Source organism: Lissotriton helveticus, chromosome 1_1 (genome assembly GCF_964261635.1).
Source record: "Lissotriton helveticus chromosome 1_1, aLisHel1.1, whole genome shotgun sequence".
In the NCBI taxonomy this organism is placed as follows: domain Eukaryota; kingdom Metazoa; phylum Chordata; class Amphibia; order Caudata; family Salamandridae; genus Lissotriton; species Lissotriton helveticus.
This window is the reverse complement of record NC_136057.1, coordinates 116,094,134-117,184,985: the sequence shown is the minus strand read 5'-3', so window position 1 is coordinate 117,184,985 and position 1,090,852 is coordinate 116,094,134. Positions and strand designations below refer to the sequence as shown.

At 47.2% G+C, this 1,090,852-nt stretch overlaps 5 protein-coding genes and 1 pseudogene across 5 annotated transcripts; 2 read left to right on the top strand and 4 right to left on the bottom strand.

Annotated features, from left to right (window-relative positions):
* Positions 1 to 92,536: 92,536 nt before the first annotated feature.
* Positions 92,537 to 163,432, bottom strand: LOC144763709 (uncharacterized). The gene is made up of 2 exons (XM_078649610.1): positions 162,474 to 163,432; positions 92,537 to 94,958 (listed from the first exon to the last, which is right to left on the bottom strand). Exons 1-2 carry the CDS (start codon positions 163,414 to 163,416, stop codon positions 93,769 to 93,771), a joined length of 2,133 nt encoding a protein of 710 aa, XP_078505736.1. The 5' UTR covers positions 163,417 to 163,432; the 3' UTR covers positions 92,537 to 93,768.
* Positions 163,433 to 186,249: 22,817 nt separating this feature from the next.
* Positions 186,250 to 225,890, top strand: LOC144768070 (uncharacterized). Its single transcript, XM_078651456.1, has 3 exons — positions 186,250 to 186,345; positions 192,737 to 194,050; positions 224,884 to 225,890. Exons 2-3 carry the CDS (start codon positions 192,769 to 192,771, stop codon positions 225,801 to 225,803), a joined length of 2,202 nt encoding a protein of 733 aa, XP_078507582.1. The 5' UTR covers positions 186,250 to 186,345; positions 192,737 to 192,768; the 3' UTR covers positions 225,804 to 225,890.
* A 136,247-nt stretch (positions 225,891 to 362,137) lies between these two features.
* Positions 362,138 to 426,211, bottom strand: LOC144759422 (uncharacterized). The gene is made up of 3 exons (XM_078646484.1): positions 426,090 to 426,211; positions 410,433 to 411,964; positions 362,138 to 363,558 (listed from the first exon to the last, which is right to left on the bottom strand). Exons 2-3 carry the CDS (start codon positions 411,931 to 411,933, stop codon positions 362,378 to 362,380), a joined length of 2,682 nt encoding a protein of 893 aa, XP_078502610.1. The 5' UTR covers positions 411,934 to 411,964; positions 426,090 to 426,211; the 3' UTR covers positions 362,138 to 362,377.
* Positions 426,212 to 455,841: 29,630 nt separating this feature from the next.
* On the top strand, positions 455,842 to 960,414 carry LOC144763651 (uncharacterized). Its single transcript, XM_078649485.1, is given in 6 exon segments — positions 455,842 to 456,148; positions 456,150 to 456,556; positions 456,559 to 457,083; positions 479,513 to 480,038; positions 835,218 to 835,301; positions 956,263 to 960,414. Coding segments are annotated over 6 exon segments (2,658 nt in total). The 5' UTR covers positions 455,842 to 455,861; the 3' UTR covers positions 957,092 to 960,414.
* On the bottom strand, positions 730,348 to 732,639 carry LOC144808758 (uncharacterized). The gene has a single exon (XM_078673698.1). The coding sequence runs from the start codon at positions 732,637 to 732,639 to the stop codon at positions 730,348 to 730,350; it is 2,292 nt and encodes a 763-aa protein (XP_078529824.1).
* Positions 814,551 to 815,240, bottom strand: LOC144806277 (homeobox protein Hox-B1-like; annotated as a pseudogene).
* Positions 960,415 to 1,090,852: the final 130,438 nt, after the last annotated feature.

Here is a 1,090,852-nt window from a genome sequence, read left to right as displayed (position 1 = left end):
AGAAAAAGTCATAAAGAAAGATTTATTCAGTATTAATAAAAAGAGCATAAATCAAGAATTATTATTCATTAGCAGGAATAAGTAAAATTAAGCATTTCCAAAATCCTAACTATATCTCTGTCTCTACCCTCATCACCTAGTAATAAAGTAATTAATAAAAACTCCTGTCCTCACGTGTAAAGTCCATCAGCATAACATCGTCCTCCAGAATTTCTCGAGCGTAAGCCAACTATGTGTTCTCTGAACCTATTCTTATACCCTAAATTAAGCTGAGCTAACTATTTTTCACATTCCAGCAGACAAATTCTAGTTCTCCATTGGCTGAGCCACCTCGTACCACAGTAAACTGTGACACCTCCTTCTTACATGCCCGGGCAAATTCACTAGTCCATTGTTCATGTAGAAGTCTTGGCAGCTTTTCCTTAGGCTGCTACATTTTGTAGCGACAGCTTCCTTTTAACCTTGAGCCAGTCAGCTCTGAACTCCCGTGGCACGTTAGCAAACGTTAGCAAATTTCTCCAAAAAGTCATCTTTTTAGCAGTTCAATCCAAAACCTTTCAAAATAAAAGCTCAGAGGCCTTTTCCATCCTTCTCGGAATTATTTTCACTTGAGCCATTTTCATCATTAGGCCTCTTTTCAAAGAGCGTCAATTTTCTGCGCCACCTTCCCTGCGCCACTTTTAAAAGGGTACTATTTTTCTGCAGCCATCTCTAAGCTTCACTTGTAAAACTATTATATAAACAAACACAAAGAATAATTAATGAAAGAAATACAGTTTGTTCTGTTGCCTCCCATCATTGCTAATAATTAACCCATTAGTCTAAATTACCTAGCAGTAAAGCACAAATAAAGCAGCATTTTATATCTACCAGTCTTCATGAATCCATAAAACCTTATGTGCACCTAGAATAGTAGAAATGACATCACATAGACAAGGAAAGCAAAATAAGCACATGCCATTATTTAAAAACAGCTGCTATTAGTTATGACATGACAATAGACAAGATTAATTTATTATTTTCTACATACATGAGAATGCAACATAATGCACATTTATGAGCACACATGTTAGTTTCCCGCGTGTTCTGTGAAAATGCAACTTTAAACTAGGTTGAATTATTATACACACAGCACAAATTGTTAGCATTATTAATTTATTTATGGAAGTGTGACTTCACGGGTTTAAACAGATTTCTGTTTTCTATCCCGCTCCATCAACTCCCTCATCTGGTGATTAACAAATCACCACACCACCACCCAAAATTTATCAAAGATTTTATCTAAGATGAACATGATTCAATTTCACGTGTATTAGTATTTCTAAAGACTTATCTCATCAGTTTATCTATAATTCTCATACTGAGTTTTAAGAAACCCCTCTAGTTCTATTTCTTTCTCTTGTGTAACATACAACTAAGCTTCAATAAATGTGTTGCAAAAACTATAACTAATAAAATGTCAGTATCTTGCTTGTCATATTAACCTTAAACTGCTCCTTGTTAATTTCTAAAAGAACAATAACCTAAATTAACCAAAGCAGAATTATATTTTCATTAAGCTTGCAAAGAAAAAGAAAACAAAAATTTTAAAAATTTTACCTAAATTTTCTAAAAATTTCTAACACCCCCCTTTTTTCAATTTTTTTTTTTTTTTTTTATTATATACTCTTTAAACCTTCTAACAGTTTTTCTTCGACCTAATGTCACAAATTAATTTTTCAGCTAACAGAATTTCTTCGACCTTGTGTCATCTAACACATTTTCTTCAGCCTTATGCCAAAAACAGAAACCTAAATTTTAACAGGTATGTACTTCAATCATTGTCACTATTCTTTTCAATCACTTTTTGACTGTGACTATTTACCTCCATTACAGGTATCACTTCTATTTTCTTTCCTGCCTCACTTTTCTTTTCAGAATCTTTTTGACTTGATATCTCATTAATCTTTTCTTTTGATCTGTATCTCAATTTGAATTTTAGGCCTTCGTTTTCTTCTGGCCAGTTATCACTTTTTCTTAGTAATTTCTTCTTTTGCTTGGTCACTTTACATTTTGTTCTCCAAGCTCCTTTTCTGAATTTTCTTAATTGAGAATCTTCATCACTCTCATCATTTTCAGTGTCAGAAATTTCAACTTCAGACTCAGGTACTTCTTTACTCGGCAGCTTCACTCCGTTAGGAACGTCATCTTTGTAGCTGGTACTTGGCAATTCATTTTCTTCTTCGATTACCTTCAACTTCCCAGTTTCAGAATTCCTGTTCCTGCTTTCAGAGCTACTTTCCTGCTTTTCAATACTCTCCTGGTCTTGAATCACAATCTGATCCCATTCTTCTTCTGCTTCTTTTTCTAGCAGATCTCCATCATTTTCTGAGTCTTCAGTCACAATGTTCAAGTCTTCTTCAATCAAGGCTTGTTTTCTATTCATGTTCTCCAGATGTCGACCAACTTGTCGATCTTCAAGATCTGGATTCTCTTCAGGCTCTTCTTCAGAATCTGAATCAGCAGTTGTGACACTATCTTCATCAGGATTTTCAGGTGTAGATACACGAAAAGTATGGCCAGTGTCAATCCACCTCTTCAGTCTTTTGCACTTCTCTGCATTTGTTGTGACAAGACTGACTGACCTCCTTTTCTGCCACCTTGGCACTAGAGTATTTCTTTTTAGACGAACCTTTTTCCTGATCCTTTTACCTGGTAACAGATCAAGTACTTGCTCTTTTTCTCTTGTTTGTACTTCAGTTTCATCTTCATCAAACACAGAAATCATTTCATCTGATAAATTCCTGCAGTTCTCCAAATTGATGCTATCATTGATAGGCATCATTCTTTTCTCTGGTATGAATGTCTGTCTCATGACCTTGTCCATCATAATATCACGTGAACTTAAATCTGTCTTTTTATCAGTAGTACTTCTCAGAAACATCAAAACAAGTGGAAGAATATCTGTCCACTTTGTACCTGCAGCTAGGCACATTTTTGCATCTCTGTCTTTTATAATAACATTCTCATGCTCCTCAACATCTGAAATTTCTAGTCTATCTGTACAATGGAGCAATCTGTTTTCAATATGTTTTCTTTTGCCATCTGATAATTTTTCAACAGTAATTTTATCATGTCGCATCTGAAATGTTTCAACCCATTTTGTAATCAAACAGAAAATCACAAAAATGTAGCACAGTTTGTCATTCAGTGCCATCTCACAGAAATCCATTTGTATTCTGGTCAATGAACCACTCTCCTGTAATTCTGTTCCCAATCTCACAATTGTTCTCTTAATTGAGTTCACTTGCTGACAAGCCAGACACCTCTGGTAAAGAAATCCTGCAATTTTATGGTACATTCTGTCCATATCAGTAATTATGCTATTTGGTAAAACTACTCTACCATCTTTGTGTGACAAAATCTCATCCTCATCTCGCTGTCTAAAATCTGTACTCAACCATGTGTTTCTCTCCTCATGAGTTGCTTCATCTTGTAAGCCTTTGACTACCTGCCATGTTTCAACTACTGTTAGTATTAGTGAACTCAAAGCATGTTCATCATTCATTTTGTATGCTGCACATATCACGACAGCAAACCTTTCTGCCAATTGAATATCATCAATCAATCTTTTAATTAAATTTGCATTTCTGAAAAGTGAACCTGCAGAAGTCAATGTTTTAATCTGTTGATCAATTGTATCTTTTACTTTGATGTCTTCACTCAAAAGACCATCATTTTCATTCCAATATTCTGGAAGTGCATTTAATCCTTTCGGACTGTTTTCTTGTTCTTTAATTAATCCTGTATCTGTTTTGTCTGTCTGTTCATTAACAAAAATTTGCAATGGCAGTGAAGCCATCTCAATCTCTTGAATCATTACCTGTCGCTGTACTTTTAGCTGTTCATTCAGCTCAATTATCTCAATCTCCTTTTCCTTTGAACATAATTTTGACTCATCAGGCTGTATCAATTTAATCAGGTCAATGTCAGACTTCTCACTTACCAGAACTGAAGTCATCTCTGTTCCTTGCTCGGTTGCAATCCCTACTAATTCAATCTCAAGTACAATAGAATAAACTTTTTCAGTTAATGGGACCTTTAAAACTGCGGAACTAATTTCATCTTTTCTAAGCACAGGGACTGTCACTGTTTCCATAATTTTCACGGACTCCTTTAAATCATTTGATGAAATTATATGATCAGGAATATTAATTCCAGAAGTACCAAGCATTTCATCATGCTTTTCTATCGCATCAATTTTAGTAAAATTCTGAACTGGCACTTTATCAATCTGATCTGACACTTTTGGCGTTGTATTAACCTGTTCTGGGGATCTTCTTGAATTTCTGTTCTGATCCATATTTACAACATCAATTGTACACTGATCAATATTTTCTACTTTGACACCTTTATTATTTATTTTCGCTAATTTGGGAATCTTTAATTTACCCTCACATTTAGCAACAACCTTTTTCATTTTCTTGTACAAGGAAGACATTTTATTTAATTAATTTGATAAATATACTCTTTAAATTTGCCTTGCAGCGCTTGCTGATCAATTAATTAATTAATTTAACACTATCAGGTGAAGTAAAACTTTATAACCTCAACAATTTAATATAACTCCTAATTTACCTGTATCACTAATTATAATTAACCTGTAAAGAAAAACATCAATTTGCAAAAACAGTAGCAACGCAAAATTTTTATTTATAACAATAATACCAACATATAATCACATTTGTTTTAAATGTACTTATTTTTCACTTACACACCTTCTGCAACGTATACCTGTGGAAAAAGAAAACCTAATCTGTTTGCCTTTAATTTAAAGAAAAAATTTCTTTCCTCACGTGTAAAGTCCATCAGCATAACATCGTCCTCCAGAATTTCTCGAGCGTAAGCCAACTATGTGTTCTCTGAACCTATTCTTATACCCTAAATTAAGCTGAGCTAACTATTTTTCACATTCCAGCAGACTAATTCTAGTTCTCCATTGGCTGAGCCACCTCGTACCACAGTAAACTGTGACACCTCCTTCTTACATGCCCGGGCAAATTCACTAGTCCATTGTTCATGTAGAAGTCTTGGCAGCTTTTCCTTAGGCTGCTACATTTTGTAGCGACAGCTTCCTTTTAACCTTGAGCCAGTCAGCTCTGAACTCCCGTGGCACGTTAGCAAACGTTAGCAAATTTCTCCAAAAAGTCATCTTTTTAGCAGTTCAATCCAAAACCTTTCAAAATAAAAGCTCAGAGGCCTTTTCCATCCTTCTCGGAATTATTTTCACTTGAGCCATTTTCATCATTAGGCCTCTTTTCAAAGAGCGTCAATTTTCTGCGCCACCTTCCCTGCGCCACTTTTAAAAGGGTACTATTTTTCTGCAGCCATCTCTAAGCTTCACTTGTAAAACTATTATATAAACAAACACAAAGAATAATTAATGAAAGAAATACAGTTTGTTCTGTTGCCTCCCATCATTGCTAATAATTAACCCATTAGTCTAAATTACCTAGCAGTAAAGCACAAATAAAGCAGCATTTTATATCTACCAGTCTTCATGAATCCATAAAACCTTATGTGCACCTAGAATAGTAGAAATGACATCACATAGACAAGGAAAGCAAAATAAGCACATGCCATTATTTAAAAACAGCTGCTATTAGTTATGACATGACAATAGACAAGATTAATTTATTATTTTCTACATACATGAGAATGCAACATAATGCACATTTATGAGCACACATGTTAGTTTCCCGCGTGTTCTGTGAAAATGCAACTTTAAACTAGGTTGAATTATTATACACACAGCACAAATTGTTAGCATTATTAATTTATTTATGGAAGTGTGACTTCACGGGTTTAAACAGATTTCTGTTTTCTATCCCGCTCCATCACTGTGCAATGACTCCTAGAGGCCGGTTGAGGCCGGGGAATGCCCGTGTCCTGTCCCCAAGCTCAGGAACCTCGGAGTCATCTTCGATGACCAGTTTAATTTTTCTGCCCAGGTAAACAGTCTCAGTTACGCCTGCTTCTTTTTACAAAAAACCTTGAGAAAATCTTCCCTTTTCTCTCACAAGAATTGCAAAAGACTGTGGTGGTGGCGCTCTTCCTGTCTAAACTGGACTATTGCAATGCCCTTTTTTGTGCATTGATAAGACCCAGCTGAGAAAACTGCAGTCTCTACAGAACACTGCAGCAAGATTACTTCTAAACATTCCTAAAGGACAATCAACCTCGGCAGGAATTAAGTCACTGCACTGGCTTCCCATCCAGCAGCGGGTGGAATTTAAGGCCTTATGCCTGGTGCACAAAGCACTTTATGGTGGAGGTGCTGAGGATATCCCCAAAAAATTCCTACGTTATACCCCCCCAAGTGCCCTTAGATCTGCTAATTTGGGCCTTATCCAGATTGCTAAAATCAGACGGGCAAGATGGGATGGCAGGACTTTATCAAGTTTTGCATCAAAGTTATGGAACAAAATGCCTATGGCCATGACATTTCAATCTAATCAGCAGGTCTTTAGGAAGGACTTGAAAACATGGCTGTTCACTTCCACATAGTCCCCCGGTAACACAGGCCATACTTCCTTTCTACATACACTAGCGCCAAGACGCCACGGCAATCGAGCGCTCTATAAACATATGTCCTATCCTATCCTATTTTGGCAAGTGCTGGAGCTTGCTGTGGCTGGTAGCAAGCCCTGGATCTGCAGTGACGTGCGGATCTCTAGGAATGAACTAAGTAGCAATGGTGCCATGTATGTGTGTTCCATGATGAGACGCCCTGGGGGCTAAGTGAATGATGAGACTAGGAATCGGGGGCCTCAGCTGAAGCTGTGCTACTGGATTACTGTCAAGAGCAAGCCAGCGGGTCACAAGATTGTTACAGCTGCGTTGGCACATGTACAGCATATCAGCCAGACATAAAACTTTATTCGGTTTACATAGGCTCTAAAAGTACAAGTTACTAGCATATTAGACTCAAAATTAATTTACTAAAACACAGTGATTTGTTGGCGCCAGATGTTTGTCCCGTGCAGTAAAATCAGTGCGAACAGCACCACGCACAGTGCAAGAGGGCGCTGCATCTTTCCGCCGCTTGAGTAGAAGTTCTACTAGAGCGGCAGCTTCCTCAACGTGAATGGAAGGTTTCTCGACATGAGTGCGAGTGCCCATCCCCGGGCAGCCGCATTGAGAAATCTGGCTGGGAGATGGTCTAGTGCTGGATTTTCCTTGCTCACGCTCTTCAATTTAACGTTGGTGAGCACAAGCAAAGAAATGTTTTTCTGAATTCCGAGTGCTCTGCGGAGTGCGAAAAACTCCACAAAGTCTACAAACGGACCGGAGTTCACCGCCCAGACCTAATGTTTATGTATCTGTATGTACGTGTTGAGAGAAATTTTATTTGAGCTATCACGTCAAGAATTAAAATTTTTATTAAGTACATATTGGTGGGAATAATGCTTCTTTTTCTATTACTGAATTTGCACAGCAACCAATCAACAGTACACTTAAAAACTACATTTCCCATGATGTCAGTAACCACAGTCCACAAATCACTGCCCATTATGCTCAGGTATGGCCAGCACCATCTTACTGCCTCGTCTTTGAGTATGCTCAGTTTCAAACAGTTCAAGCACAATATCCCGGTCCTAGATGGGATTACCTTCTTTGTCTAACCTGGAACACTGCAATAGTTGTATAAACGTCACTCAGCTGAAGAGCTGTAAAGCTCCAACTTAAAGTCTGTTACCTTGTCTAGTATCCAGGTGTCTTGAGACAACATGTCCCAGTTGTTAAAGAACTATCTCACTTTTCCCCCCACCCAAATGTTATTTGGCATGGAATGATCTATACCCTGAAAAATAAGCATGGAGGGATGTCTCGCTCTGGGTGGTCCCGCCTTGAATTAATTACTGTAGTCCTTCTCAGTGCTAAGGGCATCCGGGCCTTAGTACCCTAGTACTTGTCAGCTACTCTCTGTAGACAAAGTTTTAACTTGTTGGTGCAAACTCTGGCCTCATTTACAAGAGGCCTGCCCGGCTGGAGCATCACTTTTTTTTTAAAGCTCGTGTGGTGCAGGCCTCTGAATCATATCTACAAGGCGACACAAAACGCTTTATAGATATGGAGTAAGGCTAGGCAGCGCAAAGCGCTGCGTTGGGTTACTCTGCATCAAGGAGGCATTCCATGGATGTTGCTGTGGGTTTTCCCACGAAACACCCATTTATTTTGACACTGCCCCAGATTTAGACACTCAAGCAAACCTGGGGCAATGCCAAAACCTTACACCTCCCCAAAGCAGGCATAACGAGGAGAAATGTTTTCATTTCTCCTCTTTTACTCCTCTTTCCATGGGTGCCACGTTCTTCAGCAGACATAGACCCCAGTGCACCATGGTGCAAGGGTGTCTGTGTTGGCGCTCAGCTGCAAAATGTACGCCTGAAAGGCCAGTAATGCACTGTGTCCTGTACGGTGCATTCCTGCCCTTTCGATTGACGCAAAGCAGTGTACCAAAAAAGACTTGCAATGCTGCTGTATGCCAATTCTTGGTAAATGAAGCCCTCAGTGTTCCTCGATCAGTGTATGAGGTGGTATTGAACATGTCTTGTTGGTCTAATTATCACAGCTCGGCCATGGGCTTATCGCTTGTGCAAAGCGGAGTGGGCACACTGGGGCGCGTGCATCAAAGCAGGCAGTAGAGGGCTGAGCTCCTCCGATCAGAGAGGGTGCAGTCTGACCCAAATCAACTACTCCACAGATGAAAACGCTGTGGCAATTACCCACCGATTACATCGCTCGGCTGACATGTGTAGCAGCTTCTCTTTCAATTACATTAACAATCAAATAAAAGAATCAATCAAGAAGCAAATACACCGTACATAAGCGTATATAAGAAGATATGACCACAACCATATATATGAATGATAACTGTAGGAAACTGTCTCTTTATATAGTATACCAAAAAGAGGTCTACTGTGCATGGAGCCCAGGGGTTCCCTGATGAGTGGACGGGGTTTGCTTTAGCAATCTCAAGGTGCTCTTCTAGGGAGTAGTGAGGTCGAGCAGCTTTAGGCTTATCAGAGAGGAGTGTCAGACATCTGCGATACACGCACAGAGTCAATTAATGGTACACACGACTCGATAAGGAGAGCCACACCAATTTATAAAAATAACACATATATTGATATATATTTAGGCACCAGAATCAATACGATCAGGTAACAGTGCAGTTTTCATAAGCGTCAATGCTATCCTAGGGAGGATAAACAAATGATGCATACAAGTTCTTTACAGCGACTCACCTGACCACTCTCTTGGACTTAAGGTGACTATGGGGAAAGTTCCAAGGCAGCATCAACAGGTCACCCCCAGGGGTTCTAGGGCGGCCGAGTGCAGTGGTGCAATACAGCATCTGGTGCCCAATGTTCATCTACGGGGATCGGTCCGGAGTCCTCTCAGTCTTGTTTGGGTTCCTGCAGGATGCAGGGAAGGAGCTCTGCTGCTCCATGGGCGATCCTGGTTCATGGCTGAAGTGCTGACACTTCTCTCAGGCTTCTGGAGACACGGAGCTGCAGGAAAAGTGGTCTTTGTCGCAGTTGTCAAGGACAGCAATCCGGTTGGCAGCAAGTCAGTTAGTGTCTTCTGTTCCTTCTTGCGAATCTTCAGAACCGTCTTCTTGTTTCAGGTCATCAGGATCTCATTTCATGGAGCCAGGGGCTCCCCTAAATACTAGATTTAGGGCTTTAGGGGAGTGAAGGGTCCTGAGGGAAGTGGGCATACCTCTGTCCCAGAGTTCCTAATTCTTTCATCACTAAGATTCCTCTGAGATTTTACGTTCACTCAGGTAGCCCATCTTAGGGACGGAACTATCCTGACGGTGAACACACCTGTCTGACTACAAATGTTCCCACCTTATACAGGAGCCAAAAAGACCCTGGCCAATGGGGATCAGCATCCTCTCCTTTGAGCGAAGCCAGGTTCCCAAAGGCGGTGGGCTCTTTGAAGCTCCCTGCCTTGGAATGCTAATTCAGAGGTCATCCTGTGGGAGGGGTTGTAAACACCCTCTGCCTGAGCAGGCTTTGTTTCAGACCTCCTGAGAGAAAGGCCGTCACTCTTGGGTGCCAGAACCTTGTCTGCGGTGGCAGGCTGGCTAGGACCAGGCAGCGTAGCACACTCGTAGTTGGTAGATTTCTTAGGTGCCCTCTGGGTGCATGTATTAATAAATCACCACTGGAATCAGCGTGGGCGTATTAATACGAGATGTTTGATACCATCATGTAGTTGGGGAACTCGTTTTCTCCAGTGTTCTGCACATGCACTTAAAACGGCTTCCCTGTTCGCTTTTACAGGCAGTAATGGAACTGACCAACACAGCACCATATCTGCTCATGCAGATATGTCCACACATGTAGCATAGTGCTCCCTGTCTTAGGGCTGTAAGTCCTGCTGTAGGGGTGACTTACCTACACTGCATGCAGTGTATGCTGTCATGGCAGACAGGGAGGTAAGCGATGTGGTGTTTCCACTTTTGTCTGCACCAAGACATGCAGCCTGCAGTGGCAGTGCGTATGTTTTTGCTGAGGGGTCCCTTAGGGTGCACAATATATGCTGCAGCCCTTAGGTACCCTCTTTAGCCTCCTTGCCCTAGGTACCCGGGGTACCATTTACTAAGGACTTACAGAAGGTGCTAAAGATATTGCTATTTATGGAAACAATAGAACAGTTTTGGGAAAGAGATCTGGCAATGGGAACCTGGTTAGCAGGAACCCAATGCACTTCCATTCAAAATTGCATCAAATACTAGATAAAGTAGGGGTGACCATGTCAAAAAGGGGCGCATTCCTACAATACCATCTGCACTCACATACTTCCGCATTCATTTTGGCTGCTGAGCAGCAAAAAAAGAGGCAGTCAAGATGGTGCTGGTCATATTTGAGGAGAATAAAGGGCAGTGATTGATAGGCTGTGGTTACTAATATATAGTATATACATCTGGCTTTTGAGATTACTGCATTATGATTAGGGCTCCTGGTTTTATGGTATTTATATTTTTGCCATTTCCTTCTGTATTTATCCATATCTATTTTTTGGGCATTTTTTCTGTATTTATCCACATTTATTGTTGCCACAAGCAAAAGATGACGTTACAGCTAGTATTTTTCCACATTTATTTAAATTGACAATTCCCACATACGCTCGGTTGTTATTGGTCAACACTATACATTCATCTGAAGACTTGGCATTTTTAAGCATATTTGGGACATTCTGCAAATGGCAATGACAAGCCATTTGTCTCAGAGCCTTGCAGTTTCTGTCATCTGCAGGGTGCCACATCCTCTTCCCCACTGAACACCATACTGCCTTTTGGACTTGGCCCTTCTGGCAGGTTCACCCCTGAACTTTTTGCTTTTAATTGTGACCTGGTGTTAGTGATTTTTGGTTTCTGTGCACTTTACCACTGTGTCCCAGGGTAAAGTGCACGCGTGTGGTAAGGTTGGCCTGCCCTCCCATAGGAATGCATGGGGAATGTATATGTCCCTGGTAGTTCCTGATGCGTGGGGAATGCAGGGGCGAGTTTGGTATGTGCGAACTCGTGAGAGTGAATGCTGCATGATGATGTGAGTGGCGTTATTGTGTCTAGTGTGGAAGTGCCACTTCTAGAAGTTGGCATGTCTGTGTAATTTATGTGAATTGGCTGTCTGACTTGTGATTGGCTGGAGCTGGCTGGTGAGCCTGGCTCCAGGAGTCAGGATGGGTCTGCCCCGGTGGTGAATAGAGAGATTGACAGCCAGATGGGTGGGAGGAGTGCACCTGGGACCAGAATAGGGCTGGAATTTCCCCACACAATGCTGGCTCCGCCCCCTGTTGTGCGACTGATGTCCCTAGCCTGACTAGTGAACGGTGAGAGGGGCTGAGCATAACAGAGTGCTCCAAAACCAGCTGCGACTGGTTTTCCCCCCACCCTGCAGACACAGACAAAGGATTTGTGTGGATAAAAAGGGGCTGTGTCCCCATGCAAAATGTTCTCTTCCTAATCCTATCTTAAGGGGGGGCATGCTGCTGGGCACCAGGAGGACCGCCACTGGGTACTGCCTCCCTGCCTGGAGGGCCCTGTGAGCTAGCCCCTGGGCCCAGCCTTTTCCCCCGTTGCCTACCTTCCTAAAGGACTTTGCCTGGACTTGTAACCTTTGGTGTCCAAAGCGCCTGGGGAGCTCTTCATTTCTACTTTCCAGGAGGAGCGCTTTATCTTTCAACCCTGCAGCGCGGGCTGCAGCATGTGGAGGGATTCCCCCTCTGGTGCTGAGTTACGGTGCTCATCTGCCATTTTTGGCCCCCAAGCGAGAGCCCACCTCGCATCAGTGCCGCTCGTTGGCATATTAATAGAAAACGGGTGCCTACCCCGTGTTTTTCCCCCGAGAAAGAAGTCACCGCCGCGGCCAGGGAAACCGGAAGTCAGGCAAAGCATTGCCTGACGTGTGGCGGGACTTCCGCTGTTCCGAGGGAAGCACCGCGGCCACGAATTCCCCCGAGAACAGGAGCCGAGAGCTGACGGGTGCCCACCCCGCGCTCCAGTGCTCGAGAGAGAAATGAGGGGAAGCGCCTACGTACAGAGGAGGACGGGAGCCCACCCTGCCTCCACAAGCAACTGCCAGCGGCTCCCGACCGGCGAGGAGAGCGGACCGGAGCCCAGCGGAGCCGGCTGTAAGGAGTCCCCCGACTGGCGAGGAGAGTAGACCGGTGAGTGGGGGGCAGTCCTTCTGGTATAGAGCGGCCCCGGTTGGCAGTTGGCCGCTCCTACGGAAGTTGGGGGCATTTGCTATTTCACGTCCCCCGAGCGGGACTTCAATGACGGGGCCCACTTTTCCAGAGCCCACGAGAGGCTCCACCTGTGCAGGGCATTTGTTTTAGAGCCCACGAGGTCCCAGAGCTAAAGGGGCATTTCGGGAGGTAGAGCCGCCCCGGCTGGCAGTGGGCCGCTCCCCCCACAGTTGGCAGCATTTGATCAGAGCTCACGAGGCTCCAAGGGGGCACAGTTGTTTGTGCATAGAGCCCACGAGGCTCCCACGTTGTTCTTGGGCCCCATTGTTTATTCAGTGCCCCGAAGAGAGCCAGGAGGCCCGCTGGTGCCAGGCTCCCTGCTGCAGCTGCCCATCACTTAGTGGGCAGCTGCTCCGTTTAGGCCTGAACCTTTTGTGCAATCTCCTTTGGCTGCCCGCGCAGCCTGCCCTAACATTTTGGACACAGAGCGTTTCAGCCCCTGAGAGGCCAGTTGGCCTGGGGACAGTTCCATGTGTTGTGCCCTTGCGTGGGGTACGTGCTTATGCCCTATGTGATCTTTTGCGCAAATGTCATAACCTGCCTAATGTGATTTCTGCATCATGTATAATGCTGTATGCTTATACCTCTGAATGTATGTTTATGCTTAGGAGGTTGTTTTTCCTAGTATAGGTTATGCTAGTGAGTTCAGGGTTCCCTGAGTGATATTTGCCGAAGGTGTTTAGGATTGCGTAGGTGGTACTTACCTTTAACCAGAAGTGTTGTGTTCCCCAAGTGTTATTTGGTACTACAGTTATTATATGTTCTATGTGCTAATGGTTATTTCTACAAAGTGCTAGTTCTAAAAGGGCTTATTCCTGACAGTGGCCCACGTGGCCCTGTTCCATGTACAAAATCCCCTGTAAATTCTGCCCGTGCCTGTTGGCACATTGTAAAGTGGGTGTTTATTATCTAATGTGTTTGGTATAATACAAAGGCTATTTTTATATATAACCTTGTGTGGAGTTTCCTTTGTGGTGGGCCTTGGGTGTTGTTGCTGGGTGTGCGCGCAAACGCTTTACACATTGCCTCTAGGATAAGCCTGACTGCTCGTGCCAAGCTACCAAGGGGGTGAGCAGGGGTTATCTTGGCGGGTGAATTTCTTGCCCTGACTAGAGTGGTGGTTTCTGCCTGGCTTTGGCGCAAGCCTCCGCCAACCGGAACTCTGTCTTGTTTATTTAGTTATGTATTTATTGGTTGTATTTTCAGGGTGGGGGGCAAATACAAATTTCTGGGGGGGCGAATTCTTCAGTAAACTGGCATGTTTCTCCCCTGTCAGCTCGGGGCACTTTTCTCTTAGTTCGGCTCAGCATACCAGACTCGTTATTGCACACAGGAGAGTTTTGGGAGGGCGTGTATCTTAAAGTTCTTGAAAGTTTGCAGTCCTTATGGAAATTCGATCTCTCACTGGAACTGAATTGTTAATCCTGTTCCCGATCTCTTTGCTTCGACTTCTTGCCACCAGTGTCTGGCGGAGATGGTTCACGTGTTCCTGCTTTGCAATGATGCTCTGCTAAGACATACATAACGACTGTCTCAGTCTCTGTTTTGCATTAGGTTGTGTACCTGCCCTGGATGAATAACTAATACCAGAAAAGCGTGGTAGCAATTAGCTACATCACCAAAGCAATCCAAACACTTGAGGATGTCCCATATATTCTGGTGTGCTGCTAAATGGAAAGCTAACTACGAGTTCCAAAATGCTAAATAAAAAAAGAACTACTCAAGCCAGCCACGGCACAGCTCGACTTGTTAAACTGTCTTTTAATAGATTGGAAAAGAAAGGCATTTATTGGATAGCAGAAAAAGGCAGTTCATCTGGTGACCTCTGAACCCTTTTCTCATCTACTATAAATCAAATTGTGCAGGTACGCCATCGAGGTGTTGTCACCTCATCTCATGCATTTTGTTAGAAAGGCAGCCCCGGGCGGCAGAAGATGTCTGACTGACCACCCCTAGGTCCACCTCTCCTTCGAGGAGTAGCCGAGCAATGCAGAGAGGCCTCCGGAATGAGGGCCCTCTCTGAGGATCGTACAGCAGAGTAATCACAACACTACAAACGGACACCACGCAAGAGGTCAAGTTCTTAAGCTTTTATAGGTAATAACGGTTGCTGGTTCTTGGCAGTATATACAGATGGATCGAGGGATCCGTAAAGTCTCGACAAAGGGGGGTAGGTAGCGGGACAGTCTAGTTTCTGGGCGGAGGAAGGGATACCCTACGCACAGCTCTCAATCCTCGAGCTGGGGGGTTCTGCGAGGTTCGAGCCGCGGCAGCGCCAGCAGGCTTACAGAATGGTTCGGCAAGGTAGGCCGCGGCAGCGCCAGCTGGCTCTCGGAAGGTTCAGCAAGGTAGGCCGCGGCAGCGCCAGCAAGCTCTCGGAAGGTTCAGCAAGGTAGGCCGCGGCAGCGCCAGCAGGCTCTCAGATGGTTTCAGGTTACCGGGAGGGTGAGTTCGTCTGGTGTCGGCCGTGACAGCGTCAGCGGGGCTTCCAGTCCAGGATACAACTGGCGTCCTACTCCGGGGCTGGCCCAGATATAGGACGGAGGTCCTTTGATGTCCGGACCCTCGCGCCTGGGGGCCAGAGGGGCCGGGTTGACGTTGTCCAGACACCCAGCAGGGGGGTGGAGCCAGCACCCAGGGAGGCCGGAGGGCGATCGATACCAGGCGTCCGGGGACGACTGGAGGGCCATCGAAACTCCTCTTCCTCCGGGGTCTGTCGAGTGGCCACTCGACCACCTGGGTGGATCTTGGTGCCTCGATGTCGGGGCTTTGCTGGGGCCGAGGCCACGTGGGTGTGACGTGGTGGGCCCAAGATGGTGTCGGGCACGGCCTCGTGCTTGGGTCGTGATGGGCCTACGCTGGAGCCAGGCCGGTGATGGGGGACCGGGATGGTAGCCGGACCGGTGGTGTTGGGGCGTGCAGGATCGGGCCGAGGGGGCCGTCCGAGGTCCGGTGGCGGGCCGATGTCGACCTGGGCCCGCCATGCGGGAGCGGTAGGACCACGCCAGGAGGCCGGGTCCAACACGCGTCCCCCCCAGCTGAAGGCAGGGGAGAGTCACCCATCTTCTTGGGGATTCTCCTCGCCGAGGCGGAAGAATCGGGACAGGCCGTCAGCATTGGCGTGGTCATTGCCAGGGCGATGTTCTACCGTGAAATCCATCCCCTGCAGGGAAATGGACCAGCGCAGCAGTTTCGGGTTTTCTCCCCGCATTTGCATTAACCACCGCAGGGGCTGGTGGTCGGTCTGGACTCGGAAGTGGGTGCCGAAGAGGTAGGGTCGGAGCTTCTTGAGGGCCTACACCACGGCGAAGGCTTCCCTCTCGATGGTGCTCCATCGCTGTTCTCTTGCCAGTAGGCGTCGGCGGATGAAGGCCACAGGCCGGTCGATTCCTTCGGAGTTAACTTGGGACAGGACCGCCCCGATGCCGTGCTCTGAGGCGTCGGTTTGGACCACAAACTCTCTGCTGTAGTCGGGGGCCTGGAGCACAGGGGCGGTGCACATGGCAGTCTTCAGAGTCTCAAAGGCTGTCTGACACTCGGGGGTCCAGTGGACTTTTGGTGGTAGTTTCTTTGAGGTCAGTTCTGTGAGGGGTCCCACAATGCTCCCGTAGTTCTTTATAAATCGCCGATAATATCCCGTGAGCCCCAGGAAGGCTCGGACGGCGGTCTGGGTGACCGGGGGCTCCCAGGCCCGGATGGCGTCTATCTTTGGTTGGAGGGGAGCCACTTGGCCGCTCCCCACTTGGTGTCCCAGATAGGTCACGGACCCTTGGCCTATCTGGCACTTACTGGCTTTGATGGTGAGTCCGGCCCGCCGAAGGGCCGTCAGGACTGTCCAGAGGTGGGTCAGGTGCTCATCCCAGTGGAGGCTGTACACGGCAATGTCATCGAGATAGGCGGCGCTGTACTCCTCTAGACCGGCCAGCACCTGGTTCACTAGTCTCTGGAAGGTTGCTGGTGCGTTCTTCATGCCGAAGGGCATCACTTTGAAGTGATAGTGGCCATCTGGTGTCGAGAAGGCCGATCGCTCTTGTGCACCCCTAGGCGATCGATCAATTCATCCGCCCTGGGGATGGGATGGGCGTCGGTCCTGGTGACGGCATTCAGTCCCCTGTAGTCAACACAGAACCGGAGCTCCGGAGCTGCTCCGGGGGTGGCGGCTTTGGGGACCAGGACAACGGGACTGGCCCAGGGACTGTTGGAGGGTTTGACTACCCCCAGAGCTAGCATCTTGCCCACTTCTGATTGGATGCAGGCCCGAACCCGGTCGGGCACTCGAAAAGCTCGGTGTTTTACAGGCGGGCTGTCTCCTGTGTCCACATCGTGGACACACCACCGGGTGACCCCCGGAGTGAGGGAAAACAGATCCGCAAACTGCCCCAGCAGCCTCCGGCAGTCCTGTTGCTGCTCTGGGGTCAGGGTAGAGGAGAGCCGGACCCCTTCGAAGGAGCCGTCTTTCTCGGTGGTGCTGAGGAGATCTGGTAGTGGTTCGGAGTCGTCTTCAGCTCCGTCATCGGTCGCTAGCAGCAGACTCAGTTCAGTGCGTGCAAAGTGTGGCTTGAGTCGGTTAGGGTGCAGAACCCGGAGGGGGTTCCTGGGGGACTCCATGTCCACCAGATAGGTGACGGGGCTCTTGCGCTCCACCACCTTGAAGGGCCCCATCCATTTGTCCTGGAGGGCGCAGGGTTCGACCGAGGACATGACCCAGACCTGCTGGCCCGGCTCGAATTCGATGGACGAGGCGTTCTGGTCATACCAGCGTTTCATTTCCTCCTGACTGGCCTCAAGGTTGGCCTCGGCAAGTTCCCTGAACTTTCGAGTCTGATTGCGGAGTGTCAGGAGGTACCGGTAGACATCAGGTGGGGCATCTCGAACTGCTGTCTCCCAGCCTTCCTTGACCAGGCTGAGGGGGCCTCGGACAGGGTGTCCGTACAAGAGTTCGAAAGGACTGAACCCCAGGGACTTCTGGGGTACTTCTCGGTAGGCGAACAGGAGGCAGGGTAGCAGGACATCCCATTTGCTCCGGAGTGGTTCCTCTAGGCCCTTGATCATCCCCTTCAGGGTTCTGTTAAATCGTTCCACTAGTCCATTTCCTTGGGGATGATACGGGGTGGTGAATTTATAGGCGACCCCGCACTGTTGCCATAGGGACCGCATATGCTTCGAGATAAAGTTGGAGCCCCGATCACTCACGACTTCTCGGGGGAAGCCGACTCGGGAGAAGATGCTCATGAGGGCTCGGCCCACCACGGGGGCCGTGATGGTTCGGAGGGGGATGGCTTCGGGATAGCGGGTAGCATGGTCCACCAGGACGAGGATGAAGCGGTGCCCCTGCGTGGTTCGAGGGTCCAGGGGCCCCACGATGTCTATTCCCACTCGCTCGAAGGGGGTAGTCACCACGGGAAACAGCTGGAGCGGGGCTTTGACTTTCCCCCCGCTCTTCCCGCTGGCTTGACAGGTCGGGCAGGTCCTGCAGTGGTTATGCACATCGGTGCGCATTTTTGGCCAGAAGAAATGGGTCACCAGGCGGCTGTAAGTTTTGTCCTGCCCCAGGTGCCCGGCGAGGGGCACATCATGTGCTAAGTTCAGGAGGAAGTCTCTGAATCGGCGGGGTACGACCAAGACCCGGCCGGCCCCAAGTTCAGCAATTTTCTGCTCACTGTAGAGAAGGTCGTTGTCCCAATAAATCCAGTGGGACCCCGCGGAGTCTCCAGCTGCTTGAGTAGCGGCTTGCTGTCGAATCCCCTCGAGGGAGGGGCAGGTTTTCTGTTCCTGCCGGAACTGTTCGCGGGTGGGGCCACCTTCTTGGCGCCATTGAGCGAGTTCTGGGAGGTGGCCGAGCTCGGTGAGATCTTCTTGGTCGGGCCCTTGGGGGCCGTGTTCGGGGTCGGCGTCCTCGGGGACGACGGGCGGCGCAGGCGCGGGCCACTCTGGCTCCTCGGTCGGAGCTTCCCCCGCTGGGGTGGAGGCCCGGGCGGTCATGGAGCGGGTGGTCGCACAGACCCACTCGGGAAGGCCTAGCATCCCCAGGTGCTCCCTTTGTTCAACGCTAGCCCAGGGGGAACTTTCTAGGTCATTCCCAAGGAGGCAGTCCACGGGGGCATCGCCGCGGACAGTCACTTTCAGCACGCCCGACACTCCCCCCCCACTCGAAGGGGATGCGGGCCATCTGGCACAAAGTCTCTGAGTTATCCGCGGACCGGACTGGGCAGAGGACGTTAGGAAGGATCTGTTCCGGGGTCACCAGATGGCAGCGGACCGCTGTCACGCTGGCCCCAGTGTCACGGAGGGCTTCGGTCCGGCGACCATTGATGGTGACCCACTGGCGGTATTTCTGGGTGTTGCCGGGGATCGGGCCTCGGGGGATCAGGTCGTGAGTACCCAGGCATGCTAAGGTCATGGCGGCGGGCTCCCACTCGGCCTGCTCGGGGTTGTCGTCCTCCTCTTCACTCCTTTCTTCACCCAGGGCAGCGGCCGCGATCTGGCGGATTGGGGGACCGGTAGTGCCGGGTCGCTGATTCATCGGGCAGAGGGGGTCATTCGCATAATGACCCTGTCGCTGGCATCTGTGGCACGTAACGTTCGGGCGGGGCTGGGGGGCCCCCTCTCCGGCCCAGGGTTGGTGACGTGGGGGTAGGGGAGGACCCCTGGGGGGCGTCTCGACCCTGACTCTGGCCTACTCCGCCGCCTCGTGGTCGGTGGTTCCCCGGGGATCCCCGGCCGTAGTCTCCCATCGGATTCCGGGGGACTCGGGTGCTCACCCATCTATCCGCCTCGACAGCGAGTTTTCGTGGCTCAGTCAGTTTGCTGTCGAGGAGGTGTTGCCGGAGTTCGATGAAGCAGTTATTGGAAAGATGTTCCCATAGAATGAGGTCGATCAACTGCTGGTAGGTGGTGACCTGGCAGCCCCGAATCCACCCCTCGAAGGCTCTACTGTAATAGTTCACGTACTCCACCCACGTGGTACCGGGGATTTTTTTGCAGTCTCGGAATCGCTGCCGGTACATCTCGGGGGTGAGTCCGTAGCGAGTGAGGAGGGCGGTCTTCATGTGCTCGTACGAGGTCATCTCGGTATCAGGGAGCTCCAGAAGGGCGTCTTTCCCTTCGTTGATAAACTTCCCCCACAGGCCGGCGCCCCAGTCCTTGAGGGGTACTCGATGGGCGGTCATGGCGACCTCGTAGGCTTTGAACCACTGTTGGATGTCGTCGTTCTTATAGTACTCCTTGACGACATCCTTGGGTATGTGCACTTTTGTGTCCACCGGGGGGCGTGAGGTCTTACCCCCGGAGAGGACAGTCTCGTTTGCCTTGGCTTTAAGTTCCATTTCTTTGAGGACGCGCTCGTGCTCGAGCATGAGTTTTTTCTCTTCGAGGGCTAACTTCCTTTCTGCCAGTTGGATTTCTCCTTCTTGTCTGAGTCGAGCCAGATCCAACTCGTGGAGCCGGTTCCTCTCTCGTTCTCGGGCGTCTTCGTGGGAGAGGCCCGTGTCTGGGTTTGTGGGTCTCCCTCCCGCTGGGTTCGTCTCGGCCTCCGGGCCTCCGTTCGGGCCTGGGTTATCTTCACTCGGAGGTGGCGCCTCGCCGGCGTCCACCCAGGCCTGCAGGGCCGATTTAAAGTCTTCTTTGGTGCTTAAGCCAGTGGTAGCGATGCCTAGGTCTTTGCAGAATTGCTTTAGCTCCTTGTGACTGTAGTCTTCCATTTTCTCTTTCTGGAATTCTGTGCTCATGGTCGCAGTGGATTTCTCTGGGTAGCGAGTGAATCACTCGCTGTACGATCTGCGTGGGCTCGGATCCCGGCGCTTGCCACCAATGTTAGAAAGGCAGCCCCGGGGGGGCAGAAGATGTCTGACTGACCACCCCTAGGTCCACCTCTCCTTCGAGGAGTAGCCGAGCAATGCAGAGAGGCCTCCGGAATGAGGGCCCTCTCTGAGGATCGTACAGCAGAGTAATCACAACACTACAAACGGACACCACGCAAGAGGTCAAGTTCTTAAGCTTTTATAGGTAATAACGGTTGCTGGTTCTTGGCAGTATATACAGATGGATCGAGGGATCCGTAAAGTCTCGACAAAGGGGGGTAGGTAGCGGGACAGTCTAGTTTCTGGGCGGAGGAAGGGATACCCTACGCACAGCTCTCAATCCTCGAGCTGGGGGGTTCTGCGAGGTTCGAGCCGCGGCAGCGCCAGCAGGCTTACAGAATGGTTCGGCAAAGTAGGCCGCGGCAGCGCCAGCAGGCTCTCGGAAGGTTCAGCAAGGTAGGCCGCGGCAGCGCCAGCAGGCTCTCGGAAGGTTCAGCAAGGTAGGCCGCGGCAGCGCCAGCAGGCTCTCAGATGGTTTCAGGTTACCGGGAGGATGAGTTCGTCTGGTGTCGGCTGTGACAGCGTCAGCGGGGCTTCCAGTCCAGGATACAACTGGCGTCCTACTCCGGGGCTGGCCCAGATATAGGACGGAGGTCCTTTGATGTCCGGACCCTCGCGCCTGGGGGCCAGAGGGGCCGGGTTGACGTTGTCCAGACACCCAGCAGGGGGGTGGAGCCAGCGCCCAGGGAGGCCGGAGGGCGATCGATACCAGGCGTCCGGGGACGGCTGGAGGGCCATCGAAACTCCTCTTCCTCCGGGGTCTGTCGAGTGGCCACTCGACCACCTGGGTGGATCTTGGTGCCTCGATGTCGGGGCTTCGCTGGGGCCGAGGCTGGGGCCGAGGCCACGTGGGTGTGACGTGGTGGGCCCAAGATGGAGTCGGGCACGGCCTCGTGCTTGGGTGGTGATGGGCCTACGCTGGAGCCAGGCCGGTGATGGGGGACCGGGATGGTAGCCGGACCGGTGGTGTTGGGGCGTTCAGGATCGGGCCGAGGGGGCCATCCGAGGTCCGGTGGCGGGCCGATGTCGACCTGGGCCCGCCATGCGGGAGCGGTAGGACCACGCCAGGAGGCCGGGTCCAACACATTTAAACACTTTTTTTGGTTTAATATTTATCCATTTTTGTTCTCGTAATCAAATGAAAATTGAAGTGGTTGGACAAGAAAAATCAATTACTCAGAAATATATGACAGCAGCGTGGCTGGCCTTAGTAATGAAAGAGGCACTAAGTCTCCTACTTATTTTCTTTCTTGCTCTTTTACAGGTAATCTTTTGGTGTCTTCCTGTCTCTTAATTGCCTTTCGATCATTGTGCTCCCAGGCATTCGGCAGAGTGAAGAGGCAGGGGCTCTAAGAAGGGGCGTAAGAACAACACAGGCTTATTAACAAGTAATTGGTCCTTCAAAGACCTGTGAAGTACTCGGTGTGGCTGTGTTTGTGCCCGGGAAGCTGTCTCAGCCCGGGCTGACACCTCTTAACCCTCTAAGGAGGGGGAGACACCAGATGGTTGGGGGTGTGATTTTACTGACGTCAATGAAGACCTCACTCGAGGGTCGAAGCGGAGCATCAACAAAAGCATTGTTACTGTTGGCTGGTATGCTGGAGCATGGCAGCGCCGCAAAATGTACTAGTATTTTCCCGTTTTTATATATAGATACTGATAAAGGAAAACTTGTTTTCCGTCTGTATTTATATGTAAAAATCAGTTTAAACGGAAAACCGGGAGCCCTAATTATGATTGGCAGCTGTGAAAATTCAGTAAAAAAAAAAAAAGAGAAGCATAATCTGAGCCTCCGGTCCTCACATACAATATTGCTCTCAGGTTCCAAATGATCATTTTAGAACATTTCAAACATTTCTTACACTAACTATATAACCCTAACTCTTACACTATATAACGCTAACTTACACTAACTCTCTAACCCTAACTCTTACACTAACTGCGCTCCATACACAGACACGCCATAGAGATCTGGGACCTACTCAACACCCTCTCGCCAGATATCGCCTTCTTCACAGAAACATTAACCAATGCCTCATCTGCCCCTGGCATCGCCACTGCCATCCCCGACGGATAAAAATCCAGAGTAAGGACCTCCCCCACCGCCCGGGAGGAGGACTCGCCATCGCGCACAAGAGCTCCCTCTGACTCTCCATCTCCAGCAAGACCACCCCCCTCTCCAACACAGAGAACCTCCACTTCCAGACCAGCCCCAGAACTGCGCTCACGCTGCGCGGGACCTTCGTCTACAGACCGCCCGGGCCTCGTGCCTCTTCCGCCACCACCATTGCCGAACTCGTTGCACCCCACGCCATCGCCTACAAGGACTACATGCTCATCGGAAACCTGAACTTCCACCTCGACAACCACAGCGACTTTGATTTCACCACCCTCCTTGACAACCGTGCCAACCTCGGACTGAAACAGGTCGTCACCACCCCCACCCACAGAGCCAGACACATCCTCGACCCCATCTTCGCAGAAGGGACAAACATCCACTTCAGCCACACCACACAGCCCCTCTGGGCAGACCACCACTGTGTGTACCTAAACTTCAACACCACCACCCCACCCAAACCCTGCCCGTGCCTGCCACAAAGGAACTGGAGTAAGATCACAGAGGAACACCTCAGCACCACCCTCTTCCATGACCCCTCTCTATGCTCTTCAATATCTACATGGCCCCCCTCGCCGCCATCATCAGACAGCACGGACTGAACATAGTATCCTATGCCAACGACACCCAGCTCATTCTCTCCCTCACGAAGAACCCCTAAGAAACCAGACTCTGCTTCCAGGAAGGAATGAAGGAAGTCGCAGCCTGGATGAACAACAACTGCCTGAAGCTCAGCTCGGAGAAGACAGAGGTCCTTGTCCTTGGACCCTCCTCCACTGCCTGGGACAACACCTGGTGGCCTCCCGCCTTCGGAAACCCACCCACTCAATCAGACAATGCCCGTAACCTCTGCATCATCAGAAACTCCTCCATCTCCATGACCCGCCAGATCAATGCCGTCACCTCCACCTGCTTCAACTCCCTCCGCATACTCCACAAGACCTTCAAGTGGATCCCCCCGAAAGTAGAAAGACCGTCACCCATGCACTTGTAACCAGCAGACTGAACTACGGCAATGCCCTCTACGCTGCAATAAACAGAACCCTACTACAAAAGCTCCAAACTATCCAAAACACCGCAGCCAGACTCATCCTCTGAACCCCTCCACACAAATACTTGACCCAGCACCCACAAGACCTTCACAGGCTCCCCGTTGAGAAGTGAGTAACCTTCAAACTACTCACCCACGCTTACAAATCCCTCCACATTATTACTGATTTCACAGGTTCTGCTATCCCAGCAGTGACTCCAGTTTGTGATTTTGGTGCATCCACTCCCCAGCGTCCAGCACCCAGCAGGAGCAGGAGCTGAGCTGAGCCGAGGAAAGAACACCGTATCTCCACGCACAGGACCTCACTCTGTGCTGGCAGCCTAAGGTATCGCCAGCGTTTGGCCCACAAGAAGGAAGACGCTTTTCTGCCACATCCCAAGCTCCCGCATGCATTGTCCCGCGCCCGACTCGAAGTCCCACTCTAGCGGAGCAGGAGCCGGAGGGTGGAGAGCAGAGAGCGGGAAGCAAGTTCAGAGCAGAGCAGAGAAGAGGTTGAGCACGGAAAACTCCGCAGAGAATGCCATCACGGCTGTCATCAGTTGCCCAGGTCATCCAAGTTCAGGGGCTGGGGGACACATAAAAGCGACTGGGCCCTCCACCTCTTCCTTTACTCAGCCCTCCTTCACCTGACCACCTGAGGACTACCTACATACGGCTCAGTCCGCGACAGGAGCCTGCTGGTCCACTGCCTGCAAAAATCGCAAGCATCGCAGAGAATAAAAAAACATTACCAGAAAAATGCGGCTGCCTGCCTGCAAAAATCGCCAGCATCGCAGAGAATAAAAAAACATTACCAGGAAAAACGCGGCAGAGTGCGGATCCACACTAAGAACAGAAAGACAAAAGACAAGGACGCAAGTGAACAAGAGCTACCCCCAAAAAGCTCACACCAAAAACTACATTGTAGCATGTAGCTGAGGAACAGAGATAGCGCAGAGGTGGCGCTGGTTGCCCTCGACCCACAGAGAGCATTGGAGCCAGCACTGGAGTCCGCATTGGAGACAGGCCCACATCGAGGCGGTAAATTGGAGGCAAGAGGTAAAAAGGGCAGGTAGCCTCTCTCTACCTCCATCAGTCCATACTTTAGTGCAGAGAGGGACAGACAAGTCTCCTGCAAGACTGTATGGTATCAGCAGTACCTCCATGAGCGATGCTTTTGCAAGCAGAAACACGCACAGAAAGTTTCCAAAGTCCCAAAGGCAACCCCTGAGTTTTGCGCCCTCGCAAACAAATGCCTGCAATGGTGTTTCTGGATGAGCAGGGTAACTCATCACAAGTAGGTTGAACCAATGGGCTATATGAGCAAGGGACCTTCATCTTTTCACCGCTGACAGCGACCATGTAAAGTCACCACTAGGGGCACAGTGCAGGCCAGACTCTGCCCCTTTCAAACCCACTGCACAGGGCAGGCCTGGTGCATTTGCAAAATCCAGGTATGCATGTCAAGAGCACACCTCTGCAGCACTCGGGGTACCTGCATTTCCACGAAGGCCCCCAAAGTAGATGTGGATCAAGGGATAAGGAAGGTGCCTACTGTTACAACTAAAATAACCCGCCACCAAGGCGCTCAAAGCAGAGGAACGCATAGTACGTGAATCTACTCAGGTTTGTGCTGTAAAGAAAGGCTAGGAACGGACAATTGTACACGGTAGGCCCAGGAGGCGAACACTTGTACAAAGGCAGCTCCACCTTTACGCCACATTGTCTGAACCAACTAAACCCCTCCTGAGGAGCCAGAATGCAGGGAAAGCCCAGGCAGAAAGGTGCCTACATTCTACAGTTGAGACTATATCAAGACCAACCTCCCACTTGCAAGTAACTCTTGAATGGTAAGGATCTCAGAGCTTGAAAGGGAAGGCAGTCACTGAGCGCACACAGGATCACGCGTGCCCTGCCGCGTGCCAGTGTTGGAGCACATGGGCAAGTTGTAATAATAAGTAGCTTCCAACAGCAGTCTGATCTTTAAATAATACCACTGCCTCCCCTTTAGCAGAGCTCCAAGAATGTCTTTATTCTGTCTGGATGGCCAAAGTCACACGTCCAGTTTTTTTTATGGGTAAAACTAAAAGTAAATTAGGCATGGATGAACTTGAAGCACCCGGAAACAAAAGCCAGATCGTCACAACGTCTGGCTACTTCAAGTCCAACAAGCATTGGCATAGCCAATAGGTCTCGCTTTTGGGACCTAATAAGTATTTAGTTATGCAGCACAATATCCTTGGTGCAACAACATCAACTATTTTATGGCTAAACAATTATAAGGTCCCAAAGGTGAGAGCTATTGGCTATGTCAATGCTTGTTTCGGTAGGCAGGGGGAGATTAAGTGAGGTGCCCAGAATTACAGGATGTTCAGCCGAGGCCGAGACTCGAATCCGGTTCCCCAGCTCCAAAGTCGGCAGCTCTGGGTGTTGGGAAAACGTCAAAAGTCCATGCTTTGTTGCTCATGTGTATGCCAGTACAGAAAAGCCCTCCAGACTAAAGTGTCAGCACTGTCTACATATGAGACAGGAACAAGAAGGCTGGTTGGCTTAAAAGGGAAAAAATGCATTATGTGTACTTTTAAAATCTATCCACAATGTATACCAAACACCGGTAGCATTCGGGACGAGTGAGGCGAGTCTCTTCAACTCCCTCTAATATATTAGGTTTTCATACTGGCTGGAAAGGTGGGGGGCGGGGGTTGTCTTATGACGTTTGCAATTGTGGTCATGTTGTAAAATCTAATTCTGTTACCCTGTCTGATAAGTCCATGGACGGCCACCATTGTAGGGATTGAAGTTCCTTCTGACGGGCTGCTTGTGCCTATCGGATCAGTGCTGGTCGGTCTCTCCAATCTTCATTTCAATGGCGGTGAGACTGCCACAGATGGGCTGTCCATGGTGGTCCCACCATCATCAGGCCCATGGCCCATGGACTGCCACCGTTGTAGGGATTGAAGTTCCTTCTGACGGGCTGCTTGTGCCTATCGGATCAGTGCTGGTCGGTCTCTCCAATCTTCATTTCAATGCCGGTGAGACCGCCACAGACGGCTGTCCGTGGTGGTCCCACCAACCTCAGGCCCTAAATTACTAACAAATTAACGATTACTGTTTTACTCCTCAAATTGGAAGATCTCAGATCCACTATTTATACTAGAAATAGCTGCTGGACTACTGCAAAAAAGGCCATCCCCTCACAAACTAAAAATGAAATTAATAAATTGATGCAGCTTCTTGGGCAATAATTAGTGAAAAAGAATCAAGGATTAACAGGTTATTGGACAGCAACATCTACTCTTGCAGGGAAAGAAACCCCGATTCATATACTGATCTTATACAATTTACAGCTCATTTCAACTCTGCCTACACAGGAGGAGCTGTACACGCGCACAATACGACTCTGTGCACGGCAGGGCAGGGACCTTCTAGACCTCCTATTGACCGCAGCAGTTAAATTGGTCCTATCCAACTGGAAGGATACTGCTAGGACATCATACAAATGCTGGTTTCACTGGGAGAGATACCTCAGAGGCGCAGATGAAATGAAATGAAATTAAATGATTACGCATTTGTATAGCGCACGACTACCCGTAGGCATCTCGGCGCTTGTACGAATACCGCCGAGGAACCCTTCCTGGACTTTCCCTGTGAGGAGTCCACTCCTGGGCACCCCCAAGGTGAAGTCAGGCATCCTCAGCGTTGTTGGGGCCGTTGTAGAGATTAAGCAAGCTATTGCCCGGAGGTGCAAAGTGGGAATCATGATTAGAATAGGCACCGAGGCGAGAATTATCAGGTCTGAGGAAATTGAGCCCGAGACCCGCCGAGGCGGGAATTGAACCCTGGTCCCGGCCAGACTACTGCATCAGGGTCTGCCGCTCTAACCATTGAGCCACACTTCTCTACAAGTGCACAAGCACTGCCCTGCAAAACTCACCCTGGATACTAGATACCAGATACTAGAGGGATGTGGAAGTCGCTGGACATTCTCCTGGACTCCTACGAACCCCCGTGAGTCCACTTGGGACTCCCCGGGAGGAGATCGGCCCCCACACAGTGATACAACCCCAGACTAGGCTCATAGCGAGTGAACACTTCTTGAACCCTACCTCTACTCTTTCGCTCCTTTCTTCTCTCTTCTTGCTATCCGGTTTCTAATTTTTCTAGCTAGTCAACACAGGGGGGACCAGCTGGACGTGTACAGAACAGAGTCATGTAATTTCTGTAATACCAACTATGTTTATCTGGTAACCCTTAACAAAAACGCGAATGTACTTGTTTTGTAAAAAAAATAAAATACCTTGAAATCAAACTGACATTTTTTTAAATTGGTAATTTGAGTTACAGGAGCAGCGAACAGTTTGCACCTAAGAAGCTGTCTAAGTCCTATAGAAAACCAGAGTCAACCTCATTTAAAGTAAGAAGCAGTTCAGTTTAAAAGAACGTTAAAGTCAAGTATTGGGAAAGGCAATAGTACTGGTGTGTACTTGTGAGGGGGAGATTCACGTCGCGGACAGTGAAGTTAGCCAATGGCTGAAGTGGGCTGACCCACCGCCCCAATACTATGGTGTCTGGAAGTAACATGTGAAGGGTTGACTAAATGAACAGGGGGACTGGCTGAAAACCTCTAAGTAAATATGTCATACATATTTCAGTATAATTGTACTGGTTAACGTCATACTCAAAAAAAGCAATGTTCAAACGCAGCATTGGAAATATTCCAAAATGGGAGGAGAGAACAGATTGAACAGAATGTTGTCAGCTTATGTAGGATTTAAAATGCTATTTTCACTGAGAATCAGAAGCTTCCGGCACTATTCCAGCAATGCATAACACCATTGTGCAGGGCACCGGTCATACACCAGCTTTAGAAAATAAGCTATAGCATGTAATTGAGTCTCAAAATGTAGCGCAATTCAAACCATAAAAATACATACCTTGCGGCTGTCGTTTTCCATTTCACCCAGTCATATTTAAAGAAAACGAACAACTCCAGTGAAGTCTGACCAGATTAATAACTCCAGCAATCAAGGGTAAGAATGAAAGAGACTCATACTATCCTTGCCTCAGTACTTACTTTACCAAGGTGGGAAAAATTGCGACTGGAGGGACCGAGCTGGTCACAACCAGTGGGCTGGCACAACCCAGGGCATAGGGGCTCAGAGGTACCCAGGGTTGGGGGCTGTTTGTGAGACCACACTTAATATGCACCAGGCCACGCTAGTGCTCAGTGTCAGCAGCAGGGAGGGTTCATGCACGCCATCAGACGCACCTCAAGAGCTGAGCTTCGGGTCGAGGGTCTGTGATGCCCCAGGGGTTCTAGAGGGGGCCGCCTCCCAGCCCAGTCCCTCTGCGAGCACAGAAGATTGCTCACTCCTGCCAGTTCCTGGGATGTAGGGGCACCAGGCCACACTAGAGCTCAGTGTCAGCAGCAGGGAGGGTTCATGCTCGCCATCAGACGCACCTAAAGAGCTAAGCCTGGGGCGAGGGTCTGAGCCGCCCCAGGGGTTCTAGAGGGGGCTGCTCCCAGCCCAGCCCCTCTGCGAGCACCAAAGCTTGCTCGCTCCTGCCAGTCCCTGGGATGTAGGGACACCAGGCCACGCTAGAGCTCAGTGTCAGCAGCAGGGAGGGTTCATGCGCGCCATCAGACGCACCTAAGAGCTGAGCTTGGGGCGAGGGTCAGCGCCGTCCCATGGGTTCTAGAGGGGGCCACCTCTCAGCCCAACCCCTCTGCGGGCATGGGAGCTTGCTCACTCTTGCCAGTCCCTAGGATGTGGGGGGACCAGGCCACGCTAGAGCTCAGTGTCAGCAGCAGATAGGGTTCATGCGCGCCATCAGACGCACCTCAAGAGCTGAGCTTGGGGCGAGGGTCAGCGCCGTCCCAGGGGTTCTAGAGGGCGCCGCCTCTCAGCCCAGCCCCTCTGCGGGCACGGGAGCTTGCTCGCTCCTGCCAGTCCCTGGGATGTGGGGGCACCAGGCCACGCTGGAGCTCAGTGTCAGCATCAGGGAGGGTTCATGCACACCATCAGACGCACCTAAGATCTGAGCTTGGGGCGAGGGTCAGCGCCGTCCCATGGGTTCTAGAGGGGCCACCTCCCAGCCCAGCCCCTCTGCGGGCATGAGAGCTTGCTCACTCTTGCCAGTCCCTGGGATGTGGGGGCACCAGGCCACGCTAGTGCTCAGTGTCAGCAGCAGGGAGGGTTCATGCGCACCATCGGACGCACCTAAGATCTGAGCTTGGGGCGAGGGTCAGCGCCGTCCCATGGGTTCTACAGGGGGCCACCTCTCAGCCCAACCCCTCTGCGGGCATGGGAGCTTGCTCACTCTTGCCAGTCCCTGGGATGTGGGGGCACCAGGCCACGCTAGAGCTCAGTGTCAGCTGCAGGGAGGGTTCATGCGCGCCATCAGACGCACCTCAAGAGCTGAGCTTGGGGCAAGGGTCAGCGTCGTCCCAGGGGTTCTAGAGGGGCCACCTCCCAGCCCGGCCCCTCTGCGGGCATGGGAGCATGCTCACTCCTGCCAGTCCCTGGGATGTGGGGGCACCAGGCCACGCTAGTGCTCAGCGTCAGCAGCAGGGAGGTTTCATGCGCGCCATCAGACACACCTCAAGAGCTGAGCTTGGGGTGAGGGTCTGCGCTGCCCCAGGGGTTCTAGAGGGCGCCGCCTCTCAGCCTAGCCCCTCTGGGGGCACGGAGCTTGCTCGCTCCTGCCAGTCCCTGGGATGTGGGGGCACCATGCCACGTTAGAGCTCAGTGTCAGCAGCAGGGAGGGTTCATACTCGCCATCAGAGGCACCTCAAGAGCTGAGCTTGGGGCGAGGGTCAGCACCGTCCCATGGGTTCTAGAGGGGGCCGCCTCCCAGCCCAGCCCCTCTGCGGGCATGAGAGCTTGCTCACTCTTGCCAGTCCCTGGGATGTGGGGGCACCAGGCCACGCTAATGCTCAGTGTCAGCAGCAGGGAGGGTTCATACACACCATCAGACGCACCTAAGAGCTGAGTTTGGGGCGAGGGTCTGCGCCGCCCCCGGGGTTCTAGAGGGGGCCGCCTCCCAGCCCAGCCCCTCTGCGAGCACCGAAGCTTGCACACTCCTGCCAGTCCCTGGGATGTAGGGGCACCAGGCCACGCTAGTGCTCAGTGTCAGCAACAGGGAGGGTTCATACACGCCATCAGACGCACCTAAGAGCTGAGCTTGGGGCGAGGGTCTGCGCCGCCCCCGGGGTTCTAGAGGGGGCCGCCTCCCAGCACAGCCCCACTGCGAGCACCGTAGCTTGCTCACTCTTGCCAGTCCCTGGGATGTGGGGGCACCAGGCCACGTTAGTGCTCAGTGTCAGCAGCAGGCAGGGTTCATGAGTGCCATCAGACGCACCTAAGAGCTGAGCTTGGGGCGAGGGTCTGCGCCGCCCCAGGGGTTCTAGAGGGGCCACCTCCCAGCCCAGCCCCTCTGCGGGCATGGGAGCCTGCTCACTCTTGCCAGTCCCTGGGATGTGGGGGCACCAGGCCACGCTAGTGCTCAGTGTCAGCAGCAGGGAGGGTTCATACACGCCATCAGAAGCACCTAAGAGCTGAACTTGGGGCAAGGGTCTGCGCCGCCACAGGGGTTCTAGAGGGGGCTGCCTCCCAGCCCAGCCCCTCTGCGAGCACCGAAGCTTGCTCACTCTTGCCAGTCCATGGGATGTAGGGGCACCAGGCCACGCTAGTGCTCAGTGTCAGCAACAGGAATGGTTCATAGACGCCATCAGACGCACCGAAGAGCTGAGCTTGTGGCGAGGGTCTGCGCCGCCACAGGGGTTCTAGAGGGGCTGCATCCCAGCCCAGCCCCTCTGGGAGCACCGAAGCTTGCTCACTCCTGCCAGTCCCTGGGATGTGGGGGCACCAGGCCACACTAGTGCTCAGTGTCAGCAGCAGGGAGGGTTCAGGCGCGCCATCAGACGCACCTAAGAGCTGAGCTTGGGGCGAGGGTCTGCGCCGCACCAGGGGTTCTAGAGGGGGCCACCTCCCAGCCCAGCCCCTCTGCGGGCATGGGAGCGTGCTCACTCTTGCCGGTCCCTGGGATGTGGAGGCACCAGGCCACGCTACTGCTCAGTGTCAGCAGCAGGGAGGGTTCATGCGAGCCATCAGAAGCACATTAAGAGCTGAGCTTGGGGCGAGGGTCTGTGCCGCCCCAAGGGTTCTAGAGGGGGCTGCCTCCCAGCCCCGCTGCGAGCACCGAAGCTTGCTCACTCCTGACAGTCTGTGGGATGTAGGGGCACCAGGCCACGCTAGATCTCAGTGTCAGAAGCAGGGAGGGTTAATGCTCATCATCAGACGCACCTCAAGAGCTGATCCTGGGGCGAGGGTCTGCACCACCCCATGGGTTCTAGAGGGGGCCGCCTCCCAGCCCAGCCCCTCTGTGGGCATAGGAGCTTGATCGTTCATGCCAGTCCCTGAGATGTGGGCGCAGCAGGTAGGGTGCCAGGAGCCGGGCACTGCCCCTGCCTGCCCAGTGGCTCAGCAGACCCTGTCCCATCTAATATAGAGATGCCCCCACATGCACTAGGCCTCGCAGTCATCAGCGCTTTGGACTCATGCAGCCTCAGTCTCCCCAGGACAGACTGACATTTCGCGGGGAAGGCCTTGGGTAGAAATAAGGGCGTGAGAAGCAAACCCTGCCAGCCCAGACAGACCATGGCATCAGACAGGACTGCGGTGGACATCACGGAAAGAGGCAACCCCCAGCTCCCGGTTCCACCAGCTCCACCATGCCATCTGGACTGCCAGGCAGAGCAGGCCTCGCTCTCGGGGGCGGGAGGGACACAAGACACCACTGCTCACCTTCTCTCCGGCGACAACATCGAATTCCACCATCTCGCCATCTCCTACGCTGCGAAGGTACTTACGGGGATTCTTCTTCTGTGGAAAAGTAAATTTTGTCATGTTCTGTGTCCCTACGTGTCATCCATCATATGTTATGTGTGCATGACCAATATGCATATGTTATTCCCCATGTCTGATTAATGACGCAATTACAGTTGTGTCCACCTCTAGTATGCCAGTTTCCAGGCCCCGTGAATACTACGGATACCAGGCCTATGTAAAGCTACGTTGCCACGTTTCTCAGTGTGCACGTTATTTCATTATAAAGTCTCCGTTTCCAGGCCTCAACAGGGCCCGGACATCAGATTCAGCTCCTGTCTCCTGAAGCCTCGCTAAGGAGCGATCCAGCCCCCACCTGTATCCTCGACCTTTCACTTACTTCCTGCCTCGCAGTGCCCGGTGCAGCTTGGCTCTGCCTCTGAGTCTGCCAAGACTATGTTATGATTCCAGCTATCAGTTTAGTCCTCCTTCTCTGCATTCCTAAACTACTGAACTGCATCAATAGTTTCCGTCATTGTCTAGCCTTCTCGTCTCCATATTAAGAGAAATACTGTATTTAATGGTCATTTAATATTCTTCATCACGCACTACATATATATATAAAATCTTTATTCGGCTTGTTCACAGTGGAAAAACCATAAAAGTACACGAAATAGCAAACACAGTAAAAATACACTTGTTACATATATTTCTAATAAAATTCATTTCATGGTTAAAAAAAGAAAAGTTAATCAAAAATGTGCAAAGTACCGCTTATTCTCACACTGACAAGATTTTTAAAGATTCGTTCTGTGTTTCATAATACACTTTAAGAAACTACTAATAAAATAACAGACATTTGGTGTTTCCAACATTTGCAGTCTTAAAAGAGCAGGTCTGCATTGTCGCAATCCCCAAGATTTTAGTATCGGTAAAAGCCAGATCTTTCTGTGGGCTTGGTGGTATTTACAAAGCAAGATCACGTGCAAATTCGACTGCATTGATATACCGTCACACGGACAAGGCGGGAGTATGGCCTCCCAACAGTTTTGTGACGGGAAGGTGACCATTCTAAAGAATATATTTAGCCTAAATCTTGTAATAAGCATTCTCTCGTAGGTTGGCATTTGGAGTTCTAAGTACGGATGAATGACAAAGGCTACTTGGATCATATTTGAATGGATCACTGCCGTTTTTGTCGAGTTGGAAGCGAGTCTTAACGACTCCAAATGGCATAATGCTTGTCGTTTAAGAACTTTTTTTGGAATGTCCGTTATAGATGTCGGGTCTGAATAGTACTTCTCAAGGCCTAAATCAGTAAAAAAGTTCCTAACATATAGGAGCCATTTTATTTTTACAGAATTGTCCATATTCATTGAATCTGTGATGATGGCTTGAGTCAGAGCATTTTTGTTTGATTTCCAAATGCGGCGCCACAGCATCAGAGGTTCAATTTTAATTAAATCCTCTAGATATGGTATGGCTAATTCTAGGTGCATTGCGTAAATTGAGGTGCCTTTGGGGGTGGCTAGCAAGAATCTTAAGAAGGTGTTTTCCGCCCTCTGAATAGGGCTAACATCAGTATACCCCCAGACTCCTGCACCATATGTTGCTATTGCCTGGCATTTGGCGTTGTAAATCTTGAGGAGCTCTACTGGAGGCCTCTTGCCTAATTTCTGGGAGAAAGTTATTAATGCTGCAATTGATCTCCTAAATAAAAGTGCCCTTGTGCTCACTGCTTGCTTCCAACAGAGTTGGTCATCTATCATAACCCCCAAGTAAGGATAGTGTGGGGTAGGTTCAAGCTTTTGCTTATTGAGGATTATTGGATAGGTTCTTTTTCGGTGTCTGCCAACAGTCATTACGAACGTTTTTTTTACGTTCACTTTTAGATCTAAGTTGCCCATAAAGGACGTATATCTGTTCACTGCGTTCTGAAGTTCTTTGGGTGTTCGCGCTAAGATGACGGCGTCATCCGCGTAGAGCAGGGCTGGGATCAGGCGGCGGTTTATGCGTGGGAGGTCCTGGGCCCCCCTCAACATCTCCCCCTCCAAACCGTTGGTGTAGAGTGAGAAGAGGAAGGGGGCCAGGACACATCCCTGCCTGACCCCACGCCCTACGCTAAACGGGGACGTCAACTCACCATTGACGCCGAAACGTACTCTGGCTGTGGCCCCAGTGTAAAGCTCTTTGAGAAAATCTAAAAGGGGTGGATCTACTCCCAATTGAGCCAAGACCCTCCACAACTTTCTATGCGAAACGCAGTCGAAAGCTGCGGAGAGGTCAACAAAGACCATATATATCTTGGTAGGGATGGCCTGTGTATATTTCCCCATTATTAGGGTAAGGTTGAGGACCTGCTCTAGGGTACCAAAACCTTCTCGGAAACCGAATTGGATATCCGAAATTATGCCCCGGTCCTCAGTCCACTGCTGGAGACGCTCAAGAATCACTCTCCCCACTACTTTCCCGAGAGAATCCAGCAGTGAAATGGGCCGGTAGCATTTTGCATCTTGTCGGTCCCCCTTTTTGAAAATGGGAACCATTATTGATTTTGTCCAGGATGTTAGGATTCCCTCACTTGCTGCTGCTGTACATACTCTAGTTAAGATGGGGGCCCAGAGATCTTGATTACTTTTAAAAAGGTCCACCGGGACCCCGTCGGGTCCTGGTGCCTTGCCTGTTTTACTACTCTGCAGAGCGTCTATAAGGTCTGATATATCAAAAGGGACCAGGATAGGGTAATTTACCTTGGGGAGAGGGGATTCTGTTGGATGGGTATTCTTAAAAATTTCCTCAAAGTGGGAGACCCAGGTGGTTTCGTCGATAGCGACTTCTATTTTTGGGGTCTCTCTGTCTGTGAGGTATGGGGTTCTGACCGTGCGCCAGAAAAGCTCACTGTTTTGTGAGACTGCACCATGGTGGAGATCATCCCATAGCTTTTGCTTTAGTTGTGCAGTTCGCAGCTTTCTTTCCCTTGTGTATTGGCGCCTGAACAGCTGAATCTGAGCCGCATCACGTGGATTATTTTTGAGAACGGATTTCAGCTTTGATAAGGCCGCTGTGCAGTTATGATTAAACCACTTTGGTTTTGAGGGGCGGTTTATTTTAGGTTTTGTAGTGAGCAGGTCTTTTATAGCTTCTAATATTAAATTAAAATTTCTCAAGACTTCTTTATGACTAGTTGTGAGATCCAGGCATTTCATTATGTTTGAGTAGGACTGCGTTACTAATTTTTTCGTTATGTCAGATGGGTTAATTTTAGCCCATCTGATTGTTAGTCCATTACGTTTACCGACCTCTATCTTGTTCTGCCTGAGAGTGGTCGCCATCTCTGATTTACGTGAAAGGTTGGCAGGCATGGGCATAGTTAGTATTAAGGCTGCGTGATCGCTAAGGGGGGTGACAATGACTTCAAAATCTTTGAATGTCGACATTAGAGTTTGGGAGAGAAATATGAAGTCTACTGTTGTCTTATGTCCTCTACCCACATAGGTCGGTATGAATTCGTTTGGATCTGCTTTTACATGATTTGCGATCTGGAGATCCAGATCTGATAGGGCGATGTTAATTATGTTTCCCAGTTTAGAGTGGGCGAGGTGTGCTAGTGGAACATTAAAGTCGTCCACGATCCCACAACACAGTAAATTGGGAGCTGTGCAAGGATGAAGATTGAAATCGCCTCCCCAAATTAAATGGGTTACTTTATTTGCAGGGCTCTGATGGAGTACTTGTTTTAGTTTATCGGTTATGGTAGTAAGAAGAATTATAAAGTTTTCTTCCGATAGATTATTATATATGTTGGTCAGGATAATAGTATCTTTGTTAGGAAAAGTAAGTGATAAGATTTGATGATTGGTGTCCTGAGAAAGTGTGGCCACTTTATTAAGAGGTAGGGAATTTGAGATATAGATGGCTAACCCACCTTTTGGTCTGCCCATTGTACTGGTTAGGGCTGGAACATTATAAGTTTTATAGCCTTGTAGATGGAGTTCTTCTACGGACCATGTCTCCTGGAGACAAATTATATGGCATGGGGCTAAAAACTTCTGCGCAGAGCCATCCTCGATTTTATTTCGGAGGCCCGCGATGTTCCAATAAGAAGCTATGAGAAATGAAGGGTCATCGATAAATTCTGCTTCTGGGGTTATTATGTTATTGTTACTGGTAAGCGAAACGGCAATGTTGGGCTGCAAAGGGGAAGATAATTGGGTATCAATGGGAGGAATTTCTATTAGTGGTCAGTCGACCATTTCAAGGCCGCTGAACCTATTACTTAGTGGGATGTTTTGCCATGGGTCCCATCGTGTTTGCTCTCTATGTGGGGGCCAATGTGTATAAGGTCTTCTGTCGTCCCACCTTCCTCCCTGGCGGCGCTGTCTCACTGGGTGCCAGGAGTAGTCTGGCTCGTATTGGTTATGGGGGCCATTATAAGTAGTATTTGAAAAGTCATCCTGCCTGGAAAATGGGACGGACCAAGGGGGCTCCTGCTCCTGTGTATAACTGTCTATATGCCTGAAGGGATAGAAAAAGGGGAGGGACTTGATCTTGATTCCTCCATTTGGGGTGATGTCTTCCCAGGCACAGACATAATCCACTATTCGAGGGTCCTCGAAAGTGATTGTGATGCAGTCACCGGGAATGGTTTTTCGGGTATTACCCACCCATGGTACCCTGGCTACGGATCTGATTTTACCGCGCCAGGAAGATGGAATTGGGCGGTTGGTCTGGAGCCAGTGCTGAACTTTATTTTTCAAGGACCAGACCGGTTCTGGGGTAAGATCTATTAGTTCTGGCACTCCAGCCATGACTGCCACATAAGGTGAGGCCTCTGGAGGGAAATCTGCTGAGAATCTTGGTGGGCCAGGATTCCCCGCAGTGTTTCTCTTGGGCCTGCCCGCAGGTGTTTTTGGTGGTGCAGACGGGGGGGGTATGGTTTTTGTTATTGCATTATGCGTGGTTTTCCCTGAGGTTTTGTTGGCTATACTGCTCGGTACCGTTGGAATTGCGGCAGTAGTAGCAGGCACAGTTGTCGCAGGCACAGCTGGGGAAATCAAAACGGTGGTCTGCTGTGGGTTGCTGATAGAGCTTTGTGCTGCTACAGTTTTTGTTGTTTTGGTTGAATTTGAGGTGTTATTATTAGACAACAAATTTGGAGTAGTTATCCTGAGGGTCTTATGTTGTAGGTTGGGTAAAGGTGGATTGGTGATTGATGCATTGGGGCTTATTGGTTTTTTGCTATTGTTTTGTGGTGATTTTTGGGGACATGGTGGTAGAAATGACTGCTTATTTTTTAAGAGCTTGGAAATTTGCAGTTCTAGGGATGCTAACCGATGTTCTAAGGGTTGTAGCGCATGTTTGACTACGTTGGCTATGCTGGAGAGTGTTAGTTCCTGAGCCTCAACAGCGTTCAGATCCGCTGGGATTTGTTTTGTGGAGTAAGGGTCCAAAGCTATCAGGGAGGATGGGTCCTTCTCTACCTGATGGACTGACGCTAGGATCTCGACATGTGTCGCCCTATCGTCCTGAATTTGTGGGATACTTGATGTTGTTACCAGATTTTCTGGGGTAGTTGGGTTTCTTGGTGCCCTTTTCTTGCTAATTGCTCCCTCCCTCCTACCCCTTTCTAATCTTTTTTCTGACGAAGAGATTTCTGCAGGAGTTGTTGGAAGCAGTTCGGGGGTTTTTTCTAGGTCAAAGCTAAGTTGGGAGTCCGCTAGCTGAGATATCGACAGATCTACTATGTTTGGTAGACTGCGTCTCTCTCTAGTTGGAACCAACACTGCGTTTGGGACTCCTAGCGCTGGAGATCTGGCTTCTGCCAGAGTTCCTAATGAGGATCTTTTAGCAAATGCTAGATCTAGAGAGACCCTTTCTTCAATGAATGTTATGCTTTCGTCTATGAGCGTGTTTGCCTTCGCTAGGAAGTCATCCATGGGACCAAGCAATTTACCTGCAGCGCTAGGGACTTTAGCTTTAGTTTTATTCCCTCTCGTAAGAACCATTGCTATTATTTTTAGGTTGTGGGGATGAGGTGGGTCGTGAGAATATTACTATTAAAAACAGTAAATCGAAGAATAATATTGGTGTCAAGGGGGATGGCCCAGTCCAGTCTCTACCAGCCTCTAACGGCCTAAAACGGCCCGGTCTTTGCCAGGGTCTTCGCCCCGGGCTGCGACCCGCGGCGCGACCCGCGGCGCGTTAGAGACTGGCTAGATATGGAAGATGGAAGGTGGGCGTGGCCGCCGGGGGAAGAGGCGCCGGCTGCAAGGAGCGGTGGTTTCTGGGCCTCGCAGTCCCCCGGTGACCTGTTCATGGACACAACCAATGCACTGCTACCTGGGCGGGTCGCGCTGAGAGCGAGATGGTGAACTGCCGATTGCAGTGACGCTCCCACCAGCCGACCTCAGCTCCAGGGAGTGCGGTTCAAGATTTGGGCAGATAAGCAGTTCCTCGTTTTTGGCACAGAGAGCAGGTTAATGAGCGGCACCCGCGCAGCGGGTGTCGCGAAAGGTTATAAGGCAGCAATCCAATCAGTGGGCGTGGCCGCCGGGGGAAGAGGCGCCGGCTGCAAGGAGCGGTGGTTTCTGGGCCTCGCAGTCCCCCGGTGAGCTGTTCATGGACACGACCAATGCACTGCTACCTGGGCGGGTCGCGCTGAGAGCGAGATGGTGAACTGCCGATTGCAGTGACGCTCCCACCAGCCGACCTCAGCTCCAGGGAGTGCGGTTCAAGATTTGGGCAGATAAGCAGTTCCTCGTTTTTGGCACAGAGAGCAGGTTAATGAGCGGCACCCGCGCAGCGGGTGTCGCGAAAGGTTATAAGGCAGCGATCCAATCAGTGGGCGTGGCCGCCGGGGGAAGAGGCGCCGGCTGCAAGGAGCGGTGGTTTCTGGGCCTCGCAGTCCCCCGGTGAGCTGTTCATGGACACAACCAATGCACTGCTACCTGGGCGGGTCGCGCTGAGAGCGAGATGGTGAACTGCCGATTGCAGTAACGCTCCCACCAGCCGACCTCAGCTCCAGGGAGTGCGGTTCAAGATTTGGGCAGATAAGCAGTTCCTCGTTTTTGGCACAGAGAGCAGGTTAATGAGCGGCACCCGCGCAGCGGGTGTCGCGAAAGGTTATAAGGCAGCGATCCAATCAGTGGGCGTGGCCGCCGGGGGAAGAGGCGCCGGCTGCAAGGAGCGGTGGTTTCTGGGCCTCGCAGTCCCCCGGTGAGCTGTTCATGGACACAACCAATGCACTGCTACCTGGGCGGGTCGCGCTGAGAGCGAGATGGTGAACTGCCGATTGCAGTGACGCTCCCACCAGCCGACCTCAGCTCCAGGGAGTGCGGTTCAAGATTTGGGCAGATAAGCAGTTCCTCGTTTTTGGCACAGAGAGCAGGTTAATGAGCGGCACCCGCGCAGCGGGTGTCGCGAAAGGTCATAAGGCAGCGATCCAATCAGTGGGCGTGGCCGCCGGGGGAAGAGGCGCCGGCTGCAAGGAGCGGTGGTTTCTGGGCCTCGCAGTCCCCCGGTGAGCTGTTCATGGACACAACCAATGCACTGCTACCTGGGCGGGTCGCGCTGAGAGCGAGATGGTGAACTGCCGATTGCAGTGACGCTCCCACCAGCCGACCTCAGCTCCAGGGAGTGCGGTTCAAGATTTGGGCAGATAAGCAGTTCCTCATTTTTGGCACAGAGAGCAGGTTAATGAGCGGCACCCCACGCACTACATGTAGAATAATGCATGGTCCAGTCTTAGAATCAAGTTAGCCTTTCCCCTCCTGACTTCTAGTTTATATCAACATGTTCCCTAAACATCAGATACTAGATAGGGTTTAGGTACATGTCGCTCCGACCCTCCAGACTTTAGTCTCTGCTCCTAGCACAGAGTTCATAGCCCCCAGCTTCTCCTCGTAACACGTCATTGCCAGTTTGCGCGCACCATCAGGTTAGAGGTCCCGGCTCCTTAGGTAGCCCCCTCCAATGTTTCCGCCCATTTCATGACATATTCTGTTACGTTTACACCACATGTCTATGTATACGCCCAGTTACACCTACTTTTACTCTTATCTTTCGCGACTGCTACGCGTCACGCCTTCTGCTCCACCCACTGCTACGCCTACTGCAATGTAATGCTATGTGTTTGCGCTATGTATATATGCTCGTGTATTGTTATCAAAAGTTAGCGCGCTCATCCCAGACCCAGCCCCAGCAGCTGCTGGGCCCCTGTTCCTATGCAGGTTGTCCTGTTCCTGTCCTTATGCTGTATTAAACCTGCAAAACTCCTACTACCTCGAATCTTGACTCTTATTTATTGAGCTATCTGTTATGATATATGTCTAGTCAAAAATAGGGTATTATTTATTTATTTACCACATAATGGCGCCCGAATAGGGACTTGCCCTTTCCCCACGCGTCGGTGAAGCCACTCTGACCCCCTGACCCTCTGCAGTCGTGACGGAACTCTTCTGCGCAGCGGCAGATATTTCTGCTCAAGTATCCCTCAGGCCCACGGAGGAGACGGAGGAGGCGGTCCAGCATCCAGACGAGACGGTGGAGGAACGCGGCGAGTCCCGACCAGAGCCCAAGCCAAGAGTCCAAGGTCCGAGGTATCCGGAGGCCCACCCGTAACTGAAGTCCGAAGTTCGTCGTCCGTCGTCGTAGCAGTCCAGTCCAGTCCAAGGCCTTTCCGTTCTTGCTGCCCGGTGAGTACCATTGCTGGGGTAGTATCTAGACAGGGTCAATCTAAATTGACTCTGGTCCGTGGGTTGGTGGTACCCAGGCCCACTAACGAAGTGTTCACCTAGGTGGATACGGGTCTTGATGCGTCCCTTTATGGGACCGGTATGTTCCGTACTGTTTCAGCAGTGCATCCAGTAACTCTAGTCTGTTCCGTTCTCGAGAAATTCTTGTGTTTCTGTTCTTAGTATTCCAGGTATTATTCTGTCCGAACTGTAATGTTATGATGTTGTTCAATGTATTTCCAATATCGTGGTATGCCTGAATTGTTTTCCCAATTGTTATTGTTCCTCGTCTATTGTATTGTGTTCCGATTCAAGTTTACAATGTCTCTCTTTTCGAGACTACGTCAGTTAAAAACTAGAAAGGGTTTGTTAGAAGAAGCAGTTCCTGTCCCGCCCAGGGACAGTCCAGGTCATTTTATGTATCAGAAACATGGCATAAGCGCCATATTGTATCTAGATTTATGGGTAGATTATACCAAACAGTTAGAAGAAAAGTATAGATGGCCCGTATCGGGTACATGGGATGCCGAATGCATCATGCGAGTAGAAGAAGCATTATGGAAAAAGAAAGCCAGACAGTCACAGAAAGATGCCATCGAGTTATGGCGCAAAGAAGCTCATAAAAGAACCGAAAAAGAAATCAGAAAGACAGAACTAAGTAGAGAATCCCAAGAACGAGCCCAAGAAAGAGAATTAATCGAGATAGGTGAACGAGTCAAAGCCGAACAGTCAGACAGACAGAGGCATGCCCTCATTAAGGGTATGTATCCTCTTCTTGCTGAGGGCTTGCCAAAAGCGACCCCAGAGGCATCCAGTAATTTCCCGCCACCATTAGTTCCGACCAAGCTACGTCACAAACCGACCGCAGCTGATATTTTTATTTCGTCCTATCTGGACGACACAGTCCCAGAATATGCAAATCCTGTTCACGCTCCGCCAGTCCCTGTAAATCAGGTAATTCCTGCTCCTCCAGACACCGGGGTGCCCTTAACAGCCCCCCCGGGTCAGCCCGCCATACAAGTCCAGCCCACGTTACAATTACCGACCCTGCCAGGACGGAAAGCATCAGTCGATGATTCTAGTTTAGTGGCCGCAGGGGGAGGTCTTCCTCAAACCCCGCCGCCATACAAGCGTTTATCAGCACTCGAATTACATGCTCAAGCATCACAGCGTACTCCTAAGAGTAATAAGTCTGTTGCAGAAATCAGGCAAACCCTTGGCGAATGTGTCTATGACCCAGTTCCAGGCGAGTTTAATATGGTTTTATATTCCGTACGCGTAAGGAGGGTGACCGAGTATCTAGTCACCTTGCCGAATATGAAAGAAGATCTAGACAGAATATATCGTTTCATCCGTACAGGGGATGATCCAGAAAGTATTAGTGATGCCATGTCTCAAAGGAAAGCCGAGATTCAGCGTATGATATTAAAGTTCTTAATTAATTGTCTAATAAGAGAACAAGATTACCCGTCTAAAGATCCAGCCGAAATGAAAACTCTAACAAAGTGGAGTGATAATATAGCCGAAGGAAAGCACAATACCATTAGTGCCATGGAAAGTATGTACAAGAAAATTCGTAGAGAGATAATAAAGATACACGAACAGCGTAAAGCAGCACAAGTAAGCGAGAAAGAAAGTACCTCTGATCCTGAAGAGGAAGATGACGAGAATACTGCCAGAATAGCGTATGTAGGGAAACCTAGATTTCCAGATCGCCATTTACGTCTAGAACCCAAGTCTACTTTCCATCATCCAGCACCAGAACAAGGTTCCCTAGAACAAGTATTTCAAGCTACCGATCACATTCTGAAATCACGAATCGGTTATAGTGAGTTAAGTACCATGCATGAACAAGAACTAGCCCGATCAGCAGTCCGATGGATTACTGATTCTACCACTTTTCCAGACGAAATAGTGGCACAAATGTTTCTGAAATTGCCCCCAGCCGAGCAGCGACTGGTGGGTATGTATATGATTCAGTACCTCATTACTCAGTATGAGGGTCAGCACTCTGATCCAGGTCCGTTACATGATATCCTGAACGAGTTACTCCAGTATAAATGGAGAGGTCTAGGTACCGATTTAATTAGTGTCATTCTAGAACAGCGTCACAAATATAGAACATTCTTGAACCCGCATTTTGTTCATGTCTCACCCCCAGAAAGTAAATCATTCTACATAGACAGACAGAATCCGTTACGAGAAGTCCACCCAGTCAGAGGAACGGGTGGCGAAATGCAGCGAGTGTTTGTATACACTCCAATCACAAAGATGGAACTCCTTGAAATGAAGAAATTAATTCCCTGTCATGACAAAGATCCAGCAGGGTTCCATAGAGAATTAAAAGACATGCTCCGTATGGGGGAATACACTTACCCAGATATCATTAAAATGTTAAAAGTTCTGCTACCCGCAGGGGTGTATGAAAAACTAAAGGAAAAAGAATGGGAGGTGGGAGAGAAAAAGATCGATTGGGCAGTCCTAGAAGCAGAAGATAAGATACGTGTACCAGGTACCGGTCTTGGAGATAAATGTAAAGAATTACCAGAATTATTAATTCAAGTTTTACCCAGATTATTAACAACGAGAAAAGAAGACTGGGATGCAATCTCAGCCTGTAAACAGAAACAAGATGAAGATATTAGTGATTTTTATTCTAGATTTGAAAAATGTTTCAGTATCAACAGTGGTCTCAAGACAAGTAGTGAGTCATATCCTCACCTTTTTGTTACTAAATTAGTCGAGAATTCAAGTCCACCAATTAAAAACCGAGTTTTGAAAGTCGAAAGCACCTGGCAAGCTAATACTCCGTCCCAGATGCTCCAGATGCTCCAGTACCACCAGAATAGAATCAGGGAAGAGCAAGAACACGAAAGAAAACGTATGAAAGACACGAAAATGAAAGTACTAGTTGCACAATCTGTTCCTCAAGACAGTCAGAAGAGGGGTCCGAATCAAGCCAGTCATCCTGCAGCTCCCGGTAAAGGGAACTGCAATTATTGTAAACAGCCAGGTCATTTTATAAATGAGTGTGCAGTTCTGAAACATAACATAGCTACTGGTAAGACTAAAGAAAGACCACGTCCGCCTAGACAAGAGCAAGTTTCACAGATTCCTCAGCCACAGAATGCACAACAGACAGTTACAGCACCGCAGCCTATCGCTGCAACACAGCATGTTACATCGCAGATGTACCAGTATGCACAGTCCGAGTATCCAGAGTACCAGCAATATTCATGAAACAGCCTAGAGAGGGAGGTAGGCTTGCCTCTCATCGAGATACCTGTAGATCAAGAGGGTCCCTATGTTCACAGTCAAGTATTAGGGAAAGACAGAAAGTTTTTGATTGATACAGGGGCAAGTAGAACCACAATTAGTCACGCCGAAGTTCCAGGGGCTCCGCTCTCAGGCTCTAGAAATGTTTCCCTTGGATTTTCCGGAAAGCCTATCGTAAATGAGATTTCAAAGCCAGTCACTCTAGAAGTAGGTCCATTGTCCCGTACTACTGACCTGTTACTTACTAAGTCATGTCCAGAAAATCTATTAGGCATTAAAACACTGAAAGAATTAGGTGCAGTAATATGCTGTTCCCCGGAGGGAATACGTCTGTTCCTACGTGACTTTAAGGGTCACTATGTATTACGTGATTTTGATCCAAGATTATTGAATGTACCACAGCATTTATGGGCGCAAGGTCCAACTGATGTAGGTTACATGCAAATCACACCCTATCGTGTGACTCTCAAACCAGGTGTAGTGTTACCACGAATCAGACAGTACAGATTGCCACCCGAGGCTATAACAGCCTTATCCAAAATTATAGACGAGCTCATGGCTCAAGGAGTAGTTGTAGAAACTGACTCCAATGTATGTAACTCTCCGATCATTCCAGTCATGAAACGTACTGACCCAAATGCACCCCCAGTATATCGATTAGTGATTGACTTACGAGAACTTAACAAATGTATTATTCCGCAGTACCCAGTTGTCCCAGACATCTCCTCCCTGTTAACAGCCATTGATTCTGAAGCTACGTTCTTTACAGTAATAGACCTCAAGAACGCATTTTTTAGTGTTCCAATTCATCCAGACAGCCAGTTTCTTTTCGGATTTTGTTTAAATGGAAGGAGCTATATGTTCACACGCGCTCCTCAAGGTTTCACAGAAAGCCCTAGTATTTACAGTCAAGCACTTAAGAGACAACTAGACAACATTCATATGCCAACTGACACTGCCCTGCTCCAATATGTCGATGATCTACTGATCACAGCCCGTTCTGAACGTGACTGCGAGCGAGCGTCACTCACGGTTTTGTATTTCCTAGCCGAGATGGGGCACAAGGTGTCCCCTTCGAAGCTTCAATTCTGTGTCCAGCAAGTGGTCTACTTAGGACACTTACTGTCCAAGTGGGGTAGGCAGTTGACACCAGACCGTATCCAGTTGATAGCGAGTCTTCCCCAGCCCAGGACTCAGAAGGAGGTACGTGCCTTTATCGGCCTTACTTCTTATTGTAGACAATGGATTCCCCAGTATGCATTTCTAGCCAAGCCACTGATACAGTTAACAACACAGGAGGCAGCCGTATCGACTGTTCTCCCTTGGACATCTGAACATACACTTAGTTTCAACGAGTTAAAGAAAGCTTTATGCCAAGCTCCAGTTCTAGCTACACCGAACTACAGTAAGCCTTTTACACTTTTCGTTACTGAACGTGAAGGTACAGCATTATCTGTTCTCACACAAGATCAAGCAGGACAATACAAGCCCTGTGCTTATTTTTCAAGCACACTAGATCCAGTCGCCCAGGCGTTGCCTGCGTGCCTCAAGTCAGTTGCAGCCACAGCACTAGCTATTAGACAAAGTGATTCCATAGTCTTAGGACATACCTTGACAGTACAAGTCCCACATTCAGTAGAAGTTCTTTTAAACCGAACACAAACTCAGCACTTGACAATTGCACGTTTAACAGGTTATGAATTGACACTGTTCCAGCCACACATAGAAATTAGACGCTGCAGCATCCTGAATCCTGCTACACTGTTACCACCAGTTAATTCAAATCCTGACCCACATGACTGTGTGGAAGTAGTCAACATTACGACAAAGCCAAGACAAGACCTGACAGACATTCCGTTACCAGATCCTGACCTGACACTTTATGTGGATGGTTCATGTATGAGGACTAGTACAGGAGAACTAGTAGCCGCGTATGCAGTGACTACTGACACCGAAGTTATTGAAACACACCGTATTGACACCCTGTCCGCTCAAGCAGCAGAGCTAGTTGCTCTGACACAAGCCTGTATACACGCCAAGAACCTGAAAGTTAATGTTTACACAGATTCCCGTTACGCATTTGGAGTTGTACACGACTTCGGAGTGCTCTGGCAGGAGAGAGGTTTCATGACTTCTCATGGAACCAAGATTCAGCATGGTTTCCTTATTCAAGCTCTGTTAGATGCCATACATTTACCGACATCCATTGCTATCATGAAATGCAAAGCACATACGAAAGTTACTGACATTATTTCTCAAGGTAATGATCTAGCAGATCGCACAGCCAAGCTTACAGCACAGACTCCAGACATTCAAGTTAATCCGACACAGACACATACTCCAGATCCGACTACATGTATGACAGTTAAGGACCCTACTCAAGATGTCATAGATATCCAGTTACATGCTACTCCCGATGAAATCAAGAAATGGTCTGAACAAGGAGGGGTCCAGACAGATCAAGGATGGTTAACGAAGGGTAGAGCCACATGGTTTCTCCCCGACTCTATGGTTCAAGTCATCATTAATACCGCACATAGTCCAGCACATTTAGGAGAAAAAGCTATGTTAGACAGTATCCAGAACATTTGGTTCAACAAGCATTTACGAGCTGCAGCCAAGCAGAAAGTCCGTACCTGTATGATATGTTGTCAGTTTAATCCAGGTAAAAGTGTCCCGGTGGAACAAGGGGGTTTCCAGCCTCCTGACCACCCTTTTGAAGTCCTCCAGATGGATTATATTCAGATGGAGCGATGTCGAGGTTTCAAGTATGTCCTTGTAGTTGTATGCGCTTTGTCCAGATGGACAGAAGCATATCCAGTCCCAGATTATACAGCCGCGACCACTGCCAAGCAGTTGGTTCGTGAATTCTTCCCTCGATATGGACTCCCTAGAGTCGTATATTCTGATAACGGTCAGCCATTCTCATCTGAACTCATGAAGCACGTTTCCCTGTTGTTAGGGTACCAGTGGAAGTTCCATTGTGTACGCCATCCTGAAGCAGCCGGTCTAGTCGAGAGACATAATCAGACTCTGAAAATCCGAATCGCCAAAGTATGTAAAGATAAGGGTGTGGACTGGCTAGTAGCTCTGCCAGTCGCTTTGTTTTATATGCGCATGGTCGCACATTCCAGATCAGGTCTGTCCCCGTATGAGGTCGTATTCGGCCGCCCCCCTAACATGTGGGGTACTCCTAGACCCCGAAGTATTACTGATGTTTCATGTAATATGCTGACAGATTACCTAGCTTCCTTGATGTCTGCCCTCAACTCATGTCGTTCACAGGTTGCTGCCGCATTTCCAGACAATACCGAGGTGGCACCGCATGAAATCGTTCCAGGTTCCATGGTGATGGTCCGTAACTTTGACAGATCAAGTCCGCTGGAGCCTCGATGGAAAGAGCCCCGTCAGGTCCTCCTCACCACCCGTACAGCCGTGAAGTTGGAAGGCCGAAAAGGATGGATACACCTTTCTCACGTTAAACCTTTTAAAGGACTGAAACCCGTCTTTAAGAACATTTCCCCGGATTTTAAGGACTGCCAAAATATTGCTCTTAAGGACTGTCCCGCAAATGACATTGATACAACCCCTTCCTTGGTAGAGAAAACTCCGCAGCAGGAGTATAAGCAAAAACTCCGGTCTAGTAAAATAAGTCAGTCAGTTTGATTGTCTAAGTCCTCCCCTAGGTGAAACGGTTAGACTGTTTCTGACATGTATAAAATAGACCCCCATAGTGAGAGAGTTAGTAAAAACTCAATCAAATGTATCGTTTTTCTAAGTTTCATATTATTCATCAGCATTATGATTTCCTGCACCAGTTATGCCTTTTTCCTATATTTCCCAGTTCTTCATGTAAATAAGCCTGCTAATGTTACAGTAGAACACACGTTTAGTGATCTGCCTCCTCACGAATATTCATACCGCCTCGCTATGCGTAATAACTCATTTATCCGTATGTTACATTATTCACACCAGACCAGCAATGCCACTAATTGTTGGGTGTGTGGTCGACTCCCCCCTTTCCAGACACCGAAGGGAGTTCTGCCACTTTTTCCTTATCCGTTTTCACATAATGGTTCGTGTGGAGCATGGTCCACGTTAACGTCATCCTCAACAGATATGTCTTTTCTTAACAGTACATGTTTCCCAGACAAGCAAGGTCTCCCCCACAGAACAGGTTTAGATCTAGAAAATGAAGTATATAATTTAGGTCATTATTCGTCGAATTTTATGGTCCTGAATGTTCAGTCTGATACTACTCCAGACTCACCTGCTATTTCAGTACTACCAGTCAAAGGCGAATTATGTGTCCGAAATAAGGGTTCCGTACACGTAGGACATAGTGATTGTACTACTATTGTCAAGTATAGTGACAGTAGGAAATCTATTTTCAAAGCTTCACGTCATTCTTATTTTGTTTGTGGTCAGACCGCATATGTTCGTCTGCCCCTCGATTGGGAGGGAACCTGTTACATTGCTTTCCTACTGCCACCAGTTTTTCTAGCCCCACCTGACTACCATAGGAATTCCTTCCTAGTACATACTAGACACAAGAGAAATCTCCCGATTGTCGATTATACTGAAACTGCTGCAGAACAATTCATTGATATTGATAAAGGTGTGTTCCCTTATTTAGGTACAGTTGTAAATAGTAAGCTAATTCGTAGATTAACAAGAACCCTTGAAGCTGTAGTAGATGAGACTGCCTCTGCTCTAGGTAACTTAACCGAAGAGCAATCCTTTATGAGAATTGTCGTTTTACAGAATCGTCTCGTCCTTGACGTCATACTGGCCGATAGGGGCGGGGCCTGTAGACTCATCGGATCCAGTTGTTGCATTTTCATTCCAAATAACGCGCCGTCTGTTTATTCAGCTATAACCAGACTCCATAAAATTGCCCATCTGTTACACCAGAATCCAGGCACCTGGACATGGTCCGGTTGGTTCTGGAATATAATTACCGCATGGGGATGGAAAGTCCTGTCCTTCCTAGGTATTGCAGTAGCGATCATATTCAGCTGCTGCCTCTGTATACAATGTGGCCCTGCGATTTGCGGCATTTGTGCTACCTCTTGTATTCCTAGTCCCAAGCCCCGTTCTAAATCTCGTTCCAAGACAATTCGAGACGAGCAAATGATACTATATGAAATGATAGATGGTATCATGAATATTGATGTTTCCTGATGGAAACGTAGTGACAAGGAGGGAATGTGGAAAAGTAAATTTTGTCATGTTCTGTGTCCCTACGTGTCATCCATCATATGTTATGTGTGCATGACCAATATGCATATGTTATTCCCCATGTCTGATTAATGACGCAATTACAGTTGTGTCCACCTCTAGTATGCCAGTTTCCAGGCCCCGTGAATACTACGGATACCAGGCCTATGTAAAGCTACGTTGCCACGTTTCTCAGTGTGCACGTTATTTCATTATAAAGTCTCCGTTTCCAGGCCTCAACAGGGCCCGGACATCAGATTCAGCTCCTGTCTCCTGAAGCCTCGCTAAGGAGCGATCCAGCCCCCACCTGTATCCTCGACCTTTCACTTACTTCCTGCCTCGCAGTGCCCGGTGCAGCTTGGCTCTGCCTCTGAGTCTGCCAAGACTATGTTATGATTCCAGCTATCAGTTTAGTCCTCCTTCTCTGCATTCCTAAACTACTGAACTGCATCAATAGTTTCCGTCATTGTCTAGCCTTCTCGTCTCCATATTAAGAGAAATACTGTATTTAATGGTCATTTAATATTCTTCATCACGCACTACATGTAGAATAATGCATGGTCCAGTCTTAGAATCAAGTTAGCCTTTCCCCTCCTGACTTCTAGTTTATATCAACATGTTCCCTAAACATCAGATACTAGATAGGGTTTAGGTACATGTCGCTCCGACCCTCCAGACTTTAGTCTCTGCTCCTAGCACAGAGTTCATAGCCCCCAGCTTCTCCTCGTAACACGTCATTGCCAGTTTGCGCGCACCATCAGGTTAGAGGTCCCGGCTCCTTAGGTAGCCCCCTCCAATGTTTCCGCCCATTTCATGACATATTCTGTTACGTTTACACCACATGTCTATGTATACGCCCAGTTACACCTACTTTTACTCCTATCTTTCGCGACTGCTACGCGTCACGCCTTCTGCTCCACCCACTGCTACGCCTACTGCAATGTAATGCTATGTGTTTGCGCTATGTATATATGCTCGTGTATTGTTATCAAAAGTTAGCGCGCTCATCCCAGACCCAGCCCCAGCAGCTGCTGGGCCCCTGTTCCTATGCAGGTTGTCCTGTTCCTGTCCTTATGCTGTATTAAACCTGCAAAACTCCTACTACCTCGAATCTTGACTCTTATTTATTGAGCTATCTGTTATGATATATGTCTAGTCAAAAATAGGGTATTATTTATTTATTTACCACACTTCTTAATTGCTGTCTAGTTAATCAAGCATTGGCATAGCCAGTAGGTCTCGCTTTTGGGACCTTATAAGTGTTTAGCCATGCAACACTTGATGTTGTCTAATCTAGGATATTGTGCTGCATAATAAACACTTATAATGTCCCAAAGGCGAGACCTTAGAGCTATTGACTTTGCCAATGTTCCTAAGCTGTGCTGTAGAGAAGTGTGGCTGCTGTGCAGCATGCGGAGAAGTTGTAATTAAAAAGTGTAAGAAGCAATGAGTGATGCTTTGCTGGCCTTGAGTTATGCAGTGGTGGCTTTGAGTGTTGCTGTGCTGGCCCTGAGGGATGCTGTGGTGGTTCTGACTGAAGCTGTGATGATGCTGATTGATGCTGTGGTGTCATTGAGTGATCCTGTGCTGGCCCTGAGTGATGCTGTGGTGGCCCTGAGTGATGTGGTCCTGAGTGATGCTGTATTGATGCTGAGTGATTTTGCGGCCCTGAGTGATGCTGTGGTGGCCCTGAGTGATGCTGTGGTGGTGCTGATTGATGCTGTGGTGAAGGTGATGCTGTGGTGGCGCTGAGTGATGCTGTGGTGATGCTGAGTGAGGCTGTGGTGGTACTGAGTGATGCTGTGGTGTTCCTGAGTGATGCTGTGGTGGTGCTGAGTGATGCTGTGGTGTTCTTGAGTGATGCTGTGGCGATGCTGATTGATGCTGTGGTGCTGCAGAGTGATGCTGTGGTAGCATATAGTGATGTTGTGGTCATACTGAGTGATGCTGTGGTGGTGCAGAGTGATGCTGTGGTGATGGTGAGTGATGCTGTGTTGGTGCAGAGTGATGCTGTGGTAGCATATAGTGATGTTGTGGTCATACTGAGTGATGCTGTGGTGGTGCAGAGTGATGCTGTGGTGAAGGTGAATGATGCTGTGTTGGTGCTGAGTGATGCTGTGGTGGCGCTGTGTGATGCTGTGGTAGCGCATAGTGATGCTGTGGTGGTACTGAGTGATGCTGTGGTAGCCCAGAGTGATATTGTGGTAGTGTTGTAGGATGATGTGGTGGTGCTGAGTGATGCTGTGATGGTGCTGAGTGATGCTGTGGTGGTGCTGATTTCTGCTGTGGTGGTGCAGAGTGATGCTGTGGTGGGCCTGAGTGATATTGTGGTGGTGTTGAGTGATGCTGTGGTGGCGCTGAGAGATGCTGTGGTGAAGGTGAGTGATGCTGTGGTGTTCCTGAGTGATGCTTTGATGGCGCTGAGTGATGCTGTGGTGGTACTGAGTGATGCTGTGGTGGTACTGAGTGATGCTTTGGTGATGCGGAGTGATGCTGAGTGATGCTGTGGTAGCGCTGTGGGATGCTGTGGTAGCGCATAGTGATGCTGTGGTGGTACTGAGTGATGCTGTGGTAGCGCATAGTGATGCTGTGGTGGGATTGAGTGATGCAGTGGTGTTCCTGAGTGATGCTGTGGTGGTACTGAGTGATGCTGTGGTGGCGATGATTGTTGCTGTGTTGGTGCGGAGTGATGTTGTGGTGGCCCTGAGTGATATTGTGGTGATGTTGGGTGATGTAGTGGTGCTGAGTGATGCTTTGGTGGCGCTGAGTGATGCTGTGTTGATGCTGATTGATGCTGTGGCGCTTTAGTGTGATGATGTGGTGGTACTGAGTGATGCTGTGAGGTTCCTGAGTGATGCTGTGGTAGTGCTGAGTGATGTTGTGGTGAAGGTGAGTGATGCTGTGCTGGCGCTGAGTGATGCTGTGGTGGTGCAAAGTGATATTGTGGTGGTGTTAAGTAATGATGTGGTGGTGCAGAGTGATGCTGTGGTGCTGCTGAGTGATGCTGTGGTGTTCTTGAGTGATGCTGTCGTGGCGCTGAGTGATGCTGTGGTGGTACTGAGTGATGCTGTGGTGATGCTGAGTGATGCTGTGGTGGCGCTGAGTGATGTTGTGGTGGTGCTGAGTGATGCTGTGGTGCTGCTGAGTGATACTGTGGTGTTCCTGAGTGTTGCTGTGGTAGCGCATAGTGATGCTGTGGTGTTCCTGAGTGATGTTGTGGTGGTGCTAAGTGATGCTGTGGTGCTGCTGAGTGATGCTGTGGTGTTCCTGAGTGATGTTGTGGTGGTGCGGAGTGATGGTGTGGTGGCCCTGAGTGATATTGTGGTGGTGTTGAGTGATGATGTGGTGGTGCTGAGTGATGCTGTGGTGGTGCTGAGTGATGCTTTGGTGAAGGTGAGTGATGCTGTGGTGATGCTGAGTGATGCTGTGGTGGCGCTGAGTGATGCTGTGGTGGTGCGGAGTGATGTTGTGGTGGCCCTGAGTGATGATGTGGTGGTGCTTAGTGATGCTGTGGTGGTGCTGAGTGATGCTGTGGTAGTACTGAGTGATGCTGTGGTAGTGCATAGTGATGCTGTGGTGGGATTGAGTGATGCTGTGGTGTTCCTGAGTGATGCTGTGGGGGTACTGAGTGATGCTGTGGTGGCGATGATTGTTGCTGTGTTGGTGCGGAGTGATGCTGTGGTGGCCCTGAGTGATATTGTGGTGATGTTGGGTGATGTGGTGGTGCTGAGTGATGCTGTGGTGCTGCTGAGTGATACTGTGGTGTTCCTGAGTGTTGCTGTGGTAGCGCATAGTGATGCTGTGGTGTTCCTGAGTGATGCTGTGGTGGTGCTGAGTGATGTTGTAGTGAAGGTGAGTGATGCTGTGTTGTCTCTGTGTGATGCTTTGGTGGCACTGAGTGATGCTGTGTTGATGCTGATTGATGCTGTGGCGCTTTAGTGTGATGATGTGGTGGTACTGAGTGATGCTGTGAGGTTCCTGAGTGATGCTGTGGTAGTGCTGAGTGATGTAGTGAAGGTGAGTGATGCTGTGTTGTCCCTGTGTGATGCTGTGGTGATGCTGAGTGATGCTGTGGTGTTCCTGAGTGATGCTGTGGTGGCGCTGAGTGATGCTTTGGTGTTCCTGAGTGATGCTGTGCTGGCGCTGAGTGATGCTGTGGTGGTGCAAAGTGATATTGTGGTGGTGTTAAGTGATGATGTGGTGGTGCAGAGTGATGCTGTGGTGCTGCTGAGTGATGCTGTGGTGTTCCTGAGTGATGCTGTGGTGGCGCTGAGTGATGCTGTGGTGGTACTGAGTGATGCTGTGGTGCTGCTGAGTGATGCTGTGGTGTTCCTGAGTGATGCTGTGGTGGCGCTGAGTGATGCTGTGGTGGTACTGAGTGATGCTGTGGTGGTACTGAGTGATGCTGTGGTGATGCTGAGTGATGCTGTGGTGGCGCTGAGTGATGTTGTGGTGGTGCTGAGTGATGCTGTAGTACTGCTGAGTGATACTGTGGTGGCGCTGAGTGATGCTGTGGTGGCGCTGAGTGATGTTGTGGTGGTGCTGAGTGATGCTGTAGTGCTGCTGAGTGATACTGTGGTGATGTTGGGTGATGTGGTGGTGCTGAGTGATGCTGTGGTGCTGCTGAGTGATACTGTGGTGGTGCTGAGTGATGTTGTAGTGAAGGTGAGTGATGCTGTGTTGTCCCTGTGTGATGCTTTGGTGGCACTGAGTGATGCTGTGTTGATGCTGATTGATGCTGTGGCGCTTTAGTGTGATGATGTGGTGGTACTGAGTGATGCTGTGAGGTTCCTGAGTGATGCTGTGGTAGTGCTGAGTGATGTTGTAGTGAAGGTGAGTGATGCTGTGTTGTCCCTGTGTGATGCTGTGGTGGTGCTGAGTGATGCTGTGGTGTTCCTGAGTGATGCTGTGGTGGTGCTGAGTGATGTTGTAGTGAAGGTGAGTGATGCTGTGTTGTCCCTGTGTGATGCTTTGGTGGCACTGAGTGATGCTGTGTTGATGCTGATTGATGCTGTGGCGCTTTAGTGTGATGATGTGGTGGTACTGAGTGATGCTGTGAGGTTCCTGAGTGATGCTGTGGTAGTGCTGAGTGATGTTGTAGTGAAGGTGAGTGATGCTGTGTTGTCCCTGTGTGATGCTGTGGTGGTGCTGAGTGATGCTGTGGTGTTCCTGAGTGATGCTGTGGTGGCGCTGAGTGATGCTTTGGTGTTCCTGAGTGATGCTGTGCTGGCGCTGAGTGATGCTGTGGTGGTGCAAAGTGATATTGTGGTGGTGTTAAGTGATGATGTGGTGGTGCAGAGTGATGCTGTGGTGCTGCTGAGTGATGCTGTGGTGTTCCTGAGTGATGCTGTGGTGGCGCTGAGTGATGCTGTGGTGGCGCTGAGTGATGCTGTGGTGGTACTGACTGATGCTGTGGTGATGCTGAGTGATGCTGTGGTGATGCTGAGTGATGCTGTGGTGGCGCTGAGTGATGTTGTGGTGGTGCTGAGTGATGCTGTAGTACTGCTGAGTGATACTGTGGTGGCGCTGAGTGATGCTGTGGTGGCGCTGAGTGATGTTGTGGTGGTGCTGAGTGATGCTGTAGTGCTGCTGAGTGATACTGTGGTGTTCCTGAGTGTTGCTGTAGTAGCGCATAGTGATGCTGTGGTGTTCCTGGGTGATGTTGTGGTGGTGCTAAGTGATGCTGTGGTGGTGCTGAGTAATGCTGTGGTGGTGCTGAGTGATGCTTTGGTGAAGGTGAGTGATGCTGTGGTGATGCTGAGTGATGCTGTGGTGATGCTGAGTGATGCTGTGGTGGCGCTGAGTGATGCTGTGGTGGTGCGGAGTGATGCTGTGGTGGCCCTGAGTGATATTGTGGTGGTGTTGAGTGATGATGTGGTGGTGCTGAGTGATGCTGTGGTGGTGCTGAGTGATGCTGTGGTGGTGCTGAGTGATGCTGTGGTGGTGCTGAGTGATGCTTTGGTGAAGGTGAGTGATGCTGTGGTGATGCTAAGTGATGCTGTTGTGGTAAATAAATAATTAATTACCGGTTCTATTTTTCAGGATACTCATATAAACAGATAGCTCAATAAATAAGAGACAGGATTCGAGGTATCTTGAGTCTACAGGCTTTAATCAGGCATAAAGGACAGGAACAGGACAGCCTGCATGGGAATGGGATGGCAGCTGCCGGGGGCAGGAATGGGATGAGCGCTCACATCACATTAACAGTACATGATATATATATCAAAGCAATTGCATTACATTCAATACAGTAGGCGTAGCAGTAGGCGTGACTATTAGCAGTCGCGAAAGATAAGGCATAAAGTAGGTGTAACAAGAGGCGTGTACATAGACATGTGATGTAAACGTAACAGAAGTGTCATAAATGGGGCGGAAACATGGAGGGGGCTACCTGAGCAGCCGGGACCTTTAACCTAGTGGTGCGCGCAAACAGGAAATGACGTGTTACCAGGGAGAACTGGGGGCTATGACTTCTGTGCTAGAAGAGGAGACTAAAGTCTGGAGTGTCAGAGCGACATGTACCTAAGGCATATCTGGTATCTGGTGTTTGGAGAACATGTTGATAGAATCCAAAAGTTATCAGGGCAAAGGCTACTTGACACTAAGGCTGGTGCATGCATTATTCTACATGTATTTCGTGTGCGAGGAATATTCTATGAATATCAGTACAGTATTTCTCTTACATGGAGACAGGAAGGCTAGACTATGGCTGAAACTATTGATGCGATTCAGTAGCTTAGGAATGCAGAGAAGGAGGGCTGGACTGATAACTAGAAGCATAACATACTCTTGGCAGACAGGCAGGCAGAGCCAGGCCGGGCCGGGCACTGTGCGGCAGGAAGTAAGTGAAGGGTCAGGGATGCAGGTGGGGGCTGTATCGCTCCTCGGAGAGGGTTCAGGAGACTGGAGCTGAATCTGGTGTCCGGGCCCTTTTGAGGCCTAGAAACGGGGACATTTACTGAATTAACGTGCACACTGTAAAATGTGGCAACATAGGTTTACATAGGCCTAATATTCGTTGTTTTCACGAAGACTGGAAACTGGCTTACTAGAGTTGGACACAACTATGATTGCGTCTTTAATCGATCATAGGGGGATACATGCATATCGATCATGCACATATAACATAAGATGGGGAACACGTAGGCACATACAACATGGCAAAATTTACTTTTCCACATTCCCTCCTTGTGCCCTACGTTTCCATCAGGAAACATCAATATTCATGATACCATCTATTATTTCATATAGCATCATTTGCTCGTCTCGAATTGTCTTGGAACGGGACTTAGGACTAGGAATACAAGAGGTAGCACACATGCCGCAAATCGCAGGGCCACATTGTAAACAGAGGCCGCAACTGAATATGATCATTACTGCAATACCTAGGAATGACAATACTTTCCATCCCCAGGCAGAAATTATACTCCAGAGCCAACCGGACCATGTCCAGGTGCCTGGATTCTGGTGTAACTGATGGGCAATTTTATGAAGTCTGGTTATAGCTGAATAAACAGACGGTGCGTTATTAGGAATGAAAATGCAGCAACTAGATCCGATGACTCTACATGCTCCTCCTCTATCGGCCAGTATGACGTCAAGAACGAGACGATTTTGGAGCACGACAAATCTCATAGCAGATTGCTCTTCGGTTAAGTTACCTAGAGCAGAAGTAGTCTCATTCACTACTGCTTCAAGGGTTCTGGTTAACCTACGTATTAACTTACTATTCTGGATAGGTCCTATAAAGAAGAAGAAACCTCTATTGAAGTCTGTATACTGTTCTAAAGCAGTTTCAGTTTGATCGACAATTGGGGAATCGATCTCCCTTCTATGTCTAATGTGTACTAGATGTGTGTTTCTATGATAATCGGATGGGGCTAGGAAAACTGGTGGCAGTAGGAAGGCAATGTAACATGTTCCATCCCAATCGAGGGGGAGACGAACATATGCGGTCTGACCACAAACAAAATAAGAATGACGTGAGGCTTTGAAAATAGATTTCCCACTGTCACTATACTCGACCATAGTAGTACAATCACTATGTCCTACATGTGCGGAACCATTCTTTCTGACACATAATTCGCCTTTGACTGGTAGTACTGAAATAGCAGGTAGATCTGGAGTAGTATCGGACTGAACATTCAGAACCATAAAATTCGAGGAATAATTACCGAAATCATACACTTCATTTTCTAGATCTAACCCTGTTCTATGGGTGAGACCTTGCTTGTCTGGGAAACATGTTCTATTCAGGAAGGACATATCAGTTGAGGATGACGTTAACGTGGACCACGCTCCACATGAACCATTATGTGAAAATGGATAAGGAAAAAGTGGCAGAACTCCCTTTGGTGTCTGAAAAGGGGGGAGTCGACCACACACCCAACAATTAGTAGCATTGCTGGTCTGGTGTGAATAGTGTAACATTCGGATGAATGTATTATTTCGCATGGCAAGACGATAGGATAACTCGTGAGGAGGCAGATCACTAAATGTGTGCTCTACTGTAGCATTAGAAAACATATGTACATGTGAAATTGGAAAACATAAATGTAAAGCATAACTTGTGCAGGTAACCATAAGACTCAAAAATAATAGGAAACATAGAATAATGATACATCTTTTAGAGTTTTGACTAACTCTCTCACTGTGGGGGTCTATCTCATACATGTCAGGAACCTGTCTAACCGTTTCACCCGAGAGGGACTTAGACAATTAAACTGGCTGACTTATTTTACTAGACCTGAGTTTCTGTTTATACTCCTGCTGTGGAGTTTTCTCTAACAGGGGAGGCTTGAATTCAGAGTCTGTATCTGGGCAGTCCTTGAGAATAGGGCAGTCTTTAAGTCCGTGAAATTTCTTTATATGGCTCAGATGGACCCATCCTTTTCTTCCCTCTAGCTTGACTGCGGTCCTTGTTGTTAGTAAGATCATGCGGGGCTCCTTCCAGCGGGGCTCCAGCGGACTTGAACGATCAAAATTCCGGACAAATACGAGGTCACCGGGAACGACTTCATGCGGTTTCACCTCGGTGTTGTCTGGAAATGCGGCGGCAACCTGTGAACGACAAGAGTGTAGGGCAGACATCAAGGAAGCTAGGTAATCTGTCAGCATATTACTGGAAACATCTGTAATACTACGGGGTCTAGGTGTACCCCACATGTTTGGGGGGCGGCCGAATACGACCTCATACGGGGACAGACCTGATCTGGAATGTGCAACCATTCGCATGTAAAATAGAGCAACTGGCAAAGCTACTAGCCAGTCTACACCTTTTTCTTTACAAACTTTTGCAATGCGGATTTTCAGAGTCTGGTTATGTCTCTCTACGAGACCGGCTGCTTCAGGATGGCGTACACAATGGAACTTCCACTGGTACCCTAACAGAAGGGAAATTTGTTTCATGAGTTCAGATGAGAATGGCTGGCCGTTATCTGAATACACGACCCTAGGTAATCCATAGCGGGGAAAGAATTCACGAACCAACTGCCTGGCAGTGGTCGCAGCTGTGTAATCTGGGACTGGATATGCTTCTGTCCACCTGGACAGAGCGCATACAACTACGAGGACATACTTGAAACCTCGACATCGCTCCATCTGAATATAATCCATCTGGAGGACTTCAAAAGGGTGGTCAGGAGGTTGGAATCCACCTTGTTCCACCGGGACACTTTTACCTGGATTGAACTGACAACATATCATACAGATACGGACTTTCTGTTTGGCTGCAGCTCGTAAGTGCTTGTTGAACCAGAGGTTCTGGATACTGTCTAGCATAGCTTTTTCTCCTAGATGTGCTGGACTATGTGCGGTATTAATAATGACTTGAACCATAGAGTCGGGGAGAAACCATGTGGCTTTTCCCTTCGTCAACCATCCCTGATCTGTCTGGACCCCTCCTTGTTCGGACCATTTCATGATTTCCTCGGGAGTAGCATGTAACTGTATGTCGATGACATCTTGTGTAGGGTCCTTAACAGTCATACAAGTAGTCTGATCTGGAGTGTGTGTCAGTGTTGTGTTAACTGGAACGTCTGGAGTCTGAGCTGTAAGCTTGGCTGTTCGATCGGCTAGATCGTTACCTTGGGAAATGATGTCAGTGACTTTCGTATGTGCTTTGCACTTCATGATAGCGATAGCTGTCGGTAAATGTATTGCATCTAACAAAGCTTGAATGAGGAGACCATGCTGAATCTTGGTTCCATGAGAAGTCATGAAACCTCTCTCTTGCCAGAGCACTCCAAAGTCGTGTACGACTCCGAATGCATAACGTGAATCTGTGTATATGTTTACTTTCAGGTTCTTGGCACGTATGCAGGCTTGGGTCAGAGCGACTAGCTCTGCTGCTTGAGCAGACAGGGTGTCAATACGATGTGTTTCTATAACTTCAGTTTCAGTAGTCACTGCATACGCGGCTACTATTTCTCCTGTACTTGTTCTCATACATGAACCATCCACATAAAGTGTCAGGTCAGGATCAGGTAATGCAATATCTGTCAGGTCTTGTCTTGGCTTAGTCATGGTGTTAACAACTTCCACACAGTCATGTGTGGCAGGATTTGAAGTAACTGACGGTAACAGTGTAGCAGGATTCAGAATGTTGCAGCGTCTGATTTCTATGTGTGGCTGGAACAGTGTCAGTTCATAACCTGTTAAACGTGCAATTGTCAAGTGCTGAGTCTGTGTTCGGTTCAAAAGAACTTCCACGGAGTGTGGGACTTGTACTGTCAGGGAATGTCCTAACACTATGGAATCACTTTGTCTGATAGCTAGTGCTGTGGCTGCAACTGACTTGAGGCACGCAGGTAGAGCCTGGGCCACTGGATCTAATGTGCTCGAAAAATAAGCACAGGGCTTGTATTGTCCTGCTTGATCTTGTGTGAGAACAGATAATGCAGTACCTTCGCGTTCAGTAACAAAAAGTGTAAAAGGCTTACTGTAGTTCGGTGTTGCTAGAACAGGTGCTTGACATAAGGCTTTCTTTAACTCATTAAAGACAAGTGTATGTTCCTGGGTCCAAGGGAGGACAGTCGATACGGCTGCCTCCTGTGTCGTTAACTGTATCAGTGGCTTGGCTAGAAATGCATACTGAGGAATCCATTGTCTGCAGTAAGAAGTGAGGCCAATAAAAGCTCGTACCTCCTTCTGGGTCTTGGGCTGTGGAAGACTCGCTATTAACTGGATACGGTCAGGTGTCAACTGCCTACCCCTCTTGGACAGTAAGTGTCCTAAGTAGACCACTTGCTGGACACAGAATTGTAAATTGGAAGGGGACACCTGTGCCCCATCTCGGCCAGAAAATACAGGACTTTAAGTGACGCACGTTCGCAGTCACGTTCAGAACGGGCTGTGATCAGTAGATCATCGACATACTGGAGCAGGGCAGTGTCAGTTGGCATGTGAATATTGTCTAGTTGTCTCTTAAGTGCTTGACTGTAAATGCTAGGACTTTCTGTGAAACCTTGAGGAGCTCGTGTAAATTTATAGCTCCTCCCATTTAAACAAAAACCGAAAAGGTACTGGCTGTCTGGATGAATGGGAACACTGAAAAATGCGTTCTTGAGTTCGATGACTGTAAAGAACGTAGCTTCAGAATCAATAGCTGTCAATAGGGATGAAATATCTGGGACTACTGGGTACTGAGGAATAATACATTTATTAAGTTCTCGAAGGTCAATCACTAATCGATATACTGGAGGTGCATTTGGATCAGTACGTTTCATGACTGGAATGATAGGAGAATTACATACATTGGAGTCAGTTTCTACAACCACTCCTTGAGCAATAAGTTCGTCAATAATTTTGGATAAGGCTGCTACAGCCTCAGGTGGCAATCTGTACTGTCTGATTCGTGGCAAAACTATACCTTGCTTCAGAGTCACACGATGGGGTGTGATCTGCATACAACCAACATCAGTTGGACCTTGCGCCCATAAATGCTGTGGTACATTCAATAATCTTGGATCAAAATCGCGTAATACATAATGACCTTTAAAGTCTCTAAGGAACAATCGCACTCCTTCTGGGGAGCAGCATATAACTGCTCCTAACTCTTTCAATGTCTTAATGCCTAACAAATTTTCTGGACATGACTTCGTAAGTAACAAATCAGTAGTTCGGGACAATGGACCAACTTCTAGAGAAACTGGTTTCGAAATTTCATTAACAATAGGCTTTCCTGAAAATCCAAGGGAAACATTTCTAGAGCCTGAGAGCGGAGCCCCTGGAACCTCGTCATGACTGATGGTAGTCCTACTTGCCCCTGTATCAATCAAAAACTTTCTGTCTTTCCCTAATACTTGACTGTGTACATAGGGACCCTCTTGATCTACAGGTATCTCGATGAGAGGCAAGCCTACCTCCCTCTCTAGGCTGTTTCATGAATACTGCTGATAATCTGGATACTCAGACTGTGCATACTGGTACATCTGCTGTGTAACGTGTTGTGTTGCAGCTATAGGCTGCGGTACTGTAACTGTCTGTTGTGCATTCTGTGGTGGCTGAGAAGTCTGTGAAACTTGTTCTTGTCTAGGCGGACGTGGTCTTTCTTTAGTCTTACCAGTAGCTATGTTGTGTTTCAGAACTGCACACTCGTTTATAAAATGACCTGGCTGTTTACAGTAATTGCATGTCCCTTTAACGGGAACTGCAGGATGACTGGCTTGATTCGGACCCCTCTTCTGACTGTCTTGGGGAACAGATTGTGCAACTAATACTTTCATTTTCGTGTCTTTCTTACGTCTCCTTTCGTGTTCTTGCTCTTCCCTGATTCTGTTCTGGTGGTACTGGAGCATTTGTAACATCTGTGACGTAGTATTAGCTTGCCAGGTACTTTCGACTTTCAGTACTCGATTTTTAACTTGTGGACTTGAATTCTCTACTAGTTTGGTAACAAAAAGATGAGGGTATGATTCACTACTCGTTCTCAGACCACTGTTAATAATAAAACATTTCTCAAATCTAGAATAAAAATCACTGGTATCTTCGTCTTGTTTCTGTTTACAGGCTGAGATGGCATCCCAGTCTTCCTTTTTCGTGGCTAGTAATCTTGGCAAAACTTGTATCAATAACTCGGGCAATTCTTTAGCTTTATCCCCAAGACCGGTACCTGGTACTCGTGTATTATCTTCAGCTTCTAGAGCTGTCCAATCTATCTTTTTCTCTCCCACCTCCCATTCTTTTTCTTTGAGTTTTTCATATATGCCCGCAGGCAACAGGACCTTTAACATTTTAATGATATCAGGATACGTGTATTCTCCCATACGGAGCATGTCTTTTAATTCTCGATGGAACCCTGCTGGATCTTTGTCGTGACAGGGAATTAATTTCTTCATCTCTAAGAGTTCCATCTTTGTGATAGGGGTGTAAACAAATACTCGTTCTAGATCACCACCCGCTGTCCTAACTGGGTGTACTTCTCGTAACGGATGCTGTCTATCTATGTAGAATGATTTACTTTCTGGGGGTGAGACGTGAACAAAATGCGGATTCAGAAACGTTCGGTATTTGTGGCGCTGTTCTAGAATGATACTAATCAAATCGGTACCTAGACCTCTCCATCTATACTGGAGTAACTCGTTCAAAACATCATGTAACGGACCTGGATCAGAATGCTGTCCCTCATACAGTGTAATGAGGTGCTGGATCATATACATACCCACCAGTCGCTGCTCGGCTGGGGGAAATTTCAGAAACATTTGTGCCACTATTTCGTCTGGAAAAGTGGTAGAATCAGTAGTCCATCGGACTGCTGATCGGGCTAGTTCTTGTTCATGCATTGTACTAAGCTCACTATAGCCTATTCGTGATTTCAGGATTTTATTTGTAGCCTGGAATACTTGTTCTAGAGAACACTGTTCTGCTGCTGGAGAGGGAAAAACTTTCTTGTGTTCTAGGCGTGAATGTCGGTCGGAAAGTCTAGTTCTACCTACATACGCTATTCTGGAGGGATTCTCGTCGTCTACCTCTTCACTAGAAGAGTCATTCTCTTTCTCGGTTGCTCTACTTACTCTTTCTTTCTCGTGTATACTTACAATTTCTTTTCTTATTTTCTTGTACATACTCTCTATACTGTTCTGTGTCTTGTGTTTTCCCTCGGCTATGTGGTCACTCCACCTGGTCAGGACTTTCATTTCTTCCGGATCTTTATCTGGATAGTCTTGTTCCCTTATTAAACAATTAATTAGGAATTTTAAAAGCATGAGCTGAATCTCGACTTTTCTTGGACCATGGCGTCGCCAATACTTTCTGGATCTACTCCTGTACGGATAAAACGATATATTCTGTCTAGATAACCTTTCATATCGGGCAGGGTGTCCAAATAATCGGTCACCCGTCTTAAACGTAATCAATATATGACCATGTGGCCATCGCCTGGAACTGGATCATAACGACATTCCGTAAGTGCACGCTTGATATCTGCAAATGTCTGAATTTTTGGCGAACGCTGTAACGCTCGTTCATGTAACTCAAGTATCGTCATACGTCTGTGTTGAGGCGGGGTTCCAGGAGGACTTCCCCCCGTGGCCCCTAGACTAGAATCGTTGACGGGTATTGTACGTGCTGGCAGAGTGACTGATGTAGCGGGTACATGTACTGTAGGCTGGACCGGGGGTACCGTGACAGGTACTGCAACAGTTGCCCCGGTGGCTGGAGGAACAGGAATTACATTATTTACAGGAGCTGGCGGAACAGGATTTGCATATTCTGGGACTGTGTCGTCCAAATAGGACGAGAGAAAAATATCAGCTGCGGTCGGTTTATGACGTAGCTTAATCGGAACTAATGGTGGCGGTAAATTACATGGTGCTTCCGGGGTTGCTTTTGGCAAGCCCTCGGCAAGAAGAGGATACATACCCTTAATAAGGGCATTTCTCTGTCTGTCTGACTGTTCTGCTTTAACTCGTTCACCTACTTCGATTAATTCCCTTTCTTGGGCTTTTTCTGAAGATTCCCTACTTAATTCTGTTTTTCTGATTTCTTTTTCTGTTCTTCTATGAGATTCTTTGCGCCATAACTCGATGGCATCTTTCTGGGACTGTCTGGCTTTCTTTTTCCATAATGCTTCTTCTACTCGCATGATGCACTCGGCATCCCATGTGCCTGATACAGGCCATCTATATTTTTCTTCGAGATGTCTGGTATAATCAGACCATAAGTCTAGATATATTATGGCACTTAAGCCATGCTTGTGATACATAAAATGTCCTGGACTGTCCCTAGGAGGGACAGGGACTGCTTCCTCGAGCAGCCCTTTTCTGGTTTTTAACTGACGTAATTTGGAGAATAGAGGCATTCTGTAAACCTTGAATCTGGACACAATACAATACACGATAAACACAATGATAACTGGAAGAACAAATCACTCATACCACAACATTGAAAACACATTGAAATAACATTTAAAATAACAGTTCGGACAGAATATTACCTGGAATACTGAGAACAGAAACACATGAATTTCTCGAGAACGGAACTAGATGCACTGCTGAAACAGTACGAAACATACCGGTCCCATAAAGAGACACGTCAGGACCCGCATCCACCTAGATGGACACTTCGTGTTGGATCTGTGTACCCAAACCCACGGACCAGAGACAAATTAATTGACCCTGTCTAGATACTACCCCAGCAACGGTACTCACCGGGCAGCAAGAACGGAAGGCCTCGGACTGGACTGGACTGCTACGACGACGGACTACGAACTTCGGACTTCAGTTACAGGTGGGCCTCCGGATACCTCGGACCTTGTACTCTCGGCTTGGGCTCTGGTCGGGACTCGCCGCATTCCACACCGCCTCGTCTGGATGCTGGACCGCAACCTCCGTCTCCTCCGTGGGCCTGAGGGATACTTGAAGCAGAAATATCTGCACGTGCACGGTATGGTTCCGTCACGGCTGCAGAGGGTCAGGGGGCCTGCGTGGCTTCGCCGGCGCGTGGGGAAAGGGCAAGTCCCTGTTCGGGCGCCATTATGTGGTAAATAAATAATTAATTACCGGTTCTATTTTTCAGGATACTCATATAAACAGATAGCTCAATAAATAAGAGACAGGATTCGAGGTATCTTGAGTCTACAGGCTTTAATCAGGCATAAAGGACAGGAACAGGACAGCCTGCATGGGAATGGGATGGCAGCTGCCGGGGGCAGGAATGGGATGAGCGCTCACATCACATTAACAGTACATGATATATATATCAAAGCAATTGCATTACATTCAATACAGTAGGCGTAGCAGTAGGCGTGACTATTAGCAGTCGCGAAAGATAAGGCATAAAGTAGGTGTAACAAGAGGCGTGTACATAGACATGTGATGTAAACGTAACAGAAGTGTCATAAATGGGGCGGAAACATGGAGGGGGCTACCTGAGCAGCCGGGACCTTTAACCTAGTGGTGCGCGCAAACGGGAAATGACGTGTTACCAGGGAGAACTGGGGGCTATGACTTCTGTGCTAGAAGAGGAGACTAAAGTCTGGAGTGTCAGAGCGACATGTACCTAAGGCATATCTGGTATCTGGTGTTTGGAGAACATGTTGATAGAATCCAAAAGTTATCAGGGCAAAGGCTACTTGACACTAAGGCTGGTGCATGCATTATTCTACATGTATTTCGTGTGCGAGGAATATTCTATGAATATTAGTACAGTATTTCTCTTACATGGAGACAGGAAGGCTAGACTATGGCTGAAACTATTGATGCGATTCAGTAGCTTAGGAATGCAGAGAAGGAGGGCTGGACTGATAACTAGAAGCATAACATACTCTTGGCAGACAGGCAGGCAGAGCCAGGCCGGGCCGGGCACTGTGCGGCAGGAAGTAAGTGAAGGGTCAGGGATGCAGGTGGGGGCTGTATCGCTCCTCGGAGAGGGTTCAGGAGACTGGAGCTGAATCTGGTGTCCGGGCCCTTTTGAGGCCTAGAAACGGGGACATTTACTGAATTAACGTGCACACTGTAAAATGTGGCAACATAGGTTTACATAGGCCTAATATTCGTTGTTTTCACGAAGACTGGAAACTGGCTTACTAGAGTTGGACACAACTATGATTGCGTCTTTAATCGATCATAGGGGGATACATGCATATCGATCATGCACATATAACATAAGATGGGGAACACGTAGGCACATACAACATGGCAAAATTTACTTTTCCACACTGTGGTGAAGGTGAGTGATGCTGTGGTGGACCTGAGTAATTGCGGCTGGTGAGTGGCAGGCTACTTTTAATACACTATGGAGTTTTGTGCAACGTGTGAGTTTGAGCTGCGGCGGACTGTGAGTATGCAGCAAAAATGCGTGTTAGTTTGGAGTGCTAAAAGGTAATATGTGAGAAAGTTATTTAAAAAGTATTGTGTGGGTGAAGGAAGATTGTATGGGTGAATGGCAGAGTAGGGATAAGGAAGAGTGGTGGTGCAAAAGAGGTAAGAGCGGCAACTTGTTGATAGTAAAATTATGGAAGACTAAAGAAATCTGAGTATATTTGTAGAGGGGAAATGACGAATTGTTTTGTGGGTGGTAATGTTTTGATTTGTTCTGCATTCCTTCCATCATTTGTGTGTCTTTTGCTATTTCGGAATAGAAAGCTTGAAGCATAGCATGGAACCTGCTAAGAAAATTATAAACCTCAAATAATTACAACTAAATTAGGTGAGGCTCTCATGCTACCACCTCCATCATAATTGTATCCACCGCACTACAAGACAAGATAAAAGCATCTCTGCGGTCATTCAGTTAAGACACCAAGGATACAACACTCTGCACCAACCGTGGACACCTCAATGGTGTAGGTCCGCAGCTGAGAAAATAGGCCCCAAAACGACATACGAAAAACCATATAAAGGCTACACACTACAATACTAATGTGTCCAGTTTCAAATGTGGCAAAGACTATACCCTTTTTTCAGATAGATGCACAGCAGAGTTTTTAATCAAAATTGAGCTCGAGTTCAACGTAATTTTCTAAGTGTTTTGTGGTGCTCTGCCAGGAGGCGTCGAGGGCCCACCGACGTCAAACAAATTATTAAAGAACGTGAGGCTAGAGGATCTCTAGTCTCATCCCTTCGCAGGCACACACGTGTTTGTCATTCCTCAGGTCAAGAAAAACGACTTTCATTCAATGATCCTTGTAGTTCATTTCATTTATTTCATAATTCAATGTTTTTGTTTTTAGCGGATTGAGTCAGATTTCATCAAAATCATTTTCAACAATCAGTTCAGGCACTGTCTATTGAACGTGTCCAATGCATTTCGGGCATTAGGGATATGCCCTTCATCAGGGAATTGACACTAGAAACAATAATATAAACAATCATTAGTGTAATTATGTACAAAGGTGGACATAACTAGTATCACAATATTATAACATATTAAACTCATGATTCAAAGGAGAAGGCCATCAACATTGTGTGTGTGGAAAATCGTTCCATCTATTTACATGCAAGGGAAAAGGTAAAACGGGTCGGTGTGTCACTTACATGCATGTTGTCAGAGTGCGGTAAGAAATCTAAAAAAAGAGGAGATTGAAAAAACTGCAGTTAGGACCTGTGGGCTGAGGTGCTTGGTGGTGCGCTCAAGATATTCTGGGTTGAGGGGGTGATGTGGACTAACCTGATTATAATCGGCAAGTTGAATCGGTCCGGTACTCGTCTCCGCAGAACGCCGGCAAAAGGTTAAGATTGCCGCGTTCTTTTTATTCAAAATTGGGATGTCATGTGATCGGTCACGTGAGTGTAGACCTGGTAAAAAGACTATGAATATCGGCGAACATGTCCACAACTGGTGGTAGTTTTACGAGTGCGTTAAAGAAGTACGGTGAAGTACAGAGTGAATGTCTAAATGCTGTAAAGTATATGTCAAGACGTAAAAAAGTGAACAAAAGGGAAGGGGGTTGGCATGGTAAAAAAATTTGAAAAATTCAAGTGAAGGATCGAACTCAGATCCAGGGGGTTGGAATGATCAGTGAGCTACCCAGGTAGCTAAAGGGAGAAGTGGTTGAAACGTGCTAAAAAGGTGGTGTCAATCTGAGTGGAAGTAGGAACACACACAATGGCTACAAGATAGGTATTCCGAGCAATTATGTTACAGGTAACATGAAAATTCAATTCTATCATTGAGTCCCATTGGTTTCTGGGTCGATAATTTATGAATCCAGTAGTTCTCTCTTCTTAGAAGGAATTTGTTGTTATCTCTTCCTTCTATTTTCAACACAGTCTCGAGGATAATGAACTTGATTTGGGAAACATTGTGCTGAGTCTCAACAAAGTGTGCAGATAAGGCTGACTTTAAATTTTTGAGTCGAATGTTGGACTTGTGTTCCGTAAGGCGCACCTTAATACGTCGTTCAGTTTTGCCGACATACAGCTTTCCACAGGGACACTTTATGCCATATATCAGATTGCTGGTGTCGCAAGTGGCGTTGACTTTAAGTTTGATGGGATAGCCTTGTCTAGGGTGATGGATGATGTTGCCTCTGATTATGTTATTGCAATTACCGCAATTTAAGCAAGGTCTGGTTCCGATGTATGTTGCGGTTTCTTTGGGTTTGTATTGCACGATTTCTCCCAAGTTTTTGGCCCTAGTGAAGGCAAATATCGGTGGTTGGCTAAATGAATTTCTGAAGTCTGGTTCAATATTGAGGATTGCCCAATGCTTCATGATGATTTGTTTGAATCTTTTGCTGCTTGTTGAATATTTAGAGACCACTACTGTCCGTGATTGTTCGCTCTTAGTGGTGGGTGTTAAAAGTTTGGCTCTGTCCATATTCTCAATCCTCCTTTTAGTGTCTTCTACTAGGGTTTTAGGGTAGCCTCTGTTTGTGAACTTGGTAGTCATTTCCGTGAGTCTTTGTTTGAGGGTAGTTGTGTCTGAAGTGATCCTTTTGACTCTTGCCATCTGTGAATATGGTAAATTTCGTATCAGATTGGGTTCATGGAAGCTGGAGTGCAATAACATGTTGTTCCTGTCAGTAGGTTTAACGTACAGGTCGGTGATGAATCCGTGTGGGGTCAGGGTGATTTTCACATCAAGGAAATTAACCGAGGTGTCTGAAATATCCCAGGTTAGCTGGATCCGTTGGTCGATAGCGTTGAATTTGTTAAGTTCCATTCTCAATGTCTCTTCCGTGTCAGTCCAAATGATGAAAAAATCCTCAATATATCGTGTTATCATTTTAAGATGTTTGGTCCAGTTTGTATTCTTGAGGATGTGTTGATTTTCGTACCATTCCATAAAGATGTTAGCATACACGGGTGCAGCTGAATTGCCCATAGCCATCCCGGTGAGTTGTTGGTACCATTCCTCCTTGACTCTGAAATAACTATGGTACAACGTGTAGTACATGAGCTCCATAAGGAACTTGAATTATGAAATAAATTAAATGAACTACAAGGATCATTGAATGAAAGTCGTTTTTCTTGACCTGAGGAATGACAAACACGTGTGTGCCTGCGAAGGGATGAGACTAGAGATCCTCTAGCCTCACGTTCTTTAATAAAGACTATACCCTCACACAAACATCCTTCGCGCTGACCTTTAGTCCCCAAGTGCCTGCGTGCTTGCAGGCCTGTGTGCATTCATTCCTGCATGCTTGCGGGCCTGTGTGCACTCATGCCTACGTACTTGTGGGCCTGCGTGCACTCATGCCTGCATGCTTGAGGGCCTGTGTGCACTGGATGCCTGCGTGCTTGCTGGCCTGTGTGCGCTCATGCCTGCATGCTTGCGGGCCTGTGTGCACTTATGCCTGCGTGCTAGCGGGCCTCTGTGCACTCATGCCTGCATGCTTGCGGGCCTGTGTGTGCTCATGCCTGTATGCTTGCGGGCCTGTGTGCGCTCATGCTTGCGGGCCTGTGTGCGTTCATGTCTGCGTGCTTGTGGGCCTGTGTGCGCTCATGCCTGCGTGCTTGCGGGCCTGTGTGCACTTGATGCCTGCTTGCTTGCGGGCCTGTGTGCACTGGATGCCTGCGTGCTTGCTGGCCTGTGTGCACTCATGCCTGCGTTGTTGCTGGCCTGTGTGCACTCATACCTGCGTGCTTGCGGGCCTGTGTGTGCTCATGCCTGCGTGCTAGCGGGCCTCTGTGCGCTCATGCCTGCATGCTTGCGGGTCTGTGTGCGCTCATGCCTGTATGCTTGCAGGCCTGTGTGCGCTCATGCCTGCATGCTTGCGGGCCTTTGTGCGCTCATGCCTGCATGCTTGCGGGCCTGTGTGCGCTCATGCCTGCGTGCTTGCGGGCCTGTGTGCGCTCATGCCTGCATGCTTGCGGGCCTGTGTGCGCTCATGCCTGTGTGCTTGCGGGCCTGTGTGCGCTCATGCCTGCGTGCTAGCGGGCCTCTGTGCGCTCATGCCTGCATGCTTGCGGGTCTGTGTGCGCTCATGCCTGTATGCTTGCAGGCCTGTATGCGCTCATGCCTGCGTGCTTGCGGCCCTGTGTGCGCTCATGCCTGCATGCTTGCGGGCCAGTGTGCGCTCATGCCTGCATGCTTGCGGGCCTGTGTGCACTGGATGCCTGTGTGCTTGCTGGCCTGTGTGCGCTCATGCCTGCGTGCTTGCGGGCCTGTGTGCACTCATGCCTGCGTGCTTGGGCGTTTGTCTGATAGACTTCTTGAAATCGGGTGCGCTTGTCCGTGTGCATGCTCAGTGCGTCCATGTGTCTGTCCTCTGGACCTGGTATGGGGGATCTGGTACTCAGGGAGGAGTCCGCCAGCCAGCCAGCCAGCCAGCCAGCCAGCCAGCCCCTGTTGCCGACGGTCCTGCCAGGCTCCATAAAGTCCCCTTGTGTGCCAGCGGCCTTGCCTTGCACACAGGGCCGCTTGTGCCCAGGTACACAGGCCCCACCTGAAGACAGTGCACAGGCCTGGCATGGGGGCCTCGACTCAAAGGGGTCTTGTGTGGGAGCTCACAGAGGAAGGCAGGCCGAGGAGCGAGGGTGAGCAGGACGAGGAGAGAGGGTGAGCAGGACGAGGAGAGAGGGTGAGCAGGCCGAGGAGAGAGGGTGAGCAGGCCGAGGAAAGAGGGTGAGCAGGCTAAGGAGAGAGGGTAGGCCGTGGAGAGAGGGTGAGCAGGCCGAGGAGAGAGGGTAGGTTGTGGAGAGAGGGTGAGCAGGTCGAGGAGAGAGGGTGAGCAGGACAAGGAGTGAGGGTAGGCCGTGGAGAGAGGGTGGGCAGGCCGAGGAGAGAGGGTGAGCAGGACAAGGAGAGAGGGTAGGCCGAGGAGAGAGGGTGTGCAGGCCGAGGAGCGAGGGTGAGCAGGACAAGGAGAGAGGGTGAGAAGGACGAGGAGAGAAGGTAGGCCGTGGAGAGAGGGTGAGCAGGCCGAGGAGAGAAGGAGAGCAGGCCGAGGAGAGAGGGTGGGCAGGCCGTGGAGAGAGGGTGAGCAGGCTGAGGAGAGGTGGAGGGTGAGCAGGCTGTGGAGAGAGGGTGAGCAGGCCGAGGAGAGAGCGTGAGCAGGCCGAGGAGAGAGCGTGAGCAGGCCAAGGAGAGAGGGTGTGCAGGACGAGGAGAGAGGGTGAGCAGGACGAGGAGAGAGGGTGAGAAGGACGAGGAGAGAAGGTGAGAAGGCTGAGGAGAGAGGGTGGGCAGGCCGAGGAGAGAGCATGAGCAGGCCAAGGAGAGAGGGTGTGCAGGCCGAGGAGAGAGGGTGAGCAGGACGAGGAGAGAGGGTGAGCAGGACGAGGAGAGAGGGTGGGCAGGACAAGGAGAGAGGGTGAGCAGGCCGAGGAGCGAGGGTGAGCAGGCCGCCATGGAGAGAGGGTGAGCGGGCCGAGGAGAGAGGGTGAGCAGGACAAGGAGAGAGGGTGTGCAGGCCGAGGAGAGAGGGTGAGCAGGACAAGGAGAGAGGGTGAGCAGGACAAGGAGAGAGGGTGTGCAGGCCGAGGAGCGAGGGTGAGCAGGACAAGGAGAGAGGGTGTGCAGGCCGAGGAGCGAGGGTGAGCAGGACGAGGAGAGAAGGTAGGCCGTGGAGAGAGGGTGAGCAGGCCGAGGAGAGAGGGTGAGAAGGCCGAGGAGAGAGGGTGTGCAGGCCGAGGAGAGAGGGTGTGCAGGCCAAGGAGAGAGGGTGTGCAGGCCGAGGAGAGAGGGTGAGCAGGACAAGGAGAGAGGGTGTGCAGGCCGAGAAGAGAAGGTAGGCCATGGAGAGAGGGTGAGCAGGCTGAGGAGAGAGGGTGAGCAGGCCAAGGAGAGAGGGTGTGCAGGCCAAGGAGAGAGGGTGTGCAGGCCGAGGAGAGAGGGTGAGCAGGACAAGGAGAGAGGGTGAGCAGGACGAGAAGAGAAGGTAGGCCATGGAGAGAGGGTGAGCAGGCTGAGGAGAGAGGGTGAGCAGGCGATGGCGAGAGGGTGGGCAGGCCGAGGAGAGAGGGTGAACAGGCCATGGAGAGAGGCTAGGCAGGCCGTGGAGAGAGGGTGAACAGGCCGTGGAGAGAGGGTGAGAAAGCCGTGGAGAGAGGGTGAGCAGGCCGCCAAGGAGAGAGGGTGGGCATGCCGTGGAGAGAGGGTGAACAGGCTGTGGAGAGAGGGTGAGTAGGCCATGGAGAGAGGGTGAGCAGGCCGTGGAGAGAGGGTGAGCAGGCCGTGGAGAGAGGGTGAACAGGCCGAGGAGAGAGGGTGGGCAGGCTGTGGAGAGAGGGTGAGCAGGCCGTGGAGAGGGTGGGCAGGCCGAGGAAGAGAGGGTGAGCAGGCCGCCGTGGAGAGAGGGTGGGCAGGCCGTGGCGAGAGGGTGAGCAGGCTGAGGAGAGGTGGAGGGTGAGCAGGCCATGGAGAGAAGGTGAGCAGGCCGAGGAGAGAGTGTGAGCAGGCCGAGGAGAGCGGGTGAGCAGGACAAGGAGAGAGGGTGAGCAGGCGGTGGCGAGAGGGTGGGCAGGTCGAGGAGAGAGAGTGAGCAGGCAAAAGAGAGAGTGTGAGCAGGCCAAGGAGAGAGGGAAGGCCATGGAGAGAGGGTGAGCAGGCTGTGGAGAGAGGGTGAACAGGCCGTGGAGAGAGGGTGAGCAAGCCATGGAGAGAGGGTGAGCAGGCCACCGAGGAGAAAGGGTGGGCATGCCGTGGAGAGAGGGTGAGCAGGTCGTGAAGAGAGGGTTGGCAGGCCGTGGAGAGAGGGTGAGCAGGCAGTGGAGAGAGGTTGAGCAGGCCGCCGAGGAGAGAGGGTGGGCAGGCCGTGGAGAGAGGGTGAGCAGGCCACCTAGGAGAGAGGGTGGGCAGGCCGTGGAGAGAGGGTGAGCAGGCCGAGGAGAGAGGGTGGGCAGGCCGAGGAGAGAGGGTGAGCAGGCCGAGGAGAGAGGGTGTGCAGGCCGAGGAGCGAGGGTGAGCAGGACAAGGAGAGATGGTGAGCAGGACAAGGAGAGAGGGTGAGCAGGCCGAGGAGAGAGGGTGAGCAGGACAAGGAGAGAGGGTGTGCAGGCCGAGGAGCGAGGGTGAGCAGGACGAGGAGAGAAGGTAGGCCATGGAGAGAGGGTGAGCAGGCCGAGGAGAGAGGGTGAGAAGGACGAGGAGAGAAGGTAGGCCGAGGAGAGAGGGTGAGCAGGCCGAGGAGAGAGGGTGGGCAGGCCGAAGAAAGAGGGTGAGCAGGACGAGGAGAGAGGGTGAGCAGGCTGAGGAGAGACGGAGGGCAGGCCGTGGCGAGAGGGTGAGCAGGCCGAGGAGAGAGGGTAGGCCGAGGAGAGAGGGTGAGCAGGACAAGGAGAGAGGGTGAGCATGCCGCCGAGGAGAGAGGGTGGGCAGGCCGCCATGGAGAGAGGGTGAGCAGGCCGTGGAGAGAGGGTGAGCAGGCCGCCATGGAGAGAGGGTGAGCAGGACGAGGAGAGAGGGTGAGCAGGCCAAGGAGCGAGGGTGAGCAGGACGAGGAGAGAGGGTGAGCAGGACGAGGAGAGATGGTGAGCAGGCCGTGGAGAGACGGTGAGCAGGCTGTGGAGAGAGGGTGAGCAGGCTGAGGAGAGACGGAGGGCAGGCCGTGGAGAGAGGGGGAGCAGGCCGCCATGGAGAAAGGGTGAGCAGGACGAGGAGAGAGGGTGAGCAGGCCGCCATGGAGAGAGGGTGAAGGCCGTGGAGAGAGGGTGAGCAGGCCGCTGAGGAGAGAGGGTGGGCAGGCCACCATGGAGAGACGTGAGCAGGACGTGGAGAGAGGGTGAGCAGGCAGCCATGGAGAGAGGGTGAACAGGACGAGGAGAGAGGGTGAGCAGGCCGAGGAGCGAGGGTGAGCAGGACGATGAGAGAGGGTGAGCAGGACGAGAAGAGAGGGTGAGCAGGACAAGGAGAGAGGGTGAGCAGGATGAGGAGAGAGGGTGTGCAGGCCGAGGAGAGAGGGTGAGTAGGACAAGGAGAGAGGGTGTGCAGGCCGAGGAGCGAGGGTGAGCAGGACGAGGAGAGAAGGTAGGCCATGGAGAGAGGGTGAGCAGGCCGAGGAGAGAGGGTGAGAAGGACGAGGAGAGAAGGTAGGCCGAGGAGAGAGGGTGAGCGGGCCGAGGAGAGAGGGTGAGCAGGACAAGGAGAGAGGGTGTGCAGGCCGAGGAGAGAGGGTGAGCAGGACAAGGAGAGAGGGTGTGCAGGCCGAGGAGAGAGGGTGAGCAGGACAAGGAGAGAGGGTGAGCAGGCTGAGGAGCGAGGGTGAGAAGGCCGAGGAGAGAAGGTAGGCCATGGAGAGAGGGTGAGCAGGCCGAGGAGAGAGGGTGAGAAGGCCGAGGAGAGAGGGTGTGCAGGCCGAGGAGAGAGGGTGTGCAGGCCAAGGAGAGAGGGTGAGCAGGACAAGGAGAGAGGGTGTGCAGGCCGAGGAGCGAGGGTGAGCAGGACGAGGAGAGAAGGTAGGCCATGGAGAGAGGGTGAGCAGGCTGAGGAGAGAGGGTGAGCAGGCGATGGCGAGAGGGTGGGCAGGCCGAGGAGAGAGGGTTAACAGGCCATGGAGAGAGGGTGAGAAAGCCGTGGAGAGAGGGTGAGCAGGCCGCCAAGGAGAGAGGGTGGGCATGCCGTGGAGAGAGGGTGAACAGGCTGTGGAGAGAGGGTGAGTAGGCCATGGAGAGAGGGTGAGCAGGCCGTGGAGAGAGGGTGAGCAGGCAGTGGAGAGAGGGTGAACAGGCCGAGGAGAGAGGGTGGGCAGGCTGTGGAGAGAGGGTGAGCAGGCCGTGGAGAGGGTGGGCAGGCCGAGGAAGAGAGGGTGAGCAGGCCGCCGTGGAGAGAGGGTGGGCTGGCCGTGGCGAGAGGGTGAGCAGGCTGAGGAGAGGTGGAGGGTGAGCAGGCCATGGAGAGAAGGTGAGCAGGCCGAGGAGAGAGTGTGAGCAGGCCGAGGAGAGCAGGTGAGCAGGACAAGGAGAGAGGGTGAGCAGGCGGTGGCGAGAGGGTGAGAAGGCCGAAGAGAGAGTGTGAGCAGGCCAAGGAGAGAGGGAAGGCCATGGAGAGAGGGTGAGCAGGCTGTGGAGAGAGGGTGAACAGGCCGTGGAGAGAGGGTGAGCAAGCCATGGAGAGAGGGTGAGCAGGCCACCGAGGAGAAAGGGTGGGCATGCCGTGGAGAGAGGGTGAGCAGGTCGTGAAGAGAGGGTTGGCAGGCCGTGGAGAGAGGGTGAGCAGGCAGTGGAGAGAGGTTGAGCAGGCCGCCGAGGAGAGAGGGTGGGCAGGCCGTGGAGAGAGGGTGAGCAGGCCACCTAGGAGAGAGGGTGGGCAGGCCGTGGAGAGAGGGTGAGCAGGCCGAGGAGAGAGGGTGGGCAGGCCGAGGAGCGAGGGTGAGCAGGACAAGGAGAGATGGTGAGCAGGACAAGGAGAGAGGGTGAGCAGGCCGAGGAGAGAGGGTGAGCAGGACAAGGAGAGAGGGTGTGCAGGCCGAGGAGCGAGGGTGAGCAGGACGAGGAGAGAGGGTGAGAAGTACGAGGAGAGAAGGTAGGCCGTGGAGAGAGGGTGAGCAGGCCGAGGAGAGAGGGTGAGCAGGACAAGGAGAGAGGGTGTGCAGGCCGAGGAGCGAGGGTGAGCAGGACGAGGAGAGAAGGTAGGCCATGGAGAGAGGGTGAGCAGGCCGAGGAGAGAGGGTGAGAAGGACGAGGAGAGAAGGTAGGCCGAGGAGAGAGGGTGAGCAGGCCGAGGAGAGAGGGTGGGCAGGCCGAAGAAAGAGGGTGAGCAGGACGAGGAGAGAGGGTGAGCAGGCTGAGGAGAGACGGAGGGCAGGCCGTGGCGAGAGGGTGAGCAGGCCGAGGAGAGAGGGTAGGCCGAGGAGAGAGGGTGAGCAGGACAAGGAGAGAGGGTGAGCATGCCGCCGAGGAGAGAGGGTGGGCAGGCCGCCATGGAGAGAGGGTGAGCAGGCCGTGGAGAGAGGGTGAGCAGGCCGCCATGGAGAGAGGGTGAGCAGGACGAGGAGAGAGGGTGAGCAGGCCAAGGAGTGAGGGTGAGCAGGACGAGGAGAGAGGGTGAGCAGGACGAGGAGAGATGGTGAGCAGGCCGTGGAGAGAGGGTGAGCAGGCTGTGGAGAGAGGGTGAGCAGGCTGAGGAGAGACGGAGGGCAGGCCGTGGAGAGAGGGGGAGCAGGCCGCCATGGAGAAAGGGTGAGCAGGACGAGGAGAGAGGGTGAGCAGGCCGCCATGGAGAGAGGGTGAAGGCCGTGGAGAGAGGGTGAGCAGGCCGCTGAGGAGAGAGGGTGGGCAGGCCACCATGGAGAGACGTGAGCAGGACGTGGAGAGAGGGTGAGCAGGCAGCCATGGAGAGAGGGTGAACAGGACGAGGAGAGAGGGTGAGCAGGCCGAGGAGCGAGGGTGAGCAGGACGATGAGAGAGGGTGAGCAGGACGAGAAGAGAGGGTGAGCAGGACAAGGAGAGAGGGTGAGCAGGATGAGGAGAGAGGGTGAGCAGGCCGAGGAGCGATGGTTAGCAGGACGAGGAGAGAGGGTGAGCAGGCTGAGGAGAGACGGAGGGCAGGCCGTGGAGAGAGGGTGAGCAGGCCGAGGAGCGAGGGTGAGCAGGCCGAGGAGAGAGGGTGTGCAGGCCGAGGAGAGAGGGTGAGCAGGATGAGGAGAGAGGGTGAGCAGGCCGAGGAGCGAGGGTTAGCAGGACGAGGAGAGAGGGTGAGCAGGCTGTGGAGAGAGGGTGAGCAGGCCGTGGAGAGAGGGTGAGCAGGCCGTGGAGAGAGGGTGAGCAGGACGAGGAGAGAGGGTGAGCAGGCCATAGAGAGAGGGTGAGCAGGCCGCCGAGGAGGGAGGGTGGGCAGGCCGCCATGGAGAGAGGGTGAGCAGGCCGTGGAGAGAGGGTGAGCAGGCCGCCATGGAGAGAGGGTGGGCAGGCCGAGGAGAGAGGGTGAGCAGGCCATGGAGAGAGGGTGGGCAGGCCGAGGAGAGAGGGTGAGCAGGCCGAGGAGAGAGGGTGAGCAGGCCGAGGAGAGAGGGTAAGCAGGCCATGGAGAGAGGGTAAGCAGGCCATGGAGAGAGGGTAAGCAGGCCGCCATGGAGAGAGGGTGATCAGGCTGTGGAGAGAGGGTGAGCAGGTCGTGGAGAGAGGGTGAGCAGGCTCCAGAGAGAGGGTGAGTAGGCCATGGAGAGAGGGTGAGCAGGCCGTGGAGAGAGGTTGAGCAGGCCGTGGAGAGAGGGTGAGCAGGCCGTGGAGAGAGGGTGAGCAGGCTGCCGAGGAGAGAGGGTGAGCAGGCCATAGAGAGAGGGAGAGCAGGCTGCCTTGGAGAGAGGGTGAGCAGGCCGAGGAGAGAGGGTGAGCAGGCCATGGAGAGAGGGTGGGCAGGCCATGGAAAGAGGGTGGGCAGGCCGAGGAGAGAGGGTGAGCAGGCCATGGAGAGACGGTGAGCAGGCCATGGAGAGAGGGTGGGCAGGAAGAGGAGAGAGGGTGAGCAGACTGAGGAGAGACGGAGGGCAGGCCGTGGAGAGAGGGTGAGCAGGCCGAGGAGCGAGGGTGAGCAGGACGAGGAGAGAGGGTGAGCAGGCAGAGGAGAGAGGGTGAGCAGGCCGAGGAGAGAGGGTGAGCAGGCCATGGAGAGAGGGTGGGCAAGCCATGGAGAGAGGGTGAGCAGGCCGCCGAGGAGGGAGGGTGGGCAGGCCGTGGAGAGAGGGTGAGCATGCCGTGGAGAGAGGGTGCGCAGGCCGCGGAGAGAGGGTGAGCAGGCCATGGAGAGAGGGTGAGCAGGCCGAGGAGAGAGGGTGAGCAGGCCATGGAGAGAGGGTGGGCAGGCCATGGAGAGAGGGTGAGCAGGCCGAGGAGAGAGGGTGAGCAGGCCATGGAGAGAGGGTGGGCAGGCCGAGGAGAGACGGTGAGCAGGCCATGGAGAGAGGGTGAGCAGGCCGCCATGGAGAGAGGGTGAGCAGGCCGAGGAGAGAGGGTGAGCAGGCTGTGGAGAGAGGGTGAGCAGGCCACTATGGAGAGAGGGTGAGCAGGCCGTAGAGAGAGGGTGAGCAGGCCGCCATGGAAAGAGGGTGAGCAGGCCGAGGAGAGAGGGTGAGCAGGCCATGGAGAGAGGGTGAGCAGGCTGCGGAGAGAGGGTGAGCAGGCCATGGAGAGAGGGTGAGCAGGCCGCCATGGAAAGAGGGTGAGCAGGCCGAGGAGAGAGGGTGAGCAGGCTGTGGAGAGAGGGTGAGCAGGCTGTGGAGAGAGGGTGAGCAGGCTGCGGAGAGAGGGTGAGCAGGCCATGGAGAGAGGGTGAGCAGGCTGCCGAGGAGAGAGGGTGAGCAGGCCGCCATAGAGAGAGGGTGAGCTCGCCGAGGAGAGAGGGTGAGCAGGCCATGGAGAGAGGGTGAGCAGGCCATGGAGAGAGGGTGGGCAGGCCGAGGAGAGAGGGTGAGCAGACCATGGAGAGAGGGTGAGCAGACCATGGAGAGAGGGTGAGCAGGCCGCCATGGAGAGAGGGTAAGCCGGCCGAGGAGAGAGGGTGAGCAGGCCGAGGAGAGAGGGTGAGCAGGCCGCCATGGAGAGAGGGTGAGCCGGCCATGGAGAGAGGGTAAGCCGGCCGAGGAGAGAGGGTAAGCCGGCCGAGGAGAGAGGGTGAGCAGGCCGAGGAGAGAGGGTGAGCAGGCCGTGGAGAGAGGGTGAGCAGGCAGTGGAGAGAGGGTGAGCAGGCAGTGGAGAGAGGGTGAGCAGGCTGTGGAGAGAGGGTGAGCAGGCCGTGGAGAGAGGGTGAGCAGGCTGTGGAGAGAGGGTGAGCAGGCCGATCAGAAACAGAGAGGAAATGAAAGACACGAGAAAACAACGGTGTAAACAATGCGGCCTATTTACAAAGTGACGCATCTAAGGAGATGAGTAACGTTTTAAAACCCGGCATCACATTATACCTGCGTTAGGTATAATGTATGCAGGGTGGGAGTTCCCACGCAGGAAAGCCTCATAGAAGCAACGCAGTAAAATCTACAAGATTTCACTGCGCCACTTTTAGGATGCCACTTTTAGGTCAAAACCCTAGTGACGCAGTGTGTGGGAATCGGCCTCAACACACATTGCTGAAGTTGTGTCGTACTTGTGACATGACTCCAGCAATGCTTGACTTTTCCGCCAACAGATGCGTCAGAATTCCTGACGCATCTGTCAATCTTTGTGCCATGGTGTGCCATATTGTAAATACGGCACATCCATGGTGGCACAAGCATTTCTACTGTGGCGCAAGGAAAGTGACGCATCTCTATAGATGCGTCACTTTCTTGTAAATCTGCCCCTCAGTTTGTGCGGATTACGTCCACTGCACGCTGTGTAAAGACACTAGAGTTGCAACAGGGCGGTACCTTGGCGCCACAGTAAATTATAGGTCTCGCCTTTCATTAAGTTAAAGCCATTTGCTTTCAAATACAGTATCATTAGCAAAGCAAATGGCTTTATCTTAATCAAAGGCGAGACCTATTGCATTTTTAATGAGTGTATAAGAAGGATGCACCAGCTACGTCAGGGTGTACGGATCCTATCCTCCAGAAAGGTATGCGCCGTTCTCGCACCCTGTAGCAGACCGCCTGCACCAGCATGAATCAGAAGGGAAGGCAGAGGGAAAGCCTTGCGGGTCGTGATCAGTCCGAGATCTCTGCCAGAAAATAAACACGCACATACATAAATCTATTTTGAAATAACTTTCCAGACCCCAGACTGGTGCTGCAGCAGGGTGGTCAGAGGAATGGGTCCTTGGTGGCTGTCAACAGGCGTCAGGAAGGTGCCCCTGGGATGGCTAAGGACAGAGCTGGCTCTGCAACGACAGTATGTCAGTCCGAGCTCTGGCTCTCCAGGCAGCAGCAGTGCGGTGAGCCGGTGCACTATGGGCAGAGGTCTGTGAAGGCGTGCTGCCTCCTCCTCCAGCAGAGAGAGAACCCGGCTCACCTTCTGCACTCTGCGGCAAGGCGGGTCACCAGTCACCTCAGAAGAGGAGGGGATGTGAGCCGCGGAGGATGGAAACAAGCTCAGCAAAGCAACAGAATGCTTTTGGTGGCGCGTGAAGGGGTATGCAGACCATTAAAAAGTATGTGTTATCGTGTCTAGAACTTCGTAAGTTAGATATTCACCAGAATTAATATGCCGGCAAAACGGATAGCAATATGTACAATTATCAATTTTGAATTCCGCTTGAAGTTATCAGCAAAGAACGTGCAGCCTATTAAATCACAGCAAACCAATATAAAACATATACTCATGCCGGACTGATAAAAACGGAACCAACGGAAGGCGTGGACTCATCATGGTGGCGCCTGGGCCGTGGACCCGGGTCAGGTGTGGACTGCGGGGGTGTATTCGGAGCGGGAGAGGACACCGAACCCGGCCAAATGGAGCACTCTTAGGCACGGCCACGAGTGGGGCCCTATGTGGTGTGTGCGTATAGTGGGAGTTGCGAAAACAGCCAATATAACGAATATACAGCAATTTGTGGAAAGCACACTGGTGAGCATAATGGGCAGAGACACTTTTTCAGAGATCTTTGTGGTGGAGCGGGCTCACCGTGCCTTGGCCCCGAAGCCGGTCCTGGGGGCCACCCCGAAGCCGATCCTGGGGGCTGCCCCGAACCTGGTCCTGGAGGCCGCCCCTCACCCAATAATTGCCAAATTTTGAAACTATAGGGACCGGGATACTGCACTGCATAAGGCCAGAGAGATTCGGACTCTGCGCCACGAGGACATGAAGTAATTCATTTATCCCGACTTCACGCAGCAAGTGCAGGACCTTGCTGCCAGTTTGTGACAGTGAAGAGAAAGCTGCGAGAGAAAAAAGCTTGAATATAGCATGATGTATCCCACTAAGCTCAGATTTGTAAATGAGGGGAAGACTCTCTTCTTTACAGATCCCAAGACAGCACTCCAGTTCCTTAAGCAAATATGAAAAGTTAAAGACAAAAGGGACCTCCCCAAAGGTAATTTGAATGAAGATGAGGACGCTCCGGACCTAGAGGAGCAATGAGGTGATGGTAACATCAGAGCTGCCCCCAACTCCCCGGCTAAGTTGGGGATATGAGATCAGGGTGTGGAGCTGCGCTAAGCGCACTGCAAACAATGTAAGCACTCCATGGTTTTATCCTTTGCTGAGAGACGGCTGTGAAAGTGTTTACCTGGTGGGGGAGGAGAAGATTGGACCTTCTCATTGGATTATTGGTAAAATGGTATGGAACCATGGACATACTTGCGTGCAATGGAGACGAGGAGGCGGGGATAGAACTCCTCTAAAGGGAGAGGACTCGATTATCCAAACTGGCCCTTGAAGTTCTTAACGCCTAGGTAACAAGTGGAACCAAGCAACGTTGTTTGTGCACATTAAGTTTTTATGTATTTATTTATTTAGAAGCTTATAAAGCGCACGGCTACCCCCAACAGGGGTGTCCCGGCCCTGCAGACAGAGACCTAAGAGTAAAGATGGCAGCAGCTAGACAGCAAACTATTAATACAGAAGGCAGCGACTAGGGACAGGAGAACAGGCAAGTTTTCAATTTATTACGAAACTGTGATTCCGATGAAGCCAGCCTAAGCTCTAGTGGGAGGCTGTTCGAGTTTAGCGGTCCCTACCGTAAAGGACCTGCCTCCCATTCTGGACCGATGAAACCGAGGGGTGGCAAGCAGACGGAGATTGTTAGCTCTGAGATTTCTAATTGAATGAACAAGTTTCAGCCTATTTTGCAGATAAACAGGGCCACGGCCATTAAGGGCCCGAAAAGCAAAGACCATTGCTTTAAATTGAATACGTCGGGTCACTGGCAGCCAATGCAGCTTCCTTAAGTATGGGGAAATAGAGTGGCGGTAGGGGATGTTACCAATTAGCCTAGCAGCCGCATTCTGCACGATTTGCAGCTGATGGATCCGGTATGCTGGAGCCCCAACATACAAGCTATTTGAATAATCCAAAATCCAAAATCTTTCTGATCATGCGAAGTTTACCAAAACAGGCTGAAGTCACTTAATTAATATTGGTTTTACATGATAGGACGTTGTCAAATTGAAAGCCCAGATTACGAGCTGTTTGAGCTGGAGCAGGAGGGGGATTAAGCTCCGCCTGCCACCAAAGCGGAGGGGGGAGAGGGGATTTCTGATTATAAAACAAGACTTCCGTCTTATCCGTATTAAGTTTAAGATTGTTAGATGTCATCCAGGAGGAGATGTTAATAAGGCAGCGACGAAAATTGGCCAAGCTGCCGTCAGAATGATGTCTAAAGGAAAACACAAGCTGACTGTCATCAGCGTAAGAGATCACTCTGACCCCCCAGTCTTCAGCCAACTTTGCCAGCGGGGTAAGGTAGATATTAAAGAATACAGGGTAAGTGCAGAGCCTGTGGAACACCGCAAAGCAGGGGCCTGGCTTCCGATACAAAAGGCCGAAGGAAGACTTGTTGAGATCTACCCTCAAGGAACGACCTTACCCAGGCCAGGGGGGTACCCCCAATCCCAATATTGCGCAAGCGATCCAGTAATATATCATGAAACACAGTATCGAAAGCCGCGGATAGGTCGAGGAGAACTAACATAGCCTCCTTGCCCCCATCCACGCACTCTCTAATGGACTCAGCCACCTCAAGCAGCGCAGTCTCAGTGCTGAAGCCCGGTCTAAATCCAGACAGGGAATCATGCAAGAGATGATTAGATTCCAAATAATTAAGACCCCAGAGAGATAGCGTCTAAATGGAGGCTGGGATTAGGGAAGAGTGGAGATGGAGCAACATTCACTCTCATGTGTGCACCACCTTGTATAGTTTACAGCACTTTTAAGTTACCGGGAGGGACATTGGGGGATGGAGGGGGGTCGCAGAGATGCTATGCAAAGTTTGGGAATGTATAGCGTGGGTGGGATCCATAACGGGGATGGTATTGTCTATTTAGTTTTGTTAGGTAGAAGTGTGTATGTTGACAATGTGGCTACTCGTAACAACAACAACATACCGATCAGGTTGGGGACACAAGGGAATATTTAAAGACCTCAGCTCTGGGAACATTCCCAAACTATACTCAACAACAAAAGGGTTCCAGAGGGTCTAAAGGAATAGTGAATCAACAGTGCAAATCACCAAAAAGCATATCAACCAGCTAACTGACAAAAGATGGTAAACAAAGACACCCTAACAGATGGTCTAAAGTACCCATCAGTCACCACTCGGAACCGCCCTTCATCATCTGGGATTCCTTATTTAGGCCATATATGTAGACATACTATTCTCATGAACAAAGAAAACCAAGATTTTACAATGGTTCCTTTGACTGGAATAGAAAGTAGTATGGTCCTATACTTCCTTAAAAAGGTAAGTGGCAAGTCATATGGTAACTGATAGTGTGCAGTGCAAGAAAAAGGAAATTAAATACAAAAAAGGGGGGAAAAGTGCAATTACAATTGGATTGGGGAGTAATGAACAACTTTATTCGGGTGATACTCGCCCTATCAATGTTTAAAAATTTGCCAAGACAGGTTAGAAAATAGCTGTCTAGATGTGGTACCAGGTCGACATGTTTCAGCAATAGTGGATACAGTTATCCTTGCTTTCTTCAGGACCTAACAACAAATATATTGCAACTGCAAAGTTTAAAGTAAGTAAAAAACAGTGAAAAAACAAAAGTGAAGACAAATACAGAGATCACCTGTGGTTCCTAAGTGTCACTTCATGTCTTGCTCTTACAAATCGTGTGTGTTTTTCACAGGTTTGCAAGAAGTGAAGACCTCACCCCACCTGGCAGCGACTCAGGAATGATGTGAAGCGCCGCTCTGTCCGTCGGTACTCCAACGCCGGCTTCTGAACCGACTGGGGAGGTAACTACACAGCACACAAAGCACTCAGATCATGGAAAGATACAAGACAAGGAATGATTGATCCACACACAAAGCCCCAGATTAGACACCTTACATGGAATGTTAGAGGGTTGAATGACCGTAGGAGAATACGGAAGGTGATAGACTATCTCAAATGCTACAGTGTAGATGAAGACGCACCAGGAGACGCACCTGGCCCCCAATATAGATGAATTGACGTAACGTGGATTGCAAGGTCAATCAATCAATCAAAGTACTTTATTCAGCTTTTGCATAAAAAACATAAAAGTCAAGGTAACATTGTAGCGGACGGATCCCGTCCATGAATATCACTGATCAATGGTTTTAATTCATTATAAAGTACATTAAAAAAGGACATAATAAATTATCTACATAATATATAAAAATCAAGAATGATCACACTTTCAGGACTACTTCATATATGAAATTTAGTCGCAGCTAGATCTAAGCTGAACTGCAACCTTTAAAAGACTAAAAACATGACATAAAGTGGAACCTGAAAGCATGGCTAAAAAGGTAAAAGCAGGGCGCACTTGCGTAAAATTTGCTTGTTTTAAAACGGGGATTAATAACATTTTCATCAGCACCTCATAACAACTACAAAACATTAAAAAATTAGTCAGATCCTGAGGGGATTTGCCATCGCAACCACATGGCAACAGAGTCTCGCCTTTTCTACTCCCCCGCAGGTGGGTGAGGAGAAAACGTAATCTTGTTAACCCCTTCGCTGCTGGGGTCGACCAACGGCCGGCGAGTGCACTACCTTCGTAGTGCTACGCACGTCCGTTGGGCGACGCGGCCCCGGCTACTGCGCTAAACCACCGCACCGCGGCGGAATTGCCAACACAGTTAAACGGTTAATAGAATACGGTCATGCGTTTTGGGAAGCCCTAGGAGATGCGGTTCAATTGTAGGTCCGTCTTAAGAATAATATATTTACGTACACTGGGCTTCATTAACTCACGCTCTTCCCTGTTCACCAGCTGCGGTCTAAAAAAAGACTCCTTGTCCCAAAAAATATCTTTTCTTTCTTTGAATTCGGATTACTATAGAGATCCGCCCTACCAAGAGTCCTATATTCATCCCGGATGTATTTTAACCAAGGAATGTAGTGGGCATGGTCCGGAGCCATACAATCCCTTAGGATCTCTCTATTTAGGGCGGTACGCTTGTTCAACCAGAGTTTGAGCCAATGAGAAAGGGGGCGAACCGACAACATGTCAATTTATTGCATCTGGATTTACCTCACGTGCTAGGGGGGTCCTTATCTGGGCTGACAATAAGGCAGGTGTGACGATGAAAAATGTACGCATTGACCTAAGCGGTAGATTTCTGGTGACCCGTTGTTATAAGGAATACGTAGCAGTGCTGTTGGTCAGTCCTAACTATGATGACCCGCAGGTTTACCACACACTCGGCACCTACCTGCACCAGGACGATGGCCTGCCTCAGATTTGGGGGGGGCTACTTTAATTGCCTCCTGGAACCTGCTAAGGATAGATCAATGGACCCGACCCCCAGACCGGCAGCGGCTGCAAAAACCATCACAGATATAATGGACTGTTTGGGAATGGTGGATATAAGGAGACATTGCTTAAATACGTGTCAGGTATATGCACTATTCCACTGTACAGGACATACACACTAGGATAGATTATTGGTCAATCTTTAAGAGCCTAGTGCCTAGGGTTACCCAACGTGAACCTCTCCCCCGTACATATTCGGATCACTCGCCAGTGATACTGACCATGGAGCTCTGACCATGCCAGACCTCTGCCTTTACTTGGCGATACCCACCGTACTCTCTCCTAGACTCCGCCTTTAAAGTGGAAATGAGACAGCTAATAAGTGAGATTTTCTCAGACAATGTAGGCTCGTGGATACATTTGCTACGGTCTAGGAAACATTCAAAGTTTATATCGGGGAGATGGTTATATCAAAGCACTCAGGGGTACTGAAATCCCTCCGGAGTAGGTGAACACTCCTAGAAAAAGAAGCATCAGAGCTAGAAACGAAACATCCACGGTTGGGAGGTAAACAAACGTTAAGGTACATCCAGGTTAGACTAGAAGAGTACATTGAAATAGCAGCCCAGGAGTTTAAGCATATGGGACAGTATGCGGTAGCCAGAGTATACGGTGAAGGGGAACACCCAGGGGCAACGCTAGGAGCATTGGTGCACCCTAGGAGAGAGGTAGAGACTCTGTTGGAAGAGTTAGATGAAGATGACAAACCCCTACATGTGCCTCAACATATAGCAGAGAGATTTTGCAAATACTTTGCTGAGTTACATAGGTCTTGAATAACCCCAGATGAGGCAGCCATGAATGACCATTTGGAGCACATTAAAATGACGTGGGAGCATCTGATGGCTCCGCTGGACCCGGAGGAGATCCGTGCAGCACTGGCAGGTATGCAACCTGGGAAAGCGCTGAGGATGGATGGCCTAACTGTAGCTTTTTATAAAGCATATCAAGATGTCCTGATACCACACTTAGCCACGCTCTATGAAGAAATGCTACAGACCGGAATAAGGCCACCTTTGATGTGCGAGGCCCTTATAGTTGCAATACCTAAACCTGGCAAACCTCCCAATGCCTGCTCCTCCTGTGGGCCTTTATCGTTATTAAATGTTGACGTGAAAATATACGCTAAAGTACTTGCCAATAGGCTGGAGTTGATATTACCAAGAGTGGTGGGGCCAGAGCAGTCGGGATTTGTCCCGGGTCGGAGTCTGAATACTAATCTTAGGACGCTGCTGGATGCACTACAGCACTTAGACCAAGAAACAGAAGCGCCCGCAGTCTTTTTGGACGCCGAAAAGGCGTTTGACTCAGTCGAGTGGGTATTCATGAGAGCAACCTTGAGACGGATTGGAGTGGGAGAAGTATTTCAACAATTGGTTAGGACACTGCACAACAAACTGGTTGCACATATTCGTATTGGTGCAATAACCACGTCCCAAAGTCCGATTACAAGAGGCACCCATTAGGGCTGCCCACTATCGCCCCAGCTAATGCTCTCATAGTAGAGCTGCTGGCGTGCGCGCTCCGAGAATATCATGGTCACAGAGGGTCGTGATCCCCCGAGCTACAGACTAGTCATATCAGCATACGCTGACAACATGTTGCTGAATGTTCGGGAACCAGGGAAGAATCTTACGCCTATATTAAGAAAAGTGGTATGATTTGGGGGTCTTTCAGGGCTAAAGGTTAACTGTGATAAGTCCATCAATTTTCCACATACCCCATTCATGACCCACCAGTATTGGAATTCCCCTTACGATAGACCACAGAAGCAGAACGATATTTGGGAATATAGATTCATAAAGACCCAGCAATAGTCATACTTGAGAACTACGGTAAGGCAATACAAATGTTAGAAGATGTGAACCTCTGGGTCAAACTACCATTCTGTCTCATTGGGCGCATAGCTCTTATGAAAATGGTAGTCCTCCCTAGATTTCTGTTTCTGAACATACCTATTCTCCTGTCTAAAGCAATTTTTGCGACATTATGCAGTTTTCTGACAAAATTAGCATGGATGGGAAAGCAGCCAAAGGTTCGGTGGGGGGTCTCACCTTATGACATGGGGGGTCTTAATGCGCCAGACCTAGAATTGTACTATAAAGTGGTGCAAAGCTCCTTCACCTACTACTGGATTCATGGCCCACACGATCTGCCTAATCAGTGCTTGGAGAGAGACGACGCACACCCCCCCACACTCCCACAGTAACCTTCAAGGCTCCAACCCGCCAAATTGGAGTCTTTGATCTACTGAACGCTACATCACATGCACGGTGGAGCTTGTGAGATAAACAAGGGGCACACTATTGTATTCCCGCATGTTAAACTGGAGCGGTGCACCTGGCTCTCGTTAGTACTGGTAACAAATATGAGAACTGCCCTGCAAACGCAAGGGGTAACAAAGATGGGAGATCTTTTTGACAAAGTAAAGGTTGGGAATTGGAGGAATATCCCTGAGCAAATCACCCCCCATCAGCTCTGACTCGATATCACTGCCATGAATTGAGAGAACTATTAGGATAAGACTTGCAAAAGCCACCAGACATGCCGGCACGTTCTGCCCTGAAACAGAAGAAGCCCCAGACAAGTTAGTAAGAGTGCTCTATGCTTACGCACAGGCAGGCGCAGACCCAGGGAGATTGAAGCAAGATCGGACTAGCCGAGAGACTTGGGTCGGCCCATAGAAGATAAGGTATGGCACTCCTGCTGCGCTAGAACGAAGGAGGGATCTGTAAATGGGGACACCAGTTGATACACTTTAAGTACATAAACCGTGTGTATTATACGCTGGAAAGATTGTACCGATATTGCCTAAGGGAATCTGCAAACTGCCTGCGATGCAGTGAGCAGGAAGAAGGGTTTATACATGCTGCTTGGTACTCTCCGGCGATACTTCAATTCTGGGAGGGAGTTTTCCAGGCATGGACGGCTAGAACAGCCTCACTATACAGATGGAACCAATGCTTTAATGGGATACGATAAGGACCTAGAAAAATCGGTCAGAAAGCTAGTAGCTATTGGACTACTATTAGCTAAGCACAGAGTAGCGATGCCCTGGGCAAGGGTCCCAGCTCCAAAATTGGGGGTTCGGCACTCGGACATGGCATACTGTAATGAGTAGTTGGACACTTCTAATGAGCTTCAGTCTGCGCACAACCGCCCTAGGGACTACTGGGCCCTTTATAAGGCATACTTAGTGGACAAGGGCGAAAATGCCGAGGAGGAAGGGCACGCAGAGGGGCGATGCTGGACACAGGATACTAAAAGAGGATTGCAGGGTGCAGCGTGGTGGGCTATGGAATGAGACTGCGTTAACACCAGACCCCTGCAAAGGACGAACGAATGTATGCAGTTGAAGAATGTACGGACGACAGGTCCTCTGGGGCAGATGTGTGGGGAGAGGTCTATCGAATGAATGTCAGCAGCAGAAAGGTATACTGAAGAGCGCCACTTTCCACTGAATGCTTTGTACTACTTTCTGTATCATACAAGAACTATGTTGTGCAGTGGGACTACGAGGTGGTCAAATGTGCATGTGTGATCTTTACAATGTTAATAAAAAAAGAATAAAGAAAAAAAAACTGCAGAGAGGAGTTGGACAAGAAAAGAAAGGAATCCCCTGAGAGTGTAAAACATTTTTCTGGACTATACAGCTATTTCTGATATTTCAGGAATTGCCTTAAATAAATGGAAGATCCAAACTACCTGCTTGTGGAACGGTGGAGGATGAGTGGAGCCTGAAACCTGCAACCTGCAACCAATTCTCAATTGCATTTTGTATTTGTTGGACTGGTAATGGTGAGCCGCAGCACAGTGAACATGAAATGCAAAGTGCCACAGAAAGAAAGTGCTTGTGTTACTAAACAAAAAGGTTTAGGCGATCCTCTAAACCAAAACATTTGTTGATCCTCAGTTACAATAGACACACATACAGCATTGTTCCTGTGTCTTAGTAAGCATGTAAGGTAGCGCAGATGGTTAAGGCATCCACTGCGGACATCTGCAGCATGCAGAGCACAGACTTGAAGCCTTTTAAGATGCAACACGTCCTCGACCCTTCTTTTGTGAAGGGGTCCCCTCCTTATCATGGGAATGCTATACAACCCGTGGAGTGGAGTATAATGGACATAAGGTGTGGATATTCTTAAAAGGATTGATGCGTGTGTGTGTCTGTTTGTATTTCCAAAACGCTTGGAGGTATAATCCTATGTGCTGTTCATCCCACTAAAATCTAACTTTGCCGCTGCATTTAGGAAGCAAACTGTGTTGTTAAATTAAACATATGGGAACCTTATTTTAGGCAGAATGAAGCCCCGCATGAACCAGGCAGAGGTAGATGAAGGGTTCCTGCCACTCAGGCGTCGGCACCGCAGTCACTCGTAATAATGATCATTTTATCTGAGCATGGTTCTGAGAGATCGACTCTCCTTCCAAAGCGTACAGCCCCCCTCTCCATCAGTGCTAGCAGGAACGTCCTGCATATTTATGGAAAGACCAGGATGCCATGAGCTCAGGTGCAAGCAAAGGAAATCACCAATTTGGCTGTTGTTGGGCTGCAAATATACAGTAATTTTCAGGGTCAACGGGCCCTCACAGTCCTGGGCCCCGTGCCACTGCACCTGTTGCGCCATTGATAAAGTGCACAGAAGCATGAAGAGTCAGCAAGCACCAGCAGGAGTGTGTGATGAATGGACCAAGAATAGCAGGAGCATCTGCCGTCCGCTGGGAAAACACGAACATGGACTTCAAACAAAATATTATCTCCAAGCCTAAGACTGAAAGAGACATCTTCAATCATGAGGAGCACAAATAAATGAATGCTTGCAGTGATTAATTTGTTTTTTTTAAAAACCTAAGTGCCGCTGCTCATGCCACCGCTGTTGCTGCACACGTGCAAAGCTGGCGCTGCACCATTAGTTTAGTGCCCTATTGGCTAGTTCTCCTGCTGGGGGAGTAAATCATTAGGGGCCCCTTGTACAAAGCATTTTTGCAGTCGGAAACGTCCAACCGCAAAAATGCTTTCACAAATGTACCAAATACAAATTGTTATTCGGTAACATGCTACCTACTCGCAATTAGTGTTTGCGATTTGGTATTTAAAAGGGGCGTGTTTACGGCATTTCTTCCAATTACTGAATCTGAATGGGCTGTATGAAAGTTTTGCGACCGAATTAAGGTCAAGTTTTACTGACTCCCTGAAGGAGGTGGTAACCCATTTGCAAATAGGTACGGGACCTTTGAAGAATGGAAAACAAATATTTTTAAGGGCAGGCGGCTGTCCCTCGGACCCCACTGTCTACTCTTAAAAAAATAAACGAAAAAGCTTATTTTTTTTCTTTTTAAATGCATCCCATTATCCTTTAAGGAAAACGGGCTGCATTAAAAAACATAAACAGACTGCTTTATTAAAAACCAATCATAGACATTGTGGTCTGCTGACCTCAGCAAGCTGCCATCTCTGTGATGGTTGTGATTCCTAATGGGTCTCAAATTGCGACCTACCTCACTAATATGCATGAGGTAGGTCTATTTGTCAATTGCTAGCAATCACTAATGAAACTCAAAAGAGTTTCATACATTAGGAATTCCGATTTCAAAAATTGCGACTCATAGAGAATGGCAAATAGGAAATCGGTATTCCTGATGCTAGTACATCCTGCCCTAAGTCTTTTTGTATTTTGCATTCTTCGAATGAGGAAAGCAAAAAAGGTCTGGGATGAAAAAAGGAAATTAAAAAATCAGTCTGGACACAGTACTTACTCCTTACAAGAGGTAAATCAAGTTATACCTGGCGGCACTCATAGATAAGGGGCTGCTCAGTGGGTTAGCTGCTTTGCAGTTGGTTGTGGCAGCACTCTTCACTACCGAAGCCTGAGCGCTGTAGAGCTTACAGAGTGACCAATAAATAAATGTGAGCCCTATAGGAGGGGATCTTAAATGTACAGAATGCGGACTCGAACCCATTCTAATGAAAGATACAGCAGGATTTATTTAGGAAAAGAGGTCTACATACATCTGCAATAAACAAAGTTCAACTACTAACTCTTAAACATATGTGGTAAAAGGTATGATGGGAAGGTAAAAGACCCCCGTTTCTTTCTGCAGCTCCAACGGTAATCACACACCACAAAGAGCGAGCAACACCTGGGCTGAAGATGGACGCAAGTCCGTTCTGAGAGGCGAGTAGGGACTTTGGCATCTGTGAATAGGGGTCTGTGATGAGAGCCCTAGCTGTGAGCTAAAAGTGGTTGTGACGTGTAAGTAGTAGTTTAGTGTGTGTTTTCTAGGCGGTGTGATAGCATTGCGGCTGTGCCCTCATGTAATGGCGTGAGCGAGGTGGTAAAGGAATCCTATATTCGGTTGGTACAATAGAATCAACTAGCAGTGAGAAAGACTCAGAACATTTATAAAGAAATAACACAAGGATATGATTGGTTACCGATCATATCTCCTTACATTCTTGTACGGCTGCTCGCAATCACGCTTCACAGGTGACCAGAGCTGCAATTACAGAGCCCAGGTCTAGGCCGGGAAAATTACTCATCTTAATGATGCTGCCTCACTGGGGGCACATATGACTTGGCATGCTTGCGGCAGGGTCAGAAATGACTTCTCTAAATAAATGTAGCATAGGCATACCATTATGCTTGCCTTTTGAACACTTTCAGCTGGGACTTAAACATAGAGTATGCCGTACATCGTGCCCTTAAATACCGAACAATGCTAATTAGTGCATGGAATTTTAAAATAAATTAATCTGCAAGGCGCGGATCATGCCCGGACAGCCACAGCTGCCTGTAAAGCCCTGCAGCCTCTCTCAGACACTAATGCAGCAAACGGCATGCGAAGAGGAAACATGCTGCACAACTTGTGACCCCCGGCAATCCGATACACTGCAGTTTAAGAGGCACGCTGCAACGTTCTCCCCTCTTCCGCGGTGGTATGTTGCTAGGCCCAAGATCTGCTCTCTGTGCTTCTTCACGCAAGAGATCTTTTTTTCCACGCTGCTCGCTTTTTAAAAGCAAGAGCTGCAAATGGTGCCTCAGTGATTTGTGAAGTGTATGCGCTTCGCAATGGAGTTTGTGCGCTCAGGGTTACTACACTAAATGCACACTCCCTACAGGGAACACTGGCCATTAGGAATTTATGACTATAAGCCCTCGCTAAGTTGCAATATTCCAGTAAAACTTACTTTGGGGTAAGCAGGACATAAGATTGTTACAGTGAAAATGGATCTATCTTGTTTGTATTAATTGGTGTTGTAGAAGCGTTCATTTTGAGTGAAGTTCCTGGCATAAACTGTGCAGTGATAGGGTTCAGTTTAGTGTGTATTATTTGGTGCTCTCCTGTGTGAGTTCTTTGATGCCGTACAAGTTTCCCCTTCTGAGAAAAGGTTTTGGAACACACTGTGCAGTGATGAGGCCACTCTCCTGTGTGTACGCTTTGATGCCGTACAAGGGATCCCTTATCAGCAAAGCGCTTGGAACACACAGTGCAGTGATAAGGCCGCTCTCCTGTGTGAGTTCTTTGATGCAGTACAAGGTGTGCCTTCTGAGAAAAGGTTTTGGAACACACTGTGCAGTGATAAGGCTTCTCTCCTGTGTGTGTTCTTTGATGCAGTACAAGGTTCCCCTTCTGAGAAAAGGTTTTGGAACACACGGTGCAGTGATGAGGCCACTCTCCTGTGTGTACGCTTTGATGCCGTACAAGGGATCTCTTATCAGCAAAGCGCTTGGAACACACAGTGCAGTGATAAGGTTTCTCCCCTGTGTGTTTTCTTCGGTGCTTTAGTAGATTTCCCTTTTGATTGAAGCTCTTCTCACACATGGTGCAGTCATAAGGCTTTTCTCCTGTGTGTATGCGTTGATGCCGAAGAAGAATTTTCTTTTGAGTGAAGCTCTTGGCACATACAGTACAGTGATACGGCCTCTCTCCTGTGTGTACGCTTTGATTGAAGCTCTTCTCACACATGGTGCAGTCATAAGGCTTTTCTCCTGTGTGTATGCGTTGATGCCGAAGAAGAATTTTCTTTTGAGTGAAGCTCTTGGCACATACAGTACAGTGATACAGCCTCTCTCCTGTGTGTACGCTTTGATAAGGCCTCTCTCCTGTGTGTACGCTTTGATGAGGCCTCTCTCCTGTGTGTGTTCTTTGATGCTGTAAAAAAGTTGCCTTTTGAGTGAAACACTTTTTACACGTTTCGCAGAGATATGGCCTGAGGCTGGTGTGTCCTTTTTTGTGCCTCACAAGAAGTGTCTCATTGATAAATCCTTCCTCACACACATTACAAGCAAAGCGTATCTCCTTCATGTGCATTCTGCACCGTTTCCTTAAGTAGATATTTTGAGTTATATTCATCTTGCCTCCGGAACCTTTCCCATTCATACTTTCTAGCTGTGATTGTTGTTCTGCAAAATAGAAAAAACATTGAAAATTACATGAAGAAAATATTTCTTGAAAAAGCTGCATTAATATAATATGGAGAGAAGTGAAAAGTTACAACTCAGAAAAAAAGTGTATGTTCTAAGAAAAAGAGTCACACTTCCCTTTGAGACACAAATGGAGGCTAGTCCTCCTACATAAAGTGCATTGACCAGGTCCTGCAGCAGGAGCATCCTGGGAAATCAAGTGATTCACAAGAACCACTGTTGGACATGGGGTTTCTGGTTGGCTAGGGTAGGCACCTAAGCCAGGCAGAATCCACCACTCTAGTCAGGTAAGCCAGATACACACCTGAGATAACCTGCGCTCACCCTCTGGTAGCTTGGCGCAGCGCAGTCAGGCTAGTTTAAAGAGGCAATGTGCAGAGCATTTGTGCAACACACTCGTGCAGCAACACAGTGAGTAAACCACAAAAGGGAATCCATGCAGGATTATGTAAAAATAAATTCTATATTGTACATCAAACAAGACCAAAATGACTTAAATCACACCGTTCGCGCAAATAATGCAGGTTTGACAGAGAAAAACACAAATTACTATGAAAACATAGGTCACAGCGCACCTGAGCTCCTATTACATTTCATACGGTAACTGTAGTGAACGTGGTTGACGTGATTGCATTTAGAAACCAAACGTACGGCGCAGGAGCACCTACTAAATGCTAAACAGTAATTGAGCTTGAGTCTTCCAGCAGTACTCCTCTATCGACGGCCCTGCGCCATTCTTGCGGTCATCTCCAGAGCAGAGACAATGCTGAACAAGAAATGCCCCTCACGCTCTTGCGAATTTGGAGCCCGCCGAGGCCACTTGAATCGCGTCTCTTTGCCCAAGGGAAACCAAGCCACCCGTGAAGGGGAGCAGGGTGGCTTTAACCCTCTTCTAGACCCAACCCGCCTCACAGTACCTTTGTGGGTGCAGGGTCACTGTCCTCAGGGCATCTGTAACTTGCTAGTAAACACAACAGAGAAAGAAGGGTCAGAGGGAGAATATTTAAAGACCTACCCAGGGTGGAGTCCCCCTACCAAGAATGTAAGAAACAGAAAGCACACACTTGGGGTCTACAGCTGGACCTAGTACGCTCCAGACAAACTGACAAGAAAACCGCTACCTAAGTCGGTGAGTGTTTGCCAAAACTATGTAGCTGAGATTTTTGCAGAGTATTTAAAACCATGACCTGTGCAGTGGGATTCACTTCAAAAATAGAATAGACCCATACAGAGGAGTAGGATGTCCATCAACGTCAGATGTAGATCATGTATTCTCATTTGGTCATCCAAATAGGAATGGTGTATCCCATGATCATTGGGAATAATCCATAACCTAGATTTGTCTGGGTCTTATCTCCAAATGCAGTGAAGACCAATTAAGCAGAAAGATCGTGTGTGCATTCTGTTTCTTACATCTGTAACTTGCTAACAATGTTGTCATGCCTCAGGAGTGGGGCCCAACGTGGAGAGCTTCGTGCAGTATATGCGTTAAAACCAGAGGGCGAGGCTGGCTGGAATGAGCCTTAGAATGCTGGCCCGCCGCATGTTACAGAACAATGTGTCGTCGAAAGGCCTGCCTTGAAGGCTTTATGCAGCTCCTGTAGCTCTGCAGCCTTAAACGCTGGACTGTACCATCTTAGAGCAGTACAAGTCTTCAGGGGGCTGTTCCTCGAGTCTCCAGAGGGGCCACACTAGTTTATTCTTGGTGGCATCAGATGGTGGCAATATCTTGCCAGACAACGGGGGTGAGGGTCACAATACAATTCAACTGCAGTGAGCACGACGCTCAAGGACGTGTTTGTTTCTCTGGTAATGCCTCCAGGCGAAACAACGCTGTTCACGCTAGAGAAAAAACGCTCACCACATGCTGGTTTGTAAAACATGGAACACTTCCCTAGTATGCACAAAGTCACTCCCCTGGTCAGAGCGCTGCACTGTAGTCCCATGGTGCACTGTCCTGTAATGCACAAAGTTTTACCTTGGTGCAGAAGGGAGTACTGGGGACATGATAACCCTTGTAAAATGGGCTCACCCAGCAGAAGTCTTGGAGAAAAGAGGCAACAAGGTCTTTGATGGCCCTGAGATCTCGAGAGAACAGGGGGCAAGCAAACAAGCCCTTGGAGAGCACTTCGGGGCACAAAAGGAGGTGGCAGGCAGCAGACAGCACATACAGTTAGGTTGCAAATTGGTAGTCCTTCCTGCAGCCCAGCTGCAGCAGGTCAACACAACAAGGCAGTTAGTTGAAATGGTTGTTGCTCTTGGCAGCACAGCAGTCCTCATGGCAATGAGCAGTTTGTAGAGCCAACAATGTCTGGCTACAAGTCCAAAGCAGCGTCTAAAAACATGGGATCAGAGCTCCAGTACATATACTCAAAAATGTCTTTCATGAACGGGTGACTTCAAATGAACCCTCAGAAGTGTGCAACAGTCCCTTGCAGCCCAATCCTGGCTCCAGACGATCAGTAGGGGGTAAATCAGCCCTTTGAGGGAGGGCAGGACACAACCTATTCAAATGTAAGTGTGAATCACCTCTCTCCCAGCCCAAGAAGACTATCAGCATGCAGATGAATGCAGATGTATCCCCTGTCACACCCAGCCCCTTCCACTGTGTTATGTTTCTCTTTTTACGAGTTGCCAATAAAAGCGCCGGGACACTCCAACGGAGTAGCCGTGCGCTATAGACATCAAAATTAACATAACATAACATAACATTGGGAAAGCTTGGTTGTCATGACTCTTCCAAACATGATAGTTGCAGGGGTTTCCTCTGTGGTTGAGTGAGGGGGTCAAACAGTAACCTCAAAGAATAGTGTTCAAAACACCTTCGAGGTCGAGCTTCCCCAATGTAGAATGCTGAACAGCTTTCTTTAGAGCACTCATGAGGCGTTCTACCAGACCATTGGCCTGGGGTCAAAGGGGAGTGCTTTTTTTTATGCTTTATATTGCGGTGATTTAGAAAGTTTTTGAATTCTCGACTATTAAAAGGTGGGTCGTTGTCAGATTTTAAGATTGCAGGTACAAGTCATGACGCAAAGATGCCATCTAGGTTTTGAATAACCCTGCTCATGTGTAGTGGATGAAAGGTCTTCTACCAATGAAAAATGTGAGTATTGATCAACAATAACTAGAAGATGATGTCCAGTCTCTGGAGGGTCATATAAAATCAATAGCAATTCTCTCCCAAGCATGATGGGGCAATTCTGACATAATCAAAGGTTGCTGACTAACTTGAGATGAAAGACAGTTGCATATGTGACAAGTCTTCAATTCTTTTTTGACCCTTTTGTCAAGATACGGAAACCAGACTCGATCACGGACAGCTCTCTTAGTGGCAACTATTCCTCGATCTCCTTCTTGGGCAAATTCAACTACTTGTTGTCAGAGACTTTGGTGAATAACAATCTGTGTACCTTGCAGAATGAGGCCTTCCTGCGTTACTGAAAGTTCATCTCTTACATTTCTGAACTTCATATACTCGCTGTCATTAGTGAGAGGTCTAGAATACTGGTTCCACAACTTTTAATCTTGACATGCCACTACCTTGGCTCGTGGTAGTGGCAATTTGCTCTAAAGACATGGCAGTTGGTGTACTCGATTTCACAATAAATTGGATGTAATCCTCCACTGTCTTACATGGGGTACCAGGGCATAATCAGCCAGTTTCTGATCTTTCCCTGGATGATGAAGAATCGTTTAGTTGTAATTCTGGTGACCTCAAACCCCAATGCTCAATTCGAGGAGGCATTTTTGCTGTGGGATTGTCAAATACCATCAACAATGCTTGGGGATCAGCCACTAATGTGAAGGGCTTTCCATACACAAACACATGGAAATTATTCACAAGCCCAAACCAGTGCCACACTTTCTTTCTCAGGGTGTGAGTAAGCACGTTCAGTTTGTGACTGGCTCTTATTGGCATGTACCACGATATGTCTCCAGGCATTTGGCGGTCCCTTGTGCTGTGCAAGGATTGCGCCTAACCCTACAGGGCTAGCATCACCTACAACCTCTGTATGGAGTTTGGGATCAAAATCGAGCATTTCAAAGGCGCTCTCAATGGCTTGTTTGATTTTTTGGATGCTCTTCTCTTGTATGTATCTAGAACAGTAATTGACCATTCCAAGAAATGACTGTATCATAGAAATGCCTTGTGGGGGATTTGCAGTAGACAATGCTTGCACTCTAGCTGGATCAGGTTTCATACCCCCATCACAAAAGACATGGCTGAAGAATTTCAAGCTTTTCGTGTGGAATTCACATTTGTCAGCATTCAGAGTTAAGGCTGCACCATTCAGCAAACAACATACTTGCATGAGAGTTTTGTAATGCTCTTTCTGTGCAGCCCCACAATACCAATATATCACTACAGTTAAATGCATTTACTACATGCTATATGATAAGTCAAATGACGACTTGGAAAAGTTCTGCAGCAGAGGATCTACCAAAACTCAATCGCTTGTAGTAAAACAAACAAATATGCGTAGAAAAGGTTGCAACGTATCAGGATTTTTCTTCAAGCTCTGTTGTAAACGAATCTAGGACCCTATCCTTATATAGGCATAGAAATCCTTACCATATTTAGACTGAGCCTTGCAGCCAAAATACGGCATGGCTACTTCCACTAAGTTCCGAGAATCCACAACGATTTCTTGGAAAACCCAGCCTTCAGCAGCTAAGATCTTCCCCCTGCTTGAATATTAAGTTATCCAAGAAATCTTGGAGTTTTCTAGGAATTGAGTCTTGAGTGACGTTATTAAGTCCAATCATACGTCAAACTCGGCACTTTCAACATATAAATATGCCTTCATTTGCTCAGTAAAACACACAGTGGTTTTGGAGCAGATCGACTAACTACTTGCCCGACGCCCTGCAGCAGCAAGTGCCGAAGGAAGCCGACCCTCCAGCTGACGCACTGAGAGACTCTGCCTTTTCTCCTGCCGAGAAATCAAGCTCCAGTGTTTCCGGCTTACCCTTGCGGGTATCTGGTAAATCGAGTCCTGAGAGAGAGATACAAGACTTCCTTCATTCTAAACCAAGGTACGGAGCTGATTAGACCCTTAGAGAATTCTTGATTAGACTCTTGGCAGATTCTCGGCAAAGAGATTACTAAACTTAAACTACTCCTCACTTACTTCTTCCCTTGTGCTAGGCTTAGGTCAGGTACACCGGGGTAGGCTTATTTTAGAAGCACCAGTTGAGTACCTTTTAGCCATTCATTTATCACTGTATGTATTTTATGCATTTTATATATTTTAAGCAACTTATGGCTTAGAAACTATATCATGCTTTTACAGTACTACTTTATAATACTGTTCGTATTATATGCCTTGTACTTTATAACCAGCATTACTATTGTAGCAGCACATTTCTCATGCTTGAGATAGAGACTGTTCAATAAATACCTTTTATTGAAAACGCCCGTCTCTCTACTTTCTCAGCAACTCTGGTGAAACTAAGCATGCACGATTGACTGAGTAAAATAGTTATCTATTGTTTCCGCGACTCTAGAGATACGTTTCATTCTGAGGAAACAAAGTTGTCATGTTATATGGTTGTTAGAAACGAATCCCTTCTTGTACATTCAAGAAAGTTTCTAGTGACCTCTGAGCCAGCTGGCACACACAATTACGTTTAATATATTTGGCAGAGACCTAGTTGACCGCAGTCCTACGTCTAAGCTGCAGTATATATTATTCTAATGCGCAGAGCCTATTGGAAATATAGGAACTACACTACATGGCGCCCAACGTTTGGTAAGGCGATAATTTAACGCTAGATACTAGAGTAACTCAGTCGTGCTTTTCACACAGACCCCTTTTTCCCGTAAATACTCCAAAAGACGTCTGGGGTGGGTAAAGGTTAATATCCGCCAGAACTGAGTAGGATGAAAAATCCTATGCATTCGTTTTTGATTTATTCAACGTTGAAGGATACAGTGTTCCAAAATATTGTGCACCTAATCTTTGTTTCCTTGAAACTTGCTCTGCAAACTTTTGGACAAAATGTCAGGAAGTGAAGAGGATAGAGAAAGAGAAAGAGCTGCAGCAGCAGCCCAAGCAGTTCTAGATGATCTGCTAGAAAATGACCGGGATATGTAAGAAAAAGTGTAACTTTCAGACTCATAAATAATGGGGTATCACCTAGAGGTGGTAAAGTAATCTTTGTCGTAGAGGCACATGAATATCGGCAGACAGAGGTATTCTATTCATGGATTCAATTTCCTGCAGCAGAGGCAGGAACACATGAGTTCCAATACTATAAAGTAGAGGAATCTCCAGAGGAATACGTTCCTTTCGAGGACGTTGAACTTCCACTAACTTACCAAGAGCATCCGCTCTGGTTTAAAGGCGCCCTACAACATCAAAATCACATTATCAGGCTTGGTCCACTAGGTAGACCAGGAGCAACATGGCCGGTACTAGCCAGCTATACACCACATCCAAACATTGAAAGGATGTCGGATGCAGAATTGTTAGCTCAGCTAAAACAGTTAATTAAAATACATTGAAAATTGGTTCAATATGGCATGCGGACATTAACAGTCCAACCAGGTGTAAGGATTCCACAGCAGACCCCTCACCAGGGGAACACAAATAAAATTACACCACAGACCATACAATTAGTCATTGGTAAACTACCAGCAAAACGAGAACAAATTCCATTCTGGTTAGCACATGTGGAGGATTGTGACACTTGGGGTACAGTCTTTGCTTCAATCTACACTAAAACACATGGTGTTCCGTCTATGGCGGTAATACCAGACGTCCTAAGACAGATTCAAAATTAATATGGACCAGAACCTGCTTTAAATCTTGGTATGAAATTGCTAAAAGATTTCAAACAGGTCGCGGCTATATTACTAGCAAACATTAAAGGAGAAGCAGCATCAGTGGCAATCCGCCAAAAGTTAAAAGAAACAGACATAGCAGACCAACCATATGAGCTTGCAAGAATTATTGAAAAATCATATGAAGAACTAGGTAGAGATAGTTTGGGTGGGAAACCATTATAACCCCAAGTAACTGAGAGTCCTGAAAAATCATTTATCAAAAATAACCTCACTACTCCTAAGAAGAAGTGGGAAAATACTAAACAGACACTTCCTAGAGAGAAGCGTTCTCAGTCCAGAGGAAGGTCTCCCCAAAGGAGAGTTAGGTCTCCTGAACGGGGGATAGATCTCCCCAACTGGAACCCTCTGAAAAAAGGTATAACCTTAGAAAAAGGGATACTTTAAGAAAACCTGATAGATATCAAGATAATGACACACGTCCCTCTCAATCTTTTCAGACTTCCTCGCAGAAATCGGAAAGAAGAGGACGGACAGAACATAAAGAAGAACGCGTCAAGTCCAAAGACAAAGAACGCGTTCACCAGAGCAAGAAAGCTCAATTTACCAAAAAGAAGGTAGCAAGCATAAAAATCAAACATGCCGAGGATCTTGAGGACACAACTCAAGAACGGGGAATGGGCTCAGACAATGCTAGACAGCGCAGCAGAAGTGACCATAGTTCGCAAGATCCTGATGGATCATCTGGAGACAGTGGACTAGAATGAATTCATTCAAGTTGAAACTGCCGACACCAGAGTTAGTGTACCCCACAAATTATATGAAGTAACACTCAGGATGGAGGGGGACATAACTAGGAAAATAAAAGCTCTCTTTTGGGACAAGCTTTCCAAGGGTTATGACATACTTCTAGCTGAACAAGACAGGCCATCTGCAGTTGTTAGGGAGTGCCCACACGGCGAAGAGATAATTATGCCAGCCTTCTCAAATCACATTTCAATTAATAAAAAACATACATATGCCAGGAAATGGGCAGTAGCTCAAGCTCCAGCATTATATAAAAATCACGTAGGATGGGATGAGGATTCTCCTCACCACAAAATCCAGTTAACAAATCAACCTACTGCTCAGAGGCAGTATCCAGTCAAGCAAGAAGCTAAGAAACAAGTCAGGGAGATCTTAGATCAACTTGAATATCAAGGGGTGATTGAAACATGCACCTCATCTATGAACAATCCTTTGTTTCCTGTCTCCAAGCCAGAAAATTCATATCGTCTAGTTTTGGACTAGAGACACCTAAACTCTTGTTGCAAAACATTTGCAGTACAAAATACACACAGTGCAGCACTGATGAATAACATTATGCGCAAAAAATATAAAACCACATTAGATATTTCAAATGGGTTTTTCTGTCAAAACATTGCACCAGAAAACAGGCATTTGACCGCTTTCTCAATCTTGGGGACACAGCGACAATTTTGCCGTCTCCCCCAGGGATTCAAGAATAGTCCAGGGTTATTTTCAGCCAGAGTAACAGAGTTACTACAAATGTATGACAATGAGGCATTAGCTTATGTTGATGACATCTATCTTACAGACGACGACTTGGACGTACACTTGAAAAGAGTGAACACCATCATACTTGGGTTTGCTTCTGAAGGGTATAAATTCAATTTTAAGAAATCACGAATTGCCCACCTCAATGTCCTATTCTTGGGATACGAGTTATCAAGTGAGGGCAAAAGCCTGGCGGCAAACTTTCTAGAGAAATGTGCGCTGCTCCAATCTCCAAAGACAGTGAAAAACTTACAGTCAATTCTAGGTTTCCTGAATTTTGGAAGAACTTACGTTCTGAAATACGCAGAAAGGGTTAAACCTCTCTACAAACTAATCAATCCGGATTTTAAACCAACTAATTGGACTCAAAATCACACTTAAATTTTACGATCAGTACAAACAGACATGTTAGCGAAAACACATTTAGATACACGAAAAAATGTGCGCAATCTGGTGATCCGGGTCATCCCAGGGAAATGCGGATTCACATACCTGACCTTCATGAAGGTGAAAAGGTACCAATTGCATACAAATCACACATGTACACACAAGTTGAAATGAAATTCTCTTCAACAGAAAAAATTCTGACAGCTGTTCAAACTGCAGTAGCAAAAGAGAGAGCTCTTGCGCAGGGTAAAGGTATAATGATCGTTACACCTGTACCTGCCTTAGAGGCAGTGACAAAAGCAAGCATTCCCAATGCTAAAGCTTTACATCCGAGATGGATACAATGGGTTAACTCTCTTGCTGCAACAGACGTTGAATACGTGTTTGAACCCTACTTAAAGACACAATAATTCCTACAATACGAATACGAATGTCCTCTGCCGACCGAGATTCTACCTCTAGAACATTACGGCTGCATAATTTATACAGACGGATCAGCACAATCCGCAATTGGGGGTAAACAAGCCTATAGTGCTGCGTGCGCGATTGTTAAAGGTCGCTGGCGCGAAGGCAAATTCAGACCTATGGTCACAAAAACTCAATCACTCGAAGACTGTACAGCGTAGCGAGCTGAAATACAGGCTTTCAATATGGCGCTTGAAAATACCGATCGCGAATTCCCCACACTAATAGAGTGCGATTCGTATTGCTGCATCAGGAATTACAATGAATGTTTGCAGACATGGGTTCAAAACGGTTTCAAAAATAAAAAAGGTAACACAATCAAGCATAAAATGCTTTGGGAACAAGTAGTTCTTTTGCAGAAAGAACTACCAAAGGCTCACGTGATTCATTCATACGATGAGTCATCAACGTGATGGCGTTCACGTTGGTGGGAATTCATTGGCTGATAAGGCCGCGAAGGCAGCTGTACAACCTGCTTCCATAACTACAATAAAACGTTCTATAACAACGATAGATGGTGAAACGTTGCTAGCAGTAAAAGCCTCAATGACAGGCAGCAATGCAGCGCTACCTATGAACTATCCATACTCTTTTACATACATCATTGATGTGAACTCCGTTCCTTTTGCTCGAATCCCTGGAGTGGGGGACAGAGTAATTCCAAACAGGAAGCGGAGAGGTGCTTTGGTTCAAGAAGCACATATGGGAGAGGGTCTGAGACATCAAGGGATCTTGGAATCTCTAGTAGAACTAGAGGAGATGTACTGGTGGCAAGGAATTAGCGTAGATGTTTACAAGTTTGGAATAAACTGTGATACCTGTTACAGAGATCATAGTTTTGAAGACCACCAGATACCTGACTACAGTGTAGCCAGCCCAGTCCAGATACCATTGTTAGACAGCATTATACTATCTACACGCAAACGTCACAATGGATGAATACGTTCCCACAACTACTAGGACAAGATTCATTTGGATTTGGCCCCAGCGCTCGGCTGACGCCAGAACTGTTATAAATATGATTTGTGAGTCTTTATCGGCACATACACAATTGGCACGCTACATTCTGACCTGGGTCCTGCGTTTAGCTCTCGAGCTTACAAGGAGGCCATGGTCTGCTTGGGCGTTGCATTGCGGTATTCTAGTCCCTTCCATCCTGAGGGTAATGCGGTAGTGGAAAGAAAAAACCGTGACATAAAGCAATCCATAACAGCTAAGGTATTAGGTTCGGGTGATGGGTGAGTCAAACATCTAATAAGTGTCCAACATAGTCGTAATAATCTGCCAAGAAATTCTCTGGGGGGAATCACTCCTTATGAATTACTATTTGGTGCTAGAATGATAATCGAAGACCTCGATTGTCAAACTTCAGTGGTAGAACAAAAACCCTTTGATGTCAAAAATCGTTTGGCTGTTTTACAGGACTTAAATGAAACAAGAAGAAGTCTGAGTAACACAACACAAAAGCCAAAAGCCAAAAGCCAAAAGCCACTGAAGAAAAACCACCTGTCCCAGCAAGGCCTGTCTGGATTCCAAAGATTGGGGATCTGGTCAGAGAGAAAATAGCGGTGAAAAAGGAATTTGGGCCTTCTTACAGAAAAGACGTACCTGTCTTGGCAATCCACGGAACAAGATCAGTGTTACTACCGCCCCTTGCTGGTAAAAGGGAGAACAGAGTTGTGTCCATCGACCTGGTCAAACCACAATCATGTGGCCAATAATAAGTAGTAGGCCCAGTGGACTCCAGAGAAGTAGCAGACGACCTAATCTTGCTACAATCCAAGAGGTTCAAACTGAAAGACTTATCACCTTTGATAAACCTCCAGTAAGAAAAGAAGGACTATGCAACAAAGCCATGGAACTTGTGCCTCTGGATACCCAAATAACAGTTTGTCACGATACGACTGTCTACAATGATGTAACATCTGACTATACAGACATGGTGAAAAGAGTAACAGCTCAAGTGGTTTCAAATAATCCTTAGGCCATCCCAACGATTGACAGAACTGCTTCTGGCTATTTTATCAATTTCGATAACTTTTCTGAGGATCCCAGTGAACCTGAAGAAACGCCAGCAAACAAAACTTTAAAACAAAAAGTAACAGAACTCCTTCATCTACTTGAAAAAACAGATCTGGTTTCACCATGGATTGAATTTTGAATTGGGTTAGGTTTGTTTTAACTCCTGCTCTGGCTCATACTAGTGTTAAGCTTGGGAAGGATGATTGATGGAAAATATAGTACTATGGACACAGCAAGTAAGAAAATCAACTTGGTCCTGAAACCTCACAAATCATCTCATCGTGAAAAAAGAGACCTGTCATCAGTGAACATCACAGCCGTTCCTATACCTGGTGGTATAGCATGGGACAGAACTGATTATGACATCTATGGTCCAGTGGAACTGCTGAAGATTCCTCACCAATTTAAGGTTTCTTTAAGTGAATTTGTATCACCCAGTACGTTTAGTGATGATTGGGACTTTGAAGCTGTAAACAACATGATGAAAGATTTAGAAATGTCAGCAAAATTTACAGAACATGAATACTTACAAGGTTCATCAGATTATGAACAAATGTATTGTTTTAATCACTATGATCACCATTACTTGTATAAATCTGCACACCATAGGAATGTTTTTAATTACAATCAATGGGAACATTGTCCAACGCCGCCAAAAAGCACCTCAAAAACATTTAATGAAAGGTTTCCATACTTCTCAGGGTTTAATGTTACAAATCCAGAAACGTTTTATTTAAAAAATGTGAATAAGACAGGTATGAAAACAATGTTGACCAAAACTAAACAAATTTATTCTGCAAACTTTTATCCTCAGCTGTCTACATTAGGTTTTGACTTTTGGAAAGACAACATTGAGACAAAAACTGTCTGGGGCACAGAAAATTGGCAGGTACAGGTTTAGAAGCCTTGTTCAGAGCCTGCATTATACCAGAACAAATAATGTTTTTAAATGACACTGTTCAACAAACATTTTGTCTTGGCTTAGCTAAGATAAAAGACTTAAACAAACCGTCCATACCAAAGGCCACACCTGACAGTAATACCACTGCAGATGAGGAGGTAGACATATACCAAATTTTGAAACAAAACAGAACTTATTCTGAATGGAAAAAATGGTTGATCTGGCCCACAGACACTAATAACTGTCAAGATAGATTCCTGAACAAAACACAGGGGTTCAAAATGAGCAGGCCAGGCCCAAGATACTCCCAGAGACAACATCCAGGGATAGTAACCACTTACAGTGTAGGAAAGCTATGCCTTGACTCGCTACAGAAATCCACACTTCCAGAAATAAAACAACACTTATCTTTACTTACAACTAACGTAAGGGTAGCCAAAGGAAGAGATAAAGTCAATGCTATATCAATAGCACCCACTAGGTCATGAGTCAAATCTGCAAGTTGGCGCCCCTTTATAAAACCTTTCTGATCTTGGTGTATGATAGAGCCAATGACATCCCCCAATCTGTTTGACAGAATGGCAGAAAAAATCTTGTAATCTGTATTAAGGAGTGATATCGGGCGGTAAGACCCGCACTCTGTCCGATCTTTCCCGGGTTTGGGTATCACTACTATTGTCGCGTCACTCCATGACTTTGGGGGGTTCCTACCTTCCATCAGAATGCTGTTAAAGATGGTTACTAAGAATGGAGTAATGACTCCACAGAGGTCTCGATAAAGCTCCCCTGGTAAACCATCAGGACCCACAGCCTTCCCCCGCTTTAAATGACTGATGGCATTACTAACCTCAACCTCCAAAATCTCTGTTTCCAATTGCCAACTATGATCCGATGAGAGTTTGGGCAGGGACACTGTATTAAGCCAGGCTTTTGTCCCTTCATGGTCTTCCCTAATATCTTCCTTGCCTATCTTATGAAAGAAGTCCTGAAATGCCTCCTCAATACCTGAATTAGAAACCCTGGAGGTAACTTTACCCTCTTCCTTTATCTCTCTGATGTACTTGCGTGTTTGGTCAGTTTTAGTCTTCCTTGCTAGGACCTTACCAGCTGCCTCTCAAAACTCAAAGTGGGAAAGTTTACTTGCCTCCCATCTCTTAGCTGCTCTGTTTTGTAGAATAGTCTCAAGCTGATTTTTCAGTGAGGTTAGCTTTTCTTGTTCCTAACTTCCACCTACATGATTACCTAAATTTTGAGTGATGGTCATCATTTTGGCCTTCAGTTTATTGATACTATCTCTATACATCTTCTTCTGAAGGAGGCTCTGCTGGTAATGCAACCCCTCCAGAAGGCCTTCAAGGCATCCCACATAAAGTTACTGCTCGAGGAGTCTATGTTGGAATCGAGAAAACATTGGGTCTCAACTTGGAGGGACGTGATTTCATCCTCGTCTAATAATATTGTCCGGTCAAAGGACCAGGAAGAATGACCAGGCTGCTGTCCTACTTTAAGGCTAAAAGCAATAGCCGAATGATCGGATAGATGGGAAGGAAGGTATGTTGAAAGATGCTTATATTTAAGATTCCGAAAAGAGACCCCTAATTTGTTCCCTGCCCTCTCTCTCCAAAAATCAGCAACCCCCAAATGAGCCATTATTGTCCCCAAAACTTGTCTAGATTTCGAGAGAACACAAGCTCTTGAATTAGGCGATTTGTCAAGCTTGGGGTTTAGTACGATGTTAAAATCCCCTACCCAGATTACGGGGTCTTACAAAACTAGTAGGTGGCCATAAATGGTTTCCAGAAATGTAGGATCATCATGGTTCGGGCCATAATATCCAACCAGAGCATGCATTGAATCTCCCATCAGGACCCTCAAAAGGAGCCATCTCCCACTATGGTCTTCCTTAACTTCCACAATTTGGGCCTTTACTTGTTTTTTAATTTCAAATGTTTTTATTGAGTTTTTAAGAGCACAAGGAATGGGCAACACAATGCAGTATACGTACATCAGGCATATATGGCGATCGAGACAGACAGACATGTCTTCTCTACGAGTCAGCAAATAAGCATGTAAATCATGCCCAAGCGGAGGTGCAGTGCCCATAGCCCGAGAAAGTAGGCTTTCAAGAGTAAAGAACAAACAGAACAATAAGAAATACCCCACCTCCCTCCCAAATTCCACTTCCCCTTCCCTCCCTCCTCCCCGACCAGTATGCATGTAGTCTAAAGCTGCTGTAGTGGCACTTACAGAAGTGCGTGCCTCAAGACGTGCAAGATCACGTTGGGTCTCGAGATTGGTGCGTGAGTCGCATGATGCGAAGATATTTCGGGCAAGTAATTTCGTGAAATTCCCTGGACAAGAGTGACAGGAGTGGTTGCCAGGTTTTCTGGAATGTGTCAGCAGTGTGAGTAAGCGTGGCCTGGATGCGTTCCATTCCCAGCGTGAACCACAATTTGTGTAGCCAGCCAGTGTGGGTAGGTAGTGTGGTGGAGCCCCACAGCGACAGGATGTGTTGTGACGCTGCTTGCATGGCAATGCCCATCTGTTTGCCACGAGGTGAGCGCAAGGGAAACGTGAGTGCGTTGGGCAGATCTAGGAGAGTGTATGCAGGGAAGCGTGGGATTTCGGTTGCAAATGTGGAGTCTATGTCGTCTAAAACTGCTTTCCAGTACCCCTGCAACATGCTACAGTCCCACAGGAGATGGGTCAAAGTCCCCCTCTCACCACAGCCCCTCCAACACAGCGCGCTTCGGAGAGGGTTGCCCTGATGGAGTCGTGCCGGAGTAAGATGCCAGTAGATGGCTAGTTTTACCGCAGATTCCCTGGCAGTAGTGTTGCGAGTGGTGTGTGCTGCTCTATAGTATATCAGTCCCCATTCTTTGGGTGCGAGTACCCTCGAGAAATTCCGACTCCCAGCGTCTCTGCCCTGCCGTTGTAGCCAAGCTTGCTTCGGGGGAGAGCATCTTGTAGAGCTCTGATATGAGGTGTTTGTCCGAGTCCTTTGATATGAGCCAGCGTTCGAATGGTGTCATCTGCCGGCCGACCAGGGGGACACGTTCCGGGTCTAGGAGCCAATGGCGGAGTTGGAAATATTGGTACATGTGAGGTTTGGTTATGCCATAACCCTGTGCAATGTCGGCGAGAGGGAGAAACCCCTCCACGTCAAAGAGATGGCCGGCCGAGCGACAGTCTGTGGATCGCCATTGCGGAAAGGCACGGGGGTCATTTCCCGGCGGGAACTCAGGGTTATCAAAGAGTGGAGTAAGTGGGGAAGGGAAGGTTGTTAGTCCCCTCCGGACAGCCACCGAATCCCAGACCTTCATGACAGTGCGCGTGATAGGGGAGCGGAGGAGATATCGCGGTCTATGTTGGCGAGGAAGGAATGGGATCTTCCACAGTGAGGTCTGAGCCATTGCCCTGTCCTGGAACAACCATCTCTTTTCGGACTCGGATCTGTACCATTCCACTAAGTATCGAAGCTGTGAGGCCCAGAAATATTGTAGGAGGTTAGGGATTCCGAGATCCCCCTCGTCGACATTTCTATGCGCCACTTGTTTGTTCAGCCGTGCGCGTTTCTGTTTCCAGATGAACTGGTGAATAGCATGTTGTAGGTCGGCGAGCACCCCAGGCGGCGGCATTACCGGAAGAGTCTGAAAAACATACAGAATTTTAGGTAGAGCGGACATTTTCACTGCCGCTACGCGGCTTAGTAGAGAGAGAGGTTGTTTCGACCAGCGTGCGAGGTCGGCTCGGATCTGGGAGGACAGCGTGGTGTAATTAAGGGTGACCGTCGAATCCGTGGAAGGAGTAAGGGTGATTCCCAAGTACGGGAGCTGCGCGGAGGTCTGCAGATCGCAGCCAAAATCAGGCTCCGGGGTGTTAGGATGGGCATAGCTACCTAAGGGCAATATCAGGGATTTCCCCCGGTTGATCTTGAAGCCGGATACCGCTCCAAAGTTTTCCAGTTGCTCCAGGAAAGCTGGCACGGAGGTGGACGGTCGGTCCAGTGCGGCTATAATGTCGTCAGCATAGAGTCCCACCACATGGGGTTCGTGGCCGAAGGAGACGCCACTGATGCGGGGGTTGTCTCGAATTTTCTGTGCCAGGGGTTCCACATAAAGCGCGAATAAGAGGGGCGAGAGAGGGCACCCCTGGCGGGTGCCTCTTTGTATCTCGAAGGGATCTGATTTGAGACAGCCCAGCCTGACCCGAGCCGCAGGGCGGTGGTAACAGCTGGCGATCCAAGCCCGGAATTGGTCGCCCAGACGATATCGCTGCAGGACTGCCTGCAGGTAGGTCCAGTCGACGCGGTCAAATGCCTTCTCCGCGTCAATGGCCAGCAACACCGATTCCGAGTCTTGGAAGTGGGCCTTGTCCACGAGGTGCAGCAGACGTTTGGTGTTATCGCTACACTGGCGATTCGGGACAAAGCCCGATTGGTCTGGCTCCAGGATTCCCGGAAGGCAGGGGCCCAGGCGGGCCGCCAGCACCCCCGTGAACAGTTTCAAATCTAGATTGAGTAAAGAGATGGGGCGGAACGCGGAACAGTGTGTCGGGGGTTTACCCGGCTTGGGTAGTACCACTATATCAGCCACCAGCATGTCCGGTGGTATGGAGCTTGGGCCTTCAAAGGAATTAAACAACCTCGCAAGTATAGGAGCTAGAGTATGGCCAAAAGTTTTATAAAAGCCGGACGAGAACCCATCAGGGCCCGGCGATTTAAGCGGGCGGAGGCGCGAGATGGCGGCCTTTACTTGTTTTTTAAAGATAAATAAGACGCCTCTGATGTTAGCCGATTGGTCCGTACAGGTGTAGGTGTCCACCAATTTCTGTTTCTTTAGTATTGATGTCGTCTCAGCTTTGAGAAGATGTGTTTCCTGGATGGCAATGACCTGCGCTGGGGAGTCTCTTAAATATTGAAGTATGTTTTCCCCTCTACTCTTCACGCGCAGGCCATTGACATTCCAGGATAAGTATCGAATCAACGAACTCTTACTTTCTTACCCCCTCACCTAGTTCCATTCTTTTCTGAACAGGGAACCTAGGGATCTGGTAATAGTCCCAATCTGGCTTGGGAGAAAAAATTAGAACAACCTGTATTGGCACTAGCATTTGAGGAAAATTTTTATTTTCACACCCACCACCCCGCGTGACACCCCCTCGCCCCCACCCCCTGGAAAACCCATCCCTCCTTATACTGGCCTGATGTATGGCCAGTTTTACGCCCTCTGACCACCCCCTCTCCTCCCCCCAAAACGTGGCTTTGTCGGTGCGGGCAAATCATGTATGTCTATACATATAAATCAATTAAAGTGTCTAACTTTTGTTCACCCCCCCTTTTTTTTCTTTTCTTTTCGCTTTTTCTTCCCTCTTTAAATAAAAAAAGTAAAAAAAATGATATACAATTTCTTTTTTTTTTCCTTTTTCTTTCCTAATTCAAATCCCCTTTTTTTCTCCCTTTCTTCAAAGTTTTTCCCTTCCGTGTTTTTTTTTCTCAAGTTGATGTATTTCAATATTTTTTCCATCTCTTAATTCATTGTTTTAAAAATATTCCGATACGGGTGTTAAATTAGGTAGACCTCACACAAGCGTCATGGGGAGAGTGTAAGCTGCCTTCTTAGTAGGATACCTTCTCAATCTCAATCTCAGGTTGTTTCCCTGTTTCAGCTTCCTGCCCCCACCCCGAGAAAAATCCTTCATGGACTCCAACATTTCATCAGCCTCAAAGGGGGTTCTGAGGTTATGCATCTTATTGTTGAACATAACTCGTAAAAAAGCAGGGAATCTCATTTGTACCGTGGCCCCCAATGCCCTACATTTCTCCATCCTCTGGCCTATTTCCCATTGCCTATCTAGTGTAGTCTTAGATAGGTCCGAACGGATCTCAAACTGAAAGTCCGAGTCCAAGGCTTTCAGAGTTTTAGCTTTCAGGGCCAAATGTAAGATTTTTTCTTTGATTGAGTAAGTTAAAAAATTGACAAGTATCTTTCTTGGCTTTACCCTCCCAGAGTTCAAACGGAAAGGATCCCTATGAATCCTTTGTTTATCTTTCTCAAAGGAGTCTGTGGTTTAGGGTGCCCTTTAATAATGCCACCACAAAAGTCTTGATATCATTCCCTTCTTTCCCTTCCGGGATCTTCAAGAGCCGGAGGTTATTCCTCCTAGAATAATTTTCTAGGGACTCCACTCTCTCGCGAACTGCATCCCCTTCCCTTCATAGTGTTTGGATTTGTAACTCAGCTGATCCCAAGCTTGCCTTGAGTGCATATACAGACCCTTCCAATAGCTCCGTTCTATCATACAGCCGATCCACCTTCTTCTCAAGGACATCGCATTCGGCCCTTATCTCCGATTGATTTTCTGCCGAGACCAAGAACCCTTTTCTGATCTCCTCCTTCATTGATGTAAGAAGGCACTCTATAGTAAGTCCTGCATGGTTGTCCCCCCAGTCGTGGCGGTGCCTGCAGAAGCGGCAAGGACCTGTACGGGAGGCTCAGAAGTTAGAACAGGGGTTTGTATGATAGTCCCCCCCTGTTGCACAGTTCCCTCATCCAGTTGGGCTGTGTTGGCCGACATAGGAGAAGAGCTAACCGGCGGACCAACCACCTGGCCTCCATTAGTGCTAGAACCCAGCAAATCTACGGGTAGATCCGACATTGCGCCTGTATCCAGCTGGCCCAAGGGGGTATTACTATGAATGCTCAAAACCTGTGGCAGCACCTTAAAAAATGAACGTAGAGATGGAGTAATACGTGTAGCACTGTTCTCCTTGTGCCCTTTCTTTGCTGCTACTCTTAATGCTCTTTTAGGGAGTTTCGGTGCTACTTCCACCCTCCTCTCTCTTCCTTGAGTTAATTGAGTTGATTGACTTAGCTTGTGCTTCTTAATCTACTCTGGATCCCCCTCCAGGTCAACCTCCACCTCTGTACTAGCAGTAGAATTAGAAATGGACTGCCGGCTGTTTTTACCTTTCCCCTGCTTGGTTTTAGTCATATGCCTCCTCCCTTGCTTTCTGTTCTCAACCTGGGAATCACACTCATAGGCACCCCCCTGCTGCTCAGGGATTGCTGCTCTCTCCTTATCAGCCCACCCACTCTCACCGCATTTGTTGACTGACTTTCCCTCCGGTCCGCTTGGTTCAAATCACCACCTTCAACCACCGACGGAGCCAACAAGACCTCAGTGAGCCCTGAAGAAAGTAGCGAGCAGGGAGCTCCACCTACCCTGCCACCGCTTGTGCTGCTTTTACTGCCACCGCCAACTACGCCCCGGAGGAGGCCGTGGGCCGCCGCTCTGCGGCTGCGCCTCAACTCCACTGCTGCTAATTTCCTACGCAGCATGTGGGAGAGGAGACAATGCTGTCCAACGTCGCCGAGGCACATTCCGTGCGAGGGTAGGAAAGACGCCGTTTTACACTTATCGTTTTTTAAAAAATATTTATATTTCAGTTCGACACCGTCCGACATCGAAACTTCATTAACTTCTCTGCATAGGGGTGAAGGAGAAGGAGCGCCTACGAGGACGAGCGCTGCCGCCCAACTCGCGGGCGCCATGTTTTCCTCTGGCCGAACAGAAGCTTCTCCCGTGCAACTAAAGCCTTCAATAGGGTTAATTGGGCCCTTTTTGGCAGTGGTTATGGATAAATTCAACTTAGGGGAGAGATTCCGTCGAACGATAGCTCCTATACAAAGCACCTACGGCAAGACTACTTGTTAATAACTCTTTGACAGTGGCCTTTAATATAACAAGAGGCACAAGGCAGGGTTGCCCGCTTTCCTCCCTCCTATTTAATCTTTATATTGAGCCTTTTGCTCAAACCTTAAGAGAGGCGAATAACATTCCGCCGTTCAGATTTGGTGAGTGGGAAAGGCGGGTAGCGCTTTATGCAGATGATATCCTTATTATGACATCTGACCATGACCTTGCATTACCCACGGTCATAAAAAAAGCGGAGGAGTTTGGTAAAATCTCGGGGTATGAAGTAAATGCCAATAAAACTGACATCATGGCCTGGAACACCACTACTTCACATCTTGCCGTGACTACCTCCATGAGATATCTTGGGGTTAGAATTATTCAAGGAGGTGGGGAAAATAGCAGAATTCAATTTAGATCAGGTTTCAAAGGAATGCCAAAAACAACTAAAGTCTTGGGCTCAGCTCCCCTTATCTATTCTGGGGAGGACAAAATTAATAAAAATGTCCATCCTCCCGAAATACACATTTCTTTTTAACTCCATCCCCTTGTCATTTGACACTAAATTGTTGGACAAATGTCAGCGCGAGATAAACTCATTTATATGGAATTACAAGGCTACAAGAGTGGCATGGAAGAAGTTGAGGCGAAGAAGGGAGAAGGGAGGGCTGGCTTTACCTGACCTGCAGTACTACGCATGGGCCTTCCAACTCTCATTCTCTAGAATGCTCCTAAAAACACCTACAGACTCATCTCAAGGGGTTATGTTCCGGGCTATGCTAGAGGGTGTCGATCTACCAGCGGACGGCTTTCTCTTCAAGTTTGGGGACCAAAAATTCTTCAAGAAGGTGAAATTAAAATGCCTACAATCCTTGGCCAAGAGTTGGTCAATAATTCGAAAAAAAATAGGGATAAGCTAGTTTTCAAATCAGGCACCTATGTGGGACTCACCAGGCACTCCACCATGTCTTAAGGATAGCTTGGCGAAACCCCTTAGGGATGCCGGGATAGTGATCTGGGGAGATTTGTTGTCAGGGGGTCCTATGCTAACTTGGGATGATTATTTGGAGAAAGTTGGGCTGAGCCTCTCAAGGTTTAAATATATGCAGCTGAATAGCTGGGCCCAAGCACAATGTAGGAAGGGGCCCCCCCTGGGTAAAACCAGTAACTTTGAACAGCAGCTGGTGACAAAACCATGGGGTGGCAAGGAGATTTCAAGTTGGTATTGGATGCTTCTGGAGGAGATAGATGGGGATTTTAAACTTCCGGACGAGCTATGGGGTGGAGAGATTGAGATTCAACGTGAGCAGCTGTGGGTCGACTCGTTTAATCTCCTCTATAAAACAGTGAAACCAGCTTTGCTGAGGCGAAATCATTTCTTCACGCTGCATCGGGCTTATCTGTCTCCTCTAAAGTTATCCAAGTACCAGATGGAAAAAAAATGTAACAAATGCGGCCTGCCAGAGGCATCTGACATTCATATGTTTAAAGACTGTCCAGCTATAGCGAGCTTCTGGGAGGAAGTGTAATTCTCCCTGGATTCTATTCTTAAAACCTCGTTGAATATTACCCTCCCTTTAATTATTTTTGGCATTGACGACAAAATCCCAGGTCACGCAAGATCTTTCCTCTTTTACGCTATCCTTCTGGCAAGGAGACAAATTTGTATGTTTTGGGTCGATTCAGCTGCCCCAACACATGCCGGTTGGCTGACGTCCCTTTACCAAGTCTCCAGGGTGGACATGGCCAGATCATGTAGCAAACAAAAAGTAGCCTTCTGGGAACTGTTGGTACAGTGGAGTTAGGATTTCCATTTTTTTTTTCCAGGTCCTATGAGTATGCCTTATTGCTCCACGGACCTCAGGGTTTGGGTTCCCTTTGGGGAAATAGTGCGGTCTAATAGGTGGTAAAACACCTCTATGGAGTCATCTAGCCCTCAAAAAGCCGGTAACTTCTTCCGCCACTATGATACATTTGTCTTGCAGCAATTGGGACGAGCTCAAGGGTCCACGGGCGTATGCCCAAGCAGGCAAGAAAAGGTGGTTGGGGTTTTCCACACTTATGGGCTAAGGCAAATGAGGACTAAAAAAAAACAAAAAAAAAATCAAAACAAAAAAACCCACTTATCTTTACTTAAAGAGGGCAATGATTTGCGAGATTTCTTAATGGGGCCTCGCAAACCACGTCAAAAACATTTCATATACGCCGGTATATACGCTGCGTACAACGAAATTTGGAAAGTGACGCAAATGGAAACAGCAGAAAGAATACGAGAAATTGATCGTATTAATTTAGAGAAAAGTCTCTCTGCAGTGGACAATGGGTTAACGACTCTGTCCTCCAGAATATATTCTTTGGACAGCATTGTGTCCTCTGCCATTGACATGATAGAGCAGGACTTGCTAATGTTACAACATGGCCAGTCCCAAACACGTTCTATAATGCAACTAGGCTGGACGTTGCAAAATCTGCGTTCAGGCTATGTGCCATGGCGTCTAATCAATACAACGTCATTGTTTTCTGTATTTAACCTTACAGATAAACAAATCTCTTTGGCACAAAAAGGAGCAGACTACACGGTGCTGAGCATTGAAAAACTGGAAAGATTGCCATTGACAGTTTCTGAGAAGCCTGTCATTGAGTGGATAATCCATGGCACCATAATAATACCAGTGATGGTTTTCCAATTTCAGTATTGCCTACAGCATATAACAGCAGGCCTGTATGAAAGGTTGGGTGAAGAATACATTAAGTCAACCTGGACTTTACCTTACACACACAAATGTTGGAATGGGGGAACAGAGGTATTCCTTAGTGGAAAAAATTGTAAGAACTCACTAAGTGGTACACTTTTGTGCCAAGGTATTAATTTACATGGAGCTTGCGAAGGTTCTGCAAATAACCTCTCATGCCACCTGCACGGAACTCCCTCCACAGTGATAGAACCAATTTTCAGACAGCTATCCAATGGCAGCTACGTTATGCTGAACGATCACAGTTGCTGTGGCATGTTGCCGGGAAAAACTTTTCCCGTTAGTGTGTCATCCAGGGTTACTTGTTGTATGTAAGTATTGTATCCAAGGAGCAAGACAGACAGAGGGACGGCGTTATGGCCTTCACTGAATATGTCTTCTATACGAATTGATACTTTAAGCAGAATGAAAGCCATTCTTTTGCAAAAAACTGTGCCACTGACCTCGTCTAGAAAAATGTTTACCCTGCAAGTCGCAAGGACTTCGGTAGAGATGCCCTATTATCAACAAATTGTCCTACGCATTTTGCAGAAATGTTAAGCCAAATCTTAAACATGTCTGATACCAGCGGAATCGCACATGTATTTAAGACGGTCTTTTCGGGACTGTTAGCACCATTTGAAGCAGTCCTCGGCATTTTTCCAAATTTCGTGCACTCTGTGTTCGGCGGACTACCTCTCATCTTGGGACTCGTAGCAGGAATTCTATTTTTATTCCTTCTGCTCCGATATGGCAAGTCCAGCCAACAGTGATACCCAGACAACCATGGAAGAAGCCCTCCGTGCAATGAGGTATCGTGAGCACATAACACAGATTCTTGGCTTGGCTCGTTTAAGAGATCTGAACACCACCTGGTTTCTTTCCTTCAGACCAATCTGGCAAGATTGCATCTTACCTGTTCTGCGATGCCTGCTTTGCAGAGAGGAATGCGTGTTAGACATCTGTCCATCAGTACTGCCATCGGATGTTGACGCATTGCTAGGTCCTGTAACGGCTCATGCATCATGTTGCCCCCCAACGGCTGCCCATTTTAATGACGGCATTCATTGAGGTCTCACCGGCAAGTCTAACTGAGGGTGAGGTACGAGAAACTACAAGCGCACAGGTACCATCAACTACAGACATTGCTAATGCATCCACCGCTGACGCAATGATCCACACCTATGCACATTTGATCTGCTTGATCAAGTGGTTCCACTTTCGCCTACTGCGGTAGACCGCTTCTTTGCCAGCCTCGATGATCTGATGTTTTCTCCTGACTCTGAGAATAACTTTTGATAAATTCACACAGCGTTCCCTGAACTCTGAAATTCGGCCTTCACTTTTCAAAACAAATCATCCGGCTTGTACACTTTTCTGCAATGCGATTTTGAACTTTTTCCGAATTAGAATTTTTTTGGCACAGAGTAATCTGCTTGAAGTAGAACTATTCATAGAGAACAAGATTTCTTTATAGACTTCCTACTGACAATATTTGGCCTAGCCATAATAACAAAACGGTTTCAAATATTAAGCTATGGAATGGTCTTGAAAAATTATTTCCTTTCTGTAAAGCTTAAGAAACATTTCATGAATGTATATTTTCATATTGCTATGAGAATGTTAGAAGGTATGCTTCATTCTTAGCTCATACAGTGTACATTATTTTTTTTGTAAACAAGCCTTTTCAAATGCAAATTTGTATTTTGGGTGGGATTGTAGACACTTACTTTAGATATGTTCAGTGCCTATAGGTTTAGTCTTATTGAACTTAAGATCGTGGAGTGGGTGTTGTAAATGAATCTAGGACCCTGGTGTAATTTTCCCGATTCATGCCCTTATATAGGTATACTTTACCCTATCCTTATATAGGCATAGAAATTATTACCATATTTAGACTGAGCCTTGCAGCCCAAATACGGCATGGCTACTTCCACTAAGTTCCGAGAATCCACAACGATTTTTTGGAAAAACCCGCCTTCAGCAGCTAGGATCTTCCCCCTGCTTGAATATTAAGTTATCCAAGAAATCCTGGAGTTTTCTAGGAATTGAGTCTTGAGTGACGTTATTAAGTCCAATCATACGTCAAACTCGGCACCTTCAAGGTATAAATATGCCTTCATTTGCTCAGTAAAACACACTGTGGTTTTGGAGCAGATCGACTAACTACTTGCCCGATGCCCTGCAGCAGCAAGTGCCGAAGGAAGCCGACCATCCAGCTGACGCACTGAGAGACTCTGTCTTTTCTCCTGCTGAGAAATCCAGCTCCAGTGTTTCCGTCTTACCCTTGCGGGTGTCTGGGAAATCGAGTCCTGAGAGAGAGATACAAGACTCCTTCATTCTAAACCAAGGTACGGAGCTGATTAGACCCTTAGAGAATTCTTGATTAGACTCTCGGCAGATTCTCGGCAAAGAGATTACTCAACTTTAACTACTCCTCACTTACTTCTTCCCTTGTGCTAGGCTTAGGTCAGGTACACCGGGGTAGGCGTATTTTAGAAGCACCAGTTGAGTACCTTTTAGCCATTCTTTTATCACTGTATGTCTTTTATGCATTTTATATATTTTAAGCAACTTATGGCTGAGAAACCAGATCATGCTTTTACAGTACTACTTTATAATACTGTTCGTATTATATGCCTTGTACTTTATAACCAGCATTACTATTGTAGCAGTAAATTTCTCCTGCTTGAGATAGAAGACTGTTCAATAAATACCTTTTATTGAAAACACCCTTCTCTCTACTTTCTCAGCAACTCTGGTGAAACTCAGCATGCACAATTGACTGAGTAAAATAGTTAGCTATTGTTTCCATGACTCTAGAGATACGTTTCATTCTGGGGAAACAAAGTTGTCATATTATATGGTTGTCAGAAACCAATCCCTTCTTGTACTTTCGAGAAAGTTTCTAGTGACCTCTGAGCTAGCTGGCACACACAATTAAGTTTAATATATTCGGCAGAGACCTAGTTGATCGCAGTCCTACGTCTAAGCTGCAGTATATATTATTCCAATGCACAGAGCCTATTGGGAATATAGGAACTACACTACAGTTCCAATTGGTAAGATCCTTTATTTAGGTTGAGTCGAGAGAACAACTCTGCGCCATTCAATTTAGTTATTATATCAGCAATGTGCGGACTGTGAGGTTTCTCTCGCTCAGTTGTCTTGTTGGCCTGACGCATGTCAACACTTATGCGTACAGCTCCTTCCCTGTCTCTTTTAGGCACTGTTACAATGGGAGAAAGCCATGGTGTCATAAGTAAAAAATGAAGTTCCTTTTCAACAGATTCTTGTAAGTGAAACGCAACTCGTCTATGTTTTTGATGAAAATTCTCATTTATGTGCAACCTTACTTTCAATGTTTGAGTTTTCTCGACCCATGAAATAATGAAGGAAATTGACTTACAATTTCATGAGGAGCATTCATAGTGTAGTTCACTGATATCAGTCCCAGATCAGCAGCACTATGGAAACTCAGAAAACACTTGAAGCTGTTCCTTGAAGTACATTCAACACAGTTTTCTTAAGCTTCATCGTGGCTACAAATTTTTTATTTGACTTTTGAAGGGCGTTGAAGCAGCCCATGAGTATACTTTAGTCTTTGAATTCGTAAGTTGTGGTACCGGAGATAATTCGCGATAAATCTCCAGCGGCATAATATTTATCGACGCACAGCTGTCTTAATGTTGAATTGTCTTCATTTTGATTTTTTACTCACATTCGACTAGCTCCATATGTGCATGCCTTTTTGAAGTAAACATCAATATTGCACAATTGTCATGGTCCCTTTCATTGTAAACAGACAGCAGGAATTCTTTCTCGGTGATTTAGACACGATTATCAACTTAATTTTGCGTCGATTTGCCTCAATTGGTGTGACCGCTTACCCTTGTGGGAGTACGTCGAATGACACTGTACATCAGCGTTTGGTCGGCCATTTTGTCTTCACGCTGCAACACTTATTTTTATCTTCGCGTTGCACAGTCTATGTATATCTGTCCAATGGCGGGACATTTACCTTCGTGTGGAAATGACAGTCCGTATCTGTAACATGTTTTGTTTTTCTGTGGAGACAGGACCTTGTGTCCCTCGGCCTTGTACCTTGGCTTACTTTTCGTGCTCATGACTGACGCACTTTGGGCACCTACGGCCTCCATGTCAGTCACTTGCCGATAAGTACGCTTGTCAGCGCAAGCAGCCTTGAGGACTTGATACAAGCTCAGTTTCCATCAGCATTCGTCGTTGAAATGCTTACGACAGACATCCATTGATCACTCTGAGGAGGGTAGCCACCTCATCATAAATTAATTTAATTTACAGTGATTTACCAAACATCCAGTCTTTCAACAAACTCATCAATGGTCTTACCTGGTCTCTCGATGAATATATATCTTTTATAATTCACATTTGGAACTGGCTTAAACTTGACATTAAAGGCTTTTTCGATTTGATCATATGTCTTTTCACCTTCTTGTAAATTCTTTTTCATGGTTTCCTCCTTCATCGGCCATGTTTCTTAAGATACTCTTCAAAAGTCTCTTTCCATCCACCTATCGCCTATATTCAGTTTTTTTGCAATATCAAACACAGTTGGCGGTTTTAAGAATGCAGTAGCCGTATATACATTGCAGGACAGTAGTGGTCTCTCAGGTGCTGCCTGTGGAACTTGATCAGACAGAGCTTCTCTAGCGCCTCATGATGTGCTGGCTTTGGGGTCAGCCTTAATGACTTTTGAAGCTTGGATTTCGTCCTGGCTTTCCATCGGAGCTCTGTGTGTCATGGCTGTCTAAGGAGTGGTTCTGGGCCCCTTATGCAGCAGCTTTGGTGGTGGGCCACTTCGTCTGGGGAAACTCAGCAAACCCAACGCAACCCTCTTTCTGGGACTGCTCTCCGGCATGTTGTGAGACAATGATTTGTTGATGGTTTAGAGAAGTAGATAAATATTTGTACACTACAAGTACATGAAAGCAGATAACACTGGTCGATTTTGTGCTTAAATGTTTCTTCACAAACACCTGGTTAATCTCTGCTCATTAGCATGTGAATTTCAGTGTAATGTGTACTGAACTATTTCTGTGTGCTTTCCTTGTCCACCTTTAGTTTTCTTACTCCACATAGCGTAATCGTATTAATTTGCGTAATGGCGCCATATATTCTATTAGAATCTGTTTCGTTCAGTTCCTGTCCAGCGACATGTAGACTTTCAGTGTCGCTGTCTTTATCTTTAAGCATTTTATGCAGGCTGGCACTGCGCTGAGACTCCACCTGTGCCAGCATCGATTCTGCACTTCAACTGAGGCACATGTGGCACGCACGAGCAGTGTGCTTGACCACGGCAAACTCTCTGGAAGAGCGCTTTTAGTGTACGGGCTTCGTATCCCCTATCTTGTCACCAGTTATAGCTTCCTTACAGCCCAGGTACTCACCAATAACCAAGCCACACATGGAGAGTAGTTGAACACATCTTGATTACACTGCGTGTACGTCAGAACTCAACGTTCTACGCCGGCCTTTAACTCATCTCTCCAGCGCTTACGTCCTTACCAATGATATACCTTGGAAGTCACTCATGAAGGATCGATGCTACTACTGCAAGAATAAGCTTGTTAGTTGCACTGAAGAAAACAGCTATTGAATTTGGTAGACATTGCCCTCTCTACAGGGTCACCCCCAAACTGGTGCCTTCACCCTTCCTATTATTGCTGAATTTGTTTCTGTTGGCCTTAGGACACCCTCTTGTTCTACGCCACTGTGAACCCATGTTGTACCCTTTGTAAAAGCTCTCAGGACCAACTAGGCTACCCCACTGGTACTTCCTAGCTGCCCGCGGCCAGGACCAGGCCCTAGGCCACCCAGATGCCACTGGTCCTTGCCCATCCAAGAAGGGGGGGGGGGTAGTTACCCATTGCATATAGTACCCATTCTCCACTCTTCCCCTCATAAGGGCAGTTCTAGACTGCCACTATTCCTCCAGCCTAGGGTCCGCACCCTCAGGCTGACCAGAAGTCACGGGCGAGGGTCTCCTCCGCCTACCTCTCCTCTATGGGCTCCGTACTCTCCTCCTTTGAGAGGCCCCCCAGAACACAACTCTCCCACCAGTTCAGGACCTCTCTCCAGCAACTGGTCTCCAAACCTAGGGTCTAAACCCTCAGGTTGCACCGGGGTCAGAGGCAAGGTCTCCCTTCCTCTGCACCCCCTTCCAGAGTTCTGCACCCTCCCAACTGGAGCGGTACTCCTGAAAGACACTGGTTACAGATGTCCCTCTCTCCAGGTCAGGCAGATCCTGAACCTGTCCTCCCAACCCAGGGACCAACCCCTGCGGTTGAACACTTGCCTGGTATGCCAGGACTTCTGGGAAACAAGATGCCAGCCCTACAATTCGTTTTTTTATAGCTCTTAAATTCAAACAACAAATCAGTCCTATTTCTAGATTTGTTCGGTATAATTTATTTGTACCCTTTACTTTTTTGTTTGTTCAAGTAGAAATTATTTTGCATGAGAAAGACATTACATTGAACATTACACAGGTGCATAAATCATAACATTACATATAGAAGCAACATTTCATTCAATGAACATTACATATACATTGCACAACTATTGTCCAGCAAATATTCGATTTTTGCATGGTATTTCTTTATCTATATCATTTAAAGGATAAAGTCACGTTCAAAAGGAGATAGAAAAAGATTTGACTAAGCGTATTAATCAATATTGTAGTCAGTTCAACAGTTAATTTTCTCCTTTCTGCCGACGCGTTTCGAACTCGTTATCTCAGTTTACAAGTTCTCATCAGGGCTTTATCACTTTTATCTAAAAATTGGGTGCAAGAGAAAAAAATATGACACTAAGTTGGTATATATATCATTACCATCCCTTTCATATTACGCTATGCTGTTTTGTCATAAATAGTGTACCTTTGACCTATTTTGTAGCAGGTTTCCAGGGTTCACTCTGTGTATCTGTCTTGATTCGAATTTCTGAAAGATAGCAATAATCTAGTTTCAGTCATTGCTCAAATGAGTAGCCAGTGGCGTGACTCTCTAAACACTCATTCATCCTACCTGTTATGGGGTGTATGGGACTTGTCTGTGCCTCAGTGTCTCGTTTTTTATTTGTACAAACACACCGTGGATGCACTTTCCCGCATCTACCTCAGGTTCGTGAATGCCCATAAGGGTCCTGAAATCTGCCGAAAAAGGAATAATGTATGTCACTGGGCGTGCCTCTTAAATAATGAGACACCTTGCTCACAGTAGTGAACATGTACCTGGGTTTTTTGGCGCGGTGTACTCTCTCAAACTCTTCAATCCAGTTTGCCTGTGAGACATAAGCAATCCGTATCACTAGTCATGATTTTAAAATGTTGCCACACTTCGCCCGCCGGGATCAACACATACCTGTGTTCTCTATTTCCAGCTCGGCGTGTTCTACACTGAATCCCTCTCGTTCACGGTAGCACCATTCGTGGTCTACTCGCGATCCTGTCAAGATTTTAAACATGCGGTTAGCGGCCATTTGTTTATCATTCTCTGCATTTTTAGCCATTATCGCATTCTTTTTCACCTACCAGGTCACGTCTCAATCCGCGCTGCTACATTCAGTCCACTTGACTCTCTGTTAGTGCGCCATGTTTGAAACTCGTGATATTTCCCTGTATCACGTGATTGCTGGAATGCTGGGATATGTGGTCCCTGGAATTCAAACTATGTTGGTTTGGGATTATGGGCAGTGGGATCGGCTGAATATCTCGTGTGGAGCATCATACGCCTTTGGCGATGCCTTATGTCATTACAATCTGGAAATTTCAGCCAGACATGCAATTCACATCAGGCAGGCAGACATAGAGCAATGCCAACTTCTAAAAGTGGCATTGCTCCATCACTCACCATAAATCTATGCACACCATTGCGCAGTATTTATTTTCACGAGTTCATACATACTAAACTCGACCCTGCCTGCACTCCTCTCATACCAGGAATTACCATGGACACACATATCCCCCATGCATTCCTATGGGAGGGCAGGCCAATCTCACGACACGCATTCAGAGAGCGCACGTACCCTACACTGGGCCACAGTGCTAAAGTGCCCAGAGGTCTAAAATCACTACCAGCATGTCAGAGCTTAAGGCTAAAAGTTCAGAGGAGAATCTGCCAAAAGGCGCCAAGTCCAACACAGATGAAAAGTGGGTGGAGTCTAGAGAAGAGCGAGCGCCACACTCAGCTTTAAAGTTACAAAATAAACCTTAAACTGCATGGCTGAAGCGGCGAAAGGAGAGGGGGTTGTTTGTAGTGTAGCTTCTGGTGTATGCAGCAGAAGGGGGGTAGGGTTGATGAAGCAATAAGAAAAAAATTTGAGTAGACTGACAGCAACATACTGGTTACCTTGGACTTCTGCGCATTATATACTAGTATCCCCAAATCTGGGGGGGATTGCCGCCTTACAGCATTTTTTGGAAATCGGAGACGCCACTCTGCTTGTGCATTCTGAAATGCTAATAGATTTGATGACTGTTGTTTTGGCTAACAATGACTCCATCCGGGGAGTAGTATGATTTTACAGCAAGTTGCAATAACTTAGCATGGCCAGATTATCAGGCACAATCTGTTTTAGGATTTCACCTGATGCACTTGGCTCTTCAAAGGGTATTCTTCAGGATCACAACTGTGTTCTTCTTGTTCTATCTGGTGGTGGTGACTTAACAGCTGCATTTCTTATCCCTATGTCATTGTTACAATTGTGGAAGATACTTTCTATATCCTCTTGCAGCCTTGAAAAAGTCTCTATGACAAAACAGGTGACGGCTGCCTGTCTGTAATGGATTTTTTTTTTTTTTTTTTATTAAAGTGCAAAACATTTATTTAGCATTGCCAGGAGTACACAGCGTCTCACCAACAACCCGGAGGCCGGCCGCCATCAATGCATACAGAAATATAAATCATAGCAGATGTACATGAGTATGATAACAATCACGGCACCAGTACAATCAGAGCGGCAAATGCAGCGTCAGTACAGCGAGATCTAAGAGTCTTGCAATTTTTCAAATTTTACCTTAACCTAAATATGAACAGTAACATGTGCAATGACCATGCGAACCCAAGTAGGAGGGGGGGGGAGGGGGGGGGGGACAGGCACATCGGGCGTATCCAATCTTGAGGGGTACGTGGTCAGCAGAGCTACACCACCACAAGCCAATTGCGAGGCGGGTCATATTATCAGAGGCAGTAGGCCGTTCGAGACTTGCGGGAGGATGCCCCGGAGGCCGGGGGCCTTACATAAAGAAAACGTTGGAACGGGGAGACCGGGGGACACAAAGAGGGAGGATGCGGGGGGGGGCAGGGGCAAGGAGCAGCTCACCCAGCATGCCAGACACATCAGACCAGGAGTGTCAAGGTGAGATCAAGAAACAACAACCTCTCAATACTTCAATATCACAACCTCAATTGCTATCACCCTCGAGCGGGTCAGTCACCAAATAACATTGTAACGGGGCCCAGATGTCAGTAGGCCTAGAAGTGGCCGGCAGCAGCTCGGAATAGGTATGTAATTGCTCCTGGCAGTACACCATGTCACTCATCCAGTCCTTAAATTTTGGCGCCCTTCCCCTCCCCCATCTACAGGCCACCCTGCGTTTAGCCAGAAGCATAGCCAGCGCCACATATTTGCGGTGAGCCGCCTGGAGAGGTGCAACATACCCCAGAAGCGCTACCAACGGGGATGGATCAATCGTCATGTGTAACATTTTGGAGAGTGCCGTAAAAACCTGAGTCCAGTACAAGTTCACTGCGGCACACTCCCAGGCAAGGTGAAGGAAATCCGCCCCCGGGGCCCCACATCTGTCACATGTATCAGTAGGCCTAAGCTGGAACCTGTGGAGGCGCGCTGGAGTGTGATATAGCCTGTGCAGGAATTTATAATGAAGTATCCGATAACGGCTGTTAGAGGATATGCGCTCGGTTTGTTGCAGGCAAAAATCCCATTGAGTGTCTGTGAGGGTGAAGGCCAGATCATGTTCCCATTTACTCCTAGCGGGCAGATCAGTATAGGTCATGTTAGCCCTGACAGATTTATATAGTGTGGACACCAGTTTAATAGGGTTGTCAAGAAGCAACATATTTTGCAGGGGAGGAAGTACCGAGGGCTCACAAGGGAAGTCAGGCGTGATGGCTTGTAGCCCGTGCCGGAGTCTGACATAGTAAAACACGTCAAGAGGTGTGGGTTGTGTGCTCCCGTAAAACTGATCTCTAGTCCGGAAGACGCCATCCAGATACAGGTCTCCCCATGTATGGACGTTTAGTTTCCTAGTCTGTAATGGATTTTACATCTCAGACGCAAGAAAGATGAATAATTGTGGAAAAAATAAATCACAACAAACATCTCTGATCCTGCAGTACTTCTTTACTGGCCACAAGGCATGGCCATTGGACTTCGCTGTGTGCTTCAGTATTCCTCTGCTCATTTGGAAGCGAGGTGTTGGCAGGATAGGCCTCTTTGACTTAACAAGGGGGAGCAGATGTCACTTATCACAGTTGCACATCACAAATGCTCTGCATGAGCATTCTCACAAAGGAGTTATCACTGGTCTTTTGTGACTCCAGACTAGCTGGACCCAGGGCAAGGAGGAAGCAGATGCCTGACACGTCCTGGCAGTGGAAGCCTCTAGAAACTCCTAATAGTGGGCGCCAGGTATAAATATTGGACTCCAGACCACAAAAGAATAAATCAGGTACCAGTGCCACCTACTGTCCCTTCTGATACTTCATGCCAGTAAAAACAACTCTCAACAAAGTCCCACAAAATTATAGTGTCAGAGACAATTTGCATCACTGACACCTAGTGACCCCTCCTAACATATCAATAGTTTATCATGGATGTGCACTGCTAGGGATTAGTTCGAATTTGTGCTCTGATTACGTGCTCCTGGGTATCACTCCCTACTCTGGAGTGTGTTTATAACAACAAGGTAAGCAGATCATGAGTTTTTGGTCTGTCTCCCTGGGCACAGTGTATGCTGTTTCTCCAGCTAATGCATTTCGGCGCCTTGCGCCTTTGTCAAGGGAATGTTCTGTCAAAGAAATAATAAAAATAATAACATATTCAATGTTACGCTTACTAATGCCACCAAAGATACGTTATAAACATAACCATATTTCCATCTATTTTACATACGTTTCAATCCTCTGGTTTATCATAGAAACAATAGCGTATAAATACCCAACGCTTAATAGTCTGTATTTCATGTAACTCCTGTACGCGGCAATGCGGTTTATCAGACGGGTTGTGATATGACACCTTCACTCTCATATTACCATCAAAGAGTCTTACTACGCTCTAGTGAATGTATACATTCAAGGTTAACTCTCTAGTGTGTTCTACGCTTGCCGTGTCTGTATCTTGCCTAGTGCCGTTGTTTTAAGTGAGCGTGTTCGCTCGATCTAAATTGTGGTTGGGCTTACCGAGTCGGCGTTCTGCAGCCGTTACAGTGGGAATTCAATTGACGTGTCATGAGGCGCGGGTCCTTGCCTGTGTTTTTAAATGCTAATCAGTGCGAGCGCGCAAATTTAAAGAGACAGTTCCTAATTGTTCTACGCCTACTTGCGAATGTATGAGCAGACAATTTATGTTATTATAACAACAAGGGGGACAGAAGTGGGACAATGTTTACCGGGGTCCAGTGTACGTGTCCTATTACTGGAAATCAAAAAGGTGTACAGAGTTCCCCACAGAGGGTTGGGTTGATTAAGGGAATGTCTCTCTCTCTAGAGTGTGCTATGTGATCGGGATTGAGGTAATCCCTTGACGGAATTGAGGACTCCTCACACAATTCAAAGGTTGGACGACTTTTGCCATCCCACCCGATGATTGTTTTGTGTCATCATTGGCTTCCTGCTCCAACGGCAGGCTGGCGGTGCAATGCCTGTCGGGTAGCACTGGGTGCTACTCTTTTAGTGGAGATCTTTTATTCCTTAGCCAATAGATGCATGTGTGTGAGGGGCCAGTGCAAGGTGCAATTGTGAGCGTGAATAAAGTTAAAAAAGGTCAGTGGAGTCCATTAAGAACCTTTAATGATATGGCTCACTGCCTTATTTAAAATTGGTGAAGGGAGGGGTACCGAGGCACAAAGAATAAGGTAATATGGCTTCGTTCGACCCTCGCCTATGGTGCGGTCAACATGTTTCATGCCACTAGGGCAATTCTTCAGGACCTAAATGCTCATCAACTTGCAGGGATTGCACTCCCTTTGGTTTAACCATGTCTAACCGTCTTGCTCCGCCATCCACAATCCTAACTGGAATATTTATTCTATTCAGGTAACTACCTTTCAGCTCAGGCCCCACAAGGACAGCCAGTGGGGTCCGTCTACCAGGGACTAAGGGTAAGGACCTTTTGTTAATAATTGACCCTGACGTTCCCGCTTGTTCTTCACCAATCGAAGTGCCTCGGTTCTGATTTTAGAGTTCAAATTTCATTTCAATTCCCAGTTTAACGGATACACTACCCCTTGGCTGTAAACCACAACCGAGTGACTAAGCACGGAGTGTATAGCCCTATGTACTTTATCTTTTTACACCCCTACTATTTAAGACATTAGGCACTTCAAACGCAAACCCTCTCCCTGTTTACTTTACTTTGTAAGTTAACTTTGTCTCTCTCTAGTACACTCACTTTGTGCTGGTAGGGTTCCTTGTACCATAGTTTGAGTGCATGTTAACCATACCTGTATAATCTTTTAGTGGATTGGCACAACATCGACTGTGCCCTTCTCTTCTCCTTTTTTTCCCTACTCCTAGGGCGGGAAATCACGCAGGATTCCATCCTGCGACACTTTGCAGGTTGTATATTTAACTTTTATGCTAACGGTTACACAATCCCTGCAAGTTGATGAGCATTTAGGTCCTGAAGAATTGCCCTAGTGGCATGAAACATGTTGACCGCACCATAGGCGAGGGTCGAACGAAGCCATATTACCTTACTCTTTGTGCCTCGGTACCTCTCCCTTCACCAATTTTAAATAAGGCAGTGAGCCATATCATTAAAGGTTCTTAATGGACTCCACTGACCTTTTTTAACTTTATTCACGCTCACAATTGCACCTTGCACTGGCCCCTCACACACATGCATCTATTGGCTAAGGAATAAAAGATCTCCACTAAAAGAGTAGCACCCAGTGCTACCCGACAGGCATTGCACCGCCAGCCTGCCGTTGGAGCAGGAAGCCAATGATGACACAAAACAATCATCGGGTGGGATGGCAAAAGTCGTCCAACCTTTGAATTGTGTGAGGCGTCCTCAATTCCGTCAAAGGATTACCTCAATCCCGATCACATAGCACACTCTAGAGAGAGAGACATTCCCTTAATCAACCCAACCCTCTGTGGGGAACTCTGTACACCTTTTTGATTTCCAGTAATAGGACACGTACACTGGACCCCGGTAAACATTGTCCCACTTCTGTCCCCCCTGTTGTTATAATTCTTAGCGTGGGTTCCCCCCATGGGAATTTTAGGGTTACCAACGGTGAAAAATTCTCACTAGCTTGGTCCATCCCCGATCAGTACTACTGATCACCCCTATAATCAGAACCCGTACTTCTCTGGCTGGCATATTCTATCGCGCCTTGATTATCTCCCGTTGACATGGAGGATGTCCCAGGCCTTAGTTTCGACGAGGATACCATAGCCGAGGCGCTAAGATCAGCGCCAGCACTATTGACTAACCCCCCTGCCTCTACATCTGGCGCGTCCTCTGACGAGTGGGCAACTTTAACGGAGATGAAAAAAGAACTAATAAGAATCACGATCCACGGTATTATGATGACCGAATACCTGAGGAGTAACTTAGCCCCACAGGGCTTAATTGTCAACATAGTTCCGCGACTATTCTTGGAGGACAAGCAGTTCAAAGTCGACTGGTGCCAGGTCTCCTGGAAATGTACCAAAGACCTACTATTCCTGATTACGCAAACAGCGAAGCGCCTCTCTGACGCCTTGTTAGAAAGAATTTCAACCTTAGAGGCCACAATGAAGAGCGCTATTCACAAAAATAACAAAGCGTCTTTTACTACAAAACTAGCCGAGATTAACCATGAAATGGCTGACCATCATGAGTTCCTCTTAAACCAAAAAACAACTAAACTCCAGAAAGATATTACCAAATTTGAAAAAGAGAAAGTCTACCCCTATCTTAAGGATGGTTTTAAAGGGAAAAAGACTAGTTATTCTTCTGATGAGAACTCAGACCGTAACAACAGACGTGGCAATAACAGACGTGGCTCAACAAGCAGCGACTCCAGTGGTGACTACCCTGCAGGAAATCCTCAAGCCCCACCACGTACCAACTGGCATTACGGCTACCAACAGGGCCCAGCCTTCCATGGCCCGCCTCATATGACACCACCTTGGCAATACCCATTCTTCCCACAAGGCCCTCCGCAGTTTTACCCTCTTAATCCGCCACCTTTTCAAGGCAGAGGTTGGGGCAGAGGAAGAGGGCGCAAGCGAGGTGGGCAAAAAGGAGTCCAGTGGCAAGATCAACCGACACCGTCCACATCAATGGAAACCAGGAGCATAACCTCCAGGGGGAGAAAAGCCTGATTGTTAATCTCTCTAAGAAAGTCCTCTCACCAACAGAGACAAGCGTATTGGAGAAAGGCCTCGGCTTTGTCCCGACACCGACCCCAGATAGCTTCCAAGAAATGATTGAGGTGAAACAATTATTCAGGAAAGTACGGCTTCGTGCTTTCTTTGATAACAGACCTGAGCCCACCTCCCAAGACAGTGGATTGAGAAAACCCTCTACTTTCACCCCCACTGATGGGATGGTCCCCCCGGAGGTCCTTACTTTCGAACGAGCTGTTCTGACCAGTCTGCAGAATAAACCGCACACCAAACAGTTTCAGAACTTGACCTCTGCGGAAAGAGAAGCTTCCATCAACTTGGGTAAGGATGAATCAATCGTCATCAAACAGGCAGACAAGGGGGGAGCAACAGTCATACAAGACTATGTGGACTACGACCGCGAATGTAGACGACAATTGTCAAATACCACTCACTATAGACCACTCACCGAGGATCCTACTAAACGGCTGACGACGACCATCATGAGCCTCATAATCGAAGCAGAGACTAACGAATGGATTAGTAAGAAAGAGGCTGATTTCCTGACCATCACGGAACCTGTCACGCCTTACTTCTACACCCTCCCCAAGATCCACAAAGGGACCACCCCAGTCCCAGGGAGACCTATCGTCTCAGGAATTGGATCACTTTTGGAGCCCCTATCCCAATTCTGCGATGCCTTCCTCCAACCACTGGTGAAGCAGATTCCTTCATACCTACAGGACACCAGAGACGTCCTCCGGCTGATTGATGAAGTGGACGGCAGAGAAGATGTTGATTTCCTTCTTACTCTAGACGTTGAAGCGTTGTATACAAACATCCCGCAACTAGCTACCCTGGAGGCTGTGGATGTCGTCCTGCGACAGGAAGAGTGGTCCTGTGCCACCCCGATAGCTTTCATCATGGAACTGGCTCATCTAGCCCTTACTGAAAACTTTTTCAGGTATGAGGCCCAACTTTACCACCAGATCCGCGGGACCTCGATGGGTTCGACGTTTGCACCGAGCCTGGCCTGCATCTATATGGCACGCTTTGAAGAAAATCACATCTACCCACCCGAGCAGAACCCGTTCCGAGAACATCTGACACTCTGGCGTCGATACATCGACGATATTTTAGTCTTTTGGAAGGGTGATCGGACTAGCTGCGAAGCATTTTGTATGTGGATTAACCAGCAAGACCCCTTTTTGAAATTTACAGGCACGATCTCTGATGAATCAGTACCCTTTCTAGACCTGACGATTAAACTGGAACCCACAGCAATCACGACAACGCTGTTTAAGAAAGGGACAGACAGGACTAGTCTGCTGTTGTATGACAGTCATCATACCAGAGCCCTGAAGGACAATCTGCCCTTTGGGCAATTTCTGCGGATTCGCAGAAACTGCACATCAGTCTCAGACTATAAACATGAAGCTAATATTCTCCAACATAAGCTCCAGGACAGGGGGTACCCGACCCGACTTCTTAAGTCATCATCGAAAAGGGCCCTCAACAATAACAGAGACTCACTGCTGGAAATCAATACTAAGGAGCAAGACGACATAATCACATGTGTAACATCTTACACAAGAAATTCCAACTTCATCAAAAAGACTGTGAACTCACATTGGGGAATTCTGAATACGGCGGGCCTTGAAATACCTCGGCCGCGCTTTGCGTTTAAGGGGACACCCAACCTCAAGGATACTCTGATCCATACCCGCCCCAAGATAACGAGCACGCGGCCAATTAATACACTCTGGGACCTGCCACCAGTGACAGGTCACTATCGTTGTGGCTCCTGTGTTGTTTGCCCCCAGACCGTCCAAGGCAAAACCATAGAACTTCCAAATGGTTTCAACTGGCATATCAACAAGCATACAAACTGTAACAGCGTGAGGTGCATCTATATGCTGACATGCCCATGCAAGATGCTCTACATCGGAATGACGATGCGCGTCGTGAAACTACGCATCATGGAACATAATAGCAACATCCGCTGCAAAAAGACACATACCAGGTTGTACGAACACTGTAGACAACACAACCACCTGGCGGACAGCATCAAATGGACTATCCTTGAATGCCACCCTTCCATCAATCAACAGGCATTATTCAAAATAGAACAACGATGGGTGCATCGTCTCCAAACAGATGAACATGGTTTAAATGATTCGGTGCCCTGGAATATGCTAGCCAGATAACCTCACCTTGGTCTGTGCTCAGCCAAGGCTAATTACCACTGTGCCGCATCCATTGATTGAACCCCCAGTAATGTCCTAATTGGGTTTTCACCATTCCAAGATGGCGCTCTACTGAGAACGTTGAGCCGGACTGTGGCCGCCCTCCCTTTCCACACTACGCGTGCCTGCGTTACCTAGCAACGCCCTGTACACACGCCCACTCACGGCGCCCGCGGCATTCTGCTTCTTTAGCAGCCGAGCCAGACGCCGATTCAGCGGCTGTCCTGCGATTCCGCCGTGTGGCAGGGGTAGGTGCTTACAAGCCCAGTGCCTCGAGCATACAAGGTAAGATGTGGTTCACGGACACAACGGTTTATGTGCCATCACTGGGCACTCCCTTTGGTTTAACCATGTCTAACCGTCTTGCTCCGCCATCCACAATCCTAACTGGAATATTTATTCTATTCAGGTAACTACCTTTCAGCTCAGGCCCCACAAGGACAGCCAGTGGGGTCCGTCTACCAGGGACTAAGGGTAAGGACCTTTTGTTAATAATTGACCCTGACGTTCCCGCTTGTTCTTCACCAATCGAAGTGCCTCGGTTCTGATTTTAGAGTTCAAATTTCATTTCAATTCCCAGTTTAACGGATACACTACCCCTTGGCTGTAAACCACAACCGAGTGACTAAGCACGGAGTGTATAGCCCTATGTACTTTATCTTTTTACACCCCTACTATTTAAGACATTAGGCACTTCAAACGCAAACCCTCTCCCCGTTTACTTTACTTTGTAAGTTAACTTTGTCTCTCTCTAGTACACTCACTTTGTGCTGGTAGGGTTCCTTGTACCATAGTTTGAGTGCATGTTAACCATACCTGTATAATATTTTAGTGGATTGGCACAACATTGACTGTGCCCTTCTCTTCTCCTTTTTTTCCCTACTCCTAGGGCGGGAAATCACGCAGGATTCCATCCTGCGACACTTTGCAGGTTGTATATTTAACTTTTATGCTAACGGTTAAACAATCCCTGCAAGTTGATGAGCATTTAGGTCCTGAAGAATTGCCCTAGTGGCATGAAACATGTTGACCGCACCATAGGCGAGGGTCGAACGAAGCCATATTACCTTACTCTTTGTGCCTCGGTACCCCTCCCTTCACCAATTTTAAATAAGGCAGTGAGCCATATCATTAAAGGTTCTTAATGGACTCCACTGACCTTTTTTAACTTTATTCACGCTCACAATTGCACCTTGCACTGGCCCCTCACACACATGCATCTATTGGCTAAGGAATAAAAGATCTCCACTAAAAGAGTAGCACCCAGTGCTACCCGACAGGCATTGCACCGCCAGCCTGCCGTTGGAGCAGGAAGCCAATGATGACACAAAACAATCATCGGGTGGGATGGCAAAAGTCGTCCAACCTTTGAATTGTGTGAGGCGTCCTCAATTCCGTCAAGGGATTACCTCAATCCCGATCACATAGCACACTCTAGAGAGAGAGACATTCCCTTAATCAACCCAACCCTCTGTGGGGAACTCTGTACACCTTTTTGATTTCCAGACAATTTATGTGTATAAAACATGGATCATAAGACATTCATAGATAACAGGCAAATTCGATCCTATCATTCATACCCTTCGGTTTCATCGTTTGCAAAAAATAAATCCAATGATTCTCTCTTTTAAGCAACATCTTTCTATTGTCTCTTCCGGGCTGTTTTTGCACTTGTTCTAAGATGCATGCTTTTAGTTCATCCACCTGGTGGAGTGCTTCTATAAAATGTGTCGCTATGGTAGACTTCAACATTTTAGTGCGTATGTTGCTCTTATGTTCATTGAGCCTAACTTTGAGTTTTCTCTCAGTTTGCCCCATGTAGTGTTTACCACATGGGCAGCTTAAAAGGTAAATGATGTTGGTTGAATCACAGGTTCCATTCACTCTTAATTTTATCGTTTTTCCATTCTCAGGATGGCAAATACTGTCTCCTTTCAAAATGTTCATGCAATTATGACAGTTTAGGCATGGTATAGTTCCCTTATATCTGGATGTTATCGCTTTGTTGCTGCTCGATTTTAACAATTGTCCAATGTTTCTAGACCTCGTGTATGCGAACAGTGGTTCTTTAGAAAATGTTCCTTTAAAATCCGGTTCAGTAGATAATAATAGCCAGTGTCTTTTTATGATCTTTTTGAAATTATGGCTCATGGTGGAAAACGTACTCACACAGGTGATTCTTTGATCTTCTTGCTTATTTCATGGTGTAAATAACTCTTTCTGGGTTTGTGTAAAATTCTCTGTTGGGCTTGTTGTAATATGGTGTCCGGATATCCTCAGCTCTTGAACCTGTTAATCATGATATTTGATTGGATCTCCAAATGCTCTGGTTCCGAGACTACTCTCTTGACCCTCATCAGTTGCGAGTACGGAAGGTGTCTTTTTAAGGATGGAGGATGGAAACTATCATATTTGAGTGTGTTATTTCTGTCTGTATCTTTTCTATATAGGTTGGTTTTGAAACCCATAGGTATGTTGCTCACTACAACATCTAGGAAATGTATGACTTCTTTGTTAGTTCCCCACGTAAATTGAATCCTCTCGTCTATTAAATTCAGTTCTTCGATCTGGTTAATCAATTTATCCTGTGGACCATCCCAAGCTAAAAAAATATCATCGATGTACTTTACATATAGGCGAATATGATCTTTCCATGTGGGCTTTTGTAAGATGTGGGCTTCTTCATAATTCCTCATGAAGATGTTCGCATATGTGGGCGCTGCTGTATTTCCCATGGATGTTCCACTTTTCTGTAAAACCCATTTTCCCTGGTAGTTGAAGTAGCTGTGCATAAGGATAAACAGTAGAAGTTCCATTAGAAATATTTGCATTTCTTGATCATAATCACTCTCCAATAGTACTTTTTCTACTGCTTCTAAACCCAAGTTGTGGGGTATCGAAGTATATAAAGACTTCACATCAATGGTTGCTAGTGTTAGTTGTTGTTGATCTTTAATGCTGGTGTTAAACAATCTATTCAAAAAGTCTGTGGTGTCTTTTATATATGATTGTGCCACCATCGCGCTGGGTTGTAGATATTTATCCAAAAACTTTCCGATGGGCTCTTGTAGGCTATTTCTAGTAGAAATGATTGGTCGGCATGGTGGTACTTTTTGGTCCATTCTTGAATTATTCCTTTGTCTGTTGCTTTTTGTATAATCTGGTACAATGTTTTTTGTATTTCTTGAGTAGGGTCTTTTTCCAATGGCATATATAGATTTACATCCTCCAAGTGTTCCTTTACCTTTGTTTCGTAGTATGACCTGTCCATTATAACGAGGGATCCCCCTTTGTCTGCTTTTTGACATATGATTTTGTCATTGTTGCTAATGGCTTTAATTATTCCATGTTGTTTAGCTGTCAAGTTACTGAATTTTTTCGCTCTCTTGGTGTTGAGAAGGTGCATGTCCTGTTTGCATAATTGCTCAAATTGCTTTATTATTTCTTTGACAGAACATTCCCTTGACAAAGGCGCAAGGCGCCGAAATGCATTAGCTGGAGAAACAGCATACACTGTGCCCAGGGAGACAGACCAAAAACTCATGATCTGCTTACCCTCCTAACATATCTGTTAGGACTTCTCTCTCTCCACGCATTCCATATAGAATGTTCCCTGCGCGGAACACATGGTTAATTCTTTCCTTGGCAGTTGCTCCCGGGGAGTTGCTGTAGCTGGACGTACAATAAAGCTGGGTTCAACTTATCCGTCGTGTGGATCCTACTTCCTTTCAGTGGCGACGATCGGGTCCAGTTTCCAGCCTCCCCAACCCTGATGAGGATCTCTGCACCCTTGTTCTTCGTCGAAGATTGAAACCGTCACACCCTGGTTGAGGTTGAGATCGACGTCTTCTTGTAAGAGCCTTCTTCTATGCTTCCAGCAGTGTCCAATTTTCCCGTAGAACCCTCGATTCTCCCCGACTTTAAAAACCAGGTACTTTTTGTCTATTTCCCTACGCGACTGAACCTTGCACTACACTCGCGTTAATACGCGAACGTGCCTGACCTGCCTGAGGATGCAATAAAGACAATCCACGTTGCGTGCGGCGGCCATTTTGACTTGCATCCTAGCAACCAAACGCTAGCCACGCAACGGAATCTCCGCTGATGCGCACAGCACATCTTTGCCAATTACGAGCGCACAGCTTATAATGCCTAAATTTTATCGCTGATGCGCACAGCTCATCATCCAAACACTTTAAATCCTCGATTTAACACCAAAGTATACAACAGTGCACTCCCTTACCTTGTGAGCGATATTAAAAGAGCACATTCCTTTTCATTAGCACAATGTTTTCCTTTGGGCACACTGAGCAGAGTTTCTCCTTGATTGTTGTTGAACACAACGACTGTATGAATACATGATCTGATCATCGTTAAATATAACATGATTATATGAAATGTTTAGATTTCTTTTTTTTGTCTTTTTTTTTTTAAAAAGAAAAAAGAAAATTTTCGAATAAGTTTCTATTGTGCGTACTGTGGCAGCAACTCACCCACGCAATGGATCATATTTTGGCTCCTCCTCCTTTCCTACAAACTGCTGGCACTCCCCCTATTCCGTGGGAGCAGGGGAAAGACACTTTTGAGGCGTATTTAGAAGCTATCGATGGCGATACCTTCACTGGCAAAAAGAAAAAAGCCCTACTTATTTATAACCTTGGAAATGAAGGCAGAAACATTTTAAAAACCTTAATTCTTGAAGTGGTCAACATTACAGTTAGTGGTGGTGATGCTGGAGAATCACTTCTAATTGGCGAGTATGCCACTTTGATCAAAACTCTTGACAAGAGATTCTCTCCCAAGAGAAACGTAGTACTCGAACGCCATAGATTTCTTCAACGTGCCCAAACCCCAGGCGAATCAATTGATGATTTTGTAGCAGCACTTCGCATTTTAGCTATCAACTGCAACTACAGAGAATTCAAAGATGAAATCATACGTGATCAACTTATTGAAAGGACTTCCAACAAGAAAATTCAAGAGAAGCTACTTGCTTCTGGTGATCCTGATTTAGAAACTGCTCTTACTTTAGCCAAAAGTATTGAACATTCTCAATTTTGCGTCAAGGAAATGAGTTCTTCCACCTCATCAACAACCCCTTCTTCTACAGAAGTCAAACTGTTGAATCCTAAGCCAACATTCAAATCTAAAACCTCTGTATTGCCTAGTGTTACTCGTTACGTTCCTTCTAACAATTATTCCAGAAACAGATCTGTGCAGAATGAATTGATATGTTTTCGTTGTGGCAGTAGGTCACATCTGGGTTCTGCCAAATTTTGCTTTGCTCCGTCCTGACGCTCTCAGCATCGGTCACTCCCCAGGCTCCCTGTTCTGATCCTGGCATCTTTTTGGCTCCCTGATTCACTCCTGAGATCGCTAAGCTGCGCACATTGCCCTCATTTGATAAGTATTGCTTGGCTGACTGCCGTGTACAATCGCGCTATTGTGCGTCTAGCCCTGCCAATTTGCATTGTTAGTCATATTATCTGCGCTCGCTGTGTTGCTCATAGCTATAAGTGTGTGATTTTAATATTTGTAGCGCTTAACTGAATTGTGCTTTGGAGATTTGCAGCGCTTTATCGAATTATCGCAGAAGCTGCTTGATTGTAGCCCAGCCTCTCTGTAGTTTCGTTTCTGTGGCTGCTACGGCCATTTTGTTGTTGTTTTGCCTTGCAGACCCTCCCCTTCACCTCGCACCCGCCTCCCAGCTGACCCTCCCTCGCCCCTCCCCCTCCACTATCCGCTTATGACAGATGCATTTTCGCGCAGCGTTCACGCGCAGCGGTCGCGCCCCATGCGCGCCGAAGGTGCGCCAAAGGTAAGCCCGTCTACGCCCGTCCACGCCTGGACCGCGCCCAGCGCCATACCCCCTGGCCCTCGCAAACCGCTCTCCTCCCGCATAACGTATGACGCAGCCACCCTCCTAGCCCTTAACCCTGGACGCTCCCCCCTATGCTGCGTAGCTTCCCCAGGCCACACCCACGGACCCTTCGCCTGCCACTCCTGCAAATTTACCAGCATCAAGACCCATACCACTTCCACTAACCCCAAACACAGCTCCGACTCCAACCACCTGAAGTGCATCCTGCTGAACACCCGCTCAATCCACAGACACACCACCGAACTCTGGGATCTACTCGATACTACATCACCGGACGTCGCCTTCCTTACTGAAACATGGATGAACGCATCATCAACACCCGACATCGCCATAGCCATTCCGGACAATTACAAGATCATCCGAAAAGACCGCACCATCCAAACAGGAGGAGGCATCGCCATCGTCCATAAGAACACCATCAAAATCACGACCAGCTCCGACGACAACCTTACAACCGCCGAACACCTCCACTTCCAGATCCACACCGACCCTAGGACCACACTCAGAGGCACCCTCATCTACAGGCCTCCAGGAACGCGTAAACAATTCAGCGAAGACATCACTGAATTCATCAGTCCACATGCCCTCGCCTCTGAGAATTACATTCTACTAGGAGACCTCAACTTCCACCTGGAAAAGAAAAACGACAGCAACACCACCACCCTTCTTGACAACCTGGCCAATCTCGGCCTCAAACAACTTGTTGACACCCCCACCCATGTAGCCGGACATACGCTCGACCCAATCTTCACCTCCAGCAAACACATCTCCTTCGATTGCACCACAGCTCTCCATTGGACGAACCACAGCTGTGTTCACTTCAGCTACAAAACCACCTCGACCCACAACCCCTCACAAACTATTCCCCGAAGAAAATGGAACAAAATCACCACCGACCAACTCCTCACATCGCTCAACCAAAACCCACCCGCCCTCTCATCGGACCCAGACGAAGCTGCCATTAAATTCAAACAATGGATCACTCTCTGCGCTGACGAATTAGCACCCTTGAAAAACCATCACACCAAACAAGACAACAAAAAGGCCCCCTGGTTCAACAAAGACCTTAAGAAATCCAAGAAGCTATGCCGTACTCTCGAGAAAACATGGAGAAAAAACCCAACAACCGACAACATGTCCACCTTCAAGGCAGCCATCCGCAAACACCACCAGCTGATTCGATCCACCAAGAAATCAGCATTCAAGAATCGACTCGACAACAACGCCCATAACAGCAAGGAACTATTCAACATCGTCAAAGAATTCACCAACCCCACCGCAGCCTCAAACGACATCACTCCCTCCCAAGACCTCTGCGACTCGTTATCCTCCTTCTTCTACAACAAAATTGCCGACATACATAACAGCTTCGAAAACAGTTCCAACGAACAATCTTCTCCACCCCCCTCAGAACCTAAACCGCCCTCTAACAACCTCAGCGCTTGGAACCCAATCACCACTGAAGACACCATCCGCCTAATGAATTCCATCCACTCTGGCTCGCCAACAGACCCATGTCCCCACCACATCTTCAACAAAGCAGACTCCATCATCGCACCCCATCTCCGTGATGTCATCAACTGCTCCTTCAACTCTGCTACCTTCCCAGAAAGCTGGAAACACGCCGAAGTCAGCGCCCACCTGAAGAAACCCACAGCAGACCCCTCTGAACTTAAAAACTACCGCCCCATTTCCCTCCTCCCATTCCCGGCCAAAGTCATTGAGAAAGCTGTCAATAGCCAACTCGCCGCCTTCCTCGAATCCAACAACTCCCTCGATCCCTCACAGTCGGCTTTCAAGCCAAACACAGCACCGAAACCGCCCTCAGCGCAGCAACAGACGACATCCGAACACTACTGGACAACGGAGAAACAGTGGCCCTCATTCTACTCGACCTCTCCGCCGCCTTCGACACGGTATGCCACAGCACCCTCATACAACGTCTCAGCAACATCGGCATAAAAGGAAAAGCCCTGGACTGGATCATTTCGTTCCTAGCTGGGAGAACTCAGAGAGTCCGACTTCCCCCATTCAAATCAGAGGCCACTGAAGTCATCTGCGGTGTACAACAAGGATCATCACTCAGTCCCACCCTCTTCAACGTTTACATGAGTCCACTTGCATCCATCGCGCGTCAACACAACCTTAACATCATCTCCTACGCTGACGACACCCAGCTGATCCTCTCCCTCACCAAAGACCCCAACACCGCCAAAACCAATCTTCACGAAGGCATGAAAGAAGTAGCCGTATGGATGAAAGACAGCCGCCTGAAACTTAACTCAGACAAAACGGAAGTGCTCATCCTAGGATCATCCCCCTCTGCCTGGGACGACTCATGGTGGCCTTCGGATCTGGGCTCAGCCCCCATACCCACAGACCACGCACGTAACCTTGGCTTCATCCTGGACTCCTCACTCTCGATGACCAAGCAAGTCAACGCCGTCTCATCCTCCTGCTTCAACGTACTTCATATGCTCAAAAAAATCTTCCATTGGATCCCCGCCGAGACAAGAAAGACTGTCACCCACGCACTGGTTACGAGCCGACTAGACTACGGAAACACCCTCTACGCCGGAATTACAGCCAAATTACAGAAAAAACTCCAACGTATCCAAAACGCATCAGCGAGACTCATTTTGAACATCCCTCGCCAAGATCACATCACCGGCCACCTGAAAGACCTCCATTGGCTCCCCGTCAACAAGAGAATAACGTTCCGTCTCCTCACCCACGCACACAAGGCCCTCTACAAACTAGGGCCCGAATGCCTCAACACTCGACTATCCTTCTACACACCCACCCGCCAACTAAGATCCTCCAATCAAGGCCTCGCCGCAGTTCCGCGTATCCAAAAATCCACCATGGGAGGTAGATCCTTTTCCTACTTGGCGGCCAAGACCTGGAACTCACTCCCTACTCACCTCCGCCTTACACAGAACCACATCTCCTTCAGAAAAGAACTTAAAACCTCGCTATTCGATAAATAATGAATCCCCTCCCCAAGCGCCTTGAGACCCTCTGGGTGAGTAGTGCGCTATATAAATTCTTGAACTTGAACTTGCTCTCAATCAAACATGCTATAAATGTGGAAACAAAGGTCACTATTCCCGGATGGGCAAAGCTACTTCCACGAATAAGCCAGTTCCCTCTGTAAAATATATTTCAGAAGAATCTGATGAAGAATGTTATGAACTGTTGATGCTGTCTTCGACATTACACGAGGCCGGAGTAGTTGAACTGTCTGCTTTGTCTGGCCTTCGGAAAAGGAAATCTCCTTCTTGTTTAACAGTTGTGGAAGGGGTTGTCTGCAAATTCCTTGCAGATTCTGGTTCTCCGTTTACTTTGTTGAATTATACTGATTTTAGCAAACTTTCAAATGTACTTTTAGAACCTTCTAGTATCAAGATCTTTGCTTATAATAGCAAGAGAGTTGAAGTTTTAGGGAAATGTTCTGCTAAACTTGAATTTCATGGGGATCACATTACTTGTGTTATGTTCATAGTTAAAGATGGTACCAATTTGTTGGGGTGGGATGAACAAGGAGATTTAAACATTATTTTAGATCCCAACCATCCAAACATGGTAATATCTCGCAATGAATTATGCGAGTTCTACTCTACAATGTTGGGATCGTCAAAGACTCTTGCTGTATCTCATGTGTCTAACAACAAGTGGGCTCTCATGTTCCCTGAAGTTTTTAATGGAGAATTAGGCAAGCTCTAAGGTTTCCAACACAAGATAATTTTAAAAGAGGGTGCCATTCCTGTTGCTCATAAAGTACGAAAGGTACCTTTGAGCTTACGTGCGGAATTAAAGAAAGAATTAGAGCTGTTATGCGCAGCTGGTGTAATTGAACCGATAGAAGGTTCTGAGTGGCTTGCTCCCATAGTTTTGGCGAGGAAATCTGACAAGTGCTTTAGGATGTGTGTTGACCTGGGTGATCTCAATGCCAACATTTGGATTGACCGGCAACCACTCCCAAACATCAATGAAATGTTAGCAACCCTCGAAGGTGCAAAATTTTTCACCTCCCTCGATATTTCATCTGCATATCATCAGATTGAGCTATGTCCTAATTCCAAGCACCTCACCTCCTTTGTAACTCCGGAGGGTGCCTATCGTTACATCCGCATGCCGTTTGGTTTAGCTTCAGCCTCGGCTGTTTTTAAGAGGCTAATGAACAACCTGTTTAAAAACATTTCTGGTGTTGTCTTTTTCCAGGACGACATTCTGGTTCATGGCAAAACTGAACTTGAACATGATGAGCGTGTCAAACTTGTACTCAGCATACTAAGGTCTAGTGGGTTAACTTTGAGGGAAGATAAATGCAAATTTCTTCAAGATGGAGTAGACTATCTTGGTCACCACATTTCCCAGAATGGGGTTGAACCAAAAGTCAAAATCATTGATGCCATTCAGAATGCTCCTGTTCCTACGAACAAGGATCAATTACGTTCATATCTCGGTTTGGTAGAGTATTACTCCAAATTTGTTAGGAATTTCTCTACCAAAACCGCTGCTATGCGTGGCCTGCTCAAAAAGAATGTCAAATTTGTTTGGGATAATGATTGTGATAGCAACTTCAATGTCATCAAACAAGAGATTATTGAAGCTCGCCCTCTGAAGTTGTTCAACATCAATGACTTATGCATTCTTTCCACCGATGCTAGCAATGTGGGTTTGGGGGCTGTCCTCATGCAGAAAAGAGGTGATGGTCGCGAAGAAACTATTGCTTTTGCCTCCAGAACTTTGAGAGGTGCTGAAGGAACTTACTCTACTATTGAAAAGGAAGCACTAGCGATGTGGTGGGGAGTTTTGCATTTCAAGAATTTCTTGTGGGGGAACAGATTCATCCTGAGGACTGACCATAAGCCCTTGATTGACTTATTCACGACCAAGGGTGGTGGCAGGGCGACTCCAAGAATCTCTAAATGGCAATTCAGATTGCAAGAATTCCAATATCAGCTTGAATATGTGGCTGGGGCGAAGAACTTGGTTGCTGATTACCTATCCAGACTACCTTTTTCCAATGGTGACGACAGCGTTGTAAGTGATTATTTAGAAGTGGTTTGTGCTGTTAGTTCCTTAAGTGACTCTGTTGGGTATGCCCTTTCAGAATGCGAGTGGTTGGAGGGAGTTGCTGACATGCAGGTAGTTATTGATCTTCTCTCCAAACCTTGGCCGTGTGAAAAAGCTTGTCCTGCCGCTATTATTCCTTATTTACGTGTCAAGGATGAGTTGTCTCTTGTTGATGGAATTTTGAGAAGAGGTGGACTACTAGTTGTACCTGTTTCTATCCGTGGGAAGATTCTTGGTTTAGCTCACAAAGGTCATCCAGGCATTCGGTCCATGAAACGCAGAGTAAGGCAAGATTTTTGGTGGCCAAATGTCTTGACCGAGTTTTTCGTCTCATTTTATGAGTGATGGTGACTTTAGCCTACTATTATCTTAGTATAGTGGTTAGGACTGGAGAATAGGCCTATTTATAAGGCGAACTCCTTCATATATATATAATTCAGCACTTTTATCCTTATTTTTAGGACCCATAAGCTTAGGGTAGGGGATAGTCCCGTTAATGCAGGTATTATGTTGTCCTTTTAAATAGTTATTATGGAGTTATTCCCCTTTTCTGCTTAATTCGGGCCCTGTAGGCCCGAAACGGGAGAGACTCCATCTTTCCTTTCTGCCTCGGCTGAAAAGCTCGGGGCACTTGTAGGTGAGAGGTATTATTTAGCTTTAAGCTGTTTTTCTGCAGGGAGAGAACCGGCTCAGGCTGGCCCTTATCGAAAGAATGTATTTTTCTCTATGTTGAAGACGCAACACCAGGCTGGCCAGCTGGGAGCGCGTCCTTGGCACGGAGTGGTACAGGAATTTGGTGGGCGGCAGGTTACTGGCTGGAAATTTCCATGCTGAAAGAGGGTTCTATATTAGCGAAGGTACAGAGAGGAGAGGTAGCCATTTTCTATTGTCCTGTCAGCTAGTCGCAGGCATCTCATAATCTGGAGCGGACAATCGCCATTTTGAAGTCTGGATATATTGAAAGCTGACGATCTCTCGAATCGATTGATGATAGAGAGAGAGAGAGAGAGACGAGGAGTAATATCGATAGCCGAGAGTGAACCAGACAGTACGAATAATAAGAAGGAGAGGTTCCGGTGACCTGGAGGAGATCAGAGAGGAGACAGAGCATAGCGGTGCAGACGTGTATCCGTGACTGCAGGGGTGATCCCAGAGATGGTCCAGGGCACAGACAAGCAGGGACCCGAGATGACGACTGAGTCCAGACCCCGTGATCATAAGGTGAAGTCTGCCCTTTCTCAGTAGTGTGCACATATCTATTCTAATTCTCTTATTTGCTTTCTAGGTTATATGTTTATTAGTGTTATTATTGATATTGTGTAATAAAAGGGACCCCAGGTTCGTAGTGGACCAGTGTGTGTGTAATTTGTTTTATTTGCCAGGGCTAACCTTTTCTTCTAGCTGGATGCTGCTTTGTGAACGGAGGTTTATCCCGTCCGGGTAAGTAGTGTGCGGACAAATAGGAAGAGGGGAGAGTTTGGGTTGTTTAACAATTCTTATACACTATGATTTCGGCCATCTTTGTGTGAGAGGATTGGATCACCGATTCACTGCATACAGAACTCCAAATATATATATATATATATATATACCACATAGTAGATATATGTAGTGATATGTCCCATATAGAGATAAGGAGGTTTGCATAGGAAGTAATCGCCGCGGCGTTATGTGGCCAACGCCGGATTGTGTTGGTCGTGTGAGGTGCCGGGAGGATACGGTACGTGTTTGTGCGTGATACGCTGGGGGGATACAGCGTTTATACCCGACGGAAGACTGCGGCTTGCGTGAGCACCAACCAGGGTTGGTGTGTAATGGTAATCTCATAAGAACTGCTCCTTCATGGGTGGAGGCCGGTAGTATAGTCTGGGTATGACTTACCGCGAGGCTACTGAGTACGAATGAGTGTGGTTTAGAATAATAATATGGTAAGTATTATTATTAGCAATCCCTATAGGTTTAGAGATATTGTAAATATATATATATTATATGTATGTATATAGCTAATTCTCCTTCCCAGGAGAGGATCCAGTGTTTATCTAATGAGGTGAGTAAGTCCTGAAGAGGGAGGTGGTTACATTTCGGCTGGGTGAGTGGTATCTTGGTGAGCTGATTCTATCTAGTCCGAAAATCCAGTCGTTACACCATCTGTGGACAAAGATGTTGAACATTTTGTTCGTGAGTGTTGTGAATGTATTGTCAGTGATAAGTCACAAGTCACCCATCCTCTACCTATTGAACCTATAATTGTGAAAAGTGTTCCCTGGTCCAAATTGGCTTTGGATATTGCTGGACCTTATGGTCTCGTTGGTTCGACTCCCAAATTTATTTTAGTGTTGATTGACTATATGACTAAGTGGCCTGAAGTAAGATTTGTTGACTCCATCAGTTCTTCTGTGGTAATATCATTTTTACGTGATGTTTTCTCTAGGGAGGGTTTTCCTGAGGAAATAGTTTCGGATAATGGTACGCAGTTGGTTTCAGCTGAAATGTCTTCGTTTTTCAAGGAAGTTGGCATTAAACACGTTTGCACGTCACTCTATCATCCTCGCAGCAACGGTTTGGTTGAACGTTTCAACCGTGTTGTCAAGGAACATCTTCAACTAGCTTTAGTGAATGGTTTGCAGTGGCGTCAAGCGGTTGCCGACATGTTGTGGGCTGTAAGAACTACTCCGCATGCTTCAACTGGGGTTGCTCCTTTTACTTTGCTGCGTGGTAGGATTGCCGGTACCAAGTTAAACAAGGAGTGGATGTCCAGAAAGATTGTGAGTGCTACTGAGTTAGCTAGAGTGGCTGATGTCAGAGTTTCAGTTCAGAGCAAGTATGGTACCAAATCAGATGTGATGTCTTCTTGCAAGGTGAAGGTGGGCGATTGGGTGAGGATAAAAAAACCTGGGTTTTTCCGTAAAGGGGAGTCACGTTTTTATTCTCCCAAGAAAGTGGCTGCTGTGAGAGATTATGTGGTGGTGTTGGAAGATGGAAGGGTTTGGAGCAAGAGTATGGTTTCTATCGTTCCCGGGCCCATGGTTGAGCAGGTTGGGAAGCGGTTGGGGGTCAGTATTTCTTCTTCTGTTTCCAAGGCGGGTGGTGTGATAAATTCTGGGGGAAACCTTCCTCAGAGAGAAAGGTCCTCCAGAGTCAGATCTGTTCCTGCCAAGTTTCAAGACTATGTAATGATGTAATTCCTATACCACATGGTGAGTGTGATGTATGTTGTGATGTTTTTACATAACATTTGTTTTTTTTTGTAAATGATACAATCTATTTACTTTATGCTCTTCTTCCTTTAGCATCTATTCTTTTCTATTGCTTTCTCATTTCTCTTTCTATCCTTTTCTTTTCTTTTGTTTTCTTTGTGAAGAAAGGGAGGTGTGTTAGGACTTCTCTCTATCCACGCATTCCATATAGAATGTTCCCTGCGTGGAACACATGGTTAATTCTTTCCTTGGCAGTTGCTGCCGGGGAGTTACTGTAGCTGGACGTACAATAAAGCTGGGTTCAACTTACCCGTCGTGTGGATCGTACTTCCTTTCAATATCTCACCATTAAAATGAACTCTCAACGAAGTTCCACAATGCTAAAGTGCAAGATGCTATCTTGCAAGTATACTGTGTCTTTATATCTACACTGTAATTCTAAGCGTACATGGAGATTGTTTTGCCCATCTTATTCCAATATTATCTCGTGCATATACTGTTATCTCAAGTTGATGCTGCTTCCTATCCTACCATGTGCCTATAGCAGTGACCCATCCTTTGTGATGTCTACTAGTCTATGCTGATATTGATATACTACCTATGATGTGGGTGTATAGCTTGTATATATGCCCTCGAATATAGAGGATGTTTCTGCACTGACCAATAAACTCCATCACAACCACCAGCTCCTAGATACCATGGCCACTAAGAACCCAGGGACATCAACAGGCCCACTGGCGCTTTTCGGCATTCAAGGCCCACTTTTCCTCAAAGGGATCCTACCAGATCACCTTGGTGACCTTCTTCACAAGCCTCTGACACTCGCATCCCACTCTTCCAAAGAAGTGCCCACCAACCGTCCACTGAAAGACCCAATATTACAATCAGGCGGCCATCTCAGCTGTTGGAGGCTGCCTCTTGACCACTATGCACACCTCGGAATGCTTCTCCTGAAGCCTAACTTTGGTTATCCCCAGAAACAACTTCTGAGTATCACTTCAACTTCAGGAGCGTGGAAAGATACACCCCCAACTCATTTCTGCAAAACCTCTCCAAACATGCTGCTAAAAAGTACAAACACAACATCCTTAAAGAACACCCAGAGACTCTAATAACAGACATCTACAATCCAACACACGGAAGTCTTAAAATGGACTTCATCTTCTACACTACGAAACCCACCAAAAGGAGAGAAAACGTCATTAAACACCTTCATGTAACTAATGCCACCAATGTCCTTTATGGATCTAAACAAACTATATCCCTATCCCAGAACTTTAGCGGGGATCTGTCCATCGCTATATACAGAAATGGAAACATCCTAATCCAAGCCACTGAACAAAATTATCTATTTTCCACTCTCTGCGCCGCCATGCCATTCGCTCCCACCACCACCCTTCCACCCTCTCCCATGCAGGCCCTCATCTACTAGCTGAACCTTCTACTCCCAAACCCCCTCACACTGCCCCCACCTCTATCCCCCCTACAGCCTCTCTGATCCCCAGACGCACTGAAGCTTCTGTTTCGATATCAAAACGACTTGCCCCCTCTGCATGGCATACTTCCACTGCCCAGCTTGACTTATCTATCCCACCGGAATCCTCTCAGTCCTCCAACCAGTCAGGCTGGATACTACATTAGCCCAGGAGCGGCCTTTGCAGGTAAGATCGGTGGGGGGCCAGGGGGAATGCGACAGACGACGACCAGGGAAAATCAAATAAATCATTTCCTCCCTCATTGTCATCTATTGAACATGCCCCCCCCACCCGGCCTCACCGCTCTTATCTGCACGGGCCGCTCCTGCATTAGCCTCCGCCCCAAACTCTGCCGAGCTCCATCACACTCCACTTCCTACCACTGACCCAACCGCCACTCAACTGATCCCTACAACAGCCCAGCTTGAACTCACAATCAACACTATTCTGGATGAAATCTCGTCACTACGTAAGAACGGAAAGATTACCTACTTCCTGCCCCAGCTTCACGCATTTATAGCGAACACTGATCCTGCCACAAACATACACTCTAATCCTCTATCCTTTACACCTAGACAAACTATCCCCTATATCCATCACCAACTCAATCATAGATGCACCACGACTGAAATCACGCAACGGGAAGCTGAAATGCTGAGCAACACGTATGATAATGCCCCGAGCAAGCCATGCCGCCGCAAGATCCCGGTCATCCTTGGCACGAGTAGAACCCTGAACACCACTCGCCCTCCCAGGCGGCCTACCCAAATAACAACCGTCCAACCCTGTCAGCCTGGTCCACGATCACTACCTACGCGTTGCTGCATGCTACTAAACTGTCAGTCAGCAGTCAAGCATGCCATTCAAATAGCCAAAACCATCCTCGGACACAAAATTGACTTCAGCTTTCCAACTGAAACCTGGCTGAATGACCACTCATCCTCTTTTATAAATTTCCTCCCACAGGGCTTCTCAATCATCCGTACGACCGCTAGGATCGTATTGGCGGTGGATTAACCATTATACACAAAAACTATCTGTGCTTAACTCCATTCCTCAACACAAAATACCTTACCTTTGAATGTGTAGGAGTTCAACTCTTGTCAAAAGGCCCCAACTCGATCAAAATTCATGTCATCTATCACCCTCCTGGTGAAAAATGACAAATATATGAGGACTAAACAAACCTATTAACGCAAAACTCCCTTAAAGGCAACGCAGATGTTCTACTAGGAGACCTGAACCTGCACTTGAACAATGCCGATGATCCAACAGTACAAGCCCTATCCACCCTCCTGGAAGCGAACGATCTCACCTAACACTGCAATAAACAAACTCATACCAAGGGCTCTACCCTTGATGCAATCATCTCTAAGCAGAACACCTTATCCCTCCATTCTATCCTACCTACCGACTGGACTCACCACCACCTAATTCTTTTCAATCTCAATGCCATCCAACCAAAGGCCCACCCCCAAAGTACCCGGCACAAGCACTGGCCGAGGAACATACATTGAATCTCCCAGGCAGAGTTAGAAGCAGTCAGTTCCCAAATTCCAAGGTGAGGATCTCACCGCCCACTACAACAGAAAAATGGGAGAATTTCTTGACATAGTCGCCCCTTTGAAACTCAAGAAATCAAGAAGTATCCCTTCCAGATCTTGGTTTAATAACGACCTTAACAAAGAGGCAACAACGCCGATTAGCTGAAAGAAACTGGAGACAACAACCCTTGTTAACACATCTTGCGATACTGGGAGCTAAACGCATAAAATACAAAAACACACATCTTCAGAGAAGAATCCCCCTTCTTTTGAGCCCAACTTGACCCTTCTAGGAACAGACCTAAAGACCTTCTCAACATCATCAAACAGCAAACCTCCTCTTTCCCTCAATACTCAATAAATGACTCTACCATGCACTGCGAAGAGTTTGCAACATTCTTCTCTGAAAAAATATCTAACATTGAAATCTCTCTGGACTCACCCATCTCTCCGTCCTCCACCAAAGATGTCCCCCTTAGCAAAGAGTGTCTACCCACGGCCCTACCACCAACTAATGGTCATCTCACCAAACTCACCCTATGCCAGTTGGACTGAATTTGACAATGTCCTTTAAGAAGAAGTGCTCAAATTACTCGCTTGCATGAAACCAACTTCGCACATTTCCGATCCACTCCCTCCTGAGCGTGTCAAGAATCTCAGTCCCATCATATCTCGCCTGCATGAACCAAAATCATCAACTCCTCCTTTTCGAGCAGCTCCATGCCAACCTCCCTCAAACTCGGCCAAGTCACCCCCTCATCAAACAACACAGACGCCGACTAGAACAACCGTAACAATTACAGACCTATATTTATAAACATTTACCTTCGGAAGCAAGTCTCATCAAAGCATAAGAGTGCCTGACGAACTTAGTAGTCCATACGCTGGTACTTTTCAGACTTGATTATTGGAACTCTTTCCTGTCTGGCCTTCCCTGAGAAAATTAACATCACTGGGAGAAATGCTTCATACAGTTATCCACTTTGTGACAGGTCACAAAGTTTTTAAATCACATTTCTTCTATACTTCGCATCCTACAATGGCTTCCAATTGCAGCAACAGACCAATGTAACACTGAATGCATCACCCACAAAGCCCTCCACAACTCCACACCCTCCTACTTGGTAGAAAAACTCAAAATCTCTGGATTTGAACAAGGATCGAGAATTCGTAAAGTCCTCCTGCTGGAACAAGCGACATTCAGGCAAGAACGCTTTATAAAGCTCGACTTCACTGCCAGCGCTACAAGGATCTGGAACTACCTCCCACAACCACCTTGAACAACCACAAGTCTTGCCACAATTAAAAATTAACTCAAAATCCTCCTATTTGAGAGATGCTCTGAATAATAAATCTGTGGTCACTTTTCTGCATCTACTTTTCCAATGTATTCAGATATTAACTGTTTGAACTTTCTCCCCTGACGTGATCTGTGGGATTAGTCTATTGCTTATCTGTTATTTTATGGCACATCTAATCTGCATTTTGGTCTTTCTTCTTTAGAAAAGTGCTTCAATGCCCTTCAGTCAAGATTGTACTATATAAAACCACAAAAATAAACGCATTTGGTATAATAAAGAGAAACCAGAAAAAAAAATTTTTTTTTAAGTTTGTGCAGATTTGTCAAAAGATTTCAAAGTTATCAGCAAAGAAATAATTGCTTTTCAATAGAAACTCTTATAACCACAAACGACGTGGGAGGGAAGGAAGGAAGAGCAGAAGAGAGATAGAGAGAGTGAAAGAGTAGGAAATAGAAAGAGAGAAAGAGTAAGAGAAGGAGAGAGAAAGAGAGACATAGAAAGAAAGATAGAGAAAGAGAGAGAGAGAGAGAGAGAGAGAGAGAGAGAGAGAGAGACAGAGACAGAGAGACAGAGAGACAGAGAGACAGAGAGACAGAGACAGAGACAGAGAGAGAGAGAGAGAGAGAGAGAGAGAGAGACTATGGTTTAAGTGAGTTTCAAATACTTTTTAAACATAAATTAAGATGTTAAAAACAATCCCAATAATAACTTCATTGTAACCTTTGTATTTTAGATCCAAGACTGCCAGACAGCACTAAAGACATCGTGGGGATATTCAGGAAGCATCAGTGGGAATACATTCCACCCATTCGTTACCATTGGATTTGTGGTTTGTAACTCACATCCGTCCCTCCCGCTGCCCAAACCTTGTTTACTGTATTCTTCCACAAACACGCTTTCTGTAAAAAGGCCTTTAAATCTTGTTTTTACATTTGCTGTGCATTCAAAGACAGAGGTCAAATGTCAAGCTCTCTCTTTGAGGGAGCTTGGTGTTTACTTTTCTTCCTATGACTTTCAAAATGAGAGAATTTATGTGACAATTCTGCTGAGTATCCATACAAGAGGAGAAGGTGAAAGATTGTTTTCCTAGCACACAACAAAAAAATAAGCACAGGCAAAGCCAATTGGTCTTGCCTTGCAAACCTACTGACTTTGCAAATGACTTTTAGCAGTGTCCCACACCATCATTCAAAGAAGAAAATATCCTATTGCATTTTCCGGGGTTACAAAGATTGACACGTAGTTACTGAGGCCTACCCTTTGAATTTCAATCAAATGTGGTGGATATGATTAATGAAAATAGAATGCCGGGAACAGAGAGTTATTACTGTGCCATCAATAAGCTCCTTAGGTGCTGCACCTAAAAATGCTGATATTACATTTTATTTCTGAATGCAGGGAAAGGGGACTATTAGTCTGATAAGAAACTAGATATGGTTGCTCTCTGTTGCAGGGAATCCCAGCCCACAATCAGAGCCTGAGACGTCTCTCCCCAGTGTGAGGATGTTATTTTTGTAAAGTAGTTTGGCCATGCCGTCATACTTTATTTGACTATTTTCCTCAAGATACCACTAGCAAAGCGCCCAATAATTTCCAAATCCGCCCACGGGCTTGCCGTCTTTCAAGGTATTAGGTGTAAATGCCTGAGATGTCCTGATGGTTTTCTGCTTCAATATGGCCACCACGCAGGCAGCATCGAGGGCGCTGGCCTTGCAGGGCGTGAAGGTAATTTTTCAGCCCTCACACACCTTCTTCTCAGCAGGCACCAGGTGTGTGTGTATGGGGGTCTCCCCGCACTCAGGTGTGTTATCCATTTATTAATTCAGTGTTTTATATAGATCGAACATGGCCAAAATGGGTATCAGAGTGCTTCTCAATTTATAGCATTGTACTTCTGACATTTGGTTTGATCAGTCCTTTAAACAAACTACCAAGTACATATATTCAATTTTAAGTGGAAAGCATTTCTACTTTACAAAGAATACATGTCCTAAAGATTATTAGAGATCAACTTGCATTGGGAAACACCCGTTACAGCGGAAGCACTGCATCACTTTGCTATCGCAACGCGAGTATTACATCGCGGATGGCTGCACAACGCATGCTACCGCGCCGCATGCTAAGACGTCGCAATGACTTCTACATTGCTAGTCATTACATCGCCAGCGATGATATGGGCCATTATATCGAAATCGCATCATGATGGGGACCAGTGATGACATCGCATCCACGATAAACAATGTAATATAAAGTAAACAAAAATTCCTCTCAACCCTGCGAGGGCCAGAAACTGCAAAAGTGATGTAATATCGCCAGTGCAAAAGTGATGTTTCACCACACGGAAAAATGCACGATACAATATTCAACAAAATGAAATGTAAACAAAAACACTCACAAAATATCTTAATTGAGCTGCGTGCGAGGCCCCCAAATATATATACACTTACACATTTTAATGTGTAAAAATGCACGATATAATATTCAACAAAATGAAATGTAAACAAAAACGCTCACAAAATATCTTAATTGAGCTATATATACACTTACAAATTTTAATGTGCTTTGTTGGCACTACGAACAATCACAAACTCTACAATGCGTGCGAGGCCCCCAAATACTACAAATGATTCACGAGCACATAACGGGAAACGATGTGGTCTGAGGCCAACGCTGCCAACTTTGGTGCTGGGAACTAAGGTTCGAGCCTCCTGTCACGTCTCCCAAAACAAACGCTCACCATATATATTTTGTTTGTGGGGGAATAATCATACAATATATAAATTTTTGGTAAACTGCGTGCGAGAATCCCAAATATACACTTACTAAATTTTAAGTGTTTTTGTAACACTTACTGTGGATGGGTGGGTGGATGGAGGCGTGGATGGGTGGGTGGATGTCACGTCTCCCAAAACAAACGCTCACCATATATATTTTGTTTTTGGGGGAAACAATCATACAATATATAAATTTTTGGTAAACTTCGTGTGAGAATCCCAAATATACACTTACTAAATTTTACGTGTTTCTGTAACACTTACTGTGGATGGGTCGGTGGATGGAGGCGTGGATGGGTGGGTGGATGGGTGGATGGGTGCGTGGGTGGGTGGATGCATGGGTGGATGGATGCGGGGATGTATGAGTGGATGGGTGGGTGGATGGATGCGTGGATGGGTGGGTTCGTGGGCGGATGGGTGGGTGGATGGGTGGGTGGGTGCGTGGGTGTATGGGTTATTGGTGGATGGGTCGGTGGGTGGGTGGATGGATGCGTGGATGGGTGGGTGGATGTGTGGGTGGGTGGGTGGATGGGTGGGTGGATGGATGGGTGGATGGTGGATGGATGGGTGGATGGATGGATGCGTGGATGGGTGGGTGTATGGGTTATTGGTGGATGGATGGGTGGGTGGGTGGGTGGATGGATGCATGGATGGGTTGGTGGATGGGTGGGTGGATGGGCGTATGGATGCATGATGGATGAGTGGAAAGACGTTAAAGCATCGGGAGCTGCTCTTTCAAAGGTACATTTCATGCTGTGGCACAGTTTTGACAGTGCGGTAGCAATGCCAGCCCTTTGTGAAAACAAGTGCAAGCACGGAGGTTTGCACTTCCTTGCAGGCCTCCACCTCTGCATTAACAATCAGTTCACAAAACGGTTCACGGCTGGACTGGGGGGGGGGAAAGCAGCCCTGACAAAATGCTCACACCAGCCCTGTTCCCTCATTTCCTCTGTATATCTCTTTTCATCCATCCGTTCTCTCTCCCTTTCGCTCTCTCTTCTTCCTCTCTGTTCTCTGACTCTCCATGCCTCTCCCACTCTTTCCCTCTTGCTTGAAGTCCCCTGTACCTGCTGCAATTATTCTGGGTGATTTGGGGAGAGTGACAGCTACCAGTCGCCACCCTGGGCTCTTCAACCTAGCCTCCAGTAGTTACAGCCAACTGAGGAAATGCCTGGCCAGTCTGGAATCACGCCCCATAAATATTAATTAGGCAGTACTCTTTGCACTGTCCTGGATGAATCCAGTGCACTGCAACGACGTGCCTATTGACATTATAGATGCACTGCAATGCGACCCAGCCATTGACATCATCTGGGCCCTTGGTGGGACCCTCTTTGCAAAGTTCAGCGTCTTGGAAATGCCACACTAGCAACTCCACCGAAGGCGCAGAGATGCCGTCCTTCCTGGAAGTGCTACAGAATTTACTTATAGGTAACACTAAGGCTGAATGAGCATCAAACCATAAAATATTGGACCTTAGGACACGATTTAAAAGATGGATTTCCAAGCGCATCCAAAACGTTGTACTCTTTTTATGCCAACTGAACATGTTGCCATCCTTTGCGCTTGCAATGTTTTCATTCATCAAATCCCCAAATTTAATCTTGATAAATTGTAGAAAATAATATACACGATAGCTTCCTTTCATTGAACGGGTGAAGTAGGGCTATATGCCATGGGCATGAAATTGAAACTGACTTTCAAAACGATAAAACAAATTGTGAATTTGTGACTGTCATGCAGGTTTTAACACATCATATATTGTGCACCTGTCTCTGTTTGTTTAAAACATGGCAATGTAAGCATTCGAAAAATACAGGCAGTTCTATTATTACATTTACAGAATGAATTTACACACACACAAAAAACATTACACATAATAAAAATAGAAGCATTTACGTCGGGGTACGGGGTGGGGTGGGCAGTGGGGGCCAGGGGTTCAAGCAACAGATAGCAAACACTGTTGTAGGACACCAACAAAACTCGTTGTTATGGCGTGCGAGGTCATGTTCTGCGGCGTGATGTTCTACCCAATAGAAAGCAACGCATTCGCGTTGCAACAGCCATCGATGTAAAGGTAGACGAAGTAATGTTCTGTGCGAGGTAAAAGACGCGTGGTAAAGGCACGCGATGAAAATGTGCACGATGTATTGTCATACATCCACTTGCATTACAATAGTATGTGTCCTAAATATTACAACATGTGACATTTTAGAAATACATGTACCAAGAATGCATCATATCATTTAGTACAGTGGATTGTACATAGCAAACTGACTGGTTACAGAATATATAGCTATTATCCAATACTGCTTTTGGCCCCGAAACGTCATACAGATGTGGCAGGGTCGCGTCATGATGCTGCTGGTGAGAGCTGCCAGAAGATGCTTCAATGGCATGGCCGTCTGTACATGCCAATGTCCCCTCCACCCCAAGCCGTCCTTCCATTACCTTAGGGGCCAACTTTACAGTCGACAGTGAAGTTTCTGGTCGGCAGCAGTAGACATGAGCACTTTAGTTGAAACAGCTGCTACCATTATGCAAAGGGGAGGCGGTGAAGGCAAGAAAATGAAGTAATTCACTTTTATAAATAACAAGCAAGGAGAGACAAGCAGCGATGAGTGAGACGGTGAGGAACTGGCTCTCTTTGAAGTCAGAGAAAGAACAGGCTTTTTAGGGGAAACAGCATTTGACATTTGATCTCGGTCTGTGAATGAACAGCAAATGTGTCGAGATAAGAACAAGAATTACAGTTGTTTACAAAAAAGCTTGGAGTGAGTGAAAAAAGTGCTCATATGAAGGGCTCTTAGACGAAGAAAAGAGAAAAAGTGCCTAAAGCAGTTGATAATATGGGATCATTACAAGGATACAAGTAACGGGGCGGTGCTCCGTGGGAGGGAACAATCTACGAAAAGGAGGGACAAGTAGGAAAGATTAGCCATTGGGAAGCAAGGCTGTTTAAAGGAGATTCGAAGAAACAAATAAAAAGCAATGGATGGGCAATAAGCCCACAAAGTTAAGCGCTGTTGCGGCAAGACCTAAAAAAAAGAACTGTGCTGATGTTTCAGAATATATCAGAATTAGTAAAAATGAAGCACATTTGTTTTGTATTACTGAAGTGTGGAGAAAAATATTTGAATAAGATTGAAACACATTAATACACTAGGGGATGACATTTTCAAACATTATCATTTATGCGCAGTAAAACCATATTTCGATGTAAATGTAATGATCATTTCAATTGAAAATGTGTTGTCTGTAATGGCAGTGGGCTACCACACCAAGTATACTCCACACTACGCCACTCAACTCCACACCACTCCACTCCAATCTATGCCACTCACCCCATGAAACAACACTCCACTCCACGCTCCTCTACTCCACACCACTTACCCCACTCCAATCCACCCCACTCCACTCCAATCCACCCCACTCCACTCAAAAGTACCCCAATCCATCCCACTCCAATTCACCCTGTTCCAATCTATCCATTCCCAATTTACCCACCGCAATCTACCCCACTCTAACTCACTCTACCCTATCCCGCTCCAAACTACCCCACTCCAATCTACCCTACTACACTCAATCTAACCCAATCAACCCCACCACACTCCAATCTACCCCACTCCACCCCAATCTACTGCACTCCACTCAGATTTACCCCACCCTGCTCCAATATACCCCAGTCTAGCCCACTCCGCTTCAATTTACCCCAACTCTAATCTACTCCAATCTAACTGACTTCACCCCAATCTACCTCACTCTACTTCAGTCCAATTTACCCAACTCCATTTCAATTTACCCCACTGCGATCTATCCAACTCATCTACACTCATACCACAATCTACCCACTCCAAACTACCACAATCTACCCAACTCCAATCTACTATAATCTACTCCACTCCACTGTAATCTACCCCACTCCACCCAATCTATCCCTCTCCACTTCATCCAATCTACCCCACTCCAAACTACCACAATCTACCCACTCCAAACTACCACAATCTACCCCACTACAATCTACCATAATCTACTGCACTCCACTGTAATCTACCCCACTCCACCTAATCTATCCCTCCCCACTTCATCCAATCTACCCCACTCCATCCAATCTACCCCACTCCATCCAATCCACCCCACTACAATCCACCCAATCTACCCCATTCCACTCCACCCTAATCTACCCCACAACACTCCACTCCAATCTATCCAATTCCACTCCACCCCACTCTACCCAAACCTACCTCATTCCAGTCGAATCGAATCCACTCCACGCTACTCCAATCTACCCTACCCCACTCCACGCCAAACTTACCTATCCCAATCTACCCCACTCAAATCTACTCCAATCAATTCCACCACACTCTACCCCACCCCAACCCAATCTACCCTACACCACTCTATATAACTCCACTCTATTCTACTTCAGTCCAATGTACCGCAATCCAAACTACCCCAATATACTGCACTCTAATCTACTCCACTCCAGTCTTCCCCACTCTACTCCAATCTACCTCATTCCACCCCACTCTTTCCCAATCTATCCCACTCCAATCCACTCCACTCCACCACAATCTACTCCACTTCACCCAAATCTACCTCAATTCAATCTATCCCATTTTACTACAATCTACCCTATTGCACTCTACCTCAACTTATCCCCCTTCTATCTACCCCACCCAACGTCGTGCCACTAACTTTTAGCCATGCCGAACAGCAGTCACACTGAGGTACATAATGGCTAAAACACGTTGCCAAAGCCAATAGCTTTCAGATAGGAGACACCTATTTGTTTTGCCAATGCTTGTTTTCAGTGTTTTGTTTTTTTCTTAATCATATACACACGCAACAGTTCCCTGCAGCCAACTCCAAGCAGGCACAGGTGTTCAACGGTACCTGGGCACAGCAGGGAATTCCATGAAGGGCCTGGCTTATGTTTTTTTCTTTATTCTTTTTAAGGGTTCCCGGATACTTTCTTGGGGTTCTCGGACCCTTGCAAACTTGTGTATCCTTATTGGACATCAATAGGGTTTCAGACCGAGCAGCAGGTCTCCGAACATCACAAATGTCCACCATGGTACAAGGCCAATTACTGTGCCTGCGCAGACACCTGCCTAAGGTTTGCGGACCTCAAGGGTCATGATGTGGAATCCTACCTCTCAAAATCAGCAATTTCTTTCTACATTTTATCATTAGGCAGCACCTGTGCCAGGGAGAGACAGGATGGCACCACGGCTCTTTATGGCTTTTTTAGTATTTTTACAGGATGTGGGGAACAAGTCTCTTCATCATGTAATGGTTCAAGATGTAGCCAGCCAATCAGGGAGCTTCAGGTCTGCAGACCCAACTTTGGGTTTACGTATCCGAAATGGATGACGGGAGAAAAAGCTCTCTCATCCAATCGGATCCAATAGATTTTTACATTTGGGTCCACGAGTCCAGATGCACAGACCATTCATGGGCTAAAGGTCCAGCTAGCTCTATCTTAAAGGACTAGTGGCTTAATTTGAGGACCACAAAAAACACTGCATGAAACTAGCCATGCCAATCCCAAATAGTTTTGTGCGGATTCATTGATCGGTGCCTAAGTTATTATATGTATATATATATAATTATATAACATGGGATTCTGTAATCCCTGTATAAATGGCAGTCTCTAATTTCTTTATAATCAGGAATTTGTGACGTACCAAGTCAGTGATTATGAAGAAAAGACGTCAGAACTCGGCTTTTATAAGTTATTACAGTCGAGTCCTGAGGGCACAATGCCTGCTGCCAGCGCCAGCAGCTGATGTGAAAAGAAGGTCAAGTCACAAAGCCTAATTGAAGCAGCTGTTTACAGCAACAAACAGAACTTTGCTTTTATTACTTCTGCTGTATGTTACTAGCTTACTATGAGAAGCAGAGGTAATATCTTTATTAGTTTCCTTAGATAAAGGAAGGGTGGAATATTTCTGCATGTTTCTACACGTTTCGAGCTACTGCAGCTTTTTTTTTCAGTGGACTTTTATTGAACAGTTTCTAACATCTTTTTGGAAGAAATATCTAACAGTTTTGATGTTTACTTTTGCACAAGATGTTTTAAGTTCATTCTTCATGTTTGCAAACATGTTAGCTGCTGCATATGTAGGAGCTACGCACCAAGATTTTTTTATGAACGGTGATGGTGTGACCATGTATTATATGGGATAAAGTACCACCTGGTGCATATAATAAGATTATTGCAAGTCACCTCAGAGTTCCAAAACCTTTGTGTATCTGTCTATCATGAGGTGGTGTGCACTCCTGGAGAACCCTGCAGTGACAACAACATCCCTGGTCAGCCCTGCTGTTGAGGCCAAATACAGACTAGGATTTTTATATCAGGAACTGGAGACGGCTGCGTCTTACCCAATGCAACTGTGAAACTGGAAACACAGTTCCCTCTCTAGACTGAGCATGTCTGCTATTCTCAATGAACACCACATCACTTGCATCCGACTATTACGTGCGATTCTGGCCAGTAATTCCTCCCATGAATAACACTATTTCCAGTTCCTCAGCCTGGAATGGGGACGATCATGGAACGTCAAGAGCTACTGGCCTATTTGTCTCATGTACAGGCCCATTACCAGGCTTGTTTCTGCACAGGAAGGATGCAGTCCTGTGTGGAAACAGAGGAGGAGATTGCAGGGAAACATCTACACCCTGTGTACTCGTACTCTGGAGGTCAGTATCGCTCAGTGGGTTCCATCCAAACCATAATTCTCCCCTCAGAGACTTTCTAAAATCTGCCCATACGCATTTTGAAGAGGTTACATGTGTTAGTATGCACTCCGAGAGTCCATTTATAGTGAAAAACATACCTGGGGTTGCTTCGAACAGCAATAATGGTGCATTAGGGAATTCCTGCTTCAAGCATAGGTGTTGCTGTAGGCACTGGGTTTGTTGTGACCTCAACTCATCAAAGGACAATAGCCAAGACTCTAAGTGCTCATCTGATGACTTCCCATCAGGTGACACGGGTTGTAGGCACTGGTTCTCCTGGGGATCTTGGAAATGAAAACACATCAGTTCTTCTTCCAAGTGATCATCAGGTCCATTCCCATCTGGTAGCGGGGGTTGTATACAGTGGTTTTGCTGTGGTTCGTGTCCTTCAGGAAATAGTGGGTGTGGGCAGAGGTTCTGTTGCTGGTCCCAGCTATTATCAGACAATGGGGATGGTTCTTGCTTCAGGGGCTCGTCTGGCTCCCACTCTTCTGGGAACGCCGTCTGGACACTCTGGTCTTGCTGTGGTGTCTGCCCATCAACAAATTCTGAGTGAAGACACAGGTTTGCCTCCAGTGACCTGCCTGGAGGATCTGTCTGAGGGCATCTGGATAGAGTACAATCCTGCTGTACTCCATTTCTATCTGGAAACCCAGGTTGCAAGCACTGGTCTTGCTGTGGGTGACGTAGATCAGGAAACATTGGCTGTAGACAAAGGTTTGGCTCCTCTGGACGCCCTTGAACATCAGTTGGCGTGGAGAGCGTACAGTCCTGCTTTGGTGCATGCCCATTAGAAAACACTGTCTGGAGACACAAGCTCGGTCCACCTGGCCTAACAGGTTGAGGTGTCGCAGGAGACCGGCTAACAGCACAATCTCTAATACTCGCCGGACAGACCACCTCCAAAGACACTGTGCCATTATCTAGGGAACCTTGATCCTTTTCTATCCAGATTTTCTTAATCAACCCAGCGACTCTAGAAGGTACGTCCTCCACAGTATTCATCAAGTTATCCAGTTTGGCTTCCAACTCCTCCAGCATGGATAGAAGGATAATGTGGGGCAGGTCCTCCGAAAGCCGTTCTAGCTCATTGTCCCTCTGAGCATCATTTCGGGATCTTGAAGTTGAGACGTCATGAAGAGGTAAAGATGGGACTGTGGCTCTTACGGATTCATGTGAACACTGCGCTGTCACTTTCTTTTCTGGAGCCCGTCTTCTGCCCATTCTGGTAAATTGATGTTCAAGTCTCAAGTGTCTGCAGAGGAGAGGAAAAGAGAAAAGACAACACGTTATCACAGGACAGTTAGGTCAAAATACTCCTGATCAGAGAAAATTGTGAATTTCTAAAACCTGAAAAAAATGGAATCATTAAAATTTCACAATACCCGCAACATAGTTCATATATTATGAAAGGCACGGATTTAAAATGTGTTTTCAACATTACGTCTGTTCCTGCTCAAATTGTACACTGTGCAACCACAAAAAGAGAATACAGTAACTGCCTTGCAGCAATGAAAGGTTTATAATACCCTGGCAGACAAGACTGGGCTATCATCCTCACTTGCACTGTACACCTCTCTTTTGCTGTATTCAGGTCAGTGACTGAAGCACGCGCCATCATACCAAACCTCTACATGATCTACAAAACGCTTGTTATGTCATTGCATATATAGAGAGCATGTTCAACTCGGGGTTTCTTGGAACTGAATCAGAAATACATAAAAGAGGAGAAAACGAACCATAACGGGGAAGAATCTAGTCTGAATAGGCTTGTGGGCTGTCAGATTTCTGGATGAAAGGAACTTTTACCAAAGCTGCGTCCACCTGATCTGATCCTCTGTAATTTTGCAATAGCAAGTAACTTCAAGTGAGGCGATCTCTGCTTTTGTACGGGTGTATGCATTTCCACCTGGTTTGGACTGAAGTGAGGGGTTAGACCTCTCGACCCTTTAGGGCTGAGGCAGTGGGTCTGATAGTGGATTTGTTATTTCAATATAGGTGTGGCGCGTGCCCACATCTGAAGATGATGTAGTACACAAGCTGCGTCGCTGTGAATTACTTGTAGTCTATGAATGGTGATATTGGGTATTCTTACATATACTCTGTTGGCATAATGCGATCTAGATAGGACTGCGGCCACTACTATTGCTTTTCTTGTCTAAAGTGGGAGGAGTGGGGTTAGTTTCTCAAGTAGTTTCAGCATAAATCTGCATTTAGATCCTACTGTTCCAGCAGCTGGATCTTGCTAAGATTACTATTGATCATCACTCAGAGGCTTTTAGCTGTGGGTTTAGGCTCCGGTAACAATCTCATTTTTGTTGGAGAGTAAAGTTGGTTCCAAACGTTGGTCTTATTCTTTCAAATTACAATCTCAGTTTGGTCAATATTCAGTTTTAGCTGATTGAACCTCACCAAGTAATCATCAAATTGCTTCATATTTTGAGACTGGAATGGTGAGGCTGACATTCCATTGATAAGAATTATCTGAGAGCTGGTGTATTTATAAAGCCTGGAACCTCTTGAAGATAGTTCTCTGACCAATGGTTTTTGCAGGTTAACCGCATGCGTGCGGGCGGAATTCCGCTCGTACGCTGACTTTTGCGAAACCGCATGTTACGTGACGAGCTGGGCTCGTCATCAGCGTAGCAGGAGGCTACCTCATGACGAGCTCAGCTCGTCATCAGCGTGCAAGGGGTTAAGGGAGCAGAGATATTGGCCTATAATTCTTGGTTATATCCGGGACTTCTCCCTGGTTTTTCAGTAACAAGAGCTCTACAGCATTATGAAACATGCTTGGAGCGACAGCTTGAGCTGCTGAATTGATGAAAACCCTCTGCAGGGGACTGCTCAAGACCTCGCTTTTCGACGGAGACGCAGCACCCTCAGCGCCCAGATACCCGTGGGGTACGCTTTATAAATGCTGATTGATTGATTGATTGATTGATTGTTGAGGTCAGAGATTCTATGACTGCTGGAGGGCAAGTGTCAGTTGGTGATCCGAATTTGACCTTGATCATAAATTCATGAAGCCTGTTTATTTCTTCAAACAAGGATAACTAGAGTAGAGCTATTTTCAGACTCAACTTCAGAATTATTGCTGCTGTATTTGTTTATACTATCTTTAAAGAATGTTTTTGTTAAGTATTTAGATTGTCACAGAATGCCTCGATAGGAGTCAGGGAAGTTCTCATTTCATCTGGGGGCGTCTAATCATTAAGGATATCAAAAAACAATTTTCATTTGCTTCTAAGATTTTTTTTGCCTATTAAGAGGACTTTGCATGGAACGGGTTTGCCTTTATATTCCTCAAGCTCAATTTAAAATGTGATTTTGCTCTCTTCATCATCCCTTTCCCACCAGTGCCGATGCAATGCATGTTTCGCCTCCTTTAACTCTTTATTTATTTATTTATTTATTTTATTTATGGTTTTTGTAAAGCGCGACACTCGTCCCAAGGGACATCACGGCGCTGTAAATCAAAGGAAACTGCTGAGGACTGAATTGGGGAGTTAGTTTTTGGGGAAAAGGTGAGTTTTAAGTTTTTGGCGGAATTGAAGGTAGTTTGTGGTGAGTCTGAGGTCTACAGGTAGCTCATTCCATCTTTTGGCAGCCAGGTATGAGAAGGCGCGACCGCCAGTTCGCGCTTTGTAGATGCGTTTGGATTTAGCCAGCGCCAGGTGGTTTGATCTTAGGTTCCTGCTGGGGATGTAAAACTCAATTTTCTCTTGAAGAATGAGGGGGCCCGTTTTATGAAGAGCTCTGTGTGCATGACAGAGTAGTTTGAAGGTGGCCCTCTGACGCATTGGTAGCCAATGGAGTCTTTTGAGACATGCGGATGCCGAGTCTCGCCTGCCTTTGTTACATACCAGTTTGGCCGCCTGGTTTTGGAGGATCTGTAGGCGGGAGAACAGGTGTTCGTTCATCCCTTCGAACAGGGCATTTCCGTAGTCCAGGCGGCTAACTAGAAGGGCTTGAGTGACAGTGCGTCGACAGTCCAGGGGTATCCAGGAAAAGATTTTTGCCAGGAGTTTAAGTATTGCGAATCCCTTGCCCCATAATGAACGGATGTGGTCCTTCATGGACACGACATCGTCCATAATGATGCCGAGATTCCTGGCATGCTGTTTTGGAGTGGGAGCCGATCCCAGTGAGGATGGCCACCATGTGGCATTCCATGTGAGTTTAGCTCCTCCAAACAGAAGTATCTCTGATTTGCCGGCATTTAGCTTTAAGCAATGGGTGCGCATCCAGCTAGCCATTTCAGAGAGACAGCCGTGTAGCTTTTCTTTTGCTGTCTCTGGTCCCTCATCCATTTTCACCATCAGCTGTGTGTCGTCGGCATATGAACATATGCCGATGCCCCACTTTCTTGCAATGTCCGCCAGAGATGATACGTAGACATTGAAGAGAGTGGGGCTCAGTGAAGCCCCTTGTGGGACTCCACAGCTGATGTGGTAGGGTTTTGAGTGGAATTGGCCCATATGGACTGATTGGCTGCGATTGCTGAGAAACGATTTAATCCAGCCCAAAGCTGTGGCTTGCACTCCTTTGCTTAGGAGGATGTTTAGAAGGCGGTCGTGTGACACCGTGTCAAACGCCGCTGACAGGTCGAGCAGTATCAGAGCCACAGATCCCCCTTGATCTGTGATGCATCTCACACTGTCCGACACTGCCAGCAGCGTTGCCTCGGTACTATTGTTGGCTCTAAAGCCGGTCTGGGTGGGGTCCAGGAGTGAATTCTCCTCCAGATATCTGGACAATTGGGTATTAACCAGTTTTTCCAAAGCCTTGGAGAGGTAGGGGAGCTGGGAGATGGGCCTGTAGTTTTCAGGATTAGTGATGTCGGATCCGGCTTTTTTCAGAAGGGGGATCACGGATGCGTGCTTCCAAGTTTCAGGAAAGGATGCAGAGGTGAGTGACTGGTTAAAAAGTTTGGTAATAAGTGGGCAGAGCGTTGGTGCGATTGCGGAGAACACAAAGTGGGGGCATGGGTCTGCAGGAGAGCCAGATTTGATTGTTTGTAGTACAGATAGTACCTCGGTTTCAGAGACTGGTTGAAAACTTGTTAGGCTTGTTAGATTGCCTGTGTCTTGTTGGGAGTTGCTGTTGTCTGATGCTGGTGAGTTCTTGTCAGGGTTGTCGTGCGAATGAAGGGAGTGTGGGGGGGTGAAGGTGGAATATATTTTGTTAATTTTGTCCATGAAAAAGGTGCTAATGCGGTCGCAGGCCTCAGTTGACGGAGTGAGGGTTTGTGAGGTACTAGAGGGATTGCTGAGTTCCTTTACAATTTTAAACAGTTCTTTTGTGGAGTTTTGGTTATCAAGGATTCGTTGACTAAGGTATGCTTTTTTTGCGGCTCGGATGGCTGAGATGTATTGTTTCCGTTTGGTGACATAGTTAACTCTGGTTTCCGAATCCTTTATTTGTCTCCATCGATGTTCGGTTTTTTGACATTCCCTTTTGAGACTTTTGAGGAGAGGAGTGTACCATTTTTCCCTGGTGGCAGTTTTTTCCCTTATCGCTCGTAGGGGCGCCAGTGTGTCTAGTGTTTGGCGAATTCCCGTTTCAAGGAGAGTGACGTTGGTACCGATGGAGGCGTCATCCTTAAGGATGATGTTTGTGTCAGGGAAATGTTTGTGAAAGTTGGAGTCGTTAATGAGTCTCCAGGCTCTGTTGGTGGTTGGTGGAATAAGTTTGGGATTCATGGGTTTACCGGGAAGTTTGAATGAGAAGGATATCATGGAGTGATCAGACCAGGACAGGGGGAGGATATCATTCATAATGGTAGACTCAATATTCGTGAAGAGGAGGTCCAGGGTGTGCCCTGCTGAATGCGTAGGGCCCTCGACCCACTGTTTAAGCTGTAGGAGTTCCATGTCGTATTTCAGCTGAGCGGATCCGGGGGCAATCATGCTTTCATAATGGACGTTGAAATCTCCTATGACCATGTAGTTGTTACGTTTTAGGCAGGATGGTAGTAGTTGGTTTAGTAATTTGGCACTAACACAAGTTGGTTGTCCTGGGGGGTTATAGACAACAGCACCCGCTAGTATAATAAGGCCCTCTAGAGAAATATTGAATGGTAATGTTTCAAGTTCGGGGTATGTGGTTATTGTTTCCGTGAGACAAGTTAGGTGATCTCTGAAAATCACGGCAACTCCGCCTCCTTTTTTTTTCCCTGGTCTGTTTTGTGTGATTATTTTGTATTTGGAGGGGAGGGCATTAGCTAGATCTGGGGCGCTGGAATCGGTTAGCCAGGTTTCCGTAATAAAAACTAGGTCGGGGGTCATGGATATCAGCATGTCCCAGATGTCCAGTGCATGTTTAGGTAAAGACCTGGCATTAAAATATAAACATTTTAATTCCAGCAGATTGCTAGTGGGGGAAGAGTGATGTAAAATAGCAAGCTGTTCCATGCCGGACCATCGACATGAGCGGCACGAGATAGGGCCATAGGCATGACCAGGGCCTGTTTGGACACATGGGAGAGATCTGGCACCCATGGTGGCGTTGTGAAGAGCTAATAAATCGCTACGTGTGTAGCGAGTAGGTTTGGCCCTGGAAGGGCTTGGTCCTGTAGGGGGTATGGCCCCTGGTCCCGGTCGGTCGCGGACGGGCGCAGACGGGCTTGCCTTAGGCGCGCCTTCGGCGCGCATCCGTCGCGCCCGCTGCGCTCGCCCGCTGCGCGACCGAGCATTACACATATTTTATGGTGTTATGGGTTGTGGACCAGGGGGCGTGGCCTAATAAGGGGCGTGGCCTCCGCTCGTGGCGGGAGGGCGCGAGGGGGTGAACGCGTGTGACGTCAGCGCTGGCTCCGCTGACTACACGGCAGGTCTAACCGGTGAGTAGCTTTAGCAGCACAAGTATTCTGTGACAGTGTAGATTTAAAAGCACAAGTATTCTGTGACAATTTAGTTAAAAATACAAGTTATTTAGTGACACAAGTTATTTACAGTTTAGTAGCCTTACTCCCGGCTTTCCGCCTCAGGAGTCGATCCTTGATCTTTGCTGGGAGCCCTAACGCGGCGCTTTTTATGCGCGAGTGTTTGTTGGGGGCGTGGCCTAATAAGGGGCGTGGCCTCCGCTCGTGGCGGGAGGGCGCGAGGGGGTGAACGCGTGAGACGTCAGCGCTGGCTCCGCTGACTACACGGCAGGTCTAACCGGTGAGTAGCTTTAGCAGCACAAGTATTCTGTGACAGTGTAGATTTAAAAGCACAAGTATTCTGTGACAATTTAGTTAAAAATACAAGTTATTTAGTGACACAAGTTATTTACAGTTTAGTAGCCTTACTCCCGGCTTTCCGCCTCAGGAGTCGATCCTTGATCTTTGCTGGGAGCCCTAACGCGGCGCTTTTTATGCGCGAGTGTTTGTTGGGGGCGTGGCCTAATAAGGGGCGTGGCCTCCGCTCGTGGCGGGAGGGCGCGAGGGGGTGAACGCGTGTGACGTCAGCGCTGGCTCCGCTGACTACACGGCAGGTCTAACCGGTGAGTAGCTTTAGCAGCACAAGTATTCTGTGACAGTGTAGATTTAAAAGCACAAGTATTCTGTGACAATTTAGTTAAAAATACAAGTTATTTAGTGACACAAGTTATTTACAGTTTAGTAGCCTTACTCCCGGCTTTCCGCCTCAGGAGATCGATCCTTGAACTCTGGCTTGTACCAGGGCACTGATCTGGTGTGGTTTATACCACGCTGTTGGATTTGAGGGGTGTGGGTCACTAGCACGTCAAAGCCACAGAGTGGATTATTTTTCTTTAGAGAGAATGTCTTCAATTGATGGGAAGAGGGGGTAAGGGTTGGAAAGTGTTGTTAACACTGGCTCTGTATTTATGTATCGCCATGTGTGTATGGTTTCACTTCCTGCTTGTGGATAAAGTTAGAAAAATCTACCGGAATACAACGCTGATCAAATACTGATTGGACCGTATGCAAGGCGAGATGATTATATTCAGTCAATTCAAATTATACACCCAGATCAGATCTAAGGGATTTCGTTGCTTGTGATCGAGCATGTAATGTGTTGGTGTAAATTCAACATCATTAAATCAGCAAATTAATTATCTTTAGAGACCGAGTTGCCGTCATCAATTCGAAACTTGAAAAAGGAAAGCAGATCTACCCCTTCAGTTTGAGTAATTTGTAAAAGAGATGTGTGAATCCACTGGTGAATAATTGCTGCTATCTCACTCCTTCCTCTGAGCTTGTTCTCTTTTGGTTATCTTCAGGTATGGCTTCTGAAGATCTGGAGAAGATTCCTCTGACAAACAGGTTTCAGTTAAGAACAGGATTACCAGCAAAGAAGAAATTTGAGTATTTCCACCTTATCTTTGCCTAGGGAGGATGGGTTTAGTAAAGCCGCTTTTATTGACTCCTCAATCTAAGGATGTAGAAGAGTTTTATTGTTTGTTAGTCCGCAGTGAGGGCTGTTGAGTACCAGTATGTGTGGCTGGCATACACGCCATTTGCTTCTAAAGTTGAGACAAGCATGGGGGGATACTAAAATCTGGGTACCTGAAAGACTTTAGATCTTATGAAGAATATGAGAAATATTGAGAATACTACGTCATTCCTGGTCCCAGCGGATGCAGCCAGGTGTGCCTGGCAGCAGACAGGCTTGTCTTTGGAAAAATGCTTGCAGCACACACGCAAATTGTACTGCAACAAACACGCACACAAAAGAAATTGCTCTTTAAAAAGTCCATTCAATTGTGTAGTCACAGATGTGACACAAACTCCAACTCTCACTCGTACAGCCTCACACCTCATTTATAAATGGATTAATGTAACAAACCAGATATCTCTTAACCACATCTTCAATGCTGCACAATTACACTGGCATTGTGCTCTGCTGTGCACACACACACATTTGAAACACAATTGATCTCCAGGCACAAAGACCTACACACTGGAAAGAAGTAATCAGATGGATCAGTCGCTTACACGCTCATATATAATGTATCCACCCAAGACGACCAATCACAAACAAACACATACACACTGTCTCGTACACACAAATCACTTCCATACATTTTGTAGTGAAAGGTTAGACTTCGTCCAAGCCATTCACGGGCATCACCTACTCCCAGAGACCTACACACAGCGTGGGAACAGTATCTGAGGAGGAAGCAGATCTGTGGATGGAGCATTCTGTAAGAAATAAACACCTCCTTTCTATCACCACCATGGACACGCGATACTTCATATATTAGCGACGCGTGGAAATATGGAAAAATGTAGAGGGCTTCAATATCGCATTGTGAGAGCACTGAGGGTCTGTGAATTTTATGTTAAAAAAACCTTGAATAAGGTGATAACACGGAGAAACTTTGTCCCTTCTTCAAACACTCCACACATTGCATGTGCGCTGCACTTTACAGCACAAACACAACCTGCCCTGCACTTCAGAGCACAAACACAACCTGCCCTGCACTTTACAGCACAAACACAACCTGCCATGCACTTTCCAGCACAAACACAACCTGCCCTGCACTTTACAGCACAAACCCAACCTGCCCCGCACTTTACAGCACAAACCCAACCTGCCCTGCAATTTACAGCACAAACCCAACCTGCCCTGCACTTTACAGCACAAACACAACCTGTGCAGCACTTTACAGCACAAACACAACCTGCCCTGCACTTTACAACACAAACACAACCTGTGCTGCACTTTACAGCACAAGCACAACCTGTGCAGCACTTAACAGCACAAACACAAACTCTGGAGTGTTTAAGGATTACTCTATGTATAGGATTTTATACTGTAATGGTGTGTTTCCAGTACGAATCCTATGCTTGACAGCACACACAACTTTGGTGTAAAGGTTTTGTGTGGCCCTAGGTAGATTGTGTACTAGTGCAGGGGTAGTGAGCAGCAGCATGCTGTATTTCATAAATTTGGCTCAGCGCGGCTCTCTCCCCCTAGCACATCACATCGCTGCACCTAACTGCTGAACTATGTTGCACTAAAAAATAATAAATCTGCTCCGTAGTGCCCATGCGTGGTCTGCCCAGCCTCAACCCTCACATTCTCTTGTGCATGCATGGTCTGCCCAGCCTCAACCCTCACATTCTCTTGTGCACAGGTGGTGTGCCCAGATTTAACCCTCACATTCTCTTGTGCATGCGTGGTCTGCCCAGCCTCAACCCTCACATTCTCTTGTGCACGTGTGGTGTGCCCAGATGTAACCCTCACATTCTCTTGTGCATGCGTGGTCTGCCCAACCTCAACCCTCACATTCTCTTGTGCACGCGTGGTGTGCCCATATTTAACCCTCACATTCTCCTGTGCATGCTTGGTTCGCCCAGCCTCAACCCTCACATTCTCTTGCGTATGCTTGGTCTGCCAGCCTCAACCCTCACACTGTCTTGTGGATGCTTGGTCTGCCCAGTCTCAACCCTCACATTCTCTTGTGCATGCTTAGTCTGCCCATCCTCAACCCTCACATTCTCTTGTACATGCTTGGTGTGCCCAGCCTTAACCCTCACAGTCTCTTGTGCATGCTTGGTCTGCCCGTCCTTAACCCTCATATTCTATGGTGCATGCTTGGTCTGCTCAGCCTCAACCCTCACATTCAACTGTGTATGCGTGGTCTACCCAGCCTCACCTCAGAGTTGAGTTCTGTGTGATTATAAGATAAACCACGTCATCTGTAATTCTATGCGCTTGGTCACCAGCACTAATGATTGAATGTGTTTTACACCAAGCGCGTAGAATTACAGATCACATGGTTTATCTTATAATCACAGTGAACTTTCTCCAGCACTTATTTGGTTGGAAATGACAAGGTGCCGCACATGACGATGCAGAATTAATGCTTTTTGCAATAGCACGTAAAAAAATCAAGAAAAAGTTTAGGTTAACAACAATGACCTAATGTTTAATTTACATACTGCATGAAGATTTTAATGCAATGTCTCACGATGTATCTGCCAACATTGACTACACAAGTCTGTTTTCCCAGCTCCGAGGACGCTCAAACACCTTGAATCTGTTGTCACTGTCTATTACCTAGAGGTGTGTCACATGATATTGTATAAACACTGTGATTTGCATTGCACTCGTACTCGTGAACAAGGAGGTTGCCTCCGAAACGCACCGAGTGACTTGGCTTAAAATAAAAACACGCTGAAAAGGAATACTTGTGGCCCTGGCATCGTTTGTGGGAAACCGGCAAAAATATTGTTGTTGAGATTTGGGGTTCGCGACACCGCCAAGGCCCGCCACTGAAAGCAGCTCGGGTTTCTGCACGAACATTTAGCTGTAGGTTTACACATATACAGAAGTTGAGATGTACAAGGCAGGGGAAGAGAAATAAAGAGAAAGTTATTCGATTTTCACAAATGTGATAGCGAAAATCCGGAGATCCACTCGATCCTGCACCGCACTAGCCAGAACAACCTCCAGCAACAACCACCTCAAATGCATCCTGCTCAACACCTGCTCCGTCCACAAACACGCCGTCGAACTCTGGGACCTCCTGGACAAAACAGCACCGGACGTCGCCTTCCTCACGGAAACCTGGATGAACGCCACCATCCGCATCACGACCAACACCAACGACACCCTCACCGCTGCAGAGCATCTTCACTTCCAGATACACACCGACCCCAAGACCACCCTCAGAGGGACCCTCATCTACAGACCCCCGGGACCACGCCCACATTTCAGTGAAGCCATCGCAGACTTCATCAGCCCGCTCGCCCTCGCCTCCCCCGACTACATCCTCCTAGGAAACCTCAACTTCCACCTGGAGAACGACAAGGACAACAACACCACCACCCCACTAGACAACCTCGCCAACCTCGGACTCAAGCAACTGGTGAACACTCCCACCCACTACGCCGGCCACACACTCAACCCTGTCTTCTCCTCCAGCAACCACATCTCCTTCAGCCACACCACCGAGCTCCACTAGACCGATCACAGCTGCGTACATTTCAACTTCAGAAAAACAACGACCCACCACCGCCCGCAACAAACCCCCCGAAGATACTGGAGCAAGATCACCACCGACCAACTCACCACCTCCTTGAACCAAAACCCGCCCTCCAACTCCACGGACCCCAACGAAGCAGCCCGCAACCTCACAGAATGGATCACCGACTGCTCCACTGAAGAACCCTCCAAGCAATTCCGACAGCAAGAAAGTCGCATGGTTCACCAACGATCTCAAAGACTCCAAGAAATCCTGCCGTGCCCTCGAGAAAGCCTGGTGCCACAACCAGTCATCGGAAAACATGAAAGCCCTCAAGATCGCCACCCGCAAACACCACCATCTGATCCGCACCACCAAAAGGACCGCATTCAGAGAACGACTGGACAACAACACCCACAACAGCAAGGAACTCTTCAACATCGTGAACAAGCTCTCCAACCCCAATGCCAGCAACGGCATCACGCCATCGCAAGACCTCTGCAACTTTCTCGCCACGTTTTTCCACCGTAAGATCATCGACATACATGACAGCTTCGGCGCCCAGAACCCTCACCCTGCCACCGACCTACGCCCCCCACCACTACCCTTTGCGCCTGGACCCAGGTCAGCACGGAAGACACCACCCACGCGATGAACTCCATCCACTCGGGCTCCCCTACAGACCCCTGCCCACACCACATCTTCAACAAGGCCAACTCCATCATCGCACCCAAACTCCGGGACATCATCAACAACTCCTTCGCATCCGCCACCTTCCTGGAGAGCTGGAAGCATGCAGTGATCAGCGCCCTCCTGAAGAAACCCACCTCAGACCCCACAGACCTCAAGAACTGTGCCACATCTCGCTTCTCCCCTTCCCCGCTAAAGTCATCGAGAAAACCGTCAACACACAGCTGACAGCCTTCCTCAAGATGACCGGCTCCCTCGACCCTTTGGAATCCGGATTCCGAGCGAACCACAGCACCGAGACCGCCCTCATCGCAGCCACCGACGACATCAGGGCCCTGCTTGACAACGGAGAAACTGCCGCCCTCAACCTCCTCGACCTCTCGGTTGCTTTCGACACGGTCTGCCACCGCACCCTAGCAACCCGCCTCCACCACGCCGGGATCCAAGGAAAGGCCCTGGAATGGATCACCTCCTTCCTCGCCGACAGAACCCAAAGAGTCCGTCTCCCGCCCTACCTCGCAGAAGCCACCAAGATCATCTGCGGCGTACCGCAAGGCTCCTCGCTTAGCCCCACCCTCTTCAATGTCTACATGAGCCCCCTTGCAGCTATCGCACGCAAGCACAACCTCAACATCATCTCCTACGCCGATGATACCCAGCTGATCCTCTCCCTCACCAACGACCCACCTCCGCCAAAGCCAGCTTTCAGGACGGCATGAAAGACATCGTGGACTGGATGAAGCTCAACCGTCTGAAACTGTACTCAGACAAGACGGAAGTCCTCATTCTCGGCCCGTCCACCTCCGCCTGGGACGACTCCTGGGGTCCCCCTGCCCTGGGCTCCCCACCCAAGCCCACGAACCACGCACGCAACCTCGGCTACATCCTTGACTCCTCCCTCACGATGGCCAGACAAGTCAACGCTGTTACCTCCTCCTGCTTCAACACCCTCCGCATGCTCCGTAAGATCTTCCGCTGGATCCCCACTGGAACCAGGAAAACGGTCAACCAGGCCCTCGTCACCAGCCATCTGGACTACGGGAACGCCCTCTACGCGGGAACCACGGCCAAACTTCAGAAAAGACTCCAGCGCATCCAGAACGCTTCAGCTCGACTCGTCCTGGACATCCCCCGACACAGCCACATCTCCGCCCACCTGAGGGACCGGCACTGGCTCCGAGTCTGCAAGAGGATCACATTCAGACTCCTCACCCACGCACACAAGGCTCTCCGCGACTTAGGCCCCGAGTACCTCAACAAACGCCTCACCTTCAACACGCCAACACGCCAGCTCCGCTCCGCGAGCCTCGCACTCGCCACCGTCCCACGGATCCGCAGAGCCACCACCGGAGGAAGATCCTTCTCCTACCTGGCGGCAAAGACTTGGAATACCCTCCCCACCCACCTGCGACTCACCCAGGACCATCTCTCCTTCAGGAAGCTCCTCAAGACCTGGCTTTTCGAGCAGTAGCCCCCCTCCCCTTCCCAGCTCCTTGAGACCCTAGCGGGTGAGTAGCGCGCTTTATAACTGTGATTGATTGATTGATTGATTGATTGAGATCAGTGCTTGGAATTAAGCTGCTGCAGCAGGAATGCCCATGGTGAAAGGGGATTTATTTGTAATTGCAAATATTCAATAACTAAAGGTACACTTTCAAGTGGTTTATGTATAAGTCTTTTTATTGTAATGTTATGCACTAGTCCACTAAACTTAGAACACATAACCCATAACAGGATTTCCTGCAATGGGAGTAACAAGCTGACTGGACAGCCACATAAAACCTTTTTGCAAGAAAAAATATAGACTGAAAGGCAAAAAGAAATATCTTTATCAATGTCTGTTCAAGCTTCTTTTGATAGTAGTTGGCTGGTGGACTGTAGTCAGCTTGGGCTTTTAGATGCTTTTGCCAGCCCCGGGTTCTGAAGGTTTAACACGATTAAATATTTTTGGGGTATCACACGGACTTCAATGACCCTAAAAGCTGTAATAAATTCAAATGTATTCCAAATAGGGAGCCCCAAATATGTGTTGCCCGGGCCCCACAAATTATTAGTATATCAATGAACTGGAAGTCAGCTTCATATGCTAGTTATGAATAAAACAACCACCTTACTTTATGGAACAAAGTCCGGATATCAAAGGGTTCAATGTACAGAACTGTGGACAAAGGTGCTTAATAAAGACATGCATTCTGAGAGAAGAAACTAATACTGTTCTGTAAAAATATGCTTTTGTTTCCTCCTAGCATACCTCTTAATCCATTGCAGAGACAACCTCCCACTGAATACAAACATTAAAAAACAAGGTCTGAGCAGGTATTCATGAAAATGACTAACAACTCCACACGGACCCATTCTGGACGAATGTATGACGTTACAATGAATACATTTACAACGCATGCACTTACAACGCAGTTTTTACATCACAACATCCACTACAACGCATTCCATTAGATTGCATTTTAAAAATCTACCTTTACAATGCATTCCATTACATCGCATTCTACCTTTACAACGCAAAACATTACAACGCATACAATTACATTGCATTTAAGGTAAGTATTGGATAGTATGGGGATACAAATTACTATTCTAACTCCAGGGGGTGCAACAATAGGGTAAGTCAAAGTCAAAAGTCAAAAGAAACTTTATTTCGATTGATTTTACAATCATAAAAGTACATTATAGAAAATATTTGCAACAGTTTTATAAAAAATTTCATAAGTACAATATTAACTAATACATAAGGAAAACATTAAATTAATCTTTAAAAACAATCGTCTATACAATGATGCCTTAATTGGCAGTTGGATAAAGGCTATATACATAGAAATTATGCACATAAAATTTACAATGCAGAAACCGCTAATTGAGATCGAATTTTCAGACATGCCTTTAAGAAGCAAGCTATACATTTTGCGACAAATTGGGTGTCTAAAAACTGTAGTGCCAAAAGAGCAGGTCTGCATCTTCTCAGTCCTGTTTCTCGGAGAAGTGGGACCAACCAGCGTTTACGCGGGGTCTCATAGAAACTACAGAATAAAATTACGTGCAATGTGGACTGAGGGGTACAGTCATCACAGGGACATCTAATTAATTCACGTTGCCAGTCTAAGGGCTCAGGAAACAAGACAAGACGATAAAAAGAATCAAAACGAAATCTTGTTAAAATATATCTGTCATAATTTGACAAATAAAAAGTCAGATAAGGTTGTATGCCAGGGAAGGATTGAATCGCCATTAATTGGGTATTTGTTTGTTTACCAATTTCTGAGCACATGCGAAGGTCTCTTAAATGGGTGACACATAGATTCTTCAAGGTCTTTCTGGGTATGTCCATTAGTGAGGGAGGATTGGTGAAAAAAGCTAGACAGTTCAAATCATTCAGAAAATTAAAAACATAAAATAGCCATGGAATCTTTTTCCAGTGGGTCAATGACAGACAGTCGGTTATTAGCGACCGGGAAAGATGACATTGCTCTTTGGTCCACATACGGTGCCAAAGGAGGATCGGTTGGTATCTAATGGTGTCAGATAGATAATCCAAACCGAGCTCGATATGACTGCCGTAGTTAGGAGCACTTCGAGGGAGAGCTAATACATATTTCAAGAAGTCGTTTTCGGTTACTTGGAGCTCTCCAGCAGGAGCATAGCCCCATACTCCTGCTCCATAAGTAGCCACACTTAAGCATTTGGCTTGGTAAATTTTAAGTATCTCAGCAGGAGCGGGCTTACCCAACTTCCTGGAAAAAGAAGTCAACGCTGCTGTTGTGCGCTGAAACTGCATTTTTTTACTGGTGATGGCAGGTTTCCAGGAGATCTGATCATCGATAAGGATTCCCAAGTAAGGGTATTTCCTGGCGTTTTCTAATCTAGTATTGTCAATATAGAGAGGTTTGCATTTCTGAGCTTTCTTGCCAATATGCATAACGAAAGTCTTGGATTTATTTACTTTTAAGCCAAGAGAAAGCATATATTGACAATACTTGTCCAGTTGGAATTGGAGCTGATTTGGTGTTCTCGCTAGAATGACGGAATCGTCAGCATATAGTAGTGCTGGGATTGGTCGGGTGTTTATACAGGGGAGATCCTTGTTGCCTACCAGCATAGCTTGCTCCAGCCCATTAGTATAGATGTTAAATAAGAATGGAGCAAGGACACACCCCTGTCTGACGCCTTTTGCAATGCTGAATGTATCCGATAGCTCTCCATTAATGCCATATCTCACACATGCTTTGGCATCCGTGTAGAGCTCTCGAAGAAATTTCAAAAGTGGGGGATCAACTCCCAGATTGCTCAAAATCTCCCATAACTTGGAATGGATTACGCAGTCAAATGCGGAACTTAGGTCCACATAGACCAGATAAAGATTTCCGCCTTTAGCCCTAGCATATTTGCCCATAAGTAGTGTCAAATTAAGGGCCTGTTCTACAGTACCCAATCCCTCCTGGAACCCAAACTGGAGGTCGGTTATGATCTTCTTCTCTTTGGCCCAATCCTGGAGACGCTCCAGGATTAGCCTCCCAGCGACCTTACCCAGCGAGTCCAAGAGGGAGATGGGTCTGTAGCAGGCTGGGTTGTCGCGTTCTCCCTTTTTAAAAATGGGTAGAAGCACAGATGTAGACCAAGAGTCAATTAAGCCGGCCTGTGAAGCTGCGGACATAACTTTCGTAACAATTGGGGACCATAGGTCTAGGTTACTCACGAAGATGTCAAGTGGAACTCCGTCTGGGCCGGGAGCTTTTCCGGTCTTCGAGGAAGTCAGTGCAGCAATGACCTCTGAGTGGTCGAAGTGGAGGTCAATAGGATAGATATTATCCGTGGTTAGGACCTCCTCACCGGTTCGAGAGGCCGAAGTTGCAGAGGAGAAATCCCCGAAGATCTGTGAGTAGTGAGCGACCCATTTTTCAGCAGGTACAGCCACATCAAGGTGTCGAACAGCTGTAGCGTCCGTTAGAAAGGGGGACTTGACTGTTCGCCAAAATAGCGAGCTATCCTTACTTCTTGTGATCTCATGGAGTTGGGCCCAGAGATTGTTTTTTATTTCCCTTTTACGGGTTTTTTGGGCCAGTTTATAATTCCTTCTTAATGAGGCTATTAAGGCCGTGTCCCTATCTTGACTATGGAGTGCTCTTTTTAGCGCACTAAGGGCTTTGCGGCAGCGGGAGTTGAACCATCCCCGGGAGTCCTTATCATGTGCCTTATGTTGGCGAGTGAGCTCCTGCCGGATAGCTTCTAAGATATTACCAAAAGTAGAAAGGATCATATGAGGAGGTGAGGTCTCCTCTAAACAGATGTATATTAGGGGAAGGATTTTTTGGATAATCTTATTGGTGACCTCCTTGGGGTTGATCTTTGACCATTTTACTGTATAGCCATTGATTTTATCCATCGCCAGAGATTGCTGGGTTGAAAGACTGGACTTACTATTAGTTGAGGAAACTTTGTTAAATGTGATGGTAATACTATTAGAGTAGTGATCACTTGAAGGATCAGTACCTGTTATGAAGTGTTTTAAACGATTCTTTAGGGTTTGCGAACACAGAATGTAGTCAATGGTGGTGGAGAGGCCTCTACCATGGAAGGTCGGCTTGAACTCGACAACAGGACACACTGATTCGTTCGCAAACTCAAGTTCTAATGAAAAAAGACAGTCGTTTAAAAGACTCCCAGTGCTAGAGTGAATAAAGTGGGTGATAGGGGAATCATGTTCATTTTGGAGCCCGCAGATACCTTTTTTATAGTTGCTGCACAGATAGACATTAAAATCCCCACCCCACACAACATAGCATTGCAACTGCGGATTCTTAGCTCTCTGTTCATGCAGATATAAAGTGATTTCTGTCAAAGACTTTGCACAATCGGCAGGTGAGAAATTGTTATACATATTAATAAAATAATAAATAGAACTTTTATCGGAGGCTAGCTTTAAGATTTGGATGGATGGAGACACTAAAGGTACCTCTATAGTCATGAACGAAATTTGATTAGAAAAATAAATAGCTAAGCCACCCTTTGGTCTACCATGGATGGACGGACTGGCGGGGATATGGAAAGTTTTGTATCCCTGAATGTGGATGGGGTCAATAGCCCAGGTTTCCTGGAGGCAAACTATATTATGTTTGTTTATCACATCAATCCATGACTGAAGATGTATCTTAGATCTGAGGCCCGCCACATTCCAATAAATGACTGGAAGATCCCAGGTTGATGGTAAAATGGAATTAGAGTTCTGTGGGTGCGCAAGAATTATTGAATCGTGGGTCTGTGTGATTGGGAAGGGGGTAGAAGAGGAAAGTTGTAAATCACAAGAGATTGAGGAGTTATGTTGTTGCCTCATGTGTGGCTCTTCAGAGAGGGATAGGTGAACGTGACTAGGATCTTGAACCAGAGGAGTTGTCGGATAGAGAGATAAATCCGATAAAAAGGGGTATTAAGCTTGGTATGAGAGCCGGACGGGGATGACGGAATTTGGATGTTATTACTGACTTTGTCGTTAGTGAAGGGGACGAATGGTCAGTCAACCATATCCAGGCATTCGTATCTGTTGGTTAGAGGTGGGCCTCTCCAATTAGTAAAGTGACCAGGGGCTGGATTGCTAAGTCCATAGCCTACCCAGTGGCCTCGGTCTCTATTCCCACCCCAGTTCCCCACTTTTGTCCAGCTCCAAGGGGGGCCGGCATTATGTCGTGGGGCCGGGGGGTAGAAATATGACAGACCATGAGTGGCTATCCCTTCAGTAGATGTATGGTCTCCCCAGGAGCAAATGTGCTCTACTGTATTAGGATCGGCGAAGTTCACTATAACGCAATCACCCTGAATACTTTTAGGCTCAGTACCTAGCCAGGGGACTCTTCGCACAGTGGTGACTCTGTTGTCCAAATAAGTGGGTAGAGGTCTGTTGTTGGATAACCAGTATATTATTTTGTTTTTTAACAACCAGACCGGTTCGTCCTGGTTAGGTGAAAGTTCCGGGACACCTGTCATGATTACTACATAGGGGGATGCCTCAGGCGGAAGATGGATAGGATGGGCCCTCCTCTTTCTGTTTCTCGGAATGGTGTTAAATCCAACAGAGTGATTAGGGAGGGTAGGGGCCGGGGTGGGTAAGGCAGGAGGAGGTTTTGATTGGGTGGACATCTGTTTCTTGGAGTTGGATAACAGTTGGTTCGATAAAGGATTGGGTGGTTTAGGTGGTGCTTGGGCCTTGGTTACGGTTGATAGTGGCTGTTTTTGTAATGATTCCTGTGGGACCTTCTGGTTCGTTTTAGAGGGATTCGGTGCGATCGGGTCTAACTTAGATGTTTTTGGATTCTGATTAAGAAGCCTCCCTTGAGCTGAATTGGAGTCTATGGTGGGAGCTTTACTTGGATTCAGGGCTAGGGACAGTTGGGTTAGTTGGGATTCAACCTGTTGGAGTGACTTTTCTATAGGTCTTAGATGAAACCTAATTAAGTCTCCGATTTTGCTAAGCAGTAAGCTATCGTTGCTACAGGTGTTAGTAGTTAGATTGCCGTCATCAACCATACCACCTTCACTGTCGTCGCTACTAGAACTACTAGAGCTGATATTTAAATTTAAATTATCTGTGGTAAAGTTAGTTATATGTACAAGTGAGGAAGGGGGTAGATGGTGGGGAGTTTGAGCAAGGTCAATGGACTGCGTGGGGGGATGGGAAGTAAGAGGGGTAATGGGGATAGTTGTAGGAAGGGAGTTGGCGGAATGGTGAGGCTTATAAGTTTTCCTCCTATTCTTTTTTTTGGGAATTGCACCTTCCCGTAAGCCCCTGTCTGCAGTTGGAGGGGGGGCAGCATCAGTTTGGGTTGCGAAAATGGCTGGAGATTTTTCTAGTGACTGTAACAGATGTGATTGAGAAAGATCTAGGGATGCGGACAGATCCACTGTGCAAGGGACTGTGTGAATCTCCGCATGCTCTAGCAGTGGAGGGGGTAACTCTACAGGACGCTGGGGAGTTTTTGCAGTAGCCAGTAAGCCCAGTGAAGAGCGTCTGGCGATGGCCAGGTCCTGAGAAACTCTCCGATCCAACAGGATGATACCCTGCTCAATGGCCTTGTTGGCTTTAGTTATAAATTGGTCTATCGGCCCGATAACTTGAGCAGCAGCCTGGGCCTGTTTTTTAACAATATTCCTGGTGGTTCTGGGGGACATCGTACAGTGTACTCCGTAACAATGATGACAATATTGGGGGTACTAACTGCAAACTAGTTTCAGCTAGGTTGGAAATACATACAATAACAACAGTGATGAAAGGGGGGAAGCAGAAGTAAATAGGGTGGCCCAGTCCAGTCTTTACCGGCCTTGAACGGGCTTAAACGGGCCCGCCCTTGGCCCGGGCTTCGCCCCGCGCTTTGTCCCGCGCGCGTCCCGCGTTGCGGGAAGGACTGTTCGTTTTATGGTGTTTCGTGCAGGGGGGCGTGGCCGCCGGGGGAAGAGGCACCAGCTAACAGGAGTGAAGGCTGCTGGCCCTCGCAGTCCCCCGGTGAAGGCAGCAGGTAGTTTGTGGTCAAGCGCACACTGGGAGCGTGCAGGCAGTCCGCCGAGTGCGGAAATGCTCCCACCGGCGGCGCGACCTCCAAGGTGAGCTTTTACAAATAATTATCGCTCCGTGGGCAACAGGAATCCTCCTTCCAATCTAATGGCGAGTCTAAGAACAAATGAGCGGCACCCGCGCAGCGGGTGTCGCGAAAGGTAAATAGCGGCCGGTGGGGGGCGTGGCCGCCGGGGGAAGAGGCACCAGCTGACAGGAGTGAAGGCTGCTGGTCCTCGCAGTCCCCCGGTGAAGGCAGCAGGTAGTTTGTGGTCAAGCGCACACTGGGAGCGTGCAGGCAGTCCGCCGAGTGCGGAAATGCTCCCACCAGCGGTGCGACCTCCAAGGTGAGCTTTTACAAATAATTATCGCTCCGTGGGCAACAGGAATCCTCCTTCCAATCTAATGGCGAGTCTAAGAACAAATGAGCGGCACCCGCGCAGCCGGTGTCGCGAAAGGTAAATAGCGGCCGGTGGGGGGCGTGGCCGCCGGGGGAAGAGGCACCAGCTGACAGGAGTGAAGGCTGCTGGTCCTCGCAGTCCCCCGGTGAAGGCAGCAGGTAGTTTGTGGTCAAGCGCACACTGGAAGCGTGCAGGCAGTCCGCCGAGTGCGGAAATGCTCCCACCAGCGGCGCGACCTCCAAGGTGAGCTTTTACAAATAATTATCGCTCCGTGGGCAACAGGAATCCTCCTTCCAATCTAATGGCGAGTCTAAGAACAAATGAGCGGCAATAGGGTAAGTCTTGGATAGTGTAGGGGTAAAAATTACTATTCTAACTCCAGGGGGTGCAACAGTAGAGTAAGTGTTGGATAGTGTAGTGGTAAAAAATATTATTCTAACTCCAATGGCATGCGTTGTAATGGTATGCGTTGTAATGCCTGCGTAGTAGTGAATTGCGATGTAGTATCATGTGTTGTAATGCCTACGTAGTAGTGAATTGTGATGTAGTATCATGCGTTGTAATGCCTGCGTTGTAGGTGTAGTGCGATGTAATGGTTGCGTTGTAAAGGTTGTTTCCCATTGTGGATATAAAGGAGTTAATACCACACACTGAGGCCACACTAAATCTTTGATGTATTATAACAAGGTCACAAAGTGACCCCCTTGTACAGTACACCTCAAGTCCTGAATTTCAGCAAGGATACATAGCATTCTGGGACATGTAGCTTGGATCTAAACACTGTTAATATGGGTGTTTAAATATCATAATGCAATGTTCTTTAAAAAGCCATGGCTAAATGAAGGGATTCATATATAACAGTGGGTCATGTCGTCTCACAATTAAACATTACACATACACCTGCAGGCTGCATCCCCTGATGATGGTGTGAGGTCAGTACACCTGCCCCCTGCGCCCCTTGATGATGGTGTGAGGTCAGTACACCTGCCCCCTGCACTCCTGATGATGGTGTGAGGTCAGTACACCTACCCCCTGATGATGGTGTGAGGCCAGTACACCTGCCCCCTGCACTCCTGATGATGGTGTGAGGTCAGTACACCTACCCCCTGATGATGGTGTGAGGTCAGTACACCTGCCCCCTGCACTCCTGATGATGGTGTGAGGTCAGTACACCTACCCCCTGATGATGGTGTGAGGTCAGTACACCTGCCCCCTCCCCCCTGATGATGGTGTGAGGTCAGTACACCTGCCCCCTGCACTCCTGATGATGGTGTGAGGTCAGTACACCTTCCCCCTGCACTCCTGATGATGGTGTGAGGTCAGTACACCTGCACCCCTCCCCCTGATGATGGTGTGAGGTCTGTACACCTGCCCTCTCCCCCTGATGATGGCGTGAGGTCAGTACAACTGCCCCCTCCCCCCTGAGGATGGTGTGAGGTCAGTACACCTTCCCCCTGCACCCTCCAATGATGGTGTGAGGTCAGTACACCTGCCCCCTGCACTCCCTGATGATGGTGTGAGGTCAGTACACCTGCCCACCTCCTCTGATGATGGTGTGAGGTCAGTACGCCTTCCCCCTGCACCCCCCAATGATGGTGTGAGGTCAGTACACCTGCCCACCTCCTCTGATGATGGTGTGAGGTCAGTACACCTTCCCCCTGCACCCCCTGATGATGGTGTGAGGTCAGTACACCTGCCCCATGCATCCCCTGATGATGGTGTGAGGTCAGTACACCCCCAGGCTGTATTCACACCTCTTAGGTTGCCGATGGTTGTGAGAGGCTCACTTACCCCTGCTGTGTCTATGATTGAAACTGAAGGTATCTGCAGCCAGGCCCTCCTCTCCACTGGAATGACAGACAGACCCTGGGCTCCTCCTTCCACTGGACAGACAGACAGACCCTCAGGGCTCCTCCTTCCCCTGGACAGACAGACAGACAGACCCTCAGGGCTCCTCCTTCCCCTGGACAGACAGACAGACCCTCAGGGCTCCTCCTTCCCCTGGACAGACAGACAGACAGACCCTCAGGGTTCCTCCTTCCTCTGGAGGAGGCTGGGGCTCGCTGCTGGTGCTGACTCTGCCTCCCGTGACCCGGACACTATCACACTCACTGGCCTGAGGAGAGCTCGGCAACATCCGGTACTGACGCTGATTCTGCCGACGCTGACCCGGAAGCAGACATTACAGAGAGGGAGGAGGCGGGGCTTATGGTATCCTGAGAGGAGGCTTCATTCCGCCTTCGCTGCTGGTGCTGACGCTGCTGCCGGTGACCCGGATACTATTCACCTCACAGGCCTGAGGAGAGCTCCATCGGCTCCGCTGCTTCTGCCGACTCTGCCCCGGGTGACCCGGAAAAGAAACTGTTCATTAGTTTCCAACAGTGAAGGAGAAGAGACCCACGAGAGAGGGTGAGACTGAGGGGGAGAGGGAGAGGGGGAGGAGAGGAGGAGGGAGAGGGGGGGGAGTAGGGTGCGGGGGGGGAGAGTAGGGATGGGGGGTAGAGGAGGGGGCAAGGGGGGGAGAGGAGGGAGGAGGAGGGAGGATGGAGGAGGGAGGAGGAGGAGGAGGGAGGAGGAGGGGGGAGAAGGAGGGGAGGGGGTCAGAGGATGAGTAGGAGGAGGAGGAGGGAAGGGGAGAAGGAGGACGAGGGAGAGATGAGGGGTGAGGGGCAGAGTGAGAGAGGGAGGGGGCGAGGGGCAGAGAGGGGGTCGAGGGGCAAAGAGGGGGTAGAGGGGCTGAGGGAGGGGGGTGAGGGGCAGAGAGGGGGTAGAGGGGCAGAGGGGCAGCAAGGGGGAGAGGAGGGGTGAGGGGCAGAGGAGGGGGAGGAGGAGGGGGGTGAGGGGCAGAGGGAGGGGGGCGAGGGGAGGAGGAGGGGGGCGAGGGGCAGAGAGGAGGGCGAGGGGGTGAGAGGGGGGCGAGGGGCAGAGAGGGGGTGAGGGGCAGAGGGAGGGGGATGAGGGGCAGAGAGGGAGGCGAGGGGGGAGAGATGGGCAAGGGGCAGAGGGGCAGAGAGGAGGGGTGAGGGGCAAAGGAGGGGGAGGAGGAGGGGGGTGAGGGGCAGAGGGAGGGGGGCGAGGGGAGGAGGAGGGGGAGGGGCAGAGGGGCAGCCAGGGGGAAAGGAGGGGTGAGGGGCAGAGAGGGGGTAGAGGGGCAGAGGGGCAGCAAGGGGGAGAGGAGGGGTGAGGGGCAGAGAGGAGGGGCGAGGGGCAAAGGAGGGGGAGGAGGAGGGGGGTGAGGGGCAGAGGGAGGGGGGCGAGGGGAGGAGGAGGGGGGCGAGGGGCAGAGAGGAGGGCGAGGGGGTGAGAGGGGGGCGAGGGGCAGAGAGGGGGTGAGGGGCAGAGGGAGGGGGATGAGGGGCAGAGAGGGAGGCGAGGGGGGAGAGATGGGCAAGGGGCAGAGAGGAGGGGTGAGGGGCAAAGGAGGGGAGGAGGGGGGGCGAGGGGCAGAGAGGGGGGTGAGTGGGTGAGAGGGGGGCGAGGGGCAGAGGGGCAGCCAGGGGGAAAGGAGGGGTGAGGGGCAGAGGAGGGGGGTGAGGGGCAGAGGGAGGGGTCGAGGGGCAGAGATGGGTTTGTGGGAAAGGTGATGGGGTGACCATGTATTATACGGGATAAAGTACCACCTGGTGCATAATATAAGATTATTGCATGTCACCTCAGAGTTCCCTAACCTTATAAAGGAACTCTGCCTTCCTCGTTCCTCTATACATGGTTATGGAACACCTTGTTGACTTGCAATATACTTAGAAGGTGCAGCAGGGGGTACTTTATCCCTAATATATTTCCATTGAATATGGTTAAAGTGAAGTTATAGTTGGCTCTGTTAAAACACCTGAATGGGTCTTTAAAAAAAACAGAAATTCACCTAAAAACAAGGGTAAAATGCATATATGGTTAAGACTTTAAGCCGAACAAACATCTGAAATTTGCAAGTTATGGTTAGAACCACAATCCGTCAGTCACACTACGGGTGTGCAAACCCCAACTCAGTATGTTACGTGTGATGATGCGATGACATTTTACACAGTTAGTGAATTTGCTAAAGGCAGGATGCTGCTGTAGGGAGATCATGGCTACTTTGTCTGCACATAAAACAATTAACTCTCTTTACTGAGCTAGAGGTTGGGAGGGTGAACTCACAAGTGACACATAACCAATCACTTTGTGTATCTGTCTTCCATGAGGTGGTGTGCACTCCTGGAGAACCCTGCAGTGGCAACAACATCCCTGGTCGGCCCTACTGTTGAGGCAGAATTCAGACTTGAGTTTTTCTATCAGGAACTGGAGATGACTGCATCTTACCCAATGTAACTGTGCAACTGGAAACACAGTTCCCTCTCTGGACTGCGCATGGCTGCTATTCTCAATGAACACCACATCTTTTGCATCTGACTATTAAGTGTGATTCCGGCCAGTAATTCCTCCCATGAATAGCGCTATTTCCAGTTCCTCAGCCTGGAATGGCGACCAACAGGGAAGGACGGGAGCTACTGGCCTACTTGTCTCATGCAGAGTCCCATAACCAGGCCTGTTCCTGCACAGGAAGGATGCAATCCTGTGTGGAAACAGAGAAGAGTGCAGGGATACATCTAAAAACTATTTTTATTATTTGCCTATTAAAAGAGCTTTGCATGTGCAGTTTTGCCTTTATATTCTGCAAGTTCAGTAAACCTGCCCCCTGCACCCCCTGATGATGGTGTGAGGTCAGTACACCTGCACCCCCTGATGATGGTGTGAGGTCAGTACACCTGCATCCCCTGATGATGGTGTGGGGTCAGTACACCTTCCCCCTGCACCTCCTGATGATGGTGTGAGGTCAGTACACCCCAGGCTGCATTCATACTCCTTAGGTTGCAGATAGTTGTGAGAGGCTCACTTACCTCGGCTGAAAGTGAAGGTGCCTGCAGCTAGGGCTCACAGGAAGAGAGGGGGCGAGACTGGGCTCCACTGCTGGTGATGACTCTACCCCCGCTGACCCGGACACTGTTCTACCTGCAGGCCTGAGGAGCTCAGCAGGATCCGGTACTAGAGGAGACTCTGCCACCGCTGACCCGGAAGTAGACATTGTGAGACTGAGGGGGCGGGGTAATGTTGTCCTGAGATGAATGCTCCCTCCGGCTTCCGTTGCTGGTGCTGACTCTGCCGCGATTGACCCGCAAGAAGGAATGTGTCGGTGTAATGTTACTTTCAGAAAACAAACGAGGCTTTAAACATCCTCCGCGCGGAGCTGCCTCCGGTCACCCGGAAGTGAATCTGTTCAAGAGTTACAGATAGTGTTGCCAGATTTGGCGACATTTTTTCCATTTGTGCGGGAAAAACCCATGCCTGGCGGGGGGCACATTTTTGGGCTGCTATTAAGCATGTGTGCGCTTTTTTTCTGGCTTGGGCGTGCGCCGACCACGATGAGGACGTGGCGTGCGCCTATCACAGTGGCCAAACAGTCCGGTGACAAATGAGTGCGCTGATATCAGAGCAGCACAATGCTAATCATTGGCGGAGGACCCAAGACCATACCCACACTCGCGTGAATTGTGAAGTGCTGTACAGCCAAGACACACCTTGTCTAGTATCAATGCGAGTCCCCAGGTACACAGTTAAAAGTTCAGTTATGGTTCTGGCTCCAATGCGTTAAACCCATCAGGGGTAACAAGTGCTATATGAATGCAAACCTTTCTTCCCCTCACTCCAGATAACTGACTAATATCCACCACTCAGATTACTTTCACATTTCACCATATTAATTCACCACTAGTCCTTTATGGGCTTCCGGAGTAGCGTGCTTCAACACCCCATCAGGGGTAACAAGCACTTTATAAACACAAACATTTTTTCCTCCTCTATCCTTCTACTATCCTTCCGAATCCAAATAACTGACTAACATATCCACCACTTAAAAAATTTACTTGCATGTTTAACTATAGAGGGGACGTGAGTCCAGGGGTGTAGAGGGGAGGTGAGTCCAGGAGTGTAGAGGGGAGGTGAGTCCAGGGGTGTAGAGAGGAGGTGAGTCCAGGGGTGTAGAGAGGAGGTGAGTCCAGGGGTGTAGAGGGGAGGTGAGTCCAGGGGTGTAGAGGGGAGGTGAGTCCAGGGGTGTAGAGGGGAAGTGAGTCCAGGGGTGTAAAGAGGAGGTAAGTCCAGTGGGAGGGGGGAGGTGAGTCCAGGAGTGTAGAGGGGAGGTGAGTCCAGGGGGTGGAGAGAGGAGGTGAGTCCAGGGGTGTAGAGAGGAGGTGAGTCTAGGGGGGGTGGGGAGGTGATAAGCAGCTGTCTCCAAACGTTCATAGTGTCATAGCCTCATCATTCCCAGGCCTTTTCATCTCTAGTCGAGGATTGTATGCAACATTTCTCTAACATGTTTACTTGTCTTCCCCTTCTTCGCGCATATATACTCCTCGATCCTGATGTTATTCCTTCAGGACCTCTGCTCTAAGTCCTCCTCCTTTACTGAAATATTATATTTATTTTCCCCAACTAAGTTATGTGGCGGGGTTATTGCTCTTGCTCAGAGAATCTGTTTGTTTGTCGCCTCCTACAATGACTTCATCTAGTTATCCAACTCATCTGTGTCCCTTTGTATGTCAGCTTCACAAAAACTTTCAATTTATAATTCACTCTCACACTGTTGTACCAACTGTGCGACACAACAAAATTAAAACCTTAATGGGGAGATTGATTCACGTACCTTTCCCCAGTAGAGACCACTTTAGCACCTAGTATTATTTGACACAGGGAGCTCTCCACTTTATACCCTGAGACTTCTGCAACTTCCTTTTGAGGTGGCTAGATCTGGTTAGCTGAACAACGTCAATCCTGTAACAAATTTCAAACATCTGAACCTCTAAGTTGGTCCAGTACCTCTGCCATTACTCCCCACTTAGTTGTTAATGTTATGGATCCTGCCCCTCTTAAAGACACCACAGCGAATCCCTTGTTCTGGAAGCCAGGAGCAGATTCCTTGGTTTAAAAAAAGTTATTACCAATATCGTTACTTTCTTTTGCTCTTAGCTGGTGTAAAGGCTTGTAGCAAAACCACTTTCTCAAGGACACTAGGGTAGGATTGAAGGCCATCACACAATACAAAGACAGTGCCTCTACCGATTTTGGACGAGCTGAAATGGGAGCCAATGCTTTGTTCTCATTAGATCTCTCTGCTGTCGTCCCACAGTTGAGTACTCAAACTTGGTGAACCATGTTGAGGCTTTGGGCATCGGGTGCTAGGCGCTAAAGAGGTTCATATCATTCTTTACAGGCTGAACATGTATCACCGGATTGGGCAACTTTTCGTTCAACACATTGCATGCAATTCCAGAGTGACTCGTGGGTCCTCAATCTCGCCCCATTTGTTCACTAGCTATGTAATCCCGCTTGCTGAAGCTTTACTTGAGAAAGGTGTTAGAGCACTTATCTGTTCTGACGACACCCATATCTTGCTGTGTTTAGACAGTTAACTCTCCCCTCGCCTCACATTCCACCAAACAATGCCTGTCCTATAGCAGTGGCTGAGTTGCAATAAACTAAAGTGAAACGCTGAGAAGACAGAAGTTCTGCTTGCTAATTGTCATAATGACTTATGGCTTGATGCCTACTAGCCTTCGGAGATGGGCACTCTTCCACTCTTTGCTCAAAATATGTAGAGCTTGAAAGTAAAGATCAACAGTGCTTTCTCGGTCTGGCAAGGTCTGTGAGTCATGTCATTGTGCATGTATCATATTAAACGCCAGAAAGAGATTGCCCCTTATTTGACACTAGAAAGCAGGAACCTTGTAGGAGCAGCATAGGTTGGGTCCAGTTTGGACTAGTCGAACATCCTCTACTTACAGTTTCCTACACTTCACAAGAATGTTTATTTTCTTATCCCAAAGCATGGCCAAGGCCTCCTTCTCAGTAGTGGAATGTCTACATTCAGCCTCCGGCAAAGCCCTATATGCAAAGGCAATTATGACTTGCTTTCCGATCATGCCGCTGTTTCAGTTCCACTCCTGGGCCCTTGTCTCTGGCGTCCGTAACAACACAATGGGACAAAACTATGCAGACTGTGAGCATTCACAAGACTCTCCTTAACATCTGTAAATTCTTCTTGCATTCCCTACTCCACACGTAGTCTGCACCCTTCCTCAGCAGGGCTCACATGGCACAAGAAAATTAGGTACAAACGGAGAATAGAATGTTTCTCACCAAAAACGTGAGTGTCTCTTCTTTCTTTATGGATCTAGGTATTTCCTGTGTGGCTTTAATTGATCCATCTTAGGGGCAGACCCCATCAGCAGAGATTATGTGGCCTAGGTAGCTTCTGACAAGCAAATTTGTATTTTTATCTGGGACTTTAAATCTATTATTCCTCAATGCTCAATTTCATTGATAATATCTATTATGGTAATGCTTACCAAATTTTAATTAAAAAAAAATAAAGAATTACAAAAACATAATAAGTCCGTTAAATTATAGGGTTAGGTTTGATGAGGTCATACTGATACATTTTGAAGCTTAACAGATCAGCTCTGGATAGGGAGTCCTCTCTGGCAGGGCAGAGCGGACCTGCATGAAATCTCACCATATCACGCGAGGGCAGCACTGAGCGGGGTTTAGATGTGTAGCAGGGTAACTCCTGATGTCCTCGAGGACAGCCTGACCGTGAGCAGGGTAGATCCTCTTCAGCTCTTGAGACAATTTAGTTCTTTCGAGCCATTAGCTGGACTGAAGAATTTTTTTTTAAAGCTTAAATAACGTGTGGTGAGACAGGAATGAGTATTTTGACCTAATTGTCCTGTGATAATGTGTTGTATTTTCTATTTTCTTCCCGTCACAGACACTTGAGGACGTAAACATCAGAACTCCAGAATGGAGAAAAGGCAGGTGCCAAGACAAAAAGGAGAAGTGCAGTGTTCACCCGAACCAGTAAGAGTTGCACTCCCTTCTTCTCCTATCCATAATGTGTCATCTTCAGGCTCCCAGAATGATGCTCAGAGGGACTGTGAGATGGAACCGCTATCAGGGAACCTGCCTAACATGATCCTTTTATCTATGTTGGAGCAGTTGGAAGCCAAACTTGACAACTTGCAGAATATCTTAGAGGACGTGCCATCAAGAGTCACTGGGCTTATGGAGCAAACCTGGATAGCAAAGGGTCTAGATCACCTTGTAAATGGGGGCGTGTCTTTGGAGAGGGTCAGTCCGGTGGTGGTCAGAGATTGTCCTCTCAGCAGGTCCCCTCTGATCAATCTTTCAGTCGGGGCCAAGGAGGTGAACCCATGCCTTCAATCCACATCTTCACCTGGTCGTGATCCACAGCCGAATCAATGTCTTCAACCTCTGTCTCCTCGTGGGCATGAACCACAGCAGAGCCAGTGCCTCCAAACTCTGTCTCCAGCTGGCCCTGGACCACGGCAGGACGATACTGTCTCCAGGTGCCTTCCTCCAGATGTTCAAGTCATCCCAGGTGAGCCAAGCCTTCGTCTTCCACCAGTGTTTGATGATGGGCAGGAACCACAGCTGGACCAGTGCATACAGCTAGTTTTCCCAGTTGAACAGGAACAAGAGGAGCACGTGAAGAAAGAACCATTATATGCAGATACTTGGGATCCACAACAGAACGTCTGCCTGCAGCCACTGTTTCACAAGGGACATGAGCCACAGCGAAACCACTGCAGACAACCAGTGCTCCCAGATGGGGAGGGACCAATTGAGCACCTGAAGCAAGAGTTGTTGTCGTTTGATGGTGACGGTCAACGGCAAAACGTCTGCAGACACCCAGCATTTCAAGAAGACCAGAGTCTGCAGCCCCACACATGCCGGCAGCAGATGCTCTCTGATGCACATGAACCACTTCAGAACTGCAAGAACGAACCCATGCACCTTGAGACACTCAGTCCAGATCGCGGCCATAAGTTAGAACCACTGAGTCCTGAGGACTACGATCAGAACTACAAGCAAAAACCACTGGGCCCTGAGAACCAAGATGAGAACTCTGACCTACAACCCACATGTGCTGATGTGCAGGGCCCATCTGGAGCCTCATCATTCCTGCCACAGAATGCTCCTGATACTGATGGAGCTATCGCTAGAGACCCACTGGAGAGAGGAAATACAGACGCAGATGGATTGCTGCTCAAAGCCATCCCAGGTATTTGGTTCGTACTGAATTAACATGCAGAATGGCAAGTAACTTGTACAGTTCTGAGGGAATGTAGCATAAAATGTCTCCAAAGTGTATCTTTCCAGATTTTTAGTAAGATCTGTAGGGGGCCAAATCTGAGTTGTGTGGACTGGTATCTTTGAGGAGGGCCTTGAGTACACCAGAAGTGGTCATGTACCTGGTATCGCCTTTATTTTTGCAAAGGAGTTTCTCCTTCCCGTTATGTGATAGGCTAAGAAATGGAACTCTGCACATGAAACATGACCTGAAATCTGGTCAGTGCATGAGACGCCCCATTCCAGGATCAGGACCTCTGAGGAATTATGTGGCAGAATCTGTGATTTCACTCCAAGCTCCGCGATACTCACCATCCATTAAGTGTGAGATGTAAGTGAGGTGTTATTCACCGAGAGTAACATTGGCCTTTTTTGTTGCTAGTGCAAACTAAAGCACTTTAGAGATCGAGCTGGATCTATGTGATGTTTGAGTGCACAGAATATAAGAGGATTTCTGGGGCAGTCAGGGTCTGCCGCTTAGGAGGAGAGGAAAGCAGTGTGAAGAAGACAAGTGATCTGTAAGTCAGGTCTGTAGTGGTGGGATGGGTGGGGTAAGGTCCGCAGCACCCCAGAGCATGTAATAAGAAGTGGTCTTTTTTCTGAAGTGTGTAGGTACATGTACATAGAACTGGGGGGCCTGCAGGTCAGAGAGGGTGGGCTGTATTATATCATACTACATCGTGTAGAACAACGTACAAGATCAAGGGAGTTTCAAGATTAAGTGTTGTCTGTAGGGTTAGGTGCACAGTACAAGGTGGTCTGAATATCAAGCTGGGTTAGTTGTATTACAGTATACAGGATTGGGTGATATATTATCTTATGTTTATTTTATCTAATATGGGCCCCATTATAAGGCCTAAGCTGTGTCTCCATAATGTCTCCTATTACATTACCCTCACTTTTTCCTCCCTCTAAGTCGGCAATATCAGCATTTAAAGAAACTCTTCTGGAGGGTGGGTGAAGTAAATGGTGATTGCTCTGAAATATGTGGAATTACTGTGGAGATTTGGCATCTGATTCCCTCAGTAATTCCAGAGTACTATGATTGCATAAGATTATTGGCTCTGTGATCATGTCTGTGCGAACAATAGCTTTACAACATCATATGTATCTTTTGAAGCCCAATTAATCTTTCTTCCTTCTTTATATAGCTATTGTGTCTCAGCCCCTCTTTAGACATTTCAGTGCACATTACTAGGACCAAATCATGCAAATTTCCGCCTCTTGGCACAAAATGGACCCATGCAGTGTGTTGCGATAAGCTGAAAGCATAGCCCTTGAAGCATCTTCCACTTTGATACCGGCCATGAAAAACCCTGATTGACCAATCTGTTCATCCTCTCTGCTTGGCCATTACTCTGTGGGTGATGACGACTAGCACATTTATCTTGAATCAAGTTCCATCCAAATACTGCTTCATCTCCCTCAAGACAAATTGTACACCATTATCCGAAACCAATTCACACAGAAAACCCTCACTTCCATGTCCAAATCATACTTTCAACCAATTTGACATGTACTCCACAAGCACAATGTCAAATTTCTGATGCACAGGAAGCCTCTGAAACAGACCTAAAAAATCATTACATTCATTCCCCACAGGAAAACCCACTTCTGTCATAAGCAGAACTCTGTATATCATCCTTTTATCATTTTGCAAACAACTGGTAACTCTCTCTGAGTTTTTCCACATCCCTGTCCATGGCAGACTACCAGTATTGCATTGTCAGTCGTTTGTTGCTAGATATCACACCTGCATGTCCTTCATGGCTCCCCTCTGACAGAATGAACTTGGCCATCGGTCTGCAGTTCACACAACAAATCGTTTTTTATTTGGCCATTCTTTCCTCATGAAATGAATCACTTTCAGTAAAATAAAATCTTCAGCCAATGTCTTTCTATACTTTTTCCCCCACGCACAGTCTTTACCCGGCCAACAAATACTTGCTGCAATACATTCCACAAACTCACAGTCATTCTTTTTGTTCTTATGTTCCACATCTTCCTGCCCTCAGGGCAGTCGGGGCAAGCAATAAGTATTTTTGTTCCTATCTCCTGCAGTGTGTTCGACCTCAAAATTATGTTTCAAAAGTTTTGAACGTAACCTCACCAAGCTGGCAGTAGCCTGCTGGTGTTCACATTATTACCATTCAAAAGAGGTTGATTATCAGTTCATATTCTGAACTTGTTCCCACACAAGGATGACTTAAATTTTTCAGTTGCCCACGCGCAGTCCGACATCCCACGCTCAATGGTCGAGTGTTTACGTTCATGTGGTCGCAGTGTGTGTGATGCCATTGCACATTCCTCATTTCCTTTGCCTTGAGTCACTACAGCGCCATTGCCAATGCTACCAGTATCATCAGTGATAGAGCACTCATTGCCTGGTAGATATGGACTCAGAAGTGCTGCATTGAGCAGTTTTCCCCTAATCTCTGCAAATGCAACCTCCTGTCCCCAACCCCAGATAAATCAAACCTTCTTATTGAAAAGGTTGTGAAGTGGTTCAGCAATCACCGCAACATTTTAAGTAAATTTTGAATCAAATTCATACATTCCTGTGAGGAGGACCCCGAGAGTAGGGCCCTGAACCCCCGTTACCCGTCATGGAAACCGGAGATGCCACCGAAAACCAGGGGGCGGCAAGGGTTAACCTGTTGCACCAGACCTCACCTTGCAGGAAGAAGGAGGTGGCTTTACGGAGAAGGACCAATCAGGAAGGCCGACAAGAAAAGAAAATGGTGGAGACGGAAGACGCGGAGTGACCCAATGAGGAGGTGGCTTTACGGAGAAGGACCAATCAGGAAGGCCGACAAGAAAAGAAAAGGCGGAGATGGAAGACGCGGAGAGACCCCATGAGGAGGTGGCTTTATGGAGAAGGAGGTGGCTTTACAGAGAAGGACCAATCAGGAAGGCCGACAAGAAAAGAAAAGGCAGAGACTGAAGACGCGGAGAGACCCGATGAGGAGGAGGCCGGAGTGTGCATCAAGTTGTAGCAGCAGGATGCCGGAGGAGAGAAGAGGGAAGAGACGTTGAGAAAACGGGACGACGACGGCAATGATAACCCGGACGAAGTAGAGGAGTGGAGTGAGGATTGGTGGATCCCCACCAACCCCAGGAGGTGCGAAAACGTAGGACAGTGAGCGAACCGGGCGAAGTGAGGGCACCAAGCTAGAAGGGGAGGGCATATTGAGGTACAGGGAGGAAATCAAGGGGTGGTTGTACTGCACCAAGCTAAAAGGGGAGAGCATATTGGGGTACAGGGAGGAAGTCAAAGGGTGGTTGTACTGCACCAAGCTAGAAGGGGAGAGCATATTGAGGTACAGGGAGGAAGTCAAAGGGTGGTTGTACTGCACCAAGCTAGAAAGGGAGAGCATATTGAGGTACAGGAAGGAAGTTTAGGGGTGGTTGTACTGCACCAAAGTAAGCCACATATTGTCTTTTCTTTCATGAGGATATTTCCTTGGTGTCTGCCTTTATTTTTCTTTCACCGTTTACCGATGTCTTGGGCTATTACTCGTCTCTGCTGATTCTCTTCCTATAACTACTGAGTGACTCGGTTTGAATTACCTACACGGGGGGCCATTAAGCCCAGGGCCGTATTAAATAGGCGTTAACCCCCACTTCATGCACAACGTGGTGTGGTGACGGGCACTTTCCCATCTCCTGACCTAGTAATTTTCCGTGAACCTGAGTCTCGTTGTCCTTTTTTTCTTCTTTTACTTTCAAGCCATCTGGGGGACGGACAGTCAAAGGGGATATCAGGAATCACCAGGATACAGGAACACACACCAGAAGAGACTTTCTGATCACCTGCCAGGACAGCACCTCAAGAAGAACTTATGATTTTCTCTACAAACTACAAATAAACCAGAACAATTGATAAACTCCTTAAGCCTCCTAGCTTCTATTTCCGCCCATCCCCCCACAATTTCCTTAAACTCTAGTTGTTGGTTACAGTGTTTTGAACAGGTATTTTAGTGACTGTCAACAGGCCAGGCCGTAGTGAAATCTCTTTAGCTGAAACCACATGCCCAAATTATTCATCCAATCATACATTTATCTTTTTTTTTTTTATCTCAAACCTCTTTTCAGGAAGGCTCTCAAGATATTCTAAGTGTACGCATATGCTTATCTAAATCTTTGCCGAAAATCAAAGCATTGTTTAGGAAAACCTAAACTTCAGAGAGACCATTCACCTCCTCTGCCATCCTTCTTTGGAACATGGCTGCTGGAGGGGCCAGACCAAATGGCATTGTGTAATACTGATTTATTCCATCAGGAACTACAAATGTCATCATCTGTCTTCATATCCAATTTTGAGAAGCTGTTTGCTCCAACAAGTGTTGTCATTTCATCTATTATCAATCAATCAATCATTTTTAAAGCGCACTACATACCCGCGAGGGTCTCAAGGTGCTGGGGGGGCGGGAGAGGGGGGGGCGCTACTAATCGAACAGCCAGGTCTTGAGTATCCTCCTGAAGGTCAGCAGGTCTTGGGTCTGTCGTAGGCTCAGTGGGAGGGTGTTCCATGTCTTGGCGGCGAGGTGGGAGAAGGATCTCCCACCGGTGGTTGTTCTTCAGATGCGCGGGACGGTGGCGAGTGAGAGGTCGTTGGAGGTAAGCTGGCGGTGGGGGATGTAGAAGGAGAGCCTTCTGTTGAGGTAGGCTTGGCCAGTCATGTGGAGTGCCTTGTGTGCGTGGGTGAGGAGCTTGAAGGATATCCTCTTGTTGACGGGGAGCCAGTGCAGGTTTCTCAGGTGGGGGGTGATGTGGCCGTGGCGTGTTACATCGAGGATTAGTCGTGCTGAGGCGTTTTGGATGCGTTGTAGTCGTTTGATTGAGCTTGGTCGGGGCTCCCGCGTAGAGGGCGTTTCGGTAGTTGAGTCTGTCGGGATTCATCTGTAGATCTTGTGGAGCATGCGGAGGGTGTTGAGGCAGGAGGAGGAGATGGCGTTGACTTGCTTGGTCATTGAGAGCGTTGAGTCGAGGATGATTCCCAATTTTGCGTGCATGGTCGGTGGGTGTCAGGGCTGCCCCCAGTGCCGTTGGCCACCAGGAGTCGTCCCAGGCTGAAGGGTTGGAGCTGAGGATGAGGACCTCCGTCGTGTCTGAGTTCAGCTTCAGACGGCTGGCCTTCATCCAGTCGGCAATGGCCTTCATTCCTTTGTAGGGGTTGGCTTTGGCGGTGATGGGGTCCTTGGTGAGGGAGAGGATCAGCTGAGTGTCATCGGCATAGGATATTATGTTGTGGTCGTGCTGTCGGGCTACGTGTGCGAGCGGGGCCATGTAAATGTTGAACAGCGTCGGGCTAAGGGAGGATCCCTGGTGTATGCCACAGATGATCTCGGAGGCTTTGGAATGGAATGGGGGGAGGCGGACGCTCTGGGTTCTGCTGGAGAGGAAGGAGTTGGTCCAATCCAGAGCCTTGTCTAGAATCCCTGCGGCGTGGAGGCGTGCGCGTTGTGTGCGTTGTCAGACGGTGTCGAAGGTGGCAGAGAGGTCTAGGAGGATGAGTGCTGCGGTCTCGCCACTGTCCAGCAGGGTCCTGATGTCATCGGTGGCGGCGATGCGGGCAGTCTCAGTGCTGTGTTTGCTGCGGAACCCTGACTGGGAAGGGTCCAGGATTCTGTTTTCTTCAAGGAATCGGGTTAGCTGTCTGTTGACGGTTTTCTTGATGACCTTGGCCGGGAAGGGAAGCAGAGAGATGGGCCGGAAGTTCTTGAGGTCTCTTGGCTCTGCCTTAGGTTTTTTGAGTAGGGCGTTGATCTCGGCGTGTTTCCAGATCTCTGGGAAGGTCGTGGTCTCGAGGGGGAGATTGATGACGTTGTGCAGGTGGGGTGTGATGGAGCTGCTTGCTCTGTTGAAGACGTGGTGCGGGAATGGGTCTGACGGAGAGCCGGAGTAGATTGAGCGCATGGTCTTGATGGTGTCATCAATGCTCATGCTGGCCCAGGCTAGCAGGGGGTCGTGGAAAATGGTGTACGGAGGGTCTGTTGTGTTGCTGTCTGTTGGGGCTGTCTAGGTGTTGAAGCTGTTGTGGATGTCTACTATCTTGCGGTGGAAGAAGGTGGCGAGGGAGTCGCACAGGGCTTGCGACGATGGGATGTCGTAGGTGTTGGTGCTGGGGTTTGAGAGTTCCTTCACGATGTTGAAGAGCTCCTTGCTATTGTGTGCATTGTTGTTGAGGCGGTCTTTGAAGGAGGTCCTCTTGGCCGCCCTGATGAGGTGGTGGTGGTTGCGGATGGCGTCCTTGTGTGCTGCGTGGCTGTCCGGAGTTTGTTCACTGTGCCATTTCTTCTCTAGTTTCCGGCCGGCTTGCTTGGAGGCTAGGAGTTCTGGGGTGAACCAGCTGGCCCTCTTGCTGGTGTGTCTGTGGGGGGGGGTTCTTCAGCGGGGCTAGGGTGTTGGCGCAGTCCTCGATCCAGCATCTGAGGCTGTGGGCAGCGTCGTCTGTGTTCGAGGGTTCGGTGGGTGGGCTGAGAGCGAGGTTTGCGTGTAGTTGGTCTTCGGTGATTTTGCTCTAGCAGCCGCGGGGGATCTGTTGGGTGCGGTGGTGTGTGGCGGGTTTCAGGAAGGCGAAGTGGATGCAGTGGTGGTCGGTCCAGAGGAGTTCGGTGGTGTGGCTGATGGAGACGTACGGGCTTGAGGAGAAGACGGGGTCGAGCGTGTGGCCGGCGGAGTGGGTGGGCATTGTGACAAGTTGCTTCAGTCCGAGGTTGGCGAGGTTATCGATCAGATCTATTATGGTTAAAGGATGATGTAGGACAGTGCCCTTTTTGTAAGGTCACCCCTGCAACCCCACACTTTTTTCCCAATGCTGATGGCTTTGACCTGCTAACCAGACCCCTAAGCCTGTGCTCTCTCCCAAAAACTTACATGTGAATTGGTAACCCCAGTTGGCAAGGACTTTAACCCGCTTGTAAGTCACTGGAATGTGGTACCTGTGGTACCCAGGGCAGGGCCATTAAAGGGATCATTAGAGCCTAAAGCTCTGTTTGTGCCACCCTGAGTGACCCAACTAATCCGATGTTAGCAGGTCTGCCATTACAGACTGCGGAAGCAGTGCAAACCTCTCAGACTCGACTTTGTTTTCCATGGCATCTTTCTTTCTCTGTCTCTGTTGGTCTATTCTACTGTCTGCCTCTATCATTTCCAGGAACTTTTCATCTCTATCTTTCCATACCTTGTCTCTGCCTCTCTCTTTGCCCCAGAATCTCTGTCTTTTTCACTGCGCCTGTGTCTGCCTCTTTTCTGCTTTTCCGCTCTCTCTCTTCCACTCTTCAATGCCCCAGTCTCTGCCTCTCTCTTTATCTTTCATTTATGGCCGTGGAGCGGCCTGCCAGAACCAAAAACAAGCCACAGGAATATTTCCTTGCAGTTAAACAGCACTCCCCTGCAACAACTTCACGTCGCACAAATGGAAACACGCTGGGGTTAGTTCCAGCAAACAAGAAGAATATCCTCTTGTCAAAATCAGGGCCTATTTATAATTCTTGGTCTGTGGATTTAGCACTTTATTTTGAAAATAATTAGGAAAGTAGCAATTTAGTGAAAATGCAATAAAAGCAGGGGGTGCAAAATCAGATTTGCTTGTCTGAAAAATAATTATTTTTAATACCCAAAACAGCTGTGTCAAAGCTTTTCCTGTTGAGCGAAGAGAAAATAAAATGTGAATATAAATTTAGCTTTTTTTAGTCTATGCTGCCCAGCATTAGTAAAGCCTATTGGTCCAAACAGCAAGGCCTATTGTCTGTGCCAATGCTTGTTTTAATTGGGCTCTGGATCCGCGAATCTCCACCGATTCACACGGTGGGTGCGCGCTAACCGGCGTGGTGGATCCTCCTGCGGCAAAAATACAATGTTTTTGGGCAATTTCCTTCCCAAGAGGGGTCCCCCACAGACTCCTACATAAGTCCCATGGGGTCAGGATACACCTATCCTGATCCCTCATATCCTATTTACACTTTATTGCTCCACCCCGAAACCCATGTCCCAATTCACAAAATGGCGGCTGCAACTTTTTGTTAAGGTTCCAGCCAGACAATCACAGCATTGCTGTTGGCGCGTGGATCCGCTCTCAATATATACATAAATCTTTTTTCTTAAAGAACTCCAAAACTACTCTACAGATTTACACCGAAAAACAAAGAGCACTTTCTGACCAAGATCTAGATTTCTGCCAAATGTGGTGTAATTCCGTTCAGCGGTTTGGGCTGTAGTCCTGTCGAAAATCCTGTGGGAATTTGCATGGGGAAATCGTGTTTTGGGAACCCCCACTCCCCTTTTTCTTGGCCCCTGCTTGACAAATCACCCCAAACCTATCTCTCTCTTTCTCTCTCTCTTACTCAGGTGTTGAAATAAGGTAAAAAGGAACAAAAAACAAACCTGAAGTTCACCAGGTATAATTTACTGATCTAACCATTACATATGCCCCCATCATACTCTGCTTATGCCCCCACATATTACTTCAATCGTGATATGTTAAATTACATTTGTATTTGTATTTGTATTTTAATGTATTTCTAAAGCGCAAACAATCGCTCTGAAAGGAGCATCCTGGCGCTAAATAAACAGTGTGAAAAAATTAGAAAAGTTAGAAGACTATATGAAGGTCATTACATGATCGTCAGGGAGAGAATACATCCATGTTTTGAGCTGCTTTCTGAATTGGTTTTCCTGAGTTAGGGATCTGAGATTGTTGAGAATTGAATTCCAAGCTTTGGAAGATAAAAAGGATAAAGACTTGCCTCCTTTAGTTTTGTATTTGAATTGTGGCAGCTTAATCAGGTTTTGACCTGAGGATCTTAAGGTCCTTGCAGGATTGTAGTGGGGGAATCGATTAATAAGGTAGGTCGGGTCGGTGCGATTGAATGCGATTCATCATTGATGAGATCACTTTTGGTATATTTGAAAGTAGGCTGTGGCTTTAAGCCCATTCAAAAGAAAATCTGTGAAAAAGGCCAAAGTAGCTGTTGCCAATTCATTAAAAATCTGGATTTCTGGCCCAAGTTAAGTAGTTGTGACACAGTGTTCTAGAGACATTTTATAAGCTGTGCATATTTATTTGTAGAACTTAACTGACGATTTTCAGGCATTACAGATTATTGAATAATATAAAATGTAGGGGTGTCCCACTTAGAGGTGTTTTATCTCATTCTAGTGCTGTAGGCATGACTCTAAGGTTGCAGCTGTGATGCCGATCTCCAGAACGTGTGCAGTGTATTTGACTAATCTTCTTAGCATTGAGCCCATGGAGCCCTACAGAAGCAAACGTATACTTGTCAACCTCTGGACTTAAAATCTGGATCAATCCGAAGTCTTTAAGTTGATAACTCAATAGGACAGTGTCAGAATGTCTGTATGGTGTCATCAATATTGTCAGTTGTGATGTAATATATGAGGTCATAAGCAGTTCATGGCGGGGGCTCAAGTTCTAGTTTGGGTTATAGTTGGTAAATATTAGTGTTTTGGTTATTTAACATTAGTTTATGTAGCATTTCAACACCTAACTATAATGTTACTTTTAACCTTAAGTCAAACGGGACTTAAGTTATTAGTGATACGAAAACACTCTTCCTATGAACTCTGACGTAACTATAACTACTGCCACTGCGCTGTGTGTGTGCAGACTCGTAACTCGTATTTACTCAACTCCCCACAGAAGAGGTCCAAGCCAGTACTCCTGGATTCCTAATTAGGTCGAGACCTGCCAATGCGCAAGCATTGCAGCTCGACATATAGAGGTGGATCAGGAAAGCTGACCAAGGGTCTTTGGCAGGCGGATTACGCAGAGTGCATGTGCCCATGCACAAGCTTGCCATTTGCTCCCCGAGCCGCCTCGCATCATCGCATCAGACCTGCCACAGCAATGCCGAGAGCTTCAGATCTCAAAGGAATGCTCTCCCCTACCCCCCTTTGCGCAATGCCACTCCGAAGACTTTTTTTTTTTACACCCCATATGCTCGAGCCTTGGCATCAGCCCCCTGCTCCAGACTTCAAAGGGATCCGCTCCCCCGCCCCCTGCTTCACACTTCAAAGGAATACGCCCCCAGCCCCCGCAATGGCGAGAGCATTTCCCGGCCGCTTTTAATTTCATTTCGCGGCCGCTTTTAATTTCATTTTGCGGACGCTTTTTTCACTAAGAGAGTTTACGAGTGCCATAGTTGTTTCTTTAAAACTCTCTTATGTGAGCACTCAGTACCAGCGGATGGGAGGTAAGCATGCCGTCCCACCACCCATTGCCAAATACCCTTAGTAACTACCCGCGTCCGACACTAAATGCCTCACCTGGTTTTTTTACTGCAGAGTGGTCAAAGTGGAGCCACACTTTGGTTTTATTGGTGTTGTAGGTGAATTTCTTTGTGAATGCTGCTGTGATAATAAAGAAAGACGAGCCTAATCCTCAATGTGTCCTTCATAGAACTTAAAAGTGTCCTGGAAAGCTAGGACATCCCCTACAATAATACAGCGACTCATTGAGAGTCATGGAGCAGGGCTCGGTAATAGAGGTACAGGCATGCTTGGAGAAATAGGTTCCGAAATACAGAGGTCAGCTCGTGGAGACTGCTTGCTTGCTGCAGTTCTGACCCAAGAGTGTCTGTTTTGCATAAAGAATCGCTAGTTTTGCAAAAACTCTCATGGTGACCGGTTTCCTCGGTTTGGTTTTGTCATGCCTACAGGGATCTCGATTAATCGGACTGCTTGTTTGTCTGTGTTCCGCACTGTTGTCGAATCCTGTCATGCGCCGGGTTTATCGTTTCTCTTAGGCATGGCTACAAATTTCAAATTGCGTACCCTATCCTGATTTGTTCTTAAATTCTATAATTTCCAGGTGTAAAGGTTTTGAAACGGGCCGTGTTTTGCACTGCGTATTTGAGGTGCTGTTGTTGCGCCCACCCCGCACAGGCCACTGACATGTCATGTTATGGTCCTGAAAACGCACATTTGTGTGGACAAAGGCCACGGCAGGCAACAAGCACGGCTGTAATAACAGCGGTGGCCTCGTTTGCCTGACCCTGCTACGGCCATCTCCCTTACCGATGAAAGGTATGTTATACATCACTTTTAAATTGTAGGGCCTAAAACGACTTTCTTTTTCAGCTTTTGACAGATGCTGTCATTGATATTTTCCATTTGTAAGAGACGAAAAACAAGACCGCTAAATCATTTCAGCAGAGAAAAACCAGATACTGTGACAACTTTAGGAACGGATTATGAACGTATTTTCTGTGCAAAGTGAAGAACATGCCCTTCCATCCCAGCGAAGCCCTTCCATCCCCTCTCTCACCACTCTCCACTCTGTCCCCTCCCACCACTCTCACCACTCTCCCCTCTCACCACTCTCCTCTCACCACTATCCCCTCTCACCACTCTCCCCTCTCTCCCCTCCTCTCTCCCCTCTACCCTCTCTCCTCCTCACTCCCTTCCCTCTCCCCTCTCTTCTCCTCTCTAGCTCGCCCCTCTCCTCACTCTCCCCTCTTCTCACTATCCCCCTCTCCTCACTATCCTCACTCCCCCCACTCTCTCCTCTCTCACCACTCTATCCTCTCTCATCACTCCCCCCTCTCACCACTCTCCCCTCCCTCTCTCACCTCCCTCTCACTTCAATCTCCCCTCTCCTCACTATCCTCACTCTCCCCACTCTCTCCTCTCTCACCACTCTCTCCTCTCTTACCACTCTTCCCTCTCCTCACTCTCCACTCCCTCTCTCACCTCCCTCTCTCCACACTCTCCCCTCTCACAACTCTCCCCTCTAACCACTCTCCCCTCCCTCCACTCTCCCCTCTCCCCACTATCCTCACTCCCCCTCTCTCTCCTCTCTCACCACTCTATCCTCTCTCATCACTCTCCTCCCTCACCCCTCTCACCACTCCCCCCTTTCACCACTCTCCTCTCTCTCCTCAGTATTCTCCTCTCTACCTCCCCCCTCTCTCCTCACTCTCCCCTCTTTCTCCTCTACCCTCCCTCTCTACCCTCCCCTCTCTCCCCTCCCCTATTCCCTCTCTCCTCACTCTCCCCTCCTCACTCCCCCTCTCCCCTCGCTCTCTCCAGTCCCTCTATCCTCACTCTCCCCTCACTCTTCCCTCTCCCCTCTTTTCACTCTCCCCTCTCCTCACTCTCCCCTCTCCTCACTCTCCCCTCTCCTCACTATCCCTTCTCCTCACCCTCCCCTCTCCTCACTCTCCAATCCCTCTCTCCCCTCCCTCTCTTTCCCATCTCTCCTCACTCCCCTCTCTCCTCACTCCCCTCTCTCCTCACTCCCATCTCTCACCACTCTACCCTCCCTCTCTCACCTCCCTCTCACTTCAATCTCCCCTCTCCTCACTATCCTCACTCTCCCCACTCTCTCCTCTCACACCACTCTCTCCTCTCTCACCACTCTCTCCTCTCTTACCACTCTTCCCTCTCCTCACTCTCCACTCGCTCGCTCACCTCCCTCTCTCCTCACTCTCCCCTCTCACAACTCTCCCCTCTAACCACTCTCCCCTCCCTCTCTCCCCTCTCCTCACTCTCCTCTCTTCTCCCTCTCCCCTCTTCTCTACCTCTCCCCTCTCCTCACTATCCTCCCTACCCCTCTCTCTCCTCTCCCACCACTCTATCCTCTCTCATCACTCTCCTCCCTCACCACTCACCCCTCTCACAACTCTCCCTTTCACCACTCTCCTCTCTCTCCTCAGTATTCTCCTCTCTACCTCCCCCCCTCTCTCCTCCCTCTCCCCTCTTTCTCCTCTACCCTCCCCTCTCTCCCCTCCCCTCTCTCCCCTCCCCTCTTCCCTCTCTCCTCACTCCCCCTCTCCCCTCCCTCTCGCCAGTCCCTCTATCCTCACTCTCCCCTCTCTCCTCACTCTTCCCTCTCCCCTCTTTTCACTCTCCCCTCTTTTCACTCTCCCCTCTCCTCACTCGCCCTTCTCCTCACTCTCCCCTCTCCTCACTCTCCAATCCCTCTCTCCCCTCCCTCTCTTTCCCATCTCTCCTCACTCCCCTCTCTCCCCTCCATCTCCCCTCTCCCCACTTTATCTATCTATTGCTCTCACTCTATCCATCGCCCTCACTCTATCGCATCACCACAGCATCACTCAGGGCCACCACAGCATCACTATGCGCAACCACAGCATCACTGAACGCCACAGCATCACTAGTCGCCACCACAACATCAATCAGCGCCACCACAGTATCAATCTGTGCAACCATTCAACAACTGGTTCAAATATGTCCTCTAAATGTTTCAAGCTTTATTACAAATGTCACAAAAAGATGTTAATATTTCACTTCTGTTCTTGGATTTTCGTCACAATAAAATACACTGAACATAATCTTCATAGGTTATTTACAAAAGTTTAAGCTATTTCCATTATAAATTACAATAACTTTTATTTAAGTATTAATTAATAAAAAAAATTAAAAGCCATTGTTATTTGTAATATCAATCCATGTAAGTCACGTAGATACAACACATATTGCATTACAAATGCTATAGGTGTCACATTTGCAAAAATTATAACTATTGGCATTGTAAATGACAAAGCTATTATTTTCGCTATTTTTAAAACCAACACATAAATAAAAAAAATTGTCATTTACAATACCAATAGCTCAAACTTTCCTAATGCGAGACCTATTGCATTGCAAATGCTTGTTTTTGTTAAGCAAGTGTCGTAGTGATGCGTTGTGGCTTAACAACAAGCCTTTGTCTACCTCAAGTGAAGTGCCCTAATCTCCATAGATCTGCATCTATTGGTCCGCGATAGACAATCAATACTCATTGCCTGCTCCTTTTCACATCCTCAATCACAATCATTTTTAGGATGCATTTGTTTTGTGCACCAATGCACCGTACTAAAAACAGGTTCATTATAATCCTCTTTGTTCATTCCTACAGTGTTTAGAGCTTTACAATCATTTTCATGGTATTCGGCATCAGCTTTGGTTCTGTCATTAGTTAACATAGAAATGGGACTTAAACTCGACCCGTCACAAATGTAGAATTAAATTATCGTTTCTATAGCATGCAGCAATTTGTTACTACTATGTAAATGCATGTGGGTTCATCAGATTATGTCATTCTTTTGTGGTGGATCATAATGAGTCCAAGGAATAGAGCCTGGCCCTTAGCAGCTTAGCAAACTAGAGGGGAGGGGGTGAAATGAGAACTATGGCAGGCAAGTATCACAATTTATTATTCGATGCTCTGTTCCATTGCAGAAGAGTAGAACCCTATCTATGAATATATCGCTTGGGACTCGACAGTGAGGGTATAATTATACAATGCAAGTCATTGCGGTAATACCAGAGGGAGAACCCCAGTGCGCATATGATTTCCTACAATCACATATTGGCCCACGTGTACACAGCATTCATACTGGATCAGATCCTCTGATATATTCAGTTTCACAGACCCAGTGGGCTCTATTCCCAAAAGCAGGCATTGCTCAATTAATTAGGAGTTTGTATAGTGCAGCTCTTCACCCCTGAGGGTCTTAAGGCGCTGAGCGGAGGGGGGGGGGCTTCTGATCCTCAGGGCGTGGAGGTTCCGTTGAAAAGCCGGATCCTGAAGTCCTTCCTGAATTGGAGCAGCGACAGGGATTGCCTGAGGTAGGAGAAGGTGGGTACATGTAATGTGAGGCTGTGTTTCAGGTATACTGGTCCTATGACGTGGAGAGCTTTGTAGGCATGTGTGAGGAGTTTGAAGGGGATACTCTTGATGATTGGTAGCTAGTGGCGTTGTCTGAGGTGCTGATATGTGGCTGCAGCAGGGGATGTCTAGGACCAGTCTGGCTGTGGCGTTTTGGACGTTCTGTAGTTTCGTGAGCTGTTTCTAAGTGACGCCTACGTACAGTGCGTTGCCGTAGTCAAATCTGATGGTGATGAGTGCATGTGTGACCGTCTTTTTAGGTTCTGTGGGGATCCATCTGAATTTCTTTTGAAGCAGGATTAGGATACAACGTTGTTTTGGTGGTTCTTTGTGAGCGAGGAATCAAGTATGATGCCGAGGTTGTGTGCATAGTCTGTAGGGGTGGGAGGGGTTCCTAGGGCGACGGACCACCAGGAGTCTTCCCAGGCTGAGGGGGCGGGTCACAGGATGAGTACTTCGGTCTTGTCTGAGTTGAGCTTGAGGCAGCTGTCTTTCATCCAGGTAGCAACGACCTTCGTTCCGCTATGAAAGTTGAATCAGGCGGCTGTAGATTCGTTGGTGAGGGAGAGGATCAGCTGGATTGGTTGTTGGCTTAGGAGACGATGTTGAGTCTGTGGTTTCTGACGATGGCCGTGAAGGGGGGCCATGTAGACGTTGAAGAGGGTGGGGCTCAGGGAGGAGCCCTGGGGCATTCCACGGCTGATATTTGTAGGTTCTGAGAGGAACAGGATAGTCTGACACTCTGTGTTCGGCCGGTCAGGAAGGAGTGGATCCAGTCCAGTGCCTTGTCGTTGATACCGGACTGTTCCCATTGGGCGCAGGGTCAAGACTAATTTGCATATGGCTGGGTCCAAACTGAAATGGCATGGTGAGCAAAAAACTATGGATTTAGGCCCAGATCTCTGAACTGGGGTGAATGTATGACATTGTTCTGCATTCTGTCCATCAATTGTTCTTTCTGCATTTGTCGTGGATACCAGCGTCCTGGAATCTTGTGATTAGGTGCGGTAGTAAATGTTGTCGAAGGTGGCCGAGAGGTCCAGTAGGATGAGGGTGGCGGTTTCGCCCCTGTCGAGGAGGGAGCGGATGTCGTCGATGGCGGCGAGGAGTCCAGTCTTGGTGCTATAATTGCTTTGGAAGCCGGATTGGGAGTTGTTCAAGACATAGTTCGCTTCAATGAACTTGGAGAGTTGGGCATTGATGGACTTTTCAATGACCTTGGCAAGGTGGGGACTAGGGAGATAGGTCTGAGGTACTTGAGGTCTGTCTGGTCGGCAGACGGCTTCTTCAGCAGGGGTTGATCTTGGCGTGTTTTCAGGCGGCAGGGAAGGTGGCAGTTTTGATGGAGCAGCTGATGATGCTGCGGCTGCTCAATGTAAGATGTGGTACGGGAAAAGATCCGGTGGGGCTCTGAAGTGGATGCTCTTTATGGTCTTGAGTGTGTCATCTGTGGTGAGTGGAGTCCAGTTGAGCATGAATATGTTGGGGTAAGGCCTTGTTGTGTGCGGTGGTGGCAGGCGTTGTAGCAGGGTCTTGAGTGTCAAAGCTGTCGTAGATCTGCCTGATCTCGTGGTCGAAGAATGTGTTGAGTTTGTTGCAGTGGTCTTAGGGAGGGTGAGACGTCTGTGGTCTCGCTGTTGGGCCTAGCGAACTCCTTGACGATGGCAAAGACTTCTGTGCTGTTGTGTGCATAGGCGTTGATTCTGTCTTTGATGGCCGTTTTTTGGTGGTTTTAAGGAGAACGTGGTGTGCTTTCACAGCGGTTTTGAAGGTTGCTTGGGTTTCTGGGATTTTGTTGTTCCTCTATCTCTTCTTGAGTTGTCTGCTGGTACGTTTGGACTTGTGGAGGGCTGAAGTGAACCAGATGGCTTTCTTGAAGTTTTGCCTGCCTGGTGTCTTCTTGAGGGGTGCTGGTGTGTCGGCTCAGTTGGAGATCAATTGGTGACGGTTGTGTGCTGCAGTGTTGGCGTCTGCTGGTGGTGTGGTCATGCTGAGAAAGTTGACGAGAAGTTCTTCGGTGGCCTTGTTCCAGCTACATCAGATGGGGCAGAGTGGGGGGAGGGTGGTGGTGAACGGTGCGAATGGCTACGTGCACACAGTGCAGGTTGGTCCAGAGGAGTTCGGTGGTGTGGCTGTATGTGATGATCCCGCTGACGGAGAAGACGAGGACTAGAGTGTGTCTGGTTGTATGTGTCGATGTGGTGACTAGCTGCTTGAGTCCGATATTGGCGAGGTTCTCCAGTCAGGAGTCGGTGTTTTGGTCACTGGGGTTGTCCAAATGGAAGTTGAGGTCTCCGAATAGGATGTAATCGGTGAATGCTAGAGCCTGGGGTGCGATGAGGTCTACGATGGCGTCATTGAAGGGTGGGGGTCCTGTAAATTAGGGAGCCACGGAGGGTGGTGTTGGGGTTGCTCTGGATCTGGAATGGGAAGTGTTCCATGGTAGTCGTTGAGTCATTTGAGTAAGTGGTCAGTTGGTGGGTGTTCTTGAGGATGATGGCTTTGCCTTCTCCTGGTCGGTCGACGCTGTATTTGCTGGTGCTTTTGTAGCCGCAGGGGATCGCGGTGGTATCACTGATTGTAAGTCCAACTTCTTGCGCCTTCTTGGTGGGCATTATCCATCTAGTATGATTGTGAGGTATACCCCCCTTACCCTAAATAGAGTACTGAGAAATGTAAAGAAATTCTTTATTTTTAATCTTGCAAGGAAATGGTGGCTTTTTTTAACATGTGTTCCAGAGAGTGTCAGTAGTGGGAAAGTGTGCAGATTCGACATCAGTAAGCATCCTATGTGCCCGTGTAATTCCTCATCTTTATTCAGGCCCTTTACTTCCTCGATACCCAGCTCTGTATTATATCTTAAATCGATTCTTTTCAATTACTTCTCTTGATCACCTCCTCTGATATAAGGCCAAAGAAACCAAGCGCGTCTACAATGCTATCATGGCATTTTACAAAATCTCCAGACACTGGTGAATTTAAGTCCGCCTGTTTGATGCCTCTCATGTGCTCCATCACTTGCTAATGGGGAAAATCAAGTTGGCCACATATTGTTTTCTGTGTGTGCATTCTTTCACGTATATATACACAGAAATCTGTGCTACAGGTTATGAATTGATTGCTTTTCCTTCCTGTTATGTAGAATAACCTCCTTTATTTTGACACCAGATTTGCAAGCCATACATTTCCCTCATTTTCTGAAACCTTTTAGGTTAGATGGCCCCTTTCTTTCATTGGACTATCTATATAGCTATGGGCTTGTTTGTCCTTTAAGGATAGGGCTTTACGATACGTGAAGGAGGGATGTGAGGTAATATCGTGTCCAATCACCTGATCAGCTTTTGATATTTTCCTATGTTTAGAATTTGTCTTGCTGCTGTGTACCTCGTATTGTTTGTAGTGATGAACCTTACGGTAATATCAGGTCTCTCCTTTGGTGTCTCTGATTTAAAAGTAGTTTATTCATGTTCTGGGTTCTCGCTTGGTTGCCGGCCGTGTACTTTTTTCTTCCTTCTCATACACTTCTTGGCTATCACAGTTTCTACGGGTCCGTAGCATTTCACCATAGGGGATACTTTCTATGTAGGCTTGTGACCATATATGCTTCTCTAGCTCAGTATGGATAGCCAGGTCATTTATAGATTTATTTCTGATCTAATGAGTGAATTTTAGGTTGAGATCAGTTTTTGTCTGTCTCTGGATTAATCTTTTAGAAATGTCTCTACTTCCGTCCCATAGCAGGGAAAGGTCATCTATATCCCCGATCCAAATCAGCGTATGGTTTGTCATGTTTTCATTTTGTGATGTCCAGACCACCTGTTATGTGCCCAGGCTAGGCCCATGTAGCGAAGTGGCTCATTTCATACATTGTCCTATTATTTACAGTAACATTTCTGCTGTGACCTTTTGCACATATTTGCATGCACGACAATGTTGGATTCGTTTCTCTGAAACTACTTTCTTTACACATCTAGCTTCGCACAGCATTATCACGATGCCTCGAACACCATGTACAAGGCCTCTTGACGCACTATGTACAAATGTCATCTCTATCTTCATTCACGGGGTGACAGGGCTATCTACATATCTATAACATTGTCTAATCTATACGTACATCACAAAGATGCTTTCTATTATAAATAATGAGCATCCCAATAGATTAGTAGAGGAGGCGCTACAGCTGACACCGAGGGTATGTGCAGGCTGAGACTTCACTATGCAGCGGGCTGGCATCTCTGTGAGGGGAGTTCAGTTTGTAACCAATTCGTGGCCTGCATTCTCTCTTGTCATGTCCCTTAGTGGGGATTCTTGGCTTCACACCCACACACTCTAGGTACACGCAGAGTAGGGAGTGCATAGTGGGAGTCCGCCTGATTACTGCCTTGTTTATATGCCTGCATATATACACTGTTTTAGCATCATGATAGAACTATATCTACTATTTACGTGCTTGTAATCACTGTCAGCTGCTTCGATCTACTGATTATTGCAGCTTATGTATTCTATACAAGAATAACGTTGGTTCAATAAATATACTGAAAACGTCCCTCTGTGTATTCTCTGTATATTTCTATGAGAGCAAGTAAGCTTGAGTGACTGAGCAAAGGGTTCAGTTCTGTTTCTAAGATGCCAGAAACCATTCGCATCCTGGTAAGGTTAGGGAGTCTTATGGTGGCACTGTGAGCTCGCTGGTCTCTAGGCCAACTCATCCTGCGGAGGTGCCCGGAGCCAGTCTAGGCACCTCATCCAAAGTTTATGTTGTCCAACAAACGCGCAGGTCCTACGGATTAGTGGGAACTACATGACACACCTGTTCCTTCCACCAGACCACAAATATATTTGCATAGCTGGAAAAACAGGCTTATTATATCAGCAGAGGCCCGAAATAGCGAGACCGCAGTTAACACCAATTATTTCTGCCCTGAGGAAGCCCGCAACGGGCGAAACGCGTTGGCTGTTCTTGGCTGTTTCGTTGGTCATCTTATATTGAGAATACTGGCTGTTTACTTTTATCATCGTGTCAAAAAGACTCATTAAAACAGGACTTTTTTTCACATCATTGAAGGACATTTGTTGTATTTTGTTGCTTTGTTACATTCCATTCATTATTCTCTTTATTGCCTCTCCATTTGCTTGTTCTGTATTTAATTGTCAAATATGATTGTCTCCTGTGTATATCTTTTGTGGAAAATTCTCTCTATCTATACAATATGATGGGAGTCTCTCCACAAGAATCAGCATTAAATGGTTTTAGTTTATTGCTGTGCTTTCCAGTGAGCTATTATTGGAGGGCACTATACGCCCCCCTTGTTCTTGCATACATTTGTTAGAAGGTAAAACCATGGTACAGTAGAGGGTAGTGTTTTACACAAATGAAAATTTTGCCATTCCCATTTCACAACAATCTGTATTTAATAATTATTGAAAAGCCTTTTGTTCATAATTGCAAACAATCATTTAAACCACATTCTTGCCCCTTATCGTATGACATTGGTACTTATGTTGTCATTACGTAATGTGTTAATGGCCTCCCTTTGTCCGTTACTCAAGTTGGATCTGATTCTTCCCTTCTTGCCTTGACTGGTGAACAATTTATTTGAACAAGTCTTTGGCGACCGAGTCACTAAAGCCATCCAGATTATCATGAGGCAAGGAGGAGTTATATGTAGCTTGCTTTTTGAAATGCGTTAGGCTTCCCTGATCTATCTGTGCCCTCTTTCCAAGCAACGCTTCCCGCTCTTTCGTTGCACATATATTTCCATCATCCAGACCAGCCAATGTCATGAAGTATCAGCGTCTCTTGAACACAAGTCATGTTTTCTGTATTGGGCCCCCTATTCTCATGTTCATTGGCTTGGGTCTGATTTTATGTTGATATCTTAGAAATGGAAATATGTCAATTCCACATGAACTGTAATCTAAGTCCCTACTGGGGCAAAAATATAAGCCAAGGTTCTGGATATTTACTTCATCCATTGTCAGTTAATGTTGTGATGAGTTAATAATCATATCTCGCCTTGCTCTATCACCATTCTCTTCCTATGGGGTGAGTTATCTTTTTGTCTTCCATTTGCTCTTTCCTGTCTTTCTCTTCCTCTGTTTGTGGCTCTTGCTTTTGATTTTCCTTTTTTATAATATTCCATTGTCCGTCCTTGTCTCAGTCACCCGTACTCAGCGAAACAAGTGGCAAGTAGTTTTTTTTTCTAGGTAGTTGCTAACAGTCGTCTGAGTCACCTTCTCAGCTTGATTCCCCCGTCAGAAGTTCATGTCGTCTGTGTGTCAATGGAATTTTGACTGCTCTCCTTACTTATTCGTATCATCTTACAAAGTTTAAGACTCTTCCAGTACAGTAGTCTTGCTTTTTCCTTTAGAATTTCCTCTTTTGTAGCTATTACCTCTTTTTAGGTTTCGACCTGGCGAGGGGCAAAGCCCCTCCCAGATCGAAAACTATTGTCTGCAGTAGGGATGTTCGGACCGCCTCTGTTTCCAATTGGCTAGCTCCATAAATGGAGACTAGCCATTGGGAGACAGGCTGTCAATCGCGCTTTCTCTTGAAAACGCGATTCGGGGGCGTTTCTGGTGCTTTTTTTAAGCCCCGCCCCTTTGTCCCGGGCCGCGCTGCGATTGGCTGCCGGCCCGGGAGACCCCCGTGACGTCATTCCCGGGCCGCGCTGTGATTGGCTGACGTCACGGGGGTGTCCCGGGGCGGCAGCCAATCACAGCGCGGCCCGGGACCTGACTTGTTTACAATTGGGTTAAAAAGTACTAGAAATGTCGGAAAGCAAAGGACGAAGCTGCATTGGTCAATCCTAGATCTGGGACCCTCGACTTTTTTCTTTATAAAACAATAAATAATTAAATAATCTACCCTCCGCCCTTTGATGCCCCAGCTCTAAGCACAGTGACGCGTTCAGTTCCGCCCCGGGCTGGAGCAGGTGTGTGTTTTGCACGGCACAACCCTCTCGCGCCAGCACTGCGCACGCCCACCCCACCTTGCGATGCTACATCTCTGGGCTCTGTGATATGTGCCCAGGGCGCCACCCCTCAAAGGCTGGAAGCTGCTGGTGAGAGGGAGCGGTCTCCGCTCTCTGACCTACACACCCAGGAGCTGTTCATTGAGCCCCCGCGCGCCCGTCTGCACAAAGGTCTTGACCTCTGGCCACCTAATCCCGTTTAACCTTGCTTGTCAATTAACAAATGACGGTCAATTGATGCATGTGACGTTGGTAAATGCAGGTCTCCGTGTAGGTCAACGTCAGTAAATTATAGGGGAGTTGGGAGCGCTGAAAAATGATTAGGGGATGTTCATTGAAATTTGATTCCCCGGTTCTCCCCCGTGTGCCCTGTTACAAGACAGGATCCAGATGAGGCTTCACGTGACCCCTGACCCCTTCGTGCTTAAGTTAATCTTCAGAAGTAGGCTCGGGATCTGCGGCATGTGTCCATCTGCGTCTATGAGGGGTGGGGGAGGGGCGCAGCATGCCTCGGTATCTGGGAGATGTGATGTAAGCAGTCCGGGCACCTATCAACCTCTCCCAGTACCCAGCATGCACTTCTCCGTCTGTACTTTGTATACACTGCTCTGTGTTTTCAGTAGAGTCTCGGCCAATTCTGTTATGGGCGATGGACCGTTTTTTTTTTTAGAATTTATGCTTATTTCTAAGAAATAAATATTTTGTCCTAAGAGATAAAGGAGGTAAAGAGAGTAAAAGAAAACTGCCCAGGATCAAGGTGTTTGGTCGAGTGTGGGATCTGCGGCATGTGTCCATCTGCGTCTATGAGGGGTGGAGGAGGGGCGCAGCATGCCTCGGAATCTGGGAGATGTGATGTAAGCAGTCCGGGCACCTATCAACCTCTCCCAGTACCCAGCATGCACTTCTCCGTCTGTACTTTGTATACACTGCTCTGTGTTTTCAGTAGAGTCTCGGCCACTTTACTTCTGTTATGGGCGATGGACCGTTTTTTTTTTTTTTTTAGAATTTATGCTTATTTCTAAGAAATAAATATTTTGTCCTAAGAGATAAAGGAGGTAAAGAGAGTAAAAGAAAACTGCCCAGGATCAAGGTGTTTGGTCGAGTGTGGCACTGAGGATTGTTTTTTCCATTTCCAGGTTGCACTGTTGAGAAAATTGTCACTGGATAATATCACATGCAGTGGAACTAGGTAGGGTTACCAGGTGAATACCTGTCACTGTCTGAGGACACACAACATTCCAGGTCTGAGATATGTATGTATGCAGATGGTTTATCTATAGTGTGAACCTGGCAAAAAGGCAACTGAGCGCTGCACATGGTCAAAGGCAAGTAATAGGAGATGGAGCTGAGCTGTGAACAGTAATTGCATTGTTATGTAGTTTTCTTTAAAAGGTGTGCCTTCAACTCTTTCCTAAATTGGAGCAGTGCTGGGGCGGTCCTGATGGATGAGGGGATGTTGTTCCAGATTCTGCTTTCAAAGATGGAAAAGACCTGTTGTTATACTGATGTCGCTTCCTCATATATCACTGGTCCCAGCCCGATATATGGGGATGGGACAGTATAATACGTGTCTTTCTCACTGCTATCCCATAGGCAGGACAATAGAAAGGACAGATAAAGTGAGGGCAGATGTAAGCGTCAGCAGTGATCATAGCTCGTCAAGTACCTTGTTTTCTTTCTTTTCACCCAACTAGGTCACTTTGGAACAGAGTTCAACCTGCCTTCTAGGTCCTGAAGAAAGCCAACTCGCACCTTTTTGAGGCACTATTGGGTTAAAACATGTTGACCATATAGGGTTAATTATTCCCCTTGTTTTTTATATACTTTTTAGGGTACAATAATAAAGGACAGTTGGCCAACCTATCAGATATTTTTAACAGTACTCTGCACCTCGGTACCCACTCATCAGGCATCAGCCTGTCCCCTTTATTTTATATTTACACCACACCCACTTGGCCCCTTTTCTGTAGTCAAGTCAAGTCAGGATATTTGTATTGTGCACATATCACGTCCAAAGAGTCTCATGGCGCATGCAGACGGTTCTGACAGAAAGGTAAGCAGCTGAGATTAGCAGAAAAGCCATTTCTTAAGTTTTTCGGAAACTAGTGTGTTCATGCCTCAGTGCGCAGACTGAGAGGCATTTTATTCCAAAGGGATGGTGCCAAAAAGGCAAAAGCGCGACCTCCATTCCTGGCAGTTTGAATTCTCAATGGAGTGAGTAGTGACTCAGTGCTTGATCTCAGCTGCCTCCTTGGCATGTGCCATGTGAGTTTCTGGGTCCAATATTTTGGACCCCTTCCATACATATGTTGATGTACCATACATAATGTTTTAAACGTGATCCGTTTTTTAGGTTTCGCCTGGCCGAAGGCTGCGCTCTGTGCCGCTTTTCGGCGCAGGCGAAATCTTATGTTACAACAGAGTGGGCTTGGGATTACGCCCTCTGTTCCATTGGCTAGCTCCATAAATGGAGGCTAGCCATTGGAACAGAGATCTGTCTGTCATGGCCGGACCAGATTCGTAGGCGTTCCCGAGATTTTTTCACTCCTCCGCCTCTGCGATGTCGTCATCGCCGCGGTGGGCGGAGTTTTTTTTTTTTTTTATGGGTTTGTTTTTGTCATTCCATGCCGACCACGGCCGCCGGAGGAAGTACAGGTGAGTGCTTTGTTTTTCTTGCCTACCCGCCCCCCCCCCACCCCCTGTCCTTGAGCTCGTTCCCGCCCCCCTCCCGCTGTCCGTGTCCCACTTGTAAATGCTTGTTATTTTATTTTAACTATTTTTAGTTGGTTCGGCCGCTGCAGGATTCAGTCCTCTTTCTTTGTCCCTGCTTTTGCAGGGCGTTCTGATTTGATGTGAGTAGAGAGCCGCCCCACGTATTTATCCACGTGCGTGCGCTCAGTAACTGTTGGACACGATCGGACGGCATGACGTGGAGCCAGTGAGGAATTGCTGGCTGATTTGTTTCAGCGCGCACAGAGTAAGTGTTCGTTAGCTCAGTGTGTACTCAGGGTGGTCAACAGTACTTTGGGGGGTGTGTAAGCGAGGTGATTGTTTTTACCCCCGTGATTGGGCACGTTTTTCAAGGACTGTTCTGTATTCACAGGCTTCCGTTGACTTCTTGGATCACTGCCATAGACGTAAACTATTGCCCGAGGCTACTTTGATTAGTGGAAGTACCGACCTAGAGAGAGGGAGGTAGGCGTAGATGTATCATTTATTTATTATTACTTTTCGAAGCAAGGTCTATATGGAATGAGATATCTAAAGGACAAAAGTAAAACTTTAACTTGGGGAGGAAGAGATGTCACTAAACGGAGAAAAGTTGTATGTCACTGGATGCAGTCAAGATGTGTCCACATTTTAGACACTGCAAGAAATCGAGCGCTATGTTGATGTTTTTCTTTCCGTCGTTGTGCTGCTCATTGTCAGTGTTGCTCCCTCCTGTTGTCTGTACTGCTGCTTCCCTCCCACCCTCCCGTGGTCCATGCTGCTGCTTCCCTCATTCCTTCTTTCCCTCCCACCCTCCCGTTGTCCATGCTGCAGCTTCCCACCTCCCACCCTTCCGTTGGCCATGTTGCAGCTTCCCCCTCCCACCCTCCCGTTGTCCATGCTGCAGCTTCCCCCTCCCACCACCCTGTTGTCCATGCTGCAGCTTCCCACCTCCCACCCTTCCGTTGGCCATGTTGCAGCTTCCCCCTCCCACCACCCTGTTGTCCATGCTGCAGCTTCCCTCCTCCCACCCTCCCGTTGTCCATGCTACTGCTTAGCGTCCCTCCCACCCTTCCGTTGTCCATGCTGATGCTTCCCTCCCTTACACCCTACTGTAGTCCATGCTGCTGCTTAAATCTCTCCACCCTCCTGTTGTCTATACTGCTGCTTCCCTCCCTCCAACCTGCCTGTTGTCCATGCTGCTGCTTTCCTCCCACCCTCCTGTTGTCCATGCTGCTTCTGTCCCTCGAGTTTTCCTTGCTGCTGCTTCCCTCCCTTCAGTTGTCTATGCTGCTTTCCTCCCTCACACCCTCCAGTTGTTCATGCTGCTGCTTCCCTCCCTCATACACTCAAGTTGTCCATGCTGCTGAAAGCATACTTCCCCGCCCCCATCCCGCTGTCCGTGTGCCCGTTCCCGCCCCCCCTCCCGCTGTCCGTGTGCCTGTTCCCGCCCCCCCTCCTGCTGTCTGTGTCTCCTGGATGTGCAGTGGATTGCAGTTCACAGCACTTGCCTGGCTCAGTGTACTGTAGTGATGACTGTGTATGGTGGGTGACAGCTGGCTGTGTAATTGGACTATAGGTGACAGCTGAACTGTGGACGGCGGGTAAGTGTGCTGCTTATGACGATTGATTGTGCACTGTTGGAAACTGGTTGGGAACAGTTACTGTAGGCAACTCCTAGTCGTACATTTTACAGGTGACAGCTGGCTGTGCAGTGTTCTAGGAGTGACAGCTGATTGTGCACCATTAGTGACATCTGTCTGCACAGTGGCTGTCATCCAGCTGTGCATACTATGATATGGGTGACACATGGATGTACACAAAGTAAAGTAACAACTGCTTGCATTGTACAGTGCATAGCAGGTTCCTGTGCAAAAATAGTAACAACTGGTTGTGCACTGCGTAGAAAAGTTAGCAAGAGCCGGCTGTAGTTTGCTGTAAGTCACACCTGGATTTGCGTGTATCATGTATGACAATTGGATTTGGACAGTTTGCGACAGATAGCGAGCAGTTTACTGTATGTGATTGCATTCTGTTTTGTACTCTAGGTTGATGTGCGTAATGGCCCGTGGCTGTAAGCTGAGTGCTCAGTATGACACAGATGTCAGCGTGATCAGAAAAGTATTGTGGTCGGCAGCTAGGTTTTTGTTTTCCAGCTGGTGGAGCTGATTTTCCACTGTGTATCGTGGGTGACGGGCCTGGGCATGCAGTGTGTTTTGGTATAAAGCTTCATGCGTAGGGTATGGTCGTTGAACCGCACATCATAGGCTACATAGGTGGGTGCTTGCAGTGTATTTTGGTGACATAGGTCTGCTCAGTATAGGTCACATAGCAGAGTGCTTACAATATGTGAACGAGCTAGGTTGAATATATATGTACAAAATAAGCATGCATTCTTTACAGTGTGCAGCTGCCTGCAAATGTGTACTCATTACAGAGCGTTGGTGCACAGTCCTCAACCTATTTTCTGTACTGTGTGTGTTGGGGCTCTGTGTGTGGCTAGCTTTTTTTGTAGGTGGCTCTGTGTGTGGGTGGCTCTGTGTGTGAGTGGCTCTGTGTGTGTGTGTGGGTGGCTCTCTGTGTGTGTGTGCGTGTGGGTGCAAATGCAATAGGTCTCGCATTTGCAAGAGATTAAGCTATTGGCATTGTAAATGACAATTCCATTTATTTATCTGTTTTCAAAACCAACACATAAATAAAAAAATTGTCATTTACAATGCCAATAGCTCTAACTTTTACAAAGGCGAAACCGTTGCATTGTAAATGCTTGTTTATCACTTGTTCATCATTCTTGTTGTCCTTAAGTTCACCTCTTATTTTCAAGTGCAACAAATGCGAGGTTGGAGAACTCCATCGGACTGCAGACTTAAAACTGTAACAAAAAAAACAAGTTAGCAGGCCTTTTCCATCTATGTACTCATCATGATCTGGAACAACATCCCTGTATCCATCAGGACCGCCCGACATTGCTCCCGTTTAAGAAAGAGTTGAGGACTCCCTTCTTTAAAAATAATGTATGCTCATCTTTGGCCCTAGCTTTAGGCTAGGTATGCAGTATAGAAATACCATATAGATACATACATAAAGAAGCTGGCCTAGCCTACACTAACGTTTGAATACTTTTGAAAAACTCTTGGGAAAATGTTCATGGGAGAGTTGAGAATGGTTATCCCACCAGAGCACCCCTGGCATCCAGTTAAGATTTTAATGTTGTCAAGAGTAACAAGTCCACCTTTTAAGCCACTACATCACTGCAAGCCTTAATTTAGATAGTTGTCTACCTAGTAGCAGTCACTTCCTCAAAAAGTTAGCAAACGACACGCCCCATAAGTAGATGAACAGTTCCTGCAAGTTTACAAAGACAAAGTTAAATATGCATCCAGTGTTAAACATGCACTCATGCTCTACATTATCAGAATTGAAAATGTATGAAAAATAAGACCGTTTTTTGCACCGGCACAATTTGGCATATGGTTTTCTACTTGTGCGGAGACTAGGGGTGGGCGGAATTTGCGTAGTCGTGTTACACAAAGCTAAGCGAAAAAATCTTCGCGAGCACGCAGAATTCTGCGAACACGCGGAATTGCTTCTTCCGCCCGTTCACAATGCCTTTTTCCTGTTCGTGAACGCTGTTTGCGTGCTCGGGCTCGGGGGGGAAATATCTCGCGAACTGTGGAAAAGTAAATTTTGCCATGTTATATGTGCCTACGTGTTCCTCATCTTATGTTATATGTGCATGATCGATATGCATATGTATCCCCCATGATCGATTAAAGACGCAATTATAGTTGTGCCCAACTCTAGTATGCCAGTTTCCAGTTCTCGTGAAAACAACGAGTATTAGGCCTATGTAAATCTATGTTGCCACGTTTTACAGTGTGCACGTTAATTCAGTAAATGTCAAAAGGGCCCGGACACCAGATTCAAGCTCATGTCTCCTGAACCCTCTCCGAGGAGCGATACAGCCCCCACCTGTATCCCTGACCCTTCACTTACTTCCTGCCTCACAGTGCCCGGCCCGGCCTGGCTCTGCCTGCCTGTCTGCCAAGAGTATGTTATGCTTCTAGTTATCAGTCCAGCCCTCTTTCTCTGCATTCCTAAGCTACTGAATCGCATCAACAGTTTCAGCCATAGTCTAGCCTTTCTGTCTCCATGTAAGAGAAATACTGTATTAATATTCATAGAATATTCCTCGCACACGCAATACATGTAGAATTATGCATGCACCAGTCTTAGTGTCAAGTAGCCTTTACCCTGATAACTTTTGGATTCTATCAACATGTACTTCAAACACCAGATACCAGATATGCCTTAGGTACATGTCGCCCTGACTCCGCAGACTTTAGTCTCCTCTTCTAGCGCAGAAGTCATAGCCCCCAGTTCTCCCTAGTAACACGTCATTGCCCGTTTGCGCGCACCACTTGGTTAGAGGTCCCAGCTGCTCAAGTAGCCCCCTCCATGTTTCTACCCCATTCATGACACTTCTGTGACGTTCATATCACATGTCTATGTATACGCCCTGTACACGCCTCTTGTTACACCTACTTTATGCCTTATCTTTCGCGTCTGTTACGAGAAACGCCTACTGCTACGCCTACTGTATTGAATGCTATTGTAAATGAAATGTATATATATCATGTACTGTTAATGTGATGTTAGCGCTTTTTGCCCATTCCTGCCCCCGGCAGCTGCCATCCGTCATCCATGCAGGCTGTCCTGTTCCTGTCCCTTATGCCTTATTAAAGCCTGTAAAGACTCTCGATACCTCGAATCCTGACTCTTATTTATTGAGCTATCTGTTTATATGAGTATCCTGAAAAATAGAACCGGTAATTAATTATTTATTTACCACAGAACACACATTTTGAAAGCGTGAACAAGCAAAAATTCAGAGAACCCGCGGATCGTGGAAGTTTTGGCAATTCCATGTTCTCCGCGGAACGCGAAATTACCCAAATTCCACAAATTCTGCAAGCGGAACTGAATTTACCGCCCAGGCCTAGCGGAGACACCACATAGAAATACCACAGGCTGAGTCCACGTGTGAAAAGATGCAACCATGGCTTTTCTACCCAACATACCTCTAGTAGATATTAGTAAAGCAGAAAGATGTGGTTCTGTGCATCCTTTCGAGGAAGAGGTGTGGCGCCGCGGCCAGGGCGACTGACGCTGGAATCTGGGGACCACGGTTCGATCCCCGGCTCCGGCGGCAGGTTAGCCCAGCACTATGTGACTCTGGGCAATAGCTCGCTTAATCTTCCCGACGGCCCCCAGTGCCTAGAGACCCTTACGGGTGATTGTGCGCTTTACAAATGTGGATTTTACTTTACTTTACTTTCATAAAATATTTCTCTGGTGAAATCAATGCAAGGAAGAAGCCCAGAAGTGCTTAATTGTTCTAAGCATATTAGTAACTCAATTAGCAATTCTTTCCTTTCAATCAATCAATCAATCAGCGGTTTATAGAGCGCGCTACTCACCCGCGAGGGTCTTAAGGCGCAGGGGGGGGGGTGGGGGTGGGTGGGGGGGGGGGGGCGCTCCAGGTCAGTCGAAAAGCCAGGTCTTGAGGTCCTTCCTGAGCATGTGGAGGGTTGGGGAGCGTCTGATGTTGACCGGGAGCTCGTTCCAGAATTTGACTGCGATGTAGGAGAAGGTTCTCCCACCAGTTCTGTTTCTGCGGATGCGGGGGACCTCTGCCAGGGCGAGGTCAGTGGAGCAGAGGTTCCTCTTGGGTACGTGGAAACATACTCGGTCGTTGAGGTATGTGGGTCCGATGTTGTTGAGGGGTTTGTAGGCATGGGTGAGGAGTTTGAAGGTGATCCTCTTCTCGACGGGGAGCCAGTGGAGGCTTCATAGGTGTTGGGTCATAGGTTTGTGGCGTGGTGTCCCTAGAATGAGCCTGGCTGCGGCGCTCTGGACCTTACTGATTTTTTTAAGTTATTGCACAACCTGTGATGTGCCACAGCTTGCTGCAAATGGAAAATGTTACTCACTTAAAATACTATCAGTTTGTCATGTTGCAGGCTCACATGCATCACTCACTTGCTGTATGGTTGGAAAGTGTATAGGTTGCTCAGATTAAGCAGTTTATTTTTTTGATTTTACACATATAAGCAGTTGTACTCCGATGGAGAAAAGAACACAATGATTTTATTTGGAGTCTGCGCGCTGATGCATTATGCCTTTCTGGTATGGGATTACGAGTCGTTCTCCAGATCAAAACTCAATCTTTAAATTATTTTTTTTTTAGTAGTCAGAACCCTACCCATGAGAGATCACCACATGTGAACTGTAGAACTACAAGCAGCAAATGATTGTTTACAGGTAGTAACATTTTCCTTCCTTCCTTCCTAGATATTACTGTCCACCTTTCTCATATTATAACTGTGCTTTTCTTTCAAGAAATATTTTCCATGTATAATTTTCAGTGTTCATTTCATTCTGCAGCACAGCAGTCGCAGACAGAAAGTATGAATGGGAAAGAGAAACGTAAAGCTTCTGGAGGAACGAAGATCTTTGCTTATAAAATGAATGAACGAAAACACCAAGGAATACAGAGGAGGGAGAATTTTAACAATAAAACACTACTTGCAAGGCAGAAAAGAATACGCACCGGCCTAAGAGCTTATGCCTGTGCTGAGTGTAAGACGACATTTACTGGAAAGACGCGTCTTTTACTGCACAAACAAACACACACAGATCGGTATCCCTACACTGAGCATGAAATGAGATTTGCTGATAAGGCAACACATGAAAAAACTCACAAAAGAGAGCGGCCCTTTCACTGCAATATCTGTCAGAAAAGTTTTACTCAGAAGGGAAATCTTCTACAACATCAAAGCGTACACACAGGAGAGAAGCCTTATCACTGCACTGTGTGTTCCAAACCCTTTTCTCGGAAGGCAACCCTTGTACTACATCAAAGAACTCACACAGGAGAGAAGCCTTATCACTGCACTGTGTGTTCCAAACCCTTTTCTCGGAAGGCACACCTTGTACTGCATCGGAGAACACACACCGGAGAGAGGCCTTATCACTGCACTGTGTGTTCCAAGAGGTTTTCTCAGAAGGCAAACCTTGTACTCCATCAAAGAACTCACACAGGAGAGAGGCCTTATCACTGCACTGTGTGTTCCAAGAGGTTTTCTCGAAAGGCGACCCTTGTACGCCATCAAAACATACACACAGGAGAGCGGCCTTATCACTGCACTGTGTGTTCCAAGGGGTTTACTCTTAAGGCAGCCCTTGTACGCCATCAAAGCATACACTCAGGCCAGAAGCTTTATCACTGCACTGTGTGTAGCAAGAGCTTTGATCTTAAGGCAAGCCTTGTACACCATCAAAGAACACACAGGCGACGGCCATGACGCTGCACTGGGTATGGAAACTGCTGTAAACAAAAGGTGGTGCTCCGCAACATCAAGTAACACATATAAGATGGAAGCCTCCTCGAAGCACTGCCAAAAAACCTTCATTTAAAAAAAGAAATCTGATCTTTCACATCATCTAAGAATCTACAGCTGAAGTTAGATCTCCTATGACATCTAACAATCCGTCTGAGCTGAGATCCTCCCTTTCCTCTGAATGTCAGAAGAGCTTTGAGTTAAAGGACAAACTCTAACGTTTGAAGCGTCTCCAAACAGAATGTAGGTTCTTCAACGTCACTAACGTCACTTCACCAAGCAACGAACTTCACAGAGGCTGCTTCACTGCGAATTAAACCTGTCAGACTCTCATGAAATGTGTGCAGTGTTGAGGACATGTTACCAAGTGTGGATCATAAACTATCCTGATAGACATAACTTCTGGAATTCAACAAAAAATTATTGAAAGACCTGAGCACATGGGAAAAAGAAACTAGGAGAAGAAATAGGAATCAAAAACCACTTGAGGACAAAAAATATAAACTCCTTTCATCACTAAAGCAGGAACATCTACTCCCTATCAGTATCTTCCGACCGGCTGTGTAAATATTCTGTACAACCCATCCAGGCTGAGAGATCAAAAGAGGATTCATGGCAGACCAGATTCTAACAACTTACAAAGGTGGCACCAACCATATCATTCTGCAGTTTCAACTGCCGAGACCGTGACACATTTCACAATGTTTTGAGATGGTTTATTCTGGTGAGAATTTTCTTTTTTTTTGATAATCAATTTTATTATCATTTTGAAAAGAAAAAAAAAAGACCGCATACATCTTACACAGTAAAGCCAATTCCATCTCCAACAGACAGTAAAAAAAACACTGTGTGGGTAGGAGTATTTATGCAAGCCACCCAAGCTGCAAAGCATCACCCCGTTACATGGGGCAGCCAAAGCTGGCAATTTAAAACAGTAGGTTCAGCCATTTGGCACCTCGTGGGACAACCATGTTCCTCCTGGGTCACGCACCAATCCACTCCCTGGTGCCACTTTCGCAGGGTAGGGGGGTTGGGCTGGGCCCAGGCCGCTGCAATATCTCATTTAGCCACAGCGACCGCAGTTCCCAGAAAATGTTTGTCCGCTCTAGCGCCGTCCAAACCTTCAAATACACCCAGGAGAAGACGTAAGGGATCGTGTGGAACCTGGCGACCCAAGGTCTGTGTGAGCTCAGATTCCACCTCGGACCAAAAGGGGTAAAGGCCTGGGCAAAGCCAGACCATATGGTAGAAGTCGGCTGGAGTTTGGTCGCTATTTTGGTGAGAATTAAATACCCAAAAACTAACGTTCACATACATTACAAAACAAAGCAGATTGGCTGGTGAAGATACTGTAAGGAGTATTTCATCGCATGCTGTGATGTGTTTTGTGAGGTCAGTTGTGTCCTGTTCTAGTGTGAGGGGTGAGATGATTAACAACTAGACAAAGGACACTGCTGCAGTGAGCTGTTTGCCAAGAATGTCTTATTTTACGTAATAAAACTTTGCTAATAAACCAATCTGCCTGCCTGTTCCATGTGGTGATGAGACAGGAGATACTTCAAACTCATCAGGGCGTTCAGAGTGTCTGTTTTCTATCTTGGTGATTAGTTTGTCCCCGAAGAGGGTGGGGAGGAACTTATGCCCCCCTGCAGCCTTCCCACCACCAGCCCTTCAGATGTGAGGCATTCCAGGGTGTAGTTCGCGCCGTCACTGTGTTTATTAGAGTTGTGCAAGCGTTACAAGTACAATTTGCACTGTTGATGTTTCAGAAGACAATTTTTGATGTTTAATAGTGTAATTGCTTTGGGAACACCTTTGTCTCTTGGACCTTTTCCTTCACTGAGCGTATTGATTGGCTTAAAATAGTCCGATTACTCTGGACCCTGTGCCATCTGTGAGCGCACAAGGCGTGCCTCTAAACTATTATCCATCAAACTATACCATAGCAACATCTTGTCAGAGAAGAAAGCTTACTTTGCTAAAAGAATTGAGGCTGCCGTAGATACCAGCAAATAAATGTTCCTCATTGTCAAGGAATTTACCTCACCGAGCGCAGTTCTGCCTACACATTCTCAGTCTGAACCTTGGGTCTTTCAACTCGCAAATTTTTTTGCTACCAAAATTAAGTCTATTCAAGACTCTTTGCCCCCTATTAGCTCGATGACTCGGTCAGACACTAGTGTCCGTCTGTCCATGTCCCAGCCCCATGATGGTCCTATTTTTCCTACTTTTCCTCCTCTCTCTTCTTTTACCTCACTTGACCTTCTTATTAAATTAAAATCTGGCTCCGCCCAGCGAAATGTCTTGGAAGAATGGCCCCAGTGATCAATTCCTTGGTTAACCCGGTGCTCAATCTCTCTCTCAGTACGGGAGTAGTCCCCTGGGCCTGGAAGCACGCCCTGATCCTGCTGCTTTTGAAGAAGCCGAATCTGGACCCTCTGGTTCATGCCAACTACAGGCCCATCTCCCTCCTTCCGGCACTGGCTAAGGTGGTGGAGAAGCATGTCCACATCTCTCTCTCCACTTTCCTCGAAAATAATAACATCTTATTACACAACTCTCAGTCAGGTTTCCGTGCCAATATGAGCACGGAGACCGCGCTGTTAGAAATCATCGATGCCATAAGAGAGGTGCTAGATGCGGGTGGTAAGGCTATGCTGGTAATGTTGGACCTGTCGGCGGCCTTTGACACCGTTCCCCATGGCGATCTCCAAGTAAGACTTAGAGAGATCGGGCTACGGGGAGCGGTGTTCGGATGGTTTGAGTCCTTCCTGTCGGGCCGTCATCAAACGATCTGGGCCCCTCCGTTCTCTGCCGAAGTGCCGCCTTTGGAGGTAGGGGTGCCTCAGGGCTCTATTTTGAGCCCTACTCTCTTTAACATCTATATGGCACCTCTGGTGGTACTGGCGGAGTCTTTTGGCGCCCAGGTCGTTTCTTACGCTGATGACACCCAGCTCCTCTTCACCTGCAAGAAGGGCTCTGACTTCGATGGAGTGCAGATAAGAGGCTGTCTGGGGGCGGTGTTCGAGTGGTTTGAACTTAACAGCCTCAAATGCAACTCCGACAAATCGGAGCTGCTGTTTTTCGGCTGTCCACCCGATCCTAGGTGGCGGTCGTGGTGGCCCCCAGCCATGTTTCCTCCTGCGGCCGCGTCCTCCAAGGCCAAGAATCTGGGAGTGCAGATCGACGATGGTCTCACCTTGAAGCCACAGATTCTTGGCCTTGTTGGGAAGTGTTTTGGCATCCTGAAAATGCTTAGAAAATTCCTTCCGTTGCTATCTCATGACCACAGGAAAGTTACCGTACAGGCCCTGATAGGCTCCCGTTTGGATTACGCAAACGTGCTCTACCTGGGCGTGCCGGAATATCTCCTATCTCGCCTGCAGGTAGTGCAGAATTCTGCTGCCCGAGCCATTTATGGCCTCCACCGGAGATCCAGTGCCACGGATCTATTAAAAAAATTGCATTGGCTCCCTATTAAAAACGGATTGCTTGTAAGGCGCTTACACTTGCTTTTAAAGCACTCCTTGACTCAGGTGCGAAATATATCAGGAAACGACTGACTTTCTACTTGCCATCAAGGGCGCTGAGGTCTGCCTCCCTGGCCTTGGCATCTGTTCCGCCAATCCCTCTGAGAAAAAACTTTAATCTGCTAGCTTTCAGGAAGGAGCTGAAGTCCTGGCTGTTTGTTCAATAGTTGTTCTGCTCTGTTTCATTTGCTCCTGACATCTGCATCGGGTTTCTTGAAGCGCCGGGACACTCCTCGGAGTAGCTGAGCGCTATATAAAACCGATTTTAACATAGCATAGCATAACATTATATCGAAGCAACAGCACTAGTGTATGAAGTCTTGAATCATCCTGGTGAATGTTGTGTGTCCCCCACAAGATCCACCCGTAGTAATCAGTGACCATGAAGCATGGGACAGACAGATGCCTGGTGCGAGGCTGCTCTGGGGTCACTCAGACGCCAGTGCCCATGCTGCTACCCCTATCCCCGACAATGTTTAACATCTATGTCTCTGCTTGGGCCAGACTTATCAGGAGGCATGGATTTGCCCTGGTCTCATATGCTGATGATTCTCAGCTTGTTATCTTTATCTTCTATCAGCCTGAGGCCACAGCCACTAGGTTTTATGCTTGTCGCACTGAGATCATGACCTGCATGAACCATAGCTTCCTGAAAATGAACACTGACAAAATGGAGGTGATAGAGTTTGGCCCTGGCCGGTGCCTGTGGAATGACTCCTAGTGGCCAGTTGAGGCCGGGAAATGCCTGTGTCCTGTCCCCAAGGTCAGGAACCTCCTAGTCCTCTTCGATGACCAGTTTAATTTTTCTGCCCAGGTAAACAGTCTCACTTCCTCCTGCTTCTTTTTACTCTCACAAGAATTGCAAAAGACGCTGATGGTGGCGCTCTTCCTGTTAAACTGGACTATTGCAATGCCCTTTTTTTGGGCATTGATAAGACCCAGCTGAGAAAACTGCAGTCTCTACAGAACACTGCAGCAAGATTACTTCTAAACATTCCTAAAGGACAATCAATCTCGGCAGGAATTAAGTCACTGCACTGGCTTCCCATCCAGCAGCGGGTGGAATTTAAGGCCTTATGCCTGGTGCACAAAGCACTTTATGGTGGAGCTGCTGAGGATCTCCAAAACATTTTCCTACCTTATACCCCCCAAGTGCCCTTAGATCTGCTAATTTGGGCCTTATCCAGATTGCTAAAATCAGACGGGCAAGATGGGATGGCAGGACTGTATCTAGTTGTGCATCAAAGTTATGGAACAAAATGCCAATGGCCATGAAATTTCAATCTAATCAGCAGGTCTTTAGGAAGGACTTGAAAACATTCCACATAGTCCCCCGGTAACACAGGCCATACTTTCTTTCTACATACACTAGCGCCAAGACGCCACGGACGCCACGGCAATCGCGCGCTCTATAAACATATATCCTATCCTATCCTATTTGGGCAAGTGCTGGAGCTTGCTGTGGCTGGTAGCAAGCCCTGGATCTGCAGTGACGTGTGGATCTCTAGGAATGAACTAAGTAGCAATGGTGGCATGTATGTGTGTGCAATGATGAGACGCCCTGGGGGCTAAGTGAATGATTAGACTAGGAATTGGGGGCCTCAGCTGAAGCTGTGATACTGGATTATTGTCAAGAGCAAGCCAGCGGGTCACAAGATTGTTACAGCTGCGTTGGCACATTTACGGCATATCAGCCAGACATAAAACTTTATTCGGCTCACACAGGCTCTAAAAGTACAAGTTACTAGCATATTAGACTCAAAATTCATTTACTAAAACACAGTGATTTTTTGGCGCCAGATGTTTGTCCCGCGCAGTAAAATCAGTGCGAATAGCACCACGCACAGTGCAAGAGGGCGCTGCATCTTTCCGCCGCTTGAGTAGAAGTTCTACTAGAGCGGCAGCTTCCTCAACGTGAATGGAAGGTTTCTCGACATGAGTACGAGTGCCAATCCCCGGGCAGACACGTTCAGAAATCTCGTTGGGAGATGGTCTAGTCCTGGATTTTCCTTGCTCACGCTCTTCAAATTAACGTTGGTGAGCACAAGCAAGGAAATGTTTTTCTGAACTCCGAGTGCTCTGCGGAGTGTGAAAAACTCCACAAAGTCTACAAACGGAGTGGAGTTCACCGCCCAGACCTAATGTTTATGCATCTATATGTACATGTTGAGAGAAATTTTATTTGAGCTATCACGTCAAGAATTAAACATTTTATTAAGCACATATTGGTGGGAATAATGCTTCTTTTTCTATTACTGAATTTGCACAGCAACCAATCAACAGTACACTTATTTCCCATGATGCCAGTAACCACAATCCACAAATCACTGCCCATTATGCTCAGGTATGGCCAGCACCATCTTACTGCCTCGTATTTGAGTATGCTCAGTTTCAAACAGTTCAACCACAATATCCCGGTCCTAGAAGGGATTACCTTCTTTGTCTAACCTGGAACACTGCAATAGTTGTATAAACGTCACTCAGCTGAAGAGCTGTAAAGCTCCAACTTGAAGTCTGTTACCTTGTCTAGTATCCAGGTGTCTTGAGACAACATGTCCCAGTTGTTAAAGAAATATGGCACGTTTCCCTCCACCCAAATGTTATTTGACATTGAATGATCTTTACCCTGAAAAATAAGCATGGAGGGATGTCTCACTCTGGGCGGTCCCCCCTTAATTGAATTATTGTAGTCCTTCTCAGTGGTAAGGGCATCAGGGGCTGAGTACACTAGTACTTGACAGCTACTCTCTGTAGACAAATAGTTTTGATCTTGCTGGTGCAAACTCTGGCCTCATTTACAAGAGGCCTGCCCAGCTGGAGCGTCACTTTAAAAAAAAATTCTCGTGTGGTGCAGGCCTCTGAATCATATCTACAAGGCGACGCAAAACGCTTCATAGGTATGGAGTAAGGCTAGGCAGCGCAAAGCGCTGCGTTGGGTTACTCTGCATCAAGGAGGTGTTCAATGGGTGTTGCTGTGGGGTTTCCCACGAAACACCCATTTATTTTGACACTGCCCCAGATTTAGACACTCAAGCAAACCTGGGGCAATGCCAAAACCTTACACTTACCCAAAGCAGGCATAACGAGGAGAAATGTTTTCATTTCTCCTCTTTTATTCCTCTTTCCATGTATGCCACGTTGTTCAGCAAACATAGACCCCAGTGCACCATGGTGCAAGAGTGTCTGTGTTGGTGCTCGGCTGCAAAATGTGCGCCTAAAAGGCCAGTAATGCACTGTGTCCTGTACGGTGCATTCCTGCCCTTTCGATTGGCGCAGAGCAGGGGATCAAAAAGACTTGCAATGCTGCTGTATGCCAATTCTTGGTAAATGAGGCCCTCAGTGTTCCCCGATCAGTGTATGAGGTGGTATTGAACGTGTCTTGTTGGTCTAATTATCACAGCTCGACCATGGGCTTATCGCTCGTGCAAAGCGGAGTGGGCACACTAGGGCACGTGCATCAAAGCAGGCTGTAGGGGGCTGAGCTCCTCCGATCAGAGAGGGTGCAGTCTGTGTCAGAATGCACTCCGCAGGGTCCAATTGTAGCAATATAGGCTCCACCTCCTGACCTCACCAACACCCTGATATATAAATACACAGGGTGTTCGAGTGATCGGGCGAGGGAAATAAAGAAAAAAGGGAGGGACGGAAGGGAACAGCTGGGAAGGGATAGCTGAAAGAGAAAACACACCAATGTTATACTACACGTAGGAAATACTACTCTCATTTCATTCTCGCTAATGTCTCTCTATTCACCTGGCTCAAGTCATCCAAATTGCCCTCCAGCTGCATTATGTATATCTATAGAACTGAACACGTTCCTGATCCCTAAAGATAGAAGAGACAAGTTATTCCTCAGACCCATACACATTTGTGAAATACTTCATTAGTAACATATCATTTGGAAAACGCACCCCCTAGTATTAAAGTTCATACTGGAATGATGCTCCTTTGAAACTGTTCCCAGCTTAAAGAGAAATCCTTCTCCTTATCTCTTCCAAAACAACATAAATCCAAAGTCATCAGAAAAGGGTTCCAATCACCCGATCCGAAGATAACAGAGAAACAGTTAAATCAAACGGTAAGATGTAGCCTCCTACTACTATCTTCCGTTGTTTAGTTAAGTACATATATCCTTTTGTATTCGAAAACAAATGTACCTAACACAAGTCTCCAAATACGGCAAAGTGTATAACAACCCACTACTTTCCGCTCTGGCACTTGCAAATGAAACCTCCTACTTCCCCCAGATTGTGTGTGACTTCGTAACGGTAGCGCATAGCAATGCCCCAGCGCTCCGCTCACGATGCGAAAAAATGAAGACTTGCCGTGGCCGGAGTAAGACCCACGACTGTGTACTTTAAGTTCAAAACAAGGCAGAAAGCGTTCTACTCACGCTTAGGACATCGGGAAAATCCTCCGCACACTCCGTTATGCAGCAAGCACTCGGCCAACTCACCAGCCGACCATAGAGACGAAGAGAACTGACCCGGAAGCAAAGAGCCCAGAGGAAAGGCACTAGGCAAGCACCGCGCTCGGGAACCCGAGCTGAAATCAGCACGTGACCAAGGAATCTCCGAATGACAGCAACTCAACAAGGAGACCTCCACCACGCAGGAACTCAGGAAATGAACAAATGCTGGAGAAAGACAAAACAGGCAACGAACCAAAATCACGCACAAAGTCTCCTGGTCCCGCCCTTAATTATATACCAGGAACACACACCGGGCTGATGGGACTCGTAGTTCAACATATTAGGTAGGCGCGGCTAAGTGATCCTGACAGTCTGACCCAAATCTACTGCTCCTCAGATGGAAACGCTGTGGCAATTACCCACCGATTGCATCGCTCGGCAGACAAGTGTAGCAGCTTCTCTTTCAATTACATTAGCAATCAAATAAAAGAATTAATCAAGAAGCAAATACACCGTACATAAGCGTATATAAGAAGATCTGACCACAACCAGATATATGAATGATAACTGTAGGAAACTGGCTCTTTATTTAGTATACCAAAAAGAGGTCTACTGTGCATGGAGCCCAGGGGTTCCCTTATGAGTGGACGGGGTTTGCTTTAGCAATCTTCAAGGTGCTCTTCTCTGGAGTAGTGAGGTCGAGCAGCTTTAGGCTTATCAGAGAGGAGTGTCAGACATCTGCGATACACACAGAGTCAATAAATGGTACACACAACTCAATAAGGAGAGCCACACCAATTTATAAAAATAACACATATCCTGATATTTATTTAGGCACCAGAATCAATACAATCAGGTAACAGTGCAGTTTTCATAAGCTTCAATGCTATCCTATGGAGGATAAACAAATGCTGCATACAAGTTCTTTACAGCGACTCACCTGATCACTCTCTTGGTCTTAAGGTGAGTATGCGGCAAGGTCCAAGGCAGCATCAACAGGTCACCCCCAGGGGTTCTACGGCGGCCGGGTGCAGTGGTGCATTACAGCATCTGGTGCCCAATGTTCATCTACGGGGATCGGTTTGGAGTCCTCTCAGTCCTGTTTGGGTGCCTGTAGGATGCAGGGAAAGAGCTCTGCTGCTCCTTGGGCGATCCTGGTTCGTGGGTAAAGTGCTGGCACTTCTCTCAGGCTTCTGGAGACACGGAGCTGCAGGAAAAGTGGTCTTTGTCGCAGTTGTCAAGGACAGCACGTCAGTTAGTGTCTTCTGTTCCTTCTCGCGAATCTTCAGAACTCTCTTCTTGTTTCAGGTCATCAGGATCTCATTTCATGGTGCCAGGAGCTCCCCTAAATACTAGATTTAGGGCTTTAGGGGAGTGAAGGGTAGTAGCCAAAGAGTCTTGAGGGAAGTGGGCATTACTCTGACCCAGAGTTCCTAATTCTTTCATCACAAAGATGACTCTGAGATTTCACGTTCACTCAGGTAGCCCATCTTAGGGGGGGAGCTATCCTGAAGGTGAACACACCTGTCTGACTACTAATTTTCCCACCTTGTCCAGGCGCCAAACAGACCCTGGCCAAGAGGGATCAGCATCCTCTCCTGTGAGCGGAGCCAGGTTCCCAAAGGTGGTGGGCTCTTTGAAGCTCCCTGCCTTGGAATGCTAATTCACAGGTCATCCTGTGGGAGGGGTTGTAAACACCCTCTGCCTGAGCAGGCTTTGTGCTGGACCTCCTGAGAGAAAACCCCTCACCCTTGGGTGCCAGAACCTTGTCTGTGGTGGCAGGCTGGCTAGGACCAGTCAGCGTAGCACACTAGTAGTTGGTAGGTTTTCTAAGGTGCCCTCTGGGTGCATGTATTAATAAATCACCACTGGAATCAGCGTGGGCGTATTAATATGAGATGTTTGATACCATCATGTAGTTGGGGAACTCGTTTTCTCCAGTGTTCTGCACAAGTACTTAAAACGGCTTCCCTGTTCACTTTTACAGGCAGTAATTGAACTGACCAACACAGCGCCATATCTGCTCATGCAGAAATGTCCACACATGTAGCATAGTGCTCCCTGCCTTAGGGCTGAGCTGTAAGTCCTGTTGTAGGGGTGACCTACTGTTCTGCTTGGGTTCTCAGATTAGATAGAACCGGCTCATCAGAGCCTTACTAACCCAGCCAGAACGTTACCCTCTGCCCCTCCCTAGGACCTATCCACAACAGGTATCTACCCCCTAAGGACAGGGAATTCCTAAGATGCATACCATGTACCTCCTATAATATTAGCAATCAGTGGCCTCGCGGTCCCATTCGAACCCAGACCTCTCTACCCAGACGGCAGTATCAGAATCGGCGATCTCGCGGTCCCATACGAACCCAGATCTCTCTACCCAGACGGCAGTATCAGAATCGGCAGCCTCGCGGTCCCATTCGAACCCAGACCTCTCTACCCAGACAGCAGTATCAGAATCGGCGATCTCGCGGTCCCATACGAACCCAGATCTCTCTACCCAGACTGCAGTATCAGAATCGGCGGCCTCGCGGTCCCATTCGAACCCAGACCTCTCTACCCAGACGGCAGTATCAGAATCAGCGATCTCGCGGTCCCATACGAACCCAGATCTCTCTACCCAGACGGCAGTATCAGAATCGGCGATCTCGCGGTCTCATACAGACCCAGACAACCTACCCAGAAGGCAGCTTATCCTATGATTACCATTATATAGAGGGATCGATCTCACTATTCATCAGGGTTATAGAACTACAATGTCCCGGATCACACAACGGTTGCCAATTTAAGTAATGTGCAGCGGGGTCGTTAATTCAAGGGGCTCCTCTCTCCCTTATTCAGTTACCACTTACCTGATCATGGTTAGCATCTGTTCACATAGCAGCATCTGACTAGAAGAATAGGTTACCCTCTCATACAAGAACACACGGCACATGTCGGTTCACTAAGAACTGGGGTACTTTATTTCCCATTATGCAAGACAAACATATAACACCATACTACAACACATAGCCTGCAAAGAAAAGTAAAAGATTAGGTTGTACGCTCTACTAAGAAAGGGTCGACATCACCTTATTAATATGCAGTCCACACTCAGCAGTCATCTAGGTTCCCCTCTCGTCTGGGCCTTGGCTCGTCTTGAAGTCACACCTCCGCAATCACGGGTACACGGCTGCACCGCTATGCGCTGTTCCCTTCACCCTTCTCCAAGCCCCTGGGACCTTCCTCTCATCGGCTACTCTCCTTCCCTGGCTGTTCTGCTAGGAGAGTATCTGTCTCTCGATTCTTCTCCGCTTTTAGAATGGTGTCTGTCTTCCCTGGAATAAGTAATAGGTTTGCTACTAACGGCTAGATGCCGCCTACGAACTGACTGCACAAATATCTCGGGCTTTCACTAATATAGAAGCGTGTTTCTTCATGGAAAATTCCAGCCAGTAACCTGCCGCCCACCAAATTCTTGTACCTCCCCGTACCAAGGACACGTTCCCAGCCGGCCGGCCTGATGTTGTGTCTTCGGCATGAAGAAAAATACAATCCTTCGACAAGGGCTGGCCTAAACCGGTTCTCTCCAAGCGAACAACACCTCGTAACTAAAACATTACACTTGACCTAGAAGCATCCCAAGCTGCCGGGGCAGAAAGAAAGATGGAGTCTCTCCCGTTTGAGGCCTACCAGGCCCGAATTCAGCATAACTCCATGGAAAGTATAATAATACCCTAACTAAAGGACGGATTATCCCTGATACTAGCGAATCTATCCCCCAGCCTATAGGTATAAGCTCTAATCTAGGGAGGAGGATGCAGAATTACATCAAAGTGCCTCGTAAATAGGCTCTATCCACTACTCTGACCCTTGCACTGGAATGATAAGAGACTGAAGTCACCATCAATCACCTTTCCTCAAAAGAGGGCCGGGAAAATCGAGCAGAACATTTCACCCTTGACTTCAGTCTATTATACATTCATCAAACAGAACTAACATCTGTGGAAGAATAATAGGAAACAAAACTAACTGATCTATGTCTAGTACCAGGTTTGCAGTATTGAAGTAGAGAAGGAATACACTGAATAAAGCAACAGATAGCAATCAGAATGCTAATAGTAATTAAGATCCCCCCTAATATTTGACGCAACATATGTAAATCAGGTAGCCAATTAAAGAGCCAGTCGAACCAGCCCTGGTCAATGTGTTTTCTAACCTCTTCCGTCAAGTCATGAAGTTTGTCAATATGAGCCTGAATGGATTTTGTATGGTCAGACAAGTTAAAACAACAAAGACCCTCAAAATCAGAACAATCATGTCCATGTTTAAGCAAAAGATAATCAATAGCCGCCCGGTTCTGCAAGATAGCTCTACGTTCACCCTGGGCGTCTAATAGTATGTCAGACAAAATCGTAGAAGTATGATTAATGGATTTTACCATCCAGCAGGCCATTTTCCCAATAGACTTGGCATTATAGACCGCCAAGGCAGGAACACCAACAATTGAGAAAGCTAAGCTAAGGTATTCAGATTTGGAATATAAATGCATAGACGAATCACAGTCCTCCTGTAACATTACAGCATCTCGGATCACACGGGAATTAGCATGAGGATGTGAGGAGAACATCAACAAACTCAGTCTGGTAATGGCACAAGGGCCTCCGGAAATGTTCGCGGGAATATATGGCCAGGATGTATTACCACAAGAGAAGAGCCAACCAGATGGTAGCAGCATTGTACGGTAATGACTGGGGGTCACCACTAAACTCTTACAAGTCATATTATTTTGAACAGAGGTACATAATTTCGGTGATCTTCGGAAGCACAAAGTCCTTTCATGAGCTGTGAATGATGTAGCACCTTTCAATTTTAAACGCACACACTCAGAAATAGCATTAGGATCACAAGTAAGAAAGAAGCATAAATCACCCTGCGTGATATTATAAGTTATTATCTGGGACTGGATCAAGGGTGTTGAATCGGACAACTCAGTACATAAAGGGCAGTATTCATGTGTAGCAACGTCTCCCAAAAGGACATTAGGACGGGCATTCGATACATTGAAAATATGGGCCAAAGTCTCCAATGAAGCAGGGACAGCAACTAAACAAGTCGCTAGAATGTCAGTCACCGACCGCATCGGCGTTAAACAAAAATGAGGGGCATTAGTCACCCGCTTGGCCAAAGTAGTCCAAAAGTTCGATGATGAATCCCACGCAGCAAAGGAACGCGGCTTCCGGGTTCTCAAATCAGCCCGGGTTGATGGGTTCCCTCCTCTCCCGTCGTAGCAGTCCAAAAGGAGTCCAACGCCGACACATCCTGCAGCAACAGTCCAGAGAATGATCTGAAAGAAAATCAAAGACAGGCATTATTCATTCTCGTAGGTAACATTTGTCAGCTGGGACAGCTTCCCAGCTATCTTTCCCTGGTCTCATGACTAGAACAGTATTATCATGACCGGTTGCAATAATCTCAGCTTGTTCAGGGGGATTCTTAGGCGATTGCACCCAAACTCTAGCTCCAGGATTATCCGTGGAACCAAATCCTTTTTGTCCTCGTACAGTTAGCAACGTTGGGGCAGTGCCTTTTGTGATCTCACCACTGAAAACAGGCATTATCAACAATTGAGCAATTCGGTCAGTTTTATAAATCGGTAAATCAACCTCACTGCTATTCAGCAGGAGCACCTTAATCTCTCCCTGATAGTCACTGTCAATGACTCCTCCGAGTACTTGAACACCTTTCACAGCCAGCCCCGATCTAGGGGCGATTAATCCAAAATTTCCAGTGGGTATACAGACACCAACACCGGTTTCAATGATGACTCGATCTTTACTTTTTATAATAGTATCATTCATGGCATGCAGGTCTAGACCTGCCGACCCTGGGGTCGCTCTGCATGGAGCCAGTGCTCCGGGGGTAATTTCCCAGTATATCACAGGGTCACCAATCTGATTGGGCTTTGCATCGACATTTGGAGGAAACAAACGCATCAATGGAGATTCAGCACTTAGAAAGGGACGATTATTCAAAATTAACAAGGCTTGAAATAAATAGTCCCTCCAATTCCTATAGCGGTCGCCGGTTAGCTTACACAGTTGATTTTTCAGCAAACCGTTCATCCTCTCAATGAGGCCAGAGGCCTGAGGATAATATGGTATATGAAACACCCATTCAATATTATTCTCCACACAAAATTCCTGTACCAATCTTCCACGAAAATGGGATGCATTATCAGATTGAATTTGGAAGGGTACACCATAATACAGCATAATCAATTCCAATGTCTTAATTGTATTCACTTGGGTAGCTTGTTTACAGGGGAGGGCCACTATCAGGCCACTGTATGTATCCACAATGGTGCAAATGTATTGACAGTTTTTACTCATAGGAAGTGGACCAATATAGTCAATTTGCCAAATTTGAGCGGGCAGTTTCCCGCGATGTAAATGACCTTTAACAATTTGAGGCACTTTCCGCTGTCTAGCATGCTGACAAATGGGACAATGCAAAATAATGTCTTTGATTAAATCTAAAGGAATATAAATTCCTCGATCAGCGGCCCACCTGCTAGTGGCTTTCTCTCCATAATGTCCTGCTTTCTGGTGGGCCCATTTCGCCAATCCTTCCATATCAGAATCTTGCATGTCCACCATTGCCATTTGTCAAGGGAGTCTATTGGGGTATGAGCATCCACGTGAAAGATTGTAACAGTACTTTGCGGGAGCATGTCCCAAATCTCTTGCCATAATTCTTTCCCCCACAGTTCTTTTGAATGCAATTCCCAATTATGGGAATGCCAAGTCGGTAACCAAACTGCCAATCCATTGGCAGTGGACCAGGAATCAGTAAAAATATGACATGTGCCAGGTAACTCTTGCTTCAGAACTTGATAAACAGCAAAAAGCTCAGCAAATTGGCTGCTCTTTCCCTCACCAGTTGTACTCAGCAACTTTTGTGTGATCGGATTATAGGACACTGCCTTCCAATGTCGTTTTGTCCCTATGAACCTTGCCGAACCATCAGTAAACCAAACGTGGTTTCTGTCCTCCAGGGACAAATCATCAAATGGCTTACCCCACTTGACAGGGGATTCCTGTACTAAAGGTACGGAGCATTCACTCTCTGTCTCAACCGATGGCGCCCGCGCCACCTGCTCATGCAAGGATGCAACTCCCTTTGGTCCCACACGTGCCCTGTCCTGTATGTACCATTTCCATTTAATCACACTCGCCTCCTGAGCATGTCCAATTCTGTGAGTTTTCGGCGAACTCAAAACCCACTGCATGATAGGAATTTCAGGTCGCAGGACCACATCATGTCCCAAAGTTAATTGCTCGGTATCCACCAGAGCCCAATAACATGCAAGCAACTGTTTCTCAAAAGGTGTATAACGCTCACCAGCATCAGGTAACTTTTTGGTCCAAAAACCTAATGGTACTTTACTTCTGCCTTGTTTTTGCCACAAACTCCAATTTGCATAAAGGCCTTGCACAGACACATTCAAATCCACATCACCATCGCACACAGGCCATAAATCCAAGGCATACTGAATCGCTTCTTTTGCCAAACTAAACGCATCTTACTGTGGTTTACCCCATTCAAACGCATTCTTTTTACGAGTGACTCGATACAAGGGGGCCAATATTTGACTCAAATGAGGAATATGCTGGCGCCAAAAACCAAATAAGCCGATGAAGCTTTGGGCTTCTTTCCTATTACTCGGAACTGCAAAATCAAGAATCTTTTGTTTTACATGTGGAATCACCTCTCTGTGACCTTCATGCCAATTAATACCCAAAAATTTTACAGTCTGGGATGGACCTTGTAATTTATCCGGGTTGATTTCCCAACCTTTCTCACGCAAACACTCAAGGATTTTATCTAATTGGGTCTGAACTTCATCTTGTGTTTCACCTTGAATCAGAACATCATCAATATAATGACATATCTGAATTTTCGAATATACAGGTACCTCAGCCAAATGCTCTGACACCAGCCGGTGACATATCGTAGGACTATGCACATAGCCCTGGGGAAGACTTCTAAACGTCATTTGACGTCCGTTCCATGTAAAACTGAATTGTTCCTGGCATTCAGGGGCAATCGGGATTGAAAAGAAAGCATTAGCAATATCAATGGACGCATACCATGTACCTGGATGCTTTTGAATTCTTTCAATTAAAGTAATGATATCCGGTACTGCGACCGTCAAAGGGGGCGTATACTTATTCAATTCTCGATAATCAACAGTCATGCGCCAGGAGTTATCACTCTTACGCACGGGCCAAACAGGATTATTCCAGGCAGAAGTAACCGGAGTTATAACTCCTGCATCCACCAAATCCTGAATAGTGGTACTAATTTCTTCATGACCACCTGGAATACGATACTGCTTCTGGCAAACCACTTTTGTCGCCTGGGGAATCTTTATGGGGGGCATTCTTAAACGACCAACCCGTACGGGTCTGGACGATATATAATGTTTAGTTCCAAATTGATAACATCCATCATCCAAATGTAAAGTCATTCCTTTCAAAATGTCAATTCCAATGATATACTCTACGAGGGGCACGACTAATACAGAATATTCTTTTCTAGGAATTCTGCCTATTCTCATTTCAATTGTAGTTTGTACAGCGGGAGTTTCCTTCCCACCTAAACCAGTAATTATAAAAAATTGGCCTTTAAATTTCTTTGATTTTCCATGAATAAGAGTGGCCTCCGCTCCTGTATCTACCAATGCTCGGGCCCTTTGAATATTACGATGTCTCCAAAAAATTTCAATATCTACATAGGGTCTATTATCTCGGTGAGCCCATCTGTGTACAGGAGCTTGACCTACTTCCTAGTCATTTTTACTGCGCTCTATCATCCAGGACAAATCAGGATAAAGGTTCTCACGTTTCTCAGGTATCAATATATCATGTTCATATCCATCTCCCTTACGAAATGGATTCCTGTCCTCCACATTATACTGTGAATTTCGATCAGAAAATCTGTGTCGATCCTCCCTCCTCCTCAACTCAGGGGACTGATCTCTTTCATCTCTACGTCGGCTGTTACCATAATCATCTCTCCCCCTTTCTCTCTCCCCCCCTCTCTCTCTCTCTTCCATGACGAGGGGACGCATCACGTACATATCGTCGATCATCACGACGATCAGAACGCACACGTCGGTTGTCATCACCGCTGTCATCAGAATACTCACGATCACACTCATTCGTCCGCACACGCCGGGCACCCTCCTTTCGATCCAAACCGCGCTTGCGAAACAAGTCCCACAAACGAGAAGTAGTTTCACCATCAATATCCTCCTTCCTCACACCATCAGCCAAAAGTGCCATAAACATGTCACGTCTAGTAAGCTTATTGTCTCCAGGAGTACGAGTGTCAGGCCGAGACTGACGGTCAGGTTTAAACCAATCACCCAGCTCACCGAGCTGGCGCACAGATTCCAGTACCATAGACAACGCATTACCAGTCTGATTGATCAATAAGGTCATCATAACCTGCTTATAAGCAACCGGGGAGGAACGAATAATACGATTCCGCACAGAAGACGTCAACAAACCATCAAGCAATCTGTCAGCAGTATTCAGAAAAATCGCAGTTTTCATCACCTCCTCTTTGAGACGTTGTGCAGCATCGCACAATGTATACCACGGCTTGTCATTCACAGGCCAGTCAGATTCAGTAGGGTACTTTTGATTACACCCCTCAGTCGCCAACTGAAACAAACTGATTTGACCACCACCATTATAATTACGAAAATGATCTTGTACAGTAGAATCCGAACTCAAGGAACATAATTTCAAAGAATCGCCAGCATCCAACATAATGCCAGCAGCGCCCAGTTCATAAAGGCGCACCATCCACGTAAGCAAGGTCTCACCAGCGCGCTGTCGAAATCGCTGCAAAATATCACTAATTTCCTGTTGAGTAAAATCCTCCAAAGAATCCAAAGGAATACCGTTCGGATTACCGGGAGCCTGCTGCAACTTTCTACGAAAAACAGGATGTGCAGAGACCGCAGTAAGAGCACCAGAAGGAGCTTGAGCAGTAAACCCAGGGGAACAATCCATGTGAGAAGTATCAACAGAATGCAAAGAGCGAACGCAGTCGCGGGACTCAACATCTGTAGCACAAGAAGCAGATTTAAAAGCCTGTCCGGAGCGAGAAGACTCGCGATTGGTAGACTCCTCATCCGAGGAACGAGAATCACTAGAATTCCAGATATTACCATCCCATTCATCAGGATTCCAATCCAGTCCGGCTTTCGCCACGACCAATCGCACTTTCCGTTTAGAAACGTGACCCCGACGAGTCTTGTATTTATAACGTGCAATCCGCACAGCCGCCCTTTCGGCGATAGTCTGATATGTCTCAAGCTTGTCGGCAAGCAATTTATTTTGACACCGCAACAAAGTACGATCATTCTGAATTTCAACAAACGTCCGTTCCATGTCTACATGCTCCCTCTGCAATGTCAACAACCTCTCATGTACAAGTCTGTACGCAGACAAGACAATCCAACCCCTGCGTCCCAAAATAGGAAGCTCATCACCCTTCGCAACTGGCGCCTTCTGCAAACAGGAAATCACATCATCCGGCTCCGCCAGCCCCAGACAAGAATTCCAATTTTCACTCAACCCAGTAGAATCAGCCCACTCGCGGGCCAAGGCCTCATAAGGCGTTGAATCCCAGCCGGGAATATCAACAGGCAACTTAAAAACAGATTTCGACTTTCTCAAAAACATTTCGACAAAACAAACCACACACACAAAATAGAAAAAGAATACACAAACGAAAGCACGTACGCGCCGAGGACAAATAGAAAGACAACAACAACGCACACAGGTTACGTAAACGGTTCGTGACGCCAAATGTTCTGCTTGGGTTCTCAGATTAGATAGAACCGGCTCATCAGAGCCTTACTAACCCAGCCAGAACGTTACCCTCTGCCCCTCCCTAGGACCTATCCACAACAGGTATCTACCCCCTAAGGACAGGGAATTCCTAAGATGCATACCATGTACCTCCTATAATATTAGCAATCAGTGGCCTCGCGGTCCCATTCGAACCCAGACCTCTCTACCCAGACGGCAGTATCAGAATCGGCGATCTCGCGGTCCCATACGAACCCAGATCTCTCTACCCAGACGGCAGTATCAGAATCGGCGGCCTCGCGGTCCCATTCGAACCCAGACCTCTCTACCCAGACGGCAGTATCAGAATCGGCGATCTCGCGGTCCCATACGAACCCAGATCTCTCTACCCAGACGGCAGTATCAGCATCGGCGGCCTCGCGGTCCCATTCGAACCCAGACCTCTCTACCCAGACGGCAGTATCAGAATCGGCGATCTCGCGGTCCCATACGAACCCAGATCTCTCTACCCAGACGGCAGTATCAGAATCGGCGGCCTCGCGGTCCCATTCGAACCCAGACCTCTCTACCCAGACGGCAGTATCAGAATCGGCGATCTCGCGGTCCCATACGAACCCAGATCTCTCTACCCAGACGGCAGTATCAGAATCGGCGATCTCGCGGTCTCATACAGACCCAGACAACCTACCCAGACGGCAGCTTATCCTATGACTACCATTATATAGAGGGATCGATCTCACTATTCATCAGGGTTATAGAACTACAATGTCCCGGATCACACAACGGTTGCCAATTTAAGTAATGTGCAGCGGGGTCGTTAATTCAAGGGGCTCCTCTCTCCCTTATTCAGTTACCACTTACCTGATCAGGGTTAGCATCTGTTCACATAGCAGCATCTGACTAGAAGAATAGGTTACCCTCTCATACAAGAACACACGGCACATGTCGGTTCACTAAGAACTGGGGTACTTTATTTCCCATTATGCAAGACCAACATATAACACCATACTACAACACATAGCCTGCAAAGAAAAGTAAAAGATTAGGTTGTACGCTCTACTAAGAAAGGGTCGACATCACCTTATTAATATGCAGTCCACACTCAGCAGTCATCTAGGTTCCCCTCTCGTCTGGGCCTTGGCTCGTCTTGAAGTCACACCTCCGCAATCACGGGTACACGGCTGCACCGCTACGCGCTGTTCCCTTCACCCTTCTCCAAGCCCCTGGGACCTTCCTCTCATCGGCTACTCTCCTTCCCTGGCTGTTCTGCTAGGAGAGTATCTGTCTCTCGATTCTTCTCCGCTTTTAGAATGGTGTCTGTCTTCCCTGGAATAAGTAATAGGTTTGCTACTAACGGCTAGATGCCGCCTACGAACTGACTGCACAACTATCTCGGGCTTTCACTAATATAGAAGCGTGTTTCTTCATGGAAAATTCCAGCCAGTAACCTGCCGCCCACCAAATTCTTGTACCTCCCCGTACCAAGGACACGTTCCCAGCCGGCCGGCCTGATGTTGTGTCTTCGGCATGAAGAAAAATACAATCCTTCGACAAGGGCCGGCCTAAACCGGTTCTCTCCAAGCGAACAACACCTCGTAACTAAAACATTACACTTGACCTAGAAGCATCCCAAGCTGCCGGGGCAGAAAGAAAGATGGAGTCTCTCCCGTTTGAGGCCTACCAGGCCCGAATTCAGCATAACTCCATGGAAAGTATAATAATACCCTAACTAAAGGACGGATTATCCCTGATACTAGCGAATCTATCCCCCAGCCTATAGGTATAAGCTCTAATCTAGGGAGGAGGATGCAGAATTACATCAAAGTGCCTCGTAAATAGGCTCTATCCACTACTCTGACCCTTGCACTGGAATGATAAGAGACTGAAGTCACCATCAATCACCTTTCCTCAAAAGAGGGCCGGGAAAATCGAGCAGAACACCTACCTACACTGCATGCAGTGTATTCTGGCATGGCAGACAGGGAGGTGAGCGATGTGGTGTTTTCACTTTTGTCTGCACCAAGACATGCAGCCTGCAGTGGCAGTGCGTATGTTTTTGCTGAGGGGTCCCTTAGGGTGGCACAATATATGCTGCAGCCCTTAGGTACCCTCTTTAGCCTCCTTGCCCTAGGTACCTGGGGTACCATTTACTAAGGACTTACAGAGGGTGCTAAAGGTGTTGCCATTTGTGGAAACAATTGAAAAGTTTTGGGAAAGAGATCTGGCAATGGGAACTTGGTTAGCAGGAACCCAATGCAAGTCCGGCAAAAATCGCATCAAATACTTTTTTTTTCTTTTGTCCTCATTTGCCACCTAGTTTCTGATTGTGCAAACTGCCGGTAAGTGCTACATACTGCCTCAGTGCTGTCGACTGGTGGGGATAGAAGAAAGGGACGGGGTGCTCATCCCTCAGCAGTAGCGCCTAGACCCGCAGCTATCGCCAAACAGAAACCTATAAAGGTCTCAGAGGTGCAGCCAAAATGCTAGGATAGCATGTAAATGCGGCTCTACCCAAGAATGGGAATGATGGCTTAATCATTGGACCTGGGGGGGGAAAAAAAAAACAGACTCTCAATGATCCCAACTCAGGAGATGCCAAAAAGATCTTTTCACAGGGTTCCTGGCTCTGGCCAGGTCCAACTTGGAAACCTGTAAGGTCGAAGTGTACCAGTCATTAATTGAGGGATTTAAAGGGTCTTTCCATTTCTTACAAATCTCCCTCCTAGCGAGTAGGATAGAATAAAAAATCAGCTTCCTTGTCACAGTGGGAACCCCATCTACAAGACCAAACATTACGGAAGTAAGGTCAAGAACAATATTAGTTCCAACTGAAATTGAGAGAGTCTTACTTATAGATTCCCAAAATGTAGCTAAATGGGGGCACTCAAAGAACATGTGGGTATCAGCTGCGGCTATAAGGCCACATCTTGCACATGACACCCTATTCCCCTGGTCGAATTTAGAAAGTCTCAGGGGCGAGTAGTAAGCTCGGTGTATAGTAAAAATATGGTTTCTACGTAACCATGCCGGCTTAACGATATCCCACAACATATCACATGAAGTAGTCCAAAGATCTTGCAGGTTGGAGTTGCTCAGATGCGATGCCCCAAGCTGATCTGGTAACAGAAATTCGCCATCCAGTTCTTCCAGAATTAAGTTGTACCAAGATGAAATTTCTTTTTTAAAGGGGGGCTTATCCAGTAGAAGGGTGATAAGGTAACTGTGTGAGCCCAAGTGAAATTTAGTTCCTCGAGATGGTAAAACACTGTATGATCTACACCAGCTGGATATTTGTAAGTATTTAAGTCTCGCAAAATTTGGACCTATTGTGTTTCGTAAGGCCTCCCAGGGTAAAAGAACACCATCAGCAAATAAATCTCCCCACACCAGAAGGCCAGCATCTCTAATGGGTTGAGCAAGAATATCGCCCAACCAGGTCGGACTGTTGGGAAGACCCCACAAAGGCGTTCTGCTACCATAGTACCCTATTTTGATAGCTTTTGTCAGCTGAGCCCAAATTCTTGCCATACCCCGTAAAATCTTCAGTTTGATTTTTTTTTTTTTATTTGGGATCTCCAAATTTAAAAAGGAAGCATGACTGGCTCACCACCTCTGCCATCAGCAATGTAGAGTATATATAACCTACTCGTAGGTCAGTTGGATTCTTTAATAACATCCTAGCATGTGATAGCTGGAAAGCCCAGGCGTAGATCTGCAAGTCTGGTGCAGCAATCCCACCCTTATCCCTTCGTCTCCTGATTTTTTTCCACGAAATTCTTGGAAGATGTTTATTCCAGATAAAGGAGTTAATTTCGGCCTGTAATTTTTTAATCAAGGAAGGTTCAAAATATAAAGGGATAATGTTAAATAAAAAAGTTATCTTGGGTAAAATGGACATCTTGATAAGATTCACCCTACCCAATAAAGATAATGGAAGATGAGCCCAATTTTGAAGCAACCTGCGACATTCCTTAGCCACCCTTGAGAAGTTATTAGAAGCAATCTGATCAATATCCCCAACAACATCAAGTCCTAGATACCTCACCCCCTTGCTCGGTCGTACGTCAGGACTAAGGGGATTCTGGTCGATATTCCAAGTCATCATCTCAGTCTTTAGTGTGTTGATTTCATAGCCCGACACCTCCCCAAATTCTGAGGCCAACTTAAAAATTGCCGGAAGGGCCAAATGAGGTGCAGACGTGAAAATGAGGATATCATCCGCGTACAGGGCCACCTTTCTCTCCCAACCCCTACATACAAAACCCTTGATGTTGACATTATCCCTCAAACCCTGGGCAAAGGGTTCGGCATATAGATCAAAAAGTAGTGGGGAGAGAGGGCAGCCCTGCCGGGTACCCCTCGAGATATTAAAAGGGTCAGATAAAATCCCATTGACCAGAACGCAGGCAGTAGGGTGCTGGTACAGAAGACTAATCGCCTGATGAAAACGGCTCCCCACATTGAACTTAGCCAAGGCCTCCGACAGGTACAACCAATTGACCCTGTCGAAGGCCTTGGTGGCGTCCAACATAAGAGTGGCCAAAGGAAGGGATTCCAAAACAGCTAAATCTATTGCTCCCAATAAATCATAAGTTAATTCAAAAAGCTGTCGCCCCCTAACGAACCCCCTCTGATCTGGATGTAAAATTGTGGGAGCAACTGAGGCTAGTCTATTCGCAAGAATAGAGGAGAATAATTTATAATCTCCAGTTAAAATCGAGATTGGTCTGTATGAACCATATGCTGATGATGGCTTTCCAGGTTTTAATATTACAGTAATTGAAGCGTTATTCCATGACCCTGGAGGAGGCACACCATTCAAATGTATCTGATTAAACAGACTTGCCAAAAAAGGGACAAGTTCTTGTTCCAGGGTTTTATAGATTTCAGCAGGCAGGCCATCTGGCCTGGATGCCTTCCCCTTCTTGGCCTTCCGAATGGCTGTCATCACTTCTCCTTCGTAGATTTCTCTATCCAGCATCTCTCTCTGATTAACAGAAAGGAGTGGGAGAGAAATTTTATCAAGCCAATCTTTAATTATATCAGGATCCAATAACTTGTTCTCATAATAGATGTCCTGAAAGTAATTTCTAAAGGCTTCTCTAATATCACTATCTGCAGATAGAGGGACATTGTTTACTTTAATCATGTCGATGTTATTACGGACCTGATTCGTTTTGGCTTTCCATGCCAGTAGTTTCCCAGCACCTTCCCCATACTGGAAATGTGCAATCTTACTGGCCTCCCATCTTTCCTGTATCCTCTGATTCAGAATCGAGGCTAATTGACCCCTTAAGGAAAGTATTTGTTCACGCAATGAGGACTGAACACGATCGGTACAGATGGTATTAGAGTCAATGTCTAATTGGACCTTAGCTATATTCGCCTCAACAGAGGCCACTGCCTCTCTATACTCTCTTCTTCTATAGGCAACTTTGGTTGTAATTAAGCCTCCTAAAAATGCCTTAAGAGAGTCCCAGACGAGTCCTACCCCGGCCAAACCTACATTTATTTCCATAAAGGACGCTATCTCGATTTTTAAAAAAAGGACATCTTCAGGGTGGGAGAGTAACGAACGATCAAAGGACCAGATCCTTGCTGGCACTGTTAAAGATGTTATAAGTTCCAACATCACTGCCGAATGATCTGATAAGTGTAGGGGAAGGTATTTAATGGTCTTAAAAGCGTCTACCAATCTCTGATTAATCAGTATAAAGTCTATTCTCGATTGGTGATGGTACTTATAATTTCTGAAAGAAATGCCCTGTTGCTGGCCGGACCTTCACCTCCAGATATCCACGTATCCATATTACTTCATTGCATTCAGCAAAAAGGATCTTGATTTTGACGGGACTTTGGATCGATTGTTAGGAGATTTGTCTAAAATGGGGTCTAAAACTATATTAAAGTCCCCAGCAAATAGTACCGGCTCAGGGAAGGACAAAAGATGGGAGAAGATGGATTTCAAAATAGATGGATCATCTTGGTTAGGACCATAGTATCCAACTATGGTCAGTTGAAAACTCAAGATCGCCAAGGAAGCAATAACCCATCTACCCTCCTGATCGACCTTCGAGTCCAAAAGCCTACTCTTAAGACTTTTCTTAAAAATAAGCGATATCCCTCTAGATGTCAGGGACTGAGAAGTAGAGATCGCGAAATCAATCCATTTATTAACCTTAACCAATGCTTTGATTTCCACCTGAACCAAATGTGTCTCCTGAAGGATGATAACCTGGGCATCAGAGTCTCTAAGGTACTGCAACAAGGTTCTGGCTCTGGCCTTAGTTCGCAAACCATTAATATTCCATGATAATATCTTTAGATTAGCCATCATCAATGTTCAAACCCCCCCCAACCTCAATTCGAGACCAGAAAGGAACAAAAAAATGCTGCTAAGCAGGCCACCCCCTTTAAAGTTTAGCAGCACAGCTCAAAAAGACCTATAACTGACAAAATGACAAATGAGGAATTTTCAGTATATTCTAACCCCCCCTCTATCCCTGTGCCCCCTCCCCCCTCCCCCCCTCCCATGGAGAACCCGTGCTATATCTAACCGGATTAGTTCCAGTAGATAGCTCCCCTCCCTCAGGTTGCCGTTACCCCTCTCCCGCCCCATACCTAACTTAAGTAGACTAGTGATTAGTGATTAATGATTAGCGCATCAAGAGTGAAAACAGGAGAAAATACCAGTAAATATAATAAAACACCCTCTTTTTTTCCCTTTTTTTTTTCTCACCCTTTCCCCTTTTTTTTTCTCATATACTCCCCTTATCCTCTTCCTCTCCTGTTTTTTTTCTCTCTATTTTTTTTCCTTACCTTAGCACCTATCCATTTCCTTTCAATGCATTTCATTTCTTTCCTATCATTAATTTGATATTTTTAAGATGCACGCTAACTTCAAGATAGTGAGATTCTCCTAGTTTAATCTAAGTCTATGAAGGGGACCAAATCCTATTTACCCGATCACTTATTGCCCAGATCTAAAAGGAGCTCATCAGCGGCTTGAACTGATCTAATATTCATCATCTTGTTATTGTACATTACTCTTAATGAGGCTGGAAAGATAAGCTGAACTGTAGCGCCCAACGTCTTAAAGGCGTACATCCACCTGCCAAACTGCCATTGCTTTTCCAGCATGATCCTCGATAGGTCAGACCTTATAAGAAAAGTAAAACCCTTGCCAGGGAGCGATTTATGTTTTAAGGCTAGATTTAAGATCTGTTCTTTAAGGGCATAAGTAAGAAAATTTACCAGGATTTTACGAGGTTTTGACCTTTGTGGGTTTTGTTTAAAGGGATCCCTATGGACCCGCTGGACGTCTGTGGCGAGCACCTCCAGGGATTGATCTAGAGAAAGAGCATCTTTCAGTAGTTGTGTAATGAACTTCTTGATATCAGACCCCTCTGAACCTTTTGGAATATTAAGAATTCGAATATTGCTCCTTCTAGCATTGTTCTCTAACACTTCCATCCTGTCCAGGAGGGCTTGGTCCTCCTTCTTTAACTTGCCAATGTCCTCCACCGCTTTATCCAGGTGCAAAGACATTGCACCCACAGTCTCTTCCAACACTCCTGTCCTGGATGTTAGCCCATCTATTTTATTATCGAGAGACTCACAATAGTTTCGAATCTCTCGCTGAATGGATGCAGATTCCTCAAAACCCCTTTTTATGTCAGTCGACAAGGTTGAAAACATTGTAAGCAGGGAAGCAGCCGTGATGCCTCCTCGCTCCAATGATAAGGACGTTTCTGAATTTGGAAGTTGCTGGGCCAGATCTAAAGATACTCCTGGTAAAACTAACAGGTCTGCGCCATCTGCAACTTCCTTGACAGTATTCACTGGTTGCATTAGTTGCTCAGTGTAGGAGAGTAGGGTCTGCTATCCTATGGTCACCCCAAATTTTTGCTTTTTGCTTCACTGGTTTTCGACTACTGAGGCTGTGGGCCTGCTGATCAGACCCCCAGCCTGCTGGTCTCTCACTAAATTAATGACACATGTGCTATAGGCACATACCAATTGGAAATGGACTCCTTGTCAGCCCCTGTAGAATGCACTATAGGTGCACAGGGCATAGGGGCCACCAAGGCCTACCAGGGGCTGCAGCATATCTTTTGCAACCCCTGGCTGGTTCTTAAATTGACACAACTGGCTGATCACTCAGCTGGGGTAAGGTGGTGTAAACACCCCTTGCTTAGGTATAGTATATCTATATCTAAACCTATATCTGGACACATGTAAACCTGTGAGCCACTCCTATAGTAGGCCTCATCAATCCTGGAGGCTGAGTGCGTGGTTTTATGTGAGATGGAGCTCTAGCATGAGCTGAGCCTGTCTGCAGCTGTCAGGAACAAATCCCTAAGCTGTTTCAGGATAATGCCATACCATATACTATTAAGTGCCTTATAATCCTCGCGGTTATTTAGCAACTTTGGTTTGGCTTTATCAAAACATGTCGTGTAAGGTGTCATACGATTTGGAATACCATCCCCTCGCCAGTTCTGGCGACGGGGATGGCATTCCACCCCTCTAGAGGGGTAAGACATGTTCCTTTACTAAATGCGGTTAATTTCTCCAAAGACCTTAAGATCCACAAAATGGATGCCTCTGCCACAGACAAATGTCTGGACCCCTGCAGTTGACCGAAACTCGACCAAATGGGTCCTGGACAAAGGGTTTCCTGTCACAGGAGGGTGTCACCGCCCTCCAGACAGGAGATAGTGTATTGTAGCAGGGAGGTTTGAAAGAAACCAGACACTGCCTGGGGCGCACAAGGCTGCCCCTTGCATAATCCGGCCAAACCGGTTCTGGGGCACTCCAGCCCTCGTGCCAGGGCGGCCTGGATCAAAGGAAGGGGGTGTATCCACCCACTTCCTGGGTCCCACCCATAGGAGGGGACCTAGCAGGTAATCACGCCCCCCAGATTGGAATAAGAGTGGGAGCAGTGCCAATGCACATCAGATTTCCTGGAAGAAACATTAGAAACGAAACTCTGGACCCTTGGACCTCCATCTCAACGTGGAAGCCCGAAGAATCTCCCTTGTGGTCAAGGAGTGACCACCCTGCAGCAGCAGGCACCATCCAGCCCTCGACGTCTACTTAGTTGCAGTTCCCGCCGGAACTCGAGCGACTGAGATCGACGAGATCAAGCTTGCCTGCCTTCCAACAGCCCGATCCACAGTCCCTGCAGAGCTGAGACCCGTGGAGGCGACCGGAAGCGTGGGGCACGCCATCTTGAATTGACCACGAGACGCTGACCGTGCAGCCCACGAGTGACCCTCGAAGCTGTGCACCGGGGTTTGAGAAGCCCCCACCCTGAGCCGCTCCTGAGCCGAAGTTCAGCCCTCCACACTCGACGAGTGCTGCGTGGGGCCCTTTGGCTCTATTTGGCTCAACGCGTTGGCCCGGTCACTTGCCAGCTGGCTAGTGGTCCCTGTGCCGACGAACTACCTAAGAAGACTCGTGAATCTGGTTGCTCCAGATCCACACCAGCTCCCCTGAAAAGGAGCCCCGACTCTGACCTTCCTGGTCCGAGTGAGAAGCAATCTTCCGATCCCGCGTGGATTGCTCTTACCAAGGCTTGTTTGCTCCAAACTTGAAGCCGACTGCACCGACGGTGAGAGCCTGCGTGGGACAGATCGTGACCTGCTCCTGGACGTCGCAGATGCCCCGGAGCCCACGTGACAGCGGAGAGAAGCTCCTCGACGACCACCTGATTGCGCCCGACATTGCCTGGTTCCGTCCTGGTTCCACCCTGGTCACTGCTGAGTGACCCAGACTCTGTCCCCTCTGCTTTCAGGTACTCTACAACTTGAGTCCACCCTTGGACTCCACCGGACACTTCATCTTCAACCTGCCTGCAGCCCTTTCAGCTTCAAGCACCAAGAGCCTGCGTGTCAAAACCCGACGCCACTTCGACCCTGTGCACCCACTTCCTGTGGGTGAGGTAACTTTGCTCCGCCGGTGTTCCCACACTGGTGCACACCTCTAGGGTCTGTGTGTTAAGTTTTGTTCCTCTAGGTTCAGCGGAAGTGTCCTTAAACTTTAACTCTATGACTTTTACGCACCATTGGTTAACATTGGTGCATGCGTGCGCTTTCCGCACATCTCCCGAATCCCGAGGGCCATTCCCGACTTCAGCATTGCTTGTCCTGACTGCTCCCAGCGATTCCCTAGGCACTAGGCCTAACCACTGTTCGAGTGGCCTCTCTTATACCACTTTTTTAGTATATGGTTTGAGTGGCCACCCGCCCTCATCCATAATTGTGCAACTTGTATGTTTAAACAGTGCTTTTGATTTAACGCTTGTGCCCCTTTATTCATAAAGAATACTGGGGATTGTTTTTAGTAATAAACACATATATTTTTATAATATATACTTGTGTGGTGTCCTTTCATTTGGTATTACAGGATTGTATGTGGTAAAACAGCTCGCTTAACACGACCTCTTAAGTTAAGCCTTTAGGCTGCTTAGTCCATGCTACCCCTAGGATAGCTTGTCTAATAAGGTTGACTTACAACCAGACACCATAAGGGATTGTTTGGTCAGGTAGTAGGTGGTTCCAGAATTGGAAACATCCCCTACCAGGCCAACTTCTCACACTCAGGCTCAACTAGGAGAGGAGGAAGGAGGGAGACTGAGTTGTCTAAAGAGCTCCCTGCCGCCTTTGCCCGTCGCATTCATTTTCATTTCCAAACACATCGTTTTTAGTGATTTCTATACTAGAAGAAAGTTGGTTTGACGATGGTCCTATAAAAACAGGGGACAGTACTATATCAGCTGTCGTAGTTGGAGTAAGGACCTGGTTAGTACCAGGAGGAGAATGATCAGTAGGGGATGAAACTGATACTTGTTTGTCGAGAACCTCCATTCCTGGTCCCATGAGATTCACCATGTTTTGAGGCTCAGTAAGGCGCAAGACCTGTGGTAATGCTTTGAAGTACGAGCGTAAAGAAGGGGTAATCCTAGAACCAACCGTAGGCGCTGCAGCAGGATTGCGTTTAGGGAAGGCTTTCCCCCTAACTTTCCCTCTGTCACCCTTGGCTTTAACTTCAGTTGAGAGATAAGAAGAAAATCGCATCAAATACTAGATAAAGTATGGGTGATCATGTCAAAAAGGGGCGCATTCCTACAATAACTTCTGCACTCAAATACTTCCGCATTTATTTTGGCTGCCGAGCAGAAAAAAAAGAGGTAGTCAAGATGATGTCGGCCATATTTGAGAAGAATAAATGGCAGTGATTGGTAGGCAGTGGTTACTGATATATAGTATATAAATCTTGTTTTTGAGATTACTCCTTTATGATTGGCAGCTGTGAAAATTCAGTTAAAAAAAAGAAGCATAATCTGAGCCCCGGGCCTCACATTATTTCTCTCAGGAACCAAATGCTCATTTTAGAACATTTCAAACACTAACTCTTACACTAACTATCTGACCCTAACTCTTACACTATCTAACACTAACTTACACTAACTATCTAACCCTAACTCTTACACTAACTGTGCTCTATACACAGACACACCATAGAGATCTGGGACCTGCTCACCACCCTCTCGCCAGAAGTCGCCTTCTTCACAGAAACACTGACCAATGCCTCCTCTGCCCCTGACATCGCCACCGGCATCCCTGACGGATTCAAGAATCAGAGAAAGGACCTCACCCACCGCCCAGACGGAGGACTCGCCATCGCACACAAGAGATCCAGAACAGCCCAAGAACCACGCTGCACGGGACCCTCGTCTACAGACCGCCCGGACCCCTTGCCTCTTCTGCCACCACCATTGCTGACCTCATCGCACCCCACACCATCGCCTACATTGACTACATGCTCATCGGAGACCTGAACTTCCACGTCGACAACCACAGCGACCCCGATTCCACCACCCTCCTTGACAACCTTGACAACCTCGGACTGGAACAGCTGGTCAACACGCCCACCCACAGAGCCGGACACATCCTCAACCCCATCTTCGCAGGAGGGACAAACATCCACTTCCGCCACACCACACAGCCCCTCCGTGCAGACCACCACTGTATACACTTAACCTTCAACACCACCACCGCACCCAAACCCGCCCTGTGCCTGCCACGCAGGAACTGGAATAAAATCACAGAGGAACACTTCAGCACCAACCTCCTCCACTACCCCCCTCGCCACAACCGACGCCAACTCCACAGTCAAATAACTACACCGCTGGATCTCCAGCTGCGCAGACAAGCTTGCACCCCACCGCCACCCTGTCAAAGAATGCCCCCTGAAGGCCACCTGGTTCACCTCTGACCACCAAGAAGCCAGGCACTCCTGCAGATGCCTCGAGAAACTCTGGAGGAACAGGAAAACCACCAAATATCAGAACACCTACAGGAATGCCATGACTGAATACCACCAGCGTATAAAGCCACCAAGTGGACCTTTATCAAGAACAAAATCCACACCAACATAACTCTTCAACGTTATATAGCAGTTTACCAAACCCCCCTGCGAAGCCACGGACGTCTCACAATCCCAGGACCTCTGCAACAAGCTCAGCTCCTAATTCCACCTTAAAATCAAGGCCCTCTATGACAACATCAGCGAACAGACTCCAGACACCACCCCGCTCCCCACGACCAACAACCAGCCCACCATCACCACCTGGAAACCTGTCACCACAAAGACACCGCCATGACCATGAAGAACACTCACTCAGGAGCCCCACAGACCCCTACCCACCGTATATCTACCACAGAGCAGCCGCCACCATGGCACTCAAGCTAGGCCGGACCATTAATGCCTCCTTCAAATCCGGCATCTTACTCAACATCTGGAAGCGGGCAAAGGACAAGCCCCTCCTCAAGAAACCCTTGGATGACCCGACGGACCTAAAGAACTACTGGCTTATCTCTCTACTTCCCTTCGCAGGCAAAATCACAAAGAGATCCATCAATGCCCAGCTGACCACCTTCATCGAAGAGAACGCCATCCTCGACCCCTCCCAGTCTGGAATCTGCAGCAAACACAACACGAGACCGCCCTCTTTGGCACCACCGGCAACATCTGCATGCTACTCGACCAAGGCCACACTGCGCCCCTCATCCTACTAGACCTCTCTGCAGCCTTCGACACGTCTCTCACCGCACTCTCGCAACGAGACTCCACGACGCCGGTATACAAAGAACCTCCCTCGACTGGATCCGCTCCTTTCTCTCTGGCAAAACCCAAAGGATCAAACTCCCACTCTTCCTCTCCGAACCCACAGAGGTCAGCTGCAGAGTACCCCAAGGATCCTCTCTCAGCCCTACACTCTTCAACATCTACATGGCCCCCCACGCCACCGTTGTCAGACAGCATGGACTCAGCGTAGTATCTTACGCCGACGACACCCAGCTCATCCTCTCCCTCATGAAGAACCCCTAAGACATCAGACTCTGCTTCCAGGAAGGAATGAAGGACGTCGCAGCCTGGATGAACAACAGCTGCTTGAAGCTCAACTCGGAGAAGACAGAGGTCCTCGTCCTTGGACCCGCTATCAGGAAATCCTGTCACACTATCCTTGGCTCGCTATGTGTTATTTTCCAACATACATGTGGTCAAAATATTAATCATGTCGCAGTAATCCAACAATGAATTAACTGTGACCATTGGTTTCTTTCATTATTCCTTTATTGCTGTTTTCTGTGACCAATGCTTATTTGTATATTGGTTTCCGTTTTAACATTTGTTTTTACCAATGCTTGTTGAAAGTAAGGAGATAGGGGAGCATGTGCATTTAAATGTGACAGCAGCTCTGTGCAGCTTAAACATGTGCTTGGTAACTGAATTGACACGTTGCCAGAACACGCCCAGACAAATCACTGGTTGCTCGGCTCTTTTGATCCCTGCACGTCGTTCAAGGATTCCACAGAGCCCTGCTTCATTCAAGCCTTCAAGGAAGAATTCCCCAGAGCCTTCTTCACTTCAGCAAGCACTGTGACTCAGCCTGCAGGCATTTCTCCCAACTTCAAGTTCAGACAGAGTTCAAGGACATTGCAGAGCCCGTGAATCAAAAATTAGCTAGCATTCGCGCCAATAATTTTCAATTCTATTAAGGACACGGAGGCGAGGATTATGCTTCTCTTTCTTATATTTGCTACTCACAGCAGCCAATGAAAAACGTTTTGTATGCAAATAAAACTACATTTCCCATGATGCTTGTACATACATCACATCCTGTAAAGCCCCATAAGAGCTGCTGTACCCTGTGTCTCCTCCTCTTTCTTTGCTCGAACATATACAGTCCACACATTAAAAATCCAGTCCATTCCACGGAAAATGAGTCTCAATAAACATCCTTCCAACATGGAGAACCATCGTCAAACTGGAAGATTACGTCTCCTAAGCCAGAAGAACACCTGCTCCTTCTTCTTTGTACTCGAAGCTGAAAGAATGAGACAGGAAAACCCGTAACTTCTGCTGATACAGAATATCAATTACATGCGGGTGGGTAATTATTACCAATACTGTAATAAACCGGGTGGGATACTCCTCGCCTCCGTGTCCTTAATAGAATTGAAAATTCTTGGCGCGAATGCTAGCTAATTTTTGATTCTATTACAGGACCGGAGGCTTCGGATTATGTTAGTTTAACGCTTATCGACACAACTACAGTCTTAAATCTCCCACCGGTACATAATACACTGTTTAAATAGAGTCTAAGAAACTCCATCAGAAGAATTAAAACTTGCACAACAATGGGAATTATCAAAACAAGAATGATAAGTATTGTACTTGAGCAAACTGCGTCTCACAATTGGTTCTAACACCCATTCCGGCAAAAGGCCCTCAACCATCGGCTGTAATAGCCTCGTACTCACATATAAAATGTCAATAATCATCAACAGTCATATGAACATATACTCGAAAAACCTCAGATAGTACATCCGAGAATCATCGTTGTAAGCCATGAGGCATGTGAAGAAACACCCATAAAGTGCATTATCTCGAATTCGTGTGACCAGGCCCTGACCACATGAAGTTCAGACTTCGCTGACAGAGCAACTTCCTAGAGCATATACTGTACCTGTAAAACGCGGGCCTTGCCTCGCCATAGGAACACCTGAAGGTGGAATGCTTCGTAACACAGCCTGACAATAGTTACTGTCCAGTCGACATACAATTATATGTCTAGTAATAAAAAGGAAAAACCCGAGAATCAGCCACCAAAAGAATACGAAAGAAAAACCCAGACGCAAGTTCAGCAACTTGCCCTGAACCGAGAATGAGCCGCAGAAAAACAGCCAAAATGGACGCTATAAGGTGAACGGTACTGAAGTCCCCGTACAATATTTGGTAAATAATTCACAAGTAGAGAAATCAGTCCTCACAAAGCCGCCAAAAAGGCGTACATATCAACAAAGCGATCCTCTATCGCTGAAATGTATGTCGGGAAGGAAGGACCCAGAAATACGAAATGAACGCCCTCAGCGCGTTCGAAAACCAGGAAAGTATTGTATATACCAGAAACTTGATCGTAAATAAAGTAAAGTCAGAATACATACCCCCTAGGGAAAACTGTACTTACCACATCGCCATGTGTCAAACCCAGACCCGTGCTTACTAAACGGCAACGATGAATCTGCGGGCCGTAGCTCCCCGGTGAACCATAAAGGCATCTGCCTTGATCTACATGAGTGCTACTTCATGAGAAAAGGAAAATTGTAAGGTAAGGCAGGAAACCGATCCTGCTTCCGCCAACCCAAGGGGCATTGGAATGTCAAAAATGGAGTCCACCCTGCACGAAAGATGCGACCCAGTCGCCAGAAATACAAGGAAACCGGATGGAACAATCCTTTACTGTCATGTAGGCTAAGGAGGTATACCGCAACAACCTAAATATGAAAGTTCGGCAGAATGGCCGGAGTCCTGGAACAAGTCCACTTAAGAAGATGATCTACATGCCCATATCCGCTGATCGATCTCGCAGTCCAGATATTGCGATGCTGAACAGTAAGCCTCCAGGGGCGTGCACAATAAAGAGCCCGAATAACTGAAGGATCGGAAAAAAAATTTGGGGAATGACGGTGCCCAACACACCGCTACCGTGGCACCCCTATGAAGGTAACGCTTGCACTGATACCATCGGAAAGTCATCCTCGCAATGTAGATTGGGTCGTACAACCACTGAGTCGCGTAGGATTGAGATAAGCCTGGAAACCTAAACTAAGAGCCACAAATGTATGAAGGTAATAACCGGTCTATTCCAGCACATCAATCCGATGTCTGGAAATGTGAGGCCAAGGTCTGTTAAGATAGATCTATCTATACATATATGTATCCAGTTAACTTGAAAGGTAAAATAACTCGGTACTCAGAGGGTACTAGAGAGCTGAGAGCTTGGGATAACCTATACCTTGCATCAACAATTAGAACCGCCACCGGAACAACTGCCATTGTAGGGAAGGAGGAGATCACCAGACTCTCTCCTGAACGCTATATGCCAGAAGCTGCGGAAAATGATGGAAAAAGAACTGACCAACTAGTATAAATGTGACTGTAGGAAGGTAGATCCCTGACTATGGTTGCCCCCAACTTTTTGCCTGGTGTTTTGCTGGTTTTCTGACTTAGTTGACCTGGGGCCCTGCTATTCAGGACCCCAGGCATACTGCTCTCTCTGTAAAATGGATTCCATGTACCCTAGGTACATATCCAATTGGATACTGAGTCACCTTATCAGTCCCTGTACAGTGTACCTTAGGTACCCAGGGCATAGGTGTACCCAGGGCCTACCAGGGGCTGGAGCATGTATTATGCCACCCCTGGCTGGCCATCCAAATCTGACACAACTGGCTGCACGACAGCTGGGGCAAGGTGGTGTAATCACCCCTTGCTTTAGATATAGTATACCTATATCTAACCCCAAAATGGACACACAGATCTCCTATCAGTCACTCCTATGGCAGGCCTTAACAATCCTGAAGGCAGAGTGCTTGGAATCGTGTGAGATGGTGCTCTGGCATGAGCTGAGCCTGTCTGCGGCTTTCGGGATCTATCCCTTAGCCGTTTCCATGATATCGCATACCATATACTCTTAAGTGCATTATAATCCTCGCGGTTATATGCCAACTCTGGTATCGCTTTATCCAAACATGTCGAGTAAGGTGTCATACGAATTGGAATACTAACCCCTCGCCATTTCTGGTGACGGGGTTAGCATTCCACCCTTCTAGAGGGACACGACATGTGAGTAACCTGTAACCCCGGTTAAAGTCCAACAGAGCCGTAGCTCCACAAAATGGATGCTGCCACCGAGACACAAGTCTGCCCTCCTGCTGCTGGGAGTCCTCCCAGAGCAGGAGGCAAGGACAAAGGGTTTCCTGCCAGGGGCGGTGCTAGCACCGTCCCAGACAGGATTTTGTGTATACTAGGTAGGCAGGGCTTCAGAGGAAGGTGACTGCAAGTGGCACCCCGGTGCTCACTGTGCATAGGCCGGCTGAAACCAGTTCCAGGGGCACTCCAGCTCCTGGCCTGGGGAAAGCCCGCCAAAGGAGAGGGGTGTAACCACCCCCCTCCTGGTCCCACCCATAGGGCAGGACTTAGTCGCGTGCCAGCCCCCTTTTCCCAGATAAAGGTAGGAGCAGGCCCCCTTCCAAATTAGATCATCTTTGGAATCAAGACACGACTTTCTGCGAAAGGACTTCAAGATTTCTTCTTCAAGATTCTCCCTTGTGACTAAGGAGTAGTCACCCTGCATCCGCAGGCACCATCTTAAGAACACTGCGGTCTGCTGCAAGTCCTTCCTCCGGAATCCGACTGCCCAGCTCGACAAGACCCGGCTTCCCTGGCACCTCCGACCTCTACTCACCTCTACAGCCAAGCTGAGAATCGTGAGTGCGACGAGACCTCAAGGGACCGACTATTGCCAAGACTGCACGACTTCTTCACAGCAAGCCTGCCGAGTAATCTACTGGCGAGTGCTTTGGGGTCCGAGAAGCCCCGGCCCTGAGCAGCTCCAGCACCGAAGATCAGCCCCCCAGCATCTCCACGATCGGCGTGGGGCCCTTCTGCTTTTTGCTGCTCACCGCGTTGTTTGGCTACTAGCCCGCTGGCTTGTGGCCTTCTGAACGACGCCCGACGACATCACTGCTGCTGGTCTGGTTGCTCCAGACTGGCTCTTGCTCCCTTCCAGAAGAGTAGCACCCCGGACCCTCCTGGTCCACTCAAGACGCCATTTTGAGTCCACCGCGTGGGCTTGAATTAGCCAAGGCTTTGTTGCCCAATCCTGGGTCCTTCGACGCCGACAGCTTCATCCATCGTGGGACAGCTCGCCCCTCCATCCTGGTCGCCGACAACGCCTCCTGGTCCGTGAGATCTGCAGAGCACAGCGTCGCCCACTCACCTAGTCGAGGTGACTACCATCCGGTGCCCTCCTGGTGCCCCCTGACTACTGGCTAGTAGTCACGAACTTGGTCCCCTCTGCTTTCAGGTATCATCCATCTTCAAGATCCAGGCTTGGATCACGTCGAACTCTCTTCACTGGTCGCATGCCAGCATCTTTCTTCCTGGCTCCTGGTTCGTCTACGAGGATTCCCGACGTCTTTTGAGACATATGCAGCTGCAGCCCCTGGGCTAGGTAACTTCGGCATTTCGGTGCCCCAGCATAGCCTCACTATCCAAGGGTCAGGATCCACTTTCGTTTTCTCCCTACCAGGTCGGGTTCGCCCGTGAACACTAACTTTACCTTTACTAGCTATCATAGACTTTGTCCCGCATCCCGCGTGAGAGTGCACACTCTGCACCCGAGTCCCCTGGGCCTCCTAGAAGTAATCTAACGATTCTATAGTCAAGTCCTAGCGATTCCAAAGCCTATTAGTACTGTACTTACCTGCTAGTAATTTCGCATTCCACTTTTAGAGTATATGGTTTTTCGTGCCCCTCGGGCATTTGTGTATACTGTGCTAACTTAAGTATTTTTATAAGAGTTTTGTTGTGTGCTTAGCTCCCTGTCTCATAAAGAGCCAGGGTAGTCTTGTTATAAATAAATACACTGTTTATTTTCATAACAACTTGTGTGGTGTCCTTTCACTGGGTGTTCAAGGGGTAATGTGATGGTAAAACAGCTGGCTTAACACGCCCTCTAGAGTCTTAGCCTTAGACTGCTCGTATCCATGCTACTAGGATAGCTGGTCTATAAGGTTGACTTACAACCAATCATCAATAAGGGTTGTTTGGACTGATATATAGTGATCACTAGAATAGTGAACACTGCACATCAGGCCAACTTCTCACATTGGTGGCAGCGGTGGGATTACATCTACAGAGCAAACCACATCAGGGCCCCAAAAATCCTCTGAGGGGGGTGGGTCCCAGAATCCTTCCAATAACCAGAAGAAACCTTATTGTTACCCCTGTAAACAGGTGGGTCATTTAAAAACTGACAGCAGTTGCCCAAAGAATAACAATAAGGAGAACATACCCCCAAGTAACATTCCCAAACCTCCTGTTACTACTAGTAGTAATCCCCCAGGTGGTGGGAGTGCCCCAAGAATTTGGGTGCATTTACTTTGGGAGTTCCTGGGGACCCTGGCCTAACCAGGTCCCCAAACTTAGATACTCTTGTCTGTGAGACTGGCATGGGGTTTGCCAACTTCACAACTTGTCCCAACACTTTGGGCAAGTACAGACAGGAGCCCCTCATCAATGGTATAAAAGTTTAGGCCTATAGAGATACCGGGGCTAGCATCACTATGGTGACTGAGAGTCTAGTCCCCTCAAGGCAACTTTTACCTGGTGCCACATACCAGGTGACCAATATTGATGGAGTACAGAGAGATCATCCCATGGCAGTGGTCAATCTCAGCTGGGGAGGTGTCACTGGCCACAAGAGAGTGGCAGTGTCACCAAACTTGCCTGTAGATTGCCTACTGGGGAATGATTTAGAGCTCTCAGCCTGGGCTGAAGTAGAGCAAGAAACCCATTCTAAAATGGTAAACTTCCATGGTAAGGTTAGTGGGGCAGTGATAGCCACAGCCCCAGTCCAAGATGTCCTCCCTGAACAGGTCAGGAGGGTTGTGCCAGTCACAACCCAATCTCAGACAACTTCCTTCCCAGAACAGGTTGTCAAGGCTGTGATGGTCACCGCCCACACCCAAACTGAGCCCCCTCCTGAAAAGGTTGGGAGAGTTGTGATGGCCACAGCTCAAACTCAGACAGATGATAGTGTTGTGAAGCCTGAAACTATGGATCACTCCACTCAGACAGAGAGTATTGAGGAGGAAGAGAAATCTCCCTCCCACCAGACTTTAGGAAAGGATCAGCCTCCTCAGGGAACTGATCTGACCCCTTGTGAAGAAACTGCCACAGAGGTAGTCAGGCCTAGCCTGGCAGAACCCCTGATGTCAGTGGACCCTTCCAAGTTGGGACCCAGTCTGGAGCAGGTAACCTGCCCCTCTCTCCCCTGCCTCAGTCAGCCCAGGGCTGTAGAGGTCAGGGAGGCCAGTGTTGGACCCCAAAGGGCCCCCTGTCCAAAAGAACTTCCCAATCAACAAATTAAGGGCACTGAAGCTAGTAATCCTAGCCAAGTGAAAATAAAACAGACTCCTGAGGGATCCCCCTTAAATTTAGTTAGGGACCTCCCACAGATGGACACTGTTGGGCACAGCCAAACCTGGGACCTGAGGGCCCCAAACCTGACCTGTCCCTCCAGTAAGCCAAACAGAGGGACCCAACCTCCAGCTGTAGGTAGCCAGAGGTTGACCCTGAGAGCCCAAAACAACTCAGTCTTTGAAAGAAAGGCCTCTATGGTGGAAAATGATTGGAGGAAGCTGAGCCCAAAATTAGTGGAGCCTCACTTCAGTACTCCATTTCAGCACCAGCCTTTTACTTTGCCAAAGCACACCACAGGTAGAGATTCCCTATGGTGGAGACCCTCAGACACCCTTAGGGTGAGGGATTGTTTAGTGGACCATGAGATAGGGGGTAACCATGCCAGTGCTGGTACTTCCTTATATGGCCACTCAGGCAATATAGGCTTACCTGGCAAGGATAGCCTTATCTCCTTTCGTTTGGGGGGGGGTTATGTAGGAAGGTAGATCCCTGACTATGGTTGCCCCCAACTTTTTGCCTGGTGTTTTGCTGGTTTTCTGACTTAGTTGACCTGGGGCCCTGCTATTCAGGACCCCAGGCCTACTGCTCTCTCTGTAAAATGGATTCCATGTACCCTAGGTACATATCCAATTGGATACTGAGTACCTTATCAGTCCCTGTACAGTGTACCTTAGGTACCCAGGGCATACGTGTACCCAGGGCCTACCAGGGGCTGCAGCATGTATTATGCCACCCCTGGCTGGCCATCCAAATCTGACACAACTGGCTGCACGACAGCTGGGGCAAGGTGGTGTAATCACCCCTTGCTTTAGATATAGTATACCTATATCTAACCCCAAAATGGACACACAGATCTCCTATTTAATTGTGGGTTTATATAGCGCTAGAATCAACTCCCGGAGGAGTATCTCCGCGCTTCGACCGCTGGGGAACCCGTCCTGGCTCACCCTGAGAGATGGTCCCTAATGGGTATCTCTAAGATGCGACCAAGCATCCCCGGTGGTCTGGGGGGCCGTTGTGAAGATGAGGCAAGCTAATGCCCAGAGTTGCCGAGTGTGGTCCCTGACTGGAGTAGGCACCGAGGCGAGAATTATCGAGCCCGCTGACCCTGGTCCACGACCCTGCCGCGTCGGGAATCGAACCCTGGTCCCGGGCCGTCCTCTGCTTACGGGTCTGCCGCCTCTAACCAGTGAGCCACACCACTCCACACAGTCACTCCTATGGCAGGCCTTAACAATCCTGAAGGCAGAGTGCTTGGAATCGTGTGATATGGTGCTCTGGCATGAGCTGAGCCTGTCTGCGGCTTTCGGGATCTATCCCTTAGCCGTTTCCATGATATCGCATACCATATACTCTTAAGTGCATTATAACCCTCGCGGTTATATGCCAACTCTGGTATCGCTTTATCCAAACATGTCGAGGAAGGTGTCATACGAATTGGAATACTAACCCCTCGCCAATTCTGGCGACGGGGTTAGCATTCCACCCTTCTAGAGGGACACGACATGTGAGTAACCTGTAACCCCGGTTAAAGTCCAACAGAGCCTTAGCTCCACAAAATGGATGCTGCCACCGAGACACAAGGCTGCCCTCCTGCTGCTGGGAGTCCTCCCAGAGCAGGGGGCAAGGACAAAGGGTTTCCTGCCAGGGGCGGTGCTAGCACCGTCCCAGACAGGATTTTGTGTATCCTAGGTAGGCAGGGCTTCAGAGGAAGGTGACTGCAAGTGGCACCCCGGTGCTCACTGTGCATAGGCCGGCTGAAACCAGTTCCAGGGGCACTCCAGCCCCTGGCCTGGGGAAAGCCCGCCAAAGGAGAGGGGTGTAACCACCCCCCTCCTGGTCCCACCCATAGGGCAGGACTTAGTCGCGTGCCAGCCCCCTTTTCCCAGATAAAGGTAGGAGCAGGCCCCCTTCCAAATTAGATCATCTTTGGAATCAAGACACGACTTTCTGCGAAAGGACTTCAAGATTTCTTCTTCAAGATTCTCCCTTGTGACTAAGGAGTAGTCACCCTGCATCCGCAGGCACCATCTTAAGAACACTGCGGTCTGCTGCAAGTCCTTCCTCCAGAATCCGACTGCCCAGCTCGACAAGACCCGGCTTCCCTGGCACCTCCGACCTCTACTCACCTCTACAGCCAAGCTGAGAATCGTGAGTGCGACGAGACCTCAGGGACCGACTATTGCCAAGACTGCACGACTTCTTCACAGCAAGCCCGCCGAGTAATCTACTGGCGAGTGCTTTGGGGTCCGAGAAGCCCCGACCCTGAGCAGCTCCAGCACCGAAGATCAGCCCCCCAGCATCTCCACGATCGGCGTGGGGCCCTTCTGCTTTTTGCTGCTCACCACGTTGTTTGGCTACTAGCCCGCTGGCTTGTGGCCTTCTGAACGACGCCCGACGACATCACTGCTGCTGGTCTGGTTGCTCCAGACAGGCTCTTGCTCCCTTCCAGAAGAGGAGCACCCCGGACCCTCCTGGTCCACTCAAGACGCCATTTTGAGTTCACCGCGTGGGCTTGAATTAGCCAAGGCTTTGTTGCCCAATCCTGGGTCCTTCGACGCCGACAGCTTCATCCATCGTGGGACAGCTCGCCCCTCCATCCTGGTCGCCGACAACGCCTCCTGGTCCGTGAGATCTGCAGAGCACAGCGTCGCCCACTCACCTAGTCGAGGTGACTACCATCCGGTGCCCTCCTGGTGCCCCCTGACTACTGGCTAGTAGTCACGAACTTGGTCCCCTCTGCTTTCAGGTATCATCCATCTTCAAGATCCAGGCTTGGATCACGTCGAACTCTCTTCACTGGTCGCCTGCCAGCATCTTTCTTCCTGGCTCCTGGTTCGTCTACGAGGATTCCCGACGTCTTTTGAGACATATGCAGCTGCAGCCCCTGGGCTAGGTAACTTCGGCATTTCGGTGCCCCAGCATAGCCTCACTATCCAAGGGTCAGGATCCACTTTCGTTTTCTCCCTACCAGGTCGGGTTCGCCCATGAACACTAACTTTACCTTTACTAGCTATCATAGACTTTGTCCCGCATCCCGCGTGAGAGTGCACACTGAGGAAGAGGTGTGGCTCCGCGGCCAGGGCGACTGACGCTGGAATCTGGGGACCACGGTTCGATCCCCGGCTCCGGCGACAGGTTAGCCCAGCACCATGTGACTCTGGGCAATAGCTCGCTTAATCTTCCCGACGGCCCCCAGCGCCTAGAGACCCTTACAGGTGATTGTGCGCTTTACAAATGTGGACTTTACTCTGCACCCGAGTCCCCTGGGCCTCCTAGAAGTAATCTAACGATTCTATAGTCAAGTCCTAGCGATTCCAAAGCCTATTAGTACTGTACTTACCTGCTAGTAATTTCGCATTCCACTTTTAGAGTATATGGTTTTTCGTGCCCCTCGGGCATTTGTGTATACTGTGCTAACTTAAGTATTTTTATAAGAGTTTTGTTGTGTGCTTAGCTCCCTGTCTCATAAAGAGCCAGGGTAGTCTTGTTATAAATAAATACACTGTTTATTTTCATAACAACTTGTGTGGTGTCCTTTCACTGGGTGTTCAAGGGGTAATGTGATGGTAAAACAGCTGGCTTAACACGCCCTCTAGAGTCTTAGCCTTAGACTGCTCGTATCCATGCTACTAGGATAGCTGGTCTATAAGGTTGACTTACAACCAATCATCAATAAGGGTTGTTTGGACTGATATATAGTGATCACTAGAATAGTGAACACTGCACATCAGGCCAACTTCTCACATTGGTGGCAGCGGTGGGATTACATCTACAGAGCAAACCACATCAGGGCCCCAAAAATCCTCTGAGGGGGGTGGGTCCCAGAATCCTTCCAATAACCAGAAGAAACCTTATTGTTACCCCTGTAAACAGGTGGGTCATTTAAAAACTGACAGCAGTTGCCCAAAGAATAACAATAAGGAGAACATACCCCCAAGTAACATTCCCAAACCTCCTGTTACTACTAGTAGTAATCCCCCAGGTGGTGGGAGTGCCCCAAGAATTTGGGTGCATTTACTTTGGGAGTTCCTGGGGACCCTGGCCTAACCAGGTCCCCAAACTTAGATACTCTTGTCTGTGAGACTGGCATGGGGTTTGCCAACTTCACAACTTGTCCCAACACTTTGGGCAAGTACAGACAGGAGCCCCTCATCAATGGTATAAAAGTTTAGGCCTATAGAGATACCGGGGCTAGCATCACTATGGTGACTGAGAGTCTAGTCCCCTCAAGGCAACTTTTACCTGGTGCCACATACCAGGTGACCAATATTGATGGAGTACAGAGAGATCATCCCATGGCAGTGGTCAATCTCAGCTGGGGAGGTGTCACTGGCCACAAGAGAGTGGCAGTGTCACCAAACTTGCCTGTAGATTGCCTACTGGGGAATGATTTAGAGCTCTCAGCCTGGGCTGAAGTAGAGCAAGAAACCCATTCTAAAATGGTAAACTTCCATGGTAAGGTTAGTGGGGCAGTGATAGCCACAGCCCCAGTCCAAGATGTCCTCCCTGAACAGGTCAGGAGGGTTGTGCCAGTCACAACCCAATCTCAGACAACTTCCTTCCCAGAACAGGTTGTCAAGGCTGTGATGGTCACCGCCCACACCCAAACTGAGCCCCCTCCTGAAAAGGTTGGGAGAGTTGTGATGGCCACAGCTCAAACTCAGACAGATGATAGTGTTGTGAAGCCTGAAACTATGGATCACTCCACTCAGACAGAGAGTATTGAGGAGGAAGAGAAATCTCCCTCCCACCAGACTTTAGGAAAGGATCAGCCTCCTCAGGGAACTGATCTGACCCCTTGTGAAGAAACTGCCACAGAGGTAGTCAGGCCTAGCCTGGCAGAACCCCTGATGTCAGTGGACCCTTCCAAGTTGGGACCCAGTCTGGAGCAGGTAACCTGCCCCTCTCTCCCCTGCCTCAGTCAGCCCAGGGCTGTAGAGGTCAGGGAGGCCAGTGTTGGACCCCAAAGGGCCCCCTGTCCAAAAGAACTTCCCAATCAACAAATTAAGGGCACTGAAGCTAGTAATCCTAGCCAAGTGAAAATAAAACAGACTCCTGAGGGATCCCCCTTAAATTTAGTTAGGGACCTCCCACAGATGGACACTGTTGGGCACAGCCAAACCTGGGACCTGAGGGCCCCAAACCTGACCTGTCCCTCCAGTAAGCCAAACAGAGGGACCCAACCTCCAGCTGTAGGTAGCCAGAGGTTGACCCTGAGAGCCCAAAACAACTCAGTCTTTGAAAGAAAGGCCTCTATGGTGGAAAATGATTGGAGGAAGCTGAGCCCAAAATTAGTGGAGCCTCACTTCAGTACTCCATTTCAGCACCAGCCTTTTACTTTGCCAAAGCACACCACAGGTAGAGATTCCCTATGGTGGAGACCCTCAGACACCCTTAGGGTGAGGGATTGTTTAGTGGACCATGAGATAGGGGGTAACCATGCCAGTGCTGGTACTTCCTTATATGGCCACTCAGGCAATATAGGCTTACCTGGCAAGGATAGCCTTATCTCCTTTCGTTTGGGGGGGGGGTTATGTAGGAAGGTAGATCCCTGACTATGGTTGCCCCCAACTTTTTGCCTGGTGTTTTGCTGGTTTTCTGACTTAGTTGACCTGGGGCCCTGCTATTCAGGACCCCAGGCCTACTGCTCTCTCTGTAAAATGGATTCCATGTACCCTAGGTACATATCCAATTGGATACTGAGTACCTTATCAGTCCCTGTACAGTGTACCTTAGGTACCCAGGGCATACGTGTACCCAGGGCCTACCAGGGGCTGCAGCATGTATTATGCCACCCCTGGCTGGCCATCCAAATCTGACACAACTGGCTGCACGACAGCTGGGGCAAGGTGGTGTAATCACCCCTTGCTTTAGATATAGTATACCTATATCTAACCCCAAAATGGACACACAGATCTCCTATTTAATTGTGGGTTTATATAGCGCTAGAATCAACTCCCGGAGGAGTATCTCCGCGCTTCGACCGCTGGGGAACCCGTCCTGGCTCACCCTGAGAGATGGTCCCTAATGGGTATCTCTAAGATGCGACCAAGCATCCCCGGTGGTCTGGGGGGCCGTTGTGAAGATGAGGCAAGCTAATGCCCAGAGTTGCCGAGTGTGGTCCCTGACTGGAGTAGGCACCGAGGCGAGAATTATCGAGCCCGCTGACCCTGGTCCACGACCCTGCCGCGTCGGGAATCGAACCCTGGTCCCGGGCCGTCCTCTGCTTACGGGTCTGCCGCCTCTAACCAGTGAGCCACACCACTCCACACAGTCACTCCTATGGCAGGCCTTAACAATCCTGAAGGCAGAGTGCTTGGAATCGTGTGATATGGTGCTCTGGCATGAGCTGAGCCTGTCTGCGGCTTTCGGGATCTATCCCTTAGCCGTTTCCATGATATCGCATACCATATACTCTTAAGTGCATTATAACCCTCGCGGTTATATGCCAACTCTGGTATCGCTTTATCCAAACATGTCGAGTAAGGTGTCATACGAATTGGAATACTAACCCCTCGCCAATTCTGGCGACGGGGTTAGCATTCCACCCTTCTAGAGGGACACGACATGTGAGTAACCTGTAACCCCGGTTAAAGTCCAACAGAGCCTTAGCTCCACAAAATGGATGCTGCCACCGAGACACAAGGCTGCCCTCCTGCTGCTGGGAGTCCTCCCAGAGCAGGGGGCAAGGACAAAGGGTTTCCTGCCAGGGGCGGTGCTAGCACCGTCCCAGACAGGATTTTGTGTATCCTAGGTAGGCAGGGCTTCAGAGGAAGGTGACTGCAAGTGGCACCCCGGTGCTCACTGTGCATAGGCCGGCTGAAACCAGTTCCAGGGGCACTCCAGCCCCTGGCCTGGGGAAAGCCCGCCAAAGGAGAGGGGTGTAACCACCCCCCTCCTGGTCCCACCCATAGGGCAGGACTTAGTCGCGTGCCAGCCCCCTTTTCCCAGATAAAGGTAGGAGCAGGCCCCCTTCCAAATTAGATCATCTTTGGAATCAAGACACGACTTTCTGCGAAAGGACTTCAAGATTTCTTCTTCAAGATTCTCCCTTGTGACTAAGGAGTAGTCACCCTGCATCCGCAGGCACCATCTTAAGAACACTGCGGTCTGCTGCAAGTCCTTCCTCCAGAATCCGACTGCCCAGCTCGACAAGACCCGGCTTCCCTGGCACCTCCGACCTCTACTCACCTCTACAGCCAAGCTGAGAATCGTGAGTGCGACGAGACCTCAGGGACCGACTATTGCCAAGACTGCACGACTTCTTCACAGCAAGCCCGCCGAGTAATCTACTGGCGAGTGCTTTGGGGTCCGAGAAGCCCCGACCCTGAGCAGCTCCAGCACCGAAGATCAGCCCCCCAGCATCTCCACGATCGGCGTGGGGCCCTTCTGCTTTTTGCTGCTCACCGCGTTGTTTGGCTACTAGCCCGCTGGCTTGTGGCCTTCTGAACGACGCCCGACGACATCACTGCTGCTGGTCTGGTTGCTCCAGACAGGCTCTTGCTCCCTTCCAGAAGAGGAGCACCCCGGACCCTCCTGGTCCACTCAAGACGCCATTTTGAGTTCACCGCATGGGCTTGAATTAGCCAAGGCTTTGTTGCCCAATCCTGGGTCCTTCGACGCCGACAGCTTCATCCATCGTGGGACAGCTCGCCCCTCCATCCTGGTCGCCGACAACGCCTCCTGGTCCGTGAGATCTGCAGAGCACAGCGTCGCCCACTCACCTAGTCGAGGTGACTACCATCCGGTGCCCTCCTGGTGCCCCCTGACTACTGGCTAGTAGTCACGAACTTGGTCCCCTCTGCTTTCAGGTATCATCCATCTTCAAGATCCAGGCTTGGATCACGTCGAACTCTCTTCACTGGTCGCCTGCCAGCATCTTTCTTCCTGGCTCCTGGTTCGTCTACGAGGATTCCCGACGTCTTTTGAGACATATGCAGCTGCAGCCCCTGGGCTAGGTAACTTCGGCATTTCGGTGCCCCAGCATAGCCTCACTATCCAAGGGTCAGGATCCACTTTCGTTTTCTCCCTACCAGGTCGGGTTCGCCCATGAACACTAACTTTACCTTTACTAGCTATCATAGACTTTGTCCCGCATCCCGCGTGAGAGTGCACACTGAGGAAGAGGTGTGGCTCCGCGGCCAGGGCGACTGACGCTGGAATCTGGGGACCACGGTTCGATCCCCGGCTCCGGCGACAGGTTAGCCCAGCACCATGTGACTCTGGGCAATAGCTCGCTTAATCTTCCCGACGGCCCCCAGCGCCTAGAGACCCTTACAGGTGATTGTGCGCTTTACAAATGTGGACTTTACTCTGCACCCGAGTCCCCTGGGCCTCCTAGAAGTAATCTAACGATTCTATAGTCAAGTCCTAGCGATTCCAAAGCCTATTAGTACTGTACTTACCTGCTAGTAATTTCGCATTCCACTTTTAGAGTATATGGTTTTTCGTGCCCCTCGGGCATTTGTGTATACTGTGCTAACTTAAGTATTTTTATAAGAGTTTTGTTGTGTGCTTAGCTCCCTGTCTCATAAAGAGCCAGGGTAGTCTTGTTATAAATAAATACACTGTTTATTTTCATAACAACTTGTGTGGTGTCCTTTCACTGGGTGTTCAAGGGGTAATGTGATGGTAAAACAGCTGGCTTAACACGCCCTCTAGAGTCTTAGCCTTAGACTGCTCGTATCCATGCTACTAGGATAGCTGGTCTATAAGGTTGACTTACAACCAATCATCAATAAGGGTTGTTTGGACTGATATATAGTGATCACTAGAATAGTGAACACTGCACATCAGGCCAACTTCTCACATTGGTGGCAGCGGTGGGATTAAATCTACAGAGCAAACCACATCGGGGCCCCAAAAATCCTCTGAGGGGGGTGGGTCCCAGAATCCTTCCAATAACCAGAAGAAACCTTATTGTTACCCCTGTAAATAGGTGGGTCATTTAAAAACTGACAGCAGTTGCCCAAAGAATAACAATAAGGAGAACATACCCCCAAGTAACATTCCCAAACCTCCTGTTACTACTAGTAGTAATCCCCCAGGTGGTGGGAGTGCCCCCAAGAATTTGGGTGCATTTACTTTGGGAGTTCCTGGGGACCCTGGCCTAACCAGGTCCCCAAACTTAGATACTCTTGTCTGTGAGACTGGCATGGGGTTTGCCAACTTCACAACTTGTCCCAACACTTTGGGCAAGTACAAACAGGAGCCCCTCATCAATGGTATAAAAGTTGAGGCCTATAGAGATACCGGGGCTAGCATCACTATGGTGACTGAGAGTCTAGTCCCCTCAAGGCAACTTTTACCTGGTGCCACATACCAGGTGACCAATATTGATGGAGTACAGAGAGATCATCCCATGGCAGTGGTCAATCTCAGCTGGGGAGGTGTCACTGGCCACAAGAGAGTGGCAGTGTCACCAAACTTGCCTGTAGATTGCCTACTGGGGAATGATTTAGAGCTCTCAGTCTGGGCTGAAGTAGAGCAAGAAACCCATTCTAAAATGGTAAACTTCCATGGTAAGGTTAGTGGGGCAGTGATAGCCACAGCCCCAGTCCAAGATGTCCTCCCTGAACAGGTCAGGAGGGTTGTGCCAGTCACAACCCAATCTCAGACAACTTCCTTCCCAGAACAGGTTGTCAAGGCTGTGATGGTCACCGCCCACACCCAAACTGAGCCCCCTCCTGAAAAGGTTGGGAGAGTTGTGATGGCCACAGCTCAAACTCAGACAGATGATAGTGTTGTGAAGCCTGAAACTATGGATCACTCCACTCAGACAGAGAGTATTGAGGAGGAAGAGAAATCTCCCTCCCACCAGACTTTAGGAAAGGATCAGCCTCCTCAGGGAACTGATCTGACCCCTTGTGAAGAAACTGCCACAGAGGTAGTCAGGCCTAGCCTGGCAGAACCCCTGATGTCAGTGGACCCTTCCAAGGTGGGACCCAGTCTGGAGCAGGTAACCTGCCCCTCTCTCCCCTGCCTCAGTCAGCCCAGGGCTGTAGAGGTCAGGGAGGCCAGTGTTGGACCCCAAAGGGCCCCCTGTCCAAAAGAACTTCCCAATCAACAAATTAAGGGCACTGAAGCTAGTAATCCTAGCCAAGTGAAAATAAAACAGACTCCTGAGGGATCCCCCTTAAATTTAGTTAGGGACCTCCCACAGATGGACACTGTTGGGCACAGCCAAACCTGGGACCTGAGGGCCCCAAACCTGACCTGTCCCTCCAGTAAGCCAAACAGAGGGACCCAACCTCCAGCTGTAGGTAGCCAGAGGTTGACCCTGAGAGCCCAAAACAACTCAGTCTTTGAAAGAAAGGCCTCTATGGTGGAAAATGATTGGAGGAAGCTGAGCCCAAAATTAGTGGAGCCTCACTTCAGTACTCCATTTCAGCACCGGCCTTTTACTTTGCCAAAGCACACCACAGGTAGAGATTCCCTATGGTGGAGACCCTCAGACACCCTTAGGGTGAGGGATTGCTTAGTGGACCATGAGATAGGGGGTAACCATGCCAGTGCTGGTACTTCCTTATATGGCCACTCAGGCAATATAAGCTTACCTGGCAAGGATAGCCTTATCTCCTTTCGTTTGGGGGGGGTTATGTAGGAAGGTAGATCCCTGACTATGGTTGCCACCAACTTTTTGCCTGGTGTTTTGCTGGTTTTCTGACTTAGTTGACCTGGGGCCCTGCTATTCAGGACCCCAGGCCTACTGCTCTCTCTGTAAAATGGATTCCATGTACCCTAGGTACATATCCAATTGGATACTGAGTACCTTATCAGTCCCTGTACAGTGTACCTTAGGTACCCAGGGCATACGTGTACCCAGGGCCTACCAGGGGCTGCAGCATGTATTATGCCACCCCTGGCTGGCCATCCAAATCTGACACAACTGGCTGCACGACAGCTGGGGCAAGGTGGTGTAATCACCCCTTGCTTTAGATATAGTATACCTATATCTAACCCCAAAATGGACACACAGATCTCCTATCAGTCACTCCTATGGCAGGCCTTAACAATCCTGAAGGCAGAGTGCTTGGAATCGTGTGATATGGTGCTCTGGCATGAGCTGAGCCTGTCTGCGGCTTTCGGGATCTATCCCTTAGCCGTTTCCATGATATCGCATACCATATACTCTTAAGTGCATTATAACCCTCGCGGTTATATGCCAACTCTGGTATCGCTTTATCCAAACATGTCGAGTAAGGTGTCATACGAATTGGAATACTAACCCCTCGCCAATTCTGGCGACGGGGTTAGCATTCCACCCTTCTAGAGGGACACGACATGTGAGTAACCTGTAACCCCGGTTAAAGTCCAACAGAGCCTTAGCTCCACAAAATGGATGCTGCCACCGAGACACAAGGCTGCCCTCCTGCTGCTGGGAGTCCTCCCAGAGCAGGAGGCAAGGACAAAGGGTTTCCTGCCAGGGGCGGTGCTAGCACCGTCCCAGACAGGATTTTGTGTATCCTAGGTAGGCAGGGCTTCAGAGGAAGGTGACTGCAAGTGGCACCCCGGTGCTCACTGTGCATAGGCCGGCTGAAACCAGTTCCAGGGGCACTCCAGCCCCTGGCCTGGGGAAAGCCCGCCAAAGGAGAGGGGTGTAACCACCCCCCTCCTGGTCCCACCCATAGGGCAGGACTTAGTCGCGTGCCAGCCCCCTTTTCCCAGATAAAGGTAGGAGCAGGCCCCCTTCCAAATTAGATCATCTTTGGAATCAAGACACGACTTTCTGCGAAAGGACTTCAAGATTTCTTCTTCAAGATTCTCCCTTGTGACTAAGGAGTAGTCACCCTGCATCCGCAGGCACCATCTTAAGAACACTGCGGTCTGCTGCAAGTCCTTCCTCCAGAATCCGACTGCCCAGCTCGACAAGACCCAGCTTCCCTGGCACCTCCGACCTCTACTCACCTCTACAGCCAAGCTGAGAATCGTGAGTGCCACGAGACCTCAGGGACCGACTATTGCCAAGACTGCACGACTTCTTCACAGCAAGCCCGCCGAGTAATCTACTGGCGAGTGCTTTGGGGTCCGAGAAGCCCCGACCCTGAGCAGCTCCAGCACCGAAGATCAGCCCCCCAGCATCTCCACGATCGGCGTGGGGCCCTTCTGCTTTTTGCTGCTCACCGCGTTGTTTGGCTACTAGCCCGCTGGCTTGTGGCCTTCTGAACGACGCCCGACGACATCACTGCTGCTGGTCTGGTTGCTCCAGACAGGCTCTTGCTCCCTTCCAGAAGAGGAGCACCCCGGACCCTCCTGGTCCACTCAAGACGCCATTTTGAGTTCACCGCGTGGGCTTGAATTAGCCAAGGCTTTGTTGCCCAATCCTGGGTCCTTCGACGCCGACAGCTTCATCCATCGTGGGACAGCTCGCCCCTCCATCCTGGTCGCCGACAACGCCTCCTGGTCCGTGAGATCTGCAGAGCACAGCGTCGCCCACTCACCTAGTCGAGGTGACTACCATCCGGTGCCCTCCTGGTGCCCCCTGACTACTGGCTAGTAGTCACGAACTTGGTCCCCTCTGCTTTCAGGTATCATCCATCTTCAAGATCCAGGCTTGGATCACGTCGAACTCTCTTCACTGGTCGCCTGCCAGCATCTTTCTTCCTGGCTCCTGGTTCGTCTACGAGGATTCCCGACGTCTTTTGAGACATATGCAGCTGCAGCCCCTGGGCTAGGTAACTTCGGCATTTCGGTGCCCCAGCATAGCCTCACTATCCAAGGGTCAGGATCCACTTTCGTTTTCTCCCTACCAGGTCGGGTTCGCCCATGAACACTAACTTTACCTTTACTAGCTATCATAGACTTTGTCCCGCATCCCGCGTGAGAGTGCACACTGAGGAAGAGGTGTGGCTCCGCGGCCAGGGCGACTGACGCTGGAATCTGGGGACCACGGTTCGATCCCCGGCTCCGGCGACAGGTTAGCCCAGCACCATGTGACTCTGGGCAATAGCTCGCTTAATCTTCCCGACGGCCCCCAGCGCCTAGAGACCCTTACGGGTGATTGTGCGCTTTACAAATGTGGACTTTACTCTGCACCCGAGTCCCCTGGGCCTCCTAGAAGTAATCTAACGATTCTATAGTCAAGTCCTAGCGATTCCAAAGCCTATTAGTACTGTACTTACCTGCTAGTAATTTCGCATTCCACTTTTAGAGTATATGGTTTTTCGTGCCCCTCGGGCATTTGTGTATACTGTGCTAACTTAAGTATTTTTATAAGAGTTTTGTTGTGTGCTTAGCTCCCTGTCTCATAAAGAGCCAGGGTAGTCTTGTTATAAATAAATACACTGTTTATTTTCATAACAACTTGTGTGGTGTCCTTTCACTGGGTGTTCAAGGGGTAATGTGATGGTAAAACAGCTGGCTTAACACGCCCTCTAGAGTCTTAGCCTTAGACTGCTCGTATCCATGCTACTAGGATAGCTGGTCTATAAGGTTGACTTACAACCAATCATCAATAAGGGTTGTTTGGACTGATATATAGTGATCACTAGAATAGTGAACACTGCACATCAGGCCAACTTCTCACATTGGTGGCAGCGGTGGGATTAAATCTACAGAGCAAACCACATCAGGGCCCCAAAAATCCTCTGAGGGGGGTGGGTCCCAGAATCCTTCCAATAACCAGAAGAAACCTTATTGTTACCCCTGTAAATAGGTGGGTCATTTAAAAACTGACAGCAGTTGCCCAAAGAATAACAATAAGGAGAACATACCCCCAAGTAACATTCCCAAACCTCCTGTTACTACTAGTAGTAATCCCCCAGGTGGTGGGAGTGCCCCCAAGAATTTGGGTGCATTTACTTTGGGAGTTCCTGGGGACCCTGGCCTAACCAGGTCCCCAAACTTAGATATTCTTGTCTGTGAGACTGGCATGGGGTTTGCCAACTTCACAACTTGTCCCAACACTTTGGGCAAGTACAAACAGGAGCCCCTCATCAATGGTATAAAAGTTGAGGCCTATAGAGATACCGGGGCTAGCATCACTATGGTGACTGAGAGTCTAGTCCCCTCAAGGCAACTTTTACCTGGTGCCACATACCAGGTGACCAATATTGATGGAGTACAGAGAGATCATCCCATGGCAGTGGTCAATCTCAGCTGGGGAGGTGTCACTGGCCACAAGAGAGTGGCAGTGTCACCAAACTTGCCTGTAGATTGCCTACTGGGGAATGATTTAGAGCTCTCAGTCTGGGCTGAAGTAGAGCAAGAAACCCATTCTAAAATGGTAAACTTCCATGGTAAGGTTAGTGGGGCAGTGATAGCCACAGCCCCAGTCCAAGATGTCCTCCCTGAACAGGTCAGGAGGGTTGTGCCAGTCACAACCCAATCTCAGACAACTTCCTTCCCAGAACAGGTTGTCAAGGCTGTGATGGTCACCGCCCACACCCAAACTGAGCCCCCTCCTGAAAATGTTGGGAGAGTTGTGATGGCCACATCTCAAACTCAGACAGATGATAGTGTTGTGAAGCCTGAAACTATGGATCACTCCACTCAGACAGAGAGTATTGAGGAGGAAGAGAAATCTCCCTCCCACCAGACTTTAGGAAAGGATCAGCCTCCTCAGGGAACTGATCTGACCCCTTGTGAAGAAACTGCCACAGAGGTAGTCAGGCCTAGCCTGGCAGAACCCCTGATGTCAGTGGATCCTTCCAAGGTGGGACCCAGTCTGGAGCAGGTAACCTGCCTCTCTCTCCCCTGCCTCAGTCAGCCCAGGGCTGTAGAGGTCAGGGAGGCCAGTGTTGGACCCCAAAGGGCCCCCTGTCCAAAAGAACTTCCCAATCAACAAATTAAGGGCACTGAAGCTAGTAATCCTAGCCAAGTGAAAATAAAACAGACTCCTGAGGGATCCCCCTTAAATTTAGTTAGGGACCTCCCACAGATGGACACTGTTGGGCACAGCCAAACCTGGGACCCGAGGGCCCCAAACCTGACCTGTCCCTCCAGTAAGCCAAACAGAGGGACCCAACCTCCAGCTGTAGGTAGCCAGAGGTTGACCCTGAGAGCCCAAAACAACTCAGTCTTTGAAAGAAAGGCCTCTATGGTGGAAAATGATTGGAGGAAGCTGAGCCCAAAATTAGTGGAGCCTCACTTCAGTACTCCATTTCAGCACCAGCCTTTTACTTTGCCAAAGCACACCACAGGTAGAGATTCCCTATGGTGGAGACCCTCAGACACCCTTAGGGTGAGGGATTGCTTAGTGGACCATGAGATAGGGGGTAACCATGCCAGTGCTGGTACTTCCTTATATGGCCACTCAGGCAATATAGGCTTACCTGGCAAGGATAGCCTTATCTCCTTTCGTTTGGGGGGGGGGGGGGGGGGGTTATGTAGGAAGGTAGATCCCTGACTATGGTTGCCCCCAACTTTTTGCCTGGTGTTTTGCTGGTTTTCTGACTTAGTTGACCTGGGGCCCTGCTATTCAGGACCCCAGGCCTACTGCTCTCTCTGTAAAATGGATTCCATGTACCCTAGTTACATATCCAATTGGATACTGAGTACCTTATCAGTCCCTGTACAGTGTACCTTAGGTACCCAGGGCATAGGTGTACCCAGGGCCTACCAGGGGCTGCAGCATGTATTATGCCACCCCTGGCTGGCCATCCAAATCTGACACAACTGGCTGCACGACAGCTGGGGCAAGGTGGTGTAATCACCCCTTGCTTTAGATATAGTATACCTATATCTAACCCCAAAATGGACACACAGATCTCCTATCAGTCACTCCTATGGCAGGCCTTAACAATCCTGAAGGCAGAGTGCTTGGAATCGTGTGAGATGGTGCTCTGGCATGAGCTGAGCCTGTCTGCGGCTTTTGGGATCTATCCCTTAGCCGTTTCCATGATATCGCATACCATATACTCTTAAGTGCATTATAATCCTCGCGGTTATATGCCAACTCTGGTATCGCTTTATCCAAACATGTCGAGTAAGGTGTCATACGAATTGGAATACTAACCCCTCGCCAATTCTGGCGATGGGGTTAGCATTCCACCCTTCTAGAGGGACACGACATGTGAGTAACCTGTAACCCCGGTTAAAGTCCAACAGAGCCTTAGCTCCACAAAATGGATGCTGCCACCGAGACACAAGGCTGCCCTCCTGCTGCTGGGAGTCCTCCCAGAGCAGGAGGCAAGGACAAAGGGTTTCCTGCCAGGGGCGGTGCTAGCACCGTCCCAGACAGGATTTTGTGTATCCTAGGTAGGCAGGGCTTCAGAGGAAGGTGACTACAAGTGGCACCCCGGTGCTCACTGTGCATAGGCCGGCTGAAACCAGTTCCAGGGGCACTCCAGCCCCTGGCCTGGGGAAAGCCCGCCAAAGGAGAGGGGTGTAACCACCCCCCTCCTGGTCCCACCCATAGGGCAGGACTTAGTCGCGTGCCAGCCCCCTTTTCCCAGATAAAGGTAGGAGCAGGCCCCCTTCCAAATTAGATCATCTTTGGAATCAAGACACGACTTTCTGCGAAAGGACTTCAAGATTTCTTCTTCAAGATTCTCCCTTGTGATTAAGGAGTAGTCACCCTGCATCCGCAGGCACCATCTTAAGAACACTGCGGTCTGCTGCAAGTCCTTCCTCCGGAATCCGACTGCCCAGCTCGACAAGACCCGGCTTCCCTGGCACCTCCGACCTCTACTCACCTCTACAGCCAAGCTGAGAATCGTGAGTGCGACGAGACCTCAAGGGACCGACTATTGCCAAGACTGCACGACTTCTTCACAGCAAGCCCGCCGAGTAATCTACTGGCGAGTGCTTTGGGGTCCGAGAAGCCCCGACCCTGAGCAGCTCCAGCAGCGAAGATCAGCCCCCCAGCATCTCCACGATCGGCGTGGGGCCCTTCTGCTTTTTGCTGCTCACCGCGTTGTTTGGCTACTAGCCCGCTGGCTTGTGGCCTTCTGAACGACGCCCGACGACATCACTGCTGCTGGTCTGGTTGCTCCAGACTGGCTCTTGCTCCCTTCCAGAAGAGGAGCACCCCGGACCCTCCTGGTCCACTCAAGACGCCATTTTGAGTCCACCGCGTGGGCTTGAATTAGCCAAGGCTTTGTTGCCCAATCCTGGGTCCTTCGACGCCGACAGCTTCATCCATCGTGGGACAGCTCGCCCCTCCATCCTGGTCGCCGACAACGCCTCCTGGTCCGTGAGATCTGCAGAGCACAGGGTCGCCCACTCACCTAGTCGAGGTGACTACCATCCGGTGCCCTCCTGGTGCCCCCTGACTACTGGCTAGTAGTCACGAACTTGGTCCCCCCTGCTTTCAGGTATCATCCATCTTCAAGATCCAGGCTTGGATCACGTCGAACTCTCTTCACTGGTCGCCTGCCAGCATCTTTCTTCCTGGCTCCTGGTTCGTCTACGAGGATTCCCGACGTCTTTTGAGACATATGCAGCTGCAGCCCCTGGGCTAGGTAACTTCGGCATTTCGGTGCCCCAGCATAGCCTCACTATCCAAGGGTCAGGATCCACTTTCGTTTTCTCCCTACCAGGTCGGGTTCGCCCGTGAACACTAACTTTACCTTTACTAGCTATCATAGACTTTGTCCCGCATCCCACGTGAGAGTGCACACTCTGCACCCGAGTCCCCTGGGCCTCCTAGAAGTAATCTAACGATTCTATAGTCAAGTCCTAGCGATTCCAAAGCCTATTAGTACTGTACTTACCTGCTAGTAATTTCGCATTCCACTTTTAGAGTATATGGTTTTTCGTGCCCCTCGGGCATTTGTGTATACTGTGCTAACTTAAGTATTTTTATAAGAGTTTTGTTGTGTGCTTAGCTCCCTGTCTCATAAAGAGCCAGGGTAGTCTTGTTATAAATAAATACACTGTTTATTTTCATAACAACTTGTGTGGTGTCCTTTCACTGGGTGTTCAAGGGGTAATGTGATGGTAAAACAGCTGGCTTAACACGCCCTCTAGAGTCTTAGCCTTAGACTGCTCGTATCCATGCTACTAGGATAGCTGGTCTATAAGGTTGACTTACAACCAATCATCAATAAGGGTTGTTTGGACTGATATATAGTGATCACTAGAATAGTGAACACTGCACATCAGGCCAACTTCTCACATTGGTGGCAGCGGTGGGATTACATCTACAGAGCAAACCACATCAGGGCCCCAAAAATCCTCTGAGGGGGGTGGGTCCCAGAATCCTTCCAATAACCAGAAGAAACCTTATTGTTACCCCTGTAAATAGGTGGGTCATTTAAAAACTGACAGCAGTTGCCCAAAGAATAACAATAAGGAGAACATACCCCCAAGTAACATTCCCAAACCTCCTGTTACTACTAGTAGTAATCCCCCAGGTGGTGGGAGTGCCCCCAAGAATTTGGGTGCATTTACTTTGGGAGTTCCTGGGGACCCTGGCCTAACCAGGTCCCCAAACTTAGATATTCTTGTCTGTGAGACTGGCATGGGGTTTGCCAACTTCACAACTTGTCCCAACACTTTGGGCAAGTACAAACAGGAGCCCCTCATCAATGGTATAAAAGTTGAGGCCTATAGAGATACCGGGGCTAGCATCACTATGGTGACTGAGAGTCTAGTCCCCTCAAGGCAACTTTTACCTGGTGCCACATACCAGGTGACCAATATTGATGGAGTACAGAGAGATCATCCCATGGCAGTGGTCAATCTCAGCTGGGGAGGTGTCACTGGCCACAAGAGAGTGGCAGTGTCACCAAACTTGCCTGTAGATTGCCTACTGGGGAATGATTTAGAGCTCTCAGTCTGGGCTGAAGTAGAGCAAGAAACCCATTCTAAAATGGTAAACTTCCATGGTAAGGTTAGTGGGGCAGTGATAGCCACAGCCCCAGTCCAAGATGTCCTCCCTGAACAGGTCAGGAGGGTTGTGCCAGTCACAACCCAATCTCAGACAACTTCCTTCCCAGAACAGGTTGTCAAGGCTGTGATGGTCACCGCCCACACCCAAACTGAGCCCCCTCCTGAAAATGTTGGGAGAGTTGTGATGGCCACATCTCAAACTCAGACAGATGATAGTGTTGTGAAGCCTGAAACTATGGATCACTCCACTCAGACAGAGAGTATTGAGGAGGAAGAGAAATCTCCCTCCCACCAGACTTTAGGAAAGGATCAGCCTCCTCAGGGAACTGATCTGACCCCTTGTGAAGAAACTGCCACAGAGGTAGTCAGGCCTAGCCTGGCAGAACCCCTGATGTCAGTGGATCCTTCCAAGGTGGGACCCAGTCTGGAGCAGGTAACCTGCCTCTCTCTCCCCTGCCTCAGTCAGCCCAGGGCTGTAGAGGTCAGGGAGGCCAGTGTTGGACCCCAAAGGGCCCCCTGTCCAAAAGAACTTCCCAATCAACAAATTAAGGGCACTGAAGCTAGTAATCCTAGCCAAGTGAAAATAAAACAGACTCCTGAGGGATCCCCCTTAAATTTAGTTAGGGACCTCCCACAGATGGACACTGTTGGGCACAGCCAAACCTGGGACCCGAGGGCCCCAAACCTGACCTGTCCCTCCAGTAAGCCAAACAGAGGGACCCAACCTCCAGCTGTAGGTAGCCAGAGGTTGACCCTGAGAGCCCAAAACAACTCAGTCTTTGAAAGAAAGGCCTCTATGGTGGAAAATGATTGGAGGAAGCTGAGCCCAAAATTAGTGGAGCCTCACTTCAGTACTCCATTTCAGCACCAGCCTTTTACTTTGCCAAAGCACACCACAGGTAGAGATTCCCTATGGTGGAGACCCTCAGACACCCTTAGGGTGAGGGATTGCTTAGTGGACCATGAGATAGGGGGTAACCATGCCAGTGCTGGTACTTCCTTATATGGCCACTCAGGCAATATAGGCTTACCTGGCAAGGATAGCCTTATCTCCTTTCGTTTGGGGGGGGGGGGGGGGTTATGTAGGAAGGTAGATCCCTGACTATGGTTGCCCCCAACTTTTTGCCTGGTGTTTTGCTGGTTTTCTGACTTAGTTGACCTGGGGCCCTGCTATTCAGGACCCCAGGCCTACTGCTCTCTCTGTAAAATGGATTCCATGTACCCTAGTTACATATCCAATTGGATACTGAGTACCTTATCAGTCCCTGTACAGTGTACCTTAGGTACCCAGGGCATAGGTGTACCCAGGGCCTACCAGGGGCTGCAGCATGTATTATGCCACCCCTGGCTGGCCATCCAAATCTGACACAACTGGCTGCACGACAGCTGGGGCAAGGTGGTGTAATCACCCCTTGCTTTAGATATAGTATACCTATATCTAACCCCAAAATGGACACACAGATCTCCTATCAGTCACTCCTATGGCAGGCCTTAACAATCCTGAAGGCAGAGTGCTTGGAATCGTGTGAGATGGTGCTCTGGCATGAGCTGAGCCTGTCTGCGGCTTTTGGGATCTATCCCTTAGCCGTTTCCATGATATCGCATACCATATACTCTTAAGTGCATTATAATCCTCGCGGTTATATGCCAACTCTGGTATCGCTTTATCCAAACATGTCGAGTAAGGTGTCATACGAATTGGAATACTAACCCCTCGCCAATTCTGGCGATGGGGTTAGCATTCCACCCTTCTAGAGGGACACGACATGTGAGTAACCTGTAACCCCGGTTAAAGTCCAACAGAGCCTTAGCTCCACAAAATGGATGCTGCCACCGAGACACAAGGCTGCCCTCCTGCTGCTGGGAGTCCTCCCAGAGCAGGAGGCAAGGACAAAGGGTTTCCTGCCAGGGGCGGTGCTAGCACCGTCCCAGACAGGATTTTGTGTATCCTAGGTAGGCAGGGCTTCAGAGGAAGGTGACTACAAGTGGCACCCCGGTGCTCACTGTGCATAGGCCGGCTGAAACCAGTTCCAGGGGCACTCCAGCCCCTGGCCTGGGGAAAGCCCGCCAAAGGAGAGGGGTGTAACCACCCCCCTCCTGGTCCCACCCATAGGGCAGGACTTAGTCGCGTGCCAGCCCCCTTTTCCCAGATAAAGGTAGGAGCAGGCCCCCTTCCAAATTAGATCATCTTTGGAATCAAGACACGACTTTCTGCGAAAGGACTTCAAGATTTCTTCTTCAAGATTCTCCCTTGTGATTAAGGAGTAGTCACCCTGCATCCGCAGGCACCATCTTAAGAACACTGCGGTCTGCTGCAAGTCCTTCCTCCGGAATCCGACTGCCCAGCTCGACAAGACCCGGCTTCCCTGGCACCTCCGACCTCTACTCACCTCTACAGCCAAGCTGAGAATCGTGAGTGCGACGAGACCTCAAGGGACCGACTATTGCCAAGACTGCACGACTTCTTCACAGCAAGCCCGCCGAGTAATCTACTGGCGAGTGCTTTGGGGTCCGAGAAGCCCCGACCCTGAGCAGCTCCAGCAGCGAAGATCAGCCCCCCAGCATCTCCACGATCGGCGTGGGGCCCTTCTGCTTTTTGCTGCTCACCGCGTTGTTTGGCTACTAGCCCGCTGGCTTGTGGCCTTCTGAACGACGCCCGACGACATCACTGCTGCTGGTCTGGTTGCTCCAGACTGGCTCTTGCTCCCTTCCAGAAGAGGAGCACCCCGGACCCTCCTGGTCCACTCAAGACGCCATTTTGAGTCCACCGCGTGGGCTTGAATTAGCCAAGGCTTTGTTGCCCAATCCTGGGTCCTTCGACGCCGACAGCTTCATCCATCGTGGGACAGCTCGCCCCTCCATCCTGGTCGCCGACAACGCCTCCTGGTCCGTGAGATCTGCAGAGCACAGGGTCGCCCACTCACCTAGTCGAGGTGACTACCATCCGGTGCCCTCCTGGTGCCCCCTGACTACTGGCTAGTAGTCACGAACTTGGTCCCCCCTGCTTTCAGGTATCATCCATCTTCAAGATCCAGGCTTGGATCACGTCGAACTCTCTTCACTGGTCGCCTGCCAGCATCTTTCTTCCTGGCTCCTGGTTCGTCTACGAGGATTCCCGACGTCTTTTGAGACATATGCAGCTGCAGCCCCTGGGCTAGGTAACTTCGGCATTTCGGTGCCCCAGCATAGCCTCACTATCCAAGGGTCAGGATCCACTTTCGTTTTCTCCCTACCAGGTCGGGTTCGCCCGTGAACACTAACTTTACCTTTACTAGCTATCATAGACTTTGTCCCGCATCCCACGTGAGAGTGCACACTCTGCACCCGAGTCCCCTGGGCCTCCTAGAAGTAATCTAACGATTCTATAGTCAAGTCCTAGCGATTCCAAAGCCTATTAGTACTGTACTTACCTGCTAGTAATTTCGCATTCCACTTTTAGAGTATATGGTTTTTCGTGCCCCTCGGGCATTTGTGTATACTGTGCTAACTTAAGTATTTTTATAAGAGTTTTGTTGTGTGCTTAGCTCCCTGTCTCATAAAGAGCCAGGGTAGTCTTGTTATAAATAAATACACTGTTTATTTTCATAACAACTTGTGTGGTGTCCTTTCACTGGGTGTTCAAGGGGTAATGTGATGGTAAAACAGCTGGCTTAACACGCCCTCTAGAGTCTTAGCCTTAGACTGCTCGTATCCATGCTACTAGGATAGCTGGTCTATAAGGTTGACTTACAACCAATCATCAATAAGGGTTGTTTGGACTGATATATAGTGATCACTAGAATAGTGAACACTGCACATCAGGCCAACTTCTCACATTGGTGGCAGCGGTGGGATTACATCTACAGAGCAAACCACATCAGGGCCCCAAAAATCCTCTGAGGGGGGTGGGTCCCAGAATCCTTCCAATAACCAGAAGAAACCTTATTGTTACCCCTGTAAACAGGTGGGTCATTTAAAAACTGACAGCAGTTGCCCAAAGAATAACAAGGAGAACATACCCCCAAGTAACATTCCCAAACCTCCTGTTACTACTAGTAGTAATCCCCCAGGTGGTGGGAGTGCCCCCAAGAATTTGGGTGCATTTACTTTGGGAGTTCCTGGGGACCCTGGCCTAACCAGGTCCCCAAACTTAGATACTCTTGTCTGTGAGACTGGCATGGGGTTTGCCAACTTCACAACTTGTCCCAACACTTTGGGCAATTACAGACAGGAGCCCCTCATCAATGGTATAAAATTTGAGGCCTATAGAGATACCGGGGCTAGCATCACTATGGTGACTGAGAGTCTAGTCCCCTCAAGGCAACTTTTACCTGGTGCCACATACCAGGTGACCAATATTGATGGAGTACAGAGAGATCATCCCATGGCAGTGGTCAATCTCAGCTGGGGAGGTGTCACTGGCCACAAGAGAGTGGCAGTGTCACCAAACTTGCCTGTAGATTGCCTACTGGGGAATGATTTAGAGCTCTCAGCCTGGGCTGAAGTAGAGCAAGAAACCCATTCTAAAATGGTAAACTTCCATGGTAAGGTTAGTGGGGCAGTGATAGCCACAGCCCCAGTCCAAGATGTCCTCCCTGAACAGGTCAGGAGGGTTGTGCCAGTCACAACCCAATCTCAGACAACTTCCTTCCCAGAACAGGTTGTCAAGGCTGTGATGGTCACCGCCCACACCCAAACTGAGCCCCCTCCTGAAAAGGTTGGGAGAGTTGTGATGGCCACAGCTCAAACTCAGACAGATGATAGTGTTGTGAAGCCTGAAACTATGGATCACTCCACTCAGACAGAGAGTATTGAGGAGGAAGAGAAATCTCCCTCCCACCAGACTTTAGGAAAGGATCAGCCTCCTCAGGGAACTGATCTGACCCCTTGTGAAGAAACTGCCACAGAGGTAGTCAGGCCTAGCCTGGCAGAACCCCTGATGTCAGTGGACCCTTCCAAGGTGGGACCCAGTCTGGAGCAGGTAACCTGCCCCTCTCTCCCCTGCCTCAGTCAGCCCAGGGCTGTAGAGGTCAGGGAGGCCAGTGTTGGACCCCAAAGGGCCCCCTGTCCAAAAGAACTTCCCAATCAACAAATTAAGGGCACTGAAGCTAGTAATCCTAGCCAAGTGAAAATAAAACAGACTCCTGAGGGATCCCCCTTAAATTTAGTTAGGGACCTCCCACAGATGGACACTGTTGGGCACAGCCAAACCTGGGACCTGAGGGCCCCAAACCTGACCTGTCCCTCCAGTAAGCCAAACAGAGGGACCCAACCTCCAGCTGTAGGTAGCCAGAGGTTGACCCTGAGAGCCCAAAACAACTCAGTCTTTGAAAGAAAGGCCTCTATGGTGGAAAATGATTGGAGGAAGCTGAGCCCAAAATTAGTGGAGCCTCACTTCAGTACTCCATTTCAGCACCAGCCTTTTACTTTGCCAAAGCACACCACAGGTAGAGATTCCCTATGGTGGAGACCCTCAGACACCCTTAGGGTGAGGGATTGCTTAGTGGACCATGAGATAGGGGGTAACCATGCCAGTGCTGGTACTTCCTTATATGGCCACTCAGGCAATATAGGCTTACCTGGCAAGGATAGCCTTATCTCCTTTCGTTTGGGGGGGGGTTATGTAGGAAGGTAGATCCCTGACTATGGTTGCCCCCAACTTTTTGCCTGGTATTTTGCTGGTTTTCTGACTTAGTTGACCTGGGGCCCTGCTATTCAGGACCCCAGGCCTACTGCTCTCTCTGTAAAATGGATTCCATGTACCCTAGGTACATATCCAATTGGATACTGAGTACCTTATCAGTCCCTGTACAGTGTACCATCAGTCCCTGTACAGTGTACCTTAGGTACCCAGGGCATAGGTGTACCCAGGGCCTACCAGGGGCTGCAGCATGTATTATGCCACCCCTGGCTGGCCATCCAAATCTGACACAACTGGCTGCACGACAGCTGGGGCAAGGTGGTGTAATCACCCCTTGCTTTAGATATAGTATACCTATATCTAACCACAAAATGGACACACAGATCTCCTATCAGTCACTCCTATGGCAGGCCTTAACAATCCTGAAGGCAGAGTGCTTGGAATCGTGTGAGATGGTGCTCTGGCATGAGCTGAGCCTGTCTGCGGCTTTCGGGATCTATCCCTTAGCCGTTTCCATGATATCGCATACCATATACTCTTAAGTGCATTATAATCCTCGCGGTTATATGCCAACTCTGGTATCGCTTTATCCAAACATGTCGAGTAAGGTGTCATACGAATTGGAATACTAACCCCTCGCCAATTCTGGCGACGGGGTTAGCATTCCACCCTTCTAGAGGGACACGACATGTGAGTAACCTGTAACCCCGGTTAAAGTCCAACAGAGCCTTAGCTCCACAAAATGGATGCTGCCACCGAGACACAAGGCTGCCCTCCTGCTGCTGGGAGTCCTCCCAGAGCAGGAGGCAAGGACAAAGGGTTTCCTGCCAGGGGCGGTGCTAGCACCGTCCCAGACAGGATTTTGTGTATCCTAGGTAGGCAGGGCTTCAGAGGAAGGTGACTGCAAGTGGCACCCCGGTGCTCACTGTGCATAGGCCGGCTGAAACCAGTTCCAGGGGCACTCCAGCCCCTGGCCTGGGGAAAGCCCGCCAAAGGAGAGGGGTGTAACCACCCCCCTCCTGGTCCCACCCATAGGGCAGGACTTAGTCGCGTGCCAGCCCCCTTTTCCCAGATAAAGGTAGGAGCAGGCCCCCTTCCAAATTAGATCATCTTTGGAATCAAGACACGACTTTCTGTGAAAGGACTTCAAGATTTCTTCTTCAAGATTCTCCCTTGTGACTAAGGAGTAGTCACCCTGCATCCGCAGGCACCATCTTAAGAACACTGCGGTCTTCTGCAAGTCCTTCCTCCGGAATCCGACTGCCCAGCTCGACAAGACCCGGCTTCCCTGGCACCTCCGACCTCTACTCACCTCTACAGCCAAGCTGAGAATCGTGAGTGCGACGAGACCTCAAGGGACCGACTATTGCCAAGACTGCACGACTTCTTCACAGCAAGCCCGCCGAGTAATCTACTGGCGAGTGCTTTGGGGTCCGAGAAGCCCCGACCCTGAGCAGCTCCAGCACCGAAGATCAGCCCCCCAGCATCTCCACGATCGGCGTGGGGCCCTTCTGCTTTTTGCTGCTCACCGCGTTGTTTGGCTACTAGCCCGCTGGCTTGTGGCCTTCTGAACGACGCCCGACAACATCACTGCTGCTGGTCTGGTTGCTCCAGACTGGCTCTTGCTCCCTTCCAGAAGAGGAGCACCCCGGACCCTCCTGGTCCACTCAAGACGCCATTTTGAGTCCGCCGCGTGGGCTTGAATTAGCCAAGGCTTTGTTGCCCAATCCTGGGTCCTTCGACGCCGACAGCTTCATCCATCGTGGGACAGCTCGCCCCTCCATCCTGGTCGCCGACAACGCCTCCTGGTCCGTGAGATCTGCAGAGCACAGCGTCGCCCACTCACCTAGTCGAGGTGACTACCATCCGGTGCCCTCCTGGTGCCCCCTGACTACTGGCTAGTAGTCACGAACTTGGTCCCCTCTGCTTTCAGGTATCATCCATCTTCAAGATCCAGGCTTGGATCACGTCGAACTCTCTTCACTGGTCGCCTGCCAGCATCTTTCTTCCTGGCTCCTGGTTCGTCTACGAGGATTCCCGACGTCTTTTGAGACATATGCAGCTGCAGCCCCTGGGCTAGGTAACTTCGGCATTTCGGTGCCCCAGCATAGCCTCACTATCCAAGGGTCAGGATCTACTTTCGTTTTCTCCCTACCAGGTCGGGTTCGCCCGTGAACACTAACTTTACCTTTACTAGCTATCATAGACTTTGTCCCGCATCCCGCGTGAGAGTGCACACTCTGCACCCGAGTCCCCTGGGCCTCCTAGAAGTAATCTAACGATTCTATAGTCAAGTCCTAGCGATTCCAAAGCCTATTAGTACTGTACTTACCTGCTAGTAATTTCGCATTCCACTTTTAGAGTATATGGTTTTTCGTGCCCCTCGGGCATTTGTGTATACTGTGCTAACTTAAGTATTTTTATAAGAGTTTTGTTGTGTGCTTAGCTCCCTGTCTCATAAAGAGCCAGGGTAGTCTTGTTATAAATAAATACACTGTTTATTTTCATAACAACTTGTGTGGTGTCCTTTCACTGGGTGTTCAAGGGGTAATGTGATGGTAAAACAGCTGGCTTAACACGCCCTTAGCCTTAGACTGCTCGTATCCATGCTACTAGGATAGCTGGTCTATAAGGTTGACTTACAACCAATCATCAATAAGGGTTGTTTGGACTGATATATAGTGATCACTAGAATAGTGAACACTGCACATCAGGCCAACTTCTCACAGTGACCACAAGCAAAAACGTCTACCCTTTATACACTCAACGATAATAAATCTGTCCCATAGGGGCCTGTCGCAAAAGGCCTACCTGGATCTGGTGTGCTGGCGTCCAACCTTATGAAAGGCTATGCGCCTCTCGGACGATCTGGCGCAAATGGCGTCATACCGACGCCTATCGCAGATCGTGGCTGACGACGACATAGATTTGCAGCCTGTCGAGTCTGGGAATCCCTTTCTGAGACGACTAGAAAAAAAGAAGTCTGGCGACGCCGTCGGGCAATTCCTCAGCTATACCCAAAAAAGGGGGGGTCGCAACGCCCTAGGCTAAATCCGGTCACACGCGCGCTGCTGCCTTACGTGTTGGCGAAAAGGAAATACGAAATAAAAATAATAAATGATATAAAGAAAAAGAAAAAAAAAATCTTGCTCAAGGATTTGTGGTAGTAGAACGAAAATGGGCGTCAATCAAGCCCTCTCACCCTGAGTTAGGTAACGTCATACTCGAGGTCCTGTTGACCACACAAGAACGGGAAGAACCTGGGTGTCAACATAATTAGTTCAGGAGGCTCTTGCGCTCCTATCGGTAGTTGTCATCCTCCAACAAAAAAAAAAAAAAATATATATATATATATATATATATATATACACATATCCCACCATCACCCTCAAGGGATATCCGTATTCAATATATATGGTAGTGCAAAGCACAGCGCAATGGAGGAGTACTAGGGAAAGCCTTGGCGGAGAAAGCGCGAGACCGCGCAATAATTCAACCAACCCTATGGAAGTGACAGGAAAATCTATTGCAATGTGGAAACAGCATCGTTGGAACCTAATCTAGGAGCAAAAATTCTAGACACAAACCATCGTTACCCATTTCATCATGGCGCCATGCTAGCGCCGCATTTCAGCTCCAGAGGGAGCGTTTGATTCAGTTTGTGGCCGAGTCCAGGCCTCCCATGAGGTTTAATGTCGCCGGCAAGAGCAGAGCGACCTCACCACTCCTGCAGGAGCGATCTGAAACTTGTATCGGTGGGTGAAACAAAAAACGCTACCAAGCGCACTACTGCCTTCCAGTATAAATAATGAAAACATGCACCAGGAGAATATTGAACCTAAATTGTAATAAAAGGACGAAAAATAGAAATTATAAACATTTAACATCATTTGACAAACGGAAAAACATGACTCGTGGCACCTGGGATCGAACCCTGCACCATGGAGATAAGAGGCAACAGCCTTGCCTCGAGGCCACGTGTAAACCAATCATGGCGAAGCTGATGAGGCCTGAAGACCCCTGCAGGGAAGCGCGGCATTTGAGAATCAGCGGGAGTACAGGACGCCTGATAAGGCCACCCGTGTAGCGGCTACACCGCCGCACCCACAGTCCCAGGCTGTGCCCACGAGGCGACGCGCGCCTGCCTTTTATTAAAGAGCCATGAAGCTGCGCGGTGTTCAGCGGCCAACAGGGACAGAAGCCGCGCCCAAACGGGCCAACAGAGGAATCCACCGACTCGCTGCGGGAGGAGGACCAACACCCGTACGCCGCTCCCCTCGATAAACACTGCCATGCCCGCAGGCCATCGGGGGACGGAAAACTCGGCCGGAGAGGCCGAACCGTCAAGTAATCAAAAGCGTCCACGGAGTACGCCGCTCCCAGCGGGAGCCGCTCCGCCTTAACCATAAAACCAATGGCGCCCGCGAGCGTTGGTTCAAGACAAAGTTATGGCAATTCTGATTTAATTCGTCAAAAACATGCGTGTGGTATCAAAAACACCTTCGTGCCACAAGCAGTAAATACAGCGCGATAAAAGCGCAGAGCATTTTACATAGCGCGATAGAAGCGCAAAGCATTCAACATAGCGCGATATGAGTGCAAACATACGGGTAATAACATCAAAGGTAATCCAACAGTCAATTAAGACATTAATCATGGCACAATGTTGTGAGCACTTAACTGTCTGCGTGAGCAGCAAAGAAAGAGGAGGAGACACAGGGTACAGCAGCTCTTATGGGGCTATACAGGATGTGATGTATGTACAAGCATCATGGGAAATGTAGTTTTATTTGCATACAAAACGTTTTTCATTGGCTGCTGTGAGTAGCAAATATAAGAAAGAGAAGCATAATCGAAGCCTCCGGTCCTGTAATAGAATCACTCGGAAGAGCTGCGTTTTCAATCATTGTTTATTTTAACTTCATCTCCTTTCCGCTTCAGTTATCTCTGTGTTAATTGCTTGGGACTTTACATGCATTTTTGATGAGTGGACATTTTGGGACAATATTGATCTTGTTAATACTATCCTTTATGAGGACAATAATTTTGTTTTTATGACTATTGCCTAATGTAAAAGCACATGTTACTGGGCTGAGAATAGGCAATCATTATTCTTTTTCTTGTAAAGTGTGTAACCCTGTTTGTACACGTATTTGGCAGCTTGTGTGCAGAGAAAAGATATTGTACAGGTCGCCTGATTTAGGCATACATGTTTTTTGTTTTAAAAGTGACTTTATTTAAAGGTGCAAGTAACTCCTTCTAAAGGTGCACCATCCCCAAGTTGTTGGAGAATCCAGGCAGCGCATTAAGGACACTTTGGCCAAAGCATTATATGATTGACATTAGGAAACTTCTTGCATACATTAAGGTGAGATCATAGGGTGAAATAAATCAATTGCATACAATCTCATGTAATGATCTAGATTACTCAGCCTAATACAATGCCTGTTTATGTTATAGAAGCAAACTGTATATACCATAGTCTTTACTGAGAGACGAACTAGTTGACAAGGCATCACACAAAGAAAGGTAATGTGAACATTAACCCATGTTTAGTCCAACGAAATTGGGGAGTGCAATGCTTATGCGCTTTGTGTATTTTTTAGGATATATCTCAAGTGAATATATGACGTAATCCCGCATACCATCAGTCCGCATACCATCAGTCCGCAAAAAAAATCCCGCAGGTACTATAAGGCCGCAAAATAAAAGAACGAAATTTTTTAGAACGAATATGCCTTTAGCACGCATGCCTTTATAACGAAAAGGCATGCATGTTAAAGGTATACTCGTTGTAAAAGTTGTAAAGGTAAGTAAAAGTACACTACCCTACCCTACACTACCCTACACTCTAATGTAATACCCAGCACGACCCCCCCATCACTACCATAAAGCAATTTACTTCCCTACACAAACACTACCCCCAGCATGACCCTACACAAACACTACACTAAACCACTACACCCCCTAAACCCTAAAACACTACCCCCAGCATGACCACACACTACAACACTACCCAAACCCTAAACCACTACACCCCAGCATGACCCTACACTACACAAACACTACAACACTACCCTAAACCCTAAACCACTACACCTCTGCATGACCCTACACTGCACAAACACTACAACACTACCCTAAACCCTAAAATACTACCCCTGCATGACCCTACACTACAACACTACCCAAAACCCTAAAACACTACACCCCAGCATGACCCTACACTACGCAAACACTACAACACTACCCTAAAACACTACCCCCAGCATGACCCTACACTACGCAAACACTACAACACTACCCTAAACCCTAAAACACTACCCCCAGCATGACCCTACACTACGCAAACACTACAACACTACCCTAAACCCTAAAACACTACCACCAGCATAACCCTACACTACGCAAACACTACAACACTACCCTAAACCCTAAAACACTACCCCCAGCATGACCCTACACTACACAAACACTACAACACTACCCTAAACCCTAAAACACTACCCCCAGCATGACCCTACACTACGCAAACACTACAACACAACCCTAAACCCTATAACACATCCCCCAGCACGACCCTACACTAAACAACCACCACAACTCTACACTACACTAACACAACACTACTACACAACACTACACTACACAGTCACTAACCCACGAAAAAATAAACCCAAACTCACTTACCTCTCTCGTCATCGTGGTTTTCACAACGCAAATGCATTTACCATACATGCCTTTAAAACGTAATACGTTGTAAGACATGCGTGATAAATGCACTTGCATTTTGAAAAAATGCGGGATAATGGTATGCAAGGTCAATGACCTCGCATACCATTGCGGATGGTATGCGGACTGAAAGTCAGCGGGATAAAAAATGCGGGATAATGGCTGCAAACCATCTCAAGTAGCTTGCCGAGTAACCTTCCAGAACCTGGCTGGCCCAGGCAGCACATCCTCCTTTTGGTGAAGCACGAAGTGTAGCAGTTCTCTCTCTTTGTCTCTCATCCCAAATCCCCTTCCCTCTTTGGGCACCTGCCAGGGATTCTGTTTTTATCAGCAGCACTGAGAGGTGCTCAGGGTGGGTTGAGGAATAGTCATTGCCCTTGCAGAAGGACCTGGTTTCCAGGTGAGTTGCTGGACTCACATCTTACACCCTCCTTCACTGCCTGAGACAATACCTGGTGGCCCCCCACCCTCGGAAACCCACCCACTCCATCAGACCATGCCCGTAACCTATGCATCATCCTAGACTCCTCCCTCTCCATGACCCATCAGATCAATGCCGTCACCTCCACCTGCTTCAACTCCCTCCGCATACTCCGCAAGACCTTCAAGTGAATCCCCCCGAATGCATAAAGACCATCACCAATACACTTGTAACCAGCAGGCTGAACTACAGCAATGCCCTCTACGCTGGAATAAACGGAAACCTGTTTCACAAACTCCAAACCATCTAAAACACCGCAGCCAGACTCGTCCTCAGAACCCCTCGACATGAGCACATGACCCAGCACCAACGAGACCTCTACTGGCTCTGTGGGAATAAGAGAGTAACCTTTAGTTTAAACTACTCACCCACGCTTACAAATCCCTCCACAACATCGGACCAAATACCTCAATGAGAGAGCCACCTTCCACGTACCCAAAAGGAACCTCCACTCCGATGACCTTGCCCTAACAATGACCCCATGCATCCGCACAACTCGAAATGGTAGAAGAGCCTTCTCCTACGTCGCTGCAATGACCTGGAACGAGCTCCCAGTCAACATCAGATGGTCCCCTACTCTGCACACTTTCAGGAAGAGCCTCAAGACCTGGCATTTCGACTGATCCGGAGCTGCACCCCTCCATCCCAGCGCCTTGAGTCCTTCGCAGGTGAGTAACACGCTTTACAAAACCCTGATTGATTGATTAACGCTAACTTACACTAACTATCTAACCCTAACCCTTACACTAAGTATCTAATATTATCTCTTACACTAACTATCTAACCCTAACTCTTACACTAAGTATCTAACATTATCTCTTACACTAACTATCTAACCCTAACTCTTACACTAACTATCTAACACAAACTTACACTAATTATGTAATGTTAACACTTACAGTTACTATCTAACGTAAACTCTTACACTAACTAACCCTAAATCTTACACTAACTATCTAACCCTTACTCTTACACCATATAACCCTAACTCTTACTCTAACTATCTAACCCTAACTCTTACACTAACTATCTAACACTAACTAACTCTTACACTAACTATCTAACACTAACTTACGCTAATTAGGTATGATAGCGTTGCGCTAAAAAGTATACTCCCCCCCCCCAATAATGCTATAACCACGTGGAGTTCGGCTGGGACAACCGAATCATGCATTGCAGCATGTGTAATTGGACTAGTTCCCGTTACCCAGCAAAGCCACTTAGGCCCTTGTCTAGCGCATTGGAACGTAATAAGAGGAGCTAGGAGAAACTTTATGTCTGCTAGCTCAATGTGAGATCTTTAAACAAAAATGCTCAGCATATCTCTGACTTGATCTCTGAGCTAAGACCCGATATATTTTTCTTAACGGAAACCTCCAACCCCACCTTGGCAATAGCAGTACCCTTAGGCTATTCCATTTTTAGGAAGGACCGCACCACTGGGAAGGGTGGGGGCGTTGCCATGTTTTTAAAAAATGACATTTCGGCCAAAATTCTCCCCATCGATGAAATCACGGGTGCAGAGAGCCTTTATTTTTACTGCACACTATCCGCCCAGCCCACCAATCCCTGGCGGGTGTCCTCTTATATAGACCTCCAGGCCACGCAGGACCTTTCTTAAAAGCAATTACCAACGCCATAGCACCGCTTGCCCTAAAATATAACCAATTTCTGGTCCTAGGAGACTTTAATGTCCATATGGACAAATTAGAGAGTGCTGAGAACATTACACTAGGCGAGACCCTTAACTCCCTGAACCTGCTTCCCCTCATAAATAGGCCCACCCATGAGAAGGGACATATATTAGACCAAATTTTCTCAAACACCCCGTGGCAAGCCAAAGAAACCACTCCTCTTGTTTGGACCGATCACTTCCTGCTAAGAATTACGTTGGCTAAAATCAGAAAAACAGCATACACCATCACTAAACCCCCATTCTCAAATCTAGAGCTCTCCATAAACTAACTCCGGAGGCCCTCAGCTCCGCACTGCAGACACACCCTTTGTCAGCAGTAACAAATTAGCGCTGGATGCCCCCGGCTTGGAAAACTGGATAAAACAGGGTGTGGATATCGTAGCACCCGAGACCCTTAGGTCCCAACGGACCACACATCGCTCTGCACCATGGTTTAATGAAACCTTACGCAAGTGTAAAAGTGTCTGTAAGCAGTTGGAAAGGACATGGAGGAAAAACTTTAGTGACAATAGTAAATCTCTTTACAAAAAAGAACTAAAAATTTACCACCAGAAAATTCTCAAAGAAAAGAAAAGGTTCTTTGAAACCAAGATTGAGACTTCAGCCAATAAAAGTAAGGACATTTTCAAAATCGTAAAACACTTCACCTCACCTCCAGCAGTTGCCTCCAATAGCGAAGCTTCGGAAGCCTGGACCCATCAAAAGGCAGACTTCTTCCACAGGAAGATAGTCGATATACAGACTTCTCTCAACCCTTCCTTTATGATACCGACCAACACACTACCTCCACACATCAAACCATTACCTACGGGCGCCTTCCTCCAATTTCCTTCTATTACGCTAGCCCAATCTCTGAAAATCATGAAGAGTTTAAAATCTGGCTCACCATCAGACCCCTGCCCAGCTAAAACACTGGCATTGGTGGCCGAGGTGATTAATACTGAGGTCAATACGGTACTGAACCTATCTCTAAGCAGTGGCCAGGTCCCAGTCATTTGGAAGCACGCCAAAGTCCTGCCACTGCTAAAAAAGCCTACAGCAGATCCTTTAATAGTGTCTAACTATCGACCCATCTCACTCCTGCCTTCCATTGCTAAGGTCATTGAGAACTATGTGAACTCGGTTACTACCGAATTTATGGAGTCGAACAACTGTCTCCACGCAAGCCAATCTGGATTCCGCACTGGCTTTAGTACCGAATCAGCTCTCCTTGAAATATCGGAATCCATTAAAATGACTCTCGACTCAGGCGGGAGTGCGGCTTTAATACTGCTTGATTTATCTGCCGCTTTTGACACCGTGCCCCATGTGAGACTCCTACAGAGATTGAGAGACTGTGGGGTTGGGGGCACGGTGTTGAAGTGGTTTTCTTGGTTTTTAGAAGACCGAAGGCAGGAAGTTTGGAACCCACCTTTCTCCTCCCTTATGCCTCCTTCGGAGGTGGGTGTACCTCAGGGCTCTATCCTGAGCCCATTATTATTTAATCTTTACATGGCTCCCCTCGCCCTTCTGGCTGAAGCGGTTGGAGCCATGATTATATCTTACGCTGATGACACCCAGCTTCTGTTTACCTGTAAAAAGGGAGAGGCTCTGGATGGCGACAAAATAAGGAACTGTTTAAGACAGGTCTTCTCCTGGTTTAGCCACAATCAGCTTCAGTGCAACTCCGCTAAATCAGAAGTAATTCTTTTCGGAGTTTCGGACCAGGATGCCTGGAGACAGTGGTGGCCGTCTGATATGGCCCCCCCCGCAGACCTCTGTGGGAGTGGCCAAAAACTTAGGGGTCAAACTCGACAACTCATTGAACATGACGATCCAAGTTCAATCGGCGGTCGGCACCTGTTACGGAATTCTGATAATGCTCCGGAGATTTCTTCCACTCCTGTCCCTCTCCCACAGAAGCACCGTGGTCCAGGCCCTTATCACCTCCAGGCTGGACTACGCTAATGCCCTTTATCTGGGTCTCCCGGAATGCCTTCTCAGGAAACTCCAGGTCATGCAGAATACGGCCGCAAGAGCCATACTTATGCTGGGACCCAGAGTCCATATATCGCCCCACCTCAAGAAACTGCACTGGCTTCCCATCCGCCACAGAATCAGGTTCAAGGCCCTGTCCATCGCCTTTAAGGGCCTACATGGTTTTGGGGCCACCTATATTCGGAAAAGAGTGAGTTACTACATTCCCGGTAGAGACCTCCGATCATCTCACCAACAACTGATGAGTGTGCCTAAATTCAATCGTGCCCACATGGGAGCTCGATCCTTCCAAGTCCAGGTCGCTCACCTCTGGAACGAACTCCCTATAACACTCAGACAAGCGCCAAATATTCTGCACTTCAGAAAACTACTGAAGATATGGCTGTTTCAGCAGTAACTCTGGCTACACCCCATGCTCTCGCCCCCTCCTATTGTTCTGCTTTCGCTAGCGCCGGGACACTCATCTGAGTAGCTGTGCGCTCTATAAATATGTTAAAATAAATAAATATCTAACCCTAACTCTTACACTAACTATCTAATCCTAACTCTTCACTAACTATCTAACGCTAACACTTAGACTATCTAACAACTTACAATAACTGTCTAACCCTAACTCTTACACTAACTATCTAACCCTAACTCTTTCACTATCTAACCCTAACTCTTCCACTAACTATCTAATGTTAAATCTTCCACTAGCTATCTAACGCTAACTCTTACACTAACTATCTAACGCTAACTCTTTTGGAATGCTGATATGGGATGCAATACAATTACCTCTTAATTCCATTGGAATACCTCAATACAGTATTATCTTGCCAAACTAATCATGAACAGAACATAGGGCAGGGCGCAGTGTATTTAAATAGTTGGAGATGTACTTTAAAGTTTTACATTTCCTGGTAGTAAAAAACCCACAAATTCATTTTTTCACCACAGTGAGGCCTACCTCTCACAAAGGATAAGATTGGATTACCTTTTTTTACCTTTAATAAGAGATAAGGTTTGTTTGGGAGCGGGTAGTAATGGCATGTTTGGTGTGTGAATAATTGTATTTTAAAACTCTCTGTAGTGGTAAAGTCAGAGTATAAGACATAATTCTAGAAATGCCCCTTTTAAAAAGTTGCTATGCAACAACAACTGGTTGTTTAGGGAAGAGTACAATTTATTTCAAGCTAGAGGATTTGGGTCCTGATTAACTAGGACGTGCCAAATAATGGTGTGACAGAAAAATGATTTTTGAACACAGCAAATGAAATTAATAAGCACCACAGACTTAGAAAAACGCATTGTCTCAATAAATCTAACCTCATTTGATTTCTTCTTCAATGGTTCCTTTTTAGGACCCTTACAGAACTCGGATACACTTGATCCTTTGTCCACCTCTTCACTACGTGGAGGGATACTTCCCAGTTCATACTTTGATGAGAACCTCAAGCAACATGATGTTCGTACTTTGACCGGGCTGTATTCATGTTTTCTAGTCCTGAGGATGACCAGTTGTGATGTTTATGAACAAACCTATTTCAGGTGGTCGAAACGTCAATGATACAAATAGATGTTCCATACCAAAACCTTACATATGTACTGCCAAGAAATTAGGATGTTTCAACAGACTAAAGAGTTCTAAATGGACACCGCATTAAGTGATTTTTGTTCTTGCATATTGTCAATTGTTTGTTATGTGGTATTACTTTTTATGTGACCACATTTTTCGTATGGTACTGATTTATGTTTATTATTATTATTTTTGCTGAAAAACAGTCCTGTGTCTGTGATGTGTAGCACTTTGCATTTCTGCATTATGTGAATGTTAGGCAGAAAGAATAATTTTTCCTTTGTCTATGGTGCTTATTAACTTAATTTATGTTTTCAATTCCTGCATATGCCATGCCATTCATTGGCACATCCTAGTTAATCAGGACCCAAATACTCTAGCTTAAAAGAAATTGTTCTCTTCACTACAGAACCAGTTGCTGTTGTATAGCACTATTCTCCCAGGTTAAGCAGGATACAGGGTTTACCCATTAGAATTCATGGACTTTCAGAAAGTTGCCATTTTGTTGTCTCTTCTGGATCACTAGACTAGGTGTTTTTGGCAGTTAGCCTTTGTGTATTCCTCTCAGACAGCGACACAACAGAGGGCCTGGGTGTTGGCAGGTTGGGCCACCCAAGGCAGGATGGGGAGGCGGAGCTGTGAACAGCCCTAATTAAACTTCAAAGGACACTGCTTCAGCTCAAAACCAAGGAACTTTGCACAAGCCTATGTTGCCTGCAGACAGACTGGGGCCAGGGCAAGGAGGCAATAACTTCCAGCCACCTTCCAGTTGTTGTGCAGGCCTCAGCTAAGCACGGTAGTACAAGGGGTTCGCCCTTCTGTGTACACAAGTCCTCAGACTCGAAAGGAAGAAGTTGGCACGAAACTGGAAATACAAAACATAAACGTTTATTACACCTCATGAGGTGGTGTTACAATTCGAACAGCACCCTTCGGCACTGTAAGAAGTAGCACACGGAACAAAGGCCGCTTGCTTTATTTATACCCACACAGGGGTGAGAAAGAAGGCGGTACAAAACACAAGAGCACAAGTTATGTACATATAATTCAATATCGAGAAGCACGATCGATCAGTGGGAGGAGTTAACAGACTTGGGGTCTCGGCTAACACATTCCAATCTAAGGCTAACCTTTAACAGATGTGGACCCTAACGGTCAGCGGCAGAATACGAGGAAGCTAATAATAGCCTGTTGCTCGGCAGATTGAAGTGTCGTGGGCAGAAACATAGGACAAAGCACATGGTCGACACGAGGCAGCACAGGGCAGACAAAATGGCCGCCACGAATACTAAAATGGAGGCTCAATTTATGTCAACTTAACAATCGGCACAGTTATATGTAGAATGTCTTTTGCTAACGCTCAACTTAACCGCTGTTAGATTACTTCAGACGACCCTTTTAGCGTTAGCTAAAGACATATGCTCTCTTAGGATAATCTGAATTCACATCTCGTATATCTATGTTCATCATATCAACAACTTCTTTGTCCAATGTTTGTTGTACCTTTGCAGCATTTCTTTTGGAGGGTATACAAGCAGTTATACACATTGTACATAGCATTGGACCGCAGTGAATACATACACAACAGGAAAAAATTAATGCAATAGCAATACATAATACAGTCAATAATTTCCAACCCCAAGCAGAAACTAAAGACCAGAACCAACCAGCAAAAGTCCAGCTTCCATTGTCAGTATGAATATTTGTGGCTATTTTATGCAATTTTAGGATGGCATCATATACAGAAGGCGAGTTGTCGGGTATAAACACACAACAACTACTACCAATAACTTTACATGCTCCTCCTCTATCTGCTAACATAACGTCTAATACCATCCTATTTTGGAGAGTTACAATTCTAGTAATTTGCAACTCTTCAGTGATATTACCAAGGGCTGCAGTAGTTTCATTGGTGACAGCTTCCACAACTCTAGTTAATCGTCGAATTTTCCTACTATTTAATGCAGCACCCACAAAAGAGAACAGGCCCAGATTGAAATCAACATATTTCTGCAAACTAGTATCGGTCTGATCTACCTCATCAATCTTTACAGTTCTCTTGTAACGATTTATTGATATATTTCTAAACAATTTAAAATCTCGATGATATGAAGCAGGTGCCAAGAAAACAGGAGGCAATAGAAAAGATACATAGCATACACCGGACCACCCTACTGGCAGTTTAAGATAACCATGACTTCCACATACTAGATATGTGTTATGTGAAGCCAAAAAGGAACTATCATTTATTCCATCTAAATTTAATACAGTAATACAGTCACTGATCCCAACTGGAATTCGTCCAGTGCTTTGTACACAAAGGTCTGCTTTAGTCCGTGTAACAGTAATTAAAGATTCATTACTCGTGGTAGAGTCTCTCGTATGGGTGAAAACATATGGTGTAGAAGCATTGTCCGGTCAGTATTCTTCCCACTCCCATATAGTTCCATTCGCTTGAGGATACCCGTGTTCGTCTTGATAACACACTTTATTCAACCGGAAAAGAAGTCCACCTACTGCATGTTTCCTAGTTGCAAAAAGAAGAGTGTACCAGGCTCGACAAGAGCCATTATGTGAACAAGCATTTACAATGCAATGGTTTCGCCTTTGAAAAAGTTAGAGCTATTGGCATTGTAAATTACAACATTTTTATTTATGTGTTGGTTTTGAAAACAGATAAATAAATTGCATTGTCATTTACATTGCCATTAGCTTAATCTCTCGCAAATGTGAGACCTATTCTACCCTACGGACGAGCTCAGCAGACAGCAATTACTACCACACACACACACCCAGAGCCACACACACACACCCAGAGCCACACACACACACACCCAGAGCCAGTCACACACACACACCCAGAGCCACACACACACACCCAGAGCCACACACATACACACCCAGAGCCACACACACACACACACACACACACACACACACACCCAGAGCCACACCCACCCACCCAGAGCCACACACACACACCCAGAGACACACACACACACACACCCAGAGCCACACACACACACCCAGAGCCACACACACACACACACACCCAGAGCCACACACACACCCAGAGCCACACACACCCACCCAGAGCCACACACACCCACCCAGAGCCACACACACACTCAGGAGAGCAAGCACAGCGAGGGGGCAGGGAAGCAAGCACAGTGAGGGGGCAGGGAAGCAAGCACAGCGAGGGGGCAGGAAAGCAAGCACAGCGAGGGGGCAGGGACGCAAGCACAGCGAGGGGGCAGGGAAGCAAGCACAGCGAGGGGGCAGGGAAGCAAGCACAGCCAGGTGGCAGGGAAGCAAACACAGCCGGGTGGCAGGGAAGCAAGCACAGCCATGTTGCAGGGGAGCAAGCACAACCAGAGGAAGGGGAACCAGGGGGGCGGGGAACCAGGGGGCGGGGAACCAGGGGGCGGGGAACCAGGGGAAGGGGGAGCAAGCACAGCCAGGGGGCGAGGAAGCAAGCACAGCCAGGGGGCAGGAAAGCAAGCACGGCCAGGGAAGCAAGCACAGCCAGGGGGCAGGAAGCAAGCACAGCCAGGGGGCAGGGAAGAAAGCACAGCCAGGGGGCAGGGAAGAAATCACAGCCAGGGGGCAGGAAAGCAAGCACGGCCAGGGAAGCAAGCACAGCCAGGGGGCAGGAAGCAAGCACAGCCAGGGGGCAGGGAAGAAAGCACAGCCAGGGGGCAGGGAAGAAAGCACAGCCAGGGGGCAGGGAAGAAAGCACAGCCAGGGGGCAGGGAAGCAAGCACAGCCATGTTTCCAGTGCTTGGCTATTCTGAACAAACCACACATGAGGGTGTTACCATCATAAATTGATTACTGCAAATATTCCTCTCATAAATGTATAGCTGCTAGCTCCAGTAATGTGGATGCATCTAAATGTTGATATCTTTTAAAAAGAAAAATGTATACAATTAATTTTTAACTGTTTTGAATTATTCCTTGATCAATTCGTACTGTGATAACTACTTGTACTTTTATGCATTTATTAAATGCGAATAAAGTTATTTGACTGATTGATTGACTCAGTTTGTCATCCCACCTTTGTACCAGCGTCAGAGAAACACTCGACATTACCTTTAATACGTAGCTCACACCTGTGACACACCTGGCACATTTCCTCCTTGTCTAGTTAAAATGCCCCCTAAACGCCCATAATGCGTCACATGATGTCATGACGTGAAACTCAGGGCAACATGTTGCACACCCAAGTCTGTTCCATGCCAAACACAGTGATGTCAGCATCAGAACCATAACATTTGGTGACATTTTGTTCTAATGCCATGCTAGGTACCATGTACGCATTTTAATGCGCACTGTTCCATGGAGCTGCCAACCACAATGACACGCTCAGCCCATTCCAACTCCTTAAGGATCCTCAGCAGAGGCCTGGCTTCCCTTATGCCAACTCCAAAAGTTCACTTCATCCTGTTTTGATGCCAAGTCACGCTCAACAAATGCCACGGTGTCATGATGCCAGCACCAGAGTCACCTTCATCACATACCAGCCGCCTTTGCAAAAGTTAGAGCTATTGGCATTGTAAATGACAACATTTTTATTTGTGTGTTTGTTTTGAAAACAGATAAATAAATGGCATTGTCATTTACAATGCCAATATCTTAATCTCTTGCAAATGCGAGATCTATTGCATTTGCACCCATACACACACAGAGCCCCCCACACACACACACACACACACACACACACACACACTGAGTAGTTAATACCTTTTCACAGATACATACTGTGGTACTGTAAACCGGGAGCATTGACATAGCCAATAGGTCTCGCCTTTGGGACCTTATAAGTGTTTAGCCATGCAACAGTTTATGTTGTTGCAGGAAGGATATTGTGCTGCATAACTAAATACTTATAAGGCCCCAAAGGCAAGACCTATTGGCTATGCCAATGCTTTTTTTTAAAGTCACAACTGCAACCTAACAAAACCTAATCCCCTCTAGTAATCCCCACTAACTACCTATGTGAACACACACACCAGTCCCCACTAATGATCACACCTAACTCCTATTCATTTAATCCATCACAAGGAAATTGGAGTAAATGAAGGGGCCAGTTTTCTCACGAACACAGATTCATCCCAAAAGGAAAATTCCACTGAATTAGCTACTACTCATGGGTTCTGGAGCTGCTTGCCGCATGGCCTAGGGTGCTTCAATGCCTAATCAGGGGTAGTAAGCGGCACATAAGTGTAATTACAATGCATCAATTTCTTAAATGCATTTATTTATGTACAGATAACATTACTTGATTAAATTGCAATAAAATATCCTTTGAAATGTCACACACATGCACAATGAAAATGCAAATGACATTAGCAACCATAAACGTCTGTAGCTATGCTAACTGGCTGACCATTAGTTGTTGGAGGCTCACGCGGACAGAGCAGGTCTCCCTGCATCACATCTATTACATTAGACCACACATTGGCCCTGGTGGCTGACCTGTGTATGGGGCTGTGTTCTGGTGCCACAGGTTTGCATGCTGCCATCGCCAGGTGTGACAAGACTGTGCTGACACCCACTTAGTTGCAGGTGGGTTGCCCCACCCACCTGCAGCTAAGAGGGTAATTGCATATTCCTCGCATCCACGGTTCATCCGCTGGTGCTTTTGGTACCGCCTGTTGTATTTTGGACAGCTCACTGGTCTGTGATGGTCCAGAGCTGTGCCAGACTGTAGCGACTTTCCTCTTTGAGAGGGCGGTAGAGATGGGTAACATGGGTGGGTCAATGGCACAGAGGAAGTTAACCATGAGTTGTCTAGGAGGCAGAGAAAAGTGTACATGCAAAGGCATGACCCATCTGAGACAGATCAATAAATATTTCATCCAATTGGAGGTGGGTTAAGTGGGTGTGGGCGGGCCAGCACTGCAGCTCTGTCTCACCCCCTCAGGAGTGGAAAATGTAATGATCATGTGATATGAAAGTGACGTGACAAGCTGGACTCAGAAAAAGGATATTAAAATGATGACTGCTTCAGTGTCCTATTGGACTAAAGTCTGTTAGTGCCCAAGAAAGAATGCAGTGCTCCTTACTCAAGCAGGGCCACAAATTATGTATTGCTTCTACTGTAATCTTTCCTGTGTCAAGTGTCTGGTAAATTACGGGGTCAAACCACGGCCATCCCTCAGTGACTATGGAAAAATAATTTGATAGCATTCCATGGTTTGTCCATGAAGAAAAATACAGGGCTAATCATTTTATTAGGTTTTAAAGCCAAATCATTGGCATTGAGGGGTGCACGCTAGTGATTAAGCTGCAGACAGTGACACCTGCGGGCTTGAACTTTGCAACCACCTTCCCCAACTGACCAATTGTTCGGCACTAGCCTATTCTTTATCTCCCTAAGCCTCAGTCCCCATATATACCAACGGTGGTGGCACAAAGAACTAGAGCAACCCCCAGTAGTAAGCTCATAGAAAATGGACAGCTGGAACCTTCATTGGCGACCGAGCTAGTAAAAATATACATAACTGTATCTTGGACTTAGCCACAAGGCAGCAGAGGACTGTGCAGTGTCAAAGTTGGTACTAAATATATTAAGATATACATATAGACCTGCAGGTTTTTTATTTCAGACCTATTCTCCCCGGAAGGTACTACTTTCAGTCTAAACTGCAGTTATAAATTCATCCTGGTGAGCAATTGTGATTTCTGAGAAGAACCTGAAAGCTCCTATCAGTTCATGCTCTAAGATCGGCTTGTAATGCATCTGTTCAGAAGACCGGGACAAACCCTAAAGCAATTAGCCTTTTTCATTACACAGTCCTATTAACTTACTATGATTGTGGTGCCTCACACTTTTCAAATTTACCCTGGTCCCATCCTCCCCTTTGTTTGTGCAGTTGCAAGTTTGAGTTCAGTAAAATCATACCAAATCAAACATGCTGTGTGAGGAGAAGATGTGGTATAACGCCCAAGGTTGCCGACTTTGGAACAGAGGGGCAGGTTCGAATCTCGGCGTTGTAACAACCACCCTGTGGTTCTGAGCAAATCACTTAATCTCCCCGTGCCTACAAAAAACGAAAATGAATGTGTCCTTCCGTGATGTAACTGGTGCTCGTGTAAAGCGCTCCAATACCTTCGGGTCAAATTCGTGCTCTGTTAAAATGCAACAAAAAAACGTAATCACTTTACCACTAGAAAACAAAGTGTGGAAAAGAAAAACCACTTCCGAAGTCTGCCCATCGGCGCTCCATACACAAATGCACATGCTACTAGTTATGGCTGGGTCGAGACATTATGCTCTTAAACCATCAGCTTTTCATAATAGTCTTTGAAATATTATAGGTGCCAAATCTCTAAATGTTCTAAACGTTAAATATAAATAATCCGAAACACTGTTTTAGACAAAAAATGTATTGGCAAAGCCAGACTGTGTTGCTTGTGCTCCCATCTGAAGCAAACCTGGTCTGACATATGAGGCTGGAGTGTTCCTACTTTATGAGAGCCAGGCCTGGGTTGCATATGGGTTGTTTCTGCCTGGAGTGGCATACCGAGGAAAAAGATGGAATGGAATGCAGTCCCCAAATACACCAGTGGCTGGCATGAATTCAATAAAAGACATTTCTAATACCAGAGCAATATTATTAATTCCTATCTGCCTACAATTCTCATAAGTCTCAGTGGCTCCCATCTCTTCATCCATTCCATCCTACTGCTGAGTCCTCCCAGGTTTTCCAACATCAGTACTCGTCACCTACTGTCCACAGAGCTTCCGTGGAGGCATTGCATGATGTCGATGCAACGTCTAGAAAAGTACAGACAATTCAACCCTCTGGGCATGCGCACCACTATTCTAAGCAGTTTGTTTACGATACAAACAATGCCCTATTCTGATTTTAGCAAATAAACGGAACCCTTCACTTTAAGCAGAAACGTGTCACTTTTTAAAACTGTTCACAAAAAATACTACGTTTTATTCCCCTGCTAAACTACCTAAAACGCACAGCCTTGCAGAGTTTGTAAAGTGTGGCTAGCGATTTATATATAAAATCCTATTTCGACGAGTGGATGAATCCAGCATTAGACGTCCTTCGATGGCTCGACCTTGCCATGGGTGACCCCGGTAGCGGAGAGTCTCGCATGGCCTATTTCAGCAGCTGCGACAATTAATTCAACGCTTTTTTATGCAGTCACGCAGTGTCGTGATCTGTTACCAGGGAAATGGCAGCAGTAAATGACAACCATGGCTTGCTTTGTCAAGACACACAATGGGAGCATACAAAACATTCTCCCTAAAATGAAACAACATTTTGGAGTGGAAACTCTGCTTATCCGAATGTACAAGCAGGGCACCCGCTGCAGCGGACACATCCTGCCGAGCAGTCTCTAAAACGGGCAGGCCAGCGAGGCTCGAGGCGCGTTCATTCACATGGAAGGTGGCGAATAAATCCAGCTCTTGTTTACAGATGAGAATATTTTTTTTAAAGGATTAGGCGTTTTTACCTTGAAATGCTGCAAGTGTGTTTTCCATTTAAGGAAAGTGCGATTTCCGTCCCCCTGGACCGCGCCGCTTGCCTCGTGCACTCTTATTTACAGACTGTGTAAGACATGAGCCCTAACACCTATGGGCAAATGGACAGCGGGAGGGGGGGGCGGGAACGGACAGCGGGAGGGGGGGCGGGAACGGGCACACGGAGAGCGGGAGGGGGGGGCAGGGACGGGAGTAAAATATGCCGCTTACCTGCTAGCCGATGCCAGGCAGATGTCCCCCCCAAAAAAAAGCACCGCCCACAGCCGCATGACGTAGGCAAAAGCCTAAAAGTCTCTGGAACGCCCACGAATCTGCTCCGGCTTTGACGGACAGATCTCTGTTCCAATGGCTAGCCTCCATTTATGGAGCTAACCAATGGAACAGAGGGCGGATTCCCAAGCCACATACTGTAAACATTGGATTTCGCCTGCTCCGAAAAGCTGCGCGGCAGCTTTCGACGAGGCGAAACCTAAAAAGGAAGTGGAATAAACGGCGTTCCACCTTTCTTCTGATGTGCTGGAATCATACCACATATCCAGCAATTTGTGGTATTGGTTGCATTGTGAGTGTGGTGGACATTTGAACAAACATATTATTAAGGTAAGACTCCCTATGTTTTTTCTCATGATACGGAAGAGTGAAATGCTGTTGCTCCTCTGGGATGGGAGTAGTAGACACTACAAAGAACTCACGAGCAGGAATCATCATCCCAATAGACCAAGTAATTACTGCTATAATGGTCAAACCAACAAAAACACCTATCACACCTAAAATCTTTTTCCTAGTAGATATCATAGTAGCAAAGTCAATTGTCTCTGAAAACACTACAAAAACAAAAATGAAAAATAGTCAATGAGCTCTTCACCCAAGGGTAGACGTTGTTTTCTTCACCACAGATCAAGACAGGTGTCGCTACACTACGCAGGGCTGATCCCCCTCCCTTGTCATATTGGCATTCCGTTTCCACTACCCAAGGCGGTTGCTCAACCAGTCTCGTTCCAAAAACAAAAACTGCAAATCACTTTCTTGGCCTCAGATTGTATCGCGTTGCTCCAGAAGTCATCTGGTCCGGGAAGAACTCCTCATATTCATCAGGTGATACAGCAGGGCCCTTCTCCGCTGTCAAGATTTCCTGGTGATCGGTCAGCGCAGCAGGTTCCACCAAGGTCGACAATACCTTGCGACAATGGGTGCCATGCACCCAGTTTTTCTTGTTGGTGACTCGAACTGCCGTCCTCGTTGCAAGGAGGACTTGCTCTGGTCCACGCCACCTCGGTTCCAAACTGCTGGACCTCTCAAAGACCTTCACCATAACATGGTCGCCAGGACGGAGCTCATGGCCTTCACCTTCAGATTTATCAGGGAGCGCTTCTCGAACCTGTTGATGAATAGAAACCAAACTGTCAGTTAATTGTGCCAAATAGTCACTCATTAAGACACAAGGTACATCATACACAGAGCTTGGCTTCGAAACTCCCCAAATGTTCATTGGACTCCCAAATACCACCTCATACGGGGTAAGACCTGTTCTGGAATGAGGCACTGATCTAATGGACATCAAAGCCAATGGCAACGCATCTGGCCAGGTCAGGCGTGTAGATGCTTGAATTTTCGCGATCTTTAGCTTCAGAGTAGCATTGTACCTCTCCACCAATCCTGCCGATTGTGAATGGAACACCGCATGGAACTTTTGCTTGATTCCTAGTCCTTTCAAAACGTACTTGATAACTTCCCCAACGAAATGAGGTCCGTTATCATTCCATAGGAGTCTGCAAACACCGAATCTCGGGAAGAATTCCTTCAATAGCACCTTAGCAGTAGTAATAGCAGTATTATCCTTCGTGGGGTATGCTTCAATCCATTTACTGAAAGCACAAACCACCACCAGAACGTACTTCAGGCTATTACAACGCTCAAGCTGAATATAGTCCATTTGCAGGACTTCAAATGGTGCAGTCGGTGTAGCAAAACCTCCAGACGGAACTCGCGTTCCCTTTCCAGGATTGTTTTGCAGACAAATCAAGCAAGATTGTACTACTCTCTTAGCTGTACTAGCAATCTCAGGATGCTCCCAAACTTGCGTAAGCATTTTCGTTATTGCGGAAGCTCCAACATGTGCTAGTCCATGTACCATCTGAACCATAGGCTGTACGAAAGCTATAGGCAGCCTCCATCTATCCATCTTTTTATTTCTCCAACAACCTTCGTCGTCCAACTCTCCCTCTTCAGACCATTTCTCGCGTTCTTTGTCAGAGGCTGTCCTCTGTATCTCTCGTACTTCCTGAGTAACATCATGCCATCACTCAGCCTGTGATTTCACTACATACATAGCAGTAGTGTTTCTTTGCATTGCAGTTTCTCGTGCCACGTGGTCTGCAAAGGCATTTCCTTGTCCAACCTTGTCTGTCACCTTCTTGTGCGCACTACACTTCACTATGGCTACTTTCTTAGGGCATGTTAATGCAATCAAAAGCTTATGCACTAATTCTCCGTGCATTATCTGCATTCCATGAGACGTCAGAAAGCCTCTTTCCTTCCAGAGCAAGCCAAAATCGTGCGCTACTCCGAAAGCATAGCGGCTATCTGTATAAATATTTACACATAAACCAGCACTAAGCTCACACGCTCGTGTCAAAGCTATCAATTCAGCTGCTTGGGCCGATTTCTGTGGTATGCGAGCTGTCTCCACTATTGTCTCAAGCGTAGTGATTACGTACGCAGCTGACGTCGTACCATCAGATAATTTCAAGCAGGACCCGTCAACCCACAATTCGCCATCCACGTCTGGAAAAGGCGTATCTTGTAGATCAATGCGACCCTTTGTCTGTTCCTCAGTCAAGAAAATACAATCATGCGTCTCTTGTGACTGAGGTTGAGTCGGCAGATACGGCAACAAAGTAGCTTGGTTCAAAGTTGCACATCTCTTCAATATAATGTGAGGAGCTAGCAGTGTCAGCTCATATCCTGTCAGACGTGCACTAGTTAAGTGCTGCGTCTTTGTCTGATTCAAAAGGGCATCAACAGCATGGGGTACTAACACTAATAGTTTGTGTGACAACACTATTCCCTCACTCTGCCTTATTGACACAGCTGTCGCTGCAACTGAGCGAAAACACCCGGGTAATGCTCTAGCAACAGGATCAAGTACTGCTGAAAAATAAGCACAAGGACGTTGCTTATCACCGTGTAACTGAACTAAAACTGATAAAGCGCAGCCATCTTTCTCATGGACATACAATGTAAAGAGCTTTGTATAATCTGGTGTACCTAACACTGGTGGTGAACAAAGAGCTTGTCGCAACTGTCGAAAAGCATTTTCACACTCTTCTGTCCATGGAAGGGGTACTGGAGTGTCTTTCGTCAAAAGCGCTAACAAGGGCTCAACAATGTGTGAAAATCCCAGAATCCACTGTCTACAGAAGGATGTAAGACCCAAAAATGCACGTACTCCCTTCTGTGTAGTAGGGACTGGTGTGTCTAAAATGGCTTGTATACGATCTGATGTCAGTGCACGCCCCTCCTTAGACTAAAGGTGACCTAAGTAGGTTACCTTTGGTCTACAATATTGCAACTTCTTTCGAGAAACTTTATGGTGATGCAGAGCAAGAAAGGAAAGCAAAGACAATGTACATTCTTCACACTGTTCGGGGGTGTCGGCTGCCAGCAAGATGTCATCGACATATTGTATGAGAGCCACACCCTCCGGCAAGACAAAGGAATCAAGTTCTCTTTTCAATGCTTGGCTGTAAATGCTTGGACTTTCAGTATAACCTTGAGGAACTCGACAGAATCTACACGATCAATTATTCAAAGTGAAACCGAACAGATATCGGCTATCAGGATGAATAGGGATTGAAAAGAAGGCATTCTTCAAATCTACCACAGAAAATGTAGTGGAAGTCGGAGGGACCAAGGTAAGGAGAGTGGTAATGTCAGAAACCACAGGGTATTGTGGTATGACGATCTTATTGATTTCCCTCAAATGGATAATAAACCGATAGACACGTGTATCAGTATCTCTCTTCAGGATCGGAAGAATCGGGCTGTTACAAACATTAAATGGGACTTCCTAAACAACACCAACTCTGATAAGATCATGTACAATTCGTATGAGTGCCTTTTCACCCTCCTGTGAAATTCTGTATTGTGACAAGCGAGGCATCACCGCTCCCTCCTTGACACGTATCTGAACCGGTGGGATAACCATTTGGCCCACATCAGTATCGGAAGTGGCCCACAAAGTTTTAGGAAGAGAGGCTAAAGCAACATCCTCTTGAACAACACACATTCTATCGGGTTCAGGGTGATTATCATTTAATATGACACGTACTCCTTCAGGAGAACAGCGTATTGTAGCTCTGAAATATTTTAACATATCCAAACCCACAATATTGTCGGGTGTATTAGGGGAAAGCAAACACGGGCATGGAGCACTACATTTTTCAATGTGCAATGGAAGTGGCTGTGATAATGGGCTAAGGGAAGATGTTCCATCGAATCCTATCGAAGTAATAGTTGTGCCAGACAGGGGAGCCCTCCGAACCAATTGTTGAGACAAAGCGCTACGAGTAGCTCCTGTATCAACCAGAAACCGATCAGTAGTACCCAAAACATGTGCTGTAACATAGGGACCCGTCTGATCTACTGGAACTTCAACTGATTCCTTACCCCATCCTACGCAATCCTATGCATGAGCAGAATCATAAAATTCAGACTGGTCAGAATCAGACATTCGACATTGATTTCTTCTATCAAAAGCATTCTGACCATTCTGCGCACGTGCATTCACATCAAACCAGGCACGATCATTCATCCCTCTAGATTCCGAAAACCCCGAACGATTTCTCATGTGTCCCCGCCCTCTCGTCATGTGCTGAGCACGCAACGGACACTCACTCATCCAATTACCAAACTGCTTACAATACGCACACTGATTTATTTGCAAATCCATACAGGCATAAGGGGTGTTTGAAAACCCTCGTCAGCCTTTATCATAACCCTTATCATACGTTCTATCAGGGCCTCTAGAGGGTGGTCCATAAACCTGAGCCAGCATGACTTTTGTCTTTAATTCTTTATTTTTCTTGTCTTCGCTACCTTTTGCTTCTAACTCCTGTCGCTCATAATACTGAGCCATTGTCGAAACAGGTGCTGGGGAAGATGTAGTCCAAGAACTCTCACTAGCTTTTAAACGGCTGGCTATCTTGGGTAACAGATTGGTAACATATTTATCGACAAACAAATGTCTACCCGTATCATCCGTTAAAGACTGTCCACTAAAGTCATGAAAGGCTTCCTCGAAACGTGTAAAAAAGTCAGAAACCGAATCACCTGTTTTCTGTTTACAGGAAGCTAAAACAGTCCAGTCAATCTTTTTAGGGGGTATAACCGTCTTAAGTTTAGTTAGAATCGCTGCAGGAAGATCTAATATCAACCGATGTGGCTTTTGGGCGGGCTCTCTGCCTGCGTCTACATTCTCTAAATCTTTCCATTCGGCGCCCAGAATAGCGCGATCATCAATTTTCCGAACAGTCCGCCACATATGTGGAGGCAGAATTAACCCAAAGAACAGATCTATGTCAGCTAAAGTCATAATACAAGAATTTAAGGCACCCTCAACTTCCTCATAAAAGGCTGCTGGATTTTTACGTGGATCGGGCAACGCTGCTTTAAGCGCCATCACATCTGCTCTATTCCAGGGATTATACACCCAGTTATAAATGAAATATCCCTTAGGATCCCCAGAAGATTTATCATTGCCATCACCCGCTCCTTTAGGAGGAACGTACAAAGGCGCGGCTTCCCGCATAGGTCTTATTTCAACTGGTATAATCTTATCTGTCACGAAGATAGGAGACTGCTTCTCTTCAGTTGGTTTGGGCTGTTTCTCTTTTTCCGCAATCTTTTTCTGCTCCTTCAAATGGGCTGCTTCGTCTCGTACCTTAACCAGTCGTCTAATTGTGTCTTCGACCTGAGAATAAACAAAAGTACTATCACGAAGCTGTTTACAGTCATTTGCTACATCATTAGGTTCAAATGTCGGGGAATATTTATGAAACACGTCAATAACTTCATCAGCAAATGTCGAAGTGAAATATATCTGTTCCTTCTCTGACCAATCTTTCAACATAGCAAAGAGATCAGAAGCAGAATCAACACTACGCAATGCTTTACGAGCAGCTTGTCGAAGGTCGGCTGCACGTCCAGCAGTCAACATAGACCGAGTGTCCCGTGATTTTCGTGTTCCGTATCAGAATCCTCACCACCATCGGCTGGAACGGATGGGACGGCATACGGAGGCGGAGATTGATCTAATAACAAAAAATCATCTTGCGGTTTATTAAGAACAGGATAGAGAGGCTGTTAGACAGGGTACTGGCCAGCTACCTGTAACCAACGATCTTTCTCCTGTCGCTCCTTTTTCTTCTTCTCTTCTTTCTTTTTCAATTCTCGCGCTTTCTCATACTCATCCTTTCGCTGCTCTTCCTCAATCAACGCTTGCTCACGCTTCTCTTGCTGTCGCACCTCTTTCTCCCACATACGCAAACATTCAAACATATCACGTCTAGATTTTCGCTCAAACATACATCGCTGCACACACTCAATCTTTCGCGCATCAAACGACCCATGCAGTGGCCACCGTAACTCAGGATCCTTTTTGGTATATTTATGCCACAATTTGCTGTACATTATGGCAGAAAGACCAAATTTTAAATACATAACTCTATTAGGCGTCCCTTCCGGGGGAGCCGGCTGTGATTCCTCAAGTCGCAAATTGGTACCATTACAGAAGCAGCACAACCTTCGAAGTGCGCTAAAAGGTAAACAGTCAAAATATCGAGTCCAAAATATCGATTGGACATAATATCGAGTTTTAAATATAGATTGGACAAAATATCGAATGGACAGAATATAGACATCAAAAATATCGTTTTTAAGGTAAGTAATGTAATATCGATTGTTAAAAATATAGAAAGTTAAAATATCGAAGTATATAATAAAGGTTATTAAAATTATCAAATTTTTAATAATGTATTTTTTATAGTGTTTTTTATGTTATTATATGTGTGAAAAGTGTGTATTTATGTTATAATTAATTTTAAAATAATGAATTTTGTGTTTTTTAATTTTTGCATAATTTAATTCTGTAGCGGGTTGTGGGTTTATAGGGGAATAGGGTGGGAAGTAATTTAATTATAAATAATTAAATATGTAAATATATTTATTGGTATTAATTTTTCATTAATTGTTATTTAATGTATATTTGGTAATTAATTAAATTTTATTTGGCAATTAATTTAATTAATTGATTAATTGCTAATTATGTTAATTTTACTAATTTATTTTCTGTAGTGGGTTGTGGGTTTATAGGAGAATTGGGTGGGAAGTAATTTAATTATGATTAATTAAATATGTAAAAATAATTATTGGTATTTATTTAGAATTAATTGTTAATTACGTTTTTATGTGTAATTAATAAAATTTTAATTGCCAATTAATTTAATTTAATTGAATAATTGCTAATTATGTTAATTTTACTAATTTATTTTCTGTAGCGGGTTGTGGGTTTATAGGGGAATAGAGTGGGAAGTAATTTATTAATAATTAATTAAATAATTAAATTTATTTAATTGTATTTAATTTGAATTATTTGTTAATTCATTTTTAATTGTTAAATAATTATTTGTTAATTTGTAAATAATTTGTATTAATAGGTAACTAATTGTAATATTAATGTTAACTAGTCATTTTAATAGGTTAATTATTATATTATATTAAATTGGTAATTACTTGTAACTAATTGTTTATAGATATTAATTTATATTTTTTTAAATAATATATGAAGTATTTACTTTCCCTACTGTTGCACTCTCGGGAGTGGGAATAGTAATTTTAACCCCTACGCTATCCAATGCTTTCCCTACTGTTGCACTCTTTGGAGTGGGAATAGTAATTTTTACCCCTACGCTGTCCAACGCTTTCCCTACCTTTGCACTCTTTGGAGTGGGAATAGTAATTTTTACCGCTTCGCTATCCAACGCTTTCCCTACTGTTGCACTCACTGGAGTGGGAATAGTAATTTTTACACCTACGCTATCTAACGCTTTCTCTACAGTTGCACTCACTGGCGTGGGAATAGTAATTTTTACCCCTACGCTATCCAACGCTTTCCCTACTGTTGCACTCACTTGAGTGGGAATAGTAATTTTTACCCCTACGCTATCCAACACTTTCCCTATTGTTGCACCCACTGGAGTGGGAATAGTAATTTTTACCTCTATGCTATCCAACGCTTTCCCTACTGTTGCACTCACTGGAGTTGGAATAGTAATTTTTACACCTACGCTATCCAACGCTTTCCCTACTGTTGCACCCACTGAAGTGGGAATAGTAATTCTTACCCCTACGCTATCCAACGCTTTCCCTACTGTTGCACTCTTTGGTTTGTAAATAGTAATTGTAACCACTACGCTATCCAACGCTTTCCCTACTGTTGCACTATTTGGAGTGGGAATAGTAATTTTTACCCCTACGCTATCCAACGCTTTCTCTACTGTTGCACTCTTTGGAGTTGGAATAGTAATTTTTACCCCTATGCTATCCAACGTTTTCCCTACTGTTGCACCCACTGGAGTCTAGTCTAGTGTCTGAGACAGATTTGAACACAAACAGACCGTCAGCTCAAACTCAAATTTTGGAAGTTTTATCTACAACTGAACCAACCTCCACAGAAGCACCAAGAGCAGCAGGAACGAGCTAGTCCTTTTTAGCCCAGGGAGGTGATTCAATTCAACCGCCAGGGAAACAACAACCACTAAAAAAATCCGCAGAGGACACCGAAGGAGCTCGCACAAGAAGCAAGAGACAAACATAGTTTTAAACATTTCCAAAACTCAGTTAACTAAAGATGAGGTCAAAGTATTGAATAAAGGACTTGGATTTGTCCCTACATATGATACCAACAAATTGGAGAATGAAATCGCTTTTTTCAGATTCATGCGAGTCTTAAAATTGAAACATTTTTTCACGAATGTAGTTCCACGTCAGCCTGATAAAGAGGAACCAGAATTTCTGGAATTCAAACCTAAATCTAAATTTCAAGCACCTGTGTCACACAAAATTTTGGATGCCTTTGAAAATGCGGTGAAGAATGACCTAGATCGCTTGAATTTGTGCAAATCTAAAAGGAAGAATTTATCAGTATATGACAGGAACACACTAAAAGGACTTCAAGAAAACACAGAAATATTGATACAAAAGGCTGATAAAGGAGGGGCTATTATAGTAATGGACAGGATCATGCACAATCAAAAAGTTGATGAACATGTGTCAGACAGACTAACTTATTTTGAATTAGAGAAGGATCCGACTGAGGATTGAAAAATTACCCTGCAAGACATCTTGACACATGCATTTGAATCCGGCCAAATTTCAACAATGACCAAATCTTTTTTAACCGTTCAGTTCCCCAGGAGACCACGTCTCTATATGCTCCCCAAGGTGCATAAGAATCTACAAGACCCCCCTATGCGTCCAATTGTGACCGGATGTGGTACTATTTTTGAACCACTCGGTCAGTACATTGACACATTTCTCCAGCCATTCGTCCAACAATGGACCTCATACATTAAAGACACCAATGATTTTTTAAGGAAATTACAAGAAATTAAGACTACCGAACACAAGTTCTTGTGCACAATTGACGTCAAGTTATTGTACACATCTATTCCCCACCAAGCCGGTATGGAAGCAGTGGAATGGGCTTTGTTACAACAACCATCAATGAAGGCAGACAAAGTTTTCATACTAGAACTTCTACATTTTTGCTTGTACCATAGTTAATTCCAATGGTCCACCAAGTTTTTTCTCCAACAGAATGGTACCTCAATGGGATTTGCGGGAGCTCCCGCGTACGCTAATACTTTCATGGCGAAATTTGAGGCAGATTTTGTGTTCAACAACAAATCTTTGAAAGAGCAAGCGATCATATATCGTCGCTTTATCGACGACATCTTTGTACTATGGTGTGGTTCCAAGGAGAGCCTAGAGACTGAAATTGGAAAACTCAACCAGTGCATAGATCAAATTGAATTTACATATACTATCAGTGACAAAGAATTACCATTTCTGGATGTAATGATCAATATTCAAGATCCAACAGTTAAGACCACAATCTACAGAAAAGAGACTGATGTAAACAATTCTTTATCCTTCAATAGTTTTCATCCTCAAAATCTCTAGAATAATTTACTTGTCTCTCAATATATGAGAATAAAAAGAATTTGTTCGACAAAAGAAGCCTTAGAAGTAAATTTCATTGTACAAAAACAGAGGTACAAAGAAAGAGGATATCCTGATGATGTTTTGGATAAAGCAAAGATGAGGTTACAGACGAGCAGTAGAGATAACCTCTTGAAGCAAAAACCAAAAGAATCGAGCGAAAGACATGTTTTTGTCTCCAAATTTTCTACCTCATCCCAGAAAATCAAGAACATTGTTAAAAGACATTGGGAATTATTACAGAACGAGACTGACTTCAATGGTATTTTTGTAAATATGCCAATCTTCGCCTTTACAAGATCTAAAAATATAAAGGAGTTATTACTTACACCTATAAGACAAGCAGAAGCTAACCAAAAGGGAATAAAAAATGCCATAATTGTGTGCATTGTTCCAATGTAATTGAAGGCAATGTGTTACACCATCCACAAACAGGACGAGAAATGAGTTTACATTATGATGGAGATTGTAACTCTAAAAATCTGATTTATTACATAAAATGCCCCTGTGGGAAATTATACACAGGTAAAACAGAAAGGAAACTTAAAACTAAAATTTCTGAACATAAAAGCACGATCAGGAACTAAAACTTCAAAAGCACTCTGGCAAAACATTGGTCAGATAACAATCATAACATTTCCCAATTCAGGTTTTCCATACTGGAAACAGTTAAACTTCACGAGGGGGTCGATCTCACCAGATCCCTCCTCCAGAGAGAGATATATTGGATAAGAATCCTTACAACACAAGAGCCATTAGGACTCAATGAAAAAATAGATCTTACGTGTTTTCTGTGACCTTTTCACTGTGGATCTGCTAATATGGTTGCCGTTTGTATTTTGTAAATAATCTGTAAATATGATCCAGTTTAGTCATCATAACTTTTTGTATTGTTGTATAACTTTCTAGGTGTATTCAATTGTAATTACCTTAGTTTTCTGTTCTTTTTCACCTTTCCCTGTCTTCTACACATTGTTTTCTTGGTGATTGAGGAGTTTTGGTATACACCTTTCCAAGATGGCGCCCGCACTTTCATCGGACCCCTTCCTCGAGTTGTTCATTGTTTTTGCTTCAGAGGTTTGACATTCGCGAGCTATTGAGTATATGATGCCTCGGTTTGAGTTAGTTGGAATAACTTCAGATAGAGTATTGTTTTGAGTTGGTGTTTCTTACGTGGTCTGGTGAGTCCGTTTTTTGTTTTGGAACTCCGATGTAACTATGAGACATCGCGGTACCTGTGCTTGAGGCGGTTACCGTTTGGTGAAGTGGTTGAGCAGCGCGAGGGTGACATCGAGAAGAGAAGTGATTACTTTTTGAAAGGTAAGGGTTGAGAGAAGTTTTGATCGATTGACTCATGAGTGTTTTCGAAGTTCTGTGGTAGTAAGTCTAGTTTTTTACTTTGTTGCCAGTTATCTGAACAGCGGTTTTTGTGAGCGTGTTAAAGACGTGGTAGAAGGTTTTTGCTTTACAAGACAACCCACATTTGGCACCAAGGTAAGCTGGTGGTCAGGTTTCCTCTGTCGTTTTTGTGTTTATTGTGAACTGATTTTTATAAGACCCTGTCTTTGATGCAGGACACTGAACGGTTTTGTTCCACCCATTAGTGAGTATGAGAGGCATTTTTATACACGAAGTGGTGGGGGATAAGGTTATTTTCTTTGCCTTGAGTTTCACCATTTTCCTATGCTTCTTAATTTTCAGTCTGCTAAGTACATTGAGAATTCTCGACATCTCTGTAATCAGAGAGCTAAAATAATGTTTGATTTTAATCTCAGTTTTCAGGCCCCAGACGAAGAGCTCTATGAGCTCGAAATGCATTGGGCACAGAGAAGATCATTCGCCATAGATGTTTAAAATTTGTGACAGTGTCATAAATGTATCGGTTATTTGTGATTTCAACAAATTCATGTTGATGTTAAAATGTATATGAATGTTTATTTTTGTGATTCTTTGAAGAAAAAATTCAAACAGTTCTAAATGAAAAAGATTGATTACTATTTTCATATAAAGTGTGTTTAAACAAAGTGGTGTCCTTTTGAACCACAACAGTAACAGTGCATTGAGGTTAAGTGTTTTCCACACTTAAGATAGGTTTTTCAGAGTAGGCACGGTCAGGACAAACGTGCCACCTCAGTTGCACGCTTTAGTTAAAAAGCTAATCAACTAAATTATCCTTTTCAAAATATAAAAAAATAGGTGTGCTTCTCTTAATCATTAATACAATAGTAATTTTTACCCCTTCGCTATCCAAAGCTTTCCCTACTATTGCACCCACTGGAGTGGGAATAGTAATTTTAACCCCTACGCTATCCAACGCTTTCCCTACTGTTGTACTCTTTGGAGTGGGAATAGTAATTTTTATCCCTACGCTATCCAACGCTTTCCCTACTGTTGCACTCTCTGGAGTGGGAATAGTTATTTTTACACTTACGCTATTGTACGGTAATAATATTGGATATTATTTAATTATATTATGTTACTATATATATATGTTTCAACAAATATGATGTAATTTATTTTTTATAACTTTCATTAAATATTTAATTATTATAAGTTAATTTAAGTATTTTTAAGTATATTTTAGTAAATAATTTTTAATATTAATTTAATTTAACATTGTTTTTAATAAAGTCAATATTTTTATAAACTATATTTTAGTAAACAATATTTTTAACTTGATATTTTTGTACTTACCTGTTTGTAGATACAAACTCGATATTCTGTCTGTAGATATTTTGTCAACGATATTTTTGATAGTCGATATTATGTCCCTCGATATTATGTCAGTGATCCGCGCTAAAAACAGGCATGTCAGGAATAATGCAAGATATGTAGTATTATACGTTACGCCGTTCAGATCAGATAAATGAAGAAATATCTTCACATGCCCGCCTATATGAGTTGCAACACATATATACATTCAGATTCAGATTCAGATTCAGAGACTAGTCTAATTCAGATACAAATATGCCACCGTAAGTGTTACCTTACCATACAAGGGCATCCAGAACCTACAATAGGCGCTGCAAAACGGCTCTTACCAATCATAGGCTGTCCAGAATCCAACTGCCAAGTTCTAAATTCGACCAAACGGTCACTGTACGGCAAACCCACAGAAGAGATCTCAGTCGAGGACCGGCGCCACCTGGATGGTCAGATCGGAAAGAAGGGAAGAAACGCCTCAGATGCCAAGACTCGGGTCTCCTCTGGCAGCGTACGTTTCCTCGGCGAGATTCCCAACCTTCGTCACGACCAATCCTTCGGGCATCCGAGTCGCCGATGAGCCCCACGTGACGGGCGCCAATTTGTTGTGCAGGCCTCAGCTAAGCCCGCTAGTACAAGGGGTTCGCCCTTCTGTGTACACAAGTCCTCAGACTCGAAAGGAAGAAGTTGGCACCGAAACTGGAAATACAAAACATAAACGTTTATTACACCTCATGAGGTGGTGTTACAATTCGAACAGCACACTTCGGCACTGTAAGAAGTAGCACACGGAACAAAGGCTGCGCGCTTTATTTATACCCACACAGGGGTAAGAAAGAAGGCGGTACAAAACACAAGAGCACAAGTTATGTACATATAAGGCAATATCGAGAAGCACGATCGATCAGTGGTTGAAGTTAACAGACTTGGGGTCTCGGCTAACACATTCCAATCTAAGGCTAACCGTTAACAGATGTGGACCCTAACGGTCAGCGGCAGAATACGAGGAAGCTAATAATAGCCTGTTGCTGGGCAGATTCAAGTGTCGTGGGCAGAAACATAGGACAAAGCACATGGTCGACACGAGGCAGCACAGGGCAGACAAAATGGCCGCCACAAATACTAAAATGGAGGCTCAATTTATGTCAACTTAACAATCGGGACAGTTATATGTAGAATGTCTTTTGCTAACGCTCAACTTAACCGCTGTTAGATTACTTCAGAGTGGGGAAGGCTCCAGAAGTTTCTCCCACTTTTAAGTGGATACCAGGTATAAACAGGGACCCTCAAACCCACTCTTCAGTACTCTCCTGGACCTGTGGATACTACAGAAGAAGGACTGCTTGAGGCCTGCTCTGCTCTCTGGGAAGGAAGACTGGCCCAGCATCCTTCATCCCAGGCCACCTGAGTGACTCTAAGGGCTAGTTAGTTGGCCACCTGTTCTGAGCTACAGGAACACAACAAGCTCCAGTGGTCTCCCTGCAACTACCCATCTGTCCTGTTGCACTGAACCTGCGTACCCTGCTGGCCTCTGTTCGAGTGAGTTCCTTATCCCAAGAGGTGCCTCCCAGGTCCTGGCCCCTTGGCTTGGCATCGGTTGAGGTCTGAAATACTGAAGTTTTGGGCTCTTTGAGACCAAGATCTTGCTAACCACCAACATGAAGCTCCGGTGAACCAGACTCTTCACGCTACAGTGACCGCCATTGATGACTGGGTACGTGAGAGCTGCACTTCGGCTATAGCATCGACAGCGCACAGTGACCACCAAGATACAACGACGACCATCTGTGGCGTCCAACAGCTACAGTGTCACCCGGACTGCTTGTTTTTGCCTACAGTGACGACTGTGCGGAATGCTGTCCCTTGTCCCTGTGGCCTTTACCATGATGAACAGGTCTCTTAATGCTTAACTTTAGAAGATAACCTTTCCAGTAGGTCTAATCTGGTCCCTCTATCCTGCCTGTGCTCCAACATGGTTGGCCTGAATTTGTGACTTTCCCTCGGTCTCGCACGACCAGATACCCACGAGTGGCACTTTGTGCTTTGAGGCGTTGTACCTACCTTAAATCTTTGAAATTGCATATCTCCAGTTCTTCCTGTTGGATTATTATCATTTTGGTATTAAATCAATAGAAACATATTACTCCATTTTTTTCTAAATTCAGGTGGGAGTTTTCTTGTGTTTGTGTTTTTACTTTATTACTGTGTGAGTGCTGTGTTGGACATGGCCCTGTTTGCAGGGTCATCCCAGAACATTTTGCCTTCCTCCTGTATGTTTTTTCTGACCTGTTGCTGGTGGTTTTATGATTCTGGGCACTTTATGTCTGCTGATCAGTGCTAAAGTGCATGTGCTCTTTCTGTAAACTTGGTAAAATTGGTCTACACCTGTATGGCATATTTAATTTACCTGTAAGTCACTTGCACAGTGGTATCCCATATACCCAGGGACTGTAAATTAAATGCTATTGGTGGGCTTGCAGCGCTGCTTGCGCCACTTACCGAAGTAGTCTTTCAAACCTGTCTCAGGCCTCTGTGACTGCGGGGCTTGCGTGCACAGTTTACTGCCTCCGTGACGTGTCACGTAAAAGGGTTGCCACGTCTGCAACTTCCCTTTTACTACTTGTAAGTCCCCCCTAAGGTAGGCCCTAGCTAGCCCTAAGGAATGGTGCTGTGTAGGTAAAAGGAAGGATATTGGCTTTAACTGTGAGGCATGTCCTGGTAGTGACAAACAGTCTATTTGTTTTCTCACTACTGTGGAGTTGCCCTCTCATAGGGATGCATTGGGGATTCCCTGATATGTGCTTCAGTGGTAATTTCTGATCTGAGAGGGGTAGCATGGCCATGTCTGGTATGTTTGGAACAGTAGAGATAAATCCTGCTTATTGCCGAAAGCAAATGTATTATTACTATTTTAGAAATGGCACTTTTAGAAGTAGGATGTTCTGTGTGCTATGTGTGTTTGTGCCCTGTGTTCCGATGCCGACCGGCCCAAAGCCGCAGGAGTGAAGAACGTCCCAATCCTCTACCCTCACCGTGACCCCCAACACCCGCAATCAAAACGGATGGTGGAGAACACGACACCGGGAGAAGGTGGGTAACAAAACAAGGGAACCCAAGGTCTTGGGGAACACAACTCGTCTCCTCTGGCTTCCTGGCAGCTGACAGCTTGACACAGACGAGACCGCTAAAATGAAAGAAGGAGACAAGATTAAACACACCCCTTCTACTATTACCAGTGCCAAGTACACACACGAACCACCGACCTCCCTGCTTACCCCAGATAACAAACGGGAATGGCTTGATACGAAACAGGAATTCTTCCACTGCAAATCGTATAGTTTGTTTCTTGCGTAACCCCAGACCAACCACGCCCCCTCGGGAAACACCGAGAATGACTAAGGGGGTGGAATTCACAATTCTTAGGACAAAAAAGGACAGGGGAAAAATGGTATCCAAGGGAATACGAAAGACACCCAAAAAAACCCTGGAATCTAAAAAAGAACACGAAGGTAGCACAAAAACGGCCGTTATTCAGCTCCTCCGTGAAACCACCCAAACACAGCGTATAACAAGATGGTTTAGATACAAAAAAGGGATAATAACGGTACGTTTGAACTCAAAGGAAACGCAGCCGCGAATCCCAAAAACATCACCGAAGATCAAAAACAGGTCCCCAATAAAGGGTTCTGAAATGCCCAAGGGAATAGGAAAACAAGGGAGCAGGGGAAAAAAAGGGGATCAAAACCCAGCACTAGAAAAGACAGCTGGAAAGGAGCTCGAAGGAAGCGAAACAAGGTAGAACCACAGGAACAGGAAACACACGGCAAGGGACCAATAAAGAAACCAAGCACCTGTTTCCTGTTGGCAACCCCCTTTTAAAGCGAGCTCTAGGGAGCGTCCATAAATCCGCATATGCACTTGGCACTTTTAAGAAAAACCGCTAACGGGGAACTAGACAGAAGGAACCAGGCCCCCTTGAACCCCAACACCCTGTTTGGGTGTATTGACCGTCTTGTTCTGAGTGACATGAGACAGGGGATGTGCATTCACTCTCGCTAGTCCATGGTGGGTTGTGGTGTGTCCTGCCTGGGTGACGCAGCTGTAGGCTGAATAGATGTTGGCTGAATTCAGAGTAGCAGGAGGAGTTTTCCCTTGCACCCTGAATTTGCCTGGTCTGCATTTGGAGTGGTGGGAGGAGTTGTAGCTGCACCTGAATAGGGCTGTGCCTGTCTTCCATAATGCTGGATCAACCTTCTGTGGTGGGTCTGGGTCTGGGGCTGCAAATGTGAAAGGGGGTGTTGTGCACTTTAACAGTGTTTGAGGTGCCCCCCAGAACAAACACATTGCACTATAAGTACAGGGGCTGTGATGCCATGATGAGAGAGAAGACACTGCGTGGACTTCTGCGCACCAGAAGGAACCGCTGTTTGAGACTAAGCTCCTGCCCTCTGGGAGGCTGAAGGGACTGCCCTCTGCTAAGGGGCCCCAATGTGCCGGCCTGCCTGTGCCCTGTCCTCTGTGCCGCACCCGAAGGAAGTTCCCTTCAAGCACTGAAACCCAGAAGGAGCCTGCATGACTCGAGGCAGGCTTGTGGGTGACGCCCCACATTTCTTGTCCGGACCTGAGGAGGCTGCTACGGGGGCATCCATCATTGCTGCATTGGGTTCCTGTTTTGTTTTTGTAGCAGCTTAGTGTGTTGGAGGCAGCTGCTCCTGGGCATTTTCCATGAGTGGGGGATGAGTGACATCTCCCCGCAGCGGTGGAAAGTGGGTGTGCCCCCTCCGGCCTCTTGGTGACATATCGCTTGAGGGCAGCACTTGTCCTGGCGTTAACCTTACGGTGAGAGCCCTGGACGAAGGCCCCAGTTCACCGGCGAAGGAAGGCCCCGAGTATGACATTACCACATTCCCTGTGGTAGGTGGGTAGGTAGCCCAAGAGCCAATGTAGGGAAAGGCAATGCTGCAGTACAGGTAGCAGGAGCGCAGGTGCCGCTCTTAGTTGTGGTAACCCTTGTCAGGGTTGCACCCTACGTACAGTACAAGGATGGCGATTTGCAGGAATGGTGGTATGCCGAAGGTGGGCATGATGTGGTTATGATAAGTGCACTGTACAAGTGGCTACTATGGTGCACTGCTGATGATGTTTATACCTAAAGCGCAATCCTGCCAGTAGTTACTGGGTATCCTAACTGTAATGTTTATGATGGTGCCTGACTGGCCAAGTGGTTGATGTAATCCCTGTGAAGTCATGACAAGTGCCTGGTGGCACAGTAATATATGTGATTGTGATCTAATGTGTTTTTATGGATAATACAAAGAACATTTTTATATAACCTTGTGTGGAGTTTCTTTTGTGGTGTGCCTAGTGTGTTGCTGCTGTGTGTGTGTTGCACAAACACCTTACACATTGCCAATGGGATAAGCCTGACTGCTCTGCCAAGCTACCAAGGGGGTGAGCCGGGGTTATCTTCAGTGTGTAACTCCCTTGCCCTGACTACAGTGATGGAGTCTGCCTGGCCAACCAGAAACACCCTTTATAACATGCTGCACAAATACTTTTCACTTTCCCTCTACCTAAAGCCTGACTGCTTTTGTGCGAAGCTCCCTGAAGTCTAAGCACAGGTTCATTTAGGGACTTTTTATGGGTCACCCTGAGAAGGATTGTGGCTGTTGATCGAATAGAGTTTCACCCCCTCAACCAACAACCCAATTTGTTACACAAGATATACCATGGAATCCACCTTAAGAACCTCAAGAAACAGGCTTGCTGGTTAATGCGTTAGCCAAAATTTAGCACAGTTTAGATACATCTTTAGGGTCTTAAATGTTAGAAACTTGCTAATCATGTCAGAAAGTTCCTTTTGTTCTCTCTGACCATTACATGCCTTGGTGCATTTATTTTTTTCATTGTTTATGGTTACTATTTGCATTTTAAACACTGGAATACGATTTTAAAATATACATTTTGAGTTATACATCCCATTTCGTAATGCTATTTTTTTAAGTGTGTTATTCATGTATGAAAAGAGTTTTGGGAGTTGTACCGTGTTTCTCATCTCATCTAGTGGGACTGGTAGTTACCAAGAAACACTCCCTACGCAGTGCTGCTCCGCTAGCAGTGTTTGAGTCAAAGAACAGTTGGATTTTGACTCATTTTTTGGTGCATTAAACTGAGTCCTTGTTCTAGGGAGTAATAAATCCGGGCCCAACACCTCTGGGGGGGGGGGGGGGGCAGGGGGTGCTCCCTAGACTGTATCAAGAGTCCAGTTCACTTTCACTTTTCTGTCTGATATACTTGTCCTCTTGCAGAACACTGATCATGATCCACCCTTAATGGACTCCTGCAGTGGAAGAGAGTCAGTCTTTCTTTTGTGTTTAGCCTGCTGCTTCTTAGTTTCCAGGGCAGCCTTTTCTTTACCTGAAGCCTCCTATTTGTTTTTTGCTTTGAGTTGCAGTTTTGCGGCTTAAGAACCTAAAACATTCCGGCCACAAAGGAGCAGATTTCTGATTGATTCATTCTAGGATGCTCCTATTCACAATCGTAGACAGGAACTGCAGCCAAGCGCTAGCTCACTCCCAGAGCAGACCCTTCTCCTTGAATACTGCGATAAACGACCAGGTAAAATGATTCAATATTCCATATTGACTTTGTGAGAAGTTGACCTTGTTTATGATGTTCACTATTCTAGTGAGCACCTTGCACCAGTCCAAACAACCCTTATGGTGATGGTTGTAAAGTCAACCTTATAGACCAGCCATCCTAGGGGTAGCATGGACAAAAGCAGTCTTAGGCTAAACTCAAGAGGGCATGTGAAGCCAGCTGTTTTACCATATGCAAACCTTTTAATACCAAATGAAAGGACACCACACAGGTTATATATTCAAAATATATATGTATTTATTTCTAAATAGATCCCCTTAACTCTTTATGAGCACAGGAGCACAAGCGTATAACAAGTAAGTTAATATAACATACAAAAGTTGCACAAATATGGATAGGCCATGGTGGACCGTTAAACCATATACTAAAATAGTGGTTTAAGTACCACGTCACGAACAATGGTAAGGCCTAGGGCCTTGGGAATCGCTGGGGCTACACTGGACTAACAGCAGTTAGGAAGCAGGAGGCCCACAGGATGCGGGTGCAGTGTCTAAATGCACACGCCTGCACCAATAGAAGTCAATGGGTGCGTAAAGTTAGAAAGTTGCAGATTTGGAAGTCTTCCGACTGGACTAGAACTTAACCACTTAAAACTAGGACACTAGGGATGTAAATATCTACAAGAGCACCGCAGTACTCGCGTTACCTCACCCACAGGAAGCGGGTGCATAGGTGTCAAAGTGTGTCGGTGTAGAGTGCTGCTCAGCCTGTGCGCGTGTGTATGAATGTTGATTGCATGAATGTTCGAATGGTGTGTTGAATGTCAGTTGATGTTCGGGCTGAGCAGAGGTCATACTGCTCCTGGTGGGGTTCTCTAATTGATATCATAAACTAAAATAAAGATCTACTTTCAACTTCTTACCTCGGCTACATGATTACTTCAATTACTTTACATCTGGCGACGCTTCGGAAACGGACCTCCGTGCAAATTTCAAAGACACTTTTAAAAAACAAACCGAAATGGAACGAAAAGAGAAACTTTAAGAAAAAGGACCTAACTGAAAAGAAAACCTTCTACATAGCACCTCATGCATACTGGCACAAGAACCCCACCAGTGACGACCATCGATCGCCTTATAATTTTATATGCCAGTTGCTGTTTGTTTTCTTTCCACTTTTACTTCTGCTAACCGGTGAGTGTTACACGTTCCTGAGACAGAGCAGATTACTCATCGCTCGACTTTCATATCGGACTGTGGTGTTTATTTAACCTTGCTAGTCTCTCAGCTGCATCGTGTGACAGCCGCTTTTCCTGCTTTTTAAGATACTCGACCTTTGATTTTTAAAGTGCTGGCAGCTTGCGAACATGTTTTTCTCTAGAGACAGCCTGGAGTCCGCCGCTCTTATATCGGACTTAGAGGTACAGCACAGTTTTTGATTTAAACTGCACCGCAGGTGAGCCCATTTAACCCTCATTATTTTCTAACTATTGTGTGTGTCTTCGCACCAACGTTACCACGGCTAATTGCGGTGACATTTCCGATTAATTCTATTTGGACAGGCTTTCCAAATGGCCTAGCATTTAATTTATTTACTGACTTGCCACATTAAAATCGTTAACTGACTTGCCTCATTCAAATTCCGCTCGAGCTCCTCACTCAGCGCATGCTTTCTTACCTGCTTCCTATGTCACCGTCATCTTCTTCTATGACGTGAGCCAGCCTTCTGCCACCGCCGTAATCCCTTGAGGCACGCTGACACCGAGAGCCACCCAGCATTTCTCACGTCGACGTGCTGCCATCTTGATTGACACTCTTCATCAGTTTCATCAACTTATCGTCTCATGGGCGGTCTCCTGCATTTCAGATGCCATTTCCAATATAATTTCCACAGCGATAGGCACGCTTTGTTATTAATCTGCCTTTTGCATGTCAGTATTCTCAGCAGCGATAGGCACGCTTTGTTTTATCTTTTCAAAAAGCATTTCAGCATTTTCATCAGAGCAATAGGCACGCTTTGTTTTTGTTTTAAAATGGACTTCAGCAATTTCATCAAAGCGATAGGCATGCTTTATATTTCAGCTGTTTATTTCATTACAGTTCTTCAACAGCGATGGACACGCTTTTCTTTATATTTGCCTATCACAGTTCAGTGTTTTCTTTTTACAATGATAGGCACATTTTCCACTGTTTTCCGTTGTACCTACTTTTTGATTCTGACCCAAGGACCTTGCTGTTCTTCGCTGTGCCTATATTTTCATTTTGCTCAAGAACCTCGCATTGATTTATTGGATCTTTCGCAGGTACTGATTTACTTATTTCCTTTGCGTTTCGAATTTGGATGACTCCTCACTTAATGCTCATCTTAATCTGTCTCCTTGGAACTTTTGACAATTTTGACAACTGTGCTACATCATCCAATAGTCATTTTAATCGGTTGCACTTCAACAATCAGCATGTTTTCTATTATGCAGATGCAGTAAAAGTTTCAATTTAAATATGCAACAATAGTCATTTTAGAATAAGCGCTTCATGGTACACATACAGGCATATCTAAAGTTAAGAATGTGATGTATTGACAGTTATTTTTATATAAGCGTTTCATGATATGTATAAAGGCATATCAATTGTTTTAAATTTCATATGTGCCGTGTGGGTACCTCCCACACCTTTCTCTCCAACGTGCTTTGAGGGAGAATGTTTAGAATTTCATAGGTAAAAATTTCTAATGTTTTGAAAGGAAGAATGCAAATGCATTCCGCCACACCAAGTTTTTAAGTTATTTGTATATGGGTCTTATTTTAAGACGTGTGGTTCCTTCTACTGTACACTGTAAACCACACTAAGCTTTTAAGCTATATGTATATGGGTCTTATTTTAAGACGTGTGGTCTCTTTAAAAATGCAAATGCATTCTTCGTTACTATTATCCACACTAAGCTTTTTAGCTATATATTTTTTGGGTCTTATTATAAGACGTGTGGGTCTCTTTTAAAAAAAAAAAAAAAGGCAAATTCATTCTTCAGTGCGTTCTTATCCACACTAAGCTTTTTAGCTATATATATATATGGGTCTTATTTAAAGACGTGTGGTCTCTTTTTCTCCAATATGTTTTTAGGGAGATTTGATGCCTTTCCCTCCAACTTGTTTGTTTTAATTCTTTTATGTGGTATGTCCACATCTTGCATGCATATCTTTTTCCTTTTGTGTGGTACGTCCACATCTTGCGTGCATGTTTTTATTGTTTTTATGTGATACGTCTACACCTTGTGTACATGTCTTACATATTTTTATGTGGTATGTCCACAATTTTTTCATGTGTGTTTCTTCTCTGTGCAACTTTAACCACTCTACTAAGTCTAGTTTCCTCTATCCTGCACTTGTTTTTCTTTTTCAACATTCATGCTACCTTCGCTCTGGTCTGGCCAATCAGTGTGTCATGGTGGTTCTTGCTGTGTTAACTGTTAATTTTTTTTTTCACTCTTTTTCTCATTTATTTCTCTTCAAGTGATCTTTGCACCGCTTGCTTCCATTTTTCTTCTCATTTCTTTGTATCTCTTCCTTCTGTGTACTTCTCTTTTAACTCACCTATTGTCTCCGTAAAGGGGGAAGAGGGGTTGTGTTGTTTCAACGTCCTTTTTGCGTGTTCAGAAAATGGTTTTACTGTATTTTCGAGTTTAAGGATTTCACTCCACCTCATCACCACTTGATTTTAAATCTATTGAATATATAAATGTTCTTAATTATAATTTTATATTTGCTTAGTACTTTGTATAGTTACATCTTATAATTATATTGTGAAGTCATCTTTTCTTTGTTAAGAAGGGAGAAGATGTAGAGTGCTGCTCAGCCTGTGCGCGTGTGTATGAATGTTGATTGCATGAATGTTCAAATGGTGTGTTGAATGTCAGTTGATGTTCGGGCTGAGCAGAGGTCATACTGCTCCTGGTGGGGTTCTCTAATTGATATCATAAACTAAAATAAAGATCTACTTTCAACTTCTTACCTCGGCTACATGATTACTTCAATTACTTTACAGTCGGGTTTCGTCGTGGAGTTCTATGGAGCCTTGGAGAAAAGATGCTGCAGGCCACCAGGAGAGAGAGTCCGGTTGGATCCAAGGGTGGATCGAAGATGTAGAGTACCTGAAAGCAGAGGGGACAGAGTCTGGGTCACTAGCCATTGACCAGGTAGGAACCAGGAAGGAACCAGGCGATGTCGGGTTGCAATCAGGTGATGTCGTGAAGCTTGTCTCTGCTGCCATGTGGACCAGGAGGTGTCGACGACGACCAGGAGCTGGGCACGGACTGTCCCACGAAGGTTATCGCTGATGGCGGTGTCGGTTCTCGATTCGGAATCAACAGGCCTTGGCAATTGCAACCCACGCAGGAATCGAAGATGGCTTCTGGATCAGACCAGCAAGGTCTGATGGGCTGCTCCTTTTCAGGGGAGCAAGGGCCAGTCTGGAGCAACCTGACCAGCATTGGAAAATCAAAGGTTCCTCGTCACAGAGGCCACTAGCCAACGGGCAAGTGACCGGACAGACGCGTCGAGCAGGAAAATGCAAAAGGGCCCCACGCAGCACTCGGTTAGTGTGGAGAGGTAATCTTCGGTGCAAAGGATGCTCGGTGCTGGGGCTTCTCAATCCCCAATGCACAGCTTCGAGGGTGCCTCAGGAGCTGCACAGAAAGCACTTTGCTGGCTTTCCAAGATGGCCGGTCCCACGTCTCTCGTCGCCTCCACGGGTCTCAGCTTTGCTGTGGATCGGGCAGTTGGATGTCTGGAAGTCTGGTTCTTGTCGGTCTCTGTCGTTCAAGCTCCGGCGGGAGTAACAACAAAGCAAACCGTTGAGCGCTTGATGGTGCCTGCTTGCACAGGGTGGTCACTCCTTGACCACAAGGGAGATTCTTCAGTCTTCTACGTCGAGTAGGATGTCAAAGGGTACAGAGTTTCGTATCAAAGTTTCAGTCAGGATGATCTAAAGTCTAAGGGCACAGTTCCTACCTTTATTCCAAATCAAGGGGCTGGATCACCTGCTAGGTCCCTCCTATGGGTGGGACCCAGGAAGGGGGTGGTTACACCCATTTCCCTTTGTCCAGTTTAACGCCAGAGCTGGGGCTGGAGTGCCCCAGCACCGGTTTGAACTGGACTATGCATGGGGCACCTTGTGTGCCCCAGGCAGTGTCTCGTTTCATTCAGCCCTCCCTGCCCCAATCCACTATCTCCTCTCTGGGGTGGTGCTAGCACCTCCCTGTGACAGGAAACCTATTGTCCAAGCCTCTCTCGCTGGAAGGGCTCTCAGCAGCAGGAGGTCAGACTTGTGTCTGTGGCAGCAGCATCCATTTTGTGATGCTGAGGCTCTGGTGAACTTTAACCGGGATTAATGGAACTAACATGTCTTCTCCCTCTAGAAGGGTGGAATGCTACCCACGTCACCAGAACTGGCGAGTGGGTAGTATTCCAAAGCATATGACACCTTACACAACATGTTTTGATAAGGCCAAACCAAAGTTTGCAATAACCGCGAGAATTATAATGCACTTAAGAGTATATGGTATGGCAATATCCTAGAACAGCTATAAGGACATGGTTCCGAAAGCTGCAGATAGGCTCAGCTCATGCTAGAGCACCATCTCACATAAAACCAAGCACTCTGCCTCCAGGATTGTTAAGGCCGGCCACAGGAGTGACTTATAGGTGCATACGTGTCTAGATTATAAGGTTAGATATAGGAATACTATACCTAAGCAAGGGGTGATTACACGACCTTGCCCCAGCTGAGTGATCAGCCAGTTGTGTCAGTTTGGATGGCCAGCCAAGGGTGGCAAAAGATATGCTGCAGCCCCTGGTAGGCCTTGAGTGCATCTATGCCCTGGGTACCTATGGTACACTGTACAGGGGCTCATAAGAGTGACCCAAATCCCAATTGGTGATGTACCTAAAGTACATGGTGTGAATTTAGAGAGAGAACAACAGGACTGTGGGTCTGATTAGCAGGCCCACAGCCACATTAAGTCGAAAACCAGTGAAGCAAAAAGCAAAAAAAATGGGGTGACCATAGGATAGCAGACCCTACTCTCCTACAGACCTCATAGCTAAATCAACAGGTGGTGCGGCTTGATAGGATAGGATATTATTTAAAGAGCGCACTTATACCCAGAGGTGTCAAGGCGCTAGAGCAGACAAACGAGGAGAAATGAAAGAAGTACACCTGTAACAACCTAAGATGAGAAAAGCCAGCTTTTCAGATGTTTTTTAAAAACTGGAAAAGAGTCCACGCTGGAGGTAATGGTGGGTAGGGAATTCAATAGCTTGGCGGCCGCTACCGAAAAGAAGCGACCACCCCATCTGGTCCTGCAAAATCTGAGAGTCACATGTTTTTTCTGTGAGGGGGATCTCAGGAGCCTCCTTGGGGTGTCCCATTGAAAAAGAGTTTTTGTAGATGTGGCGTACCGTTACTCCTCATGGCATTGAATACCATGCTCAGAGCCTTAAGGCAGATACGCTGCTTCCTGATGGGGGCCAATGCAGGGAACGAATACCATTTGTGGCTGACTGGAACTTGGTAATTTTACGACTCGGCCACGCCGCTGCGTTCTGTGCCACCTGGACCTTTTTAAGAGAGACCGCATTGATGTTCAGGTACAGAGCATTGCAATAGTCCAGCCGAGAGGTGATTGGAGTGATGATGATTAACTGGTGCAGTTCGGACAGAATAAAAGGCAAAATCTTTCTAAGAATCCTCAGAATATAAGAGCAAGTGCTAACTGTGCTGCTGACCTGTGCGTCAAAGCTGAGACCATCGTCAAAGATGACCCCCACATTTTATCCTGTCCTAACCCGGGACAAGGAGGGACCACAAACTGCCGGCCACCAAGAGTTTCACCAGATGGAATTCTGCGAGCCAAATACCAGTGTGAGAAGTTAGCCTGGCATAAGATGTCCACTATTCTAGTGGCATCTTGCACCAGTCTAAACTACCCTTATTGATGGTGGTTGTAAAGTCAACCTTATTGATCAGCTATCCTAGTGGTAGCATGGACCAGCAGTCTTAGGCTAAAACTTCAGAGAGCATTTGAAGCCAGCTGTTTTACCATATATAATCCCTTGAATACCAAATGAAAGGACACCACACAAGGTATATATCAAATATCTATGTATTTATTTCTAACACAACCCCTCTGAACTCTTTATGAGGTCAGACATCGAAATACATCACAAGTTACTCATTAGGCATACTATAAGTTGCACAAATACAGTTCTGCCCTAGGGGCCTCACACACCATATACTAAGTAAGTGGTATCAGGACCACTTCAGGAATAGTGAATAGGCCTAGGGCCAAGGGAATCACTGGGGCTACACTGAGCAACCAAAGGTTAGGAAGTAGAGGCCCACGGGAGACGCGTGCAGTGTCTAAACACTGTCGCGAGTTACCATAGAGTTATAATGGAGAACGAAGAAGTTACAAAGTTACTGATTAAGGACACTTCCGGATGGACTACGGTAAAACCCCTTTAAACTAGGACACTTCGAGAGTCAACACCCACGCGAACACCGGAGTACTCGAGTTACCTTACCCAGGGAAGCCGGGTGCATAGGTGCCTTTTGGTGTCGGGTTTCGTCGTCGTTTTCAATGGAGATCTGTAAAGGAGTGCTGCAGGCGACCAGAGGAAAAGTGTCCGGGTGGATCCAAGGGTGGATCGTAGATGAGAAGAACTTGAAAGCAGAGGGGACAGAGTCTGGGTCACTAGCCAGTGACCAGGAAGGAACCAGGAAGGAACCAAGCGATGTCGAGTTGATTCAGGTGAAGAGGTGAAGCTTGTCTCTGCAGCCACGAGGACCAGGAGGTGTCGATGATGACCAGGAGTTGGATTCGAGCTGTCCCACGATAGATCTAGTTGACTGCGGTGTCGGTTTCCGGACTGGACCCAACAAGCCTTGTTAACTGCAATCCACGCAGGAAGTGAAGATTGGCTTCAGGTCAGACCAACAAGGTCTGGGGAGCTTCTCCTTTGTAGGGAAGCTGGAGCAAGCTTGGAGCAACCAGGCCAGCGGTGTAAATTCAAAGGTTTGTCTTCAGAGGGCTCACTAGCCAACGGGCTAGCAACCGGGAAGACACGTCGAGCTGAAATGCAGGAGCAGGCCCCACGCGGCACTCGTGGAGGGCTGAGCTTTGGTGCAAATGGCGCTCGGGTCTGGGGCTTCTCGTACCCCAATGCACAACTGCGAGGGTACCTCGGGAGTCGTGAAGTTAGCAAAATTCAGGAAGTCCAGGGTGTCTGGTCCCACGTCTCTCGTGTCCGCCACAGGACTCAGCTTTGGCTGTGGATGTGGGTCGGAGTCGGAGAAGTTTGAAAGTCCAGTTCCTGAGCCGCTGAGTCTTCAGGTTCTGGCAGGAGCGTCGACAAAGCAAACCGGCAAGTTACTGGTGGTGCCTGTTTGCACAGGGTGGTCACTCCTTGACCACAAGGGAGATGTCTTCGGTCTTCTAGTCGATGTTGAACGTCGAAGGTCCAAGAGTTTTGTTTCAGAGTTTCGGTGCAGGAGGTCAGACTCGTGTCTGTGGCAGCAGCATCCATTTTGTAATGCTGAGGCTCTGATTAACTTTAACCGGGTAAAACAGTAACTACATGTCTTCTCCGTCTAGAAGGGGGGAATGCTACCCCCGCCGCCAGGACTGGCGGGGGGGGGGTGTAGTATTCCAAAGTGAAGTGTTTGACACCTTACACAACATGTTTTGATAAAGCCAAACCAAAGTTAGCATTAACCGCGAGGATTATAATGCACTTAAGAGTATATGGTATACAACTATAAGGAGATGGTTCCGAAAGCTGCAGAAGGGCTCAACTCATGCTAGGGTACCCTCTCACATAAAACCAAGCACTCTGCCTTCAGGATTGTCAAGGCCTGCCATAGGAGTGACTTACAGGTATATATGTGTCTATATATAAGGGTAGATATAGGTATACTATATCTAAGTACGGGGTGATTACATCACCTTACCCAAGCTGAGTGATCAGCCTGTGGTGTCAGTTTGGATGGCCAGCCAGGGGTGGCATAATACATGCTGCAGCCCCTGGTAGGCCTTGGATGCACCTATGCCCTGGGTACCTATGTTACACTATACAGGGGCTCACAAAGGTGACACAATACCCAATCTGGTATGTACCTAGAGTACATGGTATCCATTTAGAGAGAGAACAGCTGGGCCGTGGGTCTGATTAGCAGGCCCACAGCCACACTAAAGTTGAAAAAACAGAAAATCACAGCAAAAAGTGGGAGTGACCATAGAAAGCAGACCCTACTCTCCTACAACCAGCACTTCAGTCTTGTCTGCATTTGTCCTCAGTGAATTGTCCTTCATCCAGCAGATAATGCTGGACATCCACTGATTGAACCTCTGCAAAACGGATTGCAGGTCATTCTAGATGGAGATGATAATCTGCGTATCATCGACATAGGATAGCACCTGGAAGCCAAAGGACCGCACCAGGTCATCTAAAGGAGTCACATAAAGATTAAAAAGGGTGGGGCTCAAAGGCAAGCCTATGGGCACCCCACAAGCAAGACTAAAGGCCTCTGCTCTAAAGCCTCCACAGCTGACGAGAAGGGCCTTATTTTGACGTAAAAGAATGGAGAAGCTGCAAGACATTCCCAGCATTTTTCCCGCTTGCCACATGCACTGAACTATAGGCACCAGGGAAACGGTGTTGAATGCCGCAGAAAGGTCGAGCATTATCAAAACCACCGCCCCTCCCTGATCAACCTTAGCGTGGATACAGCCAATAGCCACAATGAGGGCAGACTCAGTGCTGTGACCAGCGTGGAACCCGTTCTAAGACAGATCCAAGATCTCCTGGGATTCAACATATTTCTTCAGTTCTTTATTGATGAATTTCTCCAGGATTTTAGCAGGGGTGGAGAGAAGAGAAATTGGGCAAAAGATTTTCACATCCAGGGGGGTCAGCATTCGTTTATTTTATTTTTTTAAACACATTTTTATTTGGTTATTTTGCAATATAATGGGCGGAGGCCTTACTATGACCTGTGTCAGCATAAGGACCTTGTGATGGTAATGAACAATTGCTGCCGAACATGCAGGTAAAACAATAATACAACACATATGCAGACAGTTGTCAATCTCCGTAATACAGTACATGATTCATCAGATACGAAATATACATCATGGCAGAGTAGTACTATGACCAAATGATATACCATAGGGTGATACACGTCAGGGATCAGAGGGTGCCACTCATGGATCCTCCTCGGGCAGGGGGACAGGTTGATTCCACAATATGACGCCCACAGTGTCCAGATCTTGCGATGTTTTCTGGAACAACCCCGGGCCTCAAAGACGGAAATCTCAGCCCCCAAACATTTATCCAATTCGTTCCTCCATTTGCCTATAGTCGGGGGAGATGATGCCTTCCACCTCTGTGCAATATCTATTTTGGGCATAGTAAGGGCAAGAAATGACAGATGTTGTTTATAGCAGTTCCCCCCGATGTCATCTGTGAAGTATAATAAAAACATTCGGGAGTCCAGTGGGAGCACCCACCCCAGCACCTCATTAAGACATGACCGAACCCTGTTCCGGAAGGGCTGTAAGACCATGCAGCTCCAAACCGTATGTAGGAAGGGTCCATCTTCCCAGCCACACCTCAAACACACTGGGGACTGAATAATCTCCACGCGCCACAGTCGTACCCTCGTGTAACATACTATATGTAAGTATTTGAACTGGATGAGCCGGTAGCGTCTGGAGACTGGCAATCGCTTCAGCCTAGTCATCGCCTGTTAATTCAGGAATGTCTGCTTGCCAGGCCAGTCGGGTTTTGTCGAGGGTGGTAGAAGTGTGTGTTGTCAATGTTTGATATATTTGTCTGAATTTGTGCAGACCCAGGTCCCCCATAAGCAGATGGCCCTCCAAGGGCTGGAACTCAGGGAGAGTCTCTATATTATGCATCTGAGGGGAGAGTACGTGGCGGAGCTGTAGAAATTTATAAAATTGTGATTTGTGGAGGCCAAACTCTGTCTGCAGTTGTTGGAATGATTTTAGGGTAGTGCCCCATAAAATATCCCCAAGGGTCGAGATCCCCACCAGGTCCCAACCCCGAAACCCGCATAGTGTGGTTGCTGTTTGGAAGTATGTGCCGTGCCACATGGGAGTTTGTTTAGTGAGTTTCCCTTTCCACCCAATTTGTCTGGTCTTGGCCCTCCACAACTGTAAGACCACCCTAACAGCCGGCGGTAAATGGTCTAACCCTGTGGAGCTATACAATAAGTGAAGAAGGGGGGGCTTGTTCCATTGCTGTATGCTCAATAGCATATGCCGGATCTGTAGGGGAATTACACCACCATTTGTTGATTACGAGGATGTGAGACGCGACATAGTAGGAGTAAATATCGGCTGCCGCTATCCCCCCACAGTAGGTGGACTGTGCACAAGTGCGGAGTGCCACACGAACTGCTCCACCTCCCCAGAGAAAATTGTTTTGTATACCGTTTACCTGCACAAACCACGCGTGAGGGAGAGGGTAAGGAACATTTTGGAGGAGGTATAGGATGTGAGGCAAAGAAACCATCTTAAAGATGGCTGAACGCCCGTGGAGGGAGAGGGGGAGAGCGGACCATAGCATTGTTTCATTTTTAAGGCTAGTTAACAATGTGGTAACATTATGTGCCCAGGAAATCTTAGGGCATGGGGAAATCTAGATCCCTAAATATTTGAACCCATCTGTAGCCCCTGAGAGCTGTGTGGTCCATGAGTCGCGACCCTGACGTCCACACACAGGGAATAAGATGGACTTAGCAGGATTGGCATGGAGGCCCTTGGTGCCACCAAATACCCTATGAATTTCCAGTTTACTTGGTCCAGAATACCAAGGGTCCATCATAAAAAAGAGAACATCATCGGCATATAATGCTATACGATCTGATCGCAACCGGGACCAGTCAAACTCCCTGAGTACTGGGTTGCTTCTAACCCAGGTCGTTAGAGGCTCGACTACGAGGGCGAACAGCAATGGAGAGAGTGGGCAGCCCTGACGGGTACCCCTCTGGATCTGGAAAGAGTGTGAGCGGTGCCCTGCAATCCGTACTGATGCAGTTCAATCTGTGTATAACAGGCGTATATATGTCAGGAAGCGAGGCACAAAATTGATTGCCTCGAGTAGTTGGAAGAGGTATACCCAGCTCAACGAATCAAAAGCTTTGTCAATATCAGCTTACAACAGAGCAGCGGGTCGGCCCAAGTTAGGGGCTCGCCTGATATTGTGCCTAGTGGCTCTCTGAGGCATAAAGCCGGACTGGTCAGAGTAGATCAGGTCCGTAATACATCCCCAAAGGCGATCAGCCAGGAATTTCACTAGCAGGTTAGGTTCAAAATGAAGTGGAGTTGGCCTAACGGCTAGGGCGCTCGACCTCGGACCTGGGGATCTGGGTTCGAGTCTCGGTAACGACGCCAAAACCTCCTGTGATTCTGGGAAAATCACTTAATCTCCCCGTGCCTAAAATGAATGTGTATCCTCATGTAACGTAACTGGTGCTATGTAAAGCGCTCTGATACCTGATTCGGTTCGGGTCTAGTTTGCGCTATATAAAACTCTGCAAAAAAAAAATAAATAAGGGAGATGGGGCGATACGAAGAGGGGTCCTCTGGGGGTCGACCAGGTTTGAGAAAGAGTACAATCTCCGCGTGTCGCCAGTCCCTTGGCAAACTTGCCAGGTCTGCGGCTTCCGCAATGGTCGCCAGTAAAGGAGGCCCCAGAAGAGACATGTGCGATCGGAGGAACTCCATGGGGAACCCATTTGGACCCGGGGCTCAACCAGGGTGTTGTGCATCAATGGCGCAAGTCAATTCCTCCAATGTGATTGGGGTCTCTAGTCGTTCCCGGACGGAGTGGGGGAGCCGTCGAGGCGGAATGTCCACTAGAAATTCCGCAAGGATTTCCGCAGAGATCTGCTCCTTCCGGGCGTATAGGGATGTGAAGTGCCTCGCAAACTCCCCCGCAACACCTTCTGGGGTCGTATATATGGACCCATCTGGACCTCGAATAGTGGGCGTAACGGCCGGGGTACCATCTGCTTGGCACAGAGCGTTAGGTTTTTTTGAGAAGCGGTGAAACAATGGCTTCCTTACTGATGGCCAGATAACTACCAAATTAAAGTGTGTTGTTAAACACGTTGCACAGGAAATTGGTCACTGGGTCTGGAGTCAATTTGAGAATGGAGGGCATACAAGGGTCCGATGGAGTGCCCGATTTTAGGCTCTGCCAATGTTCCTTCGTTTGCTGAACCATGATCTGTGGAAAGGTGGTGAAGAGATTCTTCCTAGAACCCTGAGTTAAGTCCACAACGGCCGGTTCCTTCTCTCCAGAGGGGACGAGGTCTTGAACAATCTTAAGGAACTTGTCCTGAAAATAGACCGCAATCTTATCACCGAATTCTTGGGAGGGGTTCAGCAACTGTGTACTCGGTGTCTCAGATATCTCCTTCATGACTTAAAACAGCATACTAATGGAATTGTCAGCCGACTCGATCTCTGCTTTCTTTTTTCACCGGGCAGAGGTTAGTACGCCATTTCTGTTCTTGTCTTTGGCATTCTCGCCTAAAGGATATGGGGCCAGATGTACGATGTTTTTTAGCGTGTGCAAACAGGTTTTAGACCCGTTTGCGCACACTTAAAACCTTGCGCGTACTTATAAAACCTATTTTGCGAGTCGCAAAATAGGTTTTCTGACTTGCTATTATGAAAGGGCGTTCCCTTCCTAATAGCGACTCATGAGGCATGTATGAATATTTTGCAACTGCACAAAACACTCGCAAATTACAATGTAATCGCAAATGGAAAGGTTGTAAATGCATGCAAATATATTGCATGCCCTCAAAAAACAAGCATTGGCAATGCCAATCGGTCTCGCCATTAGGATCGTATATGTATTTAACTACGCAGCATAGTGACAGGGCTGGGTTTTAATTCTCACCCACTAATTTGATCCAATTTTTGTGCTTGAAATGTCCGGCTTTGCTTCCCTTTGACCATTCTTACCTTGATTGAGCTAAGAATCTGGGGCGCATCTACGAACAGTGCAGCAGGTGCAGTGGCACCGGAGACCAGGAATGTTGGCTATCGACGCCAACTAGGGCTGTGTTAATACAAACTGTGCGGAGCGGATGGGTGGAGGGAGTATTTTCACTGTTTGCAGGAGGGCCTATCGACCCTTTGCTATGCCATTGCTGAAAATTCAACATTAGGTTTTTAGACTGACGTCCACAGTGCTGACATAACCTCACACGTAGCTATGTGCTTAAGACCATTGAAAGCCTTAAACAAACAAAATGGTGCTATGAAAGAACAGTCGGTCATCAGTCACGTTATAAGACTAAAGCTGTGATGACTTACTACCATATAGCAAACAGGTTTGCATTCCTAATTGCAAAGCTGTCCGTTCACAGGTGAGTCGGTGCAGTATAATCACCTGTCTCTCCCATGCCTTTCTTGTTCTGCTCGGTCAAGCTTCTTAGGCCATGCGCCTAGATTTACTAGGATTGCGCAAGCACTTGTGCGCTAATACACAACTAACGCTGCATTTTTAGGCCTTTTTAATGGTCAGTAAATCGACTAAATGCTTTTTGTCGCTTTGCGCCATGAGAGCACGCATGCAGCCACTGTAAATACTTCCGTTGGGATGTCGGTGTGCCACTGTGTAGCTGGGCTGGCATGTAGTGGTAATGAGCTGCATAGGGCGAACGCTGCTCCAGGCGGGACCTCCTACTTTTGCCTTCATTATGAGCATCAAAGCATGCGTCAGGGTTGAATGAATGAAGGGAAGAAAATATATAGAGCGCGAACTAAGCACAAGGGCATCAAGGCGCTAAAGGAGCTAGGTTGACTAAATTACGCTGCAAGAAAAGCCAAAAACAAGTAAGTTACAACCAGCGCCATTTGAATTATATCATTTTGTAAATGTAGCATTTTCCGTATAATTATGGATAATGGATTTACCACATTGACACATAACCCTCCATTTACTAATTTGAAGATGTCAACAAAAAGGAATTTTAGCTCGCACAGATGAAAAGTTTCCAAATAAACGAGAACACTTAGACCCTCGTTTTTAATCATATTTATAGCCAGAGTGGTTCTACTGCTGTGAAACCTTTACTTTGAAAATAATAATGTGCATTAAAATGATAAAATAGATAAATGATGCTACTATGGAATATGCCACATTATTCCTCATATTTGCCTCTTCTTGCTGTGTAACCAACCTGCTGCATAATTTGGTCGACCTTTGCCACATAACTCCAGTGGTCCTGCTTGTAAATTCGCTTCTACAATAAACCTACGACCTGTGTATCTACATGATGTGGCTGCCGGACTCCTCCTTTTCAAGGTAATATCTCCAATTTGAACAATATGCTTTCACAAGCGCTCAGAAGTGCATTCACAAGCACTCAGAAGTGCATTCACAATCACAAACAAGTGCATTCACAAGTGCTCAGAAGTGCATTCACAAGCGCTCAGTAGTGCATTCACAAGCGCTCAGAAGTGCATTCACAAGCGCAAACAAGTGCATTCACAAGCGCAAACAAGCGCAAACAAGTGCATTCACAAGCGCTCAGAAGTGCATTCACAAGTGCAAACAAGTGCATTCACAAGCGCTCAGAAGTGCATTCACAAGCGCTCAGAAGTGCATTCACAAGTGCTCAGAAGTGCATTCACAAGCGCTCAGAAGTGCATTCGCAAGCGCTCAGAAGTGCATTCACAACGCAAACAAGTACATTCACAAGCGCAAACAAGTGCATTCACAAGCGCTCAGAAGTGCATTCACAATCGCAAACAAGTGCATTCACAAACGCTCAGAAGTGCATTCACAAGCGCTCAGAAGTGCATTTACAAGCGCTCAGAAGTGCATTCACAATCGCTCAGAAGTGCATTCACAAGCACTCAGAAGTGCATTCACAAGTGCTCAGAAGTGCATTTACAAGCGCTCAGAAGTGCATTTACAAGCGCTCAGAAGCAGCCCTCGAGGATCCCTGCTTTCTTTATCCTTTATTTCCAACGGATCACATGGATTGATCGATCCCGGCTGAGGTTTTCAAAGACATTTGTTGCAAGCAGACTGTTCTCACAAGAGTTCCCACAGGGCGAGAGATGCTGTGTCTGGATGGAGATTGATGCTGTTAGCCTAACCACGGAGTGACCTCTGAGAGTGGTGCCCGGAGAGGCGGTCAATGAATGCACCTTTCTGCGGACTGCACGGTATGTGAAAGACAACTGTGGCTTCTGCAAAGCTCCCCTAGAGATGTGTGCACGAGACCCCTTCTATCCGTGCATCGTCATATGCACCAGTACTCGGGGTAAGATGGGGGATGTGTGCAGCCCCGCCCCCTCCAGGGTCAAATAAACCGGACCTTTTCAATTGAGAGAGTTGACAGAAACTGACTGGGATACAGCTTGTTTGAAAAAGAGTTTTTTTCCAGAGTGTTGATTCAATTATTAGTTTCATCTTTCAGACTGACAGTCTTTTGCCTGCCGTCCAAAACAAAAAAAGGTGCACCTGAAGGTTCCCCCTAAATCGAACAAATTGCTTGACTTACTTTAACCAGTGGCTCAATAAGAGTCGGGCCGTCGATGAAAGAGGTCCACAAGTGCGACCAGTGCAGCTGCGCCGGCGGAAGCATCACCATTCACCGGACTTTAAATAGAGCAGGTGACCTAGGAAGTTTGATAGACAGGGTATACTGTCACGTCTGCCCACCCAATCCTAAATAAGGCTCTCCATAAACTGGCTATACATTTTATCCCAATAAACATGGAACAATATAAATCTGGGCCGCCACTGCTGCTGTTAATAAGGAGATGGAGGTCAGGGCATTGCAAGCTGTGGCCAGCCTGACCCTTGACTGATGTGATCCGGCATATTGGCTATTAAACATAAAACCGCATCAATCACCCACAGCGCCCACTCTGGCATAGCAGGGAGTGAGCGTGGGAGTGGGGAGAGACAAATAAAACAAGCATTGGCAATGCAATAGTATGGGGGTGTGAGGAGGCATCTGAAGAAAGTAATCTGTGCAATAAAGGGGCCAATAGCTGTGGAAGGACACAAATGAAGACATGTTCATCATAAGGAGGGACTAACAAGCCTACAACCAATCGGAAGGCACCATTTAAGAGACCAACCATGTCTCCCCTCTTTTTACTGCACGCTTATTTGTTTTTGCATATAGTGTACTGTCTTTATCACCAACCTCCACGTGTCACTTTTTCACCACAGTCACGTATTCCATATTGCAATTGAAATTGTAAATTACAACAGCCATCATTATTTGATATTTTTTCTGAATAGACTATTGAATTCTAATTTTGGTGGGTGTTTTATTATTTTCTCTTCTTTCGCAAATCATGGATATGTGTTGTAAGTAAGCTGTAGCTACTTGCTCAAAGCAATTAGAAACCATGACAGAACCATAAGCATGTCGCAATAGCTAAGGAATTAAGTACTATATATTCTTATTGCTCTTTGATCTACCTGACTTTTTAAATCTATTCAAATTATTGATCGTTACCTAGAATATTCAGATCAATTGTATATATACTTTTCAAATAATCTGGAGATTTGGATGGACGGCACTGCCCTATCCTGGTTTGCTTCATTCCTTGATGGTCTTACTTTTCAAGTCTTTTCTGCTAAGGCATCATCTAAGATCTGCGTATCAGCATATGGAGTCCCACAGGGATCCTTTTTAAGCCCCCGGCTCTTCAACATCTATGTCAGACCTCTGGCAGAGATTGTGGAAGAGGCGGGTCTTTCCCTATATCTGTATGCGGATGATACGCAGATTGTATTTTCGCTTTCCACCACTAAAGGCGCTACGACATCTGCCCTTCAGTGCGGCCTCCGGCAAGTGACAGAGTGGATGCGCCTTAACTTTTTGAAGTTAAATGGGGATAAGACTCAGGTCCTTATCCTGGGCAAGCACAAGGACCTATGGGGCCCTCACCACTGGCCTCAGGAAATGGGTTCCTTTCCCCTACCTGTCACCCATGTCCGTAATCTGGCCATCATTATTGATCATAGTCTCTCTATGAGACAACAGGTGGTGAGTGTTGCTGCCATCTGTTTCACAATCTTGAGGTGTCTTCGTAAGATCGTTTGGATGCTTCCTGCCTCAACCCAACGCACGGTAGTCTAGGCACTCATCACCTCTCGCCTCGATTATGGCAATGTTCTCTATCTCGGTAGCTGCCAAACGGTATAGAGAAAGCTACAGGTACACCAGAACTCTGCAGTACGCCTTCTTTGTCAAGTTCCTAGGCAGGCTTCCATCTCGCCATATTTACGTGACCTTCACTGGCTTTGAATTAATCAAAGAATTAAATTTAAAACCCTGTGTTACATCTTTAAAATCAAACAACGTGTGGCACCAGCGTGTCTGCAAGAGCTCATCCATCCTTACATTCCTTCTCGTCCCCTGCGCTCTACAGCCCACGGAGACTTTGTGATTCCCAGATTTAAACTTGCAAGAATGGGAGGTCGTTCCTTTTCTTGTCTTGGCCCCAAAATCTGGAATTCTCTTCCGGAGTCCCTGATGAATGACCCGTCCTATCTCAGCATTTGAAGAAATCTTAAAACTTGGCTTTTTCGGTAGCAAATGGTTCTTGACTGCTCTTTCGCTAGCAATTTGTGTACTGGGCGCCGGGAAACCCTTTTTGGGTAGCTGCGCGCGTTACAAAACTAATTTAATAATAATAATAATAAAGATGGATAGTGGATTTTTGTTGTTTGTGTGTGTTTTTAACTATGCACTTTTATGGTTGTACTTTCCTTTTCACCGAATAAAGTTTATTATCTGAACTGAGTTCTCCAACGAATGTGTTGTTCAGAGATAGTATCTGTTCTTCTGCAGTATAGTCTTCTGTTTGCTGGAAAACCCATTTTAAGATTAGGTGGATGGTAGATTATGTGGAGGTAATGAGAGGGTGCGGATGCAACTTTGAAGTATTTGAAGGTGAATGAGGCAGGTCTTGGCACCGGAGTACAATCGAAGGGCTTTTTGTGTAGGTTTCCCCCATGTTTGAAGAGTCTATCTTTGTAAATGATCTCACAATTCGGTGGCACTAAGGAATCCATAATGGGATTTAATAACTCATTCAACCACAGTTCAGTGATATAGAGGAGAACAAGGTGACGTGTAATGAAGGGATCTGCTGTATCCCCACGGTGCGCGTTAGGAGATCTGATGTTGGATCGTATATGGGATTGTTTGAAGTGAGATGGTATGGTAGAATGCGGTGCTTGGCTTGGAGAGGTCTTTGAATGTGGGTGACTTGTCGTCAGGGGGCTTTGTTGTTGTAAAATGGTTAAGACCTTGAAGCCGATGATTGATGCTTGTAGCAGGATAAGGAGGGTATCTGAGGAGGGGCCTGGAGTCTCCCCTTGGATGTAAACACAAGATGTTTAGAGTTCTTGATGCAGAGCCTGGGAATCTAGACGTTGTTGTGTTGCTGACTGGTTCTAGTGGTTATTAGGCCTCTGGCGGCTAATGATGGCTGTCGAAACAATGTCAGCTAATAAGGAGGAATTAACCAGAGTGGATGAGGGCTAGGTAAACCTATGATGTGACAGAGCAAAAGGGATACTTTAGAGCCGTGTACCGTCTACAATTAGCCAGCAGCAGTCTGTACTTAATCATAATGCTGATTCTGGTATTAGATTAGAAGCAGACTGTGTTCAATTCTGGGGCAAGTATTTTATTTATGTTTCTGAATACAGATTCGGCACTCCTACTTCACTTTTGATGACTAGACAGTTTAGGAGTGTCACTATCTTATTATTGTGATGACGAAGCAGCTTTATTTAGTCCTTTCCTTATTTATTTATTTATTTTTTGCTTGGCTAACTCCTATCGTTCAGTCGGGATTGAATCCCCCTCCCCAAGCGTCATCCATATCCCCATTCCTCCTGCACCTCCTTTCATGCCAGGTAGACATACTCCCACCCAGGGTGGATTGGGATCACAATTCGGCCCGGGCACCCCTTAAAAAAGTGGCCCACATTCGCGTATTTCACCCTTTTATAAAACAGCATTTGGCTAGTCTCGTTGTGCTCTTTTTTAGGAATTGTTTGATAAATGACATATTTTAAAGCTCATAGAACCATACACATTGGTGAAAGCTGGAAGCGCTACCTTTCGGCTGGTAGATTGAGGTGAAATAAAGTGGCAGAAACGCCAGAACTCCTGATGCAGACTCTTAAAACTTGGCAAACGGAAGATTACTTCTTATTGTAATTTTAGAGTAAACTCAGCCCGAGGGCAGTGATTATGTGAGCACCAGTCACATTAAAATAGATCAAATTAATGTTTATTTTAGACCTTAAGCAATTAGGTTATTTGCCCAGAATCACAGCATGTTGCGTTGAGGCTCGGACTGGAACCTATTTCCAAATTCAGCAGCGCTGACCCTAACATTACATCCTCTTAATTTTTCTCGTTGAAGATGCCTCACAGTGAGGCCTATCCAAACATAGACCCGTCCATCTACCAAGACCTGTAACACTCTGGCACTAAGGTGCCAACAATAGGCCCCCAGTGGTGCCCTTCACTTACCCTTCAAACTCCCCAGCCAAGTATAGCCTCAGGGCGATGACATAGCAGGGAGGGGTGAAGTAAAGTACAAAGCTGCTGCTGCTCCAGGGAGCTGAGGTGATAATGGCCCACCATCCGCATAACCTGCTCCCAGCCAGGCGCCTCACTTTAACAGAACAGCAGGGAAGGGAGACACTGCTTCTGAGCATCAGCCTCAGCCCCAGAGGGGCCAAGCTAAAGTGTGCAGGGGCAAGTAAAAAGACCAAACACCCCTGGTTTAAGGACAGTTGTCGGATGGCCAAGTTAGCATTAATAGAGGCAATCAAAACCAGAGAAAGACCCCTAATCAGAGAAAAGACGGTGCTGTACAGAGCTAGCATCACCGAAGCAGAAAAACTGTGGGAGCTGGACAAGTGGGATACTTTGAAACAGGCCCTATCCACCCATGACATGAAGGCTTTCTGGTGCATAGTTAATACAGGTAGAAGGTAAAGGGAAGCAGGCCATCGAACCAAACATTGCAGCCGATGTCTGGAAACAACATTTTGAGACCCTGTATCTTAGGTTGGAGGATGAGGGCACTAGTAAAGATTTTTCTCCCCCACAGGACATCTGCACCGAGGCCCCCTTCGATAACGCTTACAGAAGATATCAATGCCATAAGCAAAATTGCCTTCTCCAAAGCCCCAGGTATTGACAAGATCCCAGGAGAACTTTTTCACACCGAGCCGACTATCTGGGACCCCTATTTGTGGACCTTGTTTAACGCCGTACTGCAGGGAATGGCAATCCCAGCAACGTGGACTGGTGTGGTAATTTTGCCAGTTCACAAGAAGGGTTCTCCACTTTTCCCCTTCAACTACAGACTCATTTGTTCAATTGATGTTAGCCAGAAAATCTTTTCCCGGGTACTGTTGGATCGTCCCCAGACCTGGATGGACGGATTTAAAAGATGGAGCCCATTCCAAGCTGGCTTTAGGAAAAACACGTGCACTATAGACCAAATATTCAGGCTCTAACTCTTGTCCTGGAAAACAATGACCATAGGGGCCTCTATCTGATCTTTGTGGATCTAAAATCCGCATTCGATCTGGTACCAAGACTGTGGGCTGTCTATGGGGATCTGGGAGTACCGTCCTATTTTGTTATATGTTTAGGTGTTTGCACGAAGGCAATTATGACCGAGTCAGGTTCAGCAAACATGGTGAACTTACCACTCCAATAGCTATAGATGGAGGCGTAAGACAGGGATGTGTGCTAGCGCCCGCTGTTTATTTATTTATTTAGAAAGTTTTATATAGCGCTAGGTAGACCCGGGGGTATCAGAGCGCTTTACATGCACAAAGGAAAAGAAACAGTTGCACTACATCGTAGGACATGAGGATGCATACAATATACAAGCAAAGACATCACACTTAAATATATATTGAAGGAGTGAAAAATGCAGGAGGTTGAAACAGTCAGATAACCCCCCTCCTTGAAAGTCTGAGTGAGAGGGGAGACCATTAGTCTGTTAATGCCTAGGTTGGTTAAATTGGTCAGAGAAGTATTGGTTGAGGAGCAGTAGTTTCAGGTCCTTTTTGAAGCGAGGGAAGGAGGGGTTGCATTTTTGTCCATTTATAAATAGACTTGGAGATCCATTGAATGCGGGGAAGGATAATAATGCACCCAAGATAGCGAACTACAACGTACCTTCCATGATGTTTGCCGACGCCACTCTCCTGCTCTCAAAGTCACCGAGGGGTACACAGATTCCTTGACAACCTCAAGGCTTTCTGTGACAGTAGAGGTCTTGTGATTAACAGCCAAAAGACCAAATATATGGTCTTTAATCCGCTAGCTCAACTTGCCCTAATCCCAGCTTGCTCGGTATCCCACTGGATAGGGTCTCTGTATTTGAGTACCTTGGGGTCACTTTAACGGAAAAAATGGACTGGGGGGCCGTAATCGATAAAAGAAGTCTGAAGCTAGCGCAGAACACAGGAGGGTTGATGTAGATATTCAGGAACTCCTTCCATAAAACTATAGGACCACTTTTGGAAATCTATGAAGTAAAAACAAGAGGCGCTGCAATGTATGGGCTGAACTCTGGAGATACAGGGGCATATTAGGAAGAACCTCGTTAAAATTACCGCCCCATAGTTCTCTCAGAAATATCACCAAGTCCGAGAACACTTTTACCAGGCACTTCTTTGGTCCACCCCTCAGCTCTCCCATTACACCGCTTCGTTTGGACTTGGGGGTTAAGCCAATTGCAGACGGAATTGGCCTAAGTGCCCTGATTTATTGGCGTCACATATGGGTAACACCGCAACTAGCTGTGCATAGGGACAAGTTAAAGGAGATAATGGGCCTGCAGGGCGCAGGGAAACTACCGTGGCTAGCGTATGTCAGGAACTCATTTTTGAAGCTGGGCAGAGCTAGTTTATGGCATAACTCTGAGGAAGCTTGTTCTGCAATCTCTAGAAAGGAACTGGTTTGGCGCTACAGGAAGGGAAAACTTGCCCGTTTACAGGGCTGCGCAGCAACAGGTTCACTAACAGTTGCGTTTCTGAGAATCAAAGACCAGTACATCTTAGAGTCTGCCCTGGATGAGATACAACCTGCGCTAGAGAGGAAACTGTGTATTCAGTTTAGACATGAGGTTCTCCCGCTGCGCGCTTTCTCTACAAATGGGCATGTACACTCTCTCCAGGTTGTCCGGCCTGTAACAATGCAGTGGAGTCAGAGCTACATGTATTCTTTTTCTGCCAAGGCTAAAGGAATCCAGAAGTCGTTGGCTGATCCAAATAATATAGAAACCTCGGGACCAAACACTGTGTAGAGGCTTTTAGATTGCTGAAATACAGCACTCTACCCCCTATTGTATTTGCGGCGTCACGCTTCCTACTCTCTATGTGGTGTATGTGCACGTCGCTTCTGAAAATTAATGCACAGGATTAAGCTGACAAGACTCTCTTTTTCTATTTTTAATCGGGCTCCCTCTATCTTTCTTAAAGTAATTTTTATATGCGATTTTAATGAGTGCTTTTAATGTTTTATTATTCTGAGATGTATCACATCTATTTTTGTGTATTAACTGTATATTTTATTAATACGGCACTATGTATGTGTTGGTATGTACCTTGCTTATTTATTGGGGTGTGGGATAATAACTTGCAATAGTAATATAGGACCCTGGGGCCTTGAGTTTAGGCCCTGGTGGATGCTTGTATTATCATTTTTATGCACTTGCATTTTTATGGTCTAATGACCGCAATAAAGTATTTGGATTGAATTGAATATCAAGTCTTTCTACAAGTTCACTGATCATTTCACCAATGTTCTCTTTTTCTTGCCTGAAAATATATTGCTCATAATACAAATTTGGCATTGGATTGAATTTTATATTGAGCCCCTTTGTGATTTGCTGGTAAGAAGCCTCATTCGCTTGTAGAATTTTCTTTATCAGTTTCTTCACTCCTTCACCTGCAAGGTTCTGAAGTATTTGATTATCCTTTTGTTATCTACTTCTTCCAGTGCATTAATGAAATCATCAAACGTTTCATTGCAGGCAGTCCACAATGAGTCAATATTTTGTTTCTTGGCTGTATGAAATGGAAGCGGTGGTTTTAGGAATGCATATGCTGTTCAGTGTAACCTGGAACTGCCGGGTAAACTAATAATAAACATTGAGGATGGAGGTAGACGGATATGGAACCAAGATGATGAAAATCACACAAGTACCAGTCAAAATGACAATGTATGGTTGTGGTTACCAAACAACTTAAATGGAAACAAACATGAAAAGACGGCCAAGCTTCCTTTTTGGCAACAGCTTCACTATCGTCTCGTGGAACATAGAGGGTTTAAACCTTGATAAAATATCTCGGTTGCTAGGTAACCAACCTTCAATAGTATACCTACAGGAAACTTGGTTAATCGATAATTTTGACCAAAAAAATCACTTTGTCTTCAAAACTCCAGCCACAAGGACCAGACGAGGACATGCAAAGGGAGGCCTGGCTATCCTGTTATCAGAAGAATTAAGATGGGACCTTGAAATAATTCACCTAACTAGCCCACAATGTCTTAACCTAAAGCGCTTAGATAAAAATGCTTGTACTAAGTCAATATTTCTGTTTCACATGTATGTTCCTCCTGGGTTTGAACACGATACAATACTCTTAAACATATTCTCCAAATAAATATCACCCTAAGTTCAAAAGAGAATGCACAGATAATGGGTGATTTTAATGCAAACATTTCTAATTCTCTACTGCATGCATTTTGGAATTCCGTCCTGCTCTATCCCAGCGGCTTTCCCAGACCACATCAAAACTAATAAAAGAGGGAAAATCATATTGGAACGAATCAATGAAATCAAAAGGATAATTTTAAACGGGAAAACGAGAGGAGATGTGCCAGGTTCATATATGCGGAAGGGTCCATCAGGGCTATCTAGATTGGACTATATTATCAGCAGTTACGACTTATTCAATACATTTAGCAGTTTATCTACACAATTTTTCCAAAGCAGTGACGACGCAATACTTCGTCTGGAAACAGACCTCCGTCTTCAGCCAGTTTCTATATGGTCTCTATCACATGGTAGGGGAGAGGTATTAGTCAAACAAAAGCCAGACCGAATATTTAGGAGCGGTGAGAATCAGAAGCAAATTAACAAAAAAATGAATAGGATAATTGAGTTCCTGTCACTTCAGCAAACCAACGAGAGAGACAATCCAACCTCCTAGTTTGAAAGTACTAAAATCTTGATATCGAGTACTATGCGGAGGAAGTCTCTTCCCATTAAAAACAGTCCCTTAAAATAGTAAACCTCCTTTCTAGGAAATTAAATAATCTAATCAGGCTGCAATTGACAAACTTCTCTCCCGCTTGGAAGGCCGACATTTCCACCCTGAAGAAAAGACGAAAAAGGCTCTGCATGAAAGAAAATAGAAGAAAAATGAACAGATACTGGGTAGGCCTGCCAGAACCAGTGCGACAAAAAAACACCAAGGCCTTCTGGGGCATAATTGCAGAAGCCAGTGTAAATAAAATATCCAACAGCAACTCCAGTCACACAAAAAGAATGGGTTGCTTACTTATCCAAACTGCATGGAAAAAACATATCAACTATCGACATTGGGAAATCTCTACTTAATGGAACCTGCAGCAAGATCGATCAGCAGATAAAGTTGCCACTGAAGACCAAATTGCCGTATATATGCGGAAAGCGAGAGATACAGCAGCAATGGGACCAGGCAGGATCACGGTGAAGGTCCTAAAGAAAAACACCGAAGGATGGAGTCAATTCTTGGCCCCTCGATTTATGTACTGCTACTAGTAGTCCAAGCAGGCTTCCATCGAAATCACTCTGAGATCGATAATGTAGCTAGCCTGAAAACTTTTATTGATAAATATGTAGTTAGTAAAGCTCAGGTAGTCTACAGTTTATTTGTGGATTTCTCTACAGCTTTTGACAAGGTGGATAGGCCTTCCATATGGAGAAAAATATTGAAGTTAGGTGTTCCTTATTTCGAATAATAGTAGCGTTTCATATATCCACATGGTGTAAGGTACAAATGGGAGGAGATACGGGTTTAACTCAAGAGATTTCCATGCAAAACATCCTTAAACAGGGATGTTTACTTGCTCCCATCTTCTTTTCACTATTTCTTAGCGGCTTATCGGATTGTTTCCAGGAGGTAAATCATTTTCCACCTCAATTAGAATCACAATAAATCCATCTTTTAATGTACGCTGATGATGTGGTTATATCTGATTTAACCCCAATTTTGGCTGCAGCACAATATGGAGGCTCTTTTTAACTACACAGAGAAAATTTAAATTTTTTAATAATCAATTTAATTGATTTTACGAAAAGACAATAAAAGAACATAAACATAAACAGCATAGCACGATCAGCAGTGTAATAACAGACAATAAAAGGCAAGTAAAACAATATTATGGTAGTTTACATTACCATATCTCCGCCCTCCGACTGATACATAAGGTTAGACCCAGAAGAGACGGGTAGTCTGATTATCCAACCATTCCCACCATTTGCACCAAATGTTGCGATGTTTGGCCAGGCATCTCCTGCCCTCATAACGTGGTTGTTTTTGAGTGGCGCACCAGTCTACTCCTTTGCGCCATTTGGCTATGTATAGAAGGGAGGGGATTCTTCCATGCCATTGCAATATCTCAATTGGTCACCACAAGGGCGGGGCCTAAAAATAATTTGTCTGCTCTAGAACCGCCCAGTCCATCTGCGACTCCCAGTAGTATGTTCAAGGGGTTGTGAGGGTCCTCCCATCACCTCTGTAAGTTCCACTACCAGTGACTCCCAAAAGGAAGCTATGAGGGGGCAAGACCATACCATATGGATAAAATCAGCGGGTTCTGCCCCACAGCGTTTACAGGATGGGTGTGGCATTAGGCCTGCCCTATATAGGCAGTCAGGGGTAAGATAGGAGGTATGAAGGTAGTATAGCTGGACCAAGCGGAGTCTGGCTGAGACGGTGATGGTTTTAGGAGCCATCAAGGTGTCTCTAGCCAGGACTCCCAACTATGTGTTGACAGGAAGGTTGGTGCTGCGTCTCCCTGGCAGACTTTTAAATGGTTGGTTTTGTTTCACAGTAAGAGGCCCCTGCCAGGGGCGGACTGGAAACCCAAGGCAGTCCTGGCAAATGTTTTCAGAGCAGTCCACATACGGTGCACAGCAAGTGCAGTGAGTGAGCCTGGCCACAACAAAGGGGGCTTTGGGAGGCTCTCCCGCAAGAAAATGTTGGGAACAATAGTGCATTCTAAAACACATTTATCATTATATATTGAATTGTCTTAGCTTTTAAAGAATCGTAAATGATGGGCTTACGGTGCACCAGGATACGACAATCTTTGTTGGGGTTCTTCAATGGTTCCCTCACTATCACCCTCCAAGAGTGCCTCTCATCTCTCCTTAGCCCCTCTCTCACATGTATTTCATTTGTTGTATAGCACCTCTTATACCAGTGTGGGATGCCAGAGCACTTTACATATCAGACATATAGAGACAATGAATCAGCGTACAGAAAATGTGTAGGATCCACACGTCATCCATACTGATCGGCATTTTGAAAGAGTGCTTGTTCTGGAGAACCAAAACCCCAGGATTCAGAACATAAAGTGGTTAGCATAGACTTTAATAAAAAAATGTATTTTTACACAAATAAACCTTTTTAGCAGCATGAAGATAATGAAAGACTGGGAAAAAACATAAGTTATTAACTTGTACCATGCAGTTTCCAAGCAGCTCTTTAACAGTTTACAGGTCACTGTGTTAGATTACGATAGTAACTTATGAACTGTGCAGTAACAAAAGAATCTCAGTGAGAAAAGCAGTAACTCACTGAGCTATGCAAATAAAATAGTGTTCTAAACTGCATGGTAGGCATATTAACCCTCTGTGCTACCTTAGATAACTCAAAGCTGCTACTAGACAAAACTCTAATCTCTCTCCAGCAGGTACATTAATCACTGGCGTTCTCTTGACACTTTTATTGTTGCCCAAAAACTGCTAATTATACAAGGAACTTGGCAGAGCTTTTAAAACTGCTACCGGTGGACCCCCTGGGAATGTGTCACAGACCCCTGGGGGTCCGAGGACCCCATTTTGGGAAACACTGGCCTACGGGAATCTACAAACTGCCTGCGATGCAGTGAGCAGGAAGCAGGGGTTATACATGCTGCTTGGTACTGTCCAGCGATACTTCAATTCTGGGAGGGAGTTTTCCAGGAATTGACGGCTATAACAGCCTCACTATACAGATGGAACCAATGCTCTCATCTTATTTCCTCCAATTTCTTCCTTTTTATCTTTGGTTAATTTCCCTGTATAATTTTCTATACTATACATTCTATTCTTTTATAATTTTCTGCATTGATACCTTTCCTTTATTATTCTTCATTTTCTTTCTACCCACATTTGCTTAAAAATTCCTTTTTATCTCACCATAAGTCATTAGAGTTTTTCAATCAAATATCTTATGGTTTTATTCACAACTCAATTCTTTTATCCTCCTTATATCTTATTATTGTATTACTTGTATTAAAATAAGATAGTCTTCATCCTCATGAATTCATATATATTTACCTTTATCCATTACTTCCAATGTAATTTATGTTATCATATTGCACATTTCTGTATTGTATTGCTTTTATTGTCTTATATTTAATAAATGCTAATAAACCATTTCAACACAAAAAAAAAGAAAGCTACTCGCTATTGGACTACTATTAGCTAAGCGCAGAGTAGCGATGCGCTGGGCAAGGGGCCCTGCCCCAAAATTGGGGGATCGGCACTCGGACATGGCATACTGTAATGAGTAGTTGGACACTTTTAATGAGCTTCAGTCTGTGCAGAACCGCCCTAGGGAGTACTGGGCCCTTTATAAGCCATACTTAGTGGACAAAGGCGAAAATGCAGATGAGGAGGGGCACGCAGAGGGGCGATGCTGGACACAGGATACTAAAAGAGGATTGCAGGCTGCAGCGTGGTGGGGCTATGGAATGGGGCTGCGGTAACACCGACCCCTGCAAAGGACGAACGAATGTATGCAGTTGAAGAATGTACGGACGACAGGTCCTGTGGGGCAGATGTGTGGGAAGAGGTCTATCGAATGACTGTCATTAACAGAAAGGTATACTGAAGAGCGCCACTTACCACTGAATGCTTTGTACTACTTTCTGTATCATACAAGAACTATGTTGTGCAGTGAGACTACAAGGTGGTCAAATGTGCATGTGTGATCTTTAAAATGTTAATAAAAAATAATTTTAAAAAAAACAGCAGCAAGGGAGTTGGGCAAGAAAAGAAAGGAAGCCCCTGAGAGTGTGAAAGATGTTTCTGGACTATACAGCCATTTCTGATATTTCAGGAATTGCCTTAAATAAATGGAAGCTCTAAACTACCTGCTTGTGGAACGGTGGTGGATGAGTGGAGCCTGCAACCTGCAACCAATTCTCGATTGCATTTTGTTTTTGGTGGACTGGTAATGGTGAGCCGCAGAACAGTGAACATGAAATGAAAAGTGCTAAAGAAAGTGCTTGTAGCTACTAAACAAAAAGGTTTAGACGATCCTCTAAACCAAAACATTTGTTGATCCTCAGTTACAATTTCCACACATACACCGTTGTTCCTGTGTCGTAGTAAGCATGTAAGGTAGCGCAGATGGTTAACGCATCCACTGCAGACATCTACAGCATGCAGAGCACAGGCTTGAAGCCTTTTAACATGCAACACGTCCTCGGCCCTTCTTTTGTGAAGGCGTCCCCTCCCTATGATGGGGAATCCTATAAAACACATGCAGTGGAGTATAATGGACATAAGGTGTGGATATTCTTAAAAAGGTTGATGTGTGTGTGTGTCTGTTTTGTATTTCCAAAACACTTCCAGGTATAATCCTATGTGTTGTTCATCCCACTAAAATCTAACTTTGCCGTTGCATTTAGGAAGCAAACTGTGTTGATAAATGAAACATACAGGAAAATTATTTTAGGTAGAATGAAGTCCCGCATGAACCAGGAAGAGGTAGACGAAGGGTTCCTGCTGTTCAGGCGTCGGCAGTGCAGTGACTCGTAATAATGATCATTTTATCTGAGCATGGTCCTGAGAGATCGACTTTCCTTCCAAAACGTAAAGCCCTCCATTAGTGCTAGCAGGAACGTCCTGCTCGGGTTTATGCGTATTTGTGGAAAGACCAGGATGCCATGAGCTCAGGTGCAAGCAAAGGAAATCACCTATTTGACTGTTGTTGGGCTGCTAATATACAGTAATTTACAGGGTCAACGGGCCCCTCACAGCCCTGGGCCCGGTGCCACTGCACCTGCTGCACCATTGATAAAGTGAACTGAAGCATGAGGAGTCAGCAAGCACCAGCAGGAGTGTGTGATGAATGGACCAAGAACAGCAGGAGCATCTGCCGTCCGCTGGGAAAACACGAACATGGACTTCAAACTAAATATTATCTCCAAGACTAAGGCTGAAAGAGACATCTGCAATCACGAGGAGCACAAATAAATGATTAATTTGTATTTTTAAAACCCTGTGCCGGTGCTCATGCCACCGCTGTTGCTGCACACGTGCAAAGCTGGCGCTGCACCATTAGTTTAGTCCCCTATTGGATAGTTCTCCAGCTGGGGGCGTAAATCATTAGGGGTCACTTGTACAAAGCATTTTTGCAGTCGGAAACGCCCAACCACAAAAATGCTTTTACAAATGTACCAAATACAAATTGTGATTCAGTAAAACGCTACCTACTTGCAATTAGTGTTTGCGATTTGGTATTTTAAAAGGGGCTTGTTTACGGGATTTCTTCCAATTTCTTAATCTGAATGCGACTGAATCAAGGTCAAAATTTACTGACTCCCTGAAGTAGGTGGTAACCAATTTGCAAATAGGTAGGGGTTCTTTGAAGAATGGATAACAAATATTTTTAAGAGCAGACAGTTGTCCCACAGACCCTACTTTCTACTCTTAAAAAAATTAAACGAAAAAGCTTATTTTTTTTCTTTTTAAATGCATCCCATTATCCTTTAATTAAAAAAAAAAGACTGCTTTATTAAAAACCAATCATAGACATGGTGGTCTGCTGACCTCAGCAGGCTGCCATCTCTGTGATGGTTGTGATTCCTAATGGGTCTCAAATTGCGACCTACCTCACTAATATGCACGAGGTAGGTCTATTTGTCACTCACTAGCAATCGCTAATGAAACTCAAAAGAGTTTCATACATTAGGAATCCCGATTTCCTAATTGCGACTCGTAGAGAATCGCAAATAGGAAATCGGTATTCCTGATGCTAGTACATCCTGCCCTAAGTCTTGTTGTATTTGCATTCTTCGAATGAGGAAAGCAAAAAAGGGCTGGGATTAAAAAAAGAAATTAAAAAATCAGTCTGGACACAGTACTTACTCCTTACAAGAGGTAAATCAAGTTATACCTGGCGGCACTCATAGATAAGGGGCTGCTCAGTGGGTTAGCTGATTTGCAGTTGGTTGCGGCAGCACTCTTCACTACCGAAGCCTGAGCGCTGTAGAGCTTACAGAACGCCAAAGAAATAAATCTGAGCCCTATAGGAGGGGATCTTAAATGCACAGAATGCTGACTCGAACCCATTGCAATGCAAGATAAAGCAGGATTTATTTAGGAAAAGAGGTCTACATACATCTGCAATAACTACAGTTCAACTACTAACTCTCAAACATATGTGATAAAAGGTATGATGGGAAGGTAAAAGAGCCCACGTTTCTTTCTGCAGCTCCAACGGTAATGACGCACCACAAAGAGCGAGCAGCACCTAGGCTGAAGTTGGAAGCAAGTCTGTTCCGCGAGTCGAGTACCTCTGTGCGCTGCAGAGGGGCATCGGGCTTCGATTTGTTAGGACTTTGGCATCTGCAAATAGGGGGCTGTGCTGAGAGCCCTAGCTGTGAGCTCAAAGTTGGTGTGACGTGTAAGTAGTAGTTTAGTGTGTGATTTGTAAGATGGCGTGAGAGCGTTGCGGCTGTGCCCTCATGTAACGGCGTGAGCGAGGTGGTAAATAAATCCTATATTCGGTTGGTACAATAGAATCAACTAGCAGTGAGAAACGCTCAGCACATTTATAAAGAAATTAGATTAGTTGGTGCGTTTGTAGATTTGCCTTTTGATTGAAGCTCCTCTCGCACACAGTGCAGCGCAAAGGCTTTTCTCCTGTGTGTGTTCCCTTATAAGCAAAGCGCTGGGAACACTCAGTGCAGTGATAAAGCTTCTTTCCTGTGTGTACAATTTGATGCCGTACAAGGGATCCCTTATCAGCAAAGCGCTTGGAACACAGAGTGCAGTGATAAGGCCGCTCTCCTGTGTGTGCTCTTTGATGCCGTACGAGGCTTCCCTTTTGAGAAAAGCGCTTTGAACACACAGTGCAGTGATAAGGCCGCTCTCCTGTGTGTGTTCTTTGATGCAGCAAAAGGTTTGCCTTCTGAGAAAAGGTTTTGGAACACACAGTGCAGTGATGAGGCCTCTCTCCAGCGTGTGTTCTTTGATGCAGTACAAGGGTCGCCTTATGAGAAAAGCGCTTTGAACACACAGTGCAATGATGAAGTCTCTCTCCTGTGTGTACACTTTGATGCCGTACGAGGCCTACCTTTTGAGAAAAGCGCTTTGAACACACAGTGCAGTGATAAGGTCTCTCTCCGGTATGTATTAGTTGGTGCGTTCGTAGATTTGCCTTTTGACTGAAGCTCTTCTTACATATGGTGCAGTGATGAGGTCTCTCTCCGGTGTGTATTAGTTTGTGCTTTAGTAGAGTTGTCCTTTGCTTGAAGCTCTTCTCACACAAGGTGCAGTGATGAGGCTTTTCTCCTGTGTGTGTGCGTTGATGCTCATGGAGAATATTCTTTTGACTGAAGCTCATTGCACATACAGAGCAGTGATAAGGTCTCTCTCCACTGTGTGTTCTTTGATGCTCTACAAGGCTTCCCTTATAAGCAAAGCGCTTGGAACACACTGTGCAGTGATCAGGCCTCTCTCCAGTGTGTGTTCTTTGATGCTGTAAAAAAGTTGCCTTTTGAGTGAAACACTTTTTACATGTTTCGCATTGATATGGCCTGAGGCTGGTGTGTCCTTTTTTGTGCCTCACAAGAAGTGACTCATTGATAAATCCTTTCTCACACACATTACAAGCAAAGCGTCTCTCCCTCATGTGCATTCTGCGCCGTTTCCGTAAGTAGATATTTTGAGTAAAATTCATCTTGCCTCCGGAACCTTTATGGCTTTCTTTCCCATTCATACTTTCTAGATGTGATTGTTGTGCTGCAAAATAGAAAAACATTGAAAATTACACAGAGAAAATATTTCTTGAAAAAGCTGCATTGTTATAATATGGAGAAGTGAACAGTTACAATTCAGAGAAAAAAGTGTATGTTCTAAGGAAAAGAGTCACACTTTCCTTTGAGACACAAATGGAGGCTAGTCCTCCTCCACAAAGTGCGGTGACTTGGTTCTGCAGCAGGGGCATGCTGGGAAATCAAGTGATTCACAAGAACCACTGTTGGACATGGGGTTTCTGGTTGGCTAGGGTAGGCACCTAAGCCAGGCAGGATCTACCACTCTAGTCAGGGTAAGCCAGATACACACCCAAGATAACCTGCGCTCACCCTCTGGTAGCTTGGCGCAGAGCAGTCAGGCTAGTTTAAAGAGGCAATGTGCAAAGCATTTGTGCAACACACTCGCGCAGCAACACAGTGAGTAAACCACAAAAGGGAATCCACACAGGATTATGTAAAAATAGATTCTATATTGTACATCAAACAAGACCAAAATACCTTAAATGACACCGTTAGTGCAAATAATGCACGTTTGACGGAGAAAAACACAATATACTATGAAAACATAGGTCATAGCGCACCTGCGCTCCTATTACACTTCATTAGGTATCTGTAGTGAACGTGGTTGAAGTGATTGCATTTAGAAACCAAACGTAGGGCGCAGGAGCACCTACTATACGCTGAACAGTAATTGAGCTTGAGTCTTCCAGCAGTTCTCCTCTATGGACGACCCTGCACCATTCTTGAGGTCATCTCCAGAGCAGAGACAATGCTGAACAAGAAATGTCCCTCGCGCTCTTACGAATTTGGAGTCCGCCGGGGCCGCTTGAACCGCTTGAACCGCGTCTCTTTGCCCAAGGGAAACTAAGCCACCCGTGAAGGAGAGCAGGGCAGCTTTACCACTCTTCTGGACCCAACCCGCCTCACAGTACTTGTGTGCGTACAGGGTCATTGTCCTCAGGGCATCTGTACATTGCTAACAATGTTGTCATGTCTCAGGAGTGGGACACGACGTTGGAAGCCTCATGCAGTATACGCGTTAAAACCAGAGGGCGGGGGCGTGGCTAGCAGCCGACGATGGCGGCAGCATAAAGGAAAGGCTCCGTGGTTGAGGCGGCCTCTCCAAAAATCCGACCTACCATCCGTTACATTTTTTTGTCCCCGCAGGAGGGAACCTGAGCCCAGGACCAAGCGGTGCCAGAGGGTGCAAGCGGCATGACTATCCGACGCCTGAGAGCCGACTTCTGACCGAGCGACGGAGCGGCGTCCACGGCGCGGCAAAGCCGGGCACTGCCTTGGTAGTCCGGCCTGACAGGAAGTGCGGCTGCCCCGGGGGGACCCGCACCGGAAGTTCCCGCAGACCGTACGTCCAGCTGGAGAGCGCCGAGACTCGGGGTGAGTGCTGGCGGAACCGGACCCGGCTCACGAGCGAGAGTGCAGAGGTGGAGACAGGCGGGCGCTTCCTCGCGCCTCGGAGACCGGAGAGTGCACGGCGGACCGCTGATAAGGCTGATGATACGGCGGAGTGCCGCCATTTTGTAGGGGGCGCAGGACAGTGCTACCGGGGCCCGGCCTGAGTCCAGACTTCGGACGCTGCACCCAGACTCACAAGCGGCGGACATTGAAAACACTGAATCATCGGCGGAATGTAAACTGGGCGAAAGCAAAACACACACACCTGCCCTACTTGCCGGGGGATGGGTTCGGCGGACTGAGGCCACCACCCGTACTACGTTGTGGCCCCCACCTGCGGCACTGACATCACGGGGCACGTGGCACCCGGGGCCACAGGGACCTCTCTACTGGATTGACTGGGGGCGGATCAACCCCACGAAGCAGCGGGCGGCTGCACATACAACGTCTAGAGGCACGGAGGCGAGGGGCCCCACACAATAAGGCTGCATCCACCTGGTGGGCCCAGTCAATCATCTCCGGGTAACTCCCTGAGCGATGCAAACAGTGGGGGAAGCCTAATACCCTTACACAGAGCTGGGTCACGGACACTCTATCCGTGGTTTGGAAACTGATTGGTGGCAATTATCATAGGCACGAGGATCGGGACACGTCCAGCATTCCTCATTCCGCAGTCCCGGCTGGGCGTAACAGGGCAGCGGCACGGTCCTCTCATCGCAGGTGATCCAGGACGGATATTACGTCTCCTACCCGGCCACTGACACAGGCTGCAACGTCGGCAAACAAAATAAACCGTAAAAGGGGCAGACGCGGTCCTCCGTCGCAGGAGTGCCCGGGGACCGCGAGAAACGCCAGCATGGCGGGGAAAGGCTTGAAGAGTGGCACTACACAGTCTCGAATAGACCGATATGCCTGTGACAGGCCTGCTGTGTCCCCGACTACCGGGAAGGAGATAGCTTGTAAATCCGTGGACGTACCGGGGAGCAAAAAGGCGACTCTGGATGATGTGATGCAGGCCCTGGCACATCTACAAACGACGGTGGGCACGATTTCGACCGACATTACATTGATCAGAAAAGTGGAAAAGTGTGGAAAAGTAAATTTTGCCATGTTCTGTGTCCCTACGCCTCATCCATCATATGTTATGTGTGCATGATCAATATGCATATGTTATTCCCCATTTCTGATTAAAGACGCAATTACAGTTGTGTCCACCTCTAGTATGTCAGTTTCCAGTCCTCGTGAATACTACGAATATCAGGCCTATGTAAGTAATGTTGCCACGTTTTTCAGTGTGCACGTTATTCAATTATAAAGTCCCCGTTTCCAGGCCTCAAAAGGGCCCGGACCACAGATTCAGCTCCTGTCTCCTGAAAGCCTCGCTGAGGAGCGATACAGCCCCCACCTGTATCCTCGACCCTTCACTTACTTCCTGCCTTGCAGTGCCCGGTGCACCCCGGCTCTGCCTCTGAGTCTGCCAAAAGTATGTTATAGTTCCTGCTATCAGTTCAGTCCTCCTCCTCTGCATTCCTAAGCTACTGAACTGCATCAATAGTTTCCGTCATTGTCTAGCCTTCTCGTCTCCATGTTAGAGAAATACTGTATTTAATAAGTCATTTAATATTCTTCACGCACTACATGTAGAATAATGCATGGTCCAGTCTTAGAGTCAGGTTAGCTTTTCCCCTCATGACTTCTAGTTTATATCAACATGTTCCCTAAACATTAGATACCAGATAGGGTTTAGGTACATGTCGCTCCGACCCTCCAGACTCTAGTCTCTGCTCCTAGCACAGAGTTCGTAGCCCCCAGCTTCTCCTAGTAACACGTCATTGCTAGTTTTCGCGCAACATTAGGTTAGAGGTCCCGGCTCCTTAGGTAGCCCCCTCCAATGTTTCCGCCCATTCATGACATATTCTGTTACGTTTTGCATCACATGTCTAAGTAAACTCCCAGTTACACCTCTTATTTCTCTTATCTCTCGCGACTGCTACGCGTCACGCCTTCTACTCCACCTACTGTTACGCCTACTGCAATGTAATGCTATGTGTTTGCGCTATGTATATAAGTCAATGTTTTGTTATTAAATGTTAGCGCGCTCATCCCAGACCTAGCCCCAGCAGCTGCTGGGCCTCTTTTCCCCTACTGGGTCATCCTATGCAGGTTGTCCTGATCCTGTCCTTATGCTGTAATAAACCTGCAGAAACTCCTACTACCTCGAATCTTGACTCTTATTTATTGAGCTATCTGTTATGCTATAAGTCTAGTCAAAAATAGGGTATTATTTATTTATTTACCACATAATGGCGCCCGAACAGGGACGCGCCCTTTCCCCACGCGTCGGTGAAGCCACGCCGACCCCCTGACCCTCTGCAGTCGTGACGGAACCATATTGGCCAAGTGCAGATATTTCTGCTTCAAGTATCCCTCAGGCCCACGGAGGAGACGGAGGAGGCGGTCCAGCATCCGAACGAGACGGTGGAGGAACGCGGCGAGTCCCGACCAGAGCCCAAGCCGAGAGTCCAAGGTCCGAGGTATCCGGAGGCCCACCCGTAACTGAAGTCCGAAGTCCGAAGTCCGAAGTTCGTCGTCATAGTCCAGTCCCGTCCGAGGCCTTCCGTTCCGTGCTGCCCGGTGAGTACCATTGCTGGGGTAGTGTCTAGACAGGGTCAGTCTAAAGTGACTCCTGGTCCGTGGGTTGGTGGTACCCAAGCCCACAAACGAAGTGTTCACCTTGGTGGATACGGGTCTTGATGCGTTCCTTTATGGGACCGGTATGTTCCGTACTGTTACAGCAGTGCATCTAGTAACTCTAGTCTGTTCCGTTCTCGAGAATCCTGTTCTGTTTCTGTTTTCAGTATCTTCAGGTAGTATTTCTGTTCGAACTGTTATTTATAATGTTGTTTAATGTATTTTCAACGTCGTGGTATGCCTGAATTGTTTTCCCAATTGTTATTGTTTTCGTGTATTGTATTGTGTTCCGATTCAAGTTTAGAATGCCGCTCTTTTCCAAGTTACGTCAGTTAAAAACTAGAAAGGGTCTGCTGGAAGCAGCAGTTCCTGTTCCGCCTAGGGACAGTCCAGGTCACTTTATGTATCAGAAACATGGCATAAGCGCCATATTGTATCTAGATTTATGGGTAGAGTATACCAAACAGTTAGAAGAAAAGTATAGATGGCCCGTATCGGGTACATGGGATGCCGAATGTATCATGCGAGTAGAAGAAGCATTATGGAAAAAGAAAGCCAGACAGTCACAGAAAGATGCCATCGAGTTATGGCGTAAGGAAGCGCATAGAAGAACGGAAAAGGAAGTCAGAAAGTCAGAGTTAAGTAGAGAATCCCAAGAACGAGCTCAAGAAAGAGAATTAATCGAGATAGGTGAACAAGTTAAAGCCGAACAGTCAGACAGACAGAGGCATGCCCTTATTAAGGGTATGTATCCTCTCCTTGCCGAAGGCTTGCCAAAAGCGACCCCAGAGGCACCCAGTAATTTCCCGCCACCACTAGTTCCGACCAAGCTACGTCACAAACCGACCGCAGCTGATATTTTTATTTCATCCTATTTGGACGACACAGTCCCAGAATATGCAAATCCAGTCCGCGCTCCGACAGTCCCTGTAAATCAGGCACTTCCCGTTCCTCCAGACACCGGAGTACCTGTTACGGTACCCCCGGGTCAGTCTGCCATACAAGTTCAGCCCACGTTACAATTACCGACCCTGCAAGCACGAAGAATGTCAATCGACGATTCTAGTATAGGGGCCGCAGGAGGAGGTCCTCCTCAAACCCCGCCGCCACACAAGCGTTTATCAGCACTCGAATTACATGCTCAAGCATCACAGCGTACTCCTAAAAGTAATAAGTCTGTTACAGAAATCAGACAAGCCCTTGCCGAATGTGTCTATGACACAGTCCCAGGCGAGTATAATATGGTATTATATTCCGTACGCGTAAGAAGAGTGACCGAGTATCTAGTCACCTTACCGAATATGAAAGAAGATCTAGACAGAATATATCGTTTCATCCGTACAGGGGATGATCCAGAAAGTATTGGCGAGATTATGTCTCAAAGGAAAGCCGAGATTCAGCTCATGATATTAAAGTTCCTGATCAATTGTCTAGTAAGAGAACAAGATTACCCGTCTAAAGATCCCGCCGAAATGAGAATCCTAACAAGGTGGAGTGATAATATAGCCGAGGGTAAGCACAAGACCATTAGTGCCATGGAAAGTATGTACAAGAAAATTCGTAAAGAAATAATAAGGTTACACGAACAGCGTAAAGCAGCACAGGTAAGCGAGAAAGAAAGTATCTCTGATCCTGAAGAGGAAGACGAGAATCCCGCCAGAATAGCGTATGTAGGAAAATCCAGATTTCCAGATCGCCATTTACGTCCAGAACCTAAGTCTATTTTTCATCATCCAGCACCAGAACGAGGCTCTTTAGAACAAGTATTTCAAGCTACCGATCACATTCTGAAATCACGAGTCGGTTATAGCGAATTAAGTACCATGCACGAACAAGAACTAGCCCGATCAGCAGTCCGATGGATTACTGATTCTACCACTTTTCCAGACGAAATAGTGGCACAAATGTTTCTGAAACTGCCCCCAGCCGAGCAACGACTGGTGGGTATGTATATGATCCAGCACCTCATTACCCTGTATGAGGGTCAACATTCTGATCCAGGCCCGTTACATGATATCCTGAACGAGTTACTCCAGTACAGATGGAGAGGTCTAGGTACCGATTTAATTAGTGTCATTCTAGAACAGCGCCACAAGTATAGAACGTTCCTGAACCCGCATTTTGTTCATGTCTCACCCCCAGAAAGTAAACCATTCTACATAGACAGACAGAATCCGCTACGAGAAGTCCACCCAGTCCAAGGGGCGGGTGGCGTAATGCAACGAGTGTTTGTATACACTCCAATTTCAAAGATGGAACTTCTTGAAATGAAGAAATTAATTCCCTGTCATGACAAAGATCCAGCGGGGTTCCATAGAGAATTAAAAGACATGCTCCGTATGGGAGAATACACTTACCCAGATATCATTAAAATGTTAAAGGTCCTGCTACCCGCAGGGGTGTATGAAAAGTTAAAGGAAAAAGAATGGGAGGTGGGAGAGAAAAAGATCGATTGGACAGCTATAGAAGCTGAAGACCAGGCACGAGTACCAGGTACCGGTCTTGGAGATAAATGTAAAGAATTACCAGAATTATTGATTCAAGTTTTACCCAGATTATTGACAACTAGGAAAGAAGACTGGGATGCAATCTCAGCCTGTAAACAGAAACAAGATGAGGACATTAGTGATTTTTATTCTAGATTCGAGAAATGTTTCAGTATTAACAGTGGTCTCAAGACAAGTAGTGAGTCATACCCTCATCTTTTCGTTACCAAATTAGTCGAGAATTCAAGTCCACAAATTAAAAATCGAGTTTTGAAAGTCGAAAGCACCTGGCAAGCTAATACTCCGTCCCAGATGCTCCAGATGCTCCAGTATCACCAGAATAGAATCAGAGAAGAGCAAGAACACGAAAGAAAACGTATGAAAGACACGAAAATGAAAGTGCTAGTTGCACAATCTATTCCTCAAGACAGTCAGAAGAGAGGTCCGAATCAAGCCAGTCATCCTGCGGCTCCCGTTAAAGGGAACTGCAATTATTGTAAACAGCCAGGTCATTTTATAAATGAGTGTGCAGTTCTGAAACACAACATAGCTACTGGTAAGACTAAAGAAAGACCACGTCCGCCGAGACTAGAACAAGTTTCACAGACTACTCAGTCACAGAATGCACCACAGACAGTTACCGTACCGCAGCCTATTGCTGCAACACAGCACGTCACATCGCAGATGTACCAGTATGCACAGTCCGAGTATCCAGAGTACCAGTCATATTCATGAAACAGCCTAGAGAGGGAGGTAGGCTTGCCTCTCATCGAGATACCTGTAGACCAAGAAGGTCCCTATGTTCATAGTCAAGTATTAGGGAAAGACAGAAAGTTTTTGATCGATACAGGGGCAAGTAGGACCACAATTAGTCACGCCGAAGTTCCAGGGGCTCCGCTCTCAGGCTCAAGAAATGTTTCCCTTGGATTTTCAGGAAAACCCATAGTTAATGAGATATCGAAGCCAGTTACTCTAGAAGTAGGTCCATTGTCCCGTACTACTGATCTGTTACTTACTAAGTCATGTCCGGAAAATCTATTAGGCATTAAGACACTGAAAGAATTAGGTGCAGTTATTTGCTGTTCCCCAGAGGGAATACGTCTGTTCCTACGTGACTTTAAGGGTCACTATGTATTACGAGATTTTGATTCAAGATTGTCTAATGTTCCGCAGCATTTATGGGCGCAAGGTCCAACTGATGTAGGTTACATGCAAATCACACCCTATCGTGTGACTCTCAAACCAGGTGTAGTGTTACCACGAATCAGGCAGTACAGACTGCCACCTGAGGCTGTAGCAGCCTTATCCAAAATTATTGACGAGCTCATGGCTCAAGGAGTAGTTGTAGAAACTGACTCCAATGTGTGTAATTCTCCGATCATTCCAGTCATGAAACGTACTGATCCAAATGCACCCCCAGTATATCGATTAGTGATTGATTTACGAGAGCTTAACAAATGTATTATTCCCCAGTACCCAGTTGTTCCAGACATTTCTTCCCTGTTAACAGCCATTGATTCCGAAGCCATGTTTTTCACTGTTATTGACCTCAAGAATGCATTTTTTAGTGTTCCAATTCATCCAGACAGCCAGTTTCTTTTCGGATTTTGTTTAAATGGAAGGAGCTATATGTTTACACGCGCTCCTCAAGGTTTCACAGAAAGCCCTAGTATTTACAGTCAAGCACTCAAGAGACAACTAGACAACATTCACATGCCAACTGACACTGCCCTGCTCCAGTATGTCGATGATCTACTGATCACAGCCCGTTCTGAACGTGACTGCGAGCGTGCATCACTTACAGTTCTGTATTTTCTAGCCGAGATGGGGCACAAGGTGTCACCTTCGAAGCTTCAATTCTGTGTCCAGCAAGTGGTATACTTAGGACACTTGCTGTCCAAGAGGGGTAGGCAGTTGACACCCGACCGTATCCAGTTAATAGCGAGTCTTCCCCAGCCCAGAACCCAGAAGGAGGTACGTGCCTTTATCGGCCTTACTTCTTATTGTAGACAATGGATTCCCCAGTATGCATTCCTAGCCAAGCCACTGATACAGTTAACGACACAGGAGGCAGCCGTATCGACTGTCCTCCCTTGGACATCTGACCATACACTTAGTTTCAACGAGTTAAAGAAAGCCCTATGTCAAGCTCCAGTTCTAGCTACACCGAACTACAGTAAGCCTTTTACACTTTTCGTTACAGAACGCAAAGGTACAGCATTATCTGTTCTCACACAAGATCAAGCAGGTCAATACAAGCCCTGTGCTTATTTTTCGAGCACATTAGATCCAGTCGCCCAGGCGTTGCCTGCGTGCCTCAAGTCAGTTGCAGCCACAGCACTAGCTATCAGACAAAGTGATTCCATAGTTTTAGGACATTCCCTGACAGTACAAGTCCCACATTCAGTAGAAGTTCTTTTAAACCGAACACAAACTCAGCACTTGACAATTGCACGTTTAACAGGTTATGAATTGACACTGTTCCAGCCACACATAGAAATTAGACGCTGCAACGTCCTGAATCCTGCTACACTGTTACCATCAGTTAGTTCAAATCCAGACACACATGATTGTGTGGAAGTAGTTAACATTACGACAAAGCCAAGACAAGACCTGACAGACATTCCGTTACCAGATCCTGACCTGACACTTTATGTGGATGGTTCATGTATGAGAACTAGTACAGGAGAACTAGTCGCCGCGTATGCAGTGACTACTGACACTGAAGTTATTGAAACACACCGTATTGATACTCTGTCCGCTCAAGCAGCAGAGCTAGTCGCTCTGACACAAGCCTGTATACATGCCAAAAACCTGAAGGTTAATGTTTACACAGATTCACGTTACGCATTCGGAGTTGTACACGACTTCGGAGTGCTCTGGCAGGAGAGAGGTTTTATGACTTCTCATGGAACCAAGATTCAGCATGGTCTCCTTATTCAAGCCCTGTTAGATGCCATACATTTACCGACATCTATTGCTATCATGAAGTGCAAAGCACATACGAAAGTCACTGACATTATTTCCCAAGGTAATGATTTAGCAGACCGCACAGCCAAGCTTACAGCACAGACTCCAGACATTCCAGTTAATCAGACACATATTCCAGATCTGACTATATGCATGACAGTTAAGGACCCTACTCAAGATGTCATAGATATCCAGTTACATGCTACTCCCGATGAAATCAAGAAATGGTCTGTACAAGGAGGGGTCCAGACAGATCAAGGATGGTTAACGAAGGGTAGAGCCACATGGTTTCTCCCCGATTCTATGGTTCAAGTCATTATCAATACCACACATAGTCCAGCATATTTAGGAGAAAAAGCTATGTTAGACAGTATCCAGAACATTTGGTTCAACAAGCATTTACGAGCTGCAGCCAAGCAGAAAGTCCGTACCTGTATGATATGTTGTCAGTTTAACCCAGGTAAAAGTGTCCCGGTGGAACAAGGTGGTTTCCAGCCCCCTGACCACCCTTTTGAGGTCCTCCAGATGGATTATATTCAAATGGAGCGATGTCGAGGTTTCAAGTATGTCCTTGTAGTTGTATGCGCTTTGTCCAGATGGACAGAAGCATATCCAGTCCCAGATTACACAGCCGCGACCACTGCCAAGCAGTTGGTTCGTGAATTCTTCCCTAGATATGGACTCCCTAGAGTCGTATATTCTGATAACGGCCAGCCATTCTCATCTGAACTCATGAAACACGTTTCCCTTTTGTTAGGGTACCAGTGGAAGTTCCATTGTGTACGCCATCCAGAAGCAGCTGGACTAGTCGAAAGGCATAATCAGACTCTGAAAATCCGTATAGCAAAAGTCTGTAAAGACAAGGGTGTGGACTGGTTAGTAGCTTTGCCAGTCGCTCTGTTTTACATGCGTATGGTCGCACATTCCAGATCAGGTCTGTCCCCGTATGAGGTCGTTTTCGGCCGCCCCCCTAATATGTGGGGTACTCCTAGACCCCGAAGTATTACCGATGTTTCATGTAATATGCTGACAGATTACCTAGCTTCCTTGATGTCTGCCCTCAACTCATGTCGTTCACAGGTTGCCGCCGCCTTTCCAGACAATACCGAGGTGGCACCGCACGAGATCGTTCCAGGCTCCCTAGTGATGATCAGAAATTTCGACAGATCAAGTCCGCTGGAACCACGTTGGAAGGAGCCACGTCAAGTCCTCTTGACCACCCGTACTGCCGTCAAGTTGGAAGGCAGGAAGGGGTGGGTCCACCTTTCTCATGTAAAACTTTTCAAAGGATCGAAACCAGTCTTCAGAAACATTTCCAAGAACATTTCCCAGGATTCGAAGGATTGCCAGAACATTGTTTTAAAGGACTGTCCCGCACAAGACATTATTACAACCCCTCCCTTGTTAGAGAAAACTCCGCAACAGGAGTATAAGTTAAAGCTCAGGTCTAATAAGTCAGCCAGTTTGATTGTATAAGTCCTCCCCTAGGTGAAACGGTTAGACTGTTTCTGACATGCATAAAATAGACCCCCATAGTGAGAGAGTCAGTCAAAGCTCAATCAAATGTATCGTTTTTCTGAGTTTCGTATTATTCATCAGCATAATGGCTTCCTGCACCAGCTATGCTTTCTATCTGTGTTTTTCAGTTCCTCATGTAAATATGTCTGCTCATGCTACAGTAGAGCACACGTTTAGTGATCTGCCTCCTCACGAATATTCATACCGCCTCGCTATGCGTAATAACACATTTATCCGTATGTTACATTATTCACACCAGACCAGCAATGCCACTAATTGTTGGGTGTGTGGTCGACTCCCCCCTTTCCAGACATCGAAGGGAGTTCTGCCTCTCTTTCCTTATCCATTCTCACACAATGGTTCGTGTGGAGCATGGTCCACGTTAACGTCGTCCTCAACAGATATGTCTTTTCTTAACAGTACATGTTTCCCAGACAAGCAAGGTCTCCCCCACAGAACAGGTTTAGATTTAGAAAATGAGGTATATAATTTAGGAAATTATTCGTCGAATTTCATGGTTCTGAATGTTCAGTCTGATACTACTCCAGACTCACCCGCTATTTCAGTACTACCAGTCAAAGGCGAATTATGTGTCCGTAGTTATGGTTCTGTACATATAGGTCATAGTGAATGTACTACTGTTATCCAGTATAGTGACAGTAGGAAATCTATTTTCAAAGCTTCACGTCATTCTTATTTTATTTGTGGTCAAACTGCATATGTCCGTCTGCCCCTCGATTGGGAGGGAACCTGTTACATTGCTTTCCTACTGCCACCTGTTTTTCTAGCCCCACCTGACTATCATAGGAATTCTTTCTTAGTACACACTAGACACAAGAGAAATCTCCCGATTGTCGATTATACTGAAACCGCCGCAGAGCAATTCATTGATATAGATAAAGGTGTTTTTCCTTATTTAGGTACAGTTGTAAATAGTAAGCTTATTCGTAGGTTAACAAGAACCCTTGAAGCAGTAGTAGATGAGACTGCCTCCGCTCTAGGTAACTTAACTGAAGAGCAATCCTTTATGAGAATTGTCGTTTTACAGAATCGTCTCGTCCTTGACGTCATACTGGCCGATAGGGGCGCGGCCTGTACAGTTCTCGGATCCAGTTGTTGTATTTTCATTCCAAATAACGCGCCGTCTGTTTATTCAGCTATAACCAGACTCCATAAAATTGCCCATCTGTTACACCAAGATCCAGGCACCTGGACATGGTCTGGTTGGTTCTGGAATATAATTTCCGCATGGGGTTGGAAAGTCCTGTCCTTTTTAGGTATTGCAGTAGCGGTCATATTTAGCTGCTGCCTCTGTATACAATGTGGCCCTGCGATTTGCAGCATGTGTGCTACCTCTTGTATTCCTAGTCCCAAGCCCTGTTCTAAATCCCGTTCCAAGAAAATTCGAGACGAGCAAATGGTACTGTATGAAATGATAGACGGTATCATGAATATTGATGTTTCCTGATGGAAACGTAGTGACAAGGAGGGAATGTGGAAAAGTAAATTTTGCCATGTTCTGTGTCCCTACGCCTCATCCATCATATGTTATGTGTGCATGATCAATATGCATATGTTATTCCCCATTTCTGATTAAAGACGCAATTACAGTTGTGTCCACCTCTAGTATGTCAGTTTCCAGTCCTCGTGAATACTACGAATATCAGGCCTATGTAAGTAATGTTGCCACGTTTTTCAGTGTGCACGTTATTCAATTATAAAGTCCCCGTTTCCAGGCCTCAAAAGGGCCCGGACCACAGATTCAGCTCCTGTCTCCTGAAAGCCTCGCTGAGGAGCGATACAGCCCCCACCTGTATCCTCGACCCTTCACTTACTTCCTGCCTTGCAGTGCCCGGTGCACCCCGGCTCTGCCTCTGAGTCTGCCAAAAGTATGTTATAGTTCCTGCTATCAGTTCAGTCCTCCTCCTCTGCATTCCTAAGCTACTGAACTGCATCAATAGTTTCCGTCATTGTCTAGCCTTCTCGTCTCCATGTTAGAGAAATACTGTATTTAATAAGTCATTTAATATTCTTCACGCACTACATGTAGAATAATGCATGGTCCAGTCTTAGAGTCAGGTTAGCTTTTCCCCTCATGACTTCTAGTTTATATCAACATGTTCCCTAAACATTAGATACCAGATAGGGTTTAGGTACATGTCGCTCCGACCCTCCAGACTCTAGTCTCTGCTCCTAGCACAGAGTTCGTAGCCCCCAGCTTCTCCTAGTAACACGTCATTGCTAGTTTTCGCGCAACATTAGGTTAGAGGTCCCGGCTCCTTAGGTAGCCCCCTCCAATGTTTCCGCCCATTCATGACATATTCTGTTACGTTTTGCATCACATGTCTAAGTAAACTCCCAGTTACACCTCTTATTTCTCTTATCTCTCGCGACTGCTACGCGTCACGCCTTCTACTCCACCTACTGTTACGCCTACTGCAATGTAATGCTATGTGTTTGCGCTATGTATATAAGTCAATGTTTTGTTATTAAATGTTAGCGCGCTCATCCCAGACCTAGCCCCAGCAGCTGCTGGGCCTCTTTTCCCCTACTGGGTCATCCTATGCAGGTTGTCCTGATCCTGTCCTTATGCTGTAATAAACCTGCAGAAACTCCTACTACCTCGAATCTTGACTCTTATTTATTGAGCTATCTGTTATGCTATAAGTCTAGTCAAAAATAGGGTATTATTTATTTATTTACCACACCGCAGTCCCGGCTGGGCGTAACAGGGCAGCGGCACGGTCCTCTCATCGCAGGTGATCCAGGACGGATATTACGTCTCCTACCCGGCCACTGACACAGGCTGCAACGTCGGCAAACAAAATAAACCGTAAAAGGGGCAGACGCGGTCCTCCGTCGCAGGAGTGCCCGGGGACCGCGAGAAACGCCAGCATGGCGGGGAAAGGCTTGAAGAGTGGCACTACACAGTCTCGAATAGACCGATATGCCTGTGACAGGCCTGCTGTGTCCCCGACTACCGGGAAGGAGATAGCTTGTAAATCCGTGGACGTACCGGGGAGCAAAAAGGCGACTCTGGATGATGTGATGCAGGCCCTGGCACATCTACAAACGACGGTGGGCACGATTTCGACCGACATTACATTGATCAGAGCCGATTTCCACAAAATGACGGAAAAGGTCAACGCCATGGAAGTGGTAACAAAATCACTAGTGGAGGATGTGTCTGAACTTCAACTGGCGGTGGAGAAGCTGGCAACGGACAATAAGGTACTACGTGAGAAGCTCGACGATCAGGAAGGGCGCTCCAGGCGGAATAACATCCGCATAATAGGTGTACCGGAGTCGGAAGGTGTGAGAGCCATGGACTTATACGTGGAGAACCTGATCACAAATGAACTGCGGCCGAAAGGACTGTCCACCTTCTTTTCGGTGGAGAGGGCGCACCGCGTGCCGGGAGGCCAGCCGAAACCGGGAGCGGCCCCACGGCCCATTGTAGCCCGACGGTTCAACTTCAGAGACAGAGATGTCACTCTGCAAGCTGCCCGGACATCCCCTCCTGTCAAAATCCAAAACTCCACGGTGGCATTCTTCCCTGATTATACGGCGGAGGTGGCGCGCAGGAGACTGACATTTTTCGAGGTGAAGAAAGAACTCAGAGCGAGAGAGATCCCGTATTCCATGCTCTTCCCGGCCAGGTTGCGAGTTGTTGCTGAAAATAAAACCTGGTTCTTCGATAGCCCAGAATCTGCACGGGACTGGCTGGACGGCTGGAGAACGAACGCTCACCCTCGGCGACCCCGCCGGCAGCAGAAAGATCGTACAGCCGGACATCATCCGGACTCCCAGGCATCGGGAGGAGGTAGTTTGAACGAGGGCTCTCCCTTCAGAGAGGCTGCGGATGAAGAAGACAACGAAGAACAATGACTTCCAGGTTTATATTCTGTTGGACTTGCTGAGCTGCGCACCTGAGGCTCGCCATTGGACACTGGGCAAGGGGCCTCCGGGGAGAAGAATGAGGGGCTGCTGACCTCGGAGACTCCTTCACCCCGGCGCGCAAGTACACTGGTTGGGGTTGGGGTAGTGCACTCTGCTAAGTTGGGGAGGCGGGCAGGTTCAAGTCCGAGCAGCAGGGGAGCAGGGAGGGGGATGGTTGGGGGTGAGGGGATGTTTCTTTATGAAGATTACTTGGTTCTGAAAGTTAATAGTTTGACTCAACACAACACATTGCAACACGACATGAGCACTGCACAGCGCGACAGGACACTATATAGTACACGTAATGATACCTTTGTTGTCGCTCCATATGTCTCTCCTCTGGTAACGCAGTACTACACGGCACCCGTGACAGATTTACCGGGCGCCCACAAGCGGATGGACCTAACAAACTCAGCGGGTTTCTGGAAGCACAGGGGTTGGTGGATGTATGGCGCGCACTGCATCCGGAGCAACTACAATACACCTACTACTCAGCAGCACACAATAGTCTGTCCAGAATTGATTACTTCCTCACATTAGGGAACGGTCGCCTCACCGTTGACGACACACAAATAAAGCCGCGGGGTATCTCCGATCATTCGCCAATTACCTTAACGCTGTCCAGCCGTGCAATAACCCGCGGACGGCTTTACCCGATCTACCCGGGTTATCTCAAAGTCCCGTCCATTCGTAAGGACCTGCAGAAAACTACCCAACACTATTTCGAGGAAAATCAAACTTCGGTGGGATCACCTTCAGTACTTTGGGAAGCGTATAAAGCTGTATTCAGGGGGCAAGCGATAGCAGCGATCACACACTACAAGAAAACACAGGGGGAGATAGCGTCAGAACTGGAACTAAAACTCGACGAAGCCAATACCGCCCATATGGCAGATCCCTCCTGTGCTAATCTCCACTCCCTACAGTTAAGTCAACGCCTTCTTGCTGATCATATGAGACGCCTGACAATGGCAGACATTGCGCCCACCAAACACAGGGTGTATGATATTGGGGACAAAGCCAGTAAACTCCTGGCTTGGCTAGATAGGAAGCAAGGAGGCAACAGGAACATACTACAAATCACAGACACACGCGGGAGGGTGCACACACGACCAGAGGACATAGTGAACGCACTGGCCGACCCCTTCAGTGTGGTGTACACGCCGACGGTGGCTGTGACGGAGGAAGAGGCCCGAGCCGCCCTGGGTCATGTGGCATTGCAGACATTGACGGAGGAGGCGATACGGGAACTTGATTCCGACATAACAACTGACGAAATTCAATTGGCTATTAATGCAATCCATCCGGGCAAGGCTCTGGGCCCTAACGGGGTGCCCATCGAATGGTTCAAAACAATGTCCGACTCTCTGAGTCCACCCCTTTTACAGATGTATGTGGATAGTAGAGAGAACGGCACGCTGCCTCCGGACCAACAGATGGCGACTATCGTGGCCATTCCGAAGCCGGGCTAACCGCCTAATGAGTGCACGTCCTATAGACCTATCTCGTTGTTAAACCCTGAAGCAAAAATTCTGGCGAAACTGTTGGCGAACAGACTCATGCCCCACTTAGGTCAATTGATCCACCCAGACCAGTCTGGCTTTATGCCGCGTAGAAGTACGGCCTTGAACCTTCGTAGAATACAAGGAGTCCTGGCGAGAACCCCACTGTTGACGGAACCGGCAGCGATACTATTGTTGGATGCCAAAATGGCATTCGACATGGTGGAGTGGAGCTACCTCTTTGCGGTCCTCACCTCCATGGGGATTGGCCCAAACTTTATCGCGTGGGTCCGACTACTATACAAAGATCCAGTAGCACGAGTGGTGGCAAACGGACACGTATCACGAGACATACAATTGGCGCGGGGAACCAGGCAGGGATGCCCACTCTCGCCCATCCTTTTCGCATTAGTTTTGGAACCTCTTGCGATCACTATTCGGAATACGCCGCTACTGAAGGGGATTAGGTGGGATCTTAGCTGGGAGGACAGAGTGTCATTTTACGCTGATGATATGTTGATCTATCTCACAGATCTGGAAAGCAGCATCCCAAACCTCCTATCCTTCTGCACCTCACATGGGCGGGTGTCAGGTTATACTATTAATTGGTCGAAATCAACAATTTATGAACTCAAGGGTCCACTTCCGACCCTACCGGACTCGTGCTCACTGGAAGTGGCAGCCACGTCCTTTAAATACCTGGGAATATATGTCACTCGAGATGCGGCAGAATTCTCTAGTCGTAATCTACAACCCCCCCTCCTCAGACTGCGTAATGATGTAAAACACTGGCAAAAACTTCCCCTGACGCTGCTAGGCAGAGCAGCATTGTTCAAAATGATGGCACTGCCGCGTTTTCTGTATGTGCTCGAAAATGCGCCAACATTAATCCCTCCCAGTTACTTTCAGAAGGTGACTGCGCTGATGTCAGGTCTACTGTGGGGGAATCGGCCGGCGAGAATTGCTCACGCCAAACTTAACAGGAGCTGGTACGACGGTGGTATTGCACTACCCAATATGCAGTTGTACTACTGGGCGGCACAGCTCAAGATTCTCAATAAATGGATCCACGCCCCACAGGATGACCCGGCGTTTCTGGCGGACCGGGCCCAACTGTGTACTAACAGCATGCTGGCACCTCTGTATCACAAGGGTATTGCTGCAAAGCTGATAGGGCCCACCAAACACACAGTGCAGTTATGGTAAAAGGCGCAATCGAAACTACATTGGGATGGGATCATCACAAAACTCACCCCGCTGTGGGACACTAAGGCTTTAGGCCATTTGAGACGTACTAAGGGCTTCACGCAGTGGGACACCATTGGGATATCAACTGTGGGTGACATGTGGTCCAGGGAGGGAGTGGTCCCGTTCATTTCCCTTCAACAACAATATGAATTAGGCAACACAGAACAGTTCAGATACGTACAAATCAGACATGCCCTTCTGGCAGCGATCCCACCGGGCACCACACCTCCGGAGTCCTCCCCGATGGAAGACCGTCTACTTACGGACTATATACGGGAGGGTGCGACTTCCCTAACGTACCGTAAACTGCTCAATAATCTACCAGAGCCACTGGGAAAACTAAAAGATAAATGGGTGGAAGACCTTGGGGATTTTGACGAACCTGAATGGAACGCAGCTCTTGCGTCCCCACGTGAAGCCGGCATATCAGCTAGGTTCCGCCTGGTACAACTGAAAGTCCTACACAGGATTTATTACACTAGAGTGGCTTTACATAAACTACAGAGGGCGGATAATCCTTATTGTCTAAGGGGGTGCGGTGGGGAGGGCACATTCCTCCATACACTCTGGAGCTGCACATGCCTCGTAGGATATTGGCAACGAGTGCTCCGTACCATCGCACAGACACTAAATACCACTGTAGCACAGGACCCAAGGGTATGCTTGTTAAATGTCTGGGGGCCTACTGACTTGACACACTATGGTAAGCTGTGGGTCACGATAGGTTGCATGGTGGCCAAACGGGACATTGCGCAGAAATGGGGTGCGGCGGAGCTCCCCACACCGGCGCAATGGATCAGAAACATGGACACGCTCATGATAACAGAGAGGGCAGTGTACAAGATGAGAGACAATCCACGCAAATGGAATGGAGTTTGGCTACAATGGAACTCCTACAGAGGGGACATATGCGAACCATTGCCAGAGGATGATAGCGAGAGTTCTGACGATGAGATGGACAATGTCTAATTGTTAGGGAGTGTGGCATGTTATGCAGGAGGGCATCACACAGTATGCGCCATAGTGAATACAGCTGAGGGGGGTTGGACGCACGGGGAGGTAGTTTTGAGTGCAGCCCACAGAGGCGACGCCTAACGGCGATAAGCTGATACAGAGATCCACGAGTACTATTGTGTCGATCAATGTTGAGTCCTGTTTTTAGTTAATTGTTTTATTGTTTCCATAAAATATAAAATGCAAGCGACTGTATTATCCGTAGAATAATGGTTTTTGAGAGTCCGAATTGCCTAATGTTTTGTAAGAAGCTCATAGCCAGAGTAAACCGGCGCAACTGCTTATTTATCGTACGTACGATGCTCTTTCAGCCGGCCTTCGGGTTATAGGCGCCTGAATGTAATGTAATTGGATATTGTCAATAAAGTCTTGCTTTTCAAAAAAAAAAAAAAAAAAAAAAAAAAAAAACCAGAGGGCAAGGCTGGCTGGAATGAGCCTCAGAATGCTGGCCCGTCATATGTTACAGAACAACGTGTCTTCGAAAGGCCTGCCTTGAAGGCTATGAACAGCTCCTGTAGCTCTGCAGCCTTAGACGCATCACTGTACCACCTTAGAGCAGTACAATCCTTCAGGGGGCTGTCCTCGAGTCTTACGACCAGAGGGGCCACACTAGTTTCTTCTTGGTGGCATGTGATGGTGGTTATATCTTGTCAGACTCCAGGGGTGAGGTTCACAATACAATTCAGCTGCAGTGAGCACGCTGGCTCAAGGGTGTGTTTGTTTCTCTGGTAACGCCTCCAGACGAAACAACGCTGTTCTCACTAGAGAAAAACACTCACCACATGCTGGTTTGTAAAACATGGAGCACTTACCTAGAATGCACAAATGCACTCCCCTGGTCAGAGAGCTGCACTGTAGGCCGATGGTGCACTGTCCTGTAAGGCACAAAGTTTTACCTTGTGCAGAAGGGAGCAATATATACTATTCAGTTTGTGTCTATCCTTACCTTGATCCCTCAAACTACTAGGGTCCACTGTTTTTTGTAATAAGTTAACACCCAAGGTCCCCAAGTGTACTACCTTTGGGATCCCTTGTTTCTCATAACTATATGTAGCGCAATTGCACGATTGCAAGGGATTGTGAATCCTCGCCCCTGTCTCAAGGGGGTTTTCCCAGCACCACCCTTTTGTTCCCTCCTTCCGCCCTTCACACACACTCTTGCGTTTCTTGTTGCTTAGGCAAGGCATGTCTGACCACCCACCTCTTTACACTCTTGACTATATTAACAAAATCCTAGAGGGTCCCTCCCTTCTGACAGACTCAGTAGATACCCCAAACGAACCCAGTACCTCACTGGTTGAAGAACTGGAAAAAATAAGAAAAAAAGAAATAAGACTAACTCTGATGATAAAACTCTTGACAGATTACCTAAAGGCTAATACCATCCCAGTTAGCCTGCAAGTTCGCAATATTACGGGTGTCTTCACAGATAACCCGAAATGCCTTAACGGCTTCAGCTATATCAGCACAACATGCTCCCGGCACTGGATGATGCTGGGGATTGATATTGCCAAGAAGAGCTACAAAAAGTAATTACTGAAATACGCGAACTTGAGAAACATCTCAAGGATAAAAACACTAACACTGAGGCCAAAACACGTCTTGAACAAATACTCTCACTCTGCTGTCACTCTCACTCTGCTGTCACTCTCACTCTGCTGTCACTCTCACTCTGCTGTCACTCATGCAGTCACTCTCACTCTGCTGTCACTCATGCAGTCACTCTCAATCTGCAGTCACTCATGCAGTCACTCTCACTCTGCAGTCACTCATGCAGTCACTCTCACTCTGCAGTCACTCTCACTCTGCAGTCACTCATGTTGTCACTCTCACTTTGCTGTCACTCTCACTCTGCTGTCACTCACTCTGCTGTCACTCATGCTGTCACTCTCACTCTGCTGTCACTCATGCAGCCACTCTCAATCTGCAGTCACTCATGCAGTCACTCTCAATCTACAGTCACTCATGCAGTCACTCTCACTCTGCAGTCACTCTCACTCTGCAGTCACTCTCACTCTGCAGTCATTCATGTTGTCACTCTCACTCTGTTGTCACTCATGCTGTCACTCTCACTCTGCAGTCACTCTCACTCTGCAGTCATTCATGTTGTCACTCTCACTCTGCTGTCACTCATGCTGTCACTCTCACTCATGCTGTCACTCTCACTCTGCAGCCACTCTCACTTTACAGTCACTCTCACTCTACAGTCACTCTCACTCTGCAGTCACTCTCACTGCAGTCACTCTCACTGCAGTCACTCTTACTCTGTAGTCACTCTCACTCTGCAATCACTCTCACTCTGCTGTCACTCTCACTCTGCTGTCACTCTCACTCTGCTGTCACTCTGACTCTGCTGTCACTCTGACTCTGCTGTCACTCTCACTCTGCTGTCACTCTCTGATGTCACTCTCACTCTGCTGTCACTCACTCTACTGTCACTCACTCTGCTGTCACTCATGTTGCCACTCTCACTGCAGTCACTCTCACTCTGCAGTCACTCATGCTGTCAATCTCACTCTGCTGTCACTCATGCTGTCACTCTCACTCTGCTGTCATCCATGCTGTCACTCTCACTCATGCTGTCACTCTCACTCTGCTGTCACTCTCACTCTACTGTCACTCTCACTCTGCTGTCACTCGTACTCTGCAGGCACTCTCACTCTGCAGTCACTCTCACTCTGCAGTCACTCTCACTGCAGTCACTCTCACTCTGCAGTCACTCTCATGCTGTCGTCACTCATGCTGTCACTCTCACTCTGCTGTCACTCATGCTGTCACTCGCACTCTGCTGTCACTCATGCTGTCACTCTCACTGCAGTCACTCTCACTCTGCAGTCACTCTCACTCTGCTGTCACTCATGCTGTCACTCTCACTCTGTCACTCATTCTGTCACTCTCACTCTGCTGTCACTCATGCTGTCACTCTCACTCATGCTGTCACTCTCACTCTGCTGTCACTCATGCTTTCACTCTCACTCTGCTGTCACTCATGCTGTCACTCTGCAGTCACTCTCACTCTGCTGTCACTCATGCTGTCACTCTCCCTGCAGTTACTCTCACTCTGCAGTCACTCTCACTACAGTCACTCTCACTCTGCTGTCACTCATGCTGTCACTCTCACTCATGCAGTCACTCTCACTCTGCTGTCACTCATGCTGTCACTCTCACTCTGCTGTCAATCTCTCTGCTGTCACTCATGCAGTCACTCTCACTCTGCTGTCACTCATGCAGCCACTCTCATTCTGCAGTTACTCTCACTCTGCAGTCACTCTCACTACAGTCACTCTCACTCTGCTGTCACTCATGCTGTCACTCTCACTCATGCAGTCACTCTCACTCTGCAGTCACTCATGCAGTCACTCTCACTCTGCAGTCACTCTCACTCTGCAGTCACTCATGTTGTCACTCTTACTTTGCTGTCACTCTCACTCTGCTGTCACTCACTCTGCTGTCACTCATGCTGTCACTCTCACTCTGCTGTCACTCATGCAGCCACTCTCAATCTGCAGTCACTCATGCAGTCACTCTCACTCCGCAGTCACTCTCACTCTGCAGTCATTCATGTTGTCACTCTCACTCTGCTGTCACTCATGCTGTCACTCTCACTCTGCAGTCACTCTCACTCTGCAGTCATTCATGTTGTCACTCTCACTCTGCTGTCACTCATGCTGTCACTCTCACTCATGCTGTCACTCTCACTCATGCTGTCACTCTCATTCTGCAGCCACTCTCACTTTACAGTCACTCTCACTCTACAGTCACTCTCACTCTGAGGTCACTCTCACTGCAGTCACTCTCACTGCAGTCACTCTCACTGCAGTCACTCTCACTGCAGTCACTCTCACTCTGTAGTCACTCTCACTCTGCAGTCACTCTCACTCTGCTGTCACTCTCACTCTGCTGTCACTCTGACTCTGCTGTCACTCTCACTCTGCTGTCACTCTCACTCTGCTGTCACTCTCTGATGTCACTCTCACTCTGCTGTCACTCACTCTACTGTCACTCACTCTGCTGTCACTCATGTTGTCACTCTCACTGCAGTCACTCTCACTCTGCAGTCACTCATGCTGTCAATCTCACTCTGCTGTCACTCATGCTGTCACTCTCACTCTGCTGTCATACATGCTGTCACTCTCACTCATGCTGTCACTCTCACTCTGCTGTCACTCTCACTCTACTGTCACTCTCACTCTACTGTCACTCTCACTCTACTGTCACTCTCACTCTGCTGTCACTCGTACTCTGCAGTCACTCTCACTCTGCAGTCACTCTCACTCTGCAGTCACTCTCACTCTGCAGTCACTCTCACTGCAGTCACTCTCACTCTGCAGTCACTCTCATGCTGCCGTCACTCATGCTGTCACTCTCACTCTGCTGTCACTCATGCGGTCACTCGCACTCTGCTGTCACTCATGCTGTCACTCTCACTGCAGTCACTCTCACTCTGCAGTCACTCTCACTCTGATGTCACTCATGCTGTCACTCTCACTCTGCCACTCATGCTGTCACTCTCACTCGGCCGTCACTCATGCTGTCACTCTCACTCATGCTGTCACTCTCACTCTGCTGTCACTCATGCTTTCACTCTCACTCTCACTCTGCTGTCACTCATGCTGTCACTCTGCAGTCACTCTCACTCTGCTGTCACTCATGCTGTCACTCTCCCTGCAGTTACTCTCACTCTGCAGTCACTCTCACTACAGTCACTCTCACTCTGCTGTCACTCATGCTGTCACTCTCACTCATGCAGTCACTCTCACTCTGCTGTCACTCATGCTGTCACTCTCACTCTGCTGTCAATCTCTCTGCTGTCACTCATGCAGTCACTCTCACTCTGCTGTCACTCATGCAGCCACTCTCATTCTGCAGTTACTCTCACTCTGCAGTCACTCTCACTATAGTCACTCTCACTCTGATGTCACTCATGCTGTCACTCTCACTCATGCAGTCACTCTCACTCTGCAGTCACTCATGCAGTCACTCTCACTCTGCAGTCACTCTCACTCTGCAGTCACTCATGTTGTCACTCTCACTTTGCTGTCACTCTCACTCTGCTGTCACTCACTCTGCTGTCACTCATGCTGTCACTCTCACTCTGCTGTCACTCATGCAGCCACTCTCAATCTGCAGTCATTCATGCAGTCACTCTCAATCTGCAGTCACTCATGCAGACACTCTCAATCTGCAGTCACTCATGCAGTCACTCTCACTCTGCAGTCACTCTCACTCTGCAGTCATTCATGTTGTCACTCTCACTCTGCTGTCACTCATGCTGTCACTCTCACTCTGCAGTCACTCTCACTCTGCAGTCATTCATGTTGTCACTCTCACTCTGCTGTCACTCATGCTGTCACTCTCACTCATGCTGTCACTCTCACTCTACAGTCACTCTCACTCTACAGTCACTCTCACTCTACAGTCACTCTCACTGCAGTCACTCTCACTCTGTAGTCACTCTCACTCTGCAGTCACTCATGCAGTCACTCTCACTCTGCAGTCACTCTCACTCTGCAGTCATTCATGTTGTCACTCTCACTCTGCTGTCACTCATGCTGTCACTCTCACTCTGCAGTCACTCTCACTCTGCAGTCATTCATGTTGTCACTCTCACTCTGCTGTCACTCATGCTGTCACTCTCACTCATGCTGTCACTCTCACTCTGCAGTCACTCTCACTCTGTAGTCACTCTCACTCTGCTGTCACTCTCACTCTGCTGTCACTCTCACTCTGCTGTCACTCTCACTCTGCTGTCACTCATGCAGCCACTCTCATTCTGCAGTTACTCTCACTCTGCAGTCACTCTCACTACAGTCACTCTCACTCTGATGTCACTCATGCTGTCACTCTCACTCTGCTGTCACTCACTCTGTCACTCACTCTGCTGTCACTCATGTTGACACTCTCACTGCAATCACTCTCACTCTGCAGTCACTCATGCTGTCAATCCCACTCTGCTGTCACTCATGCTGTCACTCTCACTCTGCTGTCATCCATGCTGTCACTATCACTCATGCTGTCACTCTCACTCTGCTGTCACTCTCACTCTACTGTCACTCTTACTCTGCTGTCACTCGTACTCTGCAGGCACTCTCACTCTGCAGGCACTCTCACTCTGCAGTCACTCTCACTCTGCAGTCACTCTCACTCTGTAGTCACTCTCACTCTGTAGTCACTCTCACTCTGCAGTCACTCTCACTCTACTGTCACTCTCACTCTGCTGTCACTATCACTCTGCTGTCACTCTCTGATGTCACTCTCACTCTGCTGTCACTCACTCTGTCACTCACTCTGCTGTCACTCATGTTGACACTCTCACTGCAATCACTCTCACTCTGCAGTCACTCATGCTGTCAATCTCACTCTGCTGTCACTCATGCTGTCACTCTCACTCTGCTGTCATCCATGCTGTCACTATCACTCATGCTGTCACTCTCACTCTGCTGTCACTCTCACTCTACTGTCACTCTTACTCTGCTGTCACTCGTACGCTGCAGGCACTCTCACTCTGCAGTCACTCTCACTCTGCAGTCACTCTGACTGCAGTCACTCTCACTCTGCAGTCACTCTCATGCTGTCGTCACTCATGCTGTCACTCGCACTCTGCTGTCACTCATGCTGTCACTCTCACTGCAGTCACTCTCACTCTGCAGTCACTCTCACTCTGCTGTCACTCATGCTGTCACTCTCACTCTGTCACTCATGCTGTCACTCTCACTCTGCTGTCACTCATGCTGTCACTCTCACTCATGCTGTCACTCTCACTCTGCTGTCACTCATGCTTTCACTCTCACTCTCACTCATGCTGTCACTCTGCAGTCACTCTCACTCTACTGTCACTCATGCTGTCACTCTCCCTGCAGTTACTCTCACTCTGCAGTCACTCTCACTACAGTCACTCTCACTCTGCTGTCACTCATGCTGTCACTCTCACTCATGCAGTCACTCTCACTCTGCTGTCACTCATGCTGTCACTCTCACTCTGCTGTCACTCTCTCTCTGCTGTCACTCATGCTGTCACTCTCACTCATGCAGTCACTCTCACTCTGCTGTCACTCATGCTGTCACTCTCACTCTGCTGTCACTCTCTCTGCTGTCACTCATGCAGTCACTCTCACTCTGCTGTCACTCATGCAGCCACTCTCCTTCTGCAGTCACTCATGCAGTCACTCTCACTCTGCTGTCACTCATGCTGTCACTCTCACTCTGCTGTCACTCTCTGCTGTCACTCAAGCAGTCACTCTCACTCTGCTGTCACTCATGCAGTCACTCTCACTCTGAGGTCACTCATGCAGTCACTCTCACTCTGCTGTCACTCATGCAGTCACTTTCACTCTGCGGTCACTCATGCAGTCACGTTCACTCTGCTGTCACTCATGCTGTCACTCTCACTCTGCTGTCACTCTCTCTGCTGTCACTCATGCAGCCACTCTCACTCTGCTGTCACTCATGCAGCCACTCTCACTCTGCTGTCACTCATGCAGCCACTCTCACTCTGCTGTCACTCATGCAGTCACTCTCACTCTGCAGTCACTCATGCTGTCACTCTCACTCTGCTGTCACTCATGCAGTTACTCTCACTCTGCTGTCACTCATGCTGTCACTCTCACTCTGCTGTCATCCATGCTGTCACTATCACTCATGCTGTCACTCTCACTCTGCTGTCACTCTCACTCTACTGTCACTCTTACTCTGCTGTCACTCGTACGCTGCAGGCACTCTCACTCTGCAGTCACTCTCACTCTGCAGTCACTCTGACTGCAGTCACTCTCACTCTGCAGTCACTCTCATGCTGTCGTCACTCATGCTGTCACTCACACTCTGCTGTCACTCATGCTGTCACTCTCACTGCAGTCACTCTCACTCTGCAGTCACTCTCACTCTGCTGTCACTCATGCTGTCACTCTCACTCTGTCACTCATGCTGTCACTCTCACTCTGCTGTCACTCATGCTGTCACTCTCACTCATGCTGTCACTCTCACTCTGCTGTCACTCATGCTTTCACTCTCACTCTCACTCATGCTGTCACTCTGCAGTCACTCTCACTCTACTGTCACTCATGCTGTCACTCTCCCTGCAGTTACTCTCACTCTGCAGTCACTCTCACTACAGTCACTCTCACTCTGCTGTCACTCATGCTGTCACTCTCACTCATGCAGTCACTCTCACTCTGCTGTCACTCATGCTGTCACTCTCACTCTGCTGTCACTCTCTCTGCTGTCACTCATGCTGTCACTCTCACTCATGCAGTCACTCTCACTCTGCTGTCACTCATGCTGTCACTCTCACTCTGCTGTCACTCTCTCTGCTGTCACTCATGCAGTCACTCTCACTCTGCTGTCACTCATGCAGCCACTCTCCTTCTGAAGTCACTCATGCAGTCACTCTCACTCTGCTGTCACTCATGCTGTCACTCTCACTCTGCTGTCACTCTCTGCTGTCACTCAAGCAGTCACTCTCACTCTGCTGTCACTCATGCAGTCACTCTCACTCTGAGGTCACTCATGCAGTCACTCTCACTCTGCTGTCACTCATGCAGTCACTCTCACTCTGCGGTCACTCATGCAGTCACGTTCACTCTGCTGTCACTCATGCTGTCACTCTCACTCTGCTGTCACTCTCTCTGCTGTCACTCATGCAGCCACTCTCACTCTGCTGTCACTCATGCAGCCACTCTCACTCTGCTGTCACTCATGCAGCCACTCTCACTCTGCTGTCACTCATGCAGTCACTCTCACTCTGCAGTCACTCATGCTGTCACTCTCACTCTGCTGTCACTCATGCAGTCACTCTCACTCTGCTGTCACTCATGCAGTCACTCTCACTCTGAGGTCACTCATGCAGTCACTCTCACTCTGCTGTCACTCATGCAGTCACTCTCACTCTGCTGTCACTCATGCTGTCACTCTCACTCATGCTGTCACTCTCACTCTGCTGTCACTCATGCTTTCACTCTCACTCTCACTCATGCTGTCACTCTGCAGTCACTCTCACTCTACTGTCACTCATGCTGTCACTCTCCCTGCAGTTACTCTCACTCTGCAGTCACTCTCACTACAGTCACTCTCACTCTGCTGTCACTCATGCTGTCACTCTCACTCATGCAGTCACTCTCACTCTGCTGTCACTCATGCTGTCACTCTCACTCTGCTGTCACTCTCTCTGCTGTCACTCTCACTCTGCTGTCACTCATGCTGTCACTCTCACTCTGCTGTCACTCTCTCTGCTGTCACTCATGCAGTCACTCTCACTCTGCTGTCACTCATGCAGCCACTCTCCTTCTGCAGTCACTCATGCAGTCACTCTCACTCTGCTGTCACTCATGCTGTCACTCTCACTCTGCTGTCACTCTCTCTGCTGTCACTCAAGCAGTCACTCTCACTCTGCTGTCACTCATGCAGTCACTCTCACTCTGAGGTCACTCATGCAGTCACTCTCACTCTGCTGTCACTCATGCAGTCACTCTCACTCTGCGGTCACTCATGCAGTCACGTTCACTCTGCTGTCACTCATGCTGTCACTCTCACTCTGCTGTCACTCTCTCTGCTGTCACTCATGCAGCCACTCTCACTCTGCTGTCACTCATGCAGCCACTCTCACTCTGCTGTCACTCATGCAGCCACTCTCACTCTGCTGTCACTCATGCAGTCACTCTCACTCTGCAGTCACTCATGCTGTCACTCTCACTCTGCTGTCACTCATGCAGTCACTCTCACTCTGCTGTCACTCATGCAGTCACTCTCACTCTGAGGTCACTCATGCAGTCACTCTCACTCTGCTGTCACTCATGCAGTCACTCTCACTCTGCTGTCACTCATGCTGTCACTCTCACTCTGCTGTCACTCTCTCTGCTGTAACTCATGCAGCCACTCTCACTCTGCTGTCACTCATGCAGTCACTCTCACTCTGCAGTCACTCATGATGTCACTCACTCTGCTGTCACTCATGCTGTCACTCTCACTCTGCTGTCACTCATGCTGTCACTGGGTTACAACATTGTTCTATTAATAAAATAATATTTAATGGAGGCTTAAACCGAACAGAGAACGTAAACAGATGTTTTGCCTTGTGTTATCTTTAGACACAGGTCTCAGCACGCCAAAAGACGCAGATTTTCCTGACTTCTGAACTCCCCTAGAGATTGTTAAAGGATAAACTGACAACCTGTTGACTGAACAGCCTGTGTTGAAACCTTTCAAGTATGAAAGGCATCAGCCTGTCAGGGACGTTAGCTAACCCTACATCTGCAACGTGGTTCGACATATAGAGATAAAAATAGCACAGCCTCACACACACACACAATCACATTAGAACCATTTACCCAAATCATGGTACTGCTAGGAAACAAAGGCTGGCATGGGCTGGGCTATGGACATTGACCATAGAGCTCAATGAAAAATGTTGAACTCTTTTGGCGCACCTAAACACATGCGTAAAACACAATAAAATGCTTGCGTAGGAAGGAACAAACACATTTTACTTTCATATTAAACAGCAAAAACATTATATCACTAAATAAAACGATTACCAAATCTAACAATACTCAACCAAAACAGGTCGATGGAAATGCCAGAAACATACACAAAGGGCACCCAGACTAAGAAAGAACTATCAGCCTGATTCATCATTCTCCCGTTTTGCGAGCCCCTAATAGCGATTCATAACGAATCGCTATTAAGGACTTGCAAAACGGGATTCATGTAGGAATTGCAATAAATATTGTGATTCCTACATGTTCCTTATTTGGGATTAGCTAATTGCTAATCGCTAATAAGGAATAACTCCCCATGCATTCCTATGGGCCTACAGGCCCATAGGAATGCATGGGGAGATATTCCTTATTTGCGATTAGCAATTAGCTAATCGCAAATAAGGATGCGATTTCAAGGGTGCAGGGGTGTCCAAAGGACACCCTGTAGCACCCCTGAAATGTAATCTACATTGGTGTTGTGCACACACATGTCCAAAGGACATGTGTGTGTGTGTAACATGCAACTTAGAAAAATGCATTTAAATGCATTTTTCTAAGTTTTTGCTATTTACCGAGAGGTCTGACCTCTCGGTAAATAGCGGCCCAAAATTGCAATTTCGCAATTTTAAAATGCTTCAGGAATTGCATTTAAGGAATCTGAAATAGAGATTCCTTAAATTCATTTCTTCGCAAATGTGCGAATTCTTAAATAGAGAATTTTGCATTTGGGATGATGAATCCCAAATGCAAAAATTGCACTCGCAAAAGGCAAGATTCTGAGAATCTTGCCCTTTGCGAGTGCAATTTAGCTTGATGAATCAGGTGGTATGAAACCATCGTAGCAATATTTAATGATAGATATTTTCAAAGTGATAAAACGCCACGACGATGTCTCCTTGCTGCGCCACGGTCACAGGAAGCCGGGGCCAGGGGTGAAATGTGGCCGGCTGTGGGATAACGGTTAGCCTAATGCCTGCTTTGGGATTACAGTCTTGCAAAATAATTGGAGCTTTCGACAGCACACACACAACTTGTTCCCTCGTAACCAGGCCGCATCCCGCTGCTTAGGAAAACATAATAACCAGCCATTTCCCATTTGCTCACAAGGAAAGTACGAGAGAGAATACCAGTCAGTGCTTTATAAAAACTGGAGATGAAGATGTATTTTAGTTTTTGTTCAGAAAATCGGGTTTGGGTACATTTTAGAGAACTAAATGCATTTAAGTATATTGAAGTTGTGAAAATTGCGCTCGCTTTGGTAGACGGGCAACATCCCTCTATATCAGATGAAAAGAGGATGTGTATGAAATAAGAAAATAACCTGTTTAGCCGAGCTGGATCGCGGCTGAAAGTGAATTTCTGCCCCACACACTGAATCTCTCGCGACATCCGAGCCAACGAGCCCCTGACTGGAAGCTGGTTATGTTGGCGCTCATTTTTATGTAGCATAACATGAGACAAATGAAAGGGAGTTCCTAAACACCGTAGTTTTTTTTAATGTAACCAGCGCCGAAATGGTTAAAGTGGGTCAAGCTGTGGCAGCATTCTCCTCAGAGCAGGCTGTCACCGCCATACGTGATTTATCCGGCGGCACATTAATGAGCGCGCGGGAGGCAGGGGGGCTGCAGGAAAAGATTAACAGGCTGCTTAATGAACTTCTTAACTCATTTGCGCTGCGAGCAGAGAGGGAACCGTGGAGCCATCAAGGCGACTTAACCCGGGCCCTAAGTGCACGCGTGGCGGTGCTGTCCGTCAAACGTTCCATGGCTGGGCGCCCACGCGGGGTAACTCCGGCTAAGCAAGCACAAGCAACGAAGAACGGCAGCCTTTGCCGCGAGGTAAGTCTCGGGAAATTTCTATGGAGGGAGTTCAATGCGGCTTCGAACGGGTCCCGTTGCGGAATGTGTGTGTGCATTGCCCACGGTATGTCAAACGGGAAACAAGGCATTGCCGAATGATAAAGCGGAACGCATTGTGATGACGGAAAAAAAAGTGCCGGTCCTCAACCCACAGCTCAAACGAAGCACCGAGTCAAGACTTCGGGATTCTGGATTCCAGCCTCAGAGAGGGGGGTGCAGCCTCTGCTGATGCCCGGCCCCATGGGACTGAGTCACCGACCCCTCCCGCCTCTGCACAAAGCGCAGGTTTTTTTTCCCCGAGAAACGAAATTCAAAACGCTGTAGTTTTGTTTTCAGAGCCGGACCCTCCTGGTTAGTTGCAGTCACTGTGCAAGCAGAAATAAAAAATGCTCGTTTGTGGTGCGCACGCGCACGTCACTGCGAGCATATGCCTTCAATTACCGCGGCCCTGACGGCCGCGATAATTAAAGATATATGGCCTCTTGTGCGCGTAACAGACACCAATAGGCCATGGGCGGAGCTGCGCGACCGCCCACGGCCTATTGCGTGTTCTGTTGTAAAAACACACGCACGCGAAGGCCAATGAAAATGGACCTAGGAAACAATACGCACGAGCTGCTTGGAATTCCTAGGTCCATTTTCAAAACGTAGAGAAAAGGACTCTTGCTGCGCAGTGTACGCTAGGCACGAGACCTAAAAACTCAACCTACAATGCAAAAGCAATATCCTTTTAAGCAGGAAGCTAAAAAACAGGTCAGAGAGATTCTAAATATACTGGAATATCAAGGGGTGATTGAAACATGCACCTCATCTATGAACAATCCTTTGTTTCCTGTCTCCAAACCTGACATTTCATATCGTCTAGTTTTGGACTACAGACACTTAAACTCTTGTTGCAAAACATTTGCAGTACAAAATGCACACAGTGCAGCACTGATGAATAACATCGTGCGGAAAAAATATAAAACGACATTAGATATTTCAACTGGTTTCTTCTATCAAAACATTGCACCTAAAAGCAGGCATTTGACCGCTTTCTCAATTATGGGGACACAGCATCAATTTTGCCATCTCCCCCAGGGATTCAAGAATAGTCCAGGGTTATTTTCAGCCAGAGTAACAAAGTTACTACAAACGTACGATGATGAAGCATTATCGTATGTCGATGATATCTATCTTACAGACGATGACTTGGACGTACACTTGAAAAGAGTGAACACCATAATACTTGGGTTCGCTCCCGAAGGGAACAAATTAAATTTTTAAGAAAACACGAATTGCCCGCCACAACATCCTATTCTTGGGATATGAACTTTCACGTGAAGGCAAAAGCCTGGCAGCAAACTTTCTAGAGAAATGTGCGCTGCTGCAACCTCCGAAACCACTGAAAAACTTACAGTCAGTTCGAGGTTTCCTGAATTCTGGAAGAACTTATGTTCTAAATTACGCAGAAAGGGTTAAACCTCTCTATGAACTGATCAAACCTGATTTCAAACCAACTAATTGGACCAAAAACACACAGAAAGTTTGCGCTCAGTACAAACAGATATGTTAGCAAAAACACAATTACAGACACTCGAAAACGTGCGCAACCTTGTGATCCGGATCATCCCAGGGAGATGCGGATTAACATACCTAACCTTTAAAGAAGGTGAAAAGGTACCAATAGCTTATAAATCACACTTGTACACACAAGCTGAAATGAAATTCACTCCTACAGAAAAAATTCTGACAGCGGTTCAAGCTGCAGTAGCAAAGGAGAGAGCCCTAGCACAGGGTAAACGCATAATGATCGTTACACCTGTACCTGCTTTAGAAGCAGTGACGAAAGAGAGCATTCCAAATGCAAAAGCTTTACATCCGAGATGGATACAATGGGTTAATTCTCTTGCTGCAACAGACGTTGTTTGACCCCTACATGAAAACACAAGAATTCCTACAATACGAACACGAATGTCCTCTGCCAACTGAAATTCTGCCTCTAGAACATTACGGATGTATAATCTATACAGACGGTTCAGCACAACCCGCAATTGGGGGTAAACAAGCCTAAAGTGCTGCGTGCGCGATTGTTAAAGGTCGCTGGCGTGAAGGTAAATTTAGACCGATGGTCACTAAAACTCAATCACATGGAGACTGTACGGCTCAGCGAGCTGAACTACAGGCTTTCAAGATGGTGCTTGAAAATACCCATAGCGAATTCCCCACACTCATAGTGTGCGATTTGTATAACTGCGTCAGGAATTTGAATGAATATCTGCAGACCTGGGTTCAAAATGGTTTCAAAAATACAAAAGGTGGCACAATCAAGCATAAAGAGCTTTGGGAACAAGTAGTTCTATTACAGAAAGAACTACAAAAGAATCACGTGATTCATACACTGAATCATCAGCGTGATGGCGTTCACGTTGCAGGGAATTCATTGGCTGATGAAGCCGTGAAGGCAGCTGTGCAAACGGCATACGTAGCTACAATCAATCGTTCTAAAACAACGATAGACGGTGAAACAATGCTAGCAGTTAATGCCTCAGTGAAAGGCAACTGTGTGGCGTTACCACTAAATTTTCTCCCAGACATACATACATAATTGATTTAAACTCCGTTCCTTTTGCTCGAATCCTTGGAGTGGGGGGCAGAGTAATTCCAAACAGGAACTGGAGAGCTGCTTTGGTTCACAAAGCACATATGGGAGAGGGTCTGACACATCATGGGATCTTAAAATCTCTAATAGAGTTAGAAGAGGTGTACTGGTGGCCAGGAATGAGCGTCGAAGTGTACGAATTTGGAATTAATTGCGATGTCTGTTACAGAGATCATAGCATTGAAAAACACCAAGTACCTGACTACAGTGTAGCCAGCCCAGCACAGACACCACTATTAGACAGCATTAGACTTTCTACACGCAGACCTCACCATGGACAAATGCGGTCCCACAACTATTAGGACAAGATTCATTTGGATGTGGCCTCAGAGCTCGGCTGATGCCCAAACTATTATAAAAGACTTGCGAGTCTTTATCGGCACATACGCAATCGGCACGCTACATTCTGACCAGGGTCCTGCGTTTAGCTCTCGGGCTTACAAGGAGGCTATGGTCAGCTTGGGCGTTGTATTGCCGTACTCAAGTCCATTCCATCCTGAAGGAAATGCGGTAGTGGAAAGAAAAACCGTGACATAAAGCAATCTATAACAGCTAGGGTATTAGGCTCGGGTGACGGGTCGGCCAAACATCTAATAAGCGTCCAACGTAGTCTTAACAATCTGCCAAGAAATATTCTGGGTGGAATCACTCCATATGAATTACTGTTTGGTACTGGAATGATAATCGAAGACCTCGATTGTCAACCTTCAGTGGTGGAACAAAAGCCCTCTGATGTCAAAGATCGTTTGGCTGTTTTACAGGACTTAAATGAAACAAAAAGAAGTCTGAGTAACACAACACAAAAGCCAACAACCTCTAAAGAAAAACCACCTGTCCCAGCAAGGCCTGTCTGGATTCCAAAGATTGGGGATCTGGTCAGGGAAAAGATCGCGGTGAAGAAGGAATATGGGCCTTCTTACAGAAAAGCAGTACCTGTCTTAGCAATCCACGGAACAAGATCAGTGTCACTACCGCCGCTTGCTGGTAAAAGGGAGAACAGAGTTGTATCAATTGACCTGGTCAAACCACATCATGTGGCCGATAATAAGTAGTAGGCCCAGTGGACTCCCAAGATGGCGACCTGACCTGACCTGGTCGGACCCGATCGCTCCTCCCGCCGCCGCTGCCAGGCCGAGTCTCTGCCCCTGTGTGGAGTGGCCCCCTGTCCTTGCCCGCTCTCTCGTGCCGCTAAGGTTTGCCGTCTGGACTCGTGTCCTGCTCGTGTTGCTGTTTGTTCCGTCGCTCCCCTGCCCCTTGTAATTTTGCTCCGCCTTTTGTATTTTGTGCCTTAACTTTATTGCTGTTCCTATTGTATTTTGTCTTATTGCTGTACTCACTGTACTTGCCCTGTTCCCCTGAACCACCCCGCTCCCTGCCGCTGCTCCCCCGCGGCCCCACCCACGCTCCCTCCACATCTCCTCACCGCTCCCCCCCCACTCGCCACCCCGCTCGCGCCTCCCAGCTGCCCCTCCCTCGCCCCGCCCCCCCACTCGCCAATCATGGCAGAGTGCATGCATACGCGCAGCGTTGACGCGCAGCGGGCGCGCCGATTGTGCGCCGAAGGCACGCCAAAGGTAAGCCCGTCTGCGCCTGGACCGCGCCCAGCACCAGGACCCCTGGCCCCCGACGACGCCAGACCACACGACGGACCTACGAGGCCGCCTCCCTCCACGCACTCAACGCGGGCCGAACCCCCATCTGCTACCAAGCCACCCCGAAACGCACCCACGGACCCTTCACCTGCCAAGCCTGCAAATTCACCTGCCTCCGGACCTGCACCGCACCCACCAAGCCAAGCACCAACAACAGCCACCTCAAGTGCATCCTGCTCAACACCCGCTCCGTCCACAGACACAATTATTTACAACAAGGGGTGGTGATGGACAGAGTCTCTGAATTAAGCAGAATACTCTCACCCAGTCAAGAGATCAGGGCTAGATCCACAGACACGCCATAGAGCTTTGGAACCTGCCTGACACAACTTCACCAGACGTCGCCTTCCTCACAGAAACCTGGATGAACGCCTCCTCTGCACCCGACATTGCCATCGCCATCCCAGACGGATACAAGATCACCCGGAGGGACCGCGTCAACCAGACTGGAGGAGGCATCGCCATCGTACACAAGAACACCATCCGCAACACGACTGACTCCAACGACACCTTCTCCGCAGCCGAGCACCTCCACTTCCAGATACACACCGACCCAAAGACGACCCTCAGAGGCACCCTCATCTACAGACCCCCGGGACCACGCACACAATTCAGCGAAGACATCACGGACTTCATCAGCCCGCACGCCCTCCCCTCCGCTGACTACATCCTCCTAGGGGACCTCAACTTCCACCTGGAGAACAACAAGGACCGCAACACCGCCGCCCTGCTGGACAACCTCGCCAACCTCGGACTCAAGCAACTGGTCAACACCCCCACCCACTACGCCGGCCACATGCTTGATCCTGTCTTCTCATCCAGCAAGCACATCACCTTCAGCCACTCCACCGGACTTCACTGAACCGACCACAGCTGCGTCCACTTCAGCTTCAGAAGAACCACGACCCACCACCACCCGCAACAGGTTCCTCACAGGAGCTGGAGCAAGATCACCGCCGAGCAGCTCACCACCTCCCTCTGCCAGAACCCACCCGCCAGCACAACGGACCCCAACGAAGCAGCCCGCAACTTCACACAGTGGCTGACCGCCTGCGCAGACGACCTCGCGCCACTGAAGAACCCTCCCAGCAGACCCAGAAGCAAGAAAGCCACCTGGTTCACCTACGAACTCAAGGACTCCAAGAAGAACTGCCGCACCCTCGAGAAAGCCTGGCTCCTCGACCAGTCCACAGACAACATGACCACCCTCAAACAAGCCACCCGCAAGCACCACCAGCTCATCCGCGCCACCAAGAAAAAATCACTGAAGTAACGACTGGACAACAACACCCACGACAGCAAGGAACTCTTCAGCATCGTCAAGGAGTTCTCCAACCCCAGCACCGGCAACAACGACATCACTCCTTCACAAGACCTCTGCAACTCTCTCGCCTCGTTCTTCCACCGCAAGATCGCCGACATCCACAACAGCTTCGGCGCACCATCCACGCACCCAACCACAGAACCAGCGCACCCAACCGCCACCCTTCGCACCTGGACCACGGTGACCACCGAAGACACAGCCCGCACGATGAACACCATCCACTCCGGATCCCCAACCGACCCCTGCCCCCACCACGTCTTCAACAAGGCCGAATCCATCATCGCACCCCAACTCCGTGCCATCATCAACATCTCCTTCAACACCGCCACCTTCCCGGAGAGCTGGAAGCATGCCGAACTCAGCGCCCTACTGAAGAAACCAACAGCGGACCCCACCGACCTCAAGAACTTCCGCCCCATCTCGCTCCTCCCTTTTCCTGCCAAAGTCATAGAGAAGACCGTCAACAGACAGCTTGCTGCCTTCCTCGAGACAAACTGATCCCTCGACCCCTCGCAGTCCGGTTTCCGAGCCAACCACAGCACCGAGACCGCCCTCATCGCAGCCACCGACGACATCAGAACCCTGCTCGACAACGGAGAAACAGCGGCCCTCATCCTCCTGGACCTCTCTGCAGCGTTCAACACTGTCTGCCACCGCACCCTAGTTCAACGCCTCAGCAACACAGGTATCCAAGAGAAGGCACTGGAGTGGATCATCTCGTTCCTCGCCGGAAGAACACAGAGAGTCCGCCTCCCCCCGTTTCGATCCGAGGCCACCGAAGTCATCTGCAGCGTACCGCAAGGATCATCACTCAGCCCCACCCTCTTCAACGTCTACATGAGACCCCTTGCAGCCATCGTACGCCAACACAACCTCAACATCATCTGCTACGCCGACGACACCCAACTGATCCTCTCCATCACAGAGACCCCGCCACCGCTAGAACCAGCCTACACGAAGGGATGAAAGACGTCGCCGAGTGGATGAAGAACAGCCGTCTGAAACTGAACTCAGACAAGACTGAAGTCCTCATCCTGGGACCATCGCCCTCTGCCTGGGATGACTCCTGGTGGACCCCGCCCTGGGCACCACTCCCAAGCCAACAGACGACGCACGCAACCTGGGTTTCATCCTGGACTCCTCCCTCTCGATGACCAGACAAGTCAACGCCGTCTCCTCATCATGCTTCAACACCCTACGCATGCTCCGCAAGATCTTCCGATGGATCCCGACCGAAACCAGGAAGACGGTCACCCAGGCACTCGTCACAAGCCGACTGGACTACGGGAACACCCTCTACGCCGGAACCACAGCCAAGCTGCAGAAAAGACTCCAACGCATCCAGAACGCCTCCGCACGACTCATCCTGGACATCCCCCAACGCAGCCACATCTCCGGCCACCTGAGGGACCTGCACTGGCTCCCCGTCAGCAAGAGAATCACATTCAGACTCCTCACCCACGCACACAAGTCTCTCCACGACCTGGGCCCCAAGTACCTCAACGACCGCCTGACCTTCTACACGCCCACCCGCCAGCTTCGCTCTACAAGCCTCGCCCTCGCCGCTGTACCACGCATCCGAAGAGCCACCGCCGGAGGAAGATCCTTCTCCTACTTGGCGGCCAAGACATGGAACTCCTTCCCCACCCACCTTCGGCTGACCCAGGACCATCTCGCCTTCAGGAGACTACTCAAGACCTGGCTGTTCGAGCAATAGCGGAACCCTTCCCCCAAGAGCCTTGAGACCCTTCCGGGTGAGTAGTGCGCTATACAAATGTTATGATTGATTGATTGAAGATGTAGCAGACGACCAAATCTTGCTACAATCCAAGAGGTTCAAACTGAAAGACTAATCACCTTTGATAAACCTGCAGTAAGAAAAGAAGGACTATGCAACAAATCCATGGAACTTGTGCCTCTTGAGGCCCAAATAACAGTTCGTCAAGACACTCCTGTCTACAATGATGTAGCGTCTGACTATACAAATATGACAAAGGAAGAAGCAGCTCCAACAATTCCAAACTATCCTGATGCTATTCCAACAATTGACAGAACTGCCTCTGGCTATTTCATCAACTTTGATACCTTTTCTGAGGATCCCAGTGAACCTGAAACAACGCCAGCAAACAAATCTTTCAAAGAAAAAAATAACAGAACTCTGGAAAAAGCATATCTGGTTTCACCATGGGTTAAATTTTGGACTGTACTAGGTGTACTTTTTCTCCTACTTTGGCTCATTCTTGTTTTAATGCCTTAGATATGTTCAGTACTTATACATTTAGTTTTATTGAACTTAATACCGTGGAGTGGGTGTTGTATATGAATCTAGGACCCTAGTGTAATTTTCCCAATTCATGCCCATATATAGGTATATATTACCCTATCCTTATATAGGCATAGAAATCATTACCATATTTAGACTTAGCCTATGCAGCCCAAATACAGCACAGCTACTTCCACTAGTTCCAAGAATCCACAACGATTTCTTGGAAAAACCTGCCTTCAGCAGCTAGGGACTTCCCCTTGCTTGAATACTAATTTATCTAAGAAATCATGGATTTTCAAAGAACTGAGACTTTGATGACGGTATTATGTCCAACCGTATGTGAAACTCGGCAACTTAAAGGTATAAATATGCCCACATTTGCCCAGACAAACACACGGTGGTTTGGAGCAGTTCGAATATCTACTTGCCCGACGCATCACGCCGCAGCAAGTGCCGAAGGAAGCCGACCCTCGAGCAGACGCACTGAGAGACACTGTCTTTTCTCTGGCCGAGAAATCCAGCTCCAGTGTTTCCAGGCCACCCTTGCAGGTTGCTGGGAAATCGAGTCCTGAGAGAGAGAGAGATACAAGACCTCCTTCATTCTAAACCAAGGTACGGAGCTGATTAGACCCTTTGAGAATTCTTGCAATAGATTCTTGGCAAAAAGAATACTGAAACTAAGCTACACCTCACTTACTTCTTCCCTTGTACTAGACCTAGGTTAGGTCCACCGGGGTAGGCGTATTTTAGAAGCACCAGTTGAGTACTTTTAGTCATTATTTATTAATGTATGTATTTTATGTTATTTTATATAGCTTAGAAGCCATACCATGCTTTTACAGTACTACTTTATAATACTCTTCGTATTATATGCCGTGTACTTTATAACCAGTATCACGATTGTAGCAGTTCATTTCTTGTGCTTGAGAAAGAAGACTGTTCAATAAATACTTTTATTGAAAACGCCCGTCTCTCTATTTTCTCTGCACCTCTGGTGAAACGAAGCATGCACGATTGACTGAGTGAAATAACTATTTATTGTTTCCGCGACTCTAGAGATTGATTTCTTATTCTTGCGAAACAAAGTTGTCATGTTTATGCGGTTGTCAGAAACTAATCCCTTCTTGTCTATTCGAGAAAGTTTCTAGTGACCTCTGAGCTAGCTGGCACTCACAATTAAGTTTAATATATTCGTTAGAGACCTAGTCGACCTCAGTCCTACGTCTAAACTAGAGTATATGTTATTCCAATGCGCAGAGCCTATTTGGAATATAGGAACTACACTACACTTGATGCAATCATCTCTAAGCAGAACACCTTATCCCTCCGCTCTATCCTACCCACCGACTGGACTCACCACCACCTAATTCTTTTCAATCTCAATGCCATCGAACCAAAGGCCCACCCCCAAAATACCCGGCACAAGTACTGAGCGAGGAACATACCCTGAATCTCCCAGGCAGAGATAGAAGCGTTAGTCAGTTCCCAAATTCCAAGGTGATGAGCTCACTGCCCACTACAACAGAAAAATGGGAGTACTACTTGACATAGACGCCCCTTTGAATCTCAAGAAATCAAGAGTTATCCCTTCCAGATCTTGGTTTAACAAAGACCTTAACAAAGAAGCAAAAATTCCGGTTGGCTGAAAGAAACTGGAGACAACAACCCTTGTTAACACATCTTGCGATATCGGGAGCTAAACACATACAATACAAAACACACATCTTCAGAGAAAAATCCACCTTCTTCTGAGCACAACTTGACGGTTCTAGGAACAGACCTAAAGACCTTCTCAACATCATCAAGCAACAAACCTCCTCTTTCCCTCAACACTCAATAAATTACTCTACCATGCGCTGCAAAGAGTTTGCAACATTCTTCTCCGGAAAAATATCTAACATTGAAATCTCTCTTGACCCACCCATCTCTCCGTCCTACACCAAAGATGTCCCCCCTAACAAAGAGGGTCTACCCAAGGCCCTACCTCCAACTAATGGTCGTCTCACCAAACTCACCCTATGCTAGCTGGACTGAATTAGACAATGTCCCTTAAGAAGAAGTGCTCCAATTACTCGCTTGCATGAAACCAACATCGCACATTTCTCGCCTGCATGGACCAAAATCATCAACTCCTCCTTTTCGAGAAGCTCCATGCCAACCTCCCTCGAACTCAGCCAAGTCACCCCCCTCATCAAACAACACAGATGCTGACTAGAACAACCTTAACAATTACAGACCTATATTTATTCTCATTTACCTTCAGAAGCATGTCTCATCAAAGCACAAGAGTGCCTGACGAACTTAGAAGTCCATACACTGGTACTTTTTCGACTGGATTATTGGACCTCTTTCCTGTCTGGTCTTCTCAGAGAAAATTAGCATCACTGACAGAAATGCTTCATACAGTTATCTACTTTGTGACATGTCACAAAGTTTTTAAATCACATTTCTTCTATACTTCGCATCCTACAATGGCTTCCAATTGAAGCAACAGGCCAATGTAACACTGAATGCATCACCCACAAAGCCCTCCACAACTCCACACCCTCCTACTTGGTAGAAAAACTCAAAGTCTCCTGATCTGAACATGGATCGCAAACCCGTAAAGTCCTCCTGCTGGAACAAGCGACATTCAGGCAAGAATGCTTTATAAAGCTCATCCTTCTCTGCCAGCGCTAAAAGGATCTGGAAATCCCTCCCACAACCACCTTGAACAACCACAAGTCTTGCCACAATTATAAACTCAAAATCCTCCTATTTGAGAGACGCTCTGAATAATAAATCTGTGGTCACTTTTCTGCATCCACTTTTCCATGGTATCCAGATATTAACTGTTTGAACTTTCTCCCCTGACGTGATCTGTGGGATTAGTCTATTGCTTATCTGTTATTTTATGGCACATCTAATGTGCATTTTGGTCTTTCTTCTTTAGAAAAGTGCTCCAATGCCCTTCAGCAAAGATTGTACTATATAAAACCACAAAAATAAACACATTTGGTATAATAAAGAGGCGGCAGAAAAAAACTCTTTTTGAAAAGTATGTGCAAATTTGTCAAAAGATTCCAAAATTATTAGCAAATAAATAATTGCTTTTCAAAAGAAACTCTTATAACCACAAACTACGTGGGAGGGAAAGAAAGAAGAGAGAGAGAGAGTGAGAGAGAAAGAGAAATAGAAAGGAAGAAAGATAGACAGAAAGAGAAACAGAAACAGAGACACAGAGAAACAGAGAAAGAGTGAGAGAGAGAGAAGGAGAGAGACAAAGATAGAGAGAAAGAGAGAAGGATAGAAAGAAAGAGAAAGAGAGGGAGAGAGAGAGAGAGAGAGACACCATGGTTTAAGTGAGTTGCAAATCATTTTTAAAAATAAATTAAGATGTTAAAAGCAATCCCAATAATAACTTCAACGTGACCTTTGTGCTTTTGATCCAAGACTACCAGACATAGCTAAAGACATCTTGGGGATATTCAGAAAGCATCAGTGGGAATACATTCCACAGATTCCTTACAATTGGATTTGTGGTTTGTAATTCACATCCGTCCCTCCTGCTGCCCAAACCTTGTTTACTGTATTCTTCCACAAACAAGCTTTCTGTAAAAAGGCCTTTAAATCTTGTTTTTATCTTGTCACATATGCAGCGCATTCAAAGACAGAGGTCAAATGTCAATCTCTCTCTTTGAGAAAGCTTGATGTTTACTTTTCTTCCTATGACTTCAAAATGAGAGAATGTATGTGACAATTCTGCTGAGTATCCATACAAGAGGAGAAGGTGTAAGATTTTTTTCCTAGCACACAACAAAAAACAAGCACTGGCAAAGCCAATTGGCCTTGCCTTGTGAACCTACTGACTTTGCAAAAAACTTTTAGCAGTGCCCCACATCATCAGTCGAAAAAGAAATATCCTACTGCATTTTGCCGGGTTACAAAGATTGACACGTAATTACTGAGGCCTACCCTTTGAATTTCAATCAAATGTGGTGGATATGATTAATGAAAATAGAATGCCGGGTACGGAGAGTTATTACTGTGCCATCAATAAGCTCCTTAGGTGCTGCACCTAAAAATGCTGATATTACATTTTTTTTGAACGCCGGGAAAGGGGACTATTAGTCTGATAAGAAGCTACAAATGGTTGCTCTCTGTTGCAGGCAATCCCAGCCCACAATCAGAGCCTGAGAAGTCTCTCCCCAGTGTGAATGTTATTTTTGAAACGTAGTTTGGCCTCGCCGCCGGTATTTGATTATTTTCCTCAAGATACCACTAGCAAAGTGCCCAATAATTTCCAAATCAGCCTACGGGCCTGCCGTCTTTATATATATTCAATTTTAAGTGGAAAGTATTTCTACTTTACAAATAATACATGTCCTAAACATTACTAGAGATCAACTTGCATTACAATAGTATGTGTCCTAAATATTACAACAATTGACATTTTAGAAATACATGTACTAAGAATACCTCATATCATTTAGTACAGTGGATTGTACGTAGCAAACAGACTGGTTACAGAATTTATAGCTATTATCCTATACTGCTTTCAGCCCAGAAACGTCGTACAGATGTGGCAGGGTCGTGTCATGATGCTGCTGGGGAGAGCTGCCAGAAGATGCTTCAATGGCACGGCCCTCTGTACATGCCAATGTCACCTCCACCCCAAGCCGTCCTTCCATTACCTTAGGTGCCAACTTTACAGTCGACAGTGAAGTTTCTGGTCGGCAGCAGTAGACATGAGCACTTTAGTTGAAACGGCTGCTCCCATTATGCGAAGGGGAGGTGGTGAAGGCAAGAAAATGAAGTAATTTGCTTTTATAAATAACAAGCAAGGAGAGGCAAGCAGCGATGAGCGAGACGGTGAGGAACTGGCTCTCTTACTTTGAAGTCAGAGGAAGAACAGGCTGTTTAGGGGAAACATCATCTGACATTTGATCTCGGTCTGTGAATGAACAGCAAATGTGACGAGATATGAACAAGAATTACAGCCATTTACAAAAAAGCTTGGAGTGAGTGAAAAAAGTGCGCATATGAAGTGCTCTTACACAAAGAAAAAAGAAAAAGTGCCTAAAGCAGTTGATAATATGGGACCATTGCAAGGATACAAGTAACGGGACGGTGCTCCGTGGGAGGGAACAATCTACGAAAAGGAGGGACAAGTAGGAAAGATTAGCCATTTGGAAGCAAGGCTGTTTAAAGGAGATTCAAAGAAACAAAGAAAAAGCAATGGGTGGGCAGTAAGCCCACAAAGTTAAGCGCTGTTGCGGCAAGACCTAAAAAAAAAGAACTGTGCTGATGTTTCAGAATATATCAGAATTAGTACAAATGAAGCACATTTGTTTTGTATTACTGAAGTGTGGAGAAAAATATTTGAATAAGATTGAAACACATTAATACACTAGGGGATGACGTTTGCAAACATTATCATTTATGTGCAGTAAAACCATATTTCGGTGTAAATGTAATGATCATTTCAATTGAAAATGTGTTGTTTGTAATGGCAGTGCGCTACCACACCAAGTATACTCCGCACTACGTCACTCAACTCCACACCACTCCACTCCAATCTATGCCACTCCCCCCATGAAACAACACTCCACACCCCTCTACTCCACACCACTTACCCCACTCCAATCCACCCCATCCCACTCTAATCCACCCCACTCCACTCCAATCCACCCAACTCCACTCAAAAGTACCCCAATCCATCCCACTCCAATTCACCCCATTCCAATGTATCCATTCCCAATTTACCCACCGCAATCTACCCCACTCTAACTCATTCTACCCCATTCCACTCCAATCTACCCTAATACACTCAATCTAACCCAATCTACCCGACTCCACCCCAATCTACCGCACTCCACTCAGATATATTGTAGAGTTAGAAACCATGGCCCCTTTGGGCCTAAATTCTAGTGAAGAATTGTCTGTTCACCTACATGAGTGAATAAAGTTACAATTGATGAATTGACATATATGCAGGCTGAGTGAGTAAAGTTAAAATTGAAAGTTACTATTGATGAATTGATATATATGTAGGCTGTATAGGTTTTCCCTCATCTGTTTTTAATTGTATATTCTGTATTTCTTATAGGTAGGAGGTATCACTGTATCGGCTGACCATCATTGAGACTAAGGAAATTTAGTTTTTTTTTAATCATTGATTGAACTTATACGATGTCTTGGGACAATATTGATTATGAGATTTTCAACAAATTTGATAAGCCCACTTGGGCGGAACTGACCTGTGATATAGACATCGTTATTGACATTATTCTATTTGAAATTTCGATGTTTTACATTTTCATGAAAAACTTGTGGATATGTAATCAGTGACAATGTACATACTTTATTTTTGATTATATGAATATGTAATTATTGTGCATTGCCGCTAAAACCGAATAATCGTTCTTTAAATTCTATTCAATGATATTTGGAAACCGTGCAAAGATGGCGCCCATAGATTGAAGCACTAGGGTGATGTTAGTCCTCTTTCTATTTCACTGTATATATGCTGTATTGTGATATGACGTTTCTAGCGTGACCAAGGCAAGAAGCTGAAACGCGTTGTTTTGTGGCAGCATTAAACTGAAAAAATTCTTTTGCACTCTACCAAAGTGTCCGTTTCTCTGTCCTGAGATTGGAAAGAGGTACGTGTTGGAATATATATATACATATATATATTTACATTACATGGGATTCTGTAATCCCTGTATATATGGCAGTCTCTAATTTCTTTATAATCAGAAATTTGTGACACACCAAGTCAGTGATTATGAAGAAAAGACGTCAGAACTTGGCTTTTATAAGTTATTACAGTCGAGTCCTGAGGGCACAATGCCTGCTGCTAGCGCCAGCAGCTGATGTGAAAAGAAGGTCAAGTCACGAAGCATAATTGAAGTAGCTGTTTAAAGCAACAGACAGAACTTTGCTTTTATTACTTCTGCTGTGTGTTACTAGCTTACTGTGAGAAGCAGAGGGAATATGTTTATTAGTTTCCTTAGATAAAGGAAGGGTGGAATCTTTCTGCAGGTTTCTACACGTTCCGAGCTACTGCAGCTTTTTTTTTAAATGGACTTTTATTGAACTGTTTCTAGCATCTTTTTGCAACAAATATATAACAGTTTTTATTTTTACTTTTGCACAAGAGGGTGTAAGTTCATTTTTCATGCTGGCAAACATGTTAGCTGCTGCATATGTAGGAGCTATGCACAAATGGTTTGCGAGAAAGGTGATGGTGTGACCATGTATTATACAGGATAAAGTACCACCTGGTGCATATAATAAGATTATTGCAAGTCACTTCAGAGTTCCAAAACCTTTGTGTATCTGTCTATCATGAGGTGGTGTGCGCTCTTGGAGAACCCTGCAGTGACAACAACATCCCTGGTCAGCCCTGCTGTTGAGGCAAATACAGACTAGGATTTTTATATCAGGAACTAGAGATGACTGAGTCTTACCCAATGTAACTGTGCAACTAGAAACACAGTTCCCTCTCTAGACTGCGCATGTCTGCTATTCTCAATGAACACCACATCACTTGCATCCGACTATTACGTGTGGTTCTGCCCAGTAATTCCTCTCATGAATAGCGCTATTTCCAGTTCCTCAGCCTGGAATGGGGACGAACAAGGAACGACAAGAGCTCCTGGCCTATTTGTCTCATGCAGTCCTGTGTGGAACCAGAGGAGGGGAATGCAGGAAAACATCTCCACCCTGTGTACTCTTACTCTGGGGGTCAGTATTGCTCAGTGGGTTCCATACAAACCATGATCCTCCCCTCAGAAATTTTCTAAAATCTACCCATACGCATTTTGAAGAGGTAACATGTGTTAGTATGCACTCCGAGAGCCCATTTATAGTGAAACACATACCTGGGGTAGCTTCGAACAGCAATAAATGTGATTTTGTATTTCCTCTCCCCATTGAGTCTTTATCTGCAGTATTTGTATCCAGTCCTAGGAATGATGGAGGCACACACTGACCCCGCTCATCAGGACAGAGCAGTTCTGCCTTGCAGTTCTGATGTTGATGCTGTGAATCAGGGTGCAGTGGTTCGAGTATGCTGTTCTGATCTGAACCCTCTGTATCAGTACAGGGAGGTTCTAGCTTGTACTTTTGATCTGAACCATGTGCATCTGCACAGGTCTGTTCTAGCTTGTCGTTCTGATCTGGTTTCTGTGCTTCAGGGCGCATGGATTCCAGCTCGTAGTTCACGTTTGGATTCGGTGCATAAGGAAGTTCCTGCTTCAAGCATAGTTGTTGCTGTAGGCACTGGGTTTGTTGTGACCCCAACTCATCAAAGGACAACAGCCCAGACTCTAAGTTTTCATCTGGTGCCTTCCCATCAGGTGACACGGGTTGTAGTCTGCGGTTCTCCTGGGGATCTTGGAAATCAAAACACATCAATTCTTCCTCCAAAGGATCACCAGCTTCCTTCCCATCTGGTAGAGAGGGTTGTATACGGTGGTTTTGCTGTGGTTCGTGTCCTTCAGGAAATAGTGGGTGTGGGCAGAGTTTCTGCTGCTGGTCCCAGCTATTAGCAGACAATGGGGATGGTTCTTGCTTCAGGGGCTCATCTGGCTCCCACTCTTCTGGGAAGGCTGACTGTACGCCCTGGTCTTGCTGTGGTGTCTGGCCATCAACAAATTCTGAGAGAAGACACAGCTTTGCCTCCAGTGATCTGCCTGGAGGATCTGTCTGAGGGCACCCGGATAGAGGACAATCCTGCTGTACTACATTTCCATCTGGAAACACAGGATGCATGCACTCATCCTGCTGCGACTCATTTACATCTGGAAAACCAGGTTGCATGCACTGGTCCTGCTGTGGGTCACATTGATGTAGAAACATTGGCTGTAGACAAAGGTTTGGCTCCTCTGGACGCCCTTGAACATCGGTCGGAGAAGAGAGCGTACAGTCCTGCTTTGGTGCATGCCCATCAGAAAACACTGTCTGAAGACACAAGCTCGGTTCCACTGGCCTGTCCAGTTGAGGTGTCGCAGGAGACCGGTTAACAGCACAATCTCTAATGCTCGCTGGACAGACCACCTTCAACATCACTCCAGCATTATCTAGGGAACCTTGATCCTTTTCTATCCAGATTTTCTTAATCAGCCCAGCGACTCTAGAAGGTACGTCCTCCACAGTGTTCAGCAAGTTCTCCAGTTTGGCTTCCAACTCCTCCAGCATGGATAAAAGGATATTGTGCGGCAGGTTCTCTGAAAGCTGTTCCAGGTTCTGGTCCCTCTTAGCATCATTTTGCGATCCCGAAGCGGAAACGTTATGGAGAGGTAAAGATGGGGCTGTGGCTCTTACGGATTCACGTGAACACTGCGCTGTCAATTTCTTCCCTGGAGCCCGTCTTCTCCCCATTACGGTAAATTGATGTTCAAGCCTCAAGTGTCTGCAGAACAGAGGAAAAGAGAAAAGACACACGTTATCACAGGACAGTTAGGTCAAAATACTCATTCCTGTCTCACCAACCCCAGTGTGATCAGAGAACATCGCTCATTTCTAAAACCAGAAAAAAATTAATCATTAAAATGTCACAATACCCGCAACATAGTTCATATATTATGAAAGGCACAGATTTGAAATGTGTTTCCAACACTATGTCTGTTCCTTGGTCTGCTCAAATTGTACACTGTGCTACCACAAAAAGAGAATATTGTAACTGCCTAGCAGCAATTGAAGGATTATAAAACCCTGGCAGACAAGACTGCGCTATCATCCTCACTTGCACTGTACAGCTCTCTTTTGCAGTATTCAGTTCAGTGACTGAAGGACGCGCTAACATACCAAACCTCTACAGGATCTACAAAACGCTTGTTATGTCATTGCATATATAGAGAGCATGTTCAACCTGTGGTTTCTTGGAACTGAATCAGAAATACATAAAAGAGGAGATAACAAATCAGACCAGGAAGAATCTAGTCTGAATAGGCTTGTGGGTTGTCAGATTTCTGGATGAAAGGAGCTTGTACCAAAGCTGCGTCCACCTGATCCGATCTTCTATAATTTTGCAATAGCAAGTAGATTCAAGTGAGGAGCTCTCTGGTTTTGTATGGATGTATGCATTTCCACCTGGTTTGCAATGAAGTGAGGGGCTACACCTCACACCCCTTTAGTGCTGAGGCAGAGGGTTTTGGAGTGGATTTGTTATTTCAATATAGGTGTGGCGCGTGCCCACCTCTAAAGATGATGTAGCTGCGTCGCTGTGAATTACTTGTAGTCCATGAATGGTAATACTGGGATAGGACTGCGGCGACCACTATTGCTTTTCTGGTCTAAAGTGTGAGAAGTGGGGTTAGTTTCTGAAGCAGTTTCAGCACAAATCTGCATTTAGTTTAGTTTCAAATGTATTTTTATTGAATACGTCAACAAGCATATAATGAGACATCTCTATCATAGGTTCAGGCAAGTGGCATACATAGCGGGCGGGACAGACAAACATGTCTTCCCTATCATGAAGGAATAAGCAATATAAGTATGTCAGGAGAGCAATGTGACATCGTAAGTGCGGCAAAACTGTTAAGCAGTCAAATAACATGAAAAGAACGACAACAACCATAAACTCCCCGGCCCCTCCCCCAGACCCCCTCCCCCAGACCCCCTCCCCCCACCCCGAGCAGTGTGCCCTGAAATGTCAGTGGAATCATCAATGCGCCAGGGAAGATCAGTGTGGCCGTCCGGTGGTTCACCGAGAGTCGTCAGTGGTATTGGTGAGACGTAGGATTCGAAGATACTTAGGGCATGTAATTTCATTGAACTCTTTGGATAGGAGATTCAGTAAAGGAAGCCATGTCTTCCGAAAGGCTTCGGCAGAGTTAGTGAGTGTAGCATGGATGCGCTCCATCCCAAGAGTGAACCAAAGCTTATGCAGCCAACCTGTGTGCGTAGGTGTAGTTGTGGATCCCCACAGTGATAAAATGTGTTGCGTGGCCGCTGCATGGCGATGCCCATTTGCCGGCCTCGCAACGACCTTAATGGGAAAGTTAGTGCATTAGGTAGACCCAACAGAGCGTATGCAGGAAGTCTCGGGACTTCAGTCTCGAATGTAGAGTCAATATCATCCAAGACTACTTTCCAGAAGTCTCCAAGACCCGCGCATTCCCAAAGTATGTGGGTCAGAGTGCCCCTTTCCCCGCATCCCCTCCAGCAAAGCTCGCTACGCGCCGGGTTTCCCTTGTGCAACCGAACTGGGGTGAGGTGCCAGTACATAGCTAATTTCACTGCGGATTCCCTTGCTGTGGTCTTGCGAGTGGTGTGTGAGGCTCTGTGATAGATGTGTCCCCATTCCTTGGGTGTCAGGGCTCTACCCAATTCAGCCTCCCAACGCCTCTGGCTTGGAGTTTTGGCCGGGGTGTGCGGTGGTGTGAGCATTTGGTAGAGTTCAGAGATGAGGTGTTTATCCGTATCTTTAGTTAGCAGCCATTTTTCGAAAGTCGACATGGGGCGGCTCACCAGTGCAGCGATGTCGGGGTTAGTGAGCCAGTGACGAAGTTGGAGGTACTGGAAGAGATGAGGCTTCTTTATGTCATACCCATGTCTGATATCCGCGAAGGGAAGAAATCCCTGCAGGTCAAAGAGGTCACCTGCAGCCCGGCACGCCGTGCCACGCCACTGGGGGAACGTGCTCGCACCGACGCCCGGAGGGAAGTCGGGATTATCGAATATGGGAGTGAATGGGGAGGGAAAAGAGGTCAGCTCGTGTTTGCGCGCCACCATATCCCATACCCGCAGAGTCGTGCGCGTGATAGGTGACCGTAGCATGTATCTCGGTCTATGCTGTCTAGCGAGGAACGGAACCCTCCAGAGTGGCGTCCGTGCCATGGCCCTGTCTTGGAAGATAATGGTTGACGAAGTTAGGTATTGCACTCTAGTGTTCAACAAACTTTATTCGTGTGATCCTAAGTTCTATTATGGTCGTTGGTGCATAGGTCGGTGCCCTACTGAGCAGTTAGGGTATGTATACAAAGCTTGACATGAGTGTCCTGTAGCCACAGGACACACCCCTTCCTTGCACTCCTTTCACTTTTCATATAGATATACTCCAAACATGTAAATGAATTGTTCATAGAATTTATTCAAACATCATTTTGTAGCGAGTTTTCAATTCATCCGAATTATGTAGGAATCATAATTATTTGCATGATCATATCTCATCCCAATGCATTTCAAGCATAACGCTCTTCTTCAGGGGATATTGTTAGTCTGAAATCATAATACACAAAGTAAATGCTGGGGTCTATTCTTACCCAATCATTTTAAAACAACCTATTTATACATTTCACCGTAATTATGCAATATCTCATTCTGTGTGTTCTTAATAAATCATAACTTCGTGTGCTAATCTGCACCTTATAACCCAATGCCACCTAATTATTTATATCACCTCCGTTTTCAATATGTTGCTGCATGCTCGTGTCCTGCTACATATATAAACCCGCTGGTTGCAGTGATCGGAAAACATAAGTGCCCATATTACGCCTTAACTCATACTCGCGTTGTTTTTACTCACAAGCCTTCTTAGTTTCTCATTTCTATTCCCGCTCTGTAAACCAAAAGACGGCAAACCGTCAGTTTCTCCATGATCTCACAGGAAATGCATTACGCGTTAAAGCGTTTTATATTTTAAGGCTCTGCTCTTACCCGATGTATCTTCCTACTCCTCTCTCCTCGCTACTCTGGCGTGCGTCGCTCTAGCCTTCCCTCCCTGTGCGTCTCTATGTCCTAGTTCCGATCACGTGACTACGTCTGTTTTCGTTTAACAATAAAGTTAAAAAACCTCAACTTCGGGCTTCTTCTATCACTGTTCCTGAACATTATGTAGCCTATGTACAAATTATGAACGAATGCCTGTATTAATATTCATCATGGTGTTTTCAAAATTACGATGTGCACATAAATAACGTGACAGTCAGTATACGTCCATCATGAGTATATATGCATGGTAAAAATCAATACATATCAAACATTATCAGGATTGTAAAGTCCATTTATAAAAAACAATTAAGATCCATCCTTTCATTAAGACCTTTCGGCTGCGTGGTACACAGAAAATTAATCCAGAATGCTTCTCTCTTGAGTAACTGGTTGTTATTGTCTCTTCCCTGGATAATTTTCACTACCTCCAATATAAAGAATTTAAGTTGGCTCACGTTATGGTTCGCTTGGTTGAAGTGAGTGGCAACAGTAGATTTCAGGTTTTTCAACCGTATGTTACTTTTGTGCTCTATTACACGAGTTTTTATTCTCCTTTGTGTTTTTCCTACGTAGGATAAGCCACATGGGCACCGTAGTAAGTATATAACATTCTCTGTGTTACATGTTCCCGATACTTTCAAATGTATCGGAGTGCCTTTAGTAGGATGGTTAATGACGTTTCCTTTGATGATGGCTGAGCAGTTTCCACAGTTGTGACATGGTAGTGTTCCACTGTACTTCATAACTTCTTGCGTTTTTGGTTGGTTAAGTAATTCTTTGAGATTTTTGGTTCTCTCATAAGCGAAGATTGGAGGTTTTGAAAAAATTCCTTTGAAGTCTTCTTCTAATGCTAGTAACGGCCAATGATTCCGAATGATCTTTTTGATTTTTGGGCTCTTCGTGGAAAATTTTGATACAAATACACATCTTTTCTCATCAGGTTTGATTGCTGTTCTTAGTAAGTGTTGCCGTTGTAATTTGTCTGCTCTGCTGGCCGCGGATTCCAGAATGGGATCAGGATAACCCCTCTCTTTAAACTTTTTTAATGTCTCTTGTTTGTGTTGTTGGTATAGTTCGTTCGTAGACGCTATTCGTTTTATTCTTAGAATTTGTGAGAATGGCAGATGATGTTTTAGTGAAGGTTGGTGAAAGCTATTATAATGTAGCAAATTGTTTCTGTCTGTCTTTTTAGTGTATACACTCGTTTTAATTTCTCCATCTGTATTGGTCAATAGAACGTCCAAGAATGCCAATTCTTTATTGCTCATGATGCTTGTGAACTGTATTCTCGCTTCTATTGTGTTCAGTTTGTTTATTTCATCCTTCAGTGTGGTTTCGGTACCTTTCCAAAGAACGAAGATATCGTCGATGTATCTTTTGTATACAATTGTATTCTTCTTCCATATTTCATTCTTCAGTATATGTTGTTCCTCAAATTTGTGCATGAAAATATTCGCATACGTTGGTGCGGCACAATTGCCCATAGAGGTTCCAGAGGCTTGTATGTAAAATTTTTCTTCCCATTTGAAGTAGCTGTGAAACAGCGTGAAGTGTAACAACTCCATTATGAATATTTTGAGATCTTCTGTTTTATCTTCCTGTACTAGCAAACTTTCCACTGCTGCTATACCTTGGTCGTGAGGGATTGAAGTATATAAAGACTTCACGTCTATACTTGCCATAATCATTTCTTTGGTGAAACTAGCTTTGTGTTCTTCCAAAATATTCAAAAAATGTGTGGTATCCTTCAAGTAGGTACTGGTGTTTTGAACAATATTCTGTAAGTGTTTATCGATGTACTTTCCGATAGGTTCATGAATTGATCCGATGGTAGATACTATGGGTCTCAAAGGAGGGTGATGCAAATCTTTGTGCACTTTCGGGGTCATATATATGTAAGGAATCGTTGGGTTGTCTTTAATGAGATATTCTTTTTCTTTCTGACCAATGGTTCCAATACTGAATGCGTTCTCAATTATGTTCTTCAATATCTTCATGAATTCTTTCGTTGGGTCCATGGTCATGATGGTGTACGTGTTTGAATCTTGGACGTGCTCTTCAACTTTAGACATGTAATAGCTGGTGTCCATGATAACAAGTGCTCCGCCCTTATCTGCTTGTCTGATGGTAATTTGCGAATTGTTCGCTAATTTTTGTAATGTGTTTTTTTCTAAGGTAGTCATATTGGACTGTTTGGTCTTAGGTTGTTTGAATGTTTCTTCAATTTCTGTGACTACTACTTTTTCGAATGCGTCTAATACTTTATGGCTTACTGGAGCCATATATTTGCTTTTGCTTCTTAAACCTAAAAGCGTATTCTCTTTGATTGGATTCGTAGTAGGTTCAATGACGTTGTCAAAAAAATGCCTCAGTCTCAAGGATCTAAGGAACTTGTATAAGCTCACTTTGGTTTCCAAAAAGTTTGAATGATACGTGGGGACGTAAGATGATCCTTTTTGTAATATTGTGATTTCTTGTTTTGTTAAGGGTTGACTAGATATGTTTATGACTAAATTTTCAGAACTTGACTCCTGGTGTTTTGAGCTACCGTTTTTCGTTCTGTTTGTTTTTTTGCTCCTCCTGGTTCTGTTAGTGGTTCTTGGCCCACCTCTAAAAAATCTTTTCGTTGGGCTTGACCTGATGTACTTGCGCTTGATTGAGTTTCTACATTTTGATTAGTTGGTTCCATTGATGGGCCTGGTCTAGGTCTTCTTTCATATGTAAATCGTTTATGTTGGGACTCATCAGATGATGTATCGTCAGTTGACAAGTTTGGTTTTTGTTGTCGCCTTTTTGCATATATTTCCGCCCAAGAATAGACTTCTCCTAACCGGTAATCTGTAGTGTCTCTCTTGAATTTCCTTAATTTTCTATCATTGATTTCTTTTGTATACTCATCCAATTTTTTGTTAGTTTCATCTAGGATTTTATCCCATTCCTCTTTGGTTGTCATTTTGATTAATTCATCCTTAACTTGATTAACTTCCTTGGTTAGATCTTCTATTAGTTTAGCCAATTCTTCAACAATAAGTAGTATTAAGTCCAATGAGCATTTGTTGAGAATTGCTTGCCAACGTTCAGTGAATCTTGCATTGTTTTTACATAGCGTGGATTTGAGGGCTATCCTTAAGCCACGTGGAATGCGTAGCGCTTTGTGATATTTGATGAGGGTACTTGCGTGCAATTTTTGGTTTACAATCCGTGGCTACAGGACACTCATGTCAAGCCCTGTCTTGGAAGAGCCATCCCTTCTCTGATTCAGGTCTGTACCATTCTACCAGGTATCGAAGTTGAGATGCATAGAAGTACCTTATGAGGTTTGGGACACCGAGACCGCCTTCGTCCATGCTCCTATACGCCAGTAACTTGTGGATTCGTGCACGCTTCCCCTCCCAGACAAAGGAAAGCAGGGCGTCCTGTAGGGTCGCCAGGATGCCCGCCGGGGGCATTACTGGAATTGTTTGGAACAAGTATAGGATCCGCGGCAGGACCGACATCTTCACTGCCGCCACCCTCCCGAGCAGGGAGAGAGGCTGCTTGGACCATCTCGCCAAGTCTGCCCGTATCCGGGCGACGAGGGTGTTATAATTAGTGGAGACCGTGAGGTCTGTTGAGTGAGTAAGAGTAATCCCCAAGTACGGCACTTGAGTGGCTAGCTGTAGACCAGTCCCCAGGCCCATGGTGGGGGTCTGCAAGCCCACATTTCTGCCTAAGGGCAAAATTAAGGATTTATCAATGTTAATACGGAATCCTGAAACAGTTCCGAAGGAGGCAATTTCCTCCATAAAGGCGGGTATAGAGGAGTTGGGCTGATCTAGCGCAGCAATTACGTCGTCTGCATAGAGACTAATAGTATGGGGCTCGCGTCCGAACTCAATGCCTTTAATCCGAGGATTATCCCGGACTTTCTGTGCTAACGGCTCTATATACATAGCAAAAAGGAGGGGGGAGAGAGAGGACACCCCTGTCGGGTACCTCGCTGGATTTCAAATGGTTGTGAGTGCAAACCTCCCAGGCCGATCTTGGCCTGTGGGTGATGGTAACAGCCCGCTATGTGGGAGCAGAAGCGGTCGCCGAGGCCGAAGCGACGGAGGACGTGCTGTAGGAAAGTCCAATTAACACGATCAAACGCTTTTTCAGCGTCAATAGCGAGCAGCGCCGAGTCTGAGGCCTGAAAATGCGATTTATCAATGAGGTGCAGCACCCGTTTGGTATTATCCCCACATTGTCTGGTGGGGACAAAGCCTGACTGATCTGGTTCCAAAAGTCCAGGCACGGGCCAAGACGCGCAGCAAGAATGCCCGTAAAAAGTTTTAGGTCAAGGTTTAATAGTGAGATAGGACGAAATGCAGAACAATGTGTGGGTTTCTTGCCGGGTTTTGGTAGTACCACCACCTCCGCGGCCAACATGTCCGGAGGTATGGCGCCCACTCCCTCAAAATAATTAAACAGGCGTGTGAGCACTGGGGCCAGCTGTAGGCTAAAGAGTCTGTAAAAGCCTGCCGAGAATCCATCTGGTCCCGGGGATTTGAGCGGGCGCAGTCGGGATATGGCCGCTAGAACCTCATCTTGGCGAATAGGGGCGTCTAGAGCCTCCGCATCGGCCTCCGAGATCTTGGTTAGAGTCGTCGTGGCCAAATAGGCCTCGATATCCTCGGAGGAGGCCGCTTCTTCCCCATACAGTGAGGCATAATAGGAGCGAAATGCCTCGGCTACTTGGGTATCAGTGGTTAGCACCGCACCGTCGTCACCCATGAGGGTATTGATCTTAGCTCGCTGGGTTTTAGCCTTTAGAGCGCTGGCCAGTAATCGGCCCGTCTTAGTGCCCCCGACATAGTACGTGTGCCGAAGACGAAGAGCCGCAAATTCCGCCCTATCCGTGTCCAGGCTGGCCAATTGGGCCCGGGCCGCTTTCAACTGTTTCCAGACGCGTGGGGCGCAGGTGCGGCTGTGAACCCACTCCAGTTCCGCGACTTTCGCCGTGAGGTCATCTCGCTTGCTTTTGCGGTCTTTGGCCTCTGCCGCCGCAATGGCTATGAGCTCCCCACGGACGACCGATTTCAGGGCCCCCCAAAGGGCCGTAACGGAGATTCCAGGCGTGTCATTGATGGACAGGTAGTCAGTGATGCACTCACTGATCCTTTTAGTGACAGCAGGTCTCTGCAACAAGGTTTCGCGGAGGCGCCACGGGCCCCGGGGACGGCGGTCTGCACGGAGCGTGAGGGAGATTTCTACTGCGTCATGGTCTGAGATGGCTGTCGGTACTATATCGACCTCCTTTAGGGTATCGAGAAAACCCGAGGAGCCTATGAAGTGGTCGAGTCGGGCATAGGTGTGGTGCACATGTGAATAAAATGTAAATTGCGAGTCGTTCGGATGGTGGGCCTTCCAGAGGTCTATTAAGTCCCTATCTTTAAGCCATTCTTGGCCATCGGCTGAAAGGGCACCAGTCTCCCCATAGCGGTGTCCCGATCGGTCCGCGTTCGTGTCCATAACAATGTTGAAGTCCCCGCCTATGAGTAGGGGCGTCTGCGGGGTTTGAAGTGCTTCCGAAATAGCACCCTTCAGGAAGGTCTCCTGTCCTGTGTTCGGTGCATAGAGGGAGCCGATTGTGAGGGTTGTGTTGCCCAATTGGAATGTATGTGCCAAGAGTCGGCCCTTGATCTCCCCTACCTTGGTCCCCACAGTCCCCCGGAAGCTCCTAGACACTAAAATGGCAACCCCAGCCGTCTTCGTTGGGAGGGAGGAGAAGAATTGTTGTGGAAAGACTCGGGAGCGCATCCTATGCCAGTCTTTCTGCAGGAGGTGAGTTTCCTGTATTAGGCAGACATCCGCCCCATAGTTTTCAAGGTAGGAGATAACAGCCCTCCTTTTGATCGGGTTGTTCAGCCCTTTCACGTTAAGCGTCACTATTTTAAGAGTTGTGTCTGTCATGGTGCAGTGGGTATGTGGCGCAGCGCAAAATGAGTGCATGCCGTAGTGCAGGGTCGTGGTGCAAGTCCCCGCCCAATGGAGATTCTAAGTAGGTGTGCCTCCCGCGGTAGGGAATCATCCGCCCCTAAATGTTCTAAGCAGGAAAGAGTGGGTCGCCGCTGAAGGGGAGCAATCAGCCCTAACACGGTGAGGGTCAGCATCCAGGGGCAACATCAGGCATGATGCATCTGTATACAGTATCACTCTGGGTGGGGGAACAGCAAGACATTGCGCAAACGAGCAGTGAAAACAATGTTGGGCCTTCTCGGCAAACACAGTGACCCACCATCAGACTCGCCAACCAAACAGGTGAGAGACCACCAAGTCGGCGCTGCGTAGACATGACCTTTGAAGCAACAACAGAATCGGATCGACACACTGGTCCCCACCCCGAAGCCCCCCTAGCCCAACAAACCCCCCCAAAACAACCCAAAACCCCCGGTGGCCACAACTCTGTTTGTGGAAGCTAAGATCAAGGCAATCAAAAGCCCTACCCCCCCCCTCCACACCCCCAACTCCCCCCACCCCTCCCAACATCCCTCGAAACACATAGTCCCAGTCCTGTTTGTCCACACAGGGCCGTGGCAAGAAATAATGAAGGGGACATCTCCGACGGCGGCTCCCCCGGTCCCACCGCCCGACCCACCCATCGCCCGGGCAGAGTAAGTGCAATAAGGAATCTCTCTCGCTATAGTGGTTATCATTCTGGGGAAGAAGTCTCCTTGGCTACCTCCGCTAGTGCAGTTTCTCTTTCTCGGGAGATGGCCGAGGCATCCGGTTTAAGGCGGTGCGCTGGTGAACGTTTGCGATGCACAGTTTGCCAGCCCCCCCCGGGTGTCCTATGAGAGCTGCTGAACACCGGTTCAGTGTCAATCAGGTCGAGGCCCAAAAGCGCACATGTGTCCTTGAGAGAGCGCAATTGATGCAGCCGGCCCTCCCATTTGAATATGATCCGAAAGGGGTGACCCCAGGAATAAGGGATCTCCTTCTGCCTTAGGAAGTCCGTCACCTGTTTGAATTCCTTCCTCTTTTGGAGAGTGGTAGCAGCAAGATCCTGGTACAGGGCGATGGGGTGATCTCGATATCGAAGGGGCTGGGATCTCCGGGCCTCTCGGAGGATCCTCTCTTTAAGGGGGAAATCCGGGAGATACGCTAAAATGTCCGGCGGCGGGGCCTGGGCTCTCCGTGGCGGTCCAACTCTATGGGCCCTGTCGATTCGAATGGCAAAGTCGTCTGATTCCCTCAATATGCTCCTGAAGAGGGACTGTAGGTAGCCCACGACGTCAGTCCCCTCATCCTTTGGAGGGACCCCCCGGACCCGTATGTTATTTCGGCGGGAACGGTTTTCAAGGTCCTCTGTGTGGGCCTGTAGGTCCATCTGCTGGTCAGTGAGGCGCAGGATCTCCTGTTGAAGCTGCTTGATTTCCCCGCTTCTAGCCTGATCAGCCTCCTCGATGGAGACCACCCTCTCCCCAAGGCCCTCCACATCACGGCGAAGCTCCCGGACCTCTCCGGCCACCTCCTGCTTCAGGGACCGGAAGTCGTCCCTAAGTGAGTTAAAGAGACCCTCCAGAAAGGACCTGGTGATGGGCACTTGTTCATCAGCGGAGGTCGGTGACTGTTTAGCTGGTATCGGGGAGGGGGGATCCCTGCTCCCCTTGGGCTGCGATTTGGCCAGCAGTTCCGGCAGTGTTTGGGATCCTTTCTTCCCTCTTTGCGCCATCTCGTGGGCTGCCCCCACAGGGTCGCGCTGCAGGTGGCCAGGCAGCTCGGGGCGCCCCCAGCAGCACGGGTCGATGCAAGCGTTGCGGCGAGGTCCCAGTGCAGATCACCTCGCCCCCTTCTGCACTGCCGACCGTTATAAGTCCCCACCACGTTTCACCGCGTTTAACAAGTCTACAGTGGGTGCGGCCCGACCAGCGCCTCTGCGGGTGATCCCCGGGCCTGACCAGGCGAGGTGTAGGCCTCAGTCTGCAGCACCCCACTCAGTGTACCAGTGCCACACACATGTGAGTCTCCAGGCCCAAAGCGCGGCCCCCCGTGGCCCTTCGCAGCTTCCCCCACCGGGGGCTCGATTATGCCCCCCGAGCCTATCAGAGCTTCCACCTCCGCCCAGGTCCCTCTCACCTCTGTCTGGTTGCTGGTAGTTCGGGGCAGCCCCTCGAAGTAGGCCCGAGCAGGCCCGTGCCGTCAACGCCACAGAGTCCGCCGCGCCAGATGGGATTCGGCGGGATCCGGCCGCAGGGCCGCGTCCGGTCTCGGCAGCCCCGGCTGTGCCTCTCCAAGTGCTCCTCAGCTGCGGCAAGGCTCCGCCGTCCTCCGGGCACACCCAGAACCCCCAGCGCTTCACTGTGTGCTCCTCAGCTGCGGCGGTGCTGCGCTGTCCTCCGGGCACACCCAGACCCCTCTGTGCTTTGCTAGCGGCCTGCTCTTCGGTCGCGTGGAACCGGGCTCCAGGCCCCAAGCCGGGGGCTCGATTTTGGATGCCCCGGCCGGGCTCTGTAATTCCCGGCTGAAGCGTCTACGCGGCGCGGCGTCGGCGCAGCGTCGCCGCGGGTCGCCGGCCACAGGGTCACCGCCCGGGACGCTTCTTCACTCCTCGATTCCGAGGCAGATGTCAGCCGGGCGATCGCCGCTCCGTCTCTAGGCGGGCTCTAGTGCGGCAGCTCGGGCGCCATTACCGGCAGCGGCGCATCAGGTTGCAGCAGCTCCCGCCGTACCAGCCGAGCGGGCTGTCGGCGGTGTCCTCTGCCCCCTGGTAGCGCTGGGCACTCCCCTCGATTTTGGGCTCACTGGGGAGAGATATGGGCTGTGGATTCGGCAAAACGGCGAGATCGGGCAGGGAGACTCGGAACCTGCGTCCGATCACGCCGCCATCTTGGACACGCCCCACAAATCTGCATTTAGATCCTACTGCTCCAGCCTGCTGGTTCTTGCTAAGATTGCTATTGATTATCACTCAGAGGCTTTTAGCTGTGGGTTTAGGCTCCGGTAACAATCTTATTTTTGTTGGAGAGTAAAGTTGGTTCCAAAGATTGGTCTTATTCTTTCAAATTACAATCACAGTTTGGTCAATATTCAGTTTTAGCTGATTCAACCTCATCAAGTAATCATCAAATTGCATCATATTCTGAACCTGGAGTGGTGAAGCTGACATTCCATTGATAAGAATTATCTGAGAGCTGGAGTATTTATAAAGCCTGGAACCTCTTGAAGACAGTTCTCTGACCAATAGTTTTTGCAGTTTAAGGAAGCAGAGGTAATGGTCTATAATTCTTAGTTATATCTTGCAGGAGATTGCTCAAGACCTGGTTTTTCGACAGAGACGCAGCACCCTCAGCGCCCAGATATCGTTGGGGTGCACCTTATAAATGCTGATTGATTGATTGATGAGGTCAGAGATTCCATGACTGCTGGAGGGCAAGGGTCAGTTAGTGACCCAGATTTGACCTTGATCATAAATTCATGAAGCCTGTTTATTTCTTCAAACAAGGATAAGGTGGTTGAGTTTTTTCAGACTCAACTTCAGAATTACTGCTGCTGTATTTGTTTACCTATTAAGAGGACTTTGCAAGGAACGGGGTTTGCCTTTATATTCCTCAAGCTCAATTTAAAATGTGATTTTGCTCTCTTCAGCATCACTTTCCTGCCAGTGTCGACGCAATGCAGGTTTCGCCTCCTTTAACTCTGGCTTACACCAGGGCACTGGTCTGGTGCGGTTTATAACACGTTGTTGGATTCTGTTTTCCCAGCTCCGAGGACGTTCAAACACCTTGAATCTGTTGTCACTGTCTATTACGTAGAGGTGTGTTACATGATATTGTATAAACACTGTGATTTGCACTCGTACTCATGAACAAGGAGGTTGGCTTCGAAACACGCCGAGTGACTTGGCTTCAAATAAAAACACGCTGAAAAGGAATACTTGTGGCCCTGGCATCGTTTGTGGGAAACCGATTGTTGTTGAGATTTGGAGTTCGCTACCCCGCCAAGGCCCGCCACTGAAAGCAGGTGGGGGTTTCTGCGCAAATATTTAGCTGTAGGTTTACACATATATAGAAGTTGAGATGGACAAGGCAGGGGAAGAGAAATAAAGAGAAAGTTATTCGATTTTCACAAATGCGATGGCGAAAATCCTCAGAGCAGTGCTTTGATTTTTCGTTGCTGCAGCAGGAATGCCAATGGTGAAAGGGGATTTATTTGTAATTACAAATATTCAGCAACTAAAAGCTACACTTTCAAGTGTTATATGTATGTCTTTTTATTGTAATTGTATGCACTAGTCCACTAAACTTAGAACACATAACCCATAAGGTATTTGTGAAAATGAGTAACAACTCCAAACGGACCCATTCTGGACGAATAAATGATGTTACAACGCATATATTTACAACGCATGCACTTACAACGCAGTTTTTGCACTTACAACGCAGTTTTTACATCACAATTGATGGTGGTGTGAGGTCAGTACACCTGCCCCCCCGATGATGGTGTGAGGTCAGTACACCTGCCCCCTGTACTCCCTGATGATGGTGTGAGGTCAGTACACCTGCCCCCTGTACTCCCTGATGATGGTGTGAGGTCAGTACACCTGCCCCCTGTACTCCCTGATGATGGTGTGAGGCCAGTACACCTGTCCCCTGCACACCTGCCCCTGCACCTCCGGATGATGGTGTGGGGTCAGTACACCTGCTGGCTGCGCCCCCTGATGATGTTGTGAGGTCAGTACACCTGCCCAAACCTCCCCCCCCCACACCGCTCCCCCCCCCACCGCCCCCCCATATGATGGTGTGAGGCCAGTGCACCGCAGGCTGTATTCACACCTCTTGGTTGTGAGAGGTCTCACTTACCCCTGATGAAACTGAAGGTAACTGCAGCCAGGATGGACAGAAATACCCTCAGGGCTCCTCCTTCCACAGGACAGACAGACAGACCCTCAGGGATCCTCTCCTCTGCAGGAAGCTTGGGCTCACTGCTGCTGCTGACTCTGCTCCCGCTGACCCGGATACTATCACACTCACAAGCCTGAGGAGAGCTCAGCCGCATCCGGTACCGACGCTGACTCTACCACAGCTGACCCGAAAGTAGACTTTACTTAGAGGGCGGGGACGGGGTAAAGTTATCCTGAGAGGAGGCTTCATTCCGCCTCCGCTGCTGGTGCTGACGCTGCCCCCGGTGACCAGGATGCTGTTCACCTCACAGGCCTGAGGAGAGTTTCATCGGCTCCGTTGCTTCTGCCGACTCTACCCCCGCTGGCCCGGAAATGAAACTGTTCATTAGTTTCCACAGTGGAAGAGAAGGGAAGAGAAGAGACACTGAGAGAGGAGAGAGGGTGAGATTGAGAAGGAGAGGGAGAGGAGGAGGAGGAGACTGAGGGGGGAGAGAAGGGGGGCGGGAGAGCAGCAGAGGAGGTGGAGGGGGGACCCTTGAAAGAGGAGAGAGGGTGAGACTGAGAGGGGAGGCGAGGGGCAGAAGAGGGGGGAGAGGGAGTGGGCAGAGGAGGAGGGAGAGAGGAGGGGGGAGACTGAGAGGGGGCAGAGGAGAGAGGGTGAGTCTGAGGGGGGGAGAGGGGAGTTCAGTCCAGGGGTGTAGAAGGGAGGCGAGTCCAGGGGTGTAGAGAGGAGGTGAGTCCAGGGGTGTAGAGGGGAGGTGAGTCCAGGGGTGTGGAGGGGAGGTGAGTCCAGGGGTGTAGAGGGGAGGTGAGTCCAGTGGTGTAGAGAGGAGGTGAGTCCAGGGGTGTGGAGGGGAGGTGAGTCCAGGGGTGTAGAGAGGAGGTGAGTCCAGGGGTGTGGAGGGGAGGTGAGTCCAGGGGTGTAGAGAGGAGGTGAGTCCAGGGGGGAGAGGGGAGGTGAGTCCAGGGGTGTAGAGGGGAGGTGAGTCCAGGGGTGTAGAGGGGAGGTGAGTCCAGGGGTGTAGAGAGGAGGTGAGTCCAGGGGGGAGAGGGGAGGTGAGTCCAGGGGTGTAGAGAGGAGGTGAGTACTGGGGTGTGGAGGGGAGGTGAGACCAGGGGTGTAGCGGGGAGGTGAGTCCAGGGGTGTAGCGGGGAGGTGAGTCCAGGGGTGTAGCGGGGAGGTGAGTCCAGGGGTGTAGCGGGGAGGCGAGTCCAGGGGTGTAGTGAGGAGGTGAGTCCAGGGTTGTAGAGGGGAGGTGAGTCCAGGATTGTAGAGGGGAGGTGAGTCCAGGATTGTAGAGGGGAGGTGAGTCCAGGGGTGTAGAGGGGAGGTGAGTCCAGGGGTGTAGAGGGGAGGTGAGTCCAGGGGTGTAGAGGGGAGGTGAGTCCAGGGGTGTAGAGGGGAGGTGAGTCCAGGGGTGTAGAGGGGAGGTGAGTCCAGGGGTGTAGAGAGGAGGTGAGTCCAGGGGTGTAGAGGGAAGGGGAGTCCAGGGGTGTAGAGAGGAGGGGAGTCCAGGGGTGTAGAGGGGAGGTGAGTCCAGGGGTGTAGAGGGGAGGTGAGTCCAGGGGTGTAGCGGGGAGGTGAGTCCAGAGGTGTAGCGGGGAGGTGAGTCCAGGGGGGAGAGAGGATGTGAGTCCAGGGTGTAAAGGGGAGGTGAATCCAGGGGTGTAGAGAGGAGGTGAGTCCAGGGGTGAAGGGGAGGTGAGTCCAGGGGTGTAGAGAGGAGGTAAGTCCAGGGGTGTAGAGGGGAGGTGAGTCCAGGGGTGTAGCGGGGAGTAGAGTCCAGGGGGGAGAGAGGATGTGAGTCCAGGGTGTAGAGGGGAGGTGAATCCAGGGGTGTAGAGAGGAGGTGAGTCCAGGGGTGAAGGGGAGGTGAGTCCAGGGGTGTAGAGAGGAGGTAAGTCCAGGGGTGTAGAGGGGAGGTGAGTCCAGGGGTGTAGAGGGAAGGTGAGTCCAGGGTTGTAGAGAAGAGGTGAGTCCAGGGGTGTAGAGGGGAGGGGAGTCCAGGGGTGTAGAGAGGAGGTGAGTCCAGGGGTGTAGAGAGGAGGTGAGTCCAGGGGTGTAGAGAGGAGGTGAGTCCAGGGGTGTAGAGAGGAGGTGAGTCCAGGGGGGAGAGGGGAGGTGAGTCCAGGGGTGTAGAGAGGAGGTGAGTCCAGGGGTGTAGAGAGGAGGTGAGTCCAGGGGTGTAGAGAGGAGGTGAGTCCAGGGGTGTAGAGGGGAGGTGAGTCCAGGGGTGTAGAGGGGTGGTGAGTCCAGGGGGGGAGAGGGGAGGTGAGTCCAGGGGGGGGTGAGGGGAGGTGAGTCCAGGGGGTGGCGAGGGGAGGTGAGTCCAGGGGGTGGCGAGGGGAGGTGAGTCCAGGGGTGTAGAGAGGAAGTCAGTCCAGGGGTGTAGAGGGGAGGTGAGTCCAGGGGGAGAGGGGAGGTGGCTCCAGGGGGAGAGGGGAGGTGTGTGCAGGGGTGTAGAGGGGAGGTGAGTCCAGGGGTGTAGAGGGGAGGTGAGTCCAGGGGTGGGAGAGGGGAGATGAGTCCAGGGATGTAGAGGGGAGCTGAGTCCAGGGGTGTGGCGGGAAGCTGAGTCCAGGGGTGTAGAGGGGAGGTGATTCCAGGGGGGAGAGGGGAGGTGAGTCCAGGGGAGTTGAGGCTAGAGGGGAGCTCTATTGACTTAATTAACTAAAAGGCTGACGGGTTGAGAAAAGCCCAGATTGTGAAACAACTGTTTTTCCGACTGACGATGCTTGTATGCTGGATGTCATGTAGCAGATCTTTGGTTATAAGAGCTTAAGATCTAAGAGGTATTTTCGCCTGAAGGGATGTCTTTCCACATTTCTAGACTGAATGTTTCATATTTAGGTTTTCCTAATCAACCTACATTTTGTGTTGTACAATGTTTGAAAGCGTATGAGCTTTGCTCGATGGGATTCAAGCAAGATGCTGAAGGTCATTTGTTGATTGCCAAAAGCCATATGGTCCTGTCAGATCAGCTGATCTGGTCAAATGGGTTGGGCATTTTATGGCACAAGACGGGGTTGACATGAGTAAATTTGGGCACACTCAGTCAGGGGCTCAGCGGTGTTCAAAACATTTTTATTATGCGCCAGGTTAGGTAATCTAATGATTGTATAGATTGGTCATCTGATTTTACTTTCAAGACATTTTATTATAAACCAATATCCAATGTGCCATCTGTGCTCGTTGACCAGCTTTAAACAAGCATAATCTCAGCCTCCGGGCCTGACATAGAATAAAAAATGATCTAGCTCCAGCATCAAGAATTTTCAATTCTATTAAGGGCACAGAATGAGGATTATCCCAAGTGTTAGTCAACATGTGCATTAGATGTGAATTAGGTCCTGAATATTATGTTGGTGTTGGGTATACTCCATCTCAACAGTGACAGAATATACATAGCGCCAACATGAGGGTCCATCTGCTTGATTTAAATGCAGGTGGGCCTTCAGTGTGTCCATAATGTGACTACTCTGTCTCCGCCGTGGCATAACTTCTCCAACAGCCCTCAGGAGTAAGGGCCATTGGAGAAATGGCTACATGCCCGTCCAGTTTAGATCCTGGACATGTAGTAACTTTATGCTGTTTCTTAACGCCAGAAGGATCAATAAAAGCATTTTAATGCTCCACTCACCACGGGAGAAGACTCTCATGGCAAAAGGAGCAATATATTTTTTGTTTACAAAAAGAAAATCTAGTTTCAGGATTTTCTTTTTGCAAACCATAAACAATTACTCCATGCTACAGGGCTGCGTCCTGCTGGCACAGCCCCGTAGAAGAGAGTAATACACATTGCCAGGAACCGCCGTCATATTTTGATAAATGACTGCCTGCTCTGCAGTCATTCATAAATTAGGTGGACGGCTCTCCACCATGGGTATGAAGTAATATATTCAGTTCCCTGGGCAAAACTGCAGGCCATCCTCCAAGTAATAAATCAAGCCCATAATCTTATATTCCGTAATTGTGTCTGGTTTGAATATGTTCATTTGAAGTCCCTCTCTGTTATTTGAATGTTCTGTTTTGGGTTGGATGTTACCTTGTTTGATGTACTGAGTAGAAGCGCAGGAAAGGCCTCTTTGGGAAGTGGCCAGGTCTTATGGGCATTGCGCCATTAACAGGTTGGATCTGTGGTTCTTCTGGAGTTGCTGTCTTTAGTGACAAAAGTTTAACTTCCATGACCTCCTGGAGGGTTCTACTCTATAGTGGAATTCCGGATCGTTACAATTCCGTTTGATTACTGTGACTTTTCTTTCTTCTGGAAGTGAAGTTCCAAGTTGTTGATCTTTTGGTCGATTGAGAAAAGAGAGAGGAATAGTTTTGGTGCCTCTGATTGGTGAAGGGACATGTATGCGCTGATTAGTCACTGAATTGATGGTAAGTGTAGTTTTTGTGTTTGACTGTCTTAATGGCCGCTGCGAATATTGCAGCAAAGATTGAGAAGCATAATCCTCACCTTCGTATAGTTAATTGAATTGATAGTTCTTGACACAAAACTTGCTAAACCTTTTATCCTTCTAAATCTTCTGTTACGTTGTAAACTCCAGTGCACATGAACAGTTTCAACTCACAGAAAGCCCTTTAAATGTTCAATTATGGCATCCACTCCAGTGCACAGGAACAGTATCCAGCTCACAGAAAGCCCTTTAAATGTTCAATTATGGCATCCACTCCAGTGCACAGGAACAGTATCCAGCTCACAGAAAGCCCTTTAAATCTTCAATTGTGGCATACACTCCAGTGAGCGTTACCAGCTTCCTGTTTAAGATGCATGTATGATACCCCTCCATCTCTAGGACCCTCTGAGGCCACATATCATGTGTTACTATGTACTGCAGGAAAGGAATTAGTTTATAACATTCTTCAGCCAGACAACCGTCATCGCAAATGTACTATCAAAAGTTCCCATGCTTCTCTGCTTGAAAAAAACATATTTTATTGATTTTTATGCTGAACAATTCAGCGAGACAGCGAATCATATGTAACAAAATACATATCGGAGTTTCCTACTGTAATCAGAGAGCGATTATTACAACTTACTTCTATTCTGTAAAGAGGTGTTACCTCCGTAGAAGATGCAGTGACTGTGTTGTAACTCGTAGTAGCAGTGCTGGTGTCACTGGTATATTCATTCATTCTACATCAACTTAACATACCTCCACCTTCCTATAACTTACAACAAAAACATTCCCACCCCTCCCTTCCCTGGACTCTCTCCTGTGCTCCCATGAGCAGATAAATAATTGGTTTAGTCCCTGTTTGTATGTATATTTCCAATGAATTGGTTTACAGCTGTGCGTGTATCTGGTTTGTTAATGTCTGGGGGGGGTCTGTTTTTGGTTTTCTACGTTTTGTATTGGTGGGTGAGTATCTAAACGACAGCGTCTTAATGTAATGAAGCTTCAGAGGATATAAAGAGTTCACGCACTGCGTCCCATTCTAGTGAAATAGGGGTCTTTCTTAATCCCCTGGTTTCCTCCCTCCTTATTGCCATGCTTTCGGCCCTTCCCCATCTTTCGCCTTCTCCATGCCAGGTGAGCACTGCAGGGGGCAATGCGGATTTCCTCCTCATAGTAATTGAGGGTTTTTCCAATATTAGAGCTAAGTTCGTAAATCGGGTTGCACTGTTTGTTTCTTGCGTTTACAGCACAGTCCTAGTATACAGTTTTCTGCGGTGTCCCCCTATTATGTTCGTAACAGTTCCTTAGACCTTCATCACATTTGCCCAGAAGGGGAGCAATCGAGGACAAGCCCATAACATATGTAGCAGATCAGCAGTCTGTGCAAAGCATTGGGGACAGTGATCTCCCACCTCCGGGTACATCTTTTTTTAATCGGTGCGGTGTAAGGTAGGCCCTATGGAACACCATGTGTTGAATACTTTTTAATTTGGCATTGCAGGATACTTTTTTGGGGTATTATAATATGATGTCCCATTCTTTGTCAATTGTTTCTTTACCTATATCAGTTCTCCACTTTTCTCTGAGCGCCTCCAGTGAAACTGCTGCGTGGGAGTGAATTCCCTTGAACAGCCATAGGGTTAAATGCCTTCCATTGCCCATAAGGTGTAATGTATGTATTAAATTATGTGTGGGGGGCTCTCTGCTATCTGGTGCACAGTTCTGTCTAATGTACCCACTGATGCCGCATGTAGAATGTAAAGTGAATTTGGAACCCCTTGCTTTCTAACAAAGTTCACACCTTCTCATGTCCATCTGGAGAAGCTTCTAGTTTTTATTACTCTTGTTTGTGTGGGGATCCCTAACAATGGAACATTAGGGGCGCAGGGGAGTAACCTCTTAGTGTATTGGATTGTTTTTTTCAATACCTGAGCGCTGTTTCCAGCAAAGGGGGAGCCGCTATTGGGGTCCTTCCTCCAGGCAATAACAGGGTATGGAGGGTCCTCTGCTCTGGTGTCTGTTGCGTCATCCCTGTCTCATGGAGGTTATGACCTGCAGTCGAGTCTGATAGCCTTTAAAGTTGACTCGCATAGCAGTGTGCCTCAAAGTCCGGGAACCCCAAGCCTCCCTGGTCAGTACTCAGCTGAATTTTCAAGAGCCCCACTCTCCTGCAGCTCCCACCCCATATTAATTCTGAAAGCAGCATGTTCAAGGTTTTGAAGATGGTTTTTGGTACTACTACTATGGGCAGATTTGTGAAATAACATAGCAGTCTTCGGAGCATAACCATTTTTGAAATGGCAACTCGCCTTGCCACCGAAAGTCGTAATGAGGTCCAGAATGTGATCTGATTTTAAGTGCCTTGGTTGCACGTAATAGGTTACCGTCCAGTAGTTCCTGCGTTCCACTATATATTTGTATGCCGAGGTATTTGAAAGTAGTAGGATAAACTGGGAATGCCCAGGGGCCAAAGCGGGTCAGCTCTACCCTTGCTGTGTCATTGAAATAGTAGAAATACAATTTGAACTCATTCATGTAACGGCCTGAAAGACTTGAGAAGGGAACAAATATACATGGGATGGGCTCGAGATCACCCTGTAGGTTGTTTAAATAAAGTATAATATCATCTGCATATGATGAGAGAATATGGGCGGTGTTTCTGATCTTAATACCCTTTTCTGTTGCAACAGAACGTAGTTTGATGGCTAATGGTTTGAGTGCTAATACGAACAAAATCGGAGACAGTGGGCATCACTAATGCGTGCCATGGGCTACCGGGTAGGACTGTGAAATGTGGGCACCCATGCGGGCCCATGCAGTAGGTGCCGTTTATAATAAGTTAACCCATCTCACAAACTCCAGCGTGATAACAAATTTTTAAAGCCTCTTGTACGGCCGGTTCCTTTGAGGTCTCAGTGATTGCTGTCTGCTCCAGTCTACTTTCTGTTTCTTTTAGCTCTCTATTAATCGTTCGCCGGGCTTCCTATATTGTGCTGATAGCTACACCTCTAATAACTGTCTCAAATGGCTTCCCATTCTACTTGTCGTGATTCTGTAGTATCTGCTTTTTCAGAGAAATAATTCGAAATAGCTGTGGCTAGGGTGTTGCTAAATACAGTCTTCTAGTGTTGGGGCTGCAGTCTCCATGTTGGGATTGGAGTAGGAATTTTCCCCCAGGAAAATGTTACTTCTAGGGGGTTGCGGTCCAATAGAGTTTTCCCGAAGTATGCAGTTTGGGCAATTTATGCAACCAGGGGCAAAGAGCAAAATATCCTATCTATTCGTGTATGTAACATATGTGGGGGAGAGTAAAATGAATACTCCCAGCCGCTCTGGTTTTTAGTGCGCCAAGCATCAGTTAGTGCCCATCCCTTTGCCCTTCTATGCAGAGAGGCTGCTTGTTTCTTGGCGCCTGTTCCCTGCAATGGAGGGTGAGAGCGATCGAGGTCTATATCAAGGACTGCATTGTAATCCCCTCCCAGAAGCCAGGGGGATTCTACCCAATCAGCTCGGATATTGTTACGTGTACCTAAGAATGTATCCTGCTCTGTATTTGGGGCGCATATGCTGCCAATCGCTATATGCATATTGTCTAGTGTACCGTGGATCAATACATATCTACCGTTCACATCCACTCTTTGGTCTAATGCAACAAAGGGAGTGCCGTTTCTGATCCATACAGCAGCTCTCCTTGCAAAGGCAGAGTATGTTGTCTGGTATATTTGACCCCTCCATTTTCTCTGTAGCTTGGTGGCCTCTGAGTTAGTGAGTTAGTGAGGTGTGTCTCCCAATATGCGACTTCCACCTATTCACTTGGGCATATATTCTGTCACGCTTAATCAATCAATCAATCAATCATGGCATTTATAAAGCGCACTACATACCTGTGAGGGTCTCAAGGCGCTGTGGAGGGGGAAGGGGGGGACACCGCTACTGTTCGAAGAGCCAGGTCTTTGGTCTGCCGCAGGCGGGTGGGGAGGGTGTTCCATGTCTTGGCGGCTAGGTGGGAGAATGATCTGCTGCCGGTGGTCACTCTTCGGATGCAGGGGATGGTGGCGAGGAAGCAGTCTGCGTGCGGAGCTGGCGGGTTGGAGTGTAGAGGTTGAGTCAGCTGTTGAGTTGCGCTGGTCCGGTGTTGTGGAGTGCCTTGTGTGCGTGGATGAGAAGTCTGAAGGTTATCCTTTTGCTGATGGCAAGCCAGTGCAGGTCTCTCAGGTGGGGTGTGATGTGGCTGTGGCATGGGATGTTCAGGATCAGGTGTGCGGAGTCATTCTGGATGCGTTGGAGCCATTTCAGGAGTTTGGCCGGGGCTCCTGCGTAGAGTGTGTTGCCGTAGTCCAGTCTACTGCTGACGAGGGCCTGGGTGACCGTCCTTCTAGTTTCGGTGGCGATCCACTTGAAGATCCTGCGGAGCATGCGGAGGGTGTTGAAGCTGGAGGAGAAGACGGCGTTGACCTGTTTAGTCATGGAGAGGGTGGAGTCGAGGATGACCCCTAGGTTGCGTGCGTGGTTGGTGGGTGTGGGGGTTTCTCCTAGTGCAGTCTGCCACCAGGAGTCGTCCCAGGCCGAGAGGGTGGATCCGAGGATGAGGACCTCCATCTTGTCTGATTTCAGCTTCAGTCGGCTGTTTCTCATCCAGTCGGCGACGGCCTTCATTCCTTCGTGGAGGTTGGTTTTGGCGGTGTGGGGGTCTTGGGTGAGGGAGAGGATCAGCTGGGTGTCGTCGCCATAGGAGATGATGTTGAGGTCGTGCCATCATGTGACGTGGGCGAGTGGTGCCATGTAGACGTTAAACAGTGTTGGGCTGAGGGATGAGCCTTGGGGTACGCCGTAGATGATCTTGGTGGCTTCGGAGCGGAAGGGGGGGGCAGGCGGAAGCTCTGTGTTCTGCTGGAGAGGAAGGAGGTGGTCCAGTCCAGGGCCTTCTCTTGGATTCCGGCATCGTGGAAGCGTGTTTGTAGTGTGTGGTGGCTTATGCACAGATCCCTTTCATCTAACATTCCAGGTTGTTATTGTGTACTTTCCTACCGTAGCCATACATTTGTGTATGTTTTGTCTTATGACTTGTCATTCGTTGACAACTTGTATACACGGTGGACTTACCTAGGAGTGAGTCAACTGTATGAGTACCCATAACATTACCCAATACAAGGTCTGTCCGAAGAACTATGGTGGACCAAAGTACAACACAAGGGTGACTATAATTCAACTTGAACTTTGGTGCAGTCACAATGGGGGAGATGGGTTCCATAGTCTGCCATGTTTCTATGGGCGGAGTTCTCCCAGCTGCCATACAGCTGGCCGGGCGCAGGCCTTTTGTAATGTTGTGAATATATTGCAAGGCCAAGAGGGCATATAGCTCAGTGTCTCGTCTACCTTAGGGTATTTTTCTAAGGCCTGATTGACCTCGAGTCAAGGTATTCATCCAAGGTAATTGTTTACTAATTGTGGGGTGATGGACAGGAAAAGACCCATACTGTTCCCAGAGTCTAAATGCAGGTTAGTATCTTCGGATGATTCGATTGACAGGGAGAGAGTATCTTGGACGTCAAGTGCTGCTATTAGTGCTGATTTTAGGCTTTCTATTGCTTGTTCTGGAGATTGGCTTGGCTTTTGTATGTATGAAATGGTTTTCTGAGGCCTGATCTTTCTTAACGTGATTTATGCGACTTTTGTGATTTCTGTTTGGGGGACTGTGCCGACCCCTGCAATGTGTCGGGAGCCAATGTGACGTCAGTCCATTCCACAGCCTCCTCTGGGTTTTCAAAGAAATAAGAATTCTGTTCGTATATCACTTTTAAACGGGCCGTCTTTTTGACCTCCTTGAAGGAGGCTCTTTGGTGCTGAACTGCCAACGTAAAGTCTGGATATAGCAAGATTTGTTTTTTCTCAAATTGAATTGAGGCCTTCTCCCTGGCAGCTCTAATTAAAGTGTCACGATTTTTATAATTAAGTATTCACACAATTATTGGCCTGGGTGGTGCCCCGGCTATCGGTGGTCTCTTGGGGATTCTGTGTGCCCTATCCACGCTGAAAGATTCGTTTAGTCGCTCCGGGTGATTGTGTTTTGTAGCTACTTTTCCACGAATTGCATTGTGTTTGTTCCTTTGCTTCGTTCTGGAAGCCCCACTATTCTCACATTATTCTCCTGTGAACGGCCTTCGGCGTCGTCCACCCTAACTTGCAGGCTGGACACCTGGCACCGCAGTTGTTCTATCTGTTCTGCGCGGGCTTTGTGTTGTGGTACCATTTCAGTGAGGAACATTTTATTGTTTTTCATAGTCGTAGCCGTTTTGTCATGATCGGCCATTAGGAGCGTGAAGCCTGTAAGTGTGCTCATTTGTTGCTCAATCACCTTCCTTATTTTATTTGAAAGGTTTTATATAGCGCTGGCTTGACCCGGAGGTATCAGAGCACTTTACATGAGTATCAGATCATAGTTGCAGGTTACATCGTTGCAAAGGTTACACAGTTATTAGAGCATAGCTACATGGTTACATATTAGGTCGAGACAAACAATAAGGACATATGCGTAAGGGAAAAAGCAGGCAAGGGGAAAGATTCACCGGAGAGGGGTTAGGAGCAGGGGAAGTAGACAGCAAATGTAGGAGGGAAAGAGGAGGTGGCGGGTGAAAGACACAGCATGAAAGTAGAGGGGAAGGGTGACGGGGCACAAACCGGTAGACGAGTAATAGTTACGTCCAAAGTCCAGTAAGCTGTGATCCAAGGGGAAGTGGTATCATTCCCCCAACTCCGTTGTGAGAGGCTCCCTTAACACAGTGGACTCTCACAGAGGGGTCTCTGAGACTCCAAGGCCTATCTACTGGATCCTTCCCCGAAAAGGGGAGAGGGAGTGCTTTGGCAAGGGGCGCCACACCATACCTCAACTGTGAGTGGCTCCCTTGGCGCTGGGGACTCTCTCAAAGGGGTCACTGAGACTCCAGAGTATAAGTAATTGGATCTTTCCCCAACAAGGGGAGAAGGAGTGCTTAGTGAAAGGGCACAAGGGACTGGGGCTAGGCGGCATAGCAGGCACGGGGAGAGATTAAGGGGGAAGGGGATAAGAGATGGGGAAGTAGGCAAAGAATGAAAGAGGGAAAGCGGTAGGATAATATCTAGTTTATCTTCAGGATCTTAGGTGGCTGTTGGCGGAAGGCAGTCTGGAGCAGGTACTTGGACTGCGCCGTCTCGCTTGTTATGTTCTGCCCCGCCGATGAGAGTGGGTCTGGTTGTTTTCCCCTGTACGGCCCATCTTTGGTTATGCAAGGGCTTGATTGAAAAGGTGATTATCTTTTAGGTCAGTGTCACCTACTTTCACATGTAATTCTCAGCGTCTTTGTACCTTGCAAGCAGTGTGAGGTAACTTGCCGGATAGTCCCCAGAAAAAAGCAACAAGGTCTCTATAGGGTGGTGGAGCCTTACTCACGAGTCACCACTACTTTTTGAGTGCGCTGGTGCCAGTTCTGTGGTGTATGCCCAGGGGGTTCCTTTTATTTGTACCCGTATTTTATTGGGCAGATGCAGTTCTAGGTATGGGCTCCCAGCGCAATACACAGCCTTACAGACGCGCTGCACTCACTGCTTATCGGGGGTCTGATGAGGCGCAGGTGATGTGTGGCACTCGTTGCTTGTTCAGGGCCCGCTGGTAGTCCGACTCCAGGGCTCGCCCAGGCCTCTAGGGATCGGGTCTGCATGCTTGTTCGAGTTCGGTCTGCCCACCTGGTACCAGAGCAGGGAGGCCCAGAGCCCGGGGTGCACACCACACTCACAGTTCTCTTTATTTGCTCCTACTGTAAAGGGGCTCCAGTGGATTTGGGCCAACGTTAGATCGCGGCACTGCCAGGGCCCAGTGAGGCCGCTGCCTCCGTTGTTGATCGAGGCCCTTTTGTTTTTCGATCACTTGATAATGACCAGGTGGAGACCATGCCACATAGGCCTGTTTACATCAAGACTGGATCACCTGTTCCTTGGTTTTTAAGCTGCAGACCGGACCCTTTAGCAGAGGCAACTGATGTGTTCTGTCAAGACTGGAGGCAGGCGCTCAATTATGCATGTCCCCTGTTCTCCATGAATGTGAAGCTTATGGCACAGGTCAGGAGACAGAAGATGAACCTGTTGTTATGGACACTGGTTTGGAGATTGCAAGCTTGGTTTCCAATTCTTCTTGACCTTTCTTTGGATTCTCCAATCCGTGTTCCCCAGGCTCAAAACATTCTAAGGGATGTCCAAGGAAACTGCCACCTCTTGGTAGAGAAGGTCATTCTCCACTTCATGGCAAGGAAGGTTACAGGGAACGCATCCTCTGGTATGTAGACTTCTCAGAGAAATCATACTTTCAATTCCTCCCAAACCTAGATATTCACAATTGTAGGACATGAATGTGGTTCTGCACTTCTTGGAATCTTGGCAGGACAAACAGTTTCTTTCCAGAAAGGAATTGTTGAGTAAAATATCTAGTTTGTCATGTCTTCTATTAGGTAAATGGGTCTCTGATGTCAGAGCCCTGGATATTTCTTTCACAGTGTACACACTGGAAGGAGTTAACTTCACAGTGTCAAGAAATTCCAAATCGCACACTAGGATAGTTGAATATCTGGCATTGCCAGGCAATCCCAAATTGTGCGTAACTTGTGCAGAGTAAGTTGTTTACGCGGGTATGAGACCTTAACACTGGAGACGAGACTCCCTGGGGCAAAACAGCTGCTTACTGCAATCAAGAAACCATTTATGCCGGTTCCCCTAGCAACAAATGCACAATTGTTTCGGTGGATTATGGCCAAGGATGGAATCGGTGTCTCCATCTTTTGGTTCACTCGGTGAGGGGTTCGATGGCATCAAAGGCCTATACCTTGGGTAGCCGTCTTGAGGATAGTTTGAGGGCGGCAGCCTGGTCCTTGGACTCCACCTTAAAGGAATTCCGCTTCAAACTAGTGATGGTGGTGGCACCACTGGTGGTTAATGAAACTTGCATAATCAGAGTCTACGGTCCTAACACGGAATGTAATTATTGCTCGCAGCATGTAAATGACGTGCAGGACTGCCCGGTTGCAGGAAGCTGTGCTGTTTTAACTTGTGTGTGTGACCTTGAGCGCTTTTTAAATCTTTGGCATCAGAGTCTGTGCTTGACCTGTATTTTCTCGCTGCCATAATCTGTCTTTTAAAAACGTACGCAAATTGCACAAATTACTCGCGGGTTACTCTTTATCTGCACTCACCGTATCTGGGACTTAAAATCCGCCAATCCCCCTCGGTCCACCACCAGCCAGTAGCGGGCTGTGTGTGTGGAGGGAGTTGAGAGTTGCGGATACCCACTTCTGGTGTGCCGCACTCCTCTGCCATTTTGGGTGAGGAGACAGTCTAGTTGCTCAAAACTCGGCACCAGCCCAGTAAAAAGGGGCCGATGGCGCAGAAGCACAGAGCAGGCGCCCCAAAGGCACACCAAAGGCAAGGCTGTCTGCACCCGTCCACGCCAGACATGCTGCCTCCCCCACTAGAGATAGGCTCTTCTACGCTCAGAATGACCTCCTAAAAATCAGGAACTCTGTGAGCAATTGTAGACAGTCCTATGGGGACGCCATTGAGGGCCCGTTCTGCTGTATACAGTGCGGCTTCAGTACTGTACTAGCCCGGTCCCGGCGCTGCTACCTCCCCCATCCCAGTAAGCATCCTAGCATCCTCAATCTGAACTGTCGCTCCTTAGCCAAACACTTCGCTGATGTCCATGACCTATTAGAGGACACCTCCCCTGACGTGCTCTTCCTTACCGAGAAGTGGCTCTCTGATGCCATGATAGCCGAGCCAGGCCTTGCACTCCCTTCTGGCTACTGCATCCTTACTTTAAATAGGGAGTCCAGAGGTGGAGGCATCGCGATCATTTTTAAATCTTGCTATACATGTACTTTTGTAAAACAGGTCGTCGCCGGATGCGAATGTGCACACTTTAAGATCTCACTGAGCCCCAACTACACGATGTCGGGGCTCCTGGTATACCGGCCCCCTGGGCCATCCACTAACTTTAGGACTACCCTCATGGAGACTGTTAGCGTATTAGCAGTTAACGCGGCTAACTTTACCGTCACTAGGGATTTGAACCTCCATCTGGATAATTATGATGACATAGACATAGCTAACTTTGTAGCTGATCTGGCGGCTTGTTAGCTTGTGCAATTGGTATCGGGTCCGACGCACATTGCCGGCCACCTGTTAGACCCAATCTTCACGAACATACCCTCACTTACAGTGCACATGCCCATCCCCAAATTGGGAATATTTCGACGCATACCTTTCGATTACCTGCCTGAGGCTGCCGGTTGACGCCAACAAGGCATACAGGGTATTCTCCGTTAGACAGCCTAATCCCTGGGAAATTGTCTATTAACCGCAAATCTAAAACTAGACCATGGTACAAAGGCGACTTGGCCAATATGCGCAAGAGCTGCAAGCGGCTGGAGCGTATTTGGAGAAGGGATTTCAATCCCGCCGTGAAGGGCATTTACCGGGCGGCGATTAAGAGGTACCACAAGACCATTCAATTGGCCCGAGCGGCATTTTACGCCAATAAAATCCGCGAAAGTGATAACCCTGCAAAGAGCGTGTTCTCAATACTCTCTGACCCTCAATCCGAGCAGACTCCGCTGGGCCAACTATCAAGTCCAATGAGCTGTGTGAGGACCTTGCCACCTTCTTCGTTAGGAAGGTGGATAACATCTGTAGGTCCTTCCCAACAACACATAGTAGCGAGCAAGCGGCACGGGGCCCTAAAAAGGCAAATACCTCAGACATCTTTCCGCCTATCCCTGCCAACCAGCTGCGAACACTGTGTAATAAAGTCAGTCAGTCAAACAAGCTTTATTCGACACAGTCATAAAAGCATTACATATAAAAATTTATAGAAATTGGAATTTAAGATTTGTACAAAGTTTTTAAAACAAATAATTCATTAAAAAAAGACCAATTTAAGATACATCAAGTATTCATGTCTAAAGTGCATTTTCAAAAACCAACCCCTTTACATTTTTTTTGCTTCTGATAATCCAGGCCCATCCTAGATATTTCGCCACAGCTATATATATTACAGGGCTTGGGTTTGTACAGATAATTCTAGTAGCCACAGTTCCGCTCTGAGTGCCTAATAGTTTAGCTATAGGTCGCAGCCAAACTCTGCGCGGGGCAGAGTAAGCCGGGCACACAATAAGTAAATGGCTAACTGTTTCTTTGAGAACTGGGCAAAATGGACAAGAGCTACTTCCACCGTTTGACCATCTGGATGTGAATGATCTGATAGATTAACTACCAATTCTCAGTTGAAAATAAAGTTTTCTATCCAATGGCTTCGTTATGTTGTCCCAGAATGTCTCGAAACGAGTTTCATCCTTGAACTCCATAAACACCCCTGTTAGTGAAAGTGGGGGAACGGTCCTGAAAAGTTTCGAAGATATCATCTCCCAGTACAAGCCCTTGATGACCTTTTTTGATGGAAATACAGCATTGATTGGGTCTTCCCATGTTTCCGCCAGACCCAGCTCTCTGAGAACCGCTCTAATTCCAGAGAGCCATTTTATCTGGTGGAAAACGTGACATTTAATGATGTCCAGGAGTCCCATGGCAAATATTTTCAACTACGGCGTTACCCATATTCGTCGCCAGTACAATACGGGACGGAGATTTGCAATAACCTCAATTGGTTTTATTCCTAAATCCTGTAAAACCGGGCCCATGGGGGTACTGTGTGGGAGCATAACAAGATTTCGTAGGAACCTATTTTCGGAGGCCGTTAGCTTGCTTAGGTTCCCATGTCCCCACATCTCAACCCCATAAAGTGCTGCACTCACGGCCTTTGCATTATAAACCTTAATTGCAGGTGCCATCGGTTTTGTCAGGGATTTCGCGTGTTCGCGGGTCAATGCCCCTGTGATTTGCCTGTGCTTGAGGGTGGCCAGGTCAATCTGTTCATTCCATCGTAGGTCATGTTGGATGGTAACACCTAGATCTGAAAACGATTTTACTTGTTCTAGGGGTAGGTTATTCATTAAGACTTTTCCTTTGAATGACTTGTGTTGATTAAAAGACATAAATTTGGATTTTGAGACGTTAATTTCCAGGCCATGGTCAGTACAGTATGTTTCAAAGATACCAAGTGCTTTTTGCAGACCACTTGGGGTCTTGGAAATAATAAGACAGTCGTCGGCAAACATTAAGATTGGTATCTTAGCGCCTGCTAGTATTGGTGCGTCAACATTTGCCTCCAACAGGGTCTTTGCGACATTATTAATGTAGAGGGAGAAGAGGGTAGGCGCTAGCACGCAGCCTTGGCGCACTCCTCGCTCTACCGGGAACTGGTTAGTAACATGTCCTGGGGAACCCCGTCTTATCTGGGCGTAATTATGCTCATGTAATTTAATAATCATAGAAAGAAGGGTGGGGGGCATGCCCATGTCATTCAGGACAAACCAAAGGTTGGACCGGGGTACAAGGTCGAAGGCTGCCCTCAAGTCTATGAAGGCAGCATACAGGCTTCCTCCCTCAATTTGAACAACCTTCCAGTAGAGCATTGCAAAATGTAAGACTTGATCGACTGTACTTATGGAGGTTCTAAATCCTGCTTGGAGGTGGGTCAAGATGTCCATCTCCCGCTCCCACTCTTGGACCTTATTTAATACCAGTCTGCCATAGATCTTCTGGATGGTATCAATTAGACTGATCGGGCGATAATTGCCCGGAAGCGATTTATCTCCCTTTTTGAAGACGGGGATTATTTCCGCCCCGTTCCAGGATTGGGGTATTGGGGATCCACTGGCTACCATGTTAGCCAGTAATAGTATGTACTTCCCCCAAGATTCTCTATTATTGAGGAAGATGTCAGCTGGGACACCATCTATACCTGGCGCCCTTCCAGGAGTGATAGAATCTAGTGCACGTTGGATGTCCATGATGGTAAATGCATCTTCCGTACAGGGGGTACATACGATCCCTTCTCTCTGTTCTACCGGTAGTTCCGTCCATTTAGCATATTGGGGCCTAAATTGAGTTACCCAATCATCCTGGGCTACCCAATTTTGGGGTTTTTCGGGCTTCCTTCACAGCCCCATTTCAAAAGGTCCCAGAATTGTTTGCAATTTTTGTGGGAACTTGCCTCCTTGAGCTCCTCCCATCTTTTTTCATCGCAGGCGCGCTTAGATTTATGAATAATAGTTTTATACGCGCTCCTAGCAATGCGAACACTAGCACTGGACCCATTTTTAATGGCTTGACCTAGTTCCAACCGCGCTTTTCTACATTCTTTATTATACCATCTTGGAGGTTTATCGGTCCTATTTTTGTTCGGATTATTTGGTTTAACAAACAAACCTTTTATTTGCAAAAAGAGGGTTTCGTGGACCTTACTTGCGCTTTCTCTCTCAGGGGTAAATGGTTCGGCGTTGGAACAGGCGCTCAATTCCATAATAGCTTTCTCTAACTTTTTTAAAACAAAGTCAATGTTTGACTGATTTTGGGCAACTTTGGCCCACTTCAGGTGGCGCATATCATTTGCCAATACAACAGGTTGAGAGCTTCCCTTACTTGCCTCCCCTGATGTCACTGGAGCTTCCCAATAAGAGAAGATCATACATAGGGGGTTGTGGTCACTCTCTAGGCGGTCAGCAACCATCATGTCTACCAGGTAGTGCCATACCTCAAGGTGGACTAGTATGTAATCAATTCTACTTTCTCGGCTGCCGCTCTTAAAGGTGACAATTTACAACAAGGGGTGGTGATGGACAGAGTCTCTGAATTAAGCAGAGTACTCTCACCCAGTCAAGAGATCAGGGCTAGATCCAACACCGTTTTTTAGCTCATTGCACCATCCCAGTTTCAGAACCTGGCTGTATGCAAATTAGTCTGTCCCTGGCCCAGTGCATCATGGGAACAGGGCAGACCAGACTACAAAAGCCAATTCTTACACTGGGAAGGAAACAAGCTTCCGGGGACCGGTTTCTGCCATTTCAGGCGTCTTCGGCCCGGCTTGCTTGAATCCTGATGGTGCAATGAGCAAGGGACTCACATCTGAGTATACCCTTCCACGCTTAGGGTGGACAAAATAATTTACAACAAGGGGTGGTGATGGACAGAGTCTCTGAATTAAGCAGAGTACTCTCACCCAGTCAAGAGATCAGGGCTAGATCCAACACCGTTTTTTAGCTCATTGGCTCTTAAAGGTGACAGCACCCTTCCGATCTTTCGGGGTCCTTCCATTGACTGCCCTTAATCCTTGGTTCAGACACATTGAATTAATTTGGATCACCAGATCGGTCAATCTTTTCACTGGGTCCAATTCTAGTTTAGGAACCCCCCACTGGCTATCTTGGTCATCTGCAAAGTGAGAATCGCCACCTGATAATGGTTAAAAGTTTACATTAAAATCTCCAGCAATAATCAACCGTGGGTTTTGGGAAAAATTTTCAATGAGGCCTTCGAGGACAACAAGAGTGTCTGACTTCCGCCCCCCTGTGCTCCTAGCGTACACGTTATAAATGCATAAAGGTTTAGCTCGATTAAGCGTGAGGGAGAGAATCTGTATATCCTTGTGATTAGAGGTGAGCTCCTTTACGGTGATCCCAGAATCTTGTTTGACCCAAATAGTTAGTCCCCCCGAGGGCCGTCCCTTGTCTCCTTTTACAGCGGCAATACTAAAATTCAAAAACCCTGGGAGATATAATGGGTCAAGGAGCCACGTTTCTTGGAATATACAGATTGTGAACTGGCTGACAAACAAGGCCCATTCAGGGCTTTGTACCTTGGTACTCAACCCTGCAATATTCCATGACAAGATTGAACCAAATATGTCAAAATCTATAAATCGACTTACATCAGTGTTCAGGTTTGGTATACTAGCTCCCCCTTTGCAGAGCCCTGTATCTGATGAGTAACAAGGATTTCCCGTGTGGATGTCCTGAAATACAGATACATCGGAATTCGGGTTTGATGGAATGTATTCCCTGTTATACTCTACTATTTCTTGAAAAGCACAAAGTGCTCCTATATGGGATCTCTGTGGAGCAGTTAGGGTGGATAGAGATGGATCATCATAATGTTTAACATTAATGTCATCAGGGGTTAGTCAATCATTTAAATCCAAGGATGACCCACCAACTCCTGCCCCCTGTGGTTGAGTTCCCATTTCATTCAGCCACTGTTGGGGGGGTAAAGATCTAATTTGAATGGTTGAATGATCGGGGGAGCAAGACCTGAACTCCAGCGTTATTAGATTTTGTGCAATATTTGCAGTTTTAAATGTGAGTTCTATACAATCAGTCCCATGTCCTGGATGCGAGAGCCTGGAAACCCTGGTGATGTCTTCCCTTATCACTGATCGGCATCCTCTGGTATGCCTAATCCAGTGGATAGCCTTGTTTGTCAGTGAATCTTTGGTTTCCAGGTTCTTGCCTACACTTAGTTTTGGGACGTTCACCATGTATACTTTAGATAGGTCAGGAGGTGTAGGTCGGAACAGGGGAGGACATCTCGCACCGATATTTCTATTGGTGATGGGGGTATTAGAAGGCCTATCAGTAGGCTTTGCGTGCCCATTATTTTCAGCTCTTCCAGGGGATTTGGGTTTAGATGTTTTCACTGGTAGGGGCTTTGCTAACACCTCTGTGGCCTTCCCTTGTTTGGTGGACAAGGTATGTGCTTTAGTCTGGGTACTACCCCTGTGCTGCTTTGATACTGGACACTGGGGTGTTACCTTTTGCTTCTCAACAGTGCTAGAGCTCAACTGTTTTATAACAGGATTACAAGTGGGACAAGTATTCGCATTAGTGATTACCTTGTGAACTTTAGAAGTTAAAATGTCAACTTTATCTTGCATGCAATGAATAAAGCTACATAAACGGTTCACTAGGCTACAGAGTTCAGATATATCATTCCCAGTTTCTAAAATGGATATATGCTGGTTATGCTGGTTAACTTCCAATCTCTGGCCATTGTAGGCATCTGTTGGTATTTGTTGGGTCAAAGGAACACCATTCTCTTTATCGGAACAGTCAATGTCTGTAAGAGGTAAGTACCTGTTTGAGCACAATACAAGTGGGTTAAGCGAGCTATGGGAACAATTTTCAACCTCAATGTCTATTATAGTTGGGCCATCGTTTGGAGTGTCCCCTATATGCTCATCAATATTAGGATTAGACTTTTTCTTCAAAAACATCCCAGGGATGCACGTCACTCCCCGTTTGCATTTCTTCTGCGTTGAGTCAGTTACATCATCCCCTTCCATATCTATTAAGATGTTCTCTGATGGTGGCTTGGATGTGAGAATGAGACTACAATCTTCAATCAACTCTTCGATGCGTGTCATTACACAGTTCTCTCCCGCATGTTTAGGTGCTTTTGTGACTTTAGTAGCTTTTTTAGACTTTCTCCTTTTGACCCGGGAGCTTGGCACATCTATGACACCCTCCATTGATTTCCTCTTCCCCATTATGAATGATCGTAAAAGCACAGTACCTTAGATAATGGAGGGACGATGGTGATGATGTAAGTGGCGTGGCCCTGCCCTGCCTCCTCCTGCCCCGGACGGCCACAGACGGCCCGCCCTCTGCCCATGCTCAGCCCGGCACCGCCCGCTCGCGTCCCGCGGGACGGGAGGTGTTCCGCTCTTTGTTGGCACCTCCGGGCGCTGGGTATGACGTCCCAGGTGCGCCTCTGCCACTGGGGCACCTGGGAGCTGTGGTCTTCGCTGGCCGTTTACCTCACGGCGTGCTGGGGCGGAGAAGAGAGCTGGGTGCTAGACTAGCCGTTCCCGTCATGGCGGTGAGTGAAGCTATTGCCCCCACAGAGCGCTCGCCGCTCCGCTCTTTGTTGGCGCCTCCGGGCGCTGGGTATGACGCCCCAGGTGCGCCTCTGCCACTGGGGCACCTGGGAGTTGTGGTCTTCGCTGGCCGTTTACCTCACGGCGTGCTGGGGCGGAGAAGAGAGCTGGGTGCTTGACAAGCCGTTCCCGTCACGGCGGTGAGTGAAGCTATTGTAATAAAGTCCAGTCTGGATTTCCAGCAGACCCGCTCAAACCAGACCAATTCAGGAAAATGCTTCCTACTATCTTATGTGTCAGGTGATAAACGGGTCACTTGCCACGACCACTGTGCCCAGGGCATGGAAACAGGCCAAAGTGATACCCCTGCTTAAAAAACCTTCCCTCGACCCTGCCAAGCCAGAGAACTATCGTCCTATTTCCTTGCTCCCCTGGGTGGCAAAGATCACTGAGGCCTATGTTAACTCCCTCCTATTTGACTTTCTGACCAGGAATAACATGCTGGACCCCTCCCAGAACGGCTTCCGACCAGGTCAGAGCGTGGAGTCTGCTCTGCTGGCTGTGACAGAACATCTCTGGTCCACACTAGATGCTAGTCTAACGTCGGCGCTGATCCTGCTGGATCTGAGCGCCGCGTTTGACATGTTGACTGACTGCTAGTGTGTGTTACGGTGTGTTACGGTAAACTGAGCGCTATTATGTGATTTTAAAACTGCCATTTGCACAAACTGTTATTTACACGCGTGAAAATCGTTTTTATTAATTATTCAGCGTCCTGAGGCGGAAAGCCGGGACCTGTATTGTTACATTGCTGCTATTTTTAAAACTGATTACTACGTTTTAAAATAAAATTGCACTCTGTTTTTACCTGAGTACAGCCGAGTAGAGGCTGCTCGGGCCGCCATTTTGGGTGAGGAAAGGGAGGAAGAGCTAGCATACTAGCGCTAAGCCCCTCCCGCCCTCCCGCCCTTTCTTAGATAAAATGGCATCCTCATACAGGAGGCGCAGCGGACGGGCGCAGCGGGGGCGCCGGCGGTGCGCCGAAGGCAAGCCCGTCTGCGCCCGTCCGCGACAGGCCGGGACTAGGGACTACACTCCATGCCCATTTACCCACAGAAGATACTACCTGCACTATCTCGTACTCCAGCGCTGAGCTTAGGAGTCTGAACAAAGTAGGGGCAAGTAATACAACACACTGTGCTCGACTGGGACCATATGATGCTATGGGCCCTTTCTGCTGTCGACACTGTCAATGGGAAAGTGACACTAGGACAGTCTGCACTAAAAATATCCCAACTCTGGCCCTTAAATGCATCTATCTCAACGCAAGATCTCTACCCAAACATGCAATAGAGCTGTGGGACCTATTGACAGAAATCAGACCAGACTTAGTTTTTATTACTGAGACCTGGCTCGATACCCATAGCACCCCAGACATCGCGACAGCCCTCCCAGCGGGATATAAAATTCTCAATCTGAATAGAGTGAAGAAAAGAGGCGGAGGGGTAGCCCTGCTATTTAGGGAATCCCTCACCTGTAGACAAGAACCTATCACTCAGTCCAACAGCCATGAAGCAATGGCATTCTCAGTATCCATAAACACTAATACTATATTTGGGGGAGTGATAGTTTATAACCCCCCCGCAAGCACTTTAGATTTTAGTACCCAACTTTTCGCCCAAATATTACCAGTTTGTCTCAAAAATAAGAATATACTTGTGATAGGCGATTTTAACGTACACTTTGATAGCTGCAGCAACCCATTAACGAAACAGTTAGTGGAGGATATGAATATCCTTCAGCTGACACAAATAATTAATCAGCCAACACATAGGGCTGGACATATTTTAGATCTCATTTTCTCCAATATGGGAGCCATTGACATCAATGCAATTAAGCCATTGATATGGACTGACCACTCTATGATTTTGTTCACTATTAAAGTACCTACCAAATGTTCTAAACCCATGCCCCCAGCAACAGCATCAGCTAGGAGCTGGAAAAAAAATTCTGTGGAAAAATTCCAGAATTATTTTTCATACAGACAACCATAGGAAACTCTAATATTAATAATGAAATCGAAGAGCTCCAGAATAATATCAAGTGTGCGCTGGAACACTGCTCAGCTCCGCTCTCTAAACATAAACGGAGAGGCACAGTTTCAGAGAAGTGGTATGGACCTGAACTAAAAACCTTAAAAAGGAAATGCACATCTTGCAAGCACAATTTGAGGCTTAATAAAACCCCAGAAACGAGAGCCATATACAAAAGGGAACTTGCACTCTACAACAAAGCTATTAGGAAAGCAAAAAAAGACTATTTCTCACGGAGGATAACAGAAAGCAAAAATTTGTCAAAGGAACTATTCAAAATAGTCAAAGAGCTATGCAGCCCAGCTAACCTATCAGTGGATCTTACCCCCTCGCAAGAAGGCTGCAACAAAATTAATGACTACTTCTGTGATAAAATTGAGACGATTTATGCTTCTTTTTCCAACATCGAATCAAAGCAACCACAACCTTGTGTAACATCTCCAGGTATGGCTAGCTGTCCTAGATTCGGCCCTTTCTCAGAGGAGGAAGTGGGCAAAGCTATGTTGGAAGTAAAATCAGGCTCCCCACTGGACCCATGTCCGCCTCATATTTTCGCCCAATTAACATCAACAATCTGCCCAGTTGTAACCAAAGTTTTTAATCTATCATTGAACTCTGCTGAATTCCCGAAGCATTGGAAAAACGCCATAGTTACTCCCTTACTAAAAAAAGCAGGATCTGATATTCATAACCCAGCAAGCTATCGGCCCAATTCCCAACTTCCCTACTTGTCTAAAGTGATGGAGAAATTGGTCAACAGGCAGCTCTCCAAATTCTTAGAGACCTATGATCTATTGGATAGTTCCCAGACAGGATTTCGGGCTAACAATTGCACTGAGACAACACTCCTGGCAGTGTCAGACAACATCAGAACCAAGGTAGATCAGGGAAAGACAGTCGCCTTGATTCTACTAGACCTCTCGGCGGCATTTGACACCGTCCCACACCACCGACTCCTGGAAATCCTAGCAGCCAAGGGTATCCGGGATAAGGCATTAGGGTGGTTGCAGTCTTTCATACAAGACAGAACACAGTCAGTACGAATTGGTGATTTCGTTTCCCCTCCCCTGGACATTAAGTATGGGGTCCCACAAGGGGCCTCATTGAGCCCAACCCTATTCAATATATTTGTCTCCTCACTAGCTGATATCGGGAGAAAGTGGGGTGTTGGGATCTGCTCCTACGCAGACGACACCCAACTAATGATATCACTAGATGAAGAAGACGACCCTAAAAATAGGCTACTGAACTGCCTGACTGATCTAGCCAACTGGATGCATAGTCACTGTCTCAAACTAAACGCAGAAAAATCTGAGATTCTGCTGTTCGGTAGACATACACACCTATGGGACAACAGCTGGTGGCCCACAACTCTGGGCACCGCCCCTATCCCAGCATCAACGGCCAAAAATTTAGGTGTGACTTTAGATCATATGCTGAACATGAAAACCCATGTATCCATAATCTGTGGCAAGGGCTTTGCAATACTCAAGATGCTCCGGCGAGTTTTTACATGGGTCCCCACGGAATGCAGGAAGATACTTGTCCAGTCTTTATTAATGAGTAGGCTGGACTATAGAAATTCCCTGTTTATGGGAATGGCAGACTATCTGTTTACGAAACTACAAGTCGTACAGAACGCTGCAGCAAAGACAATTTGCAATAAAAGGAAGTACGATTCAGCCAAAAGCTGCCTGCATGAGCTTCACTGGCTACCAATGAGACAGAGAGCTATCTTCAAGCTAATGTGCATAACGCATAAAGCATTGCACAATACGGGCCCTTGCATCCTAAAGAATAAAATCAGATTCTATGCTCCAACGAGGAACCTGCGTTCCTGCACGGCTGCGAGAGCAAACAACACCCGTGTGAAAACAGCTAGGATGGGTGGACGGGCGTTCTCCCACCTGGCGCCAAATAACTGGAAAAAAACTGCCGCAGGAACTCAGACTAATAGACTGCTATTTGTCCTTCAGGAAGCAACTAAAAACATTTCTTTTCCCAAAATCTGACTAAAGACAATCCCCACTCTGTTATCTGTTAACTATTCACTACTGTCAGGATAGCGCCGTGATATCCCATTGGGGATGATTGTTTGCGCTCTATAAATACTATAAATATCAAAATGGTGTCCCATGCCATACTGCTGCGCCGCCTGGAGGAGGCAGGAATCACTGGTCCGGCACTGGAGTCGCTTGCCTCTTTTCTTCATGAGAGGTCATTCGTGGTAACAGTCCCTCCATATGCCTCAGGTGAACACCCCATCAAACAAGGGGTGCCACAGGGTTCTTCCCTCAGCCCCCTGCTATTCAATCTTTACTTCCAACCCCTGGCCACAGTAGCTAAGATCAGAGGACTGACCATGGTCTCCTACGCCGACGATACACAGTTGGTGGTGGCGCTCTCGGATAACACCGAGCGGGATGCCATCAAGTTTCAGGACGACCTAGCAGCAGTTGCTGAATGGATGACCACCAACTGGCTCCAGCCGAATGCCAGGAAGTCGGAGGTACTGCTGGTGGGCAAGGACCATGGTCAGTCGAGTGAACGCTGGTAGCCCACAAGCCTTAATAGTGCCCCCCCACCAAGCAGGTTGTGAAAAATCTAGAGGTGTGGATAGACTCATCTCTCAACTTCTGAGCCCAAACCAAAAAAGTGTCAGGTGCCTGCTCTGGACTACTTCGGGGGCTTCGACCCCTATTGGGTTTCTTCGATGCACCCACACGACAGATCATCATTCAGGCGTCTGTAATGTCAAGACTGGCCTATGCCTGCTCTCTGTATCTAGGGTCTAATAAGGCTGAAATTCTGAGGCTACAAAGGGCACAGAACGCGGCAGCAGGGACCCTGCTAGGTCTACACAGGTCCTGCCCGGTTTCCAACGCCATCTGGCGCCTTCACTGGTTGCCTCTAGCCAGGCGAATTAAATTCAAGGCTTTATGCATTGCCTTCAAAGCCTTGAAACTGTCTTCCCCTAATATCTTGGCCAGCCTCCTCTTGCCTTATGTTCCCTCACGCCATCGTCGCTCACAGAGTCAACACCTGGTAGTGGTCCCCCGAACAGAGAAAGTCTTCGCTGGAGGCCGCTCTTTTCGCAGCAGAGCGGTCCTCCTCTGGAATGCACTTCCAGCTCACATCCGTGGCCTTAACAACTATCTAGAATTCAGGAAGGCCATTAAAACTCACCTCTTCCCGGCACCATAGTCCTTACCTCAGTTCCACCCATACATGTCAGTTGCTCTGCTGTCAACGGCGGGATGCCCCTTCGCTGGGGCAGCTGTTGCACTTTACAAGTTGTGGTAACATAACATAACCATATTTCCGAGATGTCATGAAAGAAAATTAAACTCTATTAATGTCATGGAGGCGAGGATTTTCCCACCCTAGGTACAACTAATACTGTACCCACTCAAGAAGGAGAATCGAAGCTCATTGAGGAGAGGCCTTTTTTAGTATTGAAAGATCTTGACAAATCTGCTCCCATTCGATTGATGATTGTAAGAAATACTTTGAGCAATGTGGACGATTCTACGGTGGCACAGGTTCAACGAATGACGTGACTCACAAGGGCTTTTCCTTTCAAGCTCTGACCAGAAACATTATTACCAGTGGAGGAATGACAAAGTAGAGGGCATTTTGCACAAATAAAGAGGAAGTGCTTCGCCTTGTGCCTGTTTTACGTGGAAAGCAGGGGCTGTTTTTTTCTGAGTATGGGACTCATTGGATAATACGAAGAGAGAAATGCGTACTCCTTACATCTGTGTCCTTAATAGGATAGAAACCTTTCTGCACAATAGCTAAGAAATCTCAGCTCTTCCTATTAGGGTTCCGTTAAAAGGGCCTTTCCCCATGATGATAAGCAGTTATCTCCAGCCGTTCATAATGTCATAGCCTGGTCATTCCCAGGACTTTTCATCTCTAGTCGAGGATTGTATGCAACATTTCTCTAACATGTTTACATGTGTCTTCCCCTTCTTCGCGCATATATACTCCTTGATCCTGATGTTATTCCTTCAGGACCTCTTCCTTTACTGAAATATTATATTTATTTTCCCCAACTAAGTTATGTGGCGGGGTTATTGCTGTAGCTCAGAGAATCTGTTTCTTTGTCGCCTCCTCCAATGACTTCATCTTGTCATCCAACTCATCTGTGTCCCTTTGTATGTCAGCTTCACAGAAACTTTCAATTTATAATTCACTCTCACACTGTTGCACAAACTGTGTGACACAACAAAATTAAAACCTTAATGGAGGTGATTGATATACGTACCTTCCGCCTGGTAGAGTCCACTTCAGCACCTGGTATTATTTGACACAGGGAGTTCTCCACTTTCTTCCCTGAGACGTCTGCAACTTCCTTTTGGGGTGACTAGATCTGGTTAGCTGAACAACGTCAATCCTGTAACAAATTTCAAACAACTGAATCTCTAAGTTGGACCAGTAGCTCTGCCATTACTCCCCACTAAGTTGTTAATGGTATGGTTCCTGCCGCTCTTAAAGACACCACAGCAAATCTCTTGTTCTGGAAGCCAGGAGCAGATTCCTTGGTTTTAAAAAAGTTATTACCAATATCGTTACTTTCTTTTGCTCTTAGCTGGTGGAAAGGTTTGTAGCAAAACCACTTTCTCAAGGACACTAGGGCATGATTTTGGCCATCACACAATACAGAGACCGTGCTTCTCCCTATTATGGATGAGCTGAACTGGGAGCAGGAGCCAACGCTTTGTTCTCATTAGATCTCTATGCTGTCTTCGCACAGTTGAGTACTCCATCTTGGTGAACCATGTTGAGGCTTTGGGCATTGGGTGCTAGGCCTTAAAGAGCTTCATATCATTATTTACAGGCTGAACACGTATCGCCAGATTGGGCAACTTTTGGTCCAACACATTGCATGCAATTTCAGAGTGACTTGTGGGTCCTCAATCTCGCCCCATTTGTTCACCAGCTATGTAATCCCGTTTGCTGACTGAAGTTTTACTTGAGAAAGGTATTAGAGCATTTATGTGTTCTGACGACATCCAGATCTTGCTGTGTTTAGACAGTTCACTCTCCCCTCACCTCACATTCCACCACACAATGCCTGTCCTATGGCAGTGGCTGGGTTGCAATAAACTGAAGTGAAACGCTGAGAAGACCAAAGTTCTGCTTATTAATTGTCATAATGACTTATGGCTTGATGCCTACTAGCCTTCGGAGATGGGCACTCTCCCACTCTTTGCTCAAAATGTGTAGAGCTTGAAAGTAAAGATCAACATTTCTTTTTCGGTCTGGCAAGATCTGTGAGTCGGGTCATTGTGCATGTATCATATTAAACGCCAGAAAGAGATGGCCCCTTATTTGACACTAGAAAGCAGGAACCTTGTAGCAGCAGCATAGATTGGGTCCAGTTTGGACTAGTACAACATCCTCTACTTACAGTTTCCTACACTCCACAAGAATGTTTATTTTGAGAGCCCAAAACATGGACAATGCCTCCTTCTCAGTAGTGGAATGTCTACATTCAGGCTCCGGCAAAGCCCTAGATGCAAAGGCAATAATGACTTGCTTTCCGATCATGCCGCTGTTTCAGTTACACTCCTGGGCCCTTGTCTCTGGCATCCGTAACAAAGCAATGGGGTAAAACTATGTAGACTGTGAGCATTCACAAGACTCTCCTTAACATCTGCAAATTCTTCTCGTATTCCCTACTCCACACGTAGTCTGCACCTTTCCTCAGCAGGGCGCACATGGCACAAGTAAATTAGGTAGAAACTGAGAATAGAATGTTTCTCACCAAAAACGTGTGTGTCTCTTCTTTCTTTATGGGTCTAGGTTTTTCCTGTGTGGCTTTAATTGATTCATCTTTGGGGCATACCCCATCAGCAGAGATTATGTGACCTAGGTAGCTCAATTCCTTACCAGCAAATTTTATTTTTTTCTGTTTATTAAAATCTATTATTCCCCAATGCTCAACTTCTTAGGAAATATCAATTATGGTAATGCTTACCGAATTTTCATTTAAAAAAAATTTAAGAATTACAAAAACGCAATAAGTCCGTTAAATTATAGGGTTAGGTTTGATGAAGTCATTCTGATACATTTTGAAGCTTAACAGATCAGCTCTGGATAGGGAGTCCTCTCTGGCAGGGCAGAGCGGACCTGCATGAAATCTCACCATATCCCGTAAGGGCAGCACTGAGTGGGGTTTGGATGTGTAGCAGGGTAAATCCTGATGTCCTCGGGGACAGCCTGACCTTGAGCAGGGTAGATCCTCTCCAGCTCTCAAGATAATTTAGTTCTTTCGAGTCATTAGCTGGACTGATTAATTTCCATTTAAAGCTTAAACAACGTGTGGTGAGACAGGAAGGAGTATTTTGACCTAATTGTCCTGTGATAATGTGTTGTCTTTTCTATTTTCTTCCCCTTCACAGACACTTGAGGACGTGAACATCAGAATTCCAGAATGGAGAAAAGGCAGGTTCCAAGACAAAAAGGAGAAGTGCAGTGTTCACCTGAAGCCGTAAGATCCACACCCCCATCTTCTCCTATCCATAATGGGCCTTCTTCAAGAACCCAAACTGATGCTCAGAGGGACTGTGAGATGGAAGCGCTATCAGGGAACCTGCCTAACATGATCCTGTTATCTATGTTGGAGCAGTTGGAAGCCAAAGTGGATAACTTGCAGAATTCCCTAGAGGACGTGCCTTCAAGAGTCGCAGGGCTCATGGAGCAAATCTGGATAGCAAAGGGTCTGGATTGAAAATGGGGCAGTGTCTTTGGAGAGGGTCAGTCCGGTGGTGGTTAGAGATTGTCCTCTCAGCAGGTCCCCTCCGATCAATCTTTCAGTCGAGGCCAAGGAGGTGAACCCATGCCTTCAATCTACATCTCCTCATGGGCATGAACCAAAGCAGAGCCAGTGCCCCCAAACTCTGTCTCCGGCTTGCCCTGGACCACAGCAGGACGGTACTGTCTCCAGGTGCCCTCCTCCGGATGTTCAAGTCATCCCAGGGGAGCCAAGCCTTCGTCTTCCACCAGTGTTTGATGATGGACAGGAACCACAGCTAGACCAGTGCATACAACTAGTTTTCCCAGTTGAACAGGAACAAGAGGAGCACGTGAAGAGAGAACCACTGTATGCAGATAGTTGGGGCCCACAACAGTCTGCCTGCAGCCACTGTTTCACGAGGGACATGAGCAACAGCAAATCCACTGCACACAACCAATGCTCCCAGATGGGGAGGGAACAAGTGAACTCCTAAAGCAAGAGTTGTTGTGGTTTGATGGTGAGGGTCAACGGCAAAACCTCTGCAGACAACCAGCATTTCACGAAGACCAGAGTCTGCAGCTCAACACATGCCTGCAGGTTCTTTCTGATGCACATGAATTGCATCAGAACTGCAAGAACGAACCTATGCACCTTGAGGCACTCAGTCCAGAGCGCGGCTATAAGCTAGAACCACCGAGTCCCGAGGACTACGATCAGAACTACAAGCAAGAACCACTGCACCCTGAGAACCGAGATGAGAACTCTGACCTACAACCAACATGTGCTGATGCGCAGGGCCCATCTGGAGTCTCATCATTCCTGCCACAGAATGCTCCTGATACTGATGGAGCTATCGCTAGAGACCCACTGGATAGAGGAAATACAGACGCAGATGGATTGCTGCTCAAAGCCATCCCAGGTATTTGGTTCGTACTGAATTAACATCCAGAATGGCGAGTAACTAGTACAGTTCTGAGGGAATGTAGCATAAAATATTTCCAAAGTTGATGTTTCCATATTTTTAGTAAGACCTGCAGGGGGCCTAATCTGAGTTGTGTGGACTGGTATCTTTGGGGGCCTTGAGTACACTAGAAGCGGTCATGTACCTAGTATCTCCTTTATTTTCGCAAAGGTTGGTTGAAAGCTTTATTCGATATGCAAGATATCTTATAAGCATACGTACATATAAAAACAGCATTTCAAAACAGTAAATAAGTATGTTAACATTAAAATACTAAGACAATAAAATAGGATATAACCCTAGATAGATTAGCTAAAAGGTGAATTAAATTGAAATTGACAGTCTCTTGCAGCGAATCAACCATGAGCATTTTAAAAATTTGGAAACACCGCAAACAATTGGAGGGGCAGTATCAGTCAATAAAATACGTAGTGCAACCAGATGCCTACGTATTCCCAAGCGTCTAAAGAGAGGTTTAAGCCAATACCGCCTAGGATTAATATAGTCCGGGCACGCAAAAAAAAATGTGTGCTACCGTTTCTGGCCTAGATTGACAAAGGGCACAGAAGGGCGATAGATGAACACCGGATTTCCATTTTGACACAAAGGCCCCGATCGGGAGGGTGCCTACCCTGAGCTTGAAGTACAGGGCCCTATCAACTGGCAAGGTGATTAAGTCCAGGTAGGGTTCGTAGGCTATCACGTCCTTTATTTCCAAAAATGCTGCAGTCATGTTACAGTGGTTTTGGTTCCTAATGAGTTTGCCAGAGACCCAGTCCCAATAAAGTTTTTTGAGGTCAGCCTTTGGTGGAGCAGATTTTGTAGTCCAACAGTCCCCCAGGCCCAGCTCTCCCAAGAGATTTTTGGTGTCCCTCAGCCACTTGATCTTGGCCCAGCCTCCCATGCTCATTACCTCTGCCAAACCATCGGCATAAGATTTTAACTCCGGGACCCTCCATATACGGGACCAAAGAAGCAGTGGTCGAAGGCGAGCCTGATCTTTAATGCTCTTGCAGCCCACATCCGAAAGCACCGGGACTGTCGGGGTGCTCGAGGGGAGGGCTAGGAGGTCCTTCAAAAACTTGTTCTCAGCCTTGGATAGGGACTCTAGATTACAATGGCCCCACAGCTCGGCCCCGTACAATGCTGAGGTTACGCCTCTGGCCTTGTAAATCTCGATAGCAGGTCTCACAAAGTGTTTGGGTGATGCTCGAAATTCCCTAAGCAGAGCGCCCCCTACCTTTTTGTGGTTCAGGACCATCTTGTCAATGTGGGAGGACCAATTCATATTGTCAGTTATACGCAGCCCCAGGTAATCAAATTCGGAAACTTTCTCCAAGGGGACGGTGTTCAAAACAGGCGGGCGTCCTAGTTTCCTTGGAGGGTGCAAAATCAGATATTTAGTTTTATCCGCATTGATTACCAGACCTCTGGATAGACAAAAGTCCTGGAAGCGGGTCAATAGTTTCTGTAGTCCCTGGGGAGTTTTTGAAATAAGCAGAGTATCATCTGCAAACAGCAGAGTAGGGATCCGTACTCCCCCCAGACAAGGTGCGTCCGCTGGTTCTTGCTGCAGATGCTCAACCACACCGTTGACGTAGAGCGAAAAGAGTGTGGGAGCTAACACGCAACCCTGTCTGACACCCCTACAGACCGAGATCCTATCCGTTGTTTCCCCATTTTTCCCCCAACGGACCTGGGCATAGTTGCTAGTGTGAAATTTAATGAGTAGGGACAGAATATAGGGGGGGGTGCCCCAGACCCTGAAGTACCCTCCAAAGTTCCTCCCTAGGGACCAGGTCAAAGGCAGTCTTCAGGTCAATAAAGGCCAAGTAAAGACTGCCCTTGCCTAGTTCCACGACCTTCCAGTTTAAGAGTGCTAACCTGAAGCCCTGCTCAATGGTGCCCGTTCCAGAACGGAAACCGGCCTGGAAATCAGATAGCACTCTGTTCTCGTCCACCCAATGGAGAATCCTTCCCAAAATTGCCTTTCCTGCCACCTTTTGCGTGGAGTCGATCAGGCTAATTGGCCTGTAATTCCCTGGGCTATCTCTGGGACCCTTTTTATAAATAGGGACGACCACCGCCCCTCTCCATGAATCTGGAACTGGGCCACCCTTCAAAATGTCGTTTAGAAGTGCAGCGATTACAATGCCCCAGTCAGATGGATATGCACGCAAAAGATCCCCTGGAAGCCCATCCGGGCCTGCTGCTTTCCGCGGTGCCACCCACTTGATAACCTCCTCTACCTCCCGTGCCATAAAAAGATCAAGATTAACGTCCCCTAACGAGACGGTGAAAGAGGCTGGGTCATTTAGGGGCCCTTCTACCGGAGCGTATAAGGCCCCAAAGTGTTTTTACCAGTTCTGGGGAGGGATGTTACATGTCCTCAGGGTCTCGTCGGGTCTGTTACGGGAGCCCACCAGATTCCAAAACCCTCTTGTGTCCTTGCTTTTACTGGCAGCCAGTAGGTCCGCCCAGAACTTTTCCTCCCATTCCTTTTTGGCAATTTGGAGGGTCTTGGAATAAGCCTTTCTGGCCTCCCTGATCTTAATTTGCGATTTGGATTTGACTGCCTCTACCAGTCTAGTCTTCATCGCCCTACATGTACGGGTATACCATCCCTTAACTTTTATTTGCCTTTATTTGGTCCCTAGTCTACTTGGGTGAGCAGTAAACAGATTGGTTAGGGCCTTGGTAAGGTCGCTAAAAACCCCACAAGCCGCCCCCATCCCTCCTGTAGTGGTCCCCAGATTAAGTTGTGCTAGCGCTAGGAGATGAGTTATTGCTGCGACCTTCTCCTCAGAGAGGGCGAGTTTCGTCCACTTTATTCGCCTCCCACAAAGTGCTACTTGCGACTCGCCCAGATCTGCTGTGAAGGAGGGAGCCAAGCCTCCCCTACCGGCTGTCCACCAGGATACTAGAGTGAGGGAAAGTAAGTTGTGATCACTCTCTACTGAGAGGACCACAACCATATCCCTCACCGAGTTCCACAAACACACATCAAGGAAGATGTAATCAATTCTTGATGTGTGATTGGGCCTATTGTAAGTGTGGGCCCCCCCTTGTCCGATTCTGACCTCCCGTTTAGGGCCCTCAGGTTTAACTCCATACTGAGGGTATACACCTGCAGAGCCACCTCAGTCCACCTCTTGATGGGGGCTATTTCTAAAGCGGGAATCCCCCTCCTAGCATCCTCCTCATCCTGATCCAGGGTGACGTCCGAGCCTAAGGGCTCGAATGTACAGTTGATATCACCAGCAACCAGGGTGCAAGCCTTGTATGGGGTTGATCTTAAGAGGCCCTCCAGAAGTGCAATTGTTGGGGACTGCCTTCCCCCCTTAGTACCTCGTGCATAAATATTATAAATATTTAGAATAGCACGACCCCTGGAGTCCTTCAGGGTAATATTAAGGAGGTCCAGACAACCGGTCTGTTGCTCCACTATCCTACAATTCAATGAGGCAGCAACCCAGATGAGGAGGCCACCAGAGGGGCGTCCCCTCCCCGATTCTGAGCATACTGCTGGGATAGAATAGGCCAAATAGCCCACCTTATGAGTGGGCTCCGTGCTCCATGTCTCCTGGAAAATGCATATGGAATGTTCATCCACCAATGCATTCCAGTCGGGCAATGTCAGCTTCCTTGAAATTCCGGCTACGTTCCAGCTGAGGACCTTAAAGAAAGGGTCCGTCACAGCTGGGACGCTACTGGGTACAAGTTCATGACAGGGGGCCACCTCTTGTTGCTCCAACGGTGTTCCACATACACCAGCGGTGTCTTGGGTCTCTACCATTGCCCCTACATCTAATAATATAGAATGGATTTTAGTTGGGGATGGGGATAAGGACTGTACTATGGTAGAGGGTGAAGACTCTCTCAACTCACCCTCTGCTGTCCCACCCTTGCCCTCAAGTCAATGTCCCCTGGAGCCCCAGGTCATCTCCGGCCATCCGGCTTGGGGATAGAACTGGGGCGCCACAGAGTATCGTGGGCCTCCGCCAGGGCCAATGCAAGTCTCCCCAGTGACAGGCCTAAAAAGGTTGACTACGGGCCTAGGGTAAAAAAAAAACACCAGGACCGTCCACCTCTTGATTTTGACCACAGATTATCTTCACCACTCTGTTGTCCTGGAAATTAATAATAATACAGTCTCCCTCCAATCGCTTTTTGCCCTGTCCCACCCAACCTACCCTGCGGACACTGAGGATTAATCCATCCACACCTATTGGAAGTGGTTTGTTTGTTTTTAACCAGTGGAGACTCTTATTTTTTAGGGCCTGGTGGGTCTCAGGCTGATTAGCCTTCAGTGGTGGGACATTGACAAGCACTACAACATAGGGATGGCAATCAGGGGGAAGAGTAACCGGAGGGCTCCGAGTGGTGGCCTTTGGGGGAGCAACTACAGTAGCATCAGATGCCAAGTTGCATCTGTCGACCTTAGCTAGCGGTGCTGCCCCGACCCCCTTGACATTGACACTCGGCTGTGCAGTTTGGCTGCTCTTAACCAAACTCGCACCTGCCGTTGTCTTTACCTGGGGTGTTTTCTTAAGTTGATTTTTAGAGACCACGGGGGGCTTTGTTATTGTGTGGGAAGAATGAGGGGCAGGACCTGGCTTAGAAGTGGAAGTGACCGGGGGGACTAAAGATGGGTCCCTGCAAGGTGTTACATCAGGGAGAATGGTTAACATTGGAACAACCTGCGCTGGGGCAGGGACTGCAGGCAATCCTTTCCCCATGTTCCTACCCACAGGATCCTCACTTGCTCTAGACTGGTGTTTAATAAGAGTCTTAAGTGAGAAAAAATTATCAAGGGTGGATTGTTCGAATTTGTCCGCTCTCGCCCCCAAACCCTTAAGTTGATCCATCAGCGGGACCAATAGGCTTTTTATCAGGTCCGTAATTATTTTGAGGGAGTCAGGTTCTAGGGGGACGGCTACCCTGTCATGGGCATTAGGATGTACAAACAGATTATCTGAAGTTGTTCCCACAACAGGAGGCTCCCCTGCCCTACCATTATTCGTTTGAGCTAGGCCTTTTTCAGGTTTTGGCCCCAAACCCCTTTGCCCTTGCTTTCTTGCACGCTTGTGGAATGTTGTGTGACTACCTTTGCGTGAGCTCATAACCCTTTTCCTTTTCGCCTGCTTTGTAGTGCCTTGGAACTGGATGGGCGGTCGTATTTCCGTAGGAGGAGCCTGTTGTAACGGTGGGGAAGTCTGACCGATGGCGGGGCACGGTGAAGCTTGAGAAATCGTTTCCCCCACCGCCTCGATACCAACCACCGCTGGCAATAGATCAGCAAGATTCTCTATTCTATCTATACTTGCTCCTATTGTCGCCAGCCGTGGCTGCACTGGGGCATCTAAGGGGTGAAGAGATGGAACCCGTCCAGAAGTTGGGGACAGGGCCTGGGCCACAGCGCCAAGGGAGGAGCGTCTAGCTGGTAAGTAGACCTCCGAGAGGCGACGTTCGGTCATCACGATCTCCTTCTCAATGACCGCTGCTACTCTAGTTATGAAATGGTCCATAGTTCCTATAGTAGAACTCCCAGCTGCTCCACCCTCTCCGCCATTCCTGAGCAATTTCCCGGAGCGGGTAGACATAGTAGGGTATACTCCCTCTGCCACAGTCGCGCAACCTACCAGGTCCACAAGCAAGATGTTTGGGACGTGGCCCTGCCCAGCCTCTGTCAGCCCCTGACTGCCACAGACTGCCCGCCCTTTGCTCGGCGTCCCGCTCACGTCCCGCCGAGCGTCCGGCGTGATGTTTAAGTGAGGGGCGTTGCAGGCGCGGTGGGCGTGTCTTGCTGGGGGCGCGGCCGTGCACACCTGTGCAGCGCAGGGACTCCTGGTCTTCCGAGTCCCTGCTAGCGCACTCCCTCCGCAGCCTCCGGTAATTCCTCCTTCTCCTGTTGTCCCCAGGCGGCCAGTCAGCTCCTCCTGCCCCTCGCCTCTCACCGCGAAGTGTCGCGGGTGCGGCGAGCAGTAGCGGGAAGCGGCGGCACTCTCACGGACAAGGGCAGGCTGATGCAGCAACTCCAATGGCTCCCAGGTAGGGTGTAGCGTTTTTCGCAAAGGAGTTTCTCCTTCCCGTTATGTGATAGGCTAAGAATTGGGACTCTGCACATGAAAAATTACCTGAATTCTGGTCTGTGCATGAGACGCCCCATTCCGGGCTCAGGAACTCTGAGGAATTATGTGGCAGAATCTGTGATTTCAATCCAAGCACCGCGATACTCACCATCCCCAAAGTGTGAGATGAAAGTGAGGTGTTATTCACCGAGAGTAACATGGCCCTTTTTTGTTGCTAGTGAAGACTAAAGCACTTTAGAGATGGGACTGGGTCTTTGTGATGTTCGAATGTTCAGAATATAAGAGGATTTCTGGGTCAGTCAGGGTCTGACGCTTAGAAGGGAAGGAAGGCAGTGTGAAGAGTACAAGTGATCTGTAATTCAGGTCTGTAGTGGTGGAATGGGTAGGGTAAGACCCGCGGCACCCCTAAGCCTTCGATAAGAAGTGGTCGTTTTTCTGACATGTGTTGGTACATGTACATAGAACTGGGGGGCCTGCAGGTCAGAGAGGGCCGGCTGTATTATATCATACTACATCATGTAGAACAATGTACAAGGTCAAGGGAGGTTCAAGATTATGTGTGGTCTGTAGGGTTAGGTGCACAGTACAAGGTGGTTTGAATTTCAAGCTGGGTTAGTTGTATTACAGTATACAGGATTGGGTGATATATTTTCTCCTGTTTATTTTATCTAATATGGGCCCCATTATAAGGCCTCAGTTGTGTCTCCATAATGTCTCCTGTTACATTTCCCTCAATTTTTTCTCCCTCTAAGTCAACAATATCAGCAATTACAGAAACTCTGCTGGAGGGTGGGTGAAGTAAATGGTGATTGCTCTGAGATATGTGGAATTACTGTGGAGATTTGGCATCTGATTCCCCCAGTAATTCCAGTGTACTATGATTACATAAGACTATTGGCTCTGTGATCATGTCTGTGCGAACAATAGCTTTACAATATCATATGTATCTTTTGAAGCCCAATTCATCTTTCTTCCTATAGCTATTGTGTCTGAGGCCCTCTTAGACATTTCAGTGCACATTACAAGGACCAAATCATCCAAATTTCTGCCTCTCTGCACAAAATGGTGCAATGCAGTGTGTTGCAATAAGCTGAAAGCATAGCCCTTGCAGCATCTTCCACTTTGGTACTTTTGAAAAATCCTGATTGACCAATCTGTTCATCCTCTCTGCTTGGCCATTACTCTGTGGGTGATGACGACTAGCACATTTATCTTGAAACCGGTTCCATCCAAATACTGCTTTATTTCCCTCAAGATACATTGTTCACCATTATCTGATATTAATTCACACAGAAAACCCTCACTTCCATGTACAAATCATACTTTCAACCAATTTGACATGTACTCCACAAGCACAATGGCAAATTTCTGATGCACAGGAAGCATCTGAAACAGACCTAAAAATCATCACATTCATTGCCCCGCACTCTGTCAGGAAAACCCACTTCTGTCATAAGCAGAACTCTTCATATCATCCTTTTATCATTTTGCAAACAACTGGTAACGCTCTCTAATGAGTTTTTCCACATCCCTCTCCATGTCAGGCCACCAGTATTGCATTGTCAGTCGTTTGCTGCTAGATATCACACCTAAATGTCCTTCACGGCTCACCTCTGACAGAATGAACTTGGCTATCGGTCTGCAGTTCACACAACAAATCGTTTTTCTTTTGGCTATTCTTTCCTCATGAAATGAATCACTTTCAATAAAATAGAATCTTCATCCAATGTCTTTCTCTACTTTTACACACAGACACACAGACACACAGACACACAGACACACAGACACACAGACACACAGACACACAGACACACAGACACACAGACACACAGACACACAGACACACAGACACACAGACACACAGACACACAGACACACAGACACACAGACACACAGACACACAGACACACACAGACACACAGACACACAGACACACAGACACACAGACACACAGACACACTCACACAGACACACACTCACACTCACACTCACACTCTCTCTACCCGGCCAACAAACAGCAGTCATTCTCTTTGTTCTCATGTTCCACATCTTCCTGCCCTCTGGGCAGTCGAGGCAAGCAATCAGTATTTTTGTTCCTCTCTCCTGCAGTGTGTTCAACCTCAAAATGATGTTTCAAAAGTTTCAAACTTAACCTCACTAACCTGGCAGTAGCCTGCTGGTGTTCACATTATTACCATTCAAAAAAGGTTGATTATCAGTTCATATTCTGAACTTGGTCCCACATAAGGATGACTTAGCCAGGTCATTTATAGATTTATTTCTGATCCAATGAGTGAATTTTCGGTTGGGATCAGTTTTTGTCTGTCTCTGGATCCTGGATTAATCTTTTAGACATTTCCCTACTTCCGTCCCACAGCAGGGAAAGGTTATCTATATCCCGATCCAAATCAGCGCATGGTTTGTCATGTTTTCATTTTGTGATGTCCAGACCACCTGTTATGTGCCCGGGTTAGGCCCATGTATCGAAGTGGCTCATTTCATATATTGTCCAATGTTTTACAGGATCATTTCTGCTGTGACCTTTTGCACATATTTGCATGCACGACAATGTTGGATTTGTTTCTCTGAAACTACTTTGTTTACACATCTAGCTTCGCACAACATTGTCACGATGCCTTGAACACTAAGTACAAGGCCTCTTGACGCACTTTGTACAAATGTCATCTCTATTGTCATCCACAGGGTGACAGGGCTATCTACATATCTATAACATTGTCTAACCTGTACGTACATCACAAGATTCTTTCTATTATAAATAATGAGCATCCCAATAGATTAGTGGAGGAGGCACTACAGCTGACACCGAGGGTCCGTGCAGGCTGAGACTTCACTATGCAGCGGTTTGGCATCTCCGTTGGGGGTGTTCAGTTTGTAACCAATTCATGGCCTGCATTCTCTCCTATTATTCAAGAACAGGGGTCCTTAGCATTTTAGATAAAACAAAAAATTGATGAAATATAGGCCATAATTGGAAACTATATTTTGTCACTGTCCAGCCGGACAGGACGTTTTATTTTTCAACAATGTAAATCTTGTAATTCAAAGGATAACAAGGCACGATCCTGTACCACGAAAGACAAGAACACAAAGAATAAAGAAAAATTTCCAGAGTGTTGGAAAACAGGCAAAAGAAAGAGCAAATGTTGGCCACTTTTCAAATCAGTGTTACATTCAAGGTATGCCAAGCAACTGCCAAAACACAACAAGATTTAACACAATGGTTTAGGTTGTGAAGGCAATCTACATAGTCGACGTTTCGATCCCTAGTGCTCAGTTAATTGGGACCATCATCAGGACTGACAAATTTACAGTATTTGCCTGTCAAGATAAAATATTTACAGTTTTTTAACCGCCTGTAGAGAAATGAAAGGAGGAAAAAAGCGAAAGAGAAAACTGTTTTAGAAATTAAACAATTTTGGCATGAAGAGAGTGTTCATTAGACCTGAAGACTGTTGGATCACATGCGGTAACAAAACTCATGTACTCGGATTCGACTTATTCGTGCCTACATATGTGATACACTCGTGGTGGGTTTGTTTAAAATAGACCGACGTGGTAGTGACTTGTGAACAGCTCCATGTATTGTTATAGTACAATGACCTATTGAGAATGGTATAGTAGTGAGAAAAAAAGGATTAATAAATAAGGATGAACATTGACACGAGCATTTATTGTGAACATGTTCTCAGTGGCTAAGACATGCAGTCGGCGTCCGTTGTGGGGTGATCGGAGGGGCGGGCAGTATGGGCTTACCCTGGGTCGGCGGGGATAGCGACCCTGTTGGTGGTGATGGGGGAAGAGAGAATGCGGGTCAGCCACCTGAAAAGAAACGGGATTTTTAGCATGGAGTGCTGCTAAGGGCGGGGCTGTGCGTGGCTCATGCTCCGGGGCGCAAATTACCTTAAGGACTCGTGGGGTCCAAGCTCCGCGTTGGGTAGCCTGGGACTCGTTGGTTATTCACGTTCCCTGTAGGGAAACGAATTCTGATCAGGAGATTGTACTGGCAACAGTGGCGCAAAGTCTAGGTTTTAGGAAGCCGGGACCTCTCGGAGTAACCGACTTGGTGCAATCTTACCTCGGGGCGTGGTTTTCGCGCTATGTCTCGGTCGACATAGTGGATCAGCGAGTGGGAGTCAATGTCCGGTACACCGCTGATTGTACACTGGAAGCCATTGCACTAAAGTAAGCGTGCAAAGCGTCAGTGGGGTGACGTCACCAATGGGCGCCATCTTGGAATGGGAGTGAATGGCAGGAGCTGAGCGCCATGTAGGGTGGGTCAGTGCGCGTTGCGGCTGAAGGGCCGTCCCGTACTATGAGGGTGGGCAGGGGGAAGGGGCGCCATCTTGAAAAGTGGAACCCATGGGTTAAGTATGAGCGCCTTATAGCGGGGACAATGGAAGAAGTGACATTTGTGCAAATACCGATAATTCCAATGGTGAAAAGGTGCTTATTTACAGTGCAAGTGCCAATCTATTTAGTGACATTTCTTTAAAACATTTCTTTAAAACTTCTCATTTTGTTTGACCAATACAAAACTTGTAAGAGCAATAAATCGTCCTTTGTCTATATAGTTCAGACGGTAATTTCAGAAAAGGGCAGCATTTAATATAGTCATTCAGAGGAGACTAGTCCAGTCCTCTAGGCGATTTAGGCCATTCCGAATGGTGTCAAATTGAATCATTGTTCTTAGTTCTTCCTTGTTCAGTAGCTGACCCAAATTACCCCCTCTTGGGGGAAGTTTCACGACTTTAAGGATGGACCATTTGATGTCATTCTCAGTGTGTCCTACCGCATTGTAGTGGTCCACCAGGGGGGCATTTGCAGTCCTGCATCTAATGCGGCTTCTGTGTTGGCAGATTCTGGTCTTTACTTTCTGCGTCGTTTGTCCCACGTAGAGTTTGGGACAGGGGCATTCAATAACATAAATCACATTTGATGTGTTACAATTTGAAAAAGATCGTCTTTCAAATGTGATGTGCTGGTGCGTGAATTTTGTGCCCTCCACCGTGAAGTCGCAAACATTACATCTTCCACATTTAGCATGACCTACAATGGGTGGCAAGCCCCAAGCTGTTTCAAGTGTATTCCCTTGTGTAGCGCCTGGGAGAGCTGCCCTCACCAGATGGTCTTTCAGATTTTTATTTTTCCGAAATGCGAAGAGGGGTTTGTCAATTTTGATACTCCCCACATTTAAAGTAGGCCAATGCTTCAGAATCGATTTTCGGATTTTGTTAGATATTGGAGAGAAGGTGGTAACACACGCTACTCTCTCTTTCTGGGTTCTTTCTTTTGAGGTTAACAGCACTTCCCGCGGGCAGTACCATGCACGTTTGGAAGCTTGTTTCACTATTCGTTTTGGGTAGCCTCTTTCTTTGAGTTTAGTGGACAGTACCTCTGCTTCTCTGAAGTAGTCTCTCTTATCAGAGCAGTTGCGCCTAATCCTTAGAAATTGCGAGTATGGCAGTGAATCTCTGAGGGCCCTGGGATGATTGCTTTTATAGTTCAGAAGCGTGTTACGCTCTGTTGGTTTACGAAATAGCTTTGTGAGAAGCTCACCTTCCGCATGGTAAATGGTGAGGTCTAGGAATGCTATTGAGGACTTGTCATGGGTAAGGGAAAAGGTAAGACCAAGGCAGTTATTATTGAGCCAGTGGAGAAACTGTAGTAATGTCTCAGAAGGCTGAGTCCAGATCATAAAAATGTCGTCTATATAGCGACGCCAAAGTTTTATGCCTGGATGGAACGGGTTGTCTGGCACCAAGATTGCGCCTGTTTCTAACTGGTCCATAAATAATATGGCCAGATTGGGGGCAAAAATAGCCCCCATAGATGTCCCCTTGATCTGTTGGTAGTAGGTGTTGTCAAAGAAGAAAAAGTTTTTTGTCAAACAGAGCTCGAGTAGTTGCAGAATGAATAGGGAGGGTACCCTATGTGGACGTGGCCGTGTATCTAAGATTTTTTGAATGACTAGCAAGGCAGCTGTTTGAGGGATGTTAGTATATAATGATTCTACATCTAAGGTGCACAGGGTTTCATACTGTGGGTCAAATTCCAAATGCTCAACAAGAGTAATCATAGACATGCTGTCTCTGATGTAGCAAGTTGTTGAGGGCACAAAACTTTTAATAAAAAAGTCAACATAAGCCCCTAGTGGTTCTAGCACGGAACCACATGCGGATACAATTGGGCGTCCAGGTGGGTTGGTGAGGTTTTTATGTATCTTCGGCAAAGTGTATATTACCGGGACACGTGGGGATTTAATGTTAAGAAAATTATATTCTTTCTTACTTAAATATCCCTCTGCACAAGCTTGGGACGTTAGTTCCTTAATGGTCTCCTGTATTCGACTGGTAGGATTGCCAGGGAGCCTTTGGTAGTGCTCAGTATTGTTTAGTTGACGCAAGATTTCATCTTTATAGGCCTCAATTTCCTGAATCACTATCCCTCCACCTTTATCTGCACTTTTGATGATTATGTTATTGTTGCCTTTTAGGGTATTGATAGCATTTTTTTCAGGCAGCGATATATTATAAGGGATGAATAGTTTCTGATTTTGAATCTGTGACAAGTCATTTAAAACTAGTTTTTCAAAAGTCACAATTTCCGCCGGTACCATAGAGGATGTGGGCGAAAAAGTAGAGGGAGGTCTACTTTTTCGCCCACATCCTCTATGGTACCGGCGGAAATTGTGACTTTTGAAAAACTAGTTTTAAATGACTTGTCACAGATTCAAAATCAGAAACTATTCATCCCTTATAATATATCGCTGCCTGAAAAAAATGCTATCAATACCCTAAAAGGCAACAATAACATAATCATCAAAAGTGCAGATAAAGGTGGAGGGATAGTGATTCAGGAAATTGAGGCCTATAAAGATGAAATCTTGCGTCAACTAAACAATACTGAGCACTACCAAAGGCTCCCTGGCAATCCTACCAGTCGAATACAGGAGACCATTAAGGAACTAACGTCCCAAGCTTGTGCAGAGGGATATTTAAGTAAGAAAGAATATAATTTTCTTAACATTAAATCCCCACGTGTCCCGGTAATATACACTTTGCCGAAGATACATAAAAACCTCACCAACCCACCTGGACGCCCAATTGTATCCGCATGTGGTTCCGTGCTAGAACCACTAGGGGCTTATGTTGACTTTTTTATTAAAAGTTTTGTGCCCTCAACAACTTGCTACATCAGAGACAGCATGTCTATGATTACTCTTGTTGAGCATTTGGAATTTGACCCACAGTATGAAACCCTGTGCACCTTAGATGTAGAATCATTATATACTAACATCCCTCAAACAGCTGCCTTGCTAGTCATTCAAAAAATCTTAGATACACGGCCACGTCCACATAGGGTACCCTCCCTATTCATTCTGCAACTACTCGAGCTCTGTTTGACAAAAAACTTTTTCTTCTTTGACAACACCTACTACCAACAGATCAAGGGGACATCTATGGGGGCTATTTTTGCCCCCAATCTGGCCATATTATTTATGGACCAGTTAGAAACAGGCGCAATCTTGGTGCCAGACAACCCGTTCCATCCAGGCATAAAACTTTGGCGTCGCTATATAGACGACATTTTTATGATCTGGACTCAGCCTTCTGAGACATTACTACAGTTTCTCCACTGGCTCAATAATAACTGCCTTGGTCTTACCTTTTCCCTTACCCATGACAAGTCCTCAATAGCATTCCTAGACCTCACCATTTACCATGCGGAAGGTGAGCTTCTCACAAAGCTATTTCGTAAACCAACAGAGCGTAACACGCTTCTGAACTATAAAAGCAATCATCCCAGGGCCCTCAGAGATTCACTGCCATACTCGCAATTTCTAAGGATTAGGCGCAACTGCTCTGATAAGAGAGACTACTTCAGAGAAGCAGAGGTACTGTCCACTAAACTCAAAGAAAGAGGCTACCCAAAACGAATAGTGAAACAAGCTTCCAAACGTGCATGGTACTGCCCGCGGGAAGTGCTGTTAACCCCAAAAGAAAGAACCCAGAAAGAGAGAGTAGCGTGTGTTACCACCTTCTCTCCAATATCTAACAAAATCCGAAAATCGATTCTGAAGCATTGGCCTACTTTAAATGTGGGGAGTATCAAAATTGACAAACCCCTCTTCGCATTTCGGAAAAATAAAAATCTGAAAGACCATCTGGTGAGGGCAGCTCTCCCAGGCGCTACACAAGGGAATACACTTGAAACAGCTTGGGGCTTGCCACCCATTGTAGGTCATGCTAAATGTGGAAGATGTAATGTTTGCGACTTCACGGTGGAGGGCACAAAATTCACGCACCAGCACATCACATTTGAAAGACGATCTTTTTCAAATTGTAACACATCAAATGTGATTTATGTTATTGAATGCCCCTGTCCCAAACTCTACGTGGGACAAACGACGCAGAAAGTAAAGACCAGAATCTGCCAACACAGAAGCCGCATTAGATGCAGGACTGCAAATGCCCCCCTGGTGGACCACTACAATGCGGTAGGACACACTGAGAATGACATCAAATGGTCCATCCTTAAAGTCGTGAAACTTCCCCCAAGAGGGGGTAATTTGGGTCAGCTACTGAACAAGGAAGAACTAAGAACAATGATTCAATTTGACACCATTCGGAATGGCCTAAATCGCCTAGAGGACTGGACTAGTCTCCTCTGAATGACTATATTAAATGCTGCCCTTTTCTGAAATTACCGTCTGAACTATATAGACAAAGGACGATTTATTGCTCTTACAAGTTTTGTATTGGTCAAACAAAATGAGAAGTTTTAAAGAAATGTTTTAAAGAAATGTCACTAAATAGATTGGCACTTGCACTGTAAATAAGCACCTTTTCACCATTGGAATTATCGGTATTTGCACAAATGTCACTTCTTCCATTGTCCCCGCTATAAGGCGCTCATACTTAACCCATGGGTTCCACTTTTCAAGATGGCGCCCCTTCCCCCTGCCCACCCTCATAGTACGGGACGGCCCTTCAGCCGCAACGCGCACTGACCCACCCTACATGGCGCTCAGCTCCTGCCATTCACTCCCATTCCAAGATGGCGCCCATTGGTGATGTCACCCCACTGACGCTTTGCACGCTTACTTTAGTGCAATGGCTTCCAGTGTACAATCAGCGGTGTACCGGACATTGACTCCCACTCGCTGATCCACTATGTCGACCGAGACATAGCGCGAAAACCACGCCCCGAGGTAAGATTGCACCAAGTCGGTTACTCCGAGAGGTCCCGGCTTCCTAAAACCTAGACTTTGCGCCACTGTTGCCAGTACAATCTCCTGATCAGAATTTGTTTCCCTACAGGGAACGTGAATAACCAACGAGTCCCAGGCTACCCAACGCGGAGCTTGGACCCCACGAGTCCTTAAGGTAATTTGCGCCCCGGAGCATGAGCCACGCACAGCCCCGCCCTTTGCAGCACTCCATGCTAAAAATCCCGTTTCTTTTCAGGTGGCTGACCCGCATTCTCTCTTCCCCCATCACCACCAACAGGGTCGCTATCCCCGCCGACCCAGGGTAAGCCCATACTGCCCGCCCCTCCGATCACCCCACAACGGACGCCGACTGCATGTCTTAGCCACTGAGAACATGTTCACAATAAATGCTCGCGTCAATGTTCATCCTTATTTATTAATCCTTTTTTTCTCACTACTATACCATTCTCAATAGGTCATTGTACTATAACAATACATGGAGCTGTTCACAAGTCACTACCACGTCGGTCTATTTTAAACAAACCCACCACGAGTGTATCACATATGTAGGCACGAATAAGTCGAATCCGAGTACATGAGTTTTGTTACCGCATGTGATCCAACAGTCTTCAGGTCTAATGAACACTCTCTTCATGCCAAAATTGTTTAATTTCTAAAACAGTTTTCTCTTTCGCTTTTTTCCTCCTTTCATTTCTCTACAGGCGGTTAAAAAACTGTAAATATTTTATCTTGACAGGTAAATACTGTAAATTTGTCAGTCCTGATGATGGTCCCAATTAACTGAGCACTAGGGATCGAAACGTCGACTATGTAGATTGCCTTCACAACCTAAACCATTGTGTTAAATCTTGTTGTGTTTTGGCAGTTGCTTGGCATACCTTGAATGTAACACTGATTTGAAAAGTGGCCAACATTTGCTCTTTCTTTTGCCTGTTTTCCAACACTCTGGAAATTTTTCTTTATTCTTTGTGTTCTTGTCTTTCGTGGTACAGGATCGTGTCTTGTTATCCTTTGAATTACAAGATTTACATTGTTGAAAAATAAAACGTCCTGTCCGGCTGGACAGTGACAAAATATAGTTTCCAATTATGGCCTATATTTCATCAATTTTTTGTTTTATCTAAAATGCTAAGGACCCCTGTTCTTGAATAATAGTATTTACCCACGGTCCGCAGCTAACTGGTTGGGTTACCTTGTTACAAAAAAAGTACTGCATTCTCTCCTGTCATGTCCCTTAGTGGGGATTCTTGGCTTCACACCCACACACACTCTAGGTACACATAGAGTAGGGAGTGCATAGTAGGAGTACGCCGTGGCTAGGGCGACTGCCTCCGGAATCTGGGGATCATGGTTCGATCCCCGGCACCAGCGGCAGATTAGCCCAGCACCATGTGATTCTGGCCAATAGCTTGCTTAATCTTCCCGACAGCCCCCAGCGCCTAGAGACCCTTAAGGGTGATTGTGCGCTTTACAAATGTGGATTATATTATATTGCTGCCTTGCTCATACGTCTGCATATATACACTGTTTTAGCACCATGGTAGAACTATATCTACTATTTACGTGCTTGTAATCACTTTCAGCTGCTTCGGTCTACTGATTATTGCAGCTTATGTATTCAATGCAAGAATAACGTTGGTTCAGTAAATATATTGACAACGTCCCACTCTGTATTCTCTGTATATTTCTCTGAGAGCAAGTAAGCTTGAGTGACTGAGCGAAAGGTTCTGTTCTGTTTCCACGATCCCTGAGGGGTCAGGGTTGTCACATTCAGTGGTTGCCAGAAACCATTCGCTTCCTGGTAAGGTTAGGGAGTCTTATGGTGGCACTTTGAGCTAGCTGGTCTCTAGGCCAACTCATCCTGCGGAGGTGCCCGGAGCCAGTATAGGCACTTATCCAAAGTTTATGTTGTCCAACAAACGTGCAGCTCCTACGGATTAGTGGGAACTACACGACACACCTGTTCCTTCCACCAGACCACAAATACATTTGCAGAGCTGGGAGAGCAGGTGCCCATTGCTGTTCCTGAGATTTGTCTGTAATATCTATCTTTAAATATGAAAATATTATTATTTTGGCAAAAGTCATGGTCCCAAGCATCCATGTATAGTCATATGGAGATATTGGTCTATTGCAAAAAGCATTTTCGTAGGCTCTTAGACCTTGCGTGTGTGGTACACATAATTAGCAAGATCACATCCTAGGTAATTGTCAAATATGATTGTCTCCTGTGTTTATCTTTCGTGGAAAATTCTCTCTATCTATACAATATGATGGGAGGCTCTCCACAAGAATCAGCAATAAATGGTTTTAGTTTATTGCTATGTTTTCCAGTAAACTATTGTTGGTGGGCAGTATACGCCCCCCTTGTGCTTGCATACATTTGTTAGAAGGTAAAAGCATGGTACAGTAGAGGGTAGTGTTTTACACAAATGAAAATGTTGCCATTGCCATTCCCATTTCACAACAATCCGTATTTAATAATTATTGAAAAGCCTTTTGTTCATAATTGCAAACAATCATTAAAACCACATTCTTGCCCCTTATCGTATGACATTGGTACTTATGTTGTCATTACATAATGTGTTAATGGCCTCCCTTTGTCCATTACTCAAGTTGTATCTGATTCTTCCCTTCTTGCCTTGACTGGTGAACAATTTATTTGAACAAGTCTTTGGCGACCAAGTCACTAAAGACATCCAGATTATCATGAGACAGGAAGGAGTTATATGCAGCTTGCTTTTTGAAGCGAGTTAGGCTTCCCTGATCTATCTGTGCCTCCTTTCCCAGCAATGCTTCTCGCTCTTTCGTTGCACATATATTTCCATTATCCAGACCAGCCAATGTCATGAAGTATCAGCGTCTCTTGAACACAAGTCATGTTTTCTGTATTGGGCTCCCCTATTCTCAAGTTCATTGGCTTCGGTCTGATTTTATGTTGATATCTTAGAAACGGAAATATGTCAATTCTACATGAACTGTGATCTAAGTCCCTACTGGGGTAGAAATATAAGTCAAGGTTCTGCATATTTAGTTAATCCTTTGTCAGTTAATGTTGTGATGAGTTAATAATGGAGAATTAATTCATATCTCGCCTTGCTCTATCACCTTTCTCTTCCTATGGGGTGAGTTATCTTTTTGTCTTCCATTTGCTCTTTCCTGTCTTTCTCTTCCTCTGTTTGTGCCTCTTGCTTTTGTTTTTCCTTTTTTATGATATTCCATTGTCCGTCCTTGTCTTAGTAACCCGTACTCAGCGAAAAAAGTGGCAAGTAGGTTTTTTTCCTACGTAGTTGCTAGCAGAGTCGTCTGAGTCACCTTCTGAGCTTGATTCCTCTGTCAAAAGTTCATGTCGTCTTTGTGTCAATGGAATTTTGACTGCTCTCCTTACTTATTCGTATCATCTTACAAAGTTTAAGACTCTTCCAGGACAGTAGTAAAATTTCGTCTATTGTAGCTATTACCTCTTTCTTATCACTTGTTCATCATTCTCGTTGTACTTAAGTTCAGCGCTTATTTTCAAGTGCAACACATGTGAGGTTGGAGAACTCCATCAGACTGCAGACTTAGAACTGTAACAAAAAAAACAAGTTAGCAGGCCTTTTCCATCTATGAACTCCTGATCTGGAACAACATCCCTGTATCCATCAGGACCGCCCAACATTGCTCCCGTTTAGGAAAGAGTTGAGGGCTTCCTTCTTTAAAAATAATTTATGTTCATCTTTGGCTCTAGCTTCAGGCTAGGTTTGCAGTATAGAAATAACATATACATACATACATAAAGAAGCTGGCCTAGCCTACACTAACGTTTGAATACTTTTGAAAAAACTCTTGTGAAAATGTTCATGGGAGAGTTGAGAATGTTTATCCCACCAGAGCACCCCTGGCATCCAGTGAAGATTTTAATGTTGTTTTATCAAGAGTAACAAGTCCACCTTTTAAGCCACTACATCACTGCAAGCCTTAATGTGGATAGTTGTCTATCTTGTGATGTATTCCTATAGGTTCTGTATCGATCCCCCTATTCCTGACCCTATTCTGGTTAACAAATTAACTAGCAGCCATCCCATGATGCAGAAAACGTGGAGAAGCGTGGCTCAGTGGTTAGAGGCGGCAGACCCGGAAGCTGAGATCGGCCGTGGACCAGGGTTCGATTCCCCGCCTCGGCGGGTCTCGGGCTCAAAAATTCCACGGACTCGACAATTCTCGCTCCGGTGCCTACTCGACTCACGGGGTCACACTCTGCGACTCTGGGCAATAGCTTGCTTAATCTCCACTACGGCCCCTCGCGGCGGGATGCCTGGCTTTCACCTTGTGGATACCCTGCCGGGGTATCTCACAGGGGAATACCAGGACGGGTTCCCTAAGCAAGCGCCTTGAGACCCCTGGGTGATTTGTGCGCTATATAAATCGAAATACATTTACATTTACATTTACAAAACCCCCATGATGCAGGAACCGTTATCTGATAAAGCCACACTACGGCACAGGAACGTGTTATCTGATTAGGTCATAACGCTTGCCATCTAATTAGACAAGCGATATTCCTCCAGCCCCTGATAAGGCATACGGAGTTCTCAAAACAAATCAAACCTATGACAACCTGGGAAAAACCCTGCGGCCATTGTTTTGATTTCATCGAGAACTTCAGCAAAAGAATGTGCTAACGACCAAGTCGTATGACATCCTTATTGACGTATCTATGTCCATCCTTACGTAAATCTCGGCACCTTAAAGGTATAAATATTACCGATATTGCCCTATGCAAACACACGCGGTGGTGACGAGATCGGAGCAGCCAGACTTGCCGAAGCCCAGAGCAGAGCAGACCCCGCTGGCGCAGCCCCGCCTTCCTGACGTGCTGAGAACGAGACGCTGCTTTCTCCTGCCGAGAAATCCAGCACCGGCGCTTCCGGGTAGCCCTCGCAGGCAGCCTGGAATATCGAGACCAGAGACGAGAGATACCATCCCTCATTCATCCTAGATTCCAGGTACAGAACTGAATAACCCCTCGCAGAGAATTCTTTAGTCAGTCACTTGGCAAAACAAACTTAACTTAAACTGTAACTTTCTATCCCCCCCCACGTATTAGGCTTAGGTCAGGTACACGGGGTAGGCGTAGTTAGAAACACCAGTTGAGTACGATTAGTCAAATGTATATGTGTATGTATCTATTTTATTCATTTTAAACCTTCATATGGCTTAGAAACCATATCAATGTTTTTACAGTATTATTTTATACTTCTGCTTTTAATGTATGCACTTTACTTAACCATAAGTATTGCGATAATATCGATCCATTTCTCTTGCATGAGAAAAGAGACTGATCAATAAATAACATCTTTTATTGAACACGCCCGTCTCTTCCTTTTCTCTACAATCTGGTGAGACTAAGAATGCACGTACTGACTGAGTAAAATAAGTCGTCTTTTGTTTTCACACGACTCTAGAGATACACTCTTGATTAGGGGAGAGCAAAGTTGTCATGTTCTATGGTTGTCAGAAACTAAATCCCTTCTTGTCTATCCAGGGAGGTTCAACTCCTCCTTGCCTATTCGAGAAAGTTTCTAGTGAACTCTGAGCTAGCTGGCAAACCCAAAACTTTAAGTCTAATATCGACAGTAGTAGACCTAGTTAACGTTTGGTCTAGGCCTATACTATTGAAGGTATTATTCCAATGCGCAGAGCCTATTGGGATAATAGGAACTACACTACAATCTAGTAGCAGTCTCTTCCTCAAACAGTTAGCAAACTACATGACCCATTAGTAGTTTGACAGTTCCTGCAAGTCTACAAAGACAAAGTTAAATATGCATCCAGTGTTAAACATGCACTCACGCTCTACATTATCAGAATTGAAAATGTATGAAAAATAAGACTGTTTTTTGCCGTAATTTGCGTAATCGTGTTACGCAAAGCTCAGCGTAAAAATTTTCTGTGAGCACGCAGAATTCTGCAAACACGCGGAATTGCTTCTTCTGCCCCTTCACAATGCTTTTTTCCTGTTCGCGAACGCTGTTTGCGTGCTCGGGGGGAAATATCTTGCGAACACACATTTTGAAAGCGTGAACAAGCAAAAAATTCTACAACGCCGCGGATTGCGGAGGTTTTGGCAATTCCACTTTCTCCGAGGAATGCGAAATTACCCAAATTCCACAAATTCCGCAAGTGGAACTGAATTTACCGCCCAGGCCGAGCGGAGACACCACATAGAAATACCACAGGCTGAGTCCACATGTGATAAAGATGCAACCATGGATTTTCTACCCAACGTACCTCTAGTAGATATTTGTAAAGCAGAAACATGTGGTCTGTGCATCCTTTCATAAAATATTTCTCTGGTGACATCAACATATTCGGTCGTTGAGGTATGTGGGTCCGTTGTTGTTGAGGGATTTGTAGGCGCGGGTGAGGAGTTTGAAGGTGATCCTCTTCTCGACGGGGAGCAAGTGGATGCTTCGTAGATGTTGGGTCATATGTTTGTGGCGTGGTGTCCCTAGAATGAACCTGGCTGTGGCGTTCTGAACCTTACCGGTTCTTTTAAGTTATGGCACAACCTGTGATGTGCCACAGCTGGCTGCAAATGGAAAATGTTACTCTCTTGCAAATACTGTCAGCTTGTCATGTTGCAGGCTCACATGCATCACCCACTTGCTGTATGGTTGGAAAGTATACAGGTTGCTCAGATTAAGCAGTTTATTTTTTTTATTTTACACATATAAGCAGTTGTACTCCGATGGAGAAAACAACACAATGATTTTAATTGGAGTCTGCGCACTGATGCATTATGCCTTTCTGGTATGGGATTACGAGTCGTTCTCCAGAACTCAATCTTAAATTAGTTATTTTTAGTAGTCAGAACCCAACCCATGAGAGATCACCACATGTGAACTGTAGAACTACAAGCAGCAAATGATTGTTTACAGGTAGTAACATTTTCCTTCCTTCCTAGATATTATTGTCCACCTTTCTCATATTATAACCGTGCATTTCTTTCAAGAAATATTTCCCATGTATAATTCTCAGTGTTCATTTTATTCTGCAGCACAGCAGTCGCAGACAGAAAGTATGAATGGGAAAGAAAAACGTAAAGCTTCTGGAGGAAGGATGAATTTTGCTTATAAAATGAATGAAGGAAAACACCAAGGAATACAGAGGAGGGAGAATTTTAACAATCAAACACTACTTACATGGCAGAAAAGAATAGGCACCAGTCTAAGAGCTTATGCCTGTGCTGAGTGTAAGAAAACATTTACTGGAAAGACGCATTTTCTACTGCACGAACAAAGGCACACAGATCGGTATCCCTACACTGAGCATGAAATGAGGTTTGCTGATAAGGCAACACATGAAAAAACTCACAAAGGAGAGCGGCCCTTTCACTGCAATATCTGTGAGAAAAGTTTTACTCAGAAGGGAAATCTTCTACAACATCAAAGCGTACACACAGGAGAGAAGCCTTATCACTGCACTGTGTGTTCTAAACCCTTTTCTCAGAAGGCGACCCTTGTACGGCATCAAAGAACTCACACAGGAGAGAGGCCTTATCACTGCACTGTGTGTTCCAAGAGGTTTTCTCGAAAGGCGACCCTTGTACAACATCAAAGCGTACACACAGAAGAGAGGCTTTATCACTGCACTGTGTGTTCCAAGGGCTTTACTCTTAAGGCAGCCCTTGTATGCCATCAAAGCATACACACAGGAGAGGGGCCTTATCACTGCACTCGGTGTTCCAAGAGATTTTCTCGGAAGGCGACCCTTGTACGGCATCAAAGCGTACACAGGCCAGAGGCTTTATCACTGCACCGTGTGTAGCAAGATATTTGATCTTAAGGCAAGCCTTGTACGCCATCAAAGAACACACAGGCGACGGCCATGACGCCGTACAGGATATGGAAACTGCTGTAAACAAAAGGTGTTGCTCAGTAACCTCAAGTAACACATACAAGATGGAATCCTTCTCGAAGCACTGCCAAAAAACATTCATTTAAAAAAAGAAATGTGATTTTTTACATCATCTAAGAATCTACAGCTAAAGTTAGACCTCTTATGACATCTAACAATCCTTCTGGGCTGAGATCCTCCCTTTCCTCTGAATGTCAGAAGAGCTTTGAGTTAAAGGACAAACTCTAACATTTGCAGCGTCTCCAAACAGAATGTAGGTTCTTCAACGTCACTAACGTCACTTCACCAAGCAACAAACTTCACAGAGGCTGCTTCACTGCGAATTAAACCTGTCAGACTCTCATGAAATGTGTGCAGTGTTGAGGACATGTTACCAAGTGTGGATCATAAACTATCCTGATAGACATAACTTCTGGGACTCAACAAAAAATTATTGAAAGACCTGAGCACATGGGAAAAAGAAACTAGGAGAAGAAATACGAATCAAAAACCACTTGAGGACAAAAAATATAAACTCCTTTCATCACTAAAGCAGGAAGTTCTACTCCCTATCAGTATCTTCAGACCCGCTGTGTAAATATTCTGTACAACCCATCCAGGCTGAGAGAACAAAAGAGGATTCATGGCTGTCTAGATTCTAACAACATACAAAGTTGGCACCAACCATATAATTCTGCAGTTTCAACTGCCGAGACTGTGACACATTTCACAATGTTTTGAGATGGTTTATTCTGGTGAGAATTTTCTTTTTTTTTATAATCAATTTTATTATCATTTTGAAAAGAAAGAAAAAAAGACAGCATACATCTTACACAGTAAAGCCAATTCCATCTCCAACAAACAGTAAGAAACCCCACTGTGTGGGTAGGAGTATTTATGCAAGCCACCCAAGCTGGAAAGCAGCACCCCGTTACATGGGACAGCCAAAACTGACAATTTAAAACAGTAGGTTCAGCCATTTGCCCCAAACCCTATGGCACCTCGTAGGACAACCATGTTCCTCCTGGGCCACGCACCAATCCACTCCCTGGTGCGAATTTCACAGGGTAGGGGGGTTGGGCTGGGCCCAGGCCACTGCAATATCTCATTTAGCCACAGCGACCGCCGTTCCCAGAAAATGTTTGTCCGCTCTAGAGCCGTCCAAACCTTCAAATACACCCAGAAGAAGACGTAAGGGATTGTGTGGGTCCTTCCGACCCAAGGTCTGTGTGAGCTCAGATTCCACCACGGACCAAAAGGGGTAAAGGCCTGGGCAAAGCAAACCATGTGGTAGAAGTCGGCTGGAGTTTTGGTTCGCTATTTTGGTGAGAATAAAATACACAAAAACTAACGTTCACATACATTACAAAACAAAGCACATTGTCTGATAAAGACACTGTAAGGAGTATTTCATCTCTAAACTATCCTAAAGGATAATCAACCGCGGCAGGAATTAAGTCACTGCACTGGCTTCCCATCCAGCAGCGGGTGGAATTTAAGGCCTTATGCCTGGTTCACAAAGCACTTTATGGTGGAGGTGCTGAGGATATCCCAAAAAAAAATCCTACCTTATACCCCCCCCAAGTACCCTTTGATCTGCTAATTTGGGCCTTATCCAGATTGCTAAGATCAGACGGGCAAGATGGGATGGCAGGACTTTATCAAGTTGTGCAGCAAAGTTATGGAACAAAATGCCTATGGCCATGAAATTTCAATCTAATCAGCAGGTCTTTAGGAAGGACTTGAAAACATGGCTGTTCACTTCCACATAGTCCCCTGGTAACACAGGCCATACTTCCTTTCTACATACACTAGCGCCAAGACGCCACGGCAATCGAGCGCTCTATAAACATATATCCTATCCTATCCTATTTGGGCAAGTGCTGGAGCTTGCTGTGGCTGGTAGCAAGCCCTGGATCTGCAGTGACGTGTGGATCTCTAGGAATGAACTAAGTAGCAATTGTGGCATGTATGTGTGTGCAATGAAGAGACGCCCTGGGGGCTAAGTGAATGATGAGACTAGGAATTGATACAGAAAAGGGGGTGGTGATGAACAGAGTGTCTGAATTAAGCAGACCACTCTTACCCAGTCCAAAGATCAGGGCTTGATCCATCACCGTTATTTATCTCACTGCCCCATCCCAGCTCAGAACCTGGCTATATGCAAATTAGTCTGTCCCTGGCCCAGTGCATCATGGTCCCCGGAAGCTTGTTTCCTTCCCAGTGTAAGAATTGGCTTTTGTAGTCTGGTCTGCCCTGTTCCCATGATGCACTGGGCCAGGGACAGACTAATTTGCATACAGCCAGGTTCTGAAACTGGGATGGTGCAATGAGCTAAAAAACGGTGTTGGATCTAGCCCTGATCTCTTGACTGGGTGAGAGTACTCTGCTTAATTCAGAGACTCTGTCCATCACCACCCCTTGTTGTAAATTATTTTGTCCACCCTAAGCGTGGAAGGGTATACTCAGATGTGAGTCCCTTGCTCATTGCACCATCAGGATTCAAGCAAGCCGGGCCGAAGACGCCTGAAATGGCAGAAACCGGTCCCCGGAAGCTTGTTTCCTTCCCAGTGTAAGAATTGGCTTTTGTAGTCTGGTCTGCCCTGTTCCCATGATGCACTGGGCCAGGGACAGACTAATTTGCATACAGCCAGGTTCTGAAACTGGGATGGTGCAATGAGCTAAAAAACGGTGTTGGATCTAGCCCTGATCTCTTGACTGGGTGAGAGTACTCTGCTTAATTCAGAGACTCTGTCCATCACCACCCCTTGTTGTAAATTATTTTGTCCACCCTAAGCGTGGAAGGGTATACTCAGATGTGAGTCCCTTGCTCATTGCACCATCAGGATTCAAGCAAGCCGGGCCGAAGACGCCTGAAATGGCAGAAACCGGTCCCCGGAAGCTTGTTTCCTTCCCAGTGTAAGAATTGGCTTTTGTAGTCTGGTCTGCCCTGTTCCCATGATGCACTGGGCCAGGGACAGACTAATTTGCATACAGCCAGGTTCTGAAACTGGGATGGTGCAATGAGCTAAAAAACGGTGTTGGATCTAGCCCTGATCTCTTGACTGGGTGAGAGTACTCTGCTTAATTCAGAGACTCTGTCCATCACCACCCCTTGTTGTAAATTATTTTGTCCACCCTAAGCGTGGAAGGGTATACTCAGATGTGAGTCCCTTGCTCATTGCACCATCAGGATTCAAGCAAGCCGGGCCGAAGACGCCTGAAATGGCAGAAACCGGTCCCCGGAAGCTTGTTTCCTTCCCAGTGTAAGAATTGGCTTTTGTAGTCTGGTCTGCCCTGTTCCCATGATGCACTGGGCCAGGGACAGACTAATTTGCATACAGCCAGGTTCTGAAACTGGGATGGTGCAATGAGCTAAAAAACAGTGTTGGATCTAGCCCTGATCTCTTGACTGGGTGAGAGTACTCTGCTTAATTCAGAGACTCTGTCCATCACCACCCCTTGTTGTAAATTATTTTGTCCACCCTAAGCGTGGAAGGGTATACTCAGATGTGAGTCCCTTGCTCATTGCACCATCAGGATTCAAGCAAGCCGGGCCGAAGACGCCTGAAATGGCAGAAACCGGTCCCCGGAAGCTTGTTTCCTTCCCAGTGTAAGAATTGGCTTTTGTAGTCTGGTCTGCCCTGTTCCCATGATGCACTGGGCCAGGGACAGACTAATTTGCATACAGCCAGGTTCTGAAACTGGGATGGTGCAATGAGCTAAAAAACGGTGTTGGATCTAGCCCTGATCTCTTGACTGGGTGAGAGTACTCTGCTTAATTCAGAGACTCTGTCCATCACCACCCCTTGTTGTAAATTATTTTGTCCACCCTAAGCGTGGAAGGGTATACTCAGATGTGAGTCCCTTGCTCATTGCACCATCAGGATTCAAGCAAGCCGGGCCGAAGACGCCTGAAATGGCAGAAACCGGTCCCCGGAAGCTTGTTTCCTTCCCAGTGTAAGAATTGGCTTTTGTAGTCTGGTCTGCCCTGTTCCCATGATGCACTGGGCCAGGGACAGACTAATTTGCATACAGCCAGGTTCTGAAACTGGGATGGTGCAATGAGCTAAAAAACGGTGTTGGATCTAGCCCTGATCTCTTGACTGGGTGAGAGTACTCTGCTTAATTCAGAGACTCTGTCCATCACCACCCCTTGTTGTAAATTATTTTGTCCACCCTAAGCGTGGAAGGGTATACTCAGATGTGAGTCCCTTGCTCATTGCACCATCAGGATTCAAGCAAGCCGGGCCGAAGACGCCTGAAATGGCAGAAACCGGTCCCCGGAAGCTTGTTTCCTTCCCAGTGTAAGAATTGGCTTTTGTAGTCTGGTCTGCCCTGTTCCCATGATGCACTGGGCCAGGGACAGACTAATTTGCATACAGCCAGGTTCTGAAACTGGGATGGTGCAATGAGCTAAAAAACGGTGTTGGATCTAGCCCTGATCTCTTGACTGGGTGAGAGTACTCTGCTTAATTCAGAGACTCTGTCCATCACCACCCCTTGTTGTAAATTATTTTGTCCACCCTAAGCGTGGAAGGGTATACTCAGATGTGAGTCCCTTGCTCATTGCACCATCAGGATTCAAGCAAGCCGGGCCGAAGACGCCTGAAATGGCAGAAACCGGTCCCCGGAAGCTTGTTTCCTTCCCAGTGTAAGAATTGGCTTTTGTAGTCTGGTCTGCCCTGTTCCCATGATGCACTGGGCCAGGGACAGACTAATTTGCATACAGCCAGGTTCTGAAACTGGGATGGTGCAATGAGCTAAAAAACGGTGTTGGATCTAGCCCTGATCTCTTGACTGGGTGAGAGTACTCTGCTTAATTCAGAGACTCTGTCCATCACCACCCCTTGTTGTAAATTATTTTGTCCACCCTAAGCGTGGAAGGGTATACTCAGATGTGAGTCCCTTGCTCATTGCACCATCAGGATTCAAGCAAGCCGGGCCGAAGACGCCTGAAATGGCAGAAACCGGTCCCCGGAAGCTTGTTTCCTTCCCAGTGTAAGAATTGGCTTTTGTAGTCTGGTCTGCCCTGTTCCCATGATGCACTGGGCCAGGGACAGACTAATTTGCATACAGCCAGGTTCTGAAACTGGGATGGTGCAATGAGCTAAAAAACGGTGTTGGATCTAGCCCTGATCTCTTGACTGGGTGAGAGTACTCTGCTTAATTCAGAGACTCTGTCCATCACCACCCCTTGTTGTAAATTATTTTTTTTTGAGACTAGGAATTGGGCGCCTCAGCTAAAGCTGTGATACTGGATTATTGTCAAGAGCAAGCCAGCGGGTCACAAGATTGTTACAGCTGCGTTGGCACATTTACGGCATATCAGCCAGACATAAAACTTTATTCGGCTTACATAGGCTCTAAAAGTACAAGTTACTAGCATATCAGACTCAAAATTAATTTACTAAAACACAGTTATTTTTTGGCGACAGATGTTTGTCCCACGCAGTAAAATCAGTGCGAACAGCACCACGCACAGTGCAAGAGGGAACTGCATCTTTCCGCCGCTTGAATAGAAGTTCTACTAGAGTGTGGAAAAGTAAATTTTGCCATGTTGTATGTGCCTACGTGTTCCCCATATTTTGTTATATGTGCATGATCGATATGCATGTATTCCCCTCTGATCGATTAAAGACGCAATTACAGTTGTGTCCATCTCTAGTATGCCAGTTTCCAGTCATCGTGAAAGCAACGAATATTAGGCCTATGTAAACCTACGTTGCCACATTTTACAGTGTGCACGTTAATTCATTGAATTGTCCCCGTTTCTAGGCCTCAAAAGGGCCCGGACTCAGATTCAGCTCCTGTCTTCTGAACCCTCTCCGAGGAGCGATACAGCCCCCACCTGCATCCCTGACCCTTCACTTACTTCTTGCCATGCAGTGCCCGGCCCGGCCTGGCTCTGCCTCCCAGTCTGCCAAGAGTATGTTATGTTTCTAGTTATCAATCCAGCCCTCCTTCTCTGCATTCCTAAGCTACTGAATCGCATCAATAGTTTCCGTCATGGTCTAGCCTTTATGTCTCCATGTAAGAGAAATACTGTATTAATGTTCATAGAATATTCCTCGCACACGCAATACATATAGAATTATGCATACACCCGTCTTAGAGTCTATTAGCCTTTGCCCTGATAACTTTTGGATTCTATCAACATGTACTCTAAACACCAGATACTAGATATGCCTGGGTACATGTCGCTCTGACACTCCAGACTTTAGTCTCCTCTTCTAGCGCAGAAGACATAGCCCCCAGTTCTCCCTGGTAACACGTCATTGCCCGTTTGCGCGCACCATTAGGTTAAAGGTTCCAGCTGCTCAGGTAGCCCCCTCCATGTTTCCGCCCCGTTTATGACATATTCTGTTACGTTTACATCACATGTCTATGTATACGCCCTGTACACGCCTTCTTGTTACATCATTTTGCCCTTATCTTTCGCGACTGCTACGAATCCACGCCTACTGCTACGCCTACTGTATTGAATGTAATGTATTTGTTTAAGTATATATACTGTACACCCATATTAAAAGTTATCCCTATTATTCCCAGATCCTGCCCCCGGCAGCTGCCTTCATTCCCTTCCCGTGCAGGCTGTCCTGTTCCTGTCCTTTATGCCTGATTAAAGCCTGTAAACTCCAGCTACCTCGAATCCTGACTCTTATTTATTGAGCTATCTGTTTATATGAGTATCCTGAAAAATAGAACCGGTAATTAATTATTTATTTACCACATAATGGCGCCGAACAGGGACTTGCCCTTTCCCCACGCGCCGGAGAAGCCACGCAGGCCCCCTGATCCTCTGCAGCCGTGACGGAACCATACCGTGCACGTGCAGATATTTCTGCTTCAAGTATCCCTCAGGCCCACGGAGGAGACGGAGGTTGCGGTCCAGCGTCCAGACGAGGCGGTGGAAGAACGCGGCGAGTCCCGACCAGAGCCCAAGCCAAGAGTCCAAGGTCCGAGGTATCCGGAGGCCCACCTGTAACTGAAGTCCGAAGTTCGTCAGTCCGTCGTCGTAGCAGTCCAGTCCAGTCCGAGGCCTTCCGTTCTTGCTGCCCGGTGAGTACCGTTGCTGGGGTAGTATCTAGACAGGGTCAATTAATTTGTCTCTGGTCCGTGGGTTTGGGTACGCAGATCCAACACGAAGTGTTCACCTAGGTGGATGCGGGTCCTGACGTGTCTCTTTATGAGACCGGTAAGTTTCGTGCTGTTTTAGCAGTGCATCTAGTTATTCTAGTAAGTTCTGTTCTCGAGAAATTTATGTGTTCTGTCCGAACTGTTATTTTAAATGTTATTTTCATGTGTTTTCAATGTCGTGGTATGAGTGATTCGTTTTTCAGTTACTATTGTGTTTATCGTGTATTGTATTGTGTCCAGACTCCAGCCTAAATTATGCCTTTGTTCTCGAAATTACGTCAGTTAAGAACTAGAAAAGGTCTGCTAGAGGAAGCAGTTCCTGTCCCGCCTAGGGACAGTCCAGGTCATTTTATGTATCATAAGCATGGCTTAGGTGCCATATTATATCTAGATTTATGGGTGGAGTACACCAAGGAATTAGAAGAGAAATATAGATGGCCCATGTCAGGTACATGGGATGCCGAGTGCATCATGCGAGTAGAAGAAGCATTATGGAAAAAGAAAGCCAGACAGTCCCAGAAGGATGCCATCGAGTTATGGCGCAAAGAATCTCATAAAAGAACAGAAAAAGAAATCAGAAAGACAGAGTTAAGTAGGGAATCCTCAGAAAGAGCCCAAGAAAGGGAATTAATCGAAGTAGGTGAACGAGTTAAAGCCGAACAGTCAGACAGACAGAGAAATGCCCTCATTAAAGGGTATGTATCCTCTTCTTGCCGAGGGCTTGCCGAAAGCAACCCCGGAAGCACCATGTAATTTTCCGCCGCCATCAGTTCCGATTACGCTACGTCACAAACCGACCGCAGCTGATATTTTTCCTCTCGTCCTATTTGGACGACACAGTCCCAGAATATGCAAATCCTGTTCCGCCAGCTCCCGTAAATAATGTTATTCCTGCTCCTCCAGCCACCGGGGCACCCGTTACAGCACCTGTTACGGTACCCCCGGTCCAGCCTACAGTACAAGTACCCGCTACATCAGTCACTCTCCCAGCACGAACAATACCCGTCGACGCTTCTAGTCTAGGGGCCACGGGGGGAAGTCCTCCTGGAACCCCGCCTCAGCACAGATGTCTGACATTACTCGAGCTACATGAACGAGCGTTACAGCGTTCGCCCAAACTCCAGTCCGTTGCAGATATCAAGCGAGCCCTTACCGAATGCCGTTATGATCCAGTCCCAGGCGATGATAATATGGTTATATATTCATTGCGTGTAAGACGGGTGACCGAGTACTTGGACACCCTACCGAATATGAAAGAATATCTAGACAGAATATATCGTTTCATCCGTACAGGAGTAGATCCAGGAAGTATTGGCGAGGCCATGTCTCAAAGAAAAGTCGAGATTCAGCTCATGCTATTAAAGTTTCTAATTAATTGTTTGATACGAGAACAAGATTATCCGGATAAAGATCCGGAAGAAATGAAAGTCCTGACCAGGTGGAGTGACCACATAGCCGAGGGAAGACACAAGACACAGAACTGTATAGACAGTATGTACAAGAAAATCCGTAAGGAAATAATAAAGTTACACGAGAAACGGAAAGCAGTACAAGTAAGTGAGAAAGAAGACAACTCTTCTACTGAAGAGGTAGACGACGAGAATACTTCCAGAATAGCGTATGTAGGTAGAACTAGACTCTCCGACCGACATTCACGCCTAGAACACAAGAAAGTTTTCCCTCCTCCAGTACCAGAACAAGGTTCTCTTGAGCAAGTATTTCAAGCTACCGATCACATTCTGAAATCACGAATCGGTTATAGTGAACTTAGTACCATGCATGAACAAGAACTAGCCCGATCAGCAGTCCGATGGACTACTGATTCTACCACTTTTCCAGACGAAATAGTGGCACAAATGTTTCTGAAACTGCCCCCAGCCGAACAACGACTGGTGGGTATGTATATGATCCAGCACCTCATCACACTGTATGAGGGACAGCATTCTGATCCAGGTCCGTTACATGATGTTCTGAACGAGTTACTCCAGTATAGATGGAGAGGTCTAGGTACCGATTTAATTAGTATCATTCTAGAACAGCGCCACAAATACCGAACGTTTCTGAATCCGCATTTTGTTCATGTCTCACCCCCAGAAAGTAAATCATTCTACATAGATAGACAGCATCCGTTACGAGAAGTACACCCAGTTAGGACAACGGGTGGTGATCTAGAACGAGTGTTTGTTTACACCCCTATCACAAAGATGGAACTCTTAGAGATGAAAAAGTTAATTCCCTGTCATGACAAAGATCCAGCAGGGTTCCATCGAGAATTAAAAGACATGCTCCGGGAGGCGTGGCCAAGATGGCGTCGGAGTAGGACGCATCTCTGAGCCTCTCCGACGCCGCACCGAAATTGCTTCGAAAAGCGGGGTCCCTGGCGTGCTGCTCGGCACTAGCTGGATGTGAAGGCTGGCGGAGTGCTCCGGTGCCGCCAGAGGGGCGATTTGGAGTCTGCGGCGCCCTGTAGAGCGGATCCGGGCTGCGGCCTGTGAAGCAGCGGCCTCGAGTGCTGGGAGGTCCGACCTCGGCCTAAACGGAGCCTGGCCTTTGTGGACCCGATCAGTGCTGCCGATCCCGGCTGGGTCCTGACTGTAGCGGGACGCACCATTCCCGCTGAGACGCTGACCTCGGGGCGGTGTGGTGAGAGGACACGGCGACGCCGACAGTGAGAGCCCGTGACCTGGCTGGCCGAGTGCCGGCGGAGATAGTCTGGCTGGACGCGCGATTGGCTGACCCACCACCGGGACGCGTCGGAGGTGAGCCGGAGCATCGGAGGGGTGAGCGGAGCCGGAGGAGGGCGTGAGGTGTGCTGCTGCAACGGAAGGCCTGGCCCGGGGGGAGATCAGGAGAGGCGCCCTGGACTGGATGGGCGGAGGCTTGGCTGGTGACATCGGGGGAGCTCTCTCGGTCTCCCTGCAGTCTGCGACCAGGGTAGGCTGCCTATAACAGTTCCTGCTTGATCGAGGGGGCACATTGAATGGTCCCAGCGACCGGGACGCTTTGCTGCCTGGGATAAGCGGACTCGGAGGGCAAGCCGGCGGCGCCATTTTGGAGAGTCTCTGGAGGGCGCTCGGCGCTACACTTTTGGCTGCCTCCTAGCTGGGGGGCGCGCGACGCGGCCTTCTCGCACCGTCACCTGGCTGCTTAATTGGTCCGTGGTGGTACCTCTCTGGCCCAGTATTAGCAGAAGGGCCGCCACTGAAGAGCACGGAGACCGGATTGTGGGGTGCCAAGGTACTCGGCCGCCCGAGGGGCGATCTCCTCGTGCGAAGGCACACGGGACTCTCTTACGGAAGAGCCCTGCATAGCGACCTTTGGAGGGCTGGTCCTGAGGGTCTCCAGGCCTGGATTTCAGCGAGGGCGCAAACGAAGGGGTCCCGAGGGCTCTGTGCCGGACGCCAGCATCGGGGTGAGGTTCTTGCCGACTGTTGCCTGCTACCTGAATTGGAGGGAACTCCTGGTGCCCGCGGCACTGGCGGCTCAGCGGGCGCTCTTGGGGGAGTGACGCAGTACGGCTAACGGAGTGTCCCGACCCCGGGGGTCACTGTCCTGAGCCTCGTCCTCCCGGCTGCGTCTACCTGGGGCCTGGAGGTGGGAGTGCGGCGGCACTTCGCGGCCATGTCCAATTCACAGCGCAGGATGGGGAAGACGGTGAAGGAGGGGACCTCCAAGTCATCGCAGCAACCAGCGTCGCCTGGCGCCAGCGGGTCCTCCAGACAATCAGATGATGAGGCACCAGCGACTAAAGCGTTCATGAAAGAGCTTTTCGCGACTATTAAAGAGGACATCGCCGAACTAAGAACACAGTTGGCATCAGACCTCCGGGAGGTGAGGAGGGACGTAGATGGGATTGGCGAAAGGGTGGCGACGCTGGAGGACCATGACCTTAACATGGCAAATGATGTGCACCAGCTCCAGCAGGACGTCATACGGCTCACGGAGCAGAATCTGGATTTGCAAACCCACGCAGAAGACTTGGAGAACCGCTCCAGGAGAAATAACATTCGCATCAAGGCGGTACCGTGGGATGGTGAATCGGGAGACCTGCGTGGATACGTCCAGGCCTTGTTTCTTCAGATCTTAGAGGATGAAGAGCTGCGGGACATCCAGATGGACAGAGTGCATAGGGTGGGGCTGCCTAGAAGGGGAGGGGGCCCGCCGCCAGATATCCTCGTCTGTGTGCACGACTTTCAGGTCAAGGAGAGGATTCTGAGGAAAGCTAGGACTATCACCTCATTGCAATTTAGGGGCCATTGCCCCCAGCATTACCAGGACCTGGCAGCGACTACCTTACAGAAATGAAGGGACTTCCGGCCTGTGACCGCCTTCCTCCGGGAGCGCGGGGTATCCTACTCCTGGGGTCATCCTTTCCGGATTATCTTTCGGTGGGAGAACAGGCTGAGGCAGATCAATTCCCTGCGGGTGGCGAAGGATCTCCTGGGCATCGAGGAGGAGGAACCATCTCGGGAGGCTCGCAGCTCACCGTTCCGAAGGAGGCGTCGCTCTTCTTCCTGGCACAGGGTGGGCCCGTCCCCAGAGCGGCAGCGACCGGACCCAGCGACTAGAGAGCAGGAAAGAGGGGCCGCTGTGGCGTCGGTGGCCTCCGCCACCGCGACGGATTCCTAGGAGAGCTCTGGAGCAGCATGACCCCGACATCATGGCATGCGTCGGAGGGGCTCTTGGCCTGAGGTCCCCGGGGTATAATGGTACTTTTGGAGAAGACACCCCGGACCTTGGACCTGGGGGTCACCGAATTGACACCCCTGCCCCAATTCCAGTCCAGTAGGGGACTTCCGAACCTTGACCTGCTGGAACTGAAGACCGCGAGATTCAGGTTCAGTGCCTTAAGTTGCACTTTGTTGTTCTTTGTTCTGGGGGGGGTGGGAGGTGGGTTTGTTAGCGCTCTAACTGTGGATGTCATGGCAGGGCGGTTGGGGTTGGGGATGGGGGTCGGGGGGGTGGTGGCGGCGACAGTGTGTAATGATTGTGTGCTGAAGGTACCTTTGTTGATATTCCCTTCTGTATTTCCTATGGGACCCTTCCCTCGAGTCCTTGTGTCTGCCTCTCTTCCTTGGGAGTGGGCTCAGATGCGTGTGCAGGACCGGTGCGGGCACCGAGGCTGTTTAGGGGTGTGCACGGCGTGGAGTCTTTTTTGTCCCTTATGCCTATCTGCGTAGGAACTTGGAATGTGAAGGGCCTTAACTCCCCGCAGAAGCGGCAGAAACTCTGGAAATACGTGGTGGATCACCACTTGGATGTGGTGGCTCTCCAGGAAACCCATCTAGCTCGGAGGGATGAGTTGAGGCTTCGTCATAGGCAGTTCCCTCTTATCTACAGGGCATCTGCGACCTCGAAGCATAGAGGGGTGGCCCTGCTCTTCCGGGCTTCTCTGCATTTTCAGCCCAAGGGAGTGAGTGTGGATAAGGAGGGCCGATGGCTGCTGGTGAAGGGATTGTTGCATGGCCGCCTGTGTACTTTTGCTGTATTGTAAGCCCCTAATGCGGGACAGAATGGCTTTCTGCAGGGTCTGCTGAACAAGATGGGGGATTTTGTGGAGGGTCACTTATTCTTATTGGGTGATTTCAATATGGTATGGGACAGGAGTTTAGATAGTTCTGGGACCCGCAGGGCTGACACTGGCGTCTTCTCAGACGAAACTACACGGCAATTAGGTGATATGGGAATGATCGACAGCTGGCGCTTTATCCATGCTCAGACCAGGGATTACACCTTCTTTTCCAACGTGCATCAGTCATACTCCCGCATTGACTATATCTTGGTTAGTCAGGCTCTTCGGGGGGACATACAGTTGGCTACTATCTTTCCACTCTCGCTATCGGACCATAGTCTCGTGGTCCTGGGTCTACATTGGGCCCCCGGGGGGGATGGTTGGCGTAAGTGGTACTTCCCGGCAGCTCTGGTGCGCGATGAGGGGTTCTGTAAGGCCTTACGCAAGGCTATTGGTGAATTTTTTCTCCTCAATCCTCCTGCGGACACGTCGGTGTATACCACATGGGACGCGTGCAAGGCCTCTTTAAGGGGCACGTGCCTCGCCCTCAACGCGAATCTGAACAAGCTGAGGCGCAAGGAGAGGGAAGCTCTTGAATCGGAACTGGCCTCTTTGGAACAGGCCCACAAGGAGAACCCCTCCAGGGTAACTCTGCGCCCCCTGACGGCGGTGCGAGGGAAACTGAGGGCCCATTATAATAACAGGGCGGAGTTTACTCTTCTGCGACTTAGGCGCACCTCCTACTCCCAGGGCAACAAGATCGGGCGCCATCTTGCCCGGCAACTCCGGGACAAACGCGAGAAAGATTATATAGGGGGAATTCGCGACCAGGCGGGCTTTGTACAGCATAGAGATGCGGACAAGGCAACCATATTCGGACGCTTCTATGCAGCGCTCTACTCGAGTGACGCTCTTGATCCGGGAGCACAATCCGAATTCCTGGTAGGTCTGCCTCTACCGAAAGTCTCTAAAGAATGGAATGACCTCCTGTCCTCCCCCATCACCCGGGAGGAGGTCTTAGATGCCATTAAAAGCCTGAAGATGCACAAGGCCCCAGGGCCTGACGGCTACACGGCCCTCTTTTACAAAACGTTCGCCTCTGAAGTTTGCGACTACTTAGTCTCCCTCTTCAACGCAATGGCGGTTGATGGTAGGACCGCGGACTCTATGGCCGAAGCATTGATCACTATTATCCCCAAGCCGGGGAAGGACCCTACTTTTTGTGCATCTTACCGCCCGATAGCACTTCTCAATTTGGACGCCAAGCTGTACTCCTCTATTCTGGCGGGTAGACTGCAGGATCTGATGCCTGCCCTCGTCCATCCTGATCAATCTGGGTTTATTAAGGGCAGGCAGACTCATGATAACCTGCGCCGCGTCGTACATCTCATAGAAAAGGCGGAACGATTTCGCATACCCGCGGTGCTAGTGGGGCTCGACGCGGAGAAGGCTTTCGACCGCGTCGACTGGGGGTTTTTGCGTCAGACGCGAGTGGCCTTCGGGTTCTCCCCCCTTTTCATACGGATGATTGAGGCCAACTACAGTGGCCCTACCTCTCGTGTGTTGGTCAACGGCCACAGGTCCGCGAGTTTTCGCCATTCCCGGGGGACGCGCCAGGGATGTCCCCTTTCGCCCCTGCTTTTTGCCCTTAGTATAGAGCCGTTAGCATTGGCGGTGCGGGAGGACGAGAGGATTCTGGGACTTCCCTTTACAGGCGAGCAGCATAAGATTTCGCTCTTTGCTGACGACGTCCTGTTGTCCATCAGGGACCCAGAGCTGTCACTACCGCATGTCCACTCGGTACTCTCTGCCTACGAGGAAGTAGCGGGCTTCAAGGTTAATTTCGATAAATCTTACATCCTAAATCTGACCTTGTCGGCGGGGGAGGTGCAACGGACCCGGCTGCTTACTCCACTCGCTTGGGCGACGGAGTCCTTGCTCTACCTGGGCGTACGTCTGACTTCCACCGTGAATGCCCTGTTCCACGCTAACTTCCCGCCGATGTTGTCTTCCGTTCGGACTGAGCTGGACCGTTGGAAGCCTAAATTTATCTCATGGCTGGGTAGGATACACGCCCTTAAAATGGTGCTCCTTCCCAAATTGTTGTACTTGTTTCAGGCTTTGCCTATTCCGATAGGGCTAGACTACTTCCGTCGATTAAAGACAGTGATGCTGAGATATGTCTGGCAGGGTGGTCGAGCACGGCTTCCATTTTCGGTCATGAGGCGCCCACGCTTGGAGGGGGGGGTTGGCTTTCCGGACATGCATTTGTACTACAAGGCCGCTCAACTGAGTATCATCGTGGAGTGGTCCCAACAACTGTCGGAAAAGCATTGGCTCCACATGGATCGGAGCGTTGTGGGCCGCTCCATCTGGGATCTGGCCTGGAAGCCTAAAGCAGACCGGCCCAAAAATGCTTACATTAGCACTCCCACGAGCACAGTGTTGAAGGTCTGGGACACGGTGAGCGGCGATGACCGTTGGACCACATTCCCGTCCCCATTCACCCCGATTCATTTCAACCCGGCCTTTCCCCCGGCTCTGACGGACGGTCCCTTTGAAGCATGGAGGGAGGGTGGCTGTAGAGCCCTCACCCACTTGTTCCATGGCGTCGAGCCCCTCACTTTCCACAACTGTATGCGGGACTATGGCGTTCTTCCAACGGAACGCTTCAGACATCTCCAGCTCCTGCACTGGGCGACGTCGCCTGCTGTAGTGGGCGCTGCTACCAGACCCTTGTCGAAATTTGAGTCCTTCCTTCTTCGTACCTCCACCATGAGGGGAACGATTTCTTTCCTGTACAAATTATTGCTGGACTCTGCCGTGGCACCACGGCCGAGATATCAAGACCATTGGGAACTTACATTGGGGAGGGACATTTCTACTGGTGAGTGGCAGGGCCTATGGAGGGACGTGACGGCGCACAATCACTCTACTGACCTTAGAGAGGCACATATGAAACTCATCTTTGACTGGTACCTTTATCCCTCTAAATTGCATTGCATATTTCCCACTACTTCAGATAGGTGTTGGCGGGGCTGTGGGATGTTGGGAGACTTTTGCCATATATGGTGGGAATGCCCCACCATCAAACCATTCTGGGCTGAGATCCTATCCCACATAAAAGACATTTTGGGATATCCGATCCCGGACTCCATGGCTTTTGTCTTACTGGGGCTTAGGGACCCACTGCTCGAACACCAGACTAGGGCGGATAAGCGTGTTATGTGGTTGTGTCTGGGTGCGGCTAAAATGACTCTAGCAGCTGCGTGGAAGTCCCCAAATGCCCCCGCTATTTCCTTGTGGCATGCCCGATTGTGGCGTCTGTTGAGCATGGAACGCCTCTCTGACATCTTTCTGGGGAATTTTAAGAACTTTGTGTACAACTGGGGCCCGCTTGTGCGATTTCTGTCCCGAGGCCTGCCTTCGGCTGTGTGTCCTTCAACGCTGCGGTCCCTTCATCTCTTTCAAATATGATTGCAAGAATATCTGTATTGCGGTGGGTGCTTGCTGGTCGCTGCCACTGGGGGGAGGGTGATGTTGGGGAGGGACGAGGGTGGGGGGATTGTTGGGGACATTGTCTTGAGTTTCTTCTTTAGTTGCGACTGGCTCTGACTGGGGAGGGCTACTGGGCCTTGGAAGGAGTTTGGGCTGTTCTTACTATCTGCGAGTACTGAGTCCACTGTTGCGATGTCTATCCTGGGCCAGGAACCGACCTGAGTGGACTCTTCCCCGTTGCTTTGTTGGACTATTGCCAGCTTCTTGTGGACTTTGGAGCTTTGATGCCCTTCTTCTTCGAATGATTCCCTCCCTATTTTTGCTTCCCCTGTGTGGGTTTTGTGGCGGTATGTCGCCTGTCTTTCTCTCTTTCTTCCTGATTCCTCTCTTACTGTTTCCCTACCCCTCTTGTTTCCTCTGATATACTGCAAAATAAAAAAAAATAAAAAAAAAAAAAGACATGCTCCGTATGGGAGAATACACGTATCCTGATATCATTAAAATGTTAAAGGTTCTGTTGCCCGCAGGGGTATATGAGAAACTCAAGGAAAAGGAATGGGAGGTGGGAGAGAAAAAGATAGATTGGACAGCTCTAGAAGCTGAAGATAATTCACGAGTACCAGGTACCGGTCTAGGGGGTAAAGTTAAAGAATTGCCCGAGTTATTGATTCAGGTGTTGCCAAGATTACTAGCCACGAAAAAGGAAGATTGGGATGCAATCTCAGCATGTAAACAGAAACAGGATGAAGACACTAGTGATTTTTATTCTAGATTTGAAAAATGTTTTATTATTAACAGTGGTCTGAAGACGAGTAGTGAGTCGTACCCTCATCTTTTTGTTACCAAACTAGTCGAGAATTCAAGTCCACAAGTTAAAAATCGAGTTTTGAAAGTCGAAAGTAGTTGGCAAGCTAATACTCCGTCACAAATGCTCCAGATGCTCCAGTATCACCAGAATAGAATCAGGGAAGAGCAAGAACACGAAAGGAGACGTATGAAAGACACGAAAATGAAAGTATTAGTTGCACAATCTGTTCCGCAAGACAGTCAGAAGAGGGGTCCGAATCAAGCCAGCCATCCTGCAGCTCCCGTTAAAGGGACTTGCAATTACTGTAAACAGCCAGGTCATTTTATAAACGAGTGTGCGGTTCTGAAACACAACATAGCTACTGGTAAGACTAAAGAAAGACCACGTCCGCCTAGGCAAGAACAAGTTTCACAGACGTCTCAGTCACCACAGAATGCACAACAGACAGTTCCAGCACCGCAGCCTATCGCTGCAACACAGCATGTTACACAACAGATGTACCAGTACGCCCAGACAGAGTATCCAGAGTATCAGCAGTATTCATGAAACAGCCTAGAGAGGGAGGTAGGCTTGCCTCTCATCGAGATACCTGTAGATCAAGAGGGTCCCTATGTACACAGTCAAGTATTAGGGAAAGACAGAAAGTTTCTGATTGATACAGGGGCAAGTAGGACTACTATCAGTCATGACGAGGTTCCAGGGGCTCCGCTCTCAGGCTCTAAAAATGTTTCCCTTGGATTTTCAGGAAAGCCTATTGTTAATGAAATTTCGAAGCCAGTTTCCCTAGAAGTTGGTCCATTGTCCCGAACTACTGATTTGTTACTTACGAAGTCATGTCCAGAAAATTTGTTAGGCATTAAAACATTAAAGGAATTAGGTTCAGTAATTTGCTGTTCCCCAGAAGGAGTCCGATTGTTTTTACGTGACTTTAAAGGTCACTATGTATTACGTGATTTTGATCCAAGATTAATGAATGTACCACAGCATTTATGGGCGCAAGGTCCAACTGATGTTGGTTGTATGCACATCACACCCCATCGTGTGACTCTCAAGCAAGGTATAGTTTTGCCACGAATCAGACAGTACAGATTGCCACCTGAGGCTGTAGCAGCCTTATCCAAAATTATTGACGAGCTCATTGCTCAAGGAGTGGTTGTAGAAACTGACTCCAATGTATGTAATTCTCCTATCATTCCGGTCCTGAAACGTACGGATCCAAATGTACCTCCAGTATATCGATTAGTGATTGACCTTCGAGAACTTAATAAATGTATCATACCCCAGTATCCAGTAGTCCCAGATATTTCTTCCCTATTGACAGCCATTGATTCTGAAGCTACATTTTTCACTGTTATCGATCTCAAGAACGCATTTTTCAGTGTTCCCATTCATCCAGACAGCCAGTACCTTTTCGGTTTCTGTTTAAATGGAAGGAGCTATAAATTCACACGAGCTCCTCAAGGTTTCACAGAAAGCCCTAGTATTTACAGTCAAGCACTTAAGAGACAACTAGACAATATTCACATGCCAACTGACACTGCCCTGCTCCAGTATGTCGATGATCTACTGATCACAGCCCGTTCTGAACGTGACTGCGAGCGAGCGTCACTTACAGTCCTGTATTTTCTGGCCGAGCAGGGGCACAAGGTGTCCCCTTCAAAGCTTCAATTCTGTGTCCAGCAAGTGATCTACTTAGGCCACTTACTGTCCAAGTGGGGTAGGCAGTTGACACCAGACCGTATCCAGTTAATAGCGAGTCTTCCACAGCCCAAGACACAGAAGGAGGTACGAGCTTTTATTGGCCTCACTTCTTATTGCAGACAATGGATTCCTCAGTATGCATTTCTAGCCAAGCCACTGATACAGTTAACGACACAGGAGGCAGCCGTATCGACTGTCCTCCCTTGGACCCAGGAACATACATTTGTTTTCAATGAATTAAAGAAAGCCTTATGTCAAGCACCCGTTCTAGCAACACCGAACTACAGTAAGCCTTTTACACTTTTTGTCACGGAACGTGATGGTACTGCATTATCTGTTCTCACACAAGATCAAGCAGGACAGTACAAGCCCTGTGCTTATTTTTCAAGCACATTAGATCCAGTAGCCCAGGCTTTGCCTGCGTGCCTCAAGTCAGTTGCAGCCACAGCTCTTGCAATCAGACAAAGTGATTCCATAGTGTTAGGACACTCCCTGACAGTACAAGTTCCACACTCTGTGGAAGTTCTTTTAAACCGAACACAGACTCAGCACTTGACAATTGCACGTTTAACAGGTTATGAACTGACACTGTTCCAGCCACACATAGAAATCAGACGCTGCAACATTCTAAATCCTGCTACACTGTTACCGTCAGTTACTTCAAATCCTGCCACACATGACTGTGTGGAAGTAGTTAACACTATGACAAAGCCAAGACAAGACCTGACAGACATTGCATTACCTAATCCCGACCTGACACTTTATGTGGATGGTTCATGTATGAGAACAAGTACAGGAGAACTAGTAGCCGCGTATGCAGTGACTACTGAAACTGAAGTTATAGAAACACATCGTATTGACACCCTGTCTGCTCAAGCAGCAGAGCTAGTCGCTCTGACCCAAGCCTGCATACGTGCTAAGAACCTGAAAGTAAACATATATACAGATTCACGTTATGCATTCGGAGTCGTACATGACTTTGGAGTGCTCTGGCAGGAGAAAGGTTTCATGACTTCTCATGGAACCAAGATTCAGCATGGTCTCCTCATTCAAGCTCTGTTAGATGCAATACATTTACCGACAGCTATTGCTATCATGAAGTGCAAGGCACATACGAAAGTTACTGATATCATTTCCCAAGGTAACGATCTAGCAGATCGAACAGCCAAGCTTACAGCTCAGACTCCAGACATTCCAGTTAACACGATACTGACACTCACTTCAGATCCAACTACTTGTATGACTGTCAAAGACCCTACACAAGATGTCATAGACATACAGTTACATGCTACTCCCGAAGAAATCAAGAAATGGTCCGAACAAGGAGGGGTCCAGACAGATCAAGGGTGGTTGACGAAGGGAAAAGCCACATGGTTTCTCCCCGACTCTATGGTTCAAGTCATTATTAATACCGCACATAGTCCAGCACATCTAGGAGAGAAAGCTATGTTAGACAGTATTCAGAACCTATGGTTCAATAAACACTTACGAGCTGCAGCCAAGCAGAAAGTCCGTACTTGTATGATATGTTGTCAGTTCAATCCAGGTAAAAGTGTCCCGGTGGAACAAGGTGGATTTCAACCCCCTGACCACCCTTTTGAAGTCCTCCAGATGGATTACATTCAGATGGAGCGATGTCGAGGTTTCAAGTATGTCCTCGTAGTTGTATGTGCTTCGTCCAGGTGGACAGAAGCATATCCAGTTCCAGATTACACAGCCGCGACCACTGCCAGGCAGTTGGTTCGTGAATTCTTTCCCCGCTATGGACTCCCTAGGGTCGTATATTCTGATAACGGCCAGCCATTCTCATCTGAGCTTATGAAACATGTTTCCCTTCTGTTAGGGTACCAGTGGAAGTTCCATTGTGTGCGCCATCCTGAAGCAGCCGGTCTCGTAGAGAGACATAATCAGACCCTGAAAATTCGCATTGCCAAAGTATGCAAAGAGAAAGGTGTAGACTGGCTAGTTGCCCTGCCAGTTGCTCTATTTTTTATGCGGATGGTTGCACATTCCAGATCAGGTCTGTCCCCGTATGAGGTCGTATTCGGCCGCCCCCAAACATGTGGGGTACACCTAGACCCCGCAGTATTACAGATGTTTCCAGTAATATGCAGACAGATTACCTAGCTTCCTTGATGTCTGCCCTACACTCTTGTCGTTCACAGGTTGCCGCCGCATTTCCAGACAACACCGAGGTGAAACCGCATGAAGTCATTCCAGGAAGCCTCGTGTTGGTGCGGAATTTTGATCGTTCAAGTCCGCTGGAGCCCCGCTGGAAGGAGCCCCGCCTCGTCTTGCTTACAACAAGGACCGCAGTCAAACTAGAGGGCAGGAAAGGATGGGTCCACCTGTCCCACATCAAGAAATTCCATGGAGTTCGTGAAAAGACTTTTGCAAAGGACTGTTCTATTCCTAAAGACTGCCTAAAAACAGACTCGGAACTTAAAGTTCCCCTGTTAGAGAAAACTCCGCAACAGGAGTATAAAGAGAAACTTCGGTCTAGTAAAATAAGTCAGCCAGTTTAATTGTCTAAGTCCCTCTCGGGTGAAACGGTTAGACAGGTTCCTGACATGTATGAGATAGACCCCCATAGTGAGAGAGTTAGTCAAAACTCTATACGATGTATCATCATTCTAAGTTTTTTATTATATGTGAGTCTAATGGTTACCTGCACAGGTTATGCTTTACATTTATGTTTTCCAAGCTCACATGTAAACATGTTTTCTAATGTTACAGTATAGCACACATTTAGTGATCTGCCTCCTCACGAGCTATCCTATCGTCTTGCTATGCGAAATAATACATTTATCAGAATGTTACACTATTCACACCAGACCAGCAATGCCACTAATTGTTGGGTGTGTGGTCGACTCCCCCCTTTCCAGACACTGAAGGGAGTTCTACCACTCTTTCCTTATCCGTTTTCACATAATGGTTCGTGTGGAGCATGGTCCACGTTAACGTCATCCTCCAATGATATGTCCCATCTGAATATAACATGTTTCCCAGACAAGCAAGGTCTTTCCCATAGAACAGGGTTAGATCTAGAAAATGAAGTATATGATTTGGGTAATTATTCTTCGAATTTCATGGTCCTGAATGTTCAGTCTGATACTACTCCAGATTTACCTTCTATTTCAGTACTACCAGTCAAAGGCAAATTATGTGTCAGAAAGAATGGTTCCGCACATGTAGGACATAGTGATTGTACTACTACTGTCAAGTATAGTGACAGTGGGAAATCTATTTTCAAAGCCTCACGTCATTCTTATTTTGTTTGTGGTCAGACCGCATATGTTCGTCTGCCCCTCGATTGGGATGGAACATGTTACATTGCCTTCCTACTGCCACCAGTTTTTCTAGCCCCATCTGATTATCACAGAAACACACATCTAGTACACGTCAGACATAGAAGGGAGATCGAGTCCCCAATTGTCGATCAAACTGAAACTACTCTAGAACAGTATCAAGACTTCAACAAAGGTTTCTTCTTCTTTATAGGACCTATCCAGAATAGTAAGTTAATACGTAGGTTAACCAGAACCCTTGAAGCAGTAGTGAATGAGACTACTTCTGCTCTAGGTAACTTAACTGAAGAGCAATCTGCTATGAGATTTGTCGTGCTCCAAAATCGTCTCGTTCTTGACGTCATACTGGCCGATAGAGGAGGAGCATGTAGAGTCATCGGATCTAGTTGTTGCATTTTCATTCCTAATAACGCGCCGTCTGTTTATTCAGCTATAACCAGACTTCATAAAATTGCCCATCAGTTACACCAGAATCCGGGCACCTGGACATGGTCCGGTTGGCTCTGGAGTATCATATCTGCCAGGGGATGGAAAGTATTGTCATTCCTAGGTATTGCAGTAATGATTATATTCAGTTGCTGCCTCTGTATACAATGTGGCCCTGCGATTTGCGGCATGTGTGCTACCTCTTGTATTCCTAGTCCTAAATCCCGTTCCAAGACAATTCGAGACGAGCAAATGATGCTATATGAAATGATAGATGGTATCATGAATATAGATGTTTCCTGATGGAAACGTAGGGCACAAGGAGGGAATGTGGAAAAGTAAATTTTGCCATGTGGTATGTGCCTACGTGTTCCCCATATTTTGTTATATGTGCATGATCGATATGCATGTATTCCCCTCTGATCGATTGAAGACGCAATTACAGTTGTGTCCATCTCTAGTATGCCAGTTTCCAGTCATCGTGAAAGCAACGAATATTAGGCCTATGTAAACCTACGTTGCCACATTTTACAGTGTGCACGTTAATTCATTGAATTGTCCCCGTTTCTAGGCCTCAAAAGGGCCCGGACTCAGATTCAGCTCCTGTCTTCTGAACCCTCTCCGAGGAGCGATACAGCCCCCACCTGCATCCCTGACCCTTCACTTACTTCTTGCCATGCAGTGCCCGGCCCGGCCTGGCTCTGCCTCCCAGTCTGCCAAGAGTATGTTATGTTTCTAGTTATCAATCCAGCCCTCCTTCTCTGCATTCCTAAGCTACTGAATCGCATCAATAGTTTCCGTCATGGTCTAGCCTTTATGTCTCCATGTAAGAGAAATACTGTATTAATGTTCATAGAATATTCCTCGCACACGCAATACATATAGAATTATGCATACACCCGTCTTAGAGTCTATTAGCCTTTGCCCTGATAACTTTTGGATTCTATCAACATGTACTCTAAACACCAGATACTAGATATGCCTGGGTACATGTCGCTCTGACACTCCAGACTTTAGTCTCCTCTTCTAGCGCAGAAGACATAGCCCCCAGTTCTCCCTGGTAACACGTCATTGCCCGTTTGCGCGCACCATTAGGTTAAAGGTTCCAGCTGCTCAGGTAGCCCCCTCCATGTTTCCGCCCCGTTTATGACATATTCTGTTACGTTTACATCACATGTCTATGTATACGCCCTGTACACGCCTTCTTGTTACATCATTTTGCCCTTATCTTTCGCGACTGCTACGAATCCACGCCTACTGCTACGCCTACTGTATTGAATGTAATGTATTTGTTTAAGTATATATACTGTACACCCATATTAAAAGTTATCCCTATTATTCCCAGATCCTGCCCCCGGCAGCTGCCTTCATTCCCTTCCCGTGCAGGCTGTCCTGTTCCTGTCCTTTATGCCTGATTAAAGCCTGTAAACTCCAGCTACCTCGAATCCTGACTCTTATTTATTGAGCTATCTGTTTATATGAGTATCCTGAAAAATAGAACCGGTAATTAATTATTTATTTACCACAAGAGCGGCAACTTCCTCAACGCGAATGGAAGGTTTCTCAACACAAGTGCTAGTGCCCATCCCCGGGCAGCCGCGTTGAGAAATCTCGTTGGGAGATGGTCTAGTGCTGGATTTTCCTTGCTCACGCTCGCCAATTTAACGTTGGCGAACACAAGCAAGGAACATTTTTTCTGAACTCCGAGTGTCTGAGGAGTGCAAAAACTCCACAAAGTCTACCAACGGAGCTGAGTTCACCGCCCAGACCTAATGTTTATGTCTCTGTATATAAGTGTTGAGAGAAAATGTTTTGGAGCTATCACGTCAAGAATTAAAATTTTTATTTAACACATATTGGTGGGAATAATGCTTCTTTTTCTATTACTGAATTTGCACAGCAAACAATCAACAGCAGACTTAAAAACGACATTTCCCATGATGTCAGTACCCACAGTCCACAAATCACTGCCCATTATGCTCAGGTATGGCCAGCACCATCTTACTGCCTCGTATTTGAGTATGCTCAGTTTCAAACAGTTCAACCACAATTTCCGGGTCCTAGATGGGATTACCTTCTATGTCTAAACTGGAACGATGCATTCGTTGTATAAACGTCACTCATCTGAAGAGCTGTAAAGCTCCAGCTTGAAGCCTGTTACCTTGTCTAGTATCCAGGTGTCTTGAGACATGTCCCAGTTGTTAAAGAAATATCTCACTTTTCCCCCCACCCAAACGTTGTTTGACATGGAATGATCTATACCCTGAAAAATAAGCATGGAGGGATGTCTCGCTCTGGGCGGTCCCCCTTAATGGAATTATTGTAGTCCTTCTCAGTGATAAGGGCATCAGGGGCCGAGTACTCTGGTACTTGTCAGCTACTCTCTCTAGGCAAATAGTTTTGATCTTGCTGGTGCAAACTCTGGCCTCATTTACAAGAGGCTTGCCCAGCTGGAGCGTCACTTTTCTTTTAAAGCTCGTGTGGTGCAGGCCTCTGAATCATATCTACAAGGCGACGGAAAACGCTTCATGGATATGGAGTAAGGCTAGGCAGCGCAAAGCGCTGTGTTGGCTTACTCTGCATCAAAGAGGCATTCCATGGGTGTTGATGTGGGTGGTCCCACGAAACACCCATTTATTTTGACACCGCCCAAGATTTAGACACTTAAGTAAACCTGGGTGTAGGAACTGGGGTCACCAGTTCCCCGGGGGTAGCCTGGCACGAGCAGGTAGGCACCCGAAAGCTTAGGTGTTAAGTGACTACACAGCACACACAACCACTGAGACAATAAAATGCACGTAATGACTGACGCCACTCCAGTGAGTTTGGATTAAAACGATAAACTTTTATCTCAGATCAAGGTTCAGGGTAATCAAATATCACAGTATCAATTCCTTTCATCAGAGGGGAGTAAAGGGAGCAGTTCAATAACCAATATAGCATGTCGCAATAAACATTTCATAGAAGGATTAGCATTTCATAACTTAGCACTAAACATTTCAGTAGGTAACTGTAGGCTTTCAGGAAAGCATTTCATTCAGGGGAATAAGCGTTTCCTCACTCAGTGATAACCAGTGCCTCATGTAACTGTAAGCAGTCAGGAGATGCGGCACTAAGTAGGAGTAAACATTTCATTTAGAATAAACATGTCATCAGGCCACACTAATCATAGCATTAGGCAGGGATAAACAACCCTGTCGTAGAACCAGGTCATTAGACTGGGATACGCCTATCATCGGGTAAAGGTGAACACTTCCTTACGTAAGAATAAACCTTTTTATATGCACTCAGGAAGACCCAAGACATTAGAGGTCAGGCAACATCACATTAGGTAAAGCAACCCTGTCATTATAAACCTGTAGGCAGTTAGTTAACACTTCCTTAGTCGGGAATAACTATTTCAATGAATAGGGATAACCACTTCAGCAGGTAAGACTCACCATCTCATTCCTCAGCACTAAACATGCATTAGGCGCTCATGACCATTTCATTATATGAGCAACTCAGGAGTTAACCGTAGACTTTCATTTAGCATCTCTTGTGGCAGGAATGTAACCCCTTATGCAGGCGTGGAACATTTCATTGAGCCTTAGTAAAATCTTCCAGTGCACCTGAAAACCATTTCCTTATGCAAAGATAAACATCTCATTAGAGGTAAACCAACATTCCATCCCCCAAGAATAAACAGGCCATTAAAAGAGAAAATCAGGCAGGAATAAGCACATTTCCTTAATCAGGAGTAGACAGGGCCTTAAGCCGGCTTATTCAGCGGGGGTAACCATTCCATTAGCCACATTAAGCATGTAAAACATTGGGCCAGGGGAGCAATAAACCAGCACTACAGCGGTACTCTCTGAGGACCTGCCTAGGGGCAGGTTAGCACAACCAGTCCCCCAACGTGGGGTTAACTTTATTAGAATTCGGGCCCCCAAATGGCTTACAGGGCTCTTGCCCAGTTCAGAGGCACTTCAGCGTCATTCCAGGCCAACAGGGCCCAACAACAGTGTTCCCCCAGGGGAGGAGTGAACTCAGGGCCTCCCGCCCTCCTCCCCGGGGTTACCTTCTCTTTCGGCCTTTGGCCCTTGCAGAGGTTTTCGGTAGGGGGAGGGCTCCTATTCTCCTTCTTGAGCCCTCTGGTGGTGTCAGTTACGAGGGAGGGCTCTTACCCTTTCCTGAGCCCCCCCCCGTCAGGCCCCGTGCTGCAGTGGAACCGGTCCCGGCTCCTCAGGCCTCAGGACCGGTCGGGGACACAGCGCGGGCAGCAGGAGAAGCAGGACAGGCCCAGCCTCTCTCTAGGGCCTGCTCGGCCCCAAGAAACAATCATCGGAGGTTGAGGGGAGGCGTGCCTGAGGCCGCCAATAGCAGCGTGGCCCTCGGGCGGCCCCACCTCCCTTCCAGCAGTAGGCCTCAAGGACAGGGGCGGGGCCGGTGACGCGGCTGGAGTCCCACGTCACGTGATGGGGTTATTCTTTGGCCCCAAAGGCCTTGCGCAGCCTCACGGTAATCCCGCAGCGGCCCTCCTCAGACTCCGGGGGGCCGCACGAGGGAGATCCCGAACAAGGCAGGATGACTTCAGGGCCCAGCACAGCCCAATACGGAGCAGCGGCGGTGAGTTGTGCTCTTACGGGGGTCACAGCGCTTCAGGCCGGAGACCTCCTGGGAGGCTATAGCGCCTCGGGGCCACAGCGCTGGGGACGTTAGGCTTCACAGCCCCTCCCGGCAGTCCTGGCACCAGCGCTTGGAGGACACGGTGCTTCAGGGGCAACAGCAGTTCGCGTGACACAACGCGGCCCAGTACCCAGCAGAGGGGAATAATAAATGTAAATGTGCTGGACTTGTAAAGCGCACAGCTGCCCGTAAGCGTCCCGGCGCTTGCTTAGGGAACCCGTCCTGGTATTCCCCTGTGAGAAACCCCGGCATGGTGTCCACAAGGTGAAAGCCAGGCATCCCGCCGCGAGGGGCCGTAGTGGAGATTAAGCAAGCTATTGCCCAGAGTCGCAGAGTGTGACCCCGTGAGTTGAGTAGGCACCAGAGCGAGAATTGTCGAGTCCGTGGAATTTCGAGCCCGAGACCCGCCGAGGCGGGGAATCGAACCCTGGTCCACAGTCGATCTCAGCTTCCGGGTCTGCCGCCTCTAACCACTGAGCCATGCTTCTCCTACAGCGCTGTGGGGAGGCACCGCAGGTCTGGAGAGGCCAGCGCTTGGTAGAGATAGCGCCTGGGCAATCAACAGGTTAACAGGCTACAGCGCTTGGGCAGCTTCTTTAATAGCGCTTCACAGGTAGTTTATTTAAGTTGGAGGCAGATCACAGTTCAAACAGGACAGGCCATACGACAGTGGCAGATCAGCAAAGGGGACCCAGGTGGCGTCAGGAAGCGCAGGGGGTGACACAGCGCCAATACCTGGTTGATCCCCAAGTAGTCTGGTGGCCTCTAGGTTTCTTCTTGGCGCTAGATGGATCTTGCGCCCTTTGTAGATAGTTGCTTGGTTTCTTGGAGGGGGGTTGAGTTGAGGGCTGCTGACAGGATTTCTCAGCAGGTCACTGTAGATGTCCCTGAGTTCCCCTCCCGCCGGGCCAGTTCAGTGGGCTAGCTCAGGGTACCTCACTCAACTTGGAAGGCAGCACCTAAGCCCTGTCACTCCTAGTGGCATAGGCCCCTGACTAGGCCCTACCGCCTAAATCTCCTGCGTGGGTCCCCCAGGTCAGTGATGCTCCAACTGACTGGAAAGTTTCCCTCCCTTTCCTTTTATAGGCCCAGGTCAGGTGACCACCCTCTAAGGCGGCAAAACTAGGCTCCGCCCCTATTCTAGAAGGTACCAGGAGCTTCCCTACTCTAACTGTGGGCAAGCAAGGCAGGCTGGAATGGCAACAATGTATGGGGACTCAGCCAGCTCCTGGCAACTAGAATGCGCCTTAACAAGACCACGCTGCAGTAACAGGGGCCTACAGCAGCCATGTTGAAGGTAGAGAGCACCTGCACCTAGCATTGACTTTAACATTACCCAGGGCATTTCAACCTCACAGGGCCTATACAACTTTGTTACAATGGGTGGACATCCTGGATTCGGGGAAGCAAAAAGCAAAAAATTTCCGGGCAAAGCGCCGAGTCGAACACTCGGGCAGTGCCAAAACCTTACACCTCCCCAAAGCGGCATAATGAGGAGAAATGTTTTCATTTCTCCTCTTTTATGCCTCTTTCCATGTGTGCCACGTTCTTCAGCAGACATAGACCCCAGTGCACCATGGTGCAAGGGTGTCTGTGTTGGCGCTCGGCTGCAAAATGTGCGCCTGAAAGGCCAGTAATGCACTGTGTCCTGTACGGTGCACTCCTGCCCTTTCGATGGGTGCAGAGCAGTGCACCAAAAAAGACTTGCAATGCTGCTGTATGCCAATTCTTGGTAAATGAGGCCCTCAGTGTTCCTCGATCAGTGTATGAGGTGATATTGAACGAGTCTTGTTGGTCTAATTATCACAGCTCAGCCTTGGGCTTATCACTCGTACAAAGTGGAGTGGGCACACTAGGGCGCGTGCATCAAAGCAGGCAGTAGAAGACTGCGCTCCTCCGATCAGAGAGGGTGCAGTCTGACCCAAATCAACTGCTCCACAGATGAAAACGCTGTGGCAATTGCCCACCGATTGCATCACTCGGCAGACAAGTTTAGAAGCTTCTCTTTCAATTATATTAACAATCAAATAAAAGAATCAACCAAGAAGCAAATACACAGTACATAGCTTATATAAGAAGATATCACCACAACCAGATATATGAATGATAACTGTAGGAAACTGTCTCTTTATATAGTATACCAAAAAGAGGTATACTGTGCATTGAGTCATGAGTGGACGGGGTTTGCTTTAGCAATCTCAAGTTGCTCTTCTACGGAGTAGTGAGGTCGAACAGCTGTAGGCTTATCAGAGAGGAGTGTCAGACATCTGCGATACACGCACAGAGTCAATAAATGGTACACACGACTCAATAAGGAGATATATAACCCTTGATATATATATCTATGCACCAGAATCAATACGATCAGGTAACAGTGCAATTTTCATAAGCGTCAATGCTATCCTATGGAGGAAAAACAAATACTGCATACAAGTTCTTTACAGCGACTCATCTGATCACTCTCTTGGACTTAAGGTGAGTATGGGGCAAGGTCCAAGGCAGCATCAACAGGTCACCCTCAGGGGCACAAGGGCGGCCGGGTGCAGTGGTGCAAGTCAGCATCTGGTGCCCAATGTTAATCTACGGGGATCGGTCTGGTTGAACAAAGGCTGCAGGTTTGGACTGGGAGGCTAAATCAGCAGGTGGACTCGAGTCTTATGATGCTACGGAACACATTTGGTCCTCTTTGCCAACGATGCATGCAAGTGTTGGGTTTTTGGTGTCTGGAGTTCTCTCAGTTCTGAAGGATGCCTGCAGGATGCAGGGAAGCAGCTCTGCTGCTCCATGGGCGATCCTGATTCGTGGGTGTAGAGCTGGCACTTCTCTCAGGCTTCTGGAGACACGGCAGCTGCAGGACAAGTGGTCTTTGTCGCAGTCGTCAAGGACAGCAATCCGGTTGGCACCAAGTCAGTTAGTGTCTCTTGTTCCTTCTTGTGAATCTTCACAACCGTCTTCTTGTTTCAGGTCATCAGGATCTCATTTCATGGTGCCAGGGGCTCCCCTAAATACTGGATTTAGGGGAGTGAAGGGTAGTAGCCAAAGAGTCCTGAGGGAAGTGGGCATTACTCTGTACCAGAGTTCCTAATTCTTTAATCACAAAGATGACTCTGAGATTTCACGTTCACTCAGGTAGCCCATCGTAGGGACGGAACTATCCTGAAGGTGAACACACCTGTCTGACTACTAATGTTCCCTCCTTGTCCAGGCGCCGAACAGACCCTGGCCAAGAGGGATCAGCATCCTCTCCTGTGAGCGAAGCCAGGTTCCCAAAGGCGGTGGGCTCTTTGAAGCTCCCTGCTTTGGAATGCTAATTCAGAGGTCATCCTGTGGGAGGGGTTGTAAACACACTCTGCCTGAGCGGGCTTTGTGTCGGACCTCCTGAGAGAAAGGCCGTCACCCTTGGGTGCCAGAACCATGTCTGTGGTGGCAGGCTGGCTAGGACCAGTCAGCGTAGCACACTGGTAGTTGGTAGGTTTCTAAGGTGCCCTCTGGGTGCATGTATTAACAAATCACCACTGGAGTCAGCGTGGGCGTATTAATACGAGATGTTTGATACCATCATGTAGTTGGGGAACTCGTTTTCACCAGTGTTCTGCACATGCACTTAAAACGGCTTCCCTGTTCACTTTTACAGGCAGTAATGGAACTGACCAACACAGCGCCATGTCTGCTCATGCAGATATGTCCACACATGTAGCATAGTGCTCCCTGCCTTAGGGCTGTAAGTCCTGCTGTAGGGGTGACTTACCTACACTGCATGCAGTGTATGCTGTCATGGCAGACAGGGAGGTGAGCGATGTGGTGTTTCCACTTTTGTCTGCACCAAGACTCGCAGCCTGCTGTGGCAGTGCGTATGTTTTTGCTGAGGGGTCCCTTAGGGTGGCACAATATATGCTGCAGCCCTTAGGTACCCTCTTTAGTCTCCTTGCCCTAGGTACCTGGGGTACCATTTACTAAGGACTTACAGAGGGTGCTAAAGGTATTGCTATTTGTGGAAACAATAGAACAGTTTTGGGAAAGAGATCTGGCAATGGAAACCTGGTTAGCAGGAACCCAATGCTATTCCAGTCAAAATCGCATCAAATACTAGATAAAGTAAGGGTGACCATGTCAAAAAAAGCAAGAACAACAATTGATGGACAGAATGCAGAACAATGTCATACATTCACCCCAGTACAGAGATCTGGGCCTAAATCCATCGTTTTTTTGCACTCCATACCACCCCAGGTCAGACATGGCCATATCCAAATCAGTCTTGACCCTGTGCCTCATGGGAACAGTCCAGCCCGAACTGCCAAGCCATGTCTTTCCTGGACCGGAATCAAGCATCCAAGGACCGGTTTCTGGCTATCAGCCTTCATCAACCTGTATAGCTTGACTCCAGTGGTGTGGAGAGCATGGGGCTCACGTCTGAGCATACCCATCCCACTCTGGGTGACAAATGCAAAAACAACAATTGATGGACAGAATGCAGAACAATGACATTCACCCCAGTACAGAGATCTGGGCCTAAATCCATCGTTTTTCTGCACTCCACACCACCCCAGGTCAGACATGGCCATATGCAAATCAGTCTTGACCCTGTGCCTCATGGGAACAGTCCAGCCCGAACTGCCAAGCCATGTCTTTCCTGGACCAGAATCAAGCATTCAAGGACCGGTTTCTGGCTATCAGCCTTCATCAGCCTGGAAAGATTGACTCCAGTGGTGTGGAGAGCATGGGACTCACGTCTGTGCATACCAATCCCACTCGGGGTGACAAATGCAAAAACAACAATTGATGGACAGAATGCAGAACAATGTCATACATTCACCCCAGTACAGAGATCTGGGCCTAAATCCATCGTTTTTTTGCACTCCACACCACCCCAGGTCAGACATGGCCATATGCAAATCAGTCTTGACCCTGTGCCTCATGGGAACAGTCCAGCCCGAACTGCCAAGCCATGTCTTTCCTGGACCGGAATCAAGCATCCAAGGACCGGTTTCTGGCTATCAGCCTTCATCAGCCTGGATAGCTTGACTCCAGTGGTGTGGAGAGCATGGGACTCACGTCTGAGCATACCCAACCCACTCGGGGTGACAATTGCAAAAACAACAATTGATGGACAGAATGCAGAACAATGTCATACCTTCACCCCAGTAAAGAGATCTGGGCCTAAATCCATCGGTTATTTGCACTCCACACCACCCCAGGTCAGACATGGCCATATGCAAATCAGAATTTACCCTGTGCCTCATGGGAACAGTCCAGCCCGAACTGCCAAGCCATGTCTTTACTGGACTGGAATCAAGCATCCAAGGACCGGTTTCTGGCTATCAGCCTTCATCAGCCTGGATAGCTTGACTCCAGTGGTGTGGAGAGCATGGGACTCCCGTCTGAGCATACCCATCCCACTCGGGGTGACAAATGCAAAAACAACAATTGATGGTCAGAATTCAGAACAATGTCATACATTCACCCCAGTACAGAGATCTGGGCCTAAATCCATGGTTTTTCTGCACTCCACACCACCCCAGGTCAGACATGGCCATATGCAAATCAGTCTTGACCCTGTGCCTCATGGGAACAGTCCAGCCCGAACTGCCAAGCCATGTCTTTCCTGGACCGGAATCAAGCATTCAAGGACCGGTTTCTGGCTATCAGCCTTCATCAGCCTGGAAAGATTGACTCCAGTGGTGTGGAGAGCATGGGACTCACGTCTGTGCATACCCATCCCACTCGGGGTGACAAATGCAAAAACAACAATTGATGGACAGAATGCAGAACAATGTCATACATTCACCCCAGTACAGAGATCTGGGCCTAAATCCATCGTTTTTTTGCACTCCACACCACACCAGGTCAGACATGGCCATATGCAAATCAGTCTTGACCCTGTGCCTCATGGGAACAGTCCAGCCCGAACTGCCAAGCCATGTCTTTCCTGGACCGGAATCAAGCATCAAAGGACCGGTTTCTGGCTATCAGCCTTCATCAGCCTGGATAGCTTGACTCCAGTGGTGTGGAGAGCATGGGACTCACGTCTGAGCATACCCATCCCACTCGGGGTGACAATTGCAAAAACAACAATTGATGGACAGAATGCAGAACAATGTCATACATTCACCCCAGTAAAGAGATCTGGGCCTAAATCCACCGTTTTTTTGCACTCCACACCACCCCAGGTCAGACATGGCCATATGCAAATCAGTCTTGACCCTGTGCCTCATGGGAACAGTCCAGCCCGAACTGCCAAGCCATGTCTTTACTGGACCGGAATCAAGCATCCAAGGACCGGTTTCTGGCTATCAGCCTTCATCATCCTGGATAGCTTGACTCCAGTGGTGTGGAGAGCATGGGACTCACGTCTTAGCATACCCATCCCACTCGGGGTGACAAATGCAAAAACAACAATTGATGGACAGAATGCAGAACAATGTCATACATTCACCCCAGTACAGAGATCTGGGCCTAAATCCATCGTTTGTTTGCACTCCACACCACCCCAGGTCAGACATGGCCATATGCAAATCAGTCTTGACCCTGTGCCTCATGGGAACAGTCCAGCCCGAACTGCCAAGCCATGTCTTTCCTGGACCGGAATCAAGCATCCGAGGACCGGTTTCTGGCTTTCAGCCTTCATCAGCCTGGATAGCTTGACTCCAGTGGTGTGGAGAGCATGGGACTCACGTCTGAGCATACCCATTCCACTCGGGGTGACAGAAAAAAGCCACATTCCTACAATTACTTCTGCAATCAAATACGTCCGCATTCATTTTGGCTGCTGAGCAGCAAAAAAGAGGCAGTCAAGATGGTGCTGGTCATATTTGAGGAGAATAAAGGGCAATGATTGGTAGGCTGCAGTTACTAATATATAGTATATAAATCTGGCTTTTGAGATTACTGCATTATGATTAGAGCTCCCTGTTTTATGGTATTTATTGTTTTGCCATTTCTGTGTGTATTTATCCATTTTTTTTATTTTTTGGGGGGCATTTTTTCTTTATTTATCCACATTTATTTTTGCCACAAGCAAAAGATGACGCTACGGCTAGTATTTTTCCACATTTATTTAAATTGACAATGCGCACACGCGCTCGGTTGTTATTGGTAAACACTATACATTCATCTGAAGACTTTGCCATTTGCAGAATGTCCCAAATATGCTTAAAAGTGCTATGACAAGCCATTTGTCTCAGAGCCTTGCAGTGTCTGCCATCCGCAGGGTGCCACATCCTCTTCCCCACTGAACACCATACTGCCCCACTGAGAGAAACTCACACTGCCTTCAGCTACAGCCCAATTGTGCCCCGCTATAAACACATGGAAGCAATTCAATTCAAATTATGCACTAGACTACAGGAATATGCTGCCTGAAAAAAAAGTAACAACATTCTGGAAAAAAGCAAACACTCATAGGAAATACAACTTAACGCTTTTACGCTAATTATTCAGAAATCAATTAGTGTTTTTGCTTGAAAAGCAAACGACATGAAAACAAATGTAGCGCTTCACTGGCAAACTCTGTAAGGTGTTGAGTGTAAATAAAACTAATCTGGCCACTGCGACCACTCTGTCATGCTTTATTTAGTTATGTATTTATTGGTTGTTTTTTCAGGGGGGGGGGGCTAATTCTTCAGTAAACTGGCATGTTTTCCTCTGTCAGCTCGGGACACTTTTCTCTTAGTTCCGCTCAGCATACCATGCTCGTTATTGCCCACAGTAGAGTTTTGGGAGGACGTGTATTTTAAAGTTCTTGAAAGTTTGCAGTCCTTATGGAAATTCGATCTCTCACTGGAACTGAATTGTTAATCCTGTTCCTGATCTCTTTGCTTCGACTTCTTGCCACCAGTGTCTGGCGAAGATGGTTCACGTGTTCCTGCTTTGCAATGATGCTCTGCTAAGACATACATAACGACTGTCTCAGTCTCTGTTTTGCATTACGTTGTGTACCTGCCCTGGATGAATAACTAATGCCAGAAAAGTGTGGTACCAATTAGCTACATCACCGAAGCAATCCAAACATTTGAGGATGTCCCATATATTCTGGTGTGCCGCTAATTAGAAAGCTAACTACGAGTTCCAAAATGCCAAAACAAAAAGAGCTACTTGAGCCTGCCACGGCACAGCTCGACTTGTTAAACTGTCTTTTAATAGATTGGAAAAGAAAGGCATTTATTGGATAGCAGAAAAAGGCAGTTCATCCGGTGAGCTCTATCAAAAAACTTCAGGTAACTCAGAATTCTGCAGCACGCTTATTGCTGGGACTGCCTCGGAGACACTCAGGGTCAGCTGCCTTGAAAAAACTCCATTGGCTGCCTATACAGGCCAGGATCCAATTCAAGGCGATGTGCATAGCCATAAAGCTATGTGGCATGCAGGCCCTGCAGTGATCTGCTCCTTAGTCACCACCTACCACCACCCAAGAAGTCTATGCTCCAGTACCACCTTCCTGGCAGTAACTCGGAAAATTAATCGAGCTAGATGGGGTGGACGTTCTTACTCATGGAACGCCGCCTCTCGCTGGAACTCCTTGCCCCTTACCCTACGTAGCAAACCAGACCTACTTAAGTTTCGCAAACTTTTGAAAACCTTCCTTTTCCACTAACTTCACAGTCTGATGGCTGTCTCCTCCCACGCATCCTAAGCGCTACGAGGCCTTAAGGTAGAAGTGCGCTCTATAAAACCCCATTTCATTTCATTTCATCTGGTGACCTCTGAACCCGTCTCTCGTCTGCTATAAATCAAATTGTGCAGGTCCGCCATCGAAGTGTTGTCACCTCATCTCATGCATTTAAACACTATTTTTGGTTTAATATTTATCCATTTTTGTTCTTGTAATCAAATAAAAATTGAAGTGGCTGGACAAGAAAAATCAATTACTCGAAATTATATGACAGCAGCTTGGCTGGTCGTAGTAATGAAAGCAGCACTCAGTCTCCTACTTATTGTCTGTCTCGCTCTTTTACAGGTAATCTTTTGGTGTCTTCCTGTCTCTTAATTTCCTTTCGATCATTGTGCTCCCAGGCAGTCGGCAGAGTGAAGAGGCAGGGGCTCTAAGAAGGGGCGTAAAAACAACACAGCCTTATTAACAAGTAATTGGTCCTTCAAAGACCTGTGAAGTGCTTGGGTGCGGCTGTGTGTGTGCCTGGGAAGCTGTCCGGGCTGACACCTCTTAACCCTCTAAGGAGGGGGAGACACCAGATGGTGGGGGGTGTGATTTTACTGACGTCAATGAAGACCTAACTCGAGGGGCGAAGCGGAGCATCAACAAAAGCATTGTTACTGTCGGCTGGTCTGCTGGAGCACGGCAGCGCCGCTAAATGTACTAGTATTTTCTCGTTTTTATATATAGATACAGATAAAGGAAAACTTGTTTTCTGTCTGTATTTATATGTAAAAATCAGTTTAAATGGAAAACCGGGAGCCCTAATTATGATTGGCAGCTGTGAAAATTCAGTAAAAAAAAAAAAAGAGAGAAGCATAATCTGATCCTCCGGGCCTCACATAGAATATTGCTCTCAGGTTCCAAATTATTATTTTAGAATATTTCAAACACTAACTCTTACACTAACTATATACCCTAACTCTTACACTATATAATGCTAACTTGCACTAACTATCTAACCCTAACTCTTACACTAACTCTAACGCTAACTGCGCTCCATACACAGACACGCCATAGAGATCTGGGACCTGCTCAACACCCTCTCACCAGACGTCGCCTTCTTCACGGAAACATTGACCAATGTCTCCTCTGCCCTTGACATCGCCACTGCCATCCCCGATGGATACAAAATCCAGAGTAAGGACCTGCCCCACCGCCCAGAAGGAGGACTCGCCAACGTGCACAAGAGCTCCCTCTGACTCTTCATCTCCAGCACGAGCGCCCCCCCTCTCCTGTGGAAAAGTAAATTTTGCCATGTTGTATGTGCCTACGTGTTCCCCATCTTATGCTATATGTGCATGATCGATATGCATGTATTCCCCTCTGATCGATTAAAGACACAATTACAGTTGTGTCCACCTCTAGTATGCCAGTTTCCAGTCATCGTGAAAGCAATGAATATTAGGCCTATGTAAACCTACGTTGCCACATTTCTCAGTGTGCACGTTACTTCATTGAAATTGTCCCCGTTTCTAGGCCTCAAAAGGGCCCGGACTCAGATTCAGCTCCTGTCTCCTGAACCCTCTTCGAGGAGCGATACAGCCCCCACCTGTATCCCTGACCCGTAGCTTACTTCTTGCCTCGCAGTGCCCGGCCCGGCCTGGCTCTGCCTCCCAGTCTGCCAAGAGTATGTTATGTTTCTAGTTATCAGTCCAGCCCTCCTTCTCTGCATTCCTAAGCTACTGAATCGCATCAATAGTTTCCGTCATGGTCTAGCCTTTATGTCTCCATGAAAGAGAAATACTGTATTAATGTTCATAGAATATTACTTGCACACGCACTACATATGGAATTATGCATGCACCAGTCTTAGAGTCTATTAGCCTTTGCCCTGATAACTTTTGGATTCTATCAACATGTACTCTAAACACCAGATACCAGATATGCTTTGGGTACATGTTGCTCTGACACTCCAGACTTTAGTCTCCTCTTCTAGCGCAGAAGTCATAGCCCCCAGTTTTCCCTGGTAACACGTCATTGCCCGTTTGCGCGCACCACTAGGTTAAAGGTTCCAGCTGCTCAGGTAGCCCCCTCCATGTTCCCGCCCCGTTTATGACATATTCTGTTACGTTTACATCACATGTCTATGTATACGCCCTGTACACGCCTCTTGTTACATCATTTTGTCCTTATCTTTCGCGACTGCTACGAATCCACGCCTACTGCTACGCCTACTGTATTGAATGTAATGTATTTGTTCAAGTATATATACTGTGCACCCATATTAAAAGTTATCCTTATTATTCCCAGATCCTGTCCCCGGCAGCTGCCATCCTATTCCCATGCAGGCTGTCCTGTTTCTGTCCTTTATGCCTGATTAAAGCCTGTGACTCAAGATACCTCGAATCCTGACTCTTATTTATTGAGCTATCTGTTTATAGAGTATCCTGAAAAATAGAACCGGTAATTAATTATTTATTTACCACATAATGGCGCCCGAATAGGGACTTGCCCTTTCCCCACGCGCCGGAGAAGCCACGCAGGCCCCCTGATCCTCTGCAGCCGTGACGGAACCATACCGTGCACGTGCAGATATTTCTGCTTCAAGTATCCCTCAGGCCCACGGAGGAGACGGAGGTTGCGGTCCAGCATCCAGACGAGGCGGTGGAGGAACGCGGCGAGTCCCGACCAGAGCCCAAGCCGAGAGTCCAAGGTCCGAGGTATCCGGAGGCCCACCTGTAACTGAAGTCCGAAGTTCGTAGTCCGTCGTCGTAGCAGTCCAGTCCAGTCCGAGGCCTTCCGTTCTTGCTGCCCGGTGAGTACCGTTGCTGGGGTAGTATCTAGACAGGGTCAAATTAATTTGTCTCTGGTCCGTGGGTTTGGGTACACAGATCCAACACGAAGTGTCCACCTAGGTGGATGCGGGTCCTGACGTGTCTCTTCATGGGACCGGTAAGTTTCGTACTGTCTTAGCAGTGCATCTAGTCAGTCCAGTAAGTTCTGTTCTCGAGAAATTCATGTGTTCTGTTCTCAGTATACCAGGTAATATTCTGTTCGAACTGTTATTCTAAATGTTATTTCATGTGTTTTCAATGTCGTGGTATGAGTGATTTGTTTTTCAGTTATTATTGTGTTTATCGTGTATTGTATTTGTGTCCAGATTCCAGTCTAAGTCATGCCTCTATTCTCGAAATTACGTCAGTTAAAAACCAGAAAAGGTCTGCTCGAGGAAGCAGTTCCTGTCCCGTCTAGGGACAGTCCAGGTCATTTTATGTATCATAAGCATGGCTTAAGTGCCATATTATATCTAGATTTATGGGTGGATTACACCAAGGAATTAGAAGAGAAATATAGATGGCCCATGTCAGGTACATGGGATGCCGAGTGTATCATGCGAGTAGAAGAAGCATTATGGAAAAAGAAATCCAGACAGTCCCAGAAAGATGCCATCGAGTTATGGCGCAAAGAATCTCATAGAAGAACAGAAAAAGAAATCAGAAAAACAGAATTAAGTAGGGAATCCTCCGAAAGAGCCCAAGAAAGGGAATTAATCGAAGTGGGTGAACGAGTTAAAGCCGAACAGTCAGACAGACAGAGAAATGCCCTTATTAAGGGTATGTATCCTCTTCTTGCCGAGGGCTTGCCGAAAGCAACCCCGGAAGCACCATGTAATTTTCCGCCGCCATTAGTTCCGATTAAGCTACGTCACAAACCGACCGCAGCTGATATTTTTCTCTCGTCCTATTTGGACGACACAGTCCCAGAATATGCAAATCCTGTTCCGCCAGCTCCAGCAGATAATGTAATTCCTGTTCCTCCAGCCACCGGGGCACCCGTTACAGCACCTGTTACGGTACCCCCGGTCCAGCCTACAGTACAAGTACCCGCTACATCAGTTACTCTCCCAGCCCGTACGATACCCGTCGACGATTCTAGTCAAGGGGCCTAGGGGGGAAGTCCTCCTGGAACCCCGCCGCAACACAAACGTCTGACATTAATTGAGTTACATGCACGAGTGTTACAGCGTTCGCCCAAACAGCAGTCAGTTGCCGATATCAAGCGAGCCCTTACCGAATGCCGTTATGATCCAGTCCCAGGCGATGATAATTTGGTTATATATTCATTGCGTGTAAGACGGGTGACCGAGTACTTGGACACCCTACCAAATATGAAAGAATATCTAGACAGAATATATCGTTTCATCTGTACAGGAGCAGATCCAGGAAGTATTGTCGATGCCATGACTCAAAGAAAAGTCGAGATTCAGCTCATGCTTTTGAAGTTTCTAATTAATTGTTTAATAAGAGAACAAGATTATCCAGATAAAGATCCGGAAGAAATGAAAGTCCTGACCAGGTGGAGTGACCACATAGCCGAGGGAAGACACAAGACACAGAACTGTATAGAGAGTATGTACAAGAAAATCCGTAGGGAAATAATAAAGTTACACGAGAAACGGAAAGCAGTACAAGTAAGCGAGAAAGAAGACAACTCTTCTACTGAAGAGGTAGACAGCGAGAATCCCTCCAGAATAGCATATGTAGGTAGAACTAGACTTCCCGACCAACATTCACGCCTAGAACACAAGAAAGTTTTCCCTCCTCCAGCCCCAGAACAAGGTTCTCTTGAGCAAGTATTTCAAGCTACCGATCACATTCTGAAATCACGAATCGGTTATAGTGAACTTGGTACCATGCATGAACAAGAATTAGCCCGATCAGCAGTCCGATGGATTACTGATTCTACCACTTTTCCAGACGAAATAGTGGCACAAATGTTTCTGAAACTGCCCCCAGCCGAGCAACGATTGGTGGGTATGTATATGATCCAGCACCTCATTACACTGTATGAGGGACAACATTCTGATCCAGGTCCGTTACATGATGTTCTGAACGAGTTACTCCAGTATAGATGGAGAGGTCTTGGTACTGATCTAATTAGTATCATTCTAGAACAGCGCCACAAATACCGAACGTTTCTGAATCCGCGTTTTGTTCATGTCTCACCTCCAGAAAGTAAATCATTTTACATAGATAGACAGCATCCGTTACGAGAAGTACACCCAGTTCGGACAACGGGTGGTGATCTAGAACGAGTATTTGTTTATACCCCCATTACAAAGATGGAACTCTTAGAGATGAAGAAGCTAATTCCCTGTCACGACAAAGATCCAGCAGGGTTCCATCGAGAATTAAAAGACATGCTCCGTATGGGAGAATACACGTATCCTGATATCATTAAAATGTTAAAGGTTCTGTTGCCCGCAGGGGTATATGAGAAACTCAAGGGAAAGGAATGGGAGGTGGGAGAGAAAAAGATAGATTGGACAGCTCTAGAAGCTGAAGATACTTCACGAGTACCAGGTACCGGTCTTGGGGGTAAAGTTAAAGAATTGCCCGAGTTATTGATTCAGGTCTTGCCAAGGTTACTAGCCACGAAAAAGGAAGATTGGGATGCAATCTCAGCATGTAAACAGAAACAGGATGAAGACACTAGTGATTTTTATTCTAGATTTGAAAAATGTTTTATTATTAACAGTGGTCTGAAGACAGGTAGTGAATCGTACCCTCATCTTTTTGTTACCAAACTAGTCGAGAATTCAAGCCCACAAATTAAAAATCGAGTATTAAAAGTCGAAAGTAGTTGGCAAGCTAATACTCCGTCACAAATGCTCCAGATGCTCCAGTATCACCAGAATAGAATCAGGGAAGAGCAAGAACACGAAAGGAGACGTATGAAAGACACGAAAATGAAAGTATTAGTTGCACAATCTGTTCCACAAGACAGTCAGAAGAGGGGTCCGAATCAAGCCAGTCATCCTGCAGCTCCCGTTAAAGGGACTTGCAATTACTGTAAACAGCCAGGTCATTTTATAAACGAGTGTGCAGTTCTGAAACACAACATAGCTACTGGTAAGACTAAAGAAAGACCACGTCCGCCTAGGCAAGAACAAGTTTCACAGACTTCTCAGTCACCACAGAATGCACAACAGACAGTTCCAGCACCGCAGCCTATAGCTGCCACACAGCACGTTACACAGCAAATGTACCAGTATGCTCAGTCAGAGTATCCAGAGTATCAACAGTATTCATGAAACAGCCTAGAGAGGGAGGTAGGCTTGCCTCTCATCGAGATACCTGTAGATCAAGAGGGTCCCTATGTACACAGTCAAGTATTAGGGAAAGACAGAAAGTTTTTGATTGATACAGGGGCAAGTAGGACTACTATCAGTCATGACGAGGTTCCAGGGGCTCCGCTCTCAGGCTCTAAAAATGTTTCCCTTGGATTTTCAGGAAAGCCAATTGTTAATGAAATTTCGAAGCCAGTTTCCCTAGGAGTTGGTCCATTGTCCCGAACTACTGATTTGTTACTTACGAAATCATGTCCAGAAAATTTGTTGGGCATTAAAACATTAAAGGAATTAGGTGCAGTAATTTGCTGCTCCCCAGAAGGAGTCCGATTGTTTTTACGCGACTTTAAAGGTCACTATGTATTGCGTGATTTTGATCCAAGATTATTGAATGTTCCACAGCATTTATGGGCGCAAGGTCCAACTGATGTAGGATGTATGCACATCACACCCCATCGTGTGACTCTCAAGCAAGGTATAGTTTTGCCACGAATCAGACAGTACAGATTGCCACCTGAGGCTGTAGCAGCCTTATCCAAAATTATTGACGAGCTTATTGCTCAAGGAGTGGTTGTAGAAACTGACTCCAATGTATGTAATTCTCCTATCATTCCAGTCTTGAAACGTACTGATCCCAATGCACCTCCAGTATATCGATTAGTGATTGACCTTCGAGAGCTTAATAAATGTATCATACCCCAGTATCCAGTAGTCCCAGATATTTCTTCCCTATTGACAGCCATTGATTCTGAAGCTACATTTTTCACTGTTCTCGATCTCAAGAACGCGTTTTCCACACGCGTTTTTCAGTGTTCCCATTCATCCAGACAGCCAGTACCTTTTTGGTTTTTGTTTAAATGGAAGGAGCTATAAATTCACACGAGCTCCTCAAGGTTTCACAGAAAGCCCTAGTATTTATAGTCAAGCACTTAAGAGACAACTAGACAATATTCACATGCCAACTGACACTGCCCTGCTCCAGTATGTCGATGATCTACTGATCACAGCCCGTTCTGAACGTGACTGCGAGCGTGCGTCACTTACAGTTCTGTATTTCCTGGCCGAGCAGGGGCACAAGGTGTCCCCTTCCAAATTACAATTCTGTGTCCAGCAAGTGATCTACTTAGACCACTTACTGTCCAAGTGGGGTAGGCAGTTGACACCAGACCGTATCCAGTTAATAGCGAGTCTTCCACAGCCCAAGACACAGAAGGAGGTACGAGCTTTTATTGGCCTCACTTCTTATTGCAGACAATGGATTCCTCAGTATGCATTTCTAGCCAAGCCACTGATACAGTTAACGACACAGGAGGCAGCCGTATCAACTGTCCTCCCTTGGACCCAGGAACATACACTTGTTTTCAATGAATTAAAGAAAGCCTTATGCCAAGCGCCTGTTCTAGCAACACCGAACTACAGTAAGCCTTTTACACTTTTTGTCACAGAACGTGATGGTACTGCATTATCTGTTCTCACACAAGATCAAGCAGGACAGTACAAGCCCTGTGCTTATTTTTCAAGCACATTAGATCCGGTGGCCCAGGCTCTGCCTGCGTGCCTCAAGTCAGTTGCAGCCACAGCTCTAGCAATCAGACAAAGTGTTAGGACACTCCCTGACAGTACAAGTTCCACACTCCGTGGAAGTTCTTTTAAACCGAACACAGACTCAGCACTTGACAATTGCACGTTTAACAGGTTATGAACTGACACTGTTCCAGCCACACATAGAAATCAGGCGCTGCAACATTCTAAATCCTGCTACACTGTTACCCTCAGTTACTTCAAATCCAGCCACACATGACTGTGTGGAAATTGTTAACACTATGACTAAGCCAAGACAAGACCTGACAGACATTGCATTACCTAACCCCGACCTGACACTTTATGTGGATGGTTCATGTATGAGAACAAGTACAGGAGAACTAGTAGCCGCGTATGCAGTGACTACTGAAACTGAAGTTATAGAAACACATCGTATTGACACCCTGTCTGCTCAAGCAGCAGAGCTAGTTGCTCTGACCCAAGCCTGCATACGTGCCAAGAACCTGAAAGTAAACATATATACAGATTCACGTTATGCATTCGGAGTCGTACATGACTTTGGAGTGCTCTGGCAGGAGAGAGGTTTCATGACTTCTCATGGAACCAAGATTCAGCATGGTCTCCTCATTCAAGCTCTGTTAGATGCAATACATTTACCGACAGCTTTCGCTATCATGAAGTGCAAAGCACATACGAAAGTTACTGATATCATTTCCCAAGGTAACGATCTAGCAGATCGAACAGCCAAGCTTACAGCTCAGACTCCAGACATTCCAGTTAACACGATACTGACACTCACTCCAGATCCAACTACTTGTATGACTGTCAAGGACCCTACACAAGATGTCATAGACATACAGTTACATGCTACTCCCGAAGAAATCAAGAAATGGTCCGAACAAGGAGGGGTCCAGACAGATCAAGGATGGTTGACGAAGGGAAAAGCCACATGGTTTCTCCCCGACTCTATGGTTCAGGTCATTATTAATACCGCACATAGTCCAGCACATCTAGGAGAAAAAGCTATGTTAGACAGTATTCAGAACTTATGGTTCAACAAGCATTTACGAGCTGCAGCCAAGCAGAAAGTCCGTACCTGTATGATATGTTGTCAGTTCAATCCAGGTAAAAGTGTCCCGGTGGAACAAGGTGGATTCCAACCCCCTGACCACCCTTTTGAAGTCCTCCAGATGGATTACATTCAGATGGAGCGATGTCGAGGTTTCAAGTATGTCCTCGTAGTTGTATGCGCTTTGTCCAGGTGGACAGAGGCATATCCAGTTCCAGATTACACAGCCGCGACCACTGCCAGGCAGTTGGTTCGTGAATTCTTTCCCCGCTATGGACTCCCTAGGGTCGTGTATTCTGATAACGGCCAGCCATTCTCATCTAAGCTTATGAAACATGTTTCCCTTCTGTTAGGGTACCAGTGGAAGTTCCATTGTGTGCGCCATCCTGAAGCAGCCGGTCTCGTAGAGAGACATAATCAGACCCTGAAAATTCGCATTGCCAAAATATGTAAAGAGAAAGGTGTAGACTGGCTAGTTGCCCTGCCAGTTGCTCTATTTTATATGCGGATGGTTGCACATTCCAGATCAGGTCTGTCCCCGTATGAGGTCGTATTCGGCCGCCCCCCAAACATGTGGGGTATACCTAGACCCCGCAGTATTACAGATGTTTCCAGTAATATGCTGACAGATTACCTAGCTTCCTTGATGTCTGCCCTACACTCTTGTCGTTCACAGGTTGCCGCCGCATTTCCAGACAACACCGAGGTGAAACCGCATGAAGTCATTCCAGGAAGCCTCGTGTTGGTACGGAATTTTGATCGTTCAAGTCCGCTGGAGCCCCGTTGGAAGGAGCCTCGTCTTGTCTTATTAACTACAAGGACAGCAGTGAAGTTGGAGGGCAGGAAAGGATGGGTCCACCTGTCCCACATCAAGAAATTCCATGGAGTTCGTGAAAAGACTTTTGCAAAGGACTGTTCTATTCCTAAGGACTGCCTAAAAACAGACTCTGAACTCAAGCCTCCCCTGTTAGAGGAAACTCCGCAACAGGAGTATAAATTGAAACTCAGGTCTAGTAAAATAAGTCAGCCAGTTTAATTGTCTAAGTCCCTCTCGGGTGAAACGGTTAGACAGGTCTCTGACATGTATGAGATAGACCCCCATAGTGAGAGAGTTAGTCAAAACTCTATACGATGTATCATCATTCTAAGTTTTTTATTATATGTGAGTCTAATAGTTACCTGCACAAGTTATGCTTTACATTTATGTTTTCCAGTCTCACATGTAAATATGTTTTCTAATGCTACAGTAGAGCACACATTTAGTGATCTGCCTCCTCACGAGCTATCCAATCGTCTTGCTATGCGAAATAATACATTTATTAGAATGTTACACTATTCACACCAGACCAGCAATGCCACTAATTGTTGGGTGTGTGGTCGACTCCCCCCTTTCCAGACGCCGAAGGGAGTTCTGCCACTCTTTCCTTATCCGTTTTCACATAATGATTCGTGTGGAGCATGGTCCACGTTAACGTCATCCTCCAATGATATGTCCCTTCTGAAAAGAACATGTTTCCCAGACAAGCAAGGTCTTTCCCATAGAACAGGGTTAGATCTAGAAAATGAAGTATATGATCTAGGTAATTATTCTTAGAATTTCATGGTCCTGAATGTTCAGTCTGATACTACTCCAGATTTACCTGCTATTTCAGTACTACCAGTCAGAGGCGAATTATGTGTCAGAAGGAATGGTTCCGCACATGTAGGACATAGTGATTGTACTACTATTGTCGAGTATAGTGACAGTGGGAAATCTATTTTCAAAGCCTCACGTCATTCTTATTTTGTTTGTGGTCAGACCGCATATGTTCGTCTGCCCCTCGATTGGGATGGAACATGTTACATTGCCTTCCTACTGCCACAAGTTTTTCTAGCCCCATCTGATTATCACAGAAACACACATCTAGTACATCTCAGACATAGAAGGGAGATCGAGTCCCCAATTGTCGATCAAACTGAAACTACTCTAGAACAATATCAAGACTTCAATAAAGGTTTCTTCTTCTTTATAGGACCTATCCAGAATAGTAAGTTAATACGTAGGTTAACCAGAACCCTTGAAGCAGTAGTGAATGAGACTACTTCTGCTCTAGGTAACTTAACCGAAGAGCAATCTGCTATGAGATTTGTCGTGCTCCAAAATCGTCTCGTTCTTGACGTCATACTGGCCGATAGAGGAGGAGCATGTAGAGTCATCGGATCTAGTTGTTGCATTTTCATTCCTAATAACGCGCCGTTTGTTTATTCAGCTATAACCAGACTTCATAAAATTGCCCATCAGTTACACCAGAATCCAGGCACCTGGACATGGTCCGGTTGGCTCTGGAGTATCATATCTGCCTGGGGATGGAAAGTATTGTCATTCCTAGGTATTGCAGTAATGATCATATTCAGTTGCTGCCTCTGTATACAATGTGGCCCTGCGATTTGCGGCATGTGTGCTACCTCTTGTATTCCTAGTCCTAAATCCCGTTCCAAGACAATTCGAGACGAGCAAATGATGCTATATGAAATGATAGATGGTATCATGAAAATTGATGTTTCCTGATGGAAACGTAGGGCACAAGGAGGGAATGTGGAAAAGTAAATTTTGCCATGTTGTATGTGCCTACGTGTTCCCCATCTTATGCTATATGTGCATGATCGATATGCATGTATTCCCCTCTGATCGATTAAAGACACAATTACAGTTGTGTCCACCTCTAGTATGCCAGTTTCCAGTCATCGTGAAAGCAACGAATATTAGGCCTATGTAAACCTACGTTGCCACATTTCTCAGTGTGCACGTTACTTCATTGAAATTGTCCCCGTTTCTAGGCCTCAAAAGGGCCCGGACTCAGATTCAGCTCCTGTCTCCTGAACCCTCTTCGAGGAGCGATACAGCCCCCACCTGTATCCCTGACCCTTAGCTTACTTCTTGCCTCGCAGTGCCCGGCCCGGCCTGGCTCTGCCTCCCAGTCTGCCAAGAGTATGTTATGTTTCTAGTTATCAGTCCAGCCCTCCTTCTCTGCATTCCTAAGCTACTGAATCGCATCAATAGTTTCCGTCATGGTCTAGCCTTTATGTCTCCATGAAAGAGAAATACTGTATTAATGTTCATAGAATATTACTTGCACACGCACTACATATGGAATTATGTATGCAACAGTCTTAGAGTCTATTAGCCTTTGCCCTGATAACTTTTGGATTCTATCAACATGTACTCTAAACACCAGATACCAGATATGCTTTGGGTACATGTTGCTCTGACACTCCAGACTTTAGTCTCCTCTTCTAGCGCAGAAGTCATAGCCCCCAGTTTTCCCTGGTAACACGTCATTGCCCGTTTGCGCGCACCACTAGGTTAAAGGTCCCAGCTGCTCAGGTAGCCCCCTCCATGTTCCCGCCCCGTTTATGACATATTCTGTTACGTTTACATCACATGTCTATGTATACGCCCTGTACACGCCTCTTGTTACATCATTTTGTCCTTATCTTTCGCGACTGCTACGAATCCACGCCTACTGCTACGCCTACTGTATTGAATGTAATGTATTTGTTCAAGTATATATACTGTGCACCCATATTAAAAGTTTTCCTTATTATTCCCAGATCCTGTCCCCGGCAGCTGCCATCCTATTCCCATGCAGGCTGTCCTGTTTCTGTCCTTTATGCCTGATTAAAGCCTGTGACTCAAGATACCTCGAATCCTGACTCTTATTTATTGAGCTATCTGTTTATAGAGTATCCTGAAAAATAGAACCGGTAATTAATTATTTATTTACCACACTCCAACACAGAGCACCTCCAGTTCCAGACCAGCCCCAGAACTGCGCTCACGCTGCGCGGGACCCTTGTCTACAGACCGCCCGGGCCTCGTGCCTCTTCCGCCACCACCATTGCAAAACTCGTTGCACCCCACACCATCGCCTACAAGGACTACATGCTCATTGGAAACCTGAACTTCCATCTCGACAACCGCAGCGACTTTGATTCCACCACCCTCCTTGACAACCTTGCCAACCTCGGACTGAAATAGGTCATCACCACCCCCACCCACAGAGCCGGACACATCCTCGACCCCATCTTCGCAGAAGGGACAAACATCCACTTCAGCCACGCCACAAAGCCCCTCCGGGCAGACCACCACTGTGTGTACCTAAACTTCAACACCACCACTGCACCCAAACCTTGCCCGTGCCTGCCACAAAGGAACTGGAGTAAGATCACAGAGGAACACCTCATCACCACCCTCCTCCATGACCCCTCTCTATGCTCTTCAACATCTACATGACCCCCCTCGCCGCCATCGTCAGACAGCATGGACTCAGCATAGTATCTTATGCCAACGACACCCAGCTCATCCTCTCCCTCACGAAGAACCGTTAAGAAACCAGAATATGCTTCCAGGAAGGAATGAAGGAAGTCGCAGCCTGGATGAACAACAACTGCCTGAAGCTCAGCTCGGAGAAGACAGAGGTCCTTGTCCTTGGACCCTCCTCTACCGCCTGGCACAACACCTGGTGGCCTCCCACCCTCGGAAACCCACCCACTCAATCAGACAATGCCCGTAACCTCTGCATCATCAGAGACTCCTTCCTCTCCATGACCCGCCAGATCAATGCCGTCACCTCCAACTGCTTAAACTCCCTCCGCATACTCCACAAGACCTTCAAGTGGATCCCCCCGAAAGTAGAAAGACCGTCACCCATGCACTTGTAACCAGCAGACTGAACTACGGCAATGCCCTCTACGCTGCAATAAACAGAACCCTACTACAAAAGCTCCAAACCATCCAAAACACCGCAGCCAGACTCATCCTCTGAACCCCTCGACACAAGTACATGACCCAGCACCCACAAGACCTTCACTGGCTCCCCGTTGAGAAGAACCTTCAAACTACTCACCCACGCTTACAAATCCCTCCATAACATTACTGATTTCACAGGTTCTGCTATCCCGGCAATGACTTCAGTTTGTGATTTCGGTGCATCCACTCCCCAACGTCCAGCACCCTGCAGGAGCAGGAGCTGAGCTGAGCCGAGGAAAGAACGCCGTAGCTCCACGCACAGGACCTCGCTCGGTGCCGGCAGCCTGAGGTATCGCCAGCGTTTGGCCCACAAGAAGGAAGACACTTTTCTGCCGCAGCCCCAGCTCCCGCCTGCATTGTCCAGCGCCCGACTCGAAGTCCTCCTCTAGCCGAGCAGGAGCCGGAGGGCGGAGAGCAGAGAGCGGGAAGCAAGTTCAGAGCAGAGCAGAGGAGAGGTTGAGCACGGAAAAGGCCGCGGAGAATGCCGTCACGGCTGTCATCAGTTGCCAAGGTCATCCAAGATCAGGGGCTGGGGGGCCGGCGGACACAGAAAAGTGGCTGGGCCCTCCCCCTCATCCTTTACTCAGCCCTCCTTCACCTGACCACCTGAGGACTACCTACATATGGCTCAGTCCGCGACAGGAGCCTGCTGGCCCGCTGCCTGCCTGCCTGCCTGCCTGCAAGTATCGCAAGAATCGCAGAGAATAAAAAAACATTACCAGGAAAAACGCGGCAGAGGCAGAGGGCAGAGTGCGGATCCACACTAAGGACAGAAAGACAAAAGACAAGGATGCAAGTGAGCAAGAGATACCCCGAAAAAGCTCCCACCAAAAGCTACATTGTAGCAGGTAGCTGAGGAACAGAGATAGCGCAGAGGTGGCGCTGGTTGCCCTCGATCCGCAGAGAGCATTGGAGCCAGCATTGGAGCTGTGAGAAGTTGGCCTGGTATATGATGTTCACTATTCTAGTGGTGATGGTTGTAAAGTCAACCTTATAGACCAGCTATCCTAGTGGTAGCGTGGACAGAACAGTCTTAGGCTAGAAGACTCTTGAGGGCGTGTAAAGCCAGCTGTTTTACCATTTGTAACCCCTTGAATACCAAATGAAAGGACACCACACAGGATATACATAAAATATATATGTATTTATTCACTAACACCCTACTCTGAACTCTTTATGAGATCAGAGGCAAAAGCACATAACAAGTTACTCTTAGAAATACTTTAAATAGCACAATTTACAGTTAGGCCCTAGGGGCGCGTAAAACCATATACTAAGTAAGTGGTATAAGAACCACGACTCGGGAAAAGGAAAGGCCTAGGGCCTAGAGAATCGCTGGGGCTACACTATCTGAACCTTAGGTTAGGAGTAGGAGGCCCACAGGTGGCGCGTGCAGTGTCAGTACACTCACGCGAGAGTCAATAGAAAGTCAATGGGAACTTAAAAAGGTAAGTAACGAAGATTTAGGACACTTCCGGTCTAAATAAGAAGATACAACTAACAAAACTAGACACTAGGCTAGTCAATCCCTACAGGAGCACCGAAGTACTCGCGTTACCTCACCCACGGGCTGCGGGTGCATAGGTGTCAAAGTGTGTCGGGTTTTCTCGTTGATTCCTATGGAGCCTTGGAAGAAGATGCTGCAGGCGACCAGGTGGAAGATGTCCGGGTGGATCCAAGGGTGGATCGGAGTTGAAGAAGACCTGAAAGCAGAGGGGACAGAGTCTAGGTCACTAGCCAGTGACCAGGTGGAACCAGGAAGGAACTGGACGTCGTCGAGGAGCAATCAGGTGCTGTCGTGAAGCTTGTCTTTGCAGCCACGCGGACCAGGAGGCGTCGAGGATAACCAGGTGCTGGAGAGGAGCTGTCCCACGAAGGTTCTCGCAGATGGAGGGGTCGACTTCAAGATCAGAGCCAACAAGCCTAAGCAAAGGCAACCCACGCAGGATACACAAAAGGCTTCTGGTGCAGACCAGGAGGGTCTGAGGGTACTTCACCTCTTCAGGGAAGCAAGGGCCAGTCTGGAGCAACCAGACCAGCGATGGATTTTCAAAAGGATCGTCGTCACAGGGCTACTAGCCAACTGGCCAGTAACCGGGCCAACGCGTCAAGCAGAACACAAGCAGAAGGGCCCCACGCAGATCTCGTGGAGTGTGGAGAGCTGGTCTTCGGTGCAGGTGGAGCTCGGTGTCGGGGTGTCTCAGTCCCCAGGGCACAGTTTCGAGGACGCCTCCGGAGCTGCGCTGTTAGCAAGTTGATGACTTTCCAAGTTGCCTGGTCCCACGGGTTCCGACGCCTTCCACGGGGCTCAGCTGTGCTGGAGTCGTGCAGTGGGGTCAGAGGGGTCCGGGAGTCGAGGTCTTGTCAGACTCTGTGCTCGGGTTCCGGCGGGAACGGGGACAAAGCAAGCCGTCGAGTTGCTGGATGGTGCCTGGTTGCCCAGGGTGGTCACTCCTTGGCCACAAGGGAGATTCTTCAGTCTTCAGTTCAGGTGAATGCCGAAGGGTCCAGAGTTTTGTTTGAAGTCGATTCCAGGATTAATCTAAAGTCCTGGGGTTCAGCTTCTACCTTTATACAACTAAAAGGGGCTGGATTACTTTCTAGGTCCCTCCTATGGGTGGGACCAGGAAGGGTGGTGTTTACACCCCCTCTCCTTTGTCCAGTTTCGCGCCAGAGCTGGGGCTGGAGTGCCCCAGCACCGGTTTGAACTGGACTATGCATGGAGCACCTAGTGTGCCCCAGGCAGTGTCTCATTCTATTCAGCCCTCCCTGTCCCAATACACAAAGTCCTGTCTGGGGTGGTGCTCGCACCTCTCCAGGCAGGAAACCTATTGTCCAAACCTCCGTGACTGGAAGGACTCCCAGCAGCAGGAGGTAAGACTTGTGTCTGTGGCAGCAGCGTCCATTTTGTGACGCTGGGGCTCTGGTTAACTTTAACCGGGTTAGTCAGCAACAACATGTCTTCTCCCTCTAAAAGGGTGGAATGCTACCCCCGTCGCCAAAATTGGCGAGGTGGTATTATTCCAAAGCGTATGACACCTTACACGACATGCTTAGATAAAGCCAAACCAAAGTTAGCATTTAACTGCGTGGTTCATAATGCACTTAAGAGTATATAGGCAATATCATAGAACAGCTATAAGGACATGGTTCCGAAAGCTGCAGACAGGCTCATCTCATGCTAGAGCACCATCTCACACATAACCAAGCACTCTGCCTCCAGGATTGTTAAGGCCTGCCATAGGAGTGACTTATAGGTTACTGTGTCTCTATATATAAGGGTAGATATAGGAATACTATACCTACGCAAGGGGTGATTACACGACCTTGCCCCAGCTGAGTGATCAGCCAGTTGTGTCAGTTTGAGTGGCCAGCCAGGGGTGGCATAATACATGCTGCAGCCCCTGGAAGGCCTTGGTTTCACCTATGCCCTGAGTACCTAGGGTACACTTCTACAGGGACTGATAAGGTGAACCAATTCCCAATTGTGGATGTACCTAGTGTACATGGTGTGAATTTAGAGAGAGTGCATCTGGGCTGTGGGTCTGATTAGCAGGCCCACAGCCACATCTAAGTCAAAAACCAGTGAAGCAAAAGCAAAAAGTGGGGGTGACCATAGGAAGCAGACCCTACTCTCCTACAGGAGCCAGCACTGGAGTCCGCATTGGAGACAGGCACACGTCGAGGTGGTAAATTAAAGGCAAGAGGTAAAAAGGGCGGGGGAGTGCGAGAGCTTAAAGCCAACCGAGCACGCTGTAATAGCTACCCTCTTGGCAGCATGCCAGGCCTCCCACCCCTGCTCTCTCAAAACACCCTAGCTACCACACCGTCACCGTACGTGCCTCCCAGCGCCCCCCCCCCCCACACTGCCTTCCAGTGCCTCCCAGAGCTTTTTGTGCATCCCAGCACCTCCCAGGACCCCCGGACTGATATTGAGGCTGAGACTGTGTTTCTGCCACGCTAGACTGGGGTGGCCAGTCATAATTCCTATATCCTCAGTCTGTCAACTTCTCCAATCTTTGTTTAATCTTAGTGGCCTCCCCAAGAGGGCAGATCAGGACGAGATCAAGACCTTATCAAACTCCAAATGAAGCACTGAGGTTCCAACAGCAACCACATTGCCAATATCAACACCAATTACATTATTAATACTCAAGGTCCAATATCAAAGGACCAAAGATATGGGTTCTAGTCGGGCTAAGCAAGAAGCCCCGAGCTAGACCCTGTCAAGGGGAGGTTCCTCAAGCCTCAAACACCAAATCGAACACACTTAACTTAATTATAAAAAATAAAAAAGCACATCCATAAAAACAATATACAGGAGCTATGAGATCTGGCAGAGTTAGGCAACCCCTAGTTAAACCAAAATCCAACTCTAAGTCCAACTCGAGGAAAAGGAAACTTGAGCCAGCAATGTCATCACATTTAGCCAATTCTCAGGAAGTAAATCCTAATGTTCATAACATACACAAAGAAGGACCCATAATGGCAACATCAACTTCAACTGCAACTCCAACTTCAATTTCAATTCCAACTGTAACATCAATTGAAAACGAAAATAAAAAGGACAACGTACCACCGATGGCAAATGCCTCCACCTCAAGTCCAACAACGGCTCATCAGCAGTCACCGTGACCGCTGACTTCACCTAAGACATCACAGCCAATTCCACAGCCATTATCATCTTCTACACCAAAATCATCATCAAAGGACCCAAACGACCATATAACCATTGAAGGAATGCCAGTGAGGAAAAAGATATGCACCCAGCAACCCAAGATATATACAAAGATTTCCTTCCCAAAAGACCCTGGAACAGCCATTTATTCCAAGACTGGGAACATAAAAGGACTGCAAACCCCACTTCTATCAAGCAAAAACAATTGCAGCCCTTCCCAAAGCAATCCATCCGATTCATCATGGCCCGCCGGGGTTCACAACTACTCCTTCGCTGAGGCAACATCTGTAACACTAACAACATCTAGAATCAGAGAAGTTGCTGAACACACCTACTCAGCAGGTAAAGGAGCTAACAGCCAGAACAGCCAAAGCAGGGACACCTTGGACCTGCTACACTACAGAAAAAGGATCGCCAACATCAACTTATGGAGTCCACCGAAGGCGGTTGAGTCCGCCGAGATAGCGATCCACTCGATTTCAGCCAGTCGAGTTGAGACACACCTAAGCAAAGTTAGCATACCGCACCTAGAAAACCTGGATTCACCAGCCAAAACCAAGATTCAGATTCACAATGACGGAAAAGGACAAGATTCACTTCTTCCCCAACTGTATAGCAGGTCCCCGATTCCAACAAAGACAATCCGAGTAATACAGACAGAACAATTAACGACTAAAGAACAGGAATGCAAGGAGGAAAAAATGCTAAATGAATTCTCCCATCCAACCACCAGCTTTCCTACTCAAATTAAGACACCCCAAAAAACTCAAGTAGATACCTGGGATCAAATATCATCACATAGCAGATCAGCAGCACATATGTCCTCTGTGCGTCGCACTTTACTACCATACAATGATTCACATTCCATGAACAACTAAATGACCTTTATAGCTACGCAAGATTGGGAAGAACTAGTTGCTTCCTACAACTTTAAACTAGCTCATGTAAATTCACCCAACAAAGCAAACAATGGCCCAAATTTGGAGAAAAGTAACAATACCTGAAATTCGTTCCCAGAATCTATATGGACAACAATACTAAATACCTTGCAAGACTCAGCCACAGCCCTTGAATTTCAATCACACCAAATGGACTTGCAGCTCTCAGTCCTACAGACAATGGCCGACTCTATTTCAGGATTGACTGGAAGATATCAGAACTAAACAGACTCATAAAGAGGGGCCAAGAAGCAGCATACGTGGTCCAAACGATACCACCAACATGCCCCTGCGAATCTATCTTAGATAAATTAACAACCCTACCATCCATGTTAGGGAACCTGATATGCGACCTAAAATCAGCAGTTCCACAAACTTCAGATTTCAGCACAGAACTGCCTGCAATACCAGCAACGCTAGATACTCGGCCAGCAGCCGAACAGACTGCAACCAGCAATCCATCCCCTGGGGGTAGAGAAGTTCTACCATCAGCATCAGAGGACAAGGAAGCTGAACTTAGGAACCACAATGCAATTGCAGTTGAATCAGCATTAGTTAGCACCCAGGCCTCCTGCAAGACTCGCAAAAATAAAAAAAGGAAAGGAAGAAACAGGCTCCTAACTGACACAAGATCTCGTATAGAAATGCAACTAAATCCATTTTTAGCAACAACCACCCGTTGCCGTCAAGTCACAGATATGGATCAACTTTGACTCCTACCCTTGAAAGAGGATCTAGAAAGTCCTCCAGCATCGCCCACTGTCACCCCCCCAGCAGCACTGATAAAACCACCTGGCGTCGTCACCCAGAAACCTTGACCTCGCAGAAGTAAGCAGAGGCTTTCCCAAGCAAAATCTACCCAACCTGCCCATAGCACTGACCCAACAAAGTCTATACACATTCTACCAATAGAAACCCAGGACAATGCCTAGACTAGTAACCCGGAGCCACCCCAGCAACCAACACGAGGTTCAACTAACAACACAAGAGAACCCGGGAGAGATAGCGATCAAAGTGCACAACCTGCCCAGTCATAGGCAGCCCAAGCCGTCCCCCTCAGTCCAGTGATCTTGGCCATGAGGGACTACCAACAAAACCAACAACAGTGCACCACCAGAACACTCTGACCATCATCCTCTTCACTCCAGAATACACGTCCCGAGGTAGGGACGACATACTGAACAGGGGAAACATACTAAGACTTTTACACTCGATTACAAGCCTAGGAAACATAAGCTCCTCAGATCTCCTTCAAATAGAGTTTCTGTCAAGCAGTGATCCACAACGCTCAGAAACAACTAAAGCAACCTGGAACTCCACCGACAGCCAAGAACATTTTGAAGGAAGAAGCAACGTTCAAACAATGGGGGATTAATCTGAGATTCGAAAAGCAACCTCCCTATCCGACACCTTTCTTACCCCCTATCAGGTCACCAGCACGGAAAAATCCCAACTCAGTATTAAAAGGAGCAAGGAGCACCTCTAAAAGAGCGCACCCCCAAGACACAAAAACATTCTTCTCTGGACAAGAACCAAGGCACGGTGGTTACGCTTCGCCGGTCACCCTTCCGAACTGGAAGTCGATCCAACGCACCATCAACACAGTCAACCTCACAAATTGACAAAGGGGTAAGAACTCTGTTCATCCCTTAGAAAAGACCAGGCTAATTAGCGTATGCCCTTGGAATATCAATGGCCTATCCAGCAAAAGCAACAACCCTGAGTTTTTAGAATATTTAAGCTCATTCGACCTGCTACTGCTCCAAGAAACTTGGGAGGAAAAGGCATTTGCGCTGCAAGGGTTCACTTCTTGTTGTCTTCCAGCAAACAAAAGCTCCACCTTCAGTCGCAGATCAGGGGGTCTGATGATTTTTGCCTCTATAGCAACAAAAGGTGAGGCCATGACAATAGAATCTCAAATACCCCCTCCAAGCGCAATACAGGTGGCAAAGATCTCACTCCAGTTACACAACCAGCCTCAAGATGTAATAATAATAAATACTTACATGCACCCTAAACAAAAACGACAAGCTGCCAACGAACTGATAAAAGCGTTGGAAAAAATAATGGAAGAAGAGGACTCTGATTTAATCATCCTGGCAGGGGACGTTAACATGTTTCTCATCAGTTCGGATTCAGACGACGAGCTTAACCAAGAACTTAGCGCTGCATAGGGGGTCCCAAGACAGGGCTCCGCAAAAATCAACAAATCTACTAATTGCTCAAAAAATCTACTTCGACAACTAGAACATCTTAATTTATGAGCCTTGAATGGGTGCTGCGCGGAAGACGATCCACTGGTCGCAACTTTTCATTCCGACAAGCAATCCTCACACCTGGACTACACATTTACATCTCTAAATATGCTTGGCAGGGTAACGTCGTTCAAAATAGGGACGAGCAACCTTTGTGACCACCAGCCCCAAGAAGCCACAATAAAAGTCAATTCACTTCTGGATACTGAACTACACACAGGCATTGATATTGAAGTGACTTTAAATCTAAGGCGGCTTCGGTGCAATCCCTCTAACATTGACTCCATAAGCCTTGCAGTGAAAACTCTTTTCACTCAAATGGCAAACTCCACAAAGTTGACATAAGTATGGCAAAACTTTATTCTAGACATCAGTGTAAAATTGTTAAAAGGGCCGCCCAACAAGTTACGCCAAGGACAGAGAACATCAAACAAATAACAATTCACCCCAGAAATGAAAACGCAAAACCGGTTAATAAACTGAACATTGAGACAGATGCGAAAGGATTCAAAGAACCAGGACTTGCAAACAATCCTACGGAAAGCAAAAAAACTGTTACAACAGAAGAAATGGGAAAAGCAGAAACAAAGAAATGACGAGCTATGGGCAAAACTTCTCTATGAAGTAAAACGGAAAAACAGCTCAAGGATCTGGCAAATGATTAAAAGAATAAAGAATCCAGGCCATCTCGGCCTAAACTCAAACATAACGGAGGAAGTATGGACAAAATACCTACTTAAGCACTTCAACAATGAAGACAGCCTTGAAGAAGCGGTGACAAAAAAGCTCTGCAAAGAAGCTCAGAGGGAAAAAATAGACAATCACTATGTAACGGCCACAACCCAAGGAATACACACGAATGGAGTCATGCTACCACCTCGAACGGAAAAATCAATGCCTGATCCTAGTTCTTCTTGCCACATTGAGTCTGGACATTTGGCCACCATGCCAGCCGATGTCAAAAGGCAAATAGCCAGGGGCAGACCGACAGGAGCCCCTGGGCCAAACGGCATTCCACCGATGCTGTATAAATCAAACGCGGAATTCTGTAGCATAGTGCTAACACCGATATTCAACAACATAAAGAACACCCAGACTCTTCCTGAATCCTGGCACGGGTCAATAATCAGCCCAATCTTCAAACATGGCAATAAGAAACATCCAAATAATTATCAGCTTATTGCCCTCATAGATGTGGAGGCTAAGTATTTTGCAGGAACCATACTGGAGGAGCTGACGTTATGGGCATCTGAAAACTCAGTAATTCCGATCAACCAGGGTTCTGCAGGGGTCAAGGGACCACAACCAGCATCATGGCAATGACCCTGCTGATGGAAGCAGCAAAAGAGACCAAAAATCCCTATTCCTCTCCTTTATTGATTACACTGCTGCATTCGACCATGTGTATCGCAACAAACTCTGGCAGAAACTGGACAACTGGGGAATACCTAAACATCTCCTAGACGTGCTGATATTACTCCACTCAAACACCTGGATTAAAGTTAAACTAGGAGCGGGCACACACCTCTCTAAACCCATTCTAACAACAAAAGGGTTTAAACAGGGTTGCGTGCTAGCACCAATTTTATTCACCCTTTTTCTTGCTGACCTGCCAGGGGAACTCGATAAATGCCTCTGCCACGCACCGAAACTAGGGAAAATTCCACTGTCCAATCTGCTGTACGCGGACAATTTGGTGCTGATAACCCGGACACCAATAGGCCTCCAGCACCTTCTAAATGTACCTCACTCCTTTTCAGAAAGGAATGCCCTGCAAATAAATTTCAACAAATCTAAGGTCATGTCAGTGAATTATTACAAAAAGGAAATTGGCACCAAAATGGAGAAGGGTTAGACCAAGTAACCACCTACAAATATTTGGGAGTAATTCTGGACTCCAAGAACTCGTTTAAACCTCAATTGGACTCCTTACGAGGAAAAGGAACTATGACTTACCTGGCCATAAAATCTCTAAAGGCCAAACTCCCCGACCTATTGCTCAACCCTCTTCTTCAGGTTCTGCGCGCAAAGCTACAGCCGACTCTCACATATGGGAGTGAATCCCTTCAAGGGAAGGACGCTGCAGTATTGGACATAGTAATAGCTAACTCATACAGGGCTATCTTTAACCTGCCAAGATACGTCTCACCTGCACAAATCCGGTTAGAATTCGGTATTCTTAAACAAACACTAGAAAGGCGGAGTGCGTATGTTACTAGCTGGCACAAGATTCGCAGCGCGGAGGTTAGTTCTCTAAGCTCCAACGTATGGGAAGAGCTGCTTCAACATAGTAAATCCTCAGCTAGAGATTATCTATTTGATGCACTCCAAGTCCTGGGTCTCTCCGACCTTTGGGGCACCCCAACTGACGTCTTGTCGTTCAAAAAAGTTGTGAAAAAATCAGCACGAATCATCTCTTCTATTGAGGATAAGGAGACATTAACAAAAAGAGGGCATGGTTGGATCACGCTCAGTGACTATGGAAGAATGCAGCCGCAAGCATATGTCAACATTGGAATGAATCTAAAAACGAAAGAAAAGTTTATTAAATTATGCCTTGGCGTAATTCCGGTAATCAAGCATTTACCACCGTGGTTAAGACAAAACTTCTCGCAGCAGTGCCGCCTGTGTAAAGCTGATAAGTAAGACATTGTCCACGTGATGTGTATTTGTCCTAAATTAAAAGATCTGAGGTACAATTTTTTACGACCCTCCTTCAAATTAAATGGCGTCCGGACATGCAGGCAGGCTGTTAAATTGTGCTTTAACCCCACTAAAACAAAATTAAACTTGGGTCGTAAAGTTTTTTGATTTAGTAGAAAAAAGACACAAGAGCACTTGAAGACCATTGAAATATTTTATGGACAACAATGAACTGATATTAATCAAATTTGTAATATTGAGGAAACAGCTCACAATGAACTTTTAACAATTTTTAGCAATGCTTTTACTGTTTTGTAAAGATTTTAATTAATCATGTACAAATAAATAAATTACTTAGGGCCAGATGTAGGGGGCCATTTACCGACCGGTAACGGCCGATTTCGGCCGTTCCTGACCGGTAAATGGGTAATTGGTATGTAGGGGGCCATTTATACAGATTCAGTAAATTTACCGAATCGATAAATTTACCGAATCTGTAAAATACCGAATCGGTATTTTTACCGATTCGGTAACGGCCAGATGTAGGTGGGACTCTTCAGAGTCCCTAAGGCCTTACAGAATCGGTATTTTACCACCCAATCCAATTGGGTGGTAAAATACCGATTCCAGGTGTGCATGCACATGTGTGCATGCACACCTAGCCATGTGACAGACAGACATGCCCTTAGGGCATGTCTGTGTGCCACATGGCAAACATGCCCGTCTTTGGGGTGTTAGAGGGTGTCAAAGTGACACCCCCTGCACCCTTGCTAAAATCGGTATTTACCGATTCTGTAATTACAGAATCGGTATTGCCCATTGATTCCTATGGGCTTCAAGGCCCATAGGAATCAATGGGCAATACCGATTCGGTATTTACAGAATCGGTAAATACCGAATCTTAACGATTCAGTATTTACAGATTCTGTAATACCTACATCTCCCCCTTCATATTTACCGACTCTTAAATACCGAATCGGTAAAATACGGTATTTAAGAGTCGGTAAATATGAATTACCTACATCTGGCCCTTACTCACTTACCCTCCACAACATTGGACCAAATACTTCAACGAGAGAGTCACCTTCCACATACCCAAAAGGAACCTCCGCTCCGCCAACCTTGCCCTGACAGTGACCCCACGCATCGACAGAACCCGAGCAGGTAGAAGAGCCTTCTCCTACACAACTGCAAAGACCTGGAACGAGCTCCCAGTCAACATCAGATGATCCCCTACTCTGCACACCTTCAGGAAGAGCCTCAAGACCTGACTTTTCGACTGATCCGGAGCTGCACCCCCCTCCCTGCGCCTTGAGACACTCGCGGGTGAGTAGCACACTTTACAAAACCCTGATTGATTGATTAACACTAACTTACACTAACTATCTAACGCTAACTCTTACACTAAGTAAACAAGAAGGAACGTGAAAATACGAAACAGATTCATGTAATTCAAATATCACATTAGCATTAATAGAATCAATTCCATAAACAGTCTTCCAGGCGGACGTTGTGTGTTTCGTTTTCTTTATTCAAATCATATGCTGTTATCAGTCAGCTCTATATTGGTTTTAAGTACAAAGTTAACAGCCGACGCATTTTGTCCCCATTTGGGACATCATTAGGACTGTGAACAAGGAAAAAAACATACGATCACAGTATAATAGTGTATTTCAGCAAAGTCAAAAACTCAACCTTTTTACAACTAATACCAGTAGCCTGCATTCCTTTTGATGATATTTAAACAAGAAATATATATACTCTGCCTATTGAACAATCTAACAGAAAATATCAGGATGCCACATACATCATAAATCAAATAATCCTGTTACAGCGTGGAGAAATTAGACCAATTGAAAGGACAATTGAAACCACAGCTCAAGATAAACAATAGATCATACTTTTATACATCATTAATTGAAACGAGCACAGAAGACCTGTAGCCAATCAAGATATCAGGGAGCCATTATATGTGCATATGGAGACACATCACAGTTCACAGAAAGAGTTCAAATTTCACAGGATTCAGAAGGTGAGCCAAAATATCAGGGGTGGAGATTGGGACCTCAGGATTAGACAAGTAGAAGCATAGTGGATTTGTAAATGTAGGACGGTAACCAAGGGTTTAAACACTGATTCACAATTGCATTATTTTTTAGTTTAATTTAATCTGTTTGGAGTAAGTAATTCTGTTTGGATAATCAACTCTGTTTGGATGGACACACAGGGATGTTAGTAGACTACTTCCCTTTCAGTTTATTTGATTGTTGTGGATGTATATTTTTTTGCCATGATATGGACAAGTGCATGGCTCTTTTCTGATGATTGAAAATGGCAATGAGATATTGTTGGGTGTTAAGTGGTCGTCAGACTTATGGATCAGGTTGTCTTCAGGTGCTATTGTAGCAGGATGACATATATGAGTGAATTATATTGCATCCCTGATGAGTGCAAGAGACTATCATTTTGTATTTGCTGTTGGCTGGTCGTTACAAATGAGACTCGGGTCTGTATTCAATGCTTTTGCAGTTGGATGATTGCTTTATGAATTGGAATCTAGACCCAAGTAGAGGGTGGACTAAGGTAGTAATGACCAATCATGAGTAAGGATTCAGTTCAGTATAAATTCGGGTATTACTTATATGTGCTAGTTGACTTGTGGGGGAGACGACTTTATGTTCATGAACGTAAATGGGGGACCGAGAGGATAATAGAGTACAGATTGCGAGGTTTGTTTGAACGCATTAGAGTTTCACGAGAATAGGTTACAGTAGTCGAGTTTTAAATGGAAGCAATATAAACTACGGGCGTTCTTTGCGCATTTGATAGGTTTAACACCAAGCAGGTTACGCCCCTTGTGGACCATTCACATTTCATGGACTTTTTTGTCATCTTTAATGAGGGATAATATCGTATATAATGTATGTACCACGTTTTCAAACATGGTCTGTAGGTATGCGATTTAGAAAGACATTTGGTCAATAATAACAGTGCGTGGCCTAAATACGAGTGAATAATAATAATAGTAATGATGTGGAGGTATGACACGCGGACCAGAGAGGGAACTGTGGTTCATACTTATAAACAGGAAGTCACGTCACCGGCCGGATGTTCAACCTATGAACAGGAAGTCACGTCACCGGCCGGTTGTAGAATAAGTGGCAGATGTGATGGGAAGCCTGCCTTGTACAGAGAATGGGCAGAGGTACATATTGTCGGGAGACCTCTGTAGCATACGCATTCTAGTTGTTGCACGTCACGTAGGCGTGACGTGCGACGGCCATGTGGGAAGCTGCGCGCGCAGCTCAGGCAGAGCGCGCGAAGAGCGGAGAGTGATCGGAAGCGCCGGCCGGCGCTCCTCTGTAACTGCTTACCTGTAGAATAAATCTCATTACAAACTTACCCAGCACAGTGCAATTATTTACTACGCAATAACTTTACAGTGGCGACGAGGACGGGAGGACTTCACCGGCGCCCAACAACAAAACGGAAAAAAAAATCGAACCACCACATCCACGTGGGCTGCAGCAAAGCAGGCGACCCCCAGGCCACGGGGGGACACAGCGCAGAGCGGCGCTACAGGGCCAAAGAGTGGAGAGCACAAGGGGGCAAAGCTAAGCCCGCCAAGACAGACAGGCAGAGGAGCGTGGCAGTGCCACAGCAACCGGAGGGGCGGCGCAGTGGCCAGAGAGGCAGCACTGCAAACCACAGAAGACCGATCACCGCAAATACCTTCCCATCACACTGCGGAAGGTAGGAACAGCGCTGGCTGCCAAAGGGGAAGAAGGGGGGACTGGCACTAGGAGTCCCCAGGAGGACACCTATACAGAAGTAAAAGACAGCACCCCAGGGAGCCCCACCAGCAAGGCCGTCAAAGCGACAGAGAGCAGGGAGGTGAAGATGAGCACACCGGCAGGCTATGCAATCGCACCGGTGCAATTCCTACTGAAACCTGGTGAACCCCTGATGAAGTGGGAGGATTGGAAGGAATATATTGATAATTTCATTGGGGTCCTGGAGGACGAAAATGAAGAGAAGTTCACCCCCCAAAGGAAGAAACGCATCTTGCTGCTGAACCTGGGACCAGAGGGTCTCAGGATTTACAAGAGTCTGGTGCCCAAGAAGAGAGAGGACACCGATACGGATGTATATGCCCATGCAGTAGAAGACCTGGATGAGAGGTACCGCCCCACCATATGTGTGTCTGTGGACAGGTTCAACTTCCAGCAAAGGAAACAACGGGCTGGAGAAACCATAGAAGAATACGTAGGGGCCTTAAGGAAATTAGCAGCCCCGTGTAAATACGCACTGTGGGAGGATGAATTCATAAAGGACCAGATCGTGATGCACACTACGAGTACACAGGTCCAGGACAAGTTGTGGGCGAGCGGCGACACCACGCTCAAAGAAGTTATGGTCATCGTAAAAAGGGCCGAGCTTGCTAGGAGGTGCGCGGCAGCAACAAAGAAAGATGTGGTCACTCCGACAATGGTGAACAGGATACAAGAAGGAGACCACCATAAGGACCAAAGAGGAAAAGACTCAGCAGCCAAAGGAACCAGCAGGTGGCAAGGGAAACAACCAGGGAATGACAGCAAGAAATCGTGCTACAGATGCGGCAGTTGGGCCCACGATGCCCGTGACAGAAGATGTCCTGCGTTCAGAGCCAAGTGCCTACACTGCGGTATCCTGGGCCACTATGAAAAGGTGTGTAGGAAGAAACATTCGAAGGAAACTGTGAAATGTGTTGAGCAAGGTGAAGGTGATCTGGAAGAAGTTGCAGAAGAAGAGGTGATCACGGTCCTGTGCATATACGACCAGGTGATGAGCATAGAAGGGAGGAAGTCCACAAAACCCATCCTGGACATGTCAATGGGAGGAATCACCATCACCGTGGTGGCGGACACAGGATCCCCCTTCACCATCATCCAACAGGCAGTATGGGAAGAAACATTCAGACCCAAGTTGGGACCGGAGTTGGAAAAGCTAGACATCAGACCGGTCACTTACAATGGGGACCGCATTCCAATGTTGGGGTTCCACCGCCTACTGTTCGAATTCAGGGGCCGGTCAGCATGGTGCAAGCTGTACATTGCAGAAAAGGGACCCTCGGTCCTGGGATGGCTAGACCAGGGGGACCTAGGAATTAAACTGGATCCAGGAGGGAAAGAGCAGATTTTACTTACTGAACAAGAAGAATGGCCGGACATGAACAAATGGAAGGAGAACTACCCGAAAGTATTTGGTGGCACAGTGGGACGGATGGAAAACTTCCAACACAGGATTGTGCTCAAGGAAGGGGCCATTCCGGTAGCCCACAAAGTGAGGAATGTGCCGATGGCGGTGAGAGAAGCAGTCCAAACTGAACTCCAAGAGCTGGAAAAGAAAGGAATAATCGAGCCGATAACATGTGCAGAATGGCTGGCGCCCCTGGTGGTCGTAATGAAGCCAAATGGGAAGGTCCGGCTCTGCGTGGATCTGAGAGAACTGAATAAGAATATCGTCGTGGAGAAATTTCCCCTCCCCAGAATCGAGGAAATGTTGACCAAGACCAGGGGGGTGCAGTGGTACTCCACTATCGACTTGACCTCGGCCTATCACCAAATCGCACTGCACCCGGACAGCAAACGACTCACATCCTTCATCACCCCGTTTGGGTGTTACCAATTTTGTCAGATGCCTTTTGGGCTGGCCTCAGCAGCCGCTGTTTTCCAGAAAATGATGCACCAACTGTTCAGAGACTGCAAGGATGTCCAGTATTTCCAGGATGACATCTTGGTGATGGGACGAGACCAGCAAGATCAGGACCAGAAGCTGGGAAAGGTGTTGAAAACGCTAGAGAACAAAGGTCTCACAGCGGAGTGGTCGAAGTGTCGGTTGGGACTGCAGTCGGTGACGTACCTAGGTCACGAGATCGGACGACAGGGCGTTACCCCCAAATCGGAAAATGTCAAAGCCATCGCTGAAGCACCGCCGCCCAGGAACAAGGAAGAGGTCAGGTCGTTCCTGGGGATGGCGGAGTACTACAGCAAGTTTGTGGTACACTTCGCTTCCAAGACCCACAATTTGAGGCTGTTGACCAGAGACAGCACAGTGTTCCAATGGACACCGGAAGCCCAAGCAGAGTTCGATTTGATCAAAAGGGATGTTACCGGAGCTGTTCCCCTCAAGGGGTATGACCCGCAAGGCACCACTATACTGACGACAGATGCCAGTGACAAAGGCCTGGGCGCTGTACTCATGCAAGACAGAGGCAGAGGGGAGATGGAGACCATCAGCTTTGCATCTAGAGCACTGACAGATACGGAGAGCAAATACAGCGTGATCGAGAAAGAAATGCTGGCGGTTGTATGGGCCATGATGAGATTCCGGCAATTTCTGTGGGGAACACGCTTCCTACTCAGAACAGACCACAAACCGTTGGTGAAGGTGCTGACGTCAAGCGGACATGCCAGTGCCACCCCTCGGATATCCAAGATGTCTCTAAAGTTGCTCGAGTTCAGGTATGATGTTGAGTACATTCCTGGGAGCCGGAACCGAGTAGCGGACTATCTGAGCAGGGCAGCCGCCATGGAGCCAGGAGAGGAAGACCCTGCCGGCAGTGGGGATTTGGTAGCTCTAATAGAGGACCAAGAGAAACTGATCAGTCTACAAGAATGGACAGAGTCATATGAAGAAGACACTGATATAAAGGAAGTGAAGGGGTATATCGTACATGGATGGCCGGATAAAAGGAACGTGAGAGCAAACCTCAAGCCGTACTTCAAAGTGCGGGAAGAACTGTCGATAGGAGACAGAGGGATCTTCATATACAGGGGAGATAAGGTGATTCCCCCAAGGACCCTCACCTCAAAACTGCTGGACTTGCTACATGAGGGACACCTGGGCATAGGGAAACTCAAGGCACGCGCCAAACAAAATTACTGGTGGCCAGGCATGGACATAAGGGCTGAAAGGCATGTCAGAGAGTGTCCCCAATGTCAACGGGCGGACAAGACATTGAAACCATTGAGGCCAGCGATAGGAAAGTTTGACCCCCCCTCAAATCCGTGGGAAGAACTATCCATAGACATTCTGGGACCGGTCCTAGACGACCAAGGCACACAGAAATACGTGTGTGTGCTTATGGACCGATATTCAAAGTGGCCAGAATTGAAAGTAGATGAAGCCATGGACACGGAGAATATCCTTAAGTTTCTGTCTGAGACGTTCACGAGGGAAGGTATACCTAAATCGATCTTGAGTGACAATGGGCCCCAGTTCTTGTCAGAAAAGTGGAACAAGTTCATGCACAGAAATGGCGTCACTGTCAAACACACCTCAATCTACCATCCGGCCGGAAACGGTTTAGTGGAGAGATTTAACCGGGTAGTGATGGGAGCCATACAAGCGGCCATATCTAGTGAACAGAACTGGGAGAAGGCGCTAGAGAACATGGTATGGGCCTACAGAATAACCCCTACTGGAACGGGGTATAGTCCATTCCAAATACTGAGAGGACGTGAACCCTTTACCCACGACAACAGAATTTGGAAGGAAAAGCTCATCACCAGTGAGTGGTCCCCTGCAGTGGTGCGGGCCAATCTGGAGAAAGCACAGACAATTTACAGCAACCACTACAACAAACGAAGGAATGTCAAAGGCACAGGCCTGGAGCAAGGAGAGTGGGTAAGAGTAAGATTGGCCACCTTGCAGAAGAAGGGAGACAGCAAGTACAGCAAGCCGTTGCAAGTGGTAGAAGTGTACGATCGGGCTGCCTTACTAAGCGACGGAAACGTGTGGTCCCAAGACCGCATGGCCAGGTGCAATAAAGTCTTGGGCTGGGAACAACAGAGCGCCGACTGGGAAGACGAGGAAGGCCCCGAAGTGGAGAGGAATCAAGCAGCCGCGGAACAGCAAGTTAGAGAGAGAGCGGGAACGGAAAGTGGAGAAGAAGGAGAAAATGGAAGTCAAGGATTGGAATGGGACAGGCTGGAGAGAAGCACGCATGAAGGAAGAGTTGAGAACGAAGGGACAGTAAACCCTGAGACTCAGAGTCAAGAGACCATGGAGAACCCAGTCAGGGTCACAAGGAGTGGAAGGCAGGTGGTAAGACCTTCCAGATATCGAGATTTTGAATTGGACAATGAACTGTAAGTGACTCTTTCTTGTTTAATAAAAAAGAGGGAGATATGTAGCATACGCATTCTAGTTGTTGCACGTCACGTAGGCGTGACGTGCGACGGCCATGTGGGAAGCTGCGCGCGCAGCTCAGGCAGAGCGCGCGAAGAGCGGAGAGTGATCGGAAGCGCCGGCCGGCGCTCCTCTGTAACTGCTTACCTGTAGAATAAATCTCATTACAAACTTACCCAGCACAGTGCAATTATTTACTACGCAATAACTTTACAACCTCTACGCTTATGATTGGTGAACGGGAACTTTAAAAGGTTAGCGAAACGGGTCTTCCTTGCATTCCGGAATTATCGGGCCCGGAGCAAGGAGTGCGTCGCGGATTTCGAATACTTTAATCCGGTAGGAGTTGGAAGGAATAAGGATGGGGATACACTGTCTTGTATACTTGAGGAGAAGGGATTTTAATCAATTTTTCTCACTTCTTGTTTCGTTGTCGTTAGTCACTGTTGGAGCGAAAGTATTTGGAGCTATTTTTGATTGAAAAAGAAATATCATTGGTTTGTGGAATGGACACCTGAAAGGGTAAGAGAGATTTAGTTGGGCGATCAGGGGACCCGTGCAGGAGATTACAGTAAACAGGGCTTATCCCTCTTGACTTTATCTTATAATATCTTTCATGAATTGTCTTTTTCAGTCAGTGTATTGTCTGGATAAAAGGATTGTGAATAGAATTGAAGATTTAGTGAATAATCGTTGTGGTTGCACTCCGGAAGGTCACTATTAGTTCATTTAAATAGGTGAGTAAGACTGTGAACCCAGTTTATAATTGGGTTTCTATTCTTGGAGGGTGTTAACCTGGGGATATTCTATTAGTATTAGACTTTTCGAATGTGTTCTAGACCAATAACCATAACTATATAATGTTACTGGGGGATCAGCCAAATACCTGGGGATGGAAAATGGTCTTCGCCCAACAGTAAGGTTATGTAGACTGATCGACAGTAAATTTTGAGGAAACTTTCATAATAGGGCACTAGAGTTAAAATCTTCACCTTTTCCCTATAGAGATTTGGGTTTACTTATGATGATGGTTATTCACTGTTATGATCATCTTCGAAGATTGTGTGGATATTGAAGGATTGCATTGAGATTTTGATCTACGGGGATCGTTGAGGAAGGTGAGCTAAGGACACTTTTTTGCCTTTTTCCTGATTGGCGACAGGTCACAATATTTTCTTAAACAGATGGTCAATTAATGATGTATAAAAGTATGATCTATTGTTTATCTTGAGCTGTCCTTTCAATTGGTCTAATTTCTCCACGCTGTAACATGATTATTTGATTTAATGATGTATGTGACATCCTGATATTTTCTGTTAGATTGTTCAATAGGCAGAGGAAATATTTTTCTTGTTTAAATATCATCAATAAAAATGCATGCTACTGGTATTAGTTGTAAAAAGGTTTCGTTTTTGATTTTGCTGAAATACACTATTATACAGTGATTGTATGTTCTTTTCCTTGTTCACAGCCCTGATGATGTCCCAGATGGGGACGAAACGCGTTGGCTGTTAACTTTGTTTATGGAATCGATTCTATTAATGCTAATGTGATATTTGAATTACATGAATCTGTTTTGTATTTTCACGTTCCTTCTTGATTGTAATTCTTGTAGTAGCAATGGGGGTCATTGACGATGCCCCTTTAGGAAGTTGAGCGTGTCTTTTTCATTTTAAAGTATCCAGTACAAGATTTTATTTAATAACTCTCAGTGCACATAGCAGTAGACCCCACATCGTCAAGTCGTAGAGTAGTTGTATTTCTTAGGGTTATTGTAGCATGGGAGCTTAGAAATGGATGACGATAGAGACAAATTGGCAGCAGAGGTATTTCAGTTGGGGAAATCAGTCAGCTCGATAGCAAGCAAGGACACCTCCAAGACAGGTTTGCGAGATACATTTCTCAAGTTAGAGAGGCTTCGGAATGCCGAACTCTCCAAATGTTGGGATGGCATGACCCTTAAGAATTATTTGGATCAAAAAAGAATACCGAGAGGGTTAAGAATCCTTATCTTCCCGACTTTTGATGATCTGGAAGAAGATCATTTGAAAGTATGGGAAGATAATTTATATGCGTCATCGTTCACGATGATGAATATATTGATTAAAAATACTGACAGAAAGGTGGAGAAACTTATACAACAGATTTTAGATCTGGAAAAAGAAATTAAAGTTATGAACTTGCCAGATCTTACTGAGAAAAATTACATAGTTTTAAAAGCGGTGATTAACCGACACCAACTGTAAATTAAAGATAAAAAACTGAGCATACTGCGACGTGATGAATGTCATTATAATCATTCATGGGTCTTTACCTTTGCCAGGGACTATGATGAACTTCCCAAACAGAGACAGTCAGGTGGAGCGGCACCGCCAGGGGAACTTAGTTCTTCTAATTATAGTAGTTCTAGAATATCATCGATGGAAGATCAAAGCGCCCCAGGAGCAGTGGGAGGAGTTCCTGCAAAGAGCTCTTCTTTTTGCGAGGAACTGATGAGAATAAAGAAAGGACAAAGAAAAATCCCCAATGAACCAGAAGGGGGCGGAAACATTGGAAGTTCAAGGATGGGCACCAGAAGCCAGAACAAGATCAGGAAGTAGATCTAGACCCACAGTCGAGAGGGGAATTAGAGGTTATTAATCTTTCAGACAGAAATCTTAATGTACATGAATTATCTGTACTGAAGAAAGGTCTTTCATTTTGCCCACTAATGTGTGTGATTATACTAGTTTGAAAATCGATTTATTTAAATTTTCCAGAAATCTCAAATTGAAAAGTTTCTTTTCAATGTTGGATAAAAATGTTCAAAAGAAATTGCAGAATAAAGGTTCACAGATGAGTGTTGCTGATTTACAGAATTTTCATTTACTATTGTCTCTGTCAGAAGATGCAGAACTTAATATGGATGAAGTAGCTGATGCAAGTGGGGTTGTGACTGATTACTCATGTACTAGTGGACTGAGGACTAAATCTAAATTTATTCCGCAAGGTAGCCAATTTGCAGCAATAGATATATTTGTCAGGAAAACCATGGAAGAATTCCATAGGTTGAAGGATCAAGACTCAAAAATTTTGAATTTGAAGGACAATTTGTCTCATTTGGATCGGGTAGCTTTACTGGATTTGAGGAACGACAAAACACTAGTAATCCAGGAGGCAGAGAAGGGGGGCAAAATTGTTGTTATGAATAAGATCAAGTATGTTCAAGAAATTGAAAGACAGTTAAGTGATTGTAGTTGCTATGTGAAAATACTGGGGCATCCCATTAAGGATGTAACAAGACGGATTTCAGAGAGATTCTTTAGTTGGAAAGAGGAAGGTTTAATAGACGAGGCAAAGTATAAATACCTGAATGTGACTCATCCGACCTCCCCGTTTATTTACACGTTACCCAAAATACATAAATTTAAACTGGACCTCCCCCGGGAGACCGATAGTTTTTAGTATTGGAAGACCCACGGAACATTTGTCTGAATTTGTGGACCTTTTTTTTAAAACCACTAGTGGTGAATCTTCCATCTTATGTCCGTGACACAATGGACGTTTTGAATAAATTACAGGACTTCCAATGGGAAACAGGGATGTTATTGGTCACCCTAGATGTGGTGGGATTATATACCTGCATTAACAACAATAAGGGTGAAGAGGCATTGCATCACTTTTTGAGTAGTAGGAGTGCAAGTTTGCGGCATCACTCAAAAATGTTGGTTGATATGAGTAATCTAATTTTGACTAATAATTATTTTTTATTTGAGGATGATTGGTACTGTTAGATTTAGGGGTCTCTGGTTGGCACAGGTAAGCACTTGTGACAAAAACAGGGACCCTCTCCTCTAGTCAGGACAAGGGACTTACTCCGAAAAATAACCCCTGCTCACCCTCTATGTAGTGTGGCGAGAGCAGACCAGGCTAATCTTCAGGGAGTTTAGTTAGTTAAGTATTTATGACCACACGCAGTAATATAGCAAAACCACAAATGGACACCAGGCGTAGTTATATAAAAATACGTGTACTTTATGTAACTATATACTTCTTAGGCAGGCTTAAAATACAAGACCACAGTAACGATTTTAAAATAAGGCCACAGTACTTTGGTATTCAAGAGTTCGTTCAAAATGCTTAATTTTGTGTCCTGTGCGCTTCGTGCTGGCTTTGCGACCCGTTCGTGGCAGTTCGTACATTTTACATGAACTAAACAAACGTTGCGGACCCTGTAGTCCGATGCGAATTATAACACTCAATTCGAGTCGCACAGTACCTTTAGGATGCGGCCACAGGCGAAGGAGTACCCGGGACGAGGTCGGCGGCTTCCTACTGGCAGTCCGGCTCGTATGCGGCCTCGAGGTGTGAGGCGTGTGAACGGGACTGCGGGGAGAGGTGCGGACGATCCGGGGCTTTCAGCGTTCGTGGAGCGAGGCATCTGTTAGGCGTACGAGGCGTACTTCTTCCGTACGTGTTATTGTTAGAGTGGTACCATCGGGTCTGCTGGGGGGGCTGTGGTGCGATGCGGGCAGGTGCGGCACGTGGCTCCTAGTACGGACCGTACCGGAGGCTCTTCAGTGTGCGGCGTGGCCCTTCAGATGCAGGAGTGCTGGGCGGGGCGGCCGGGTACGTCTCGAACATACGGGCCATCCGGGGCTTCAGTCAGCCCTTCAAACTGATTTCGGCGGGAGGGGTAAGGTGCGCACAGCGCGCTCCAAATTGGGCAAGGTGAACGGAGCGCGGGCGGACCAGCGAGGCGTAGGGGGAGTGGCTCGAACTCGAGCAGGGCTCTCACAAGGCAGGGGCGGCCAGGCACCAAACGTCACACACAGCAGACCAGCAGCAGACAGCGAAGGCAGGATGAGCCCAATAGTCCTGGGGCTCCGGTCATGGGGCAAGCTCGCTTCCAAGCCCTTGGAGATTGTTTTTCTTTGTAGCACAAGTCTTTAGTAGAAAGTAGTAAGTCTTTTGAAAAGGGTTTCTTCTCCTTTGGCAGCAAGGCAATCACTGCAGACCAGTCCCCAGGAGAGGGACAGTTTTCCTCCTTCAGCTTTCCCGGTTCCTTCTCCTCAGGCAGAGGGTTCTTCTTGGTTCAAAGCAGGATCTGATTTCTTAGGAGCAGGGCTCCTACATTTATACCACAAATCCTTTGTTCTTGCAGGCCAGGGGGGATTTGCCTAATCCAGTCCAGGCCCTGAGCTTTTTGTTTTGGGCAGTTCTGGCTTTTCTTTCAGTGAGCAGGGCAGGGACATCAGACGCTCCGCAGGAGGTGGAGCCAGCATTGTAGTGACAAGTACAGTCCAGGAGTACTCTGTTGACAGTCTTCCCCTCTTTCTTTACAAGGTGCAGGGCAGAGACATCAGCCGCTCCCCACAGCCCTATTCAGAGTCAAGGGGCACTCCCCCCACCCATCCTGGTGTAATCCCTCTATTCACCAGCTGTCAGCCCCAGCCCTGTCACTCACAGAAACCAGACAGCAGATACACATCCTAGCAGAGGCAGGCTGAAATGGTTAGGCAAGCAAATACTAACTTTCTAAAAGTAGTATTTGCAAACACAGGATATTAGAATAAACTTTTCTAAAAGATGTATTTTATTATTCTGAGTTCAGGTATACTAAATTCGACTTTCTACCATGCTCTCTGAGTCTGTTACGATTATAGAGTGTAATAATTTCAGCAGCCCATTCTGTCCTATGGAGAGCAGGTAGCCTTACAATAGTGAAAAACGAAAATGGCTGTAATTCACTATTAGGACATGCCACACACATCAGGGCTTGTCCGACCTTATGCTTACAATGCACCCTGCCCTTGGGCCTACCATAGGGGTGACTAATATGAAGTTAAGGGAAGGTTTAGAGATTGGCAAGTAGGTGCACTTGCGCAGTCAGCATGACAGTACCAGACTGCACGCAGGTTCTGCAATGGCAGACCGTAGACACATTTTACCAGGCCGCTTCTGTGGGTGGCACAACCAGTGCTGCAAGCCCACCAGCAGCATTTGTATTTACAAGCCCTGGCACTCCTGGTGCACTTTACTGGGGACTGATAGTAAACCAAATAAGCCAATCATGGAAACCAATTACATATACACGTTATACAGGGAGCACTTGCACTGTGGCACTGATTGGCAGTGGCACAGTGCTCTGAGCAGCTAAAACCAGCAAAACATAGGCGGCACAGCAGCAAAAAGTGGAAGGGAGACTCACACCAAGGTGCCAGGTCTAACACGTGTCCCCCTCCAGCTGAAATGTGGGGGGAACTACCCTACCCCAGGGAGTTCCTCATCACTAAGGCGGAAAAATCTGGACAGACCGTCAGCATTGGCGTTATCTGTGCCAGGGCGATGTTCCACCGTGAAGTCCATACCCTGTAGGGAAATGGACCACCTCAACAGCTTTGGGTTCTCACCCCTCATTTGCATCAACCATCTGAGGGGCCTGTGGTCTGTCTGAACCCGGAAGTGAGACCCAAACAAGTAGGGTCTTAGCTTCGTCAGTGCCCAGACCACAGCAAATGCTTCTCGCTTAATTGCACTCCACCTCTGTTCCCGTGGAAGTAACCTCCTACTGATGAAGGCTACAGGTTGGTCTCAGTCATCTGTGAGAGAACAGCCCCTACAACATGCTCTGAAGCATCTGTTTGCACTAGGAATTCTTTGGAGAAGTCAGGAGCCAGGAGCACGGGCGCCGTGCACATGGCAGTCTTCAGGGTGTCAAAAGCTTTCTGACAGGTGTCAGTCCAGATCACTTTCCGGGGCTGCTTCTTAGAAGTCAGCTCTGTCAAGGATGCAACAATGTTGCCATACCCCTTGACAAACCTCCTGTAGTACCCAGTGAGTCCTAGAAAGGCCCTCACCTCTGTCTGGGTCTTTGGGGCTCCCAAGCCAGGATGGTTTCAATCTTGAGTTGGAGAGGCACCACCTGGCCACTCCCCACTTGGTGTCCCACGTACACCACGGAACCCTGCCCGATCTGGCACTTACTCGTCTTGATCGTGAGGCCTGCCTTGCACAGTGCCATCAACACTTCCCAGAGGTGGCGCAGATGTTCTTTCCATGTGACACTGAACACTGGTATGTCATCCAGGTAGGCGGCTCTGAATTCCTCCAGCCTAACCAACACCTGGTTGACCAACCTCTGGAAGGTGGCAGGGGCATTCTTCATCCCAAATGGCATAACCCAGAACTGGAAATGCCCATCTGGTGTGGAGAATGCTGACCTCTCTTTGGCCCTATCAGTTAAGGCGATCTGCCAGTACCCAGACGTTAGATCAAACGTGCTGAGGTACCGGGCAACCCCTAACCGATCAATGAGCTCATCAGCTCTGGGGATGGGGTGCGCGTCAGTCTTGGTGACTGAATTGAGTTCTCTGTAGTCCACACAGAACCGGAGTTCGGGTGTGGCGCCCGGCGCTGCAGCCTTCGGGACCAAGACCACTGGGCTGGCCCAAGGACTGCTGAAGGACTCAATCAACCCAAGAGCAAGCATCTTTGAGACCTCCTCTTCGATGCAGGTTCTGACCCTGTCAATCACCCTGTAAGCCTTGTCCTTCACAGGTGAACTATCCCCTGTATCCACATCATGAACGCACCAATCAGTGATACTAGGGACCAGGGAAAACAGGTCAGAGAACTGTCCCAGCAATTGGCGGCAGCCATTCTGTTGTACAGGGGTCAGGGTCCTCCTCCATTCCATCATCTGTTGCCAAGAGCATGCCTACTTCGGACCTCTCCAAGTGGGGCTTAAGGCGGTTGACATGTAGGACCCTCAAGGGGTTCCTGGGAGACTGCAATTCCACCAAGTAGGTGACAGGACTCTTGCGCTCCACAACCTCAAAGGGGCCTGTCCACTTATACTGAAGTGCACACGGCTCTACTGGGGCCAAGACCCACACCTTCTGAGCAGGCTGAAGCTCAACAAGAGTGGCATTCTGGTCATACCACCGCTTCATTTCCTCCTGGCTGGCTTCCAGGTTTGCCTCAGCAAGTTTCCTGAAACGCCTAGTCTGGTTCCTAAAGGCCAGCATGTAACTGTATACATACTGGGGAGGTTTCCTGGGAGATTGCTCCCAGCCTTCTTTGACCAGACTTAGAGGTCCTCTGACTGGGTGACCATACAGGAGCTCAAAGGGGCTGAACCCTAGAGACTTTTGTGGCACCTTACGGTATGCAAAGAGAAGGCATGGTAAGAGGACGTCCCACTTATGCCTCATGGGTTCCTCAAGACCCATAATCATGCCTTTTAGGGTTCGGTTGAACCTCTCAACCAACCCATTTCCTTGGGGGTGGTAAGGTGTGGTGAATTTGTAGGTTACACCACACTCTTGCCAAAGGGATTTCATATATTTGGATATGAAATTGGTGCCCCTGTCAGACACCACCTCTAGAGGGAATCCCACTCTGGAGAAAATTCCCATCAGAGCCCGTCTCACCACGGGGGCCGTCACTGTCCTCAGAGGGATGGCTTCAGGGTACCGGGTGGCATGATCCACCAGGATAAACCTATTGCCCATGGCTGTCCTGGGGTCCAGTGGCCCCACAATGTCAATTCCCACTCGCTGGAATGGGGTACTGACTACAGGGAAAGGCTGGAAAGGAGCCTTTTGCTTCCTCCCACTCTTACCACGTGCCTGGCAAGTCTGGTTGGTCCTCCAGTGAGCATCTGAGTTCCTGTGCATTTGAGGCCAATAGAAGTGGGTGACAAGCCTTTCATAGGTCTTGTCCTGCCCAAAATGCCCTTCTAATGGCACATCGTGAGCTAGCCCCAGTAGGAAGGCTCTGAACTTCTGGGGTACCACCAGCGCACGGGCTGACCCAGGTTCAGCAACCTTAGGCTCTGAATACAGGAAGTCATTCTCCCAGTAAATGAGATGTGTACCGGACTGATCACCATTGGCCTGGTCTGCAGCCTGCTGCCGCACACCCACGAGCGAAGGGCATTCTTTCTGCTTCCTGCAGAATTCTTCCCTCGAGGGGCCTCCTTCCTGCTGCCAATGGGTCAGCTCAGGCAGGTCTCCCAGTTCAGCTATCTCTTCCCCGGTAGGCTCCAGGGCATCCCCCTCAAGGTCTGCTTCTTCCTGGGCTGTGGGAACTTCAGGGGCCGGTTTCCCGCGCCTCCCATGCCTTCTCCCTAAGGTCAGTTCTTGGGCCTCTCCCTCAGGCTCCAGGACCTCTTGAGCACCCCTACTGGCTGCCATTGACCGGGTAATCACGCACGCCCAGTCAGGTAAACCCACCATCTTCAGGTGAGTTGTCTTCTCTACCTTTTCCCAAGCGGAGCTCTCCAAGTCATTCCCTAGCAAACAGTCTACAGGCATGGAAGTACTCACAGCAACCTGCAGAGTACCATAGACCCCCCCACTCAAAGGGAACCTGAGCCATTGGACACTGCCTCTCAGAGTTGTCAGCATTGACAACCCGGCAGTATGCATGGGGTACAACATGCTCTTGAGACACCAGGTGCTGCCGGACTGCAGTCAAACTGGCTCCTGTGTCTCTAAGAGCCTCCACCTTCTTTCCATTGATGGTCACCACCTGCTCATATTTCTTAGTGTTTGAGGGCAGGTAGTTCTCAGGGACCATTGCACTGTTTCCTAAAGAGACCAATGTCATCTGAACGGGATCCCACCCACCTTGGACTTCTACCTCCTCCCCAAAGGCCACACTAGCCATCTGCCGGGGCTGAGCACCAGTAGTGCTGGTTTACCAAACAGGCGACACTTAAGATCATTGGCAAAATGACCCAGTTCACCACACTTGTAACATTTTATGGGCCCTCTTTGAACAGGGGTACCTGTCGGGCCCCAGTCTGTTTCCGGGGTGGGGGATGCTGAGAACCTTTGCCTTGGTTCCCTTGGGGACTACTTTGGGCCCTCTTCTGAAACTCCCTCTGTTTGCCCTTGTCCCCCCCACTCTTCTGCTGGGGACCCTGCCCACCCTTGGTGGAATCCCCTACTTGACCCTTGTGGACCCTGGTGCTGAGCCAGCGGTCCGCCTCCTCAGCAAGCTTCCTATGGTTAGTCAGCTTGCTATCAATCAGGTGCTGGCATAGCTCAGGAAAACAATTACTAGGCAAGTGCTCCCATGCCATTAAATCAAGAAGCCCATGAAAATCATTCACTTTGCTACCCCTCACCCAACCATCCAGTGCTCTGCAAAAAAAGGTTACATACTCAACATAGGTACCCCCAGGAATCTTTGTACACCCCTAAACCTCTGCCTATATAATCAGATCTTAACCCATACCTGGTCATCAAAGCTTCCTCCATGTGGGGATAGGAATTATAAACTTCAGAGGGCAAATCTAGCAGTGGGTCTCGCCCTCACTAAGGAACCGTCCCCACAACCCCGCTCCCCAATCTCTCTCAGGGACCCGGTGGGAGGACTCCACCATTGATCATGTTTTGCTGGCCTTAGGATTCTGTACACTTTACACTGCTAACCAATGCTAAAGTGCTTGTGCTCTCTCCCAGAACATGGTAAGATTGGCTTATACCCAAATGGCATACTTTTTATTTTTTATTTTTTTTTATTTTTATAAAGACCTTTATTACTTAGATCACTTTTGACATTCCTCGCCTACAACCCATCGGGCCGGCTTTTAATCAAGCTTTCAGTATAGTAATACAGTAATACAGCCCCATGCCGTCAACCCGGGGGTACGGCGGCGTATCGAAGTTCAAGTATATGGGATCCCGAAGGATAGTGGAGGATAAGGAATGTCACATTTTACAAAGTTATGCATATAGAATGGTCCATCATAAATATATTCTGCATCAAACAAAGGAACTAACAAAGTACAACCCCCCCAACTTGGTCGTCAGCTTACAGTACTGTATGGTTCTTGGCAGTGCCGTTGCATCACTTTTTGAGTAGTAGGAGTGCAAGTTTGCGGCATCACTCAAAAATGTTGGTTGATATGAGTAATCTAATTTTGACTAATAATTATTTTTTATTTGAGGATGATTGGTACTGTTAGATTTAGGGGTCTCTGGTTGGCACAGGTAAGCACTTGTGACAAAAACAGGGACCCTCTCCTCTAGTCAGGACAAGGGACTTACTCCGAAAAATAACCCCTGCTCACCCTCTATGTAGTGTGGTGAGAGCAGACCAGGCTAATCTTCAGGGAGTTTAGTTAGTTAAGTATTTATGACCACACGCAGTAATATAGCAAAACCACAAATGGACACCAGGCGTAGTTATATAAAAATACGTGTACTTTATGTAACTATATACTTCTTAGGCAGGCTTAAAATACAAGACCACAGTAACGATTTTAAAATAAGGCCACAGTACTTTGGTATTCAAGAGTTCGTTCAAAATGCTTAATTTTGGGTCCTGTGCGCTTCGCGCTGGCTTTGCGACCCGTTCGTGGCAGTTCGTACATTTTACATGAACTAAACAAACGTTGCGGACCCTGTAGTCCGATGCGAATTATAAGACTCAGTTCGAGTCGCACAGTACCTTTAGGATGCGGCCACAGGCAAAGGAGTACCCGGGACGAGGTCGGCGGCTTCCTACTGGCAGTCCGGCTCGTATGCGGCCTCGAGGTGTGAGGCGTGTGAACGGGACTGCGGGGAGAGGTGCGGACGATCCGGGGCTTTCAGCGTTCGTGGAGCGAGGCATCTGTTAGGCGTACGAGGCGTACTTCTTCCGTACGTGTTGTTGTTAGAGTGGTACCATCGGGTCTGCTGGGGGGGCTGTGGTGCGATGCGGGCAGGTGCGGCACGTGGCTCCTAGTACGGACCGTACCGGAGGCTCTTCAGTGTGCGGCGTGGCCCTTCAGATGCAGGAGTGCTGGGCGGGGCGGCCGGGTACGTCTCGAACATACGGGCCATCCGGGGCTTCAGTCAGCCCTTCAAACTGATTTCGGCGGGAGGGGTAAGGTGCGCACAGCGCGCTCCAAATTGGGCAAGGTGAACGGAGTGCGGGCGGACCAGCGAGGCGTAGGGGGAGTGGCTCGAACTCGAGCAGGGCTCTCACAAGGCAGGGGCGGCCAGGCACCAAACGTCACACACAGCAGACCAGCAGCAGACAGCGAAGGCAGGATGAGCCCAATAGTCCTGGGGCTCCGGTCATGGGGCAAGCTCGCTTCCAAGCCCTTGGAGATTGTTTTTCTTTGTAGCACAAGTCTTTAGTAGAAAGTAGTAAGTCTTTTGAAAAGGGTTTCTTCTCCTTTGGCAGCAAGGCAATCACTGCAGACCAGTCCCCAGGAGAGGGACAGTTTTCCTCCTTCAGCTTTCCCGGTTCCTTCTCCTCAGGCAGAGGGTTCTTCTTGGTTCAAAGCAGGATCTGATTTCTTAGGAGCAGGGCTCCTACATTTATACCACAAATCCTTTGTTCTTGCAGGCCAGGGGGGATTTGCCTAATCCAGTCCAGGCCCTGAGCTTTTTGTTTTGGGCAGTTCTGGCTTTTCTTTCAGTGAGCAGGGCAGGGACATCAGACGCTCCGCAGGAGGTGGAGCCAGCATTGTAGTGACAAGTACAGTCCAGGAGTACTCTGTTGACAGTCTTCCCCTCTTTCTTTACAAGGTGCAGGGCAGAGACATCAGCCGCTCCCCACAGCCCTATTCAGAGTCAAGGGGCACTCCCCCCACCCATCCTGGTGTAATCCCTCTATTCACCACCTGTCAGCCCCAGCCCTGTCACTCACAGAAACCAGACAGCAGATACACATCCTAGCAGAGGCAGGCTGAAATGGTTAGGCAAGCAAATACTAACTTTCTAAAAGTAGTATTTGCAAACACAGGATATTAGAATAAACTTTTCTAAAAGATGTATTTTATTATTCTGAGTTCAGGTATACTAAATTCGACTTTCTACCATGCTCTCTGAGTCTGTTACGATTATAGAGTGTAATAATTTCAGCAGCCCATTCTGTCCTATGGAGAGCAGGTAGCCTTACAATAGTGAAAAACGAAAATGGCTGTAATTCACTATTAGGACATGCCACACACATCAGGGCTTGTCCGACCTTATGCTTACAATGCACCCTGCCCTTGGGCCTACCATAGGGGTGACTAATATGAAGTTAAGGGAAGGTTTAGAGATTGGCAAGTAGGTGCACTTGCGCAGTCAGCATGACAGTACCAGACTGCACGCAGGTTCTGCAATGGCAGACCTTAGACACATTTTACCAGGCCGCTTCTGTGGGTGGCACAACCAGTGCTGCAAGCCCACCAGCAGCATTTGTATTTACAAGCCCTGGCACTCCTGGTGCACTTTACTGGGGACTGATAGTAAACCAAATAAGCCAATCATGGAAACCAATTACATATACACGTTATACAGGGAGCACTTGCACTGTGGCACTGATTGGCAGTGGCACAGTGCTCTGAGCAGCTAAAACCAGCAAAACATAGGCGGCACAGCAGCAAAAAGTGGAAGGGAGACTCACACCAAGGTGCCAGGTCTAACACGTGTCCCCCTCCAGCTGAAATGTGGGGGGAACTACCCTACCCCAGGGAGTTCCTCATCACTAAGGCGGAAAAATCTGGACAGACCGTCAGCATTGGCGTTATCTGTGCCAGGGCAATGTTCCACCGTGAAGTCCATACCCTGTAGGGAAATGGACCACCTCAACAGCTTTGGGTTCTCACCCCTCATTTGCATCAACCATCTGAAGGGCCTGTGGTCTGTCTGAACCCGGAAGTGAGACCCAAACAAGTAGGGTCTTAGCTTCGTCAGTGCCCAGACCACAGCAAATGCTTCTCGCTTAATTGCACTCCACCTCTGTTCCCGTGGAAGTAACCTCCTACTGATGAAGGCTACAGGTTGGTCTCAGTCATCTGTGAGAGAACAGCCCCTACAACATGCTCTGAAGCATCTGTTTGCACTAGGAATTCTTTGGAGAAGTCAGGAGCCAGGAGCACGGGCGCCGTGCACATGGCAGTCTTCAGGGTGTCAAAAGCTTTCTGACAGGTGTCAGTCCAGATCACTTTCCGGGGCTGCTTCTTAGAAGTCAGCTCTGTCAAGGATGCAACAATGTTGCCATACCCCTTGACAAACCTTCTGTAGTACCCAGTGAGTCCTAGAAAGGCCCTCACCTCTGTCTGGGTCTTTGGGGCTCCCAAGCCAGGATGGTTTCAATCTTGAGTTGGAGAGGCACCACCTGGCCACTCCCCACTTGGTGTCCCACGTACACCACGGAACCCTGCCCGATCTGGCACTTACTCGTCTTGATCGTGAGGCCTGCCTTGCACAGTGCCATCAACACTTCCCAGAGGTGGCGCAGATGTTCTTTCCATGTGACACTGAACACTGGTATGTCATCCAGGTAGGCGGCTCTGAATTCCTCCAGCCCAACCAACACCTGGTTGACCAACCTCTGGAAGGTGGCAGGGGCATTCTTCATCCCAAATGGCATAACCCGGAACTGGAAATGCCCATCTGGTGTGGAGAATGCTGACCTCTCTTTGGCCCTATCAGTTAAGGCGATCTGCCAGTACCCAGACGTTAGATCAAACGTGCTGAGGTACCGGGCAACCCCTAACCGATCAATGAGCTCATCAGCTCTGGGGATGGGGTGCGCGTCAGTCTTGGTGACTGAATTGAGTTCTCTGTAGTCCACACAGAACCGGAGTTCGGGTGTGGCGCCCGGCGCTGCAGCCTTCGGGACCAAGACCACTGGGCTGGCCCAAGGACTGCTGAAGGACTCAATCAACCCAAGAGCAAGCATCTTTGAGACCTCCTCTTTGATGCAGGTTCTGACCCTGTCAATCACCCTGTAAGCCTTGTCCTTCACAGGTGAACTATCCCCTGTATCCACATCATGAACGCACCAATCAGTGATACTAGGGACCAGGGAAAACAGGTCAGAGAACTGTCCCAGCAATTGGCGGCAGCCATTCTGTTGTACAGGGGTCAGGGTCCTCCTCCATTCCATCATCTGTTGCCAAGAGCATGCCTACTTCGGACCTCTCCAAGTGGGGCTTAAGGCGGTTGACATGTAGGACCCTCAAGGGGTTCCTGGGAGACTGCAATTCCACCAAGTAGGTGACAGGACTCTTGCGCTCCACAACCTCAAAGGGGCCTGTCCACTTATACTGAAGTGCACACGGCTCTACTGGGGCCAAGACCCACACCTTCTGAGCAGGCTGAAGCTCAACAAGAGTGGCATTCTGGTCATACCACCGCTTCATTTCCTCCTGGCTGGCTTCCAGGTTTGCCTCAGCAAGTTTCCTGAAACGCCTAGTCTGGTTCCTAAAGGCCAGCATGTAACTGTATACATACTGGGGAGGTTTCCTGGGAGATTGCTCCCAGCCTTCTTTGACCAGACTTAGAGGTCCTCTGACTGGGTGACCATACAGGAGCTCAAAGGGGCTGAACCCTAGAGACTTTTGTGGCACCTTACGGTATGCAAAGAGAAGGCATGGTAAGAGGACGTCCCACTTATGCCTCATGGGTTCCTCAAGACCCATAATCATGCCTTTTAGGGTTCGGTTGAACCTCTCAACCAACCCATTTCCTTGGGGGTGGTAAGGTGTGGTGAATTTGTAGGTTACACCACACTCTTGCCAAAGGGATTTCATATATTTGGATATGAAATTGGTGCCCCTGTCAGACACCACCTCTAGAGGGAATCCCACTCTGGAGAAAATTCCCATCAGAGCCCGTCTCACCACGGGGGCCGTCACTGTCCTCAGAGGGATGGCTTCAGGGTACCGGGTGGCATGATCCACCAGGATAAACCTATTGCCCATGGCTGTCCTGGGGTCCAGTGGCCCCACAATGTCAATTCCCACTCGCTGGAATGGGGTACTGACTACAGGGAAAGGCTGGAAAGGAGCCTTTTGCTTCCTCCCACTCTTACCACGTGCCTTGCAAGTCTGGTTGGTCCTCCAGTGAGCATCTGAGTTCCTGTGCATTTGAGGCCAATAGAAGTGGGTGACAAGCCTTTCATAGGTCTTGTCCTGCCCAAAATGCCCTTCTAATGGCACATCGTGAGCTAGCCCCAGTAGGAAGGCTCTGAACTTCTGGGGTACCACCAGCGCACGGGCTGACCCAGGTTCAGCAACCTTAGGCTCTGAATACAGGAAGTCATTCTCCCAGTAAATGAGATGTGTACCGGACTGATCACCATTGGCCTGGTCTGCAGCCTGCTGCCGCACACCCACGAGCGAAGGGCATTCTTTCTGCTCCCTGCAGAATTCTTCCCTCGAGGGGCCTCCTTCCTGCTGCCAATGGGTCAGCTCAGGCAGGTCTCCCAGTTCAGCTATCTCTTCCCCGGTAGGCTCCAGGGCATCCCCCTCAAGGTCTGCTTCTTCCTGGGCTGTGGGAACTTCAGGGGCCGGTTTCCCGCGCCTCCCATGCCTTCTCCCTAAGGTCAGTTCTTGGGCCTCTCCCTCAGGCTCCAGGACCTCTTGAGCACCCCTACTGGCTGCCATTGACCGGGTAATCACGCACGCCCAGTCAGGTAAACCCACCATCTTCAGGTGAGTTGTCTTCTCTACCTTTTCCCAAGCGGAGCTCTCCAAGTCATTCCCTAGCAAACAGTCTACAGGCATGGAAGTACTCACAGCAACCTGCAGAGTACCATAGACCCCCCCACTCAAAGGGAACCTGAGCCATTGGACACTGCCTCTCAGAGTTGTCAGCATTGACAACCCGGCAGTATGCATGGGGTACAACATGCTCTTGAGACACCAGGTGCTGCCGGACTGCAGTCAAACTGGCTCCTGTGTCTCTAAGAGCCTCCACCTTCTTTCCATTGATGGTCACCACCTGCTCATATTTCTTAGTGTTTGAGGGCAGGTAGTTCTCAGGGACCATTGCACTGTTTCCTAAAGAGACCAATGTCATCTGAACGGGATCCCACCCACCTTGGACTTCTACCTCCTCCCCAAAGGCCACACTAGCCATCTGCCGGGGCTGAGCACCAGTAGTGCTGGTTTACCAAACAGGCGACACTTAAGATCATTGGCAAAATGACCCAGTTCACCACACTTGTAAAATTTTATGGGCCCTCTTTGAACAGGGGTACCTGTCGGGCCCCAGTCTGTTTCCGGGGTGGGGGATGCTGAGAACCTTTGCCTTGGTTCCCTTGGGGACTACTTTGGGCCCTCTTCTGAAACTCCCTCTGTTTGCCCTTGTCCCCCCCACTCTTCTGCTGGGGACCCTGCCCACCCTTGGTGGAATCCCCTACTTGACCCTTGTGGACCCTGGTGCTGAGCCAGCGGTCCGCCTCCTCAGCAAGCTTCCTATGGTTAGTCAGCTTGCTATCAATCAGGTGCTGGCATAGCTCAGGAAAACAATTACTAGGCAAGTGCTCCCATGCCATTAAATCAAGAAGCCCATGAAAATCATTCACTTTGCTACCCCTCACCCAACCATCCAGTGCTCTGCAAAAAAAGGTTACATACTCAACATAGGTACCCCCAGGAATCTTTGTACACCCCTAAACCTCTGCCTATATAATCAGATCTTAACCCATACCTGGTCATCAAAGCTTCCTCCATGTGGGGATAGGAATTATAAACTTCAGAGGGCAAATCTAGCAGTGTGTCTCGCCCTCACTAAGGAACCGTCCCCACAACCCCGCTCCCCAATCTCTCTCAGGGACCCGGTGGGAGGACTCCACCATTGATCATGTTTTGCTGGCCTTAGGATTCTGTACACTTTACACTGCTAACCAATGCTAAAGTGCTTGTGCTCTCTCCCAGAACATGGTAAGATTGGCTTATACCCAAATGGCATACTTTTTATTTTTTATTTTTTTTTATTTTTATAAAGACCTTTATTACTTAGATCACTTTTGACATTCCTCGCCTACAACCCATCGGGCCGGCTTTTAATCAAACTTTCAGTATAGTAATACAGTAATACAGCCCCATGCCGTCAACCCGGGGGTACGGCGGCGTATCGAAGTTCAAGTATATGGGATCCCGAAGGATAGTGGAGGATAAGGAAGGTCACATTTTACAAAGTTATGCATATAGAATGGTCCATCATAAATATATTCTGCATCAAACAAAGGAACTAACAAAGTACAACCCCCCCAACTTGGTCGTCAGCTTACAGTACTGTATGGTTCTTGGCAGTGCCGTTGTGTGTACAGAGACTAGACGCCCTCACGTGTCGTTACTCAGTTATCAAAGGCCAGTATTGTATGTCTAAGGAGCTAGATTGTGTGGTTGGAGGAGGCTCACATATATTCCCCCTATATTCATTCCATCTGGACCATATTTCTACCCATTTACGAGGACATCCTCTTGAGACATATACTGTCTTCTCCTGCAGCATGCACCAGTCCATGTCACATTGCCAGTCCCTCAGTTTCGGCGGGTTAGGGTCCCCCCACAACCTCGCAATGTTCCTTTTAGCCACTACCAGCCCGAGTGTTACCCACAGTTTCCCTCTGTGCGTCAGGTCAGTGGGTTCCGAGATGTTAAGTAGACACCTCTTGGCCTCAGGTCGAATTTCTACTTCCCACACCTCCTGCATACAGTGCACTACTCTCCCCCAGTACTGTTGCACTTTTTGGCAACCCCATAGGGTATGAAAGAAGGTGCCCTCCGCACCACATCCCCTGCGACATAGTCCATCCCCACCATTCCTCATCAATTGCAGCCTCGTACAGGAGATATAAATTCTATGTAAAATTTTAAGTTGAATTAGGCGCAGTCGGGCAGAAATGGCCACCTCACGGGGGAGGACAGGGCAGACCTCCATTCCTCCTCATCAATTTCCAACCCATCGGCAATCCATTTCTCTTTTAGGGGAAGCAGCAGGTCAGGGGAATTATTTATCAGCTTTTTGTAAGTGAGAGATATGGCGTGCTCTGGAATGTTCCCGTTTAATAGCCTGTCTTCCAGAGGGGAGCTTTGAGGCAGTGTGGTGCCAAGTGGAATGTGTGTCTGGAGTGTCGCACCTGTAAGTATCTGAAGTATTCGGTGTGCGCCAGGTCGTAAGTGGCCTGAATTTGAGTGAATATGTGAACTCCTTTGGGCCCCAGATGTCTTTTATTTGGGAGATACCTATAAGGTCCCAGTTGCGGAACCCTTTAGTTCGACCCAGGTTGCCTAACTTTTTGGATGCCCAGAGTGGTGTAGCCATGGTGAGGACCCCTGACCACCCTAGTTGTTTCTGTGCTGTGTGCCATATCTGCACCGAATGTTGTGTAGGCCCAGTAAGTTGAAGTTTCCCCCGTGTAGTGTAGAGAGCTATTTCATAGTTCCCTCCAGGAAGCTGCCATCTGTCCATCCCGTAGGCCGGATCATTCCCATCCCCATAAGTCCCTTGATTAATCGCAGTGAGATGAGCTGCCCAGTAGTACTTGCGAATGTCGGGTAGAGCGATGCCCCCGTCATACCACCCCAGTGTGAGTTTCGACAGAGCAATACGCGGGGCTCCCGCCCAAAGGAGGGTGCGCTGAGCTGCCTCGATTGCTGTAAAGTAGGCGTTAGGCACCATGTCTGGATAATTCTGAAGGGCGTAGAGAAACCTGGGCAGCGCCATCATTTTGAACAAGGCAGCTCGGCCTAGCAATGATAATGGAAGGCCCTGCCAGGACTTCGCCTCTTGTTGGAGACGCCGTAGGTGCGATTGAAGATTGCGCTCGTAGGACAGGGCCTTGTCCTTGGAGATGAACACTCCCAAGTACTTGAAGCCGTCCTCTGCGACTGTGATGGGACAAGTGTCAGGGAGCTTCGGGGGGTCACCGCTGAGGACGTAGAGATACGATTTGCTCCAGTTAATGCTGAAGCCGGAATTCCGACCAAAGCTAGCGAAGATGTCAAGGGCCGCAAGGATGGACCGTCGTGGCTTAGAGAGGTAGAGGAGAATATCGTCCGCATAAAGGGATATTTTGTCTTCCCATCCCTCCGCCCATTCTATTCCACGAAGGTAGACATCATGTCTGATCCAGGCCACTAGCGGTTCAAGGGAGAGGGTGACCAGGAGAGGAGAGAGGGGGCAGCCCTGTCGCGTTCCTCACTCTAAAGTAAAGACCTCTGACACTTTATTGTTCACTAGGACCTGCGCCAGGGGTTCCGTATATAGGAGACGAACCCATTCCACAAAATGGGACCCAAAGCCCAGTTTGCGCAGGACAGCGAACATGTACGGCCACTCCAGGGTGTCAAATGCCATGGTGGCGTCCAGAGAGACCACAACCGCGTCTTCCTTCAATCTATGGCGTTGTCCGATCACCCCGTGTAGGCGTCTGATATTGAGGGCCGTGTTTCGATGTGGCATAAAGCCTGACTGGTCAGGATGTACCAGTGTATTCAGTATTGGCTTAAGCCTGTTAGCGAGTGTTTTTGCCAGTATTTTGGGCTCCGCGTTGAGGAGGGAAATCGGCCTGTAGGAGGCACAGGATTCAACAGGTTTTCCCTCTTTAGGGATAGCCACAATAGTGGCAATGCGCTGGTCTCTTGGCAGTATTCCCTCCTTTTTGCTGGTGTCAAACATGGCTTTAAGGTGTTTACTAATTGTCTCTGGTTTAATCTTATATAGTTCTATCGGGAGACCGTTGGGGCCCAACGCTTTCCCTGGTCGGAGTTCCATTATTGCACGCTGTATTTCAGCCACAGTGAGGGGACTATCAATGGTGTCCCGGTCCGCATCCGACAGACACGGCATCCGTATATCAGCTAGGAGGGCTATCGAGTCCTCCTCCGGGTGGTCAGACACCCTAGTATAGACCTGCTTGTAGTGTCTGGCAAACTCCTTCACCACATCCCGCGGCTCAGTGAGAATTGCCCCGGATTGATTATGTATTAGCGGCACAGTCTTCCTGGCCTGCTGCTTTTTATCAAGCCAGGCGATAAGTTTTCCGGCTTTGTCACCCTGATTGTATAACCTACCCATTTTATGTCTAGCTATTGTCTGGGCCTCGTGGGAGACCAGTGCTCTATATTCCGCCAGCTTGAGTTGCCATTTGTGTTGGACCGTCCTTCCCCCATTCTCGAGCGCTTCCGCCTCAAGCTCTGTCAGCTCCGCCTCAACTGTGGTGACTTGACTACGCTGTCCTCTCCGCCTGCCAGAGATGACCGATAGCGCTTCCCCCCTTACTACCGTTTTAAACGCCTCCTATACCGTGACAGGGGAGTCTACTGAACCCTCATTTTCTTCAAAATATTGAGTGATAGAGGCGTCGATTTTCCCCCGCGTGTCTTCATTCTGGAGGTGCCAGGGACTTATTGGCGCCACACACCCCTCCCTCCTTGTTCCAAATGTGATGTGCGTCGTTACCGGCGAGTGGTCTGATATGCCTCGCGTTAGGAGTGTTGCCTCTTGCACTATAGTGTGATGCTGCAGGACGGTGAGAATGTAATCGAGGCGTGAGAAAGTGGGATGTGGCCCCGAGAAGAAGGTGTATTGGCTGGTTGTGGGATGAAGGTGACGCCAAACGTCGGTGAGTCCGAAGGCCTCAATAAACTCAGCCAACCATTGCTGTCCTTGGGGTATGGTTCTGGGGGGTTGTCTATCCACTGTGCCCGACACCACCGAGTTGAAGTCCCCGCCCAGGACCAGCTGACCTTCAGGGAGGGAGAGTAACAATTTGCCCAGGTCTGCAAAGGCAGGAGCCTGCAAGCCTGGCGGGACATACGCCGAGAGCAAGTTCAGTACGTACCCCTCCCACCTGCCTGTGACCACCGTAAAGCGGCCCTGTGGATCCGATTTAGTGCCATCGATATGAAGGGGCAAGGAGCGACGGATGAGGATCCCCACCCCCCTTGAGCCTGAGGTGAAGCCGGAGTGGGAGGCGAGCGTGTAACCCCACCTATTGAGGGCCTGACATGTGTTCCCCAGTAAATGAGTTTCTTGCAGCATTACTATGTCAGGTTGGTGCCGTTTAATGAATTGCAGGACAATAGTATGCTTGAGTCTGTCCCCAAGTCCATTCACATTCCAGCTCATGATTTTGAGGCTCTTTTCCCAGTTCCTAGCCATAACCATTACTTTGAAAGCAGTCCCTACTTAGCACTCCTGAACCAGTAAAGTTTTCATGGACATAAATTCTGTACGACCAAAACAGACCCAGAACTCCCCATCCCTCCCCGGATCCCCCCCAGCAGCTAAATTCCCCAACTCCATTGCCCACCCTGGTTCCCCCCTGAAAGCTCTAACAGTGCTGACAATCACATGCATATCCGACGGTTGACTCAACGCTTTCCTCTCCGTGTCTACCCCCCCACGTCCCGCCCCCTCTGCGAAAACAACCCCCCCCCCCCTCCCTGCCCCCTGCTCCGTGGGTTTCGAACTACCCACCACCCCAATTAGCAGAGCGCCTGTCGCCCAACCCTACCCCGGTGGAACACCGAGGAACTTTTAACTCGGGATGAATGTGGCCAGCCCTGTCCCGGCCGCCCTCCCGCAGTGTCCCAGGTCATTTAGCCCCTCAGGCCAGGGGTGTATGTGAACTATAGGGGATCCCGTCCCTTAAACCACAGGCACGCCCCACGCTGTCCCCTCGAAGTGCCCAGGCATACAAACAATCACACTGTATACATTATTGTCCTGCTTCTTCCAAGTCCAGTGTGTGCCGCCTCAACGCACTGTGTTATCTCCGGGTGAGTCCCAGCGGGGACTGTTCGACCTCGAACGCCAGGATCGTTGGCTCTGCTCACCAGTCTCAGCTCCCCCTGTCACCGATCCCGGGGAGGGGTGTCCTGTTTCTCTCCACTGTCCGCCGTTTTGAAGAGGGTGGGCCACTGCCAACGTTGTGTCTATCCACTCCTGTACCGCCGCCGGAGAGGTGAAGAAGTGGGATTTGCCGGCATGCAGAACCTTAAGTTTAGCGGGAAAGAACATCATGTATCGAACTCCGTGGTCACGTAGCGCCGCCTTGACCCCTTGGAAGGAGCGCCTCTTCTGTTGCACCTGCAGCATAAAGTCAGGGAAAAAACGGACTGTGGATCCTTCGTACTGTAGGTCTCCGTGTTGTCTGGCAGCCTGCAGGATCGCATCACGGTCTCGGTAATTAAGTATTTTGGCAATAATTGTTCGCAGTGGGGCTCCAGGTTTGGGTTTAGGAATCGGGGCCTGGTGGGCCCGCTCAACTGTGAATATCTTGGAAAGCCTCTTAGGTTTAAGGTGGCGAAGTATCAGGTCTTCGAGAAACAGCTCCGTACTATCACCCTCCAGGTCTTCCTCTACGCCCACCATGCGTATGTTACTCCTCCGAGCCCTACCTTCCTGGTCATCGAGTCGAAGCCATCTGTTGGTGTTGGTGGACAAGCTCGCTGACCCTGCATTCAAGCTTCTTCTCCGACTCCTGAAGGCCTTAATGTCCACTTTGTTGGTTTTCGAGCGGTCCGTGGTCTTTCCCAAGTCGGTGCGGAGCAGATTCACTTCGATAGTGATCTTGTCCATCTTCGTTTCAAGGCTGGTGCCGAGGGTCTGGATTGCCGCCATTATGGACGTCAGGGAGGGTTCCGCCTGCCCCGTGCCTTCCTTCGTTGCCCCTCCTTAGGCCTCATGGTCGCTCTGGTGCCCTTGGGGTCGGATGGTCCGTCACCCACCTTCTTGTGGGCCGCCGCCAGCTCAGTTCCACTCCTCGCCTCCGACAGACCGCAACCAGGACTGTGGGTACTGCCCAAGATCTATAGCAGCGTGGGGCCTGCTGCAAGGGGTACACTCCGAGACTCTTTGTCGCGATCCCAAGTTTCCCAGGTCTGTAGTCACTCACAACCGGTCCACCTGTCCGCCGGAGTCCCGCGATGCAGCCGCCTCCACAGCCGTGGGTATGTGCCCTTCCTACAATGGGCGCCTTTATGCAGCAATTAGGGGCAGCAGCGTTATGCCAGGCTGTGGGTAGCGCGGGCCGGTCGTTTCCCCTGCACGTTCTATGGCAGTAGCGCCGCGTGTAGCAGTCCTCCTTACTTCTAGTGTAGGCACTGAGCTACGTTACTTGTCCCGGCGTGAAGGACCCTCTGATCCAAAGGGTCTCGCTGGCTGCATTGTCAGACGATCCGGGCACCGATAATTCCGTGCCGCTGCGGAGGCCACGCCCCCCGGTTTCCGCGCCTCTCAGGCCGCGGAGCGCGGCAGGCCGCAAGCCGGGACCTCGATTGACCGAGGCGGCGGCTCTCGGGCTCCAGGTGCGAGACGCCGGGTCGCCGCTGCGAGTCGCGGCCACCTCACGGAGCCTCCGAGGGCTCCGCAAGCCTGAAAGTCGCTCCAAGGGATCACCAGACCTGAGGGAGCTGGGGGCTGCCTTCAGATAGCCTCTCAGCCAGGATTATACGCGGATTTGGAAAGGGACACTGACGGCCCCGGCGGAGCTAGGGGATCAGGCGGCCATTTCCTTCGGCGCCTGGCCACGCCCCCCCAAATGGCATACTTAATTTACTTCTAATTTCCTAGTAAATTAATATTACATGTACCCAAGTACACTTGAGTGGTCCTTCAAACCTGTCTCAGGCCTGCAATTACAGCCTGTGTGAGCAGTTTTAAACTGCCATTGCGACCTGGTAAAATAAACTGCTTGCCAGTCCCAAACCTTCCTTTTTAATACATATAAGTCACCACTAGGGTAGGCCCTGGAGAGCTCAGAGGGCAAGGTGAAGTATATTTCAAATTTGGACGTATACTTTTAAATTTTGCTTGTCCTTGTAGTAAAAAACATTTGTTTTTCGGCGCTGCAAGGTCTACCTCTCCCATAGCAAAACATTGATGTTACCTTATTATATTTAATTAGCTGTAACTTACAAATGGAAACAGGGATCCAGTTTATATTTTGTGTCTTTGGAATTGTAATGAAAAACCCTCTCTTACATTAAGGTCAGATTTTAAATTACATTTTTGTAAATGCCACTTTTAGAAAGTTAAAGTAATAATTGCGAATGCACTCCTTCCCTTTTAAATAGTGAATTTTTGCTTTGACTGCCAAATGGGTGCGTGCATAACAGTGCTGTGATCGTCCCAACACAGCATATCAAAAGCTGAAAGAAAAAAGGTGCGAAAGTAGCGACACCAACTGCTGCACTGCTGAGATTAGGACAACAGTCCTTCGTATTTAAAACGTTTTCAAACATTTAAACAAAATATTCCATTGTATTTCAATCTTTTTGACGTGTAAAATAATCCATATTTTCCATTCTTATGAAATCACAGCAGAGACAGATAAGTTGAACTGGAATACTTTATTCCTCATTTTAGATGCCGTATGCTGTTTATCCAAACTTAAACATAGACACGTGATGCCAACTATCCTTTGACCCAGTGCAGACTGTTGTCCTAATCTCAGCAGTGCAGCAGTTGGTGTCGCTACTTTCGCACCTTTTTTCTTTCAACTTTTATAAAGTTTGCATTTTCCTGCCTTAACCATTTAGTTTTTGAAGCCTGCCTCTGGGTCACATGACTGGGCGTAGCTGACAGTTGGCCTTTGTGTATTACTCCACACGTAATAAAAAGCGTAGGTGTGCCTGGACGGGCCATTACTGGCAGGAAGGGAGGATCGAGCTGGGCATAGCCCTACATCCAATTGAATATGCAGTGTCCTGGCTCCACACAAAGAGCTACATACCCCTGCTTCCCAGCTGGACTACTGCCTTGCGGGACTGCTGACTTGTTGGACTGCTGCCCTATTGCCCAGCTGCCCTCCTGTGTGAGTCAGATTATTGGACCTGAATCTGAACCCAGGACTCCCAGAGTGACTCTAAGACCTAGTCCACTGGCATCCTGTTCAGAGCCACAGGGACATAAGACTCCCAATCACCTGAACCAGCACCCAAATCCAGCTGGAGCCAGCCCTTGCCCGCCAGTGGTGCCCTACAGGCCCTGGACCCTTGGTGTGGCCTCTGTGGACTTGAATTGATGTTCTTGGGCTCTTCCAGACTACGAGCTGACCCGTTAGTGCCAAAACCTTGTCACTCGCACAGCTTGCGAGCACGAACTTGTCGCACTGAATAAATTGTAAATTTTATGAATGCAAAACTGTAGAATACAGTGGACTGCTTCTGCACTGTTAGGACGCCAACAAAACAATGGACGTTTAGCTCAAAGCCTTGTAATGTGGCAAATCACAAAGCTTCAGCCGTAGAAGATAGAAATAAGTTACAGTTTCACATTTCAAAACACAAAGCTGGACACTGTGGTTGCAGTTGAATTGAAATGTTTTTCTGAAAGGCAATGTAAAGCATGCATACGCACGCCTCGTACGCAACAAATAACCAATATTCAGTAATGTGGCATGTTGCTAACTGAACCAAACCTATGTTAAGCATTATTTTTCTAAATGAGAATTCATTTCTCACACCTTTTTCAAGCACACATTTGGTTCTTTGCTTGAGGAAGCAAAGAACCAAAGCCCCCGATATCCCCGCTCTCCCAGGGTGTGGCTGTCCTGTTTTACAGACCCACCAGGCAAATGACCTGAGGTTGGTAACTAGCTGGCCTGAAACCTATTTGCGACGACTGTGAGATCGGCTGTGGAGGGGCAGAATTGCAAGTGATCCTATGTGGACAGTAGTGATCCAGCAAAAGGCCAGGGACGAACACATCAAAAACAAATGTAAAATTCAATGGGCTCATATACACATTCAAGTTTCCTAGCTGCTTCGCTAGTGGTCAAGTTTTGTAATTGACTTTGATCTTGATCAGTTAACTCACAGGAGATACAGTATTGTACCTGATACATTTTTATTCTATGTCTAACTAATCTTCTTTTGGTCGATGGACCATTAGTTGAGTAGTTGATGGTGATATGAACAAACAAACTAAACTTACAGATCTTAGTGAATTAATCACAGTAACTGGATAAGATTCAATAAAGTTGATCTAAATCTCAGTCATAAATGAACACTCATTAATACAAATTCACAGTGCAGACACCATCAAATTTCAATGAAAGAGAAAAAAAATATTTTGCAATATAAGTTTGATTCACAGACTCATTCAACAAAATCGATGCATTAAGAGAGGATAGATGAAGAGAGAGAAGTCATAATTAATCATACTTTTGCAAAAGGAATGTAAATTTATGACAGACTGATAATTACCCAAAGATGATTATGGAAAACCAACTCTCTGGCCAAAAAGGGCTGGTGGAGGCCTCCTGATTAAGACTCAGGACACAAAGGCTATAGGACAGACTCAGGACAGGGTAAATACTTACTAAACCTCTCTACAGATCAGACGCACCGGGGTGCATCCCTCACTTACACTCTCTCCCTCCTCGATATTCTTCCAGAATCTTCGATCTAATCAAGTGTCTTTCAGAGTTGAATCTTCCCAGTCTGTTCTCTCTTTCCTCAGCTGTAGTACTTCTTGCATCTCTCTCTCTTGCACTCATGTTTGCATCGCCTCGCTTACATGCATGACAACTCTTAACATTTAAGTCACTCTAGTTATAGTCTTCATTTCTGCATGTCCCACCCTCAAAAGTTACAAGTCTTGATGAAATACGAACTCTGTTTGGGCAGGGACAGGGGAGTTGTCATCCACCTCACACTGACATGTTTAATTTCTTAATAAACTCTTTTGTCTAACAAACGTATCCCCTTTAGCACATTTAATATTGTGTATCACTTCCTTTTACATGTATTTAATGTTAGAATTTAAAATACATTTCAATACTGTTCCACAGTCGAGAAGACGTTTCACGCGGCGGATGTCCTTGGCTCTCGGCAGCCTCTCAGTGACTCGGTCAGCGGGTCATATCACTATTACACTGCGCATGTCTAGCTGGCCTCCATTTTTTGTTAGAAAACAAACAGAGAGGAAGGGTACTTTTTATATATCTGAATATAATGGGAATACTCCTAGACCCCTTGGCTAATCATACATAAAAAATGGAGGAGTACCCCCTGGTTGTGCTATTTTCTCGTCAGGTGGAGAAAAGCAGTGCACTAAAGTGCCTAAAGGGACAGATTCATCCTTTGTTTTGAAGACCCCTCACTCACCAACCTGGTTGGTGACATGCTACATCATCAGGGTCCCACCCGGATAGCCGAGTGCCATCCAGGTGTGCTGCGACACCTGACTACAGTGGAGTGGGTTTCGTTTTCTTCGTTTTATATGTGAATTAAAAATAAGTGATGTGGTGATAATTAAAAATTGTCCAATAAACTACTCACTAACTTACATTTTATTCTGGAGTGTATGGGCAATGATAAAATCGTTTTAATTTAGCTGGACACCAAATGCCTATTTAGGAAGGACTCAGGTGTACAGGAAATGAGTGATGAAATCTAAAATGTGGTCTACATGTTTCAACCGCTGTTGCTAATATAGGGTTTTCGTCAGGACCAAAAAGGTGGTCCGGGTGCACCCTGCCCTAGAATACGTGAAAAATAACCACCTAAAAAAATTTTGTAGGTGGCTGCAACTTCTTTCTCAAATTTTTTGGAAAAAAGGTACTTGAAGCTCCGTATTAGTAAGCCTCATGAACTTATGAGGGGTTTGCATTGACTCGAAACCGCCACGATTTGTGGGAGCCTGTCGCTAAAGCTGCTGCGCCTATTTTGCAAACCCTCGCGTTCCGTGGAGTCAGGTGTCGCAGCACACCTGGATGGCACTCGGCTATCCGGGTGGGACCCCGATGATGAAGCATGTCACCAACCAGGTTGGTGAGTGAGGGGTCTTCAAAACAAAGGATGAATCTCTCCATTTTATGTTGTCATCTTTTCTCTTGTATGCCACATGAGGCCCAAACATACACTATTATTAAAGGAATCATAAACAGATGTTACATTTTTCAAATAAGGGATTTTTACTGTTCACCACCCACTTCTAATCTATCCCATGTTATTTTCTCCTTCGTTATGCAAACTCATTAGCAGCGACAGCTCTTTTTAGATTCAGGCAAGCATGTCAGGCACACAGTGCCTCAAGACCAAATGTTAGTAATTTCTGTGCATGTGTGAGAGTTTTCCCTCTCAAAACGTGTTAGTCACGTTACTATCTACTTGGTTCTAATTCGCACATGCGCAAAAGCATTTTCCAGATTAAAGCAGGGTTTAGTCGCGTTGCATTCTATTTTCATTATTCAAGCATGCGTAAAGCTATTTTCCCCATATGTAAAAGTTGTGCAAATATATATATATTTTGTATTCTTTACTATTTCCAATAAGTAGTACTATTAATTAGGGATTTCTTCGAGCAAGTTTTGTTTTCTTTCAATCCTTGCTCCATTAGTAGTATGTAATCTGACAAAGCCCCCGCGATCTGTCAGGGACCTCGGCAAAATTACAGATTGAAACTAGGTGGCACGTGAGACACACACAGGTGCCTTTCCCGGGAGACTTATGTGCCAATGTCAAGGGTACTGATGCCTGTTCCGCTTGTTCAGAGTGGGAATGAGTGCAGCTGCTCACCACTGGCTTCTACTGAGTCATTGAAGTTGGCTTTTCCTGCTTAGGATAAAACCCAAATATGCTTTTTTTTATTATTATTTTTTGAAATTTTTATTTAGTGCAAACTTGGCCCAAGGGGATTAGTGTGCTTTACATGAGCACCAGATTAAGAAGTCAGGCTGTTGAGGTACTACCGGACAGCTGCACGATAGTTAACACAAAATATATCAGGAACTTCATTCAATGAAGCACAAATCTGAACGCTTAATTGTGAATGAAAAGAAGCACTTCAAAATATAAGGATTTCTTCTTCTTGGGTGTGTCTCTATGACAGCTGGGGTGTACAGTGTTATCTATGAAAAGGGATTATACATCTTCTTTATTGGTGGACACTTGGGGCCTCATTTACGAGGCCCCAGTGGCACTTCTCCACTTTTTTGACGCTCTGGTGGCACAAAGTGCCACAGCATAATAACCAGGCCACGCAAAGTCACCGATCGTGGCTTTTCATGGCCGTGTAAATGTGTGCCCCTTTCATGCAGGTCACTGCGTTAAAGGTGAGTTCCATGATTGTTACTGTGGGTGTTCCCACGCAACATCCATGGAATCTGAAGCATTTCCATATTTACGAGAAATCGCAAACCTGGGATTGCGTCATAACCCTACGCTTCCCCATGGGCGGCGTGGGAGTGGCACCACAAGGAGAAATACTTTTACTCCTGCTTGTTGTTTCCTCTTTCTATGCTTGATGCATTCTGCAGCACACAAAGAAAGAGGAACATTTCATGAATTATTGTTTTTTTTCAGGAAGGTGTCCGTTCATGCACAGAAACAATCATACTCGCAATGCAGGCACCCTTGCAACATGACTCAAGGGTGGCTGTGTTGGTGCACGGCTGCTGTTTGTGGGCTGCCGCAGGAAAGAAGGACAGGAATGCACTGTATCTTATAGATACAGCACATTCCTGCCATTTTCTTGTGACGCACGGCAGGCAGCAGAAAGGCCTGCAGCGCTGCCGTGCATCAAAAGTTTGTAAATGAGGCCCTTAGAATCTCTTTGTTTTTATCAACTGGTCTTCCTTTTATTAAATAATTTTAATTTGATATTAGCAAGTGCCAGAGGCATTTATTTGAGGTACATTCTAAATTGAACGTAGTAGTGGACAGTGATTCATAAATTGACAACAAATAGGAAAACTAAATCTGCCTAATTATTCATTAGAAATAGGTGAACTTTCCTGTCATGGCGTTAGGGACCCTACACTGCTAGCCAGAAGCTCTGTGACGTTTGGCGATGTCATAGTGTGAATGATGCGTTCCGCATTGTGACCTGTTCAGCATAAGCAGTAAGAAGACCTGTGGCTGTGACTCAAGACCCCAGTGTCTCGCTGATTTTCATGGAGCGAGGTTGCAGACGGCTGCTTTCTGCGAATTCACTTGACAAATTTTATTGGTAAGTTTTACATCAATTTTATTGATCAGGAATATGTCCTAGCACAAGATGAGATGGAAGTTCAGTGGGCTGTTATGTTTACCTAACTGAAAATTGCATGTTTTAGAAGACTTTAATCAGGGCTGATATAAAATGACTTTCTAATGTGACACTACTTGCCTGAACTTTTTTAAATAGTTAGAAAGTTTATGTTTGTGAAAACATGCTGTGCTTTTTAAGGCTAATCGTTGCTGGAAAGTAATTTCTTACTTGTGAAAGTCCACTGTATTTGTTGTCTGATTTTAGAGAGATGATGCAATGTCTGGCACATTCCTATGTTGGCAGATTCCACGGTATGTGGGATATGAGATGTAATTTCATGAGACTGAGGTCTTTTCATAGTTATTGCAGTTACATATGTGCATTGCATGTGTGGAATGCTGTCTCTCGGGTTTGACCACCTTTGCTGAGATTGATTGCTTTCACCAGAATCCACTGCAGTGGTGAAGTTATTTGTTTTGGTTGTTTTTTTGCTGGTGGCCGATCAGCGATTGCATTCCTACCAGTAATGGCCCTGAGTCACGCCTAACCTTAACTATTCCTTCACAAACGACGTCCCTTGGAGTGGACACTTAGCTCTGATGTGCTGACAGTGATAGAGGGCAGCGTGTCTTAGCTATGCACCTGCAAGTGGTCCGCACAATAACAGTTACGACAAGCTGATGTTCCACCCTGCCTTAGTCATTTGTTGCAAAATTCAACAGCCATATTTACAAAGAATTGATGCGCTGCCCTATGCCAATTTGAAAGGACAGGAATGCACTGCATTTACAAGATAGAGTGCATTCCTATTCTTTCAGCCAGTGCCAAATCATAAACTGCAGATGTGCGCCAACGCAGGCACCGTTGCACCATGGTGCAAGGTGTCTGTGTTGTTGGCATAATTATATTTGTGCAGCAAAGGAGACCTTACTGCATAAACACAATCACAAGAGGTGTTCTCCTCTTTCCATGTGTGCTGCCGAATGCAGCACACATGGAAAGAGGAAAAAACTAGGAGAAATGTAAACATTTCTTCTCGCTATGTCAGCTCTGGGAGGCATATGTGTTTTGGCACTGCCGCAAATTCACACTATGTTGTAAATCTGGGGCAGTGTCAAAATCCAAGGGTATTGCATGGGAACGCCTTCCTTCCGGAACATGAGGCAACCCAGCAACTTTGCTGCATGGTCACCTTATCTGCAAAGCCAAGAAAAGCCACGCAGAGCGGCTTTACAGGGACTTGTAGATATTGGCCTGCACTGTGCGCCACCGGAGCATAAATAAAGCTATACTCCAGTGGCGCAAGGGGCTTGTAAATATGCCCCAAGTATTTAATCTTATATGACAGTTGTGCAGCACTGAGCTGTGTGTCGGTAGCTGGCTCTAACGTTCAAGTCTCCTGTGCTAAGCACACGTTTGCTGATCTGAACTGAGTTGCTGAGTTTTTCAGTTGTCACTGATGGTTGGGTTGTCAGCACGGGAGGTGGGAGAAAAGGGGTTTGGTTTCTTTCGCAATTTTGGTTTGGCGGCATTCACTGAGAAGCGATTTGTCTGGAACTACTTGACCTTCATTACACCACTGTTGATGGATATTTGCATCAGGTTGATTGATGTGTGCTATGTTTTTCCTTTTCAAGGGTGGCAAATATAATTAGGTGTATGACATGTAATGTACAAGAAATTGGTATCCCTAAAAATGCAGATTGATACTCGCATATTTAGAAAGACACGGGCAGAAGTGGCTTTTCTTCAAGCAATGCCCCTGATACCTTGGGAGAGGGCTAACTTTGTGCATCACCGGGGAACCACAATTGACTTTGCTTCCTATAGCTCATACATGGCTAGAGTTGTAATCTTAATCCATCAAACATTGCCTTTCTCATTTAATTATATTCATTGAGACTCCTTGGGCAGATTCATTTATCTAGCTGGCTTACCTTGTGACTTTGCCATCACAGTCAAAAACTCCTACCCACCTAACTTTGTCTTCTAAAGTTTTTAGAGGACGTTATGCTGCATTATCGTAGACATGGTGACATAAGTGTTATTTGGGGGTTTAAACTTTAACCTAGTTCTTAATTCAGAACTCGATAGCAGACACAGAGCCAAGACTAGCGCCCCCAGTGCAGCGTACGCCTTGCAATAAATCCTTGAGCATGATGGTTTAGTGGATGGATGGTGTAAGCTGATGGGGAAGCAAAGGCCTACTCATAGTGCTCCGCTGCCCACAACACATATTTGAGGACTGATTTCTTGCTTTAATCCCCCAAGGAGTTCCCCAGGGTCCACTCCCTTGAGTACTAACCCTGCAAATTCCCGGACCACTCATCCGTTGTACTTACCATTATGTTACCCGACTTACTATAAAGACATGAACCTTGGGTGTTTGCATCATCAGCCTTAAGGGACGCAGTATTCAGAGCAAAGAGGACAGCCATAGATGAATATTTTAAACAGAATGTAGGGTCAGTTGGCTCTTATCAGACAATCTCGGAAGCATTGAAAGTTTACATAAGATGAACAGCAATCTCAGAGCATACAAAGTCCTTAAATCCATGTGGACCTGGCTTCGGAGTCCTAAGAGGGAGTTAAATAGGGTTCAATGACAGAATATCAACCCCCAAAATATCCCCATACACAAATATCGAGTTTTTAATATCAATGTAAAAAATATTGACATCCTATATTTATTATTGTAAGTACACATTTAAATTAAATATATAGATGAGAAAATATAGTTGTACGAAATATCGATTTTAATATATATAAAAATAATATTAAATATATAAAAAATAAAGTTAACTTAAAACATTAATTGGATGTAATATACATGTGAATAAATATAACAAATACATTTCATTTAAACATTCGTATATAAAATGTAATTATATATATATGTATTTTAAAACAATTTGTAAACTATTAATTGTATCATTATAAAAGTGTATAAATATATATATATATGTATAAATAATATATATATATATATATATATATATATATATATATATATATATATATATATATATATATATATATATACATACAAAAACACCAACAACATAAAATCTAATAAATTACATTATATTATAAATTAAAACATTAAACTATTTTAAAGTCTTTAAAATAAAATTTTCAACTTCAGTGAATGCAACAGTAGAAAAAGTGCTGGATAGCGTAGGGGTAAAAATTACTATTCCCACCCCAGTGTGTGCAACAGTAGGGAAAGTGATGGATAGCGGAGGGGTAAAAATTACTATTCCCACTCCAGTGAGTGCAACAGTAGGGAAAGTGTTTGATAGCGGAGGGGTAACATTTACTGTTCCCACTCCAGAGAGTGCAACAGTAGAGAAAGTACTGGATAGCGTAGGGGTAAAAATTACTATTCCCACTCCAGTGAGTGCAACAGTAGGGAAAGTGTTTGAAAGCGGAGGGGTAACATTTACTGTTCCCACTCCAGAGAGTGCAACAGTAGAGAAAGCACTGGATAGCGTAGGGGTAAAAATTACTATTCCCACTCCAGTGAGTGCAACAGTAGGGATTGCGGTAGATAGTGTAGGGTTAAAAATTACTATTACCACTCCAGTGAGTGCAACAGTAGGGAAACTGCTGGATAGCAGAGGGGAAACAATTATTATTTCCACTCCAGTGAGTGCAATAGTAGGGAAAGTGTTTGATAGCGGAGAGGTACAATTTCCTATTCCAACTCCAGAGAGTGCAACAGTAGGAAAGTGCTGGATAGCGGAGGGGTACAAATTACTATTCTCACTCCAGTGAGTGCAACAGTAGGGAAAGTACTAGATAGTGTAGGGGTAAAAATTATTATTGCCACTGCAGTGAGTGCAACAGTAGGGAAAGTGCTGGATAGCAGAGGGGTAACAATTACTATTTCCACTCCAGTGAGTGCAATAGTAGGGAAAGTGTTTGATAGCAGAGAGGTACAATTTCCTATTCCAACTCCAGAGAGTGCAAGAGTAGGGAAAGTGCTGGATACCATAAAAAAAAATACTATTCACAATGAAACACTTAAAAAAAAAAAAATATATATATATATTAAAAAATCAAAAACATAATAAAAATGAATAATCAATATTCTAAATTAATGCTTAAAATATATAAAAAACACATATAACTATAGTAATTATAGTAGGAAGAGGTGTGGCGCCGCGGCCAGGGCGACTGACTCCGGAATCTGGGGATCATGGTTCGATCCCCGGCACCGGCGGTAGATTAGCCCAGCACCATGTGACTCTGGGCAATAGCTTGCTTAATCTTCCCGACGGCCCCCAGTGCCTAGAGACCCTTACGGGTGATTGTGCGCTTTACAAATGTGGATATATATATATGTAACAAAAGCTTACAAATACTATATTAAAAAAAAATAACAAATACTTTTACCAACATATATTTATTTTAAAATACTCACAAAAAAATCAACGAATGACAAAATAAATATATTTATATAATTTCCTAACCTACAACACCATACTAATAACAAAACACTTCACATTTCTTAATTTAATTTATTTTCATATTTTACATAGTTAATAAACAATTAAAAAATTCTTACTAATAAAAGAATTATAAATATGAATATACTACACACACTTTAACACTATAATTTCCACCACAAACTAAACTAAACTATCATGTAATAAAACACATTTAGAAATTATGTTAAAATTATAATCAATTACTATGAACACCTAATAATTAAGTTATTAAAATGTATTTAATACCCACACTTTACCCCTTTTACAAAATAAATATAACAAAAAAAATCACAAATTACCCAAAATATGAATCTATTAACATTAATTAACAACTATATATTAATTAAACACAAATTACTTCCCACCATTCACGCCTACAAACACCACAACACACACTTAAAATTAATTAGACAATTACCATAATTAATTTACAAATGAATTAAATTTAATTATTAACCAATTATTAATTCATAAATTTAAATTAAATTACTTCCCGCCATTTATATCTACAAACACCACAACACACACCTAAAATAAAAGACATAATTACCATAATTATTTAATAATTAATTCATTGAAAATTAATATTTATTTTATGTATTTATTTAAAAGGTTTTATATAGTGCTGGCTTCAGCCGGGGGAATCACAGCGCTTTACATTGGAATGACAATAGTTCATGGAAAACAAAACAATGGTGTCCAAAAGAAGCATTCAGACATGACGGACTTAACTTAAAACAAATGAAAACAAGTAGCAATTTACAAAAAAACAGTTGAAGAGAGTAATTACAAATTATTACACAGAATAAAGGAGGTGGACTAATTTTTTGTGAATAAGGAAGGGTTGTGCAAATGAGAAAAAAGGGGGGAGGGGAAGTTTTCGGAAAGGGGTGGTAGGGTGGGAGAAAAGGTGAAGATGGGTAGGGAAGGGAGTGAATAGGTGGGGTCGACACAGGAGGAGTGAAGAGAGGGGGAAGACAGGGTTTCAAGAAGGGGGGTAAGAGTATAACAGGTATGGTAATGGAAGGATTAAGGACCCCAATATTTGTTGAGCGGTGCACTTTAAGGTCTTTTTTGAAACTGGCGTATGAAGCGTTGGGTCGTAGCTCTTTAGTGAGGGCAGTCCAGATGCTGGGAGCCTTACCAGAGAAGGAGCGAGATTGCACAGCTTTCTTTTTTAACAGAGGGGGGACGAGGAGGAGACAGTGGTGCTTCTCAACGGCCGGGCGCTGCCCACTTTATTGAGTTTGTTTGAGAGGTAAAGTGGGGTCTTTTGATGAAGGGCTTTGTACGTAATGCAGGCTATTTTATTGGAGGATCTGCCTTCGATAGGAAGCCATTTAAGGGTGTTAAGAGCAGGCGAGATGTGGTCAGAGCGTTTGCAGTCAGTTGTAATCCTGGCAGCTAGGTTGAGAACAGATTTGAGGGGGGCAAGGTGGACTTTGGGAGATGCAGAGAGTAGGGCGTTGCCATAGTCAATTTTCGAGAGGACTAGAGATTGGACAACAGATTTGAAATCTTCCGGTGGAATGAAAGGTTTGATTTTTTTGAGATGTGGAGCGTGAAAAGTGCTCAGTTTCCAGAATTTTTTATATGGGAATTGAGCATTAACTTACTGTCAATGGTGATGCTAAGGGATTTTACTGATTCGGATAAGGAGAGCGAACAGTTTAGGGCATTAAGGTCAGAGATCCATGTTTGGATGGGGAGTGGGTTGTTTTTAGGAGAGAAAAGAATGATTTCAGTTTGTTTGGTTTGGTTTGAGTTTGAGATGATTTGAGTAGAACAAGGTTTGTATATTAGCCAGGGCAGTGTTAAAGTGTAGGACATCTAAGTGGGATTTTATTTTATAATACAGTTGCGTATCGTCGGCATACATGTGATAGTTAATACCAGATTTTTTAAGTATGAGGGTAAGGGGAGCCATAAATAAGTTGAACAGAGCAGGAGAGAGGATAGATCCTTGGGGGACACCAAGGGAGACAGGAGTGGGGCTGGAGAGACAGTTTTGGATTTTGATTTGCTGGGATCTGTGTTGGAGTTGAGCCAGTTCAGGACAGTGCCATTAAGACCGATACAAAGTTTAAATGTTTTGAGTAAAGTTAAATGGTTAACTGTATCGAATGCCGCAGAGAGGTCTTGGAGAATGAGTAGGCAGGTCTCACCATTATCCAGGGCATGGTGAATGTCATCAACTATATTTAGCAATGCAGTTTCAGTGCTGCAGCCTTTACGGAAGCCGGATTATAGGGGGTCGAGTAGGTTGAAAGTGTCAATGTGTTTATTCAATTGAAGAAGGGCACATTTTTCAAGGGCTTTTGAAAGAATGGGGAGGTTTGGGATGGGGTGGAGATTATTAGGGTTGTTAGGGTCAGCCTTAGGGTTTTTAGGAATGGGGTTTACCTGTCCGAGTTGAAGGCAGACTGGGACGCATCCCGAGGAAAGGGAGGAGTTGATGATTTTGGTCCAATAAGGTACAATGTTGTGTTTAAGGTCTTGGACGAGGGTAGACGGGAGGGGGTCTTTTGTGTGAGAGGACGGTTTTAATTTGGACAGGATGTTAAAGACTTCTAGTTCGGAAACGGAGTGAAAATTCTGCTGGAGGCATTATTTTTTAGCTGTATTTTGTTAGGGTAGGTTCCAGGAGGGGTTATTGAAAGTTGGTGCGGGGGGAGGCAGGGGGCAAGATCAGAGGGGAGGGTGTTGGAGTAGTAACATGGGTATATTGGGGGTTGGGAGGGATCCGAGTTAAAATGAAAGATTGGTCAATTTTAGTGAGAAAAAGTTAGCAATTTCTTGACATTTGTTGGCGGAGGCGGTCAAGTGGAGGGGGGTGGGGAAGGTTTGGTTTCTAACAATATTGAACAGTTCTCTAGGTCTATTTTTGGCATGGGCGAGTTGTGAACAAAAGAAGGATGCCTTTTCAAAGAAAATTTGTTTCTTGAAAGTAGATCTAGTGGTTCTAAGGAGGAAGAGATTGGAGGGGGAAGGGTGTTGTCTCCAAGTTCTTTCATCCAGTCTGAGAGCACTTCTTTCATTGGTGAGGGTGAGTTAAACCATGATTTGTAAGGGATATTTTTTTGAGTTTTTCATTTGGATGGTGCCAGTTGATCTAAAACCTCGGAGACAGTTTTATTATAGTGCTCAGTGAGCTCATTTGCATTAAGAGAGAGAGAGGGGTGCAACTAAGTTGAGATTGGAGTTTGGCCTCCAGTACACATGGGGTGATAAGATTAAGGTTTTTGGTAGAAATGTTGGTTTTGTTGTTTTTAGGTGGGGGGCGGGGCTAAGGGGGAGATCATGAACAGTATGAGGTGGTGGTCAGACCAATCGACAGGGATAATGTTAGATAGGGATGCCAAATCATTGTTTGCAATGATGGGGGCAAGAGTCGCCCCTTTAGAATGGGTTGGGGAATGGCAGAGTTGTTTGAGGTCATTAATCTCAAGAAGGTTATTGAGAAGTTTAATGGTAGGGTCCTCGTGCACGTTCCAGTGAAGGTCTGAGTCTCCTAGGAAGAGATTTTTAGAGCTAGAAAGTGACGATTGTGTAAGAAAGGTCAGAAAATTCCTCAGCGAAGGGAAGAGGTTCACCCGGAGGGTGATCGATGTTGTGTAGACGTATTGGGGGAGCGTCTTGGATCTTAAGTTCTGCTCCTAGGTATTCAAAGGTTGCAAAGTCTGTGTTTTTGACTAGGGAGAGCTAGAGTTTGCTTTTAAAGATTATTGCTAATCCACCTCCTATTCTCTTTGGTCTGTCTTTTCTGATGATAGAGTAACTGGGGGGTGGGAGGGAGTAAGTCAAGAATGGGTGTTGAATGATCATTGAGCCAGGTTTCCGTGAGGAAGGCGACGTCTATATCTTCACTAAGGATAATTACAGAAATTTTGGTCGCATGTTGAACCGCCGAACGGCAGTTCACGAGCATGCAGGCCAGGGCTTAGGGTTGTTTTTGTGGGGGTTGGGGGGTGGGCACGAGTGGATGGCGGAAAGTTGAGGAATGGGTCTGGGGAGCCGGGACAGGAGGGGATTCTGCTGGTCCCTAGTATAACAGAGATGTTGGAGTGAGGAACGACCGTTTCCTTAAGTGAGGTTATTGGCGGGTAGGAGTCAGTGGTGGAGTGGTCACTTAAGGTGCGAAGAGGTCTATGTGTACTGTTGTGTAGTAGTGTGGTTTTCCAAGGTTTGGGATTAGTGCGTTTTTGAGGACCAGTGTATGGTGAAGTGGACCAGAAGAGGCGGGCTTTGGGGGTTAAGGGATTTGAAGTCTTTGAAATCCTCTGTAAGTCGGTGACTTCAGATACCAATTAAGCAATATTGCAGTCAATGTTGCAAAGTGTCTGAGTTAAAAGAGTGAGATGGGACATAGTTGAGGCAGGAGGTGTTTTCTGAATTGGTTGGGGGAGGTGTTCTGGCGTTCGTAGAGGTTGGGAGGTCTGGGGGCGATAACAGTGCTTACGTTGTGGGAGTGGGGAGGTCTGTGGGGGTCATTCTGGCAGTCAGAGGGGGAGGTACGTGGGGAAGGACAGGATAGTTATAAGAGGTAGTTGGGGCAGGAGGAGTGGAGGAGGAGTGGAGGAGGTGCGTTTGTAGTTGGTCGGGTGGAGGTCTGGTGTTGGGAGAGGGTGAGAGGCCTGGGGGGTGGTAAGCGGGGTGCTGAAGCTGTGTGAATAGGGGAGGTCTGGGGGGGAGAGAAGGGTGATCTGGCAGTGTGCGGGAGGGATAGGCATGGAGAGGGGTGGGATAGTTGTAGAGGTTTGGGGACGGGATAGTAGGAGATGAGAGGGTGCAAGGAGTGAGTGGAGAGGCAACATCAGAGTTGGGGGTGGGGGCAGGAGGGCGTATGGTGGTGCTAGCTAAGAGGGGAGCTTGGGGGAAGGAGAGGGGTTAGCAGTGGTGCTTGGGGTCAGAAGGTAACGGTTGTTGGAGAGCATGGGAGTTTGGGGGGTGGTGAGTGAGTTTGAGATGTTTTGGGGGGTTCGGGGTTGGGTGGTGGATAGGAAGTTATAGAAAAGGATATATCCTTGAGGTTAGAGATGTCTAGGGGAAGAAGGGTATGTGTCGTGAAGGCAGGGGAGCACAGGGTTGTGTCCTGGGAATGGGGAATGGAGATGGGAGGAGTAGGTAAGGGCAATTGGTGGGACAGAGTGCTGAAATGATGCTCAAAGATGTTGAGGTGGTGTTCAGAGGCTTGTATGAGGATATTTCCAGTTTTGAAGATGAGGGTGTCCATTTCACCGGGGAAAATAGGGGAAGGAGTAGTAGATAGTTTGAAACCGTAAGGAATAATGATAGATTTAGTAACTGGGAGGTAGCGTAGGAAGGTGCTCTTTCATTTGGAGCGGCGCTTAGAATAGAAAATGTAGTTGGTTATTATAGGGCTGTGGTAGTTATTTACAATTAGGGTTTCGGGATGCCGGATTAGTTATTTATGTTTTGAAATTTTTCTTAGCATTTTTAGAAAGATTGGGAGGGTAGAGAATGGACCAAGAGTTGGGGCCATGTTTAGTGAGGGAGGGGTGTAGGGAGGAGAGATCAGGGTTGGAGTGAGACGTGGGATTGGGACTAAGGTGAAGCATGATGGTCTAAAGGTTGGAGGAGATGGGGAAAGGAGGGAGGGTGGAGTGATATAAAGCTAATAAGAGGATAACAAGGAATTAGGGGTGGGAGGTTGAAGTAGGATGAGGGAACAGGCTAAAACACTGTAAAAAAATTGTATTGACAATAAAATATTAATTAATTAATAATAAATGGATATATACATTTAACACTAAAAACTATCAATAAAAACAAGTATTAATTAATACAAATGAATCAATACATTTTAAATAATGAAATTACTTCCCACCCTATTCCCCCATAAACCCACAACCCAGCTACAGAACTAAAAGCGCAAAATTAATTTTAAACAAATTAATACATTTAATATAATTACATTTCTTCCCACCCTTTTCCGCTATAAACCCACAACCCGCTATGGAATTATAAGCACAACATTCATATTAAAAAAAATAATAATAATACATTTATTATAATTAAATTACCTCCCACCCTATGCCCCTATAAACCCACAACTCGCTACAGAACTAAAAGTGCAAAATGTAGATAATTTTTTTATAACTACTAAAAATATAAAAAATACAAATGCCCCTATAAACCCACAACTCGCTACAGAACTAAAAGTGCAAAATGTAGATAATTTTTTTATAACTACTTAAAAATATAAAAAATACAAACAATTCTTGTACACAACATACATCACATGCATATAAAATATACACTGAAATACATAACCATAATAAAAACGATATTTTAACAACTGTATTTTTGCAAACGATATTGAAGACTTTGGTATTTGTAAAATCGATATTATTTACCTGAATTCGATATTCTTAACCTCTATATTTTTTGCTGTCGATATTTCTGACCAACGATATTTCGATCTTGGTATTTGTGCACCTCGACATTTTGTCCTCTATATTCTGTTTCGACACCGTTAAATATAGCTTAACGATGATACAATATCTCTCCCAGTGCCTCCGCACTTGCCCAATTGATTTCCTGTTTTCAGAATTTAGAGAAATGGTCTACCTTGGGAAACATATCTGGGCCGGGACTTACGTGGAGGGGGGAGTGTCCTCTTACTGATACTGAAAGGGGTGCCACCAAGAATGGTGGTTCAATCCCTTGTACAGCCAACGGAGAACCTATTATGGGGAATGCTTCGATAGTATATGCATTCCAGTGTTTTAACCAAACATTATATACCCACATGATAACACTACCCCAGGACCACAAAGACAACTTTATGGATGACATAACCCCACCATGGGCGGAGGGAGGCAAGCAGAAAATTGTACTCACCCCATCATGCTGCAGAAGGTACTGACGGCTGTATAAAGTCTGGCGGGTGGCAGGTTCCTCAACTCCAACGGGTTAAGACACGTATGAAGGGTTTGTCCTAAATTAATTTGAGTAGTGCACAGTAATTTATAAATTGATACCAGATATGAAGAGAAAAACTGTCTAATTATTGATTAGAAATAGGTGCACTTTCTTGCACTAGTATTCCCTCGTTTTCATGAGATTAGCGCACATGCACTGCTAGTCCGAAGATTGAGAGATGTTTGGTGATGTCATAGTGTGAATGATGTGTAGTAGTACTTGTATAGCGCACAAATCGACCCATGAGGGTATCTCGGCGCTTGTACGCATACCGCTGTGGAACCCTTCCTGGCTTTTCCCAGTGAAGTGCCCACTCTTCGACACCCCCAAGATGAAGCCAGGCATCCCAGCGCTGTTGGGGCCGTTGTGGAGATTAAGCAAGCTATTGCCCAGAGTTGCAGAGTGGGACCGATGATTAGAAAAGGCACCGAGGCAAGAATTATCAGGTCCGAGGAAATTGAGCCCAAGACCCGCCGAGGCGGGAATTGAACCCTGGTCCCGGGCTAGACCTATGCATTAGGGTCTGCCCCTCTAACCATTGATCTACACTTCTCCACTTCAATGATGCATTTCTCACAGTGACAGTGACCTATTCAGCATAAGCAGTAACAACATTTGTGGACGTGATTCAAGATACCAGTATCTTGCTGCTTTCCATAATGCAACATTGCAGGTTACTGATTTCTTCTGATTCAATTTACTAATTTGATCGGTAGATGTTTTGTTGATTTTATTGATCAAGATTTTGTCCCAGCATATGATAAGATAGAAGTAAAATAGGCTGATATGTTTACATACGTAACAATATGATGTTATAGGAGATTTTAATTAGCCCTAATATAAGATGAATTTTTAATGTTACACTACTTGCTAGAACTTCATCAAATAGTTATAAAGTTAACTTGTGAGTAAGTGTGCAGCGAGTTGTAATGCTATTCGATGTTGGAAAGTAAACTCTTACTTGTGAGAGTCCACTGTATTTGTTGAATGATGTGAGAGAGATGATGCAATCTGTCTGTTGGCAAATTGCACTGTATGTGAGATATGGGATTTTATTTTAGTGGGACCTTTTCATGGAGTTGTTGCAGTTACATGTGTCCATTACAGGTATGGAAATGGGATTTGTTTCAAAAAGAAAAAAAGCTTTCTTTTCATTTTTTAAGAGTAGGCAGTGGTGCGTGGGACCTCTGCCTGCTCTTAAAAATGTTTTTGCAAATATTCTCACAGAGGAATGTGTCCCGAGGGGGCCCCTTTCCATTTGCAAATGGGTTACCACCTACTTGGAGTAGGTGGAAAAAGTAATTGCATCGATTCTATCGATTTTTAAGAAACCATCGCGTAAATCCCCCATCCTTACTGTACACAGTACACGGACTGATGGACCGAAGGACTCTGCCTCAGATGCACCTGCTTCACCATCAACAATCTTAATCAACTCAAGGGACCCTTGCGACAGTTTAGTCGACGAGCAGCTCCCCTGTTCAAACAGATTTGCAATACTAGAGCACATCACTGAGGAAACTCCATCACTCCGAGTAAACAAACAATCTACCACTGGTATTAGTGACTCAGCACCAAGATGTAATTGTGGATCTAGAAATGAGGGCTTGGCTCATAAAGTTGAATCACTCCAATTGGAGGTGGCATTTCTAAAGAAAATGGTGGAGCATTTAAATCGTAGGGTTGAGCTCCTTCCCCTAGCTACCAAGCCACCATCTCAGCTTCCCCCCCTGCACCTGTTACATCAACAAGTATGTAATTGTCTGATGCTCCCCCTGGGGTGGGTGATAGGATTCAAAGTGCGCTACACAATCAAGGCAATGACCCCTCTTCCTTGGTCCCCCTCTTAGTACTGTAAGATCTTATGCTGATTCCACAAAAGCCTCGGGGGTTCCACGCACTTCTTCTAATACAGCTGTGCAGGATAGACTCGCCCTTCATGGGAACCGCAACCCCCCTGGGGATAGTTTGTCAACAGTCTATATGGTCAAAGTCCCCAAATGCTCTCCTAGGCAAGTTTTTGAAAGCAGTGAATCCCTGCACAACAAAGCAATACACTGGTTGCGCCATGTGAGGGGATGCAGGTCTATAATTGGTGAAGACATGATTAGAGTAAGGAGGATTTCATCAAGCAATTCCCAGACAGACTGCATCGAGTTGTTGCTAACCCATGCCGTACTCGCCAAGAATTTATTGGCTCTGGAGTTTCGTACTTCATCTCCAGAGCACTCAGCCATACAGATTAGACGCTCTCCAATTTGGTTACCATCTAGACCACGGGTACTCATAGTACGGCCCATGGGCCAACAGCGTCCCGGCAAGCCTTCCCTGGCGGCCCGCGTACCATCCAAACATCGTACCCGTGTTTTAATTATTATTATTTTTTAAAGTGTGCCAGCAAACACCCCTGCGCGACTCAAGAGACTCTGCCGCTCTGTGGAGGCGGGCGATTCCCGCCATAGTCAGGTTGGAGCTGCAGGGGCCTAAGAGGCGAACAAAGCCTCATTAACATGTGAATGGTCTTTTAAAGACCTGTGAAGTGCTCGGGTGCGGTTGTGTTTGTGTGTGCCCGGAAGCTGTCTCAGCCAGGGCACACACAGGCAGGGTGAGATGAAGAGGATGACAGAGGGAGAGGGAGGAGGTAGAGGGGGAGAGAGACAGAGGCAGACAGAGGGACAGCGAGGGAGGGAGAGAGAGGCAGACAGAGGGAGAGCAAGGGAGAGTGAGGGAGGGAGACAAAGAGAGAGCGAGGGAGAGCAAGGGAGAGGAAGACAGAGGGAGATCGAGGGAGAGCGAGGGATAGCGAGGGAGGGCGAGCGAGGGAGAGCAAGGGAGGGCGAGCGAGGGAGGGAGACAGAGGGAGGGGCAGACAGAGGGAGAGCAAGGGAGAGCGTGAGCGAGGGAGGGAGACAGAGGCAGACAGAGGGAGCGCAAGGAAGGGAGATAGAGGGAGAGCGAAGGAGAGCGAGGGAGGGAGACAGATGGAGAGCGAGGGAGAGGCAGACAGAAGGAGAGCGAGGGAGAGCGAGGGTGAGTGCGTGAGAGTGCGGGAGAATGAGGGAGAGCAAGGGAGAGCGAGGGAGGGAGACAGAGGCCGAGGGAGGGAGAGCGAGGGAGAGCGAGCGAGGGAGACAGAGGGAGAGCGAGGGAGGGAGACAGAGACAGAGGGAGAATGAGGGAGAGGCAGAGAGAGGGAGAGCGAGGGAGATCGCGGCAGAGCGAGGGAGAGTGAGGGAGGGAGACAGAGGCAGACAGAGGGAGGGCAAGGGAGCGCGAGGGAGGGAGATCAAGGGAGAGCAAGGGAGGGAGACAGAGGCATACAGAGGGAGAGCGAGGGAGAGCGAGGGAAGGAGACAGAGGGAGAGCGAGGGAGGGAGACAGGCAGACAGAGGGAGAGCAAGGGAGAGTGAGGGAGGGAGACAGGCAGACAGGGAGAGCAAGGGAGACTGAGGCAGACAGAGGGAGAGCAAGGGAGTGCAAGGGAGGGAGACAGAGGCAGATAGAGGGAGAGCGAGGGACAGCGAGGGAGAGCAAGGGAGAGCGAGGGAGAGCAAGGAGGGGAGAGCGAGGGAGGGAGAGCAAGGAAGAGCGAGGCAGAGCGAGGCAGAACGAGGGAGAGCAAGGGAGAGCAAGGGAGAGCAAGAGAGAGTAAGAGAGAGCGAGGGAGGCAGACAGAGGCAGAGCGAGGGAGAGCGAGGCAGAGCGAGGCAGAGCGAGGGAGAGAGACATAGGCAGACATAGGGAGAGCAAGGGAGAGCAGGGGAGAGCGAGGGAGGGAGACAGAGGCAGATAGAGGGAGAGCGAGGGACAGCGAGGGAGAGCAAGGGAGAGCGAGGGAGAGCAAGGAGGGGAGAGCGAGGGAGGGAGAGCAAGGAAGAGCGAGGCAGAGCGAGGGAGAGCAAGGGAGAGCGAGGGAGAGCAAGAGAGAGTAAGGGAGAGCGAGGGAGGCAGACAGAGGCAGAGCGAGGGAGAGCGAGGGAGAGGGAGGGAGGGAGACAGAGGGAGAGCAAGGGAGAGCGAGGGAGAGGGAGGGAGACAGAGAAGCGAGGGAGAGCGAGAGAGGGGAAGGGAGACAGAGGAGACAGAGGAGCGAGGGAGAGGGAGAGAGGGCAAGGGAGGGAGAGGGAGGGAGGGAGACAGAGCGAGGGAGGGAGACAGAGCAAAGGAAGGAGACAGAGTGAGGGAGGGAGACAGAGCGAGGGAGGGAGACAGAGCGAGGGAAGGAGACAGAGCGACAGAGGGAGGGAGACCGAGGGAGGGAGGGAGACAGAGCGAGGGAGGGAGGGAATGAGACATAGTGAGGGAGGGGGAGCAAGGAAGAGCGAGGCAGAGTGAGGCAGAACGAGGGAGAGCAAGGGTGAGCGAGGGAGAGCAAGAGAGAGTAAGGGAGAGCGAGGGAGGGAGACAGAGCAAAGGAGGGAGACAGAGTGAGTGAGGGAGGGAGACAGAGTGAGGGAAGGAGACAGAGTGAGGAAGGGAGACCTCAGAGTGAGGGAGACCTCAGAGTGAGGGAGGGGGAAGGAGAGAGAGGGAGACAGAGGGAAGGAGGGAGAGGGAAGTAAAGAGAGAGGGAAGGAGAGAGAGGGTGAGGGAAATAGAGTGAGGTAGAGGGAAACAGAGAGAGGGAGAGGGAAACAGAGGGAGAGAGAGAGTGAGACAGTCAGAGTGAGTGAGACAGAGGGAGAGAGGGAGTAAGACAGTCAGAGTGAGTGAGACAGAGGGAGAGAGGGAGTGAGAGGGAGTGAGACAGTCAGAGTGAGTGAGACAGAGGGAGAAAGAGAGACAGAGGGAGAGAGAGGTAGAGAGAGGGAGGAAGAGGAAGGGACAGAGGAAGGGAGACAGAGAGAGAAACTGAAAAAGAATGAGAGAGAGAGAGAGATGTGTGTATGCCGGGTCTAGTGGCTCAGTGGACGAAGGTGTCCACTGGAGTGACCAGTGATCAACCACATGGTACCAGTTTTTTTTGTTGCTCTAGCCTCGCCCCTCCCCCACTGACCCCGCCCCCACTGGTGCGGCCCTCGGACACAAACCACACTGTAAATTTGGCCCCCGAGAGAAAGTAATGTAATATCCACACCATTCCCTCTTTTAAAAATAAATAAATAAAAGATATTCAAAAGTTACCCAAAATATGAATCTATTAACATTAATTAACAACTATATATTAATTAACCCTTCCACTGTGCTGAACGTTCCGCGCTGGTGCAGAACGTTCTATTGCGCGGGCGGGGCCGCAACGTTCCGCGGACGTGCGCAGCACTACCGAGGCAGCACTGAAAGGGTTAAATACAAATTACTTCCCACCATTTACACCTACAAACACCACAACACACATTCAAAATGAATTAGACAATTACCATAATTAATTTACTAATTAATTAAAATTAAATTAACAACCAATTATTAATTCTTATATTTAAATTAAATTACTTCCCACCATTTATATCTACAAACACCACAACGCACACCTAAAATAAAAGACATAATTACCATAATTATTTAATACTTAATGAATTGAAATTTAATATTTAATTTATCTATTTATGTAAAAGGTTTTATATAGCGCTGGCTCCACCCGGAGGTATCAGAGTGCTTTACAATGGAATGACAACAGTACATGGAATACAAAACAATGGGGTCCAAAAGAAGCATTCAGACATGACTGACTTTGAGAACCACATTGAGTAAGATAGCTTGTCTTAAAAAAAATGCAAAGAAGTAGCAATTTACAAAACAACACGAGAATAGGGTAATTAAAAAATATTACACAGTATAAAGGAGGTGGACTCATTTTTTGTGAATAAGGAAGGGTTGTGCGAGTGAGAGAAAGGGGAGGGGAATTGTTCGGAAAGGGGTGGTAGGGTGGAAGAAAAGGTAAAGATGGGTAGGGAAGGGGGTGAATAGGTGGGGTCGACACAGGAGGAGTGAAGAGAGGGGGTAGATGGGGTTTCAAGAAGGGGGGAGAGTATAACAGGTATGGTAATGGAAGGATTAAGGACCCCAATATTTGTTGAGCAGGTGCATTTTTTTAAACTGGCGTATGAAGGGTTGAGGTGTAGCTCTTTAGGGAGGGCAATCCAGATGCTGGGAGTCTTACCAGAGAAGGAGCGAGATTGCACAGCTTTCTTTTTTAACAGAGGGGGGACGAGGAGGAGACAGTTGGTGCTTCTCAGCGGCTGGGCACTGCCCCCTTTATTGAGTTTGTTTGAGAGGTAAAGCGGGGTCTTTTGATGAAGGGCTTTGTACGTAATGCAGGCTATTTTATTGGAGGATCTGCCTTTGATAGGAAGCCATTTAAGGGTGTTAAGAGCAGGCGAGATGAGAGTTTGCAGTCAGTTGTAAGCTTGGCCGCTAGGTTGAGAACAGATTTGAGGGGGGCAAGGTGGACTTTGGGAGATCCAGAGAGTAGGGCGTTGACATAGTAAATTTTCAAGAGGACTAGAGATTGGACAACAGATCTGAAATCTTCCGGTGGAATGAATATTTTGATTTTTTTGAGATGTGGAGCGTGAAAAGTGCTCCGTTTCCCAAATTATTTATATAGGAATTGAGCGTTAACTTACTGTGAATGGTGATGCTAAGGGATTTTACTGATTCGGATAAGGAGAGCGAACAGTTTAGGGCATTAAGGTCGGAGATCCATGTTTGGATGGGGAGTGGGTTGTTTTTAGGAGAGAAAAGAATGATTTCAGTTTGTTTGGTTTGGTTTGAGTTTGAGATGATTTGAGTAGAACAAGGTTTGTATATTAGCGAGGGCAGTGTTTAGGTGTAGGACATCTAAGTGAGATTTTATTTTATAGTACAGTTGGGTATCGTCGGCATACAGGTGATAGTTAATACCGGCTTTTTTAAGTAGGAGGGTAAGGGGAGCCATAAATAAGTTGAACAGAGCAGGAGAGAGGATAGATCCTTGGGGGACACCAAGGGAGACAGGAGTGGGGCTGGAGAGGCAGTTTTGGATTTTGCTGGGATCTGTGTTGGAAATAGGAGATGAACCATTTCAGGACAGTGCCATTAAGACCGAGACGAAGTTTAAGTGTTTTGACTAAAGTTAAATGGTTAACTGTATCGATGCCGCAGAGAGGTCTTGGAGAATGAGTAGGCAGGTCTCACCATTATCCAGGGCATGGTGGATGTCATCAACTATATTTAGCAATGCAGTTTCAGTGCTGCAGCCTTTACGGAAGCCGGATTATAGTGGGTAGAGTAGGTTGTAAGTGTCAATGTTTTTATCCAATAGAAGAAGGGCACATTTTTCAAGGGCTTTTGAAAGAATGGGGAGGTTTGGGATGGGGTGGATATTATTAGGGTTGTTCGGGTCAGCCTTAGTGTTTTTAGGAATGGGGTTTACCTGTCCGAGTTGAAGGCAGACCGGGACGCACCCCGAGGAAAGGGAGGAGTTGATGATTTTGGTCCAATAAGGTACAACGATGTGTTTAAGGTCATGGACGAGGGTAGACGGGAGGGGGTCTTTTGTGTGAGAGGACGGTTTTAATTTGGACAGGATGTTAAAGACTTCTAGTTCAGAAATGGAGTGGAAATTCTGCTGGAGGCATTATTTTTTAGCTGTATTTTGTTAGGGTAGGTTTCAGGAGGGGTTATTGAAAGTTGGTGCGGGGGAGGCAGGGGACAAGATCAGAGGGGAGGGTGTTGGAGTAATAACATGGTTATATTGGGGGTTGGGAGGGATCTGAGTTAAAATGAAAGATTGGTCAATTTTAGTGATTTTTTCGGAGAAAAAGTTAGCAATTTCTTGACATTTGTTGGCGGAGGCCGTCAAGTGGAGGGAGGCGGGGAAGGTTTGGTTTCTAACAATATTGAACAGTTCTCTGGGTCTATTTTTGGCATGGGTGAGTTGTGAACGAAAGAATGATACCTTTTCAAAGAAAATGTGTTTCTTGAAAGTCGATCTAGTGGTTCTAAGGAGGAAGAGATTGGACGGGGAAGGGTGTCGTCTCCAAGTTCTTTCATCCAGTCTGAGAGCACTTCTTTCATTGGTGAGGGCTGAGTTAAACCATGATTTGGAAGGGATATTTTTTGAGTTTTTAGTTTGGATGGTGCCAGTTGATCTAAAACCTCGGAGACAGTTTTATTATGGTGCTCAGTGAGGTCATTTGCATTAAGAGAGAGAGAGGGGTGCAACTAAGTTGAGCTTGGAGTTTGGCCTCCAGTACACCAGGGGTGATAAGATTAAGGTTTTTGGTAGAAATGTTGGTTTTGTTGTTTTTAGGTGGGGTGTGGGGCTAAGGGGGAGATCATGAACAGTATGAGGTGGTGGTCAGACCAATCGACAGGGATAATGTTAGATAGGGATGCCAAATCATTGTTTGCAATGATGGCGTCAAGAGTCGCCCCTTTAGAGTGGGTTGGGGAATGGCAGAGTTGTTTGAGCTCATTAATCTCAAGAAGGTTATTGAGAAGTTTAATAGTAGGGTCCTCGTGCACGTTCCAGTGAAGGTTTGACTCTCCTAGGAAGAGATTTTTATATCTAGAAAGTGACGATTGAGTAAGAAAGGTCAGATAATTCCTCAGCGAAGGGAAGAGGTTCACTCGGAGGGTGATAGATGTTGTGTAGATGTATTGGGGGAGGGTCTTGGATCTTAAGTTCCGCTCCTAGGTATTCAGATGTTGCAAAGTCTGTGGTTTTGACTAGGGAGAGCTGGAGTTCGCTTTTAAAGATTATTGCTAATCCACCTCCTATTCTCTTTGGTCTGTCTTTTCTGATGATAGAGTAACTGGGAGGCGGGGGGGAGTAAGTCAAGAATGGGTATTGAATGATCATTGAGCCAGGTTTCCGTGAGGAAGGCGACGTCTATATCTTCACTAAGGATAGTTTCGGAAATTCTGGTCGCATGTTGAACCGCCAAATGGCAGTTCACGAGCATGCAAGCCAGGGCTAAGGAGTGTTTTTGTGGAGGGGGGGCAACAGTGGATGGCGGAAAGTTGAGGAATGGGTCTGGGGAGCCGGGAGAGGAGGGGATTCTGCTGGTCCCTATAATAACAGGGATGTTGGAGTGAGGAACAGCTGTTTCCTTAAGTGAGGTTATTGGCGGGTAGGAGTTGCAGATGTCGGATAGGTCAGTGGTGGAATGGTCACTTAAGGTGCGAAGAGGTCTATGTGTACTGTTGTGTAGTGGTGTGGTTTTCCAAGGTTTGGGATTAGTGGGTTTTTGAGGACCAGTGTATGGTGAAGTGGACCAGAAGAGGCAGGCTTTGGGGGTTAAGTGATTTGAAGTCTTTGAAATCCTCTGTAAGCCGGCGACTTCAGATACCAAGTAAGCAATATTGCAGTCAATCTTGCAAAGAGTTAAAAGAGTGAGATGGGACATAGTTGAGGCAGGAGGTGTTTTCTGAGTTGGTCGGGGGAGGTGTTCTGGCATTCAGAGAGGGTGGGAGGTCTGGGGGCGAGAACAGTGCTGACGTTGTGGGAGTGACGAGGTCTGTGGGGGGATTTCTGGCAGTCAGGGGGGAGGTACGTGGGGAAAGACGGGATAGTTAAAGAGGTAGTTGGGGCAGGATGAGTGGAGGAGTGGAGGAGGTGTGTTTGTAGTTGGTCGGGTGGATGTCTGCTGTTGGGAGAGGGTGAGAGGCCTGGGGGGGTAGAAAGCGGGGTGCTGAAGCTGTGGGAATAGGGGAGGTCTGGGGGTGAGAGTAGGGTGATCTGGCAGTGTGCGGGAGGGACAGGTATGGAGAGGGATGGGACAGTTGTAGGGGCTTGGGAACGGGATAGTAGGAGAAGAGAGGGTGTAGGGAGTGAGTGGAGAGGCAACATCAGAAATGGGGGTGGGGGAAATTCAGAGAGGGGGGTGTAGGGGCAGGAGGGGGTATGGTGGTGCAGTTTAAGACGGGAGCTTGGGGGAAGGAGAGGGGTTAGCAGTGGTGCTTGGGGTCAGAAGGTAATGGTTGTTGGAGAGCATGGGAGTTTGGGGGATGGTAAGTGAGTTTGAGATGTTTTGGGGGGTTTGGGGTTGGGTGGTGGATAGGAAGTCATAGAATAGGATATATCCTTGAGGTTAAAGATGTCTAGGGGAAGAAGGGTATTTGTCGTGGAGGCAGGGGAGCACAGGGTTGTGTCCGGGGAATGGGGAGTAGAGATGGGAAGAGTAGGTAAGGGCATTTGGTGGGAGAGAGTGCTGAAATGATGCTCAAAGATGCTGAGGTGGTGTTCAGAGGCTTGTATGAGGATATTTCCAGTTTTGAAGATGGAGATGTCCATTTCACCGGGGAAAATAGGGGAAGGAGTAGTAGATAGTTTGAAACCGTAAAGGAATATTGATAGATTTAGTAACTGGGAGGTAGCGTCTGAAGGTGCTCTTTCATTTGGAGAGGCGCTTAGAATAGAAAATGTTTCGGGATGCCGGATTAGTTATTTATGTTTGAAATTTTTCTTAGCATTTTTAGAAAGATTGGGAGGGTAGAGAATGGACCAAGAGTTGGGGCCATTTTTGGTGAGGGAGGGGTGTAGGGAGGAGAGAGCGGGGTTGGAGTGAGACATGGGATTGGGACTAAGGTGAAGCATGATGGTCTGAAGGTTGGAGGAGATGGGGGAAAGGAGGGAGGGTGGAGTGATATAAAGCTAATAAGAGGATAACGAGGAGTTAGGGGTGGGAGGTTGAAGTAGGATGAGGGAACAGGCTAAAACACTGTTAAAAAAAATTGTATTGGGGGGCGTGGCTGGCAGCCGAGCATGGCGGCAGCCTAGAGGACGAGCTCCGCGGTTAGAGCGGCCTCTCCATAAATCCGTACACACATCCGATCTTCTGCAGACCTCTGACGGAGGGATCCGACGCCCGGGACCGGGCGGCGTCACTGGCAGTGATTCCGGTTTCATTTGCATACCGGGTGACCGAGTTACCGCCGACTGATCGGGTGGCCTACAGGGGAGGAAAAATCCGGGGACTGCAGCTCCAGATCGGCCCGGCCGGAAGTGCTAGCGCCTGGGGGAAGACCCGACCGGAAGTGCCCGAGCTCCGAAAGGCAGGACGCGGGGCTTGAGACAACGGCGCACGGAGTGGGCTGGGTCGACTGCCGAACACTAATATGCCGACGGAAGGGTCGTGAATGACAGCGGACGGCGGGACACCAATGCAGCCACCGCGACAGGCCCGAACAGCCGTCTTGGCCGCCAGCGCTCCGCGAGGGGCCCACGGCGGAGTCCCAGTGTGAGGAGGAATAGTATCGCGGCCACGTCGAAGGTGTGATACAGCGGCCAGCCGTGTCTGCAACGGACGGGGGGCACACCTCTGTGGCTGGCTTAGCCCAAAAACGAGACGCGGAGATCGTCCCAGCCCCCCGCACGGGAGAGACGGAGCGGGAGCCGCCTACGCCAGGCCGCACCACAGAGCAGACACCGGCCTGACCTACAAGAGGGGCCGCGGCGTGCAGCGTCCCGGTACCTGTGACCAACCGTGGTGCCGTCCCCGGTGCCACTTCCTCACCACATTGGCCGGCGCCCGGCTTGGACCCAGGGTGGTACCATAATGGCCGCCGCATAAGGAGCCGATCGATAATACCTACGTGAGAGGCCTGGACGGCCGTACTGCTGGCACCAGGTCCAGGTCCTCGAACACTCAGAACGATCAGCCGCGGTGGCTGTTTGAGGTCCAGCCCCTATCCGAGGAACCGAGAGGTCGAACATTGCGGTGCACCCCGCTGCGAGCCAGAATGGCGGGCCGAGGCCACAAAGGAGGCGCGGCACAGGCGCGCTTGGAAAAATTTGCTCATGAAAAAGGCACATCCTCCCCGCCAGGTAAATCCTCGGACGGATCGGGAGGGAAGAAGGCGACGCTGGAAGACGTTATGCGAGCACTGACTCAGGTACAAACTACGGTGGGCTCAATCTCCACCGAGATCACACTCCTGCGGGCCGATCTCCATAAGATGTCGGAGAAGGTGGGCTCGCTTGAGGTAGTCACCAAATCCTTGGTGGAAGATGTCTCGGAGTTACAATCGGCAATGGAACATGTGATGGCCGAGAATAGAACGCTGAAGGGAAAACTTGATGACCAAGAAGGACGCTCCAGGTGAAACAACATCAGGATCCTTGGAGTTCCGGAATCGGAAGGCACGGGAGCGACGGATCTATTTGTGGAGGAATTGATTAAGACGAAACTGCAACCTAAAGGCCTCTCCGCCTTCTTTTCAGTTGAGAGGGCGCATAGAGTGCCGGGCGGCCGGCCTAAACAAGGTGTCGCCCCGAGACCCATTATAGCGCGCCTTTTCAACTTCCGTGACAGGGATGTCATCCTACAGGCCGCGAGAAAGTCTCCTCCGGTACAGCTGCAGAATGCGACGCTGGCATTCTTCCCAGACTACACGGCGGAAGTCGCCAGGCGCAGATGGACGTTCCTAGAGGTCAAAAAAGAGTTGAGAACACGAGAACTACCATACTCAATGCTCTTTCCGGCTAGACTGCGTGTAGTGGCAGAAAATAAGACTTGGTTTTTTGACACTCCTGAAATGGCCAGGGAATGGCTGGACAGATGGCGTCCCGCCATGCAGTCGCGCCGCTCGGACAGGACTCAGGGAGGTCGACGTGCAAGGAGTCGTGAAGGCTCGGTGACCTCGAGACATGGAGACAAGGAGCAGTCCTCGATAGGAGATGAACTGGAGAATGAAGATACCTCGGAACAATGATCACCCGGTGGAAGATGGACAATGATTCCTTCAATTAGCTGCCTGGGGGGCCGCCATTGGACACTGGGCGGAGGGCCTCCGGAGAGCGTAACGAGAGGCCGCCGACTGTGGGGTGTTCCTCACCTCAACGAGCAAGTATTTTGTGTGTGGGAAGGGTTAAGCACTCTGCTAAGTTGGGGAGGCGGGCGGTTGTAGGTCCGTGTAGCAAGAGGGCAGGGAGGGGGGATGGTTGGGAGGGGGTAGTTATAAAAGTTTGCTCCTCTAGACAGGAGGTTTTGTTTGTTTACGATTTGACTCACTGTAGACGGACATATGGTAGGGAAGCTGAAACTCTGTTGACAATGCTATTGAACTGGCGGCATAGGCATTCCCACACGGTGCGCGCAGGGACCCTACTACGTTCCACCCATGCCACGAGACGCCCGGTTTGATACCCCGCAGGGAAGACCTCAGATGACACGTGTGGCACCACTATGCCTCATGTCATGGATTGTACGGGGCCTGGGCGACAAGATCAAAAGGGGGCTAGTCTTGCAGGGCATTAAGAGGGTGAACCCGACCATGGTTCTCCTTCAGGAGACACATTTAGTGGGCACCGCCAGTAAGGCTTTGAACAGGAGGGGATACCACATGATAGTGCACTCCGAGTTTACTTCTGGGTCCCGAGGGACAGGTATATTGATGCGAAAGTTGTCCCCTTTTATACTCCTGACTACCAAAACGGACGACCAGGGCCGATTTGCGGCAGCACACAGGCAATGGGAGGGTAAACCTTTGACCGTGGTTTCGGCTTACATTCCGCCGGCACTGCATGCCGTGGCATTTCCTGCTTTGGGGAAGTTCCTTTTGGACCTCCCAGAGGGTGACCTGATCATTGGGGGGGACTTCAATGCGGTTGTACATAACACACTGGATAGGTTCCCGGTTAGGACACACACCCCCGGTCCCTCGCGCTTCAGCGATTTTTTGGAAGCACAAGGGTTGATTGACATATGGCGAAAGTTACACCCCTCTGAGCAGCAATACACATACTACTCAGCTACGCACAATAGTATGTCCCGCATTGATTACTTCCTCACCTTGGGCGGTGGTCTCCTTACCATAGACGAAGTGCAAATCATACCCAGGGGCATATCAGACCACTCACCACTGACACTGACGCTATCATGTACGGAAAAGGCCCGTAAACGACTGTACCAGATACGCCCAGGATATCTGGTGGTACCGTCTATAAGAAAGGAGTTGAAAAAGGCGACTAAGTACTACTTTGCGGAGAATCAGGCTTCGGTGGAGTCCCCCACGGTATTGTGGGAAGCGTACAAAACGGTTCTTAGGGGACAGGCTATCTCCATGATAGCGGGCTACAAACGCGAGAGGGGGAGGGAACTCCTGCAGTTGGAACTCGACCTAGCCGAAGCAAACGCTGCACACGCAGCAGGCCCTACGACATCCACGTTACACACCCTTCAACTCTGCCAACAACTACATGGCGACCACCTGAAACAGCGCGCGATAGATTACATGGCTGCGACCGCGAATAAAATATACGATGTCGGGGACAAAGCGACTAAACTTCTGGCCTGGTTGGCGAAGAAGGAGGGTGGTAATAGGAGTATACTGCAGATTATGGATGACGAGGGGCGGGTGCACACAAACCCAGCGGCAATAGTTGAGACGTTGGCTGATCACTTTCAAAGTGTTTATACCCCTGAATTTGAAGTCACGAGCGAGATGGCGGTGGCAGCGCTCACAGAGGTGCCGACACCAACACTGTCACAAGACGCTGTTGACGAGCTCGACGCAGCCCTCACGGTGGAGGAGGTGCAGGCGGCCATCAATATGTTACATTCCGGGACGGCACTGGGCCCTAACGGCATACCTATCGAATGGTACAAGTCAATGGCGGACACTTTGAGCCCGCCGTTGCTTGCCATGTATGTGGATAGTCTGAGCCGAGAGATCATGCCCCTGGAGCAACGGCAGGCGACCATCGTGGCGATCCCAAAACAGGGCAAACCGCCCACTGACTGCGGGTCGTACCGCCCCATCTCGCTCATTAATGCTGAGGCCAAAATCTTGGTGAAACTGTTAGCCACAAGGCTGCAACCTCATCTTGCACAGCTGATTCATCCGGACCAGTCGGGCTTTATGCCACACAGAAGCACGGCATTGAACCTCCGCAGGGTGCACGGAGCAATGGCGCGGGCACCCTTGCTTACGGAACCGGCGGCCGTACTCTCTCTCGATGCCAAAATGGCGTTTGATATGGTGGAGTGGAGGTATCTTTTTGCAGTGCTAGCCCATATGGGATTTGGTCCCAAATTCATTGCATGGATCAGATTCTATATAGTGCCCCGGTGGCGCGGGTAGCGGTGAAGGGACATATCTCACGTGAGTTCCCGTTGCACAGAGGGACGAGGCAGGGATGCCCGCTCTCGCCGTTATTATTTGCGATTGTTCTGGAGCCTCTAGCCGCGGTCCTTAGAACCACCCCACTCCTCCAAGGGAATTAAGTGGAGGGACGACTGGGAGGACAGGGTGTCCCTCTACGCCGACGATATGTTGATCTATCTGACAGACCCGGAAAAGGGCATCCCAGAACTTCTCACGCTGTGTGAGACGCACGGACGGGCGTCTGGCTATAAGATCAACTGGGCAAAGTCAGTGGTATATGAGCTGCGGGGGCCCCCGCCGCTCATCCCAAGCGAATGCCAACTGGAAATAGCAGACACCTCATTTAAGTATCTGGGAATCCATATAACACGTATCGGTGCAGATTTCTACGACAGGAATCTGCTGCCGCCCCTGATCAGACTATGGAAGGATGTCGGTCATTGGATGACCCTCCCTCTGACATTGCTGGGGAGGGCAGCTTTATATAAAATGATAGCGCTGCCCCGACTCTTGTATGTGCTTGAGAACACACCGACTTTGGTGCCTCCGCGCTATTTGCAGAAAATTGCGGCGGTGGTGAATAGCCTGCTGTGGGGGCAGCGACCGGCACGCATAGCACATCTGAAACTTAACAGGAGCTGGTACGATGGGGGGATAGCGCTGCCCAACATACAATTGTATTATTGGGCGTCACAACTTAAAGTGATTAACCAGTGGCTACATGCCCCGCAGGACGACCCGGCCTACCTAGCAGACAGAATACAGCTGGGCACACACAGTCTCCTGGCTCCACTATATCACAAGGGGCTAATGGGGAAACTAATAGGTCCGACCAAATATACAGTGTGGCATAGGGCACAGAAGAGGCTTCAGTGGGAGGGAGTGATAACGAAAATGACACCTTTGTGGGATGCCAGGGCATTGGGCCATTTACGACGTACCAAGGGTTTCACCCAATGGGATACTATAGGTATATCCACGGTGGGAGACCTATGGTCAAAAGATGGAGTGGTGCCGTTCGCACAACTTCAGCAGACCTACAGCCTGAGTCCTAACGAAACGTACAGATATCTCCAGATTAGACATGCACTGCAAGCGGCGATACCAGCCACAACCCAGATCGCAGAGTCGTCTCCACTAGAAGATCGCCTGCTCACTGATTTTATGCAAACACACGCCACCTCCCTGACGTATCGTAAACTCCTGAATAACTTGCCAGGCCCCCTGGATAAATTGAGGGAGGCTTGGGTGGGAGAACTGGGGGACATGAGTGAATTGGAGTGGAGTATGGCCCAGGCGTCACTGAGGGAGGCTGGCATTTCCTCAAGGTTCAGATTGGTGCAGCTTAAGGTCCTACACAGGGTATATTTTACTAGAACACTACTGCATAGGTTGCACAGTGCAGCGCACCCGTTCTGTCTGAGAGGCTGCGATGAGGAAGGCTCGTTTAAACATACACTTTGGGACTGCTCGATTATTACCACATACTGGCGTCAGGTCTTTCGCACCATATCCCAAGCATTGGAAAAGACACTGCTGCCCGACCCCCGCACATGCCTTCTACATATCTGGGGCCCTACAGACCTGACTCAGAGTGACCAACAATGGGTTGTTATAGGCCTAATGGTAGCAAAAAGGGACATAGCACAGAAATGGGGGGCGGTGGAGGCCCCGACGTTGGCCCTGTGGTGCAAAAATATGGACGTGATCATGATAACTGAAAGAGCGGTATACAAATTGAGAGCCAACCCGCGCAAATGAAACAGGATCTGGGCACCCTGGAACAAATACCGGGGCGACCTTTGTGAACCCCTGTCAGAAGACAAAGAAGACAGTTCAGACGAGGATGAAGGGTAGGGGGGGAAGCTAGTGACTAGGGACGTATTCTGCTATCCCGCCGACAGAAGATTGACAGAGAGGGACACTGATAGGAGAGTAGAGAGGCCTGAGGTAGAGGGTGGGGAAGGTGGGGTGCCAACGATGGCCTTTAACAGCAACCTACGTATTGACAATAACATTTAGTATATGCTTTCATTCTACAGAGTCAACAGTTATGTTACGTTTTATCTAAAAACATAAAAGCAAGATACTATATAAATGTATGTTCTAAATCATTGTCTCCATATGTTCACTTGGGCTGATTTGCTGCCGGACCTCTGGTTGTCGGCTGAATAGCTGTGTCATATACGTATATTACCTGTTTTTTTTGTGAAACAGCAGCCGGCCTCGGGGTTGTAGGCGTACTATTGAAACTGTGAAATAAAGATCTTACGAACCCAAAAAAAATAAAAATTGTATTGACAATAAACTATTAATTAATTAATAATAAATGGATATATACATTTAACACTAAAAACTATCAATAAAAACAAATATTAATTAATACAAATTAATCAATACATTTTAAATAATGAAATTACTTCCCACCATAAACCCACAACCCAGCTACAGAACTAAAAGCGCAAAATTCATATTAAACAAATTAATACATTTAATATAATTACATTTCTTCCCTCCCTATTCCGCTATAAACCCACAACCCGCTATGGAATTATAAGCCAAAAATTCATATTAAAAAAATAATAATAATAGATTTATCATAATTAAATTACCTCCCACCCTATGCCCCTATGAACCCACAACTCGCTACAGAACTAAAATTGCAAAATGTAGATAATTTTTTTATAACTACTAAAAATATAAAAAATACAAACAATTCTTGTACACAACATACATCACATGCATATAAAATATACACTGAAATACATAACCATAATAAAAAATGATATTTTTAACAACTGTATTTTTGCAAACGATATTGAAGACTTTGGTATTTGTAAAATCGATATTATTTACCTGAATTCTACATTCTTAACCTCTATATTTTTGCTGTTGATATTTCTGACCCACGATATTTCGAACTTAGTATTTGTGCCCCTCGACATTTTGTCCTCTATATTCTGTTTCAACACCGTTAAATATAGCTTAACGATGATGCAATATCTCTCCCTGTGCCTCCGCACTTACCCAATTGATTTCCTGTTTCCAGAATTTAGAGAAATGGTCTACCTTGGGAAACATACCTGGGCTGGGACTTATGTGGAGGGGGGATTGTCCTCTTGCTGATACTGAAAGGGTTGCCACCAAGAATGGTGGTTCGATTCCTGTGTACAGCCAACGGAGAACCCATAATGGGGAATGCTTCGATAGTACATGCATTCCAGTGTTTTAACCAAACATTATATACCCACATGATAACACTACCCCAGGACCACCAAGACAACTTTATGGATGACATAACCCCACCATGGGCGGAGGGAGGCAAGCAGAAAATTTTACTCAACCCATCATGCTGCAGAAGGTACTCACGGCTGTATAAAGTCTGGCGGTTGGCAGGTTCCTCAACTCTAACGGGTTAAGACACGTATGAAAGGTTTGTCCTAAATTAATTTGAGTAGTGCACAGTGATTTATAAATTGATACCAGATATGAAGAGAAAAACTGTCTAATTATTGATTAGAAATAGGTGCACTTTCTTGCACCAGTTTTCCCTTGTTTTCCTGAGATTACCGTACATGCACTGCTAGTCCAAAGCTTGAGAGATGTTTAGTGATGTCATAGTGTGAATGATGCATTTCTCACAGTGACAGTGACCTATTCAGCATAAGCAGTAACAACATTTGTGGACGAGATTCAAGATACCAGTATCTTGCTGCTTTTCATAAAGCAAGATTGCAGGTTGCTGATTTCTTCTGATTCAATTTACTAATTTGATCGGTAGATGTTTTGTTGATTTTATTGATCAGGATTTGGTCCCAGCATATGATAAGATAGAAGTTTAATAGGCTGTTATGTTCACATACGTAACAATAATATGTAATAGGAGATTTGAATTAGCCCTAATATAAGATGATTTTTTAATGTTACACTACTTGCTAGAACTTTATCAAATAGTTATAAAGTTAACTTGTGAGTAAATGTGCAGCGAATTGTAATGCTATTCGATGTTGGAAAGTAAACTCTTGCTTGTGAGAGTCCACTGTATTTGTTTAATGATGTGAGAGAGATGATGCAATCTGTCTGTTGGCAGATTGCACTGTATGTGAGATATGGGATTGTATTTTAGTGGAACTTTTCATGGAGTCGTTGCAGTTACATGTGTCCATTACAGGTATGAAAATGGGATTTGTTTCAAAAAGAAAAAAAGCTTTCTTTTCATTTTTTAAGAGTAGGCAGTGGTGCGTGGGACCTCTGCCTGATCTTAAAAATGTTTTTGCAAATATTCTCACAGAGGAATGTGTCCCGAGGGGGCCCCTTTCCATTTGCAAATGGGTTACCACCTACTTGGAGTAGGTGGAAAAAGTAATTGCATCGATTCTATGGATTTTTAAGAAACCATCGCGTAAATCCCCCATCCTTACTGTACACAGTACACGGACTGACGACCCGAAGGAATCTGCCTCAGATGCACCCGCTTCACCATCAACAATCTTAATCAACTCAAGGGACCCTTGCGACAGTTTAGTCGACGAGCAGCTCCCCTGTTCAAACAGATTTGCAATACTAGAGCACATCACTGAGGAAACTCCATCACTCCGAGTAAACAAACAATCTACCACTGGTATTAGTGACTCAGCACCAAGATGTAATTATGGATCTAGAAATGAGGGCTTGGCTCATAAAGTTGCATCACTCCAATTGGAGGTGGCATTTCTAAAGAAAATGGTGGAGCATTTAAATCGTAGGGTTGAGCTCCTCCCCCTAGCTACCAAGCCACCATCTCAGCTTCCCCCCCTGCACCTGTTACATCAACAAGTATGTCATTGTCTGATGCTCCCCCTGGGGTGGGTGATAGGATTCAAAGTGCGCTACACAATCAAGGCAATGCCCCTCCTCCATGGTCCCCCTCTTAGTACTGTAAGATCTTATGCTGATTCCACAAAAGCCTCGGGGGTTCCACGCACTTCTTCTAATACAGCTGTGCAGGATAGACTCGCCCTTCATGGGAACTGCAACCACCCCTGGGGATAGTTCGCCAACAGTCTATATGGTCAAAGTTCCCAAATGCTCTCCTAGGCAAGTTTTTGAAAGCAGTGAATCCCTGCACAACAAAGCAATACACTGGTTGCACCATGTGAGGGGATGCAGGTCTATAATTCGTGAAGACATGATTAGAGTAAGGAGGATTTCATCAAGCAATTCCCAGACAGACTGCATCGAGTTGTTGCTAACTCATGCCGTACTTGCCAAGAATGTATTGGCTCTGGAGTTTCGTACTTCATCTCCACAGCACTCAGCCATACAGATTAGAGGCTCTCCAATTTGGTTACCATCTAGACCACGGGTACTCATAGTACGGCCCGTGGGCCAACAGCAGCCCGGCAAGCCTTCCCTGGCGAGCCGCGTACCATCCAAACATCGTACCTGTGTTTTCATTATTTTTTTTAAAGTGTGTCAGCAAACACCCCTGCGCGACTCAAAAGACTCTGCTGCTCTGTGGAGGCGGGTGATTCCCGCCATAGTCAGAGTGGAGCTGCAGGGGCCTAAGAGGTGAACAAAGCCTCATTAACATGTGAATGGTCTTTTAAATACTTGTGAAGTGCTCGGGTGCGGTTGTGTTTGTGTGTGCCCGGAAGCTGTCTCAGCCAGGGCACACACAGGCAGGGTGAGATGAAGAGGGTGACAGAGGGAGAGGGAGGAGGTAGAGGGAGAGAGAGACAGAGGCAGACAGAGGGACAGCGAGGGAGGGAGCAAGAGGCAAACAGAGGGAGAGCGAGGGAGAGCGAGGGAGGGAGACAGAGAGCGAGGGAAAGCGAGGGAGAGGGAGAGCGAGGGAGAGCGCGAGCGAGGGAGGGAGACAGAGGCAGACAGAGGGAGTGCAAGGGAGGGAGACAGAGGGAGAGCGAGGGAGGGAGACAGATGGAGAGCAATGGAGAGGCAGATAGAGGGAGAGCAAGGGAGAGCACAGGAGAACGAAGGAGAGCGAGGGAGAGCAAGGGAGGGAGACAGAGGCCGAGGTTGGGAGGGAGGGAGAGCGAGGGAGAGCAAGGGAGGGAGACAGAGGGAGAGCGAGGGAGAGGCAGAGAGAGGGAGAGAGAGGGAGAGCGAGGGAGAACGGCGAGAGTGAGTGAGGGAGACAGAGGCAGACAGAGGGAGGGAGATCGAGGGAGTGAGACAGAGGCCGAGGGAGGGAGAAAGAGGTAGACAGAGGGAGAGCGAGGGAGGGAGACAGAGGGAGAGCGAGGGAGGGAGACAGGCAGACAGAGGGAGAGCGAGGGAGGGAGACAGGCAGACAGGCAGACACGGAGAGCAAGGGAGACAGAGGCAGACAAAGGAAGAGCAAGGGAGTGCGAGGGAGGAAGACAGAGGCAGATAGAGGGCGAGGGAGAGCTAGGGAGAGCGAGGAAGAGCAAGGGAGAGCGAGGAAGAGCGAGGGAGGGAGAGCGAGGCAGAGCAAGGGAGAGAGAGGCAGAGCGAGGGAGAGAAAGGGAGAGCGAGGGAGAGCGAGGGAGGGAGAGCGAGGGAGAGCAAGGCACAGCAAGGAAGAGTAAGGAAGAGCGAGGGAGGCAGACAGAGGTAGATAGAGGGAGAGCTAGAGGGAGAGTGAGGGAGAGCGAGGGAGGGAGAGCGAGGGAGAGTGAGACCGAGCAATGGAGAGCGAGGCAGAGCGAGGGAGAGCAAGGGAGAGCAAGGGAGAGTAAGGGAGAGAGAGGGAGGCAGACAGAGGCAGAGCGAGGGAGAGTGAGGGAGAGAGACAGAGGCAGACCTAGGGAGAGCAAGGGAGAGCAATGGAGGGAGATAGAGGGAGAGCAAGGGAGAGCGAGGGAGAGGGAAGGAGACAGAGGAGTGAGGGAGAGGGAGGGAGGGGGAGGGAGACAGATGAGAGAGGGAGAGGGAGGGAGACAGAGGGAGAGCGAGGGAGACAGAGTGAGGGAGGGAGACAGAGTGAGGTAGGGAGACAGAGTGAAAGAGGGAGACAGAGCGAGGAAGGGAGACAGAGCGACAAAGGGAGGGAGATAGAGCGAGGGAGGGAGGGAGACAGAGCGAGGGAGTGAGAGAGGGAGACAGAGCGAGGGAGGGAGGGAGACAGAGTGAGGGATGGAGACAGGGTGAGGGAGAAAAACCTCAGAGTGAGGGAGGGGGATGGAGAGAGAGGGAGACAGAGGGAAGAAGGGAGAGGGAAGTAAAGAGAGAGGGAAGGAGAGAGATGGTGAGGAAAATAGAGTGAGGGAGAGACAAACAGAGTGAAGTAGAGGGAAACAGAGAGAGGGAGAGGTAAACAGAGAGAGAGGGAGACCGAGAGAGAGTGAGACAGCCAAAGTCAGTGAGACAGAGGGAGAAGGAGAGAGAGAGTGAGACAGTCAGAGTCAGTGAGACAGAGACAGAAGGAGAGAGAGGTAGAGGGAGGGAGGAAGACCTCAGAGTGAGGGAGATCTCAGAGTGAGGGAGGGGGAAGGAGAGAGAGGGAGACAGAGGGAAGGAGGGAGAGGGAAGTAAAGAGAGAGGGAAGGAGAGAGAGGGTGAGGGAAATAGAGTGAGGGAGAGAGAAACAGAGTGAAGTAGAGGGAAACAGAGAGAGGGAGAGGGAAACAGAGAGAGAGGGAGACAGAGAGAGCGTGAGACAGTCAGAGTGAGTGAGACAGAGGGAGAGAGGGAGTGAGACAGTCAGAGTGAGTGAGACAGAGGGAGAGAGGGAGTGAGAGGGATTGAGACAGTCAGAGTGAGTGAGACAGAGGCAGACAGAGACAGAGGGAGAGAGAGGTAGAGAGAGAGGAAGAGAGAGGGAGAGAGGGAGGGAGACAGAGAGAGTGTCAGACCTTACTATCTTGTCAAAACGACTGTTCTAATTCTTACCTTTGACTTGCACGGGAACAGAGATGCTAGGTCCCAAAACCCTCTCAGGAATACTCCAGAGGTCAACTTATACTGAGCCTCAGAAATACTCCCTCGGGGGAAGGCGGAATGGATAAAATAACAAACAAAGAAGAGACTAGTCCTGGACTGGTTCCTCTAGTTCTTAGTCTGTCCCGCAGACTTCTTTCTTCTATGGAACCTGTGGAACGAATAGGCAATTAACTACCAGTTCTAATCTTTCCTCTCCTACTCTATTCTTATAATGTCTTAACTTATTTTTCACCTACCCTGGTCTTCCAAGATCTATGCTTCTCTTCTGTCTTTTCTATTTATTCTAGTTATCAGATTTATGTCAAATTAGTTGAACCTGAAAGGACAAGATTGACGTTTTTTAACTTTAGTTCTTGCTTTGTCTAACTTCCTATTTATTATCTTCTGACTCCTATACTTACTTCACTAATTTGCCGTACTCTTATTATTCTTCTTTTCTTCTCTGTTCTAGATATTCTTTTCCTATGTCCGTGTTTATTCACTCCTATCTATAGAATACATACATGCTCATTAGTTTTCCACCTATTCTCAAGTTTTTCACTTACTCTTAGGGGTGTTTGCTGCTTATTACTCCTTCTCTTCTATTAGGCGTCTATTCTTTCCTGCTTTCTCTAATATTAACCTTCTGTTCCTTTTTTTTCAGAGGTAACCCTTCTTATTTGACTGACTGAAGATTCGAAGGAAAACCTCTTCTCTACGATTGCTGGTAAGTATCGAATTATCTTATTCTCTATTTATGGGTCTTATTAACTCATATTCTCATTCCTTCAAATCACTTAGCTTTTGTCTTCTTTAGATGTTTCTCTCCTCAGGTCTCCGGTTCTCACTACGAGCTCGCGCTGATATCTGCCGTTGTGTTGAATCCGTAATTCACAGGAATGCTGGTGGTGCTGAAACACTGGTCAGGTAATTCTTCAAAAGAAAACGAGTTAAATCCTTTTTTCTCAATTCTGTATTCAAGACTCTCTGCTATTCGTTACCTTAACCTCTCTACAAGGGGGCCTTAAATGATAACTCTGACTAAACTAGGAACGTAGTGAAATGGCTGCTTAACCCAGTTGATTCTCTGGTGAAGTGCGCACTTTCCCTCACGTTCGCCCTTCACATCGATCACCAAGCAGCTGCGGTCTAAAGACTAGAACGCGACTTGGATATCGAAATCGGCGGCCATCATGGAACGCCGATTTCGAACGAGAACCATCCAGGAATGTTTTTCTGGCAGTACTTCGCTCGTTTTAGTCAAATCGGAGCGGACTGTTGCCAAAATCTGAGTGGGGTCCTGACAGAGAGAGACTGAAAAAGAATGAGAGAGAGACAGAGATGTGTGTATGCCGGGTCTGGTGGCTCAGTGGACGAAGGCGTCCGCTGGAGGGACCAGTGATCAACCTCATGGTACCAGTTTTTTTTGTTGCTCTAGCCCTGCCCCCTCCCCCACTGACACCGCCCCCACCGGTGCGGGCCTCGGACACAAACCACACTGTAAATTTGACCCCCGAGAGAAAGTTTGTGAGTACCCATGATCTAGACAGTCACAGCATGATGTGCCAGGGAGACTGGGAGGTGGGTCCGGCCTAAACGCAATTGACTGACTAAATGGGGGTTTAGTTCAGAATACCTTTATCATCCCGGTAGGCGCCGGATGCAGGGAGTTTAATTCTATCCCTAGCTTCCCCCATATAGAAGGATCAAAGAGCGAGAGACCTATTGCTGACCAGGCACGGGCCCTCGCCTGTACCTTAGACAGTAAAGCCCCCGTGGAATGGTACCATTTGAAAGTCTTTGAATTTCTTTCCTGGAATATAGCGGGCCTTCAGAAGAAGCTACTCCTCCCTGAGTGGAATGAGTTCATCGAAAAGTTCGATGTGTGCCTATTCCAGGAAACTTAGAGCCTAATGCCTCTATACAAACCTGGCTTCACCACGTATTTTATTCCAGCAATAAGTTCAGTCAAGGGCCGTCCCTCTGGGGGATTGCACATCTGGATTAATATGTCGCTAAATTCATCGATCGTCACACACACCTCCTCGTCACGAGACATTCTTCATCTGACCATTAGTAAGCCAGCTAATAGCACAACTGTTGAGCTATTTAATATATATGCTAGAGGTTCTCCTGGCGCCCAAACATCAGCAACCATAGCAGCACTTGAGTGGGAGTTATCCCGCACTGTGCCTCATTTAACCACCATAGTAGCCGGGGACTTCAACTGCACATTTGAACCTCTGAGCGGGGAGGACCTCTTGGGAACAAACGAAGAAGATGCTAAATGGGCTATTCCGACCCTTATTATTGCTCCTATCAAGAAGTGGTCACAGGGGCTATCCAAATTAATGCTCTGACACTGGAATACAATTTAAGAGCTCAAAACGAAAGGACATGCTCGGACCAGAGCGGGGCAAATACTTTTAACAGGATGAGCTCTCCGTCCCAAATAGATTACATACTTGTAGATGTGCGATTATGGGGGGCATCCTGGATATGGTTGTCAAACATTCTCTGGATAGCGACCATAATCCTTTATGTATGCAAATCAATAACGATTGGTCACCCTCCGCGACAAAGGCACCAACCCCTTCTCAAATGTCGACAAGAGAGGTAACCCCCTCCAACTGCAATAGACGCCTTAAATGGCACAAATTATCTCAGCAAGAATGTAAACTCCAAAACATTAGGGAACTTCTTGATTTAAAGATTAAGGAGCTTGAAACGATCCACTGTGAAGCGGAGAACTTACCTTCTTTTCCTCTGTTTTATCGAGAAACTCTAGATAAGATTGGCTCCTTTTTTATTATAGATGGGAACAGGGCACGAAAGAGATGTTCAGCAAGGCCCACAAACCCATGGTACTCACCGGCTTGTAGGGAGAAGAGGCAGGCCTTAGCGTTAGCTGTCAGAAAGAAAGACTCCCTGGCAATCAGAGCAGAAAGAAAGGCGTACTCCAGGGCATTAGAGGAGGCAAAACAAAATTGGGATGAGGCACACTGGCAGGAGCTTAAACACGCCTCCAAACAAAAGAACTCTACCCTATTCTGGGAGCTAATTAATAGTGGGAAAAGAAAGGGATCTGACCCAATCCCGAACCACATTACAGGGCAACAATGGCAGGATCACTTCTCCAACCTTTATTCGGGAGACGAAGGCCCCCTGTGCTCCCAGACTGAGATTCAAACAACTACCCCTGATGCCTCCTTGCTACGTGACTGTTTTGATCTATATGAGGTGGACCTAGCAATAAGCTGCATCTCTCCGGGTAAGGCTGCCGGACCTGACGGCCTTCCAGGTGATTTGCTTCTCCATGACCCGAAGCCTTGGGCTCATTTTATTTTACTGTTAATGAATTTGATAGACGGGGGTCTGGTGTCCCTGAGTCATGGAAAGGTGCGGAGGTTGTACCAATTTACAAAAAGGGAAATAGGGAGGACCCTGCCAACTACAGGCCGATTAGTTTAATCGATGCGATTCAGAAGGTGGTTGGCAGGGTCCTCCTTATGAGGCTGAGGTCCTGGATGGAGGATGGGAATATCCTCTCGCACTATCAAGCAGGCTTTAGACAGCAGGTGGGCACGATAGACCAGGTCTTCAGATTTTTCATGATCCACTGGATAGCAGTGGTGATTGGGAAAGGTAGTTTGCATTTGGCGTTCATAGATCTGAAGACCGCATTCGATCTCGTGCCACGCGCCAAGCTTTGGCAGGTCCTGCATGAACTGGGTATCTCCCCTCAGATTCTCAATTTTATGAAACGTCTCCATGAGGACAACTTTGCCAGAATAAGGTGGGGCTCTCAGGGGCAGCTGACGGAGAGGGTCGTGGTGAACAGGGGTTTGCGCCAGGGTTGAGTCCTGGCCCCGACCCTGTTCTCTTTATTTATGAACGGGGTGGGAGATAATCTTAGAGAGGTACCAGCTGACGCTCCAATTCTGGCCTGGGAGTAAGCCCCCACCCTCCTGTTCGCCGACGACACCCTCCTGATTTCCAAAACACCGGGCGGCCTTCAGAAACTTTTAAACAGGTTTAGCCTTTTTTGTGACTCTCGGGGGTTGACAATAAATACAAGCAAACAATGTTAATGATAATCAACCCACCGAAACGCTTCCGAAACGGCATGACCCTTAATGGCGTTCCACTTGACACCATTGAGTCTTTTGACTATCTGGGAATCCGGGACCTAAAAGGGATGAAATGGAGCTCCCACATGGCCAAGATGCTCCTTACCCATAAACGGGTGTCCGGGGCTATCATAAGAGAGCAGCATCTGTCTGTAAGCAGACCAGTTGCCCCCGCCATTGTGGTCCATGATGGTAAAGCGCTACCCTCGGCCCTATACAGGGCCGAGTTATGGGGCTTTGAGAACACCACTGAACTGGCAAGATCCGAAAATAAGTTCTTTAGGGATCTCGGCTCTCTTCCAACCTTCACCCCACTGAAGCCCCTATACCAGTACTTGGGAAGACGTTCCATCAAGGATATTGTACGTCTGCGCCCCCTACTCTTTTGGGCATGCAAAAGAAGGACCCCTGCGCTGTCCAATTATGCTGCTGCCCTTAGCGAATTGATAATAGCTGACATAGGAAATAGGATCAAATGGATCCCCAACCTCAGACAGCTTTGAATTGATATTGGGTTTGGGGAGGCTTGGGCTAGTCAAACTCCACCATCCAAGCAGGACCTAAAAAGTGCCTACTGGCAATGGGTACAGGAAGAAGAGATGCGCAATCCCAAAATAGGGAAAATCACTGAGATGTTGATTGAGCATAAACCCATTTGCAAATTAGAATCCTTTCTTGATATTATTCAAACACCCAGAGATAGGGCACTTTATCTGAAAATGAGATAGGGACTCTCCCGCTAAACGAGGTGATAGCAACCTGGAACTGGCATAAATCTCCATCTGTTCCCTGCCCAGGCTGTGCAGCCCCAAATGAGTCCATTGCCCATTTCTTCTTTGCGTGCCCGGGGTACAGGATGGCTAGAGCCAAGTGGCTCAAACCAGTCTGTAAAATGCTTGGCTCCAAGAACTACTGGATGGCATTGCGCATCTTAAAGACTGACACCTCCTCCCTTACTCTGGTCTGTGGTGTGGCTACATTTTTGGGTTGCGCATGGATAACAAGAACAAAGCTCTTAGCGAGAAATAGCTGCCCGGCAGCCCATGCACATGTCACTTGATGTACTTACCTTGATCATTGTTTTCTATGTTTTTTAATGGAATTTATTAACCTAATTTTAATTGTAAATATATGATATACGGTCGGTCTTAACTATTACATTGCATATATGTTTTATATATATGAATTTTGGATGTACATGCTTTTATGATACATTTTATCGAATAAAGCTTATTACTACTGTTAAAAGGGTTACCACCTACTTGAAGTAGGTGGAAAAATGTTGATGTTTTGCAACCTAACGTCGGTTGCAAAACATTCACCATACCACTGCGATTCGGTATTAGGAATGGACGCACTAAACACGCCCCTTACTAACACCAAGTCGCAAACCCAATTTGCAATTCAGTGATAGATTACTAAATTTCAAATTGGGCCTTTGTACATTAAAAATTGTTATTTGGAGGACGCAATCGTATTCTGTGATTGGGGAAGTTTGCGACCTCACAAAAGGCTTGTACACCTGGCACTCAGTGGTTACACAAGCAGCTCGTCTGTTTAAAGGTTCATTGTCATACACATGGTTAACTTGAAAAGAATGTAAGATCGTATGTGACAGACTGATATGAAACCGACATGGCCATTCCTGTCCTACACTGGCTGCTGCCCTACACAATAAAATGAGACTGCATTTGCATTCCTGGGGAAAGTAGCCATCTCCGGCATATAATATCTCGGATGGAAGCAGCTACTATTGGCCAGTCAAAGGCCGGCACATTGCAGGGTCCATAACTGGACCAGTGTTCTTCTTTGGCTGAGAGCCTGAATTGTTGTGAGCGACCATGAGAAACGTATTCAGTTAAATCAGGGCCGCTGTTGTATTTACTGTTGTTAATTGTTGAATTTGCTCTTGTTAATGTGACTAACTAAAGTTAACTTACAGTATTTACCTTTCTCCTGTCATTATAGTTCTCTAGAGTTCTTCCAGAGGACATCTAATTGTTTGAAAGGCAACTAACCTCTGCATTAAGGGCAGAACATTCTGCAAAATCTAGACTCCTTAATAATTTGGCCGCAAGATAAGACCAACCAGAGCCATGGGCATGTCCCTGCCCCCAATGCTTAACACATTGGGAATGTTCCATTAATATTCCAATCAGTGTTGGGCACATTTAAACCGAATCTCCTACTCAACCGCCAAATTCAACACCAAAAATTGACGCTAAATTGGTAAATCTGAAGCATTGCGCTGATTAAAAATTGAAAAAATCAGAGCAAACTAGGGAATTTGAAGACTCTCTGAGACTATACCATCTTACGCAAAGGCAAGATTTGAGAGACATTGGTGTGACACAATTTGTAACAGAAACAAACAGGATAGAGATACCAAGCTACGGTTCACCCAACATAACCCTCTGCAGACCCAAGTTCACAAGTGTTGCGATGACTCACTCTCCAATATTGCCTACAGCATGAGACACTGAAAAAGCCTGAGCTTGTAGTGGTAGATTCACCGCCCATCTCAACAAAGAATCTATTGCCTAAGGCAAACAAATCTGCAAATACAATGGCAACACGCAACAGACAGAAAGTCAAGGACACTAGCCACACAATGATACATTGAAAAAAACATTTGTTATATATTTAAAGAAACAATCACATTCATACACTGATCATGTTGAAAGCTGTGATCCAACATCTTCAGAGGAGCGTGAGATTGGATCACCCCAAGCCCCACCCACCTCCATCAAGATCTACTGGTTGAGATGCAAAAAGCATTAACTTTAATCATGAACACAACCAACAAGACCCCATAATGGGGAGTAAGAGCCAAAGCAACAGAAAGAAGAGTGACAGGGACCTCCTGTAACTAAATCCATTCCAATCTGCCAGGTACTGCAAGGCATCCTTTTTATAAGACATAAGAAAACTACAAAAACAGTGCAAAACATCTCCATCAAAACACCCCAGCTCTACTCCCGCTCAATCAGTCCATCAAATTGCACTACTTAAATCTGTGGAAGAGCCCTCTCCCCTGCACATGGATAGGCCTCACTTGTGCATGTCCTCAAGCTTTTTCAGGGAAGGAGTACCTCAAGCACCCAGCAAGATTAGCACACCAAACCTTTTTGCTCTGGCAACTCCAAATTGTCATTTCCATTCTCCACTATTCTGCCAGTGGTTTCCTTTTTTGCCTCACACAAGGGCCAGGCCACTATTGTCCCCAGTGCTTTCTTCATTGCTGCCATATGTTTTCCCTCTTATAGGGGCGGCCTCTCCACTCATAGACCTGCTGTTCCTCCAACATGCACCCATCCATGTCTGTTTACCCAGGTTCAAATTTTGAGGCATATCAGATCCTTATTTCTTGCCCACATTCCTTTTTGCTGTTATCAGCCCCATGGTGGTGAGGGTTCTGTGTGTGTGTGGTGTGTTCAATCTCTCCAAATGTTGAGTACCTCTAGCCTGGGAGACAGTTTTCCCTGGGATCCAGTGACATCGCTCTGGCACGCCCATGCAGCCTTCAGTAGCCAGTTAGCCTATGGCAGCCCCATTGTGCGTGAAGAAATGTTCCCAATCGTCTGCATCCTCTGGCACAGAGATCTGACCCTATTTTCCCCCATCTTACACAGCCTAGATTTTGTTTAGTAGGATGTATGTAGAAAGAGCAGCTGGACCAGGCAAAAGCTAGCCCAGATCACTATTTCTCGAGGGTGCTAAGTGCCTACTCCCACCCCCTCTTTAGCTTCTCTACGGCATTTCAGTAATTGTTGAGCAGCTTTAAGTAAGTATGATGGTTTCTTGGTAAGGGGTTCTGACAGCAGGGTGGTCTTTCAGCGGGGGCGCCTTCGCAACCTATGCTCCCACCACTATGTGAGTCGACATAGTATGGTGTGTCTGGAACTAGAAAAAGACCTCCATCTCAGCCATCTGGCAGTCCTCCCAAAGGACAACCCTGGTGTATCAGCCTCCCATTTTGGCACAAGCTCCCAATTTTTAGGAACATGTCTAGTCCCATCCCTCAGATCTCTGCGTTTTCTGCACTTCAGCCTGTGCCACACTGTCCCATATCAGGGTTTGATTCACTATTTCCTTCTCCCATACACTTATCTAGTGGTCTCCTTCCATGATCGAATCATGGACTTGGTATGACACTTTAGTTCTGCCATTGTCTTGGGTCCATACAAAACCGTTGGGTAGCCCCTATTTCCCAGAATCACTGTATCTACTTTTAGGAGTGGCTCATTGCAATGCAGAATATTATTCCTAGCTATCCAGTAGCACAATTCCACTGTCATAGACTCCCCTTGTGAGTTTGGCGAGGCTGTTGGCACGTCCCCTCCATCACACAGTAGCATTGGGATTTCTGCCTCCAGCTTTCTTTTTTCTCTTTGTTTTTATAGATTAGGATAAAACAGTGTGGACCATCAGTCAAAGTGAATACAAAACACTTCCAACATCAAGTTCTGTCTAGACCAGACTCCCCTGACCCTCCCCCACTCTTCGACCCTCCCGTTCCCACTCAGGAGAACTGCATGGATATGACTCACTGGGCTGTGAAACACAGGAGTTACTAAGGATAGCATGCGTCATTTGTTCATGGCCACATCTGAAACATCCTAGAAAAGGTCAAGAGTATATTCTCGAAAAATGAGCAGATCTAATGTATTTACTTCTCACATTAACAATGTCCTTTAGGTGGGAGGACCCCCGCTTAAGTATAATGCTGCTGGGGCAGACAGCAGGTGCTTCCCGTGGTGCTCTTACTCGATGTGCCTGGATTAAGGGAATCTTATGTGGTGGGCCCTCTTTGAGTACAATTTGGAAAAGAGACTTATGGTACAGGATGATGTCATCACATTCCTCTGTTCCGAAACATTCCGGATCAGTACATTATCTCACCTTTGACCCACTCTTTCCCACGCATCAGGTAGGTATGTCCTCTCTGGAGTGTTGATCACCTTGACCTTTGACCCCCTCTTTCCCATGCATCAGGTAGTATGTCATCTTCGTTGTTTGCCACAAGGTCACCCATGCCTCTATTTCATTAGTCACTCACGACCTTGACCTTATACCCACTCTTTCCAACAAGTCAAGTAGGTATGTCCTCGCCGAAGTGTTGCAGACCTTGACCTTTGGCCCCCTCTTTCCCACGCGCCAGGTATGTCTATCCTCGCCCGAGTGTTGAAGATCTTGACCTTTGACCCACTCTTTTTCACGCTACAGGTAGGTATGTCCTCTCAGGAGTGTAGAAGACCTTGACCTTTTACCCCCTCCTTCCCATGCGTCAGGTAGATATGTCCTCTCCGGAGTGCTGAAGACCTTGACCTTTGACTTGCTCACTCCCAAGCGTCAGGTAGGTATGTCCTCTCCGGAGTATCGAAGACCTTGGCCTTTGATCCACTCTTTCCCACGCTTCAGTTAGGTATGTCATCGCTGGAGTGTCGAAGACCTTGACCTTTGAACCCCTCTTTCCAACGTGTCAGGTAGGTATGTCCTCTCTGGAGTGTCAAACCTCGACCTCTGACCCCCTCTTTCCCACGCGTGAGGTAAGTATGTCCTCGCCGGAGGGTCGAAGACCTTGAACTTTGACCCACTCTTTCCTACGCGTCAGGTAGGTATGTCCTCGAAGGAGTGTCGAAGACCTTGACCTTTGAACCACTCTTTCCAACACTTTCCGGTAGGTATGTCCTCGCCTTAGTGTCGAAGACCTTGAACTTTGGCCCACTTCTTACAACACGTCAGGTAGGTATGTCCTCGCCGGGGTGTTGACTACCTTGACCTTTGACCCCCTCTTTCCCACGCGTCAGGTAGGTATGTCCTAGCCGGAGTGTCAAAGACCTGAATGAAAAGGATCTTATCTTGCGCAGACTTAGCCCCAAGGGCGTCAAGGCGCCTAGACCATGACCTTTGACCTCTCTTTCCCACGCGTCAGGTAGGTATGTCCTCTCCGTAGTGTTTAAGACCTTGACCCTTCACCCACTCTTTCCCATGCGTCAGGTAGGTATGTCCTCGCAGGAGTGTCGAAGACCTTGACCTTTGAACCACTCTTTCCAACACTTTCCGGTAGGTATGTCCTCGCCTTAGTGTCGAAGACCTTGTACTTTAGCCCACTTTTTACAACACATCAGGTAGGTATGTCCTCGCCGGGGTGTTGACTACCTTGACCTTTGACCCCCTCTTTCCCACGCGTCAGGTAGGTATGTCCTAGCCGGAGTGTCAAAGACCTTGACCCTTCACCCACTCTTTCCAACGCGTCAGGTAGATATGTCCTCGCAGGAGTGTCTAAGACCATGACCTTTGAACCACTCTTTCCAACACTTTCCAGTAGGTATGTCCTCCCCTTAGTGTCGAAGACCTTGACCTTTGACCCACTTTGTACAACACTTTCCGGTAGGGATGTCTTCACCGGGGTGTTGAAGACCTTGAACTTTGACCCCCTCTTTCCTACACATTTGGTAGGTATGCCCTCGCCGGAGTGTTGAAGACCATGACCTTTGACCTCTCTTTCCCACGCGTCAGGTAGGTATGTCCTCTCTGTAGTGTTTAAGACCTTGACCTTTTACCCCCTCTTTCCCACGCGTCAGGTAGATATGTCCACGCCGGAGTGTTGGAAACCTTGACCTTTGACTCTCTCTTTCCCACTCGTCAGGTAGGTATGTCCTAGCAGGAGTGTCGACGACCTTGACCGTTTACCCACTTTTTCCAACACTTTCCGGTAGGTATGTCCTCACCGGAGTGTTGAAGACCTTGACCTTTGACGTCCTCTTTCCCATGTGTCAGGTATGTATATCCTCACCAGAGTTTTGAAGACCTTGACCGTTGACCCCCTCTTATCCACGCATCAGGTAGGGATATCCTCTTCGGAGTGTTGAAGAACATGACCCCTCTTTCCCACGCGTCATGTAGGTATGTCCTCGCCGGAGTGTCGAAGACCTTGACATTTGACTCGCTCTTTCTAACGCGTCAGGTAGGTATGTCCTTGCCAGAGTGTCGAAGCCTTAGACCCACTCTTTGCCATGTGTCAGGTAGGTATGTCCTCACCGGCCTTTCGAAGACCTTGACCTTTGACCCACTCTTTCCCACGCGTCAGGTAGGTATGTCCTTGCAGGAGTCTCGAAGACCTTGACCTTTGACCCACTTTTTCTAACAATTTCCGGTAGGTATGTTCCCGCCGGAGTGTTGAGGACCTTGACCTTTGACCCCCTCTTTCCCACGCATCAGGTAGGTATATCCTCGCCGGAGTGTTCAAGACCTTGACCTTTGACCCCGTCTTTCCCACGCGTCAGGTAGGTATGTACTCGCCGGAGTGTTGAAGACGTTGACCTTTGACCCCTCTTTGCCATGCATCAGGTAGGTAGGTCCTGTCCTGTAGTGTTTAAGACCTTTACCTTTTACCCCCTCTTTCCCACGCGTCTGGTAGATATGTCCTCTCCGGAGCGTTGAAGACCTTGACCCGCTCTTTCCCACTCGTCAGGTAGGTATGTCATCGCCAGAGTGTGGAACACCTTGACCTTTGACCCCCTCATTCCCACACACCAGGTAGGTTTGTCCGAGCCGGAGTGTCGACAACCTTGACCTTTGACCCACTTTTTCCAACACTTTCCGGTAAGTATGTCCTCACCAGAGTGTTGAAGACCTTGACATTTGACCCCCTCTTTCCCATGCGTCAGGTATGTAAATCCTCGCCGGAGTGTTGAAGACCTTGACCTTTGACCCCCTCTTTCCCACGTGTCAGGTAGGTATGTCGTCGCCGGAGTGTCGAAGACCTTGACCTTTGAACCCCTCTTTCCCATGCATCAGGTAGGTATGTCCTCGCCGGGCTTTCGAAGACCTTGGCCTTTGACACAATCATTCCCACGCGTCAGGTAGGTATGTCCTAGCCGGAGTGTTGAAGACCTTGACCTGTGACCCACTCTTTCCCATGCGTCAGATAGGTATGTCCTCACAGGAGTGTCAAAGACCTTGACTTTTGAACCACTCTTTCCCACTCGTCAGGTAGGTATGTCCTAGCAGGAGTGTCGACGACCTTGATCTTTTACCCACTTTTTCCAACACTTTCCGGTAGGTATGTCCTCACCGGAGTGTTGAAGACCTTGACCATTGACCCCCTCTTTCCCACGCATCAGGTATGTATATCCTCGCTGGCGTATTGAAGACCTTGACCTTTGACCCCCTCTTTCCCACGCGTCAGGTAGGGATATCCCTGCCAGAGTGTTGAAGCCTTTGACCCACTCTTTCCCACACGTCAGGTAGGTATGTCCTCGCGAGTGTGTTGAAGCCTTTGATGCACTCTTTCCCTCGCGTCAGGTAGGTATGTCCTCGCCGGACTTTCGAAGACCTTGACCTTTGACCCACTCTTTCCCCCGTATCAGGTAGGTATGTCCTCTCTGGAGTGTTGATCACCTTGACCTTTGACCCCCTCTTTCCCATGCATCAGGTAGGTATGTCATCTCCGTAGTGTTTAAGACCTTGACCTTTTACCCCCTCTTTCCCAAGAGTCAGGTAGATATGTCCTCTCCGGAGCATTAAAGACCTTGACCAGCTCTTTCCCACGCGTCAGGTAGGTATGTCCTTGCCGGAGTGTCGAACACCTTGACCTTTGACCCCCTCTTTCTCACTCGTCAGGTAGGTATGTCCTAGCTGTACTGACAACAACCTTGACTTTTGACCCACTTTTTCCAACACTTTCCAGTAGGTATGTCCTCACTGGAGTGGTGAATACCTTGACCTTGACCCCCTATATCCCACTCATCAGGTATGTATATCCTTGCCAGAGTGTGGAAGACCTTGACCTTTGACCCCCCTTTCCCACGCTTCAGGTAGGTATGTCCTCACCGGAGTGTTGAAGACCTTGACCTTTGACCCCTCTTTCCCACGCATCTGGTAGGTATGTCCTCACCAGACTGTTGAAGACCTTGACCTTTGACCCCCTCTTTCCCACACGTCAGGTAGGTATGTCCTCTCTGGAGTGTCAAAGACCTTGACCTATGACCTTCTCTTTCCCAAGCTTGAAGTATGTATGTCCTCGCCGAAGGGTCGAAGACCTTGACCTTTGACCCACTCTTTCCCACGTGTCAGGTAGATATGTCCTCTCAGGAGCGTTGACCTTGACTCGCTCTTTCCCATGCATCAGGTAGGTATGTCCTCGCCTTAGTGTCGAAGACCATGAACTTTGACCCACTTTTTCCAACACTTCAAATAGGTATGTTCTCGCCGGCGTGTTGTCTACCTTGTCTTTTGACCCACTCTTTCCCACGCGTCAGGTAGGTATGTCCTAGCCGGAGTGTTGAAAAACCTTGCCCTTCGACCTTCTTTTTACAACACTTTCCGGTAGGTATGTCCTCACCGGAGTGTTGGTGACTTTGAGCTTTGACCCCCTATTTTCCACACGTCAGGTAGGTATGTCCTCACCGGAATGTTGAAGACCATGACCTTTGACCTCTCTTTCCTACGCGTCAGGTAGGTATGTCCTCTCAGTAGTGTTTAAGACCTTGACCTTTTACCCCCTCTTTCCCAGGCGTCAGGTAGATATGTCCTCTACAGAGCGTTGAAGACCTATGACCCCCTATTTCCCACGCGTGAGGTATGTATATCCTTGCTGGAGTGTCTAAGACCATGACCACCTCTTTCCCTTGCAACATGTAGGTATGTCCTAGCCGGAGTGTCGATGACCTTGACCTTTGGCCCACTTTTTCTAACACTTTCCGGTAAGTATGTCCTCACCGGAGTGTTGAAGACCCTGACCTTTGACCCCCCCTCTTTCCCACGCGTCAGGTAGGTATGCCCTCGCAGGAGTGTTAAAGACCATGACCTTTGTCCTCTCTTTCCCATGCGTCAGGTAGGTATGTCCTTGCAGGAGTGTTGAAGACCTTGACCTTTGACCCACTTTTTCCAACAATTTCCGGTAGGTATTTCCTTGCCGGAGTGTTGAAGACCTTGACCTTTGACCGCCTCTTTCCCACACGTCAGGTAGGTATATGCTCTCCGGAGTATTGAAGAGGATGACCCGCTCTTTCCCACGCTTCAGGTAGGTATGTCTTCGCCAGAGTGTCGAATCTTTTGACCCACTCTTTCCCACGCATCAGGTAGGTATGTCCTCGCCGGATTTTGAAGACCTTGACCTTTGACCAACTCTTTCCCACGCATCAGGTAGGTATGTCCTCACAGGAGTGTCGAAGACCTTGACCTTTGACCCACTTTTTCCAACAATTTCAGGTAGGTATGTCCTTGCGGGAGTGTTGAAGACCTTGACCTTTGACCCACTCTTTGCCACACATCAGGTAGGTATATCCTCGCCGGAGTGTTCAAGACCTTGACCTTTGACCCCCTCTTTCCTACGCGTCAGGTAGGTATGTCCTCGCCGGAGTGTTGAAGACCTTGACCTTTGAACCCTCTTTCCCATGCATCAGGTAGGTATGTCCTCGCCGGAGTGTTCAAGACCTTGACCCCCTCTTTCCTACGCGTCAGGTAGGTATGTCCTTACTGGAGTGTTGAAGGCCTTACCTTTGACCCTCTCTTTCCCACGCGTCAGGTAGGTATATCCTCGCCCGAGTTTCGAACACCTTGACTTTTGACCCCATCTTTCTCACTCGTCAGGTAGGTATGTCCTCACCGGAGTGTTGAAGACCTTGCCCTTTGACCCCTCTTTCCCACGCGTCACATATGTATATCCTTGCCGGAGTTTCGAAGATCTTGACCTTTGACCACCTCTTTCCCATGCAACAGGTAGGTATGTCCTAGCCGGAGTGTCGACGACCATGACCTTTAACCCACTTTTTCCAACACTTTCAGGTAAGTATGTCCTCACCGGAGTGTTGATGATCCTGACCTTTGACCCCCTCTTTCCCACGCGTCAGGTAGGTATGCCCTCGCCGGAGTTTTAAAGACCATGACCTTTGTCCTCTCTTTCCCATGCGTCAGGTAGGTATGTCCTCGCAGCAGTGTTGAAGACCTTGACCTCTGTCCCACTTTTTCCAACAATTTCCGGTAGGTATTTCCTTGCCGGAGTGTTGAAGACCTTGACATTTGACCCCCTCTTTCCCAAACATCAGGTAGGTATATGCTCTCCGGAGTGTTGAAGACCATGACCTGCTCTTTCCCACGCTCCAGGTAGGTATGTCCTCGCAGGACTTTCGAAGACCTTGACCCTTGACCCACTCTTTCCAACACGTCAGGTAGGTATGTCCTCGCAGGAGTCTCGAAGACCTTGACCTTTGACCCACTTTTTTCAACAATTTCAGGTAGGTATGTCCTCGCCGGAGTGTTTAAGACCATGACCTTTGACCCGCTCTTTCCTACACGTCAGGTAGGTATGTCCTCGCCGGAGTGTTGAAGACCTTGACCGTTGACCCACTTTTTCCAACAATTTCAGGTAGGTAAGTCCTCGCCGGAGTGTTTAAGACCATGACCTTTGACCGCCTCTTTCCTACGCGTCAGGGAGGTATGTCCTCACCGGAGTGTTGAAGACCTTGACCGTTGACCCCTCTTTCCCATGCATCAGGTAGGTATGTCCTCGCCGGAGTATTCAAGACCTTGACCTTTGACCCCCCTCTTTCCTACGCGTCAAGTAGGTATGTCCTCGCCGGAGTGTTGAACACCTTGACCTTTGACTCCCTCTTTCTCACTCGTCAGGTAGGTATGTACTGACCGGAGTGTTGAAGACCTTGACCTTTGACCCCCTCTTTCCCACATGTCACGTATGTATATCCTTGCCGGACTTTCGAAGACCTTGACCTTTGACCACCTCTTTCCCTTGCAACAGGTAGGTATGTCCTAGCCGGAGTGTGGATGACCATGAACTTTAACCCACTTTTTCCAACACTTTCCGGTAAGTATGTCCTCACCGGAGTGTTGAAGACCCTGACCTTTGACCCCCTCTTTCCCACCCGTCAGGTAGGTATGCCCTCGCCGGAGAATTAAAGACCATGACCTTTGTCCTCTCTTTCCCACGGTCAGGTAGGGATTTCCTCGAAGGAGTATTGAAGACCTTGACCTTTGACCCACTTTTTCCAACAATTTCGGGTAGGTATTTCCTTGCCGGAGTGTTTAAGACCTTGACCTTTGACCCCCCTCTTTCCCACACGTCAGGTAGGTATATGCTCTCCGGAGTATTGAAGACCATGACCCGCTCTTTCCCACGCGTCAGGTATGTCTTCACCAGAGTGTTGAATCATTTGACCCACTCTTTCCCACGCATCAGGTAGGTGTGTCCTCGCCGGACTTTCAAAGACCTTGACCTTTGACCCACTCTTTCCCACACGTCATGTAGGTATGTCCTCGCAGGAGTCTCGAAGATCTTGACCTTTGACCCACTTTTTCCAACAATTTCAGGTAGGTATGTCCTTGCCGGAGTGTTGAAGACCTTGACCTTTGACCCACTCTTTCCCACACATCAGGTAGGTATGTCCTCGCCGGAGTGTTTAAGACCTTGACCTTTGACCCCCCTCTTTCCTACTAGTCGGGTAGGTATGTCCTCGTCGGAGTGTTGAAGACCTTGACCTCTCTTTCCCATGCATCAGGTAGGTATGTCCTCGCCGGAGTGTTCAAGACCTTGACCTTTGACCCCCTCTTTCCTACGCATCAGGTAAGTATATCCTTTCCAGAGTGTTGAAGGCCTTGACCTTTGACCCTCTCTTTCCCACACGTCAGGTAGGTATGTCCTCGCCAGAGTGTCGAACACCTTGACCTTTGACCCCCTCTTTCCCACGCGTCACATATGTATATCCTTGCCAGAGTGTCGAAGACCTTGACCTTTGACCACCTCTTTCACTTGCAACAGGTAGGTATGTCCTAGCCGGAGTGTCAACGACCTTGTCCTTTGACCCACTTTTTCCAACACTTTCCGGTAAGTATGTCCTCACCGGAGTGTTGAAGACCCTGACCTTTGACACCCTCTTTCCCACGCATCAGGTAGGTATGCCCTCGCCGGAGTGTTAAAGACCATGACCTTTGTCCTCTCTTTCCCACGCGTCAGGTAGGTATGTCTTCTCCGTAGTGTTTAAGACCTTGACCTTTTACCCCCTCTTTCCCACGCGTCAGGTAGATATGTCCCCTCCGGAGCATTGAAGACCTTGACCTGCTCTTTCCCACACGTCAGGTAGGTATGTCCTCGCCTGAGTGTCGAAGACCTTGACCTTTTACCCCCTCTTTCCCACTCGTCAGGTAGGCATGTCCTAGCAGGAGTGTCGACGACCTTGACCTTTGACCCTCTCTTTCCCACGCGTCAGGTAGGTATATGCTCTCCGGAGTGATGAAGACCATGACCCGCTCTTTCCCATGCGTTAGGTAGGTATGTCCTCGCCAGAGTGTCGAAGACCTTAACCTTTGACTCGCTCTTTCCCACGCGTCAGGTAGGTATGCCTTTGCCAGAGTGTCAAGCCTTTGACGCACTCTTTCCCACGCGTCAGGTAGGTATGTCCTCGCAGGAGTGTTGAAGACCTTGACCTTTGACCCACTTTTTCCAACAATTTTCGGTAGGTATTTCCCTGCCGGAATGTTGAAGTCCTTGACCTTTGACCCACTCTTTCCCACACATCAGGTAGGTATGTCCTTGCCGGAGTGTTCGAGACCTTGACCTTTGACCCCCTCTTTCCTATGCATCAGGTAGGTATGTCCTCACCGGAGTGTTGGAGACCTTGACCTTTGACCCCTCTTTCCCATGCATCAGGTAGGTATGTCTCTCCGTAGTGTTTAAGACCTTGACCTTTTACCCCCTCTTTCCCACGAGTCAGGTAGATATGTCCTCTCCGGAGCTTTGAAGACCTTGACCCGCTCTTTCCCATGCGTCAGGTAGGTATGTCCTTGCCGGAGTGTCGAACACCTTGACCTTTGACCCCCTCTTTCTCACTCCTCTTTCTCACTCGTCAGGTAGGTATATCCTCGCCGGAGTGTCGAAGACCTTGACCCTCTTTCCCACGATTCAAATAGGTATGTCCTCTCCGAAGTGTTGAAGACCTTAACCTTTCACACCCTCTTTCCCACGCGTCAGGGTGGTATGTCCTCGCCGGAGTGCCGAAGACCATGACCTATGACCCCCTCTGTCCCATGCGTGAGGTAGGTATGTCCTCAGCGTAGTGTCAAAGACTTTGTCCTTTGACCCACTCTTTCCCACGTGTCGGGTAGGTATGTCCTCACTGGAATGTTGAAAACCTTGACCTTTGACCCCTCTTTCCCACGCGTCATGTAGGTATGTCCTCGCAGGAGTGTGGAAGACCTTGACCTTTGACCCCCTCTTTCCCACGCATCAGGTAGGTATGTCCTCGCCGGAATGTTGAAGACCTTGACCTTTGACCCCCTCTTTTCCACGCGTTAGGTAGCTATGTCATTGCTGGAGTTTTGAAGACCTTGACATTTGACCCCCTCTTTCCCACGCGTTAGGTAGCTATGTCTCTGCCGGAGTGTTGAACACCTTGAACTTTGACCGCCCCTCTGTCCCATGCGTCAAGTAGGTATGTCCTCGCCGGAGTGTCGAAGACCTTGACATTTTACAGCCCCTTTCCAAAGCGTCAGGTAGATATGTCCTCTCCAGAGTGTTGAAGACCTTGACCTTTGACCCCCTCTTTCCCACGCGTCAGGTAGGTACGTCCTCGCCGGAGTGTCGAAGACCTTGATCTTTGTTCCTCTCTTTCCCATGCGTCAGGTAGGTATGTCCTTCCCGGAGTCTTGAAGACTTTGACCCACTCTTTCCCATGCGTCAGGTAGGTATGTCCTTGCAGGAGTGTCTAACACCTTGACCTTTGACCCTCTCTTTCCCACGCTTCAGGTAGGTATGTATTCGCCGAAGTGTCGAAGACCTTAACCTTTGAGCCCTTCTTTCCCACGCATCAGGTTGGTATGTCCTCCCCAGAGTGTCGAAGCCTTTGACCAACTCTTTCCCATGCGTCAGGTAGCTATGTCCTTGCAGGAGTGTCGAAGACCTTGACCTTTGACCCTCTCTTTCCGACGCGTCAGGTAGGTATGTCCTCCCAGAGGGTTGTAAACCTTGACCTTTGACCACACTTTCCCAAGCGTCAGGTAGGTATATGCTCACCCGAGTGTCGAATACTTTGACCTTTGACCCACTCTTTCCCACGCGTCAGGTAGGTATGTCCTTGTCGGAGTGTCGAAGACTTTGACCTTTGACCCCCTCTTTCCAAGGCATCAGGTAGGTATGTACTCGCCGAAGTGTTGAACACCTTGACCTTTGACCCCGTCATTCCCATGCATCCGGTAGGCATGTCCTTGCCGGAGTATTGCAGATCTTGACCTTTGACCCCCTCTTGCCCATGCTTCTGGTAGGTATGTTCATGCCGCAGTGTTGAAGACCTTGAAATTTTACCGCCTCTTTCCCAAGCGTCAGGTAGGTATGTCCTCTCCAGAGTTTTAAAGACCGTGACCTTTGACCCCCTCTTTCCCACGCATCAGGTAGGTATGTCCTCGCCGGAGTGTTGAAGACCTTGACCTTTGACCACCTCTTTCCCACACGTCAGGTAGGTATGTCCTCGCCGGAGTGTCGAACCCTTTGACCTACTCTTTCCCATGCGTCAGGTAGTTATGTCCTTGCCGGAGTGTCGAAGACCTTGACCTATGACCCTCTCTTTCCCTTGCGTCAGGTAGGTATGTCCTAGCCAGAGTGTCGAAGACCTTAACCTTTGACTCCCTCTTTCCCACGTGTCAGGTAGGTATGTCCTCACCGGAGTGTCGAAGCCTTTGACCCACTCTTTCCCATGCGTCAGGTAGGTATGTCCATGCAGGAGTGTCGAAGACCTTGTCCTCTGACCCTCTCTTTCCCACTCGTCAGGTAGGTATGTCATCCCAGAGGGTTGAAGACCTTGACCTTTGACCCACACTATCCCACGCGTCAGGTAGGTATATCCTCACCGAGTGTCGAAGACTTTGACCTTTGACCCACTGTTTCCCACGCGTCAGGTAGGTACGTACTTGTCGGAGTGTCGAAGTCCTTGACCTTTGACCCCCTGTTTCCCACGCGTCAGGTTGGTATGCACTCGCCGGAGTGTTGAACACCTTGACCTTTGACCCTCTCATTCCCATGCATCCGGTAGGTATGTCCTCGTCGGAGTATTGCCGATCTTGACCTTTGACACCCCTCTTGCCCATGCGTCAGGTAGGTATGTCCTTGTCGGAGTGTCAAAGACCTTGACCTTTGACCCCCTCTTTCCCATGCGTCAGGTAGGTATGTCCTCACAGGAGTGTCGAAGACCTTGACCTTTGACCCCCTCTTTCCCATGCATCAGGTAGGTATGTCCTCACCAGAGTGTCGAAGCCTTTGACCCATTCTTTCCCATGCGTCAGGTAGGTATGTCCTCACCGGAGTGTCGAAGCCTTTGACCCCCTCTTTCCCACGCGTTAAGTAGGTATGTCCTCGCAGGAGTGTCAAAGACCTTGACCGTTGACCCACTTTTTCCCACATGTCAGGTAGGTATGTCCTCTCCCGAGTGTTGAAGACCTTGATCTTGGATCCCCTCTTTCCCACGCGTCAGGTAGGTATGTCCTCCCGGAGTGTTGAAGACCTTGACCTTTGACCCCTCTTTCACACGTGTCAGGTAGTTATGTCTTCGTCGGAGTGTTGAAGACCTTGATCTCTGACCCACTCTTTCCCACGCTTCCGGTAGGTATGTCCTCGCAAGAGTGTCGAAGACCTTAACCTTTGACCTACTCTTTCCCACGCGTCAGGTCGATATGTCCTCCCCGGAGTGTCTTGACCTTTGACCCACTCTTACACACGTGTCAGGTAGATATGTCCTCCGCGGAGTGTCGAAGACCTTGACCTTTGACCCACTCTTTCTACGCTTCAGGTAGGTGTGTCCTCACCGGAGTGTCGAAGACCTTGACCTTTGACCCACTCTTTCCCACCCGTCATCTAGGTATGTCCTCGTCGGAGTGTTGAAGACCTTGACCTCTGACCCACTCTTTCCCAAGCTTCCGGTAGGTATGTCCACGCAGGAGTGTTAAAGACCTTAACCTTTGACCCACTCTTTCCCACGTGTCAGGTAGGTATGTCCTCGACGGAGTGTCGAAGACCTTGACCTTTGACCCACTCTTTCCCATGCGTCAGGTAGATATGTCCTCCGCGGAGTGTCGAAGACCTTTACCTTTGACCCAGTCTTTCCCATGCTTCAGGTAGGTGTGTCCTTGCCAGAGTGTCGAAGACCTTGACCTATGACCCACTCTTTCGAACGTGTCAGGTAGGTATGTCCTTGCCGGAGTGTCGAAGACCTTGACCTCTGACCCACTCTTTGAAACGATTCCGGTAGGTATGTCATCGCCGGAGTGTTGAAGACCATGACCTCTCACCCACTCTTTCCAACCCTTCTGGTAGGTATGTCCTCGCCGGAGTGTTGAAAAACTTGACATCTGACCTACTCATTCCAACACTTTCCAGTAGGTATGTCCTCTCCGGAGTGTTTAAGAACTTGACCTCTGACCCACCCTTTCCAACACTTCAGGTAGGTATGTCCTTTACAGAGTGTTGAAGACTTTCGCGGTATAAAGGTATAGCATGGCTAAATCTTCTCGGTGATCTCTAAATATAGTAAGGTTGCCATATAGGTGTTTGAGGTTTAGCCTAGTAAGGCATGAAGCCCAACTGGTCCAGGTGCACCAGTTTCAGGATGGACTGCCTTAGTCGAGTGCCCAGTACTTTTGCTAGTATTAAGCAGTGATATAGTCCTATAGAAAGGCACAACTATCTGCTGTCATCCTGTCTTTCGGGACTGCCACTACCATAGATAACTGCTGGTCATAGGGTATCTGGCTTATTTAATTGGCTTCAGGGAACATCTGACTCTTGTGCGGCGCTAAGCCATTCTTTTATAGAGTTCTATTGGAAATTTGTTCAGCCCTGGAGCTTTCCCAGATGAATGTCTTTGATGGTCCTAACTGTCTCACTTTATACTATGTCTCCATCTAGTTAATTTGTTTCCTCTGGCATCGGGACCAGGAGGCGTATATGTTTGCGGAAGCCTCCTGTGCCACTTTGTAACTTGCTCATGATTGACCGATATAGGTCTTGATAGTAACTTGCGATTTCTGCCACTATTTCTGTTTGCCTCTTGATGAGCGGCTCCTTCTTTCGCCGTATTTCCTATGCCAAATTTGTATCCCTTTCTTGCTCAGCCATACAGGAACCTCCCTGGTCCATTGCCTACCTTGTTTATTCAGTACTGCGAGGTCAAGGTGGTGGTTCTCTCTTTATTATCAGCCGGGTCCCCTTAATCTTGCTCTCGAACCCTCAGTAATGGCTTACTTTCTTATTTACATACTTTTGAAGCCCCTCAGGACCACCATGTAGGCTTCCCTTGCTATGAGCTCTGAGGTTCCTTTACCCACGTTTTCTTCAAAGTAGTGGACAGTGCCTTTTCCTGAGTGATGCCTCTATCTTTGAGGTACCATAGTTATTGAGTCCAAGCCATGTCTCTATCCACATATGGGTCCTGCAGCTTGGCCCACATCTGTGAGTGATTTGAGATCCCGTTCGCAATCAGTCTAGTGTAGTGATTTTATATAATGATCAATATTTGATAAACTGTTGCATGATCTGGAGTGGAAAGTCTTTTGTCACGCCCTGGCGTGCTGGTTGTCTAGATGTTAGATAGAGCTTTGGCCCAAAGGAATTCCACCAAAGGAATCTCCCTTGCCCATCCCTGTCATTGTGGGTATCTATCCTCTCCATCACTCACCACCAGATTTAAGTTGCCTAAATTTAGTACCCAGTCAGGTAGGCGCAATAGGAGGGTGCCCAGCGTCTTCAAGGTCTATGCAAGGAGTTTAGGTGGGACGTATAGGGAGAAAAGGTTGATTTGCATGCTGTCCTAGCAGCCCGAATCTTCAACTTATCACCCTTGCACGTGGACACACGCATGATGAGTGTTGACTTCTTAATTAGCAGTCCTACTCCCTTTGAGTCAGATGCGTGTGCCAAATGTGCCAGCACTTTATATCCCCCTTTTCAGTGCCTCACAGTTGTTTCCCTTCTGGTGTGTTTCTTGTAACATTGCCCCTTCATGTCACTTGTGAACCTCTATGCATCTCTTTGTTTTGTTCCCAAGTCCATTTATATTCCAGGTCAAAGCTGTTAATTTTCCCCCCTCCGCTGCATGCTTTGTGTAGATACATAGTGAGACGCTTTGCTTTCCTCTTGATCTACCCAGTTGTCTGGCTTCCCATGTCTCCTGGAGTCTCTGAGACTCTGGAGTGGATGCGGTCAGTTTAGACCAATGGTAGTAGCTAAGTGAATAACTCCCCTCTGAACCCCCCCCCCCATCTCCTTGTCCCTCTGTCCTACCTTGCTGTCTGGGTTTAAAACTGCTTGGCCTCCCCAGCCCGCCTGTTGTGTCCTCTCTGACCGTGGAAGCTGTACTGGAACCTTCTCAGCTTTGTCCTTGCTCCCCACATTCCCCACATTCCCTGCAGCCACCATCTGCCCCTCCATCATTTCGCCCAGCAGAGCAGATGCAGACATCTGACTGATAGTCCAAATCGTGTTTAGGGTCATTTAACATAATGATAAAACCTCAACAAACTATGCCAGCCCTGTCCTCAGTCCTCTCCAGTCCATCAAATAACACTAGCTAAATCTGGGAGAAAGCCCTCTCTTCATCCCCCACACATGGATGCGCCTGACTTGTACATGTCTCCGAGCTCTTTGAGATACGGAGTATCCCAAACCACCGGCAAGAGTATCACACTGACAGCACATGACAGGGAACGTATCTGTGCCAGCAGCACCCAGTAGGTGAAATAGGAGAAAAATCAACACCCTTTCAGCAAGTCCACCAGCTGTAACCTAGAGCTTGAGTCTTTTTTTATTCTATTAGAACCGCAATACAACTTTAGAGGGAACATGATTACTTGAACAAGGCAACATTTTCAAACTCCTAACGTATCTCCAGAATGTCCCAATTTATTTTCTGAAGAATCAATAAAAAAATTGCATTTCTTTCTGCATTGAAAGGAAGAAAGAAGAAAAACCATAACAATGGAAAAGAAATACCAAAATGTGTTTGACTGCATTACGATACAAAAACCAACATTTGCCAAGTGGGGCATTCTAATTTCACACTTGGAGCCTGGTCACACTCTAACAATATGCCTACAGTGCATCACAAAAACCCCCAAAAATGATCGGAACTCTATGAAAATCTCTGGCTTTTAGGGGAAGATCCATCACCCACCTCAACAATGGACTTATTGCCTTTGGCAAATGAATCTGCAAACACAACGAAAAAAATGCAAATATACACAGACACAAGAATATGAGGATATAGCTGCAGCGCAAAATCAAGGAAACCTGACGCACAATGATATATTAAAAGAAGAACTTAAGCCTTGTATTTAAAAAAGGAACACGTAGAAGTACAAGAGGAGCTTTGGACTTTTAAAAAGCAAAGTCTGATGGCTCCGTTGGTGTTGTGATGTCTTGCAATATTCTCCAGAAATCAGTCGTAAAATGGTGTCAACACGTGCAATTCTTCACAATATAGTGACTCAGAAAGAATTGGAAGTTTGGATGTCCGAGTCAGAGTCTGATGAAGAGGGCAGAGAGCCATCAGCACCTCAACAAGATAATGACTCAAGGACAGCCCAAGGCCGCGGACGCCTCACTAAGGGTAAGTTATAAATGAACCAAATCATTTTAGCATAATAATACAAGTGCTTCGCAGTTGGTAAAGCATAGTCTCGCTTTACTTTCAGATATGGTAACGTATGTAAGCAAAGTAATGTAACATTGCTCTATGACACAAAATGTAAATGATAAGGTACAAGACGTATATGTGTGCCTTATAATAATATAAAATAAAAGGTATACCATGTGTGTTGTTACACTAAACGCACCAAAAATAACCAATGACAAATAAAATGTCTAGCTTTTCCTTCATGGAAATCTAGGTTCAAGCATGAGGACGTTGAATTTTTTGAAAACCAAATGTAATGATTTTCTTCATATTTGTCTTTTCATTCCAGGTACTGAACCTTAAGCATTGACACCTTCAGACCTCCAAAGAGTTGCACATTTTCGTCACTATGAGCAGTTCTCAGAATTTGTTGGGATTGTGTGTTGGCAACATGGCGAGTGCGAGCTCCACATCGACCGAACTTGTCTTAGCCTCCCTACAGTTTCCTGCTTGACAAGCTGTGTGTCTCTTCCACACACTTCTTGCACTAAATGTGTATGCTCTGTGAATCTGACAATTATATATTCCGCTTAGAGTGCTGTGCCCTGGCTATGAAGATTGATTGGTCCGTGAGATTTCACAAGTCCCTCGACTTCATACACATCACTTCCATGAGCCTGGATATCTGTTAGAAAATGGAATCATGATTAATAAACTTGTTGTACTCAAGCTAATGTGTTAATGTGTTTTCACTACATCTACCATGATACACTATGAACAATCACTGCTTTTTTAATGTACACTATTATGTGGATTCCATTCCCTATTTATATATACACAAGAATTAAAAAAGGTTGTATAATGTATGTGTTTTGACACTGCCTAACCACATATATGTTTATATGCAACAATGCTATCCTATACTTCCCTAGAGAGGCTCCTGGAATGTCAGGTGCATCAGGTTTACTGATCCATTGACGGATTCTGATCTCAGAGTAGTTTTTACAAGTTCGTCTACCGCAGTTGCTTTGGGAAGTGGCGGACCTCCTCCAGTAGCTCTAGCCTCGATTAGACAGTTTGCAATCTTCTCGTTTGTCCATGATCTGAGATCTTGCATCATTTTCTGACTTCCCTCAATAGATCTCTGCATCGCACCAACAAAATAGATTTTTTCTGTATTGCTTTCCATATTTAATTCTTTAGTGATAAAGGCACTGTGAGGGATGATTTCCCAAAAAGGTTTGTCATGGTGCCCAGCGCACTGCTCTGTCAATATTTCCAGTTCTTGTCTTGAATATTTTATTTTGCGTTTCCAGGCCCCAGCCTCCTTCTCTGTGTCCTTTCTTGGCATTCGATGTCTTTATCGGTGGATGCCACACACAGGTCGATGTTGTTTGGATACTGTCCACAATCTCCAGCATGCACACGCTGCTGTTTCCAATTGAGCATCAATGTTCAGTTGTGAGGTCATCAGGCTATGACAAAATACAACGGCCACTAATTCTGACAGAACTCAAAATTATTGAAGTTGAAGAATGCGATTACCTAAGTAGCGCACCAAACAAATACTGATTCTCAAATTGTTGATGCAACTACTATTGTGCATTCTGAATAGAGATTTCCTAATTGCGAGGTGCTATTTGTCGCAATTAGGAAATCACACTCCAGTGCAGCAAATCTACTGGGCCTCTACACTCCCTGCTCTATTATATACTAGTGACTAGGCACTTATAGGTAGTTTTAATCCCCCTTACCTTATTATATCCTAGGGACTTACAGGGTCTCTCATTGCCAATTCTAATTATAAGGAATTACAATATACTTTCAATCCAAACAGAGGCCCTGGGTCTGGTTAGCAGAGCCCATGGAGCTGTCAGAGTCACAAAACCAGCACCTAGTAGGCAAAATGGGGGCTAAAAGTGGGGGGACGCTGCAAACAGGTCCTGATGTCTCACAGTGCACAATTACTATGTATTTGCCTCTTTTACTGCATCTGTAATACAACGTGGATGCAATGCCAGAAGGTTGCCTCATTTACCTGGTCTTTTACTTGAACCGGACGCCACACTGGCAAACAGCTGGAGCAATTGCACTCTAAACTTTTATATACAACAACCAACTTCAATAATCATCGAACTAAGAAGTATAAATGATGACAACATGTGTACCGAGCCCGGAAGAAGTTCTTGGCGGACGAAATACATTGGCTACTGTTCGATTGAGGTGATTTTAAGAAAAATGGAGATGAATAAAGATTTACTGAAAGAAGAAATTATCTTCACATCTGTTTATTGAGACTAGATGATGACATTGCTTGAAGTTACAAATTGTGTACAATAGACTTGAGTTTCACTATACGCATTTAACAACTTTAGAATTGAGTGCTGAACCACTATCTTGTGTGCCGGGGCAGAGATGTTGGGGCCGATTCACAGAACAGACTTAAGACAAAATCCTAAACTTACTACTTTGGTATTCACAGAAGGCATTTAGCAGTAGTAAAGTTAGGATTTTGTCTTAAGTTTGACTTAAGACAAACTTAAGACAGACTTAAGACAAACTTAAGACAGACTTTAAGACAGACTTAAGACAGACTTAAGACAAACTGAAGACAGAATCCTAGCTTAAGTCTGTCTTAAGTCTGTCTTAAGTTTGTCTTAAGTCAAACTTAAGACAAAATCCTAACTTTACTACTACTAAATGCCTTCTGTGAATACCAAAAGTAGTAAGTTTATGATTTTGTTTCCAATTAGTTCTGTGAATCAGGCCCGTTGTGACTACTGCTGAAGACCTTAATGTCTGCAAATACAGGATACTTGGTGGTAGACTGGGAAAATATTAAAATTAGAAGCTGGCTCCCTAGCTTCTCTTCCAGAGAGGGGGTAAAACCTTGGAAATTCTGTGTGGGCACCCTCCCTGCTTCACCCGTGGTGCAGGAGCATGGGCTTGCCAGAAGCTGGCTGGGAGCGGCAGACAGTGTTCATCATTATCCTCTCAGTGGAATAAATAATGTCTCGTAACCATCCTGCTTCCACATGACTGCTGGGGTTTGCCATGGTCAATAAGACTAGAATTAGGGGAAGTTACCACTTCCCTGCCGCAGGGACTGCTCCTGTTCGTCTCACTGCCATTATCAAATTTATATCCCTGCATGTGCAAAGTTATGTTAGTTCAGTTGTGTTATGTCATGTCGTTATGCTGTGCTGTGTTATATTATATTGTGTTGTGCTATGTTATGCTGTGCCATGCACAGAAGAATGTCATGTTGTTATGTTATGTTGTGTTGTGTTGTATTGTGTTAGGTTGTGTTGTGGTATCCCATGTTATGTTAGTTATGTTATGTGTACAGCACACAAGTAACCATGGAGGGTTTTCTACCACTAAAGCTGGAGTTATATGGGCCGAGCCAGGCTTCTTGGGGAATTCAAGAGCTGACGTACAAGGGCAGATCGTCCCAGGCTTTATTAGCGAGATGGGATGAGGCGCAAACTCTGGATCTGGTCCTGTGTCTGAAGGAGGAGGAGGACAAGTAGGAGTGTGGCTGAACAGAGATGTCAGGCAGGTTTGTGCAAGTAGATGATGTTGTTGAGGTACATAAGGCTGATGCTTATTTGCAGATAGGCAGTCAGTACAGCTCTTTGAGGTGTAACGTGCTATACATGCAGGCTGGTAGGTTGAGGATGAGGCTGGTGTCTGAGTTTTGTAAGGTCTGTGAGGAGTAACGTGTTATGCATGAGGCTGGTGGGTTGAGGACGAGGCTGGTGGCTGAGTTTTGTAAGGTATGTGAGGTGTAACGTGCTATGCATGCAGGCTGGTGGGTTGAGAAGGAGGCTGGTGGCTGAGTTTTGTAAGGTCTGTGAGGTGTAACGTGCAATGCATGCAGGCTGGTAGGTTGAGGATAAGACTGGTGGCTGGGCTTTTTAAGGTCTGTGAGGTGTAACATGTTATGCATGTAGGCTGGTAAGTTGAGGGTAAGGCTGGTGGCTGAGATTTGTCCGATCTGTGAGGTGTAACGTGATATGAGGATGAGGCTGGTGGCTGAGTTTTGTAAGGTCTGTGGGGTGTAACCTGCTATGCATGCAGGCTCGTAGGTGGAGAACGAGGTGTGTCGATGAGTTTTCTAAGGTCTGTGAGGTGTACCGTGCTATGCATGCAGGCTCGTAGGTGGAGAACGAGGCATGCCGCTGAGTTTTGTAAGGTCTGTGAGGTTTAACGTGCTATGCATACAGGCTGGTAGGTTGAGGATGAGGCTGGTGGCTGAGTTTCGTAAGGTCTGTGAGGTGTAACGTGCTATGCATGCAGGCTGGAGGGTTGAGGATGAGACTGGTGGCTGGTCTTTGTAAGGTCTATGAGGTGTAACGTGCTATGCATGCAGGCTGGTGGGTTTAGGATGAGGCTGGTGGCTGAGTTTTGTAAGGTCTGTGAGGTGTAAAGTGCTATGCAAGCAGGCTGGTGGGTTTAGGATGAGGCTGGTGGCTGAGTTTTGTAAGGTCTGTGAGGTGTAAAGTGCTATGCATGCTGGCTGGTGGTTTGAGGATGAGACTGGTGGCTGTGTTTTGTAAGGTATGTGAGGTATAATGTGCTATGCATGCAGGCTAGAAGGCTGAGGATGAGACTGGTGGCTGGTCTTTGTAAGGTCTGTGAGGTGTAACGTGCTATGCATGCAGGCTGGTAGGTTGAGGATGAGGCTGGTGGCTGAGTTTTGTAAGGTTTGTGAGGTGTAACGTGCAATGCATGCAGGCTGGTAGGTTGAGGAGGAAGCTGGTGGCTGAGTTTTGTAAGGTCTGTGAGGTGTAACGTAGTATGCATGCAGGCTTGTGGGTTGAGGATGAGGCTCGTGGCTGAGTTTTGTAAGGTCAGTGAGTGTAACTTGCTATGCATGCAAGCTGTTGGTTTGAGGATGAGACTGGTGGCTGAGTTGTGTAAGGTATGTGAGGTGTAACGTGCTATGCATGCAGGCTGGTAGGTTGAGATTGAGACTGGTGGCTGAGTTCTGTAAGGTCAGTGAGGTGTAACGTGCTATGTATGCAGGCTGGTAGGTTTAGGATGAGGCTGGTGGCTGAGTTTTGTAAGGTATGTGAGGTGTAACGTGCTATGCATGCTGGCTGGTGGGTTTAGGATGAGGCTGGTGAGTGAGTTTTAGAAGGTCTGTGAGGTGTAACGTGCTATGCATGCAGGCTGGTGGGTTGAGGATGAGACTCGTGGCTGGTCTTTGTAAGGTCTGTGAGGTGTAACGGTCTATGCAAGCAGGCTGGTGGGTTTAGGATGAGGCTGGTGGCTGTGTTTTGTAAGGTATGTGAGGTATAACGTGCTATGCATGCAGGCTGGTGGGTTGAGGATGAGACTGGTGGCTGGTCTTTGTAAGGTCTGTGAGGTGTAATGTGCTATGCATGCAGGCTGGTAGGTTGAGGATGAGGCTGGTGGCTGAGTTTTGTAAGGTCTGTGAGGTGTAACGTGCTATGCATGCAGGCTGGTGGGTTCAGGATGAGACTGGTGGCTGGTCTTTGTAAGGTCTGTGAGGTGTAATGTGCTATGCATGCAGGCTGGTAGGTTGAGGATGAGGCTGGTGGCTGAGTTTTGTAAGGTCTGTGAGGTGTAACGTGCTATGCATGCAGGCTGGTAGGTTGAGGATGAGGCTGGTGGCTGAGTTTTGTAAGGTCTGTGAGGTGTAACGTGCTATGCATGCAGGCTGGTAAGTTGAGGATGAGGCTCGTGGCTGAGTTTTGTAAGGTCAGTGAGGTGTAACATGCTATGCATGCAGGCTGGTGGTTTGAGGATGAGACTGGTGGCTGTGTTTTGTAAGGTATGTGAGGTGTAACGTACTATGCATGCAGGCTGGTGGTTTGAGGATGAGACTGGTGGCTGTGTTTTGTAAGGTCAGTGAGGTGTAACGTGCTATGCAAGCAGGCTGGTAGGTTGAGGATGAGGCTGGTGGCTGAGTTTTGTAAGGTCTGTGAGGTGTAATGTGCTATGCATGCAGGTTGGTAGGTTGAGGATGAGGAAGGTGGCAGAGTTTTGTAAGGTTTGTGAGGTGTAACGTGGAATGCATGCAGGCTGGTAGGTTGAGGAGGAAGCTGGTGGCTGAGTTTTGTAAGGTCTGTGAGGTGTAACGTGCTATGCATGCAGGCTTGTGGGTTGAGGATGAGGCTCGTGGCTGAGTTTTGTAAGGTCAGTGAGTGTAACTTGCTATGCATGCAAGCTGGTGGTTTGAGGATGAGACTGGTGGCTGAGTTTTGTAAGGTATGTGAGGTGTAACGTGCTATGCATGCAGGCTGGTAGGTTGAGGATGAGACTGGTGGCTGAGTTCTGTAAGGTCAGTGAGGTGTAACGTGCTATGTATGCAGGCTGGTGGGTTTAGGATGAGGCTGGTGGCTGAGTTTTGTAAGGTATGTGAGGTGTAACGTGCTATGCATGCTGGCTGGTGGGTTTAGGATGAGGCTGGTGAGTGAGTTTTAGAAGGTCTGTGAGGTGTAACGTGCTATGCATGCAGGCTGGTGGGTTGAGGATGAGACTCGTGGCTGGTCTTTGTAAGGTCTGTGAGGTGTAACGTTCTATGCAAGCAGGCTGGTGTGTTTAGGATGAGGCTGGTGGCTGTGTTTTGTAAGGTATGTGAGGTATAACGTGCTATGCATGCAGGCTGGTGGGTTGAGGATGAGACTGGTGGCTGGTCTTTGTAAGGTCTGTGAGGTGTAATGTGCTATGCATGCAGGCTGGTAGGTTGAGGATGAGGCTGGTGGCTGAGTTTTGTAAGGTCTGTGAGGTGTAACGTGCTATGCATGCAGGCTGGTGGGTTCAGGATGAGACTGGTGGCTGGTCTTTGTAAGGTCTGTGAGGTGTAATGTGCTATGCATGCAGGCTGGTAGGTTGAGGATGAGGCTGGTGGCTGAGTTTTGTAATGTCTGTGAGGTGTAACGTGCTATGCATGCAGGCTGGTAGGTTGAGGATGAGGCTGGTGGCTGAGTTTTGTAAGGTCTGTGAGGTGTAACGTGCTATGCATGCAGGCTGGTAGGTTGAGGATGAGGCTCGTGGCTGAGTTTTGTAAGGTCAGTGAGGTGTAACGTTCTATGCATGCAGGCTGGTGGTTTGAGGATGAGACTGGTGGCTGTGTTTTGTAAGGTATGTGAGGTGTAACGTACAATGCATGCAGGCTGGTGGTTTGAGGATGAGACTGGTGGCTGTGTTTTGTAAGGTCAGTGAGGTGTAACGTGCTATGCATGCAGGCTGGTAGGTTGAGGATGAGGCTGGTGGCTGAGTTTTGTAAGGTCTGTGAGGTGTAACGTGCTATACATGCAGGCTGATAGGTTGAGGATGAGGCTGGTGGCAGAGTTTTGTAAGGTTTGTGAGGTGTAACGTGCAATGCATGCAGGCTGGTAGGTTGAGGAGGAAGCTAGTGGCTGAGTTTTAAAAGGTCTGTGAGGTGTAACGTGCTATGTATGCAGGCTGGTAGGTTGAGGAGGAAGCTGGTGGCTGAGTTTTGTAAGGTCTGTGAGGTGTAACGTGCTGTGCATGCAGACAGGTAGGTTGAGGATGAGGCTGGTGGCTGGTCTTTGTAAGATCTGTGAGGTGTAACGTGCTATGCATGCAGACTGGTAGGTTGAGGATGAGGCTGGTGGCTGAGTTTTGTAAGGTCAGTGATATGTAACGTCCTATGCATGCAGGCTGGTGGGTTGAGGATGGCACTGGTGGCTGGTCTTTGTAAGGTCTGTGAGGTATAACCTGCTATGCATGCAGGCTGGTAGGTTGAGGATGAGACTTGTGGCTTTGTTTTGTAAGGTATGTGAGGTGTAACGTGCTTTGCATGCAGGCTGGTGGGTTGAGGATGAGACTGGTGGCAGAGTTTTGTAAGGTTTGTGAGGTGTAACGTGCAATGCATGCAGGCTGGTAGGTTGAGGATGAGACTGGTGGCTGGACTTTGTAAGATCTGTGAGGTGTAACGTGCTATGCATGCAGACTGGTAGGTTGAGGATGAGGCTGGTGGCTGAGTTTTGTAAGGTCAGTGATATGTAACGTCCTATGCATGCAGGCTGGTGGGTTGAGGATGGCACTGGTGGCTGGTCTTTGTAAGGTCTGTGAGGTGAACCGTGCTATGCATGCAGGCTGGTGGTTTGAGGATGAGACTTGTGGCTTTGTTTTGTAAGGTATGTGAGGTGTAACGTGCTTTGCATGCAGGCTGGTGGGTTGAGGATGAGACTGGTGGCTGGTCTTTGTAAGGTCTGTGAGGTGTAACGTGGTATGCATGCAGGCTGGTGGGTTGAGGATGAGACTGGTGGCTGAGTTTTGTAAGGTATGTGAGGTGTAACGTGCTTTGCATGCAGGCTGGTAGGTTGAGGATGAGGCTGGTGGCTGAGTTTTGTACAGTCTATGAGGTGTAACGTGCTGTGCATACAGGCTGTTAGGTTGAGGACGAGGCTGGTGGATGATATTCGTGAGGTTTGTGAGGTGTAACATGCTATGCATGCTGGCTGGTGGCTTGAGGATGAGACTGGTGGCTGAGATTTATAAGGTCTGTGAGGTATAACGTGCTATGCATGCAGGCTGGAAGGTTGAGAACGAGGCCTGCCACTGAGTTTTGTAAGGTCTGTGAGGTGTTACATGCTATGAGGATGAGGCTGGTGGCTGAGATTTGTAAGGTCTGTGAGGTGTAATCTGCTATGCATGCAGGCTTGTAGGTGGAGAACGAGGCGTGCCGCTGAGTTTTGTAAGGTCTGTGAGGTGTAACGTGCTATGCATACAGGCGGGTAGGTTGAGGATAAGGCTGGTGGCTGGGTTTTGTGAGGTCTGTGAGGTGTACTGTGCTATGCATGCAGGCTCGTAGGTGGAGAACGAGGCATGCCGCTGAGTTTTGTAAGGTCTGTGAGGTGTAACGTGCTATGCATACAGGCGGGTAGGTTGAGGATAAGGCTGGTGGCTGGGTTTTGTGAGGTCTGTGAGGTGTAACGTGCTATGCATACAGGCGGGTAGGTTGAGGATAAGGCTGGTGGCTGGGTTTTGTGAGGTCTGTGAGGTGTAACGTGCTATGCATGCAGGCTGGTGGGTTGGGGATGAGGCTGGTGGCTGAGTTTTGCAAGGTCTGTGAGATGTAACGTACTATGCATGCATGCATGCTGGTGGGTTGAGCATGATGCTGGTGGCTGAGTTTTGTAAGGTCTGTGAGGTGTAACGTGCTATGCATACAGGCGGGTAGGTTGAGGATAAGGCTGGTGGCTGGGTTTTGTGAGGTCTGTGAGGTGTACCGTGCTGTGCAGGCAGGCTTGTAGGTTGAGGATGAGACTGGTGGCTGAGTTTTGTATGGTCCGCGAGATATAACGTGCTATGCATGCAGGCTGGTAGGTTGAGGACAAGACTGGTGGCTGAGTTTGTAAGGTCTGTGAGGTGTAATGTGCTATACATTAACTCTGGGCGAAGCACTACGCTACTCTCGCGTAGTTGGTGAAGTTTCCGCTACTTCGCACTATGCGAACTGCACGTAGCACAGTGCAAACACTCGTAACGTAGTGCAGCTGTCATTTGTTTGCTTGCTCGCGGTCCTTAACGTCAAGTTGGCGACCGCAAGCAAGCAAAATGACATTCCGGTGAGACTTCTTCCTTGATCGCGATCAGCAACATCAAGTTGCTGATCGCGAGAGTGGAAAATAAACCTCCCAGCGAGATTCTCAACGCGGGGAGGTCAGGTTTCTCATTGCGGGCGGTAGCGTATGCTCGCGACCGCTCACGATGAGACACTATCAGTCCGCGTAGAGAAGGCTGCCGCTCGAGTAAAAATCTACTTGAGCGGCAGAATACTACAGCTGGCACTGTGCAAGATGCCATTTTCAATGATTGCACCGTGCTGGATGCTTGTCCGCACTTTGCATTCATTGAAAACGGCATATTGCACAGTGCGAACAGGGTTTAAAGCAGTTCATGTAGTGCTATGCGTAGCTGGCATAGTGCGAAGTGCACTTCGCATAGTTACGCATAGCGCTACTTCGCGAACTACGCCCATGGTTACTATGCATGCAGGCTGTTGGGTTGATGATGAAACTGTTGGCTGAGTTTTGTACAGTCTGTGAGGTGTAACGTGCTATGCATGCAGGCTGGTAGGTTGAGGATGAGACTGGTGGCTGAGTTTTGTAAGGTCTGTGAAGTGTAACATGCCATGCATGCAGGCTGGTGGATTGAGGACGAGGCTGGTGGCTGAGTTTTGTACGGTCTGAGAGGTGTAACATGCTATGCATGCAGGCTGGTACGTTAAGAACGAGGCTGGTGGCTGAATTTTGTAAGGTCTGTGAGGTGTAACGTGCTATGCATGCAGGCTGCTACGTTAAGGACGAGGCTGGTGGCTGAGTTTTATAAGGTCTGTGAAGTGTAACGTGCCATGCATGCAGGCTGGTGGATTGAGGACGAGGCTGGTGGCTGAGTTTTGTACGGTCTGAGAGGTGTAACATGCTATGCATGCAGGCTGGTACGTTAAGAACGAGGCTGGTGGCTGAATTTTGTAAGGTCTGTGAGGTGTAACGTGCTATGCATGCAGGCTGCTACGTTAAGGACGAGGCTGGTGGCTGAATTTTGTAAGGTCTGTGAGGTGTAACGTGCTATGCATGCAGGCTGCTACGTTAAGGACGAGGCTGGTGGCTGAGTTTTATAAGGTCTGTGAAGTGTAACGTGCCATGCATGCAGGCTGATGGATTGAGGACGAGGCTGATGGCTGAGTTTTCTAAGGTCTGTGAGGTGTAACATGCTATGTATGCAAGCTGGTAGGTTGAGGACGAGGCTGGTGGCTGAGTTTTATAAGGTCTGAGGTGTAACATGCTATGCATGCAGGCTGCTACGTTAAGGACGAGGCTGGTGGCTGAGTTTTGTAAGGTCTGTGAGGTGTAACGTGCTATGCATGCAGGCTGGTAGGTTGAGGACGAGGCTGCTGGCTGAGTTTTATAAGGTCTGAGGTGTAACATGCTATGCATGCAGGCTGGTAGGTTGAGGACGAGGCTGGTGGCTGAGTTTTATAAGGTCTGAGGTGTAACATGCTATGCATGCAGGCTGCTACGTTAAGGACGAGGCTGGTGGCTGAGTTTTGTAAGGTCTGTGAGGTGTAACATGTTATCCATGCAGGCTGATGAGTTGAGGATGAGGCTGATGGCTGAATTTTGAAAGGTCTATGTGGTGAACCGTGCTATGCAGGCAGGCTTGTAGGTTGAGAATGAGACTGGTGGCTGAGTTGTGTGCGGTCTGCAAGGCGTAACGTGCTATGCATGCAGGTTGGTATGTTGAGGACGAGGCAGGTGGCTGAGTTTTCTACGGTCTGTGAGGTGTAACGTGCTATGGTCATGCGCGGTCACCACCTCAGTCCCAAAGGCTCAGAAGCTGCAAGAGCAGGACCCTAGCACGCAGGCATCACACACCTGCCCAAACTGCAACATGCAAATGTTATGTTATGTTAAAAAGATTTCTGTAGCTCATCGCTGCCCCCAGAATGGGGCTTCCTGGTGCCAGTCACAAGTAAGACGACAGCAGAAGAGAAAGGCAGGCTAGGCCAAGGAGGAGAACAACCAGGTTTTTAGTTGCTTCTGAAAACTTAAGTGGTTTTGAGTCTTTCTTAGCGAAGCCAGCAGAGAGTTCTATAGGGCTGGAGCCAGGATGGAAAAGAATTTCAGCCACTCTGGCTCTTGTCTGAATGTGAACGAAGGCCAGATTCAAGTCTGCTGACCTTAAGACTCTCACAGAGGAATACAATTGCATCAGAGCAGCAAGACTTGGCAAATGCAGGTAACCATGGGGCTTGAAAACTATGTGAGAACAAAGACTGAACAGCAGACCGAAGTTTAAGAATAAATCCACAAAGAGAAAAGGGAACTGAACTGTGGAGTGCATTTGAATTGGGGTTGACTGAGTGAACAGAGCCTGTGCCTAATCAGTGCAGTCGCCAAGATTAGATGCCAGGGATTACTGACTCTGCCAACTCCATTAGTGGGGTTGGGAACAGAAAGGTGTAGTGTCCAAGATAGTAAACAAGATTTCCACCATGTATTGTATTCCTATAACTGTCCTGTGCATTATAAGTACCGCTTTGTGACTCCAGTCTGTAATGGCACAGACAAGCTGTAAAACAATGGATTGGAATGGCAGCTAGAGTAAATAACAGTGACTAAGATTAATTAAAGTATTCCCTTCCATCTGTATGCGCGGTTGTTTTGAGAACTTCCTAATGTGTGACAAGATTAGTTGAAATAAATGTTATCAAGTTTAGCAAATAAAATATGGCTTCAGAACAAAACTCTTGCACAAAAGAACCATGTTTCACGTGTCGAGCTGCAACACGGCTCTGCAGGCTGCCAAGGCTTCCATTCTCATTGGAAGGGTGGGCCCTTTGAAACAACTCTCAGTGCCCGAGCTGTTTCACTCCTTCTGCCCTTTGAACATGCAGCACGGGTGCAGAACCTTCATCTCTAAGGATGTCCTGAGGTTGTCTTCAGCAGAGCCAGGAAGCAGAGTCAGCGCCCTGCGTCATGGTTCATGCCAGTGCCTGAGGTCAAGGCATCGCTCGAACATCTGCAGATACTGTCTGTGCATCTGGTGCAACCGGCCCTTTGGGACAAGGAGACAAGATGCCAACGAGGGAGGGTGCCCTCTGCTGGGAACTCAAGCCTTCTGCGGGACCCCTGTCCTCCTTGACTCTGGGATTGGGGCAAGGAGGGCAGAGGGTCTACGAGTTCAGGAAGAAAGGAAAGTTCAGAGAAAGGCATGGGCAGTCCTCTGCTGTTGTGCTACCTGTGTTGCAAGTTCAGATGCCCAAGGCACACAACCTTTGGGTGTCTTTGTCTGGATTATGACCGGGGCAGACAGGGCACCCCCTCGCTAGTGAGACCATCATGGGCAAATGTGAAAACTAGGCTTGGTTGTCTATCAACAGCCCTTGTGCTGAGCAGCACGGCATCCAAAAACCTGGTACATCCGGGCTCGGTTACTCAATTAAGGAATACGTCCACCCAGATATCTTTGGCCTTGTGGTCCTGGAAGGTCAACTCAGATTTTCATCTTTCCAAGGTCAATGCAATGAATAAGATTAAGTATGGAATCAATAAAAGTCTGTTATTCAATGCCAAGATGTCCAAGGGGTGAAAGCTTGCATTATCAATACTTATGTAAACATAGCCGAATGGTTGGAGTGCCTGCTGCTGAGGTAAACACACGAGCAGCTCACAGATTGGACTCTCACCATGGGAAGCTCTGCCTTGCATCTTCTCGGTACCAGTACATTTGGAAATATCAAAAAGGTGTTCTGAAAGTGCAAAGGGGTCGGTGTAACTAGACTGGTTGTGCGCCCGGGTAACTTTGCGCCAATTCTTTGCAATCGTATCACGAACCATGCAAATTAACACAAAGAGCTCTGGGATCTTGGATTGCGCTGGTGCATTTGTTCTCTGGGGTTTGGACTGAGCAATGAGTATAAAATGTTGGTTTCTACATATGATAAGGTGAATGACTTGGTGAAAAACGTCAACACCAGTACTGCAATCCAAGTGATAGGGGAACACCGGAACAAAAGTGCACCCGTGCAACCTGTCTGATTTCACCATAGAAACCCAGTCTGCTTGCGATGTGCATGATGCAGTAGTCTTAGATGGAGAAGTCACGTGGTTCTCTTGAGTCCTTCAATCCAAAGAGCTGAGCCTTGATGTTGTAGTGTAGTTCCTATTTCCCTAATAGGCTCTGCGCATTGGAATAATATACCCTATAGTTTTGGCATAGGACTGAGGTCAGTATGCCCCTATCGAGTATATTAAACTTAATTACTTTGTGTGCCGGCTAACTCAGAGGCCACTAGAAACTCCTTGTAAACAAGAAGGGAGTAGTTTCTGGCAACCACATAAACATGAGAACTTTGTTTCCCTTTAGAATCGGAATACTCTCGGAATCGTGGAAACAACAGATAACAGTTTCAGTCAGCTAATCGTGCATGCTTAGTTTTTTCAGAGTTACACAGAAAGAATAGACGGGCGTTTCAATAAAAGGATTTTCTGAACAGTCTTGTTTCTCGTGTAAGAGATATGAGCTGTTACAATCGTAAGACAGTATGCGAGATATATTATGTACAGCGTAAGCAGTAGAAAGAAATAATACTGTGCTAGCATTATCTTTTAGCTATGACACATATTCATATACATAAATAACACAAGCTAAAATGTGAGTACTCATAAGATGCTTCTCTAACTAGTTCTACCCCGGTGTACCTAACCTAAGTGTAGTACAAGGTAAGAAATAGGTGCTGTATGCTATAGCATGGTAAACTATAGTATGGTATGCTATAGTTTGGTATGCTATAGTTTGGTATTCTATAGCATGGTAAGCTATAGTTTGGTATGCTATAGTTTGGTATGCTATAGTTTGGTATGCTATAGTATGGTATGCCAAGAGCCCCTCTAGGTTTTAGTCAGCTCCATACCTTAGAATGAGAGAGGTGGGAATCTCTTTCCGGGTCTCGAACTCTAACGCCCTGCGAAGGGAGGCAGAACACTGGAAGCCGGATTCTCTGCGAGCAGGGATGACAGCGCCTTTTGTCAGTGCGTCAAGCCAGGACACGGGCTCCTCTAAAGTCGAGGTTTCCTCCCACTTGCTTGGGCATGGGAAGGTATGTTTATACCTGGTAGGTGCCTTGAAATGTTAGCATTGACGTAAAGTCGTGCACTGGAAGACGTCAGGAATGAACCCGTAAGGAATAGCGGTTCATGCATAATAAATGAGTTCTTGGAGAAATCAATAATCCTGAGCTAGGAGAACTCCCAAGAGCTTACGGGTCTGCTTTCTAAGAACTCGTGGGGTGCCTATGTGTTGGTTGCTTGTGTCCCTGTGCAAGTTCTCTAATTGCGCATTAGGTTTGTTCAGGTTTGATGTTGGCTGTGTGAACAGAGCGCCTCTCTGCATTTCTTTTTCTATTCAGTGGCTATAGGGTTGCTGATAGACCTCATTAACATCAGGTTGCACTTCTTTTGATCTTGAGAAGTGGTCCAGGAAGTACAGTTGAGGTTTTAGAGTTTTATATGTTGGCATCGCCACCCACACATAGTTTTTGTTCATCAAAGTTGCTTTAGAAGTTATTGCAGCCTGATGGCTTTGTTAATAGTTTGTTTGAACTTCGAGTAGGCCCATACTGTGTGCCGAGCCTCTTCTAACTTTAGAGAGGAAAGTGATTGCAGTAGAACAAAGTGGCCTGAGTTCTTTTGTGTTGATTGTTGTTTGATCTCCAGTCAACAATGGTGGGCGAGGGAGTTTTCCTCTTCTGCCCTCATTCTCCAGTAAATTTTTATGAGGGCATCTTGTCTTGCCTGAATCTGGATTTTTAATCCGAACTCCAGCCTGATGTGAGCTTGTTATGTGCATCGTGGGACCGAAAATTATTTCTTGAAAAAGCTAGATTGAGTGGCGTTCAAACCTGATGCATCATGAGTTTTAAGCAGTTCCGATCCGTACGATATTGAGGGCAAGAATTTAGCTGCTACGACCTTCAGCAAACGATTTGTTGAACAGTTTCTGAGTTTTTCTTATAAGATTTTGAATCAAATAGCAGCTGGTTTGCTTTTACTTGCCTTGATACCAAATATGTCTTATAGTTAAGGTGCCGATCGAGTAATATCCCCAGACATCTTTGGATGTCACTAAATATGAGGCATTCCTGTGCTGGCTCCAGGATAACTTTGTAATGAAACAAAAAATGTATACCAAGACTCCTAGGTATCTGGATATGTCTCAGAGATATAGAGCTACCAAATGTTCTAAGTTAGAAAGGAAAATTAATAAATCAACCAAAGACGCAAAGTTAAGATCTGTTCTTCAGTCTGCGGTTTCTTCTCGCGATATGCGTACATTCTGACTCATAATAACCAGAAGTTTGGGTAGAGCTCACCATCAAAACTCCAACTCCTAATGATGAAAATCTTTTATGTACTAATTTTTGTGCTCTGTGCGCATCTTCTTCTTCCATTATATCAGATTTGGGTATTGAAAAAAATTGGAGGTGGTAAAACTAAACACATAATTACATGAAAACATCTCAAATAATGTTTCTTGGGTCCCATGTAATACCTCTCAGGCTGCAAAGTCTACGAGAATTGCCCTTTTATGTGTTTTTATTGTACAAAGAAGGAGGGACATCTTTTTTACTGTTAAAGGTGAATATTGAATGCGTGGTTCCTGATGCTTTATATGGAATAGAAGCTTTCTTCGTTTATCTCCAATATTGAATCAGTTTCATGGAAGAGCTACCTTGGTGTAAGCTCTCCAGCTCTGTTGACATGATCTGTCTTGAGCTGGGCTTGACGGGTATTGCCTTCCGTGCCACTGCCAAATAATTTAATATTTACAATAATTATTCAGAAGTCCTAAAAATGCATTGAAAAATGTAACTTGGTGGGAACTTATATGGGATAATAAAAAGATGTAAACTTTTGGGTCTGTTCACTCCTATTGTATACCAAAGTTTGCCTTAAATCATGATGGGGTGTTATTGTGTCTACATAGTAGCGCCTTAAAGTGTCACTTAAAAAAGCGTGCTAGAAATGAAAGTTTCCAGCTTGACTTGGAACATTGTCTAGAAATAAGAAGATTACAGCTGGGCTGTATGTTAGCACGAAGTGGTGAGATGCAATTGTATTTAAAGTCCATCATTTGTCCCCTTGGGCGTGGATGTTTTATGATATTCAGGTAACCACATGCTGTGGGGTGATAATGTGTGGATCTAGAGGGATGGGGTCTCCCCACATCCATGCTATCAATATTGTGGAGTTGTTGCACATCATTTGAATAATGTGCTTTTTATTCTGTCTTGATCTTTTTTATCTGCAGAATTTTTTTTTCTATCCTGTGATATTAAGGTATTCTGTAGTAATGTACAAACAAGCACTTAACTTTTTTTAAACCCTTCCTCTGTGAATATTTGTTATCATTTAATTAGGTTTTTGGGTGCTTTCTTAAAATAAATTGACCTATTTGTATTCACTACAATGTATTTTGCTTGCTGTAATCAAGTTTTGTATTGTTTTAATTACATGTATTTTCAATTCACTGTATTTATTTATGATTGATTGTTGTGGTATTTAAGTTTAATATGTGGATGCACTTTAGAGTCAATCATTTTTATTGTGCAGAAAGACATATGGTACACAGCCCAGCTGCCCACATCAACTTGCCGGCAGGGCGAAAACACAGTGCATCAACACGGCGTCTGGACCTACATCCCGGAGGACGGCCCGCGAAATGCTATGAACCGAAGTGACCGCCCCGCCTGTGCTGAGGCCACCGCCTTTTCAGGAAATGAACTAATGAGAATGTAAATACCCTCTCCCAACTGCCCCCTCCCCCCCAGAAACACACACACACACACACCCTCGCCCCTCTCCCTATCCCACCCGCACTCCGCATCAGCTTTAGCTATACAAGTACTATAAAATCCAGCAATGCTCCAAAGGAAGGTTCAACCCCCTGGGTAAGCCCTGTCCGATTCTAAGGGAATGAGTTGTAGGATCTGAAGGTATTTCGGGCAAGTTACTTCTCGTAGGTCCTTGGACAGGAGATGCAAGAACGAGCCCCACAATTTAGCATACTCCGAGCCTTTCCCATCCATGCCCATCGAGAGCCTTTCCATTGCTAATATGTGCCAGAGCCGTTGGAACCAATCTCGGGGATCCGGTACCGCCGGGTTACCCCAATTCGCCAGCAGGACCTGCCTCGCGGCCAATAGCGCCAGTGCGATCTGCCTACCCTTCAGCGAGCGCAGAGGGAAGAACTTAGAATGGGGAAGCCCCAGCAGAGTATGCTCTGGAAGCCGGGGAAATGTAATCTGAACCGTCTCATCCAGCTCATCTAAGATCGTGGGCAAGTACCGCCCCAACTTTGGGCAGTGCCATAACAAGTGTGCCAATGTCCCTGTTAACAAGTATAGATTATCGGATGGATGCACAGCTTGGGTTTTTTGAAAAAGTTTTTTTTGAGAGAAAAGTTTATCGTTTTTTGGTGCTCCTAAAGGTGATGGCGTAGGTCCAACGACGTCGGAAAATACTAAGTGAGAAGTGAAAATAGATGATATCTAGTTTCATCCCTTTGAGGCACACATTTTGGTTGTCTTTTCTATAGAAAAAAGACTTCACATTCAGTTCCTTTGATCCTTGTTAGACTTTTTAACGAATCCAATTTATCTTCATGTTAAGTCAACTTTGATACATTCTTAAGTTTTCATATACGATGTGATCTTATGCATTTCAGGCAATGTCTTAAAGTAGAATCCAATGCATTTCGGGCATTACAATCATGCCCTTCGTCAGGGAATCGACACTGTGAACATAATATAGTGCTAATTATAATGTTATCTTATTCACTGTCATGTAACATGCAACATGATCGTTTAAATAACATGAAAACATATTGTGAGTAATGCTGTCACTTGAGATTCTGCATGCAGTGAAAACAATGGTAGCTGGAAAATGTTACTCACAAGCCTGTCTTTATGTGGTTTGGTTACATCTGTGTGAACGGTAAAAAGACGACGGTTAATGGCGCACTGGGTGATTGAAATGAAACAGGGCTTGCAGCTTATGAGTTGCTGTGTACTGACCTGAGATACTGAGATTGCGTGTTCAAATCCGCGAGCGGGCTTGTAAGACGGCAGCTCGGAACAAGCTCCGGCTGAGCTCTGTGGTGTTTTGGGAAATGTTCCGGTCATGTGACCGTCAACAGGGTAAACAGACTATCGGTAGTGTCTGTTCGAGACGTGTGGTTCTCTGTGATGTTTAATGTTTCTCGCTGGGTGCAATGCGTTCAGGTTGAGCAATGATGAAAAAAGGAAAAAAGATAAAAATAATGCTGTAAAATGTTAGCGGTAAATGTACACGCAAAAAAATTCCGTGAGGGTGGCGAACCCTGAGTGGGTTTATGTGGTGATGGAATGCTTAGTGCGTGGTGCTATCTAAAGTGCAATGGTGTTGAGAGGTGAATGTGGTATGTATATTGTTAGTGTCTATGTGGGTTTCACACATTATGTACAAGATACAGTCATTAGAGCAGTAGTTACAGGTAACATGCCAGTTCAATTCTATCATTTAACCCCATCGGCATTTGTGTGGAAAGTTTTTGAATCCAAACGTTTTCTCTTTTTAGGAGATGTTTAGAATTGTCTCTCCCCTCCATTTTCTGAACTGTCTCTAGTATGGTGAATTTCTTTTGAGAAATATTGCGATATTGTTCTACAAAGTGTGCTGATAAAGCTGACTTGGTGTTCTTCAATCGGATGTTTGATTTGTGTTCTGTTAAACGCACTTTGATGCAGCGTTCTGTTTTGCCCACGTACATTTTTCCGCAGGGACATCTTATTCCATAGATCAAATTGCTGGAGTCGCATGTGGCATTTACTTTGAGTTTGATAGGATGTCCTTGCGTTGGGTGGTTAATCGTGTTTCCCCTGATTATGCTGTTACAATTGCCACAGTTGAGGCAAGGTTTGGTACCTGAATAAGTTGTAGGTTCAGGGGGTCTGTTTTGTAGGATTTCTCCAAGGTTCTTGGCTCTAGTAAAAGCGAATATTGGTGGTGCAATAAAAGATTGTTTGAAATCAGGTTCCATGTTAAGTATTGGCCAGTGTTTCAGGATCAATCTTTTGTATTTCTTACTTGCAGTGGAATATTTAGAGACTACTACAGTTCTTGTCTGGTCAGGTTTTTTCTTTTGGGTTAGGAGTTTTGTTCTGTCGATTTTGTCGATCTTCTTTTTAGTTTCATCCATTAGTATTTTTGGATAACCTCGGTTTATGAATTTGCTTGTAGTTTCCTTGAGTCTGGTATTAAGAGTGTGTTGTTCTGAAGAAATTCTTTTAACTCTAGCCATTTGTGAAAAAGGTAGATTCCTTATTAAGTTCGGCTCATGAAAACTTGAGTATAGTAGCATGTTGTTTCTGTCTGTAGGTTTTACATATAAGTCCGTGGTAAATCCTTGTGGGGTTATGGTTACTTTGACATCCAAAAAGTTCACCGATGTGTCTGATGTATCACAAGTCAGTTGAATTCGTTGGTCTATTTCGTTGAATTTATGCAGTTGAATGAGAAGTTTCTCTTCCGAGTCTGTCCAGATTATGAAGAAATCATCGATGTACCTGATGATCATTTTTAGATTCTCCGTCCATTCTTTCTTAGTCAAGATGTGTTGATTTTCATACCACTGCATGAAGATGTTTGCATACACGGGAGCTGCAGAATTGCCCATTGCCATTCCGCTCAGTTGTTGATACCATGAATCGTTGACTTTAAAATAACTTTGGTATAAAGTGAAATACATAAGTTCCATGAGAAAGATCTGAAAGTCGTGGTCTAGTTCTGTATTCATCAATGCTGCTTCCATGGCTTCTATCCCCATGTCATGGGGTATGCTGGTATAGAGGCTGCGAACATCTGCTGTACACAGAATGATTTTTTCTTTTGAATCCCATGTTATACTATCTAATTTCAATAGAAATTGGGAGGTGTCCTTGACGTACGTTTGCATTGTTTGTATGGTAGGTTGTAAGTATTTGTCGATTAGCTGACCTATTGGTTCGTGTAGGCTGCCGCGTGTAGAAACTATGGGTCTCATTGGGGGGTCCATCGTGTTTTTGTGGATCTTAGGTACCATCCGTAGGGTGGGGCTTTTAGGATTATCGGGTGCAAGAAAGCTTTTTGTTTTGTCTGTGATAATTCCTTGTTCATGAGCTTTGTCGATGATTGTCCTCAGTGTTTTTGAATATTCTAATGTAGGGTTGTTGTCCAACTTGCAGTATGTGTTGGTGTCATTGATGTGTTCCATCACTTTGGTGTCATACATGGTTTTGTTCATAATGACAATTGCCCCTCCTTTGTCTGCTTTGGTGAAAGTAATGTTATCATTGGCTGCAAGTTTATGTAATGTATCAAAGTCTTTTTCCGTGATGTTTCTGCTTTTGGATTTTGGTTTGGGATGTTTAAACTTGTTCAATTCACGTTTCACCATGTTCTCAAATAAGTCCAAAGTTTTATGGCTTATGGGAGCTTGGAAGGAGCTGGTTGGTCTTAACCCTAGTAGTTGGTCCTTCTCCTGTTGAGGTCGATCCGGCAATATATTGTCAAAAAAATGTCTTAATCTTAACTTGCGCATTAATTTGAAAAAGCTCACCTCTAGCTCTAAGTTATCCGTGGTTGTTGTTGGTACAAAGGATGTACCCTTATGGAGCAATCCTAATTCATAGGTGTTAAGATGATAATCACTTATGTTAATGACCAGTTGGTCTATGTCTGATTCTTTTTGGGTCGCTTTTCTTTCTCCTTCTCTTTCTCTTTGAGAGTTCCTGTCGTGCTTCGTGTGTTCGGTGGGTCTCTGTCCTTTTCCTTTTCTTTTCCCTCTCCGGGATCTCCTTTTTGGGCTTGGCCCTGTTCTAAAAAAGCATTAGTGTCAATGGTTGCACTAGTGGTGGGTTGTTCAGCTAGGTTTTTATCAGGTATTGGTTGAGGAGGTTGTGCCGTGCGTGATTTTTGGCTGTTATCGCTACCAGTGGACGAAGTGTCCGTATTGGATTGATATGGGCGGTTCCTCCTTTTTTGGGCATAAATGTCTGCCCAAGTATAAACTTCTCCGAGACGATAATCCAGGGTATCCCTCTTGAATTTACGAATTTTGCGTTCATTGATTTCTCTTGCGTGTCTATCTATTTGAATTTTCATGTCCTCCAACGTTGTTTTTAATTCATCTTCTGTCATCATTTTAGATAGTGCTGTTGATGTTTCTTGTATTTCTCTACTCAAGTCTTCTAGAATTGTTGATAGTTCTTGGATTATGAGAAGAATAAGATCTAATGAGCATTTATTTAAAATTTCATACCAACGTTCTTGAAATTTTTTTGAGTGTTTGCAGAGGGATGGTTTGAGTGCAATTCTGAGGCCACGTGGTATGCGTTGATTGCGGTGATATTTAATTAGGGTGCTGGCGTGTATTTGTTGATTAGTTTGTCTTTTTGAGAGGTATAGTAACTGTCTTATGTTTTGCTCTTTTGACCTGCTTGTAGTTTCCTGTGTGAGTTCCTCCCTGATTAAAGAGTAGATTTGTTCCACATCTTTTGCTTCAAATGCGAAGGTTGAGGCTTTGGCCTCGGTGCTTTTAGATATTTCATCATAGTTCAACCTACCATAACAAAATGAGCAACTATGATGAAATATCTAAAAGCACCGAGGCCAAAGCCTCAACCTTCGCATTTGAAGCATTTGAAGCAAAAGATGTTTAATCAGGGAGGAACTCAGACAGGAAACTACAAGCCGGTCAAAAGAGCAATCAACGCATACCACGTGGCCTCATAATTGCACTCAAACCATCCCTCTGCAAACACTCAAAAAAAATTCAAGAACGTTGGTATGAAATTTTAAATAAATGCTCATTAGATCTTATTCTTCTCATAATCCAAGAACTATCAACAATTCTAGAAGACTTGAGTAGAGAAATACAAGAAACATCAACAGCACTATCTAAAATGATGACAGAAGATGAATTAAAAACAACGTTGGAGGACATGAAAATTCAAATAGATAGACACGCAAGAGAAATCAATGAACGCAAAATTCGTAAATTCAAGAGGGATACCCTGGATTATCGTCTCGGAGAAGTTTATACTTGGGCAGACATTTATGCCCAAAAAAGGAGGAACCGCCCATATCAATCCAATACGGACACTTCGTCCACTGGTAGCGATAACAGCCAAAAATCACGCACGGCACAACCTCCTCAACCAATACCTGATAAAAACCTAGCTGAACAACCCACCACTAGTGCAACCATTGACACTAATCCTTTTTTTGAACGGGGCCAAGCCCAAAAAGGAGACCCCGGAGAGGGAAAAGAAAAGGAAAAGGACAGAGACCCACCGAACACACGAAGCACGACAGGAACTCTCAAAGAGAAAGAGAAGGAGAAAGAAAAGCGACCCAAAAAGAATCAGACATAGACCAACTGGTCATTAACATAAGTGATTATCATCTTAACACCTATGAATTAGGATTGCTCCAAAAGGGTACATCCTTTGTACCAACAACAACCACGGATAACTTAGAGCTAGAGGTGAGCTTTTTCAAATTAATGCGCAAGTTAAGATTAAGACATTTTTTTGACAATATATTGCCGGATCGACCTCAACAGGAGAAGGACCAACTACTAGGGTTAAGACCAACCAGCTCCTTCCAAGCTCCAATAAGCCATAAAACTTTGGACTTATTTGAGAACATGGTGAAACGTGAATTGAACAAGTTTAAACATCCCAAACCAAAATCCAAAAGCAGAAACATCACGCAAAAAGACTTTGATACATTACATAAACTTGCAGCCAATGATAACATTACTTTCACCAAAGCAGACAAAGGAGGGGCAATTGTCATTATGAACAAAACCATGTATGACACCAAAGTGATGGAACACATCAATGACACCAACACATACTGCAAGTTGGACAACAACCCTACATTAGAATATTCAAAAACACTGAGGACAATCATCGACAAAGCTCATGAACAAGGAATTATCACAGACAAAACAAACAGCTTTCTTGCACCCGATAATCCTAAAAGCCCCACCCTACGGATTGTACCTAAGATCCACAAAAACACGATGGACCCCCCAATGAGACCCATAGTTTCTACACGCGGCAGCCTACACGAACCAATAGGTCAGCTAATCGACAAATACTTACAACCTACCGTACAAACAATGCAAACGTACGTCAAGGACACCTACCAATTTCTATTGAAATTAAATAGTATAACATGGGATTCACAAGAAAAAATCATTCTGTGTACAGCAGATGTTCGCAGCCTCTATACCAGTGATGAAGCAAAGCTTTGCATTTTGCGACTTGCCGTACTCATGAACCTCGCTTATGTGTAACAAAGTAATAATTTGTACGTCTTACTAACCTTTATTTCATGTTTGAAACGAGGTCGATGAAGCTTGCCTATGTGTATTTCTAATACGATTAATTTGGGTCCTTAAAATGGCAGCTGCTTTGAAATAGCGTCTGCGCATGCGTCAGTCACACTCACGTGTCCTGACGTGTTTGCAGCTTTGGAGGGAAATAGTTGCGCATGCGTAATACATAGCTTTGGCAGTAACGTGGTACTGCTCGTGCCATTGCTCTTGTGCCCGTGTATATGTAGCTAACATTTAGACTGCATAAGTATATTTTTAGTGATAAGTTGAAAGTACAACACCAATGATGTGTTTTCATATCGTTATTTCTATGTATTAATTTGTTCTCGCTTACTTTTCATGTACCGCGGGAAATGGGGGTCTGACTGAGCCGAAAGCCATCTTGGAGGTCCTTACTGCGCAGGACCGTCCGCCTGGGGAGAAGTCAACCTTGGCTGGTGGAACTCAGCCAGCTGGCAGGGATGGGCAAGATGCTCCTAAGAAACTGACCTGCGAACTCAGCAGGACGGAGTCATGTGTCCACATTTTGAAACAATGTAAACTTGTCATTGTATTTTCCTGGACTTTCTCATGAGAACCCCAATCTCGCTAGGCGGTACCCAGAGATGCAAAGCAGGCATCCAAATAGTGTGTTCTGATTGGTGTGTTACCCAAATCCTACCTTAGGACCAATCCAAATTGAGGGATTCTGACACTTTGCAACATTGGGGGGTGGTACACCGTCCTCAAACTGTATATCTACCCTGGGTTCACCTAGGGAAATGTTCCGACTTGTCTGGTTTAGCTGACCTGTCACTGACCCAACGCACTCAATAGGTGACTGAAGATACAGAGAGCTGCGGAGCACTCTGTCCGAAATTGACCATAGACTAAGGTTTTACTGAACCTTAAAGTGCTGGCGAAGCACTTTGCTGGGAGTTCGCTGACCCAATCGGGGTCTTGATCGATAGCTGCAGAGAGGGTGGAGCGCAGGCGTTGCTTCCGAACTGCGGGTGCTGGTCCTGTCCTGAGGGTTTCCTGTCCTGTCCTGAGGTCCTGTCCTGATTCCTAATCTGAGGGTTTCCTGTCCTGTCCTGGGTGTCCATTCTGCACCTGCTGTCCATTGAGGGGTATCCTTCCTTGAGGGTTTCCTGTCCTTAACTGACCCGTGGCCAGGGTTTGGTTTCCACACCAGTCTAGGTAATTATTGCTCTAAATTCTTTAAACTTGCACCTTTCTATTTTCTGTCTTTTGCTTCAATAAAGACACCCCTTTGCATATGTTGATTTTTCCATGCTTTTGCCACAATTATTGAAACGTAAAGACATTGCATAATTTCATAACGTGTTCCCATGTTCCCCTACCTGTTAGAAATCATATTTTGCATTGCAGTTTGTCATTTCCTGATATGGTCTAGAACGGCCTTACTTAAACTGTCCAAAGAACTTTTGCCCTAAATGCATAGCGTTTCCTGTTGCATCCCACATTAGCATTTCCATGATTACCCTGACTTTATTTCTCTATAGTTATGTACTTTTCATTATCTTGATTATCGATTGTCTTATTCTTGTGAATCTCATGCTTTCGGAAAACGAACTTTAGATAAAGACTTTAAAACTTCCAGTTGTCCGTGGTCATTTTACAAAAGTATTGAATGTCATTTTGAGTTGTATTTTGCTGCCTTTCCTTTACAGCTAGCTCCCTGATCCATTGTGGTCATAGGTACCCGTGTTGGTGGATGGTAAGTCGGGTACGCTGAGTAATAACAGTAGGGAATTCACACAAATTGGTAGCAGCCCGTGAAGTCACCCGGTCAATGTATATGGTGAATTGAAATATATGGGCCCGAAGCCGGAAGCGGCGAAATTATTGGTTGGGTGACCTCGCGCGCTCTATCAGTTTTTCTGGTAGCAGAGGTATGGTTAGGGACTAGTTAAAGGTTAGGCAGGATTAGTTAGACTAGTTAAGTCGGTAGCTGCTAGTATATTAATGCTGCTATAAGAGCAGCTGTTCCGAGGGACCTGATCATTCTCTTGAGAATACGTTGCTTTTGAAATTTATGAATTGTTTTATCATTGTTATTCTTGTTCTTATATTGTTATATGTATTAATCCATGCATTTGTAAACCGTCTCGTTCATTGTTGTCCGAACTCCCCGGGGAATTGAATGGCAAAGTGGTGAATAGAATCCATTTGCCTTGAGGTCGCAGGCTCAAGGAAAGTTAGGTGCAGGTTAGGTACAACCGGGAAGCACTAACTAGGGTTTTTCTGAATACGTGTGTGAATAAATGTTAGTAACGAGGTTCATTGGCAAAATTCCCATAGTGGCGTAACCTAGTAAGGGTCACATCGGAAGAGTAGCAGGTTCATCGGAGCTTGGGTGAAAGCAGAGGGGTCCGCTGGGAAACCTTAGACTCGGATATATCCCGGAGAAGTGGATGAGTTTAGGGGAATAACAGGTTCACCAATGCTAGAGTGAAGGGTAGGCGGAAGAGATTTACCCGCAGCGTATGAAAAGTAAATGGAAGTAGTTTACTTGCAGTAAAATAACTCTTTCTCTGTCTAGACACTTGAGCACTGTGGCGAATGTGTATTCGTTGTAAAATAACCAAGCACTAGCACTTTAGAAAGAAAGAAAGTTTCCGTTACCTTGTGAAGGGAGGGAGTCAGCCGCGAAGCGTCTCTGACGTCACTCCGTGCCGCGCTGGGATTGGTAGAAACAGCGGGTGGGTAGCGGGGCTGGAATTGTGAAGGAGTGGTGAACGCCAAAGCGTGAGAACTGTCTCGCGAAAAGGCCGCGCACCCATTGGTCGAAAATATTTGAACGCGTGCACCGCATTGGTCGCACGGAATTGCAAGGCGCATTCGGATTGGAGGTAACTTTGTAAACAAAGTTAAGCGTAGAAATCGTATGTGGCACTCGTATAGTCCAGAGACTAGACCCGATCCAAGAAACCAAGGGTTTGAAAGGGATCAGTGGAAAGCCAATAGATACGATATTATGTACGGAACTAAGAGAAAAATGTCCCTTGTAAATAGGGTAAAGAATTACTTCAAAACGGACAAACCGATTAAATCCAGAGAGGGCGTTATTGTTCCACCACCCAATACTCCCGCCTCGTTCATGATGTTTGACCGAGGGTACAATACCTGTGTGTGGTTGGAAAATTGGGTGAAGTACACAAAAGATGACGGAATATTGGCTTTTCCGTTAGACGGTACTTTCAATGGTAGGATTTTATTTAATTTGAGAACCCGAATGAATGAATTGCATCCCAGACCGAGACTAACGCAGTATGAGGCATTAGAGGAATGGGAGATTGAGGCTTTTGAAAGAGAGAAACCCCGGATGGACAAAGGTCTGACCAAGTGGTACCCAAGGCTGAAACAAGAGACCAGGGATAAAAAGATGAAACAGTGGAGACAGTGCATGATTGTTGAGGGTCTGTTTCCCATGATGCCAGCGTGTACCCCTTCTGCGGAAGAGAAAAAGACAGAAAAGAGTAAGCATTGGGGAGCTCTTGGGGAGTCAGACGATGAATTATTAGATGAAATTTTTACGCGAAGCCCGCCCCCTTATAAGGAGGGAGCCCGACCTTCCAGTGCAGGAGAGAATCCCCAGCGTCCATCTATTAAGGAAGAGGACAGATCCCTAAGTAGGGGGGGAGGTGGTCAGGTACTGCCCTATTTTGAGAATCCCGGACCCGCGGAGGTACGAGATATATATCCTAGAGTGCCCGTGAGCCCGGAGGAAAAATATTCCCGTGAGAGAGCCTTTTTCCCCAGACCTCTTTATGAAAACAAAGAAAAACCATTAAGTTCAGGAATGCCCTTTTTACAGCCTCCGTATGGGGAAGAGCGCAGGTCATTTGGCACAGGAACTTTGTTCCCAAAACCAAATTATGGTGGAGGACCAAGTGAAACGCATCCTACTGCCCCGAGTTTTACCCCTCACCTGACCCCACAGATGATACCTGACCGAACATTAGGAAGAGTACTAGTTGAAAGGGAGCAAGAGGCTCTAGCTAGACAGAGAACAGAAATAATTCAGAAAATCTCCCAGTTAAATAACAGTCCTGAGGCTTTGACTATTCCGGTAACAATTGGACCAGTGGTTCCGTTATATGGGAATAATCAGGGAAGTCCAAACCCTCCAGTTATTAACCCAATCATGGCCCCACCAAGGCAGGAGCCCCTACTGATAGACGATCAGTCCAGTGAGTGCGAGTCCGAAGTTGTGTTCTTGGACCTGCCAAACAAACAGACCGGGAAGGGAGTGCAGAAGAGGCATAATCCTTTTAATGCGAAAGAAATTAAATTAGAATCAACGTCAGGTACTAGGAGTGTCTCTCTGGTAACTCCGGAAGAAATTGAAAATTGGAGTCGTGAATTAGAAAAACAGACTCCGCAAACGAAACCTTTAGACCTCTACAAACTGAGGGTAGAAATAGAGGAATTAATGGCAGGAAATGTGGGATTAGACAGATTAAATACCTACAGTGAAGAAGAGTTGCTGTTTATGTGTAAAAGTCTTACCAGAAGTACCAGAGTGCTCCACGAAAAGCTGACAGACACTGCAGCTAGTATGGGGGTAGATATTTCAAGATCCAAGCCCTTGCAAAAACCTTACAGAGCTGAATTCTCAGACAAAGATATAGAGAACTTGAATGTGTCAGGGAAAAAGTTGCAGATTAAAGAGTTGCTAGCAATTTTGCAAAAATGGGGAGACGTGGAAAAATGGAAAAGCAGGTGGGCACGAAAGAAAGATGAGGCCCGATCCAGACAAGCGACCCCTGAGTTCGCTTTGAGAGAAGTAGACAAGCCCGAACAGTTATGCCCCATGCGTGAAGTACCAGGTGGGAGGTATGTGCACGTTCCATGGTCCAGACAGGATATTGTGTCCTTTACTAACGATTTCCCGAAATTGCGCGAAAAGCCAGTTGACTGGTACCGGCAGGTGGAAAGGTTCGTAAAGGTGCAAAAATGCCTGTGGAAAGACCTAGATGGATTTTTCGATATCGTGGTCCCGGTAGATCTATGGACCGAGTGTAAAATAGCCATAGCCTGGCCTAGTGAGGAGTACCCGAGGGACTCTAACACAGGGGAACCATCGATTGAAGTGATGAAAAAATATGAACAAGTGATTCAGCATTTGAAAAATAAGGTGCCCGCAAAGGAAACTGATTGGACCAGGATAGATAGAACAACGCAGGAAAGAGACGAGACAGTGCACTCCTATTATGAAAGGCTGTTGCAGGTGTTTAAAACATACAGTGGTATAGATAACATCGAGATGAAGGATATGACGCATTTTATTTACAGGTTTGTAAATGGTTTAAGGCCTGAAATTTGTCAGTGGATAAAAGATAACAAAATTTGTTGGCAGTCCAAAAAGATAGACGAGGTCCTGCGGTACGCAAAGTACTGCGAGGACGAGATGGCAGAAAAGAAAAAGGCTCTCAAGGAGAAGGTTATGTGGGCTCAAGTGAAGCTCGCAGAACAGCAGGAAAAACAGTTGAGTAATATAGTCAAAAACACTCAGAACCAAGGTCCTGGGGGTGGGGGAGGGGGTAAGCCCCGGCCCAAAATGAGCAAGGAAGAGGCTATGAAGAAATTTCCCTGTCACCAGTGCGGAGAAATTGGACACTGGCGAAACGAGTGTCCTTATTTGCCTGATGATAACCCCAAAACACCTGATTTAACTCCACAGACGCAGAAAGAAAGACCAAGAAAGACTCAACCACAGGTAAAAACGATTCAGGTGCCCCGAGCTCCAAAGCAAGCACATAAGGGAGAAGTCACAGAGGGTGATGAGATAGAAGTCTGGGAAAGCAATGAGAACAGAAATGCAGCAACTTCGCAGTATTTGTTAAACGATACCTTCCTTTGTGATGACCAGTACTGACGGGGCCTGAGAGGGGAGGACAAGGAGTGCGTACTTGGCGCCTCCTTGCCGGTAGACCAGTCCGGACCATACATTGAAGGAAAGGTTGACGGAAATGATGTCACTTTTCTGTTGGACACTGGCGCTACCCGTTCTACTGTGAGAACAGTGGACGTTCCAAACCTACCCCTCTCGGGAGAAGCCATCCAAGTAGTGGGTGTATCTAATCAATTGATTAGTACTCCTGTTACCAAGCCCATGGAGATCTCAATTGGAAACTTTAAGGAAATGCATAGATTTGTCGTTTGTGACACCAGTCCAGTGAACTTACTGGGACGTGATTTGCTGTGCAAAATGAACTGTACCATCTTTTGCACACCAAAGGGTGTTGAAATTCAGACCCCAGATGAAGACGGCATTTATAAGTTAATGTTAATCAGACCTGACTCAGAAATTAAACGAATGACCATGCAGGATTTGCCCAAAGAACTCCAAGAAGCAGTGAAGCCAGAGGTATGGGACTTTACTGGGAAAGATGTATGGTTAATGAAAAACGTGGACCCCATACAGATAGCAATCAAGGACAATGCAGTATACCCCAATACTAAACCCTACAGAATGAATGCAGAAGTAAGAGCAGGTGTCACCCTGGAAATACAGAAATTGCTAGAAGGAAACATCATACAGGAAGTAATGAGTAGCCCATGTAACTCCCCGATTATGGGCATCAAGAAGCCTAGTGGCAAGTACAGAGTAGTGCAGGACCTACGAAAAGTCAACAAGATAGTGGTCCCCTGCTGCCCTATTGTCCCGAACCCAGCAGTGATTCTGGGATGCTGAGTGGTTCACTGTGAGAGACCTATGTCATGCATTCTTTTCCATTCCCTTGCATCCAGACAGCAAATTTCTTTTCTCATTTGCCTTCAATGGTCACGTGTATGTCTGGAACAGGGTCCCTCAAGGGTACACAGAGAGCCCCTCTATCTTTAATCAGATCTTGAAAAAAAATTTGGAAACTTTGGTCTTACCTGGGAACTCTGTCCTAGTGCAATACATCGACGATCTCTTGGTGGCGTCTAAAAGTCATAGGGATTGTGTGATTGACACCATTGCCCTACTGAATCACCTGAGTGAGAAGGGACATAAAGTGTCCCCTGACAAATTACAGTTCTGTGCAAAATCAGTGAAATATCTGGGGCACCAGATAGAGAAAGGTGTCAGGAAAGTAACATCAGAAAGGGTGAGAATAATTCAAAAGATGCAGTTACCCCGTACTCAGAAAGAGATCAGAATGTTCCTGGGAGTGATAGGGTACTGCAGGCAATGGATTCTGGGATTTGCAGTCCTAGCTAGGCCCTTGATAAAAATGACCAAGAGAGGAACACCAGATATTGTAGAATGGGATGATGAAAGCTTAACAGCCTTCACAAAACTACGGGATTGTCTGTGTACAGCCCCTGCGTTGGGAATGCCAGACTATTCCAAGGAATTTGCCCTATTCTGTGACACTCGCGATAATTGCGCATTGTCAGTCCTAACACAAGAACATGGCACAACCAGAAGGCCTGTGGCATATTTCTCTGCCACCCTGGATCCAGTGGCTGCTGGATTACCGGGATGTCTGAAAGCAGTAGCTGCTACCTGCGCAAGTTTAGAGCAGAGTGAGTCCATTGTCATGGGACATCCTGTAACTGTGTATGTTCCACATGGAGTGGTAATTTTACTGACCAGGACGAAAACTCAGTATCTCACCCCTAGTCGGCTGACTAAATACGAGAGGATTCTTGTGGGTGCTGCAAATGTAAACATTGTTAGGTGCAGTATTCTGAACCCCGCCACTTTACTCCCCGACCCAATGGATATGGAAGGTGGGGTGGATGATGAGCATGATTGCATTGATTTAACAGAATTCAACACCAAGCCACACCCAGACATTAAAGAAACACCATTGCCTGTGCATGACAAGGAATTATTTGTGGATGGTTCATGTCTAAGACATGAACAAGGAGGCCTGAGTGCTGCCTATGCGGTAGTCTCCTTAACGAAAATTGAAGAAGCAGGTTATCTATTTGACGTAAAGTCTGCACAAGTAGCCGAATTGATCGCTATGATAAAAGCTTGCAAAATTGGGAAAAACCTACGCATAACAGTGTATACTGACAGTCAGTACTGTTATGGAGTTGTGCATGACTTTGGCCAGTTATGGCTACAGAGGGAGTTCCTGACTTCATCAGGTACCCCTATTCGAAATGGAAAAGTTGTTCAAGACCTTTTAGAGGCCATCCAGTTACCAAAGGAACTGGCAGTGGTAAAATGTGTTGCTCATAAGAAGGGCATGGACACTGTATCACTGGGAAATGATTTTGCTGATCGAGTGGCCCAATGGTGCGCCAGAGATCGGTATATCATAAATCCAAAGCGAGGGGGGCCCGGAACCAGCTGCCAACTTCGAGTGTTTGAAGAAGTGCCTACATGGGATGAAGTGAGAGAATGGCAGCAGGCGGCACCCTGGCAAGAGAGAGAGAAGTGGAAGGAGGACGGGTGTAGACCAAGGCGTGAGGATGGTGTCATCTTGGGGCCAACTGGTATGCCTGTGTTACCTAGACACTTACTTGGCACAATGGCAAGATTGATACATGAAGGATCACACATTGGTAGGGACGCCATGATTCTAGTGTTCCAACAGACTTGGTACAGTAAAAAGTTCAGGAAAGTAGCAGAGTCCCTCTGCCAGAGGTGCCTGCCATGTCAAAGGATGAACGCAGGCAAAAGAACAATGGTGGAACTGGGAAAAATTGGGAGGTCAGGGGGTCCCTTTGTGAGAATACAGGTTGATTTCATCACCATGCCACGTTGTGAAGGGAAGCGATATGTCCTTGTCATGGTCTGCCTATTTTCAAAGTGGGTGGAAGCTTTCCCTACTCCCCAAAATGACGCACTGACAGTAGCTAAGTGTTTACTGAAAGAACTGATACCTAGGTTCGGGGTTCCAGTCACTATTGAATCAGATAGAGGCCGACATTTTCAGAATGATGTAATCGACGAACTCTGTAAAGCCTTTGGAATAACACAAAAGCTTCACTGTGCGTACCGTCCAGAGGCTTCTGGAATAGTGGAACAAATAAATGGAACTATCAAAAACAGACTAGCAAAACTGTGTGATGCATCTGGCATGACTTGGGTGAAGGCCCTGCCCTTGGTCCTGATGGGACTCCGAAGTGTTCCTGACCGCAAGACAGGCCTGAGCCCCCATGAAATCCTGATGGGAAGAGTGATGAGACAAGCATGGGTACCAGGAAGCAAACTGTTGAGTATTACTGATGATTTGGTGCTTGAATACTGCAAGAGATTAGGTGACCAAGTGCGTTCTATCTCTCGCCAGATCGGAGAAGACGCCATCCTCAATCCAACGACACCTCTCCATAGACTGGTCCCTGGGGACTGGGTCAAGATAAAGAAGCATACTCGGAAGAACTGCCTGGAACCAAGGTGGGGAGAGAAGCGTCAGGTGATCCTGGTAACAACCACAGCAGTAAAGTGTGCAGGGGTTCCACATTGGATACACGCCAGCCACACCCAGAAGGTATTACCAGATGAGGAGCCTGAAGAAGAAGGGCATCCAGCAGAGGACTCTGCAGGAGCCAGACCAGAAGTAGCTGACGACGTACAGCCCAGTACCAGTCGAGCTGCGGGATCAGCAGACGTTGGCCCAGGAGTAGTTGATGACGAACTACCAAGAATCCAGCCTGCTGAAGGGGTCCAAGAAGTTGAGCCAGAAGTAGCTGAAGACGAGCTGCCGAGCATATGGCCAGAGGAGTGGATACCATTGATTGATCTCACCGAAGACCCCATCAGAACAAGAGAACGACTTTGGGAAGGTAGAGAGTGGACTAGAGAGGAAAAGCAAGGCACAGGCGAAGAACCTCAGACTCTTGAGATTCACATCAAAACTGAGGAAGGAGAAGGTCAGACAGGGACAGAACAAGTGATTGATACTCCTCCACTGACTCCTGATGTCGAGAAGGGACAGACTAGACATAGAGTAATAGTTCGAGCAGAAGAAAATCAAGAGATCGAAGTACTCGAACAGGATCAGCTAGGATTAGAAGAACGTGTTCAGGAAACAGAAACAGAGACACTTGAAAAGCAAACACAAAACTGTCCTGAACAAGGCCAGATTAGTAACCAGGCAGAAGAAATAGATGCTAGCCCTGGAAATAGTCAGATAGAAAAGGGAGAAACTGAAGCAGAATTGCCACAAACGAATGAAAACAAGAGGGCAAGAGAAGAAAACGAAGTCCAAGTGCCCACAAAAAGACTTAAGAAAAGAAAGCACATTGAGCCTGGCTTCGTAAAGAAATTGAGGCTAAGGATAAAAACGGTGGAAGAAAAACGTGCAGAAGAAAGGAGAAGTGCTCGCATAGCAGAGCAACAAGAAGGTACCTCCAAAAGAAGGAGTGATCGAATAAAGAAACAAAACAAAAGGTACAAGTCTCCTGAATGGACGCTCGTTTTGGAGGAATTTGAAGACCTTGATATAACTGACGAGAGCGACGGAGAACCAGTCGCTGAGTATTCTGCCGAAGAAGAAGACGAGCCACCGTGAATTTGCACAAAGTAAGCTACTTGTGTGAAGACACAAAGAGGGGTCGAGAAACTTCTTCTGAGCCAAAATGTCTGATTCAAGCGTGAATGGTAGACCTAGTCGCAGTTGTTGCAAAACATGCTGCAAGGTATGTGTATGTAGTATAGTTATACTGATATTAGTTTGGATAGGACTAACAGTGTTCATTCCCTTTGCAGTGAGCAAAAATACTAATATTTACCCTACTGAGATTGTAAATACTGACAGTGAGGAGCTGACAACACAGACTGTAGCAAGACATGAGAGAGCACTGAAACAAACAAAACGAGACTTAGAAGCATCAGATGAGGGAGGACTACATTATCATGGAGTTAAGAACAGGACACATTTAAATGTTTTCGCAAACTTATTAATACACTATGTAGAGACTATGGAAATTGAAGATTGCTATGTCTGCATGAAGCTACCTACCTCTGTAGCTGAAGGCGTGACATACCATCACCTGCCCCTGACATATGGAATATCCTGTAGTATTTTAGCAAGTTTATTTTACAAAAGAGGACCGTTACAGTACTATTACTCTAATAATGACGTGATCTTTTCTGAACTTCCTATACGTGGGAACTTGAATCCTGTACATACCAAAAGTGACGTTACTCGCTATATGGGCGAATACTTCCTGACTATAGGTAATATCGACATAGGTGACGCACACAGAGATAACTTGACCTGTTCTTTGCGTGAGCAGGAAAAGATGTTCCTGAACATGGCAGAGAAGAGGAGAATAAAAATACAAAGAAAGGCAGATGACGAAAGACAGAAAAGACCAAGATGGGCAGAGAACATGGAAGGCACCTCAACTGCTGGGGCGGGTCCTGCTCTGTTGCTGGATTTTGAAAAGAAAGGCAAGCTATGTCTTCACCGCGAGAAGACTAGCTATTATAATAACATTTTCATTGGTTCCAGTGAATGCGAACATAATTACAAGGTAATTGGAGGTTGGGGTTTCAAAAATGGGTCAGAGCCTGTGTTTCCTGGAATTTATTATGTTTGTGGGGACAAGGCTTATTTCAAATTGCCGGATCACTGGTATGGAAGCTGCTATTTTGGCATTGTCTTCCCGAAAATATACAATGTGAATGAAGTTGCTGGAAGCAGTGAAAATACTAATGGCTTAGTGCGTAGTAAAAGAGAAAGCGTAGGTGAAATAATGGGTAGTATTTTCAGTGCACTGATACCTGGAGTGGGAGTGGTTCTGAACACTCACAGAATTTGCAAATTGTCCACTATAGTGGATGCGTTGTCTACTGACACAGCTCATGGATTTCTGCTGGTCAATACCGAAATGGTTGCGATCAGATCAATGGTTTTGCAGAACAGACTTGCTCTTGACACCTTATTAGCAAAAGAGGGCGGAGTCTGCCGGATGTTGAAGGCGCAACATTGTTGCACTTATATTCCGGACAAAAGTGTACAGCTCAAAAGATACGTGAAAAACATTACTAATTTGGAAAGGGAACTCAAACCACTCGAGGTTGACAGTGCCTGGAAGAGACTGGTAGATGGTCTCTCAAATGTAGGTCATTGGCTTGCTAGTTTAGGTAAAAGCTTGTTGTTCAAGGTACTGATGCCAATTGGAATTATAGGTCTTATCCTATTCTTCATATTTGTCTGTTGCAAATGTCGTAAGCACACCCGAAAACATCAAGTGAATGCGAGAGGAGTGAAACGAAGTGTGGATGAGCTCGAACTAGAGGAAGTGAATAATCAGATATACAAAAGGGTGAAGAATTCTCACCATACCAAAAATGAGAAGGAAAAACTGAATCGTTTGCTGGAAGAGATAGAGTTGTATAAGGTGTGAGAAGTTGGCATCTGGTTCCATTTATTTTGTGATGATAGTAAATATCATCAAAGAGGGGATTGATGAAGCAAAGTTTCGCATCGCGACTTGCTTTAGTCATGAACCTCGCTCATGTGTAATCAATTAATAATTTGTACGTCTTACTAATCTTTATTTCATGTATGAACGTAATAGATGAAGCTTGCACATGTGTATTTCTAATACGATTAATTCGAGTCTATAAAATGGCCGCCGCTTTGAAATAGCTTCTGCGCATGCGTCAGTCACACTCACGTGTCCTGACGTGTTTGCAGGTTTGGAGGGAAAAGATGCGCATGCGTAATACATAGCTTTGGTAATAACGTGGTACTGCTCGTGCAGTCGCTCTTGTGATAGTGTATATGTTGCTAACACGTAAACTGCATAGTATATTTTTATAATGATAAGTTCAAAGTATAAAACCCATGATGTGTTTTCATATCGTCACTTCTATGTTTTAATTTGTTTTCGCTTACTTTTCATGTATCCTCGACTCGGAGGGGTGCTGGGCTGGGGAGTCCATCTTGGAGGGTACTTGTGCGCAGACTCGTCAGGAGCCCTGATGGCATTGAATTGATGCCAAGGAAGGTTGATACCAGAAGCCACCCTGGGAAGCTGTACCTTCGCCCAGCAGCATCATGATATTGTTCTATTATATTGCTGAAATGTATTCTTTCACTGTATTCTGCGCAACTTTCTCATGGGAACCCCAATCTTGCTAGGCGGTGCCCAGAGATGTAAATAAGGCCTCCAAATAGTCTGTTCTGATTGGTGTGTTACCCAAATCCTATCTTAGGACCAATCCAAATTGAGGGATTCTGACACTTTGCAACATTGGGGGGTGGTACACCGCCCCAAAACAGTATATCTACCCTGGGAAATTGTCCGACTTGTCTGGTTTAGCTGACCTGTCACTGACCCAACGCACTCAATAGGTGACTGAAGATACAGAGCACTGCGGAGTACTCTGTCCGAAATTGACCATAGACTAAGGTTTTACTGAACCTTAAAGTGCTGGCGGAGCACTTGGCTGGGAGTTCGCTGACCCAATCGGGGTCTTGATCGATAGCTGCAGAGAGGGTGGAGCGCAGGCGTTGCTTCCAAACTGCGGGTGCGGTCCTGTCCTGAGGGGTTCCTGTCTTGAGGTCCTGTCCTGATTCCTAATCTGAGGGTTTCCTGTCCTGTCCTGGGTGTCCATTCTGCACCTGCTGTCCATTGAGGGGTATCCTTCCTTGAGGGTTTCCTGTCCTTAAATGACCCGTGGCCAGGGTTTGGTTTCCACACCAGTCTAGGTAAATATTGTTCTGAAAATCTTTAAACCTTGCACCTTTCTATTTTCTGTCTTTTGCTTCAATAAAGACACACCTTTTGCATATGTTAATTTTCCATGCTTTTGCCGCAACCATATGAAACGTAAAGTCATTGCATATTTTCATAACGTGTTCCCATGTTACCCTATCTGTTAGAAATCGTATTTTGCATTGCAGTTTGTCACTTTCTGATATGGTCTAGAACGTCCTTACTTAAACTGTCCAAAGAACTTTTGCCCTAAATGCATAGCTTTTCCTGTTGCATCCCATATTAGCATTTCCATGATTACTCTGACTTTATTTCTCTATAGTTATGTACTTTTCATTATCTTGATTATCGATTGTCTTATTCTTGTGAATCTCATGATTTCTGAAAACGAACTTTAGATAAAGATTTTAAACTTCCAGTAGTCTGTGGTCATTTTACAAAAGTATTGAATGTCATTTTGAGTTGTATTTTGCTGCCTTTCCTTTTACAGCTAGCTCCCTGATCCATTGTGGTCATAGGTACCCGTGTCGGTGGATGGTAAGTCGGGTACACTGAGGAATAACAGTAGGGAATTCACACAAATTGGTAGCAGCCCGTGAAGTCACCCGGTCAATGTATATGGTGAATTGAAATATATGGGCCGGAAGCGGCGAAATTATTGGTTGGGTGACCTCGCGCGCTCTATCAGGTGTAAGTGCGGTACAACCAATCTTGTACTAACTGCCTATTTTCTTGTGCATAGTTCTGTATGTGCAGAATCTCTACAACAAAACCATTCAAGTGCAGTGAATGTGGAAGGAGTTTTAGTGACTCATCAACATTAAAGATTCATCAACGAAAACACACTGGAGAAAAACCATATAATTGCAGTGAATGTGGAAGTAGCTTTCATGATTCTTAAATATTAAGGATTTATCAGCGAAGATACACAGGAGAAAAGCTATATCATGGCCGTGAACGTGCAAAAAGCTTTTGTCAATCTTCAAACCTAAAAAAACATCAGCGAGCACGCCACCATCACCATCAATGAACGTGTCTATTCTGTGCTATTGTTTATTTCTGTACAGCTAGGAAAAACATGAAATATCAGGAAACCCATTGGGAGACTAGCACAATGTGAACTAAAAGTAAAGAAACATTGTTGGTTTTAATTCTGTGAGAGAGTTTTAACTAAAGAAATCCAAGCACACCTGACCATGCTGCCTGTAAAATCAACACCATGAACAATGCTTGGACTAACAAGGGTATTTTCAGGCAATTCTGGAGATTAGTGATAACACTTATAAACCCATCACACTCAAAACAATTAACAAGCACAAAACGAATATTCTTCAGAGCTGGCTGTGGTTTTGGTCATTTTATGCATCATTAATAGCTCTGCGGCCAACGATCTGTACAGAAAAGCAGAAGTGAAAGCAGGAGAATGTGAGCTGCAGCTCTCTGGGTTAACCCTCGCAGTGCATGACACTTACCACTGAAGCAGGAGAATGTGAGCTGCAGCTGTCCGGGTTAACCCTCGCAGTGCATGACATTTACCTCTAAAGCAGGAGAATGTGAGCTGCAGCTCTCTGGGTTAACCCTCGCAGTGCTGACATTTACCTCTGAAGCAGGAGAATGTGAACTGCAGCTCTCTGGGTTAACCCTCGCAGTGCATGACATTTACCTCTGAAGCAGGAGAATGTGAGCTGCAGCTCTCTGGGTTAACCCTCGCAGTGCATGACATTTACCTCTGAAGCAGGAGAATGTGAGCTGCAGCTCTCCGGGTTAACCCTCGCAGTGCTGACATTTACCTCTGAAGCAGGAGAATGTGAGCTGCAGCTCTCTGAGTTAACCCTCGCAGTGCATGACATTTACCTCTGAAGCAGGAGAATGTGAGCTGCAGCTCTCCGGGTTAACCCTCGCAGTGCTGACATTTACCTCTGAAGCAGGAGAATGTGAGCGGCAGCTCTCTGGGTTAACCCTCGCAGTGCATGACATTTACCTCTGAAGCAGGAGAATGTGAGCTAGAGCTCTCTGGGTTAACCCTCGCAGTGCATGACATTTACCTGTGAAGCAGGAGAATGTGAGCTAGAGCTCTCTGGGTTAACCCTCGCAGTGCATGACATTTACCTCTGAAGCAGGAGAATGTGAGCGGCAGCTCGCTGGGTTAACCCTCGCAGTGCATGACATTTACCTCTGAAGCTGGAGAATGAGAGCTGCAGCTCTCTGGGTTAACCCTCGCAGTGCATGACATTTACCTCTGAAGCAGGAGAATGTGAGCTGCAGCTCTCCGGGTTAACCCTCGCAGTGCTGACATTTACCTCTGAAGCAGGAGAATGTGAGCTAGAGCTCTCTGGGTTAACCCTCGCAGTGCATGACATTTACCTCTGAAGCAGGAGAATGTGAGCTGCAGCTCTCTGGGTTAACCCTCGCAGTGCTGACATTTACATCTGAAGCAGGAGAATGTGAGCTGCAGCTCTCCGGGTTAACCCTCGCAGTGCATGACATTTACCTCTGAAGCAGGAGAATGTGAGCTGCATCTCTCTGGGTTAACCCTCGCAGTGCTGACATTTACCTCTGAAGCAGGAGAATGTGAGCTGCAGCTCTCTGGGTTAACCCTTGCAGTGCATGACATTTACCACTGAAGCAGGAGAATGTGAGCTGCAGCTCTCTGGGTTAACCCTCGCAGTGCATGACATTTACCTCTGAAGCAGGAGAATGTGAGCTGCAGCTCTCCGGGTTAACCCTCGCAGTGCTGACATTTACCTCTGAAGCAGGAGAATGTGAGCTAGAGCTCTCTGGGTTAACCCTCGCAGTGCATGACATTTACCTCTGAAGCAGGAGAATGTGAGCTGCAGCTCTCTGGGTTAACCCTCGCAGTGCATGACATTTACCTCTGAAGCAGGAGAATGTGAGCTGCAGCTCGCTGGGTTAACCCTCGCAGTGCATGACATTTACCTGTGAAGCAGGAGAATGTGAGCTGCAGCTCTCTGAGTTAACCCTCGCAGTGCATGGCATTTACCTCTGAAGCAGAAGAATGTGAGCTGCAGCTCTGGGTGAACCCTCGCAGTGCATGACATGTACCTCTGAAGCAGGAGAATGTGAGCTGCAGCTCTCTGGGTTAACCCTCGCAGTGCTGACATTTACCTCTGAAGCAGGAGAATGTGAGCTGCAGCTCTCTGGGTTAACCCTCGCAGTGCTGACATTTACCTCTGAAGCAGGAGAATGTGAGCTGCAGCTCTCTGGGTTAACCCTCGCAGTGCTGACATTTACCTCTGAAGCAGGAGAATGTGAGCTGCAGCTCTCCGGGTTAACCCTCGCAGTGCATGACATTTACCTCTGAAGCAGGAGAATGTGAGCTCCAGCTCTCTGGGTTAACCCTCGCAGTGCTGACATTTACCTCTGAAGCAGGAGAATGTGAGCTGCAGCTCTCTGGGTTAACCCTCGCAGTGCTGACATTTACATCTGAAGCAGGAGAATGTGAGCTGCAGCTCTCCGGGTTAACCCTCGCAGTGCATGACATTTACCTCTGAAGCTGGAGAATGAGAGCTGCAGCTCTCTGGGTTAACCCTCGCAGTGCATGACATTTACCTCTGAAGCAGGAGAATGTGAGCTGCAGCTCTCCGGGTTAACCCTCGCAGTGCATGACATTTACCTCTGAAGCAGGAGAATGTGAGCTGCAGCTCTCCGGGTTAACCCTTGCAGTGCATGACATTTACCTCTGAAGCAGAAGAATGTGAGCTGCAGCTCTCTGGGTTAACCCTCGCAGTGCTGACATTTACCTCTGAAGCAGGAGAATGTGAGCTGCAGCTCTCTGGGTTAACCCTCGCAGTGCTGACATTTACCTCTGAAGCAGGAGAATGTGAGCTGCAGCTCTCTGGGTTAACCCTCGCAGTGCTGACATTTACCTCTGAAGCAGGAGAATGTGAGCTGCAGCTCTCCGGGTTAACCCTCGCAGTGCATGACATTTACCTCTGAAGCAGGAGAATGTGAGCTGCAGCTCTCCGGGTTAACCCTTGCAGTGCATGACATTTACCTCTGAAGCAGAAGAATGTGAGCTGCAGCTCTCCGGGTTAACCCTCGCAGTGCATGACATTTACCTCTGAAGCAGGAGAATGTGAGCTGCAGCTCTCCGGGTTAACCCTTGCAGTGCATGACATTTACCTCTGAAGCAGAAGAATGTGAGCTGCAGCTCTCTGGGTTAACCCTCGCAGTGCTGACATTTACCTCTGAAGCAGAAGAATGTGAGCTGCAGCTCTCTGGGTTAACCCTCGCAGTGCTGACATTTACCTCTGAAGCAGGAGAATGTGAGCTGCAGCTCTCTGGGTTAACCCTCGCAGTGCAGACATTTACCTCTGAAGCTCTCACGTAGAACAAATGAGGACACAAAATTCTTCAGCCATGAAAATTATGATTAGGTTTTAACTGTGAAACTATGTGACAACAATTGAATTGATGTTACTCTTTTGGTCTGTCCTTACGATGTAGCAAATCTTATACAATTATGTTAAAAATTAGACGGTGCATCTATATAGAAAGAGGCACTGGATGAATGTGGATGTATGCCTGTATATCTTCAGTAGGGACCATGCACTAACTATGTGCTGAATATTGATCATCTCCATCGCAATTGCATTGCAAATGCTTTTTTGATACACTGTTTTTTATATTGAGTATCTGTCTCCATGATACGTTGTTCTTAATTTTTGGAAACAAAAAGATAACATTAGATATAAATAATATAAAAAAAATAACATTGTTACAAATAAACATATATTTTTGATAACTCATTATACTTGGTTGTTCACAATTTGTCTTTTCCTAATTCAAAGGTCCACTTTGTGATTATATTTCCTAAATGGTTTTTTCACACTTGTAGAACAAAGGATGATCACAGTCCGAATTTCTGTCTACGAGCCATACTCGTCAGCACATTACACAACCTCGCATTTCATTAGTGACTAAAAAGGTAAAATCGAAAAAAGAAACTTGGCCCTATACCTGGTTAGGAAAACTCCAGGCAACACAAGCTTATTTAACAACTACAAGAAAGCACAAAAAGCCTTCAAGTCATCTATATACAGGGACAAACAAATAGCGTCTGATCAGTTCTGGCTGAAGCTGGTTCACGCAAGCAAGAACTCCAACACAAAGTTATTCTGGTCTCTGGTTAACAGGGGTCCTTTAGGTATAAGTGGGCATGGTAGCACAAATATAACCTTTCTTTGTCTGCCACCTACAGGAAACGCTATTTGTGAAGGCACAACATTAATTCTGTATTTGTCAGCTGTTTTCAAGTTAATTTACTCGTTTTACTCGTGTTTTTAAAACTGTACTTTTTCACTCTGTGTTTGCAGACAGCATACCCCTAGGCCACCAGCATACATTTTCGCCAACATTTGACGGCTTTAGCTGCCGTTTTTTTAGCTTAATTGGGGTTAGGGAGATCATCCCACGGCGGCCATCTTTAGTGTGCCCAGAGCGGTGTGAGCGCTCTAGTGGTACATATAAAAGGAGCCTTGTGACAGCGCTCGCGAGATTCTTTGTCTGCCACCTACAGGAAACGCTATTTGTGAAGGCACAACATTAATTCTGTATTTGTCAGCTGTTTTCGAGTTAATTTACTAGTTTTACTCGTGTTTTTAAAACTGTACTTTTTCACTCTGTGTTTGCAGACAGCATACCCCTAGGCCACCTGCATACATTTTCGCCAACATTTGACGACTTTAGCTGCCGTTTTTTTAGCTTAATTGGGGTTAGGGAGATCATCCCACGGCGGCCATCTTTAATGTGCCCAGAGCGGTGTGAGCGCTCTAGTGGTACATATAAAAGGAGCCTTGTGACAGCGCTCGCGAGATTCTTTGTCTGCCACCTACAGGAAACGCTATTTGTGAAGGCACAACATTAATTCTGTATTTGTCAGCTGTTTTCGAGTTAATTTACTCGTTTTACTCGTGTTTTTAAAACTGTACTTTTTCACTCTGTGTTTGCAGACAGCATACCCCTAGGCCACCTGCATACATTTTCGCCAACATTTGACGGCTTTAGCTGCCGTTTTTTTAGCTTAATTGGGGTTAGGGAGATCATCCCACGGTGGCCATCCTTAGTGTGCCCAGAGCGGTGTGAGCGCTCTAGTGGTACATATAAAAGGAAACGGCCACCCTATCGCGCTAGCGGTCGCGTTTGCGGCAGCGCCGTCTGCGCTCGTCCGCGCTCTGACGGGCTTGGGCTCTGGCAAGTACTCTATAAGTACTCTACATTTCATCTGTGAGTAACTTGTTGTTCTGATTTACTACATAGCATTATGGTCCTCTCCTATTCTGCTGAGGATCTATATTTATGGCGCCGCTTTGCTAGCAAGAACTGCTCTGTATGTACATTGCCCTTCCCCAAATACAAATGTCACCAATGCGGATTTGCTCTCGGAATGCCAGCGAGTTGCAGATCGCTTAAGCGTTATGGCAGACGCAGTAGGCCTGTTAAGTCCAAAACTGGCCTTTCATACTCCTCATTACATTTCTGGAGTATTAATTGTAGATCTCTCCCACAACACAAGTACAACATCTTTGATTTCATCACTGATGAGCAACCGGATGCGGTGTTTCTCACGGAAACCTGGCTACATGACAGTTCTGGCCCTGATATTGCCGCTGCAATTCCCCCTAATTACGTCATTGTAAGAAAGGACAGAGTTACAGGTAAAGGGGGGGATAGCCATGATCTTCAAATCTAAGTACACCTGTAAATTCGAAGACATTCATCTTAAAGGTTGAGAGGCAGCCCTATTTAGGCTAACTATTAACCCTCAGTTTACAATGACAGGTCTATTAATCTACCGCCCTCCTGGGAATGCTAATCCCTGGGTTTCTTCTTTGCCAGATTCCCTGGCCCCCTTACTACTTAGAGCAGCCAACTTTACGATTCTCGGGGATTTAAATATCCATCTTGAAGATTCCGATTGTACGTCCACTAAACAGCTCACTTCTATTCTCGAAGTTTTTAACATTCAACTATTGAACTCTGCCCCTACACATCATGCTGGTCACTTATTAGATCCCATCTTGTCAAATCTACAGCTGGACTGCTCTCAGAAAGCACGCCCAATAGAATGGTCCGACCACTTTGCTGTTCCTTTTTCATTGGATACTACCAGGACAGCATCACAGATCGGAAAGGAAATAGATAAACGGACACGCAGTTGGGGAAAAATTAACATGCCAGAACTTAATAAACAATTACTGAGGACACTTCCTAACACTGACCTACCTATCTCTGCACTAAATTGTGCAGTTGGTCAGTGGTTAAATAATGCTGTTAATTCCACGCTTCCTTTGACATCTAAGAAAAATATGCCTCATCATCCCCCTGCACCATGGTTTTCCGACAAGCTGAAGTGCCTTCGCACTCAATGTAAGATTCTAGAAAGGAAATGGAGGAGCAATTATTCTCCTACATGCAAAGTAGCTTATAGAGAAGCTCTGAAGGGCTATCATAACAGCTGCAAAACAGCCACAGCAGAACTGCCCTAAGGTGCTCTTTTCAGTTGTAAAAAAACTGACAGGAGCGGACTCAATTCCTACGCCCCCCGCGCTTAACATGGTTCAATGCCAATCCTTAGCTGACTTTTTTGTTAAAAAAGTCGACTTGATCTATGATCTTTTTACCCTGTCACCGGTGGTAACACCTCCTGCATCTGGCGCTGTGCAGTCATCTGCTAATGTTGATGACGTAGCCAAACTCTCTGTATGGCAGCCACTAGACAATGTTTCTTTCTCTTCTTGTCTAAATAGTGTGCGCTCTGGTTCTCCGTGCGATGCACTTCCGGCTAAAATACTTAAACAATTAGATTCCTCGACCCATCAGATTTTTGTAAAATTGTTAAACGCTTCACTCACTGAGGCATATGTACCCCAGCCATGGAAACACGCTATGGTAGTGCCCTTGTTAAAAAAGTCTGGTGCTGATATCTCGAATCCTGCTAATTTTCGTCCAATATCCTTGCTACCCATCTTCTCTAAAGTGTTAGAGAGACACATTAATACCCAGCTCACTGAACTGGTGGAAAGTTCTGGTTTCTTACATTCCTCCCAGTCGGGTTTCCGGTCCCGCCACTCGACCGAGACAGCCCTTCTTGGAGTGACAGAGAGCCTCCGACACGGTGTCGATCAGGGTGAAACTATGGCGCTCATCCTGTTGGATTTGAGCGCAGCTTTCGACACCGTGTCACATTCCATCCTTCTCGACTCTCTGCGGTCCCGTCGTGTGACTGGCATGGCCTTAGCCTGGGTGGCCTCCTTTCTTGGTGAGCGAACCTTTCAAGTTTTCTCCCCTAAGGCGGCATCAGCGGTCTGTCCCTCAGCGCGGGGTGTCCCCCAAGGGTCCATACTCAGCCCCTTATTGTTCAATATTTATGTAAAACCCTTGGCTAACATCGTAGAGCAGGCGGGGCTGACCCTGTTCTCTTACGCTGATGACACCCAGATTGTCTTCTCCCTATCAGGGCGAGACGAGAATAACCCCTCTGCACTAAAGTCGGGCCTCACTCTTGTGGCTGACTGGATGCAGAGGAACTGTCTCAAACTGAATAGGGAGAAGACAGAGGTGGTCATTCTGGGGGAAAATAAGAACCTCTGGGGCCCTCAGCATTGGCCAAATGAGATGGGCTCACTCCCTGTACCCACACATGCTGTACGCAACTTGGGCGTCCAAATTGACGACAAGTTAACAATGAAGCAGCAGGCCACTAAGGTTGCAGCAACCTGTTTTTCTACTCTTAGGTGGCTACAAAAGATCTTATGGATGCTTCCTATTCCCTCCCGTAGAACGGTTGTCCAGGCATTGATAACATCTCGCCTGGACTATGGCAATATACTATATCTGGGTGCTGATGTAGCCACTGTTAACGTATTACAGGTTGTACAAAATGCTGCCGCGCGACTCTTGAAGAACGTTCCTAGAAGAATCTCGGCATTATCTGCCTTGTATGATCTTCACTGGTTGAAGATCTCCAGCCGCATAAAGTTTAAGACATTATGCTACATGTTTAGAATCAAGCAAGGCATTGCACCTACTTACTTACAAAAGCTTGTGCAACCTTACAGGCCCACACGTACCTTACGATCCTCGGAAATTGGCAATTTCTCTATACCAAGATTTAAGCTGGCAAGGATGGGAGGACGTTCTTTCTCCTATCTTGGTCCCAAATATTGGAATGCCCTGCCCACAGCCCTTAAATTAGAGACCAGTCTTCTTCGTTTTCGCAGAGCTCTGAAAACGCTGTTGTTTACATAAGTAATTGGTACCTGCATGCTGGCTATCTGACATCTTCTTCTCCAGTCTATCCCTAGCGCCGGGAAACCCACTGTGGGTAGCTGTGCGCGGTAAAAGTTCAAATAAATAAATAAATAAATAACCTCAGAAGAATGGACTCAGTTTTTATCTAAACATTTCTGCGACCACTCAAACAGGGACGGTCATTCTAGCCCTCTCACCATCAACTAATTGAGTTATTACCTTTTGAAGCCAAGCGCATAGTTAAGACCGAGCCTAATAACTTAGCTAATCATGTCCTGGAATCAAAAACATTTGACGGAAAGGAGCAAAGCGAAGACCCACTGACGGACACCTTGATGACACCAGAAGTGTTAAGAAACAACATTGCCCGTACAATCAGGAAAGCAAGGTCAGAAGGAGCTCCTAAGCCTAACGGTCTTCCTCAGGCCCTGTTTAAATCGGACATAGATTTGTGGTCGGACCTCTTGCCCGCCCTGTTTTCATACTGTAGGCTAAACCACAACATCCCAGAGTCCTGGAAAGGCGCTATTATCCACCCAATCTAAAAGTGGAAAGAGAAATGACCCTAAGAACTTCCAAATGATAGCGCTCCTCGACATTGAATCTAAATACTATGGCAGTATTTTGCTGGAAGAGCTGTCGGCCTGGCTGAATCAACAAAGCGCCTTCCCTTCAACCAGACCGGCTTCGTGGCGAACTCCGAAATAACTAGTAACCTACTTGCATTATCTGTTTTGATGGAGAAAGCGAGAGTCCAAGGTATTCAACTTCGCAGCTGCTTTGTGGACTTCAAAGCGGCTTTTGACTGGGTGCCGCTAAAAAATTAGAGAGCTGGGACATACCTCCGGCCCTCTTAACAGCCATAATTCAACTTAATTTGAAAACCTGGATTAGAACAAAGTTGGGAGATGGGTGCCATGTCTCAAGGAAGATTTTGACCATTAGCGGTGTCAAACAAGACTGCGTGTTGGTTCCACTCCTTTTTAACTTGTTTATTTCAGACTTCTTAACTTGCCAAAGTCCATTCTCACGCCCTCAAATAGACGGATCCCGCATTAGCAACCTGGTATATGCTGACGACCTTGTGTTACAGACTCATACAAAAGTGGGACTACAAAGGTTACTTAATCAGCTGCTCCCCAACACAGCAATAAACTCCCTTGAACTGTATTTGTCAAAAACAAAAATAATTTAATTTGGGAAGCGGAAGCAGCAGAGAGGTGGGTGGTTCTTTAATAATCAAAACATTGAAACCGTATCTCATTACAAATATTAGGGAATTTTTTGGGACGCCAGAGGCTCCTTCGTAAAGCAGAAAGAGGCAGTAAGGGCAAAAGCCTGGTCACTTGAGGTCGCCTCACCGAAACTTTCGAAACAACTACCTGGCCCAAGCCTTACCCCATTGCTAAAGGTGATGAGGGCAAAGATAACCAACTCCCTTTCATATTGGCATGAGATCATGATGGGCGCATTAAGTACTCCTCTAAACAAATTAACCACCAACATTTTTGAATGAGCATGGCGCCTACCAAGATCTTCATCGCCAGCCCAAATCAGACTTGACCTTGGACTATTAGACCATCATGGTGTCGAGGCCGGCGCGTATATCAAGCTTTGCAATAGACTGCGCAATTCCCGGGAAGGAAGCTTGGAGGTTAGACTTTGGAATTAAATATTGACCAGCCAATCTAGCCAAAAACATCAGCATCATCTCAACCATTCGTTTTCGCTACTCGGCGTCAAGGAATAATGGGGAACAAATCCATCACAGCCAGCATTAAAGACTGTTATTAAGAAAAGTGTCCGGCTATGGTCCTTTCATTCAGACAGGGTTAAACTGTCCAGAAGGAAACATGCCTGGGCGGGTATTTCTGACTTAAACCGAGGGTTGAATCACCTCATTTATCATGCATCGTCCTAAGATTGGGACAATGGCCTTTTTTAGAGCATTTATTTAAATGGTGGTGCCCAAATGTCAGTCCTGAATGTAGGTAATGCGGTTACCACTATGAAGCAATGGAGCACATAGCCTGCGCGTGTCCCGCATTGCTCAATGACAGAAGGAACTTACTGCATGACGCATGGAACAAACTCGGAGCTTGTACAATAGCGCCGGGATGCCTCAGGGTAGCTGTGCGCTATATAAGTTTTAATAATAATAATAATACATGTCGCCAGGCGATAATAGCCGCCATGAGCTCTGAAAATACAAAGCTGAACATTCGGTTCACCAAATTTGCCACCAGAGCGACCAAATCACTGGGCCAATACGGGGCCGCAAACCTCCCTTTCTCTGGTCGTACTGTTACGCTGCCCCACGATGAACTCATGAACATTTGATCACCTAGTATAGTTTATTTGACCATTTTTTTTTACCTAATACTAATTGTTCTTACTTACGGCTTGAAAATGTATGTCTAAGTCTCCCTCTCCAGCTTTTTAAAGTAATGCTATGATTGTCTTGTCAACCAAGGCTTTTAACTTTTTAGGCAATCGGTCATTCGCCGGACACTTTAACTACACCTCACTTTTTAGCAAGATTAAAACGGATGTATGACGTTACAACGCATACTTTTACAACGCCTACCTTTACAACGCGGTTTTTACCACGCATACCATTACAACGCATAGCGCTTTGGGGTGCTGGATAGTGAATAGTTTAATTTACTATTCCAACTCCAGTCCCCGTGGATAGTAGGGAAGGTTATTGGATAGTAAATTAACCTATTCCCTATCCTAGAGCACCCCCCAGACCAATGCGTTGTAATAGTTTGCGTTGTAAAAGTTGCGTTGTAATGGTAGGTCGTTGTAAAAGTTTCGTTGTAAAGGTTACATACCGATTAAAACACCTTTTTAGCACTAATTGTGTCTTTTAAAAAAAAAATCCTTGTATAGATGAATTACGCAATTTTAAAATTGAATGCTGAAATGTATATCTAGGGTGGAGGTGTTCAAACTGGGGTGTGCCCCCTTAGGGGGACCTCAGGCGATCCCAGGTGGGACGCCAGGCTCTGGCCAAAAAGATGTTATACTGATAATGGTGCTTTATTTTAAGCTGAAAATAATGAGCGGCAGTAAGCTGCTCTCCAAGGGGCCATCACAAACATGTTTTGTCATTTATATCGTAGCTGGGAGTATGTGTCAAAAAGGACGGTACTCCAAATGTTCTTCAAAACCCCCATCCCCACTTCAAATAAACTCACTGTGGCTACTTGTACCCGTTATTAGAACATTGGAATGTTGGGAGCTCCATTGAAGACAACCGAGTAGCTCCGGGCTTGTAATGGCTGGTATAAGTCTGGAGCTCCAACATTCCAATGTTTCTCTTCATGTTTCTCTCTTTTTAATTTAGAACATTCTACTCTCAGTGGGTGGAATGTTCTAATAGCCTTATAGCCTTTCTGCCTCAGGGTATACCGGTTGTTAAAGCCCTGAACCTGTGTTTTGGGCACGAGCCGCAGGCCCTCGGCAGCTGGCTATTAAGCTATAGTAAGGCCTGCCTGACTAGGACAGTATGTTGGGCAATCATGCATTTGATTGCATCTTTAAAACAGAACATAACTGCAATGCTTAAATAAGTCTAGACATATTTAAACATTGCCAATTGAATAGAATAATTGTGAAAAATTCTAAGGGTCGCCCTATGATTGCTGGGAGGAAGGGGAGGGGTGGTATTAAAAGGTTCTAAGACCACTGGTCTAGGGTGTTCCTCATCTGAGAGGTGTGAGGGGCCTGATGTAACACTGTTGGTTAGTCAAAAATTAAAGGAGACCGCACAGAGACTCAAAGCCGATGGATTTCAATGTCGAACCTGTTTATCGCCACTTAAATATCCTCACTGATCGTAGTAAGTGACTAGATCAGGCCCGCTCCTCCCATGTCCAGATGGGCTGCTAGCTGGGTATATTCAGCACAGGTTTGTAAATCAAGGTTTGAGATGTAAAACATGAAAGTAATAAAAACATACAAGCTTTACAAAGGAATGTTGAGGGCAATGCCAAGCCCCAGTCAACACTGTTAGTACTACTGGCAAGAGTGTGTACATTTATCTGGTAACAGCGCTCCTCCATGGAAAAGGTCAGCCATACCGTGGCTCTCTCCCTGTCAAACCCAACCTATTCTTGACTCTCCAGCAGGACCTGCAAACAGCTGCCGAGTGAACACTAAGCACTCTCTCACAAACCCAACCTATTCTAGACTCTCTCCAGCAGGACCTGTAGATGGCTGGCGAGTGAACACTAAGCTCTCTCTCACAGAACCCAACCTATTTTAGACTCTCTCCAGCATGACCTGCAGACGGCTGGCAAGTGAACACTAAGCACTCTCTCACAAACCCAACCTATTCTAGACTCTCTCCAGCAGGACCTGTAGATGGCTGGCGAGTGAACACTAAGCTCTCTCTCACAAAACCCAACCTATTTTAGACTCTCTCCAGCATGACCTGCAGACGGCTGGCGAATGAACACTAAGCACTCTCTCACAAACCCAACCTATTCTAGACTCTCTCCATCCGGACCTGCAGACGGCTGGCGAGTGAACACTGAGCACTCTCTCACAAACCCAATCTACTCTAAACTCTCTCCAGCAGGACCCGCAGGCAGCTGGTGAGTGAACACTAAGCACTCTCTCGCAAACCCAACCTATTCTAAACTCTCTCAATCAGGACCTGCACACGGGTAGCGAGTGAACACTAAGCACTCTCTCACAAACCCAACCTATTCTAGACTCTATAGCAGGACCTTCAGACGGCTAGCGAGTGAACACTAAGCACTCTTTCACAAACCCAACCTATTTTAGACTCTCCAGCAAGACCTGCAGACGGCTGGTGAGTGAACACTAACAACTCTCTCACAAGCCCAACCTATTCTTAACTCTCTCCAGCAGGACCTTGAGACGGCTGGCGAGTGAACACTAAGCACTCTTTCACAAACCCAACCTATTCTAGACTCTCCAGCAAGACCTGCAGACGACTGGCGAGTAAACACTAAGCACTCTCTCACAGACACAACCTATTCTTAATTCTCTCCAGCAGGACCTGCAGATGGCTGTTGAGTGAACACTAAGCACTCTCTCACAAACCCAACCTATTCTAGACTCTCTCCAGCAGGACCTGCAGATGGCTGTTGAGTGAACACTAAGCACTCTCTCACAAACCCAACCTATTCTAAACTCTCTCCAGCAGGACCTGCAGATGGCTGGCGAGTGAACACTAAGCTCTCTCTCACAAACACAACCTATTCTAGACTCTCTCCAGCAGGACCTGCAGACGGCTGGCGAGTGAACACTATGCACTCTCTCACAAACTCAACCTATTCTAGACTCTCCAGCAGGACCTGCAGACGGCTGGCGAGTGAACACTGAGCACTCTCTCACAAACCCAATCTACTCTAAACTCTCTCCAGCAGGACCTGCAGACGGCTGGCAAGTGAACACTGAGCATTCTCTCACAGACCCAACCTATTCTAGACTCTCTCCAGCAGGACCTGCAGACGGCTGGCGAGTGAACACTAAGCACTCTCTCATAAACCCAATCTATTTTACACTCTCTCCAGGAGGACCGGCAGACGGCTGGCGAGTGAACACTAAGCACTCTCTCACAAACCCAACCTATTCTAGACTCTCTCCAGCAGGACCTGCAGACGGCTGACGAGTGAACACTAAGCACTATCTCACAAACCCAACCTATTCTAAACTCTCACCAGCAGGACCTGCAGACGGCTGGCGAGTGAACACTAAGCACTCTCTCACAAAGCCAACCTATTCTAGACTCTCTATAGCAGGACCCGCAGACGGCTGGCGAGTGAACACTAAGCACTCTCACAAACCCAACCTATTCTAGATTCTCCCCAGCAGGACCTGCAGACGGCTGGCGAGTGAACACTAAGCACACTCACAAACCCAGCCTATTCTAGACTCTCTCCATCAGGGCCTGCAGACGGCTGGCGAGTGAACACTAAGCACTCTCTCACAAACGCAACCTATTCTAGACTCTCTCCAGCAGGACCTGCAGATCGCTGGCGAGTGAACTCTGAGCACTCTTTGACAAACCCAACCTATTCTAGACTCTCTCCAGCAGGACCTGCAGACGGCTGGTGAGTGAACACTAAGCACTCTCTCACAAACCCAACCTATTCTTAACTCTCTCCAGTGGGACCTGCAGATGGCTGGCGAGTGAACACTAAGCTCTCTCTCACAAACACAACCTATTCTAGACTCTCTCCAGCAGGACCTGCAGACGGCTGGCGAGTAAACACTAAGCACTCTCTCACAAATGCAACCTATTCTTAACTCTCTCCAGTGGGACCTGCAGACGGCTGGCGAGTGAACACTAAGCATTCTCTCACAAACCCAACCTATTCTAGACTCTCTCCAGCAGGACCTGCAGACGGTTAGTGAGTGAACACTAAGCACTCTCTCACAAACCCAACCTATTTTACACTCTCTCCAGGAGGACCTGCAGACGGCTGGCGAGTGAACACTAAGCACTCTCTCACAAACCCAATCTATTCTAGACTCTCTCCAGCAGGACTTGCAGACCGCTGGCGAGTGAACACTAAGCACTCTCTCACAAACCCAACCTATTCTAGACTCTCTCCAGCAGGACCTGCAGACGGCTGGCGAGTTAACACTAAGCACTCTCTCACAAACCCAACCTATTCTTAATTCTCTCCAGCAGGACCTGCAGACGGCTGGCGAGTGAACACCAAGCACTCTCTCACAAACCCATCCTATTCTAGACTCTCTCCAGCAGGACCTGCAGACGGCTGGCGAGTGAACATTAAGCATTCTCTCACAAACCCATCCTATTCTAGACTCTCTCCAGCAGGACCTGCAGACGGCTGGCGAGTGAACACTAAGCACTCTCTCACAAACCCAACCAATTCTAGACTCTCTCCAGCAGGACCTGCAGACGGCTGGCGAGTGAACACTAAGCACTCTCTCACAAACCCAACCTATTCTAGACTCTCTCCAGCAGGACCTGCAGACGGCTGGCGAGTGAACACTAAGCACTCTCTCACAAACCCAACCTATTCTAGACTCTCTCCAGCAGGACCTGCAGACGGCTGGCGAGTGATCTCTGAGCACTCTCTCACAAACCCAACCTATTCTTAATTCTCTCCAGCAGGACCTGCAGATGGCTGGCGAGTGAACACTAAGCACTCTCTCACAAACCCAACCTATTATAGACTCTCTATAGCAGGACCCGCAGACGGCTGGCGAGTGAACACTAAGCACTCTCACAAACCCAACCTATTCTAGATTCTCCCCAGCAGGACCTGCAGACGGCTGGCGAGTGAACACTAAGCACTCTCACAAACCCAACCTATTCTAGACTCTCTCCATTAGGGCCTGCAGACGGCTGGCGAGTGAACACTAAGCACTCTCTCACAAACGCAACCTATTCTAGACTCTCTCCAGCAGGACCTGCAGATGGCTGGTGAGTGAACTCTGAGCACTCTTTGACAAACCCAACCTATTCTAGACTCTCTCCAGCAGGACCTGCAGACGGCTGGTGAGTGAACACTAAGCACTCTCTCACAAACCCAACCTATTCTTAACTCTCTCCAGTGGGACCTGCAGATGGCTGGCGAGTGAACACTAAGCTCTCTCTCACAAACACAACCTATTCTAGACTCTCTCCAGCAGGACCTGCAGACGGCTGGCGAGTAAACACTAAGCACTCTCTCACAAATGCAACCTATTCTTAACTTACTCCAGTGGGACCTGCAGACGGCTGGCGAGTGAACACTAAGCATTCTCTCACAAACCCAACCTATTCTAGACTCTCTCCAGCAGGACCTGCAGACGGTTAGTGAGTGAACACTAAGCACTCTCTCACAAACACAACCTATTTTACACTCTCTCCAGGAGGACCTGCAGACGGCTGGCGAGTGAACACTAAGCACTCTCTCACAAACCCAATCTATTCTAGACTCTCTCCAGCAGGACTTGCAGACCGCTGGCGAGTAAACACTAAGCACTGTCTCACAAACCCAACCTATTCTTAATTCTCTCCAGCAGGACCTGCAGACGGCTGGCGAGTGAACACTAAGCACTCTCTCACAAACCCATCCTATTCTAGACTCTCTCCAGCAGGACCTGCAGACGGCTGGCGAGTGAACATTAAGCATTCTCTCACAAACCCATCCTATTCTAGACTCTCTCCAGCAGGACCTGCAGACGGCTGGCGAGTGAACACTAAGCAATCTCTCACAAACCCAACCAATTCTAGACTCTCTCCAGCAGGACCTGCAGACGGCTGGCGAGTGAACACTAAGCACTCTCTCACAAACCCAACCTATTCTAGACTCTCTCCAGCAGGACCTGCAGACGGCTGGCGAGTGAACACTAAGCACTCTCTCACAAACCCAACCTATTCTAGACTCTCTCCAGCAGGACCTGCAGATGGCTGGCGAGTATACACTAAGCACTCTCTCACAAACCCATCCTATTCTAGACTCTCTCCAGCAGGACCTGCAGACGGCTGGCGAGTGAACATTAAGCATGCTCTCACAAACCCATCCTATTCTAGACTCTCTCCAGCAGGACCTGCAGACGGCTGGCGAGTGAACACTAAGCACTCTCTCACAAACCCAACCAATTCTAGACTCTCTCCAGCAAGACCTACAGACGGCTGGCGAGTGAACACTAAGCACTCTCTCACAAACCCAACCTATTCTAGGCTCTCTCCAGCAGGACCTGCAGACGGCTTGCGAGTGAACACTAAGCACTCTCTCACAAACCCAACCTATTCTAGACTCTCTCCAGCAGGACCTGCAGACGGCTGGCGAGTGATCTCTGAGCACTCTCTCACAAACCCAACCTATTCTTAATTCTCTCCAGCAGGACCTGCAGATGGCTGGCGAGTGAACACTAAGCACTCTCTCACAAACCCAACCTATTCTAGACTCTCTCCAGCAGGACCTGCAGACGGCTTGCGAGTGAACACTAAGCACTCTCTCACAAACCCAACCTATTCTAGACTCTCTACAGCAGGACCTGCAGACGGCTGGCGAGTGATCTCTGAGCACTCTCTCACAAACCCAACCTATTCTTAATTCTCTCCAGCAGGACCTGCAGATGGCTGGCGAGTGAACACTAAGCACTCTCTCACAAACCCAACCTATTATAGACTCTCTATAGCAGGACCCGCAGACGGCTGGCGAGTGAACACTAAGCACTCTCACAAACCCAACCTATTCTAGATTCTCCCCAGCAGGACCTGCAGACGGCTGGCGAGTGAACACTAAGCACTCTCACAAACCCAACCTATTCTAGACTCTCTCCATCAGGGCCTGCAGACGGCTGGCGAGTGAACACTAAGCACTCTCTCACAAACGCAACCTATTCTAGACTCTCTCCAGCAGGACCTGCAGATGGCTGGCGAGTGAACTCTGAGCACTCTTTGACAAACCCAACCTATTCTAGACTCTCTCCAGCAGGACCTGCAGACGGCTGGTGAGTGAACACTAAGCACTCTCTCACAAACCCAACCTATTCTTAACTCTCTCCAGTGGGACCTGCAGATGGCTGGCGAGTGAACACTAAGCTCTCTCTCACAAACACAACCTATTCTAGACTCTCTCCAGCAGGACCTGCAGACGGCTGGCGAGTAAACACTAAGCACTCTCTCACAAATGCAACCTATTCTTAACTTACTCCAGTGGGACCTGCAGACGGCTGGCGAGTGAACACTAAGCATTCTCTCACAAACCCAACCTATTCTAGACTCTCTCCAGCAGGACCTGCAGACGGTTAGTGAGTGAACACTAAGCACTCTCTCACAAACACAACCTATTTTACACTCTCTCCAGGAGGACCTGCAGACGGCTGGCGAGTGAACACTAAGCACTCTCTCACAAACCCAATCTATTCTAGACTCTCTCCAGCAGGACTTGCAGACCGCTGGCGAGTAAACACTAAGCACTGTCTCACAAACCCAACCTATTCTTAATTCTCTCCAGCAGGACCTGCAGACGGCTGGCGAGTGAACACTAAGCACTCTCTCACAAACCCATCCTATTCTAGACTCTCTCCAGCAGGACCTGCAGACGGCTGGCGAGTGAACATTAAGCATTCTCTCACAAACCCATCCTATTCTAGACTCTCTCCAGCAGGACCTGCAGACGGCTGGCGAGTGAACACTAAGCAATCTCTCACAAACCCAACCAATTCTAGACTCTCTCCAGCAGGACCTGCAGACGGCTGGCGAGTGAACACTAAGCACTCTCTCACAAACCCAACCTATTCTAGACTCTCTCCAGCAGGACCTGCAGACGGCTGGCGAGTGAACACTAAGCACTCTCTCACAAACCCAACCTATTCTAGACTCTCTCCAGCAGGACCTGCAGATGGCTGGCGAGTATACACTAAGCACTCTCTCACAAACCCATCCTATTCTAGACTCTCTCCAGCAGGACCTGCAGACGGCTGGCGAGTGAACATTAAGCATGCTCTCACAAACCCATCCTATTCTAGACTCTCTCCAGCAGGACCTGCAGACGGCTGGCGAGTGAACACTAAGCACTCTCTCACAAACCCAACCAATTCTAGACTCTCTCCAGCAAGACCTTCAGACGGCTGGCGAGTGAACACTAAGCACTCTCTCACAAACCCAACCTATTCTAGACTCTCTCCAGCAGGACCTGCAGACGGCTTGCGAGTGAACACTAAGCACTCTCTCACAAACCCAACCTATTCTAGACTCTCTCCAGCAGGACCTGCAGACGGCTGGCGAGTGATCTCTGAGCACTCTCTCACAAACCCAACCTATTCTTAATTCTCTCCAGCAGGACCTGCAGATGGCTGGCGAGTGAACACTAAGCACTCTCTCACAAACCCAACCTATTCTAGACTCTCTCCAGCAGGACCTGCAGACGGCTTGCGAGTGAACACTAAGCACTCTCTCACAAACCCAACCTATTCTAGACTCTCTACAGCAGGACCTGCAGACGGCTGGCGAGTGATCTCTGAGCACTCTCTCACAAACCCAACCTATTCTTAATTCTCTCCAGCAGGACCTGCAGATGGCTGGCGAGTGAACACTAAGCACTCTCTCACAAACCCAACCTATTATAGACTCTCTATAGCAGGACCCGCAGACGGCTGGCGAGTGAACACTAAGCACTCTCACAAACCCAACCTATTCTAGACTCTCTCCATCAGGGCCTGCAGACGGCTGGCGAGTGAACACTAAGCACTCTCTCACAAACGCAACCTATTCTAGACTCTCTCCAGCAGGACCTGCAGATGGCTGGCGAGTGAACTCTGAGCACTCTTTGACAAACCCAACCTATTCTAGACTCTCTCCAGCAGGACCTGCAGACGGCTGGTGAGTGAACACTAAGCACTCTCTCACAAACCCAACCTATTCTTAACTCTCTCCAGTGGGACCTGCAGATGGCTGGCGAGTGAACACTAAGCTCTCTCTCACAAACACAACCTATTCTAGACTCTCTCCAGCAGGACCTGCAGACGGCTGGCGAGTAAACACTAAGCACTCTCTCACAAATGCAACCTATTCTTAACTTACTCCAGTGGGACCTGCAGACGGCTGGCGAGTGAACACTAAGCATTCTCTCACAAACCCAACCTATTCTAGACTCTCTCCAGCAGGACCTGCAGACGGTTAGTGAGTGAACACTAAGCACTCTCTCACAAACACAACCTATTTTACACTCTCTCCAGGAGGACCTGCAGACGGCTGGCGAGTGAACACTAAGCACTCTCTCACAAACCCAATCTATTCTAGACTCTCTCCAGCAGGACTTGCAGACCGCTGGCGAGTAAACACTAAGCACTCTCCCACAAACCCAACCTATTCTTAATTCTCTCCAGCAGGACCTGCAGACGGCTGGCGAGTGAACACTAAGCACTCTCTCACAAACCCATCCTATTCTAGACTCTCTCCAGCAGGACCTGCAGACGGCTGGCGAGTGAACATTAAGCATTCTCTCACAAACCCATCCTATTCTAGACTCTCTCCAGCAGGACCTGCAGACGGCTGGCGAGTGAACACTAAGCACTCTCTCACAAACCCAACCTATTCTAGACTCTCTCCAGCAGGACCTGCAGACGGCTGGCGAGTGAACACTAAGCACTCTCTCACAAACCCAACCTATTCTAGACTCTCTCCAGCAGGACCTGCAGATGGCTGGCGAGTATACACTAAGCACTCTCTCACAAACCCATCCTATTCTAGACTCTCTCCAGCAGGACCTGCAGACGGCTGGCGAGTGAACATTAAGCATTCTCTCACAAACCCATCCTATTCTAGACTCTCTCCGGCAGGACCTGCAGACGGCTGGCGAGTGAACACTAAGCACTCTCTCACAAACCCAACCAATTCTAGACTCTCTCCAGCAAGACCTACAGACGGCTGGCGAGTGAACACTAAGCACTCTCTCACAAACCCAACCTATTCTAGACTCTCTCCAGCAGGACCTGCAGACGGCTTGCGAGTGAACACTAAGCACTCTCTCACAAACCCAACCTATTCTAGACTCTCTCCAGCAGGACCTGCAGACGGCTGGCGAGTGATCTCTGAGCACTCTCTCACAAACCCAACCTATTCTTAATTCTCTCCAGCAGGACCTGCAGATGGCTGGCGAGTGAACACTAAGCACTCTCTCACAAACCCAACCTATTCTAGACTCTCTCCAGCAGGACCTGCAGACGGCTGGCGAGTGAACACTAAGCACTCTCTCACAAACCCAATCTATTCTAAACTCTCTCCAGCAGGACCTGCAGACGGCTGGCGAGTGAACACTAAGCACTCTCTCACAAACCCAACCTATTCTAGACTCTCTCCAGCAGGAGTTGCATACAGCTGGAGTGTGAACACTAAGCACTCTCTCACAAACCCAATCTACTCTAAACTCTCTCCAGCAGGACCTGCAGACGGCTGGTGAGTGAACACTAAGCACTCTCTCACAAACCCAACCTATTTTAGACTCTGCAGCAGGACCTGCAGACGGCTGGTGAGTGAACACTAAGCACTCTCTCACAAACCCAACCTATTTTAGACTCTGCAGCAGGACCTGAAGATGGCTGGCGAGTGAACACTAAGCACTTTCTCACAAACCCAATTTACTCCAAACTCTCTCCAGCAGGACCTGCAGACGGCTGGCAAGTGAACACTGAGCACTCTCTCACAAACCCAACCTATTCTTAACTCTCTCCAGCAGGACCTGCAGACGGCTGGCGAGTGAACACTAAGCACTCTCTCACAAACCCAACCTATTCTAGACTCCCTCCAGCAGGACGTGCGGACGGCTGGCGAGTGAACACTAAGCACTCTCTCACAAACCCAACCTATTCTAGACTCTCTCCAGCAGGACCTGCAGACGGCTGGCGAGTGAACACTAAGCACTCTCTCACAAACCCAATCTATTCTAAACTCTCTCCAGCAGGACCTGCAGACGGCTGGCGAGTGAACACTAAGCACTCTCTCACAAACCATACCTATTCTAGACTCTCTCCAGCAGGACTTGCATACAGCTGGCGTGTGAACACTAAGCACTCTCTCACAAACCCAATCTACTCTAAACTCTCTCCAGCAGGACCTGCAGACGGCTGGTGAGTGAACACTAAGCACTCTCTCATAAACCCAACCTATTTTAGACTCTGCAGCAGGACCTGCAGATGGCTGGCGAGTGAACACTAAGCACTCTCTCACAAACCCAACCTATTCTAGACTCTCTCCAGCAGGACTTGCATACAGCTGGCGTGTGAACACTAAGCACTCTCTCACAAACCCAATCTACTCTAAACTCTCTCCAGCAGGACCTGCAGATGGCTGGCGAGTGAACACTAAGCACTCTCTCACAAACCCACTCTACTCTAAACTCTCTCCAGTAGGACTTGCATACAGCTGGCGAGTGAACACTAAGCACTCTCTCACAAACCCAACCTATTCTAGACTCTACAGCAGGACCTGTAGAAGACTTGTAAGCGGTCAACAGACACTCCCTCTGTCATCTCCACCTTATTCCAACCCTTTTCATCAACACCTGTAGAAGACGGGTGGGTGACCACTTCAGGCAAATGCAACAAAACTAGGGCTGCTGATTGACCCCGATCGCAGGCCCAGCGTGGCTGATCCACAAAGGCTAGTTCGATCCCATGTGCGGGCAGAAACTTCACCTGTTCTTTTCCAGAAATCCTTAGTGTTCGTAGGAGACCGGTAGCCCTTGTTCTGGAAGAGCATGTGTGTTGAGTGCTTATGATCCTTGGCCCTCTTACAATGATTTATTGACAGTACACATATCACTAGTACAGAGGCTGGTGTCAAACTCTTGAAGGGGGAAGTGTCACTTTCCCTAAACCACTGCAGTTAGAGCTGACGCTAGGAAACCAACTAACCTTCAAGCAACTTGGTTTCCACTGGTTCTTTTGGTAGAACCTCCTTTAGGCTTTCTACAGGAGTATGTGTTTGGAGGTCAACATAAGGTATGAATCGAGTAACAAGATGACCCCATATCTCTGGGAATCAGCTTTTCCATTTCTGGATTTTGATTGAACATATCAACGCATTCTGTGAGTTGTAGTCTTGAACCAAATGGACCAACACACCTGATCACAATGGTATGTAAAAGTAAAGTTCAGGAATGGGAAAGTGGTGTCCCTGTGACATGGAACCATCTGTTAACCATACGTATGACAGAGTAAACTTTACACAGCATGCTTCATGCTCTCGTAGAGCTGTTACTTTTAAAAACAATACATATTTACATATAGGTGGGGCTGGCAAAATCAGAACTAACATTAAACAGTTCTAGCAAGTTGGGCAGTCAAGATATGACCCAAGTTAGGTTTAGAGTGTTTAGTAAACAGAAGTGTATACAACCAAACATCGGGTGAGTGAACCCGATGACACTGTTTGCAGAGTTTTCTAAAGCCCCAGCACTATTTCCATGTGCTGACAAATCCAGTACGTGTTTTTGTCAAGGAGACCTGCCTCAGTTCGGGCTGGACTGTTCTCATGAGGAGCAGCATCAAAGCTAATTAGCATATAGCTGTGTTCAAAGTAGCCTGGCTGATGATGGGTGATACCCCAAAACCGGTCCCAGGATGTTTGTTTCTAGTCCAGGGAGGACCTGGCTTGGCAGTTCAGGATAGGCTATTCCCATGAGGAGCAGGGTCAAGACTAATTTGCATATAGCTGGGTCTAATATTGGATGGCATGGTGAGCTAAAGAACTATGGATTGAACCCAGATCTCTTGACTGGGGGTGAATGTTTGATTCATACCGTCCATCATTTGGGGTCTTTTGCTATTTTTGCCCTAAGTGCTCCGGGTATGGCCAGACAGGAGTCCCGGGCTCACTGTGCTACTGAATTGAAGCTATCCATGGATTTAACCCAGAAATCTTGACTCGGGATGAATGTTTGATTTGTTCCGTATTCCGTCCATCATTTGTGCATCTTTTGATTAGTCTTCCTGAGCACTACAATTTTGCAGATGGTAGGATGAAGAGTGGGGCTGTATTCTCTGTTGTTCAGAGTGTAGGATCATTTCTGTGAGGCCAACCTCTTCTCTGTTTCCTGATCTCTGTTCTGTGTGGCAGTTGATAGCTTGGTACGAAAGCTTAAACCTCTCTGTTCCTCTGTTGTGGGTGCTCCGAATCGGAAATGACCCTGCTGTGTAGAGCAGCAATCTACAAAAAGCATCATTTTATTTCATTTAATTTATTTGTGGATTAAAGGATCCATCTGGAAGATGTCCTGGAGAAGACACATGAACGAAGAACCAACCCAAATTAGTTCTGAGAGTGCAGACAGAAAATACATACCCCTTGCATGCGTTGACTGTAAAAAAGTTCGAGCTGCTGACGCACTTGCTGCTCCATATTCAAATTCTCTATGTCCAAGAAAGTTTAAGAAGGAAATACCTGCTGTTCCAGGTTCAAATTCTCTTTGGCCAAGGAAGGTAGTGATCCACAGAGTACTTAAAGGATAGCTGTTCACCCAGCAAAGGTGTCTTCCCGACACAATAGACAGCACGCAACCCCACATCTTTCTCTTCTCCCCTGAATGTGTTAACTTTCTCGGACCAGGTGTGGTGATATCCCTCTATGGAATTTGGTGCTTCTCAATGCAACCATCTCTCCTGTAATGAAAATTCAGGAGAACATTGTCTCTTGATCACATTGGAGTCTTTAAGAACGACAGACACAACAGTCTTACGTTTTAAAGATTTACTTTGAAAATATTCAGTGTACATAGGCACAAATTAAAGTTAATCAAATAGAAATTCAGACTAGGTGCTAAGTCAGAAATACAGAGAATTATGAATTTAGGAGATGGAGACAGAACTGACAGAGATACACCTTCTAAGAGTGGGGACAGGATTTTAAACAAAGATTCATGCATTCACTACATTAGTATAGGATTCTCAGGACCAATAGGAATCAAGCAAAGGGAAATGTTTCTAATAATATACTTTTGAGGACTTTCTGACTATTGTATGACATGGGATTCTGTGCTCACAGCATCAAGTACATGAGGACACAACTGATATATAGTATGTTATTCAGTCTCAGACAACTAAACTCAGCCTTGAAAAAATACATTTCATTCATTCAGAACATTCAGCAAAGTCTTCATCTCGCTCCGTGGAGCCTGGTAATTCTTTATTCTAGCAGAGAATGAGGCAGCAAAGTTGCTATGGAAACTAAGCCGACCTATGGACATGTTCCCATTTCACTATACATTGCCAAGCAGGGCATTGCAGTGTTCCTCTACAAGTGACACAACCTGTATGACATGTTTTATGAATAAGTTTTATATATGGTTTACATTTTTTGAAATGTGTGATGATGGTATAATTTAGTTTCTTCACTTTCTATTACCCACATCAGGTTCGGTGTATCATGATCTATTGGATGTTTACATGAATCTGTTATTTTTATGCGATAAGATACATCTCTTTCAAACAAACTCTTTGCAGCCTCGAGTCCTTGACCCTTTCGGGCTTGACGTTTCCCGAATTATACAGGGTTCTGACTAGTTACTATTTTCTATAGCCCTTGCCGCGATTCGCTCTTGTAGACAACTCTTCTGAGCGTATATTTTGTCCGTTCCGTTGCCGTCAGCTTTGTTTCCATAGCAACGGATGCTGACGCTGAAACATGCACGTGGACGCTTTCCAGTTCCTTATAATGTCTCCCCCGCTTGGATGGCTTTCCATTGACTGATCCCGCATTGAAGGCAATTGGATTTGTTCTCTCCCTTACAGGTGAGTTAACGAGCCGTACCCTGTTCTAAAGGGACGGTCTTCTTTTAATCACAATCACGATGTCCATTAGCGTATTTACCCCCACGTTTGGACTTGAGCCCTATATCAACTAGGCCCACATTTTTGGCTTGAGTATCGGGGCATTTTATTCTAAAACATTTTTTAAATATGCACTTTTCTAGATAATAATATCACAGGATATTTGGAGAGTATGTCTATTAGCTTGGTTACTGGCATCTTTTGACTTAAGCTTGATTCTCACGAATGGTTTAACCAGAATTTTAAATACGGTCCATAGGTACCACGCCTGCTTTTAGGCTGGACTTTCTGGGTATCCATCCACCTTTTTATCACAGCACCCCCATTTTTTTTAAAAAACATGCACATTTTAATATACATGTGCTCAACTACTTATGACCAGTGAAGCTTTGAGTTTTGATTACCTATCGGTTTTCCCACAGAGAATCCTAACTGGATCTCTGGAAATCACTGATTCATCCTAGAGCTACTCTATGAGCTAGCTTTATACTCCCTGGTAGATTGTTTCCCAGTTTCTTTGCTGGATCAAGCTTTCAATCCATGTATGTTAATCTGCATAGGACTGATAGACTTTCTCCCATTTCTTCCTTCCACATTTAGGCAATTTCTTTAGTGGTTTATTCAACACCTAATTGAAGCCACTAGTAGTAATAAATAGCTTTATTTAGATAAAAACATATCTTAAAAGCAGTTGAACACGATTAAAAATATAATAAAAAAACTCTCCAGTTTAAAAGCAAGATACATTATGACAGTTCTTGATTCTTAAAAACAAAAAGCATTTTAACAAATATTAATTGTCCCCCACACACCCTATAATTCATCATTGCTAATGGGGACTAGTTAATCAATGAAGGGGGGGCATTTTGGGGATTAAAAGGGAGACACGGCCACTAAGAGAGAAAAGGAGGAAGAGACGCTTTAGGAAATTGCACTCAAAGCTCTCGATCTGATGTTCCATGCCCATCTCAGGAATTTGGCCAGACCACACGCATACAGTGCTCGCGCATCAGACCTAAAAATGCACAACGCCGCAGAATGGCTGCGGGTACCCAGATCTCTGCAATGTGGTTTAAGCCAATGTTCCCTTGGCAATTTGTAAGCTGGGAAAGCAAAAAAGACATGCGCAATTGACTCAGGTTTGGCCTCACAATTCAGGCATTAAGATGATGTTTGGTACGGAGGCTTCCAATGCGCAGTCAATTCGCGAATAGGCAGTGATCCTACCCTGAACTCAAAAAACAGGGCCCTATCAAAAGGTTTCTGTATGATATCAAGGTATGGTTCATATCGTGTGAGGTGCTTATGTTGCAAGAACTCCTCAGTCATTCTGCCTAATTTGGGATCCAGAAAACCTTTACTACTGACCCAAGCCCAGTATGCCTTCTTGAGCTCTGTTTTAGGAAGGTACTATTCTGATAAGAAATATTGAGGCTACTACTTGTTGTCACCACAGGTGAGCCACTCACGGAGTAATCTCCTTGTCCAATTTTTATTAATTTTTATCACTTGACACCAACACATATTCTTTATTACACAGGCTGTTATTCAGGCCCAGTCCTGATGAAGACCCGACGTGATAATTAAGATTTGCACTCATAAAAGGGTTGAATCGTCGACGATATTCTCTGGTAATCCAGCAAACCTGCCAAGTTTGTCCCACGTGCAAATATTGATAGTACACTGACTTGGACCAGGCGGCTCTAGGATCATGGTGCCTATAAATTCGAAATTATAATTCCTATCGAACAATCAGGAGTGCAAGTATGTTCAATTGGCATGACAATAAGGTTGCTTTAAACTTACAGTATTATGTATAGGTGGCTCATATAAAATAAAATCTCATTGATTACAGGTCCATCTAAAATAGGTTGTACTTGAGGACCAAAGGATCTTTAACACAGAGAAAAAAAGCTTTACCATATTGGCAGGTATGTGTTTAATCCCCCGAAGGTAATAGCAAAGAGTGCAAAGAATAATGCAAAATAGTGATAGGTGTTCCAATTTTTGTGTTTATAGATGAGTCCAATGTGGGAAAATAAGATGCCCTGATGAGAGCCTACAGAGACAACAGTGAGGCTTGAAACGCGTCGGTTCAGCGATTGTTTTCGCTGGTTTAAATAAAGGATCAAAATAAAGGAATAGGATTGATACCTGACAAATACACAACAGCGTTCAAATCAAAAAAGAACTCTTGCTCAATTTTTGTGCACCAAAAAGAATTTAATCTTTGTTCCACATTGGTTTTGTTGTTTATGTGGTTGTATTGTGAAAAGTATTGTAACAGTCTTTTTCATTGATATAATTTGTTTTTCTTGTATATATAAATGTAAATTGTGTTTTATATAAATGTATGTTGTATTTGTCTTTAAACTGGTTGTGTAGCTATAATAACACAACAAGATTGGGTCAGAGCTATTTGCTGCCTGCACACTATTCCACTATGTTTAGTCTTGTGTCTAATACTCAGAAGCCTGTGCGTATAGGTCGAGGGCGTGACCCGTAAACACCCCCTAAAGTGTGATGCAAAACATCACATGCAATGAAAATAGCAAAAAGACCCGCACAAGGGAAGTTATACATACATTGTATTTCTTGCTAAAGTATGCAATAGTATTCACAAATTTACAAAATTAGCGCTTTCCAAGAAGAAGTAAGGTCCAAGTCTTGAGAGTTATGAAGTAGGGCTTTTTATTCAAAAACAAGCATGTCGAGGATTCAAGAAATTGCTAGCAGCCAACGCGTTTCGTCACCACTGTGACTTCTTCAGGGCTAGAAGCAATTGTAGATAAAACACAAAATTACAAATAGGAAATATTTGCACAAGACATAAAAAGACAAACAAACCTTATATAGATCATAAAAAAGGTTTCTTTTAGTCTAAAAAATGGTAATTGCACTAAGCCTAGTACAATTGACCATTAGCTGTTATATATCAAGGGTTACCATAATGTCAGTTGACATCTGTACTTAGTTATATTACATGTGTTGCAGATTTGCATCATTCCACTGCATACATTTGGAAAGCGTTAGATTGTATCACAAATTACATTATTTTATAAAAATTGCCTTCTCACAGTATTCGAGTGTGAAGCTAACACAGGGAGGAAATTAACTTCAAAACTCATCTAGTTTCACTTCTTAAAAAGTACTGTTAGTTGTATCTCCTTTTTAGTTATTCAGAGATGTCGTATAGTGCCTGTACTTCAAAAAATAGATCGAGATCAAAGGGACTATGACAGAGGTCGAATATTTACTTTTGCCAGAAAGTATGATGATTTAACAGCAAAACCGGTGCAGGCTCCAAATAAACCTAGCAAAGAACCCAGTATCTCATCAAGCTCCACTTCAATTTCCTCAATAGAAAGTGTAGGGAGTGAGGAACCAAGTACCAGTCTAGGAGCAAGTGAGAAGCAGTCTGTTTTTTTACAAGAGGTACAGCGCTTCAGGCTGGGGAACAAAAAGAAAATCCAAGGAAACGAGTCAGGCGGGGTGGCAAAAAACACAAGGGCAGGTGTAAAAGCAAGGAACTCCAACGCCCAGAACCAATGATTACTGAGAATGTGAACCACGATGTGGGCAGTACTGTTGATATGAACAATGATAATGAATTGAATGTAATTAACTTGTCTACTAGAACATTGACTCAAGAAGAAAAAGTCATATTATGTAAAGGTCTCAATTATTGTATTAATGAAATGCCTGCCATTGAAAATGTACATATTGACCTTTACAAATTTGCACGCAAGTTAAAATTAAAAACTTACTTTGCAGAACGTCCTGGTGGCTGTAATTCATCTGGGGGGTTTGCATCGAATTCTGAATTTACCATTGCTGATATTCAACTGTCACATACCATTGCCACTCTGGATAATGACACAGAAATAGAAAGTCTAGTGGACTTTGCACCTGATTTGGACATAGTGGAAAATACTACCTTAGACAGTGGACTGAGACCCACTTCCAAATTTGTACCGTCCACAAATAGTTCAACAGCAATAGATGATTTCATAACTAAAGTCAGTCGAGATTTGTACAAGTTGGAAGAAACTCATTTCTTGAATCCTCGACATGCTTGTTTTTGAATAAAAAGCCCTACTTCATAACTCTCAAGACTTGGACCTTACTTCTTCTTGGAAAGCGCTAATTTTGTAAATTTGTGAATACTATTGCATACTTTAGCAAGAAATACAATGTATGTATAACTTCCCTTGTGCGGGTCTTTTTGCTATTTTGGTTGTGTAGCTATGTGAAGGCCAGATTCCTTCCCTATAAAAAAATGATGAAATCATGAAAAAATAGGGTGATTAAATAACCCAATCACGAAAGGAATATAGAGTGGTTTGTTCTAAGTAAAACAAGTGTAAATAACAAGGATACCAGGTAAATCATTGTTTATACTATATACGAAGGCTCCGGTCTGTCAGGCCTATCCCCCCTTCCATAACTGTATAAAGAGCGTGTATTCACTCGTGAGGGCATATAGACTCCATACTTAACCCAAATAATATCATAAGTTTGGTGTTAGTGGTCTTTAGGTCCACTACTAGTTAATATGTCAGAAAAGGATACACTGTCCTTCACAGAGGAACACATACAGAGTTTAGTTTCAGCACCGTCACCTTTTGCAGCAGTTTCTTTAAGTACCCAGGCTAAACAACAAAATGAAGTAGAAAGTATAACCAGGCTGAGCAAAAACGCATTTTAGGACAGAACTCCATGGTCATTTTCTTTTGTTACATTTAACCCCATCCGCGCTAAGCGTTTTACCGCTGTGCGCTAAAGATTCGCAATTCCCGCGTTACATGACGAGCTCAGCTCGTCATGAGCGTACGACAGGCGTACCTCATGACGAGCTGAGCTCGTCATGAGCGTGGAAGGGGTTAAAGGGTGGCACAATTCTGTGGGGGTTACAAGTTAAAAATACACCGGTAATTTTCATTGATGACCCCAAATACAAGAAGGGTTTCAGTTGCATTAGTACGAAATGTAGCAGAGATTTAATGGTGCATACCATAGAGACTGCGCAAAGAATTTGCAGAAAAGAGCTTGAAGAGCTAGATAAACTAACACAAGAACTGAAAAACAATCATTCAGAAAGTGAAGCGAAGACACTGCTTGACAAAATCGAGAAGGAGATTCTTACCTTCAAAGACAATACCATCAAGTTTAAGACTTCTAAATTTAAAAGGGATAGTAAATCATTCATTTTGGAACAAGCTTACCCCTACTTGAAAGAAGATTATTACTCTTCTGCTGAATCGCGATGAGCTTTGACCAACTTCCAAGGGCGCTCCAGAAATAGGTTCACTACCTTTTCAGAAACCTCCTCCTCTGGGTCTTCTAGTGATTCAGACTTACGTTCAGGACCACAGAACAGACAGGGCACTTTTTTAGACAAAGGCGAGCCAAAGGGGAAAGTAAGGTTCAAACAGCAGCCATGGGAGATGAGAACGAGAAGGCAATATTACAAGTCGTAAAGAAAAGTTCTATAGTCAATCTATCCCAAAAAGTTTTATCTAAAACTGAGGAGTCACTACTTGAATTGGGTCTTAAGTTTGTTCCCAACAGAATGACTGATTTTACTTAATTGAAGTTGGAGGCAATCGAATTTTGCAGAAAAATACGCCTTAAGGCGTTTTTTGCTGATAAAGATTATAAGAGCAATATGGAAGTTACAGGGCTGGCCAATAAGTCTAAATTCATTCCACCATCAGTAGGGCTTCCAAAAGAAATTCTCGCATATGAGCAAGCTCTTTTGTCGTCATTAACCCAACTGAAAAAAAAGAAAAAGTACTTCAAGAGGAATATTACACTTAATCAACAGAAAGCCCTGAATGATCTCAAAAATGATTCGTCAGTTACATTCAAACAGGCGGACAAGGGGGGAGCTATAGTTATCTGGCCCCGCGAGATGTACATGAAAGAGGGCAAATCTCAAGTATTAAATCAGGAATGCTACAGAAAGATAAATACGGATCCAACTATGGCGATACAAGGCCAGATAGAACAAATATTGAAGGAAGGTTTCGAACAAGGGATGCTGGGCCCACGGGAATTTGACTCTTTAAATAAGAAATATCCCCGGGTTCCAGTAATCTACTTTCTCCAGAAGATTCACAAGCAGCTGGTAGAACCACCGGGACGCCCAATCGTTTCCAGTTGAGATTCTATTTTAGAATCCATATCTAAATATGTAGATGTGTTCCTGAAGCCATTCTTGGTAGAAGTATAATCATACTTGAGAGATACGACCGAATTTATAAAGAAGGTTGAGGGAGTTGAGTTTTACATCTCAGAACATTGGATGGTTACCTTCGATGTTACCTCCCTTTATACCCAGATCCCTCAGGATGAAGCACTTGAAGTGATTGAGCTTTACCTGGACAAGAGACCAAGACCACATAGAGTCTCCACAGAATTTATTCTAAAATTGGCCGAGGTTGCCATTAGAAAAAATTACTTCAAATTCGAAAATGACTTTTATTTCCAAATGAAGGGGACCGCCATGGGATGTCCTTTTGCCCCGGAGATGGCGGTCCTCTTCATGGCACAATATGAAGCCAAATTCATTTTCAATAATAATCCCTTCTCGAGTAATGTGAAGCAGTGGCTCCGATATATTGATGATGTCTGGTGCCTGTGGTCAGGCCCAGAGGAGGCCCTAGAAAGCTTCTTCAGGTGGCTCAACTGCAGGCACCCAGACATCAAATTTAGTCACACGAAAAGTAAAACCAGACTAACATTTCTGGATGTGGAAGTAGTTCCCAAAGAGAGGAGACTAACAGTGGTATTGCACCAAAAAGCGACTGATAAAAATTCTATTTTGCACTATAATAGTGCCCACCCCAAGAGCTTCAAAGAGAACTTGCCGTACGGCCAACTACTACAAATTCGTAGAAATTGTACAGTAAAAGAGGATTTCGAGCACCATGCAAAGAACTTTTGCGATCAGATGGCAGAAAGAGGCTACTCCAAAAAAATGTTGAAGCACGCAGAAAAGCGGGCATGGTTTACACCTCGTGAAACATTACTTGAAAAAAAGATCAAACCAGCTTTAGAGAGACTAGTGTGTGTCTCAACGTTTGGACCAGACACTAACAAGTATATCAAATTGTATTGAAAAACTGGCACTTACTTGAAAATCTAGAATGCGGTTTTCCCAGGCCTTTATTTGCTATGAAAAGGAACAGAAGTATAGGCCAAGAGATGATTAGATCAGACATTTTTTCAAAAGATGTCAGGACAGACCTACGTAGTCAGTGGGGCCTAAAACCAGTTGAAGGTCACCACAAATGTGGGAGCTGTGTCGCTTGCGAGTATACAATTGAAGGCACAATGATGTGAAGTGGAAACATACCATGTTCAGTAATTGCAAAACCAAGAACGTGGTATATGCAGTAGTATGCCCGTGTGGGAAATTATATATTGGGAAGACCTGCCAACAGATTGATCAAAGGATAACCAGACACAGGTCCCGAATTAAAAAAAATGTGATGACGGCCCCTATGGTATAGCATTATATAAATGCCGGTCATTCTGAGAGAGATTTGAAATGGACAGTGTTAGTAGCTTTGAATGTGTCGAAAAAGGTGGCTAATGTAGAGTCTCTCTTACTTAAAAAAGAAGCCTACTTGATTATGAAGTTCAAGAGTGTACAGACAGGATTAAATGAAATGTCCGAAATCTCGAGGATTTGAAGTATGGCCGTAATAATTTTTGAGAAAATGTCATGAGTTCAACTTGTCCTTTGCCACCACACATAAAATACAGGAGCCATATTGCTCATTACTAATTGCACATCCCACTGATAGGTAATAAGAGAAAGTCGGGGCATTGTTGTCATCTTTAGTAATATCTAGTCGAAAAACCAACAAATTCATCAATTAAAGTAAAACCCCATTGTCTGTATGACATTAGGTAACAATCGTCGTAAAACATTAAAAATTCCCTGCACTAAAGGTAAGCTGCGGGTCGTGTGCCATACGATAAGGAACTACAATTCCCAATATGGGAACAATAAAGTTTTGGTATTTTGCCTGAGTCATTTGATAAGTATTAACAGGTTGTCAAATGCACTAAAATGATACATAATGAATCACACATTTTTCTGGGAGCAAGACGGCTTAAAATTGAAATCCATATACTAATGAAAATACACAAAGTTAGCGCGACTCGGATCTGTAGTATAAAGAACTACATTTCCCAGCAGCACACGGACGCTTTCTTTAGGCGTCAGCAAAGGCGCGACCTCGAATGCGGATACAAGTCTGATCATTGAGCCGGCAAGAAAATACACGCAGGTAAGCGGGCAGCAAAATATATCAGATAGTGCAAAAACGAAACAGACTATGGAAGCTTGATACCCGGTATGCGTTACCATTGCAGGAAAGAGAGTCAATCGATGGGAGCGGGCTGGTTAAGAGAGCAGGCGGAGAACAGTGAAAAACGCCTTTAGGTGTGTGTATTCCACCCTCACACGTAATAACAATTGAGTTCAAAGCCAAAAATGTACACTCATTAAGGGTGCGCCCTTTCTCTTTCTCTTATAGAGAATGCCTATAAATTCTAAATTATAATTCCTATCGAACAATCAGGAGTGCAGATATGTCCAATTGGCATGACAATAAGGTTGCTTTAAACTAACAGTATTATGTATAGGTGGCTCAAATAAAATAAAATCTCATTGATTACAGGTCCATCTAAAATAGGTTGTACTTGAGGACCAAAGGAGCTTTAACACAGAGAAAAAAAAACTTTACCATATTGGCAGGTATGTGTTTAATCCCCCAAAGGTAATAGCAAAGAGTGCAAAGAATAATGCAAAATAGTGATAGGTGTTCCAATTTTTGTGTTTATAGATGAGTCCAATGTGGGAAAATAAGATGCCCTGATGAGAACCCACAGAGACAACAGTGAGGCTTGAAACGCGTCGGTTCAGCGATTGTTTTCGCTGGTTTAAATAAAGGATCAAAATAAAGGAATAGGATTGATACCTGACAAATACACAACAGCGTTCAAATCAAAAAAGAACTCTTGCTCAATTTTTGTGCACCAAAAAAAATTTAATCTTTGTTCCACATTGGTTTTGTTGTTTATGTGGTTGTATTGTGAAAAGTATTGTAACAGTCTTGTTCATTGATATAATTTGTTTTTCTTGTAGATATAAATGTAAATTGTGTTTTATATAAATGTATGTTGTATATGTCTTTAAACTGGTTGTGTAGCTATGTGAAGGCCGGATTCCTTCCCTATAAAAAAATGAAAAGTTGCAAATTAAAACAGCATGGTCTGATAGATATTTAAGTAATGAAATGTGCAGGGTGGCAGCTACCAGGGATAGACACTTTTTTTAATCGAAAAGGCGACATTTGAAGCACCTGGCCTGGATTTATGTGGTACACAATTATATTTATTTTTTCGCTAGGAAATCAATAAAAAGATGTCAAAAATGAGAATATTTCAAAATCTAACATAAGAATCTAAAAACCAGTGGTGTAACAATTCAGTACGGGGCAAGTACTCCAAAGGTCCGTTCACTGAATTAGCGTTTTGTGGGACTGTCCCTCGAAAAGGTTTTAAAACCTGGAAGGCAGGAGTCATCTTTTAATATCATTGCTTTTTTGTTAATTATTAATGTGTGAGAGGATTACATTGCTTCCATATCTGTGTCAAAGGAATGAAGGCCTACTGGCCCACTCATGAAAAAGTTCCTCTTTGACACACTAGACCAGGTCCTTGTGTTAACGTCACAGATCATGTTGGGTCTGATTCGCAGAACTAACCTGAGACAAAATCCTAAACTTACTACTTTTGGTATTCACAGAAGTTAGGATTTTGTCTTAAAACAGACTTAAGACAGAATCCTAACTTAAGTCTGTCTTAAGACAAAATCCTAACTTCTTTGAATAACAAAAGTAGTAAGTTTAGGATTTTGTCTTAAGTTAGTTCTGTGAATTGGGCCCGTAATGTTTAAGTTTATATGCAGCCAGTACGCGGCATGCACTGTGTGTACGAGTGAATCAGAGTAATGGAAACCTGTGAGTTCAGTTATGGCAGCCCATGGCCTGTCCATGTGCACATAAGGTGGAGTTGAGGTTGTTCTAACAGTGTCATATGCGAATGACACCCAACTGCTGTTCTCTTGGAAGAATAATGCGGCTTTACCAGGCGACACAATTCACAACTCTCTCACCGTGGTGTTTAGGTGGCTGTCCATGAACCAACTTAAATGTAACGCTGGGAAGACAGAGCTCCGCTTCTTTGGTCTAGAGGCCTGAGGCACTGTATCAGTCTTTTTGGCCATCGGATGCCCCCCTCCCCACTAACCCAAAATCTGGTGTTGAAAAACTTGGGCTTCAAATTTGATGGACAACTTCTATTTCGCACCAAAGGTAATTCGGTGGCGAGCACTTGTTTTGCCTACTTTGACTGCTTCAGAAGTTTCTGTCCTTTATGGCTAGACAACAAGTGATTCAAGCCCTGATGAGACTATGGGAACAGACTTTATTTACGTCTTCCCAAATACCTTATTGATAGGCTGTAGCTGGTCTAGAATGCAGCGGCTGGAACAACTTTTGGGCTCCCCGTAATTCCCACGCATCATGTCTTCTTAAGAGTCTTCACTGGCTCCCGGTGAGTAAGTGGATTATTTTTAAGACATTGCTTGTTACCCAGAAAGCCCTCCACAGAGCGTGCCGTGGCTATTTACAGGACAGAATTAAATTCCACACCCCCAGAGAAACCTTCGTTCTGTAAATCTTTGTTTTACCAGAGTTCCACGGATCAGGAAGGCATGGTCAGGGAGCAAAGCCCTCTCCTTCTTGGGCCCCCGAATGCAAAAAATGTCCACTGACACTCAGATGCATCAAGGCGACGCCTGTGTTTCAAAAAAAACTTAAGACCTGACTTTTTTCCAGTCCCGAGGTCTTTCCCTCATATTTTCCTGGTGATATTCTTTCTGCAGTAGCGCCAGGACACTCCTTGGAGTATCAGCTGTGCTTTATAAATAACCCCACATAGACATAGAGAGTGGACGTGTACTGATGACATTCCTAATGATGTAGGGACACTGAATTTGAGACAGAGGTGACAGGGCTTCCTTTAGCGATTCGATGAGGTCTTTTTGCTGTGAGGGCTGCTGATTAGTTTTCCTGAGCACCACCATTTTGTAGATGGTGGTGTGAACAGCGGGTCCCAGTTGTGTGAGTAGTTCTGAAGTTTTCGGGTGCTTCATAGGGTTAGTATCAGGGTTGAGATGAGGAGGTTCAAGTCGTGTTCCCCTGCCTAAGTGTCGAGTATCTGGCATCCTGTTTTTTTATTTTGTCCCAGTGCAACGTTATGAGAGACAGAGAGAGAGAGAGAGAGAGAGAGAGAGGAGAGAGAGAGGGGGGAGAGAGAGTGAAAGAGAGAGAGAGAGAGGAGAGAGAGAGAGTAAGAGAAAGAGAGAGAGGGAGGGAGAGAAAAAGAGACAGAGAGTGAGAGAAAGAAAGAGAGGGAGGGGGTGAGAGAGAGAGAGAGAGAAAGAGAGGGAGGGAGAGAGAGAGAGAGAGAGAGACAGAGAGAGAGAGAGAGAGAGAGAGAGAGAGAGGAGAGAGAGAGTGAAAGAGAGAGAGGGAGGGGAGAGAGGAGAGAGAGAGAGAGAGAGAGAAAGAGAGGGAGAGAGAGAGAGAGAGAGGAGAGAGAGACATGTCCTCATTTCTTGGACAGTGTACTACAATCTCTGTCACGCCTTTAGCATGTAGAGCGGTGATAGCAGCGTACCATGTTTTGTGAATTAATATTTGTGAACAGACCCTTTTTTCTGTGTCACAGGATAGGGGGCCTCCTGACGAGGGCTGGTGTCCACCTGACTGCGGTTTCCAGACTCCCAGATGTGAGGAGCTGCACAGCTGTCATGAGCTCATAGCAGCCAGTCTGCTTGCTTAGAGACGACATGTCCCTGCAGGAGGAGTGTCTGACCTGAGGAGTGAGTGCAGCTACTGAAGGTGCTGAGAGGTGGCCTCAGAGCTATTTACTAAACACGCACTGATAGGAACAACAGGCTGCGTTAATAGTCAATTGACCCATGGGATAGTTATTCACCCATACTCTCAACTCTGAAAATGAAGAGAACCATGGCTCATGCAGAAAACTTTGAGCAAGAAATTGAATTATTGAAGTAATCAGAACATTTCAACATAGAGGATATCCAAAAACATAGCGGAAAAACCATGATAAACTGACAGAAATTCTCACTTTTGCATCACTTTTAATCTTAGTTGAAGATTTAGATCAATGAGGATAGTTTTAAAATATATTTTAATACTAATTTAAAAACATTTAAAAAATATCAAAACTTTTTGACACAGCAGTTCATTATCAGGTAAAAATATCAGATTTGGAGCTTTTTCTACTGTGCTTATATTGTATTTTAAAAACAAAGGTCTCAATAATAAACGATGCTGTTAGCACGAGGCAGTGGTAACAAAGAGTACATGGTTGCTATCCTGTATACCAGCATTACAGCAGTTACATATTCCATCCATAACTTTCATCCGAGGCCAGTTTGTTGTAACAGATTTTAAAGGGAGCGATTCATACAGAACAATATCAAAAAGTGTTGGATTCTGTCATCAAGGTTCCAAGAGAGAGATTTTTGAGGCTTTGTCACAGAAAAGGATGAAATTATTACATCAAATGTTCCCTTATTTGTAGAGAATTAAGAATCCAAACTTAAACTAAGGGCACCCAAGGATGTCTTTAAAAAACGTTTTAGCTTATAAACTGAACATGAGATAAGAGTTTCCTGATTTACCTCATACATATTTATTGCATATTTAAAATTTCTATAGACTGCACACTTTTCTTTTTTTCATATCAAAACTTTCTGTAAGTGACAGTGAAAGATATCTAATTGTGTTTTCTTTGTTCATATGCAGCCGGTGCCTCCACCGTACTACCGCTGCCAGGCCTTACACAAAACCATTCATTATCCTGAATTCTAGTCTAAGTGCTGGTACTGCCAGAAGTGTATTCAAATTACATATTTTCCTTAAAATTGTCATTCAATTTCATTTAAAAAGTAGCATTTTGAAATATCTATGCATTCTATAGCGTCCAGCAGAGTCTAAGAGACTATTGCTTGATATACAGGTGATAAATGTAGAAAGTACCTATGGACATTGTAATAAGCCTCTAACCCACCTACGCGAGGAGTTGTTTAATATGTGCTCACTTTCATTCTGGGTATCAGACGATATTTCGTCCAAGTAGGGGGAAGGCTTCCAGCTACTCTTTACCATGGTACCAATCACAGCTGCAATGTTTACGAAACTTATTTCCCTTAAAAATCAAACCTTTACTCTTGGAAATATAAACTTTCGAAAAGTGGGAAACAGCAAACTGACAGAGAGAAAACAGGAGGGAATTTGGACCCTGAGGCATTAAATCCAAGATAACAATATAATCTACATAAAGTAAACATGACAGATGGTGGACTCCTACAGACATCCCTGTTTCAATCCATTATTAGTATGAATTACGGCTGAGAGGCCACCGTCCTCTCCTAAAAGTTCTTGCTGCCAGGTCGAGGAATGTAAGGCAATAACGCTGTGGAAACGTCTATGAATGCTGCAAAGACCGTTTTTTTCTCTGCTGGACTCTGTGGTGAAGGTGGTGGGCCGCATGATACTTGACATAATTGTATCTTGGGTTGATGAAAACAACTTTTTATCCGATATCCAATACGGCTTTCGCCCAGGTCGTTCCACTGTGGAACAGTGTTTTAAACCTGTAATTGGTTCTGAACAATTACACTGTGGCTCGCTCCAGCCCCATATACCTAGCCTTCATGGACCTGTCCTCAGCATTCCACTCTGTCAATAGGTCCAAGCTGTGGCAGTTGATGTCCTCTAGTGGCATTGACAGTAACATCATTTTGTTTCTGAGGGATCTTCACCGTGATTCAACCGCGGTTGTCCGCTATTCAAAGGATCTGAAAGTGTCCAGTCAGCTTGACATCAAGGGAGGGGTGTGTCAGGGGTGCATTTTAGCACCCTTTCTTTTTAACCTATATATCAATTCCTTAGAGAAGACCCTTTTGGCCACAAATGCTGATTGTCCCCAGGTAGGCAAGCGTAGCCTGCCAGTCCTCCTATACAAAGACGACGCAGTCCTTCGGCGAGGACAGCTAGGGACCTACAACTTCTTCTGAATTCTTTTGCCCTTTTTATGAAGGACTTGTACCTTTAGTTTCATCATTCCAAGTCGTTCATTATGCAGGTGGGACCTCGTGAAGCTAAGCAGTTCACTTTTAAATTCGGACTTTCGTCAATACCGAAGACCAAAGTTTTCTCCTATTTCGGAGTTGTGTTCGACGATTCCTTGAGTTGATGCCCTTTGCTTACTTGGAAGAAAGGGGATCTAGTGAAAGCTTTTGCAGCTATTTTTAACTTTGCCAGCAGAGTGGGAGGGAAGCCAATAGGGGCTCTTTTGAAGATATATGAAGCCAAATATATCTCAAAGGTTTGTTATGGGAGTGAGATATGGGGCCACATTGGGGTAGGGGCAGTGAAAAGTGCTGAAAACTCTTTACTGCGACAGGCCCTTTCTGTCCCACAAAGCACCTCGTTTTATGTCATGCATGTAGAGTTGGGGATGCCTTTTCTCTCAGAGGTACTGGCTTTCCGTCCCCTGGCTTTGTGACTAATATTTGGGCTAATTAAGAAAATATACTTAGCAAAGATGTCCTACGGGAATGCCTTTCACTTGACCATGTCTCAAGCATCCGATGGCTCCAGTATAGAAGAGTAGGCCTCTCCAGGGTAGGTGGGAACTATTTGCTAACCCTGAGCACATATGTAAGAGGGACTTTTCTCTGGTCAAAGAGTGTTTTTTAAGAATGAGCTCCAGTGATAGAGAGGGAACTATGAGCTGTCTAAGGCTAGTGTGCGTAAGCACATTGTGGTAGAAACTGTACCAACCACCAAACCTTATCTTCTAGGGCTTAAAAGCATCCATGATCGGTTTCTATTGACCCGGTTTCAGCTCAACCTCTTCCATTACCTCATGGCACACCTTCGTGGCTCCCACAGAGGCCAGTCCCTCATGCCCTGTGGCTGCAACGGTGAGTCTCCTCAGGACATGATGCACTTTATAATGTTTTGTAGTTTTTATGCTGTCCCTAGAAAGTTATTTATTATTCCCATTCTCAAAAAAGTGGGTTTTAGACGGGTGAGACCAGCTCTTATCTTTTTACAACTCCTCTCTAATTACACTGTTTTGCATACGCTTAACTTTTTATGGCTCGCTTTTAGACTCCGGTCAAGCTGCGATTAACTTCTGAACGGTAATTCATGAATTTTTATCTTGTGTTCTAATTAACTTGGACATAATATATTTGTCAATCTGTAACAAATAAAGTTTGTTGGTAATAATCACTAGGGGATTCATTTACAGGGTAGCATGGTATCCCTCACAATAACTCCAGGAGTCACAGCCCACACAATGTACATGTTTTGTTCCCCCTACTTCCAACCTTACATGTACCCCCAATCACCTGGCCAAACCTCCCCCTGCTGATGCCAATGTCGTCCTCCGTCATCCCGCAGACCATATTTTTGGCCCCTTTCAAAGTGCCCATACAATAAAAATGCTGCAGTTGTAAATACATATCAACTACCATTTGTTGTGTTTGAAACATTTTATTGAATGATAAAACCTAATAAACATAAGCTGATTATTAAAGCAAAACAAAACATCAGTTGCCATACACATAAGAGACGATAGTTGTACATAAAAATCAACATACTGTAACACAGCAAAGTTATGTAGAGCACAATTCCTAATTTCGGGCAATCTTTAAAGTTCAACAATAGAAACGTTCATAAAGAACAGGAAAGGAAAGAAAGAAGGTGGGATACAGTGATTTCATTAATGTAATGCTTCCTACATATAGAAAAACAAATACTATTATTTTCCTTAAGCAATACAGTCCTCACATTAAAATACTAAGAGAAATATATTGAACAATGAACATTTCATGTGTAATTTAAATTCAATTTGAATATTTTAACCTCCTCAGCATTATTTGACTCATGATTACAACCTGAATGCCTTCTGGAAAGGAACCGCCTCATGTGGTTCAAAATCACTTCTTTTCCAACAATAGGATTCAAATGATAAACTTGAATTTCAATTCAATTTATTGATTTAGGCCTTTTTGGAGATCAACAATTTTAAATATATACAAAATCCATACGCTTTTGCAAAATTGTCAGCTAAACTTGAATTCAATCCACCTTTTGATTAAACACTTCCCATTCCAGCAAGCATCACAGGACCACTTGTTGTTATCTTCCTAATTAGTGATAATGTTTCGGATGATTTTGAGGGAGGAGATTATCCCGGTCTGGCTATAACTGTTTAATGGGATCTTAGAAGGTACATCTCGCCTGCCTGACTGTTGGAGTGATGCAGTTATTGCCCTGATTTTAAAGCCAGGGAAGAATCCAACTCAATGTCTGGCTAGCATTTGTAGGGAGGCCTTATGGATGGGTTCAAAGGGCCCTTTCATCAGTTCTGTTAGGACTAAATTTAGGTTCCATGCCGGCGGCGGCATCCTTTTAGGTGGTGCGATCCTTTTCTCCCCCTCTAGAATCTCTTTACTGCTTGTGAGGTAAAGAAACTCCTTCCTGTCTCTCCTCTAGTGTAGGCCACTGTCGCTGCTAGGTGTACCCTCAGCGAGGATGAACTCAGCTTTGCTTTCAGCAGGTGTGTGAGATACCTTAGCACCGTTGATTCCTTTGTCATCTTTCTGTGCAGTTTTCCCTTATTGCACCATAGTGTGAACCTCCTCCATTTTGCCATATAGCACTTTCGTGTTGTAGGTCTTCTCGCCTCTCGTAGCACCCGCAGGGTGCTCTCTGGTAGTCTTAGATGTGCAAATTCTAAGTTTTCAGGAGCCATGCAGCTAGTCTGAGGCTCTCTGGCTCTGGGTGCAGTACTTCTCCGATCTGCATGAAGAGTAAGTCTTTTCTTTTCCCGAACTTGTGGGGTGGCCCCTGTGTCATTTCCATTATTTGTGAGTACCACATCTGCCTTGCCCACTGTGGTGCCACCAGGATCAGTGTCATGTTGCTAGTTCTACACTTGTTGAGTACCCTGGGTATCAGTGGAATCGGGGGGGAAAAGCGACAGCAAATCTTTTTGACCAGCTTATCCATAGGGCATTCCCCTGGGATTGTTCCCCTGGTTGCCTGGATGCGAAGTGTTGGCATTTTGCATTCCGGTGTGTTGCAAATAGGTCTATCGTCAGTGATCCCTACCTTCTGAATAGCCTTAGCGTTTCCTGTGCATTGAGCTCCCACTCATGGGATGCTGATGTCTGTCTGCTGAGCCAGTCTGCTTCCACATTGTCCTTCCGTGGTAGGTTTATGGCTAGCCGGTTTATCTTGAGTGGGATGGCCCATCTCCATATCTCCTGTGCTAGGTGTGATAGTGGTGCTGATTGTGTTCCTCCCTGCTTGTTGATGTAGAACATCGTTGGTGTGTTGTCAGTTTTTATCAACACTCTCTGGTTGTACAGTTTTTTTTCTGGAAGGCCTTCAGGGCAAGGAACACGGTCTTCAGTTCCAGGTAGTTGATGTGTTTGACCGCATCTGCTGGAGTCCACAGACCCCTCACCCTGAGCTTGTTCATGTGTGCCCCCCATCCCTTCTGGGATGCGTCTATGGTGATGGTCACTGTTGGGGTTGGTGGTGTTAAAGGCTTCCCTCTTGTTATGTTCTCCTTGTCCCACCATGATATCTCCTCCTGCACTGTGTGCGTTACAACCACTAGATCTTCTCAACTTCCTGTAGCTTGTGACCATTGTTCTTGCAGTCATTCCTGGAATGGTCTCATGTGGAGCCGTACATCTCGGACTAGGTGTATGCAGGACACCATCATCCCCATGACCCTGCTCACTGTCCTCAAAGTCAGAGCTCGCATCTTCTGGTAGAGGCGTGTCTCCTTCAGTAGAACCAGTGTTCTCTTGTCGCTGGGGAACAATTTGCTCTGTATGGTGTCGATCTGTGCACTCAGGAAGATCTTCACTTGCTCTGGTTCCATTGAGGATTTCCCCCAGTGAATGGAGAAACCTAGGTTTGTCAGTGTTTCTGTCAACCGATGTGCGTGTTCCTTGCACGTCCTGTGTGAACTTGCCTTAAATAGCCAGTCGTCGAGGTAAGGGTATACGTGAATCCCTTCCCTCCGTAGGTGCGCTGCCAATGCTGCAAAGCATTTGGTGAAGACCCTTGGTGCAGATTGTAGTCCAAAAGCTAGGGCTGTGAACTGGTAGTGTTCTTTGTTGATTTTAAATCTTAGTAGATGCTTGTGCCGCCTGTTTATGGGAATGTGCAGGTAGGCATCTTTGAGGTCTATGGTGGACATAAAGTCTCCGTCCCTTATCTGAGGGTTGACCTCTTGTAGGGTCTTTCTGTGCAGTTTTCCCTTATTGCACCATAGTGTGAACCTCCTCCATTTTGCCATATAGCACTTTCGTGTTGTAGGTCTTCTCGCCTCTCGTAGCACCCGCAGGGTGCTCTCTGGTAGTCTTAGATGTGCAAATTCTAAGTTTTCAGGAGCCATGCAGCTAGTCTGAGGCTCTCTGGCTCTGGGTGCAGTACTTCTCCGATCTGCATGAAGAGTAAGTCTTTTCTTTTCCCGAACTTGTGGGGTGGCCCCTGTGTCATTTCCATTATTTGTGAGTACCACATCTGCCTTGCCCACTGTGGTGCCACCAGGATCAGTGTCATGTTGCTAGTTCTACACTTGTTGAGTACCCTGGGTATCAGTGGTATCGGGGGGGAAAAGCGACAGCAAATCTTTTTGACCAGCTTATCCATAGGGTATTCCCCTGGGATTGTTCCCCTGGTTGCCTGGATGCGAAGTGTTGGCATTGTGCATTCCGGTGTGTTGCAAATAGGTCTATCGTCAGTGATCCCTACCTTCTGAATAGCCTTAGCGTTTCCTGTGCATTGAGCTCCCACTCATGGGATGCTGATGTCTGTCTGCTGAGCCAGTCTGCTTCCACATTGTCCTTCCGTGGTAGGTTTATGGCTAGCCGGTTTATCTTGAGTGGGATGGCCCATCTCCATATCTCCTGTGCTAGGTGTGATAGTGGTGCTGATTGTGTTCCTCCCTGCTTGTTGATGTAGAACATCGTTGGTGTGTTGTCAGTTTTTATCAACACTCTCTGGTTGTACAGTTTTTTTTCTGGAAGGCCTTCAGGGCAAGGAACACGGTCTTCAGTTCCAGGTAGTTGATGTGTTTGACCGCATCTGCTGGAGTCCACAGACCCCTCACCCTGAGCTTGTTCATGTGTGCCCCCCATCCCTTCTGGGATGCGTCTATGGTGATGGTCACTGTTGGGGTTGGTGGTGTTAAAGGCTTCCCTCTTGTTATGTTCTCCTTGTCCCACCATGATATCTCCTCCTGCACTGCGTGCGTTACAACCACTAGATCTTCTCAACTTCCTGTAGCTTGTGACCATTGTTCTTGCAGTCATTCCTGGAATGGTCTCATGTGGAGCCGTACATCTCGGACTAGGTGTATGCAGGACGCCATCATCCCCATGATCCTGCTCGCTGTCCTCACTGTCAGAGCTCGCATCTTCTGGTAGAGGTGTGTCTCCTTCAGTAGAACCAGTGTTCTCTTGTCGCTGGGGAACACTTTGCTCTGTATGGTGTCGATCTGTGCACTCAGGAAGATCTTCACTTGCTCTGGTTCCATTGAGGATTTCCCCCAGTGAATGGAGAAACCTAGGTTTGTCAGTGTTTCTGTCAACCGATGTGCGTGTTCCTTGCACGTCCTGTGTGAACTTGCCTTAAATAGCCAGTCGTCGAGGTAAGGGTATACGTGAATCCCTTCCCTCCGTAGGTGCGCTGCCAATGCTGCAAAGCATTTGGTGAAGACCCTTGGTGCAGATTTTAGTCCAAAAGCTAGGGCTGTGAACTGGTAGTGTTCTTTGTTGATTTTAAATCTTAGTAGATGCTTGTGCCGCCTGTTCATGGGAATGTGCAGGTAGCCATCTTTGAGGTCTATCATGGACATAAAGTCTCCGCCCCTTATCTGAGGGTTGACCTCTTGTAGGGACGTCATTTTTAATTTTTGTGCCTTCATGTACTTGTTTAGGAACCTTAGATTCAGGATGGGTCTTAGCGTTTGGTCCACTTTTGGTACTAAGAAATAGGTTGAGTACACTTCCTTGTTCCTTTCTCAGTATGGGACTGGTTCGATGGCCTCCTTCTGGAGGAGTTCTTTCGCTTCCTCTAGGTGTAGCGCTAACTCTCTCCCTGAATACGCCTTTCTTTTTGGTTTTCTGTTTGACTGTCTCTTTTCCAGTTCTATGCAGTATCCGAACTGTATGATGCTGAGTATCCATTTGTCTGTGGTTATCTTCTTCCACTCCTGGAGGAAGTGACTTAGCCTGCCTCCTACTGGTGTTACATGATTTTTGATGTTTTGTCTGTGTAACCCTTTATTTGTCTTGTTTTGCCCCACCCTTGGAGGTGCTGTGTGGGTGGGCACGTCTTGCGTGACAGAGTCACTTTGAGTTGGGTTGTTGGTCCCCTCTTCTAGTTTGTCCGCGTCCATTCGCCCTCCCGCGAAAGGACTGGCCCCTAGGCTGGTACTGCCAGGTTTGCCTTTGCTGTCCCTGTTGTGCTTGGCTGTCTCCCTGGTGGGGCTGCTGGAATGTCTGGTGTGACGTTCCTTGCTGGTTTCCCTCTCTTCCGTTCGGTCTCCGTGTCAGGGTACCCCTTCTCATCCCCCTGAATTGTAAGGCCCCCATGGACCTTGCAGTTTCGGTTTTTTTCTTCAGCTGGGTGAGATTTTAATCCACCGGCGCCCCAAACAGTGTCTCTCCATTGAAAGGGGTGCTCAGAATGTTGTGCTGTGCCTTTGGTTGGAAGCCTAAGATCCTGAGCCAGGTCTGCCTTCACTCCGTGATTCCCAACATCATCAGCCTGCTGGACGGGTCAGCCCCATCCAAGGCTGTTTTGAGGCAAGAATTCGGTATATTCTTCCCCTCCTCCACAAGGTGTGAGGCTCTTTGTTGGTACTGGTCTGGGAGGTGCTTGAGCAGCTGTCCGATCTCATCCAGAATTTGGTACTGGTGCCTGTTAAGTAGGGCGTTTGAGTTAGCCATGCGCCAGTGCACCGCTGCATTTCTTCAATCAATCAATCAATCAATCAGAGTACTTGTAAAGCGCGCTACTTACCTGTGAGGGTCTCAAGGCACTATGGAGAGGAGGGGTGCTGCTACTGCTCGAAGAGCCAGGTCTTGAGGAGTCTTCTGAAGGCGAGTAGGTCTTGGGTCTGCCGTATGTGGGTAGGGAGGGTGTTCCAGGTCTTGGCGGCGAGGTAGGAGAATGATCTGCCGCTGGAGGTCGTTTGTTGGATGCAGGGGACAGCGGCAAGGGCGAGGCTGGCAGAGCGGAGCTGGCGGGTGGGGGTGTAGAAGCTGAGTCTGCTGTTCAGGTAGGCTGGTCCGGCGTTGTGGAGTGCTTTGTGTGCGTGGGTGAGGAGCTTGAAGGTGATCCTCTTGTCGACGGGGAGCCAGTGTAGGTCTATCCGGTGGGGGGTGATGTGGCTGCGGCGGGGGACGTTGACGATCAGTCGGGCGGAGGCGTTTTGGATGCGTTGTAGTCGACGTAGGTGTTTGGCTTGGATTCCTGCATAGAGTGCGTTGCCATAGTCCAGTCTTGTTCTGACGAGGGCTTGTGTCCCCGTTCTTCTTGTTTCGGTAGGGATCCACTTGTAGATTCTGCGGAGCATGCAGAGGGTGCTGTAGCAGGAGGAGGAGACGGCGTTGACCTGCTTAGACATGGAGAGGGAGGAGTCAAGGATGAATCCTAGGTTGCGTGCATGGTCAGTGGGTGTTGGTGCTGTTCCCAGTGTGGTCGCCCACCAGGAGTCATCCCAGGCTGAGGGGGTGGGTCCGAGAATGAGGACCTCCGTCTTGTCCGAGTTCAGCTTCAGACGGCTGCTCTTCATCCAGTCGGCGATGGCCTTCATTCCCTCATGGAGGTTGGTTTTGGCGGTGTGTAGGTCCTTGGTGAGAGAGAGGATGAGCTAGGTGTCGTCGGCATAGGAGATGATGTTGAGGTTGTGTTGGTGGGCCACTTGTGAGGGGGGCCATGTAGACTTTGAACAGCGTTGGGCTGAGAGATGAGCCCCGGGGGACGCCGCAGATGATGTCGGTGGCTTCGGATCGGAAGGGTGGGAGGCGGATGCTCTGGGTTCTGCCGGAGAGGAAGGACGTGGTCCAGTCAAGGGCCTTCTCTTGGATTCCGGCTTCTAGGAGGCGTGTCTTTAGAGTGCGATGGCAGACTGTGTCGAAGGCGGCTGACAGGTCCAGGAGGATGAGGGCTGATGTTTCGCCGTTGTCTAGTTGGCACCGGATGTCGTCTGTGGCGGCGATGAGGGCTGTCTCGGTGCTGTGGTTTCGTCTGAATCCGTACTGGGACGGGTCCAAGATGTTGTTGTCTTCCAGGTGGCGGGCCAATTGCATGTTGACGATTTTCTCGATGACCTTTGCCGGGAACAGGAGCAGGGAGAAGGGCCGGAAGTTCTTGAGGTCCTTGAGGTCCGCCTTGGGCTTCTTGAGGAGGGCGTTGATTTCGGCATGCTTCCAGCTTTCGGTGAATGTCGCTGTTTCAAATGAGATGTTGATGTCCTTCCGTAGTTGGGGTGCGATGGCTGCGTCTGCTTTGTTGAATACGTGGTGTGGGCACGGGTCTGCGGAGGTCCTGAGTGGATGGAGTTCATGACCTTGCGTGTCTCGTCGTCATTGACGTTGGACCAGGAGATCAGGCGGTTGGAGCTGGAAGTGTTTACAGGGGAGGTGGAGTCTGGCGTAGTCGGGGTGGTCGTGGTGTTGAAGCTGTCGTGGATGTCAGCGATCTTGCTGTGGAAGAAGATGGCTAGTGAGTCGCACAGTTCTTGTGAGGGCGGGATGTCGTTGGCACTGGGGTTGGAGAGTTCCTTTACGATGCTGAAGAGCTCCTTGCTGTCGTATGTGTTGTTATCCAAGCGGTCTTTGAAGGAGGATCTCTTGGCTAATCTGTAGAGGTGGTGATGTCTGCGGGTGGCGTGCTTGTGAGCTGCATGGTTGTCCGGTGTGCGTTCGTGGAGCCATATCTTCCCCAGTTTCCGGCATTTCTTTCTATCTTCCTCCCGGTTAGGTTGATCGTCCTGCTTTCTTTGTCTGGTGGTGGGCCTGATGTTGTTGGCACAGTTGCCCTTTTTCTAGTAGTTGCCGCAATATTGGAGTCTACTGTGACGGATCCTTGGATGTACGGGGTTCTTTGGAGGAGTGCTTGTACTTCTTCTCCGTCCTTGGCATGAAGGACCTGCATGTTACTGGGTCTTGGAAAGCCTCCCTCCCTTGGTCCACGTCACTCTGAAGCATGGGGAGGAACTAGCTTCTGGTCTGAGTGGGGAGCAGGGTCTCCAAGAGGAAGTCTGCCTTTGGCTTTTCCTCCTCTAATCTGACTTCAAAACCTGTTGCCGCGTTCCTGATGACCATATTATAGGCTCCAATGTCATCTGGCGGCGAAGGCCTCGAAGGGCACATGTCCACGGCCTCTTGTGGCCTTTCGGTGTCGAGGTCCTGCCATTCCAGGTCCTGTGTCCCCGAGGATGCCGAGCCGAGGGTTGTCCGCTGGTCATCGTCCAGCTCCTCCTCGTAGTATAGGGCCTCCTCCTCTAGGTGTTCCTGGGGCTTGGGAGTTTTCGGCGGCCCTTCGGCGTCAAACTCCTCTTTTTCTTCTATTTCGACGATCGGCGTCTACGGCTTCGACAGAACCGTGAACCTCTTCATTTTTTTGTCAAACTCTTTTTTCCTTTGCAGGTGCTATCCATTTCGGCCTCGAGCCTTCTCTTCCTCCCCTGGAGCTCGGCAGCCGATCTTTTCCTCGCCGCCATTAGCGTCGGCGTCGACCCGGTCTTCGGGTCATTCTCTCTCGACGTCGAGCGGTCCTTTTCGGGGACTTGCTTCGACGACCTTGGCATTTCGCCGGTCTTCGCCGCCTGGGAGTCCTTTTCGAAGGATCCGCTGGGCTGTTTGTCCTTGGATGCAACTGCAGCCGTCGAGATTTTCTGCGCCAGTGATCCCTTTGAGGACTTAAGACTCTGTTTCTTGAGAGTCTGACTCAGACCTTCAAGGGTCTGTCAGGGGTTTGGGGGTCAATGACTCTCCTACCTCTTTAGAAGTGTTCTTATCGGACTCTCCGACCGTGTAGTCATTGGCTTCACCGGTGACGTTATCCTCCTCATTGCTGGAGAGTCCCAGGTCCCGAAGTGCTGGTGGTTGGCCCTTGCCTTGCATGTTGTAGTTGGCCCTTCTCTGTCTCTCTCTAACCCGGAGAGTCTTCGGTGAGAAGGCGGAGCAGGCGTTGCAGTTCTTGCTCTCATGGTCGACAGGTAGGCAAGGTTATAAACCGGGTGCTGCTCCTTCTGTGCGTATTTGTGGTGGCAGTTATGGCAGAATTTAAAGGGTGTCTTGTCCATTCCGTGCTCAGGGGGCCCCCTGTGTGCGCATTCTCCGTTGGACGTCGAAGTTCTCCTTCTTCTTCGTCGTCCCGGCTTGGTGGTCTAGTCCCTCGTTGTCTTCTCCAAAATTTTCTGTTGAAAATTCGCCTTTTCTGCGTCTTCTTTCCTCCAAAAATTCCGGAGCTCTTCGGAGACGATCCAGACCCAACGGCGGAAAATAGAATCTGAAGATGGCGCCCAAAGGTGGGAGCTTCCGCAGGAAGCAGGCCGACGTCACAGGAAGTAACACCAGAAGGTGGGACGTCAACGCCCACCTAGGCTACAAAAAAAAAAGAAAGAAAAGACTACGATTCCGGACCCAACCACTAGACCGCGGAATAATGCACAGCATAGTGAATCCAGAAAGATTCACGCTGCAAAAATTGTAGTTACCAGACAGCTCAAGAGCTCTAGAACGAGCAGAATCTACCCTCCAAGACTCTACATAAGAATAAAAAGGAGTTAGAATAACCAAGTCCTTTTCCATTCCACCCTACCCCATAGCACTGCCACCAACTCCACCACAATAACCTTGAAAACCATAGCACCTATACCCAAAGCACCGTCATCTGTTCCCACAAAACACTGGCCCGTTCTGCTTGTCCTAAAGCTACTCCCCCACACTGCCACCTACCCTCAAAACAATACATGGCTACACTGTCTGGATAGATGTGTTGCAGCAAAGTTTGTACTATGTTGTGACTTGGACACAGCCAATTGCTTTGGTCAGGCGATTGACATGAGTGTGGAACTTCGGTGCATTGCCTGGATTAGGTCTATATGCTTCTCTAAAGATACCCAAGCATCGTTAATGGACAAGCTATTTGATGGCGCTCGCCTTTTAAGCAAGAAAGTGGACTAGGCCCCAGACAGATTCCTTGGGTCTGTCTGCCTCCGCCACGCAATTTCATCACAAATCTCATCCCCTTTTGGCTGCAGTAGGGTTTTTCAACTCTGCCAGCGACAGACCCTGCTAGAAACCCAACAGGTCTCCCAGTTCTTTCATGGCCATGGCACACAAAGGCAACGTCCAAGACATCATGCCACTGAGTGACCTGCTGCTACAACTGGTGCAGCTGCAAAACCTCTTGGTGTCCTTCCAGACACTGACTCACCCTATTGTAGGCAGTATCCAACATTTTCTCCAGTGAATTAGATTATGCCAGTGGCAGACCCCTCTCCCTTTTCCACCCAGACTTAACAGTGGTGACGGATGTATCACTTCTGGGTTGGGAAGGTCATATGGGAGACAGAGATTAGGGAACCCTCGTCACCGACAGAGCCCCAACTCCACATCAAGCTGTTGGAGTTGGGAGAATTTCACTTGGCGATGAAGGTCTTCTGGCCCACCATCACAGGAGGGCTGGTGCAGCTTCTCACAGACAAGACAGTCAATGACGATGGTCTCATCAGGAAATGTCACACAAACGTGTTTGACAGCGAGCCGAGGATTCATTGGCTGCAGTTGTTTGGTCCGACGAACGGGCGTTGGAACTGCTTAGTTGAATTTGACTTCCTCCCAGGTACGCTGCCCCAAGATACAGAAGAATCCTTACTCTGTTGTATTGAATATAGTTGAGAAGCATATGGGAGAGACGGCGATCTACCATCCTGATGAGACCATGGTAATTAACTGGAACGGTCGAAATATTGACTATACAGGGATTATGTCTTCTGAGAATCGCCTTTGCTTAACTTGTATTGTACAATGGTAATTTACAGCCCTGCTTTTGTGTACAAAATGTGGATCGGACTGTTTTATCATCATATCACTTTCATCTTGAGCACTGCGCAGTCATCACTCAACAATTTATATATACACTTGCTGCTGAGAATACAATTAGAATTTTGGGAAATGAAAAGGCCTCATCTGAATTCTAATCATGATAAAAAAGGTGTATTAATATCTGCCCAGGGCCTGCATATGTGATACAGACCTGTGAGATAATGAAGTCATAGACCTCTGTAGTTGTTGACAGTGCTCTGGGAAGTGCTTTTATGCGTCTACGCTTGTCACTTCTGGAGCAGAATGACGTCGACACTGAGCTGCCTGATGTCTCCTCCTGCGTGCAGAAGGACTGCTTTAAAGTTTGAGGATCCAGTCTGGCGTGTGGGAAATATTCACAAGGTGAGGAATCTGTAAGCAAAGGAGTATCCACCAGAAAGAGCGTTACCGAAGGCAACTAACTGGTTTGTTATGTTTTCCTGCTGTTGTATATTATCTAATTCTGGGTGGTGAACTCCGCTTGCAGAGTTTCCGTATTCCACGGAGCTCCCGGAGTTCCTAAAAACTCTGCGTCGTGGAGCGTAGCGAGGTTTTTTTCCACGCTCGCGTTTTTCAACGTCATGTATTGGAGCGAGGAAAATCCACCTCCTGATGAGATTTTTCCTTGCTCGCGCTCGCCAAGGTCTAGTTGGTGATCAAAATCAACTTCCTGGCGAGATTCGTTGCCGGATTTCTCAATGCGAGTGGTCGTGCCAGGTCACAACCACTCGCGTTGAGAAACTTTCCTTCGCATTGACAAAGCTGCCGCTCAAGTAGAAGCAGCTGCACCCTCTTGCGCTACACATGGTGCCATTCACGATAAATTTTACAGGGCGGGACAATCAATCGGAGATCAAAATCACCACGAACGGCATGACCCTAACACACTCCGCTGCTCGTAAAACTCCGCATAGTGCGGCGCAGTTTTTTGACACTTCGCGAAGTTCTTCATTGAGGACCACCACCTAGGCCTAATCTTATCATGAAAATCTAGATTTCAGTCATATGTTAAGAAACAAGGGTGAGTAGAAACCTTTTGGGTGGAGAAAATTTAAGACATTAATATTGTGAATTTTTTGGTACTTAGTTGATTTTTGCAAGTACTAACACTTCTCTGTGTAAAATAAATACCTTGAGATTTTTTAAACTTTCAGATACTCAAATTGTGGATTTTGTTGCAATTAAAACATTTTCGAGGCCTGAAATTTCGTTGGAGGTTACATGCGGGCAGCCTAAGTTATCCTGCAAGAGTTTCTTGATTAAACCACAATATGTGCTATCTCATGTAGTCAGGTTGTTAGAAGCTTTTCTGCAACTCAAGATATGCCTTACTTTTCGCCTGGTTTCGATGCATTTCTCATGTTTAGTGAGATTTCCTTTCTGAGTATAACGTTTCTGGCTTTCCCCTCCTGTAGAAGGCTTTAGTCCAGTGTGAATTCTCTCATGTTAAGTGACATTGTATTCGTGATTAAACCTTATCTGACATTCAGAACACACATAAGGCTTTTTTTCTCCCGTGTGAGTTCGCTCATGACAAGTGAGAAGTAATTTGTAAACAAAACTTTGCTTGCATTTCGAGCACTCATAAGGTTTTTCCCCAGAGTGGGATCTCTCATGAAGCATAACACTGTCTTTCGGATACAAGCTTTTATGGTATAAGGATTCTCTCCAGTGTGGAGTTTCTCATGGTAAGATAGCGTTTTTCTCTGCAGCTTTTCTGGCATTCAGAGCACTCATAAGGTTTTTCATCAGTATGGAGTCGCTTCTGGTTAGCGAGGCTGTGCCTATCAAATAGGAATTTCTGGCATTCACAGCGTTGGTAATGTTTTTCCCTGTGTGCGTCTGCTCATGTAGTGTGAGATTGCATTTAAAATTGATGCTTTTCTGGCATTTGGAGCACTAAATTATTTTTGATGGTGAGTTTTCTTATGGTGCATGTAACCATCTCTACCTCTGAATCTTTTCTGACATTTAGAACACTGATAATGTTTTTCCCCAGTGTGGATTCTCACATGTGCAGTGAGATAATATTTTTGGCTGAAACATTTTTGGCATTCGGAGCACTGATAAGGTTTTTCCCCAGTGTGGGTTCTTATATGCTGAATGAGACGTCTTTTTTCACTGAAACATTTCTGGCATTCCGAGCACCTATAAGGTTTTTCCCCAGTGTGGGTTCTTATATGCTGAATGAGACGTCTTTTTTGACTGAAACATATCTGGCATTCAGAGCACCTAAAAGGTTTTTCCCCAGTGTGGGTTCTTATATGGTGATTGAGACTGATTTTTTCACTGAAACATTTGTCGCATTCAAAGCACTTATAAGGTTTTTCCCCAGTGTGGGTCCTTGTATGTTTAGTGAGTCTTCTTTTGTCACAGAAACATTTCTGGCATTCAGAGCACTGATAAGGTTTTTCCCCAGTGTGGGTTCTTATATGCAGCGTGAGATGTCTTTTTTCACTGAAACATTTCTGGCATTCAGAGCACTGATAAGGTTTTTCCCCAGTGTGGAATCTCACATGTGCATTTAGAAGTGATTTAAGTTTGAAATCTTTTGGGCATTCAGAGCACTGATAAGGTTTTTCCCCAGTGTGGGTTCTTATATGCTGAGTGAGACTGAGTTTGTTTATGAAACATTTCTGACATTCAGAGCATGAATAAGGTTTTTCCCCAGTGTGGGCTAATGTATGTCGAGAAAGTCTTCTTTTGTCACTGAAACATTTCTGGCATTCAGAGCACCGATAAGGGTTTTCCCCAGTGTGGGTTTTTATATGCAGCGTGAGATGTCTTTTTTCACTGAAACATTTCTGGCATTCAGAGCACTGATAAGGTTTTTCCCCAGTGTGGAATCTCACATGTGCATTTAGAAGTGATTTAAGTTTGAAATCTTTTGGGCATTCAGAGCACTGATAAGGTTTTTCCCCAGTGTGGAATCTCACATGTGCATTTAGAAGTGATTTAAGTTTGAAATCTTTTGGGCATTCAGAGCACTGATAAGGTTTTTCCCCAGTGTGGGTTCTTATATGCTGAGTGAGACTGAGTTTGTTTATGAAACATTTCTGACATTCAGAGCATGAATAAGGTTTTTCCCCAGTGTGGGCTAATGTATGTCGAGAAAGTCTTCTTTTGTCACTGAAACATTTCTGGCATTCAGAGCACCGATAAGGGTTTTCCCCAGTGTGGGTTTTTATATGCAGCGTGAGATGTCTTTTTTCACTGAAACATTTCTGGCATTCAGAGCACTGATAAGGTTTTTCCCCAGTGTGGGTTCTTATGTGCTGTGTGAGATGTCTTTTTACACTGAAACATTTCTGGCATTCAGAGCACTGATAAGGGTGTTCCACAGAATGGGTTATTGCATGTCGAGAAAGACTTACTTTGTTACAAAACCTTTCCTGGCAATCAGAACACTGATAAGGTTTTTCCCCAGTGTGGATTCTCACATGTGCAGTTAGAAGTGATTTATGTTTGAAATGCTTTGGGCATTCAGAGCACTGATAAGGGGTTTCCCCAGAGTGGATTCTTGTATGTTCAGTGAGTCTGCTTTTGTAAATAAAACATTTCTGGCATTCAGAGCACTGAAAAGGTTTTTCTCCAGTGTGGGTTCTTCTATGATGAGTGAGACAGCTTTTGTCAATGAAACATTTCTGGCAATCCGTGCACTGATAAGGTTTATCCCCAGTGTGGGTTCTTCTATGCCGAGTGAGACTGTTTTTGTCAATGAAACATTTCTGGCAATCCGTGCACTGATAAGGTTTTTCCCCAGTGTGGGTCCTTGTATGTATAGTAAGTCCTCTTTTGACACTAAAATATTTCTGGCATTCCGAGCACTGGTAAGGCTTTTCCACAGAGTGGGTTAATACATGTCGAGAAAGACTTTGTTTGTTACTAAACCTTTTCTGGCATTCAGAGCACTGATAAGGTTTTTCCCCAGAGTGGATTCTCATATGGTCAGTGAAATAAGATTTACGGCTGAAACTTTTTTGGCATTCAAAGCACTGGTAAGTGTTTTCCGCAGAGTGGGTTAATGCATGTCGATATAGACTCGCTTTGATACTAAACCTTTTCTGGCATTCAGAGCACTGAAAAGGTTTTTCCCCAGTGTGGATTCTCATATGCTCAGCGAGATAAGATTTACGCCTGAAACTTTTTTGGCATACTTTGCACGGAGAGTTTTTTCCCCCAGTGTGGAGTCTCATATGCTCAGTGAGATAAGATTTACGCTTGAAACTTTTTTGGCATACTTTGCACTGAGAGAGGTTTTTCCCAGTGTGCCTTCTCTCAAATTCAGTGAGATGAGATTTATGGCTGAATCTTTCTTGGCACAGGTAACTTTTTTCCCCAACTTGGGTTATTTTGCTTTGATTGAGGTGGGTTTGAACACTGAATTTGTTCTCACAGCCCGTGTTTTTATAAGGTGTATTCATTGAGTTACATTTAATTTTCTCTTCCTTATATGCCACGGTAAGAGTGAACCCGATTTCAGAGTCGAGCTTGTTTAGATAATATTCAGTACTTATCTCTAAAAGAAATGTGTGTTTTACACTTGAATTGAGCAAAATATGTCTGGAAGCAGCCCTGTAACACCTGTCGAAATGTTTCTAGCAGATAATAGTCTTTTGGTTATAGCCTCTCCGGCAGCAACTTATTTTGTGACTGAAGTTTTTCTCAAATCTATTTGTATAGGTTCTTAGCAATACAGTAATAAGGTGTTAGTCTGATATTTAATTATTAAACTGAGAAGTACCTTTTTGCACTGATGTAATGGCAGTAACCGAGAACATTAGAACATGCACCGTACTATTGTGGATCACCAGTCACAGAACATCAGTTCCTTTTACACTTTTTATGTTTGGTGTAAGGTGTAGTTCTGAAGACGAGGATTTATTTACATTAGCTATAGCGCAACGGTGCTCATTTAATCAGTTTTTACACATCACTCCTGCACAGCAGATAATGTCGAGGCGATTTACATAGAATTACAAAACAGAATACATTAAAAAGGAAACATTCTGAGATGGTCATGAAAACAATAAAGTGGTGGATTTTTAAGGTTTTCGCCAGAGTGAGCAGAGTGGGTCGTGGTGTTCTATCCAGAGGCAGATAGTCTCAAACTTGTGTAACTGGTTAAAAACGGTTGTTAAACAAATGTGATTTTTCAATCTTTTGATTGTTTGCTTGTCAGCTTTGGAGTCTTCTTTTAGCGTCTTTTCTTTGATGGTCTGCAGAAGAAACCTTTTGTTGTAATTTTCTTTTATGTAGTGTGTGCTTCCCCTCTGGAATTAGATGATGCTTTAGATGAACGTTATTCTGTCATGCTGCGGCAATTTGTCTTTCTGATAATATTTCAGATGAGGATGCTGTGATTGGTCTTTCTGGCATTATTTCTGATGCTGTGTGCACAGATATGACTTTGCTCTGGGTTAATGAAATGCAAAATTAGAGACTTCACTTACAGGTATAGACTTTCCTCAGCTCCCACTTCCTCGCCACACCTAGGTTTTGGAAATTGTTTAAACTTAGAATGCTGCATGTCCTTCAGTTTTTCCGAATAATCCTTCTTATGGCACTAACATTCAGTTGCCCGGTGCTAAATCTTGCTTTCTTCATGCGTAATTTCCATCACCTATAGTATTAAAATTAAATAGTTAATACATGTAGATTTTACCAAAAATAATTTACAAGCCATATCAATGCAGAATTGCAGAATTTTGAAAATGTTGAGCTGTTCTTCAGACAGAGCAGAGTATAGAATGGTAGCCTGAGAGTACTTGGATGAGTGAGGATTTGTAGAATTTATTAAGCTCACAATGGATACATGTACCCTATGGACTTGTAACATTGAATCCCAAAGGCAGAAATTAAAGTCATATGGACTGGCACCAAACAGATATTTAAAAAAGAATACTATTAATTAATTTTTAATGTAGATTTCTGGGCAGGGAATTTCTCCTCCACGGACAACAGGCATTTGCCTCTGCCCTGAGTTACCACCTACTTGCATCTGATATCCTGACTTTTCAGTTCTGTCCTCTGCCGCACGCAAATCTATTGTGTATTGCGATGACTGTGCCTAGACCTATCCCTCAACTATGGTCCTTAGTATGAATCAAGGGCAATGAAATTAAGGCGTACTTTCATGTGTTCATTTTATTCCACCTGATTATCAGTTGTTAGGTTTTTCTGCACCTGGATGTACCGGGTGCAGAAAAAATAGGACACCCTTTTTTTCCAGACAGAAATTTTTTACTGAATTGACGCACCAGACTCTGGGTGGAGCAGAAGCAGCCAAGACTTATGCTGTTTTTTTACAAACTGGGAGAAACACACAATTCTTGCCTCTGTTAGAAAATGCTTTCCTCTTCCCTCCCCTGCTTCACCCATCACCCCCCAACCAACCACATGCATATACATACCACCTGCTTAAAACAAGTGGTAAATAAAAGTAGAAAAACACTATGAAATAGTGAATGGCATGTGGTTTGACAGGCAGAAGAATCTGTTCCTCGTGGCAACTCCCCAGTCCATGGCGTCAAACTTGTAACTGCACTTTACTGGGATAAATCTACCACAAAACAATTACATGAGATTTTTCTGCCACTCCAGTACTGTGCAACTTCTAACAAGGGACTATGGAGAGGTCTTGGACGGGTCCTGTGACCTGGAGGGCCACACCAAGTGTGCCCTCATTTAAGGCAGAGGACTGTCATGGGTTTAACAGCTAGAGCGGTGGTGGCAATGCACCCTGTTGTAAGGATCAATAGCCTTATGATATCTTTGCATCATGGTCAGTGGAGTGGCTTTCTACTGACACACCCATGTTATGCTCCATTTCTATTCCTGTGCCCAGACTTTGCGCTAACATCAAGTGCGTGTTTAGGGTGTTGGTGTGCGTAGCATAGAAGCAATGTGAGATTGCGACAGAGTAAACCGCATCTCCTGCGTGCCAGTTGTGTATACAAGTGGGACCATCTATCCCTCTTTTATACCCTAGTTCAAAGTCCTCTGTTACCAAGGAATAAAGGGCTCTACAAAGTACTCAGGTGCCTGCTGTGACACCAGGGATGGTAACAGCCTGATAGTCTATCTGAATTGAAGGGACATCACCTGCAGGCTGAATTACTTAATGGAGAAGCTGTGTACCTGTCCTGAAGAAGAAAACAAGTTACTTACCTGTAACTACGGTTATCCAGTATCGGTATCTTTCATAGATTCACATGCCTGAATCATTCCCCGTCGACGAGGCGGGAGTCCCACGGTAAATAAAAAAGCAGTGCAAAAAGCACTTTGTAGTAGTAGTAGGCCCTAGGAATAGGCCTGAGGCCTAAATTATAGTAGCCTATCTACCTCATTATGTCAAAAAGACCAAAGTCTTTGCTCCAACCAATCAGCTCACAGCACCCTCTAGAACCCTCTCTGCAGAGCCAGCTCTCCTCAGATTTTCGTAGCACAAGTGGGAACAAGTATCCCAATCTTAGAGAACTGACTCTCCGGGGAGGAGGGTGGATGCATGTGAATCTATGAAAGATACCAATACTGGATAACCGTAGTTACAGGTAAGTAACTTGTTTTCTTATCCAGTATTGGGGTATCTTTCATAGATTCACATGCCTGAATCAGAATAGCAAGTAGTAAACCCGGCAAAGTCGGTTGCGGATGGTGGGAGACTTATTGTAGTGCACCCCCATGAATGTACCGTTAACAACCAACTATCGCCTAGAGATTGACCTATTAACAAGTCATCTTCCGAACCAACATAGAAATCATGCAATTTCCTACAGGAAAGGAACCTTAGTATCATAGAAACTCAGTATATGATAACATATGTCTGTATATTATAAACAACAACTTGAAATGTATGTACTTTTTAAGAAATAAGCCAACGTTAGAACCTGAATGTATTCCTATGGAAACATGTGGCGTAAAAACTGTTTGGCCCACTGCCGCATCATTCTGATTTGCTGATTGTAGGCAGTAATGTTTTGTAAACGTGTGGACATTCTTCCATGCCGCAGCACGGCAAATGTTTTCAAGTGTCACACCTGCAAACAAAGCTGCAGACGCTGCCACAGCTCTTGTGGAATGAGATCGAACAGACCTTGTCAATGGTCGGTTAGCCTTGATGTGACAGAACTGGATGGCAGAGGCTATCCATCTAGAAAACGTAGCTTTAGTGACCGCTATACCCAATGTAATCTGGCCATAAGTCACAAACAGATGATCTGATTTTCTAAAAGTCTTGGTTCACTGGAGTAGAAGTTTAAGCATCTTTTGATGTCTAAAGAATGCAATGTTCTGTCCGCTGGAGTTGAAGGATTTGGATAGAAAACATGCATGTCCTTAATCTTACCGGTTCGTTAGAGTGAAATTGTGTCGGTACCCTAGAAATGAACCCAGGATTCGACCAAAGGGTGACATAGTTCCGAGGAAAATGTAAAAGTGAGGTGTTCCTTATAGTGAAAGCTTAGATTTCACGAACCCTTTTTTCCGAAGTAAGAGCCAGTAAATGGGCAACCTTCCAGGTGAGGAATCTGAGAGCTGGTTTATGGATCAGCTCAAATGTACACTGCATTAACCGCACTAGCAATGCAGAGTGCTCACTCTGGGAGGGTGCTCGCACTGGAGAGAAAGGCTCGGAAAAGCCCTTTCATAAACTGTTTGAAGAGCGCCGAAGAGCAGAAGAAAGAAAGATTTTAACATTTCCTAATTCTGGAAAGAGCAGCAAGACGCATTTTGTTCGTTTAAGAAAAACTAAGCCCAGACTTGGCTAGAAGAGCAGATAATGGAGAACTTGTTCTGCAGTAACTGTAATTGAGCTAATGGCTATCATCTCACACTAACCGCAAAATTGCTTCCATTTGAGGCGATAAGCCTTGATTGTGCCTCGGGCACGAGAATTGACCAAAATTTCACAACAGTTCTTTGAAACGTTGATGCCCTTGAACTCTAACAAATGATAAGCTGTGCGTTCAATAGTAATGACTGTGGATCCGGACGAACCACTTGATCTCCGTCCCCTGACAATATCGTAGGCCCAAGCCGCAGCCGAATGGGCTTGTCTATAAACAATAGCAGAAGTTCCGAGAATCAATATTGGCCAACGGGGTGCAATCGGAATCAGATGGTAACCTTGCAGCTTCATCTCGCAGAACACCTTCGGAACCAATGGTATTGGGGGAAAACTCATACGCACAAACCCCTGACCCTCGCATGGACAGAATTATTTACAACAAGGGGTGGTGATGGACAGAGTCTCTGAATTAAGCAGAGTACTCTCACCCAGTCAAGAGATCAGGGCTAGATCCAACACCGTTTTTTAGCTCATTGCACCATCCCAGTTTCAGAACCTGGCTGTATGCAAATTAGTCTGTCCCTGGCCCAGTGCATCATGGGAACAGGGCAGACCAGACTACAAAAGCCAATTCTTACACTGGGAAGGAAACAAGCTTCCGGGGACCGGTTTCTGGCATTTCAGCCGTCTTCGGCCCGGCTTGCTTGAATCCTGATGGTGCAATGAGCAAGGGACTCACATCTGAGTATACCCTTCCACGCTTAGGGTGGACAAAATTATTGACAACAAGGGGTGGTGATGGACAGAGTCTCTGAATTAAGCAGAGTACTCTCACCCAGTCAAGAGATCAGGGCTAGATCCACCACCGTTTTTTAGCTCATTGCACCATACCAGTTTCAGAACCTGGCTGTATGCAAATTAGTCTGTCTCTGGCCCAGTGCATCATGGGAACAGGGCAGACCAGACTACAAAAGCCAATTCTTACACTGGGAAGGAAACAAGCTTCCGGGGACCGGTTTCTGGCATTTCAGCCGTCTTCGGCCCGGCTTGCTTGAATCCTGATGGTGCAATGAGCAAGGGGCTCACATCTGAGTATACCCTTCCACGCTTAGGGTGGACAAAATTATTTACAACAAGGGGTGGTGATGGACAGAGTCTCTGAATTAAGCAGAGTACTCTCACCCAGTCAAGAGATCAGGGCTAGATCCAACACCGTTTTTTAGCTCATTGCACCATCCCAGTTTCAGAACCTGGCTGTATGCAAATTAGTCTGTCCCTGGCCCAGTGCATCATGGGAACAGGGCAGACCAGACTACAAAAGCCAATTCTTACACTGGGAAGGAAACAAGCTTCCGGGGACCGGTTTCTGGCATTTCAGCCGTCTTCGGCCCGGCTTGCTTGAATCCTAATGGTGCAATGAGCAAGGGACTCACATCTGAGTATACCCTTCCACGCTTAGGGTGGACAAAATTATTTACAACAAGGGGTGGTGATGGACTGAGTCTCTGAATTAAGCAGAGTACTCTCACCCAGTCAAGAGATCAGGGCTAGATCCAACACCGTTTTTTAGCTCATTGCACCATCCCAGTTTCAGAACCTGGCTGTATGCAAATTAGTCTGTCCCTGGCCCAGTGCATCATGGGAACAGGGCAGACCAGACTACAAAAGCCAATTCTTACACTGGGAAGGAAACAAGCTTCCGGGGACCGGTTTCTGGCATTTCAGCCGTCTTCGGCCCGGCTTGCTTGAATCCTGATGGTGCAATGAGCAAGGGGCTCACATCTGAGTATACCCTTCCACGCTTAGGGTGGACAAAATTATTTACAACAAGGGGTGGTGATGGACAGAGTCTCTGAATTAAGCAGAGTACTCTCACCCAGTCAAGAGATCAGGGCTAGATCCAACACCGTTTTTTAGCTCATTGCACCATCCCAGTTTCAGAACCTGGCTGTATGCAAATTAGTCTGTCCCTGGCCCAGTGCATCATGGGAACAGGGCAGACCAGACTACAAAAGCCAATTCTTACACTGGGAAGGAAACAAGCTTCCGGGGACCGGTTTCTTGCATTTCAGCCGTCTTCGGCCCGGCTTGCTTGAATCCTGATGGTGCAATGAGCAAGGGACTCACATCTGAGTATACCCTTCCACGCATAGGGTGGACAAAATTATTTACAACAAGGGGTGGTGATGGACAGAGTCTCTGAATTAAGCAGAGTACTCTCACCCAGTCAAGAGATCAGGGCTAGATCCAACACCGTTTTTTAGCTCATTGCACCATCCCAGTTTCAGAACCTGGCTGTATGCAAATTAGTCTGTCCCTGGCCCAGTGCATCATGGGAACAGGGCAGACCAGACTACAAAAGCCAATTCTTACACTGGGAAGGAAACAAGCTTCTGGGGACCGGTTTCTGGCATTTCAGCCGTCTTCGGCCCGGCTTGCTTGAATCCTGATGGTGCAATGAGCAAGGGACTCACATCTGAGTATACCCTTCCACGCTTAGGGTGGACAAAATTATTTACAACAAGGGGTGGTGATGGACAGAGTCTCTGAATTAAGCAGAGTACTCTCACCCAGTCAAGAGATCAGGGCTAGATCCAACACCGTTTTTTAGCTCATTGCACCATCCCAGTTTCAGAACCTGGCTGTATGCAAATTAGTCTGTCCCTGGCCCAGTGCATCATGGGAACAGGGCAGACCAGACTACAAAAGCCAATTCTTACACTGGGAAGGAAACAAGCTTCTGGGGACCGGTTTCTGGCATTTCAGCCGTCTTCGGCCCGGCTTGCTTGAATCTTGATGGTGCAATGAGCAAGGGACTCACATCTGAGTATACCCTTCCACGCTTAGGGTGGACAAAATTATTTACAACAAGGGGTGGTGATGGACAGAGTCTCTGAATTAAGCAGAGTACTCTCACCCAGTCAAGAGATCAGGGCTAGATCCAACACCGTTTTTTAGCTCATTGCACCATCCCAGTTTCAGAACCTGGCTGTATGCAAATTAGTCTGTCCCTGGCCCAGTGCATCATGGGAACAGGGCAGACCAGACTACAAAAGCCAATTCTTACACTGGGAAGGAAACAAGCTTCCGGGGACCGGTTTCTGGCATTTCAGCCGTCTTCGGCCCGGCTTGCTTGAATCCTGATGGTGCAATGAGCAAGGGACTCACATCTGAGTATACCCTTCCACGCTTAGGGTGGACAAAATTATTTACAACAAGGGGTGGTGATGGACAGAGTCTCTGAATTAAGCAGAGTACTCTCACCCAGTCAAGAGATCAGGGCTAGATCCAACACCGTTTTTTAGCTCATTGCACCATCCCAGTTTCAGAACCTGGCTGTATGCAAATTAGTCTGTCCCTGGCCCAGTGCATCATGGGAACAGGGCAGACCAGACTACAAAAGCCAATTCTTACACTGGGAAGGAAACAAGCTTCCGGGGACCGGTTTCTGGCATTTCAGCCGTCTTCGGCCCGGCTTGCTTGAATCCTGATGGTGCAATGAGCAAGGGACTCACATCTGAGTATACCCTTCCACGCTTAGGGTGGACAAAATTATTTACAACAAGGGGTGGTGATGGACAGAGTCTCTGAATTAAGCAGAGTACTCTCACCCAGTCAAGAGATCAGGGCTAGATCCAACACCGTTTCGCATGGACAGGGCATTCCCTCTTGATTCCTGTTAAGGAAACCTGCTGGCAAAATATTGGGTGTCCTTGTTCTCTCTGAATGCAAATGGATCCCGTGCCAGATTAACCCAAACTTGGAAAAACTGGGTTCACCTTTCCTTTCCGGGCGTCCACTCTTGACAGTCCGACTGAGACATGCTCAGAGCATTGTGGAGAGCCCTGACGTGTTCGGCTCTCAATACATCTTGTGCAATGCAACTCCTTCTCACAATTCCTGAACCTCTTGCGAGAGTATAGCAGATTTAGTTTCTCCTTATGTATTGATATAATACATGCGGATGGTATTTGCGGTCTGTACTGGCACAGACGAATCCTTAAGAGGAATGCTTGGGGGGACAGAACAGCGTTGTGGAGCTCAAGCCTGTTGATCTGCTGTTGTCGTTGTCTTTGAGACTATGTTCCTCGAATTCTGCAAATCCTGCCGATGACCTCCCCATCTTTCCATGGAGGCATCAATCGTTAAAACTAACCCTGGAATGGTTTGCAGGAACGTGCGACCCTGGGCTATATTCTCTGTCTGCGACCAGCGATGAACAGGATTGATCATGCACGGCGTAACCTTGATGGTATCGTCGAACGAACCCATTGGTTATTGATCTTGAAACTGTAGTTCTACCTGAAAAGGTGTCATTTTGAGCCATGCTAATGGTATGAGATGTATCGCTGAAGAGCACATCTTCAGGAACGAAACAAACATGTGAACTGAAACTGACCTTATGAAGGTAACCTTGCCCATTTTTGAAAAAACAACTGGTGGTCGTGTGACAAGAATGCTTTGTTGTGGATTGTGTCTAAACCTGCTCCGAGAAAATACATTTACTTGGAGAGGACCTAACTGCAATTTGCTGTCGTTGAGAATCAGCCCCAGAGAAAAAACGAGATGGGTACATCTACTGTGGCAATCCTGATTTCGTGTTCTGAAGGACCTTTGAGCAGCCAATCGTCTAGACAGGAGAATACTTGCATTCCTCAAGATCTCAATGTTGCTGCCACTAGTACCAAGTACTTTGTGAAAGGCTCTTGGTGACGATCTCAGCCCAAACGGGAGCACTACGCACCTATAATGGGCGTCAGCCGCGTGAAAGTGAAAATATTCGTGCTGTTTGGGGTGGACAAGTATGTGGAAATTCTCACCCTCTCCATCCAGAGAAGCCATAAAATATCCTTTGTTTAAATAACATAATTGTATGAACACGAGGGGGAGGGGGGACCCCTGGGCGGAGGAGTATATGGCTGATTGATGAATTCCAGGGAGTGGCCATTGGTTACTAGGGTTAGAACACATTGGTCCGATATAGTTCCTTGTTACTTGGAAACAAAAACCTGAAACCTTCTGGACCACGCGAGAAAAGGATAAAATGATTGGAACCTTGTGGGGATCATGGCCTCCTGGTAGTGTCTCAGTCTTGATACTTAAATCTCGTTCGTGACGGGAGAAAGTAGATAGACTATCTACGGAAAGATGCCTGGCTGCAAGGCTGTACTGAGATTGATACTGTTCATCCGATTGGTTTTGGTGTCTTCCTCTTGATGAAAACCCCTTTATCACGCTTCTCTGAAAGATCCGCGCCCATATTGAAGGGTGCTTAATGATCGTGCATTATCAGTGCCAGGTTTTATAACTAAGGGGGCTTCATTCAAATGTTTAGCAAACCGACAACTCTTCATCATAGGCCATGCCTAGAAACTTCGCTCAGGGCTGAAGGTAGCGGCTTTAAGCCATTCCTGGCGTGCACCTTCCAACAGAATCTTTCCTGCATCCCGCCTTCGGTCCTCAGTAATGAGGTCATTGAAATTCGCTATGTCCAACCACATTGGACGATCATAAAAACCGATCAAGGATAAAAGATTGTCAGCTCTACTAGAGGCCACTGCCAAAGTAGAGAAATTATTTATTTATTTATTTATTTTTTATAAGGTTCAGGCGACATCCTTCTTTGTAAGGCGGTGTGGAGATAGGTATTGCAGGATTTTTAGATTGCTAATGAGCAGTCTGTGAAGTTACTGAATCTGGTCGAACGGTGGCCTATCAGATCGGATGGGCTGCTAGTAGGTACACATCATTTCTATTCTATGCGCAGAAACAATGCTGGAATAGACTTAGTCTATTATACGTACCACTCTCGTGATGCATACCTCCTCGAAACCATGAAGGATATATTCTGTTTGCTTGTAGCTGGCAGTCAAAATCTAGCTGTTGCCACTACATTAAGAATATATATGATGCTCTTACCGCTGAAGCCATCTCAGCCAATCTCATCATAGACTTTGTCGTAGACATGGTTATGTAAGAGGGGTAATTGCAGACTAGCACGACGTCATAGATGACCGTCATGAGCAACCCTTCTAAACGAGGCTGTCAGACGACAGCCATATACAATGCCATTGAAGATGAGGCATTCATAAGTGAGGGCATCCGTAGATGAGGGTAACAAATGGGGCCATTTGCCCTTCGTAGATGAGGCCATCGGTAGATGCGGCCATTGGTAGATCAGATCATCAGGAGATGAGGCCATTGGTAGATAAAACCATTGATAGACAGAGCCATTGATAGACTAGGTCATTGGTAGACGAGGCCATTGTTAGACAAAGCCATTGGCATACAGGGCCATTATTTGAGCGAGCCCTTTACAGAGGAAGCCATTGGTAGACGAGGCCATTGGATAAACGTGGCCATTGGTAAACGTGGCCATTGTTAGAGAATGATGCTGTCATAGAAGACTGTCATAGCAATACCATCATAGATGAGGTTAAAATAGGTGATATCCTCCGTAGATGAGGCACTCATAGATGAGGCAATCAAATGATGGTCAGCCATAGATGATACCATGCATAGATGGTGCCATGTGTAGTGTAGACCATTCACAAATGAGGCCATATGTATATGAAGCTACCTTGAAAAGGCTGTCATAGACGTCCGTCGTAGCTAGGCATTGCCATTGTTGATGACATTATCAAAGATCAGCAGTCATAGAGATGAGGCCGTTATCAATGTGCGGCCGTCGTCGACTACCGTCGTAGACGAGGCCTGTCGTCGACGACCGTCGTAGACGAGGCCCGTCGTCGACGACTGTCGTAGACGAGGCCCGTCGTCGACGACCGCCGTAGACGAGGCCTGTCGTCGACAACCGTCGTAGACGATGCAGTCGTCGACGACCGTCGTAGACGAAGCCGTCGTCGCTGATCGTCGTAGACGAAGCCGTCGTCGACGACCACCGTAGATGAGGCGGTCGTCAACAACCCTCGTAGAAGAGGCCATCGTCGACGACCATCGAGGAAGAGGCCGTCGTAGACGATCATCGTCGATGAGGATCATTTTGGTGAGGCAGTAATATTAGACATGGAGATATTTGTTATATACTCCTAATGTCCGGTCAAGAGGACTTCCCTGATGTAGTGTCAGGGATGAAAAAGGGAGTTGTATCCTCTGTGAGAAGTGCCTATAAAGACTCCAGGTGAATCTTATGGCTTTTATGCGCGCCCTCAGTAGGCTCCTGGCGCGACTTCTCCCTTCAATCTCTCCTCAACCTCCTCAGAAGTGGCAGGTTTTTATGTCAAAGGAATCTACTTTCTCCTTATTTATGATTGTGATGCCACCAAAGATGGGTCCTCGGCCAAACTCCTTTCTCTCTCTTCTGTAGCTAGGAGTTGGGCTTCTAGAGCTGCCCTCCTGGCTAGTCTTTGCAGAGCAAGCTCTTCGTCTGAAGAGGCTTCTTTGTCTTGGGGTGTCACACGGTCACTCCTACTGTCAGTATTTTGATCTGTAAGATCAGAGTCATCCTCTGGATGCTCTTTGTCATATTCCGCCAAAAGATCCTGGAGCTTTGCTTTGGTAGGGTTTGACCCAGTCCTGAGCCTATAGGTTTTACCCATGCCTCTGAGCTATTTTATATTTAAAGACATAAGGTGTGAGGTCGATTCCCTCCACCTGTATCAGCTCTTCTGAGTGACTACTTCTAGAACTCATTGTCTTTACAAAGTTGGGAACCTTTTTGGAAAGGAAAAAACCCTAATACTGGTTTCCTAACTACAGCAAGAGTTTGACTTTTGAAACAGCTGTACTCAAGGGGACCCAACCAAGGCACTGACATATTTCAAAATTTGGAAAAATAGCAAAACTACAATTTAACGAAAGGCAATTTCTGGATTGAATCTTGTTGTCACTTATTGTCAGAGTGGTCCAGCAAACGCAAAGTTGTGTACCCTACCGCTGCGCCACCAGTGTAGGAAGCTGGCTCTCTATATACTATACTAAAAAGAGGTAGAGTGAGCAGAGAGTCCAGTGGATCCCCAAAGGCTTTACAGAGGCTAAAGTAGATAATACTAATGCGCTCTTTTGTAGTAGTGTGAAAGAGCAGTTAGGCTTATCCGAGGGTAGTCGTAAGCATTTGTTGTACACACTGTGGCAATAAAAGAGACACACACTCAATGACTAAATCTGAGACCAATTCATAAAAATGACACTTGGTTGGATTTATTTTGCAGAACCACAGAACTTTGTCTTAGGTAAATACATTTCGCAATATAAATAATAATATACATAATTTTCAGTATAAAAAGTGGACACACTGCAATTTTCAGACTTTGCAATGTTAAGCAATGGGAGGAAAAAAACATTAAACATACGTATACGCAACATTGACTTACAAGACCAGTCTTCGGAAGTTAAGGTCAGTAGAGGGCAAGGTTCAGTTCAGCACCAACAGTGCACCACAAGCGACAAAGGGGTGGGCGGGTACATGGTGAAAGTTCAAGGTCAGTCACTGAATACAAATTAAAGGGGACTGGGGCAATCGGACAGAGGGTGCTTACAGGTAAGAAGCAGCGGCTTGGAGGAACAGTCTCCGGGGCTGAGGCTAAAACTGAGCAGGGGCCAAGACAGCACCAACACTACAACACTAGCGGCACAGGGGCGGCTGGATGCAGGGTGCCAACACAGCATCGGGTGCCCAATGAAAAGCAATGGAGGCAGGCCAAATCTGAAAAAGGCTGCAGGCTCCAGCCAGGAGGCCGAGCGAAGGAAACCAAAAGCCATTGAGGTAAGTTATGATACTTAGGAACGTAGGAACACCTTTTGTCCTCTTCAGCAAGGCCCAGGATGGACGGGTGAAGGGGTGCCTTTTGGTGTCAGAAATGGCTAACCAGTGCACGTCGCGGTTGAGGGGTCTTCTTGCAGAAGCTGCAGGCAACTTCTAGGAGTCCAGGAGAGGTCAGTTCATGGTGGAGTTGGGCTCTTGAGAGCAGGGGAACCTTGCTGAACCTGTAGGCCACTTGGACTCGGTCTGGTGGCATTGGGTGCAGAGGTACAACCGGGGGGCAGGCTGCACAGTTCTTCAGGTCACAGAGTCTTTACTTTGAAGAGGGTTGCTTTGTGAATAGGTCTGCTTTTCTCTGGAGACCTTGGTCTTTATCGAAGGCAGGCAATCCTCCCAAGGTTCTGGAGGTCGCTGGGCTGCAAGACGAGTTGACTTTTGGTTCAGGATCATCCAGGGATGCAGACAGGCCAGTAGGGCTGGGACCATGTCCGTAGTTCTCTACAGAGCCTCACCAGCAGAGAAGGCTGCAGTGCCCGGCTCTTCTTAGGTCGCCAGGAATTGAAATCAGGTTCTGAGGATGCCACCTAAAATCTTGATTTAAGGGTGTTACAAGGGAGTAAAAGGTAGTGGCCAATGGGCCACTTTCCAGGGGTGTCTACACCTTCTTATCATGCCCACCTCCTGTGGGAATGGGGACATAGTTCTAGCCCTGATTGGATAAGTCCCACCATCTTCAAGATGGTAGGCACTACAAAGTGTACTTGCCTCCAGCACCTGAGGGTTAGAGTTGACAGAGGGGGCGGGGGGGCGCACCCCCTATTCTATCTAAGGTTTTCCTCCTGTCTTCGCGCCAAAAAGGGGGTGAGGACAGGAAGATCGCTTGCTCCCTCGAACAGGAGAGTCTGGGGTCGCATTACAAAGGCGGCAAGCCCTTTGAAAATCCCTGCCACAGATAGCTCTTCCTGACCAGGAGAGGAGTGAACACCTCCACCCAGGAAAGGGATTGTTCTCGACCTCAAAGTGCACAGGCATTCTACTCATGTGGTCAGAACACTGTCTGGTGGTAGCAGGCTGGCTTAGGCCAGTCGATGATCACAATAAGGATTGGTAGATCTTGGGGGACCCCTCTAAGGGGCACTCTGTGTGCAATTTTTAATATATCGGACACTGCAATCGGCGCAGGTTTATTACGCTGAGATGTTTGGTAGTGAATATCCCATATTTCAGTGAAACCTTCATGGAGCTGTGGAACTCGTAATGACAAGTGTGCAGCCAATGTACTTACTATAGAGCTTCCCTGGTCACTTGCAATATCCCGGAACCGACAAGGATATTGCAGGGGCATATCTGCTCAAGCAGATATGCCCTCACAGGATATATCCCTAAAGCAGCGTGCATTATAAGGCCTGCTAGAGGGGTGTCTTACCAATATCTCAGACAGTCCCTATGGGCATCGCATACAGGGATGTGTGCCATGTCGACTCTTCAGTTTTGTCTGCACCAAGACACACAGCTGCAGTGGCAGTATGTATGTATGTATGTATGTATGTGCTTGGTGAGGGGTCCCTTAGTGTGGCATAATTTGTGCTGCAGCCTTTAGAAACCCTCTTTAACAACAAGGCCCTTGGTACCCGAGGTATCTTTAACAAGGGACTTATAAGTGAGCTAATGGGGTGACAACCATGGAAACGACAGGTACACTTTAGGGAAGGAGATCTGGCTCAGGGGACCTGGTTGGCAGGGACCCTGTCCACTTCCAGTAAAAACTATATCATTTTCCAGGTAAAAAGTGAAGGCTACCATGTCCAAAACAGGCCCTTTCCTACATTGAGACATTTTTCCCAGGACAGCAAAAACTCTACAGCAGGTCTTGCTCACAGTCCTTATACTGTGACTGCCACTACTGAACATTAATCTTAAATTGTTAAAGCAGGGCCCGGATCTGGACAGGAGCCAATGAACAGGAGGGCAACTCACCAGATAATAGAAGTCTTCTGTCTTCACACTCACTTAGAGAGAACAATGCCATCCCATGTATTGCATGACAAAGAGGCAACAACCCTCAGTGAAACACTCACCTCTCTGATGTGACTCGTTAATAAGAATCAAATTAACATAACGCGTCCCTGGGGACCCCACAGATACACCGTTCCTACCAGTACCATAAATGCTTGGGGTCCCGCAGGTAAACCTAACAGTGCTACAAAGGCTTAGGGGCCCTACAGGTAAACCTTTCCTAACCCAGTGCTACAAATGCTATGTGCTCAGTGCAGCAGGACTGGGCGCTCTAGGGCAGCAATTAAGTTGCTTGCCATTTATCTACCCTTAGCTAAGTCACATAATATAGGCAGTAGATTAGGATGATTTTCTTCGGTCAGAAGTAGCTCTCACTATTGAAAAGGCGAAGACCCTGTGTTGAACTGGGCCTTTCCCCTGAAATTTTTCGCTTTTGCCCCCCTAATCTGAAAATGTCTCCCCCCCATGGGATTAAACCTGTATAGGCCACCTTGTTAATATGTGAAGTCATGTAATGGTGTGAGCACTTGTAAATTCCCCGCATTGTAAAAGGCACCTGACTGAAATGTACTGTGTTTAAAATGGATGCAATGGCCATGGGTTTTGCCACCGGACTGGCATAGGTCAGCGGTCTAGATAATATTACCCAGCCACCCCTAGCTTTTGGAGGGAAAGCCTGGCACCCAGGGTGCTCACCCCCTCCCCTTGAGCCAGTTTAGGCCAGCTTTGCCAACATTCTAGAAGGTTCTGGCACTGCCTGGGAGGAGGGTATAAGTAAGGGGGATGTGCCACCAAAGAGTCAGTCAGAGCTGGGACAAGGAAGAGAGGGGACCTGCTGCGAGGTGCTACCGCCACATGGGCCTGTGAGCTGGGCCCTGCACCCCTAAAACCCCCTACTCTACTGTCCCCATAGGTCCCTGACAAGGGAGGGCGGAGAGGTGTGGCGCCGCGGCCAGGGCGACTGACGCTGGAATCTGGGGACCACGGTTCGATCCCCGGCTCCGGCGGCAGGGTAGCCCAGCACCATGTGACTCTGGGCAATAGCTCGCTTAATCTTCCCGACGGCCCCCAGCGCCTAGAGACCCTTACAGGTGATTGTGCGCTTTACAAATGTGGACTTTACTTTTTTTACTTTACCCAGGTCACTGACGCTGTATGGACCGGGTACCACGCCAGCACTGCGTGAAGAAGCGCCCAGGAGGTGAGGAGTGTGCCCCTGGGCTGCCTGGAGGAACTGTTGCCCCTTCTGAGGTACTGCCTATCAAGCGCTGCAGATGGAGTGTGCCCCTGAGGAGCTGTTCTGGGTCTGTCCGCCCCCCTTGGGAAGTTGTGGCCCCTGTGGAAGCGCTGGACGGGGAGGATTGTGCCCCCGAAGAACTGTGTCTCGCTGACCTGCCTCAGATAATCCTGGACTGCCTACCAAGCGCTGTGGGGAGAGAAGCGCTGGGGCTGGTGTGGCCCCCGGAGTGCTGTTGGCCCTGAAAGCTGTGTGGGCCGAGGGAGGAGCGGTGCGCTGTGAATAGCGCCGTTTGCTGAGGAGACTGTGAGGGGAATCGAGCTGGAGGAACCTACCCACGTTTTGGCGCGCTGTTTGCCATATAAATAATTAATTAAAAGGGAGCCTACCCCTTACTGCCGCTGAGGAGTGTTGGCGCTCCCTTGCGCCGGTTGTAAATAGGCCGAAATCACCGCCGCGGCCCGGCGCGGTCGTGGGGACCCCCCCACTGCTGTGGGCACCGTTGCGGCGGCCCCCGGTGCCAGGAGAGGGCCGCCGAAGTGAAGATGGGGCCGCGTTAGGCCCTGAGGCCGCCATCACCCGCATCATGTGACGGGGGCCCGGCCGTTTCATCGGCCCGCCCCCGCCGCGCACGGATTGGCCCGCGCGACCGTGCCTGAGAGGCCGTGCAGGGATTGGCTGCCGGCCGGCAGCCCGGGAAGAGGAGCGCCCGAAGCCCTGGGTCCCCGTGAGGGAGGGGGACCCAGGTGAAGTGTCGGTGCGGGGTCCCCGTGGTCAAGGGGGAGCCCCAGTTGCAAGCGACCGGAGCGGGAGGCCACCCCGCCGGTCTGTGCCCCTGAGTGAGGGGCCGGTGAGATAGGCGGGGCCGGGGCACTCTATCGGTGCCAGCCCCGCCTCCCCCTACGAAGCGGCCGGAGAAGCAGAGTACCTGTGGGGCTCCCGTGAGGGCGAGGGAGCCCCGATTGTGCCGCCCAGAGGCCGTGTTGAACCCCCCCCAGGCGGAGGAGGGAAAGCCGAAGCAGTAGACCAGACCTCACTGAAGGACGCGGAGTCACCACGCCACGGCCCCAGAAGGACGTGGCTCTTCCAGGTGCGTGGGCTTCTACTGGGCTTTTGGAAAGGGGCTAAGTAAGAGAGGGACGGGAGGGGAGGCTAAGGGGTGAAAGGGAACTAGGGAAAAGGAAATAAGTGAGACGGAAACAAAGACAAGAGCAGAAATCATCGGCTACTCTTTTTCTTTTGGTTGCTCCAACCTCTACACCCTCCTTCACATTTATGCATAGCTAATATTTATCCCTCACATCCTCCCTTGACTAAACCATAAAGCAAAAACACTTACCTGTGTCTTTTCCTTCTGTCCGAGGGACGACCGCGGCCGAGGCTCACCTAAGGGACCGAAGAGGAAGACACTGTGGGAAAGAAAAATATAACAGAGACAATCAATCATTGTGATTTCCTGTAATACTAATAAAAAGTGCATACCAAGAAATTATTCAATGCAGTGAGCTCCTTCTTGACCGACTCTTCTACAACGGGAAGCTACATACTTTCCCTGCAGGGAATGGGAGACAGAAACACAGAGACCAACAGACACACACAGACATACACACACGGGAAAGCATAGTAGGAAAACGCTATGTACAGTTTTTATATGCTTGCATATGTACATTGTTTTAGAAAGATGGTGGAACTATTTATTCTGTTCAATGTGCTTATTTTGCTAATTACTTTTATCTGCTTCTATTATCATTGCAATTCGGGCTGGACTGTTCCCATGAGGCACAGGGTCAAGACTGATTTGCATAAGGACATGTCTGTACTGGGGTGGCATGGTGAGCAAAATAATGATGGATTTAATCCTGATCTCTTGACTGGGGGTGAATTACGATGGTTCAATTAATAATAAAAATGCTAATAATATGTTATTTTAACTTGATATCGCACATTAATTACCCCTAAGCAGAAACTACTTTAACCCCTTGGGCGCCGGAGCGATTCTGCGCCTGTGCGGCACATTTCGCAGGTGCGGTCATGACGGCCGGGAGCCGTCATCAGCACCCGAGCACTGTGTGCCATGACGGCTCCCGGCCGTCATCAGCATGCAAGGGTTCAAGGAGAAATTTAGGATTGGTACGTAGAACCACTCAATCTTTGTGGAGTTGAAAGAAAGGCTCTTGTATAGTTAATGCCTAAAGTTCATCAACTCTCCTTAGTTAGTTTATCGTTATGAGGAAAGCAACTTTCGATGACAGGAATTGTAACGGACATTTGTGCATTGGTTCAAAAGGCGGGCCCATTAGCCTTGTAAGGCCTATGTTTAAGTTCCACTATGGGGCAGGGGGAATACTTGGCGGTATAACCCTTTTTAATCCTTCCATGAAGGCTTTAATCACTGGTACTCTGAAGAGAGATAGGTGTTGTCTATTTTGAAAGTATGCAGCTACGACTCCCAGGTGTAAACAAATGGATGTGCGAGGATCTGACATAGGTGCCAAGCGGGTGCCTGGCGTTGCGGGCGGTGTGCCACTTTCGCCTCCACCCCCCTCCCGAGACCCATGGGGTGTGGATCATTCACACTACAAGTGCAACAGGTCCCTCTAAAATAGAGGTAAAATACCCTGACAACCGCATTTGCACTTTTTTCCCAATTTTTTGATTTTCACTTTCACGTCCTCTGGTCAGGGTGGGCCTTAGCGCGCCCATACCGCCGAGGTACATCTTCCATGGTCCTGACGAATGCCAAGTAAATTACACACTAGTGGCAGAAACATTTTGACCCCACCTCATTAAAGGAAACAGCCGAACAATTTATTTGGCATGTTTCCAACACATTGATTTTAATATGTCTGATTGGTCACTTAATAAAAATATTTTTTGAAAGACACAATCTAGACATTTTTAAATATATCACATATCACCCTTCACCAAACACAAACCAGCTCCGCAGTAATTCTGGCGTCGCAGCACACCGGGGAGGCACTCGGCCTCTCCCGGTGGGGCCCAATGATGAAGCATGTCACCAACCAGGTTGGTGAGTGAGGGCCTTCTATATAAATCTAATAAGATTTATGTGCTTCCTACACAGACCTTAACCGCATGCGTGCGGGCGGAATTCCGCCCGCACGCTGAGATTTTTTAAATCGCATGTTACGTGACGAGCTGGGCTCATCATCAGCGTGCGAGGAGGCTACCTGATGACAAGCCCAGCTCGTCATCAGCGTGGAAGGGGTTAAGGGATCCACTTATCTTTCCCATGCTCGCTCTCCTGAGCCTACATTAGTCACACTCTTTCATTGTTTATTTGTATTGACCACGGGGGACCAAGAGTGTGTCTTTCCCTCTCTCTCTCATTGATAATTAATAATGTGTAAGTTAACCCACATTTCTGTAAATGCAACAGTTAACAAATGATGTTCTGCACAAACGCATCAAGATGATTGATATTGTTGTTGTTACAATAGGCAACAAAACGTTTCCATTTGCTGCATAACATGCTCTAGTAGTAGGCTTCCTTGAGAATATTTATACAGTCTGGTGGTAGTTGTAAATACCCAAACTCTATGACTTCAGGAGCCAAATCGCTAGGTTGAGTTCTCTGGGAATTGGATGTCTGATTTCTCCACGGCTCTGAGTGAGGAGACAATGTGTGAGATGTAGCTTTTGATGTGGAACCACTGATAGGTCTAAGGATGAGAGTACCAAGGTTGACGAGAACATGTGGGGGCTATTAAGATCAGTGTGAGGGACGTTTGTCTGATCTTCTGAACTAATAATGGAATTAGCAGGAGAGGCGGAAAGCGTAAGCAAATATCCCTGACCAAATCATCCAAAGGGCATTGCCTTCGGATGCTGGGTGTGGGAAACTTGGTGCAGTGTTTGGGCATTTTGCGTTGTGCACTGTGGCAAACAGATCTATCTGTGGAAAACCTCCGTTTTAAACGTAGGGAAGAAGAACTTGGGGATGAAGTTCCCACTCGTGTACATGCTACATGTGTCTGCTGAGCAGGTCTGCAATCTGGTGGTCTACTCCTGGGAGGTGTTCTGCTAGGAGATAGATTTTCTGGCGAATCGCCCAATCCCAAATGCTTTGTGCAAGGTGCGACAGCTGGAGAGAGTGAGTCCCTCCCTATTTCTGTAGGTAGTACATTGCTGTCATGTTGTCCGTGCGAACGGAGACAGTCTTGCCTACAAGTTGGGTGAGAAAAGCTGAGTGCTATGAACACTGCTAGAAGTTCCAGGTAGTTGATGTGGAGACGTTTGTGTTTGTCCGACCGCAGCCCCTGGACTTTGTAATGTTGAAGGTGGGAACCCCAACCGGTTACTGTGGAATCGGGTCTATGAAAGGCCGCCCTTTTGCTAAGTTTTGAGGGTTCCACCACTGCAGCGAGAGATGGTTGCCGCTGTCTACCAACACTAGGTCGGGGTTGCAAATTGCGAGGCTCATTAATATTAATGAGCCTCCCGCAATTTGTGAGCCCATTGGGAATGCCAGCCCTACCAGGGATGGTGGCCTGCTGGGCTCAGCAGACCACCATGTCCGGGACTGCTTTTTAATAAAGCAGCTTTGATTTTTCTTTCTTTTTTTAAATGCAGCCCGTTTTTCTTAAAGGAAAATGGGATGCATCTAAAAAAAAAAAAAGGAAACGTTTTTGTTTCATTCTTTAAGGGCAGGCAGTGGTCCCTGGGACCACTGCCGGCCCTTAAAAAATATTTTTAGACACAGTCACAAAGTGGAAGGGGTACCCTGGGGACCCCTTAGAAATTGCGACTGTATTACCACCCTCTTGAAGAGAGTGGTAATTTGCAAGTGTTTTGCGACCGCAATTGTGGTCACAAAACATTCACACATAGCATTGCGGACGCAATTAGGAATTAGGAAGGGAATGCCCCTTCCCATTTGTGACTCACTATTCCTAAATAGCGAGTCGCAAATAAACTGCGACTCGCTATTTTGGAATTGTACATGGCCAACAGTGATTTAGCATGTGCAAACGGGTTCACAAATCCGTTTGCGCATGCAAAATCACGTCGTACATCTGACCCCCTGTGATGGATTCCACTGACTCGCTAGACACTGTTGCAGAGGACACATGTGAAGCCTTGCATGAGGTACGATTGCAACGCAGGATGCCATCATTCCCCGCAGATGCATTAAGACTTTGGCTGGTAATGATTGGTTGAGTTGAAATTGTAATAGTGTGGCCTGGATATTGTGATTCCTGGCTATATTGGGAGCGGCTAGAGCATTGAGAGTGTTGATGGAAGCTCCCAGATAAGATTGCACTTGTGCCGGACACAGGTGAGATTTTTGTGCAATTATTGTAAAATCCAACTGGTGAAGTAGATGTACTGTTGTCTGATTGTGTGGTGTCCTTGGTGAGAGAGAGGATGATCTGGGTGTCGTGGGCGTAGGATACTATACTGAGTCCGTGCTGTTTGACGATGGTGACGAGGAGGGCCATGTAGATGTTGAAGAGCGTGTGGCAGAGCGACGATCCTTGTGGTACTCCGCAGTTGATTTCTGTGGGTTTGGAGAGGAAGGGTGGGAGTCTGATTCTTTGGGTTCTGCAGGTGAGGAAGGAGCGGATCCAGTCAAGGACGGGTCCCTGTATGCCGGCGTCGTGGAGTCTGCCAGTGAGTGTGCGGTGGGAGACGGTGTTGAATGCCGCAGAGAGATCGAGTAGGATCAGAGCTGCAGTGTGCCCTTGGTCGAGGAGGGTGTGAATGTTGTCTATGGCACCGAGGAGAGCGGTCTTGGTGCTGTGGTTGCTGCGGAATCTGGATTGGGAGGGGTCTATGTGGAGTTTTCTTCGATGAATTTTGTTAGCTAGGCATCATCTCTGTGACTTTGGTCATGAAGGGGAGGAGGGAGATGGGTCGGTAGTTCTTGAGGTCGGTGGGGTGCTGAGGGCTTCTTGAGCAGGGGTCTGCCTTTGGATTTGTTTCCTCTATATCCTCCTCTGTAGAAACCTCTAGAGGAAAAGGATTGGATGTTACCTTTGTAAGAGGAAGCATTTGAGTCTGAGGATGTTGTTTTGGACCCTGCTATGTAAAACGAGCGGTGAAAGGAGCCTCTATTGGGTGGGGACTGGAGTGCTCCAATGGATTTTGCTACTTAAGTGTCCTGTTTCTTCTTTTCTAAGGATCGGTCAACTACAGGACCAAGCAGGTGTTCTTTGTCAAAGGGAGTGTTCAAAACGGGCTGTTGAACCTCAGGCTTAAATCCTGAGATCCTATGCCATGCACGCCTTCTAAGGAGAATGCTGGAATTGATCTCCCAAGCTGAGATCCTAAGCCATGCACGCCTTCTGAGGAGAATGCTGGAATTGATCTCCCAAGCTGAGATCCTAAGCCATGCACGCCTTCTAAGGAGAATCTGGTATTGATCTCCCGAGCAGAGATCCTAAGCCATGCACGCCTTCTAAGGAGAATGCTGGTATTGATCTTCCTAACTGAGATCCTAAGCCATGCACGCCTTCTGAGGATAATGCTGGTATTGATCTTCCTAACTGAGACGCTAAGCCATGCACGCCTTCTAAGGAGAATGCTGGAATTGATCTCCCGAGCTGAGATCCTAAGCCATGCACGCCTTCTAAGGAGAATGCTGGAATTGATCTCCCTAGCTGAGATCCTAAGCCATGCACGCCTTCTGAGGAGAATGCTGGTATTGATCTCCCGAGCTGAGATCCTAAGCCATGCACGCCTTCTGAGGAGAATGCTGGTATTGATCTCCCGAGCTGAGACCCTAAGCCATGCACGCCTTCTAAGGAGAATGCTGGTATTGATCTCCCGAGCTGAGATCCTAAGCCATGCACGCCTTCTGAGGAGAATGCTGGAATTGATCTCCCGAGCTGAGACCCTAAGCCATGCACACCTTCTGAGGAGAATGCTGGAATTGATCTCCCTAGCTGAGATCCTAAGCCATGCACGCCTTCTAAGGAGAATGCTGGTATTGATCTCCCGAGCTGAGATCCTAAGCCATGCACGCCTTCTATGGAGAATGCTGGTATTGATCTCCCGAGCTGAGATCCTAAGCCATGCACGCCTTCTGAGGAGAATGCTGGTATTGATCTCGCGAGCTGAGATCCTAAGCCATGCACGCCTTCGGAAGAGAATGCTGGAATTGATCTCCCGAGCTGAGACCCTAAGCCATGCACGCCTTCTAAGGAGAATGCTGGTATTGATCTCCCGAGCTGAGATCCTAAGCCATGCACGCCTTCTATGGAGAATGCTGGTATTGATCTCCCGAGCGGAGATCCTAAGCCATGCACGCCTTCTGAAGAGAATGCTGGTATTGATCTCCCGAGCTGAGACCCTAAGCCATGCACGCCTTCTAAGGAGAATGCTGGTATTGATCTCCCTAGCTGAGACCCTAAGCCATGCACGCCTTCTGAGGAGAATGCTGGTATTGATCTCCCGAGCTGAGACCCTAAGCCATGTACGCCTTCTAAGGAGAATGCTGGTATTGATCTCCCTAGCTGAGACCCTAAGCCATGCACGCCTTCTATGGAGAATGCTGGTATTGATCTCCCGAGCTGAGATCCTAAGCCATGCACGCCTTCTGAGGAGAATGCTGGTATTGATCTCCCGAGCGGAGATCCTAAGCCATGCACGCCTTCTAAGGAGAATGCTGAAATTGATCTCCCTAGCTGAGACCCTAGGCCATGCACGCCTTCTGAGGAGAATGCTGGTATTGATCTCCCGAGCTGAGATCCTAAGCCATGCACGCCTTCTGAGGAGAATGCTGGTATTAATCTCCCGAGCTGAGATCCTAAGCCATGCACGCCTTCGGAAGAGAATGCTGGTATTGATCTCCCGAGCTGAGATCCTAAGCCATGCACGCCTTCTGAGGAGAATGCTGGTATTGATCTCCCGAGCTGAGATCCTAAGCCATGCACGCCTTCTGAGGAGAATGCTGGTATTGATCTCCCGAGCTGAGATCCTAAGCCATGCACGCCTTCTAAGGAGAATGCTGGTATTGATCTCCCGAGCTGAGATCCTAAGCCATGCACGCCTTCTAAGGAGAATGCTGGTATTGATCTTCCTAACTGAGATCCTAAGCCATGCACGCCTTCTGAGGATAATGCTGGTATTGATCTTCCTAACTGAGACGCTAAGCCATGCACGCCTTCTAAGGAGAATGCTGGAATTGATCTCCCGAGCTGAGATCCTAAGCCATGCACGCCTTCTGAGGAGAATGCTGGTATTGATCTCCCGAGCTGAGACCCTAAGCCATGCACGCCTTCTAAGGAGAAAGCTGGTATTGATCTCCCGAGCTGAGATCCTAAGCCATGCACGCCTTCTGAGGAGAATGCTGGAATTGATCTCCCGAGCTGAGACCCTAAGCCATGCACACCTTCTGAGGAGAATGCTGGAATTGATCTCCCTAGCTGAGATCCTAAGCCATGCACGCCTTCTAAGGAGAATGCTGGTATTGATCTCCCGAGCTGAGATCCTAAGCCATGCACGCCTTCTATGGAGAATGCTGGTATTGATCTCCCGAGCTGAGATCCTAAGCCATGCACGCCTTCTGAGGAGAATGCTGGTATTGATCTCGCGAGCTGAGATCCTAAGCCATGCACGCCTTCGGAAGAGAATGCTGGAATTGATCTCCCGAGCTGAGACCCTAAGCCATGCACGCCTTCTAAGGAGAATGCTGGTATTGATCTCCCGAGCTGAGATCCTAAGCCATGCACGCCTTCTATGGAGAATGCTGGTATTGATCTCCCGAGCTGAGATCCTAAGCCATGCACGCCTTCTGAAGAGAATGCTGGTATTGATCTCCCGAGCTGAGACCCTAAGCCATGCACGCCTTCTAAGGAGAATGCTGGTATTGATCTCCCTAGCTGAGACCCTAAGCCATGCACGCCTTCTGAGGAAAATGCTGGTATTGATCTCCCGAGCTGAGACCCTAAGCCATGCACGCCTTCTAAGGAGAATGCTGGTATTGATCTCCCTAGCTGAGACCCTAGGCCATGCACGCCTTCTATGGAGAATGCTGGTATTGATCTCCCGAGCTGAGATCCTAAGCCATGCACGCCTTCTGAGGAGAATGCTGGTATTGATATCCCGAGCTGAGATCCTAAGCCATGCACGCCTTCTAAGGAGAATGCTGAAATTGATCTCCCTAGCTGAGACCCTAGGCCATGCACGACTTCTGAGGAGAATGCTGGTATTGATCTCCCGAGCTGAGATCCTAAGCCATGCACGCCTTCTGAGGAGAATGCTGGTATTAATCTCCCGAGCTGAGATCCTAAGCCATGCACGCCTTCGGAAGAGAATGCTGGTATTGATCTCCCGAGCTGAGATCCTAAGCCATGCACGCCTTCTGAGGAGAATGCTGGTATTGATCTCCCGAGCTGAGATCCTAAGCCATGCATGCCTTCTGAGGAGAATGCTGGTATTGATCTCCCGAGCTGAGATCCTAAGCCATGCACGCCTTCTAAGGAGAATGCTGAAATTGATCTCCCGAGCTGAGACCCTAGGCCATGCACGCCTTCTGAGGAGAATGCTGGTATTGATCTCCCGAGCTGAGATCCTAAGCCATGCACGCCTTCTGAGGAGAATGCTGGTATTGATCTCCCGAGCTGAGATCCTAAGCCATGCATGCCTTCTGAGGAGGATGCTGGTATTGATCTCCCTAGCTGAGACCCTAAGCCATGCACGCCTTCAGAGGAGAATGCTGGAATTGATCTCCCGAGCTGAGAACCTAAGCCATGCACGCCTTCTGAGGAGAATGCTGGTATTGATCTCCTGAGCTGAGATCCTAATCCATGCACGCCTTCTAAGGAGAATGCTGGTATTGATCTCCCTAGCTGCAGTGTCTGCTGTGTCTAGAGCACATCTCATTGAGGACTTAGAAATGAGTCTCCCCTCTTCAACTAACTGCTGTGCCTTAGTTTTGTGTTCGTCTGGGAGATATTGGAGCAGTTGCTCCATCTCATCACAGTGTGCCCCGTCGTACCTAGCTAGTAGGTCCTGTGTGTTTGCGATGCATCAATGGGTAACGGCTTTAACAGCTACTCGTTTCCCCGAGGCATCTGTAAGTTTGGATTCTTTATCTGGGGAGGTGCATCCCCACAGGTTTGCAAGTTAGCTCTTTTGCAAGCGCTGGACACTAATAGAGAGTCAAGAGGTAATTGTCCCTTAATAAACACAGGAGCTGATGGTCATTGTTGATATTTTTTATCTAACCTTGGAGTTATAATACATGCTCTGACAGGGTCTTTAAAGATATCATCTGCATGCCTCATCATGCCTTCAAGCATAGGGAGTGTTTGACTTGACCTGTGCGTAGACTCAAGTGTTTCAAATAGAAAGTCCTCCTCTAATGTCTCTTTATGTAATGGTACCACCATGATACTCTGCTGCTCTGGGAATGAGCTGTTCATAAGCCATATTATCCTCTGGTGGTGACGGCTTTGCTGTCTACTGGAGGTCAATGGTGTAATCATTCCACGGGTCTGCAGGCAAATGAGTATCATCATCACCTTGCCCACATCTGGATATGGATGTGGAGATCCCTGAGGTGTTATGTGTAAGGGCTCTTCAATTATTAACTGTGGAAAAGAAGGTGGAGGTGGGGAGGGTTGTGGAGCAGGATAAACATGGCTAGTAGCCATCTCCTTCTTCTTTAAGGGAATCTTATCAGAAGTGTCCTCTCCAGGATGCTTGTGATTCGCTGGATTTATGTCCAGTATCAGGATTCATTACAAATTTATTTTGTATGGGATCGAAGTTGGTCTTAAGGACGTCTAAAATTGGTTCTGGAGGCTCGAGAACATTGTCCTCGGATTTCGGCTAGTCTTTAGAATGTTTCGGCTCAGAAGCGAGATTGTGTTTCGAAGCGGAGGGTTTTGGCTCCAAAGCATGTTTGTGTTTCGCGGAGGAGGGTTTCGGCTCCAAACCAGATTTGTCCTTGGAGCCTGATGATTTCGGATCCGAAGGTAATTTCTTCTGACTCGATCTGGAGCTGGAAGGCTTGACGGTTTGTTTTGGTGCCGAGGGACGTGGGGTTGGAAACAGTGTCTCGGTGCCGACTTTGGCCAGAAGGCAGAGGTGGTGCCGTAGCCTTATGAGTTTTAGAAGAGGATTTAGGGGGCAAGGGTTCTTCGGTACTCACTGCACCATGTCCCGAAGGCACATCTTGGGACTCTAGATAGATTTCGAGCTCGGAATCAGACTCTGGAATCGAGAGGGCCTCTTCTTCTACGGAGGTTGCTTCTATCTCTTCTTGGTCAGATTCTTCTGCAAAGATATCCAGTGTGTTGAATGCTTTGGCGCTGCCTCTCTCGTCATCGAGCCTGATGATCGGGTAGAGTCCTCTTGGACCGAAACGACTTACAAGCGTCGCAGTCTTCCTCCTTGTGCTCCGGAGAGAGGCATAAGTTACAAACTTGATGTAGGTCGGTGCGAGGGTACTTGGTGTGGTACCAAGGAAAGAAATGGAATGGAGTCCGTTCCATTTGTAGAAGGCTGGCCCTACGTAGCCCGACGGTTGTCTGCAAGGTTTTCTATCGAAAATGGATAGTTTGGCGATTGATCTGAAACGCAGAGAACAAAGAAATGCATACTGAAACAATACTGTCGAGGATAGAGTGGACTGCGCACCGAGGGGAACCCGAAGAAAGGTTACGGAGCGCAGCAATACACATCCAAACCCGTTGGGGGTAAAAAACAATCGAACAATGGAGTCAATGCCCATGTGCACTATCATCGAAAGGAGGAGTCACCTTACCTCGTGACTGGAAAGACTTCGTCAAAGAAAAACAACTTGCAAACATCCGGACCCAACACAAGATTGCAGGAGTATGCAAAGCATTTACATCTACAGCACACATGCCTCAAACATAGGATTAATGGCCCCAAATCCCTGCCGTGGTATCTTGTCATGTTGTGGCTGAGTGTGGCATGTGATGTGGCAGGCTATAGTGCTTGGTGTGATTTGGTCATTTTGTACAAGGTGGAGTGCTGAACGGTTAGGCAAATTTTGATTTTCTTTGTTTTTGGGATCGTGTGATATAGTGCGGTACCTACCGTATGATGTAAATAAATTACATTGCTAATATACCATAAGGATGTGGGGTGAGTGTTATTAGGGCTTATGCCTTGCTGATTATATGCAGAATAACAGGTCTGGGAGGTCACTACTGACTAGAGGAGGTTAGCAGCTACACAGGCCTTGGGCATTGATCCTATTGAGGATAATATGTGACGGGCACTGGTGACTGGAGCTAGCTAGCAACAACGCAAGCCTCTGGTATACAATATTGACTGGAACTGGTTGGCAGTAGAGTTGACCTCTGGTTTTGAATATTTGCAGGATTTAAGGTACAGGGGTCACCACTGACTGGAGTTACTTAGCAGGATAATAGGTCTCAAGGGGCCAATACTGACTGAAGCTGGTTAGTATGATCACAAGTCCCAAGGTGCTACTAATGACTCAAGTTGGCTAGAATGATAACAGGTCCCAGGGGCCAGTACTAACAGGAGCTGGCTAGTAGGCTTACATACAGGTCCAAGGGGCCACTACTGACTGAAGCGGCTAAAAGAATAACAGGCCCAAGGGTGGTGGGGTGCGAGTGGCACCAGTGACCGGAGTTGGCTAGAAGCATTGACAACCTTTGGTATTGATTAAATGCAGGATTCCAGGTCACAGGTGGCACTGCTGAATATGGCTGGCTAGCAGTAGTGGTGGACTCTAGGAAGAAGGAATTGAGAAAGCATAACTGGATATACTGGTTTCTTCAATACCGATAATTGGTTACACATGAATGCCACAACGTGCATTGATATATTACATCACCAAATTACAATATTCTTATATTAATTTGATGTGTCTGTTCGCCTTAATATGCCTGCAAAGTTACATGATTCTATTAGGGCCCAGAACCATTTTATTTAGTGAAGTCCATCGGCACACTTTCCTGCATCTTGTAGTAAATTGAATTTTGACAAACAGAAGTGTTATGTCCAGAAACAGTGAATTCTGCAGCTTGTCTGTGTATCTTTTATCTGCACCTCACGGACTCCTCACATTCCTCTCGAGAGAAGATCCTGCCTCCTACTCATTAGTGTTGTTTCAGTAACTGTTTCTATCACGTGTTCATGTTTCATTGACTTGTATTAGGAGAACAGTGTATAAAAATACATTGTGTAGCATTAGCATTATATACTCCAACTTGCTTTAGGGTGGATGCTCTCATCCATTGCAAAGACAATTGTCACTGGTAGTTTGCTTGGCCTTTTGCTATTTTTGCATTAAATGTATGATAGATTTGTTGGCCTCCAGGTGTGTTGTGTTTTATTTTACATAGCACAAGAGATGCTGAGGAAAATGACAGTCCAGTATACACATTCTTCATACAAATCAACTCACAGTATACTGTTCTGGAGGTTCAGTCCCACAGACATTATCTCTAACTGAACACCAGTTGCCCTCTGAAGCGGCGTCCTCGCTATTGGATAAGTCAGTATGTCCTAATTTTAGGAAGGTTACCGTATCTAGTGCACTATGTTAGAGAGTGCTTACCTGTGGTAGTAAGATGTTAATAGGCACCTTATCACCTATGCACAGTGCAGGGCTTTGAGTTACAGAGCTCCTCACGCTGTGGAGAAGATTAGGTCACATTTACCCATTTTCCCATATTTGGTCCTGATGAAATGCCAATAGATTGCTCCATGACTACAGAAGGCATGAAAAAGGTTGACCTGAAGAATAGACCCCAGCTTACCAGCAGGTCCATAGGTGATCGATACTTTCACACAGTGATAGGGGTCATTAGTTCCTCAATTTCTCTACCACCGCTTTTAATCTCAACATGGACCAGGAAGATCACATTAACTATATTGTAGCAAATGGTCAATAGTTGATCTTATATTCAGACTTTCACCAATCTCACATCTTATGACACAATATCCTCTGTCCTACTATGCGCATCCGGCGTACTTATTAAAAGATCTCTGACAAAGTGCCCTCTTGTGGTGCCAACCAGGCATTGTAGCGCCGGCCTGGTCAGGAGTATAGCCCAATGATGAAGCATGTCACCTTCAGGTGAGTGAACGCAACTTGTCTTAAAAGCACATGCTTCCTAGGGTGACTGCGTTCAGTTACAGATAATGTTTCTGGGACTGAACCTCCAGAACAGTATACTGTGATTTGATTCTGTTTTATTTTAGCAAATGTACATAGCAGATATTAGTGCTTGCTTGTTTCACAAAAATTATCCGATACCTGCCTCGGAGCGCACTTCTTACAGACGAGTATGGGGTTAGCATGATGCTGCTACAAGGTCCTTACCTGTGCGAGTTATCGGGAACGATGCAGGAGGCAGACCCAAACCAGCCACACATGGAGATCAATGACAAATACTGAAGAATTAACTGAGCTTCCAAGCTGGTGACCATTACTTAATTGACCCTGAAAATAAAAGACACGTTTTAGTATTCTGGTGACTCATGACCATAAAAAACAAAGGTTATAAATTCAATATTGTGTCAAATACTTAAAAAATGGAACTGGATGTGCTGATTCGGATATTGCCCCAGGTCATGCATGACACCTTCCGCCACTATTGCTTATGGGACTTGTAGTTTTGTTTTTCTCATTAAAAGGATGGGCTCTAAAGTCCCAGTGTTCTAAGCGATGTTGGTCAAAATCAGAGGCCGGAGTGAGGGTGAAGCATGACACTGCTCTGCTTAGCAGTGAGATGAATGACAGTTCCCCAGCCCTTCCATTCTTTGATCTATAGAGGCTGTCGGCCATTCATATTTCTTTGAAACGAGAAAGAAACTTTTATTGCAGATTGTGTCACAGAAGAGATAAAACCCATGGACGTGTTCAATTAACTACTGACAAACATGACTAATCAAGATCATGAGTTTCTGGAAAACTATTAAGCACCCAATCAGAATCAGTCGTCCTTCACACCCAGGAATTCTTGAGGTTTTGGAGAGGGTGAATTGCACGTGGTATAAGAGGAACACTACATCGACTCAAAGCTCACTTCTCAGGGATGTACTGAAATGCCAGCCTCATGGCACACTTAGCCAGATCTTCACCTCCTCCTCCTCAAACTGTTGACCAGCTAACAGGGCAAATGAGCCTGCAGCAAAGCATCGCTGGCTTGGTTCCACACCGGACCAGGCAGGGTGGTCAACTCCATACTCCTCCAAGTCAGCAAGCACTCTGGTCGAGCCAGTCTTAACCCCACATGGATGTTCCCCATCACAACTATTTTAATAGTACTAAGTTATGTTTCTGCCAAATGTACGAGTCAAAAAATGAAAGGCTTTACATGAAGTGCTGAAAGAGAAATCATTAAGTTTTTCAATATTTCTGAGTCTGCCACAGTACACAGGAGCATTATTTCTCTACAGCAGCAAATCATGTATGTGCCCTGTAGAAAGCATGTTTGAATGAAACATGGAAGCATTGCAGCCAAAGAGCTGTGGCGCAACATCATAGCAGAGTGCAAGATAACTTGTGTTATTATTCCAGCAGAAAGAAATGCCATTCCTAATGTGTACGGCATTTTAAAGACAGTGCCAGGAAAATGTACGGTCAGTGTTGTTCTTATGCCAGTTAAAAGACTATCTCCATTAATGTGTCAGGAAATAAAATTCCATGAGAAATCCTACTTGTTGGCAGGGTGCTGCATGCCAGTATATTGCAGGTTACTTCCAGCATAATCTGATTTATACATACATACTCCAGGGTGCTGCCAGCTATCAGGTCTGCACACAGCAGTCTGGAGCCACTCAGGAAGGAGGTAAGCTGTTCATTTCATCTTAAGCCCTTAGGTTACATTCACAACCTGATAGACCCAGAGAACTTTATCCTCGCTCTAACTGCGCCGAGCAGATAGACGTAGCCCATCATAGGCTGTGTTGTGTGCTGCGTGATGCCTGGGATCTTATTATCGTTGGCGGGAGGATGAATCTCTGATAGAAGCTGCTACAAGAAGAGCAGAGAAACAGGATCACAGATCGCCACAGAGCAACAACTGCCCAGAAGCTGAAGAAAGAACTCTGGAACAGCAAACCTCCTACACCCTGGAGATTTTCCAGGATAAGAAAATGATGGTAATGAAATGCAAACTGCAGCATTAAGGTCACACACTACAACATCATTCCCTTTAAACCAAAGGTAACAGCCTACAAGACAAAACTAAACAAAAAGCAACAAAACTAGAAAATGCATTTCTAAATGCTGCAAAAGAGAAACAGTTAATACAAATGAAAAATATTAAACTTTGTTGGTACCTTAGTAATGTGCTTACTTCTGGGCTTCACTCCATCTGCAGCATTAACGCTCTGAAAGGAGAAATTACTGCTGTGAGTCTCAGAGTCTTCAGTATTCCTGGTCTCAGTCACGAAGACTGTGGTGTTGGAAGATAACTTTCTCTTATTTCGCTTTATAGTTCCACCAGTCACGCCATTGCTTTTAGCAGACACGCTACTGTCGGCAGCATCACAACTTCAAGCAGATCAGCAATGCGGATCTCACCACTCACACTGGGTGAATATTCAACAAGTACGTCTCAGCTTACCAAGCAGAACAAAAGAATCGGGTCTCATAACCATACCCAGAGCCACAGGTAGCTCTGCCGCCACTTGAGTGCACCCAAACACCTCAGCACTTACGCACCAGTCCCAGAGGAGACCATCTGTGAAGTCCGTGTTAACTTGCACCACTCCTGGATCAGCAGAAGCAGCATCATGGACAGCGTCTAACACCGCTACCACAAACATTCATGAGCATCCAAATCCTCGTCACCCGAACTACCCAAAAATGGCTTTCTAGATAAGCAGCCAGCCCTGTAGTTTCTGCCTCTGTGTACTAATTTGATGCCAAAGTTGTAATTTTAAAAACACTCTTAGCAACATGACACCATTAGCATTAAGGTTTCAAAGCAAAGGGCTGTGTTTACTTTAAAAGATGAATGGCCCCAGACCTCTTCTGGACAATAACAAGCATTTATTTGCAATGCAATAGGTCTCGCGATTGCGAGATTTAGGGCTATTGGCACTGTAAATGAGAAGGCCTTTTATTTACGTTTTAAAACAAAAACATAAATAAAAGCAATTGTCATTTACAATGCCAATAGCTCAACCTCGTGTAAATGCGAAACCCCTTGCATTGCAAATGCTTGTATGTTGTGAGCCCTTCTGGATGCTCCGCGTTTCATTCATGCAGGGGCAGGGTTCTCTTCACACCTCACGCGAGTTCAAGCATCTGCAATTATCGTGCAGATGCGGTGATTAGGATAAGGGAAAGAGTTGCCAGCAAAGGAAAGCTGATCACGGTCACAAACCCTGCCCTGCCCAGTCTGCCGCAACTGAAAGGGATGCGGGGGTCATATTTCCCCTTCAGCCCACGGCCCCGCCTCTGGACTTGAGCTGCACCACGGTTGCACACCCCGATGGAGTGCGTTTCCCACCTGTAAGTGGTACAATGGCACATTTTCAAAAGGATGATGGCCTCCTGGGGGGCTAGTCATAGTTAAAAGGCCGCGGTGCCATGGGCAGCTGCCCACACTGCCCACGCCTAGCGCCGGCCCTGCCAGGGTTCCTGCCCGGTGGATATCTTGCCCCTTCATCTCTTATCTTACCTCTCACGTGGACTCAACTGGTATTAAAAATACCCCTGGCCTCATTCACTTGAGGGGTCTCGCCTGAGTATGACACCACCTTTAGACAGCTGGTCTCCCGCCTCCTAGCCAGGGCTCCCCCTAGAGCTGACCTACCCGCTGCTGGCCACAGAGGCACATAATCCTCTGAACCTAGTGTCCCCTTGCAACTCTGTCCTCTTGAACTGTGTACCCGCTGTGTTATAATGTGTAATTGCTGGCAGTCTTGCTGCATTGCTTGCCATCTTTTTGTCCTCGTAGCCCTGATTTATGTTTTGCTTTGCCGCTCTTCCGTTCCTTGTATTCTTACTTTCTTATTGTACTTTGCACTTACCAAAATAAAACCCTTCATTTAAAAGAAGAGAACAGACTATCAACTCGGGACAAACATAAGGGTATATTATATTTTCAAAGAGGTAGAAATGTTGGGTAATGCCGTCATACTGGAGAATGATCCAATGTGACATGAACAACGCATTGCTATAGTGGCGGTCGGAGTGAGGCAGGGTTGGAGGCCACTGAAAGAAGAATAGAGAGTTTGAACAAGCGAACGCACAGAATCACAGCGCTCCTCAGCAGAGAATTTGGATATTCTTAGCAGCATCCCAACCCTTTCCTTTATTTAAAATACATTTTCCAGTTTTAAGAGAGCGCGAACGTCAGATGAGTACACTGAATGTCTTCTTACACCCTCTTCTCTTTCTTGTTACACCCTATTCTCTTATGAGATATTCGATCAGCCTCGCAGAGATTGGGAGTTAATTTTAAACAAAGCGTTTTTTTTTTGGTACAACCTAATATCAGAAACAGTCTTGTGTAGCTTACAGCAAGTGAATGCGCTTAACAGACTCATAACCACAGGCTCAGAGTTGTAAGCGCCACCTGCAGTGTAGCAGCCCGTCCTAAACCACGCCTACTATTGAAGCAAAGTATGCAAATCTACAATGAATGGCGAAACTGCGCTGCAATTTTATCTGTGGAGCACCACTAAACAAGCATTTGCAATGCAAGAGGTCTCGCCTTTGGGAACTTATAAGTGTTTAGCCAGAGGTATTGACTTTACCTATGTCTTTAAGCTGTGCTGAACAGAAGTTTGCAGCATGCTGAAAAGTTATAATAAAGAAGCGTCAGAAGCATTTTTGTTACCTTAGATATGACCAAAAAAGCATTATGTACAACTAAACGACCATATTATAAAAGTATTAAAAATAATGTCTTGAGTTTTTTTTCATCCTTTCAATGCTGGTAACTTGTATCTGCCTGTCCCAATGGTTACTTGCTGTGTTTTTATTTGTTATGGGGGCATAAATAACAGGAGAGTGAAGGTCAGTCAGTCAGTGAGAGTAAATCAGTCAGTGAGAGTGAGAGAGTTAGTCAGTCAGTGAGAGAGTGAGAGTCAGTGAGAGTCAGTAAGAGTGAATCAGTCAGTTAGAGTGAATGAGAGTGAGTCAGTCAGTGAATGAAAGAGAGTGAGTCAGTAAAATAGTCAGTCAGTGAGAGTGAGTCTGTCTTTAAGCAAGAGTCAATCTTTAAGCGAGAGTCAGTCTTTTAGTGAGTCAGTCTTTTAGCAAGAGTCAGTTAGTCAGTGAGAGAGAGTGTCAGTGAGAGAGAGTCAGTCAGTGAGAGTCAGTGAGAGTTCGTGAGAGAGTCTGTGAGAGTCAGTGAGAGTCAGTCAGTGAGAGAGAGTCAGTCAGTGAGAGTGAGTCACTCAGTGAGAGAGAGTGGGAGAGTGAGTCTGAGAGGGTGAGTTTGTGAGAGGTAGTCTGTGAGAAGGATTGAGAGAGTGAGAGAGTGTGAGAGAGTGTCTGTGAGAGTGTGGCTGTGAGAGAGTGTCTGTGAGAGTCTGTGAGAGAGTGTCTGTGAGAGTCTGTGAGTGTGTGTGAGAGTCTGTGAGAGAGTGTTTGTGAGAGTCTGTGAGAGAGTCCGTGAGAGAGTCTGTGAGAGTGTCTGAGAGAGTCTGTGAGAGAGTGTCTGTGAGAGTGTCTGTGAGAGTGTCTGTGAGCTAGCCGCGCCGGGAATAGGCTAATCTTCTCCCATCACGCACAGCTCCGATGCCGCCCCAAACACCCGTAACAGAGCTAATGCTCCCGTTAAGTTCTCACTAGGGGCTGCCAGAAACATCAGCAGGTCATCTGCGTAGAGCGATATATAATGCATGTCTCCCCGCATCTCCAGCCTGGTATATTGCCTCCCGATCTAGCTTGCACCACAAGGGGCTCAACCACCAGCGCGAACAGCAGCGGAGAAAGCAAACAACCCTGCTGCGTCCCCCTCCCACCGAACATGGCGCCGATACCGTCCTCCCCGTTCGCACCTGGGGCGTCGCTGAGTTATATAGTATTTAAGTCCATCTCACAAACTCAGCTCCCAGTCCCATCTTGCGTATAACCTGGAAGAGAAACGGCCATTCGAGACTATCAAATTCCTTCTCTATGCCTACCGAGCGAATCAAGGCAGAGGGCGCCAAATCTTGGCAGTTCTCCAGAATTAGCACTAGCCGTCTCACGTTAATAGCCGTATTGCGCCATTGGAGTGGGTTGCAGGGAGTAAGGAGTATCAATGGCGGTGGTGGACATGGCACGAAGAGCACGCCGGGTGTCGCAGACGGTCGGGCTGGAGCTTTGCGTTGGTGGTCTTCCAGATCGATTGATGCTTGCTGTGCAAGGAGATAGGCGGCAGGAGCTCAAGCTGAAGTTTCGTGCGAGCAGTGAGATTCCGGTGCGAACAGGCTCATTTGCAATCAGGAAGAGTTCAAAAGCTTGTTTTAGGAGCCCACTGTACCACATCAAGGGTCTAGGGCCTGAGAAGCACCATTTGGGAGCAAGGAACGCGCTGAAGACTGGCCCAGGAGTTGCTTGGGAGCTTGTTTTGTCCCTGAGGCTCAGATCAGGAGGCCAAAAGACTAGCCCATTGAGTCACTCGGGGGTCCTGGGTTCAAGATAGAGTTGCATACCTAGATTCTTCCCCAGACAAGAGTGCGGCAGGTCAGTAAAGCATGGAGCAGTTCCTTATAGAGCAGCAGTCCAGCATAGTGGCACTCCTTGTAGCAGCACAGTAGTCCTTCTTCCTGGCAGGGTCCCCAGGTCCAGAAGTGTACTGAAGTGGTGGTGTCCAATGTCCTTCTTTCATACACAGTTGTGCCTTTGAAGTGGAAGAAACTTCTAGAGGCATAACTTTGAAGTGTACAGATGCCCTACTTTCCCTGCCCTTGTTCCGGACTAACTACAGGGGGTGTACAGTTCTTTGTGTTGAGACACTACAGAGCCTTTTCAGGCCCTCCCTCGTATCCTGCCAGTGATGTCTCGTGCAGTGGCAGGCTTAAGACATGTTTAAAGGGCTCCTTAAGTTGGTGGCACAAGCAGTGCTGCAGCCCACTAGTGGCATTTAGTTTACAGGCCATGGGCACATGTAGGGATACCTAACTAGGGCCTTACAAGTAGATTAAATATGCTAAATCGGCAGAAGTATTTGTGACCATGTTTTAAGAAGTGAACACAAGCACTTTAGCACGGATTAGCAATGGTAAAGTCCAGAGAGTCCCAAGGTTATCAAAACAGCTTTATCAAAAAGAAGTAGGACGGAAGGCATACAGTGTGGGGAAGACCCTGCAAAAAGGGCAGGTCTAACACAACCCCCTCCAGGCTAACGACAGGGGAGTTTAATCAATACCTTGAAAGACTTTCCTGCTTAGGCGATAGAACGGGGACAGTGGCCCTCTACTTCAAAGGCACTCATTAGTTCTATGCCCTTTTGAACTCAGTTGGATACCTCTATCTACACTCTCCTTCTTCTCATCTGTGCAGCACCTAACCTTAACTTGTTCACAGATACATCCCAGTTGGCAGACAGTACCATCATGGCAAACAAACGTGATCTGGCTCATTACATCCCTTGGATCAGAATTTTGTTCCCAACCCAAGGAAAACTCTGTGAATTAAGACAGCAACCAACAGAGGCCCCTGACAGCTGTCAGCAGACAAAAACTTCAAAGACAAACTGGTACGTGCCAATACACAGGTGAAGAGACCAAAAGGTTCCATACAGACCATGCTAGCACTACCTCACTTTGAAGGACACCACCGATGTGGAACTTGCATCTCATGCTTGAGTACCTTCGAAGGAGATGAATTTGAATACAGAGGCAAAAGTAATATACATGAAGAATTCACAAATTACAATAGTACCAACATAATATATTGTGAAATATGCCCATGCCTGCTTGCATACGTAGGTAAAACAACTCAGGCAGTAAAAAAGAGGATCACTCGACACAGATCAAGAATTAAATGCAAAGTCGTGAATGCACCCATGGTACAAAATTGCGAAGAAAAAAGACATGGGACACAAGACATAAAATGGACAGTCCTAAAACACGTAAAAGGAAGTTGCACTGAGTCCATACTATTGCGCTTCGAAGCAAAAACTATCCTACGTCTGGGCACAACCGACAATGGACTCAACGAGAAGACAGAAGTAATGCATTGCATATGAGGAGCCAGCTACATAACGCACAGCACAATATGCAGTAACATTCGTACTGATAGTTTTTCACTAGGTCCTGATGAATTGCCACTGATCCTTCAGACTATGAGGCATCAAACATGTCGACCCCTTAAGAGTAGAGCGCAGTTATCCCGAACCATTAATTCAGATAGTCGCCACTCTTCCTTTTAACTAGGTGGGGAGCCAACCTGAATAAAAGTCAGTCTTTGCACTACCCAACCTGTTTTAATCACTTTCCATTACATCTCATCTACGCTTTATAGGTCCCTTACCCCCACTGCACCAAACGGCATAGAACAAAAGATCACCACCTAAGAGGCCCAACGAGGAGCAGGCCCAAATGATGAAGCATGGCACCTAGCTGACTGGGTGCGTGAGCGCCCTAGTTCCGAAAGCAGAAATTCCACTCCCGCCGATTATTTTAGGACTGCCATTTCTCTTAGTGACAATACACATTGTTGATCTCTCTTTACATTCTCTTGACCCACCTAAGGAACTGCATACCCTCTTCTCTAGTGTTGGCCTGGGCATGTATGCTGGGCCTTCCAAAAGCCCTTCTGTCTCCCTCTTGTTGATTAACGTAAGGGGATTGCAAGCATTCAAAGACTACTATGGTATGAGCCCTAGCATAATCAGAGAGGCTATATCAGAACTCTTCTGTAATGAGATTGCTGCCATAATTTGTGGCGGCACTACATGGTACCAACGGGACAAGTGAATTTTGTTACATAACAAGTAGTTTGTAGTGTAGTTCCTATAGTCCCAATAGGCTCTGCGCATTGGAATAATATCTTCAGTAGTATAGACGTAGGACTGAGGTTATCTAGGTCTCTACTGACGTATTAGACTTAAGTTTTTGCCAGCTAGCTCAGAGTTCACTAGAAACTTTCTTGAATAAACGAGGAGGAGTTTAACCTCCCTGGGTAGACAAGAAGGGATTTCGTTTCTGACAACCATAAAACATGACAACTGTGCTCTCCCTGATTAAGAGTATATCTCTAGAGTCGTGTGAAAACAGAAGACAGCTATTTCACTCAAATGGCTGTTCTGCTATATCTGTTTCTTTTAATTTCTGGCAGATCGCCACAGATGCTGCTTCTTCTTTTATGTTGGATAACAATAAAGCTGAGACCTGCTTGAAGTCTTTCAGTAATTTCATACCCAGAGTTAAAGCAGGTTCTGGACCGTATTCATTTTGAATCTGTTTTAGCACATCGGGTATTACCGCCATGGACAGAACACCATGTGTTTTTGTGTAAATGGAAGCAAAGACTGTGCCCCAAGTGTCACAGTCCTCCACATGTGGTGCGATCCCCATCGGAAGACAGATAGTCAGAATTCTGTGTTTCTCAACAGGGGTAGTATCCGGAAATACTGCCTCTATTTGAGAGATTTTTTGTGCTAACCAGAAGGGAATTTGTTCCCGTGTTATGGTTACTTTACCTAGACATGACTATGTTCTGTGGTGGGATTTTATTTGTGTTCCCCTGATGAGGGGTCAGCTGTGGAATGTCAATAGCTGGTTGGACTGTTGAAGTCCGCATTACATATTGGACTAATTGTCTATGTATTTTAATCAGTATTTTTAGCTGTGCTAAAAGTTCTGGTATAGACATTTTTTCAATGTCTGGATGTGGTGTGTAGTTGGCTAGAACCGGCCACGTTGCTCCTGGTCTACCTAGTGGACCGAGCCTGGTGATGTGATTATTATGTTTTAGGGCGCCTTTAAACCAGAGCAGGTGCTCTTGGTATTTTAATGGGATTTCCACCTCCTCGAAAGGAGTGTACTCTTCCGGAGGTTCCTCTATTTTGCAATAGTGGAAGTGGTGTGTGACAGCATTTGCTGCTGGAAAGTTTATCCATGAATAGAATACCTCTGTCTGCCGATATTCATGTGCCTCAATTACCAATATGACTGTACCACCTCTCGATGTCAGTCCATTTTCTATAAGTTTTATCGTTATAGTTTTTCTTATGTTGACCGGGATGAGTATTGCATCCGGGTCAGTCTGCAGGAGACTTGTGTCATCCGCTAGGAGTTGAGCTGCTATTCTAGCTGCCTCCCTTTCGTCATCACTTTCTGACATTTTTACTGACAGAAAGGTTTTTGTTGCAGATCAGGTTTCCAAGGAAACAAAGATTAGGTGCACAATATTTTGGAACACTGTATCCTTCAACGTTGAATAAACCAGAAACTATACATAGAAATCTCTTCCTACTAAGTTCCGGCGGATTTTAACCTTTGACCCACTCCAGACGTCTTTGGAGTATTTACGGGAGAAAGGGTCTGTGTGAAAAAGCACGACTGAGTTACTCTAACGTCTTGCATTAGATTTATCGCCTTACCAAACGTTGGGCGCCATGTAGTGTAGTTCCTATAATCCCAATAGGCTATGCGCAATAGAATAATATCTTCAGTAGTATAGACGTAGGACTGAGGTTATCTAGGTCTCTACTGACGGTATTAGACTTAAGTTTTTGCCAGCTAGCTCAGAGTTCACTAGAAACTTTCTCGAATAAGCGAGGAGGAGTTTAACCTCCCTGGGTAGACAAGAAGGGATTTAGTTTCTGACAACCATAAAACATGACAACTGTGCTCTCCCTGATTAAGAGTATATCTCTAGAGTCGTGTGAAAACAGAAGACAGCTATTTCACTCAGTCAATACGTGCATACTTAGTTTCACCAGATTGCAGAGAAAAGAGAGACGGGCGTTTTCAATAAAAGGTGTTATTTATTGAGCAGTCTTTTTCCTCATACAAGAGAAATGAATTGCTACAATTCCAATACTTATAGTTAAGTAAAGTGTATACAGTAAAAGCAGGATTATGAAATAATACTGTAAAAGCATGGATATGGTTTCTTAGCCATATGATACTTTAAAATGGATAAAATAGATACATACATATATACATTGACTAATCGTACTCAACTGGTGCTTCTAACTACGCCTACCCCGGTGTACCTGACCTAAGCCTAATACGTGGGAAGGAGTAAGTAAGTAGCAGTTTAAGTTAAGTTTGGTTTGCCAAGAATCTGACTCAAGAATTCTCTGTAAGGGTTTAGTCAGTTCAGTACCTGGGTATTAGAAGGCAGGAGGGCTGGTATCTCTATCTCAGGACTCGATATCCCAGTCACCCGCAAGGGTGGGCTGGAAACGCCGGAGGCTGGATTTCTCGGCAGGAGAAAAGACAGCGTCTTTCTCAGCGCGTCAAGAGGGAGGGGCAGCGTCCGTGGGCTCTCGCATCAGCTGGGCTCTTCGGAAGTGATAGCTGCTCTGCTCCAGGATTACCACTGTGTCTTTGCTTAAGGCAGCGTTGGTATATTTATACCTGAAAGGTGCCGGGTTTGACGTAAGGCTGGACATAAGACGTCAATAAAGATGTCACTAAGAACTGGTCGTTCTTACAGTGCTTTACAGGAGTTCTCGGACGAAATCAAAACAAAGCAGCGGGATTTCCCAGGTTGCTGGAGACTTGGATTTGTTTAAGAACTCGGTGTGCTTTCTAGGGGGCTGGAGGAATAGTGCTTTCTTAATGTGACAGCATGCGCTATGACTGAATTATGAAAAAGGGTTTCTATGCCGTTGTAGGGATATTATTGATTTACAACCGGACAAGGGCAGAGAATAGGAATATTGATTCAGGTACCTAGATAAACACACTACAGATTTATGACAAAACCTGCCCCATGAACAAGTAGATATTTTATTAAATTTCACACCTCTGTAACTGACACTGTTAGAATTGCAGTTAGTATGACTCTTCTGAATCTAAGGAGTTCTTAGATAAGATCATTTGCAGTGGACTTCCTGGTAAAAGGGCAGAAGCCTACTGGCCACAAGGGTACTGACCCGTAATTCTGGGAAGATTCTACAAGGCATTTTGGGAGGTGGTGACAGTTTTTAGTGATTTAGTGGGTACCAGTAAGTTTCTTAAGCTGGTGTTTTGCTTAAATGAGAACAGAGGTTTGTCAAAACGAAGTTTGTTGCATGTAAGGATACACCAGTTTCTTCATTCGGCACACTGCTATGCTTGGTTACACAAATACGTTATTTTCAGTCTTTTCTGTTTTTATCCATTAGGAATGATTCTTTGTGATTATTATGAGCCCTTTTATTTTCTCCCTGAGTCAAATGTTCCAGAGGCGTGCCCATCTAAAAGTGTATTGGTAAGTATGACAGCTTCTTGTTTGTAATCGTCAATCTTGGAGCATTTTCTTGTTATGCGAAGAAACTGTCCAACTGGTAAATTTTCCAAAGTGCGTGTGGGTGTGCACTTTGAAAGTGGAGGAGGCTATTCTTATCTGTAGGTTTTGTATACAGTTTAATGACCAATCTACTTGGCTCATCTTTGATAGAGACATCAAGAAATGGTAATTCATCATTGCTTGTAGTTATGGCGAATCTGAAATTGTTTTGGCTGTTAAGCTAATCTAAAAAGCTGGTTGCATTCTCCAAGGTGCCATGTCAGATGATGAAGACATCATCTATGTGTCTGCACCACAGACGTAGCTCCTGTTTAAAGGAGGTTATTATTCCCTTTGTTCTGTTGTTCGAATCGGTGTACATAGAGACAGGCTATGCTTGGCGTGAAAGTGCTTCCCATTGAAGTTCCATTGTAATTGTAAGTAGATGGCATCTTCAAATTGAAAGAAGTTCCTTGTTAGGACGAAGTACGCTAGTTGTATAGTCCACTTGACTGGTGCTTCAAAGGCCACTCCCTTTCATTTAGGTGTCTTCAATGACTCGAGGTGAGGCTTCTTCTCCAGATCTTCCCAGGGCTTTTCTTTCAATCTTTGTAAGATTATTGTAAATGGCTTTCCTTATATCTATATTCTCAATGTGCTTTATCACAGCATCTTCAGGCCAAAACCTCAGAAGGGATACAATGTGGTTGGGAATGAAAAAATAATTCCAACTTCAAATCTGTGTACCCTTGACTAAAGTACAAGCTAAGGTTTATTCTTGAAAAAAGGCGTTTAGCCTTATCTTGTGGAAATTAAAATACTTGCCCGGGATCACTTCATTTGAAACCAAATTAGGGGTCAAGAGCATTATAATTAGGTTGAGTAGATTATTTGAGTCACTAGACCTTACAAGTCTCCTAACATTTTTAGGATTTTTTGAGGCCTGTTTGGGACCAGACTGTACCAAACAGGATTTGAGAGGCCCCAACACGGATAATCTCAGCTGCCTGCTAATAAATTATCATAACTCCTCAAAGTAACTACAGTCAGCTAACTTGGAGCGATGCCCAGCCCGCTGTGGAAAAGTAAATTTTGCCATGTTCTGTGTCCCTACGTGTCATCCATCATATGTTATGTGTGCATGACCAATATGCATATGCATTCCCCATGTCCGATTAATGACGCAATTATAGTTGTGTCCACCTCTAGTATGCTAGTTTCCAGTCCTCGTGAATACTACGGATATCAGGCCTATGTAAAATAATGTTGCCACGTTTCTCAGTGTGCACGTTATTCCATTATAAAGTCCTCGTTTCTAGGCCTCAAAAGGGCCTGGACATCAGATTCAGCTCCTGTCTCCTGAAGCCTCGCTGAGGAGCGATGCAGCCCCCACCTGTATCCTCGACCTTTCACTTACTTCCTGCCTCGCAGTGCCCGGTGCAGCTTGGCTCTGCCTCTGAGTCTGCCAAAAGTATGTTATAGTTCCAGTTATCAGTTCAGTCCTCCTTCTCTGCATTCCTAAGCTACTGAACTGCATCAATAGTTTCCGTCATTGTCTAGCCTTCAGGGCTCCATGTTAGAGAATACTGTATTTAAATGGTCATTTAATATTCTTCATCACGCACTATATGTAGAATAAATGCATGGTCCAGTCTTAGAGTCAGTTAGCCTTTCCCCTCTTGACTTTTAGTTTATATCAACATGTTCCCTAAACATCAGATACTAGATAGAGTTTAGGTACATGTCGCTCCGACCCTCCAGACTTTAGTCTCTGCTCCTAGCACAGAGTTCATAGCCCCCAGCTTCTCCTCGTAACACGTCACTGCCAGTTTGCGCGCACCATCAGGTTAGAGGTCCCGGCTCCTTAGGTAGCCCCCTCCTATGTTTCCGCCCATTCATGACATATTCTGTTACGTCTGCACCACATGTCTATGTATACGCCCAGTTACACCTCTTTTTACTCTTATCTTTCGCGACTGCTACGCGTCACGCCTTCTGCTCCACCCACTGCTACGCCTACTGCAATGTAATGCTATGTGTTTGCGTTATGTATATATGCTCTTGTATTGTTATTAAAAGTTAGAGCGCGCTCATCCCAGACCCAGCCCCAGCAGCTGCTGGGCCCTGCCATCCTATTCCCGTGCAGGTTGTCCTGTTCCTGTCCTTATGCTGTATTAAACCTGCAAAACTCCTACTACCTCGAATCTTGACTCTTATTTATTGAGCTATCTGTTATGATATATGTCTAGTCAAAAATAGGGTATTATTTATTTATTTACCACATAATGGCGCCCGAATAGGGACTTGCCCTTTCCCCACGCGTCGGTGAAGCCACGCCGACCCCCTGACCCTCTGCAGCCGTGACGGAACCATACCGGCCACGTGCAGATATTTCTGCTTCAAGTATCCCTCAGGCCCACGGAGGAGACGGAGGAGGCGGTCCAGCATCCAAACGAGACGGTGGAGGAACGCGGCGAGTCCCGACCAGAGCCCAAGCCAAGAGTCCAAGGTCCGAGGTATCCGGAGGCCCACCCGTAACCGAAGTCCGAAGTTCGTCGTCCGTCGTCGTAGCAGTCCAGTCCAGTCCGAAGCTTTCCGTTCTTGCTGCCCGGTGAGTACCATTACTGGGGTAGTATCTAGACAGGGTCAATCTAAATTGACTCTGGTCCGTGGGTTGGTGGTACCCAGGCCCACAAACGAAGTGTTCACCTAGGTGGATACGGGTCTTGATGCGTCCCTTTATGGGACCGGTATGTTCCGTACTGTTTCAGCAGTGCATCCAGTAACTCTAGTCTGTTCCGTTCTCGAGAAATTCTTGTGTTTCTGTTCTCAGTATTCCAGGTAATATTTCTGTCCGAACTGTAATGTTATGATGTTGTTCAATGTATTTCCAATGTCGTGGTATGCCTGAATTGTTTTCCCAATTGTTATTGTTCCTCGTCTATTGTATTGTGTTCCGATTCAAGTTTACAATGTCTCTCTTTTCGAGATTACGTCAGTTAAAAACTAGAAAGGGTTTGTTAGAAGAAGCAGTTCCTGTTCCGCCTAGGGACAGTCCAGGTCACTTTATGTATCAGAAACATGGCATAAGCGCCATATTGTATCTAGATTTATGGGTAGATTATACCAAACAGTTAGAAGAAAAGTATAGATGGCCCGTATCGGGTACATGGGATGCCGAATGCATCATGCGAGTAGAAGAAGCATTATGGAAAAAGAAAGCCAGACAGTCACAGAAAGATGCCGTCGAGTTATGGCGCAAAGAAGCTCATAAAAGAACCGAAAAAGAAATCAGAAAGTCAGAACTAAGTAGAGAATCCCAAGAACGAGCCCAAGAAAGAGAATTAATCGAGATAGGTGAACGAGTTAGAACTGAGCAATCAGACAGACAGAGGAATGCCCTTAATAAGGGTATGTATCCTCTTCTTGCTGAGGGCTTGCCAAAAGCGACCCCAGAGGCATCCAGTAATTTCCCGCCACCATTAGTTCCGACCAAGCTACGTCACAAACCGACCGCAGCTGATATTTTTATTTCGTCCTATCTGGACGACACAGTCCCCGAATATGCAAATCCTGTTCACGCTCCGCCAGTCCCTGTAAATCAGGTAATTCCTGCTCCTCCAGACACCGGGGTGCCCTTAACAGCCCCCCCGGGTCAGCCCGCCATACAAGTCCAGCCCACGTTACAATTACCGACCCTGCCAGGACGAAAAGCATCAGTTGATGATTCTAGTTTAGGGGCCGCAGGGGGAGGTCTTCCTCAAACCCCGCCGCCATACAAGCGTTTATCAGCACTCGAATTACATGCTCAAGCATCACAGCGTACTCCTAAAAGTAATAAGTCTGTTGCAGAAATCAGGCAAACCCTTGGCGAATGTGTCTATGACCCAGTTCCAGGCGAATTTAATATGGTTTTATATTCCGTACGCATAAGGAGGGTGACCGAGTATCTAGTCACCTTGCCGAATATGAAAGAAGATCTAGACAGAATATATCGTTTCATCCGTACAGAGGATGATCCAGAAAGTATTAGTAATGCCATGTCTCAAAGGAAAGCCGAGATTCAGCGCATGATATTAAAGTTCTTAATTAACTGTCTAATAAGAGAACAAGATTACCCGTCTAAAGATCCAGCCGAAATGAAAATCCTGACAAAGTGGAGTGATAATATAGCCGAAGGAAAGCACAATACCATTAGTGCCATGGAAAGTATGTACAAGAAAATCCGTAGAGAAATAATAAAGATACACGAACAGCGTAAAGCAGCACAAGTAAGCGAGAAAGAAAGTACCTCCGATCCTGAAGAGGAAGACGATGAGAATACTGCCAGAATAGCGTATGTAGGAAAACCTAGATTTCCAGATCGCCATTTACGTCTAGAACCCAAGTCTACTTTCCATCATTCAGCACCAGAACAAGGGTCCCTAGAACAAGTATTTCAAGCTACCGATCACATTCTGAAATCACGAATCGGTTACAGTGAGTTAAGTACTATGCATGAACAGGAATTAGTGCGATCAGCAGTCCGATGGATTACTGATTCTACCACTTTTCCAGACGAAATAGTGGCACAAATGTTTCTGAAATTGCCCCCAGCCGAGCAGCGACTGGTGGGTATGTATATGATTCAGTACCTCATTACTCTGTATGAGGGTCAGCACTCTGATCCAGGTCCGTTACATGATATCCTGAACGAGTTACTCCAGTATAAATGGAGAGGTCTAGGTACCGATTTAATTAGTGTCATTCTAGAACAGCGTCACAAATATAGAACATTCTTGAACCCGCATTTTGTTCATGTCTCACCCCCAGAAAGTAAATCATTCTACATAGACAGACAGAATCCGTTACGAGAAGTCCACCCAGTCAAAGGAACGGGTGGCGAAATGCAACGAGTGTTTGTATACACTCCAATCACAAAGATGGAACTCCTTGAAATGAAGAAATTAATTCCCTGTCATGACAAAGATCCAGCAGGGTTTCATAGAGAATTAAAAGACATGCTCCGTATGGGAGAATACACATACCCAGATATCATTAAAATGTTAAAAGTTCTGCTACCCGCAGGGGTGTATGAAAAGCTAAAGGAAAAAGAATGGGAGGTGGGAGAGAAAAAGATCGATTGGGCAGTTCTAGAAGCTGAAGATAAGATACGTGTACCAGGTACTGGTCTAGGAGAGAAATGTAAAGAATTACCAGAATTATTAATTCAAGTTTTACCCAGATTATTAACAACGAGAAAAGAAGACTGGGATGCAATCTCAGCCTGTAAACAGAAACAAGATGAAGATATTAGTGATTTTTATTCTAGGTTTGAAAAGTGCTTTAGTATCAACAGTGGTCTCAAGACAAGTAGTGAGTCATACCCTCACCTTTTTGTTACTAAATTAGTCGAGAATTCAAGTCCACCAATTAAAAACCGAGTTCTGAAAGTCGAAAGCACCTGGCAAGCAAATACTCCGTCCCAGATGCTCCAGATGCTCCAGTATCACCAGAATAGAATCAGGGAAGAGCAAGAACACGAAAGAAAACGTATGAAAGACACGAAAATGAAAGTGCTAGTTGCACAATCCGTTCCTCAAGACAGTCAGAAGAGGGGTCCGAATCAAGCCAGTCATCCTGCAGCTCCCGTTAAAGGGAACTGCAATTATTGTAAAAAGCCAGGTCATTTTATAAATGAGTGTGCAGTTCTGAAACATAACATAGCTACTGGTAAGACTAAAGAAAGACCACGTCCGCCTAGACAAGAACAAGTTTCACAGACTCCTCAGCCACAGAATGCACAACAGGCAGTTACAGCACCGCAGCCTATTGCTGCAACACAGCACGTTACATCGCAGATGTACCAGTATGCACAGTCTGAGTATCCAGAGTACCAGCCATATTCATGAAACAGCCTAGAGAGGGAGGTAGGCTTGCCTCTCATCGAGATACCTGTAGATCAAGAAGGTCCCTATGTTCACAGTCAAGTATTAGGGAAAGACAGAAAGTTTTTGATTGATACAGGGGCAAGTAGGACCACAATTAGTCACGCCGAAGTTCCAGGGGCTCCGCTCTCAGGCTCAAGAAATGTTTCCCTTGGATTTTCAGGAAAGCCTATCGTTAATGAGATATCAAAGCCAGTCACTCTAGAAGTAGGTCCATTGTCCCGCACTACTGATCTGTTACTTACTAAGTCATGTCCAGAAAATCTATTAGGCATTAAAACACTGAAAAAATTAGGTGCAGTTATATGTTGTTCCCCAGAGGGAATACGTCTGTTCCTACGTGACTTTAAGGGTCACTATGTATTACGAGATTTTGATTCCAGACTGTCCAATGTTCCGCAGCATTTATGGGCGCAAGGTCCAACTGATGTAGGTTACATGCAAATCACACCCTATCGTGTGACTCTCAAACCAGGTGTAGTGTTACCACGAATCAGGCAGTATAGATTGCCACCTGAGGCTGTAGCAGCCTTATCCAAAATTATAGACGAGCTCATGGCTCAAGGAGTAGTTGTAGAAACTGACTCCAATGTATGCAACTCTCCGATCATTCCAGTCATGAAACGTACTGATCCAAATGCACCCCCAGTATATCGATTAGTGATTGACCTACGAGAACTTAACAAATGTATTATTCCTCAGTACCCAGTTGTCCCAGATATCTCTTCCCTATTGACAGCCATTGATCCCGAAGCCACGTTCTTCACAGTAATCGACCTCAAGAACGCATTTTTTAGTGTACCTATTCATCCAGACAGCCAGTTTCTTTTCGGATTTTGTTTAAATGGAAGGAGCTATATGTTCACACGAGCTCCTCAAGGTTTCACAGAAAGCCCTAGTATTTACAGTCAAGCACTCAAGAGACAACTAGACAACATTCACATGCCAACTGACACTGCCCTGCTCCAGTATGTCGATGATCTACTGATCACAGCCCGTTCTGAACGTGACTGCGAGCGAGCGTCACTCACGGTTTTGTATTTCCTAGCCGAGATGGGGCACAAGGTGTCACCTTCGAAGCTTCAATTCTGTGTCCAGCAAGTGGTCTACTTAGGACACTTACTGTCCAAGAGGGGTAGGCAGTTGACACCAGACCGTATCCAGTTGATAGCGAGTCTTCCCCAGCCCAGGACCCAGAAGGAGGTACGTGCCTTTATCGGCCTCACTTCTTACTGCAGACAATGGATTCCTCAGTATGCATTTCTAGCCAAGCCACTGATACAGTTAACGACACAGGAGGCAGCCGTATCGACTGTTCTCCCTTGGACATCTGAACATACACTTAGTTTCAACGAGTTAAAGAAAGCCCTATGCCAAGCTCCAGTTCTAGCTACACCGAACTACAGTAAGCCTTTTACACTTTTTGTCACTGAACGTGAAGGTACAGCATTATCTGTTCTCACACAAGATCAAGCAGGACAATACAAGCCCTGTGCTTATTTTTCGAGCACACTAGATCCAGTCGCCCAGGCGTTGCCTGCGTGCCTCAAGTCAGTTGCAGCCACAGCACTAGCTATCAGACAAAGTGATTCCATAGTTTTAGGACATACTTTGACAGTACAAGTCCCACACTCCGTGGAAGTTCTTTTAAACCGAACACAAACTCAGCACTTGACAATTGCACGTTTAACAGGTTATGAATTGACACTGTTCCAGCCACACATAGTAATTAGACGCTGCAACATCCTGAATCCTGCTACACTGTTACCATCAGTTAGTTCAAATTCTGCCACACACGACTGTGTGGAAGTAGTCAACATTACGACAAAGCCAAGACAAGACCTGACAGACATTCCGTTACCAGATCCTGACCTGACACTTTATGTGGATGGTTCATGTATGAGAACTAGTACAGGAGAACTAGTCGCCGCGTATGCAGTGACTACTGACACCGAAGTTATTGAGACACACCGTATTGATACCCTGTCCGCTCAAGCAGCAGAGCTAGTTGCTCTGACACAAGCCTGTATACACGCCAAGAACCTGAAAGTTAATGTTTACACAGATTCACGTTACGCATTTGGAGTTGTACACGACTTCGGAGTGCTCTGGCAGGAGAGAGGTTTCATGACTTCTCATGGAACCAAGATTCAGCATGGTCTCCTTATTCAAGCTCTGTTAGATGCAATACACTTACCGACATCCATTGCTATCATGAAATGCAAAGCACATACGAAAGTCACTGACATTATTTCTCAAGGTAATGATCTAGCAGATCGCACAGCCAAGCTTACAGCACAGACTCTAGACATTCCAGTTAACCTGACACACACCCCAGATCCGATTACATGTATGACAGTTAAGGACCCTACTCAAGATGTCATAGATATCCAGTTACATGCTACTCCCGATGAAATCAAGAAATGGTCCGAACAAGGAGGGGTCCAGACAGATCAAGGATGGTTAACGAAGGGTAGAGCCACATGGTTTCTCCCCGACTCTATGGTTCAAGTCATCATTAATACCGCACATAGTCCAGCACATTTAGGAGAAAAAGCTATGTTAGACAGTATCCAGAACATTTGGTTCAACAAACATTTACGAGCTGCAGCCAAGCAGAAAGTCCGTACCTGTATGATATGTTGTCAGTTTAATCCAGGTAAAAGTGTCCCGGTGGAACAAGGTGGTTTCCAGCCTCCTGACCACCCCTTTGAAGTCCTCCAGATGGATTATATTCAGATGGAGCGATGTCGAGGTTTCAAGTATGTCCTTGTAGTTGTATGCGCTTTGTCCAGATGGACAGAAGCATATCCAGTCCCAGATTACACAGCCGCGACCACTGCCAAGCAGTTGGTTCGTGAGTTCTTCCCTCGATATGGACTCCCTAGAGTCGTATATTCTGATAACGGTCAGCCATTCTCATCTGAGTTGATGAAGCACGTTTCCCTGTTGTTAGGGTACCAGTGGAAGTTCCATTGTGTACGCCATCCCGAAGCAGCCGGTCTAGTCGAGAGACATAATCAGACTCTGAAAATTCGAATTGCAAAAATATGTAAAGATAAGGGTGTGGACTGGCTAGTAGCTCTGCCAGTCACTTTGTTTTATATGCGCATGGTCGCACATTCCAGATCAGGTCTGTCCCCGTATGAGGTCGTATTCGGCCGCCCCCCTAACATGTGGGGTACTCCTAGACCCCGAAGTATTACTGATGTTTCATGTAATATGCTGACAGATTACCTAGCTTCCTTGATGTCTGCCCTCAACTCATGTCGTTCACAGGTTGCTGCCGCATTTCCAGACAATACCGAGGTGGCACCGCATGAAATCGTTCCAGGTTCCATGGTGATGGTCCGGAACTTTGACAGATCAAGTCCGCTGGAGCCACGTTGGAAGGAGCCCCGTCAGGTCCTCCTCACCACCCGTACAGCCGTGAAATTGGAAGGACGCCGCGGCTGGGTGCACCTTTCGCACGTCAAAAAATTCTACGGATTGAAACCGGTCTCTAAAAACATTTTCCAGGATATCAAGACTTGTCAAAACATTGTTCCTAAGGACTGTCCCGCAAATGACATTGATGCAACCCCTCCCTTGGTAGAGAAAACTCCGCAGCAGGAGTATAAGCAAAAACTCCGGTCTAGTAAAATAAGTCAGTCAGTTTGATTGTCTAAGTCCTCCCCTAGGTGAAACGGTTAGACTGTTTCTGACATGTATAAAATAGACCCCCATAGTGAGAGAGTTAGTAAAAACTCAATTCAATGTATCGTTTTTCTAAGTTTCATATTATTCATCAGCATTATGATTTCCTGCACCAGTTATGCCTTTTTCCTATATTTCCCAGTTCTTCATGTAAATAAGTCTGCTAATGCTACAGTAGAGCACACGTTTAGTGATCTGCCCCCTCATGAACTGTCCTACCGCCTCGCTATGCGTAATAACTCATTTATCCGCATGTTACATTACTCACACCAGACCAGCAATGCCACTAATTGTTGGGTGTGTGGTCGACTCCCCCCTTTCCAGACACCGAAGGGAGTTCTGCCACTTTTTCCTTATCCGTTCTCACATAATGGTTCGTGTGGAGCATGGTCCACGTTAACGTCATCCTCAACAGATATGTCTTTTCTTAACAGTACATGTTTCCCAGACAAGCAAGGTTTCCCCCACCGAACAGGTTTAGATCTAGAAAATGAAGTGTATAATTTAGGTAATTATTCGTCGAATTTTATGGTCCTGAATGTTCAGTCTGATACTACTCCAGACTCACCTGCTATTTCAGTACTACCAGTCAAAGGCGAATTATGTGTCCGAAATAAGGGTTCCGTACACGTAGGACATAGTGATTGTACTACTATTGTCAAGTATAGTGACAGTGGGAAATCTATTTTTAAAGCTTCACGTCATTCTTATTTTGTTTGTGGTCCAACCGCATATGTTCGTCTGCCCCTCGATTGGGAGGGAACCTGTTACATTGCCTTCCTACTGCCACCTGTTTTCCTAGCCCCACCTGACTACCATAGGAATTCCTTCCTAGTACATACTAGACACAAGAGAAATCTCCCGATTGTCGATTATACTGAAACTGCTGCAGAGCAATTCATTGATATTGATAAAGGTGTGTTCCCTTATTTAGGTACAGTTGTAAACAGTAAGCTAATCCGTAGGTTAACAAGAACCCTTGAAGCAGTAGTAGATGAGACTGCCTCCGCTCTAGGTAATTTAACCGAAGAGCAATCCTTTATGAGAATTGTTGTGCTCCAGAATCGTCTCGTCCTTGACGTCATACTGGCCGATAGGGGCGGGGCCTGTAGACTCATCGGATCTAGTTGTTGCATTTTCATTCCAAATAACGCGCCGTCTGTTTATTCAGCTATAACCAGACTTCATAAAATTGCCCATCTGTTACACCAGAATCCAGGCACCTGGACATGGTCCGGTTGGTTCTGGAATATAATTTCCGCATGGGGATGGAAAATATTGTCCTTTCTAGGTATCGCAGTAGCGATCATATTCAGCTGCTGCCTCTGTATACAATGTGGCCCTGCGATTTGCGGCATGTGTGCTACCTCTTGTATTCCTAGTCCCAAGCCCCGTTCTAAATCTCGTTCCAAGACAATTCGAGATGAACAAATGGTACTGTATGAAATGATAGATGGTATCATGAATATTGATGTTTCCTGATGGAAACGTAGTGACAAGGAGGGAATGTGGAAAAGTAAATTTTGCCATGTTCTGTGTCCCTACGTGTCATCCATCATATGTTATGTGTGCATGACCAATATGCATATGCATTCCCCATGTCCGATTAATGACGCAATTATAGTTGTGTCCACCTCTAGTATGCTAGTTTCCAGTCCTCGTGAATACTACGGATATCAGGCCTATGTAAAATAATGTTGCCACGTTTCTCAGTGTGCACGTTATTCCATTATAAAGTCCTCGTTTCTAGGCCTCAAAAGGGCCTGGACATCAGATTCAGCTCCTGTCTCCTGAAGCCTCGCTGAGGAGCGATGCAGCCCCCACCTGTATCCTCGACCTTTCACTTACTTCCTGCCTCGCAGTGCCCGGTGCAGCTTGGCTCTGCCTCTGAGTCTGCCAAAAGTATGTTATAGTTCCAGTTATCAGTTCAGTCCTCATTCTCTGCATTCCTAAGCTACTGAACTGCATCAATAGTTTCCGTCATTGTCTAGCCTTCAGGGCTCCATGTTAGAGAATACTGTATTTAAATGGTCATTTAATATTCTTCATCACGCACTATATGTAGAATAAATGCATGGTCCAGTCTTAGAGTCAGTTAGCCTTTCCCCTCTTGACTTTTAGTTTATATCAACATGTTCCCTAAACATCAGATACTAGATAGGGTTTAGGTACATGTCGCTCCGACCCTCCAGACTTTAGTCTCTGCTCCTAGCACAGAGTTCATAGCCCCCAGCTTCTCCTCGTAACACGTCACTGCCAGTTTGTGCGCACCATCAGGTTAGAGGTCCCGGCTCCTTAGGTAGCCCCCTCCTATGTTTCCGCCCATTCATGACATATTCTGTTACGTCTGCACCACATGTCTATGTATACGCCCAGTTACACCTCTTTTTACTCTTATCTTTCGCGACTGCTACGCGTCACGCCTTCTGCTCCACCCACTGCTACGCCTACTGCAATGTAATGCTATGTGTTTGCGTTATGTATATATGCTCTTGTATTGTTATTAAAAGTTAGAGCGCGCTCATCCCAGACCCAGCCCCAGCAGCTGCTGGGCCCTGCCATCCTATTCCCGTGCAGGTTGTCCTGTTCCTGTCCTTATGCTGTATTAAACCTGCAAAACTCCTACTACCTCGAATCTTGACTCTTATTTATTGAGCTATCTGTTATGATATATGTCTAGTCAAAAATAGGGTATTATTTATTTATTTACCACACCGCCGCAGCACTGGGCAAACCTCAGGAGAGTGAGAAGCTGAGGCATACAGGATGTAATTTTTTCAAAAGACTTCAGCTTAGCTGCTAGCTCCCTAAAATAATTTAAATCAATTTTACTGTAGGCAATATGCCTAATCTGTTTATTAAGAAAAGCTATGCAAAAACATACGTTCGGATGTATTTATTGTGAAAAGCATATGTTAAATGTGACTAGGGATGTAATATAGGAGAATTGCTATTACACTGCATTAAATCAAGCACAGAGTTATTTGTTATCACAATCTCACATATTACCACAGAAGACTCGTATTTGCTCTAGTGATCAGCTTTTATAATAACAATGGTCTCAATGAAATAGGCTGTAATTGATGTGGCTTTACTCAAACCAGTTTTAACTACAGCTGTTATAATACAACTGACTTACGATTAAAAGTTATATATTTGTCCAAAACAAAAATGTCACTTAAAATGCTTTACATAGATTTTGTATGATGAAAATCAAATTTTGATCTTGTATTTTTAGCATTGTATGAATTCAGGAGCACCAAGTAGAGAAGGACAGAATTGTTCCTTTTAAAACAAGAGTTAGCAAAAGAGACGGTGAACATGTCTGTCTTTTGGTGCTTGAGAAGAAGTGATTGTAAAGGGGAGAGGAGTGTTGGCCTAACGGCTAGGGCGCTCGACCTCGGACCTGGAGGAACTGGGTTCGAGTCTCGGTAACGACGCCAAAATTCCTGTGATTCTGGGCAAATCACTTAATCTCCCCGTGCCAAAGATTCTTTTTTTTTTTTTTTAAATGAACGTGTGTCCTAACGTAACGTAACTGGTGCTATGTAAAGTGCTCTGATACCCGATTCGGTTCGGGTCTAGTTTGCGCTATATAAAACTCTGCCAAAAAAAAAAAACAAAGGGCTGCAGGGTGTGCAAGTTGAAGCGTGTGTGTGCGATAAAATTGTGAAGGCAGCTACATCGGGCCTGTGCACTGAAGCACGATAAAAGAGAGTAGGCGTGATCTGTATCCACAAAGGGGCACTTCCACAAACCGAATGGGAGGTCAGGAACAGCACCAGCCCTCACTGCACCAGCTTTTGTTGATTGTAAATACAAGAGCATGGCTTTAAAAAAAATATTTGCTGCAAGTCCCAGATCAGCCAAATTAAAAGATGCTCATGTGGACACTCTTGTGTCAAAAACATCAGTCATAGATACGCCAGCAATGGGTAAAGTCTGTGGTTGCGGTGGCCCAAGAGAAAGGTAAGAATGTGCAACTTGAGATACGCCGACTACGGCGGCATTCAGAATCATGCCTGAATACTCCAAACACAAATTTTACGCGAGTCTCCCGTTTTATCCTTCCTTGTAATGCATTCTATATACCAGTATATCTGACTCCCCTAGTGTTACATTTTGAGATATTGTTGTCTTTTATTGTATGAAGCCTCCAAAAGCAGCCCGCCGGAGCCTGAGGAATTGAACAGTTCTGAATTCCTGGCTGCTAAATTTAAATTATTAACAGTCTTTAGTCTACAGACCCAGTGAGTCCAGGCCTGTGGCGACGAGGAGTCTCCAACAGCCTGGTCGCAGGGCATTGCATTTATTTAGACATTTTTTTATAGCGCATACTTTACCCAGAGGTGTCAGAGCGCTATACAATAGAGTGTAATATATATAATTAGATATTATGGTAACATATTTACAGAGTAAACATTCGTTAAAAATTACACCCTGTAAACTAAAGTTGGAGCGATTAGGGTTCCAAAAGTACATATTCCACCGTTGAAGAGCAGGGACAAACTAATTCTCCAGTGTGGAACATGAAACAGTCAGAGTTATTGGTAGCCGTGTCTTTGATAGAGAAGAGTTTTAACCCCTTCACTGTGGGGCTGTTTCCTCCGCTGTGCTGGGGGCACGCACAGTGCCCCTGTGCTCATGACGAGCTGAGCTCGTCATGAGCACCAGGCCGCTGTGCGAGCTCGTCATTACTGCATCCGTTTAATGGAACGCTTAGCACAGCAGGGGAATCAGCCCAGCGTGCGAGCGTTCCAACGGGCATAACGAGCTCAGCTCGTCATGAGCACAGGAGGGGTTAAGGTCCTTTTGGAAGATGCGGAAAGAGGTGGCAGTGCGGAGGTATGGAGGAAGCGAGATCCAAATTCTGGTCACAGAGGCGTCGGTGCACGCCGGAAATCAAACTCAGAAACATATGGCGCCTGCTCCCTATATAATGCAACGCCCCCAGTCTGCGCATGTTTGCTGTTTTGACCCCGCCCTCACATTTACTGACCCCGCCCTCACCCACACAGACCCCCACATCCACTGACCCTGCCCCCACTTTCCCAGACCCCGCCCACACCCCCACCCCCACATACCCTGCTCCCACAACCACAGACCCCGCCCACCCCACATCCACAGACTCCACAACCACAGGCCCCACCCCACACAGTCCGCACACCCACAGGCCCTGCCCTCACAACCCACACAGACCCCGCTCCCACACCAAGCCCCGCCCCATACACCAGACTCCGCCCTCCTTGCAGTTCCCAACCTAACCTGTGGTGGGTGGTAAGAAAGCAGCCGCGGTGCCGCCGCCACTGAGAGCGCAGCTGGGCCTGGCGGCCCCGCCCCCGGCAGTGGAGGACCATTCACACCCATAGGCCCCTCCCCCACCCACAGACCCCGCCCCTCCCATTCACAAGTTCCGCCCCAAACCACAGCCCCCTCCCCACATCTAAAGACTCCGCCCCCACCCATAGTCATAGGTCCCGCCCCCACGCACAGACCATGCCCCTCCCATTCACAGACCTCGCCCCCATACAGTTCTTATACTTTACTTAACGGTCTTCGACTGCTGCCTCGAGGCCATTTCGTACTTTTCGCGCTGTGAGAGGCGGAGCCGCGGCCTGGCCCTGAGAAGCCCCCCCGAGGGCCCCGCGCGACTCCGAAACAAACAAACAAGCAACGAGCCGGACAAGAGCCCCTTCGAGATCCTGCAGCTACGCATGCGCGGAGCACTGAACCTCCAACAGCAACTGCGCATGTGCGGAGGACAGACACGGCCTCCCGCAGTAGAGCGAAAATTAAAGAGGGGCTGGGATTAGCAACTGCGCATGCGCTCAAGAGTAACATACCAATGCAGTTCAGAAACGGGGATTGCTGCAGCCAGGCTTAGAATACTGTGTATTGTATCAAGGACCCCCTGATTGGGATATGACTCCTGGGTCAGGGAAACAATTTTTTGTGCAATATATATACCCAGGCAGACTAACAGGAAACAATCTGGCTTTTCTCTAGAACATGTTATAAACTGTTCAGAATTCACACACAAACAACATATAAATAGAGCAAAGAGTAATAATGATATCAAAAATAATCTTTAATTATGATATAAAAATGTATAAATCCATTTAGATAAGTGAATACACAAAGTATACTTAATAAAATGATTAAAATATAAAAACCATTGATCTGATCCCTTCTTTTTAAAGAGAAACACAAAATTTCGTCAATAATTATTGTAAAAAATAATTTCACATATAATCATGATACAGGTGAGCTTGGCTGTGTCTGTCTACGCGTTTCGACAATCTATTATGTCTTCCTCAGGACAAGTGATTATCCAGCCATTATTCTAGATAAAACAAAATACCATTTTAATTAATCATCCAGATTGCAGTACATTACATCTTTGCTAATACCATTACCACAGACAGTCATATACAGATATCAAATTTTCAAAGACAAGAATTTTCTTTGGCCAGACGTTTACTATTCTCAAAAAAATGATAAAACGGTTGAAAACATACATTATTCATTTCTGTATAAAGTACTCGATTTTTATGATGGTTCAAGATGATCGCAAAAATAGTTTCAAAAATAACCACTGATAAAACATGATACTCCTAATACATTTTCAAACAATCTAAACACTAAAACATTTGTTTTGTATTGCTATCGCAGCGATGACGTTGCATTTACAACAGAAACGTACCTATGTTCAGACTTACATTCTCATGATGTAGTCTATTTTTCTAAATTGGTGCCATACCAGACTCTACTTTTTGTTTATGAGCCTCTTGCATTCATTAACTGAGTTATAAGTTCTCCAAGTGACTCATATTAAGAAACCCTTATTTTTTATAGTTCTTATGTAAACAGATAGTACCAAGAGAATCTTGCCTAAAAATCTTTGTATTATCCACATTATACAGCTCGATTGGGACTTTTTTTGAAGGGAATGAGGCACCTTTCTGTAATTTATAGGGCAGGTATGTGAAATCTGTATGGAGAGAGAGTTGCATTTGTATATGTAAATGTAAATGTAGTATACTTGTAAAGCGCACAGCGGCCCCAGCAACGGGGCGTCCCGGCGCTGTATAACTCTGGGGAACCCGTCCTGGCTTTCCCTGTGGGATGGTCCCTTGCTGGGAGTCCCCAAGGTGGAGCCAGGCATCCCCGGAATTGGTGGGGCCGTTGTGGAGATTAGGCAAGCTAATGCCCAGAGTTGCCGAGTGGAACCCCTGAATAGACTAAGCACCGAAGCGAGAATTATCGAGTCCGCTGACCAAGGTCCACGACCCTGCCGCGTCGGGAATTGAACCCTGGTCCCGGGCTGACTTCTGCTCTCAGGCCTGCCGCCTCTAACCAGTGAGCCACACTACTCCACTCTAACCAGTGAGCCACACTACTCCATATAGGAGTTGTAACTATATTTTTCTCCTAAGTCTTTTCCTGGTCTCTCTAAACTCATTTATTTTACCTGTTTCAGTGTGAATCACTGCTCCCATCTCATTTCTACCTTCATTTTTCCAATCGTTCTCCCGATAGTTTTCCTTAAAAAATCCTGGAAAAGGGGGGATGTCAAATATTAGCTATTAAAGGTATTGAGCTTCAATTCTTTGGCAAAGTGTGATGTTTTATTTCTGACTTTTACTAACATGTCCGGTTTTTTTTTAATCTTCAGTAGTAATCTTATAATATGACTCCTTATTTTAAACTGTCGTTTATAAACATATACTATGAATATTACCTATTTATATAAGCATTGTTTATCTTCTTTCTAATTAACAAAACAGGATACTTTACTTTCCTTACTTATATCAGTATCCACTTATTTACATTAATAAACAGTTCCACTATTACCCTGGTTTTAACCTTATTCATTATTTTTACCTTCCAAATGGTAGTCTACTTCTCGAATTGATGTCGAGTGGTTCTGTCAATTTCTGTCTGTTCTTTTTCGAGGGCTGTTAAACTTCCTCGCAATAGACGGGCCGTGGTTGATATGAAGTTGCAAAAACGGGTAGCCGGCGTTGTTTGTTTAAAATAACCTGTTTCCATAAGTAGAAACGACAAGAAGAATTGTCGTGTATTTCTATAGGTTCTGAATCAGTCCCCCTATTCCTGACCCTATTCTGGTTAAACTAACTAGCTAGTTAACTAACAGTCAGCCCATGAGGCAAGAACAGCCCCCATGATGCAGATACCGTTATCTGACGCAGTCACACTACGGCACAGGAACGTGTTATCTGATTAGGTCATAACGCTTGAGATCTAATTAGACAAGCGACATTCCTCCAGCCCCTGATAAGGCATACGACGTTCTCATAACAAATCAAACCTATGACAACCTGGATAATCCGTGCGGCCATTGTTTTGATTTCACAGAGAACTTTAGTAAAGAATGTGCTAACGAGCAAGTCGTATGACATCTTTATTGACGTATCTATGTCCATCCTTACGTCAATCTCGGCACCTTTAAGGTATAAATATTGCCGACCTTGCCCTATGCAAACACACGCGTGGTGACAAGACGGAGCAGCCATACTTGCCGAAGCCGAGAGCAGAAGCAGACCCCGCAGGCAGCAGCCCCGCCTTCCTGACGCGCTGAGAGACGCGCTGCTATCTCAAGCCGAGAGACCCAGCTTCTGGGCAGCCCTCGCAGGCAGCCTGGAATATCGAGAGCAGAGAAAGAGATACCATTCCTCATTCATCCTAAATTCCAGGTACGGAACTGAATAACCCCTCGCAGAGAATTCTTTAGTTATTCACTTGGCAAAAACAAAACTTAACTTAAACTGTAACTTTCTATTCCCGCCCACGCATTAGACTTAGGTCAGGTACACGGGGTAGGCGTATTTAGAAACACCAGTTGAGTACGTTTAGTCAAATGTATATGTGTATGTAAATATATTTTAATCATTTTAAACATCATATGGCTCAGAAACCATATCAATGTTTTTACAGTATTATTTTATACTATTGCTTCTAATGTATGCACTTTACTTAACTATAAGTATTGCAATAATATCGATCCATTTCTCATGTATGAGAAAAGAGACTGATCAATAAATAACACCTTTTTATTGAACACGCCCGTCTCTTCCTTTTCTCTACATTCTGATGAGACTAAGAATGCACGTACTGACTGAGTAAAATAATTGCCTTGTGCTCACACGACTCTGGAGATTGACTCTTGATTAGGGGAGAGCAAAGTTGTCATGTTCTATGGTTGTCAGAAACTAAATCCCTTCTTGTCTAATCAGGGGAGGTAATTCTTTCCTGAACATTCGAGAAAGTTTCTAGCGAACTCTGAGCTTAGCTGGCAAACCCAAAAATTAAGTCTAGTATCGACAGTAGTAGACCTAGTTAACGTCTGGTCTAGGCCTTTACTATTGTAGGTATTATTCCAATGCGCAGAGCCTATTGGGAAAATAGGAGCTACACTACATGGCGCCCAACGCGTTTGGAAAGGGCGATAAAACTAACGTAAGACATTTAGAGTAACTCAGTCGTGCTTTCTCACTCAGACCCCTTTTCCCAAATACTCCAAAGACGTCTGGAGTGGGTGAAAGGTAATATCCTCCAAAACCTCGCAGGAGGGAACTCCTATGTATGGTTCTTGGTCTAGTCAACGTTGAAGGATAAACAGTGTTCCAAAATATTGTGCATCTAATCTCTGTTTCCATAAAGAAACCTGATCTGCAAATAAACATAATACCATCCTGTCAGTAAAATGGGAGACAGTGATGGAGAAAGAGAGGCAGTTAGATTAGCAACTGAACTCGCAGATGCTGATGCTACCATGCAAGCAGCAGACCCGAATATAACACTCATTCCGGTCATTAAAAGGAGATCTATAACCTTAAAACTTATAGAAAATGGACTGACACCTAGAGGTGGCACAGTCATATTCGTAATTGAGGCACACGAATATCGGCAGACAGAGGTATACTATACATGGATACATTTTCCAGCAGCTAATGCTGTAACAAAGTACTTCCACTATTACAAAGTAGAGGAACCTCCTGAAACATACACTCCTTTCGAGGAAGTGGAAGTACCACTCAAATTCCAAGAGCATTTGCTCTTATTTGATGGCGCCCTAAAACATAATAATCACATTACAAGGCTCGGTCCTTTAGGAAGACCAGGAGCAACGTGGCCGGTCCTAGCCGGATACACACCACATCCAGACATTGACGAGATGCCTGCACCAGAGCTGTTAATACAGCTAAAACAATTACTAAAAATTCATAGACAATTAGTTCAGTATGTAATGCGGACTTCAACAATTCAGCCAGCGATTAAACTTCCACAGCTGACCCCTCACCAGGGGAACACAAATAAAATTACACCACAGAACATCCAATCCTGCCTAGGTAAAGTTCCAGCTAAACGGGAACAAATACCATTCTGGTTGGCACAGAAAATAACCCAAATAGAGGCGGTGTTTCCTGACACCACCCCATTAGAAAAACACAGGATTCTGACTATATGTCTCCCAATGGGAATCGCACCACACATAGAGGACTGTGACACTTGGGGTACAGTCTTTGCTTCAATCTACACAAAAACGCACGGTGTTCCATCCATTTCGGTAATACCAGATGTGCTAAAACAAATTCAAGATGAATACGGTCCAGAACCTGCTTTAACTCTTGGTATGAAATTACTGAAAGACTTCAAGCAGGTCTCGGCTATATTACTAGCCAACATAAAAGGTGAAGCAGCAAACGTGGCGATCCGCCAGAGGTTAAAAGAGACAGATATAGCAGACCAACCAGCTGAAATTGCCAGAATCATAGAAAAGTCCTATGAAGAACTAGGCAGAGATAGTCTAGGTGGAATACCAGTAAAACCGCAACTGACTACAAGTCCAGAAAAAATATTTTTTAATAATAATAATTCACCAAAAAAGAACTGGGATGGAAACAAACAATCCAATCCTAAAGAAAAGAAATTCCAGTCCAGAGGAAGGTCTCCTAGGCGAAGAGAGAAATCTCCGAACCAAAGACAGAGGTCACCGCAGAGTGACCCCTCTGGGAATAGATATAACCTTAGAAATAGGGATAATATTAAAAAACCTGATAGATATCAAGACATTGATACGCGTCCCTCTCAATCTTTTCAGACTTCCTCGCAGAAATCGGAAAGAAGAGGACGATCAGAAGAGCACGCCAAGTCCAAAGACAAGGAACCTGCTCAACTGAAAAAGAAATTACAATTTCCAAAAAAGAAGGTAGCCAGTATCAAGGTAGTTAACAATGCCGAGAATACTGAGGACACAACTGAAAAACGGAGAGTGGGCTCAGACAATGCTAGACAGCGCAGCAGAGGTGAGCATAGCTCGCAAAGTCCTGATGAATCATCTGGAGACAGTGGACACGAATGAATATCTTCAAGTGGAAACTGCAGATACCAGAGTTAGCAAGCCCCACAAGATATACGAGATAACATTACGTATAGAGGGAGATAAGACTAGGAAAATAAGGGGACTATTTTGGGATAACCTGTCCAAGGGCTATGACATCCTTCTAGCTGAAAAAGACTGGCCACCAGAGTTTGTCAGGGAGTGCCCTCATGGCGAAGAAGTAATTATGCCTGCCTTCTCGAATCATATCCCGATTCATAAAAAATATACACTTGCTAGAAAGTGGGCAGTGGCCTTAGCACCTGCTTTATATAAAAATCATGTAGGATGGGATGAGGATTCTCCTTCTCACAAAATCCAGTTAAAATCACAACCTACTGCACAAAGGCAGTACCCAATTAAGCAAGAAGCTAAAAAACAGGTAAATGAAATACTAGATCAGCTAGAATACCAGGGGGTGATTGAAACTTGCACCTCACAAATGAACAATCCTTTGTTTCCGGTCTCCAAACCAGACAATTCATACCGTCTAGTTTTGGATTACCGACACCTTAACACATGTTGCAAAACTTTTGCAGTGCAAAACTCACACAGTGCTGCACTAATGAATAACATAGTGCGCAAAAAATACAAAACAACCTTGGACATCTCCAACGGATTCTTTTGTCAAAACATAGCACCAGAGAGCAGATATTTAACTGCATTCTCAGTAAATGGCACTCAAAAACAATTCTGTCGGTTAGCCCAGGGGTACAAGAACAGCCCGGGGGTATTCTCAGCGAGAGTAACAGAATTACTACAACTATATGATGATGAAGCATTATCTTATGTCGATGACATTTACTTAACAGATGATGACTTGGATACTCACTTGAAACGAGTGAACACCATAATACTTGGGTTCGCTGCAGAGGGTTACAAATTCAACTTTAAAAAGTCCAGAATTGCCCATCTGAAGGTCCAGTACATAGGATATGAATTATCAAATATAGCCTGGCTGACAATTTTCTAGAACTAGAAGAATTAAAAAATCTAAAATATGAAAAGACGTATCCTCTGCCAATCGACATTCTGCCTCTACGACATTACGCCTGTGTAATCTATACAGACGGACATGCTCCACCCCCTGTTTGGGGAGAACAAGCATACAACCCCACATGTGGGATCACAAAAGAAGTGTGGCGCGGAGGTAAACTAAGACCTCTATTAACAAAGACACACTCAGTAGAAACTAATTCAGAAAAACAAACTGAAATAATGGCATTGAAAATGGCGCTAGATAATGCGGATCGCGAATTCCCGACACTTATAGTGTCAGATTCATATTACTGCGTCAAATCATACAACAAGGATTTGCAGACATGGATTCAAAACGGTTACAAAGATGACACAGATGCACCAATAAAGCAGAAACAGCTCTGGGAACAAATAGCTCTTTTACAAAAAGAACTACCAAAGACTCACGTGACTCACTCACTGAGTCACCAGCGTGATGGCGTTCACATTGTAGGGAATTCATTGGCTGAAACAGCCGCAGCGGCAGCCACTAAATCGGCTCCAGTAGTTCGAAAAAAGCGTACATTAAAATACATTGACGGTGAAACATTGCTGGCGGTGAAAACGTCATCAAAAGGCGACTGCTCAGCATTACCGATCAACTATCCACTCAATTACACATACATCATAGATGCAAACTCCGTTCCTTTTGCTCGAATCCCTGGAGTGGGGGATAGAGTGATTCCAAACATGGACAGGAGAAGCTTGTTAATCGCAGACGCACACATGGGCGAGGGTCTCAGACACCTTAAATTAAAAGATTCTCTGGAAGAATTACAATCACGATACTGGTGGCCAGGCATGAGCCTGCATCACACCGTGTTTGTAAAAAACTGCCCAAACTGCAATAGAGATCGCAGTGGGGAGAGAACCAGTTTAATACCTCGCCGTACCAAGGCAGATAACATCACCAGTAAAAAACAGGGCTTGCGATTAACATACATGGGCTAGTTCCACTTATAATGTAGATCCTCAGCACTCGGCTGACGTCCGGACTGTTATACAAGATTTGCGAGTCTAAATGGCATATACGCTAAGAGCATGTTACGTTTGACCATTGCTTTCACTCAGGCACACCAGCCTGGGGGGAAACTTGGCCAAATGAGCACAGCCCAGCGGGAATCTTCTCACTTCCTTCCTGAGGGTACGGGATGGTGTAAAGAAAAAACCAAGGCAGAAAGCAATCTATAATAGAAAGGATATTAGGTTCGGGAGCTGGGTGGGTCAAACATCTAATAAGTGTCCAACGTAGTCTAAATAACTTGCCAAGAAATTCTCTGAAGGGATTCAGTCCGTACGAATTATTATTCGGAACTAGGATGTTGATCTCTGACCTTGATAGTCAGACTTCAGTGGTAATAGAAAAAACCTTTGATGTCAAAGACCGTTTGGCTATTTTGCAGGACTTAAACAAAACAAGAAAAGACCTTAGCAACATACAGTTGAAACAACAGCCAACAACCACTGAAGAATCACCACCTGTCCCAGCAAGACCTGTCTGGATTCCAAAAGTCGGGGATCTAGTCAGGGAGAAGATCGCGGTAAAGAAGGAATTTGGGCCTTCTTACAGAAAAGCAGTTCCTGTCTTGTCTGTCAACGGGACAAGATCAGTTGTACTACCGCCACTTGCTGGTAAAAAGGAGAACCGAGTTGTATCCATCGACCTGGTAAAACCACAACATGTGGCCGATAACAAACAGTAGGCCAAGTGGACTCCCAATAAGTAGCAGAACACCAAGGTTTGCTACCAATACAGAGGTCCTATCAAAGAGGCTCATCACATTTGAGACGCCTACAGAAGAACAACAAGGACTATGCAACAATGCAATAGAACTCAGACCTCTGAAAACCCAAATAAAGACATTTAGCAGAGACACACCAATCTATACTGAAGTACCAAGTGAAAATGAAAGAAACAAAAATCCTGAACCAATTGGAACAATTGACAGAACTGCATCTGGTTACTTCATCAACTTCGATGATTCCTCTGAAGGCTTCATTGAATCAAAGACACAGCCATCATCAAAATCCTTTAAAGACAAAGCGAAGGAACTTTTGAAACAACTGAAAGAAACATATCTGATTTCTCCATGGATTGAATTTTGGGTGGGTTTTGGTGCATTTATCCTCATACTTTGGCTCATCATGGTTTTTACTTTGGGACGCTTCATTGAGGGAAAATATGCTAAAATGGACACAGCAAGTCAGAACATCAACTTGGTCCTCAAACCACAGACATCTTCACACATCGAGAAAAGAGAACTTTCTTCAGAACTTTCTTCAGCCAACTTCACAGCAAATCCGATACCTGGTGGGGTAGCCTGGGACAACACTGACTATGAAATTTATGGTCCGGTCGAGATCCTGAAATATCCACACCAAATTAAGATCTCCTTGAGTGACTTTGTAAAACCAAACTCATTTGCTGATGATTGGGACTTCGAAAGCATTAATAACATGCTGTCTGACTTAGTAATGTCTGCTAAATTTACCAAACATGATTATTTGCAAGGTTCTACAAATTATGATAGTATGTATTGCTATAACCACTATGGTAACCATTTTCTACATAAATCTGCACAACCTAGAAATGTTTTAAATTATAATCAATGGGAACATTGTGCAACACCTCCAAAAGGGAGCTCAAGAACCGTTTATGACAAATATTCATATTTTTCAGGTTTTAACACAAGTAATGCTGAAACATTTTATTTTAAATTGTCAAACAAGACAGGGATGAAAACCATGAAACCAACACAAAATTGATTTATTCAGATTCATTCTTTGAAAAAATTAATACTTTTGGATTTGATTATTGGGACAAAAATGTTGATTTGAAAAGTGTTTGGGGTACAAAAGAATGGCAAGTACAGGGTATAGAAGCTTTGTTTAGAGCCTGCATGATCCCAGAACAAATGATATTTTTAAATGACACTGTTCAACAAACCACCTGTCTTGGCTTAGCCAAAATCAAAGATTTAAATAAACCGTCTATTCCAAAGCCAACAAAGTTTAGCAATAGCTCTGATACAGATGAAGAAATAGACGTAAACCATATACTTAACCAAAACAGAACACATCCTGATTGGAAACAATGGTTGATCTGGCCCACAGATACAAATAACTGTCAAGACAGATTCCTGAATAAAACACAGGGGTTCAAAATGACCAGGCCAGACCCAAGATATCCCCAAAGACATCACCCAGGGATAATTACCACCTACAGTGTGGGCAAATTATGCCTTCAATGGCTACAAACTTCCACACTGCCTGAAATTAAGCAACACCTAACTTTACTTACTGATGGTGCTGACTTGCGTGATTTCATACTGGGACCACGCAAACAGCGTCAAAAACGTTTCATAGCAGCCTCTGTATATGCAGCATATAATGAGGCCTGGAAGGTTACTCAAATTGAGACAGCAGAGAGAATACGGGAAATTGACCGTATTAATTTGGAAAAATCACTTTCTGTAGTGGACAATGGGTTAATGACTCTGTCCTCCAGAATTTTTTCATTGGACAGCATTGTGTCTTCAGCAATCGATATATTATCGCAAGACTTACTGTTATTACAACATGGTCAGTCACAATTGCGTTCTATTGTACAGCTTGGCTGGACGTTACAAAATCTGCGTTCAGGCTATGTGCCTTGGCGTTTAATCAACACAACGTCACTATTCCAAATCTTTAACCTTACTGATAGACAAATCGGTATGGCGCAAAAGGGTGCTGATTATACAATCTTGAGCATTGAAAAACTAGAAAGATTACCAATGACAATGTCAGAACGACCTGTCAGTGAATGGATAATACACGGAATCATAAATATTCCAATCTCAACCTTCAGGTTTCAATACTGCCAAAAATATATACAGGCTGGCATGTACGAGAAATTGGGAAAGGGGTACCTTAAAACAACTTGGAACCTGCCCTATTCACATGCATGTGTCAGTAATAAAGGACAGAAAGTGTTTCTTAGTGGCAACAATTGTGCTATGTCACTAAGCGGCACGCTTCTGTGTAACGGTATTAGTTTGCACGGAGCCTGTGAAGGGAATTCATACAACCTTTCATGTCACCAGCAAGGCGCACCTGCAACTGAAATAGAACCATTCTTTCAAAGACTCTATAATGGGAGTTACATTCTTATTGTAGACCGCAGATGTTGTAGTCTTATGCCCGGGACTCCTTATCTAGTCACTACGACGGCCAAGGTCAAGTGCTGTGGACGTTCTTTGTTCCCCAGCTCCTTTCCAGACAGGGAGGCGAGGGCATGGCCCAGTTTGAAAATTACTTCTATTCGAATAGACACTTTAAGCAGAATGAAAACAGTGCTTCTTCAGACGCCTACAAGGCTCACGTCATCAAAAGAAACGTATGATCTACAAGTCGCAAGGACGACTGCAGAGATACATACATTATTATCAACCAATTCCCCCGTACATTTCGCGGAAATCCTGAGCGAAATCTTAAATATTTCTGATACCACTGGGGTCTCAACGGTATTTAAGACAGTATTTTCGATGGCATTAACACCATTCAAAGCCATACTGGGTATTTTTCCAGATTTCGTCCATTCGATTTTTGGCGGACTTCCCCTGATCCTGGGACTAATTGCAGGAATCCTATTCCTAGTCCTTATTTTTCGTTATGGCAACCCATGTCACAGATCAAACTCTCGCGACAATGGAAGATACGATCCTAGCCATTGGATACCGGGACCGGATATCAAAAATCCTGGGACTCTCCCGGCTTAGAGACCTGAACATGACTTGGTTTCTATCATTTCGACCAATGTGACAAAGGTGTGTTTTACCTGTACTAAGGTGTCTGCTATGCGGAGAAGAATGCGTGTTAGACACCTGCCTGACGCTACAATCGGATGCGCCGGTGGATGCAGATACACTGTAAATGTAAATGTATAGGCATTTATATAGCGCACTACTTACCCGTAGGGTCCCAAGGCGCTTCGACCGCTGCGAAACCCTTCCTGGCTTCCCTGAGAGATGGTCCCTTAATGGGTATCTCCAGGGTGAGACCAGGCATCCCCGGCGGTCTGGTGGGGCCGTTAGTGAAGATGAGGCAAGCTAATGCCCAGAGTTGCCGAGTGTGAACGCTGATCAGAGTGGGCACTGAGGCGAGAGAATTATCGAGTCCGCTGACCCTGGTCCAGAAACCTGCCGCACCGGGAATCGAACCCTGGTCCCGGGCCGTCCTCTGCTCTCGGGTCTGCCGCCTCTAACCAGTGAGCCACACTACTTCACTGTTGGTTCCTACCAAGGTTCACGCTTTGTGCTGCCCTCAAAGGCTGCCAATCCTGATGACGGCATTCCTGGAATCTTCACCACTACGATTGAAGGGTAGTGAAGTTCAAGATGAAAGCAGCATCGATCAGGTACGACCTTCTGTCAGCAATGCAAATCAGAATGTCAATGGAGACAATCATGCGCATGAATGCATGGTTACACCTATTTCCGACTTAGTGGAACTTTCCCATGAAGCTGTTGACAGTTTTTTCGAAAGCCTGAATGATATGATGTTCTCTCCAGAACAGAAATAGAGACTTTTGAGTAAACTCGCACACGGCGTTCCCTGAATTCGGCCTTCAACTTTAAAAATAAAGTCACATGAACAATTTTCACTCCAGTTCACTGACAGCAATTTTTTCAGCAAGCCCCTAAAATATTTTTCTATATATTTTTTTTCCGGGACACTGATCTTCTGCTTAAAGTAAGAAACTATTCCTAGAGAACTAAGATTTCTATTTTTAGATACTTTATAGACTTTAGCTGCCCGCTGGTATGTTCACAAATATTTTATTATGTGATGAAATGGTCTCGAACTTTCTTTCTGTATAGCTATATTAAGAGCCATTTCATGTGTAATTCTCATATACCAAATAAGCAATAATGCATAAAATGCGTGTTTACTTTTGCATTTAATTCATAGCTTAAGTGCATACAATATATATGACTGCAATTTTTCAGTATATTTGAAAATTTCAAAATGCATTTATGTATTTTGGGGTGGTAAGGTATACACTATACTCTATAGTATGTTGTACTATGTTATACTATGCATAGATTAGTAGATATGACCATAGTTAGCGTGGAGTGGGTGTCGTGTATTTCTATAGGTTCTGAATCAGTCCCCCTATTCCTGACCCTATTCTGGTTAAACTAACTAGCTAGTTAACTAACAGTCAGCCCATGAGGCAAGAACAGCCCCCATGATGCAGATACCGTTATCTGACGCAGTCACACTACGGCACAGGAACGTGTTATCTGATTAGGTCATAACGCTTGAGATCTAATTAGACAAGCGACATTCCTCCAGCCCCTGATAAGGCATACGACGTTCTCATAACAAATCAAACCTATGACAACCTGGATAATCCGTGCGGCCATTGTTTTGATTTCACAGAGAACTTTAGTAAAGAATGTGCTAACGAGCAAGTCGTATGACATCTTTATTGACGTATCTATGTCCATCCTTACGTCAATCTCGGCACCTTTAAGGTATAAATATTGCCGACCTTGCCCTATGCAAACACACGCGTGGTGACAAGACGGAGCAGCCATACTTGCCGAAGCCGAGAGCAGAAGCAGACCCCGCAGGCAGCAGCCCCGCCTTCCTGACGCGCTGAGAGACGCGCTGCTATCTCAAGCCGAGAGACCCAGCACCGGCGCTTCTGGGCAGCCCTCGCAGGCAGCCTGGAATATCGAGAGCAGAGAAAGAGATACCATTCCTCATTCATCCTAAATTCCAGGTACGGAACTGAATAACCCCTCGCAGAGAATTCTTTAGTTATTCACTTGGCAAAAACAAAACTTAACTTAAACTGTAACTTTCTATTCCCGCCCACGCATTAGACTTAGGTCAGGTACACGGGGTAGGCGTATTTAGAAACACCAGTTGAGTACGTTTAGTCAAATGTATATGTGTATGTAAATATATTTTAATCATTTTAAACATCATATGGCTCAGAAACCATATCAATGTTTTTACAGTATTATTTTATACTATTGCTTCTAATGTATGCACTTTACTTAACTATAAGTATTGCAATAATATCGATCCATTTCTCATGTATGAGAAAAGAGACTGATCAATAAATAACACCTTTTTATTGAACACGCCCGTCTCTTCCTTTTCTCTACATTCTGATGAGACTAAGAATGCACGTACTGACTGAGTAAAATAATTGCCTTGTGCTCACACGACTCTGGAGATTGACTCTTGATTAGGGGAGAGCAAAGTTGTCATGTTCTATGGTTGTCAGAAACTAAATCCCTTCTTGTCTAATCAGGGGAGGTAATTCTTTCCTGAACATTCGAGAAAGTTTCTAGCGAACTCTGAGCTTAGCTGGCAAACCCAAAAATTAAGTCTAGTATCGACAGTAGTAGACCTAGTTAACGTCTGGTCTAGGCCTTTACTATTGTAGGTATTATTCCAATGCGCAGAGCCTATTGGGAAAATAGGAGCTACACTACAGAATGGATGGAGCAAATTTAATAAATTATGTTCGTTTATGAAGCGAGGGCCTCACAAAGATGTCTGACTTGCCGAACAATATTTACCTTGTCGGGGTCTTCGGAATCGTCCCAAGACTTTAACTAGATGCCCCGTGTTACTTTTCTCTCGATTTCTTCCCGCTAAACGGCTATGTCGGGCGGGGTCGTGCGCTTGAGATTGAAAGCGTTCCCGTCGGCTCTGAAAAAGCATAGTGAGCCTGCATTAGCTAGTGTGTGCCAAACAACCTAAAATCTTTGGTGTCAGGCATCAAAGTTTCGCTAAGCGACATAAACAAGGTTAGCTTAATGAGTGACTAATCCCTAGTTCTTACCCGTTCGCTGCTTTGATGGTTGCACGCATGCGGTCCCGCTAGTGATTCAGACAGATTCGAAGGATTACCCTTAGTCTTTTTTCTACCGCTATTTATACCATGGGATTGGCAGGTTGTTTCAAAACAATTCTGCCCCTATTTAAAGCGGTACTACTAATTTTAGCTGAGAAAGATGTACTAGTGATTTTAGCTAGGAAAGCTGCAAGATAGTAGTACTTTCCATTATATTAAGCATACCCTTATAATTTATATCTCTTCGGCACTCTCCGCGTGCCATACTCCTTGGCTACATCTTTTATCAGAACTATTTGCAGCTATGATTATTCGCAATAGCAATAAAGAAAGTAATACTGGTAGAATCCTTCTTATTTTTTTTCCTTTTTCTTTTTTCTCTTTATGTTATTGCGTTTTCCCATGGTAAATCTTGATTCAGTCCATGGTCAAAAGTAGCCAGGGTGAAAATCCAAAAGACTTCCCTTTTTTTTGCGTATTGCATCACTTCCTTGTGTTTTTTGAAGGTGGATTCTTTCCAAGATACGCCACTTCAGGTCTTCTGGTCCATGCTTGTATTCCAGGAAATGGTTCACAAGCGGTGCTGATAGCTTCTGAGTTTTTATTGCCGATCTATGCTCTGTCAGCCTTGTTTTTATCATGCGGGATGTCTCTCCAACATACCCTAATCCGCAGGGGCATGTAATCAAATAAATTACATTTTTGGTGTTACAGGTCCATAGCTCTTTAGCATGAATGTTTACGTTGTTAAACATCATATTCTCACCAGTGATGATGGTATCGCAGGACTGGCAGGATCCACAGCGTGAAGTGCCTCTACATGCATTGGTTCCCTCAATTGATTTTTGGATGAAGGGATCCTTTCTTGTATTGCTTTTGTGCCGAGAATGGACAATCTGATCTTTTAGATTTTTGTTTCGCCTATGGGCGAACATTGGTTTTGGTATTTTTTGTTCATTCTCAGCTATATTCAACAGATGCCAGTTGGAATTGATTATTTGCCTAATTGTTGAATCCATGGTGGAATGCTTGGTGATACACACCAATTGAGGGTCAGATTTCTGCTTTTGGGAATTTAGGAGGGCATCTCGATCATAAAAGCGGGCCCTCTTATAGGCCTCTCTGACCAAACGATGAGGGTATCCTCTTTGGATAAACTTCTGTTTCATTGTTTCAGCTTGGATTAATTTTGTTGTTGTCTGCATCGATCATTAGACATGATTATTTAGCAGCAAAAATGTTCCTTGACCATCATTGTTGGAGTTGGGTCTCTTTTGAAGACCTCAGCAAACGGTGACATTTGTTTCACCTGAAAAGTCTGTGATGAGAAGATCGACTTGAATCCCGTTTGTGGCTTTCACCAGAGTGAAGGGGGGCAGCCCCGTCAATTGAAAGTGAAACAACGCACTCACAGTCACACCGACTGCGCCTCATTGCACCTAGGCTGGGCCTGCACAGCCTAGGTGCAATCTGATGAGGCTAAAACTCCCCCAAATATGTCTCAACCTCTCTAGGGCCTCAGTAACCAGGCAGCGGTCAGCCAATGCCCATCAGGTAAACAGGCATTGGCATCGCCAGTAGGTCTCACCTCTGGGACCTTATACGTGTTTAGTTATCCAGCACAATATCCTTGGTGCAACAACATCAACTGTTGCGTGGCTAAACACGTATAAGGTCCCAAAGGCGCAACCTATTGGCTATGCCAATGCTTGTTTTCATTGGTTCCTGTTTGTGCCTTTTAGAAAGCTTCTGTTTCGTCCTCGTGTCTAACTACTCCCGCATTTTGTTGATCTAGGTCATGGGTACTCGCAAACATTTTCTCGGGGGCCGCAAAGTTTGGTCTGTGGTGTGACCGAGGGCCGCCCTGATGCCAGCGGGGTGTAAAGTCGCGGTAGGGAAACAAAGCATGTATATCTAGTGGCTGCCTTTAAGAATGAAGGTGCGCCTAAAGTTAAAGGCCCATTTTCCTAACTGCAATTAACCTTTAAATAAGTGTTTGCTGTATATGTACGTTTCTTGTTCATGTTAGTTCTGACTCGAGTAAACAGCAGCCCAGTGCTGCTGCTGCCCGGGGGGTCCGCAAGTAAAGACCTGAAGGGCCTTATGCGGCCCCCGGGCCGTACTTTGAGTATCACTGATCTAGATCCTCCCGGCGACCACCCCAGCTACATGTGTATTTCCATGTTCTTCAAAAAGGCGTCGCAGTTGAGCAGACAGGCTTGTCAAGCCTTCAAGGAAATGTGAGTGTGACGAGGCTGGTGTATTTATTCACCACTTAACTAATCAGTCTCCTGTCCCTCCGTCCTCACGTAAGCCACAATTTGTGACACATTTGCTATTTTAAGGATTGTAATAACATCACTTTTGTATATTTAAGTCCATTCAGATACTGAAAACAGCAAACCGCAAGTACAAAAATGAAAAGTACAGGGGGCACGAGCCCTAAACAAAACAAAAAATAGGTTTTAGAGGGACAGGGTTTGCAAATTAGCATAGGCAGTGTGCAGTAATGTCACAGAGAGGGACATTGCAAATCTATTATGCCTCTCTTTAATGGTAATGAACCGTGATTCACGTAATATAAGCACGCACATGAGCAGTGTATACCCTCATGTACATGAATAAAGAAGTCTTAAATGTATTTTGGTACAACAATGTGGGAGAGTTTTAATGAAACGTGGGGGAACATGTTAACATTGACTTTTATTGGGCAGAGCAAGTTTCCAGTGGGAGAAAGCTAAAATATTGTAATGCATGATATAGAATGAATATAGTGCTCTCTGAATCTGACTTGCTTATCTATGTACTTTTTTTTACTGCATTGCACAGATATTCTATGCAGTAGTCTATTATTATTTTCCTTTTGCATGATAGCTGTGCATTACAGTTAGCGTATAGATGCCACTTCTTCAGCTATTCACTAATGGTGAGCATTTTTATTTTGGTGCCCGTAAACATTCTCTATCTCAGTGCGACCCTGATAGTTGGCAGCCCACTAGCGATGCATTTGATGTTTACTAAATACCAGGCAGTTGGGGTATACCTGCTACTTTGCTACCAAATGGGTGTTTGGACACACAACAAACTGGAACAAGCATTTGCAATGCAATTGGTCTCACATTTACGCAAGTTTGAGCTATTGGCATTGTAAATGACAATGCCTTTTATTTATGTTTTGGGTTTCAAAGCATAAATACATTTCTTTGTTATTTACAATCCCAATAGCTTAAACTCGTGTAAATGCGCTACCTGTTGCATTGCAAATGCTTGTTATCTTCAGTCTCATGGTCTTTTTAGTAACATTAGAAAACTTACATTTTAAGCTTTTGTGTGGGCTCTTATGGCCTAGGGCGCTGTACACACAACCATACATTTCTAATTCGTTGTCAACAAAGTTTGAATTTGAATGATTCTGCCCAGGTTTAACCAAAAGCTGTCAGTTACTGAAACATTTTGCATAGTGTATTTTCCTGTCAACAAATAAACATGTGTGTGGCATAAATGCCTCAGTGGCCGCTTACTTCCTTGAAGTACTATTTTCCTTACAGTAAAGTCCCCAATTTAATTATATTCAAATGGCATTATATTTATGGAATTCCCCCTTCCCGCCCCACAACAGAAGCAATCTAGGTAATCCTATGGATTACCTAGATACCTGTGTGTGTGGTTTGATTGCCACAGTTGTCCTTGAGGACTCCGGTTCTGGTTTGCATTACTGGGTCAATGGTGAAGATGGACATATACTGTTTGAAGAAGTGATGTCCAGTGGTCCTTTTGGCAGCGGCTATAAACCACTCGCGCCTCTTTGTCCCATGCTCCACTGGCATCCCACCGATTTTTCATGGAAGATTAAATCTGCCCCTGTAAGTGTATCCCGCCCCTGGGAAGCCCGTGGGATCTATTCAAAGCCAATGGCCTGTTACATTAAACCACGCGAGCTACCGGGGCAGAACCCACAGATGGCCTCCGCGGTGCGTGCATCTGCGGCGCGGCGGCCGTGCTCTCAGGGCTTCTACGCACTTGGTTTTTTGGCCGCCAGGTGTAAAATTACTGTAGCACCAAGGCCGCAGGCCACGGCTCTCATTCAGTCCATTTTTTTCGTAAATGTATTGTTTGGGTGAGGGGTTAAGTTTCTCTTAATTTCCAACAGGAAGAGGACTTTTCTGCAGATGCGCCACAGAAAAATCTGTTAACGTTATTTATTGCATAGGTGGTGGACATGGTGGTGGTGGATGCGGTGGTGGCAGACATGGGGGTGGTGGTGGATGTGTTGGTGGACATAGTGGTGGTGGTAGACTTGGTGGTGGTGGACATGGTGGTGGTGGATATGCTGGTGGTGGGGGTGGTGGACATTGTGGTGGACATTGTGGTGGACATGGTGGTGGTAGACGTGGTGGTGGTGATTGACGAGGTGGTGATGGACGCGGTGGTGTTGGACACAGTGGTGGTGGACTCGGTGGTGGACGTGGTGGTGGTGGCATGGTGGTGGTGGATGTGGGGGTGGATGTGGCGGTGGACGTGGTGGTGGACATGGTGGACGTGGATGTGGTGTTGATGGACGTGGTGGACGTGGTGGTGGCAAAGCCAATAGTCCTGGCTTGTAGTAGATGTAATGTTACTTGTTATATATGGATGGAATGGCGAAGCAGCAAAATACCAGTGGGGCGACACACTATGCCGAGCATGTATTTTCTGTTTGGGTTTTTAAGCCACGCCCTTCATTACATCGACCATGTCCCCCTGGGAGCCATCACAAGGTTTTTCATTCCACTTAAAGCCCTTCCTCCGGTATAGTGACTTCCTGCTGAACAGGGAGAACAAGTTCACTCAGACTTGGCAGTCCGCTCCAGAGAGACTAATCCATGCCTGGGCCCCTCATCCATTGGCACCTTGTGATTCTTAAAGCGTTACAGTTCATATCTCATTCCCCTTATTGGATTTTGTAATTTTAATGTCATTTTATTCAATACATTTTACTTTTTTTTTCTATTTTGGTTTGGGTTTTTTATTGTTTTGCATTTTGACTTTTACTTTTTTGGTTTCTGCATAAATATTTGACATATTACCTTAAGTTAAACCTGCCTGTTCCATGCTTAGGTACCAGGGGGTTGATCCTAGGTTAATTGAATGGATTTGAAAGTTCATTCTGACAACGGTTGTGATTGTTCCTCATCTACCGTAAATAATAATTCAGTTTCTTACAGAAACTATCTGAAATTATCTGCAAAACAGGCAGGTGATAACCTACCAGGCTTGAAGCACCCTGTGGACAAACTGGAATATGGGAATAGTATTGTGTGGCAATAGAACCTTTAAAAAAATTCAGCTTGGAGATGAACCAAGAATCACGCTTGAATCTCACAACTTTTTAAAACAAGGTAGTCAGGAAAGTGTGGCGAATATATTGCAGCTCTTTGCATTTTGGCAGCCCCAAGCAAATTTGAGAACATAGTGGATGTATGTAGCAGAGGCGAGTCTGTTCACCCAATGTGAGTGGTGAGATCCGCTTTGCTGGTCTGCCTGAAGTTATGATGCTGCTGACAGTGGCCTGTCTGCTAAGAGCGATGGTGTGACTGGTGGATCTATGAAGCTAAATAAGAGAAAGTTATCTTCCGACACCACAGTCTTCGTGACTGAGACCAGTAATACTGAAGACTCTGAGACTCACAGCAGTAATTTCTCCTTTCAGAGCGTTATTGCTGCAGATGGAGTGAAGCCCAGAAGTGAGCACATTACTAAGGTACCAACAAAGTTTAATATTGTTCATTTGTATTAACAGTTTCTCTTTTGCAGCTTTTGGAAATGCATTTTCTAGTTTTGTTGCTTTTTGGTTAGTTTTTTATTGTAGGCTGTTATCTTCGGTTTAAAGGGAAAGATGTTGTAGTGTGTGACTGTGGCGTGTGATCAAGAAGAGACCTAAGACCAGTTTGGGGTAGGTAAGGTTTTATTTTGGAAAACGTCTTTTTATGTCAGGTTGTCAAGGTGTCTCTCTGAAAAGCTCTGGGGTCCGTGATGGCGTCTGGTTATGGTCTTGTTTCCAGATGGTTAAGAAGCAGACTTCAGGGGATTTTCCGTGCTTCCTAACTCCTCGTTGGACTCCGCCAGGGAAAAGAAAAAGGTACAGATCGTCAGGATATGTACTCCATCTGGACTGTCCCACAGGGAACCGGGCAAGTGCAGGGGACACCCGTGCTAAGGTGCTAAACACTTTATTAAACGTGCGAGGGTGCAGAGGCGTGATTACTGGTGAGAAGGGGTATATTTACACGGTGAGGACAAAGAAAGGTTGGGCATATATTGTGGCACACACGCGGCTACGGTTTACAAGAACCTCGTCTTCCTACCCAGTCCGCCAAACGCTGCCGTACCTGTTGTAGCCACACTCTTCCCTTGGGAGTGTGGCACGGCGATTCACGGATCCGGTGGCCTCCTGGCTTACTCCTGTCGTCCTCGGGTTCGCCTCCAAAAGCTCCGCTCTCTGCTCCTCCGGGCCGCTCTCCCACTCTCGATCCTCGGTCGGTGATGTCACACGCCAGGACATCTTCTTCCGCGTTTTTACCCACTAGGAATCCCGCTTCGTCATCAGGGGCCGGAGCTGCATACTCGTGTGTCTTCCAGTTAAAGGGGCCGTCATCCAATTCGTCGGCTAGTTCCCAGGAACAGGCTTCTCCCCTGTTCCAGTCATGCTGATAATGAGGCAGAGAGGGGGAGGACGTCAGTTCACTACGCCACCACTCAACATTATCCGGTTCTTTTCCTCCCGTCCCCTGCCCAGTGTTACATTCCTCCCCCCCTGGTTTCTGCTGATTGGGAAGAATGAATTGTCTGGATAGGAAATCAGTGTTTCCATTCTCAGTGCCCTTTCGATGTTGTATTGAAAAAGAAAAAGGTTGTAGAAAAAGGAATCACCTGAGTACTCTAGGGTTATGGGCTTTGGTCCTATTCATCCATTGTAGCGGGGCGTGATCTGTATAAAGTACAAAAGGCTTGCCTTCTAGGTAGTACTTTAATTTCTCCACCGCCCACCTTATCGCCAGGCATTCTCTTTCGATCGTGGGATATTTGCACTCCCTAGGATGTAGTTTCCGGCTAATGTAGAGGATCGGATGTTCTAATCCGTCCTCTCCTATTTGGGACAATACAGCTCCTAAGCCCATGTCCGAAGCATCCGTGGCTAAAGAGAAAGGTTTACTGAAGTTGGGAGGTATCAAAATTGGGCTTGTAGTGATGGCCACTGTAAGGGTCTTAAAGGCTTGTTTAGCCTCCTCCAAAGTATTTAGATTGGAGGAGGGTTTAATATCCTTTCTTAAAAGGTCTGTGAGCGGAGCTGCTGTCACCGCAAAGTTGTCTATAAATCTCCTGTAATAGCCTATAAGGCCCAGAAAGGCTTGTATCTCTCTCTTTGTTTTGGGGAAGGGAGTATTCATGATGGATTTTACTTTTTCCTCTTGAGGGGCTATAACACCTTCCCACAACATATACCCCAGGTATTTAACCTTGGAGTATGCCGCTCTAGATTTTTTTGAGTTAATATGTAACCCTGCCTTGTGTAGGGCTTCCAGAATAGCTGTTAAGTGTGTTAAGTGGTCTGACCAGGTATTGCTGAAAATTACAATGTCGTCAAGATAGACGTAACAGAAGGAGGAAAAGGGGTGTAGGATGGTATTCATTAACCTCTGGAAGGTCGCAGGCGCCCCATGCAGCCCAAAGGGCAAGACGTTGAACTCATATAGGCCCTCCTCTGTTGCAAAGGCAGTCTTTCGTTTATTTTCTTCCCTAAGGGGTACCTGCCAGTACCCCTTAGTGAAGTCTAGCATGGTAATAAACTTGGCTTCGCCTATCCTTTCTATTAAATCATCCACCCGGGGAATGGGATAGGCATCAAAGGAGGAGATGTTATTTAAAGCTCTAATGTCCATACAGAACCGGGTCGTCCCGTCCGGTTTAGGAATCATTACAATAGGGGACGACCAGTTACTTCTAGATGGACGGATAACCCCCAACTTGAGCATGTCCTGTACTTCCCTTTTTAAGTCTCGCTCGAGACCTGTAGCTACTAAGAGGCCTCTCAAGGGAGACAGACCGGTGCACGAGCTGCTCAGGGTCTGTGGATGCGCTTACGCAGGCCGGCCGTAGGCACGCGCACACGTGTATACACACAGACAGGCGCACACATGCACTCGCGCACACACACACACACAGACAGGCACACACATGCCGCCGCCCCCCCTCCTTACCCGCCGCCGCCGCTGCATGGAATGACCCACATCTTCGTCTCCTGCCTCGATCTTTGTTGTTTCTCCTGTTACTGCTTCCTCCTCTATATCTTGCTCTACCTTCTTTGCCGGCGGCAGTCCCAGGGCCGGTCCTAGGCATGGTCTGTGTGGGCAGCTGCCCAGGGGGCCCTGCAGAATAGACCGCAGATCAGTGGGCCCGGCCCGACATGAAATGCGGAAAGTGCACTCTTGCAGGCAGGAAGTGGAACTAGTGCACGTCACAGTGCGCGCGCGCACCCCTAATGGTGGTGGTGCGGTGCGTATGATGTGGATCCCAGGGCCGTCAATTTGGTAGCGCTACCAATGACGGCCCTGGACATCATTTTGGCCAGCCCCCACTCAGCAGTGACACAGCACGCCCGCCGCACGCGCTCCCTGGCCTACAGTCTCTACTCTCTTCAGCCAGGAGCAGGGTGGAGTCGGGAGTCGGTTTGGGCCGCGTTGGCATAACGTCTTAGATGAAGGTAAGATCACAGTCAGTTTACTATCTGGTTGTCACACAGGTATCACTGACTCTTGAACATGAGATATGTGTGAGTCCATTGCACATATCACACAGGCCTCTCCAGCCCCCGAACATGAGATCTTTGTAAATACACCTTACATATCACGCAGACACCAACAACCCCTGAACAAGAGATCTGTGAGACTACACAGATCACACAGGCCTCTCGAGCCCCTGAACATGAAAACTGTGTGAGTCCACTGCACGGATCACACAGGCCTCTCCGATGTGAGATCTGTGGGACTGCACTGGGCAGATCGTGAGATCACTGTGAGTGCACTGTATAGATGACAGCTCTTCTGGTTGAAGCATTGCTGCTCACTAAAGAACTCTATAAACTATAGTGAACAAAGCCACTTACTGGTTTTGGGGGAATTTCTCTTCACTTTCATCCAGTCGAAGGTGTGCGTGGTGGAGGCCTGTTCGGGGTCTCCGAGAGGCAAGGTGGGCATGTGAGTGTAGGTGCCCTGCAGGAAGCCCTGCTGCTCCTGTAGAAAGGGGTGCTGCTGCTGGTAGAGGCCAGGCCCGGGGGAGGGGCATTAGGTGTCCGTCAGGCCGCCGAGGCTGGATCCTGTGTTGGCGGGGTATACAGAGGGCTTAAAGTACATCCCCTCGCCCTCCTGGCTGAGGTAAAACTGGTGCCTGTAACCCGTGCCGCAGCTTTGAGAAGGGTACACGGGCGCCTGGCCAGGGTATGCCAGGCCAGCCCCCGATGGGTAGGCTGAGCCCTGTTGATGGAGCTGGCTGGACACAGCTGCGCTGCCCCCCACCATGAAGCGCCCATCTCCATTGTAAGTGTGTGCACCTGAGCAGGCCGGGAAGGCTGGGGCACCCTGGTCCAGGGGGTGGTGGTAGCCCTTGGGCGAGTAGGCGCTCGTCCCGCGGCTACAAATTGCATACTCTAAAAAGGAGTTCAGCCTGGGATTGTCCATCTGCCATTGCCAGCGGAGTGACAACCTGTGTGAGAAGACTCCTCCTGCCCCGAGACCTTTGGATAGACTGTCAGAGCTGTAAACATTCCCTTTCATGGACGGCGAGCCTTCAATACTCGTACCCTGCACCCAGGACATGTGTCTCTGGCGAGGAGCCAATGGCAGAGGACCTCCTGAAGCCTGTCACATATCTGAGCCCATCCATCACCCCTCTGACATTTGCATGACAAAGAAACTTCAATCAAACCCGGCCCATCAATCTGATAACAACACACTCTTTGCTGACGCTCACATTGAATAACAGAGGAAGCCGTGATTCAAATCCGCTTTCTATTAATACTGGTTTCAGTTCACACCCAGGCTTTTCTTGTTATCACCGAGAAGCTTCAACACACCGAATACCTTTAACAATAGGATACTAGTGAGAAATCTCAGCGGGGTGCACACTCCACGAAGAAATCTGTGCGAATCTGCAAGTTACAGTTCTGCATACTACCTGAGCGGACTCAACCTTTCATTATTCGGAGGTTCACACAATGAAGTTGGCAAATAAGGGCGTTGTTGTCTTGTTACAACTGTGATTACTGATGTTGTTAACTTGGCAAGAACAATTTTCGATTCTAACTTTTGAAATACCAGCCCCTTTCACCCTCTCAGATATTGTGTGTGTCTGTCTGTGTGTCTCTCTCTCTCTCCTGACGGGCATTCAGACTCCGAGTGTTTTGTCTTGAAAGCGTTTAAACATTGCAAATACTCCACCTTAGTGTTTTGGTTTAACTAGATAACAGTACAATAAAAGCCAAAATAATTTGATAATGGTGCATTTCTTAAACATTTGAAAAACACTATGCATTCTGTCAAAATAAAACTCGTAAGTCAGAGAGACTCAGTGCCCTGTTGATGTATCATGTTAATTGGTCCTTTGTGCCTTTTGTTATTCATGATTCGCCTTTTGCACCTCTGCGTCTAGCACTCTTGTTACCTTTCTTCTATTCGCTGGGAAAAGACACAGTGCACAGAGCAACAATCCGTTGGATTACTCGTAAAAGGACGTTTTCTTCCTACTTGCTTTTGTACTTGGTGTGCTTTTTATAAACATGGATAATTCAAAATCCCTTTGGAAGAAAATAGGTTGAGGCTTTAAGTAGTACTGCGCTATACCAACAGATGAGAAACAATTTGTGTCGGGCAAATAAAATAACAGAATCTCCTGCTGGTTCGGATCTTTTAATCTACCAAGGTCCGCACAATTAACCCCTGTTCCAAAACTACTAGCAGACAAATATGCTCATGGCAGAGCAGCTAGCGGTAAAGGCAAAGTGTGAATAGAATAACTCCGCATTGTTGCTACATTATACATACGACATCTGAGTTGAGTTATAACTTTTGATAACCTTGTTACTGTTGGTTATTTTGTTAATCTTATTTCAATAACTCAAGGCTGCTACATACACCGCGAATATTACTGAAACTTGGTTATTTTCACACAAATGTCCACCCTCCCTCCATGTTGCCTGTCCATGTTGCCTCCCGCCCGCACACCCTCCCTCTGTGTTGCCTCCTGCCTAAACCGTGTTGCCTGCCACCCACCCTCCCTCCGTGTTGCCTCCTGACCACCCTCCCTCCGTGTTGCCTCCCGCCTAAATAGTGTTGCCTCACACCCGCCTCGAAACCCACCCACCCTCCGTGCTGCCTCTCGCCCACCCGCCCTCCGTGCTGCCGCTCGCCCACCCATCCACCCTCTGTGCTGCCTCTCACCCAGCCACCCTCCGTGTTGCCTCTTGCCCAATGTGTTGCCTCTCGCTCAATGTGTTGCCTATTGCCCACCCACCCAGTTTTGCCTACCACCCACCCACCCTCTGTGTTACCTACCACCCACCCTCCGTGTTGCCTAGCGAACCCCCAACCATCGTCAGTGTTGCCTGCCACCCGCCCACCCATTCCCCGTGTTACCTCCCACCCTTAGTGTAGCTGATCGCCCACCCACCCTCCGTGGGGCTCACCGCTGGCCCACCCATCCTACATGTTTCCTAACCCTCCGTATTGCCTTACCCCCCGTGTTGCCTAACCCCCGTGTTGCCTACCTCGGACTCAAACAACTGGTCAACACCCCCACCCACTACGCCGGCCACACGCTTGATCCCGTCTTCTCTTCCAGCAAGCACATCACCTTCAGCCACGCCACCGGAATCCACTGGACCGACCACAGCTGCGTCCACTTCAGCTTCAAAAGATCCACGACCCACCACCACCCGCAACAGGTACCTCACAGGAATTGGAGCAAGATCACCGCAGACCAGCTAACCACCTCCCTCAGCCAGAGCCCACCCGCCAACACAACGGACCCCAACGAAGCAGCCCGCAACTTCACACAGTGGCTGACCGCCTGCGCCGACGACCTCGCGCCACTAAAGAACCCTCCCAGCAGACCCAGAAGCAAGAAGGCATCCTGGTTCACCGACGACCTCAAGGACTCCAAGAAGACCTGCCGCACCCTCGAGAAAGCCTGGCTCCTCGACCGGACCACCGACAACATGACCGCCCTCAAACACGCTACCCGCAAGCACCACCAGCTCATCCGCACCACCTAGAAGAAATCCCTGAAGGAACGACTGGACAACAGCGCCCACGACAGCAAAGAGCTCTTCACTATCGTCAAGGAGTTCTCCAACCCCAGCACCGGCACCAACGACATCACTCCGTCACAAGACCATCTCGCCTTCAGGAAACAACTCAAGACCTGGCTGTTCGAGCAGTAGCATACCCCTCCCCCCAAGCGCCTTGAGACCCTCCCGGGTGAGTAGCGCGCTATACAAATGGCATGATTGATTGATTGATTGCCTAACCCCCGTGTTGCCTAACCCCCACGTTGCCTAACCCCCTGTGTTGTCTAACCCTCCGTGTTGCCATACCTACCATCTGTGTAGCATTACACCCACCCACCCTCTGTGTTGCAGCCCACCCTCCATGTTGGCATCCCGGCCACCCACCCTCTGTGTTGCATCCCACTCACTCACCCACTGTGTTGCAATCCGTGTTGCAACCCGCCAACTATCCTTCTGTGTTGCCTCCCTGTTGTCTAGCCACCCACCCTCCATCACTGATGCCTATCTGTCACTGTTGGCTCCAACCCACCATCCCTCCCAGTTGCCTCTCATCCACCCTTGCTCCTTCCCTGTTGCCGAAACGTGTTTCGTTCCAAACGCCCTTCCTACATCTGTGTTGCCGTCGACTGCCCTCCCTCTGTATTGCATCCTGTTTACCCTCCCTCTGTGCTGCCTCTACCCTCCTTCTGAGTTGCCTACTGACCGCCCTCCCTCACTCTGTGTTGCCTACCATCCACCCTCTGTGTTGCCTCCCACATGCCCTCCCTCCTTCTGTGTTGCATCATGATCTATCGCCCTCACTATATCGCCCTCACTCTATCGCCCTATCGCCCTCACTCTATCTATCGCCTTCACTCGATCTATCTATCGCCTTCACTCGATCTATCTATCACCTTCCCTCTATATATCTATCGCATCACCACAGCATCAATCTGTGCAACCTTTCAACAACAACTGGTTCAAATATGTTCTCTCAATGTTTCAAGCTTTATTACAAATGAAACAAAAAGATGTTAATATTTCACTTCTGTTCTTTGATTTTCGTCACAATAATATACAATGAACATAATCTGCACAAAAGTTATTTACAAAAGTTTGAGCTATTGCCATTATAAATTACAATAACTTTTATTTAAGTATTAATTATTAAAGCCATTGTTATTTGTAATATCAATACATCTAAGTCACGTAAATACAACACATATTGCATTACAAATGGTATAGGTGTCACATTTGCGAAAGTTAAAACTATTGGCATTGTAAATGACAAAGCCATTAATTTGGCTATTTTCAAAACCAACACATAAATAAAATATATGTGTCATTTACAATACCAATAGGTCAAACTTTCCTAATGCGAGACCTATTGGATTGCAAATGCTTGTTATATCCTGTCGTCATGCTGCCGGCACCCGGTAGGGTTTTTGTTTAACACATTACCCTGGTTTTGTTTCTATTTTGTGCTCTATCAAATGTGTTCATCCTGGCAGGTCCGAAAACATTGGAGAGAAGGGATGTAAGGTGTTTTGGAGCTCAGTTTTCTGGGCGTATGTAAGTTCTTCATTAACAGGCAGTTGTTCTAAGGTGCACTGCTCTGACCCAGTAGGGATTCCGAATTGAGCTACCTTGGGTATCGGACCTATCCATTTTTTTAATAGATTGATGTGAAAGGTCTGGCTCATCGAAGGGGAGATCTAGACCCTGTAAGTGGTTCTCCCTATGATGTCTACTATGGGATAGGGACCCAGCCATTCACTCCTGAATTTATTAGTGGAGGAGGGTAACAACACTAAAACCCAGTCTCCCTTTTCTAGGGTTCTCCATTTCTTGCCTTTTTAATAATATTTATTTTGCCTCTTCTGGCTATTTTCTAAGGAAGAGTATGCCAAATCTCTCAGTTTGCTGAGCTAGGACTACAGCTGTTGAGTATACTCTAGTAGGGTTTTCTGTTCATCGTGTTTCTCTTGTTCCCAAGTGTCCTTTGTTATTTCCAAGACTGTCTGCATCCTGAATCCAACAGCGCCCTTATTTGTCGTTGATTGACTGTTACCCTTACATAGATGGTCCCATCTCAGCGGTGTACATCACGGCCTTAGGTATGTACCCCACCTCCATTGGTTCTTCAGGGGGCCTTTCTTCTGGGACACAGTCTAGCGATATGGCCCCATTTGCCGCACTCGAAGCACCGGGGGCCTTTGAAAACTGGTTCCTTTCTTATGGGTTTCACTTTTGGCTGCTCTGGGCCGACTTTGAACTTCCTCTCGGGTTTTGGTACTGCGGACATCTTTGTAGTTTTTTCTTGGTCCCAAGGGAGAGACCTAGGCTGCGCTCGGGAACAATTGGTGGCCATCTCTACGGCTTGTTGGGCAGTAAGGCCAGAATGTTGCTTAAGCCAACGTTGGCTTCTGTATGGTAACGCTTCCAGAAACTGTTCCAAGTATATACTAGTCATTATCTCTTCTTTGGACCTGCTCTCGGATTTCAGCCACTTATCGGCTGCCATTTTTAACCGGAGATATAGAGTCTTGGGGTTTTCACCAGGAATTCCTTTTTCTTTCCTGAACCGTACACGATAGGCCTCTGAATCTAATCCTAAGTGGTCCAGGATTATTTCAGTGATCTCTTGATATGGCGTATTCCCTGTGGCATTGGCCACCTGGTATGCAGCCTGAGCTTCCCCGGTTAACAATGGGGTCAGAAAGAGGGGCCATTTTTCTTCTGTCCAACCACAGGCCCAGGCTGCTCATTCAAAGTTAGTCAGAAAGGCATCTGGATCCTCCCCTGCGTTGTATTTTTTTAATGATACTCCCGAGGGATGCGTCAGGGTGGCTCTTCGTTCCCCACCGGGTAAAGCACTGGGTTGTTGGACCGCCTTATTTAAGCCTTCGATTTGGGCCGAAAAGGTGTTCTTGAAAACTTCCCTGTCTGCTTGAGCCGACGTCATTTGTCTTTCTACCGCCCATTTGACCTTTTCGTGTCCCTTTATAAGGTGTTGTATGATTTGGTCCATCTTCTGTTGCGGGATGGAAGGGGGATATCCCACTTCTGACACCAGTTGTGGCGTGGGATCAAGAAGAGACGTAAGACCAGTTCGGGGTAGGCAAGGTTTTATTTTGGAAAACGTCTTTTTATGTCGGGTTGTCAAGGTGTCTCTCTGAAAAGCTCTGGGGTCCGTGATGGCGTCTGGTTATGGTCTTGTTTCCAGATGGTTAAGAAGCAGATTTCAGGGGATTTTCCGTTCTTCCTAACTCCTAGTTGGACTCCGCCAGGGAAAAGAAACAGGTACAGATCGTCAAGATATGTACTCTATCTGGACTCTCCCACAGGGAACCGGGCAAGTGCAGGGGACACCCGTGCTCAGGTGCTAAACACTTTATTAAACGTGCGAGGGTGCAGAGGCGTGATTACTGGTGAGGAGGGGTGTATTTACACGGTGAGGACAAAGAAAGGTTGGGCAGATATTCTGGCACACACACGGCTACGGTTTAGAAGAACCCCGTCTTCCTACCCAGCCCGCCAAACGCTGCCGTACCTGTTGTAGCCACACTCCTCCCTCGGGAGTGTGGCACGGCGATTCACTGATCCAGTGGCCTCCTGGCTTACTCCTGTCGTCCTCGGGTCCGCCTCCAAAAGCTCCGTTCCTCGGTCGGTGACGTCACACGTCAGGACATTTTCTTCCGCGTTTTTACCCACTAGGAATCCCGCGCCGTCATTAGGGGCGGATCTGCGTACTCGTGTGTCTTCCAGTTAAAGGGCTGTCATCCAATTCGTCGGCTAGTTCCCAGGAACAGGCTTCTCCCCTGTTCCAGTCATGCTGATAATGAGGCAGAGAGGGGGAGGACGTCAGTTCACTACGCCACCACTCAACATTATCCGGTTCTTTTCCTCCCGTCCCCTGCCCAGTGTTACAGTGACCTTAATGCTGCAATTTGCATTTCATTACCATCATTTGCTTACTCTGGAGAATCTCCAGGGTGTAGAAGGTTTGCTGTTCCAGAGTTCTTTCTTCAGCTTCTGGGCAGTTATCACTCTGTGGTGATCTGTGGTCCCGTTTCTCTGCTCTTCTTGTAGTAGCTCTTATCAGAGCTTCATCCATCCGCCAACGATAATAAGATGCCAGGCATCACCCAGCACACTACACAGACTATGTTGGGCTACGTCGGCGCAGTTAGAGCGAGGATAAAGTTCTCCGGACCCATCAGGCTGTGAATGTAACCTAAGGGCTTAAGATGAAATGAAGAGCTTACCTCCTTCCTGAGTGGCTCCAGACTGCTGTATGCAGACCCAATGTATGTATAAATCAGATTATGTTGGAAGTAACCTGCAATATAGTGGCAGGCAGCACCCTGCCATAGAGTAGGTTTCTCATAGTGTTTTAATTACTGACACATTAATGGAGATTGTCTTTTAACAGGCAGAAGAACAACACTGACCATACATTTTTCTGGGTTTGTCTTTAAAATGACGTACTCATTAGGAATGGCATTTCGTTCTGCTGGAATAATAACACAAGTTATCTTGCACTCTATGTTGTTGCATGAATTGTAGGCTGCAATAAATTCCATGTTTCATTCAAACAAGCTTTCTACAGGGCACATACATGATTTGCTGCTGTAGAGAAATAATGCTCCTGTGTACTGTGGCAGACTCAGAAATATTGAAAAACTTCATGATTTCTCCTTCAGTACTTCCTAGTAAAATCTTCCACTTTTTGACTCAATCATTTGGCAGAAACATAACTTAGTACCATTAAAATAGTTGTGATGGGGAACAATCATGTGGGGTTAGGACTGGCTCGACCAGAGAGCATGCTGACTTGGAGGAGTATGGAGTTGACCACATTGCCTGGTCCGGTGTGGAACCAAGCCAGCGATGCTTTGCTGCAGGCTCATTTGCCCTGATAGCTGGCCAACAGTTTGAGGAGGAGGAGGTGAAGAGCTGGCTAAGTGTGCCATGAGGCTGGCAGTTCAGTACATCCCTGAGAAGTGAGCTTTGAGTCGATGTAGTGTTCCTCTTATACCACGTGCAATTCACCCTCTCCAAAGCCTCAAGAATTCCTGGGTGTGAAGGACGGCTGATTCTGATTGGGTGCTTGATAGTTTTCCAGAAATTCATGTTCTTGATTGTTCATGTTTGTCAGTAGTTAATGAAACGCGCCCAGGCGTTTTATCTCTTCAGTTGACACAAGCTGCAATAAAAGTTTCTTTCTCGTTGCAAGAAAATATGAACGGCCAACGAGCCTCTGTCTGTCAAAGAATGGAAGGGCTGAGGAACTGTCATTCATCTCACTGCTAAGCAGAGCCACGTCATGCTTCACCCTCACTCAGGCCTCTGATTTTAACTAACATCGCTTAGAACACTGGGACTTTAGAGCCCATCTTTTAAATGAGAAAAACAAAACTACAAGTCCCATAAGCAATAGTGGTGGAAGGTGTCACGCATGACCCGGGGCAACATCGATTCAGCACATCCAGTTCAATTTTTAAGTATTTGACACAATATTGAATTTATAACCTTTGTTTTTTATGGTCATGAGTCATCCGATCATTTTTGTTAAACAAGCAAGCGACAATATCTGCTATGTACATTTGTTAAAATAAAACACAATCAAATCACAGTTTACTGTTCCGGAGGTTCAGTCCCAGAGTCATTATCTGTAACTGAATGCAGACACCCTAGGAAGCATGTGCTTTTAAGACAAGTTGCGTTCACTCACCTGAAGGTGACATGCTTCATCATTGGGCTATACTCCTCACCAGGCCGGCGCTACGATGCCTGGCGGGCACCACCAGAGGGCACTTTGTCGGAGATCTTTTATTAAGTATGCCGTATGAGCATAGTAGGGCAGAGGATGTTGTGTCATAAGATGTGAGATTGGTGAAAGCCTGAATATAAGATCAACTATCGACCAGTTGCCGCAATATAGTTAATGTGATCATCCTGGTCCATGTTGAGATTAAAAACAGTCGCAGAGAAATTGAGGAACTAATGGCCCCTATCACTGCGTGTAAGTGTCGTTCACCTATGGACCTGCTGGTAAGCTGGGGTCTATACTTCAGTTCAACTTTTTTCATGCCTTGTGTAGTTATAGAGCAATCTGTTGGCATTTCATCTGGACCAAATATGGGAAAATGGGTAAATGTGACCTAATCTTCTCCACAGCGTGAGGAGCTCTGTAACTGAAAGCCCTGCACCGTGCATAGGTGATAAGGTGCCTATTAACATCTTACTACCACAGGTGAGCGCTGTCTAACAGGGTGCACTAGATATGGTAACCCTCCTAAAATTCAGGACATACTGACTTATCCAATAGCGAGGACGCCGCATCAGAGGGCAACTGGTTTGAAAAGCACATGCTTCCTAGGGTGCCTGTGTTCAGTTACAGATAATGTCCGTGGGACTGAACCTCCAGAACAGTATACTGTAAGTTGAGTTATATGAAGAATGTGTATACTGGACTGTCATTTTCCTCAGCATCTCTTGTGATATGTAAAATAAAACACAACACACCGGGAGGCCAACACATCTATCATACATTTAATGCAAAAATAGCAAAAGGCCAAGTAAACTAACAAGTGACAATTGTCTTTGAAATGGACGAGAGCATCCACCCTAAAGCAAGGTGGAGTATATCATGCTAATGCTACACAATGTATTTTTATACACTTTTCTCCTGATACAAGAAATATGAACACGTGACAGAAACAGTTACTGAAACGACACTAATGAGTAGGAGGCAGAATCTTCTCTCGAGAGGAATGTGAGGAGTCGTGAGGTGCAGATAAAAGATACACAGACAAGCTGTAGAATTCCCTGTTTCTGGAAATAACACTTTCCAGGTTGTCCCATTTAGACAAGGTTAAATGTTATCTTATGTTAAAAATACTTATAAAGCGCGCTCACACCACAAGGTTTCATGGCGCTGCGGACAAGGGAGTCCTGCCGCTAAGTGATTCATTCATAAGCCTGGTAAAATAGCCATGTCTTTGAGAGTTTCCAAAATTGAGGATATGATATCATCTATCTAATGTCCTGAGGGAGAGAATTCCAAAATTGAGGAGCCAGTACCGCTAATCTTAGTCCCCCCCACACCCCCAATTTCTAGCATTTAAAGGACGGAGTAGCTAGGGGATTTAAATGGGAAGACCTAAGATCCCGAGTGTGGATATATCTCTGGACCCGAGTAGACACAGACACTGGGCAGTTGGCATGGAGCGCTTTAAAGAGAAGGCATCCCAACTTGAATGCACTGCATTCGACTACCAGAAGCCAATGTAACTTTTTCATAAGAGGGGTGACATACTGCATTCTTGCCTGGCGATAGATTAATCTAGCAGCCTGGAACTAGTTGCAGTCTTTTAGATTGATATGCCGGAATGCCAAAGTAAAGAGTTAGTGTAGTCAATGTGAGCGATGACTAAGGCTAAAGCAACTTGGGTAAGAGCTTCAGTAGTGAGAAATCTTCTGTTCTCTAGTATTAGGGTATCTTTCATAGATTCACATGCTTGAATCATTCCTCGTCGTTGAAGTGGGATTCCCACCGTACATAGAAAAGCAAGGCAATTGCTTTCCGAGGCCCAGGCTTTCTCTAAGGAGTGTTCCAGCTGGTTCGCATTAATCACCATTGCTGACATTTCTTCATTCTGAAGTGTTTGAAGTGTTGCTTTAAAGGTCAGAGGATTCTGTATCTTCCCAACGCTGGAAACGCAAGGTATTTAGCCACACTCGGAAAGGAAGTGCTGGAGTGCTCCTTCTGCTTTATGAAACAGTTTAATTTTGAAATTATTTCCACGCTGGTCGTCTCTTTTGGAGCCTGCGCCAACAATCTACACTGTGCCCGCAAACAGTGGTTTTGCGTGCAATTGCTCAGTGGTATGGAACTTGAGCTTGTGACTACTGCGTGCACAACTTTATTCCTTCGCTATTACCCTGTGCTATTAACAGGGTTCTTATGCTCTTTTATGGTGCCATTCATAGTCCTCTTAAGGCACCATTTACCGTGACTTTGTTTGTTGATTGAAATCATCCTTGGGTTCAGTGAGCTCGTAAACTCCCTGGCATTGGATAGTCTCAGAACCTTCGGGGCCGATTCACAGAACTAACTTAAAACAAAATCCTAAACTTACTACTACTTTTGGTATTCACAGAAGTTAGGATTTTGTCTTAAGTTTGTCTTAAGACAAACTTAAGACAAACTTAAGACAGACTTAATACAAAATTCTAACTTAACTCTGTCTTAAGACAAAATCCTAACTACTGTGAATACCAAAAGTAGTAAGTTTAGGTAGTTACTTCTGTGAATCGGGCCCTAAGAGTATTGCTGCTTGTTATATTGTGAGTATCTGACTATACGAGCATCCTGTTGTGTGATATGAATGAATCCCTAAGTTTTTTCTCATATCCCTCTCAGTCCTTTCATCTGCAGCTTATGTTTGTGGGGTGACTTCTGAAGTTATACTGAGCCATAGACCAGATTTAAGGTGTATGAAGACTCCAGCACAGCAGCAGAGTTTATTATTTTCTCTATTCCCCGGGTGCTTCCTTACATAGTAGTGTATATCTACTCTGTGTGTGGTTGTGCTCAGGGGAGATGGGGGACTTCTGTACACTCCGTCGTCCCCGCTGGTGGTACTAAAGGTTAGTGGCAGTACTTGTTTTGGCGCTGCTGACTCATCCTAACAGAATCCCCACAATATCTGATTGAGAGATTGCAGAGAGTACAGATCATGGCGGCTCAACTGGTACTACTGCAACCACGCCGCTCCTCCGCCTCCCGGGCACTCTCAGATTTACACTGGCTGCCAGTCTCGCAGAGGATACAATTTAAGGCACTATCAAATCAGGAGCTAGGGCCTTCAGTGCGGCAGCGTCCCGCCTTTGGAATACTCTTCCATTTGATACGAGACAAATAGACAACATCCTGCAGTTTAGAAAAAGGTTAAAAACCTGGCTCTACCCTTGAGTATGCTCCTTGGCATCCTCTCTGCCCTAAGCTAGTCGCCTGTATCACAGCGCCAGGTTACCCGTAGGGTGTCAGTTGCGCTTTACAAATAATGATGAATAAAGTAAATAAATACATGTTCACCCTGTTCACTCTACGCCAGAGCAGCTTCTGCCTTTTTTCTTACAATTAGCAAAATCCGACCTCTCTCACTCTACCCTGAAGTTTTTTCTTGCCGCAATTTCCAGATTCCGTCAGGATGGTTCCAATTCTCTTTATTCTTCAAGAATTATTCAACAATTTTTCAAAGGCTTCTTTCGGATGTTCCCTCCAATTCGACGCCCGCCTCCTCCTTGGCACCTGAACAATGTGTTGGCACAACTCATAAAGTCCCCATTTGATCCCATTCGTAGGGCTGATCTTAAATTCATCTCCTGGAAGACATCGCTACTTTTAATTCCTACTTCGGCTCGGCAAGTCAGCGAGATACATGCTTTTACTTTTAAACCTCCTTTTCTTCAATTCACCAAAGACGCTCTAAATCGGCCTTTATTCCTAAAGTTCCATCTGAGTTCCACCTGAATGAGACGGTCATCTGAAAGACTTTTTTCCCTAATCCACAGTCGCCAGCAGAAAAGACTGTACATTCTCTAGATGTTAAGAGATGTTTGACATTTTATTTGCAAAGAACAAACAGTATCCGTAAAACTGATCAGCTCTTCATAGCCTACGGCAGGATGCGTTAAGAACCTCCAGTTGCTAAACAGACTATTGCACGTTGGATATCTAGAGCAATTTCCTGTTGCCATCAGCAAGCAGGCAAAACCCTTCATGCAACAATTAAAGTGCTCTCTACTAGAGCAGTCTCCTCTTCTACTTCTCTCTTTACTGATGTGCCTTTTCATCAGATTTGCAGAGCTGCCACCAAGCACTGCTGTCTGGAAGCTGCCAACAATGCTGACACTGCTGTGGGGCAAGCGGAGCTACGTAATCTTTTTAAGTAAGGTGAGCCTCTGTTTCTTACCTCCTCCTGCACACATTGTATGTATATTTCTGCTTTTGCAGATGTGCCCATGTTTAATGCTATACTGTAATATACGTATATGTATTCTCTCGTACTCTGTTTACGATTTACTTATGGCTTACTATGCACAGTTCTCGAATTACTGCTATCTACTCTGATTCAAGCATGTGAATCTATGAAAGATACCCCAATACCGGAGAGGAACATAAGTTACTTACCTGAAAACTGTGGTTCTCCAGTGTTAGTATCTTTCATAGATTCACATGCGACCCACCCACCTCCCCTCAGAGGCTCCCCTCTTCTCCTTGGCTTTTATGCCACACTTGTGCTCAAAAATCTGAGAGCCTGCGCCTCTGATGAGAAGGTTCCTGAGAGTGCTGTTGACTGATTGGCTAGAATTTGGAAAATATCTAATGACTTGGACAAGTTATTAAAGTGACATGTTTTTTCCTATTAACGTCTATGTTACAATACGTCCTATTGCTCTTTTAGCGATGCTATTGCTATAACCCTTTTTATTCTATGTACTGTGGAACTCCCACAAGCATGTGAATCTATCAAAGATACCAATACTGGAGAACCACAGTTTACAGGTAAGTAACTTATGTTCATCTTCCTGATCTTCCGGAGCTGAAAAAAGCAGGTAGAGACCACCATCCCAATCTGGGATTTCATAGACAGATCGCAGTCAATTGAGATGCCAAGGCTTTTAGTTGATCAAGATCACGGGTACTCATAGTACGGCCCAGGGACCTTGCAGACATCATACCCGTGTTTTAAGAAAATATGTTTTTAAAGAGTTTCTGCAAACACTGGGCGCAACATTGAGAGACTCTGCTGCTCTGTGGGGGCATGGCATTCCAGTGATAGTCAGAGTGGAGCTGCAAGGGCACTAAGAGGTGAAATACAAAAGCCTCATTAACATGAACATTTTCTTTTAAAGTCCTGTGAAATGCTGTGTGTGTGCCCGAGAAGCTGTCTCAGCTCGGGCACACACAGGCAGGGTGAGATGACAGAGGGAGACAGAGGGAGAGCGAGGGAGATTAGGAAAGGGAGGTAGAGGGAGGGAGAGCGGGAAAGTGAGGGAGAGGGAGGGAGAGCTGGAAAGGGCGGCAGAGGGAGGGAGAGCGATGGAGAGCGGTAAGGAAAGGGAGGCGGAGGGAGAGCGAGGGAGAGGGAGGGAGGAAGGGAAAGGGAGAGCGAGGGAGAGGGAGGGAGGAAGGGAAAGGGAGGCAGCAGGAGGGAGAGCAAGGGAGCGGGAGGGAGGAAGGGAAAGGTAGGGAGAGCGAGGGAGAGGGAGGGAGGAAGGGAAAGGGAGGCAGAGGGAGGGAGAGCGAGGGAGAGGGAGGGAGAGCGATGGAGAGCGGAAGGGAAAGGGAGGCAGCGGGAGGGAGAGCGAGTGAGAGGGAGGGAGGAAGGTAAAGGTCGGGAGAGCGAGGGAGAGGGAGGGAGGAAGGGAAAGTGAGACAGAGGGAGGGAGAGAGAGGGAGAGGGAGGGAGGAAGGGAAAGGGAGGGAGAGGGAGGGAGAGAGAGGGAAGGAGGAAGGGAAAGTGAGGCAGGAAGGGAGAGCGAGGGAGAGGGAGGGAGAGCGAGGGAGAGGGAGGAAGGGAAAGGGAGGGAGAGGGAGGGAGAGAGGAAGGGAAAGTGAGGCAGGAAGGGAGAGCGAGGGAGGGAGAGGGAGAGGGAGGAAGGAAAAGGGAGGGAGAGGGAGGGAGTGCGAGGGAGAGGGAGGGAGGAAGGGAAAAGGAAGCAGAGGGAGGGAGAGGGAGGGAGGAAGGGAAAGGGAGGCAGAGGGAGGGAGAGTGAGAGAGAGGAGGGAGGAAGGGAGCGAGTGCGAGGGAGAGGGAGGGAGGAAGGCAAAAGGAAGCAGAGGGAGGGAGAGGGAGGGAGGAAGGGAAAGGGAGGCAGAGGGAGGGAGAGCGAGGGAGAGGGAGGGAAAGGGAGGCAGAGGGAGGGAGAGCGAGGGAGAGGGAAGGAGGAAGGGAAAGGGAGGCAGTTGGAGGGAGAGAGAGGGAGGGAGGAAGGGAAAGGGAGGGAGAGCGAGGTAGAGGGAGAGAGAGCGATGGAGAGCGGAAGGGAAAGGGAGGCAGCGGGAGGGAGAGCGAGGGGGAGGGAGGAAGGGAAAAGTAGGGAGCGCGAGGGAGAGGGAAGGAGGAAGGGAAAGGGAGGCAGAGGGAGGGAGAGAGAGGGAGGGAGGAAGGGAAAGGGAGGGAGAGCGAGGGAGAATGAGGGAGAGCAATGGAAAGCGAGGGAGAGGGAGGGAGGAAGGGAAAGGGAGGGAGAGGGAGAGGGAGGGAGTGCGAGGGAGAGGGAGAGAGGAAGGGAAAAGGAAGCAGAGGGAGGGAGAGGGAGGGAGGAAGGGAAAGGGAGGCAGAGGGAGGGAGAGCGAGGGAGAGGGAGGGAGGAAGGGAAAGAGAGGCAGAGCGAGGGAAGCAGAGCGAGGGAGAGGGAGAGAGGCAAAGCGAGGCAGAGGGAGGGAGGCAGAGCAAGATGGAGGGAGGCAAAGCAAGGGAGACCAAGGGAGGAAGGAAAAGGGAGGCAGAGCGAGGGAGAGGGAGGGAGGCAGAGCGAGGGATAGGGAGAGAGGAAGGGAAATGTAAGTGACCCCAGCCTCTCCTGTTTGAAGGAGCTGGCCTCCATCCTGTCCTCAAACCCTTTTTAGTCCCAGGACAGGCCGGAAACCTTTGATAGAATAGGCGATGTGCCCCCCTCTTCCAACTCCAGCCCTCGGGTGCTGGAGGCTAGGTCAAGTACATTTTTCAGTGCCCACCATCTTGAAGATGGTGGGACTTATCCAGTTAGGGCTAGGACTGTGTCCTCCTCTCACAGAAGGTGGGCATGTTAGAGGGCCTAGACACCCCAGGCAAAGGGCCCATTGGACACTACCTGTCACTCCCTTGTAACGCCCTTAAATCTAGTTTTTAGGTGGCATCCCCAGTACATGATCTTCGGTTCCTGACCACCTAAGAAGAGCTGGGCACTACCGATCTGCACCAACAGAAATGATTGCAGAGCTCTACTGTATACAGGTGTTCCAGGACCTTTTGTCTAAAGTAAAATCTGGATCCCCTATGGACCGCTGCCCACCACACGTCCTAAAAGAAGCCTTCACCGGCCTCCCGGGTCCAGCACTCTCTCTTGTGAATAAGTCCCTATTCCAGGGTTGTGTCCCTAAGGCCTTTAAAGAGACAATTGTGGTTCACCTTCTGAAGAAATCAAGGGCAGACCCCCAGATCCTGTTGAATTACCGCCCAATCTCTTTGCTCCAATACCTGGTAAAGGTACTCGGGGTTCATGTGGTGAAGTGCCTGTCCAATTTTATTGAACAATCAAACTATCTCGACTCACACCAAGCTGGGTTTCGGCCTGCCCACTCAACGGAGACCGTAATACTGGTGGTATTGGACTCCCTGCGAGAGAAGGCTGACAGAGGTACTCCTCAGGCCTTGGTGCTGTGGATCTCTCAGTTGCCTTTGACACGGTCGACCATGGGATCTTGGCGGACCGTGTCAAGGAGGCTGGCATTCAGGGTTCAGCCCTTAGCTGGATTAGCTCCTTTCTCGAGGATCGATCCCAGTCAGTCTAGAGCGAGAGTCCACCATGAGTGGACCTCTTCTGGACTCCTCGACGTTACCTGCAGCCTCTGCAAGGAGACCCCCTCGACCTTGACATGCTCTGGAATGTCTTTTCTGACACCAAAAGGCACCCCTGCAACCATCCGTCCTGGGCTTTGGTGAAGAGGACAAAAGGTGTTGCTACGTCCTCAAGAATCAAAACTTACAATGACAGCTTTTGGTTTCCTTCAACCAGCCTCCTGGCCTGAGCCTGCAGACCTTTTCCAATTTGTCTTTGATGCTGTGTTGGCATCCTGCACCCCGATGTCCCTGTGCCGCTGGTGGTGTGGTGTAGTCATGGTGCTGCTTTGGGCCATGTCCAATGTTGGCCTCAACCCCGAGAGACTAGTTCCCCCAAGCCGCTGTTACTTACCTGTAAGCAGCCTCTGTCCGATTTCCCAAGTCCCCCTTAATTTGTATTGGGTTTCCAACCTTGAACTTGCACATGGGCGCCCCTGTGCTGCTGTTGGTGCACTGTTGGTTCTGAACGGAACCATGTCCAATACTGAACTTAACTTTCGTAGAATGGTCTTGTAAGTAGATGTTGCCGATACGTATGTTGAATGTTTTCTTCACCCCATAGGTTAACATTGCAAAGTCTGGAAATTGCACTAATTTTCCACTTTTTATATTGAACAGTATTTCTATTGCAAAACGTATTTACTCAAGATGAAATTCTGTGGGTCCGCAAAATAAATCTAACCAAGTATCATTTTATAAATTGGTCTCAGATTTATTCATTGAGTGTGTGTCATTTATTGCCACTGTGTGTACAACAGTGTGCGTCATTTATTGCCACTGTGTGTACAACAAATGCTTAAAACTACCCTTGTATACTGCTCCCCCACACTACCACAATAGAGCAATAGTATTATCTACTTTAGCCTCTGAAAATCTCTGGGGATCCACTGGACTCTCTGCACACTATGCCTCTTTTTGGTGTGGACCCAGGCACGACCAGCAACAGGAAAACCACATGGTTCACCGACGCCCTCAAAGACTCAAAGAAATCCTGCCGTACTCTTCATGAAAGGATGACAGAAAACATGACAGACCTTAAGAACACCACTCGCGAACACCACCAGCTGATCCACACCACCAAAAGGACATCGTTCAAAGAGTGGCTGGACAACAACACCCACAACAGCAAGGAACTCTTCAACATCGTAAAAGAGCTCTCCAACCCCAGTGCCAGCAACAACGACATCACACCGTCGCAAGACCTCTGCAACTCCCTCGCCACTTTCTTCTAACGCAAGTTCGCAGATATACACAACAGCTTTGACGCCCAGAATCCGCCTCCAGTCACCAAACCAACGACCCCCACCACCACCCTCAGCGCCTGGACCCCCATCAGCACAGAAGACACCACCCACGTCATGAACACCGTCCACTCTGGCTCTCCCTCTGACCCATGCCCCCATCATATCGACAACAAAGCCGACACCATCATCGCACCCCAATTCCGGAACATCATAAACAACTCCTTCGATATCTGGGGCATGTCAACTCTCGAAATTCGGATACCAGGAGGGTCAAGAAGGCTCGCCACAACTCAGGGAACTCCGACCCCCTACCAGCCAGTGTGAGTGTGAGTTTCTCCATACCCAGTATGATCCAAAGCCGTTGAAGCCAGCCGGAGAGTGTAGGGATTTGGGCGGTGCGCCAGGGGATCAAGATGTTCTGCAAGGCCGCCCCTTTGGCAATCGCTATTAGTCGTCCCCTTCGGGATTTTAGTGGATACATCAATGGGTTAGGCAGGCCAAGAAGGATATAGGAGGGAAAACGAGGGAGCCGAGTTTCTAAGTGAAGATCTATTTCATCCAGTACTTGGGACCAGTATGGCTATATGTGGGTGCAACTCCAGAGGATGTGTTCCAATGTTCCTTTCTCCCCACACTCCCTTCAACAACAGATCGCTACCTCAAGGGTCAATGCGATTCACGCGCTCCGGCATATGGTACCAGTTAGTAACTATCTGACACATGAAAGTGCGTCTTAATTTCATTGCCCTTGATTCATACTCTGGACCGTAGTTGAGGGATAGGTCTAGGCATAGTCCTTGCAACATACTATAGATTTGTGTGCGGCAGAGGCCAGAACTTAAAAGTCAGGGTACCAGATATAGGAATGTGGTAACTCAGGGCAGGGGAAAACAACTGTTGTCCGTGGAGGGGAAATTCCCATCTCAAAAATCTACATTAAAAATAAATTAATATTATTCTTTTTTAAATATCTGTTTTATGCCAGTCCATATGACTTTAATATCTGCCTTTGAGATTCCATGTTACAAGTCCATAGGGTACATGAATCCTTTGTGAGCTTAATAAAATGTTGGAAATTCTACAAATCCTCACTCCTACATCCAAGTACTCTCATGCTACCATTCTACACTCTGCTCTGTCTGAAGAACAGCTCAACATTTTCAAAATTCTGCAATTCGGCATTGATATGGCTTGTAAATTATTTTTGGGGAAATGTACATGTATTATGTATTAACTATTTAATTTTAATACTATAGGTGATTGAAATTACGGACGAAGAAAGCAAGATTTAGCACCAGACAACTGAATGTTAGTGCCATAAGAAGGATTATTTTGAAAAACTGAAGGACATCCAGCATTTTAAGTTTAAACAATTTCCAGAATCTAGGTGTGGCGAAGAAGTGGGAGCTGAGGAAAGTACTATACCTGTAAGTGAAGTCTCTAATTTAGCATATCATTAACCCAGAGCAAAGCCATATCTGTGCACACAGCATCAAAAATAATCCCAGAAAGACCAATCACAACATCCTCATCTGAAATATTATCAGAAAGACAAATTACCTCAGCATGACAGAATAACGTTCATCTAAAGCATCATGTAATTTCAGAGAGGAAGCACACACTGCATAAAAGAAATATATAACAAAAGGTTTCTTCTGCAAACCATCAAAGAAAAGACTCTGAAAGAAGACTCCGAAGCTGACGCGTTAACAACCAAAAGATTGGAAAATCGCCTTTGTTCAACAAGCGTTTTAACCAGTTACACAAGTTTGAGATTATCTGCCTCGGGATATAACACCTTGACCCACTCTGCTCATTCTGGCGAAAACCTTAAAAATCCACCACTTTATTGTTTTCATGACCATCTCAGATTATTTCCTTTTTAATGTGTACTGTTCTGTAATTCTATGTAAATCGCCTCACCATTATCTGTTGTGCAGGAGTGATATGTAAAAACTGATTAAATGAGCACCGTTGCGCTATAGCTAATGTAAATAAATCCTCGTCTTCAGAACTACACCTTCCACCAAACATAGAAAGGGTAAAATTAACTGATGTTCTGCGACTGGTGAGACACAATAGTACTGTGCATGTTCTAATGTTCTCAGTTACTGCCATTATGTCAGTGTAAAAAGGTACTTCTCAGTTTAATCAGAACCTATACAAATAGTTTTGAGAAAAACTTCAGTCACAAAATAAGTTGCTGCCGGAGAGGCTATGACCAAAAGACTATTATCTGCTAGAAACATTTCGACAGGTGTTACAGGGCTGCTTCTAGACATATTTTGCTCAATTAAAGTGTTAAGAAGATTACACACAATTTCTTTTAGAGATAAATACTGAACATTATCTAAACAAGCCAAACTCTAAAATCGCGTTCACTCGTACCGTGGCATATAAGCTAGAGAAAACTAAATGTAACTCTAGGAATACACCTTATAAAAACACGTGCTGTGAGGACAAATTCTGTGTTCAAACCCGTCTCAATCAAAGCAAAATAACCCAAGTTGGGGAAATAAGTTACCTGTGCCAAAAAAGATACAGCCATAAATCTCATCTCCCAGAATTTGACAGAATGCACACTGGGGGAAACCACTCTCAGTGCTCTGAATGCCAAAAAAGTTTCAGGCGTAAATCTTATCTCACTGAGCATATGAGAATCCACACTGGAGAAAAACCTTATCAGTGCTCTGAATGCCAGAAAAGGTTTAGTATCAAAGCGAGTCTATATCGACATGCATTAACCCACTCTGTGGAAAACCCTTATCAGTGCTCTGAATGCCCAAAACATTTCAAACTTAAATCACTTCTAACTGCACATTTGAGATTCCACACTGGGAAAAAACCTTATCAGTGCTCTGAATGCCAGAAATGTTTCATTGACAAAAACAAGCTCACACGGCATACAAGAACCCACACTGGGGAAAAACCTTATCAGTGCTCTGAATGCCAGAAATATTTCAATGAAAAATGCCATCTCACGCTGCATATAAAAACCCACACTGGGGAAAAACCTTATCAGTGCTCTGAATGCCCGAAATGTTTCTGTGAAAAAAGAAGACTCACTAAACATACTAGGACCCACACTGGGGAAAAACCTTATCAGTGCATTGAATGCGACAAATGTTTCAGTGACAAACGCAATCTCACTCAGCATATAAGATCCCACACTGGGGAAAAACCTTATCAGTGCTCTGAATGCCCGAAATGTTTCTGTGACAAAAGAAGACTCACTAAACATACTAGGACCCACACTGGGGAAAAACCTTTTCAGTGCATTGAAAGCAACAAATGTTTCAGTTGCGAACGCAATCTCACTCAGCATATAAGAACCCACACTGGGGAAAAACCTTATCAGTGCTCTGAATGCCAAAAATGTTTCAGCCTTAAATCTAGTCTCACTGAACATGTGAGAATCCACACTGGGGAAAAACATTATCAGTGCTCTAAATGTCAGAAAAGATTCAGAGGTAGACATGGTTACATGCACCATAAGAAAACTCACCATCAAAAATGATTCAGTGTTCCAAATGCCAGAAAAGCATCAATTTTAAACGCAATCTCACACAACATGAGCAGACCCACACAGGAAAAAAACATTACCAATGTTGTGAATGCCAGAAATTCCTATTTAATAGGCACAGCCTCACTAACCATAAGCGACTCCATACTGATGAAAAACCGTATGAGTGCTCTGAATGCCAGAAAAGCTGAAGAGAAAAACGCTATCTCACCATGAGAAACTCCACACTGGAGAAAATCCTTATGCCATAAAAGCTTGAATCTGAAAGATGTGTTATGCTTCATGAGAGATCCCACTCTGAGGAAAAACCGTATGAGTGCTCGAAATGCAAGCAAAGTTTTGGTTACAAATTAATTCTTACTTGTCATGAGCGAACTCACACGGGGGAAAAAAGCCTTATGTGTTCTGAATGTCAGATAAGGTTTAGTCTTGAATAAAATGTAATTTCACATGAGAGAATTAACACTGGACTAAAGCCTTATACAGGAGGGGAAAGCCAGAAACGTTATACTCAGAAAGGAGATTTCACTAAACATGAGAAATGCATCCACATGAGGTGAAAAGTGAGGCGTATCTTGAGTTGCAGAAAAGCTTCTAACAACCTTACTTTACATGAGAGAGCACATGTTATAGTTGCAATAGGATTCATCAAGAAACTCTTGCAGGATAACTTAGGCTGCCTGCATGCAACCTCCAAAGAAATTTCAGGTCTTGAAAATGTTTTAATTGCAACAAAATCCACAATTTAAGTATCTGAAAGTTACAAAACTCTCAAGGTCTTTACTTGACACAGAGAAGTGTTAGTACTTGCAAAAATCAACTAATTACCAAAAAATTCACAATATTAATGTCTTAAATGTAATCCACCCAAAAGGTTTCTACTCACCCTTGTTTCTTAACATATGACTGAAATCTATATTTTCATGATAAGATTAAGGCTAGGCGGTGTTCCTCAATGAAGAACTCCGTGAAGTGTAAAAAAAAGCTCCGCCGCTCTATGTGGAGTTCTACGAGCAGCAGAGTGTGTTAGGGTCATGCAGTTCGTGGTGATTTTGATCTCTGATTGTTTGTCATGCCCTGTAAAATTAATCGTGAATGGCACCATGTGCAGCGCAAGATGGTGCAGCTACTTTACTCGAGCGGCAGCTTTGTCAATGCGAAGGAAGTTTTCTCAACGCGAGTGGTAGTGACCTGCCGCGACCACTCGCATTGAGAAATCCGACAACGAATCTCACCAGGAAGTTGAATTTGCTCCCCAACTAGACATAGGCGAGCGCGAGCAAGGAAAATCTCATCAGGAGGTGGATTTACCTTGCTACGCTCCTCGGTGCTGTTTTTAGGAACTCCGCGGAGTACGCCAAACTATGCAAGCGGAGTTCACCACCTGGAATTAGATAATATACAACATCAGGAAAACATAACAAACCAGTTACTTGCCTTCGGTAACGCTCTTTCTGGTGAATACTCCTTTACCTACAGATTCCTTACCGTGTGAATATTCCCCACACGCCAGACAGGATCCTCAAACTTTAAAGCAGTCCTGCTGCACGCAGTAGGAAATATCATGCAGCTCAGTGTCACGTCATTCTGCTTCGGAAGTGACAAGCGTAGACGCATAGAAGCACTTCCCATGTGCACTGTGAACTATAGAGGTCTATGAGTTCATTATCTCACAGGTCTGTATCACATATGCAGGCCCTGGGCAGATATTAATTCACCATTTTTATCAAGATTCGAATTCAGATGATGCTTTTCCATTTCCAAAAATTCTAATTGTGTACTCAGCAGCAAGTGTATGTATAAATCATTGAGTGATGACTGCGCAGTGCTCAAGATGAAAGTGATATGATAATAAAACAATCCGATCCACATTTTGCACACAGAAACAGGGGTGTAATTACTTTTGTACAATACAAGTTATGCAAAGGCGATTCACCGAAGATATCATTTATATGAAATAGTCCCTGTATTGTCAACGTTTCGACCGTTCCAGTTAATTACCGTGGTCTCATCAGGACGGTAGATCGCCGCCTCTCCAATATGCTTCTCAACTATATTCAATACAACCCAGTAAGGATTCTTCTGTATCTTGGGGCAGCGTACCTGGGAGGAAGTCAAATTCAACTAAGCAGTTCCAGCGCCCGTTCGTCGGACCAAACAACTGTAGCCAGCGAATCCTCGGCTCGCTGTCAAACAAGTTCAAGTGTGACTCTTCCTGATGAGACCATCGTCATTGACTGTCTTGTCTGTGAGAAGTTGCAACAGCCATCCTGTGATGGTGGGCAGGAAGACATTCACCGCCAAGTGAAATGCGCGCAACTCCAACAGCTTGTTGTGGAGTTGGGTCTCTGCCGGTGACGAGGGGTCCCTAGTCTCTGTCTCCCATATGGCCTTCCCATCGCAGAAGTAATACAACCGTCGCTACTGTTAAGTCTGGGTGGAATAGGGAGTGGGATCTGCCACAGCATTAATCTAATTCACTGGAGAAAATGTTGGATACTGCCTACAATAGGGTTTCAGCCGTTCGTCCATCATCTCCTTGTGTTTGCTTTGTTTGCCCTAAGTTGGCAGGGTACGCCCAGACATGGGTCCCGTGCTTCCTTTGCCACTGGATTCAAGCTAGCCTGGCCAATGAGGGGTTTTACCCCAAAACTTGTCCCAGGATGCTTCTATCTGAAAGAGAGACTATTAGTTATAAATTCCTTACCTTAGAATTATCCCCAATCTTCAGACTGGATCCAGAGAAATGTTTTCTTAGCAGTACACCTGTGCTTTAGTAGGTGGGTTCGGTCGACTCCGTGTCCGGCGGCGTAGTCGCCGGAATGATGTCACAGTGTCTACTTAGACGCCACACTTGCGCGCTGATGTCCATCTTTTTCCGCGCCAGCCAACACACATCGGGAGAGAGCGTGCTTTTTAGTCAGTTTTTGACTAAACCCTTTTTCGACTTTGGTCAACCTCTTTTTTTCAGTCTTTGACTTCTGGTAGATTGAGGGATGCCCCATCGTTGGACCGGTTTCAAGCCCTGTGACTCTGGACACAAGTTGATGTCGGTCACTGCTCCGCAACTCGTGTGCCTTTGGTTCCTAGGGCGACCACGATGCGAAGTCGTGCTCCGACTGCCCAGTCATGAACCTGAAGTCTTTGCCCGAGCGATCCCGAAAGCATTTGGAGGCCTGGCAGTCCACTCCACGCAGCTCGAAGTCCCCATCGAGAGGACGGTCGCTGAGTCATCACCATTCCTCTTCGAAGCCTTTGCACTCCTCAAGTAAGTTGATTCACAAAAAGAAGGCAAAGATGCATCATCGCTCTTCGCCTTCTCCCTGTCCGTTGGCCTACGCTTCGGCCTACGCGTTTTCTGGGTTTACTCTAAAGCGATATAATAAACATATTCAATCCTTTTAGATTTGATCTGTTTGTACTGGTTTCTATTGCAGACAATAATCTAGATTTAGATGAAGGATCAATTCCACCCATGGCTTTTAAACTCTATCAATGATCTCTATTAGTGTTATCGCAACTAAAACTGTAATAGAACTGATCTGAGAGGTAGACCTTCAAGTATTATGCTCAGTCAATTTATTGAACAAACTATGGAGTTAAAATCTGAATAGATTATATCCACAAGCATTGCCTGACCACTGTATTTTACATTAATAGATTACTTATCAGCACATTTTCACTCATCTTCTATTTTTTGAGGACCACGTGCTGGGTCTGTTTGAACTCTTTTAAAATATGACATTTAAATGTCCAAAAGTTCAGGAATTCTAGTTTCAAGCCTGGTCAAACCTCAATGAATGCTATACCTAAAGATGCCCTTCTGTTCCTACATTTTATTGTGCACCACGATTCAGAAATGGTATGTTTTTGCTTTCGGCGGTAAAATTCTAAACATATTTATTGTTGTTGCCATCCGAAAAATTATCACTAATTAAGACGATAACAGCAAGTGGTCCTGTGATGCTTGCTGGAATGGGAAGTGTTTGATTAGAAGGTGGATTGAATTCAAGTTTAGGTGACAATTTCACAAAAATGTATGGATTTTGTATATATTTAAAATTGCTGATTTCCAAAAAGGCCTAAATCAATAAATTGAATTGAAATTCAAGTTTATCATTTGAATCCTATTGTTGGAAAAGATGTGATTTTGAACCCCATGAGGCGGTTCCTTTCCACACAGTATTCAGGTTGTAATCATGAGTCAAATAATGCTGAGGAGGTTAAAATATTCAAATTGAATTCAAATTACACATGAAATGTTCATTGTTCAATATATTTCTCGTAGTATTTTAGTGTGCAGACTTTATTGCTCAAAAAAATAATTAGTATTTTTGTTCTTTATGAACGTTTCTATTGTTGAACTTTAAAGATTACCCGAAATTAATAATTGTGCTCTACTTAACTTTGCTGTGTTACAGTATTTTGATTTTTATGTACAACTTTTGTCTCTTATGTGTATAGCAACTGATATTTTGTTTTGCTTTAATAATCAGCTTATGCTTATTAGGTTTTATTATTCAATAAAATGTTTCAAACACAATAAATGGTAGTTGATATGTATTTACTACTGCAGCATTTTTATTGTATGGGCGCTTTCAAAGGGGCCAAAAATATAGTCTGCGGGATGACGGAGGACGACATTGGCATCAGCAGGAAGAGGTTTGGGCAGGTGATTGGGGGTATATGTAAGGTTGGAAGTAGGGGAAACAAAGCATGTACATTGTGTGGACTGTAACTCCTGGAGTTATTGTGAGGGATACCATGCTATCCTGTAAATGAATCCTCTAGTGATTATTATCAACAAACCTTATTTAGTTTTATAAAAGAAAACGATAAAAGTCATTTACAAAATGATAAACCATCTTCCAAGTTACAGATTTACAAATATAATATGTCTAAGTTAATCAAAATCCAAGATAAAAATTCATGAATTACAGTACAGAAGTTCATCTCAGCTTGACCTGAGGCTAACAGCGACCAGTAAAAAGTTAAGCATATGCAAAACAGTGTCATTGGAGAGTAGTTATAAAAAGATAATAGCTGGTCTCACCCGCCTAAAACCCGCTTTTTACGTCTCGGCCTAGCGAAGGCTGCGCTTGCGCAGTCTCGCTGTCGAGATTTTATGTTTTTTAGTATGGGGGCTTGAACCCGCCCCTCTTCTCCATTGGCTGGCTTCCTAAACAGAGTCCAGCCCTTGGAGGAGAGGGGCGTCACTCCGTATAAGCCCCGTCTTTTTGGGATTCGGGGGGGTGTTTTTTACATTCTTTCTCTTTTCTTTCTTTCCTCTTCCCATTGGCTGGAATTTTACCTTCCAGCCAATGGGAAGAGGAGAGAACGAAAAACACACTTCTGAGGCATTCCTGCTTCGCCTTGGAGAAACGTGGTGGTGTCATGGCGGAGCTGGCCCCCCCCCAGTCTGAAAAGGACAGGGCTTATCCGCAGCTGCTGCCACCATTTTGCTTGTCTCATTTCCTGTTTTCCTATCTCATTACCATCCTTTCTTTCGTTGATTTCCCCTCTCCATATTTGCAACATTTTTCTCGTTCTGTCTATCCCATTACCATTGCCTTCATTCTCCCTCCATCCCAGGCTGTCCCTTCCTTTAGCAGCGCACCATCCTCACCACTCATCTCGCTGCACGTCCCCGCCCCCTCAGATCAGCACCTAATCAGCTGCCGCTAAGGCCACAGAGTGACAGGCACCGAGTGAGCCCTGCGGCTGACTCATCATCTTCCTCCAGGACAGGCTACCAGAGGCTAGTATCACCTCGCGACCCTGGGAACGCGGTCTGCCGCCCGGCGAGCCCTCGCCTGCACCCACACACTGCCGTCAGCCTCTATCCAGTACCCCCAGCCTGCACAGACCCCCCCTCTCAGAAGGAGTGGTTTCACTCGCACCCACCCTCCCTGACACAGGTGCCTTGACTTGCACCCACATCACAAGTGAGCCCCCCACTCCCCCTGGAGCAGGAGTCGAACCCTTCCGGAATCGAGGAAGGAGTCGCTCGCCTTCAGTCCGTGAACTGAGTTTTGGAAGCAAACTCTCTCTCACCTGAACAACATGTTGGTGGTCACGCACCAAGAAAAGCCCAACTGGATTGGCTACACGCAGGTAAAAAAAAACACACAGCACCAGACCACAGCGTGAATACGGAACTGCACGTCATTTATTTTCTTCTGAAGTTTTTGTTGGTTCGTGCTATTTACGTTACTTTGTGCTCTGTGGTTTTGCTTTCGTAAAAGGTCGAAGGTCGATAGGTGTTTGAGACCAATGGGAACTGTGACTGATGTTTCTGAGGAGTGGTGCTGCGGCCGGGGTGACTGATGCTGGACACTGGGGCTCCGGCTCCGGAGACAGGTCAGCCCAGCACCGTGCGACTCTGGGCAATAGTTTACTTAATCTTCCCAGTGGCCCCCAGCGCCAGGATGCCTTTGGGTAGCTGTGCGCTTTACAAATACCGGATTTATATAACTACGTAAGACTGTCTGTAGCTAACCAAATGATAACAAGCACTGGCATAGCCAATAGGTCTCACCTTTGGGACCTTATAAGTGTTTAGGCATGCAACACTTGATGTTATTGCACCAAGGATATTGTGCTGCGTACAAAGGCTAAGACCAGAGCCACTAGAATTATACGGCAGAGCTAAGTAAATTATGTGGCAAGAGAAGGCTAAATTTCATCACGCACCACAACTCAAATAGGCTAGGTATGAAGAAAGGTTGAGAAGCACAAGATCTCAAACACACATACAGTCACATATCACAGCAAAAACAAAACACGAACAACACACACACATCTATGGAGGTAAACCAACCAAAACACAAATACCGTAATAAAAACGCTCTTGAAGATAGACAATTATACATAAACGCACACACAAAAAGTGAGACAGGAAGACATACTTATGGGCACATAGTTGGACACAGACATATGTATGCACAGGGAGAGGCACCCACATGGGTGCCACAAAAGAGATAGTTGGGCACACAGCTATCCTATTATAAGTGCTTTAATTCCGAGGTTAAAAACACATGCACATGTGCCACCACACATTTAGACAGGCTACAGATTTAGACAGGCTAATCACGTTGCCAACAGCTGTACAGAGATGTAAATACACAGTTACACAACACACACCAGAGGCGCAACTAGTGCCAAATTCCGGCGGGCGGGTAAGAAAAAAAGTTTGTGGGGGAGGCTGAAACTAAACTTTAAGCAATAGGCTGAGAGGAGCTGCAGGGGCTATTAGAAGGGGTGAAACAACAACAAAGCCTCATTAACATGCAAATAGTCTTTTAAAGACCAGTGAAGTGCTCGGGTGCGGCTGTGTGTGTGCCCGGGAAGCTGTCTCACCCCGGGCTGCCTCACACGACGGGGGGGGCTGAAGCCCTTTGAGTCCAATTGGTGTACGCGCCTCACACACACACACATGCAAGCCGTCTAACATTGCTCTTTGTAACCTGTTGTGTAGTAGGCGACCCCCACCACTCACACACGCACCCTGCCTGCGAACCACCAGATTGATAAGACAATTTGCTTTTCCAAACTGCTTAGGGTTGGGCCCGGGAGGGGTCAGCTGATGCAACATGGTGCAGTACAGCACCTCTCTGAAGGAAGATTATATCAACGGTGATTACTGAGTCAGGAGAGTTTAACCCAGGGATTACCAGCCAGAGACAGGTGGGGGCAGGAGGGGTAGGGAAGGGCAGCGAGATAAGGAGAGGTGTTTGTGACTGTCGAAGGAAGAAAGAGGCAATACAGCATGTGGGACTGACAGAGCCAATAAAACGAAAATAAAGAACCAAGAGCGGGCAGCGGTGACAAGCACAATATCTCCAGCCAGGCGAAGGCGGCCAGGAGACTGCAGTCAGGGTTCACGTGCCTCGAAGGGGCGCCAAGCTTTTTCCAATCCATAATGCGTTCACCTCAGAGGAGCGATATTTACTGTAACCTTTGGAGAGCGGCTTTGCCCCCTCCTACCTCAGTGTGATCTACTACACACAAACACCTTTTTGTGGGGTGTGTTCTCATATGAATACCAGTGAAAGGCAAGAGAACAGAAGGAAAACATGATAGGAGAAAGGAGCAAGGGCAGAAAGAGGGTGAGGAGCCACAGACGAGGAGAGAGGGAGGGACATATTGGAAATATGAGGAGAGAGACAGGGGACGAAGTAGGGGTGGTGAAGCGTAGGACGGAGAAAGAGCGAAAGAATGAAGTGACGGAGTATGACTGGGGATAGAGAAAAGAGGAGAAATGAAAGAATGTGTGTATGGGATAGGGGCGTGGTTTGAGGGGAGAGATGGGGCAGTGCTAAGGAGAAAATATAGAAGGGGACAAGGAATTGGGGGTGGGAGCAAAATGCGGGAATACAAATATTAAATGTATCCATCCAGTGCATCAAACGCAGTGTTTTTCCCTTTAAGGAAAAATAGGGGGTAAGAAGAGCACATGTGAAACTACCAGACATAAGAAGGCAGTAGCTAGAGAGGGGGAGAGGCAATGGGTGGAAAACAAGAGCGAAAGGCGGGCGGGGAGTTCAAATTGTCAAAGGAAAGTAAAAGAGGCGAAAGAGAGTGGGTGAAAAGGGGGGAGGTGCGAAGAGAGGCTGTGCGGAGGAAGGAGGGACTCGGAGAAGAGAGAGAAGAAGGCAGGGAGGGTTAAAGAAAACAGAGTGGTGCTGGCTGAAAATACAACAAAGCCCGCAAGTGGTGCGCGCGTGAGAGAGAGGGGGAGCAGGAGGTGAGCAGCAATGCAGGGGGAGGTGTTCAAGCAGCAACCTGGGAGGGGTGGTGGGGTGGGCAACTAGCAAACACGTGCTTCTGTGGTACTAGAGAATTTCAGGACAGTGGGTAACACCCAGTACCTGAGATGGGAGCCGCTGATCCGTCCGTTGGTGAGCCGTACACACAGAGCTTGTGGTCCTGGAGACGGGGCTCGGCTCCTGAAATGCAGAGGGGTTAGCTGTGGCAGCGTCGGCGGACTCCCACACGGAGCCGATTTGAAAATAAAAATGCAAGTAGCACGCTGCTGTGGGGCACACGGGTGCCATGCATAATTTTAAAAAGGTATGCACGTAAATATGATTAAATATGTGAGTTGCCGGCCACCAGCTTGCTATTAGGCGCACAAGCGCGCGCAAGGTGCACAGCAAGCCAGATGGTAGCTGTGCACATCACGCGCGTGCTTGTGCGAGTGATAGTAAGCTGGTCATCGGGAAAGTAGCACTTTTCAAAGCAGCTACTAAATGTCTCGGCCAGAGCAGCGTATGCGCTGAATGAGGCCGAGACCTAAAAAGTATCAGCTGCCTGTATTTACTTTGGAATGGTGGAACTGAGTCTGCTACTGAAGAATCCTGCCATCCTACTTGTGTGTCCTCCAAGGCGCAGTAACACAACAGTACACAGTTAATTAGTCTGAATAGTTTAATCGTGGGAACAACGAGCCACTGCTCCTCTCACGCCAGAAGAGAGCCACCAACTGACTCTTCATGGAACTTAGACACAGAGAAGTTCCATGAAAACACATGGGATTCTGTATGGAATCCAAACAAGCATATCTAAGCATAACATATTACCTCTTTTTGTAAAGAAAACAAACAATATAATGCATAGCAAATAATAAGAGAAAGCGTTAAGCATAAAAAAAATCATTTGGAAAAATACAAGAGTACAAGAAAAATGTATGGTAGAATACAGTTAATGCAGATTATGCACAAAAAATTAACATGAGAAGCATAAAAAATGCAACAAAGTTGACCATAAACATGAAGATTGCAATTGATTGCTGAAAAATTTAACGCAGCTTCCAGGGAAACCGTCTAACACGCATAGACTTCCTTGGCACCTGACTTGTCGCATTGGTTTCAGAGACATTACTTGGAGAAACATTTGCAGGTCCTGTCAGATAAGAAGATACAGAAACATTTGCAGGTCCTGTCGTAGAAGAAGATACAGAAACATTTGCAGGTCCTGTCGGAGAAGAAGATACAGAAACATTTGCAGGTCCTGTCGGAGAAGAAGATACCGAAACATTTTCAGGTCGTGTCGGAGAAGAAGATACAGAAACAATTGCAAGTCCTGTCGGAGAAGAAGATAAATTTGCTGGTCCCGTTGGAGAATTGGTGTTGCCTGCAGACACATTAGTCAAACCAGAAGGTTTATTCACTGCAGACTAAACTTTGACAACTTTTCCCAGATTCCACCAATGTCCACCCCTTACCATAACGGCACCACCACAGACGTTCTCTACACAAATGGGTTCACCAAAGGACATGCCACCTTTTCTTACAAAATGTGTGTTTTTAATACGAACCATGTCCCCAGGAGACAATCCAACTGTCTTTGCAGATTTCTTCAGATTATACCTGCCAGACATCTTCTTTTGCGCAACTTTAACACAAGACTCCAAAGCAACATTATCCACACAGCATGAAACTTTGTTAGAAACGGTTCTTAACAACCAAGCAGGATAAAGAGTAGAAGTAGGTACTTTACCTTTAAGTGAAACAAAAGGTGCAATTTTTGTAAGTGAATGTGGCGTTGTGCGATAAAACCACCACATGGATCTGACTGCACCCTCCACATCAAAACTGTTGTCTTTAGCCCACTTGATACATTCCACTACTACTCTGTTCATTCTCTCAACTAAACCGTTGGTTTGTGGGTGTCCAACAGAACATCTTAAATGCTTCACACCGGATTCACTTAAAAACTCACTCATTTCCTGATTAACAAATTGCACACCATTATCTGAAACTATTGCCTCCAAAACCCTTCCCTCATAAAAAATCTCTTTAAGGAAGAGTATGGCATTGCTAGCAGTGGGAGACACGCAAAGCTTGACTTCAGGCCACTTGCTGTGAAAGTCCATTAGTACAAACGCAATAAATAAGTTGTGGGGAAGAAAATTGAATGGCCCAACCAAATCAATGCCCACCTTAAGCCATGGCTTCGTAGGAAAAGAGATGGGTTGAAGAGGAGGTGTAACAACTTTCAAACCCTTTTCTGCTCCACTACAGACAACACACTCCTTGATCCTCCCTTCTATGTCTTTGTCCATGGAGGGCCACCAATAGTGTAGTCTGAGACGTTTCTCATCCTCGTCGCCAAAAATTATGTTGTGTCCTCCAAGGCGCAGTAACACAACAGGACACAGTTAATTAGTCTGAATAGTTTAATCGTGGGAACAACGAGCCACTCTCCTCTCACAACAGAAGAGAGGCACAAACTGACTCTTCATGGATCTTAGACACAGAGACGCTCCATGACAACACATGAGATTCTGTATGGAATCCAAACAAGCATATCTAAACATAACACTATTGGCCTGTGAAGGAAGAAGCCTGTTACAATTTATTTATTTTGAAAGTATTCTGTAGTGCAAACATAACCAACTCGGGTATCAGAGTGCTTTACAGTTTATATATAACAAGAGGGGAACAAGCAATCAGAAACAGAACCAACAATGCAAAAAATACACAATAATGAAGAGCCGAGGGATTCCCGCCACCATAGAAGCAGGGCCACAGATCAGCAACTGTGACCTCAGTGTCCACTGGTATAGCCAGTCCAAAGCAGAGATTTCTTCATCAAGAGCCCTTTGACTTCCTTTTTAAAGAGGACAATGGAAGGATTCACCCTGACTTCAGGGGGAGGGAGTTCCAAATCCTCAGTGCTATACCCGAGAAGGCTCGATTGTAGGTTTTTTCTTCTTGAATTTTGTTTGTTTGAGCAATAGTGTGCTGGAGCTTCTGGAGGCTCTTGCACCGCATGTGAGCTCCAGTTTCTGAGTGAGGTACAGAGGGTGTTGAAGTGAAGCATTTGTGTGCCATGCATGCAATTTTTAATTGTATCCGAGCTTCATATGGCAGCCAGTTCAAGGACAAAAGGTCAGGGGTCGGCCCAGTCTTATGAACTACTCTTTATGGGCAGTTCTTTTGCTCTAATTTGGTTTTGAAGCTTTATGCTCCTTTGATTTCACACTCTAATCCTATTCTATTTTGTGGTGGGCAGACTCTCACACCCAACCTGCACCGCAAGACATGGGCAGTGCAAACGTTTTCGCCATCTCACGATGAGGCTTGGCATTTAATCTTTGTTTTACCAAAATATGCTAGTTGTGAAATCTATACTTAGCCTGGCCAGTTTCCACAGCACAGTGGCATATCTCTTGGTGAGAGGAGTTCCTGTGTCCAACCCTCAGAACAACTCACAACCCCATTGTGTAGTGACCCAGATAGAAACTTAAATCAAACTAAACACTAGTAGTAAGTATGTGATGATAAAACTGCGCTGTAAAACAATGATCATTTCATTTGACCCTTGGGGAGAGAACACCCAGTCTCATAATACACTAACTAAAATATGATGTAGTGAGAAAGTTATGAATCTTGAAACAAGGATTTCTACTCCGTGGTGTTGTTACTCTTGCTTCATCAATTTTCTTGTAGATAGTCAAATAACATCCTTACTATGTCTTTGTGCCCTTAATTTCCATTATTTTATAGAGGTGGGTGAGCCAGTGAAGGGTGCCTGGCTTTAGCTTAGCTCGGAGTTTACTCGGATCCTCGGGTCAAAGCAAGCCAAGCCATTTGTCTGCCTCAGGAGGCCTTCTTTAGGGATGACTGACCTATATTAAAAATCGCGTTTGACTTTGCCACACATGGTGAAGGCAGAGTTGGGATCAAGCAGTTTACACTCTTCTGCAGTCTGCATTGGCCGTCTTCTTGTTAGTAGTTTACTTGGGCTACTCAGGGTGGCACGAATAGTGCTTCAGGCCCTGTTGACCCCTTTAACACCCATGCCCTGGGTACCATTGATACCATGTACTAGGGACTTATAAGGGGGTTAAAGTCATTGCCCATTGGGGATGCCAATTCACATATATCAATTTAAGCCTGCTCCAGTGCACTTTCAGAGTCCTAACCAACAGAATCTGAAGCAAAAAGTTTGGGGGTGACCGTCCAATAAGGGTACTGTCCTCCAGATGATGACAGAGGCAGACTTGGGGCCTGCGTCCTGTGAGCCCTCTCTATATTAAAGTACGGGGATAGCTCTCTGTCTGGAATCCATGTTTTAAACTAGTCTCCCCAGTTTGTTGTCCTTCCGTGTCCTTTGGCAGTCTTACCAGCCACAGATTATTTCTGCACCATCGGCATTCTGCATCTTCCATGCGTTGTCGGCTCATTCAGTCTTTTATGGTTGTGTAGTGGTGCCTGCCACATCTTGCAGGGAGGAAATGCGGCCCTCTGCCTCCATAGCTTGCCAGGATAAGTTACATAAGTATTGACGGAGGCGCAAGACCCCCTACCCCATAAATCTTGTCTGTCAAGTCTTTGTGGTTGTCTTTGATCACTTGAAGTACTGCTGCTGTGTAAACTGTCACTTCCTGTGGTAGTAGGGGAGGCCCTCAACTCCTCTCTCTGCCAACCCTACTGTTAAATCTAGGTCGGGGACAATCGATATTTGCCCGGCGGTATCGCCTCTTTAACCCACGAAATATTAGTCAATGAAGAGGCAGGCGCTGGAGACGGGAAGGCAGGAAACGAGGTTTATTCTCTCCGGAGGAGAACACATCAGTTCAAACAGCAGGTATCGTTCTGAGGTGCTCTAACCGCATCTCTGAGGCCTGGCCTCTTATACACAGTTAAATGAATTTTATTGCAGGTAACACAGTTTTGTAATGCTTTGAAGTATGAAAGGATATCCTCCGAATTTCCCCTTCAGGCCGTTCCCACACACATTTACAGTTGAAGTTCCCACCCCGGTCACAACAGGTGATGATTATCGCGCAGCTGGGCATTCCGCCGATGCATGGAATGTGGGGGTGTGATCGGATCTCATAGGGTGGGGGCTTTGATCAACCCGGGGGTCCTGTGATGAGGGAAGCTTTCTACTGTACGGGGAGGGGCAATAAACAGTATCGGCAGGGCTAGGTGTCGGCCTGGGAACGAGGAAGACAAACGGGCACACAGGAAAAGGGGAGTTTGTGTCAAAAGGGCCTGGGACCATGAAAGGAAGGAAGGGAGGTGTCGCGCTGGGAACAGGATGGGGTTCTGAGGCAGAGCCGCGCTGAAGAGGGGTTTATGACCCAAGGCATGTGAGAGCGGGGGTTGTCAGAGTGCGGGTTTAGTGAGGGCGGAGGGCTATGCTGGGGGCCAGTGGCATGCAAAAGGGTGGTTCTGATCGAGGCACCAAAAATGGCGGGTGCGCACGACAAAAAGTGTGGCATCGGGGAAAAAGGCAAGATGGCGCAGATAATGTTTACCAAACCGTACTAATTTTCCACAGTCCTCCCTTTAACATATCCAAGACATCTTGCTGGCCTATTTCCTATTCATGTCTACTGTGGTTGTCATAAGAAAAGAAGTAGGTACCCAGGCGAAGGAGCTATAAACATTACATTTTAAAATCTTTCATCTTAGGAGGCGGGACTATCGATAAAAACTCGTTTGCAGGAAAGTCATAGTAATGCAATATCGGACAAAAAATGATTCTGTAGTGAGAGCATTGAGTACATTTCATAGCTACTTATTGTCGTTCGGAATGTAAATTGATAGGTCATTACGCATGCAAGTTCTGTTCATATTTGGTTGGAGCATAATCAATACAATGGTGGCTGGGAGAGAAATGAGACATAGTAGAAACGATAATTAAGGGTGTCAATGTTCGAAGTTAGTGAGTTCTCAGCATTCCTTGTCGTCGTTTGTTGGCGCTGTGGAGCACCGGCGGTGGAGCTACGGGTCCAGCTCTATTCTAGGTCTCGCGTTGCAGGGCACGACCTTTTCCTCGCGTTTCTGGTCAAAAAGGTCCTTTTCGCCCTGTGTCCTTTGAGTTGATTGTCAAAAAGTTCAGATGGAAGAAATGTGCGTGTGAGCAGTCCTTTAGGGTAGGTCGGAGAAAAAGGGGGATGGAGCAGGGCCAGATCGGGAACAGACTAGGGAGACGGAAAATTTCAGGTAGGCGGGCTCATGACCGAGTTCAGAGAGCGGGGACTTTTCGGTATACGTTGAACATCGAGCAGGGGCATCAGGTCAGCCCTTTCCTCTCATTTTGTCGAAAACAGTGCCTCGTCCTGCAGCTCCTTACTGTCGCGGTCTCGCCTTGGCCAATGTCGCAGATGTTCCATAATCTGTAGTCAGGCCACGTGCTCCCACATCCGGTCCTTCTTTCCTCCGACAGTCGTACCCTTAAATGAGTGTGAAAAGACAGTCTTTAGAGAATTGGCAGAGGAAGGTAATCACATAAGTCTATTTCTCTCCCAGCTCCAGGCAAATGGTAAACGTCCTTTATATTGGGGTTCACAATTAACATATAAATGATTGATGATGGGCTTGCTGGATTTACTATAACTTTCCTTCACAACTATTTACGTCAGTTCTTCTGACGGAGACCCACCTTCCTAATACGAGCCTTACAAAGCTATACCGTTCTCCAGGGCTTTATATTTAAGAAAGGGTGCTGTGTGCTATCACCATGGTCTGATAGGTATCTGTCTGAGGGACGAACATAGGCTAAACGTTTTTCATTCTATCAATGCATCCTGCCTTTCAGCTAAACATTTTCGCTTTCAACAGGGTTCATTGCAACGATTTCTTCACTTCGGTCTAATCTTTAACTTGGTAAACATCATTCTGTTTCCTACATAGCCTCTTACGACCTGGCTACTGAATTAAAAAACAGGGGTCTTATGGAAAACAACTAGGGACATAGAAAACTGTGGTAAGGGCGTAAATCGACCCATCTCTTACAACCGGGGGTGAGGGACAGTTTTATAACTCTCGTCTGGGGCAGCTGATACGAAACTGGGGGCGTTCCGGGAACATGAGGATGTTTCGATCACCTTTACTGTTTGGGTATTGCGACAATTCGGGACGGGGAAGGTCGCGTTATCTGAGGCATCTTTTTATAACACAGGAGCCGCTGACATGTAGTTCCCTTATTTCGGGTCAGATTAGGGAACCTCAGTCGTCTTACCTGTCCTTCCCTTATGGCCAAATCTCGGTTTCATCAATTTTTAGCAGAAAGGAGAGGTAGTGACACGGCGTCAGGGCGATTTTTATTTAGGATAAATTTTGAGCAAATACTTGCGGTATTTGGAGCCAATTGGGTGGTGCACTAGGGGTGGCGGTTTGCCAATTTAGGTGCTAGTCGTTCGGAAGAGCGAGAGAGAGAGAGAGAGAGAGAGAGAGAGAGAGAGAGAGAGATGTGCAACAACAGGCTAAATAGTACACATACGACATGGGGAGTGGCCGTGTATTAAGATAGGCTATTCAGTGCATTACACAACATAAGACATTACGGGTCTGTGTTAGAATTTTTTTGAAGGCATGCGGTTTGGGATGGACTAGCATTAGGCCGGGTACAGGGGACATGCATCGAGTAAAAAGGGCACCATTGTGTCGCATTTCTTGCATTCTCGGTCCTTTGACCAGTCAAGTCAACGCTTCAGTCATACACAAACATCCTCTCATTTTTTTCAGACATACGTGACATGTGTCCATTCACGCTACACGGATTAAGGGTGATCGTTTTCATCATGCCATACAATTTATTGGCTCTTTTGGTACAAGAGCAGTTTGTGGGTGTGCTTAGGTGCCACCTGGCAGTGTTAGTCCGCTTCGTGTATCAGACATGGCGAGGCTTCAGATCTTCACCATACCTCGGTCGTGATTCCGATGTGGCCTGCAGGGGGGAGAAAAAGAGGGGAGGGGAGGGGGGACAACATTCGAGCATATCAAAAGCACGGGTACGAAAGTCTTTTACTTACCTCATACTCGTCTTATCTCCTCGGGATAGAATCCCTGGGGTCGTTGTTTCTGGAGTCAAAGGGGGGGGGGCAGTGTGTCCTTATAGGCTGTGAGTAGGGAAACGTTAGAGAATCAGAAGCACTTAGCGCGAGGTTTCTAGTTGGTAGGTGTATTTGCTATCGGGGTCCTTAAATCTCTCACAACGCTGTGATGTTCTAAGGTTTATCAGTTCTTCGGACAACTCTGTTCCCTAGTACCTTTCAGTGTCGTATTTTTATAATATTCTATCATTTACATCGTTTCACTTTACCCATCCTTTATATTCCATCATTCACACCGTTTCGCTTTACCCATCCTCAGAAGTCGAGGTCTTTCTCCATGCGCGAGTCCCTGAGTCAGTCGCATATTTGACGGCAGAGTATCGTGCCTTAGATTCGATCCTCCATCCGGGGCTGGGCAACCATCTTCTAATAACCTTAAAGAGAGAGCAAAGTAGGGTGCACAGAAAAAAACTCTCCCGCTGGTTCCATATTTTAAATAAAGCATGCAATATCCGTTCATAGTTTGGAAAACCTTTATTTGCACAATCGTTCAGCATGTTGATAGGACAGTGTGATCGGGGTTGGCCGGATACGGCAATGGCTAAAGTGCGTACAGTGGGGGGGGGGGGCTATTTCGTAAGATTAAAACATGTTAAAAAGGTTCATTCATTTATTTGCAGGGAACTTAAAAACGTCTATCGGATAGTTGAGGGATCAAGGGGCATTCATTTCATAATTGGAAGCACAGTTGGACTAGTTGCAATCAAATTTCCTATAGGTATACCATGTGTGTGTGTGTCATAAGCGAGGTTACATGTCAGTTATGATAATATCATAACGAATCGTACATTGAAAAAAACATTTTTCACGGGGTCTTGTTACATGTTCGTCGAGTGAATCCTTCCTCTTTTCCGACAAGTGTACAAAGGATCATAACATATCTCGGAACATCGAGTCTTTTTAGCAAAAGAAAGACACCACGAGGTGTTCGTAAGTTCCTATTGATACCGGCGCCATTTTGGGCGGGGCCGGGTTAGTCCGGAAGTAGCATCAAGGAAAAAATGTTCCCTACAACCGGCAGTTGGACCAGAGTCCTTTTCGGCAGTTCAAGAATTCATGCTAACAGAAGGAGTGGCTATGTCATGCTTATTTCGTTAGCGATCAAGGCAGTTGTCCCTCACCGGAAACCTGCAGGGGCCGAGGGCTCCTGGGACCTTTGTAGAATCTTCAAGGCCGTGGAGATGCTGTCGGTGGTGGGGGCTCGTGCCCCGGTGGGCAAGCGCCCGAGTTACATTGCTGGTCAAAGTTACTCTAGCGGCCTAGGCCCGCCTTCCGGCGGACCCAGACGCCATTTTGAGGCCCTGCAGCAGCTCCCCTCGTCGAGTCTGCAAGAGTGGAAGAGACCAAAAAGGAAACGGAACTCCGTGTTGTGGACGCAGGACATTCGGCTAGGGTGCAGCTGTGGTGCCCCCCACCTGGGGGGGGCGAGGGAGACTCGTTCGCGCCGTCTCCCTCTCCCGGTGCACTCCATGCCGCTCTCTTTCATGTGCGTGCACAATGGCCTCTCCTCATCCCGTGCTCCACAGGTCCCATGCGGAAGTACTGGGGTGCCATTTTGGCATGTTCGGTGCTACGCAGGTATTGGCACCACCGCCTGGCTGGAGGAGTTCGGCGCCGGGCCGGGGGCTGGGAAACCTCCTATCCGTGGAGGTGGGAGAGGCTCGTCCGCGTCGCCTCTCCCTCCCAGCCCGACCAGGAGCAACTTCAGTGGAGGTATTTGTGATGGCCGGATTGGGGCTGGGAAGCCTCCTACCTGTGGAGGTGGGAGAGGCTCGTCCGCGTCGCCTCTCCCTCCCAGCCCGCCCAGGACTAATTTTCGTGGAGGTATGTACAAGACATCCCTCCCCCCAGAGTTGTCGCAGCCATTATTCAAGTGGCGCCTGGCGTGCTGCTGCGGCCATTACGGAGGAGAAAAGAAAGAAGTGTCCCGTCCTTCTCTGGGCCGGGCTTCCGGTGGATGTCGGCCGGGCGCCCCTTGCTCTGGCCCCATGAACGGGTTCCTTGGCTCATCGGCTGCAGCCGGGTCCAGTTGGCCCCAGTGCCTGGCCATTGGTGGCCGGACCGGGAGGACATGTGGCGGGACTACCTGAAACTCCCACCCGCCACCGTGGCCGTACTGGGGGAGAGAGAGAGGGGGGTCGAGGACATGGACATTCCCCCCCCTACAACTCTCCGGTGTGGTCAAGGTGATCCCCTGGCTGGGTCCCGCTGGCCCTTGTCTCTCCTCCGGCTCCACCCTATGTTACGATTTCCTGGCCGACTGTTGGCAGCAGGGCCCGCCTTATATGGGTTGCTGCCGGTTGGGCGTGGCCGTAACCCTGCCCTACCTTGGAAGGTTCCAGAGTGGGGGGGGGCGAGTGTTCTGCTGACTTTCATTTTCTACAGTTTACCGTTCTTGTTTCTAATGTTTTCTGTTGTTAGGGCATTAATAGGTGTTATTATTACGTATTGTTATTTGTTTCTTGTTCGTTATGTTAAATAAAAGTTCAAGTTCATCAGTGGCCTACGGATTTCGTTTCCTCGTTCCTTTCTTTCCAGGTTGTTTCATGCTAAAGCTTTTGTTAACAGAAGTTAAGTAACACGGAAACACAGGCAGGGGGATGACGTAGATTCATGCATCACGTACACACAAACTCAGACGGGGAGACAGTACAAGTATTATATACAAAGACCTAAGACAAACATAAAACAGTTATTGGCCATAATTATCTTTTTCCGTATGCCGCGCATACTTATCGCTAGAGCAATGGGGCAGTTTTTTTTAGTTCTATGCCTATAAGGATGCGGAAAGAGGAGGTAGTATGTTTTCAAACATTGGCAATATCCCTAGTCCTCTCGGCGAAGGATACTTGTGTAACCCTTACCTCGAAATACCCTAAACTTTTCCCTACTTGGCTAAACGTAAGAATGCTTGATCATGTGTGTACATTATTCTTTTTGCTTTATTCGGGGTTTGTCGTCTGTTAATTTAGAGCTAGACTGGGTTTCCCGTCTTAGCGTTGTTTGATCTATGAGGACTCGAACATGTCGCTGAAATTGGCCTGGCGAAATCTGTGCCATCGGGCATAATCGAACGTGGTGGTTCTGTCTGGCCTGTCCATGTCAGTCTGATTCATCTTTGTCTCGCGCCTCTTCCCTTTCTGCCGGCCTGTTATTCCTGTCGGCCCTCTGCTCCTACTCCCGTTCAGTAGAGTCGGGCATTGGGCTTTCCAGTGCCCGGCATATCTACAAAAAGCACATTGGTTTTGCCCTAAGTCTGGCCGTCCTGTGCGTAGTGTCGGGGGATTCCTTTCGGGACATTGTGTCCTGGGGTCGTCCTGTCGGTATATTCCTTTACCTGCTCTGTCCTCGTCTCTTTTCTTTCGTTGCATTGCTTCTTTGCGCCACATACCGAGACAGTCGAGCATAATCGGCGTTGTCTTATTATCACGAAGGGCTATTTCTAACGTTTCTATTTTATCAAGATAGAAGGATCCTATCAGTGGCCACTGTTTCTCTTGATTTTCTTTGGTATACCTGTGCCACAGTTTACTATAGGCTATGGTAACTAATCCATAGTTTATGAACATGTCTTTATTAGGGGTGCCTTCCAGCGGAGCTAGATGATCCACCTCTAATAAACGGTCCGGGCTGAACCAGCTATCGACCAGTGGGGAGAAGACAGACATGACAGCTCACAACGAGGGACAAAAAGTCAGCACTGCCTATCTTATCACTGCGTGCAAAGACTAGACAGAATATTTCTATTCTACGTTGTTTGCAGGCAGTGAATACCTCATGAACCAATATCAAATAAACAATAAACGACCAGTGGGGAGAATAAGTAGATTCGCAAAAGGTCTGCGCCCTCTACCCTTTCACTATCTGCAAAGGGGAACCTGTTCTTTCCTGTTTGTAGACAGAGAATCTCCAGAAAACAATCCGCGAACAGTAGTTCGGGGTAAAAACAGTTAATCAGTGTCCGTTAATAAATAATTAATCAGTGGGGGAGAAAGATAGGCACGACGGCTGCATTACCTATCCTTCACTGTTTGCAAAGAGAAAGAGCCTACTGTTTCTCCGTGTGCAGACAGTGAATCTCCAAATAGGTCAACAAAGAGTAATACTAGTATTTTCGGAACAATTAAACAATTATTTCGTGATTCGTCGTGTCTACACGACCTTACCCGGACCGTCTGGACAGATTCTTGTCTTCCGAATCCAGCGCCCGATCGTCCTCTTTTCTTTGTATTCCCCGCAGCACTCCTGATGGTTCCCAGTCAGGACCGTAGATCACTCGAGAGAGGTCTGTTCGGAACCAGTGAAGTTCGGATGATCAGCTGCCAGACGAGGGTCTATTGGGCAAGAGCTCTCCCGATCGTTGCAGTCGTTCACTCTGTCGTCAGGACCTCTCCCACTGGATCCACGAGTCGCTGATGGGCCCCACGCTTGGGACGCCAATTGTTAAATCTAGGTCGGGGACAATCGATATTTGCCCGGCGGTATCGCCTCTTTAACCCACGAAATATTAGTCAATGAAGAGGCAGGCGCTGGGGACGGGAAGGCAGGAAACGAGGTTTATTCTCTCCGGAGGAGAACACATCAGTTCAAACAGCAGGTATCGTTCTGAGGTGCTCTAACCGCATCTCTGAGGCCTGGCCTCTTATACACAGTTAAATGAATTTTATTGCAGGTAACACAGTTTTGTAATGCTTTGAAGTATGAAAGGATATCCTCCGAATTTCCCCTTCAGGCCCGTTCCCACACACATTTACAGTTGAAGTTCCCACCCCGGTCACAACAGGTGATGATTATCGCGCAGCTGGGCATTCCGCCGATGCATGGAATGTGGGGGTGTGATCGGATCTCATAGGGTGGGGGCTTTGATCAACCCGGGGGTCCTGTGATGAGGGAAGCTTTCTACTGTACGGGGAGGGGCAATAAACAGTATCGGCAGGGCTAGGTGTCGGCCTGGGAACGAGGAAGACAAACGGGCACACAGGAAAAGGGGGGTTTGTGTCAAAAGGGCCTGGGACCATGAAAGGAAGGAAGGGAGGTGTCGCGCTGGGAACAGGATGGGGTTCTGAGGCAGAGCCGCGCTGAAGAGGGGTTTATGACCCAAGGCATGTGCGAGCGGGGGTTGTCAGAGTGCGGGTTTAGTGAGGGCGGAGGGCTATGCTGGGGGCCAGTGGCATGCAAAAGGGTGGTTCTGATCGAGGCACCAAAAATGGCGGGTGCTCACGACAAAAAGTGTGGCATCGGGGAAAAAGGCAAGATGGCGCAGATAATGTTTACCAAACCGTACTAATTTTCCACACTACAAGTGCCACCGGTTTGGTGTATTTATCTATCTGTCCCTAGCCCCCTGCAGCCTTCTCCTTCACCATGTTGGCAATCCAATAGCCAGCATGAGTATTTGCTCCCTTGGGCACTCACACATCCTCAGTCTCTGTCCCAGGGCAATTGGTTGCCTCTGGTGCAGTGCTGGGCCAGATCAATGCCACTCCCCCTACTCCTCACCTCTGTGTCTGTCAGCAAGGATTAGGCCGTCGTTATCCAGCGCCATCGCCAAGTTGGTCCTCTTCCCTTAGAGGCTCCCACAGTGCATCAGAATTGGTGTGAGGGGAAGGTCGCCTCGCATATAGAGGCAAAAGATGAGAGAGGTGCCTATTCGCCTCTGGCGGCCCCAACAGAATGTCATTGGGTGACTGCCACCCTCGCGGTCAACTCTGAAGTCTTGGCAGGTATTCTCAGCCCTGTCTCCTCTCTCAGGGGAGCCAGCAGCAGTGGGGGAGATAGCCGAGTTCGATCCCCAGCCTCCTCAGCGGGAGTCCCCATGGGATGACCACTCCTCCTCAATGTCTGTTTATTGGCCGCTGACCGTGTTTTTAGCCCCTTCCACACTCATGGTCGGTCCAGCAGCAGGAAACAGTGATTGGGGGCAAGTAGTCAGCCACCAGCAACGGCTGATCCCTCTCCAGAGGGGCAGGATGCTGGAGGATATTCGTGGCCAGCACAAAGCCCGTTTAGATTGCAGCCGCCAGGAAAATGATCTTCAATTAGTGTAGTGTAGAGACCACTGGTAAGGTTCCTATATTTACCCATTTTGTCTTAGTAGGAGTTAGTAGTACTGGAGTGGAGGTCTTCAGGGCACAGTTCAACTGCTGGTAATTTGGAGAGGTCGAATTCCTCCCGAAGAGTTTCAAATGTTTTCAGGCCCCCTCAGGAAGGACCTAGCTGTTACATTTGGAGACCAGGGGTGAGACGATCTGTTCCTCCTCAGTGGAGTCATCGTCCACCAGCAGGAGTAATCAGCTGTATCATCTATATGGGGACAGTCTTGAAGAATCAATTCCCATGCCTGTGTGTGTTCTGGACTCCTCAGCCCCTTCTGTGCTTCGACTTTTAGTATTGTTTCCTCGCATGTGGCCCATTTGATTAGTTCATTTCCTCACTCGTGAATTGTGGGTCCCCTGAGGGGTTCCAAAAGAGGGTTGTCTAGCATTGTGCAAGAGCCAGGGCTATATCTGCACATCCTGAGGAAATCATATTGGCTTTAGGTTTAGGAAATATGCCTAGGAGGCAAGCCGCTGGGGTATTGTAAGTTAAGCCCTGTTGCTGCAATTATGTAACTTGTCTCTGTTTCCCAACTTTTGATCCAGTTCATTTTGTACCTGGAAAACGCTGTAAAGTCTGATATGGTGGACATGAGTGCTGGCAGCGAACGTTCCGGGGAGGCTAAAGTGAGGAGTATGTTGTCTGCTTACAACATCATTTCCAGGTTTCCGGCTTTGGTTTCAGTTCCCCAAATGTCTTCTGAGCAGTATAGGGTGAATGTGAGGGGCTCTGGGGCCATCAGGAAAAGTATGGGTGAAAGGGCTTATCCCTGCCTCATGCTAGGTCCAATGGGGTTCTTTCTCTTTCTTTCCCTTTTGCTCTTCTCCACTGCTTTTCTTCTCTGCCATCTGTTTGTTCTCATCCAAGTGCGCACTTCACATTATGTGTTGTGTGCATGCTCAGAATTGAGATTTTCCTAAGTATAAAGATTCAGAAAGTCTAGACTATTATGCATTTCATCTCCAGCTTTATCAGCATCTACGTTACATGCAGTTACAAAATGACTGCACTTCCCAGAACCCATTGGGATGCATGACTACAGATAACTGCACCTGGTGCACCGTCATGGCACACTAGATCTATCCCTGTGTCTGGACTGCCCTAAGCATCTCTGGGTGTGAAAGGGCCTTGTTCAAGGTCTCTGTCAGCCCTGAGTTTACCCTGTCCGGGATGGTCGTCTATCGTCCACCCGGCAGTGATGTGGCGTTTAGAAAAGCTTTCCCCGATATTGTTGGCCCTCTGGTTGCAGACTGTGCCAACTTTTCTATCATGGGAGATTTAAATCTGCATTTCGACACCCTCTCTGGCTTGACAGTACGTTCCATCTCCTCTGACTTAGAGGCCTTTCAACTCCCTCAGATGGTTTCCCAGCCTACCCATTCAGGGGGGCATACTCTGGATCCCTTGTTCACTAATCTGCCGGGGATTCAAATTACCTCTGTTTCTCCGGTGGAGTGGACAGACCACTTCTTGGTATCCATTCTATGCCCTGTCTTTGCCACCCCTTCCATCTCTTCGGCTAGATGGGTTCAGAAGAGGGCTTGGAAAAAGCTTCGGTTAGAAGACTTCCATCGTCTTCTATTAGAGGAGCCGCTCGGCCCTTTGACGGATGTAGAAAAGGGGTATGACCTCTTCTGTTCTTGGATCACCAGGGCCTTGGACTCTCTGATACCTATTGTATCAACTAAAATCAACTCCAGAGAGTCGAGCCCCTGGTACGATGGCGCTCTTCGGGCCCTAAAGGGTGCCTGCAGACGGGCTGAGAGGGCTTGGAGGAAGACCTATGGGGCTGATCTAAAAGCCGCATACTCCAGGTCCGTCAAGCTCTACCATCGAGCTATCTGCCGAGCCCGTGCGGCTTTCTATGCCACTGAATTCCGGAACAGTTCTAATCCGTCGAAAGCCATCTTTAAGGCCGTCAAAGATCTTACGACGAAGCGGACTACCTCTACGACCGAAAGCTCTCTTTCCCACTGTGAATCCCTTGCATCCTACTTTCTAGGGAAGGTGCAAGCTATTTATCGGACATTCCCTGGTACAGGGCACAGTGAGGAAAGTATTAATGGGGTTCACCATCAGACTACTCTGCTTGTTTTCCCCCCCCTCACCTTGGACGGCTTTGACAAACTTGCATTGCAAGTTAAATCTGGATCTCCATCTGATCCAGTAAGGCCTGCTCTTTTTCGGGATCAGGCTTTTATGGGGCGTTCAGCTGTATGCTCCCTTGTCAACCTGTCCTTGGAAACGGGAGTTGTTCCAGCCAAGTGGAAACAAGCCGTGGTGTCCCCAATTATTAAAAAGCCCACCCTGGACCCATCTAAGCCTGAAAGTTACCGCCCCATCTCGTTGCTACCCTGGCCAGCCAAGATTACTGAGGCCCATGTCAATCTGGCCCTGTCTGAGCATTTGGTACGGACCAATGCCCTCGATCCCACACAAAACGGGTTCCGTGCTGGGCACAGTACGGAAACCGCGTTACTTGTGATGGTGGAACATCTCCGGGCAAGGTTGGATGCTGGTCAAACGGCGGCGCTTATTTTGTTAGACCTTAGCGCCGCCTTTGACACGGTGGACCACAGCATCCTCCTGCACCGGCTCGAGGAGACTGGTATTGGCGGTCAGGTGCTGCAATGGTTCCGCTCCTTTTTAGACGACCGCTCCTTCTGTGTTGCCATCCCTCCCTTCAAGTCCAATTACCAACCGCTGGCCATGGGGGTTCCGCAAGGGTCCTCGCTGAGTCCCACGTTGTTCAATCTTTACGTGAGACCGCTGGCTGATGTCGCTAGGCAGTGGGGCCTAACTTTGGTCTCATATGCCGACGACACACAGCTGGCGGTTACTCTCAGCGGGGACGCGGAAATTGCGGCCCCCAGGTTTCAGTCTGGACTGAAGGCGGTGGCTAGTTGGCTGACAGGCAACTGCCTTCAGCTTAATGCCACAAAGACGGAGGTGATGGTCGTCGGTAAGGGAGTGGAGCTGTGGGGCGACCAATGGTGGCCTTCAGAGCTGGGACCCACTCCGATTCCGGTGTCGGAGGTGAAAAATCTGGGGGTATGGCTGGATGCCGGCCTCTCCTTTGTAGGGCACACACAAAAAACTGCGGCCTGTTGTTTTGGACTCCTAAGGGGCTTGAGACCAGTTCTCAAGTTCTTTGATGCCCCAACCAGGCAACTGGTGATCCAGGCTACTGTCATCTCTCGCCTGGATTATGCCAGTTCTCTCCTGGCTGGGGCTAACCAGGCCGAACTAACCCGTCTGCAACGGGTTCAGAATGCCGCGGCGAGAGCGATTGTTGGCCTGCCCAGATTCAGTTCTGTGGCAGGTGTCCTTCGCTCTTTACATTGGCTTCCGGTTAGGAAGCGCATTCTCTTTAAGATTTTGTGTCTTGCTTTTAAGATCCTGAGAGGTATCGGCCCGGAAATCCTGTCGAGCTGCCTCTCCTTTTATGTCCCCACCCGCAGCCTCCGTTCCCAGGGTTTGGCCCTTGCGGTGGTCCCCAGATTCAGGCTCAGTCGTATGGGAGGCCGTTCGTTTAGGGTCATGGCTGCGTCAGCATGGAACTCTCTCCCTGTTGAAATCCGTCTGATGGAGGACCTTTTGACCTTCCGGAGGGCGATAAAAACTTTCTTGTTTTAGCTGTGTTGTTTTTATTTCCTGGTGTGTTATGTTCTGCCTTGTCGTTGCGCCGGGACGCTCCTTGGCTGGAGTATCTGTGCGCATAATAAATCACCCTAACATAACATAACATAACATAACATCTCTTAGTTAATCCTCCCGTGCATGCAGCAAGTCCTCTTCTCTGATAATGAACATTGAAAACAAGATGCATAGGCTTTTCTGGTTTCAGTTTCTATGGGTTCTAAATTGTGGTGTTCTTTTCAGTGTTTTACAAACTTTTAAAACTGTTTTGCTCTGTAAAAATTCACAGGGCCAGTGTTTATCCAAAGAATGTTAAGTTTATTTCCTTCTTTTGCTTGTCCCTATTGCCATTTCTAATATCCATCTATCTTCTTCTAACTCTCTTTTTTGAATTTGCTCTTTCAGGTAATGTTTCAGTGTTTTGTTCGCCTCCAAATCTGTCTCATTTCCCATTGAGCGCTTTCCAGCATCCCAGGATGTGCAGGATGGATGTATGTTTGCATCTCAATATCTCATAAAGATTTGATGGCAGCTGGTGAAAGTTTTTTAATTTTTTTTATTCTTTTAAATCACCAACAATAGGAAACTCATTGAGGGATACAGGTTGCAGGGAACATCAATGACATAATATATGTGACATATATAAACACATCATGGTTCTGCAGCATTGCCATTTCCATCAGTGCCGGAGCAAGATCTACTAAGGTAAAGGGTGATCACAAGGCGAGGAGGACGGTGAGGACCATAAAACATGCCAATCCTAATCGCACACAGTGCATCAATAAAACAATAAATTATAAGGAAGTAGGTGTAAGGGGGAGGCTGCCGGGAACCCATATGGGTAGATCAACATGATGTCTAATCCATGACTTCTGCTGGCCCGGCTCCCAGCCCCACTGTCCAGAGGGGAACAGAGATTGCATGAACAGAAGTATATGCATCGACTTCGGTACAATTGTACAGAAATTATGCATTCTTGAGGTCCCAGACATAGTTCCTTCACGGTGGTCGAATATCGTTCTTGGCTTCTATGCTAAAGATATACCTATCACAGACCCCCTCATCCACTCTCCCCACTCCTCTAGTGAGTAGCATGTATAGTGTGTTGGCCTCTGCTCATGCAGGAGAGTATGCAGCCGCCTCTTAGTGTCCAGCACAGAGGCTGCTTTCCAAGACATTTCTATTTGGCACTTCAAAAATGTGTATGCAAGGTCTATGTACCGGTGTAAGTGTTTGCCCCCCTTTGCTTTAGGGTGAAGGCCTTGCAGGCAGGATTCAGGAGTAGATGACCATGTATGGTCTGCGAGTTCCGCTATAGGGGCTGTAACCTCAAACCATGACACCTGTAGTGATGGGAACTCCCACACCATATGTCAGAAGCTGGCGTCAGACAGTTTACAGCGCGGGCACTCTGGTGTCCAATCAGGAAACATGCGCTGGATACGGTGGGGGGGAGAGATAACTGCGATGTGTGTAGTTAAACTGTGTGAATTAGAATCGAGGGTTCAAGTAACCCTTTGCAGCATGTTGTAGCGCCCGCATGCATGACTTGAGTGGTTGCCGGAGAACAGCGTTCCATCTAGCCAATGCAGTCCCCCGTATGCAGCTGGTGAAAGGTGAATGGTCGGCATTTAACACACCTTCCTGTTGCCCTGTTCTTCAAACAATCGTTAAGATTGGCTGAGGTGGGGTGCTCAGTGCTGTGTTATTGGAAGCCATTGTCCTACTACCCAGTTCTTTATCTCAAAATACTTCTGGGCTATAAATGTTTTATTTCTGTCTGATCTGGGCCTGCACCCGCTCTACCTGTCATAGAGGAGAAGCTGCTGAGGAATTATCACACATGCTGCTAGTTTCAGGCTCTTCGATGACAATGCAGTAACAATCCACAATCCAGCTGCCTCACCTATCACTCGTTGACTCTGTCCCTGCCTTGGACCTGATAGGGAGCTCTGTTTTTTTTGGTTAGGTTTGTGCTGTACAAATACCAAATGAAAAGCACCTTTTTCAATTGAAGAAAACTTTGCTGCCATTAAGCTGTGCTGCTGTAGGAAGCAGCTGAGATAGTAAAGACCCTTGTGGCCTGCGGCACGCTTTAGATCATTTGCTGGTGGCTTTCACTCCGTGAATTAATTTTATTTTACATTGTTGAGCTGTGCCTATGGCATTTTGTGTGTATTTGAAAAGCAGAGCTAAGCATGTGGGCCTTTGTAAAAGCTGTGTAGAGGCTGTGTACTTGCCGGGCATGTGTGAGAGTCGCAGAACCCACTTTATCTTTGTGTTATGTGCAGCGTGCACTGTTCTGGTGCATTTTCCATCTTGTGGAAATAATGTGGTTCTAGAGCCACCAGGCAGATACATTTTTGTGCAAAGTACCTTGGGTGATGGAGTGTATGGCTTTGTGTGTCATGCAAGCAATTAAACAATTTATTTGGGCCTCGTAAGGGATCCAGTTTAGTGATTTCAAATAAGGTGTGTTGTGGTTATTACATTTAGATCCAGTAATGTGCCTTCAATCTGAGTTAAGGGAGGTCCCAATAGGGGACAACTTTGATCTAGGAAGGCCGCAAAGGGTTTATTTCCGTAGTCCAGCCTGGAAATCACTGGGGCTTGAGCAACTGACTTGAAGTAATCGAGGGGAGGAAGGGTTGGATTTTCCTTTAGATCCCGTTTTTGGAAGTAAGCCCCATCCTGCTTTCCAGTAGGTCAAAGAGGCTGTCATGTTTGACCGTATCAAATACTAATGAGAGGTCAAGGACGCTTAAAAGGCAGGATTCATTTTTATCAAACATTTGTAACACGTCGGCAACGATGTGAGTGGGGCTGATTCAGTGCTGTGTCCCTGGAGGAATCCGGATTGATATTGGTTTAAGAGTTGGAATTGCTCTATGTGATTGCATAGCTGGGTGTGGGCACATTTCTAGAGGAGCTTTGAAAGAGTCGGGATGCTAGAGATAGGACGGAAGTTATTTAGATCAGTGGGTTTTTTAAAAATGGAGGTTATCTCTCTAGACTTGGGGCAGTCTGGTATAGTGACTTGAATTAATGAATCATTTACTATTTTGATCCAGAGTGGGCGAAGAGAGGTTTCATACTCAAAGAAGAGATTTGAAGGAAGCGGATCGCTGAAGTGTTTGAAGGTTTAAGTTTTGACGGTGTTTGTAGTATGATTATTTCATCAAAGGATTTGAATGAACACCACAATGCAATATTTTTGGGGGGGGTGTGCAGGATGCTCAGACCACATGGGTGGATGGGGGCTGATGTGTGAAGGCGCCGGGAGGCGATCCAATGAAGTCTTTAAGTCACTTTCAATTTTTTGGTCTTTTCCAGGAAGAAGGCGGCAAGTTCTTTGCGGTTAGGGTGCAGATTAGACCCAGAAAGCAGGTTGGATTTCCTGTTAGATTGCAATTTAACAAGTTCAAACAGTTTTTTAGGTCAAGTCCTGGCATTGTTTTGCTGTTTCCTAAAGACGTTTGCTTTTGAGCTGTGTATGTGTTTGTTGTAAATGATCCCTGGAGATCTCAGATACTGGAGGTATTCAAGCGAAGAGGAGAATTTCCATGACCCTTCACTCAATCTTAGATTGCATCATTCAGCGTTTAGACTACCATTGTACCAAGGCTCGGAGTCTTTGGTGAATACTCTTTTTAGTTGGAGGGGTGCCATAGAGTCTAGAATGTTTGTCATTGAATTAGTGTAATGATCAGTAAGGTCCTGGACATCTGACATGTCTTCGGGAGGGGGAAGGATATAATTGCTGATAGATGTCAGTTCATTCAGGTTTATGTTTCGAGGGTTCTTTTTCCAGTGTCTGTTTTTTTTATGTGAACCTTTTTTGAGGACAGTGATTCAGTGATGAGCAAAGTGATGCAGTGGTGATCTGTCCAATGACATGGAATTATAGATTCAAGATGAATGGAATTAGCTTTAGAGATAATTAGATCCAAGGTTGCTTCCAGGTTGTGGGTGGATCTTTCGCTTATTTGGGTCAAGTTTAGGTCAGCTAGGAAGGTTTTTAGGCTAATCACTGATTGGTCATCGGGTCATTCCAGTAGAGGTTGCAGTCACCATGGAAGTTTTGGGTACAGTATACAATGGAGTTGGTTGTGATGATTTCCATAATTTGTTCAATGGATGGGAGGTTATCTCCTGGAGGGTGGTAAAACGCATGCAATTTGTGTCGAGGTCTATCTGTACTCAGGATATCGATGCCTAGATATTCACACGAGATGAGAGTAACGTTTTGTGCTTGCTTCACAGAGAGAGTATTGCAGTGAGTACAGGGGTTACCTCCACCAGGTCTGTTTCGTCTATCTAATCTGATGATGTCCTAGCTGGGCGGTGCTAGAATGTTGAGCGTTGGAGTGAAGGAGTCATTTAGCCAAGTTTCAATCAGGACTATAAGGTCAGGATCATGAGTAAGAAAAAGGTCACCAATATCCACTGCGTGTTTAGATGCCGTTCTGCAGTTGAGTAGTGTACATTTCAGGTGGGGTATGGCGACAGCGGAGGCAGCCTGAGTGATGGGAATTTGCTTGAAGTTGGAATTGTTACCTGCTCTGAGATTGGGCCTAGCATCTCTATGTGGATTTGACTGAAGGAGGAGGGAGAAAATATTGTTGTCCGATAGAGTATCTTTCATCCTGATATGTCGGGTGGAGGCGTGGGGGTGGGGAATTGTCTTCCAGGTCAAATTATGAGTCGTTGCGATTGCTGAGATCCCATTGGATGTGCGGGGTGACATCCGTCTAACGTGATTGTTATTGGATTGCTAAAGGGAGTGTCTATTCTAACCCATCGGCCTGGTGGGACACCAACAATTAGCGAGCTCAGAGGTGAGGGATATTAGGCTTTAAACCTCAGCCTTAAGTTGATGAAGCTCCTGAGAGATCTCAATGGGTTTGGCGTCATTAGTAATGTGGGAACAGGAGGTCGTGATGTGGGTCAGCAGTCCAGGAGAGACTGCTCCGGTTTATGGTGTTAGGGAGAAGCTGAGTTGGAAGAACCAGGGGAGGGGGGAATAGAGATAGAGTCATGATTGAGGAGTGGGGGTGTGGGACTCATAAACTGATTGATGAGTAGATAGGCGCCATGTTATTGGTCATGTTAGGGGGTTCCGAGATAGCAAGTGTCAGGGTTTGCCAGAAAGGGTGTCACAGATGCATCAGTGCTGACAGCGGGGGCTCAGCACTTTCACCCATTCTTTTTTATCTACTCATGGAGCCCCTTGGCAAACGATTTGAATTTGGCGAACATTCTACATCACCTGTATGCACACGACACCCAACTGTATATGAAAATCTCCTCACCAGAAGACTTTCTCTCCCTCAACGCTATTCCGCAGAATACTCAAAGTTGGCTCACTGGCAACCACCTCATGCTTAACCCCAAAAAAATGTGATTCCTCCTCACCTCCCCACCCAATCACACACCCAAGATAGACTTATGGTTGAAACATCTAACTCCCTTTGACTGTGCTCCTCACATCATTGACTCTGAGAAGTCCCTGGGAGTCACCATAGACAAACACCTGAACATGCAGGCGCATATCACTAATGCCACCAAGGGAGCTAATCACCAGATGGGTATACTAAGGAAACTTAAACCCTTCCTCCCACAGACCGACTTAAAAATGGCAGTACAAGCCCTAGTGCTACCAAGATTAGGCTATGGAGGCACCACTCTATGCGGTCTCCCCAAATACTGGCCCGCCCGCTGAGGGCATCGCTTAACGCTGCAGCCAAACTGGTTTCAGGAACTAAAAGAAATAACTACATCTCTCCAACCATGAAAGTTCTTAACTGGCTGCCCTACGAGGCAAGAATGCACCTAAAGATCGCTTGCATGACCCTTAAAGCCCTGCATAGCAATACCCCCAGTTACTAAGCTCTGAAGCTAGAGCGATCAGGAGGATGCAGACAACTGCGAAGTGTGAGTTCACTACTACTGAAACCACAATCTTTCCATAAAAAAAGAACTGGTTTCAGAGCATTCTCAGGGATTGCACCGAAGATTTGGAACTCCCTACCTCCAGTGGTACGTGGAATCTCTTCTTTTACCTCCTTCAAAAAAGAAGTAAAAATGCTTCTTATGAGGAAATTCACATCCTAAGACTTTAATTCTATGTTGACCTCTAGTCACCTATGCGATCCATATATTATATTATTGCCTACATCTTTTTTATTGAAGGCGCATACCAAATGTATGTTTACTACTTCAACCACCCAATGTTTAATAACTGTGTTTTAGGAAGCATTCTGATTCCCTTGTGGATCATTCTTTGTTGACTACTAGTCACCTATGCTATACATATACTGCTATCTACTATTGTAAAGCGTTCTGATACCCTCGTGGGTCATGTTTGTGCTATATACAACTTTATGAAAAAAAATTAAAAAAAAGTAAATGTTCAGAGGTTAGGGGCAGAGATGAGGCGAAGATGTTAGTATCGAGTCAGTGTATTTCAGTGGTTGCTGCTCTAGGGGTGTGATGAGGGCTCAGGCTATTATGACGAAAAATGTTAGTTGAAACAAGCTGCAAGGGTAATGGTAAATAAATGCTATTAGGTAATCTGATGAAGGTGGTGGAGTTTGATGAGAGTAAAATGTAATCAAGTAATTCTAGGCTGCGTTCAGATGCTTGGATGAGGATAATCCCATTATTATAAAGGGAGATGATTGCCTCTGCTCGGTGAACAATAGAGGGAGTTACCGAGAGTCTGAGACCGACCGTGGGGGGCTGTAGTGGATGCAATGATCCGGAACGGAGAAAAAAGGGCTTTCCTTCTTTGTGTTGTTCTTTTAATGCCAAAGATAAGGTCACTTATGGTAGCGCCTTTATTCGTGAAGTCATAGGGGGTGGAAATAAGGATTTATGGGAGAAATTTGAGAAACCTGTGTTTGAAGTTCTTGAACACGCTTTTAGATATATCTGTATATGATAGTGTAGGAATTTCAGCCGTCTGGAACAAGTTTGGAGTCTATTGATCTTTGAGAAAGGTAATCCATGGCTAACGGGCACCAAATTTCCAGAGTGGAAAGAGGGGAGGGACAGAAGTACTACATGCTCACATGGGGGGAAGCTGAGGGGAGTTGAGGAGAAGGGGGTATGGTCAGAGGGAGGAAGGAAGGAAGGGATGGAGCAAATCATGGGGTGGCTGGAGGAAAGTTCCATGACTCCGTTCTACAAAGACAACCCATTAAACAGCAGCATAATGACAGAAGATGTCCAGAGAGAAGAAGGTACTCTTTCTGTTTCGGGCTTCCCAGCGTTATATGCATGCGCTTACTATGTGGAAAACAGCAAATCCTGAAGAGAGTGCCCAGCTGCAAATATAAAAAATGGAAGTTGAAATGCATTAGGTCAAACTAGATTATGCAATTCGGAAGATAGAATCCAGATTAGAGGGATAGGGGGATAGGATGGACAGTGGCCTTGGATGCACTTGGAAATTCGATAGACCGAGCCAGTCTGGAAATCTAAGCAGAATTAGTAAACAACATCCTTCTAAAATGGCCTCCACCGTGGAAATACTTTGAAGCTACAGAACATGATGGTCCTTCTTTCATGTCCAGAAGAAGGACATGCTAAGTCCAATGTCAATACCTAGATTCCTAGAGTCTTAGAGCCGCCAACATTTTAGATTGCGCAGGGACTTTATATGGGGAGAGGGTTGATACATGATGCAGGGCCTACAAGGCCCAGATAGAGCCCCTTTACGCCACAAGGGCCTCAAACACAATCAGCGCACAAAAGGCCCCCATAATCAAGCCTTGAGACAACAGTGAGGAGAATCCTCCTGAAAAAAGAGTTAGTAGTTAGTAGTGAATGAAAGCAGTGACCTCCATGAACAATAGGATTTGATGTATGGCACAACATCCTGATGTCCAACTTGCTGTCTTGAGTCTTCCTGATCCTTCTCTTACTCCAAGAGCTGTTCTTGATTTAACAAAAGTTTGACCATATGCATCTACCTAAAGCTGTAAATAGTATATGCGTGCTATGTGAGTACCCTTTTTTTTGCTAAGTTACTCTATGAACACCTTTGCTGAAATAAATAAGATTGTGGCATGTTCAAGGGAACTTTTATGCAAATTTCTCTGTATGGTTAAATTTGTCTTAAATATGTCTTCATAAGTTTCAACAATAGTAATCAATGATATGCTTTTACAATCAATTAAAAATTGTATATGCACATTCTGGTATTTTCCATTTAAGTAATTTAAATCTCTTTACATTCGACAGAAAACAATCCTTGATTGCACAAAATGTTTAAGAATAATGAAGATAATACTGTAAATCTGCAAAAACAAAGTCCGAAACATTGAGTTCCAGTATTCAGGAAAACATAAGTGCCGACAGAGGCAGCCGAACCTGAACATAAACTGACAGATCTTTGAAGTACCGTCAAGGGCAATTCGGTGGTTCTACGAGTCTCAGCTGTGCACCTGCGTGCCTCAAGATGAAGAAATGACCTCCTAGAAAATTAAGGCAACACTGATCAACCACTTTTTGTGTAAACATGTCCAACACCAGCTTTGCTCATGAGGTGGTTACAGCAGTACTCTGCTTCCTAAAGTGACATCAGACCACCATTCAGTGCTAAAGGTGTATTGAATGGCTCTTTCAGGCCATTCCACAGCAACCAGCGAAAAGCACAGTTAACTGAAAGTTAAAAGAAATGGGGGTTCTGCTATATAAAACATTGAGTATATTTACCAAGACTAAAACTGCATCAGAGAACACACACAGGGGAAAAGCCATACAAATGCAATGAATTTCTGAAGCGCTTTAGTCAATTATCGGGCCTAAACAAGCATCAGCGAACACACACAGGAGAAAAATCATATCATTGCAGTGAATGTGGACGTAGTTTTACGGAATCATCAAAACTCCTGAGTCATCAGCGAACACACACTGGGGAAAAACCATTCAAGTGCAATGAATGTGGGAAGATCTTTATATATTTATCACACCTAGAATCTTTATTCAGAGCCTGCATGATCCCAGAACAGATAATGTTCCTGAATGACACCATTCAACAAACAACTTGTCTTGGCCTAGCCAAGATAAAAGACTTAAACAAATTGTCTATTCCAAAACCCATACCTGATAGTAATAGCACTACAGATGTGGAGATAGACGTATCCCATATTTTACACCAAAACAGAACAAATCCTGATTGGAAAAAATGGTTGATCTGGCCCACAGACACTAATAACTGTCAAGATAGATTCCTGAACAAAACACAGGGGTTCAAACAAACCAGGCCAGACCCAAGATATTCCCAGAGACAACATCCAGGGATAGTTACAACATACAGTTTAGGGAAACTATGCCTCGAATGGCTACAGAAATCCACACTGCCTGAAATTAAGCAACACTTGACTTTACTTAAAGAAGGTGCTGACTTGCGAGATTTCATATTGGGACCTCGCAAACTGCGTCAAAAACGTTTCATATACGCCGGTATATACGCGGCTTACAAAGAAGCTTGGAAAGTAATGCAAATTGAAACTGCTGAAAAAATACGAGAAATTGATCGTATTAATTTAGAAAAATCCCTGTCTGTAGTGGACAATGGGTTAACGACTCTGTCCTCCAGAATATATTCACTGGACAGCATTGTATCATCTGCTATTGATATAATAGAACAGGATATGCTAATGTTACAACATGGCCAGTCCCAATTACGTTCTATTGTACAGTTAGGCTGGACGTTACAAAACCTCCGTTCAGGCTACGTGCCATGGCGTCTAATCAACAAAACGTCATTATTTTCTATCTTTAACCTTACAGATAAACAAATCTCTTTGGCATAAAAAGGAGCAGACTATACGATGCTGAGCATTGAAAAACTCGAAAAGTTACCATTGACAATGTCAGAACGACCTGTCATTAAATGGATAATACATGGTACAATCACAATTCCGATAACGACTTTTCAGTTTCAATATTGCCAAAAGTATATACCAGCAGGCCTGTATGAAAGGTTGGGTAAAGGTACATCAAGTCAACCTGGAATTTACCTTATACATAGATGTTATAGTGAAGGGAAAAAATAAGTATTTGTTAGTGGCAACAACTGTAAAAAATCACTAAGCGGTACACTTCTGTGTCAAGCTATTATCTTGCATGGAGCCTGTGAAGGTTCATCAAATAACCTTTCATGTCACCTGCACGGCACCCCTGCAACACAGATATAGCCTTTTTTCAGACAGCTTTCCAACGGCAGCTACGTTATAATAAGTGACCACAGCTGTTGGGGCATGGTGCCAGGAATAGCCTATCTCGTGAGCGTTACTTCCAGGGTCATTTGCTGTATGCAAGTATTGTATCCAAACAGCAAACCAGACAAGGAGGCAGCAATATGGCCTTCTCTGAATATCTCTTCTATTCGAATTGATACTTTAAGCAGAATGAAGTCTATTCTTTTACAGACAACTGTGCCTTTAACCTCGTCCAAAGAGACGTATGATCTGCAAGTTGCAAGGACAGCGGCAGAGATACATACACTATTATCGACAAATTGCCCCGTACATTTCGTAGAAATGTTAGGTCAAATCTTAAACATGTCTGATACCAGTGGCATCGCATCGATTCTACGTTTGACTGCGCATGTGCAGAGAGGAGACGCTTGGACGCCGGTTGCTGGTTGCGTTGGTCGTGGTGCTCGCGGTCCGTGAAAAACTTAGGGAATTGTGGCCGCTTGCACCTCCGGAGCCCCCGGAGCCCCCGGAGCCACTCACCCGCCACTCACCCGTCACTCGCCCGTTGCCGTGGCAAGTGGAGTTCGGTTCCTGGCGCAGGTAGCGGGGCTCGCCCCTGGTAGGGCTCAAGGGCTCGAGTGACGTCGGCCAGTGGCCAGTGGCCAGAGGAGGGAGCCAGTGAGCGTGCTGACCGCCAGGACACCGCCAGGACACGCCAGCAGAAGTCGGAAGCAGACCGGTGCTGACGGGAGCAGGTGACTGCACCTCTTACTATCCTCGTCCTGGCATCATCCCGGCATCATCCCGTCTCCAACCAGTGGTGCTCACCAAGGCAGTGGAGCGAGGGCAAGAGGACGAGCGCGAACTCCTGCGGACTCCTGTGGACTCCTGTGGTGGCAGCCGGTGAGCAGGAGTGATTGCGTGATTGCGGTGTGGGTGAGCCGACGGTGGGTGTTAGCGCTGTACTGAGCTGGGATAACAAGCCAACACGGTCCTATGCTGTCGCTGACACACCACTGCACTGCCGTCTCCCCCCCAAAAAAAAACTATTGTTAGATCTTGTCTCTGTACCTCGAACCACGAACCACAAGCCTCCAGTTAAAATCCTTCAGCAAGGCGTAGATTTCTCCAAAAGCACCGCGCGCCCAACGCCTGTCCTTGCCGTAGACACGCTGGACTGCAGAGTCCTACGGCAGAAGGTGGAAGGGGAACATCGCCCAGTTCGCATGGCCCCCTGACCAATAGCCTACAACCCCGGAAACTCGACCCAGGCACCCGGTAGGAGAAAGCCGAGAAAAGGCGCCGGTGTGTCAGCCGGGGGGGGGGGGGCAGGGAGCATTGGAGCCAGTGCCATTTGCCGTAGCACGAGGAGGAGTTCCTCGGAGCGCGGTGTGCCAAACAGAGGTTTCCAGTCGGCAAGTCCCTGTAGTACATCTACGCAGGAAGAAGGCGATCAAGTGAATAATTGTGTCGAACGGAGAAAAGGTCCAAGACCCCTAACCGTGGCGCAATGAGGTCGGGGAGAACGCGACGCCCGGTGGAAAATAAGAAGTCCACGAAAAAGTTAAAAAAGTCAAACATAGAGGATATACCTTCGGGGGCACAAGCCAACCAAAGGGAGAGGTTGGTTTCAGCACCCACCCCGGAAGCAACGTCAAAATACTCAAATAAGTCAGGGCTTTTAAAATTCTTCTACTTAAAGGATCCAATTGCAGCGATCTACACGTCATCAGTCGAAGCAAGCAACTTACCAAATCCTTTTCTCCAATTAATGCTCTATCCTCCCGAGACAACAACAAGTCAAGTATGAGCGACCCCAGTACACTACCAAATGGCTTCTCTGCTAAGGGAAGCAAACTGACAATTGCTGCACAAGTACACCACTCAATTGCCCACGCAGGGGAGAACAATCCCTTAGAAGCTCAAAATCATACTATGGTGGTAGATACCACAAAGGTCCATAGTAGGATATCAACCGACATTATAATACCATATGATGTGGCGGAAGTAAAAAATTCAAAAGGTCCAATAAGCCCCCAGGACAGCCCAATATCAACCGACATGGTGGAAGTAAAAGATCCTAATAGTCAGACAAGTCTTAAGGAGGGCTCAAAAGGCCAGGCTAATTTACACGCAGAATCCATGTTTGATAGTGATCCATGGCAAAAACCTTTGTTTTTATCAAATGATACAGAATTGGAAGAACTAACGGAAAGGATCTCAATGTATCTAGAAACCCAAGGTAGAGCATTACACTCCGAGCCAAGTCCAAAAAATGTACATCCGAGTCTAGGTCTGGCGATGTCTACTCCTCGAGGGCCAGTAGAAAAAAGAAACCTCCATGACCGCACCATAAATAACAGTATCAACATGACAATAAATGACCCATACATAAATCATTCTGCACCAATCACCATCTCGTCGGGCAGTCCGACGGACACTGATTCAAAAGTTGCAATTGAGTCCCAAGAAGATCTATCGTCCATTTGGATTAAGTCCTTACTAAACTCTTTAGATCAAGCTATAAAAGCTTTGAACTTTCAATCTAATAAAATGGAGGTGCAGATAGATCTTATTACCTTGGTGGCAGGCCACATTGCGGGCATAAACTCAAAAATGGATGCACTTACCTCCCTATTAAGAAACCAAGGGAAACTAGTAGCCGAACCTGAGTTTTAATAAAAAACAGCTCTGTTGCGGTTGTGGTCCAATAATCGAAAAACTAGCAAGTTTGCCAGCAATTCTGACGGACATTCTGCGGGAAGCAAGACAACATCACAACACAGTTGAAAAGACCACAAAATCCCCCCCAGAAAAATTACACTTCTGCAACAGGTCAATTTCAAAGGAGCATTCAATCAGTAATCACCTGAATGTCTCAGACCACATTTTAAGGGAAGCGGGGCCAGAAAGGTCAGTACAAGTACAGGAACTAGCATCATCCTCTCAAATTATAAGTGAAGAAGACAAAATTGCCGTCAAAGAGGCCAAAACAGTAACCAAGAGACAAAAGAAAAAGGCCAGGAAAGCTAGGCTAAAGTATAAACAGCAACAACCCTCAGATCCAGGGAAGCTGTTTTCAATTTTCAATGTAAACTCCGCCCAGGTCTCTAATTCTGACTGTCCCGCTATGTCTCAAGACGGCAAGGTAAGCTTAACTCAGACGCCTGCGAATCAAGAGTCCCAACTTCAACCGAGGGTGGACAAACCCAGGCTGAGTTTACCCACAACATCGGTTAACCATCACAGCACAACGAATTTGGTATTATTTGAAGCTCCCAGCGGCCTAACGGAAAATCCGTCAGTACCGAAAAACATCTGGATTCATACGGAAGGAATCACCGAAAATGGATCACCAGAGCAAACAACGCCCAGAAAAAATGTGGGCGACCACATAGGGGGACAAGGGCAGTCTAACCTGCCCAACAATAATAGTCCGCAGCCCACTGGAAAACAGACTAGTCGTCAGAAATCTGGATCCATCCTAAAAAATAAGTCAGGAGAATCTAATGGTCCAAAGCTAAAAACCGTACCTACCCGCTTGTGTGTTACTATTTCGGAAAAACACCGCACCTGTGCCCTAACAAAAACTCGACACAATTCTCCCGCAAAGGGTTACCATAACCAAGGTACAGATCAAAGCACAACTGATCCGACGCCGTCAGCAATTACGGACCAGAGGCAAGAGTCCTCCGCATCATCTCCCAAACCCAATGGTTTTATAAAGCCCCAACAGTCTACAGAATATAAAAAAATCCTTCTCCATTCCGAAATAACACCCCACAAATTAACATTCATCCCGGAATACTCATCAAAGGGGCCTCAGGACTTTTTAAACCGGGGCAATCTGCTAAGATTATTCCAGGAAATAGAGGAGTTAAACGAGATAACCTCTCAGGACCTTCGGTCCGTTGAATTTAAAAGAATCCCCCAGCACATAGAATCTGAAGTCACCGTCACAACGTGGGCTTCAAAAGCCATTGCTGACAAAATATTCTCCACAAGAGATCACTTTGAAGCATGGGGAATTTCACTTTTAAGAAATACAATCCCAAGATACCCATTTCTGTTACAAAAAATCACCCATAAAGAAACAAAGGGTATCGGGGAAAAATGTCCGCCTTTCTCTTGCCTACTAGGAGCCCGTACTACCTCTCCAGCCAATGCAAGCGTAGCGGAAGAGGTAAACTTGACAGACCACAACCATCCAAATAGGCAGCCCGGTCGGGACACAACAGATTGGTCCTGGGTCCCAAGGTTCCTGTGTAAAAAGAAACCCTAACACGGAGAAAAATTCTTCCCGGTCTCCATGTAGGAGGAAGGAAGCGCAAAGTGCTAAAACTACTTCAACAAAAATCTCAGTATGTACATGGAACGTACATGGTTTCCACGAAATGGAGCTGGACCATGAAACCCAACTCTTTTTTTCCAACCAAGACATAATCCTGATTCAGGAGACGTGGAAATTAGCACCAAGTGTTATACCAGGTTTCAAGACCCACTACATCCCCGCAGAAAGACACTCAAATTTTGGCCACCCCCGGGGTGGTTTATCAACTCACATCACTCTAAAATTTGACTGGTCTTCAGAAGCACTGGATGTAGGACTAAACTGGGTACAAGTGATCAGAATCACTGAATCTATGTCAGTCGGGCACAAAAAATGGCAAATTATAATCCTTAATGTTTATATCCATCCTGACCGTAAGTTACAACAAGGAAAACAAATGTGTCTGACGTCGCTGATTAAAACGATGCAAAAAACCTACAAAGGATGTCCTCTATTAATCTCAGGGGACTTTAACTGTGATCTCAATGGAAAATTGAGGGCAAAAGAAATTATGCGACTGCCCAAAGGAGGCCCTGGGTTAGCCTTCGACCCAAAAGCTCTGGGTCTGACAGTTCTAAATGGCAACACGACGGGGGACAGGCCGGCAGGCGTTACGTTCCTGAGCAGTAGGGTCCATTCAACAATAGACTATACAATAGTAAGTGACGATTTAATCCCAGACATTGACACCTTCAAAATCGTCCAACGATCAGAAAAATACCATTTCCCCCAAATAACTTCCCTAAACACTGCGCCCAACTTGGCACCGAAATTAGCAAGTCTGCTTCACCAAGCCACCAAATTTAACTTAAAGAAACTAAAATGGAGAGGAGAAACGCTGGAAAAAATTCAGTGTGCCGCAGTGGCTCGAAAATCCGAGTTAGGGACGCAAAAAAAGGAGGATCTGGTAAAAAACTGGGAGCTATTGGTCCTGGACCTTCTTCATAAATTTCCTGCAACTTCAGGTGTACGGAGCAAGTCCACCGCTAAAAAGGAGCCCTGGTTTTCCAACGAACTAAGAACAAAGAAAAGGAGGGTAGCAAATGCGGTTCGTCGCCTTACATGGAACAAAAAGCTGGGGTTGCCAACAAATAGGGGGGTTCTGACGGAAGCCAGAAGCACCTACAGGAAGGCTTTAAACATTGCAAAATCTGCCTATAAAGAGAAGTTGTGGAATAGATTGTTAAGTGCCGGAAAACATCCCAATAGTCGTGAATTTTGGGGCATCATCAACGACCTAAACAAAGGACAAAAACTCTACCAGGAAGCGGGAGTAGGAGCGGACGCTTGGTCTCAACATGTGCAATCCCTTTACTGCATAAGAACAGTAGGCCTTCGAAAAAATACGCAGGCCACAAATACAGTAGAGAATGGCCAGTTGGAAATCTACAATCCAGGCACAGAAAGACCGGTGACAAAGGATTGCGCGAAAGAGGAAATGATAGCCCCAGAATTGACTACTAGTGGGGAACTGTGTAAAATCATTATTAGGCTAAAGGCTGAAGGAGCACCAGGCCCGAATGGACTGCCCAATGCCATCTTTAAACATGACCCGGTATTTTGGGCAGAAATCCTGACACCATTGTTCAACCAAATCTATCGAGATTTACAGGTTCCTGCATCATGGAAGGGCAACGTGATACACCCAATATTTAAACAAGGTGATCATGGTAACCCTACAAATTACCGACTTATATTGTTGATAGATGTGGAAGCCAAGCTCTATGCCTCTTGTATCCTCCTTAAGCTGCAAGACTGGATAGAAGAATCTCAGAGAATCCCCTGGTTCCAGACGGGATTTAGGAGGGATATGGGGACACTCACCAACTTAACTTGCCTATCAGTATTAATGGACAGAATAGCAGTAAACGGTGCACGATTATACGCCTGTTTTGTAGACATCAAATCTGCATTTGACAGAGTAAATCGAGAGCGTCTATGGGAAAAACTGCAGCTTTGGGGGACGCCTGCAAAATTAATACAGGCAATAAAAGCTTTGCACGAAGATACATGGGCAAAGGTTAAATTGGGAGACGGAGCGTATACAACAAGGAACATACCAACATTTCAGGGCCTAAAACAAGGTTGTGTTCTAGCGCCTACCCTTTTTAATCTATTCCTTTCTGATCTCGCAACAGTGTTGGACACAGATGAGGTGCACCCTCCGTCATTGGCAAACCGGCGAATTCCTTGCCTGCAATACGCTGACGACATTGTCCTGCTGAGTAAAACCCCAGGGGGTCTACAAAGAGCTTTAAACATCTTATCAGAGTACTTAAGACAAGAAGGACTGGACTTAAACAAAGAAAAAACTAAAGTAGTACGATTAGTGGACCCAAAAAAACTTAGTTATATATGGTCATTTAACGGGACGAAGGTGAATGAACAAGGCTCGTATAAATACCTTGGAGTAACATTATCCCAGGGAGCAAGACTAACAGAGCATAAAACTGCAATTCGAACCAAAGCTCAAAGACTAATCTTTGCTTACCGATTGCTAAAAACAAAAATGAATTGCCCGAACTATAGTCACCTCCTGAAGGTCATGTCAGCACAAATATTACCATCATTATCTTACGGTCTCGTCACCTGGTGTGGCAAGGAAGTAGACCTACTAAACGAACTCCAAACAAAAATTTATAAAGCAGTTTTTAACCTCCCAAAGAGTGCATCAGCACCGCAAGTAAGGTTGGAATTCGGTCTGCAAAACCAGAAATATAGAAGCATGAGCGGCTTCATAAAACTGTGTCACAAATTAAGATCTGCAGATCCGGATTCGATGGATTGGTTAAACTGGGAAGCCATAAAAAATCAAGGAGCAACTGGAACCCCTTGTCCTTGGGGAAAATACCTGAAAACCTGCGTGAAAGAGCTGGGGTTGGAAGGAATTTGGGAATCTATGACGGACAAAGCAACAATAAGCAGACTAGCTAATAAGGCAGCAAGGATGAAATCTTTTCAGGATGACAAAGCGCTACTTCTCAAGCGCCGACATGGTTGGACCATAATCAACTCCTTCAAAGCTGGACGACCGCACGCTTATTTAACCTCTCATTTTAATGTGCACCTAAAAAGAGCCTTTACAGCCTACAGGATGGGTATGCACAGTTCGAAAGACTTAGCACCTTCCTGGAAAGGTAAACACCAGATCGAGAGCTGTAGACTTTGTGGCTACAAAACGGAATCATTAGCCCACTTTTTGTGCGTCTGTCCGACTCTACTGGTTCAACGTCGAAGACTATTGAAAAACATCTGTAACGAGTTAAACATCCGCACCTGTAGGCAAGCGGTAACTAGCTGGCTAGGAGGGAGTTCAATTATTTTGGCATGCCGGGGAACAAAATTTCTGGCAGAAGTGAATAAATGCCTGAGTCTTGTGGAACTAGGACATGATGAAATAAGCGGTGTAATAACTCAGCCCTGATCCCTAAGACTGGTAAACCCTGCATTAATATGTAACAATCATTCTGACCTCTTAATGCCGATAGTAGTTCATCTGAGGAATCTTGTTTTAAAATTGTGTAATATCATTTTTAACAAAGGAAGAGTTTAATCTTCTTTTTAGTAGCATTTATTTTTCGTATCATAATATCGACATGTGGAAATTGTAATGATTTTAATTAATTATACAATAAACTTCTTTGACTTTGACAGTGGCATCGCACATGTATTTAAGACAATTTTTTCGGGACTATTAGCTCCCTTTGAAGCAGTCCTGAACATCTTCCCGAATTTCATGCACTCTGTGTTTGCGGCCTGAATCTTCTTTTGGGACTCGTTGCAGGAATTTTATTTTTGTTCCTTCTGCTCCGATATGGCAAGTCAAGTCACAGGCAAAACCCAGGCAACAATGGAAGAAACAATCCTAGCGATGAGATACCGAGAAAGGATTACTAAGGTCGGCGGCTTGGCGAAGCTAAGAGATCTGAATACTACCTGATTTCTTTCATTCAGACCAATCTGGCAAGATTGCATCTTACCTGTTCTACGATGCCTGCTATGCGGAGAAGAATGCGTGTTGGACGTCTGTCTTACACTACCATCAGCAGTACCTATGGATATCGATACTTTGCTTGGTTCGGTAACGGCTCATGCAACGTGTTGTCCCCAGCGGTTACCTATTCTGATGAAGGCATTCGTTGAGACCTCACCATTACGATTAGGTGGCGGTGAGGTACGAGATGAAAGCGGCACACAGGTACAACCTTCTGTGAGCATTGCTGATCCAAACATCGATGATGGCAATGAGTCTCACATTTGCACTATTTCCACTTTTTCGGACTTGGTCCAACTTTCACCTACTGTTGTAGACGAATTCTTTGCCAGCCTATCTGAGTTAATGTTCTCTCCTAGCAACGAGAATAATTTTTGAATAACTTTTGAAAACATTTGCACACAGCGTTCCTTGAACTCTGAATTCGGCCTTCAGTTTTGATAAACGGAACTCCTAAAAAACTTTTGGAACTAATTTTTGCCCTGAAAGCGAAATTATTTTCCCGTTCCCGAAATATTTACTTTTTTTGGCACATGGTACTCTGCTTAAAGTAGAACTATTCTTAGAGAACAAGATGCCTATTTTTGAAACTCTAGAGACAATATTTTGAGTCAGCCTCTAGCACATGTACAGTCTTGTATAAATATATGATGAAATGGTCTCGACCTTCTCTTCTGTATTAAGAGCCATTTCATAAATGTAATTTTAGTGATTTATTCAGTCATCATGAAATGTGCAAAATATGCATAATCTGAATGATATCATTGCTTGAAAAGCGTACAGTATAATACTCATTTTTCGTGTGCATACCATTTCAAATGCATTTTATGTATTTTGGGGTGGGTTGGAAAACACATGCATCGTTATACGTTTAGTATTGCTTAGTATTTAGTAATGATGGACATTATACGTGGGGTGGGTGTTGTGAACGTATCTAGGACCCTATTTAAATATTCCCGATTTATGCCCTTATGTGGTTATAACAAATCATACCCTTATAAAGGCATAAGAATCATATCCATATTTAGTCATAGCCAATGCAGTCCAAATACGGCAAGGCTTCTCCCATAGACTCCTAGAAAGTACAACGCGTTCTTTAAACAAACCAAGCCTCCAGCAGCCCGGGAATTTCCCCTGCTTTTGTTTTGATTTGTCCAAGAACTCCTGGAGTCCTAAAAGAACTGCGAGTTCTTAGTGACGTCTTATGTCCAACCTTACGGCTACACCTTCCAGGTATAAATATACCATCAGCTGCCCTAACAAACACACGGTGGTTTGGAGCAGATCGGCGATCTACTTACCCGAAGCCCAGCTGTAACGAGAGCCGAAGGAAGCCGACCCTCCCATTGACACACTGAGAGAGACGCTGTCTTTTCTACTGCCGAGAAATCCAGCCCCAGTGTTTCCAGTCACCCTTGCGGGTTACTGGGAGATCGAGTCCTGAGAAAGAGATACAAGACCTCCTTCATTCTATAACCAAGGTACGGAGCTGATTAGATCCTTAGAGAATTCTTGATTCAGATTCTTGGCAAAAACTATCTTAACTTAAACTGCAGCTCACTTACTCCTTCCCACGTACTAGGCTTAGGTTAGGTACACCGGGGTAGGCGTATCTTAGAAGCACCAGTTGAGTACGCTTAGTCAATGATTTTATGTATGTATATATTTTATCAGTTTTAAGTATCTTATGGCTTAGAAACCATATAAATGCTTTTACTGTATTATTTCATAATACTCCTTTTACTGTACGCACTTTACTTTATGACAAGTATTGCAATTGTGGCAATTCACTTCTCTTGCATGAGAAAGAAGACTGCTCAATAAATAACCACTTTTATTGAAAACGCCCGTCTCTCTACTTCTCTGCACTCCTGGTGAAACTAAGTATGCACGATTGACTGCGTGAAATAGTTATCTATTGTTTCCGCGACTCTGAATATATACTCCTTATTCTGGAGGGAGCAAAGTAGTCATGTTTATGCAGTTGTCAGAAACTAATCCCTTCTTGTCTATTCAGGAAAGTTAACACCTTCCTGTTTACTCGAGAAAGTTTCTAGTGACCTCTGAGTTAGCTGGCATTCATAATTAAGTCTAACATATTCAATAGAGACCTAGTCGACCTCAGTCCTACGTCTAAACTATCGTTTGTGTTATTCCAATGCGCAGAGACTATTGGGAAAATAGGAACTACACTACAGTAGGAGATATGTCTTAGTAGACCATGATTTACAGTGTTTTTTCCAGGTTCTCGCCCCTCCCTGACAGCTGCTCGGTGCTATGGGTGGAGCTGCAGACTCTGCATCTGGGCACAGCTGTGAGTCCCAGCTTCGCTCAGCACCCTGTGATCCTGGGCACAATCATCTCATCTCTGTCTCTAACATATGTGTGACCTTGTGTGATGTAACCAGAGCTCATCTAAAGCAGTCCTGCCAAGTATCACGCAACACGTGTGACACTAACGCATTTCAGTGTGGTGGTCCGCATCACCGCACTGAAATGCTAAGTCACGCATTTATAAGGCCTCGTAAACCTGTCAAGCTGGCGAGCTGGTGCGCTATAATTAGCATTGAGCAAAGCAGCATGTAGCACGCTGCTCTGGCAGCCAACCTGACAGGGACTCTGACTGCTGCAGCTGCAGGCCCAGGAGCTGGTTTCAGCTGCGCAGGCTCCTTTTGTCATTCACGTGACACAATGATGTTGTTCGTGAGAGAGCAACAATGTGTTCCATATTTAGCCAATGCCACGGCATGATGCCAGCAGGCGGCAGTTCTTACGTAGTTTCTTAAACTTTGGCTGGAATGGAGCTTCCGCCGGCCAGTATGGTGCGTGCAGTGCAGCCTGCAGCCTCTCATCAAGGTGCTGCTGAGTGCTCGAGTCCTGACCAGAGTTGGACTAATGCCGCTGCTGTGCCAAAGAGAGGGTTAACTTGTGCCTGCGGCCTCTCATCATGATGCCACGCGCGTCCGGACTGGCCCACGGCCGTGGCTCCCAGAGTCGAGTTTGGGGCCTGCAGCCTCTCATGCCGCTGGCCGCTCTGCCAAGCTGCCATTGTCTAGTGTCAGGTAATGTGGAAATTTCAATTATATTTAATTTTAGTCTGTCATGATCTTCACTACTGAGATTCTGCTGTGCGACTCCCTAAGTAATGTGCTCGGCGGCAGGAATTTCAGTTCAATGGTTTCGAGGCAGCGAGGACCCCTCCTTTCCCATATCACCTGATAAAGCAATAAACGATGAGACCTCTTCCTCAGGGAGTAAAACGTTCTTATCAGGCGCTCCTTTTAGGTTATTGGTGCGAAATAGAAAACAAAGACCTGATTGTGATGTTTGTGACAACGCTTCGTATCGTAAATACTGAACAAGCAAGCACTTAGCTGCATTCCTCACAAGTTAACTTAGCTGCGTCATTGAAAAATAACTTCAACCTAATGAAAACCGAAGTTTTGTTTGTATCAAGAAAGCAGTTGGCTCCAGACTGCTGAGTCACGTGCTCCCTGCTATAACACAAGTAGACAGTACACCATAGCCAGAAGATGGTCTTTGTCTGTATCACTGCATACCCCCATGCTGGAGCCCCACAGCACGTAGGAATCCCCCAATAATGCAGGAGCCCCACGGCATTCCAAATCCCCAGTTCGCAGAGCCTAGCTATTCATTCCGTTCAGTGTCCGTGTTCTAAATGAGGAGGGATCCGTTCTTTACTTGCACTTCATTTTAAAAGAGAGTACCTGCACTTCTTATCATGGTGGAATACTTTTAAAAGGAGAGTACCTGCACTTTTTATCATGGTCGAATACTTTTAAAAGGAGAGTACCAGCACTTCTTAGTAACAAACAGGTACGCTGGAATAGCGAGCACCAACATTTTTATATTTGCATTGCAAAATCCTGCCAAATCAGAACTCTGAGTGTGATGCCAGAGATGTATGCAGCTTCGCTGCTTCAAGGGTCAGTGTTACAGGTCATGGACACCCAACGGAAGTGACATCAATGCGGTAATACCATTTGACACTCTAAATGGTAAATAAACTCTAAGCCCCGTCAGTATACAAAAGACAGGGTTAAATGGAGCACGACTGAATTATATCGTAATACTGAAAGGGACCACAAAGTCCATGTTGAGGCTCTGCTTCTACTTGCTGGAATAAGACCGGGGCAATGTATTATGAGGTAAGCTGTTATTGTTTTGAAAATAATCGCTAAGCACCAATGCTGATACGGCGGGTTGCAGCCACTTCTAGTCTATAGGAGCACTACCAGTAAGCTCTCTTGCTCTCCTGTCCAAAAACACAGGCCAAAGAACCTCTCTGCCTCAGCCTGGTACTGCAGGTAGGACTTACTTCTGGAAGCAAAGGTGATTCCAGCAAGAGAACAGTTTCTGATCTGTGCAATGGGGGGCATTTTCTTTAAGACTGTGGAAGATTGGCTAAGATACTTTTGAATTTCTAATTTCTTAAATGGCTCTAATTTTTTTATATCTTATGTCATTTGGCAGTTGGATGTCACTCATAAAACTGTGACCTCGTAGCACTAAATCTACACAAGTCACTATTTTCCACTGCACCGACCAGTATTCAATTATGTGGCTCTCTGGTTCAGCGCATTAATTATTAGTAGTCCAAAGTGGAGAGCCCTGACAGACTCCCATTAGTGCTTTTCCATTGCTGGTGCTCTACAGCAGCTTAAAGATCTTCTTAGAGTTTCTCATTGTTCCAATGGTTGTAATTTCAGATATTTATATGTTTTCCCCGTCTTCATTGCTTGATTTTTGCTTGTGACAAAGTGTCACTCATAGTCAGTGAATGTCACTCATAAATGCACTGAATTCATGAAAATGTCACACATAAGCAATCTAAAACCTTGGCAGCTATGCTAAAGCGCCCTGATCCCTCGGGAGTGAAGTAGAGCTCACTCTAGCGCCGCCTCGACCTTTGACCCATGGTGTAGATTGTGTTTGTGATGCATCTGATGCACTTCCAGCCTCTGTCATTACCTGCAGCTGTGCTGGCCATATCATGCACCTTCCACCTTACAACACGTGTCAATGTTAAAGCGCTGCAGCCCCTGCGGGCGCAGTGAACATAAAAGAAAGAAATAGAACAATCTCTGAGGCAAGCACAAACCGTGGCTGGTTAGTGCACCTGCCGCATTATGCGCAGAACAGCCATGGAGAGTTAACACATCTACGCATGCGCAGCACTACCGAAGACCTCCGGGCACATGTAGTGCGACCGTGAGTGAGTAGTAGACCTACAGTGAGCATGGGCAGAAGAGCCGTAACGTAATAGGCGCATGCGCAGTACAACCGTGAGCGCGCGTACCTGTGTGGGCATGCGCAATACAAGTATAGGGACTAGTATGCTGTATTGTAGACATGCGCAGTAGAGCCGTCACGGATTCCCATTCCTGCTGTAGACAGGCACCATGAGTGATTAAAGTACCGCGCTGTGCGCGTGCGCGCGTGCGCTGTGCACGAGTACCTGACCCCGCGCATGTCCTTCGAAAGGTTATCGACGCCCAGAGCTCCCTCTGGTCTCAGGATCGGTTCAGACACGGAGCTTTCCTCGCCGGAGACCCCCGAGAGGGACCGAGCCTGAGGGAGACCAGGGCCCATCACTGACCCCCACTGACGTCACTACTGACCCCCGCCGGAGACCCCCGAGAGGAGAGATCCACCCGCCCCCCCCCAGGAGAGATGAGCGGGACCGAGGAGGTGAGTCTGAGGGAGACCAGGGCCCATCACTGACGTCACTACTGCATACATGCCAACATTTCAGAGGAGCAAAGAGGGAGATTAAAAAAAAAATCGGGAGAATGGGGCCTTGAATCGGGTTACTGGCATGTATGGGCTTTGGAAGTGTGCTGCTGCAGGATTGGACATTTGAAACACAAATGCACGTTTTTTTCTTACCTTTTAGAAGCATGGAGCGCAATAGCAGGCAGAGAGAGGGTGATGCAAGTGTTGTGCACTGGCCTGGCGGGTTGCTGGCAGTGCATGCTCCCCCCTCCCCGCCTCACCACCCTGTGTGACAGCCCGGGCTGAAACAGCTTCCTGTGCACACATACAGCTCCCCCCCAGCACTTCACACGTATTTAAAAGACTATTCTCTTTTTAATGACGCTTTGTTAGTTTTTCACCCCTTCTAGAGCCCCTGCATGGCCACTCTGACTATTGCTGGAACAATTGGCACTTTACACAATACCAAGCCCTGTCAGCAGAAACCCAGAGGAATCGGGTTTTTGCTTGCAGGAATCGGGAGGCGGGAGACTAGCCTTCAAATCGGTAGTCTCACGCCTGAATCGGGAGGGTTGGCATGTCTGCTACTGACCCCCCAGCCCTGCTGACGTCACTACTGACCCCCAGCCCTGCTGACGTCACTACTGACCCCCAGCCCTGCTGACGTCACTACTGACCCCCCCGGCCCTGCTGACGTCACCACTGACCCCCACCAGCCCTGCTGACGTCACTGCTGACCCCCACCAGCCCTGCTAACGTCACTACTGACCCCCACCCTGCTGACGTCACTACTGACCCCCCACCAGCCCTGCTGACCCCATTACTGACCCCGACCAGCCCTGCTGCCCCATTACTGACCCCCCACCAGCCCTGCTTACCCCATTACTGACCCCGACCAGCCATGGTGCCCCATTACTGACCCCGACCAGCCCTGGTAACACCATTACTGACCCCGACCAGCACTGCTGACCCATTACTGACCCCCGCCAGCCCTGCTGACGTCACTACTGACCCCCACCCTGCTGATGTCACTATTGACCCCCACCAGCCCATCTGACCCATTACTGACCCCCACTAGCCCTGCTGACCCCACTACTGACACCCGGCCAGCCCTGCTGACGTCACTACTGATCCGCACCAGCGCTGCTGCCCCATTACTGACCCCCACCAGCCCTGCTGACGTCACTACTGACCCCCCACCAGCCCTGGTGACCCCATTACTGACACACCCCAGCCCTGCTGACCCCACTACTGACCCCCACCAGCCCTGCTGACGTCACTACTGACCCCCAACAGCCCTGCTGGCCCCACTAATGACCCTCACCAGCCCTACTGACCCCAGTACTGACCCCCGACCAGCCCTTCTGACGTCACTGCTGACCCCCCACCCTGCTGCCCCCATTACTGACCCCCACCAGCCCTGTTGACGTCACTACTGACCCCCTCCAGCCCTGCTGACGTCACTACTGACCCCCACCAGCCCTGCTGCCCCACTACTGACCCCCCAGCCCTGCTGACGTCACCACTGACCCCCACCCCGCTGACGTCACTACTGATCCCCACCAGCCCTGCTGACGTCACTACTGACCCCCACCAGCCCTGCTGGCCCCACTACTGACCCTCACCAGCCCTGCTGACCCCACTACTGACCCCCACCAGCCCTGCTGACCCCACTACTGACCCCCCCACCAGCCCTGCTGACCCCATTACTGACCCCCACCAGCCCTGCTGACTCACTACTGATCCGCACCAGCGCAGCTGCCCCATTACTGACCCCCACCAGCCCTGCTGACGTCACTACTGACCCGCACCAGCCCTGGTGACCCCATTACTGACCCCCCCGGCCCTGCTGACCCCACTACTGACCCCCACCAGCCCTGCTGACGTCACTACTGACCCCCACCAGCCCTGCTAACGTCACTACTGACCCCACCAGCCCTCCTGACGTCACTACTGACCCGCACCAGCCCTGCTGCCCCCATTACTGACCCCCCAGCCCTGCTGACCCCACTACTGACCCCCACCAGCCCTGCTGACCCCACTACTGACCCCCACCAGCCCTGCCGACCCCACTACTGACCCCCACCAGCCCTGCTGGCCCCACTACTGACCCCCACCAGCCCTGCTGACGTCACTACAGACCCCCACCAGCCCTGCTAACGTCACTACTGACCCCCACCAGCCCTGCTAACGTCGCTACTGACCCCACTAGCCCTCCTGACGTCACTACTGACCCCCACCTGCCATGCTGACGTCACTACTGACCCCCACCAGCCCTGCTTCCCCCATTACTGACCCCCCAGCCCTGCTGACCCCACTACTGACCCTCACCAGCCCTGCTGACCCCACTACTGCCCCCACCAGCCCTGCTGACCCCATTACTGACCCCGACCAGCCCTGATGACCCCATTACTGACCCCGACCAGCCCTGCTGACCCCACTACTGACCCCGACCAGCCCTGCTGACCCCATTACTGACCCCCCCCAGCCCTGCTGACGTCACTACTAACCCCCACCAGCCCTGCTGACGTCTTTACTGACCCCCACCAGCCCTGCTGACGTCACTACTGACCCCCACCAGCCCTGCTGACGTCACTACTGACCCCCACCAGCCCTGCTGATGTCACTGCTGACCCCCCACCCTGCTGCCCCCATTACTGACCCCCACCAGCCCTGTTGACGTCACTACTGACCCCCACCCTGCTGACGTCACTACTGACCCCCACCAGCCCTGCTGCCCCACTACTGACCCCCCAGCCCTGCTGATGTCACCACTGACCCCCACCCGCTGACGTCACTACTGACCCCCACCAGCCCTGCTGACGTCACTACTGACCCCCACCAGCCCTGCTGGCCCCACTACTGACCCTCACCAGCCCTGCTGACCCCACTACTGACCCCCACCAGCCCTGCTGACCCCACTACTGACCCCCCACCAGCCCTGCTGACCCCATTACTGAGCCCTGCTGACCCCATTCCTGACCCCCACCAGCCCTGCTGACTCACTACTGATCCGCACCAGCGCTGCTGCCCCATTACTGACCCCCACCAGCCCTGCTGACGTCACTACTGACCCGCACCAGCCCTGGTGACCCCATTACTGACCCCCCCGGCCCTGCTGACCCCACTACTGACCCCCACCAGCCCTGCTGACGTCACTACTGACCCCCACCAGCCCTGCTAACGTCACTACTGACCCCACCAGCCCTCCTGACGTCACTACTGACCCGCACCAGCCCTGTTGCCCCCATTACTGACCCCCCAGCCCTGCTGACCCCACTACTGACCCCCATCAGCCCTGCTGATCCCACTACTGACCCCCTCCAGCCCTGCTGACGTCACTACTGACCCCACCAGCCCTGCTGACCCCACTACTGACCCCCCCACCAGCCCTGCTGACCCCATTACTGACCCCCACCAGCCCTGCTGACTCACTACTGACCCCCCAGCCCTGCTGACCCCACTACTGACCCCCATCAGCCCTGCTGATCCCACTACTGACCCCCTCCATCCCTGCTGACATCACTACTGACCCCCACCAGCCCTGCTGACGTCACTACTGACGTCACTACTGACCCCACCAGCCCTGCTGACCCCACTACTGACCCCCCCCACCAGCCCTGCTGACCCCATTACTGACCCCCACCAGCCCTGCTGACTCACTACTGATCCGCACCAGCGCAGCTGTCCCATTACTGACCCCCACCAGCCCTGCTGACGTCACTACTGACCCGCACCAGCCCTGGTGACCCCATTACTGACCCCCCCGGCCCTGCTGACCCCACTACTGACCCCCACCAGCCCTGCTGACGTCACTACTGACCCCCACCAGCCCTGCTAACGTCACTACTGACCCCACCAGCCCTCCTGACGTCACTACTGACCCGCACCAACCCTGCTGCCCCCATTACTGACCCCCCAGCCCTGCTGCCCCCATTACTGACCCCCCAGCCCTGCTGACCCCACTACTGCCCCCCTCCAGCCCTGCTGACGTCACTACTGACCCCCACCAGCCCTGTGAACGTCACTACTGACCCCCACCTGCCCTGCTAACGTCACTACTGACCCCCACCAGCCCTCCTGACGTCACTACTGACCTGCACCAGCCCTGCTGCCCCTATTACTGACCCCCACCAGCCTTGCTGACCCCACTACTGACCCCCAACCAGCCCTGCTGACGTCACTACTGACCCCCACCAGCCCTGCTAACGTCACTATTGACCCCCACCAGCCATGCTGACTCTCACTACTGACCCCCACCAGCCCTGCTGCCCCCATTACTGACCCCCCCCAGCCCTGCTGACCCCACTACTGACCCTCACAAGCCCTGCTGACCCCACTACTGACCCCGCCAGCCCTGCTGACCCCATTACTGACCCCACCAGCCCTGCTGACTCCATTACTGACCCGACCAGCCCTGCTGACCCCACTGCTGACCCCCCACCAGCCCTGCTGACCCCATTACTGACCCCCCCAGCCCTGCTGCCCCATTACTGACCCCCCCAGCCCTGCTGACGTCACTACTAACCCCCCCAGCCCTGCTGACGTCACTACTGACCCCCACCAGCCCTGCTGACGTCACTACTGACCCCCACCAGCCCTGCTGACGTCACTACTGACCCCCACCAGCCCTGCTGACGTCACTGCTGACCCCCCACCCTGCTGCCCCCATTACTGACCCCCACCAGCCCTGTTGACGTCACTACTGACCCCCACCCTGCTGACATCACTACTGACCCCCACCAGCCCTGCTGCCCCACTACTGACCCCCAGCCCTGCTGACGTCACCACTGACCCCCACCCCGCTGACGTCACTACTGACCCGCACCAGCCCTGCTGCCCCCATTACTGACCCCCCCAGCCCTGCTGACCCCACTACTGACCCCCACCAGCCCTGCTGACCCCACTACTGACCCCCTCCAGCCCTGCTGACGTCACTACTGACCCCCACCAGCCCTGCGAACGTCACTACTGACCCCCACCAGCCCTGCTAACGTCACTACTGACCCCCACCAGCCCTCCTGACGTCACTACTGACCTGCACCAGCCCTGCTGCCCCTATTACTGACCCCCACCAGCCCTGCTGACGTCACTACTGACCCGCACCAGCCCTGGTGACCCCATTACTGACCCCCCCCGTCCCTGCTGACCCCACTACTGACCCCCACCAGCCCTGCTGACGTCACTACTGACCCCCACCAGCCCTGGTAACGTCACTACTGACCCCACCAGCCCTCCTGACGTCACTACTGACCCGCACCAGCCCTGTTGCCCCCATTACTGACCTCCCCCCAGCCCTGCTGACCCCACTACTGACCCCCATCAGCCCTGCTGATCCCACTACTGACCCCCTCCATCCCTGCTGACGTCACTACTGACCCCCACCAGCCCTGCTAACGTCACTACTGACCCCACCAGCCCTGCTGACCCCACTACTGACCCCCCCACCAGCCCTGCTGACCCCATTACTGACCCCCACCAGCCCTGCTGACTCACTACTGATCCGCACCAGCGCAGCTGCCCCATTACTGACCCCCACCAGCCCTGCTGACGTCACTACTGACCCGCACCAGCCCTGGTGACCCCATTACTGACCCCCCCGGCCCTGCTGACCCCACTACTGACCCCCACCAGCCCTGCTGACGTCACTACAGACCCCCACCAGCCCTGCTAACGTCACTACTGACCCCACCAGCCCTCCTGACGTCACTACTGACCCGCACCAGCCCTGCTGCCCCCATTACTGACCCCCCCAGCCCTGCTGACCCCACTACTGACCCCCACCAGCCCTGCTGACCCCACTACTGACCCCCTCCAGCCCTGCTGACGTCACTACTGACCCCCACCAGCCCTGCGAACGTCACTACTGACCCCCACCAGCCCTGCTGACCCCATTACTGACCCCCACCAGCCCTGCTGACTCACTACTGATCCGCACCAGCGCAGCTGTCCCATTACTGACCCCCACCAGCCCTGCTGACGTCACTACTGACCCGCACCAGCCCTGGTGACCCCATTACTGACCCCCCCGGCCCTGCTGACCCCACTACTGACCCCCACCAGCCCTGCTGACGTCACTACTGACCCCCACCAGTCCTGCTAACGTCACTACTGACCCCACCAGCCCTCCTGACATCACTACTGACCCGCACCAGCCCTGCTGCCCCCATTACTGACCCCCCAGCCCTGCTGACCCCACTACTGACCCCCACCAGCCCTGCTGACCCCACTACTGACCCCCTCCAGCCCTGCTGACGTCACTACTGACCCCCACCAGCCCTGCGAACGTCACTACTGACCCCCACCTGCCCTGCTAACGTCACTACTGACCCCCACCAGCCCTCCTGACGTCACTACTGACCTGCACCAGCCCTGCTGCCCCTATTACTGACCCCCACCAGCCTTGCTGACCCCACTACTGACCCCCAACCAGCCCTGCTGACGTCATTACTGACCCCCACCAGCCCTGCTAACGTCACTACTGACCCCCACCAGCCATGCTAACGTCGCTACTGACCCCACCAGCCCTCCTGACGTCACTACTGACCCCCACCTGCCCAGTGCAGTGGAGAAGTGTGGCTCACTGGTTAGAGGAGGCAGACCTGGAAGCAGCGGTCAGCCCGGGACCAGGGTTCAATTCCCGGCTCGGCGGGGTCTTGAGTCCTAAAATGTCCATGGACTCGACAATTCTCGCTCCGGTGCCAACTCGATTCACGGGTTCACACTCTGCGACTCTGGGCAATAGCTTGCTTAATCTCCACAACGGCCCCTCGCGGCGGGATGCCTGGCTTTCACCTTGCTGATACCCTGCCGGGGTTATCTCACAGGGGAATACCAGGACGGGTTCCCTAAGCAAGCGCTTAGAAACCGCTCGGTGATTTGCGCTATATAAATTCCTGTACATTTACATGCTGACGTCACTACTGACCCCCACCAGCCCTGCTGCCCCCATTACTGACCCCCCCAGCCCTGCTGACCCCACTACTGACCCTCACCAGCCCTGCTGACCCCACTACTGACCCCGCCAGCCCTGCTGATCCCATTACTGACCCCACCAGCCCTGCTGACTCCATTACTGACCCCGACCAGCCCTGCTGACCCCACTACTGACCCCCCACCAGCCCTGCTGACCCCATTACTGACCCCCCCAGCCCTGCTGCCCCATTACTGACCCCCCAGCCCTGCTGACGTCACTACTAACCCCCCCAGCCCTGCTGACGTCACTACTGACCCCCACCAGCCCTGCTGACGTCACTACTGACCCCCACCAGCCCTGCTGACGTCACTACTGACCCCCACCAGCCCTGCTGACGTCACTGCTGACCCCCCACCCTGCTGCCCCCATTACTGACCCCCACCAGCCCTGTTGACGTCACTACTGACCCCCACCCTGCTGACATCACTACTGACCCCCACCAGCCCTGCTGCCCCACTACTGACCCCCCAGCCCTGCTGACGTCACCACTGACCCCCACCCCGCTGACGTCACTACTGACCCCCACCAGCCCTGCTGACGTCACTACTGACCCCCACCAGCTCTGCTGGCCCCACTACTGACCCTCACCAGCCCTGCTGACCCCACTACTGACCCCCGCCAGCCCTGCTGACCCCACTACTGACCCCCCACCAGCCCTGCTGACCCCATTACTGACCCCCACCAGCCCTGCTGACCCCATTACTGACCCCCACCAGCCCTGCTGACTCACTACTGATCCGCACCAGCGCTGCTGCCCCATTACTGACCCCACCAGCCCTCCTGACGTCACTACTGACCCCCACCTGCCATGCTGACGTCACTACTGACCCCCACCAGCCCTGCTGCCCCCATTACTGACCCCCCCAGCCCTGCTGACCCCACTACTGACCCTCGCCAGCCCTGCTGACCCCACTACTGACCCCGCCAGCCCTGCTGACCCCATTACTGACCCCACCAGCCCTGCTGACTCCATTACTGACCCCGACCAGCCCTGCTGACCCCACTACTGACCCCCCACCAGCCCTGCTGACCCCATTACTGACCCCCCCAGCTGCCCCATTACTGACCCCCCCAGCCCTTCTGACGTCACTACTAACCCCCCCAGCCCTGCTGACGTCACTACTGACCCCCACCAGCCCTGCTGACATCACTACTGACCCCCACCAGCCCTGCTGACGTCACTACTGACCCCCACCAGCCCTGCTGACGTCACTGCTGACCCCCAACAGCCCTGCTGGCCCCACTAATGACCCTCACCAGCCCTACTGACCCCAGTACTGACCCCCGACCAGCCCTTCTGACGTCACTGCTGACCCCCCACCCTGCTGCCCCCATTACTGACCCCCACCAGCCCTGTTGACGTCACTACTGACCCCCTCCAGCCCTGCTGACGTCACTACTGACCCCCACCAGCCCTGCTGCCCCACTACTGACCCCCCAGCCCTGCTGACGTCACCACTGACCCCCACCCCGCTGACGTCACTACTGATCCCCACCAGCCCTGCTGACGTCACTACTGACCCCCACCAGCCCTGCTGGCCCCACTACTGACCCTCACCAGCCCTGCTGACCCCACTACTGACCCCCACCAGCCCTGCTGACCCCACTACTGACCCCCCCACCAGCCCTGCTGACCCCATTACTGACCCCCACCAGCCCTGCTGACTCACTACTGATCCGCACCAGCGCAGCTGCCCCATTACTGACCCCCACCAGCCCTGCTGACGTCACTACTGACCCGCACCAGCCCTGGTGACCCCATTACTGACCCCCCCGGCCCTGCTGACCCCACTACTGACCCCCACCAGCCCTGCTGACGTCACTACTGACCCCCACCAGCCCTGCTAACGTCACTACTGACCCCACCAGCCCTCCTGACGTCACTACTGACCCGCACCAGCCCTGCTGCCCCCATTACTGACCCCCCAGCCCTGCTGACCCCACTACTGACCCCCACCAGCCCTGCTGACCCCACTACTGACCCCCACCAGCCCTGCCGACCCCACTACTGACCCCCACCAGCCCTGCTGGCCCCACTACTGACCCCCACCAGCCCTGCTGACGTCACTACAGACCCCCACCAGCCCTGCTAACGTCACTACTGACCCCCACCAGCCCTGCTAACGTCGCTACTGACCCCACTAGCCCTCCTGACGTCACTACTGACCCCCACCTGCCATGCTGACGTCACTACTGACCCCCACCAGCCCTGCTTCCCCCATTACTGACCCCCCAGCCCTGCTGACCCCACTACTGACCCTCACCAGCCCTGCTGACCCCACTACTGCCCCCACCAGCCCTGCTGACCCCATTACTGACCCCGACCAGCCCTGATGACCCCATTACTGACCCCGACCAGCCCTGCTGACCCCACTACTGACCCCGACCAGCCCTGCTGACCCCATTACTGACCCCCCCCAGCCCTGCTGACGTCACTACTAACCCCCACCAGCCCTGCTGACGTCTTTACTGACCCCCACCAGCCCTGCTGACGTCACTACTGACCCCCACCAGCCCTGCTGACGTCACTACTGACCCCCACCAGCCCTGCTGATGTCACTGCTGACCCCCCACCCTGCTGCCCCCATTACTGACCCCCACCAGCCCTGTTGACGTCACTACTGACCCCCACCCTGCTGACGTCACTACTGACCCCCACCAGCCCTGCTGCCCCACTACTGACCCCCCAGCCCTGCTGATGTCACCACTGACCCCCACCCGCTGACGTCACTACTGACCCCCACCAGCCCTGCTGACGTCACTACTGACCCCCACCAGCCCTGCTGGCCCCACTACTGACCCTCACCAGCCCTGCTGACCCCACTACTGACCCCCACCAGCCCTGCTGACCCCACTACTGACCCCCCACCAGCCCTGCTGACCCCATTACTGAGCCCTGCTGACCCCATTCCTGACCCCCACCAGCCCTGCTGACTCACTACTGATCCGCACCAGCGCTGCTGCCCCATTACTGACCCCCACCAGCCCTGCTGACGTCACTACTGACCCGCACCAGCCCTGGTGACCCCATTACTGACCCCCCCGGCCCTGCTGACCCCACTACTGACCCCCACCAGCCCTGCTGACGTCACTACTGACCCCCACCAGCCCTGCTAACGTCACTACTGACCCCACCAGCCCTCCTGACGTCACTACTGACCCGCACCAGCCCTGTTGCCCCCATTACTGACCCCCCAGCCCTGCTGACCCCACTACTGACCCCCATCAGCCCTGCTGATCCCACTACTGACCCCCTCCAGCCCTGCTGACGTCACTACTGACCCCACCAGCCCTGCTGACCCCACTACTGACCCCCCCACCAGCCCTGCTGACCCCATTACTGACCCCCACCAGCCCTGCTGACTCACTACTGACCCCCCAGCCCTGCTGACCCCACTACTGACCCCCATCAGCCCTGCTGATCCCACTACTGACCCCCTCCATCCCTGCTGACATCACTACTGACCCCCACCAGCCCTGCTGACGTCACTACTGACGTCACTACTGACCCCACCAGCCCTGCTGACCCCACTACTGACCCCCCCCACCAGCCCTGCTGACCCCATTACTGACCCCCACCAGCCCTGCTGACTCACTACTGATCCGCACCAGCGCAGCTGTCCCATTACTGACCCCCACCAGCCCTGCTGACGTCACTACTGACCCGCACCAGCCCTGGTGACCCCATTACTGACCCCCCCGGCCCTGCTGACCCCACTACTGACCCCCACCAGCCCTGCTGACGTCACTACTGACCCCCACCAGCCCTGCTAACGTCACTACTGACCCCACCAGCCCTCCTGACGTCACTACTGACCCGCACCAACCCTGCTGCCCCCATTACTGACCCCCCAGCCCTGCTGCCCCCATTACTGACCCCCCAGCCCTGCTGACCCCACTACTGCCCCCCTCCAGCCCTGCTGACGTCACTACTGACCCCCACCAGCCCTGTGAACGTCACTACTGACCCCCACCTGCCCTGCTAACGTCACTACTGACCCCCACCAGCCCTCCTGACGTCACTACTGACCTGCACCAGCCCTGCTGCCCCTATTACTGACCCCCACCAGCCTTGCTGACCCCACTACTGACCCCCAACCAGCCCTGCTGACGTCACTACTGACCCCCACCAGCCCTGCTAACGTCACTATTGACCCCCACCAGCCATGCTGACTCTCACTACTGACCCCCACCAGCCCTGCTGCCCCCATTACTGACCCCCCCCAGCCCTGCTGACCCCACTACTGACCCTCACAAGCCCTGCTGACCCCACTACTGACCCCGCCAGCCCTGCTGACCCCATTACTGACCCCACCAGCCCTGCTGACTCCATTACTGACCCGACCAGCCCTGCTGACCCCACTACTGACCCCCCACCAGCCCTGCTGACCCCATTACTGACCCCCCAGCCCTGCTGCCCCATTACTGACCCCCCCAGCCCTGCTGACGTCACTACTAACCCCCCCAGCCCTGCTGACGTCACTACTGACCCCCACCAGCCCTGCTGACGTCACTACTGACCCCCACCAGCCCTGCTGACGTCACTACTGACCCCCACCAGCCCTGCTGACGTCACTGCTGACCCCCCACCCTGCTGCCCCCATTACTGACCCCCACCAGCCCTGTTGACGTCACTACTGACCCCCACCCTGCTGACATCACTACTGACCCCCACCAGCCCTGCTGCCCCACTACTGACCCCCAGCCCTGCTGACGTCACCACTGACCCCCACCCCGCTGACGTCACTACTGACCCGCACCAGCCCTGCTGCCCCCATTACTGACCCCCCCAGCCCTGCTGACCCCACTACTGACCCCCACCAGCCCTGCTGACCCCACTACTGACCCCCTCCAGCCCTGCTGACGTCACTACTGACCCCCACCAGCCCTGCGAACGTCACTACTGACCCCCACCAGCCCTGCTAACGTCACTACTGACCCCCACCAGCCCTCCTGACGTCACTACTGACCTGCACCAGCCCTGCTGCCCCTATTACTGACCCCCACCAGCCCTGCTGACGTCACTACTGACCCGCACCAGCCCTGGTGACCCCATTACTGACCCCCCCCGTCCCTGCTGACCCCACTACTGACCCCCACCAGCCCTGCTGACGTCACTACTGACCCCCACCAGCCCTGGTAACGTCACTACTGACCCCACCAGCCCTCCTGACGTCACTACTGACCCGCACCAGCCCTGTTGCCCCCATTACTGACCTCCCCCCAGCCCTGCTGACCCCACTACTGACCCCCATCAGCCCTGCTGATCCCACTACTGACCCCCTCCATCCCTGCTGACGTCACTACTGACCCCCACCAGCCCTGCTAACGTCACTACTGACCCCACCAGCCCTGCTGACCCCACTACTGACCCCCCCACCAGCCCTGCTGACCCCATTACTGACCCCCACCAGCCCTGCTGACTCACTACTGATCCGCACCAGCGCAGCTGCCCCATTACTGACCCCCACCAGCCCTGCTGACGTCACTACTGACCCGCACCAGCCCTGGTGACCCCATTACTGACCCCCCCGGCCCTGCTGACCCCACTACTGACCCCCACCAGCCCTGCTGACGTCACTACAGACCCCCACCAGCCCTGCTAACGTCACTACTGACCCCACCAGCTCTCCTGACGTCACTACTGACCCGCACCAGCCCTGCTGCCCCCATTACTGACCCCCCCAGCCCTGCTGACCCCACTACTGACCCCCACCAGCCCTGCTGACCCCACTACTGACCCCCTCCAGCCCTGCTGACGTCACTACTGACCCCCACCAGCCCTGCGAACGTCACTACTGACCCCCACCAGCCCTGCTGACCCCATTACTGACCCCCACCAGCCCTGCTGACTCACTACTGATCCGCACCAGCGCAGCTGTCCCATTACTGACCCCCACCAGCCCTGCTGACGTCACTACTGACCCGCACCAGCCCTGGTGACCCCATTACTGACCCCCCCGGCCCTGCTGACCCCACTACTGACCCCCACCAGCCCTGCTGACGTCACTACTGACCCCCACCAGTCCTGCTAACGTCACTACTGACCCCACCAGCCCTCCTGACATCACTACTGACCCGCACCAGCCCTGCTGCCCCCATTACTGACCCCCCAGCCCTGCTGACCCCACTACTGACCCCCACCAGCCCTGCTGACCCCACTACTGTCCCCCTCCAGCCCTGCTGACGTCACTACTGACCCCCACCAGCCCTGCGAACGTCACTACTGACCCCCACCTGCCCTGCTAACGTCACTACTGACCCCCACCAGCCCTCCTGACGTCACTACTGACCTGCACCAGCCCTGCTGCCCCTATTACTGACCCCCACCAGCCTTGCTGACCCCACTACTGACCCCCACCAGCCCTGCTAACGTCACTACTGACCCCCCCACCAGCCATGCTAACGTCGCTACTGACCCCACCAGCCCTCCTGACGTCACTACTGACCCCCACCTGCCCAGTGCAGTGGAGAAGTGTGGCTCACTGGTTAGAGGAGGCAGACCTGGAAGCAGCGGTCAGCCCGGGACCAGGGTTCAATTCCCGGCTCGGCGGGGTCTTGAGTCCTAAAATGTCCATGGACTCGACAATTCTCGCTCCGGTGCCAACTCGATTCACGGGTTCACACTCTGCGACTCTGGGCAATAGCTTGCTTAATCTCCACAACGGCCCCTCGCGGCGGGATGCCTGGCTTTCACCTTGCTGATACCCTGCCGGGGTTATCTCACAGGGGAATACCAGGACGGGTTCCCTAAGCAAGCGCTTAGAAACCGCTCGGTGATTTGCGCTATATAAATTCCTGTACATTTACATGCTGACGTCACTACTGACCCCCACCAGCCCTGCTGCCCCCATTACTGACCCCCCCAGCCCTGCTGACCCCACTACTGACCCTCACCAGCCCTGCTGACCCCACTACTGACCCCGCCAGCCCTGCTGACTCCATTACTGACCCCGCCAGCCCTGCTGACTCCATTACTGACCCCGACCAGCCCTGCTGACCCCACTACTGACCCCCCACCAGCCCTGCTGACCCCATTACTGACCCCCCCAGCCCTGCTGCCCCATTACTGACCCCCCAGCCCTGCTGACGTCACTACTAACCCCCCCAGCCCTGCTGACGTCACTACTGACCCCCACCAGCCCTGCTGACGTCACTACTGACCCCCACCAGCCCTGCTGACGTCACTACTGACCCCCACCAGCCCTGCTGACGTCACTGCTGACCCCCCACCCTGCTGCCCCCATTACTGACCCCCACCAGCCCTGTTGACGTCACTACTGACCCCCACCCTGCTGACATCACTACTGACCCCCACCAGCCCTGCTGCCCCACTACTGACCCCCCAGCCCTGCTGACGTCACCACTGACCCCCACCCCGCTGACGTCACTACTGACCCCCACCAGCCCTGCTGACGTCACTACTGACCCCCACCAGCTCTGCTGGCCCCACTACTGACCCTCACCAGCCCTGCTGACCCCACTACTGACCCCCGCCAGCCCTGCTGACCCCACTACTGACCCCCCACCAGCCCTGCTGACCCCATTACTGACCCCCACCAGCCCTGCTGACCCCATTACTGACCCCCACCAGCCCTGCTGACTCACTACTGATCCGCACCAGCGCTGCTGCCCCATTACTGACCCCACCAGCCCTCCTGACGTCACTACTGACCCCCACCTGCCATGCTGACGTCACTACTGACCCCCACCAGCCCTGCTGCCCCCATTACTGACCCCCCCAGCCCTGCTGACCCCACTACTGACCCTCACCAGCCCTGCTGACCCCACTACTGACCCCGCCAGCCCTGCTGACCCCATTACTGACCCCACCAGCCCTGCTGACTCCATTACTGACCCCGACCAGCCCTGCTGACCCCACTACTGACCCCCCACCAGCCCTGCTGACCCCATTACTGACCCCCCCCAGCCCTGCTGCCCCATTACTGACCCCCCCAGCCCTGCTGACGTCACTACTAACCCCCCCAGCCCTGCTGACATCACTACTGACCCCCACCAGCCCTGCTGACATCACTACTGACCCCCACCAGCCCTGCTGACGTCACTACTGACCCCCACCAGCCCTGCTGACGTCACTGCTGACCCCCCACCCTGCTGCCCCCATTACTGACCCCCACCAGCCCTGTTGACGTCACTACTGACCCCCACCCTGCTGACATCACTACTGACCCCCACCAGCCCTGCTGCCCCACTACTGACCCCCCAGCCCTGCTGACGTCACCACTGACCCCCACCCCGCTGACGTCACTACTGACCCCCACCAGCCCTGCTGACGTCACTACTGACCCCCACCAGCTCTGCTGGCCCCACTACTGACCCTCACCAGCCCTGCTGACCCCACTACTGACCCCCGCCAGCCCTGCTGACCCCACTACTGACCCCCCACCAGCCCTGCTGACCCCATTACTGACCCCCACCAGCCCTGCTGACCCCATTACTGACCCCCACCAGCCCTGCTTACTCACTACTGATCCGCACCAGCGCTGCTGCCCCATTACTGACCCCACCAGCCCTCCTGACGTCACTACTGACCCCCACCTGCCATGCTGACGTCACTACTGACCCCCACCAGCCCTGCTGCCCCCATTACTGACCCCCCCAGCCCTGCTGACCCCACTACTGACCCTCACCAGCCCTGCTGACCCCACTACTGACCCCGCCAGCCCTGCTGACCCCATTACTGACCCCACCAGCCCTGCTGACTCCATTACTGACCCCGACCAGCCCTGCTGACCCCACTACTGACCCCCCACCAGCCCTGCTGACCCCATTACTGACCCCCCCAGCCCTGCTGCCCCATTACTGACCCCCCCAGCCCTGCTGACGTCACCACTAACCCCCCCCAGCCCTGCTGACGTCACTACTGACCCCCACCAGCCCTGCTGACGTCACTACTGACCCCCACCAGCCCTGCTGACGTCACTACTGACCCCCACCAGCCCTGCTGACGTCACTACTGACCCCCACCAGCCCTGCTGACGTCACTGCTGACCCCCCACCCTGCTGCCCCCATTACTGACCCCCACCAGCCCTGTTGATGTCACTACTGACCCCCACCCTGCTGACATCACTACTGACCCCCACCAGCCCTGCTGCCCCACTACTGACCCCCCAGCCCTGCTGACGTCACCACTGACCCCCACCCCGCTGACGTCACTACTGACCCCCACCAGTCCTGCTGACGTCACTACTGACCCCCACCAGCTCTGCTGGCCCCACTACTGACCCTCACCAGCCCTGCTGACCCCACTACTGACCCCCGCCAGCCCTGCTGACCCCACTACTGACCCCCCACCAGCCCTGCTGACCCCATTACTGACCCCCACCAGCCCTGCTGACCCCATTACTGACCCCCACCAGCCCTGCTGACTCACTACTGATCCGCACCAGCGCTGCTGCCCCATTACTGACCCCCACCAGCCCTGCTGACGTCACTACTGACCCGCACCAGCCCTGGTGACCCCATTACTGACCCCCCGTCCCTGCTGACCCCACTACTGACCCCCACCAGCCCTGCTGACGTCACTACTGACCCCCACCAGCCCTGGTAACGTCACTACTGACCCCACCAGCCCTCCTGACGTCACTACTGACCCGCACCAGCCCTGTTGCCCCCATTACTGACCCCCCCCAGCCCTGCTGACCCCACTACTGACCCCCATCAGCCCTGCTGATCCCACTACTGACCCCCTCCATCCCTGCTGACGTCACTACTGACCCCCACCAGCCCTGCTAACGTCACTACTGACCCCACCAGCCCTGCTGACCCCACTACTGACCCCCCACCAGCCCTGCTGACCCCATTACTGACCCCCACCAGCCCTGCTGACGTCACTACTGACCCCCCACCAGCCCTGCTGACCCCATTACTGACCCCCACCAGCCCTGCTGACCCCATTACTGACCCCCACCAGCCCTGCTGACTCACTACTGATCCGCACCAGCGCAGCTGCCCCATTACTGACCCCCACCAGCCCTGCTGACGTCACTACTGACCCGCACCAGCCCTGTTGACCCCATTACTGACCCCCCCGGCCCTGCTGACCCCACTACTGACCCCCACCAGCCCTGCTGACGTCACTACTGACCCCCACCAGCCCTGCTAACATCACTACTGACCCCACCAGCCCTCCTGACATCACTACTGACCCGCACCAGCCCTGCTGCCCCCATTACTGACCCCCCCAGCCCTGCTGACCCCACTACTGACCCCCACCAGCCCTGCTGACCCCACTACTGACCCCCTCCAGCCCTGCTGACGTCACTACTGACCCCCACCAGCCCTGCGAACGTCACTACTGACCCCCACCAGCCCTGCTAACGTCCCTACTGACCCCCACCAGCCCTCCTGACGTCACTACTGACCTGCACCAGCCCTGCTGCCCCTATTACTGACCCCCACCAGCCTTGCTGACGTCACTACTGACCCCCAACCAGCCCTGCTGACGTCACTACTGACCCCCACCAGCCCTGCTAACGTCACTACTGACCCCCACCAGCCATGCTAACGTCGCTACTGACCCCACCAGCCCTCCTGACGTCACTACTGACCCCCACCTGCCATGCTGACGTCACTACTGACCCCCACCAGCCCTGCTGCCCCCATTACTGACCCCCCCAGCCCTGCTGCCCCCATTACTGACCCCCCCAGCCCTGCTGACCCCACTACTGACCCTCACCAGCCTTGCTGACCCCACTACTGACCCCGCCAGCCCTGCTGACCCCATTACTGACCCCACCAGCCCTGCTGACTCCATTACTGACCCCGACCAGCCCTGCTGACCCCACTACTGACCCCCCACCAGCCCTGCTGACCCCATTACTGACCCCCCCAGCCCTGCTGACGTCACTACTAACCCCCCAGCCCTGCTGACGTCACTACTGACCCCCACCAGCCCTGCTGACGTCACTACTGACCCCCACCAGCCCTGCTGACGTCACTACTGACCCCCACCAGCCCTGCTGACGTCACTGCTGACCCCCCACCCTGCTGCCCCCATTACTGACCCCCACCAGCCCTGTTGACGTCACTACTGACCCCCACCCTGCTGACGTCACTACTGACCCCCACCAGCCCTGCTGCCCCACTACTGACCCCCCAGCCCTGCTGACATCACCACTGACCCCCACCCCGCTGACGTCACTACTGACCCCCACCCCGCTGACGTCACTACTGACCCCCACCAGCCCTGCTGGCCCCACTACTGACCCTCACCAGCCCTGCTGACCCCACTACTGACCCCCGCCAGCCCTGCTGACCCCACTACTGACCCCCCGCCAGCCCTGCTGACCCCACTACTGACCCCCCACTAGCCCTGCTGACCCCATTACTGACCCCCACCAGCCCTGCTGACCCCATTACTGACCCCCACCAGCCCTGCTGACTCACTACTGATCCGCACCAGGCTGCTGCCCCATTACTGACCCCCACCAGCCCTGCTGACGTCACTACTGACCCGCACCAGCCCTGGTGACCCCATTACTGACCCCCGTCCCTGCTGACCCCACTACTGACCCCTACCAGCCCTGCTGACGTCACTACTGACCCCCACCAGCCCTGGTAACGTCACTACTGACCCCACCAGCCCTCCTGACGTCACTACTGACCCGCACCAGCCCTGTTGCCCCCATTACTGACCCCCCCAGCCCTGCTGACCCCACTACTGACCCCCATCAGCCCTGCTGATCCCACTACTGACCCCCTCCATCCCTGCTGACGTCACTACTGACCCCCACCAGCCCTGCTAACGTCACTACTGACCCCACCAGCCCTGCTGACCCCACTACTGACCCCCCCACCAGCCCTGCTGACCCCATTACTGACCCCCACCAGCCCTGCTGACTCACTACTGATCCGCACCAGCGCAGCTGCCCCATTACTGACCCCCATCAGCCCTGCTGACGTCACTACTGACCCGCACCAGCCCTGGTGACCCCATTACTGACCCCCCGGCCCTGCTGACCCCACTACTGACCCCCACCAGCCCTGCTGACGTCACTACTGACCCCCACCAGCCCTGCTAACGTCACTACTGACCCCACCAGCCCTCCTGACGTCACTACTGACCCGCACCAGCCCTGCTGCCCCCATTACTGACCCCCCCCAGCCCTGCTGACCCCCACCAGCCCTGCTGACCCCACTACTGACCCCCTCCAGCCCTGCTGACGTCACTACTGACCCCCACCAGCCCTGCGAACGTCACTACTGACCCCCACCAGCCCTGCTAACGTCACTCCTGACCCCCACCAGCCCTCCTGACGTCACTACTGACCTGCACCAGCCCTGCTGCCCCTATTACTGACCCCCACCAGCCTTGCTGACCCCACTACTGACCCCCACCAGCCCTGCTGACCCCACTACTGACCCCACCAGCCCTGCTGACCCCACTACTGACCCCACCAGCCCTGACCCCACTACTGACCCCCACCAGCCCTGCTGACGTCACTACTGACCCCCACCAGCCCTGCTAACGTCACTACTGACCCCCACCAGCCATGCTAACGTCGCTACTGACCCCACCAGCCCTCCTGACGTCACTACTGACCCCCACCTGCCATGCTGACGTCACTACGGACCCCCACCAGCCCTGCTGCCCCATTACTGACCCCCCCAGCCCTGCTGACCCCACTACTGACCCTCACCAGCCCTGCTGACCCCACTACTGACCCCGCCAGCCCTGCTGACCCCATTACTGACCCCACCAGCCCTGCTGACCCCATTACTGACCCCGACCAGCCCTGCTGACCCCATTACTGACCCCGACCAGCCCTGCTGACCCCACTACTGACCCCCCACCAGCCCTGCTGACCCCATTACTGACCCCCCAGCCCTGCTGCCCCATTACTGACCCCCCCAGCCCTGCTGACGTCACTACTAACCCCCCCAGCCCTGCTGACGTCACTACTGACCCCCACCGGCCCTGCTGACGTCACTACTGACCCCCACCAGCCCTGCTGATGTCACTACTGACCCCCACCAGCCCTGCTGACGTCACTGCTGACCCCCCACCCTGCTGCCCCCATTACTGACCCCCACCAGCCCTGTTGACGTCACTACTGACCCCCACCCTGCTGACGTCACTACTGACCCCCACCAGCCCTGCTGCCCCACTACTGACCCCCCAGCCCTGCTGACGTCACCACTGACCCCCACCCCGCTGACGTCACTACTGACCCCCACCAGCCCTGCTGACGTCACTACTGACCCCCACCAGCTCTGCTGGCCCCACTACTGACCCTCACCAGCCCTGCTGACCCCACTACTGACCCCCCACCAGCCCTGCTGACCCCATTACTGACCCCCACCAGCCCTGCTGACCCCATTACTGACTCCCACCAGCCCTGCTGACTCACTACTGATCCGCACCAGCGCTGCTGCCCCATTACTGAGCCCCACCAGCCCTGCTGACGTCACTACTGACCCGCACCAGCCCTGGTGACCCCATTACTGACCCCCCCGGCCCTGCTGACCCCACTACTGACCCCCACCAGCCCTGCTGACATCACTACTGACCCCCACCAGCCCTGCTAACGTCACTACTGACCCCACCAGCCCTTCCTGACGTCACTACTGACCCGCACCAGCCCTGCTGCCCCCATTAGTGACCCCCACCAGCCCTGCTGACCCCACTACTGACCCCCACCAGCCCTGCTAACGTCACTACTGACCCCCACCAGCCCTGCTAACGTCGCTACTGACCCCACCAGCCCTCCTGACGTCACTACTGACCCCCACCTGCCATGCTGACGTCACTACTGACCCCCACCAGCCCTGCTGCCCCCATTACTGACCCCCCAGCCCTGCTGACCCCACTACTGACCCTCACCAGCCTTGCTGACCCCACTACTGACCCCACCAACCCTGCTGACCCCATTACTGACCCCACCAGCCCTGCTGACCCCATTACTGACCCCGACCAGCCCTGCTGACCCCACTACTGACCCCCCACCAGCCCTGCTGACCCCATTACTGACCCCCCCAGCCCTGCTGCCCCATTACTGACCCCCCCAGCCCTGCTGACGTCACTACTGACCCCCACCAGCCCTGCTGACGTCACTACTGACCCCCACCAGCCCTGCTGCACTCATTACTGACCCCCCACCAGCTATGCTGACATCACTACCGACCCCACCAGCACTGCTGATGTCACTGCTGAACCCCGACCAGCCATGCTGACGTCACTACTGACCCCCATCAGCCCTGCTGCCCCATTACTGACCCCCGATGAGCCCTGCTGCCCCCATTTCTGACCCCCACCAGCCCTGCTGCCCCATTACTGACCCCCGACCAGCCCTGCTGCCCCCATTACTGACCCCCCCACCAGCCCTGCTGCCCCCATTACTGACCCCCCACCATCCCTGCTGCTTAAATGTACAAAGTTTTCTGTGAAGACTGTCAAGGAGGGGACACCGCTGCTGTTGATAACATCATCAACCCTTATCGCTATGTTGGGCCTCAATGTGATTGGGTGTTGTAGATGTTGAGGAATTCCAAAACTGATGGCTTCTCTTACCCCCTGTCATTCTATGTGCCAATCTGTTGAAGTAGTGAAAAGCATAATATGTGTATGTGTAAAGTCCCCAGTGTTAGACCTGGCATCTTTTGGTGTATCTTTTGATGTGTTTCTACTGTTTTTTTGCGTTCTGACCTCCTGTTTTTTCTCTGTTTTTGCTGGTTTAGTGTCTCTGGGCACTTTCTCACTGCTGTCCAGTGTTAAAGTGCAAGTGCTCCTATTGTAAATTGTGTTATGGATTGGTGTTTCCATGATTGTCATATTTGATTTACTAGTAAGTCCATAGTACAGTACACTGTGTGTGACCAGGGCCTGTAAATCAAATGAGGAGGGTGGGCCTGCAGCACTGATTGTGCCACCCACACCAGCAGCATTTTAAAGGTGTCATAGACCTGCCACTGCAGTGTATGCGCTCAGTTGTGGCTGCCAGATCGACTTGGCAAGGACACCCTCTTGCCAAGCCCTAACCTTCGCTTTTATTGCATGTAAGGCACCACTAAGGTAGGTCCAAGGTACCCCTATGGGCAGGATGCAGTGTATTTGAAAAGTAGTACATGTCCTGGCGTGTGTGACATGTCCTGATGGTGAACTACAGCATCATTCTTTTCTCACTTTTGAAAAGCTATCTGTCCCATAGGATAGAATGTGGAATACTCTGTAAGATTGTACGAGTATGTTGTATCTTGACTCCCATGTTATGCCTCCCCTCTCTGTGGAATACTCATGTGATGTCACTTCACAGAATATTGGGAGTCAAATAGCCACAGTTGGCTGGGCTGAGCAGCATGCTGGCTGCTCCTGGTGGGGTCTCCCTGTGGTCTTGTTCCTATCTACTTATCATCTTGTAACTATCCTGAAATAAACCATCTTTAAACTACATGATCACTTGTGGACATGATCATTACAATTTGGCGACGTGGCGACGATCTTTAAAAGAACCTACATCTGTCACCTCTACAAGGACTTCAAGCAAGTTAAAATACAGAATATCCTGCAACTTAAGTCAAGTTACCCCAACTGGCATCCTGACCCCACCAGTGACTGGGGGTGAATGTTTTGCCATTGTGCAACATTCCGTCCATCATCTTGTCTGTTGTGCTGCCCACCAGTGACCTCCCATCGGTCGCCCACAGCAGTCTGCCAGTTGTTCCTGTTCGTCTGGAGAGCCTACTAACGTCTGGATTGGTGCTGTGCCCTCAGTGAGAGTAAGCCCATAACTCATCAAGTCTTGGCTCATCCTGTGCTGTGCCTTCGTCTGAGGGTAAGCCAATCTTTCTTCAAGCCTGCCAACGCATACGTCTTGGTGGTGAGTCTGCCATCATCACGCTTACACACTGTCTGGTGAAGAAGTGTGTCTCTTCCGGTGTGTGTCTGTTTCCACACTTTTGCACTCAGAGTGGAGAACATGTCTACCAGTGTACCTGAGCGTCAGTGACTTAGCGTTGTGACTGTTTCACTACGACCTCACATAGATGCCTGGGAGTTCTGCATAGAGGTTGTCTACATTGTTCAAGTCTCTGCCGGTTACTGCTGTGTCTACAGAGGTACAGCCTGTACTCGTGTGGCTTCTTAAGCCGTGGTAATTTAGTCTGCCTGAATGTTTCAGCTACACTGTTTGGATAGATCAACCCAATCTTACTATGACGATTTGGATTCCTTTGAAAACAGAGTTAGCACCATGGAGCCGGTAATAACTGCCACCCTGCTCTTCAAAACTTTGAAGTCAGCGCGCGTCCTCACCTCTTCGCTTGTACCACCTGTGGAGCCATTCATGACGTTTTCCCTGCTTGGCAGACACCAGTGCTGCTGTTGGATGCCTCACAGCAAGCGCGTGTCTGAAGCCACTCGGCATTCACGTCTACGAGCGTGCCACCATCTTGTGCCTGACGCCGTTTTTTTAATGCTGACTGCCTATTACCTGTTCGTTTCTGGATCAATAAAGTTTGTCCAGTTTTGGGACAATGAGGTATGAAGCGCGTCTTTCCACTGTAAGGGGTTATGACATGACATGCGCACAATCTCTAGTTGTGGTAATGTCTTCTTGTTTTTACAAGTACTAAGTGTTTTGTTGATTTGACACCACTCCTCGCAAGTGAAACCTCACCTTGCATGTGTATTTTCACTTCGCTAGTGAAGCCGCATCTTCACATAACATTTTGTTGAATGCTGTATTTTCATGCGACCGACGTCTCTTGTAGGTTGCTGCCATCCTCTCTTAACCATCTGCATTTCGACAAGTGGATATGTGCAGTTTGTTTTGGAATAACAACACTGGACTCATGAGCAACACTACATTGGATGCATTTGACCAGCTCTTCACATCACCGGTGAGCGTTAAAACGTTCAGTGACTCGTTTTTTTTGTTTTTTGTTTTCTAGGTGGTATTCGCAAGTGACAGTTCTTTCGTATTTGTAGCCTTTTTGGTGGAAAACATGTTTTGGAAGAAAATGTGTTTTTTTAAAACTGTTTTCAATTTTCTTTTTCATCGCTACACTGCCATCTAGTGACAAGTTGGGAATCGCTATTTTGGTAATTCTGTATTTCTTTTCTCTGCGTTTAATGTTTCACTGATGGTTCCAATATTCAAATTTAGTGTTTATTCTGTTACACTTTACTGTGATTCATGTTTCTCCCGCTCTCATGTGCATACACTTTGACTTTTAGTGTACCTTCGGTGCACAATGTTTTATATCTCATCTGGAAGTGTCACACAGGAGTTTCTAGTCAATTCGTTATTACATCCTTTTGCTAACTAAGGGTTTTACTTTCACTTGCTCACCGCACAGTTTCACATGTTCGCACATGTATTGTTTGTTTGACCTCTTACAGAGGATCTACGCAAGGGTCTCAGCCCCTTCTGCGTTCCTTTTGCATCTCTTTCCTAAGAGATAACTTAATGGGTTCCTATCCATTGTTTTGGGTCCTTACCCACACTTTTGGGTTCCTACCCATATTTTAGTCATGGGTTCCCACCCATGTGTTAGGGTTCCTACCCAAATCTTCACTTTACATTTGTGCATCGTGTGGTAGCTCCACACCAGTTGTCTATGCACGGACACCTGTCTTTTTTGTTTGTTTACCCTATGTAGGGGGTGCACAATTTTGTTCTCCCTTCCACCTGGGAGCTGTGCAAGGGTGTCAGTCCCTGTGCATTACGTTTTGGGTTCCTACCCAGACGCTGTCAGCTTCACTTTTTTTTAAAGGGAGTTATGCAAAGGTTATAGTCCTTTTGCATTTACACGGGTTCCCACCCTAATACGTCATGAGTATCTACTCCTATGTGGTGTTTATCACATTTGCATTTCCACAGTCCACTGTGTCTCTTTGCTCACATATTTAGCTTATGATTTACTTTACTGACAGATTTTTACGCTTTTTTTGCTAAATTTGTTCTGTTTTTATTGTATTTTACGTTACTACTTTTGCACTGTTATCTTTGCATTTCATATTTGTCTTTGCTTAAGGATAATGGTGTTTAGATGGGGAACCTGTAGTTTTCCATATCTTTCTTGCTTGTTTCTTCTTTTCCGTTTTCTTACTAAAGTCTTTTTCTCGTGTCTCTTGTGGACTCTGAGCTTTTCTGTCCCTTTCTGACGTGTTTTCTCTATCTCCGTTCGTCGCAGCCTGTAGTCCTGTGTTCTGTTAATTTTCTATTTTCCAGCTCCATTCATTCCTGCTCTGGCCAGTGGGTGTGCTTTGGAGTTGTGTGTTGTACTTTCTTTCCTCCTTTTCTCTTAAGTTGCTGCTTCTTTTCTTCTTCTCTGGTGTGAAAAAAGGGAGGATGGTTTATATGTTTGGGTTCCTTTCTTTTGTATTTCTTGTTATCTCCCGCTGCTTTTCTTTTATGGGTTTTCTCTCGACTTCATTCTTGTTGCTCTTCTTTTGGTGTTTTACAGTTCTGTTTGCTCGATTTCTCCTCTTTCTCATTTCTTCTCTTTTGTTCTTTCTCTGTTGTTTTTTTATTAAGGACAAAGGGGGATAAGTTGTATCTTGACTCCCATGTTATGCCTCCCCTCTCTGTGGAATCCTCATGTGATGTCACTTCACAGAATGTTGGGAGTCAAATAGACACAGTTGTCTGGGCTGAGCAGCATGCTGGCTGCTCCTGGTGGGGTCTCCCTGGGTCTCCCTTTGGTCTTGTTCCTATCTACTTATCATCTTGTAACTATCCTGAAATAAACCATCTTTAAACTACATGATCACTTGTGGACATGATCATTACAGAGTATATCTTCCCATTTGGACAAAATCGAGAAAGGGAGTTTGTATGACTGCACTCAGAATATAAAAATGCATCTTTTAGTAAAGATGAGTTTTATGCTCTAATTTCACTATTAGAAAGTAGGTATTTTCTTGCTTCCTGTGTGCCTCTGCTGAGTTTGTGGTTTGACTATGTGGCTTTGGAGTGACAGGGGCTGGGGCTGTCCATTCTCTTCAGACAGCCACTGGGGGGGTTGAAGTGTGTCCTGCCTTCAATGGATGAGTCAGGGCTCGGCTGAATAGACCTGGGCTGCATTTAGTGTAGTGTAAGGAGATTTCCTAGCACCTGAAAGGGCCTGGTCTGCCTTGGACAATGCTGTCTCCACCTCCTGCCAGGAAGCCTGGCCAGGGAGAACAGAACTGGTATGGGCTGGGCCCAGACACTCTCTGCTAAGGGAACAAAGAGGAACTGAGTATAAATATTGGGGCCCACACCCCAGAACTTTAGAATTCACTGGAATCAAGGAACCTGCAAAGAAGAAGAGCTGGAAGAACTGCAGGAGTAGTACTGCCCCTTTGCTGTGTTGTTGCTTTGTTGGGGTGGGCTGCAGTTGCTGCTTCTGCCTTGGGCAGTAAAAGGACTGGACTGAACTTTCTTAAACTTGTGCTGAGTATCTCCAAGAGCTTGAAACCGAACTTGCCTCCTGTTCATGAAGTCTCCAGGACAGCAAAGACTTCACTTACCTCTGGGTATCACCTCTGGAACCGCAGTTTCAGTTGCCACAGAGGGGGAAAGTAGCCGACTCCATGTCCTGAGGGCACCGCACAGGGCACAGCCGCATTTCGCACTGCAACTCTGGGGTTACCGACGACCACCGTCACCGAGCTGCTGCCTGTACGAGTCTTGAGGGCACTGCACGCTGCACCGCTATGCTTCACATCGCAATCACAAATGGTTGCAATGACCGGCCCGCACCAACGTGATCGTCTTCAACTAAAAGGTACTGTTTACGAGTCTGCCGACACCACGAACGATGCAGTCGGACGGAACTGTTGGATTCTGTTCTCAGCACCTCTGTAGCACCAGACGGAGATACAGACTTCAAGGAACTGCATTTTAAGTTTATTCTTGAAAAGTGCATATTTTGAAGAACAGTATGTTGGATTTGTATTGTTTTGTTTTTGTTTTGAATATATAAAGTATTGGATATTTTTCAAAAGTGGTGTGGTGTCCTTTTGTCGTGTTTTCACTTTGTTACTGTTGGTTATGTGCAAACGCTTTACTCACAGCCTCTGATATAAGCCTGACTGCTCGTGCCAAGCTACCAAGGGAGTGAGCTGGGGTTATTTCAGTAGTGTACCCCCCTTATCCTGAAGGGTTCCTATTTGAACAAAGGTGCAAACCATTGCCAACTAGAGACCCCCATTTCTAACACACGGTCACCCAGATGGGCATCATTGTGCTGAATAACAGATGTATATCTTTACCCAAGTCACTGGTACACATTTTATCGACTTCAGAAGGATGAAAGACTGAGTGGACTTGCCAGGATTTGAATCTGTGACCATAAGGTCAAATACAGGCCCCTACAGTGGGCGCATTTGTCCAATAACCCACCAGACCCAGCTGGAAAAGCATAAATGACAAACAGTGACCAGGGACCCTAAACTGAATGAGATCCTAAAGGCCAGCAGCATCCTACAAACGTCCAGCACTAAGTGTAATCTGCAGACAGAAAGCATTAAAAAAAAAACAATTCTTGAAATGTTTTTATTGTAAGATCTGCTGTAAGGCATGCACCAGATATGCACAGCCTTATCACAAACCCCAAACTACACACCCACCTTATCCCGGAGACTTGCCTTTTAGACTCCTGTGCCGTGAGCTGCAGCATCTCATGCTTCAGACATACTCCCGACATACTCCCTGAAACACACCAACAACACCATAGTTTTGGGGTAGCAGCAATACTCGGAGAAACCCTTTCCATGACCCACTACACGCTAAAAAAACAAAATCTGGGAGATTGTGAAGATCAGAATCACACTGTGCCCCAATGTTGGCCTCAGAATCCTCTCCTGCCTACAGCTGGCAACTTCATGAACCATCCCTCTACCCCGATGACAGACGAGTACCTGCACCCACTCCTAATTTCAGAAGACTTTGCATTCTGGCTGGAGAATAGCACCGCCCCTCCTTTAAATTATTCAGATACCTGTGGGAGCTTGCAACTGAAAAACGGGTCAACACTACCATCAGACAACAGGCAAAACTGCTCAGAGAATGTGCACACTACCCTCAGACCTCAGAGAGCACCACCCAGACACTGTAAACAGTACCCTCAGACAACATGAAGCACTGCACAGACACTACATACTCTACCCTCAGACAACAGGTAACAATGACTGGACACTGCAAACACTACCCTCAGAGGTAACACTACCTGGACACTGTTAACTCTACCCTCAGACAAGGGATACACACCCCTCCGCCAAAGACTACACATACTTCTCTGCGGCCCATAGATCCTGTGCCCCTATTGATCATTATCTCATCAAAGATGCACTATTGGAGATGCGTAGCTGAAGCAACAATTGAATCACGTTCCCTCTTTGATCATGCCCTGATCACGCTATCGCTAACAGAAATCCTTCTGGCTGCATGCTAGCCCATAAGTTACGCCAAAGAGAGGTTACCGGAACGATACTGGCAATCAAAGACCCATCGGGACTCTAGTATACACAAAATTGCAGAAGCTTTCCGAGCCTTATACACCAAACTTAGTGCAGAGGAAGACTCTACACATGGAGGTGTAGCTAGTTACCTCCATGGCGCGCAGCTGGCTGCGTTGCCTACTGATACTGCATCTTACATTGATCGCTCTATCCAAGTTGACAAGGTAGTGACAGCAATAGCCAGTCTCAAAACCTCCAAGTCCCCGAGCCTGGATGGCTTCCCCCCCCCCCCACGATCTATAACAAATTCTGTCAGACACTAGCCCCTGTTCTGACACAGCTTTTTAACTCATTTATTGATACGGGAGCACTCCCTGATTCCCTCTCGGAGGCCTCCATCTCAGTAATCATAAAACGATCTGAAGATCCCCTTGAATGTGCCTCCTATCATCCAATCTCATTGCTCAACGGCAATGCCAAATATGAACATACAGCATTGAGGCTATCCAAAGTACACCTTATAAGTTTCTTTCCAGTCCTAGCTAAGTAATCGCTTATTAAGGGATCTGTATACCCTCTATTGGACAATGAGACAGAGTAAAACCAACATCAATTCCAAGAAAGAAGATCCAGGCAGTTCAGAGTCAATTGAATGTCAATCTTCTTGTGATTTCATCAATTCTTTATTAGTATTAAAAAAATCGTATAAGATCTCCCAGCACGCAGTTTGCCAACACGTGTTTCGTCTTGCACTAAGACTTCCTCAAGGCTGGAAATATCAAACAATGCTAGTATAAATATGACATACAAAATTGCATACATTGACAAAAACCAACATAAATACCATATAATTAACTAACATACATAGAGATTGACATATTTAAAAAACACATAAAAAACAACATTTGTATATACATTTGAGAAACATAGATAAACCATATGTTATGTAAAACAAAACATGCTGTATACACTTCTTGACATGTCTATACATCCAAAATTTAACAGAGTTTGTTGTAGACCTAAATACACATCTAAACAGTGTGACTCAAGAATCCAAGAGTATAAAAAAGGTGGAATTGACTGCAGTGTAAGTAAAACAAGCATCAGCCATCACCAAGTGAAAAAAAGATGAGTTTAACAGGAATTCTTTTTATATGTACTAAGAATAGAGTGACAAAGTGAGAGAAGTGAGAAAACAGGAGGAGAGATAATGAAGATAAGAAAAGAACACCGATTGAAGATCGGACCCACCATAAGTACTGGTGGAGAATATCCAAATATCAGCTTGAAGAAAAAAGAATCACAAATCTATCCAAGCTGGATACACCAAATTCAGAGGTTAGAGACAATCCGTTGATCTCCGGGGTCCGCCTGGGGGCTGACATAGATACTATAAGCCTCTACGCTGACGACGTGGTCCTGTCCTTGACAAATCCCGAGACCTCGCTTGTGGCCCTAGTGGACAAGTTCTCGTGGTTCAGTGAAGTGGCGGGCTTCAAGGTAAACCTTCCCAAGTTACAAATACTGAATCTGTCTACTACCCCTGACACGGTAGAGGCCCTGTCCAGGCATTTTCCATTCACTTGGACCAGCAATCACATACCATACCAGGGGATTTTCTTAGTATGAATCCCTAATAACACACTAACGGCTAACTACGGGCCACTTCTAGAACAGACTACTGAAACCCTCTCCACATGGTCATGACCGGGTCTCTCTTGGGCGGGTCATGTTGCAGCAGTTAAAATGACGATAATGCAGCGCATATTTTCCATCTTTCAAACTATCCACCTTTCCCCACCTGCGGTTACTTTGCGGAACCTACAGTGGGCCATCAACCACTTCATCTGGGATGGGAAGCAACCGCGACTCAGCTTTGCGCAGATCACAAAACCCAAATTAGGTGGGGGGGCCCCAGTGATGTCCAGGTATTTTCAAGCATCACAATTACCCTTCATTCTTGAGTGGAACCACGCACTTTCAGAGAAACATTGATCGTTTAGTAACCAAATAATTGCAGGAGTGAAAACTTGGGGAGAGATTTGGCTCCCGCGTAGGCATAACGCATGGGGGCTTTACCTCTCCCCGGTGATGACAACTACCCTAAAAGTATGGGACACAACTACAATCCGCCATAGCTTTACTTCATTCCCCTCCCGCTAACTCCATTGGTGGACAACCCTGACTTCCCGCCTGGGTGCAAATCAAAAACATTCCAGCAGTGGCATGAGAAGGGGTGTAATCAAGACAAGTCCATTCCCTTTGATCAGCTTCAGAAAGATTACGAAATCCCCGCCACTGACTAGTACGCCTATAATCACACGTGTCACTGGGGGTAAACAGCGTTTACAACAAATTATTTACCCCCCCCGGTAGAATCACAACGCGGTCATTACAACGACCGCGTTGTGATTCCGCATACCATTACTCTGCAAGTCGGAACAACACTTTGCGGGGGGCGGGGAGGTGTTGGATTTAAAATCCAACACCTTCCCTAGTGTCCGCACAGACTGGAGTTGGAATAGTAAATTATACTATTCCAACTTCCAGCGCCCCCGCTCTGCAAGTCGTTATTCTGACTTGCGGTGTAATGGTATGCGGAATCACAACACGCTCGTTGTAACAACCGTTTTGTGATTCCCTGCGGGGAAAAATAATGCGGGATTTAAAGGTATATTCGTCACTGGATAACCTACCCGGAGATGAAACCAGGAGCTTCTCGTCCATTAACCCAGTATGAAAAGTGGCTTATTAGTAAAAGCGACGGCAAGCGCCTTATATCAAAACTGTATTCTTTCCTCTCAGTAGACACCACACCAACGAACTCTAAGGGACAGTTAAGGTGGGAGGAGGAAATGGGCAGATCCCTCACAGACAAGGAGTGGCACGACATATTTGTTTAGAACACATCACACTGTACACAACATCCCGGGTACGGAAGCAGCTTATAAAGTTGCCTCATACTGGTACTTAACTGCGGCGCGACAGAACCACTGGAACAAAGACTGACCCTGACTTACTGATGGCGTGGCTGCGGGCAGACAGGCTCATTAGTAGATCTACTATGGCATTGCCTCAAATTAGTAAGATACTGGGACCTGATACTCCAGGACATAAATGAAGCCTTCGAGACAGATATCCCGTGCTTCCCTGCCTATATTTTGCTGGGTCTTCCTAATCCACTATCATTTCCCTTGCGCTCTTTAAGAGGGAGGCAGTTAGCCTTAGCCCTTAATGCGGCAAGTTTTATCACTGTTTTGGGTAATATGAGTGTTTATGTGGATTTCCTATTTGTATTAAATATTCACCTGGTATTCTTTTTTGCAGTCTGTTTCTGGACAACTGTCCTCCTAATACGGGTGTTCTTTTGAGGTGTCACTAGGATTCTTCTCTTTAGTATCGAGGACGCACTACTCAATCTTTCCTTTTGATGCAGTGTCTTATTTGTGGTTTCACGGTTCTTAACTATAATTTTAATCTCAAGAAATAGCCTTTTGGAATGCGGTGTAACACAAAAGATCGTGCAGCAGGGATACCGTGGTTGATTACTACATAAGCATGGGACTATGTAGTTTATATATGGTTTTCTGTTTATTTGTAGCCTGATGAAGTCGATGGTAGATATACCCTATTGACAAAACATATGTTGGCTGGAAAGGTATCAATACTGCTGGATGCATGTAGAAATAGGAAATAAAGCACTACGGATTAAACAGGACTATTGTACATGGAATAACTCTTAATTTTCAGGGGATCTTATATTTTAGTGTCGGAAGTGTTGGCTCCCTATTGGAGGGTATGGTGGCCACATCTTCTACTTGGAGCACCTCTATGAATTAGTTCTATCAGATAAATGAGGTACACACATGTTTGCACAATCTTATGACCGTTACACCTGTCTTTCTTGCATTGTGTGATGTAACTTTAGTTTTTTGCTGCAGACATGATGATGTAACTTTAGTTCGCTCATAGCTCTTTTAATGGTAGAAAACTGTATTGATTACTTCTTGATGTTTTTAGGTCCATCAGTTAATTCACTCTCATCCATGTGTGAGTGCTGGCTAAAATATCTGGTATTGTTCTTCTGCAGATTGGTACGCCTGATATTGGAAGTGTCAGCTAATATATACTTTCAGGATTCCAAGCAAGGTAAGTAGCACCTAATGGAGAAGTGGAAATGGCACAAAAAGAATCACTGAAATGATTTGAGTTTTCTTTTTTAGATATGTTCTATTATGTGAAGGATCGCTGACTTACAAGCCTTCAGATGCTAAGGATTGCTGACAAGTGCAAAAGAAGAGGCCCCCTACTATTAAAATAAAATTCCTTAAGGTAGGGAAAAATCAATCCATGTACAGATTTAAGGCAACCATTCAATAAACAATAACTAAATGCTACTCAATAGACAAAGGTCAGAAATAACCAAAGAGAACCAATTATTTATCAAAAATACAAAATAAACCTTTATTAAGTGTTATACAATTAGAAAAAATGTAATAATCATTCGTTCACTTTCATGTCCATCATACAAACTCACAGACATACTGAAGACAACCTAAAAACATTGGTGGTATGATGACATGTTGCTCAACACTGATAGATTGACACAATATATAAAAAACAATATCAATTGGAGACTGAGTGGCACAAATTCAAGTGACTGGTGGAATTCTATGTCTGTGTCGGCACAACAGGGGTGCCTTCGCCAGGAAGAGGGCCACAGTAGAAACAATTGATGAATCTGTGAAGTAAACATTGTCTTTATGAATGAGGGAGGTTCTTTCTCGAATACAATGAACAACACGTTTACCAGGAAGACATTTGCATTGATTGAATTAAGGGAGAAGCATGAGAGTAAAAGAGAAAATGGAAAGAGATGACTCAAGATAATTGCTGCAGTAGTGAATAGTAAGGTTAATGGAATAAAATTAGATGTGTAAAGGCAATATATAAAGATAGTGAAGGGAACCCAATGTGAATGATAAAAAAAGGGGAAAAAAGGAAGAAAGGAAACGGCACCCAGAAAATGTGTGTAAATATACAATGGTGACCCCTATTTGTGTCAAAGTCACATGCTTAACTCATGGTGTCAGACATAGTATACCTACTATCGATGGGGTTTGGGGACCCGTCGTGTTGAACGGTAAATGAAGACAATGCGATACTTGATGTATAATCTAAACGATGAAAGTAGAAGACGCATATTGATAGTTGCTCACATTTAATAACGTTTTTGATTGACAGCGGTTCTAGGTATCTAACTAATATTCACCTCAGATGCCAAGGGCAAAAAGACGCTGTCAGTACATTGTAAGCGGATGAAATATGTAAGTCCTCGTGGTGTTTCAATAATGGTGTACTAAAAAATATTAAACATATGTAAATGGACAAATGTGATAGAGAATGTGTCCATAATTACAAATCCCCAAAACTATTTTCTATTTATACCTGTATGCCTGATGGGCAATAGAGAGAGGAATCATGCGACGGCAGAAAAACAAGATAGCACAGTGATGTCTGATAGTGACCGGATGTCACTGCTATATTTTAAAAGCTAAAGAATAAATAAAGATACACAGGATTGTCCTGATTAGTTGAAACTTAAAGCATGTTTGTATTTAGCGAAAATGTAATAGCAATGAGACCTACTGAAGATCGATAATAAATAGCTAGTCAATACTAGTATTATGGATTAATGTACAACAGCACAGCACTTACTTTGATGCAATGCGGTGCAGATGAAAGGGCTCAGTACAATTCTGTTTTGTGATTTCAAGGATTACTGCAATATAAATGAAGTAACTATAAGGCGAAAATGAAATTACAGTACAGCTTATATAATATACATCGAAATGGAGGCTTAAACTAGCGGGTTTAGTTACACAGGCGTATGATTTGCGGAGGAGACAGAATGAACAATTGTACTTCACTTGTGCCTTTTACTATGACCGGGGAAAAATATAGTCAGAAGAATAATAAGAGTTACAAAATAGCCACATATGTTAAGTTAAATGTGTTTTATAATGTCACGAGATAACGATGCGCCAGCAAGAGCTATGCAAACTTAATTAGGGTACTGTGAAAAACTATGCAGACTTGATTAAAGCTAGGGCGTGTCAATGGCTCGAACTTACCTTTTAGCCATTTGGAGCCTCCGGATATGAGGTTCCTTCTTTCTGCGAATATGCCCAGAAAATAATCCTGAAAAACAAGAAAGGGTTTGGCCCTTATTCAGTAAGGCCGGACCAATATACCAATAGCAACCAAAAAAAATGCCAATAATGATACCATTCAAACTCAAGCAATTATCCCACACGCCAGATGACCTAAACGCGCTGGATGAAAAAAGTCGAATTTTCTTTTTCTATTTCAAGTACTCTGTTCTTACCTATTAGTCATCTTTTTGTTAATGAATCATTGTTTATAAATTTAAATCTTGGACATACACTGAAGACACACCAACACTAGACACACAAAGACACAAATCTGATACAAATAAAATACAAAATATATATACAATCTACAAATTATCTGTACAGCTCTTGTTCTGAACAGATGTTTTTCATGTTTCTGAACAAGCAGTGCCTCTGAAACCTTTTGATTATTTACATAGCCTTTTTGCTCAATAATTCAGAGGACAATTCCAAATGGTGGACCTACTGGCCTCACTCAATATTTTCAAACTTTTTATACACTTAATCAATGGTGAGCACCCTGTGGTCTCCCCATCTAAGTGGGCACCTATTTGGCTCAAAATGAAAACAGTCGATGCGTTTCGAACCCTTAGGACATTATTATCGGGTTCTCTTCAGGACGTAGACCATCATTCTCAATCTCTTCTTGAATGGACATCAGTCTCCTTATTCACCGGCACGATTAACCATGTGACAATAAAAAACGTGTGTGTTCGTTGAAAAAGGAACTCCTCCTCACATTCACTTATATTTCATAGATGGGATTCTTAATCACAGTCTGCGTTTTCTTGTCTTTTAGATCCTCGGTTTATGGAGTGAAGCAACGTCTCGACCCACGGGATAACTTGAACCGGAAGTGATCCCGTGATCTATGAAATATAAGTGAGTGTGGGGAGGAGTTCCTTTTTCAATGAACACACAAGTTGTTTATTGTGACTTGTTTCACCGGCTGGTAAATAAGGAGGCTGATGTCCATTCAAGAAGAGATTGAGCATGATGGTCTACATCTCGAAGAGAACCCGACATTAATGATAATGGCAATGATTCTTTATTTGTGTGATTAATAAAAACCAATACAAAAAAAATGATCAATATAAAAGGGATGGTTAAAATTGAATAATATAGTGATATATATACACGTCTTATTCCTAAAACTACCATTTGGTGTTTTGTTTTATGAGATTCAATAAATATTGGTCCTTTAGATGCGCCGGGCAAACTTTCATTGGGAGCCAGACTGCATAGGACCTTCATCCGGATGGTTTCCATGCGGTGCCGAGGTTGACCTGTCCATTAAGGCTTGCCGGGCGCGATAGATGAACTTAGCAAAATTGGCCATATGCTTCACTGTGTCTAGAAAATATAACTGAAGGACGGCCTCCTTTGCCGTCCGTGTGCGCAGTTGGAGAAGAATGGGCCTTAGGTGGATTCGGCAGACTGGCAACTGGGCAGGACAGCATAGTAAGATGTGGGTTAGTGATTCACGCTTGTAATAGCAGAGGCGACACTCCGTAATCACTGGTCTTACTTTCACAGAAGGATGCAGATGTTTTAGAGGGAGCACATGTAGTCTGGGTGCCAGAATCCTTTGTAGGGCTTGCCTCCCCACCGACTGTGTGACATGTGGTTTGAGACCATATGATGTATGAGGGGAACTTTGGGTCTCCTAGAAGCCTCTAGCTGTCAGAGCTTTGATGTCCAATTTACGAGAGCATGATCTTACTTGCTTTTTTATTGATGTTTTAATAGTGTTATACTTAATTATATTAGGATCCCGTACTCTATAGCTACGTTCAAGAGATCTTTGGCTGAGGCAAGACCAGTTGACCACGGGTTGCCCGAATTTTTGAATATTTTGTTTATAACAGACTTCATTGAATTCTCTGGAGCCACAGTGGTTAAATAAAAGTATTTTGCAAGACTTGCCAGTTCTTCCAAATATTGTTGATTAAGGTTGAATTCCAGGCAAATTAAAGTGTTCCTTGTGCATGCTGGAAGACAGAATAACTTTTTGTAGGCTGCACAGTGGATCTTTTCAAGGTCCTGCACAAATTTGCCTGGATAATTTGTAGATTGTATATATATTTTTGTATTTTATTTGTATCACATTTGTGTGTCTAGTGTTGGTGTGTCTTCAGTGTATGTCCAAGATTTTCTCTTGGTTTGTATTGTATACATTTATAAACAATGATTCATTAACAAAAAGATAACTAATAAGTAAAAAAGTGTACTTGAAAAAGAAAAAGAGAATACTACTTTTTTCAACCAGAGTGTTTAGGTCATCTGGTGTGTGGGATAATTGCTCGAGTTTGAATGGTATCAGTATTGGCATTTTTTTGGTTGCTATCGGAAACTAAACCTGGCGTGATCCGGTTAAGGTGTTTTGACCTGCTGCGGGTGTATAACGTGGTAAAAGATGGCCAATCGTATGTGTACCTCGACAAAACATATATGTGGAGCACAATGCCGAACTTTACTCAATATTACCACCTTATACTGTCTGTGAAACAGCTAAAATGAATCAATTTTCATAATATAAAGAGCAATGTCACTCCTTATATGAAGCAGTATGTGTGCATTTGTTTGTTGAAACAGTATTGCAATCAGGAAAGTGAATAGCAATGTAGTCATAGCGTGCTACACATGTATTTATACAGTGTTGCCGGCCTAATCCAAATTGACTGGGCGGTGTACTAACAGGGAACTCCGTGGCAAGCGATGATAAAGACAGTATATGATGATTAATTGTGACGTGCAGGTATGTAGTTGCTACATATATAAAGCTAATAAAAATAAAAATAAAAGAATTAAGGAATAATATATGAAAGATAATAGTAAGACTGAAGAAAATAAGGTGGAAGAGGAAACATGTGCCACTAATAGATGTATCTTGCCGAGGTGTATATCGTATATAGGACATGCAAAAAATAGAATTTGGAACAGACGCTATGGATGGTTTTATGAAATGTAACTGGTATTGTATGGCCTGTTTCCACGAAATTTCCTGGTTTAGACCATGTTTAACCGAATCTAAAATAAATATCCAAAAAACTACTCTGCTTTTTCTGATGGAGTCTAAACAGACAAAAGGAGTAAGCATGGGTGCAGCTTGTTCCCTACAGCGCCAGTGCGCCTTCGGACCCCGCAGACTCAGCTGGGGTTTTTTGGCCTTCGATGCTGGCGGCTTCGTTGCCGCAGGGCTCCCAGGGATCCACGCCTGGATCGGATCGGCAACGGTTGACCTTACAACACCTCCTCTGGCGTCTAAGCCATTGACGACACCTCCACCCCTTCCACTGCCAGTTGTGTCTCCAACCGTCGTCTACCCCAGCCTCCTCCTCGACATGGACACGGAGCAGGACGGACACTGATACTGGCATCAACCGGTACTTTTGTACCCTGGTGTTCACTATCACCCTGAGTGGCAACCAGAGGAAGTTGAGGAGGACTAGGAGGGGTCTGTTGACCCTCTAGCATACCAGTTGGAAGAACCAGACTGGAGAGAGGAGTTTGGTGTGGCCAGTGGTCCGGACACTTCTCCAGACCTTGGTATGCTTTCTCCCCTACTGTGGCTACAGAGAAGGCTGCATCATACGCGGTGGTGTAGCGTAGGGTGGCTGAGGCCTTAAACCTTGAGCTTCCTATGGTGGCAGTCAGTACTAACTTCCTGACCGAGGTGCTTTTACCGTCAGCGGCCTCTTCGGAGCTCCTGCTGCGGTTCAATGAGGCCCTCACAGACATCCTTCTGGGCACTTGGTCCAAGCCCAGCACCGGGGCTCCTGTGGATAGGACGATTGCCCCACCCCACCGCCCGGCCCACCCCATTTTCCTCTGCCAACACCCTACCCCGGGAGCCTGGTGGTCCAAGCCTCTACTTCCAAGGGTGCATTCCCTACTGCTCCACCTGATAGGGAATCCAAGAAGCTGGACCATCATGGGGTGATGTTTTCTTCCACCAGCTTAGGACAGAGGTCTGTGAACACCGCATGACTCTTGGGCCGTTATACCCACTATGTATGGGACACGGTCCCGCAGGTGATGCCACAGTGACCGGAAGTGTCATGGGCCATGCTCTCCCTTGCAGTTGCCGAGGGGAGAGGTGCAACAAAATTCACCATACGATTTGGTCTGGACACTGCCGACTCACTAGGCAGGACGATTTCAACGTCATTAGCCCTGAGACGCTTTGTCTGCGTACGGTCCACTGGCTTTTCGGGCAATGTCCAATCAACTCTTTTGGACAGGCCCTTTGATGGCCGTCGTTTGTGTGGTGACAAAGGGGACAACACGCTCAAGCGCTTTAAGGATTCTAGAGCGAAGGCTAGATCCTTAGGCCTTGCTACTACCTCTCTCCCAGCGCAGTCTGCCTTTTAGCTCTTTTCGTGACTACGGAAGCGGTGCCCCACCACATTCTGCCCAGAGCCACAGGCCTGCGCATACTGTTCAGCCTCTGCGCAGCCGGGGACGTGGGACGCAGCGTCGTGGTCAGGGGGCCAGCGGGCGGGCCAGTCCACCAGTGCCCCCTCTGTAGCAGCCTCTAAACCTTCCTAGTCCGACCCTCCAGGGCTAATGGGTAAATGGGCGGCAGGATTCGCCCGCACCTCCCCCACTGGCAGAACATCCTATCAAATAGGTAGGTTTTGCAGATAGTCCGAAGAGGCTACCCCCTCCCCTTCAGGCCTTCTCCTCCATCAATGCCACTTACATTCCATTGCATGACGGAAGATCACTCAACCCTTCTCCGCCAGGAAGTTACTGCTCTCTTGGCCAAAGGAGCCATCGAGCACGTTACTGTGCCAGAAGTAGGTTGTGGTTGCTACTCCCACTACTTTCTGGTACCCAAGAAGTAAAAAGGCCTGCGTCCTATCTTAGATCTCAGGGACGTCAACTGCTTCCTCCGGAAGGAGAAGTTCAAGATGTTGATATTGGCTCAAGTTATGTCTGCTCCAGACCCTGCGGACTGGATGGTGGCGTTGGATTTGCAGGACGCCTATTTCCACATCCCCGTCTTGCCGGCCCACGGCATTACCTACGGTTACACAGTAGGCCACGAGCATTTTCAGTTTACTGTGCTCCCCTTCGGCCTTACCAGTGCCCCGAGGGTGTTCACGAAAGTGATGGCGGTGGTCACAGCTCACCTGCGCAGATCAGGGGTTTCAGTCTTCCCCTATTTCAACGACTGGCTGTTGAAGGCGGGCTCGCCCCAGGCTGTCATCTCCCTCCTCCAGACTACAGCGGACCTCCTGCATTCGCTGTGGTTCACTATCAACGTGCCGAAGTCACATCTGATTCCCTCTCAGAAGCTCCTTTTCATCGGAGCGGTTCTTGATACAACGCAGTTTCTGGCTTATCTTCTCAAACAGCGAGTACAAGATATTCGGACTATGATTCCGATCTTTCAGCCTCTATCCTGGGTTTCAGTCAGAATGACCCTCATTGCGTTCTGAATCTGGCTGGTGGATTATGCCAGGTGGCATATGCGGGCTCTGCAGTGGGATCCGAAGTTTCAGTGGGCAAAGCATCAGGGGAATCTTTCCGATTGTTTCAAGATCTCGGAGGGCTCTGCACGCCAATTGCAGTGGTGGCTAACAAACCACAATTGCATCAACGGCAGGTCCCCCTCTCTTCCCCAACCAGAGTTCACAATGGTGACAGATGCATCACTTCTGGGGTGGGGTGGCTGCATGGGAGAGGCGGAGATCAGTGGCCTCTGGTCCCAAGCGGAGTGCGGGCTCCACGTCAACCTTCTGGAGCTTCGGGCGATTTGTCTTGCACTGAAACGGGAGCCCGTTAATCTTTGTTTGCATGCCTGCCACAAACTTGTGCCTGACAGGGGAGAGGAACTACATCTCCCGACACCACCAAGCATTGAGCACGCCACCCATGTTCCGCCCGGGAGGCACTTTATCATCAGCCTGGGCCCCAGCAGCAGCCGAATGAGGCTGGGCTGGGTCAGGCTCTTTGATCCTTGCTATCGGACCAAGCTACACTTAGGGCACCCCCCCATGTCTGGAGTGATTCATCAAGGACAAGAATAAGATACAGTGCATTATTCCTCTGTATAGGGGACCTACGTCTTATGACTGTATTAAAACCCTGGCCTACATATCTGGTTGCTCTGCATTTAATCTGGAAGTAACCTGTGTGTCCTCCTTTCTGACTCCTGACCCCTAAAGAGTCTGTTATCTTGCAATTCAGATCCCACAAGACAAAGCGTTTATCAACTGGTTAGCTATGGGTAAAAGGAAACTGGTTATCGTACAAGGGGCTCGCAAGGGATCAGCGTAGCTGGGCCAGCTGTGACAATAGACCCCTTTTTAACTAAAGCCGCTAACGTTATCACGAAGGAAATAGCTCTAATTGAAAAAAGGCTGTCTTTGGAGTCTGAGAAATTAGCATTGCCATTGGTAAGGGAGGGTGATATGACAAGTGCTACGAGGGAACTGGCAGAGAAATGCTCCTGCTCACGTCTCGAACACCATTGATAGTAGGCCAAAGAGAGGAGGTGGAAGCACCTATTTGCACCCCTGCAGCTATTTTGACTTTGAAACGGGAGCCCATTAATCTTTGTTTGCTTGCCTGCCACAAACCCGTGCCTGACAGGGAAGAGGAACTACATCTCCCGGCATCACCAAGCATTGAGCACACCGCCCACGTTCCACCCGGGAGGCGCTTTATCATCGTCCAGGCCCCAGCAGCAGCTGAATGAGGCTGGACCGGGCCAGGCCCTTTGATCCTCGCTATCGAACCAAGCTACACTTAGTGCTACGAGGGAACTGGCAGGAGAAATGCTCCTGCTCATGTCTCGTCCACCATTGATAGTAGGCCAAAGAGCAGAGGTCGAAGCACCTATTGCACCCCTGCAGCTGTTTTGATTCCGGGTGAAGACTTGGGTTGCCCACCCACCAAAAGAAAAAGAACTGGCGGCAAAGAAGCACTGAGGAAATCACCGCAGTCAAAAATCACCACACCTCCTGCTGATTGTAATATGGAACTGTTGTTGGATAATCTCGCAGTAAGGTTAGAGAGCCTGACCGAAGACTTGTTAGCACCCTTATTTTTAAAATTGGAAGAGATTGAGCTGAAAATGTATCCTTTCGTCTGCCTGCATAATATTTGCCCCTCTGGAAGTGACACAACAGCCAGGGGGAGGTGGGACTCCTGCCTGGGATCTGGTGGTGTGACCAAGTTCCTCAGACGAGCAGCTCCCACGAAGTGATAGCACTATCTTTAACTAGCAAGTCCAACACTAACTATATCAATCACACACCTGAGGAACCGACCATTGTACCCCTGATGGCCCACACGGAAGGACAGGAAAATTGTAGTGAGGGCCCACCATCTATATATCCTTTTTAAGTCCCTAATATGGCCACAGCTATTAACCTTAGTATAATTGACCTCCCCCCCTTTAGTTGCCGTCTTAACAGGGGTCCCCGTGCTTACACCTGGCACTAAGGAAACCTCTCTGGATCTCATCCATAAGACCACTCATTGGTGTAATAACAATGTGATTAACGATACTAAGATTACCTCCGAGATCATCATGGCTAGAAGAGTGGGGTGGATAGGCCAAGGGACCAGGAAAAACTTTGAAGGAGATTGTATTATTGTTATCTTCAAGAATCCTAGGCAGGCTAGAGTATTGGCAGGTTGCCAGTTTAAGGACGGTATCAAGACCAGAATCAGAATGTTACCCTTACAGTCTTTTTACCCTTTTAAATGCCCCCTAGCCAATCCCCAATAGCAGTTCCCATTTAAGTTGGTTAAGTCTACTCAAGAAAGTAATGTGAATCCATGGTTTTCTCTGACTAATCGTTCTCTACCCCTAGCCTGTCCTCTGGGCCAGGGCAAGATGTTGTTATTGAACACCTCTACTAAGCTATGTGTATTTGCACCTACACGTCCACCATTGTTGGACAATTTCTCCAATTCTATCTCTACCTTTGCCAACTCTGTTGACCCCTTTGTGAAAGTATTGTCCTGGAACATAGCCGGCCTTCGGTCTAAGCGGGGTAAAAAATGTTGGGAACAGTTTCTTGGTACACACCACATTATTGCTTTACAGGAAACATGAGATCCCAACAATTGTTTTTATTTGGATGGTTTTATCACTTTTTGTAAACATGCTATCCCATCAAACATGGGAAGAGCTGGGGGTCTTCTTTTAATGTTTTCACTTAAGCTCTCCTACAAAGCCAAACTGATTGATTGTCGATCACCCAATGTATTAGTAGCGGAACTGTCATGCAAGAATCTCCCCACTCTGTTAGTGGATAATTTTTATTACTCCTTCCCCAGATCTCATGAGACGGAACATTTATCAGCCTTAGAGGATATCCTAGAAAGATTTGGGGAAGTCTATCATGACACACTAATGTTAGGAGATTCTAACATCCATCGGTGTTGTCTTAACTGTACCCCCATATTGGAGGTGGGCGATGGTTCTGATTTGTCGAATCGTTTTGAGCATACTCCATCGGGCATCTGTTTAGAAAGTTTTATCTCAGCCCACAATTTGCAGTGCGTACAGCAATCAGATGCTTCAGCTCTGGTCCACACCTATGTAGGTAGTGGTAGGCCTGGGCTGAGTTAAATGTATAAAATCAAGCAGGGCAATGCTCCCAACTACTTGCAGGCGCTTGTCAAAACCTATTCCCCGTCACGCTCTCTTCGCTCCTCTTCCCAAAAGCTTTATACTGTGCCCAAGATTAGATTGTCTAGGATGGGCGGCAGGTCCTTTTCTTATCTGGGTCCCAAACTCTGGAACTCCCTCCCTCTAGACATCCGTTCTGAGAACTGTTATGCTCGTTTCCGAAAGGCCATTAAGACCTGGCTTTTCAATCAGTAACCTGAGTATTCTCATGGCTTTCCACTCTGTGACATTTCTAGCGCCTGGAAACCCTTTTCGGGTGGCTGTCGCGCTCTACAAACGTAATAAATAAATAATAAATAAAGAGGATAATTGACTATGTAATGTTATCCGCATTTTTAGTGCTGGCTGTCAATAACTTAAGCGTTACTTAGAACAGTCTTAGTGTTCATAATCCCCCCTAATACTGGATCTCTCCCTCTCGGCCGCCATAAAAGGGGGGGGTTCTGAGTCAAATCTCTAATGCAAAAATCAGTACTAATCATCAAGTAAGGAGATTTAAGTGGGAAAGGATCATTCCGGGGAGTTTTTTAGACAATCTGTTTTCCACCTGTGCCCCAGAGTTCCAAGTCTGCATGGATCCTGTATCACATGACAGAGCCACTCTTAAAGCTTTTGACAGAATGATTAATCGGGTAGCATCTGATTTAACCTCCAAAACCAGAGCCAGATGCCCAAAAACCAAAAGGTGGTTTGACAATACGTGTTTGTCTGCCCATAAGGAATTAAAACTGACCCTTATGCAAACCCAAGGGCCGCAATATTAATTAGGAGCCCCAGGAAGGCCTATAAACTTGCAGCCAAGGTGAGGCGGGAGCTAGCCAGCGTGGAAAATGGCCGCATAGTCCCTGGGCTCCGCCGGCACCATCAACGATCCTGCAACTATCCTGCACCACACTGACTTCTCACGCCACCCTGACACCCTCGCGTCTGGCGGAATAGCTGCGGAACAGAGGGATCTGCTCGGGGTGCGAATCCGCCGGCCACAACAGCGGATCTCGGCCTGACCTCCGGAGCGTGGTGCGGGCCGCGGACCGCGGCCTCTAGTGAGCCGGGCACCCGCAGTGCGTGCTGCGACGTGCGGCGGCGGACAACGAGTGCGCCCCCCCAGGCGGGCCGCGCTACTGCAGGCGGCCTTCACGGACCGGGCGGAAGAGTGTGACAGCCGCCCGGGAATAACGAACACCCCGGACCTCTGCGGTGTTGGCAGTGGGGGAGTGCAGGTGAGCCGGCTCGGTGGAACAGAGGGGGCCCGGCGGCGCATCTGCACCCTGACCAGCAGGAGGAGCGGGAGAGGCGACGGCTGTGTCACGGGCTGCGGGGAACGCACTACAAGACAGGGAAACAGCAGCGGGCGGCTCTGTACCTGCCCTTCTCCTGCCTGCCCGCCATCTCTGACGAGACATAGTTTTGGGGCCCTCTTCGCCACGGACACGGGTGAATCGGTAGGTGGCGGCTCTTGCACCTACCAGACGCGGAGCCGGGATTGCCCATCCTGCCACCTGTGGCCGCCCCGAGGGTACTGTACTCCCGCTCCCTGCTAACGAAGAGATGATACCCCCCCATTGGGGGGGCGAACAGTAAAACTCGCTGCCTTCTGGCCCCTTAGGCGGGGGGACAGGGTGTGTGGATAGTGCGCAGGCCCCTGATACAGCGCACACTGGACACAGAGAGAGGCGCTGGGCCGGCTGGTCGCGCCACGGCGGATTCCGCTAGAACTACCGAAGCCATCACGATACTGCTGACCATGGGGAAAGGGGACAGGACCCAAAGTAAACTTCCCTTCTCGCAGAGGCGAGCCCCAGTGCACAGCACTCCGACACAGCGAGACGAAGAGGTGCACACGGCGACCCCGCAGGACGACAATGCGGACATTAAAACAATGCTCCGCTCTATGGAGCAAAACATCCAAACAAATATAGCGACGCTGGGATCCAAGATGGACGCCATGTCCTACAGAATGGACCGCATGGCGGAGCGTCTGGACAAACACGCGGAAAGGCACGATATGTCCGAACGGCGAATTACAGAAGTGGAGGAGGCTCGAACGGATCTGGACACGGCGAGACGGAGGGCGGAAGCACTCATAAAGACGTTGCAGGACAAGACGGAAGATTTGGAGGCGCGGTCACGGCGCTGCAACCTCCGCATCACTGGCCTGCCGGAGACCACCCAGACCGGGAAAATGGAATTATTCATAGAACGTATGCTCATCACGCTCTTGGGTGACGGAGTGTTCTCGAATATGTTTGTCGTAGAACGAGCGCACCGAACGCTAGGCCCAAGGCCCAACCCGGGCCTCTCCCCACGTCCAGTCATAGCGAAACTATTGAATTATAGAGATAGAGACACGGCGCTGAGGCTGGCGAGAACCAAAGGAGACCTGCAATTCGAGGGGTCGGCGATTTCAATATTCCCGGACTTTACAGCGAGGGTGCAAGAAGCACGCAAACATTTCGCTCCGCACAAGAAACGCCTTAGGGAAATGGGCCTTGACTACGCCATGTTATACCCAGCCAAATTGCGAGTGAATAGACAAGGACACTCACATATCTTCACTGACCCCGCGGAGTTGCAGAAAGCCTTGAAAACGTGGGCGAAGGAAAAAACGGCTGGACAAGCCGAGCACCGGCAGGAAGCGGAACCAAGCCGTCTTGACGAGCAGGAGTGAGCTGAGAATGCGATGCCTTGAGCGCACTGGACTGGTATGAGACACCCCTATTATCCTGGAACACGGTGGGTTGTTACACCGGATGAGAGACTCACTGAGGCGCCGTGACAGATAAGTGGGGCCAGGGATTGGGGATCAGAATGGTCGAACGCTATGGTGAACTCTGGCACAAGGGTCTGGGGGTGCCTCGGTTGGGGGGGTCGGGGGTTGCATATGGAGATGCGAGGGCGGGTGGGTTAATACGATGACTGAGGGGGAACTACTCACGCTGACATTCGGGTTGGTGTATTTAAACATTGCAGATGGTGCAGGGCGGAGGGAAGGGGGCCGGGCACCAGAGTCGACCGTTGGACACTTGGGACGAACCGGCGGGCTACCTTCGCCACTGAGCGTTATGCACATGGGACTGTTTAACTTGTTGCTGGGGAGGGATGGGTGGGAAGGGAAACTGCAAGGCTGAATTGGGGTGGGTCTGCTGTGGGTGGTGGGGGGAATGTTGGGGTTTGTATTTGGATGCCTGTTGCTGTTCTGTTTGACTGCCGAGGTGCTAGAAGCTGTAAATTGGGCGAGTTCCGCTAGTTGCGGGTTCGCCAGTGTCACGCTACGCCGTCTGCCAATCCTTGCTTCGCTGGGACGCTGGAAACCTTTACACAGTTGTCTCCTGACTCACACTATCGACCATGGCGGAAGCTGATACCATTACAGCACGGACAGGCCCTGCACGGACTCACCTACGGGCTCTGACATGGAATGTCAGGGGCCTAAATGACTTCAGGAAGCTGCGTAAGGTACTTAGTTATCTGCGTAGGCACAACATAGACCTAGCTCTCCTGCAAGAGACACATTTACCGCTAAACAGCAGGATGTTATTACACAGAGGGTTGGCGGGATGTAGTGTTGCAGCGGGCTTCACCACTCACTCGAGGGGGACACTCACATGGGTAAACCCCCGCTCCAAACTCACATTGACGTCTCTAGAGACTGACCCAGAGGGGAGGTATGTCATCAGTAGATGCAGGGGACAGGGGCATGACCTGTTGCTTGTGAATGTGTATGGGCCTAACTACGACTCACCTGAATTTTATACGGAGTTAGCCCCGAGATGCAAGTCGTATACCCACACAAGTATGCTCTGGGGAGGAGACTTCAACTTGGTCCTGGACCCAGCCCTGGATAGGTCTGCGGGACCCCACAGGAGCCCGTCGGCGGCTGCCGCGGCGCTTCTGACTGAACTAGTGCACTTGGAACTACTGGATGTGTGGCGCTGCCGTCATCACACCAAAGGAGGATACACTCATTACTCATGCGCTACACACCAGAATAGATTACTGGCTTGCATCACAACAACTAACCAATAGCTTGAGGGACTGCCAAATACTGCCACGCACTCTGTCTGACCACTCTCCTCTCCTCTTGATCCTCGAGTCGCCGGTGCGCGGGATCCCCCCCTTCACGTGGCGTTTCCCTCCGTATTCGTTAATGGACGAAGTGTTTAGAGGGGAAATCGCGAATGAAATCGACACCTTTTTTGAGACCAATACGGGCTCTGTGGAAAGTTTCCAGACGCTGTGGGAGACCTTTAAGGTCTACATACGCGGGATAGCTATGGCCAAACACTCCAGTGTCCTGAAGTCCATCAGGCAGAGACTTAAATATCTGGAAAACCAGCTAACAGATCTGGAAGCGAGGCAACGGGAGGACCCCGAGGGGGATGCCTTTGACCAAATTAAACAATTGCTGACAGAATATAACACAGAGGCAGACAGGGAGGTGCAACACATGGGTAAATATGCTACGGCTCGCACTTATGGAGAGGGTGAAAGACCGGGCTCCCTCTTGGCTAAGATGATTCACCATGAACGACATCCGCTACTTATTGGTGAGCTGACCTCGAGCACAGGGAGACCCTCACGGATGAAGAACAGATTGTAGGGGAATTCAGGCGGTATTATTCTACTTTATACGAATCAAAGTCGGCGGGTATGGAAGGGGCAATAGACGACTACCTGAGTTATATTAAGATGCCGCAGCTGTCCAACTCGCAGAGGGAATTCCTTATGATGCCCATCCAACGGGAGGAAATAGCAGAGGCGCTAGATAGTATGCGGTCCGGTAGTGCTCCAGGCGCAGACGGATTGACTGTTGGCTTCTACAAGTCCTTTAAAGAACAGCTGCTCCCCTACCTCTCGGAGTTATTTGACGATATATGCATGGAAGGCTCCATGCCTCCGACTATGCGAGAGGCACTCATCGTATCGATTCTTAAGCCGGGGAAGCCGGACACTGAGTGTAGCTCATACAGACCCTTATCCCTGATCAATGTCGACGCTAAGCTGTATGCCAAGGTACTAGCGACGCGACTCGCACTCCTCGCCCCGGAGCTGGTAGCCCCGGAACAGGCAGGTTTTATTCCTTCTAGGAACCTTACGTACAATATACGCACGGTCCTGGGTACGATGCAGCATGTGAAGCCGGAGAATAAGGCACTGGCAGTATTTCTCGATATGGAGAAAGCCTTTGACTCTGTAGAATGGCCATTCATGTCCAGAGTGCTTAGGAAGTTGGGTCTGGGCGAACCCTTCCTACAAATGATAGGCGCTTTGTATTATAAACCATCGGCCAGACTACGTATTGGCGATACAGTCACGGAGGCGTTCGGAATAGGCAGGGGTACTAGACAGGGCTGCCCCCTCTCCCCATTGTTATACGCCCTAGTGGCGGAGCCTCTAGCGTGTGCACTCCGAGAGTACCACAGTCATGAGGGCATTAATTTCCCCACCTACAGAATCTGTATCTCCACGTACGCTGACGACACGCTTCTGTATGTCAGAGACCCGGAGCTCAACCTCTCCCCAGTGCTCAGAGAAGTGGTGCAGTTCGGTGCCCTATCCGGCCTCAAGGTAAACTGGACCAAATCTGTGGCGTTCCCACTGACTCCGGTGATGAGTAAATTTGTCATGGATTTCCCTTTGCAGTGGTCAGACGACCCAGTTAGGTACTTAGGCATCCACCTACATACAGACCCGGATGTGCTAGTTAGGGAAAATTATGGTGTTGCTTATACAAAGTTGACTGAGGATGTTGACAGATGGTGTAGGTTGCCGCTGTCACTTGCGGGCCGTATCGCGCTCATGAAAATGTTGGTACTCCCGAGGTTCTTGTTCCTCTTCAACAATCTACCGGTGATCCTCTCTAAGGCCTTCTTCAGGACGCTGACTCAAACTCTCACGCGGCTGGCGTGGGGAGGAAAGCAACCTAGGGTAAAATGGCAGGTCCTGACCCTCCCATACGACCAAGGTGGCCTAGGGGCCCCGGATTTGGAACAGTACTATAGGGTAGCGCAGGCGGCGCACTTGCATACCTGGATACACGGGGATTGTAATATCCCCCATGTGATTCTAGAGACACTCTTTACGAAACCCCTCCCGCCAGCGGCTACCATATTCGAACCGGCCACGCGACGGGTAGGAACTCTAGACTCGATCAAGACGACGAATCACGCATGGCACTCCTTGGCCAAGAGCCATGGCTGCTCACTGCTGTACTCTCCCCTGGTTCCGATAGCATGGGCAGTGTGGCTGCCGCCGCTGCGGGAAAAGGGAGTCACAGGTGCCCTCAGTCAACTAGGCATACACCAATTGGGCGACTTGTTCAGGGACGGGAGGGTGGTTTCCTGGGACCAGGTCGCCTCCTCTCAGATCCCAGCAACGTTACTACACCGTTTTCACTTGCACAGGGTCCGCGCGGCGCTTCAGGAACTGCTGGGCCCAGACATGGAAGAGCCCCCTGAACTGCCTGAGCTGACGTACGTGATAAAAGCGCAATCATCCTGCAAGTTGATAGCGCGATTATACAAGATGGGGCAGTGTCGCCGAGAACGGGCACCCTCGAAGGCCTGACTGGCGTGGCAACGAGACTTACAGACGGAGATAAGTGACGATATGTGGAAATATTGCTGCCAAAATACGAAAAGTGTGTCGCTGAATGCTAGGCACAGGCTAATCCAGTTTAAATTTCTACAGAGAGTGTACTACACTCCAGAACGATTGTACAGATACGGGCTCCGACAGACGCCAGAATGTGAACGCTGCCATACGCCAGTGGCGGACTTCCTACACTTGGTGTGGTCCTGCCCGGGAATTAACAACTTCTGGGAGGGAGTGTTCCTGGAGCTGAGTCGTGTACTCGAGATTGAGCTTCCAGTGGATCCGGCGCTGGCATTGTTGGGACACACCAGAGTTCTACCTCCGGCGACGCGTCGCTTGGCTGGCATAGGGTTAATTATGGCTCGACGAGCGGTGGCGCAGTGTTGGATGCGAGGCCCGCTACCAACTAAGCGAAGGTGGGACAGGGACATGCTGTACTGTTGTACACAATCACAGCTATACAGTGAACTCTTACCCCCTGTTAGTAGGCCAAAAAATTTTTGGGACCTGTATCTGACCTACAATTCTAATAGAAACACCGCGGGGGAGGATCAGGAGGAGACAGAGGGACAACGGGAGAGAGAGGGGGACCAGGAGGATTAGATAACATCATTGCTTACTGGAGAGGGCCAGTGGATGGGACACTCGGGTAGGTAGGCCAGCTAGGGGATGCAGGACATAGAGACTGCCAACACAGGGAGCCACTCGGGACGGGAGGGCGGGGAGGGGGACATGAGTGGGCGGGGAGGGTGCAGGGCACTGTAGGCGTGGGCGGAATGGCGTACACCATTGGAAAGGCAGTGACACAATAATGTAAGCACACAGGCAGTCAAGGAAGGGGGGGGGGGTTTAGTGGGTTAGTTACGTTAGGGAGGTTGGCCCTTGTTCTCGTTGTCGGACGCACATACATTACGTTAATACATACATTCTACTGGAGGCTGCCACACTCACCCTCACCGAGGACTGAGGGTCGGGAACTTGGGGAGTAGGCACACACGCAACAATATCAACGCTGTGATGTTTGAATCTTGGCCAACTAGATCCTAGGAAGATGATAGTGCTTCTCCATTTTAGAGGCATTGGTCTTGATTACTGTACTGCCATATCCTAGTTTGCTGCCGGCCCCAGGGTTGTAGGCGGAAAGCTGTGTGTGTGAATTGATGACGAATAAAAGTTTATAACCAAAAAAAAACAAAAAAAACTTGCAGCCCAGGAAAGGAAGAAGCAGATAAAGGAGCAGGCCTGGGAAGCGCACAACCAAGCTAGTGTCCTGGCTGACAGCACCAGATTCTGGTCGGTGGTCAACAGCCCCTATTTCTCAGATACACTAAACTCTAGCAGTGATTGTACGATACCTGCTTTATCTCGGGGTCCAGCATTTTGGTAACATCTATAGCGATGTAAATTTGGAATCTACCGTGGGACAATCAGTTCCTTGCCCACCTAGCAACCCTCTCCATTTCAACATAGATGAGGTTTACAAAGCTATCATCTCAACCTCGGCAGAAAAGGCCCCTGGTCCAGATGGGGTACTAGCAGACCTCTATTGGCCCAAAGTCTGGGCCAATATTTTAACTCATGTTTTTAATGGAGCCTTCTACTGCGGTTTTCCTCCTCTTGGGCTAAGGCAGTTATCATCCCCATATTTAAAAAGCGCGTCTGGTATGATCCCGCCTGTTATAGACCAATCTCCCTCCTAGATTCTGCGGCTAAAATACAAGGGAAAGTAATTCTGGATCATCTAACTGGCTATCTCGATCAGGTCAATATTATCTCGGATTTGCAGTATGGCTTCAGGCAGGGGAAAGGGAAAGGGACCCTAGACCAGTGCCTTAACCTGCATTTAGATATCGGGATGTACACCATAGCCAAGAGGGGAGTCTTACATTTGGCCTTTATGCACCTAACCTCAGCATTTGACTATGTCAACAGGTCTAAGATCTGGGGATAGATTTCGGAGCTGGTCTCCTTTTTAGGTGTTGCCTAGCGATGCAGCGCATGCGTTGCTCGCCTTGGCGAGCCCTATTGTCGTCGGTTTGGTGGCCGAAGGGGGACAGGGATGTGCACGCTCACGGCGTATCTATCAGACAGGCGATGTGCACGGTCATGGCGTCTCTTCCAGCTAGCGCCCCGACAGCCGATTTGCACGCTCACGGCGTCTCTTTCGGCGTGCGGCTGGACAGCCGAGGTACATGCTCACGTTGTCTCTTTCAGCACGCACGACCCCAGAGACTACGGGCACGCGCCCGTACAAGCTTTCATGTGCATATGCATGGCTCGCTCGCGTTGTTTGAGCTCACGCTTTCACTTTCCTGCTGATTTGAAGTGTTGTGCTTTAATTTTGTGCGCTGTAATGGCCAATGCGAGCGCGATCACTTAGAGCCTCTGGTGCACAATGCTTTCAGCATATACTCGGTAATAACGTCACCTACACGGTGCCCATTGAAGGAGACTGGTTAGCACTCCACAACCGAATATGTAACATTACAACGCCACATATTACATCGCGGTAGGTAAAGACACGGACGTTACATCGTCTGCGTTGTTACCACGCATGGCATTACAACGCAAGTCGTTTCTACGACTTGCACTAGATGGCGTGCTGGACTTAGGAATAGTATAAATTACTATTCCTACTCCAGTTAGCGCAACAGCAGGGAATGTGTTGGACTTAAAATGCAACACATTCCCTGGTGTTGCACGCCATCTAGCAAAAGTCGTTGAAACACTTGCGATGTAAAGCCATGCGTGGCAACAACGCTGACGATGTAACGTCCGCCTTGTTACCAGAACGCGTGGTACTGACCTCCCTCCACAACCCGGAGCTAGCAGCCAAACAGGCAGGCGCCGGCGAACCCTCAACCCAACTTCCAAGAGACTCAGTCACTAACCTGCCTGCCGCTGAGCCGATTACACGCCCAGTGGGTCCTCCTGGATGTAGCGCCACTCCAAGCACCTTCGCTCATCCCTGAAGCCCAGCGCACGGTGGCGCAGCGCCCTGCGAGTCCTGCTGCCGGACGCGCACTGCTCCCGACCAGCCTCGACCCCCGCCTCGCTCAGACCGCAGACTAATGTGGTGCGGCAGCGAGGCACGCTCGAGGTGCCCTGCCTCCTCCGGAAGCCTCTGGGGACGTGAGGATGATGGAGGGTCCACTGAGCAGAGCCGGGGGGCTTTGGCATTGGTAACTCTCCCGCGTCACCGTCACCGTCTCCGACGCCAGACTCTGGTCCTGCTTGGTACCATGCCCGGGCAGGTGTCCTCCTGTGCGGCACAGTCTCGTGATCTGAATATGGAGCACTAGACCCAGCTCAGAGAAGAGGGCTACACACGTGCTCCAATACATCCCCACCCTCTTTCGCTAATTGGCGATGAATGAAGGAGAGGACCCCTGCCAGATGAGCGTGATGGTTGAGTGGGCGTCACAGGAGACCCCGCTAGGTAAGCTCATCTGGATAAGGGAAACCTCAGGTGCAGCCCCATGGGGATTTGAATGCTAATTTCATGCACCACGCAGGGTCAGATCAGTGCACGGAAGAGCTATCCCTGTGGCACTGTTAGAACTCAAAGGGGCACTACTAAGCAAGAGGGATACCCCACTACTGCCCCACCCGTCTTACACCCCCTTCCCCCTACCTCAGCAGTGACCCACTGCCAAGGGATTCAAAATAGTGGGTGAAAGAAATTCTCTAAATTGTGCTGCTTGACATAGCTGAGGGCGTTCCCCTGGTTCCTTTCTATTGAGTATGCTAAGCGATTTGTATCGGCTCCTTTCCGACTAGTAAGCTATGGAGAAAAATTCACTTGAATGCCATATGCCACCGTGCAGCTCCTCACCTGACCTCGCAGCGTCTTAATCTGCCTTCCGGTCCCGCACCACTTTCCTGCAAGCACAACCTGTTCCGTGCTTGGTGTGTTCGCTTCAGTCATATTTTATTGCCCTGCAGGTGGTGGCTGCATCCCTTTCCCAGATCAGACTGCACAGCCTGGGGAAGATGCGTTGTTTTCTTCCATGTGAAAGGAAGTCGGGTCATAAGAGGAAACTGCGAGTCAAGTATGGGGTTCTGGCGTAGCAAGGGTGTCACGGACCACAATACTAGTCCGGAAGGAAAATGGGCCCCAAACCGCATTCATGGTAGTAAAAACAAGCATTTGCAATGAAATAGGTCTCGCATTTACGCGAGTTTGAGCTATTGACTTTGCAAATAACAATGCCTTTTATTTTTGTTTTCGTTTTTTAAAACATAAATATAAGGCATTGTCATTTACAATGCCAATAGTTAAAACTCGCGTAAATGCGAGACCTATTGCATTGGAAATGCTTGTTGCATACTGACAATGAAAACACCACAGCAGTGGTAAGGTACAACACAGATGGCAGTTTGACAAGCTCTTGGAAAGTGAAAAAAGGGGCGTCCGGCAGGGGTGCAATTTGGCGCCTTTGCTGTTCACATTATATATTAACAAATTGGGAGAATCCCTAACAGCGTGTTGCAGAGATACACCCAGAGCAAGTCCCAAAATGATTCCTGCACTTTTGTACGCCGATGTCACGCTTCTACTGGCTAGAACCGCATTGGGTTTACAACGTTTTTTAAATTGTTCTATAAGTTTTATGGAGTCACTAGATTTAACTACGAATTATAGGAAATCACACACTATGACTATAGGTTCCGGAAAGGTAGCCAAGGCCAAATTTTATTGCAAGGGGGTTTGAATTAACCAAAGTGACAATGTTTCCTTACCTAGGGGTAATCTTTGATGAGCAAGGATCTTGGTGCCCGCAACTTTTACTTAAAAAGAACATCTTAACCCGAGCAGCAGGGGCAACCCTGAATTTTGCCATAAGACTAGGGTCAAAGCCACTTCCCGCACTATTAAAGGTCTATAATGCAAAATGTTACCCGATGGCTATGTACGGGAGTGACATTTGGGGTTATAAGGATGTGAAGGGGATTCAGGTGGCCGAGAATAATTGCATGCGAAAACTCCTTGTGCTCCCTACTACAACCCCTGTTTTTAACCTACATGAAGAATTGGGAGTGGGTTACATTTCAGACCAGATCGTGGTTGCCCCACTGCTGCGCTGGCTCAGAATTTGGGCAAGTCCGATCCCAAATTTAAATCAACTTATAATTACTGACTGCATCTCACTGGAAGGGGCGTTACTTATTACCTTGCTGAAATACATAAAGGAACTTACCAGATGGTTCAGTCGTCCTGACCTGTTCCTGAGTCCAGGGGCTCTGGGCAAGACTGCCATTAGAGATATCAAAAAGCAGTTTCTGGACAAGCGGCAGAGGCTATGGGAGGAGGCGGAATTAGCCAAACCGCCTTTGAGTAGATTTGCCATATTGAGCCTGGGTCCACAGATGCAGCCATATTTATCTTATGTTAACAAAGCACATCATCACTTTGTTTTGACCAGATTTCATTGGAATCTGTTCCCCTGGCTTCTGGCATTTCCCCAAGGCTATTCCAAACCTGGTTTACTTAAACCGTGCCCCTGTGATAATTTTTCAGAGCAGGATACGCTACATTTTATGTTTTTCTGCGCCTACTACGATTCCTAGCGCACAAATAATATTTTACCACCTTTCAGAGGCTGCCAGTTTGTCCAAGTTAGGCCGGCTCTGACCTAACTTCAAATGTTATCTTCCCCCATGGTTTGTCTGGAGGTTGCAAGCTTTTTAATAGCGGCTGTAAGACATAAGAAAAAATTGCAGCCGCTGTAGCCAGTCTGTTCTCTCCCCTATTGTGCACTTTATGAGATAGTCCTTATAGACTTCGGTTTTTATTTAGCGCTTTTGCACTTTATATTGTTGCACTATTTGTAGATTTATACATGATTGATGAAATAGTAAAGCCAGATGCTTTTTTATTGCTCTGCACAGGCATTTTTAAAACTTTTATTGTGACCTAAGTTTGTATGTATTAATGTCTTTCAATGAATTTTGACTTTTGTAAATGTTTACTTTTATGGCTCTTGGCTGCCGAATAAAATATCTTTGACTGACTGACTAACATTCCTTCCTTCTGTCAAAGGAAGGGTAGTGCAGGTGTTCACAGACAACACCACTGCCATGTGGTACTGCAACAAACATGGCGGGTAGGGTCGTAGACCCTATGTCAAGAGGCTCTCCGCTTTTGGACATGGCTGGAACATCAGGGCATCTTCACTCAGAGGTGGTGCAAGGTCTCTTTCAGCAGTGGGGAGAGCCTTCGTTAGATCTATTCACCACCGAAGAGAACGCGCAATGTTAGCAGTCTGCGCGCTGGATTTTCCAAAGCGGCAACTCGCTAGGCAGCATTTTTTCATCGCGAGTGGAGTTGCGGTTTTCTATATGCCTTTCCACCTATACCACTTCTGCCCAGAGTGGTGAAGAAGATCAAGCGCAACCCGGCCCAAGTCATTCTTGTCGCTCCAGATGGGGCACGAAGAGTCTGGTATCCTAAGCTCTTGAACATGGCCATCGATCCACCGATCCGACTGCCTCTTTGGGAGGATCTTATCTTGCAGCAGCAGCAGGGTGACGGTCCTCCACCCGAACGTGTCCACCCGCCACCTCCTTGTGTCGAGATTGAGCGGCCGCAATTGACAGCTTTCGACCCTCTGCCTGAAGTCTGTAACGTTATCTTGGCAGCCAGGCTCCCTCCACCAAAACGGTATACGCTGTAGATGGAACAAATTTGTGGTGTACAGCAAAAGCTGTGGATCCCCTTTCTGTCCCTCTTTCAGAGGTTCTCCTCTTCATTCTTTCTTTGGCCCAGCAGGGCTGTGATCTTGGCACTCTTAAAGGCTATCTTTCAGCCAATTTCGTCTTTCTTTGCCTTCCTGTTCAGCCTTCTCTTTTCAAGTTCCTACTGTAAATCACTTCCTTAAGGGCATTACTCACCTGTTTAATCCTATTCCTTTTGTAATGCCCCAGTGAGACTTGAACCTTGTTTAGACTTACCTCATGTGCGCTATTTTCAAGCTGCTACATAATTTTTCCTCTCAGACTTTTGATCCTCAAAACTGCCTATCACCTTTGCTATCACCTTTGCTCGCAGGGTGAGTGAGCTTCAGACTCTTTCTTCTAAACCTCCTTACCTGGCTGTTCATCCAGACAAGGTTGTCTTTCGCACTAAGCTTTCCTATCTTCCCAAAGTGGTTACCTCTTTCCACATAGTAGACACCATCACTTTTCCCACTTTCTTCCCGCATCCTTCTAAAGAGGAGGAGAGGCTCCACCGTCTGGATCCAAAACATGCGCTTTCTTTTTATCTGGATCGCTCAAGACTATTCCGGGTGGATGATCAGCTCTATGTTGGCTATGTGGGTGCCAAGAAAGGTCAGGCCATGCAAAAGCGGATCATCTCTCGATTTGCTTGGTGAAAAAGGAACCTCCGATAGGGATGCGCGGCCCTTCCACCAGCGCAATGGCAGCCAATATAGCTTTGGGAATTGGAGTTCCCCGTCATGACATCTGTCAGGCAGCCACGTGGGCTTCATTGCACCCCTTAACTAAATACTACTGTCTGGACTGCTAAGTCCGGAGAGACGGGTTCTTTGGCCGTTCAGTTCTCCAGAATTTCCTGGTGTGAACTTAGTTCCCAGACCCATCTCCGGGGTTGGTATTGCTGGGGTATCTATACTCCGGTAAGGCATCCATAACTAATAATCACGTAAGATATCTTAAAATACCAGTCAAAGTGACTTTCAAGCATATTACAACTGTCGAAACTGCTAGTGAACACAACAGCTGCAGAGCCTAATGAGAGCAAAGCGCAAGGTGCAATATATAGAAAAACAACAGCCTTTCATCAACAGGAGACAGGCACGAGAGCCTAATTAATGCCCGCACCTAGGGCACGCGCCTAGTTTACATTTTGCCTTTGAGGATAATGCTGGGGCAGACACCTGCTCCAGTGACATTTTTATATCAGTTTGTGTATGGTTAGTTAAAAGCGTTACAACTATTTAAAACATACAAGGGGTTTGAAATCTCAAGTCAAATAGAAGTGCACTCACTGATAAGGACATCACAAAATGGAAAACAGGCGTTTTGTTATAACAAAGTGCACTTGGAAAAATCCGCATTGACAGTGACAGTGCTGGTGCAAAGGGTAATAGCAGCACGAATTACATTTAAAAGTGCCGTCCGCCAATATTGTCTAAAGTCACTGTCACATATTGAGAAGCACTTCTTGTTTCAAGGGTTTGACAATGGTAAAATCTCAAGTCAGTTTAAAATACACTCACAGGTAAGTGCATCGGAATAAACTGAGCTAACGTTCCGTTGTAACAAAGTGCCAATGCAGGCACCCAAATTGAGAGTGATAAAGTGCTAGTGCAGTAGATAATAGCTGCAAGCCATGTCCTTTAAGCAGAGAATCACCGAAGGTCAATACTTAAGGATGTCAGTGAAGAGATTTTCTAGCCGGTGAAATGTGGTCATGTGCCGGTAGCTTTTGTGTAGCTATTGTGTTTTTACCTCTTTGTGAGAAGTTGGCCTGATAGGTGATGTTTCCAATTCTGGAACCACCTGTTATCAGACCAAACAATCCCTTATGGTGTCTGGTTGTAAGTCAACCTTATTAGACAAGCTATCCTAGGGGTAGCATGGACTAAGCAGCCTAAAGGCTTAACTTAAGAGGTCGTGTTAAGCGAGCTGTTTTACCACATACAATCCTGTAATATCAAATGAAAGGACACCACACAAGTATATATTATAAAAATATATGTATTTATTACTAAAAACAATCCCCAGTATTCTTTATGAATAAAGGGGCACAAGCGTTAATTCAAAAGCACAGTTTAAACATACAAAGTTGCACAAATATGGATGAGGGCGAGGGGCCACTCAGACCATATACTAAACAAGTGGTATAAGAGATACCAATCAAACAGTGGTTAGGCCTAGGGCCTAGGGAATCGCTGGGAGCAGTCCGGACAAGCAGTGCTGAAGTCGGGAAAAGCCCGCGGGATTCGGGTGCAGTGCGGAAAGCGCACGCATGCACCAATGTTAACAATTGGTGCGTAAAAGTTGTAAAGTTAAAGTTTAAGGACACTTCCGCTGAACCTAGAGGAACAAAACTTAAGACACAGACCCTAGAGATGTGTACCAGTGTGGGAACACCGGCGAAACAAAGTTACCTCACCCACAGGAAGCGGGTGCACAGGGTCGAAGTTGAGTCGGGTTTCGTCACGCAGGCTCTTGGTGCTTGAAGCTGAAAGGGCTGCAGTCGGGGTGAAAGAGAAGTGTCCGGAGGAGTCCAAGGGTGGACTCAAGTCGAAAAGTACCTGAAAGCAGAGGGGACAGAGTCTGGGTCACTCAGCAGTGACCAGGGTGGAACCAGGACGGAACCAGGCAATGTCGGGCGCAATCAGGTGGTCGTCGAGGAGCTTCTCTCTGCTGTCACGTGGGCTCTGGGGCATCTACGACGTCCAGGAGCAGGTCACGATCTGTCCCACGCAGGCTCTCGCCGTCGGCGCTGTCGGCTTCAAGATTGGAGCAAACAACACTTGGCAAAAGCAATCCACGCGGAACCGGGAGATTGCTTCTCACTCGAACCAGGAGGGTCAGAGTGGGGGCTCCTTTTCAGGGGAGCTGGTGCAAATCTGGGGCAACCAGAATCGCAGGTCGAATTTCAAGTTTCGTCGGCACAGGGGCCACAAGCCGGCTGGCAAGTGTCCGGGCCAACGCGTTGAGCCAAAAGAAGCAGAAGGGCCCCACGCAGCACTCGTCGAGTGTGGAGGGCTGAACTTCGGTACAAGTGTGGCTCAGGGTTGGGGCTTCTCAAACCCCGGTGTACAGCTTTGAGGGTCACTCGTGGGCTGCACGGTCAGCGTCTCGTGGTCTTTCCAAGATGGCGTGCCCCACGCTTCCGGTCGCCTCCACGGGTCTCAGCTCTGCAGGGACTGTGGATCGGGCTGTTGGAAGGCAGGCAAGCTTGATCTCGTCAATCTCTGTCGCTCGAGTTCTGGCGGGAACTGCGACAAAGCAGACGTCGATGGCTGGATGGTGCCTGTTTGCACAGGGTGGTCACTCCTTGACCACAAGGGAGATTCTTCGGGCTTCTACGTCGAGTAGGATGTCGAAGGGTCCAGAGTTTCATTTCTTATGTTTCATCAGGATAATCTGAAGTGCATTGGCACTGCTCCCAGTCTTATACTAATTTTGGGGGCTGGATTACCTGCTAGGTCCCCTCCTATGGGTGGGACCCAGGAAGTGGGTGGATACACCCCCTTCCTTTGATCCAGGGCGCCCTGGCACGAGGGCTGGAGTGCCCCAGAACCGGTTTGGCCGGATTATGCAAGGGGCAGCCTTGTGCGTCCCTAGCAGTGTCTGGTTTCTTTCAAACCTCCCTGCTACAATCCACTATCTCCTGTCTGGAGGGTGGTAACACCCCCCTGCGACAGGAAACCCTTTGTCCAGGCCCCATTTGGCTGAGTTTCGGTCAGCTGCAGGGGGTCAGACTCTTGTCTGTGGCAGAGGCATCCATTTTGTGGATCTAAGGTTTTTGTAGAAATTAACCGCATTTAAGTAAAGTAACATGTCTTACCCCTCTAGAGGGGTGGAATGCTATCCCCGTCGCCAGAACTGGCGAGGGGATAGTATTCCAAATCGTATGACACCTTACACGACATGTTTTGATAAAGCCAAACCAGAGTTGCTATATAACCGCGAGGATTATAAGGCACTTAAGAGTATATGGTATGGCATTATCCTGAAACAGCTTAGGGAGTTGTTCCCGACAGCTGCAGACAGGCTCAGCTCATGCTAGAGCTCCATCTCACATTAAATCACGCACTCTGCCTCCAGGATTGATGAGGCCTTCCATAGGAGTGGCTCACAGGTTTATATGTGTCCAGATATAGGTTTAGATATAGGTATACTATATCTAAGTAAGGGTTGATTACACCACCTTACCCCAGCTGAGTGATAAGCCAGTTGTGTCAATTTAAGAACCAGCCAGGGGTGGCAAAAGATATGCTGCAGCCCCTGGTAGGCCTTGGTGGCCCCTATGCCCTGGGCACCTATAGTGCATTATACAGGGGCTGACAAGGAGTCCATTTCCAATTGTGGTATGTACCTAGGGTACATGGAATCCATTTTACAGAGAGAGCAGATGGCCTGGGGCCCTGATTAGCAGGGAACCAGGTCAACTAAGTCAAAAAACCAGCTAAACACAGGCAAAAAATCTGGGGTAACCATAGTCAGGTAGCCACCTTCCTACACTCTTTGTAATATTATTGGTAGGGAGGGTGAAGCTCCGTAGTTGAGTCTGTTCACAAAATCAGGACGTGATAGGATGATACGTGGTCGCCGGGAGCTTCTCTGGAAATCCTAGCTGAGGGTAGATTGGTCTTATGGTTCAAATATGATAAAATGTGCTTCTCATCATTTGGTTTACTCTCAGAGCCTGGGAAATCCATGAGCACTCCAATGTTCCTTACTTCTGTTGATCTTTTAGGAGGGTCTGAGCAATGTAGAGGATGGTAGTTCTCCCAATGTCTGCATGTGAGAATCTCTGTTGTGGATGAGTTGAGTTTAACTTCACTAGTCACATCCATTGGTCGATGCCTTGTTATGTTATGTTATGTGCATACTCTTTTATAGCGCACGGCTACCCATGCGGGTGTCCCGGCGCTTTTGCAAAGAGATCAGAGACCAGTGTATCCGTTCAGCAACTCAGGTGGTCAGAGCGATCACGCAGAAAAGAGCCACGTCTTAAGCTCCTTTCTAAAGGTAAAGAGACTATTGGCTTTCCGCAAAGAGATCGGAAGCCCATTCCAATGGAGGGCCGCTAAATAGCGGAAGGACCGACCACCCATCCGGGCACGTTTGATGGACGGGACCGCAATCGTGGCAGATGAAGCCGATCGCAGCATCCTCCTTGGAGCATAAAAGGCCAATCTCTTTTTGATGTACGCAGGGCCTACAGAATGCAGGGCCTTGAAGGCCAAAGTCAGAGTTTTAAAAATAACTCTTTTAGAGATAGGGAGCCAATGTAACTCCTTAAGCAAACTAGAAGCTCTGGCTCTGCGTGGGAGGCCAAAGATTGCCCTTGCAGCAGAGTTCTGGACTATCTGCAATCTTGCCAGCAGGTATTTCGGCAGACCTACATACAGCACATTAGCATAATCAAAACGTGATCCAACTAATGCCTGAACTACAATTTTCTTATATTGCAGTGATAACATCGGTAAGAATTTTCTGAGCATTCTCAGGATGCTGAAGCATTTCCCTGATAATGCATTGATCTGAGATCTAAAAGACAGATCTACGTCGCAGACCACACCAAGATTTTTGGCCTGCATTGATACCGACCCGGGAGGAAACATGTCCTGAGGCCACCAGGATTTCCAGCATGGGTCCGGAACACAACCAAAAAAAGCAACTCAGACTTGTCTGAGTTGCATTTAAGGCTATGTCGTTGGAACCATGCAAAAACGGAACCAAGGCAGTCCCTGATTTTTGCCCCATCAAACGCCTCTCCCTTCCTGCACGTGAACAGGAGCTGGGTGTCGTCAGCGTAGGATATGACCTGGGCACCAAAAGCCTCCGCCACCGCCGCCAGAGGGGCCATATAGATATTAAAGAGGATGGGGCTCAGAATGGATCCTTGAGGAACCCCCACCCCTAGCGGCGGCATTTCAGCGGAGAACGGTGGTGCCCAGGTCACCTGTCGGCGGTCCGACAAAAAAGATCTAAACCAATCCAACACCGTTCCACGAAACCCGATCTCCTGGAGTCTTAAAAGGAGACCGTCATGTGGGACGGTGTCGAAAGCCGCCGACAGATCCAGCTTGACTAGTACAGCCTTACCCCCTAGATCAAGCGTCTCCCTGATAGCTTCAGTGACCTCCAGAAGGGCTGTCTCCGTGCTATAGTTAGCACGAAACCCCGACTGTGTGTCATGAAGGATGTTGTTGCTCTCGATGTAGTTGGTAATCGAGAGCTGCACGTGTTTTTCAACAACCTTCGCTAGAGCAGGGAGAAGGGATATCGGTCTGTAATTAGCATGCGTCATGGGATCTAAATTTGGCTTTTTGATTAGAGGCAAAATCAGTGCATGTTTCCAAGCCGGGGGAACCACTCCCGTAGACAAAGACAGGTTCAGCAGAGGGTTCAGCAGGCTGTTAACAGCTGCAGCTACTCTGCCCAAGAACTTAGCCGGACAGGGGTCCATAGGAGAACCTGACTGAAGTCGAGATAGAAGGTCAAACGAGGTTGAGCAGGTCATTTGAGGGAAAGCCGAAAGAAAGGGCATGGTATATTCACTCAAAGAAGGAAGTGTGGGACTATATGCTGACAGTATAGGGTCCGGAACAGGAAAAGACTCCTGAATTGTCTTAATTTTTTGAGCGAAAAAAGCTGCAAGCTGCTTTATCCACTCTTCAGAATGAGAGTGGGCAGGGGAGCAGGCGGCAGGTGAAGTAAACTCTTTAACTATTTTAAAAAGCTCTTTACTTGTATTGCTGGCTTCATCTATTCTGTGTTGCAGATAGCTTTGCTTACTCTCAGCAATATGTTTGTGATAAGTTTTGATCATATCCTTATATCTTTGTTTATCCTCACAATCGTATTTTCGTCGCCAGAGCCTTTCAGTTTTCTTACACTCTTGGCGCATTTTTCTTAGTGAGGGGGTAAACCATGGAGCAGAGGCTAGGTGACAGACTGAGTTGACTGTCTTCACAGGGGCCAGTTCATCAAATCTGTCAGTTAGCCACTTCTGCACCGCCTCAAGGTCTGCCTCCAAATCATCAGTGAACTCACAAGGATGAAGACGAATAGCGTCGGTCATCGCTTCCACCGAAATACGGTGGAAGGCTCTTGATCGTCGGGACACACTACTCTGTCTTCTCTGCCCTGTATTAATATGAAAAGGGATATCAAAATTTAACATAAAATGATCAGACCATAACACTGGGAGTGGGAGTGATACTTCAATCTGTTTGGTGGAAAAGATTTGGTCTAAAATATGCCCTTTGTTATGGGTAGGGCTATTAATATAAGGAACAAGGCCCAGCAATGCCGCGACATCTTGGATTTTAACAGCATTTGGATCTGCTGCTTGGTCCATATGGAAATTAAAATCCCCCAGCAAGAGACAATGCGCCGAGCGCATACAGGGAATGGAAAGAGCGACCTGTACATCTTCAAAAAATGTACCGATAGGACCAGGTGGTCTATAGACAAGAAGTCCAGTGCATGTCTGGCGGGATGAAAGAGACAGCTTGAAGCCAATGGCTTCACAACCAGATATATTATCTATCAGGAAAGAGGAACAAATTAGATCCTTTTTCACAATCAGAGCCACACCTCCTCCTCTCCCCCCAACTCTATCACTTCTAAGAATGGTATAATTCGGGGGCAATGCTTTTGCCACATCCGGGCCTGAGCCTTCCCCGAGCCATGTCTCCGTTAGAAACAGACATGAGAGTTGAGAGTTGGAAAGTAGATCCCAGATGTCCGTAGAATGTCTGCCAAGCGACCTGGTGTTCAAAAGAGCGCATTGGCAGTATTGGGAAGGGGGTGGTGCCGATAGTTCCAAAGAGACAACTGGCCGCCAGCCACAGGTCAAACAACCTTTCCTCAAAATCCGCTTACCCGGTGGTAAACATTGGCACAGCGGAGAGGGATGGCGCAGGGTACGCAGCTCAGCAGAGCCATAAACAATCATCCCAAAAACGATAGGGAAATGTACTATACACAATAACAGTAAAAGAGTGTGACAGAGTCCTACCTCGCCGCGACCGAGACGCGGACGGGCGCAGACGGGCAGGACTCTGGCACGACTCAGGCGCAGGGAAGGCGCCACCGCTGCGCATCTCCGCTGCGCAAAACAGGCGAGCATTAAATAGCGTGCTCTCCGCGTCCCTGCTGACCTGGGACGCTCCAAAATGGCGCTCACCCTCCTCTGCCCAAGGCAAGATGTCCGCCGGCAACCACAACCTCCCCAGAACCGGGTCCGCCAAACAGCGGTGGGTTTTTCCAAATTATGGTGCAAGGTAGGGGGCAAGCGGGGAGCTAAGAACAAGGGATAATAAAAAATAATAAAGTAAAATAAATCCAAAACGGGTCGTTAAAATTGTATAGAGCGGAGCTCAGGAAAACGCGACCAGCGCGACCAACAGCGAGGTGCTGATGTGATTCTCAGCCTCAGGATACCTTACCAGGTAGTCCCCTCGTGATGCTCGCCCTAAATAGCGTGCTCTCCGCGTCCCTGCTGACCTGGGACGCTCCAAAATGGCGCTCACCCTCCTCTGCCCAAGGCAAGATGTCCGCCGGCAACCACAACCTCCCCAGAACCGGGTCCGCCAAACAGCGGTGGGTTTTTCCAAATTATGGTGCAAGGTAGGGGGCAAGCGGGGAGCTAAGAACAAGGGATAATAAAAAATAATAAAGTAAAATAAATCCAAAACGGGTCGTTAAAATTGTATAGAGCGGAGCTCAGGAAAACGCGACCAGCGCGACCAACAGCGAGGTGCTGATGTGATTCTCAGCCTCAGGATACCTTACCAGGTAGTCCCCTCGTGATGCTCGCCCTAAATAGCGTGCTCTCCGCGTCCCTGCTGACCTGGGACGCTCCAAAATGGCGCTCACCCTCCTCTGCCCAAGGCAAGATGTCCGCCGGCAACCACAACCTCCCCAGAACCGGGTCCGCCAAACAGCGGTGGGTTTTTCCAAATTATGGTGCAAGGTAGGGGGCAAGCGGGGAGCTAAGAACAAGGGATAATAAAAAATAATAAAGTAAAATAAATCCAAAACGGGTCGTTAAAATTGTATAGAGCGGAGCTCAGGAAAACGCGACCAACAGCGAGGTGCTGATGTGATTCTCAGCCTCAGGATACCTTACCAGGTAGTCCCCTCGTGATGCTCGCCCTAAATAGCGTGCTCTCCGCGTCCCTGCTGACCTGGGACGCTCCAAAATGGCGCTCACCCTCCTCTGCCCAAGGCAAGATGTCCGCCGGCAACCACAACCTCCCCAGAACCGGGTCCGCCAAACAGCGGTGGGTTTTTCCAAATTATGGTGCAAGGTAGGGGGCAAGCGGGGAGCTAAGAACAAGGGATAATAAAAAATAATAAAGTAAAATAAATCCAAAACGGGTCGTTAAAATTGTATAGAGCGGAGCTCAGGAAAACGCGACCAGCGCGACCAGCAGCGAGGTGCTGATGTGATTCTCAGCCTCAGGATACCTTACCAGCCTTGAATATAGTCATCTAGACTTGAGCTATTCAGACCGCTCAGACTCCCCAGTTTCAGAGGGATTGGTGTGTCATCTGCCCGACTGCAGCACATCAGGGCCGTATTACATAAAGTGCCCCGGGAAGGGGGGGGGGGGGGCAACAGGCTTTTGCACCCACTTCGTGTGCCCTTTGGGCGCTTTGGTATTACAGAGGGGGCCGCAGACGCTTGTGTGCCCCCTTCTGTACTACCAATAGCACTGGCGCACATAAAGTGCCAGTGCTGTATACAGGGGGCATTCCCTCATTTGTATGCAAATGAGTGAATCCCTTTGCCTCTGCGCCCATGCCACATTACAAGCGCGGGAGCAGAGGCAAAGATGTCCTCATGAGGCTCACTGAGAGTGCGCCTTCTAAAAGGTGGCACACTGTCAGTGCGCCCACGCCCGATGGAAACCCTCTGGAGGGGGATAGGGAGTCCCATGGACCCCCAGGCATCCCCTTGCAGGTGGATGCAGTCACTCACTGTACCCGCCAGCAAGGGGATCTCAAATCCCCTCCAAACGTGCAGCCTGGTTGCCGCCTGCACTGTGAAAACACAGAGCGGCTGTAAATCAGCCGCTCCGTTTTTCACAGGAATGCGCTGCCCTCCGGCTGCACCAGTTCGCAGCTGCACTGGGGGCAGCGCATTCATGGTAATGGGGCTCATTTTCACTGTTTGCGGCCCGGCGCACCTTTTAAAAGGTGCGCCTGCCGCAAACAATGAAAAAGAACATTTACCATAATACAGCCCCTGGTTGTAATGTTTGAAGTCTGGTCGTGGGCTGAGATAGGCCTTGAGCAAAAAGGAGCAATGATTGATCATTGCGGTATGCCTTCTGCTTTGATGATGCTATGATGCTGACATGAATGAAACAAGCCAGGTAATGCTCACGCTGTCAGGGAGGTAAGAGATCATGGTGAAATGTGCCAGAAATGGCAAATAAGCCCAGTAGAAGAAGTGTAGGAATATCATTCTTCCAAACTGGGGTTGTCAGATCATGTACCTTGGACATCAGGGAAGATTCAATGCCTACCCAAGGGTGGAACCCAGCTTATTGGTTTGATGGTGACGTGTTTACTTCAAGGACGAGACAGCTCAGTTGTCTAAAAAATTAGCCAGTTGAGATTTTCCATGCGTTCTGGGTGGTATATGAAGGGATGCTGTCCACACCAGGTAAACTTGAATTATTTTAATGAGCATTCATGTAAGCGATCAGCAGTGTTCGAGTGAATCAGCAACTTCTTAATCAATTCAAACATACACATTCTATGCATTAGAACTCGCCTACATCCCTATGTAAAGACCCAACAGTTTGTATGATATGTTGAGCGTACTAAATGTCTCTGGAAGCTTGTGTTATTTCTTTACAAGGCATGTATAGTTTTAGTTTCTGCATGCAAAACCCTCAACTTTAGGAGTAATCTTTTGTAAAACTTGTGTATGAGTGTCCTTAAGCTCCTTATCTTTACTTTGATACAAAGTCCTTACAGCCAAACCAGACATTCAACTCAGACTCGTACTTCTCTTCTCACGTCTCAAAAGGCTACCATTTTGCATTGAATAAGCTCATAAATATTGTGTATTTTTGCTCATTTACAATCAGTAACAAACTCTTATTTTCATTCTGCAGGTCACTGAAGCAGGGATAAAAAAGGAAAATTGTAATTTAATAACACACAGCACAATTCATCACACTAAAGTGGTTTATGTTGAAGATATGACCATGTCTCAGAGCCCCAATAAGTAAACAGTACCAAGAAGCCGAGGAGGAAAAAGAAGTAGAGAACCCTACTGAATGTGAAATTGATATCGCAAATTCGTTATATTTGCTATACATTGCTGAGTAACTAAATACAAATATTACAAACATTTTAAAAAATGGATTATTAGTGTTATACAACTTCGGAAATATAAACGAGTAACTAATCCAAACCATACCTGTGCACAGAACATGATAATTTTTGTCAGAAAGACCTATCACCTCAACGGTAGTGAATACACTTAAGTCGCAAGACTCATCTGCTGAAGTGGTATAGAACACACCTGGTAATAAAGAAAGTCATTGCAATAGCTCCTTTCCAGTTTTTAGCAAAAACACTTGAGTTTGCCAAAGTTTGTTTCAGTTATGCTGAATGTTGAAACGTGACACCACCAGTGCTCAGGTGTTAGCCACAGCTCCGGAGAACACACACTGGGCATTGAAGAGAATATTCTGCTACTGATAATGTGTAATATAATATTCCTGCCATTGCACATGTGTAGCCTACAATACATCAAGACAATAACTTTGTCAGTCTTTTATAACCTGCTAAATAAATGTTAGTAAAGCTTCAGTCACGAAGTGAACCTGCCGGATAGACTTCATATAGACATAGAATGGAGACCATAACTCAATGAGAGACATTTGGAAAGGTTCAGTGGAAAAGCTTACATTGCTTAAAGAGGTCACAACACTACAAGTCCAGACAGAATTTTTAATAGGCTCAATGCTGGTGTTAAGAATAACACGTGAAGCCCCTTTGAGAGGTTAGTGCTGGAAATGATTTAAACACGTCCGGACTTTGGAATGAGAGCAAGTCTTAATCTGCTGTGTACACCAGAAAAAACACACCTGGAGACAATAACTCCAGAAAGAAATATTTTATATGCCCAACATATGAGTATAGCATTAGGTATCAATTCCATCTCACTAAGATAATGCACACTGAGGAGACCTTACAGCTACTCTAAATGTCAGAAACTCTTTCGACAGAAATCTGATCTTACATACAAGAATAAAGACTGGCTAAAACTCTTTAAGTAATCTGAATGTCAAAAAAGCTTTATTTGTAAAAATATTTCTTAACATGCAACAACACAAATAGGGTGAAACCTTTTCAGTGCTCAAGCTACCAGAAAAGTTTTCGTCATGAATTCTCTCAGTCAGCATTGTAGAACACATGAGGGGCAAAAACCTTACCAGTGTTCTGAATGCAAGAAATATTTCAGGTATCAATGCAGTCTCACTGAACACGAGAGAACTCACACTGAGGAAAAACCTTATAAGTGTTCTGAATGCCAGAAAAGCTTCAGTCAGAAAGCCAGTCTAATAATCCACGAGAGAACTCACACTGGGGAAAAACCTTATCTGTGCTCTGAATGCCCAAAAAGATTCATTAAGAAAATATATCTCACACACCATGAGAGAACCCACACCGGGAGGAAACCCTATTGGTGCTCTGAATGCCACAAAAGCTTCAGTTGGAAACACAGTCTCATTAACCATGAGAGAATCCACACTGGAGAAAAACCTTTTAAGTGCTCTGAATGCCAGAAAAGCTTCAGTCAGAAAGGCACTCTCACTCGACATGAGAGACAACACAGTGTGCAGAAACCTTATCAGTGCCCTGAATGCCAGAAAAGCTTCAGACTTAAAGACAATCTCACTCGACATGAGAGAACTCACACTGGGGAAAAACCATACCAGTGCTCTGAATGCCAGAGGAGCTTTAGTGTTAAAGAGAGCCTTACTCGACATGAGAGAACTCACACTGAGGAAAAACCTTATAAGTGCTCTGAATGCCAGAAAACCTTCCGTCAGAAAGGTCATCTAACTCAACATGAGAGAAAACACACGGGACAGAAACCTTATCAGTGCTCTGAATGTCAGAAAAGATTCAGGCATAGGGGTAGCCTTGCTCGACATGAGAAAATTCACACTGGGGAAAAACCATACCAATGCTCTGAATGCCACCTGAGTTTCAGTGATAAAGGTAACCTTGTTCAACATGAGAGAACTCACACTGGGGAAAAACCTTATAAGTGCTCTGAATGCCAGAAAAGCTTCAGTCATAGAGTCAGTCTCAATTACCATGAAAGAAAACACACTGGGGAAAAACCTTATAAGTGCTCTGAGTGCCAGAAAAGCTTTAGTCAGAAGGGCAGTCTCATTCTACATGAGAGACAACACACTGGACAGAAACGTTATCAGTGCTCTGAATGCCAGAAAGGCTTCAGGCTTAAAGTCAGTCTCACGGAACATGAGAGAACCCACACTGTGGAAAATACCATACCATTGCTCTGAAGGCCAGATGAGATTTAGTGTTAAAGGTAGCCTTGCTCGACATGAGAGAACTCACATTAGGGAAAAGCATTATAAGTGCTCTGAATGCCAGAAACGTTTCAGTAAGCAATGCAAACTCACTCTACAAGAGCGAAAACACACTGGGTGAAAACATTATCACTGCTCCGAATGCCTGAAAAGGTTCTGGGGTGAGTCCATTCTCACTGTTCATGACAGAAGCCATACTGGGCATAAACATTTCTACTGCTCTGCTTGCCTCAAAAGCTTCAGGCACAGAAAGAACCTGCCTGAACATGAAAGACCCCACGCAAGGGAAGTACCCTATCAGTCCCTGAACACTGGAAAGGCTTCTGTGAAAAAGTTACTCTTTCGTACTGCGAAAGAGCCTACACTGGCCAAAAACCTCTTTAGTGCTTTGAGTGCCTAGAAAGCTTTAGTGATAAATTCTACTCACCCACGACAAGCCCCACTCTGGATTCAAACTTTATGAGTGCTCTGTCTCTCCTTCAGAAGACCGCAATGAATACTTCCAAATAGTAGAACAAATTGTGAAGCGCCCATTACCAGTGCATTACAAAATACAAACAATAAATAGTCTCACTTTTCCTGTTATGTTGTCCAGCTTTGTAATTTGGGTGCAAGGAAGATTAGGTAACCTCATTAGTTAATTTTCAAACACCAAAACTTACCTTGATTAAATTGTAAGCCTATAAACATACCCAGCAAAGGTAAAATATCCAAAGATGAAGAAAGTTTTGCAGTACCAATAACAGAGACCAGCTCTGCACTTGCAGAGGCATGTCACAAAACGCAAAGGATGAACAACTACCCTTCAGTCCAAGGGGAAAAAGAAGAAACAACACAGTAAAAGCAACGTACAAGAAAACTGAACCCCAAGACAAACGCCTGTTAGAGAGCAGAAGGATATAGTGGAAGATACATCGTGGAGCAATTTAGTAGCTACTCCGAGGAGAAGTGAAAGTCATAGCTCAGTGTAATAAAGTTTGCCGAATTTTGTTTTCTCTTGCAGCTTCATCGAGTGGACATAAGGTTTTTATTGAAGCTCAGTAAGTTAGCTGAGAAAAAAAAGGGGTCATTCTCATAATAAACATTCGGAGAACAGGAACGCTTGAAGAAAGCAGACAACTGAGCTGATTTGCTGTAAGCTGTCGCATCTTGTCCAAGATAGTGTTGTGTGAACATAAAATGGTTACCGTGCGCTTAGAGATGTTTTGTTTCATGAACATATTTTTTATTGCCTTGTTTTTTGTAAGAACTAACATGCTGTAAACTGAGATTTTTATCTCGGTGTTCTTGGCTAGTGGCCAACTCGTGGGCCCGACGGTATTCCAAATTAGCTTTATAATGTTTTTTCTTCACTGACTTGCATATTTATGACAATTGTTTGTTAAATGCTAATGGACTGATACTATTTTGAGTTCATTTGTTGAAGCACTAATTTATTGTCGTAACTAAAAAGGATAAAGACCCTAAACATGCACGTAATTTCAGACCTTTTTGATGAATTGACCAATATTGACAAAAATCTTAGCAAATAGGGGCCCAGTCTACCAAACATGTCCAAATCCGGAAATCACAAAGTCACACAGTTTGCCAACACAAGAATTATGTGCAACATAATAAACCCATTTTGCAAGTTGGAATTGTTTTTTTGATGCTCCAAATGATATGTATCAATAGTTTATTGCTGCCATTTTAGTCGCGGGCCATTAATCAACTGCCTAAACCTCAATATAGGTAGTAATACATTTGAAAAGTTGTTTCCTTGGGCCCTAGTGAATTACCACACAGAAAAAATATAACACACGAAATCAGAAACAGATCACAAAATGTTGGTTTGCAACTTGCAACCTCTGTTTGTGACCAGTGTCTTAGTACATTGGGCCCATACACTTTTAAAAGTTATTTGAGTCAGTGTTTCCTTACGATCTATTCTATATTTAGAGACTAGATTATCATCCAGTAACACCAGTGCTTCCCAAACGTTTTTATACCACAAACTTTGGCGACCCACCTAGCTTTAATGGATTGTTTGTAATGTCATGACCCAGACCACACCCTTCAGTATTGGATTGTGGGCAAGATAATGATATGCCTATAGAAGTGGCAGATGGTGAACTGCACTGGAGTCTGAAACTGGAACACTTTTCAAAGCGGGGTGCTTGTCTGAGGCTTCCATATACTAAAATCGTAAGGCTTCTGAAAATCTTGGGGTTGATACCAATAATTTTAGGAAACATGAGAAACACCTTTGGCAGCAGAGTATGGGGTAAGGCTTCACGTCTAGTTTTGTGTTAAGATGATGCTTAGTGATGTAGTGTGAACTCAATATATATGTGTATATTATATAGTTTTTTATAATGCGAAGACAGCACAAGGGCATTTGAGCAGCTTACATTATCGTGAGATTACATTACAGAAGGTCACATTCGTTTTATTATAAACACAGTAGATTAAGTATTTTACCCAGAATCACAGGAGGTTGAGCCAATGCCAGGATTCAAACATGGTTCCCCAATTCCAAAATTGGCAGCTCTAGTCACACACAAGTGGTATTATTGTCTATCATGTATAGTGATCACATTCTCTGTTGAAATGGCTTTGTGAAGTAAAAAAAAAAAGCAGCAACAAATACTGGAAGGTTTACCCAGAGTTTTGCATGGGAATACTTGTAAAGGTTTCTTTTAAAACGTATCTTAGGGACATTGCACTCCCCATTTGCAGTAGTGCACAACCTGTGCTAATCATTTTAAATATGTCTTACATACAGAACAGAACTTTTGCGAACCACCAAGAATCGGCTCAGACTCCACAGCCCAAGCCACAGTTTTAGCAACGCTGCACTAGATCCATTTATTATGTATAAGTCTAGACCAGTTCCTCTTCATCACCTATGAGTATTTTGTCATTTGACGCAGAACATTTTAATTATGCATTTTTTTAAAGCAATGCGTTCCAGCTTGTGACAGCTTTTCCAACTATTTTTTATGCGCTGTACTACACCTACAGCAAGACGGATGGGTGATCCGCTGACGCAAAATTTCTTAAGCAGTACTAAGTCGTATTGACTATTGGCCCATTTTACATCTTTACTAGTCGCTGTACTTTTACATTGTTGTAACCATAAACCTTATGTTATTTAAGTCACGATGATGGGTGTTATTGAATGAGACACTGAGGATTTGTTATTGCTCGTTATTGATCGTATCACTATAATTCCAAACGTCTTGGCACTCATTGTTTTGTATGCCGAGCTTCAGTTTGTGTCTTTACACAATAAAAACAAAATTGTATTACCTGAATATGTCTTTTACTACAAACATGTTAAAGGGTATTGATTTAATGCAGCATCCGTCTTAACAGAAATATTTAACCATTATCTTCACAACACAATTAAATACACAATGAATCCCAGTGGTATTGCCAAATATACAAAAGTTTGATAGGAGATCTTCCCTGTTTCAACACTGGTGGAGTACAGTTCAACAGGTAAATTGTTACTGTATCACAACCACTAAGCTTATTATTTATCTTACATTTGGAATTTCCATCCTCCTTTTATGAAAACAAAGTTGAACTTTTATATCTAAATGTATTTGGAGCACTAAATGTCTGGATTGTTCATAAAAAATGAAAGGCCTTATTTAGAGTTTAGCCAACGGTCAAATTTGGTTTCCACTGTATAACAAGTGCCATAGACTATAATGGACTTGTAATACAGTAGTAGGGACATGTCTGTAAGTATCCTGTTAACCAAACTCAAGATAGGGCCTTATGCACAAATCCATTTAATGATGCTATAGGTCTGCCTGATTTTACTCGGTTCAGTACTGAGGTGACACTCACTTAGCAAACGTCAGTACTGGAGGACATGGCACAGTCACTTGATACCTAAAGGCCCAGTCACTTGATACCTAAAGGCCCTGCTCACGCTTTAAACTTTAAACAAAAAAAGGATTTGGCTAAGGATTACCAGAGCCATCACTCGCTGCAAGCTAGTTTCTATGCCAGTGCCAGCCCTCCCACCCAAGAGACACAGTGAGAATCGAGAGACTAATTGCACAGGAGGCCAAACATAGACTGTGTGAAGGCTATTGTTGTACATGACTTGATCCTGATCATAAACTGACCATTGTAGGAATCGAGACCAAAAGCTAACTGACCGGAAGGGGGATCATAAGGATTACTGGTGCAAGGGACTCAACATAATTGTGGTTCCTCTGTGAGCTAACAGAGAATGCCTGCAAGAGAACAAAAAACACTAAAGCCTTCTGCCTGTCTACAAAAGTCTGAAATAGAACCCAGATAGGTTAGGAAGGTCAGGCTATGACAGAAACTGCAGTATCAAGCAACTATGTTGTTTCTCCTCTCAATAACATAAAGAGAAGCCCCTGAAACAGAGACAGTAAGGTTTAAAGTAACAAGATATTGTAAAACCAAGAATTGTTGCTGCTAAACAACCATGTATATGGGTGTTGTTAAATCAAATTTCAACCTGTCCCTTGATTAAGATAATATGCATAACAGCAGGAATGTTCAACAAAGAAGTTTTACTTGGCTTCAATTTACAGGCAGCAAACACATCAACGATGACAGCAAAAAGAGCGTCATTTATATATAGTAAAGTCAGTCACTATTCCTTCTCGTTTATGATCCCGTTCAACCTCAATACCACGCGGCTCTCATTCCAGGAAACAGACACGACACATCCAACTTACGATCCAAACCTGTTTATTTTGGCATTTTTTTCCATTCCACCATGTGGATCACAGCAACGTAAACTGGCCTACGCATTTCAGCTGCAGCCTTCCTCAGGGCCATAGAGACGTGCATTTAGAGTGTATATTTAAAGGAGCTCTATGCTCCCCACAAACAACACATAAAATACTCTCTTTCTATTCCATTAAAGCGACATGACCTATTTTTCAAATACATAGCTCACTTTCCTACTGCTTGTTATTACTCAGGCTGTAATGTAGACATTTTGCAAACCACGTCTTAACAGTGACATATTTGATGTAATACATATTATGTAGTACATATTTTTATGTATTCTACGCAATTAACATCATAAATTGGTTATGTCGTTTTCTTTGTGATTGTACTAAGTTTACAAGTAGAGGACATATTTGGTAAAGTACAATTTTTTGACAACATTGCTCACTGTTCAACACCATTGTCCTTCACATCAAATCATTTTTAAGAAACACCAAACTCCACCTTTTCAACTTTCCTTGGACTTCCCACTATTAAGGATTCTATATGTAAAATCATAGACCTAAAAGTGCTAGGTGCTTATCTACAATATTCGGGGTGCTCTGAAATAGCAACCCTTATTGTCCTACCTGAGTAATGTTCAAATTCATATACAATACAATTAAAAATGTAACCGTAATCCTCATATGCCTGATTTAAAGTGCTCTGTGCTAGTTACTGGTTCCTCACTATTTAGACCAAACAAACACTTTTTTTCACAGTATCTGTTCATCATTTCAATGGAATCTGTAGATCTCTGAAGTAAATCCTACAATCGTACCTGTTGAATTTAAAGTGTGTCATGCTTGTCACTAAATTAGGTCTTTCATGAATTTGAATTTGATTTTAAAGTGCATTGTGCCAACTAGTAAAATTATACTTCCATTTTCCAGAGGGCTACCTAATAATCCCATAAGTTTGCATATCCTATTTAAAGTGCATCATGCTTTTCTATAAAATAGATCTTTTATAAATTTAGAGCCCATTGTGCAAACTTCGCTATTTTCTCCTTCTCCTATTCCACCATGTCCATCACTGCAACATGGAGTAGCCATTGATAAAGTGCTAAAACTATTCCAACTCTGTAATCAGTTTTGAGTCACAACAATTTGCATGCCAACCATTAAATTCATGGTGTCAACAAAGTCCTGTCTGGGGTGGTGCTCGCACCTCTCCAGGCAGGAAACCTACTGTCCAAACCTCCGTGACTGGAAGGACTCCAGCAGCAGGAGGTCCGACTTGTGTCTGTGGCAGTAGCGTCCATTTTGTGACGCTGGGCCTCTGGTTAACTTTAACCGGGATAGTCAGAACTAACATGTCTTCTCCCTCTAGAAGGGTGGAATGCTACCCCCGTCGCCAGAATTGGCGAAGGGGTAGTATTCCAAAGCGTATGACACCTTACACGACATGTTTGGATAAAGCCAAACCAAAGTTAGCATCTAATCGCGAGGGTTATAATGCACTTAAGAGTATATGGTATGGCGATATCATAGAACAGCTATAAGGACATGATCCGAAAGCTGCAGACAGGCTCAGCTCATGCTAGAGCACCATCTCACATATAACCAAGCACTATGCCTCCAGGATTGTTAAGGCCTGCCATAGGAGTGACTTATAGGTTACTATGTGTCTATATGTAAGTAGGTGTAGGAACACTACACCTAAGCAAGGGGTGATTACACGACCTTGCCCCAGCTGAGTGATCAGCCAGTTGTTTCTATTTGAGTGGCCAGCCAGGGGTGGCATAAAACATGCTGCAGCCCCTGGTAGGCCTTGGTTACCCCTATGCCCTGAGTACCTAGGTTACACTTCTACAGGGGCTGATAAGGTGAACTAATTCCCAATTGTGGATGTACCTAGAGTACATGGTGTGAATTTAGATAGAGTGCATCTGGGCTGTGGGTCTGATTAGCAGGCCCAAAGCCACATCTAAGTCGAAAACCAGTAAAGCAAAAGCAAAAAGTGCTGGTGACCATAGGAAGCAGACCCTATTCTCCTACATTCGGTGCTTTGCATCGACCGCTCTGGTGTCTGGTGCTTTGCATCGGCCGCTCTGGTGTCCGGTGCTTTGCATCGGCCACTCTGGTGTCCGGTACTTTGCATCGACCACTCTGGTGTCCGGTGCTTTGCATTGGGCGATCTGGTGTCCGGTGCTTTGCATCGACCGCTCTGGTGTCCGGTGCTTTGCATCAGCCGCTCTGGTGTCCGGTGCTTTGCATCGGCCGCTCTGGTGTCCGGTGCTTTGCATCGGTCGCTCTGGTGTCCGGTGCTTTGCATCGGCCGCTCTGGTGTCCGGTGCTTTGCATCGGCCTCTCTGGTGTCCAGTGCTTTGCATCGGCCGCTCTGGTGTCCGGTGCTTTGCATCGGCCGCTCTGGTGTCCGGTGCTTTGCATCGACCGCTCTGGTGTCCGGTGCTGTGTCCGGTGCTTTGCATCGGCCGCTCTGGTGTCCGGTGCTTTGCATCGGCCGCTCTGGTGTCCGGTGCTTTGCATCGGCCGCTCTGGTGTCCGGTGCTTTGCATTGACCGCTCTGGTGTCCGGTACTTTGCATCGGCCGCTCTGGTGTCCGGTGCTTTCATCGACCGCTCTGGTGTCCGGTGCTTTGCATCGGTCGCTCTGGTATCCGGTGCTTTGCATCGGCCGCTCTGGTGTCCGGTGCTTTGCATCGGCCGCTCTGGTGTCCGGTGCAGTGTCCGGTGCTTTGCATCGGCCGCTCTGGTGTCCGGTGCTTTGCATTGCCTGCTCTGGTGTCCGGTGCTTTGCATCGGCCGCTCTGGTGTCCAGTGCTTTGCATCGGCCGCTCTGGTGTCTGGTGCTTTGCATCGGCCGCTCTGGTGTCTGGTGCTTTGCTGAGTAGTAGTAATAGCAACTCTGTTTTCTCCTGCTCTATGTTATCATATTGCAAATGTTTGTTTTTTCCGAAGAGCGATAATGCTGCCGGTTACATTGTAGGTTAATTATGTTTCAAAATCTTCTGTGATTGCATTGCAGGTGCACTGCTTGCCTGCTCAGTGGCGGTGCTTACTTGTTTTCGATTTTGTGCTCATTTCATTGGCCTGAGTGATTATGTACGAGTGTACTTTATAGAACTGCGTAATGCTAGACACTATGGGGCAGATTTACAATTACTGGCGCATCCCTGCAAATTAGCAGGGATTCGCCAGTAATTGTGCGCCACGCCTCCACCACCCATGGTGCGCCGCGTTTACAATGCGGTGCATCATGGGGCAAAAACAACACAGATGCGTCACGCATCTGTGCCGTAAAGGCGGCGCATTGCTGGAGTTGCGTCGCAAGCACGACGCAGCTCCAGCAATGCTCTGGGGTGCCCTATCTCCCCAATGCTGCGTCAAGCCGTACGTCTGCTTCAAGCAGGCGAAGGGTTTTGACGCAGCATTGGCCTAAAAGTGACTGAGTGAAATCTTGTAGATTTCACTCAGCCACTTTTAGGAGGCGTTCCTGCGCAGGACCGCCCTCCCTTGCGTCGGAACGCCCCCTGATGGCGCAGGGCTTTACAACGTGATGCATCTCCCAGATGTGTCACGTTGTTAATATATCCCGCACCATGGCGCCTCTTTTGCACTGCCGCTGCGTCACAAAAGTCACGCAACGACGGAGCAAAAGAGCCGCAAGGGGCTTGTAAATCTGCCCCTAGAGACTCAAGTCCAGTCCTTCCTTTGTACTCCTGCCACTAAGAAGAGATAGTGGTGGTGGATTGATAGTTTGAGTATATTATGACTGGTTATTTAGTAGGAAACTTTTTAGTGTTCAACTTCTCACTGGTCTGCAATCACGATGGACTGTGTCTGTCACTTCGCGTGCTGCGGAGTGCTGCCTGCCAGTCCTAGTACCAATCTCCTTACTGATTAGCTAGTGTGTCAGAGTCATTTAGCTCCCAAATTCATCGATGATTGATCCCCAATGATTATACAACCCAGGACATAAGACTACGGAGTCAGAGTCCCGACCTCTCAGAGCCACGGACTCATGCTTGCAAATTGCAAACCCTTTCGCTCACTCACTCATGACCAAAAACCACAGAGTCTATGTAAGTTTTGAAGCTTTACTAAATGTAAAAACATTTATTAAAATCAAGTTCAGCATACAACATAAACGGTGGATTGAAAATTGAAAAATGCTTAGTGATTTCACACATTAATTGTGGGCGAGCCCTCACCAGGTTGGAACTTCAAGTCTTCTTTGTGGTGCTGAATCGTTGCTGACTTCGTCCAAGTGATGATTATCTGACCTTGCCCTTGTTCTTAGAAGGGAAGCTTCTGTCTGTTATGAGAAAAATGGTGCGTGTTAAAAAGCAAGCATTCATCAGTTGTGCCAAAAAGTGTAGCAAGACATGTTACGGCTAGGCATAACTAAAAAACACACTTCCCTGAAAAAAGGGCAAATAGTAGTTTAGACTAGAGAGTCACAAATTATTACATTTGTTTGTGTAGTCGTAGTAAATTTTTTTAATTCCTAGACAAAATACTAGGGAGTGGTGTATATGGCATTTAAGAATCTGAAATGTATTTTCTAGGCGGAACATCGGCACAGCCATCCACCGGTGCCGGGGCCAGCGCGGAGGTGGGAACTCCCGGGGCGGAGGCGGTGCAACAGCCAGCGGCAACTGCTGTGGGGGATGCCGCAGGAGTGGCGGGCAGTGGTAAGCTATTATATTCCTTACTTATTGAGATTGCAGACTGCTGAGTGTGCTCTCTGCACGGGTGTATATGTTGTACAGTACATGTATACTTTACTGTTAAGAAGACTTACAAATTTAGAACTAAGTTTTTATCAACCAGGTAGTAGCCTCCTCTAAATTGACTTCAACTCAGCTGTGAAAGTTTTTTCGAGAAGCCAAGTCAGATCGAGATGAACTTGATGGATGGGATGAACGAAAAGGGAAAGAAGGGTGTAAGTAAGTGTGGAAGGACGAGCGAGTTAAATAGTAATGATGACTGGCAAAGAATGATACATGTTTTTGAATGCTGCCCGAGGTGGCTGGGAATATGATGCATGGCCGGTTGAAGGATGAAGCAAGGATGGGTGGAAGGAGAAAGGGAAGAGGACTGCCTGGGTGGGTGAAACAGAAACTGTATGTGTGCGCAATATATCCTTTGGTTCAAATTCAAATGCAAGTCAAGCACGGATGCATGGCTGGCGGTTTCCAAAATAAAAGGAAAATGTTATTTTTCTGTGAGAAAAACTAAGGTTTGTCCTTTTGAGACATTAAGAAGAATGATTGACATTTACTTTGAATGGATGGATGCCTGGATCATGGTACTATCTGACTCATTGATAACATATGTGTATGTAGAAAGAGTAGACGGTCACTGGATGAACTAAGTGTTACTTTGAAGAGCATGTAACACCGCACCCGCACGTCCGTTCCAGTGTAGCAAAGGCAAGGAAAAGAAGTTGTAATTTTTCCGAATACTACCAAGAATAGTAGCAGTAGTTTGTATTGCAAGCACAGCATATATCCGGCGTTTACGGGGGCTACTCACTACCTCTGTTAATAATTTTAGTACAACTCTGTCATTCATGTGTGGCCTATCAGTGTTCACTCAATAAAAAATAAAGCACCTAAAGTCATCCCATATGTAAGCAAATATCCTGTGAAGGGATATATAATCATATTATTTATCTTCTTCATTTTCCTTTTCTAGTAGTCATTGGCACTGTAGGGTGAAAGTTAAATTAATTAAGCAGTAGCCCTTGTAACAGAGTATTCTCAGTGCCACCCGTAATAGAAAAGTAAGAGCTTCACCACCTGCATGTACTGGACTGGTACAGTAACGCAAGTCAGTGTCATCATGGCTTGCGACTGTTTTTCTCGGATGCAAGTTGACTGCGCTGGCATTATGCCTGCTTCCAGAAGTATACGTACCAATTTCGCTAAACAAGAGAGAAGAAGAAGAAGAAGACTGGTGTACTGTCATAGTCGACTCTAATGTAGTGAGTCCATATAGTGCTCGTAGAATTGATTCCTGAAACTCCCACTAATGTTAGAGCAGAGGCTGACAAAGTGGGAGGTTAGATAGATACAGGCCACAAATGTTATGTACTGGCTTGCAAGTTGCTAGTTCTACTGTGACACAACTTTCTGCTGAATTATTTTGTGTTAATCTTGAAGAGCATTGGTTACAGTATGTCTTTCTTTCTTCATATAGAGGCTCCTTCCAAACTGACACGGAAGGAGCTGGCTAGACGGGCCCTGCAAAGGAAGCTGGAAGTGATTGTCGCCGAATATCGGCGGCTGGTGGCCCAGGAGGAGGAGGACACGCAGTCCCAGTCCATCACAACATCCACCGCGACAGCTGCATCCTCCTCCGCGCTCCCTGGGTCAGCCAGTCAGCGCAAGCCTCCAGCGGTACGGAGCCGTGGTACCGCAGTCACCCGCCACCGCCAAGCAGCCAAAAAATCAGCTGCCCCCCACAGCAGGTGCAAGGCCCGCATTCACCGCCTAACCCTCAGGGTGTCCAACCTTGAGCAGGAGATGAAGAGAATGAAGAGCCTGCTCAAGAAGAACCTGCGTGGGGAGCAACGGGCCCACCTGGCCAAAGGACACCGCCGGCGGCAGTAGAGGAGGAGAGACTGTTCCTTGCCCGTTTTTTAAAGATTTTTGGGGGGTGGGAATTGGGAGTTGGGTTTTTTCTTGGACTTTGGGGACTTTTTCACAGACATTCTTTGGGGTTAGGGAGCGGGGTAGGTCGGGTCTTGCGGGATAGTTTATTTTTGTGATGGATTTAAATAATTATTTACTTTCAACTTAAACATTGCATACGCGTTTTTACTGTTTTGCGGGGGAGGCGCGGGGGTTAACTGTTTGTTTGTTTTCCTGAAACTTAACTGGCTGCTTGATTCAAATTGTCTAAGTAATCGCCCAAATGTTACAAAAGTAAGTGCCACTCACAGAGTTAGTGAATTCAATTGTCCTACTACTTTAGTAGTACTACCGTCAGTCTCTCCTCTCTCCTCCTACTCCATTATTCTTCCTCCCCCAAATGCTTATCTTACCTGTGATTCGTGTTTGAGAATAGGCCTAGAGCTAGGCACAGGGCTGGCTGCATGGCAACTGGAGATGAAGGTTGGCAATCCTGGGCGGATGAAATGGTATCGTTGCGGTGGTAGTGGTGGTACATAGTGGCAGTAGCAGCATATGAAAAAAAAGAAAATGAAACCTTGAGTGGCCTGAGCGGATCATTACAACAGTACGATAGATAGCATAGTACACAAGAACAGTGCCATAATTTAGCCTAACAAATGAAGCTTCCAAAGTATACTAGTTGCGTGGAGTTTGGCTTTGGCTACTACAAGAAATAGTAATGAAGGTGAAGGGCACAGCAGCGTAATCATTCGCCACGTGTAGGAGGAGGATGTTTTCTGTTGCTTTGACCTTATCCTCCCCAGCAAGTGTGTGGAATTATTGTTGTAATTTACTCACACCTCAATGAAAACCACACAGCGCAGGGGAAGAGGGTTAGGGTTTGAAACTTGGATGGGAATGGGGTTTGTGGGGAAAGTTTTGTGGAGAGAGGAAAAAAAACACAGCATGGACAAACAACAAATGAAGATAAACAAATCTGTGGATACGAAGCTACCCATAAATCTTTTAAGTAGAAATGAAGATGGATACTGTAACTGTATGTTGTTGTAGTTGTCCTGTTGAATTTGGGAAGTTGCATGCATCCAGCCATTCCTCTTTTTCGCTGTACTCCTCCATTCCATCTGAAGCTCCGCCGATCAATGTTGGGGACCAGAAGACACCTTGTCCACTCCCTGCCTGGTGGATGCTGAATTGCGGGTCGCTAAGCCTGAGGTCATCCTTTTTGCTATTGCACAGGGTAAAAGCCGGCCTGTAATTGTTGATGGAAAAACAGGGAGTGATATTAAAACACCACGGAGAAAAAAATATATGGTACGCTTTGTAGTGCAAAAATAACACTTTCAGTTTCAGAGTCGACAGTATTACAAAACATACAAGCATCATATCGAAAGTGCATACTCTGAGTCTCCTTTTCAAGGATAAATTAGTGTGGGCGAAATTTGCGGATCTTTCCCCGCAAGCTAGATATAAAGTGTAAACTGCGATTTTAGAACCCTAAACCTAACCCTAACCCCCCTTTTTCACCATGGATTTTATCCAAAACACTTGCGCCCGATATTAGACCTTCCCAGCAATGCCCCCAGAGCTGTCAAGCCACCCGCAAAAAAGTAGAACACCCCCAAACAGGCCAAAAGCAAAAATGGAAAATGTGACACTTAAAACATTTTCGGCCTACCAGTCGACATCACTCCAAACGCACTCTGCAGCTAGGCCCTAACTCCCCTTTCCCACCATGTATTTTCTTCAAACCACTTGCAATCAAAATTAGACTGTGCCAGCAGTGCTCCCAGACCACAAAACCCATCCCCAAAAACCTAGAAGCCCCCCAAACAGCCCCCCAAAAACAGGCAAGTGAGCAAAAACGGAAAAACTTTTCACCATGGATTTTATCCAAAACACTTGCGCCCGATATTAGACCTTCCCAGCAATGTCCCCAGAGCTGTCAACCCACCCGCAAAAAAGTAGAACACCCCCAAACAGGCAAAAAGCAAAAATGCAAGAACTCACACTTACAAAATTTAGAGCCTACTTTCAATTCAGTCCAAACGCGCTCTGCAGCTAGGCCCTAACTCTCCTTTTCCACCATGGATTTTCTTAAAAACAAATGCAATCAAAATTAGACTGTACCAGCAGTGTACCCAGACCCCAAAATCCACCCCCAAAAACCTAGAAGCCCCCCAAACAAACCCCCAAAAACAGGCAAGTGGGCAAAAACGGCAAACCTTTTTCACCATGGATTTTATCCCAAACACTTGCGCCCGATATTAGACCTTCCCAGTAATGCCCCCAGACCCGTCAACCCACCCGCAAAAAAGTAGAACACCCCAAACAGGCAAAAAGCAAAAATGGAAAATGGGACTCTTAGAGCATTTCAGGCCTCAATCCAAGCGCGCTCTGCAAGTAGGCCCTAACTCACCTTTCCCACCATGGATTTTCTTCAAACCACTTGCAACCAAAATTAGGCATGCCCAGCAGTGCTCCAAGACCCCCCAAACCCCCCAAACACCAGGAACCCCCACAAACAGCCCACCGAAAACACCAAAGTGAGCGAAAATTGAAAAACAATTTCACCATGGATTTTGTCCAAACCACTTGATTTCGATATTAGACCTTCCCAGCATTGCCTCCAGACCCCTGAACCCACCTGCAAAAAAGTAGAACACCCCCAAACAGGCAAAAAGCAAAAATGGAAAATGTGACACTGAACATTTCAGGCCTACTTCCAAAATCAATCCAAGTGCGCTCTGCAGCTAGGCCCTAACTCCCCTTTCCCACCATGGATTTTCTTCAAACCACTTGCAACCAAAATTAGGCATGCCCAGCAGTGCTCCAAGACCCCCCAACCCCCAAACACCAGAAACCCCCCCAAACAGCCCCCCAAAACACCAAAGTGACCCCTCAACCCAGTCACAAAAATCTAGAAGACCCCCAAACAGACCCCCAAAAACATGCTATACTGCTACCTCGCAGAGGCCTGCCCTTCCACCTCTAGGAGGCTGTGATTGTTTTCTGTTTTTTTCACCCTTGCAGCATATCTACTTGTATGCAGCAACTGCAACATAGCCCCAATTTTACATGAACTGCTGTCTGGACTGTGCCTGGCATAACAACACTACACTGGCTCGACCACTCCACCACGACTAGACAAACATGTAGTTCTGCTGTAGTAGTTGTTGTTGACTGGTTTACCTGTTTGCCACTCACGAATTAGACATAGTTCTTCCGTAAACCGACGATGATGATCCATCAATCCCAGCGAGTGACTGTAAAGAAAAAAATATATTAGTTAACTTTGATCATCAACACTCATCATCAATCATCATGGTATATTGGCAAACAGTGAGTCCAAGGACATTTAACATATTGGAAAATGCAACGTAGTGGGCCCTGCAGTTGAAGTACAATTTGAATTAAACAAGGTAAAAAAAAGCATAGTAGACTTGAGTTTCTTTAACCACTTGGATGCTAAGGGGTGTGCTAGTAGGTCCATGTAATTTCCATTGAAATCAATGGAAACTCCATGACGAGTTACCCTTGTCATTAGCACTGAAGGGGTTAAGTGTGTAAAAGATTAAATAATAACAGAAGAGATTCATTTCATGCACAACAAACAAACAGCAATTGCTTCCATCAGAGCCAGACAGCCATTGCTGTCCACTGCATGCCAATTTCTCATTATTCATTCATTACCTGTTCCACTTTTTGTCCGCATCTTCTTCTGGAAGTGAAGTCCCACAGGGCAGCCTCTCCTGTCAATTTCAGAAGTAACTGTGTCAGCCATCATTAATGTGGACTCAGTAATTCCAGTCCCACTTGAGGGGACTCGTCTACGAAGGCAAAGTTCTTTCTTCATTGTGCGGAATCCAGCCATCTGCTTTGAGGGAAATGGATAGGGGGAGTCTGGAGGAGGAGGATAGAGGAGCATGACTGAGTTCTTGTGAACTTGTGAACCTGAGGAATGCAAACTGCGGCACCTTGAAATCAATAAGGAAATAAGTGAAGACAGTTCTGCTGATGGGCTTGTTGTTGTGATTAGGTGATTAAAGTGTTGTCGTGGTAAAAGTTGCAAAACAAAGAAAGACACACAGGAATAAAAGTGAATAAGGACGAAAAAGAAAGTAAGTCATTTTCAGGGCTCGGTGTCAGGGAAGTAGAGCTCGTCCTCAAACTCTGCGAATTGAGACGGGAGTAGGTCAGGTAACAGAGAAGAACTTCCGTCATCTAAGTCGGTGTCCTCTTCTTCCGCTGTGCATTCATGTATTTTGTAATCTGTGGTATGAAGTGCTGATTCATCTTGATCATTGTTAACCTCTCCACATTTTTGGCTGAGAGGCGGCTCCTTTTTGAGGTTACAATGGCACCAGCAGCACTGAAAACACGTTCAGAAGACATGCTTGCGAGTGGGCAAGACAAGTAATTTATAGCCAGGTTGGTGATCTGTCGCCATTGATGCCTTTTCCCATACCAATACACCAATGGGTTCTGATTAACAAAGACCTCTGTTGGGTCATCCAGATAGGCCTGCACCATCGACTCAAGGTTCTCCAGGGTTCCTCCACTTTGCGTACTTTGTTCTGTGGCCTTTGCATCTCTGGAACGAGCAAACCATTGCTGAGTTAGCCAATCCGCTTGGGACAATATTATGGCTGGGCCTGGTGCAGGTGAGGATGATGATACAGTTGCTGGTGTCGTTAACGGCTGAGAGGGAACGTGACTCACTTCGGCCACAGATTCAGAAGTGGACCTTGACGCCGGTTGGCCTGCTGAATCAGTACTACTACTGCCGCTTCCTTCAATTTTCTGCCGCTCTTTTTCTAACAGAGTGGCTGACACAGCTAGCCAATGTTTGTACTTTGTAACATCTGCTTCATCAAAAGGAATTAATGCTTTGCTGGCCACTGCCTTTTTGTACCATGGATCCAGAATAGTGGCACAAATGTAATGTTGTTCTGTATGTATGTTTTTAAGCCTTTGATTGCCAACTAGGCGGCTAATAAGATCTCTGCCAACTGATATGCGTCTTGCTTGTCAGTATCCTATTTGAACGTTGAAGACACCGCCTTCAGTTGGTGCTCTAGCATGCGCAACAATGGGATAGCTTTGCCCAAAGTACAGTCCTCCCTGCTGACTTCACGCGTGAAGACCTCAAAAGGACGAAGCATGTCTGTCAGGCTTTTAACTAGCTTCCATTCCTCCAAATCTAGCCACATGTCTTTTGTTAGAAATGGGATCCCTGGCTGGCCAGGGCGTGCGCCAAAGTCAGTCAGAGACCACCACTTCCACGTCAGGGCAAGGGAGTTACACGCCAAGATAACCCCTGCTCACCCCCTTGGTAATGTAGCACGAGCAGTAAGGCTAAACTTGGAGGCAATGTGAGTTAAGTGTTTGCGCACGCACCCCCAGCAACAACACCCAAGGCCCACCACAAAGGAAACTCCACACAAGGTTACATATAAAAATAGCCTTTGTATTACACCAAAACACATTAGATAAAAACACACACTTTACAATGTGCCAACAGGCACGGGCAGAATTTACAGGGGATATGTACAAGACAGGGCCACCTGGACCACTGTCAGGAATAAGCACTTGGTAAAGAAATAGAACTTTTAGAACTTAGCACTAGGTAGAATTAGCACTTAGCACATATAATAACAATCACTGTAGCACAAAATAGAACATAACCAGTAACTACTGGTAACAGGTAAGTACCACCTACGCAACCCTAACCACCTTAGGAACAGGTCACGCAGGGAACCAGGACCTCACTAGCACCACCTGTACTAGCAAGAACACCCACCTAAGTATCACAATACCTGTAGGGGTATAATCACATTACACATGATGCATCACAACACATTCAGAGGTGTAGGGAAGGAAAACACATGATGCATAACATACATTCAGCGGTGTAAGAACATGGCACATGACGCATTAAAACACATTCAGAGGTGCAGGAAATCCCAATAGCGCAAAACTCACATAAGTCACCACCTGTGACTGTCCCTAGGCCAACTGTCCTTGTTGGGGCTAGGACGCCCTGTCTCCCAATGTCAGGGGGGGCCTAAACGTAGTAGCTGCCCACGAAGTGCTGGGCAGCTGTGAAGACAATGACGGGCCAACACGATGTGGGAGCCTTGCAGGCTCTAAATAAACAAATATGCCCCAGGAGCCTCTCTGGGCTCGCAGCTAACAAAGGGATGCCCCTAGAGCCCTCGTGGCTTTAAAACAATAATGCCCCCTGAGCGTGGGAGCCTCTTGGCTCTTAAAGCTACTGTGGCGCCTGAGCCCCTCGTGGCTCTCAACGATAACTGTGGCGTCTGAGCCCCTCATGGGCTCTAAATTACCAACTGCGGGCGTTCGTTGGAGTCCCTCCTCGGGGGACTCGAAAACGGAAATGCCCCCGGAGCCCTCTCAGGCCTCTACACAAGAATGGCCCACTCGTTGGAGTCACGCTCGGGGGACTCAGAATCAGGAATTGCCCCCAAGAGCCTCTCAGGCTCAATTAGGAATTCCCCCGAGGTGGAAGCAGCCCGCAACGGCGGCCCGCTCGGAACAGGAGCCGGGATGGGAACAGCCCCTCTGTTACCCTCGGGGAGCCCCCACCTGCCTTCTGGGACTCACCGGCGGTCCCGGGGACTCTGCTTCCCGTCGAAGCCCCGCTCTCCTTCTCTCGGCGGCGGCTCCTACCGGCGACTCGGGCTCTCTCTCCTGGGCTTCAGGGCTCTCCTCCCTACGACGGAGCCCCGCCCGCACCTTCCGCCACCTCGTCTGCTACCCGCACTTATCCCTACCACTCTGGAGCGCGGGGTGGGCTCCCGTCCGCTTCCGGTTCTCGGGGGCGGGACTTCCGGGTCGTCGCAGGCAGCGCGGCGGCCCGGCAGGGGCTGCACACACTCCTGGGCTGCGGCGGTGACAATTTCACGGGGCAATGCCGGGTGGGCACTGGCTTGTTTAAAATAAACAATAAATCGAGGTGGGCACTCGATTGGGGCAGCAACCCAACACGCAGGCAAAAGATGCCGAGTGGGCACCGGCCAAAGCACCCAGAGCGCTCCCAAGCGCCAAAGATGAGCACAGCGCTTCCAGGCGCTTAGAGGAGAAATAAAGCTCTACCAAGCGCTTAGGGATTTAGGAGCACAGGCAAAGCGCGCCCCAGGGGAAAGTTCAGGCCCCTAAAGTCAGCAACCAAGTCCTTCAGGAAGGTGGGGGGGGGGTCAAGGCTGGGCCCAGAGCCAGCTCACTGGGCCCTCCAGGCAGGAAGGCAATCCCAAGTGGCGGTCCTCCTGGCGCTCAGCCACAGCAGCAGCCCCCCTCTAGATAGGATCAAGAAGAAAACAAATTGAAAGGGGACACAGCCCCTTCTTATACTGTAAATTCCTTTGTCTGTAGGTGCAGGGTGGGGGAGAAACCAGTCGCAGCTGGTTTTGGAGCACCCTTGATGTGCTCAACCAACCTATCTATTCACTAGGGAGGCTAGGGTCGTTAGACGCACCACAGGGGGTGGAGCCAGCATTGTGTGGGGAAAGCCCAGCCCCATTCAGGACCCAGGTGCACTCCTGCCCAGCCATCAGCATGCTAATCTCTCCATTCACCACCGGGGCAGATCCACACAGACTCTTGGAGCCAGACTCCCCAGCCAGCTTCAGCCAATCACGCGCCAGCATACTTACTGGACACGCACACCCATGTCTAGAAGTGGCACTTCCACACGAGACACATACACACCGCATACATCATCTCGCAGCATTAAATCACACGAATCCGCACATACCAGACTCGAGCCTGCACACTCCACGCATCAGGAACTACCAGGGACAAATACATTCCCTATGCATTCCTATGGGAGGGCAGGCCTATCTCACCACATGCAATCAGAGTGCGCACGCACTTTCCACTGGGACACAGTGAAAGTGCGCCGAACCCAAAAATCACCATCACCAGGTCACCATTAAAAGCAAAAAGTTTAGGGGTGAACCTGCCAGAAGGGCCCAGTCCAACATCTTTCATAGTAGAACCCAGTCCAAAGACATACTGATTGATTACCACCCACGGCTCAGACAGACGCTCAAACATGTAGAAGGTTGAGTTCCAACGTGTTGCCACCTCCTGGATGAGTCCTTTGACTTCCAACTGGATTTCCACCTCAACTACATACAACATCTGGACCAAGGCCCCTTGAAAGCAAAACAACTGCTCTTTGCATTTAAAAGTCTACACCAAAAGCTTTCAGGCTGCTCAACAGGGCACTTGCTCAAAGTAATAGCTGCTAAATTCCTACCCTCCATCGCATACGGCTCAGAAATATTGAATACCAAAGACGCCACAGCACTAAACACAGCTCAATCCACCCTTTTCAAACGCTTGTTCTCGATTCCCCGATATATCTCTCAAGCCCAAATCCGACTGGAATATGGATTAAAAAACCAGCAACCAGCCAGACAAGGCACATTAGTTAAATATTACTGGAGGATGAGAGCTGCCGAAGAGAATACTTTAGCACATCGTTGTTGGGTGGAGATTGAAATGCAAACTAGGCTACAAAACTCTATTACATCAATGTTAAAAAATTCGCTCCAGGCACTCCAGTTATAGGATGCCTGGTTGACCATCACAATGTTCTCCGGATTTAAAAAGTTGTGAATAATACGATCAAAAGAACATCCCTACTAAGATAAAACTGCAATCGCAAAAAAAAATCACGCTTGGGCAGTGATACAATCGTACCAGATTCTTAAACCTCAACAGTACCTGTCTGCACATTTCCCAAATTACAAAAAGCATTATTTGACGTTGTTGAGGCTGGGGGTATACCCTACGAAGGACCTAACCCCCAAATGGAAACACACATGGCCAACTAAAGCATGCCGGCTATGTAGACAGGGGGACGAGTCCTTGTTGCATCTTCTATGTATCTGCCCTGCACTACTAGCAACCAGGAAATCTGTTTTGCGAGAGGCACTAAGAAACGCACAAATAAAGACATGCAGAGCGGCAGTTATAAAATGCCTCGGAGGCACGTCCATTCAATTATCCTGTAGAGCCATAAACGTTTGGAAAATGGCTGCAAAAGAACTGGACAAAAGTAGTAATTTAATATAAGCAGCTTGAAAACAATTGTATACCGCTATTTATCTGCTGTGATTACATAATTTAAAAAAAAATAAAAATTCTTAATTTACCGCCTGTTAACATGATTTAGCTCAAAACCCCTTTTGTCTTTTCACCCCCTTATAATTCCTGTCTCTATTCAACTTCCATCTTTAAAATGTCGATTTTTGGTTTTATGAAACATGGTGGTATGTCCACCCTTTGATGATTTTTAATGAAATCAAATAAAAGTATTTTTTGATTGATTGATTGATTGAGTCCTTTGACTGGCAGTCTACGTTCATGTTGCATGCGCCTGAGCTCCTTCCGGGCCTTAAAAGAATGGCTGAAATGTGTGCAGATTCTTCGGCAGGTGGTCAGTAACTTGCTGACTGTATTTTCTTTTTTCAAGAAATCTTGCACAACCAGGTTTATACAGTGCGCCAAACACGGCACTCTGAAATAGCTACCCTCTTGCATGGCCTTAACTACATTATTTATATGTAGTAGACACTCTGCACACCTATTTAAAGGTATTCGTTTCACTTAATTATTAAAATTAATTGGTTTTTCTCTTTGTGGTGCTGTCGCCTAATCTGACAGGCTCACGTCAGTGACAAAATATAAACACAAACAGGTACTGTTTGGAAGCGACGCACTATTCACACGCCCCCTTGGGGTGCTCTATATCCAATAGTAGTTCATGATTTCACCAATTTTGGAAAACATTTTCTGAACAACCCATAGTGTAAATTCATTCAACCAAAATCATATGCACATGTCTGTGATGCACAAAGATACAAACAAACTAAATAAGAAACGTTGTATATTTAATTGCGATTTTTCTTTTTTCTTATGCTTGGTTCTTCAGTCAGATGATACATTACATCATGTACATCCCATCCTCCTGTTCAGTTAGTCCCAATGCATTTCGGTATGATTATACCTTCATCAGGGGAATACTGCAATTAGAATCAATACAATAACAATAATCAAAATTAGAAATAGGGGAGCCCCAGTCTCCACCTCATGTACATGTGAACTATTGTGCAAGTTTGTCATAACAAGTACCACCTTAGCTAAACCCTCACCTCCGTGTGATAGAAATAATAATAAACCCTCACCTCCAAGGGAAAGGTTAAGGTCCGCGTGACAGAACACAAAAGTCTCATAAGAACCTGTAACCCCAAATCTAATCTGGCCATGCATTGGAAAGAGAGACAACACACAATTCCACAATTACGTTTCACAGTTCTAGAAAGTATTAATCAGGAGGTACATGCTGATACCAATCGCCAATTGTCACAAAGGGAGACATACTGGATTCGCCATTTGAATACGCTGGAACCGGAGGGGCTTAATGACAAGATTGAATTAATATGTTTCTTGTAAATGTGTATTTGTTTTGACAACAGCATCAGCAAGCTTTACAGTTGTTATTGTTATTGGAAATATGTTAGCAACTTTGTCAAAATCAGTATTTACTTAGTCTAGCCTTACAGCACGCTTTTGTCAACATCTTTATAGTGTTTCACGTTTCATTTTGCTTTTTGGTTTATGTTGTGCACTGGTCCACCAGGAGTTTTCACACTCGATTTAGTTTCTCTAGTTTAGGCAGTAATGGCGCCCACAGTAAGAGTCCGTACACGAGTCCGTTTTTAGTGTTTACATGGAAACGCCGGTTTTCCTTCAAAGAAGGTGGAGGGGTAACGGCCCGAGGACGCGACACGAAGAGCAGAAGAGAGGAGTTTCCATTGGCAGGTACACGGAAGGGAAGGGGGCAGCAGCCAGGCGGTGAGACACTAAGTCACACGACGTGGAGGACTCACAGTGATATTTACATTTTTTACAGACAGCGAGACAGCGAGAGAGCGGACCAGGGTTGATTAGCAGTAGATGGGAGAACACACATTGATTAAGGTAGGCGGAGGTCGCTGTCTGGTCGTCTTGGTTTCTTGGTAGAAGTTTTTTGTGAAGGTCTGCATAGGGAGTCATTTTTGATTCATTTATTTAGGAATACTATCTTCTCGAGGCTTCGAGTCTACTATTGCGCAGAGTCAGGTACTTGTTACATTGAGTACACAGTGCATGGATATAGGATAATTCACGTTCTTTATTTATTTATTTTATTTTTTCCCTGCACTTGGAGGTGAGGGTTTATTATTATTTCTATCACACGGAGGTGAGGGTTTAGCTAAGGTGGTACTTGTTATGACAAACTTGCACAATAGTTCACATGTACATGAGGTGGAGACTGGGGCTCCCCTATTTCTAATTTTGATTATTGTTATTGTATTGATTCTAATTGCAGTATTCCCCTGATGAAGGTATAATCATACCGAAATGCATTGGGACTAACTGAACAGGAGGATGGGATGTACATGATGTAATGTATCATCTGACTGAAGAACCAAGCATAAGAAAAAAGAAAAATCGCAATTAAATATACAACGTTTCTTATTTAGTTTGTTTGTATCTTTGTGCATCACAGACATGTGCATATGATTTTGGTTGAATGAATTTACACTATGGGTTGTTCAGAAAATGTTTTCCAAAATTGGTGAAATCATGAACTACTATTGGATATAGAGCACCCCAAGGGGGCGTGTGAATAGTGCGTCGCTTCCAAACAGTACCTGTTTGTGTTTATATCTTAACTACATTATTGCCATTATCCGTGGATACATAACCAATCATGCGCTTTCTTGGAGACAGCCATTGAAAGACCTTTGTGTTAAACTCATCCAAAATGTTTAATGCAGTATGAGATTTCTCCATGGCAAACATGGCTACTGTTGCATGTTTCCGAGTAGCTTGAAAAATTGTGTCCTGGTCAAGACCTGCGGTTATCTTTGCTCTGACCCCTGCAAAAGAGACCCAGTGTGCAGTGATGCACATGTAATCAAGGGCTTGGCAACTGGTCCACATGTCTGTTGTCAGGTGTAAAGCGTGAACAGCACTCTTCTGCAAAGCTGCCCCAATCACCTCCAGCACATCTTCATGTAGTGCTGGAACCGCAACTCTGGCGAAATAGGACCGGCTAGGAACCTTCCATTTAGGGCAGACTGTTGCCACAAATTCTAGAAAACCCACCCTTTCCACGAAAGAAAAAGGGAGAAGGTCCAGCGCTAGCATTTTAGCCAGGTTTGCGTTATACAGACGTACCGTTGGGTGGTTGCGTTCAAATGGCACCTCCGACCACAACATTCCGCTAATGGTGGGCTGGACAATTTTACGTGATGATGATGATGACTTCTTCAAACCAGTTAGGCCCAGTGATGTAGTTTTTCGCATTAGAGTCTCTCCCAGACTCTTAGTGTGCCTCATACATGTTGCAGGGGTAGAGGGTGTGGGCGCTACCACTGCAGTGCTGCTGCCAGGGGTACTGGGTGTACCAGAAAAAATGTCTGTCGCTTCTTCACTTCCTCTCTGCACGATCAGCCTCTCATCATCATCAGATGCAATATCAATGGATACATTTGGATTTGTTTTTCTTTTGGGTTCATCGATCCTACTTAGGTGCGCCTCCCACTGGATAATGTGGTGTTTTTTGAGATAACCTCTCTGGCCTCCGGTACCATAGTTGGTACCAAGCTTACCCCGACTAAATAATGTTTTACAAATCAAACAAACAACCATGTTTTCCGCACTTTGGCTAACAGTAAAGAAGTCCCAAACTGGGGACTGGAAATGTCTGCTGGTGGTGGAGGTGCTACTTTGACTTCCAATGCCAGATGAAGTGGAGGATGGGCTTGGCTGAATTTGTTTCTGTTGTTCACTTACAGCACCACTACTTGAGGTAAAGCTGGATGGAGGTCCATGCCGTCCCTTCTGACTAAAAATTATGGAAGCTGTAGGTCGTGTTGGTGTTGTAGTTAACTGCATTGGTGGTGGTACCAGTGCCACGCCGCCCACATCCCGCTCAGCAGCCATTCGGGCTAGGGTGAAAATGTCGGTCTGCTGCATGCCCGCTAGGGCTGGAGTGACAACTGTGATGACTGGGTCATCGTCAGACTGTTCATCAGCAGCAGGAGACACCAGTTCTTATTCGTCGTCATCACCCATAACTCGAAGCCTTGCGGGAACCTTCCTTTTAGGCTTAGCGACCTTTGTCGTCTCATGGCGTGACTCACTCTCAGACTGCATTGCTGGGTTTCAATCACGATCAAGGTCATCAGAATGAAGGGGGCTTGAAGAAGAACTTCAGTTCTAGCCCTCCTTGACCTTTTAGTAGTAGTAGCCCTCCTTGACCTTTTTCTTGCTGGGGATCTGGAAGACAATGGATTATCATCAGGAGGAGTGGCTTCCTCGGATGACGATACCCCCGCTTGAATATCAATTTCCTGATGTGCCCCTACTTCTGGAGGAACAAGCGTTGTAGGCAGTTGTGCCGCTCCATGAACCTCTAGGTGCACCTCTCCATGCACCTGTCCATGCGCCTCTCCTTGCGCCTCTCCTTGTGGCTCTACTTGCGCCTCTCCTTGCGCATCTACTTGCGCCTCTCCTTGCGCATCTACTTGCGCTTGTACTAGTTGCACGTGTGGTTGTCGTTGCGGCTGTGGTTGATGAACACTCATCAGCTGAGTTTCACCCGGCGTTGATTGGATGGTACTTTCTTGTGATGAGCCAACATCACTGGTCGATGGTGATTGAGGAAGTAAAGTGGCTGCCTCAGTCTTGGACCCAACTTGGCGTGGTGGCACTGAGCCCAATGAAGCGGAGGTGCTGCTTCCAGCTTGGTCCCTGGCGGACACCACTGCTGCTACAGGCGTAGTTTTTTTCTCCCAAAAAAGGTGTCGGTGGGCACACCAGTCTCCTTGGTAGGTGGTGCCACTTGCTTCTTCTGCTCCTTCTTACTGGCAGTGGCACTGACAACTTTTTTCGCTGAGGCGCTACGGCCACCTTTCTTTGGGCCCATCTTCTTCAGATGTCAGAACAGCAGGCCGCAGTTGCACGGGTTGCAGAGTTGTCTTGTCTGTGCCCACTAGTGACGTCACGTGACGTTGTGCTGCACACACCGCTGCAGGACTTCTTCCTGGCACTGGTGGTTCTCTTGTGCACCTAAAAGCAATGGAAGCCAGAGGAACATCAGTTAAACACCCCAAAAAGTCAAAAAACACACAAAAATCACCACAATCCAATGCCATCCATGCCCTCAATGATGTTTAAATTCAAGACACCCCACAGAAAGACTAGGTCCATGCACCACTGAGTACCCCTGGGCATAATGGATGAAAGCAGGGCAAAATGGGTGCAGGCCTGAGCACACTGTCTAGCTTCAAAATGGGCCCTTGACCCTCAGCCACATGGCCAGGCCCTGCCTGGACCAGCCCTCAAAATGGCCCCCACCCACATGGCCAGGCCTCAACAGCACCCACAAAGTCAAAAAACACACAAAAATCAAATCACCACAATCCAATGCCATCCATGCCCTCAATGATGTTTAAATTCAAGACACCCCACAGAAAGACTAGGTCCATGCACCACTGAGTACCCCTAGGCATAATGGTTGAAAGCAAGGCAAACTGGGTGCAGGCCTGAGCACACTGCCTGGCTTCAAAATGGCCCCTTGACCCCCGCCACATGGCCAGGCCCTGCCTGGACCAGCCCTCAAGATGGCCCCCACCCACATGGCCAGGCCTCAACAGCACCAAAAAAGTCGAAAAACACACAAAATGACCACAATCCAATGCCATCCATGCCCTCAATGATGTTTAAATTCAAGACACCCCACAGAAAGACTAGGTCCATGCACCACTGAGTACCCCTCGGCATAATGGATGAAAGCAAGGCGAAATGGGTGCAGGCCTGAGCACACTGCCTGGCTTCAAAATGGGCCCTTGACCCCCACCACATGGCCAGGCCCTGCCTGTAACAGGCATCAAAATGGCCCCCACCCACAAGGCCAGGCCCCAACAACACCCCAAAAAGTCAGAAAACACACAAAAATCACCAAATCCAATTCCATCTATGCCCTCAATGATGTTTAAATTCAAGACACCCCACAGAAAGACTTGGTCCATGCACCACTCACTACCCCTGGGCCTACTGGCTAGTGAGGCTTTACAGGGACCCCAACATTAAAAAAAAAATCATCATATAACAGTGAGCTAAAATTCCATGACATAAATGAGAATTAAGTTAAAAAAAAATAAAAAATAGTTGTATCATGCACCCATGACTAACCCTGGGCCTACTGGATACTGTGGCTACCCACAATATATATTTTTTTTAAGTTGTGAAAAAAGTTTTAAAACTGTAGTTGCAGCAACTGCAATGCCCCAAACAAACAACACCAACTTACTTGTAAAATCTGAAGTCCAAAAGTGATCCAAACTCCAAAGTCCAAAAAGTCCTCAAATACAAATATCCAGCAGCAGCCACAAAAAGTAATCCTTCCAGCTCCAGATCCAAATCAAAAGTGACCAGGACATGGACAAAGCACTGGGAGGAGCCTGCTGGACAGGAACAGGAAGTTGGAGACTCTGGGGCACTTCCTTCCTCCCACCCCCCACCCCCCCCTCCAAAATGGACTCCTTGCACCAAAAAGTGCAGCCAAATGTCAATCTGAGGAGTTATTCTGATCAAAATCATCATTTTCAGAAGGTTTATGCTTCCTGCCGTGGATTTCTTGTGCAGAATTGCAATTTTTGCAATTTTGGGAAAGCGAGCTGTTCAAATCTCCCTCCGGAAGTCAGCTGCGCGCCGCATTTACGTGTTCGGCATTGTTTACTCCCGCAATGCATAATCGCGGGCCCTTATGACGTATTCCCGTTGGCAAACTCTCGCTGTGCAAGATGGCGAGCCGCGATGAAGTAATTGCGTTCAAAAAACTCTCGCGCGATCACGCAGCAAGATCGAAAATGGCGCAGCACATGCATACCGGGAGAAAAACAACTCGGCGGACTCAGAATCACAGTAAGTCAACGCCGCGCGCGCGATATATTTTATTTTTCAAGCGCGACCAAGCAAATTAATTTGCCGCTTGCGAATTTGCGGATTTTTGTTCAAATTTGCGCGATTCGCGGACCGCGAATTTGCCAAAAATCCGCAAATTCCGCGAACGAAATGGATTTTTCGCCCACACTTAGTATAAACATGTCTTTTTCCCAAAGGCCAAAGGTACATTTCCAGACGTGATGCTCCAAACTCTCATAGGGCAACAGGTAGGGATCTAATCACCCAGGTGCTAGAGCCCCACTACTCCCTAGTTAGAGCAAAAGATTAATTTATTCATCTTTGGCTGATTACTGTAGATAATTCTAGCATGTTTTTCACTCACAGTTTTGATCCCTACAGATAATATCAAGGGCCCATCCCACAGGACAGGTGTCTGGGATGAGACAGGGGCCTATGATGAAGCAAGGCACACAATCTCATCTAATAACAGGGATCCTGTGTTCTGTCAACATTTAATGCGTTTCATGACCTCATGATGATACTAAAGAAGGTCGTGTCACGACGAGCTCTCTACTTCTCACCCCCTTCCTTGAGTCCATTGTCTTCATTACCTGTACATTGTGGGTCTGACCTTCCCATTGAAGGTCACTTCAAGAATGCATGCAGAATGTTCAATCGCTTCTATTCCTCCCCCTTCAATCACTCACTGGAGGCTCGTTCACAAGCAATAAATAGATAAGAGTTTTATGAGGAGGTGTAAAGAGAAACCTAACAGGCGCACATTTTTATCAATCTTACAATGACGTATTACTGTGTTTTCCACCACATGTTATAGACCTGCGAGCTGCGATCGCCATACTGCCAATAACATTTCAATGAAGGAATATCAACCCTGTCTACTATGATGAAGTCCATACAGCTGATTCACAAAAAGAAAAAAGGCGCAACTGTGGATTTTTTACTTTGCATGGCTGGAGATTTCATACTTCTAGAAAACCTCTGCACAGTTGTCTCCCACATTTTTTACATAAGGAAATTGTATAAGTGCAAACTACGGAGTAGACCCTTGCCCAATCTCATCCACAATATTTGGGGTGTACCTTCCTATCCTGAAAAAGGACTTACACCTGAGCTTGACTAGGGCTAAGATTGTCTGTAAGGTCCTGGTCTCCTATTGGGTCTAGATTTTAGGGCTAATGTTGTGATTGGATAGTGTTAGGGCTAGGGTTCCCATTGGCTGAAGGGGACACCTGATTACAAGGGCTATAAAAGGCCGGGCGTTGAGGCTAAAGGCAGAGGGGACAAGGGCAGCTGCCTGTTTGAGCCTGTTTTAGACTGACCAGGGCCAGCAATGCTGCCCATATTCACATTTAGCAATACCCAGCCCACACCATCCACATCCACAAACTTAAGGTACTTATGGATCTATATATTTATCACTTTCTTCTAATTTAGCATTTCCAATGCACTACCCTATTTCTCAGCCTATACTTTGCTCAATATATCTTCTAGCCCAACCTTCTGACTCATCTCAAACTTCTTCTACTACTCTTTCCAATGCACTACCATATCTCTCATCCTATACATCTATCAATATATCATCTACATCCACTCTCTCATTTATCCCAAACCCATACCACTATATGATCGCCAAAATAAGCCTTTCTAGACTCTCTCCTACTCTACCCCCTTCTTGTATCATCTGACACCTCTTTCTACTATACCTATCTCCCAAAATAAACCTTTCTAAACTCTTCCCTCTGACTCCTCCCTTCCAAAACTCCTTTTTAATCACCCAAAAGCCTCTTCCTACTGCTAAGACCTAAAAAAAAAAAACGAAAAAAAAACATCTTTCACCCTTTTATCCCTCCACTATCCTTTTCAATCTAAATTAACAGACTAACTTCTCAAATTCCATATTCAACTAAACTGATTCACCACTAAGCTGTATGGGTTCCAGAGGGGCGTGCTTCAACATCCATCAGGGGTAACAAGTGCTATATGAATGCAAACCTTTACTTCCCCTTTTATCCCTCCGCTATCCTTCTCACTCCAAATAACTGACTAATATCCACCATTGAGATTACTTTCATATTTCACCATACTAATTCACCACTAATCCTTTATGGGCTTCCGCAGTAGTGTTCTTCAACACCCATCAGCGGTAACAAGCGCTATATAAATACAAACCTTTTTCCCTCCTCTATCCTTCTGCTATCATTCCAAATCCAAATAACTGACTAACGTATCCACCACTTAAAATGTACTTGCATGTTTCACTATACTAATTCAACACTAATCCTCTATGGGTCCCGGAGTAGCGTGCTACTCGCCGAAAAAGCGCTTTGACGCCTCGTCAGGGGTAGTAAGCGCTATATAAATGCAATTACAATACAATACAATACAATTGAGGTTTCAGTGCAGCCAGCCTGTATTTGTTTAATCTTATTGCAGTCTTGGCTGCACCAAGAGAGGTGACTGGGGTGTCATGGAAACGTCTTCTGGGCCCAGCTTATTACAATATTGTGCATTGTTTCTGGCGCACACGCCCGGAAACAGTAATGAAAGCGTCTCTGACCCTGAGCATCTGCTCTGTTCACACCTGCAGTCCACGGATGGACCGGCCTGTAGGACAGTGTGACTGTGCCAGGACTGGTCCCGCAGGTCAGTATGAGGGCCATGGTGTTGGCTGCCTGTGGGGCTGTTACATGGACTGGTGGGCCATATTTTTTACTATAGCTTTTCATGACATTTATTTTCGCATAGACTGTAATTTGTATAGTAACCAAAAGTCTGATCCCGACGTATTACCTGTATCCTTTGGGGGTGTTTCAGCACCCCAGCATGCCTTAATGATTGTGCACCCCTCCAATTTTTTAAGACAGATGTGTGATCGAGTGGACCTCCCTAAGTCATGGGTTGCTCTCCAAGCCCCAAAGCGATTAAAGCTTTTACAGGAGCTCATGTCCATCAAAGCTTTTACAGGAGCTAATTTCCATCCCGTGCCCCTTGCTGTTTGTCAAGAACCAGCGTTTCCCGTTATGGGTGTATTGGAGTGGTGGGAGGAATCAAGATTGTTCTGCTGTTGCCTCAAGTAGGGCATTTCCTCATGGGCGGTGTGGCTGCGGGCCCATCCTTCACTGGAAGAAGGCCAGTCAGTCCATTGAGTTGAGGTGTCACTCTCTTAACTGATGGGAGAGGATGTGGCATTAGGGCCAGAGCCATTGACTTTGGAAGATGGGGCATCCCTGGCTAAAACAGCCTTCCTGGGGGGTTTGAAGCTCTTTTACCCTAATGGGGACTGCTCACCTGACCACAAACATTGCCTGCAGCAAGCACAAACACGCAAAGTCGCCCATACCTTGCAAAACACCCAATCACTGTGTCTTTGCCGGACCAAAACGACCCCAATTCTATGTCAGGACCAGAGACGAGGATTATGCATATCTTTCTTCACCTTTATTAACATAGCAGGTTCAAAGGTAAAATAAAACAGCAACTTCACAAACTACATCTCCCATGAACCTTAGGGAGAAACCATAGAAACCAATAGTCCAATCCATTCACAGTCCGACAGTCTATAAAACCCACAATGAACCGTAGTCCATCCTCTTTCTTCACTGCTACGCCATCAGTTAAGTCGCCTGACTTTTCCTTCTTGACACTGTTAGCAGGAGAGTGGGACTTTGTCTGATGCTTTGTTTTTAAATTGTGGTTTGCTTCATTGCCTGGAGTGCTCTATTATAGTGATTGGCTTTTCCCCTACCTAATTACCTCAGGCTTACTGCGCAGCAGCCAAACCACCCGAGAGCTTCCTAGCACCACCAGAGTGCACTGAAGGGCACATTTCATGCCTTCCATGCATAAACCCATTTTGCAAAGTTCAGGAGCCCATGGATGCCGCTCTGCGTGAAACCACACAAAAGACAGGGAATTGTCCACCCCCCCTGTCCAGGTCCTCCCTAGAAAGGTGCCCAGAGCTCCTCCAGGTGGTCACTTGATTCTGCCTTGTTGAATCTTGGCTCCTGGGAGCCTCTGACTGGCTAGGACAGCTGAGTAGCATCCTTGACCCCCTGTGATAGGTGGATCAACAGGTAAGAGGTTCTTCCCCTTTTATGGTTCCTTATCGGCTCCCCTGAGGGTGGGTCCTTAGATTTGTCCAGACAACAACATCTAGATCCAACTGCCTGTTGTCTGAAGACTGTCCATAGACTCTTCTGTTAGTGGACTCTGGAACTCTGATGTTCTTGAAGCCAGGACTTATGACAAGACTGCTCCAGTGGAAAGATTCCTGCTGCATCTTTGCCCCTATGCTTTTTCAAGTCCTCAACTCCGTGGCCGTGCGTCCTCTCGAGAAAACCTGGCGAAAAAACCCAACCACTGACAACCTGACCACCTTCAAGAACGCCACCCGCAAACACCACCAACTGATCCGATCCACCAAGAAAGCAGCATTCAAGGATCGACTTGACACCAACGTCCACAAGAGCAAGGAACTATTCAGCATCGTCAAAGAATTTACCAATCCCACCGCCGACACCAACGATATCACTCCCTCCCAAGACCTCTGCAACTCCCTAGCCTCATTCTTCCACAACAAAATCGCCGACATACATAACAGCTTTTACAACCAATCCGAAGACCAGTCCACTCCACCCACCTCCGAACCAAAACCCCCCTCCAACAACCTTTGCGCCTGGAACCCAATCACCACTGAAGACACCATCCGCCTGATGAACTCCATCCACTCAGGATCGCCAACCGACCCATGTCCGCACCACATTTTCAACAAAGCAGATTCCATCATCGCTCCCCATCTCCGAGACGTCATCAACTGCTCCCTCAACTCCGCCACCTTCCCGGAAAGCTGGAAACATGCCAAACTCAGCGCCCTCCTGAAGAAACCCACAGCAGACCCCACTGAACTTAAGAACTACCGCCCCATCTCGCTCCTCCCATTCCCTGCCAAAGTCATTGAGAAAGCGTCAACAGTCAGCTCGCCGCCTTCCTCGAATCTAACGGCTCCCTCGACCCATCTCAAACCGGCTTCCGAGCCAAACACAGCACCGAGACCGCCCTCATCGCAGCAACAGATGACATTCGAACACTACTGGACAACGGAGAAACTGTTGGCCTCATCCTACTTGACCTCTCCGCAGCCTTCGACACAGTCTGCCATAACACCCTCATAAAACGCCTCAGCAACGTCAGAATACAAGGAAAAGCACTGGACTGGATCATCTCGTTCCTCGCCGGAAGAACCCAGAGAGTCCGCCTCCCCCCTTTTAGATCAGAGGCCACCGAAGTCATCTGCGGCGTACCACAAGGATCATCTCTCAGTCCCACCCTCTTCAACGTATACATGAGTCTACTTGCATCCATCGCGCGCCAGCACAACCTCAACATCATCTCCTATGCAGACGACACCCAGCTGATCCTCTCCCTCACCAAAGACCCAAACACCGCCAAAACCAACTTACACGAAGGAATGAAAGATGTAGCCGAATGGATGAAGAACAGCCGTTTAAAACTGAACTCTGACAAAACTGAAGTCCTCATCTTAGACTCATCCCCCTCTGCTTGGGACGACTCATGGTGGCCACCGGCCCTGGGAACCGCACCCATACCTACGGACCACGCACGCAACCTAGGCTTCATACTAGACTCCTCCTTCTCGATGACCAGACAAGTCAACGCCGTCTCTTCATCGTACTTCAACATCCTACGGTCACCCACGCACTGGTCACAAGCCGACTGGATTACGGAAACACCCTCTACGCCGGAACCACAGCCAAACTACAGAAAAAACTCCAACGCATCCAAAACGCCTCAGCTAGACTCATACTAGACCTCCCCCGCCAAACTCACATCTCCGGTCACCTGAAAGACCTCCACTGGCTCCCCATCAACAAGAGAATAACGTTCCGTCTCCTCACCCACGCACACAAAGCCCTCTACGACCTAGGACCTGAATGCCTCAACACGCATCTGTCCTTTCACAACCCCACCCGCCAACTACGATCGTCCAATCAAGCCCTCGCCGCAATTCCGCGCATCCATAGATCCACCATGGGAGGAAGATCCTTCTCCTACTTAGCGGCCAAAACCTGGAACTCTCTCCCCACCCATCTCCGCCTTACACAGAACCACCTCTCCTTCAGAAAGCAACTACAAACTTGGCTTTTCGATAAATAAACTACCCCCTCCCCTCCCTCAAGCGCCTTGAGACCCCCTGGGTGAGTAGTGCGCTATACAAATGTTAAACTTGAAACTTGAAACTTGAGTCACCAAGGATTCAGCCTGCTTCCAGCTAAAAGGAATCTCCCTTGTAGTGAAGGAGTCGCTTCCCTGCATCTGCAGGCATCTCTATGACAACGACCAGTTTGCACATCCTATTGTCCCACGGATTTCGCCCAGCTCTGCCACACAGCTGGTGGCTCTTTGGCTCTCCAGAGGCCTGACCAGTTTTCCCTGCAAGTGGGGTGTCTGTCCAGCCGACGTGAACTGCCTCCCTGTGCACGGTGTCTGTCTGTCGTTGCCAAGGCTTGTTGGCTCCCTTTACTGAAGATCTTCAAGCTCAAAGGAGCCCCAGACTCGCACAGCTCCAAGAACAATGTCCTGCCTGCATCCTCTGCATCATGGGCCTTCATCTCCTGTGTGCTGCCGAGGCTTCCTAGCAACTCCCTGTACTTGCTGGCAGAGGGTCCTCGAGGGAGCTCCAACGATTCCTGCTGGCTCTCCTGCGTGCAGAGGGCCAGCCCTGAATTACCAATTGCTGGTTTAGTCCCACAGGCCATGCTGGTCTAAACACAGCATCCTCTCCAATTAACCAGTGCTTACATTTGCCAAGGCTTGTTGGTGATTATGCCGCACACTGACCTTCCTTCACTTGTCAACCAGCGTGGGACAGATCGTTGATGGCTCCGATGCTCCAGCATCGTCGCCTGGGCTCTACAACTGCTGCGTCATCCATACCGTGCTACAGCAGAACCCCCTACCGGGGCTGATATTGTGCTCCGTTGCCTCCTGGTCACCTCCGTAGGGTGGGTGGGGCGTTGGACTCTGTCCCCTCTGGTTTCGGGTTCCGCTTATGTGGATCCCATGTCCTAGTTTCACGAGCCTGGTCCACGAGACTCTGTAGCTGATGATCTTCCACGAACCTCCATTGGCATCTACGGGAGGTTCCGACACCACTCCATCCATCCGCACCTGGGCTCCCTGGTGTAGTCAGCCGGGTTCCTGGGGTATCAACGGGTTGGGTGGTTCGCCAACCTTCCTTGATCCAAGTGGTTCCTTCGGGAAGGGTCCTAGAACAGTAAAATCCCTGTGCTAATTGATAATTCCTCAAGTATTTATTGTGTGTAATTGATACCCCCGAGTAGGAGATATACCAAGTTAGTGTCCAGTGTGTAGTAATAAATAGTAATAATAATAATAATAATAATAATAATAGTCAGTTTCGGGCGGCCTTGAAACAGGTGTGGTTTCGGCCGGCGTTGAGTGCGTGGAGGGTGCTGGCATCGTAGCGGAGTCTGGTGTTGTGGCGTTCGCGGGGTCCAGGGGTTCTAGCGGACGGGCGCAGGCGGGATTGCCTTTGGCGCGCCAGCGGCGCGCCCGCTGCACACGTCCGCTATGCGACCGTGCAGCATCCGGCATATATGGGGAGCTGAAAGGGAGGAGCAGCTGGGAGGCGGGAGGCGGGAGCAGCGAGTGGGCAAGGGGGGTGGGGAAACAGTGGGACGAAAGCAGAATGGGGCACAAAGAGGGAGAAAACAGTGGCACAGAGGGCAAAAACGGGGCACACAGAGGTGGAATAGAGTGGCACAGAGGGCAAAATGGGGCACAACAGAGGGGAAAAACGAGTGGCACAGAAGCAAAAACGGGGCACACAGAGGGGGAAAAAGAGTGGCACAGAGGGCACAAACAGGGCACAGAAACGGGGGTAGAGCACACTTACCAGCAAGTACTCGGCAGCGGCAGCAGGGGCACACAGGCGGAGCTGCCTGGAGGGGGAGTGACCTACCAGGAGGGTCAGGGGTCGCTCACCTCACCACACAGCGTCCGGCATATATGGGGAGGTGGGAGGGAGGAGCAGCTGGGAGGCGGGAGGCGGGAGCAGCGGGTGGGCAGGGGGGCGGGGAAACAGTGGGACAGAGAGCAGAATGGGGCGCAAAGAGGGGGAAAACAGTGGCACAGAGGGCAAAAACGGGGCACAACAGAGAGGAAAAAAAACGAGTGGCACAGAAGCAAAAACTTGGGCACACAGAGGGGGAAAAACAGCGGCACAGAGGTTAAAAGCGGGGCACAACAGAAGGGAAAATGAGTGGCACAGAGAGCAAAAGCGGGGCACAAAGGAGGGGGAAGACAGTGGCACAGAGGGCAAAACGGGGCACACAGAGAGGGAAAAACAGTGGCACAGAGGGCAAAAACGGGGCACAACAGAGGGGAAAAACGAGTGTCACAGAAGCAAAAACGGGGCACACAGAGGGGGAAAAACAGTGGCACAGAGGGCACAAACGGGGCACAGAAACGGGTGTAGAGCACACTTACCAGCGGGTACTCGGCAGCGGCAGCAGGGGCACACAGGCGGAGCTGCGTGGAGGGGAAGCGACCTACCAGGAGGGTCAGGGGTCGCTCCTTTGCATTGTAATGGCATGCGTGGTAAAAGCATAGTTGTGGTAAAATTTTGCGATGTAATGGCATGTCGTATTCATTGACATCACTTAGTAATACCTGTGTTGTAATGGCACACGTATTATTTGTATGCGATGTAATGAGACACATTCTCCTCAGAGTTATGCCATAAACTCGCTCTGCCCAGCTCCAAAAATGAGTACCTGACATACGCTGGCCACTGTAGTTTCCCTGCACCCTGCAGGCCCAGTATCTCCTTTAACTCGTTCCTATACACAGCCAGTTCCGGGGTTAACTATATGCGTCGCCAATAAATCAGGGGTCTAAGGGCAATTTTGTCTGCAATTGGCTTAATCCCCAAGTCCAAACGAAGCGGTGTAAAGGGTGAGCTGAGGGGTAGACCAAATAAGTGCCTGGTAAAATTGTTCTCGGACTTGGTGATATTTCTGAGAGAACTATATCCCCAGAGTTCAGCCCCGTACATTGCAGCGCCTCTTGTTTTCAGTTTATAGATTTCCAAAAGTGGTCCTATAGGTTTATGGGAGGAGTTCCTGAATATCTACATCAACCCTCCTGTGTTCTGCACTAGCTTCAGACCTCTTTTATCGATTACGGCCCCCCCAGTCCATTGTTTCCGTTAAAGGAACCCCAAGGTACTCAAATACAGAGACCCTATCCAGTGGGATACCGTGCAAGCTGGGATTAGGGCAAATATGAGCTAGTTGTATTAAAGACCATTTATTTGGTCTTTTGGCAGTTAATCAAAAGACCCCACCTGTCACAGAAAGCCTTGAAGTTGTCGAGGAATCTGTGTACCCGTCGGTGACTTTGAGAGAAGGAGAGTGGCGTCGGAAAACATCATGGAAGGTACTTTGTAGTTCGCTATCTTGGGTGCATCATTATCCTTCCCAGCATTAAAAGGATCTACAAGTGCATTTATAAATAGACTAAAAAGGGTGGGTGCTAGCACACATCTCTGTCTTACCTCTCCATCTATAGCTATGGGAGTGGTAAGTTCACCATGTTTGCTGAACTTGATTTGGGCTTAATTGCCTTTGTGCAAACTCCTAAGCATATAGCAAAGATAGGACGGCACTCCCAGATCACTTTAGACAGCCCATAGTTTATCTTGTGGTACCAGATCGAATGCGGATTTTAGATCCACAAAGATAAGATAGAGGCCCCTATGGTCATTGTTTTCCTGGACAAGAGTTAGAGCCTGAATATTTGGTCTATAGTGCACGTGTTTGTCCTAAAGCCAGCTTGGAATGGGCTCAATATTTAAAATTCGTCCATCCAGGTCTGGGGACGATCCAACAGTACCCGGGCAAAGATTTTCTGGCTAACATCAATTAACCAAATGGGCCTGTAGTTGGGAGGGGGTGGGGGGGAGTGGTGAGTTCTTCTTATGAACTGACAAAATATCCACGCCAGTCCACGTTGCTGGGATTGCTATTCCCTGCAGTATGGTGTTAAACTAGGTCCACAAATAGGGGTCCCAGATAGTAAGTTTGGTGCGAAAAAGTTCTCCTGGGATCTTGTCAAGACATGGGGCTTTGGAAGGGGCCATTTTGCTTATGACATTGATAAGTTCTGTAAGCGTTATTGAAGGGGCCTCGGAGCAGATGTCCTGTGGGGGAGAAAAATCTTTAACTTTACTAGTGCCCTCATCCTCCAATCTTAGAGACAGGGCCTCAAAATGTTTTTTCCAGACATCGGCTGCAATGTTTGGTTGGATGGCCTGCTTCCCTTTACCTTGTACCTGTATTAACTATACACCTGAAAGCCTTCATGTCATGGGTGGATAGGGCCTGTTTCAAAGTATCCCACTTGTACAGCTCCCACAGTTTTTTTTCTTCGGTGATGCTAGCTCTATACAGCGCCCTCTGTTCTCTGATTAGGGGTCTATCTCTTGTTTTGATTGCCTATATCAATGTTCACTTGGCCATCCGACAACTTTCCTTAAATCAGGGGTGTTTGGTCTTTTTACATGCACTTGGGTATGACTGGGAAAAAAAAATATCAGACAGGGTTGAAATCAACACCTCATGGGTCTCTGCAACTCGAGTGAAGGAGATGAATGTACCGTCACTGGAAATGGACTGTTCCGCAGCCACTAGATACAGAATCACTAAGTCGTATAGGGACGCCATCCTAAAATGGGATTGCTGTATGGTTTACCACCGGACTCTTCTTCTGTTGTTGGTCTCGGTTAATCTGTCATTCTTTCAGTATGTTTAGACCAGAGACTTCCTCGTTAAATGGCAGTTCCAAGTCCAAGATTAGAGCATTGTTGTCGCTGTTGTGTCGGGTCAGAACAGCAACGTCTACCACCTGGTGCCACAGGCTGATACATATCAGGATGTAGTCTATGATAGAAGAGTGTCCTGGTCGATTAATAGTGTGCTTCCGTGGTGTGTCTGATTTAGTTTGACTGTTACAAACCCTTAGGGAGTAGTTTAGGGTGGGGGATTTAATCTGGAGCACCAGCGGTGTCCAGGCCCTGGTTGGCTGAAATGTTAGCCTCTGGATTTGACCAATGTAGGTCTTCTTCTTCACTGTCTGTAAATTGGAGGGTTGCACAATCATTAAGGCATGCAGGGGTGCTGAAACACCCCAATGGATACAGGTAATGTGCTGGTGACCAGACTTTTGGTTTCTATACAGATTGCAGTCCATGTGATAATATCAGGAAAGTCTAGAGTACATACATTTCCCACCAGTCCATGAAACAGGCCCACAAGTGGCCAACACAATGGCTCTCATACTGACCTGTGGGACCAGTCCTGGCACAGCCACAGGTCCTATAGGCTGGTCCATCCCTGGACTGATGGTAGGAACAGAGCATGTGCTCAGGGTCAGAGACGCTTTCATTACTGTTTCCGGACGTGTGCACGAGAAGCAATGCCCCTATATTGTAATAAGCTGAGCCCAGAAGACGTTTCCATGACAACCCAGTCCCTTCTCCCTGCTCAGCCAAGACTGCAATAAGATTAAACAAATACAGGGTGGCTGCACTCAAGCCTCCATGAAAGCAAAACGCCTCAAGAAATACTAAAAAGGTGTGATAAATGTACTTTAGTGCAGGAATGTGATGCCATGCACTGCAATGTGTTACACTAACCCCTGATGTGTGGCACTTGGCACGGCCGATACTTGAAAATGCCTCCTCCCTGGTGGAACATCATGAAAACTCTTGCACCTAAATTCAAAACGAAAGTGAAAAACAGTATCAATAAAGAATATCTTTCACCTACTTTAAATACAGAAAGGCAGACTCTCTGATCCCTAGAAGATAAGTGGGAAAAGCACTCCGCACCCACGCCCTATAAAGTACATCAGCCTAGGAAAAAGAAACACCAGTAACATTAAATACAGAAGCTGTTTCCCTCAAGATTAAAAAAACATGCACCTAAGCATGAAAGAATTCAGCAAATTCCTCCTTTTACTCAAGCATGTCCCTAAATTTCAGTTTTATAAAGTGTGACTTATCACCCCTAAGGGTATCCAGGTGCTGGGGCCGTCTGGTTGCCCAGAGTCACATGATTCGGAGCTGCGGCCAATGCTGGGGCTCGAGCAGTGAGCCCTGTGCACCGGAGTCAGCTGCCCTGGCTGCTGCACCACACCTGTCCCTAAAGAAGAAAACTACCAACCTGATACTGCAGGCTGACTTGGAAAACTGACAGATGTATTAAGTGTGATGGAAAATTGGATATCTTTCTTACAACTTTGGTTGTCACTCCTTATATTTACATTTATAAATGGAACTGCCACTCTTTAGTTTCTCTTGTTCTTTTTCTTGTATATGGAGATATGTTTAAACATTCATTAAAAAGATACATTTTAAAACATATGCTTTTGAGTCAGTGAAGTGAAAGAGAGGCAAGTTGTGGAGATACCGGCTTTTGGAGACCCCTCCCCACTGGAGGGTTAAAGCCAGTGGTGCAGGGGACACCTAGAATCTACGGGTTCACCTTCCTTACTCCTACATTACCAAAGAGACCAGGACAACTTAGCTGTGGAGGAAAGTAAGTTACTTTATTAGCTCGAACTAAGGACAGGGTCGGAGAATGGTACAAATACAATTCTACGGAGACTGCTGCTTCACTCCGCAGCGCACACGCAATTATAGCACTAGCCACACCCTTTACATATCCAATCAGAATACAGTTCCTTATCCGTCTCGGGTGGCTTAATCGTGGCCAGGGAGCATCTGTCTCTGATTGCACAATGTACACAGCCTCTGGCTTCCGCGCCCAGATGTCGTGGCCACGGAGCACAGCCGTTGGTTGTGGGAGGCTGAACTACTGACAGTGTCAGTCTCTGGCACAACCGGGGGAGAGGTACACAAGCAGCTTCTCGGAATCGGCTCAACCGCAAGGAGCAGGGAGGGCTAAGCAAGTTCTAACAGGGACACAGAAATCAATCCTTCACCAGGTTGCCGAGAGCATGGCAACACAAAATGGAGTCTCAGCGGCCATTTTAAGCACAGTTCAACAGAGAGTGGGGTCAAAGACATGAGGTCAGGGGTCAAAGGCTTGAGGTTAGGGGTCAAAGGCATGAGATCAGGGGTCAGCACTCATAGATTTGGTCAAGGATTAATCAGTCTTTTCTTTAAACTCAGCAGGAGAGGCTGACAGTCTCCTCCCTGAGCAGACCTTTACAGACCCTCTCCCCCCCCTGGGGTCTGAGGTCTGTGAGGGCCTAAAAATGAGGGTAAGTGCAAGGACCCTCAGTGGCCCCTCCCCCTACAGGGAGGCACAGACTTTCAGGGCTCCTCCCACTGCAGGAGGCACAGACCCTCAGGGGCCCCTCTCCACTGCAGGAGGCACAGACCCTCAGGGGCCCCTCTCTGCTGCAGGAGGCACAGACCCTCTGGGGTCCCACCCCCTTGCAGGGGGAACAGACCCTAAAAGGGCCCCTCTCCCCCCTGCAGGAAGCACAGACCCTCAGGGTCCCTCCCCCATGCAGGAGGCACAGACCCTCAGGGGCCCCTCTCCACCCTGCAGGAGGCACAGACCCTAAGGGCCCCCTCCCCCTGCAGGAGGCACAGATGCTCGGGGGCCCTTCTCCCCCCTGCAGGAGGCACAGACCCTCAGGGGCCCCTCCACCCTATAGGTGGCACAGACCCACCCTCAGGGGCCCCTCCCCTGCAGGAGGCACAGACCCCCAGGGGCCCCTCCCTCTGCAGGAGGCATCGACAGAGGCACAGACCCTTTGGGGCCCCTCTCCCCCTGCAAGAGGCACAGACCCTCAGGGGCCCCTCCCCCTGCAGGAGGCACAGACCCTCAGGGGCCCTTCTCCCCCCTGCAGGAGGCACAGACCCTCAGGGGCCCCTCCACCCTGCAGGACGCAAAGACCCACCCTCAGGGGCCCCTCCCACTGCAGGAGGCACAGACCCCCAGGGGGCCCCTCCCCCTGCAGGAGGCACAGACCCTCAGGGGCCCCTCCCCCTGCAGGAGGCACAGACCCATAGGGGCCCCTCCCCCTGCAGGAGGCACAGACCCTCAGAGGATCCTCCCCCCTGTAGGAGGCACAGACCCCCAGGGGCCCCTCCACCTGCTGGATGCACAGACCCTCGGGGGCCCCTCTCCTCCCTGCAAGAGGCACAGACCCATGGGGCCCCTCCCGCCGCAGGAGGCACAGACCTTCGGGGCCCCACTTCCCCTGCAGGAGGCACAGACCCTCAGGGGCCCCTCCCCCTGCAGGAGGCACGGACCCTCAGAGGCTCCTCCCCCCTGCAGGAGGCACAGACCCTCAGGGGCCCCTATCCCCCTGCAGGAGGCACAGACCCTCAGGGGCCTCTCCCCCTGCAGGAGGCACAGACCCTAAGGGCCCCCTCCCCCTGCAGGAGGCACAGACCCTCAGGGGCCCCTCTCCCCCTGCAGGAGGCACAGACCCTCAGGGGCCTCTCCCCCTGCAGGAGGCACAGACCCTCAGGGCCCCCTTCCCCTGCAGGAGGCATAGACCCTCAGGGGCCCCTCCCCCTGCAGGAGGCTGGGACTGGACAGGACTCCCTGCTGGTGCTGACTCTGCCCCCGCCGACCCGGACACGATCACACTGACTTGAAGAGAGGAGCTCAGCCTCCGCTGCTGGTGCTGACTCTGCCACAAATGACCCCACACTATCACACCCACAGACCTGAGGGGAGCTCATCTGTCGCTGCCGCCGCTGACCCGGAAGTGAAATTCTTCATGTGCTGACTCTGTCTTTATTACTCTCTGTTATATTTTAGCAATGTTGTAGTTTGTATCATCTATCTCTTCACCAATGGAACCCTGTAAGGATGATGTAACATGGATTACATTTTAGCTATGTTGTAGTTTGTATCATCCATCTCTCCACCAGCGGAACCCTGTAAGGATGATGTCACATGGATTATATTTTAGCTATGTTGTAGTTTGTATCATCCATCTCTCCCATGGAACCCTGTAAGGATGATGTAACATGGATTATACCTTAGCGATGTTGTAGTTTGTATCATCCATCTCTCCACCAGCAGAACCCTGTAAGGATGATATAACATGAATTATATTTTAGCTATGTTGTAGATTGTATCATCCATCTCTCCAGCAGTGGAACCGTGTAAAGATGATGTCACATGGATTATATTTTAGCTATGTTGTAGTTTGCATCATCCATCTCTCCTCCAGAGGAACCCTGTAAGGATGAGGTAACATGGATTATATTTTAGCTATGTTGTAGTTTGTATCATCCATCCCTCCCATGGAACCCTGTAAGGATGATGTAACATGGATTATACCTTAGGGATGTTGTAGTTTGTATCATCCATCTCTCCACCAGTGGAACTCTGTAAGGATGATATAACATGAATTATATTTTAGCTATGTTGTAGATTGTATCATCCATCTCTCCAGCAGTGGAACCGTGTAAAGATGATGTCACATGGATTATATTTTAGCTATGTTGTAGTTTGTATCATCCATCTCTCCACCAGTGGAACTCTGTAAGGATGATGTAACATGGATTATACCTTAGCGATGTTGTAGTTTGTATCATCCATCTCTCCTCCAGTTGAACCCAGTAAGGATGATGTCACATGGATTGCATTTTAGCTATGTTGTAGTTTGTATCATCCATCTTTCCCATGGAACCCAGTAAGGATGATGTCACATGGATTATATTTTAGCTATGTTGTAGTTTGTATCATCCATCTTTCCCATGGAATCCTGTAAGGATGATGTAACATGGATTATATTTTAGCTATGTTGTAGTTTGTATCGCCCATCTCTACACCAGTGGACCCCTGAAAGGATGATGTCACATGGATTATATTTTAGCTATGTTGTAGTTTGTATCATCCATCTCTACACCAGTGGAACCCTGTAAGGATGATGTCACATGGATTATATTTTAGCTATGTTGTAGTTTGTATCATCCATCCCTCCCATGGAACCCTGTAAGGATGATGTAACATGGATTATACCTTAGGGATGTTGTAGTTTGTATCATCCATCTCTCCACCAGTGGAACTCTGTAAGGATGATATAACATGAATTATATTTTAGCTATGTTGTAGATTGTATCATCCATCTCTCCAGCAGTGGAACCGTGTAAAGATGATGTCACATGGATTATATTTTAGCTATGTTGTAGTTTGTATCATCCATCTCTTCACCAGTGGAACTCTGTAAGGATGATGTAACATGGATTATACCTTAGCGATGTTGTAGTTTGTATCATCCATCTCTCCTCCAGTTGAACCCAGTAAGGATGATGTCACATGGATTGCATTTTAGCTATGTTGTAGTTTGTATCATCCATCTTTCCCATGGAACCCAGTAAGGATGATGTCACATGGATTATATTTTAGCTATGTTGTAGTTTGTATCATCCATCTTTCCCATGGAATCCTGTAAGGATGATGTAACATGGATTATATTTTAGCTATGTTGTAGTTTGTATCGCCCATCTCTACACCAGTGGACCCCTGAAAGGATGATGTCACATGGATTATATTTTAGCTATGTTGTAGTTTGTATCATCCATCTCTACACCAGTGGAACCCTGTAAGGATGATGTCACATGGATTATATTTTAGCTATGTTGTAGGTTGTATCATCCATCTCTCAACCAGTGCATCCCTGTAAGGATGATGTCACATGGATTATATTTGAGCTATGTTGTTGATTGTATCATCCATCTCTCCACCAGAGGAACCCTGTAAGGATGATGTAACATGGATTATATTTTAGCTATGTTGTAGTTTGTATCGCCCATCTCTACACCAGTGGACCCCTGAAAGGATGATGTCACATGGATTATATTTTAGCTATGTTGTAGTTTGTATCATCCATCTCTACACCAGTGGAACCCTGTAAGGATGATGTCACATGGATTATATTTTAGCTATGTTGTAGGTTGTATCATCCATCTCTCAACCAGTGCATCCCTGTAAGGATGATGTCACATGGATTATATTTGAGCTATGTTGTTGATTGTATCATCCATCTCTCCACCAGTGGAACCCTGTAAGGATGAAGAACATGGATTATATTTTAGCTATGTTGTAAGTTGTATCATCCATCTCTCCACCAGCGGAACCATGTAAGGATGATGTAACATGGAATGTTGTTGTATGAAAACCGCAGTTGGAGAAGGGCTGAGCGCCTTGCTGGCTGCTCCTGGTGGGGCTGTATTACTGATGCACTCTTGATCAACAATAAATACTCTTGAAACATCTCAACAAGCTTGGAGTGATTACTACACTCACAGGCCAGGGAGAAGCAGCACGTGCTGACCCGGAAGTGAAACTGTTCAGTTTCTTACAGCAGAGGAAGGTGAGGAGAGGAGGACCCGAGGGAGGGGGGAACAGAGGAGGGGGGCAGATGAGGAAGGGGAGAAGGGGGGTACATGAGGGGAGGAAGAGGGCAGAGGAGGGGGAGGATTGGGAGGAGGGGCAAAGGAGGGGGGAGGAAGGAGGAGGGGCCCAGAGCAGAGGAGGGAGGAGGGGTTGGAGCAGAGGAGGAAGGAGTGGGAGGGAGGTGAGGGGCAGGAGGGGGGAGGGGGTGCTGGGGCAGAGGTGGGGGCAGGGGAGGGGGGGCTGGGCAGAGAAGAGGGGAGGGGGGCCAGAGCAGAGAGTAGAAGATGGGCTGAACAGAGGAGGGCCTGGTGCAGAGGAGGGGGAGGGGCCTGTGGGGGGAGGGGTCAGTGTAAAAGAGGGGGGGAGGGTGCCAGTGCAGAGGGAAGAGGAGGGGCCAGGGCACAGGAAGGAGGAGGGGGCAGGGCTGGGGGTTGAGTCTGGGCACACCAAGCATGCACAAGAGAATGTGAGGGTTGAGTCTGAGCACACCAAGCATGCAAAAGAGAATGTGAGGGTTGAGGCTGGGCAGACCAAGCATGCACAAGAGAATGTGAGGGTTGAGACTGGGAAGACCACGCATGTACAAGAGAATGTGAGGTTTGAGGCTGGTCAGACCAAGCATGTACTAGAGAATGTGAGGGTTAAGGCTGAGCAGACCAAGCATGCACACTACTGAGCAGATGTATTATTTATTAGTGCAACACAGTGCACCAATTAGTTGGAGCACGATGATGTGCGAGGGGGAGAATGCAGCCCTGAGCCAGATTTATGAAACACTGCACGCTGCTGCTCACTGCCTGAGCACAAGTACACAGTCTACCTAGTGCCACTCAAAACCTTTACTCCGTAGGACAGAGGTGTGTGTGCTGTCCAGCATAGGATTCATACTGGGAACACACCATTCCAGTACAAAATCATATACATAAAGTAATCCTTACACACTCCACAGGTAGTGTTTGTGCTGTGAAGTGCAGCGCACATGCAATGTGTGGAGTGTTTGAAGAAGTGACAAAGTTTCTCTGTGTTATCAACCGCTTCGGTGGCTTTTTTAATATAAAATTCACAGATCCTCAGTACTCTCACAATGTGGTATTGAAGCGCTGTACATTTTTCCATATTTCCGCGTGTTGCTAATATATGAAGTATCGCGTGTCCATGGAGGTGATAGAAAGGAGGAGTTTATTTCCTTACAGAATGCTCCATCCACAGATCTGCTTCCTCCTCAGATACTGACACCTTCCAACTCCCTCAACAGCATTCCACATTGGGTGTTGCCTCAGAGACTCTGGGATGTTACAGCTCTGTTGAAGAGGCTGCAAGAACTTTGTGTGAAGAGTGAGCCATGATTATTTGGGGTGTTACATGTCATTGTGCAGATCTGTGCCCGCCTTCTGCCCGCCCTCTGTGTAGATCTCTGGGAGTAGGTGATGGCTGTGAATGGCTTAAATGAGCCTAATGTTCCGGGACTAAATGTATGGAAGTGATTTGTGTGTGTGTATGTGCTTGTTTGTGTAACTGGTCGTCTTGGGTGGTTAAATTATATATGAGTCTGAAAGCGACTGATCAGTCTGATAAAAACATTTGCTTCTTTCTAATGTGTACGTCTTTGTGCCTGGGGTACAATCTGTGTATGAATTGTGTTTCATGAAATGTGTGTGCACGGCAGAGCTGAATGTCTGTGTAATTGTATGTCTTTGTGCAGCATTGTGTGGAACTGAAGATTTTTGATGTGTTTGAGAGATATCTGATGTGTTACATTAATCCATTTATAAATGAGGTGTGAGGCTGTAGAAGAAGAGTTGGAGTTTGTGTCACATCTGTGAGTATACAGTTGAATGGAGTTTTTAAAGAGCAATTTTGTTTTGTGTGCGTGTGTGTTGCAAACATTTTGTGTGTGTGTTGCAAGCATTTTGCCAAAGACAAGCCTGTCTGCTCCCAGGAATGCCTAGCCACATCCGCTCGGACCAGGAGTCGGGTAGCATACTCAAAATGTTGCATATTCAGCGTGAGATCTATTGTCTTTCAGGTACAGAGATTTTAGTATCCCCCATGCTTGTCTCAACTTTAGAAGCAAATGGCGTGTATGCCAGCCACACATATAGAGTAATCTGGTACTCAACAGCCCTCACTGCGGACAAACAAACAATAAGACTCTTCTACATCCTCAGATTGAGGAGTCGTTAAAAGCGGCTTAACTAAACCCACCCTCCCTAGGCAAAGATAAGGTGGAAATACTAAAATTATTAGAATCTCCTAAGCCGGATATCCTGTTCTTAACTGAAACCTGGTTGTCAGAGGAATCTACTCAAGATCTCTAGAAGCCATACCCTAATAACCAAAAGAGAATGAGCTCAGAGAAAGGAGGTGAGATAGCAGCAATTATTCACAAGTGGATCCGCACATCTCGGAAACAAATTACTCAAACAGAAGGTGCAGATCTGCTCCCTTTCTCAATTTTGGAATTGATGACTTCAACTCGGTCCCTAAAGATAATGAATTTGCTGAGTGAATAATGTTGAGTTTACACCAACACATTACATGCTCATCTCCCAATAAAACAAAATCCCATAGATCTGATCTGGGCGTATAATTTGAATCATCCCTCCTTGCATATGGTCCAATCAGTATTTGATCAGCGTTTGTATTCCAGTAGATTTTTCTAACTTGATCCACAAGCAGCAAATAAAACCATACACACATGGCGACACATTAATACAGAGCCAGTGTTATCAACACTCACAATTCCACCCCCGCCACTCTTCCCATCAATTGAAAACATTCTCTCCAAAGAAAAATAATCCACTCTGTGGCTCAGACAGGCTAGTTATAAACCGCACCAGACCAGTACCCTGGTACAAGAAGGCGAAACCTGCCTTGCTTTGACACTGGCGGGAAAGGGATGATAACGAGAGAAAAATCACATTGAAAATTGAGCTTGCAGAATATAAAGGCAAAATCGCGCATGCAAAGTCCTCTTAATAGGAAAATAATAAAAATTATTTTTTTATATCCTGAATGATTTGTCGCCCCCAGATGAAATGAGAACTTCCCTGACTCCTATCGGGGCATTCTGTGACAATCTATATACTTAACAAAAAAATTCTTCAAAGATAGTATAAACAAATACAGCAGCAGTAATTCTGAAGTCAAATCAAATCAAAACAAGCTTTATTCGATTTTAGGCATGTACAATCATAAAAGCAGTCAATTAAAAACATCTCATCTCACTTCTAAAAATACAATGGTAAACATAAATATGTACAAGTTCATAAAACAGTTCATTTACTGTAACTATTTCCAGTTCGTCAACATAAAAATAACACATCCCATATATTTTCTGTCAGACACCTAACATTTAAAATGTTCCTTGCTCTCAGTATGCTTTTTAGGAAACCCACCATTGTTTCAATGCAATAATAGTTATCCGACACCTGTAAATACAAAAGAGCTGGATGGCATTGTCTCCATCCCCCCTGTTTTAATAGAGGTATAATCCATCTACGTCGTTCATTTACGTAAAATGTACAGAATAGAATTACATGGATAGTTGTTTATGGAGAGATATTATCGCAGGGGCACGGGCATTATTCCCTTGACCAATTGTTCATGTCTGGGTGACTAATCAAACGATGGAAGGTCCCAAATCTAAAACATGTTATCACGTTCCTATGGTATCCCCTATACAGCACATTAGGTATGGTTGGATGTTATACGTTATAGTAATTATTTGGTGCTGAACCACCATACGTTTATTCATTTCCAGAGCTAACCTGTTCTCTTCCAGGAAAGACATACAAGCTTTTTTGAATTCCTTCCGATGTATGGAATTCATTGCTTCAGGTAGGCAAAAGTATTCTGGATGCTCAATATCCTGCATAAAGTTTTTTACGTATTTTAGCCAAGTAATCTTGCTGGCATGGTCTAATTTCATTGCGTCGGTCAGGATTTCCTTATTTAGGCCTGTGCTGGTGGAGGTCTAAATTCTATGCCAGAGCAGCACAGGTTGTACCTTGATTAAGTCTGAGATGTATGATACACCTAACTTGTGTGGCAGTTAAAAACTGGGGTGCTGGTGGGAACTGTCAATATAAATCTTAAAGCGTTTTCGACATGTTGGATTGGTGCACAATCGTGAAATCCCCATATACCCGCCCCAAAGGTTGCTATGCTCACGCATTTATCCTGATATATTTTCAGGAGAATTTCGGGCGGCATTTTGCACAGTTTTTCGTAAAATGAATTCAGGCCGCAGTAGACTTCATAAACAAAAGGCTCCTAGTCTTGATCACTTGAGCCCAAGACCCAGTACAGTTAAATAGGACACCCAGATATGTAAAATAGTTAATAGGTTCCACCCTGCTCCCTGAAGCTTGAAAGCTTCTACACTTTTGTTTCTCTCTCCCACAAGTCATTATAAAGCTTTTCTTTGCATTAATTTTCAAACCCAGGTTGTCTATAACACTAGTATAACAAGCATTTGCAATGCAATAGGTCTCGCAGTTGTTAGAGTTTGAGCCATTGGCATTGTAAATGGCACTGCCTTTCATTTAAGTTTTGGTTTTTAAAACGTAAATAAAAGGCATTGTCAATTACAATGTCAATAGGTTAAACTCTCGCAAATGCGAGACATTGCAAATAACAATGCCTTTTATTTATGTTTTCGTTTTTAAAACATAAATAAAAGGCAGTCATTTACAATGCCAATAGCTTAAACTCACGTAATGCGAGAGCTATTGCATAGCAAATGCTTGTTTGTTGTTCTTTTTAAGTTATGTATGCTTGCAATAAAAATAAAAGATTTTTAAAAAATCACACCAGTTTCCAGGGCCAGACCGATTGGCGTTGCCAATGCTTGATTTAAAATGTAATTGATCTTCCAATCACCTTGAATTTTAAGAACATTGTTTGAAATGTAAAAGGAGAAAATAATATTTAACTAAATAATGGAAACATAATACATAACATGAAGATATCAAGCGCTAACAGAATCAACTGCCTGATCTCCGAAGGAAAAAAAATGACACCATGTATAATTTAATATTTATAATTTGCAAGCTGTTTCCTTCGTCTTCTTAAATTGTTTTGTGGCTTTATAATTAAAATATCTGCATTAGACAGTGCTTATCAGTTTTCATTCCTTCTAAAATACACAGTATATAATTTAGACTACAAAGAATATGGCAATTGACCTTCAAAAGCAGGTTTATGGAGATAAAATGTACCGCGCTAGTGATATGGCTATGTCTCGAGATGAAAGAAGCATTGGCGGCCAAGCCACTATATCTTGACTTTGGGACTTCTTGGATTGTGAATGGTTTTGGCCATGCTGTGCAGCATGGCAAAAAAAAAGAAATACAAAATAGCCTATGATGAAACTGCAACGTTGTTTTGTAGGCATGTGCATCACACACGCTTTGTCCTATAAATTATGCCGGCACCTTTTGTCTGTTGTGGATCAAAGATGGCGAGGGTTTATTAATAGCCCAGCCTGGTAGGGTGTGTGTGTGTTTAACGGATGGGGACGGGTTGGGAGCTGTTCTCTGGTGCTCGCCAGATTAACTCTATTCAGTACATCAAAGGCTAGAAGTGCATCGCGCAATAACCACTCCACGCATCAGTTAGCGTAAAAGGCCATTTATTAGGACAGGCATGACATTCAGAAATAAACATAACATCATTAACTTGAACAATCCCCCCAACATCCTGCCATTCACCCCATCAACCACTCACGTGCTCCACCAGCCACTCCCAATTCACACCATGACCTCTTTGCATCTCATTCACTTCCCCCTTTCACTTTCCAACTCCTCCGTCATCTCTATCCATCGTACTCCCGTCTACCACTCCCCCCATCCTGCACCTGTAACCCCCTCCCTGAAAGGGTGATTCTGCCCGTCATAGACTCCCCACCCCTCCCAGTTCCCGCCACCCAGGGAACCCCGGGAGGGCGGTTACCTGCCCCACCAAGCGTGCTCCTTTCGAACTCCTCTCTTACACCAGATCGATTCGTTCCACAGATAGCTAATCAGATCCCACAACTCCATCAGGTAAAATGCATTCCCCATGTGAGAAAGGTGCACGCCGTCATCTCGGAAAAGAAGTGGCTGCTCCAGCTGAAGCCCGAGTCTCATTGCCCTGTTCAGTTTCCTGCGGGCCCTTTCCACAGCCGCAGGCTTGAGTGCACCCCTCCAAATCCTTCTCGGAACAAACTCAGTCCACACAATACAGGCGTCAGCCAGATTGCGTTTCATCGCCTCCAGATCCCTCTGCATCAAATGCAATTGTGACACCCCCGATTGCTTCACCAAGTCATTTTCCCCCAAGTGGATGATAAGCATGTCCGAGCAGCCCAGCTGCGACACTTTTCTTGTTAGCCATGGCAGCAGTTCTCCCCAGCGCATTCCGCTCTTACCCCACCATTGTACTTCGTGATGGCTGCTCCTCAGGCCCAGGTTACGGCCGTACACCCGCCTGGCAGCGTATTTCTCCCCCCAGTGCACAAAAGAGTACCCAACGATCCGGTGACCGTCTTGGCCTCCGGTCGACGAACACAACCTACGAAGAGAAAGAGATTAGTACCCCAGCGTAACAAGAAAAACAACAACAACAATCAGTGCAGCCGACCAAGCAGCACGCCCCACCCCTTTATTTACGTACGTAACGTTCACAGCACCGCGAATGCCAACGGCCAATCCTCCGGATCTCCTCCCCCGACTAACCCAAACCCGCCGCTGCAGTGGCTGCCCCAATCCGAAACGGGTGCGTGCCAAACCGCGCCGGATCCCTTCCCAGCCTCAGCAAAGCCATCCGCAGAACCTCCAGCAACTGAGATGACGTCAAGCGCTTCCGCGACGCGTGCACAAAAATTCTCCCCTTCCAACCTCCGCACTCGACCACAAAACCCCAGCTACTCTCGCACCGGGCACACACCCGCACACCCACTCTCCGACAGCCATACCCATTTGCCCCGACCCATCTGATCTGTCTTGGAACGCCCCAACCATATGCCCAACCGAACCCCGTCCACACGCACATCCGCAAACAACCGACCCGGCGCCCCTCGTGTCCCCAGCAACTCTGACACCCGAAACGCACCGAAAAACATCCAAAGCATGCACAGGCGAAACAGCGCCACCTCTTCCCCATCATAACAACAAAAATGCAACTCCCTTAAAACCTTCTCCAACAAATCAAACGTGACCTCCTCACGTGGCAATTCCCCCCCACCCATTTCTGCCCTCACCCGTCCCCAACCCTTCAACATTCGACTCAGCAGATCTGTCAAAGCCCAAATACACCATGCTGTAGAAAGAAACTCCCGCCAATTTGCCAGCAATCGTCATCTGCGACAGCCCTTTATCCATGCAGTCCAACACAAATTGCACCACCCCTCGCTCACACACTTCTCTGGGCAACCTTCCCACTCCCATCTCCCCCCCCCACAAAGGACCCAAACTAAGCCCATGCCTACCTGTACGCCCGCCTAGTGGACTCCGCTATCGACCTCTCAACCAACCCAACCACTCTCACTCCCCCCAGGTCCAGATACCCTCCGGCACCTTGGTCTTGCAAGCTTCCGCTCCCGGCGCCAGCTCCCTGAAGCGCTGCCACTGCGAACGAGATAACGCATCCGCAATTTCGTTACTCACGCCAGGCACATGTTGCGCGCGAAACAGCACATTGAAACGCAGACACAGCAGAATGAAACTTCGCAGCAAGCGCAGCACTCGCAGGTCCCTTGCCTTCTGGTCATACACCAAGTCCACTACAGTCATATTGTCCACATGAAACAACACTGACCTGTTCCTGAACTCCGGGCCCCACACCAGCAATGCGACCAACAAGGGGAAAAACTCCAAAAACGCAATGCTCCTGCCCTGCCGCAGCCAATGAGCTGGCCACTGTTCCGCACACCAGCGGCCGTCCCAGAAAATCCCGAAACCAGCTGCACCCGCCGCGTCCGAGTAGAGTTCAACCTGCCACACCATCCTGTCACGCGCAAATCCAAGGACACACCATTGAAATCCTCCAGGTAAACCAGCCACACTCGTAAGTCCGACCGGACCTCCAGCGTGATCCTTATCCTGTGGTGCGGGAGGGCCGCCCCCGACATGGCCATGCCGAGCAGCCTACAAAACGTCCTCCCAGCCCTCACAACCCTGCAAGCAAAGGTCAACAAACCCAACAAACACTGTACAGACCTTAACTCAAGCTTCCGGACCTCAATCGCACCTCTCAAAGCGTCCTGCATCTTCGCCACTTTTCGTACCGGCAAACGCGCCTGCCAAGCCACCGAATCCAACTCAATCCCAAGGAAAATTAGGCAGCAACTAGACCCTTCCGTCTTCTCCGGTGCCAACGGCACCCCAAAATCCTGCGCCAACAACTGAAACTGCTGCAAAGCCTCTCCACATGCGCCAGAGCGACCCACGCCCACAAACAGAAAGTCATCCAAATAGTGAGACACCAGCCGGTGTCCACTGCGGTCCACAAAGGCCCACTGCAAAAAGGAGTTTAAAGTCTCGAAAAGTGTGCAGGAAATCGCACAACCCATCGGCAGAACCATGTCCACGAAGATGGACCCATCAAATTGCATGCCCAACAGGGGGAAATCCGCCGGATGAATGGGGAGTAGGCGAAAGGCCGACTTGATGTCACACTTGGCCAACTCAGCCCCCTTCCCACAGGACCTCACCAAGCCTATGGCATCGTCCACCGACGCATACAGCACTCTAGAGTCCTCCTCTGCAATAAAATCATTCACAGACCCTCCTTCCGGCCAGGACAAGTGATGAATCAAACGAAACTCCCCAGGCTCTTTTTTGGGCACCACCCCAAGAGGTGAAACAATGAGATCCGACATTGGCCAGTCTGCAAAAGGACCCTCAATCCTGCCCTCCGAAACCTCCTTCTCCAATTTACATGCCACCACCTCCAGCAACTCCTTGGCGGACCGCAAGTTCTCAGCCCAACGTCTCTCCCTCGGCCCCTGATATCCAATCCGGAAACCTTCCATGAAACCCCAATACAAACGCAACGCCGCTTCCTTATCAGGGTACCGGGAGAGCCATGGACACATGGCCTCCACCCTAACCGGAGTATGGGCCCTTCGGCCCAGGCTGCCCCCTACCCTTGGCAAGTTTCCACTGCTCTGTCGGCGAAGCCAACGTGAGGCACTGTGTGACTGCGTGCCGCCCCCAGCACTTCGAACACTCATGCTTGAACTTACAAGAGGTGCGGTTGCAGAAACCTTTATTGAACCCCCAACAGGCTCCTGAAGACACTGGCTTGTACTGTTGTCCCGCAGCCCCTGACCACACCGCCTGGTTCCCCAGACCACCTGAACCTCCTTGACTACTCGCCCCAGACTGGGCGGGGCGCGACTGAAAAGACCGATAAGTAACCGGAAGACCGCTAGCCGTATGAGTGGAAGCCGCCGCCTGCGTCGAAGACATCCATTGAATCCAGAGTTCCTGGTCCACCTCCCCCCACGGCTTGTCTGGATTAACGCTGACCCTGGCCCTAAACTCCTCGTCGTAGCTCAGCCACGCAAAACCCCCGAAATGCAGCTGCGCCTTCCTGATCACGTCCATATACTTGAACAGAGCAATCGCCCGATCCCCTTGCTTCTCGCAATAGATACTTGCGTAAATCAAGAAAGCCGACGTCCAATTCTCCATCGTTACCAGCACCCTCGGCCGCCTGGTCAACTCCCACTCCTCCTCCTTAGACCCTTCCTTCGCCTGAATCTCTCTATGCAGCAGCTTAAACACATCCACATATTCATGCCTCCAAATCCCCCCCCTCGTCTTTACGGACAAATGAGAACCCAGGGGCATTGCCAACCCCATGTATGGCAATTTCTTACGGAGCTTCTCAACTCCATCTTCCTTACCCCCCAAGTCCTCCACTTTGTCAGTTTGCGCACTGGCCGTCGTGACCTGCTTCCCCCCATCAGCCGCCACCGGCTCCACCCCAACAGGGGACCCCGTCCGCACAGACCCATCCCCCACCCCCACCGACCGGCAGGGCTTCCTCCTCCCTCCTTTCCCCCCTTCTATCCAGGCGTCCCACCAAGCGCCCTCACCTGACAAGGTTGCAGGAGCGTCCATCTCCCGTTGCCGTGCATCCGCCGGCTTCATGGTCCCTTTGCTGGCCCGACTGGCGCCATCTCTTGCCTCATGGGAAACACCAACCGTGGCAGGTGCCACCCTAGCCTTGCCCACACTCTCAGACTCACGCAACTCACCCTCTTCCAAGTCATCCTCCTCATCCTCATAATCCAACCACTCATCCTGAACATTCAGCGGCACCACTTCTGTAACCACTCTCTTAGCACCCTTCCCTTTCCCTCCAGGCATAAACTCGCATTCCAACATCGGCGGTGCCCGCTCGCTCGATGGAGGGCAGGCCGCCGCGGACCCCCCTGCTTCTTCGTCCCGGCGTTTGGAGGCTGTTTTGCACCCTGCCGGCCCACCCCGGCCTCTACCAGCTGACCCCGCTGGCTTGTTCCCACCCCCCCCCCCGAGCCGTATGCGCTCGGGGAGGCCCCGGTGCCAACAGGTCTCTGATCCGTCAAGGCATTCCCTGAACCTTCCACCCAGACCCACTGCCCTTGGGCCCCAGGGGCCCCCCCTGCCTCGACCTCCAGCTGACCCCTTGCCACTCACAGGTGCCAGGGCCCCATCGCCCTTGAGCACCCCACCCGCCTTCGCCTCCCTGGCCTCGCATAAGCGCTGCCACTCCCTCTCATATTCCGCAATGACGCAACGCTGATCGCGGGCCCTCTCCTCCTCGGTCATGTGCTCCCACCTGTCATACATGGAAGACCGCCCGAACTCCCCCAGGCCTCCCCGCCTGGGCACGGGTGCCACAGCACCCCCCGCCCCACTCTGCTGCTGCGCCTTCAGAGGGCCTTTGCCCTTGGAACCCTGCGGCTTAACAACCCCTTTCCGGCCCCCCGAAAGGTCAACCGGCTGCTCCAGGATGGTAAACCCCTCCTCCCCCCAGACAGCGTGAGAGCAAAATCCTCACCAGCCGCCACCTCCCACTCACCCAGGTCCCCCCCCCACTGCTCTCACTGCTCACATCATACCCCACTAGCTGGCCCATGCTCCCCGACCCCCCGGCATGTAATGCCAGCGAAGTCTTCCCCACCCCTCTGGCCCCCCCTCCCTCACCGGGCTTCGCTTCCCTGACCTCGATCTTGGCCGGGAGGCTCAGCCGCCTCCCCCCTTTCTTGGGTGCCTCCTGCTGTTTCTTACTCCTCCCCTTCTTAGGCGCCATCCCGAGCCCCAGCGGGCTCATCCATGCATGCTGCGACAACCGCAGCCACCCCCGCCGACGCTGACCGAGGCGTGCGGGTCATCCCGACCCATGCCTGGTTCAGTACACCGGGCTGGAGGAGGTCCTTCCTCCCCGCCCGGCCAAGCACAAGGAGCGCAGCCCACACCGCCTCTGCATCAGGCATTGCCATAATGATTTCTGAGCTTTCCGTCCGTCCGCAAGATGCGTGAGGTTTGGCACCCTCAATTTTGACCCGTCCGCGAGATGCGTGAGATTTGGCACCCTCGACACGTCCACGGGATGCGTGAGCTTCAGCACCTCTGCTCGTCGCCCCGGGACACCAAGGGCGAAACGCTGGCAATCTGTCTAAATGTCAGCCCGCCTACCTAACCACCAAGTGAACCTGCCTAAACGTCGCTCTGGGGCACCAGGAGCGACGTCCAAATCCCTCAAATCACACTCCGCCTACCTAAGTAATGCTCATCCTGCACTAAAACTAACTTCTTCCCTGAGGCATCGGGGACAGGAAGAGGAAGTCCTTCCCCTCCTGTCCCCCTAAATAGCCTCCTAAACCCCTCCCACCCCTAACCTAAGCCCCTACCTAACTTCCTGACTGTCCCTCTCGCGCGAACACCCCGGGGAAAAGACTGGTCTGCCGACCTGCTTTCCCCCGGGGGCCGCAACCTGTTGACGCCGTCTGCCTTTACTGATAACAGGGCCCCCGGCGCCTGCTGGGATGATACACAACTGTCTGCCACTCGAGAAGCACAGCATGAAAGTGAAGGGAAGCTTCCCAAACACACCCTGTACCTCTGTAACACCGGGACTTGGCGGAGCGGAAATGAAGGAGTCCCCCTGACCCGCCCCATATCAACAATGCCCCCAGGAGACCAAGCTGTAATCCCGGGTCTAGACTTCCCGTTTACTAAACACTGTTAGTCATACTGTGGTGAGATTAAATCAGTAGACATGGCGCAAGGCTACAACTCCCAGAATGTTTTAAGTGACTAGTTTATTAACTGAATGCCCAAGTCTAGACATGTAGCGTCTCCAGAACTGTGGGCCGTAAAGTCAGCATACCACTCGTTGTATGACCACAAAGGGCATTTATAATATAGCTGGCTGCATCCAGGCGCGCTCTCCTCGCAGCCCCCAGGATTGAGAGGGGCATGCGGGTGGCTGGGCATGTGTCCCTCGTCCTGGCGCTGCCAACTCACTGAACACGATCTGCAAGAACGTTAAATTGCTCCTTACTCAGCTGGCCAGTGCCAGCCTCTGAACATGGGGCACAACAGTGCCAGCTTGGCACACTGCACCACAGCCAGATTATTATGTAACACATGTAATCCTTAGTCCTTATGTTTTGCAACTGGTTCTTATGTAAAGCGCTCTGACACCTTCAGGTAAAGTTTGCGCTATATAAAGTTGCATTAAATAAAAATAAAAAATAAATTACACTGCGGACCACCAATGCCAGCTTCCCAGGCTGGCCTGGCCCACCAGATACAGATTTTCGGAGCACCGATCACATAATCGAGTCATTTAGTGTGCATTTTATTTAGCGCGTCCCTGTTTTAACAGGGCACTGGCCCCTACCTTGCACGTTAATTGTTGTACCACCGCTGCTTAGCGGGTCCGGGATCTGGGGGCTCTCAGCCTGTTGCTGCATTTGCGCCGCCATCTTGGGTGGGTGCGACGCTGTAGACGCGCCGGACCGAGCGCTCTAGCTCTCTGGGCCTCCTCCGCCCGCCCCACTTAAGGCTGGCCTTGAGCGGGTCAGCTCGACCTACCATTCTCATTCCACCTGGCTGGCGACCTGCACGCTGCTCGCTGCTCTGCCTGACAGCGCTTTGCGCTTTTTAAGAAAAACGCTCGTTTTAGCTTTTCTTTGTCTAATTTGATAGCGCGCCGAGCTTTCTAGGAAAACGCTCGCTTTTGTATTTAGTGTGCATTTTATTTAGCGCGTCCCTGTTTTAACAGGGCACTGGCCCCTACCTTGCACGTTAATTGTTGTACCACCGCTGCTTAGCGGGTCCGGGATCTGGGGGCTCTCAGCCTGTTGCTGCATTTGCGCCGCCATCTTGGATGGGTGCGACGCTGTAGACGCGCCGGACCGAGCGCTCTAGCTCTCTGGGCCTCCTCCGCCCGCCCCACTTAACACTCCCCTTCAGCGCGCAGCGGTGACGCGCAGCGGGCGCGCCTTCACTGCGCCTGAGTCGTGCCAGAGTCCTGCCCGTCTGCGCCCGTCCGCGCCAGGAGGCGGCGGGGCGGAGGGAGACTCTGGCTTTACACGGGCAGCAATGATTTGCTATTCCTCTGCGTCATTGCGGGATCTGCAGGTCACTTCTCGCTCCTGTTGTTCGGTTTTCCCGGGTCGGTTTAGGGGCAAATGTCGCTGCCCGGCCTGTGGTTGGACGCCTGCTTGGACGTGCACTGTTGTACCTCGTCCGGCAACTGTCGGTGCGAAGCATCTTTGCCTGCTGCTGAACGCGAGGTCGGTTGGCCGCCATGCCCTGCATATCCACGACCTTTTGGTCGCAGAAAATCCCCTGTGTCTGCTTCTAACGGAAACGTGTCTGGGAGAGGCGTCCAACCCGGACGTCTTCTCTGCAATTCCCCCGCTGTATAACATCTTCCGGATGGATAGAGCGAGGGGCAGGGGAGGGGGAGTAGCGGTTGTGGTAAAAAAGAGTGTTCCATGCTCAGTGCTTCCCTTGAATTCTATTGGGAATGCCGAGTCGCTGGCCTTTACGATTAGACTGTCACCGGGTCAGGCCCTGAAGGGCTTGCTGGTATATAGGCCACCAGGCCCGGTGGGCACTTTTTTTGAGGATCTGCAGACGGCCGCCTCTGAGCTGGCGCTGACCACACAGCACTGCATTGTGGCCGGTGACTTCAATTTTCATCTGGATGTGGCAGATGACCCGGATGCAGCCAAACTGTTGGATGTTACATCTCCGCTTGGTCTTGTGCCTTGCGTGGCGGGGCCAACACATGAGAAGGGGCATACCCTGGATCAAGTGTTCTCATCTGTTCCACCTACAGAGGTTGCTACCCGGCAGATGCTCTGGACTGATCACCGGTTGATCAGTTTTTCAGTGATGGAATCGGCGCGCCTGGAGTATAGAGCGCCCACTTTGCTTAGACCAGCTTCGCGAGCATTGTATAGAGTGACACCTGACTTACTTGAGCAGGCGCGGCTGGATCACCCTTGTCATCTTTCGGGTGATTTAGACAGCGATGTGGAGTCTCTGCAGTGCTGGCTTACCGACAGACTTGATGATCTAGCTCCTAAGGCTGCCCCCCGGTCCACGGTGGCTCGGCAATCGGCCCCGTGGTTTACGGAGGCGCTCCGTGTGGCCCGTAGTCAGTGCAAGATGGCTGAGAGGGCGTGGCGCCGTATGTACGATGGGGAGGCAAAGCTTGCCTATAAGGCGGCTGTTAAGGCCTACCATCATGACATCCTTGGTGCCAAGAGGGACTATCTGGCAAGGAGGATAGAGGCAGCGGCGAACTCCTGTAAGGAGATCTTCAATATTGTGAAGGAGTTTACCACCCCCAGCTCCCATCCGCCCCCGCCAGCTTCAGCGGATGTTTGGGCACGCGATCTTGCTGGCTTCTTCACAAGTAAGATCAAGGCCATTCAGGCCACCTTTGGGGAGGGACCGGAGGCAGGCAATGGTGATAGGGTGGACTGTAGTCCTCCGCAGATGTCTGCGGGGACGCTGTCCGATTTCCCTACTGTTGCCTGTGATGTCTCTCAGACGTTATTGGCTAATCTTAAATCTGGCTCGCCACTTGACCCCTGCCCTGCCAAATTTTTGGCCGGGATGGCGGCGGTGGTGAATCCTCTGGTCAACTCTGTCCTCAATACCTCCTTGAGGGAGGGAAGGGTCCCCAGCTCCTGGAAAAGAGCGATGGTGATCCCCCTCCTAAAAAAAACGGGTCTTGACACCGAGGTTTTGGCAAACTACAGGCCCATCTCGCTTTTACCTGCACTGGCGAAGCTCACGGAAAAACATGCCCACGGTGTCCTGTCGAGCTTTTTGGAAGCTAACAATCTGCTCCACTCATCTCAATCGGGTTTCCGTCCTAATTTTAGCACGGAAACAGCTCTGTTGGAGGTTACTGAGATTATTAGGGAGACTCTGGATGTCGGCGGTAGGGCCATGCTGGTCATGTTGGATCTGTCGGCGGCCTTCGACACCGTCCCCCATAAGACGCTTTTAGCGAGGCTTTATGACATCGGCCTCAGGGGGACGGTGCTCAGGTGGTTTACTTCCTTCCTTGAAGACCGCCGCCAGACGGTCTGGGTTTCTCAGAGCTCCGCCGAGATGCCGCCATTGGGAGTTGGGGTTCCACAGGGTTCTGTGTTGAGCCCCACGTTATTCAACATCTTTATGTCCCCTTTGGCGGACTTGGTGGAGGCTCATGGGGCCCAGATCGTCTCCTATGCCGACGACACGCAACTCCTCTTCACTTGCGGGAAAGATCAAGAGTTTGATGGAGAGAGAATCCGGGACTGCCTTGCGCTGGTCTTCGACTGGTTCCAACGGAACAGTCTGAGGGCCAACTCGGGCAAGTCTGAGATTTTATTTTTGGGTTGCGTCGTCGAGCCGGATTGGCAGCATTGGTGGCCGTCCGACATGAATCCTCCCGCTCAGTCCTCCCAGGTCGCTAAAAATCTGGGCGTCAAGTTAGACAACCAGTTGGCATTGCGAACCCACATTCTTGGCCTGGCCGGTACCTGTTACGGAATCCTGAAGATGCTCTGCAAATTCTTGCCTCTGCTGTCGGAGGAGCACAGGAGGATTACCGTTCAGGCTCTTATCGGTTCAAGGCTGGACTATGTCAACGCCCTCTTTCTTGGCCTCCCCGATTACCTGGTCCAGCGCCTCCAGGTGGTGCAGAACTCTGCTGCCCGGGCAATCTTTGGTCTTGGTAGGTGAGCCCGTGCCTCGGGGTTGCTTCAGAAGCTTCACTGGCTCCCTATTAGGAAGCGGATCCTGTTTAAATCCCTGACCCTGATGCATAAAGCTTTGCATGGATCAGGGGCGGGATATCTGCAGCGGAGGCTGAACTTTTATCATCCAGTTCGTTCTCTCCGCTCGGAATCCCTCTTTAAAGCTGTGGTTCCACGGGTAAGGAAGGCTCGCGCTGGTGGGAGATCTTTTAGCTGTCGAGCTCCCCAGGTGTGGAATTCGCTTCCGCTTGCTTTGCGCAGTACTCCCAATCTGCTTCAGTTTAGGAGGAGCCTGAAGACGTGGCTTTTTAATTCTTAGTTTGTTTCTCTATTAAATGGTCTTTTTTATTTTCGTTTAGGTTTCTGTTTTTACTGTGTTGTGTTACCTTTTATCAGCCATTGGTGGAAAAAAAGCGTCGGGACACTCCTGTTCGAGTAGCCGTACGCTATACAAAAACAACGTAACATAACAGAACATAACATAACATAACACTGCACCCCACAACCCTCCTTAACTGCTTGCCAGGTGCCACCGAGGCCACCGGGTGACACTACCCACCAGTGAGAGCAGCACATAAGGCCCTCGGTATCTGCGTCTCACGCGGCCAGCCATTGCCAACTTCTCAGGTTGCCACCGGTCCTCGAATCACATGGCTAACCATCGACCAGTGCCAGGTTCAGCCACCAGCCATGGCCAGCCTGTGACATTGCGCTCCGGGGTGACCTACACATAATGCCCCTCTCCCATGCGTCTCATAGTGCCCGTGCCCGCTCCTCACACCAGTGCTAAACTCTCAAAGTGCCACCGGCTTCCTGCCTCTCAGACTGTTAGCATCTGATTACCCCTTACCCGCCCGCTCTCGCTGGTGAGAGGGGAGTGAAGCCTCGATACATCCCCAGCCCCTGGTGTCCGCAGCGCGTGCCGCTAGTACGGGCACGCTTCAAGGGAGCGCTCTGTTTTGCAATAGCCCGCAGTGCAGTCACATGTTGCTCTCGTGTTGTTGAAACTTTGGAATGTGAACCCTCCGCCGCTTTGCACAAGCTGCATTCAAGGTACCAGCCAGCACATGGAGAACTTCTCGGGAGCACCATGAACGAGCACAAGCAACCAGGCGTCGGCCAAGTTTTCACCTTTTCTCACAAGAATGCTAGCCGTGCAAGCGTGGTACGGCCGCAGAGACGACTAAAAGCACTTGTGTGCATCAGAGAACATGGATGAATACCAGTCCAGGACCTCAACCCGAACACAGCTGGGCGGCCAGTGGGCAGGGGTCCGGCTCTCACTGCCGGACAGGCAGAGTCTGCCGTATATCATGCCGTGCCTCTGAAAGCCCGGTGGGGATGGGACAAAGTTATATATATATATATACATATATATATATATATATATATATATATATATATATATATATATATATATATATATATATATATATATATATATATATATATATATATATATATATATATATATATATATATATATATATATATATATATATATATATGCTGCCCTCCGTCTCACTTGCGGCTGACGCCCCTGCCCTCTCCCCTCAGGTAACGGCCTCATATGAACTCTCCGCATAGAGCCACACGTGTGTGACTGGTTTGGTCTCGACTATGAAGGCATGTCAGGGGCATCGGTCTCTTGCAATCTGAATTTGTTGCCTGTTACGTGAGAGAGACCACCAGTATGCGTTAATCCCCCGAGGAATCTACGCATAACCCTCGCTGAGTGAGCCCGGCTCTGCTTGGGACGGAGAAAAACACCCACCAACCTGCACGTACTCCCGTCCACCACTTAAGACAGCTACTGACCACCACCTTCCTTGGCAATTGGTACTCACCGTCGCTGGGTCGTCTTCCTCCCTAGTTCCTATGTGCAGCAGGATGAAGAAGATAAGCAGAGATGCAGCAAGCGCCGCGGAGCGCTTCAAGGAGCATCGCATGGCCATGGGCAGCGCCCCTTCCTTCGGGGATTGTCACCGGGTACGTTTCCTGTTCACAGCAATCCTAGGACGACAGAAAAGAGAGCGCAACCACATGGTGAACAGGGCACTGCCAGGCTCCAACAAATCAAACGTGACCTCCTCACGTGGCAATTCCCCCCCACCCATTTCTGCCCTCACCCGTCCCCAACCCTTCAACATTCGACTCAGCAGATCTGTCAAAGCCCAAATACACCATGCTGTAGAAAGAAACTCCCGCCAATTTGCCAGCAATCGTCATCTGCGACAGCCCTTTATCCATGCAGTCCAACACAAATTGCACCACCCCTCACTCACACACTTCTCTGGGCAACCTTCCCACTCCCATCTCCCCCCCCACAAAGGACCCAAACTAAGCCCATGCCTACCTGTACGCCCGCCTAGTGGACTCCGCTATCGACCTCTCAACCAACCCAACCACTCTCACTCCCCCCAGGTCCAGATACCCTCCGGCACCTTGGTCTTGCAAGCTTCCGCTCCCGGCGCCAGCTCCCTGAAGCGCTGCCACTGCGAACGAGATAACGCATCCGCAATTTCGTTACTCACGCCAGGCACATGTTGCGCGCGAAACAGCACATTGAAACGCAGACACAGCAGAATGAAACTTCGCAGCAAGCGCAGCACTCGCAGGTCCCTTGCCTTCTGGTCATACACCAAGTCCACTACAGTCATATTGTCCACATGAAACAACACTGACCTGTTCCTGAACTCCGGGCCCCACACCAGCAATGCGACCAACAAGGGGAAAAACTCCAAAAACGCAATGCTCCTGCCCTGCCGCAGCCAATGAGCTGGCCACTGTTCCGCACACCAGCGGCCGTCCCAGAAAATCCCGAAACCAGCTGCACCCGCCGCGTCCGAGTAGAGTTCAACCTGCCACACCATCCTGTCACGCGCAAATCCAAGGACACACCATTGAAATCCTCCAGGTAAACCAGCCACACTCGTAAGTCCGACCGGACCTCCAGCGTGATCCTTATCCTGTGGTGCGGGAGGGCCGCCCCCGACATGGCCATGCCGAGCAGCCTACAAAACGTCCTCCCAGCCCTCACAACCCTGCAAGCAAAGGTCAACAAACCCAACAAACACTGTACAGACCTTAACTCAAGCTTCCGGACCTCAATCGCACCTCTCAAAGCGTCCTGCATCTTCGCCACTTTTCGTACCGGCAAACGCGCCTGCCAAGCCACCGAATCCAACTCAATCCCAAGGAAAATTAGGCAGCAACTAGACCCTTCCGTCTTCTCCGGTGCCAACGGCACCCCAAAATCCTGCGCCAACAACTGAAACTGCTGCAAAGCCTCTCCACATGCGCCAGAGCGACCCGCGCCCACAAACAGAAAGTCATCCAAATAGTGAGACACCAGCCGGTGTCCACTGCGGTCCACAAACGCCCACTGCAAAAAGGAGTTTAAAGTCTCGAAAAGTGTGCAGGAAATCGCACAACCCATCGGCAGAACCATGTCCACGAAGATGGACCCATCAAATTGCATGCCCAACAGGGGGAAATCCGCCGGATGAATGGGGAGTAGGCGAAAGGCCGACTTGATGTCACACTTGGCCAACTCAGCCCCCTTCCCATAGGACCTCACCAAGCCTATGGCATCGTCCACCGACGCATACAGCACTCTAGAGTCCTCCTCTGCAATAAAATCATTCACAGACCCTCCTTCCGGCCAGGACAAGTGATGAATCAAACGAAACTCCCCAGGCTCTTTTTTGGGCACCACCCCAAGAGGTGAAACAATGAGATCTGACATTGGCCAGTCTGCAAAAGGACCCTCAATCCTGCCCTCCGAAACCTCCTTCTCCAATTTACATGCCACCACCTCCAGCAACTCCTTGGCGGACCGCAAGTTCTCAGCCCAACGTCTCTCCCTCGGCCCCTGATATCCAATCCGGAAACCTTCCATGAAACCCCAATACAAACGCAACGCCGCTTCCTTATCAGGGTACCGGGAGAGCCATGGACACATGGCCTCCACCCTAACCGGAGTATGGGCCCTTCGGCCCAGGCTGCCCCCTACCCTTGGCAAGTTTCCACTGCTCTGTCGGCGAAGCCAACGTGAGGCACTGTGTGACTGCGTGCCGCCCCCAGCACTTCGAACACTCATGCTTGAACTTACAAGAGGTGCGGTTGCAGAAACCTTTATTGAACCCCCAACAGGCTCCTGAAGACACTGGCTTGTACTGTTGTCCCGCAGCCCCTGACCACACCGCCTGGTTCCCCAGACCACCTGAACCTCCTTGACTACTCGCCCCAGACTGGGCGGGGCGCGACTGAAAAGACCGATAAGTAACCGGAAGACCGCTAGCCGTATGAGTGGAAGCCGCCGCCTGCGTCGAAGACATCCATTGAATCCAGAGTTCCTGGTCCACCTCCCCCCACGGCTTGTCTGGATTAACGCTGACCCTGGCCCTAAACTCCTCGTCGTAGCTCAGCCACGCAAAACCCCCGAAATGCAGCTGCGCCTTCCTGATCACGTCCATATACTTGAACAGAGCAATCGCCCGATCCCCTTGCTTCTCGCAATAGATACTTGCGTAAATCAAGAAAGCCGACGTCCAATTCTCCATCGTTACCAGCACCCTCGGCCGCCTGGTCAACTCCCACTCCTCCTCCTTAGACCCTTCCTTCGCCTGAATCTCTCTATGCAGCAGCTTAAACACATCCACATATTCATGCCTCCAAATCCTCCCCCTCGTCTTTACGGACAAATGAGAACCCAGGGGCATTGCCAACCCCATGTATGGCAATTTCTTACGGAGCTTCTCAACTCCATCTTCCTTACCCCCCAAGTCCTCCACTTTGTCAGTTTGCGCACTGGCCGTCGTGACCTGCTTCCCCCCATCAGCCGCCACCGGCTCCACCCCAACAGGGGACCCCGTCCGCACAGACCCATCCCCCACCCCCACCGACCGGCAGGGCTTCCTCCTCCCTCCTTTCCCCCCTTCTATCCAGGCGCCCCACCAAGCGCCCTCACCTGACAAGGTTGCAGGAGCGTCCATCTCCCGTTGCCGTGCATCCGCCGGCTTCATGGTCCCTTTGCTGGCCCGACTGGCGCCATCTCTTGCCTCATGGGAAACACCAACCGTGGCAGGTGCCACCCTAGCCTTGCCCACACTCTCAGACTCACGCAACTCACCCTCTTCCAAGTCATCCTCCTCATCCTCATAATCCAACCACTCATCCTGAACATCCAGCGGCACCACTTCTGTAACCACTCTCTTAGCACCCTTCCCTTTCCCTCCAGGCATAAACTCGCATTCCAACATCGGCGGTGCCCGCTCGCTCGATGGAGGGCAGGCCGCCGCGGACCCCCCTGCTTCTTCGTCCCGGCGTTTGGAGGCTGTTTTGCACCCCGCCGGCCCACCCCGGCCTCTACCAGCTGACCCCGCTGGCTTGTTCCCACCCCCCCGCCCCCCGAGCCGTATGCGCTCGGGGAGGCCCCGGTGCCAACAGGTCTCTGATCCGTCAAGGCATTCCCTGAACCTTCCACCCAGACCCACTGCCCTTGGGCCCCAGGGGCCCCCCTGCCTCGACCTCCAGCAGACCCCTTGCCACGCACAGGTGCCAGGGCCCCATCGCCCTTGAGCACCCCACCCGCCTTCGCCTCCCTGGCCTCGCATAAGCGCTGCCACTCCCTCTCATATTCCGCAATGACGCAACGCTGATCGCGGGCCCTCTCCTCCTTGGTCATGTGCTCCCACCTGTCATACATGGAAGACCGCCCGAACTCCCCCAGGCCTCCCCGCCTGGGCACGGGTGCCGCAGCACCCCCCGCCCCACTCTGCTGCTGCGCCTTCAGAGGGCCTTTGCCCTTGGAACCCTGCGGCTTAAAACCCCTTCCCGGCCCCCCGAAAGGTCAACCGGCTGCTCCAGGATGGTAAACCCCTCCTCCCCCCCAGACAGCGTGAGAGCAAAATCCTCACCAGCCGCCACCTCCCACTCACCCAGGTCCCCCCCCCCACTGCTCTCACTGCTCACATCATACCCCACTAGCTGGCCCATGCTCCCCGACCCCCCGGCATGTAATGCCAGCGAAGTCTTCCCCACCCCTCTGGCCCCCCCTCCCTCACCGGGCTTCGCTTCCCTGACCTCGATCTTGGCCGGGAGGCTCAGCCGCCTCCCCCCTTTCTTGGGTGCCTCCTGCTGTTTCTTACTCCTCCCCTTCTTAGGCGCCATCCCGAGCCCCAGCGGGCTCATCCATGCATGCTGCGACAACCGCAGCCACCCCCGCCGACGCTGACCGAGGCGTGCGGGTCATCCCGACCCATGCCTGGTCCAGTACACCGGGCTGGAGGAGGTCCTTCCTCCCCGCCCGGCCAAGCACAAGGAGCGCAGCCCACACCGCCTCTGCATCAGGCATTGCCATAATGATTTCTGAGCTTTCAGTCCGTCCGCAAGATGCGTGAGGTTTGGCACCCTCAATTTTGACCCGTCCGCGAGATGCGTGAGATTTGGCACCCTCGACACGTCCACGGGATGCGTGAGCTTCAGCACCTCTGCTCGCCGCCCCGGGACACCAAGGGCGAAACGCTGGCAATCTGTCTAAATGTCAGCCCGCCTACCTAACCACCAAGTGAACCTGCCTAAACGTCGCTCTGGGGCACCAGAAGCGACGTCCAAATCCCTCAAATCACACTCCGCCTACCTAAGTAATGCTCATCCTGCACTAAAACTAACTTCTTCCCTGAGGCATCGGGGACAGGAAGAGGAAGTCCTTCCCCTCATGTCCCCCTAAATAGCCTCCTAAACCCCTCCCACCCCTAACCTAAGCCCCTACCTAACTTCCTGACTGTCCCTCTCGCGCGAACACCCGGGGAAAAGACTGATCTGCCGACCTGCTTTCCCCCGGGGTCCGCAACCTGTTGATGCTGTCTGCCTTTACTGATAACAGGGCCCCCGGCGCCTGCTGGGATGATACACAACTGTCTGCCACTCGAGAAGCACAGCATGAAAGTGAAGGGAAGCTTCCCAAACACACCCTGTACCTCTGTAACACCGGGACTTGGCGGAGCGGAAATGAAGGAGTCCCCCTGACCCGCCCCATATCAACAATGCCCCCAGGAGACCAAGCTGTAATCCCGGGTCTAGACTTCCCGTTTACTAAACACTGTTAGTCATACTGTGGTGAGATTAAATCAGTAGACATGGCGCAAGGCTACAACTCCCAGAATGTTTTAAGTGACTAGTTTATTAACTGAATGCCCAAGTCTAGACATGTAGCGTCTCCAGAACTGTGGGCCGTAAAGTCAGCATACCACTCGTTGTATGACCACAAAGGGCATTTATAATATAGCTGGCTGCATCCAGGCGCGCTCTCCTCGCAGCCCCCAGGATTGAGAGGGGCATGCGGGTGGCTGGGCATGTGTCCCTCGTCCTGGCGCTGCCAACTCACTGAACACGATCTGCAAGAACGTTAAATTACTCCTTACTCAGCTGGCCAGTGCCAGCCTCTGAACATGGGGCACAACAGTGCCAGCTTGGCACACTGCACCACAGCCAGATTATTATGTAACACATGTAATCCTTAGTCCTTATGTTTTGCAACTGGTTCTTATGTAAAGCGCTCTGACACCTTCAGGTAAAGTTTGCGCTATATAAAGTTGCATTAAATAAAAATAAAAAATAAATTACACTGCGGACCACCAATGCCAGCTTCCCAGGCTGGCCTGGCCCACCAGATACAGATTTTCGGAGCACCGATCACATAATCGAGTCACACTGCACCCCAAAACCCTCCTTAACTGCTTGCCAGGTGCCACCGAGGCCACCGGGTGACACTACCCACCAGTGAGAGCAGCACATAAGGCCCTCGGTATCTGCGTCTCACGCGGCCAGCCATTGCCAACTTCTCAGGCTGCCACCGGTCCTCGAATCACATGGCTAACCATCGACCAGTGCCAGGTTCAGCCACCAGCCATGGCCAGCCTGTGACATTGCGCTCCGGGGTGACCTACACATAATGCCCCTCTCCCATGCGTCTCATAGTGCCCGTGCCCGCTCCTCACACCAGTGCTAAACTCTCAAAGTGCCACCGGCTTCCTGCCTCTCAGACTGTTAGCATCTGATTACCCCTTACCCGCCCGCTCTCGCTGGTGAGAGGGGAGTGAAGCCTCGATACATCCCCAGCCCCTGGTGTCCGCAGCGCGTGCCGCTAGTACGGGCACGCTTCAAGGGAGCGCTCTGTTTTGCAATAGCCCGCAGTGCAGTCACATGTTGCTCTCGTGTTGTTGAAACTTTGGAATGTGAACCCTCCGCCGCTTTGCACAAGGTGCATTCAAGGTACCAGCCAGCACATGGAGAACTTCTCGGGAGCACCATGAACGAGCACAAGCAACCAGGCGTCGGCCAAGTTTTCACCTTTTCTCACAAGAATGCTAGCCGTGCAAGCGTGGTACGGCCGCAGAGACGACTAAAAGCACTTGTGTGCATCAGAGAACATGGATGAATACCAGTCCAGGACCTCAACCCGAACACAGCTGGGTGGCCAGTGGGCAGGGGTCCGGCTCTCACTGCCGGACAGGCAGAGTCTGCCGTATATCATGCCGTGCCTCTGAAAGCCCGGTGGGGATGGGACAAAGTCATATATATATATATATATATATATATATATATATATATATATATATATATATATATATATATATATATATATATGCTGCCCTCCGTCTCACTTGCGGCTGACGCCCCTGCCCTCTCCCCTCAGGTAACGGCCTCATATGAACTCTCCGCATAGAGCCACACGTGTGTGACTGGTTTGGTCTCGACTCTGAAGGCATGTCAGGGGCATCGGTCTCTTGCAATCTGAATTTGTAGCCTGTTACGTGAGAGAGACCACCAGTATGCGTTAATCCCCCGAGGAATCTACGCATAACCCTCGCTGAGTGAGCCCGGCTCTGCTTGGGACGGAGAAAAACACCCACCAACCTGCACGTACTCCCGTCCACCACTTAAGACAGCTACTGACCACCACCTTCCTTGGCAATTGGTACTCACCGTCGCTGGGTCGTCTTCCTCCCTAGTTCCTATGTGCAGCAGGATGAAGAAGATAAGCAGAGATGCAGCAAGCGCCGCGGAGCGCTTCAAGGAGCATCGCATGGCCATGGGCAGCGCCCCTTCCTTCGGGGATTGTCACCGGGTACGTTTCCTGTTCACAGCAATCCTAGGACGACAGAAAAGAGAGCGCAACCACATGGTGAACAGGGCACTGCCAGGCTCCTCTGTGGCGCAGCGAGTGTCACAACAGAACTTGGTCCGGCTGTTTCGCTTGAGCCGCTCCCTTCCCAGAGCAGGTGAGTGCACTACAAAAGAACGCCACACGGGGGCAGAGTTGCCTCATCACGATGGAGCACGCCTATGGAAACTCGGCTACAGGGGCGATAACACCGCAGGGGGCATAGGATGTTTGAAGTCAGCCTGCTGCCTCAGTTCCAGACTCACCTCCTTCCACAGGTGACCTTCAACATTTAGAACATGTGCAGCACCGCGGCTAGGATTGCACATCACCAGTTGCGCGTGCATTGAGAACCCACCAGCACTGCTACTGCCTCATTTGTATGAGTCCTGTGAAGGGAAAGCTTGCACGGCTGCTGTCTACCTTCATCTGTCCTCTAAGTAAGGGAAGCTTGCACTGTTAGCCCAGGGTGTGCTTGTTCTACGAGGAAGTGGGCGTTTACACGACTGGGAAAAGGTGTTTCCACTGCTTATGAAGACAAGCGAAGGATAACGTCGTGAGCGAGCGGGCGCACACTCAAAGTCACGCTGTGCGCGTTTCCGTGTGCCGTGAGCGTGCACATCAGACGTCTAGGGGAAACTCGTCATCATGAAGCCAGCCGGAAGATTTGCGGTGTGTGAGCTAGCGGGGCTCCCGTGCTCATGGAGAGCCCCGCCTGTTGCCGACCCTGAGCCGCTGACCCTACACACCTGAGGAGGAAAGCACCTGAGGAGAACAGCGGGGGAGTCCTGAGTCAGCCCGGTGAGTAGGGGGAGTGTAAACACTGTTTTTTGGTGCATCAGGCTAGCGAGACAGGAGTTGGGCACTTTGAGTGTGTGGATGTGCGTGTGTGACTGTGTGTGTGTGTGTGCGCGTGAGTAGGTTGGGGGTGTGTGTGTGTGTGAGCGTGTGTATATGCAGTGTGTGTGTGCGCGTGTGTATGCAGTATGTGTGTGTGTGTGTGTGTGTGTGTGTGTGTGCACGCGCACGCGCGAGACTGAGAGAGGCATGGCTGACTTGGAGATGTGCACGGCTCCGGGGGGTTGGGCGTGCGCGCCCACGATTCGAAATCTGCGCGCGTGCCCCTGTCTGTCTCCCTTGACAGGCAAGTGGGCGACAATAGGTCTCTAGACCAAGACCTAAAAAATAAGACCCCCATGTAAACCAATCTGTGTACGTGCCATAAGTAACGCATCATCCGTGTAGAGAAGGGAGACTATCGGACGCTTGTTTACATATGACGGGTCCCTAGCGTTTGACACCTACTCCTGTGCTAATGCGTTGGTGTAAAGAGTGAACAGGATTGGTGCCAAAACACATCCTTGCCTCACTCCCCTCTCCACTTTGAACAGTGCGATACACTCTCCCTTAAGTCCATAACGAACTTTAGCTGTGGCACCAGAGTATTACTGTCTTAGAAACTGGATTAGTATTGAGATCACTAAGAATGCCCCACAGTTTGCTGTGTATAATGCAGTCAAATGCTGCAGTAAGTTCGACGAATGCCAAATAAAATTTCCCTGATTTAGCCTGAGTGTACTTTCCAATTAAAATACTAAGATTAAGAGCCTGCTCATTGATTCTGAAACCAGATCTAAAACCATAGTGTACATCACTTAAAATATTATTTTCTTCTGCCCGTGTTTGCAACCGATCTAAAACAATCCTTCCTGCTACCTTCATAAGTGACTCTAATAAGGATATCGGGCGGTAGCAGGCGCGATTTTCCCGATTCCCCCTTCTTAAAATTGTGGGCCAATGATCAATTAGCACCATGTATCTATAAATCCTTTTGCACAGTATGCTCATAAACCTGTGTTAATATTGGGGACCACAGCTGCGGAATTGACCTAAATACATTAATTGGTACCCCATCCAGGCCTGGGGCCTTGCCACTCTTGCTTGCATTTGTGGCCATGGTTACATCTTCCAGCATGATATAAAAGTCAATAGTCAGAAAACCCTGGTGGTCCCCAGCCCTCTGCCCTCCCCTCTACCCCCCTGAGCACTAGCATGCAGTCTGTTTACCTCTCTGTGGTATTCAGTAGGGAGTAAACATTTAAAAAGAAGTCCACCCAAGTTTTTTCATCAATTGCTACCTCAATGGAAGGCGCAGCGGGCTTGTTAGTAAAAAAAGGTGCGTTCACGCCCTGCCAAAATAGGGAGCTGTTTTTATTCGTTGAAGCTTCTTTAATGTTCTCCCAAGCCTTCTCTTTCATTTTCTTTATCCTAGTTTTTCTAGCTTCATTGTACAGCTTTCTACATTTCCTATTTTCCTCCTTATCTCTTACTTTCTTATGTAAGGCTTTTTTTCTGATGTCAAGTCTAAAAGAACTCAACCACCTTATACTTGTTTGAAGAAATAAACAAGCTTTAATAATTTATGATCAAGGTTAAATCCGGGTCACCAATGACCTTGCCCTCCAGCAGTCATGGAATCTCTGACTTCAGCAATCAATCAATCAGCATTTGTAAAGTGCACCCCTAATGGTATCTGGGCGCCGAGGCTGCTGCGTCTCCGTCGAAAAGCGAGGTCTTGAGCAATCCCCTGCAGAGCGTTTTCATCAATTCAGCAGCTCAAGCTTTCATTCTAATTGTGTTTCAAAATTCTGTAGAGCTCACGATACTGAAAAACGAGGGAGAAGTCCCGGATATAACAAAACATTATAGGGTAATACCTCCGCTCCCTTAACCTGCAACAACTATTGGTCAGAGAACTGTCTTCAAGAGGTTCCAGGCTTTATAACTACCCCAGCTCTCAGATAATTCTTATCAATCGAATGTCAGCCTCACAACTCCAGTATCAAAATATGATGCAATTTGATGATTACTTGATGAGGTTGAATCAGCTAAAACCGTGTGTGGACAAAACTGAGATTGTAATTCAAAAGAATAAGACCAACGTTTGGAAACAACTTTACTCACCAACAAAAATGAGATTGACACTGGAGCCTAAACCCACAGCTAAAAGCCTCTGACTGATAATTGATAGAAATCTTAGCAAGAACCAGCAGGCTGGAGCAGTAGGATCTAAATGCAGATTTATGCTGAAACTGCTTCAGAAACTAACCCCACTCCTCCCACTTTATACAAGAAAAGCATTAGTGGTGGCCGCAGTCCTATCTCGATCGTATTATGCCAATCGAGTATATGTAAGATTACCCAATAACACCATTCATAGACTACAAGTAATTCACAGCGACGCAGCTTGTTTACTACATCACATACCGAGGTGGGCACACGTCACACCTATATTGAAATAACAAATCCAGTCTAAGACCCTCTGTCTGAGCCCTAATGGGTTGAGAGGTCTAGCCCTTCACTTCATTGCAAGATACACCGCAAAAAACTTACGATCTCTCTTGAATTTACTTCCTATTCCGAAATTACAGAAGATCAGATCAGGTGGACGCAGCTTTGTGATACAAGCTCCTTCCATACGGGGCTCTCTCCCGGCTAAATCCATTTGAATCTAACTTCAAGTGTTTTCCCAGAAATCTAACAAACCACAAGCCTACTCATACCACATTCTTCCCTGGTCTGATTCGTTGTCTTCTATTTTGCATATTTCTGATTCAATTCCAAGAAACCCCAGGTTGAACATGCTCTCTTTATATGTAATGACATAACAAGCGTTTTGTAGATCCTGTAGAGGTTTGGTATGTTGGTTTGTGCTTCCGTCACTGAACTGAATATTGCAAAAGAGAGGTGTACAGTGCAAGTGAGAATGATAGAGCAGTCTTGTCTGTTAGGGTATTATAAACCTTTCATTGCTGCAAGACTCTTACAGTATAAATTATTTTTACAAAAGTGTGCAATTTGAGCAGACCAAGGAACACACATAGAGTTGGAAATGCATTTCAAATCAGTGCCTTTCATAATATATGAACTATGTTATGGATATTGTTAAATTTTAATGATTCAATTTTTTTCTGGCTTTAGAAATTCGCAATTTCCTCTGATCACACTGGGGTTGGTGAGACAGGAAGGAATATTTTGGCCTAGTGGTCCTGTGATAACGTGTTATCTTTTCTCTTTTCCTCTCCTCTGTAGACACTTGAGACTTGAAAATCAGAGTACCAGAATGGGCAGAAGACAGGCTTCAGGAAATAAAGCGAATGCGCAGTGTTCACGTGAATCCGTAAGAGCCATAGTCCCATCTTTACCTCTTCATGACATCTCAACTTCAGGATCCCGAAATGGTGCTCAGAGGGACCAGGAGCAGGAACTGCTTCTGGATGACCTCCCCCACATTATCCTTCTATCCATGCTGGAGGAGTTGGAAGCCAAACTGGATAACTTGATGAATGCTGTGGAGGACGTACCTTCTAGAGTTGCTGGGCTGATTAAGAAAATCTGGATAGAAAAGGATCAAGGTTACCTTGATAATGGTGCAGTGTCTTTGGAGATGGTCTGTCCGGCGAGCATTAGAGATTGTACTGTTAGCCGGTCTCCTGCGACACCTCAACTGGGCAGGCCAGGGGATCCGAGCTTGTGTCTTCAGCCAGTGTTTTCTGATGGGCATGCACCAAAGCAGGAGTGTACACTCTCTTCTCCGACTGATGTTCAAGTGCGTCCATATGAGCCAAACCTTTGTCTACAGCCAGTGTTTCCAGATCAACGTGACCCACGGGCGGACAAGTGCTTGCAACCTGAGTTTCCAGATGTACATGAATCACTGCAGGACCAGTGCATGCAGCCTGGGTTTCCAGATGTACATGAGTCACAGCAGGACCAGTGCATGCAGCCTAGGTTTCCAGATGGAAATGGACTACAGCTGGATTGTACTCTATCCAGATGCTCTCAGATGGATCCTCCAGGCAGATCACTGGAGGCAAACCTGTGTCTTCACTCAGAATTTGTTCTTGGCCAGGCACCAGAGCAAAACCAGAGCATACAGTCAGCGTTCCGAGAGAGAGAATCAGTGTTTCCTGAAGCACAAAAAACAGATCAGAACAACACGGTGGAACCACTGCACACTGAGGAGCAGGATTCAAATCAGAACTTCAAGCTAGAACCAGCTTGTACTGATGCACAGGGTTCAGATCCGAGCTACATACTCGAACCACTCCATCTTGAATCACAGCATCAACATCAGAACTGCAAGGCAGAACTACTCTGTCCTGAAGAGCGGGGTCAGCATGTGCCTCCATCATGCCTAGAACTGGACACAATTACTGCAGATGAAGACGCCCCTACAGACTCAATGGAGACAGGACCAACACAGTTACATTTATTGCCGTCCAAAGCCACCCCAGGTATGTGTTTCACTATAAATGGACTCGCGGAAGGCATACTAACACATGTAACCTCTTTAGAATGCATATGGGCAGATTTTAGTAAGTCTCCGAGGGGATTAATATGGTTTGTGTGGGTGGAACCCCCTGAGAGATACTGACCCCCAGAGTACACAGGGTGCAGATGTGTCCCTGCATACTTCTCTGGTTCCACACAGGACTGCATCCTTCCTGTGCAGAAACAGGCCTGGTAATGGGACTCTGCATGAGACAAATAGGCCAGTAGCTATCGTCCTTCCATGTTCGTCCCTATTCCAGGCTGAGGAACTGGAATCGGCGCTATTCATGGGAGGAATTATTGGCTGGAATCAAACTTAATAGTCTGATGCAAGTGATGTGGTGTTCATTGAGAATAGAAGACATGCGCAGTCTAGAGAGGGAACTGTTTCCTGTTGCACAGTTACAGTGGGTAAAACGCACTCATCTCCAGTTCCTGATATAAAAATACTAGCCTGTATTCAGCCTCAACAGCAGGGCCAACAGGGATGTTCTTGTCACTGCAGGGTTCTCTAGGAGTGCACACCTTCTCCTGATAGACAGTTACACAAAGTGATTTGTTATGTGTCACTGGTGCGTTCACCCTCCCAACCTCTAGCTCAGTCTCAAGTGTATTATGAATTGTTGTATGCGCAGACAAAAGTAGCGATCTCCCTACAGCAACATCCTGCCTTTAGCAAACTCTTTAAGTATGTAAAATGTCATCGCATCATAAGTTAGGGTTTACACACCCGTAGTGCGAGTTATGGATTGTGGTTCTAACTAGAACTTGCATATTGCAGTGGTTTGATCAGTTTTAAGTTTTAACTATAAATACTCTTAACCCTTGATTTTTAAGCAATTTCTTTTTTAAGATCCATTAAGGTGTAACAAAACCAACTATAATTTCACTTTAACCTTATTCAGTGAAAATATATTAGGGATAAAGTACCTCCGGCCACACATTATAAGGATATTGCATTTCAGCGAGGAGTTCCATAACTATATAGAGGAACGAGGCCGAAGGCAGAGTTAATTTATAAGGTTATGTGACTCCGAGGTGACTTGCAGTAATCTTATAATGTGCACCAGGTGGTACTTTATCTCATATAATAATGTTCACACCATCACCTTTACCACAAACCACTTAAAACCTTGTTGCGTAGCTCTTTCATATGAAAGAGCAATTACGTTTGCAAACATGAAGAATAAAAATAAAGCCTCTAGTGCAAAATTAAACACATCAAAAACCTGTGGGATATTTTTTGCACACAGATATTAGAAACAGTTCAATACAAGTCATAAAAAAAGCTGCAGTACCTCGGAAAATGTAGAAACATGCAGAAAGATTCCATGATTCCACCTTTCCTCTATCTAAGGAGTTGAATAAATAATCTTGTTCTCTCTGTTTGTAACAGTAAGCTAGCAAAATAGAGCAAAAGAAAGAAAATCAATGTTCCATGTGTTGCTTTAAACAGCTGCTTCAATTATGTTTTGTTAGACCTAGCATCATTCGCGTGGGTCTCCCTTCATCTTTTCGCTTCCTATCTTTTATGTTGGCTGGATTTAGATGCTCTGGACACCGTGCTACTGCTAATCATTTGTGCCACAGCACAAATGCTCCCTGTGTAAAGATGACTGTATGAATTACGATAACCATATTGCCTAGGTCTGTGTAGCATGTTCTAATAGCGAGTTACCCTCCATTTCACTGTTACCATCGTGAAGCTATCCGTTCTTATAAGCCAGAATGGGCAGGTTGAAGATAACCTTCTATAATCCTATCTAACCCCCAGAACCTGATAGGAACTTCAAGTTTGATATGTTTATTGATATGTTTATGCTCAGGACATTGAGAGTAAGAACCATTTATATATCCCATGTTCGAAAATGGCTCTTCTGGAAATGTTGGTGTTTTCTTGCCTGAGCTTTCCTGTAGGCTTTGCTAGTATATGTATTGGCCGTCTGGTTTTGGAGCAGCAGGATCAGCAGGGTCAGACCTGGCTGGAGAGAGAGATCGGTATTCAGAGCATGGGGTGGGGTGACTCTTTGATCTGAGCAAGGCCGTGCCTGGCAAGGTGAATGATGGCTCCACCCCCCCCACACACTGGGCGTCTGATAGGAGACCCCCGCATTCTGAAAGGGCAAGATGCCGCCTCATAAACTAAGTTCTCCCCGACCCCACCGAACTGGTTCTGACTGGATTGAGTGATTTGTGGCTATAGAGAACAAAGACTTTTTAGGTATAAAACACGGCCCTGGAACCTCATCCAGGTGTGTTCCTTCTGGATGTCAAGACGAAACTCTGTCCGAGTGAACAGAGTAAAGGGCTTTTGAAACTTTCACCAAGCTTGCTGAAGAAACTACTCGAAGGCCTGAATCGAGAGCGCCTCCTGTCGAAGTCTCAGGGATATTAGACTTCACCCCGTCAGCCGTCGGAATTCCTGTGTGAGGAATTCTGCTTGCAATCTGGATTCTCCAGTTCTACAGCTAAGAGAGAGCTGCCGCCACTGAGAGCCTGCCTGAATTTGAACCTCCGGAACCTTTGCTATATCTGTGTGGGACGCTGCAGCTAAGAGAGAGCTGTCACCGCTGAGAGCCTGCTTGAATATGCACCTTCAGAACCTTTGCTGAATCTGTGTGGGCCGCTGCAGTTAACAGAGAGCTGTAGCCACTGAGTGGCCACCATTGTGCCAGCCTTGTCGAGACCATCCTTCATCCTGTGGGCGGCCGTAGCTAAGAGAGAGCTGCTGAGTGCCCTCACCTTTGCCAACTTTGTATCACCGTGATTCGTCCTGTGGGCCACCGCAGCTAAGAGAGAGCTGCTGCCGCTGAGGGCCCGCACCTTTGCCAACTTTGTATCACTGTGATTCATCCTGTGGGCCCCCGCAGCTTAGAGAGAGCTGCTGCTGTGGAGTGCCCGCACCGTTGCCAACTTTGTATCATCGTGATTCCTCCTGTGGGCCTCCGCAGCTAAGAGAGAGCTGCTGCCGCGGAGTGCCCGCACCTTTGCCAATTTTGTATCACCGTAATTAGTCCTGTGTGCCACCGTAGCTTAGAGAGAGCTGCTGCTGCTGAGTGCCCGCACCTTTGCCAACTTTGTATCATTGTGATCTGTCCTGTGGGCCGCCGTGGCTAAGAGAGAGCTGCTGCCGCTGAGTGCCTGCACCGTTGCCAACTTTGTATCATCGTGATTCGTCCTGTGGGCCGGCGCAGCTAAGACAGAGCTGCTGCTGCTGAGTGCCCTCACCTATGCCAACTTTGCATCATCATGATTCGTCCTGAGGGCCGCTGCAGCTAAGAGAGAGCTGCTGCTGCTGAGAGCCCGCACCTTTGCCAACATTGCCTCATCGTGATTTGTCCTGTGGGCCGTTGCAGCTAAGGGAGAGCTGCCGCCGCTGTCTGCCCGCATCTTGCTCACCATTGTCGAGGATTGTCGCTATTGTCTCGTGGGCCGCTGCAGCTAAGAGAGAGCTACTGCCGCTTTGAGCCCACCACGGAGCTTGTGGAAAAGTAAATTTTGCCATGTTCTGTGTCCCTACGTGTTCCCCATCTTATGTTGTATGTGCATGATTAATATGCATATGTATTCCCCATGATCGATTAAAGACGCAATTACAGTTGTGTCCATCTCCAGTATGCCAGTTTCCAGTTCTCGTGAAAGCTACGAGTATTAGGCCTATGTAAAGCTACGTTGCCACGTTTCTCAGTGTGCACGTTATTTCATTGAAAAGTCCCCGGTTCTAGGCCTCAAAAAGGGCCCGGACTCAGATTCAGCTCCTGTTTTCTGAACCCTCGCTGAGGAGCGATACAGCCCCCACCTATATCCCTGACCCTTCACTTACTTCCTGCCTCACAGTGCCCGGCTCGGCCTGGCTCTGCCTGCCAGTCTGCCAAGAGTATGTTATGATTCTAGTTATCAGTCCAGCCCTCCTTCTCTGCATTCCTAAGTTACTGAATCGCATCAATAGTTTCCGTCATGGTCTAGCCTTTACGTCTCCATGTAAGAGAAATACTGTATTAATGGTCATTTAATATTCCTCAACACACACTACATGTAGAATAATGCATGCACCAGTCTTAGTGTCTGTTAGCCTTTACCCTGATAACTTTTGGATTCTATCAATATGTTCTCTAAAACATCAGATACTAGATAGTGTTTAGGTACATGTCGCTCTGACTCTCCAGACTTCAGTCTCTGCTTCTAGCTCAGAAGTCATAGCCCCCAGCTTCTCCTAGTAACACGTCATCGTCAGTTTGAGCGCACCACTAGGTTAGAGGTCCCGGCTCCTTAGGTAGCCCCCTCCATGTTTCCGCCCCATTTATGACATATTCTGTTACGTTTACATCACATGTCTATGTATACGCCTTGTTCACGCCTCTTGTTACACCTACTTTCACCCTTATCTTTCGCGACTGTTACAGGCCCTGCCCACTGTTACGCCTACTGTATGTATTGTAATGCAATTGTTTTAACTATATATACTTGTGTACTGTTATTAAAAGCCAGCGCGCTCATTCCAGCTCCTGCCCGACAGCTGTCGGGGCCCCCCTGTTGGCTAGCCATCCCAGATCTTGCCCGTGCAGGTTGTCCTGTTCCTGTCCTTTATGCTGTATTAAACCTGCAAACTCCTACTACCTCGAATCTTGACTCTTATTTATTGAGCTATCTGTTATTGTTATATCCAGTCAAAAATAGAGGTATTATTTATTTATTTACCACATAATGGCGCCCGAATAGGCGCTTGCCCTTTCCCCACGCGCCGGTGAAGCCACGCAAGCCCCCTGATCCTCTGCAGCCGTGACGGAACCATATCGTGCACGTGCAGATATTTCTGCTTCAAGTATCCCTCAGGCCCACGGAGGAGACGGAGGTTGCGGTCCAGCATCCAGACGAGGCGGTGGAGGAACGCGGCGAGTCCCGACCAGAGCCCAAGCCGAGAGTCCAAGGTCCGAGGTATCCGGAGGCCCACCCGTAACAGAAGTCCGAAGTTCGTCCGTCCGGCGTCATAGCAGTCCAGTCCAGTCCGAGGCCTTCCGTTCTTGCTGCCCGGTGAGTACCGTTGCTGGGGTAGTATCTAGACAGGGTCAATTGCATTGTCTCTGGTCCGTGGGTTTGGGTACACAGATCCAACACGAAGTGTCCACTTAGGTGGATGCGGGTCCTGACGTGTCTCTTTATGAGACCGGTAAGTTTCGTACTGTTTTAGCAGTGCATCTAGTTTCTGTTCTAGTCCGTTCTGTTCTCGAGAAATTCATGTATTCTGTTTTCAGTATTCCAGGTAGTATTTTGTCAAAACTGTTATTTTAAATGTCATTCATGTATTTCAATGTCGTGGTATGAAAGTGGTGTAATTATCGTGTTCATTGTGTATTGTATTGTGTCTAGACTACAGTTCAGTCATGCCTTTGTTTTCCAAATTACGTCAGTTAAAAACTAGGAAAGGTCTGTTAGAAGAAGCAGTTCCTGTCCCGTCTAGGGACAGTCCAGGTCATTTTATGTATCAAAAGCATGGCATAAGTGCCATATTATATCTAGATTTATGGGTGGAGTACACCAAACAGTTAGAAGAAAAGTACAGATGGCCCGTATCGGGTACATGGGATGCCGAGTGCATCATGCGAGTAGAGGAAGCATTATGGAAAAAGAAAGCCCGACAGTCACAGAAAGATGCCATCGAGTTATGGCGCAAAGAATCTCATAAAAGAACCGAAAAAGAAATCAGAAAGTCAGAATTAAGTAGGGAATCCTTAGAAAGAGCCCAAGAAAGGGAACTAATCGAAATAGGTGAACGAGTTAAAGCCGAACAGTCAGACAGACAGAGGAATGCCCTCATTAAGGGTATGTATCCTCTTCTTGCCAAGGGCTTGCCAAAAGCAACCCCGGAGGCATCCAGTAATTTTCCGCCACCCTTAGTTCCGACCAAGCTACGTCACAAACAGACCGCAGCTGATATTTTTCTCTCGTCCTATTTGGACGACACAGTCCCAGAATATGCAAATCCTGTTCCACCAGCTCCTGTAAATAATGTAAATCCTGCTCCTCCAGTCACTGGGGCACCTGTTACAACACCTGTTACGGTACCCCCGGTCCAGCCCGTAGTACAAATTCCCGCCACATCAGTCACTCTGCCAGCACGAAGAGTATCAGTCGACGATTCCAGTATAGGGGCCGCGGGAGGAGGTCCTCCTGGTACCCCGCCGCCAAGTAGACGTTTAGGAGCAGTCGAGTTACATGAACGTGCGTTACAGCGTACGCCCAAATATAAGTCCATTGCAGAAATCAGGCGACTTCTTACTGAATGCTGTTATGATCCAGTCCCAGGCGAGGATAGTATGGTTATATATTCCGTACGTATAAGGCAGGTGTCCGAGTATTTGGTCACCCTACCGAATATGATCTAGACAGAATGTATCGTTTCATTCGTACAGGACAAGATCCAGAAAGTATTGCTGAAGTCATGTCTCTCAGAAAAGCTGAGATCCAGTTCATGTTATTAAAGTTTCTGATCAATTGTTTAATACGGGAACAAGATTCCCCGACTAAAGATCCGACCGAAATGAAAGTTCTGACAAGGTGGAGTGATAATATAGCCGAGGGTAAGCACAAGACACTCAATAGTATTGAGAATATGTACAAGAAAATTCGTAAAGAAATAATAAGGTTACACGAACAACGTAAAGAAGCTCTAGGAAGCGAGAAAGAAAATGACTCTTCTACTGAAGAGGTAGACGATGAGAATGCCGCCAGAATAGCGTATGTAGGTAAATCTAGATTTCCAGACCGACATTTACGCCTAGAACACAAGAAAGTCTTTCATCTTCCAGCACCAGAACAAGGTTCTCTAGAACAAGTATTTCAAGCTACCGATCAAATTCTGAAATCACGAATCGGTTATAGTGAATTAAGTACTATGCATGAACAAGAACTAGCCCGATCAGCAGTCCGATGGATTACTGATTCTACCACTTTTCCAGACGAAATAGTGGCACAAATGTTTCTGAAATTACCCCCAGCCGAGCAGCGACTGGTGGGTATGTATATGATCCAGCACCTCATTACATTGTATGAGGGTCAGCATTCTGATCCAGGTCCGTTACATGATATCCTGAACGAGTTACTCCAGTATAGATGGAAAGGTTTAGGTACCGATTTAATTAGTGTCATTCTAGAGCAGCGCCACAAATATAGAACGTTTTTGAACCCGCATTTTGTTCATGTCTCACCTCCAGAAAGTAAACCGTTTTACATAGACAGACAGCATCCGTTACGAGAAGTACACCCAGTTAGGACAGCGGGTGGTGAAATGCAACGAGTATTTGTTTACACCCCAGTTACAAAGATGGAACTCTTAGAAATGAAGAAATTAATTCCCTGTCACGACAAAGATCCAGCAGGGTTCCACCGAGAATTAAAAGACATGCTCCGTATGGGAGAATACACGTATCCAGATATTATTAAAATGCTAAAAGTCCTGTTGCCTGCGGGCATATACGAAAAACTCAAGGAAAAAGATTGGGAGGTGGGAGAGAAAAAGATCGATTGGACAGCTCTAGAAGCTGAAGATAAGATACGAGTACCAGGTACCGGTCTTGGAGACAAATGTAAAGAATTACCAGAATTATTAATACAAGTTTTGCCTAGATTATTAGCCACTAAAAAGGAAGACTGGGATGCAATCTCAGCCTGTAAACAGAAACAAGACGAAGACACTAGTGATTTTTATTCTAGATTTGAGAAATGTTTTATAATAAACAGTGGTTTGAAGACGAGTAGTGAGTCATACCCTCATCTTTTTGTTACTAAATTAGTCGAGAATTCAAGTCCACAAGTTAAAAATCGAGTTTTGAAAGTCGAAAGTACCTGGCAAGCTAATACTCCGTCCCAAATGCTCCAGATGCTCCAGTACCACCAGAACAGAATCAGAGAAGAGCAAGAACACGAGAGAAGACGTATGAAAGACACGAAAATGAAAGTACTAGTTGCACAATCTGTTCCACAAGACAGTCAGAAGAGGGGCCCGAATCAAGCCAGTCATCCTGCAGCTCCCGTTAAAGGGACATGCAATTATTGTAAACAGCCAGGTCATTTTATAAACGAGTGTGCAGTTCTGAAACACAATATAGCCACTGGTAAAACTAAAGAAAGACCACGTCCGCCTAGACAAGAACAAGTTTCACAGACTTCTCAGCCACAGAATGCACAACAGACAGTTCCAGCACCGCAGCCTATCGCTGCAACTCAGCATGTTACACAGCAGATGTACCAGTATGCACAGACAGAGTATCCAGAGTATCAAGCGTATTCATGAAACAGCCTAGAGAGGGAGGTAGGCTTGCCTCTCATCGAGATTCCTGTAGATCAAGAAGGTCCCTATGTTCATAGTCAAGTATTAGGGAAAGACAGAAAGTTTCTGATTGATACAGGGGCAAGTAGGACGACTATTAGTCACGCCGAGGTTCCAGGGGCTCCGCTCTCAGGCTCTAGAAATGTTTCCCTTGGATTTTCAGGAAAGCCTATTGTAAACGAGATATCAAAGCCAGTTACTCTGGAAGTAGGTCCATTGTCCCGAACTACTGATCTATTGCTTACGAAGTCATGTCCAGAAAATTTGTTAGGTATTAAGACACTGAAAGAATTAGGTGCAGTTATTTGCTGTTCCCCAGAGGGAATACGTTTGTTTTTACGTGACTTCAAGGGTCACTATGTTTTACGAGATTTTGATCCGAGATTGTCTAATGTTCCGCAGCATCTATGGGCGCAAGGTCCAACTGATGTTGGTTTTATGCAAATCACACCCCATCGTGTGACTCTCAAGCAAGGTATAGTCCTGCCAAGAATCAGACAGTACAGATTGCCACCTGAGGCTGTAGCAGCCTTATCCAAAATAATTGACGAGCTCATTGCTCAAGGAGTAGTTGTAGAAACTGACTCCAATGTATGTAATTCTCCTATCATTCCAGTCATGAAACGTACTGATCCAAATGCACCCCCAGTATATCGATTAGTGATTGACCTTCGAGAACTCAATAAATGTATCATTCCCCAGTACCCAGTTGTTCCAGATATCTCATCTCTATTGACAGCCATTGATTCTGAGGCTACATTTTTCACAGTCATAGACCTCAAGAATGCATTTTTCAGTGTCCCCATTCATCCAGACAGCCAGTACCTTTTCGGATTCTGTTTAAATGGAAGGAGCTATAAATTCACACGAGCTCCTCAAGGTTTCACAGAAAGTCCTAGCATCTACAGTCAAGCACTTAAGAGACAACTAGACAACATTCACATGCCAACTGACACTGCCCTGCTCCAGTATGTCGATGATCTACTGATCACAGCCCGTTCTGAACGTGCTTGCGAGCGAGCATCACTTACAGTCCTGTATTTTCTAGCCGAGATGGGGCACAAGGTGTCCCCTTCGAAGCTTCAATTCTGTGTCCAGCAAGTGATCTACTTAGGCCACTTACTGTCCAAGTGGGGTAGGCAGTTGACACCCGATCGTATCCAGTTAATAGCGAGTCTTCCTCAGCCCAAGACCCAGAAGGAGGTACGTGCTTTTATCGGCCTCACTTCTTATTGTCGACAATGGATTCCTCAGTATGCATTTCTAGCCAAACCACTGATACAGTTAACGACACAGGAGGCAGCCGTATCGACTGTCCTCCCTTGGACATCTGAACATACACTTAGTTTCAATGAGTTGAAGAAAGCTTTATGCCAAGCTCCTGTTCTAGCTACACCGAACTACAGTAAGCCTTGTACACTTTTTGTCACAGAACGTAATGGTACAGCATTATCTGTTCTCACACAAGATCAAGCCGGACAGTACAAGCCCTGTGCTTATTTTTCGAGCACACTAGATCCAGTAGCCCAGGCTCAGCCTGCGTGCCTCAAGTCAGTTGCAGCCACAGCACTAGCTATCAGACAAAGTGATTCCATAGTATTAGGACACTCCCTGACAGTACAAGTTCCACACTCCGTGGAAGTTCTTTTAAACCGAACACAGACTCAGCACTTGACAATTGCACGTTTGACAGGTTATGAATTGACACTGTTCCAGCCACACATAGAAATCAGACGCTGCAACGTTTTAAATCCTGCTACACTGTTACCGTCAGTTACTTTAAATCCTGCCACACATGATTGTGTGGAAGTTGTTAACACTATGACAAAACCAAGACAAGATCTGACAGATATTCCATTACCAGATCCCGACCTGACACTTTATGTGGATGGTTCATGTATGAGAACGAGTACAGGAGAACTAGTAGCCGCGTATGCAGTGACTACTGACACTGAAGTTATTGAAACACACCGTATTGACACCCTGTCTGCTCAAGCAGCAGAGCTAGTTGCTCTGACTCAAGCCTGCATACATGCCAAGAACCTGAAAGTTAATATTTACACAGATTCACGCTACGCATTCGGAGTTGTACACGACTTCGGAGTGCTCTGGCAGGAGAGAGGTTTCATGACTTCTCATGGAACCAAGATTCAGCATGGTCTCCTTATTCAAGCTCTGTTAGATGCAATACATTTACCAACAGCTATCGCTATCATGAAATGCAAAGCACATACGAAAGTTACTGACATTATTTCTCAAGGTAATGATCTAGCAGATCGAACAGCCAAGCTTACAGCACAGACACCAGACATACCAGTTAACAAGACACCGACATCCACTCTAGAACAGACTACTTGTATGACAGTTAGGGACCCTACTCAAGATGTCATAGATATCCAGTTACATGCTACTCCCGAAGAAATCAAGAAATGGTCCGAACAAGGAGGGGTCCAGACAGATCAGGGATGGGTGACGAAGGGTAGAGCCACATGGTTTCTCCCCGACTCAATGGTTCAAGTCATTATCAATACCGCACATAGTCCAGCACACTTAGGAGAAAAAGCCATGTTAGACAGTATCCAGAACCTTTGGTTTAACAAGCATTTACGAGCTGCAGCCAAGCAGAAAGTCCGTACCTGTATGATATGTTGTCAGTTCAATCCAGGTAAAAGTGTCCCGGTGGAACAAGGTGGATTCCAGCCCCCTGACCACCCTTTTGAAGTCCTCCAGATGGATTATATTCAGATGGAGCGATGTCGAGGTTTCAAGTATGTCCTTGTAGTTGTATGCACTTTGTCCAGGTGGACAGAAGCATATCCAGTCCCAGATTACACAGCCGCGACCACTGCCAAGCAGTTGGTTCGTGAGTTCTTCCCCCGCTATGGACTCCCAAGGGTCGTATATTCTGATAACGGCCAGCCATTCTCATCTGAACTCATGAAGCACGTTTCCCTTTTACTAGGGTACCAGTGGAAGTTCCATTGTGTACGCCATCCAGAAGCAGCCGGTCTCGTAGAGAGACATAATCAAACCTTGAAAATCCGTATTGCCAAAGTCTGTAAAGAGAAAGGTGTAGACTGGTTAGTTGCCCTGCCAGTTGCCCTGTTCTATATGCGCATGGTCGCACATTCCAGATCAGGTCTGTCCCCTTATGAGGTCGTATTCGGCCGCCCCCCGAACGTGTGGGGTACACCCAGACCCCGAAGTATTACAGATGTTTCCAGTAATATGCTGACAGATTACCTAGCTTCCTTGATGTCTGCCCTACACTCTTGTCGTTCACAGGTTGCCGCCGCATTTCCAGACAATACCGAGGTGAAACCGCATGAAATTGTTCCAGGAAGCTTGGTTCTCGTCCGGAATTTTGATCGTTCGAGTCCGCTGGAGCCTCGCTGGAAGGAGCCTCGCTGGGAGGAGCCGAAGTTAGTCCTCCTGACCACCCGTACTGCCGTCAAGTTGGAAGGCAGGAAGGGGTGGGTGCACCTGTCACACGTCAAGAAATTTCACGGACTAAAAACTGTTTCCAAGAACATTTCCAAGGATTGTCAAGATTTTAAAGACTGCCAAGAAACTATTCTTAAGGACTGTCCCGCAAATGACATTGATACCAAGCCTCCCCTGTTAGAGAAAACTCCACAGCAGGAGTATAAAAGTAAGCTCCGGTCTAGTAAAATAAGTCAGCCAGTTTAATTGTCTAAGTCCTCCCCTAGGTGAAACGGTTAGACAGGTATCTGACATGTATGAAATAGACCCCCATAGTGAGAGAGTTAGTCAAAACTCAATCCGATGTATCGTTTTTCTAAGTTTTATATTGTTTCTCAGCTTGATGGTTACCTGCACGAGCTATGCATTTCATTTATGTTTTCCAATTTCTCATGTAAATAAGTATTCTAATGCTACAGTAGAGCACACGTTTAGTGATCTGCCTCCTCACGAACTATCCTATCGTCTTGCTATGCGCAACAATTCATTCATCCGTATGTTACATTATTCACACCAGACCAGCAATGCCACTAATTGTTGGGTGTGTGGTCGACTGCCCCCTTTCCAGACACCGAAGGGAGTTCTGCCACTGTTTCCTTATCCGTTTTCACATAATGGCTCATGTGGAGCCTGGTCCATGTTAACGTCATCCACAACAGATATGTCCTTTTTGAATAGTACATGTTTTCCAGACAAGCAAGGTCTTCCCCACAGAACAGGGTTAGATCTAGAAAATGAAGTTTATAATTTGGGTAATTATTCTTCGAATTTTATGGTCCTGAATGTTCAGTCTGATCCTACTCCAGACCTACCTGCTATTTCAGTACTACCAGTCAAAGGCGAATTATGTGTCAGAAATAATGGTTCCGTACATGTAGGACATAGTGATTGTACTACTATTGTCAAGTATAGTGACAGTGGGAAATCTATTTTCAAAGCTTCACGTCATTCTTATTTTGTTTGTGGTCAGACTGCATATGTTCGTCTGCCCCTCGATTGGGAGGGAACCTGTTACATTGCCTTCCTACTGCCACCAGTTTTTCTAGCCCCATCTGATTATCACAGAAACACACATCTAGTACACATTAGACATAGAAGGGAGATTGAATCCCCGATTGTCGATCAAACTGAAACTGCTCTAGAACAGTATACAGATTTCAATAGAGGTTTCTTCTTCTTTATAGGACCTATCCAGAATAGTAAGTTAATACGTAGATTAACCAGAACCCTTGAAGCAGTAGTGAATGAGACTGCCTCTGCCCTAGGTAACTTAACAGAAGAACAATCCGCTATGAGATTTGTCGTGCTCCAAAATCGTCTCGTTCTTGACGTCATACTGGCCGATAGAGGAGGAGCATGTAGAGTCATCGGATCTAGTTGCTGCATTTTCATTCCTAATAACGCGCCGTCTGTTTATTCAGCTATAACTAGACTTCATAAAATTGCCCATCAGTTACACCAGAATCCAGGCACCTGGACATGGTCCGGTTGGTTTTGGAGTATAATTTCTGCCTGGGGATGGAAAGTATTGTCATTTCTAGGTATTGCAGTAGCGATCATATTCAGTTGCTGCCTCTGTATACAATGTGGCCCTGCGATTTGCGGCATTTGTGCTACCTCTTGTATTCCTAGTCCCAAGTCCCGTCCTAGATCCCGTTCCAAGAAAATTCGAGACGAGCAAATGATACTGTATGAAATGATAGATGGTATCATGAATATTGATATTTCCTGATGGAAACGTAGTGACAAGGAGGGAATGTGGAAAAGTAAATTTTGCCATGTTCTGTGTCCCTACGTGTTCCCCATCTTATGTTGTATGTGCATGATTAATATGCATATGTATTCCCCATGATCGATTAAAGACGCAATTACAGTTGTGTCCATCTCCAGTATGCCAGTTTCCAGTTCTCGTGAAAGCTACGAGTATTAGGCCTATGTAAAGCTACGTTGCCACGTTTCTCAGTGTGCACGTTATTTCATTGAAAAGTCCCCGGTTCTAGGCCTCAAAAAGGGCCCGGACTCAGATTCAGCTCCTGTTTTCTGAACCCTCGCTGAGGAGCGATACAGCCCCCACCTATATCCCTGACCCTTCACTTACTTCCTGCCTCACAGTGCCCGGCTCGGCCTGGCTCTGCCTGCCAGTCTGCCAAGAGTATGTTATGATTCTAGTTATCAGTCCAGCCCTCCTTCTCTGCATTCCTAAGTTACTGAATCGCATCAATAGTTTCCGTCATGGTCTAGCCTTTACGTCTCCATGTAAGAGAAATACTGTATTAATGGTCATTTAATATTCCTCAACACACACTACATGTAGAATAATGCATGCACCAGTCTTAGTGTCTGTTAGCCTTTACCCTGATAACTTTTGGATTCTATCAATATGTTCTCTAAAACATCAGATACTAGATAGTGTTTAGGTACATGTCGCTCTGACTCTCCAGACTTCAGTCTCTGCTTCTAGCTCAGAAGTCATAGCCCCCAGCTTCTCCTAGTAACACGTCATCGTCAGTTTGCGCGCACCACTAGGTTAGAGGTCCCGGCTCCTTAGGTAGCCCCCTCCATGTTTCCGCCCCATTTATGACATATTCTGTTACGTTTACATCACATGTCTATGTATACGCCTTGTTCACGCCTCTTGTTACACCTACTTTCACCCTTATCTTTCGCGACTGTTACAGGCCCTGCCCACTGTTACGCCTACTGTATGTATTGTAATGCAATTGTTTTAACTATATATACTTGTGTACTGTTATTAAAAGCCAGCGCGCTCATTCCAGCTCCTGCCCGACAGCTGTCGGGGCCCCCCTGTTGGCTAGCCATCCCAGATCTTGCCCGTGCAGGTTGTCCTGTTCCTGTCCTTTATGCTGTATTAAACCTGCAAACTCCTACTACCTCGAATCTTGACTCTTATTTATTGAGCTATCTGTTATTGTTATATCCAGTCAAAAATAGAGGTATTATTTATTTATTTACCACAAGCTGCAAGATGAGAGTAATCACCACCACCAGCCCGGGCCTTCACAGCCGCATGAGAGACCGCCTGTCCCAGATTGCCCGAATCCTTGTGGGTGCATGCTGCGGACCCCTGCAGCCAAGACTTGTGGTCCCTGGGAGTCCGCCTGTCACCGTCTCTGCTTCTTCGAGAAGCTGTGTGCTGTGTCCCCTTTCAACAGCAGGTATCTGGTGCCCAATGGGTCACGTAGACCCCGGCCTTGAACTCAGTCAGTGTCGCGTCTGGTGAATACATTATTGCCTTTTTGAGTCCCTACTGGTTTCCGTGCATTGTAGCTTGTAGCTGCATTTGTCGTGGATACCAGCATCCTGGAATCTTGTGATTAGGTGCGGTGGGAGATGTTGTCGAAGGTGGCCAAGAGGTCCAGTAGGATGAGGGTGGCGGTTTCGCCCCAGTTGAGGAGGGAGCGAATGTCGTCGATGGCGGCGAGGAGTCTGAGCTCGGTGCTATAATTGCTTTGGAAGCCAGATTGGAAGTTGTTCTGGACATGGTTCGCTTCGATGAACTTGGAGAGTTGGATGTTGAGGGCCTTTTCGATAACCTCGTCAAGGGAGGGGTCGAGGGAGATAGGTCTGAGGTACTTGAGGTCTGTCGGGTCTGCAAATGGCTTCTTCAGCAGGGGGGTTGATCTTGGCGTGTTTTGAGGCAGCAGGGAAGGTGGCAGTTTTGATGGCGCAGTTGATGGTGCTGCGGCTGCTCAATGGAAGATGTGATACGGGCAAGGATCCAGTGGGGCTCTGGAGTGGATGCTTGAGTGTGTCATCTGTGGTGAGTGGAGTCCAGTTGAGTATGATATGTTGGGGTAAGGCCTTGTTGTGTGCGGTGGTGGCAGGCATTGTAGCAGGGTCTTGGGTGTCAAAGCTGTCGTAGTTCTGCCTGATCTTGTGGTGAAGAATGTGCTGAGTTTGTTGCAGAGGTCTTAGGGAGGGTGAAACATCTGTGGTCTCGCTGTTGGGCCTGAAGAACTCCTGGATGATGGCAAAGACTTCTGTGCTGTTGTGTGCATAGGCGTTGATTCTGTCTTTGATGGCCGTTTTCTTTGTGGTTTTAAGGAGAAGGTGGTGTGCGTTGACAGCGGTTTGCTTGGGTTTCTGGGATTTTGTTGTGCCTCTATCTCTTCTCGAGTTGTCTGCTGGTACGTTTGGACTTGTGGAGGGCTGAAGTGAACCAGGTTTTGCCTGCCTGGTGTCTTCTTGAGGGGTGCTGGTGTGTCTGCTCAGTTGGAGATCCATTGATGACGGTTGTGTGCTGCTGTGTTGGCATCTTCTCATGCTGAGAAAGTTGACAAGAAGTCCTTGGGTGGCCTTGTTTCAGCTCAGTCTCTTTCTGTTGTCAACGCCTGCTTTCAGCGGAACAACTTCCAAAATAAGGAACCGTAGTTGACTAACGTTATGTTGGTGTGTGGTGAAATGGGCCGCAAGTGGAGCTTTAAGGGTCTTATTTCTTATGGTGCTCTTGTGTTCAGTCAAATTTCACCACATACCAACATAACGTTAGTCAACTACGGTTCCTTATTTTGGAAGTTGTTCCACTGAGAGCAGGCGTTGACAACAGAAAGAGACTGCTCCAAAGAGAGACATTTTGGATAAAGAGACTTGACGCATGTCAGCCTAAAGGCCTTAATGATCGGATCGAATACAGTTGTTTTCTTTAAAAAGTCTCTGAACTCACGTACTGTCATATTGTATCTGCCTTTCCCTCCCTTACTCCAACTGTCTTACTATTTTCTGTGACTCCCAGTCAACTCTTTCATTGTTTATCAGTTTTTTCCTACTTTCGTACTACTTCCCATACTCTATCTCCATCTCTGTCTTACTTTTTACCCTTCCCATGTTCATATCTGTTTGTTTCTTTAATCCTTTCGATTATTCAACGTATTAGATTTGTTTATCACCTTCTTGTTTTGATTGGCGGTTCACCTTGATCACCTCCGGCTATTTTTTGTCCGTTAAACGTTTTCTAATCTGCTGTCACCCATCCCTGTTTTGGTTTACGATCGGGACTATTGTTAAGTTTTGTTCTCCAATATGGCCATTAGATGTTTCATTTCGCTCGCACCAAAGCGATTTATTATTTGGGACTTATTATGCCGTTAGACCTATCACACCATTCAATTTTTTTGACACTTCGTATTTTCTACTTTATCTCTGTATAAATCTTTGTGTTTGTTTTTTGAGTTCTCATTCATTGCACCAAGTTAGTCCATCGTTTGTTTCTCCCTTTCACCGGCACCCACTCCGACCTGTCTGCTTTCTATGTTCTTGCCTTATTCGTCTGTGCATTTACTTCCTGGTTTTTTCACTTGGCGTCTTCCGTCTTTCTGGTGTACCCGCTTCGCGTGTTATCTGTGTCTTGATTCCGGTAAGCTTTTCACACTGTATACGTTTCACTCGTGTTATTCTGCTCTATCACCCTGTTTTCCAGCTTGGATGTTTTCGATGTGAACCCACTTTGCGTGCCACTGGTGTTTGATTTCGGTAAACCTCTAATACTGTATATGTTTCACTCGGGTGACTCTGCACCAGTAACTTCGTTTTTTAAATTTGGATGTCATCAACGCGTGCACCTTTGGTTCTTTTCGACCCTTCAACCCCTGATATTTTCACCTCCCTTTTTCTTCAGACTGCGATGTTCTTTGGCATGCTTTCCAGGCATGCTTTCCTTTACACTTATTTCAGTATCACTGACCTTGGTTCACCCTCGTTTGAACGCTATGTATATTTTAGTTTTTACTCGTTTTGGAGGCTGTTCCCCTTCCTGATATACTGTAAACTTTCCTTTATTTTCAGATTGCGATATATCCCCTGATGAAGGGTTTACCCGAAATGCATAGGGATACCAATTATGCAATCGGATTCTTTTACTTTGGAATGATGTACTATGAAGATTATATACTTTAACTTAGTCACTATGATGAAATATGTGACTCTTTGAATAAATTGCACCTATGAACATTGATGCTACTACGTCACTCTATTTCTGAATTTGAAATAATTTTTTGAACCTTGCTTGAAGAAGTTTCCTTCTCTTACTGGAGTGCCATAGGACACAGTGCAGGACGCTTTCTGCACTCGCCTCTTTACCTTATTGAACTTTGAGTCCCCACTGGCCAGAAGGGACCCGTTCTTAGGCACCCGAAGATTTAATACCTTCGTGTTTAAGTTGACTTTGTTGAACATTCAAAGAGGGTGTGCCGCCTTCCCAATTTATTTGTTTATTCACTAATATAATAGGCCTCAAAATCAGGCAGGTCGAAACCTCCTTTAGCATAGGATTGCGTCAATACCGACCACCGCAGTCGGGGCTGCTTGCCCCCCCAAAACAACCTGATCAACTCCGTGCGAAGAGTTCTGAAAAAAAAAGGCACCAGTGTAATGTGGAATATTTCAAAAAAGGTATAAAAAGTGAGGTAGCACCACCATTTTTATGAGGGAGGCTCTCCCCGCCATAGACAGAGGAAGGGAAATCCATCTGTCGATCTCAGCTGTTAATTTTGTAATAGCCACTCCGTAATTAAGACGAAGCGTCTCTTCGCGATCTCTGGAGATTTGTATTCCCAGGTACCTGAGGTCTGAGTGGCACCATTGTAATGGGTAGTCTAAGGGAAATTCCGCCACAGCGTCAGTTAATGGGAAAAACTGGGATTTATTCTAATTAATCTGAAATCCAGACATTCTGCCAAAAACAACAAATTCACGAAGCCAGGGGTTAAGATTAGTAAGAGGATCAGTGACAAACAGTGTTAGGTCGTCCGCGTATAACGACACAGCTATCTGGCGCTGTAAGCACTGAAAGGCTCCGCTGGGGTGAAGCTGTCGGATGCGACATGCAAGTGGCTCAATGGCGAGGGCAAACAAAAGGGGGGGAAGGGGGCATTCCTGTCTGGTACCACGGGTAATAGCAATCGAAGGGGATAAGTGGCCATTAATTAATACCTTAGCAGTCGGTAAGGTGTAAAGTAACCACACTCAAGAAATAAATATTGTGGGGAATCCCATTCGGCGCAACACCTCGAAGAGGTAATTCCACTCAACCGAATCGAACGCCTTAGAGGCGTCAAGGAAAATCGCCGCTATGGGAAAATCCGGGGCCACTGTCCGAATCAATGAAAACAAGGTTCGCAAATTGTGTGTAGTGGAGCGTCCGGGGACAAAGCCAGACTGGTCCGGCAATATAATTTTGGTCATCAACAGGGATAATCGAGTGGCTAGAAGCTTAGCAAGGATTTTTGCATCGCAATTAATTAGGGAGAGCGGGCGATATGCATCAAAGGAGGTGGGATCTTTACCGGGCTTTAGAAGGGAGGTAATCGTCACCTCACACATCGATCTCGGTAGTACCCCCACCTCCAGTGCGTCCTCGAAGACTTCTCGAAGGACGGGGGCCATTATGTCTATATACGTTTTATAGAACTCTGCTGGAAGGCCATCCAGCACCGTCTCTCAACCCTTCATACTTAACCGTCTTCGGGCTAAAGGCATCCAAGGCAAAGCCTTGGACTGGCTGTCCTCGTTCCTTTCCAATCGGACACAGGCGGTGTTTACCCCCCCCACACCTCCGAAAGTCGGCCGATAAAATGGGGAGTCCCACAGGGCTCCTCACTGAGCCCCCTTTTGTGTAATGTTTATTTTGCCCCCCTGGCAGAGCTCATTGCTCAGTCAGGAATTAAGGCAACCTCTTACGCTGATGACATTCAGCTTTTATTTTCTTATGACACTATTACCCACACCACTTTTGACCCACTAAAAGATTGCCTCTGCAACATCGCCCGTTGGATGGACAATAATTTCCTTCGGTTAAATGCGGGGAAAACCGAGGTCCTCTTTTTCCACCAATCCTCTCCATTGGACTCAAACCTTTGGTGGCCTCATGACTTGAGCATGCCCCCCTCCCCCAAGAAATCAGTAAAAAACCTGGGGGTTAGATGGGATTCCATCCAGAACTGGATGCTGGATGTTTTCACGGCGCTCCGCAACATAACTCGTTACATTCAGGGACACCTATCATAGTGTCCATCCAGAAATTAATATATTACTTATTGAGACCTGATTACTATACGTACTGGAGGAGAATTAATTCGAAAGTAAACTCCTACGTCAGGACCGTGTTCCTGTTCAATGCCTACTGGCATTCCTCTATATAACAGAAAGTTGTGGACCTCACTACTTATAGACAGATTTAATTCAGCACCTGAGAATTAGGTCTGCCACCTGGGTAGCATTGCACTGAAGTGCTGCAGACGCTCAAATCCCATTTTCTCTGCCCTGAGGAAGCCCAATTTGGGCGAAACGCATTGGCTGTCATCTCTGTCAAGATTGTGTTTGAAGACTGCAATAAAAATATTTGAAGAATAACTTGAAGGACCGCTACTCCTTTTTGAATATATATGAAGACCACTTGAAAATAACTTGATTCATACTCTGTTTTCTATATTGTTGCCTCTCTGTTCTTTATGTTTTCGGTGGTCCTAGCTCAGAAAATGCCCACAATTCAGGCCCCAGGGCAACATTCCTGTCCGTGGGAGAAACGCCGCAACCATATCCCATCAGGGCGTCGCCATCTTAGAGTCGCGGCCTGCCGCCAGTGTCCCGTACCCTGAAGCTGTCGGCAAGGAAATAGGACCGACTTGAAAGATAGCACCGAGGAAGGCGTCCCTGTCCCGCGAGGTCCTCCGCTTATCGCCTGCCACCAGAATGGATCTGCTCCGCCCAAGAGGTCTCCCCGTCTCGCATGCGCCCACTCACCAAGTGGAGTCCCCGGCTCTTGCGTAGCAGGCGGCGTCCCGCAGCGCTACAGGGCAGCTCAACCGTATGTCCGCGGCGGCCACACGGCAACAGATTAGGGCAATCTCCGCAATGTAGGCGGCCAGATGTCAGTTCATTAGTGTCACAGGGATGTCAGCCATCGATGCCGAGCATGTTGGAGCATCAACGGGGTCAAACAGGCGAGGATAAATGCAGGATCAGGAACCGGCCTGCGGGATCCTCAGACAACCGCGGCCATTCCGCTTGTGCGCCACGTAGCGCCCCTACTCCCCAATGTATCTCCTGCCAAAATGATGGCTTTTTTAGGTCTCGCGACCTATCAATGCGCGCAAGCGCATTGAGCAGAGCGAGAATTCATGTCCTCAAAACGCTCGTGAAACCAAGGGTTTAGTTCGTGCAGTTTTCATTAAGTTCACGTGGCCACAGGCACGCGCTTTTGGGCCATAAACTCTGTTCCCCAGCTCAAGCACCTCCCCTCTCTCTCCCTGCAAACACAGCCTTACTTTCATTTCTCCTCCCCCTCCCCAGCCAGCTTCCCCCAGGCCGTAGCAGCACTCCTCCCACACCCCTGCTGCTTCACACCGTGTCGCATTTCTCCTCCCCCCTCCCCTTCTCTGCCTTCCCTCCGTCTTGTTGTAATGCTTGGATTTATCTGTTTATACAGAACGAAAAGCGGAACTTTTCAGTATGTGACTTGATTTTGTCTAATGTGAATCCATGAAAAGGTGCTACGGGTCACACGCTGTTTATCACCCATGCCGTCATTAAAGGTGCACGTGCGCAGCATTGCGAAGGGGCGAAAGGGAAAGGTCACTGGCACATTGTACACGGTGCGTTCTTTGTTTAAAGTATTCCTGTACAGTCCATGCACCTGCTCCCCTCAGCCTTTCCATACAGGCTTTCCCCCGTCACGCCCTCTCCTGCACTCCTCCTCAGCCGCCCTCTTCTCCCGCCCTAACTGCCTGTGGTGTTGGGTTCAATCAGGTCTACATACTCTGCTAAAACTCTCGAACACCTTAGAATAGAAGTTGGCACGGACACTGGAAAATGCAAAAGACAAGTTTATTAAGACCCCATGGGGTGGTGGTACATTCCTACAGCACCCTTCGGCAATGCAAGAAGTAGCACACCGAACATCGGTGCGCAACCTCTTTTATACAGTTTAATGGCAATAAAAAGGTAGGCGTTACACTTTTACACAGTTTTAGGTACATATAAGGACATTTTTGGAACACAGCCAGCATGTGGGAGGAGTTTAGTACCACTGGTCAGTTTGGGAGGACATTCCTGAGAGATGACCAGTCGGTGTACAAATGCGCATGCGTGTGCTTGACCAGTACTAAAAATAGCCTGTTGCTGGGCAGGGTGAACGGTCATTGGTATCGAGAAAGGACGAAAGGGCACGCTGACCACGAGGCAGCGTGTTCATACAAAATGGAAGCCAAAGGATTCAAAATGGCTCCCGCACGTTTTGGTCAAGTTAATGGAAAAGATCGTGTAGCTGAGCTAAACGCTAACTCAGGTGCTGCCAAATTACGACATGCCCCCACCCACCAAGTCTCCTCAGCTGCCAATTTTTCTTTCAATCCTTGCCCCCTCTCCTCTTTCTTCACTCTCCTCGCTTTAGTACTACTTTCTTTCCCTCCTGGGTCCTCCCTTTCAGCCCTTCACTTACACACTCCCACAGCCCCCCCTCTCCCCCATTTCTCATCACCCCCACCCACCCTTCAGTCTCAATAATTTCCCTTCAGTCACCTTTGCCTACTTCTCGTTTCTGGGTGGTGTCTTCTGAAGCCGATACATTTGAATCCCAGCAGGGTAGGCTCAGCCCCTCATTCTTCCGGTGTTGATTCAGCGTGTAGCTTCCGTTGGGTAGCTGTACCCTCCCCCTCCTGTTCCCACTGTTTTCGATGGTTAGTGGAAGCGCATCAATCATGGAGTGACCCTCATACACCGCGCTTCGTCCTGACCTCCCCAGACCCCCCTTTATTCTTCTTTTCACCTCTCTTTACCTCCTCGCGTTCATTCCCGCTCCCTTACTTTCCGTCCAGCTCTCTTTGTTTCCCCACTGTTCCATTTCTCCACGTCAGGCGGTGTTTTTCTTTACACCCATCCTCCTTCCCTCGTGCCCTCCCCCCATTTTGTTCTCAGTTACTTTCCTCCTCTCTGTCCTCCGTCCTCCCACAGACTTTTAATCTATTTTCACTTCACAATCCTTCTCTATTTTTGTGTACGCCCTCTTCCCCATGTTCCTTCATCACAACGTCTCACTTTCTACTTTCTTCCCCCTCACCCCCCTACAGTTTCGTCTTCTCCCTTCAATTCTTTTAATCAGGCCCCCCTCTCTCCCCGGTCCCTCACTCAGTCCTCACACCTCCATTTCCCCCTTCCATGCCTGTTTTCTCCCTCCCCTTGCCTCTCTCTTGCTGCTACAGGTGTGATCTGCACAGCTCTCCCTTCAATTCTTTTCATCAGCGACCCCCTCTCACACCTGCCCCCCCTCAGCCCTCACACCTTCATTTTCTCCTTTCATGCTTACAAACGTTTAAGCTATTGCCATTATACATTACAATAACTTTTATTTAAGTATTATTTACAAAATTAAAAGCCATTGTTATTTGTAATATCAATACATCTAAGTCACGTAAATACAACACACATTGCATTACAAATGCTATAGGTGTCACATTTGCGAAAGTTAAAACTATTGACATTGTAACTGACAAAGCTATTAATTTTGCTTTTTTCAAAACCAACACATTAATTAAAAAAGTGTCATTTACAATACCAATCGCTCAAACTTTCCTAATGCGAAAAGTTAAAAGTATGGGCATTGTAAATCACAAAAAAATAAAAATGTCATTTAGAAAACCAATAGCTCAAACTTTCCTACTGCGAGACCTATTGGCAACGCCAGTGCTTGTTTAACATGTGTTCCAGAGGGTGTCAGTAGTGGGAAAGTTTGCAGATTCGACATCAGTATTCATCCTATGTGCCCGTGTAATTCTGAATCTTTATTCAGGCCCTTGACTTCCTCAGTACCCAGCTCTGTATTAGATCTTAAATCCATTCTTTTCAATTTCTCCTCTTGATCACCTCCTCTGATATAAGGCCAAAGAAACCGAGCGCGTCTACAATGATATCATGGCATTTTACAAAATCTCCAGACACTGGTGAATTTAAGTCCCCGTGTTTGATGCCTCTCATGTGCTCCATCACTTAGCAATGGGGAAAATCAAGTTGGCCACATATTGTTTTCTGTGTGTACATTCTTTCACGTATATATACACATAAATCTGTGCTACAGGTTATGAATTGATTGCTTTTCCTTCCTGTTATGCAGAATAACTTCCTTTATTTTGACACCAGATTTGCAAGCCATACATGTCCCTCATTTTCAGAAACCTTTTAGATCAGATGGCCCCTTTCTTTCAGTGGACTATCTACATAGCTATGGGCATGTTTGTCCTTTAAGGATAGGGCTTTACGATACGTGATGGAGGGATGTGAGGTAATATTGTGTCTAATCACCTGATCAGCTTTTAATATTTTTCAATGTTTACATTTGTCTTGCTGTGGTGTACCTTGTATTGTATGTAGTGATGAACCTTACGGTAATATCAGGTCTCTCCTTTGGTGTCTCTGATTTAAAAGTAGTTTATTCATGCTCTGGGTTCTCGCTTGGTTGCTGGCCGCTTACTTTTATCTTCCTTCTCATACACTTCTTGGCTGTCACAGTTTCTACGGGTCCGTAGCATTTCACCATAGGGAATACTTTCTATCAGTTTCTGTGGATGTACGCTATTCACAACTCCCTGCTTTTTTGACCATATGTGCTTCTCTAGCTCAGTATGGATAGCCAGATCATTTATAGATTTATTTCTTATCCAATGAGTGAATTTTAGGTTGAGATCAGTTTTTGTCTGTCTCTGGAGTAATCTTTTAGACTTTTCCCTACTTCGGTGATGAAAAGCAGCGAGACTCTCAAGACTTTCGATGCCGCTTGGTGCAAACCACCTCTAATTCACCTTAAGATTAGCGATCAAATAACGAGGCAGGCGCTGGAGGTTGATAGGCGAAGAACAAGTTTATTGCTCTAGAGGAGAGTACATCGCATCCGACACTGGGGCTATCGTCAAGAGGTGCTCTAACTGCATCTCTGAGGCCTTGCCTTTTATATGTTTCTTTCGCCCGTTTATTACATGATCAAACATTCCTGACATCCGTTTATTACATAGTAAAACATCCTTGGAATCCCCGCCTTAAGATAGTTCCCACACAAGTCCAGCAGCAAATGTTCCCCCTCCCAGACCTTACAGATGATCGATATCTCGCAGCTGGACATTCCGACAGGACCTAAAACACGTGGGATAGGTCAGATCAAAGGGTCGGGTCATTGATTAAATTCCGGCCTCTTAGTCCACGGGGGTTGTTTAGCGTCTGGGACGGGATTGAGTGGCCAGGTGCAGTGGAGGAGGTTATCAGAGGGGCCTGATCGTGCGCAGAGGATGAAATGACAAGTGGGTTTGGTGCGGGAAGTGGCTCTAAGGTATTGTCATGCTGACATGGTTTTACGACCCCGGTATGTGTGCTCGGGTTCAGTCAGAGCGCGGGGGGGATGAGGGCGGCCGGGGTGATGCGCAGGTGACAGCAATGTGGGAAATGGCTGCAGAGACGAAAATGGTTGCCGCTTACATGCTAGTAGGGGCTTTCGTTATACAAGATGGAGCCGGCAATGTTCATCTTTATCGTCTTACATTTAACATCCGTCCCACAGCAGGGAAAGGTCATCTGTATCCCCGATCCAAATCAGCGTATGGTTTGTCATATTTTCATTTTGTGATATCCAGACCACCTGTTATGTGCCCGGTCTAGGCCCATGTAGCGAAGTAGCTCATTTCATATATTGTCCTATTTTTTACAGTAACATTTCAGCTGTGACCTTTTGCACATATTTGCATGCATGACAATGTTGGATTAGTTTCTCTGAGACTACTTTGTTTACACATCTACCTTCGCCCAACATTACCACGATGCCTCGAACACCATGTACAAGGCCTCTTGACGCACTATGTACAAATGTCATCTCTATCTTCATCCACATGGTGAGAGGGCTATCTACATATCCATAGCATTGTTTAACCTATACGTACATCACAAAGATGCTTTCTATTATAAATAATGAGCATCCCAATAGATTAGTAGAGGAGGCGCTACAGCTGACACAGAGGGTCCGTGCGGGCTGAGACTTCACTATGCAGCGGGCTGGCATCTCCGTGAGGGGGAGTTCAGTTTGTAACTAATTTGTGGCCTGCATTCTCTCCTGTCATGTCTCTTAGTGGGAATTCTTGGCTTCATACCCACACACACTCTAGGTACACGCAGAGTAGGGAGTGCATAGTAGGAGTCCGCCTGATTACTGCCTTGCTTATATGCCTGCATATAAACACTGTTTTAGCATCATGATAGAACTATATCTACTATTTACGTGCTTGTAATCGCTTTCAGCTGCTCAAGTCTCCTGATTATTGCAGCTTATGTATTCTATACAAGAATAACGTTGGTTCAATAAATATATTGAAAACGTCCCACTGTGTATTCTCTGTATATTTCTCTGAGAGCAAGTAAGCTTGAGTGACTGAGCAAAAGGTTCTGTTCTGTTTCCAAGATCCCTGAGGGGTCAGGGTTGTCACGTTCAGAGGTTGCCAGAAACCATTCGCTTCCTGGTAAGGTTAGGGAGTCTTATGGTGGCACTGTGAGCTAGCTGGTCTCTAGGCCAACTCATCCTGCGGAGGTGCCCGGAGCCAGTCTAGGCACCTCATCCAAAGTTTATATTGTCCAACAAACGCGCAGGTCCTACCGATTAGTGGGAACTACACGACACACCTGTTCCTTCCACCAGACCACAAAAACATTTGCTTAGCTTGAAAAGCAGGTGCCCATTGCTGTCCCTGAGATTTGTCTGTAATATCTATCGTTAAATATGAAAATATTGTTATTTAGGCAAAAGTCATGGTCCTAAGCATCCATGTATAATCATATGGAGATATTGGTCTTTTGCAAAAAGCATGTTCATAGGCTCTTAGACCTTGCATGTGTTGTATACATAATTATCAAGATCACATCCTAGGTAATTGTCAAATATGATTGTCTTCTGTGTATATCTTTTGTAGAAAATAATTCTCACTATCTATACAATATGATGGGAGGCTCCCGACAAGAATCAGCAATACATGGTTTTAGTTTATTGCTGTGCTTTCCAGTGAGCTATTGTTGGAGGGCACTATACGCCCCCCTTGTTCTTGCATACATTTGTTAGAAGGTAAAAACACAGTAGAGGGTAGTGTTTTACACAAATGGAAATTTTGCCATTCCCATTTCACAACAATCCGTATTTAATAATTATTTAAAAGCCTTTTGTTCATAATTGCAAACAATCATTTAAACCACATTCTTGCCCCTTATCGGATGACACTGGTACTTATGTTGTCATTTCGGAATGTGCTAATGGCCTCCCTTTGTCCATTACTCAAGTTGGATCTGATTCTTCCCTTCTTGCCTGGACTGGTGAACAATTTATTTGAACAAGTCTTTGGCGACCAAGTCACTAAAGACATCCAGATTATCATGAGGCAAGGAGGAGTTATATGTAGCTCGCTTTTTGAAGCGAGTTAGGATTCCCTGATCTGTCTGTGCCCCCTTTCCAAGTAACGCTTCCCGCTATTTCGTTGCACATATATTTCCATTATCCAGACCAGCCAATGCCATGAAGTATCAGCGTCTCTTGAACACAAGTCATTTTTTCTGTATTGGGCTCCCCTATTCTCATGTTCATTGGCTTGGGTCTGATTTTATGTTGATATCTTAGAAACGGAAATATGCCAATTCTACATGAACTGTAATTTAAGCCCCTAGTGGGGCAGAAATATAAGCCAAAGGTTCTGGCTATTTAGTTCATCCATTGTCAGTTAATGTTGTGATGAGTTAATAATGGAGAATTAATTATTTTCTCTTCCTATGGGGTGAGTTATCTTTTCCATTTGCTCTTTCCTGTCTTTCTCTTCCTCTGTTTGTGTGGATATTCCATTGTTCGTCCTTGTCTCAGTAAACCCTACTCAGCGAAAAAAAGTGGCAAGTAGGTTTTTTTCCTAGGTAGTTGCTAGCAGAGTCGTCTGAGTCACCTTTTGAGCTTGATTCCTCTGTCAGAAGTTCATGTCGTTTTTGTGTCAGTGTCACTTTTACTGCTCTCCTTACTTATTCAAATCATCTTACAAAGTTTAAGACTCTTTGAGGACAGTAGTCTTGCTTTTCCCTTTAAAAGTTCCTCTTTTGTAGCTATTACCTCTTTCTTATCACTTGTTCATCATTCTCATTGTCCTTAAGTTCAGCTCTTATTTTCAAGTGCAACAAATGTGAGGTTGGAGAACTCCATCAGACTGCAGACTTAGAACTGTAACAAAAAAAACAAGTTAGCAGGCCTTTTCCATCTATGAATTCATGATATGGAACAACATCCCTGTATCCATCAGGACCTCCCGACATTGCTCCCGTTTAGGAAAGAGTTGAGGGCTTCCTTCTTTAAAAATAATTTATGCTCATCTTTGGCCCTAGCTTTAGGCTAGGTTTGCAGTATAGAAATAACATATACATACATACATAAAGAAGCTGGCCTAGCCTACACTAATGTTTGAAAACTTTGGAAAAAACGCTTGTGAAAATGTTCATGGGAGAGTTGGAAATGGTTATCCCACCAGAGCACCCCTGGCATCCAGTTAAGATTTTATCAAGAGTAACAACTCCACCTTTTAAGCCACTACATCACTGCAAGCCTTAATGGAGATAGTTGTCTACCTAGTAGCAGTCACTTCGTCAAACAGTTAGCGAACTACATGACCCATAAGTAGATGAACAGTTCCTGCAAGTTAAATATAAATCCAGTGTTAAACGGGATTCATATTTAAGACTGTTTTTTGCACCGGCACAATTTGGCATATGGTTTTCTACTCGTGCGGAGCTTAGGGGTGGGCGGAATTTTCATAGTCGTATTACGCAAAGCTCCGCGAAAAAAATCTCCGTGAGTACGCGGAATTCTGCGAACACGCTGAATTGCTTCTTCCGCCTGTTCACAATGCTTTTTTCCTGTTCGCGAACGCTGTTTGCGTGCTCGGGGGGATATATCTTGCATACACACATTTTGAAAGCATGAACAAGCAAAAAATTCTGCAAAGCCGCGGATCTCGGAAGTTTTGGCAATTCCACTTTCTCAGCAGAACGCGAAATTGCCCAAATTCCACAAATGCCGCAAGTGGAACTGAATTTCCCGCCCAGGCCTAGCGGAGACACCACATAAAAATACCACAGGCTGAGTCCACATGTGATAAAGATGCAACAATGGCTTTTCTACCCAACATATCTCTAGTAGATATTTGTAAAGCAGAAACATGTGGTTCTGTGCATCCTTTCATAAAATATTTCTCCATGACATCAATGCAAGGAAGAAGCCCAGAAGTGTTTAATTGTTCTAAGCATATTAGTAACTCAATTAGACATTCTTTCCTTTCAATCAATCAATCACCCGCGAGGGTCTTAAGGCACTGGGGGGGAGGAGCAGCTCCTGGTCAATCGAAAAGCCAGATTTTGAGGTCCTTCCTGAATGTGTGGAGGGTTGGGGAGCACCTGATGTTGACCGCGAGCTCGTTATAGGATTTGGCTGCGATGTAGGAGAAGGCTCTCCCGCCAGTTCTGTTTCTGCTGATGCGGGGGGACCTCTGCCAGGGTGAGGTCAGTGGAGAAGAGGTTCTTCTTTGGTAGGTGGAAACAAATTTGGTCATTGAATTGAGGTATGTGGGTCCGATGTTGAGGGATTTGTAGGCATGGGTGAGGAGTTTGAAGGCGATCCTCTTCTCGACGGGGAGCAAGTGGAGGCTTCGTAGGTGTTGGGTCGTATGCTTGTGGCGTGGTGTCCCTAGAATGAGCCTGGCTACGGCGTTCTGGACCTTACCGATTCTTTTAAGTTATGGCACAACCAGTGATGTAAAAATAGTGGATTGAAGAAGTGCACTCCTTTGCTTATAGAAAGAAATCTTTATCTTGTAAACCAATGATCTGGTGTGCTGTTGAGGCTCGTACTCTGTCCTGGAGTACTCAAAATCAAAATAGTGAGAATATCAAGTGTTTCCACTTGGCCTGAATGCACAGTTGCCTAGCCAACTCTAGCTTTGGTACCTTTAGTTAGTTACAGATTATATATACAGTAATCCAAAATAATGCAGAACAAACAATCTATTTTGGAAAAGGGGGGTGGTGAAGGACAGAGTTTCTGAATGATGCAGAATACTCTTACCAAGTCAAGAGATCATAGTTTTAATCCATCACCGTTTGAAGCTTGTTTCCTTCCCAGTATAAGAATTGGCTTGGTAGTTTGGTTTGCCCTGTTCCCATCATGCACTGGGACAGGAACAGACTAATTTGCATATAGCCAGGTTCTGAGCTGGGATGGTGCAGTGAGCTAAAAAACGGTGATGGATTAAAACCATGATCTATTGACTTGGTAAGAGTATTCTGCATCATTCAGAAACTCTGTCCATCACCACCCCCCTTTTCCAAAATCGGTTTTATCCACACTATGTGTGGGAGGGTATACTCAGACGTGAGTCCTTTGCTCATTGCACCATCAGGATTCAAGCAAGCTGGGCCGAAGAAGGCTGTGATGCCAGAAACCGGTCCCCGGAAGCTTGTTTCCTTCCCAGTATAAGAATTGGCTTGGTAGTTTGGTTTGCCCTGTTCCCATCATGCACTGGGACAGGAACAGACTAATTTGCATATAGCCAGGTTCTGAGCTGGGATGGTGCAGTGAGCTAAAAAACGGTGATGGATTAAAACCATGATCTATTGACTTGGTAAGAGTATTCTGCATCATTCAGAAACTCTGTCCATCACCACCCCCCTTTTCCAAAATCGAACAAACAATCTATTACACATGTTTGTTTTAAATCAGAATCACATATAATTGTGGAATATACAAACAAGAAGTAAATGAAATTTCAAAAACATTCACGAAATCTATATTCAATAAACTGATGCATTTCGGGTCATGGACCCTTCTTCCGGGGCTTGATCTAAAAAAAGAATTAGTACATTCATTTTAGTTACATTTGAACCTTGAGTGTTGCAAGCAAAACAACCTTAAAATAACTGTAACACGTTCGGAGAAAGCTTCTATCAACATGTAATATCCTACGTTACAATGGAGAGCAAGAAAAATGTGAAAGAAGTAAAGAAAGCGCTCTGTGCATAACTCGGAAAAGAGAAAGAGCCGCACTTTCCCATCAGTGTTATATGAAAAAACTAAAAAACGAGACCTGTGACTCTCAACCATGCTGTCGTGAAAAAAAACAACCAATACATCAAAACTTCGTACCTGTTCTCATGTTGTGAGTTACAAAAAACGTTCAGCTGCTGCAACCAAAATGTACATGTAAACATTAGCCAGAAATGCCACACTGAAAAAAAACAGGTAACTCCTCAAGCTTTCGAAGAGCAAAAAACGTACACTGACCTGACGGAATGGGTAAAGGTTCCAACACTGATGCCCCTTGAATACAGTCCCCAATAATGAGCACTCGTACACTGCAATCTGCTGAGACACAAAGAAAACTTGCTCTAAACTACTGTTCCTCCGCAAAACAAACTACACGATATTAAAATATATCAAAGTGACTGACCTTCAAAAGCTCAGCACTGCTCGTACCCGTGTGATTCTTACTGGCTCTGAGTCGTATCCAAACCAAACTCTCAAAAAAGCCTCCTCCATTACCATTAATAAACCCTCCTTCGTTCAACATGAAAACAAACTACACGACGCAACGATAGCAAACAACATTAACAAAGGACTTCCCGCTTGTATACCTGCGCCATGTTGGAATGGGTGAGCACAAACAAACTTCCCAAACTGAAACAATGAAACAAAAAACTGTTTACAAAGAAGACCCGAAAACGACGCAATACTCAATAAACAAACGTAATGTGATCAACTCGTGAATGTGACCAAGATAGTGAAAAATGGATAGCAAATTGAAAATAATAAGCGCTCCCTGATGCATACACATATTATATATACATGTAACCAAAAGTTGTCACAATGCATAATTCATAGAAACTATTACATTTTTCATTTAGCATGTGAAAATGGTAAACAGCGGCCTCTTTGCGCCTTATGTGGTGACAATATCATAAGAAACATCCTAAATCAATTTTGTCATTGATCCCTTTGGGCTCTTGAGTGTTTAATGTCCTTATCCAAAAGACCTCCCTTCTTAACAGGGTTTTAAAAAGATCTTTTCCAGGAGTGCGTTTCACTATCTCAACAATTTGGAATTTTAACTGTGCAATTGTATGGCGATGCTTATGCCAATGTACTGCCAAGCTACTATGAATGTTGTTATTCCTAATCGTACTTATGCTCTGAGATACGAATTTTTATTTTGCGTTCAGTCTTGCCTATGTATAATAGGCCACAGGGACATTTAATGGCATATATCAAATTTGAAGAATTACAATCCGCGTTGACTCTTGTTTTTATGGACTCCCCTGTTTGAGGATGCTGTATTTCACTACTGCAAATAACATTATTGCAATGAATGCAATTTAAACATTTGCTTGTGCCTTTGTAACTCTCTGAAGGTTCCAATATCTTAGATTTTAGAAAATCTTTCAAATTGTGGGAACGTTTATACGCAAACAAGGGTCTGTCTTTAAATAAATTTCCAAAATCACTTTCATTCGCCAATAGTTCCCATCGTTGATTAATGATTTTTTTTAACCTCTCTGGAACTTGTTGAGTAGGTAGACACGAACACTTGTCTGGTACCTGGTTGTTTGGTTTTAATTTCCAGTAAACTTTTTCTGGTTTTGTCATTGACTTTTTCAGTGGTTTGATCTAAAACAATTTCCGGATATCCTTTCACTAAATATCTTTGTTTGATCAACTTGAGTTTTTTTGAGTGGGAGGAGAATTTTTTCCTCCAACTAAAAGGCACATCAATGGGCTTTGCCGGTGCTCCGGCATACGCAAATACGTATATGGAAAAATTTGAGGACCAGTTTGTGTTTAAGGATGCTGAATGGACCAAAAATACGTTATTATATTGTCGATATTTTTCTGATGTGGGATAACTCTGTTGAATTACTGGAAATGAAGATAGATCAGTTGAATCAAAGCGGTGAGAATCTTCAATTTACTAGTATCATTGAAAAACAAAAAATATCCTTTTTGGACGTCCAGGTCAGTCTGGATAATGGTCTCTTCAAAACAGAAGTTTTTCACAAAACCACTGATAAGAATACCGCGTTATTGTATTCTAGTTTTCACTCTCATAATCTGATCAATAACTTACCTTATTCTCAAATGCTCCGTGCCAAAAGGATTTGTTCAGATGAGACATCATTACAAATTAATCTCAAGTTGATCAAGTAAAGATATTTAGTGAAAGGATATCCGGAAATTGTTTTGGAGCCAGTAAGAATCACACGAGTACGAGCAGTGTTGAGCTTTTGAAGGTCAGTCACTTTGATATATTTTAATATCGTGTAGTTTGTTTTGCGGAGGAACAGTAGTTTAGAGCTTGTTTTCTTTGTGTCTCAGCAGATTGCAGTGTACGGGTGTTCATTATTGGGGACTGTATTGAAGGGGCATCAGTGTCGGAACCTTTACCGATTCCGTCAGGTTAGTGTACGTTTTTTGCTCTTCGAAAGCTTGAAGAGTTACCTGTTTTTTTTCAGTGTGGCGTTTCTGGCTAATGTTTACATGTACATTTTGGTTGCAGCAGCTGAATGTTTTTTGTAACTCACAACATGAGAACAGGTACGAGGTTTTGATGTATTGGCTAGTTGTTTTCACGACAGCATGGTTGAGAGTCACGGGTCTCGTTTTTTAGTTTTTTCATATAACACTGATGGGAAAGTGCGGCTCTTTCTCTTTTCCAAGTTATGCACAGAGCACTATCTTTACTTCTTTCACATTTTTCTTGCTCTCCAGTATAACATAGGATATTACATGTTGATAGAAGCTTTCTCCCAACGTGTTACAGTTATTTTAAGGTTGTTTTGCTTGCAACACTCAAGGTTCAAATGTAACTAAAATGAATGTACTAATTCTTTTTTTAGATCAAGCCCCGGAAGAAGGGTCCATGACCCGAAATGCATCAGGCAGTCTTTAAAAATGCATCAGTTTATTGAATATAGATTTCGTGAATGTTTTTGAAATTTCATTTACTTCTTGTTTGTATAATCCACAATTATATGTGATTCTGATTTAAAACAAACATGTGTAATAGATTGTTTGTTCTGCATTGTTTTGGATTACTGTATATATAATCTGTAACTAACTAAAGGTACCAAAGCCAGGGTTGGCTAGGCAACTGTGCGTTCAGGCCATGTGGAAACACTTGATATTCTCACAACCTGTGATGTGCCACAGCTTGCTGCAAATGGAAAATGTTACTCACTTGCAAATACTATCAGTTTGTCATGTTGCAGGCTCACATGCATCACCCACTTGCTGTATGGTTGGAAAGTATATAGGGTGCTCAGATTAAGCAGTTTATTTTGTTTATTTTACACATATAAGTAGTTGTACTCCGATGGATTTTAATTGGAGTCTGCGCACTGATTCATTATGCCTTTCTGGTATGGGATTACGAGTCGTTCTCCAGATCAAAACTCAAACTTAAATTAATTATTTTTAGTAGTCAGAACCCAACCCATGAGTGGTCACCATATGTGAACTGTAGAACTACAAGCAGCAAATGATTTTTTACAGGTAGTAACATTTTCCTTCCTTCCTAGATATTACTGTCCAACTTTCTCATATTATAACTGTGCATTTCTTTTAAGTAATATTGCCCATGTATAATTCTCAGTGTTCATTTCATTCTGCAGCACAGCAGTCGCAGACAGAAAGTATGAATGGGAAAGAGAAACGTGAAGCTTCTGGAGGAAGGAAGAATTTTGCTTATAAAATGAATGAAAGAAAACACCAAGGAATACAGAGGAGGGAGAATTTTAACAATAAAACACTACTTGCAAGGCAGAAAAGAATACGCACCGGCCTAAGAGCTTATGCCTGTGCTGAGTGTAAGAAGACATTTACTGGAAAGGCGCGTCTTTTACTGCACGAGCAAACACACACAGATCGGTATCCCTACACTGAGCATGAAGTGAGGTTTGCTGATAAGGCAACACATGAAAAAACTCACAAAGGAGAGCGGCCCTTTCACTGCAATATCTGTGAGAAAAGTTTTACTCAGAAGGGAAATCTTCTACAACATCAAAGCGTACACACAGGAGAGAAGCCTTATCACTGCACTGTGTGTTCCAAACCCTTTTCTCAGAAAGCACACCTTGTAATGCATCAACGAACTCACACCGGAGAGAGGCCTTATCACTGCACTGTGTGTTCCAAGAGGTTTTCTCAGAAGGCGACCCTTGTACGCCATCAAAGCGTACACACAGGAGAGAGGCCTTATCACTGCACTGTGTGTAGCAAGAGCTTTGATCATAAGGCAAGCCTTGTACGCCATCACAGAACACACAGGCGACGGCCATGACGCCACATGGGATATGGAAACAAAAGGTGGTGCTCAGCAACCTCAAGTAACACATACAAGATGGAAGCCTTCTTGAAGCACTGCCAAAAAACCTTCATTTAAAAAAAGAAATCTGATCTTTTACATCATCTAAGAATCTACAGCTAAAGTTAGACCTCCTATGACATCTCCTTCCGGGCTGAGATCCTCCCTTTCCTCTGAATGTCAGAAGAGCTTTGAGTTAAAGGACAAACTGTTACGTTCGCAGCATCTCCAAACAGAATGTAGGTTCTTCAACATCACTAACGTCACTTCACCAAGCAACGAACTTCACAGAGGCTGCTTCACTGATTTTGAAAGACCTGAGCGCATGGGAAAAAGAAACTGGGAGAAGAAATAGGAATCAAAAACCACTTGAGGACACAAAATATAAACTCCTTTCATCACTAAAGCAGGAACATCTACTCCAGTATCTTCAGACCGGCTTTGGTAATATTCTGTACAACCCATCCAGGCTGAGAGATCAAAAGAGGATTCATGGCTGTCCAGATTCTAACAACATAGAAAGGTGGCACCAACCATATAATTCTGCAGTTTTAACTGCCGAGACCGTGACACAATTCACAATGTTTTGAGATGGTTTATTCTGGTGAGAATTTTCTTTTTTTTTTGATAATCAATTTTATTATCATTTTGAAAGGAAAAAAAAAGACAGCATACATCTTACACAGTAAAGCCAATTCCATCACCAACAGACAGTAAAAAAAACACTGTGTGGGTAGGAGTATTTATGCAAGCCAACCCAGCTGGAAAGCAGCTCCCTGTTACATGGTACAGCCAAAACTGGCAATTTAAAACAGTAGGTTCAGCCATTTGCCCCAAACCCTATGGCACCCTGTGGGACAACCATGTTCCTCCTGGGCCACGCACCAACCCACTCCCTGGTGTGACTTTCGCAGGGTAGTGGGGATGGGGTGGGCCCAGGCTGCTGCAATATTTCAATTAGCCACAGAGACCGCCGTTCCCTGAAAATGTTTGTCCGCTCTAGAGCCGTCCAAACCTTCAAATACACCCAGGAGAAGAAGTAAGGGATTGTGTGGAACCTGCCAACACAAGGTCTGTGTGAGCTCAGATTTCACCTCGGACCAGAAGTGGTCAAGGCCCGGGCAAAGCAAACCATATGGTAGAAGTCGGCCGGAGTGTGGCCTCTATTTTGGTCAACATTAAATACCCAAAAACTAACGTTCACATACATTACAAAACAAAGCAGATTGTCCGATAAAGACACTGTAAGGAGTATTTCATCTCATTGTGTGATGTGTTTTGTGAGGTCAATTGTGTCCTGTTCTAGTGTGAGGGGTGAGATTGACAACTAGACAAAGGACACTGCCGCAGTGAGCTGTTTGCCAAGAATGTCTTATTTTACGCAATAAATCTTTGCTGATAAACCTATTTGCCTGCCTGTTTCATGTGGTGATGAGACGGGAGATACTTCAAACTCATCAGTACGTTTAGTGTCTGTTTTCTATCTTGGTGATTAGTCTGTCACGGAAGAGGGTGAGGAGGAGCTTATGCACCCCTGCAGCCCTTCCACCACCAGCCCCACAGATGTGAGGCATTCCAGTGTGTGTTTTGCTCCATCACTGTGTTTATTAGAGTAGTGCAAGCGTTACAAGTACAATTTGCACTGTTGATGTTTCAGAAGACAACTTTTGAAGTTTAAAAGTGTAATTGCTTTGAGAACACCTTTGTCCCTTGGACCTTTTCCTTCACTAAGCGTATTGGTTGGCTTAAAATAGTCCGATTACTCTGGACCCTGTGCCATCTGTGAGCGCACAAGGTGTGACTCCAAACTATTATATCGAAGCAACAGCACTAGTGTATGAAGTCTTGAATCATCCTGGTGAATGTTGTGTCCCCCCCACAAGATCCAACCATAGTCATCAGTGACCATGAAGCAAAGGACAGACAGATGCCTGGTGCGAGGCTGCTCTGGGGTCACTCAGACACCAGTGCCCATGTCGCCACCCCTATCCCCGATAGTGTATAACATCTACGTCTCTGCTTGGGCCACACTTATCAGGAGGCATGGATTTGCCCGGGTCTCATATGCTGATGATTCTCAGCTTGTTATCTTTATCTTCAATCAGCCTGAGGCCACAGCCGCCAGCTTTCATGCTTGTCTCACTGAGATCATGACCTGGATGAACCATAGCTTCCTGAAAATGAACACTGACAAAACGGAGGTGATAGAGTTTGGCCCTGGCCGGTGCCTGTGGAATGACTCCTAGTGGCCGGTTGAGGCCGGGGAATGCCCGTGTCCTGTCCCCTTGCAGTCATCTTCGATGACCAGTTTAATTTTTCTGCCCAGGTAAACAGTCTCACTTCCTCCTGCTTCTTTTTACTAAAAACCTTGAGAAAAATCTTCCCTTTTCTCTCACAAGAATTGCAAAAGACGCTGGAGGTGGCGCTCTTCCTGTCTAAACTGGACTATTGCAATGTCCTTTTTTTGGGCATTGATAAGACCCAGCTGAGAAAACAGCAGTCTCTATAGAACACTGCAGCAAGATTACTTCTAAACTATCCTAAAGGACAATCAACCTCAGCAGGAATTAAGTCACTGCACTGGCTTCCCATCCAGCAGCGGGTGGAATTTAAGGCCTTATGCCTGGTGCACAAAGCACTTTATGGTGACGATGCTGAGGATCTCAAAAAAATGTTCCTACCTTATAACCCCCCAAGTGCCCTTAGATCTGCTAATTTGGGCCTTATCCAGATTGCTAAAATCAGACGGGCAAGACGGGATGGCATGACTTTATCAAGTTGTGCATCAAAGTTATGGAACAAAATGCCTATGGCCATGAAATTTTAATCTAATCAGCAGGTCTTTAGGAAGGACTTGAAAACATGGCTGTTCACTTCCACATAGTCCCCCGGTAACACAGGCCATACTTCCTTTCTACATACACTAGCGCCAAGACGCCACGGCAATCGAGCGCTCTATAAACATATATCCTATCCTCTCCTTTTTGGGCAAGTGCTGGAGCTTGCTGTGGCTGGTAGCGAGCCCTGGATCTGCAGTGACGTGCGGATCTCTAGGATTGCACTAAGTAGCAATGGTGGCATGTATGTGTGTGCAATGATGAGACGCCCTGGGGGCTAAGTGAATGATGAGACTAGGAATTGGGGGCCTCAGCTGAAGCTGTGATACTGGATTATTGTCAAGAGCAAGCCAGCGGGTCACAAGATTGTTACAGCTGCGTTGGCTCATTTACGGCATATCAGCCAGACATAAAACTTTATTTGGCTTACATAGGCTCTAAAAGTACAAGTTACTAGCATATTAGACTCAAAATTTATTTACTAAAACACAGTGATTTTTTGGCGCCAGATGTTTGTACCGTGCAGTGAAATCAGTGCGAATAGCTCCACGCACAGTGCAAGAGGGCGCTGCATCTTTCCACCGCTTGAGTAGAAGTTCTATTAGAGCGGCAGCTTCCTCAACGTAAATGGAAGGTTTCTCCACATGAGTGCGAGTGCCCATCCCCTGGCAGCCGCATTGAGAAATCTGGCTGGGAGATGGCCTAGTGCTGGATTTTCCTTGCTCACGCTCGCCAAATTAACGTTGGTGAGCACAAGCAAGGAAATGTTTTTCTGAACTCTGAGTGCTCTGCGGAGTGCGAAAAACTCCACAAAGTCTACGAACGGAGCGGAGTTCACCGCCCAGACCTAATGTTTATGTATCTGTATATAAGTGTTGAGAGAAATTTTATTTGAGCAATCACGTCAAGAATTACAAATTTTATTAAGGACATATTGGTGGGAATAATGCTTTTTTTCTATTACTGAATTTTCACAGCAACCAATCGACAGTACACTTAAAAACTACATTTCCCATGATGTCAGTAACCACAGTCCACACATCACTGCCCATTATGCTCAGGTATGGCCAGCACCATCTTACTGCCTCGTCTTTGAGTATGCTCAGTTTCAAACAGTTCAACCACAATATCCCGGTCCTAGATGGGATTACCTTCTTTGTCTAACCTGGAACACTGCAATAGTTGTATAATCGTCTGAAGAGCTGTAAAGCTCCAACTTGAAGCCTGTTACCTTGTCTAGTATCTAGGTGTCTTGAGACAACATGTCCCAGTTGTTAAAGAAATATCTAATTCTTCCCGCCACCCAAATGTTATTTGACATGGAATGATCTATACCCTGAAAAATAAGCATGGAGGGAGGTCTCGCTCTGGGCGGTCCCCCCTTAATTGAATTATTGTAGTCCTTCTCAGTGGTAAGGGCATCAGGGGCCGAGTACCCTAGTACTTGACAGCTACTCTCTGTAGACAAATAGTTTTGCTCTTCCTGGTGCAAACTCTGGCCTCATTTACATGAGGCCTGCCCAGCTGGAGCGTCACTTTTCTTTTAAAGCTCGTGTGGTGCAGGCCTCTGAATCATATCTACAAGGCGACGCAAAACACTTCATGGATATGGAGTAAGGCTAGGCTGCCCAAAGCGCTGCGTTGGCTTACTCAGCATCAAGGAGGTGTTCAATGAGTGTTGATGTGGGTGGTCCCACGAAACAGCCATTTATTTTGACACCGCCCCAGATTTAGACACTCAAGTAAACCTGGGGCAATGCCAAAACCTTACACCTTACACGTCCCCTAAGCAGGCATAATGAGGAGAAATGTTTTCATTTCTCCTCTTTTATTCCTCTTTCCATGTGTGCCACGTTCTTCAGCAGACATAGACCCCAGTGCACCATGGTGCAAGTGTGTCTGTGTTGGTGCTCGGCTGTAAAATGTGCGCATGAAAGGACAGTAATGCACTGTGTCCTGTACGGTGCATTCCTGGCCTTTCGATTGACGCAGAGCAGTGCACCAAAAAAGACTTGCAATTCTGCTGTATGCCAATTCTTGGTAAATGAGGCACTCAGTGTATCCCGATCAGTGTATGAGGTGATATTGAACGTGTCTTGTTGGTCTAATTATCACAGCTCGGCCATGGGCTTATTGCTTGTACAAAGAAGAGTGGGCACACTGGGGCGCGTGCATCAAAGCAGGCAGTAGAAGACTGCGGTCCTCCGATCAGAGAGGGTGCAGTTTGACCCAAATCAACTGCTCCACAGATGAAAACGCTGTGGCAATTTCCCACCAATCGCATCGCTCGGCAGACAAGTGTAGCAGCTTCTCTTTCAATTACATTAACAATCAAATAAAAGAATCAATCAAGAAGCAAATACACCGTACATAAGCGTATATGAGAAGATCTGCCCACAACCAGATATATGAATGATAACTGTGGAAAACTGGCTCTTTATATAGTATACCAAAAAGAGGTATACTGTGCATGGAGCCCAGGGGTTCCCTTATGAGTGGACGGGGTTTGCTTTAGCAATCTCAAGTTGCTCTTCTACGGAGTAGTGAGGTCGAGCAGCTTTAGGCTTATCAGAGAGGAGTGTCAGACATCTGCGATACACACAGAGTCAATAAATGGTACAGACGACTCAATAAGGAGAGCCACAGCAATTTATAAAAATAACACATATCCTGATATATATTTAGGCACCAGAATCAATACGGTCAGGTAACAGTGCAATTTTCATAAGTGTCAATGCTATCCTATGGAGGATAAACAAATGCTGCATACAAGTTCTTTATAGCGCCTCACCGGATCACTCTCTTGGTCTTAAGGTGAGTATACGGCAAGGTCCAAGGCAGCATCAACAGGTCACCCCCACGGGTTCTAGGGCGGCCGGGTGCAGTGGTGCAATACAGCATCTGATGCCCAATGTTAATCTACGGGGATCGGTCCGGAGTCCTCTCAGTCCTGTTTGGGTGCCTGCAGGATGCAGGGAAGCAGCTCTGCTGCTCCATGGGTGATCCTGGTTCGTGGGTGAAGTGCTGGCACTTCTCTCAGGCTTCTGCAGACACGGCAGCTGCAGGACAAATTGTCTTTGTCGCATTTGTCAAGGACAGCAATCAGGTTAGCACCAAGTCAGTTAGTGTCTTCTGTTCCTTATTGCAATTCTTGACAACCGTCTTCTTGTTTCAGGTCATCAGGATCTCATTTCATGGTGCCAGGGGCTCCCCTAAATACTAGATTTAGGGGAGTGAAGGGTAGTAGCCAAAGAGTCCTGAGTGAAGTGGGCATAACTCTGTCCCAGAATTCCTAATTCTTTCATCACAAAGATGACTCTGAGATTTCACGTTCACTCAGGTAGCCCATCTTAGGGACGGAACTATCCTGCAGGTGAACACACCTGTCTGACTACAGATTTTCCCTCCTTGTCCAGGCACCGAGCAGACCCTGGCCAAGAGGGATCAGCATCCTCTCCTGTGAGCGAAGCCAGGTTCCCAAAGGCGGTGGGCTCTTTGAAGCTCCCTGCCTTGGAATGCTAATTCACATGTCATCCTGTGGGAGGGGTTGTAAACACCCTCTGCCTGAGCGGGCTTTGTTTTGGATCAACTGAGAGAAAGCCCCTCACCCTTGGGTGCCAGAACCTGGTCTGTGGTGGCAGGCTGGCTAGGACCAGTCAGCATACCACACTGGTAGTTGGTAGGTTTCTAAGGTACCCTCTGGGTGCATGTATTAATAAATCACCACTGAAATCAGCGTGGGCGTATTAATACGAGATGTTTGATACCATCATGTAGTTGGGGAACTTGTTTTCACCAGTTTTCTGCACATGTACTTAAAATAGCTTCCCTATTCACTTTTACTGGCAGTAATGGAATTGACCAACACCAAATTTCGGTGTTTGCAAATGCGAATTTGCAAAATGGTATGTATAAAGGAAAATCTGGTGCAAAATAAGGAATCGCAAAAAAAAATGGTTACTAATATATAGTATATAAATCTGACTTTTGAGATTACTGCATTATGATTGTCAGCTGTGAAAATTCAGTAAAAAAAAAGAAAAAGATCAATCAATCAATCAGAATACTTGTAAAGCGCACTACTTACCCATGAGGGTCTCAAGGCGCTGAGGGGAGGGTGCCGCTACTGCTTGAATAGCCAGGTCTTGAGGAGCTTTCTGAAGGTGAGCAGGTCTTGGGTCTACCGCAGCTGGACCAGGAGGGTGTTCTAGGTCTTGGTGGCGAGGAAGGAGAAGGATCTGCCACCAGAAGTTGTTCGTTGGATGCGGGTGGACGGCGGCGAGGGCAAGGCTGGCGGGTGGGGGTGTAGAAGCTGAGTCTGCTGTTCAGGTAGGCTAGTCCGGTGTTGTGGAGTGCTTTGTGTGCGTTGGTGAGGAACTTGAAGGTGATTCTTTTGTCGATGGGGAGCCAGTGCAGGTTTTGTAGGTGGGGGGTGATGTGGCTGCGACGAGGGATTTTGAGGATCAGGCAGGCGATTGCGTTTTGGATGCGTTGCAGTCGTTGTAGGTGTTTGGCCGGGATTCCTGCGTTTTGCCGTAGTCTAGCCTGCTGCTGATGAGGGCTTGGGTCACTGTTCTGGTTTCGGACGGGATCCACTTGTAGACCCTGCGGAGCATGTGGAGGGTATTGTAGCAGGAGGAGGAGATGGCGTTGACCTGCTACGACATGGAGAGGGAGGAGTCGAGGATGAATCCTAGGTTGCGTGCGTGGTCTGTGGGTGACGGTGCCATTCCCAGTGTGGTCGGCCACCAGGAGTCGTCCCAGGCAGAGAGGGTTAGTTCAAGGATGAGGACCTCCGTCTTGTCCGAGTTGAGTTTCAGACGGCTGCTCTTCATCCATTCGGCAACAGCCGTCATTCCCGCGTGGAGGTTTATTTTGGCGGTGTGCGGGTCATTGGTAAGGGAGAGGATGAGCTGGGTGTCGTCGGCGTAGGAGATGATGTTCAGGTCATGCTGGCGGGCTACTTGCGCGACGGGGTCATGTAGACGTTGAACAGGGTCGGGCTGAGGGATGAGCCCTGGGGTACGCCGCAGATGATGTAGGTGGCTTCGGATCGGAAGGGTGGAAGGCGGACTCTCTGTGTTCTGCCGGAGAGGAAGGATGTGGTCCAGTCCAGGGCCTTTTCCTGGATTCCGGCTTCTTGGAGGTGTGTCTTTGGTGTGCGGTGGCAGACCGTGTCGAAGGCGGCTGATAGGTCCAGGAGGATGAGGTCTGATGTTTCGCCGCTGTCTAGTTGGTGCTTGATGTCGTCTGTGGCGGCGATGAGTGCGGTTTTGGTGCTGTGGTTATGTCTGAATCCGGACTGGGACGGGTCTAAGATATTTTTGTGCTCGAGATGGTGGGCTAGTTGTATGTTGGCGATTTTCTCGATGACCTTCGCCGGAAGGGGAGCAGAGAGATGGGCCGGAAATTCTTGAGGTCCTTGGGGTCCACCTTGGGGTTCTTGAGGAGGGCGTTGATTCATGCATGTTTCCAGCTTTCTGGGAATGTCGCTGCCTCGAAGGAGATGTTGATTATCTACCGTAGTTGGGGTGTGATGGTTGTGTCGGCTTTGTTGAATACGTGGTGTGGGCAGGGGTCAGACGGTTATCCTGAGTGGATAGAGTTCATGATCTTGCGTGTCTCGTTGTCGTTGACATGGGACCAGGAGGTCAGGCGGTTGGTGCAGGTGGTGTTCGTGGGTGGGGGGGGGGCGAGGTCTGCTGTGGTCGGGGCGGTCGTGGGGTTGAAGCTGTCGTGGATGTCAGTGATCTTGCGATGGAAGAAGGTGTCCAGTGAGTCGCACAGATCTTGTGAGGGTGGGATGTCGTTGGTGTTGGCGCTGGGGTTGGAGAGTTCCTTCACGATACAGAATAGCTCTTTGGTAGAGAAGCAAAATCTGAGCCTCCGGGCCTCACATACAATATGATCATTTTAGAACATTTCAAACACTAACTCTTACACTAACTATATATCCCATTCTCTTACACTATATAACGCTTGCTTACACTAACTATCTAACCCTATCTCTTGCACTAACTATCTAACCCTAACTCTTACACTAACTCTCTAACCCTAACTCTTACACTAACTGCACTCCATACACAGACACGCCATAGAGAACTGGAACCTGCTCAACACCCTCTCGCCAGATATCGCCTTCTTCACCGAAACATTGACCAATGTCTCCTCTGCAGCTGACATCGCCACTGCCATCCCCGACGGATACAAAATCCAGAATAAGGACCTCCCCCACCGCCCAGGAGGAGGACTCGCCATCGAGCACAAGAGCTCCCTCTGACTCTTCATCTCCAGCACAAGCACACCCCTCTCCAACAAAGAGCACCTCCACTTCCAGACCAGCCCCAGAACCACACTGCATGGGACCCTCATCTACAGACCCCCGGGCCTCGCGCCTTCTCCGCCACCACCATTGCCGACCTTGTTGCACCCCACGCCATGGCCTACACGGAATACATGCTCATCAGACATCCGAAACTTCCACCTCGACAACCACAGCAACCTTAATTCCACCACCCTCCTTGACAACCTTGTCAACCTCAAACTGAAACAGCTTGTCACCACCCCCACCCACAGAGATGGACACATCCTCAACCCCATCTTCGCAGCAGGGACAAACATCCACTTCAGCCACGCCACACAACCCCTCCGGGCAGACCACCACTGTGTACACTTAAACTTCAGCACCATCACCGTACCCAAACCCGCCCCGTGCCTGCCATGAAGGAACTGGAGTAAGATCACAGAGGAACACCCCAGCACACCCTCCTCCATGACCCCCCTCTGTCACAACCGACGCCAACTCCGCAGCCAAAGAACTACACAGCTGGATTACCAGCTGCGCAGTCAAGCTCACACCCCTCCGCCACCCTGTCAAACAACGCCCCCTGAAAGCCGCCTGGTTCACCTTCCACCTCCAAAAAGCCAGGCGCTCCTGCAGATGCCTCGAGAACCTATGGAGGAACAGGAAAACCACCAAGATCAGAACACCTACAGGAATGCCATGACTGAATACCACCAGTGCATAAGAGCCACCAAGCGGACCTTCATCAAGAACAAAATCCACACCAACACCAGTAACTCAAAAGAACGTCATACAGCAATTCACCAAACCCTCCAGCGAAGCCATGGACTTCGCACCATTCCAGGACCTCTGCAACAAGCTCAGCTCCTACTTAAACCTGAAAATCAAGACCCTCTATGACATCATCAGCGAACACACTCCAGACACCAACCCCCTCTCCACCACAAACAACCAGCCCACCATCACCACCTGAACACCTGCCACCACCGAAGACACCTCCATGACCATGAAGAACACCTACTCAGGAGCCCCGACTTCCCCTACCTATTGAATATCTACCACAGAGCCGCCGCTACCATAGCCCCCGAGCTAGGCCGGACCTTTAGTGCCTCCTTCGAAACTGGCATCTTCCCCAACATCTGGAAGCAGGCAGAGGACAAGCCCCTCCTCAAGAAACCCTCGCCGACCCGGCGGACCTAATGAACTACTGGCCCATCTATCTCATTCCCTTCACAGCCTAAATCACAGAGATATTCATCAATGCCCAACTGACCACCTTAATCGAAGAGAACGTCATCGCCGACTCCTCCCAGTCCGGATTTTGCAGCAACCACAGCACGAGACTGCCCTCTTTGCCGCCACCGGCTACTTCCGCATGCTACTCGACCAAGGCCACACTGCGGCCCTCATCCTACTAGACCTCTCCACAGGCTTTGACACCATCTCTCACCGCACTCTCGCAACCAGACTCCACGACGCCGGTATACAACGAACCACCCTCAACTGGATCTGCTCCTTTCTCTCCAGTAGAACCCAAAGGATCACACTCCCACCCTTCCTCTCTGAACCCACAGAGATCAACTGCAGAGTACCACAAGGATCCTCGCTCATCCCTACAGTCTTCAATATCTACATGGCCCTCCACGCCTCCATCATCAGACAGCATGGACTCAGCATAGTATCCTACGCCGATGATATCCAGCTAATCCTCTCCCTCACGAAGAACCCCTAAGACACCAGACTCATACTCCAGGAAGGAATGAAAGACATCGCAGCCTGGATGAACAACAGCTGCCTAAAGCTCAACTCGGAGAAGACAGAGGTCCTTGTCCTTGGACCCTCCTCCACCGCCTGGGACAACACCTGGTGGCCTCCTACCCTGAGAAACCCACCCACTCCGTCAGACCATGCCCATAACCTCTGCATCATCCTAGTCTCCTCCCTCTCCATGACCCACCAGATTAATGCAGTCACCTCCACCTGCTTCAACTCCCTCCGCATACTCCGCAAGACCTTCAAGTGGATCCCTCCTCGAAAGCAGAAAGACCATCACCAATGAACTTGTAACGAGCAGACTGAACTTTAGCAATTCCCTCTATGCTGGAATAAACAGAACCCTGCTTCACAAGCTCCAAACCATCTAAACACCACATCCAGACTCGTCCTCTGAACCCCTTGACACAAGCACATGACCCAGCACTTACGAGACCTCCACTGTCTCCCCGTCGAGAAGAGAATAACCTAAAAACTACTAACCCACAAAATCCTACACAGGGTGTACTATGACAGGGTGCGGCTACATCGCATGGGCCGGGCTAGAGACACGAACTGTCTAAGATGTGCTTGGGGCAGGGAGACTTCTACCATACTGTTTGGACATGTCCCATAATACAGGCATACTGGGACGAGGTTCTGTGGGAGCTGGGAGAAGTGCTGGAGGTCGATTTGCCGTTGAACCCCAAATTGGTGCTGCTGGGAGGAACAAATGACGTGGACTTGGGTCGCCCCCTTCTCATATTTGTAGTTTTGGCATTAGTGGTGGCTAAGAGGGATGTGGCCCGGGCATGAGGGGCCCCCACGCCGCCGAGTCTAGATGACTGGAGAAGGGCCATGGATCTGTACATGGCGGCGGAGAGAGCCACGTACAAGGCTAGAGGATGCCCCAAGAAATTCAACAGAGTTTGGGGGAAATGGCGCCGATACCATGGGCTGGATGGGGGTCTGTCAACTAAGCTGGGAGAGGCACCCGGCTGCACTGGCTGAGGACGGGCGGAATTGGAAGGGGGTTTTTATTTCCACACTTTAGGGATTTGTGCACAAACAAGGTATAGTCCTGTCAAGATGAAGAGGAGATAGTGTGCAGGTGGGAGGGGGAAGGAGGGTGGAGGGTGGGAGGGAAGTGGAGGGTGATTGTATGTGGCATGCCTGTTTTGTTTATGTTTCATAAAACTGCAAATAAAAATATTAAATAGTTTTTTACAAAACTACTCATCCACGTTTACAAATCCCTCCACAACATCGGACCAAATATCTCAACGAGAGAGTCGCCTTCCACGTACCCAAAAGGAACCTCCGCTCCGCTAACCTTGCCCTGACAGTAACCCCACGCATCCGAAGAACCCAAGCAGGTAGAAGAGCCTTCTACGAAGCTGCAAAGACCTGGAACAAGCTTCCAGTCAACATCAGACGGTCCCCTACTCTGCACACCTTCAGGAAGAGCCTCAAAACCTGGCTTTTCAACTGATCCAGAGATGCACCCTGCTCCCAGCGCCTTGAGATGCTCGCGGGTGAGTAGCACGCTTTACAAAACCCTGATTGATTGATTAACGCTAACTTACACTAACTATCTAACCCTAACTCTTACACTATCTAACTCTAACTCTTACACTAACTATCTAAAGCTAACTTACACTATCTGACACTACCTCTTACACTATCTTTCTAACCCTAACGCTAACGCAAACTCTTACAGTAACTAACGCTAATTTTTACATACACTAAGTATGTAATGCTAACTCTTACACTAACTGTCTAACCATAACTCTTACACTAACTATCTAACCCTAACTCTTACATTAACTTTCTAACCCTAACTCTTACACTAACTATCTAACGCACTTACACTAACTATCTAACGTGAACACTTACAGTAAATATCTAACGTAAACTCTTACACTAACTATCTAATGGTAACTCTTACACTATGTATCTAATGCTAATCCTTACACTAACTATCTAACCGTAACTTGTACACTAACTATTTAACCCTAACTCTTACACTAGCTAACCCTAACTCTTACACTATCTAATGTTAACTTTTACACTTACTATCTAACCCTAACTCTTACACTAACTATCTAACCCTAACACTATCTAACCCTATCTCTTAAACTATCTAACACTATCTAACGCTACCTCTTACACTAGCTATCTAACCCTAACTCTTACACTAACTATCTAACGCTAACACTTACTCCAACTATCTAATGGCTTGCACTAACTGTCTAACCCTAACTCTTACACTAACTATCTAACCCTAACTCTTACACTAACTAACACTAAATCTTACACTAACTATCTAACACTAACTCTTACACTAACTATCTAATGCTAACTCTTACACTAACTATCTAATACTAACTCTTACACTAACTGTCTAACGCTAACTCTTTTGGAATGTTGATATGGGATGCAATCCAGTTACCTCTTAATTCCATTGGAATACCTCAATACAGTATTATCTTGCCAAACTCATCATGAACAGAACATAGGGCAGGGCACAGTGTATTTAAATAGTTCGAGATGTACTTTAAAGTTTTACATTTCCTGATAGTAAAAACCCCACAAATTCATTTTTCACCACTGTGACGCCTACCTCTTCCAAAGGCTAACATTGGATTACCTTTTTACCTTTAATAAGAGATAAAGTTTGTATGGGAGTGGGTAGTAATGTCATGTTTGGTGTGTGAAGAATTTTAATTTAAAACCCTCTGTAGTGGTAAAGTCAGATTACAAGACACAATTCTAGAAATGCCACTTTTAAAAAGTTGCTATGCAACAACAACTGGCTATTAAGGGAAGAGAACAATTTATTTTAAGCTAGAGGAGTCTAGTCCTGATTAACTAGGACGTGTCAATGAACGGTGTGAAACATAAATGATTTTTAAACTCAGCAAATTAAATTAATAAGCACCACACACTTAGAAAAATGTATTCTCTCCATAAATCTGACCTCATGCGTTTTCTTCTTCAATGGTTCCTTTTTAGGACCCTTACAGAACTTGGATACACTTGATCCTTTGTCCACCTCTTCACTAAGTGGAGGAGTACTTCCCAGTTTATACTTTGATGAGAACATCAAGCAGCATGATGTTCGTACTTTAACCAGGCTGTATTCAAGTTTTCTAGTCCTTAGGAAAATTAGGATATGTTTGAACAGACTAAAGAGTTCTAAACGGACACCGCATTAAGTGATTTTTGTTTCTTGTATATTGTTAATTGTTTGTTATGTGGTATTACTTTTTATGTCAACACATTTTTCGTATGGTACTGATTTGTTTATTATTATTATTTTTTTTTTCTTCTGAAAAACAGTCCTGTGTCTGTGATGTGTAGCACTTTGCATTTCTGCATTATGTGAATGTTATGCAAAAAGAATAATTTTTTTCTTTGTCTATGGTGCTTATTAACTAAATTTATGTTTTCAAATCCTGCATATGCCATGCCATTGTTGGCACATCCTAGTTAATCCCTTCGGTGCTCATGACGAGCTCAGCTCGTCATGGCATATACCTCTCAGGTGCTCATGATGAGCTGAGCTCGCCATGACCACACCCGTTTTATTATGGCCCAGCACTGCAGGGGAATCGCTCCAGCAGCCATGAGGTTAATCAGGACCCAAATGCTCTAGCTTAAAAGAAATTGTTCTCTTCACTACAGAACCAGTTGCTGTTGTATAGCACTATTCTCCCAGGTTAAGCAGGATACAGGGTTTACCCATTAGAATTCGTGGACTTTCAGAAAGTTGCCATTTTGTTGTCTCTTCCGGATCACTAGACTAGGTGTTTTTGGCAGTTGGCCTTCGTGTATTTGTGAGAAGTTGGCCTGATAGGTGATGTTTCCAATTCTGGAACCACCTGTTATCAGACCAAACAATCCCTTATGGTGTCTGGTTGTAAGTCAACCTTATTAGACAAGCTATCCTAGGGGTAGCATGGACTAAGCAGCCTAAAGGCTTAACTTAAGAGGTCGTGTTAAGCGAGCTGTTTTACCACATACAATCCTGTAGTACCAAATGAAAGGACACCACACAAGTATATATTATAAAAATATATGTATTTATTACTAAAAACAATCCCCAGTATTCTTTATGAATAAAGGGGCACAAGCGTTAAATCAAAAGCACTGTTTAAACATACAAAGTTGCACAATTATGGATGAGGGCAGGGGGCCACTCAAACCATATACTAAACAAGTGGTATAAGAGATGCCACTCGAGCAGTGGTTAGGCCTAGGGCCTAGGGAATCGCTGGGAGCAGTCAGGACAAGCAATGCTGAAGTCGGGAATGGCCCTCGGGATTCGGGAGATGTGCGGAAAGCGCACGCATGCACCAATGTTAACCAATGGTGTGTAAAAGTTGTAACGTTAAAGTTTAAGGACACTTCCGCTGAACCTAGAGGAACAAAACTTAACACACAGACCCTAGAGATGTGCACCAGTGTGGGAACACCGGCGGAGCAAAGTTACCTCACCCACAGGAAGTGGGTGCACAGGGTCGAAGATGCGTCGGGTTTTGACACGCAGGCTCTTGGTGCTTGAAGCTGAAAGGGCTGCAGGCGGGTTAAAGATGAAGTGTCCGGTGGAGTCCAAGGGTGGACTCAAGTCGAAGGGTACCTGAAAGCAGAGGGGACAGAGTCTGGGTCACTCATCAGTGACCAGGGTGGAACCAGGACGGAACCAGGCAATGTCGGGCGCAATCAGGTGGTCGTCGAGGAGCTTCTCTCCGCTGTCACGTGGGCTCTGGGGCATCTGCGACGTCCAGGAGCAGGTCACGATCTGTCCCACGCAGGCTCTCACCGTCGGCGCTGTCGGCTTCAAGTTTGGAGCAAACAACACTTGGCAAGAGCAATCCACGCGGAACCGGGAGATTGCTTCTCACTCGAACCAGGAAGGTCAGAGTGGGGGCTCCTTTTCAGGGGAGCTGGTGTGTTTCTGGAGCAACCAGATTCACGAGTCTTCTTTGTAGTTTCGTCGGCACAGGGACCACTAGCCGGCTGGCAAGTGACCGGGCCAACGCGTTGAGCCAAATGGAGCAGAAGGGCCCCACGCAGCACTCGTCGAGTGTGGAGGGCTGAACTTCGGCTCAAGAGTAGCTCAGGGTGGGGGCTTCTCAAACCCCGGTGCACAGCTTCGAGGGTCACTCGTGGGCTGCACGGTCAGCGTCTCGTGGTCAATTCAAGATGGCGTGCCCCACGCTTCCGGTCGCCTCCACGGGTCTCAGCTTTGCAGGGACTGTGGATCGGGCTGTTGGAAGGCAGGCAGGCTTGATCTCGTCGATCTCAGTCGCTCGAGTTCCGGCGGGAACTGCAACTAAGTAGACGTCGAGGGCTGGATGGTGCCTGCTGCTGCAGGGTGGTCACTCCTTGACCACAAGGGAGATTCTTCGGGCTTCCACGTTGAGATGGAGGTCCAAGGGTCCAGAGTTTCGTTTCTAATGTTTCTTCCAGGAAATCTGATGTGCATTGGCACTGCTCCCACTCTTATTCGAATCTGGGGGGCGTGATTACCTGCTAGGTCCCCCCCTATGGGTGGGACCCAGGAAGTGGGTGGATACACCCCCTTCCTTTGATCCAGGCCGCCCTGGCACGAGGGCTGGAGTGCCCCAGAACCGGTTTGGCCGGATTATGCAAGGGGCAGCCTTGTGCGCCCCAAGCAGTGTCTGGTTTCTTTCAAACCTCCCTGCTACAATCCACTATCTCCGGTCTGGAGGGCGGTGACACCCTCCTGTGACAGGAAACCCTTTGTCCAGGACCCATTTGGCCGAGTTTCGGTCAGCTGCAGGGGTCCAGACATTTGTCTGTGGCAGAGGCATCCATTTTGTGGATCTAAGGTCTTTGGAGAAATTAATCGCATTTAGGTAGAGCAACATGTCCTACCCCTCTAGAGGGGTGGAATGCTATCCCCGTCGCCAGAACTGGCGAGGGGATAGTATTCCAAATCGTATGACTCCTTACACGACATGTTTTGATAAAGCCAAACCAAAGTTGCTATTTAACCGCGAGGATTATAAGGCACTTAAGAGTATATGGTATGGCATTATCCTGAAACAGCTTAGGGAGTTGTTCCCGACAGCTGCAGACAGGCTCAGCTCATGCTAGAGCTCCATCTCACATAAAACCACGCACTCTGCCTCCAGGATTGATGAGGCCTTCTATAGGAGTGGCTCACAGGTTTACATGTGTTCAGATATAGGTTTAGATATAGGTATACTATATCTAAGCAAGGGGTGATTACACCACCTTACCCCAGCTGAGTGATCAGCCAGTTGTGTCAATTTAAGAACCAGCCAGGGGTGGCAAAAGATATGCTGCAGCCCCTGGTAGGCCTTGGTGGCCCCTATGCCCTGGGCACCTATAGTGCATTATACAGGGGCTGACAAGGAGTCCATTTCCAATTGGTATGTGCCTATAGCACATGTGTCAGTAATTTAGTGAGAGAACAGCAGGCTGGGGGTCTGATCAGCAGGCCCACAGCCTCAGTAGTCGAAAACCAGTGAAGCAAAAAGCAAAAATTTGGGGTGACCATAGGATAGCAGACCCCACTCTCCTACAGTATTCCTCTCAGACAGCGACACAACAGAGGGCCTGGGTATTGGCAGGTTGGGCCACCCAAGGCAGGATGGGGAGGCGGAGCTGTGAACAGCCCTAATTACAATTCAAAGACACTGCCTCAGCTCAAAACCAAGGAACTTTGCACTAGCCTAAGTTGCCTGCTGACAGACTGGGGCCAGGGCAAGGGGCAAGGGGAAATAACTTCCAGACTCCTTCCAGTGGGGATGGCTCCAGAAGTTTCTCCCACTTTTAAGTGGAACCAGGTATAATCAGGGACCCTCAAACCCACTCTTCAGTACACTCCTGGACCTGTGGATACTACAGAAGAAAGACTGCTTGAGGCCTGCTCTGCTCTCTGGGAAGGAAGACTGGACCTGCATCCTTTATCCCTGGCCACCTGAGTGACTCTAAGGGCTAGTTAGTTGGCGGCCTGTTCTGAGCTACAGGAACACAACAAGCTCCAGTGGTCTCCCTGCAACTGCCCATCTGTCCTGTTGCACTGAACCTACATACCTTGCTGGCCTCTGTTAGAGTGAGTTCCTTATCCCAAGAGGTGCCTCCCAGGTCCTGGCCCCTTGACGTGGCATTGGTTGAGGTCTTCCTAGTAGAAAAGGAGAAATACTGAAGTTTGGGCATTTTGAGACCAAGATCTTGCTAACCACCAACATGAAGCTCCGGTGAACCAGACTCATCACGCTACAGCGACTGCCATTGATGACTGGGTACGTGAGAGCTGCACTTCGACTATAGCATCGACAGCGCACAGTGACCACCAAGATACAAAAACGACCATCTGTGACGTCCAACAGCTACAGTGTCACCCGGACTGCTTGTTTTTTCTTACAATGACGACTGTGCGGAATGCTGTCCTGTGGCCTTTACCATCATGAACAGGACTCTTAATGCTTAACTTTAGAAGATAACCTTTCCAGTAGGTCTAATCTGGTCCCTCTATCCTGCCTGTGCTCCAACATGGTTGGCCTGAATTTGTGACTTTCCCTCAGTCTCGCACAACCAGATACAAACGAGTGGCACTTTGTGCTTTGAGGCACTGTACCTACCATAAATCTTTGAAATTGCATATCTCCAGTTCTTCCGGTTGGATTATTATCATTTTGGTGTTATATCAATAGAAACATATTACTCAATTTTTTTCTAAATTCAGGTGGGAGTTTTCTTGTGTTTGTGTTTTTACTTTATTACTGTGTGAGTGCTGTGTTGGACATGCCCTGTTTGCAGGGTCATCCCAGAACATTTTGCCTTCCTCCTGTATGTTTTTTCTGACCTGTTGCTGGTGGTTTTATGATTCTGGACACTTTATCTCTCCTGATCAGTGCTAAAGTGCATGTGCTCTTTCTTGTAAACTTGGTAAGATTGGTCTACACCTGTTCGGCATATTTAATTTACCTGTAAGTCACTTGCACAGTGGTATCCCATATAGCCAGGGACTGTAAATTAAATGCTATTGGTGGGCTTGCAGCGCTGCTTGCGCCACTTACCGAAGTAGTCTTTCAAACCTGTCTCAGGCCTCTGTGACTGCAGGGCCTGCGTGCGCAGTTTACTGCTGCCGTGACGTGTCACGTAAAAGGGTTGCCACCTCTGCAACTTCCCTTTTACTACTTGTAAGTCCCCCCTAAGGTAGGCCCTAGCTAGCCCTAAGGAAGGGTGCTGTGTAGGTAAAAGGAAGGATATTGACTTTAAATGTGTGGCATGTCCTGGTAGTGACAAACAGCTTATTTGTTTTCTCACTACTGTGGGGTTGCCCTCTCATAGGGATACATTGGGGATTCCCTGATATGTGCTTCAGTGGTAATTTCTGATCTGAGAGGGGTAGTGTAAGAATCACACCTCCAGAAAGTTGATTGAATGTTGTTTATTCTGGATAAGAAGAAATCCTCAGCACAGCAGTCTCTTCCACAGCGCTGCCTAACAGTCAAGCCCTTACAGAACCTCTAGTACAATACATTCTATTCTCTGTTAGACATTCCACTTCACATGCCAATCGCTGTATCGTGTATTTATAACATGTTATAGTTACATTAACTCTACATTTCTTCCTCCTTACAAAAATTAAATAAATGAACTTTTGAAGGTCATAACTCTAAAATAAAACAGAAAACAAATTTAATAATGATATATATAAACAATACCAAATCACATTTGTATCATTGTACATTTGAAACTTTGCAAACATTTCCGATACTCCACACTGTCCCATTCTCTAACACCACCACATTTCTTTTTACTTCCATTACCTTTAAGGGAACAGAGAACTTACTGTCCCCTTTTGTGATCACACCACTTTTTTTTGTAACCACCCAATCTCCAACTCTGATGTTAGGTATTTTCACACCTTTCCTCATATTGTAATATTTTTCAGCATGTTTTTGTTTTTCAGAAACAGTTGCTTTAATGGCATGGTGATGTACCCATAAACGATCTTTAGCAACCAACCAATTGGGATTTTCTTTCCTACCTGGCTCTCTCCCTTTGAGAGATAAAAAAGGAGAAACACCCGTAATAGCATGAGGAGTAGTTCTATGTGCCCACACCAACTTCTTTAACTCCTCCTTCCAAGACAATCCATTAGCTAACGATAATTGGATGTTATCCATTATAAGACGATTTATCCTCTCTACCATTCCATTAGCTTGTGGTCTATACAAAGCAACTTTTTCATGAGTAGCTCCCCATTTTACCATGAACTCCTTCATTTCCCTTGATACAAATTGTCTGACACAATGGTTCTTGGAGCACCTTCTTCTAGAAAAATCTCTTACAAAAATTCTGTTACCGTTTTTGTGTTAATTACATTTGTTGTTTTATACACAAACCATTTTGTGTGGTAATCTACAAGAACAAAGATGAATCTATTTGCACCACCTAACTTGTTTATAGGACCCACAAAATACATTGCTAACTTTTCCCAAGGTCTGACTGGTAACTCAACACACTTAAGTGGTGGTTCTCTCAATGTTTTTACTTTATCATTGTTTGCACATGCATAACAGTGTTTAATCACTTCTTCTACCATGCTATCCAATTTTGGCCACCAATATGTTTGTCTAATTCTTCTTTTTGACATGCTCCTCCCAGGATGTCCTTCATGAGCTAATTCAATGATCTGACTCCAAAGACTCACTGGAGGTACAATACGATCCCTTCTCATTACTTTACTATCATGTATACTTAACTCTTCTTTGATGTTCCAATACTCTTTCATATCTTCGTGACAACTTACATAGGTTTCCCATCCATTCCTAATGTATTCTTTTATCTTCACTAGAACAGGAACACTCTCCATTGCAACATCCCATATTTCTTTTCTCAATGCTGCACATTCGTGAATTTTGCTTCCTTCATTCTCATTGGTTTCAAAATCAATAATTTCAGTAACCTAATTTTTCGTAGGGAGACGAGATAGACAATCTGCTACTACATTTTGTAGTCCTTTTAAATATTCTACCTCAAAGTTATATTCTAAAACTGACAACAACCATCTTGATATTCTAGGAGTAACTCCTCCTTCTAGACCTCTTCCTCCCTTGAATAAATGTGTTAGTGGTTTGCAGTCTGTCCTAACCTTAAACGGTAAATCCCAAAGAAAATACTTAAAATGTTTGATTGCCCAGCAACATGCAAGGGCTTCTCTTTCAATTGTCGAGTAACTTTTCTCAGCACCTTGCAGTCTCCTGGAAGCGAATCCAATAATCCTTTCTTTTCCTTCTACAATTTGAGATAGTACTGCCCCTAATCCTACACGAATCGCATCAGTCGTCAGATAAGTTTTCCCACAAATCACAAAATGTCCCAATAAAGGAGCTTCCATGATACAATCTTTAACTTGCTCAAATGCATTCTCACGCATCTCACTCAATTCAAATGTCACATCCTTCTTCATTTGTAACCTCAAAGGTTCTACAATTTCAATAAAGTTCTTTACGAACTTCTAACAATACTCAGCTAACCCAAGAAAGGACTTCAATTGATCCTTACTTTCTGGTCGTGGTGCTTCCTTTATGCCTTGAACAATGCTCTGTTTGGGTTTTATACCATCCCCTGAAATAGTATGACCTAGATATGTTACAGATCCTTTTCTAAATTGGCATTTTTCACGTTTGACAGTCAACCCATAATCTTCTAAACGTTTCATTACTCTATCCAACAGATCATCATGATGATTCTCATCTTTCCCTGCTATCATGATATCATCTTGAAAATACCAGACATTCTCTAGACCTTCAAACACCTTCATCATTACTCTCTGAAATACTGCAGCAGCAGATGCTAACCCAAAAGGCATCCTCAAATAACGGAATGCTCCTAGGGGAGTGACGAAGGAAGTCAAATGTCTAGAATCCATGTGAAGATTAATCTGATGATAAGCTGACGTCATATCCACAACCGAAAACACCTTTCCACCAGTCATAGCTGATAGCATTTCTGAAATGTTGGGGAGTGGTTGTCTGTCAACCCAAATATTTCGGTTCAAATCTCTTAAGTCGATGCATAATCTAATTTTCCCCCCTCCTTGGGTGCCACAACAATAGGAGCCAACCACTCTGATGATTCTATTGGCTCGATTATACCCTGACTCAAAAGTTTGTCTAATTCTTTCTGTAAAGATTCTCTCATCATAAGGGGTACATTTTGTACTTTATGTACAATTGAGAGAATCACTCAAGTTTTCAAATTTACAAGTTAAAGACAACCCACGTAGAGACCCCACATATGTATCTATATCTTCATCATGTTGTTGAGCTCTCGTGAAAAACTTATTTCGTTCCATAACAATACTAAGTTTTGTGATAAATCTCAAATCAGGCATTTTTATAGACATTTCGTAAACATTAATAGGCTGTCCATCTCCAACTCCCAAAGATATTTCTGGTAAATTTTCAGATAACCTTCTCCCTTCAACTCCTAGGTGATGTAATAATATAGCTTGACGTCTGACCTGACCATATTTATCCCCTCCAATAGCTAACATGTACGTAAAAAATATTTTTTTCCATTGTTCCCAAGGTATGGAAGTTGCTCCTGGAGTAGGTAAAAATTTAGGTGGTGAATCCATGGCTTGATCAGACATTCTTGCTTCTTTCTAGTGAGGAAAACAAAACAAGAAACTAAAGCAAGAAACTAAAATAATTAATTAATATAATAAATTAACAAAACAGACTAACACAATAAAGCGTATGTCCGTAGTGTTATAATTATTATATTTTCTTGAAAAATTGAAGGTCAAAATTATAGTAGTGAAAATAGTTCCATAGTATTATTTCATATAATATCCAAAAATAATCTTGTTATGTCCATGCCACGAGACCAAGTAATCTCCAGTATTGTCTTTAATCCTCTGTAAATGGTTGTCTTCAGAGTTTATTCCAGTGCTCTTTTATCCACTTTGTGTGAAATTTCAATATAAATGAAGGATATGGTTGTTATTTAATTACTTCAATTTATTATGTTTTGTGTTCTCTCCCCACTCC

What these genes read in the sequence shown, in the direction of transcription:
- LOC144759422 (XM_078646484.1), bottom strand. Translation starts at nt 411,933, where the DNA reads ATGGGGAGAAGACGGGCTCCAGGGAAGAAATTGACAGCGCAGTGTTCA. An exon ending in GCTGTTCGAAGCTACCCCAG is followed by an intron (nt 363,559 to 410,432) that starts GTATGTGTTTCA and finishes TCTATTTTGCAG; the next exon opens with CACAACAATCACATCTAGAA.
- LOC144808758 (XM_078673698.1), bottom strand. Translation starts at nt 732,639, where the DNA reads ATGAGACTCCACACTGGGGGAAAAAACTCTCCGTGCAAAGTATGCCAA.
- LOC144768070 (XM_078651456.1), top strand. Translation starts at nt 192,769, where the DNA reads ATGGAGAAAAGGCAGGTGCCAAGACAAAAAGGAGAAGTGCAGTGTTCA. An exon ending in GCTGCTCAAAGCCATCCCAG is followed by an intron (nt 194,051 to 224,883) that starts GTATTTGGTTCG and finishes TTCATTCTGCAG; the next exon opens with CACAGCAGTCGCAGACAGAA.
- LOC144763709 (XM_078649610.1), bottom strand. Translation starts at nt 163,416, where the DNA reads ATGCTGGAGGAGTTGGAAGCCAAACTGGATAACTTGATGAATACTGTG. An exon ending in GCTGTTCGAAGCAACCCCAG is followed by an intron (nt 94,959 to 162,473) that starts GTATGTTTTTCA and finishes TCTATTTTGCAG; the next exon opens with AACAACAATCACAGCTAGAA.